The sequence below is a fragment of the Caenorhabditis elegans genome, chromosome I, assembly GCF_000002985.6.
Source record: "Caenorhabditis elegans chromosome I".
NCBI classification, from domain to species: Eukaryota; Metazoa; Nematoda; class Chromadorea; order Rhabditida; family Rhabditidae; genus Caenorhabditis; species Caenorhabditis elegans.
Genome location: NC_003279.8, coordinates 5,152,460 through 6,121,134, shown reverse-complemented (window position 1 = coordinate 6,121,134; position 968,675 = coordinate 5,152,460). Strand labels below are relative to the sequence as shown.

The 968,675-nt window shown below is 34.8% G+C and overlaps 208 protein-coding genes, 75 non-coding genes and 5 pseudogenes across 376 annotated transcripts; 160 read left to right on the top strand and 128 right to left on the bottom strand.

Moving 5' to 3' along the window:
• Window positions 1-6,585: 6,585 nt before the first annotated feature.
• Window positions 6,586-11,001, bottom strand: usp-5 (Ubiquitin carboxyl-terminal hydrolase). 2 transcript variants are annotated; one of them, NM_059364.8, is made up of 14 exons: window positions 10,876-11,001; window positions 10,709-10,818; window positions 10,592-10,665; window positions 10,459-10,548; window positions 10,111-10,413; window positions 9,716-10,013; window positions 9,375-9,646; window positions 8,634-8,793; window positions 8,492-8,584; window positions 8,342-8,434; window positions 7,927-8,187; window positions 7,665-7,883; window positions 7,302-7,490; window positions 6,586-6,899 (listed from the first exon to the last, which is right to left on the bottom strand). In NM_059364.8, the coding sequence occupies exons 1-14, from the start codon at window positions 10,994-10,996 to the stop codon at window positions 6,813-6,815; spliced, it is 2,370 nt and encodes a 789-aa protein (NP_491765.2). In that variant the 5' UTR covers window positions 10,997-11,001; the 3' UTR covers window positions 6,586-6,812. The 2 variants fall into 2 exon arrangements, with proteins under 2 accessions (NP_491765.2, NP_001391078.1); NM_001404186.1 differs by having other exon boundaries at window positions 6,595-6,899; window positions 8,492-8,590.
• Window positions 11,002-11,479: 478 nt separating this feature from the next.
• nse-1 (Phorbol-ester/DAG-type domain-containing protein) lies at window positions 11,480-13,318 on the top strand. Its single transcript, NM_059363.6, has 6 exons — window positions 11,480-11,725; window positions 11,778-11,878; window positions 11,925-12,046; window positions 12,090-12,261; window positions 12,307-12,491; window positions 12,536-13,318. The coding sequence occupies exons 1-6, from the start codon at window positions 11,488-11,490 to the stop codon at window positions 12,837-12,839; spliced, it is 1,122 nt and encodes a 373-aa protein (NP_491764.1). The 5' UTR covers window positions 11,480-11,487; the 3' UTR covers window positions 12,840-13,318.
• Window positions 13,319-13,419: 101 nt separating this feature from the next.
• On the top strand, window positions 13,420-15,272 carry nmrk-1 (Molybdopterin synthase catalytic subunit; the record flags this gene model as incomplete). The annotated part of the gene is made up of 6 exons (NM_059362.5): window positions 13,420-13,506; window positions 13,650-13,709; window positions 14,135-14,353; window positions 14,400-14,520; window positions 14,566-14,725; window positions 14,775-15,272. 6 exons carry the CDS (start codon window positions 13,420-13,422, stop codon window positions 15,148-15,150), a joined length of 1,023 nt encoding a protein of 340 aa, NP_491763.1. The 3' UTR covers window positions 15,151-15,272.
• Window positions 15,273-15,314: 42 nt separating this feature from the next.
• On the top strand, window positions 15,315-15,376 carry T27A3.12. The gene has a single exon (NR_101563.1). It is a non-coding gene; the product is annotated as an Unclassified non-coding RNA T27A3.12 (non-coding RNA).
• Window positions 15,377-15,380: 4 nt separating this feature from the next.
• T27A3.9 lies at window positions 15,381-15,456 on the top strand. The gene has a single exon (NR_003389.1). It is a non-coding gene; the product is annotated as a small nucleolar RNA T27A3.9 (small nucleolar RNA).
• On the bottom strand, window positions 15,454-16,330 carry T27A3.8 (the record flags this gene model as incomplete). 2 transcript variants are annotated; one of them, NM_001037892.4, is made up of 3 exons in its annotated part: window positions 15,454-15,621; window positions 15,665-15,833; window positions 16,244-16,330. In NM_001037892.4, 3 exons carry the CDS (start codon window positions 16,328-16,330, stop codon window positions 15,566-15,568), a joined length of 312 nt encoding a protein of 103 aa, NP_001032981.2. In that variant the 3' UTR covers window positions 15,454-15,565. The 2 variants fall into 2 exon arrangements, with proteins under 2 accessions (NP_001032981.2, NP_001382715.1); NM_001395779.1 differs by having other exon boundaries at window positions 15,459-15,621; window positions 15,722-15,833.
• Window positions 16,331-18,738: 2,408 nt separating this feature from the next.
• ssp-16 (Sperm-specific class P protein 16) lies at window positions 18,739-19,068 on the bottom strand (the record flags this gene model as incomplete). The annotated part of the gene is made up of 1 exon (NM_059361.8): window positions 18,739-19,068. One exon carries the CDS (start codon window positions 19,066-19,068, stop codon window positions 18,739-18,741), a length of 330 nt encoding a protein of 109 aa, NP_491762.1.
• Window positions 19,069-19,345: 277 nt separating this feature from the next.
• T27A3.5 (Protein-tyrosine phosphatase) lies at window positions 19,346-20,874 on the top strand. Its single transcript, NM_059360.4, has 6 exons — window positions 19,346-19,514; window positions 19,560-19,814; window positions 19,866-20,230; window positions 20,278-20,370; window positions 20,417-20,641; window positions 20,687-20,874. The coding sequence occupies exons 1-6, from the start codon at window positions 19,454-19,456 to the stop codon at window positions 20,753-20,755; spliced, it is 1,068 nt and encodes a 355-aa protein (NP_491761.3). The 5' UTR covers window positions 19,346-19,453; the 3' UTR covers window positions 20,756-20,874.
• Window positions 20,875-21,079: 205 nt separating this feature from the next.
• On the top strand, window positions 21,080-21,100 carry 21ur-14839. Its single transcript, NR_050161.1, has one exon.
• A 303-nt stretch (window positions 21,101-21,403) lies between these two features.
• Window positions 21,404-22,208, bottom strand: spch-3 (SPerm CHromatin enriched). The gene is made up of 2 exons (NM_059359.5): window positions 21,910-22,208; window positions 21,404-21,856 (listed from the first exon to the last, which is right to left on the bottom strand). The coding sequence occupies exons 1-2, from the start codon at window positions 22,125-22,127 to the stop codon at window positions 21,463-21,465; spliced, it is 612 nt and encodes a 203-aa protein (NP_491760.1). The 5' UTR covers window positions 22,128-22,208; the 3' UTR covers window positions 21,404-21,462.
• Window positions 22,209-23,343: 1,135 nt separating this feature from the next.
• On the top strand, window positions 23,344-23,556 carry nspd-1 (Nematode Specific Peptide family, group D; the record flags this gene model as incomplete). Its single annotated transcript, NM_059358.6, has 1 exon — window positions 23,344-23,556. The coding sequence occupies one exon, from the start codon at window positions 23,344-23,346 to the stop codon at window positions 23,554-23,556; it is 213 nt and encodes a 70-aa protein (NP_491759.1).
• Window positions 23,557-24,556: 1,000 nt separating this feature from the next.
• ZK484.7 (Protein-tyrosine phosphatase) lies at window positions 24,557-26,075 on the top strand. Its single transcript, NM_059357.3, has 7 exons — window positions 24,557-24,637; window positions 24,745-24,842; window positions 24,906-25,211; window positions 25,258-25,407; window positions 25,454-25,629; window positions 25,673-25,829; window positions 25,876-26,075. The coding sequence occupies exons 1-7, from the start codon at window positions 24,619-24,621 to the stop codon at window positions 26,002-26,004; spliced, it is 1,035 nt and encodes a 344-aa protein (NP_491758.1). The 5' UTR covers window positions 24,557-24,618; the 3' UTR covers window positions 26,005-26,075.
• A 622-nt stretch (window positions 26,076-26,697) lies between these two features.
• Window positions 26,698-27,828, bottom strand: oaz-1 (Ornithine decarboxylase antizyme; the record flags this gene model as incomplete). 2 transcript variants are annotated; one of them, NM_001380458.1, is given in 4 exon segments in its annotated part: window positions 26,720-27,304; window positions 27,419-27,611; window positions 27,613-27,667; window positions 27,719-27,789. In NM_001380458.1, coding segments are annotated over 4 exon segments (480 nt in total). In that variant the 3' UTR covers window positions 26,720-27,143.
• Window positions 27,829-28,323: 495 nt separating this feature from the next.
• ZK484.11 lies at window positions 28,324-28,449 on the bottom strand. The gene has a single exon (NR_101562.1). It is a non-coding gene; the product is annotated as a small nucleolar RNA ZK484.11 (small nucleolar RNA).
• Window positions 28,450-29,749: 1,300 nt separating this feature from the next.
• Window positions 29,750-31,126, top strand: ZK484.6 (Phosphoglycerate mutase family protein). Its single transcript, NM_001392399.1, has 4 exons — window positions 29,750-30,381; window positions 30,427-30,645; window positions 30,691-30,865; window positions 30,920-31,126. Exons 1-3 carry the CDS (start codon window positions 30,278-30,280, stop codon window positions 30,827-30,829), a joined length of 462 nt encoding a protein of 153 aa, NP_001379728.1. The 5' UTR covers window positions 29,750-30,277; the 3' UTR covers window positions 30,830-30,865; window positions 30,920-31,126.
• A 2,279-nt stretch (window positions 31,127-33,405) lies between these two features.
• msrp-2 (MS Related Protein) lies at window positions 33,406-33,705 on the top strand (the record flags this gene model as incomplete). Its single annotated transcript, NM_059354.5, has 1 exon — window positions 33,406-33,705. The coding sequence occupies one exon, from the start codon at window positions 33,406-33,408 to the stop codon at window positions 33,703-33,705; it is 300 nt and encodes a 99-aa protein (NP_491755.1).
• Window positions 33,706-35,177: 1,472 nt separating this feature from the next.
• On the bottom strand, window positions 35,178-39,323 carry haf-9 (ABC-type antigen peptide transporter; the record flags this gene model as incomplete). 2 transcript variants are annotated; one of them, NM_059353.8, is made up of 16 exons in its annotated part: window positions 35,178-35,548; window positions 35,840-35,944; window positions 35,989-36,095; window positions 36,147-36,370; window positions 36,542-36,873; window positions 36,920-37,048; window positions 37,098-37,179; window positions 37,230-37,345; window positions 37,542-37,668; window positions 37,711-37,789; window positions 37,857-37,987; window positions 38,030-38,147; window positions 38,434-38,807; window positions 38,953-39,047; window positions 39,094-39,171; window positions 39,215-39,323. In NM_059353.8, 16 exons carry the CDS (start codon window positions 39,317-39,319, stop codon window positions 35,303-35,305), a joined length of 2,448 nt encoding a protein of 815 aa, NP_491754.1. The 2 variants fall into 2 exon arrangements, with proteins under 2 accessions (NP_491754.1, NP_871810.1); NM_182010.5 differs by lacking the exons at window positions 35,178-35,548; window positions 35,840-35,944; window positions 35,989-36,095 and having other exon boundaries at window positions 36,112-36,370; window positions 39,215-39,319.
• ZK484.10 lies at window positions 38,196-38,327 on the top strand. The gene has a single exon (NR_050160.1). It is a non-coding gene; the product is annotated as an Unclassified non-coding RNA ZK484.10 (non-coding RNA).
• Window positions 38,330-38,397, top strand: ZK484.9. Its single transcript, NR_003397.1, has one exon. It is a non-coding gene; the product is annotated as a small nucleolar RNA ZK484.9 (small nucleolar RNA).
• Window positions 39,324-42,238: 2,915 nt separating the features above from the next.
• Window positions 42,239-50,903, top strand: tres-1 (Treslin STD domain-containing protein). Its single transcript, NM_059352.4, has 15 exons — window positions 42,239-42,440; window positions 42,773-42,824; window positions 44,962-45,117; window positions 45,162-45,344; window positions 45,393-45,541; window positions 45,720-45,836; window positions 46,233-46,372; window positions 46,807-47,099; window positions 47,889-48,150; window positions 48,286-48,379; window positions 48,482-48,784; window positions 49,169-49,356; window positions 49,655-49,709; window positions 49,760-49,951; window positions 50,172-50,903. Exons 1-15 carry the CDS (start codon window positions 42,288-42,290, stop codon window positions 50,454-50,456), a joined length of 2,622 nt encoding a protein of 873 aa, NP_491753.1. The 5' UTR covers window positions 42,239-42,287; the 3' UTR covers window positions 50,457-50,903.
• Window positions 50,904-51,012: 109 nt separating this feature from the next.
• On the top strand, window positions 51,013-52,609 carry ZK484.3 (Histone H1; the record flags this gene model as incomplete). The annotated part of the gene is made up of 3 exons (NM_059350.5): window positions 51,013-51,137; window positions 51,257-51,809; window positions 51,951-52,609. 3 exons carry the CDS (start codon window positions 51,013-51,015, stop codon window positions 52,140-52,142), a joined length of 870 nt encoding a protein of 289 aa, NP_491751.2. The 3' UTR covers window positions 52,143-52,609.
• Window positions 52,610-53,094: 485 nt separating this feature from the next.
• On the top strand, window positions 53,095-59,403 carry pigo-1 (GPI ethanolamine phosphate transferase 3). Its single transcript, NM_059349.7, has 18 exons — window positions 53,095-53,273; window positions 53,404-53,508; window positions 53,554-53,640; window positions 53,728-53,867; window positions 54,237-54,328; window positions 54,670-54,794; window positions 54,839-55,140; window positions 55,255-55,344; window positions 55,409-55,526; window positions 55,586-55,693; window positions 55,745-55,847; window positions 57,496-57,619; window positions 57,669-57,862; window positions 58,173-58,301; window positions 58,343-58,505; window positions 58,568-58,692; window positions 58,740-58,960; window positions 59,005-59,403. The coding sequence occupies exons 1-18, from the start codon at window positions 53,103-53,105 to the stop codon at window positions 59,257-59,259; spliced, it is 2,652 nt and encodes an 883-aa protein (NP_491750.3). The 5' UTR covers window positions 53,095-53,102; the 3' UTR covers window positions 59,260-59,403.
• mbd-2 (Methyl-CpG binding protein 2/3 C-terminal domain-containing protein) lies at window positions 55,837-57,047 on the bottom strand. The gene is made up of 4 exons (NM_001025841.4): window positions 56,864-57,047; window positions 56,606-56,731; window positions 56,254-56,478; window positions 55,837-56,071 (listed from the first exon to the last, which is right to left on the bottom strand). The coding sequence occupies exons 1-4, from the start codon at window positions 57,041-57,043 to the stop codon at window positions 55,970-55,972; spliced, it is 633 nt and encodes a 210-aa protein (NP_001021012.1). The 5' UTR covers window positions 57,044-57,047; the 3' UTR covers window positions 55,837-55,969.
• A 778-nt stretch (window positions 59,404-60,181) lies between the features above and the next one.
• Window positions 60,182-62,587, top strand: ari-1.1 (E3 ubiquitin-protein ligase ari-1.1). The gene is made up of 7 exons (NM_059348.7): window positions 60,182-60,248; window positions 60,459-60,545; window positions 60,589-60,981; window positions 61,173-61,298; window positions 61,344-61,784; window positions 61,835-62,107; window positions 62,184-62,587. Exons 1-7 carry the CDS (start codon window positions 60,183-60,185, stop codon window positions 62,280-62,282), a joined length of 1,485 nt encoding a protein of 494 aa, NP_491749.2. The 5' UTR covers window position 60,182; the 3' UTR covers window positions 62,283-62,587.
• A 123-nt stretch (window positions 62,588-62,710) lies between these two features.
• On the top strand, window positions 62,711-65,004 carry ari-1.2 (RBR-type E3 ubiquitin transferase). The gene is made up of 9 exons (NM_059347.5): window positions 62,711-62,826; window positions 62,878-62,974; window positions 63,019-63,111; window positions 63,160-63,552; window positions 63,596-63,721; window positions 63,773-64,086; window positions 64,138-64,264; window positions 64,314-64,586; window positions 64,633-65,004. Exons 2-9 carry the CDS (start codon window positions 62,906-62,908, stop codon window positions 64,729-64,731), a joined length of 1,494 nt encoding a protein of 497 aa, NP_491748.1. The 5' UTR covers window positions 62,711-62,826; window positions 62,878-62,905; the 3' UTR covers window positions 64,732-65,004.
• Window positions 65,005-65,313: 309 nt separating this feature from the next.
• ari-1.3 (RBR-type E3 ubiquitin transferase) lies at window positions 65,314-67,350 on the top strand. Its single transcript, NM_001392396.1, has 6 exons — window positions 65,314-65,380; window positions 65,437-65,517; window positions 65,564-65,956; window positions 66,007-66,132; window positions 66,185-66,895; window positions 66,942-67,350. Exons 1-6 carry the CDS (start codon window positions 65,315-65,317, stop codon window positions 67,038-67,040), a joined length of 1,476 nt encoding a protein of 491 aa, NP_001379539.1. The 5' UTR covers window position 65,314; the 3' UTR covers window positions 67,041-67,350.
• mir-4926 lies at window positions 66,133-66,184 on the top strand. Its single transcript, NR_050159.2, has one exon. It is a non-coding gene; the product is annotated as a pre-microRNA mir-4926 (primary transcript).
• A 2,502-nt stretch (window positions 67,351-69,852) lies between the features above and the next one.
• Window positions 69,853-69,990, bottom strand: C27A12.12. Its single transcript, NR_050158.1, has one exon. It is a non-coding gene; the product is annotated as an Unclassified non-coding RNA C27A12.12 (non-coding RNA).
• C27A12.t1 lies at window positions 69,899-69,980 on the top strand. The gene has a single exon. It is a non-coding gene; the product is annotated as a tRNA-Leu (tRNA).
• A 693-nt stretch (window positions 69,991-70,683) lies between the features above and the next one.
• On the top strand, window positions 70,684-74,347 carry ceh-2 (Homeobox protein ceh-2). Its single transcript, NM_059345.7, has 5 exons — window positions 70,684-70,837; window positions 71,358-71,601; window positions 71,676-71,848; window positions 73,980-74,040; window positions 74,124-74,347. The coding sequence occupies exons 1-5, from the start codon at window positions 70,748-70,750 to the stop codon at window positions 74,183-74,185; spliced, it is 630 nt and encodes a 209-aa protein (NP_491746.1). The 5' UTR covers window positions 70,684-70,747; the 3' UTR covers window positions 74,186-74,347.
• Window positions 73,148-73,276, bottom strand: C27A12.11. Its single transcript, NR_050157.1, has one exon. It is a non-coding gene; the product is annotated as an Unclassified non-coding RNA C27A12.11 (non-coding RNA).
• A 769-nt stretch (window positions 74,348-75,116) lies between the features above and the next one.
• Window positions 75,117-79,463, bottom strand: szy-5 (C2H2-type domain-containing protein). Its single transcript, NM_059344.4, has 7 exons — window positions 79,021-79,463; window positions 78,408-78,605; window positions 77,763-78,082; window positions 77,004-77,277; window positions 76,188-76,498; window positions 75,736-75,925; window positions 75,117-75,351 (listed from the first exon to the last, which is right to left on the bottom strand). Exons 1-7 carry the CDS (start codon window positions 79,459-79,461, stop codon window positions 75,274-75,276), a joined length of 1,812 nt encoding a protein of 603 aa, NP_491745.2. The 5' UTR covers window positions 79,462-79,463; the 3' UTR covers window positions 75,117-75,273.
• A 404-nt stretch (window positions 79,464-79,867) lies between these two features.
• Window positions 79,868-82,732, bottom strand: let-391 (C2H2-type domain-containing protein). Its single transcript, NM_059343.8, has 8 exons — window positions 82,678-82,732; window positions 82,486-82,598; window positions 82,362-82,440; window positions 82,111-82,311; window positions 81,898-82,016; window positions 81,281-81,593; window positions 80,671-80,869; window positions 79,868-80,470 (listed from the first exon to the last, which is right to left on the bottom strand). Exons 1-8 carry the CDS (start codon window positions 82,702-82,704, stop codon window positions 80,160-80,162), a joined length of 1,362 nt encoding a protein of 453 aa, NP_491744.3. The 5' UTR covers window positions 82,705-82,732; the 3' UTR covers window positions 79,868-80,159.
• Window positions 82,733-83,250: 518 nt separating this feature from the next.
• On the bottom strand, window positions 83,251-85,687 carry C27A12.4 (C2H2-type domain-containing protein). Its single transcript, NM_059342.3, has 4 exons — window positions 85,601-85,687; window positions 84,810-84,935; window positions 83,578-84,572; window positions 83,251-83,498 (listed from the first exon to the last, which is right to left on the bottom strand). Exons 1-3 carry the CDS (start codon window positions 85,645-85,647, stop codon window positions 83,654-83,656), a joined length of 1,092 nt encoding a protein of 363 aa, NP_491743.2. The 5' UTR covers window positions 85,648-85,687; the 3' UTR covers window positions 83,251-83,498; window positions 83,578-83,653.
• A 1,989-nt stretch (window positions 85,688-87,676) lies between these two features.
• On the bottom strand, window positions 87,677-92,649 carry vps-34 (Phosphatidylinositol 3-kinase catalytic subunit type 3; the record flags this gene model as incomplete). Of its 2 annotated transcripts, none has more annotated exons than NM_059340.6 (6): window positions 92,486-92,649; window positions 91,386-91,976; window positions 90,480-91,186; window positions 89,491-90,076; window positions 88,427-88,948; window positions 87,677-87,908 (listed from the first exon to the last, which is right to left on the bottom strand). In NM_059340.6, exons 1-6 carry the CDS (start codon window positions 92,645-92,647, stop codon window positions 87,771-87,773), a joined length of 2,706 nt encoding a protein of 901 aa, NP_491741.1. In that variant the 5' UTR covers window positions 92,648-92,649. The 2 variants fall into 2 exon arrangements, with proteins under 2 accessions (NP_491741.1, NP_001367304.1); NM_001380450.1 differs by having other exon boundaries at window positions 87,771-87,908; window positions 92,486-92,637.
• Window positions 89,153-89,329, top strand: B0025.6. Its single transcript, NR_050156.1, has one exon. It is a non-coding gene; the product is annotated as an Unclassified non-coding RNA B0025.6 (non-coding RNA).
• A 115-nt stretch (window positions 92,650-92,764) lies between the features above and the next one.
• Window positions 92,765-93,941, bottom strand: B0025.4 (Chromatin modification-related protein MEAF6). Its single transcript, NM_170871.8, has 2 exons — window positions 93,543-93,941; window positions 92,765-92,950 (listed from the first exon to the last, which is right to left on the bottom strand). The coding sequence occupies exons 1-2, from the start codon at window positions 93,933-93,935 to the stop codon at window positions 92,897-92,899; spliced, it is 447 nt and encodes a 148-aa protein (NP_740860.2). The 5' UTR covers window positions 93,936-93,941; the 3' UTR covers window positions 92,765-92,896.
• A 319-nt stretch (window positions 93,942-94,260) lies between these two features.
• On the bottom strand, window positions 94,261-98,475 carry csn-2 (COP9 signalosome complex subunit 2). The gene is made up of 6 exons (NM_059339.10): window positions 98,411-98,475; window positions 97,895-98,150; window positions 97,114-97,530; window positions 95,633-95,918; window positions 95,036-95,336; window positions 94,261-94,564 (listed from the first exon to the last, which is right to left on the bottom strand). Exons 1-6 carry the CDS (start codon window positions 98,450-98,452, stop codon window positions 94,379-94,381), a joined length of 1,488 nt encoding a protein of 495 aa, NP_491740.1. The 5' UTR covers window positions 98,453-98,475; the 3' UTR covers window positions 94,261-94,378.
• Window positions 96,121-96,991, top strand: B0025.5 (DUF4044 domain-containing protein). Its single transcript, NM_001263133.4, has 3 exons — window positions 96,121-96,299; window positions 96,716-96,801; window positions 96,868-96,991. The coding sequence occupies exons 1-3, from the start codon at window positions 96,187-96,189 to the stop codon at window positions 96,888-96,890; spliced, it is 222 nt and encodes a 73-aa protein (NP_001250062.1). The 5' UTR covers window positions 96,121-96,186; the 3' UTR covers window positions 96,891-96,991.
• Window positions 96,902-96,992, top strand: B0025.8. The gene has a single exon (NR_101561.1). It is a non-coding gene; the product is annotated as an Unclassified non-coding RNA B0025.8 (non-coding RNA).
• Window positions 98,469-109,158, bottom strand: ints-1 (Integrator complex subunit 1 RPB2-binding domain-containing protein). Its single transcript, NM_059338.3, has 19 exons — window positions 108,882-109,158; window positions 108,565-108,827; window positions 108,142-108,506; window positions 107,250-107,916; window positions 106,587-106,988; window positions 105,718-106,217; window positions 105,146-105,431; window positions 104,477-104,806; window positions 103,817-104,098; window positions 103,283-103,507; window positions 102,756-103,067; window positions 102,361-102,546; window positions 101,334-101,933; window positions 101,229-101,282; window positions 100,924-101,056; window positions 100,197-100,638; window positions 100,020-100,083; window positions 99,594-99,821; window positions 98,469-99,271 (listed from the first exon to the last, which is right to left on the bottom strand). The coding sequence occupies exons 1-19, from the start codon at window positions 109,075-109,077 to the stop codon at window positions 99,152-99,154; spliced, it is 5,655 nt and encodes a 1,884-aa protein (NP_491739.2). The 5' UTR covers window positions 109,078-109,158; the 3' UTR covers window positions 98,469-99,151.
• On the bottom strand, window positions 98,798-98,868 carry B0025.7. The gene has a single exon (NR_101560.1). It is a non-coding gene; the product is annotated as an Unclassified non-coding RNA B0025.7 (non-coding RNA).
• Window positions 109,159-109,548: 390 nt separating the features above from the next.
• rnf-1 (RING-type domain-containing protein) lies at window positions 109,549-111,353 on the top strand. Its single transcript, NM_059337.5, has 10 exons — window positions 109,549-109,671; window positions 109,724-109,797; window positions 109,846-110,020; window positions 110,067-110,258; window positions 110,309-110,451; window positions 110,496-110,612; window positions 110,660-110,743; window positions 110,792-110,878; window positions 110,925-111,026; window positions 111,096-111,353. The coding sequence occupies exons 1-10, from the start codon at window positions 109,665-109,667 to the stop codon at window positions 111,258-111,260; spliced, it is 1,146 nt and encodes a 381-aa protein (NP_491738.2). The 5' UTR covers window positions 109,549-109,664; the 3' UTR covers window positions 111,261-111,353.
• A 257-nt stretch (window positions 111,354-111,610) lies between these two features.
• Window positions 111,611-112,998, top strand: C06A5.8 (RING-type domain-containing protein; the record flags this gene model as incomplete). Of its 2 annotated transcripts, none has more annotated exons than NM_059336.6 (6): window positions 111,611-111,665; window positions 111,715-111,794; window positions 111,845-112,019; window positions 112,146-112,343; window positions 112,395-112,639; window positions 112,805-112,998. In NM_059336.6, the coding sequence occupies exons 1-6, from the start codon at window positions 111,617-111,619 to the stop codon at window positions 112,907-112,909; spliced, it is 852 nt and encodes a 283-aa protein (NP_491737.1). In that variant the 5' UTR covers window positions 111,611-111,616. The 2 variants fall into 2 exon arrangements, with proteins under 2 accessions (NP_491737.1, NP_001379541.1); NM_001392389.1 differs by having other exon boundaries at window positions 111,645-111,656; window positions 111,714-111,794; window positions 112,805-112,909.
• A 541-nt stretch (window positions 112,999-113,539) lies between these two features.
• C06A5.12 (LEM-like domain-containing protein) lies at window positions 113,540-116,478 on the top strand. The gene is made up of 3 exons (NM_001025811.4): window positions 113,540-113,637; window positions 113,691-113,766; window positions 116,212-116,478. Exons 1-3 carry the CDS (start codon window positions 113,576-113,578, stop codon window positions 116,425-116,427), a joined length of 354 nt encoding a protein of 117 aa, NP_001020982.2. The 5' UTR covers window positions 113,540-113,575; the 3' UTR covers window positions 116,428-116,478.
• On the bottom strand, window positions 113,786-114,810 carry C06A5.2 (uncharacterized protein). Its single transcript, NM_059335.6, has 4 exons — window positions 114,473-114,810; window positions 114,234-114,315; window positions 114,053-114,181; window positions 113,786-113,977 (listed from the first exon to the last, which is right to left on the bottom strand). Exons 1-4 carry the CDS (start codon window positions 114,766-114,768, stop codon window positions 113,840-113,842), a joined length of 645 nt encoding a protein of 214 aa, NP_491736.1. The 5' UTR covers window positions 114,769-114,810; the 3' UTR covers window positions 113,786-113,839.
• Window positions 116,479-117,749: 1,271 nt separating the features above from the next.
• unc-94 (Tropomodulin) lies at window positions 117,750-128,474 on the top strand. Of its 2 annotated transcripts, NM_001392388.2 has the most exons (11): window positions 117,750-117,897; window positions 120,249-120,380; window positions 122,332-122,425; window positions 122,471-122,557; window positions 124,919-125,240; window positions 125,322-125,484; window positions 125,692-125,758; window positions 125,813-125,908; window positions 126,074-126,217; window positions 126,941-127,088; window positions 127,797-128,474. In NM_001392388.2, the coding sequence occupies exons 2-11, from the start codon at window positions 120,361-120,363 to the stop codon at window positions 127,832-127,834; spliced, it is 1,179 nt and encodes a 392-aa protein (NP_001379540.1). In that variant the 5' UTR covers window positions 117,750-117,897; window positions 120,249-120,360; the 3' UTR covers window positions 127,835-128,474. The 2 variants fall into 2 exon arrangements, with proteins under 2 accessions (NP_001379540.1, NP_491735.1); NM_059334.5 differs by lacking the exons at window positions 117,750-117,897; window positions 120,249-120,380 and adding an exon at window positions 121,838-122,040 and having other exon boundaries at window positions 122,480-122,557.
• Window positions 128,469-130,394, bottom strand: sir-2.4 (NAD-dependent protein deacetylase sir-2.4). 2 transcript variants are annotated; one of them, NM_059332.6, is made up of 5 exons: window positions 130,325-130,394; window positions 129,771-129,977; window positions 129,542-129,714; window positions 128,900-129,197; window positions 128,469-128,641 (listed from the first exon to the last, which is right to left on the bottom strand). In NM_059332.6, exons 1-5 carry the CDS (start codon window positions 130,388-130,390, stop codon window positions 128,507-128,509), a joined length of 879 nt encoding a protein of 292 aa, NP_491733.2. In that variant the 5' UTR covers window positions 130,391-130,394; the 3' UTR covers window positions 128,469-128,506. The 2 variants fall into 2 exon arrangements, 1 of the variants encoding a protein (NP_491733.2); NR_155249.1 differs by having other exon boundaries at window positions 128,477-128,641; window positions 129,429-129,714.
• A 151-nt stretch (window positions 130,395-130,545) lies between these two features.
• Window positions 130,546-134,647, bottom strand: C06A5.3 (PWWP domain-containing protein). Of its 2 annotated transcripts, none has more exons than NM_059330.8 (9): window positions 134,540-134,647; window positions 134,052-134,413; window positions 132,929-133,784; window positions 132,374-132,510; window positions 132,203-132,313; window positions 131,980-132,125; window positions 131,653-131,931; window positions 131,014-131,203; window positions 130,546-130,967 (listed from the first exon to the last, which is right to left on the bottom strand). In NM_059330.8, the coding sequence occupies exons 1-9, from the start codon at window positions 134,633-134,635 to the stop codon at window positions 130,793-130,795; spliced, it is 2,352 nt and encodes a 783-aa protein (NP_491731.2). In that variant the 5' UTR covers window positions 134,636-134,647; the 3' UTR covers window positions 130,546-130,792. The 2 variants fall into 2 exon arrangements, with proteins under 2 accessions (NP_491731.2, NP_491732.2); NM_059331.8 differs by having other exon boundaries at window positions 130,551-130,967; window positions 132,203-132,304; window positions 134,540-134,643.
• Window positions 134,648-135,265: 618 nt separating this feature from the next.
• Window positions 135,266-139,369, top strand: simr-1. The gene is made up of 13 exons (NM_001380434.2): window positions 135,266-135,429; window positions 135,480-135,619; window positions 135,666-136,330; window positions 136,381-137,009; window positions 137,056-137,174; window positions 137,224-137,365; window positions 137,509-137,645; window positions 137,700-137,800; window positions 138,483-138,606; window positions 138,658-138,803; window positions 138,853-138,991; window positions 139,041-139,143; window positions 139,191-139,369. Exons 1-8 carry the CDS (start codon window positions 135,276-135,278, stop codon window positions 137,787-137,789), a joined length of 2,076 nt encoding a protein of 691 aa, NP_001367306.1. The 5' UTR covers window positions 135,266-135,275; the 3' UTR covers window positions 137,790-137,800; window positions 138,483-138,606; window positions 138,658-138,803; window positions 138,853-138,991; window positions 139,041-139,143; window positions 139,191-139,369.
• Window positions 139,370-147,808: 8,439 nt separating this feature from the next.
• Window positions 147,809-153,888, top strand: avr-14 (the record flags this gene model as incomplete). Of its 3 annotated transcripts, NM_001392384.1 has the most annotated exons (19): window positions 147,815-147,971; window positions 148,392-148,552; window positions 149,677-149,765; window positions 150,153-150,233; window positions 150,287-150,369; window positions 150,692-150,832; window positions 150,942-151,006; window positions 151,055-151,142; window positions 151,221-151,297; window positions 151,403-151,516; window positions 151,561-151,695; window positions 151,903-151,933; window positions 151,983-152,180; window positions 152,249-152,324; window positions 152,431-152,535; window positions 152,902-153,003; window positions 153,184-153,296; window positions 153,536-153,630; window positions 153,680-153,886. In NM_001392384.1, the coding sequence occupies 13 exons, from the start codon at window positions 147,815-147,817 to the stop codon at window positions 152,009-152,011; spliced, it is 1,251 nt and encodes a 416-aa protein (NP_001379546.1). In that variant the 3' UTR covers window positions 152,012-152,180; window positions 152,249-152,324; window positions 152,431-152,535; window positions 152,902-153,003; window positions 153,184-153,296; window positions 153,536-153,630; window positions 153,680-153,886. The 3 variants fall into 3 exon arrangements, with proteins under 3 accessions (NP_001370303.1, NP_001379546.1, NP_001020963.1); NM_001383181.1 differs by having other exon boundaries at window positions 147,809-147,971; window positions 150,692-151,142; window positions 153,680-153,884; NM_001025792.5 differs by lacking the exons at window positions 150,942-151,006; window positions 151,055-151,142; window positions 151,221-151,297; ... (1 more) ...; window positions 151,561-151,695; window positions 151,903-151,933 and having other exon boundaries at window positions 152,132-152,180; window positions 153,680-153,888.
• B0207.15 lies at window positions 151,781-151,845 on the bottom strand. The gene has a single exon (NR_050155.1). It is a non-coding gene; the product is annotated as an Unclassified non-coding RNA B0207.15 (non-coding RNA).
• On the bottom strand, window positions 152,172-152,394 carry B0207.13. The gene has a single exon (NR_050154.1). It is a non-coding gene; the product is annotated as an Unclassified non-coding RNA B0207.13 (non-coding RNA).
• Window positions 153,889-153,923: 35 nt separating the features above from the next.
• B0207.1 (Protein-tyrosine phosphatase) lies at window positions 153,924-156,734 on the bottom strand. The gene is made up of 10 exons (NM_059321.5): window positions 156,673-156,734; window positions 156,270-156,301; window positions 155,735-156,223; window positions 155,274-155,692; window positions 155,134-155,224; window positions 154,953-155,086; window positions 154,655-154,877; window positions 154,450-154,607; window positions 154,065-154,317; window positions 153,924-154,017 (listed from the first exon to the last, which is right to left on the bottom strand). Exons 3-10 carry the CDS (start codon window positions 156,071-156,073, stop codon window positions 153,940-153,942), a joined length of 1,695 nt encoding a protein of 564 aa, NP_491722.2. The 5' UTR covers window positions 156,074-156,223; window positions 156,270-156,301; window positions 156,673-156,734; the 3' UTR covers window positions 153,924-153,939.
• A 217-nt stretch (window positions 156,735-156,951) lies between these two features.
• B0207.11 (SH2 domain-containing protein) lies at window positions 156,952-158,182 on the top strand. Its single transcript, NM_059320.3, has 5 exons — window positions 156,952-157,071; window positions 157,249-157,502; window positions 157,550-157,624; window positions 157,673-157,958; window positions 158,034-158,182. Exons 1-5 carry the CDS (start codon window positions 157,009-157,011, stop codon window positions 158,100-158,102), a joined length of 747 nt encoding a protein of 248 aa, NP_491721.2. The 5' UTR covers window positions 156,952-157,008; the 3' UTR covers window positions 158,103-158,182.
• Window positions 158,183-161,602: 3,420 nt separating this feature from the next.
• On the top strand, window positions 161,603-162,127 carry B0207.10 (uncharacterized protein). The gene is made up of 2 exons (NM_059319.5): window positions 161,603-161,678; window positions 161,928-162,127. The coding sequence occupies exons 1-2, from the start codon at window positions 161,615-161,617 to the stop codon at window positions 162,107-162,109; spliced, it is 246 nt and encodes an 81-aa protein (NP_491720.2). The 5' UTR covers window positions 161,603-161,614; the 3' UTR covers window positions 162,110-162,127.
• Window positions 162,128-162,775: 648 nt separating this feature from the next.
• On the top strand, window positions 162,776-163,694 carry B0207.9 (G_PROTEIN_RECEP_F1_2 domain-containing protein). Its single transcript, NM_059318.4, has 4 exons — window positions 162,776-162,825; window positions 162,900-163,007; window positions 163,057-163,134; window positions 163,449-163,694. Exons 1-4 carry the CDS (start codon window positions 162,790-162,792, stop codon window positions 163,650-163,652), a joined length of 426 nt encoding a protein of 141 aa, NP_491719.1. The 5' UTR covers window positions 162,776-162,789; the 3' UTR covers window positions 163,653-163,694.
• Window positions 163,695-164,128: 434 nt separating this feature from the next.
• B0207.2 (uncharacterized protein) lies at window positions 164,129-166,104 on the bottom strand. The gene is made up of 6 exons (NM_059317.8): window positions 165,981-166,104; window positions 165,476-165,564; window positions 165,236-165,430; window positions 165,013-165,099; window positions 164,414-164,506; window positions 164,129-164,355 (listed from the first exon to the last, which is right to left on the bottom strand). Exons 1-6 carry the CDS (start codon window positions 166,042-166,044, stop codon window positions 164,308-164,310), a joined length of 576 nt encoding a protein of 191 aa, NP_491718.2. The 5' UTR covers window positions 166,045-166,104; the 3' UTR covers window positions 164,129-164,307.
• Window positions 166,105-171,686: 5,582 nt separating this feature from the next.
• On the top strand, window positions 171,687-171,739 carry B0207.16. Its single transcript, NR_050153.1, has one exon. It is a non-coding gene; the product is annotated as an Unclassified non-coding RNA B0207.16 (non-coding RNA).
• A 1,755-nt stretch (window positions 171,740-173,494) lies between these two features.
• Window positions 173,495-175,592, top strand: B0207.7 (Protein kinase domain-containing protein). The gene is made up of 8 exons (NM_059315.3): window positions 173,495-173,577; window positions 173,784-174,044; window positions 174,098-174,355; window positions 174,611-174,778; window positions 174,828-174,949; window positions 175,004-175,276; window positions 175,330-175,378; window positions 175,423-175,592. The coding sequence occupies exons 2-7, from the start codon at window positions 173,793-173,795 to the stop codon at window positions 175,376-175,378; spliced, it is 1,122 nt and encodes a 373-aa protein (NP_491716.1). The 5' UTR covers window positions 173,495-173,577; window positions 173,784-173,792; the 3' UTR covers window positions 175,423-175,592.
• On the bottom strand, window positions 175,484-178,745 carry gpa-14 (Guanine nucleotide-binding protein alpha-14 subunit). The gene is made up of 9 exons (NM_001025795.3): window positions 178,649-178,745; window positions 178,476-178,562; window positions 178,186-178,308; window positions 177,121-177,426; window positions 176,944-177,072; window positions 176,657-176,786; window positions 176,056-176,254; window positions 175,711-175,829; window positions 175,484-175,663 (listed from the first exon to the last, which is right to left on the bottom strand). Exons 1-9 carry the CDS (start codon window positions 178,714-178,716, stop codon window positions 175,598-175,600), a joined length of 1,227 nt encoding a protein of 408 aa, NP_001020966.2. The 5' UTR covers window positions 178,717-178,745; the 3' UTR covers window positions 175,484-175,597.
• Window positions 178,746-182,258: 3,513 nt separating this feature from the next.
• Window positions 182,259-183,658, bottom strand: air-2 (Aurora/IPL1-related protein kinase 2). The gene is made up of 5 exons (NM_059313.9): window positions 183,584-183,658; window positions 183,426-183,534; window positions 182,982-183,349; window positions 182,645-182,918; window positions 182,259-182,544 (listed from the first exon to the last, which is right to left on the bottom strand). The coding sequence occupies exons 1-5, from the start codon at window positions 183,649-183,651 to the stop codon at window positions 182,446-182,448; spliced, it is 918 nt and encodes a 305-aa protein (NP_491714.1). The 5' UTR covers window positions 183,652-183,658; the 3' UTR covers window positions 182,259-182,445.
• A 519-nt stretch (window positions 183,659-184,177) lies between these two features.
• On the top strand, window positions 184,178-185,765 carry B0207.6 (GPN-loop GTPase 2). The gene is made up of 4 exons (NM_059312.3): window positions 184,178-184,349; window positions 184,467-184,574; window positions 184,732-184,930; window positions 185,258-185,765. The coding sequence occupies exons 1-4, from the start codon at window positions 184,191-184,193 to the stop codon at window positions 185,596-185,598; spliced, it is 807 nt and encodes a 268-aa protein (NP_491713.2). The 5' UTR covers window positions 184,178-184,190; the 3' UTR covers window positions 185,599-185,765.
• On the bottom strand, window positions 185,719-202,080 carry B0207.5 (SUEL-type lectin domain-containing protein; the record flags this gene model as incomplete). Of its 2 annotated transcripts, none has more annotated exons than NM_001306457.2 (25): window positions 185,719-185,912; window positions 186,483-186,562; window positions 186,814-186,918; window positions 186,994-190,483; window positions 190,598-190,849; window positions 191,069-191,434; window positions 191,491-191,757; window positions 191,817-192,281; window positions 192,625-192,750; window positions 192,798-193,400; window positions 193,610-194,053; window positions 194,274-194,786; window positions 195,213-195,968; window positions 196,265-196,456; window positions 196,516-196,773; window positions 196,846-197,097; window positions 197,517-197,762; window positions 197,817-198,230; window positions 198,296-198,538; window positions 198,896-199,057; window positions 199,159-199,269; window positions 199,652-199,912; window positions 199,961-200,038; window positions 200,234-200,927; window positions 201,620-202,080. In NM_001306457.2, 25 exons carry the CDS (start codon window positions 202,078-202,080, stop codon window positions 185,787-185,789), a joined length of 10,965 nt encoding a protein of 3,654 aa, NP_001293386.1. In that variant the 3' UTR covers window positions 185,719-185,786. The 2 variants fall into 2 exon arrangements, with proteins under 2 accessions (NP_001293386.1, NP_001293387.1); NM_001306458.3 differs by having other exon boundaries at window positions 185,744-185,912; window positions 186,814-186,948.
• On the top strand, window positions 201,606-201,755 carry B0207.14. The gene has a single exon (NR_050152.1). It is a non-coding gene; the product is annotated as an Unclassified non-coding RNA B0207.14 (non-coding RNA).
• A 609-nt stretch (window positions 202,081-202,689) lies between the features above and the next one.
• On the bottom strand, window positions 202,690-202,865 carry Y76G2B.1. Its single transcript, NR_101559.1, has one exon. It is a non-coding gene; the product is annotated as a small nucleolar RNA Y76G2B.1 (small nucleolar RNA).
• A 112-nt stretch (window positions 202,866-202,977) lies between these two features.
• On the bottom strand, window positions 202,978-214,477 carry hpo-27 (Maestro heat-like repeat-containing protein family member 1 homolog). Its single transcript, NM_001276520.4, has 15 exons — window positions 214,391-214,477; window positions 214,091-214,242; window positions 213,730-214,042; window positions 213,323-213,404; window positions 213,058-213,277; window positions 212,239-212,763; window positions 211,491-211,866; window positions 210,867-211,058; window positions 210,007-210,820; window positions 208,771-208,873; window positions 208,452-208,622; window positions 207,965-208,081; window positions 205,113-205,798; window positions 203,799-205,062; window positions 202,978-203,610 (listed from the first exon to the last, which is right to left on the bottom strand). Exons 1-15 carry the CDS (start codon window positions 214,422-214,424, stop codon window positions 203,353-203,355), a joined length of 5,307 nt encoding a protein of 1,768 aa, NP_001263449.1. The 5' UTR covers window positions 214,425-214,477; the 3' UTR covers window positions 202,978-203,352.
• On the top strand, window positions 206,011-206,031 carry 21ur-13804. The gene has a single exon (NR_131384.1).
• A 1,962-nt stretch (window positions 214,478-216,439) lies between the features above and the next one.
• Window positions 216,440-219,030, top strand: stam-1 (Signal transducing adapter molecule 1; the record flags this gene model as incomplete). 2 transcript variants are annotated; one of them, NM_059309.9, is made up of 7 exons in its annotated part: window positions 216,440-216,501; window positions 216,808-216,915; window positions 217,098-217,289; window positions 217,492-217,689; window positions 217,743-217,993; window positions 218,158-218,590; window positions 218,688-219,030. In NM_059309.9, the coding sequence occupies exons 1-7, from the start codon at window positions 216,496-216,498 to the stop codon at window positions 218,871-218,873; spliced, it is 1,374 nt and encodes a 457-aa protein (NP_491710.2). In that variant the 5' UTR covers window positions 216,440-216,495. The 2 variants fall into 2 exon arrangements, with proteins under 2 accessions (NP_491710.2, NP_871813.1); NM_182013.8 differs by lacking the exons at window positions 216,440-216,501; window positions 218,688-219,030 and having other exon boundaries at window positions 218,158-218,620.
• Window positions 219,020-222,832, bottom strand: tyr-4 (ShKT domain-containing protein). The gene is made up of 9 exons (NM_059308.9): window positions 222,677-222,832; window positions 222,067-222,196; window positions 221,802-221,932; window positions 221,546-221,757; window positions 221,007-221,468; window positions 220,868-220,960; window positions 220,276-220,610; window positions 219,579-219,908; window positions 219,020-219,525 (listed from the first exon to the last, which is right to left on the bottom strand). Exons 1-9 carry the CDS (start codon window positions 222,812-222,814, stop codon window positions 219,101-219,103), a joined length of 2,256 nt encoding a protein of 751 aa, NP_491709.1. The 5' UTR covers window positions 222,815-222,832; the 3' UTR covers window positions 219,020-219,100.
• Window positions 222,833-223,729: 897 nt separating this feature from the next.
• On the bottom strand, window positions 223,730-224,517 carry C34G6.3 (Non-histone chromosomal protein HMG-14). Its single transcript, NM_059307.4, has 3 exons — window positions 224,437-224,517; window positions 223,990-224,277; window positions 223,730-223,903 (listed from the first exon to the last, which is right to left on the bottom strand). The coding sequence occupies exons 2-3, from the start codon at window positions 224,245-224,247 to the stop codon at window positions 223,796-223,798; spliced, it is 366 nt and encodes a 121-aa protein (NP_491708.1). The 5' UTR covers window positions 224,248-224,277; window positions 224,437-224,517; the 3' UTR covers window positions 223,730-223,795.
• Window positions 224,518-225,161: 644 nt separating this feature from the next.
• pgp-2 (ABC-type xenobiotic transporter) lies at window positions 225,162-234,522 on the bottom strand (the record flags this gene model as incomplete). Of its 4 annotated transcripts, none has more annotated exons than NM_001313482.3 (15): window positions 225,166-225,705; window positions 225,773-225,919; window positions 225,966-226,169; window positions 226,217-226,321; window positions 226,562-227,515; window positions 227,565-227,711; window positions 227,901-227,972; window positions 228,503-228,615; window positions 228,660-228,962; window positions 229,093-229,711; window positions 229,914-230,385; window positions 230,554-230,772; window positions 230,992-231,091; window positions 231,944-232,098; window positions 232,219-232,391. In NM_001313482.3, 15 exons carry the CDS (start codon window positions 232,269-232,271, stop codon window positions 225,499-225,501), a joined length of 3,870 nt encoding a protein of 1,289 aa, NP_001300411.1. The 4 variants fall into 4 exon arrangements, with proteins under 4 accessions (NP_001300412.1, NP_001300411.1, NP_491707.2 ...); NM_001313481.3 differs by lacking the exon at window positions 232,219-232,391 and adding an exon at window positions 234,437-234,510 and having other exon boundaries at window positions 225,499-225,705; NM_001313483.4 differs by lacking the exon at window positions 227,901-227,972 and having other exon boundaries at window positions 225,162-225,705; window positions 232,219-232,467.
• A 2,623-nt stretch (window positions 234,523-237,145) lies between these two features.
• C34G6.10 lies at window positions 237,146-237,277 on the bottom strand. The gene has a single exon (NR_050151.1). It is a non-coding gene; the product is annotated as an Unclassified non-coding RNA C34G6.10 (non-coding RNA).
• Window positions 237,278-241,580: 4,303 nt separating this feature from the next.
• C34G6.11 lies at window positions 241,581-241,795 on the top strand. The gene has a single exon (NR_050150.1). It is a non-coding gene; the product is annotated as an Unclassified non-coding RNA C34G6.11 (non-coding RNA).
• On the bottom strand, window positions 241,644-241,996 carry C34G6.9. Its single transcript, NR_050149.1, has one exon. It is a non-coding gene; the product is annotated as an Unclassified non-coding RNA C34G6.9 (non-coding RNA).
• A 180-nt stretch (window positions 241,997-242,176) lies between these two features.
• noah-1 (uncharacterized protein) lies at window positions 242,177-246,719 on the top strand. 3 transcript variants are annotated; one of them, NM_001263093.4, is made up of 8 exons: window positions 242,177-242,303; window positions 242,491-243,009; window positions 243,163-243,565; window positions 243,613-244,061; window positions 244,243-244,381; window positions 244,431-245,719; window positions 245,766-245,854; window positions 245,951-246,719. In NM_001263093.4, the coding sequence occupies exons 1-8, from the start codon at window positions 242,246-242,248 to the stop codon at window positions 246,161-246,163; spliced, it is 3,159 nt and encodes a 1,052-aa protein (NP_001250022.1). In that variant the 5' UTR covers window positions 242,177-242,245; the 3' UTR covers window positions 246,164-246,719. The 3 variants fall into 3 exon arrangements, with proteins under 3 accessions (NP_001250022.1, NP_740859.3, NP_740858.2); NM_171838.8 differs by having other exon boundaries at window positions 242,181-242,303; window positions 244,231-244,381; window positions 245,766-245,842; window positions 245,951-246,714; NM_170870.9 differs by having other exon boundaries at window positions 242,181-242,303; window positions 245,766-245,842; window positions 245,951-246,713.
• A 72-nt stretch (window positions 246,720-246,791) lies between these two features.
• Window positions 246,792-248,961, bottom strand: cdc-7 (non-specific serine/threonine protein kinase). The gene is made up of 8 exons (NM_059304.4): window positions 248,842-248,961; window positions 248,285-248,654; window positions 248,179-248,239; window positions 248,010-248,120; window positions 247,771-247,965; window positions 247,297-247,480; window positions 247,159-247,253; window positions 246,792-247,113 (listed from the first exon to the last, which is right to left on the bottom strand). The coding sequence occupies exons 1-8, from the start codon at window positions 248,948-248,950 to the stop codon at window positions 247,003-247,005; spliced, it is 1,236 nt and encodes a 411-aa protein (NP_491705.1). The 5' UTR covers window positions 248,951-248,961; the 3' UTR covers window positions 246,792-247,002.
• A 661-nt stretch (window positions 248,962-249,622) lies between these two features.
• On the top strand, window positions 249,623-249,731 carry C34G6.12. The gene has a single exon (NR_050148.1). It is a non-coding gene; the product is annotated as an Unclassified non-coding RNA C34G6.12 (non-coding RNA).
• On the bottom strand, window positions 249,632-249,741 carry C34G6.13. Its single transcript, NR_050147.1, has one exon. It is a non-coding gene; the product is annotated as an Unclassified non-coding RNA C34G6.13 (non-coding RNA).
• Window positions 249,742-251,180: 1,439 nt separating this feature from the next.
• Window positions 251,181-252,869, top strand: vpr-1 (Major sperm protein). The gene is made up of 4 exons (NM_001383165.2): window positions 251,181-251,362; window positions 251,521-251,806; window positions 251,898-252,045; window positions 252,132-252,869. The coding sequence occupies exons 1-4, from the start codon at window positions 251,188-251,190 to the stop codon at window positions 252,258-252,260; spliced, it is 738 nt and encodes a 245-aa protein (NP_001370533.1). The 5' UTR covers window positions 251,181-251,187; the 3' UTR covers window positions 252,261-252,869.
• Window positions 252,870-252,995: 126 nt separating this feature from the next.
• Window positions 252,996-254,573, top strand: F33D11.10 (RNA helicase). Its single transcript, NM_059302.8, has 3 exons — window positions 252,996-253,341; window positions 253,390-254,061; window positions 254,181-254,573. Exons 1-3 carry the CDS (start codon window positions 253,006-253,008, stop codon window positions 254,370-254,372), a joined length of 1,200 nt encoding a protein of 399 aa, NP_491703.1. The 5' UTR covers window positions 252,996-253,005; the 3' UTR covers window positions 254,373-254,573.
• Window positions 254,574-254,703: 130 nt separating this feature from the next.
• Window positions 254,704-258,491, top strand: dhhc-3 (Palmitoyltransferase). Its single transcript, NM_059301.7, has 6 exons — window positions 254,704-254,749; window positions 256,093-256,160; window positions 256,392-256,623; window positions 256,668-256,910; window positions 256,973-257,205; window positions 257,955-258,491. Exons 3-6 carry the CDS (start codon window positions 256,468-256,470, stop codon window positions 258,103-258,105), a joined length of 783 nt encoding a protein of 260 aa, NP_491702.1. The 5' UTR covers window positions 254,704-254,749; window positions 256,093-256,160; window positions 256,392-256,467; the 3' UTR covers window positions 258,106-258,491.
• Window positions 256,125-256,160, top strand: F33D11.17 (uncharacterized protein; the record flags this gene model as incomplete). The annotated part of the gene is made up of 1 exon (NM_001361746.1): window positions 256,125-256,160. The coding sequence occupies one exon, from the start codon at window positions 256,125-256,127 to the stop codon at window positions 256,158-256,160; it is 36 nt and encodes an 11-aa protein (NP_001348674.1).
• Window positions 258,492-258,577: 86 nt separating the features above from the next.
• On the top strand, window positions 258,578-263,588 carry gpaa-1 (the record flags this gene model as incomplete). Of its 10 annotated transcripts, none has more annotated exons than NM_001380401.1 (8): window positions 258,578-258,780; window positions 258,829-258,927; window positions 259,341-259,953; window positions 260,398-260,508; window positions 261,102-261,217; window positions 261,515-261,859; window positions 262,245-262,403; window positions 263,011-263,395. In NM_001380401.1, the coding sequence occupies 8 exons, from the start codon at window positions 258,578-258,580 to the stop codon at window positions 263,393-263,395; spliced, it is 2,031 nt and encodes a 676-aa protein (NP_001367611.1). The 10 variants fall into 10 exon arrangements, with proteins under 10 accessions (NP_001367611.1, NP_001309523.1, NP_001368589.1 ...); NM_001380403.1 differs by having other exon boundaries at window positions 258,624-258,780; NM_001322677.3 differs by lacking the exon at window positions 262,245-262,403 and having other exon boundaries at window positions 263,011-263,588.
• On the bottom strand, window positions 260,588-260,734 carry F33D11.13. The gene has a single exon (NR_050146.1). It is a non-coding gene; the product is annotated as an Unclassified non-coding RNA F33D11.13 (non-coding RNA).
• Window positions 263,589-266,094: 2,506 nt separating the features above from the next.
• Window positions 266,095-266,936, top strand: nlp-62 (Neuropeptide). Its single transcript, NM_059298.6, has 3 exons — window positions 266,095-266,191; window positions 266,556-266,647; window positions 266,703-266,936. Exons 1-3 carry the CDS (start codon window positions 266,114-266,116, stop codon window positions 266,788-266,790), a joined length of 258 nt encoding a protein of 85 aa, NP_491699.2. The 5' UTR covers window positions 266,095-266,113; the 3' UTR covers window positions 266,791-266,936.
• Window positions 266,270-266,341, top strand: F33D11.t1. The gene has a single exon. It is a non-coding gene; the product is annotated as a tRNA-Pro (tRNA).
• Window positions 266,270-266,352, bottom strand: F33D11.14. The gene has a single exon (NR_050145.1). It is a non-coding gene; the product is annotated as an Unclassified non-coding RNA F33D11.14 (non-coding RNA).
• A 1,236-nt stretch (window positions 266,937-268,172) lies between the features above and the next one.
• Window positions 268,173-269,112, bottom strand: F33D11.1 (LIM zinc-binding domain-containing protein). Its single transcript, NM_059297.3, has 5 exons — window positions 269,025-269,112; window positions 268,684-268,745; window positions 268,553-268,623; window positions 268,430-268,508; window positions 268,173-268,378 (listed from the first exon to the last, which is right to left on the bottom strand). Exons 1-5 carry the CDS (start codon window positions 269,088-269,090, stop codon window positions 268,261-268,263), a joined length of 396 nt encoding a protein of 131 aa, NP_491698.1. The 5' UTR covers window positions 269,091-269,112; the 3' UTR covers window positions 268,173-268,260.
• Window positions 269,113-269,241: 129 nt separating this feature from the next.
• F33D11.7 (Protein kinase domain-containing protein) lies at window positions 269,242-271,101 on the top strand. Its single transcript, NM_059296.2, has 10 exons — window positions 269,242-269,408; window positions 269,459-269,572; window positions 269,735-269,829; window positions 269,871-269,940; window positions 270,148-270,243; window positions 270,288-270,371; window positions 270,415-270,633; window positions 270,699-270,803; window positions 270,846-270,932; window positions 270,984-271,101. Exons 1-10 carry the CDS (start codon window positions 269,307-269,309, stop codon window positions 271,053-271,055), a joined length of 1,044 nt encoding a protein of 347 aa, NP_491697.1. The 5' UTR covers window positions 269,242-269,306; the 3' UTR covers window positions 271,056-271,101.
• Window positions 271,102-271,710: 609 nt separating this feature from the next.
• On the bottom strand, window positions 271,711-273,658 carry F33D11.2 (DUF7774 domain-containing protein). The gene is made up of 7 exons (NM_059295.3): window positions 273,580-273,658; window positions 273,463-273,531; window positions 273,229-273,346; window positions 272,635-272,919; window positions 272,349-272,588; window positions 271,868-272,218; window positions 271,711-271,815 (listed from the first exon to the last, which is right to left on the bottom strand). The coding sequence occupies exons 2-7, from the start codon at window positions 273,522-273,524 to the stop codon at window positions 271,744-271,746; spliced, it is 1,128 nt and encodes a 375-aa protein (NP_491696.2). The 5' UTR covers window positions 273,525-273,531; window positions 273,580-273,658; the 3' UTR covers window positions 271,711-271,743.
• Window positions 273,659-274,668: 1,010 nt separating this feature from the next.
• F33D11.6 (DUF4263 domain-containing protein) lies at window positions 274,669-276,299 on the top strand (the record flags this gene model as incomplete). Its single annotated transcript, NM_059294.2, has 5 exons — window positions 274,669-274,986; window positions 275,073-275,192; window positions 275,237-275,319; window positions 275,676-275,914; window positions 276,064-276,299. The coding sequence occupies 5 exons, from the start codon at window positions 274,669-274,671 to the stop codon at window positions 276,297-276,299; spliced, it is 996 nt and encodes a 331-aa protein (NP_491695.2).
• A 785-nt stretch (window positions 276,300-277,084) lies between these two features.
• col-54 (Nematode cuticle collagen N-terminal domain-containing protein) lies at window positions 277,085-278,426 on the bottom strand. The gene is made up of 3 exons (NM_059293.5): window positions 278,278-278,426; window positions 278,072-278,231; window positions 277,085-277,711 (listed from the first exon to the last, which is right to left on the bottom strand). Exons 1-3 carry the CDS (start codon window positions 278,419-278,421, stop codon window positions 277,170-277,172), a joined length of 846 nt encoding a protein of 281 aa, NP_491694.1. The 5' UTR covers window positions 278,422-278,426; the 3' UTR covers window positions 277,085-277,169.
• On the bottom strand, window positions 277,972-278,061 carry F33D11.15. The gene has a single exon (NR_050144.1). It is a non-coding gene; the product is annotated as an Unclassified non-coding RNA F33D11.15 (non-coding RNA).
• F33D11.t2 lies at window positions 277,980-278,052 on the top strand. The gene has a single exon. It is a non-coding gene; the product is annotated as a tRNA-Arg (tRNA).
• A 768-nt stretch (window positions 278,427-279,194) lies between the features above and the next one.
• ceh-12 lies at window positions 279,195-280,853 on the bottom strand (the record flags this gene model as incomplete). 2 transcript variants are annotated; one of them, NM_059292.2, is made up of 4 exons in its annotated part: window positions 279,195-279,332; window positions 280,248-280,411; window positions 280,506-280,598; window positions 280,645-280,853. In NM_059292.2, the coding sequence occupies 4 exons, from the start codon at window positions 280,844-280,846 to the stop codon at window positions 279,249-279,251; spliced, it is 543 nt and encodes a 180-aa protein (NP_491693.1). The 2 variants fall into 2 exon arrangements, with proteins under 2 accessions (NP_491693.1, NP_001309522.1); NM_001322676.1 differs by lacking the exons at window positions 280,506-280,598; window positions 280,645-280,853 and having other exon boundaries at window positions 279,249-279,332; window positions 280,248-280,379.
• A 1,431-nt stretch (window positions 280,854-282,284) lies between these two features.
• Window positions 282,285-283,040, bottom strand: F33D11.16 (uncharacterized protein; the record flags this gene model as incomplete). Of its 2 annotated transcripts, NM_001322674.2 has the most annotated exons (2): window positions 282,285-282,550; window positions 282,834-283,040. In NM_001322674.2, the coding sequence occupies 2 exons, from the start codon at window positions 282,850-282,852 to the stop codon at window positions 282,381-282,383; spliced, it is 189 nt and encodes a 62-aa protein (NP_001309520.1). The 2 variants fall into 2 exon arrangements, with proteins under 2 accessions (NP_001309520.1, NP_001309521.1); NM_001322675.1 differs by lacking the exon at window positions 282,834-283,040 and having other exon boundaries at window positions 282,381-282,500.
• A 702-nt stretch (window positions 283,041-283,742) lies between these two features.
• Window positions 283,743-286,538, top strand: twk-47 (Potassium channel domain-containing protein; the record flags this gene model as incomplete). Its single annotated transcript, NM_001322673.2, has 8 exons — window positions 283,743-283,802; window positions 283,920-284,155; window positions 284,200-284,317; window positions 284,541-284,693; window positions 284,978-285,386; window positions 285,860-286,074; window positions 286,128-286,294; window positions 286,347-286,538. 8 exons carry the CDS (start codon window positions 283,743-283,745, stop codon window positions 286,489-286,491), a joined length of 1,503 nt encoding a protein of 500 aa, NP_001309491.1. The 3' UTR covers window positions 286,492-286,538.
• Window positions 286,498-291,744, bottom strand: obr-4 (Oxysterol-binding protein; the record flags this gene model as incomplete). Of its 2 annotated transcripts, NM_059290.8 has the most annotated exons (10): window positions 286,498-286,931; window positions 286,982-287,081; window positions 287,142-287,650; window positions 287,996-288,194; window positions 288,267-288,544; window positions 288,619-288,745; window positions 288,913-289,034; window positions 290,560-290,634; window positions 291,173-291,558; window positions 291,609-291,744. In NM_059290.8, the coding sequence occupies 10 exons, from the start codon at window positions 291,733-291,735 to the stop codon at window positions 286,824-286,826; spliced, it is 2,031 nt and encodes a 676-aa protein (NP_491691.1). The 2 variants fall into 2 exon arrangements, with proteins under 2 accessions (NP_491691.1, NP_001367357.1); NM_001380388.1 differs by lacking the exons at window positions 288,913-289,034; window positions 290,560-290,634; window positions 291,173-291,558; window positions 291,609-291,744 and having other exon boundaries at window positions 286,824-286,931; window positions 288,619-288,627.
• Window positions 291,745-294,986: 3,242 nt separating this feature from the next.
• On the top strand, window positions 294,987-298,153 carry C32F10.8 (alanine transaminase; the record flags this gene model as incomplete). Of its 2 annotated transcripts, NM_001372883.4 has the most annotated exons (6): window positions 294,987-295,055; window positions 296,061-296,142; window positions 296,303-297,076; window positions 297,217-297,293; window positions 297,344-297,835; window positions 297,907-298,153. In NM_001372883.4, the coding sequence occupies 5 exons, from the start codon at window positions 296,062-296,064 to the stop codon at window positions 297,995-297,997; spliced, it is 1,515 nt and encodes a 504-aa protein (NP_001359801.1). The 2 variants fall into 2 exon arrangements, with proteins under 2 accessions (NP_001359801.1, NP_001370337.1); NM_001383155.2 differs by lacking the exons at window positions 294,987-295,055; window positions 297,907-298,153 and having other exon boundaries at window positions 296,062-296,142; window positions 297,344-297,442; window positions 297,490-297,511.
• On the bottom strand, window positions 295,247-295,415 carry C32F10.9. Its single transcript, NR_101558.1, has one exon. It is a non-coding gene; the product is annotated as a small nucleolar RNA C32F10.9 (small nucleolar RNA).
• A 1,847-nt stretch (window positions 298,154-300,000) lies between the features above and the next one.
• Window positions 300,001-302,661, top strand: nhr-2 (Nuclear hormone receptor family member nhr-2). The gene is made up of 5 exons (NM_059288.9): window positions 300,001-300,136; window positions 300,216-300,410; window positions 300,982-301,459; window positions 301,510-302,031; window positions 302,150-302,661. Exons 1-5 carry the CDS (start codon window positions 300,027-300,029, stop codon window positions 302,261-302,263), a joined length of 1,419 nt encoding a protein of 472 aa, NP_491689.4. The 5' UTR covers window positions 300,001-300,026; the 3' UTR covers window positions 302,264-302,661.
• A 341-nt stretch (window positions 302,662-303,002) lies between these two features.
• On the top strand, window positions 303,003-305,526 carry hmg-3 (FACT complex subunit ssrp1-B). Its single transcript, NM_059287.4, has 4 exons — window positions 303,003-303,246; window positions 303,318-303,955; window positions 304,044-304,986; window positions 305,125-305,526. Exons 1-4 carry the CDS (start codon window positions 303,010-303,012, stop codon window positions 305,374-305,376), a joined length of 2,070 nt encoding a protein of 689 aa, NP_491688.1. The 5' UTR covers window positions 303,003-303,009; the 3' UTR covers window positions 305,377-305,526.
• Window positions 305,498-313,426, bottom strand: lin-35 (Retinoblastoma-like protein homolog lin-35). The gene is made up of 10 exons (NM_059285.4): window positions 313,348-313,426; window positions 313,000-313,095; window positions 309,426-309,646; window positions 309,047-309,163; window positions 308,115-308,788; window positions 307,657-308,064; window positions 307,277-307,508; window positions 306,907-307,228; window positions 306,722-306,846; window positions 305,498-306,438 (listed from the first exon to the last, which is right to left on the bottom strand). The coding sequence occupies exons 1-10, from the start codon at window positions 313,403-313,405 to the stop codon at window positions 305,806-305,808; spliced, it is 2,886 nt and encodes a 961-aa protein (NP_491686.1). The 5' UTR covers window positions 313,406-313,426; the 3' UTR covers window positions 305,498-305,805.
• On the top strand, window positions 311,133-312,714 carry C32F10.4 (uncharacterized protein). The gene is made up of 6 exons (NM_059286.8): window positions 311,133-311,268; window positions 311,316-311,495; window positions 311,599-311,692; window positions 311,738-311,912; window positions 311,957-312,188; window positions 312,497-312,714. Exons 1-6 carry the CDS (start codon window positions 311,140-311,142, stop codon window positions 312,635-312,637), a joined length of 951 nt encoding a protein of 316 aa, NP_491687.1. The 5' UTR covers window positions 311,133-311,139; the 3' UTR covers window positions 312,638-312,714.
• Window positions 313,427-313,843: 417 nt separating the features above from the next.
• Window positions 313,844-317,179, top strand: vps-51 (Vacuolar protein sorting-associated protein 51 homolog; the record flags this gene model as incomplete). Of its 2 annotated transcripts, NM_001025801.4 has the most annotated exons (11): window positions 313,844-313,952; window positions 313,996-314,170; window positions 314,222-314,383; window positions 314,443-314,874; window positions 314,923-315,252; window positions 315,323-315,476; window positions 315,543-315,840; window positions 315,894-315,992; window positions 316,209-316,290; window positions 316,337-316,495; window positions 316,896-317,179. In NM_001025801.4, the coding sequence occupies 11 exons, from the start codon at window positions 313,894-313,896 to the stop codon at window positions 317,046-317,048; spliced, it is 2,103 nt and encodes a 700-aa protein (NP_001020972.1). The 2 variants fall into 2 exon arrangements, with proteins under 2 accessions (NP_001020972.1, NP_001370336.1); NM_001383151.2 differs by lacking the exons at window positions 316,337-316,495; window positions 316,896-317,179 and having other exon boundaries at window positions 313,894-313,952; window positions 315,894-315,987; window positions 316,209-316,262.
• Window positions 317,180-317,400: 221 nt separating this feature from the next.
• Window positions 317,401-325,735, top strand: mtk-1 (Protein kinase domain-containing protein). Of its 2 annotated transcripts, NM_059282.5 has the most exons (16): window positions 317,401-317,446; window positions 319,836-319,937; window positions 320,027-320,118; window positions 320,179-320,252; window positions 320,302-320,664; window positions 320,713-320,938; window positions 321,174-321,436; window positions 321,624-322,256; window positions 322,301-323,086; window positions 323,424-323,555; window positions 323,597-323,701; window positions 323,751-324,257; window positions 324,414-324,537; window positions 324,585-325,213; window positions 325,290-325,445; window positions 325,494-325,735. In NM_059282.5, the coding sequence occupies exons 2-16, from the start codon at window positions 319,849-319,851 to the stop codon at window positions 325,569-325,571; spliced, it is 4,257 nt and encodes a 1,418-aa protein (NP_491683.1). In that variant the 5' UTR covers window positions 317,401-317,446; window positions 319,836-319,848; the 3' UTR covers window positions 325,572-325,735. The 2 variants fall into 2 exon arrangements, with proteins under 2 accessions (NP_491683.1, NP_001367356.1); NM_001380377.3 differs by lacking the exon at window positions 317,401-317,446 and having other exon boundaries at window positions 319,842-319,937; window positions 325,488-325,663.
• Window positions 317,841-319,263, bottom strand: srz-4 (Serpentine Receptor, class Z; the record flags this gene model as incomplete). The annotated part of the gene is made up of 5 exons (NM_001374897.2): window positions 317,841-318,174; window positions 318,232-318,450; window positions 318,501-318,867; window positions 318,938-319,041; window positions 319,108-319,263. 5 exons carry the CDS (start codon window positions 319,261-319,263, stop codon window positions 317,869-317,871), a joined length of 1,152 nt encoding a protein of 383 aa, NP_001361914.1. The 3' UTR covers window positions 317,841-317,868.
• A 285-nt stretch (window positions 325,736-326,020) lies between the features above and the next one.
• Window positions 326,021-328,814, top strand: glh-3 (ATP-dependent RNA helicase glh-3). The gene is made up of 6 exons (NM_059280.5): window positions 326,021-326,178; window positions 326,226-326,579; window positions 326,691-327,923; window positions 327,969-328,072; window positions 328,119-328,300; window positions 328,350-328,814. The coding sequence occupies exons 1-6, from the start codon at window positions 326,094-326,096 to the stop codon at window positions 328,552-328,554; spliced, it is 2,163 nt and encodes a 720-aa protein (NP_491681.1). The 5' UTR covers window positions 326,021-326,093; the 3' UTR covers window positions 328,555-328,814.
• A 568-nt stretch (window positions 328,815-329,382) lies between these two features.
• Window positions 329,383-332,501, top strand: cpb-3 (Cytoplasmic polyadenylation element-binding protein 3). Its single transcript, NM_059279.8, has 6 exons — window positions 329,383-329,534; window positions 329,582-330,511; window positions 330,556-330,714; window positions 330,789-331,389; window positions 331,466-331,678; window positions 331,754-332,501. The coding sequence occupies exons 1-6, from the start codon at window positions 329,412-329,414 to the stop codon at window positions 331,963-331,965; spliced, it is 2,238 nt and encodes a 745-aa protein (NP_491680.2). The 5' UTR covers window positions 329,383-329,411; the 3' UTR covers window positions 331,966-332,501.
• A 23-nt stretch (window positions 332,502-332,524) lies between these two features.
• Window positions 332,525-337,324, bottom strand: rnt-1 (Runt-related transcription factor rnt-1). The gene is made up of 8 exons (NM_001383147.2): window positions 337,226-337,324; window positions 336,211-336,328; window positions 335,835-335,954; window positions 334,960-335,033; window positions 333,867-333,983; window positions 333,199-333,257; window positions 333,028-333,146; window positions 332,525-332,975 (listed from the first exon to the last, which is right to left on the bottom strand). Exons 1-8 carry the CDS (start codon window positions 337,292-337,294, stop codon window positions 332,746-332,748), a joined length of 906 nt encoding a protein of 301 aa, NP_001370335.1. The 5' UTR covers window positions 337,295-337,324; the 3' UTR covers window positions 332,525-332,745.
• 21ur-14150 lies at window positions 336,473-336,493 on the top strand. The gene has a single exon (NR_050143.1).
• Window positions 337,325-338,982: 1,658 nt separating the features above from the next.
• Window positions 338,983-339,047, top strand: B0414.10. Its single transcript, NR_050142.1, has one exon. It is a non-coding gene; the product is annotated as an Unclassified non-coding RNA B0414.10 (non-coding RNA).
• A 958-nt stretch (window positions 339,048-340,005) lies between these two features.
• Window positions 340,006-340,154, top strand: B0414.11. Its single transcript, NR_050141.1, has one exon. It is a non-coding gene; the product is annotated as an Unclassified non-coding RNA B0414.11 (non-coding RNA).
• Window positions 340,155-342,641: 2,487 nt separating this feature from the next.
• B0414.12 lies at window positions 342,642-342,704 on the top strand. The gene has a single exon (NR_050140.1). It is a non-coding gene; the product is annotated as an Unclassified non-coding RNA B0414.12 (non-coding RNA).
• A 2,820-nt stretch (window positions 342,705-345,524) lies between these two features.
• Window positions 345,525-346,550, bottom strand: hil-5 (Histone H1.5). The gene is made up of 2 exons (NM_059277.6): window positions 346,278-346,550; window positions 345,525-346,118 (listed from the first exon to the last, which is right to left on the bottom strand). The coding sequence occupies exons 1-2, from the start codon at window positions 346,512-346,514 to the stop codon at window positions 345,678-345,680; spliced, it is 678 nt and encodes a 225-aa protein (NP_491678.1). The 5' UTR covers window positions 346,515-346,550; the 3' UTR covers window positions 345,525-345,677.
• Window positions 346,551-347,507: 957 nt separating this feature from the next.
• Window positions 347,508-352,216, bottom strand: lron-8 (LRRCT domain-containing protein). 2 transcript variants are annotated; one of them, NM_059275.6, is made up of 8 exons: window positions 352,058-352,216; window positions 350,605-350,672; window positions 350,343-350,421; window positions 350,137-350,296; window positions 349,536-349,815; window positions 348,460-348,585; window positions 348,255-348,399; window positions 347,508-347,790 (listed from the first exon to the last, which is right to left on the bottom strand). In NM_059275.6, the coding sequence occupies exons 1-8, from the start codon at window positions 352,113-352,115 to the stop codon at window positions 347,681-347,683; spliced, it is 1,026 nt and encodes a 341-aa protein (NP_491676.2). In that variant the 5' UTR covers window positions 352,116-352,216; the 3' UTR covers window positions 347,508-347,680. The 2 variants fall into 2 exon arrangements, with proteins under 2 accessions (NP_491676.2, NP_740857.2); NM_170869.8 differs by having other exon boundaries at window positions 347,516-348,399; window positions 352,058-352,158.
• Window positions 352,217-352,684: 468 nt separating this feature from the next.
• dhhc-11 (Palmitoyltransferase) lies at window positions 352,685-357,105 on the bottom strand. The gene is made up of 7 exons (NM_059274.5): window positions 356,892-357,105; window positions 354,037-354,135; window positions 353,803-353,986; window positions 353,535-353,665; window positions 353,374-353,478; window positions 353,264-353,319; window positions 352,685-353,187 (listed from the first exon to the last, which is right to left on the bottom strand). The coding sequence occupies exons 1-7, from the start codon at window positions 357,022-357,024 to the stop codon at window positions 352,945-352,947; spliced, it is 951 nt and encodes a 316-aa protein (NP_491675.3). The 5' UTR covers window positions 357,025-357,105; the 3' UTR covers window positions 352,685-352,944.
• Window positions 357,106-358,699: 1,594 nt separating this feature from the next.
• Window positions 358,700-360,239, top strand: oxy-5 (uncharacterized protein). The gene is made up of 4 exons (NM_001306475.2): window positions 358,700-358,799; window positions 359,009-359,180; window positions 359,331-359,591; window positions 360,085-360,239. The coding sequence occupies exons 1-4, from the start codon at window positions 358,768-358,770 to the stop codon at window positions 360,106-360,108; spliced, it is 489 nt and encodes a 162-aa protein (NP_001293404.1). The 5' UTR covers window positions 358,700-358,767; the 3' UTR covers window positions 360,109-360,239.
• Window positions 360,240-360,335: 96 nt separating this feature from the next.
• ccpp-1 (Cytosolic carboxypeptidase 1) lies at window positions 360,336-366,823 on the top strand. Its single transcript, NM_059273.7, has 18 exons — window positions 360,336-360,400; window positions 360,452-360,529; window positions 360,626-360,740; window positions 360,787-361,030; window positions 361,084-361,206; window positions 361,258-361,404; window positions 361,690-361,893; window positions 361,947-362,056; window positions 363,777-364,214; window positions 364,288-364,593; window positions 364,921-365,001; window positions 365,050-365,267; window positions 365,344-365,440; window positions 365,496-365,588; window positions 365,637-365,748; window positions 365,797-366,014; window positions 366,064-366,246; window positions 366,300-366,823. The coding sequence occupies exons 1-18, from the start codon at window positions 360,357-360,359 to the stop codon at window positions 366,534-366,536; spliced, it is 3,048 nt and encodes a 1,015-aa protein (NP_491674.2). The 5' UTR covers window positions 360,336-360,356; the 3' UTR covers window positions 366,537-366,823.
• Window positions 366,824-366,828: 5 nt separating this feature from the next.
• On the bottom strand, window positions 366,829-374,502 carry che-14 (SSD domain-containing protein). Its single transcript, NM_059272.6, has 18 exons — window positions 374,264-374,502; window positions 371,899-372,133; window positions 371,614-371,828; window positions 371,119-371,227; window positions 370,852-371,070; window positions 370,283-370,374; window positions 370,159-370,231; window positions 369,953-370,101; window positions 369,794-369,888; window positions 369,660-369,749; window positions 369,527-369,617; window positions 369,093-369,220; window positions 368,903-369,040; window positions 368,491-368,646; window positions 368,132-368,404; window positions 367,923-368,022; window positions 367,575-367,865; window positions 366,829-367,168 (listed from the first exon to the last, which is right to left on the bottom strand). The coding sequence occupies exons 1-18, from the start codon at window positions 374,408-374,410 to the stop codon at window positions 367,016-367,018; spliced, it is 2,754 nt and encodes a 917-aa protein (NP_491673.1). The 5' UTR covers window positions 374,411-374,502; the 3' UTR covers window positions 366,829-367,015.
• Window positions 374,503-375,517: 1,015 nt separating this feature from the next.
• Window positions 375,518-376,955, bottom strand: rad-8 (Reticulon-4-interacting protein 1, mitochondrial). The gene is made up of 6 exons (NM_001026341.4): window positions 376,802-376,955; window positions 376,569-376,757; window positions 376,223-376,515; window positions 376,039-376,177; window positions 375,864-375,992; window positions 375,518-375,816 (listed from the first exon to the last, which is right to left on the bottom strand). The coding sequence occupies exons 1-6, from the start codon at window positions 376,949-376,951 to the stop codon at window positions 375,616-375,618; spliced, it is 1,101 nt and encodes a 366-aa protein (NP_001021512.2). The 5' UTR covers window positions 376,952-376,955; the 3' UTR covers window positions 375,518-375,615.
• A 608-nt stretch (window positions 376,956-377,563) lies between these two features.
• On the top strand, window positions 377,564-379,267 carry rpt-5 (26S protease regulatory subunit 6A). The gene is made up of 4 exons (NM_059271.7): window positions 377,564-378,241; window positions 378,334-378,626; window positions 378,691-378,836; window positions 378,892-379,267. Exons 1-4 carry the CDS (start codon window positions 377,581-377,583, stop codon window positions 379,082-379,084), a joined length of 1,293 nt encoding a protein of 430 aa, NP_491672.1. The 5' UTR covers window positions 377,564-377,580; the 3' UTR covers window positions 379,085-379,267.
• Window positions 379,268-379,512: 245 nt separating this feature from the next.
• Window positions 379,513-379,949, bottom strand: F56H1.11 (annotated as a pseudogene). The gene is made up of 2 exons: window positions 379,740-379,949; window positions 379,513-379,686 (listed from the first exon to the last, which is right to left on the bottom strand). Coding segments are annotated over exons 1-2 (384 nt in total).
• A 902-nt stretch (window positions 379,950-380,851) lies between these two features.
• Window positions 380,852-381,649, bottom strand: F56H1.10 (uncharacterized protein; the record flags this gene model as incomplete). The annotated part of the gene is made up of 4 exons (NM_001263054.4): window positions 381,472-381,649; window positions 381,176-381,337; window positions 381,023-381,136; window positions 380,852-380,966 (listed from the first exon to the last, which is right to left on the bottom strand). Exons 1-4 carry the CDS (start codon window positions 381,630-381,632, stop codon window positions 380,852-380,854), a joined length of 552 nt encoding a protein of 183 aa, NP_001249983.1. The 5' UTR covers window positions 381,633-381,649.
• 21ur-15563 lies at window positions 381,636-381,656 on the bottom strand. Its single transcript, NR_050139.1, has one exon.
• Window positions 381,657-381,713: 57 nt separating this feature from the next.
• On the bottom strand, window positions 381,714-385,585 carry nhr-266 (annotated as a pseudogene). Its single transcript has 6 exons — window positions 385,522-385,585; window positions 385,409-385,474; window positions 382,606-384,902; window positions 382,171-382,331; window positions 381,961-382,070; window positions 381,714-381,905 (listed from the first exon to the last, which is right to left on the bottom strand). Coding segments are annotated over exons 1-6 (2,890 nt in total).
• Window positions 385,586-385,881: 296 nt separating this feature from the next.
• F56H1.3 lies at window positions 385,882-391,342 on the top strand (annotated as a pseudogene). The gene is made up of 13 exons: window positions 385,882-385,939; window positions 386,104-387,580; window positions 387,861-387,929; window positions 387,978-388,098; window positions 388,143-388,569; window positions 388,899-389,097; window positions 389,140-389,323; window positions 389,370-389,484; window positions 389,749-389,973; window positions 390,017-390,114; window positions 390,348-390,663; window positions 391,007-391,146; window positions 391,196-391,342. Coding segments are annotated over exons 1-13 (3,576 nt in total).
• A 482-nt stretch (window positions 391,343-391,824) lies between these two features.
• Window positions 391,825-394,827, top strand: C04F1.1 (Methyltransferase FkbM domain-containing protein). Its single transcript, NM_059268.4, has 8 exons — window positions 391,825-391,945; window positions 392,054-392,197; window positions 392,247-392,366; window positions 392,574-392,648; window positions 392,997-393,147; window positions 393,754-393,824; window positions 393,871-393,993; window positions 394,587-394,827. Exons 1-8 carry the CDS (start codon window positions 391,868-391,870, stop codon window positions 394,749-394,751), a joined length of 927 nt encoding a protein of 308 aa, NP_491669.1. The 5' UTR covers window positions 391,825-391,867; the 3' UTR covers window positions 394,752-394,827.
• Window positions 392,817-392,837, bottom strand: 21ur-14650. The gene has a single exon (NR_050138.1).
• Window positions 394,828-395,325: 498 nt separating the features above from the next.
• On the bottom strand, window positions 395,326-404,561 carry lim-7 (LIM/homeobox protein lim-7). The gene is made up of 9 exons (NM_059267.4): window positions 404,324-404,561; window positions 402,563-402,610; window positions 402,452-402,516; window positions 401,138-401,223; window positions 400,115-400,262; window positions 399,761-399,966; window positions 399,131-399,449; window positions 396,173-396,337; window positions 395,326-395,964 (listed from the first exon to the last, which is right to left on the bottom strand). The coding sequence occupies exons 1-9, from the start codon at window positions 404,457-404,459 to the stop codon at window positions 395,779-395,781; spliced, it is 1,359 nt and encodes a 452-aa protein (NP_491668.1). The 5' UTR covers window positions 404,460-404,561; the 3' UTR covers window positions 395,326-395,778.
• C04F1.4 lies at window positions 398,588-398,736 on the top strand. The gene has a single exon (NR_050137.1). It is a non-coding gene; the product is annotated as an Unclassified non-coding RNA C04F1.4 (non-coding RNA).
• On the top strand, window positions 401,613-401,762 carry C04F1.5. The gene has a single exon (NR_050136.1). It is a non-coding gene; the product is annotated as an Unclassified non-coding RNA C04F1.5 (non-coding RNA).
• Window positions 404,562-414,010: 9,449 nt separating the features above from the next.
• On the top strand, window positions 414,011-414,090 carry T19B4.9. The gene has a single exon (NR_050135.1). It is a non-coding gene; the product is annotated as an Unclassified non-coding RNA T19B4.9 (non-coding RNA).
• Window positions 414,016-414,089, bottom strand: T19B4.8. The gene has a single exon (NR_003388.1). It is a non-coding gene; the product is annotated as a small nucleolar RNA T19B4.8 (small nucleolar RNA).
• A 1,491-nt stretch (window positions 414,091-415,581) lies between the features above and the next one.
• Window positions 415,582-418,979, bottom strand: pamn-1 (putative peptidylglycine alpha-hydroxylating monooxygenase; the record flags this gene model as incomplete). The annotated part of the gene is made up of 12 exons (NM_001380351.3): window positions 418,840-418,979; window positions 418,314-418,362; window positions 417,863-418,015; window positions 417,593-417,819; window positions 417,292-417,548; window positions 416,840-417,166; window positions 416,502-416,794; window positions 416,361-416,449; window positions 416,129-416,286; window positions 415,947-416,013; window positions 415,683-415,895; window positions 415,582-415,602 (listed from the first exon to the last, which is right to left on the bottom strand). The coding sequence occupies exons 1-12, from the start codon at window positions 418,975-418,977 to the stop codon at window positions 415,582-415,584; spliced, it is 1,992 nt and encodes a 663-aa protein (NP_001367424.1). The 5' UTR covers window positions 418,978-418,979.
• Window positions 418,980-423,628: 4,649 nt separating this feature from the next.
• npp-7 (RanBP2-type domain-containing protein) lies at window positions 423,629-428,871 on the bottom strand. Its single transcript, NM_001383135.3, has 7 exons — window positions 428,674-428,871; window positions 428,439-428,599; window positions 427,740-428,345; window positions 426,839-427,531; window positions 424,850-426,561; window positions 424,580-424,801; window positions 423,629-424,510 (listed from the first exon to the last, which is right to left on the bottom strand). The coding sequence occupies exons 1-7, from the start codon at window positions 428,867-428,869 to the stop codon at window positions 424,447-424,449; spliced, it is 3,654 nt and encodes a 1,217-aa protein (NP_001370374.1). The 5' UTR covers window positions 428,870-428,871; the 3' UTR covers window positions 423,629-424,446.
• Window positions 428,872-429,631: 760 nt separating this feature from the next.
• Window positions 429,632-441,290, top strand: unc-40 (Netrin receptor unc-40). The gene is made up of 17 exons (NM_059263.11): window positions 429,632-429,713; window positions 429,914-429,997; window positions 431,535-431,715; window positions 433,787-434,015; window positions 434,094-434,154; window positions 434,422-434,562; window positions 434,808-435,258; window positions 435,350-435,459; window positions 435,924-436,244; window positions 436,294-436,457; window positions 436,512-436,870; window positions 437,313-438,280; window positions 438,329-438,712; window positions 438,762-438,851; window positions 439,688-439,788; window positions 439,844-440,314; window positions 440,656-441,290. The coding sequence occupies exons 1-17, from the start codon at window positions 429,695-429,697 to the stop codon at window positions 440,767-440,769; spliced, it is 4,248 nt and encodes a 1,415-aa protein (NP_491664.1). The 5' UTR covers window positions 429,632-429,694; the 3' UTR covers window positions 440,770-441,290.
• aprt-1 (Adenine phosphoribosyltransferase) lies at window positions 441,273-442,497 on the bottom strand (the record flags this gene model as incomplete). Of its 2 annotated transcripts, NM_059262.10 has the most annotated exons (3): window positions 441,273-441,502; window positions 441,547-441,874; window positions 442,399-442,497. In NM_059262.10, the coding sequence occupies 3 exons, from the start codon at window positions 442,488-442,490 to the stop codon at window positions 441,365-441,367; spliced, it is 558 nt and encodes a 185-aa protein (NP_491663.1). The 2 variants fall into 2 exon arrangements, with proteins under 2 accessions (NP_491663.1, NP_001407543.1); NM_001420561.1 differs by lacking the exon at window positions 442,399-442,497 and having other exon boundaries at window positions 441,365-441,502; window positions 441,547-441,867.
• A 991-nt stretch (window positions 442,498-443,488) lies between these two features.
• Window positions 443,489-444,308, bottom strand: dnj-21 (Mitochondrial import inner membrane translocase subunit TIM14). Its single transcript, NM_059261.5, has 3 exons — window positions 444,174-444,308; window positions 443,980-444,124; window positions 443,489-443,634 (listed from the first exon to the last, which is right to left on the bottom strand). Exons 1-3 carry the CDS (start codon window positions 444,297-444,299, stop codon window positions 443,567-443,569), a joined length of 339 nt encoding a protein of 112 aa, NP_491662.1. The 5' UTR covers window positions 444,300-444,308; the 3' UTR covers window positions 443,489-443,566.
• Window positions 444,309-444,525: 217 nt separating this feature from the next.
• T19B4.5 (uncharacterized protein) lies at window positions 444,526-446,831 on the bottom strand. Its single transcript, NM_059260.3, has 5 exons — window positions 446,663-446,831; window positions 446,200-446,576; window positions 445,637-446,152; window positions 445,443-445,514; window positions 444,526-445,070 (listed from the first exon to the last, which is right to left on the bottom strand). The coding sequence occupies exons 1-5, from the start codon at window positions 446,724-446,726 to the stop codon at window positions 444,897-444,899; spliced, it is 1,203 nt and encodes a 400-aa protein (NP_491661.1). The 5' UTR covers window positions 446,727-446,831; the 3' UTR covers window positions 444,526-444,896.
• Window positions 446,832-447,782: 951 nt separating this feature from the next.
• Window positions 447,783-451,188, top strand: zipt-2.4 (Zinc transporter ZIP3). 2 transcript variants are annotated; one of them, NM_001380347.3, is made up of 8 exons: window positions 447,783-447,871; window positions 447,922-448,021; window positions 448,068-448,400; window positions 448,941-449,082; window positions 449,187-449,294; window positions 449,885-450,185; window positions 450,252-450,413; window positions 450,461-451,188. In NM_001380347.3, the coding sequence occupies exons 1-8, from the start codon at window positions 447,791-447,793 to the stop codon at window positions 450,638-450,640; spliced, it is 1,407 nt and encodes a 468-aa protein (NP_001367898.1). In that variant the 5' UTR covers window positions 447,783-447,790; the 3' UTR covers window positions 450,641-451,188. The 2 variants fall into 2 exon arrangements, with proteins under 2 accessions (NP_001367898.1, NP_001249971.1); NM_001263042.2 differs by lacking the exon at window positions 449,187-449,294 and having other exon boundaries at window positions 450,461-451,185.
• Window positions 451,189-451,397: 209 nt separating this feature from the next.
• F55F8.8 (uncharacterized protein) lies at window positions 451,398-454,066 on the top strand. Its single transcript, NM_059258.3, has 6 exons — window positions 451,398-452,361; window positions 452,408-452,499; window positions 452,544-452,724; window positions 452,792-452,878; window positions 453,284-453,382; window positions 453,818-454,066. Exons 1-6 carry the CDS (start codon window positions 452,298-452,300, stop codon window positions 453,985-453,987), a joined length of 693 nt encoding a protein of 230 aa, NP_491659.1. The 5' UTR covers window positions 451,398-452,297; the 3' UTR covers window positions 453,988-454,066.
• ptr-10 (SSD domain-containing protein) lies at window positions 453,975-458,851 on the bottom strand. Its single transcript, NM_001383129.3, has 15 exons — window positions 458,652-458,851; window positions 458,390-458,479; window positions 458,247-458,342; window positions 458,041-458,192; window positions 457,747-457,900; window positions 457,429-457,547; window positions 457,263-457,378; window positions 456,982-457,218; window positions 456,479-456,848; window positions 455,761-456,025; window positions 455,606-455,716; window positions 455,277-455,549; window positions 454,744-455,047; window positions 454,297-454,446; window positions 453,975-454,239 (listed from the first exon to the last, which is right to left on the bottom strand). Exons 1-15 carry the CDS (start codon window positions 458,847-458,849, stop codon window positions 454,172-454,174), a joined length of 2,703 nt encoding a protein of 900 aa, NP_001370752.1. The 5' UTR covers window positions 458,850-458,851; the 3' UTR covers window positions 453,975-454,171.
• Window positions 458,852-459,861: 1,010 nt separating this feature from the next.
• F55F8.7 (Protein-tyrosine-phosphatase) lies at window positions 459,862-461,690 on the top strand. Its single transcript, NM_059256.4, has 6 exons — window positions 459,862-460,027; window positions 460,075-460,494; window positions 460,542-461,187; window positions 461,244-461,395; window positions 461,441-461,538; window positions 461,584-461,690. Exons 1-6 carry the CDS (start codon window positions 459,923-459,925, stop codon window positions 461,636-461,638), a joined length of 1,476 nt encoding a protein of 491 aa, NP_491657.2. The 5' UTR covers window positions 459,862-459,922; the 3' UTR covers window positions 461,639-461,690.
• Window positions 461,691-462,422: 732 nt separating this feature from the next.
• Window positions 462,423-463,218, top strand: mff-2 (Mitochondrial fission factor). Its single transcript, NM_001383128.2, has 2 exons — window positions 462,423-462,701; window positions 462,750-463,218. The coding sequence occupies exons 1-2, from the start codon at window positions 462,426-462,428 to the stop codon at window positions 462,957-462,959; spliced, it is 486 nt and encodes a 161-aa protein (NP_001370753.1). The 5' UTR covers window positions 462,423-462,425; the 3' UTR covers window positions 462,960-463,218.
• On the top strand, window positions 463,218-465,185 carry wdr-12 (Ribosome biogenesis protein WDR12 homolog). Its single transcript, NM_059254.8, has 10 exons — window positions 463,218-463,317; window positions 463,361-463,458; window positions 463,509-463,603; window positions 463,655-463,761; window positions 463,814-463,938; window positions 463,990-464,084; window positions 464,194-464,515; window positions 464,570-464,695; window positions 464,746-464,878; window positions 464,943-465,185. The coding sequence occupies exons 1-10, from the start codon at window positions 463,226-463,228 to the stop codon at window positions 465,067-465,069; spliced, it is 1,320 nt and encodes a 439-aa protein (NP_491655.1). The 5' UTR covers window positions 463,218-463,225; the 3' UTR covers window positions 465,070-465,185.
• Window positions 465,186-465,277: 92 nt separating this feature from the next.
• Window positions 465,278-467,307, top strand: cir-1 (CBF1-interacting co-repressor CIR N-terminal domain-containing protein). The gene is made up of 4 exons (NM_059253.5): window positions 465,278-465,481; window positions 465,529-465,818; window positions 465,868-466,368; window positions 466,495-467,307. The coding sequence occupies exons 1-4, from the start codon at window positions 465,315-465,317 to the stop codon at window positions 467,217-467,219; spliced, it is 1,683 nt and encodes a 560-aa protein (NP_491654.1). The 5' UTR covers window positions 465,278-465,314; the 3' UTR covers window positions 467,220-467,307.
• Window positions 467,308-467,486: 179 nt separating this feature from the next.
• F55F8.3 (Periodic tryptophan protein 2 homolog) lies at window positions 467,487-471,379 on the top strand. Its single transcript, NM_059252.6, has 13 exons — window positions 467,487-467,576; window positions 467,631-467,743; window positions 467,788-467,882; window positions 467,930-468,029; window positions 468,082-468,231; window positions 468,292-468,427; window positions 468,475-468,841; window positions 468,940-469,367; window positions 469,415-469,856; window positions 469,915-470,388; window positions 470,643-470,749; window positions 470,814-470,932; window positions 470,989-471,379. Exons 1-13 carry the CDS (start codon window positions 467,559-467,561, stop codon window positions 471,170-471,172), a joined length of 2,733 nt encoding a protein of 910 aa, NP_491653.2. The 5' UTR covers window positions 467,487-467,558; the 3' UTR covers window positions 471,173-471,379.
• Window positions 471,380-471,478: 99 nt separating this feature from the next.
• Window positions 471,479-474,766, top strand: F55F8.2 (ATP-dependent RNA helicase). Of its 2 annotated transcripts, NM_059251.5 has the most exons (9): window positions 471,479-471,641; window positions 471,735-472,099; window positions 472,159-472,671; window positions 472,949-473,073; window positions 473,133-473,257; window positions 473,359-473,758; window positions 473,982-474,091; window positions 474,135-474,476; window positions 474,559-474,766. In NM_059251.5, exons 1-9 carry the CDS (start codon window positions 471,486-471,488, stop codon window positions 474,661-474,663), a joined length of 2,241 nt encoding a protein of 746 aa, NP_491652.1. In that variant the 5' UTR covers window positions 471,479-471,485; the 3' UTR covers window positions 474,664-474,766. The 2 variants fall into 2 exon arrangements, 1 of the variants encoding a protein (NP_491652.1); NR_144559.1 differs by having other exon boundaries at window positions 471,486-471,641; window positions 471,735-472,671; window positions 474,559-474,663.
• Window positions 474,765-476,406, bottom strand: col-53 (Col_cuticle_N domain-containing protein). Its single transcript, NM_059250.8, has 6 exons — window positions 476,249-476,406; window positions 476,120-476,204; window positions 475,834-475,908; window positions 475,570-475,785; window positions 474,959-475,177; window positions 474,765-474,912 (listed from the first exon to the last, which is right to left on the bottom strand). Exons 1-6 carry the CDS (start codon window positions 476,396-476,398, stop codon window positions 474,821-474,823), a joined length of 837 nt encoding a protein of 278 aa, NP_491651.3. The 5' UTR covers window positions 476,399-476,406; the 3' UTR covers window positions 474,765-474,820.
• Window positions 476,407-477,077: 671 nt separating this feature from the next.
• M01A12.4 (Protein-tyrosine phosphatase catalytic domain-containing protein) lies at window positions 477,078-477,825 on the bottom strand (the record flags this gene model as incomplete). Its single annotated transcript, NM_001037889.1, has 2 exons — window positions 477,078-477,541; window positions 477,591-477,825. 2 exons carry the CDS (start codon window positions 477,823-477,825, stop codon window positions 477,078-477,080), a joined length of 699 nt encoding a protein of 232 aa, NP_001032978.1.
• Window positions 477,826-483,513: 5,688 nt separating this feature from the next.
• On the bottom strand, window positions 483,514-493,322 carry F46F11.1 (Inositol hexakisphosphate and diphosphoinositol-pentakisphosphate kinase). 2 transcript variants are annotated; one of them, NM_170868.6, is made up of 23 exons: window positions 493,262-493,316; window positions 493,128-493,214; window positions 492,953-493,069; window positions 492,843-492,908; window positions 492,547-492,795; window positions 490,862-491,227; window positions 490,270-490,623; window positions 489,871-490,004; window positions 489,344-489,489; window positions 488,903-489,144; window positions 488,440-488,856; window positions 488,020-488,376; window positions 487,399-487,616; window positions 487,272-487,344; window positions 487,078-487,223; window positions 486,900-487,009; window positions 486,668-486,732; window positions 486,541-486,600; window positions 485,736-485,955; window positions 484,365-484,418; window positions 484,167-484,268; window positions 484,016-484,117; window positions 483,514-483,877 (listed from the first exon to the last, which is right to left on the bottom strand). In NM_170868.6, exons 1-23 carry the CDS (start codon window positions 493,307-493,309, stop codon window positions 483,639-483,641), a joined length of 3,972 nt encoding a protein of 1,323 aa, NP_740855.2. In that variant the 5' UTR covers window positions 493,310-493,316; the 3' UTR covers window positions 483,514-483,638. The 2 variants fall into 2 exon arrangements, with proteins under 2 accessions (NP_740855.2, NP_740856.1); NM_171837.9 differs by lacking the exons at window positions 485,736-485,955; window positions 486,541-486,600; window positions 486,668-486,732 and adding an exon at window positions 485,443-485,493 and having other exon boundaries at window positions 483,515-483,877; window positions 493,262-493,322.
• Window positions 493,323-494,846: 1,524 nt separating this feature from the next.
• On the top strand, window positions 494,847-496,534 carry F46F11.8 (C2H2-type domain-containing protein). Its single transcript, NM_059247.7, has 7 exons — window positions 494,847-495,129; window positions 495,174-495,281; window positions 495,324-495,542; window positions 495,587-495,694; window positions 495,758-496,023; window positions 496,069-496,159; window positions 496,316-496,534. Exons 1-7 carry the CDS (start codon window positions 495,061-495,063, stop codon window positions 496,442-496,444), a joined length of 990 nt encoding a protein of 329 aa, NP_491648.1. The 5' UTR covers window positions 494,847-495,060; the 3' UTR covers window positions 496,445-496,534.
• Window positions 496,535-496,659: 125 nt separating this feature from the next.
• Window positions 496,660-498,108, top strand: trmt-10C.1 (RNA (guanine-9-)-methyltransferase domain-containing protein 1; the record flags this gene model as incomplete). Its single annotated transcript, NM_059246.5, has 3 exons — window positions 496,660-497,101; window positions 497,176-497,477; window positions 497,563-498,108. The coding sequence occupies 3 exons, from the start codon at window positions 496,660-496,662 to the stop codon at window positions 497,989-497,991; spliced, it is 1,173 nt and encodes a 390-aa protein (NP_491647.3). The 3' UTR covers window positions 497,992-498,108.
• F46F11.7 (Tenascin) lies at window positions 498,094-500,356 on the bottom strand. Its single transcript, NM_059245.8, has 9 exons — window positions 500,286-500,356; window positions 500,132-500,237; window positions 500,019-500,089; window positions 499,862-499,953; window positions 498,894-499,029; window positions 498,780-498,850; window positions 498,673-498,732; window positions 498,418-498,621; window positions 498,094-498,374 (listed from the first exon to the last, which is right to left on the bottom strand). Exons 1-9 carry the CDS (start codon window positions 500,345-500,347, stop codon window positions 498,214-498,216), a joined length of 963 nt encoding a protein of 320 aa, NP_491646.3. The 5' UTR covers window positions 500,348-500,356; the 3' UTR covers window positions 498,094-498,213.
• A 110-nt stretch (window positions 500,357-500,466) lies between these two features.
• On the bottom strand, window positions 500,467-501,566 carry cey-2 (CSD domain-containing protein). Its single transcript, NM_059244.8, has 3 exons — window positions 501,411-501,566; window positions 501,057-501,367; window positions 500,467-501,009 (listed from the first exon to the last, which is right to left on the bottom strand). The coding sequence occupies exons 1-3, from the start codon at window positions 501,531-501,533 to the stop codon at window positions 500,640-500,642; spliced, it is 804 nt and encodes a 267-aa protein (NP_491645.1). The 5' UTR covers window positions 501,534-501,566; the 3' UTR covers window positions 500,467-500,639.
• Window positions 501,567-502,583: 1,017 nt separating this feature from the next.
• xrep-4 (F-box domain-containing protein) lies at window positions 502,584-504,537 on the top strand. Its single transcript, NM_059243.10, has 8 exons — window positions 502,584-502,752; window positions 502,803-502,873; window positions 502,945-503,049; window positions 503,098-503,177; window positions 503,243-503,339; window positions 503,423-503,880; window positions 503,933-504,042; window positions 504,140-504,537. The coding sequence occupies exons 1-8, from the start codon at window positions 502,722-502,724 to the stop codon at window positions 504,271-504,273; spliced, it is 1,086 nt and encodes a 361-aa protein (NP_491644.2). The 5' UTR covers window positions 502,584-502,721; the 3' UTR covers window positions 504,274-504,537.
• A 195-nt stretch (window positions 504,538-504,732) lies between these two features.
• Window positions 504,733-510,761, top strand: trpp-8 (Trafficking protein particle complex subunit 8). Of its 2 annotated transcripts, none has more exons than NM_059242.6 (10): window positions 504,733-505,000; window positions 505,059-505,247; window positions 505,292-505,499; window positions 505,551-505,867; window positions 506,006-506,400; window positions 506,451-506,698; window positions 506,805-507,616; window positions 507,673-508,672; window positions 509,564-509,940; window positions 510,477-510,761. In NM_059242.6, the coding sequence occupies exons 1-10, from the start codon at window positions 504,755-504,757 to the stop codon at window positions 510,525-510,527; spliced, it is 3,843 nt and encodes a 1,280-aa protein (NP_491643.2). In that variant the 5' UTR covers window positions 504,733-504,754; the 3' UTR covers window positions 510,528-510,761. The 2 variants fall into 2 exon arrangements, with proteins under 2 accessions (NP_491643.2, NP_491642.2); NM_059241.7 differs by having other exon boundaries at window positions 506,445-506,698; window positions 510,477-510,760.
• Window positions 509,318-509,472, top strand: F46F11.12. The gene has a single exon (NR_003383.1). It is a non-coding gene; the product is annotated as a small nucleolar RNA F46F11.12 (small nucleolar RNA).
• A 103-nt stretch (window positions 510,762-510,864) lies between the features above and the next one.
• Window positions 510,865-511,794, top strand: vha-10 (putative V-type proton ATPase subunit G). The gene is made up of 3 exons (NM_059240.7): window positions 510,865-511,027; window positions 511,076-511,210; window positions 511,449-511,794. Exons 1-3 carry the CDS (start codon window positions 510,881-510,883, stop codon window positions 511,545-511,547), a joined length of 381 nt encoding a protein of 126 aa, NP_491641.1. The 5' UTR covers window positions 510,865-510,880; the 3' UTR covers window positions 511,548-511,794.
• A 499-nt stretch (window positions 511,795-512,293) lies between these two features.
• Window positions 512,294-513,309, top strand: ubl-5 (Ubiquitin-like protein 5). Its single transcript, NM_059239.6, has 2 exons — window positions 512,294-512,411; window positions 513,101-513,309. Exons 1-2 carry the CDS (start codon window positions 512,299-512,301, stop codon window positions 513,207-513,209), a joined length of 222 nt encoding a protein of 73 aa, NP_491640.1. The 5' UTR covers window positions 512,294-512,298; the 3' UTR covers window positions 513,210-513,309.
• A 296-nt stretch (window positions 513,310-513,605) lies between these two features.
• On the top strand, window positions 513,606-537,728 carry tns-1 (Tensin homolog; the record flags this gene model as incomplete). 8 transcript variants are annotated; one of them, NM_059236.5, is made up of 26 exons in its annotated part: window positions 513,606-513,650; window positions 516,141-516,209; window positions 517,645-517,708; window positions 517,755-517,852; window positions 518,530-518,765; window positions 518,820-518,903; window positions 518,946-519,101; window positions 519,238-519,327; window positions 520,138-520,268; window positions 520,318-520,461; window positions 523,775-524,000; window positions 524,210-524,740; window positions 525,047-525,196; window positions 525,249-525,564; window positions 527,355-527,551; window positions 527,633-527,825; window positions 528,025-528,264; window positions 529,295-529,458; window positions 529,517-529,584; window positions 533,207-533,293; window positions 534,879-534,998; window positions 535,058-535,137; window positions 536,325-536,472; window positions 536,518-536,651; window positions 537,045-537,154; window positions 537,209-537,728. In NM_059236.5, the coding sequence occupies 26 exons, from the start codon at window positions 513,618-513,620 to the stop codon at window positions 537,402-537,404; spliced, it is 4,065 nt and encodes a 1,354-aa protein (NP_491637.2). The 8 variants fall into 8 exon arrangements, with proteins under 8 accessions (NP_491637.2, NP_001305199.1, NP_740854.1 ...); NM_001318270.3 differs by lacking the exons at window positions 513,606-513,650; window positions 516,141-516,209 and having other exon boundaries at window positions 517,654-517,708; window positions 537,209-537,404; NM_001392327.1 differs by lacking the exons at window positions 513,606-513,650; window positions 516,141-516,209; window positions 517,645-517,708; ... (5 more) ...; window positions 520,138-520,268; window positions 520,318-520,461.
• 21ur-9108 lies at window positions 529,767-529,787 on the top strand. Its single transcript, NR_050134.1, has one exon.
• M01E11.9 lies at window positions 534,643-534,779 on the top strand. The gene has a single exon (NR_050133.1). It is a non-coding gene; the product is annotated as an Unclassified non-coding RNA M01E11.9 (non-coding RNA).
• Window positions 537,664-539,039, bottom strand: M01E11.1 (Protein-S-isoprenylcysteine O-methyltransferase). The gene is made up of 4 exons (NM_059234.5): window positions 538,782-539,039; window positions 538,518-538,736; window positions 538,147-538,348; window positions 537,664-538,080 (listed from the first exon to the last, which is right to left on the bottom strand). Exons 1-4 carry the CDS (start codon window positions 539,031-539,033, stop codon window positions 537,872-537,874), a joined length of 882 nt encoding a protein of 293 aa, NP_491635.1. The 5' UTR covers window positions 539,034-539,039; the 3' UTR covers window positions 537,664-537,871.
• Window positions 539,040-539,272: 233 nt separating this feature from the next.
• On the bottom strand, window positions 539,273-541,469 carry ctnb-1 (Beta-catenin-like protein 1 N-terminal domain-containing protein; the record flags this gene model as incomplete). The annotated part of the gene is made up of 7 exons (NM_059233.7): window positions 539,273-539,680; window positions 539,731-539,849; window positions 540,101-540,345; window positions 540,409-540,517; window positions 540,562-540,765; window positions 540,810-541,370; window positions 541,413-541,469. 7 exons carry the CDS (start codon window positions 541,467-541,469, stop codon window positions 539,341-539,343), a joined length of 1,635 nt encoding a protein of 544 aa, NP_491634.1. The 3' UTR covers window positions 539,273-539,340.
• Window positions 541,470-541,940: 471 nt separating this feature from the next.
• Window positions 541,941-544,065, top strand: klp-15 (Kinesin motor domain-containing protein). The gene is made up of 4 exons (NM_059232.5): window positions 541,941-542,107; window positions 542,239-543,026; window positions 543,074-543,509; window positions 543,557-544,065. Exons 1-4 carry the CDS (start codon window positions 541,954-541,956, stop codon window positions 543,940-543,942), a joined length of 1,764 nt encoding a protein of 587 aa, NP_491633.1. The 5' UTR covers window positions 541,941-541,953; the 3' UTR covers window positions 543,943-544,065.
• A 320-nt stretch (window positions 544,066-544,385) lies between these two features.
• rmh-1 (RecQ-mediated genome instability protein 1 homolog) lies at window positions 544,386-547,921 on the bottom strand. The gene is made up of 11 exons (NM_059231.9): window positions 547,632-547,921; window positions 547,131-547,585; window positions 546,916-547,051; window positions 546,339-546,849; window positions 545,732-546,241; window positions 545,512-545,658; window positions 545,171-545,460; window positions 544,978-545,112; window positions 544,860-544,919; window positions 544,720-544,815; window positions 544,386-544,677 (listed from the first exon to the last, which is right to left on the bottom strand). Exons 1-11 carry the CDS (start codon window positions 547,890-547,892, stop codon window positions 544,498-544,500), a joined length of 2,781 nt encoding a protein of 926 aa, NP_491632.1. The 5' UTR covers window positions 547,893-547,921; the 3' UTR covers window positions 544,386-544,497.
• Window positions 547,922-548,185: 264 nt separating this feature from the next.
• On the top strand, window positions 548,186-549,339 carry cey-3 (CSD domain-containing protein). Its single transcript, NM_001380298.3, has 3 exons — window positions 548,186-548,334; window positions 548,453-548,763; window positions 548,810-549,339. The coding sequence occupies exons 1-3, from the start codon at window positions 548,218-548,220 to the stop codon at window positions 549,177-549,179; spliced, it is 798 nt and encodes a 265-aa protein (NP_001367859.1). The 5' UTR covers window positions 548,186-548,217; the 3' UTR covers window positions 549,180-549,339.
• Window positions 549,340-551,049: 1,710 nt separating this feature from the next.
• Window positions 551,050-554,792, top strand: pqn-52 (DUF1080 domain-containing protein). 3 transcript variants are annotated; one of them, NM_001026404.8, is made up of 10 exons: window positions 551,054-551,153; window positions 551,249-551,430; window positions 551,936-552,281; window positions 552,391-552,462; window positions 552,852-552,893; window positions 552,939-553,010; window positions 553,058-553,300; window positions 553,922-554,223; window positions 554,309-554,446; window positions 554,502-554,792. In NM_001026404.8, exons 1-10 carry the CDS (start codon window positions 551,058-551,060, stop codon window positions 554,641-554,643), a joined length of 1,635 nt encoding a protein of 544 aa, NP_001021575.1. In that variant the 5' UTR covers window positions 551,054-551,057; the 3' UTR covers window positions 554,644-554,792. The 3 variants fall into 3 exon arrangements, with proteins under 3 accessions (NP_491630.1, NP_001021575.1, NP_491629.1); NM_059229.7 differs by lacking the exons at window positions 552,852-552,893; window positions 552,939-553,010; window positions 553,058-553,300; ... (1 more) ...; window positions 554,309-554,446; window positions 554,502-554,792 and adding an exon at window positions 551,567-551,590 and having other exon boundaries at window positions 551,050-551,153; window positions 552,391-552,801; NM_059228.7 differs by lacking the exons at window positions 552,852-552,893; window positions 552,939-553,010; window positions 553,058-553,300; ... (1 more) ...; window positions 554,309-554,446; window positions 554,502-554,792 and having other exon boundaries at window positions 551,056-551,153; window positions 552,391-552,800.
• A 73-nt stretch (window positions 554,793-554,865) lies between these two features.
• On the bottom strand, window positions 554,866-557,308 carry fubl-4 (K Homology domain-containing protein). The gene is made up of 8 exons (NM_059226.7): window positions 557,212-557,308; window positions 556,940-557,009; window positions 556,771-556,887; window positions 556,400-556,728; window positions 555,926-556,351; window positions 555,558-555,858; window positions 555,091-555,502; window positions 554,866-555,032 (listed from the first exon to the last, which is right to left on the bottom strand). Exons 1-8 carry the CDS (start codon window positions 557,218-557,220, stop codon window positions 554,936-554,938), a joined length of 1,761 nt encoding a protein of 586 aa, NP_491627.2. The 5' UTR covers window positions 557,221-557,308; the 3' UTR covers window positions 554,866-554,935.
• A 2,137-nt stretch (window positions 557,309-559,445) lies between these two features.
• On the bottom strand, window positions 559,446-575,017 carry tom-1 (the record flags this gene model as incomplete). Of its 7 annotated transcripts, none has more annotated exons than NM_001129023.2 (24): window positions 559,446-559,970; window positions 560,056-560,201; window positions 560,248-560,308; window positions 560,497-560,610; window positions 560,762-560,825; window positions 561,060-561,367; window positions 561,661-561,806; window positions 562,656-562,682; window positions 563,353-563,466; window positions 565,957-566,109; window positions 566,271-566,394; window positions 568,394-568,536; window positions 568,941-569,037; window positions 569,085-569,195; window positions 569,728-569,922; window positions 570,042-570,198; window positions 570,246-570,313; window positions 572,010-572,246; window positions 572,292-572,757; window positions 572,814-572,890; window positions 572,942-573,040; window positions 574,420-574,659; window positions 574,739-574,835; window positions 574,889-575,017. In NM_001129023.2, the coding sequence occupies 24 exons, from the start codon at window positions 574,906-574,908 to the stop codon at window positions 559,833-559,835; spliced, it is 3,402 nt and encodes a 1,133-aa protein (NP_001122495.1). The 7 variants fall into 7 exon arrangements, with proteins under 7 accessions (NP_001122495.1, NP_491623.3, NP_491626.2 ...); NM_001129022.5 differs by lacking the exon at window positions 562,656-562,682 and adding an exon at window positions 563,164-563,175 and having other exon boundaries at window positions 559,498-559,970; window positions 574,889-575,014; NM_001313498.3 differs by lacking the exons at window positions 562,656-562,682; window positions 566,271-566,394 and adding exons at window positions 563,164-563,175; window positions 567,766-568,255 and having other exon boundaries at window positions 559,759-559,970; window positions 574,889-575,015.
• M01A10.7 lies at window positions 569,294-569,376 on the top strand. The gene has a single exon (NR_050132.1). It is a non-coding gene; the product is annotated as an Unclassified non-coding RNA M01A10.7 (non-coding RNA).
• On the top strand, window positions 570,840-571,986 carry ostd-1 (Dolichyl-diphosphooligosaccharide--protein glycosyltransferase subunit 2). Its single transcript, NM_059223.9, has 4 exons — window positions 570,840-570,975; window positions 571,026-571,332; window positions 571,378-571,560; window positions 571,611-571,986. The coding sequence occupies exons 1-4, from the start codon at window positions 570,845-570,847 to the stop codon at window positions 571,830-571,832; spliced, it is 843 nt and encodes a 280-aa protein (NP_491624.1). The 5' UTR covers window positions 570,840-570,844; the 3' UTR covers window positions 571,833-571,986.
• Window positions 574,102-574,122, top strand: 21ur-13147. The gene has a single exon (NR_050131.1).
• A 5,553-nt stretch (window positions 575,018-580,570) lies between the features above and the next one.
• On the bottom strand, window positions 580,571-580,591 carry 21ur-13310. The gene has a single exon (NR_050130.1).
• Window positions 580,592-586,485: 5,894 nt separating this feature from the next.
• Window positions 586,486-590,519, top strand: pup-3 (PAP-associated domain-containing protein). The gene is made up of 8 exons (NM_059220.5): window positions 586,486-586,613; window positions 587,423-587,619; window positions 587,911-588,010; window positions 588,058-588,242; window positions 588,613-588,721; window positions 588,876-589,004; window positions 589,057-589,249; window positions 589,837-590,519. Exons 2-8 carry the CDS (start codon window positions 587,425-587,427, stop codon window positions 590,372-590,374), a joined length of 1,449 nt encoding a protein of 482 aa, NP_491621.1. The 5' UTR covers window positions 586,486-586,613; window positions 587,423-587,424; the 3' UTR covers window positions 590,375-590,519.
• Window positions 590,520-591,371: 852 nt separating this feature from the next.
• On the bottom strand, window positions 591,372-600,746 carry cpd-1 (Peptidase M14 domain-containing protein). Its single transcript, NM_059218.8, has 21 exons — window positions 600,634-600,746; window positions 599,979-600,058; window positions 599,854-599,929; window positions 599,646-599,804; window positions 599,522-599,599; window positions 599,387-599,476; window positions 599,242-599,336; window positions 599,067-599,199; window positions 595,213-595,292; window positions 594,993-595,163; window positions 594,509-594,812; window positions 594,346-594,410; window positions 594,187-594,298; window positions 593,736-594,032; window positions 593,579-593,685; window positions 593,410-593,530; window positions 593,235-593,357; window positions 592,701-593,001; window positions 592,280-592,572; window positions 591,754-591,910; window positions 591,372-591,707 (listed from the first exon to the last, which is right to left on the bottom strand). The coding sequence occupies exons 1-21, from the start codon at window positions 600,742-600,744 to the stop codon at window positions 591,616-591,618; spliced, it is 3,045 nt and encodes a 1,014-aa protein (NP_491619.2). The 5' UTR covers window positions 600,745-600,746; the 3' UTR covers window positions 591,372-591,615.
• F59A3.8 (Tyrosine-protein kinase) lies at window positions 595,795-598,743 on the top strand. The gene is made up of 9 exons (NM_059219.5): window positions 595,795-596,012; window positions 596,433-596,617; window positions 596,795-597,170; window positions 597,264-597,415; window positions 597,466-597,793; window positions 598,008-598,174; window positions 598,221-598,439; window positions 598,499-598,612; window positions 598,659-598,743. The coding sequence occupies exons 1-9, from the start codon at window positions 595,862-595,864 to the stop codon at window positions 598,698-598,700; spliced, it is 1,734 nt and encodes a 577-aa protein (NP_491620.2). The 5' UTR covers window positions 595,795-595,861; the 3' UTR covers window positions 598,701-598,743.
• Window positions 600,747-602,236: 1,490 nt separating the features above from the next.
• F59A3.14 lies at window positions 602,237-602,325 on the top strand. Its single transcript, NR_050129.1, has one exon. It is a non-coding gene; the product is annotated as an Unclassified non-coding RNA F59A3.14 (non-coding RNA).
• A 242-nt stretch (window positions 602,326-602,567) lies between these two features.
• Window positions 602,568-603,788, top strand: F59A3.7 (uncharacterized protein). The gene is made up of 7 exons (NM_059217.3): window positions 602,568-602,652; window positions 602,733-602,800; window positions 602,845-602,884; window positions 602,928-603,005; window positions 603,053-603,128; window positions 603,172-603,265; window positions 603,640-603,788. Exons 1-7 carry the CDS (start codon window positions 602,572-602,574, stop codon window positions 603,764-603,766), a joined length of 564 nt encoding a protein of 187 aa, NP_491618.2. The 5' UTR covers window positions 602,568-602,571; the 3' UTR covers window positions 603,767-603,788.
• F59A3.13 (G_PROTEIN_RECEP_F1_2 domain-containing protein) lies at window positions 603,755-605,065 on the bottom strand. The gene is made up of 7 exons (NM_001262992.2): window positions 604,956-605,065; window positions 604,839-604,909; window positions 604,403-604,448; window positions 604,283-604,360; window positions 604,111-604,192; window positions 603,980-604,061; window positions 603,755-603,933 (listed from the first exon to the last, which is right to left on the bottom strand). The coding sequence occupies exons 1-7, from the start codon at window positions 605,031-605,033 to the stop codon at window positions 603,798-603,800; spliced, it is 573 nt and encodes a 190-aa protein (NP_001249921.1). The 5' UTR covers window positions 605,034-605,065; the 3' UTR covers window positions 603,755-603,797.
• A 44-nt stretch (window positions 605,066-605,109) lies between these two features.
• F59A3.12 (MIF4G domain-containing protein) lies at window positions 605,110-606,484 on the bottom strand. The gene is made up of 7 exons (NM_001262991.2): window positions 606,423-606,484; window positions 606,231-606,375; window positions 606,036-606,187; window positions 605,881-605,989; window positions 605,599-605,831; window positions 605,488-605,551; window positions 605,110-605,445 (listed from the first exon to the last, which is right to left on the bottom strand). The coding sequence occupies exons 1-7, from the start codon at window positions 606,464-606,466 to the stop codon at window positions 605,308-605,310; spliced, it is 885 nt and encodes a 294-aa protein (NP_001249920.1). The 5' UTR covers window positions 606,467-606,484; the 3' UTR covers window positions 605,110-605,307.
• A 94-nt stretch (window positions 606,485-606,578) lies between these two features.
• Window positions 606,579-609,087, bottom strand: F59A3.2 (SPK domain-containing protein). Its single transcript, NM_001262990.3, has 7 exons — window positions 609,030-609,087; window positions 608,284-608,938; window positions 607,891-608,232; window positions 607,608-607,846; window positions 607,327-607,559; window positions 607,121-607,270; window positions 606,579-607,074 (listed from the first exon to the last, which is right to left on the bottom strand). The coding sequence occupies exons 1-7, from the start codon at window positions 609,070-609,072 to the stop codon at window positions 606,673-606,675; spliced, it is 2,064 nt and encodes a 687-aa protein (NP_001249919.1). The 5' UTR covers window positions 609,073-609,087; the 3' UTR covers window positions 606,579-606,672.
• A 358-nt stretch (window positions 609,088-609,445) lies between these two features.
• rpa-4 lies at window positions 609,446-611,668 on the top strand (the record flags this gene model as incomplete). 6 transcript variants are annotated; one of them, NR_132558.1, is made up of 12 exons in its annotated part: window positions 609,466-609,534; window positions 609,584-609,706; window positions 609,757-609,876; window positions 609,924-610,014; window positions 610,060-610,154; window positions 610,197-610,301; window positions 610,353-610,442; window positions 610,493-610,892; window positions 610,938-611,032; window positions 611,075-611,179; window positions 611,231-611,320; window positions 611,371-611,559. NR_132558.1 is itself a non-coding variant. In NM_001444103.1 (11 exons), the coding sequence occupies 8 exons, from the start codon at window positions 609,466-609,468 to the stop codon at window positions 610,679-610,681; spliced, it is 882 nt and encodes a 293-aa protein (NP_001431048.1). The 6 variants fall into 6 exon arrangements, 5 of the variants coding, with proteins under 5 accessions (NP_001431048.1, NP_001367475.1, NP_001300421.1 ...); NM_001444103.1 differs by having other exon boundaries at window positions 609,446-609,534; window positions 610,938-611,179; window positions 611,371-611,668; NM_001380262.1 differs by lacking the exons at window positions 609,466-609,534; window positions 609,584-609,706; window positions 609,757-609,876; ... (2 more) ...; window positions 611,231-611,320; window positions 611,371-611,559 and having other exon boundaries at window positions 609,981-610,014; window positions 610,493-610,681.
• Window positions 611,669-611,957: 289 nt separating this feature from the next.
• zipt-11 (Zinc transporter ZIP11) lies at window positions 611,958-614,019 on the top strand. Its single transcript, NM_059213.5, has 6 exons — window positions 611,958-612,086; window positions 612,133-612,307; window positions 612,355-612,468; window positions 613,049-613,199; window positions 613,247-613,405; window positions 613,451-614,019. The coding sequence occupies exons 1-6, from the start codon at window positions 611,966-611,968 to the stop codon at window positions 613,694-613,696; spliced, it is 966 nt and encodes a 321-aa protein (NP_491614.1). The 5' UTR covers window positions 611,958-611,965; the 3' UTR covers window positions 613,697-614,019.
• A 92-nt stretch (window positions 614,020-614,111) lies between these two features.
• On the top strand, window positions 614,112-615,744 carry mrpl-24 (Large ribosomal subunit protein uL24m; the record flags this gene model as incomplete). The annotated part of the gene is made up of 7 exons (NM_059212.6): window positions 614,112-614,239; window positions 614,293-614,421; window positions 614,482-614,638; window positions 614,685-614,764; window positions 614,816-614,896; window positions 615,278-615,399; window positions 615,447-615,744. 7 exons carry the CDS (start codon window positions 614,112-614,114, stop codon window positions 615,584-615,586), a joined length of 837 nt encoding a protein of 278 aa, NP_491613.1. The 3' UTR covers window positions 615,587-615,744.
• Window positions 615,675-623,456, bottom strand: C09D4.1 (putative MFS-type transporter C09D4.1). Of its 2 annotated transcripts, NM_001025820.5 has the most exons (14): window positions 623,174-623,456; window positions 622,139-622,285; window positions 621,753-621,965; window positions 621,101-621,249; window positions 620,982-621,050; window positions 619,508-619,605; window positions 619,178-619,462; window positions 618,981-619,121; window positions 618,007-618,077; window positions 617,742-617,953; window positions 617,526-617,631; window positions 616,771-616,882; window positions 616,157-616,215; window positions 615,675-616,106 (listed from the first exon to the last, which is right to left on the bottom strand). In NM_001025820.5, exons 1-14 carry the CDS (start codon window positions 623,216-623,218, stop codon window positions 616,053-616,055), a joined length of 1,761 nt encoding a protein of 586 aa, NP_001020991.1. In that variant the 5' UTR covers window positions 623,219-623,456; the 3' UTR covers window positions 615,675-616,052. The 2 variants fall into 2 exon arrangements, with proteins under 2 accessions (NP_001020991.1, NP_001020992.1); NM_001025821.7 differs by lacking the exon at window positions 623,174-623,456 and having other exon boundaries at window positions 615,756-616,106.
• Window positions 623,457-626,660: 3,204 nt separating this feature from the next.
• Window positions 626,661-626,718, top strand: C09D4.8. Its single transcript, NR_050128.1, has one exon. It is a non-coding gene; the product is annotated as an Unclassified non-coding RNA C09D4.8 (non-coding RNA).
• A 1,153-nt stretch (window positions 626,719-627,871) lies between these two features.
• On the bottom strand, window positions 627,872-629,711 carry C09D4.2 (DUF4773 domain-containing protein). Its single transcript, NM_059210.4, has 6 exons — window positions 629,368-629,711; window positions 628,847-628,951; window positions 628,572-628,676; window positions 628,428-628,517; window positions 628,112-628,194; window positions 627,872-628,064 (listed from the first exon to the last, which is right to left on the bottom strand). Exons 1-6 carry the CDS (start codon window positions 629,633-629,635, stop codon window positions 627,951-627,953), a joined length of 765 nt encoding a protein of 254 aa, NP_491611.1. The 5' UTR covers window positions 629,636-629,711; the 3' UTR covers window positions 627,872-627,950.
• Window positions 629,712-630,503: 792 nt separating this feature from the next.
• Window positions 630,504-632,795, bottom strand: C09D4.3 (Protein kinase domain-containing protein). The gene is made up of 7 exons (NM_059209.8): window positions 632,730-632,795; window positions 632,493-632,554; window positions 632,183-632,439; window positions 631,765-631,879; window positions 631,075-631,686; window positions 630,782-630,938; window positions 630,504-630,733 (listed from the first exon to the last, which is right to left on the bottom strand). Exons 1-7 carry the CDS (start codon window positions 632,737-632,739, stop codon window positions 630,726-630,728), a joined length of 1,221 nt encoding a protein of 406 aa, NP_491610.1. The 5' UTR covers window positions 632,740-632,795; the 3' UTR covers window positions 630,504-630,725.
• Window positions 632,796-632,893: 98 nt separating this feature from the next.
• On the top strand, window positions 632,894-633,769 carry C09D4.9 (Protein AF-9). The gene is made up of 5 exons (NM_001262981.3): window positions 632,894-633,006; window positions 633,054-633,080; window positions 633,131-633,199; window positions 633,353-633,418; window positions 633,645-633,769. The coding sequence occupies exons 1-5, from the start codon at window positions 632,977-632,979 to the stop codon at window positions 633,675-633,677; spliced, it is 225 nt and encodes a 74-aa protein (NP_001249910.1). The 5' UTR covers window positions 632,894-632,976; the 3' UTR covers window positions 633,678-633,769.
• Window positions 633,770-633,984: 215 nt separating this feature from the next.
• On the top strand, window positions 633,985-634,416 carry C09D4.6 (Cytochrome b; the record flags this gene model as incomplete). Its single annotated transcript, NM_059208.5, has 1 exon — window positions 633,985-634,416. One exon carries the CDS (start codon window positions 633,985-633,987, stop codon window positions 634,414-634,416), a length of 432 nt encoding a protein of 143 aa, NP_491609.2.
• Window positions 634,417-635,047: 631 nt separating this feature from the next.
• 21ur-12380 lies at window positions 635,048-635,068 on the bottom strand. The gene has a single exon (NR_050127.1).
• A 324-nt stretch (window positions 635,069-635,392) lies between these two features.
• Window positions 635,393-636,356, top strand: rpl-19 (Large ribosomal subunit protein eL19). The gene is made up of 4 exons (NM_059207.9): window positions 635,393-635,427; window positions 635,544-635,754; window positions 635,833-636,083; window positions 636,176-636,356. The coding sequence occupies exons 1-4, from the start codon at window positions 635,423-635,425 to the stop codon at window positions 636,303-636,305; spliced, it is 597 nt and encodes a 198-aa protein (NP_491608.1). The 5' UTR covers window positions 635,393-635,422; the 3' UTR covers window positions 636,306-636,356.
• A 117-nt stretch (window positions 636,357-636,473) lies between these two features.
• Window positions 636,474-641,647, top strand: C09D4.4 (DUF676 domain-containing protein). 3 transcript variants are annotated; one of them, NM_059206.3, is made up of 20 exons: window positions 636,474-636,581; window positions 636,622-636,701; window positions 636,748-636,848; window positions 636,891-636,975; window positions 637,025-637,235; window positions 637,444-637,576; window positions 637,624-637,779; window positions 637,861-638,077; window positions 638,130-638,202; window positions 638,289-638,438; window positions 638,486-638,669; window positions 638,716-638,822; window positions 638,878-639,068; window positions 639,115-639,242; window positions 639,286-639,523; window positions 639,916-640,092; window positions 640,147-640,280; window positions 640,328-640,415; window positions 640,795-640,916; window positions 641,116-641,647. In NM_059206.3, the coding sequence occupies exons 1-20, from the start codon at window positions 636,492-636,494 to the stop codon at window positions 641,190-641,192; spliced, it is 2,742 nt and encodes a 913-aa protein (NP_491607.2). In that variant the 5' UTR covers window positions 636,474-636,491; the 3' UTR covers window positions 641,193-641,647. The 3 variants fall into 3 exon arrangements, with proteins under 3 accessions (NP_491607.2, NP_491605.2, NP_491606.2); NM_059204.4 differs by having other exon boundaries at window positions 636,475-636,581; window positions 637,435-637,576; window positions 641,116-641,595; NM_059205.4 differs by having other exon boundaries at window positions 636,475-636,581; window positions 638,480-638,669; window positions 641,116-641,592.
• Window positions 641,648-641,696: 49 nt separating this feature from the next.
• On the top strand, window positions 641,697-648,810 carry let-355 (RNA helicase; the record flags this gene model as incomplete). Its single annotated transcript, NM_059203.6, has 16 exons — window positions 641,697-641,772; window positions 641,832-642,085; window positions 642,459-642,716; window positions 642,925-643,127; window positions 643,892-644,063; window positions 644,540-644,715; window positions 644,764-644,935; window positions 645,239-645,336; window positions 645,384-645,497; window positions 645,940-646,120; window positions 646,450-646,553; window positions 646,604-646,811; window positions 647,044-647,124; window positions 647,457-647,590; window positions 647,643-647,825; window positions 648,342-648,810. The coding sequence occupies 16 exons, from the start codon at window positions 641,697-641,699 to the stop codon at window positions 648,496-648,498; spliced, it is 2,571 nt and encodes an 856-aa protein (NP_491604.3). The 3' UTR covers window positions 648,499-648,810.
• Window positions 648,811-651,495: 2,685 nt separating this feature from the next.
• hil-8 (H15 domain-containing protein) lies at window positions 651,496-658,018 on the top strand. The gene is made up of 7 exons (NM_059202.5): window positions 651,496-651,584; window positions 652,492-652,756; window positions 654,496-654,553; window positions 655,130-655,308; window positions 655,546-656,180; window positions 657,475-657,560; window positions 657,606-658,018. The coding sequence occupies exons 1-4, from the start codon at window positions 651,508-651,510 to the stop codon at window positions 655,183-655,185; spliced, it is 456 nt and encodes a 151-aa protein (NP_491603.2). The 5' UTR covers window positions 651,496-651,507; the 3' UTR covers window positions 655,186-655,308; window positions 655,546-656,180; window positions 657,475-657,560; window positions 657,606-658,018.
• A 2,565-nt stretch (window positions 658,019-660,583) lies between these two features.
• Window positions 660,584-660,604, top strand: 21ur-13508. Its single transcript, NR_050126.1, has one exon.
• Window positions 660,605-661,611: 1,007 nt separating this feature from the next.
• Window positions 661,612-668,808, top strand: ferl-1 (annotated as a pseudogene). Its single transcript has 12 exons — window positions 661,612-661,680; window positions 661,728-661,853; window positions 662,164-662,457; window positions 662,557-662,809; window positions 662,873-663,088; window positions 663,216-663,424; window positions 663,470-663,581; window positions 663,842-664,263; window positions 664,307-664,691; window positions 664,743-665,384; window positions 667,513-668,161; window positions 668,208-668,808. Coding segments are annotated over exons 1-12 (3,978 nt in total).
• Window positions 667,657-667,771, top strand: F27C1.18. The gene has a single exon (NR_101557.1). It is a non-coding gene; the product is annotated as an Unclassified non-coding RNA F27C1.18 (non-coding RNA).
• A 1,870-nt stretch (window positions 668,809-670,678) lies between the features above and the next one.
• 21ur-14376 lies at window positions 670,679-670,699 on the bottom strand. Its single transcript, NR_050125.1, has one exon.
• Window positions 670,700-674,279: 3,580 nt separating this feature from the next.
• On the top strand, window positions 674,280-677,257 carry F27C1.13 (Doublecortin domain-containing protein; the record flags this gene model as incomplete). The annotated part of the gene is made up of 5 exons (NM_059200.4): window positions 674,280-674,330; window positions 675,008-675,127; window positions 675,283-675,372; window positions 676,995-677,065; window positions 677,110-677,257. 5 exons carry the CDS (start codon window positions 674,280-674,282, stop codon window positions 677,255-677,257), a joined length of 480 nt encoding a protein of 159 aa, NP_491601.4.
• Window positions 677,258-678,108: 851 nt separating this feature from the next.
• On the top strand, window positions 678,109-687,230 carry F27C1.11 (Doublecortin domain-containing protein; the record flags this gene model as incomplete). 2 transcript variants are annotated; one of them, NM_001374895.3, is made up of 28 exons in its annotated part: window positions 678,109-678,189; window positions 678,716-678,823; window positions 678,956-679,036; window positions 679,252-679,366; window positions 679,428-679,500; window positions 679,754-680,053; window positions 680,102-680,229; window positions 680,422-680,657; window positions 680,721-681,086; window positions 681,130-681,322; window positions 681,380-681,498; window positions 681,803-681,926; window positions 681,974-682,183; window positions 682,549-682,629; window positions 682,676-682,883; window positions 682,937-683,037; window positions 683,219-683,388; window positions 683,439-683,517; window positions 683,567-683,667; window positions 684,191-684,320; window positions 684,361-684,461; window positions 684,509-684,643; window positions 684,686-684,772; window positions 684,882-684,999; window positions 685,190-685,323; window positions 686,714-686,791; window positions 686,835-686,902; window positions 686,954-687,230. In NM_001374895.3, the coding sequence occupies 28 exons, from the start codon at window positions 678,109-678,111 to the stop codon at window positions 687,042-687,044; spliced, it is 3,816 nt and encodes a 1,271-aa protein (NP_001362170.1). In that variant the 3' UTR covers window positions 687,045-687,230. The 2 variants fall into 2 exon arrangements, with proteins under 2 accessions (NP_001362170.1, NP_001362169.1); NM_001374894.3 differs by having other exon boundaries at window positions 684,370-684,461; window positions 686,954-687,229.
• Window positions 685,350-686,330, bottom strand: F27C1.1 (Ovule protein). Its single transcript, NM_059196.6, has 3 exons — window positions 686,126-686,330; window positions 685,627-686,080; window positions 685,350-685,582 (listed from the first exon to the last, which is right to left on the bottom strand). Exons 1-3 carry the CDS (start codon window positions 686,279-686,281, stop codon window positions 685,383-685,385), a joined length of 810 nt encoding a protein of 269 aa, NP_491597.1. The 5' UTR covers window positions 686,282-686,330; the 3' UTR covers window positions 685,350-685,382.
• An 853-nt stretch (window positions 687,231-688,083) lies between the features above and the next one.
• dpy-5 (Cuticle collagen dpy-5) lies at window positions 688,084-688,938 on the top strand (the record flags this gene model as incomplete). The annotated part of the gene is made up of 1 exon (NM_059194.6): window positions 688,084-688,938. One exon carries the CDS (start codon window positions 688,084-688,086, stop codon window positions 688,936-688,938), a length of 855 nt encoding a protein of 284 aa, NP_491595.1.
• A 684-nt stretch (window positions 688,939-689,622) lies between these two features.
• On the bottom strand, window positions 689,623-689,643 carry 21ur-11585. Its single transcript, NR_050124.1, has one exon.
• Window positions 689,644-689,684: 41 nt separating this feature from the next.
• Window positions 689,685-690,972, bottom strand: F27C1.2 (Copper transport protein). Of its 2 annotated transcripts, none has more exons than NM_001026247.4 (5): window positions 690,900-690,971; window positions 690,624-690,852; window positions 690,430-690,557; window positions 690,143-690,362; window positions 689,685-690,092 (listed from the first exon to the last, which is right to left on the bottom strand). In NM_001026247.4, the coding sequence occupies exons 1-5, from the start codon at window positions 690,966-690,968 to the stop codon at window positions 689,980-689,982; spliced, it is 759 nt and encodes a 252-aa protein (NP_001021418.1). In that variant the 5' UTR covers window positions 690,969-690,971; the 3' UTR covers window positions 689,685-689,979. The 2 variants fall into 2 exon arrangements, with proteins under 2 accessions (NP_001021418.1, NP_001021419.1); NM_001026248.6 differs by having other exon boundaries at window positions 689,686-690,092; window positions 690,143-690,374; window positions 690,900-690,972.
• Window positions 690,973-691,080: 108 nt separating this feature from the next.
• F27C1.16 lies at window positions 691,081-691,199 on the top strand. The gene has a single exon (NR_050123.1). It is a non-coding gene; the product is annotated as an Unclassified non-coding RNA F27C1.16 (non-coding RNA).
• On the bottom strand, window positions 691,121-691,203 carry F27C1.17. The gene has a single exon (NR_050122.1). It is a non-coding gene; the product is annotated as an Unclassified non-coding RNA F27C1.17 (non-coding RNA).
• Window positions 691,204-691,315: 112 nt separating this feature from the next.
• atp-3 (Oligomycin sensitivity conferral protein) lies at window positions 691,316-692,590 on the top strand (the record flags this gene model as incomplete). Of its 2 annotated transcripts, NM_001026250.7 has the most annotated exons (4): window positions 691,316-691,388; window positions 691,512-691,824; window positions 691,869-691,966; window positions 692,143-692,358. In NM_001026250.7, the coding sequence occupies exons 1-4, from the start codon at window positions 691,329-691,331 to the stop codon at window positions 692,356-692,358; spliced, it is 687 nt and encodes a 228-aa protein (NP_001021421.1). In that variant the 5' UTR covers window positions 691,316-691,328. The 2 variants fall into 2 exon arrangements, with proteins under 2 accessions (NP_001021421.1, NP_001370527.1); NM_001383096.2 differs by lacking the exon at window positions 691,316-691,388 and having other exon boundaries at window positions 692,143-692,590.
• An 87-nt stretch (window positions 692,591-692,677) lies between these two features.
• Window positions 692,678-699,825, top strand: utp-14 (Small-subunit processome). The gene is made up of 9 exons (NM_059189.6): window positions 692,678-692,846; window positions 692,899-693,099; window positions 693,145-693,244; window positions 693,326-693,723; window positions 693,775-693,892; window positions 694,938-695,457; window positions 695,517-695,773; window positions 695,827-695,973; window positions 699,577-699,825. Exons 1-9 carry the CDS (start codon window positions 692,695-692,697, stop codon window positions 699,625-699,627), a joined length of 1,944 nt encoding a protein of 647 aa, NP_491590.1. The 5' UTR covers window positions 692,678-692,694; the 3' UTR covers window positions 699,628-699,825.
• On the bottom strand, window positions 693,906-694,862 carry F27C1.3 (Dauer Up-Regulated). Its single transcript, NM_059191.5, has 2 exons — window positions 694,742-694,862; window positions 693,906-694,696 (listed from the first exon to the last, which is right to left on the bottom strand). Exons 1-2 carry the CDS (start codon window positions 694,769-694,771, stop codon window positions 693,938-693,940), a joined length of 789 nt encoding a protein of 262 aa, NP_491592.1. The 5' UTR covers window positions 694,772-694,862; the 3' UTR covers window positions 693,906-693,937.
• F27C1.4 (uncharacterized protein) lies at window positions 697,930-698,349 on the bottom strand (the record flags this gene model as incomplete). Its single annotated transcript, NM_059190.5, has 1 exon — window positions 697,930-698,349. The coding sequence occupies one exon, from the start codon at window positions 698,347-698,349 to the stop codon at window positions 697,930-697,932; it is 420 nt and encodes a 139-aa protein (NP_491591.1).
• Window positions 699,826-700,403: 578 nt separating the features above from the next.
• On the top strand, window positions 700,404-704,482 carry erp-44.1 (Thioredoxin domain-containing protein; the record flags this gene model as incomplete). 2 transcript variants are annotated; one of them, NM_001380216.1, is made up of 10 exons in its annotated part: window positions 700,404-700,494; window positions 701,034-701,129; window positions 701,181-701,330; window positions 701,376-701,460; window positions 701,831-701,933; window positions 702,025-702,272; window positions 702,706-702,881; window positions 702,927-703,065; window positions 703,112-703,196; window positions 703,929-704,482. In NM_001380216.1, the coding sequence occupies 9 exons, from the start codon at window positions 701,036-701,038 to the stop codon at window positions 704,028-704,030; spliced, it is 1,182 nt and encodes a 393-aa protein (NP_001367559.1). The 2 variants fall into 2 exon arrangements, with proteins under 2 accessions (NP_001367559.1, NP_001367560.1); NM_001380213.1 differs by having other exon boundaries at window positions 700,443-700,494; window positions 703,929-704,030.
• A 1,023-nt stretch (window positions 704,483-705,505) lies between these two features.
• Window positions 705,506-708,294, top strand: coq-1 (All trans-polyprenyl-diphosphate synthase PDSS1). The gene is made up of 11 exons (NM_059187.6): window positions 705,506-705,643; window positions 705,694-705,790; window positions 705,844-705,957; window positions 706,005-706,081; window positions 706,399-706,490; window positions 706,536-706,639; window positions 707,005-707,115; window positions 707,213-707,348; window positions 707,395-707,538; window positions 707,699-707,880; window positions 707,928-708,294. Exons 1-11 carry the CDS (start codon window positions 705,600-705,602, stop codon window positions 708,006-708,008), a joined length of 1,182 nt encoding a protein of 393 aa, NP_491588.1. The 5' UTR covers window positions 705,506-705,599; the 3' UTR covers window positions 708,009-708,294.
• Window positions 708,295-708,494: 200 nt separating this feature from the next.
• C24A11.13 lies at window positions 708,495-708,638 on the bottom strand. Its single transcript, NR_050121.1, has one exon. It is a non-coding gene; the product is annotated as an Unclassified non-coding RNA C24A11.13 (non-coding RNA).
• A 2,763-nt stretch (window positions 708,639-711,401) lies between these two features.
• On the bottom strand, window positions 711,402-711,469 carry C24A11.11. The gene has a single exon (NR_050119.1). It is a non-coding gene; the product is annotated as an Unclassified non-coding RNA C24A11.11 (non-coding RNA).
• On the top strand, window positions 711,402-711,469 carry C24A11.12. The gene has a single exon (NR_050120.1). It is a non-coding gene; the product is annotated as an Unclassified non-coding RNA C24A11.12 (non-coding RNA).
• A 1,321-nt stretch (window positions 711,470-712,790) lies between these two features.
• Window positions 712,791-718,251, top strand: frm-4 (FERM domain-containing protein). 3 transcript variants are annotated; one of them, NM_001262958.3, is made up of 18 exons: window positions 712,793-712,852; window positions 712,904-712,985; window positions 713,052-713,156; window positions 713,511-713,562; window positions 713,632-713,655; window positions 713,932-714,007; window positions 714,085-714,303; window positions 714,351-714,438; window positions 714,489-714,734; window positions 715,027-715,157; window positions 715,202-715,381; window positions 715,430-715,563; window positions 715,613-715,702; window positions 715,753-715,820; window positions 716,528-716,614; window positions 717,170-717,241; window positions 717,451-717,624; window positions 717,680-718,251. In NM_001262958.3, the coding sequence occupies exons 1-18, from the start codon at window positions 712,797-712,799 to the stop codon at window positions 717,812-717,814; spliced, it is 2,019 nt and encodes a 672-aa protein (NP_001249887.1). In that variant the 5' UTR covers window positions 712,793-712,796; the 3' UTR covers window positions 717,815-718,251. The 3 variants fall into 3 exon arrangements, with proteins under 3 accessions (NP_001370485.1, NP_491586.1, NP_001249887.1); NM_001383090.3 differs by lacking the exon at window positions 716,528-716,614 and having other exon boundaries at window positions 712,791-712,852; window positions 717,680-718,246; NM_059185.8 differs by lacking the exons at window positions 713,632-713,655; window positions 716,528-716,614 and having other exon boundaries at window positions 712,791-712,852; window positions 717,680-718,246.
• C24A11.1 (RING-type domain-containing protein) lies at window positions 718,237-719,378 on the bottom strand. Its single transcript, NM_059184.5, has 3 exons — window positions 719,245-719,378; window positions 718,628-718,911; window positions 718,237-718,580 (listed from the first exon to the last, which is right to left on the bottom strand). Exons 1-3 carry the CDS (start codon window positions 719,274-719,276, stop codon window positions 718,288-718,290), a joined length of 609 nt encoding a protein of 202 aa, NP_491585.1. The 5' UTR covers window positions 719,277-719,378; the 3' UTR covers window positions 718,237-718,287.
• A 12,836-nt stretch (window positions 719,379-732,214) lies between these two features.
• 21ur-14736 lies at window positions 732,215-732,235 on the top strand. Its single transcript, NR_050118.1, has one exon.
• A 4,391-nt stretch (window positions 732,236-736,626) lies between these two features.
• Window positions 736,627-748,284, top strand: tent-5 (polynucleotide adenylyltransferase; the record flags this gene model as incomplete). Of its 5 annotated transcripts, none has more annotated exons than NM_170865.6 (7): window positions 736,627-736,713; window positions 744,794-744,979; window positions 745,944-746,059; window positions 746,107-746,377; window positions 746,427-746,776; window positions 746,841-747,153; window positions 747,613-748,284. In NM_170865.6, 7 exons carry the CDS (start codon window positions 736,666-736,668, stop codon window positions 747,724-747,726), a joined length of 1,398 nt encoding a protein of 465 aa, NP_740852.1. In that variant the 3' UTR covers window positions 747,727-748,284. The 5 variants fall into 5 exon arrangements, with proteins under 5 accessions (NP_740852.1, NP_491580.1, NP_491581.1 ...); NM_059179.4 differs by lacking the exon at window positions 736,627-736,713 and adding an exon at window positions 741,339-741,402 and having other exon boundaries at window positions 747,613-748,281; NM_059180.3 differs by lacking the exon at window positions 736,627-736,713 and adding an exon at window positions 743,697-743,832 and having other exon boundaries at window positions 747,613-748,281.
• A 207-nt stretch (window positions 748,285-748,491) lies between these two features.
• On the bottom strand, window positions 748,492-752,657 carry wago-2 (annotated as a pseudogene). Its single transcript has 9 exons — window positions 752,493-752,657; window positions 751,074-752,446; window positions 750,296-751,028; window positions 750,074-750,249; window positions 749,855-750,030; window positions 749,458-749,804; window positions 749,172-749,411; window positions 748,821-749,128; window positions 748,492-748,775 (listed from the first exon to the last, which is right to left on the bottom strand). Coding segments are annotated over exons 1-9 (3,802 nt in total).
• Window positions 752,658-753,305: 648 nt separating this feature from the next.
• Window positions 753,306-754,187, top strand: zhp-1 (Zip homologous protein 1). Its single transcript, NM_059177.6, has 4 exons — window positions 753,306-753,615; window positions 753,663-753,808; window positions 753,859-753,994; window positions 754,042-754,187. The coding sequence occupies exons 1-4, from the start codon at window positions 753,319-753,321 to the stop codon at window positions 754,123-754,125; spliced, it is 663 nt and encodes a 220-aa protein (NP_491578.1). The 5' UTR covers window positions 753,306-753,318; the 3' UTR covers window positions 754,126-754,187.
• Window positions 754,188-754,259: 72 nt separating this feature from the next.
• On the bottom strand, window positions 754,260-755,872 carry F55A12.2 (the record flags this gene model as incomplete). 4 transcript variants are annotated; one of them, NM_001383086.2, is made up of 5 exons in its annotated part: window positions 754,260-754,607; window positions 754,660-754,885; window positions 754,933-755,066; window positions 755,120-755,307; window positions 755,755-755,870. In NM_001383086.2, 4 exons carry the CDS (start codon window positions 755,250-755,252, stop codon window positions 754,348-754,350), a joined length of 753 nt encoding a protein of 250 aa, NP_001370486.1. The 4 variants fall into 4 exon arrangements, with proteins under 4 accessions (NP_001370486.1, NP_740851.1, NP_001021494.1 ...); NM_170864.6 differs by having other exon boundaries at window positions 754,294-754,607; window positions 754,649-754,885; NM_001026323.5 differs by having other exon boundaries at window positions 754,348-754,607; window positions 755,755-755,872.
• An 89-nt stretch (window positions 755,873-755,961) lies between these two features.
• ppk-1 (PIPK domain-containing protein) lies at window positions 755,962-762,613 on the bottom strand. Its single transcript, NM_059175.7, has 13 exons — window positions 762,556-762,613; window positions 762,466-762,506; window positions 762,213-762,417; window positions 762,085-762,160; window positions 761,921-762,038; window positions 761,715-761,867; window positions 760,764-761,328; window positions 760,632-760,708; window positions 760,338-760,422; window positions 757,865-758,119; window positions 757,142-757,245; window positions 756,927-757,089; window positions 755,962-756,464 (listed from the first exon to the last, which is right to left on the bottom strand). Exons 1-12 carry the CDS (start codon window positions 762,608-762,610, stop codon window positions 756,988-756,990), a joined length of 1,836 nt encoding a protein of 611 aa, NP_491576.2. The 5' UTR covers window positions 762,611-762,613; the 3' UTR covers window positions 755,962-756,464; window positions 756,927-756,987.
• Window positions 762,614-762,627: 14 nt separating this feature from the next.
• F55A12.12 lies at window positions 762,628-762,766 on the top strand. The gene has a single exon (NR_050117.1). It is a non-coding gene; the product is annotated as an Unclassified non-coding RNA F55A12.12 (non-coding RNA).
• A 75-nt stretch (window positions 762,767-762,841) lies between these two features.
• F55A12.14 lies at window positions 762,842-762,989 on the top strand. Its single transcript, NR_050116.1, has one exon. It is a non-coding gene; the product is annotated as an Unclassified non-coding RNA F55A12.14 (non-coding RNA).
• A 360-nt stretch (window positions 762,990-763,349) lies between these two features.
• Window positions 763,350-763,594, top strand: F55A12.13. Its single transcript, NR_050115.1, has one exon. It is a non-coding gene; the product is annotated as an Unclassified non-coding RNA F55A12.13 (non-coding RNA).
• Window positions 763,595-764,105: 511 nt separating this feature from the next.
• On the bottom strand, window positions 764,106-766,954 carry dhs-2 (17-beta-hydroxysteroid dehydrogenase type 6; the record flags this gene model as incomplete). 3 transcript variants are annotated; one of them, NM_059174.9, is made up of 9 exons in its annotated part: window positions 764,106-764,293; window positions 764,350-764,485; window positions 764,956-765,031; window positions 765,256-765,451; window positions 765,504-765,657; window positions 765,975-766,116; window positions 766,481-766,554; window positions 766,605-766,784; window positions 766,897-766,954. In NM_059174.9, the coding sequence occupies 9 exons, from the start codon at window positions 766,952-766,954 to the stop codon at window positions 764,203-764,205; spliced, it is 1,107 nt and encodes a 368-aa protein (NP_491575.1). The 3 variants fall into 3 exon arrangements, with proteins under 3 accessions (NP_491575.1, NP_001379718.1, NP_001309486.1); NM_001392303.2 differs by lacking the exon at window positions 766,897-766,954 and having other exon boundaries at window positions 764,107-764,293; NM_001322672.3 differs by lacking the exons at window positions 765,975-766,116; window positions 766,481-766,554; window positions 766,605-766,784; window positions 766,897-766,954 and having other exon boundaries at window positions 764,203-764,293; window positions 765,504-765,535.
• anr-38 lies at window positions 764,407-764,903 on the top strand. Its single transcript, NR_101556.1, has one exon.
• Window positions 766,955-767,360: 406 nt separating the features above from the next.
• nath-10 (RNA cytidine acetyltransferase) lies at window positions 767,361-771,489 on the top strand. Its single transcript, NM_059173.5, has 12 exons — window positions 767,361-767,736; window positions 767,785-768,084; window positions 768,131-768,562; window positions 768,612-768,714; window positions 768,763-768,962; window positions 769,010-769,222; window positions 769,268-769,663; window positions 769,715-769,976; window positions 770,063-770,373; window positions 770,422-770,597; window positions 770,937-771,212; window positions 771,261-771,489. The coding sequence occupies exons 1-12, from the start codon at window positions 767,368-767,370 to the stop codon at window positions 771,352-771,354; spliced, it is 3,132 nt and encodes a 1,043-aa protein (NP_491574.1). The 5' UTR covers window positions 767,361-767,367; the 3' UTR covers window positions 771,355-771,489.
• F55A12.5 (Telomere_reg-2 domain-containing protein) lies at window positions 771,478-775,208 on the bottom strand. The gene is made up of 16 exons (NM_059172.8): window positions 775,115-775,208; window positions 774,954-775,069; window positions 774,796-774,907; window positions 774,586-774,712; window positions 774,483-774,535; window positions 774,351-774,424; window positions 774,063-774,306; window positions 773,859-774,004; window positions 773,595-773,816; window positions 773,399-773,545; window positions 772,764-773,095; window positions 772,190-772,716; window positions 772,058-772,119; window positions 771,954-772,012; window positions 771,807-771,910; window positions 771,478-771,763 (listed from the first exon to the last, which is right to left on the bottom strand). The coding sequence occupies exons 1-16, from the start codon at window positions 775,205-775,207 to the stop codon at window positions 771,674-771,676; spliced, it is 2,508 nt and encodes an 835-aa protein (NP_491573.2). The 5' UTR covers window position 775,208; the 3' UTR covers window positions 771,478-771,673.
• Window positions 775,209-775,709: 501 nt separating this feature from the next.
• F55A12.16 lies at window positions 775,710-775,859 on the top strand. The gene has a single exon (NR_050114.1). It is a non-coding gene; the product is annotated as an Unclassified non-coding RNA F55A12.16 (non-coding RNA).
• A 262-nt stretch (window positions 775,860-776,121) lies between these two features.
• F55A12.15 lies at window positions 776,122-776,263 on the bottom strand. Its single transcript, NR_050113.1, has one exon. It is a non-coding gene; the product is annotated as an Unclassified non-coding RNA F55A12.15 (non-coding RNA).
• Window positions 776,264-776,410: 147 nt separating this feature from the next.
• Window positions 776,411-778,955, top strand: apm-1 (MHD domain-containing protein). Its single transcript, NM_059171.9, has 9 exons — window positions 776,411-776,472; window positions 776,812-776,968; window positions 777,028-777,226; window positions 777,328-777,469; window positions 777,547-777,682; window positions 777,727-777,947; window positions 777,998-778,157; window positions 778,386-778,510; window positions 778,556-778,955. Exons 1-9 carry the CDS (start codon window positions 776,431-776,433, stop codon window positions 778,652-778,654), a joined length of 1,281 nt encoding a protein of 426 aa, NP_491572.2. The 5' UTR covers window positions 776,411-776,430; the 3' UTR covers window positions 778,655-778,955.
• On the bottom strand, window positions 776,481-776,702 carry F55A12.11. The gene has a single exon (NR_050112.1). It is a non-coding gene; the product is annotated as an Unclassified non-coding RNA F55A12.11 (non-coding RNA).
• Window positions 778,956-779,089: 134 nt separating the features above from the next.
• On the bottom strand, window positions 779,090-780,306 carry F55A12.18 (Glycine-rich protein DOT1-like). The gene is made up of 4 exons (NM_001374893.1): window positions 780,186-780,306; window positions 779,570-779,855; window positions 779,310-779,425; window positions 779,090-779,262 (listed from the first exon to the last, which is right to left on the bottom strand). Exons 1-4 carry the CDS (start codon window positions 780,238-780,240, stop codon window positions 779,141-779,143), a joined length of 579 nt encoding a protein of 192 aa, NP_001362174.1. The 5' UTR covers window positions 780,241-780,306; the 3' UTR covers window positions 779,090-779,140.
• Window positions 780,307-780,868: 562 nt separating this feature from the next.
• Window positions 780,869-782,213, bottom strand: F55A12.6 (Prion-like-(Q/N-rich)-domain-bearing protein; the record flags this gene model as incomplete). The annotated part of the gene is made up of 4 exons (NM_001374892.2): window positions 780,869-781,061; window positions 781,111-781,409; window positions 781,483-781,633; window positions 782,141-782,213. The coding sequence occupies 4 exons, from the start codon at window positions 782,211-782,213 to the stop codon at window positions 780,940-780,942; spliced, it is 645 nt and encodes a 214-aa protein (NP_001361956.1). The 3' UTR covers window positions 780,869-780,939.
• An 894-nt stretch (window positions 782,214-783,107) lies between these two features.
• Window positions 783,108-785,943, top strand: F48C1.8 (uncharacterized protein). The gene is made up of 4 exons (NM_059169.4): window positions 783,108-783,225; window positions 783,666-783,903; window positions 785,582-785,691; window positions 785,734-785,943. Exons 1-4 carry the CDS (start codon window positions 783,180-783,182, stop codon window positions 785,841-785,843), a joined length of 504 nt encoding a protein of 167 aa, NP_491570.2. The 5' UTR covers window positions 783,108-783,179; the 3' UTR covers window positions 785,844-785,943.
• On the bottom strand, window positions 783,716-783,865 carry F48C1.14. Its single transcript, NR_050111.1, has one exon. It is a non-coding gene; the product is annotated as an Unclassified non-coding RNA F48C1.14 (non-coding RNA).
• Window positions 785,944-786,215: 272 nt separating the features above from the next.
• Window positions 786,216-787,356, top strand: F48C1.11 (Glycine-rich protein; the record flags this gene model as incomplete). Its single annotated transcript, NM_001262932.3, has 3 exons — window positions 786,216-786,264; window positions 786,684-787,010; window positions 787,098-787,356. 3 exons carry the CDS (start codon window positions 786,216-786,218, stop codon window positions 787,217-787,219), a joined length of 498 nt encoding a protein of 165 aa, NP_001249861.1. The 3' UTR covers window positions 787,220-787,356.
• Window positions 787,357-788,354: 998 nt separating this feature from the next.
• Window positions 788,355-788,886, top strand: F48C1.9 (FIP (Fungus-Induced Protein) Related). The gene is made up of 2 exons (NM_001392297.1): window positions 788,355-788,454; window positions 788,663-788,886. Exons 1-2 carry the CDS (start codon window positions 788,375-788,377, stop codon window positions 788,793-788,795), a joined length of 213 nt encoding a protein of 70 aa, NP_001379599.1. The 5' UTR covers window positions 788,355-788,374; the 3' UTR covers window positions 788,796-788,886.
• A 79-nt stretch (window positions 788,887-788,965) lies between these two features.
• On the top strand, window positions 788,966-790,557 carry spe-11 (Spermatocyte protein spe-11). The gene is made up of 7 exons (NM_059168.5): window positions 788,966-789,043; window positions 789,302-789,590; window positions 789,638-789,763; window positions 789,936-790,090; window positions 790,138-790,233; window positions 790,279-790,376; window positions 790,423-790,557. The coding sequence occupies exons 1-7, from the start codon at window positions 788,978-788,980 to the stop codon at window positions 790,490-790,492; spliced, it is 900 nt and encodes a 299-aa protein (NP_491569.1). The 5' UTR covers window positions 788,966-788,977; the 3' UTR covers window positions 790,493-790,557.
• Window positions 790,558-790,639: 82 nt separating this feature from the next.
• 21ur-12374 lies at window positions 790,640-790,660 on the bottom strand. Its single transcript, NR_050110.1, has one exon.
• Window positions 790,661-790,912: 252 nt separating this feature from the next.
• On the bottom strand, window positions 790,913-795,586 carry aman-3 (Alpha-mannosidase). 2 transcript variants are annotated; one of them, NM_001374890.2, is made up of 19 exons: window positions 795,450-795,586; window positions 795,241-795,396; window positions 795,075-795,192; window positions 794,856-795,024; window positions 794,592-794,719; window positions 794,462-794,539; window positions 794,144-794,417; window positions 793,952-794,038; window positions 793,820-793,909; window positions 793,553-793,730; window positions 793,368-793,506; window positions 792,946-793,274; window positions 792,749-792,876; window positions 792,615-792,702; window positions 792,456-792,566; window positions 792,305-792,410; window positions 792,043-792,262; window positions 791,271-791,730; window positions 790,913-791,193 (listed from the first exon to the last, which is right to left on the bottom strand). In NM_001374890.2, exons 1-19 carry the CDS (start codon window positions 795,567-795,569, stop codon window positions 791,035-791,037), a joined length of 3,138 nt encoding a protein of 1,045 aa, NP_001362173.1. In that variant the 5' UTR covers window positions 795,570-795,586; the 3' UTR covers window positions 790,913-791,034. The 2 variants fall into 2 exon arrangements, with proteins under 2 accessions (NP_001362173.1, NP_001361919.1); NM_001374889.2 differs by having other exon boundaries at window positions 790,916-791,193; window positions 792,615-792,705; window positions 795,450-795,579.
• A 4,397-nt stretch (window positions 795,587-799,983) lies between these two features.
• On the bottom strand, window positions 799,984-801,423 carry fbxa-145 (F-box domain-containing protein). Its single transcript, NM_059166.4, has 5 exons — window positions 801,289-801,423; window positions 800,766-801,243; window positions 800,650-800,718; window positions 800,495-800,598; window positions 799,984-800,389 (listed from the first exon to the last, which is right to left on the bottom strand). The coding sequence occupies exons 1-5, from the start codon at window positions 801,402-801,404 to the stop codon at window positions 800,068-800,070; spliced, it is 1,089 nt and encodes a 362-aa protein (NP_491567.2). The 5' UTR covers window positions 801,405-801,423; the 3' UTR covers window positions 799,984-800,067.
• A 410-nt stretch (window positions 801,424-801,833) lies between these two features.
• On the top strand, window positions 801,834-802,915 carry F48C1.6 (OCIA domain-containing protein). Its single transcript, NM_059165.8, has 5 exons — window positions 801,834-802,019; window positions 802,067-802,197; window positions 802,247-802,328; window positions 802,372-802,485; window positions 802,548-802,915. Exons 1-5 carry the CDS (start codon window positions 801,864-801,866, stop codon window positions 802,800-802,802), a joined length of 738 nt encoding a protein of 245 aa, NP_491566.1. The 5' UTR covers window positions 801,834-801,863; the 3' UTR covers window positions 802,803-802,915.
• A 95-nt stretch (window positions 802,916-803,010) lies between these two features.
• Window positions 803,011-803,644, top strand: F48C1.5 (DET1- and DDB1-associated protein 1). Its single transcript, NM_001392292.1, has 3 exons — window positions 803,011-803,099; window positions 803,150-803,284; window positions 803,334-803,644. The coding sequence occupies exons 1-3, from the start codon at window positions 803,025-803,027 to the stop codon at window positions 803,496-803,498; spliced, it is 375 nt and encodes a 124-aa protein (NP_001379598.1). The 5' UTR covers window positions 803,011-803,024; the 3' UTR covers window positions 803,499-803,644.
• A 98-nt stretch (window positions 803,645-803,742) lies between these two features.
• let-526 (ARID domain-containing protein) lies at window positions 803,743-820,234 on the top strand (the record flags this gene model as incomplete). 4 transcript variants are annotated; one of them, NR_131382.1, is made up of 14 exons in its annotated part: window positions 803,743-803,795; window positions 807,211-807,334; window positions 807,385-807,459; window positions 807,525-807,617; window positions 810,307-811,072; window positions 811,395-811,585; window positions 811,647-812,046; window positions 814,688-815,884; window positions 816,054-816,694; window positions 816,787-817,850; window positions 817,967-818,276; window positions 818,327-818,438; window positions 818,488-818,834; window positions 819,230-819,367. NR_131382.1 is itself a non-coding variant. In NM_001380177.1 (14 exons), exons 5-14 carry the CDS (start codon window positions 810,409-810,411, stop codon window positions 819,365-819,367), a joined length of 5,064 nt encoding a protein of 1,687 aa, NP_001367394.1. In that variant the 5' UTR covers window positions 803,743-803,795; window positions 807,211-807,334; window positions 807,385-807,459; window positions 807,525-807,617; window positions 810,307-810,408. The 4 variants fall into 4 exon arrangements, 3 of the variants coding, with proteins under 3 accessions (NP_001367394.1, NP_001293325.1, NP_001368147.1); NM_001380177.1 differs by having other exon boundaries at window positions 819,230-820,234; NM_001306396.3 differs by lacking the exon at window positions 803,743-803,795 and adding an exon at window positions 809,412-809,585 and having other exon boundaries at window positions 807,209-807,334; window positions 807,525-807,618.
• Window positions 804,250-805,218, bottom strand: F48C1.15. The gene has a single exon (NR_131383.1).
• F48C1.13 lies at window positions 804,938-805,085 on the bottom strand. The gene has a single exon (NR_050109.1). It is a non-coding gene; the product is annotated as an Unclassified non-coding RNA F48C1.13 (non-coding RNA).
• Window positions 806,529-806,802, bottom strand: F48C1.3 (uncharacterized protein; the record flags this gene model as incomplete). Its single annotated transcript, NM_059163.1, has 2 exons — window positions 806,529-806,668; window positions 806,739-806,802. 2 exons carry the CDS (start codon window positions 806,800-806,802, stop codon window positions 806,529-806,531), a joined length of 204 nt encoding a protein of 67 aa, NP_491564.1.
• F48C1.12 lies at window positions 809,132-809,266 on the top strand. The gene has a single exon (NR_050108.1). It is a non-coding gene; the product is annotated as an Unclassified non-coding RNA F48C1.12 (non-coding RNA).
• A 569-nt stretch (window positions 820,235-820,803) lies between the features above and the next one.
• Window positions 820,804-822,380, top strand: hpo-32 (Remorin_C domain-containing protein). The gene is made up of 7 exons (NM_059160.7): window positions 820,804-820,884; window positions 820,936-820,995; window positions 821,047-821,526; window positions 821,578-821,664; window positions 821,717-821,869; window positions 821,916-822,020; window positions 822,070-822,380. Exons 1-7 carry the CDS (start codon window positions 820,829-820,831, stop codon window positions 822,161-822,163), a joined length of 1,035 nt encoding a protein of 344 aa, NP_491561.1. The 5' UTR covers window positions 820,804-820,828; the 3' UTR covers window positions 822,164-822,380.
• Window positions 822,381-828,297: 5,917 nt separating this feature from the next.
• C01G8.10 lies at window positions 828,298-828,356 on the bottom strand. The gene has a single exon (NR_050107.1). It is a non-coding gene; the product is annotated as an Unclassified non-coding RNA C01G8.10 (non-coding RNA).
• Window positions 828,357-829,530: 1,174 nt separating this feature from the next.
• On the top strand, window positions 829,531-837,109 carry erm-1 (Moesin/ezrin/radixin homolog 1). 2 transcript variants are annotated; one of them, NM_059158.7, is made up of 11 exons: window positions 829,531-829,641; window positions 830,617-830,700; window positions 830,942-831,142; window positions 832,817-832,971; window positions 833,294-833,453; window positions 833,502-833,684; window positions 834,424-834,603; window positions 834,686-835,033; window positions 835,567-835,672; window positions 835,750-835,916; window positions 836,445-837,109. In NM_059158.7, exons 1-11 carry the CDS (start codon window positions 829,627-829,629, stop codon window positions 836,535-836,537), a joined length of 1,692 nt encoding a protein of 563 aa, NP_491559.1. In that variant the 5' UTR covers window positions 829,531-829,626; the 3' UTR covers window positions 836,538-837,109. The 2 variants fall into 2 exon arrangements, with proteins under 2 accessions (NP_491559.1, NP_491560.1); NM_059159.4 differs by lacking the exon at window positions 829,531-829,641 and adding an exon at window positions 830,441-830,517 and having other exon boundaries at window positions 836,445-837,073.
• An 81-nt stretch (window positions 837,110-837,190) lies between these two features.
• dnj-4 (J domain-containing protein) lies at window positions 837,191-839,052 on the top strand. The gene is made up of 8 exons (NM_059157.8): window positions 837,191-837,261; window positions 837,322-837,430; window positions 837,511-837,587; window positions 837,631-837,747; window positions 837,796-837,945; window positions 838,228-838,342; window positions 838,386-838,480; window positions 838,764-839,052. The coding sequence occupies exons 1-8, from the start codon at window positions 837,209-837,211 to the stop codon at window positions 838,870-838,872; spliced, it is 825 nt and encodes a 274-aa protein (NP_491558.1). The 5' UTR covers window positions 837,191-837,208; the 3' UTR covers window positions 838,873-839,052.
• A 563-nt stretch (window positions 839,053-839,615) lies between these two features.
• Window positions 839,616-842,332, top strand: dhs-1 (Retinol dehydrogenase 12-like). Its single transcript, NM_059156.7, has 8 exons — window positions 839,616-839,729; window positions 839,774-839,863; window positions 839,911-840,024; window positions 840,263-840,412; window positions 840,666-840,784; window positions 840,830-840,971; window positions 841,017-841,124; window positions 841,946-842,332. Exons 1-8 carry the CDS (start codon window positions 839,619-839,621, stop codon window positions 842,081-842,083), a joined length of 972 nt encoding a protein of 323 aa, NP_491557.1. The 5' UTR covers window positions 839,616-839,618; the 3' UTR covers window positions 842,084-842,332.
• Window positions 842,333-842,426: 94 nt separating this feature from the next.
• On the top strand, window positions 842,427-846,442 carry cln-3.2 (Battenin). The gene is made up of 9 exons (NM_059155.9): window positions 842,427-842,492; window positions 842,543-842,642; window positions 842,875-842,996; window positions 843,039-843,124; window positions 843,167-843,239; window positions 843,588-844,029; window positions 845,841-846,005; window positions 846,054-846,194; window positions 846,243-846,442. Exons 1-9 carry the CDS (start codon window positions 842,437-842,439, stop codon window positions 846,363-846,365), a joined length of 1,308 nt encoding a protein of 435 aa, NP_491556.1. The 5' UTR covers window positions 842,427-842,436; the 3' UTR covers window positions 846,366-846,442.
• Window positions 846,443-846,864: 422 nt separating this feature from the next.
• C01G8.1 (uncharacterized protein) lies at window positions 846,865-848,289 on the top strand (the record flags this gene model as incomplete). 2 transcript variants are annotated; one of them, NM_001128941.5, is made up of 6 exons in its annotated part: window positions 846,865-846,962; window positions 847,009-847,168; window positions 847,221-847,340; window positions 847,390-847,580; window positions 847,633-847,830; window positions 847,884-848,123. In NM_001128941.5, exons 1-6 carry the CDS (start codon window positions 846,927-846,929, stop codon window positions 848,121-848,123), a joined length of 945 nt encoding a protein of 314 aa, NP_001122413.1. In that variant the 5' UTR covers window positions 846,865-846,926. The 2 variants fall into 2 exon arrangements, with proteins under 2 accessions (NP_001122413.1, NP_491555.1); NM_059154.8 differs by having other exon boundaries at window positions 846,874-846,962; window positions 847,387-847,580; window positions 847,884-848,289.
• Window positions 848,290-849,093: 804 nt separating this feature from the next.
• B0261.8 (uncharacterized protein) lies at window positions 849,094-849,870 on the top strand. Its single transcript, NM_001025797.3, has 3 exons — window positions 849,094-849,158; window positions 849,216-849,557; window positions 849,614-849,870. The coding sequence occupies exons 1-3, from the start codon at window positions 849,104-849,106 to the stop codon at window positions 849,760-849,762; spliced, it is 546 nt and encodes a 181-aa protein (NP_001020968.1). The 5' UTR covers window positions 849,094-849,103; the 3' UTR covers window positions 849,763-849,870.
• Window positions 849,871-850,193: 323 nt separating this feature from the next.
• B0261.7 (Zf-tcix domain-containing protein) lies at window positions 850,194-851,590 on the top strand. Its single transcript, NM_059153.6, has 6 exons — window positions 850,194-850,563; window positions 850,610-850,732; window positions 850,779-850,925; window positions 850,967-851,182; window positions 851,235-851,431; window positions 851,479-851,590. Exons 1-6 carry the CDS (start codon window positions 850,201-850,203, stop codon window positions 851,486-851,488), a joined length of 1,056 nt encoding a protein of 351 aa, NP_491554.1. The 5' UTR covers window positions 850,194-850,200; the 3' UTR covers window positions 851,489-851,590.
• Window positions 851,591-851,649: 59 nt separating this feature from the next.
• B0261.9 (DUF4377 domain-containing protein) lies at window positions 851,650-852,716 on the bottom strand (the record flags this gene model as incomplete). Its single annotated transcript, NM_001262911.2, has 3 exons — window positions 851,650-851,818; window positions 851,866-852,074; window positions 852,569-852,716. 3 exons carry the CDS (start codon window positions 852,714-852,716, stop codon window positions 851,672-851,674), a joined length of 504 nt encoding a protein of 167 aa, NP_001249840.1. The 3' UTR covers window positions 851,650-851,671.
• A 38-nt stretch (window positions 852,717-852,754) lies between these two features.
• Window positions 852,755-857,441, bottom strand: vep-1 (Myb-like domain-containing protein). The gene is made up of 9 exons (NM_059152.9): window positions 857,132-857,441; window positions 856,650-857,073; window positions 856,221-856,317; window positions 856,049-856,173; window positions 855,565-855,984; window positions 854,467-854,854; window positions 854,326-854,421; window positions 853,480-853,815; window positions 852,755-853,176 (listed from the first exon to the last, which is right to left on the bottom strand). The coding sequence occupies exons 1-9, from the start codon at window positions 857,425-857,427 to the stop codon at window positions 853,019-853,021; spliced, it is 2,340 nt and encodes a 779-aa protein (NP_491553.1). The 5' UTR covers window positions 857,428-857,441; the 3' UTR covers window positions 852,755-853,018.
• A 267-nt stretch (window positions 857,442-857,708) lies between these two features.
• On the bottom strand, window positions 857,709-875,392 carry let-363 (Target of rapamycin homolog; the record flags this gene model as incomplete). Of its 2 annotated transcripts, none has more annotated exons than NM_059148.7 (32): window positions 857,709-858,284; window positions 858,486-858,753; window positions 858,808-858,946; window positions 859,518-860,053; window positions 860,285-860,449; window positions 860,499-860,699; window positions 860,756-860,851; window positions 861,277-861,839; window positions 862,385-862,527; window positions 862,575-862,780; window positions 863,547-864,047; window positions 865,701-865,857; window positions 865,904-865,994; window positions 866,557-866,972; window positions 867,311-867,708; window positions 867,756-867,940; window positions 868,186-868,771; window positions 868,820-868,987; window positions 869,471-870,085; window positions 870,137-870,280; window positions 871,413-871,783; window positions 872,220-872,397; window positions 872,447-872,560; window positions 873,168-873,465; window positions 873,512-873,625; window positions 873,765-873,937; window positions 873,988-874,048; window positions 874,093-874,304; window positions 874,354-874,683; window positions 874,728-875,022; window positions 875,076-875,176; window positions 875,232-875,392. In NM_059148.7, 32 exons carry the CDS (start codon window positions 875,352-875,354, stop codon window positions 858,145-858,147), a joined length of 8,088 nt encoding a protein of 2,695 aa, NP_491549.2. In that variant the 3' UTR covers window positions 857,709-858,144. The 2 variants fall into 2 exon arrangements, with proteins under 2 accessions (NP_491549.2, NP_491552.2); NM_059151.7 differs by having other exon boundaries at window positions 857,711-858,284; window positions 861,277-861,830; window positions 875,232-875,354.
• B0261.6 lies at window positions 864,190-865,688 on the top strand. Of its 2 annotated transcripts, none has more exons than NM_001047169.2 (3): window positions 864,190-864,312; window positions 864,555-864,712; window positions 865,353-865,688. In NM_001047169.2, the coding sequence occupies exons 1-3, from the start codon at window positions 864,238-864,240 to the stop codon at window positions 865,579-865,581; spliced, it is 462 nt and encodes a 153-aa protein (NP_001040634.1). In that variant the 5' UTR covers window positions 864,190-864,237; the 3' UTR covers window positions 865,582-865,688. The 2 variants fall into 2 exon arrangements, with proteins under 2 accessions (NP_001040634.1, NP_001379560.1); NM_001392286.1 differs by having other exon boundaries at window positions 864,223-864,312; window positions 864,558-864,712; window positions 865,353-865,679.
• On the top strand, window positions 870,598-871,401 carry B0261.5 (uncharacterized protein). Its single transcript, NM_059149.3, has 3 exons — window positions 870,598-870,652; window positions 870,698-871,183; window positions 871,244-871,401. Exons 2-3 carry the CDS (start codon window positions 870,698-870,700, stop codon window positions 871,346-871,348), a joined length of 591 nt encoding a protein of 196 aa, NP_491550.1. The 5' UTR covers window positions 870,598-870,652; the 3' UTR covers window positions 871,349-871,401.
• A 340-nt stretch (window positions 875,393-875,732) lies between the features above and the next one.
• On the bottom strand, window positions 875,733-876,852 carry mrpl-47 (Large ribosomal subunit protein uL29m; the record flags this gene model as incomplete). Of its 2 annotated transcripts, none has more annotated exons than NM_001372756.1 (5): window positions 875,733-876,059; window positions 876,108-876,229; window positions 876,273-876,378; window positions 876,429-876,593; window positions 876,648-876,852. In NM_001372756.1, the coding sequence occupies 5 exons, from the start codon at window positions 876,740-876,742 to the stop codon at window positions 875,843-875,845; spliced, it is 705 nt and encodes a 234-aa protein (NP_001359789.1). The 2 variants fall into 2 exon arrangements, with proteins under 2 accessions (NP_001359789.1, NP_001367333.1); NM_001380146.1 differs by having other exon boundaries at window positions 875,843-876,059; window positions 876,648-876,688.
• Window positions 876,853-879,220: 2,368 nt separating this feature from the next.
• Window positions 879,221-890,586, top strand: C32E12.4 (Ubiquitin carboxyl-terminal hydrolase). Its single transcript, NM_059145.7, has 23 exons — window positions 879,221-879,378; window positions 880,114-880,268; window positions 880,359-880,437; window positions 880,548-880,815; window positions 881,194-881,421; window positions 881,465-881,560; window positions 881,616-882,083; window positions 882,271-882,439; window positions 882,752-882,894; window positions 883,504-883,674; window positions 883,720-883,777; window positions 883,824-884,153; window positions 884,199-884,737; window positions 885,065-885,397; window positions 885,578-885,655; window positions 885,703-885,806; window positions 888,212-888,311; window positions 888,532-888,692; window positions 888,740-888,942; window positions 889,457-889,719; window positions 889,772-889,918; window positions 889,965-890,066; window positions 890,331-890,586. The coding sequence occupies exons 1-23, from the start codon at window positions 879,260-879,262 to the stop codon at window positions 890,505-890,507; spliced, it is 4,491 nt and encodes a 1,496-aa protein (NP_491546.3). The 5' UTR covers window positions 879,221-879,259; the 3' UTR covers window positions 890,508-890,586.
• On the bottom strand, window positions 885,858-888,140 carry C32E12.1 (SAM domain-containing protein). The gene is made up of 9 exons (NM_059146.3): window positions 888,061-888,140; window positions 887,652-888,015; window positions 887,123-887,541; window positions 887,000-887,051; window positions 886,682-886,912; window positions 886,536-886,635; window positions 886,306-886,493; window positions 886,149-886,252; window positions 885,858-886,099 (listed from the first exon to the last, which is right to left on the bottom strand). The coding sequence occupies exons 1-9, from the start codon at window positions 888,072-888,074 to the stop codon at window positions 885,913-885,915; spliced, it is 1,659 nt and encodes a 552-aa protein (NP_491547.1). The 5' UTR covers window positions 888,075-888,140; the 3' UTR covers window positions 885,858-885,912.
• A 14,178-nt stretch (window positions 890,587-904,764) lies between the features above and the next one.
• Window positions 904,765-904,904, bottom strand: C32E12.7. The gene has a single exon (NR_050106.1). It is a non-coding gene; the product is annotated as an Unclassified non-coding RNA C32E12.7 (non-coding RNA).
• Window positions 904,905-913,006: 8,102 nt separating this feature from the next.
• Window positions 913,007-916,605, top strand: sem-2 (Transcription factor sem-2). The gene is made up of 5 exons (NM_170859.7): window positions 913,007-913,214; window positions 913,552-913,815; window positions 914,335-914,742; window positions 914,791-914,904; window positions 915,599-916,605. Exons 1-5 carry the CDS (start codon window positions 913,014-913,016, stop codon window positions 915,824-915,826), a joined length of 1,215 nt encoding a protein of 404 aa, NP_740846.1. The 5' UTR covers window positions 913,007-913,013; the 3' UTR covers window positions 915,827-916,605.
• A 1,025-nt stretch (window positions 916,606-917,630) lies between these two features.
• osr-1 (TPR_REGION domain-containing protein) lies at window positions 917,631-920,876 on the top strand. The gene is made up of 8 exons (NM_059144.7): window positions 917,631-917,774; window positions 917,964-918,281; window positions 918,334-918,452; window positions 918,582-918,989; window positions 919,496-919,577; window positions 919,633-920,264; window positions 920,311-920,422; window positions 920,569-920,876. Exons 1-8 carry the CDS (start codon window positions 917,729-917,731, stop codon window positions 920,781-920,783), a joined length of 1,932 nt encoding a protein of 643 aa, NP_491545.2. The 5' UTR covers window positions 917,631-917,728; the 3' UTR covers window positions 920,784-920,876.
• On the bottom strand, window positions 920,872-925,062 carry pde-5 (putative 3',5'-cyclic phosphodiesterase pde-5). Its single transcript, NM_059143.4, has 15 exons — window positions 924,887-925,062; window positions 924,786-924,839; window positions 924,293-924,427; window positions 924,182-924,245; window positions 923,817-923,911; window positions 923,400-923,549; window positions 923,207-923,355; window positions 922,897-923,058; window positions 922,585-922,839; window positions 922,436-922,522; window positions 922,237-922,390; window positions 921,698-922,026; window positions 921,460-921,652; window positions 921,180-921,268; window positions 920,872-921,132 (listed from the first exon to the last, which is right to left on the bottom strand). Exons 1-15 carry the CDS (start codon window positions 925,055-925,057, stop codon window positions 921,033-921,035), a joined length of 2,187 nt encoding a protein of 728 aa, NP_491544.3. The 5' UTR covers window positions 925,058-925,062; the 3' UTR covers window positions 920,872-921,032.
• On the top strand, window positions 923,228-923,358 carry C32E12.8. Its single transcript, NR_050105.1, has one exon. It is a non-coding gene; the product is annotated as an Unclassified non-coding RNA C32E12.8 (non-coding RNA).
• C32E12.6 lies at window positions 923,251-923,273 on the bottom strand. Its single transcript, NR_000174.1, has one exon. It is a non-coding gene; the product is annotated as an Unclassified non-coding RNA C32E12.6 (non-coding RNA).
• An 829-nt stretch (window positions 925,063-925,891) lies between the features above and the next one.
• On the bottom strand, window positions 925,892-930,997 carry fncm-1 (FANCM (Fanconi anemia complex component M) homolog). Its single transcript, NM_059142.4, has 14 exons — window positions 930,680-930,997; window positions 930,521-930,608; window positions 930,362-930,471; window positions 930,015-930,315; window positions 929,379-929,521; window positions 928,895-929,334; window positions 928,671-928,846; window positions 928,290-928,469; window positions 928,152-928,240; window positions 927,981-928,106; window positions 927,480-927,585; window positions 927,121-927,219; window positions 926,969-927,072; window positions 925,892-926,094 (listed from the first exon to the last, which is right to left on the bottom strand). The coding sequence occupies exons 1-14, from the start codon at window positions 930,985-930,987 to the stop codon at window positions 926,013-926,015; spliced, it is 2,352 nt and encodes a 783-aa protein (NP_491543.1). The 5' UTR covers window positions 930,988-930,997; the 3' UTR covers window positions 925,892-926,012.
• Window positions 930,998-931,894: 897 nt separating this feature from the next.
• Window positions 931,895-934,209, bottom strand: bro-1 (Core-binding factor subunit beta homolog bro-1). Its single transcript, NM_059141.5, has 3 exons — window positions 933,986-934,209; window positions 933,488-933,553; window positions 931,895-932,746 (listed from the first exon to the last, which is right to left on the bottom strand). The coding sequence occupies exons 1-3, from the start codon at window positions 934,148-934,150 to the stop codon at window positions 932,519-932,521; spliced, it is 459 nt and encodes a 152-aa protein (NP_491542.1). The 5' UTR covers window positions 934,151-934,209; the 3' UTR covers window positions 931,895-932,518.
• Window positions 934,210-934,898: 689 nt separating this feature from the next.
• Window positions 934,899-938,399, bottom strand: slx-1 (Structure-specific endonuclease subunit SLX1 homolog; the record flags this gene model as incomplete). Its single annotated transcript, NM_059140.7, has 8 exons — window positions 934,899-935,087; window positions 935,301-935,492; window positions 935,547-935,702; window positions 935,760-935,835; window positions 936,165-936,308; window positions 936,369-936,547; window positions 937,863-938,241; window positions 938,287-938,399. The coding sequence occupies 8 exons, from the start codon at window positions 938,397-938,399 to the stop codon at window positions 934,995-934,997; spliced, it is 1,332 nt and encodes a 443-aa protein (NP_491541.1). The 3' UTR covers window positions 934,899-934,994.
• An 82-nt stretch (window positions 938,400-938,481) lies between these two features.
• On the bottom strand, window positions 938,482-944,305 carry npp-6 (NUP160 middle TPR domain-containing protein; the record flags this gene model as incomplete). 2 transcript variants are annotated; one of them, NM_001380120.2, is made up of 15 exons in its annotated part: window positions 938,482-939,012; window positions 939,064-939,367; window positions 939,415-939,561; window positions 939,607-939,955; window positions 939,998-940,132; window positions 940,178-941,064; window positions 941,111-941,238; window positions 941,283-941,606; window positions 942,019-942,310; window positions 942,369-942,556; window positions 942,602-942,932; window positions 942,991-943,634; window positions 943,685-943,810; window positions 943,859-944,163; window positions 944,218-944,305. In NM_001380120.2, the coding sequence occupies 15 exons, from the start codon at window positions 944,297-944,299 to the stop codon at window positions 938,677-938,679; spliced, it is 4,578 nt and encodes a 1,525-aa protein (NP_001367609.1). In that variant the 3' UTR covers window positions 938,482-938,676. The 2 variants fall into 2 exon arrangements, with proteins under 2 accessions (NP_001367609.1, NP_001361963.1); NM_001374886.3 differs by having other exon boundaries at window positions 938,488-939,012; window positions 941,111-941,229; window positions 944,218-944,299.
• A 175-nt stretch (window positions 944,306-944,480) lies between these two features.
• On the top strand, window positions 944,481-949,850 carry spd-5 (Spindle-defective protein 5). Its single transcript, NM_059138.6, has 11 exons — window positions 944,481-944,537; window positions 945,599-945,665; window positions 945,717-945,904; window positions 945,952-947,049; window positions 947,097-947,178; window positions 947,224-947,621; window positions 947,670-947,883; window positions 947,927-948,812; window positions 948,862-949,112; window positions 949,163-949,494; window positions 949,546-949,850. Exons 2-11 carry the CDS (start codon window positions 945,614-945,616, stop codon window positions 949,639-949,641), a joined length of 3,597 nt encoding a protein of 1,198 aa, NP_491539.1. The 5' UTR covers window positions 944,481-944,537; window positions 945,599-945,613; the 3' UTR covers window positions 949,642-949,850.
• hcp-6 (Condensin-2 complex subunit hcp-6) lies at window positions 949,822-955,987 on the bottom strand. Of its 2 annotated transcripts, none has more exons than NM_059136.4 (12): window positions 955,795-955,987; window positions 955,501-955,745; window positions 954,992-955,450; window positions 954,761-954,934; window positions 953,679-954,712; window positions 953,540-953,633; window positions 953,011-953,488; window positions 951,896-952,968; window positions 950,893-951,844; window positions 950,476-950,562; window positions 950,031-950,374; window positions 949,822-949,986 (listed from the first exon to the last, which is right to left on the bottom strand). In NM_059136.4, exons 1-12 carry the CDS (start codon window positions 955,976-955,978, stop codon window positions 949,834-949,836), a joined length of 5,277 nt encoding a protein of 1,758 aa, NP_491537.1. In that variant the 5' UTR covers window positions 955,979-955,987; the 3' UTR covers window positions 949,822-949,833. The 2 variants fall into 2 exon arrangements, with proteins under 2 accessions (NP_491537.1, NP_491538.1); NM_059137.6 differs by having other exon boundaries at window positions 949,826-949,986; window positions 950,036-950,374; window positions 955,795-955,983.
• A 263-nt stretch (window positions 955,988-956,250) lies between these two features.
• On the top strand, window positions 956,251-958,533 carry let-630 (Small ribosomal subunit protein mS39). Its single transcript, NM_059135.7, has 5 exons — window positions 956,251-956,352; window positions 956,398-956,535; window positions 956,580-957,875; window positions 957,924-958,052; window positions 958,105-958,533. The coding sequence occupies exons 1-5, from the start codon at window positions 956,254-956,256 to the stop codon at window positions 958,435-958,437; spliced, it is 1,995 nt and encodes a 664-aa protein (NP_491536.2). The 5' UTR covers window positions 956,251-956,253; the 3' UTR covers window positions 958,438-958,533.
• A 369-nt stretch (window positions 958,534-958,902) lies between these two features.
• On the top strand, window positions 958,903-962,624 carry ppw-2 (Piwi domain-containing protein). The gene is made up of 11 exons (NM_059134.7): window positions 958,903-959,119; window positions 959,166-959,356; window positions 959,405-959,573; window positions 959,618-960,023; window positions 960,068-960,791; window positions 960,840-961,015; window positions 961,060-961,228; window positions 961,275-961,449; window positions 961,494-961,736; window positions 961,784-962,151; window positions 962,203-962,624. The coding sequence occupies exons 1-11, from the start codon at window positions 958,931-958,933 to the stop codon at window positions 962,318-962,320; spliced, it is 2,928 nt and encodes a 975-aa protein (NP_491535.1). The 5' UTR covers window positions 958,903-958,930; the 3' UTR covers window positions 962,321-962,624.
• Window positions 962,625-962,634: 10 nt separating this feature from the next.
• On the bottom strand, window positions 962,635-966,621 carry trf-2 (MATH domain-containing protein). The gene is made up of 6 exons (NM_059133.3): window positions 966,450-966,621; window positions 966,016-966,187; window positions 965,181-965,476; window positions 964,123-964,245; window positions 963,559-963,650; window positions 962,635-962,835 (listed from the first exon to the last, which is right to left on the bottom strand). The coding sequence occupies exons 1-6, from the start codon at window positions 966,604-966,606 to the stop codon at window positions 962,668-962,670; spliced, it is 1,008 nt and encodes a 335-aa protein (NP_491534.2). The 5' UTR covers window positions 966,607-966,621; the 3' UTR covers window positions 962,635-962,667.
• Between the last annotated feature and the right edge of the window lie 2,054 nt (window positions 966,622-968,675).

The following is a 968,675-nucleotide window of genomic DNA, read 5'->3' as shown; positions in this document are numbered from 1 at the left end:
TGACTATTTTCATTATTAGAATTATTAGATTTACTCCCTAGTTTCTGAACTTGTTGCGGTTATAAGGTCACATGGCTTTACATCAGAAAAGGTAAGAAACAAAAAAAGAGACAGAAAAACGTTCCGCAACAAAATCGAAAATTAGTAGTTAGTCGCCCACTTTAATCTGGTCTCATCATGTGGCAGTGAAGAAGAATGGAAATCAGAAATAATGGGTCAAATTAGCAACAGTTTTGGAAGATGGAGGAGAGAAGAAAACAATAATGGGGAAGAATGACGTCAACTTCAAAGGAGCTTCTCTGGGTGTATCGATCGCTTATGAGCCTTTTTTGTTTTTGAAAGTAAAACATTGCAATTGCAAATAAATTGCTTAATTTCTGATGGAAGAGACACGTTAGAGGCTATGACACTGATAAGGTGAACACTACAAACAAATTGGATGATATTTAGAGGGGGTGTCACTTGAGGCGCGTCGAGCTGGAAAATTTGGCGACCTAGATGATAAAGAAAACGATTTGAAGGAAACTCACAATTGCTCCAAAACGTCCATGGAAAATCAGTACTTAGCACCACGTAGAAATATTATTAGTATTACTCACAATGAATTGAACTAAAATTTCGAAAAAAAAATTGGTTTGTGCGGGTTGAATGTTGAGTCAGCATAACATTTTGTAGTTAGATAAGGATCCGTTATTAGAAATTAGATTACTCCTAATTGTAAGCAACCATTTGACATTTTTCAGCTTCTCTTGTCCAAAGGAAAAAAAAATCACAAGGCGTGGAGCACAGCATATTGTTGGAGAGCTCTTTCTGTTTGCTCTCGATTTCTGCGCCTTTTCTTTTTTTTTGATTAACTACAAAAAATAAATTGAAAAGCATTCCTCCCACCGGCAGGCAGACAAAACACGTTGTTGTCTGGTGAATGAGCATTGTATTCGGCGAAAATACAAAAAATTGGAGAAAAATTAGAAATTTTGGTCATCAATGTAGCTACTTTGCTACGTGGTCGCGAACAAAAATTGGTGGCCGAACTTCCCAATTTTTAATTTTTTTTTAAATTAAAAAATTCAATGTTCCTAGTTGAAGGCAATGTTATGAGAAACAGAAAAAACAATTTGTTCTGGAAAATAGAGGAAAGGTTTGATAAAAAGGCATCGGGTGACAACTGGCAGGCTTTTTTCTTTCTCTTTTATAAAAGAGATCTTTTCTGCAAAAAGGAGCTCCGAGGTCAAATGTGAAGAGGAATTTGATATGAACAGCTGAACAGATTATCAGCGAGAATTTTTTCGAAAAAATAATTGTCTTATTTGAAATTGTTTTTTAAATCAATTTTCTCAATACTTTTGTTTTCAGCATCTTCATTTCTAATCTGACGTAGATAATCACAAGTAATCAGTGAAGCGAGGGAGGAAATGAGGTAGGAGGCAATGTGAATAGAAAGTGAGACGCAGAATAGAAAAGACTGATAACCGGATTTTTGAATGTTCACGTTGAGTCAGTGGTTGTTTTTTTTCTGGAAGAAGCACAAAATAGTTACAAAAACTAACATTTTTATATTAGTTTTGGACGGGACAAATCAAAGGGATAGTTCGGAATAAATTGTTTAAAGGCACACGTATAATCAGAGCTCATTTGCAATATGTACGATCTTCAAAACATTGAGCATTATCAAAATGAAGCGCGCAAAATAGTAAGAATGAGAGTTTTGTAGTGAGTGGTGGAAAAATGATTCCGCGAGAAAAAAAAACATGATTCGTGGGAACACGGCGAGGAAGGAAAACTTTTTTAATGGAGTCACTTGATTCAAAACGAAAATATTGAGGTTTAGCAGGCAGAATGGCCTAGAAAACTTCAAAGTCCTGACCTATATGATAACGTTTTTTAAGTTTCTGAAATTTCCGCCTAAAAAATCAACATGAAATTGATGGCCGAGTTCTTGCTATTTCTATGTCATTTTGGTACAGAGTAGGCATATATTTTCTGCCTGCCTACCTACCACCTATTTTGGGCAGAAAGTCTACATTTTTGAATTTGCATGCTCTCTTATCGTGAAAGTACTCCTAGCAACCCTAGAAAAACATCATGGAGATATTTCATAAGAGTTGCTCCAAAACTTCAATTTCAAATAAGGACCATGATGTAAGAGGAAGTACGACGGCAAGGAAGGGTCCAAGTTTTATGGAAAGTGGAGAGAAGTGAGTTTTTTATAGATCTGCAGAACTTTGTAGTCTATAGACTATAGTGGATGTTTTTCTAAATTTTCAAACGAAGATGCCTGATTACTGTAGAGCAAAAAAAATCATACTTGCAACAAGTTATTCAGATAGATCGGTATTGCTTGACCTAAACACAGGAAAAAAAACCAATAAAAAACACTTTAAAATATAGTCCAAAATGAGCGAATACATTTTATAAAATATTCAGTTTGTTAGAATTTTGGCAAACTGCCAAAACAATGTTGACTTTTTAGAATCTTAGAATCGAGCATTGCAGCAAGTTTAAAATCTTACTCTAAATACAAAAAATAAAGACATAGTTAGGAAGACACCTATTCTTTTGGTCGGATTCGAAGATTATGAGTGGCAAAAACTATAATTGCCTGCAAATAAAATAATTACTAAAATTTTTGGAATTTTTGTATTTAAAATCAAGAATTCCCTAGACAGTCCTTGTAAATGTCCAAAAACGAACTGGATTTTTGTCCCAAACATTCCAAAAAAAAAGCTCGAAAAAGTAAAAATGACGCAAAAGGGACCCCCAAAACTTGTGAGGGATCCGAGAAGAGCGTTTAGAGATAGTGTACTGGCAGCTGAAGAGACGTAGACATAAAAAAGGAGAGAGTGCTCTTCTTCTTTCTCTTCAGAAGGAAACAGCAGCCGCCAATGATGAGGGGCGCCACAATGTTGTCTGCATCTCTCACCCTCTCGCGTTTACACAATCTCACAAATTCAAACCGCCCGTTTTATTCTCTTGTCTCGTTTACATCGTGTCGTATCACTTGGAATGAGGGAAGGCGGGAGAGAGAAAGAGGTGTAGAGAGAAAAGTGGCGAGGAGCAGAAAGTTCAAAAATTGGTATGGGTTACTGTAGGTTACTGTAGGATGAGACGTGGACGAAATTGCTCATCTTTGTTTTTGAAACCTCAACGGATGTGAAATCGCAAGATTTTAAAAGTTTTCCTAAAACCTTAGCATGGATTTCGTTGAAGATTGCAGATTTTCATTTTTATTGCACATTTCATGAAGGCAGAAAATAATCCAGTGAATGCGTTTTTGTCATTTTTGAAAGGTGGCCGAATTGCTTTCCACGTAGCAAGGAAAGTGTACAGTCGCCCGTTTCTTGTAGTTTTTGGAATAAAGTGTCAGGTAAAAAGACAATCTCGGTCCAGTAAAGTATATTCTACAATACGATTCCGCATAGAAGCAAGTCCATTTCCAAATTGGTCTTCTCATAAATCAACGCAGACCGTTGCTTTTTATGAAATTGGCCTGGCGGGCAAGAATATTCTTTATTTTATTTGTTATTACGGTTTGATTTATAGAGAGAAAGAGAGTGGAATAGGTTAGGTGAAACCGGATTTGGCTGAAAAATAATATTAATTTCGTGAAATTTAAGAAAAAAAAATGAATTTTGAGTTTTCCGTGTGGAATGCAGACTTGCATTTTAAGGTTGGAGAGCCAGTGTGTTAAAACTACTTCTATGGTGCCAAAATGGCCGAATATCATAATAAAACTTGTCAAAAAATTTTTATTTATTGTCAAAAAGAGACAAATACGCAGTTTTTGCAACTCAAAACGTCGGAAGTCGACCAAAAAAAAAGTTTCCTACATTTGTTATACTGTAATTTTGTTTTAGTTATCAAACTCCCACATTCAACATAGAGAGCGATTAGTTTTTTTTCTGAAATATACAATTTCAGGTGTCCACGGGAAGTACACAATAGGCTGCTGATAGACCAATTTATTATTTAACTTAACCAACGAAGAAAATGTTTAATAAAATTTCGTGCGAAATCTCAGGAATCTTTTGAGATCTCAAACTTTTCGTGTGGATTAATATGATAGTTTGTTCTTCTTTCTGCCATTTTTCTTGTTCAAAGTTCGAAGAAAGAAGATAAATTACACTCCAAACACACTGCAGTAATAAACTAAAGTATCCATTTACAAATAGGAATTTTAAGTGGTTCAGGAGCTGCTTTGAAAACGGTTTGATTTGAATCTACCAAGGGAGTAAATGCGCTCAATCAATAATATACTAAAACGTGGAAATCTGACTAACAATTTTACGGAAAATGGAAATGTCTACACTTAAGTCTGTCATTTAAAACCAAATCCCTGTTTGTCTGGATACCTTCATAGAACACCTACGCTTTCCTTGTACCAACATGCGTACCTCATTACTGGCAAAGTGCAGATAAATGATATCGATGCACCATGTCGTAGTTGAATAAATAATGAAACCCGGTAGACATGCAATAACTTTATAGAATCTATTGATAAACCTGATGTGTACTCCACGTGGACAACCGAATTGATCGAAAGGAATAACTTTTAATTTGTAGGATGAGAAAAGAAGGAACTCATCAGAAAACTAATCCATCAAATATTCCGACGATTTGGAGAACAGCTGACTTCTTCCACACACTCGATATTAAAACATGAGCGCTGGAAAAAGTTTGAGCAAATTTTTTTTTTAAAGACACCTGGTTCTTAAGCATAAATATTGATGAGGAAATGCAGAGCAGGATTTGCTATTTCATCTAGAAAAAATATGTAACTCGGAAAATACTGAAGAAAATGAGAATGGCCGAGTTTTCAATTGCATGGCCACGGCGTGTAAATTGGGACATCTGGCCTAGCGAAAAGTGAAAAGTGAGAATCCTAGGCCATGGCCGCTGCAAAGCGCGCGAAATTTGAATTTAAATTTTTAATATCATTGAAATTCGATGAATGAGGCATTATAATGGATAAAACTACAAAAATATAAACAAAATTGTTTTTAAAATGAATAAATCACATATAACAACGATTATTTTCCTAAATAAAAGTGGAAATTCGATTTATTAGGCAATTATTAGGAAAATGCGTCAAAAGTGGCACATTTTTGAACTTTTTTCAAAAACTAGATCCACAAATTTTCTGAAATTTCACCAGATTACTCAGTAGACTACTTTAATCAAATTGTGTGCAAAAAATTCATACCCACCGTCACAAGTTCCTATTGAATTTTTCTATTTTAGCTCCGAAAACCACTAAAATTCGACAAAAATGGCACATTTTTGAACTTTTTTCAAAAACTAGGCCCACAAAGTTTTTGAAACTTCACCAGTTTACTCGGTAGAGTATTTCAAACAAATTATGTGCATAAAAACCATACCCACCGTCACAAGTTCACATTGAATTTTTCAATTTTAGCTCGGAAATTCACAAAAAATCAGTGAAATTGGCACCAATTTGAAATTTTTTCAAAAACTAGATCCACAAAGGTTTTGAAACTTCACCAATTGACTAAATGAAGGTTTTTGAACAATTTAAGTACATAAAATGTATACCCACCGTCACAAGTTTACACTTAAAATTGCTGTTCATTAATGCAGCTTCAAACTGCCTTGTTTCGTTTTCTGCGTAGTTCACTTTTTTTTGTATTTGAATTTAATGTAATTTTAGTGTTTCTTTTATTCTTTTCCAAAAAGATAATGCATTTTTTGCTTGAATTCAAGGATATTTTCATATAAAACGAAACCGGGAAGTATTAATTGCTAAAATTTATGTGGACTACGGTAGTCAAGTCCGCAAACACCACGCGCATTTTCATAATTGCGTACATTTGTTTTTCAAGCTTTTTTCTAGGCCAGAGGTACCAATTTACACGCCGTGATGGCCACTTTACAAAGGTAGTTCTAGGTAATAAAGATGGTGCATCGATGAGGCAAGTGCGCTCTGTCGACAAATAGATTGTGAACTACTCGTGGACAACGTTCTCTTTAATTAGAGAAATTAATTAGATGTCAAAAAATATTGGGAGAATTAGAGAAATCGAATATTAGAAAAATCAGAGAATGATTCATTTTTGCTTTCTCATGATACTAGACCACGACCGAATTATGATGTCATTTAAGCGGGCGATTTGAAAAAAGTTGAACAAAAAATCTACAGTACCTTTAACTGTCTGAGTCTCACGAAAACTGTACTTTGATTTTAAATAGTGAGGGATATCCCTGACACAAGCCAAGTGTGAAAAAGTGTTCGCCGCAGTTGTCGCTTCGAATTGTTTTAAAATCCGATTGGGGATTTGGGTTAAACATACATTTTACCCTATCTTTCAAAATGTCATATTTAAAATAACTTTCGAACTAAAATTCCTATCAAATAAAAATTTTAGAAAGAAAATTAGAAGATTAAAATCTACCTCGACCCTCAAAAAAGACATATGAGAAATGTCACGAAACTTGGCCAAATGGGTGGAAACTATGATGAGAGTGGAGGTTTTTGCATGAAAATTAAGAAAATGTTGGAGGTTTCCGTGTGATGAAGTTGATATATCTCCATTCAATTAATCAGAAGTTTCCGATGGAGAGATGGGTGCGTTGTCAGTGTCCAAGGTTGTTTCGATTCATGAAATTGCAATTACCAAATAAAATAAGTTGAGAGGGACACAAGTATGCAAGAGTTGGGGGAAATCGAGGGGGGGAATTCGGGATTTAATAAACATAAATATATAAATGGAAAATAAATAAGCTTTTTCACAGAAAGTAGGAAAATTAAATAGCAGGACGAAAAGCGGGGAAATGGCTGGGGGATTTTAAAATTAAAATTAGGCGATTCGCTTGTACAGGTAGACATAGGCCAACTTTTTTGGTGGATCCTGGGAGAGTGCAACTTTTTCGTCATTGAAGAGAACCTGAAAATCTTATATTTCAAGGGGAACTGAATTTTGAATAAATCAATATAAGTTCTCTCTTGATTTAGGAAAAAGTTGTAGAAATTTTTAATTTAACAAAGGCATTCTAACCAGGACTGGGCATTTTTTGTTTTTTGTTTTCTTCGTTTTTCTTTGTTTGTATTTTAACGAAAAATTATTTTTTAACACCAAAAAATCCAAAAAAAATACTGTTTTTGTACTTCAAACGTTTTATAATTTGCAATAATATTCTACAGCTAAATGTGGTTTTTATGATTTCATTTTTAAAGTCTTTAAAAAATCCAAAATCGACTTTTTTGCTTTTTTAAAAACAAATCTCTAGATGAATTGTTTTTTTTAATGTTTTTGGTTCGATGTTCTGATCCCGGTCTTGATACTTACCCATTTTCCCTCTTTGAGCATGTGAGCTACGTAATGACCAGAATCAGGACGTGATCCCATATGAGAAATCATCCCAATCAACTTATATTTCTCTCCACCATCCTTGAATGTCTTTTGAGTTGCCGATTCTGTGACAGACGGCTCTGGAGCATCCGAGCTTAGACCGACGGCGGCTGACTCTACTGGGATCTGAAAAGAAAGGGAATCTTGACAGAAAATGATCTGACATTCATATTTTCTTATTATTAAGTTTTCAGTTTTTTCAAGTTGAAAATCATGGAAAAAGTATTTTATTAGAAAAAACGGATTTCTCTTTTTTTCACCACCTTTTTTAAAAAATATTTTCCAAATTCTACTACTTACACTATCCATATTGGCAAAAAGCCATTCAACAGCCTCTGCAACAGTCGGCACCTGCTTCAAAGCATACTTTGCTTGATGATTAGAGAATCCCATTTCAACAATCGACGCGACAAGATTCGGATCGACTTCTCCACGAGCTGATGGAGTTCCAGATGGAATCACAAACAAATCATTGATATCAGAGTCGTCCATATGCTCCATGAGCCAGTTTGATGCAATCTGGAAGTATTAAATTTGAGACTGTCAACTGTATTCCAATAACCTCCACATTTCCATTGGAATAATAAGCTGCTCTGTAGCACGCATTCTCACAGAATCCCATCAACATAAGCTCTCCAGCAACAAAACGAACACTTGCTGGAATATCTGGAGTTGTTCGTGGAGCAGTTGGTTCCTCATCTGGAAGAGCAATCTCATGTTCCAACTTTCCATGTCCTCGATATCCACTGAGATCCAATTCCTCTTCGATTTCCAGCTCCATGTCAAGTTTCTTTTGAGTTCCGTCGACGTTGTAAGCGAATTTCTGCAATCAGGAAGTAATGAAAAGTTTCAAGTCTGTTCGGATTAAATTATCAATAAACATTGCGGAAATCTATTTTCAAAAACTAGATTTTCGGTTTTTGTGAACACCCGATTTTTGAGGAAATTTTTGGTTTATCAAACTTTCGTATTCCTACCGAAACTTGGAAGAACAAATAATCGGGGAAAGTCTTCATAGAAATAGTGTTGGTGGCTCCTTTTGGTTCTCCAGTGATTGGTGATATATAGTCCTAAAATAAAATGATATATATTAATAAAAGCTGACTCGTTTCTCGCTTAAAACTTACATCAATCTTTTGAACATCAAAATATGCATGAATTGCAGCTTTCATGTCGACCGAATAACGATTTTCAGTGTCCGGAATCGGGCGTAGAAGATCCTTAACCTTTTTTGCGTTGAAAAATGGATTTTGAGATTATTTAAATTACCCCAGAAATTGGAAGACGAATGAGCATTTCCTCCTGATCAGTGTATCTGACTCTACGAGTTCCTCTATCCTCGAAGCGATTGATTGCTTTGAATTTGAACGAATCGGTTGGGTCAATCACTTCGGTTCTCGAGTTTTCGGCGATTTTCTCGAAGAGGAAACTGGAAATTTAATTAAATTGTATATTTCACACAACTTCATTTAATTTTGTCAATGGGGATTTAACTTTAAAATGTGCACAGTGGTCCCAAATATCGAGATACAAGAAAAAAAACGAAAAAATGCAATAAGACAAAAACCCACTGATTTTGGTGAATTTTCAACTTGCTAATATCCTAATTTGAATTACCGCGCTTTTCACTCTAAACCACGCACATTTTTCCGTGCCGCACTTTGGTTTTCATTATTTTTAACACACTTTCGTATATTTTCCCTCTTTTTTTCTGGTTTCTAATAGAGAAAAATTTTCTTCAAAAAGATTTCACACTCAAATATAAAAAAACTCAAAAAATATGAAAAAACTATAAAGAATTCCGCGAAACGTCCAGTTTATAGTATGTAATAACAAATTGGAGTATTTTTGAATCAATATTTTGTAGAATCTTTTTCTTTAATAGAAAAATGAGAGGAGAAATATAAAAAATATGAAAACGTGCGGTAATTCAAGTTGAAATTTCACCAAAATTGGTGATATTTTTCAAAAGTCTTGAGAATTAGAAATAATGTGAATTTTGATACCAACCGAATATATTCCTCAACATCTTGTTGCTTCGAAGTGGAGAAATCTCGATGATTTCCAGCAGCAACTCGTTTGAATTGAAGCGGTTTGATGTGATTATTAGTCGGATCCATTTCGGATGAATAGTCACCACTGAGCATCGCGCGGACAACTTTTGAAAATTGAGCGTTGAAATCATTGTGAAGTTTGTCAAGTGGACAGTTGACAAGCGTCTCGAGACCCTGCTCACCGTAACGAGTTTGGAATGAGTCGACTGTGACAAGAGCTTGAAGAACCTGCAAAATAATAGGTCAAAATAGAAGAATTTGATCAGTTAACATTTTCTGAATACAAATAAAACGAACTGAATTCATATAACAACTGCTTCCAGTATTCACAAGTCCCGTATATCCTGGTCCAAATATTGGTTCCAATAAAAGACCATCCTCTGTGCATTTTGACCATTCCCACTTCTCATTCATATCCAATTCCATCTCCATCGTACTTTTCGCAGTTTTCTCCATTTTTGTTGGGTCAAGTCCGAAATGTTTCAGATGCTTCTCCAAATTTGGATCAATAACTGCATCGTCTTCATCATAACTGTAGACATCAATCAATTCAAGGTTTGAGGAGATTGTCCCGAGCTTTACCACAAGTGGGAATCTGAAAATAAACATTTAATTGTTCTCTAAACAATCTGTCACTTTTCTTTTTTCACTTTGCTTTGCTTATTTCAGAAAATAAAAATCAATATCCACACCTCGTAGAATCGAAATAATCTTGCATATGTCCATTTCCATTCGTCTTCTTCCCATCGGACAAAAATTGGCTCCGCCCACACCGTACAGCTCCATCGGTCAAATTGAGCCACAGATTATCATTAAGTCCGCATCCCTCAACTTCACAAGTCCATCCAGTAAGAGCGAGGTGCTTTCCGTTGTCTTGTTGCTCGAGATTTTGATGCTTAGTGATAAGCTTGATCTCGGCATCCCACGCATTACTGGTTGATGAGAGAAGTGACAGGCGTTCGGCACTTGTCGTGTTGGCAATTTGTGCAATTGCTCTGGAAATTTAGACTTTGGTTTAATGAAAAGTCTATTTCACTAACTCAGCAATTTCCGGAAGATTCTGCACATTTTTCACCTGCTGCGAGTATTCTGGGTGAACAACAACACAGTATTTGTCCTCAAATTCAAACCTGGAATCGGAATTTTATAATTTTAAAAAGCTTTGTATTTTACTTTGGATCTGAATCGATTGTGAGCTTGGTCATCTTGCTCGTTGGCTCCCCATCGGTTCTTTCTTCAATTATTTTCTGAAATTTTAATTAAATTTCCAATATTTACAGCCAGAAGTACCTTTGTGGACTCAAATTGTACAAAAAGAGTGTTTCCAGAGGTTGTTCCGTAGATTTCTGCGTGCTCGCGGCAAAAAGCGTGATAGTTCTTCAGACTAATGTAGAGACCATCTGGAAAATTTAAATAATGTAAAAACATAAGTTTTTTCAATTTTGTTCAGTAAATACCTTTTCCGTGTGGGTCTTTGAAACAGTACGCGCACTGATCCTTGAAGATTTTCTGGTCGAAAGTTGGACGAATGAACGCGCCGGCATCAACAGCAGAACGAACGGCGGTTTCGACGTCCATACTACCTGAAATGAAAGATAAATTAATAAATGCGAATTTTAAAGTAGGATATACATGAAAATATGTAAAAAGAAAAACATGCAAGCTTCTTAGAACAGATGATTCTAGACTTCTAGACTTGTTAATAATTTTGAAACTGTCTCTAATTCATGAACTGTTATTACATCGTAAAATAAATTTGCAGGCTCAAGAATGGTATAATTCATATTTATTTTAAACGCTGAAACTTCAGAATAACAAGCGGAGATCGAAGAAGAAAACAAAAATGATGATTTTTGAAATATATTTCCTGTTGTTTTGCTCGTAACTTTCACGGCAAAGTCCGTAAACACACACGGTAAACATTGCGGACTCGTTGAAAAAAACAAACATTTTTGGCGCTATTTCAGATTATGTTTTTTTTTTCATCTTCAGTTTTGTATTTACTATTTCCTCCGAAACATACTTTTTTAAAAGAAAAAGTTTGATTAAAACAATTTTCAGCCAAAACAATGTCAGATGACGGTAGCGACACCTCATTTGAAGAACCACACGGTGATTTCGACTACACTTTGCTTTTCGAGAAGTTCAACAAAGAAGTACCCAAAATGGAAGAAGTCATGAAAGCCGCAAAAAAGTTTGGAGCTAGTCATCGCCACCTAATCAATAAATTCATCTTGGAACCATCGATGAGCGCTAAGAAGATGAACCTGATGTTCGCCAAGCATTTGACCACTGCTATCTGGAAAAGTCTGTAATTTTAAGAAGGGAAATAATATTGGAATAAACAATTTGTTTGCAGGACATCCAGATACTGTAATGCAAATTCAGACAAATCGAGAGGAAGCACGTCAACTTTCGAAATTGATTGTGAAAACTATGAATGACGATGAAGGAAAAGGGGTGAGCAATTTTTATGGGGAAACAGATATTAAAGTTGAAATTCTAGCCAAAACCGTTCCGGCCGTGGCGATTCGTAATTTCTACGGATGAAAAATCTCCAACGGAGTTTGTCACAATGACAGGATGCGGAAGAAATTCTTCAGTTATTAGTGAAGCCAGCGATTTGACGTAAGAATTTTTTGAATATAAAGTTTCCAATTGAAAGTTGCAGAAAAGTCGAGCGAGCTCTTCTTCTCGTTATTCTCGAAGAAATGATTTCCTCAGATGGAACCGTTCAAATGGATTGGGTTCATTCTCAAATTCGGCATGAACCATGCAAAATGCCTGGCCCTAAATGCGACATTTTCATGGCAAAAATGATGAGACAAAGGTATTTTTTAATGGTAATAAGAATTCAATAATAGTTATCAGTGCATTTTGCATTTCAGACCGACGAAAACGAAGTTGCAGAGATCACACCACGCATTCTAGTCGAACTGGAGCCCTGGCTTCGTGCCAAGTTTACAGGAGACCTCAAAACTTGTGAACTGTGCAGAAAAATCATTTCCCGATCGGTTTACACTGCTGAATGTCAGAAATGTCATGCGTTGTGTCATTTTAATTGCTTCAAAAAGTAGGTTGTTTGCCGGGAAAAGCAAAAAAAACAATGGATTTCAGTGCAACGATAATTTCTCACCAAGACAACGTTGAATGTCAGAAATGCAATCAAAATCTGTCTTTGAATGAGGTTCTCAAGCAAATTGATACCAAGAAGGCCACAGGTGTTCCACGATCGAGAGACACCGTGGCTAGAAGCCCTTCACCAGATTCAGATGTTCCGAAAGCTCCTTCAAGGACACAAAGAGCGAAATCTAAATCGAAAACGCCGGCTCCAGTTGATTCTGACGATGATATGACCATAACTCCTAGGCCGACGAGAGGGAAGCGGAACCAGCGAGTTCCAGACAGTGACAGTGAATAAAGCAGAGGGATTTCTATTTAAAAAATTCGGCTGTGTACTCTTTTTGGACTATTTTTTTGGATTTTGTTTTTTATTTTCTGCCAAACGATGTTTTGAAATACAGACATTTTTTTCAGTTAAAGCTTTCCCTTTTCTATCGTTTTTTGTAGACTGGTTTTTATTCCTATTTCTCTGCATTTTAATCCGAATCCATCCCTCTTCACTTTCCTACCTTCCCACACACGTGTCAAATACCTCACCTTTTCCCTCCGGTTCACTGACTTTTCCCACCCGCGATTTTCATCCCATTTTTCATGCATACATCTTCAATGAAACATTTTTTAGAATGTAATTTTCCCGATATAACCACGTTTTAAATCTGAAATTGCTGGTTTTGACCTGAAAATCTGAAAGTTTTAATCTCCTCTTTCCTCTGCTTATCATTGTGTTTTCTACCGGGCCCGTCACACGAGAATGCAAGAGATAAATTCATCGATTTTTTTCTGATAATTCAATTGATTTTATTGTTCGAATTGATTGCATTTTTCTAGCCGCTTGCTTTTTTCTGCTTCAATTTTTGGAAGACTTTTGAATTTTACAGATGACCTCAACAAAAGCCTATGTTTTGGCTTTGGCCGGTTGCACAAATTCCGGGAAATCCACGTTAGCAAAGGAATTTCAACGATTTGTAAGTTGAAACAAAGAAGTCGGAACAATGTTAGCTTTCTCGTAAGACGCAGTTTATATGCAATTCATCGTGCTTCACACTTTACATCAAAATTTGAGACTCTGTGAGGCTGTCCAACAACGATTAATATATTGTATTTTCAGTTTGGTGCCGGCGAGACTACAATAATAAATCAAGACGAATTTTACAAAACTGAAAACGAGGTTGGTTTAGAAAATCCGAAAAAAAGCCATCACAAACAAAACACAGAATTAACTTTATTTCCGTACAGAGAAAGAGTGGGCTCGACTCGCCTTTTTATGAGTACTGTAGTTTTAAACTTTTCTCTAGGAAATTTTAATCGATTTTGTAGTTTGTCGTTTAAGCTTTGTTTTGTAACAAACAACTAAAATAAAAAATTGAAAACAAATACATTTTAGAAAATTGCAATTAATTGTGAGAAAAACTATGAAAAATCAATGAAAATTACAAGTTTTTAATTACAGTACTCTTTAAAGGCGCACATCCGTTTGTATTGAACGAAAATTGTCTAGTCGAGACCGGGTACCGTGTTTTCAGCGGAAAAATCTCAACATTTCGCGTCTGGGGTTTCAGAAACTTTTTTCAAAAAAAAAAAACGTTATTTCAGGTTGAAAAAATTTACCACCCGGACGCTGAGCATCTCACCGATGAGGGATATTATTGGAGTTTTGACGAAAAAGAAGCGATAAATATAGATCAGTTTCGACAACGGATTCTCAATGAATCGAAAGTTTATAAAAATGTGATAATCGACGGGAATATGATTACCGAAATGGACGAAATCGTGGATCTGTGTGATCGGATAGTTGTGATGACACTGGATTTTGTAAGATTCTTTCGATTAATATTATTAAAATTTCTAACTTTTTCAGAAAACCTGCAAACGAAGACGCGAAGCTCGAACAGATTATGTGCCTGCAGACACACCTGGATATTTTGTCAACGTCGCTTTTCCTGCTTATGTTAGACATTTAGAAAGGGCGAGGCAAAGAAGTATGAGTCTGATTCCAATTTCCAATTAAACATTTTTTGTTTAAGGTCGCACAGATTCCCGATTAACATTCATCGATGTCTCGGAGTCCAAATTTGATGACAAGAACAAGTCGATAGTTAACTTTAGACAACAAATCCTTGATGATCATATAAAACTGACTGATGAAGTGATAGATGTGAAGGTTGTGGATCAGCTTGTTAGTCAGTATGTTTTAATCTTTTCAAACTAACAACAATAACCTCTCCTATTTCAGCCCTTCCTGTGGAGCAATATCCACCTTTAACGGTGTGACACGTGATAACCATGGAGGTCGTGACGTCAGCAACCTTTCCTACGATTGTCACGACTTGATGGCATACAAGAAGCTACGTGGAATCTGTGCAGAAATTCGAGCGGAATATCCGGATGTTAAGAAAATCGCGATTTTTCATCGTCTAGGAAAAGTAGACATCGGAGAGTCATCTGTGATAATTTCCACGTCTTCACCACATCGGAAGACTGCAATTCAAGCCACTGAAAAATGTATTGATTTATTGAAGGAGCATGCACCAATCTTTAAATACGAAGAATACTCGAATGGAGAAGTGGACGGAGTTTGGAAATCAAATATCGAAGATTCAAAACAATGATTTAATCTGAAGATGTTTTTTATAATTTTTATGGATATGAGCTTATTTGTGATATGTACATTGTACATTTTTGAATAGATGAACTTGCTAGCTAGAATTTTAGAGAATAAATGTTTTCTTTTTCTCCTTCGCCTCATAACTGCACTTCTTTTCAAAGAGAACCTGACATGAATGGTGTCACCGGTAGCGTGTGTGTTTTGTGTGCAGCGGGTCGCTGGTTCGACCCCCAGCCGTCGATGACGACCAAGAGTTATCCCTGTCTGAATGATTGTGAGGACAAAAGACTATGGTAACACTCCGAGACTAGTTTTTCATTTTATTCTATAAAATTTTGTTTGAAAATCATTTATTGCATTAATACATGGCTCCCGTAGATACAACCCATTTGAATCATCGTATGCTATTTCTTAAAGCATCAATTCAAGTCAACTTGCTGCTCGTATTCTTCCGAATTGAAAGTGAAGACTATTTCTGAAAATAATTTTTAAAATTGGAATATTTTGGAAAAGTGTACCATAAGAAAAAATATGCAAAAGAACTTTGGTAGATATAACAATTGAAATAATTATACCAAGAAAATCCAATAATTCAGTGTTTATCGCCAATTCCCACATCCATAAGAAGCTGACTGATAACATCATTCGGGTGATATGAAGTGATAGAAGAAGGAATTCACAGATAAACTGAAACATTTAGAATAAAAATCTCAAGATATTCTATAATTTCTCGAACAGGACAATTTTCAGAATCAACATAAGGTTCGTGGTCCTAAAACGTTGCTAACTACCGTAACCGCGATTTTTTTTAACGGTAAATACATTTTTCTAAAGTTACTGTTTTTTGAAGGAAAACTATTTTCAAAAAATTCAAATGATATGTATAGAAAATACAGTAAAGTTGGGAGAAAATGACAACAGTTTCTTACTGATAGCTACGAGATCTCACAAAGTTTGCTAGGACTGTTTTGCAAAAAAAAACATGTTTCATCCCGTAATTCGAAAAAGTCAAATTTCAAACATCATTCATTTATTATTTATTGTAGCAGGAGGTAGGCAGGCAACTATCTTCGGGCCTACAGATCTATCTAACTTACACTTATCACAGGAGCTGCATGAATTGCGATGAATGATGGAATACTGGAAAAAGTGAGGAAGGCGAGTTTTACTGGTAGGAAAATCATCTAAAAAACTCGTATGAATGTTGATAATTTGATTTTAAAAGAAATGAGGTGAACATCTTAAAAAATAAGAAATTGTATGGAAAATATTAAAGAGGATTATATGCATTTTTTGAAAAGAAACCTAAAACATGTAAAAAGAAACGGGAGAAAGGTATGGAAAATCAATGAAATACCAATTAAAAAGACAAACTTATAGTTGGAAGTTACAGTACTCTCTAAGTCGCACACATTTTTGTGATAACGAGTTTTGGGTGCAAAAATTTAAAAGTTTCACATATGGGTAATAATTGTTGCAGAATGAGCTATACATAACCTCAAATTTTCAAATTATCAGATTTTTTTGAATTTGCTGCCAGCCACGTCTACAAAATGTAGTCAATTTTTCTCATAAAAATGTTGCTGTACAAGACCCGCCCATTTTCTGGAGCCTGGTGCTCATTGGGGCTCTACCCCTTGATTCAGACTGTCAAAAAGTCTACGTTATTGAAATTTCGCTTATCTGCAGCCTCTTAAAGAATGTCACCCTAATTTACAGTAAAATAACTTGAGTGTACATGCCGCTGAGATCTAAACGTGATAAAATCCATCTAGAATTTTATTGACCACCATTAAAACCATTAAAAAAAGTTATTTGTTATATGCTCACACATTTTCTCAATTTATTTTCTAAAACTGAACTTTGAAAAACGAAAAAAAAAGTTGTTACATAAGTAAACAAATGAAATCAGAAGGGAAGTGTTTATTGGTGGGGAGTGATAAGGTTGATAAGCAAAATATTAATCATTGAAACTTTTAAAGAAATATTTCTGAAAGGTTGCAATAAATGGAAACAAGTGAATTTAGGGAAATGAGAAAATCGTCCAGTTTCGGTAAACTGATTTGTTAGCTCCGCCCACTATACTATCATCAATCATTGAACTTTGCATTATTGAAGTGTAAAAACAAGCCCATGGCGGAATGTGGCGCAAGCTCGAAAAGAAATGCAAATTCGAAACTCCAGAAACCTTGAAAAACGAATAAATAGATTGACCTCTCGGCGGTCTTAAATACTTGCAAAAAATACTGAAATAACAAACAGCTGTTGCACACAAGTCATAAAAACCCATGTAGTATGTGTTTATAGATGTGTGTACTCCATTTTTTTATCGCCGTTTTCAAATTTGAATAAAATTATCACTAGGTCATGAAGGTGACAGCGTGGCTATAAAAAATAGATTTAAAAACGTTGCAGGTAAGTCCCGGCAATGTTCTGACTAACACCATCTTAACACTTATCATTCACTTTTCCTTTTCAACTGGAAAAAAGAAAAACAAGAATAGTCTCCCAAAAAAACATTGTTGCACTTTTAATTGAATATCACACTTTTGTGTACTTTTGAGATCACTAAGATCACATCATACTTGTGACGTATGGGATTTACACGTGGCAAGGGCAAACTCTGACACAGTAATCAAAGATCATTTGAGTAAACATTTCTATTTTTGCGGGAATAAAGAAAACCGCCGAAGCAAACAACATTTACTAGAAAATGATAAGAAGAAGAAAAAGAAATGATAAAGGAAGTTCCACAAAGATTAACATGTGGTCGTGGCCTTTGGAATCAAGAAATATCACGTGGCGGTCGAATCGGAGAGAAATTGGAAGTGAACTGAAGATCTTGAATCATTCATCTTTGTTCTTGCAAAAAATTTAGTTAGGATGGGTTGAGATGCGATCTTGAAACCTTGAAACGTCCTTAGAAAGTCAGAAAATCTTAAAAATGAAGAGAACATCTGTGAAAGAGTCTAGAAACCCACATATGGTCTAAAATGTTTAAAGGAGGTCTAAAACTAAAACCCTAATGGTAAAAATGATCCAAAGTGATCAAGTATATGAAAAGTAAAAACAGTCTAGAAAATTCAAAACATCAGAACAGCAAACCTAGTTAAAAGATATTCTAGAAATCCAAAGAAAAAGGTTGAAAGCCCATAGCTTGGTCTAGAAACCAGAAGCGCCTGAAATTTAGTCAAGAGATGAGCTTATATAGAATCTCTCAAGTGTCTCACGTGCGTTCTCCTCTGGCTACACAAAATATCTTGTAGTCCTAACTGATTCGAATTAGCTCAATTAAATTGCCGAACTTTACCAAAATGGAATCAAATGAACTGAACCAAAACGAAAAGTCTAAGATTCTTAAACCAGAGCGACAAATTGCAACTTTAATGCAACATTAAATGAACTTTCAGAAGGAAAAGCCGGGAAAAAATGTACCTCAGGCTAACGACCACCGGAAGAGGAAAAGGAGTAAAGTGGTCATGATTTAGCTTATATGGTAAACAGCAAATTCAACACAACAAAACAGAGCTTCAAAAAAACTTTATTTGGTTTTCTATGATAGGTATGAATACAATGCTAATAAATTCGATTATTAGGCGGTTGCCGACATTGGAATTGTCACAGTTCCAGCTGGAGTGACTGCAGCAAACGCGGCCTGAGCATCAGTAGCATCAGCTGGGGCTGGTGCGAAATGAACGACAAGTTTGTCCTCCTTTGGTGCTCCAGCAGTGCGAGTGATCACGACGTCCTTGGATCCAGATGGGTCGACAAATCCAAAGACTGGGACAATACGGTACTCATTGTTGTTTGATGACTTGATCTTGAAGATGAGCTTATCGGCACCTCCGTTAACAAGCTTGTGAGTAGAGGAGCCTCCGGCTGCTGGCACAGTGCAGGCTGGTGGATCAGCAGTGAGCGACATGGTAAAGCTTTGGTTGTTGTTTCGTATTGAAGACTGATTTTTTGATGCGATTTGCTTTGAATTTATACTAGTTGTTATCAAGATGTACTACTAACCTAGGTCAATTGCGTGTAAAATTTTCATATTTTATTTTCGTTTTTTTTGCTAAAAAATAATGCCACGTAAAATTTTGAAAATAAGTAAATTTTAAGCAAAAAATAGTGACTGTTTCAAGATATATACAATTTTCATACGTGAACTTTATTTTATTTTATTTTTCAAATGCGTGGTTTCTTGTTTTTTTTCTTCCTCCAACCCTTCCCTTCCAAAAACAAATTATTTCTGTTTTGTCCTTGGTTGAAAATCAACCGTCTGTCTTTTTGAATTTGACATCAGTGAGCAGAAGATGACGTCAGTCAACAAGAAACGAAATGCGAGAAAGAATCAGGAACCAACTTCAAATATGAGTAAGTTTTCAGAAAAAGGATTTCCATATTCAATATACCATTCAGCTATCGAAACCGAAGATGGTACCCAAGCTGATCGCCCTAAAAAGCGCCCAGCAAAGAAGCGGAGTAAAGTGGTTAGGCGTGCTGCTCAATATGGAGATGTCAATGAGCCAATCCTCCGAGACTTCGTAAAGGCGACTATTCAAACGGGCGTTAAGCAGTTGAGCACGGAGTTTCTGAATCTCAAAATGGAAACTCAACCGTGTAACAAGCCGAAGACTGGGCATGAAGGACATCCGGAGAAGAATCGGTACAAAGGTAGGCAACTACATAATTCTAGAAAGAAAACATTTTACGATGGGTTTTCAGATGTCTATTGCATCGATGATACCCGTGTGGTTTTGAAGTGGCCTGAGGACAGCCCAAGTGACTACATCCATGCAAATTGGGTGAAAATCAATGGTGCCAACAAGTTTATCTGCACACAAGGACCCACTGAAAAGACAGTCGATGACTTCTACCGTCTCATTTGGCAGGAAAAGGCGCCATGTGTTGTGATGCTTTGCAACATTATGGAGTGTGGAAAGAAGAAATGTGAGCAGTATTGGCCGGAAACTGCAGATGGGCAGATGATCTTGATGGATGGAAAGTTGACGGTGAAGATTGCGGAGCCGGCAAAGGAAGTGGAACAGAACATTCTTCTCATGAAGATAACTGTCATTGATGATAAGGGGGTGAGTTGTGATAAGAAGATTTTAAAGCTGGACCGATTAATTTTCAGACATCCCACAACTTCGAGCATTGGCAATGGAAAGCCTGGCCGGATCGTGGAGTGCCTGAACTTCCGATGGCGGTTTTCAGACTTCTCATTAGAATAAGTTCCAGCCACATTTTTCCTATACATTTCTTAATTTTTTCAGCTTAAAACTGCAAGTCCCATCGTAGTTCATTGCTCTGCTGGAATAGGTCGTACCGGATCAATTGTTGGACTTGAGATTGCATTGGTCAAGTTCTGTGCAGGAGAGAAGGTTGTTCTGAAGGATATTGTCAAGGAGATTCGTAACCAACGTCATGGTTCCGTGCAGACAGATGCTCAGTACCTCTTCATGCATCGTGTATTGCTGGCTTTGGCGGAGAATAGAAAGGTTTGTTGAGCCACTCAATTTAATCTAATTAGAAACAATTTTCAGATTACAAGCCCGGAATTGAGCGCCTTTGTAGCCGAGTACGACAAGGTCATCGCGACGAAAAATGGATAAGAATCCCCAGCACACTATCAAGAACTAGACAATTTCATCAATCGTAACACACTTTCTCTATAGTATTGTAAATTATTCCCTCGTGTTTTTCTATGGTAATAAATTAGTTTGGTATTCTCTTCATTTTTTGATCTACCCACAAAATAGTCGTAGTATACAATATTACGACAATAGGTATGACTCGGGATTAACAAGTAAAATAGTATCAAAACTGGTTTCGAACATTTTGAAAAATATTTTTGAAGTTTGCGTTTCAAATGCGTTCATAATATTCAGAACTGTTACTCCTCCTTTAAGAATAAGATATACTCGTTTAGAGAACATTGATTTTTGGGTAGAAAGGAATAGGGGGGCCGGACCAAAAAAGAAAATTGCATGTCCCATCTGGAAACTCCGGCCACATACCAAGCATAAAGAGGCATGTTTTCTTAGCTAGGAAAATCCATAAAGGTTTTTGGCTTAATATTAGATTCAGTTTAAAATCTTGAATTCAGATTCGAAAATTGTGATAGAAGGAATTAGTGGCTATGTGAAAAGCGGTTTTGTTGTATAACAGAACCAAACTGGAAAGGAAAAATGCTTTCAACTGAAATCTGAAATAGATCTGCTTCTCCCTGTGAAGCTATGAAAGATTGAACAACAAAAAAACACATCACACAATACATTTATTTTCTTTTCACAAGTTATTCAGTTCCATCTCAATCCGTTCAACCTTTGCGGCTCATCGAGCGTTTCACCTTCTGCTGGCTTCTGCTGCGGCTACGTCTTTTGGCAGGAGTCTTCTTTGCAGTCGACGCACGACGTCCACGAGCCTTCGAAGATGAGCGATGACGAGAGCGGCGGCGGGAGCTTCTGCGGGAGCCGGAACGAGAGCGTGATGAAGAGCGGGATCCTGAGCGAGTCCTTGGGCGGCTTCTGGAGCGAGAACGCTTGGACGAACGAGAGCGTCCTGTGCGTCCATACACCGATCCACGAGAAGATGAACGACGGCCCTTGGATCCACGGGAGACGCTTCTCACAACCGAGCGACGAGACGACGAACGGCGGGTTGACGGACGACGACGACGAGGTGATGGAGAGCCGCTGATGACGAGAACCAAACTGAAAAAGAAAGTATATATTTACACTGAAAAAATTGATGTATTTCTGCTTACCTCGGCGATTTGGCAGTGTGGGTTGAGATCGAGCGGACTGAGTTTCTGCGACTCATTGGTCTTCCAACGCTACGGCTTTGACGAGCTCCACGAGAAGCGCTTCTGGATCTGGAGCGGGAACGGCTCACGACGGTTCTCTTTGCCTTGGCAAGCGGAGTGAAACGCCCTTTTGAGTCACGAGGGCGAAGCTTGTTCTTCTGACTCTTCGACTTCGGCATTTCCGGTTGATTGTTTGATGGTCTATCTAGTAGAGAAGACGAGGGTTAGACTGATTTTTAAGGAAAATCTTCAGCTTTTATAGTGAGCATTGATGACCTTTTGAGATAAGAGATTAACCACGTCTGTGTCACGTATTTGTTTAAAAAGTTTTTGTCTAAAATGTTTGTTTTTGTCTTTTTTTAAAATTCTGATTTAATTGTTCGAAAAATAATTTTTATTCATGAAATGCTTGGTGTTTATTCAAAATTTATGCCAACTCACTGTGACGTCATTCATGTGTTCCTTCAGGAGTCTCACTGTATAGGTGACGTCCTACTTGAACTGGCTTTACCGGAACTTACATAACTCAAATTAGGAAGAAAAATAATGAAAGACTTGGGCAGAAAATCTTATGTGATCACGATCCTGAAACAAACTCTTGTTTAATAATGACAAACATGCCTTCCTCTTCTATACCGGCTGGAATAACTGCTGATTTCTTGGAATACTGAACAAAAGTTATTATGTCCGATATTAAACTTGTGTTCCGCGACTTCAAAGATACCTACTGTCAATTTGATTAACTTTTGCTATTGATCTGAAAGCAGTGTCGCCCGAATCAGGGCTGTGAATTTTTATTTGTTTTTTGCTTTGTAGAATGAAAAGCGTCATTTTTTGCAAAATATGGGTTTTTATAATTTTAGTGTTATAATTTAGTTTTTTTTTATAAAGGCGCCCACCTTTTCGCATTCGAAAATCGGTCGCTTCTAGACCTGGCACCGTATTGTTGTGACGAAAATTGCAAAGTTTCGCATCTGGGTAAAACAACATGGGCTCTTCAAATTGATTGAAAATCGTTTAGTTAAAGCGAAGCTATCATCTCTTGTACAGAAATGGTACTAAAAGAAGAGGAGCATATATAATATCATATATAATCATATCATATGATATCAAATCATATATAGCACATATATAGCATATATAGCATATATAAGCATATATATAGAGCATATAATAACAGTCTATCAGTTTGGTTTTTTTTTCTGAATTAAATTAAATTAAATAATTTTCGAATTTTAAAAGAATATTTCAAAATTTGAAAAATGCATATATACTGCGTGCCCTTTCCGTGAAGTTTTTTTTCTTTGCCCTAGATTTTTCCTATATATTCTGAGAGAAATCGTAAGTTTATCAGAATTCTGAGCAAGTTTCTCGGAACAACTCCAAGCGAAAAAAATGGCGGACAAGTCGGCGTACATGGGTGCTGGTGGCTATGGATCCGGATACATGGGATCCAACGCCTCATCGTCGGGATATGCCCGCGAAGATTATGCACAAGGAGGAAATGGAGGCGGACAACAACAAAACCAGGGAAACGGAGGAAACACCAACCCAGGAGGACAGGTCTTCAAGGCCCGTACCGATCAATCGTGCTACCTTGGGCCATAAGTAGCTGCTCGAATAATGTGAAGACTCAGCCAGAATTCAACTCTTCCGGCCATATTGTACCCAATAAAAAGTTTTGTATTCTCTTGTTTGTTTTTCTTGTTTAAAAAGCCAACAGTTGTCAACTTTATAAACTGTGTCCCTATATCGTGACGTATCCATTGATCACCACATCAACCGAACTCAAAAATAGTTTTTCCAGGTTATGAGAATGTTTTCAAGTTATGAGAATGTTTTCATTATTCGGGAAGCCTTTCCGAAGGAAGTACATTTTTGCTAAGCTGCTGGTAACCGTGACAAAATTTTAATTACCACATTCGCAACGGTGGTGTTGAATTTGGAGTGTCCACCTGATATCGTGTTGAGACCCACTCATAAAACCCGTCTGCCTATAAAGTCTTTTTTTTAATGAATCTTAAAGATGCTAAAAATTCGCATTATGTCCCAAATTCACCGTATCCAGTCACAACTAGACACTTTCAAGAAAAAAGGTGCGTTTCTGAACAGTATACTCGTATACGTTAAATAGTTCCCCACACCCTCCTTTTTCGAATTTGTATCTACTTTTCATCGACTCTGCTTTTAAAATATCCGAAAATATTTTTTTATTTGCAACGAAATTGAGAAAACAGATATTAGCAACTACAGAGATCTGTGAAGGCGCATATTCTTGCCCAGAAAATGTTCTGTCGCTTCGAGACCAGTTACCGTAGTCTTTTGTCAAAAATCGCATTTTTCACAACTGCTTAATTAAAATGAACTCAATTAAAATTTGCTAAAAAGCTATAACATAATTGGAAATATTGAAATATTGTATAATGTCAACGTGTTGTCCTGAAAACTCCTGATGATGGATTTCAGCTTTAAAAATTTACAAAAAGTTTGAATAGCATTGAAGAATTGCACGTTTTGAACCTCCCACGTGCCACACTAATTTTTACACGTGCCACGTGGCTAGTTGCTTATCGACTTGCAAGATCTCAAAATCAATTATTTTAAAAATCGAATTTATACTGATTCGACGATTTACGAAGCTGTAGAGGAAAAGGAAAGTCACTGCAATCAATGTCGTCTGTGATTCAAAGTGAGTTTATTATATAAAGGGTTATTATTCTCTGGCCTCGAAGAGACACTGGATATATAGTCTATGCTTAAGCATTTTAGTATTAGAAAGAAAGTTTTTTTTTTCAGAACGACGAACTAAAAAGAGTACGCAAAAGAGCAAGGAAGTGAGTCAAAGAACTGTTGATGAAGGAACAACTGCAGAGAAGAAGACTCATAGAAAGCAGGTGTGTGCTCAGTTTCTATTACAACCTGGACACAGATAATTTTAAATTCTTGTCTGCTTTCAGATCGTGAAGTTTGTGAAGAATGCTCTGGAGAAAGGACCAGCTGGCCTTCGCGCAGAGTTCGCTGCAATGAAGCGCTTCAACGACTTTGAGAAGATGAAAGCCTTCAAAGAGGCTCAGGAGCATGGGAAGAACCGATATAAGGACGTCGGATGTTTGGACCACAATCGAGTCAAGCTCCATCCACCGTGGCCTCACGACTACATCCACGCGAACTTCGTGTCGACTCCATCGAATCCTCGACGCTTCATATGCACACAGGCGCCGTTGGATAAGAGTTGTGCTGACTTTTGGTACATGTGCCTGCAGGTTAGACATTTATTTTTCTGAAAGGTTATAGGTTTGATGTTTTCAGGAAAAAGTAGATTCGATCTTCATGCTGTGCAATATTATGGAGAAAGGAGCTAAGAAGTGCTGCGACTACTTCGCTTGTAAGGATAAGCCTGTGTTGGAGTTTGAGGAGAAGGGGCACAAGATCATTGTCAAATTCGAGTCGACTGGGAAGGTTCGATTGAATTTTGTTGTAAAATTTTAATAGGTTTTCATTTCAGATGAAGTTCGAAAAGAACACTGACGCCAAGATCACGGAGACGGTTTTCACAGTAGAAGGACCCGGTGGACTCGCTCAGAAAGTCACCCAGTATCACTGGATTGATTGGCCCGATCGTGGAGTGCCAACTGCTGATATGGCAATTGTGGAGCTTCTGGCGAAAACAAGACCTTCCAAGTAAGTGTTGTTCCAGTATACTCATGCCAATCGCTCTGTTCAGGGGTCCCACCGTTGTCCACTGCTCGGCAGGAATCGGTCGTACCGGCTCAGTGGTCATGATCGAGTACATTTTGGATCAATTGCTTGGTGGTCAGCAAATCGAAGAAACCGACAAGATTTTGCAAAAGATCCGTGAGCAGCGGAACAACTCTATTCAGGTTTGCAACTGCAATATGCTTAAAAATTAAATAATATTATTTTCAGACAGACCAACAATATTTATTCGTGCATCAAGTAATCCTGAACTATTGTCTGGATAAAAAGATGTTTGATGTTGATGTGAAGCTGGCTCATCTTGCATTCACAGAGAAGTACATGAAGTCCGTTCACTAAATATACCTGCCGTCTTACAATTCTTGAACTACCAAATAGTCTCGTATTCGAATAAAAAAGTTCTACCTTTCGAAAAGTTTTTTGTTTGAAATGAAAGTTCACCAACTCTGAAAAGAATCTTAATTCTATCTTTTGAAGTGGAAAACTATTCTTCAAAATTAAAATTGTTGGACCCAAGAGGCCTTTTGAAGTTCTCGTCTCGAAACTCAAACAGAGAGTTTCACCAGGCTGATTTTTCTAAAACACAAAAAAATCGCTAACTTTTTTTTGTTTTGCGATATTTTATTTTACCATGCTGGTCTAGTGGTATTCCCAGACGCAAAAATTGTTTGTTATTAAATGTAAGAGTGTGCGCCTTTAAAGAGTACTGTATTATCAAACTCTCGTTTCTGCCTAATTTTCATTGATTATAGTTTTTCTCATGCTTCCAAGCTTTTTCTAAAAATAGTTTTTTTTTGTTGATAAATTGATAGTATAGCAAAACTATGGAAAAAATATGAAAATTCCGGAGCAACCTAAGCTTGCACGTACAGTACTCCTTAAAGGCGCACACTTTCAAATTTAAGAAAATTGATCATGTCGAGACCCGCTAGTGTATTTTTGCTTCGTACTTTTGTAAGATAGTCTCAAAATTTCGCATTTGCGTAATCGACCTAACGATACCCAATTCATGATGGGCGGAGCATTTTGAACATTTCTCTACAAAATCGTTTTTTTTTTGACAATTTATTCGTTTCTCCAAAAAAGCTGGCGCGTGGACAGAAAAGTGGTGGGAAAGGAGGGATTAATTTAAAGAATGTTTTAAAAAAAAGAGAATTTCTCAGGAAGCATCGGTCACTAATATCTCTTAGAAACAGGAATGAGCTGGTTGTGGATGGGAGTGGGTGTGGTGGGCAAAAATAATCAGAGAAATAGCCAAAAAGGATTTTTTCTGGAAAATTAAAGAATTTGTACACTACATGAACACAGAGATTTAGAGAATTATACTAGAGAATTCTTGAAGGAGGAAATTTTTTGAAAGTTTTTAAAGTGCATTTTTTCGAGGGGTTGGTATAGAAAAAGGTGAGAGAAAGAAAAATAACATTTTTAAAAGCGGCGAGAAATCGATAAAACGAAAAGAAATTGGTGAGATGAATCCATTAGACCTTGTAGCTCATGATGAAGTATTTTTCAGCTGGGAGATGAACTGGATGCTCGTCGATGGCATATGGACGGAATCCGACGTAACGAAGAGTACGTGGGAATCCTTCCGTTGGGTTAATACGAGCCTTCTCAAATACAGCCAAAACACGCTCCATTTCTGTAATAAAAAAGTTTACAAACATTTCTCAGGGAATATAACTTTTTAACAGGATTTCTCCGTTTAAAAACACAACTTTGTAGAAAATCTAGAAATGGTTGAAATAGAACTCACCGAGTTTGTCTTCAGCGAACTCCAAGAGGTCCACAAAGTTCTTCTTAGAGATGCCGAGCACCGGTTGATCGTGTGGAATCATGATCGCCAATGTCTTTTCGCCAATCGATGTCACGCGCCAGTTTGGAGAAACGGCCGATACGATAGCGCGAGTTTCGTTCGGCAATTTGGTGAGCACGCCATGGGGGGCGTCAAAAACACCATCCGACGTCGCCGGGCTGGGTCGAGCATGGGGAGGCGGTCAACGAGCTGAAAAATCGAAATATTATTGTTTAAACTGCCTTCACATTGTATTCTCACCTGTCGACGGCAGACTCGTTGACCAATTGATTCGATTTATTCGTAAAATTACTACTCAAAATACTCGACATCTTGTCTCTCTTGATAGGTACGAAGCGGGTGGTGGGAAACTGAAATTAAGAAGAATTAGATCGATTTAAAAGCAAAGTGAACGAGTGGGCGAGGGCGAGGAAGCATAACGGAAATACAAATTAATATAGTTGTGGTGATCAGAAATTATTCCAGAGAACTGATTCGTATCCCAGATGTTTAAAAATTGATTTTAACCAATCTCAACATTTACGGTGTCCTATAATCAAATATGCTAGAAATAAATTAGAATAATTCGATTAGTTTATGCCAAAGATTAAAGCATGTCAGAAGAGATTTTTGATTCGTTCAATTATTTGATTTACTTCGTGGCTTTTAAATAGAAATTAGAGGCTTTTGATTCTTAAAAGCGTAAAATGTTGTATTGATGTCAAAGAAGATCTATAGAACAGACATAGTAATGAACTGTCTTATATTTCTGTGTTATTAACCTCTAAAGTAAATTGTCACAAGACATACAGAACGAACATTGAGTGAACACAAAGAAGCATGTGACCAGGCGATAAATGAAGTGCGAGGCGGAGGAACAGAGGGACATAAAGATTGCGAGACGACAGAGAAACGCTCTTTCTGGCTCAATGGCTTGCTGGCGCCATTTTGAATGAATATATGTGACGTGCACATCGCAGATCTTTGAAAGTCATATGGTAATGACGAAATGGGTCGTTACAAAAGTGAAAGTAGGGATGATTATTTCTTATTGCACATTTCAAAATCAGATCCAAATAGAAATCGTAAACCCTGTGGGACTCGATTATCAGTTCTGCTCAATTGCCATGATACAAATAATTGGTATACTCACGCCATTAGGATACTTTTCCGAAAATACCTTTTTTCTAACGGAAATTTTTAATCAGAACTGGAGCTAACATAATATTACCAGACAAACAGCGCCTTGTGATATCGAAAGTAATTATTAATCAAAACATTTGCGCCTAAAAAAGGAGAGATCAATAGAATCAATGAGTGGATTTAGTAATGTAAAACTAGAAACTACTCTATATTAAAATCGATTTCGACAACAAAGAATAGAAAATCATATGACTTCACTACAGCTTATTGAGGCAAAATGAAGGTGAAACAGTGAAGATAGAGAAGAAGGAGAACAAGATCGATCGACGTGTAAACAGTGAATCGAATGATTTGGATGCCTTATCTATTGTGGACCGAGAATGTTCCCGGAAAGATAACAGTGTCATAAGACTTGCTCTTCGCCTATTTTATTGCGAAATAATTATTGATTTTCGATAGATGATTTGCAGACCTAATTTAGATTGTGATCAGATAAGAAAAACTTTTAAGTTTATGTGAGCATAGGAATATTAATGATTTGAGTAAGTTTTAAGAGAAACCAGAAACCAGAAATAAAAATTAAATTATTACGAAATCATTCAACAAATTACGACAGTATACCAACCAATTATCAAAGATTGAGTACGTAGTTCCTTTCTTTTCAAGTACTAATGATACAGAGAAAACCAGAAAAGGGAGTCGTTATCAAGGAGAACTATTGGCACGTTTCACTGCTTTTAAGCGCTGACGGAGAGAACAGAGAAGCAGCAATTTCTCTGAATCTCTCAACTTTATACAATCTATCTTTGCTTTTCATTGATTGACGGAAGGCGGCGGCGGTTGAGGCCAGAGACGCAGATTGTGTGACCGAGACGACGAAAAACATCTCAACAGCGTCAAGTTCGTGTTTTTGGTTTTCACAGCTGTTCGGAGGGCGAATTCCAAGGGGAAAAGAGCAAAGAATTGGGAATGGTCACGGATTTGAAATATTTATCTTGAAAGTTGTCTTAACGTGAAGAGAAGGGATATGTTACCAACTCCGAAATGTTCTTATCAATGTTTGAAAATCGGGTTTGAGATCTATAGCTAACAGCTATAATGTTTTTAAATTAAAATAATAGATCAAACAACTTTTTTCAAATCAGAAAAACTTCGGAGGACACGGGTGGCCATGTGATCTTGTTTTCTTTTCTTAAAAAATGCGGAAGTTGGATGTGCAGCTTCTGGTCAAAACAATCAATCAACGGCAATTCAAGGGATAGGAGGTCTTCACCAAAAAAAACGATTTACAAGGATACAGTGGTAAGAGCATAAAAAATAGTGAATCCTTATAAAAATGCATTCAAAAACTTTCTAGAGAGAGAGATAAGAAAACGAGAAACGCGCAAGCTAAAATGCGAAGTGCGCCAGCAAGTCGTTGGCGCAATTCTCGCTTTTGGATTTTTTCGAAACAGATTTTAATGAATTCTAAGACCAAATTACTGTAGTTGGAAAAAAACAGAACGCCAACGGAATCAGAATTTTAACGTTAAAACATAAAATAATTTTTCCACTACAAGAGAAACGTGACATTGCTGATCAAAAATGTAAAATATACCACGTTGCAAGTCAATCTTCTCCACCAGAGTTTTAAAAAATCAGTTCGAATTTCAACGAAAATCGCAACGAAAAAGAGCCATGAGTCGTACAATTTGGTTGGTGAGACATGGACAACGCGTGGACAATGTGGACAAGAAGTGGAAGGCGAACAACGATGCCAAATGGGATGATCCGGAGCTCACGTATGGTGTTATGAAGGGTTTGGTTTTAGATAATTACGATTTCAGTCTCCGCGGGAAACAACAAGCCCATGAGGTTGGAAAGCACTTTGCCAACATGAATATCGAGGCGATCGTGGTTTCTCCATTCACAAGATGCATCGAGACGGCAGCTCAAATCGTTGCAATGATGGAGAACAAGGCGAAGATTTGTGTTGAGCCAGGGCTCATGGAGCCGCTGTATCTTTGCAAGAACCCACCAACCATCCCATCTATGGACAAGATCAAGTATTTCCAATTTTAAATGTACTATCAAGAAATCGAGGTTTTCAGAGAATACTCTACTCAAGTCGACGAAAGCTACAAACCAGTGTTCGAGAAGCTTCCGATTTCCGAAATATCATTATTGTTTTCCGAAATATCATTATTGTTTCCCATGGTACTCCACTGGCAAACATCCACGCTTTCTTGAAGGGACACTGGAAGTATGTTGGACAGTGCACTATTTGTGAGTTCAATGAGCACAGCCAAATCGGTATTTTAAGTAATTCAAATTTTACAGCCAAGGTCACTGACATGTATGGACAGTCATTCCGTCTCGACTACTGGTCGGACAAGAAACACTTGACTCAGAAGGGTGATCTGCTCGAGGATGAGGTCATTGTGCCACGTGCAGCCCCACAAGCTTAGCATCTCAATGGACGAATGGAATCTGAAAACTTAACCGATTGATCTTTTAGAATCGAATAAAATGTTTGTATGTAGCTTTTAACTTGGCACAATAATTTAAGATTCTTTGATCTTCAAAATCTATTCGCACGATTCTCAGCGACGATAGAATTGCATCCTTGTTACAACGGTTTTCGGATCTGAATACTATTCCACTTTCTTATTGTGATCGTACGATTGGTGGATCTTTACATACAAATTATTCGATTTTTACCAAAAATTTTGGCTCTGCTGATGATATTATATACCGATAATAACTATTTGTAAATACCTGCATAGCCCTGAAGACATTCGATTACCAAAAATGTTGATTCTTCACTATTTTGTAAAACATTTTTTGAACTTGAAGTTGAACTTGAAGTTTTTTGAAGCTTTTACATTTTGAGCAGTTAGCAATGTCAACTTTTGAGGAAAATATTCAGTTTCGCCTCAGTAAAACTCAAATCGCAAACGAAAAAAGGAATCCCAGAGCAAAATTAAAAAAATAAAATAAATAAAGAAAATAATTTCAAAGTGACCGTAGTATTTAAAAGAAAATCGCTGCAGGACCTATAGTTAAGATAGTGGCATGCGCCTTTTTTCAAACCGTACTTTGAAATTTGTTTGCAAACATTTGTTTGTTTTTCTTTCATTTAAAATATTTAGGCAAATACTGTTTTACTACTTGATCTTTTACTACGCATCTCTTTTACTACAGGATCTCTTTTACTACGGAATCTCTTTTACTACGAATTCCACATCTAGATCTTTTACTACAATCTGCTCTTTTACTACGGAATCTCTTTTACTACGGTTTACCAACATAGCTCTTTTACTACAGTACGAAAATTTTCAATTTAAGAATTAAATTTTCAACAACATTATGCCGGCAAACACTCATTGACTACCTTCTCATTGACTACCTTTGCTCATTGACTACCTTTGCTCATTGACTACCTTTGCTCATTGACTACCTTCAAATGCTCTTTGACTACCTCTATCTAATAAAATTTTCCAAAATTTTTTTTGAAAACTTTTCAAAATTTGATCAGAAAAATGCAATGTTTGTAGTTTTTCTAGTTTGGATGTTCTGCACACTATTGCAGACGAAAACCTGAGGTTTAGTAGAACACCTAAGCTCAAAAAACGCACTCACTTCGGATGCTGATATCTCCGTGGAAAAATTTTTTATGACAAAGGGATCAACTACAAAGTTGTTTATCTTAATCTAAAGTACAATTTTGTAGTTAATCGTTTTTTATCAAAAAATTTGTTGGTTGAGATATGAACAGAAAAAGAAGAAGAAAATACAAGCATGAAGGTGCCGAACTTTACACAACTTTATCTCGACCAACAAATTTTTTGATAAAAAACAATCAACTACAAAGTTGTACTTTAGATTAAGATAAACAACTTTGTAGTTGATCCCTTTGTCATAAAAAAATTAAATTTTCCACGGAGATATCAGCATCCGAAGTGAGTGCGTTTTTTGAGCTTAGGTGCTCTACTAAACCTCAGGTTTTCGTCTGCAATCGTGTGCATCCAAACTAGAAAAAACTACAAACATTGCATTTTTCTGATCAAATTTTGAAAAGTTTTCAAAAAAAATTTTGGAAAATTTTATTAGATAGAGGTAGTCAAAGAGCATTTGAAGGTAGTCAATGAGCAAAGGTAGTCAATGAGCAAAGGTAGTCAATGAGAAGGTAGTCAATGAGTGTTTGCCGGCATAATGTTGTTGAAAATTTAATTCTTAAATTGAAAATTTTCGTACTGTAGTAAAAGAGCTATGTTGGTAAACCGTAGTAAAAGAGATTCCGTAGTAAAAGAGCAGATTGTAGTAAAAGATCTAGATGTGGAATTCGTAGTAAAAGAGATTCCGTAGTAAAAGATCCAATTGTAGTAAAAGATCTAGATGTGGAATTCGTAGTAAAAGAGATTCCGTAGTAAAAGATCCAATTGTAGTAAAAGATCTAGATGTGGAATTCGTAGTAAAAGAGATTCCGTAGTAAAAGAGATCCTGTAGTAAAAGAGATGCGTAGTAAAAGATCAAGTAGTAAAACAGTATTTGCCAAATAGGCAGACCGATGCCGCATTATGCAAAGTTTTCCCCTATTATATGACTTTTTCTGATAGCTATACTGCATACTGGTATAGATTAAGTTCACGAATTTAAAATTTATCATTCTCACCCGTTTATTCATTTTTTCAAAAAAAAAAACTATTAAAGTTTTGACGTGACTTACCTGTGTCAGTAAGTGGGGCAGAGGTCAAGGAAAACCGTATAAAAGACGGACAAAAACATAAAGAGAATCATAAATCAACATCGGTCTACTGAGAAGGATGAACCGTCAGACAACTGCTCTCCTCCTCATCGTCTCGATCCTTGCCGTTTTTGTCCACCATGGATTTGCTGCTGCTGAAGAAGAGAAGAATACAGCTTCAGTCGTCAGCCCTGCTCCGGACTCTGAAGCAGCCCAACCTGCTGGAAACGGAACCGAAACACCAAAAGATGAGGTGAAGGATGAGGCACCAAAAGAAGGTAGTGAAACTGAAGCTTCACCAGAAGCCAAGACAAAAGGATCTATGGTATTCCATGCTCTTGGAGCCATTTCCACAGTTGTTCTCGCCGGCATTATGTGAAGAAGTCTGCCGAAAGTCAAGTGTCTCCAACAACTCTCAGTTCTGAATAAACTCGTGTACTATTTGTAGTTGTTTTTTGTTAAATTGTCTTTGATCTCCAGTTGTATTCAAAAGTCGGTGAGCAAAAATCCGTAGAAATTTCCAGTTAGCCGAACTTGTCAAAAGTTTGAAAACGGCATATTGTTCCCTTGGTCGTTTGTCCTTCTGTGAAATTCTGTAAATTTCGCTTTAGTTTTTTCGCAATTTTCAGGTTTTCTTTAAAAAGTTACCTTCTTCGACATTATTCCAACATTTCCTGCTCAAGTGGAGTTATTGAAAATTAGTTTCATTATCAAACTAATGGTGATAATCATGCTTAAAAATCCATCCCAATGCAGAATTTACTATAGACTCACGGCCTCATCTAATAAAATAATCTAATAAAATGTGAATACGCCCACATGTGAAAGTTCAAAATTAGTGATTTTCCAGACAAAACTGATTAAAGCCGGCGATTCGCTGATAAATCTTTCAATTTTTTATTAATATATTGTCAATTGTATTGTATTGTATTTATTACGATTGAAATCGTGATCTCAAAAAAATAAATAAATAAATAGTGAATAGACATGAATAAGTTAAGGCCCAAACATCATAGAAAGATTGATAATAATCACAAAAAAACTTAGATAGAGAAGCCACGAAGGTATTCGAAATCATCCGTTAGCACAATCAACTCAAAGAAGCACAAAATAACAAAGTATGGATTAATACCGTCTGATTCCTTTTTCATATGTCACTTTTTGTTTCTCCCGTACGGGATCCCGTCTTTACAGTCGGCAACCGACTGAAACCGAGGCCAGCAATGAATAACTCAGGTTGTGAACCCTGTCGGGAAAGTCTCATCAGTTTTCCACCAGTGTACGACAAAAATATACCGTATTTCCTCTATTAGTCTTGCACCCCTACGGGTCAATTGAAAATTAGTCTTGCATTCAAGACTAATAGAGGAAATACGGTAATTGGGTACGATAGGAATACGGTAGGTTTATACGTTATGTAAGTTTCTACAAATGTAACTACTTCAGTTTCTCTGTACCAAACTTTGAAGAATTTTTTATTACTTTAAAGATAACTGAAATAGTGAGCCGTTGTCTACGAGATCAAATATGTCCGAAAATTACCATTTGGTATCAGTCCGAACAAATCGGTATTTATATTACCAAAGTTGTTTCTTCGTCAATATTTTGAATTTAATTTAAAAACACATATATTATTCAATTTTCAATCTCACGTGAGAGAGTGTGAGAGAAAAAGAGGAATTTTGAAATAAATGAAATTGAGAGAGGCCGTGTAGACTGAAGGTATTTTTGCAACCATGATTGTTTCAATTTCGTTTCAAACATGTTATCTCTACCGTATCCCGATTCTCAGATCAGAACAATTTCAATTTCCTCTTCCTTCTTCTAGGCTAGAAAAATATATAGACATTTCAAAAAACCTTTCATAGATAACAACATGAGCAAAAAAAAGTGTAATTCAGATTTAAGAACACTACTCAACAGATTTAAAATAGATCAAGAAACATTTCAATAAAATCGCGAGCTAGAAATAAGATTTACAAATAGCTGCTTGCAAATGAGGTACCCAAAAATGACTGGCTAACAGACTGTGATGGACTTCTAATTCTACGTGCTCCGGCTCTAGTGCTACGGCCTGAACCTCCTTCGCGGGCTGGTTCGGGCTCCTCAATTTCGTCATCAAGACCATCCTCTCCGCTCATCATTTGTCGTTGGACCAATTGTTTGTAGAGTCCTTCTTGTTCCATTAGGGTCTTGTGATTTCCAAGTTGTTCAACTTTTCCCTGAAAGTTTTGGGCATTAGTTATATTTCTTATACAAAAGCTGAAAATGGCTTGAACCTGGGAAACAGTGATGCGATGCGAGTTTTTAGGATTTTCCCATATTTTCTTATTGCTCTTTTTTGGTAAAATTACGAGGAGATGTGAAAATATATCCCTATCGTATATTAAGTGAATTCGATAATTTTTCAAAAACGAACATCTTTGACCTAACTCATGGATTTCTTGAATTTTTCAAAATTCTCTTTTTTGTAAGTGTTTACTTTCCAAAAACTGTAGATATTCAAAACTAACTTTGTTAATCACAACAATCTTATCTGCATTCTCGACAGTAGATAGTCTATGTGCAATTAGGATAACAGTTTTTCCTTTCAAGTTTTTTGAAATTGCTTCTTGGACCTGAAAAGATGTAGTTTTCGTATGAATGGATCGAAAAAACTAACAGTATGTTCTGATTCAGCGTCCAAAGCAGATGTAGCTTCATCGAGAAGAAGTACAACTGGTTGACGGACAAGGGCACGGGCAATTGCGATTCTTTGCTTTTGACCTCCTGCAAATACTTGCTTTCAAAGTTTAAATTTCAAAGAATTAGAATACACACCTGACATTTGGCTTCCTTTTTCTCCAACATTTGTATTATATCCATCAGTGGTGTCATTCATGATAAAAGTATGAGCATTTGCGAGTTTCGCTGAATTTTGTACCATATCATCATCGTATTTGTCTAATCCATAGCCGATGTTTTCCGTGACCGAACGAGCGTATAGTACGGGCTCCTGTCCCACAAGTGCTACCTTGGTGTGCAAGAATTTATGATCGTATTCTCTGGAAAATTGATTGACCATAGAACAAAAACTAAAGCTGGGCCATTGTCATAAGTGGCTCAAAGGTTGCTCAATCATCAAATCTTTTGAGATTCCCAACGAGAACTATATGGCAAACTCAAAGGACTTCAGAAATTTTTTCAAAAACTTGTGTGGTTTTTTGTGCTCTCACCTAACCGGAACTCCGTCAATTAGAACTTCTCCACTTGTTGGCTCATAGAAATGTTCTAGCATTGCAATACATGATGACTTTCCACCACCAGATGGCCCAACGAGTGCAACAACCTCTCCAGGTTCGACAGTAAATGTCAAATCCTCCATAATTGGCAGATCTGGCCGAATTGGATAACTGAACGCCACGTGACGGAATTCAATTTTTCCTGTCATACCGTCAGGTGCATAGGTTCCAGTGTTTTCGACACGTGGTGGACGATCAATGAACTCAAATACTTTTCTAGATGCTCCGACGGCTTGCATAAGTCCGTTCCAAACTTCTCCCAGTTCCTGGAATTTGGTAATTTATAACTGGATTTCCTGGTGATAAACTTACTCTCAAATTCTCCCCGAGCTGGAATTGATACAGAAGAAACGAGACCAATAGTCCTGATTCTACTTTATTCTCAATTACCAAATGTCCTCCATACCACAAGACAATAGTGAGGATTCCCATTTGAAGAAGCTGGAAATATTTGTTTGGGTTACTGTACCATAACTACAATAACACTAACCTCATTTGACCAAATCAAGCCGATAACGACGAAGACTTTGCGAGTAGCAATTTTGAGAGTTACGTTGAGGAAAGTCATGAATCTAAACATTTTGGAATTCAAGAAAAATATTGTTACTTGAAAAAATGTCACCTGCTAGATTCATAATTCTCACATGCGAACGATTTGACAGTTCTAATCGAGGAAAGTACTTCCTCTGCCACGTCATTGGCCTTTGCCACAGAGTTTTGAGTTTCTTCGGAGAGCATCTGAAAATATTTTTTGTTTGCTTTGAAAAACCTAAAATATTTCAACATGCTTGACATGAATATATTCAGTATTTTTGACCAGCGTTCAGTATATTTATACAAAATCCCCCAATACCTATACTCCAAAAATCTTAAAATTTGACTTAGATTAACTTAGATATTGCTTGATTTTTCTTCCAACTAGTTCCCAACTTACATCATACCAAACTCCGAAAATTTTATTGACGAGGAAAATGATCGGAATATTGATCAAAGTGATCATTGAGAGCTTCCAAGACAGTGTGAACATGAAGATTAAAGACCCGAAGAGCATTGTCAAGTTTCTTTAAAAATTTTAATTTTCAAGTTTATCTTCGATATCTCACCTGGTAAGAACATTCATGTAGAGGGACAAAGTGTTCGACATTGTTTGACAATCAGCTGACAGTCGAGAGCAAATCTCTCCTGAAAGAAGTTACATTTCTTACAGAAAACCATTATTTTGCTATTCTCCTCCACATTAAGTACGAACCAGTTTTATTCATATCAAAGAACCCAATCTCTTGCTTCACAACAGAACGGAATAGGTCATTTCGAATCTGTCGATCGATTGTAGCGTGTGCATAGGTGAATGATCCTCCACGAAGACCACCAAATACAGTTCTGAACATTTTTTTTCCAAAAGGATATTATTGTACAACTTACGAAGCCAATGAGAGCATTCCCATTATGAAAACGGTTTTGTGAAGCTTCTCATATGAAGCTTTATCACCGAATACTGCTGTTACTACTTCTCCAGTGTAATATGGAATGAACACTCGACCTGTATAATAATTGACCAATTACGAGTTTTATCAATTGATTTTTTCTTTCTTTAAACTTCACTAACAACTCTCCTTCTTTCTCGCAAATAAAAGCGCCCTTCTCGCTTGTCTCGACTTGTTTCACTCGCGGCCTAGTGGTTAACGCGGCCGGCTGCCGCTCGCCGCTCCCGAGTTCAACTCCACGCCACGTGATTTAGGTTTATTTGCTACTCTTGATTAACTCTCATGATGACAAGAAAGTATGATGGCTTTTAAAACTTTTTAATTTTTGAATAGAGAACTTACTAAGGGAGTAGCAGAAAAGGAAGAAGAATGCCATTCCATAGTATTTCCACTGCCTTCCCATGTAGCCCAAAAGTCTGAACAACAATTGGAAGGTTTCTCTTTGCTCTGCAGCTTTTTCAGCTTCCTCCTGACGGAGTCTCTCCTCGTGTTCAGCATCTCCAAAAAGAAGAGAATCTCCTGTTCCTGCTGCAACTTCTGTTACATGAGCAAGCACAGAAGTCCAGATTCCTTGAAGAAGAAGTGAAGCGAAAATACACCAAATCATAAGAATCCAATCACCAACTGCCAACCGGATATTGTCATCTTCATAGAATGCTAGAAGTTTCGATGGAGCAAATGCAACAATCAAGAGCATCATTGCAAAAACTACGTTCCTGGAAATTATCATGTTAACAAAAAGTTTCAATGATTTGTTATTCGGGAATTTGGAATGCGCCTTCAAACGACGAGTACTGTAACAAATTTGATTTTCTTTGAATTGATTTTTCCCACTTGAAGTTCTCAAAATTGGCAACTTACTTGACATTTTCGGCGACTTGTGAGAATCCGGAAGGTGAAGCCCATGCTGAAACTGCTCCGCCGAGCAAAATACTGTCACGAATCAACGCAACCGCCTAAAATACTCAATTTATGGTGGTTGAACAAAATTTTCTGATCTACCAAAAAATCTACTGGATTTTTCAAAAAACTATAGTTGGCCAAATCAAACCAGTGAGCGATATTGTCGAACGTGAAGTACTGAAAAGAGATTTTGGTTCGAATTTTGAACATATTTTCATACTTTTCCATTCCAAGCAAGTCCGAATACATTGACCAGAAGATCGAGGCCAATGAACGCCAGGCATATGAAAAGGGCCTGGCCACCCGTGTAAAGAGAAGAACTCATTCTTCTGAAAATCTCGAATTTCTCAAAATTGCTTAAAAAAAGAAAAAAGTAACTAGAAATGTAACTTTTTGGAGTATCAAAAAACGAATTAGGAAAACCGAAAAATGGAAACTCTGTCCCACTCTTTATTGATAACCGTGATTTGCTATCAGTGAATTTTAGGAGAATGGCAACTCTCCGCAGTGCTTTCTTCAATTTACTGGTGGACAATCAGGGAAGATAACGAATTATTCTTTCTCTTCGGCTCTCGTTCTCTCGTTTCAACTAAATAATCAGTGTGATTAGGCGCTGCGGGCGCTTGTCAACCATGTAACTGCCAATTTGATGCAAAATTGGATGCTCTGCGGGGGTGAATTGTTTTGCATGTGAATCTTTGTTTGTTTTCAGGATTTTTCAGAGTTTCAGACATGTCTGCAGACATAAAAAATCGACAATTTTAGCGCAGGATACGGTACACCACGTCGCGTCTGCAATTTTCCGTAGTTTCGTGTGTATTGTGTGCAGTAATATGTACTCCTCTCGGATAACTTCCACTTATTTATTTTTTTTCTTGATTTTCTTCCTTTTTCTCATGAAAAGTGTTTTTTTTTGTGTAAAATAATTTTAAAACATTGGTTTTCATAGAATTTGAGTTAGATTGCGCTATTCCAACGTAAAATGTGAACTCTTTTCGGTTTGTTTAGAAAAAATCAAGAAAACACCATATTTTCAAGCGTTGAAAGGTTAGATATTGAATTTTCAAACTCAACTGTCCCCAAGTTCTCACTTTTATTCCGATATCTGAATGCAACCTCTCCGATTACCTCAGTAAATACTCCTTAATCCTCCTACACCACGCGTTTCTCAATGCCATTTTGGTTTGGCCCCCTTTTTCGTAATTAGTAGTTTTTCCTTTCAACCCACATTTCACCTGAAAATCAGTTGTTTCCAACAAAAAATCGATGCATTTTCCAATTTGCATACACGCCAGTGTTTTTTGTTCAGTTTAAACGCGGACATCGAGAGTGAAGAAATGAATAATCTATTTAAATTGAAGAGACACAGAAGCTGATGGAAAGATTGAAATCGGAAATCGAGGTCGTCTTTCTAGATGACCGCAGGCTGAACTGGACGAACGAATGAACACAAGAAGTGTAGAGATTGTGTGGATGTGAAGAGGAATGAGAGAAAAATGGGAGAATTGGTTGTACATATAGTTATGTGTACGTGGACGACGACGTAGTTGTTGTTCGTTTCTCTTCAGTTTTCATAGTTTTCGCGTCCGAATTTTATCAGTTTTTGTTGCGTTTGGACATTCGGTCTTCCAGAACACTTTTTCGTCTTTTTTCTCTAGATTTTTCATCCGGATTTCCTTTTACAAGCTGCATACGCAAATTCTACATTTTGCAACCGACTAGCTGGTTCATAAATGCCAGCTGGCAAGATTATTCTTCACCCATCTGCCGGGTATGTTCTCTTGTGTATTCAGTTGGAAATTCAATCCAGAGTGCATTTTGATCCTCGATATACAATTATGTTTTATTTATGTCTAAAAGTTAAAAGTTCGAAGAATTAATTATTAAAATAAAAGTAAGAGATTTTTAAATTACTCTGAAGGACTTGAAAAGGCCCGAAAAGACCAAAGAAGACCTAAATAATTAATTTCCTCATTCATTTTCTTTGTTAACAAGTGAGAGTCAACAAAATAATTTTTCTACTAAACACTTTCATTATTGCACAAGATTTTGAATGAAAAGTTGCAGTTTTCGCATTAAAAAATCAGAAGATCAAAAAAAATCAAAAAATCAGAAAAAATCAGAATCAGAAGATTTTTTTGGTAAAATAATATTTGTTTCAAAATTAAAAATCAGTTCAGAAAAAAATCCTTTTAACCCGTAGTTTTTTTTTGCTCAATTTTCGAAAAAAATTGCTCGAAACTGCTCCCGAATTCTTGTTGTTGTCCCTTCTTCATTCAGCCATCGTCTCCAACAAATAACACGCTATTCCGTGTGTCCATTCCTCTTTCTCTCATTCTCCGTGACTGAGGTGACCGGCACCAACTGGGTGCGGCCATTCGTTTGACATACTGCGTCTCTTGGCTTCTGACCACTCTCTCAGTTCACCCTACACCATCGTTTCTCTCTTTTCATTTTCTATTCAATAGCGACTAGCAACGACGTCGTCGTCGCCAAAAGCGTTGTTATATTTATGAATTTCCATATAATTTATAGTTAGTAAACACACTTCTTGATTGGAGGTATTCTATTTTAGTTCACATTTTTTTCTGCTCAGAACACATTAATTTTTTCCCAAAGTGTATTTTTTGTTGTATATAATTAGCATGAGAACATTTTTGTTTTCCGCCATCGAAAATCTAATTATCCAAACATAGATTCCATTCTCTCCAATTTTACTTTTATTTTAAAATTAAATTTAAATTTAAATCGAATGTACTGCCTAATCCACTTCGGGTAATTTATTAGTGTGTTCTGATGCTTAGCTAACCAAAATTAAGTAATACATTCTATTTTTTTTTCAAGAGTTTTACACCTATTTTTACATTAAACTCGTATAATGGTTTTTAAAGTTTTTGAAATTCAAAATCTGCCAATTAAATTAATTTTCTCTAATCGTTTCATTCGTCAACATTAATCTTTTCGTCACACCAACAATCCGAAAAAGTTTTACCCCAAAATCACCTCTTATCTTTCAAATCTTGATGAATTAATTTTCAAAAGTGACCTCCAACCACTCAAATTGTCCACTAATTAATTCTAAATTGATTCTTATCAGTGCATATGAAATCAGTTAGAGCTGTTGAAAATTAATTTTTTGTAGAAGATCTCAGATAATTTTATTTTTTCTACGATTGATTTCTTGGCTCTATTCTCCCGTTTTCTCATCGATTCCCACGTTTTCTTCTATCCAATAACAAAATATTTTTGCAGATTAATAACGGATGTCCATACTAAAGAATTAACAATATAAAATGAAAGAACATCAAAAGCTGGAACATCCAGCTCAGGTGAAAACCAAAAGTTTTGAGGATGCTGCGTTTGAAATGCTTTCGACGGTCAGTCCAATCAAATTGCCACGCGACGAGATTCCATTCGATTCTGTCAGAGAAATAGTTCTTGGAGAGGTGAGATATTCGAATTTTCGAAAAAAAAAATCCCAACGGGTTTTCAAATAAAAATATACCGTATATTCTCTATTAGTAAGGCGCCTCTATTAGTTTTGCGTTCATTTTGGTTCATAAGGTGTTACTGAAATTGATGATATTTGCCATAACTTAATGGGAAACATGAGAAAAAATCTGTTTGAAAATTAGTTCTGCACCCCCTATTAGTTTTGCATCAAATTAGGTGTCCGAAAATTAGTTTTGCACGCCTTACTAATAGAGGATATACGGTATTATATAATCAAATCGTTCTAAAACGGTTGTCGTCTGAAAATTGAAATTTCCATTTTCAGATCATCAAAAGCAAGCAACGAAACTCGAGATCATCAGCAAATGACAGAAGAAGTGAGTTGTTTCAGAAATATTGATTTATAGGTTTTAACCAAAAAATTATCAAAACTTTGAAAAATACACAAAAAATATGTTCACCTCTCCCTTTTATGTATATTCACTAAAACTGACCTTCAAAATCAAAGTACGATTCAATTAATCTTGTCTCCTCTGCCCATTTCTCGCCAGTTTACTCTTCGTTCTCACTTCGCCATCTTTTTTTCATTATTTTTCATATTTCTTAATCAAAAAAACAATTCAAGCTTTAAATTTGATAGTAATTTGATGTTATTATATTCAATTCGACGGAATTTCGAAAAAAAAAGATAATTTTTAATTTTAATTAAATCAAACTTATAAGATATCTGGTGGTTTCATTAGTTTTGCTTAAACATTTTATGATCTTCTTCAATCTTCTTTCCTACAAATCATAACTTTTTTTCATTTTTTAAGAGAAACAACCAAAGGAAAATTTTAAAATTTAAATCTTTACTAGTTATGTCATCAAAAAAAAATTGTCAAATGTGAATTGCTTCTCGTATTTTAAATAAGAAAAATGAATTAAATTAAGGAACGAACAGAGCCATTTTCAAAAAAATTGTTTTATTTTTACTGATTTTGAGATATTTTTTCTCCAACTCAACCGAATTTTGTCTTTGTTTCTTTGTTACTGAATTTCGTTCAGGCACTTACACTTCAAGTATCAGTTATAATTTCTATTCATCCACAAATCAGAAGCTCTAACGTTTTTTGGGTACATTAAGTAAATACAAAAGTAGCATAAGTAATCGGTTTCAAATTACCTTTCTCTATTTCTTACTCTACTCACCGTTCCTCTATTTACTCTCGGTACAGGCCATTCTCTGATGATACTGTACAATTGTTGGTAGAAGGAAAACGGTTTTGTTTGGGTTCTCTTCTGTCTTTTCCATTTTCCTATTGACATTTTCTCTGTTTTCTCTCCCTCTCTCTCTCTCACTTATTTTCTCTTATATCTCTTCATGTTCGCTCGATAGTTCGTCGATCACATTTTCTCTAGACGGTTGCATACAGGTCAGGCGTGTGTTCACACCTCTATACTATTTTCTTGTACGTGAGCTTTATTAGTGAAATGACCGGAGGTGTCGTAAGGTATGTTTTGGAGTTTTTTGCTAGTGAATATTAGAAAAAGTTATACTATTAAATATGAAGTAAAACTCTATGCTTTAAAATTTCACGCAATGATTTTAGAATTCTCGTCGTTTTTTTTTAAAAAGATGTTCGGAACAACAGTCTAAACTAATTAATCTTTGTTTTTATATTATGTTGTAGATAGTTTCTTTTTATGAAAAGTCATCGTTCTATATATTTTGTGATCCAATTAATAACAATGGTTCGATTTTTAAAAATTCTTTCAATTGTTCCGTTTCAAATATTTTCCCAACTGATAAGAAGCCTGCATATTACATTCAAATTCGAACGATTTGAATGTCAAAATTGATAAGAAGCTTCTGAAAGGGTTGACGCAACGATTGTTGATAATAAAACGGTCAGTTGATTTTTGAATTTCTAGTTTTGGTAATAATTTTGAATCAGCACATCGTTGTTATGGAAACTTTACAGCTAGTTTTAGAAAATATGCAAGTATTCTTTATTCACATTCAAGTGAGCATTAATATCTGATTTTTCTTTGACTTGTACATATTGAAAGTAGGAATTTGATTACAAGTAAATTTCAAAATATAAATATTCGATTTTCAAAGAACCAATTGTTACAACGCAACAACAAGTTTGTGATTTTGTGGGTTGGCACGATGCCAATCTATTTTTTCTTTTTCTCTCTGTCTCTAACTTTCATCGTCTCTTTCGTTTTAACGATAACTAGTCGCAAACGTGCTTATCAGCCATAATATCACTCCCTCTTTCTCTCCGCGCCGCAGTCTCCCACTTCAACCTAATTTTTTTGTATTCAGTTGAATAATAGTAGCAATTTCTGAATTGCCGAACATTTTTGTTATTTTTTCAAAAAAATACATTGTAAACACTATGGAAAACTTGTTAGGGCTCTTACCATTGATATGCAAAACATTTTCCATATTTAAAGGTTTCCCGCGCACTCCCGGCACCTACAGTAATGCCTGAAGTTCTCTATTTTTAAACAATGTAATTCCAGACATGGACGATTTGCTCGACGAGGCGCCCAGCTCATCGAGCTCTTCAAGCCACGTTGGAGAGTCATCTTCATCGAATTTGGACAGAGGAACAATGACTGATGAAGGATGTACAGATATTGGAGGAGCACCAAGACCAATTGCTGCCAGGCTTTATGGTAATTTTAATTCATTGAAAATCCCACAAATCCGAAATTTAAAGGAGATTGCACGCGTTCTTCGTCGACTTCAACATCTTCTGCAGCAGGTCCATCTTGCTCATCTGATGTCGCTACCGTTGAGAATAGCAAGAAAAAACCATTAAACTATCGGGAGAAACGACTCGCCGAAATTCGTGCAGCCCGTCTCAAAAAATACAGAGAAAATGCGGAAATCGTCGAATTTAGTAAGCTGGGCCGCACTTTTTTAAACCTAAATGATGTACGTTTTACAGAGTGTGAAGAGAATTGTCTGGCGGAGGTTTTCACCAAATATTACCTGGAACTTTTGGACGATGAAGCAGGCCCCGCAAACTTGTATTATCGAGTCGTGGAATCTCTGGATGTATATTTTCGTGTCAAGACCTGGGAGAGCAATTGTCCAGTGAGTTTTCGTTAAAAAAAAGATTTTTAATCCCCGAAAATAAAGATTTGGAAGCTTGAAAACTTGAATGTATAATCAAAAAAGTATTAAAATCTTTCAAACAGTGACACTAACTCTATATTTCGAAGAAAAAATGTTCGAGTTGTTATAAAACAAATGTAATATTCCCAATTTCCAGAAGCTACTGTGTGAATTTCTCTGTGATCATATTCTTAAAACATGTCAACAACTGAATGAATTACACGAATCCAAAAATATGACAGACGAATGGAGAGCAAGAGAGTGTCAGATTCAGGTAATTTTCAAAAATCAATAAAGATAAATAAGCACACGAAATTAGACTTGAATAAGACTTATAGGTTCAATTTAGTGAGCAGAAAACGTAGAAAAATGTTTAATAAGTGATCACAATTTGTGAACAATTGGCACTGTGCCAAGTCTCTTATCACTTTGAGATAGGTGGCTTGGTTGGATGAAATTGATTGATTGAGATCAATCACAAGATTAGAATCAAAGAGAAATGATATCAAATTGATTGATTTATGAATTGTTCCCAACCATCATTGATTTTCCAAAATGATATTTTGGCACAAATTCTCTACCTGGCACTGTGCCAATTGTTCCTTGATAAAATAATGATAACTCTGGAAATTATTCTGTCTTTATTATTTTATAGCAAAGAAATTTTCAGGTGCTCCTAACGCTTCATGTTTACGTGGTTACTGATGAACGTCGTTGGCTGGATGAAGCGATCAATAAGCTGAGAATGATCTATATTTCAGTTGGAGCAGAGAGATTGAGAACTTTTGTTGAGGAACCTGTTACTGATATGTGAGTTTTTATCTTTTTCATTGGGAAAATTTTCACATATAGAATTGAAGTGCTATAGAAATAAAGCAAAAAGTCACCGAAAATGTCCAAAGTGGATGTTATAAGGCTCCAAATTGCCCAAAATCAACTAATTATTTCATATCATTTGAATTTCGCACAAAAATTTGTTTTTTGTAGTTCTTGGTCGTGTACTCCTCTCGGACAATGAATTAATTAATTTTTAGGCGATTTTTCCTAATGTTTTAAACTAAAAACTTGGAGCACGATTGTATATTTTTTAAATGAAAAACCAGTAAATGATCAAACATTCGGCATTTTAGAATTTTTATCACTTGACTGTTTTAAGCTTTTTTTTTTCAATTTGTAGATTTCTGTAGTGAAAATAAAAATAATTATTCTTTTCACAACATTATTTCAATAAAATCTATTTTTAGTTATCTCGAATTGATTGGCGATGGTCTCGCAACGATTTACGACGAGCTTTGCATAAATCTCCCGGCAGATCTTATCCAATACGATACGGGGCTCTTTAAAATGACTGAAACTGATGACTCTCTTGTTGTTAAACGTCGAAATGGAGCTGCAAATCGATTGGAACAAATGTTAAATGAGACATCGGCTGATTTAGGAGTTGGCGGAGTTGAGAGAGCAAGAAGAACTTCAACAGAGGCCGCTGCTCCACAGAGAAGAAGTTTAAAAAGACGAAATATTGAAGATGTTCCAAAAGGTTCGGATTTTTAAAAATTTAACATCCATTCACCCGAAAATCAAAAAGAAAATTTCTCACCGAATTTGTTCTTGCAGTAGTCGTTTCCAAAATATTGTTTTGAAATTATTGAGCTCACAATAGAAAATTCATTATTTGCTTCACTGTTTTATCACTGTATTATCACTGTTTCCGTAATGTTTATAATATTTGTAAAATCATGCAAAATTTATTTTCATAATATGTAAATGTCTAAATCTCTTCTTTCTACCATAATCTTTTCATCTTTGACGACCCAGAACGCATACTAAGCCAGGCACACATCACTCCTCCTCCTCTTCCTTCATTATTCTACTCGAGAATTGCTCTCTTGTCCTTTGCTCACTAACAATCTGCTCTCTTTCTCTCTTTCTCTCTCATATTCTCTACACTCTCCACAGTGGTATCTCGTGTCGCACTATCGGCCTGTTTGTTGCTCTTGTGCTAGGCTACACATATATGATACCACCTTTTTTTCTTGTAAAAGAAACATTCTGCAGATTTGTGCAGAGCATTTTTTGTTGAAAATTCAATTAAAATTATTTTAAAAATCAGATTTTCATATCGAAAATGTTTTATTTTTCTTGGTAGTTTTTGGAGTCAAGGGAGCCCAACAACTTTTGTTTTTTTTTTGATATTTCAGCTCTTTTTTGAAAAAAAAACAGTTATTTCAAAATTCTGAATAACTGGAATTTTTGGAAAAAATGTCACAAGTATTGAGTTCAAGATTAGTTACATTCTGCATTCATTCCACCAAATTTTTTTTTTCAGAACTGCTCTCCCCGGCACGGACAACACGAACAAGTCGATCTGACTACAAGCATTTTTTTGTCGAGGACACTCCAGATGAGAAATATCAGAAGAAAACGACGAAAGTGGAAGAAATAGAAATGAATGAAGAAGAAGACGGTGAAATTGGTGCTGAGAGTACATCGAAACGAAAGACTGTAACTATAAAAGAAGAAATTGATGAAGAAGTCAAACAGACACCAATGGCAAAGCTGAGAGCATCAGCGAAGCTTAATGGAAAGAGGTACTGTACAAGAGTACGGTTGTCATGACCTGAAAATTTAGTTGTGCAGGATGTTATATCAAAACTTATAGTTTTCAAAATCTGTGAAATCTGATTTTCAGTCAATTTTCAGAGAAAAAGTTCACAAATTTTCAGATGCTCCAAACGTCTATCAGATCTCGTTAAGCTCAGCGAAGAACGTACTCAGGTCACGAAGAAAGCTCGCGAGAACTTGAACAAACTTCTCGAGGTAAGCTCAATTTTTTTAAAAGTTTTCGATCTACACCGTAAATTTTGGCGGGAAAATTGTGATCTACATACATTTGAATATGAAAAAAAAAACAATTTCCAGAAAGCGAACACTCCGATCCGTTCAGTGACTCGTCCAATTCGTAAAAGTGTGCTTTTTGGGTCAGCGGGATCCATGTCATCATCGCCTGCAACTACAAAGTGTGCACGTGGTACATCATCTCGCACTTCACTTTTGAATAAATTCTCCGAAATGGAAGAAAAGAAGAAATCACCATTAGCAGTGGATACATCAGATGGACATATTATTCATACACCATCATCTGCTTCTGAATCAACGACACCTGTTCTCAGAGATCGAGCAACTCGACGTAGAACAACACGATTTAATGATAAAAATTATCAGGTAAAGATACGATTATGTGGGTAAAGTACTTATCCAATCAAATTTTAATTGGTTTTAATCGTCCAGATATATCAAAATTCAAATTTTGAATCAAAATTTATTCGAAGGAAGCAACAAAAAAAAATCAATTTTTGTTCAAACGAGAAATCCAATTATTTTTCCTGATAAGATTCCAATTTTAGAAGTATTTGTTGCTTTTAAAAATTGAGAAATTTCTATTTCTACCAGTCGGACGAATTCCAAATTTCGCTAGTAAAGATGGAAAAATACTTTCTCGATTAGTTACTTTTCGCAACAAATATATTTTTAAGAATTATGGTTTTTTTCGCAACTGATCCAGTTTTTGATACATCTCACGAAGTTTCCAAAAATTCAAATTTTCAGCCGAATGTGTTGAAACAAGAAATGCATGATCCGGAATTCGATGCAATGGAATCATCAATGGCTTCACCGTCAAAACGAACAACTAAAAACTCTTCAACCGCCGCTTCTGCATCAACAACTCCCGTTTCAAAATGGACTGATCGTCAATTAAAACGACAATTGGGTTTGACGCGTGAAGACCTCAATAGGTACGCGTAGAAGAGAGATCGAGATCCTACCACTACACACATCTTTATTATACTGTAGGTTCTTTCAAAAGAAAAGTATTCTCGATCTCTCAATAATTTGCTCACGTATCAGCAACCAAATCACAGTTGGGTTTTTGCTCGCCCAGTTTTTCACGGCCACGTGGCAAAAACCGAGCTGTGTGAAATTGCCGAGAAATGACGAATTTTGAGAAATTATCTAACAGTTCTTGTGTATTTTAACGGAGGATTTAGATCTTTATTTTAATCATTTTATTCAATTATTTGAATATTCTTGTAGATATCGCGAAGCGATGCTGACGACGGGTGAGAGAAATCGAAATAAAAATGTAAAAGTGAGTTTTTCACTTTAAACTTCATTTGTTTAAATCCATTTAATTTCCAGATAAATTGGGAAAGTGCTCAAGTGAATCGAGCTGGACGTGTGAAAGGAGCCGGCGCCAGCGAAGATGGGACACCGATTTTTGGAATTGCGAGGAGAAATGTGCGGACAATGATTTGCCACGTTTTGTTGAATGACACGAATCCAGACACGAGCTTTGATTGGAATAAGGTTAAATTCGACGATTTCTGTGGGGTGAGTCGATTTTCCAGAAAATGCATATTCTAGAAACAACACTTTTCCATTTTTTAGAGAAAAAGTAAGAAAACTTGAGAATTTGAAGGTGCACATTCTAATTCGTTTTTGTGGAATGAGAACCTTTTTTTAATTGAAGATTTTTTTACTCACAATTTAGTTGTTGAATATGTAGAGTTGGATTGAATTCAAAAACCAATCAAATTATCTTTTGTTTCAGAAACCTCGAACCCGGCAATTCCAATCTCTAATCCAAAAACCAGAAGCCTATATGGAATCTCTTAAACAAAAATACATTGAATCAAGAGTTTCATCAGCGAAAAGAATGCGATCAAATGATGGTGCTTCTACATCTTCAAGACCTGCAAAGCGTCGGCGGAGTAATGCTTCATCTCCCAAAAAACAAACGGCTTCATCTTCTGCTTCATCCACAAAAAGCTTGAAATCGCCGGTGAAACTCGAAGCTTTTGATGATTTTGGTTTCGAATCCGAAGCTGATGATTAGCTTTCTTCTTCCTCATGTTCTCGATAAACTTAATTAGAAATTTTTCCAGAATTTAATGTTTAAATAGATTGATTCAGATCACTTTCACGCAAATTTCTGAAAAAAAAACACCGTAAATTTTCTAATTATGTTTATTGGTTTTTCGAGTACTTTCCCTCCTTTCTCCATTTGTCTGCAAAATTTCATCTGTTACCATGTTCTCCTGTTTTTATTCAAATCTTTATAATTGTTTTTTTTTCAAATTTTTCTCTCAATTACCAATGATCTTTCCTTTTTTCTTTAATGCCAATTGCATATTTATATTTTAATTTATTTCTGTTTTAACCGAGATATCTAAATTCTTACCTCCTATTCCACTTTCTTTCAAAAAATTACATTCAAAAAATCGTCTGAATCTCCAAAATTCAATATCTTATCAACGAATAAAATTTTTATCTTTGCTCAAAAACGTTTGCTTCGGAATTTTTCTTTCAAATTTGGTTTTTCTGTGCCGTTTTGAATATCTATTTGCATTTTTATTAATTATTTTTTTAATTGCTCACGAATTTTTTTGCAGATGGCGAAAGCAAAGGCAGCGCCGAAGAAAAGTGTGAAGAAAGTTGAAAAGTCACCGAGTCCCGAAGATTCGGGAATTCGTAGATCAGGAAGACAGAGAATTGAAATGGGAAAATATGAAGAAGGGTGCGTAACCTCTTCATAGTTTTAAAAGAAACGGCGAAATTTGATATGAAATTTAGAAATTTTAGAATTTCAAATTAATCCATTTTTATTTACAAATAAAAAAACGATTTACCTTTCAGATTCGATCGCCATGAGCTCGAAATGGTTCTCCGCGCTTCTCTTAATGAGGCGAATCAGCAAGGAATCAAAGTCCCTTCTACTTCATCCACTGCCTCGGCTTCAGCTCCAGCTCCTGTCAAGAAAGAGATTAAGCCGAAGAACAAGCCGGCACCAGTCCCAGTTGTCGAAAAGAAGAGAACAATCCCATCGAAAAAGGAACGTGATGCCGAGAGAAAGGCTCTTGCAGCAGCTGCCGCAGCTGCAGCAACTCTTACTTCAATGAAGAAAGCTCCGATCAAGAAATCGGTTCCGTCAACCTCTTCAGAAGCCGATTCGACTACTCCAAAGAAGAAGGGATCTGCTGTTAAGGCAAAGAAAGTCACAATCAAGACTCCATCCTCTGAACCAGCAGAACTCACTTCTTCGGCTGCTCCGGTTCCAGTAGCTGTTCCAGAAGTTCCAACTGCTGAGGCAACTACATCTGCAACCACTACACCAACTACCACGAATGCTACAATTGTGAAGAAGGAAGAGACTAAGGCTGAACAGCCAGTTAAGAAGGTTGTCAAGAAGGTAAACATTTATCAGATTTTTCATTTATTTTTGATATAAATAACAGCGAAGCGACATTTATTTGCATATCTGACTTTTCAGTCTGCTGGAAAAAGTTTCGAGAACATAATTTACATAATTTTTTAACCATAAATTTTGCAGAAGGCTATCTCGAAGAAACCACCAACTACCACAAATGTCACCTCCACATCTGATTCATCCGCCGCCGCAGCAGCTGCGAAGAAAAAGAAGAAGCCAGTCGTTCCAAAACTCTCGACAAAACCAACCAAACAATATCTGGAGAACGAGAAGCAAATGCGTTTGATGGCGTGCGCAAAGACTGGCGTACTGTAAATAATGTTGTTAAAATAGTTTAGCACCCAAAAATGTACCTATAAGGAACCAAAATCACTTGAAAAAAGAATTTATTTTATCCCATTTTACTCATTGAAATTGGCGAAAAAAAATGACCAAATTTCTTATTTAAATTTAATTTCCTTCATTCACAAAAATTTATTTTTTAATTTTTGAAATTTCAAATTTCTTCGTGCATTTCTCTCTCCATCATTCACATTTTCGTTTTATTTTCTTCAAAATGTCTTCTCCAAATCCTTCTTCTCATCATGTTTCATTGCTATCTCATGTGCTTTTCTCAATTTCATTTTACAACACTGAAAACAAAATTACTGGAAATTTTTTATTGTGCCTCTTTTTTTCGCAATTTGACCTCCCATTACCCCTCTCAAAAATTGTCAAACATTGAACATAAGAATAATTTGTTTTATAACTGAAAATAAATGTTTTATACAACACCTGCATCGATTTATATTTTCTTGTAAATTTCAGGATTTAGTTCGGTTCTTAGCTGCCAGAAAAGTATCGGTTTTGGGGGATTTGCACGAGAAAAGCAAAAAAAAAATTTTTGTACATTTCTCTGCCCTGTTAATTTTTCAAATATATTTTAATTACAAAAAATGAAGCTCCTCCCATTTTCTGCAAGACGCATGCGCACTTTTTTAAACTGTCTAAAATATATTTGGGCATGAATTTCCGAGAACATTGAATTTAAAACAAAACTACATAAATTCGTAAAAAACAAACAAATTAATAATCGTTTTTTTTGCCAGGCGTGCGCATATAAATATATTAATGAAACCGTAGAAAACTTCAAATAGTGCAACTTCCGCATGGTTCACTTTTGCTCCTATTTACGAAAATCGCAAAATTGCCCATAACACCGTGCGAAAAAATCCCGATGAAATTTTAAAATTTCAATTTCAGAAAATTTAAAAAAATCAATTTTCAGACAAAAAAATGGGATCAATAATTCGAATACTCCTGGTTTCAATCAATATTCTTCTAGCCTTATTTATTTTTCAAAATGGATTTCTTTTGAAAAGACAGGAGATTTTATCGAAATCCAGTTGCTCCGATGCTCATGCACAACCTGGACAAACGTGTTGGATGAAACAGCAATATCAGAGAGTACGAAGAGTTTTTATTTTTGACGACTAAATTAAAAACCTAGGCCTAGATAAAAACTTTTAAAAAATTGTTCCTGAGTTCTCCACGTGGAGTTCACAATGTTTCCCAAAGAAGCGCATTTGTATTTCAGGTGATTCTTATACTCGTCGACGCTCTTCGCTACGATTTTCTGATTCCAATTGACGAAAATACAAAAAAATCGAAGGAGGAATGGTACTATCGAGGACAAATGAAAGTGGGAAATTTCTTTTAATTTTTTTTCTGGAAATAATGGTTTCAGAATATCGAAAAACTTGTAAAATCGGGGAATGTATCAATTGGAACTCTTCTAGCCGATCCACCAACAACTACATTGCAAAGATTAAAGGTACAAAAGAGGTCTCGAATGACACTTTTGAACTACGTTGCCGCTGAAAATTGGTTTCCGAAAAAACTATAATAAAAGATTTTTCAGGCATTAACCACTGGAACCCTTCCAACATTTATTGACGCTGGAGACAATTTCTCGCCTGATGCGGTCATAAGTGAAGATAGTTTTGTCTATCAAGCAGCACAACTTGGAAAAAATGTCACACTTCTCGGAGATGACACGTGGTAAATATTTTTTAAAAGAATTAGATTTAGTCAAAAACTTGTTTGAAACACACCATATATTTGCTGTTATTCAATTGTAGAATTTTGCAATATTGACTTAAAAACACCCGTTGTCTCGGCCGACCGAAACTTTGTTTTTTTCTTTTTAGTGCAAAAACTGTATATGTATTGAAGAATTATGGATACAAAATTTCTCGAAATGAGAAAGAGAAATTTCGAAATATTTGTGAGTACTGTAGTTGCAAAGTTTCGGTCGTTTTGAGAACGGGTACCGTACTTTCCCGTCAAATCTCGCAGAAGATCGCAACTGTGAAATATTTGGATTTTTGTCAGATATCACAATTATCAAAGTCATCAGAGACATTCCAGGCTTTCCTTGTTCCCAAATCAATTCTCAAAAACAGCAGCCTACGATTCATTCGACATTAATGATTTGAACACCGTCGATGATAAAATTGCTCGTAAGATTTTTTTTGGAAAGTATTATAATAAAATGGTATTTTGCTTTGAAGGACGTAAAATAATCAGAAATTTAAGAATGCCAACAAATGCAAAAATGAATTCAACAACGAAGTTTTTCGATTTTTCCAGATTTTTCTATTTGAATTTCGTCCAAAATAAGAGGACGCATCCACTTTCAAAACATTCATTCGTTCATAAATGGACGGAGCCATTTTCTGATTGGTTTTGTAGTTCTCATTTTGGAGGATGTTCAAACAGGAGAATCTGCCAAAATTTGAAGAAAAAACGCGTTTTTTAAAGTTGACTATTTCCGGTGAATAAAAACAAAATTCCTTTCCAGCGATTCTACAAGATGAAATGCTCAATTCAAACTCATCAATCATTATTGCTCATTTTCTCGGAGTTGATCACTGTGGACATAAATTTGGACCATCTCATCCAGTCATGGCAGACACTCTGCGAAAAGTTAGAGTTTTTTGGACGTTGACCCATTTCATCTTTCTTTCCAGATGGATCGAATAATTGGTCAAACGATCGAAACAATGAAATCTGATGATCATGGAATGACATCTACAGGAGATCATGGCGGAGAATCTGAAAATGAAATTCGTGCAGGAATCCTTGTACACTCAAAAAAACATCAAATTATTCTTCCTGAACGTCCAATTCATCAAATCGATATTGTTCCAACAATATCTCTTCTAATGGGTCTTCCTATTCCATTTTCCAATTTAGGAACTGTTATCACTCAATTATTTACCAGAGATTTATGGGAAATTGCGGTTGGAATGAATTATGAGCAAGTAAAAAGGTGAAACTTAGTTTTAAGAATTGTAGAGGCAAATGATGGGTTTCGTGTGGCAGGACTCAGTTGGCATGTGCCTTTAAACGTTATTTTCACTCAAAAAAGTTTTTAAAATTCTAGATTCGCGGAAACTTACGCGGCGCAGAAAAATTTCGGCGAACTTCATTCTCATACAATTCGCGATTCAAATACAATGGAAGAACAGCTCGAGTGAGTTTTTTGAACTACAGTACCACCTTGTGGGCGGAGTTTTGATGTAATAAATGTTTTCCAGCACAATGTCACGAATCCAGACACTTCTTCGAGTATCGTGGACTCAATTTGATGATGCTTATATTAATGCTGGAATATTCTCACTCGTTGAAGCTATCATGTTCTTGATTACTAATGAGGTTGGCCTTTCGATTTCTAGAATTTGTGAGACCACGTGTCAAATTGTTCATTGTTTCAGGTGATGTCTTTAGAATGGATAATCTATCGAACGGGATGTGGTCTCCTTCAGGCAGCACTTCTCACTGATAAAACTGATTCCGATGGGAGTGCCAGAACTTTGTTACTGGTAATTTTCTTTCACCCGCCAGTTTTGGTGGAATAGTTTCTAAAATTCCAGATGACTCTCGCGGTCTCGTGTCTCTCCTCTATCATATCAATGTGTCATAAAGCTTTGCAAATTCGGATATCGATAAAATCGATGCTCTCGGCAAAAGTAATAGGTAATTCATTGTTCATCAGAAATATAGTTACATAAAAAAAAAGTTAGCAGGTCCAAAATTGGAAAATAAATAAATAAATAGTAAGATCGAAAGTATTTTTGGCGTATATAATAAGGGAAACTTCATCCAAAGTACTTCATAACCTCTTGAAGTCGTTTACGGGCATCGAGGACACGTTTTTCTTGGGAACTGATTTCTTCGACGATGTGTGCAATTGGAATACGCTGAAAATATGAAAAAAAAAATTTAAAATTGTTTCTGAAAAAAGTCAGAATATTTACTGTTTTGAAATTTCTGGTTTTCTCAAGATATCATTTTTGATTTATTTTTTTCTAATTAAAAAAGGCTTTTCCAGAGCAAGAAAAATATTTTTCGAGATTTTTTAAATGTTTTCAACTGGGCTTACCTCACAAAGTGGCTGATCATGGAGAGCTAATCCGATGAAATTAACATCGAGCTTATCTTTGTTAGCTGCTTGTCCGAATGTTCCATTTGTCATAAATCCATTGTTCATTTGTTGGATTACTGTAGTCATTGCCTCTTCTGGAGTAAATGCAGACACTCCTGGCTTGATCAATGAGATCTTTTTAATTGATTCGTACGAGTATTCTGCCTTTTTAACGTCACCGATCTGGAAATTAATTTATGTTTTACTTGTTTTTATACCAGTTCCACAATTCTTTGTTAGAAAATGTCTTCCAAATTTAATGGTTCGGAATTAGTTTTTTCGTGTTGAGACCCCAAACATTTCAACGAACCCTGTCTGGTTTCTCGTGTGGGATGGATACTTGAAGGCCACTGAGACTCTTTGCCCACATTGCCTGAAATGGTCTCATTTCTGTCTTCCGCCGAGATCGCCGTTTCAATAGCTCGTCGTTTTGCACCTGGAAATACGATTATATTATAGAGGACAAGGATTTTTAAATCAAATTAGTTTATTTGATGGGGAACAAGTTTTTGGGCGATATCTTCAAAATCTTAATACTTTGGGAGAAAGTTTTCTTTAAAAATCCCACCTTAGTCTCTGGCTGTGCTGTGGTAACTTCTGAAACATGCTGGGAGAATGTGGTGGGACACTTTCTGACCACTAAATCCCAATTTCCATCGAATCCAGTTTTGATGTCCTTTTCAACTGGACGAGCCTTTACCGGACGCCCGGGACGACGTTGTCGGAACAGAGCATCTGCTTTTGCCATTTTTCTAGAAAGAATGGTAGAAATGTTTTAGTTGAATTATGAAAAGTGTGCGAAGATTAGAAAAAGAAAACATCGGTTTTTTGAAATATTTGAGCTGGAAAATGAATCAAATAACGGGTCATGCATTTTAAAATTCAATATTTGAATTATCATCAACAGTTTAGAAACAATCGTAGTGAAAAACGTGGTTTCAAATTCAAAAACCTCAAATTTATGAGAAAAAATCAATAAAATGAGCATAATGTTTAATTGCTGGATACGCAAAAAGAGGGAACGCTGGCCAACAGAGGTGTGCGTCGGAGCGCGTTTGTGTTTATACGGTGAACCTAGGGGAGGGCAATGAACACAGAAAGCGAAAAAAGTGAATGAAGTGAGAATTTGCTCGTAAATGGACGTGAGCAAAAATATGAACTAATATGTGTTGAAATATTGTCTTAAAATCGAGTTTTCAGGCCCAATTCTCGTCATAATCCATTCGATTAGTCTTTTTTCGAACAGTTATGTGGTCTACGAAGCTCAAGTTGTTCGATACTTTTTGCAATCACTCGTTACTCTCGTGTTTCTTGAAAAATTGCGGTTAGCAACTGAAATTCAACCGAAACATTACTAAAAATTATTTTTTCAGCTCGACTGCGTTGCGCCCTCGGAAACCGTTTAAGCTAAATTTTCTTTGGAAATTTGTAAATCAAGATCAAAATCTAATAATTTTCACACTAATTATGGTTGGTCTGAGGTCGGAGCCCATTTTTCATAGATGTCGTGAAGAAGAAGTTGGATGTGATACATATTACCCTTCGAGGCAGGCTGGGAGTTTAACCAGTAAGTGAAAATTAACGAGAGTAGTTGAAAAATAAATAATAAGAAAGAATTCCAAAATTTGTCAAAAAATAATAAATAACGCTTGTCCGAGAGTAGTACACGGCTTCCCCAAGTTTCACATCTACCGTAGTCTGGCGAATGGTCTCGCAACGAAAGGGAATTTTTGTTTCGAAATTAATTTTTTCTTGGAGTTTTGTTCTATTGAGAGTCGTATTTTCAAATTACACTAACTAAAATGAGCGTAGTTTCTTGATTTTAAATAGATAATCTTTTAAATACAAAATTCTAAAAATATTTCCTAATTTTTCAGGAGACGCACAAGTTGTCCGACTTCTATTTGCTCTCGGATCTCTTGCTGTCGCCAATCTCTCGGTTTTCAAATATTACGGACTTCGAGATACCAAAAGTCAAATTGAATCAAACTCAAAGAGGAGTTCAGGTTGAGAAAAAGTATTCAGCGAAAAAAATTTTAATTTTCAGAAACAATTCGAATTCTCTCAGCAACATCATGGCTTCACATTGCAATTATTGTACTTCACTCAGTATTCGCATCATTGACACATGATGTCTCCAGAGCCAATTTGTCGGCTCATTCGCTTTCTGTGATTTCTTTAATTTGCGCTGTTCTCGCTTGGAGAGAAGGGTATTTTACGAGAACAATTAAAAGGCTTATCTACTCTCACAAAGGCAACTCTTAAATTTCAGAAATTCTGCGATATGTGCTCATTTTTTATTGATGCCGGTTTATATCTTATTTGGTGACGGGCTGATTCCGGCGATAATTATATTCATAGCAGTTTCAGTATTAATTGCTGAATTTGTGTCAAGAGGTGACAAAAATTGATAAATTGTTTTTCTTGAGAATCCATTATTTCAGAATTCATTGCATCTACAATCGCTTTGCTCATCCCACTAGGATTCTATCATCTTGGACATTCACCAGTTATCTCTTCAATTCCATGGAATGCTGCGTTTGTTGGAATTCCTGGTGGAACAGCTCTTCGTGTCCTCCCTGCACTTTTCGTACTCTTTCATCTCAACTTTTCGGCGATCTCATCGATTTTTGTGATCTCAAGTGAAAGTGAATCTAGTCAGAAAGTGAGAGATTTTACTGAAAAACTGAAAACTCTTTATAATTTCAGATGTCTGCACCCAACACAGCTTGGACGTTAACAGAAACTCTTGTATTGATGACAATACGGGCAACGCTCACTTGTTTGGTCTCTTCAATACATCGGCGTCATCTGATGGTTTGGAAAATATTCGCTCCAAAGTTCATTTTCGAATGCATTCTCACCATCGTCTTCATTTTCTCAGCCAATTTCTTTCTTATTTATCGACAGTTTTTTGGCGAGAAATTCAAGAATAGTGAAGCAAAAATAAATAAATTACATTGATTTTAATTTTATCTCGTTTTTCTTTTTATCACAGACATTTTCTTAAACTTACTGGTGCTCTCTACTTTTTTTACTTGAATTATGATTATTTTCTTGTTAAAAAAATAAATCGCGGCTTTTCAAAGAATAATATTTTATTTTAAACTTGGTCTTCATTTCATAAAGTATTCCAGTCAAATCAGCTACTTATTTGGAAATGTCTATGAGTATTGTGTTGAATTTCGCAACTTTTTTTTTGTTGGATGTTGCTCATTCATTTTCTTTCCTCTTCAGTTTTCCTCATCACTAAGTACCTCGAATTAACATTCTCATTAGGTTTTTCTTTTTTTTTTTCTTTATATATAAATGCTAAATTTAAGTTTATATCATTTCATGAATTATTTCTAAATTTTTATCAATCGTTTCCAAGAAATCGTATTTCATAAAAGGACTGTTTAATTAGTTTAAAAACAATTTTAAAATCATAAAACAAACAAATTTTATTAGTCGTCGAATAAAAGGCATTGTACGCAATTTTGATTGTACGCAAACACCGCGTTGTTTACCGTAACCCACAAAACTTAATTTGAATTTTAAAAATGTTTGTCTGACAATAATGTGTGTACCTTAAATCTTGAATTTTTGGAATTTTAAAAGAAAAAGGTCACATGGCTTTGTACGAGAACATTCGCAAGTGTGCCCCTCTGCGCTCCAAAATTTCTCCCACAAAACACGCTCGTTTCTCTCATTGGGTCTCTCGATTTAACCAACTGTCTCCGGCTGTTCTGTGCCTGTGCTGCGCTTCCTCTCTTTTCATTTTCTACTATTTCTTTCAGTGTTTTTCTTGGATTTTTTCTCTTTCAGTTAGGTGCGCGACTGGCAGAAAATCGATACATCAAATTGATTTTTTTTGATTGAGTGAATAATTGAGAAAAACTTTTAGAATGAGTTCCGACGATGAGATCAATATGGACGACAGTGACTCAAGTCAAGGAGAAATTGACGATGGGGTAAGAATTTTCACGTGACCTCTCAAAATGTGTAAATACGTGGCATTTGAATCGGTAACAGCCTGCTCTTTTTTAAATTATTTCGAAACAAAATGGACAACATCAGCAAATTGTCTGCAATGTCATTGTCGGTAGGAATTATTCAATTTTTAAAAATAAATTTGAAATTTCAAAGACTCGAAATAATGAGAAAGTTTCAAAATTTTGCAGTGTATGTCTGACGATGATGGCATCGTACTGGAGAGCCGCGAACAGAATAGCTCCGACTACAAAGATAACGGGGAACCGGATAATGAGGTTTTAAACCTACGATTTTCATTTAAAATATTCAAAATTTCAGGTGCTAAACCACGATTCCTTGGAAGCAGAGATGAAAAAGACAATAACAGATGTACAAGCAGTTCTTCAAGTGAAAACTGGTGTCTGTCGGATTCTTCTGCACAAGTATAAATGGAATAAGGAATCATTATTAGAACGATTCTACGAACATCCTGACACTACCACATTTCTTATCGATGCTCATGTTATTCCACGTCGCCAGGAGCGTTTGCCGGCTGGAGACGCGGAATGCGACATATGTTGCTCGTTGGGAGAACTCTCTGGGCTTTCTTGTAATCACAGAGCTTGTACACAATGCTGGAAGGCGTATTTAACTAATAAGATTGCAAACAATGCACAATCCGAAATAGAATGTATGGCTCCAAATTGCAAATTGCTCATAGAAGATGAAAAGGTGAGGAGAGCTGTCAAAATCAGTATTGATGAATACGATATAAAAGGAAGAAACCTTTTTTCTAAATAGAAAATTGGTAATTTTTCAAATACAGTGAAAATCAGCAGTATTAGTAAAACAAATTTTAAAAATTACCATAAAATGATAGCTTTCCAAAGTTAAATTTAAATTCAAAATAGTTTAATTTTCAGGTTATGTTCTACATTACCGACCCAACAGTAATTGCCACCTACAGAAAGCTGATTGTGGCTAGTTATGTGGAAACGAATCGTCTTCTCAAGTGGTGCCCCGGTATAGATTGTGGGAAAGCTGTTAGAGTGAGTGAATTTTCAGTTAAAAAATGATTTCAATCAAATTTGCAGGTCAGCCATTGGGAACCCCGCCTCGTCGTATGCTCCTGTGGATCTCGATTCTGCTTCTCTTGTGGTCACGATTGGCATGAACCAGTGAACTGTAGGCTGCTGAAGTTATGGCTTAAAAAGTGCAATGATGATAGTGAAACATCGAATTGGATTAATGCAAACACTAAAGAATGTCCAAAATGTATGATCACAATTGAAAAAGACGGTGGATGCAATCATATGACGTGTAAAAATACAGCATGCCGGTTCGAATTTTGTTGGATGTGCCTTGGTCCATGGGAACCTCATGGTTCATCATGGTATAGTTGTAATAGATTTGATGATTCTGCAGCTAAAAATGCTCGGGATGCTCAAGAAGTATCACGTGCAAATCTTCAAAGATATCTTTTCTATTATAATCGATATATGGGACATCAACAAAGTTTACGTTTGGAGGGAAAGGTTTGTTAGATTTAAATAGATTCATTTAATAATATTCAAATATTTTTTAGCTCTATGCAACCGTCAAATCAAAAATGGAGCAAATGCAGACACTTTCCATGTCTTGGATTGAAGTTCAATTCCTTCGGAAAGCTGTCGATGTATTGTCAGAATGCCGTCGGACACTGATGTTCACTTATGCATTCGCATTTTATTTGAAGCGAGATAATAACGCCATTATTTTTGAATCAAATCAAAAAGATCTCGAAATGGAAACAGAACAGCTGTCCGGGTTTTTGGAACGAGATTTAGACAATGAGAATCTGGTGACACTTAAACAAAAGGTAAATTGTTGATTTCTTATCAGCGAAAATTTAAATAAATTTTCTAATTGCAGTGTTCAAATTAAAAAATTTATAGGTCCAAGACAAGTACCGATACGTAGAACATCGCCGAAAAGTACTTCTAGACCATTGTTCCGAAGGAGCTGATCAAGAACTTTGGGTTTTCAACGAGTAATTATTTTTTTGACCAACATATTATTAGTATACTTTTTGTAAAATTTTTTTATTGTTTTGTAGATTATTTTTTCCAAATTCGATTCTTTCAATCAGTTTAACTGTCTACCCTACTTGTCTGTATGTTCATTTCCTGTCATTTACCATCACAATCCTTGTGCTCTCAGATGTTTTTTTTCTTTTCGGCCTAAAACATTTATGTGTATTTTTGTGTAGAATTTTCCAGTCCCACTTTTCCTCTATTCTAAACATCCTCTTTTCTAGACTACGGATTCCTTTTTTTCTGAGTATAAATTTTTGAACATTTTTTTGTTTTTTGTAAATTGCCATGTTATGTAACGTGGTTCTCTTCCATACTTATTTGACGAAGTGCTTCAACTGGAACGAAAAATAACTTTTATTAAACCCGAGATTTGAATTATATGCTAGATTTCGAAAAGTGCTCAGAACTTTATCCTCTCGTATCTCGTGCCGACGCACTCTTGTTTGCCTCACTATCTGCGTCTTTTTTCTGTACAAGCACACAGCTGTTTTCAATGCGCCAGGTCACTCTCTACTGCCTCGCGATATATTGTTATTAATTTTATCTTTTTGAGATAATCTCCTCATTTTTCCCTATTCAGCATGAATTCTGACGCTGAAATGAACACGGAAGACGGAGGTTCGAGTCCAGAGGAATTTGGAGAAGCGGACGTGAGTTGCTTTCAATTTTTGGGGAAAGAGAAACCGAATTTCAGTGTTTTTCCGAAGAAGAAGATGAAGAAATCGTGCTGGACACCAGTGATAATGATACTTCGTACGCCAAAGAAGACAAAAAATCGGAGAATGAGGTTATTTAACCGCGGTTTTGAAGCTGAAAATAATAAATATTTCTTTAGGTCCTCGACAACGACTTGTTGGAGGCTGAAATGAACACGACGATAGCTGATGTTCAAGCAGTTCTTCAAGTTGATCCCGGTGTTTGCCGAATTCTTCTACACAAATATAAATGGAATAAAGAATCATTGCTGGAACGATTATACGAACATCCCGACACAATTGCTTTTCTAATTGATGCACAAGTTATTCCACGTCAACAAGAAGTTATTCCAGCTGGTGATGCAGAATGTGACATTTGCTGCTCCATGGATGAACTTTCGGGTCTTTCATGTAATCATAGAGCTTGTGCAGAATGTTGGCAGGCATATTTGACCAATAAAATCGTAAGCGATGCTCAATCAGAGATAGAGTGTATGGCTCCAAATTGTAAACTGCTAATAGAAGATGAAAAGGTAAATTTTATAAACTTGAAATTATACTTTTAAATATTTTCAGGTACTCGCCTACATCAAAGATCCGACTATAATTGCGAAGTACCGTAAAATGATGGTGGCCAGCTACATAGAAATCAATGCGCTTCTGAAATGGTGTCCAGGGGTTGATTGTGGGAGAACTGTCAAGGTAAACCATTCTGAATTCAATGGAATCCATAAAATTTTGGCTATTTTCTAGGTTAGTCATGGCGAGCCTCGACTTGTCGTGTGCACTTGTGGATCTCGATTCTGTTTCTCTTGTGGCCAGGATTGGCATGAACCAGTAAACTGTCGGCTTCTGAAGTTATGGATGAAAAAGTGCAATGATGACAGTGAAACATCGAATTGGATCAATTCAAACACAAAAGAATGCCCGAAGTGTATGGCGACAATTGAGAAAAACGGTGGATGCAATCAGATTACCTGTAAGAACACTGGATGCAAGTTTCAATTTTGTTGGATGTGCCTCGGGCCGTGGACTGTTCATGCAAACGCATGGTATAAATGCAACAAGTGAGTTGGTCTCGATTTTTGAGATAATTGAAATAATTCAAAACATTCTAGATTTGACGACGAAGCATCTCAAACGGCCAGAACTGCACAAGAATTGTACCGTGCAAATTTGACACGTTATCTTTTTTACTACAATCGCTACATGGGACATTTACAAAGTTTGCGGTTGGAGGGAAAGGTATTCGATAATTCGTAGTTTAAATGTTGTATCAAAAATTGAATTCCAGTTGAACAAGACAGTTAAAGCGAAGATGGATCAAATGCAGAATCTCTCAATGTCTTGGATTGATGTTCAATTTCTACGAAAAGCGGTGGACGTGCTGTCGGAATGCCGTAACACGTTGATGTTCACATACATATTCGCGTTTTATTTGAAGCGAGACAACAATTCAATGATCTTCGAGTCAAATCAGAAGGATCTTGAAATGGAGACCGAGCAACTGTCCGGATTGTTGGAACGAGATCTTGAAAATGAGGACTTGTTGACTCTCAAGCAGAAGGTACTGAAAGAATATCTTATAAATTTGCAAACACTCTATTTTCCAGGTCCAAGACACATTCCGCTACGTGGAACACCGTCGCAAAGTACTCCTTGACCATTGCGCCGAAGGCACCGAACAAGACATTTGGCAGTACAACGAGTGAAATTTGATAATGATTGCAATAATGCTAATAATATTCTCGCTTCTAAAATAACTCAATATTCCTCAGGATTCTCACCACATTCACAAATCTCTGAAATTCTTTGAACCATATCATGTTGTTCCACATCATGTTGTTTTTGGATTAACTCGCGATAATTTCATATATTTTCATAAACAATAACGGCTTCTTTCTACTATATTTGGGTTGCACTACTCCATATCTTATTTTATTTTCAAATGTGATTGCGAAATTGAAATCATGAAATGTGAATTATTTCACAATATATTTACTTTCTCATACTGTCATTGTTATTTATCGATTGTCTATTTTACAGCCTGCTGGGCACTCTCAGCAGGCTCTCGCAGTCATCGATTACCTACTGCGCATCTTTAAATCTCATTCTCTTCATTTTCCGGTTCAATTGCCAGTTGAACCGAAAACTTGAATTAGTGCAATGGACTGTGGTGTCATTGCTCAGTTTTATCTTGAAAAAAAGTTTTATGCTAATTTTTCTTTTACTTAATAATTTTAGAAAAACTTATAATATGCTTTCTTCAAAAAATCTAACGTTAAAAATTTCAGAATGAATTCAGACGACGAGATATACATGGAAGGCAGTGCTTCCAGCGAAGACGATATGGATGATGAAGTAAGTCAAACAGTCATTTAATTATTTAATTTAAATATTTAAAATTTTATTTTCAGTGCCTCTCCGATGACGATGGAATCGCTCGCCATGATCAGTCCGCTTCAGATTATCTGAACAAAAAAGACAAGGATAATGAGGTAATGTTACGTTTTATTACTTTCTTTCCAACTGAACCGTTTTCAGGTGCTTGACCACGATTCATTGGAAGCTGAAATGAAGAAAGCAATTTCAGAAGTAGAAGCAGTTCTTCAAGTGAAAACCGGCGTTTGTCGGATTCTTCTACACAAATACAAATGGAATAAAGAATCGTTGTTGGAACGATTCTACGAACATCCCGACACAATTGCTTTTCTAATTGATGCACAAGTTATTCCACGTCAACAAGAAGTTATTCCAGCTGGTGATGCAGAATGTGACATTTGCTGCTCCATGGATGAACTTTCGGGTCTTTCATGTAATCATAGAGCTTGTGCAGAATGTTGGCAGGCATATTTGACCAATAAAATCGTAAGCGATGCTCAATCCGAAATAGAATGTATGGCTCCAAATTGTAAACTGCTAATAGAAGATGAAAAGGTAATTGAATATTCGATTAATAGCTCAAAACACTATTTTTGTATTTTCAGGTGTTGTCCTACATCTCAGATCCGACTATGGTGTCAAAATACCGTAAATTGATGGTAGCAAGTTATGTAGAAATCAATTGTCTTCTTAGATGGTGCCCTGGAATTGACTGTGGGAAGGCTGTGAAGGTAGGAGTGAATTTTGATTTTTTATATGTAAATTTAAAATTTATTCTTACAGGTCAGCCACTGGGAACCTCGCCTTGTTGTCTGCTCTTGCGGCACCTGCTTTTGCTTCTCTTGTGGACAAAACTGGCATGAGCCCTTGAACTGCCGCCATTTGAAAAAATGGATTAAAAAGTGCCAAGACGACAGTGAAACAATGAATTGGATAAACGCAAATACGAAAGACTGTCCGAAGTGTATGATTCCAATTGAGAAGAACGGCGGATGTAATCGAATGCTCTGTACAAATTCTGGCTGCCGATACGAGTTCTGTTGGATGTGCCTTGAGCCATGGACCAAACACGGATACCAATATGCCTGCAACGGATATGATGAGACTGCTGTCAAAAACCCTCAGGACGCTCAGGAAATATCACGTGCCAACTTGAAGCGATATCTTTTCTACTTCAATCGGTACATGGGGCACGAACAGAGTTTGCAGCTTGAGGGAAAGCTCAATATAAAAGTTGCGAAGAAAATGGAACAGATGGAGAATATGTCCATGTCATGGATTGAAGTTCAATTCCTGCGAAAAGCTGTCGATATTCTATCAGAATGCCGTCGTACTTTGATGTATACATATGCATTTGCATTTTATTTGAAGAAAGATAATAATTCGATTATTTTTGAATCAAATCAAGCAAATCTCGAAATGGAAACCGAACAGTTATCCGGATTCTTGGAGAGAGATCTTGAAGATGAAGATTTAGTTACTCTTAAGCAAAAGGTAAATTCAAATAGTTTCATAAAATCACATTTTCTAATTTTTTCAGGTCCAAGACAAATATCGCTACGTAGAACAACGCCGCAAAGTGCTTTTAGATCATTGCGCTGAAGGTGCGGAGCAAGACATTTGGCAGTACAACGATTGAATCTTTAAGTCTTTTAATCATTAATTATCATATTCTTAATCTCTTTTACCAGTTTGACTGGAATCTTTATCTATTTATTTTTTTACATTCTTACTCCGGCTCATTAAGGGTATTCATTTCGATTCTCACTATTGAAATATGCTAAATTAGCATTTGTCTAGATATAATTTTATGTGTTTTTCTTCAAAAATTTTCCTGCGTTTCCATGTCCTTTCCATTTCCCCTTCATATCTTCATGTTCATTCTCACTGATTGTAATTCGAGAATTAATTCGGAATACGTTATGGAAAAAAGTTTGAATTGACCCCTTTACCATTCCAGCATCCGACGAAGAAGAAATCGGTTAATTATGAAACGGTCGGGCACTAATTCCATTTAAATATGTGTCTTCGATCGCATATGTGTACACTGTTTCCGAAATGTATAATTAAGGAATTGGAAAAAACTGAACGGTGTGTGTGTGCTAATCGAATTCGCATTTTTACAGCTATTCAAAAAAAGAAGGTTGTATTACTTTTTCTAGAAGACTTGAACGGTTCAAGTTGAACCCAATCCGCTAGAAAAAATGATCCAATTTGTATTGGGAATAACCGGAACGACAATGCTTAATTACCAAATTATTTTGAAAAAGGCCTTTTAAGTTCTTGAAGTGTTTTTAATAACTGGAAAATGTGCCCCATATGGAATTTTTTCTACCGTACTCCTTTAAAGGCGCATACTTCTCTCTGCCTATCTTTTCTTTATGTTTAGGTCTGAAATAAAAAATTTTTCTGAGTTTCAGGTTAAAATACACGTTTAAATAGATAAAGAACCCTTCAATTTGTTTTAAATTCCATTTACAAGGGAAGTCTTTGAGGGGGTCCGTAGATTTGGGGTTCTCATGCTAAAATTCCTACAGAAGAGTGTTAGTTATGATCTCTCCAAAAAATTTAGCTGCCCAGGTCAAGTTTCAGCAAAGTTATGACGTTTTGAAATTTCAGTTAAAAACACCATTGAAATCCACTGTCTTACCATGCAATCCACGCAAATCTCAGCTTGCGTGACCACCGAAAATGTGACACCCACCACATTGAGTTGTAAAATGTCCTCGGTGGCCGAGTTGGGAGTGCGCGCGTCTGATAAGATTTAAGCTTTGGTTCGATTCCTTCTATTTTTGAAATATTTTTGTAAGTTGAATAAAGTTGTAAAACAACTCATTCAAACATTTTTGCGCATTTTTAAAGTGATTTTATTCTTATTCGGGAACCTAGAATCATTGTCCGCACTTTTTGGAAATTTTTATTTTTTTCATTTTTGCTCAAAATTTCTTGATCAACTCCAAGCAAAAAATTCAAAAAATTTCATTTTTCTAAACAATTATGAAATTGCTATGTTGTTGTTCAGAAATGTATGAAACGTACATTACACAAGTTTTAACTCTCTATTCGCAAGTAAACCGTCGAAATGATCTACATCTCACGAACTTTGTGCAAAATATTTAACCAACTTTGAAGTTGCATAACTTCGTTGAGATAAATTATTTTGAAAAATGATCAACTAACAAAATGTTTGTTGATAATAGTGAACAAAGTTTTAGTTATAAACTTTTTGATACCTCCAGCTACAAAGAAGAAAACAAGGTTGGCATTTGGCTAGTTTTTCTATTAACATTGTGTTTTGGAAAACGGTCACAACGTTTTGGTGGCTGAAGGTATCAAAAAGTTTATAACTAAAACTTTGTTCACTATTATTCAACAAACATTTTGTTAGTTGATCATTTTTCAAAATATTTTATCTCAACGAAGTTATGCAACTTCAAAGTTGGTTAAATATTTTGCACAAAGTTCGTGAGATGTAGATCATTTCGACGGTTTACTTGCGAATAGAGAGTTAAAACTTGTGTAATGTACGTTTTATACATTTCTGAACAACAACATAGCAATTTCATAATTGTTTAGAAAAATGAAATTTTTTGAATTTTTTGCTTGGAGTTGATCAAGAAATTTTGAGCAAAAATGAAAAAAATAAAAATTTCCAAAAAGTGCGGACAATGATTCTAGGTTCCCGAATAAGAATAAAATCACTTTAAAAATGCGCAAAAATGTTTGAATGAGTTGTTTTACAACTTTATTCAACTTACAAAAATATTTCAAAAATAGAAGGAATCGAACCAAAGCTTAAATCTTATCAGACGCGCGCACTCCCAACTCGGCCACCGAGGACATTTTACAACTCAATGTGGTGGGTGTCACATTTTCGGTGGTCACGCAAGCTGAGATTTGCGTGGATTGCATGGTAAGACAGTGGATTTCAATGGTGTTTTTAACTGAAATTTCAAAACGTCTTAACTTTGCTGAAACTTGACCTGGGCAGCTAAATTTTTTGGAGAGATCATAACTAACACTCTTCTGTAGGAATTTTAGCATGAGAACCCCAAATCTACGGACCCCCTCAAAGACTTCCCTTGTTAGGACTTTTTCAGTTGAGTAAAGTATTTTCGCCACCCTGGATTTTGGGTAAACCCACCCATTCGTTTCTGTTCAAAAATTCTCGCATATTCAACAATAACAACTTCTTTGTTACCCTTCTAATGACCTATTTATTATAACAATAATAATGAATAAATATGGGCGCTAGCTCAGCTCACGGCGAGTCAGGTTACCTCCGCCGAGTCTGGTACACAATTACATAATCTCGATGTCGTCAGTGTCTATCCAACGTAGAGGTTGAATCTATTATATAATAACAATCTTGTATGCTGTTCGGAAATTATTGCTCTCTGAAAAGTTGATTTAAGCCTTTTTGATTTGAAAACCCCAAAGAGTGACATTTGATATTCCACCTGCTGCTCTACACACTTCGCTCCTGTTGCTGTCGTCGGAGAGATGGCCGAGCGGTCCAAGGCGCTGGTTTAAGGCACCAGTCCCTTCGGGGGCGTGGGTTCGAATCCCACTCTCTTCAGTTTCTTTTTGAACAATTTTATAAATTTTGTGCTCATCTCGTGCTCACTTCACCTCGATTACTAACATAATATACCTATTTCTGAGCCCAACGTCCGCTGCTTTCGGGCGCACAAAAGATGTAATCCGAGATCTGCGATTTGTACATATTTCGGATACATTTTCAATCTCCATTTCCAACTCATCTTCTAATTCGGGACAATGAGCATCATCATGAGCATGTGTACACAAGGTAGTTCGGTCGCCCAGTTGCCGATTACATAGGCACCCGGTTGCCGAGTAGACGAGTTGTAAAAACAGGGCACCACGAGATATTGCCGATTTCCACATAAACTACTTATTAAAGTCTGGAGATTTAATTCATATGTCAAGAAAAATGTTCGTGAAAGCAACAATATATGTACTAGAAATCCCTAAGACGACGACTATCGCTGACGTTACATTGCTCCAAAAGAATGCAATGAATTGTGATTACACCATGAGAGTTTTCAAAACTTTAAACCTCAAATTAATATTTCAACTTATTAACCTACTTCCTATTCTTTTCAATTCTTTATTTGTCTATCGTCTCTTTATTCCCAATGATCTCTCTTCTAAGAGCTTCTACCTTATCGGCTACTGTGTCCAATTACCCATCGACGCTCCTCCCTCTTTTGCGCGAAACTGGGCGGAGCCTAAGATGAGATTCAGTAAAATAGGTTCTCATTTGGGAAATCAACTTACCCTTTTTGGCTAGTTTACTTATTTTTTCTAATATTCGGAGTGAAAATGACTCTGAAATTTTCGGTGGAACGACTGGTGGATAGTGAGAAGGAATCGGAAGAAGCCGACGTGGAAGAGCAAAATAATTTGAAAAAAGTAAGTGAAAATTGGAATTATAAGATTTAAAAATCTTGTCTTTAGAGTTGAAAATGAGGTTCCAAAAAAATTGTGGGGAATTTAGCTCTCCGAAATTTTTTTTTCTTGTCTAATGTATAAGTTGTCCCTAGATAATTTTCTAGACTTTAAATCTGTAAATTATTGCATAGAAATGTTGGTTTTCAAAACTGTCCAAGATGAGTGAAAAAATACGAATTTTCAAATATAATAATTCAGTAAATTCCGTAGAGCTCAAATCCGCATTGGAGGCTACTTTTTTTAAACTCAAAGGCTGAAGCCTGCTTTTAGTCAGTTTCCTTTACATACCGTGACCTAGTTTCCACTTATTTCCTCTTTTACGAATTCCGTTTGTAAAGTTTTAAACGTACTTTTAAAATACAAATCAACTATTGAGCAGAATATTGCAAATTATTGCCCCATGAAAACAAACTCTTCCACCATGCTATTTTTTCAAATTTTTCAAAAAAAAAAACAAACTTAAATGTCAAATAAATCCCAGCTAGAAGAAGACGAAGAAGACGATGAACTATGTGAAAAATCAGGAAAGAATGAGCCACTTTCACAGACACTCTCATATTTTGACGTTCTTCTTCCGCATGTTCAAATGGCTTGTTCGAATCCGTTTATTTCGGGTATTGGAGCATCAGGCAGTGGAGATCAGAATTTGAATACAGGTGCTGGCGGATCTGTATGGCAACATCCATGGCTTGAATTGTTGCAAAGTACGACAGCTGCACAATTCGGTAAGATTATCAATCGAGTTTCCTAAAATAAATTATAAAGACTTTAAACTTGAGAAAATATAAAATTTTTACAGGTGACGTCACAGCTGGGCTCTTTCTTCAACCTCTCCGAAAAAACAAAAGAATTCGAACGGCATTTAGTGCATCTCAACTGATACAACTAGAAAAGGCATTCGAAGGAAATCATTACGTCGTGGGAAATGAGCGAAAACAGTTGGCAGCAAAGTTGAGCTTAACGGAAACACAGGTGAGTGTTCGTGTTTGACACGTGGCCGCACGATACAGAAAACTCGGCCACTCACAGAAACTGAAAGAGTTCTCTTCCACACAACTGCGGATAATTTTAAACTCTTTTGTTACAATTGACCGAGTTTTTCCTCTTTCACGGTCGAGGCGTGAAAAGGGCGCCTCGACCCTTCCCTTCATTTGCCCGCGCTTGCCTCACGTTATATAACATGTTCTACAAGTTTTCGGGTTTTCTCTATGATAAACAGGTGTATTTCACAAGTATTTCACAGTCAATGTTTCAAAAAACTAAGTGAATACGAAACGTGGAGTCGATGCGCCATGTATTGAGCGCAACAAATGGCTTGGGTAGGCATCTTTGAATTTGTGTAACGTTAGAGTGAGGCTAAGTATAAAATTATGGAATATTGTATCTGAAAGAATATGTAAAAAAAATCAGAAAATGTTTGACTACAAAAATATAAAAAACTTTTTGGCCAATAATTTATTAATTCGTTGTTTTTTGATAAAACTAAAAGTAACTTACCGATTTACCTTTGGAAGCTCATATCTCGGTTTTTTTCAAAGATGTCAAAATTTTGTCAACTATAACATTACTTATCAGAAGTTTTTCTACAATTTGGAAGTTAAAAGTTTTTTATATCTTTATCTTGAATCAAGATACGAGCGGTAATAGTTCCATTGAGACATGGTGCATCGACTCAACTTTGGCAGCTCATATCTTGCTTCTCTTTAATTTTATCAATTTTTTTGGAAATACAGGCTACCTAACATGGTGCATCAAACAAAAAAAATTTGGCAGACAATATGAAAAAACAGTTAAGCTAATTATATTTTCACCTACTTTAATTTCTGAACTTTGACAAATATACATACTTAACAAAAGTCTTAACAAAAAAAAGTCATATAAACAAAAAAAAACAATACAACAAGGCTCTATGAAAGAATGAATCGGGCACCAAAAATCCTACTATAAACTTTTTTCGCGTCGAGACCCATCCGAATAAATTAGTGTCTCATTGAGTAAGAGATTCCATAGTTGCATAATTACTGTACCCATATGATTGCCACGTGGCTTTATCCATTCTCTACATCTACAGTAACCCTAGTGACTCTCACTTCCTAACTTTTTAATCCGACCACTCAAAAAGTGCTTCACTATGAAAACCAATACGATACACCCATTAAACATAGACAATTTCACAAAAGCGTGTCATCCATTCTTCTTCTGTGAGTTGTCTCTATTCTTCTTGTAAATACACACATACATACATACAGTTCTCATTTTATTTGATCGCGTACTTAGCACACCCCAATTGGAGCAGCTAATCCTGTTGTAGGTGACTGACTCCGGCGGATGTCCTCCCCCCTTCCCACCGTTTCGGGTCGAGTGCTATTATTCGACACCATCTCACAAAATGTTAGCACACAGATCAACAAGAAGAAGCACCCCAAGCTTGTACAATAGACAATTGAGTGTCAATATAAATTGTTGGAAACCGATTGGACGGGTTGGAGGCAGATGGGTTTTAAACCATCAAGGATGATTTGGGAGAAGTCGGAATTTCAATTCTCAGGTTTCGAGAGAAATCATTAATATAAAAGATTCTGCACTTTTCGATCAACTTGTCGTGACGTCACACATGGTCTAGAAACCGCTTCTATTTATCAATAGGCTGTAACTGCACTCTCCTCTCGTGATCTAGAACTTCCAGAGCCTAGAAACACATCAGTTGCAGATTTTAATTGCATGGTTTGAATCTTCGGGAAGAATATCAAATTGTTTATTTAAAACTGAAAGAAATAGGGGCTACATCAGTATTCTATATTCAGTTGGTTTTTCCTGCAAGACGTGGCCTAGAATTTTCAGCCGTAGATTATGTTCCTCTTGATCATCTGGCCGAGATAAGACGTCACATATGTCCTAGAATTCGAGCGTCTTCTTATTACATTACCAAAAAAACTGCAGTACGGTACCTAATGAAATATAAATATTTCTGGTGGATTTTCTAGCCAACGTACAGTAATTTAGCTAATTTGTGATTCCTTTTAATAAAATGAATCTTAATTTTTTTCGATCAAAAAATCAAATTACTAATTGATAGAATACATCAAAATTTCTCAATTTTCAGGTAAAAGTTTGGTTTCAAAATCGGCGGACCAAACACAAGAGAGTCAGATTGGAAGGATCAGGTGAGCTATTTAATTAAAATAGCCTAGAAATAACCTAGATGACCTAGAATCCCCATGATAACCTTGAAAATCCAAATTTTCAGATCCGAACGCTCCGATGTCAAACGACGAAGACGACGAAGACGATAAGAAATCAGTATCTTGAATTCTTATTTATCTCCTTTCCATGCCGAAAATAGTATTTCTCATTCAGTATTCACACATTTTAGTGCCATAACATTCATCGATTTTCTCTCTAATTAATAAATTTGCAAATATTTTTTATTGGAAATGTTTTTGTTTCATATTGAAACTTTTAATGAATCGTCTTCTGATACAAAACTTTAATGCACCCTTTGTGGCCTAAAAACTTTGATGGTGAAGCCTACTCATTTTAAATGTGGCCTAAAATGAATAACTTGGCCTGTAATTTTCATAAAATAACTTAGAAATATCTGTCAATATCTAGAAACTTCAATGCGTTCTTAGAAACTTCGATGTTGGCCTAGAAACTCCAGAAGTGGCCTAAAAAATTCAATTACTTTCTTAAGTTTGATGGTGGCGTTATAGTTGCAAAAAAATAATAAATGTGGCCTAGGAGCAGCAATTATTGTCTAGAACGCTAGATTTTGGCCTAGAAACTTAGATGCAGACTTGAGAACTTTGCTCGTGGCCTAGAAACTAATACATTTGCCTCTCCCGACGCGGACATATTTTTTCCCACAATTATTTCAAGTCAATTGAACAAAATACGAATAGATTGAAAGGTAAATCGTCATCATCATCATCGTTTTTTCCTCATTTTCTCGTTTTCCTGAACCTATCAATTATTTGTCGAATTGAGAAGCTTTTTCCTTTAAATCTAAGGATCCCCCACTCGTGACGATTAGGAGCCCAATTTTCTCTTTTTTTTTTTCTCAAAACGTGTGTAGGGTGTAATTGGCGGATTTATGATGAGAAGAGCGTGTTTGTTTGGAAAATTGAAAGGTGTGAGGAAAAAAGAGAGAAAAGGTGATTTGAGGGTACGAAATGTTCCCATTTTGAGATGAAAATTAATATGAAAACAGGAGATGTAATGTGGGGACCAAAAATCCTTTCGATGTTCAAAATTTTCATCTACTCCCAAACAAATTGAAAAAAAACATATTAAAAAGGTCTTATCAACGAAATATATCAAGATTAACTGTGAAAAAAATTTCAAAAATGACAAAAAAAAGTGAAAGAAATTGGATAAACTAGTGAGAAAGAGAATAGTTATTGATGCAGAAAAACAGGCTCTTCAGAAAAATGTTCGACGACCCGATTTATTGGTTGAGATGTTGATGCATCAATCTGTAAGATTTTATATTTAGTGGAGAGGATCAAGAATATATGTCGATTCCTGATAAATGTTTTAGGTAGACGGCTGGACAGGAAAAATTTCGTTATATCTTACGCGCACAGGTCTCGCCATGCGGACAACGGATTACTGTAACTCGCGTCGATTGTCTCGAAAATCGACACGACTTACCGTAATCCGTTGTAATCCTTTGCGCGTAAAATATGGCACAATTTTTCCTTTCAAGGTGTATTCCTAATAGCATGAAAATATCATGAATATCGAGGAAATTGTAGAAAAAGAGAAAACTCGCCAAACTTGTAATTAAATTTCAGATCTTATTTTATAAGTGACCGAGTTTTCCGGTTTCCTAGGCCATGTAGCTAACTTATGCTTACCATATCGTCCATATATTCTTCATCATCATCTGGATATTCTCCATTTGATTCTTCATCTTCTTCTCCTGATTCAACACTTTGTTGTTCACCTTCTACCCATGTTACATATGTCTGTTCACACTTCTTTTCGTGATGTTTTTGATTGTATGCACTTGAAAAGACTCGGCCACATCCACGAGAACACACATATCTGCAAATTGAATATTTTATTGAATTTTGTTTTCAAGCTATTTAGCTATTTTTATCGACAATTCTGAAACTTTTTCCCGATGATTAAAAATATCAGAAGTTGAAACCGTTTAAAATTAACATTTTTAATTTGGCCGCTATTTAGATATTTTTGTACTGCACGAGAAAAAGTAGGAATTAAAAAAATGTCTCGCATAATTTTTATAAATTTATGGCTAAAATATTCATTCCCTATTTTATTAGATAAATTTCTTTTCACTAACTTTTTCTTATTCAAATGTTTCTTCTCAACATGCATTTTGAGTATAGCTCCACTGACAAATCGTTCCTTGCATCCATCAACATCACATTCATATGGTTTCTGATCGAAATGTCGACGTAAATGTAATCTCATTGGAGTCTTCTGTGAGAATGCCATTCCACAGATTTCACATTTGAATGGTTTCTCGCCGGTGTGAGTTCTCATGTGAGCACGAATCTTGCTCGGATACTTGTCCACTCGGCCACAGTACTCACATTTGTGCAGTGTTGGCTTTTTACGATGATGGGGGCTCGCTTCGCTTACGTCTACGCCCTGCAAAAATTGGAATTTTTTGAAAATGTCTCAGAAATTGTTCTGGCGCGAAATATTTGAATTCAACCATCGAATGTTTTTCTACTTGTCTTGCAGAAGGACCTATGGAATGGGAAAAATATTTTATTCGAAATGTTGAAAAATTGGTTGAAAAAGTACCGTAACCCTAAATTTGGTAAACTTGACATTTTCAAATCTCAATAGCTGGCTTGATTTTCAAAAATGAATTTTTTTTATTTTGACAGGAAAAGTTTCGAACAATTTCCACTTAAAAAAATTAAATTCGAAAAAAATCAGCTGGACATTGGAAAATTGTGAACACTTTTAGCGACAATTCAATTTTTTATAGGACTTTCAAGATTTCTAATGTCTTTTTTTTAATTGGTAGAAAATTAAAAGATTCAATTTTGATAATTTGATAATCAACAGCTTCGAAATTTTGTTGGGTCTTTGGATTTTTAAATCCTTAGAATTATTAAATTTATAAAATTTTCAAAATCAATACCTTAGCAACAGCATCAATAATCCAATCCAAGTTTTCAGCTCTTTTTCCAGTATTTTTTCTTTTAGAAATAGGTGGATATCCTTGTTTTAAATGACGACTTGGTTCAGCCAATTCTAATATAGATGCATCTACAATCATTTCCATTGTTGCTGCTGTTGCTTCATGATGATCTCGAAGACTTTTTGTTCCTCTTTTTGGTGGATTTGGATTAACCATAATACGAACACGTTCTCTTTCTTCATCTTCATTTCCTATATCTTCTACTTCTTCTTCTCTATAAATTATTTTTTTAGCGTTTTTATTATTTTAGAGTTTCAAAATGAATAAGAATTTAATTGTTTTTACTAGTTCAAAATGATAATTAATATATTCATGATAGACAAAATAACACATAATTTAAAATATTATTCGAATTGACTTTTAAAAAAACCTCCAGCTATTTACAAAAATTGAAAAATGATCGTTTCTGTTTGAAATTCTCGCAAAGATGAGTGCATTTCACTCAAATTATACTGAAGATTCCATTTTTCAAAAGCTTTGAATTTTTGAATTGTTTTTTCACTAATGTAGTTTTCTTAAAACACCGTTCAGTGTATTTTTTTAATTAAAAAATCAAAATTTGAAAAACATGTCAAAAAATCAACTTTCAAAATTTTCAGCAAAAAGAAAAACAGAATGAAAAATCTGAATTTTTTTCGACGCATTTTTTCAAATCTTTTCGATTTTTCAAATAATTAATTTAAAAAAAAAACGACTAACAAATCCTGAATCATTCCATAAATATTGGCATCACCATTTTGAATTTCCTCTTTAAGACTTTTTCCATTTGAAATATCAACTATTTCTTCTCCATCATATAATATTTCTCCTTCTGCTACAACTTGTAAATGTGGTTCAGATGGTCCTGGAGCTGCTTCAACATGCTCAAAATGAAGATTTTCATATGGAATTGATTGTTGTTTTATTGTCGGTGTTTCTTCTATTTCTGTTGGTACTTGTTGAACGTATTGTTCCTCGTAAAACTCGTAGATCGGCTCAGGCTCACCATTGAAATCTTGAAGGATCAATCCGTTTTGGACCTGAAAATAATTGAAATTGATGGAAAATCCTGGATTTTTTAGTTTCGGAATTTCTTTCGATTTTTTCTGAATATCGGAAAATTTAGAAATTTTGTTTTTTTTTAATCTTTCAGGGTCACTTTTCAAAATAATTTTAGGTTTAAAAAATTAATTTGAAAATGCTCTACTTTTCTCATTGAATTCAACATATTTTGGATAAATCAAAAGTTTCTAGAAAACTTTTTCTGCGATTTGATACACCGAAAATTCAAAAAAAATTTCGAGAAGGGGATTTTTCCAAATTTAGAACGTATTTTCCAGTAATTTTCCATTAAAATCTCAATACCGTTTGCTGATAATGTGTGACAGTCATATGTTCGACAACTTCGGCTTCTTCATAACTCTGAAAACCGCACATTTCAGAACATTCGTAAATTTGGCACGGCTCTGCTTGAATTGTTGGCTCCGCGACCTGAATAAATTGTGACGTCGTTGCATTGTTCTCTTCCATTGTTTCACCGTGATTTGGATGATGCATATGTTGCTGAAATATTTATAAAATTGAAGAAGTGGCAGAGATATTCAGAATATTCTTCTATTTTTGTAGAATATCATAAAAAAGTACTTTTCAGTTCAAAAAACAGTTAATCAAAAATAAGTTGCGCACATTTTCAAATATCCAAAAAATTCTTTATTTTTTATTTTTTCATACGATCCATACGATCCGAAAATACGTTAAAAGTCGGATATTCTAGAAGATTTCGTCTAGAATTCCTATGAACTATATGCAAAAATGGCATTTTGATAGTTCTGAATTTTCTAAAATACAAAAAAAAATTGCAAAAGTAAAAGGATTTTTGTGATTTTCAAAATAATCAAGTTAAAATCTATGAAATTTCGTATCAGAAAGTTATTTAAATTTTCAAAAAAAGAATTTCCGAAAAATTAAAATTTCTCACCTCTTCATGTTCATTCTTTTCATAAACATTCAAGAATTCAGCCGTACAAAATGAACATTTGTATGGTTTTTCATGTGCATGTTGCTGCATATGAGTTTTTAATGTATGTGCTTGACTGAAACTTATATTGCAAATTGAACAAACATTTGGCTTCTCTCCAGTATGTTTTCGAATGTGTTCAGTTATTTTTGATGGATATTTTATGTGCTTATTGCATTGAACACAATGATATATTTGTGCCGGTGGTCGTTTTTTCATTCGATAACTTCGATTTGTTGGATCATTTCGACGATAAAGACATTCGGGACGACTTGGAAGAATTTCGACGGATTCGTTGAATTGTTCATATGTAAATGTGGGAATTCGAGTAGTTGGTTGAAAAACTCTAATATTTGGAATTCGAGGACGAGGTAGTTGAGGTTTTACACAAGATTCTGCCATTTCTGAAAATATCGATTTTTATTTTTCGACGTTAATTTTTTATGGGCCTTCCTGGACCTTTAGAAAGTTTTTAGCAAATTAAAAAAGGTATATCTAAAAAAATTTGTTTTGGATTTTGTGAAATTTGAAAAAAACAATTAATTGGTTTTTTACATTCTAAACCCTTTTAAAACATTTTATAGAAAATTGGGCTCAAAAAAAAAGTACCGCTACATTTTTTCGAACTGCTCAAAAATAGCTTGCTGAAAGTTTGAAAATGTTAAAAAAAATTTCAAAATCTCATCTTTTCAATTTTTGCGAAAGGAGAAAGTTTCAAAATATATTGGCAAACAATAAAAAAAAAGCAAGTATAATTAAACAGTAAAAATACTGAATACGGAAAAGAAAAAAAATTTGAAAAATCTGAGAAAAAAAATCTTTATTAAAAAAAGAAGCAAAAAGAAACTCGTAGGTTAACCAAAATAAACTGAAAATTGTGAGAATTAATTCTCACAATTTTTCTAGAATTTGAATGAAAAAAATGGTTAAAAAATGCAAAATTTAATAGTGGCCTAGAAATTTGAAATTTGAATAACTCTTCCATTTTAAAAACTAATTGCTGGGTGGAATAGAAAACTGAATATATGAAGTAGAAAATGCTAGTTACCCTATAAGTTGCCTAGATATTGGAAAATGAAAGAGCTTTTTCAAGTTTCTGGTCAAAAATGAACAGTTTTTTGATCTTCCATGCTTCCTCCTTGCTCCACAAATTCCTCTTCATCATCTTCAAAATGAGCCAAGATCTTGACGTCATCACCATCACCAGTGAGCATTATAATCTGATTGTTCTGTTCATGATCATCTTCATAAACAATAACTGAATCCTGTGATTCCTCGTGATTCACTTGAACATGATCGAAAATTGGTGTGAAGAGCTCGGGATGTGCATTTTTTCGATGTCTCATGAGATATACACGACGAGCAAATACTGCATTACATCCTTTTACAACGCATGTGTAACGTTTTATACCTGGAATGTTTCAAAAATTGTAATTTTTGTAGATGACTACTCTTTTAAATATTTTTGAGTTAACATATTTTCAATAACACTCTTAATTTGAGAAAATTCTAAAATTTGCAACAAAAAAAAATGGAAATTGCTTTCTTTTTCTAAATTACCCCCGGTTTTAACCCAAATTTCGGATAGTAAAATATATTTTGAATATTTACCAGTGTGTACAGTCATTTCATGTTCTTTTCTAACAGAATCCGTTACAAAAGACAATCCACATCTCCAAGTACATTCAAATGGACGTTCTCCAGTATGCATTCGACGAATATGTACTTTTAAAGAGCTCGCTTTTGACAATGACAAGCCACATTCTCCACATTCAAATGGTTTTTCGCCTGTGTGTGTTCGGATATGATCCTGAAAAATGGGAAAGAAATTTGTATTTAAAAATAAATTTATCTTTCTTTTTTTTATTAAAAATTGTAATTTTTGATTTCAAAGTTTAGAAAATTCAACAATTTTCGATATAATAAATCATATTATATTTTTCTAGAAATTTCAGAACTTGAGAGGTTTATAAATAGAGAGAAAATTGGAAATTTTGTTTTTTAACACATTTAAACCTATAAGCTTTGATTTAAAAAATTTTAATTACAAATATTTTTTTCTGTTTGCTCAGAAAATCAAGTTTCGAATGCTTTTTATCGAAAAAATTGTTTCTCTGTCCAATTCTCAATTTTTCAGCAAAAATTCAGCTTGTGGGCACTGAAATAATTTTAATTTTTCATTTTTCACCAAAATTCGTTTTTTATCGAAAAAAAAACTAACAGCAATTTTGCTCGGATGTTTAAGCATTAATCCACAAATATTGCATTGTGCAAGTGTTGCTCTTCGATTTGAAATATATGCTCTTTTCTGAGGAGCTTTTTCTGGTTCTTCGATCGGAATTTCTTCATCAATCGGAGCCAAAACTCGAGCCAATACTGTATTAATAACGTCATCAATTCGAGCATTAGATATTGCAGCTTTTTCCATTTCTTTTTCTGATGGATATATAGATTGTTTTGTTGTTTGATTTGATGATTGAAATTGAGAAGGTGAAGAGGAAGAAGTTGATGGATCACTTTGAAATATTGAGTCTCTGCAAAGTTATTTTAATTTCTTTTAAATTTACCAATTCGGAAATAAGATGGAAGTTTTCGAATTTAGAAATTTTCAGGAGTTTTATTTAAATTATCAAAGTTTTTTATTAATTAAAACACCGATTTTTTAAATGTTGTTTTAAAATTTGTTAAAGAACAAAAAGTGTTAAAATCTCAATTTTAAAGATTGCTGATTAAACACCGCAATTCACTTTTTAAAAAATGTAAAATCTTATAATTCTTGTTTTTTGTTGTAATTTTTATTTATTTTATCAAGTTTAGTTCACTTCTGCATATACTTACATCGTTGGTGGTGATATATAATTAGCTAGTGCAGAATTTGAAAGTATATCCATATCCATTGATGGACAAACAATCTTTTTAACTGGTTTCAGATAAGGCCGTGCCGGTCCTGCTCGCTTCTGCAAAAAATATATCTTATTCCGGTAATCTTTTAGGATATAAATGCTTGATTCGATGTTTTAAATTTTTCTATAGCATAAAAACTTTTCTTACCAATCCATTATGGCTTAATTCGTGTGCAGTTCTGCGTGAATTATTCACAAATCGTTTGCCACAACCGAAATTACACAGAAATGGGAGATCACCCATGTGTTGAACACGAAAATGGTTAATCATTGGAGTTCTTTGAGTGAATCTCATTCCACAAATGTCACATTCGTATGGTTTTTCGCCTGTGTGAGTTCTCATGTGTTCCTGAACAAATAAAAATCTTCATTTTGTTATAAAAATAAAATATTCTGTACCATAATCCTCGATGGATATTTCAACGCAACTCCACATACTTCGCACGTCGTCACCGTCGGCAACTTTTGATTTCCTTTCCTTCAATTTTATATTTAATAAATTTTTAGCACAAAAATTTCATACTTTTTTCTGTATGTCGAATCTGGAATCTTGACAATCTCCTCGAGCTCTTCGTGCTCTTTTTGCGCGTCGGGAGTGCACTCAGCTGCCCATTCCTCGAAAATTGCATCGGAATTCTGAAAATTTTTGATTTTCTTAATGAAAATTGGAAAACTAAATTGAAATTAGTTATTTTACTTGCGATAAATGTACTACTTCGTCTAAATCCTCGTTATTCTTCATTTTGGTTGTTTATCGAATTTTAGGATCTGGAAAAATACACAATTAATGGCAATAAGGAAGATTTAATCATATAAACATAAAAATTTTAAAGATTAATAATATTTATATGAAAGGAAAAATTCAACAAAAACTGTTTTAAATAGAAGAAAAAGTCAAATATTGATTTTTTGCGAATAAAAAATAAAATTGAAAATAAACAACGACACTCCGATATCCCGTCTTCGAAAGAGCGCGAAATTTGAATTGAGGGTTTAATAAATATAATTCTTTGCAACGGCTGAAATCTTGTTTCTTAACGAGACAGAAGAAGAAGTAATGAATAGATCATTGCCATCACATCTTCATTTCCATTCAAATATTGGAGTTTAATCTTTAAATTGATAAAAGCCGTTCGGATAACATACGAGTAGAAAATGTTCATAGTGAAACAGCAGCACGTTGATCATGCAAATTCATAAGGAAATCAGGAAGTTTTACGAGTCTAAGAAATAGGCGAATGTTTTGTGTTGTGTATTGAGCGTTAGACAAGGAGATTTACGTAGATAGAATATTTTACTTTTAACGTAGATAGAATATTTATTATGAACATACGAGAAGGAATGTGAATAAAGGCTCAATACTCGAGAAATCGAAGAAAAAGAAATTGAGATGCAACATGGAATTTAATAACGATCTCCGTGATGGCGTGAGCGATCTCTTGAATAATCCCGCTTTCTTCTTCTATAGTCACGACGATGGTGATGCTCTGAACGTCTGGGGGTCCACTCATCTGTCGAGGGGCTTCGGCGACCACGCTGTGAAATTTACAGATAGATTTAGTTGGTTTTTTCGCATGATCGAGGAATAAACTAGGTCATTTTGCAAATTACTCACCCTCTGGTTTCTCAATGGCGATTTCGGTGTATGTTCCCTGTTACGTGGCTGGTGTCCTGCTCCACGTCCCCGTTGATTAGATGGAGACATCGGCGATCGCCTTGAGGGGCCCTCCTCCCGCTGCTCGGAGACGTCTGAAATGTTTGAAATCGAAACGATGGTCTGGGACCGCTTTGCTTCCGGAGAGATGAGGTTCCGGAATCAGCTTGTCCACAGCTAGAGTTGACAATGGTGCACCGAAAGACGAAGAACTCGCCCTATTCCCAAAAAAGTTCCCAAAAGCTGGCTGGGCCAAGCGAGGAGTGGAAGGACCTGTAAAGTCGAAGCTGCCTTCTCCAGATCTTTCCTCGACGGCTGGGATTGATGACCCGGAGACCGCACGATCGGAGAGGAATCCTAGACGTGCTGGTGCAGATGAATCTTCTGGCGCCTTTCCACGTGAGCTGGTAGGAACAACATTCTCTAACCGTGACATAGTCACAGTCTTGATGAACTGAACATCAGGAGATGAGGAGCCATCTCTCTGAGGCCCTCTGGAGTCTTTTGGGAGCTGGCGTACTTCGCAAAAACCCATATTTGGTGCAGGGCTCCTTGTAGTAACCTCTTCTTTAATTGGAAGAGCTGATGTGGAAGAACTGTTGAGCTCTACATCGATTTCCGGAACCTGGTGGCTGTAGGATGTTTTCTTCCTCGAGATCTGATTGAAACACGGAAGATCATCATAAGCAGGAGTTCCTCCAGTCCTCCGAGTGTTGTGGGCATAATTGGAGGAAGTCCTATGCTTATGGTATTCTTCCTTCGATATAACCATAAGAAATACGTTCAGCGACCTATGACGATCCACCGATTTATCTCTTCCTATCGGAGGAAGTACTTCCATTTCCGCGGTCTTCGAGGTGCACAGGTCTCCATTGGTGACGCTGTGATGGTTGTAGAGTTGGCTCGGATCCGTGAGATCCATGCAGCACTTCTTGCAACGGTAGAGGTAAGTCCTCCTGAAATTAAAATTATGTAATATTACAATGTAACATGGTGGTATAGAAAATGAACCAAAATCAACGTTATTTTTCTCAAACTTGCAAGAAATGGCTGAATCACATTTGAATTCCCGCGCAATTGAATGCACTAGTTTCAACATTTTTGTGTTTTCCGGCTAATATTTTCTTGTCCCTTCAGATAGTTGTCTAGTCCGTCAAACACTCTTCCATTTTTGCATTTTATGAAAAACTTACGTGTGAGTGCCCATGTGTGTGATGCAGTCAGCAAGGGTCCCCACGAACCCACATTCTCTTCCCCTCACGTCCATGGGGTACTTGCAGTACATGTGCATTTTGTTGGGGGCATAGGACGGCTCCGAGCTGAAATATAGAATAGTGGGAATACTATTTTTTTTCCTTAGTTTGGTGAGTTTCGAGTTGAACAACTTTGCTGCGAGACTCAGGAAAAAAACGAGAGAAAAGCTGACACAATTCATTTGTAATATTCCCCACCTAAATGAAAAGCACTTTTTCCGAAGTTTGTTAGGGGTTCAGCAAACATCTACCTTAGATCGGGTGACAACAGTCGAACGTGATATCTCACTATAATAGTACCGTAGTTAATGGGAAGGGTACGGTATGTTACATTAAAATTACTCATGGATACGGTGCGGTAAAATGGGTTAATGTAGTAAATGGTATGGTAGGTTAAGTTAGATTTATTTACGGTATGGTACAGGGGTGTGCGGCAAGTTCGGCAAATTCGCCGCACCCCCCTGGTATGGTGCTAGGGTGCACTACAGATTACGGTTTTAAGAAGTACTGTAGGTTAAGATACCTTTCTATAGGGGAGGCCGGTTACGAGTACGGTAGGCTACGGTTTGATACCATAGGCTAGGATACTATACATACTGTAGGGTAATATTGGCTACGGTACTTCCAGGTACTATGTATATGTGATTGTGAAATATTTCAAGATACTATGGTACTGCAGGATATATAGGCTACGGAACAATAAGTAATAATACAATTTTTATAAAACTTACATCATTCTTCTAGCCTCCTTATTCATGTGGTCGCCAGCTCGCATCATTTTAACATTAGATTGAAGTTGTGGTCTCGATGAACTGAAATTTAATTTCAACAGGTAAAACTTTCAAAAATGTATTCGGTGACTCTTTCCGCGAAAGGGGAGGAGCTTCAGAGGAAAAATGAATCAGAAATGCCCTTTAGTGGAGTGAGAAGTGAATATAACCTGAGAAAGAGCACTAACATTTTAATTTTCTATAATCGCCGAAAAATCGGATGCTTCGAAATTTTTAATATTTTTAAAAATAATTTTTAGTAAATCAAAAACCTATTGAAGTAATTTTTAGAAATCTCAAATGTATTTTGGATATTTTAATCTTTGAAATACAAACAATTTAGATTTTTAGATTTTTTTGGGTAACATCAAAATCAAACAAATTGAAAAGTTTTACTACGAAAATTTCAACTGTAATATATATTTGGAAATTTCGGAAAATCGGCTAATTAGAGAAAAAATGAAAGAAAGGATTACTAGAAACACTAGAAAAACACCAGGAACATATACTTGAAACGTTCAAATGTAGGATTATTGTTTTGAAAAATGATGTTTTAAGTGCAAAACCAATAGGACAAATGGTCTGGAAAGAAAAAATGGTCTGGAGAACAAATGGTCTGGAGAGTTCTTACTAATTTTATTTTTAAAAATACAAGCTGTTTTGTATCTAAAAATTCAAGAAAAAGGAATTGCTCAAGGCCTAAAAATATATATAATTTATCAAATAACAAGGCAGTGTGTAGTGAAACGAAACAGAGAAATAGAGGGTTAGACTGTTTGGAGAAAGAAGCCGGCGTCTCACGCCACACCTCCTCCTTGGCAGAGAAACAAAAAGAATAAGAGAAAAGGAAGGAAGGAGGAGGTATAAGGTTATGTAAACAATCAAACATTTGAATTTTATTTCTTCAACTGTTTTGATAAGAGTGATGGAAGAGAAATATTTATAGGATAAGAATTGATGTGTCAAGCATGAGATTTTTTGGTAAATTTTTATTTTGAAGTATTTTTAGGAAAGACATATTTCTTATTCTCTTTATTATGCCTACTTACTAGATACAGTATTAAAGACTGCAATACTAGCTCTCGACCGAGTTTTATCGGACTTTTCTAATAGTAATAAGTGAAAAAAAAATGTAAACGAGTTCAGGACAGGCTGGGGATTGATAACATTTATTAGATAAAATATGACAGCTCAATAGTTTTTAATAGTAGCTACTAGGGTAAGTGGAAGGAGATAAGATGAGAAATTAATAATTTCAGTTTGTCTTGTTTCCGACTACGAGCACCATCAATTTCAATAACAAACAACAGAACAGAATAATATGCTTCTTTACTGTAATATAGGAACTGTCCAAGTTGTATCCATCGACTTCTCGGCAAGAGTTTGGAGGGTGCGAAACTGATCGACGAAATACGGTAGTTATTGTTCCATTTACGCTGTAATGTGTGGATCTATTTGATTCCCTAGTAAATCTCATTGATCTTTTCGATTTTGAATACATCCAGGTCGTTTTGTAATATTATCAAATGTACAATTAGATAGCCTTCAAGCCAATTCATCAGCTCCTTACAAGCAAATAGTGCTACATCAACTCATGTGTAACGGTCCTACATATTGATTGTTACACATATTTTCATCATTGTGTAATTTCATCAAGTGCCTTTTGTATAAATACAGCAAGAAACTTGTATGATAATCCGGAATGTGCTGCTGGTTGATAATTAATATTACTTTTAAAAAACGTTTTAGAAATAGGTGTTTAGACAACCAGCCTAAAATTTCAAGATGTATTTCTAAACCGGTGCTGAACTTTTTTCAATTTTTTTGTTCGAATGGCGGCTTTTTTTTCAGAAATTTAAACGAATATAAGTGTCGTCCGACCATGATCATGATTAAAATTATTAAATGCATTCTGTATAAAATTATTTTTTAAACCGTTAGTTTTTTCGAGAATTTTCGATTCTTTTCAATGTTCATATTGTCCTATAGGACGGTTTTTATAATGAGTGCTTTTCTGAAAACCTTAAAACGCCTAAAATTAAAAATTGGAATTTATTGAAAAAAAAAATTAAAAAGTGACAAAGTGAGCGGTAGAAAATATACACAATTTACAGAAAAAAAGAAAAAAAAATCACATCAAATTCTGTTTGTATGCGTGAATAATATCAGAAATCATAGCCATTTTTGCATTGAGACTCGACTCGATTTGAGTGAAAATGTGTTTGGTAGCTGCTTCATCCGACAGATCCAGGCGGAGGCGTTGTTCGATCTAAAAATTGTGGAAATTAAATATTTACATCAAAAATAATTTTTAATTCTTGAAAAAAAATTTTACCAGCAAGTGTTTTTGAACGCAAATATATTTGTTTATTTTAAAGAATATCGAACTTATCTAAAAATTTAGTTAGCAAATTTATTAAAAATTTACAAATTTTATTATTTATAACTTTAGTTACGTTTTTTCGTAATAAATTTGTTTCATTCCAAATTTTTATGAAGTTTCTTTCAAACTCAAAAAGCTCAAAATGATTTTTTTTTCAACGTTCAAAGATTGTTATCAATAAAAAAATCAATAAGAGAATCGTTTTCTTTGGAGAAAAAAACAACTTTTATTCCAAAACCTCAATTATTTGCAGTGATTTTCTATAGTTATTGACTGAGATTTTTTCTATTTAAAAAAAATCCAGCCAGAAATTTAAAAAAATTGAAAAATTAAAATTAGTTTTTTTTCGGAATTTGCTAATTTTTGTTGTTGTTGAGAACTAACTTTTTAAAGAATCTACAAACCTTGAAAATAGCCTTATCCGGCTCAGCAGCAATATCAGGAATTCCAGCGTCTAACATAAGTGAGAACAAGTTCAAAAGAACATTCGAGTGTCGTCTCAAAATCCGGTAGGCAGAATCGACATGCTGCACAAATTCCAAAAATTGTTTGCTCTTCACACCTCCCATCACTTGTACCATTTCACTGGTTAATTTCATTGGTGGTGGCATTGGTTTGGGATCCCGTCCGAGGATGAAACCAAAATCCACGTGGAATAGTTTTCCATTCTCACAAAGAAGAAGATTGTCAAGATGACGATCACCAAGACCCAGAATATACATAATAACTGAATAACCAGCAAGTGAACGGACATAATTATCGATTACATTTGGTTCAATACCAAATGGTCCATCTCCTGGACGAAGTTCTTTCATTGCTTCACGAATACAATCCATTTTATGTGCTTTGTATTGTTCTTGAATTGCTCTCAATGGTTTTGATTTTATGCATTGGACAAATCCTTGACCGACACCTGTGGAGAGAACCTGTAAAAAGAAAGGGATTTTATTGTTATCTGTACTACTGTAATCATGAAAGTTTAAACAATTTATGTTTCTTGAAACAAAATTTTGCGGCAAAAATACGGTACCCGGTCTTGTCACGCCTCTTTTTATGGTAACATATAAACGGGTTTGCGCCTTTAAAGATTACTGTTTGAAATTACAGTACCCTTTAAAGGCCCACATCCGTTTGTATGAAAACAGCGTGTCGAATTTTTATATATATTTTTTTTAATAATGAGATAGAATTTTAATAACCTTAAGAATGATTTGAAATCCAAAAAAACAACAAAAAGTTGACAAATAATTTGAGAAAAATAAAATTTAAAAATTATTTAGATGTTTGCTGAATCCTAGATTACTTATATTTTAAATTCATTTTTCTAAACATTAGTTCTCGAATAAAAATCTTAAATAAATTTGAGCAAAATTTCATAAATCTTTCGAGTAGATTTTCGAGATTTGTTTTTTTTTGCAATATTGACAATTTCTTCAACGAATTTAATATATATATATATATTTCTTACCAAATAAGGTGTCAACTTCAAATCCAATTGTCCCTTTTTGAGAATAATATCAATAAGTCGAACCATTTGCTGAATCAGCTGATCTTGCCGTAAATCATCTCCAGTCTTAAATATAACTGTATATTCTTCTGGAATATTTCTATCAGCTTTTCCATTCGGCTGAAGAACTTTGAATGATATCTTCGCAGGCATCATCTCACTTTTGAAAAATGATGCTGTATCAGGAATAACTGATGATAAACGGAAACTTGGATCAAGTGGAAGATGGACTCCTTTAAGATCTAACATATGTTTGGCTCGAGAGAGCATAGTTCGGAATTCTGCAGATTTTGACTCATTCAAACGACCACCACGAGCTTTTGCCTCATTCATCAGAATAATAAGATCTTCCACAAAAATTTGTTGCTGATGAAGTGAATCAACTTGTGCACGGGTATCAGGTCTCTTTACAAGTGCTTCCATCAATCTATCCTGGATATTTTGATACATTTTCGAGTGTTCTTCTTTACTTTCTTTTGTTGATTCAATTTCAGTTTTTAGATGCCAGTAGAGATAGTTGGATACTTTTGGAGATGCAAGAGCATAGCTGAAATTTTCGTTTGAAAAATTTCGTTTTTTTTTCAGTAATTTTGCAATTTTCTGATTTTTTAACTTTAGAAAAAATTGTTTTTATTTTTTGAAATTCTGATTTTCCTTTCTTTTATAGATGAGCCTGCTTCACTTTGGAAGGTATACGTTTGCGGCCGAAAATTTATATATTATTGATTAAAAATTTTTTTTTCCACATTTTCAAGTTGAAAAATGGAATTTGTCCAATGCTTAGAACTTTTTTCATTTAATTTATGACCAAAAAAGTATGTGCCGAAATTGCAAAAAAAAAATTGTTGCTCTTTTCAAACTTCATAAAGTAAAACATCTAAAATGTTTGTTTCAAAATTTTTTCCTAGAACTTTTTGAAATTAACAAAAACAATTTATCTCCCAACTAACTCAATCAGGAAGGTGGCCAAATCTCCACTAGCCGCCTTTCTAGCCTCTTTCTTCGTAACCACTGTCATATCTCGTCCTTCTAGCTCTTCAGTTGGCGTAGTTGCAACTGATGGGATCTTTCCCTCTTCTTCAGAAACCACCGGCACTGGATTTCCTTCTTCAGGCAGTTGTTGACCTTGTTCGTATTTCAAAGCTTGAACCAATTGTGGAAGATATAGGAGGACTTGCTCAGGAGAAGCAGCTTCTAGAAGACGGGATACAGAATATGCACGAACTGCCGGATGAGTGAATGCACTTGAAAGTAATTCTAATGCATCTTCAGCTTCAATCAGCTCCCAATCATTCATCAGAGCTAATGCAGTTTTTACTTCTTGTGGATGAACCCAATTAACTGATCGTAGATATTTGTTCAAAGCTTTTGGAAATTGTCTTAAATAATGCCTGAATTTCCATACTAAATCTCTTTGTTCTCTTGTAAGAACTTGAGATGATGGAAGATTCACAATAGTCTCCAATCGATCCTTTGCTTGTTTATTCGGTTTTACTTGTCGATGTCTCTCATCTTCAACATCTCTGATTCGACGTGTCATTGCACTGTGTTTAACTTCCGCCAGAGATTCTAGAAGAAGTTCAGGATCAGCTACACAGTAACGGGTACAGGCCGAAACAATCCCAACACCACCGTTGACTGACGTGGAGACTCGCATCTGAAAATTCGAAGTTCAAGATAAAATTTTTTTTGATTGGTTTGGTTATTTTAAATCATAGTAGAATTAATTTGGGTTGAAAATTATAATATGGAAGGCTTTTCGAATAAAATAATTGATTCTTTGAAACAGAAATTGTAGTTTCTCAATTGTTAGATTTCAAAATAGACCAAAACTGTGTAGAAAAACAAATCCTTTCATTTTTTGTCTCATCTTCATAATAGACAACTTTATAAAAAGTAGGTCCCAATCGAATCGCTGCCATTTCTAGAACAAGAAATACGTGTCTATCAGGAGATGAGTACTTGTATTTAGCTCTGATCATTTCAATACGTCGTGATGCAAAGGGATCCAACCATGGAACATCTTCAACAAGACCACGAGATTGACGAGTTACTTGTTTGAAAAGTAAATCAATTTCATCTCCCCATGCATCAGAATATTTCCATGTTTCTGGTTGTTTTACAAATGGATCCGGTGTCGTTGAAACATTCATTTGAACATCAATAACTCCTGATTTCAGAATTCCACGTTTCGAGAACATTGAGAGTTTGGATTGTGCAACGAGTCTTCTTGAAAATGTTGAATTGTTCACAATCTCATCATCCTCGTGTTCCCAAATTGTAATATGCAAGAAAGCATCTCTACTTAAATCAGAATAACGAATTGGAAGAGTCAGCCATTCATTCCATTTTTGAATTAATTTCTGACGAGCAAGTTGAGAGGAATCTGGTGGTGTATGAAATGATGTACATACTGGATAACCAATTTGTTGATTGTTACAATATACCTGAAAAGAAATCGAAATTTGATAGGAAAAATGTAGTTTTAATCATCTTTCTGTAGTTTATTTAATATTTATTCTGAATTGAATGGAAATCTTTTCGAATTTTTTAAAACTTTATATTCTAAGCCAAATCAGGATATTTTTTGAACTTTTTTCTTTCTAACTTATATATAATTCTATACATTTTGATAATACAATTTTGAAATATTTCAAAATTCAGGAAAAAATTCATATTTTTAAATTTAATTTTTAGAACTATTTTTTTCAAATGAAATTACAAAATATATGTTTTACAATTAGTAAAAAATTATTGAATTTCAGAAATTTTGATTTTAAATAAATTTACTTGGATTTTTTAATTTTTTTAAAATTTATACATATTATTCAAATTTCACACGAATTTTGTGGGATAAAAAAGTTTTTTTTTTAATTGTGATTATGTTTAAAACGTTTACACAACCATTTTTCTTAATTTCGATAGTTTTAAAGTTTTGCACAAATGAAATCTTTACCGTAATTTCCGCAAACAATTGATTCAACCTTCTGACAGGGTTGAGAACATCACGAAAAATGCCTTCAAACTCTGCGACTTTCACTTGAACATTGGTTTGTAGATCACAACTATATACAAAACTAAATGATTCCGTCGGTGTCGCCCGCATACCTGGAATCATATCTGAACAGGTTAAAATTAATTAATTAAGGACTACACAACATTCGGGATATTTCAAGATATTCAAATGGTCAATAAAGCCATTGGAAAAAAGAACGAAAGAAATTAAGATTTAAATACTAAAATCAAACTTTATATTTTGGTTTAAAAAATAAAAAAATAAGAGATTGTTTAATAAAGGTACAGAATTAGGACATCATTAAAGAATTATAATTCATGAAGATCGATATATTGGGAGATCCTTAGGTAATCAATACTTTCGACGTTTAGCAGGTGGTTTTGAGTCTCGACTGGATTGTGACGCCTGAAAAATTGAGAGAACTAGAAACAAAAACAGAAAGTTCTCAATGAACATTTTCGTATTTTTCAAATTTAAAATTTTAATAAGCATAATTCTTAAACGAAAATGTTTTCATCTAGATTTTTTTTTCGGAAATTTAGGTTAATCTGGCGAAAAAAAACACTACTGTAAAAAATTGAAAATTTCAAAATTATGCCAATTTTAACTTTCGAAGTTTAATGTAGCTCTAAATTTAAAAAATTCAAAAAAATGTTCAAAAATTTTATTTCAAAATTCAGTTTTTAAAGTTAACAATATTGCGATATTTCAAAATTCGAAAACTCCAGAAATCAGCAAGAATTTTTTTGAAATTTGACGGTTTTCAATAACTTTTTTTCTGAAAATGAACATGCCATGCGTTTTTTTGGAAAATTTGGAAAAAAAACTTGCATGAAAATTTCAAAGGCAAACTGCATTGGTTTTTTTTTCATTGTAACTAATTTTCTACTGTGTTTTTTTTTCGAAGAATATGACATTTTAAGACGAAATTGGAAAAGTTGAAGACAGTTCTTATAACTTTTGACATTTTAAAATTATTTTTTAAAAAATTAATTACCGTATCATCTTCATCATTATTATCAGATTCATCTTTTGTATATCCATTATCCCCTCCACTTGTAGATTCTCCACTTCCAGTTCCATTTGTTGTGCTCTTTGTGCCATATGGTGATGTAGTAGAACTTTTTGAAAAAAGTCTCTCTTCATCACGAACACTTCTCTTACTAAACTTTTTATCAATTCTTCCAGATTTTGATGGTGGTGGTGCATTTGCAAAGTTTCCCCATCCTTTTATAACATTCCCATATTCTGCTGTATCTTCAAGATATGAACCCTCGAAATTATAAATTTGCATTTCCAGTGCTTCTAATGATTCAACAATATCATTCTTCTTCCGAATCCATCCTTCGAGTTCACTTTTTAATTCACTTGTATCCTTTTCTTTTGACATTTTCTGCTGGAATGATAATTATTGTATTTCTTTTTCTATTTTTTAACGACTATATTTGCCAAATAATAGGACATTTTGAAACATTCAAAACTTAACTAGTTAATTTAATGAATATTGAAATTATGTATTTAAATGTTGTTCGAAATTAATAAAAAATTAGGTTTTTCATGAGAAAATTCAATTTTTTTTGAAATCCTATATACTATAGTCATAAGTTTTTTTTTGAAAAAATGTTTTTAAAAACAAATACTGAAAAAAAGCATTGAATAAAGATACAATTTCCAGCCTGAGAACTGTAAAAATAAAATTTCCAACAAAAACAATTGTGAGAAAATCGATTTTTTCCGAAAAAGTGAAACAACAACGCAAATGATGTTTTCGTTATCAAATAAAAATTTACAAAAAAAAACAAGAAAGAATAGATATTTTCGGTATTTAATCGTTTAAAATTTGATTCGAGTTCCAATATTTGATTGAATTGAATCAATACGCTCTGCCCAAACACGGAGTCCATCCATTGAGAGCTCCTGATGACATGATGACGTGGCAGGTGGTCCTTGAAGAATTGATGATGTCACAGATGTTGTAGTAGATGGTTCTGATGATGTTCCAGGTTTTGAGTCGGATTTCTGCAAAAATAAATATTTTCATGTGACAACAAATTTCCTATTTCAAGATGAAATATACAAATTTTTCAACTTTCTCGAAAAAAATCTAATTGAAATATTAAAAACTTATTTGAAAACTAATTTGAAAACTATACAAAAAATTGTTTCTGCTTACAAATGCATATGTAATTTTCAAATTTTTTTAAAAGAAAAATGGTTTTACTTTTTATTTAGAAAACCAAATTGTTTTCCAAATATTATTTTTATAGCTAATTCTTTATCTTCATAATTTCAGGTTGTTATTTAAACTTTGTACATATTTTAAAATATTGCGAATTTCTAGAAAGGTTTGCTTCTCAGAATATGTCGAAAATAGTGTAATAGTTAATTCAAAATCCACCAAAAAAGGCACAACAAGACCTCGCCCATTTACTGGTTATTTGACTTTTTCCATTTCTCGCTCTTACTTTTTTCTAATTTTAAAATCCTTACCGTTGTTCCTTGATCTCCAGCATTTGGTACAACCAATGAAGTGACCATCATCTTTTTCTTATTTTTCGGCATTTCAATCATTCCAGATTCTTCATTAATTTTCGCTTCGAGACCATCATCCAAAATTGCGTCAACCAAAAGATGAATAACTTCTTTTTGTGATACTTTCAATTTTTGTGAAAGATACGAAATACGAACATTAGTGTATGGACGAATAAGACGAAGAAGTACTTGAGTACGAATATTATTCATTAATTCTTCGGTATGTTCACGGATAAATGGATCTGCCATGATACTGTCTCTGAAAATTGAAACTTTTATTTTTGGACAAAATATTCAAGATTTTTCTATTTCTTCCCATAGTTTTCAGAATTTTTGTAACTGAAGTTGATTTGTGATAGAAAAATTAAAAAATAAAATATTTACTTTTTTATTCTTTTTCTGATATTCCTGGAATTGTTTTCAGTGAAAAAAGTCAAAATTTAAAAATTTCTTTAAAAAAAAAGAAAATTTCCTATTTTCATATAGAAAAACTATTGAAATAGAAAAACTTCTTTTTTTCCTCAAATTCTCAAGAATATTGTTTCAAAAACTCACTGATGAGCAGCCATAATTTGTTCAAATGCTTGAATATCATTATCCTGATAAGCCTGAACCATTTGAGTCATTGCAACAATTTCGGGTTCATTTTTAAATGGTTTAGCTTCTTGACTATCAAATGGATTGATATCTGACTTGATAAGCATATTTGCAAGTACCAAATATTTGAGACATGTTGTACGTCTTGGTGATCCTGATTCATCATAATTTTTGAATGCTTCAAAGAAATCTGTATGAGCATCCAGGAAACGACCATCACGAAGATGCATTTTTCCACCACATTCTGAAATACAAAAATTAGGTAAAAAATGTGTTTTTTTTAATATTAACTATTTACTTTACTTTTAACAATTACAACAAACTTTAAAATAAGCAACAACTTTCAAATTTCCCGCGTGGCCATTCTAATCTCCCAAATACTGGATATCCACGTGATGCCCTTCATCTCCCCCTTCTACCCACGCTAACACCATCAGAACACTAAATCAATTATTGTTTGAATTCATCACATTTGTCAATTCCGCGTAGCACGACTATCAGTTTGCAATTTGATGTACGCGGCGTCGGAAACAATGTCGATTCAAGAGCATGACAACCACAATGTCTCATCAATTCGGCGCATGACTGCCGGTGGCAAAAAGAAGAAGCGGACTGCTCATTTCAAGTAAGTCTGATAGCTACAAACGGGTGGAAAGAGATTACTTCTCTGGCTGTGTGCAGGAGTGTACAGAAGATATCCATGATTTCCCTACACTAAAAGCCAATAAAGAGTTCGAGCACCGGTTCAACGGTGAACGTTTGAACTGAAGGATTGAAGTTCTGGCGATCTCTCACTGAAGATCATAGTTCGGCTTAGACTCTGGAAACACGCCAGATTCAGCTCAGCAGCTAAATTGCAAACGTTGTGCGAGTCCTGGAAGCTCGTTCCCAGAGAATCCGGATTGATCCTAAGAACAATGAAATATCAACTTTTTTCGCTTCTAGAAGCTGTTACTATTTTCTTAGCATGACAAGAAATCGGATTCTGATTTCAAAATTCAGCGTTTAGTATTTATGTACAAAATGCTAGGAAATTTGCAGAAAGCGCGGACATCCAGTCTTCAAGATTATGTTCATCGTCTTTTCACTTTTGGCAATTCTCTCCATTATCATGGCGTGTGTGGCGAGTAAGTGTAACCTTTTGAGATTCCTGTTTCGAGAAATGCAGAAAAACTAATCCATTTTGTTTTCAGCCGCAATGATGGTTATGGTATGAGAGCAGTAACACTAAATGAGTACACTTGGGACACACAGACAGACACAACACAATTGAACATATCCACCTTGTCTTTAATAAACATTTTTCCCAATTCTGAATTTCAGCTTTTTTCAAATTTTCAAGATGGTGTAACTTGAGTTTTTTGCTCAAATAGACTCAAAAGAATTTCATTTTTTTCTCTAGATAGCTTCTAATTTCTTAAAATTTCAATTTTACATACCACGAATAGTTCCCAGAATCAATGGATGAGGAATAGCAGATTTTGTATGAATAGCCTGTGTCGCCAACTCGTAAACCCATTTCAATGCCTTATTGTTCTTCTGTTCGGTGTACATTTGAATTTCCAAAGCATAAATCTCGAGAAGTTGTGTTCCTTTTCGTTGATCCTCTTCTCCTTGTTCATTTTTACACGAAACCTTGAGCTGCTTAACGATTTTCTCCAATTTTGTGAACTCGTGCAAGTCAAAGAAGAGTTTTCCGAGTTTTGTGTTCGTCTTGAACCAGAGACGCTCATTTTTTGCATCTTTTAATGCATCAAGAGTTGTTTCGTAGAAATGTTGAAGAAGATCCATTTGACGAGATGTTGAAATATAATCAAGAATTGCATTGATTGATTTCTCCGAATAGTTCTTTGTCACTGAAAAAAAAACAAATTTTGTATTTTCTGGAAAAGGATTTTAATAGAATTTTGTGAATTGCAAACAATAGATGACCACAAAATTCAGAATATACAGAAAAGTTTGGTCACTTTCGAAAAAAAAAATTAAATTTAATAAAAACTCAGTTTGCGACCTAACCTAACAGAAAAAAATTTGGTCAAAATTTTAAAATTTTAGAGAATGGATTTTTCTGCAATTCGGCGAAAAAAAGAGAATGCTATTTTCAGCCAAATAATCCAATCAGCAAAAATTTTAATTTTAAAGCTAGAAAAATCCAAACATTTTCAGCGTTTCGCAACCTTGTTGCTCTAGTTTCTCAATTTTCAAATGTTTCTTTCTTACCAGCAGACTTAATATAAGTGAGCAACTGTCTGTAATATTCCAACATTTTCTCCAATCGATTTTGTCCGAATGTGATTTTAATCATTTGTTTCAGAGCCTTGAATCCCCATTCTCCTTTTTCTCCTTCTAATTCCAATACTTTTTCGAATGATTTGATAGCTTCATCCAATTTTCCATCAGAACGAAGTCCTTTTGCTGTATAATATTGATTTTCCATATCAACGTCTGGTTCTGAGCCACTATCATCTTCGTATTCCTGGAAAAATGTTGTAATTTTTTGTTGAAGAATTGAACTTAAAAATAACATTTAAAGCCAAAATTCGAGTTTTTATAATCAATTTCAATTACTTGTTGCATTTCCAGAGCAAATTTGAAGATTTTTTGTTCTAAACTGCAATAACTGCGTTCTACCGAACTTTTCCTGGGTCTCGTGACAAATTTCCAAATCCCTTTTTCGGGTAAAATAGTTGTATTCAACTGTTTTTTTTTTGCGCAACTTTAATTTAAAAAACTCACAAATCCATAATCCTCATCATCATCCATATATTCGTCACCCATTATTCTGTCCAGGAAGCTGTAAACTTCGAAAAATTAAATGAAAATCGGTGGGAAAATCGATAAAAGAACGAAAAGTATATAAAAGAGCATGAGAAACTCGATGAAAATTATTTGAACATGGTCAGGAAAAAAAACGGCAAACAATTATAATTTTGGGTTAAAATTGTAGTTATTCTTGAAATGTTCCAATAATAATAATAATAATATGAGAAAAATTAAAAAAGGTAAATTATATCAACAACGGGGCGGTAAAGAGAAACATTTTGATAGAGAAAGAGAAAAAGTGGAACCCGTTGATTTTTTCTACAACGCGCACAGGAAAGTGTATCGGATGAATTGGGATCAAAAAAGAAAGATAATCGAAAAACGGGGAACATGAGAACGCGGGAAATTTGAATATTTAAAGGATTTCCGCTGAATTGCCATATGAAACAGTTTAATGGATCTCGATTTTTGCGCAAAAAAACTGGGGGTAGAAATTGAAATTCTTGCGACTTTTGTGGTAGGATTCTAAAGAAAATCAAAGTTTTGGGGTCATTTTTCAAACGATTTTGAAACCGAAGCCACCTAAAATAATTTGATTTCAAAGTTTCCGACCACAAACGCCAAATTTAAATCAGGAAAATTATGAGGCGGGTAAAAGTGTAGAAAACGAGAATTAAAATGGAAAAAAGAAAAGAAAAACACATATATATTAAATTAAAGACTTGGTTCACCAAAACCACAATTATCGAGAACCAAATCAACATTGTATCTGTCGTGACATCGTTTGCACACTCGATCGATTAATTGACGGTTGTCACGAAGAAATGAACGCGCCTGAAAAAGAAACAAATCGATAATTATTATTATTAGAGCACGAAAGCATAATTTCTTTGGTGTGCAATATTTGAAAGAACAATTAAAGATTGTGGTAAAACTTTTGAGAATACTTCAATTTCTTGGCCGTTTTTAAAACAAATTGCGAGAAAATCAAGCTATTATTTATAAATGATAGCTCAAGATAATACAGCTAGATTTTTTGATCTACTTATTTATCCAACTAGGACGGGTTCAGAAATGTTTTTTTTCATAAGATGGCCTAAGTGTTTGAAAAAATTGTTCACATGCCAATTGTCGAGAATTTCCCAAAAAAGCAAACCTCAACAAAACTATGATTAAGATATTCGGCGCAAGCGCGAATAGTCAATTCGGCAAAAGCAGTTTGTTCTTTAATTCCGAATCCTCCTTCATCAATATGTTTCTCATAGAATTCAAGACAATTCGACAATGCTGTATCCACAGAACTCATTTCATCTGGTGCCATATGGGGACACAAAACAATCACCGATTGCAGAATTAATTCGATTTTGCCAACACGATTCTCTTCCTGAAATGGGAATTTGAATTATTGCAAAATAAAATCGAAAGTGACACCTAAAAAATTGAAACTTTTGGCAAAAATTCTGAAAATCGAGATGTTCTACTTTAAAATATGCAAAATTAATTTTTTTGACGAAAATTTTGAGTCTTCAGCACAGTTCTTATAGTTAAACAAAATATCGTTCGAATTAAAATATTTACTTACAGCCAACTCTTTTCGATTCATCGCATTCACTCGGGATACGTAGTTGGCTAGCACTGGGAATTTCCTGTAAATTTGTTATTTTTTCATTTTTAAAAACAAATTTAGGTTGAATTAAATGTAACTTATTTCCACCTAGAAAAAGCCTTCTAAGCCAACTAAACCCAGCTTTCCCCGTACATTTTCAAAAAGTTAGGATGCTCTCTGAGCAGGGATACGAATCGTGTCATTGCATGTGATGTATCAATCCATTCTCTTTTCACTGGAACATCTTCTGCATTTATACTATCCTCATCATTTTGTTGTCCAAGTGGAACGGGAAGATCTTTCGCTGAAATGAATCGTCCTTTTTTCGGTGGAGGACCACCTCCTCTTCTGTCTCCTGCCGATCGTTTTCCACCGAATTTGGAATTTTCAGCCGCCTCCTCGCTTTTTTCTCTTATTCTATCTTTTTTAATACGTTCTTCCTCGCATATATCTTCAGATAGTGCCATTTTCAAATCAATCGGCATTTCAACAATTCGATCCACAATTTGTTCACATCTTCTAATGCAAGATTCTCGAGATTCCACATTTGTTAGAACACGAATCGATGAGGAAATCCCATTTCGGTACGAGAGATCTGAAATTTTAAAAATATTTTTCAAAAAATTAAGTACTTTACGATTTGTTTTGTTATCACACTACAGTAATAACCTGCCCATCTAACTGCGTCGTGACTTTTTATTTCTGATATAGGTATCTGACAACTTTGAATTCAAAAACCGACGCAGTCAGTTAAAAAGGATTTTCAATGTTGTTTTTTTCTAAAAATCCTTCAATAATCACATTTTTTTCCTTATCAAAATTAATAAAATTTGTTTAAAATTACATTTTCTGTAAATTTTAAAAGTAATTTTTAACTGACAAGGTAACCGATCTCTGAGTAGTTCCAATAGCCGCTTTGCCGTAATTCGAGTGACAGATTTCGGATTTGCACACGCCGTTTCCAGAAGAGCACGTCCAAAATAGAATCCCGTATCAGTGCCTCCTTGGCTTTCCTGAAAAATATTATTTGTTTTACACTTAAAAATAATACATCAATTTGAATTGAATTCCCTATTTAATCCCTAAAATTTGTGAAATCAATTCTTCGGCTTATTTTTGTTTTTGTTCAGTCCATTTTTTTTCGAAATTTTTTCCATTTACTGTTTTTTTTTCGAAAAAACTTACCAATCCAGCGATCAAATTGATAATTTGTAGGTCGTATTCATGACTGTCGGCTGCCTGAAAATTCAATTTTATTCCCATTAAAAAACCGGTTAATTTTTAACTCACAACATCACAAAAATAAAGAATGCAATTATCGAATGCTCTCCGATTTAACACAAATTCCTCTTTATTTCCAGGTTCTCGTAATGTAAACATTTCACTGTACGATGCCAATGGATACTTCTTACAGTATGCCGAAATCAGCCGAAACACGAAAATCGAGCATAACTGAGTGTAATATTTCTCCAAAATTGTCGAGCTCACTACTTTTCGTAATTGTGCAGACCACCGATTTGATAGACATCTTTCTGCAGTAATTTCAGCATTTTCTCCAGAATAAACACTTTGAATCGATGCAATGAATATTAAAATATCATCCGAATCAATCACTTCTCCTTTATCCTCTACAAATTGTATCATAAACTCATCGACAAGACGTTTTTCTTTAATTTCAGAGCTGTTCGCAGAAGATTTCAAATTCTTTATGGATTTTGAAAATTCAGCAAATGTGGAGATCTTGATTGGTGTCGGTTTGATGCTCTTCTGTACTGATTTTATACTATTTGCAGCGTGTTTTTGAAGAATTCCGGCAACAGATTCAGGTGGAGTTACACTTTTCAGAAGACGCGTCGCCAGGTTTTCCAGTCGGTTTCGCACAAAATTAAACTGAAAAATAAAAGTTATATTACATCTAAAAAAGCAATTTTTCGATAAATTGTTTTAAATTATTTTTTCCCACTTTCCATCTAAAACATTTTGTGAATATTCACAATTTTGGTACTTCGGAAGCAATTTTTCTCCAATTTCTTAATTTTTTTTCTGGTTTTCAAGGGTGAAGCTACAATCAAAATGCGATTTTTGTGTATTTTTGCGATAAAAATTATTTTAAAAAATTACTACATCTGTTGAATTTAAAAGCTAATAATAAAAGAATGAAATTTCAACAAAAAAAACTAATTTTGGGAATTTTTAATCCGAAAGAAGTAATTTCGTATTTATTTACTGTAAGCTGGCAAGGCAAATCAAACATTTGGTTAAAAAGTAGAAAAAAACGTTTTTTGTATTAAATAAAGTGTTCAAAACTCTTGCTCACCTTATTTGCAGCCGAATCAATAATGACAATAAGTGTCTGAAATGCAGTTTCAAAAGAAAGAAAGAACTTAAGATTTGCTTCAATATGTGCAAGGCATGCAATTGATGATGTCTCATCATTCATTGCAGATTGTATAAATGCTGCTGGAAGTGAGAAGATTGAAGTTTCCTTATTTTTTGTAGACGCCTGAAATACAGAAATATATTACTTGGGTCCTGCCACGAAAATCCGAAAATACATTTGAATAACGAAATTTTTGACTCAAATAGTTTTTTTTTCAATTTCAGAGAAATATCTACTTTTGTCAAAATTTCGAATACTTCTGGAATTTTAGTTAATTTTTCATTTTAAAACATTTTCATTATCGTTTTCACTGTAAAATTTCCGAATCTCACCGCAAGCGAGCAATTCGTCTTAAGCCACGTTGCAATAACATTTGGATCCATCTTTTCCTCTTTTTGATTCGAAAAACTCGATGATTCGGCAATTCTCATAGATTCAATGAGGAATTCAGTTGGCATATCATTCGTATTTACTTCAACAATTTCCATTGGTTCTTCTTTTGCAATAAATGCATCCAAATTATCCATTTGTGATTTTATTCGATTAATAAGTGTTTCACCTGATTGTACACCAATCATACGGTATCCTCTGATTAAAAGATACATATTTGACAAGGATTGATGATCGATTCTGTCGAGAGGCATCTGTAAAAATAATGTGAATAAAAATATAGAAAACCATGGAATTTCCTGATTCCCAAAAAATTGCTTTTTTCGGAGGACACAAAAAATCTATTTAAAAAAATACTTTGGATTAATTTCTAGCTTTTCTTGAAAAAAAATGCCCGAAAGATATTTCAATTGATTTTTTTTATTGAAAAATAAGAATGCAGCGCTGTTTTTTGTTGTTATAAACTCACATTCTCTGCCATTTTAATAACTTTTTCTGCAGTTTCCTTAGACATTCTCGAAACAAGTATAAATTCCTGTGCATCATGCTCCGAGAGCCCAATTAGTGCCGCGTCGACGACACGTTGCTCAACAGATTTTAGCATTTCTTTTCGCATTTGAAGACTCAGAAATTGATTGCTTGCACCCGTTTCACGATCGATAATGTTTGGAATTGCATTCGGAGAGAGAAAAAGCTGAAAATTGTTTGAGTTTTCGACTAAACCGTTTTCTGTATGTCTAATTTTTGAAAAGTCTTAAAATTTTTGAAGATTGCTGAATTTTTTTTCATCTTCAGGGCACTTTCACTATGAGAAAAATTACTCGATAAATTCTAATTAAAACCTAAATTACAAAACAAAAATGACGAAATTTTAAAAAAATCAAGTTTTCGATGTTAATTATTGAATTTCTATTCATTTAACATGTGTTTTGTTTCAATTGAGATTTTGTGCAAATACACTCATTTTTAATCATTTTTCAAAGATTTTCTGTCGATCTTTTACCTCGAGAAGTCCTTCAAAAGAAGGATCTGATATTCCCTTTTCGGCAGTTTGCAGATTATCGTATTTCGACAATAATTTGACAATTGCACTTGGGACTTCATTACTCAATGCAATCTTCTGATTTCCAAATTCAATGCATGTCAGTGATGTATCAAGGGATGTGATATTCTTGATTTGATGATTCTTCAGGCACGTGTCCACGTATTGCAAAAAATATTCGCAGAGTGATGTGTGTAGTTGAATACAATCAATTGAAAGAGTCTGGCAAATTGCATGAGCCACCTGGAAATGTAATATACTTCAAATTTTGAAGAAATGAAAAAAGCTGGAAAACGTCAATGAAATTCTTAAACAACGAGAAGTTAGCAACTACAGTACTCCTTAAAGGCACAGGCGCATTTATACAGTTAGCAAAATTAGTAGCTTCGAAATTAGGTACCGTATTATTTTAAGCAAAAATCTCCGAATTAGACAACTGGATATTATGTATTTTTGAGGAAAAAAATTTCTGATGAATCTATACTTTCCCAGCTGTTTTTCGTACAAAGAATGTTGGTTTTTTAAAATGAATTTTTGATTCTACGGAGACAACTACTTCAATTTTTGATTTTTTTTCTAATAAAAAAAACTCCAATCCAAGAGGACTACACAACCACCTACCGTATGATCATCACTTGTATTCATACTGTTAATAGTCAAAAACTGAAGATAAGAGTTTGACAAATGACTATCTGATTCCACAAGTACAGCACTTGCAATTATTTCCATATATTTCAATTTTCTAGCATTAAAACGTGGAACATTGGATAGTTTAACCAAATCGAATGCCTTATCCTCTTCAGAAGATGGAAATAATCTTGAACATGTGTTAACTGCTGCACTTCTAGTGGAAATATTTGATGAAGCAAGTGATGAAATAAATGAATGAAGAAGAAAGTCTTGTTCGATGGGCTCAATCGATTTCAAATTGACTTCTGCTTGACGGATTAGCTGAAAATTAATAAAACGGGAATTTTAAATTTGAAGAATAATGTCTACCATTTTTATTGAATTTTTCGATAAGAAAATAGAGGCAATGTTTGGAATTGTAATTTTCCAAGTCTTCATGATAGATTTAGAAACTAAAATTTAAAAATTTAGGTTAATTTACGTTTTTTTTAAACCAAAAATTTGTCAGAAGTTACTTCCAAAAGTTTCTATTATTTAAAATTTTTATGAAGAAAATAAAATGAGGCTTCCTGAAAAATATGTACACTTTACAAGTTTTGGATTTTTTTTTGTTTAAAATCTCTTAAAATTTAAACATTTCTTCAAATAAAAATAAATTACCGCTTTCACAACGACAGTTGAATTCTGATCAGAGTCACGTATCCGTTGATTATCAAAATAATACATTAAAGCATGGAAGATGCATTCAGCAGTCAGAATTTTTGCAGTTGTAGAGTCAGAGGAAAGCATTTCCCGTACGGCGAAAAGTGAATTTTCAGACCCGACATTTGAAATTAGTCTGGATAGAAGTGGCGGAGACGTGCAACGGGAAAATCTTGATGCTAATTTAAATTTGTCAGCAAACAAATGAATATCGTCGAGAAGCGGAGGAGCACGGAATGAATTTCTGGAAAAATTCAGTAATTTGAAAGCTTGAAAAACTCATATTGTAGAATTTTAAAATGTTTCGTTTTTTTTTCTAAATTTTGAATTCAAACAGAAAATCTTAAATTTGAAAAAAAAATTCTGATAAAGGTTACATTTTTAAAATTAAAATTTAGTTTGAAAATTTTCTGAAATTTCAAACTTCCTATATATTTTCAAGTTTAGTTTGACTTTGCACCAAAATTTTATTCTTTACCTTTTTATTTAAATTTTTTGAATTTTCCATTCAAATCGGACACTTATCTTACCTATTCGGAAATTCCATACTCATTGCAGGTACCGCTCGTTTCATATTCTTCTCATACATTTCGATGACTCGTGTCTCCACGTCAACAGCGACTGCTTCTTCGTCATTCATCATTGCAACCGATTTTCCTTCAAATTCAAGCGGAAATTCAAATTTTTGGCACAAAATGCAATGAATTAGATATCTCAAAATCGGATATTCCGAATAGATTTCTTCAAAAAATGAAATAATCTCTGTTCCAGCAGCAATCCATAAAATAATAGTTGTCCACGCAGTCCAGTAAAACTTTCGATTGCATATTGGAGGATCCAGGCGTGGCGCTTCTTTTCTTGGAAAAATTGTCATTTTAAGATATGAATCGATGAGTTTAAATGGTTCTGTGATGCGAATTAATGGATTTGTGGTGATTTTTGGATGAAATAGAGCCGCCCGTTGAGTTAGAGCCGAGATCAGATCGATTTGTGATTTTTGTGGAAGTTGGGTGGTTTCTTCTCGGCAAATCTGGAAAAAATAAAAAATTTAAATTTATAGTTTTCGAAAAAAAACATTTCCAATATTTTATATCATCTTCTTTGTTTTGTAAATTTTCTGATTGTTTTAAACAAAAAAGTGTTCTAGAATTTAAAAAAGAAACATTTCAGACGTTCGGATTTTCAGAAACTTTTAATTAAAATTGCACGAAAAAGCTACTCTTTTGAAAACTCAAAAATTCTGAATGTTTGAAAAATTTCGTAGAAATAACAAACCAGTAAATTTAATGTCTTTCTAACTTAAGCAATTTTCTAATTAAAAAAAACAATAATTTTTTGATTTTTCCCTAAAAAAATGATTAAACGTTTATAAAAACCATTCAGTTCTTAATATCCTTACCATCAGAAGCATATTCTCCGAGACTCCACATTCTCCAAAAATTCGAATACAATTTGAAATTTCTGAATCTGTAACTGCAGCCATTTCAATTCCTGTATAGACATCTCTTTGTGTTTCAAGATACAAAAGAATCGAGAAACTTCGAATGAAAACTTGTTCATCAAAGAATAAATTTCTTGATTTCAATAATTGTTCAATCACTTTCTCGCAATATGAAATGAATTCACATTCAAATTTCTGACGAGCCAATCGTGCTTCTACGGGTATTAGAGGAACATCTCCAGTGCCTGTCGGAACACTGAATTTAATGGAAAATGCATTTTCACGAGTTGTGAGCAGTGAAGATATTGTTGCAAGCGGGAGTTGAGCAATTAGATCCACTGCGTAGCTGAGGATTTCGTCCTGAAATTAGATTTTCGGTTTTTTAAATAACGCTCGAACCAATTTCAAATGGAACATTGTGAAAACTATGTCATGTTTTTCTTCTGAATTACAGCAGTTTTTACCAAATTCGAAGCATCAAATTTAGCGAAAACTGCTGAAATGCAGAAAAAATAGACAACATTTTTGTAGCTTTTGGGGGGAAATTTCGAAAAATGACATGTCGGTTGAAATTTTCTTTATTATTTATTTCAAGGTTCCTGGATTAAAATCTAAATTTACCGGTTCTCCTCGCCGCTGAACTTTATTGAATAATGTCTCCGCAAACACTGAAAATGGGAAATCTCCGGATTTTGAGTGATAAAATCCACGAATGAGCTCTCGCATGAAAGCTCTGAGCATTTTCACGCAATTTTCCTTTTCTTTAAACAATTCCTTCGATATTATTACTGCTAGAGCTTTTGTGGCTTCTGTTGGTTGATTTTGAAGGATCATATAAATTGTTTGTAGATTGGTGGGAGATCTATTTTGTGCTGGTCCAGTTTCATTAATAAAAAGTGAATCCAATACAATTTCGACATTCCTTGACACCTCACAAATCGTTTTAATCGCTTGAGTGAATGGTCCAACCACAGTTCGTGTTTTCATATTTTTCGTGTTCAATTTCAGTAGAATATCGATGATTTCCTTGTCCAACTCGTGGTTTTCCGCGTTAATATTCGACCCGATCACTAGCAAAAGCTCACTGATTTCTCGATGGAATTTCTGAAGAGTTATCCAAATTTCCAGACGGTTCGCAATGAAAAGACGAATGTGCTCGTAGCCACAGAGAAGGCAGAGAGCACGGAAAAGAGGTTTTGGAAGAACTTCACCGCGAATTGTGTCGAACCAGGGCTTCAGGAATTCCAGAAAGACGTCTAACTGCTTTTGGTGAAGATTCGAGCGGGGACTGAAATCAAAAATGTATTAAAATTAAAATTTGACTTATTCTTTAAACTGTTTTTTTTATTTCCACTTTTCTAACACAGAATAAAAATTTCTTCTGAGATTTTGATAAACTTTAAATGCTTTTCAGCTAGTATTACACCGTTGTTTGTAGATGCTGCTTTTTGTTTCTGTTTAAATTAGGAAAAATATAAGCGAAATTTTTTCTAAAAAATCGTAAATTTATTACCTTTTTTCCCTCGACTTCCCCACTTTTTCAGAGAAGAAGCTCAAAAATTCGGAAATGGCAAAATTCTCAACCTGGCACTGCGCATACATTGCCGGAAATGGATAGACAGTTTCAAACGGATCCAAAATCATTTTCACAAGCTCTGCCGAGCACTCTTTTTCAATCCAGGAGCATCGATTCATTGTGCCGAGTCCAACGCTCATTCCAATAGAATCATGGAGAAATGCTGTTAGATAACATTTATCAAGAATTGGTTGTTGCCTTGCAAGTGAAGTGATTATTGAGATGAATAGTTCGAGAATATTGTCAGGATATGATCGAGAATTGCAAATTACGAAGAGCAGAGCGCGGTGGAGAGGAATTTGCTGAAAATTTTTCAATGATTAGAATTATTCTCCAAGTTTTTGTTAGATTTGAACCAACATTTAGCTTATCCCCATGATTTTTTACGGTTTCCGCAATTGTTCCCATTATTCTGAGCTCCACTTTCAACTTTTCTCCGACAAAGAAGCTCTTGAGCGCGGCGACGAACATTTTAGCGATTTTTGTAAAATGGCCCGCTAAAATCGCCTCCTGTACGCTTTTCTGGAAGGTTTCGATGTTTAAATTGATTGTATCTCCAAAATCTTTCCATTGATCATCGAGATTGGGGCGAACGAGATGGCTGGATTGTAGGGATGGATTTGCTGGAAATTTGTTTAATTATTAGGTGTTTTCTGGGAAAAATTGAAAATTTTTACCGGAATTACTTAGCGTTGGCTTTGGTGGAATACAAGTTTTTGATCTAAAATCCAACTTCGCTTTAACTCCTCCAGAAGTTGACGGTCCGCCAGTGCCTCCACTAGTCGTCGGGAGTTTATGGTTCAGTTTCGCCTTTTTCATGTCCTCCGGCTTCATAATCGTATCATTTAGGCGTTTGTGTTTTTTACGTTCCATTATTTATAAGATTCTAAACGAGAAACTCTTAAGATTTTCCGGAAAATAATGATAAAAACGGTTGTGAAATTGAATGAGAATAAAAAAACGAAACAAGCACGAGTGAGGCAGGTGCGCTCCAATGCGAATTTCTTTGCGCGGATGTTTAAATGGTTATTTTTTTATGGGAATCGACAAGTCACATGCTACGCTAGAGAGAGTTTTACATTTTACAGTCTTTTTGGAATTTAATAATATATATATTATCATAAAATCGAATAAAAATTGTTTCGAATAATGAATAGCTTTGTTTTTTCGTCTTGACTTCTGAAATAATTTTAAATTTGAGAAAAATTTGTGTCGCAATATATAATTATTAATATTATTAATAATGTAATTTTTTTATAATAAACTGATTTATATTTTAAAAACAAAAAAGGAATGACAATTCAGTTTAGTTTTATGAAAAACTTTGAAAAGACAAAAATAATTACAGTAAACGCGCTCCGCTAGACTCCCCAAATTTGTTTTTGTTTTCCAGGCTTGTGTCCAGGCAAATTCCAGCTTTCTTTTTGTTTCAGAATTTCTAGGTATTTATCTCCGTGAAAATGAGCGGTAAGATTGACAATCTCGAGTTTGTATTAAAATTTATTAAATTTCATTTCAGAAAAAAATACCGAAAATCCAGAAATTCTATCAACAGTCTTGGCTGGGTACTGCCAGTGCCAAGTCTGCTATCAGGTACTAATTTCCTAGTTTTACTCAATTTTCTACAAAATATGTTTGCAGCCTTTTAATGAAACCACAAAATTGGCTCGGTCCTTGCACTGTGGCCACACTTTCTGCACAGAATGCATCAGAAACGTGCAAAACTACGGTAATTCCCCACATTTAGAGTGCCCTACTTGCCGTGCGGAAACTAAAAGCAACATCGAAAATGTAGCACCAAATTTTTCAATTATGGGTAAGTTTTACCTCTTTTGAGTATTGAAATCCACGTTTTTTCTCAGAATTGGCAAGGAATTTCGGGCTTCTGGGTCCTCCAGTTGACGCTCCGCGAACTTCCTCTAGTTGCTGCTCAAATAAAACGAATAGAGATGAAATGATTGATAATAAATTCCGCGAGCTGCTTGTTGAAGTAAAAAGCAGTCTCATTCACCATTTTGACGTTTTCCGCATCAAATCACAGCTATGGAGTCTAGGCAAAGCCAAATGTGTATAAGTATTTTCTATAAAAACTGAATTTTTTCAGCAGAAGCCGAGCGAGAGGTCAGCAACATGGCTGAAGCCTTGGCAGGGGCTGTTTCTGAATGTTATTACGATTCTGACGACAATTCTGATGCGAATTCTGAGGATCAGCGAGTTCGAACTATGCTAAGGTTCTTGGCAGCAAGAGTTAGTTGATATTTTCCATGCTCCCTTGATTTGAAAATTTTCAGGACAGCGATTCTGAGACTACAGAAGACTCAACAGATTTTCTAGAATCAAATACTACTGTCCCGGACAGAACACTGGGTGGCGGTTTCTATCGCAATTTTCGTCGTCTTTTTGGAGACGTTAGTTTTCATCGAGTTAAACATTTAGAATAGAAAAAATCTTTCAGGAAAACGAACTAGATGATCCAGGTGTGGTTTCAGGTATTGAGGAGGCGGCCGCCTACCGACGTTTTCGAGGACTTTTTGGAAATGTAAGTGTCACTGTCGACAAGTTTATATTTTAGAAAAAATGTTTGCAGGACAACGACAGCATTTCGCAGGTTTCCACAACTTCCGGCAGTTTTGGGAATCATGAGAATGATCATTTTTGTCCGTTTTCCGATGACGTTAGTAGGACTTTGAATTCGATTGTTAATCTTTTTTCTAATTCAGGATAATATCTCCGAATGTTCCGATGACTACTATCCCACATTGGTTATGCCTGAAACAGATGAAGAGGAGACGTACAAAAGTTTTCGCTGCCTTTTTGGAGATGTATGTAAATTTATTGTCAGACGGCTATTTTTTAAACTAAAACAGCTGAAATTAAGAAAAAAATTCCAGGAAAACGGGAACCTCGACTTTTCCGACGACGAAAAAGAATTCTCCGACAATGAATCTTCACTCAGCTCAGTTTCCACTGAAGACTTTCCGAATTCGCACATAGAAGAAGCCGGCAGAGTTCTTCACAGATTTCTTCTGCTCTCTGCTCTTCTGAATGAAGAATAAATTACTATATAATTCAATTTTATCCCGTCTCCGCCTGAAATTTTTGTATTGTTTTACATGTTTTAATAGAGAAAATAAAGATCTCTTCTTGTTTTCCCCTGAAAAATCTGTGCGATTTCCTTTATTTTATTTTCGCTTTTGTTTCTCTTCAAAAGTGTTTTTTTTTCTCATTCAAAAATTCAGGACTTTCAAGGGAACCACATTTATTTGGAAAGGTCTCGCCGCGAAATCATAATTCAAACATGGTTGTTCATGTGCCTTTAAGATTACTGTAGAAAGTTTTGGAAGAAGTTTTGAATTTTTTTCTCCTTTCTTTCCCAAAAATCACCTACTTAATTTAGCATTTTCAGCCATAAATGTCCGCAACAAAAAGTGAAATGCCTGCGGATGTGGCATCTGTAACAGGTAATTTTTCGTTTTTATAAGATCTGGTTCCAAAATTCGAAAATTCCAGATAGTTCGGCTGCGTCGCCTGCATTCCCGCTGATAGGTGATTTTCTCGAGGAGTTTCTCAAATGCCAAGTCTGCTGCACTGTGAGTGCCCCACTTGTTTTATTGTTCAAAAATTAAACTTTCCAATTTAGAATTACAATGAGACGACAAAGCTGGCTCGTGGTTTGCATTGCGGACATACGTTCTGCACGGAATGTATCAAAACAATGCAAAAATACGGAAATTCGGCGTATTTGGAGTGCCCGTCGTGTCGCGCGGAGACTAAATGTGATATCGCGGCTGTTTCGACCAATTTTGCGATTATGGGTGAGTCAGGGAATGAAAAATCGGTTTCAATTCATTTATCGCAATTTTATAAATATTATGCAATGTATCCTTGCTTGTATTCTAAAACGAAATGTTCTAAAAGCTAATTTTCACTATTTTCTCCAGAATTGATTCGAAAATGTGGTTTCCTTGGACCGGAGAAGCCTGAAGAGCCGCCAATGAAACAAGCCGCCCAACCACAATTGGAGCAAACGATTGACGAGCTGATCGATGAAGGATATCGACTTTTGATTGCTGACGTGAAAGCGGATCTGATGGCAAAATTCGAGCAACTTCGCGATGTATCAAAAACTAGTACAATTGGTGAGGAAATTAAATACCTACCGATTTTTTGAAAAATAATGCTATTATCAGAAGCCACGAAGGCAGACCTCGAAGTTTTGTGCGATTCAGTGAAAGAAGCTGTATATGAAGCTGATTTGGAATATTCCTATGATGAAGAGGAATCAGATGAAGATGAAGAAGAGAATGAAGACGAAGAAGATGTCGAGGAGGAAGAAGAAAAGCCTTGCGCTGAAAAGAAAAGTCCTGCTCAGCCAGAACGAAGCTCGTCTCTCGTGCGAGGATTCCAGATCGGTCTCAGTCGGCTTTTCAGAAACGTAAATCATTTGCAGTGTTACGATTTTCCCGACTTAGATGCTCTGATATCTGAAACATTTTGCAATGTGACCAAAAGGAAAAACCATTTTTCGCTACCGCGTAGCAAATATATGATATCTGATTTTGAATGAAATTTTTCGATAACGCTAAAATCATTTTTACAGCGAAGAATTCACACGGAGCACCTTCAAGTCGACCACGGAGCGATCGCTACCAAATTGGAAACCAGAGCCGCTTGTACAGAAAAATCTGATAATGTGAAAAAATAAATATTGCTTGTAAATATCCAGTCATCGCTATTTTTAACTTATTTTCGAGATAACTTTTTGCATGTAAATAAATAATCGAAGACGGGCAATTATTGTTATTTCTCTTTTACCCGATTTCCTGAAAAATGATAAAGAGCAAGTTAGTGAATTCGTGTGTTTGGTCTTATTAACCGCCGCCGTATACTTCATTAATAATTTGTATATTTTTACACTTATATTTAGTCATTACGGTCCCATTTTCTATCAGTTAAACGAAATCCCCAAACGATTATACTCCATCTAAAATGTTAAACATGTTTTGCTGCAGCAAATACAATAATTTTATTCACAGAAAAAACCAAAAAACTTTCTTCGAAAAAATATTTTTTAAACAAAAGCAATGAAAAAGTTTGATGATAGAAATGGATCCAGCAACGAGAAGAAATTTTAGCTGTGTGTGCCTTTAAAGAAATGGTACGGTGTGAAATGGTCTCGCAGCGAACATGCTTCCGAGACATTAAAATGGACCGCCCAGTGTATTTGTTGTTATCTACTGGGTGGTCCATTCCCCCCAGATAGATAAAAATATATTTGCGATCTTATTATCGATTATTTCACCTGTATTAAATGTTTCTCCAACCTGAAATTTTCAGATTACTGCTGGCAATAAGAAAGGTAATAATATCAATGGTCTTAAGCATAGATGTACCACTCAAAGCGTCGGAAGAAGCTACTGTGAAATTCCTATTGTGAGAAAATGTGTCTTATGACATAATAACATAATAATACTGTTCTCTTGCAGAGAAATAGCTTTTGGATCTCAAAAGAAGCTCAATTTGCAATCAACTCGTCAGTGTTTAAGCCACGATGTTTTTCAAGTAAGTCAACTCATTCAATGGATTATTTTTTTTTTTATTTTATTCAAAAGGGGATTGGAAAAGATCAATAAAGTTAGGCTTCAGCATTTTTCTTCTGTTCGGTGGGATGCACGAAAGCTCCGTAGACTCTTTCATCTTCGCGTGGGATTACGGCAAGTAGGGGTGAGAATGCAATTTCGAGCATCTCACTGTCCACTTCTTCGACTGTATCCTGAAATGATTAGGTTTATATGTAGGCATTAGGCAGCCGTATAGGCAAAAAGTATTTTGTCACAAAGCATTTTACCTGACAATTATTGGTATCCGCATTTTCTCCTTGTGCAAACTGCCCACCCATCAATGCTCTCACATCAGCATGAGACATCAACTTTGTCAACTGAGCATTCTCCAAATACTCGGTTTTGTCATTGTTAATCTGAAAATTTCCCGGTGAATTAAAGAAAAGTTTTTAAAATGACCATGCTCACCGATAACTCTTGCTGATCAATTTGTCCGTACTTGAACTTGTACTTATTCTTCTTTCCAGATGTAGCACTACGAGGGTTGATGCTGAAATTGAGAATATGGCTTAGAATAATTGGCAGTAAAACTAGGAAAACTGGGAAAAGTTTTACCACAAAATTTAGGAGTGTGCTTAATTTTTATATTGTTTTTCTTAGTTCTGGAGCACACTCAGAGACAGTAAAACATTTTTTAAAAAACTAACGCAACACAATTTGGCCGATTGATAATCGGTTTCTTCTGTTCCACTTTCTTCTCAACCTTATCCTCCTCAACGACCTTCACTTCTTCTTTCTTTGTTTGATCTTTGACTGATTTGTTCTGCTCTGGAACCTCTTCCGGTTTCTTCTCAACTTGCACCTCATTCTTCTTGTTCTTCACAATCATGTTCATCATCGGAAACTTCTTCCCCTTCTTTATAGTCGTCTTCTTCTTTTTGTCGGCCGAATCCTTGGAGATCGGCTCCGGCGGAGTTTTAGTCGATTTCTTCGTGAAGCACATATTTTCTTTTGTTGATTTTGAATTATCGAAAACTGAACTTTTTCGAAACTTCTTTGCTTTTGATGAGAATTGTAATGTGGAAGAGATTAGCAGTTCACGTTTTTGTTAACATTTATTTATGATATATTAATTTAGAAAGTTTAGTACAAAAGTCTAAACTGGAAATATTTTTGAATTCGCGCGCAGCAAGAGAGTGTTTTGCTCCAATTTCAAATTTATCCCAATGTCTGTGCAAAATTTTAATAACCAAGTATTCACACTTTTTGTCTTACAATTAGTTTTTTCTGAAAAAAATTATGAGAAATTGAATAAATAAATATATCTAATAAATGTTCAAGTATTGCATGAAATAATTTAGCACAATGTAAAAAAAAATATGGGAGTTCAGTTTTTTGAAAATTTCAATTTCCTGGCATTGTGGATAAATTTTCATAGATTTTTGAGTGTAACATACAATTTCTGATGGTGGTAATATAATAAATGTACTAAAAATGGAAATAATATTGGACTAATTTTAATCTATAAAAAATTTTCCAAAATACCACACATTTGAAATTATCAAAAAAAAAACCAAACACCCAGATTTAGTTAAAGTTAATTAAAGGAACCATCGTCTGTTTTCCAATTTTGATCTCTTGGACTGATTTCTTGAAAATCACAACTTTGGAATTGATGTTGACTAATTTTTCCGAAATAACCAACTTATTCCAGTCTAGAATCATCAAAAATTCATGTGATACTGATTACTAATGAATACACTTGGGAATTTTCATGCACTTTTGATTAACAACCATTATCATGTTTATAATATTTACTTTTTTTTAGACAACGAGCTATGTACTTCTTTTTCATTTTGAATCCGAATGATCACGCAGGATTTCTTCTTCCGATCAGTATTTTTTTACTCTCTCGGAATAATTCACATTCGCCCTGTTTGTTTAAAAAAACTTGTTGTGTGCTCCAATATAGTTAGCATATAATACACCAATTTTGAAGAAAGTATAATTTTTACATGTATTTAAAATCGCACAGTAAATTTGGAACATCGTTAAAATTTGCAGGCTCATTTTGAAAACACTGCTACCGTAATTTGTCCAATTAGCTTGCAAGCAAGATTACCCTTTAGTTGGTCTGTAAGGGATGTAAGACTAATTTTCAGATGCCCCATAGCATTGGAAAGACAGTCGAACTTTGCTAAAAACCTCATCTGAATAAACTTGAAAATGCATACTTTGTAATAGTAAGTCAGGAATGGGCGGCAATTTGGCACTATAGAAATTTTTTATCAATCGCCAACCACACCTTTAAAAAGTCTCTGGAAGCTCCATTTATAACAATTAGATTACTGTATGTCCAGGGCTCTTTCAGTTATTATTGTATATTTTTTCCACTTCTACGGTTTTGAAGAACATTACAGTTTTTCACGATTGCCTAATTTTTTAGATGCCAAGAGTCGTCCCAGTTGTTCCAAACGAAAATCAACCATCAAATATGGAAGAAGGAAGTGAAGGTGTCAGTCTTCCAAGAAGTACGACCATTTATCTATCATGTACTTGCATCATCATTATTGGATTTCTCATCGCTGCAATTGTCCTGTACGTGATCTTGCCATTCCCGCTCGATATTCCATCCGATCATGAATTCTTTTATGGAAAGTAAACGTTGACTTTGATTAATTTATAAACTTTTGAACAATAAATTACCATTTTTATGTAAGATGTCTGCATAAAAACCGTTACAAAAAATTATCAAAAAAGAAAATTTCATTTTTCAGGTGCCGAGAGTAACATTTTCAAACGTGGTAGTTGATAATTAAATTCATGAAATTAGAATTGCTTAAGCTTCCTTGCTCTGATTTCCAATTTCCCAGATTAGTTTGTATTCATGATAAACGTTCTAAACCATCATAAATAAAAAAGCGAGCAAGTCCGTGAAGATTGCCTAAATATACTTATTACAAAAATACCGAATAGCATAATAAAACATTCCAATAAATTTCAAGCTTTCAAAATTTTCAGAAAATGTTTTTGGTAAATTGCAAAACTTTCCAAAAATCTTCTTCTCGAATAATTTTGAGCATTGGTTGAGGTTTGCTCCTAGAATGTTGGAACAAACAATTATAGGCAGTTGAAGTATAATACTCGGAGAAAAAATACTTGAAAAGATATGGTAGACAAAAATTGAGTCTTGACATTTTTGACCATGAATATAAACATTTCAATTTTTTTTTTTGAACATTTTTACTATGACATTTTGACAGTTTAAGACCATAGATTTTAAAACCTTGAAACAATGTCCTTTTTACTTTGACAGCTTATATAATGGTGACCTTCAGTTCTATTAAAAACATTTCGACATGTGGAATCCGCGTCAAATATTTGTCTATAATTCAATTATTCAAGAATTTTTACAAAACTAGAGGCAATAGAGTTATAATCTGTCAAAGTAGAGGAATGGAGTCCAAGACTGATAGGATATAATTGGTCTTCATCATTTGATAAACAAAAACAAAATCTCAATTTTCAGCCACAACTGGCTCTTTGTTAACCTTTAACTTTTTCTGACTGAAAAGCTGTTTGTGTTGCTCACCGAGCATCTTCTCTTTCTACTGCTGCTCGTCTGTCGTGTCACAAGCTTCTTCTTCTACTTCTCTCACTCCTTGCTTCGTTCTCCTTCCCGCCCACTATTTCCGACTGATTTCCGATCACTGCCATCATCATTTTTCCACCCTCTTCTTTATCTCTTTTTCCGAACCTCCGAGGGGATTTTTCGAAATTTTTTTTGAATTTTAATAATAATTTTCATATTTGAATATTTGATTTTTACTCAAAGTTTTACTATTTTAAGTTTAAAATGAAAATTTTCTAGGAAACTCAAAGACGAAAGGAAAAAGAAAACCCACTCATAAAACCACTTTGCTTTTATCGTTTTTACACTATTTTTCCACTTCTCCTTTGCTTGTTCTCCAGAACTTTTTTCTGGTTTTCAGAATTTTACCTCCTTATTTTTATTTTATTGATCGAATCCGCGAATTATATGTCAAGATGGTTATCACCTAATCAATTGTCGAAGTGGTTTTGTTGCGATTCGTTTTATTTTTGTTTTGTTCCAACAAAACAAGAAAACGGAGTAAGTTTCATTGAATCTTTAAATTTAAAACAATTAATGGTTACCGTAACCATATTTTCTAAAGGCGCATGCCATTTTGTGTGCACGCGGGTCCCGCAACGCTTACCGTAACTTGATATTTGTTTATTTTATTTTACAAACAATTATTGGTTTTATTTGCTTGGTTTTTGTGGTTTTTGACGCATTTTCATCAAGTTTTCAGTTTTTTTAAAACTTTAATTTAATTATATATTTACCATTTTAATTTTTAAAAATTTCCTTACGTTGAAAAAACTTCTCGATACTCTATTCCTTCAATCATTGCATTTTGAATTTGATTCCGCATTATGATTCGACGTTAACTTTGGTACTTCGTGTTATTTATAACCAGATATTCTTTTTTTCTAATTTTCACTTAAAAATGAGAAAATGTTTTTAAAAAACATTAATTTTACATTGTGATTCCTTTCTCTTCCGAGCTTCAAAGTATCTTTTGACAAAGCATTCTCTTGTTCTTTCAAAACACATAACCCATCTATTTTCGAAGAAACTCTTGAAATTTGACACCGTAGCTACAGGTTCAAAATATCATAATAAATTTATATTTCTAGTGCTAAACATTTTTTTTGGTGCGTCCACATCCAAGAACAAGTGGGAGAAATTTTAGAGATATTCGGCAATATATTGAGCTTTTGGTTGAAAATTTCAATTTTAATTAAAATATAAAAAAATATTTTACTCAGTTTTCTGCACTTTTTCTGATATCTGCATCTGAGAACTGCAAAGTTTCCACGTTTTTAATCAATTTATAATTCTTCTCTTTTTTTTTCGAACATTGCTCAAGCCATTAGAGCAGCTGTCCAGAAAATTGAGAAGTGAAAAATACGAAAAAAAATGACGAAAATCAATAAATTAAAACATTCAAAATCGATATTCACTATACAAGTAGTAGAGAAATATCTGAAAATTGAAATAGTCTACAGTCTTGTTTAATTAGTATTCCTCTCGCAAAGCCCTTCGAAGAATAGTTTTTTTTATTGATTACCAAAAACGGTCACAACCATTTTTCGAGAGTTATTTTTATTCACTTAAAATTAAATTGGTTTACGTTATTTTCTGATGTTTTAGTGTCTATAATACACACGCACCATAATTTCCTAGAATTTGTGAATTTCGACGTCTTCCGAGATAGTTTCTATAATTCAATTCTTCATCAGATTTTCATGAATTTTTCATGAGTGTCCAGAAGTGTCTAGTTAATTTAATAGCTCATTCAAGACCAGATGAGACCCCTTTCTTCTAATTTTTCTTTCAAAACAACCCATTTTTATAGATTATAACCCATTTTCCAACCCCAACTAGCTTCTCATCCTGAACATGTTTTCTCATCACTCTGTGATGAGAAAAATCATGAAAAACATTCGAAAAATTCTTAGATTTTTGAACCTTGGTGATGGAACTTTTGACGATCAATCTAGATAGTTGAGGATCTTTGGTAGAGAAGTTTTGTGACACATAATACATGGAAATATTTAAATTTAGATTAAATGTATGAACTTTAGAACTTTCCAAAGACATTCATTTAGTTACAAGAGCTCTTGTTATATTTTCTTCTGCATGATTACGTTTTTGAAAAAAAACCGTTTTTTCCAAATGTACTCCGATTTTTAGAGAAGAACGACTGGCTATATTAGTAGAATACAAATAGTCCTAGAACATCAACAATAATTAGATTACCGGAAAACGTCTAAGAATGTTCTGAGTTTTCCATTCGTCCTCCAAGAAAAACCTGATAACTATGCAACTACCTAACCGGAGTCTGAAGCTTAAACTGGACGTTCTTTGTATTGAATGGACCTTTTTGAAATAACGAACAAGTTCCTTGTGACTTTTCTTCTTTCATCAAAAAACTCACAGGGGAATCTCCTGAGAGTCTAATTGAATGAGTGTCCAACACAGATAGCCACATTGAAAAAGCTTATCTCTCACTGGTTCCAGAACAGGTGACAACACGTGGCAAACTAGAGGCATAGAGACGCCAGAGAGAACTCTCTCAATTTATTACAATCTTATGTGACCAACGGGACCTTCTTCTTCTTCCTCTTGTTTCTGGCGGCTTTTCTCTCTCTCTTTCTTAGATACTCCCCAGCTCACGGAGCATTTCGTCGTGGAAAGCCTGAGCAGAATATATATCCACAACTCAACTTCGTCCCTCATCTGATTTGTTACTAAACAACGCCCAAAAAAATTTGAAGTGATTGCGGTTTTACTATAATACTATTTATTTTATTCTCATTTTACTCTACTAAACTATTATTCTGACTAATACGCCCCGATTTCGGGAGAATTTCTGTAAAAATCAAGAGTTTCAGTCGCTGAAGCTCACCATCACTAATCAAACTGACGTCTGCGATTGGAGCACCTCGACTCGGCTTAACGCCTCGCGAACCACCATCACCGATTGTTGTGCAACCGCCATCAGCGATGAGTCAGGCTAAAACTGAGTAAGTTATGATTTCTTTAAATTTAGTAAAAATGTTAAAAATTTGTTATTCTATAACAATCGAAAAAGATTCAAAATCAACATTTGAAGTATTCTATGAATTCTGAAAATTTAAAATATTCATTGCTCAAACCATCAGAAATTTGAGACCCATGACCTGTAGATTTTAAATGTCCGAAAAGTTCAAATTGGTGTCAGACCACAAGCACTTATCACACACACATATCATATCCTTCCTTTTCTCTTTTTATTTCTCCAGTTCGCTTGTCATTTTAAGACTCTTCGTTGTCGCTAAGAAAAACTCGAGAAAAAAAAAACGGCGAAAATGCAGTAGGAATGTGATACACGAAGCTTCTATGTGTGTATGTGTGAGTGTGCTCCGGACAGCTGACCCCTTTACTCTCAATTTTCGAAGACAAGGGCACATGAGATATATTATCACAAGCAGCACTTATTCAGTGAGAAATTTAGATTTTGGAAATGATCTACCGAACAGTTTTGAAAAAGAAAACAGTTTTAGTATTTCAAAATGAAAATAAGGTTCGAGCAAGATCAAAAATTGAGCACTCTGAGCTTCTTTTCCACACAAAAGTGTTTTTTTTTAAATTATTTAAAAAACTATGTCATCTGGAATTTTGCTTGAAAAATACGTTCCTACAAAAAAGAGAGGAGCTCTTAGAGCTGAAAAATAGTAAATCTGAAATTGTTTTATTTAAAAAATGTTTTTTGGAGCTCCGTAAAGCAGCTTCAAAATAGGTTTTTGCAATTTCTTGATGTTTTAAAAAGTTATAAGGCAAACATTCTGAAAAGTATTTCATCTAAAAATTTTCACACTTTGTCTTCAGAACATATTTCTGAAAACACTCAAGTTGTTCAGGTTCACAAAACATCCTAAAATCAACCTGAGCGATGAAAAGTGACTTAAAATTTTTTAAAACGTTTATTTCAAGTTCGAAGAGCCAATATACAACTTTTTTGAGGAACGAGACCAATAAGTACAAAAATCATGGTTTCAAACATTTGTTTATTGTTTCCTTTTTCATTTTTGGAGAAAAATTAATATTTTTTAAAGAAAATTTTAAAAATTTGAAGTTTCGTTTGAAATTCCTCCGAGGTTTCCTTTAAAAAATCTGAAAAGTAAATTGTTTCGTGTTCATTTACTTTCTGTTACGAACTGTCATCCAATCGGTCAGTCAACATTGGACAATCTTTTAAACAAATTCAAAAACTTTTTTATTCTTCTTTCCTCAAACCAACAAAAAACTTGGAAAAAAAAATTCCATTTGATAGCAAAGATATTTACACTTATTTCGGTCAGAGCCAACACAAAACGACAAATAACAAATAAATGTGAGAGACGCAGATATTTCGATTCACGAGAGACGTACAGTCTTGTAGAAGACGCAGAAAAAACACGCCTCTTTTTGGTTGTTTCACTGTCTCGTCACTCTCCATCACTCTCTGTACTATCTCGCCTTTTCAAGTGCGCACACGGGGGGACACTTTCCCATTCTCAGTCAGCTGCGCCATCTTTCGCCGGCTTCAAATTTTTATTCAAGACTATTATTTTCTGAATTTTTTTTCTGAAAATTATTGTCTGAAATTATGAGTAACATGGAGCCTCCACCACCCATGTTTCCTAGATCACGAATTTATCATAGGTTAGTGTAAAAAATGGAATAATTTATAAGCTCTAAGCACTAAGGAACACCCGAAATTTCTGATAGTTTTAGAACTTATTGGTAAAAATTGAATGTAAAATTGAAAAATATTATTAAAAAATTGTGAAGCAAATCGGAAAAATCTCTGATAATCGAATTTAAGAAATAATTTCACATGTGACGAAATAATTATTTGTTAAAACTACAAAAAATGAAAAAGACTAAAAATTATTTGTAGTAAGCAATTAAAAATTCATTGAAGCAGGTCAAGTTAAAACTATAATTTTTCAGTTACTATTCTGAAGAGAAGACCTTCTCAGCACCGTCAGCGAATAGTCAACAGGGAACTCAACTACCTTCAAAAGTCTACAATAAAGGATTAAAAGTAAGGAAATTTTTGAAAAACGAAGAACTCTGGAAACTAATTCAGGATTTGGAGGATAATGATATTGAAGGCCTTCTTTCAAGTTTATCGATTGATGAATTGGAGGATCTCAACAATGATTTTGATCCTGATGTGAGTTTTTTCCCGATAATTTCAAATTTTCAAAAATTTTAAAAGAGTCAAATTATATAAATTATATATAGAACAAGGCCAGTTAGCTAGCTAATTTTTTGAAATTCTAAAATTTTTGCAAAAGCTTTAAAAAACATTAACATAAAAATTTACTATTTTTGAATTTGAAGATAAGTTTGAACATTTATTGTGAAGCTCTAGAATGCTCTTCATGCTAAGTTTTGCCTACTTTATGTATTAATTTGACCAAAAAGCCGCTTCCCCTAGTTTTCAAATTATCGTTATTTAAACTTTAGCTATTTGAATTATAGATACCTGAATTGTGCAACTCAGTGTTAAAGTAAATAATAGCTTTGTGAAAAATGCCTTAGAAGGTGCGCATTGATCAGCAGGTTTTTCTGTTTATTTTTTCGGTTAGTCAGAATGACGCAAAATGGCACTTGAGGTACGGTAGAAGGGCGTATGTTTAATTGGAAGGAAATATGATAAAACAGAAAAAAGATTTGTCAAGAATATATGTTTTGAAATACATAGATTTTGAATAACAGAAGCTGAAAAAGTTCCAATGTGATTTCACAAGTTTTAAATATTTTTGTAGAGGCTGGTAGGGTTTTCGAAAGAAATGTCATAGGGTGTTTTTTACCTATTTCAAGTCTGTAATTAAGGCCGTAGTGAGATTTTTTCTGAACGTTTGACACGATCTTATTTCAGTTTAGCAATTTCCAGACCACAGCTTGATGTTTCTCTTCTGTGCTTTTTCCATGTTTAGATTAAAATTAACAAAACATAAATCAATCAATAATCATACGTGTGATCAATTTTTCTTTTCCTCTCCAGCTCTATCACATGAGACTTGTCTCTAGTGTCCACATACGTGTACACTTTTATCTCACACTCTCTAAAGCTTCTCCCTCTCTGTTCAACTCGTCATCTCCACACACTCGATTCCCGGGAATATGGATAATCTGAGTCTCTACGATGTTGGTAGTCTCACTCGATGAGGATGTACCGCCCGAGAGAGAAGATCCGCTTCTCTGATTCTCTTCTCTATTGGGTTAAAGATGGAAAAGACCTCTCGGGAGAGTGTCTCGGTTGTTCCTCTGTGCTTCTCCGATGTTTTTTTCCACTGGAGCATGGAAAGATAGAGTGAGCAGAGGGATATTGCATGGACGATGAAAGTTGACATCCTAATGAAATAAAAATTGGGGAAAACCTAATGATGGCGCAAATTTTCAATTTTTCTTAGTAGTGGTTTTGATGAAAAGTTAATTTCTCATGATGAGATCGACCCTAGAGTACAATATAATTTAGAATGAGAACCTATGGATGTTTGTAGTTTTTTGTTCTTTTTTTTCGCTTTTGGATTGTCTACCTTGAACCAATTAACAAACTTTTGGCATTACTACAGTAACCTATGATTTTTAAAAGCTTTGCTCATTCTCTGCTCTTCGTGATCCAGGTTCACAAAAAGTGCACACAAAAAGTCTTGTGATAGTCTCAACCAAAGAGATGCTCACGGTCAGTTGATCTATCGCAAGCTCTTGACTATAATACTAGATTCGTCAAAAAACCACTTCCTTCAACTTTCCATCAGATTATTACCACTAAAACACTGCACATTGTGCACATGCATTGTGATCCAATGAATATAAAAAAAACCGATCGCAAATTTATGTCCTTCCTCCTTTCCTCATCTCCTACACTTGTACACATACACATAAAGACAGATACACTTACAAACACACAATTTTATTTGCGGAAACCTTGAAGAGAGACCACCCCCACCATTGGGATTGCTGTTTAACTTTCGTTTAGAAGATGAACGAGAAGAAAAGTTGGGCAGCACATTTGTTTGGAAGGGGGAATTGGTTAACAAGGCAAAAGTAAGAGTTGTGAACTTTGTCCAATTGTTTGGAGAAGGAAGGTGATGACAATGATCACAAAGTGCGAGAGCCTTAAGGTGTCTGAAAGTTCAAAAATTGTTTCACTATAACAGTGATCAAGGGTATTCTGAAATGATATAATTCAAATTAATTCTGAAGGGTCAATCAAAGTGCATTCTATGCTATAATTATTGAAATAAAACTTTTAAGATTTTTTCATAATTTTAATCAGAATCCAGGGTGTCGTTGAATAATTTTCATTCAAAAGGTGTTTTTGTTTCAGAAAAAAATTTAATCAAAATGTGTCCTTTTTCAAAAATCGGAAAAATGTAGTCAAAATGAGTTATTTATTTATCAAAAAAGTTCTAACTAAAACGAATAAAATGTCTATGAAACATAGAAAATATTTTCCCAAATCAGAGCGCCAGGAAAAATAAAATTTGTTATTTAAAATAAAATGTAAATTCTCAATTTCCAGAATTCAATGCTTCCTCCTTCCCAACGTTGTCGTGATCAAACAGACAAAGAACCAACGGGACCTTACAAACGAGATAATTTACTAAAATTCCTGGAAGATAAGGCTAAAACCGAAAAAGATTGGGAAGATGTGTGCCCCTATACGCCTGGACAAAAACGTGGAAAAGTGTATGATAGTGATAGTGGACGGAATTCAGAAGAACCTGAAAATGGTAAAATGGAGATGCCAATTGAAATTGATTTGGATGATGATGAAGAAGAGCTCGAGTGTGCTCTTGTAACTGCCCCTGAAAAGGATCTCGTTGATTTGGCTGGAATTTTGGGTTTGTTTAAGATTTAATTTTAATATTACGTTTTTTCTTTTTGAAATAATCTTAAATTTCCTATTAATTAATTAATTACAGGTATGCACAATGTGCTCAATCAACCACAATATTATAATGCACTAAAAGGAAAAACACAAGATGAGTCGACAGGAACGACATTTAATGGAATTATGCAATCATATGTTCCACGTATTGTTCCCGATGAGCCTGATAATGATACTGATGTTGAATCATGTATTAAGTGAGTTTTTAAATGTTTTAATAGGAAAAAACGAATTTAAAAAATAGATTTTATTGTTCAATTCGCGTTAATAATCAGCTTAAAAAATTTAAAAAAAAACCACGTTTTTGTTTTGCCCTGAAATATTTCAAATCTCTGGTTCCCTGGACTTTCTCTTGAAAAATTTTCAAGTTCTAAACATTTCTAAACTATGTTTCCAACTTTCAGCCGGTTACGAGAAGACGATACAGACTTGAAGGAGGTTAATATTAACAATATGAAACGAGTGTCGAAGGTTTGTTAGATATTTTTTCCAAATCAGAAATTTGAAAAAATATCCAAACTTCAGGAACGTATTCGATCACTGATCGAGGCGGCATGCAACAGTAAACATATTGAAAAGTTTTCATTGGCCAACACAGCGATTTCGGATTCTGAAGCGAGAGTGAGTTTTTTAAAACAAAATTTTTTAAAAATTTATCGAGTTGAAAGATATTGCATTGATTTGTGAAATAATTTCTCAATTCCATAGCAATCTTGAACATTTTAATTTTTTTCTAAAATAGTATTTGTCATCTGATAAAAAAAAACGAATTCTCATATTTTCCAGGGACTCATTGAGCTTATCGAAACATCACCATCCCTTCGTGTTCTGAATGTTGAATCCAATTTCCTGACTCCTGAATTATTGGCTCGATTGCTGCGATCAACACTTGTGACACAATCAATTGTTGAATTTAAAGCAGATAATCAGGTATTTGTTGTTTTTTTTATCTTTGAAAAATTTTCAATTTGGGTAAATTCTAATTTTATTCAAGTTTTGCTACCCATTCGCATCAAGTTTTTGAAATCCGATTTTCTACAGTACTCTAGAAAACACTATCTGGTTACTGTAGTCGTACGTATTTATTTATTTTGTTGTGATCTACAAAATAAACAAAACACTTCTGTGCTTATATTTAGAACATCACTCTTTTTCTTTTTTTTGTTTCTCTTTCAACTTGTTTACCTAACAAGTGCTCGCCGTGGTGTCATATGAGATTTTTACACGTTTCGCGTTAAATCATACGAAACACAGGAACAATATAGTTGAGGGAAGAGTCTAGGAAATGTTTGACAATTATTTCATGTGGTGCTAAAATGATCCAATAAAAAATAAGTTGAAACAATTAAAAAAAAGTATATTTATGGTCCAATGATTCCTTTTTTCCTTTTATAATTTTGGAAATCGACTTAAAAAAAACAAATTTTCTACGATTCTCCAATTTTAGTCACTTCTTATTTATTTACATAGCAAGAATGCTATAGATTTTGCAAAAGTTTCATTTTTTAAAAACATTTTCCATTTTGCTAAAACTATGACATTTTAACAAAATTTTGAAATATTTAAGACAATTCAGATTTTTTTTTGGCGAAACGATAATAAAAACAAAATAAAAACTCGTGCTTTTCAAGTCTATTTACAAAACATTTTCAGCGGCAATCTGTGCTCGGAAATCAAGTAGAAATGGATATGATGATGGCAATTGAAGAAAATGAATCACTGCTTCGAGTGGGAATTTCATTTGCTTCAATGGAAGCAAGACATCGAGTTTCAGAAGCATTGGAAAGGAATTATGAAAGAGGTTTGTTATTTTATAAAAATATATCCTGATCGTAATTTGACTGTATTTCATTTAAAAAAAAAACTCAAATATGAGTTGGACTGTGGATCCGAAACCGAAAAAAACTAAATTTTAATAATTTTGACCTTTGTGCTTTTCTCCAAAGTGTTCTTCCTTTACGTCACCACTCAATGTACGTCTGTTCTATTTTTTTTTCGACAAAATCATAGAAAAATCAGCTGTTTTTATCAGTCGCCTCCTTCATATTCGGCTGACTTTAAACTTTTCGCTAGAGGGGGAAGCCGCTTGGGGAAAAATTGAAAATGTGTGACACCTGACCTCGGAAAAGAAAAAAGAACGAGAACTAAAATTGAGGGATTTTAAAGAAATATTGATTAATTTAAAATGTATAAAAATACTTAAAGAAAAGATTTTGAAAATTTAAAATAAGTATTACCGGTCTGTCAATTTATTCTTTACCTTTAATTGTTTAATTTTAAATATAAAAAACGTTTTAAAAAGTAGTTCAAAAAGAGAGAAGTAGTCAAAAAATTTTTAAATGCCGAAAAAAAAATCACTTGTCCGTGTGGAGTATCTTCCGTAATTCGACATATATCAAACCGCGCCGCGGGCTTGCAAAATGCTTTTCTTGAGTGACAGTTATGTTTTGGCAGTAATACGAAAGATAAAATACTCACCGTACAGTATCAATAAATTAATATTTTACAGTACGTCTGCGTCGATTGGGAAAAGATCCGAATGTCTGAATGTCGTGACGTATCCAAATCTAGAATAAAATCACCTCGTCTGCATTTCTTTTTTTTAACTCTCCCACCCTCTCTCCAACTTATGTGTATATTTTCTTTCTTTTCCTTGTCCCATCAACTTATTTTCTTTTGTTCTATATTCTCATTCATCTCAATCGGTTTATTTTGGTTTTACTCCACACACAGCCCCGTCCCTCCAATAGTTAATAATGAATTTATTACAAAGAAATTCATAAATATATAGAAATCCCCCCGTTTCATCAAATTTTGTATAATTTTTTATTCTGGAAAATACCCAGAAACTTACAGCAGGGTGTCGTAGTTGTTTCATTTGATTTATTATTGAACTCTAGCTTTATCGATTTTATCAAGTTTTCCCCTCAGCAGATGCAATTTTTCTTCGAAGAACCCACTTGTGATCCTCCCCACACCGCACCCTTTCTTCTTTTTATTCAAAAGATTTTATTCTCAAAAATCTGAATTTTTTGAAAAAATTCGCTTTTTATCCACCACTCTTCCATTTTTCTTGTTCTTTTCCCAAAAATGTTTTATACAACAAACAAAAATTGTGATTTGATTAGTCTTCTCTCTTACAGCTGTCTCCCAATCAATTTTTAATAAAAACACGAAATCCAAAATTAATTATTTATATAATTCAATTATAATTCAGTTTTAGCTAATTTTCAATGGAATAGGCACTTCATCCGGTAGATCATCTCCAAGATCAACATTCACTCCAAGTGCATTGCATAATGAGTAAAGAATAAGTTTAACGTCAGCATGAATTGCAGTTTCCACGATTTTTTCCTGAAAAAAAGGAAAATCATTAAAATATACGAAGCTTCAAGAGAATTTAAAATTGGAATAGCGCCGACGGGAATTTTAAAATACGTAGAATGGTCCTGAATTTCATGATAGAAATTGATTCAGATAGGGAGCCGAAACCAGTGGTTTTTCTCAAACTTTTTGAAATTATTTTTTGGACATTTAGGACAAATCTGCGTATTTTAAAGTAAAATCCCTATCGCCGCAACGAAAACTTTGCGAATGGAAGAATGAACATACATGTGCAGTTTCCTGATAATTAATTGTAGTTGTTTTAATTCCTTTTGATTTTGCATCAAGTGGTAGAGATCCCATTGGAATAATTTCAAGTGATGTTCCAATACAAAGAAGATGAGATGTTTGTTTCCATGCTTTTCGGATTCTGTCCAAATGATTTAAACTGATTTCTGTATCCCAATCGAGAGTTGCATCACGAAGTTTACCACGACACGATCGCCCGGTTCGTTTGTTTCCTTCACAATTACGACCAGTTGGACACAGGCCAACACTCATTACAATTTCCTCTCGTACATATTCACTGTAAAACAATATATTTAACACTTTCGATGAGAAAAGTTTAAGACTTTTCCAAAAAATGTTCTTGTAAATTAATTGATTCTAATATTTGATGCTAAAGTTTTATACTATATATTCCGTTTGTTTTAAAATTGTCAGAATTTAGACGGCGGTTTTTGTGAAGTGAGCTAGAAAAATAAGAACCTTTTTTCTTTATTTTTCACGTTAGATCTTTTTGAAACTTGAAACTTACAATAGACTTGGATGGGTTTTCAATAGTTCCACCGAACCGATTTTTGAGAGAATGCACCTAACTCATTTTATGAAGATGGTCGAGTTTTCCGTGGATTGATTTTTAAAATATACCTAAAACATGATTGACAGACTTCTAGAAATAAATTTCCATGTACTTCAATGAGATCTTCAACTGGAATCCCGACTTTTCGATCCAATCCATCAACATTCTGTGTGATTATCGTTTTGATGTAACCCGCCTTGTGAAGTGCCAATATTGATTTGTGTGAGACTCCGGGACGAGCCTGTCAAAATTTTTATTTATATTTAAGAAATGTTTTTTTTTTATTAAACAACGTACAACTTGAAAGTCCACTCCTTCTGCATGTTTTCCTTCAGCTTGTAATGTCCAAACGCCTTGTTTTCCTCGAAAATCTGGAAGTTTCGATCCAGTGCTCACACCGGCTCCGATAAGAACAAAAATTGGTTTTCCGGTTTGTTTAGCTTGGACGAAATGGTTGTACAAAGTGCGGAGTTTCTCAATTATTTCAGTTTCAGTGTCTCGGATCTGAAAATTTTGAATAAGAAATATTATACTATTGTGTTTAAAAAATCTTTTCTTACTCGAAACGGTTTTGTATTTTGCAGATTTCATTTTTTTTTTGTATTTTATAAAATGTGATTATTCAAAGTTTTTTTTTGGCGAAAAGGGATAATTCTATTATACCTTTTTTTGAACATTTTTGTACTTGCGTTTTGGGCTCAAACTTTTTACGGCTTTAAGATAAATCCAAAGTTCTTTTTTTTTGTTCTTAGCAATTTTTAATTTGAAAAAAAAGTGTGTTTTAAGTGCAAAATCGATGAGAATTTCTTTTTTTTTTCAATTTTTTTAAAATTCAGAATTAATTTTAATACCTCAGGTTTTCCAATTACTCCTTTGTCTGGATAGTCTGATAAAAGACTTTCATAAACTGATGTCATTTTTCTGAAAACAAATTCTTCATTTCTTTCAATTTCTGATAAAACTGGCTAATTTGAAAATCGATGAATTTTCTTCTCTAGCAAGTTGCCTTTTTCGAAAATAAACTCACGAGCCTTGAATCCATACATAATAATTGTATTTTATAAAAAAACACAGTTTTTTATAGGGGAACAGTAAAATTTATTAGTTTTGTACTGACAGTGAGAGAAAAACCATTGAACAATGAGGTAGTGAACGTAGACAGTCGGCTAATACAAAAAAAAGACAATTGAGAAAATTAATAATACTAGTTGATATCTAAATGATTATAACAATGATACAAATCTGAGACATTATAATGAGAGAAAATGGTCGAAGGATTTTCAATATTTAGCACCTTTTTTTAGCATTTTTAGCTGCTTTTATTGAAATGTTGGAATATGAACAGCCGATGCATTCCATAGCTGTTGAGCTAGTTCCTGATCTCCTTGAAATACTGGAAGTTTTGTCAAATTTGCAAGAAGTGGTCCTATTGATCCAAGAAGAGAATCCATTAGAAGATCAAGTGAACCATTTACAGTACCAACTTCATCAGCTCTGGAAATATTTAACGATTTATAAAACTTCAAATTCAGGTTGGTACCTTGTAACAGCAGCAGACCGTACAGCATGAGCCATCATTCGAAATGCAGCTGCAGAATCAGCGGGAGTTGTTCCGAATTCTCGTTCTGGTGATGCATCGACTCTCCTTTTCTCTCCAGTCCACCATCTTGCACGTTTCTCCATTGCACACGGTCGATATGATGCGGAACGATCATTGAGAGGAGATGTCGCTGAAGAAAAGAAAGTATTCAAAAATCTTTTAGATCATGGGCGCCGTCGAAAAAAATCCGATTTTTTGAGGTTTTTAAAGACAACCGATAAATTGAAAACAAATTTCAGAAAATTTACAAAAAAATTCAATTTTATCAGCAAAAACAGAACACATACAATTTTATTCGAAAAGAATCTACAATTTTCGATGTTCTAAAAATTGAAAAAATCAACAAAAAAATTGTTTTTTTTTCGATATTTCGAAAAATCTCTTGAAATTTGGGTAATTTCTCTTTTTCAGAATAAATTTATTTATTTTCTTATGTGTTTTGTTATGCCTTTCAACCCAAAATTTGATCTTTAAAAAATTGAATTTTATGGTTAATTTTTTGAAAATTTTTTTTTCTCGATAACACGCTAGTTTCTGATTGATCACTATCGTTAAACATTTAGAGGACAAAAAACGTACATCTTTTCTTAACATCATCCTCAAATGGACTATAATCTCTATTTTTTCCTCCAGTTCCTGCACCCAAACCATCCTTCTTCCTTTTCGTATACTTTCTTCTTTGTTGTGGAACAGACGATGTTGCAGCAGCATCAAGCGCCATTTGAGAAGCTCGTGCAGCATTTACAGCTGCTTGCTTTTCTTCAACTTCTTTTTGCATTTTTAATCGAATTTTGATATCATTTTTAGAGGGACGTCCAACTTTTCGTTTCAATGAAGGATATCCATCATCTTCTTCTTCTGAAAACTTTGTCAACTTCGATTCACAACTTTCAAAATTTAAATTACCTTTTTTCGGTTTCATCAGTTTCATTGGCTTGGTGATAGGTGATTTGAATGTTGTCATTTTCTTTCGTCCTGTATTTTTTGGTATTTCTTCATGTGAGCGGACCCATCCGTACCATTTTCGACATTTTTTATCAACACAACGCCATCTGAAATAAGAAACATAAGAAAAGAGCATCAAAGAAATTAAATTCATTTTTTGTTGATATTTTGTAGGAAATCTTACCTATGCCGATTTCCACCACACATTTGTGGTCTCACTTGTCCATTACAATTAACACAATGTCTATGTCCACTTGCTGAGATTGGAGGTGTCTTTTCCACTTTGCTGTAACCACTTTATCAGTGTTGACGCATCACTGCCATATATTTTAATAGCAAGTAATAGGGAACTTACTAATGTTTAGGACGAGCTCTATCACGAATACGAAGAGAGCTTGACAACGGAGAATTTGATCGACCCAAAAGACCTGTAGAAGTTGATGGAGTTATCTGTGGAATTGGACTGTGTGATCGAGATCGTGGAGAGAGAACCTTAAATAAAATAGTTTTTGGTATCTCATATTGGTTTTTTTTTCAAATGTTGCGTTATCGTAATGAGCGAAAACAACTGGAAAAGTTTATAAAATATTTCTACGTTTTATCATTTCTTCAATCTTTCAGAAAAGTTTTGACTAAGGTGCAATAAAATCCAAAAATAGTCTCAAATTCACAAAAACCACAAAAAAAATCCACCTCTTAAAAACGCGCTTTTTCGATTTTGGCTATGACTCATTGTGGAGCAAATTCAAACAGAGAATTTGCTGATAGCCGAAATTGAAAAATCGCGTTTCAAAAATTTGATTTTTTAAATTCTGAAATTTATGAATGTTTTACAGTTATATTCAGCCAATACTCTTTTTTATGTAGCGAAAAAGCCTTACATCTTACAAATTTGTGAAACGTGTCTTACCTGAACCCTTTTCTTTTTTTTATTAATAGAATTTGCTCTTCTTGCAGCTTCTTCGTCAATGGAATCATCATCGTCTGAGTTCCGTTTCGGTTTCCGTGCTCTTTTTGCAGGAAGTGATGATTTTTCAGCACTAGTATCACTAAGGCATTCCGTTTTTATTTCCAGGTTTGGCATACGAATAGGTTGATCAATAATTCCACGAGCGGCAGCTACGGATGCACTTCCTTGAGTTTTAATTGCTCCACAATGACTTGAATTACATTTCCAACTTCCATTGGTTAATCGACATTCATATCCACAACGATCACAAAATTCAACTGCCGCCTGTAGTATTGGATTCAGCATTTCAGGAGACAATGGTCTATCAATAGAACCATCAGAAGGCATATTATTAAGAGTAAGCATAAGCTGATCTGCGTGACTATCAATATCTCCTGGATTATTGAAAAGCTCATCAAACATATCGGAAACTCCAGAAAATCCAGAAAGTGATATCATTCGAGATCTTCTACCAGAAGCACTTCCGGAACGATTTCGGGATCGACCAAAAAGATCATCAAAAACTTTTGAGCTTCCACGAGATCTCTTTGATTTCCAAGATTTTGTATCATCATTCAACTCGAAATTACCAAGAATAGCATCACCGAAAAGTGCATTGAAGTCTGTTGAATCGGCATAATCATTGCCAAATGCATCGGATGTTGAAGGTGCACCACCTCCACCCAAAAGTGCATTGTTCAAAAGTTTTCTTCTTGATCCCGTCGAACTTTCACTATTCAATCTTTGTCGTTCTTTTCTCATCATATCTCTCAGCAATTTTGAAGCAGAAGCATTGCTAGACGCACGAGAACGGGTCCTAAATAAAATTAGTTTTTCAATTATTCTAATTCGATTTACTTTTAAAAAATGTATTATTATTATTTCCAGATTATGAAAAATTAAAATTTCGAGTATACGGGGTTTTCTAGCTTTTCTTAAATCAAATTTTGCAGTCTTTTGAAAAAATTATAACATGCAATACAGCGAGAAACATTTTTTTAAAGTTTGAATGTGAATCGACAGTAGTTTTCAAGTTTTAAAAACTACGGCCCTTCCAATTGGCAATTTTATTGATAAAACTAACTTTGTCGATGCGCTTCCAGATCTTGTTCCTCTCATTTTCACCGGATCAGCTCCGGCCATAATTGCATCCAGGAACCTTCCACTTGTTTGTCTTTTTCTTCCTGTCGCAGTTGGAGAACTCGGCGGACTCTTCCTTTCTATTGTTGGAAAATTAATCTCATCAGCGTCAGTTTGCAAGCCCGCAGCTTTTCGAATCTCTTGAACAGCCTTATTGAAATCTTTCTGTTTCCTTGGAATCTCATGGATCAATCGATTTGGTAAATAATCCGAAAGATCATTTGGTTTCATGAAAGAAGTCTCTAATGTTCCAAAAAACATAACTGGAATTCGTCTGGCAGGTGCATCTTCACTCCGTTCCAACACCTGAATTTTATTATATATTTACTCACGAATATCAGAAAATTTGAAACTATCAAAACTATATTCTCCACGTCAGTGAAGGGATATTTTCCAAATTCATGGACAACGAGCGTAAAATCAATAACACACCTTTGCTGGCCACGGCGGGAATCCTTTCATTTTTGCCCAAATCAAATCACCCGGTTGAAAATTGTGTGCAGAACATGAAGGTTCCGAAGAATCCATTGAAAATCCTGAGAAATATGCTTTATTAAGTAGCAATTTAACTTCAAATAAAAAAATAAACGTTCAATTCTGCGACAGAAAAGACAAAAAGACACAAAATGCGCTAGCACCACGGGTTGGATCATGAAATGCGTCAATAGTGGTTGCACTTGCGCAATTTGTAACAAGCGCCAAAATATTGAAAAAGAAAGAAGAAACTGATATAATAATTCTAGAATTAAATAATTAAGATGTGAAATACATTATATAAACCTATTTACATACAAAAGTATAGCTAAAACACAAAAATCTAAAGAATGGATTCGAATTAATTTTTAATTCGAATGGAGGCCCATAAATTTATTTGAAACATAGCTTCGGTTACGGTAGAAAAGTTTTGGTTCACTTTAGCGTCACCGTGTTTGCACAAAAACGTCGTGGACAAGAATTCTAGAATTCTCCATGAGATTTTTGCCCAAAATTTTTTGTTTGGGCCTAAAGTTTTTCTTTTTTCTCTGTTTTTCTGTATGTTTTGTAGTTTTCAATAGATCTGAAAATGTGTGAATGCTACACGAACTATCTTTTAGTAATTACTCATCATTCGCAATCTAGCAAAGGCCCTCCTATATTAATTCAAATAATTTTTTCTAGGAGTTGAAACATGAGCAATGAGAAGCAGCAATGGGACGACGCCTACTGTCTTGCTGAGGAGATGCATGATGCAGGAAGACCGTTCAAACGCGAAGAATTAAATATTGCTGATCAGTTTATATGCTCTCGTTTCTCCACAATCTTTGAATATGATCCGTACAAAGGTAAATATTGTTAACACTGGATTCTCATGTGAAACCAAGCTTACTTTCAGACACATATGGTTTTCGCAATCAAGAGCTAACGCATGCCATACCTGTAAAGTCAAAATGCCGCCATATCAGTGATGTGGATATTTTGGAGCTGAAGAAGAACACTGCCAACGCGGACATCCGTTTCCCGTCCTATTTAAATGTGGGATTTCTATATCGAATGATAAAATGTATAACTTTAATTTTAGATCTGCCCGGTTTATGCGATGCACCCGTTTACCGTCTTAGCCTTCGATCTGTCCAAACCCGTTCCGATGGGAATGAATGCTTCAATGGAAAACGCGGCACCAAACATGAAGAGTCCTACTGAAGCCGAAATCACCCCTGGCACCATCTATATCTTCAAGCACCGAGATAACAAGTGTTATCGCTGCGTCATCCTATTTGAAGATGGAGACAACAACGTTTCAGACGCTGATCGCAAATACATGGTGGCATTCCTTGATACTCCTCAGGTCGTCTCGGTCAAACTGAAAACACTTTTTCATCTTGGCAAATTCACGATCGAATCCTATCCTTGTGCTCTTTACTGTTGTCGAGCTGTCGGAATTTTGGAAATTCGTAAGGACTTCGGAGCAGATTTGAATGGACAGATCAACGAATTTTATAAAGATAAAGTCAAGCGAAAATCTGGAGTTCATGCACTCATTTATAAAAAGGATGATAGAGGAGATAAGCTTATCTTCGATTGCCCTTCCATTCTCGGAACATCAATGACAATGGCACTTGAAATCAAAGACGTTATTGGACACCGATCTGTTGCAGAAAATGACCCCACGGCTTTATCATATGACGAACTTGTTTCAAAACAACTGCCAACGGTGGATATTGATGACCACAATAGTTCGGTCGTGTGAGTTATTACTAATCCATAATAAAAAATTTTAAATCACCGATTTTCAGGCTGGATTTGGAAGAGAGTGTGATTGCGCAGGAGCTCGGAAGTACCAATGGTGCTGATTGTCCATGTAATAATGACAATATTGACGATTTCATGCAGTCACAAAGACAAAATCCACTTGATAACAATCGTGACAATTGGGATCGTATAAACGAGTCAAGATCGAGCATGCAATCTTTTGCCATCAACCAGTCCCAGGCTATAACTGCGAATCCGACTCCACAGCCAACATTCGATGAGTCTTCAGGAGAAGTCCAAACGATTCCGGAATCAATCAACAACCTTGCATTGAACGGAAGATATTTGGAAGATGGGAGGGGTACCGAAGAAATAAGAGAGGAGCGATCTGTTGAATCTCGCCAAATCGGAAACCAGGTGGTTAGTCAAGCCAGTTGTAACTATCTCGAGGCTCGACAAAATTCAACACAGACCGCGAATGCGGAATCTGTTTGTGCCATAATTTCTGAAAGCCATGCTGCTTTGCCGACGGATATTCAAGTTATTCCTTCACAACATGTGTTAAACGAAAACAATCATACAGTTCTTCCATCAGTGGCTCCAATAATAAGAAATGCAACCGGTCATTCCCACATATTTGGCCGTCAAATTCCATCACCAGCTTTTAGAAGAGGTTTGTGCGTTTGAGAATGTATGAGAAAAATTTTATAAATTTTTAGAGTCACTGAGTTCAGGAAATTCAATTCAAGTCGCAACATTTGCTGCGACAACTGGACCGTGCGGATCGAACACATCTAGACCAACTGCTCAGAACACGGCGAACTCGAGCATAAATCAGGTATTGTTTCTAATAATAACTAGTGAAAATAACAATGTTTAAATTTCAGGATATGAGCATCTCGAATTCTTCGACTAACGCTCGATTGATAACAATTGCTCAAGACAATTTGAACGACACTGAAAACTGGCCAAACTCTGAAAGAGAGCAATCCGCAACTGAAATGGAGAGCGGAGCAGAAGCAACAACAAGTACAGTTTTTTTAGGCCACTTCAAAAATATTTTTATCTCCATTCTTTCAAAAATAGCAGCTTGGAAGGCTCTTTATTCATATTTTCATTAAAGAAACCTTGGCTGAAACCAATATGCTTCATTACTAACAACAATTTTTCAGATTCTGCTGTTGATGAGTTCGCGCAAGTATCCGATGATATGAAGGGCCTGGCAGACAGTATGATCAACTTTTTGCGACTTACGGCCAACTCAAATAATCAAGATGCCTTCAAAGCCAACATTTTCGCCATGGAGCTCGTATGTTTCTGAATGAATAAAACTCGGGCCAAGCAGAAAATGCTCAAATTTCAGATCTCCACTAAGATTCCGAACCAGCTCACCAAACGCTTCTTTACGTTGAAAATCGCAGAGGCGAAATCACTGGCGGAAGGATTCAATTAGAGACATTTCTTGTATGACTTTCGTTTTACCCTAGATTCCATAGTTTTCTCCCAAATTATAAATGCATACTCCCCTTCAAACTTTTATAATTTACTCCCGCATTCCACTAGTGTATATTATTTATTTTTTGTGAATCCCTTCTCCCTACTTGTTACGAGCAATACGATTTCCTGTTTCTAATCGTCTGATTTAATTTAGACGTAACTTTTCGGGAAGTTATGGGGTTATTCAAGTAGTGTCGGAAAATTAAAAAGTGTATTTAAATACATATTTTGCCTTATTCAAGTAACAATAAAAACATGTATTTAAATACATTTGTGACGTAATTTTTCGACATTTTCCTACACTTTTTTACAGTAGTAAAAAAGCGCTCGAAATGGACAATCGCGGCGGGACCCATTCGATGAAAAGTCGGTGTCCCTTTAACAATCGATATTGCGGAGGCCTTTTTCAGGGATTTTTTCGATTTTTTCATATATTTCGTTTGTTTCTCTTTAAAATCAGTTATAAAAAAATTAAATATTGAGTTCTTCTTTCAGAATACAAGCGATTTTTACCAAAATTATAGGTTTTTACTGCCAAAATTAGCGAAAATGTCTGAAATACTTCATTTTACAATTTTACCCACTTGATTCTTGTTTCATTCTGTTTTATTTTGAAGAAAAACTTATTTTAATTCAAAAAACTTTTCAGTAATCGTCCCAATCAACAAGCTCACTCTTCAACAGTTCGAGATGCTCAACACGTGTGCTCAATATGTTCAAACGGGATCACAGAAGCTCACTCGAGAAGCTAACTACGTTATCACGGAGGTTAGGTTGTTTTAAAGTTTCTAAACTCCTGTTTAGTTAACATTTAAATGTTTCAGATGATCCCTATCTCGGCCACTCAACATGGTTCGTGTCTACATCGGTCGTTTCCCAAATAGAGCATCCGATCATGATGCCGAGCACTTCTTCTGCGGATATGAAAAGCTGCCTGATGCCATAATGAAGAACATATTTGGTGTTGGTTGTAAGATAACTATTCTCATCAGAAACCCTCTAGAATGTTATAATTTCAGGATTTTCAAGATCGGAGCGATGCTGACGACATCATTTTTGATGAGCAGAGAAGAATTTTGCTTGTGGAGAAGCTGAAGAACGCGAAGGAATACCCAACAATTAATCACGATTAGCTAGCTTGCTAGCTCACAGATATGGGTAAAAACGATTTCGTACAATAAATTGAATCAAATATATTAATTTTCAGAAGCTCAATGGCAGGTTGGCTCCGTGATCGGCTGGTCCCTTCGATGTCTGATTGCAGTTCATTGCTTCAGAGAGCAGCGGCGGAGTTTTATCAAAATAAGATGGTTTAATAGTTTTCAAATTTGTTCGAAAAATATTAAATTATTTCCAGAGCGATCCGCTTTGCAATTGGGATCAATTGAATCCGGAGCATGTCTCAATGGTGGCCGCTCGAATCGCCAAGTTTTCCAAGAGAAGTCGGATCTCTATAATTCTAGTTTTGCATTTAAAAAATTTATGAATTTTCCACTTGTTATTATAAGAAAAAAAAATGAATCAATTAATTAATTATTCTTCGTTTCCTTTTTTCAGGTTTAGTCAGTTTCTTCAATATATTTAGAGCTTTCACAAATTACGCAGTCAATCTTCTATTTCTAAATATTTTCTATCTCCGATGCAGTCAAAATTCTAAAAACTGCTAATTCTTTTTGATTTATTACCCTATGGATGTAGTTTTACAGCTCGGAAATGAGTTCCGACTCAGATTCTGACTTTGGCAAAGAAGCTTCAAAAACACCCAAACGAAGGATCACTGATTGCCTGTTTGATAGCGACGACGAAGTTCTCGAGTCACCGGGAAGGGAAGAACTCAGAAAGCTATTGCTTTCTGATTATGAGGATGTAGGATCAGTTACGATAGATACGCCAAAGCTAAAAAATCGGAATGTTCGCCTTCGTGGAGCAGGTCGGCCACAGAAAGGTGGCGATGATTATAAAGATGTAAGAATTCTTCGTAGTTTTTCTTTAAAAATTGAAAAATTCAGTATGGAAGAAGCGAAATGGAACAGTTTCTTCGTCTTGTCTCGGACAAGCCTTTTCTGTGGCACACAAAAGATTCGGATTTTCACAGAAAAAAAGAGAAAGGGATGCCTGCGTGGGCCGAAATCGAGAGGACTTGCAATACGTTTATGGGAAAAGGAAGAACTCCAGGTAAAGGCATTATAAGTTAGCAATTTATGGACTTCGTTTTCAGGAAAAACTGCTGCTGCTCTTTTCAAAAAAATGGCTACAACCTACAAATCTCATTTGACACGAATCCAAAAGGCTCCATCAGGATCCGCCGTGACACCAAAGAAAGATCTGTTCTGTTATGCCGAGTTGATGTCCTTTATGGATGAAGATATCACTCACAGAGCACCAACATGGTTCGTGGAAAAGACATTAAAATATTATTTTCAACTCCAATTTTACAGTTCCTTTATCGTCGGAGCCGGACCTGATGTTGATGTTCTTCCAACTGAGACGAGCTCTTCAAAAAAAAAATGATCAGAAAAAAGAGCACAGAAAATCAAAAAGTGGCTATTCGAGGGAAGAAGCAATGGAAGATGCTCAATTTTTAATGAAGAATTTTATGAAGCAAGATGATGATGATGTCAAATGTGGAAGCCGAGTGTGCCAAGCTTTTGAGAAAAGTGTAGATGGTATATCACACAGTGATGCCAGTTTGATGGAGTACCAAGTTCTGAAATTTATTGAAAACCTCAAGGCAAAAGAGAATCAAAACGCTGACAGCTTCCGCCCAACTACCCAATTTGCTCCTCCTTCATATAATTCGCAGCCAATGAGTTATTATTCTGTTCCACACCCACAACACTATAATACTTATCCACAATTTCCTCAGTATCATCAAGACCCACCGTTTCCATATCCAAATATACCTTCGTCGTCTCAGTGTAATGCTTCTTCATCATCTTCATCTCAGAATTCTGATCTTCATGATTTGAGCCATTTTTCTTACAGTAGAGATTCAAACTCTTTGTATCAGTTAAAAAAAGAGTAGAATCGTATATTTTGCATATTATTTGCTTTCGTTATCACTTTCATTTTAAAAGTGTTATTTGTTTTGTTTTCTGTTGTGGCATAAATTGTTAATTTAATTAATTGATTCATTTTTTTTTCTTATAATAACAAGTGGAAAATTCATAAATTTTTTAAATGCAAAACTAGAATTATAGAGATCCGACTTCTCTTGGAAAACTTGGCGATTCGAGCGGCCACCATTGAGACATGCTCCGGATTCAATTGATCCCAATTGCAAAGCGGATCGCTCTGGAAATAATTTAATATTTTTCGAACAAATTTGAAAACTATTAAACCATCTTATTTTGATAAAACTCCGCCGCTGCTCTCTGAAGCAATGAACTGCAATCAGACATCGAAGGGACCAGCCGATCACGGAGCCAACCTGCCATTGAGCTTCTGAAAATTAATATATTTGATTCAATTTATTGTACGAAATCGTTTTTACCCATATCTGTGAGCTAGCAAGCTAGCTAATCGTGATTAATTGTTGGGTATTCCTTCGCGTTCTTCAGCTTCTCCACAAGCAAAATTCTTCTCTGCTCATCAAAAATGATGTCGTCAGCATCGCTCCGATCTTGAAAATCCTGAAATTATAACATTCTAGAGGGTTTCTGATGAGAATAGTTATCTTACAACCAACACCAAATATGTTCTTCATTATGGCATCAGGCAGCTTTTCATATCCGCAGAAGAAGTGCTCGGCATCATGATCGGATGCTCTATTTGGGAAACGACCGATGTAGACACGAACCATGTTGAGTGGCCGAGATAGGGATCATCTGAAACATTTAAATGTTAACTAAACAGGAGTTTAGAAACTTTAAAACAACCTAACCTCCGTGATAACGTAGTTAGCTTCTCGAGTGAGCTTCTGTGATCCCGTTTGAACATATTGAGCACACGTGTTGAGCATCTCGAACTGTTGAAGAGTGAGCTTGTTGATTGGGACGATTACTGAAAAGTTTTTTGAATTAAAATAAGTTTTTCTTCAAAATAAAACAGAATGAAACAAGAATCAAGTGGGTAAAATTGTAAAATGAAGTATTTCAGACATTTTCGCTAATTTTGGCAGTAAAAACCTATAATTTTGGTAAAAATCGCTTGTATTCTGAAAGAAGAACTCAATATTTAATTTTTTTATAACTGATTTTAAAGAGAAACAAACGAAATATATGAAAAAATCGAAAAAATCCCTGAAAAAGGCCTCCGCAATATCGATTGTTAAAGGGACACCGACTTTTCATCGAATGGGTCCCGCCGCGATTGTCCATTTCGAGCGCTTTTCGCGATTTTTTACTACTGTAAAAAAGTGTAGGAAAATGTCGAAAAATGTCGAAAAATTACGTCACAAATGTATTTAAATACATGTTTTTATTGTTACTTGAATAAGGCAAAATATGTATTTAAATACACTTTTTAATTTTCCGACACTACTTGAATAACCCCATTACATGTAATACATAGTTCCTTGTTGTGCTTTCAGAAGAACAGTGTTGTTCTTAACTATTTTTCATAAAGATCTGAGATAAACTTATGAACACCGATTATCTAGCTGATTCGGAATGCTTAATAAAAATTCTCCCGATTTTCATTGTAACAAAAACAATAAGTGAGATTTTCGGAGACGGCTCTGACGACATGTTATCACAGCGTGGTGCTCCTTCGGTGCTTTGCAGCTTTTTATCTCACCGAGGTGCCATCTACTCATATTTCAGGTTCTTCCTCTCTTTCTCTCTTCCCCCATCATCTTCCTTGTCGAAACGACTACACGGATCACACATTTGACATTTGATTGATTGACTTTTAACAACTTTTCACATCCTGCAAATTTAGTTTTAAGCTACTTAAATTCTTACAGTTTGAAGAACTTTATTTTTCTGCCCCGAGAACCTAAACAACATTGAATTCATTCACGTGAACAGAATTCATTTGTTGAAATTTCAAAATATTCTTCTAACTCGTCAACCAATATTTGCTCATTCATTCACTCACCTCACGTTTGAAAATATTTTTCCACCTGACTTAAGTTTTCAAAGTTTTTATTAGTAAAGTTTTTGGGAGGTCTAGTTATTTTACACGCTAACACAAAATTATGAAATGATATCTATTTAAATTAGTTTAAAAAAAATGATAAAGTTGAATTAAAACGAAGAAAATTTATGAACAATTATAATTAAATTATCGTACTTTCCCCATCTTTTGGGAGGCCTTCTTATTGGCGCACGGATTTATTCAAATGGGTCTCGGTGCGCAAAAGAGGCTATGGTAGATTTTTTGCTGAAGTTTTGCTGCATTTTTCAATGAAATTATTTTTCTCGAATTGTGTCGTTTTCTTTTAAAATTTTTTAAAAATCAGTTTCATAAACGAGCTCGTCTCGTATGAGAAAGAAGTCGCGATCAGTCGCAAAAGTTAAAAAAAACCACCATAAACTTTTTCCAGGCCTTCATTCCGAGATGATAAACTTTTAGGGTGGCAAAGGTTCTTTGGGGGCAAAGTATCCAGTAGACAAACTGGGGTGTATCTTGGGGGGCATATCTTTGGTGACAACCTTTTTTTCAACTAGATTTTTATATGTATTTTTCAACTAATTTTTGTTCACATTTTTCTGGAATAAGTTTTTTAATGCAATTTTCAATCGATTTTCGGTTATAATTCCCTCACAATTGAATGTATGAACGATGGTCTTTTGGGAAAAGCTGTAAAACGTCCAACTAACTTGGAATATCGTGAAGCTCTTCCTGATGGTCTGAACCTTCAGCTCCGAAGGATCACATGGGTACCTTCTGATGATCTGATCCTTCAGATAAGAAGGATCGTAAGGGTACCTTCTGATGGTCTGATCCTTTAGCTCCAAAGGATCACGAGGCTCTTCCTGATGTTCTGATCCTTCAGCTCTAAAAGAACATGAGGCTCTGCCTGATGTTCTGAACCTTCAGCTCCGAAGGATCACATGGGTACCTTCTGATGATCTGATCCTTCAGATAAGAAGGATCGTAAGGGTACCTCCTGATGGTCTGATCCTTCAGCTGGTTTTTCAAGTTGAGCATAGGGTCTTTTAATTTTTTGAGCATAGAAAATCATGAAAGCTGCCTGTTCCTTGTATCCTGGATCGAAATAGACGTATCTGGTCTAAAATATTTCCTGAAAAGTGATCATTTCATGTCCATCGTGTGTTTCTCTGTATTTTGAACCAGAAAGTTGAACAAAATGTTAATATTATATCGAAAAATGGAACAAATACAAATAAATTTTAGGCCTAATCAAATTTCCTCCGGATATTGTTTTTTTGTCATGATTATATGTTTCTAAATTTTTTATAATGTGTTTTATAACAAAATTCGTCATTATTTCCTTCATTTCAAGCAAAATTTAACAGTTCGAGCTGAAAAATAGATGTTGCAAAAATTTAATTCGTTTCGATGAATACGGTATACGGTCGGTGTTTGCGTACTTTGGCGTTTGCGTATGAAGCATCCTATTTGACGCACGAAACTTTCAATGAAATTTAATGCAAATTCTGCATCGAAAAGGACATTACGATGGAAATAATGACGAATTTAATTATAAAACACATTATAAAAAATTTAAAAACATATAATCATGACAAAAAAACAATATCCGGAAAAAATTTGATTAGGCCTAAAATTTATTTTTTATTTTTTTCCATTTATCGATTCAATATTAACATTTTTGTTCGACTTTCTAGCTCAAAATTCATAGAAACTCACGATGGACATGAAATGATCACTTTTCAGGAAATATTTTAGGCCAGATACGTCTATTTCGATCCTGGATACAAGGAACAGGCAGCTTTCATGATTTTCTATGCTCAAAAAATTAAAAGACCCTATGCTCAACTTGAAAAACCGATAAAAATAGTCAAATGACCTCAATTCCTTGAAGAAATTCTTGTTGAGAGATATTACTGTTTGTTGAATGTCGATCATACTCGTGCGAACTAAGTTTTATAATAGCCTTCGATGAGGCTCGCCGACTTTCGCATAGCTGGTGTAGTGGTAGTGAGCGCACTTTGCATCCTACAGGTCCCAGGTTCGAACTTCGTCTGACAAACTTTTTTTTATTTTGACGGACAGTCCTGAATACACCTACTGAACATGTTTAATAGTCCATAGGGCTCTATTTCACTATTCCTTACATCAGTTTTCGGTAATTTTTGTTTGTCCACCAAGATACTTTGTCACCCAAAAGTTTGTCATCGCGGAGAATTTATCATTATTTGGTAGAAGCTGATTATCATGTATAGTTATACTGTTTCTTGAAAGTTTTCGGTCCTATCATGATAAATTTGAACTATTCTTTAAAGAATGAAGAATAACAAAAAAAATTTCGAGTTTTTTTTCAAAATTTTTTTTTTCAAATTTTGTCAAAAATCCATATGATCCGTCGAAGCTGAAGGATCAGAACATCAGGAGGTACCCATGTGATCATTCGGCTCTGAAAGATCAGATCATCAGGCAGAGCCTCATGTTCTTTTGGAGCTGAAGGATCAGACCATCAGGAGGTACCCTTACGATCCTTCTTATCTGAAGGATCAGATCATCAGAAGGTACCCATGTGATCCTTCGGATCGGAAGGATCAGATCATCAGGCAGAGCCTCATGTTCTTTTAGAGCTGAAGGATCAGACCATCAGGAGGTACCCTTACGATCCTTCTTATCTGAAGGATCAGAACATCAGAAGGTACCCATGTGATCCTTCGGAGCTGAAGGTTCAGAACATCAGGAAGAGCGTCGTGATCCTTTGGAGCTAAAGGATCAGACCATCAGAAGGTACCCTTACGATCCTTCTTATCTGAAGGATCAGAACATCAGAAGGTACCCATGTGATCCTTCGGAGCTGAAGGTTCAGAACATCAGGAAGAGCCTCGTGATCCTTTGGAGCTGAAGTATCAGACCATCAGGAGGTACCCTTACGATCCTTCTTATCTGAAGGATCAGAACATCAGAAGGTACCCATGTGATCCTTCGGAGCTGAAGGTTCAGAACATCAGGAAGAGCGTCGTGATCCTTTGGAGCTGAAGGATCAGAACATCAGAAGGTACCCTTGTGATCCTTCGGAGCTGAAGGAACAGAACATCAGGAAGAGCCTCGTGATCCTTTGGAGCTAAAGGATCAGACCATCAGAAGGTACCCTTACGATCCTTCTTATCTGAAGGATCAGAACATCAGAAGGTACCCATGTGATCCTTCGGAGCTGAAGGATCAGACCATCAGGAAGAGCTTCACGATATTCCAAGTTAGTTGGACGTTTTACAGCTTTTCCCAAAAGACCATCGTTCATACATTCAATTGTGAGGGAATTATAACCGAAAATCGATTGAAAATTGCATTAAAAAACTTATTCCAGAAAAATGTGAACAAAAATTAGTTGAAAAATACATATAAAAATCTAGTTGAAAAAAAGGTTGTCACCAAAGATATGCCCCCCAAGATACACCCCAGTTTGTCTACTGGATACTTTGTCTCCTTGGATACTTTGCCCCCAAAGAACCTTTGCCACCCTAAAAGTTTGTCATCTCGGAATGAAGGCCACTTTTTCCACGCTGAGACCCATCTGAATAAATCCGTGCGCCTTTAAGAAGAAGATGCCAAAATCTAGCGAAACCAAAATAGTATTAATTGGTTAAAAATTAGAAAATATTCAGGTGGTAGTTAAAAAGAAGAATTTTTAAAAAAGATGACCTTTCAAAAACATGAAAATTGAATGCAAACAAAAAACTAAACCATCGTGTATCTAAGAACTGCGATTTCGTACAGCTCTTTCAATGCAACAAAGCTATCAGACAACTTGAATAAGAATATACAACAAATCTGGAAAAGATCACGCCCACATCTGCCGAAAAAGGGACCCATTGCAACCCCTACTAATATGGCCAAGTTCACAATAATACATCATAGTTAAAGAAGTTCGGAAAATACTCAAAATTCTTTGAACATACCAATATGATGAAATGAAAAATCTACCGTTGGACTTTAACAAACAATTTTCAAGGTGTTGCCTAGAGAATTTTTCAAATGAGGCTCCACCCATATCTTGGCTTCTAGCATTTTTCGTGTTATTAAAATTTCTTGAATACTTTTAGAATCTTGCTCTTTGAATTCTTATTTTAACCTTGCAATTAAACATAATAATATTTTATTTGAAAAATGCAATAGTAAGCCTCTTGTCCAAATAAAATATACTTCAATCCTTCTTCTTCTCATTTCCTTCCATTTTCCCAAAAACCTTTCTCTCTCAACCTCCAAAAGCTGCTGTGAAATGCAAAAAAGGTGTATGTTGTCCATTGACCGAGTCAGTTTGTCAACCTCCTCTTCTCAATCCATTTGAGCATGTCCAGGTAATGCAAAAATTCTCCGTTTTTCTCTACGTTTTTCTCCATCTCTTTCACCTCTACACATATATATCCAAAAGTTTTTTTTCCTTTTTTTGCTCAGTTTTTCTTAACTGTCTGTTACCTCTCTGTCTATCTTTATATTTCTTTGACCGGAGAGGAGCTAAAAAGGCATCTTAGGAGGGGCGTGGGGTGAGGATAAAGAGAGAAAAAAGAAAAAGCCCTCCCTTCGTCCCCTGTCCCTTCTTTTGCTCTTCTTGTGTGCTCCTTTCGAGTCTTCTTTTTTCTTCGCATAACTATTAGCCACCCCATCATCACTCTCCTTTTTCTCAGCTTTTCTTCCTTTTTGTCTCTCATTTTGAGAAGATTTCCTCGACTTTTATGTAGATTACTTTTAGTATAGCCGATTAGCTTCAAATTTCAAATTTTGAACTTTTGTCCTGAATTTTGAATGCAAAGGCGAGAAGCTTAATATTCTTAGGTACGGTATCAAAGTTGTTCGCTTGAAAATCAGACTTTAAATATTCAATGTTTTCCTTGAGAGTTCTACAGTCAAATGTTTTATAAAACAAACTTTCAGATGTGGCATTATCGACTGACGACAATTCTTTTAATCATTTCTATAATTCATTCAATTCGAGCAAAACGAAAGCTCAAAGAGCAAGAAATTATTCAAAGAATATTGAAAGACTATGATTGGAGAGTTAGACCACGTGGAATGAATGCCACGTGGCCAGGTGAGTATTTTTAGTTTTTAAATTCAAGAAATTATTGGAATTGAATTCAGAAACCAAGTTAACTAATGAAAAACAAATAGTTATAGTTGTTTTGCATTTTTCTGAAACGCTGACCTATAGCCAAGCAACTCGATTCAGATGGGTCTCACCACGAGAATTACTAAGCACCGAACCTATATGAATTAATCTAGATTTTGAAAACTGTGAAAATACGGTTCTTGAAAATTTACTTTGCTGAATCGGCAGGTTCAGGAGTTTTTTCTGTAAGAAATTGAGTTTTGCACTTGAAAAACCACTTATTGCATAATCCCAAAAAAGTATTTCAAAAGATTTTTGACCCTTGAAAATTTGCAAACCTTGGCAAAAATACAAATTTAAACTTCTATTATGACAGAATTAATTCAAAAACTAAACTATCAGATACCGGTGGACCCGTTCTAGTGACAGTAAACATTTATCTTCGATCAATATCAAAAATTGATGACGTAAATATGGAATACAGTGCTCAATTCACATTCAGAGAAGAATGGACAGATCAAAGATTGGCTTATGAAAGATATGAAGAATCTGGAGATACTGAGGTATTTACTTTAAAAAAATATGTTGTGGGAAATTAAAAGAAATCGAACAAAACGAAGAATATGAAAATGTACTACATTCCATTAGTTTAGGGAACTTTGAAATTTCGACTTGCCAACTTCTCGAAATATTTTGTCTTTTTGAGAAATATAGTATTATTGCGTGTTTGAAGATCTATAATGCTTAAATAATTATGCCCTTAGTCTGATCAAAATATAAGAAATCATTTTTTTGTCGACTTTCAAAATTGTGAAAGTTCAGAAACTCAGAAATAGACACTTTTTAATAAACATTGAACAAAAAAGTCGAAAACATTTTATAGGGTTTTCTTATACATTTTCATTATCTAAACTAACTTCACTAGTCTTTGAACTAATAATATTCATTCATTTCATCATATTCTTTTGGTTTTTTCTCATTGAGGTCTTTTGTAAAAAGAAAGGAAACGACATTTCTTCAGTACATTTTCCTTTTCATTCTATTCTTCAAAAGGATCCAAAAAAGATTTTAGCGTGTGGACTCCTAAATGGACGGAGAAAAGAATGAGGAAGAAGCAAGTTGAAAAGGAGTAGAGTGTATACAAATTCAATTTATGAAAGCATGGATTTGTGGTTTTGAGAAAGGGTCACTTGAACAAATTTTGTTGCCAATGTTTGAGAATAGAGGGTTATTTACAAGATTTTTGTCAAAGTTGATGGGAATTCAGTGGGACACTTGAAAGTTCAATGGTGAAGTTTCACCAGCAAATGAATTATTTCATTCAAATTTTAATTATTTATGTTCTGATTATTTTCATTTGAACATTTTATTGGTTAAACATAATTTCTCAAAAAGTCACATTTTTTGGTTTTTTTTTTTCATTTTTTAGCTTGGCAAATTACCAAAATTCATTGGTTTTTAAAATTTTGAAAAATCTAAATATATTTGGAGTGTTAAATAACTATTTTTAAATTTTTGAAATTACCGTTTCCAACTGAAAAATGCAATTTTCTTTAGGTTTTTGTTCAATCTTTTGTTCGAAAAAATTGATTAAAAAGTTACGTCAGTTTTCAGAATTTCTTGAAGTTAGAGAGTTAGTTTTTAACATTAAAAACCACCAATAAACCAATAAATCATTAAATTCCAGGTTCCACCGTTCGTCGTGTTGGCAACATCTGAAAATGCGGATCAATCTCAACAAATCTGGATGCCAGACACTTTCTTCCAAAATGAAAAGTAAATCAAAAACCTAAACTGGGAAAAGTTTCGAACTCCTTTTTGCAATTGTCGTCATTCACTTCTTTTCAAACTAAAATGACGCATTTTCTCTGTTTTTGCATGCCAGAAACACACATGTATAGAAATTGAAAGAAAAGGAAGAATTTGTGATTTTTTTGCTTATTTTCTAGAAAAAGAGTACCATCCGTTGTTTTTTACTGAACATCTGAGAGAAAAAATATAATCATATTCTGTTCAGCAGTTGGTTAGAACAAAAAAAACTGCGGATAAACAAACTAAAAGTTTATATAATTTGTTTATTTTTTTGAGCGGAATTTTAGAAAACAGAAGAAGTTTCCTCATTTTTCAACGTGCTAAAATTCAATTTAATTCTGAGAATTCCAGGGAAGCACGACGACACTTGATCGACAAACCAAATGTACTTATTAGAATTCATAAAAATGGACAAATCTTGTATTCAGTTCGGTAAGAAATTTCTTCGAAAAATTTCAAAGCAAGAAATTATTCAAAACATTTAGATTATCACTGGTCCTTTCATGTCCAATGTCATTGGAATTCTACCCATTGGATCGACAAAACTGTCTTATTGATTTAGCATCATGTAGGTTTTTCGAATGAAACTGGCAATGTAGATTGGTTTGGCTTATTTCCTACTGAAAACCAATTTGGTTTCCCATATTGCGAACTTTCGACATTAATTAGATGGGGCATCGGTGGGCATTTGAATCGAAGAGATAGTAGCAAACCTTTTATACAGCTTTCAAAAACTAAATGTAATTTTGTCTTCCTCAAAAATCAACCAATCAGAGCCTTCGCGAAATGCTGATTGGTTGAGAGCCCACTATTCAAATTTTGATGGACTTTAATTGCTTGTCATAATGTTAGTTTTTCGTGAATAGATGAATAATCTGAAAATCTTCCAGACGCATATACAACTCAAGATATCAAATATGAATGGAAAGAAAAGAAACCAATCCAACAAAAAGACGGTCTTCGTCAATCACTCCCATCTTTCGAATTACAAGATGTTGTCACTGATTATTGTACTTCTCTCACAAATACAGGTATTTAATTGTCAATAACATAAGCTTGAGCTTCATTCACTCTGTCGCCTCAATGTATAATACTCATGTCCATTTCCCCGAATCAAATGCTTTTTGTCTTTTTGTTCAGGCGAATATTCATGTCTACGTACCCGTATGGTCCTCCGTCGCGAGTTCAGTTACTACTTACTACAGGTCCCTTTGTACTGTCCTTTAAAACTTGTCCCCAATGTCCCATTTCAGCTGTATATTCCAAGTTTCATGCTCGTCATCGTCTCGTGGGTCTCTTTTTGGTTAGATAAGGATTCAGTACCAGCAAGAGTTACGTTAGGTAAGTGAATATTGCAAAAATACAAATACGGAATGTTATGGCATTTATAAAGTTTTGTAATTTGTCATTAATCTTCAGGAGTCACTACACTTCTGACAATGACAACTCAAAGCTCAGGTATCAATGCGAAGCTGCCGCCAGTCAGTTATACAAAGGTTAGATTTTCAAAATTGAATCTATTTTTTATTTATAACTGTTCAATTTGTGTCTAACTGCATTCTGAAGCTTTATCACGTTTGTTACAATAAACACATTTTCAGGCGATCGATGTATGGATCGGAGTGTGCCTCGCATTCATTTTCGGAGCTCTTCTCGAATTTGCTCTTGTTAACTATGCGGCGAGAAAAGATATGACTCAGGTCTCACAACGAATTGTATGTTTATTTCTTTTCTATACTTTCACACGATTAGATTTCAGAGACAAATGAAACAGCTCCCAACAGAAGGGTACAGACCTTTATCGGCTTCACAAGGAAGATCGTCGTTTTGTTGTAGAATCTTTGTGAGGAGATACAAGGAAAGATCTAAACGAATTGATGTTGTCTCCAGATTGGTGAGTTTTGTGTTTCGTATAATATTCTAAGGACTCTTCACGCATAGAAAGTTGTTTTAACAATTGAACGGCGTTGATTTACCAAAAGTTCTAATTGACCCTTTTCTGTCCTCCGCGGTGCCGTCAATAGCTTAGCGGAGCAACTAGTTGGTAGAGCGGGGGACTGTTCTTTTTTTTTGTTCATTTTTCAAATCAATTGTTTTTCAGGTCTTCCCAATCGGCTACGCGTGCTTCAACGGTACCTAGTTGATGTGAATGTTATATGTCTAATTCTTGAACTTTTTCAGTGCTTTATTGGGCCGTCTACCTGATGTGAATGCGTGTGCTAAACATTCCCTCATGTCTTCTATATATGTCTTCCTTTATGTGCCTTATCCCCCGGTTTACTTTGAATGTGTTTTCGAATGGACCAAATAATTTTTGTCGACGTATTTAGGTGAATACAGTTGTGCACGGGTCGTTTTGCGTCTTCGCAGAGAATACAGGTAAGACTTTTGATACAAATTGAATTTTGTTTTCCCAAAAAATCTAAACAACTAACTTTTAATTTCAGTTATTATCTCATTCAACTTTACATTCCATGTATTATGCTTGTCGTTGTTTCATGGGTATCTTTCTGGCTTGATAAGGTAAATAAAGTATTGTTTAAAGTTGAAAATCATGTTTATTATTCATTTCAACTATTGAATTAAACATAAAACCCTGTGAAACCCCAAATATCTATGAATTTTGCAGGACGCTGTGCCAGCTCGTGTCTCTTTGGGAGTAACAACACTTCTCACAATGACTACTCAAGCCAGTGGAATTAACTCAAAATTACCGCCTGTTTCTTATATTAAAGTGAGTTTTTTAATTAGGATGAGAGACAAATTTTATGATTAAAAAAGAGTTTCATCCGGACGAGGCACCTCAGATCCGCCCGTTCATCCGTCCTTCTAGCATGATTTTGTCGTTAAAATATATCAAAAAAACGATTGAAAACTGTTGTTTAAAATGTAACAAAGCTTTATTACAATCTCTTTTTCTCAAATTTGTAAAATATTCGCAATGTGAGTGGTCACAATGGATACGCTGCAATTGAGATTAGGGCCAACATAAGTCATTCTTCATTTCTTTTCGCTATCTTGTTAGATTTAAAACGAATAACAATAATCTAACTAAGTCATAGACGGGTCTCAAATATCTTGAAAATATCCCATATTTCAGGCTGTTGATGTATGGATCGGAGTGTGTCTTGCATTCATTTTTGGAGCTCTTCTCGAATATGCAGTTGTCAATTATTACGGAAGAAAAGAATTTTTGAGAAAGGTTAATAATCGTGGAGTTGTGTAAATGTGTCGAATTCTAATCAGGACTTGAAAATTGAGTATTTTTGACAGTTTTGAGTAATAATTTCAAAAACTAACTTCTTCATTATTTCCAACGAAAAATTTTCAGAAATTCTGATCCAATATATTGGAGCATTTTCCAGTAACATACAATTTTCAGGAAAAGAAGAAAAAAACACGAATTGATGATTGTGTATGTCCATCAGATCGCCCTCCACTTCGATTAGATTTATCAGCATATCGTAGTGTTAAACGATTACCTATTATAAAAAGGTATTTTGAAAATTAAACCAAACTTTTGGATGGTGCATTTCAAAAACACAAATATACTCTAGGGTCTCGCAAGAAAAAACCGACGTTCTGGTTGCCGAGTGAATTTTTTTTTGAATATGTCACAACGCACTTCCTCTTATGTTCCTCTATTATTTCATATTTTATCTTTGAGCAACGTTCTTTTCAAAATGAAAATCAAAACTTCTGTTAAAATACTTGCTCAACTGCATACTTTACAGAATAAGTGAAATTTTATCGACGAATATCGATATTTCTCGAAGGGTTGATTTAATGTCTCGACTCACATTCCCACTCACATTTTTCTCGTTTTTAAGTAAGTTTTTCCTTAGTTTCCAACCCCATTTCAATTTTGAAAATTGCAGTTTTCTACTACGTTGCATATGTGAAACAGAGCCGTGATTAACTACAACAACCATAATATTTAATTGTTAATTATTTTAACACCTACATATTTTATTATTTAAACGTTATATGTTTAATTGTATCAAAAAATAATTCCAAACTCCATGACAAATACACTTTTTTTTGTAAATTTCAGATGTCTGAGAAATGAATCGTTGATTGTTTGATAAACTGGTTTTGATATTCAAAATCCAATACAAGAATGAAAATTGAGAAAACTTCATTTTTTGAACAAATCTACAGCAGTATCCAAATAGTTCTTATTTCCTGATGAAATCTTCTCTGCCACTTTGTACTCCTACAATAAAAAATTATTTGCAAATATATCTGAAAGCTAATAAATACCTTGAGAAACTTTGTATAGTCATCTCGATTGACGTTGTATTTCTTTTGAACCAAATACTCCAATACACAACGATGAACAAATAAATATTGCATTTCCGTTTGAATTGCTTTGAATCGTTCTTCACGGAGTCTTGTGAAAAGTGGACGAATACCAGAGAAATCAACTGAACGAAGAGTCTGGAGGGCAATTAGTATGAGAGCAAGAGTTCCAGTTCGACCAACACCAGCTGAGCAATGAATCAATATGGGCTTTCTGAAAATGGAAGAGTTAAAGTGAATAGTGTAAATTCTAAACTGAGATCTACTCAATATCCAAAGTAACTGGGTCTAGCCTCAATATACAGTTTTTCAACTGATTCTCGTATCTTAAATGTTTAAAACTCACTGGTGACTCCTGAAGATATTAAGAAGATGTAATGGTGACATATAACTCTCCGGTACTCCGTGGTCAGGCCAATTGTGCCAATGAACATGCTTAACAAATACAGGTTCTTGCCCTTCTCTTGTAATTCTTAGCAGCGACATTGATATAACCTTGTCGATCTGAATATTTTGAAACGTTTATACCCAAATCACTCAAAAAAACGTACGTCATCGTGTTGGACTTTTGTGATATTACAAAACTTTCCAATTCTCATTGCCTGTCCTAGTTTTGATGGAAAATAATTGGCACTCTTTTCTTTTCCAAGCTCAATAATTTCACAGAGCATCACAATATATTCCACTCCAGAACTCAAAATCATTCTCCAAAACTCTTCAATTGTTCCTTTTAGAGGAGCTTGAGCACATATTATGCGTCGGTATTTTGCTGAGCTGGAAATTTTAAATAGGAGCTCTGTCATGTTAGGTTAGGATGAATATTTAATCAATAATATGAAAGCAACATACCTGACAATATTCGCATGAATATAAAAATCCGGATCATCGTCTATTTTTACTCGAGTAGCATCACAACATGGAATATTAGTGTACCGATTCCGAGTCGGATTGGCCACAAAAACTTGCGCGCTTCTGATGGATCCCTGAAAATATTTAAGAATTTTCAAATAAGAATAAAAACTGGAATTACCCCATTTGGACTATCTTGATATTCCTTCTTCAATCCTTCAATTCCTATGGACAAAACATGACGAATCCACGCATTTATAATTTCCTTCTTTCTGAATTTGTTATAATGTTTATAGCTAGAAATTTGATACGATATCTTACTTTTTACCGGAGAATTCGGCTTCATCACAGGTCACACTTTTCTTCTTTTTCAACTTAATCGATCCATCAGCTGGTGGAACAACAGTTGGACCAAATGGATCACTGGATGGAATTAGAGGAGGCTGTACTGGATTGTGTTGTGTTATTGGATTAATGATTGCAGGTAACGGAGCAGCAACAGGGACACACATTGCTTGTCCTGAACCACGTTGATTAAGTTGTTGTGGAACTGGAGGATGTGGGAGTGGTTGAAATGTTTGTGGAAGAGGCAGACAATTCATTTGTGCTCTTTGCGGTGGATGGGGAATTGGTGGAGGAGGAGCTGGAGACGTCGGAAGAATCGGTGCCATCTGAGTTATTTGAGGTGGATGCGGTACCGGGGGTGGTGGACATTGTGGAGGAGTTCTTTGCACAGGTATCTGAATTTAAAATTTAACTCATTTTCTGATGTTCACTGGTACCTGTGGCTGCTGTACCGGATTCAAATTTCCCGGAGGTCTTGGCAATGGTGGTGTTTTGACAGGTGTTGGTAGAGGCTCTTGAACTGTTGGTGGAAGCATCATTGTCATTGGTGGAAGACCTGTCGAGAGTTTGTTTGGATTTTGTACCGGGTTCGTTGGTTTTGGATACTGGATTTGGTTCACAATGGGTCTCGGTGCAGGTGGAATCTGATTAGGATTCGGATTTTGAACTGGAACAGAATTCACATTTGGAAATGGATTAGCCAAGTTTGGAGTTGTACTTGGTTTCACTCCACTCATTGGATAATTCGGCATCTGCCCGGAATTAACCGAGAGCATTTTATTTTGAAGTGGTGTTTTTGCCCCAGGAACTGTTGTTGTTATAGGATCCGGAGGTGGAGGAGGTGGAAGTGGCTGCACTACACTGGCACCTTTCAACTTCAAATCTGGATTTGGGCTTGGACTTCTTGTAATATTTGGGGCGAGATTCTGAAATTAAAGTTAAAAGAATGTCAAAAATGTTGGGTTTACTCACTCCGTTCTGTCCTATTTTCTGAGTGTTGTTTGCTGAAAAAATGAATTCGGTTTATTAACAAATTAAAAATTACGCTTTAAATCATGAAACTACTCGGCATTTTGCCACAGAGTTTCCTCGCACTTCCAGAGAAAGATCTGAACTCTGACAAAGTGCGAGGGGAGACTGTATGTTATGGGAAACCTCCTCTATTGTCCCCATATTGGGAGCTGTTTCCGGCGTCTCCCCTCACTAAGAACTGAAATCCCAATATCGAATATGAGTAATTTGAAGCCGTAAAACCGATTCTCAATGTCACAATTCATTTTCCAATTACAAGTGCGTCGGTATAAAAATCAATAGAACGAGGGAACTGTCCCCCATAACAGCCCTACCTGCAACAGAATATCAGTTAGAAACTCACGGTTTGGGTAATTTTTCGGCAACATTTCGTGATTCTGATTCAAAAGTTTGCAATACGTTTTGAAAAATAGTAAAATAAACTTAGTTACCTTTGTAATCCCACTTTTTAGATTGATTGTGAGATAAGAACTTTTATAAAAAATAATTTAAATTAGGACACGCCAAATTAAATTTTGTTTTTTGGGGCTTATCCTGTAATTTTTTGAATTAAAAACTTATTAACTTGACATCCCAAATGATGTTATCAAACCGTGCCGATTTTTTTCAAATTTTTTACGAGAGACTTCAGTTTGACAAAATTTTCCATAGTTAGAAAGACAAAGGTAACGCTTCTTGGATGGAGAGGGAAACGCCTAAAACACCAACACCGACACCATATACCAACATTTATGCGGCTTTGGTAAATGAGGGATTTTAAAGATTTGTTCATTTGATGTAGAAAATAAAGCTTACAAAATTTCGAATTCTACAGTGCAAAGAGAAAGGCAACAATTCTAATAAAATATTCAGCGCCTAGTTGTTTTCACAAACCGACAAAAAATTTGATACTCTATTTAACATCCATGTTTTTTCTCAGAACAATAAGAAAACAAATGATGAGGTTGCTTCGAAGGTTACGGAAGAACTGAACAAATTGAAGATTGCTGAAGAAAAAGATAATAAGATTGTGTCACGTGAAAAACCAGAGATGATGAGTTTGAATACTTTAGTGGAAATGTGTAGTGCAGGAGAGAAACCGACAAAGGGAAAAAGTGAAAAAGATATAAGAAAGAAAAAGGCTCCAGTGTTGGTTGATGACAATCAGTCGTATGTTATGATTGGACCACCAAGGTTTGTTTTTCAATATATGAAAGCATCAGGAAATTCTTCAATTACAGTGAACCAGTGGAACCACCTGCAACACTGTCAACTGAAACATCTAAAACCAACGCAATCGAGGAATCAACAGTCAAGTAATCATAAAATCTTCAAAATTATATTTTAATTAATAATTTTTGCAGACGAAGTGAAGCATTGTCAGCCTACATTGGAGTTGCTACACTCAATGACGCTGAAAATCATTTGACTCGTCGTGGAGAGTTTGCACTTTATCACTTATTCAATCCAAATGGACGCCTTGATACAATCACTGAGAAGCTTCCATTGATGATTGTCTACCGTACCACAACAAAAAAGAATCGTCACTACTCGATCCGTACTACTTGTGATCAACAATTCTTTGTCGATTGTGGATATCCTAATGTTCGAAAACATTATTCGCTAAATCATCTGGTCAAGTTCTACAAAGTAAGAATACTCCTTCCAGACACCATTCAGAAACAACAATTAACAGATATTCTTCAAATATTAAAACAATTTCAGACATCAGCAACTTGTGAGATCAATCCGTATGACACTTCAGCAGACTCATTTTCTTGGTGGCTTGAATAGAAGATCAGATGAGTAAACAAGTGGATTCAATGATCTTTGAACTTTTTCTTTGAATCTAAATGAAATTCATTTTTATCATGTTTTAATATCTATTTTTAAAATATCTATCAGGAACGGAATCACGATTTATCAATTGGAAAAGTTTTTTAGTTACTTTTCTGATAATTAAAATCAATTGAAACAAACTTTTTACGCTTTAAAAATAAATTTTTAAGTTATCAAAAAGCTGTCAAAATGTTTTAGCCACGAGTTGTAGTTTGTCCACTTGAAAAAAATACAAATAAATAAAACAATGGTGTCTCACTTTTATCAGATGGATTGTGCAAAATCTTAATTTTAGATGCAATTAAAAAACGGCAACTTGGCAATTTTCCGGATTTTTCCTCCTTAAAAATTAGGCAATTGTTCAAAACGTTAAAAACCTTTTCCAGGAAAATTTCCACAAAAATGAAGAAGCTTGAAAATTTGCCAAAACTTTCGGCTGTTTACGGATTGCCACTCTCCCTGGTATGATATAATCAAAAACTGTGTCTCGAACATTTCACGTGTTTAACGAATTTACATAGAAATTCTGCTTGTATACACAAAAATCAAGTTTTTGTGTGGCCACTAATCATATTTGACTGGCTCCCTGTTTGTCATTCATCTCAATGTCTTTTTCTATCCATTTCAATTCTTTTTTTTTCCTGTAGAGAATCCATCTCATTTGCCCTAATTACCTCCTCGAATGGGCGGAGAGAATAGCACACTCTTTTTTTCCTCTCATATCCTTTTTGTTTTTCGAACCAATTCTTCATGTTCTTCTACTGCTGCTACTCATCAACTTGTTCAAAAACAGATGTTTGTGTATGTGTGTATAGGTTACAGAACTTTCCGGAAATTACTAGATTTAGTAGATTTCTGGTGCTTAGAATGCTTAGGTCTTTTTTAAATCATTTTAAGAACTCCAGTAGAAATTAGTAGAAAAAGCATGTAAGCCTATTTTTATGAATCATCTGCTACATATTTTGAACATTTGAATGTATCACATCTTATTACATTACAGTTGTGACTTACAGATACTCTATCAAGGAATACCATTTGCTCCATTTCTCTCATTACTGGACTTGAAGCTATATACCTAGCTCAACTAATCTTAATACTTCTCATAAACTCAAAAAAACCTTCAAATATTTACTTTCAGGGTGGGCCAAAAGTATGGTAACACATGAAGCGCTCTTTTACATGAGCTTTTCGTGCGAATGCCACGTCATACGTACATTCTTCTATCGAATACTGATAGCTGAATAAATTTCCTTCAATTTGACCCAAAATTTGTAATGTTTCCCAATAAGGTGCGAATCACTTCGGCAATTTAGCGAACCCTTTCGAAAAAACGGTGTTTTGGCACGCGGCACTTCCAACACAAACGAACCTCCCACACACGCCAATAATTTTCAGATGTATGATTTTTATGTTAAATTAAAAGTTAAAGAAGTGAAGAAGCGTTTTTGATTGTTTTTGTAGCATATAAAAATTTTCTGTGTCGACGCTGGCGCCTAGCAAGAACCTTTGAATATTTCATTAATTCAACTTTGCAAAATTTAATCAGTTTTTTTTGTTTTCACAAGGCGTAACGACCCACAAAATCATCCGAGCCAAATTTTTTCTAAAAATTCTGAAAAGTCAGGTCAAAACAGGCCAAAAAGTACTAAAATTAATTTTTCTGCATACTGCTGCCGCCGCTCACATCCATCTGGCGACTGTTTCATTCAAGACTTAAACTACGAGAAAAATGTAGAAACCCCGCATAATTCCGACTTGCGTGCCATAAAAATCGTGATCTCAAAAGTTCTGAAGGCCTGCAGCGATGCGGATGGGAATATTTTGAAAATTCAAAACGTTAATCTTGTCAGTATTTTATGGAGAACAAAACTTGTACAAATTGATGTAATAACTCTCTTCACACGTGAAGTTATAGAGCTGCAAACGTGTTACCATACTTTTGGCCCACCCTGTAGCAAAAATTGATCATTCGCGGAAAAATGAAAAATTCACAATTTTTGGTGAATATAAAATGAAAACTAATTTTGAATTCTTGTCAAAGATTAACATTTTCACCCTTCCTGTAGAATTCACAATTTTTTTTTGAATTCACACATTTTACTTTCATACATTCTTGTTCTTTTTGGTTTTCTTTTTTCCCGTAAAATCGAAAATACTTCATAGCACATCCGTACCAAGTTGCTATATTTTTGGAATGCTCTACTTCTCATGCTATATGTAGTGAGAGATCATTGAAGCCGTTTTTTTAATGGAAATTTAATTTCAATTGACATGCATACTTCAATGTACGACTAGTAAAAACATGGATTAGAATATCAAGAAGGAGGGAGAAGGCGGAGTTAGAATTTCAAAGTTCATACTTATTTTTGAAAATTTATAGGCTTCTTTTCCAATAAAACGCGCTGCTTGTCATATTGAACACTCATATTCTTATGTACTTACATAGCTATTCAAATTTGAAAAAAACATTCAGTCTCTTCTGATATATCCGTCATATTTTTTTGAAATGGGTGAATTGGTCCCTGGAGAAATTGGAACAAAAATTTGAAACTAAGTACATGACCAACATTTTTTTGGAATACCGAGTTGGTTCAAAATTGAGTTTTGCTTGAAAATATATAATTTTATTTTGTTTTAATTGTGAGAAAAAAATGTACTGGAAATATAAAAATAATTATATATAATTTGCAATAATTTTCAAACTTCCGATCAAACTTCATTTTAAAGTTTAAAAGCCACCGTAACCCCCTTTTTCACTCGTCATGAACTCATTATTTTTGTGTTCTCTGTCCCCACAAAAATGTCATTTTTCACTGTTTTCTCTCATTATGCCTATCCTTTCTTCTTTTAATTTTGAGCTCACATGCTCCATTTCTAATTATTTTTGTTTGCGCTCCCTATGTTCCTCAAGCATATTCTAACTTTTTGGGTATTCATTATATACTTTTTTGTACTTCTATTACTTTAACTTTCTTGCTAACACGATATCATTAAGTACATACAAATGTATGTCTATTCTTAATCTTACCAACACGATTTTGAGATTTGACATTTTTTTAATCCAACAAACGTAGAATAAAAGGCATACCTAGCTGGGGATTTTACAGAAGCGTTACTTAATTAAAGGTAGAAAAGCGTTGAATTGATTTGAAACAAGCATATGGTACCACAATGAGCAAGTATCATAGCAAAAAATCTAAGAAACATTTCAATTTTTTTTTGACAAAAAAATGAGATTTTATCAACTTTCTAAAAATTATAAATAAATTCAATTGATTTGGATTTCTTCTGAAAGATGGCTCAACAAGCTCAAAATACATTTTTCAGAATGGCAACAGAAGTATCCCATCTAATCTCTCATAAATCCTTTCAATATTCCTTCGTTTCACTTTATTTCAATTTAATTTTAAGTGAGATTTTATCATTCCTCTCATTTTAAATTTTCAAAAAATAATTTTCAGAAGTCAATGAGCAGCTCGGAGGAAAATCAGTTTATTGGAAATGTCGGCACACTGAAGCACAATAAAGAAGGTTTGTATTAGATTATATTACTGTATTTTCCCGTTAGCATTGATTGCCTTGCTCCACGTCGACTTTTATATATTTATACATCGTTTAATTTTATCAAGAAATATTTCTTTATGATTTCTTGATCGTATCTGTTGAATTTTTTTGATAATATAAGTGTAGGTAAGCTGCTTTACTCAATGATAAAATTTTGGTATTTGACGGACAAAAAAAATTTTGGTATTTGACGGTATTTGACGGACAATCTTTCAGAACTACGTCTAAATTTGTCAAATGACAGTGACGAAGACTCATTCAACAATCGAAACACGATTCGCCGTGCAAAGTTGATGAACAGTTCACATTTTGTTTGCATCGTAATGACTGCAACTCTTCTCGTCACTGTTTGTGGAATTGTACTTCTTGTACAAATTATTGAACGTTCTCGCCAATAAAAATTTTACTTTGTTATGTTGTAACTGCGTGACGTCACAAGCAACCTTCGAAAGGCTTGCGGCCACATCACATATCACTTTTGTGTGTTTTTTGAACTTTATAAAAACTTTTAAGACTACAACTGGTCCTGGAATTACTGGAATTATTTATTAAATTATTCAGAAAATAGAACTTTCAGCATTATATTCAAATTATATGAAACTTCAAATATTCTAACAATTTTAAAAATTGTTCAAAAATTCTGAAACTTCCCTTAACAGTTAAAAAATATTTTTTTTAAAGTTTCTCGACACTTCGAGCTGAAATTTTAAAAAATGCCCCAAGCTTTTCAGACACCTTCAAAATCTAGTTTTACCAGCCTAAAAACACTTTTTTAAGGTATGTATTATACGCGGAGCATTTACGGAGCATGTATGTACGGATGCTGTGAAATGCATATCAAAAAGCTTGCCTTTTTGATTACTAATCAGATGTTTCAATGAAATAAACAAATAACGTGTAAAAGTAAAAGGGATGATCACGTAATATTAATATATTTCAAACATTTGCTAGTTCAACAAATTAATTATTGCTCATTCATTTCATTTTACGAGAGATTCGTTTGTTCTATTACAACTCATCGGTTAGTTTTCAACCTCGCAATGATATCGGTCAAGTTTTTTCAGACATGAATGCAACAATGGCTAAGGCATGCGATGCGGATATTATTAATATTGTAAGCAATTAATAAGCATTTCATATATATTTCGGCAGTTTTTAACCAAATTGAAAGATTGAATTTAAATTTAGAAGGCCGAGAGAATCAGTAAAGAATTGGCTATTTTGTATCTGACCGCTGGTTGTAATATCCTTCTTCTCATTTTGAATATCACTATTCTTTTTGCAATTATCAGTTATGTAAGCGTTGATTTTTCACTCAAATGTTTCAAATAATAGACATTTTCAGATGAAACCAGCGATTTCGGAAATTCGAAAGCAGACATTCATCATTATGGATTGTATTCTTCTCACCTACATTCCAAATGTAAACTTTTTTGAATTTTTAAATAATGGAAAGTCAACTAACATGTCAAATGTTCTATTGATCGCAACTTGTTTGATGATACGCGCTAAACATAAATAAGTTTCTCAGTATCCCCGGTCAATGTTTTTTCATGCTACTTATTCACTGCATTCAGATTGGTTTGAAGTTTATCAAAGTTTAGATTAGACCAGCTTAGACGTGCTAATTTTTTTTTCGCGACCGTTGCATCCAAGGAGAAATATTACTGTAATTGTGCCGCATAAAAACCAAAGGGGATTTCATAAGACGCATTGAAAAAAAAGTATGATTTACAGGGAATTCGTGATATTTTGGGGTGTAAACCAGAACTGAAGCTCGAGAAAAGACAGAAAGATACTGGAAAAACTGGAAAACCCGGAAAGACTGGAAAAGGAAAGAAAGCATCGACAACTTCAAAATCAAAGAAATCGACGACTGGAAGAGGAACTACAAAGACTGGAACAATGAATACAATGGGAGCAGCAACTAAAAGTGATTAGATTCAAATATCGAAAGAGAGAAATAAATAGTTTTGTTTTATTCAAAGTATGATTTTTACACTAAACTCCAATCAATATAATATTTGCATTCTGAACCAATCTGAAACATGCAGACAACGTTTTGGCACACCGCATACATTTCGATCGTAGAAGTTTTGAAACGGTTTTATCTCACAGTTAGTATAGACTGTAGCTGAGATATAGCTGAGATGTAGCTGAGATAAAGCTGAGCTATAGCTGAGCTCTCCTCCAATTTTTTAGTTTTAAATAAATAAAAAATTTGACTCTTAACTTTTTACATTTTTGTAGTTTTATCAAAGAGTTTGTTATTGTGGATCGAATGTAATAGAAATTGTTGCAAAATCTTTGTTTTTCTTCTTTTTAGAGCAGAGTGAAAATTCGCACATTATCTCCACACTCCAATTGTTTACTTTAAAGTTGATTTCGATGTAAAATTAAGATGAAAAACAAGAAAAAAACACACTTTATTTTGCATTATTTTCGAAAGAAAAAAATGAATGCCATTGTACATTTCGTGAAAAGAATGTACAAATAATTGGAAAACCAATAAGTATCATAGTATCACAAGATTTATCACTCGTAAAAAGTTTCGGTAAAAAGAGAATAAAGTCAAAAGAAGCACCTAAAATTGTTTTCATAATGTGACATCGTTTCGCGAGTTTATCTCGCTGTTTGGCTCTTCCTGAAAATATCAGTTTTTACTGTAAACTTTCAAGAAAAATTGTTTTCAAAATCCTTACCAATTCTCGCAAAATATAGGAACTTGTCTCAGCAATTGTTGACAATCTTTTCATAGCATGATCACTTACGGATCTTGTTTCTTCGGATGTACCCTGCAATTTTCAAACGTAACAGAAAATCGGTGACTTTCAAAAGCCAAAATGTCTATCAGACATATGATTGCTTTATTACTCTATTCTACTCTATTATATGAGGTAGAATTTATTAAGGAATTTCAAAACAATCCGTTGAAGAGAAAGCCATTATTGGCATAGTTTTTTAAAACAATTTTGAACTTTGCCATTTGTAGTGCATCTCAGTTATTTTAAAATCTGACAAAAATATTTGAGTTCAATTCAGTTTATTAAAATTAATTGTTAAAGTTCTCAATAATAAAGAGTTGAGTTGAAAATTCTGTCTTGGATGCTAAATCCCTCAATGAAGCCCGCCGATGTTTCAGGTTTTCAAGCTTTTTTGCATATTCAATCCACTTTCTGCAGAGCAGAGCTTAATTATCAATAAGTCAATTATCCCATAAATTATAGACGACTTTTAACTCATTTTTCTCCTCTAATATGAATATATTTTATCTGATTCAGTTTTTTTTTAATTGACAAACCTGTTCCATTTTGTCATACATCGACATTCGTGTATCCTCATCTTCTTCTTCAATTCCATCTGTTACCCATGCCATACCACGCCATACCTGAAGAAAATATTGAGGTAGAAAATGTGTCAAGCAGTTTTTTGTGCGGTGCACAATTTGTTCAATTTCTCATATTCAAAATTTCAGCGCAATTTATTGAAATAATTATTTGGGATAAAAAAGTAGTTCATCTCACCTGATGCATAATATGAACAGCCGGAGCCAACATTGCTACAGTTGCACGTGATTCTTGTCTGACTGTTAACCTTGTACCATCTTCTGATGTTGCCATACTCTGTGCCGCATGCCTTTGCATTTGAGCTCGTAATCCTGTCATTTTTGGACTTGATGTTCCGTCTGGATGAACCGGATACATTTCTTGCATATAATCCTGGAAATGACTTTTCTATTTGAAATATCTCGAGTGGTAGCTCACATGTAATAAAAGACAGAAATTCGTGTACCACATCGGATTTGCACATGCTCCTGGATTTGCTATGCAAAGTGCACAAGCCAACATCGTTCCTGAAAATTTTGCAGAGTGATAACCAGTTGGAAAAAGATGTATCTGTTGAAAAAAGCAAATCCGAAAGAAAAATGTAAAATAAATCCAATTTTGAGCGAGAAAGCTCTACTCGCAATTGCTTAATTTTTGATATTATTTTTGGATTTTCCATGGTTTTTTTAAACATGCTTTGATGTGGGCACACATTCTGGAAGCTTTTCAAAAAAAAGTCTCAGTTAGTAGAGAGCAGCGCTTTGCCGGTTAAAAGTTTGCAAAAAAAAGTTATCCTCAATGCCCCATGTGTCGTTTGTAAGTTTGGGGCTAAATAAAACATACGTTTTGCAAAAAAAAAATTAAATGAAATATATTTTAACCAAACAAAAGGCTGAGAGTAGGCTCAACCCATATATTAATTTATGACTAAATAAAAACTCACCAACAATACATAAAAGTACAATATATAGTCCAAAATTATACATTTCAAGATCGATAATAGCCATTGTTATACAAGAACACATTATAACAAATAGTATCATGATTGCCAGACATGCGTAGAACATCTGAAAATATTTTATGATTATGTGAATATACATTGGATTTTATTAAAAGATTTAAAGTAATGTTTGATCTTTTGGAATATTTAGAAGGATGTGGTTTGCGTTAAGACGAATTAGGATTCGATTTATTCTTTACATTCTTTTCTGTCTTTCAAAAAAATTTGTGAATAACAATTATTGATTTATGACTCTACAAACATTACAATTTTTGGTTTCATTATTAGTTTGCAGTAAAAAAAAGCAGTAAAAATTCAATAAGGTAATAAAACAATATTTGGAAGATCTGTTCACATATCAAAATATTCCATTAGTACAATTTACCTGTTCCGGAATCATCATGTCAAATATTAGATATTAGTGAACAAGTTATAGTTATTCTGGTCAGTTAGAAAAAATGCGGATTTGATTCTTAAAGGGTTTAGATAGGATGCTTTCGTGAATAAGGAAATTTGAGAGTAAATTGTAAATGAGCTTGCTCTATTCTTTTTCTTTTCCCTTTCTTCCTTTTTCAAAATTCTGGGAAGTTTACAGCAGCAATCTAATTAAAAAAAAAAAAATTTTAAGTTAACTTTAAAATTAAAATATATAAGTTCTAAAAAGCAAGAGATAAAATGAAAACAACAAAGAAATCGACTATTTGCCATTTCTCAGAATGAAATAGCAATTCGATGCGATAGCTTGTGTCTAATTAGGCAAGGATTCAACTAGAGCTCTCTGAGCTTTTTTCTATGAATAGACCCGCTGATTTGTGTAAATCTATATAGAAGCAGGAAGGGCATGAGCACGAGATACAAATCAAAGTTGCATTGAATGTTGAAGGTGAATGTTGATTTGAGCACCGAGAACAATTAACTTTCACTTGAAAAATATAAAGAGTGCAAAATGAAAGTTTTGTTTTAATGATTTCTCCAAAAAGACAACCAAAGATTTTAAAAATTGATTAATTATCCTTATTGTTTTAAACTTAAAATTTTATGCTTTTTATTTTTTCGAAAAATTAGAGTTTTTGGAACTTTGAAAAATAAAGCAACGTCTCCATCTTCTCAGAATCCAGAAAAACATTTCAAATTTGAGAAGCATAAACATTTCAAAAGTTCCAAGAACACTGAAAAGAAACGAGAATTTAAAACGCTCGCGAGATACGAGATTTTACGAATGAATTAGTTATTTGTCAATTTTTAAGTGGTATGTATATGTTTGGAATTATCTATTTTTAGTGTTGATACGTTTTCGATTAGTCGGAAAAATAATTGTATACAATGCCGGTGGGTCAGACTAGTGCAAGGGAGTAGCGCCCCTTAACGCCTCGAGTAGATTCTAAATCAAACATATTTTTAAAATAATTTTTAAAAAACTTTAAAAAAAAAAGGGCAACAAATGTTATTTGGGAATTCCGAAATTCGAAGACTCAGTTTCCGTTTTTTCCTATAATATTATAGTATTGCACCCCGCTATTTCAATTGGGAAGATGATGATTTTGTTTATGTTGAAGATAACAATAAGTAATTAATTACAAAACAATGTGCCATTGAACAAACGACAACTGAAATATCAAGTTGAACCGAGGCGTAAAAAACTAATAGAGGAGCTACGGTATTTCGAAAACTAAAATAAATCAATTTACATTGTTACAACTTCATCAATTACTTCTTGTGGTAACTCTGGTAATTCAAAGTAGTTTTGACAAACCAAATAGAAAAATCGTATAATCGGAGCAAGTTTGCAAACATGAATGCACGAAAAATGAAACAAAAAACGGAAGGAACATGAAGAATTCATCAATAAATAATTCAAATTCAATTTTCCGCTTTTCAAACATAAAATGTTTTTTTCTTATTTAAAAAAAATTATTTTGAATTCAAGAACGATGGAATTTAATTTCTTGAAGTTTGGAGAAGGTTAGAAAAAACTGAACTCACCACTTCATCGTTCAACATTTTCTTGTTTTTGTCTTCTTTTTTTTTTTAGAAATTCATAGAAAAAAGTTTAGAAAAATAGAAAATATCTAGAGTACCACACGGGCAAGTTCTTGAGCTTTTTTTCGAGCACGGAAATGCTCAAGAGCAACTATTTTACGAGAGGAAGGGAGGAAACAAAAGGCACTAATTTGGGTTGCAGCTTCTAGATGAATGGGCACCGATAAATGGAATAAGAGAGAAATGATGGGGGTCAAATGTAAATTGATTTCATCGAAAAAAAAATGAGAAGAAGCTGATGAGTTGGGTGTCCCTTGGGTACAGTTGAACGTCATTTATATGTTCATGTACCTTTGAAAATTGGAAGGTTTATGGAAGCTAGACAAAGAATTCTCTCTCAAGAATTCTCTCAAAATTCTCATAGTTTTTGCTCGCTGAGCCGAGACTGAAAATTTTCAAAGGTCATCTACCAAAAATGGAATTTAGTTTTCAAATATCAAAAATACTCTGAAATTCAGAAGTACTACAAAAAAAAACAAAATCAATAAATATTGAAGAATTCAAATTTTGAAAAATCCGTCACAGTTGAAAAATATTACACTCAACTTTAAACAAATTTCTTTGTGGTTATTTTGAATTTTAGACTTTTTGGAATTGTAAGCAATGCGCATGTACTTTTTCAAGAAATGCGTCAAAATTTACAGCCGGTCTGGTTGGTTTTTGAGCAAAACAATGGTTAACCAAAACACTTTTCTGTTTTGAAAAAAAAACAAATTTCTGAAACAAGCCTTCCCGGAGCCACTTCATAAAAAAACAATTGACTTGAAAACAAAAAAGTTCCGGAATAGAAACAAGCGGTGAGAAATGTGTTTCCAAGAAGTGATCTAAAAGTCAAAAAATGAGAAAAAGAAGTCCCTTTTCCGTTTTTAGCCAAAAAAGTGTCCTTCCATTCTCCAATTAAACCCGACGCAAAAAGGACGTAACTCTTCCTCATGAAGTCGCTGTGTTTGTGTGAAAAGAAACACGTAATTGCTTGGAAAAACTTGACAATTCGAAGCAATTTATAGAGTGAAGAAAAGTGAGAGAAATTGGGAGAAATAGATGAAAAAAATTGAAAAATAGTCAGAAATAGATAGATCTATCATCAGATCTATAATCCATTGAAACTTGTAAAAAACTGTTGAAGAAAACAGTTTCAAGGAGGTAAACACAGAGGAAGTTGCCATAATTTGGCAGGCAGTTGCCTCTGAATGCCGAGGATGTGGAAAATGAGAGAGAGTAACTATTTACGTATTCTGAAGAGATTTGTGATGATCAACTTTCTAGCTTCTAGGATTTTTTTTGGTCAGAAAAATTAGCATTTCGTCATTAATAGATGGTCATTTGACATTAGGTTAAAGGTTAAACTTTCAACTTTGCAGAAAGTTGCCTCTCGTGTACAATATTCATATCAATTTATGATTTTGTATAACTTTGAGATATTTCTATATTTGATGAATTGTCAAGTGCTCAAGAAAATTCAATTTAATAAAAAACATTTCAGTGAGCCATATACACGTTTTCTTTTCGATATCTTTAAAAAACATTTTTCATACTTTGCAATCCGTTTTTCCTTTATTAGTCTTTTACCAGGATTTTCTGTGGTGCATCTCCGTTGGTTTTGACTATTTTCCATATGTTAAAATAAATGTTTTTCAATCTTTAATAGACCCAGAGAACTAAAATTTGCATTTTCAATTTTCAGAGTTTATGTATAAGATTATTAGAGAAGTGCAAAATAATCAAAAAAAAAATCTTGTAAAATTTAAAAATGGATTTTGTGAAAATACTATGAAATTTGTTAATTTTCAAAATATAGTTAGGTTGAACAATTTCCGGACATGTTCATCTTTGGCAACTTCTAGAATCGTTCAACTAATGAGATTTTAGATGAAAATAAATGGCATCTTATGTATAGACGAGGTAGGCAAATTAACAGGTAAGCCACAAAATAAAATTATGTTACAATATTTCACTTTTCGTTTTAAATGAAAACAAAGCTAATAATATTGTGGTGGAAATCCGAATTTCCTTTTTTCTAATTCAAAAACATTTAGATCATTGAGAATTTGAAATCCAACTTTTGATAAATTGCTACTTTTGCAAAAAATTTTGGCTTTTTTAAGTAGTGCAATATAGCTTGTTTGAGCCCCTACAATGTTTAGATACAAATATATGTAAAATTATTTGAGTATAAAATTAGTAATAGAAATTGTTATTTTGATCACCTCCAAAATTATGAGTCGCGAAACTCAGTAATCGTCATTTTTTGACTCTGAAAATAAAACTTTAAAACAAAAAAATGTTTGTTATGATATTTGGTATTTTTCAAACTATATGGGGTTTTAACGGTTTTCTCACTGGCACCTTCATGACTTTTTTTCTGAGAAAGTTACAATAAAATATTGACCTAACAATAAAGTAAGTCAGACATTGAAATCAAAAAGACAGATCGATATGGAAAGTAGATTCATTTTTGCAATGATGCGATTAGTTTCTACATTTTTATTTGTCAATTCCAATCAAAAAACCAATGTTAAGATTATATAAAATCGCGAGAAATCCAATGAAAAAAAGAGCATTTAATCGGAGGTGAGCCTTCTTCATCGAAAAATAGGAAGAGCCAATGAGAAATGAGACTAAAAAGGGAGGAAACAGGGGAGGATGAAGACGATGAAGAACGATGTTTAATCGGGCTAATATATGAAGAGACGAGAAGAAAAATGAAGATGCTTTATAATCAGTGCCTCACTGGGATTATTTTTCCAATTCTTACATTCTATTTGTAGCTGGAACTTGTGATAGACTATGCCATAATGGATTTGTATGCTTTTTTGTATTTTACGTTACATTTTTCAAAAAGCACACACTTTTTGCAAAGTGACGGTACACTTTGACTGATTAATCTAATAGTTTGGCAAAAGGACGATTTTGAATAAAGATATACTAATCAAGGCATACATTTTTTTTCAAAATAATGTTTTTAACGTAAAGTTTCGAGTTGCAACTTGCAACAACTAGATATAATCGATTTGAGGTTTAATATCAAACCTAACTTTAGCCATTTGAAGTAAACCTTAATTCTTCTGATTCCATTTTTCTCACAGACGTTATTTTATGAAAAGGAAAAGAAAAGACTCACCATAATGAATAGAAGCAGTAAATTTTCTCACGATCCAAGCTATTGACAACGACGTTGGCTCACTACTCTTGATTTCTGAACGTTTTCGTTTGGTTTCATTTTTTTTGTTATGGAAATAAACTAATTCGAGGTGAACATAAAGAAAGAAAAGAATCATTGTCGTAATTTATTTTGTTACTTTATTTTGAAGAAATCTTGTCTTGCAACTATATTTTGTAGCTACCGTACTTCTTCTATTAGCCATGCACCCCTACTAGCCAATTGAAAATTAGTCTTGCATGCAATACTAATAGAGGAAATACGGTATATTATCTTCGGAATCCATAAAATGCAGAATATTATGAAAAATTAATAGAATGGTTTAAATAATGGAATTTCAGCTAATTAGCACTTGTGAACTTGAGTAGAAATCCGAACAAAACAAAACAAAAAAAGAATGGAAACACTCGATATTTTAGTGTATAGATCGCCGCGTTGCTCTCTGGAGAGCTCTCATAAATATTCATAATTGAGCCTACGTCCTGACCAAAATAATCGAACGGAAGACACCTAGTGATGTTTTAAACAATTTTATACTGATTTAAATTCAACGGGTATACATTAAAATTAAAATAAAAAGAGGGATACTCAATTTAAAAATCCAAAAACTGTAAACTGAAAATTAAATATTTCTACAAATCCCAAGGCTAACCACTTTAAAACTAGAGCTACAACGAAAAACTACTGCCTGGAATGTTCAAATAACCATTGAAATGTCGTTTTACATTATTTCCACATTTGTTCCAAGAAATCCATGCAAGTCGGAATAAAACAATAATAATACATAAAGACGTCGTTTCAGTGCATAGATATCCGAAAAGGAAATTGCTTGTTGCCCTTTTTCTGTTGATTCTTATTGTCATATGAGTGATTGACATTTAGGTTTGAATAATATGAAGAGAATAGTATTTATGTAGTTGATTTACATGCTTTACAAAACTGATGTTTTGGAAATGTCAATAAAATACATTTTCGCGTACAGCACACACAGAGCCAATAAAGTTAAAAATTAACATGAAAACAATTTTAAAACACTCTAATAGTAAGTGTACGTTTCATTTTGAAAATTTGGTTTTGTTCAATTTCAAACTTGCTTGAAATGCTAAAACTTTCTAACTAAAAGTAGAACCTTTTTTGAATAGTTCAATTCATTATATTTCTAGTTTCAATCAGCATTTAATTGAAACAGCAAAGAAGTGCAAATACTATAGCCCTACAATCACTTCTACAGTAACCTCACAGAGGGTAAATTTTGATTCAGTAGAGTTTAAGACAATGTCTCACATTTTTTTGCCTGAAAAATATTTAGAACCTTTCATAATTAATTTTAAAAATACATTTTCGAACTATGACGCAACAAAACTGTTGCAATTATCTCAAAACAAAATCTTGAAAGAATTGATATCACAAAACAAGTACCAAAGTGTGAATTCAAATAAATTGCCAAAAACGAAGTGAAAGAGAAAACGAGAAAAAAAAGAATGAGGTCCCTTCTGATGACACGCGATTGTTCCGGAGAGATACACTTGAAATGAGTTTCAAGAGAATCGATGAATGAATAAAAACAAATGCAAAACGAAGAAAAAGATAGGAAATGGGAAATTGTTGCAGATGGGTGGGTTAATTTTGAATGAACCAACTATTTGAGTGACCATTAATTTAAACAAAGTACTTGAAAAGTTCGAAAATCTTTTTTAATTATGAATGAAAAAAAGTAAAGTCACCCCACTAAACTCTGGTAAACCGATTCTGATCGACGTCGAAGTCAGTCCAATCCACGCTGGTACACCCAGCTTCGACATACTTCGACATCGATCAGAATCGATTTACCAGAGGAAGATTCCATCTGAAATTGTTTAAAATGCACTATGAGAGCTAACTTCAAAGCTTGTAGAATCGCTGAAACTGTCTTTTTTGCAGAATTGTCAAATTTGAAAGGTGCTTAGGAATAACCAAATATTCTGAAAATGTTTTGAGTATTCTCAATTGTTGAAAGCTTTTTTAAGCTTCCACAGTGTTTGCCTACCCCGAAAAAACTACAAAAAAATTCGGACCAAAATTCCGAGAGGTAGGTGTTGATTTTTAAAGGAAAAAATCTCAAATGAGACATAACATCGACACAAACAATTTGGGTCAATGAAAATAATTATTTCCAATAAAAACAGAAAAGGAGAACTCCGTAACGTCAAAATAGCGTGTTGTCATACTGCCATCATCAATTTTATTTTTTTAATTTTCCACGTTTTGCTCCCAACGAATAATATTAATATATCACATTTATTTCTGGTTGTGTTTATTATTTCTTTGTGTTTTCTATTTCTGCTGTACACTCTTTGACAGGTAAGTCGTTCGTAGGTGCAACCCAAAGGTTCTAGAAAGTTCTAGCAAGTCGGCTTGAAAAATCACGAACCTTTTTCGATTTTTGAACAATTCACAAGTTTTTAAAACGAGAAAACTTGAAACTCCTAAGTTAAGATCTTACAAGGTTTTTAAAGATATTTCAGTGGTTATTCCGTAAAGTTACTTGAAAGACTTCATAATTCCAGAGAAAATCAATGTCAACTTCATCGTCAATTGCGAAGCCGGACTTTCGAACGGGAGAAGTAATTTCTCAATTTGAAATTATTAAGAAACTCGGATCCGGAGGATTTGGTGCTGTGTATCAAGTTCGAAAGAATGGATTTGATATGGCGCTGAAGACTGAATTCGTGGATACAGAAAGTGATGACACGTTGAAAAATGAAGCTCATATTTTGAGATTACTGCAGTGGTCGCCTGGGTTTTGCCGTCTTTATACTGCTAAACGAGTGGGTTTAAAAGTAAAATTGAGCTTCACTGTTTGCCATTTTTCTAATTTCAGTTGACTTGGAACAAGCAACAAGTGAACATAATGGCTATGAGCCTGTGTGCTCGTCCAATTTCAAGACTTCGAAGAATGATGCCTGACAAGCATTTTTCTAAATCCACGGCTGCTCGACTTTCTGTTCAACTTTTGGAGGCACTTCGTGACATGCATGCTTCTGGAATCATTCATCGTGATGTGAAGGGAAGCAATTGTGGATGGCATGCATCGTCTAGAAGAATTCTTCTTTTTGATTTGGGATTCAGCCGAAAATATGTAAGGAATCAATTATTTTAAGAATTATATCTCGGTTGATTACATATTGTCTTTTTTTCATAGAACGATCTCCCTCTCTCTGAACACTAAAATGGTATCACTAGCAATCACAGATCGCGGTTTTTAGTCTGACCTTGTCTTCCGTGTATTTTGTAATATGAAAAACGGAATCACAGCGTTCTCAGACCGATCGTTTTACCGGCAGTAGAAAGTTATAATATAAGAAATACGGTATCTGAAACTGATTTTTTTCAGCTGGAACTAGACCCTTCTACTAACACAATGCGTCATCGAGCTGCTCGCAAAACACCAGGATTCATGGGCACCAGCAATTACTGTAGCACGTATGCACATGATGAATGTGATCAGGGAAGACGAGATGATTTGTGGGCGTGGCTTTACTCAACTGTTGAAATGTTCCTTGTAAGATTTTGATTGATTTTTTCTGTTTATAATCAAATAATATTTTCAGGGAAGCCTTCCATGGAATAACGAGGATAAAACAATTTTGGTTAGCAAGATGAAGAAAAAGATTGGCAAAAAATTATTTTTCAAATGTCCACGCGAGATTGCTCTTATGTATGAACATATTCGGTGAGTTATAATTTTTGGGAAACTTGATTTTCCAAATTTCGTCGGAATTTTTAGCCAACTTAAATTTGACTCAACTCCTGACTACCAAATGATGCTCAACCATTTCCAACAAATGTATGCCCGTCTTGAAATTGATGAATCTGAACCAATGGATTTTGAAGAAGGATCTGCGTTCTATGAAGAACATTTTCTAAACAATGATACGGATTCGGAAGAAGATACGGATGACACTACAACAGATTTGGATAGTTATGAAAATGAGAAATCAAATGTTGTCACAATTGGAACTGAAAGTGATGCCACTCAGGAAGATAAGAAATTGGGGAGGTACTGTTCAATTTGGTAAATGTCATTTTTAATGAGAATATTCAGTATTTCAGACTTGCCGCTGGACTCAATCGAGCATTCAGTCGTTTGATGCCATTTTAGGTTGGGAATATTTTAAATTTTACTTTTTCAGTTTTATTTTTCAGATTAATTTTACGATCGTCTTCTGTCGTCAACTTGTGTGATAAAAATCGATACTCGGGAATATTGAATTCATAGTTTTTTTACATTTTTTTTTTCATTCGAAAAACTTATTTAATGAAATGTGTAGAAATGAACAATGTCTATGATAAACAATGAAATTAATGTTTTAAAAGGAAGTTATGAAAGGCCCGTTGCTTTTGCATTTGCTTTAAATACACTTTCCATGCAGGCGCGAAATACTAACTGAAATGAGAAAAAAATTAATTTTTTTCTCAGTAATTTTCGCTTACCTTAACATTTTCCGTGTTTGTTGCTGTTGTGAAATGGGGGAATACTGATTTTTTCGAGCTAGCTGCTCGAATAAACTTTTCACAAATGTATTTACTCGTCTCTTCGTAAGTATTCTCTCCTGAAAATTGTTGTGTAAAACTAATTTTTTTTTGGAGCTTAAAAATTATTCAAGATTCGAAAAATTTAGAATTTGAGAAAAAGGCTGATACGGTTGACTTCACAATATTTACGATCACTTTCTCTATTTAGCTTGGTGACTAATAGTAAAAGAAAAATTGCAAAGTTGGTTCTTTCATTTTTATAAACAAAATTCGATGTCGTGCCCTGATTTTAATGCTTCTTACCGTCAAATTTGGAAAAGCAAGGCTGAAGATTGACCTGTGAAAGAATTTCTTTGAACAAGTCAACTTTGTTAAAAAATAATAAAAATACAGCGTTTGCCAATGCACTTGCTGCTGCAACTTCATTGAAAATCTTGAGTGCAACTTTCATATCATAGGCATTTGATCCAACGTCTCGAAAGAATTTTGGAAATCGACTTAGCTGTAAAAATATGATCAATTGGGAATTTTATGTCTAGACATTGTTTTTTTTAATTGAACTGATTGAGACTATACTCATGTTTTCCTTGAGTAATTGAAACTTTGAAAGTATAGTCTTTAGAACTGATTTAGTATTATTAGGTATTCTACCAGTCTGCTCCCAAGTCAGCAAAACGTGAATATAATTCACAAAATGCACACAAGGCTGGGCACAGGAAAAGAGAATGGAGGCAGCACAATCCACCTCGAATAGGAGGAAGAAGGTATATTTCTTATACTTTTATACACAATGAAAAACTGGCATGGGAAATTTTTACCGCCCAGAAAAACTGAATACAAATGTTACAATTCTCAATATCCAAGTTCTAGAAATTTTAAACTGAAAAGTTTCGAAGTATTTTACCTCCATTCGACTTTCTTCTGATCTTTTCGCATAACCTGTCAAATCAATCACAAAAAGTACAACCTTGGCATCATCAAACAAATGCAACCATTTCTTTCGTTCCGATCTTTGACCACCCACGTCAATCATTCTGAAATAAAAGAGGAAAAAATCTAAAATTTTCAGTTTCACTAGGATGTTGCTAAACCAGAAATTGTGTATGTTCAACAATAAAAATCGCTAAATGTATACTTCTCCACATCTCATTTAATGGTTTAAATTTATATTAAAAGCAAAAAAAGACTTACAGTAATGAGACTCCAGTGTATTCAAACACAATGCTGTTAATGCTCATCGTGGCTTTTCTTGAATGAACTATATCTTCCTGATTAGGTAAATATGTTGGGTCAGCTATTCGTGTAAGATTCTCCAAATAACTTAAATTTATATTATTACTTATCTGTAACTATACTATAATCACTCACTATTTAGTTGAATCCAATAACTCGAACTCGCATCTTCTCTTATAAATCTCCTGAATTTGTTTGGAATTCCAAAACTCTGTCAAAGGTTCCAAAAGTTCTGATATTGTCCGAACAGAAAATGCATCAGACATTGGAGCATAGATTTCATCAATTTCATATGTAATATGTTCAATTGGATCCAGAGGTATACCAACTACACGTGAACCAGCAATTAATTGTAGATATATATCCCTTATATTGTTATCAATAAGTCCTCTATATTGTATTAATTCTTGGTCGGTTTTGAACCCGTCGACGTGAATAATTCTGAGAAAAAAGATACGTTTAGATTGTGCGCATGTACATGCATCTTATTTTCAAAAGTCTTACAAAACATTTAAAATCTTTGCCAAACCCAGCCGTAACCCCAGGTTTCAAAACCCAGTCACGCATTGCAAACTTTCATTTATTTTAATGTGGTTCTGAAATTAAAAAAATGCAGCTATTGAGTACACCAGTTGATTTGAAATGTGCACAATCCTTCAGTGAGCTCAAATATGCACATCACAAAACCATCAATCGCAATGAGCACGTAACGACCGGCTGCAAGTCGTAATGTGGCCACTGTACCCGATCTCGTTGGCGTTGTGTGCACCATTAGTCCGCAATGTCAAAGCTGTGATCGAGCTCTTCCACGTGGTACTATTTACTTTACACCCGCATCTGCCATTCCCTTGCCTGACCGTCTTTAAAAAAATCATGTGAACGGCAATTTCACACAAGGCTGCAGGTGCAAGAAGGGAGAGAGTGAAGAAGCGGGTGAGATGCGACTCCAACATGCTTCGACATGGTAAAGTTCTCTATTTTTGCAGTATCAGATTTTTCATGATAACAAATTTTTTTTAACTTGAACAGCTCGTGAGTATAGTGGGAAATATTGAAAAAGTCAATAGGAATTCATTTTATTTTGCTGGTTGAATGCACATCTTCGAATATCATTACCAACTGCTAAAATCTTCCAAATTACATCTCAAACTTTTTTTTTTCATTCATGACTTTTGTTCTTTCTTACAACCTTCAACTCACTGCATTTGTTTAAAAATTGTACTCTTTCCACTTAAAGGTCCTCCAAGAATGAGTATTTTGATATGTGATCCATACGTTTTCTTTTCCAATGCTAATTCTTTTTCAATTTCCATATGCCCTCTTCTGAAACATAAAATGTACGTTAACGGCTCAAAATACAATACCAGACTGAAATATCAAAAAGTGGGATATTCACTTCTGATTTAGAAACACAAATCTTCAAGACAAATGCAAAAGCTACATGGCTTGTAAAACAAAAAAAAATTGTTTTTGAAAGTGTTCTGATTTACCTGGCAAGCTCTCTCAGTTTTGCTTCAAGCTCTTCAGAATGTGCATACAATTCGGTTCCTTCTCCATTTCGGCTGGGTACCATACACCTGAATTTTATAAGTTTCCGTACTAATAATAAAAATACAGTTGCATCTTAATCTACATTTTGGCTTATCAAAAATGTTTGACCTACCCGTCTGGTCCATGCATACATTGATAGCAATACGTGTAACTAAACTTGTCAAAACAACTAAACGCCATTAATAAATCTCAACTATAATGTCCTGAAATACGGCGAAAATGATATAAAGACCAACACAAAAATATTCACGGAAAATAGTATACGCGGAGGTGGATTGTGAAGAATGTGGGGGAAAAGTAAGAAGAAGGGCTCTTAAGTAACATGAAATTAATTAATACTCCAGAGATATAACCTACTCATATCATCCAGTTATACATATTATCAGTCATAAAACTGAAAAATAAGAGAGAACGAAAGATGGAAAATAGTAGTTGAGGATTGTGAAAAGAAGGAGGCGGAGAGCCGTGAAAAACGTTAATGAGCAGTTTCGAGCTCAACGCTCGAGAGACAAGAAATTTTGAAACGGAACTCGGGGAAATCGAGATAAATATTAAAATTTATGGTAGAAACAAAAGAATGATCATAATTTAAAATAACAACAAACAATATAAAAGATATAAATCGATATACTTTCAACAAAGTAGTATGACTGAAATTTTTACAAATTTATAGAGTGCAGGTTTTACAGTTTGTGAATTTTGAACGTTTTCCAATGCTTATGCACACCTAGCAAGTTCACCAGGTAAAACAGAGAAATGCTAATATTTGTTTCTATCAAAAACTATCATACTTCGAAATGAAAACTACAGAAATAACTTAAACTGATACATAGAGGTCTAATTGTCGATAAGTTTTGAGTTGATCAGACTTAAAAAATGAGTAGTTTGAACATCTGATTCTAAGAACTTAACGTTGAAATTTAAATTTTATCAAATAATTTTGGAAAAAAAATGGCGAGTTTCAGGCTAGTTTGCCGTAAAGTACAGCTTCGAAATACTCCCAAAAAATACTCCCAAAATCATGCAACTTTTAATGGGGAATATGCAGCAGAAATTCGAAAATTTACTTAAAAAATTTGAAGACCAGTATCATTTTTATTTTCTGAAAGTGCATAAAACACAACTCTGTTACTCTCCGTGAGTAATTCCACCTATTTTCAAGCCACCATTCTGTATCTCATTCTCGTTTTCTCTACATCCAATTGGCAATTTTCCAATTTCTTTGCGTCACTCAATTATGTTCTCGCCAAATGGAGACATAGAGGGGTGTTGTGTTTTTGGGATTGGAAACAGAAATATTCTGAAAAATGAGAGAAAGATGTGAAAGAAAAATTGGAAAGAAATTGCGAGATTTATAGAACGATCAGAAAAGTTAGTGTGAAGTGTTTAAAGAAACAAACATTGTTTATAGTATGGATAAGGCTACAAGTTAATTTATAGGAAATGTATATAATAATTGCAACTTGTATGAACCAAAAATCCAAACTCTGAGTTTTTGTGATTTGATTTTCAATTGAATTGTAATTTTTTAGAAAAAGTTTTATGAGAAAAGTGAGATATCTAAAGTGATAAATGTTTTTGATAGACCTCTACTCAAATATGGATCAGCGTAGAAATCAATTTCAAAACAAAAAATCTGCCCTACAAAAAGTATTATTGTGTTTTTCTAGAAATCATGGTCTTCAATAAATTTCGCTTTGGATTATTTCTACAGACTTTGAAATAAGCAAATATAAAAAGTAAAAAAAAACACCAAGGAAAGAAAACTCACCTTCGATTTTTTTCGCGGGCGTGTCATAAAAACTCTGTTTTGTAACCGTAATCCAATTATTATTCGGAAATAAAAAAATTCTCGGCAGTTCAGAATAGGCAAACAAAGTAAAAAATTGATTTTTTAAAAAAAAGTTTTTAATGAAAAATAACTTTTAAAAGTTTCAATTCAGCCAAAGTTGGTACATGCCTATTTGTTGAAATAATAAAAATTGAAAAAAAAATCTTATTGTTAATAGAAAAAAAAAAATATTGCACCTGTTAAATGAAAAGAAGCGGAGAAATATGAAAGCGAGATGAATGTCTTAACTAGACAAGGAAAACGACAAAATATGCTGATATGTGGTGTGAGTATTCTTTGGAGCGGAAGGAAGAAAAGAAGAAGAAGACGAAGAGAGGAATAAAAATTAAAAGTTCAAATAATCATTTACTCGAAGATAGTTATTATTTCGTACATCTTGTATAATGAGAAAAAAGAAAAGTACAAAAAAATTCAGAAAATGAAACACCAAAAAAAAAGGCAAGATATGGGAGGAGCATATTTTAAGAAAATACTTATTATCAAAATTGTTTTTCTAACAATTGTGTGATGCATGTATTAGACTCCGCCCATATCTTGGTTATGTATCGTGTTTTTGCATGTTCGTACTTGACTTCTACATAGTTCCAAATACGAATAAACGCAGAAACCAACACATAAAAAAATCATTTTTTGTTGAAAATAACCGTGACTCAAGAAGTTTCAGGTAAGAAGAGTGTTAGGAGATCGATGATTGTCGATTCGGCAGCAGCTGATTTTTCAATATCCGCATTCGAAAAAAAGTGAGACGTCACTACTTGGACTATTTTTAATTGATTATTCAGTTAGCTAAGTACGTCGAAATTTCAGGTTCATTAATTGAAAAATCATAAGGTTCACAAACATTGGAATCAGAGTGCTCCGCCAGTCATACTTTTGGCTATTTTCGTCGATTACCCTAGTTTAATAGAATTTTCGAATTTTTGGCTATTTTTGGCTATATTTTGCTATAATAAAATGAACAACAAAATTTCACGAAAAAATGATTGAAAACGAGTGAAATCAACGAAACTGAATGAAAATTTTGGAAAAATAATACATTTACGTATTTTCCGCAAATACCTAACGAGACCCAAATTATCGGGGCGGAGTCTTTCTATTTGGCGTTGGAGCGCGATTGCATTCTGATTTCAAAAGATGCGTTATTCACAAGTGAAAAATGAAACTTTAATTTTCTTAATCAGACAAAAAATGTGAGATTTTTGAAGAAATCGGAGAAAACGGTTCAGCAATTAGCATGAGTTCTCAAATAAAAATGTGTTCTCAGAAATCTCGAAAGAAAATAAAAAAATTAGAAAATTCTAGTTGTATAACTAAATTATAGCCAAAGTACCACATCATCGAAACCTATAATTACACCGCCCGCGCTTAATCGGTAAAAGTTCCCTGTAATTTAAAAATTTAATTTAATTTTTTGTTGTCCAGAATGACATCTTGTGAAATATGCTTTGTTTGAGAAAAACAACTTTTTGAAAATGTCCCCGCACCACTTACTGAAAAAATTATAAGTTTTCGAGGACTTAAAAAGGGCACAAGAAGTGCTTGAAATTGTTGGAGCACGTGAATTTCAAAAACCTCATGTTTTGAAATTTCAAGTGTACTCAGTACTAAGCTTAGTTGTTATTTTTCCTTTTGGGACTATAAAGTCGCACGGTGTGATAAAATAATCCTAAAGAAAATCGAAATTTTCTTGTCGCTTTTAAATTTTATTTTTTTTTTTTTCTCAAAAATCTAAAAATGCAAATGAACCTCAACGAAAAGAAGCAGCTGCTCCGAGTGCGAGTCTACGCGACATCTGAAAAAGGAGAAAATCTCGGGAGGTACTAATTGAGTTGTTGTAGATATATTGAGAAAGATGGAGAACGAGAAAAGAAAATAAATTTATGTTGAATGAATGGGGTTAGACGATTGGGAATAATAGAGTTCGCGAAACAAAAACTACATGAAAAATTGGTTGACAAGTTATTTCACTTTTTAAAATTTCTAGTAAATGTGATGAGATCCTTTATTTGACAGACAGACGAGATGATTGAAAGAAGGACGGGAAAATCAGTAGTTGATCAGTGATTCCGAAGACTTGCTTCTTTTTCAATCTTTTGCTGCTTCTCAGCTCTAATTTTTGCCTCCATCATTCCCTGGATCCAGTAGTGTTCCTTCACCTGTAATAATTTAATGAATTATGATAATTAAGAACACTACAAAAGTGTACTTCTGTGTGCTGATAATATGTTGGCCACTAAGCTGAAATCAATAACAAACCTGTTCAAGCGTACAGCGAGCCTTGGGATCAACGACAAGCAATCTTCCAATCAAATCTCGTGCACCCTTCTTCACAGAATCAGGGTAAGTAAACCGTGCCGCTTTGATTGCCGCATATGTCTTGGACTGATCTTCGTGCTCGAATGGGGGTTTTCCAACGAGAAACTCATAGCAGAGAACGCCGATTGCCCATAAGTCAACTGCGTCACTGTGATCGGCTCCATTCACCATTTCAGGAGGGAGATAGTCCATTGTTCCGCACATTGTTTGGCGCCTGAAAACATGACAGTGAATTTTTGGAAACATCTAGATTTCCTAAATTTGAGGATAAACTCACTTATTCGAAGGAGCATGAACACTCCATCCAAAATCTCCAATTTTCAATTCTCCTTGTGATCCGATAAGCAAATTCTCCGGTTTAATGTCGCGATGAATCACATTTTTCCTGTGGCAATATGACAAAGCATCTGCGATCTCATACATATATTTTGCAGCTGTTGGCTCTGAGAATCTCTTGCTCACTGTCAATTGCTTGTACATTTCGCCTCCGGGGGCATATTCCAAAACGAGATAGATCTTCTTCGCATCCCAAAAATATGTGTAGAGCTTGATAATATTCGGGTGATTCAAATGAGATTGAATCTCAATTTCACGCTCCAATTGATGCTCGACGCCTCCTGAGATGAGTTGCGATTTGAATAGAACCTGAAAATATGTATGGGTAAAACGGATGTCAGAAAAATGATAATTCAAATAAATACAAAATAAATCAATATGTTACCTTGATCGCTACATGGAAATGTCCAGTTTTTGTGCGAGCCAGGTAAACACTGCCGAATTTTCCTTTTCCCAGTGGTCTTCCGATCTCGAAATCGTTAATAGTAAATTTTCTGTAAAATCAAGAATAATTTATAAACTTTTAAAACCTTGATTTCTTACCCTCCCTTCTGTGGAGTATTCACAGTTTCCTTCTCTGGAAGGTTGATTACAGGTGGCTTATTCTCCATGTCGGAACTGAAAAGTTTTTTATGAAGAAATAAAATAGACGGCACGATTAAGGACAAATTAACTAAAAGAAAACATCACGATAAATTTATAAATTGAATTAATTAGAAGTTCAATGGCCCAATTTTTAATTGAATACATTTAGATATTTATGTAGAATAAAAATAGGACTAATTCTGCTTTGATTTCAAAAAAAAGTGAGAAATCAACACATTACCTGAGTAAATATGTTTACAAAAAACGAGTTTTGATTGCAAATAATTCTAAAGAAACTAAAAATTGTCAGCTGGATAGTAAGGAGAAATGCAAGCCGTTTAAATAAAAAATTAACGCGGCAAAATGCAATGGTCCGCAATATGTCGTCATGTACGGTGTAAATGCGTACTTGGCCCTGTGCCAGGCCCGTTTATCCTGCTTTTTTGTTTGTTTTAAATTAAATTAAATTGTATTTATATATTTTTGTTCTTCTTAAATGTTTTCCTATCAAAACAATCCGTAGAAAATTAAGATTCAACTAGAAAATTTCAGTACTCATTGGACTATGTACGGAGTTCTTGTAATTGGAGCTCCTGGAGCTGGAAAATCTACATTTTGTGCAGGATTAACGGACATTTTCTCACAAACCAAACGACCATTTCTCACTATCAATCTTGATCCTGCTAATGACACAATGGCATACGCACCTGATGTAAATATCACTGTAAGTATTTTATTCCAATGAATATAGGACAATAATTATGAAACGTGGTACAGATCATCTATCAATGTTATTTTAATACTTAAGGTCATATTTTTCATTTAAAATACTAAAGTTTAGGAAATGATCACTGTGAATGATGTAATGGATCGACTTGGACTTGGACCAAATGGAGCTCTCAAATACTGTATTGAAACACTTGGAGCTAATTGTAATTGGCTCCTCCAGGTAATTTTTTTGGCAGAAAAAGTTAATTCTCAAAAGCTAAAAATTGTTTTCACAACAATTGAGCTAAAATCTGGAATTCTCTAAATTTGAATCGAGAAAATCGGAAATCATTTTTAACCTCTTTGTAGTTTTAATATTCAATTAAATCTTTTTTCAGAAAATCGAAGCGAATCACAAGAAATATCTGATAATTGATTGTCCCGGACAGTTGGAACTATACAAAAGCGAAGGCGAACTATGGAAAGTTATCCGCTTTTTGGAAAAATCCGGTGTTAGACTATGTGCCTTACATCTTGCCGATTCACTTTACTGCAGTGACCCATCGAAATTCATTTCTGTTGCATTATCCACATTAGGTAAGAGTTCATTAAGATTAAAAAAAAATTGAAATACTTTTCTTGTCTCTCGACCCGAAATTTCCAAATATAATTCAGCTGATTTCCTCCAAAAAATGAAAATTTATTTTTGTTCTGTACAATTTTGAAACTCCATGGGCCTTTATGTATTTCTGGCTAAGAAATGCAATATCTTTCTGGCACATAAAACTTTCATTTAATCTGAAACCTATTTTTGTTATTTATTTGATTTTAGATGGAAAAAATTGAAATTCGGAACCACTTTAAATTTTGTGTGGCTGAAAGGAACAAATTAAAATTATATTCATTAAAAAGCTTCAATTTCAGCGACAATGGTAACAATGGAGATGCCACAAGTAAACTGTCTGTCAAAAGCAGATCTTTTCTCTGAAGACGGGACCTATGATCTCGAGTTTTTCTCCCATTTACCTGATGTCAATCGACTTTTGGATCTTTTGAATGAAGTTCCCGGATTGGAAAAATATCGAAAATTGAATGAAGCAATTTGTGGAGTTATTAGCGATTTCGACCTCGTTTCATTTGTACCACTTGCCGTTGAAAATAAGGAATCAATGATGAAAGTTATTCAAATGGTTGATGCTGCAAATGGATTCTCATTAACTGAACAAGGAGATATTCGAGAACTTATTCTTAATTCAAAAGCCTAGATTTTCTACCAAATCGTTTTGTTTGCTTTTTGCAAATCTTGTTGTTTTTCCTGCTTTCTCTCAAAGTAATTTTTTACCCAATACCGGTTATCCTTGCGCATGTTCTCACTTGTTAAGATTTTCATTTCGAAAAGTCATCAAGAAACCAATAAATATTCATTATCATCAATTAATCATACATCACAATCTTATTCTGGGACGAGCTCTTCACTTTTTCCACTCGACCTCACATTTCTATCTTTATGATATTTTTCCATTTTTCTCGAAGATCTTGCTCTTCTACTTGATCGCGTTTTTTCTCTGCGACCGTCGTTCTGAAAATGTTTTGATTGAAATTGAGAATTAAACTTTTTAGAGAAATTGGAAATTACAATCATTTTCTAAATTTTGCGATCTCAAAACGATCGAAAGTTTCAAATTGAAAATTTATAAAAGAATTTGCGACTTTAAGGAGTATGGTAGTTTCCACTCTCCACCGAATTCCAAAATTTCCTTTATTACGCGGACACGAAAATTTGCTATTTATTGGGCCAAAAATGTGGAACTCGGTGTCTCCACGACGAATTTTTGTTAAGCCTGATAAGTTGTACGCCTTTAAAGAGTACTGTAATTTCATATTTTGTTGCTGAATCGATTTTTCATTGTTCTTCTATAAAAACACACTTAAAAAACTAATAATAAAAATAAAAGAAAATGAGAGGGACTATGAAAAATTGATGAAAATTCGGTAGCAACGAAAGTTGGAAATTACAGTAATCTTCAAATGCGCACATATTTTGTACAGTTCTGCTTAAAGGTACCATTTTTCACACACTCTAATTGAAAAAAATACTTGGCACGTTTCGAGACCGGGTATATCAATCATAAACAAGACTTTAACTCACCCGATCACTATTATCATTTCCATCATTAGATGACCTCCTTCGTGGTTTTATTATGCTTCCAAGATTCATATTTCTGCCATCTGTAATTCGAAAATTTAATACTAGGAAAATTGAATTTATATGTCTAGGGATGAGGATTTCCGTCATTTCTTATGCGCATGGGTCTCGGGTAACAAATTACTGTCGATATACCGACCGAAGGCTTTTAAATAAGAAGTTGATGGACACCAATTCCAGTAATCCTTTTTCTGCCTGGCGAGTCCCATGTGGGTAAGATATGGTGAAAACTTTCATCTTTAGATATCAACGTAATATTAAAAAAAAAACTAACCATTTCTGCCATCTCGCCTTTTATTAGTTCCTTTATTCCTCGTTCTCGTCTCTTCATCACTTCCTGATCTTTCTCTTGAATCTCCATGATCTTTGTTGTTGTCATCTGAAGATTTGTCAACTGAGAAATGACCTCCTTTAAAAGAACCTCTCTGGCTAATAACGAGTTTTGTGTTCTTACCAGGAGGTGGAACTCCGTCGTTTTCTGGAGTTGAGTTGTGTTTGGGCATCATCATGTTATCACCATCCGATGTTTCTGTTTTCATCAGCTTCCGCTTTCCATCCACCATTTTATAGAATCGTTTTGTCTTTTTAGTTCCCATCAGTTTTTGACCATCATCTTCCATAGGACCACCTGGCACTTTTTCTTCCTTCACGAGTTTCCGATTTCCATCCTTATCAATAGTATATGATCTTCTAGTTTTCTTGGACCAAATCATTTTTCCATCTCCTTCGCCATCGGATGAAAGATCTCCTGGTACATTTTCCTCTTTTATCAGTTCTTTCTCTCCATTTGCATCATATCTATAAGTCTTCTTCCGCTTCATCATTTTCACAACGTGTGTTCCATCTTGAGAATCATCTCCACTTTCATCATCTCCCATCTTCTGAAGCTCCTGTTTTCCATCCCGACCGAGTTTGTATATTCTTTTTGTTTTCTCGATTCTCTCCCCATCCAACGGTTCCGGACTATAACTGCTCTTTTTTGTTCCAAGTTGACCCATTGGGATTTCTTCTTCTCTCAAAAGCTCGCGTTTTCCATCAGCTCCCACTTTATAGAACCTCTTCCTTTTTTTCATCATAATTTCTTCAGAACCTTCACCATCCTGATCATGAGACATCGAACCTTCTCCAGTTAAATAAGCCTTCTTTTTTGACATTTTAATTATTTCTGAACCATCATTGGACGGATCATTGGCAATAACTCCCATCTTCTTCTTTTTTGTCAAAAGTTTGAACTCTTCATCTTCACTTTCCTCTGGCATGCTTTGTGGTTTTTCGATTTGATATTCCTTTCTTTTCATAACTTTCACAGACTCTCCATTCTCATCTTCATCGGGTATTTCTGAACCTTTTCGGTACAGCCTATTGTTTTTTCCAATCACCAGCTTCCCATCTCGATCATGACTAGGTAACGCTTGATCATCCGAGCTCTTTTCAATTTTTTCACCATTTGGACCTATTCGATATGTTCTCTTCTTTGTGATCTTAATCTGCTCCCCATTTTCACCTTGTCCAGGAACATCTCCTTCAGTTTTTATCAGCACTCGTTTTCCATCAACAATTTTATAAAACTTCTTCCTCTTGAATAGTTTAATCTGTTCATCTTGATCTTCTCCTGGTTCATCTTTTGAGATTTTTCTCGATCGACGCGATTCGTCCTCGTCCTCGTAAATTTTTTCACCGTTCTGTCCAATTCTGTAGAACTTTTTCTTCGTTATTTTCACAGATTCTCCATCTTCATCTTGCTCGGGAATATCTTCCTCTGTCCGTATCAATACTCTCTTTCCATTCACAATTCGATAAAAGTTCTTCTTCTTGAAAAGTTGAACATCCTCGTCTTGATCTTTTCCTGGATGATCGGATGTTTTTCTCCTGAATTGTGGCTCATCTTCATTTCCGTCATAAGGTATCTTTTGCCCATTTGGTCCAATTTTAAACGATTTCTTTTTTGTGATCTTAACGATTTCGCCGTTTCCATCATTTTCTCCGGTTGGCTTATCACGTGCTCCAAGATATAATTGTTTTCTTTTCAATAGCTTAATCTCCTCGTTTTCATCTTCATCGTCTGGAGTGTCTCTCTTCTCGCCATATTTGAAAATTTTTTTCTTGGTGATAGCAACTGATTCGCCTTGATCATCGGGCAATCGAGGAGTCGGATCGGATATCGATCCTCCAGAAACCTTTTTGATAACAGTTGTTTCTCCATTTGGTTGTTCTCTATCAGGTCTACTTCCTTTTCTTTCGAACTCTTCACTTTCTTCTCCGAACCTTGGTTTTCTTCTTCCCAATTCTTCACTTTCCTCTTCATATTCTGGCTTTCTTCTCCTTCGGAACGTATCTTCTCGATTTTTCCATTTCTTTTGATTTTTCTCTTTTCTGTGATTCTCTTCCTCATGCGATCCTCCAATTTTATAGAATTCAGAGTTTCTTTCAGTAATTGAAGGTTTGGCACTCTTTCTTCCTGGCTTGTGAGCCCATCTGAAAATCTTTGGAGCTCTTCCTCTTACAGCAACTCTTCTATTCACCAGCTCCTCTCCTTCTTCCTCATCATCAGGCCGATCGTTTCTCTCAAAGTATTGTCTCTTTCGATTTCTAACAATGATCTTCCCATCATCTTCAACATTTTCTTCGTTATCAAAGTTCTCCTTTTCTTCATTTCCAAACTTCATCACCTTCAGTTTTTTGACAACTCTGACCTCATGTTCTTCTTCTGGCTCTTCCTCTTGCATTCTCCGTACTATTACCAACTTCTTTCTGTGACTCTTCAGTCGAACTCCCTTGAAATCATCTTCTTCTCCTTCAACAATTTTCCGAGTTACTTCTCGAATGTCGGGCTCTTCTCCAGAATCCGTGAAGCTTGGTCTCTTTCTGATTTTTCTAGGATTTCCACGGACCTTCACAAATCCTTCAAATTCAATGTAACTTTTTGGCTTATTCTCTCGAACATCCACAAATTCATCATCTTCATCATCAGGTCTTGAGTATTTTCGAAGTGGACGCCTAGACTTTTCAACTTTTACCAGAGTAATCACTTCTGGGTATTCTTCTTCATCATAATAGTATTCTGGCTCAGCAGGGGTAGTTGTAGTTGTTGTTGTCGATTTCATTTTACGAACTTTCCGAGGAACCATCACAGTTTTACGGGTGATCTTAAAGTCAGGACCGCCAATTTCTTGAACAACAGCTTCTTCCCCAGGGATTCCGGTTCCAAAGTGTTTTCGAATTCTGACTTCCCTCAATGTTGCGTTTGGTAATCTTCTGTTTTTTACAAGCTTCACTATTTCAACAGGTTCCTCGTCTGGAACTGTCTTCGTTCGATATGAATGAGGATGCTTCTTAGTGACAGATAACAGAACAACTTCTTCTTTTGGACCAATCCTCTTTCTCGGTCTTCTCATAATTTCTTCAACGTCTTCTGAATCATCAACATCTGGCTCTGGCTCTCTTGTCTTCATAATCATTTTTCTCACTTCAATCACACCACCTTCATCTTCTTCATCTGGTATATTAGATGGACGACGTCTTGTTGGAATTCTATGAATAACTTTCTTCACAAGTATAACTCCTCCTTCAGATTCTGAATCATCACCAGGTGATCCTTTGATAACTCTCTTCCGAATGCCTGTAGTAATTCTCACTCCAAAATCTTCATTTCCCTCCAAAAGTCCTTCATCGTCGTCTGGCCGAAGATGCTCATGAATCTCTAGCTTCTCTACAAGGACCCTCTCCCCACGAGGTGTCGGTGGAATAGTTGGGTTTATAATGATCTTCTTCTCCAGTTTGATAGTTTTTGGTTCTTGCAGACATTCTTTCACCCATTTAGCGTAATCATCTTCATTAAGATCATCCGTATTTATTCCCGAACATTTGAGAGATTGACGTCGTGGTGGAGGAGGTTGTGTGGATGCTGTTTCTCGAGTACGGCACCGTTTCAGATATTCTTCAATCTGGAACAAAAACACTCATTACTTTAAGATAAAAACAAGTGTCTCAAGTTTCTAATTTCTACCAAACATCTTATGATTGAGTCATCTTGCTTTTCTTCATCAGAATAAACTTGCCTCTGTATAAGAAAGTTTTGACATGTCAACATTATGGCAATCAATTGATGTCTTCCTTTCAACAGGCTTCGGAGTCGAAGGATGTCCCAAGCATCGAACTTCATATTCAGAATATTCATCATCTGACATTCCATCAACATCTCGATTGTAACATCCATCTTTTACTGGCACATTCTCCTTGTTAATCACCAATTTCTTAACGAGAACCACAGATGCATCAGGTTTTTGACATTCTCGCTGGTATTTTGAGTACTGAAATTTTCTAGAATAATTTTTTGAAGCCCAAAACAGGAATTGATACTTTAAAAGTGTATTCACATGCTGTTGGTAGTTTGGAAATGAAAAATGAAAAACTTCTTGGATACAGAATTTTTAGATAAATCCAAATACAATCAAGGTTCAAGCAGTCAAAGCTGGGTGCAAGACTAATAGAGGAAAAAGGAAAGTGATGTCAATTATTTGAATGCTCACCTCATCTCTTGATAAATTAGTTGTATCAACAGTACTGCAATCATATCGGAAAAGTGGATGAGTTAAACATTTTTTCTCGAATTCGGAATATTCTTCATCAGTCATCCTATCAACATCTTGATCGTAACAACTGAATTTTTCTTTACCAGTTCTTATCTTCACTTTCTTTGTCAGAATTATATTCTCTCCAGGACGATATCTATCGGTTGTAACTTTCACGTTACAATGTTTTTTGAAATCTGAATATTCCTCTTCACTCATCATACTTTCATCTACAATTGAACAATCAATTCGTTTTCGAATTTTAGTGGGCGGAGTGTCTGACGGAGTTGTTTCTTTGACGCATCGAGATTTGTATTTAGCGTACTGAAAATGTCGAGAATAATTAAAAATTGACAGAGATATGAAATTCAATTTCTAACCTCTATTCTGCTCAACTCCTCGACCTTTACGTCGTCACATGAATCAATAACTTTTGTAACTTTAGTTGTAGTCTTTTTACATTTCTTTCTATATTCCTCATATTCTTGTGCATTCATTCGTTCAACTTTTGCATCTTTGCATTCGAATTCTGGTCTTTGTCTACATTCTTTTTGGAATCTTGAGTACTCCTTGTCAGATAATGTATCTACATCAACAGTTTCACAGTTGAACGGCTTCTTGCTACATGCTTTTCGAAACTTTTTGAACTGAAAATAGATAATTAAATAATTCAGTTTCGTGAAGACTATCAAGCAAAAAAACTCACTTCCTCATCACTCATGTTGCTAACATCCAAATTACAATTGAATTGGAATGTTTTTCGGAATCCAAGACATTTTTCTTTGAACTTTTCATATTCTGCGTCCGGCATTTTGTTGATATCTTGACCAGAGCACCAATCAAATTCATCTGGGGAATCTCCAGGCTTAGTCGGTGGTTCAACAATCTTTATAATTTTAGTGAGTTCAACATGTGGTTTTCTAGAGCATTCCTGTCTGAATTGTTGGTATTCTTCTTTTGTCATATCATCCGTGTTTTTATTCTGACAGCCATCTCCTACTTCGACGGTTTTCGTAATTTTGACTCCTGTGGGATTATTCGGGCATCTTCGGATATATGATCTATATTCTTTGTCCGTTAACTCATCAATATTGACTTTGGAACAATTTTCATCTGGAGGATTAGTTGATTTCCTTGGATTCCGCAGACACTTCTTTTTGTATTCAGCATACTAAAAACATTAATTATAATTATAAGATACGTTTCATGAATCATATTTTCTAGATCTTGTAGTATGATCACATTACAATCAACTTTTAATTATCACAAAACCAACAAAAAATTCAGTTCAGAGTGAACATTTCAGTTTGAAAACAAAGTATGCCGAAAAAACTCTAGGAGATTCAAATTTTTAAGAATACACCAGATCAATGTTTTGACTGTTTTGAACAAAATTTTTCAGTTGCTCCAGTTGTTCATATGGAAATAAATTTAGTAATTTCACAATTCATGACACTTTTTCTTTGAAGATTATTTATTTCCCAAAGGACTGCTACACAAGAAAACCCAAATACCTCATCAGCCGTCAGTTCTTCAACTTTGACGTCTCTGCAGTTTTCAGAAGGTGAAGATCCTGGTGGTCTTTCACGTGGATTTTCTGGACGTTTTGGTGTACCACAACGTTTTTTGTAGGCGACAAACTGAAAAAGATAATCCTGGATTATATGAAAAATTGGAACCGGCCTACTTCCTCTGCATCCATCTCTTCAACATTGATATCTTTACACTTCATTTCTTCTGTTTCAGACGGTGGCGGATCTTCTTGAAATGTGCACTTCTCGTTGTACTTTTCCAATTCTTCACCCGACAATTTCGTTTCATCAATATCAGCACAATCTGGTGAAGTGGTCTTTCTTGTTGGTCTACATTTTCTTCGATACTCGTTGTACTCTGTGTCGCTCAGTTTTGCGATGTTAATGTTTGAACAGTCTTCGATAACTGGTCGTCTCTTTCCACATCTCTTTTTGTATGCTCTATACTCCTCTTCTGATAACTTGTTGGTATCCACGTCATCACAATCATGTCTTTCAGGTTGAGATTCACACCTTCTCTTGTACTCTTTATATTCCGATTTGGAAAGTTTTGATGTATTAATCGAAGAACAGTAATCGGAATTTCCAGGTTTCTCCACGCGTATTGTTTTTTCAATTGTCACAGGTGGTCTTCCAGTCTCCCCGCCTGAAGGTGTACTTCCATCTTTTGGTGGTTTATTGATTACTACCGTCTTTTTGATAGTAACGGATTCTTCCGGAACCTTAGTATTTCCACATCTTCTCTTGAAGTCAGCATACTGAAAATATAAAAATAACCTTTAAACGTGAAGTGGATACTACATGACAGAACATCGGATTAGAATGCTCTAACTTTTTTTTTAGATTTTTGAAAATTTCAGTTAGTTTTGGTAAGTCCCAAATTTTGTAAATGTTGTACTGGAGTAATTGTGAACAAATACCAGCAGCGCTACCCCACCTATTAACTGAATTAATTTCACTCGCTTACCTCTTTTTCTGTAAGATCTTTGACACGAATGTTAGAACAGTCATCTTCAGGTGTATATGTAGACATGCATCTCTTCTTATATAATCTGTATTCTTCATCTGACAATTTATTGACATCAACTTCATCACAGTCAGGTTTTGGAGTTTTTCTCTCTTTTCCACATCTCTTCTTGTATGCTCTATACTCCTCTTCTGACATTTTGTTAGTGTCCACGTCATCACAGTCGGGTCTTGCACATTTTCTCTTATACTCCTTGTATTCCGCTAAGGTAAGTTTTGCTACGTTTACTGATGAACAGTTATCTGGATTACGCGGCTCTTCTGGTCCTGGAGGATTATTCTCAATTAGTTCCTTCTTAATCACAACTGTGGGCTCTTCAGGATTTGATTCTCGATTTCCTGGAGTTTCTGGTGCACTGAGGCAGCGCTTTTTGAAAGCAACATACTGAAAAACTATTGTGAGAGGTTCTATGAGCCGGATAGAAAATATGAACTAGTCTTTAATTTTTTCAAAATCTTAAGTTTTTTTTTTCAAAAATTAGATTTAACTACTAGCTTAACATCCTCGAAAATGGGTAGTTCTTTATATTGAAAAAAAGTGCTCACTAAAAAATTGTTATTTATAAAATTTTTTAGAAATTTTTATGGCAATGCATTAAACTAACTTCCTCGGCTGTCAATTCTTCTATTTTGACAGTATAACAGTCCTCTCTATTTGGTTTTTCCGGTCTTTTAGGTGTTCCACAATTATTTTTGTAGTCCCGATATTCTTCTCCTGAAAGTTTTGTGACGTCCACACTATCACAATCAGGCTTTGGAGTGTGTCTCTCTTTTCCACATTTCTTCTTGTACATTCTGTATTCCTCATTTGACAACTTATTAGTGTCAACGTCATCACAATCTAGTTTTGGAGTTTTTCTTTCAAGAACAGATTCACATTTTTTCTTATACTCTTTGTATTCTGACTCGGAAAGTTCTGATGGATTGACTGAAGCGCAGTAATCTGATTTTTCAGGATCATCTGGTCCGGGTGTATTTTTCACAATGACTGTCTTCTCGACATTTGGTTCATTTCCATCTTTGGGCGGTTTATTGATTACTACTGTTTTAGTAATTGAAACAGATTCTCCCGGATCCTTTTCGTCAGTTGATCCGCATCTCTTCTTGAAGTCGGAGTACTAAAAAATTAGTTTCTTTTTTTATTTGAGAAATGCGAATTAAAACAGGAGTTGCGCTATTGGGAATATTCTATAAATACTATAAGTTTTGCCAAAGTGCAAAACATACGAAAACTTCTTGAACCCCTACCATGTTCAAAAACACGAAGTCTAATTTAAATATTATCTTTAAATATTATTATACCTCTCCTTCAAAAGAACCACATTTTTTGCCGAGCTTCTTGTAATCAACTGAAAACTATAATCTTGCTCAAACCGCATTTTATCCTTTTTTGCTAAGTTTTAGTTTGTGAAAAATTTGGTATAGATTTGAAATGAGTGAACGCTTAAGTGACCTGATTTTACTCTTTGATCTAGTATTAACAGAGTACACTAACAAAGTTTTAATAGTTAAAAAATTTAATAAAAGTGTGATATTTCCCTTACCTCGTCTTCTGTAAGATCCTTGACATTAACATTGGAACAATTATCTTTTGGAGTTTTCTTCACTTGACATCTCTTCTTGTACATTCTGTATTCCTCATCTGACAAATTGTTGGTGTCGACGTCGTCACAATCTGGTTTTGGAGTTTTCCTCTCTTTTCCACACTTTTTCTTGTATTCCTCATATTCCGAGTCGGAGAGTTTTGAAGGGTTGATTGAACCACAGTCATCTGGATTCTTGGGACCGGTAGGATTTATGATGACTGTTTTTTCAATAGTAACTGACGGTTTTTGCCTGTCCCCATTTGGAGGAGCATTGCCATCTTCAGACGTTGATCCACATTTCTTTTTGTAGATTTTATATTCTTCATCAGAAAGTTTACTAGTATCCTTTATGCTACACTCTGGAGTCTTTCTTCTTGGCTTCTTTTCACAATTTCTTAGATATTCATTATACTGTTCTACAGATAATGAATCAACATTTACGTCATCACATACTTCACTTCGAATCTTCTTTCCACACTTTTTCTTGTATTCCTTGTATTCTTTATCACTGAGTTTATCCACATTCACCGTTGAGCAATTCATTGGTGCTCCACCACCTGGTTCTTGTCTTTCTTTAGAAGGAATCACACTGCTCAGACAATTTTTCTTGTATTCTTCATATTCGGAATTTGATAAAACCTCGACGTCAATGTTTTTGCAATTTGGAAGAGTTGTGTCGACCGGATTTCCACAAAGAGTAATGTGTTTCAAGAACTGAAAAGAAAAAATTAAAAATCTAAAGTAGAGACTACATTATGGCTGTTTTAAATTTTAGAAAAAGGTCAATTTGGCAAATATCTAAAGTTTTGCCAATTTTTCAGTGTAGCAGCGGCCAGAATGAATTCACATAAATCAACAAAAAACGCAAAATAAAAATAATAGCAAGCATCAGCTATAAGGGCAAGTTGGCAAAATTTCAGATTATCGATAAACTTACCATTTTTCTAAAACTTCTGAGCGCCATACAATTTAAAACTTCGCTGTTCCCCTGATAAATATTTCTAACGTACCTCTTTCCTACTCATTTCCACTAAATCCTTCGAGTCACAATCAGTGTCACTTGCGTTACTTTCCTTTGGACGGCGTCTTCCACATTTTTTCAGATACTTCTTGTACTCTTCCCTGCTCAATTCATTTAAAACAATATCCTTGCAACTCTTATGAGTATAGTCAATTCTGCATCGACGTTTATATTGAAGGTACTGTAAAATTTCAAAATGAGTGTTCTAGGTTTCATCAGGAATTGAAATAAAAAACGAACTTCTTGTTCACTGAGCTCATTCACATTCACATTATCACAGTTGTCTGAAACTTTTCCGCATTTCAATTCATAATTTTTGAATTCTTCCAATGTCATATTTTCAGTGTCAGCTTCTTCACATTTGAATTCTGTTGATGGACGTAGGCGTGGTTTGCATTTTAATCGATATTCATTGTACACTTTCCTAACAAGACGACGAGTTTTGAGCATTGAGCAAGCATTTATTGGTTCCAAGCATTTTTCAGCAAAATCTCCATACTAAAATGTAAAGAGAAATTAATTGTGTGAAAGAAACATTTGAAAAATCGGAATTTGTACCCCAAAACGTACCATTCTCTCTCCCAACTTCTCCACCACAATATCCTTGCAATCTTTATCCAATTCGTTAGTGTCTCCTTCACATCTTTTCTCATAAACTTTTTGTTGTTTCTTTGTCAATACATTTTTTCGTTCTATTCCACAGAACAGTCCACATTTGTTGACATATTCTTGAAGCTTATGATCACTGAGCTTATCGACACGGATTTCATCGCAATCATCTCCTTCGAAATTAACTTTGCAGCGTTTTTTGTAGTCGTTGTACTACAAATTTCTATATGAGACGTTTTTTTTTTTCATAGGATAAATAGTGCAGTTGCGTGAATAGGGATTTCGCTATAGAATGCTTAATGTAGTTTGAAATTAGAAAATCAAAAAAGAAAATGAGAAAATCGAGACAGATCGCAAACTCTAACATAAAAAACGTTAATTTTCATGTTTGAATTTCCTCCATAAAAAGCTCTCCAGGACCAATCATCAATATATATAGAGTGTATAGGGTTCAACGAAAATCGCTAATTGGTTTCAAAGGAATTTCAAGTAAAGTGGTCTGTCAAAAATGCAAAATCCTTGCATCCATATAAAACAATTTGAGCAATTTCAAACTATTTCGATTATATTAAAAAGCGATTTCCCATTCAAGTTGTTCCACCACCATTAAATATATAAACTCTTGCACCAACCTCATCTTCACTCAATTGATCTACATTTCCAACAGAATCACAGTTGAATTCTCTTCTCACACAATCACTTCTAAACTTTTCATAATCCTCATCACTGTGATCCTTCATATTCACATTTCTGCAGTCTTGTGTGTCTTTCAAACAAACTTTCTCGAATCTTCTATATTGTTTTTGGGTCAGTTTTCTAGCATCAGCCGTTGAACAGTTGACCACCTTGTCGAGACAATAGCGTTTGTATTTTTTGTACTGAAACTATGGAAATCGTTCCATAAAATTAAAAAAATTACTAGAAAGTGTTACCTCTTTTTTGCTCAATTCATCCGGTTTAATATAGGAACAATCCAATTTAGTCCAGATACACTTCCTCTCATATTCCTTGTATTTTTCTATTGCGACCTCATCAACTTTCATATCTCTACAATCTGGAGTACTTCGAACACATTCTTTTTGATATTTCTTCATCAGTTTTTCACTGAGATTTTTTGGCTCAACAGTTTCACAATCAAAGTTTTCAACAAGGCACTCTTCTGAGAATTTCGCATACTCATCATAGCTCATATCATTCGTAATCCGATCTTTACAGTCAGGGCTTGGACTTAGACATTTTTCCTCGAATATTAAGTACAGTTTTCTTGAAAGTGTTCTAGGATCCGTGTTCGGACAATCAAAATCGTTTCCAGGTCGATTGAGACATTCTCGTTGATATACTTTGTACTGCAAACTAGTTTTTAAAGTGAGTTCACGGAAGTGTTGAAACCCCTAAAAATTTGGAGACTTACCTCTTCATCAGTCAATTCATCAACATTGCCCATGGAACTACAATCGATTGATTTTAGACATTCACTTCTAAACTTTTCGTGCTCCTTGTCATTCTGATCCTTCACATTAACATTTCTGCAGTCTTTTGTGTCTTTCAAACAAACTTTCTCGAATCGTCGATATTGTTTTTGAGTCAATTCTCTAGGATCCACTGTTGAGCAGTTGATCTTCTTGTTAAGGCAATTTCTTTCGTATTTTGCATACTAAAATTTATAATTAAATTAGTGTTTGAAAAACGTTTTTCATTGTAAAACATTATACAGCTTATCTTAAAAATTAATCAAATATAATAAATGGACTACTCAAAACAGAAAATGCTTCAAAAGTGCTTTCTATGCCAAAGCGAGCTCCGAGATAAATCGACAAAAATCACGATGGCTTTTGCGTGATCCTCCGTTTTAAAGCTATGGAATGGGATTTTAAATAAATTGAATTCTTTATCTGTACTAGAATAATGTTCTCTTAGGCATATCAGCCTTCCCACGGGATAGGTCGAAACCTTCTACTATCTGATTGTACTACTGTAATGTAGACACTTCTACCTACGTGATTTTTCTTACCTCTTCTCCAGTCAAGTCTTTTGGATTGATTTTTGCGCAATCTTCTGCAGTTCTGCATTCTTCTTTATATCTTTGGTATTCTGTGTCACTCAATTCATCTGGACTCACACTATGACAATCCATTGGTGGTATTTCAGTACATTGCCGTTTATACTCAGCATACTGAAACACAAAGTAATATCAGCTTTCCATATGAGGTGTTCTCATAAAAGGATATTTACAAACTAACATTAAATAATTGTGTTCAATCTTATTAAACTTACGTCTTTATCATTCAGTTTCTCAGCATTCGCAGTTTTACAGAAGTTGGGAGGATACACATGCGGTGGAGATTGTGGAGATGGATGAAGACATTCTTTTTCGTAGACAGATCGCTGAAAGGTTCATGTAAACATCTGTAGGAAGCTAAAAGCAATTCAAACTGCTCGGATTTTCGGGGAGTACTAGTGTAGAGAAGCTATAGCCATGAAAGCAACTACCTACTGTGAACATGTTGTAAAAAACTGGAAGAAAACGTTCGATTCCTTACTTGAAACTACGGAATGTGAATTTTTGAGATACCGTACCCGCGCTTCTTTCGCTATATTTTTCTCTAGTTGTTGAGTTTTTTCGTTGTAAGAACTAAATATTTTTGAAAAAATAATTGGAATCGTGACAGATATTGAGAGAAACTTGTCAAATAAAGGGTGTAAAGAATTGGAGTTTTCCGCAAACACGTAATATTTTGCCAAACAAATTTTTAAATATGGTTCCCACCTCTTTCTTGCTCAAATTATCTGGATTGATATTTTCACAGTTCATTGTAGGTTTTCCACACTTCTTTTTGTATTCTTCATATTCTGAATCAGACAGGGAATTCACAGATATGTCATCACAATCATCAGTTCCTCCATTCAAAATACATTCTTCTCTATAACTTTCAAATTGTTCATTATCCAAATTCTCAACATTGTCTTCATCACAAATATTCTTCGTTTTTCGTGTTACCGAAGAACACATTTTATTAAAACGGGATAGCTTAAAAAGGAAGTTTCAATAGAAAACAATGATTACTGTAGTACTTACCTCTTTCTTGCTAAAGCTTGTTTTATCTATATCATCACAATTCTTGGACACAGTACACTTTTTTTGATACTTGGAGAACTGAAAACATTTGTTTTTATTAATTTCTTTTACAGCGATATTTCAGCTGTTTTAAAAATTTTTTTGCTGTTTATTTCTATGTTAAGAACAAAATAAATTTTAATGCGAAAGCCATTCAGAAAAAATACGAAATTTTTGTCAATTTCAGATAATTTGCATGTTTTGCATTTTCTAATATTGCTATAAAAAACTCACCTGAACTTTGTTCATCTTCTTCGTATCAACATTCTTGCATCCTTCTCCATCGCCATTGATAATTAAAATCTTTTTCAATACAATTTTCTTAGGTCCAACTAAACATTCCTTCACAAATAAAGCATATTCCGTTTCACTCATTGCATCAGTTTTCTGTTGAGAAATTCCACATCTTCCATTTTTCCTAATAAGTTGATATGGTTTTCCGGGAATTTCAATGACATCCAAACACTCTTTTTTGAATTTTTCAAATTCTTCAGTACTCATGTTACTTGTATCTTCTTCACATGGGCATTCTTTTTGGTATTTAGCACGTGTTGCATTGCTTAATTCAGAAGGGCTCGTTGAGCAATTTGTGAATCCAGTTGGAGGTGCAATACTGGTTCGATCAGGTGATAATGTGCGATCTGGATTACCTTCAATTCTTATCAACTTCTCAATAAGTGCTTTCCTCTCGGAGTTCACGCTTTTCTCACATAGGTCCTTGAACTCAACAAGCTCTTTCACGCTTAATTTCTCTAAATCCTTGGTTTCACATTCAGTTTCATCTTCTTCTGGACACCATGGAAGATCATCCTGTACTGGTGGAGCATCGTCTTCATCAAATTCGAAATCGGGCATCACATTCTCATCTAGATGTTCCGTTAGTGGTTTGTCAAGCTCGTCGGCTCCTTTAAGTTCAGCAGGACGGAATCTGAAATTTTTTAAATTAAATGGAAATATTAGATTACTTTATAAGAAACCCTGAGAGTTAATTCGAATATTTACTTTACTGTCATGTTTAAAAAAATTTCAACGCCAAAGCTATATTAAATTTCCTATACCTTTTTAACAATTCTTCAAAAATTCAACAAATATAGTACTCCAACAAAAATACTCCCAAAATTTTCAGTCAAAGTTTTGGCATATTGCCGAAATTTCCAAAAATTTGGGCTTTTCGCGTTATGCCGAGAATAGTTGTAACTAAGTAATTGCCACTATTTGATTGTAAATATAAAAATTTCAAAGAATTTGGAAAAATGTTACTATATGATATTTGAACATTTTAGAGCCACATGAGCAATTTTAAACAAATTGTCATTGTAGGATTTCTGATGCGATCAAAATTTAAATAGAAGAAATTGGAATTATATTCAGACACTTTATCTACATCCAAGTTTGAGAATGAGTTTCAGTAGTTTCAATAATGCTACAACATCTCTACAATACTCCTACAGTAAATGTTTCCTTCAAAAGACAAATTTTTTTTTCAAAACTACTTGCCAAAAACCACAAAGTAGACAGGCGAAAATCAATATTTTTAGATAGGTATTATTAAAGATATGAGTTATCACAATAGAGAATGATGCAAGACTGATAGCGAAAATAAATAATACGGTAATTTACCTTTTTGGTACAGGTTGTTTATTCCTTCCATATGGATCATTACTTTCTTCAAATCCTGGTCCAATATTTAAATCCAATGATTGATGACTTTCTTTTCTTTGATATTTCACTTGAGGTGCATCAATATCTCCAGATGAAAGAATTCCAAATGGATCCTGTTGCACAATTTCCTTGTTCTTTCGAACTTTCAATTTTTCTGTTTGAATTGAAGGTCCTGCCGTTCCATTTCTCGGTCGAGGCCGACACTTTGGAGTAGATCTGGGTGTCCGTGGATTATTTGGAGTATTCGGAACATTTGGCTCCGGTGGCTTATTCTTAACAAACTCTACAAATGTGGTACGTGGTGATATTGAAGATGATTCTTGACTTGTGTCTAATAGTTCGCATTTCCAACGAAGTTTTGCTCCCGAAAGCGCGACAAGAGTTATTAGACCCAAAAGGATCACACTCTTGATGCACATTTAAATACGGGATTGATTATAATCTGGAAAATTCAAAAATTCTAGAAATTTTCAGAGAAGAAAAGAAGACACTCAGAGATCAGAACTACAATTTGAAGGAAATACTGGAAATTCGTGCAAGTTAAGGGGCAGCTATATTTTATTCTTCTTCAATTTTCCGTTGCTTTTTGTCACTTTGATGTTTTTAATGTTTAATCAATAAATGACACTGCGGAAAATCGGACCAACGCTGCATTAAGCAATTTAAAGAATTACTGTAGTTTTCGCGACGAGATATCTTGCGCGTCAGATATGTTATGCAGTACGCATTCTCAGAATTTTGTGTTAACGTAATACATCATCTGGTAAATTGTAGACATTTCTATGAGGTTTTTTTCTTAAACTTTTAAATATTAAGATATGCTCGAAACTCATAGGAAAAACGGTGAAGATCATGACAGCAGGGTATTTTTTCCGATTTTTTTTAATTCCGAAAAAAGGCTCAACAAAAGTATATCGACTAGCTGTTAACATGGTTGACATAAAATTGTAGACAGTTTGGTAAAAGATGGTTTTCAAAAATTCAAGAGTTGCCGGTTACTGTACCTGTCCGTTTGGCGGATGATTCAAAATATCTCGAAAACTAAAAAATGTGAAGAAAATGAAAATTCAATTTACTTTTAGCATTCCTGAATATTTTATGCTACAAAATTCAGGAATTCTGAGTTCCCATGACACCTCCCTGAGAATCGTGGGTGTCATAGATGGGAAGCCGACATGACTTGTGAATGTGATCAGAAATCGATCAAAAATAGTGACTTTGTTTGAGCGATTAAACTATCCGTGTTTATTACTCAAAATGTATAGAAAACATGCACATAAATGAAACGGTCCGTGGGGGGGGGGGGGGGTGTCAAGCCATTAAAAGGAAACATCAAATTGATACAAAATGCAAGAAAAAGTAACAAAAAATCAAGAAAAGTGATGCAAACCCTTATAGATGGAAAGGAAAGGACATGGTCCCGAAAATAAACGTTTGGCCTCTGGAATTGTGGATTTGAAACTCAGCAAAGATTTAGAATCAAAAGTTTCAGGGCACTTATAAAGGGACTAGAGAAAATATATCTTAACCGGGGGAAAATGTGTTCGATGTCAAAATAAAACAACAAAAAATACCCAATCAAAAGCAGGGATGAAAAGCACCACAATCACAGATAAGTGATAAGGGAAGGGGGAATAGGCACCTATTTACAAAAAAAAACTTCAAGGGAACAATTAAAGAAAAAACAACAATTAATGAAAATCGTGTAAATTTGCAATAGCTCGAGTTGCTGAAATCCTAACATTAACATCCTCAGAATCTTTTAGAAGAGCCACGAGTCCAGTGAATACAAGCTCTCGACTGATTGTAGCTCTGAGTGGAGCAGTGAGTCCATCCAAAAGACATCCAGTAAGATGTGCCGCATTACACCGTATTCTGGCACTTGAACTTTTGAAATAATTGGAAGTGGCGAGAGCATATTGATTGATCCGATCAGGAAATGAGTTGGCCTGAAAATTAATTTTGGTTTCTCTAAAAATATTTATTTTAAAAAAAAATGTATTTTCCCACTTACTTTTTACCTATTTTTTTACCTAACTAATTACCAATTACCCAATATTACCCAATATATTACCCAAAATTAATTGCAATAAAATGGTAATATTAATTCTAGAAATCAAAAATCAAAATGCCATACCAAAATTGAAGCGAAATCCTTGATGAATAGATTATAGCTGGCCGGTTGTTTTCCATCCTTCAATTCACGTTCAATACATATTGATGCATTCGGGGATGTGAGCAGGCCATGAAGCCGATATATCGAGTTAGCACAGTTCTGTCGAACTTCTTCGAAATCATCATTCAAGTGAAGTAGAAGTGAGACAATATTTGTATGTAGGTGACCTCTGAATTCTTCACTGTTCTCACCAACTCTGGATCCAAGCTCTCCAAATAAACTGAATGATGCTGCTCGCAGAGTGTGGGAATCTTTCTCAAAACATGGTCGAATCTTGAGTAGAACAAGTGGAAGTATTGATTTTAACTGATCATTGTTAGTTAACTGGACAAGCTTATTCAATGCCATTATGGATTCAATAGCTACAGTATCCTTACGATCTCCATGATCATCTAATCCAGACATCGCTGCTTCTACAGCCATATGCACAAATCTTGATATAACATCAGTTGAAGAACATTCAGATAATTCTCCAAGACCCTTCACACACAGCTTACGGATTCGAAGGCTTGGATCTGTCAAAGAATCTTCGAGACGACGTATACATTTGACCAGAAGTTGTTCATTGAATTCTCCATTTTCAGAAGTACTTCGACGTATCAACGATGCTGCAATGATAACTGCAGCAAGCCGACGTGGTTCACTTTCACTATTCGCATATTCTTCCATCGTCTTTGCAAGTGGGGAAACCCACGCAGGACGTTGTTCAACTAGAGATCGAATAAAAACAGTGATTGCTTGAATAAAAGAATCCTTGTCAAGACAGTCAGTCCATGCTCTCGCTTGATTCATATCCTCAATTACCATATTAGATCTCGTTCGGTTCAGCAGGTTCTTGATAGCAGCAACAGCCATTCCTGCTGGCTTTTCAGCAGCTCTCCGAAGATCGGGTGTAATAATCAGTGGATTCTTTGAACCTTCTTTCTGCATTACTGGAAATTGAGTGTCCGAGACTGAACAAATAAAGTGAATGAGAAGAGTGAGAATTAATGGAAGACGTTCCATCAGTGCCGATTCTGGTTCTCCGTTTTTAACGACTTCAGCCAAAACTGCGACGTAAGTGCATGGTTCCACGTTGACAACCTTCGCAGAAACACCTCCACCAGAATCCATCAGTTCAAAGGGTTGATCAAGACTTGCACCAAGAAGTTCAGTGAGATGATCGAGGATTACAGCAAATAGAAGTTTATCCCGAGAAAGACATTCCCAAGCGTCCGTGATGTTACTGAAAAATATAATTGTTCCTTTTTATCTTTTTATTAAAAAAAAACTCACATCGAATATGGAAGTGGTTGCTTGAAAAGAACATCACATACAGCTTGCTGTTGATGTACAGCGAACGCAACAAGTGCAGCAAGGACATCAGTGTTAGTTTGTACGCAATGATGTATATCTGCCAGTTTCTCAACCATTTTTGTCACAAGAATCTCGGCTTCAGCGTTGAGTGTTGCTCCTCTTGCCATTACTGCGTAGGTGAGAAGTTGAGCTGCCGCAGAACTCACGTGACTTTGTCGATCTGTCAGCATTTCAAATATTGCTGACAAATAGATTTGCATTTGAGACTGAGGAAGTCGATATTCTATAATTTGAGCAATTGCTTCAATTGCCAATTTTTCCTTCTGTCCTTCTAATTTTACATCTCCACTTGTCAAATATTTCTCAACAAATCCAGAATAAGAAAATAGACTTTGATCAGCATCTCTTCCATGTCCTTTGTGCATATAGGCAAGTCGTAGTGTCCAATGAATTGCTGATAAGGCTTGAAGTCGAACATGAGCAAGAAGATCAATAAGACGTGGAGCCAGACGTCCGAGAAGTGAGCTCAATGGCTCAAAATCTGAAGCATGCCCCAATGATATGTCCTCTGCACATTCATAATAAACACGTAGAACCAGGACTGTCATATCGACTGCTCGAATTCTTTCATGATCAGCTTGCTTTCCATAATATGGGAGGAGGATCTGGAAAATTGTTTAAATTATTTTGAATTTGGAAAAACATACAGAGTTCCAATAAAAGGTATCGGTTTTTCTATTTTTAACTAAAAAAAAAATTTTTTTTACAATTTTGGGCAAATACTCTTTTACTACCTCATCTTTTACTACGTTGCTCTTTTACTACGGTTTACTCTTTTACTACGGCCGTATTTTTTACTACGTTTTCCAATTTCGATTTTTACTACTACACTCAAAATAAGAAAACTGCGTGGCGTGTACTGCAGAAAACCTAATATTTAGGCCCCGCCTTTTTCTCGTCCACTCACGGAGAAAAGGCAAAAATTCGGGGACCAACCAATATCAGGTCGCCGACATCTCACGGGTTCCGCGCGCCGCTATGTTTAACTCGCAGCGGGCGGAGACAGCTTGCCGCGCCCACAACGAGTTAAACATAGCGGCGCGCGGAACCCGCAGGATGTCGGCGGCCTGATATTGGTTGGTCCCCGAATTTTTGCCTTTTCTCAGTGAGTGGACGAGAAAAAGGCGGGGCCTAAATATTAGGTTTTCTGCCGTACACGCCACGCAGTTTTCTTATTTTGAGTGTAAATGTATCTTTTACTACGGTCGTTTTTTTTACTACGGTTTCCGAATTTGATTTTTTACTACGATTCGTATCTTTTACTACTGTCGTTTTTTTTACTACAATGGCAGGTTGGATTTATTACTACGTTTTGTATCTTTTACTACGATTAACGATTTTTTACTACCTAATGAAAAAAAGAATATCAAAAGTTGGAATTTGAAAGTAACCTTGTAGCAGATTTTAGGTATAATTACAATTTCATTCTGAAATCAACATGAAAGTTTCATAGCTGTGTTCTTTTTCCAACTTTTGAAATATACTATTGTCTGAGCGGTTTTTAACTGAATCCGACGATATCATAACGGGAAAATGAAATTTATGAAAACTTTCCAAACAAAACTATTTTGAAAACTTATTAGGTACTAATCAGTTATTGTAGAAAATCTCAATCTGTCGTTTTTGAAAACAAGGTTTTCACTGGACAACAACGTTTATACGCAGGATATTATTAACAGGCACATTCTTTTTTTTCCAGTAGAAATAACTACAAGAAGGGTCATTTAGTTGTTGATAAGGTGAGTTGACAAAGTTTTCAGAACTAAATATCTGAAAAAGTAATGGAAGCTTCTTACTTCGTACAGCTCGGTTGGTTTCACATATTCCTTGGAACCGCGGCCGCCACTCGTCTGTTTGGAGAAGTGGTAAAGCGCGCGCTCTTCAGTAGAGTCATTGCTGGCTCGAATCTGGATCCATTCAGATTTTTTTTCAAATAGTTTGCCGGGAAAAGTGTTCCTTATCTTAAGCTTAACAAGTTTGCGATTGATTAATTTTTCACATTCCCTCTGCCCGAAAAGATATGTGGGTATATAGAGCCCTACTTGTCTAGTTTCTTATTATTATGCCAAATCACAAAGTTGACAGGAATGTTTTCAAAAACGACAGATTGAGATTTTCTACAATAACTGATTAGTGCCTAATAAGGTTTCAAAATAGTTTTGTTTGGAAAATTTTCATAAATTTCATTTTCCCGTTATGATATCGTCGGATTCAGTTAAAAACCGCTCAGACAATAGTATATTTCAAAAGTTGGAAAAAGAACACAGCTATGAAACTTTCATGTTGATTTCAGAATGAAATTGTAATTATACCTAAAATCTGCTACAAGGTTACTTTCAAATTCCAACTTTTGATATTCTTTTTTTCATTAGGTAGTAAAAAATCGTTAATCGTAGTAAAAGATACAAAACGTAGTAATAAATCCAACCTGCCATTGTAGTAAAAAAAAACGACCGTAGTAAAATATACATTTCGTAGTAAAAAATCGAAATTGGAAAACGTAGTAAAAAATACGGCCGTAGTAAAAGAGTAAACCGTAGTAAAAGAGCAACGTAGTAAAAGATGAGGTAGTAAAAGAGTATTTGCCACAATTTTGCTTATTTTTCTAATATTAAAAAAAATATGTTTGAATGAATATAATTTTTTCATCAACATAAACAGAAATTTATAAAAATTGAATTTTATTGTCAATTTTCCAATTAATTATCTGAACTTTTTTTTTTTTGATTTTTCGATTTTCCCTTAAACCCCAATTTTTAGGAACTACTCACTTTGAGAAGGATCATAATAGTTTGAGTGGTTGGAGCCATTCTAACAATTTGTTCTAATGCGAGACCATATTGATGCATTGTTGCGTCCATAATTGTAGCAGATTCGTCATCTTCCATCTGTAAATAAAATTTTTATATTTTTAATATAATAATGCCTTCAAATTTCAAACGTACTCTGAATGTTCTATTGTGGTAAGTTTTAATTGAATTTAAAAAAATAGAAAACGTTTGAAATTCGAAGTTTCCCATGTGTTGCACCAAAAAAGTATATCCAAACAAAAAGCCATGTCAGTAGCAAAAAACAATTATAAACGAATAATGATGATTTACTCAATATTTTCTCCGAACCTTTTGTCGAACTTTTTTTTTCAATTTTAAAGTATTTTCAAAATTCAAAGTTCGATAGAAAGTTGAAAGAAAAATAATGAGTTATGTAGTTGTTGGAAACACTCTCTGTTAGACCACACTTTTTTCAGCAAATCAGCACCTTTCCACCAATTCCTCGATGTCTCTGATGTATCGGTGTTCCATTTGGTCCCTCGGCAACTGAGTTGGCAGTTAATGGAGGTGTCATGTAAATATTTGTATGAGAACTGCTTGATCCACTGAATGTTGAGAATACTGAAGAGGAAGCATAGTCGAAAATATCGAAAGCGAGCTGGAAGAAAAGAAGAACCGAGTCCACTGGGACTGTTAGAGATTGAGTTTTAAGGTGAGAAGTGGTCAAAATGATAGTGGAACAGAAGAAGGATGTGAAGGAACCAAATATTAGGGAGAATGTCCGTAAAATGACAAAAAAAACTTACAGTTTTCAAGCCACTTTTCTCTCTTTGCATTGGAAGGATTTGTCTAGTTAGAACAGTTCCAATATCTTCAATATCAGCTGGAGACAATGGAGGTTCAAGTTGTCTGAAATAATAATGGTTTTTGTTTTAAAAAATTAACAAAAGAATTATCACTTGTGGGCTTATTTTTCTAACCTGTGGTACTCGGAGATATTAGTGAAATTGTAAAAGGAAAAAATTCAAGAAGCACGAGAAAATTTGCCTGAAAACCCCAAAGAAGTCCATAAAAAGGTAGAGTTTAGTTTCAGATATTTCTCATTGTTTTCTAGTTTTGCATAATTTTTAACACTTTTAAAAATTTTACAAACGCAAAAAAAGACTGAATGCCAGAATTGTGCAAAAATAATTAAAATCTGAAAATAGGCTCCACCTTTTTGTGGATTTTTTCTCGTTTTTCAGTCAAATTTTCTCGTATTTCATGGATTTTTTATGAAGTTTCCTTTTATATTTTCACTAATATGACTGTGTACTACAGTCTCGGCATTTACCTGCAGCTTCTTGCCCAACTTTAGCTCTCAGCAGCTTCTTACCCAAGTTTAGCCAAATTTTCATCCAAGTTTAGCCCAAGTCTGACCGAAGTTTAACTTTTCCAGTGCAAACTATCCCACTAAACGTTGGCCAAACTTTGGTCCTAGTTTCGTTGATTTTTAATAATTTGGTTTATAAATTTGAAAGAATTTAATATAAAACTGTAATTAAAATATCAGTTTCGTAGTAATCCCATCTAATTATTATATTTCGATAATTTCAGACCTGATAATGAGTCTTCTGGACACAGCAACCACCTACCAACACCAAGAAAGTGTGAAAAATGAAGTAGCAGAATCATTGAAAACAATAGGATCACATCAACCAAATGTTCTATTAACTGCGTGTCATCAATATTTATTACAGAATCCCAAGGTATATTAATTTGCGCGCCGCCGCAGCGCCCTCGGCGGACAAAAAATAGGAATTTTGTGATTGGGACTGTTTAAATATCATTATTATTTTGCTAACTTGAAGTAAATTCGTGAAGAATGTTTTCTGTTGTGATTAAATTTGAATTTAATTTTAAAAAATCAATTTTTGACAGCTAAAAGTATTTATTCTCCGATCATTTAATCATAATTTTGAACTACTCTTAGACGTCTAAGACAAACCCACAAGTGATAGCACACCTCAATTTTTAAAATCGAAATTAACATGATAACTTACACTAATGCCGCTGTCGTTTTACAAGCTAACAATCTCAACGAACTCGTCAACCATTCCGGTGTTTCCCCATTCAAATAATCCTTTGCATACGCTAACAATTCATTTCTTGCCTCAAACTTCCATTCTCCTCCGATTCTTGATGGATGTACTGCAGTAGCAATCAATCGCATTGTCTCCAACATAGCTTCTCGTACAACAGTCTCTTGTTTCGAATTGGCGAAATAATTTCGAAGGAACACAATAATTGTATTTTGTAGTCTCTGGGTAATTGTATCCAAACTACAAGCCATCACAACATGTCCATAACACAGCATCAGAGTTGCTCGAAGATGAATCATTTCAATATCTGGATACTGTCGAATTGGCATTGTGTCTTTGATGAAACCAAATATTCCGCTACTTTTCCTTGCATGCTCCCATTTGCTAACATTTTCAAGCTCGATAAGAATCAAATCCATGTGTGAAGTAGCTATAGATCCAACTCCACGTGCACATCCTTGTCTTTCAGTCAACACGGAATGAGATGCTGATTTGAACATGAGCATCATATGATCTATTACAAATTGTTTCGCGGTGATCCGTGCAAGGGTAACTCCAAGACATCTTAATAAAAATGATTTTTCATCGCTCAATTCCTTGTACATATCCAATTGTTTTCCCATCGCAGCAGCCAAATCTTGTCTCCAATCTCCTTCTGGGACAACTGCCACACATGCTGAGAGCCAATCAAGACATGCTTCATGCCATCTGGCAATCTTTCGACCACGAAGTTCAGCAGGTGCAGAATCACCGGATGATACAGTTGTAGATAATTCTGAATTGAGAATAACTATGTATGACATGATTTTAAAGATCCTTACCATCCAGCAAAGGTTCCAACTTTTCACTCCATCTAGCTGCTGGTCCTTCCATCGAAGGGTGGAACCATGGTGCAACTGCCTGAATGAGACCACCAGCTTCTCTAGCTCGTCTTGTGAGTAGCCCATTTAATGGAGCATTGCAAAAAGATGTGAAAAGACGTGCAAAAACTGCATGACGACCAGCAACTTTAGCTGAAAATGGTTAAGTTATTACAAAGACTTCGTTTTTTTTAATGAAAAAATCGAGTTTTTTGTTGAGAAATTTGATTTTTTAAATTGAATTTTTTTTGTGAAATTTTTCTCCAAAAACAAGGAATCTGGTCTTGACACGACAACTTATTATTGAACATATTTTAAAGGTGTGAGCCTTTAAAGTGCACTGTAGCTTCAAACTTTCCGCATAAAGTTTCGTTGACATTTCAGTTTTCGATTAAAAATTATTTTAACAAATCGTGAAAAAACTATGAAAAAATCATTGAAACGAGATTTTTCAATTACAGTGCTCTTTAAAGGCGCGTACTTTATCGCATTCAATAGAAATTTGTCGTGTCGAGACCGTACCGTACAGGTTTTTTAACAATTTTCTTGATTTTTGAGAATATGAAGAATATAAAATAAACATACGATTATCAAATCCTGTAACATAGTCCATCTTGCGTCCAGCTTCAACTTCTCGACTAACTAATGTTCTCAAACACTTGCACAAATCTCCAACAACTGGTGTATACCTTTCACAGCATATAAATTCAAGTAGATATGGCCATAAAAGTTTTGTCGCACAAACACATGTATTTGCAATTGTATAGAGAGCCTGTGCACATTGTGTTCGTAGTTGATTTAACCCAGCAACATCAACTTCAACTTTCTTGGCTGCGGATTCTTGTTCAGTTGGTCCAACAAGATTTCTTACAAGAAATGCAATTACATAGTCTCCACCTTCTGCATCCACGTATGAATGATCAGCAAGAGCGACACAAAGTTGAACTATTGCTCGTTTGACCTGTGACTTGATGGTGATTAAAACATGCACTTAGAATTTTTTTTTCTTTTTAAGATATATAACCGTCTGTGGGATTTTTGTCTTAAATGACAGAGAACCTGTCTCCAAATATTTCAAATATAACTGTAAAAAATTATAGATTTTTAAAAACTTTTAATGGTTTCTTTTTTCAATGTAGCTGGAAAATGAATAACGGGTTGAGTTAATCTATTTGTCGGCAATCTTTGAAAAATTAAAAAAAAATTCATTAAAATTTTTTCTCATTTATATTTGGCATACTAATTGTTTTCTGTCGTTTAGGGCATATATTAAATGTCGGTTATCTCAGAAAACTAATTTTTTCATTCAAAAATTATTTTTAAAAAAACTTACTCGAATACTAGTAGTGTTTTCAGCAGCAAGAAGTTTCTTCAATCCCATTGTCAATAGAGATCTCTTATCTTCCATATGCTGCCCAGTAGCATTCAGAAGATGTCTCAAAACGTTTATAGCACCAAGTTTTTGAGAATCCGCAACGTTTTGCATTTTATGTAGAAGATAGTATACAATTCGATCAGCAAATCTAGTAGCAGCAACATCAAAACATCGAAAAGCTTCGGAATGATTCTTGATTGCTTGAGTACTAAGGGTTACTGTAGTATCATCTGGATCGAGACAAGCATTTGGGAAAAGTGCATTAAGAATATCTTCAAGATATGGTTCCAATGGGCATGTTTCATCGACACATGCAGCTTCTAAAAATCGACAAATTCCTTGAGTGATCATGTGCGATTCGTTATATGATTTTCGATATAAAGGTATCATATTTGTCACAATTTTCTTAACATCTTCAACCAGGCGAGTTTGTTTTATCATTAGACACAATTCACCAACACATTCTGCAGCTTCTCCACGTGTCTAAAAATTAAATGAATTGTCTCTTATCTTAATACCAGCCGTGGACCGCACCTTCGGCGCGGCCCCCGACTTCTGGAGCTGAAAACAAATTTTTCTGAAACTACCGTAATCATACAGTACTCCTACCGTACCACTATTGTACCACTACAGTACCCCGACTATATCCTTACACTAACCCCAACTCACCATCCCTCCAGAAGCTAAAACTTCGCAGACTACAAAGACTACATAGACTACAAACTATGGACAAACGGAATAAGCGCTTTATATATAGTAAATGATATTTTAGCTTACCTTGGGATCTTTGCTATAAATCCAACTAAAAATCACATCATAAACTGCTTCGGTTTGATCGGAATAAGTGGCTCTATTCGATACTTCTTGACAATGCCCTGATGCTGAATTTGGACGTGAATGATCACCAATATATTCCTCTGATGCTTCTTTTGGCCTTTCTGTTTCACATTCTCTGACTGCTTCACAGAATGAGCAAATAGCTCGAGCCCATGCACATCTAAAAATTTGAATATTTGTAATTAAAACCACTTCTTTAAGTTACCTTAACGGATCCGTTTTCACGTGTTGTAGAAGAGGAACTGTTCGGGAAAGAATATCGGTTAGAAATGGAACCAAACCGAATGCTGAAATATTTTTATGCTGATAAATTAATCAAAAGGGATATTTATTTATTTAAAAATTTTAAGTTGGAGTAGCGTCAGTGGGGAAATTGTTAAAAACCACTATGGTGCCGAATACCATAGTAAGACTTTTTAGCTTTTTATTGAAAAATTTTAGAAAAAAAAAAACAATTTATTGACATTCAAAAATGGCAATTACTGAGATTTTTCCACTTTTCAAAAGCAGACAGTTTATAACATTTTTTTACTATGATATTTGGTCTTTAGGCATTTTTTAGAGCAACTTCCACACTGGCACTACTACTATTCCTATTTTTATACAACTCACGATTATGAACTGCAATCGTAGCCATAGTTAACACTATATATCGATGAGGACTTGTCGTTTGTCCAGGTGGAAATTTCTGTAGAATTGCATCGATGACGTGGCTAACAAATCGTGTATTCTTTGCCAGAGTAACAAGAACTTCCATCGAAGATTCTGCCCATTCAACGTCAGTATCTTTTGTCATGTTCATTTCTTGAGTTGCAAGATTTATGATCAACATTATTATTTGTTCATCTAATTTCGAAACTACTTCACAATTATCTACGCATATTGAAATTGTTTGAAGAACAAACGCCCGTTTGAACGCACCGAGCTGAAAATTTTACTTTTTCAAAAAATTTTAATAAGAAAATTAATATACCTTGGGATTCTGTAATAAATATTGATGACACGCAGTTAATAGAACATTTGGTTGATGTGATCCTATTGTTTTCAATGATTCTGCTACTTCATTTTTCACACTTTCTTGGTGTTGGTAGGTGGTTGCTGTGTCCAGAAGACTCATTATCAGGTCTGAAATTATCGAAATATAATAATTAGATGGGATTACTACGAAACTGATATTTTAATTACAGTTTTATATTAAATTCTTTCAAATTTATAAACCAAATTATTAAAAATCCAATTTCAGGTCTCAAAACATTTTTAAAGCAAATCTTACCCAACAAGCTAGAAACCTGGCTGGTTGCTGCCATTTTGTTGCTGATTCGATGCAATCCACTTTACATAGATTTTGGAATGACTGAAAAAAGATAAAATAGTCTAGGATTTTTAATTAACCGAGGAAACTGAAGGTAAGAGATAAGTTTTTAAGAAAAAATTCGAAAGAATATTTTTTTGAAATTTTTTTCAAAAATTGTACCGAAAATATTCAGAACAGACATTAGGAATATTATTTTTAACAACCTATTAGTTGTTCTCTTGAAGGTTGGCTACTGCCAGTGGGGAATGTGTAAAATAATTCCTATGCTGTGACCAAATGACTAAATGTCATAATAAAATTGTCAAAAAATTTGGAAATTATGGAATTTTTCTTCGATTTTTTGACTTAATTATGTTTAAAATACTTATATTCCAACATTGTGGAGATTCAAACATGCGACAGTGATTTAGATTTTTCAAATTTGACTCGAAATAAAAAATTCCAAAATTTTTTGAAAATCTTTATAACGAGATTCGGTAATTTCAACAGCATATGAATAGTTTTTAATAATTTCCCCATTAGTCGTAGTCCACTTTTAACTTTAATTAATAATTAAAACCATTAAGGTTTAAAACCGAATTTCAAAAAAAAATTTCGATATAGAAGACTAAGAATAAAATATAACTTTAAAGAAAGAAGTTATGAAAGTTTTTGTGAGTAAAATGAGTACCAATGTGTATTTTGGGAGGCACGGGGTTGGTGATGAACATTATGTGTTGTATTACGCATGCCATAGACCAGTTTTGCGCGGATTGCATGATCAAGTCGATTGACTTTTCGTCTTTTTCGATTAAATTGATAACCGATCCAGAATAATACTTATATAATTTCATTGAATTACAAAATTCAAATGAGTTAGTAAAAAACTAGAACATTCAGTAAAATTTCAAAGCTATTTGCAAACCACAAACTTGAAATTTGAAAAAAATCAAACATGGAAACTCTAGACAGTGTACACAGGACAAATTACACTGATTAATCTATATCAACTCGCCAAGTTTACAAAATTTCGTCGAAAAACTGATAAGCACATGCAAAAATTCGTGTGAATTGGCTCTAGATAGAAAAATATGAATTGGCTCTAGATAGAAAAAATAACTAAATCGATAATGTTTCGTGTCGTTTTCGATGTATTTTTATGGCTCGCTATCGGCAGCAGCTACCGCTTGTGGCTGTTGTTGGGCCCCTTTTTGACGAATTAGGTGAAGAGAATCGAACGGAAATGAAAATTTATATGAACACAGAGTGGAAGAGTGGTGAGAGAGAGAGAAAAGAACGAAAAGCAGGTGGAATCAACAATGAAAGTGCAAACAATTGTGCTTATAAACAATTTGGATTTGGATTTTTTTTCAACAATTTTTAAAAATTCTATTACGATGAGAAGTAAGAAATATGAATGGAATAAATAGAAGTCTGAACAAATTTTTTTGAAAACGAAAAATTGAACATTTTGTTACGAAGCGTTTTCAGGTTCTAAAGTATTATTTTTTAGGAAAAAACATTAAAAACGTCCCAGTAATCTACTTTTAATAATTTTGAACTAATTATTGAGTAACATTTAGTTTTAAAAGTTTAGAAAAAGCATGGACACTGAAAATTAAAAAAAAACATGTTTAAACAGAGAAAAAAATTTGAAAGATTAAAGGAGCGCGCGATTTGTAGCATGAGGGTCTGCCACGAATTCTACAGTTGTTCAGATCATTTTTTTTGAATTATTCCACAATCTTTCTTCTCTTTGGAATTTAATTTTTCTCGAAAGTTATTTAATTTTTCTATAAAAATGTGCATTGCAGTTTTAAAATGTTTTTTTTTTCAATTAAACGCATGAATGTGATTGGTACACGCGTGAGACGCAAGTTCTCGAAAATCTGCGATTGCGAAAGGCAAAAGTATTCATTTTTTCGAAAAAATAAACAAATTGCTCAAACTAAATTGAATATCGATCGTCTTTGCCCTCAATATTTTAAATATCACGCTTTTGAAAATTATTTCGAAATAAATATTCAGTTTCAGTGAGACTCATTCAATTGAACCTGATCACGTGCTGAAAGTCTGCTGTAACAATGAAGGTTTGTTCGTTTTCCTATCTCTACTTTAATTAAAAATAGTGTTAAGAGTAATTGTTCATTCAAATAGATTTTTTTTCATTCAGTAAAAAATGATTAAGTTTTCGGAAAGGAAGAAAACAAAACAAAAACATAGAAAAAAGTGTGCACGAACGAACACACAAAGCATATGCGTCAGTGTCTTAACCCGTCTAATGTCTCTTCATCCCCCTACACTCTCTCTTTCAGTTCACCCGACTAACACATTCAACAAGCAAACCCGTTATTGATTCAATTTTCTTTCGTAATATTCCTTTTTTATATTTTCAGAAACAAAAGTCATTTCCAATGTCTGCTTATGAGGATTTGCTCGGAAAAATCACTGCTCCAACTATCACTGTTGAGAATTGGGAGGGAATTCTCGCATTTTGTGATATGGTTCGTTCAATTTGTTTTAAAAAATGTATAAACCTTTTCACTGATTTATAGATAGAATTCTTTGTCGTTTGATAAAAAATCATATTTTAAAATTAAAATTTCCTCCTTAAATTTGCTAGCTGATTTTCACCGAAAATCATTGATTTTGGACTAAACTTAATGTTTTAGTTTAAAATTTTCAGATTAATAACGACTTCGAGGGATCGAAAACAGGAATCAAATCACTTCGTAAACGTCTCAACAATCGTGATCCTCATGTTGTCCTTCTAGCGATTTCTGTACTTGATTCGTGTTGGGCAAACTGTGAAGAAAGATTCAGAAAGGAAGTATCGTCTGCACAATTTATCAATGAACTCAAAGCTCTTTGTACATCGGTGAGTTTTTGTTTAAATCTGAAATTGTTAAACAAAATATCAAAATTTCTTTCATGAAGTTTTGTATTTCTTTAATAGATATAGTATACGCAGAAAAGAGATAAAAAAGAGAAATAGAGTTAGAAAAATAAGTATAATACGAAAATACGATACATTTCACCGCGTTTACAAAAAAAAATACAAAAATTTACAATTATTATAGAGTCAACGCCAAGTTGCTGAAAAAATGCGATTAACTGTTCAAAAATGGGTGGATACAGAATGCAAAACTGAACAATCACTGTCACTTATCGTCACTCTTCACAAAAATCTTGTTGCTGATGGCTACTCATTTGTTGTGGATGATCCAAAAAGTAAAACGAAAGCGATTGATGCAAAGTTTGCAAATGATCCGAATTATGTGAGTTGTGGAAGTTCGCGGCAATAAATATCAAAAATTAATAATTATTATAGGTTGGATCTGCTCAGGAAGAAGAAGCAATCGCAAAAGCCATTGCTGCTTCATTGGCGGATGCAGAGAAACAGGAAAAAGCAAAAAAATCAACATCCACAATGTATCCATCAGCAAAAGCAAGTAGTCCAGCAGTTCAGACTAATTCGAATATTCCGGAAAAGAATGTTCGAGCGTTATACGATTTTGAGGCTGCTGAAAGCAATGAATTATCTTTTGTTGCTGGAGATATTATTACAATTACTGATGAAAGGTAAGCAACAAAAATGTGTTCTAGTTTAAATTGAAAGCAATCGCTTAAAAATCAAATCAGGAAGTTCTTCAGTTTTTTTTTTTGTAATTTAAAATTAATCATACCGAACCTTTTCGTTACTGACTGCTTCTATCAATTATCAAAAAAAAAACAATTTTTTGCAGCAATCCCCACTGGTGGACTGGTCGTATTGGTACCCAACAGGGACTTTTCCCATCCAGCTTCGTTACTAATCAACTCGATGATCTAAAATCAAAAGAGACGGATTCATCACAGAAAGCCCCAGAAGTTGTAGCCTCAATTAATGAAGCAATCCTTGTTCGTTGTCTTCAAGTACTCCATGAATGTGATCCTACCGGTGAACGACAGGATCCAGAGGATTTGGCCCAACTAGAAGCCGCCTCGTATGCTCAAGGAAATCTCATTGATGCACATTTGGCTAGTATTGATCGACAGAGCAACTCTCTAGCACAAATCGATGTGGCTATTCGTGATGTGCTCGCACTTTATGATGATGCGATTCAGAAGGGAGGATTTCAGCATCAAAGTCAAGGAATGTACCAACAACCAATGCAACAGTACAACTATCAGCAACCAGTCAGTTTTTATTCAGAAAAAAATATTTAGAAAACTGAAATTTTTCATTCTAAGCTTCACGGTAATGCCTATCAATTCAAAAAATCGTATTTTTCAGCCAAACCGAGCATATTACCCACCTACCGGTCCTGTCCAACAACAGCAGCCACAACAATATCCTCCACAACACTATCCGGCTCCTGGAGCACAACCACAGTACGCATGCCCACCGAATTCTGTTCCCCAACCTCAACAACAGCAACAACAATGGCCTGCTCCGTCTTCACAGCCTCAACAATATTAACTTTTTGATTTGTTGTGAATATCACCTTTTCCTCCTTGAATCTGTAACTAGTTCCATTGATATTGTGATCACTTCTAACTTATTTTTCTCGATTCGCCACCCGTTTCTGTATAGTCTTTTGCTTCCTCGAGTTCTCGATAAGATAAAAATGAATTCTTTATTGAGTTTGAGGCAAATATTTATTATACACGAAAATAATCGGATAAATTGAGAAAAGGTAACAAAAATTACAAGAGGTCCGGATCAAAAGATGGCATTGAAATTGATGCATTGGCTGCTCGAATGGATCGTTTACCCCATCCACCGCCTCCCCATCCACCTCCACCCCATCCACCTCTTCCACCACCCCATCTTGATCCTCCCCATGGATCATTGTTTCCCCATCCACCACCTCCATTTCCACCCCATCCTCCATTATCTCCGAAATCGTCACGTCCCCAACCTCCACGTGGTGGTTGACGAGATGGATTAGTCTGACGAACTTGTGCAACTGGAGCAACTGATCCAGCTGTAGTTCCACACATTCTACGAAGCTCTGATTGAGTATAGCAACTGTTACAGCTTGATCTACAATTCTCAGCCATCCATGGATTTTTCTGACATTCACCGACACGAGCCCATCCGGCACATGATCTATGGTAGTCGACGCATGCTGAAATATATATTTTTTAATTATAAAAATATTTTTTTAAAAATAAAGCTTACATCCATAATTGTAATCTTCAGGATAGCAATGTCCACATGAAACTCGACAATTACATGCCATATATCTTGTATTTTTTCGGCATTCTCCCATTAATCCCCATACAGCACAGCAAACATTCTCATTGAAACAACCATCAGAATTATCACACTGTTGAGCTGGAGCAGGTGTCGTCGTGGTTACTGTAGTACCACCTCCTCCACACTCTTGAGCACGTGATCTACCACATTTATTACAACTTTTACGGCAATTTTCAGTCATCCAGAGTTGATTTTTGGTGCATTCACCGGAGCGGGACCAGCTACTGCATTGGGTATGACGATCAGTGCAATCTGGAAAATTATCGTAATTTTGCAGTTTTTCGATACACGAACTTAGAGGTGCATGGGTTTATTTGGTTTTTATGGGGCTTGGAGGAACTTTTATTATTTTTGGTCAGTTTTTATTTGTTTCATTTATGTGAGAGTTTATATTTTTCAATTTTATCTTTCTAAACATGAACGGCGCCGGAAAAATCTAATAAAGATACCATAAACTTTTTCCCGGTGGGACCCTTTCAAATAACCCCATGTACCTTTAATTTTCTGAAATTGCCAAATTACAATAGCAAACTTTTTAAAAAGAATTTTACCGAAAAAACCCTTGTGGTAATTTAAATATTTTTTAATTAAAAAATCCTAAAATACAAAATACACTCACCATCAGCCAGTCGATATTTGGGTTTACAAACACCACAACTGGCCTTACACCATTCATTCATATAAGCCGTATTCCTCGAACATTCCCCAGATGCTGCCCATGATGCACAACACTGATTCTCATTGAAACATGATTCTTGAGATTGTACTGGATTTTGAGGTGTTGGAGTTGTTGGAGCAGGTGTTGGACGTGGAGCTGTTGATGAGAGAACACATACACCGTTTTGGCAGATTCCTGAGAAACATGGATTCACACGGAATTGACCACATTGAGATCCTGGACGAATACGAGATACACAACGGGCGGCCCCGGTGGAAGTGTCACAGAAAAGGAATCTGAAATTTACAAATTCCAGTAAGTCTTCCACGGTAGACATCAAGAATATTCCAAATTTTTAGTGTGTGAAAATGTATCATCAAAAATGATCTTATATCTTGTACGACAATCTTTCAAGTTTCACATGAATTTTTTATCTTGAAAGTTTTTGATTCTAAAAAAATTAAACCCTGCCAAAAAATAGCATAGCTGTAATTTTTCAAATATTTGCGTAACATTTCCTAGGTTATTCTGATAATTTTCAAAAAAGTCTCACTTAGAACCGCAATCGCCTCCAGCTTGACATGTTGGCCGTGGTGCATAACTATACAAGTTATCTGTATATTTATTGGATAAACCATCGATATTTCTGAAAATAATTACATTTCCCTGTAATCAATTCACAGTTTCTTTACCTCATTGGACTGAACGGCTGCATTGGAGATGCTCCAAAATGTTGTGCAGAAGCACATAATTGATTATCAGGAGGGAATGCAATTTCCCGATCAGCTCTTGATTGTCTTGCCAATCTCCATTCTTCCCATACAAAATCAATAAATGCATGATGAAGGAAAAATGAAGGATCATTTGAAGAAGTTGCAGTGTCGAACATATCTCCTCCAACAAAAATGTGAACATTTCCATGAGTATATTCAAGACAATTGAAATCAGTTCTATATGGGCATCCTTGTTGTGGTGCAGTAAACGATAATACTTGATCAATTTGTGTCTGTCTCATTACAAAATCAATATCATTTTGTGAAAGTGGAGCTCCTTGTGCTCCGACGGCTCTCAGTATTTGGGCTCTTCCAGCCAAAGTTCGCCAATTTGTGAAGGGTCCATCATTAACAAGTCCGGTACTTCCCATAAGATAGTCACTAAAAATAGAAAAGTGAGTATTATGCGTTAATTTTCTTTAAATTTATACAAATTCTATTAATGATTTAAAACCTACCTGAACATAATAGTATCTGCAGGACGTGGCAGTCTACTATCCAACGTAGAATCCCAATATGGAAGATTAACCGTTGGATCAACTTGGCGTAGAGCAAACTCGACACGTTTCACAAATTCACGATGCCACGGAAGGAATGCTGGTCCAGAATGAGCTCCTCCGGCAGCAGACATTTGTGAGTGAATTCTTCCAATTCTTTCGTATTCACCATTCTGCAATTGAATGTAGAACTTAGAGTTTTAAAGTTTGAACTAACATTTTTGAGAGCACGGAATGCTGCGTGAAGTCTATTTCGTTCATCATCTGTGAGAGTACGGTACTCTTTTCTCACTGATTTTTGAAGTGGCCTTCCATTTGGAAGAGTACAACCGTTTCCAGACGCAGTTCCTATAAATCGATATATGTAGTGTATTCCCGGGAACGCTAGCTTCTAATAGACTTGCAACCGGTTTTCGTTTAAATACATTTCTAATACACCTATTTTTAAAGCATTTCTTCATTTTCTAATTTTCCAGTTTTACCTCTCAAATAAGAACACAAGCAGGGTAAATCCATGCACTGGTAGATATTTGAAGCAATTGGAGCAAACTCAGCTGCCATTCCCTTTGCCATTCCTGGTGGTAATGCAATTTTCTTTTTCTTTGATGCCGCCTGCAATATTTGAGATCTTTGACCGTCTTGTTTCTGACCAACATGTCCTTGACCGCATCACAATTGTAGTTATTTCATTATCATGATTCGCCTGTTTGCCCAGAAAATTTAATGTGGTATCAAAAGAACAAAAAATAAGGAAAGCACGTATTCAGGCGTACATTTATGCTTCATGCTTGCCTGCATACCTGCCTAACTGACATATATTTTTTGTGTATCAAAGTTAACTACGTTGCCTAATTCTAATTTAGCTGTTGTAAGTTCAACAGAAAGATGAAGAATATGTTGAATTGTTCTCTAGCAGAAGGCACAAAACAGGCAACCTAAGCAACCTCAGCAGGCAGGATTAGTTGAAAATGAAAATTCAAAAAGACAGTGCTTTGAGTTAGCTGGATGATAAAAATATGCAACCAAATGGTCACATTTTTACTGATTAAAGTAATAAAACAAATAGAAACACTTCAAAAATATAACACTAACCCTTGCTCCATCATCCCATCTGTGAATCTGCTTGCACATAATTTTTGCTGCTTCTGATGGAGCACTTGCACATGGATCTTCTTGTGCTTGTAAACATAATGGTAATGTTGTAAAGATTATGGGTATCAAAAACCTCATGGTTCAAGGCGTAGAAACCTGAAAATCAAGAAAAATGGAGAACCTTTTTCTTACATAAATTTAAAGTAGAAGACGAGGAATTTTTGTATGATTTTATATTTTCAAATATATACCAAACCCAAACTAAAATATAAAATCAAAAATCAAAAACAATATCATTAGGATTTTCGGGAAAAAATAAAAATAAAATGAATTGCTCAAATTTCAACAGTTCTGAAAAGACTTTTAAAAAATTATTGAAAAGTTTGTTCAACTTTTAATTTTGATGGTATTTTCTAGATTCCATTGGAACATTTTTGGTGGTTAGTGAAGTAGAGAAACATCGAAATAATATCAGAAAGAAGAAAACTAGTCAATTTTTTGTCAATTTAATTGACAACTAAACCCAAAAAACATTTGAAAATTACTGGTTCGATTCAGGGCAAACTGATGAAGTTAAAATGAAGACGAGGCGATTCTCCGTCCCTTTTTCATTTTTTTGTAACAGTTTTTTGTCTTTTACCTTCATCTCTTCTTTTTTATTTTTCGTTGTTTTCTGTGAAATTCGCTGATCTCTTTTTCTTCTTTTGATAATAGTGATAAGAAGTTGATGATGTCATTAATTTCCGAATGACAAAGAATTGGACGAGGAACTGACCTGGTGTTCTCTTTCTGAAACACTTGGGAAAAAACTGAAAACCAAATGAGACTGCGCATGCCGTTTGTAAAATACTTAGCGAATATTTTGGATGCATTTTGCAAGTGGCGAACAATATTTCACAAGTATTTTTCACTACTCTTCCTCGTGCCCTTCCAGCAGATTTTTAATGCAACATTTGTTCTTACAATTCCCGGTTGCTGAACAGCCCTGGCGGGTGGCCCCGTGTAATGTCTTGCTTCAAAATCAGATACTTGCAACCACAAACACCGAACTTTAAAAAAACTTTTATTACAATACAATATTGAATTGTTCCCTTTCGATTCAGTTTCTCGGACAGTTGCTCATTGAGCAGCACCAGCTCCTGGACCAAAATCCTCGTATCCATCGTCCATCTTTGTCTTCTTGCCGTCCTCCTTCACAAGAACATCCATTCCACTTGGCTCGTTTTGCTGAAATTGTTCATATTCTCAACTTTTTCCAAAAGAAATTTTTAGCAGTGTGTTTTCCTAATCAACTTCAAAATCGTAACTGTTACCTTATTAGGATCATCCTCCTTCTTTGCATGATCCTTCGAGGCATCTTTCTTCGGTGTGGCAACAACCTTCTTCTCGGCTTCTTCTTTTGCCTTCTTCTCTTTCAACTCCTTTGCCTCCTTTGCCTTGTCCTTCTCATTCATATCCACAGAAGTTTGGGATCTTGAAACCGACAAATTTGAAGTCTTCTTCTTCGTTTTCGAAGTTTTCTTCTTGTCAGCACAGTCTTTCTTCGTGTTTTTACTCTTTCCAGTCGTCATTTCTTTGTTTTACTTCGATGAATCGAAAGTCTGAAAATGGTCCGTTGATATCAGTTGTTAAGCAGCAAAAATATGTGACTTCCGATTTGCCGAAAGAAATCAATTGTTTTGTTGAAACAAAACATTAAGCAGAGCATCAAGCCAATTTCAAGCTGTCTGAAATCGCACGTTTCTAAAGAGTAAACTCACTTTTTCAACCAGAAGAGAGCTGATCAGAAATAACAATTAATGATTGTGATGTGGATTGAGATGAAGGAAATTTTTTTTTCTGGATGATGACTATCAGATATTTTTTGTAGAACACGTAGAACACATGTTACACGTTATTTTTAAATTAAAAATGTTATTGTATTTTTAGAGAAATATATTTTCTATGGGGCCGATTAATACATTTCATACGGTTGAGTCGTGAAAGGCACTTCTCACTTTTCTCATCACTTGCCTTCTTACTATTAGCAAAACGTCGTGACTTCATATCAAACTCCTGTAACTTAATAAAAAATAATAGTGATAACATTCAAAAAAAAATTCTAAAGTTTATATGAATTTTTGAAAATTGGAAAAATCTCACTTTTTGCCACTTGTTTGGAAGTCGTCGATGAAAACAATGTTACCTTCGATTTTTATGGTCTATTATTGCTTTTAAAATAAATTTTCAAACACTGTAGCACTTTCCTTCGAATGCCCTCCAATTCAAAGAGCGTGTATTTTGTTCAGCCTTACAATTTTTCACAGCATTTCCAATTTTTGATCTTCTAGAGATTCTTTTATCAATCTTCGTCAAATTTAGATTGGATGTTTCATTGATCTTAAATTGAAATAGGTGTAATGAAACTACAGTAAAAAAGTTAAATTAAAAATATAATAGTCTAAAGAAATCCTATTTTAGATTCTACATATTGAATGATGAGTAGTTTTTTTTCAAATAAAAATATTTATGCAGTGAAAATGGTAAATAATATATTTAAAAAAGAAAACAAAAAGACAATTATCACAATTCAAAGATAATTATCACAATTCAAAGAATTTCACACAAAATACACAAGATGGAGGGAAAGGCTATTTGGGGAAAAAGCAAAGTACCTAGATGACAAAAAAATTATTACGGGTTTACAAAATTTTCTAAAAATTTTACTTGATGAGCATATTTAAATTTTAAATATCAAGCTGTTTCAATTGAACATTAAAAAAATGAAACTCCATGCAAATTAGTTTGTAAACTCGTGTTTGAGAATCTAATACATATTTAAATTATTGACTTTCGACAATCCTCTGCGTTTCACAGAATTTCTGATATATTTCACTCTTCCTTATCAACTCGTCATGTGTTCCCTTTTCCACAATTTTACCCTCACTGACGATCGCAATGACGTCACTATTTTGAATTGTGCTCAACCGATGAGCAATGACAAGACACGTGCGACCTTGTTTTGCGGCGTCCAATGCTTCTTGTACAATCTGTAAACAGTGAATAAAACGATATTCTTCAAAGTCAATTTGCTATTTCAATATTTTTCATACAAACCTTTTCACTTTCCGTATCTAATGCACTAGTTGCTTCATCCAAAAGTAAAACAGAAGGAGATCGAACAAGTGCCCGTGCAATGGCAATTCTTTGTTTTTGACCACCCGAAAGTTGAGTTCCTTTCTCTCCGACATGAGTATCATAACCCTGAAATTTTTAGAATGAGTTCTGATTTATGAAAATATCACCCTACATCTGGCAATCCTAGAATGAAATTGTGAATATTTGCCATTTTGGCAGCTTCAACAATTTCTTGATATGTAACATTTCGATTTGTTCCGTAGCAAATATTTTCTCCAATTGTGCAATCAAACAACGTTGGCTCTTGACTTACAATACATACTTGTTCGCGAAGTGAACTGATGTTTAGGTTACGGATGTTATCACCATCAATCATCTAAAATTGTTTGCAGTTAAAACCAATCAGAAAGAAAATTGACTCACAATCATTCCTTTATCTTGATTATAGAATCTCTCCAGCAGTCCCATAATTGTAGATTTTCCACATCCTGAGTGCCCGACAAGTGCAACAGTTTTACCGGCTTTGATCTAAAATAAATATATTAATATTTGTTTTTACAGGTGGGTTAAGAATTGTAGGATCATTGTCTTTTTTTTTTTTCCTATTTTTAAAATTTCAGTAAAAAAGTCAGAGGGCAAGTGCATAAACATTCGATACAAAAACGCAAAAAAAATCCATATCCAGTTTTTAAAAGTCAAGGCTTATTGCTTTTTACCCTAGGATTGCACTACTGTCATATAGAAGTCAGGTATCAAATTAAAACCTACATCAAGAGTGAATCCTTGTAAAACCTTGGTATCCTTTCTTGTTGGATAATTGAAAAATACATTTCTGATTGAAATATTTCCAGTTATCGGCTTCACAATTCCACTATCAGATAGAGAATCAATAGGTGTTGGATGTTCAATAAGATAGAACAAAAGAGAAGCAGCAAGACGAGCTTTTACGACATCAGGAATAAAAGATGTAGTATTTCCAATCATTTGTCCACAGAATGAAATAGCAAAGAATACTCGATAGACATCAATTGGTTGCATAGCTTGTTGATTTACAAAAATACTTCCAAGATAGAATGCAGCAGCATACATGAAGAAAATAAGAGATTGAGAGAATGCAAATACAGCTCCATATGTATGTGCATGTTTCAGATTAGTATTGAATGGTTCCCGAAGATATTCACAGTATGTGAAATGAAATTGTTCCTGACGATTTAAACTATGAACTGTTCGAATGTGTTCAACAGCCTGTGAAGCTACTTTTCCAGCTTCTTCCAACAATTGAGTATCTCTTATTTGTTTTCCAAATCTCATTTGCATTTCGAAATATCCTCCCATTACAAGTAGTGGAACCATTACGACAAGAATCAAGGCAAGTTGCCATCCGTAATAGAATCCAATTCCCAGAGCTCCACAAATAGTCACAATTGATGCTAAAACAACTGGAAGTCTTGTGAATACATATCGAACATTCGGAGCATCAGTTGCAAATCTTGTGCACAATTTTCCAGTTCCATGTCTCAAATCATCATAAAAAGCGATATCTTGTCTTAATAAATTCTTGAATGCTTCAAATCTCAACTTCATTGTCAGTGACTCTCCACATCGTCCGAGGCAATTTGCAGAAGTGAAGAATCCAACGAAGAAAGTGATTCCCATAAGAACAAACATTCCACACCAGAAATACACATTTGCTTGCATTTGATCAGCTGGCAAAGAGTATACCTGAAAAATGTACAGTTTTACTTCTACTTTAATATTTCTAAAAAATTACATTGAAAATTTCAGCATATACAAGAGCAAAAACTGGAGTAACTGATCCAAAAATAAATGCTCCAAAAATTCCACCAATAAACCATCCGACTTTGTCTCCGTTGAATTTGAATATTTTGAACATTGAGGTGGGTGGAGCCTTGCATTCCTGAAAGTTATTTTGTTAAATTAGGAAAAATTTAAAAAAAATTGATCATTGAACCAAAAAAACAATATAAAAGCATGCTGATAAGTACTTAGAAGAAGCCGTGTTTGAAGAAAATGTAAGGAAGAATCAGAGAAAGGAGAGAAGTTGAAATGAAACATTGAAAACCGAATATATTCATCTATCACTTACACCCCCAAATGCTGATAAAATACGAGATCTTATCACATCTTGATTCGTTTGACCATTGAATGGGTCAATTAGCTGGAATATTTTGGGAATAACTATAATTGTTTTGGATTTGAGTTGAAATGGATTTCAGTTAAAGAACACATTTTTGAATATTATTTTTTAAAGGATGGAGTAGCGCCAGTAAGAGAATTACACCTACATATTATGGTCAAATATCTGAATAGCTTTTTAAAAATTTTCAAAAATTATATTAATTTTTTACAGTCAATAAGTTGAAATTCCTCAGGTTTCGCAACTCATAATTTTGGAAGTCGACTAAAAATTTTTTCTCTACCAGTTTCACATTTTAATTGTGTTTTTTGATAATTTGTATATAACCGTTGTAGAAGATCGAACATGCGGCATTGCTTAAATTTCTTTGAAAAGCCCAATTTTTCAAACATTTGCCAATTTATCAAAACTCTCTTAATCTCAAAATGGAATATCTAAAAATTTGTAGAGGTTTTATATTTGGTCAAGTGTGACTATTATGCATGTAGTAAATCCCCACTGACGATACTCCACCTTCAAAAACCAAAAGAAATAAGTAATTATTTTCGTACCTCAACCTCCTCAGCGAGCTGATGAATAGATGTTGCAATTGAAATGGCACTTCTTGTGGAAGACTTTCTGCTGAGATGGGAATGAGCTGACTCAGAAATAGTGTCTTCAATATCTGAAATTTAATCTATATTAGTTTTCCTTAAACATTAGAATTACCTTTTCCTGCTTCCTGTTGCTGTTGTCGAACAACTTGAGCCTGTGTCATATCGTAGAAGATTCCTTGTTTGCTCATTAATTCCTCATGACTTCCAGATTCAACAATATTTCCAGCTTTGAACACGAATATTCTGTCAACATTTCGAATTGTGCTCAATCGGTGAGCTACGATAATTGTCGTTCTTCCAGCTTGTGCCTGATCCAATGCACCTTGAACTTCTCTCTCAGCTTCCGTGTCGAGAGCGGATGTGGCTTCGTCGAGCAAAAGGATTTTTGGATTTTTGACAAGAGCACGTGCAATGGCTGGAATATGAAATATATGTAAATGTATAATTTTTTTTTAAATTTAAACGATGACTTTCGTATTTTTGAATTTCGAGTGAACTTCTAAAGGATCTTTTCCAATTTTAGATGTTTCAACTGAATAACTAACCAATTCTTTGTTTCTGTCCTCCACTTAATTGAACTCCTTTTTCTCCAACTCTTGTTCCATATCCATCAGGCAATCTTTTGATAAAATCATTTGCATTTGCCATTTTACACGCTTCAACGACTTGATCATGAGTAGCATGCTCATTTCCCATTTTAATATTTTCATAAATTGTTCCATCGAAAAGTACTGGCTCTTGACTAACAATTCCAATTTGTTCACGAAGACTATGAACATTTACTTCTCGTAAATCAACTCCATCAATTAAAACTCTTCCTTTTGTTGGATCATAGAATCTTTGAAGTAAATTAACAATTGTTGATTTTCCACAACCACTTGAACCGACCAAAGCAATTTTATCACCAGCTTTCAGTTCCAGAGAAATTCCTTTTAATACATGAATATCTTTTCGAGATGGATATCGGAAATGAACATCTTTGAATGAAATATCTCCCTTCATATTGTCCACGAGAATTCCTTCAAGTGAATATGGATCGATTTTTGGGTGCGAGTTGATTACACGTAATACTGTTGAAGCTGCTCCGCGAGCTGTTCCAAAACTTGCAAGATGTGGAAGGGCGCCACCGAGAGATGTAGAACCCGAGAGAACTGCGAAGAAAACCTGAAAATTAGAATTGTTCACTTGTTTTTAATAATAAGAAATTAATACTTGCAAAAAATGGAGATTGTAGCTTAAAATCAAGCCCTTTTTCAATAAAAATTTTGAAGACATTTTGAGTTTGGGGACAGAAACGGTACTCTCTCTTTAATATTTTAAATGACTGCTTTATAAGCATGAATTTTTGAATTGAAAAATGACTAACCGTAAAAATAAGACCGCGATCAAAAGTAGGATCATTGATAATCAGAGTACTTCCATACCAAAATGCCAATGCATATGAAGAGTACATACACAAATTACTGAACCCAACTCCAATACCCATATAACAATATTTAACAATTCCAGTTTGTCTTCCAACTTCCAATGCGTTATAAAATCTATCCAATTCTCTTTTATGTCCATTTAATGAATGAACTGTTCTAATCGAAGAGAATGTTTCTTCTGCAATTGCACCAGCGACTGCATACGTTTCTTGTTCAACTCTTGTTCGCGTTGCCATGCTTTTGCTCATTTTGGCACCAGAGAGCACAATCAACGGAGCAAATCCCATCATAACCAGTGTCATTGACCAACTATAAAAGAAGCCAACTCCGTATCCAGCCAAGAAAGCAGCAAACATTTGAACAAGAAGGGCGAATTTGTCACCTAATCCTTCACGGACACGCTCCAAATCGCTGCAATAAAAAGATTAACGATGATTTATTATTTGCAATATCTTTAGTGATCTTCCGGGAATTTAGATGAATTTCTAGAAAAATTTGACGAACGGCAAAAGCTCATTATATGTATATAACATGTCTCACTTCTCTATCATTCTTCAAAAAATGTACTTCTTAACTTACTCCGTGAGTCTAGCCGTTAAATTTCCGGTCTGTTGTTTGTCGAACCATTGAATTTGTTGTCTGAGTATGGCTTTCAGGTAGTTTTGTCTTAATTTATGCACCAATCTCTCTGCGTACGACTCAAAACAAGCGATTTGTACATATGAAGTGAAGAACATGAGTACACCAAGAACCAGGTAGTAGATACAATACTTGACAACTTCCGAGTTGAATTCATCTCTAAAAAAGAAAACAGATTGGAAGGTTTTTTGTTTAATCAAAAAGTGTAATATAATATTTATGTGTTCATTCACAAGGAACTAGAAAAGGTGTCAAAAGACACACCAGCTGTTTTGGATAGCCTTATCATTTCGCGCAGATTGACTAGTCAAAAAGATACAAATACAAAAATTTGCAGGATCATAAAAAGTAAAAGTCAAAGTTCTAAAAAAAACGTACAGAGATATCGGGACCAATCCTTCCGGGTTCACATTATCCACACCAACGACGAAATCCGAGTTTTGAGCTCGTAAAAACACTGTTGTCATTCCTCCGAGAACTGCAAATACGAGAACTTTGAAATCATCGTTTCTGCTTTTAACTATCTAATTGATTTTACTGCGGGGCCAAGAATGTTCGTTAATGGAGAAAGTTATTTAAAACCACTCATTTGTATAACATTTTTAAATGACCAAAATGTAAATTTTCAAACATTATTTGAAATTTCTTATCAACAGTCGAAAAAGTGCCAATCCCTTATTTTTGATTTATCATAATTTTGGAAGTCAACTAAAAATACATATTCTACGAGTTTTATATTTTAATTATTTTGTTTTCGGAAACTTGACTTCAAACCCGCAAAAATTCTCAAAATTCTCAAAAAGTCCACATTTTCTATAGAAATTTTTTGATTGTTTAGTTATGATATTTGAATCTGTTCGACTTCTTAGTTAGTGTATTTTTTAAATTTTTAAATACAACCTAATGCAATTATTAAATATCACAATTTTCAGCCTATGATATCTCATGTATTTCGAATTTGTTTTAAGGAGCTGATAAATTTCAACTTAACACATTTTCCTTTTTTGAAGAATATAAAAAGCCTCCAATTCCATAGTTCAAAACCACAACACAAATCACTTTTTTTCTCTAGTTCAAATGATGTCATGAACATTTTGATCTAATTAAGTTAATGGGTAGTCGCAGTAGTTTATTGGATTGGATGACGATATCGGAGGTCATTTTGTGAATGTTGAACGTAGATTAGAGTTTACTAAATTTTTCAAAAAAAAAATTAATTCTGACTATGAGTTCTCATAATAACATTTTATAAAATTATATGTAGTTGACGTTTCAAATGATAATTTCAGCTTTTGATTTATCATTCAAATTAAAAAATAAAACCACATACCAATAGCAAGTAACGGAAAACCAGCTCCATGAATAACTGCTGCAACTGTTCCAGTAATTAAAAGAAGTAGATCAACTCCTTGAGTGTAATAGAATATCCCATAATTTGTGAGTTTAACAGTTGATTCATCGATTGAAGAGTCACTTGAATGAGAGCTGTAAAATGTTTATATTTTTTATTTTGGAATTATCACAAATTACTAGAATCTGAAATTATCTGTTTTGAATATTCAAAAATTTTAGGTTTTTTTCAGAGAATCTCTTGACAACTCATACCGTTTAAGCAGAGGCTTAGTCACCCAAGTGGGCTCGTTTTTTCGGCTTTTCATCAGTTAGATAATAATAGAAAATAATGGGGGGAAAGCGGAGAGAAAGGTCTTCCGAAAAAAGGGCGTCTTTAATTAAAAATATGTGTTGAAGGTGTCTAGGCTCCACCCCTTTTTTATTTCTCTTTTTTCTTCCAATTTTTCTAATTTTTTAAGATGACGAGGTTGCTGACGATGAATAGTTTTAAGAAACAACGACTGAAAGGTTTCCAGGCCAACCGAGATAATGTGGGATATTGAAGATAATAAAGTGATAGAGACGCAGACAGACGAAGTGATATGTGATAGGAAGAAAAGCAAATTTATATAATTGTAGTGATCAATTCATTGTTTTCTGTTGATGTTTCTTTTCGCACTTTTTTAGGCGGAAGACGACGGGGAAGATGTTAAAGACGACGTCTCTGACCAGTTGAAAGTGGAGAAGCAAGATATTAGAGATTTAGAGAATGAGGCAACGGGGCAAAAGTGCGCAGACGAAAAAGCAAACAGCAGTGAGGTGAGTAGAGCTGAGCAAAAATGAAGAGCATTTCCTAGACACTTTGTCGTTTAGTGTCAAATGGTCAGTTTTTTGGATCAATTGTTCAAGTCCCAATGCTGCGAGACTGCTGCAACTTGGCTTTGGCCATGAAGGCGGTTTCTCAAATATTCAAAAGTTTTCGTTTAATTTACCTAAGATTGATTTTTCACCAATTCACAAAAGTTCATTTAAATATCAAAAAAGTATATCCTTACAGCTAGCAAGGACCTCAGCCTAGCTCAAACAGTCAAATTTGCCAACACTTTTTATTATGGTAATTGTTCATTCCGGACTAATATGAGTACTTTTAACTATGGTTAACACTTTTGTGCTTTTGCAGGAAAATGCAATGCTTATGCCAGACACTTTGCATTCGATTTCCCATCTTGGAATACTGCCGATTTGTGAAAATTATGGCTTTTTGAGCATCTCAGGCTCTCAAAAATTAGCAGGCTTCCTATTAGTTCAATGTGCTCAAATATTTGCTCAAAATGTATGAATTGTCTAAGTTTAACAGATTTTATTTACTTTTGGTATAGCTTTTTCTGAAAGCCGAAGATAGCCCAGAGCTCACAAGTTTTTTTCTCTAAATTTATCGGAAAGATTGAGTGGGCTTTGAAAAGTCGAAAATTCAATCAAAAGTTCATTAAGATAATTGAGCTTTCAGGTATTTTGAGCAAGTTTTTTAGATTTGGCACCACATGATAGGAATGTGTTTCGATGAACTATGAGAAGATAGAAAATGCTTGTGATATTTGAATTTCAACTTTTTGATGGGATACAATGCAACTTTTTTTTTTGAAAAATTGAAAAATTGTCTAATAGTGAAAGTAATGTCTTTCGAAAAATATAGTTTTCCGTTTTCATCTCATTTTTCAAATTTTGATTTTTCCACGTTCTTCGAAAAACTCTTCGTTTTAATTTTTTTTCAGTAGTCCCCAAGAATCTAGTCTAAAATTTCAGGTTCTCAAATTTTCAACTTTCAAAATTTTCTCTGTCCGAAAACAAAAAAAGATAGTGTTATCATTTGTTTTATCGATATTGATTACTTGTATTAGCCCTAAACACCCAAACATTAACCAACAAATTTCAATGATAACAACTAAATTTTAGGCTTTCTCTGAAAATTATCTAAAAAATCCAGTTTTACATTTTTCAAGAATCGCGTCTGGTGAAACTGCAATTTGACATTTCCAAAATTTTTCAGAAATAAAATGGATGTATTAAAAATGAAAATGTACCCTTTGGTATTTTTTACAAAGTTTCCAATTCAAAAACTAACGAGCAAGTTGGAATAATTCCAACATATCAAATTAGTTTAAATGTAATATTTTTAGGTGTTTCGAGTTTTCTAGAATTTTGAGAAAGTATTACGTCACAAAGTTATTTTGACAATTTATAGAAAACTATTCACAAATGAAATCGGTCTTCAAAAAATATTGAACAATATATTATAAACAACTTGGTGTTTCTACTTCTTTTGATTGCAAATGTACAAAAAAATTCAGAAATTACGCTAAACTTTCGTGAAATAATTTTTGAAACATGTAAAAATGAGGAGTTGGAATAAATTCCATCTTGGAAATTGGTACGGTTTCAAGTTTAATTTTTTAATAGGAAAACCCACAAAACATGCAAAATAAATACAAACCTTAGACTTGTCTGACTTCGTTGTTTGTCTAGAGATTTCAATAAAAGTGGAGTTTTCTCCGTGTCTTTTCCCATTGAAATGAAGATCTGAACAGAAAAGTTAGTTGTGGTTATTTGAAACGGAAGATAAATTGGAAAAATAATTATTAAAACATTTTTAAAATAAACAGAAATCCAAATTTAGTATTCAAAATATATTTCAACTATCCATGAATACATAACCCAAAAATAATAAACATATTTCCAAAACGCAAAAAAACCAAACAAAATGAAGTAATTAATGAAAAAATGGACACAACAGAAAAAGAGCCAGAAATGGTCAGAATGACTTGATAACAGGCACTGTTTTTGTGTGCATGCACACTAGACGGGAAAGTAGGCGGAGTTTGCAGATAAGGAGCACACAATTGATTATAGTCGTTTGTAGTTAGTAGTTATGTACTTCTAAAAAGGATATTCGCTCGATAAAATATTTTGAGCCTTTATTTGAACAAGTGAGATTAATGGAAAAATCAATTCTTTAATTCGAAAATGAAGTTGGTATCCGGAAAGTGATTTTTAAAATAGAGTCTAAATTTTACATACATATTCAACTTTTCATGGTAGCTATAATCTACACACTTGGCTATATTCTGTACGACAGCAAGTCCTTAAAACGAAAAATTAGCTAAATGATCAATAAATTGTTTATTGCTTAATGTAACGTGAAAATTTGGTAGCAGATGTTTACACAGTCACAACTCACAAAGATTGTTCATAAAATCATGATGTTATGAATAAATATGTATATTGGAACCAAAATAGTATATTGATAACAGAATGATAGTCATATTTCTGGAATATATGTGGACCGGTATTTTACAATTTCACTTAAAATCAGAAGGCGCCAAAGCTGTGCTGGAACCGGCAGCAAAGTTGCCGGTTACCGAAAAGTTGTCGAAAGTTTTCGTGCTCAGTATCTTCGACAACCACCGGCTAACACCACAACCACAAACGCATGACATCCGACTCTTCATTCGCCTCCTCATGGTGTATAGTTTGAAAATTGTTTTTTTTATGAAACAGTTGTACAGAACACTTTTTTTTCATATAACCTCGTTTTCTAACACTCAGCGTTTCTACTTATAAGTGAATTAAGCCAATTGCCAAAAAATAAATAGATGATAAACCCTGCAGTACAGTTTTTGTATGCTTGCCTGATGTCTCAAGAGTTCAAACATATTTTTGTGCTCTGATAGTGTCCATCAAACTACTTCGACACAATTGACACACTCAAGTTGGACAGGTTTCAGTTTTAGAAATCACGTGGGAATTAGAATGAAACTTTCAGTTTTTTGAAAAGTGGAACATTATCACAGTTTTAACATCTTCAGACCCTGTCAATCAGCGGTGCCTTTACAGAAAAATTCAGAGATAAAAACAATCTCTTAAATTTTTTTCACTTTTCTGAGCATATCTTATCTGCATATTGTTTTTTTTTAAAGATTGTAAAACTTGTCCAAGTCATAAAAATTAGATGTTTTCTTTAGAGGTGAAAACTCAAAATAATTTACATTAGGGCTGTTTTTGTTAAGATGGCAACCTTACACAAGTTGTCCAACTGTCGCATAAAATACTAAGTTAGTTAACTTCTAGAAAACACAAAAATGGCACAGTTTCAGAGAATCTTTGAGACTTTTCTGAAACCAATCCACTCACCGAACTGCATTCTTGAAATCCCTTCCACGTTCTTTGATAAATGATATCACAACCATACCACGTGGTTTCGAATTGACAGCGTAAAGCAGTGAAAATGAACAAAACTGTGGATGATGAACATTGATTGGTGATTAACTATTCACATTTATGCTAATTTTTTTCTAAAATTTCAACCACGAAATCAATTTGTACATGCGAAAGCTTGACTTTATGATCTCTGCGCAATTTTAGGTCACAGCCCAGAAAACTGTCAAGTGTATTTTTTAATAATGCGTAGGCTTTCGAAATATTGATATTTTGCAATTTCCCAGAATTGTCTTTTGCCGAATTTCGATTTCCCAAAAACTTGTGGGGAGAACTTTTATAACGACTTAACCTGAATATTTTAGAATTTTTATAGAATTCCGTTTTTCTCATCAATTCGTGGAAAATGTATGCTATTTTGCTGTTTAACAATTGAAGTTCTCAAATTTTCAGCAAATTTTTCGTACTTTTAACAAATTCCTATGCAGCCCACCCCTGTTCTGAACAATTGTCGTCAAGCAAAAGCATTGCAATCTTCTCAAAATTTGAATTCTCACTGTCATCAGACATAACAGTTTTTGATTGTGAAAATGTTTTCCAGGATGTTTTTAACGAGTAAAACTACCAGCAAGTTGTCACCAAATGCCGATATTCTTATTTCTTTGCAGACCGTTTTGGATATAGAGCTGTGCGACAAACGGCAAACGGCGAATGCCGTTCATTTTGTCTCGTCTATATTTTACAATGCCTGTAAAGTAGCATCAAGTCCATAAACACACGTATTTCCATATATTATAGTAATTCCTGGTTTGTCAAGAGCCCTCATCTAGGACCAGCTATCCAGATCATTCCATAAAAAATGTGTAATCCAAACAGTAGTCCGTATTCGGTATAGAGAATAAATGTGACCTCGTTCTCGTCCATAAACCGTGCGCACATTCCTCACATTTCTCTGCGAATCGTCTCTCTCCACACTCTCACTTTATCACCGATCCGCAAAAAGTACAGAAAAGGATCCGAAAAGAAAGGAGATGACTTCTACTACTGAGGAGGAGTGGACACATACAATATCAGATAGAAAAGTGACAGTAACCGTCTTTTTCTCTGTAAATCTCTCACTTTCTACATATTTTTCTTTTTTCTTTTCTGGAGAAATCAGGTCAAAAAGATGGAAGAGAAGAAATGATGAATGAGAAAATAAGAATGTCTCTCGCTTTTACAAAACATCCGAAGATATTCTAATGATTGTTCTAATGATGAAAAACACACTTTCTTATCAAATTTACGAAAACTTTGACAATTTCGTTTATTCACTGAAGCTCTAATATCCGGAACTGAAACCAACTTTTATATCGGGCGAGAGATATCACTTGAATATTATACCAATCTTGAACAACATATTGGCAACACTAGAGCTGTTCTGTCTCTTTTCCGGCGGAAAAGCAGTCTTGTCTAATATTTACCCATACTCATTCATTAGGTGTGAGGTTATAAAACATCAACTTATATGTTTCACTAGCGCCTGAAAATTTAATGAATAGGTAGTCAGTAATATAAAATGATTCTGCAACCTAACACGGCACTGTTTCAAATGCAAAGTGATAAGCTTGGACTAAAAAATTGACAGGCTGTATGACATCACAATCTTGCAAAACACGGTTTTGTTGTCTATGTTTCAACGATAATCTCAGTGAGAAAAGTAAGCGTATCTGTCCAATTCGTGGCATATCTTCAAATAGCCATTTCTGGAATTTTTGTGACAGATGCATTAAAATCAAATTTATTTGGTTAAGGACCATCTTTTCCAATTTTAACAGAGTTGCTTTTACTTTCACATATTAAAACAACAAAGGTTCAGAACTTTTTATTAGCTCAATGTTGTTCTCTGAAGTTCAATGAAGGGAAGATGAGTTTTTGAGAAAAAAATACTTTATATGTCTGAAGTTGATGGTGGGTTTTGTTTAAAAGTTTTTTGAACTAAATTATTCCGCGCCAATTTCATACAGGATGATCAGATGCACAGCCTTTTTGGTTGGAAAACTGCTCCAACAATTATTGGCCATTCTGGTTTTGAATGTTTCTCTTCGGTATGATTTTGATTATCAGGAAGTGACATCATTGACATAGTCGATGCAAACTACGACACATCTTTGAATATACGCTTGCGTGATATTATGGAATTTCGGGATATTAAACAACAATACAACGCTTTGGATAAATATGATATTTTGAACATCAAACTTTCCTATGGTCCATTTCAACAGTACCATAAATTAATAGACCAATCTTCATCAACCAATGTCCATCCTTAAACACAATGTCATAAAATAAACGAAGAAGTTCAGTAGGAATTGCCATACTGTTTTTTAAACGATAATTTTTAAGTGCAACTCGAGTTGGGACTCGTTTCCAATACATAGAAAGAGATTAACTGATGGTGAAAATGTGTTGCGTGCTTACAAATAAATAGTTGTCGACAAATGTATTTGTTACAAGTTTTGCAAATTATTTTGCAGACTTAGGATGTTCATGAATATTTGTCCAAAAGTACACAATTGTTTATACATCTCAATATCATTCATTACTCCATTAAAATCCTCCAATCAGTGTCAATCGGTATCTCTCTGTCTACTGTCCTAATCTCATTGTCGCTCCAAGTTCTCATCATTCGTCTCTTTTTTGGAATCAAGTGTCTGTTCTTCCCCCATCTTCTTCGTGCCTGTGCCACCCCAAATGACCCAATTACCAAATGTGGTGTCCCATTTATCGGTCATCGGTTCGTTCAAACACTGCTGCTATCCGTGTTGCTTTCTCCTCTCGAAGACGGCGCCGCGCCTCCTACTGACCTCCTATCATTTTCACTTTGATCGGTTTTCACTTGACAAATTCACTTATTTTGTTTTTCTTTGAAGCTTTTGATAGGTTCTAATCGTTGGCTTACATTGATTTGGACTTTTCACTAAGGTCATCTAGCTCTGCAAATTTTTGGAACTTCTCAACCAATTTTACCAACTCTTGATATTCCAATCTGAATTTTTCAGAAGCTGGGGAAAAGATGCAAGGGATTGCAGAGTTTTCTAGTTGAAACTCCCGGAGATTATTTTTAAGAACAAATAATTCGTTCTGATTGTATAGCGCTGTTCTAACTGAGAAGAAGACTTTAGTTGATTCTTCTTTACACTTTACACTAAGACTACAACCATTTTGGCTCAGTAACCTATAGGTTCTTCAAGACCGAATATTATTTTGAAAAACACCTGAAAACTAATAAGGACATTTTGATGTACTATTAAATTTTGACAAAAACTTAGAATTGGAATCGAGACTCGTGAAAGCTTATCAAATTTGAAAACAAATAGATTATGGGAGCAAAAAGTTTGTGTCTAACAATATTCAGATATTTTATCAATGGAAATGAAAATTTTTTTAAGTTTTAACTAAAAATTATTCCCAAAAGTTGCACCACCAAAAAAAAAACCGAAATTAAGCTCCAACCTCATGTTCTTTTTTTTCAACTTTTGCACCGAATTTCCTCAAGCTCCCCACATAATTTTTTCTCTTTTTTTCGAACAATTTATTGTATATCAGAACGACAGAGCATAATTTGAAACAGAATCCCCACGAGAGACTTTAAAGGATTCCTAGAACTTCTTATTTTAAAACTACAGTAGCCCATTCTATTCACATTTGAATACAATTACGCAACACTCGTCCCTCGTTGAAGGAATGTTATCCAATTCTGTTTTGATGTAAATATATTCTAATCGTTCTCGTCGCCCCGTGTCATTCCTTCCGTGTCTCTAAATATCCAACCATCATGTCGATCCAATCTTTCACCCCCTCTCTCTTTCTCTTTATTCCATTCATATTCTTTCCCTTCATTTTACTTCTAACTCTTTTTGTCGCCGGTCTTCTTCTTCTTATTCGCAATGTCAATCCGATTTCTCTTTCGACGCCTTCTCGCCTCCTTCTTCCTCCAAATGTGTCGCAAAAACGGTCAGGCGCCCCTCACCAAGCAAATTGGGTCACGGTTTTGGAACATTATCTCTATCGTTTTGTTAGGTGAAAAGAATGACCGACAATCTTACGACTTTCTTTTTTTTTAAACACATATTTATTTGTCTCTCCATTACGTAATTGTTATTACCTTTTCCCCGCATTTCGCTTTTCGAAATCGAAAGTCGACTAGAGATAATTTTAGGTACTTCCCGAAATAGGTTCTAAGAATGACACCTTTTTTCTCATAAAATTATTCTTTCGGGGGAAGGGTACGATAGGTTAAAAAAATTGATAACTGTGGAAAAAGGTATTGGCAAACTTCATGAATATTTTTTAACTCTTCAATAGTACCTGAACCTTCAACGTGGGCACAAAAATGCCTGCAAGTGTAAGAAAGTTTTCAGAAAAAGTTTTCATCAAAGTTTCATTTAAATTTCAACAAATGAAAAAATAAAGATATGCTTACAAATATAATGCACATTTTTAGATTTAAAATTTTAAGATATATTCCAGGACACAATCCTGATCACAAACATTTTAAAGTTTAACCTGAGATCTCAATCTGTCCTAGACTTTTCTTTTTTATACAGCTGTGCTTTCACGGCCCATATGTCATCTTTCTTAACTTTTATCAAAACATGTGCCACAACCAAAATATAGGGAACTATTTCGCACTTATTTTTTCACTTAAAAATTTTTGATAAAAACCGAGTCACCCGAGATATGAGCTGCCAAGTGAGAACAGTGGAGTGGGATACAATACAAATTGGGAAAATACAGTAGTTATCTAGTTTTTGTTTGGAATTTATAAAGAGGCTTAACACGATAGGTAGCCGCCATCAGCAGTATGACGGTGGCCACCTGGTATGATACCTTTTTCCTGAGTTGTTCCATACTTGTCACCTTATCGAATTGATTGATAAGATAACTGAAACTAAACAGTCTGTCCCACTGTTTCCAAAAATGTTGAGTCATTCATTTATGAAGATTTTCCATCCGGATCATCCCGTTATTCATACCATCAAACTCTCGTTTAACATGACATTCGCTGTTTTTTCTCTTCTTATTATTCTCACCAACACGCACTTTCCGTTTCAAGTTTCAAAAGCGCGCGAGCGAGAACCCGCTAATTCCGAAGGGACTGTGGCAAAAGTGTGTTCCAATGATGATTCATGTGTCAAGAATCTAGAAGTATCCGGGAGCGGCGGAAGATTTGCGGTTTCTTCTCGAATAGGCTTCATCCCTAGCTAACCGGTTTCTTGAAAAAAGGCGAGGGGAGGCAGGAAGGTGGAAAAAACTTGATGAGAATTGGGATGACCTCTGGGGTACTTTGCCGCGGGTATCCATTCCCTTCTCCTTCTTCAGGATCAAATCGCAAATCTATCATTCTCTCTCTCTTTTTCTTCCATATCCTACCAATCCCTTCTACTTCTTTATTCGCCGGTCGTCTACTCTAGGTTATCAGTATCGGTCATCTCGGTGCCTATCTGATCCGAAACGTTTATATACAGTGACCTTCACCCCCATTGCCTCCCCCGGAATTGACGGGAGATAAGTCGCCGCCTCTCGTTGGATTCCTTTTCGTAGTAATCGTATTTGGACGAGTAGATATTAAATATAATGACGTGGATTTTGGTAAACTTGAAGTTATTTTGGCAAATCTGCTCAGGCTCATTTTCAGTACCATTTTTAGACTTTGTTGATTTTTCTTTGCATCCCAATTTTTCTTTCACTTCTCGTTTCCGCCTGGTATCCCATTTGGGTTGATGTCCATTCCAACGATTTCTTTTCTTTTTTTTTCAATTTCATTCGGTTTGAAAGCTTTGACAACAAGAGACAAACTAAAAGAAACAACTTTCGATTCAATGACTTCGCTTTTCATAAACTCGATCCGTTCTCTCGAGACAAGCCAATGTCAATCCCGTTATTCTCACTCCCCACCGCTCTTCAAATGTTTCTTTTTACGGATTCATCATTCTCTTTTTACTTCTAAGATCCCTCCCTTCTCATCCGTTTCTTTTCAGAAGGGTGCTTGGCGAACAGACCGTCCGTTTTGCAACACTCAATCATATTCAAAGCACATTGACCAATGAAGGTCTTTGCGGTTCTCGCCCTTGTCGTGGCCTCTGTGCTTGCGGACACTTTACGTAAGTTAATGATGCTAATTTTGTAGCCAAAACATTAGAATATGTTGAAATCTAGAAAATAATTGATCTCCATTATTTTGGTTCTATTTAAACTATTTAATCTTATCAATTATTTTGGCATTTTCAGAAGCGCAAGTAGGCTTAAAATGATGAAATTGTATATTTACTTTAATGTCAATATTTTCAGCATCAGTGACGTTATGTCCTCCTGAAACTCAAACAATATTTGTTCTCCAACACAACACAACAGTGGGTGCTCGCATCCGAACAATCCCAACCTCAAATCTTGCTGAATGCTCCGATCACTGCTCGGCTTCTCTTGATTGTCAAGGAGTTGAGTTCAAGGATGGAAGCTGTGCAGTTTTCCGTGCAGGCTCTGAAAAGGCAACTGCTGGAAGCCAACTTCTCACCAAGACATGTGTCAAGAGTGATCGCGTTTGCCAATCTCCATTCCAGTTCGATCTTTTCGAGCAAAGAATTCTCGTTGGATTCGCCCGCGAGGTTGTCCCTGCTGCAAACATTCAAATTTGTATGGCTGCCTGCCTTAATGCTTTCGACACTTTTGGATTCGAATGTGAATCTGCTATGTTCTACCCAGTTGATCAAGAATGTATCTTGAACACCGAAGATCGTTTGGACAGACCATCACTCTTTGTTGAGGAATCAGATGATACAGTTATCTACATGGATAACAACTGTGCTGGATGTAAGTTTTATTTCGATAAATATTGAAAATATATTTCAAAATTGTATACTCTCAGTTCCCCTTGTTTTTAAAAATTATAACTATCAAAAAACAACTTTTTCGAAATGTACATATTCGAAAAATTTAAGTACATTCATCATAAAATGTTTTCAGCCCAATGCTACCCACCATACATCACACAATATATTGCCGTCGAAGGAAAGCAATTGAAGAATGAACTTGACCGTATCATCAACGTCGACCTCGATTCTTGCCAAGCTCTTTGCACTCAACGTCTCTCAATCTCATCCAATGACTTCAACTGCAAATCGTTCATGTACAACAACAAGACCCGTACTTGTATTCTTGCTGATGAACGTTCCAAACCACTTGGACGTGCTGATCTTATTGCCACAGAAGGATTCACTTACTTCGAGAAGAAGTGCTTCGCTTCGCCAAACACTTGCCGCAACGTGCCAAGCTTCAAGCGTGTGCCACAAATGATTCTCGTTGGATTCGCCGCTTTCGTTATGGAGAATGTTCCATCTGTCACCATGTGCCTTGATCAATGTACCAAGTAAGTGTTTCATGATATCATAACCATTAAAACATTGTCTTTTTCAGCCCACCACCAGAGACTGGTGATGGATTTGTCTGCAAATCTGTCATGTATTACTACAACGAACAAGAGTGCATCCTCAACTCAGAAACCAGAGAAAGCAAGCCAGAGCTTTTTATTCCAGAAGGAGAAGAGTTCCTTGTTGACTATTTCGATATTACTTGCCACCTCAAGCAAGAGAAATGCCCAACTGGACAACACCTCAAGGCTATTCGCACCATCAATGCAGCTCTTCCAGAAGGAGAATCTGAGCTTCATGTTCTCAAGGCTTCTGCTGCTAAGGGAATCAAGGAATGTGTTGCCAAGTGCTTCGGACTTGCTCCAGAGAAATGCAGATCCTTCAACTACGACAAGAAGACAAAATCTTGCGATCTTCTTTACCTCGATGGTCACAACACTCTTCAGCCACAAGTTCGTCAAGGAGTTGATCTATATGATCTTCACTGTCTTGCCGGTAAGTTCACGTCCTTTCTTGTGGGTCCAATATTTCTATTCCTAACTCTAACTATTTGTCCATTCCTTCAAAAACTTACCTATTTTGAGTTCCGGAGTCTGCCTAAAAACCTTTAAACTAAATTGAAACTGCTTTATGTGTTTCTGTGTAAACTGTCTGTTTCTCATAGCTATGCCTCTAGTGGAAAACGACTGCTCTGCCAACAAGGATGATGCTCTCTTCTCCCGTTATCTTCACACCAAACAACGTGGAATCCCAGCAAAGGTCTACAAGGTTGTTTCACTCAACTCGTGCCTTGAAGTTTGTGCCGGAAATCCAACGTAAGTGAACTGTGATCATTGGTTCACTACTTCATGATAACTATTTCAGATGCGCTGGAGCCAACTACAACCGTCGTCTTGGAGACTGCACACTCTTCGATGCTATTGACGATGATGCTGAGATTAACGAGCATACTGATTTCTACAAGAACCTCTGTGTTACCAAAGAAATCGATACTGGAGCTTCTGCTGCCGCCAATGTCCCAGAAACCAAGCACCGTGTCTCTGGAACCGTCGTTGAAGGCAAGGACTCTAAATCACAACTTCTTGCCACTAAGAAGGTCAAGAAGCCAACCATCAAGAACACCGAACACCGTCGTGCTCCAGAATCAACCGTTCCAATTGGTCCACCAGTTGAGGTTAAAGCTGAAGCCATTCAAACAATCTGTAACTACGAAGGAATCAAGGTTCAAATCAACAATGGAGAGCCATTCAGTGGAGTCATCTTTGTTAAGAACAAGTTTGATACTTGCCGTGTTGAAGTTGCCAACTCAAATGCCGCTACTCTTGTTCTCGGACTTCCAAAAGACTTTGGAATGCGCCCAATCTCTCTTGACAATATTGATGATAATGAAACTGGAAAGAATAAGACAAAGAAGGGAGAAGAGACTCCATTGAAGGATGAAATTGAGGAGTTCCGTCAAAAGAGACAAGCTGCTGAATTCCGTGATTGTGGACTCGTCGATCTTCTCAATGGAACATACAAATCCACTGTTGTCATTCAAACCAACAACCTCGGAATTCCAGGACTCGTTACCTCAATGGATCAACTTTATGAGGTTTCCTGTGATTACTCTAGTATGCTTGGAGGACGTGTTCAAGCTGGATACAATATGACTGTTACTGGACCAGAAGCTAATCTTATTCAGCCACGTGGAAAGATTGAGCTCGGAAACCCAGTTCTCATGCAACTTCTGAATGGAGATGGAACTGAACAACCACTTGTTCAAGCTAAACTCGGAGACATTCTTGAGCTTCGTTGGGAGATTATGGCTATGGATGATGAACTTGACTTCTTCGTCAAGAACTGCCACGCTGAACCAGGAGTTGCTGGAGGAAAGGCCGGAGCCGGAGAGAAGCTTCGACTTATCGATGGTGGATGCCCAACTCCAGCTGTTGCACAAAAGTTGATCCCAGGAGCTATTGAAATCAAGTCATCGGCTGTGAAGACTACAAAAATGCAAGCTTTCCGTTTCGATTCATCTGCTTCAATCAGAGTTACATGCGAAGTTGAGATTTGCAAGGGAGATTGTGAACCAGTTGAGTGTGCTTTAACCGGAGGAGTCAAGAAATCATTCGGAAGAAAGAAGAGAGAAGTTAGCAATAATATTGAAGAATGTGAGTTTTGATTTTATTTTTTCTATATGAAATTGATTATTTCCAGTCGAGACAAACCGGTACCTGATTCCAAGAAGATCTCACGCCACCACCTCCATCGTCATCATTGACCCACTTCAACAGGTATGCACAAAAGTACGATTGTTTCATAAAAGTTTAAACTCGTTCTAAAATATTATTTAAATAGTTGTTTTCTGCAGACACTCGTGAAGCAAAAATATTAAATTTCAGGTAAATGAGCCAGTTGCCATGTCACGTGCTTCAACACTTGATCTTCTTCGTGAAGATGCTCACGAGGTTCAGATGATTGAGGAAGGATCAATCTGCCTGAACTCTGTCACAGTTTTTGCCATCTTTGGAACCCTTGCGGTTCTGATTCTTGGACAAACTGTTGTCATTGCTCACTACGCAGTTCGTCGGTTTTCATCAGAAAAGACTGCTTAAACATGCTCATCTTTTTAAAATTGGCCATTTTCTGCACAGCTCTCAGAAATTTTTCTGATATCTGTTCATGCTCATAAGCTCAAAATCTCATTCCATTAATAACTTCTAATAATGTTTTTTTTTTCGTTTTTCTTGTTAAATTTTCAATACACAGCAGTTTTACGTGTCTTCACCTCAAAAGTTTTTACCTTTCCTTCCCCTATTGAAACCAAAAAAGATCCCTTTTTCAACTATCTCTTTCTAAGAAAAATATTAGTCGAATCGTATGGAATCTAATAAGAAGCTTCTCTCATAGCAAATTCTAAATATAAATATTTTTGAATGAAGCTTTTTTAAAATTAGATTCCCAGCGATTTCGGTCTTAATTTCAGCTACAGTATCCACTGAAAACACATACATTTCTCAACAAAAAAATCTGTTTGGTCTGTCGGGTACTGTAGAACCATTCATTTCTCAGTTACAATTATTTTTATTTTTTCTTTCTATCATGTTGACAATTTCTCCCACATCTTTTTTCTGACATTAGTGAAAAATAAAGTTTTCGAAATTTATAAATTGTTTGCTGAAAAAGCTTAATTCCGTGATTTCTTTTTCAGATCCCAGTTACATAATGCGTGAACTATTTGAAAATGGTCATATATTTATTGCTAAAACCCGCAGAAAATGACATGGGACAATGGAAGTTGAATTAAAATAAAATTTTGAAAAAATGGATTCGAAATCTAAGCAAGAATTATTCAGACTCGATTGAGAAATATCCGAATCTACAGAACAATACAACACAGCAAGCGAGAAAAATTCGGAGTAAGAGTAATGTAAGTATTTGATGGCATTTTAATTTAGAATGGATCTTGATTCGACATTGGTTTCGGTTTGAATTTCACACGTTTATCGTAAGATTCAATGAGGCAGAGCAGTTGATCGGCGTTGTATCGCTTGAATCTATCAGCCTGTAAGAATAAATTAATGTATTTTAAATTCCAAGACTTCTTCACCTCAAGTGTACGGTATAACAGATCCACGTATATTGTCATTAATTCTGTTTCATTTCCACCAGTAGAAAACATGTCTGTTTCGTAGTTTTTTCGGCCTGAAAGCAATTTGTCACTTTTGAAATGAATATGATGACTCACAAAAGCACACTCCCATCGAATTATTGAACGAACGTTTTTGGCATATTGTACATGGTTGTCTTGACGAAGAACAGTGTCGTCGAACATGATCGAAACCAAATCGAAGGCATAATATTAGATGATAGTAATCTGCGGGAGGAAGTTTTTCAGATAATGTCACTCGTAGTCCTTCACTATGAGCCATCTGAAAATAATTTTTGAGTTTAAGCTGGAATTTTTCTATAAGGTGAGTAAGCTCACTTTTAAACTTCAAATTTTCCATAAATTATTTATTTTTAACTAACTTTTCATAGCTGTTCATCAAATCTCTTCTGTATTTTTTTTAATGTTTCCCAAAACAGAAAAAAATTGAAAAATTTTCGACGATTTGAACAACTGATTTTGAGAAAGTGTTTTAAATATTTAGATTTTGCTCCAAATATTTTTTCGGAAGGATCGAGTTATTTTTTCTTGTGTCAACTTTTGATTACTTACTTTTTCGATAGTTTCAGATCCGAGTAAGAAAGCGAGATGCATAATATTTTCAGTTTCATCTTTTGGCATAAAGAATGGATGTTTTACAGAAACAAGTGAAAGGAGAACAATTCCACAGGAAAATATATCTATTGATGGATGACACAAACCAATCCCAAACAAAAGTTCTGGAGCACGAACACCTGGAGTTCCAACCTGAATATTTATGTGATCGAAAAAAACAAGATTTCATTACTTACAACATTATAATTCTCTCGCTTTGGTTTTCCTCTACAAAACATACACGGTGACGATGTACCTTTACAAGAACAACATTCTGGATCTCTTTCCATTGCAGCGACAGCATGACTCTGAAATTAATTCAATGATTTGGAAAATTTAATTTTGAAGTTAAAAGGTGAAACTCACTCTTGAGCATTCATTTTTTGATCTATCAACTGTTGCGAGTCCAAAATCTACGAGCCGGAATCTGGAAAAAATAATTGCTGAGGAGCTTTAACTATTAATCTGAAACCTTTGAGTTTGGGGTGAGTAGAGAAAATTTGACAATTTGATATCTCGATGCACATATCCATTGTGATGAAGATATGCGACAGCATAAAGCAAATTTCGAAAATAAGAGAGAGCAAATGAAAGATCTCGTTTTGAATGAAATAAGAGTTCTGTGGCTGTACAATGTGGAAAATGTTCGAGAACAATTGCAACTGAACCATTGAAATGGAAGAATTCGAAAAGTTTGACAATGTTGAAGTGTCCTCCGAGTTCTGATAGTAATTCCAATTCAATTGATAACATGCTCATTTTTTCAATTCTTCGAATTGCTTTTATTGCTCGTTTCTCTTGAGTTGTTCTGCATGTTGCACTGATTACTGTTCCGAAAGAACCTAAAAATAAGCAATGATTAAAGGATCAATATTTCATTATTTCAAAAATACGCAATCTTCTTTCACCTGCTTGAAAATTCTGATTAGAAGTTTGTTTTCTAGCGTTTTTGCTTTAACTTCAATCTATTTCGTAGCTTATAATAATTTCATATTGCACACAGCTGAAAATTTTCAGCTGGAAACGTACCCTCGCCTATAATATTCTCTTGCAATTGATACTTTCTCTGGAATTTTGCATCGCTAAGCACCGGGCAGTTCTCTTCCCAAATTTTCAGCCGTGACGATTTTATGGACATGAAATTTCAGTCTGAAATAAAGGTTTTACTGTTCAAAACGGAATAATGTTGATTTCCTTCTTTAAAAAAAGACACTAAATAGCGAGAAGTGATTCAGAGAAAAAATAAACGTTGAAATTGAGAAATGCAAAAAATGTGTTTCAAATTTTGCGCCAAAAACAGGCGCGGTGTTTGCGTACGTTACGGCGAAGCTTACGCGCATTGCCACATGCAACATATTTTTAAATTTAGCTTTTTCTTTTGATTTTTTTGGTTTTCCGTTTGAAAATGCTGTAATATCTAGCTGAAAAATATTTATTGAGACGTATTTTGCAAAAATATGTTGCTATTCGTGTACAATACATGTCGAAGCTCCTAAAAAGTGAAATAGATTGTTTTTTGGTGAATAATAGGGATTTTTCACAAATTCGGACTTTTCTTCTCTCTGTACCTTTTCGCCTAGTCTATAACCTGGTTATAAAAATAGTTATTCACTGAGTTTTTTTCGAGTTATTTGAGCTATTTTTGCTCAGCCTGAAACTTCAAGTTTTAATTTTCTAGAAAAGTGCAAATTCCCCAATATTACTTCCATGTGTTTGTGTATATTTCTTCTATTAGCACATTAAAAGAACAAAAATCATTGTGTAAATAACCCCGATTGATTGATAGTTGGAGCCAGTTGTCCTTCTCCCCCTCTTATGTTTCCGATGAGTGTGTGATACGGGAAATATCTGTGTTGTCATGGAGAGTTCTCACATCCGGACGGCAGGAAAACAGAGAAACTAAGTCTAAAGCAGTACCAAGCCGAGGTGCTCTAATTGCGTCTGCACTCTCTCTCTTCCATTCAAATTCGCCGTCCTTTGCACTTTGTTTACGCAGAAGAGGACGTCTTTTTCATTCTAAAAGTCTTCTGTTTCTAGCTTCATCAGATATACATACTGCGACTTGTTAATATTCTTCATATGGATCAAATCTTCCGCTGACGCATAAGGCTATTAACTCAACTTTTTCAATTTCCGTCTCAATCTTTTTCATAAATGAGCTCAAATAATGATTTCAATCAGAGTGAAATTTTAAATATCGAACATTTCTAAACTGCAGCTCTTCTCGTTTTTCAAAAAAAGGTTCAATTGTCTGTTGTTTTGACTTGGAGGTTAATTTATAGGCTCCTGGGGAATACAAAAATTAAGATTTTATTGCATAGAACTGCCTTAGCTTAATCTTCTCTGAGTGCATTTTGCACATTCTACCAGCAAACATCTCATCCTAATTTATTCCATCTTCTTCTCTTATCCCATCGTTTTTTCTTCACGATGCTTGTGTTTTTTCGGTGCCTCTTTCGTCTCCAACAACGTGTTTCTCCTTCTCCAGGACAGCCATTTTCGCTCACACTCGTCCTCCCCTACCAAACGCACACACACACATCGCTCACACGTACACTCACACACTCGAATTATAAGTCAACGAGAGGGAAGAGACGTAGATACACTTTTCCTTCTGCGTCTATTATCTCTTACGCATCTCTCAGGACAACATTTTTTGAAAAACGTGTGCGCTCTCCACGTCTCACCCGAATTCATGTCATCTGACAGCGTTTCAGAATAATTTTTCAATATAATTTGTTATTTTCTCGAATTGGTTCAACCTTTGTTCAATACTGTGCAGTTTTGGACTTATTCGTTGTTAAAATATAGGAAATAATATTATTTTTTTGTTGTGTTTTTCATGTATCGGGTCATCCATCAGTTGCATCTCTACTTTTCTCTCCCCGATTATCAATTGACAAACGTTCAATTACTGGCTGAACAACGTTTTTGATGCCTTTCTGTTTAAATTTTGTTTATGACCTGTGTTGAATACACTCGTCCATATTTTTTTCAAATTTCAAATTCAAGATTATTGAAGACTGTATTTAGAAAGATAGACAAGCATTTGTATAACTTCTACACGATTTCGATTTTTTTTTCGTTTTTCGTTTTGCCAAGAGCAAATACGCTTGCCTCTAGGCACTAAGCACTGGCCAAAACTCAAGAGAAACTGATAACGCTAGAACATACACTGCGACTTTTTCATTTTATAGCTTTTTCGAAATTGCAAATCGAAAAAATATTCGTTTAGTGTTCGGTTTTGTGATGTACGTAAATACCAATAGAAAAAAAACAATTTTTAATTCTTTCGCCTTGATCCAAACTTCCTATCAATCTTTATTTTTTAACATAATTATTTTATATGAACTAACTTTTTTTTTCAGCAAAAAAATGTCTGAAAAGCACAGTCTTCTGCAAGTGACTCCAAATCGTGAACTCGTGTTCACTGGCCCATTCAGTGATGTTGTCACATCACACATGACTCTCAAGAACACATCAACCAATCCAGTGTGCTTCAAAGTGAAAACAACGGCTCCAAAGCAATATTGTGTTCGTCCAAATTCTGGTGAGTGATGGATTTATTTGCATTGAAATCAATTTGATATGGAAAAAGTGAAATTAAACGCAAAAAGAAAAATATGATTTGTATTTAGACCTTATCTGTTAGACTGGTTGATTTTTAAAACTGAAGTTTACTTTGACCTTCTGATTTTGATTTTTTAGGCCTCCTGAAATCTGGTGACTCGAAACAAATCACAGTAATGCTTCAACCTCTGGAAGGAATTCCATCTGATGCAGGACGACATAAGTTTATGGTTCAATCGTGTGTGGCGCCTTCGGAAGATCTGCCAGATTTGGAATCGGTCTGGAAAATAATCGATCCAGCGGAGCTGACCTACAGCAAGCTTATGGTCACCTTCGTTGACAAGAGAGATCCAGCGTCTGGAGATGATACAAAAACCTTTGCGGTTAGGAACGAGGATAGTTTTGCTTCTTCTGGACAGGCACAGTGAGTTTTTACTTATAATGGAGGTTAAAAGAAGGTTAACAATTATTGTTTCCTTCATAAACTTCATTCAATAAAAAACTAATATTTGCAGAGAGCTCGGAAGTTCGTACTCTGGAACACCATCGCATGATGGAACCGTTAACTCCCTTCGCAAATCGTTGAAATCGACAGTTGACGAGAAAGAAGAATTGCAAAAGAAAGTACATGGATTGGAACAAGAAATCGAAGTCATGCTCAAGGTAATATCAGAAAAGAAATTTGAAAAAATTAATTACACTTTGGAAAAAAAAATATGTGTTCAATTTTCTACAAAAAATATTTTCAGAAGAACCGCAAGCTTCAACAATCGCATTCTGATGGAGCTCTTGTCGACGGTGCATACCCAACATTGCAAATTTTCCTTATTGCGGTTGCCGCTTTGCTCATCGGGCTTATTGTTGGCCGTCTTTTCTAAATTCTGAATCAATTCTTCCTTCATTTTCACTTTTAAGTAACTAGTGGTACTATCATTCACGTGCTTTTTTGCTGCCACAAACATTAAAACACACAAGCATTGCTCCATTCGGATTTTCATCAAATTTAACCTTCAAATCCTAAATTTTCTAACTTTTTCTCTGCCAAGGGCGAAATTCTGAATATTTCAAAAATCAAAATGTTATTTTCTGCAATGTAAATTGACATATTTAACTTTTCGGTTTTTTGAAATTTTGAATACTTGCCTCTTTAGTGAACGCAGCGCGCAAAAATTTCAAACTTTTTCTCAAACTACTTTCACTTCTTTCCTTTGTTTATTCGTTTTCCGTTTTTCCCGGCGTCTTCTAGACCATCATAGATCCGTCTAGTGACTGCCTATCATCATACCCGGTAGCCATTATCAAGAATTTTATTTATTTATTTTCCATTCTATGGTTCCCCGTTCCCCCAACCTTTTCTCATTTATTTTATGTGTACAACCATTGATTGATATAGGACTCCATGGATTTTAAGAAAGCCCCATGCTCTTTGAAACAACCAATTTAAGTCACATGATTTGTATATGGTACAATAAAATTTGATGTTTATGGTTTCCAATAACTATTTTTATTTTTGAATTTTTTCGCCGTATTATCTCGGAGTATTTACCTGGAAATTTACGCGACTCGACAATAAAATGTCACTCGAGTGATGTTTAAAATTAATCTTTTTTCAGATTTTCCAAAATGGCTGGTAAAAAAGCAGAAAAAGATGATATGGCAACAGTGGAATTCGAATCTTCTGAAGAAGTAAATGTTATTCCAACATTTGACAAAATGGGTTTGCGAGAAGACCTTCTTCGTGGAATTTATGCCTATGGATTCGAAAAACCATCGGCTATTCAACAAAGAGCAGTTCCAGCAATTCTTAAAGCACGTGACGTCATTGCTCAAGCTCAATCTGGAACCGGAAAGACTGCGACTTTTTCAATTTCCGTTCTTCAATCATTGGATACACAAGTTCGAGAGACACAAGCACTTATTCTTTCTCCAACCAGAGAATTGGCTGTCCAGATTCAAAAAGTATGGATATAATAAATACAGAGTTGCAATAAAAAACACATTTTGCAGGTAGTTCTTGCTCTCGGAGACTATATGAATGTTCAATGTCATGCCTGTATCGGAGGAACAAATCTCGGAGAAGACATTCGCAAATTGGATTACGGTCAACACGTGGTTTCTGGTACTCCAGGACGAGTATTTGATATGATTCGCCGTCGTAATCTTCGTACCCGAGCGATCAAGCTTCTGGTTCTTGACGAAGCCGATGAAATGCTGAATAAAGGTTTCAAGGAGCAGTTGTACGATATCTACCGATATCTTCCACCTGGAGCACAAGTCGTACTTCTGTCAGCCACACTGCCTCATGAAATTCTAGAGATGACCAGTAAATTCATGACAGATCCTATCAGAATTCTTGTGAAACGTGATGAACTGACACTTGAAGGAATCAAGCAATTCTTCGTTGCAGTTGACAGAGAAGAATGGAAGTTCGACACTCTTATTGATCTTTATGATACTCTTACCATCACACAGGCTGTACTATTCTGTAATACCCGTAGAAAGGTTGATTGGTTGACGGATAAAATGAAGGAAGCCAACTTCACAGTGTCATCAATGCACGGAGATATGGAACAGAAGGATCGTGATGAAGTTATGAAAGAGTTCAGAGCAGGAACAACGAGAGTGCTCATTTCAACTGATGTTTGGGCGAGAGGATTAGATGTTCCACAAGTCTCGTTGGTAAGATTTTTTTTTAGTTTCTTCTCGATTTGTAATAAATTAAAATGATTAGTTTTGCAAAAAACCAGCAAAAAAAAGTTGTCATGAAATATAGACAATTCAGTAAAAACTTTTTTCAGGTTATCAACTATGATCTTCCAAACAATCGTGAATTATACATTCATCGTATTGGTCGTTCTGGACGTTTCGGACGCAAGGGAGTCGCCATCAACTTTGTGAAGCAAGATGATGTCAGAATTCTGCGAGACATTGAGCAATACTATTCGACACAAATCGACGAAATGCCCATGAATATTGCGGATATCATTTGAAGAAAGATATATTTTCGCTCACCTCATGTTTTAATTTATTTTGTTTTTGTTTTCTTTGTTTTGAAAATCCTTATCAATTATTTCTTTTATTTTAATCCTACAAAGATCTCCTTTGAATCCTTCATGATACTAAGACCCAAATACTATCCAACGGAGATTTTTAAAAATCTGAACAGTAATTTGAATAAATGGAGATCTTAATTTTCTTTTCAATATTTTTATGTAAGCCAGTAGAAACTTCTCTAATATTCAAAAATATCGGAAAATAACCAATTTCTAATTTTCGGCGTGATATTCACGTGAATTTATACTAACAAAAAAAACATTTCAGAAAAAAATCAACTCTACGAAGGCTTCACGTGGAATATCATTGCATTGTGGGTTTTTAAATATTAAATTTTTCTTTTATTATTTTATGTTTGATTTTTAGGAAGTTTCAGCCTCTTTAAATTGAGAATTACTTACTCAGAGACCACTCGCTTTTTGAACACACGATTGGTATTCTAAATTCCTATCTGAAACGGAAATTTTTGAATTCAGACGATGCATCATTTTCCTCTATCTTAGACACAAAAACTCAAATACAACAACCCGCCGTCTCGTAGCTTTTGCCTTTCTCGTCAACTAAAAACCGAACGCACTCGTCTTGTCTCCCACTCTATCGTCATCAAAACGGAGTAAGAAAAGTAACAAGAGACTGTGTTGAACAATGAGACTCAGACGGTCAGACAAGACATTCGCCGTGCTCTCGCCTTCAGTCCACTTGTTCAACACTGACCAGCGCCTTTCCTTCAAAACGAAGAAAAAGAGAAGATGTGAGCACCGAAAAAGCTTCATGTCTTCTAAAAAAGATTAATATTGCTGCGGGTACTATTAATTTCCGGAATGCACTTTATTTCCTATAAATCGTTCAATTTTTGTGTGAAACAACACCTAAATTTCATCTTTAAAGTTAAAAGATCTTTGTTTCAAATGTAATGTTTTATTTCGATTTTTTGGTTCTTTTAAGAGCAAAACTTTTAAGAGGTCTGTGTTTCGTTACTTATAAAAAACCAAAAAAAGTGAGATGTTTTCCACAATTTTAGCATGTAGATATTTTTTCTCTTGTCTTCCTACTCCTTATCTTATCTCATGCTCCATTACGAAATACGCTCTTCTGAATATTCATGGGCTCATTTCATTAATTTTTATAGAAAATGATCTTTTTCGACTAAATAAGTATGTATCGATATACATGTATCCGTTTTTAGAGTAACTCAATTGATCTAACCGACATGCGAATACCAATTATTGTTTTAGTATCAACAACAAAAAATATGTAGATTGGTTTATGATTTTCAAGATTTTTCTTCAAAACAACCAAACTTTTTTCCTTCCTTTTTTGCGCTGAAAATCAATTATTAAACTAAACCTCTGCCTAATTTCAATTTGTTTAAAATATAAACATGTCGTTTCTAACCGTTTTGCCAAAATGAAATTAAACGAGCCTCTGCAAACGAATAAAATGGATGCTCATATTTAATTTATGAGTATGTTTCCTCCGATTCGAATTCTTTGCTTTCTTCCAACATCCCATTATGTTCCGTCTTCCTTGTCTTCTTGACTATTGTTTATTTCGATTTTTTTACATTGCTTGGCAACCGAAATTGAAGACTCCTGTTCCTTGAAAATCCCTAATTTTTATTATGTTTCTTTTTATCTCAATTCGTAGATTTTTCAGATCACGAAGAAGTTACGTCGACACACGAGTTGATGGAAGGCGAACAGTGTGTGAAACAATATCGATGAGTACGTTTTTGTAATATTATTCTAAAATTAGTAACATCAGCAATAATCGAAATTACTCAAAAAGTATACATTTTCGGAAAATTGGTAATTTGAATACCAAAACTGTGACTGAAATATGCCAGTGACTCAACCTATATTTAGAATTAAAATTTTATAGTTTTTAAAACAATTGCCTTATGAAAACCATTATGAAAAATGCATCTGAGCTCAATCAAATTATTACGATTTCAGTAAAATGGCAGTATTCATCAAAACGAAAACGAACTGCTGTGGCCGATCATGGTGCGTGCGAGATCCATGTGGAATCATGTGTGCCGTGGTCACTTGGTTGCTGGTATTCTACGGACAAGTCTGTGTATTCCTTGTAATGCTCTACTCGTGGGAAACATATCCGTTTCATACGATTTTCAATTTTATCGTATTTGAATCGTTCAGTGTATTAGCAGTTATTAGTCATCTTAAGGTTGGGTTTTTAAAATAAGTTCTCTATAAATCTAAAATTTACAGACAATGACAACAGATCCTGGAGCCGTTGCCAAGGGAGATTGCACAGATGAAACTATTGAAAGAATGCAATTAATCAATGGGCAACAGACTATCTACAAATGCCAGAAATGTGCAAGTATTAAGCCAGATAGAGCACATCACTGCTCAGTTTGTGAACGATGTATACGACGAATGGATCATCATTGCCCGTGGGTTAATAATTGCGTTGGAGAGGGAAATCAAAAGTTTTTCGTATTATTTACAGTGAGTTTTTTGATGACTCTATTAAAATATAACAAAAATTCTAAAAGCTGAATAATTTTCAGATGTACATTGCTCTTTTATCAATGCATGCTCTCTACTGGGGTGTTTGGCAGTTCGTATTGTGCGTTGGAGCTGAATGGCAGCAATGTTCATCACTAACACCTCCTGCAACAACGCTTCTTCTAATATTTCTACTATTCGAGTCGATTCTTTTTGCAATTTTCACGTCTGTTATGTTTGGAACACAAATATCGTCGATTTGCAACGATGAAACAACGATTGAGTCGATGAGGAGGTTATTTTTTTAATATATTTTTGATATGTTATCACCGAAATTCGGATAGCGGATGTATCACCTACACGGCCCGGCAAGTGGTACGTGTACGCAATTTGTCTACCGTATTCCGTATGCCTGCTCGGCTGCGTTAACGCGTGTTTCTCAAAAACGACACGTTCATTTTTTAAAATTTGAAAAACAAAATGACCAAAAAGTAATTCTCTAATTTTTTTACGTGAAGTTTTTTCCATAACTAGCTATCAACCTGTGAGTGCAGTGAAGCGCATTTGCACTGATGTACCACTTGCCGGGCCGTGCACCTAGACGCGAAATTTTTCGATTTTTGCAAAAAATACGGTACCAGGTCTCGACACGACAGATTTTTGATAAAATCAAAAAGCTTGCTTCCTTGAAGAGTACCGTAATCTCTAACTTTCTGCTTGATTGTCATCAGTTTTTGAATAATTTTTCGCTATACAAAAAATAAACTCCACTTTAGCAATAAAATCAAATTGTAAGGAAAACCATGATCAATAAACATTCGGAAGCTGCAGAGAGAGAGAGAAAAGTTAGGAATTAAAATACTATTTAAAGACTCGCATCGAGACCGACTACCGTATTTTTTGGGGCAACAATTGGAAATAATTTTGCGTCTGGGAAACTTCAAAATTTAGTTTTCTGCAAAAGTTTACAATGATTGAATTTTTAAAAACTTGTTTTTAGCTAATTTCAAATTAAATTTACAATAAAAAATGAAAAATTTACAGTCGGAATGCAAATTTGGACGAGGATGAACGATCACGGAACAATGCATGGAAAAATTTGCAACTTGTTTTTGGTGGACCATTCAGTGTTCGATGGTTTAATCCGTTAGCAATGCCTTTCGTTGCGAGACCAACTTTCGAGTATTCTGTTTGAGTTTAGTTTTATCTGTTTTTATTACATGTATTATTGCAAAAAAGGTGAAATTATCAGAAGTGACAGAATTTCGACGTTGTAAAATTGAGCTTCTTCACAGCAGATGATTCATCTTTATACTCCAAGTAGATATAATATTTTTTATCGTAAAAAAACTATATATGACGGGTTATCTCAAATTCTTGTGTGGTTTTCTTCTAATTATTAATTTATTTTCATATATTTTTCTCAGTTTCTACTTAATCAAACATTGCTCTGTTTTTCTTTGTCATAAGTATATTTTTCGCCAGCTTGTTTCAAAGACGAGTTCAAATTTATTAATTTCTCTCTTCTCCGTATCTCATTATAATTGCGAAGCATGAAAAATAAACTTTTATCTTTCGTTTGTACAATTTTAATTTTATAACCAAACATCGATGTTTTAATCAAGTTTTCAGTTGAATATTTTTTTCGTGATTTTCAGATTGAAACTATGGAGAATCTTTTAAAATTCACAAACAAAAAATTAAAACTTCTAGAAATGGCACTAGAAATATCAAAAGATGGAGGAACAACGCGGCCGAAAATTCTCGACAAAATACTAAAATTTCGGAAAGTTGCCCTGATTATCGCATATATTGGAGCATATTTAAGTGCACAATGGTTATTTGATCCAGTGAATATGGAAGTTACAAGGTTAATTTTCTTTTTTGAAAAGTTTTAGGTTTCATATTTTTATTTTAGGATATCTGAACACTCTTTGATGCCAGGATTAGTGACTCCAAAATTCGATAAAAGTGGAATAGCAATTCAGTTGTATCGAAGATTCAGTGATCTACCAAAGTAAGATTAAAGGATTAAAAATAAAAAATAGTTGAAAAATAACCAAAAAAAAATCAGTTTTATTACGCGAACACAAAATTCTGAGAATGCGTATTTCGCAACATATTTGACGCGCAAAATATCTCGTAGCGAAAATAATATAATTTGAAAAACAACACACAAAAAATGACGAAAAACTAATATAATATAATATTATAATAGTAAAAAAATTGAATGTCGCTAACAAAAATTAAATTCGAAAATCGACACAAGCGCTACAGTAGTTATTTAAAGAATTACTGTAATTTTCGCTACGAGATATTTTACGCGTCAAATATACTGTGCGATACGCATTCTCAAGATTTTGTGTTCCTGTAATAGTTATCACTTTTTTCTGTATTCAATAAATTTATATTTAATATTTTTCATTACAGATCCAAGTCTCAACAAGAATTAATTCACACCATATTTTCTGATCTTGGCCTCGAATGTTTCACTCATAAATGGAGATCAAAAGTGGCGGGAAATCCAATGAATGGAGAAAATGTGTATGGATTTATTAGAGGACCACGAAATGATGGAGCAGAAGCACAAATGATTGTTGTACAACTTGGAAGATCAGAGAAATCACGTAGAATGATGTCAAGAATGTTAGCATTTGTTGATTATGCAAAAGATCAAGTTTATTGGGCAAGAGATATTGTTATTGTTTTTGTTGATGGAGGAGAAAAAAATGATTCAATTGAAAAAGCTGCATTTGCATTGGATGCTTTTCTTCTGAAATATCAAAAAATTGAAGCTTTGAATTCGAAAAAATCAATAACAGTAGAAGCAGATGAAATCCAAGCCCAAACGGGAGCACTCATCGGTGGAGTAGTTTATGATTTATCTGGAATGGCTGTTAAAGGACAACATATTGTGAATATTCAAACAAATGGGCTCAATGGACAGCAAGTTAATTTAGACGTTTTCAATGGAATTACTAAAATTGCCGATTCCAAACATCATTCAAGAGTTGCTATTTTTGGAACTCTTCATAGACATTCGGTTTGTTTTTTTTTTTTTGAAAAAAAAACAGCTAGAAGTTTCTAAAATAAAAATAAAAATAAACGCACATAAAATGGCGTCGAGAAGTTACAATAAATTAGAAATATTCAAAAGTTATGTCAATAAATGGTGAAGTAGTGTATGCCAATTGTTTTGTATTATAGTATTTCAAAAATTGAAATTTTTCTTCTCATAGTCGTGGTATTCATTTCTCATGATTTAGTTGAACGAAATAATTTTAATAAGATTTATATTTAAACTATTTCTATTTCTAGGGCTTCGAACATGCAATATTGCTCTAAATTTCTAAAACATCTAACATTTTGGAAAATTTGGCAATTTGCCAAAACTTTCTGAAAATCTGAAAAATATAAGTTTTTAAAAACTTATTTTCTCGAAATAAGATAACAATTTGTTTAAAAAATCATTTGTCGAAACTTTCAGAATCCATATATGGAGTATTCCCCATTTATTGTTCCAATGAGAGCTCTCTACACACAAGCATTTATTTCCATCGAAGGAATTCATAGTGTACTAGGAAAATATGGAGTTCAGGTAATTTAAGAAAAAAGATTTTTAGAGGAAAAATATATGACATGATCGTGTACGTTGCTGCTAGATTTGTTTTAATATGAAAACTCCATAAAGGGGCTATAATAATTGCTATACAACCAACGTTAGCAAGAACCATAAATTGCCAGAAAAATTGGGTTGGTTTTGGACAAAACGTCGTCTAGGATTAGGTGAGCACGAATCTCATATTGAAAAGTGCTCGTTGTGCTATCGTAAAACTGAAGAGTCCCTCTCCTCAATTCTTTCCTCGTTTTTTTGCAGTCATCTCCAGTATTTTACCCAGTTTTTTTGTTGAACAATTGCAAAAAATAAAATGAAAATATCAATAATTTGTAGGTTAATGAAAAAGTGGCAAGATGTAGTATATTTTCTAAATTCAAAATAAAATACTCTAGAAAATGGTAACTTGATAACAATGTTCTAGAACAGCCTAATAACAGACTAGAAAAAAGGAATTTATGATACATATATACATCTCAATTTCTAAGTAAATAAAGTTGCACTTTCTTGTCACATAACTATTCAACTATTCTATTTTTTAGTGCAACTATTCACTACACTGCTTTTATTTTCAGGGTCTTACCGTTGGATTGAGTCACGATTACAGTGAAAAACAGACAGGACAATTCATTGAAGAAGTGTCTCGTATGTTAAATAACGTATTGGAAAGGCTTCATCAAAGTTATTTCATGTAAGTTATGAAAATATCTAATCGAAATATTGATATTATCGCGAACGAAATCAAATCGGAATCCAAATTTATTTTTATTTTAGGCTTGAAAGTTTTTGATCTACCTTGCATGCGAAAATTATTTTTTTGTTTTGTAACTCTGTATAAAATTGGGCGCCAATTTTCTTTATTTAAAAACTAATTGTTTTTGTTTTTCACAAATCCAAACGATTTTTTCGTCTTTTTTCTCTAAAAACCAACTTCAACTTTTCCGATCACTAAATTTCTGTCACATTTTCAAAATATTTCAAATTGCAGGTACGTACTGGCGGACGATCTTCACTTCTCGTCAATTGCCATGTATATTATACCGCTCACAATTCTTGTGAGCCCACTTGTCATCTCGGCCTACTTCGAATGGACCAAAATTCAAGAATTCCAATTTCCAGTGGTCCATTTGGCATTCCACGTGCTCGGATTCTTCTACTACATTGCAACTACATATGTATTTCAAACAATTGGAACAACATTTGTTCTTCAATGGATGCAATGGCCATTTGTTGGTATTGATGGATGTGATGGACAGTTTACACCATCATGGTCTCTAATCAACAGTTTTCTCATATTCTTCATGATTCCATTAGGACCATATGTTTTCTTGAAGTAAGTTATTATGGGGACACAGAGAGACCCCACTTTTAAAATAAAATGCTTCGACCCCGAATCATGGGTCTCGTTAGGTATTTAACTGCAAAACCGTACATTCTAGCTAGTTTCGCCAATTTCCTAGCGTTTTTCATATTTTTAAAAATAGTTTTCCGAAATCGATGAAAAAATTAACCAAACGCAACGGAAAACACAAAAAGAAACGAAACATACTTGAAAATTGATGACACTTATTGAAAACGTTCGAATTGGCGGTTTTGACGGGTTCGGGGCGGAGCGTTTTTAATGGCCGTGGAGCGCGTTTGCACTTTGATTTCAAATAAAAAGGGGTTTCTGCGTCCCAATAATAGTTATTAATAGTACTAATAAAATCTTTGTTCAGAGAACCAGTTCGTTGTGTCCCAAGTATGCGAATCGTGTGTCTCCTTGAAACATCCCTAGTTCTCTATGGTATTTGTCTCACCAATTTCGGGCTCGCCATTCTCTGTACAGCATTTGTCGTTCCAATCGTTTTTCTTATGACGTACGAATCATCGGATAGGTGAGCTACTATAAGGAATACGGGTTGTAGTTGTGTACATATGACATGAACTGAAATGACATGCGGGGTGCATTACCCATTTATAGTCATTTGATGAGACAACTTTGAATTGACGTGATTCGTAGCGACCTCTAGAATACAAAACTATGGAAATCTTCTTGATGTTTATTACTGAAATTTCCCGGTCTAGGAATTTTCGATACATTATAGCCAGAAGAAAACTTTTTTAAACATAATTTCGCAGCTATAACTCGATATTTCTGATATTAAAATAACTGAGAAGTCTTATTGAAACCCCTTTCCTAGCCTGACAAACAAACTTTTCAGTTTTTGCTTCCCACCTGCTTGTAGCCGTAGTACACTTTTCTGATTGTTGTAATAGTAGTAATAACTACAAAACACACATTTTACTAATACAATGTGACCGCTACAAAATACATTTTTACTGTGGTTTCAAATCCGAAATAGTGAATGGTTTTATGAATAGTCGTAATGTCCAAAGGAAGATTTTATTAATTTATCTTTCAATTCTCCAATACTAAGCTGAAAAATGGAGTGGATCTGTCAGATAAAACGTTATTAATAAATAATTTTGATAATGTTTCAGAACTCGCAGTATCTTCCGATCTTCAGTCCTTGCCATCCTCAATCCAATCTCCGTGCTTGCATTTGTGGCGATTAACATTCCGGGAATGTTCGGACAACTATTCCCAACTATTTCTCAAGATTCATGGCTCGCCGCTGCTCAAAGCATTGCACTCACAGCTATCAGAGAAGACGTGGAATTTAAAGTGAATCATTTCTTCCTTTTGTGCTGCTTTGGTTATCCTATCTGGAATATGCTTTTTGCCTGTTCGATGCGATATGGTCCAGAACCACAAGGAAGTTTGGGAATTTTTGGAAATGGAAGCGATGACGATGATGGTGATGATGATGATGGGCCACAAAAAACCAATCGGGGCCATTCAACAAAGAAGAATAAGAGAGAGTGATCGAATTAGCTGAATCATATGAAGAAAAAACCGTGTATAATACTAGTTACATTCCCGTGGCTTTACCTTTTTTCAATTTTTCTGAAAAAATTGATTTTATTTATTCTATCTGTATTTCCAATATCAAACATCATTCATTTTTAAATTTCCATCTTTCATGATTTCTATGTGATAAAGTCCTTTCATGCGTCATGTATAGCTTCAAGCAGGCAATTACACCCACGAAAGCGTTGAAATTAGAAAATTCTAGTGGTCCGCTTAGCTTCAAAACACTTGTCAGTGTTGACCTCCAGATGACTACTATTAAAAAATGTTTCGGTTTACACTTTTCTTCTTTTGGACAGGGAAAATGTCTAGGTACCTCGGAGTTCTAACTTTTGTTTCAGAACAATTTTTCTTAAAATTCCTTTTAAATTATATTAATTTAGGTTTTCGAGTAAATGGTATAACCTTGTGGATGTGTCTTCTGTTGACTCAACACTTTACACACTTTTAAGGCGCCTACTAGCTACTGATAATGAACTTATATCACAGGTTAATCATAGTATCATCATTTTTTTTGTGGCTACCACCCGAAAAGATCGTCACTTGACGTCAAGTTTAACCCTGTTCTTCTATTCGCGGAACTTTTGAAATTCTCCGAATTCAGATAAAATTCCATTTGATACGATTTATTTTCCACTAAAGTAGTAAGTGTTGTAATTTGATATTCATGTTTTTCTTTGTTTATTTTTAATTTAAAATCTGTTTTATTTTTGTTATTTGGCTAATTTTTATCTGATTACACTTCCCAAATCCCACTTTTTGACAGGAATTTTGAAACGATTATGCCCAATTGAAAACGTTATTCTGTATGGATTTTAGCTCAATATGTTTTATTATGGTGCGTCCATAGTCTGCGGAAAACGGGAATTTCCCGTTTACTACAGAAATATAGTTTATGATAATTGATCATCCGGTTCACAATGAGTAGGGTACACGTGTTCTGCATGTTTTATAACTATTTATTTATAACTGATAACAAGTTTCTTCAACCAATTTTTCGTAATCATTGATGGGTGGCAGTGGAAGAGAGAACAAAGATATGTTACTATTACAGTACCAAATTCTTTTTTTGCAGTAGCAATTGAGTGACATCTAAAGTAGAACGATTTTTTTTTGATTTATTTCTCCAAATTTTTAGTCCAAATGTTTTTGTTGATTAATTGTTTTCTTTTGTCTTCTGCCGGCATTCTGTGTTAGGATGTTCTGAATTTTAGGCTCTCTATTTCATTCTGAAAAAGATTACGGTAAACTTCGACTACTGTTTACCCTCTAGTTTCATTAAAATATAGAATGACGTTACCAATTACCAAGTCATGAGGCGGGGAAAAGGCGTCCCCGAAGGTTGAGGATATCTGTACAAGTAACTCAGTTGAAATAAATGAAACCTTTTTTAATTTCTATTTAAAGAAAACTAGTTATTTTAGGACTTCAAATCTCGAATTCCCGAAAATTTTCTCGCTTCAAATTTGTCAAAAACGCCGTGGGTACATCATTCGAGTGCATGACGAAACAACAGTGCCATTTCTCAAATTTGAAATCTAAAAAAGACAAAGAAAAAACGTCATAAATCCCTTTTCCTTCCACCCCCAGAATATTCCTTCTACACCACTAATGGTCCTCAAAAAAGATTTAGGCCAAAAGAAAGTATGTATTCAATTTCATTTGAATTTCTTTAAACGTGAGAAGCTCTTCCTCCTCCAACAAATACTAATTACATTCCCCTATTCGTACGACCTTTGAGCCAATTTTTTGGCTCAAATTTCTTTTTTATCCCAATTGCAAATTTCAAATTTCATAGCGAATTTCAAATTTCCACCAAGATTATATAAATCTCCACATATACTTTTAAGCCACGCCTACCTACTTTATTAGGATTCAAAAAATATAAGGGCGGAGCCTAGTACAATTTGAGATATAAAGTGGAATTGAATGCTCTAATGAAAGTGAAAACAAAACAGATCAGAAATTTGATCTGATGTATTCGCGCCGCCCATTTTCTTAAATTATTTTTTAAACCAAAAACTTCTTATTAATTACCCTGATCAGCGGGTTTTGATGGGAAGAAAATAAAATAAAAACGGTTCATAATTTTCTAAATTGTAATATTTTATATGTTCGTGTTTCTTCACTTTTTCCTTGGGCCCTTTTTCGTTCTGATGCACGCCACTGGGTGCAGCCTATATAGTTATATTTTCCAAATATTTTTGTACAAATTTGATCTGATTTTAGGTGTGCCAAATCTATTTTCTTCCAAAATTATTTGCAGGTTCTCACAAAATTAAAATCTTCTTTGTTTCTTTACAGCAAATTATGGAACAATTTAAGACGATACAAATGTTTTATTAGATTGTTTCAAGACGAAAAAAATTTAAGTTTATTTCGGAGAACTAAATTTTGTAATAATTTTAACCCTAAAGTAGTTATTGATATGTTTTTTTTTTGGAAATCCCCGCATCCAGTTCCCCCTTTTATTTTCATTGCACCCGCAAAGTGTCCGCTGCTGTGTTTTGGCAGCCGCCGCATCATATATTTAACGTATGTATAATAATAAGTAATCTCCACTCGTTTCGGGCTAACCATTTTTTTTTAACTTTCTTATTCAATGAATGCCTATTGCCTTTTTCAATTCCCTATCTAAAATTCTTCATAATTACAGTAAAACAGTGGTAAAAAATGGTGAAATTCTTCGTTTTTCTCTTGTTTTTCGCCTTTCTTTGCAGCTTCACATCAGCGATTCCTCTTCGGAGTTTGGTTAGTTAAACATTTATTTAGACCTCCCGAATAGTACCCTTATCAGTCTGACAGTCTGATAAAAAGACGAAAAGTTGTGGCTGAGTGGTCTAGTGGTATGATTCTCGCTTAGGGTGCGAGAGGTCCCGGGATCGATCCCCGGCTCAGCCCACTTAAATTTTGCACTTATTAGTGTCGTGCAAAATTTGAAACAAAACTTTAAAGGCGCACGGCGTTTCCTCGGCGCGCCTTGCGTTATTTTTGCAGTGGTAAATCCAACAAAATTGTTCACTAAATATCATAATTCACGAGTATATCGGTTTGAAACAGAAGAAACAGAATTATTATAAAATCACTATTTGGTTCTGAAAGTTACATTTTCCAGTTTCTCCGATCCTACGATGATATAAATCAGGAAAGCATAGCTAGAGGATATTTTGCTCCACAACCTGTTGATGATGATAATGCAGATAACAGGTAATAATTTAATACTAAGTTACCAAATACTCTAATAATTTAACTATAATTTCAGACCAAAGCGTGGAATTGATCTACTGAAACGTCGTGTTGAGATAATTGAAAGGAATCGATGTTTTTTCAATCCGATAACATGTTATTAGTTCAACTCCTCACAAAATCTGGTGCTCCACATTTGTTTCTCGTCAAAATTTTGATCTCTACTTGTTTTATTTTTGATGAATTAAAATATCTTCCTCGTTGCTTTCTCTCACATTCATTCTAAAATAAATCGTGTCAAAAGTATTAAGGCATGATTTAAACTCCAGTTTGAAGATATTCAGTTTAGCGAGTTTAAGCGGTTATTTGGTCCACACGTCTAGAAAACAAATGTTCTACTAACAAAATGATCAAAAATATTTTTTCCTTCTTGTTTCATCAGTTTTTATTTTAATACACTAACTATTTGTAGAGTTGCACAGAGTCAAAGCCATTTTTCAAAAATTCACGAAAAATCTTGATAACTCTTTTGTTGTACCCTTCATAACTAAACTTCCATTGGATTTTAGAAATTAAAATTTTATTGAGTAGTGAGTAAAAAATATTTCTCCACGTTTTATCAGTTTCAAGATTTTTGATATTTTATGTTCAGCCAAGTTACAGACTGTTTTTCGAAAAAATCCAATTTCGCTCATAAAACTCTTCATATCCAACGTATCGACTTGAAATTTTGAAAAATGATCACTCCTTTGAGTACAATGTCCTAAAAAATCTTTCAAAAAACACTGTCCATCTTCAAAATCGTCCTTCGCTCCGAAAAATGAAATCGGACTTTTGCTTCTCCAGAAATGGACGAAAAAATTAAATTGCGATTTTTTGGTCGAAAAAAATATTTTTAGAAAGCTGTGAACACGCTATTTACGAATTTCATGTTTATTTTAAGTGATTTTTTCTCTGAAACGACCTAAAAATTAAACAAAAATAACATAATTTTAATTCTCACGTAAAATTTTTTGGTAACTTGCTCAATGTTTCAATTGTTTTATTGCAAATAAAAAATTTCACGTGAGAATTAAAATTATGTTCTTTTTGTTTAATTTTTAGGTCGTTTTAAACAAGAATTCACCTAAAATGAATATGAAATTCGTAAATAGCGTGTTCTCAGCTTTCTAAAAATATTTTTTTTCGACCAAAAAATAGCAATTTCATTTTTTCGTCCATTTCTGGAGAAGCAAAAGTCCGATTTCATTTTTCGGAGCGAAGGACGATTTTGGAGATGGACAGTGTTTTTTGGAAAATTTTTTTAGGACATTGTAGGGACCTCAAATGAGTGATCATTTTTCAAAATTTCAAGTCGATACGTTGGATATGGAGTGATTTATGAGCGAAATTTGATTTTTTCGAAAAACGCTCTATAACTTGGCTGAACGAGAACCTGCACAATCTACCTTTCGGGCACATCCCATTCCCGAAGGACTAGTGCGGCCCTGCCGCGCTAGTCAGTAGGTTAAAAATGTGTATTTTGAACTTGTAAAACATTAGACTAAAAGTGAAAATTCATTTATTTCAATACAAAACTAAAACATAAATTTCTACAACTGATATTTTTCTTGGACTCCGTGAACAGTCTGGATTCACTTGGGCAGATCTTTGCAAACAATCATCCGAAGTTGAAGATCCCAGAAACAATCGGAATGAACACACATTCGATTCGGAAGTTGATGAAAATCTACTTCTAATGGCTTCTGGCACCTGAAAATTAAATAATATTAATTGGCTGAAAAGAGAAAGAAGATATATTACACAGAACATTGGAAGCAAGTGGGATGCCACGTAGAATTCAACGCCTCACACAAGTTGGTCTTGATGAACTCGCCACAACCTGGAAATTGTGGAATTTTTTAGAGTTTGGCAAGTTTTAGATACCTTTACAAATGGGACGAGTCGTCTTAATATGGCACTCGGAGCACAGGATCACTCCATTCTGTGGAACACATCTGGAAATAATCAATGTAACTTTTAATCTACAGATCTACAAGAATCTATAGAAGGAATACCTCTCCCCGTCATTGATACGGCAGTTGCACAAGTCGCACAGCAGATGGTTTACGTGCCAGACCTGAAATTTAAAGATTTCGGTTCATAACTGCCGTTTTTGTGTATTTGTGAGTCTGCCACGCGTGTGTGGCATTGTATGAAATGACTGCCAACTGGGGCTTGATTCAAAATGTTTTATAGTACCCGGTAGATAATATCCTAGAGACAACCCGCACAATCAAGGCGAGATGGTAGCGCCTTCACTTGGTGTCAGACTAACCTTTGTGGAATGCCTACATTTTGCTCTTTTTCTGCCAACCTTGCTCACCTCACCTTCAAATCAAAACTCAAGAAATCTTACTTTTCCATTAGTCAGAATAGCCGACTCCTCGCCAACTTTCACCGAACAATGCCCACATTCGTTCATTTTTAAGCTTTCAAAAACTCAAATTTTGAAATAAAATATTTTAATTGATTTTTCCAGCACTTCTCCGCGGTTTTACGTGTTCGGCCTTGATTGCGAAATGATAATAAAAAAAAACTTCCAAGAAAAATTGAAAATCAATCAGTTTGAATTTTGCATTGCGAACAATTGCGTCGTTGCATAAGAACACAAAATTCTCGGCTCGAAGAAGATAAAGAAATGGAAGATCGTAACATTACGGAAGAAGATCGCGTGTGCCCACAACTCCCAGAGTTTGATGAAAAAGCGAATGAGCAGACGGATTTGAAGAAAATGAAACCAGTTCGTTCAGATTTTCAGATTTTCTCTTGATAAATCGATGATTTTTCCAGGGAGACGCAATCGGGAAGAATTGGAAAGTGGTTAAGGCTATTCAATCGGATAAGGGATTCAATACGATCTACGTGGCGGAGCACGTGCAGAAGAAGAAGCTGGCAGCCGTTAAGGTACGGTATTTCAGGTTTCGCTTTTTTAGGCGGTAGGCAGGCAACTAGGGAGTACGCTTAATAATGAGTTGTGGTACATTTTCCTAGCATTCTATGTATAAGTATCAATATTTCTGTAACACGAAAAAAATAAAAACTGCCAACCGAGTTTACAATTTTCAGGTTGAAAGAAAGACGGAGGCCATCAAAATGCTCCAATTCGAGCTTTTTGTTTTGTTGACAGTTGAGAAGAAGAATCAATGCAAACAATTTTGCAAGTAAGCCGACAAGATTTGTTCTGAAAAAAAACGTATTTTAGACTGTTTGAGAAAGGAAATGAGAAGGAGTACAACTGGATTGCAATCACCCTTTGTGGAAAAAGTTTGAGGGTAGGTACATGACTAGAAGGTTCTACAGGGAGGCAATAACGCCTCTGCTTCTCGTCCTGAAATCGCCTCACAAAAATTTGGACGGCGTATTGTCAACTGATAAGGGCGGGAGGCGCCTTGACCGCATATATTTTAATTGACTAGCGTAGAAGTTGTTCGAGAAACATTTCAGCAAATACCAAGTAATCCTATTATTGATACTTTCAGGCTCTGCGCAAAAACCAGCCAAAGGGAAAACTAACGGTTGCTTGTGGATTGAGTGTTGCTCAACAATGCTTGAAAGGTCTTGAAGAGCTTCATCGAGTAAGAAATAAATTTTCAATTATTTTAAGCATCCTGATTTTCAGATGGGGTTCATCCATCGCAACGTTGCTCCGTCCGTATTTGCAATTGGAAGATACACTGGTGACAATCAATCTGATATGAGAAATGTAACCGCACAAACTTTTTATGGACTTTGAACTTGGTTTTAAGATCTATATTCTCGACTTTGGATTTGCTCATCAGTACATGAATAAGGATGGAACACTGAAACCTCCGTCAGCTCATCCATGGAAATACGTGGGAAGTCTTCGTCATATGCCACGTGCTGCATTTTCGAAAGTGGAATTCTCAAGAATGGAAGACTTGGAAATGTGGTTCTATATGAGTGTTGAGCTTGTTAAAGGATGCCTTCCGTGGGCTCATTTGAAGGTAAGATCAGTGTCTTGTGCATGTTGCTCCAACGTGGAATCCCTACTTTTTGTCTCTTTTTCCAGAAACCTAAAGAAGTTCATGACTATCAAAAGTTGTGCCGAAATGGTCTTCAAATGCGTGAAATGCTCGGAGGTCTTCCACCTGAATTTTTCGACATTATGCAAATGGTCTGAACCGCTTCATTTCTTCTAATATGTATTATTCTTCAGGTTGACAAACTTTCATTTACCGATACTCCAAACTACAAGGAAATCTACGGACTTCTCACCAACGCTATTCTCTTCAGTGGAAAAAATGTATGTTTTACAAACTCTTTATAAAAACGTGCAAAATTTTCGTAATTACAGGAATTCCCGTACGATTGGGAGGAGGCTGAGATCAACGAGTTCAAGAATCCACCAAAGCCAAGTGGAGAGTAGGCAGCCAAATAGCCCTTTCCATAGAAATAAATGGACTTTTTGAAATATTGTTTTTATATCTTATAGCGTTGTTCTCAAAACGTATGGTTTTTTATTTTATGCTGAACATTTCTTGTGAATAGAATTGTCCAAAATTGAGATAATAACAAGTATACCGTTACGCATAAGAATTTTTTGCCGGATTAGCCTGAAGGCCTGAATACTTACCAAGTATTCAGGCCTTCAGGCTAATCCGGCAAAAAAATTATCTCTCTAAAATATCGATTATCTCTCTAAAAATACAAAAAATAGAACAATCAAACATGCGATACCATTGGTGACTGTAAAACCGAAGCCATGTAGCCAGGGGTGCGTGGCAATTCCCGATTGCGGAAAATTCCCAAAACCGGCAATTGCCAAAGTTGCCGATTGCCGGGAATTTTGAAAACAGGCAATTGTCGGAAATCAGAGTCGTCAAAAGTATAAATTTGATACTTTTTTGTAGATTTAGAAGCTTTGCAATTAGAGAAAAGAGACCAATAATAAATTTTTGAAAGTTTTGAAAATTGGTTTGAAAATTGCCAAAACTGCCGCGCACCCCTGATGTAAGCCCAAATGAGCGGATATGAATAACATTTGCCAAGTATTCTTCAAGAATAATAAAAAACAAATTAGCTTTCGAATAAAAATAATTTATTGATTTATGAACTCAAAACGGAGTGCTATGAATCGATTGAGCTCCTGAGCCTTTCTTGACCGCCATACCAGCCCAAGTTCCATCCTGAAAATTAGAAAATAAAAGTAGGCAAACCACTGTCAACTTTCAAACTTACAATAGTGTTCTCCACGTCCTTGTTACATTTTGCCCAGGCAACATAAGTGAGATCTTTACGAGCCATCATCAACGCCATCATTGGAACTTTTGCCTTTTTTTCATCGACTGCAAACATCCTTAACTCTCCTGAAACCACAACGTGCCGAATGAATTCATTCTTCTGAACGACTGCATTTAAAACAGCGACTGCAATCTTTTCAATGGAAATCTCAGCTTTTTCCTCTTGATCTCCACTACGACAGTATCCACGAAGAATCTTCTGATCGGCTTCAGAAATTTCTTTTGAAATCAAAGATTCAAGTTTGACAACTTGAAGAGCTCGAGCACAGTTAATGATTGTGTCCTCTGTCTGGAAAGAATGAAGATTGTACAATAGTGAACTATTTCTGGAACTTTCAAATGACATTTCAAGCAAAAAATGTACCCAAAAGTTCCAGAAAATCTGATCTGAATCCGATCCACTGGTGAAAAAAACTAACGGGCTCCGGTTCTTCCTCAGTTGGAGTTGTAGTTGTCGTGCTTAAGCCCATCTCATTTTCTTTCAAAAGTTTTACTTTCCGAGCTTCAAGTCTCGATCGCAATATGGAGACCTTCTCAAGAACTTCTGTCATCTTTTGATCTCCCTTGATATCAACACCTTCCACATCTATCTTCCAACGCATTTTATCCTTTATTCCTTTTGAACCGGTTAGTAAAGGAGTTGCTGGGCCATCCACTGCCTGTAAAAAATACAATTATATTAATTGTCTATCCATTTTTAAGTACCTCAAAGTCGCTACCCTGCTCTTTCTGTTCTTTCTTTAGCTCTTCCCTTGCTTCCTTTGCATCCTTTGCTTCCTTCGTTTCCTTTTTCCTTGCCACTACAGATTTTGGTGTGTTTTTCTGAGCTTCAGCCTGCGGAACTACCAATTCACTCTTCACTTTTTCAGCCTTCTTCTCACGTTTTGTTCCGAGTTGACCTTTCAGATTTGCAGCAGGAATAGGTTGTTTCACGATTTTCGGTTCGGCAGGTTTCGAATCCAATTCAATTTCAGCCGTGCTCTTTTGTTTCTGGAATTAAGGGGAAAAAATATGTGAATAGAATTATTGATTTTTGAGTTTGCTATAAACTGTAAAGTGTGTTGTATTTTAAATTTTCTTTTAGAGCTTTCCAAAGCAGCATTATCGCATGCCTTAAAATGCTCATGATTTAAATCTTCACGTTGTAACAAAAAAAAAGTTGGTAAATTTGACTTGTAATTACAGTCAGCCGACCCCCCTCTACGTAGAAATATTTTGTATATCAATATTGAAATCCGAAGTTAAATAGCAAGCCGCAAGAGTAATATATGTTATTACAAAACATGTTTCTATCGTTACCCTGATAGTCCTTGGTTTTGCATTCTCGAGTACTGGTGTGACAGGAGCCGGGCTTGGCGGTAGTGGAGTTATAGCAGTCTCTGGTTCTGTTCGACTATCCGGTGATTTGTTACCACCACTGAAAAACTTTAATTCTAATCTCGAGCGAAAACATCTGCGCATTTTTGTAGCCCACTGTTCCCAAATTGTGAACCAGAATGCACCGTACGTAAATTTTTTCGCCTGGGAACTCACGTGAAGAATTTCATCCATTTCGAAATCTTTCCCGTGCTCGTTTTTGATTTTGATTTTTTCATTTTTAACCTGAAAATGTTTGTTTTATTTCTGAAAACGAGTCTGAAAGAAACTCACTTCAAAACAGTGTAATGTGAGAAGAAGCTTTGCCCGTTTTGTAGAAATTTAATGATATTAAAATAGGAATGAATGAATTGAAAAGAGGGGAAGATTTTTCCCCAATTTTCGAGAAAAAAACAAAAGTTGGAGTAAGTGAACTTTGAATTAATACAACACGTTCGCTTTGTTTAAAATTTTTTCAGGCACATCGCCAGGTCTACGAGGCTGCCTGCCTGACAATTATATGAAAGTTATATGAACGCAGAGCAAAGATACGCACATAAAATTGAAAATATTGATCAATTTTCCACATGATCGTGTAGGCACAGTTAGGCAGATAGCTATATTCCTACATATATGTTCTAGTTTTTATTATTCTTTTTATTTATTTCAATACGATTTTATAATCGTGGGGTGTGCCTATGGGGTGTACCTCGTTATTTTAGTGAGAAAAAGGCTGAAAAGAATACAAAAATAATACAGATAAAAATAACTAATCAGTGACAAAGTTGTTTCATTTTTCAGAGACTTCCTCCTCCATGATTTGAACATTTTGACAAAACCTAAGTCTAATGCAATAGATCTTTTTGATTTTCCCATGTGCTAGATATTTCTCGCTTTTATTGAAATTTAATGGTTTGGGAAAGATACCAAAGTCTGGATTTTTCCCAAGATCGTTTTTTTTTCATATTTTTAAATTTGTTTCAGTTTCATTCTATATTGAAAATCATGCGACGCTCCATTGTTCTCATATTTTTTCTAGTTATTTACACTTTGGCAGAACTTAAATTCAAATTGAAATCAAAAAATACAACACAACGTTTGATTGAACAAATGGACAAAGTTCTTGAATTTTTTTTTTTTTTTCATGCCTGCGTCTATTTTCTAAATTTGGCCAGAAACTTGTTGTTAACTCAAATCAGATGTACTTTGGCAGTATGTACAAGGTAGGCGTGGGTCGCTTCAAAGGCAGGCAGGATATTTTGTGTCTTTAATATATTTTGTGCAGGATATTTTGTACCTACCTGGAAAATTTATCCTATTGTAAATTCGAAGAAAACCCTGAAAATCGAATCAAATTTGTCAGAAATCCCAAGTTTTCAAAATATGTTCCAGGACTCAAAACTAGGCTACTACATCTACTCAACATTGAACCTTAAAAGAGGCTGTACATCAATTCCAAATGATATCCCAGAACATCCAACTCAACCGGAATCCACCTACTTGTCAAAACTTCAAACAACTTTGAATACAAAAATCTTCAACGGACAGCGACATCCACAATCCACGTATCAGTCATTTGTGAATGAGTTTCTGATTAATACAACAAGAGTTCAGTTCTGTGAAAGAAATGGAGAAACGTTGGGAAAATCGGAATTTCGTGACTATTTATTCAAGCGATACGCAGATGTGAAGGCATATACAGTAAGTCTTAAAATATAACAAGTAGAACACCGGAATAACTAAACATCTAATTAGTTGCTTATCTTTTAATTTTTTTTATAATTTAGGATTTTGAATTCACCACAACTCCATTTTCGGACTATCAAACAGATGCAGTGATTTCTGTGATTGTGACATGGACAAATGGAAATATTATGAAGGATAAATATCGGTTTAGAGTTGAAGAGGTTAGTGAATATGTGTGTATTCATCTACGAAAATGATTTTTTAGGCCAGGGAAAGAGGAGATGATCAAGGATGGAAGGACTGGTGGTCTACTTATGTTTTTGTCGTGTGTCCTATTGATCTAGTCCCGTTAGTTTTTTAAACGTAGTAAAGCTCTCAAGAAAAGTATGAAAATTACTGTATCGGCTCTTAATATAACTTTCAATTAAAGGTGAACTGTCACTTCTTGATTGGACTTGTTGGAGCTTTGTTTTTCTTTGATCTAAGCTGTCTCTTATCCATCATTTTCATTTAAGACATTTTACCTAATCTTAACTATTCCGCCTTTATTGATGATATCAAGCTCTACTCTTGCAATCTTGCAAATATGCATAAATATAATTTGCAAATGGGCTGTAGCCAACTCATACCAACATTTTTTATTTTTAGTTTAGTATATATAGCTAATTTTGAGCAATTTAAAGCAAAATCCCAACAAGTGCCAGCCAGCCTAACAATGAAGATATAATGAAGAAGTTATGCCAACTTCTTTATATTTCAGAAAAAGTAATCCAGACGCGACGAAAAATATTTATCGATCAAGTATGTGGATCAATTCCAATAATGATCACGAATGGACCATCTGAGCAGTCACGTGTCACATTTCTCAGCCATTTTATGAAAAAAGAAGAACAAGGATTTCATGCACAAATATGCGAGTACAATTATAAACCGATATACAAATGTGAGTGATATAACATTTTTCATGTTTATTTGGCTTATTTCGACTTAAGAACAATTTTCACCTTCAAGTAATCAAGTAAATTAGAACCTCGAAATATATTTTCAAAAATTAATTCATATAAACCATCAAACACCAAGATTGTTTTTTAGTTTCGGAATTTGACAATTGGCTAGCCACATGGTCTGGTGAATATGATGATGCTAAACTATTGGAGAGCAAAGTGGAATCATATGAGAATTTTTCATTTATTTGCAAAGTGAATTTGATGAAAAACTATGGAGTACATGATAAAGAATGGAAGAAACGAGAATTCAAGATGAAAGCATTTTACGAAGTGGATCAATGGTTGGTTAAGGAAACGAAAATTGGATGTGATTACTTTTGAATTTTTACTATTTATGAAATAAAATTGGCAAACCCTCATTTACTAGCGTGCTCATTTACTTGAACGTTCAATCCCTAACGATGGCTCAATTACTAATGTTTCCACTTTCGCTCGTTTACTAATGAATGGCGCATTCACTTTGAAATTTCAAACTTTAAAAAATTAATCTACCGTTCTCACTTAAAAATAAATTGTCAGACGAAAAAATAGATTGGCAGACGAAAAAATAGATTGTTATACGAAAAAATAGAATGTTTTTCAAAGTTAGAACGGTAGATTGATTTTTTAAAGTTAGAACGGTAAATTAATTTTTTAAAGTTAGAACGGTAGATTAATTTTTTTAAAAGTAATGTAGAATTTAAAGACGCGTTGCGGTGTTTTTCAAGCAGGCACAGAATTTTTGAAGACTTTTGTCCTGAGAGAATATGCGTTTACTTTTTAATGTTGAATGAAAGAAAAAAAAGAAAAAAACATATTTAATTGTTTAAAAATTAATTTCAGCTTTAACGCGGGTTCATGATCCTTGAATCACAGTTTTAGTTTCGCGTTCTTTGTTTTCCATTCTCAAAAAAATTCGAATTGAGCTATGTATGACCCGCGAATTTGTTGTAAAAAATTGTCGCTGAGTTATAATTTATTGAGACAGAATTAATGTTGAATTCCGCATAAGTGAATTTTTTGTAGCAAAATTGAAAAATCTGGAAACATTCGGAAAGTTGCATTCTTTTTTATAGTTCTATTCGGTCATTACGGTACATATAAAGTGACTCCACCTTTTTTTTTTTGAGACAATTTTATTCACTCTTTTAATGACACTTGATGGCAAACAATAACAATTGATAAATTAAATATTTGGAAACATTGAATAATTTATGGAGATTCACTAGAAAAAACAAGCTTAGTTCTTGCTGGACATGAACAATAGGCAGCATCTGGTCCTGGTGCTCCTGGAGCTCCATCACTTCCTGCAACTCCATCAGATCCATTTTCTCCATCTTTTCCTGGTGCTCCTTGAATTCCTTCAGTTCCATCACCTCCAACATCTCCATGTGGTCCTTGTTGTCCATCTTTTCCTGGTTCTCCAATTGGTCCTTCTGGACCTGGAGCTCCTGGAGCACCAGATCCACGGTTTCCATTCTTTCCTGGTGCTCCTGCAACTCCAATTTCTCCTGTTGCTCCAGCATCTCCTGGTTCTCCTTCTGATCCTTGTTCTCCGGCAGATCCTGGATTTCCGTTGGATCCTGGAGCTCCTGGCTGTCCATCTGGTCCTGGTGCACCTGGTGCACCATCAGGTCCTTGTGGTCCTGGTTCACCAGCTGGGCATTTAATGCATGGAAGCTTCTCATCTTCAAATACCAACGAAGATCCGGCAGCTCCATCTTTTCCTGGATTTCCAGCTTCTCCGTCGGCTCCTGTGAAATATTTCATAATTAAATTGTTTTGAAATTTTGGAAAATAATTGACTAAGAAATCTTAGACTTCTTGGAAAGCAGAATTTTTTTAAATGTAAATATTTTATAATTTTTTTTTCAATTTGTTAAAGTCTTAAAGTTAAAGTTAAAGTTAAAACAAGTTTTCTAACAATTGGATAAATGTTTCTAGCAGTGTCAAGGTTCACTATTGCAAGCGAGATTGATTTACTCCGATGTGTAATAGCGCATTGACAGACCCGGAAAATGTGGCCGCGTGGCGCAATGGATAACGCGTCTGCCTACGGAGCAGAAGATTGCAGGTTCGAATCCTGCCGTGGTCGAAACGTTTTGCAGAATTACCTGGTGTTCCTGGAGCTCCCGGTGGTCCTGCTTCTCCCGGAGGGCAGTTATTTGGACCGTTTGCACATGGGCAGCCACATGACTTATCTTCGTCGTCTCTTTTCTTTCTGTCAAATGTATTAGATGATATCATATCTTTCCATGCGACATCGGAGTAGTGCTTAAAAAATTAACATGTTCTCAAGTTTATTTTTGTTTAATGAAACCTTGAAGGATTCAATTTCATCAAGTGAAGTCTCTAAAAATCCTTGAGCTTCAAAGAATAATGATCCAGCAACAAGAAGACTGGAAATAATAGCCACACCACATACCGAAGTTATGAATAAGAGTACTGTACTTGTGGTTGACATAATTACTGAAACTTCTAAATTAAAATATACCAATATAATCATTTCGTGAAGATGTGAAATCCGGCTTTAAAGGTACATGTTGTTTTTCGAAATGGTTTGATATACCGTACTTCCTGTTATTGCACCTCATTGTTCAACTTTGACATTTTACATATCGTGTGTCCAATACAAAAAATGTCAACGGTAAAAAAATTGTATTTCTATTTCTAATTCTTTGTAGTTGATTATTTATTGATATCTTCAAACTGAACCGAGATTTAACCATTAAAAGGTATAAGATGAAAAAACTATTAGAGGAAATACGGTGTATTATGATTCTCCCTTTAGAGAAGATTAAGATTTCTAATAAAATAGAAAACTGCTAGATATCATAACAAAATTCGTAATTTTGATAAGAACGTATGAATGTATAGTATAATTGAATATACTAATAAAAGTGAATGCAGTAAAACGTATATAACTCGAAAAAAGATACCCCATCAATCAGCAAAGTGACTGTATAATGGGAAGTATTCGGACGGGCGGAGTCATTTTCATTCGAACATAAATACCCTTGAAAAGCGAGTTTTCACTAGATTTTCACTATTTAAAGCATTGTCAGGTAACGTGTTTTTTTTTTGTATAAAAAAGAAGACAGAAGAAGAAGAAGAAGCCTGGGGGTGAGAGAGAGAGAGAGATGAAGAATATCCGATTTTTTGTTATCAGTGAACCGAAATCACGTAATCATTTGACAGGTTTTAATGATGCGGAAGAAGATAAATTAGAAATGAATATTGTCTTTTGATTAAGAATTTATTAAGTAAAAGTGATCAAATATAAAAAGATTATCAAGAAGAGGAAGTTGATTGAATTGGAGTTGAAGATGGGCAACGTTTGTTTTTCATTCGACGATTTTGGAACCAGATTTTGATCTGAAATCATTATGATTTAGAAACAAGAAATTAGAAAAAAATAAATAATGATTTTATACAATGGAAATTTACTTAAGTAATTTTTACACAATTTTCATTCTCGTAGGAACACATTTGTTGAATATTCTGTTGATTAAAAGTGAAGTGGCGCCAATTAGGGCTGTGCGGCTGATGACTCGGCTGATGGAGCAAATCAACGTTTTTCAACGTATTAGCAATGATCAATTAGGGAATACTTGTATTTGCCATATCGGCTGAGTCTTGAGCTTCTAATTCTAGAAAAAAGTTTTTAAAAAAGTGCACACCCCTTCCAGAAAAACTCGTTTTTCCAATCAGCCGACAGCCGACAGCCGAGTTACTCGGATGATTCAAAAAGCCGACTGTTTTGTCAAGGTGTGTGCACTTAAAAAAAAACTTTTTTCTAGAATAAGAAGCTCATGACTCAGCCAATACTGCAAATACAAATATTCTTTAATTGATCAGTGCTAACACGTTGAAAAACTTGATTGTCTCCATCAGCCGAGTCATCAGCCGCACAGCCCTAGCGCCAATGCGAAACTCGTCAAAATATACCCTCTAAAAATTTTTTAAAACAGCGGACCATCGGCCACTCTAAATTTTTTTTCAGGTTTTTTCGAAATTTTTTGTCAAAGTGTTCGATAAATGTGGACTCTTTGAGAACTATAAAGTATTCGTCAAAGTTTAAATCCCCATAAAGTTCAAATAATTGAAAGATAATTAGAGTAAAAATTGTAAAATAAGTATTTTTGGTGGACGTATATTTTCTCGTTTCTTGAGCTTCAAAGGCTTCAATGCAAGCATATCTATTTGTTTACCGTTATGTACGGGTAGGCAAACGGGTAGGCATATTTACCTTTATGGAAGCACCAGTTTTATTAAATCTATTGAAATTACCTGAGTCTCTGAAAGAGATAATTGTTGTGCCAATTGATATCTTCTTGGTCTACTCAAATATCGATTATCTGAGAATTGTTTCTCTAATTGAACTAATTGTTCACTGCTGAATGCGGTTCGTGGTCTTCTCATCTTTCCCCATGCTTGCCATGCATTTACTGAATCTAGAAAAATTCAAATTATTTCTAGTATGTAACCTTTTAGAGGTTTTTATTGGGGATTTACTGAAGTATTCCCTTTCATAAAATCATCACTTACATGTTAATGCTAAATGATCGTAGATCAAAGGAAGGACCGGCTGAACCAGTGACGTGTATGCAGAAAGTGGAGTAACAGTTGATGTGGGAGAAGCTAAAAATGTGTTATTGATTTTTCTAGTTTAAAGGTTCAAGCTCACTAGAACTGGAAAATGAGTTCTCCAGCGAGGCTTGAGCAGCAAATTGGGCTGCTTTTGCCGCCATTTTCATTAATTCCTCAGAGCAGCTGGTTGAATAATTTGGAATTTGTGATGGAGGGGAGGGGTGACTCTCTAATTTTTGATCTTCATTTTGAGAAGAAGTTGAGATTTTAAGAAGAGAATCTATTGAGGAAAACATCATTCTGAAATTATTGTCAATTGAAAAGGTTTACGATTAGAAGAGTACTGTAGGAGTCTTTGAAACAAAAATGATAAATATGCGAAAAATCATCCGGCTCATATTGAATGAGGGAAAATGTTGCATTTTACAAGGCGGAGCCCATCACTTACCGCTGAGGATCCCATAGTCTCTAGGGAGGCGGCTCGGTTCATAAGCGACTACGGTAGGACGAGAAGACGAGAAGCTGATGTGTGAGGAGAAGCATGATTGATATTTCGGAAAACATTATATAGCGTCTCTTTCTTGGGTTTTCATTTAAGATGAGCGTGTTGCCGCCGCGGCACTGCCTCTTGGGAGCCGCCCGGATGACTTGTTGAGAATTCTGATAATTTTCGCCTTGTTTTGCGGTTTCTTGGCATTTGATTGATGGATACTTAGAACAGGCATGTGCTTATAAATTTCTAGTTTAAAGAAGGGAATTGGAGTTATGGAATCAAATAGTTTCGATTGCTGTTAGGAAAATATTTTCTATGGTTTTGGCAATTCCCGTAATATTCCAAATGCCGTGCACATCAGCTTAAACGAGAATATTCAAATATGACGTTCATATGTATGAGAGATGTGCGGCAAACGGTCGACTTTTGTTCGACTTTTTTCGGTATTTTTCGGCATTTGTGAAAAATTTATTTTTTAAAAATTTAATCGAATATACATTCAAGTTTTTCACATTCATCCGTTGAAACATAAATCTACAAACATTATAGTCATAAAACACAACCAAAGACATCTCTGTGTCTCTTGTATCATAACACTCCCAAATCACCTGTATTTCTAACACTTCCCAAAAATTAACATATTTGAATTATTAGCCATATTCTTTTAGTCGACACAATTATTTTGAATCATTCTTGCCTCTGGGATCCTTTTTTGACTATCCCAACAGTCTGGTCGTTTAAATATGAAATTGATCTATGCTTTAAAATTCAAACCAGACACTCTTTATAAAACTTTGGAATTCAACTATTTAGATTTAGAAAATTGAAAAAAAAACACAAAATTTTTTTTTTAAGGATGCCGAAAAGTGCCGATAAATGCCGATCGCCGAAAAATTATGAGAAATTTATGTGTCGGCGAACGTTCGCCGAAAATTCAGGATGCCGCACAGCCCTGGTATGAGGTACACACGTGATGGTGGTTGATGATGTCACGGAATACTTGAACAGGATCATGCAAATGAAGCTGAGACGTATGCCTTTGTTCCTTGGCAATAATTTTGTCCGGTAATTCCTTGATCTTCTTACTGCATTTCAACTTTTCGTTAGTATCAATGATTTCGGTTGCTTGTCCCTTGAACCTTGTGCCGTTTGCCGCACAGACTTGACCTGAACCCAAAAATTAAATCCACTCCAAATATTTTGGATCTACCTGAAGTACGCTTTTACAGTTATTTATTTATTTCATTTTATTTTACAAGTATTTATTTTTAAATTAGTAATCCAATTTACAAAATATGTACACAGTTTACAGAGAATACAAAAAAAAATTGAAACAAGAATTATTTCCGCCAATGAACTCTCTTCTTCTCATTTTGAAATACCGGAGGGCTTTTGTTATTTGTGCTCGGCGATGGAGTTGTTCCATTCCTCCAACTACCGTAATCCCGAGAATCAAGCATTACAAGTGGTTCGATGCGACGTTGTTTTTGACGAGCAATGCTTGTTGAATCTGAAAATTTCGATTAAAAAGTTTAAGAGCAATTGATACAGGAGACTGTGTTCAGGTAGTTGCCAAAGTAACCAAAACAGAATGAGTCAAACATAACTTTTTAAAAAATTATTTCAAAAAACAATTTCAATGATTATATGTGAACTTTTGAGGATTTAATCAATGTGAGCTGAAAAGTGAGCATCTACCAAGATTCCTCTAAAAATTGGTTTTTTATAGTTTTAGAGACACTTATTTAAACATTCATAACTAAATTTTCAAATAGAGGTCTATAAAAACCTACCAGCAGGAGAAATGGGCATTTCGAGACGCGACGGAAAAATTCGAATGTTTTTTTTTCAAAAAATATTTGTTCCGTTTTTCACGTAACGGAGCACAGACAAACACACGCCCACTATTAGGCTATCAAGTGAATGATCCAAAGAATCTACAAAAGAATAACTCTTGAGAGGGAAAAAAGGTGTGGACGGGAACAACTCGGACGGCTTTTTTCGGGAAAATGTGTTCCGCAGCGTTGATTTTCTTCAATTTGAAAAAAGGAAAACATTTAGGAAATCACATGATTGTTGTTAGTGATTCAAAGTGGATGGGAATATTGGGAAAATAGAATGATGAGAATAGTTTTCTGTTGATAATATATATTTGGAAAATGTGTGCATATACTATGTAGTACTGTACTTTTTTCAAACGTATTGAGAAAAAACTTAATGTTTTATTTCAAAGATGTATGAGTGCGAAAATACCTATCCAATATTTTTAAAATCTGATTTGAACGTTTCTCAAATACCAAAATACCAAAATTCAAAAACAATTTAAACTGACTGTAGATGTTGCAATTTTTTCTGGTTTTTGATAAATTTAAGAATTTCTAGTATTTAGGAGAAGAAAATTCGTGAATATTTTTAGACTGGAATAAGTTATATTATTTTGACCATTAGTGTATTTATTGTTAGACCCTACTGAGGAATACTTTTCATATTGCTTTTATTGATTAAATAACCTATTTTTAACTCTTCTCATCCAAATCAGTTGCTGCCTAAACAAAACAAATTGAACACAATAACTTAAACAAATATTTCTAAACTAATACAATTACCAAATTATTCTGGTTTCATAATTTCCATATGGGTCTCATTGAATGCTACGCTTTTCATCATTTTTACACATTTCTATCCGAATACTATACGCTAAAATGTCTGAAGAAGAAAATTCGTCGAGCACCGAATTACCAGTGCAAAATAAATTGAAAAAGGTAAGAGAGTTACAACTTTATATAAAATTTTTTGATTTTTATTGGACAAAGTAAAAAATTATTTTTGAACAAATTTTGTGAAAACAAGCAAAATGGGTACAAAATTGTCGTTTTCAGATGTTAAAAATGGCACTTCCTCATGTGGGTCTTGCAGTTTTCTTGTTTTTATATCTTTTAATTGGAGCTTATGCATTCTACTATCAGGAATATGATGCTGACAAAAAAATTCAAATGACAAAGTTGAATCTAATACGGCAAAGATATAAACAAATTGAAAATGAAGTGAAGGTTTTCATAGGAAATGATAAGAAATATGAAGAGTATAAACCAAAATTATTGAAGCATTTATCTGGGTAAGTGTATTAAATTTAACTGATTGCAGATTTTTGCCATTCAGATTATCCACTTATCATGAAGGACGAGAATTTAAATCAACAATTTCTGGAATAAGTGATGATGCTTTGCCACCAAGATGGACTAAAAGAAGCTCTATTTTATATGCTCTTAGCATTTTGGTAGCTTTTTAAAAACACTTTTTATATCTTAAATTCTTATAATTCTCAACATGCCATTGAAATATACAGTTTAAACGGAACGAAATCGGTTGAACAGGAAATATCAAAACCAGAACTATTAAACTGACAGTCTTGAATTTTTGAAAATTTAAATTTAAAATGGATAGATTTTTGATTACAAAAAAATATCTGTACACCGAAAGATAATTAATGTAAATTTCAGACAACAACTGGATATGCTTATGCCGTTCCGGTTACCCCAATAGGGCAGTGTTTTGCAATAATTTATGGATTAGTTGGAATTCCAATGATGGTTCTGGCAGCTGTTGATTTTGGACGATTTTTATCACATATTGTTTTGGAATTGTATTCAAAGGTTGGTACACTTATCACCTGTTATAGACCTTTTTCTTTGAAAATTATATGAACTAACTAGAGAACCGTGAGATGCTCTATCTAGGTATTTTCAAAATCTTTGAAAGCTAATTGAGAGCTTATTTCGGAGCTTGATTGATGGCTGTTAAATTAAATATAATATACTACATGTTACTAAATAGCAGTTAGGAGTTTTAGAATCTCCAAAATTCGAAAAAGTGGTGCCTAAAGTTGATGGTCATTTTCTCTAGTAGTAGAATAAATAATATATTTTTTATATTTCAGTACCTGGATCTAGTGCATAAGCTGAAAATAATGAAAACTGTAATATTGGAAAGACATCGTGCTCGTGATGAGAAACGTCGTTTACATGCATTCAAAAGACTTGTTCAAGACACTGGATCGACAATTTCAGAGTGTACAACACAAAAAGATGTTCAATTAGAAGAAGAACAGACAACTGATTCAGATGAAATGCCTGAGAAACGATTACCTCTAGTGATAAATGCTTCGATTCTTTTGATATTCTGTATGTTGGGTGGAGTACTGTATATTGCTGCAGGAGGGCGTGCCACGTTTATTGAATCTTTCTTTCTCACATTCAATTTGGTTGCCAATTTGACAATGAGTGAGATGCCGAATGAACTCAATCATATTCTCACTATTATTTATATTTTTGTGTTCGTCACGTGTGGTAAGTTTTACCGGTTTTTAGGACCCTTTAAAACAGGCGAAAAATCCAAATTAAAAAAAAAACAATATTTGGTCGTAGACAGGGATTCAGTGGGCACGTAAACACGCCCATAGGAAGGTTGGCGTGCAATAGGCACAATGATAGGCATTTGGTAGGTACGTAGGTGCATTCAAAAGGCCGTATGCGGTAAGCATTTAGCAGGCACGTAGGTATGCAGTAGTTAATCAGTTATGCGGTAGGCATAATGGTAGACATAATGGCATAATGGGGATATGACATTGGCACGTAAGTTGGCAGGCATGAGATAGAGGCAGAGAGTGTGAAGGTACGTAGGCATCCATGTAGGCATGAAGGCATTATGTAGGTACGTCTGTAGAGGACTGCAAGAGGAACTAAAAACAGCGGGACATCGTTGCCGCTTCTTTCGTTATGAAACCAAGCGAATCATCATCATAAATTATCTTTTTTTCCAGGAGTAGCAGTTCTCTCAATGAGTGCCGAATTGGCGGCATTGGAACTCAAAGAGCTATTTATGAAAATTCATTATTTTGGACGTCGAATTAATTTCAAAAGAAGACAGCCAAAAGAACAAATGGATGTTCAAGTGAAAGAATTGTTGAAAATAATTGAAGAAATAAGAAAACGATATCCAGAAAAAGAGAAAATTACCACCTTGGACATTTTGGAGGTACTTCATATTTAAAATCTAGGTTTTAGATTTTGGTTCTTTCTTTTTTCCAGTATATGCACGAAAATACCGCAAATGACAAACTGAATGAGCGTCGTGATACAATTGCATTTATGCCTCAAACAATGGAAGTTATTAAATTTGCCGATGAGCAAGATTTGGAGGAAAGAAGTTTTTCTCGTCACGAAGATGTTGCTTCACTTGGTGGAAAGGCTTCAACGTATGGTTTCCGTGTGTGAATCACTCAATAATCAAAATAAATTAATTTCCAGAAAACTAGCTTCTGTGGTCGACGTGATGAGCTTCTCACCTGAGGAAAATATGGAGAAAAGATTTAAAAAGGAAATTCGAAAGTACACGACGGAGATCAAATATGTTAATAAAAGGGGACAAATCACGAATAAAGTGGAACTTTGAGTTAATCGTTTGCAAAATTTTATCTATAAATAAATCCATAATCGTTTTACATCTGATCACCGAGTTAGAATATCAAAGCTCATGCTCACTTCTTGCTGCTCAATTTATGAGAATAAGTACACACATTTCAATAGCACAAGAAAAATTGGGAGAAGTTGAAGGGGCGGGTGGAGCAAGAAAAAATGATTGGGGAAATGAGCACAGAGAAACTGAGAGTGGAGCTGGATGCAGGAAAAACCACACAAGATGGAGTTCAAAACTGAACTAATTTAGGCAATTATACTCGTATTACACACAAATTCAAATCTATTTAGCACAAATATGGTGGACACTCAAACTGCTTTTCTGACACCGAACTTCTGCTTATACATCCATTCACCGTCCTTGTCAGTTGTGTCGAAAAGAAGCGGCGTCCACTTTTCACCACTTTCGAGGCGTTCCTGAAAGAATTAGAATGTTATGTTGTCGAAACTGAGAATATAATAAATACCTTCGCTTCTTTCCGTTGTCTCTGCTCGATGAATCTTTTCGATGTAGTGGCAGTTTGAATACGATTTCTGAGCAAAGCTGCTGTCACATGTCTCCACAATCTGAAAAAAATGTCAGAACTTTTCAAATTTTCTGTCAGGATGAAAATGTTTTCTTCTAACCTTCTGCTCTCCCGTTTCCCTTGTTGCATAACAGGAACACATTCTTTCTTAACTTCAGGTTTTGCTTTGACATCAACAAATACATATTCTTCTCCATTTTGTGTTTTTGCATACATTGTTCCATTCCATTCTCCACGAAGCGTCAATACCGGTTTCTTGGCACCATCACGACAAATTGATCCTTGAATTCGATGCGGTTTACCACCAAAGAACGGTTTGGTGAGGAACTCAATATCAGCACGATATCCAGTCTTTTCACATTCAACCTTCACTTTTCCACCAAATTCGAACCATGGAGTACTCATAATGGATCGTCCGTATCCAGATGGGAATGTGATTGTGTATTGCTCATCACCATAGTTATGAAGTGTTAGAATACCTTCTCCAATGCTTGCAACACCAATTGAGAGACCAAGGAAGGATGATTTTGTGTAGATATGAGCATTAAATGAAATCCCTTCGGATGGCATTTCAGCGTAGAATGCCGAAATTGGTGGATGATGACTGACCTGAAATATTTAATTGCGTGAATTACAGGAATTTTCTAAAATATCTTGATTCAAGACAAGGGCACGGTTTTTCGATTTTCCCTGAAATCGAAAAATCAAAAATTCTGCGGTTTTCCAATATTTCGAGAAAAAAAATCGATTTTTCGATAAAATATGTTGCAATTTTGGTCATTTTTCTCTTTTTAAATAGAAGACATTTTTTATAAATGTTTTTTCATCAACATAAAACAAAATGATTTTTAAAAAATGGAATATTATTGTTCATTTTCTGAATATTTTTTTTTCAATTTTTTGATTTTTCGACTTTTGATTTCATCCTCTATTCAAAATGAAAATAATTAATACCTGCTCAGCAATGAAAGTCAATTGTTTTTCATCAGAACCTGGCCATGGACCACTTTCAGTCTTTTTTCCGCTCAATGACGAGTTGGGGACACTGTATCTACAACGGAAAGTTTCTCCGAGAATAGCATTGTATGGTTTCTTGGCAACTCCACTTTTTCGTGCAGCATAGAAAGAGTTGAGATAGTAACGAACGACTGCGCTGAAAAATTATAAATAAGTTTCCTGATTGGAGACCAATTTTCTAGATTTTTGAATAATTTCCGAAACTTACATCATTCTCTTTTCTGCCGAATCATTTCCATTGGTTGCAATGAAAAGATCCGGATGGGCGAAGAAATCGGCATACATTTCAAGAAGTGAACGACGTTCCAAAATAAATGTCGGAAGAGTTACTTTCGTCAAATCCATTCCAACGCTCACTTGACTCAGAAGATGCATAAGAACGGATCCATGATCCTGTTGAACATTTCCAATGTCGTGCTCTTCAGCATTGTTATAAATCTCATCGAAATCTTCATTCGAGTCACCAAAATCGTATCCATCTTCATCCTGAAAACAATTTATTTCAATTTTAAATAATAAAATAACGATTTAGCTCGTATTCTTCATTTTTATAAACCCACCGATGACATAATTGCAGCGTCACTAGTTCTATTAGAATCTCCTGATTCTTGTCCACTCTTCTCACTTTCAAAATTATCCAAGTCGATCAGTTCCTCGTCAGCGTCGTAGAACTCTTCTTCGTCACTGCTGCAAGAAAAAAAAGTTGACAATAAGGACATTGGCACTAGTTGGAGCGAAACACATATCCGGGCGCTCCCGAAAAAACAAAAATTCAATTTGGTTCAAATAGCATTCTCAGATACGAGTGAATTGGAGGAACACGTTAGAAATTTTTAAAATATCAAAAAACCCACCTCGCATACGACTCGGCCCGTTGTGGTTTCAAATGATCGAGATGTTGAATTCCAGAAATCGGTTTGTCAGTGCTTGTCTGTGTTGAATCAGAAACTGTTCCAGGAGTTTCACGTGACGACGGCTGTATACGTTTTTTCGTTATGCACATTTGCTTTTGAACTTTTTGATAAGAACGAGAAAGAGTCACTCTTTGTTCAAAACTACTAGGAAATGAATATTTTTCACATTTACTTTTTTTTTTAATTAATTATAATTTTCACGTTTGCCTATATATTAAAATTAGTCAAACTAGTCATCAAAACGTGTATATTTTAATAAATTTTCAGTTTTAAGAAATAAATTTTGGAGATATTTAAATATATTCCCCATACCTCGTCAATCTTCTATATGAGAACTTAATAATTTTTAAAACTTATGAAAAAAATATATCAAACCCAATTCAAACTTCGAAATAATCCTGACACGAATATTTCCTAGCCGTGACTGTCAGTGGGGTTTCTTGTTCATTCTGCGTCTCTTTAGATCTATGTGCTCTGTAGCATCAGTCTCACATCATAACTACAAAAAAGGAAAACGTGGGGGGAGAAAAAGACCTCCGCTTTGAAAAAAGAAGGGGGAACAATTTGAGAAATTTTTGAATGTGAAACAATAAAACAAAAACCAATAAAAACGTTTTTAGAAGCGAATGGTGCGGAAATTGTTTTAATCTTATAGTAATCGTGAATTTTGAATTTCCTATCTCCAAAATTTCAGCGTAAAAAACAAAAAAAGACTATTTTCAAAATAATGTGATTTCTAAAGTCAAACTATATCATCACGTATATAGAATATCACGTGATGAAATGACGAAAATTTTTAGAAAAAGGTGTAATTCGACATGGTGGTTGGACCCCAGTCAAGGGTAATAAATCAGAAATTCTCGATTGTTGCAAAAGAATAAGAAATCAAAAGAACGTTCTTGTTATCATAATTTGTAGTCGAGAACGAATTCTGATTGTTGATTTTTCTTAATAAATATCAATTAATTTTTAATGGAAAAAAAAAACTTCGAGACATAGATATTTGTTAGTAATGGAAAAAATTGAAAATATTAATGATTACACATACTTCATAACACATTAAAATTGTCTATGTCACTTGACAATGCGCATTGTGATCAATTTGATCTGTGATTTCCCAATAAAAGATATTTGACAATTTAGTGATGAGATAGTCGCAGACTTTGAAATTATGTAATTTATTTAATTTAAACTTATTTTAATTTATAAATTTAAAAAAAAACAAGGTATTTCATCCGTACGCAACTTTCTCCTGAGAAATGCTAATGATTAGTTTAAAAAAATTGAGTTGAAATTAGAAATGACGTCATTCAATACTCTGTCAAGTGATTAATTGTCAATAACAGCCAACTTTTGGTTACTTTGAGTCAACTTTTTTGAAAAAGTGATAAATGACTGAAGAATAAGAGTTCATTTGGAATTTAAAATAAGTTTTTATTTTTAAAAGTGCAAAAATAAGTTTACAATTTTTAATTTAAACTGAAATTAGAAATAACCTCGTTTTTCTATGCTACTTTTACCGATTACAGTTTTTTTTTTGAAAAGGTTTAATTTTTGAAATAGAATTCCAATATTTCAAAAAATTACCTTTTCATTCAAATCCGGATGTGTGAACATCAACTTTTCAGTCTTCATATTCGGATCGAGACGAGCTTGAGCCATCTGAAATTTGAGATTTTGTTAGAAGCTCTTTTTTGTATGACGTGATGCTTATGTGATTTTTAATTTTTTAGTTAAGTTGAGTATTCTCAGGAAAAAAGTAGGAAAATCTTCTCCTTTTATGGCTTTTTTTTCGAAAAATCTAAATTTCCGGCATTATGCTCACAATATTCGTAACTTCGCAAGATTTTGAAAGATCTTCGTAAAGACGCACGCATTATTTAAATGGAAGCTTTGCAAAAAAAAGTTTTGGCTTATTTTTTTTCAAGGACATTATATTCTTCTATCGAATTTTGTCGGTTTCTTCTTACTTTTCCTGTTAAAACTTGTTTTGAATTGAACTTTTTCCAATAAAACGCTGTTTTGGGGGGATTTAAAGTAATGAATAGAAACCGACAAGATGCAGGGAACTTAAATGAGAAAGCAGTTTCAATTTTTTTTTAACTGCCATAAATTTTTTGCGACGGCATCTCAAAATATTGGGAGTTTACAATACTATTATCAGATATACAATTTTAACATTAAATGAAAAATTACAAACCTGAAGATAGATAATAGCATGTTTCACATTATTCGTCAAATTATTGCTCGCCGCAATCAATGAATCAATTGTTTTCTTTTCATCTACAGCTCGTTCTCCACTTTTCAATTGTTCCAGTGCTTTCACTTTTTCCACTAGAGTTTTTAAAAATTCATTTGCTTCTTCAGTTCGTTGTTTAAAATGTTGAGATGGAGTAGTACCGACGGATACATTTTTTGCGTATCCACTACTCGCACGAATCGAATTTTCAAGAATTCGAACCCATTGATTTCGTTCTCGAAGATCTCGGCCTTGCATGTGAAACGTTTTTCCTTCGACTGTGATTGTGAATAAACTATTATTCTCACCATCTATACCCACCACAGCACCGGTAAGACGAATTTGACCTGGAAATATATTTTTAAAAGATTTTTCGAAGAAACCAGTATCTCTTTACCTCTTTGTTGCCCTTTGAGCATTTTTTCGCGTGATGTGTAGTATAAAAGAGTGTCATTTTCTATTTTAAACCACCGATATTGCCATCCATGAACCATATTGGTCCATTTTGAGAGCGGACCTTCCATTTGTGGATGCTGAAATTAATTGATTTTCAATTTTTTTTTAGCACGTTGAAATTTGAAAGAAAAATATGACGATTCTAATAAAATCTCAAAGCAATTTTGAAGTTTTCAGAAAATTTTAAAATCTTGGTTGCATTTTGTCACTTTTTCGCGCTGTTTACATTCATTAATTATTTTTGTGAAAAACAAAATATCAAGTTCCGCATTAAACTAATTTCAAATTTCATCGATTACTAAAATCAAAAAAACAAGAAATCTGAATTTATCCGAATAAAAAATGGAGCGATGTATTTGAGAGGCAACAAGAAATTGAAAGATAGTGTGTCGAGAAGAGAGACAGTGAGAAAAAGAGGGTAAATGGGCGAATACGCGCGGGAGGTGTGAGGGTTCGTGTTTGGCCTCCAATACCGATACGCACATTTTGTTGAGAGAAATGCAAGAGAAATGGGAAGAAAAAGGAGAACATAGATAAGAAATGACACGTGGCATGGTTCTTCTGCCTTGATCTATTGGATTATTTTATAGGCGAAACATTCTCGGAAACAACAAAACTCGACCTGATTTAGCTTAACGAAACAAAATATTCTGGAAAATTTACAAAGTGCTGTGATAAAAATATATTCCAAAAATTAATTGCTTACTGATTTTTAAATATTAATATTTTGAGGATAAATTTTCTGGAATTTTGTTTTTAAAAAAAGTATCCTTTCAAATAAGATGTCAAAAACTAAATATTTGAAAAACACTATTAGGTGATTGACAACGTATCCAGAGAGATTATTTTATATTAAAAGGAGTATAAGCTCAGCATATGGACTCAGCGCTCTTTGAAACTGAAATAGACACATGACACGGATTTTCTTTTGATTGCAGAAATTTTTTAACTGTTCAATATAAAGTATAAAAGATAGTTCTAATGAGCATTTCGTGAAGGGGATCGATTGACAAGTTATGTTTTGTCTAGTTCGTTTCGCAATAAAATTTGCTTCAACCTAAATAATTTCGATGGATTATTTTTTGAATAAAAATATAAATGTCATTTTCCGAAGGAACGAACATGAATCTGAACGAGAAGAGCAAGAGAACGAAGAGAATATTGGCGCGCCGGCCGGGCACCAATACTGACACGTTTTTTGTGCGAAGCGGGGCGATATTTATGCTTATGCAAATATTTTTTGGGTCTTCTTGTGGTTTTTCTTGGTTTTTGAGGCTTTGCGCGCATTTTTTCGTCAATGCCGATTTGTAGTAGAAGTAAGGAAAGTTTTGAAAAGTTCTTAAAATTTTTAATAGGTTCATGAGCCCTGAAAACGCAATATGAAAAAAATTATATACGATTTTTACAGCGATTTGAGAAGATTATTTAACAAGAAATAATGAAAAAATTGAATAAATGATAAGCATTGCTCAGGAAATTGATTAATACATAAGAAAATGTTTGAAAAACAAAAAAACAATACCGTATGAAGTTTAAAGGCACATGACCGCTTGGCATTAGGTCTCACATCGATTAGAATAAATTTTTAAAGGCGCACGACTTTTATTGTTGGGTCTTACAGCGAAACTGTGTATTTTTTTAAAACTTTTTGACCCAGATGTTGTTTCTCATTTTTATGCTCCATTTTCCGTCTTTTTTTTTTGTTTTTCTTTTCATCTTTGGTAAAATTGTTATAAAATGGATTTTAAATAATTAATTATATTCAATGAAAAATTATATTCAATGAAAAAGCAGTAAAACATCGTGTCACATACGACGTAGATTAGGAAAAATAACGGGAAATGGCGGGATAAAGCTTCAAATGCCGATCCCCTTGGGATTAATCTGAAAATCTCTGTTCTTTTTCTTGTTCTTCTCTTCTCATGGTAAACTTTAATATAATTGAAAGGTTTTATGCTGCTAAATAACGGCAAAAGACTGAAAAATGAGAGCACGATGGAGACAATTTTAAAAGAGAGAAACGGCGGAGTTGTTTCGGGAAATTTGATGGAATATGTTGTTTGATCGAAAAAGAAAAGCGCTCGCTGCTCAAGCTGTCTGAATTTATGAGCACGCACCTTTTTTGGAATTCATTTTTATTGAATATAAACTGAAAAGTCGGTTAGGAAACATCTAGAAAATATCATCTGTAGAAAAGATGATTTTATATTGAAGAGCAAAAAAGTGACACAGAGGCGTTGCGAAAACAAAATATAAATAAATGTGCACTCGTGACTCGGTTTCCCTTTTCTGGGCAGAAAATTGGGTGGAAAGAACTTTGTGATATGAGAATTGGTCTTTAATTTATGATCAGTGGGGGTTTATTTTTCTGATGTTCCTCCGTAATATTACTCAAGGCTAATACTAAATGTTAGGAAACGTTTCAAGAAAATCTTTGTCTTGTAATCTACCACACCAACGAAGCTTTTCTCGTTTTCCTGTATATTTTTTGTTGACGCTGAAGATGGTTTTTAATTATTTGTTTTATTTCTAAAAGTTCGACATCATTTCTTCAACGAATTTTTTTCGAATTTCTACAATCGTTATCTAATTTGATCGAAATTTGACTTTTAATCTCCAACGGAATTGTGTTCAATGGACCGTTTCTTCAATGCCACGTGACTTTGAACTGTCAATCCTTATTTTCCTAGATCACAATAGACCTCCATCATCATTTTTCTCTCGAAAACCAAAAAAACCAGTTTCAAAAATCGAGCCATTGGCACGTAGTCCTCTGTCGGTTTATTTCGTTCCTCCCAATATTTCTCTCCCTCTCTTCAGTCTCTCTTGTTGTTTTTCAGTCCCTTCCTCCATCTCGGGGCCCCTTTCTTTCTCGTTCTTCAGCATTACATCGTAAAGAATAAACAAGGTGCCTCATCTGAAGAACAAGACCTGCCTTTTTTCGTTTTTTAAATTGATTGAAACTTCAAAGCGGCCATGATTCTTGGTTTCTTTTTATATTGCCAAAAAATAATGTTTATCCTTTTTTGTTTATAAAAAAGCTAAATATTGAGGTTTTTCCAAATTTCTGAATAACTTAATTTGTACTTCTTTTTACAAACATATTTAACTCGCATCTATTGATTATTTTTCTAAACATTTTAGCCATTTTTAAAATATTTTCAAGCTCTACTAATTGTTCTCTAAATTATTCTCTTTCACAAAAAAAGTTTTGTGTTTTTTGTGATCTTTGTTTCCAGCACATTTTTCTATTTTTAATCTTCTTTTTTTGCCCAATCAATGTGTGAAATTGTCGATAAGAGACAATAATTTGTTTCAGCAGCTTGTGCGAAAAACTTCATCGATCGCCTGTTCTCTCTTCCACTCTCAACACTTCGCTTTTTTATTGGTAAGTTCTAGAAAATTGAACTCGTGAAGTATTGGATGCTGAGAAAGTATTTTGGACTGTTTGGACAACATAAAATAGATGTTTAGATTTTCCTATTTAAAGTCGGGATTTTCCAAAAAAAAAACGTCTGCGAAAAAACTTCTACATAAGTTGGTTAGGCTCTCTGTAGAAAGTGGATAAGATGAAGGAATTAGAAAACTTAATTTCGTTAAATTGTTATATTTGTGATTATCTCGAATTTTGATTCTTTCAAACTTCTGTTTTAAATTTGCTCTACCGAAAATTATTACCAATTTTCGGATTTTTCGTTGTTTAACAATTCTTAATAACGCCTATTTTGCTAAACGCTGGAACACGTGTGAGACGGAAAATCAAGACAAGAACAATGAAAAAATGAGATAGAAAACAGATAGAACCGAGAGAAAAACAGAAAAGAATTAGATGCACTTGGCATTTGTTTGCCCCTTTTCCCCGCCTTCCGACTATGAAAAGCTTTTTTTCTACCAGTTAATCTCTTTGATATCAAGATTTCTACTTATTTATTGGAAACTAAATGTAATTTTTGTACGTAAATCCGGTGTCACATTTTTTTAAGTTTAAAATTTTGTGCTGCGGGATAGAGTTTGAAAAAAACGGAGAAAAGGGAAAATGTTATTATAATATATTACAATACGGCTTTTTTTTAAATGTTCACCTATATTTACTGTTTTCTGAAACTGTATTTTCTGCATTGTTTGCTCATTAAGTTCAAACTATCAACTTATTGCTTTTTGCGCGCACTCAGCTCGTCCTCAACCAACAAACACACGCGGCCTAAAGTTAGGTTCGTGCAAACGGTAGAACATTCTGAGTACTTACTGTCTCTCTCACTCGTGGACGTTATCAATCACACCCAGTTATCACTGTCTATCCTTCTATCCTCATATACATTTCTTTTAAATTAGTTGCAATTGAAATGATATCTTTTCAATTCACTTGTTATATCTCGATCTTTTAATTTTACAGCATGCGAACCGTACAAGCAATTTCCGGACTCGTCACAAGTCGCTTTTTCGGCACATCCACTAGAATCATGGCTAGCGGAAAGGTGAGCATTTATTAATTTGCAAAATGTGTCAGGAATCAGATGGACACTGAATAGCAAAATTTCAGAAATGTTAAAAGTTGTTACAATATTGGCAATTTTAATCGTTTTCGAAATAGTTGTGTATTTTTTGAACAAAGTATTTTTAAAAATTCAATTTCAGACTTTGAACACCTCCAACATCAATCCAAATGTTATCAAGATGGAGTATGCTGTTCGTGGACCAATCGTGATCCGTGCCGTGGAGCTTGAAAAAGAGCTTGCGACCGGTGCTCAGAAGCCATTCCCAAATGTCATCAAGGCTAATATTGGAGATGCTCATGCTATGGGTCAAAAGCCGATTACTTTCATTCGCCAGCTCCTCGCGTGTATTGTCAACCCAGAGATCATGAAAACGGACAAATCAATTCCATCTGATGTTATCGAACATGCAAATGCATTCCTTGGAAGTTGTGGAGGAAAATCCGCTGGAGCATACAGTCAGAGTACGGGAGTGGAAATTGTACGAAAACACGTGGCAGAGTATATTAAGAGACGTGATGGAGGAATTCCATGCAATTCAGAAGATGTCTGCTTGTCTGGAGGAGCTTCTGAATCAATCCGAAATGTTCTCAAACTTTTTATCAATCATAACAACGCAAAGAAAGTCGGAGTCATGATTCCAATTCCACAATATCCACTCTATTCTGCCACTATCGAAGAATTCGGACTTGGACAAGTTGGATACTATTTGAGTGAATCGTCTAATTGGTCCATGGATGAAGCTGAACTTGAAAGATCTTTCAATGATCACTGCAAAGAATACGATATTCGAGTTTTGTGTATCATCAATCCAGGAAATCCTACCGGACAAGCACTTTCTCGTGAAAATATTGAGACTATCATCAAGTTTGCACAAAAGAAGAACCTGTTCCTTATGGCTGATGAGGTTTATCAAGTAAGTTTTCGATAAAAATTTACACTCGATAATTTTCCACTATTTTCAATTAAAATTATTTTAAATCATAAACCATATTTTTTAATGAGGAAAATCACACTTTTCTATTAAAATAATGAGATTTAAAATATCATCTTCAGGACAACGTCTACGCTCAAGGATCGCAATTCCATTCATTCAAGAAGGTTCTTGTGGAGATGGGAGAGCCATACAATAAGTGAGCTTTTTTTCCTAAGCAGTTAAAAAACTCATAATATTAATTTGCAGAATGGAATTGGCTTCTTTCCATTCGGTATCCAAAGGATACATGGGAGAATGCGGAATGCGTGGAGGATATGTTGAATTCTTGAATCTCGACCCAGAAGTGTATGTCCTTTTCAAAAAAATGATCTCTGCCAAATTGTGCTCCACAGTACTCGGACAAGCCGTCATTGATGCCGTTGTGAATCCACCAAAGGAAGGAGATGCATCGTATGCTCTGTGGAAACAAGAAAAGGATGCAGTACTTGCTTCTCTTAAGGAACGTGCTACACTCGTCGAGAAGGCATACAGTAGCATTGATGGAATCAGCTGTAATCCAGTTCAAGGAGCCATGTACGCTTTCCCGCAAATCACGATTCCACAGAGAGCTGTTGAAAAAGCTCAGTCTTTGAACCAACAACCTGATTTCTTCTATGCTATGCAACTTCTTGAGACCACCGGAATCTGTATCGTGCCAGGAAGTGGATTTGGACAAAAAGACGGAACTTATCATTTCAGGTTTGTGATACTCTAATTCACATTTAATACAATAAATCTAGATTCATTGTTGGTAAATTCAATTTTTTCAGAACGACAATTCTTCCACAGCCAGAACTCTTCAAAGACATGCTCTCCCGGTTCACTGATTTCCACCAAAAATTCCTTGCCGAATACAAGTAGACTTTGAACAATGTCTAATATTCTTCTTTTCTCAATTTTCTCAGCTTTTTTTCTTCTATGTCACTTTTTGTTTCATAGCCAATATGATAGGGTCTAAATGCGTTTACTGTGTAGATTCGATTAATTTTAATTATTGCATTGATGAATTTTAACATTCTTTTTTTTGTAGAAGACTATACTGCCACTTTCACCTGACAAACAATAGGACCTCAGACAGTTTCTGGCACACTCTTATTGATGGATTCCCAAAATACAAGGTCTTTGTCCAGAACCGCCGTTCAACACAATGTGCATTCCACTCGATCCAATTGAGCAGATTCTAATTCACCTAAACGGAGGCCCAATCTGTGACAGTTTATGACCAAATATTCTGTTGCACAAACGTTACATAATCAGGTCAATCTGCCTGCACACACACAATGTTGCCGACTGACGTAACACAGAATGATAGTTTATTGGAGGAAAACAAATGGGCTCTCGAGATAACTGGAGTAGATTACGCAGTTTTGAAATATCGCAGTATTCTTCACTGTCTATCTAAAATCTTATAAAACCAAAAATTACCTCCAAATGGGTTTCTTGGAAAACTACATGGTTCGGAAAATTCGGAATTGTTTGGTATTTTCAATTTATTTTTGAAATTTTCATACACTATTTCCAATTCTTAGTTGGAAAAATTGTTGTTAACAAATTTAAATGTTTTTTTTTGTTGAAAAGTCTTAAAATTTCAAAAAAATATCAAACAATACATATATTTTGCGAAATTTTCGAATTACTTACTTAAGTTTAGAAACGGTTTTGAATACTGAATTCTAGAATATTTCCAGCAATGATTCTCGTCACTAAATGTTTTCTCATTAGCTAAATTAAAATTGACAGCTCGGCCGTTGATGATCCCTTCTGAAAAGAATCAAGATTAGATAACCCCAATCGTTGTCTATTTTCAGAATAAATCGATATTTATAGTTTGACCTTTCCCTTCTGTCAGAATGTATTCGACCATCTGTGCTAAATTGGGGATGGATTAAAGATCCTTCATTAACCTCTATATTACTGTACTATTATAGTATTCTCTGACACATAGCCTCTCTATAGATAGGGGTTACAGAAATGAAATGTTACCCCAAAAGAGGGTTATGAGCATAGAGTTCCAGCAAAAGAATTGACCTACAAAGAACCAAACTTGGCGGCTAATTAATGTTTTGAAAAATTATGACGTCACACTATTGCTTAGATTTCAGCCATGTACTGATTTAATCACAAACATAATCTAGATATAATCTATCAAATTTCTATTCTGACTGTGTGTGTCTTTCAGAAAACCTTTAAATTTCACTTTCCGGAAGAGATGTACAACTATTTTCACTTACAGCAATACTTTTTGGTCGATATATTCCAGCTACAATGACGAAATGTTTTTGGATTAGGGACTGTAGGTGTACTGTAGCTACAGTGCTGTAGCTGAATTTAAATATTATTTTACAGCGTATGAGAACATTATAGGCTACTTGTGTTACCGCTGGGTCCGTAGTTGTTTGGCTTCGAGAGAGGGAAATTTCCTGAAAATTAATGTTCAAGAGCTCTACTATTTCTTCGACACTTTTTCTCACTGAAACTTGATAGACTCTTATTCTGCAACTCATATGCCAACTGAGAACCATACCCAATTTCTCAACAATATCTGTTAGTTTTATCCGAACGCACAAATATATTACAACACCACACTGCGAATATTTGGAAGAGATGTCATCACACCCACTTTCCATCTCTTCACTGTCACCTTCTTATTCCCATAGACCACCAGGGGCGGAGCAGCACACCGTCGTTGCAGGCAGAACGAGCAAGAGTGCGCGAGAACAGTGTGTGCAAGGTCAGATGGTCATTATGCAACCAATTCGAGCGTTCGTTGACCAACATTTTCGCGCGTTCTGTCAGTCTGTTGAATTGTACACTATTTCATAGTATACTCTTTTTTTCAATTTATTAACTCTTATTATTTTTCTATCTCTATTTCTTTTCTAGTTTTCAGATGGTTCCAATGAATCCAGAATTGATGCATTATCCAAATCAACCACATATGATGCCAGGCTATCCAATGATAAATGCATATCAACAGTCATATTTACAGAATCCGGCACAGTAAGTTTTTATATTTCTGTATCCAGTCATAACTTTTCGTGCATTCGAATTATTACAAAACACCAATTCTCACTTTCAGATGGACCCCAGAAATGCTTCTGTGTATGCAAATGCAAATGCAGCAAATGGTTCCAGGAACAGCAACAAACTCAACCTACATGCCACCACAATCTAAAAATACAGTCACTCCAAATGCCACATCACCGCTGAGCCAGATTTCGGACAGAGATTCGGGAAATGACACAATCTCTCCACCACTCACTTCACAGAACAGGTATGTATTTCTTCTGCGCGGTAAAAAGAAGAGTTGCGCAATGTTTGAGTGTTTGGGCGGTCTCTACTTTATGGTCCAATTTGTTTCACGCAATACGTAGAAACAGGTCACCTTGTGACGTGGCAACTGGGTAAGAGAGTGACAGGTCAGAAGAGGGGGCAGATGGGGGACTGTATTGATGACGTGGCAGATGTTACCTCCTAATGATGAATCATATTGAATCCTATTGGCAGGATTCAAGACATCTAAACGGGAATCTCTTTCAACTGGCAAGGTTGGAAGTGGGATTTGAAAATTCAGTTAGTGATTTCAAGTTGATGTAATTTTTACCAATTCACACCTAATTAGAACAAAGAGCGGTTAGATGCAACAAAAAATATTTTAAGATGTTGTACAAAGAGATTAGGTGAGAACAATAGAGTCAGATTTAGCGGAATTTGAGAACACGGTTGTACAGTATGCCGAGGGAATTCTACGTTTCAGCGAGTTACTAAATTAATAAATAAGGCAACGATGACTGGAAGATTACTTTATCCTTTCTATAGTAAAAACGTTAAATTCAATTTTTCAGCGCAACCACTCCAAACTACCATAATCAGCCACAAATGCAATTGACTCCACTTCAACAAGCAAAACCAGAAAAAGAAGAAATCTCACCATATGCAATTAATAATATTCTTTCTTCGACTCAAAGTTCTCCAGACAACGGAAATGAAGCCGATGATAAAGAGAACAGTTCTGTTCGTCGTAACACATTCCCAGCGTCATCTGCTTCAACAAAAAAGCCACGTGGTACTCCATATGACCGTACTAACACACCAATGACAGTAGTTCCACAAATGCCACAGTTTGCTCCAGACTTTTCAAACTATAATCTCACAATGAATGCTTGGAGTGAGTTCTTTAAAAAGGATAGATGTATGGTTTGTGGTGATAACTCTACTGGATATCATTATGGAGTACAGAGTTGTGAAGGATGCAAGGGATTTTTCAGAAGAAGTGTTCACAAGAATATCGCATATGTTTGTACCAAAGGAGAAAATTGCACAGTGAGTTTAATTAGACAAGCATTTCAAAAATATGCTATTATATTTTTCAGTTCTCATATGAAAATTGTGCGGCAAATCGTGGAGTACGTACTCGTTGTCAAGCTTGTCGATTTGCCAAATGCCTCGCAGTTGGAATGAATCGTGACAACGTTCGAGTGAACAAAGAAACTGATAAAGATGTTAAACCATCAGTGGCTTCGCCCAATTTTGAGATGACATCACAAGTGAAAGAGCTTACGGCCGCCTTTGTTGCAAACATGCCATGCTCTACTCACTTAACATCGGGAACTCATGCTATTGGAGCAATTAAGAAATTTATTGAATCAGTTCCAGCTTTGAGCTCACTTTTGCCAAAAGATGAAAAAGCACTTGAAATGAGTATTCAAAAAGTGATGAGTGGTATCTTGGCTATTCGTGCGGCTTTCACATTTGATCCAATCACTTTCTATTCCTGTGAGAATCCAGTAAATTTGCTTCGTGGCGGCATTCGTAATACAGTATTCAATGATTGTGAAGTTGCACTTCTCTCTGGAATTCATATACTTCAAATAGTCAATGGAGGTGTCGCTGAGGTAAGTAATTGTTTGGCATAATGCCAAAATTGTCGGAATATTCCCAAATGACACAATTAATCCCTACCATAACACTCAAGAAAGTAAATATTGCGCCAAGAAAGTTAACCTTTTTCAGATTTTTACGAGTTATTGTCAAGGATTACGCCATCAACTGTCTCAAACACATCTACAAGAGATAGGACTCTGCGATCGATTGCTCATGAGATTGGGACCGTATCTCAATCAATAACAAATATATTACTTCTGATAAATTCAGAACCGATTCGGTGTCTGGACACGCTTCCAACCGGTTCTGAATTCTCACAAAACTTTATTCCTGTCTTATGAATCAATATAGATTCAAAATACTTGTTTAAAGTCCCCTTCCCCCGTTACTATCATTTTCTATTCATGTTCTCAAAGTCTGATCATTTCTTACTGATCTCTTCCTCCAGGTGTGAATTTAATTCTCTATCTCACTCTCTCGTTCGGGCTATATACTGTTTCTTTTTGAATTTCCAATTGATGTTGTTTGTTAGGCTGTTACAGTACCAAAAATTATATTATTTGAAGTTTGTTAAAAACTTAATATATTTGGTACTGCTTCTTGGTTGTTGAAAAGATGAAATAAATATTATTTGATAATTTAACTATTTTGTATGCAGGAAAAAATTTGACGTGCCACAACTTTTACCGTTATTTGTCGTAATTTGTCGTAATAGTAATTTGTCAATTTATTTGTCAAAATTAGTCAATTATTAAAAAAATAATAAAATTAATAGAAACGGTCGTCAGATGCGGTGCTTGCGTATACAGTATACTTCGGTGTTCACGTATGATCGACTACCGTAGTTCTTTGTTTTCGGTTCGACGCGCGAAAAAATTAGAGTGCATTTTTCGAGAATTCATTTTTTTCATTCTTTTCCGGACTTTTCTTGTTCGCGGACGTTTTTCGCTTCTTTTCTTTACACGCGTTATTGACTGACAAGTTTCAGAATGACTGAGCTCAAATTCAAGGGAGTTTACGTGGAGGATATAGGCCATTTAACATGCGGAACGCTTACATTGACTGAAAATTCGATTAACTTCATAGGCGATAAGGGTGGAAAATCAGTTTACATCACAGGAACCGACGTCGATAAACTGAAATGGCAAAAGCTTGGCAACAAGCCGGGACTACGCGTTGGTCTTAGTGATGGAGGTGCTCACCGCTTCGGAGGATTCTTGGATGATGTTAGTTTGTTGTTCGTTTTCTTTATTTTTATACGTTTGTAGTCTCATTTTATTCAAATTCGAAATTTCAGGATCTTCAGAAAATCCAATCGTTCACTTCTTCTAACTGGTCTAAATCTATCAATCAATCAAATCTTTTCATCAATGGATGGAACTATGGGCAGGCCGATGTCAAAGGCAAAAATATTGAATTTTCATGGGAAAATGAACCGATTTTCGAAATTCCGTGCACGAATGTGTCAAACGTCATTGCCAACAAAAATGAGGCTATTTTGGAGTTCCATCAGAATGAACAAAGCAAAGTTCAGCTGATGGAGATGAGATTCCATATGCCAGTTGATCTAGAAAATGAGGAGGATACTGATAAAGTAGAAGAATTCAAGAAAGCAGTGCTGGCATATGCTGGATTGGAGGCTGAAACTGAGCAACCAATATGCCTTCTCACTGATATTCTGTGCACAACACCTCGTGGAAGATATGATATTAAAGTTTATCCGACAAGTATTGCACTCCACGGAAAGACGTACGATTACAAGATTCCTGTCAAAACGATCAATCGTCTATTCTTGGTTCCTCATAAAGATGGACGCCAAGTATATTTTGTGTTGTCGTTGAACCCACCCATTCGCCAGGGACAGACACACTACAGTTATCTCATTTTCGAGTTTGGGAAGGATGAAGAAGAAGATTTGGAGTTGTCGTTGACTGAGTGAGTTTATTTCAGAATTTTCTGGGAACAATTCCGTGCCACTCAAATATATTTTATATTGCCGTCCAATAATTTGAGAGTATTTCAGTGAACAACTCGACTATTTCAATGGAAATCTTCAACGTGAAATGACTGGACCAATCTATGAGACAATCTCAATTCTCTTCAAATCAATTTGCAATCTGAAAGTCACCGTTCCTGGACGATTCCTCGGAAGTTCGGGCACTCCTGCCATACAATGTACACATCGTCAGAACCTTGGATTGTTGTACCCAATGGAAAAGGGATTTTTGTTTATTCAAAAGCCGGTCATGTACATTCGCTTTGAAGAGATTAGCTCATGTCATTTCGCACGTTCTGATAGCGGAACTGTAACAAGAACTTTTGATTTTGAGATTGATCTGAAAACTGGATCATCGTTGACTTTCAGTGCAATGGATAAAGAAGAGAACAACAAACTATTCGACTATCTAAACAAGAAAGAGATCAAAATTCGCAATTCTCATCGTATCGATAACAAATCAGCTGGTTATGGAAGCAGCGATGAAGATGATATCGATCCATACAAGTCAACTGTGAAAGCAGAGGGTCGTGAACAAGATGATGACAGCGATGATGAAAGTACTGATGAGGATTATGATTTGGATAAGGATATGAAGAAGCAGAAGAATGACAAAGACTCATCAGAAGGTTCTGGAAGTGAACCTGACGATGAATATGATTCTGGCTCAGAGAAAGATGCTTCAGGAACTGGAGAATCTGATCCAGATGAAGAGAATATTGAACCAAAAAAGAAGGAGAGTAAAGAAAAGAAGAATAAACGCGAGAAGAAAGAGAAGCCGGTAAAGGAGAAAGCTGTGAAGAAAGGAAAGAAAACTAAAGATCCAAATGAGCCGAAACGAGCAACCACTGCATATATCATCTGGTTCAATGCCAATCGTAATTCAATGAAAGAAGATGGGGATACACTCGGAGATGTTGCTAAAAAAGCCGGAGCAAAGTGGAAGTCCATGAGTGCGGATGATAAAAAGGTATTTTTATAGACTTTTCAAATCAAAAACTCTTTTAATTTTAGAAAAAACCATGATTTTCGAATCTAAAAAATTCAATCACTTTTAGAGCCATTAAAAATGTTTTGTTTTATCCCGTTAGTAATTATTTTTATTCAGGAATGGAACGATAAGGCTGCACAGGACAAGGCAAGATACGAAGCGGAAATGAAAGAATACAAGAAGAATGGTGGAGGAGTAGAGAAAGCATCTGGACCATCCACGAAGAAAAGCTCCGATCAATCTCCGGGTAAACAGTTCAAGTCTAAGGAGCATATCAGTGATACGGATGATTCCGATGACGATGAGCCGCTAAAGGCGAAGAAAGACGAATCCGATGCTGCCTCCGAGTCTTCTGGTGAATCGGATTGATTTTCTGACTAAATATTTTATTGTTGCTTTTTATTCGCCTTCCTTCTTACTTTCATAGATCTCTTTCATCCTCTTTCCAATCATTTACCCATTTTATATTGGATTCCCATTAATTTCAATTATAACTGTAAAATGAATTTATCGATGATGGTTAAAAAGAGAGAAAAAATCAGTAACAATAATGGCATGGGGGATTGTGAAAAATGATTACAATATTAATATTTAATACGATATTTGAAGATTCCAATTCAAAAGGGGGATTGTTTTGAATATAACTAGACGTCTATTTTGAAGCAATCAATTAGAAATGGAAAGTATAATTACTTGCCTGAATTTGAAGGAAAAGATAAAAAAATAGACGAGAAAAGAAGTACTAAATGATTAATCAAAAATGCATTAAAAAGTTCAAAGTATTCACAACAATCATTTTTAATCTCCAGACCGTTCCATAGCGATCGTAATTCCAGATTTTTCAAGGTTCGCAATAGCTCTTTCTTGTTTCGACTCTCCGTGTTTCGTTTTTGGAAGCGTTTGAATCGATAATTTATGTGTTAAATAAACTCGAACAGGCATCAATCCAGATTCTGTTGCAACCGGCATTTCCATCAAATCTTCATCTGAAGCACTATCAATTTGACCGATAATATACTTGATACGATCCCGAAACTCGATATTATAATATTTGATTATATCAACTGTCGTTTTTTCTTTTTGTGGACCTTCAAGACGTTCCAAAATTGTCTCCTTCGTGTTTACTGCCTGTGGATTTTCGGGATTCAGTTGTTCTTGGAATACTGTAACACTTCGGTAGACCAGCAAAGAATTGGCTGATTGTCGTCGATATTGAGCCATTATTTCCGTGAAAAGCATTGATGACTCATTTATCTTCATAATGACAAACACGCAACAAAGAAGAATTTGATCAAGATGTCTATCCATAAAAATCAAAGTGTCATTGCGAAGAAGATAATCGAAAAGTGACCAGCATTGTGATTTTGCACGAGCTCCCATTGAAACACGATCAGTGAGATCTTGAAGTCGACGAGCGGCGGTGAAATAAGTCTGAATAATGGATTTTGCAAAATTGAAATAAATGTTAGACTAATCCAATCAAGGGTGCCGGTTTTTTAGAAAATCGAAATTGTTTCGTTTTTTTGAGTTCAAGAAAAAGACCGAAAAATGACGATTTTGTCAAAAAATTGTGACTGTTTTTGAATCCGAATCAAAAAAATTGTGGCAAAACATTTTGGAATTGTTTACCAATTGTCTGATTTTTTCCAAAAAAAAATTTTTTTCGACGACACCCTCGACTCCAACCATTTATAGATGAATCATTTAAACTTACTCTTTTCAAAAAAATTCTTAGAGTTCTTGAAGTTTGATTTTGAGGAACTATAGGTCTTCCAAGTTCGTCTCGTAGATCATCAGGCTTCTTGATTGGAGTGAATTTTATTGGTGAGTACGAGTTTACTGCAATATTTATGAATGAAAATCTATACTTCTCCAAATAAATATTTTTAAAAAACTAACATTTATCAGCCCAATCCTCTCCGAATTCTTGAAAATGTGCAAATGGACACCTGACAACCATTGGCCATAATGGACTATCAGACTTCCACGAAAAATACTCAATTACAGTTTCTTCAATTCGACTAAAATGTTGAACCATTTGACGACTTAGCTGTTTCTCATGTGTTATCATCAAATCAATTACTTTATGAAACATAAATGGATGTACTCCACACAGTTCAGCACTCCATGGAAATGGACGATCATATCCATTGGAAACAAGGATCAGTTCAACACAGAAACAGAAAACTGAATCAAGAAATTCTTCCCGACGAATCACATTCTGTAATTTCAAAATTGGCAAAAAATACTTTTTTAACAATAAACTTACCAGCAAGTCCTCCTCTCGTACTTTCTTTTTCAATTCTGCAACAATTATTTTCTCCATGAAAATGAGAAAAACTAATTCCAATTCTTTTCGAACATTATAGTGATATTTAGGAATATTCTCATTGATCGTCTCTCCGAGTTCTGCAGATAAAGTTCGCTCGAATTTATTTGTCATTTCATCACTTTTCAGAAGAATTGTTGCCATTGGACTGTCGGACATTGTGCCACACACTCTGAAATAAATACTTCTGATTTGTAGTCATCAAAGAACATCGAAGCATTTTTTTTCATATTTCACTTGTCTTTTTTTCATATTTCACTATATTCCGAAAAAAAAGTCTTTTTTGTCTTTTTTTTGTGCAAAATAGATTCGCTACTTACTCTTCGAGTTTCGAATTCTCCAATTTCCAGCTTCCAATAATTTTTGTCAATCTATTATAAAGACTTTGATTGTTCGATTCCAAATCGTCTGGATAATTTCCCAATTCGAGATTATACTCAACACACGGAACTCTCGGCTGTTCTTTTGACTGTGTTACCAACTTTTCTGATGCTACTTTTCCACCTAATGCCAACTTTTCCAGACAATGATTATTTGAGATTTTTGTAAGAAATTCTGCATCACGGAAACGTCTTCCAGAGTAAGACACTTTGAGAATATCTGCTACTGAGTATGTGTCCGGGGATTGGAAAATTTTTGAAAAGTCCTCAACGCTTGGAATGAAAATCCGCTCATCAATACTTCCACGTTGCAATAGATAATTCTCATATGCCGTTTTTGGAACGTTCCTGAAAGTATTATTTTCGTTTTTAAAATTACATTTTCTAATAAAACGTACATGATCAAATCTCGAAACTCTTGAAAATTCCAAGTGGACGGAATTCCAGTCTTCTCCATTTTCTTAAAAGTATGATCAGAAAAGTGCCGTGCATCAAGAACACTTCCACCAAATTGTGTGCAAAGAGCTCGAATAATCGTACAATCATTTTCAAGAAGATCTTCAACAAATTTTTGATTCAAATGATGAACTATTCCCTCTTTCATTGAACACATTTCGGTATATACTTGATCAAGTATTGAAAAAAGAAGTTGATAATTTGAAATCAAATCGTCCACTGTCATTCGACTTTTCATCACCAGAAAAGATGTCCAAAGAACCGTAAAAAGTTCATGAGAAGATGGACAATTTTCGGATCCAACTTTGATCTCCTCGAATATTTTGCAGAAAATTCGGCAAAACTTTTTGAATATCACACAAGAAACTGCGAGTCCTTCTTGAATTCGTCGAATATATTCTTGATAACGACGAATTTTTCTGGAATGTATAATTTCCACAAATCGAGCAGTTTTGTCAAGCATTTCAGCAACGGATATGTCAAATGAGTTGGCAATTGTAAGTATCGAAACAGGAAACGGTTGAATGAGAATACGGATTGTTTTTCCACGACGTTTTATTCCTTTTGATAGAAGATAATAGTAAATTGCTGATAGTTGCCACGCCGATTCCGAACCCTGAAAATTATTTTATTGTCTAGAAGAAGCAGCAGAGTAAATTCTATTTTCAGATTAATATCTATTTTTTAATGTGAAAAATTTCATAGCCATTTGAAATGAAAAATTGTCAGAACACATAAAAATATTTTGAAAGCTCTAATTAGGCACACTTGTGTTCACTATGTGTGCTACTTGAATTATTCAGTTTTTACATTATATAGTAGTGGTTTGTTTTGAAAAAACCCCTTCCCCGCATTCGTTGACTACTCAATTAACCTCAAGAGAAACCCGTTGAACCGCGTGGTTGTACGTTTCCCATGCACCAGTAACAATGTCATTTGGTAAATTAGCTGCTCGACATCCTTCCAGAAATGATTGTGATGGTGGCGGTGTCTGAAAAGTTTAAAATTCTTTTTTATACTTTAATTTGAGCAATCAGGGGCAAAAAGGGGGTTTTTTTTTCATTTTTTCGTTTAATAAAAATACTTTTTTCTGATTATGATATTAACTTTTCAGGTTGACATTGATATAATTTTTAGAAAATCTTAGTCCTAGACTTCCTTTTTCAAGTGTTGATGAAAATTAAAATTATCCGCATCATTTTCCGTATAATTTTAAATATTATGTTGTAAAACTAGAAGAAACATAGTATTACATTAGTTTTATCAATAAAACTATCAGCATCATCCTCCTCATAATCATCATCTTCTCCCAATGCAGGTGGCATTGATGTTCTGGAATCTTCATCTTGTTCTTCGTCTTCTTCTTCTCGTCTAGCTTCATTTATGTTTCCTTCTGTTTCTTGTTTGATTGTCATTTGAGTCAATTCGGATTCATTTTTAATCAGCCCTCCACTTTGCACTCCACCATTGAATTCTGAAAACAGTTATCATTTAATATTTCATGTCATCTAGGTTGACTGTGATAAGAACATTTCTTATTGCTTGTGCTACCTTTTTATGAAAATGTTTCGAAGTTTGATTTATGAAAAACGTTTAATTTTTATTATCAATGAATTTTTAAACATATTTATTATATTTTGAAAAAAAATTAAATTAAATTAAAATTGATACTGTTAACAAGTACGATTGATCCATCTTGAAATATTTTCTGAAATGCCAAACCAATTTTCTGATTTTTTATATCAACGTTTACCAATTTAATTTTGTTAGATTTTTTGTTAAATATATCTTAAACGGAGAAGCACCATTTTAAATTTTCAACAAAAAATCCTATAATTTTGTGTACTCTTAATACTAATTGATATTTCATAAACCTTCTGAAACTAGGCAAATTCTCTCGTGAACAAAACCACTGATTTGTCTTGAAATTTGATACTTTTCCCATAGGTGCATATCGAAAAGAAAAAACCCAAAAGAGTGGATACCAGCTATATTTGAATTTATTGATGTGCATAGTAATAATATTACATTGAATTCATTGTCCCGCACACATATAAGCCCATAAATTGTGATATTTTTCGACGGAGAACACGAATTTCCGTTTTTTTCCCACTTTTATGGGTTTTCTATATTTTCTTTTTCCTCTTTCATAGTTTCTTCATAGTGAGACCTACACAACTGGAAACACTCAATGATTTACAATATTAAAGGAAATTTATCCAGATGGCAATGAATTGACCCAAGGATGTCAGTTTTTAAATTAATGAAAAAAATTTCAATTTTTTCAATTTTAAAGTAATTTCCAATAATTTTTAAAGAACGAATTGAATCCATTATATTTTTCCAATTAAAACAAATTCGATAAGTCACCAATTTTTTTTCGGTATTTCTATAGAAATACAATTGTATAAATATCATAAAAACCAAAAAAAAATTTCGAAATTTTTAACTTTAAATCGCGAGAAAAATAAAATCCAATTTTTTTTTGTTTTTGGTACGAAATTTGAACAAGAAATTTTTTGTTTTTTTTTGTCAAAAATATTTTTTGGCATCCTTGATTCTCAACTTATCCATATTTAATTGTGACAAATCAAGTAACGACGAAACTAAGCTGCCAAAATTGTTCTAGTTTCTTCCAACGTTCTTATCATTCTTTATTTCTCCACATACTCTCAGCTGATTCTAGTGCTCTTCTCTATTTTCAACGTCCCTCTCTCTATCTCCCAATGCCCTCATTTCTACAGTTTCATGCAATATTTACTCAACCGACACATGAAGAATTGAAAGGGGGAGAAAAAGAGAATCATATTGTCGTGACATCGACCATATCAGTCGTATGTCACCTCCCCGACTCTGCTTCTCCTTTTCTTTTCTCTCGTAGAGGTCTCTTGTTGGCACACTCAGACACACACAAATGCATTTATAAACCATATAAGCCAAGAAAATTGTATTGATTCCAGAAGAACCATGACAACCGAGTCTTCTCAAACGACGGATCCGTATCAGCACCCGCAACAACGGGCTGAACCACATCAGCCAACACAGCGGATAGCTGCTGAACCGGAGCCAAGGGTATTTTGTGGACTTCCAATTGGTGTAAGTTCAGAAATTTTGAATCTCAGCAAGGATTGAACATTTTTCAGGGAGCTGTTGGAATTCTCGGATCCATTCTCATGATATGTCAAATATTCGGACTTTTGTATCCATCTCCATTTGTGCTCTACGTTTTCGAGATTTCTATTGGAAGCGCCATGATGTTTGTTCTATCAACTGGTGCAAAGCGTAGAAAAATTGCCTATATCACTGCTTACATGTTATATCTAGTACGTTTTAAATATAACTCACAAGATTCGATGTTCCTAGTCAATTATGGAAGCATCAATATTCTCGTTAATATACACTTTGAGAAATAATTATCAATTTCAGTCAATGTACACATTTTGGGTGTTTTTCTTGATCCTGGGAGCAGTTATTGCATGTATTTATTTATCGGATAACAATGATAACATTTGCAATCCAGGTTAGTTTCAATACAATTTTCCGGAATAAAGAAACTGATTTGAAGATAACCAAAAGGATGTAACCACTGCGAAGGGATGTGTTCCAAAAATGACAACTGGAGAATTAGAAATGGTTATAATCTCATGTTTCTTCCTAACTGTTAGTATTATTGTTGCACTCGTCCAAATGCGATATATGATGATTCTCTACAACTTCCTCAGAAGAAATGCATACAGATTGTGAGTCCATTATTTCAATTATGAATATTCATTCAATGGTTCAGACCTCAACATCAGGCGTCAAATTACAATGTTCAATACATTGTACCAACACCAATGAGTCCCAGTGGTATGCCACCACCACCAAGATATACCGCCTACGCCCCACCAATGTCAAGTCAAACTGCTCCTCCGATTCCTACAAAACAACAACCTGTTGATAGCGAGAGTTCGACGACGTCGGCATCAACGAGGAGTGGTTCTTTCGTATCGACACCGATTTTGACAGTTGCCAATGTGAGTTTTGAAAATTTTTTGAAGCTTTATGAAATCCGTTTCAACGACTATTCATTAATCAATAATATAAAACTAAGCTATTCTTTCTATATTATAAGCTGCATTAGATAAATACGTCTTAATGCGATTATAATTAACTTCAAATAACCCGCTAAATTTTGTTACGGAGCGCTTGTAGTCGAAAAAGTAATACTAATATCAGAAAAATGGTTATTATTGGGAAACCTCCGATTTCCAGCAAATTCGAGCCAGAATGAGCTCTAAAATTCTTTCCCTATGACATCACTAAAACTCTGTAACAATTTCAGAGTGAACCAACAGGAGCTGACAATTCGGCGTTTACAAATGATGAAGATCCAACCCGACCACGTGCAACTTCTCGGCCGCCTGCATATAGTGACGTGGTTGAACCAGGACATATAACAGTCCGAAGTGACGTTCTTCAATAGATTTCACTCTGTCTTCTATGTATATTTTGACATTTGCTCGTGGTTGTGTGCAATAATAAAAATGTTGCTTGATTGGTAGCTATTGTTGTTAGTGACCTCTTAACTAGTCAGGTGACTGAGCGCTTGATAACTTCATAATTTCCTATATAAGTAGGAGATGATAGCGAGTTGTGATAAAGGTGATAATGAACTGGGGAATATCTATCTTCATAGAGAAAATTATTGGAAAAACGAAGGATGCTCTTAATATGTAAAACAAAGCAGTCATTTAGATTATCACATGAGGCTGCAAACCCTTGTTTTTGTTTAATATTTTTGAAAAGGAGAAAATAATCAGATTTAATATTTATAAAACCCCATACCTTGCTTTATATCTAAGTCGATTCGTTTTGCTGGTGGCTCTTCACATATTGTATCCGTTGTCTCCGTGCCGGCTAACACGGCATCGAATGGGCTTTCTGAAAATAAATCAATTAATATCTAAATTTATTTGCGGTAATTTGAGGCTGAGTTCTAAAAAATTTCTCTCCCTGATGGAAAGGCAAGTAAAATCTTGAACGCTGTTTAAAAAATTTCGAAAAAATCGAACCCTGCGCAAATTGCATTAATCAGTTTTTCTATTCACTGCGGCGGAGAAACTAGCTTTGATAACGCCTCACTTTCCAGACAAGTATAATTATACGCTTTGAATAAAATCATTTAAAGCTTACGCTCGTGAAATGGGTCAGTTGTTGATGTTCCAGGCTCATCGGCTGCTCGTTTCGGCATATTGAAGAAGTTTTTACCAGTCTGAAGAATATTTTTGTGTTTTTTATTCGATTAAACCCAAGAAAGTTCAGATAAAATGTAATCGAAATCGTTTAAAATTAGAGAAAGCAAAATAATTTTCAAGAACGCGCTCATTTTTTTCTAGTCGCGCGCGCAATGATGTTCCACAATTCGCAATAGAGCGCATTTGTGCACGTCCTGGAGACACCATCGATTTTGAGAAACTGAATAGGAAGAAGAGGATACTTCAGAACTTTCTAAAACTGAAGCATTAAATGTGATTAAAAATTGTGAATGTGAGAGAAATCGAGTTTGCAATTCAGAAAATGTATGTTCCAGTTGAACACATCTTACCTTCTACTTATTTTTTCGGCAACCAGCATTTCCCCCAAATTTCGTTCCCTTTGTATTGATGGTGTCTCAAATCTGTTTTTTTTCATTCTCGAGTTTTCCTGAATTTTCTTTAATTTTTCAGTATTGAATGTAAAATGTCTAGTGTTTTGGACGTCACAAAGCCGGATTTTGATGTCGAAGCATTTGTCGTCAAGTTAGTTTTCAGAGATATGCACTGATAAATATTATTAATTCAGATTACTCCGTGAAAAGTCGCTTGATGGATTAGTAAAAGAAGAGGAGGAGATGGTTTCAGCTGTGAGAAGGCTTGATTCAGATGTACATCAAATAGTCTACGAAAATTACAATAAATTTCTGACTGCGACAAATACGGTTCGAAAAATACAAGATGAATTCACGCAACTCGATTCTGTTAGTTTTCGAATAATAATAAAATCAGACAATTTTAATGTTAATTTTCAGGAAATGAAATCTCTCAGCCGAAGTATGTCGACAATATCGACTCTAATTGGGAATCTTGACGGAGTTTTGGGCGAAAAACGTGACGATATTCTACAATTGGGAAGCTCGTATAAAGTTGTGAATAGTTTGAAGCATATTTTCGATCTTCCTCATGTTCTGCGGGTAACATTTTTAATTTTAAAACTTTTTTTTCATATTGCATCAAACTAAACAACTTCCAGAGTGAATTCGATGAGCGAAACTATGGAGAAGTTCTTCGAATGTTCAAATTAGCAGAAGAGTCACTATCGCAGTATAAAGACGTTCCAACAGTTCAATTAGTTCTTCAAAAAAGTAAGAAAATTTATGATATGACGGAAAATCAATTAATGGATCAACTGCGAAATCCGGCTTCTGGTGCAGAATTAGTATCAGAAGCTGTAGATTTATTATTAACAATTGGAAGAGATGAAGATGAAGTTCAGAAAGTGTTGCTCACGTGTTCAGAACAATCTTTAAGAGTAGATTTGAAAGAATTATCAGCAAATCATTCGGATGTTTTGGATCTCGTTGATAAAGCTTCTGAGAGTTTTATTCCAAATCTCACTCTGATTGCAACAACTCATGATCGATTATTTGAGGATAAACGAGAAGATCTTATTACGGTTTTGAAGGTTTGTTAATTTAAAAACGATTTGGATTAAATTAAAGTTTTTTTACAGACGGAAATGAATTCTCTGCATGCTTTGGTTTCAAAAGTTTTTCTATCATCAAGTGATGCAAAAGACTGTTCAATTGTCGTCCGGGCTCTTGATAGATATTTTCGAAAAATCTCAACCTGCCGCTATGTGATTCCTGGACTTGACTTTCTTCCATTAACTATCGAACTAATCAATGCAGTATCAAAACACGAGATTGATTTATCATTGACAAGAATAAAAGAAGAACTCAAAAATGGTTTGAATGAAGTTCGAAAAGCATTAATTAATGAAGAAAAGGATTTATCCGCTTTAGCAAGCAAAATTGAACAAGTTTTTGTTCACCAAGTCAAGGTAAATTTTTCACTTTATTCTGACTGTTCTCTCCAAAAAAATATGCTGTTAAATCTTTAATATTTTCCAGACCGCTCTTGCAAATCTGCTCTTGTTCACAGCTAGCGATGTCACATTTGCTAATCTTCCACCAGACGAGTTCCGTCAATCTTTCTCATTTAATGCACATGAACGTCTACTTGTACAAGCTTTTCATAGATTTTCCGAACTTGCTGATGAATACGGTAAGTTGCTTATCCTTATAGTTATACTATTAAAATAATGAATTAAAAATAATTTTTCATTCTTAGAATCCGGAGCCGGTGAGATTCGCTTCGTTGATCCTCGAGTTCATCTAGTTTTCGCAGTTGCCCTACAACATCTATCAAACAAATCTGCAGTTTATCTTCTGAACTTATGCAGAGAACAATTCTCACTCTCTCCGGATGATGGGCTCACAGATATTACTGTAGTAATGTCAGAAGTAAAGACAAGAGCTCAGAAGCTTGTGAGATGTTATGCAGAAAAGACGGGGTTATCAATGGGAGAGACTTTGATTAAAGGATGTGCTATGTTGGTTCAACCAGCTGCCACTCCAAGTGCTGTAAGGTAGGCTTTTATAGGAACTGTGTTTCAAATAATTTATAGAAATTTGATTTTAGAGCTTCTGTACGTCGTTTAGTGGAAGAGATGAACACTTGTGACAGTGAACTGACTTTATTGCTCGGTGGAGATTCAAAACCAAAAGATTCTAGAGTAAGGTAAGGAAAATTCAAATAGGTTATTCCAAAGTAAAAAACAAAGATATGAGGTTATTTCCAATTACCGTTATAAAATGGAAATAGTGTCTTGTCAAATGAACACATCGGAACACATTGGCGCCTGTTGTTACCCCTATGAATGTTCTAAATAAATAGTTTTAAAGTGCTACTGTATTTTTTCTTGCATCCGAATTGATTTATTTGTTTTTTTTTCAGTCGTCGTCCAATCACAACTGCTCTCGATGCCGCCAGAGATTCATTGTGGTGTGAAAGAATCGATTTTCATCTACAAATTCACGTAAGAAATACTCTTGTTTTTTCCATTAATTTCGCTCAAATTTCAGTTCAATCGAGCTTCTATCATCACTGTGATTGTGAAGGTTGTGTTGAAGATCTTCATCGAATCAATTCGTTTACAAACATATTCGAAGTTTGGTGTAGAACAAGTGCAAGTTGATTGTTATTATTTACAGCGATGTTTAGCTGCTCTTGTATCGGATGAGGTAACTAAAGTTTCTAGAATAAAAATTTCGCCGAGCTGTTTGTAAATTTGAAAAATCCAATACTTTTATCTGCAATTAGTCGGTCAGAATACCAAAAATACGCTTGGCCATGATTTTCAGTGGTCTTCCTGAGATGGGACACGGGTGCTCTCTTTCTCTGTTGACACACGAACTGAGTAGCGAACGATTTTTGCAAACAAACCACTTATTATTGTCGCACAAAATGATGACAAAATACGCTTATCGAATTTCAATCTTTCTAAAACACATTTCATCACACGCTTTTAATGTTAACTGAAAAGTTAATGTTTTTCCAAAAAATAGTTTAATTAGAAAAGCTTTTTAAAAAGTTATACAATAAATAAAAAGTTAAAACTAATTAATTGTAATTATTTTTCAGGTTGTGGTAAATTCGATGGTTGATCAAGCATTATCTTCCGCTCTGAAAAGATGTCAAGATCCAGTTCTCGTACATCCATCTAGATTGGCTCAACTCTGCGAACAACCTCCAGCTAACCGTCCGAGCTCACAAGCTTCTAGTTTGGGATATTAGCATAATTTATTTCGAAATAATTTATTGATTGTATAAATTTTAACGCATCATTCGGGTTTGTATAATTTTTTTGGTTGTATTTGTAATTTGAGTGGATTTATTATCTTTATAAAATAATTTGGATTGCATTATTCAATTGGCTAATTGTGATGAGTTGAATTTTCACTCTATTTTATTTTATCTTTAAATTTTTTTCAATTTTGAAGTGAAAAAGCTCAATTTGAAAATATTATCGATTGATGTGGGCGGGACTTGTTCAAAGTCGATTTTTCTCGAATCGTCCAGAAAAATTACTTTTTTTTTGAAAATTGTATCATTGAATTATGTTCCAGTTAAAGAAATGAATAATTTCAGAAAATTGGACTTCGAAGAAAAGCGTTCACCTCGAAAGGGGAGACGTGAGTTTTTTAATTTATTTTAAAATGTTTCAAAATCATTGCTCAAATACCAAAAAGGCATTGATGTATTCTCAAAATTCACACTTTCAATTCTAAAGCTTTTTGGAAATTTTATATTTTCATGAAGAAAACTATTTCCGTTTGCCGATTTTCTCTGAAACCCTATTCTAGAAAAGAAAATAAAACTAAAATTGTTCATTTTTATTAAATTACTCTCCTTGACTTTATCCTGAGAAGAAACATATAGTTTACGCTTTATAAAAGTTCTGCGAAATTAGATTGTAATTCATTTTTCTGGGAAATACTGCCTGGCTAAATTGCCAGTTTACATCTTGTATTTAGTTTGATACTCCGAATATATGTAGAATGAAAATCAATCTAATCATTGTATTAGAAACTTTATTTCTCAGATAAAACACGATTTATGGGGTCTGAGCTACTGGAATTATATAGGCACCTGGTTTCGATATGGTACCATCTTTGCCTGATCCTCTAATCAAATCCTTTGCCTTCTTTTTTGCTGCATATATTCTCATTTTGAATTCCCTCCGTCTCTGTCTACCTTCTGCAACGGATCCTAAACCACAAATTATCATCTTCCAAGTTTTCATCGTTTTGAACTGAATCGACAGAACTGTGTCTACATTTGTGCGATTACATAGAAGATATGAACCTTGAATCACGAAAGGTGTAGTTAAAACATCAGATACAACAAATGCTCCAAATGCCTGAATTTGGAATAATAGAAGTCAATTCATCAGTCTTTTGTCAGTAGTTTCACTTACCCAATCGTCACTGTATCCGTCTTGATAGCACATAACGAGAATAACATTGATAGCCAAAAGTTTTGTAACAACTATTAGAACTGTTTGATAGAAAATATATTTCTCGGGATTATTTAGTTGATCTCCAGTCATCTTGCTCCATCTCCGGATCTTCATAAACATTATTACATACATAATGGCAGCGAACATAACCAATATGTCTCCAGCCACATAAATACGCTAAAATCAGTGTTATTTGTTGTTAAATTGAAAACCTAACCAGTAATTACCACGTATATTAAGTCGATAGTTGATGAACATTCATCATATATGACATCAAAATTTTTTTCAATCAGTGACATATTTTCTGGGAAAGTACGCACACCATATGCAGCCGATTCAGTTCCACAAAATATTTTTACGAGCTTAGAAATAATTTGAATTAGTGAATAGACTATGTATAGCAGATTCCGTGTTGCTTGGAAACTTTTTTGATTTATTGAGATAACTTTTTTGAAATTAGGAAAGAATAAGATCATGAAAAGACGGAGAGCGAGAATAAAAAGTAGGACATTTTGAACACTTGTAACTGTAATTGCCACAAAATATGCAAAGAATAGGGAAACTATAAAAACACATCCGGCAGCAGTTAAATCACTAAAGTTAAAATAATTATAAAACATTTAAATTAGTTCGTTCTCATTCATAATAGTTCATATTAACTTACAAAAATAACCAAGTAATTGCTCCGATCGATAAAGTTACATAAATGTAAAACTGCATGGAACAGATGACAGAATAAAAATGTTTTGTAATTGGATAAAAATATGCCTAAAATGTATTAAATAAATTTTGTTTCAGAAAACGTTTAATTAAATCAGGTATTTCCTAACTAACCAGTTTCTCTGTTTTCCGATTTAAACGATACACATATACGTACAATGGAAATATAACAATAATGCTAATTAAATAGATAATCAGTAGAACCGCACCAATTCCTCCAATCACTAAATATGCATTTGGTAGATCTTGAAGTCGAAGAGTTTTATTCATGATTTGAATGAAATGAGAATGCTATTGGCACAGCACGCTGATTTGGTTGTTAGGCAATCTTGGGCTTATTTCACCTGCCACTGGAATGACGTTAGAGAGACATTTTTTATGTAAATCCTGAAGTGATTATAGCTTCATCTGAAAATTTAATAAAATTTGTTTTTCCCATTATGATAATTGCAATATATGGGGGCTGACGTAACAATCACAAATGATATCTTAAGATTGGAGTAATAATTGTTGTGCTATAATAGCCTAATTTCATAGTGAGACTTTTCAACAAAGAATATATATTTAATGAATTGTATATATTAGTTGCATCTAGCCAGAGTAGGAGTTCAAACATGCGGTATATCTACTGGCAAATTACCAACAAAAAAAAAGATGAAATTCAAGCGATTTTGGAGTCTTGTTTAATTTTGGTTACTTTGGACTATTATAAGAGTATCTAGACAAAATCCTCTAACCCTCGACGTATGATTTATATATTTTTGGCAATTATTATTCTTTAATTCCAATTGTGAATATTTTAAAAGCTTATTTAAAAAACTATAAAAAATAATATTTTTCAGATTGTTCGACAAAATGAGTAGTAATCAATACAAAAGAATCAAAAGATGCAAAAGTATGCCAACGATTGACGACGAAACAGTTGGAGAAGCCGTTAGAAAAACGTATGATTTTCTTGATTGAAATAGACAAAAAAGCTATGAACGATATTTTAACAGAGAAATACCATTAAAACCAATTAAAAAGTTTTCAGAATAATGAAAAAAGTGGCGACAAGGATGAATACTTCAAAACGGGAATACATGGGAAGAAGAAGTCTTGGTGTCGCAACGGTCTCTACGAAAAGTACGAAAAATTGAACCAATTAGTTAAAAAAAGAAAAGTTAATTTTACTAAATATTACAGTTAAACGAAAAAAGAGCAAAACTGAACGAGATCGTGATATGTACGATGACATGTATGACGACGAAGGATATGCGGTATGACGATGGTTGTAGAAAGATTTTTGTAATTATATTTATATTCTAGGCTTCACCGACTTCCTCATCTTCTTGCACATATCGATGCATTCCAATTCTTGAGAGAAGTAACCGAAATTCTCAGAATTACCTTCCTTCAGCAGAATCGAGTTCCAGTGATAGTAATGATCGAGTTATCAGTCATCCCAATCACCGACCAATTCTTCTCTACAGTACCGCACTTTCCATGGCTCCTCAACAAAATCTTTCGGTTGAATCGTTATCAGACGCATTGGATGAGTTGGAAGGTGCGGATCGAAGCAAACTTCACATGGAAATCACACAGTTTTTGAAAAAGGCTGATGGTGAAAAGAGCAAACAAATTCAAATGTCACAGCGGTTGATGAATTGTCCTCAGTTTGGACAGACTATGGTGTTTAATTAAATAATAATGCTTTTTCAATTAATTAAAAATTTCCAGAGATTGATAGTTGAAGAAAGTGAACATACAAGATACACATTTGAAAATATTCTTTGGCTCATTCTAAAATCATATTTTTCAACAACCTCTACAGGTCGTGATGTGATGATCGGAAAATCGGAATGGATTGCTGAAGATGAGAAAATTGTTAAAGCTCGAAAACAATACATGATGGTTATGGATATGATTAAGGAATTCAAGTTTGAAGTTGGAAAAAATGATAAAGGTATTTTTTATTGTACGAAAATTAAAGTTTCGCCAAAAAACCAACAAAAAAAACCACCTTTCTAAAAATCAACATTTTTTACAATACAGTTTTTTTGGTTTTTTAGTCCGAAAAAACCAAAAAAAAAATCCATCTTTGCCAGAAATTAATTAAAAAAAAAACGGCAGCTTATATCTCGGTAACTTTCGAGTTTTCTCTTACCTTTCTTACTCAAAGTAATGAAAAGCATTTTCAGATGATTCACCTTTCGAATCGCTTAATCGTCGAATGGAATTCAGTCCTGATTACTGTGAAAATCTACGTGATGCGAGAAAACGAGTCAGTGATGTACTTGATAAATATGAGACTCTTGTTGATTTATTCCCAAATCAAAATGCATTATGGAAAGTGGTTGAATTGGATCGAGGAGAGGCTGAAAAAAAACTTCTTGAAGGAAGAATGACATCGATGAGAGTTTGGCTCAATACATTAGATGATTTAACTGACAAGTTCAAAGCGGTAAGTTTCGGAAGTATAGTAATTTTGCAAGATTAAAAAAAAACTACAAATTTGGTTGTCTTCAACCGAGACTCATCTTAATAATAATTCGTGCGCTTTTATGAACGCATGTCAAAATCTTGTGAAATTACGATAGAAAATGGAATAATCTGATACTGCAAAACATTTAATTCGATTTTTTTTTCAGCTCGGAGTTTTGTTTGAAATTGAAACAATGCCAGACGCCGAGGAATGTTGGTTCCGCCCACTAGATGAGAATAACAAAATATTCGCATTAGAAGACGTTCGTGCCGTATTTCTGGAATACGTTAAAAATAGTCTAAATCTGAAAGGAATGAAGAAAGTTTTGTCTCGAGTCGAGAAAATAATCGAGCTAACATTAGTGAAAACAGCGATTCTGATGCAGAAACCACCAACATCATATGCAGCTGCAACAGCTTCAAATGGGCCATCATTTCCTTTCAGTCAAACTATGAAAGATAGATATGGTGATATGATTGAATGGAGATTTTGCAATAGTACATCGATTTCTCTCAATCTTCCTCCTCTCAATAATTTATTCTTCTTTCTCGTCGCAGTTCCAATGCAACTGGTTGTTCATTGGCTTGAAATTCGTGCAGCCACTGAACCACCAGACTCTTGTTTACTTGATGAGCTCACATTCGATGCTATGATAACAGATTCTAGAGATTGTGTGGAAGAAGCTGTGCGAATTAAAAAGAATTACTTGACCATTTTGCAATCTATGTGTTCAAAGTGTGCAATGCCCGGATTTCTGTATCCACTTAAATATAATACTTATGTTTTAGATGTTTTCAAGGTAATAATTACACTATTATTAATTTGGTATATTGTTTTTTTCAGAAATATATACATTATGTGAAATGCTGGTCAAATTGTGATTCTGTTCGAAAAGATCCACCTCTATTGTTCTCACGATTAGAAATGGAATGGTCGTCAGCTGTCCAATGTGCAAAATCAGTGAAGTCTGCTCTGGAATTGTTGTGTACAACTTATTGTGACATCGTAGAATCTCTTATACGAGAAGTTGTGGAAGTATATGCAGATGATCAAATTGAAGACATTAAAAATCGTTACGTGTATAATACAGATTCTGAAAATGAAGATGAAGAGGATGATGAAGATATGATCACAATCGGATCACCTAAGAAACCATTGGTTGAGTTAAAGGCTAAACATAGGTTCATGCTAGAATTGAACTCATTAACTCGAGAAGTCAAGGAACGAGAACTTCGGATCTTTTCCCTTCTGAGAATTACTCTCAACGATAGTCATGATGCAGTTGGTTACGAGCTTCGTTCAGGAGTCGATCGAGCTCAAATGTTTCATGAAATGGTTCCTGATTTCTGCCTAATCCAGCTCACAATGGCTTCAGATGAGCAAGGCGATGTTAATGATGACGATGATCATGTAAATCTAAAGATCGTGCTTTTCGTCTATCGAACATCGGTCGATAAAGCTTACGTCGAGACATGTATGCTGGCAATATCTGAAGGAAGAAAAATAGATGATGGATGTATTGTTATTGTACCAGACAAAGATCACAAACTGAGAAAGCACTGGAAAGGACGAGTTGTCAAGATTGTGATTGACGAGGAGACAAGAATTTGTTATAGGTGGCTGCGTGATGTAAGTTTTCTTGTTGTTCAGAAAAATAGAAACTCATATTATCCAAATCCAAAATTTTGCGATTTTAGCCGTAAAAATACGGTACTTGGTCTCGACAATTTTTGATAAAGAATTGTGTGTTTTTAAATGTTTTTCAGGTTCTCAAGTAAATAAACAAAATTTCTAATGGCAAAACTTTTGAAAAACAACCGCTTCAACGAAAGTTTGAAACAACAGTAATTTTTAAAGGCACACACTCGTTTGTATTTGACAAAAAAAGCGTGTCGAGACCAGGTACCGTATTTTTGAAGAAAACCATAAATGTTGTGTCATAAGCATTCTAATTATTTTCATTTAGGATATTATTTTGTGTTTGGCAAATGGAAGTATCCGCGCAGACATGGAACATAAATACAAAAACTTCTTAAAATGCATTTCACCGGCGTGCTCGTCAAACTTCTTGATCACATCCAGAATTCAACAACTTACGGTGAGAGTTTTAAAATGTATTATTAAAATATTTCTTTTCAGGAAGAATCATTGCTACCACATTTGGACGAAGAAAGGAAGAGAATTGGGATTTTGCTTGAAAAAACCGAAATTCGATTAGAGCCAAAAGAAGAACAGTCAAAAGAAGTAAGAATTGTTTCAAATCTTTAAACTTTCATTTTCTATTGATTTGCAGAAAAGTGCTCTCTCCAGTTTGGGATTCAAACTCGAAAAACATTTTCTCGTTGCTTTTCAAATTCACCGTGACGTGGCAAAAGTAGTCAGCGACTCGTTTATGGATGGACTTGGAAATGAAATGGTCGAGAAAGCATTGGCTTTGACAAGGCAATGGATGCAATATGTTGAAGTTAAAAGTACTATTCCATCACCAACTCTTCCGATGTGGGCATCACCTGGATTCACATTTCTTCAATACATCACTGAACCAAGATGGAGTAATCCAGAGATTATGACTAATGATCAATTCCAAGAATTTAATGATCTTGTCAAATTATTTGAAGCAAAGGTCATAAAGTCATCATCCAACATAGGAACTCCAGGCAACACAGGAACACCAATGCAAAGAAACACACGATCGACAAGTTCAAAAACGTCATCATCATCGATGGAAAATCACAAAAGAACTAGAAAAGAGAATCAAATGTTGAAATTACAAGAACTTGAAGATAAGAGAAATAGAATTGTACGTTTTTCGTTTTTTTTGTGTTTTAGATACATTTTATTGATGCTTTTCCAATTGTGATGTTATATTTATATCATGTAGCTGGAGTTTTATTCTTGGAATGAAGTCCGCTAGTTTTGCTACTTGCATGGTTATTCTAAACTTTTATTTTTTCAGGATTACGACAACCTGCAAATCGGGAAAGTTATTACAGACGATAACAGAAGAAACTTTGTTCTTGCCACAGACAAAAAGATTACTACAAAAGCTCCATTTCAATGGGCACTTCTTGATCATATTGGTAGATTTAACTCTATTTTATTTGATGATCAAATGATCATTTTTCAGCATCTGGAAGCTTTGGTTCTGTACATCGTGCAATGGATATTGATTCTCATCGTGTCATTGCAGCAAAAGTCATGCGAATTCAACGCGAAAACCATAAAGCAATCGAATCGGAAATCAACATTTTCCGTCAATTAATTCATGAGAATCTTGTCAAATATTATGGTGTTCAAGTTGAAGACAGTGACGTCATCATATTCATGGAATATTGCTCACAGGGTACACTTGAACGAATTTGTCACGGAAAAATGGATTTGAAAATGGTTCGACAATATACGAATAGCTTGTTGCGGGCTGTACAGTATCTTCACTCTCATAAAATCATTCATCGTGATATAAAGCCAGCGAACATATTCCTCGATAAGTGTACCGTACTCAAATTAGGAGATTTCGGATGTTCTTCGCGACTTGTCGAGTCAAGTACAGTATACGGAGAGTTTCAAACAACTGCCGGAACTCCTCAATTCATGGCACCAGAAATTTATTCATATGGGGAAAAGGATGAAACAACTGGAAGCTATAGTGGTTACGGTAGAAGTGTTGACATTTGGGCACTTGGAGCTACCGTAGTCAATATGATGACTGGAAAAGTTCCATTCGAAGGACAAACTCGTCATCAAATAGCCTTCGCGGTATGTTTATTCTAGACACATGTAGATAGTTGAGTCTAAAGATAATAATTGTTGCCATCAATAAGTAAACTTTCAGCTTTGCTTCCGCAAGCAAAAACCAACTTATCCTGATATTGCCGACAAAAGACCAGATGTTAAACGATTCTTCGATAATTGCTTTGAATTTCTTCCAAATGATCGGCCTACAGCTGCGGAACTTCTTCAAACTACGTTTGCAAATGTTAATATAACGGTAATTATCAAGAATAAATAGAAAAATTAGTAAATTTGCAAGTTTCAGGACGAAAATCATATCCCGGACTATCAATCACAATCTTCAAAGGACAAATCGTCACCAAGCTCGTTTTTTCTAGTCTAGACGTTTTTGTATACTGTATTTTTTGTTAATAATAAAAATAATCTACCCGTAATCTCATCTTCGTGATAAAAATGTACCTCTACCTAACTGAAATTCACTTTGTATTTTTGTATTAAAGTTAATAAGAATAATTTAAATTGCCAATAAATACTCATTTTACAAATATTTCCAACGACAACAGGAGGTTTAGTTTGTTAGATTTGAATCGACATAAGACCAAAATTTCTGAATGTGAAAAGAGCCGGCTACTGTAAAATATGTTATGTGCAATTTTTCGTCAATCGTGCTGTTCTCTGTGCAACCCCGGAACAAATTTGAAATTTCATTCTTTTAAACAATTTTGCAAATCTTAAGTGTTTATTTTTATTTGGTGTTTAAAAACTAATTTATATGCTTATTTATCGTTTCTTGGAAACAAAACAACTTTACGCGCAAAATATTCTTTGCAGGTAAACGAAATCTTCCGATACTGGCTGGGGGATTAACTCTGGTTGTCAAAATAGAGTTAAACGGCACGGAATAATGGATAAAAGCCCAACAAAGACAAGTATCCGGACCAAATTCGCTAGACACCAGCCAATTTCTGATGTAGATACTACAGAACAATGTAGGTTTTCTGAATATCACTACCAATTCCCAACATTTATTTTTCAGCGAGTTCATGCATTAAAAAAGATGATCGAGGTCTCAGCAGTTTTGGAGTTCAATCATCAGTATTTTCTCGTCGTAGCTGTAGGATGTCTGAACTCGAAGCGAAACCAACAATAATTTCCGAAGATCAACGTATAGCCGTGCGCAGCGAGATTGGGGGCTCTTTTTCTGGCTTCGATGACAAAGTTGATAATGTTTTCCACTCAAATAATAATTTGCATGGATCACCATCTACAACGGAATTGGAATGTCCTGGGATAATGAATCCGAGATTTCTCGTGGGCAGATCTCTAAATTCTAGATCACGAGCAGTAACTCGTGGAAGCAAGAGAACCTCGAATGTCAAAGAAAATGAAGGTAAGTTTGGCAGGAATTTACTATCTGGTAAAAGTGTGGTCTTTGTATGAAGAATTATTTGAAATTAAGTACCGAATACAGATAATAGACAATTTCTCAAACTTTTTTCAGGGAGCATCCACCGTTCTGATGATCAAGTATCAACTGAAAACTGTTCGGCAAAAGATGAGGAACGTGACAGAGATTCCGGTGGTGTTTCAAGCTATGGAAACAAAAGAAGCGATGAATTCTGCGGTACCTCTCCAATCCTTGAAGCAAAAGGTTTTGGAATCAGCAATACATGTTTCAATTGCAAGAAGTATGGACATCGTGCAACAGAATGCTCCGCCCCACAACGTGAATGTGCTAATTGTGGTGATCCGAATCATCGTGCAAATGAGTGCGCAAGCTGGTCGAAAAACGGAGTTCAAGAGCCGACAAAGGTCACCTATGTGCCAGTCGTGGACAAGATGGAGGAGGTATTTAGCATGTTGAAGATTAACGCTGGAGATTTCTTTGACAAGTTCTTTGACGCTAGCGTTCAACTTGTGTCACGTGGACAGCCGGTCACCATTCAACCATGTAAAAGTTTTTCCGATTCCGATATTCCTCAAAGTATGAGAAGAAACGTGGAGAGAGCAGGTTATACCCGAACAACTCCGATTCAACAATATACACTTCCACTTGTTGCTGATGGCAAAGATATCCTTGCTTGTGCTCAGACTGGATCGGGCAAAACTGCAGCATTTCTTTTGCCGATTATGTCTCGTCTAATTTTGGAAAAGGATTTGAATTATGGAGCAGAAGGAGGTTGCTATCCACGATGCATTATTCTTACACCAACTCGAGAGCTTGCTGATCAAATTTACAACGAGGGCAGAAAGTTTTCCTATCAATCTGTTATGGAAATCAAACCAGTCTATGGCGGAATAAATGTAGGATACAATAAGAGCCAGATTATGAAAGGATGTACTATCATTGTTGGAACAATTGGACGTGTTAAACATTTTTGTGAAGATGGCGCTATAAAACTCGATAAGTGTCGATACCTGGTCCTAGATGAAGCAGATCGAATGATTGATTCAATGGGATTCGGACCAGAAATTGAGCAAATTATCAACTATAAGAATATGCCCAAAAATGATAAACGACAAACAATGATGTTCAGTGCCACATTTCCCAGCAGCGTCCAAGAAGCTGCTCGTAAATTGTTGCGTGAAGACTACACAATGATTACAATCGATAAAATTGGAGCCGCCAACAAATGTGTCATTCAAGAGTTCGAGTTGTGCGATAGAACATCAAAAGTGGATAAGCTTTTGAAGCTTCTCGGTATCGATATTGACACCTACACCACCGAGAAAAGTTTGTTTTACTTTCACTTTTCAATATCGTCATATATGTTTTTAGATTCTGATGTCTTTGTGAAGAAAACGATTGTATTCGTTGCTCAACAAAAAATGGCAGACACTCTGGCCAGTATCATGTCGGCAGCCCAAGTTCCAGCGATTACAGTTCGTTTGTATATTAGTAGTGTATTTCCATTCTTCTTTTTTATAGATTCACGGTGCTCGCGAGCAAAAAGAACGGTCGGCTGCTTTGAAATTGTTCCGAAGTGGAGCTAAGCCAGTGCTCATCGCCACGGCTGTTGTTGAGCGTGGTCTTGACATTAAAGGTGTAGATCATGTTATTAACTACGACATGCCAAATAACATTGATGATTATATCCATCGAATTGGCCGGTTGGTTATTTCCTGAAATGTTTTATTTTTTGTAATTACCGTTTTTCAGAACTGGACGAGTCGGAAACTCGGGAAGAGCAACTAGCTTCATATCATTGGCAGACGATGTTCAAATTCTGCCGCAGTTGGTGCGAACTCTAGCTGACGCCGAACAAGTTGTGCCAAGCTGGATGAAGGAAGCTGCAGGAGGGACCTCCAATCCTAATAAATTCGAAAAATCTATTGATACCGAGGAACCGGAGGAAGCTTGGTGAAGCAATGTATTCTAAATTTAATTTCTGCAAAATATCAATCTTGACGTATTATTTTTCTGATAATGTTCAGCCCCCTTTTATTCCCCAAAATATCTGATCGTCTTGGCATTTCAACTTTAAATTTCCCGAATTTTTAAAATATATTTTTTGTTGTTAGGTTTATATGTTCATTTTTGTTTTCAATAGTTGGAATGTTTATAAATTCAGATCAGTATTCAATCAATGTCTCGTAAATCTGATAAATTTTTGTTTTAATTAAAGCTTTCAAAATCTTTTCAGATGGACTCACTATCAGTTTTTTTTAACTTCTCAGTTGTCTTGGCACGATGCCCACTCGATAATAACTGGTCATCTGTTTATTCGTGACTCATAAATTTGATAATAGTGAACGCTGAGAACGTGTTTTTTAATGAATTTTAATATTTAAATTCAATCAATTCAAATAATTAAATCTCATTCATCTTATAATATTAAAATCTTATGTATATAAAAATTAAATTAAGTCAATTTGAATTTTACGAAAGAATTACTGTAGCACATGTTCTGTGTAACATCGCGTCGTTCATCATGTTTTGTGTGCATACACTAAGCAAATTCAAATTTCAAAATGCTTTAATTTCGAAAATCCCAAAATTTTAAAATCAGTTTTTAGAAATGTTTTGTCAGTTTTTTATTCTGTCCGTGTTGTTTTAGGGAAAATTCTTTCTTCCAATTTGAGTTTGAAAATGTTTTCGTTAAAAACAAGTTTGAAGAACCTGTAGTTAATAACTTTCGCCTGAGCATAATTACTTTCGCTCTTGAACTCAAGGGAACATTTCTAATTTTCAGACTTGCTGCCGTTGATAAAAGCATTCACCATGAACCTGAATGACCGAGTGGAAGGCATCGGTAATGAAAGATCTATCGTTGCGAAATCAACCGAGAGAAAGAACAAAATTCCGCCCTCGTTAAAGCTCAGTCCTGTTGAGTCAGTTGGCGAGGTTTGTAAATTTGTTTTTCGAAATAGTTTAAAAGTTTTCATTTTTAGAAATCTCCAACTCCTGCAACAGTTTATGATTTGTTCAAGAAGTACCACAAATCGGACAGTGTAAAGCCGACCGAAGAAGACAACATGAATGTAGGATTTGACAAGCTTTCTACAGACGAGAAGAATGGATTTCTTCGAAAGCTTCAAATGCTCACTGTTGGAAGCAAAAAATCATCGAAAGTAGATGAATCCACTCCGTCGCCTGCTAATCGCCTACTCAAAAAGATTGTACCATCTCGCCGGACATCAACAGAGCATCCGAATTCGTCGAATCGAATGCATATTTTTGGATCTTCAAGAACTACAAAGAAGTCTATCGACTCGGAAAGAAATTCACAGCGTAAGAAATCTGCTCGGCGACTAAATTTCGAGAGAGACGCAGAGCAAAAGAAGGATTCAACAAAAACAAATAATAGTTCATTCGTTGCTGAAATGACTAGAGAATATGAGAAGATAGTTATCTCGAAGGGTGCTCCCGTTCCAATCAATAAGGCAAATCGGAATCTCTACCGTAATCCTCGTGGTTCCCTTGAGACTCCTACAGATTCTCCGCAAAAAGGCTTCAGCAGTTCAACCGAATCGTCTCCTTCTGACAGTATGAATCAGTTTCCATCTCGAGAGCACTTCACATCTGCAAATGAGGAATCTCCGATGAAAAGAAAAAACTTCCAACAAGAACATGGAAATAAAAACCGTGATAGCGACGCAACTTGGTTTGGAGAGCTTCCGCCCAGAGATTATACAAGTCCAACATTCTCACGGAAGATATTTGTTGGAGGAGTTCCATGGGATATCACTGAGGCAGCTTTAAAAGATTCATTTGGAGAATTTGGTTCGTGTGCAGTTGAATGGCCTGGACAAGAAGCACGTTATCGCAGTGGACAATCAAATTTGGCTCCGTCAAATGGGAGTTTGAGAGCTCAAACGAAGGTACGAACTTTTTGAACGGTTAAAAATAACACTGAAATTTTCAGTATACTGGACAAGCTGCTACTGGGTACGTCTACATGATATTTGAAGATGAACGCGCTGTTGCTTCTCTACTTCACGAATGTTCTCAAGAGATTGGAGGAGCCGGAGAATGGTACTTTAAGATTCGAGCTCAAAGATCGAAATCGACCGAGATACGGCAGGTAGGTCAACCACAATATGTGATGTTTCTTTTTTGCGTATATTCTACTATGATTTCAATTTTCAATCATTTCAGGTACAAATCATTCCATGGGTTACCTCGGACTCTATGTTTTGTGAGGATGATACACTTCTCGAAACAGGAATAGAGCCAAAACGAACTGTCTTTGTTGGAGCTTTACATGGGATGATGACAGCTCAAGTACTTCATTCAATAATGGAGGACTGTTTTGGAGCCGTTGAATGTGTGCAACTTGATACGGATAAGTTCAAATATCCGATTGGAAGTGGACGTGTCACATTTCGTGAACATGGCGCGTATTTCAAAGCCATCGAGATGGGATATCTGCACGTCTATACCAGCAAATTCCGTAAACGTGTCCAGATAGATCCATTCCTCGAAAGTACATGCTGTATGGTATGTAATTCGCAGTCAGCACACTGTTTCTGTCGGAATAAGAATTGCTTCAAGTACTACTGTCACAACTGTTGGGCATTGGATCACGGAAAAGATGATGATCAAGAAGTCCATATTCCAGTGATTGTACCATCGTCGGCTTCGAAAGCGTTTCCAGGAGCAACTACTCGTCGTTCGCAAGTTTCAAGCAGCTTGTCGTTGAAAAATGGATCTAACAATTCTCAAGTCAATAATTCGATTCCTCATTTTCCTTCGGCAGGTACAGATAACTAATTTTTATTTTTCGAAAATTTGGAAAATATCTATTTCTTAAACTCAGTTTTTATAATTTTCAGGTTTCCCTATCATCGTCGGCGCACCTGCACAAACATTGTCAGCTCTCTATGGATATATTCAAAATGGTCAACAACTGTTGAAACCAGCCGTTTTTGAGCCACCAATGACACCATCACCAAGTGAGATCAACAAGAATAGAAGAAGCTTCACAGAGTTTTCGACTCCGCCAACAGTCTTCTTCAATTCAACTCCTGTCATATCTCCACAAAAGAGTGAGTGGAATATTTCAATACTTTATAAGCGGAGCATATTATTTTACTCAATTGTTACATTTTCTCAAATTTCAGGTGTGTCCGACGGTTCTCCATTGCCAGCATACTACAACTCGGCTGCATTCCTAACTCCACCACCAACATACTACGGTTCTCCAAACCACCCGACATCTAGCAACATTTCGCAACCTCAGCAACCATACTATGGCGCTAACCTTTATTATGGCTTTATTCCCCCTCAGCAACATCCTTCTGCAATGATGCGCTCTCCCAATTACGGCCAGTAAGCGCTTGCCTGTTTCCATCAAAAATTGCCATGTTCTCATTACTATTCGAATATTTTATATAAGTTCCGTCGCTCGTAGTTCTGTAGAAATAATCAACGTAGTTTATGTTTGCTGAAAACTATGAATGAGAAAACTCCCTGTGAATCATATTGCATCTGTAACATCTTTTTTTGTTTTCCCCTGTAGCGTTTAGTTTGGGCCTTCTTAATTGTTTGTTTTTTTAATCAATTTTGTTATTTTGTTGTGTTTCTAATCATCCATCTCCCAACTCTTATCCGAATCTGATGCCATTTTTCCTTGTCATTCGCAATCAATTCGTATGCCATTTTCTTGGTCCCATCTGTAGATTTAAACTCTCCGCATTGCGTTTTACCTCCCTCTCGTTTAATGTATACAAGAAGAATCGAAGGTAACGTTTTATCTTTTTTATCACTTATAAAATTATTCATCTTAAGTACTCTTTCACATCCTCCCCAATTGCATATTTTCTCGCAGATTGCGCATTAATTTTTTTTTCGAATAAAATTTTTTCGATAGTACGACTTGTTGTCTAGTTGAATTCAAACCTGAAACTTTATTAGATATGATGATAATCTATTCCGATTTAGATCAAAACTTGTATTATTATACAAAAAAGGTTGAAAACCGTTAAATGAACCCGTTGAACGTGTTTTAAAACGAGAATATTGAGAAAAGTGACTGAAGAGGTAGGAAACAATTGAGATTTGGAAATTGAGAGAAATTTGGTGTGTTGTGGTAAAATAATGAATATTTTTAAGATTAAAAAGGCCTCCAAATAGTCGGAGAAGAACTATTCGATGAAGTTATTGATACATTTCTTCGTCTTTTTGATTCTACAGATTCCGGAGTTTCTTGAATTAAATTAATTGAAGTTTCTGATGATTTTGTGATTGAACGAGGAGAAGATGGTCGTTTTAACTTCCGATCATCAGAAGTTGGAGTTATAAAAATTGATGGAGATGATAGGCATGTAGACGTATTAAGGGATACTGCAATTAATAAATTATATATATATATTTATTTCCGAAAAAATAATCTAACCATTTTCCTGTTCAACTTTTTGTTTAATCGGAGTTTTCATCGATTCGCTGTGAATTTTCCAAAGTGCAGCTGAGATAGAAGGATGTGGTCCTGGAGAGATAAGCGGAAAAAATGATGGGCTGAAAAATATAAAAATTATTTTATGAATAATGTGAAATTCGAAAAACTTACGGGAAAGTTTGAGTCATTGGTAAAGGAAACCATGGTGGTGGAATCATTGTCATTGGCATCTGAAAATTAAATTTTTAAAAATTGTTTGCAATTTTTTCATGAATGTTCTTCTACAGTTTTTTGCAGAATTTTTCAAATTAAAAACATTTCAAAAATGAATGAATTTTTTATATTGGGGACGCAGAAAAATGTGAATTTTGAAATTGGGGGTGTGAGCGCGCTCCAACGCCAAAAGTCTCCGCCCCCAAACGCTGGGTCTCGTTAGGTATTATCGGATGAATTTTATATCGAAACTGATGCCATAAAATTCATAATCAAATAAAAACCCTTATTCACTTTTCTGTACTTTTCAAAACATTATTTCACAGTAAAAATCATTAGAGTCAATTGAGAGTAGAAACAATTTAATTCTCGAAATCAGGTGAAATCAGCAAAAGTTATTGAAAACGTTTGAATTTCTGATATTCCCGCCAATACCTAACGAGACCCAACATGAGGGGGCGGAGCGTTTTCATTTGCCTCGATTTCAGAAAAAGGAGACTACTGTACTTCTTAAAGTCACATCCTTTTTTTCTCAGGCTTTATTCAACAAATTCTGGTAATTTCGAGACCCTATACTTAAGTAATTAATACAAAATTTTGTTTGTACAAAAATCAAAAAATCGTACCGGTGGTCCAGGCGTTCGGATAATATCATTTGGGAATATTGTCTGCTGTTCTGCCTGCCGTTTCAAAGATCCTTGTGGTTTTGGTATTCTCGCATCCCTTGGTCCATCAACCGTAACCTATAATTAAATTAATAAGTTTTATCGTATTAAACTGACATCATTTCTTCCCATTCCAACATATTTGGCTTCCTTTTTTAAAAAATAAATTTGAATAAATAAACCAAAACTCAATGCAACATAAGAAGTTGCAATTGATAAGAATATTTACCGATTACTAGGCTTTCTGAAAACTAGTTTTTATTTGTAAAGAGGTGTACCAGGTGACGCATCGTGGTTAATAATCAGATAAGAGAGTACGGTAGTTGATGTGCGGTAAATCTATACATTGTTTTAGAAAACTTAAAGATGGAGTAGTTAAAGAGGGAATTTTGTATAAATTTGTACTCATAAAATAACTGATATCATAAAAACGCTTAAAATTTTTTTTGATTTCCTAACATTTTTGGGAGATTCTGAGCAATTTCTCATGTTTGCCCCAACAAAAAATTTAAAAGAATAAAGCTTTTTTTGGTCGACTTCCAAAATTTTGAGTGGCAATTACAGGGTCTCGACACGACGGAAATGTTTTAAAATGTTAGCTATAGAATGGAATACGCTCATTAAAAAGTATGTAGTTCTCACGTCACAACTTTTTTCGATTTTTCGTTGTTTTTTGTAAAATCAGATGCTCGAAGAGAAATAAGAATTAGAGTGGATGTAAAACTACAGTACCCTTGAGAGGTGCATGCTCCTTTTTATTCCAAAAAAATCAGTCGTTTCGAGACCCTTAATTTGTATTATTCATTTGCGAGTTGTAGCAGCCAAAAAATCTATTTTGCCTCAAAAATAGCACAACTTCGGTTCTGGGTAGGGAAATATTTGGTAATTTTTGAATCATAAGTTATCCAATTAATTCAAAAAAAGATTGATACTTACTCAATGTAATTATCAATTACCTATAGGCGCATTTAAAATCTACATGATATCATATAAATACATTCCCTTCTCCTTAGAATTCCACAAAACTTCCCACAATCCATTCGGATAAACTCACCTTGATCACATTTTTGACGGTGGCCACCATCATCGGCGCCGAATGTATAACGATTGTCAAATGGAATTTTCGGCCTGCAAAAGACACAAAAAACGATTGGAAAATGTGCAGTTTTATTATGAGCCGACGATGTTCTTCTCCATTCCGCCGCCGCCGCCACCTCACAAAAAGTATCCCATTAAATGCGGGCATTTGTCGCGCATTTTTATGTTACACTGATGTTCCGGATAATATAATGGCTCCGGTCAGACTACTCAGGTGGAATCATCAGTTTATTGGAAAATTTTATTATTTTAATGTGGAACACGGCCGTTAATGTATGCGCTTTTAAAATGAGAAAATGTTTAGACAGAAGTGGAAAAAATGATAAGAAAACACAAATCAATAGATTTATAAGAGGTTAAATTAATTTTTTGGTTTTTTGATACAACTAAAAGTTACATGCACCATACGTTATTATAATAAACCGTGCATTTCCATGCACTTCCCAGAGCTCAACTTTGGAATTTTACATATCGGTTATTTTATATTTATTGATAAATTTAGGAAAAATGAAGTTCAAAGCCCATAACGTTGTAATTGATAGATTGATAGAAACTAATAGGTAGAATATGAAATGTATTTATCAGGGAATTAAATTATTTAATTTACTATTAGTAATTTTAGGAAGTTTCATTTTTTTTTGTCTCCCAAGTGTCATACTTTTTCTACCCGCATTCTTACCTCTCACCACTTTTCTCTACTTACCTACCAATTGCAGTTACATATACAGTACTTCTTTGTCAGTTGACTACTTTGTACTAATACCCACAAATATGTGGTCATTACCCCTTTTTTCTACCCGCGCCAACCGGTTATTTGGCTACAGTACTCACCTCTGCCGGACCGCCCGACAAACCGCAAATCGTTAAATTTTGCCACTTGTCGATGCACTTTTGCTTTCTCATTTCGAACTTCTTCGCATGGTTTTTCGTCATTTCCAGCCCAAATTGATACTGAAAATATTATTTGAGCAGTGAAGAAATTGCTTTTTTTATTTATTTTGAAATATAAATTTCAACATAAAGCAATGCAAATATAAGGTTTGTTTTATCATTTTCAGAAATGCTCAATCACATGATTTCAACAATAATTCAAGAGAAGGCAAAATTCCAAAAAAATCATTCCAAACTTATTTCAAATCGTAGAGAGTTTTGAAAAAAGTAAAAATATAAATACGAAAGTGAATCAAAAGAAAAATCAATAATTTACCTTCTGTATTATCTGGAACAGGCGTTAGTAATACAACATAAAATGGTTCTTGAAATGATTTATTTGATCTCCAATGCTTCGGAAGAGCTGTGTATAAAATGTTTGGAGATGATGATTTCTGAAAATTTATTGTTTTGTAAAAATATCTCACAATTCTTTTACACTCTTGTTCGTCATTATATAAAATGTAATATTTTTCGATTGATAATTACAAAGTCAATTTCAATGAAACCTCTAAAACTCAACAAAATCATCGAAATGCTTGTGGTTTGAGCTGAATACTTTTATGATAAGAGAATGAAGATTACTGTATTCATTTGATTACTCAATTTCCAACCGATGCAAAATCAATATACTCTATGTCTTGCAAAAAAAAGTTCAAAAACAAAATGTAAAAATGTTGCTATAAGTTGTAGTTTGGTGTAGTGTAATTTTTATTTTTCATTTCATACCGTCTCGTAAATCTTTAAGATGATTTGATAAAATCTGCTCATAATTGACTATGGAAAATCAATACCCTAGAGTCATGAACTACCGTATACTCTCAAGAAAAGGAAGAGTTTTGAAATTTTTAAAAAAGTACATTTAAATTTGTAAAACTTTGCCGGGAAAATTAACTCAACTTTTTCTAATGTTATGAACGAAAATTAAAAAAAAACTGTAGAAATTCCGTTCACAGACTAGATAAATTGTAAGTTCTTTTACGTTCGGATTTTTGGAAATTTTAGGAACAATTGTTAAAAGTCACTGTAACAAAACCAAAATTTCCCAATTTCGAATCGAAATGCTCAATTCAAAATTATTGTGATATACAGGTACAATTTTAAAGTTAAAGTGACTAGATTATGATTTTAGGAAAAATTGAAAAAATCCAGGTTTATCAATATTTCAGGTTTTAAAAAACGATTTTTCTTCCGAAAACCGAATAAATGACTTAAGAAAGTTTAAAAATTGAAAACCTAAGACTTCGAAGTTTTTTTATAAAGAATCACAGGTGTTCAAGTGCCATACATACCTCTAATGTTTTAGCAGGTGCAGGTTGTTGCTCTATAAAATTCCGAACGTGATGGAAGACGTTGGTCATTTCTGTTAGTTTCCCAGAATACTTCCAGCACTGAAAATGAACATATTTAATTGAGTAGTGATAGAAGGTATTTGAAAATTCAAGAACAATGAAACTATTGCTTGCAATCATAATGACAAAAAAAAATTAGAGATCTGAAAGCTTCATGTACATTTTTTATGGGGGTTTCAAGGCGGAGTAGGGAAATTATTTAAAATTACTACTAGTGCTTTTTGTGACCAAATATCATAGTGCATTTTATTATTTTCAGACAAACAGTGACAAATGCTCATTATAATAATTTTGGAAGTCAACCAAAAAATGTTCTACGAGTTTTATTTTTTATAGGAATGCAATAATACTGAATTCCTCGAAAGGTCCAAATGTTTCGAGGTATTTTTCCAAAACTGTCAGAAGACTGAAAAAAAAACTGACAAATCTGAAACGTTTTAGTGTGTCTTATTTGGATACTCAGATTAAAAAAAAAACATTTCGAGTATACATATATGTTTTTTGACAAAATTTCCACTGATCCTTCTCCGCCTTAAAATTATATTTTGATCCATAAAATTCAAAGAAAAACATTTTTTTCGTCGAATAAATTTTAACATAACATTTAGTAAACAAATAAATAAAAACAAGATTGCCAGAAACGAGCCAATGATGTCTTTTGGCCGTGCAACCGCAAAAACTAGATAAATAGACGATTGTGCTCCGTTTTCAACTGATAAAGCGGAAGTGTGGTTTGGAAAGAAACGAAGTTTCAAAATGGGTGTTTATATGTTCAAAGAAGACACACCTATGAAATTGGTTAAAGAATTTGAAAATTACTAAAACGGAACGAAACGAGGGGAAAAAGATTGTTGAATTCCAGAGAAAAAAGGAAGTTATTTTATTTGCTTACACATTCTTTAAACTACCAACTTCTCAAAAATTGATAACTCTATTCAAATAAAGTTTATGAATGACTTCAAATAAGAAAATGAAGAAAATTATATATTCAACAATTTTCCAAGTAGACAAACATTTACTTATGAATCTAAAAAAGTTTAATAACCTACAAGGAAGTTGTGATAGAGTTGGAATATATTTGCATCTTATTTAATTCTTTACAATTTCAATTTTTGTTTCTTTTCAAAAGTTGCTGGATTTTGCCTTTCCTTTTCTAAATATTTTAAAATTTGTGGTAATTTAACAATTTGGCAGTTACCAAATTAGAAAATATTTTGAAATCGGAATTTCCGGAAATTACCAAACAAAACATGCCCAGGAGACAACTTAATTGTAAGAACGTACAATATTTTTTCACTAGGTAATCAAATAATTTCTCCAAAATCGTCCACCATTTCTCGTTATTTCAGATTCGAGTTTTCGCGATAAGAAACAATGAAATTACGGTATTTTTCTTATTGCTCTAACAGAAGTAATTTTGAGTAAGGGGATGGTACTAGAAATATTTTTTCTTATAAAACTTATAGGATGACTCTTTAAATATTTTATATGATAACTTTAAGAAAACTCATAGTTATTTGGATTTCCGGTTTCAAAGCTTCGTTCATAGCTGAAACTCATGTTTGACTTATTAACTGTGAGTTTGTTTTTCTGAACTAAATATTTACTTCAAACTTGTCACAAATTATTTGTTGAAAATCGAGTATTTCAGAAAATCAGAGGTAAATTTCAAAATGACATTGGGGGCGGGCGTATGTGGCTTGAAAGGTGTTGGCGGGCGGTAGATGGGGCGAAAAGATAAAGGACAGGTACTGAAAACGATGAATTGAAAGCGAAAAAAGAATGAAGAAAAGATGAGGTAGACTTTTGAGTAGGTGGGGGAATGAAAAGGACCGCAAAAAATGAAATGAGCGAAAGTGAAATGGAGAGCGGTGAAAGGGGTCAGGGAAACGGGATAACGGGGAGATTTTGGAAATATTGCGGTTTTTCGGAGATAGTATTAAAGAATTAAATAGCTAAGTACAGTGTAAATGAAAATAGCAGAACTGAGCTAAAATGGGAATGAATATTTAGAGCTGGAGTTGCCTAAAAACTTTCATCTTGGTACATTGGAGTTATTTTCACATTTACTTAATAAACATAGCAAATTATTCTTCAGTACCACAATTTTTTCAAAATAACAAAAACATAGACTCTAAAAACGTTAAAATGACCAATGACTGAAATTTGTTCAATTTTATCTGAGCTCTTGAACTTCCAGCTTCAAGTTCTGTTGGTTTTCTAAATATATTCATGTAGAAAGGAATTTCAAACGTTCTGACCGTATCATCACTAAAAATACAGAATTTATTTAAATTTTCCCAAAGTAAGGGTGGTGTGGCAGCAAAACTATTAGAAGCATCAATGCTGATAGAGATATTTGATAGAATACGGTTAGAATACGGTAATGTTCAATAAGAAGACTTAATGAGGAAGTGCTCTAAAAATAACATAGGACTTCGATTTACCAAGATATTAATTTTATAGAAGAAGGTAATTCTTTTAAAAATCTAGGGAAACCTTCTTTAAATGTTGGTACTGTAATCCTATAAAGATTTCCAGTCTCACTCGATGCACAACTATTTCCCAAATGGTTTTGTATTTTTACCCTGATTCGTGTAGAATAAGTTAAATACCAGAACAACCCTAAATGTGGTCCTTTCTACAGGAATCTGTCTCCTTCAGAAAGGACACATCATATTCATCAGATTGGGGTGCGAACGGCCGCCATTCCGTGGAAAGATGATGGGTGTTTCGCGGTTGTTTTGAGGGAAAGACACACGCAGATTCAGATAAGAGTGAATCCTTAGGATAGGAAGAAGAAACGAACGGAGAGTACCCACCAGGAAGATTAGGATCTACAGAAGGAGAAGCAGCAGCTGAGTGAGGGGAACAAGAGAGAGAGAGAGAGAGAGAGAGAGAGGGAACATGACAGTATATCATAGAAGGACAAGCTGCGGCCGAACATAGATGGGTGGTTGCAGATTGCATCAGTAAAATTCGGAAGAATTCAGATATGAACTACTGAAATTCTTTAAAATGGAATCAAAAGGTAAGAATAATCTAACATTTAGGTAACCTTGATAATTTTAACTGAACTTTGGGTAAATGAACTTTTTTGGCAGTTTCATGCTTCTTCATTCAGGCGTTCTCTATGACATCTCTATAATTTCTTTCTTTCTTTTCAATCAGAGACCAATACCGTTATGCAGCAACTCTTTATTACTCGAACTAAAGAATCTACTGATGATCATTACAACTGGTAGAGACAGTTTTAAAGATTTTCCAAAAAAAGAGTTACCACACACACCCACACACATCTGTTTTGTACCGTATAACTACCGGAAATAAGGAATTGCAAATTAAGAGTCATTTTATAAATAAAAACATTCAGGTTTTAATCATAATCAACTAAATACTTTTCGCGTTTGGAAAAGTAGGAAAAGTAACAAATGAGGGTAGTTTACAATTTTCAAAAAAGAAGAGAAAAGGGATCGCTGGAAAAAGTGACAACTACAAGTTTTGACAAATATTTAGGAGTCATGTACAGGGTGGGCCAAAAGTATGGTAACACGTTTGCAGCTCTATAACTTCACGTGTGAAGAGAGTTATTACATCAATTTGTACAAGTTTTGTTCTCCATAAAATACTGACCAGATGAACGTTTTGAATTTTCAAAATATTCCCATCCGCATCGCTGCAGGCCTTAAGAACTTTTGAGATCACGACCTTTATGGCACGCAAGTCGGCATTCTGCGGGATTTCTACATTTTTCTCGAGGAATCCATCAAGTGTCTTACAAGTTTTTATAGTTCAAAGAATGCTCTTGGTCTGGAGATTCTTTAAAAACAAAAATCCAAAAAATTTCTGTAGTGGTATTTCTGTCATGGACTGTGGCAGTAGCTTAAGTCTTGGCATAGTCGCCATAAAGATGGACGTGAGCGGCGGCAGCAGTATGAAGAAAAATTCATTTTAGTACTTTTTGGCACGGTTTGACCTGACTTTTCAGAATTAAAAAAAAAAATTAGCTCTGCTGATTTTGTGGGTCGTTACGCCTTGTGAAACCAAAAAAACTGTGTAAATTTCGCAAAGTTGAATTCATGAAATATTCAAAGGTTTTTTCTAGGCGCCAGTGTCGACACAGAAAATTTTTATATGCTACAAAAACAATCAAAAACGCTTCTTCACTTCTTTAACTTTCAATTTAACATAAAAATCATACATCTGAAAATTATTGGCGTGCATGGGAGGTGCGTTTGCGTGGGAAGTGCCGCGTGCCAAAACGCCGTTTTTTCGAAAGAGTTCGCCAAATTACCGAGGTGATTAAAATCGCACATTATTGGGAAACATTACAAATTTTGGGTCAAATTGAAGGAAATTTATTCAGCTATCAGTATTCGATAGAAGAATGTACGTATGGCGTGGAAGTCGCGCAAAAAGCTTATGTAAAAGAGCGCTCCAAGTGTTACCATACTTTTGGCCCACCCTGTATACAAAATCCCCATTGACAATACTCCAGCTTTTAAGAATGACCACATTTGAAGACTGTTTTAACTTCTGCAATTCTTTTTAAAATGTAAATAAAATGTATCAAATTACAGTTTATCGTAATCCAACTAATTGCAGAAGCTGAGTAATACATTTTGGAATAGTTTGATTATCACGGTCAGCCAACTGGTATGAAAACTTTATTTTATTTAAAATACTCTTCTATTCTTTAACATTTTGCGATTCAATCAATAAAAATTAGTAGGAATGTTAATTTTTCTAAGCAGCCAAGTGTTGCTTGTCAAAAAAGTTCAAAAAGCATTTAAGAATTCTCATAACTCGGCATTTTATCAAAATTATGCTATTTAGATTTCGTAAATTTTATTGAGTTTGGAAGAGCGTTTCATTTATTAGCCACAAAAATTCACAATAATAGTAATTAGTTGTATATTAATTTTTTCCAAAATTTTCGTCTGTCCCTTGTCTCTAATAAGTAGCTCCATTAGTCTTATTCTTGTTGTCTTTTTTAATTTAAAATCTTCGACTGATTAATGTTTTAAAATATCCAATTTTGTTACTGATATGTATAATTCAAACTGAAGGGAAACAAAAAAAAACAAATACATCAAAAGATAAATAAATTCTTCCAAAACTGGAAATCATTTAACATTTAACATTACCATTAAAAATTGAAGTTTTGAATATCCTGACAATTTTTTAAGTTATTTGAAATTCTTGATAAGGTATATGAGATTGAAAAAAAGCCAAATTATAATTCGAAACGGAAACTGAGTAATCGTCTACAACGTTAAAATGATTTCTCTTCTCATTACCGTACACTATTTAGCTCCGCCCTTTTTCTTGAAAGGGTGTCAGGAGGCCGCCAGTGTGTCGGTGGATAATGAATGTTTCTACCACCATCTCACCAAACCATGTTTTTCGTTTCGCGCCCATTTCTACGCGTTGTCTGTTTGTTATGATGCGTCGTTTCTTGATTGTCATCTGCATTTATTATGACTGCCAGAATATGTACATGACGAGGGGGCATTACAAGCGAAAAATGAGAAGAACTGTTTGAAAAAGATAGAGTTCGGAATTTTATAGCTTTTTATTGGATGTTTCATAGGTGGAGTAGTATGTAAGGGTATGATGCTTTTAAATATCTAAAAGTATTGTGAAACTCATTCTCAGAAATATCACCAAAAAAAACGAAAATAAGGAGAAAGAATGAAAAGATTCAATTTTTGAATTGTGGTTTTCCCATATTTTTAAATGATTGATCTTCATTTTTTCTGGAATTTTGAGATAATATTTAAATGTATGTACATACTTTTTACTTTGGAATATTTAGAGCTTGAGTTACTGTAGGACTACTGTAGGTTTTACAATGGAACTCATAATGCTGAAAAATGAGGCTTTTCATTTTTGAGAATTCTAGGCAATTACAGCGATTAAAAGATTTTATTCTATCTTTAACGATTACGTTTCACATATGTATAAATCAAGTAATTCTATTTTTATTTGGAGGAGATTGGGGATTATCAGAACTTTGTTACAGGAATTAGTTTCAATGAAATGATTACGTTTGATTAAAATTTTCAAAAGATTTTTTTTCAGTTGATAATGTATAGATAGGCAGATAATATTGAATTTGGTATTTAACGAGAAAATGCCATAAATATCCCAAGAAGGTTTAGTTATTCATATAGAAAATTGGATTACTAAATTCAAAATTAAAACAAAAAAACTTAGTTTCTACCGAATTTTCAACCAATCGAACTTTACCGAAAACATCCAGACATGTGAAAAGAGGCGGAGTCTAAAAGGCCCCTTTTCACCACCGCCGCCTTTCGTCGTCTACGTGTCATAAAATTTGGCCACAACTCGTCGCTCTTCTGGGGGCTCTTCTTCTTTTCGTTTTCTTCTTATTTTGTCAGCTGCAATGGGAATAACAGTTGTTGTGGGCAGAAAGAGTTTGATTCGATCACCAGTGAAGCCCTTGCCTTCCCCCCTGAAGCCACATCGATCACCGTCCAACCGCTATCAGTGGTGACAAACGGGTGGGGTAAGGAGGAGAGGAAATCGGAAGAAGAAGAAGACTTGTTGCTACTACATTTATTGGTACTCTTTCGTCTTCTCCGAGTTGTCTGATGACACCCACAGCGTGTGATATATCTACTTTGTACCAATGGATTAATGCGATTTTGTGACAAGGAAAGCGCCTTTATTGATTCAGGAATATACCTCAGCTTCTATGTAGGATTTCTGCAGTACTACACAAGTGAAAATACTTCTGATAGTGAATTAGAAGAGCACTGTGAATATAAACTTTGATTTTCAAAATGATATCTACTTAAGTATACTTGCATTGTATTGGAACAATTGTGTCAAAATCAAAATGTTATACATTGATTTAAAAAAAAAACTAAATCCCGCCTTTGTATTCGCTTATTGGTTGGACCTGATTACGGTAGCACAAAATAAAATCGAAAAAAAAGTTAGAGAGAGAGAGAGAGAGAGAGAGAGAGAGAGAGAGAGAGAGAGAGAGAGAGAGAGAGAGAGAGAGAGAGAATTTTTGAACCTTCCACAAAATACTCCTAAAAGGTCATAAGACACTGAAAAAATTGTAAAGCAAATAATTATTTTCATCAGTAGACAACCAAATTTACCAAATACTCGATACTTATCGACCCCTGCGACAAGAACAAGTTGGTAAAAATATCAGATTTTAGCGGTTTTTTCAAATAAAAATTGTTGAGAATCATGAGTCATACCCACCTGTAACAGATACGACTACTGTACTACCATTTAAAATTGAAATGTGAAGTTTTTTAGTTGAACCTATAAACCACAACAGTTCCATAAAAGCTGTACTCAAGTCCAGGCTTTTGGTAATACTGGTCTCTTCATCCAGCCACCACTGAAAAAATGGTGTTTTTGTTAACTAAAAAAGGGTACTTCTCTTATATTCACCTCTCCTCCAGAACTCTTTCTGAACCTACCGTACACCATGCCAGTCTTGCCAATTAATGTTTCCATTTCCATATGTATAATTATCCGAGTTTTTCAAAACTACCAATTACCAAATGCTTCCCCTTGGCTATAAAGAAATGAAAGTTAATTAAAATTTGGCAAAACTGACCGCGTCATTTTCACTGTAGGAAGATCACAGTTCAAGAGTCTTCGAGAGCTCATTTGAAATTCACTGTTGAATCAGGCACAAACTTGCTTTGACATGACCGATGTAATGAACCATTAATCGGTTTCTTCAATTGTTCTACATCCCATCTCCATGTCATTTTATTTGTGTGAAAGAGTCCTTTCCCATTAAATAAGTTGGTGAATTGAGCAGGCGTGCTCCTCCTGTCGGTCAGATATCACACGAAGAAAGTTTCGAAAAGATATTATTGAGAGAGAAAGACCGCCAGTATGACAACGAGTGAAAATAGCAAATGTTGTGGTTGATAACGTGTACATAGACACCACTTCCACACACACACACACAAAATATATCCCACCGAAACACCAGTCAAGTGAGAAAGAGATATTCGTGAAGCAACTTGAGAAAATTGCAAATAATCCGTTACTGCATATGGTGATCCCAAATTATAATTAATTAATAGCACCTTTTGATCACTAAATACAGATGTTAACTTTTTAATGTTCACTAAAAGTGACGAAATACAAAATGTTGCTAAATGAAGATTTCAATTTATTCTCGCTGAGAGCACTGTCTTGGAAATCTATTTTCTGAAAAAAAAAAGAGAACAATAGAATCTATTAATGGTTTATTGGAAGGTATATTTGTTAAAATGGAACAAATTATGATTAAATGGGAAGAAAAAACCGGTACCCGGGACACCTTCAAGGAGGAGGTATATTACAATGGTGAGATCGAATTAAATTTGAATTTCACACAGTGTTATTAGGCTTTTGGGGCAGTACCAACGGCCTTCCTGGCAGGAGTCTTCTTTGTAGCAGCTTTCGTGACAGCAGCCTTCTTTGGAGCGGCTTCAGTGGCAGCAGCCTTCTTTGGAGCGGTTTCATTGGCAGCAGACTTCGTTGGAGCGGCGGCTTTCTTAGTGACCTTCTTGACAGCTGGCTTAGCGATCCTCTTCGGTGACTTGACCTTCTTCACCTTGTCTCCGGTCTTTTTGGCGACAGTTTTCTTAGCCTTGTCTCCGCTGACAGCCTTCTTGGCGACGGTCTTCATAACCTTTTGCTCTCCAGTGGCAGCCTTCTTCACTGCTGGTGGCTTCTCGGCAACGGCAAGACGGAATCGTCCGTTGGCTCCGATTCCGTTAGTCTGGACGAGGACCTTGCTGACGACTCCTTTTTTAAGTGCAGAGCGAAGGTGAGCGTTGGTCTGGAATTAAGATGCATTTAGTGAAGGTTGGTTTAATTTTCAGGGGAAAATCTATTAATATTGTCAACGTTTTGGAAGAATTGTTCAAAAATCAGGTTTATATATTTTTTGGAAAAATCGATTCAAAACCACTCTCTTTAAAATAAAATGCATATTTACCTTGTTAACTTGATCTCCAAGCGTGTATTTGGCAGTGATGAACTTGAAAATGGCGACCCTGGATGATCCCTTGCGGTCCTTGAGGTTGCTGACGGCTTCGGTGATCATGTTGATGAATGGCGGATGGGCGGCAACGACCTTCACCTTCGGAATCTTGGTAGCCTTGGCCTTCGTGGCTTTTGAAGCTTTGGTTGGGGTCTTGACTGCTGGAGTCTCGGCAACGGCGACGTCGGACATTGTTAAACGATGAACAAACACTTGAAAAGTGATAGTGAATGATGCGCGAGCGCCACCCTTTTATACTCATCCTCTACCACCCTGTCGGGACACATATCCCGCCCCTTGTTCACCTCCGAATGGCAAATGATGCCAAAATTGGGGGGCCTTGACTAAATCGCATATAATTTGCTCAGTTCTGCATGAAATTCAATTTTCTTTTCAGAAACTTATAGGTGAATAGTCTAGCAACAAATCCAGGCAACACTCGTTAAAATTACTCATGAACTCATATAAATGCAACACCTCAAAGTTCAATTAGATTTTTCAATGTGACATTTGGCATTCGAATCACCATATATCATTGACACCTGCAGTTTTTGACTTTCTGAATTGAGTTTCTGGAAAAAAAAAATTTTTTTCTATTTGAATATAGAAGTCTCATGTACATTTCAACTGAACTTCGAATTTTAATACCTTGATAAAGTTGAAATTACATATGTTATCTGCAATTTTGCTCTCGAATTTCAAAATCTTCAATTCACAGTAATAATAATCGTTGAAAAAACAGCTGTCCCTTTTTTATTTTTTTTATTCTCTCCGGTGATCTCCAGGAAATGTTCACCGTGGAATCTAAAAATTAAAAAACCGATCAAGAATTCGAATTGTTAGTCCTCTGAAACGATACCAAAATGTGCATCTCACTTTACCAATTAGGCGTTTATTACACAAAGTTATACCATATCTAGAATAATAACAGTTTTGGAACAGTTCTCAGTACGAAACTAGACCAATTGGTATAGCAAGAGTTCGATAAACCTAGGGCTAAATGTTGGCGTGGCCAAAAATCTCCTTGCCCAAGATTTCCCCCAATGCCCAAACTTGGGCAAGAATTCGTCGCCAAATGCCAAGTGTGTACTACTTTGCCCATTTGGAAATTGGTAATGCCGGCGATTGGCTTTCAATCAGATCCCTCTATACACATGACTCATCTATGAGTCAACAAGAATATCTAGAAGAAGATCATTTTATTCACAAAAAAAGAAGCAAGTATCCCGTATAAAATGAACAGATTTTAAAATTATGAAATTTCAAATATTATCAGAAATATTTGAAAGAATTATGGCTGGCTGAAAATTAAAAAAAAACCAAAAATAAAAAGATAAATGAATTTGTTTTGGAATTCCCTACACAAATTCCGGTTCAACAGCTTGTTCATGCTGTAAGTTCGTGTATCCAACTGGAACTGAACTCATATGTCTTGTGCGTTCACGGTACTTCTTGTAGAGCCATAGAACTGAAAATTCATGATTTAACAGTAATATTTGTTTTATCAAAAAATAACTTTTATTTTAGTTGGAGCATTTGTAAAAGTTCTCAAAATTGTCTGAAGGTTGTCAATCGCCGAGATAAATTCGACAAAATATCGACATATTTTCTTTCATTTTCCTACTTTCAGGCAATTTAGCATTTTTTTCAACTCTTCCAATAAAAGCTATTTTCAGATAAAATAATTTTTCTATGTTCTATCACCAAATTTTAACAAAAAAAACCATTTTGTACAATTTCCGGAAGGAAACTTCAGCACTTCCTCCGAAAAGCTTTTTTGGCAAATTTCCAAATTTTCGAAAAATCAGAATTCTTAGAGAAATTTAAAGGATTTTGTAGGTTTGTAGGTTTGGATTGTTTAGGTACACAATTTGGTTTTTTGTATTTTGAAATTTTAAGACATCTTAAAATTCCTTTAAAATAAAAACTCGCTTCCAACAGCAATCACAAAAAGAACGAGAAACTGGAAGAATGATGCTTTCCCACGTGGATTCCTTGTAGTTTTGCAATAGTCTCTCGATAGTTCAAAAATGCGTTTGCCTTCCAATTCTGGTGGAGATGCACATTTTGTATCAGCCTGAAAATTGTTTTTTTTAGCATATAATATTGGAATTTCGGAAACAAAAATGGAAAATACCTGATTTAGAAATACGACATCATCCCCGCTAAGCAATCGAATAGTTGCACAATCACAATCAATTGGATTATTTGAAATATCCAAGGATGAAAGAGACGGAAGAAAATCCCAAATATCAGCTGGAATCTGGAAACAAATTGTATTTACTGAAAGTCCATTCATGTCCTGAACCAAGTTCAAAAAATTTGAACCCGATATTTGAGTGGTTTCAGAACAGGGGTGTGCGGCAAATGGAAAAAATTGCCGAGCTCGGCAAATCGGCAATTGCTGGTTTTTCAAAATTTGCCGAGCTCGGCAAATTCGGCAAATCTCTTTTTTTCAATATTTGCCGAGCACGGCAAATTCGGCAAATTTGCCGTGCTTAACAAACTCGGAAAAATTTGATATTTTTAATGTTTTTTGGAGCACCAAAACTACTGAATTCTTAACACACATCTGGTTTCTGAATAAGTTCCGCGTAGTATGTCTGTTTAAGCATCAAAATAGCTCAATTTTGTGTCATTTTACTAAATTTTTGGCTAAAAAATTAATAGTTTTAGTCAAAATTGTACTGTCAAATTTTTGACGTGTGCGGCAAATTTCGAAAATTGCCGAGCTCGGCAAATCGGCAATTGCTGGTTTTTTTAAATTTGCCGAATTCGGCAAATCGGCAAATTTGTCGAGCTCGGCAAGTCGGCAATTTTCGGCAAATCGGCAAATTTGCCGCACACCCCTGTTTCAGAACAAAGTAAAATTAACTATAATAGTCATAAATGCTCTTTTTTTTTTTTGAAATGTAGTGTTTTTAAATAATACTTTTTTTTCTGAATGAATATTTTCTAGTTTTTGTTTTTACTTTTTGAAACCGAATTTCTTAAAAGTGGAGCAGCGTCATGTGCCATGTGCATATCTTATTCATGTCTTTATACTATTTTTAAAATCATAAATACAATACAATATAGTGTGCCAAGTAGGTAACTTTACATACCTAGTTTTCTAGGTGCCTACTCCCTTTCATATTTACGATTCTTTCATAGAACTTAAATGGTTAAACTGAATTTAAATTTCACAATTTTTAGATTTTTAATTTCTAAAACCTTTTGGATCAAATTTCCAGCCAACATAAGAGCCTTGAGTTCCTTCAAACAAGTTCTTGCAAAGTCAAAAGATGGAATTCGATTATTCGATAATTCAAGTCTTTGAAGTCCTTGAATACCACAAAATGTTTTTGGATAGATTCCTTCAATCTTATTCTTGTTCAATTCAATCTGTGCCAAATGAACAAAACTATTTTTCGAATGGAAGAAATTTCGAAGCATATCTGATTTCTCTTCCATATTTCCATCCAATGCATCGTTCATTTCCAGACGTTTCAACCTGAAATTCTGATAAACTTAACATTCAAAAAACTAAAATTCAACTCAAAATAAGATATTCCATGAAACTTTGGAGCACTGCTCAAATTGAAATCAAATAAAAATCTCACTATTAGTGTTCAACTTCATAAATATATACCGTAGCTTTCGTTATGTTTAAAAATGCTTTTGAAAAATGTTGAGTTTTAATAAGGGACAAATGGACTGAAACGGAAGACTAAAATTAGATTCAGCAATTTTAACGGGACTTTTTGTTTTTTTCTGTAAACTTTGAGCTTCATCCTCTTCTTTTTTAAAGAATTTTTTTTATTTGAAAACTCACTTTTCAAGAGCCTGGAATGGATCCGGTTGTGAATGTGAAATTTGATTAATTGATAAATATAAAAACTGCATATTTCGAATCTTATCAAATCCGCGGCGTCCAATTCGAGTTATTTGGTTATCAGTGGCATTAAGTAATGTGAGATGGGATAAATTTATTCCTGAAATCTGTTTATTCCTGCACAATAAGATAATGTAAAACAGTACCATCCGGAACGAGATCATCTGTTAAGTCAAGTTTTGCCTGATGTACATTCAGAGTGTCCACCTCTAGATAGTCTTGATCCTAAAACCAATCTGTTTATTCGATAATGGAAAATTTTATGATCTTCGAAAATCGTTCAAAGCTGGAAAAATAACATTTTCGAAGTAAATTTCAAAAACTTGGTGTAGTTTCTCAGATTTTTTGTGATGGTATCAAAGTCCCATCGAATGGTTTTAATTTCGGTGCGTCACTAAAAGAACAAACCTTTTTTAAATCGTGTAGTGAATTCTTGCCCCGACATGTCATTTCATGTTGATCCGTTCGACATGAGCCTGCAAAATTATCAATATTCCTTGCACATTTCTCATAATACATTTCTTTAAAAAACGCTTTAAAAAAGTTTCGGATTCTTTACAACTGCGTTGTCTACATTTATTTTGCAATGTATTATTTTACTTTTGTGCAGAACTTTTTATTTCATGTCCATATACCTTGTTTTTAAAAAAAATCTATCTTGCAACTTTTAATTTCAAAACAAAATCAATACTGTTGAACTTTAACATTTCCAACAATTCTGAAGTTTTTTGCAATACTTTTTTCTTGTAATTCTAACATTAAAACGGAACACGGCAGATTACGAGAGAGTGTGCGGGAAAATATGAAGAAGACACGAAAGATAGACAATGATTGATCATTTTTCGTTCATTTTTCAAGATTGGCAGCTGGGATAAAAGAAACGGAAATTCAAATTATATGAGACGTGGAAAAAGTCAGAGATCAACGGATGATTTAGTATTTTAACAGGAGTCGAGAAAAGTTCTAAAATTAAAAAAATGAACATTTTTTAATCAGTCATTCACTGTACTGGATCACATTCATCATGGAACCTTTTACGAGCAAATTTTTTGTGAAACATATTGGCTTTTTATTTGATCTTGAGTTACTAACAAAGAGATTTTTGGTGTTCCCCCTCAGACTTTATCACATTATCACATTTTTTCAGTGCATTTTTCTCACTTTTTCACGTGTTAAGGGGTGGGTTTACAATGGCGTTTTGGAAATTTCAAACTTTTTGATCGAGCTCGTTGAAAAAGCATGCAAGATAAAATAATACATATATTTGCATTTTTGTACTATTTACTATTTTTTGATACAAAAGCCATACAGAAGCATCTTTTAGCATTCATCCAATTTTTCTTGTATTTCCAAAGAACTTTGAACACGATTCGTATCCATAGATTTCCACGTCATAAATCAAATAAATTGCATTACACCTCATTGAATTTTATGTGTGGGTCGCCCTATTGACACCCAATACATTTGTTAGATATATGGGTAGGGCTTGTTTTAAGATTTCGATATCAGAATAGTACCTTTATTTTGAAAAAAATTACAAAATACAATAATACATTTTAGAATCAAAAAGATTTGGGATTTTTAAAGTTGAAAAATAAACATATCAAAACTGATACACTTGAAAGCCTACTTTCCGAACTACTTTACAAAATGCTGTTAGATCTGCACTGATCTCAGAATTTCCAGAAAATGAGACTTCACACAGAGCTTCTGATGTTTTCTAGAAAGTTGGTAGGGATCGACATACCTAGAACGCTAAGAATTTTCAAATTTTAATATTTTTATTTATTTTCGAACTATCTCCATCGCACTTGAGCCATCTCAACTTTTAAAATTAATTAAAAATAAGAAAAAAACTCACCCTGTGCATATGCTCCAACTACCCCAATAATAACCACAACTAGCACCTTTTCGATCATAGTAGTGGTGAGGGAGATGGACCGATGACAAGCAGGCTGGCTGGCGGTGGGAGGAAGAAGGAGTTATTGCGGGAACAAAAGTTTCGTTTTCTCTATTTCACTGATATCTCTTCAAATATCCATACTATCTCGTCTATTGCGACTGCACCCTCTCAAGCCGCGCAACTTTTCCATTCTTCTTAGTGTTACACTCGGTATCTCTCTCACCTTTTGACCTTTTCACTGTGTCTCTCCATTTTATAGTATATTTTAGAGATATGAGTGTGTGTGTAAGTGATAAGTGATAACAAAAGGGTCATCATAACTTGTCCGAAATGTTTATTAGTTTATTATAGGTTCACAGATTAATCTAAGTGGAATGCTCTTGCATTCTCATTATCTTCTACGGCAGTCTCTGCGCACTAAAAATGAGCACTAAACATCTGAAAATGTTTAAATTTTTTACTACTTTCGTTCAGTAGAGTTGCTCTAAAAATTTTTACAATCACGTCAAGAGTGTTTTTGAAATTTTCAATTGCTCCCAGATTACATCCTAAAATCAAGAATAAATAAAAAGATTTTCTGAAACATTTTCAGATGGCCTACACTTTCTTGCAGGTTTTTTATTCATAGAAATTGAAATATTTATCACAGATTTAAAAGCGAGAGGTATTTTTATAAAACAAACCCGAACGTATAATAAAGTGATAAGAAAGACATTTAAATGCGAAGTGATACGGTTTTCGAAGGATATGCAGGAAAAGCAACAAGAATAAAAACAAAAACTATTAGATATTAGCGAAAAAGCGAAAAATACAAAGAATGAAAACTGGAAAATCCCAAAAATAAATCAATTTCCTTCATTGACAACATAACCAGGATTACTGTAGCTTGCAGTACTTACAGTTGAACCATTTGGAGTTGGAGTAGGTGCTTCAACTGTTACAGTAATCCGTTGTCCATCATAATCATCCTCTAATATTGGAGATAATGGAGGATTTCCCATTTCGTCCATTTGAACACCTTCTTCTATATCTCCATCTCTACGGTGTGTTTGAGAATGTGTTGGAGAAACGTGGGATATAGCCCCGACCTGAAAATAGAAGCATATGACTTTTAAAATGAATAAATATACATTTGACCAAGAAGGCTTTTTTGTAAAAACTCACTTTTGCACTTCTCCTTTGATTTGTCATGTATCGATAAGTTGTCTGTCCGACTTTGACTGAAAATGTTCATATTCAATTTACACTCTAAAAGAATTTATCACAGAACTTACATAATTTGAAATGAAAATATAGTAAATGAGCAGTTGTAACTGATAAAACACCATATATAATTATGCAAATAACGCATAGAAATACCCATGAAATTTTCAGGAAATCTGTTTGAACAACTGACAATATATTTATTTGTTAAATTTCAGTACGTGATTATTACCTTTATCCTGTACTAATTTAATTAAAGCTCTCTCATCACTGTTTGTAATCCAAGAGAAAAATATAACAACTGAGAGGCCGAAACAGAACATTGAAAATACGTTGACGCATATCACGAGAACAACGAATGGCCTGCAAAAATTTTAGTTTCTCAAATTTTTTATACTTTTTTTTCAAGCCCGTACGTCACTTGTTATACTCGACACACACGTGACAGTGCAGTTCAATTTTCCAATTCATGTAACTATTTTTCAAAAAAAAATTCAAACCTGTAGTTCTTCCCTCCAATACAATTATTGAGCCAAACACAATGATGATCAAAGTCATCTATACAAAAATTGCATCTTTTGCAATGTTTCGTTTCTCGATATGTTCGAACTTCGCAAATCGAACAAAATGAATTTGTTATTACATGTCTTCCAGCTTCTGACTCATAAGGTTTTCTGACAAAATCTGGAAAAATTGAGAAACTTGGAAACATTTTAAAATAAATATCAACTTACGTTCACTTTTTACTTTTTCTTTCAATTCACTTGATGCTGGCTCATAAATTGTCATGTATATCACTTGAATGTAAATAAGACCATATAGAACTGGGATAGCTGAAAAAAAAACATTTTCCGTTTCTGCAGAAAAGTTATCTTGCTTTTTTTCTATTTCCAGTTTCAGGTGCTTTTATTTTTAAACGTTTTCATATGAAACTTTGACGTCAAAGTCACTCTGCCGATTTTTTAAATTTAATTTTCAATCTTTCAATTATGTTCCTGGTTTCTTGATTCAATTGAACACTTGGTTTGAAAAATTTATGTTGAGCTCATTTTTCTAAAGATTGAACGCGGTAAAGTTCAGATTATCTTAAATATACCATTTAAATTAAGGAAAGTCGTCGAAAATGTCGTATTTTCGCGAAAAGATGAAGCGTATGTTTGAAGGCCTAATTTAAAGGATACGTTTTTTTCTAGATGGGCCTTGCCACAATCTCAGTTATTGCGCTACAAATGCAAACTTTTATTGATTTGTTCATTTGATAAAGAAAATAAAGTTTATTAAATTTTTAATTACAGGGATCAGTGTGTTCCTATTTTGACTGGCCTCTAGAAAAAACATCTGGTTTTAAAATTTGAGCTCACAAATATTTTGTAGTGTAACTCCTGTAGATTGATTGACTGATTTATTTAACTGATAATGTAATTTACAGAAGTAGAGAGACTGTGCTCCCTCAAACTTGAGACATCAGATCGACCAATACTCTACGTTACTTTTTAAATTTCAGATTCGAATACTAGTTTTTTTTGAAAAATATCATCATTTTATGGCTGAATAGGTTCATTTTCCTTTTAGAAATCTTTCAATTCTTAGTATTTGTCTAAATATATTCCATTTCATTACCCTCATAGCTTGCAAGAAATTTCCAAATTTTCGGTCTTTTAGACGCTCATTAAATTATGAGTAGGCGGAAAAAACTTGTTTACTTCTTTTGTTGAGTTGAGGAAAAAATAATGAAAGTGTATAATTATCAGTAAAATATCACAATCTTTTCTTCGAAAATGCACATAAATTGCAACTTTGGACACAATTATAGAGATGGGATTGGGGAAGAAAAACGTGATTTTCAGGGGAGTATGAGTAAGAATTTTGTGTTGATCTTTTTGATTTTAACATCATGCGAATTTATCACAAACAAGTTTTATTTCATGTTATCACTAATTACTGATGTTAAGTCCAAAACAAATAAGAGTTTTGATACAGGAAAATAAGAAAGATATTGATAATGTAATAATGAAAACATACTAGTTTTAAAAGTTGGTTAGAATTTATTTTGATTTGACCTGTTTTAGCTAAGGGTGCATCGTCTAATTTTACGTTTCTCTTCAATAGAACTCTAACACTAAACGGAAAGGTAGTGCAGGGGTACGGTAATTTGAATGGGCTCTACAGACCAATTGGATTTAACAATAGTGTTAATGCACCAGAAATGAATAAATTGGTTCCAGTAAATAGAGAATTTACAGTAAAACATTTTTGATCTGGATCATTTTTCAAAATTGCAAACAGTTCTCAGATATCAACCAACTGAAAGGTTTCCAAAATCAATGATTTCCGGATTTTCTCGACAATTTTTTAAAAATTGATCGATTTGAAAAAACCAACTGGTGGAACACATTTTACTTCAATCATTTCTTAAAGTATAAATTGTATTCTTCAAGTTACAAGGAATTAATAAAAGAATAAAACTATCACATGGAAAGGCCGAGTTCTCATATTTAATTCCTGATCCTCTAATACCTAATCTCAATGATCCCGTCTTTTCACACCTTCCACTCAAACATATTTTTGTTTCTTATCAAGTTTAGAGAAAATAAGCCAAGGAATTAATAAGTAGACGGTGTACGACAGACTACAAAAGTGTGTCATCGGGAAAAAGTATTCATTTTCAAGCTTCAGACTCATCTATTTTTACTAAATTTTTTAGTCAACATTTCGTTTCTTTCTATCGTAAAAACACTTTGACAAAACTTTAATTTCGTACAGCATGAGAGAACATAATTTTTAAACACTAACATTTTAAAGGTATTTTTTTCCAACATTTCTTAGTCAATGTTTGGAAAATTGCCAAATTTTCGAACAAGTTTGACTTTTCGAGTAATTTTGAGAATTTCGAGAACTTTTTTTGGTCGACTTCCAAAAGTAAATACTGAAAACTTCCAATAAAAATTAAAATAAAAAAATATTTTAAAAGTTCCGATACTCTACTTTTATATTATTCAGTCAAGTAGGCCCGTCAATTGTTTCTGTACTTCACTTCTATGTTTGTTTCCTATCACAACATAATAAAACAAAAATCCCACAACCTTACAGTTATATCTTCCAAGTATCGTACTCTTAAACTAACGCCTACATAGCAAAACGTGATTATCTAGTTTTGATGTTTCTGATTATGTTCTAATCAGACTGATATACTCTCAAGCGACCTGATCAGTTGGTTTCAAGGTTTTATTACTATTTCGAGAGATTTATGAAATGCACAGTGTGGTCGAAAGATTTCCAACAATAATGTCTGTGTGCTAGATCATGAATTCAATTTTTTTGAGGTGTTTCACTAAATAGTTTGGCGCCAGAAAAAAATAACAGATAATTTTGGAATAAACATTAAAAGTATTACTCGGGAATTCAAAGAAGGACTACTACGGAAATAATATCGGATATTGAAAAGAGGTGAAAATATATAATACAGAATATACAAAACATCTATTTACAGCATTTTTCTAATTAAAAATTGGTGTGGTCACAAGTAAATAGTTTTATTATGCAACCAAGCTGAATGTACAGATAAAAATTTAAAAAAAGGAGAACTTACCAATCCAAAAATAACTTGGAAGTATTGGATAAACTACATACATTGTAGCTGGTATCATTATAATACTTAGAATATAACTGAATATTTGATATTTTCCAAATCCAAATCCACGTAGTTCACATAGTAAACCCATTTTTGAATAAATAATACTGTTTATTGAAATGATTTAAAATTGAGAAAAAGAAGAAAAAACCAAAAAATCACAAAGCAGTTTCTTTTTTTCTATTTCTTGATTTTGATTTCCACCAATGCTCAGAGACGCAGAGTATAACTAGTTTGACGAAAATACTGGGCTCCGCCCATTTTCTTGCTCAACGTCTCTGTGGTCTCTTGTATGGTTTCTATGGAGATGAGAAGCAGCTGTCTCGTGTTTCTCTCGAATCTCTTCCATTAACTTAATTTTTCACTTTTGACGTCAAAATTTTGGAGAAACAAGACGGTGGGAATGGGAGTTCTGGAGCCCACATTCGGTGAGAAAAAGAGCTACAAAGTGTGGTGCACAAATGAGAAAATGATATCAACCAAAAGGTTTCTTGGAATGTTATGCTCTTTGCAATAATTTTTTCTGAAGATTTTTTTTGCAAATTCCAAAAACTGTTAATTAAATTTCAGATATTGGAGTGTGTGTAATTTCAGATTCCGATCAGACTCGGATTCGAGGTGCACAAAGAATGGCAAGATTTACTACGAAACAACTTGCAGCATCAGTTTTTTTTTCTTTTTTTCGGTACCAGAAGCGTTAGAGGATAAAATATGTAAAATTTGAAATTTTTGGTCGAAAAATGTAGATTTCACAACAAAAAAAGAGCCACCATGGTCTTCTTTTTAAAAACTCTATCCATGTCGGCGGCATTTTTTAATTCGTTTTGTTACCCAGTTTCTATCTGCGGTTTTTAAAACTATTTTACAGCTATACCGAAGCAAAAAATGGAAGCAATTCTGCTGAAGCTGAAAAGTTGATTTTCAATTTTCCGCGCAGCGAGGTCAGCAACCGCGCTCCATTAATTATTATTGCTCTATGAGACCTGAGTTGCGCGGATAGGTGTGCGCCTTTAAAGAAGTACAGTAGTTCTCCTAATTTGTTTTTTGTTCGCAATTTGTTCGAACTGATTTTGTTCATGGTGCGTCCATAGTCTGCGGAAAACGGGAATTTCCCGCGTGCGGAAGCGTCCATAGTCTGCGGAAAAACCGGAGTTCCTCGCTTTTTTTTCCTCAAAATTCAAAAAAGTAGGCGTGGCCAACCAATCAGCTGTTGTTTCTTGTTTTCCCATTGCACAGCTTAAAATTTTACAGCCTCTAATTGGTTGAACACGCCCACTATTTTGAAATTGACCAATAACAAAGCGAGAAACCCCTTGTTTTTTTCCGCAGACTATGGACGCTTCCGCACGCGGGAAATTCCCGTTTTCCGCAGACTATGGACGCACCATCAATAATTTCCACTTTTCGCGTGTTTCAATTAAGTTTTTAAACTTATAAAAAGTTATTTTTTGTTCACAAAATTGTAATTTTTCAAATTTCGTCAACTTAAAATTTTATTTACCAAATTCAACTTTCAAAGGGCGATTCTTCTTTATTTTTTGCCCTCAACTTTTCGAAAAAGTAATTTTATGTTCAGGTGAGATAGCTGTTTTTTAAGTGTTTTATTTTACAAGTAGTATTGCGGAAAATGTTTCCTTTCTTCGCTTCCCAGTTCATTTCGTGAAAATATTTTCCATAAACCCGAAAATAATGTTTTTTCACTATGAGAGACGCAGACACAAAATGTGGAAATCTCGTCCCCGTCCTCTCTGCCGCCCTTTCTCGCGATTCTCGAATACTTTTATCAAATTATTATTATTATTTATAATATATTTTTGGCTGGAAATTGCTGACAATGAAACGTCTCTTCGACTTCTCAATCATCAAGTAAAAGCATATATCGATTATTTTTCAAAGCTTACTCGTGTTCGTCCCCGTACTCAAATATTAAACTTTTAATACAAAATTAATAGAGTTTTTCAAAATGGATATCGAATTAAGTATTTGTTGTGTTATCTCCTGCACTTATTATTTCTGCTTTTTAGCATGTAGAAGCTTTTTTTCGTTGAAGAAATCAATAATAATTAACATTTCAGAACTCTCTGGGCCGCTCGTCTTCAGTCACTTTTCGAATCAATTTTCGGTGGAAAATCTGTGACGAAAAGCATTGAGAATCAAGCACAAATTCTTAAAACTCCAAAAGTCTCAAATTCGAATCCATCGGCACCGATTAAAAGAGAAATGCACTCGTCAAGTGTTTTAAAGGCAGTGAGTTTCATTTTAAATTTAAATGTGTTCAAAGGAAACTTGCTCTCAATTTATTCTGATTCATAAAACACATTTTAAATTAAAAATGCTTTTCCAAAATTATATTTTAAAAACATAGCATTGAATAAAATCAAATTTTGTTCCTCCCAGGCTTCATTCCGTAAACCGATGATCAAATTCGTCGGTGCTCGCCTCCCTCGTCCATTTTTTGATGCAAAATCTCTTCCACCACTTCAAATTTCTGGAAATTTCCCATCAGCTGTAACCAAGACGGCTTCATCTTCAACTCCAACAGCTTCATCAATCGGCCCAGTTGGAAAGATTCCACGTGGACAAGGTATCGAATGGAATCAATTGCCACAAAGATTCCAAAGGCAAGGAATGTCTGAAGAAGAGTGTGAGGCTGTTAATGTACGTTTTAAGCAAAAATTAATTCAAATGATTCTTTCAAAAACGTTAAAAAAATTTTTCTCTGTATTCTAGAAATATTAGTTGTATATTATTTTCACTCGAAACAACTTGTGCCAGCGAGAATCCCTAGCTAATTTCCTGTTTTTCTAACACCTTCCTACACAAAATACTAAAAACAATTTTTTCAAAACTCCCAAAAGAATAAAGAAGAGCTCTGAAAATAACATAAATGCAATGAAAACGCAGAGAAAACAAGAAAAGCTGTCTCGGAGGTCCAGTTTTGTTGCCATGGAGATTTATTTTTCGATGACACTTTCCTCTTGTTTGCTTCGAATTGTGGCTATATTTGTTCTTTTCTCTTTTTCGTATTTTTTACAATTCGGTGTTTTAATCCTCAACATAGTTCATATAAAAAATAACGCCAAAATTTAAAATTATATAAAAAGTATAAAACAAAAAAAAACAAATATTTATAAATTTTAAATTCTTTCAGACTGGCTTCTTCTACAGAGGATAAACAGAAATGGAGTACACTTGCCACAAAACTTTAAACATTTTAATTGTCGCTTTCTCACCTCTTCTCGGTTAAAAATATCATCTATTAGTGAAAGATTGATTACTTTAGTTCGAATAAATGAGTTTTTTCGATTTTCGTTTTATTCTTCGTGAGACTTGTTAATGATCAATATCAAATATTTTCTGTTAATTTATTCTAAAAATAAAATATTTAAAAAATAATTAAGCAGAAAGAAGAAATGTCATAAAATGCCATCGGATTCTGATGACGTTGCAGCGGTGAAACAACCATGGTAGTGATATTCTTTATCATTAAAATTTAATTTTCAAAGTATAATTTTCAGGAGTCAGTTGATAGTGGACATCTCCAATTTCTTATCAGAACATCCACAATCAAAAACATCACAAGCTCTTCTTCCTAGGTAATTTTAAGTATTTCTGTATTTTAATTTGTGATAATTTATTCGCAAATATTTTTTTTGTCAAAAATAATTTATCAAGATTTCTTGATTTTTCAGCTGTAATGGAGTATGGTCGGATGAAGAAAAACTAGAACTTATCGAAGCATTCGGCCACAAAAAACAATCACATTTGACAAAAAGTGGAGTGAAAGCTGTTTTAGCTGCATTCGAGGTCAGTAATTGATCATTGATCAATACAAATTCTTTCATATTTTCAGGGAGACCGTACTCAACCTGATGTAATCTTCCTTTGTCGTCTTCTTCACCTTATTTTCAGTCATTTTTCATCTGAAAATGACCGAAAAAAGGAGAAATATATAGTGAAATGTGATGTAATTGCAACTTTAACTCGAATCACACGAAAAAGGATTATTATGACACTTGATGTAACTGATGAATCTTCAATTGATCATAATTTAGATGAAGTTTTGTGGAAATTATTGCACAAAATAGGTCTGAAAGGTACTGTAATCAAGTTGTTGGAATCCAGAAGCTTTTTTATTTCAAAATTTCAGATCCGCGTGTAAGCCTGAAAGTTCGAATGGGCGGCTTGATCTCTCCAATGTGCAAACTTTTTATTCAAAAAGATACTTTGCCAGAATTGTTTCTTCCATTTTTCATAAAGATCTCAAGATCTCGTGAGTTTCAATAAATATCACTAACTTTTTGAATAATATTTCCGTTTTCAGCACGAAATGGACAGGCAATTGGTCGTTATGAAGGTTTTATGACTCGACTTTTAGTGAAAATTAAAGCATTGGATGCATCAGATCAAACATCTCAAGTTCTACTTCTTGACAAACATCTTCAATTATTGTTCTTCACTATGAAAAATAGTTAGTTATTCATAAGTTTTCTTAAAGATGGAGTTGCGTAAAAGGGAATTTTGCTTCAAAAAATCCAAAAATAAAATCCAGTCTTAAATTCAGGAAAAGCACATAAGAAAAAACGAAGACAAATTGAGAAATAATGAAAACTTCAACTTTTAAAGATGTGATTTTCCAATTTTGGTTAAGCTTTCAGATACTTCAGTTTTCATTTTTCTCTCGATTTTTTTTAGTACATCAAAAAATCAGTTTGCCCCATCAAAAATTTAAATTTAATATTTTTTAATACTTCAGAACGTACTCGAACTCAACTTCTGCGTGAGAATATATGTAAATATCTACTTGAAGTTCTTCGTCGACACCTTGCTTCATCATCAAATTCTCGTCCAACTCGTCTTCTCTCATCTCTTTTCGGAACTTTTGATAAATCACTTTCAGCTGCACACACTGAGGTTGTCATAGGAACAATTGCTATTTTGAGGCTACTTAGCAATTTTAGTAAGTTAAAATAAATTTTCGTAAAATTTCCTAATCGTCTACATCTTTTTCAGAAAAAGCACGCGATGAGCTGAAAAATTTGCAAGTACTGGACATTTGTTCAAGAGAACTCAAAGAATTTTGGAGTGATGAATGGAAAACTGGCCCCAAATCTAGGATTGTGGTGCGTTTTTTTAAATTTTTAAATTTTCAAAAATGTAAAAGTTAAAAAAATCTGTGGTATTGGCAAGCGAAAAAAAAAGTTTCACAGATTCTTAGATATTTTCAAAAAAAAAACGTGAAGTGAAATATTTATTCTTTTTCCGATTCTCAAATTTTAATTCATTTCGAACTCCAATTTTTCCAAAAAATGTGTTTCACGCGAAAAAGAGCGATTGTCAGCGAAAAAAAGAAGGGAAAAGTGAAGATTAATAGGAAAATTAAGAAGAAAAAAAAGTCAAAGGTAAATATGTTTTTTTTTGATTTTTTAGAGATTTTTTTTGTTTCTAATATTTTTAAAAAATAATTACTACAACAGACCATTTATGACTGGGAGTTGGATTTTGCAATTTTGCTCCAAAAATACGTGGTCTCGAAGCGACCGATTTTCGTTCCATTCGAAAAGTTTATGAGTCTTTAAGGAGTACTGTAGTTGCAATTTTTGGTTTTTGGAAACTACAGTACTCCCTGAAAGCTGATACACTTAAATTGAACAAAAAATGCAGTTTTATTTCTGAAAAACTTGTCGAGTAATTTTAGTGTAAAAATAAGAACTTTTTCAAAATTCATCTAAAAGAGAAATATGACCCGTAATAATTCTAGTGGTCACACGAAATAAAATGACGTATGAAGGGTATATTGTTGAAAATGATCATCAGTTATATCACACATGTGTCCAGTGGTACCAGTCATTGTTTACCACACTCCGCGCTTCATAAGATCTCATGAACACATGGTGCAAAGATGAGAGAAAATGTTGAAAGATCAAAAGTTTTTGTTTCCGTGGGAGAATGACTCTTTGATCTTTTTCAAGTAAAAATTTATTCATTTAATTGTTTCTTTTTTTGTGGTTTTTTTCTCCAAATTGATTCAATTTGGAAGTTAAGGAATTCACTCCGTCCAAATAAAAAAATTAAAAAAATCGTGATCCTTCAGAAAGAAAATCTCTCATTTTTTTGAGGACACGAACGCCTATAAAGCTATAAAATTTCTATATCTTTTCCATCGTTTTTCCTGTTCCAAAATCCCAATAAAATAGAAAAGAAAAGAGAACGGGTATATATATTTGATCAAGTTTTGCCTCACATTTTGTTTACCCGTAAATAAATAGAAAATAGATAGAAAATAATTGGTGATAAGTGGGATAAAGCTCCTCTTTTTCTGTTCTTTCCAATTTTGAAACCGAAAATCAAGTGGTAGAAGTTTGTGATTGATAGATATATAAAACTGTTCAGTTTTGATTTCTAGTTTGATTCAAAATTATTTTTTAAATAATTTCAAACGGTGAACGTAGTATAAAGTTAACAATTTTTTTAATGAAATGATCCTCTTCTGTTCAACGCGAAATTTTTTTGAAATTAAAAAAATTGAACATTTTTGGCTTTTAGAATTTTCAAAATTTTTTTATTTTTTGGAATACAAATTTTCGATTTTTCTAGCTCTTGGTTTTTTTTTAGAAATTGAAAACATTTTTTAGCTTAAAAAATTTTCAGAAAGTTTTTGTATTTTTTACACCAAAATTGTTAGATAATTTTTGTAATAATTTTTTTTTTGTTTAGCTTTCAGATATTTTGGTTTCTGGAATACCAACTTTTGATTTCTTTTTTAAAAAAACTTTAGAATTTAGAAACTTTTAAAATTTTAGAAATTGTTCGGTTTTTGAAATAAATATTTTTGATTTACAGGATTCTCTCTCTGCATTGTGTCTTCGTTGCATGTCCCCACTACCGTATCCTCTTGAAACTCGACGTTTCCCAATTGATTTTCCACTTCCAACAGCAACTCCATCAACTCCTGGAGGTCATGGACGTATTCGAAACTCATCATCAATCAATATATCATTTGATAATGGACGAAGTTCAGATGAAGATGGTATGGATGAAGAAGATGAAGCATTTGTTCGTGATGATGATGATGAAGGAAAAGATGATAGAGGATCAGATGATGATGATGGAAAGGATGATGATGAGATTAATGGAGCACTTCCGAAGACTACAAGGCTTAATCCTCAGCAACTCGCGAAATATGCACCTTTTTTTGTTGAAAATGAACAAGGAACACTGCAACCAACATTTTCAATGATTTATCAAACGAATCAGGAATCATGGAGAAGTATTTGTGAGGTAATTAATATTAAATATTATTTATTGTGTATTTTCACAAGGAATAAAGCATTTGAAATAAAAAGATTTCCAGAAAACTCGTCACGTGATGCCAATTCATCATCATCTTCCAATTGAAATGTTCAACACACCCACCCGAATCCGTGAGAAAACTGCGAAAACTTCGAATAATATGAAGAAAATGATCATCGAAGAGTTGGACAAACCGGAGAGAAGTGCAACGTCGAATCAAGTGATCTATGATCTTGATACAGCGGCTTTCGATGGTCTACCATCACCTGAATTACCATTTGTGACTGGAGGAGGAAAATTGGATACTTCAAAAGATTTACAATTTGATAGTAGATTTGAAAGTGGAAATTTGAGAATGGTTATTCAAGTGAGTTTTTGGAGTTTTCCTGGTAAAAGGTGTCATCGAAAAAAAATGAAATTTTTTTATTTTTAAAATTTAATTTTTTTAATCAAAGTTTTTTTATGTTGATTAAAAAATGTCTTCTAAAAATATGAAAAATTCCCAAAAGTTTAAGCTATTTTTCGAATTTCCGGAAAACCGAAACATTTTCAATTTTTCAGAAATCGAAATTTTTCGTTTTTTTAGTGAAAAAAGGGGGCAACTGCGATTTTAGTGAAAAAAGGGGGCACTCTTGTTCTTGATTGGGCATCCAATCTATTTTGAATACAATTTATCACGTATTTTCATTTTCAGGTTGCTCCAACTCACTACGAACTCTTCCTTTCTCCAGATGTTAATCAACTTCGTGATCATTATCAGTGGTTCTTTTTCCAAGTAGGCGGTGTCATTTGCTAACAATTAATCTAAACTTTTGTTCAACAGGTCTCAAATATGCGAAAATCAGTGAAATATACATTTGAAATTGTCAATTGTCTCAAATCAACATCATTGTATAGTCAAGGTATGCAACCAGTGATGTATTCGATGATGGAATCTGCAAATGGATGGAGACGAGTTGGTGAAAATGTTTGCTATTTTCGAAATCTTTATATTAATGAGAATGAGGAAAAGAAGAATGTAGAGGAGCAGAAGAAGAAGAAGTGAGTTGAACTGAAAACCTTACCAAATTTCTTTTTGCTTTAAATGGCAAAAGATAGACTGTATTGACCGTTTCAGATACTATTACTCAATTCGTTTCAATGTGACATTCCAAAATACGGGTGACATTTGCTACATTGCCTACCACTATCCGTATACTTACTCGTTTCTCAACGTGAGTTTTTTTTCCAAAAATTCTCTGCAATTTTATTTCATTTTTCTGCTTTCAGTCTTCCCTGAGCATGCTGAAAAAGCGGAAACAAGAAAATGTATATTGTCGGGAAGACGTCATTGGGCATTCATTGGCTGGAAATCCAATTAAGGTAAATTTAGTGAAATTTCATTCAAAATGGAACTATCTCAATTTTCAGATGCTCACAATCACGACACCAGCGTCTGCAGCTGAAATTGCGGCACGTGAAGTGATTGTACTGAGTGCACGTGTCCATCCTGGAGAGACGAATGCAAGTTGGATTATGCAAGGTTTTAATAAAATTTCAATTTTTGTTTAAAACGATTATATTTTTAAAGGAATTTTGGAAAATCTTCTGTGTCGACAATCGAATGAAATGTATCGTCTACGTGAATCGTTCATTTTCAAAATCGTTCCAATGATCAATCCGGACGGAGTAACAAACGGATCACATCGTTGTTCTTTAGCTGGAATTGATTTAAATCGAATGTGGGATCGACCGAATGAAGCACTGCATCCTGAAGTTTTCGCCACAAAAGCGATCATTCAGTACTTGGTAAGAATCTGAACTTACTCTGTTTCTCAAAATTTCAAATTATTTTCAGTGCGAAGTAGCAAACAAAAAGCCATTTGCATACGTGGATATTCATGGTCACTCGAAGAAATGGGACTATTTCGTATATGGAAACAATGCATCTGAATCATGGAGAGCTGATGATGTTCTGGATGTTGGAGCTGCTCAATTGGAAGAAGAACTTCATTTGGCATTACCTAAAGCATTGGAAGCGGTACGAGTTCTATCAATAAATTAAGCAAATAGAAAACATTACGTTTTTTTCAGACTTGCCCAAGTCGTTTCAATGCATCAGAATGCCGTTTCAACATAACTCGTGCCAAAGAGTCATCTGCCCGTGTTAATGTTTGGCGTCAATTCGGAGTCTCCACGGCTTACACTTTAGAATCAACATTTTGTGGTTTTCATAAAGGACAGAACAGTGGATATCAGATTAATACTAGTGATTTGAAGGAAATTGGCAGAGATTTGCTTCACTCATTTTTGGAAATGACCAAGACTTAGTTGAGCTGGTTTACTGTCGAATTCTGTGATATTCCTGAAATCAGCAAACAGGATCTTATTGAAAAATATCATGTTTGCTGATTTCTTTCAGTTTCTTGTCACCTTTTTTCAAAACATTTTTTTTCGTTTTTGTGATCACGTTTCCATATTTTTCCGGATTTCTCCAACGATCTCTTGTTTTTTCACCCGTCCTTTTCCCCCACTACTTTCTTTTTTTTTTTGAAGTTATGCATAATATTCCTCGTATGTAACAAATTATTATTAGCACAATAAATTATTTATTTATTATTTTGGATCTTCAAAAATTGAAATTTTTCAAAAGTTTATTTACAGTAATAATTAACTAGAAAAGAGGAGGAATGAAAGACATCGTGGAAAAAAACTTGAAATGGTCCAAAAACCCGACAATACAAAAATTACCCGATTCGAGGGAATCACAATGGAAAATAAATATATAATAGAAATCTTAAAAATTTAGATTAACTCCGAGGTGATAAATGCATTAGATTGGTTTTTTCACAATAAGGGCATATTCCAGATTGGTTAGGAAGTGTTAGAGAGAGCATTGGAAGATAGAAAAATGTTGAAAATGTCCATGAAGTTATGGATATTACAACAAGGAACACACCAACCTGAAAATAATTTAATTCGAAAAATTAGAAATAAAAAGCCCAAAAAAACCGATGTACTGTTATGATTTTTTAATCAAAAAGAGGTTTCGTAAAGTGCAATAATCCGGAATCCCGTAGTTAAAGGAGTGCAGATTTATACGGATGGGTCTCGCCACGAAATCGTTTATGGTAAAACTTTTAAACCACTCACGAAATCCCAAACCAAAGATTGCTACCATAAACTTTTCGCGGCGAGACCCATCTGAAAAATTCCGTTCGCTCTAAGTGCGAGTTTCGATTTAAAAGAGCAGCAAAAATTGTACTACCTTAAAGACGCACTCTTCACCAAATGTTTGTTTTGCCAAGAACTTGACAATGGTTCAAAAATAATCTATTTTTGGAAACATGTAATATTCAAAAAAAAAACCTGATAGAACGCATGAGTCAACGCTGGTAACATTGAAGCTCCAGCTAAAAATGAAGTGAATGCAGCCAATGTAACAGGTCCTACACCTTTCGAAGTAGCTTCTCGTATTCTATGCTCTGCACATCCATGTTCGGGAAGTGCAGCTCCATAATGTAGAGTATAATCGAATGATAATCCGACAACAAGTACAAGAATAACAGCTTCAAGTACTCCAAGTACCCAACCAAGAAGGGTTACAATAGCTGATGATGTAAATATTACACAAGCTATTGTCACAACAGCTGCGAATGCCTGAAAGTTATTTAATTTAAATTTAATTAATTATTCAATACAATTTAAAGTACTTACTTGAAATTTCAGTTGAATAAATGCAAATATTGCAACAAAAACAAGTGATCCAACAACAGAACTCAAACAATCTTGTACTATTGAACTGAGAAGATCGAACCTAAATATATTAACTTTATATGAGTTTCAAATGTTCCTAGCTACTGTAACTCCTCAAATTCATGATCGATTTTATCATTAAATTAGACTACTAAATTTAAAACTCTCACCATGTGCTCATAAGCCACCATTCAGGAGCCCACCATCCATTATCAGGCTTTGTCATTTCAAGCATTTCGAACGATTTTGACAATTGTTTGAATCGATGATTGTACTTCAAACTAGTTGGAAGCATTGCTGTATATCCAACAAATGCGAATGTTTTATTATCAAAAATTGGTGTGTCGTTGTATGACGTGGCAAGGAAAGATGTGGAGTTTCGAAGACAAAAGTCCAAGTATGAATCAGAGAATAATGGATTGGTCATATTGCAGCAGAGGAATCTGTAAAGTGAGTGGTACAGTATATTTATTTGGAAAAATAACCAGCATAGGTTAAGGAGTCCCGGTTTAACTATAAATTTGCTTACCCTCTTGCACATGGATACTTGTCAGACCAATCCAAAAATCGTTCTGGCCAAAACTTTGGTTGATGATTCACAAATGGTAATTGCCTAGCAGTTCCCAGAAATCTCGCCAATTTCCGAACGTCTCCCGCTGTCTTCAATGAGAATATTGGATCGGATCTGTAAAATTGCTTGTATTCCATGTCATGTAGGGAACAAAAGCTGTGTATGCCTGCCCATCACGCCTGCCTTTATGCCTGCACGCAGACTTGAGAGTAAAGAAAATATGAAACGTTAAGTCGTTAATTGACGCATGTGCAAACATCTAATTCTGGAGTTCATTTACAATAGAAAAATGTAGACGATAGGCAGGCGTGGAGGCAGGTATAATACACTATCATGGTTGATTTGTTCTTTATAAGTATTCATTTTTTACCTCAGAGGTGATGTGGCATTCGCACGAAAAGTTGAAAGCGAATAAATCGGTTCGACTCCCCAAACTAATCGTGAAGTTAGTGGAAGAGCAATCTTGGCAGACACAAATTCAAAATTCCTTTCAGCATTGTTATCGTACCTAGAATATATACATTGGTTTTCATGAAGTTTTATGTAACAGTATTACATACCATTCGTGTAAATTATCAGAAGTAAAAAGTTGAAGCGGATTATATTCAGGCAAATGAAGACCCTGATAAGTGATAGCTGCACCACCAATAGCCACTATTGATAAAAGGGATATTAGGACGTATCGACCCTAAACATAGAATTAAAGAAAAATGTATAGGGGAGTATCAGAAATGGAATATGTTTCAAAATACCCGAATAGTATGAAACTGAAAAATTCCTAAGAAAACAAAATCGAGAAAGATATGAAATACTCAGGTTTTGAAAACCTTACTATTTAATTTTGGTAAAACTACCTATTTGAGTAATTTCTCGGCAAGTCTTTATATTCCCCGTAAGTCTACCGTATTTTTTGTAGAGCTTGTAGAGCTTTTACAATTACTAGACTTACGAATAATATGAGAGAGCATGCGCTACTTCAAATATTCTAACTAACCTGAACAAGTACATGTGGCAACAAAACATACAGCAAATGAGATAAAACTGATCGATATGGAAATTTGAAACCAGTGAAACAGTCGAAATGTCTGAATAAGCTTTTTCTAGTTAAAAACTATGCTTTCTTTTACCTGTATTGGATTAACAAAAATGCCGGCAAAAATGAAACTACCATGAAATAATTGAAAATTACTGTAACACCAGCAAACAGTCCGAAACATCTGGAAATAATTTTAGGAAGCTGGAATTAAAATGAGAAACAAACCGAAAAACAATGACATTTGATGTGATATTGATGAAGAATGGCACAATCGTTGAAAAACATGTCAGGAACATTGTGAATGAAGTGTGAGAGAGAAACTGAAAAAAATTAATAGGCATTTGATAAATTTTACAAACTACAAATATAAAAAGTACCACTTACCGTATGAAAAGTATCTTCATTTAAATGTTTTGGAAAATTCGATTTCAGCAGAAAAGCATCATCGGAACCAATTGCAATTAAGAGCACAAAAGTTACAAGATTGAGTAGAGGAAATTCATCAGTAAACAAACTATATACTCCAAGTGCACCTTAAATTTCAAATTTTAAATATTGAATTTTGGAATTTTGAGCAAAATGAAGCTCACCTACAACCGAAAGTGCCAAAAGTAAAATAACGACAAAGGCGTAAAGAAGTGATTGAGAATGAACTGCGACAACCTAAAAATCAATTATTATTGTAACAAGAGAGTACTGTACATTTATACATACAATCATAACTAATCCAGCAGCCAAAAGAGCAAGCATTGAATCACGAAGAGCTGCTGCCAATAGGCGATCTCTTTTCACATCCATTAATAGACCTAAATAATTATTTTGACTTAGTGTCAATATATAGAAAAAAAAAATTTATCAAATTGTATTTGCAGTATTTTGGTTTAAAAGTTTGAAGATGTGTTCAAAATTGCCAAATCCTGATAATGTCTATATTTTTCTGTTGGACACTTTCAGGCGACTTTTGAACACTAAATTCAAGATTTTTAATCTCCTTAAAAAAATACCACGAGTTTCATATTTTGATTTCACTTTTGCGTATGAAAAATTGTAAAAAATGGTAATACTCGAAATTTATCAAAAAGTTAAAATTTTCCAAAAATTTACCAAATTGCCAAAAATTGACTGGAAATGTTGAAACCTCTGAAGACGTTTGGAGCGTTTTATTGAGACATTTAGACATCTTAGACTTTTATAATCCTATAGGATATAGGATTTGGCATACAAATTATCATTGACGATTTTTTTTAATGAGAAGTCATTTTGAATAATTATTGTAAACTCACCTTTCAAATGAAATTTATTTTTCTTTGAATAATCAATAATCGATGTTTCAAGATCATCGTAAATAATAACATTAACTGGAATATTTTGAGTGATATATCCAGTTAATGTAAAAACCGGAAGAAATGTATTCACAAGAAATGGAGTATCATCTCTTTGTTTTGGAAGAAGTCTATAGAAAAGATCATACATTATTTGAGATGAACAATTTTCTGGTAACTCTGAAATTATCAAGAATTAGATTATGTAATTATTTTCAAATACCGTACCTCTACACGTGGCACACTGTCCTTGACACTTTTCATCTCGGCATTCAAATATTTGAGTACGATACTTCCAGCAGTTATCAATTGTTTTACGCACAATTTTTATATCCGACTGAAAAATGTTTTTAATAGATTTTAAAGTTTAAATAGATTAGGTTTAATTGCACTTATTCAAAATGACCGAATATCATTATAAAAACGTTTCAAACATATTTTAGACTTTTCAAAATTTTAGTAAAAAATTTTATAAATAGCCAAACTTCTCAAAAAGGTTCAGCCATCCTCTAAAATGTGTTAATACGAACAACTGAAAGGTAATGCAAGTAATACTATTCAGCCGGGGTTTTTGACATTTTGCATCAACTTTCTAACTTTATCACAAGTTTAAGTTCTTTCTTTGGCCCATATTGGAATTGTTTAAAACATAATTAAAATCCCCACAAGCTTGAGTTCACCTTGCCATTAACAGTTTTAAAAATATAATTTTCCAGAACAAACCTCATCAAGTTCTGTGCAATTGACTCTCAAGTTTGGTGAAATACATGCAAACATATTGGCAACACTCCAAATATTTCGATACGGAGTGAAAGCATCAAACCGAGATAATGGTTTTGAGATATTTGATTGCATTTGACACAATTTATCCAGAAATTTCAAATTAAATATTGCATCGTAATTTGGTACTTCAAGAATGAATTGAGAAAGATGATCCACTGAAAATTTGTGTGCGCAGAGTTTTAATTATTGACTTCAATTGTGACTTTTTGAGCCAAAAAAACTTACTCAATGGTATTGGAGAATCATAACAAGCAACTTGATTAATAGCTGACAATAAATTATCAGCCCAACTTCTTTTATTTCTTTTTGTACTGACTGGGTGAGCAGATGGCTGTTGAACATCTGTATCAATTGGGCGTGGATTTGAAAATGCAATTCGATTGCTGAACATTAAACTTGGTTGAATACGAGACCATGCCAGTCGGGGACCCGATAGATCGGTGTCTTTTGTATCGAAACCCTGCAAAATAGATGAACATATCATGAGTCAAATTTTTGAAATTGTGCAAAAATTATTTTATTTAGAGGCAACATGTGGTGGTATTTTTGAAAGTCGACCAATAAAATATTTTTCTCTACGAGTTCTACGTTCTAATTTTTAGATTCGATATCTGAGCATTGCAGGGTATACTTTGCAGTGGCTGCAAGAATAATCAGGATTTCTGAAACAAATCTTTTTTTTTTGAAATTTGGCAGTTTACAAAAAGTTTGGCTGTAAATTTTGAAGAATCACAATTTTTCAGGGGAACGATATTGATTGATTTTGTGAGCGACCTTTCAAGATTTAAGATCTGTGAAATATGCGAAAAATGTAAATTTCCAAAAAAAATATTTCTTAAATGTCAAAAGGGAAGAAAATCCCACAGAGGGCTCAAATAAGTCTTGAAACATTTTGATTTTGGCAGTTTATGTTCTTCTAGGTGTTCCTGATGAGTAAAACACAAATTGTTCAAAAGTCTCAACATTTATAGTTATAAGCTCTCAGTTTGGCAACATTTGACAAAAAGTGGGATCACACATTCCCACAGTACATTCACTAAATTCTCCAATTCAAATCAACACGATCTAGCTTTGAAAACGTACTTTCTTTTTACGATGACATAATCGAATTGTATGAATCAGACTACATTCAATGACATCTAGATTTTTAAGATCATCCCCTGATGAGTAAGTTTGTGTAAGTTTTGATCATTATCAGAAAATGAAAGTGTACACACTTCACCACAATTTTCTCCCTCTCTACGTCCTCTGATATGAATGTTTAAACTATACAGTTTCCAAGTATTTTGCAAAAATCCAACAAAAAAAATCCGTTTAATCCAATTCGTTCCGTATCAATTCTTCTTGACCTCCATCTCCCGTTCCCGCCATCAAAACACTTTCACACGTCGAAATAGTATTGAAAAGTTAGAGTGTGTAGAGTGTGAATAAGCTTTTTTTATTATTTTAACTAGAGATCCACTAGTTTTTTGTATGATTCATTTCTTGGAGAGACGATTGTAAAAGTCAATTGACTAGAAACTCAAAATACTGCAGAGATGTTTTCTTTTATGCAAATGTGGAAGTTTATCCAGGAATCAAAACAGAAAAAACCAACAGTAATTTTTTTGTAATGACTATGTTCTCCAATTGCTTGCTATAAATACAGAAAACGATTTCGCAACTATTTACATGTAGTTTATCCTATAAATCTTGCCGGTCTCAAGACAGATTATGCAGTGCTTTTGAATTGCCTCACAGCCACGCATCACAGACAAAACTTGAAAATCTCCGAAATGAATGAGAAAAATAGTATGGATGATGGGTTGAGGATTAGACATAGAAACAGAGACGGTGTTGTAACCGATTTACAAAATACCGGTTACAGATACACAGAGAATGGGGGATATGTAAAACTAAGAAATGCAAATAGAAAATGCTTTGGTGTATTTGCTCAAACTTCGAGGTGTCGTGAATATAAAATTCATCTATATTTTAATCAAATTTTAGAGCTTTAAAAAATCCGAAAGGCTACTTAGGAAAAAAAAGAAAATAACGTCGAGAAAGAGTGCAAAATCCAACTTTTAAAACTGTATTTCAATGCTTGAATTTCCTCCAAAATGAGTTTCAAACACCAATCAGCGATTTTCTCCACCCTTTTTGTAAACCAATTGGCTTAAAAGTAGGCGGAGCGAATTTTTTATTGGTCTTGCAGTCCTCATTTTGGAGGGAGTTTAAAAATGGGATATAAATGTTGGAAAATTGTAAATTTGAAAGTCAGATCTTTCGTTTTTTCGCGATTTTTTTTGAAACTTCAACGCAAAACGCAAAACGCATCTAGCGCTTACAGTTTTCATTATTTTTTATGGCTTTTCTCAAATCTCAATTCGACCTTCATGAATAAAAACATCAAACATAAAATCCAAAATAGTCCACGATCTCGTGTCCGAGTATTTATGACATTTATGAGATTTAGGCTGTGATTGACCTTGGATTTTCGAGGATTTATCTAAGTTTTCTTAGATTCTCTATGCAAAAGGTTAGCTTTTTTTCATGCAATAGTGAAATATTTGAAATTTTAAGTTTTGGAAAAGTTAATTTGAAAACTCACAATCTCAGCATTTTGTGACAATTTAATCGGGAAGAACCATATCAAACCAAACGGAATTACGGTAGTTATCAATACAGGTAAAATTAGAAAAAGTGTTGGATGACGATAGAGTGATCGACTGTAGAGACGACCGACACGTTCGATCATCTGAATCCTTTTGAATAGGTAGACGAATGGAATAAATTCGTTGTTTGGAAGTCGTGTGAGGAGACGTGGGGGGAAACAGAGACAGAATGACCACTTCGATGGACCAAGTGACGGAGGAAAAGTGAAAGGAACAGAGATAGATGCATGAGAGGGAACAGAGACACGGTAAGCCGGCTAATGGTCGGCTAAACCTGTGCGCAATGAGGGAGATGGAACAGTTGAGATGTCTATTTGAAACGGCTTTGAGAGGTTATTTTCTATTAGTATTGCATCAAAAATATCTCTCGAAAAATAGTGTTGTAGCCTCTATTAAGTTTAATCATGTTGCACCTTTTTATTCGTGCATTGAACTAGATGTTAGAATAATAATTGCATACTATATTACGGGAACACAAATTTCTGAGAATGCGTATTGCGCAACATATTTGACGCACAAAATATCTTGAAACGAAAACTACATTATTTCATTAAATGACTTTTGTATGTGTTGATTTACGGGTTTCAGAAATAATTTTTTCGAGACCCGAAGAACTCGGGGGATGTCCTATTGGGGGGATTACCAACTCGGGGGATTGGCCCCGCCCACAGAACCGTGGCTTGCAATACGCCCATTTCTGCAACTGCCGCACGGTTTTAAAACTGTATTTTTCTCAATAGAGCGAGAATTAACAAGAAAAAATAATTTTAAAACCGTGCGGCAGTTGCAAAAATGGGCGTATTGCAAGCCACGGTTCTGTGGGCGGGGCCAATCCCCCGAGTTGGTAATCCCCCCATTTGGACATCCCCCGAGTTCGTCGGGTCTCAATTTTTCCGAGCCGTAAATCAACACGTACAGTAGTCATTTAAAGAATTACTGTAGTTTTCGTTTCGAGATATTTTGCGCGTCAAATATGTTGCTAAATGCGCATTTTCAGAATTTTGTGTTCCCGTAATATTAATTAGAAAATTTCGGAATTTGGAAACATTTCCTCTAAGAAGAGAAATCTACTCAAAAATATTTTTTTCCATGAGAATATGTTACTTTTTTCCAGTTTGCGCCAAACTGAGATATTTTTCTTGCGGCAAAGTGTTTCTTGAATTTTAAAATTATTCAAATATTACTGCTTACAGAATTCAAGTTTTCATTAATTGAAACCAACAAATACATACAAAACACAAATAGATTTCTAAAGGGACAAGAGCACTATTGGAGTTAAATGAAGATTCTAGTCATATTTAATTACAGTCTTTCCACGTCCATTTAGTTGGGAAACTTTTTCGTATGCTTTTTCGAGTTCCTCAAATCCCATCACTTGTTCTACAACCGGAACAATTTTCCCGTCTTCTGCGAAACGAGATAACTGACTCATCAGATCCGAACTTGGTCTGAAGAAGGCGTATGAAAACCAACGACCTCGTAAGTGGCTCTGAAAAATATATTGTTATAGTTGCGGGTACATATTTCAAAAATTACTTGGAAAGATCTTTCAAAATGCTTCATCGCAGTCGTTACAAGACCTAACGGAACTCCATTTTTATCCATTTCTCTCATCAAAGGGGAGACAATTGATACGTGGACACAATTACGCCATACTCCCATAACCTGAAGTAGTTTTATACATTAATTTCCACTTCTCAATTATATTTACATTATCACTCCACTTTGCTAGCTGGGAATCGACAGTATCAAGAATAACTTCAAATGGTGCATGCTCAATCAATTCCTGAGTCGCCTGGTCTGATGTGTAGTCGACTGGAATTGCACCAAGTTGCTTCACAATATCGAAACTACAATTTTTATTTGAAAAATTGCAAAGATATAGATAATCTAACCTGCCCTTTGCACACGTTGCCACTATCTTTTCACATCCCCATGCTTTCAATAGCTGGATTGCCATACTTCCAACTCCTCCGGCTCCTCCATGAATCAAAACTCTTTGTTGTTTGGCATTTCGTTGTGAGACCCTGGCTATTGTAAAAGCTGAGTAGGCTGTCGATGCGACGTAAGGAAGTGCGGCAGCTGATACAAAGCTCAAATTGCTGGGCTTTTTAGAGCAATACTTCGAATCAGTGACAACAAACTCGGCATGTGTGCCTGGAAGAATTACAGGAACAACAGCCATAACCTGAAAACATACGATATTTAATCATGAATCGATGCATAATAGGATTTCGTTACCTCATCACCGGGAGCTAAATTGTGCACATCGCCACCAACAGATTCTACAACAGCTGTACAATCTCTTCCTGGAATTAGAGGGAATCTAGACGCGGCTGCATCACAGGACTCTATTTTTTTCCACGTCCCTAGGAATTCTCTACCGTATCCTTGAGACATGTCAACATCGATCGGATTAACAGACGCTGCCTACAAATATTTAAATTGCTTGAATCAAGAAATATTAATCTCACTTTAACTTTTAGAAGGACTTGTCCTGGTTTGTTTATGACTGGAAGCGGCACTTCTTTGAGCTCAACTCCAGATCCGTTTTCAGAGACCCATGCACGCATCGTTGATGATTTTGTTGAGAAAAATCTTCGTAGAATCATTTTTTCGATCATTTTGCTGAAAATTTCATGTGGAAATAACTTTTTTCTGATAAAAACAAATAAAACTGCACGAAGACTTCAAGTGTCGTAAAATTAAATGCCTTCTGTGTGGTTCACCGCGACGCTAAATTGCACAAATCATCCTTTTCAAAATTTCTCGTTCTTTTGGATTCTTTATCATTTACTGAAGGCTAAAAAGCTTATTATTGTTTTTTTTTAAGTTTATATTCAAAATTTTTTATCTTGAGAACTCATTAAAGATATTTTGAAGATAGTAACACAAATTTTAAACTTTTTTAAATAATATTTAGCTAGCCAAAACAGATTTTGTGGACGGAACGTAAACCTAATAGTAAGCTAAATACTGACGTAACCTTTGGGCCATCGTGAAATTATCAAGTCAAACTTTCTTTTATTCTAATCATTATTTCTCGTGATAAACACTTTCTCTCATTGTCACTCGCTCAATACACATTAGCGTTCGTTTAATTTTTTGAACTAAATATTCTCATTTACACCGCATTGTGTTACTGATTTTATTTTATTGTCCAGAACTTTGACTTTGCGTTATTCTCTGGAACTACTTTTCAGATCTCACCAGAAGCAATTACAACTAATTTTCAGGCCCCAGAAGCAGTACAATGTCGCAAACACCACCGCCAAAAGACGGAAAAAACCCAGAGGCAATGGAGGTGGAGGATGCTATTGATGAGGAGATTCTGAAAATGTCGACGGAAGATCTCAAAAGCCGTACCCACTTGTTGGACAACGAGATTCGTATTATGAGAAGTGAAGTTCAACGTATCAATCATTCTGCAACCACTCTCAAAGAACGGATCAAGGAGAATACTGAACGTATCAAAGTTAACAAAACTCTTCCGTACTTGGTGTCCAACGTTGTCGAACTTCTTGATCTCGAGGATAATACAGAAGAAGAAGGCGCAAATGTTGATCTCGATGCCCAAAAAACCAAGTGCGCAGTCATTAAGACTTCCACTCGTGCCACATATTTCTTACCAGTTGTTGGACTTGTCGATCCAGATGAGTTGAAGCCAGGAGATCTCGTTGGTGTCAATAAGGATTCATATTTGATTCTTGAAAAATTACCAGCAGAATATGATTCTCGTGTGAAGGCTATGGAAGTTGACGAACGGCCAACTGAACAATATTCCGATATCGGAGGATGTGACAAGCAAATTCAGGAGCTGATTGAAGCTGTTGTGCTTCCAATGACTCACAAGGATCGATTTGTTAATTTGGGTATTCATCCTCCAAAGGGTGTGCTCATGTATGGACCACCAGGTAAGATTACGAAAAATTTTTGATAAAGTAGTACTCCTAGAAAATAACCATTTTAATTACAACAGCTCAAGTGTAAATTATTCGTTTTTCAGGAACTGGTAAAACGATGATGGCCCGTGCGGTTGCTGCCCAAACTAAATCAACATTCTTGAAGCTCGCAGGCCCACAACTTGTTCAGATGTTCATTGGAGATGGAGCCAAGCTTGTTCGTGATGCTTTTGCTCTTGCTAAGGAAAAGGCTCCAGCTATTATTTTCATTGATGAGTTGGATGCCATTGGTACGAAGCGATTCGATTCAGAGAAAGCTGGAGATCGTGAAGTGCAACGTACCATGTTGGAACTTCTTAATCAACTTGATGGCTTCCAACCAAATGATGATATCAAGGTAAGCTGAGTTCCATTTTAAGTTATATTTTTAAGACGGTATAAGCTGTAAATATGAATTTAAGGTCATTGCTGCAACGAACCGTATCGATGTGCTCGATCCCGCTCTTCTTCGTTCTGGTCGTCTCGATCGTAAAATTGAGCTTCCCCATCCGAACGAGGATGCCCGTGCCAGAATCATGCAGATTCATTCCAGGAAGATGAATGTCAAGTATGTTTTCGCGACAGTTTTATTTGTAAAATTTAGTCTAATTAATTTTTTTCAGCAAGGATGTAAACTTTGAAGAACTGGCCCGCTGTACCGATGACTTCAACGGAGCACAATGCAAAGCGGTTTGTGTTGAAGCTGGAATGATTGCTCTTCGACGAGATGCTACTGAGATTCTTCATGAAGACTTTATGGATGCTATTCTGGAGGTCCAGGCAAAGAAAAAGGCGTCCCTCAATTACTACGCTTAATCCTTCACTCCCGGTTGTCACTGTGTTCCCTTTGAATCGCTCCCGAATTTTCTCACGCGATTTTTTCTTACTTTCATCTTTCGTATTCTATTCCCACCCCTCTCCTGTTTTTATTGATTCATCCTCGAAGTGCGTGGATTCCTAATTTATTTCCGATCAATGTGCATAAATGGTCACTCTTCGAAATGTGTTTCTTTCACTGTTTCAACATTCTGCGTGCTCTTCAAACATTTAGCGAGACATCTCAAATTGTAACTTGACCGATCCAGAAGTCAGTACTGACGTCAGTGAAACGTATGCAGAGAAAAGCTAAAGTGCAATCGCGCCCCAGTGCCAAATGGAAACGCTCCGCCTCTTTCATTTGGGTCTCGTTAGATAGAAAGTATTTTCTTTTTTGAAAATATTTATCAATTGAAATATCTTTACAATTACTGTTATCAATTTCATTATTGAATAATGCGAAGTGTATCAGATAATTATTTAGTAGTTGCACATGAAATTGGGGATCCTGTAAGCATCGAATCTTCGGAACCAACACCTCTTTTGAACCACTCTCCATCGATGCAGAAAAGTTCGGAAAGTATAAAGGGATTTTTCTCGAGCTGTAAATATTTGTATTTCATTGATTATCTTTCTGAAATAATTTTAATCTTACAGGTGGTGTATCTGTTACCAATTCTTTTGTCTTATGACTATATGCTACTACTTTTGATTGCGGAGGACACAAAGCAGAAATTGCATTACAATCTGGATAAGTGATCTCAGGTCGATTGAAAACAAAATGAGAATAATTATTGTAGACACGTTCATTTGTCTTTTTGAGCCATTCACTGTCAAAAGTTGGCCGTAAGATGCACCCACATCCTGAAAATTCGAATTATTGATTATTCAATCTTTTAAAACATTATTGTGATTTTTTATCGTATTTTCACAAGATTTTGGCAAGCTTTCTATAAGGCGCACGGATTTATTCTGATGGGTGGTAACGCGCCAAAAGGTTTATGGTAGTTATTTTCAAGCAATTTTGCGGCGGTTTTCTATTCACGATAACTAAAACATAAATGAATAAATACATTAAAAAAATTACAGGTTGTTCTAAATTTGTTGATATCTTAATTTTTTTTTAAACTTGCCTATCTAAAAAATTATTTAAAAACTCAAACGCATGTTCAAAACTGAAAGATTTTTGAAGGGGGTTCTCAAAACGTATAGGAATTCATAATATTTTGAAATAGATATTTTAATAGATTAAAAGGCAAAAATCACGAAGAAAAAGAGTATATTAAAATTCAAATCTTGTGGTGTTTCCAGCCGAGAAAGTATTTATATTTCAGATAATAAAGTATGGGACACCTGAGAGTCATTCAAAGCTGGGAGAGAAAAAAAACTGAATGGCTAATAAAAAAGTGGAAACAAATTTTCTGCCTAGATAGTCCTTTAAAAAAATTATGTGCTTGATTGAAGCTCCTGAAATATTTGTAGTAGAATTCGTAAAATATAATTCTGCTCAAAATACCAGGCTGAAATTCAGAAGTATTGCAAGGGAAAAACGAAACAAATTAAGAAAGAATATAAATTCCAAGATTTGAAAACATCTATCTTCAAATTAAGTTTCCACTAAATTGAGAACTGCAAGACCAATAGTCCCAATCAGATTAAGTGTACTGAGTTAAACTGGTTTGAGTTCCCATTAACAGTACTACTCTATATTCAAAGAAATTTTTCTGCACTGAAATAAAAAAAAAACAAAACTATTTCAAACAAAATTCATTGATCATATCTTCCATTTAACATTTGACCATTCCATAGTTCGCTACCTTCCCAACGTGGACTGCATGCTCTCATTCTTCCTTGATCTTTCAGCTTATCAGTAATGAATATCCTATAAATTATATATTTTTTTGTCAATTGACCCTATTGAAATTTTAAAATGCTCACTCATTTTTAGAAATCGTCGTATTGTAATAGAGAGAAGTTTCAAAACATCGAATTTTCCTATTGGAACTACAATCGTGAGAGATTTGCACGAACATTGTCAAATTTTCCTGTAAACTTGAAAGTCATGCATAGTTTTTTAAAATTAAAACTAACTGGTTTCTCAATACTTTCCGAAATTTAATCGGTGGTATGCCAACTCGAACGCGATGCTTTTCGCCTTCCGGATAAAAATAATCCTTATTTTCAAGTTCTCTTGAAAAATGAATTAAGTCAGTGATAATACATCGTGAGTGATTTCTGAGAAGTTGTTCGTACCTAAATATTTGTTTTAAGATTCACTGTTACTTGTGGATTTAGTTCTCTTCAAAAAATCATCTGGAATACTACGCTGATTGGTCCTACTAATTTTTGGAAATAAAAGCCATAGAAATATTTTACAATAAACTCACATAGGCTCATCTTCAAAAACTTCGATGAAAACGCAGACACGTGGTATATCACTACCACCAAAATCACATTCCATATCAATTTTAATCGATAATTCATTGCAATACATGGCCAAGATGGTGATTAGAATAATGATTCCATTGAGATATTGAGAAGAATTCATAATTGTCAAACGACAAAGTAAAACGAGAAATGGAAAATGTTTAGCGAAATGATATTTGGAAATTGAAAAAGTGGAAATTTTAATTTTGATAAATTATTTATTGAACTTAATTTGTTTTAATAGATTGTGAAAAACAGAAAGAATTGGAGAATAGAGCAAGTGCCCAGTATTGATTAAAGTATGCAATTATATTGATCACGACGTCAAAGCTTTCATACTTTCAGCCTCTTCACTTGACAAACTCGAATGTGCCTAAACCATGTTGTCTTCAGACTGAAAAGTAAATGACTAAAATTTCAACAAAAATGGCAACAATGCAAAAACCTACCTTATCATATACTGATGGTGTCTCCAATTTTTTAGACGGCTTGAGACTTTTGCTTCGTTTTTGATGCTTTTTATTTTTTGCCGAATGACGCTGTTTGCCAGGAGGAACACCTGAAACTTATGAAGTTTGTTATGCAAATAAAGAAGCTACAATGTTTTTTGAGCATCAAATTTTCACGAATATAATATTGGGCACAAAAATCGGACTTACTTTCAAGTGTCATACCAATTTCCAAGCATTGCTGATATCTGCATGCTTCACACTTTTTCCATTCCTTCACATCCTTTCGACAAAATCCTTTACGCTGACATTTCAGTTCTTTTTCATTTCTAACAACATCAAAGAAAGCCTCCGTACAACTATTGCATATTCTAAATATTTTTCTAAATTGCAGGTTAACACATCAATTAAATTATAGAGTGTAGAGTTTGAAGACACTTATTGGGCAAAAAGTGGGATTTTCATTTTGGAGAAAATTAAAACAGGAATAGGAGCTAAATTTGGGAAATAACGTTTTCGTAGGTAGATTTAATTTGACTGTTATTCCGACAGATTAGAACATTTAAAGTATAATGATGTGAAATTCCCACGAACGCAATTCCGCCAAAAATCATTTCACAGACTATATATTTTTAAAAATCTTACCTCATAGTTTTCTTAAACGCATGTCCACGTCCAACGTTCAATACAATATCCCAAGATTGATGTCAGCAAAATAAAGACCACGATTGCTGCTGCACCACCAACATAAGCCCAATCAATTGATTCTTCTTTCGATTCCAAAAATCTCAAGAACTCTTCTTGCAAGTCTACCATATCCGATGGAGTTTTCACGAAATTAGTATAAACAAGATCCCAGTTGATTCCAAATAATCTTTCAAGTACTCCTAATGATGTTTCCATGTCTTTCATGGGAACTTCTAGGTATCTCAAAGATTCTCTCATTTTTCTAAAATCAAATTGCATTGAAAATGGAATATTTGAGACTTCTTTGTAAATTGATCCAATTTGTGAAAGGTTTTTCTCAGTTCTGACAGATATCATAAAATCATCCAGTTTCATTTTATTACTTCTAAATTTCTCCAGGCTTTTCTTCAACTCCGGATATTTGCTCCAAGTCTCTTCAATCTCTTGTTTAATTTTCAGATGAGTTATATTCTTGATAGCTCCTAGAACAGCTTCACCGTTATTGATCACAGTTTCCAAGTGTTCACTAATATTTGAAATCTTACTAATAGTTTCCAGAGAATATGCAGCAAATGCAAAGTTTAGCAGTTTTTCTGGAGTTCCTTCGAATTTCTTAGACATTGGAAATGATACATGTTTTCTATCAGATGTAATCAGTAAGTTCCTCAAACCTGCTCGGAGCCGTGGGACATGCTCAAGAATCTGTCGTAGGCTAGCAATGTGAATATCAGATTCCAAACGGGAAACACGTTTTTGAACCAGACTAATATCATTAATATCATCAAGTTTAAAAAGTGAATCACATGATTTTTCGTAGAGATTTGTGTTGTGAATCCATGATATAACTTTGCTCTCTTTCTCTCCGGCGTTGGCTAAATCAGCAAACAATTGAGTATCTTTTTGAACCAATAATTCATAGAAATCGGTTAAATTTTGGAACAATTCTCTCGTTTGGGGGAGATAAGCAAACGTTTGCTGGTCCATCCAGGTAGATCCCGGGTTTGTTGAAATAGATTCAGCGTATGTTAACATGTTTCTTTTTGCCTCATAGACATCATATGGAAAACTTTCTAAAATCTTCATAACCTTTCGAGTCGGATTGGGTATTTTTTCAATAGTTGACGATAAACTCTGAATTTCAGCAAAAGAGTACGGCATTTCAAGTGAAGAAATATTCAAACAATCAATGTATTTTATTGTGTTCAATTCACTCAAGAATGTTCGAAAAGTCTTGATTCTACTGATAATGTCAAGAACATTTTCTAGACTGTCAGATACTCCTCGATCTTTGAACACACTCAAGTCTAATCTTGCATCGTGCAATAATTCCTTGAAACGATTCGTTTGTAACTCAATCTCTTGAGTTTCATCATTCAAAACAGTCTTTATCCATTCATCAATCCAGAAGTCTGAAGAATTTTGTTTTGAAATAAAAAGAGGTGCAATCAGAATAGTAGAAGAAGCCTGCTCATTGAATTCTTGAAAGATTGCTTGAATTTCTCGTAGAATCTTTTCGATTCCAGTCAACTGAGATATGTTGTAAAATGATTGAAGTTCCGGCGATAAGTTTTGAAAATTCGAAAACAGAGTTGAGAGTCGGCGGAAGTCACTAGCTTGATCAAAAACTTTTTTGGACGCTTTCATACTATTCAATAGCTTGCCTAGTGGTTTTTCAGAAAAGTTGAGAGAATTAAAGCGAGATTCCGTTATGGATGAATCCGTTATGTATATACCAGGTAATACATCCCTCGCAGCAAGAATTGCTCTTCCAAGATCAGCTGCAGGTTGTTCAATTTCCGCCCAAGGTTTACCGGTTGTGTTTATGCTTTCAGTAATATTCAGTTTATTCAATACGTTCTTTGCAAGGTTCTCTTTCAGGGCATTAAATGTATGAAAATAATCGCAATTACTAATAATCTCTGGGGAACTATATTTCATCTCCAATAGTTCTCGATCATCTTGTGTAATTTTTTTCAATATCGTAAACTTTTCAGCCATTTCATCAAGATCTCGGAGTTGTGTGAGATAATCAACTTTTTCGAATGATTCTTTCAGTATATTCAGTTGTTCATCCAATCCATATGTTTTCAAATGAACTAACTTGTCGAAAGTTGAAGAGTTTTTAAGATTCCATAAACCAGCTGATACATCTATTTCGTTGAATGCACCATTTGATAGTTGAATTTGCAGGTAGAGAGCATTAAATACTCGAGCAAGAGACACGTGTCGGGCGATTACTTCATTGGTTTTCATTTCTGAAATTAATCGTGAACTCATGTTTTCAGGCAGACCCCTCGCAGTCTGATCCCCAAGAATAGGAGGAAATTTACACTCGTGTGTCAACTTCCGCAACTCTTGAAGGTCAAATTGGGAGGGTTCCATCTGAAACATGTTCGAAACTTGTTTTTTCTCCTGGTTTTTTTTTTAAATTTCACCTTATTTAAAAAATAAAGATATATTAAATTTTTGGCCGTTAAAAATTCTTCAGCGACGCGGGGTTGGAAACTACAGTACTCTTTTAAGCCACACACTTTGTTTCATTTATATAAAACAATTTTCATGACAAGGCCAAATGACGTATCCCGCTTCCCGGTTCATTTGTACGTAATGTCTCATCACGCTTTGATGTAAATGAGTGAATTGAAATGCGTGTAGGAAAAAAGCAAATGGAAGCACATTTGGAACACGCTGAGCTCTTTATAAAGTCGCACATAAACCAAAACAAGTTATCTATCAAAGATAAATTTAAAAAAAAACTCACGATGTTCAGCATTCCGTTTGCTTTGGTACGTTAATTTATCAAAATAAGCAGTAACGTTCAAACTTTCTTAAATAAAATAATAACTATTTAGTTCTGCTTTTTGAAAATTTTACCATCATTGTCCTCTGTCGCATAATTGAGCTTCAGAATCAAAAACAAGAGGAAAAATGCTCTCATAGCCGTGAAATTTTGATTAATAAAATAAATTTCAAAGAACTGGTACGTATTCAAAGTTAATATAGTTCACGGCTTTAAAATTCAACTTTACTTTAAAAAATTTTTTACAAAAAAACTTACGTAGCTCTAGATTTATGAAGGATAGATAACAATCAGTAAATCTTAATTATTTCATATTTTCTATCATTACGAGTCACTTTTATCGTTCTTCAAATAGAAAAAATCTTCGAGTAAGTTTCAAGGTTTTCAATAAATTTCAGAACAATTCATGACGCTTTCAGATATAAATTGTGCTCATGATCATCGTCATTTTCATTTTGCTTTGTCTGGTGTCCCGGCAAACTGTCCAATCAGGTCAGTTACTTGGAATATGAACCATTTTTTATAAAAATTGTTAAAATGTAAGAAATTGAGACAACTTTCATACTGGACCCCGTTAATCCACACAACAAACAGACCAGAATTCAGATTTAAGAAATTGAATCATTTTTCTTTCTGATAAACTCTAATATTTTCAGACACAACCGATCTTCAAACCGTCACTGATAATTTTCATCGTTTATCGAGAATTGCTAATGCAATATATCTTCAAGCTATTACTATTCGAAAGGATATAAATGCAAGTCAAGTGATTGCAGAATTTCTCAAAATCTCTTCAGAAGACTTATCAAAAATCAATAATGTGAATGTTCGGCCGACTTTGGAATGGTTGAAAGCATTGGAAATCAATCAGAAACGTCTGCCACCTGATGGATGGACGGACAAAGATATTTATGATGATCTACTAGAAAGCCAGTATTTCTCCCATGAGGCACAAACACGAGACAAAGATTTTAAGATTGGTCAGAAAATACCATATGAGAGTTTTGAAACAATTTCCAGCAAGATCAAAAATAATGATTGTGATCTTGACAATCTTCAGTTATTGATTGACATACTGAACTTTAAAGACGACGAAGAAAAGCAGGACTATATAAAAAGTTTAAATTCCACCAAACATGCGAACATTTCCAGTTTAATAGCCTGTTTTCCATCCGATGATTTTGTTCGTAATCCAATCATTGAAAAAGTTCATTTGAACTACTCATGGATTTTCAAGGGCGTAGAAACAATTGACAATTTTCTCAATGAACAAAGACAATTTTCTAAGGTTCTGATTTCTTTGAAAAATGATATGAAATTGAGTAAACCGATTTGGGAGAATATACCAAAGGGTGCTGAACTGGTCAAAACTTTAAGCAATGCAGTTAACGCCCACGTTGCTGTTTTCAATAATTTGAATGTTCCGCTTCCAAGTGTTGTGGCTGGTTTCCTGAGTTCTTCTGATCTTTTACATATTTCTGAAGATATCAAAAGTCCATGGTTCAAGAAACATTTTGCACTTGGAGCGAATACTGAACAACTGTCAAAAGCATTGGAACCATTCTATGAAATTTCAAAAAAGATTCAAAATCTATTCAATGTTTGGGAAGAGTACTTTCATTTTGAAAAGTTGGAAGAAAAGAACAAACGTTTTCAAAAAACTACTTTGAAATTAGAAACTATTGAGCAATATGTTGAACTCCTTGGTTCATCTGTAAAGAAGAATCAAATTTTTGACGAACTGGAAGCCTCTATCAAAATTTGTGAAACGGAAAAACCTGATGTTTATTTCATGAAAGAATTGAAAAAGTTTGGACAGTATTCGACGGCATTGAATGATCTATTCGAAAAATTTATTGATTTGGAGACGGAATTGAAAAAAGTTCAGAAATGGAAAAAATCTGTTGGACTGTCACGCGACAAACTGCATGGATGTGTTGAAAATTTGATCAAAGCAATTCCAGAAGTTAAAGAGATTGATGATGCTCTCAGCACATTGGCTAAAATTAGTTCTAATTTCTACAAATGCATTTCCGGTGATTCTTCTGATCGTACATTGCTGAAGTATGTTTACAAACTACAAAAGGCCCATAACACCTTTTTTGAGAGCGTCACTTCATATAGTGGCACGAGGTAAGCAGTTTCTCATTATTAATTTTATTACTATGAATTGCCTGCTCCTTTTATAAAACCCTACCCGAACAAGAAATCGGGTGGCTGGCCGCGCGCATAGAACCGTGTGGAAAATGCGCATGTGTGTTAAACCACAGTTATATGAAAAAATAAACATTCGATCGTTCAGAATCCAGAAAAACCAAACACCGGACGTCTAGGTTTGTTCGGTATGCTAAGTACACCACGAATTAGTTATACACTCAATCGTTATTAAATTTAAAAAAAAACTTTTTTTCAGTAAACCGATGTTCACTTTCAATGATCTTGTTATAAATTCAAAAATATCAAATCAATTGGAATGTTGGAGGCATGTTCTTTTGAATGAATGAGCGTTTGATTATTTATAAAATTTCAGAACTCATAACTTTGATCCTATAAAACTGAAAATAGGCGCCTCATTTTCCTCAGTTTTGTTGAAGTTTCCATCTGAAAATGATATGAAATATGTTATTACATACATGGAAAAAATTAATCAGGTAACTTGGTTGAACAGCATAAAAATGTTTATTTTCACAATCAGGTGGAAAATGCGATTGAAGATATCAGGAATGGTATTCGGGTTTTCAACAATCGACAGTCGAGAAGTACAAAAAACGTGACGGTTAATCCAGTTTTACAATTCAAAAATACACATTTTTTGATTCAAAATCTTGGGCTTTCTGTTCATGCGTTGACTGAACTAATTGCAATTAGCAATGATCGAAAACGAATTCTGGAAGTTGATCCTTTTTCCACAGATTTCATAAAGCTTCTGAAGGAGAGCGGTGTACTACAATATGCATATGCTAGAAATGAAATTGAAGAAATTTTGAGAAGGACTGACAACTTAAATAAGATGGCCTCAAAGTTGAAAGACAAGAATTTGTTGGATATGGCGATGATATTTGAAGAAACGGCAAAAATTAACGGAATTCGAGGAGCTAGAAATGCTCTAAATAACATGAAACGTAAGTTTAGAGTACTTGAGAAGTTATATACTGTATTTATTTTTATAATATGACTGCAATACTATTTTTCGAAGGCCTCCGCAATCACAATACTAAAAGGAAGTGCGATAGCAACTTTCAGACTGTTTATTTGTTGAAGATTTCTAGTTTTCAATTACAATAACTTTGTATAATCAACAAAATTGTGGTAAAGCAGAAAAGTTATACCCAGTATATTCTCTATTAGTATTGCAAAACATACTAATTTTCGGACAAAAACGATTGTAAAATTAATAGAAGCAATATGGTAGTCCCGAGGCGTGCAAAATATTAATTCAAAAACGCTACAGAAACTTATAACAATAAGATGTCGATAAAGGAAAGAAACAGTGTGAATATTCTTATTGCTATCAATTTGGATTTTGTTCAATATCGGAATCATTTGAAACTTGGAAAATCTGCAATTATCTCCTTAACAACATATTTCGATACCATTTTTGGACGCATCAAAGCTCAGCCAGCACAACCAGCACTGACAATAATTCAAACGTTTGTTAAAAAATAAAATAAAATAAATGAATAGAATTTCAGAACTGCAGTTCCTGAGTCAAATCTTCTATTGATTGCTTTGATATCTGTAAGTGCAATCGTCTTGTTAGTAATCAGTTGCCTTATTGGATATGGATTTACATCAAATGGAAGAGCAAAGTATACGAATATTTATTTATATTACTTTGGAAAACCAGCAAATTATGAAAAACGATGGAGATATTCAGTTAGTTAAACATTTGTGAAATATCGATTATATATATAACTTTCAGAAGTTCATGGACGTTCAAGATGGTAAAAATGCACTTTTGGATGCAATTCGTGAAGTTAACAAGACAAATGTTATGAAAGCACTGAAAATGGGATCCTACATTAATGCATATAATAGTGAGTTTTGAAAACTGAATATGCATTTTTTTTCTATTAAACTTGCACACTCTTTGCTCATCGTTTACTTCATGATTTTCCGTTGAATTTTGTTCTATCGAAATGAGTCTGTTGACAGTTTTCTGATAAATTTAAAAGCAACCGATAATTGAACTGTCCAAGTGGAGCAAGGGGGTGCAAGTATATTAGGGAAAATAAGATTTTGAAAACTGAATATTAAACGATACGTTGTCATGGTGCAAAAGACTCAAGAGATATTTTTAGAACACGGCAATACCGCTCTCCATGTGGCTGTCAGAAAGGCTCATGTGGAATTTGTTGAGATATTGATAAAGCATGGTGCCGATCGATCACTTTTGAATGTGCATAATCGAACCCCCGAGCAAATGATTCCAACAAACTATCAAACAGATTTTCCTGACAAGGCACCCAACTATGATAAGATTCGTTTGATTTTCAACAAGTATCGGAAGAAAACGTTCAAACAAAGTATGTGAGCTTTCATTGATTATGTGAAAAAGTAGTTTTTTAGATGTTCCCCAGAAATTTCCAATCAGTTCATTTCATATTTACATTGAAAACACAAATGATCACCTCACCAATTAGTTCATGGATAGATTTCAAGCAATTGTAGGTGCCTTGAATTTTTCTACTAATTTGGAAATTAAAACAAGCGTTTTGTTCTGAAAACAAATCAAATACGCACAAATCTCACAGTACAAAATTTTTAATATTCTCAGAAAACATTCAGAAATCAAAGTTTAACAAAAATATGTTTGAGAATCACTGAGATTTCGGCAACAGAGTTGGCGGAGATTTTTTACGTTTACCAAATTCCTGCTGAGAAAAACTTTTATTTTTAGACATCTGATGAACAAATGTCAACTACAACTCATTGTGTTGTAAAAACCAACGAAAATGGAATATTGGAAACTGAAAGTCTGGAAATATTTTTCTGGATTTTCAATGGAACTATAATTGTGAAAGAGCAATGGATGAGTGATTGTCTTCAAGATGAACGAATTATTGAACAAGACTCTAAATATTTGGTAGAAAAAGTCAAGTTCAAAGGAATTGTCTATGATACAGTACTTCAATGGTCAAACTCAATTGCAAAAGGGGATATTCCATATTTGTATGGGGTATTTGCAGTGGTTGTTATGCAAGAATACAGTAATTGTAAGTCGTCTGATAGCACTTGATATTTATAAATTAAAATTGAAAAAATCATTAATGAACAGCGCGCAGTTTGCAGAAGAGGCACTCTTGTAGTATAAGACGTCACATATCACATAGAGGTAATGTCGTAGTGGTACGGTAGAAAAGCATGGCAGGACTGCAGCAATGCTAAAATAAGCTCTTAGCTACTGTGCGGAGGATTAGCTGTGTAGTTTCCAGAACACACGCAAGAACACTGTATGATTATGGTAGTTGTATCATAAACGAATGCATGTTTTACGCGTTAATGTAAATGCTATATGCTCATAAACTCTCTTTTTCTCAATCTCGCTCCATTTTTCAGTGTTCTCTCTGACTGCAATTATGAATTCTCAAGGAGGTTTGTTGATGGATGAGTTTCCATCAAAATATAATTACAATATTGGATCACATCCATATCTTCATTCACACCTGGGACCACTTTTCATTATTCACGACGGAAAGGTATAACTTTGTTTTTTTTTTGAAAACTATTGGTTGAGCAAAATTTCAGTCAAAGTTGGATGTATACAAAACAGATTCGGATAAGATGTACACGTTGTTTACGGAAGAAGAATTCATTATTTTCATGTTGAAACGAGGAATTAACAAGGACACCAGTAAGAATCCAATTCCTGTTTCAAAAGATGATGAGAAATGAAGTACTTTGGCATAACCTGAATATGGATTCAAGTTTCATGAATTGATTGATTTTTATTTGAAGAATAAAGACCTTCTGCTTTTATGAGGTAACATTGTTTAACTCAAACCTACATCTACAGTAATCCAAAAAAATACGAACAGTGTCGATATAAACTGTGCAAAAAACTATACATATATCGAAGTATACATCCCCATTCCAATGCACATTAAAAATATTATTGGTGTACTCTATCATCGTTCCAGAGCATTCTTTTTCAGGAATGTTTCAGGATTTTCCTTTAAAATATTTAAAATTGCTCCTGTAGAGAATGAAGGTCCTGCTTGTTGAAATTTGAATTCAAAATTGAAAGCATTGATAAAATATAAATTAGATACACAAAAAATCGACTGTGTTGTGATTCTTCACAGTAGAATGTTCCAAGCCAGATACGATCTATGCATTTCAATGCGTACATATAATGCCCGTATTTCATTTGTTCCACCAGTTTAGGAAGTTTTTCTTGTATTCAATACATATTCAGATATGAACAGATTCTCACAGATTTCTCTATCAGTTGTAGGAATTTATTTACTGTATTCGCTGCTAGCGTTTTATTTTTCTGTAAGTTTATTTTAAAAAAATTGTAAAAACTGGAATCCTTATAGCTACCACAAAATTAAACTGTTTTCTAAGTTAAATTAACTGTTTCTTTAATTTTGAAACTTTCAGGACGACTATACAGATTGGATTGAATCAGATCAAGATGAAATTGATCTGAAAAGTATAACTTTGAATGGTGACAAAATCGAAATTTTTACAAATTGGCATCATTGTTTCTCTGAAAATATGATGAATATCAATGATTCTGAAAAAGTTGGTTTTATCTCGATGAATTTAATATAAACTTTCAATATGTTTCTAGTTTTGGGACAATTTTGTTGGTGTATCGAGAAAATGTGATTTGGAAGCTAAAGTCAATCAATTGGGAATTGTTACTTTGAAAAATTCGGATGAAATGAAAGAAGTCTTGTTTCCGAAAATTGTAAGCTTTTTTTGCAAGTTTTTTATGTTGAAATTTTTAACTTTTTGGGTTACTTTACCAGTACGTTAACTAAAAGTTATCTTAAATTCAGGAATGTACTGATATTCTCGTGTAAGTTAAATTTGTTAATTTAGGTAGATTTAAAACGTTTCAATTAAACCTGATAACCGTATGGAAAGAATAATGAGTCAACATATATAATTTCAGTTCAATGCGGGTCCTCACAACTTCTTCACAATTGGCGTTGGTAGAGATATTCGAGCAGAAAAACAGTTTAAAAGAGTAAGTGGCTTTTTAGTTTTAAACTTATGTGGAAGAACTATAACTTCTTCTGAACTTCGATTTCTCCCAGATGCTACAACATTTTTTTTTTAACTTTTTGAATGTAACTAAATATCAGAGAATTATGGGTTTTTCTCAAAAGTAATGGTCAATTATTTCATTCGTCTTTTTTCCCATTTGGACAAAACAATGGAAATCTTTCTTTTTGACAAAAATTATATAACGAAGTGGAAAAGGATTTTATCTAGATTTCAAGTACATCCGCAATTATAAATTCTTTTTTATCCCAAATCTATACTAAAACGGTTTTGACAAAACACAAAAATACATTGTTCACTTGTTTTTCAGAAAATGCAGAAACTTGGCAATAATGTGTCATTCTTTGGAGCAGATCCAATTCCATACATAAACGGTGAATTATATTCACAAATTGGAAATTATTTTCCATTAGCAATTGGAGGAAAAAGTGGAATTTCAAATGCACGAGTTATGGAGAAATGTTAGTTTTTATTTTTTCGTTGTGTGGGAAACTAAGAGGTTAAAACTAAAAAGTTGGAGATTTCTACTCAAATTATGACCTAACAGTAAACTGAAAATTTTTGAAAAAAAAAACATTTTTTGGTTTTCCCGAAATTCATCGAAACCTATTGGCGTTAAACAACGAAATACTGTAAGTTAAACCACCGAAATAAGCAATAAGCAAAAAAGTATGATAATAAAATAAAATTTGACTTCCAACGGCTGTGGCACGAAAAAGTTGACAAAATTGAAGATTTTAGCTAAAATTAGCCGAATTTTTTTTTTCGAAGATTGGAACCACTATATAAAATTTTTTTGAGAGATTTCTGAGGTTTTATTACGAAATTCGTTCATCTGATCACAAGTACCCAAACCGCTAGTCCTCTTTTAATACGATTTTATTCTAAAAATGTTTGTCTTGAAGTCAGAATAGATAAGAAACAGCGATGTGTCTGAGATAATGAATTCTGAAAGAAAACTGAAATTCGGTGGAAAATTCCTTATCTTGATTTTTGAAATCTTACATTCTATTTAGAATGTTTCACTTTCTTTTTTAAGAATATAATTACTACGATAACATTTTCAGATGGCTACATTGAAACGAATATGGTTCATATCGATATTGTCTACTTTTTCAAAGAAATTCTCAACATTACTGTAATTTTATTCGAAATTTATTTTTTTTAAATGGTGGTGTTTATAGACTATTGACAATCTTTGGTTTGATGCGGAAGGTGAAGAATTTGGAAATGATTTTTTTGATATTTTCTACAAAAATGGGAGATTTGATCAAAATCAAATAGATGTTTGTCAAATTAATATTGAAGTAAGTTGATAGTGGATAAAGATGCTCTCAAACTTTGGAGGAAACTTATGGAAACTGTTCAAATATGTTTCCAATTTGCTGGTAGGAAGATGTAATGTTATTGTTAGCTTCTAGGTAAATTTCTAGTTTCCAGGATTTTTCTGGCAGCAAACCTCCCCCCATTTCCCAGTGTGTTTCTGTCTAAAATTTGTACTTTAGAAATCTTGCAAATATTTCTCAACATTAATTTTTGTTTTACTCGGCAAACGTTTAACTTTTTATATTTGATTGTTACAAGTAGTTACAAGGGTCACTGATTTAATAAAGTTGCTCTATTTCCAAGAAACGACTATTTGAACTTTTTCAAATATTTGATATTCGGTACTTTTCCGATTTCTGCCCCCCAAAATGTTTTTTATTCATTATTGCAATTTAAATTCTCACGTGAATGTTTATTTCAATACTATTTCAATTTTTAGGCTTAGAAAACAACAATACTAAGTCTGAAATTACAAAAAAGTTCACGTTTCATTAATGAAAATATCGAAAACATTTTGGGGGCAGAAATCGGAAAAGTACCGAATATTCAATTAAAAATAGGATAATGATTTCAGATTCACATTATCTCCGACATTGCTCAACGCAAAGAACAGTTCATGGCATTTTTGAAACGAATTATTGAAGAAAAACGATATGGAGTGTTTTTCGGAGACTCATTTGGACATATTCGAATGTATATGTTTAACTACAATAGCCAATATTGTTTAAATAAATTTTGAATGAACAAAAACTTTTTTTCAAAAGTTTTCTGTTTTGTAGCCTTACCTATACATGTTCCATTCTACGTGCGTCAAATCTAAAAACGTCGGAAATTTTTTTCGTTTCTTTTTTCTCCCCTTTTATCTAATTTTTTAAAACTTCAACATTTATTGTTCAAACGTTGTTCTTATCTCAAAAAAAGAGAAACAGCTGCCCTGGTACCACCCAATACCGCCTCACCGCTTTATCACCAACTTATCATTTTTATTGGTAGTTCGTCTCGAAGCGGCGTCGTCTTTTTGACAAAAAACGATTTATTACGTAAACGAAACGAGAAAACTGGAAACGAAATGAGCAACTGTTGATACTTTCGACCTGCCAGGGCAATAAACAATTTATTTCAAAAAATGTTTGAAATTCCGAGTTTGTAGGTTATTACACAAATTCGACATTTGTTCCGAACTTCAATTTATTATAATTTAGTTTTTTGTCAGAATCCAATTCAAAAAATTAATGTATGTCTAAATACCAAAATTTCTTCGGAAATTAAAATTTTTATAGATTCCTGAACGTTTGTGCAAACTCATCATAAAACACGAATCAATAATATTTTATATTTAAAAAAATATTAAAATAAAGACAATAAGTGAGCAGGTTATTCAATGGGAAATGCATAAGTTAATAATTGACAAGTATTCATTTGAGGAGGAGACATTTGCGGCTTAACCGCTAAATTTAACATTACAAGTTGGTGGATTATTTCTGAAAACAAGGACGGCCTTTAGAAAAAATTACCAAGTTGTAACACGAAAATTCAAGAAATTAACAATTCTACGTCAAAATTCTAGTTGGAGAGAGAGGGAGGGAGGAAATATAAAGAACCGTTATGATACAAACAAAATAATTTTCTGAACTTAAGAATATTTTAAATGTGGCGATAATTTTTAAAAGCTGAAAAAAAGTTAAATTTATATTTTCATTTTTTCCAGTCGTAAGAAGAAAAAATTACAACCACACTTAAAATATGTAAACTATTTAAACTATCGTCTATTCTCCACACGGCGCCGGTGATGATATATCGTGTGATGTTGCAGTGAATGGAGCATGTTGAGGTGAAAAATGAGGAAATACGGATGCTCCAAGTGGTCCCAGTGCTTCAGATGGTGATGTGACGTTTGGAGCAACTGGGGCAAGAATAACCGAAACATCAAATGTCGAAGGAGAGTTGAACATCTGGAAAAAATTTAATTTAAAAATATTTGCTTGCATTATTTAAGGGTCAGAATGGATTTTTAGGAATGGATTTCAAGAATTGGCGTGTGTTGGCTAAAACCTTCTACGGTGTATTCTTAGTTTGTTATGAAGCTGCTATGTTCCGCCAAGTAAGAAGTAACGCAGTTTCGATACATTTAAATGATAAGATTTGTTTAAAAGATCGTACCATAGGATTCCCATATTGAGGAGGCGGTGGTGGTGGTGTACCATTCCATTGTGCAAAATGTTGAATATCAATTGGTCCACCAAGTGTATTATCAATATGTGGTGTAGCTGGTTGAACCATCAAAGGACCGATACCATTTACACGTACCCTATTGAGCACCTCTTCCTGTAAATTAGGATCTCTTTCATCTCATTATACAAAAACCAACATCTTCCATTTCACTGATTCTTCAGTTAGATACAAAAACAAGAGAAACAAGAGAAGTCGGGTGGTTGGTATTAGTGGTAGTAATTAACGAATTACCGCACCGCCCCCATCCCGTATACATCTAATTAGATCAAAGACACTGTAATAATGGAAATGGCGGTAAAAGAAACATGTAGAAAGAGTGTCAAAATGAGACGACGATGATGATGCACAAGAAGACGAGACGAATTTGTTCAGTGACCATGCAAAAAAAGTGAAGGAAAAAGAGAATAGAGAGACAGGTTTTGTTGAAGATTACTGTAGGTTACGGTGGCTTTTACTTTTAAAAAACCTGTGAGTTGTTTTCGCAAGAGAATGAAGCGAAAAAATTAATTTTGGAGTCCAAATTTGGATTTTCTCTTATTTTTAAATTTTAAATTACTGTATTTTTCTTATTAGTACAGTACTTTTTAAATCAATCACTTAATTGCAATACTATTAGAATACAAATTATCAATAAATATTTTGAGCTTGATTCGCTCGAGCATTTACTCAAGATTTTCAAGTGCGGATAAAACACATTTTTCTGAATTATCCTATGCAAAACTTTACAAAACTATACTGGATATGTTGTTAGCTTTCAGGAAACCATCGAAAAAATACAAGGTTTTTTTTCTATTTATTGCAATTGGTTTGACTAAGACGCACTTCTAATAAGGAAAGCACAGTAAACGGTCTTAAAGTGAGGTATTAATTTTTTCAATTTAAACTTGCCCATTCTCGGCATAAATGTTTTATACATAATTAGTAAATATGACTCTACAGGATTACTGTGTGTCCTACCTGCCTGCTTACTACAGCGATCACGTAATAATCTGGGTGATGACCCGACTTATTACCAAAGAACAAACATCTCAGTTTACAAATAGAGATCCCTTCTTTTTTCTCACAGCAGGATGTCTTTCGAGATTTTAAACAAATGGGTAAACATTTGGATGAAGAAGAAGTGGGTTATTGTGATAGTTGATGTTGCCGTGTGGTGCAAAATCAAAACAGTTGGTAAAATGATGGGCAATTTTCGAGTGGTTCTTCTGTCTCTCTCTCCCCCACCGGCACACGGCCATATGGGCCTGAACCGGAACGCCACCTCTTCAGAATTTGAGAAGAAGAGAGAAGAGCACATGAAACGGAACGAGAAGCACTTGAGATAAGCAAAAGTATTGTTTTCAGAAGGGGATTGGTTTTCAGTATTCATGGAACCATGTGCCTGGCACTAACAAAACTAACAGATTTTTCTACGAAAATATATTTGTTAATTTCATTCCAAAAACTTTGCTGAAAAAAAACAAGTTGATGTCATACAAAACTTTGAACTATTTTTCAGCAAAAAGGGATTGTTATATAACTGCAAATGAAACGAAATAACCTACAAATGCTGGTTGAAATAAATTGAGACTAAAATCTCCCATCTCTAAAATTTTGGGAATTTCTTTTCCTAAAAATTATTCTTCAAAGTAAATAGCTAAATGAGACACAAATTTGTCAAAAATAAATTCCTAGTGGAGATGCTCAGTTGTGGCGTCACTTGCGGCCACGTTGAGTCATAATTTTTCTCCATTTTTCACTGTTGGTTAGATCATCAGACATTTCGGGGCATTTCAAAATTAACTTTCGGAGCAAAAACGAGACGTTCAAATTTCCGACTGATACACTTATTCATTCCCTACTCGCCCCCTTTTTTCTCCAAATCTGTTGAATTGTTAGTCAGCGCATCAAACGAAATTAGGAAAGAGTCCAGTGTTCCGAAATGGTTTATGACTGGTCAAACCTCGACGTTTTTGATGACCGCTCCCTTCTTTTCACTTTTTCATCAAATTGGATTGACACTGAGAAAGGAGCTGCTGCTGCTGTTGAACAGATGTTCCTTTTCTTTCCGAATAACCCAATTTTTCAGAACCTTGTGCAAATAAAAATCCAAATAGTCACAATAAAATAGGATTGTTGAAAGTTGCGCAAATTTCAAACTAAATATTCAATTAACATATTTCCAGTTAACAAAACTTTTCAAAACTTATGGGTAAAAATTTTTTTTAAATTGTGAGTTACGGTCAAAAGAAAGTCAAAAAGTCATAGACTTGCATTCAATTTTAACATTATTTTTGGAATGTTACTTGAAAAAAATTTGAAATCTTCCCCTAGTGGGACGTCTCATATCCGGTTTCCACACCTAGAATCCCCTAAAGGAAAGCTTCTTTTCCGTGAATTAACACTGATGAATTGCTCAAGACAAGAGACGGATGAATCTAGTTAGTTATAGCAAAAAGAGTGTGAGATAGTGAGAGAGTGTTAGTGAATTAGGGGACGAGGGGACCACGACGCAATCAAAACTAATTACGAGCCGAGCACATAGACACACACACATAGAATGCGCAATTCACTAATTGGGTTACTGTAGGTGTATGTGAAGCTGGAAAAGGAAAATTTATGCGATTTACATATTTATATTCACAATAATTATCACAGAATATTTATGTTAAATTGAAAAGATATTGGAAAGAAAGTGGGAGAAAAAAGTGGCAGTGGTAGTGGAAAATATCATCAAAGGTTTGATTTTTAAATGAATATGGCATCGCAATTTATACGAATATCTTGATGATATTTCCCCTTTTAACCGAGTATCAAAGTTTCATAAATAAATGAAAGTTAGAAAATAGAAAGAGGAGGTTGCTGATCACAATACAACATTGAAGTAGGCTTGCTATCAAAACATACTCGTTCAGAGTTTAGCCGATTCTCTGTTATTTGAATTTGTCGCTTCTTGTCCTTGCATCGTTTATTCTGGAACCATACTCGTATCACTCGTGCACTGAGTCCAGTCATCTCAACAAGTCGTTCTTTCAGAGTTGCATCAGGTCGAGAATTAATCGAATAGCAGTCTCGAAGAATTTTGAGCTGATTTTCGTTGAGCACAGTCCTGACACGTGTCGCTTGCTTATCCTTTTTCTTTTTTCCACAACTACTCGTTGAGCCACCAGAACCACTGTTATGATGACCGAAAAGTGGGGTTCGGACTCCATCGGATTTGGGAGATCTGAAAAAAATCAAACATTTTCAATAAGTTTATTTTTTATTAAAATTCAGTGTCAGTGCTGTTTGATTTCAAGCAACACGTGTTATCCACCTTTTTATATTCCAAATACATGATCACAGGCGGTAAAGATAAAAAGGCAGATGTTGCTGCCAACCAGGTGCATTTGCTCACTAGATTAAGCAACTCCTTCATGCTCACTTTCGATAAGGTAATATTGGTAAATAGAAGTGTCAAGTGGAGTGAAAAAACACCTGGCTCTTCTCGAAAAAGCACTTATTGCTTTTTTGTTTTGTTTAAATCAATTCAATTACCCTAAAGGACTTGATGTGTTATTGTCAAGTGAAGTCAATGTGGATCTCTCCTCATCCCATTCATCCTCATCAAAATTTGAACTTGAATTGTTGTTATCATTGTTGTTATTGTTATTCAATTTTGAATAATCTGGAACTGAAGCTGATGTATCTGGATTGTCAAGTCCCCGGCAGTCTGATCGACAGTATAAGCTGTTATTTTTGATCTGTAATATATTTTTAGATGCAAGGATTAATGTGTTCCATAATTGTTAGACAAATATTATGCAACCGAATGGTTACTATTATAATATATAATATTATAAGATTGTGATAGTCTTTTTCAATAATAAGAAGAATACAAATATATCTCACCTGAAACTCTTCTCCAGTTTGTAATCGTTTTTCACAGGCAACACACGCAAAGCAGTTGAGATGGAACACATTTTGGGGTCCAGCCCTCATCACGAGATCAGTTTTGTCAAAATCTCCATGGCATCGAGAGCAACGTGTTGTAAATAACCTGAAATAAATATATGAAAAGAGCACTGTATGTTTGTATATATGTCACAATTTCCGTTTCTCCCCTTTTCGGTTGTTTTCACGTTTTCACACCTTCAGACGCCAGATGGCGGCGAGCTTTAGAAGAGGAAGGAAGATGCTCCAGGCGGTGCCGTTTTTATAGTGATTACGTGAACGCTTCCGGTTGATTTCGGCGGCAAATTAGCGTGGTCACCCTGTTATTAGTGCAAAGCTAGCAATTTTACCGGATCCTATTAGCTTTTGGCTGTAGATATGCTTGCTATCAAGTCAAGTATGTTTCGCTATTTTTGAAATTTATTTTAAAAAATACTTTTAAAAAATCACTGTCTATTTTTGAAATTTCAAACGTTAAAAAATATTGACAAATTCGCTGTAGGCCTGTCTTACCAACTTGGTAAGAAAATCTGTGCAAATATGACAGTAACTCGGAGAATGAAACACTTGACACTCACTTCAAAATTTGGTTACATATTCTTGCACACTACCTAATCCCATGCGTAATTCACATCTATAGTCAAATACAGTAATCATAATCCCCATATAAAAATGTTGGATAGTTTTCACGCTTCATTCTCCCAAGTTATCCGGGGGTCTCTATTATGCAAATGCATCCATTAAAAGAGCGCAACATTTTCCAAACTTATTATTATTATTATTTATAATAGTAAGTGAGTCAACACCCCATTCCCTGTCTTCCCAAAGTCATTGTACTCGGGGAAGTAAGCGAAAGAGAGACAGGTGTATGCTCCGTTTTCCGGCGGAAGTAAGGTAATTGTCTATTTCACTTTGACTCTTCATGATCGTTTATGGAAGTAACTACACAAAAAGATGCACATCTGCCATCATTTGACCTACCTTCTGTAATCATCCCGGCAATACGTTTGTCCATTTTTCACGAATGCTGTCTGGTTTTCGTCGAGTGGGCGAGAGCATTGGACACACTGAAATTTTAAATTTTAATTAAACGGGTTTGTATTAAAATCCTGCCTGAAAATTTTATTCATAAAACATTATATTTTGTTATATTACAGTTGCAAAAATATTTTAAGGGTATTTTTAGTACGGTCTCGCATCCTTCGTTTTTCAACAAGATAATTATTTTTAGAGAAAACATTTTTGGAAAAATCGAAGAAATGTTCAAAATTAGGGGGAATCCGCTACAGTTTTTTTTAGTTTTCAAAGGATCACATCTTTTTGCGAAGCCTTCATTTGACAAGTTTTTGTTCGTGGTGAGAGTTGACAATGTCAAAATTCCACAACTGGGTTACTATGCGGTAAACAGGTAAATAGTTAACTGAATAGCGTGATCTATTCTACTACTGTTTAGGTATTCATCGCCTATTCCAACACGACAGATGGTTGCCACCTTGACTGGTCACGCAAGGGTCCCTCTGTCCCAGTGAGTTGTATACACCAATCTTCACACTCAAAAAATCAACAAAATGCGCGAATTTGCGCAGTAATTTGATCCGTCTCTTCCGTGCTTCTCCCCCTTTTTATGCTTCCTGGTCAACACGTTTTGATTTTTTTCTTTTCTTTTTTTCCGTCTTTGTCTCATTTCATTTCATCATCATTGCCCTTTCTCCTCCCCCTTCCCTTTTTTGTATAATATTCACTTTTTGTCCTTTGCTTAAAAGTCGTGGGGCAAGAGCAAAAAGTACAATGACCCGGAATAAAGGTATCAAATTGGTGAATAATTCAAAAGGAGCAGAAAAGAGAAAAGGGGAAAAGGTTGGAATTCTGAATAATATGCAAAATGGAAATCCTACATACATATAGAAACATACATCAAAATGTTGAATAAAAGAACAAACAATGTGTCAAGTCATGCGTGTAAATTCTCTCTTTACTGGACTTTTGTAGCTTTAAGGTATTAAGACAGTTGGAGGGGCTCATTGTGCAATACATTTTTGAATGAGATCATTTGGAATGAATTAGGTTTTCTTGTGAAAATCCACCCCCGTGTAATTTTCGAAATTGTTGTTTAGAAAAAAAACCATGAGACTACACTGCACTCAATTAGTATCTCGGTTGTTGTTTGTTCTATCGAAAAGGTTGTGTATTTTTATTATTTTTGATATATTCAAAACAAACTGAGATAAAATCCTTCAAAGTGAGACGAGATACTTATAAACCATTTTTCAGTTATAAAAATGTTCAAAAACTCACTTTTAGACATTGAGCGTGAAATTCCAGATTGGGATTGACCCTGAGGAAGTACCGATCTGATATTTCTGAAAATAAATAATTTTTTGGAATTTAGTCCCCGAAAGAGCTTACCCAATCGACAGCCGGCACAAACTGCCATCGGTGGTTGGTGCTGACGTTCTGAAAAATGAAAGCTCGATTAACTTTACTCTAACCCAAATTACCCGTCGACTTTGATTTGAAGATTACAGGGTTTGTGAGAGGAGGGGAGCTCAAGCTTTATTTAGGGAAAAGTAATAGAAAGAGGGGAGGGCCACGCGCACAAATGGATAATGATACCCAGTTAGGTGTCATGAAGGGGTTCATGGCTTCAAGAAAAAAGTGAAGAAAGGCAGGGAGAGCCTAACAAAACTCATAAAATAGCTCATTTGTGGGGTGTTTGGGGATGTTAGTAGCTGCCAAAACGTTTTTTATTTTATTTTTGCCCTCTTCTGTCAGCACTGTTTTGCCACGTCATTAATTTTATTGAGCTCCGTTTTTATTCGGAAGAATTTAAAGTCGACAGCTTCCTACTGTTTAAAAAATAACATATTAAAATGTTCTAATTTTAAAACTATAACAACTAAAGGTAGTCATTTCAAACTATTGATAATCCCCTTGTTCAACATTTGACATCTTATTTTAGGAAGTAAACTGGCCGTTGACAAACAAGAAGTAACAATCCCAAAAAAAGAAGGAAAGTTTACTTAATATAAGCAATTATAAACACCCCACCACTACAGTAATCATAATCGGAGCGGCGGCAAATAACTACTTATTTGGGAGGAGAGTGTTGCGATTTGAAATTAGAATTGAAAATTGACCTAGAGAAAAACTTTTTTTGAAGAAAATTAGGTTTTAAAAACTTTCGGAATACAAAACTGTGAAAAGTTAATTTTTATTAATATCATATATTTATTTGAAAACTTTCTAGGTTAAGTTTTCGAGGCCAAGAAAATCGAGAAAATCTGGTTGGGTTGTTGAAATCTTCAAACCGGATATGTACATGTGATGTGCATAAGGCGATTATAGCTTAGATCTTCATCGAAGGACCAGATGAAGTTATGCGTTTTTAAGACAACAAGAAGAAGGTGGAAAAGAAAAAAGTAAAAGAGGAGGGGGACAAATGGAATGAAAGAAATAGCGATTTTTGTTTTCTTTTAAACTTTCAGAACTTGATTGAACTAAGAGCTTTTTGATGGAGCCTCCCATTTGTTCCCCACCCCCATCATATCGTTTAATCAACAAAATATATTTTTGTGTGAGACCCCCCGATTCTTTTGTTTGCCAAACTGGTGAATAAGCAAGGTGTCATGGAAAAATGTGTAGCTCAAATGGGTTTTTTCTACCAAGAAATTTAGTAATGTTATATGACTTCAAAATTTTTTGGAAGTGAGCCCATTAAGTTCAGACACCTTTCGGAACTTTGCTCATTTATTCATTGGCTCATCCCTATAAGTAGTATGGGAAAAGAATCGGAAGAGCACCAGAGCTTCAGATAAAAAAGTTGCAAAATTCAGGGGAAAATAGACGGATATTTAAGGCTTAGAAGTGCGAATAATCTTTTTTTCCAGATTTTCTCCCTCTCCTTCTTTCGATTTTGTTATTGCAGGGATTTTGACATTTTAAGATTTATTTTTCAAGATTAAGTGGAGTTTGAGAGAAGGTGTTGTATTCTTAGATCTGTTAGATGTCTTTTCAAATGGAAATTTTATGAATCTAACTTAACTTTTGTTTTGAATTTTTTAAGCTGTGATTTTCAGAAAATTTACAAAAAAATTTTTTCCGGATGTAAATTCTTTGAAATATTTTGGCCCACGCTTAACATTTTCAAATTAAAAAAAAAACACTCACGTTCAACAGGAGAATCAAGGCACAAGTACTTGGTATCCGGTTCGTCTTTCCAAAATGATCCACCAATTTCGAGATCCGATGTTCCTGGAGATGTCAGTGAGAATTGCTCATAACCATTTCGCATACAGATGTTCATGCCGTTGAACAGATATAGAAGTTTGTGATTGATTACTAGATACACACAAACACAGATAGGACAGTTGGAAGTGTCACAAACGAAAAGAGAACCGAGAGCCCTGGGACCCACGGAGAGACAAGAAAGTGGGCGGAGTCATTGAGCGGGCGGACGACGAGCGACTGGTTGGTAGACTCCACCTACTAAGTGAGGAGAACGAAAGAAGTGAGAAGAAAACCAGCCGGATGTGAACACCCAAGTGATAGAATAAGAGTGTGAACATCCTGATTTTGTGGATATGGTAACCTATATTTCTTTTATTTGTAATTAATTGGATTAAAGCAGTTTTGTGTGAACTATTTGGATCATGAAAAAGTTTAAAAAATGACATTTCAAATGCCAAAAAAATTTTTGAGACAGTTAAATGTTACTGGCAAAATATATTCTATGAAATTACTCATCAAGATTGAAGTAATGAGCAAAAAATTATATTTAAACATTTAGAAAATTTCGAAATTTTTGAACAAAATTGTCTGCTCCTGAAAAAATTAAGAATTAAGGAAAGTAATGTGAGAAATTTGACCTCACTTTAGTTTCACAATTAAAGTTTCAAAATTAAATTACAAATCGCTTAGGACGTTTAAATTTCATAACCCTAGATTTTAGAGTTCAAAATCCATCCTATATTTTAGTCAAATTTTCTCGTACATTTTCAAATGTTTTTCTAGTTTCCTTTAGCTTCCATACTAATATCTCCGCGTACTACAGTTTAAGACAATAAACTCACAAAGTGTAGAACATCTTCAGAGTCTATAAATTATTCATGTAACTTTTCCAAAAAATGGCTGCAATACTGAAAAAATGTGGTATGTTTGCTTCGATCTTTAACACAATCATTTTTCTGATATTTAAATCAGAAACTGACTGGTTCTCTCAGAGGTTTAAAGTATTATGTTCATTGATGAATATTTTAAAAAATTGAGAAAAAAAATTGAAATCAGAAAACATGAGAATTCAACAAGATTATCCCTGGAAATATCTTCTTATCCGGATTCAACCTGACCCTCATTCTTCCTTTGGCTGGTGGACGCCATATTTTCCTTATTGAAAACTATCTAGAAACTAGAAATATGTTTTATTTTATTTTATTTTTGAGTCTCTCTTAGAGTTCATATCGATTGAAATATAGACTTGAAGTCCCAATTAGTCTTGCGTCCCTAATAGTATTGCACTTCTTCGTTAGTATTGCAAACTCTTCATTCTTTTAGTCAAAAAAATTGTACGAAAAGTGAATTTGCAGTTTCTATAGAGTTGCACTCTTAAATTAGCCGACACGTGGACATATGTATGTTTTAACTGATTCCCCCACTTCCTGTATACCTCAAAAGGTGTGAAATAACGAATGAAAAGATGAACATGCATGCGAGAGAAGGTGATAACGGACAAGTATTCGAGGATACTGTAGATTCCATCGATTGATAAGGATTTGAAAGATAAGATGATTAAATGGATGCTGGATTAATCCAGAATATTGGAAAATTTTTAGAACCGGGGAGAAATGTGAAAAATTTACAGCCATTTTTCAACTATTGTGGTGTAAGAGAAAACAAACTTTACAAGTTATATTTCATAGTTTATCGTATTCCATTTAAAAAAATATTTTTCCAAAACACGAAGAAATAGAAAGACCGAAATACAAAATTTTGTAATTTAAATTTTTTAATCTCGAAAATTTCTACATTTTGTACGAAAGTAAGTTTTGCAGTTTTTTGAACACTTCGAGAAAAGCTAGAAATCAATTTTCGCTAAAAAAAAAAGAGAAAACCGATAACTATGACTTACAAAAAAGATATATGCATATTGAAGAAAAAAACGTTATTCTCCAAAAGTCAATGATTTCCTGTTCAGATCACGCACAGTCTCACCTAAATATTGATTCTACGCGTGGTCATCTTCTCTCTCACTATTTTACAACTCAAAAGGTCCCGACAGGAAGTGAGCACATCGGGTAGGAATTAGAAGACACGTGGCAGACTCGAGAAGGTTTTCGAGTTTTCTCGATGGATAGGGAGTTGATCTTAATTAAAGGTTTAGTAGCGCCTGTGACGATTTTGTCAAAATGCATTTAAAATGGTAAAAAAAACTTAATGTCTACATCTAAAAGGTTTCATATTTTTCACAATTTTCAGTCAAAGTTTTGGCAAGTTATAAAAAATTCGAAAAACTCGGAGGTTTTCGGAAGCATTGCTGCAGGTTTGAAAGCCTTCAATATTCAAATACAAACAGATAAATGAAATCAAGAAATAAAACTCGTGAAGAAACTTTTTTGATCGACTTCCAAAACTATGAAAACTGAATAATTGCCACTTTTTGATTGAAATTAAAGAATTTAAAACAATTTTCGAAAAAAATTTCTATGATATTTCGTCATTTTAGCTATATAAGTTTCTCAATTTCGTTCCCATGATTGTTCTAAATCTGAACATATCAATGACATTTTGATGTTAGCCTCCTGTTAACACTTCAAACATCTACACAATATTCTCAGTGGGATACATCCAAGTATTTTGGAATTCTAGACACCTGACAGATGGGGAAACAATATGATATATTTCAGTGTCGAGGTGTGAGTGTGCATTCATACAAACTGTAAGGAACGTGTTTAAGTTCAACTAAATAATATTATGGAAAATGTATTAAAGAAAACAAAACGTTTTTAGTGTGATTTGAATTGAAAATTAGAGATTTTTTAAACTGTTTTCTGCGCCAAAATTTGAAAATAATGAAGTCATGCAACTTTTATTTTTGAAAACTGGTGAGCGCTTGAAATAAACAGAAAAACTTATGTAATCGTTCAACAGTTATATTCAATAATTTCAGTTGGGTAAAAACGGTCGAAGGAAATTCTTAAAGGAAAAAAGTAGCTTGAATTGTAGTATGATGAGCTCATAAAATGTGAAAAGAAATCAGGGGGTGGCCACGAAGTACAACTGATTTCTTAATCCTTGACGGAGAGGGATCAGCCAACCTCATTATCTGTTTCTCACTTTTTGATTTTTAATCTTTTTTCCGGGTAATCTTCACGTTTGACAATGAAATCTATTCATTCAATTTCATGTGAATAGCATACAAACTAATAAGTTGTGAAAACAAAATGCCAAGAAGGTGGATTTTCTTGAGTTGTGATCATGTTTTGAAGGTTTGAAATATGGTTGATACAAATAACAAATCACAACTATGAGGAGGGTTTACAGGCCTTTTAGAAAAAATTAGATTCAAAAATTATACAATTTACAATTTTTCCAACAAAATGCACATTAACTTACTGAAAACAAAAGAAATATTCCATGCAATACGGCAATTCACAATGTTCATCGAACCAAATCAAATGCTTACCTGGTAATGAAAATAAATGAGTTGCATTGCTCATTAAAAGCATTTCGAAAGAAGGTGTGTGTTTGGCTCACGAAGTTTCATATGGAAAGTTCTGAAAATTTTATGTTTGATTTTTTAAATTTTGAAACTGAATCATGAAAAAATAAGGAGATTCCTTTTAATGGGATTCTAACATTTTTTTACAAAAAATAAAGAAATCTCGAATTTTATTGAAAGGGTCTAGAATCTTACTACAAAAATCCAATCAGAAGATCTAAAGAAAATCAATAAACCACTTATAAAAGTTCGATGACTTTTTACAAAATCAAACGTTGAAATCACTAATTCAATAAAGTTAACTTGCAGTTTTTTAGGTCGCCCAATATTTCGGCGGGTGAGATGAGGGAGAGGCTTCCTTCGGTTTGTGAAAATCGAGACGGTCCCGCCCCAAAACATCTCCCATTTCATTTGGGAGCTGTGCTTTTGGCATAAAGAATTGGGAGGGGCCATGTTTGGGAAGAGAAGAACGTATCTGCATTACACATGTATGCATGTGCATTCTTCTGTGTTTACATGGAGCATCAGACTCATTCAGACATCCCACCCTCACATCCGAGCAAAAAAAAAACAGAACAGAGATTCCAAATTTAGAACAAACAGTCGGTTTTTTGGTCAAATTGATTACGGTAATCGGGACCAGTGGTGAGATTTTAGGAGTCTAATTGTTATAACATTAACAAAAAAAATTCTTGCCTACCTAGGACCTTCCAGGCGGCCAACAGTTGCCGCACGCCAGCAAAGTACACTTGAAAACTTTTAATTATGTTTAACTTTAATTTAAGCAATAAAATGTGAGTTTGAAATTTTGAATTCCACACAAAATACAGGAATATATAAGGCTTTTGGGCAAACTTTGGACGTAATCGTCGGAAAACGTATTTACCCATTTTTTACCAAAAATTCTGACGTCTTTTTGAAGTTTTTGAAGATTTTTAAAAATAGGAATTTTTATGTGGGATGAAAAATTAAAAGAAAACACTAACAGTGCGAACAGTACCCAATAAATGCATTTTCTAGTTTTATGGGGATCACTATGAAATCAGTGAGCATGACGTTAAGCTTGTATGATTACTATATGATTTTCCCACTGTTTCTTCTTGAAAATTGTCAATATCACATGTTTGACCCTGTGACGTCATCTTTAAAGAAACGGGGGAGAGAAATACGATGAAAAGATTGACTTAAAAATAGATCCTGTGTCGGGAAGATTTCACTTATTTTTTATAAGTTTGTGATCACATTTACTGCTAGAGTCAAATAGCCTAGAAAATTCGAAACTCAATATTAAGATGTGTTGTTTATTCTTGCTCGATTTTCCTTCTTCTTTGTGGTTTTTCAGAATCTCAGACTATTTTTAGTATTTTAAGACAGCACCTTTAATTCGAACTTTTCAGAAAGTAGCAAGATTTTTTTAGGTTCCCGAGTTCCAATAAAACAGTTTATTGCCTAACTCTAAATGTCTCACTTCACTAGTTCCGAACCACTCAAGAAAATTGGATGGAGCATTTCACAGATTTTATTATTCTGTGTGTCCTGCCACCGAAAATCGAAGCTTTACGTTGTTTAATTACACATCCCAGTATCCAGAAAAGTAAACCTTGGGGAAATTCAGCGACTGTTAATCTAGGGATGAAAAGTCGAAGGTTTCTGTTCTTCTGGTATTTTGTGTCTTGTTTTTGTTTGAATCCCAGGTTTTTCAAAATTTGCTACGACATTGGGTCTAGTAATTAAATGAAACTACAGCGTCAATGAAAATTTAGAAAAAGAAATGTAAGCAGTAAGGAACATTAAGAAAAAATAGAAAAAATTCTGAATGATGGAGAAGATGGAGCCAAGACGAGGTAACAGGTAATCCATGAGTAATCGGATTTTTTGGCTTATGCACAAGATATTGCTCTTTTTCAGTCAATAACATGATGAGACAGATTCATTTTTAGAATAAAAAGGAAAATCGATAAAATGACGGATGTTTATGTGGAGATCATCCTCCTCCCTCTATCATCCTCTTTTCGGTCACCGGATGTTTCGTTATAAATCCAACATAGTAAGAGAGCGTCAAAATGAGAGTAAATAAGTTTATTTATGTTTACAATGTTCAGAGTTGTGAATAAATATCTGGGAGGATGTGTTCTCAAACTCATACGGTGTAAATTCAACTAAAAGTTCTCTCTTATAAACTTTGATAAAACGTACCCACCACTTTTTCTTAATTAAAAATAATTATTTACGTAAATTCACCGATCTCCGTTTAATATATTCTTCTTCCAATCTTTTAAAATTCATTTCAGAAAGGAAACTAATTTGACGTGTAATTGAGCAGTAGGTACATGCAGTAGGTGAGGCAAGCGCATATGGATTGGAGGTGTAGGCGCCCCGAACTTTATTCAACAGAAATAGTCACTTTTATTTTCAAGTTTGATAACTGTTCTATTATCATTTAGTTTACAAACATTCGAAATTCCCAGAAAAAAGAAACAAAAAGTATTGCCAAACATTGATTAGTATTAGTGCCACCTGTGTGCTTCTCAATATTCCTTATTCCCTCCTGTAGAATAATCCTCTTAGTTCATCCGGTTTAATGGACTAACATTTGCATGTGTGCGTGTGGTCAAGACCTTTCAATGTAGTTCTGAACAAATATAACACCTTGTTATTTTAGGAGGATTACTGTACATCAAGCTTAAGTTTTACAGAGTTGTGGAGAAAATGATAATCTGGTAGGATATGGAATTGGAAAAAAATAACTTTATAAATACTAGTTAATCATTTTTGTTGACTATAACATCTCTATGAAATAGGCAACTTATTTTCGTTTTAGGCTAGTGAAAATAAAAATGTTCCATTTGTCATCGGAAAGCATATTCCCAGCAAGTTAACATCAAAGTAAACTTCCAACAATACCGTCTATAATTACCCTGAATCATAGAAGCAGAATAAGTGTAATAATCAGTAAATTGCATGTTTATTGTGTCTTTGCATGGTTACTCGTCTCACTACTCATTCTAAACATTTACTCAACAGATGCCAATGTGTCGACTTGGAATCAGCTATTACCATGTCAAGAAGGAAATAAGGAAACGACGTTCCGAGGAAGAGCCAAAAGATAAACACACTGTATATTGAGTAGTCATATAAACATTCGCGCAATTTTTGGGTGTTAATTACACATTAGAAAGAAGCGAAGGGAAAAGTATTGGATATTTCAACTTTATATTATATTTTCAAGAATTTAATAATTAAATTTAACGCATTTTAATTATTAAAAATTAATCTCTAAACTGATCAGAAAAGTTGTCAACTTTGAATTTTGGTATTTTTAATTTACGATTTTGATGGCAACTTAAATGGAAACGCATCATTCAATAGGGACTGCAAGACTTTTTTTGAGTTTTGGCACTAAAAAAACCAAAAATTTGTATGAGTTGCAAAGGTTGAAGGGCTGCAAGATTAGTAGAAAGAGCAAGACTAATTTTTAAAAAACTACTGTATATGAAGCAATGCAGCTGAAAACCATTTTTAGTGAAACCTTAAAATATCTGTCGATTCAGTTTAAAGAATTTTTTTCCCAGCATTTTTAAAGCAAGGGTTTCAACTTTTATTTGTTGCAATTGCTCTGAAAACTAACTTTTCAAAAATTCGTTAATTTTTTTTTCAAAAACAGTTTAAAATTTTTCACTGATTTTCTATATGATTTCTATATGATTTTCTATGCGCCTCAAATCGGAAGAGTTAGGAAAATCGAGAATTGGAAAGTCCAACGGAGCGCGCTTGCACACTTTTACGGTATTAAATGAGTTTCAGACGAAATTTCGCGATTATTCGAGTTTTCAAGATGAAATTTGGAAAAAATAATTAAATATTGGGATTATTATTGCTTTAAAAAAGTGTTAAAAAACATTTTATTGAACAAATTCAAGATTTGGTTGCTTTTTCATTAATTTTCGAACCGACTAGAACAAGTTAACTCTATGACAAAATTTCTACGCGAAACAAATTTTTTCAAGCATTAATATGTTTGATTCCAATTTTTAAACGTCAGCTTGATAGAAATAACACGGTTTCACGTCTTGAAATTGTTCAAAAACGCCCACATCAACGGAAACTGTTTAGTTGGCAGCTGATCTTCACTAAACCAACACTAAATGTTCAGATCAAATCAAAACTTGTTTTATCATTTGAAAAAACATTTTTGAATCATTGTTTCCCACAAAAAGCAGATGATAAGTAGTATAGCATGATGAGAATCCATATGATTCTTCATATGCGCATAGCTATAGATACTGTAACTTCGACAACTCCTATCTCCTCAGAGAGGCAAGATATCAAAAAGTGATTAACTAAGAAATTGTAGAACATATCAAAAACTATACTAATTAATTAAAATCATGTGTTTATCTCTTAAGATGAGGGAGTTAGAGCGTCCAGTAGAATAACAAAAAGTATGCAATACAAATGTACGTCTAACTCCCCCATCTTGAAAGATAAAAACGTAGGTTAAATTGAATATCATAGTTTTTGATGTGCTCTACAAGTTCTCAGTTGTTCACTTTTTGGTATCCCACCTCTCCGAGTAGATAGGAGTTGTCGAAGTTGAGGTATCTAGAGCCGTAGAGGGTAGGAAGAACCTGATGGTTCCTTATTAAGGAAAAGAAAATATAACACGAAACTTGTAAAAAATGTTAATTTGATCATTTATGTGAGTATTTGAGCCATTTTTAAGGAAAATTGGAGAGCAACACTTACATAAGAAATTTGGCGTGGCATAGATCCACTGGTAGATTGGAACATTGAAATTTGATCAGAACTATTTGTATTTTTAGTGATTTTGATTGATTTGTAGCTTTATTCTAGTGAAATCTTTGATTTCATAAAAGTTTTTTAACCAGTTTTGCAAGATTTCCCTTGATAAATGTTGCTTTACTTTTTTATCGATTTCGTTGTAAAGAAAAATCATTTTTCTGTGTTATCAGTCAAATTAATGACTAAAACTCTTTAAAAAGATTCAAACTAATAATAAAAATTCTAAAATTAAACATTTATGCCTTAAATTGCTCTAAAATCAATTTTTATTTGCAAAATTCTGTTTTTGGTCAAAAAAATTTTCAGATTCGCCGAAATTCAGAGCTCATTTCGAGCTTATTTGGGGAAAAATTTATGTTAAAAGGAAGTAAATCGCATCGCAAACAGTCTCTGGGCGGTCCCGCATGTTGAAAAATGCTTCAAAATCCCTAAAATCCAGCAAAAACGCGATATTTTACTGTTTTGCTATACATTAATTCCAATTCGTGCGACGTCTGCAGCAAACGCGCTCCCGCGCCAAAACCACTTTTTTAGCTCTTCTCTCCCGATCTGAGGCGCTGTGTATGAGATGTCTTTTTTAATTTAAGATTTATATTGTACTTATTTGTTGATACGTTTAAAAATAGAAAAATACGTTTTCGGGAAAGCTTTCAGGAAGTAAAAAAAACTTCAATAATTTAGCTCGATGAGCAGTTTTCCATGGTTTTGATATTTAATTTATCGCCACCCATCTCAGTATAACCATAAGATTATTATCTTTCTTACCTAATTAGATTATTGTCAACACCTTTTCTTAATCCGCCTCAACGCACACGTGTGTAACTACCGTAATCCATTGCAACTTGTCCTTGGCCCTCCACCTTCATCGTGAGAAACTTTGTGCCTATTGTGTTGAGAGGGAACGCCAATTAATTAGTGACGATTGACATGTTATCTGTCAATTGAATGAATAAATAAAATAAAGAAACATGAGAGGGGAACAAGATAAATGTTTGCGGAAATAGTGAGCAGAACGTTGTAAGAGAGACAATGAACAGGCTGTAAATCAGTCTTGAGCGCGGAAAAGCACGTCAACACCCATCTCTTTCCGGCTACTTTACACTTTAATTCAAACAGGTGAGAAATCACTTTACAGCCACTTTAGCTGATTGCAAAAAAGGTGGAGCATTTGAACAAATTCTTCGGGATTTCTAGTTTAACTAAAAAAAATGACGCGTGTTGGTAAAAAGTCCTGTTGTGTATATACTTGCCTAGAAAATGTACATATATTTTATTGAAAATTTGCTTCCCATTAATCTCAATAACAAACTTGCATTAAATAAAACTTTTAGAAAACAAAATTTGGCTCAGACCTATCATTTACATCCTCACAGAATTCAGAAAAGGATTGGCTCAATGATAATTCGATCATTGCCAGAGGGATTGAACTCTCAACAGCAAACACACTGACCGGGCGCACAACCACTCGGCCAGCAACGCGTCCGTCGCAAAGTTTCTATAGATGCTAGACAACAAGACGCATGTAGCAACTGTTGGATATTTTTTGAAAGAATTGAAAAGTAGCAATATTGAATTGTATTTTGTGAAATACAGATGGAGAAACAGATAATAACTTCATTTTCATAATGTTTTGAATGAAGAAAAGCAGATAGATTGTCAGAAAAATTGAAAGAGGACATATCAGGGAAAGATTGATTGTCACAACCGAAAAGAAAAGAGGACGAGATTGGTAAAAAAGATATGCAAAGAAAATTTCAGAAATCTCAAAAACACAACCATAAATAGACAGAAAACTAGATTATGACAGGGAATAAGAACAATTATGAATATTTTTCAATTATTTTCCAAAAGCTTGTTATTAAAAATTCTAATTATCGATTTTGAAGTGATAGTAAAAAACCGAAAATAGATAATCCTTAAACAAAATTTTGATGAAATTAAAGATAATGAAGAAAAAGAACACGAGAAGTACCCAGAAGAAAACAATGAGAAGAACTATGAGTTTGGAAAATTCTAGATGAAAAAATGTTTTGGAAGAACTTTCCAGACCCACAGTCTTTTGAAAAAGTGAGTGAAAATAAGTATATACATATACAAATAAAAGCAAAAATAAACTATATTTAAATGTTCAAATCTTGAAATAGGAACCTATGGCACAGCTAATCACTTTCTGATCCATCGCTGATAAATCCAACAGTTTCTTCTGTTCGAAGTGGCTTGAAGCCCTGAAAAAATATAGGTTAGTATCATTGAGAGTTTATGGATACACCTTGCCTGCCTACCGCCTATTTTCTGTATTTTAAATTGGCAAGAAGGCAGGCATATGACAGGCTTACTTTTACTTTAAATTATAAATTTTTCAAATGTAGTTTTTCTTAAGTCTGAAATTGTTTTTATTTTCTCCTGTCACTCACCCTCTTATCAAAAATAGCTCCACCATTTTCCAGATTTCTGCATCTTCTCCTAACACAATACACTCCCAAAACGAGGATTGCAATAGCAATTAAAGCAAAAAATGAATTGTATTTTGCATCGGTCTGTGCCAAAGATGGCCATCCTAATGAAACTGATGATGACGTGATCGTCATGCCCTCTTCTCTTTGAACCTATAATTTGTTAATTGAAGTTGTGTGTGGTTTTTTTCAAATAAAAATGTATGGTGATCTAGTAAAGTATGCAATTTACTTCCAATTAGTTTATTCTTCCCCACTTTTTGTACATTATCCTTGTGCTCTTTCGAATTTAGTTTAGCAAAATTTTAAAAAATCTAGAATTTAAAATCAGTCGATTTGGTCATTTGTAGTCATAAATAACTTTAATTATAATTTTTTTAAAACAATATTAAGATAGCATAAACTTCAAAAAGGTTCATATTGAAAATTGAAAAGTTCAAGGTAAAATCATAAGTTTAATTTTGATCATGTCGTATCTGAAAATTATTTTATTGTTCAGAGGCATTTTTATCTTAACGTGTACAAACTTTGAGCCACACATTTCTAACAAATTTACCTTAAACTGCCAAAGACGTGCTTTTCCTTCCGCAATATCTCCAACAAAGATATGTCCACCATCCGGACAAACTCTCAAGCAATGCGGTTGACCAAACTGTGGTCCCATTTGTTCTCTTTTTCCTTTTGTAGTTGGACCGAATGCATATTCAATTAAACCAGTACCAGATCTTCCGACAAATACAGCGATTCCTTCGGTTTCATGTCCCATAATCTATATTTAAATTGTTTTTTAATTTAGACATTTCCAAAAATCAAAACTTACGGGTCTTCCTGGAACCATGAAAACATAATCCTCGTGACTAGCAGCAGAATAGATATTTGTGAACATTCTGAAGTTTTTTTGCATTTTACATTAAACTTTACATCAAAGTTTGGTGATCTGACAAAGTTCTTACTAAAGAGCTCATCGAGCAATTAATCCGTTTAAATTTTAAAAAAACCTACGTAGACTTAAATTCTTCAATAACATGTCCTTGAGTTGTCATATGTTGAACTCGTCCATTTTCTCGATCAGTAACAAGTAACCTTCCAGCAGAATCAGAAACAATATCATGTGGAAGATTAAATTGTCCAGCATCTTCTCCTGGCAAGCCAAATTGACGCTGAAATTTTTAAATGATAACATACAAGCGACATGTGAAAAATCAAAACAAATTAATAGTTAATTATAACTCACAATTCGTTTTCCATTCAAATCCAATACGACAACTCGACTATTACAGTATCCATCAGTCACATACAATTGATCTTCAACTCTCGTGATTCCTGGAAATATAATTAGAAGCAAATTGAATTATCAACATTGAATAAAACTTACCAGTTGGTTTACAGTAATGGTGTTGATCGGATCCAGGCATCAAAAGTTCTCCACTTGTCCAAATATTCTTCAACTCATTTCCTTCGATTTTCCATTTGGCTACTGTATGTGATCCAACATCAGTTGTGTATACAAAACCATCCTTATCAACGTATATTCCATGTGGCAAGTAGAATTGTCCACCTCCAAGTTTTCTCTCTAATTTCGTCTGATTACCCGAGTATGAGATCACAAGAATGACTGGATCAGCGATTGGTTTTTTGTCGAGCAGAATATTGTAGTTGTCGAATGTACTGAAAACTTATAGTTCACGATGATCACAAAGATTTCCAACAAACCTTGCATCCCAAACTCTTCCAGCTCTTTGGAAAACGAGTAATTGTTGTTCATTATTGAATGCCAAACCAGCAACTTGTCCAAGTTTAACACCACCCAAATTCTCATGAATAGCTTCTTGTACAATACCAAATGGAACTTTTGATTGATGAGCATGATGTTCGAGTTCAGGACGAGATGGAAGTAATTCGAAACCATCTTTTGGATAATCAATCATCTTTGAAGGATAATCTTTAGCACAGATTGCTCCTTGTGGATATGGATTATCAAGTTTCGCATCATAATGGAACATCATATAGAAATTGCACATTTCATCAACTCCCATTGCTCTGAAAAATATATATATGTGAACCCTTTTTCTTAAAATTGACTATTTTAGATTTTAAACTCGTAAGTTCGGTTACATACAAAATTTCAAGCAACTTCGCTGTACACACACCAATAACTCCCTTACCCCATATTGACGGTTCGATTTTTATCCATACTATCAAATCTGCAAGATGCCGACATTTGATCTCCACTTCCAATCATCAATTTTGATGGAATTCCTTCAAAAAGTTGTGGCCATTGAGGATTTCTTTTTCCAATTTTTGTCCAATGTCCGTCATGTTTGAAAAATGCGGAGACAAGACGTCCCATTGCATGAGTATGGGTACGGAATGCAAATGGATGAATTGGAGTTGAAGACTCGAACATACAGGTTATGTTGTTCTGTAAAACATTCTAATTACAAGAACAAAGAGAAATTAAGTTACCTGGAAAGCTGGAAGTTGTGGTGGAATTGGAGTACCACTAACGAATAGCATAACCGCCGCCAAGTTCATTGGCTTCTTTTGGGAGATGTGCATTGTTACACCAGAGAAATCGTGAACTTCACCAGCAAATGGTTGAGCATAGTGAACTTGGAGCACAAAATATTTTATTCCATCTTGCTCATGACCCACTGAGAATGCCACATCTTTTGGTAGAACAAGGTTTGGAGCTACAACTTTTCATCTTTATAACAATTCGACCTTTAAATTTACCATTTCTAGCCCATGCATAGAGAATATAGCTTCCTCCTCCCCATCCACATGTTTCCATTCCTCTCCAGAATCCTTGCTCGCTTGCTGGCATTGTGCAACCATAGAGAAGCATGTGATGCACACGATCCGCATGAGCCATCGGTTCAAATGCAACTGAAAACAATTAAAATTCAGAATTCAGCCACCTCGTTAAGTTTACGTAGCTGCATTATGACTGTCTGCCTACATGCCTACCGTTTTTTTCTTGTTGGAAGTTCAATTGAGAACTAAAACAATCGTAATAGAAATCTAAAAAGTTTCGCGGATAGTTTAATGATGATGTTTGCTCGTGTTTGACTGTTATGAACGTTTTATTCAAGTCCCCCACTGGCATACTCCTACTTTAATATTTCATTTAATATTTCCATTTAATATTTCCAAGCTGTTTCTAGTATCATGCTCTTTAACTCACCAACATATCCAGGTGTTGCTTCTATCGAAACTGCCACGTAATCGTCCGTCTGAAAATGTACTCTCTCGTTAAAGTTTTTTTGTTGTTTTTCCATCTGTTTGGTGGATTTGTCGAAAATTTTACACTATGATTATGATGCCTGACCGGTTGTTCGTCGGACACTGTCATTGTCCGTCAAACATCGGTGACTGTACAATTATTAGCATTCAGATGAAGGACAAAATATAGCAAAAAAAGTGCCCTTCTGGAAAGTTGACAGTACAACATCCTTGGATTATATAGGTCTACTTTTTTTTTGAATTGAAGCAGTGCATTGAATGATTTTAAAAGCTTCGATTCTCGTGAAAGCTGTAAGAGTTGGCTTGCAAACAATTAAAATTAGTCAAAAACTTGCGCAAATATCTAAATTTAGCCCCCGTTTCCGGAGCAAGGCTGGAAGGCGGGAGGGCATGAATTGCGCCCATCGAAATACCTACTGGATACATACAAAAAAAACCTTTTTTCTATAAAAATTTTCAAAACCCACCTTTTGTGGTGAATACCCAATCATTTGAATGGTAAATTTTTGAATATCGTCATTTTTTGCCGTTCGAACTGTTGCTGCGGAAACACAGCAAAACGTTAGCACTAGATATATTAAATTAATTGAAATTCGGTCATTCATACCTGAAAATATAATTTATAAATTGGAAATATCGTAACAAGAATCTGAGAAAAGAAGAATGTTAATCCTCACCAAAAAGTGGCGAGATTGACGGTGACTTCAATAAATTTCAAAAATTCAAAAAATTTTACTGATAAATACTAGAAATGATAAGAGAAAATAGAACTATTGTTAAAAGATGCCGCCAAAAATAAATATGGGAAAAAATAAATGTAGGAAGAAAAAAATGTAAATTTGAACTTTTTCGTTAGTTTTACCATTTAATTATGATTTTAATCCAGAATAGAGAGAAGATATAAAGTACCGAGAATATCCTAGACGGTACATCGCGAATTGAAATTATGAAACAAGAAAGATAATCTTGAAGATCACATATTTTTAAAACAAAAAGTTCCAAATTTAGCTAATATCCAAGAGGTTTTAGTACTCTTCTACCCGTAGTACACGATGTAAAACGAAGGAAGTAGTAAACAAGTAAAGAATGATGTTAAAGAGAGTGTGAGAGATGAAAAAGAAAACAATGAAAGACATTTGGCGGATACATGGATTTCTTATTTCTTTTCAGCAATTACTATTCTACTTGATGACCAACTGTATTGTGTATCCACTGAAGGGGTAAAAGTCAATTTACATAATTATAGTTTCAAAAAATTTATTTAGTAATGCAGTCAGATTTTCTATAGATCCAATAAATCATATATATTTTGAGAGAAATCATTGGAAACTATTCTCAAAAAAAAACAGAGAAGTCAAGACATCAAATTAAAGGGTAAATAAGGTTGTGATAGATTTTAAAATATTTAAATATAAATCTTATTTTTCCTTTCTTTCTATCTGTTTTCGCTTTAGAGAGAAACACTCATCCGGATTCTCAAAAAAAGAAAATTACACTTTTTTTCTCTTTTTCTTATGCATACGTCACCCGAAAAGGGACACAAAAGTGAAAAAATGAATATATGGAGAGAGAGAGAGAATGAGCATGAAAGAAATAAAATCTCGCATGATGAAGCATTTTAAATATGATGAATACATCCGAAATCGATTTATAGATAGAAGTTTCGCTTGTGAATGGAATGGAGGAATTCAGGCAGGTAGGCATGAACTAGACACAAACGCCTGAAGAACTCCCTACCTACCGTGCAAGTTATACAACTCTTAAAATAGCTAACAACTATTTAACTATTTAAATTTGAATTATGTTACTGGCTTGCAATGGAATAGCCATTTGAAATGGAATGGGTCCCTTGTGGTTCTATCTCTCTTCTAATTTAATTATTGATAATTAGCTTCGACTTAACAAGTGAAGCTGCTCATTGACGCAGACTAGAATATTTTATTTATATCGATAATTTTGTGGAATTTTCTTTAACATGTCAGATAAATCAGTATTTCAGTTCTAAAATAAAAAAAGGGGCGCGTTGAATTATAAAAATAAGTTTCCAAATACATTTTTGAAATACTATTGAAAGTGTCGAAAAAATCATGAATAAAAATAGACAAAAAACTTTTTCAAAAATATTTTAATAAAACATCAAAAGTTTCTTGTGTCGGGGTGATTTTTCAAAAAATCAAATTTCCGATGTGCGATGAAATATGAAACTTTCAAAAAAAAAAAAAAACTAAAAGAATAATGTTGTGAGAATAGAGGGCGTCTAAACTATTTATTTTTCAAAAACTAAATTGGAATGCGACTGGGGATTACAAGTTCAGAAAAAGCAATAAAAAAAATAATAAAAATAATACATTTTTCCTAGAAAGATACAGTACTTGTACATAATGAGTTATACCAAGAAAACCATAAAATATCGAATAAAAATATAAAAATTAGAGTTTTCGATGAAAATTTTCTGCCGGAACACGCTAACTGCTCTTTCTCGGAATATGTTTTCTTTTTAAAATGAACTATGTCATGAAAATCATGTATGCATTTTTTTTAATAAAGAGGAAGTGGGAAATTTGTAGAAAAAATTAATTTAAAAACTCGATTGATTGAAGTTTTTTAATGAATTGATGAAAACGAATGATTGAAGCATTGAAACAAAAAATCCCCGAAAATTGATAGCGAATGCGAGAAACTTTGTTTCAAAACGGAATGAATTCTAAAAACCTATCACAATTTGAAAGGTTTCAGAAAGCTAATCTAGTTCGGGAGGTAATTTTTAGAAACGGTCCTATTTGTCTAAAATAACTAAATTAATGAAAAACATTCCAACAAAATTTCAGAATTGTTTTGTTTGCAGTCAAACAATTGCAACTTCATCTATCATAAAGTTTAAATTTTAGCCAATAAATTTTTTCTACGAATTTTATAGTATTATTACGCATAAATTAATAGTGCCTAAACATTATAAAGGTTCAAACAATCAAAATTGCTCAAAAAATATTTAAAACCGACCTTTTCCCGTAATTTGACATTTACCAGAACTTCGGCTGAAAATTTCAAAAATCTGACAGTCTGGAATTTTAAAATTATTTTTTTTGTGTTATTCGGCTATTTTGTCAAGTTTAGGCAACATTCCTACTGTTGCTACATCTACCTTTAACGTTTTCATATAGGAGTTTAGAACTTACCCAGAGATTCTAGTAGCATTTTTAACTGAACCGTTAAAAATGCGATGCAGTTAATACTTTTAATTTTTTCAAAATATAAAATAATCTCGATGCCTAAATTTTTTCCTATAAGCTCTATAATAAAATTTTGCCAAAACCATGTTACATTTAAAATTTAATTTAGAAAAATTTAAGATAACTTATGGTGACATACTTCCAAAATTGAAGGAAACGTGTAAAAAAGAAATAAAAACAAGAACATGTTAGTCCTAAATAAAGAAAATGAAACTGATCTGGATATCAAGTAGATTTTGGGATAAAAATAAAAATAGATAATTCGGCTTCTTTTCATCATCCTCCTCCTCCTCTTGGCCTTTCCCTATGACCTGACAGGCGTCCAAAGAAGGAACAAAACGAGAGAGTACATACAAGAGAAAGACGCAGATAGTTTGGCAAGAACATTCTGTATGTCTGCGTCTTGCAATGACGTGTTCATGTCTCCGAAGAAAATTGAAGAGTTCGGTTAGCAGAGAAACAGAGGAACCCCCTTATTTGATGAATTTGCGTGCGAGATTGAAAGAAGAAGAAACGCACGGATGTTTGGCCAATAACACATTCAAAACATCATCGAATTTCTTATTTTTAAGAACTAAACAACTAGACACGTGATTCTAGTAATCATTGAAATTAACTACAACTTCAATATAGATGTCACTTACAATATCTGCAAACATCAGTATCTGGCAACTTTTGAAATAGTTTTGAGTCTATAGACTTGACAATTTGTTTCAACTAGGAAGTCTTGGCTATTGATGTTTGGCAAATTGATTTTTGGTAAATTTAATTTAACAAATTATTGCCAATTTGCCGAAAATTTCCATTTTCGCCCAATTTCGCCACTTTAACATTGAAATTTGAAAATTTACAACAAAAACTTTGAAATCACAGTTTGATGAACATTAAAAACGTTTGTTTGCCAAAATTTTCAATTTCCGTAATTGCCAATTACACAAATAAACATGTCAGTAGTTTAAGATTTTTAAAATTCAAGTAGAAAAATCAAAACTCATAGTAAAACTTCTAAAAAATATTGCGACAATTTGGCAATTTGCCAAAACTACAACTAAAGTGTATGCTGGTAATTCAGAAACTTTTTAGAATTTTTTAATGCTTTGAATTTTCAAGTTAGTTATCATTTTGTGGTTTACAACTTTTTTAATGTTTCAAGCAAATTATTAGCTTTGCCATGACTTTTAAAAGAAATCTGTCTAAAATTCTACATTAAACTTTCTTTGTTTAGAAAACATCAGAAACTCTGAGCAACCTGCAAATATTAATACATCTTAACGCATCTACAGTACCTCCTACCGTTGTTCAAAACTTTGAAGTTATTGTTCAGATTATTTGAAGCCTCTTTTTAAAATGTTTGTCTTTCATGAAATCATTCAGGAATATTTCCAGATCATAACCTCAACATTATTTAGAACGTCTGTGAAGACGGCAAAAATAATTCTTACCAGCGAAAAAAACTTATTGAGATTTTATAAATCTCTTTTCATCAACAAATCTATGCCTTCTAATTCAAAATTAAGCAATTTCCTGATGTACATCTCGTACTCAAAAACGCACTAATTTATTCGAATGGGTCTCGCCTAGATAGAAAATGTTATGGTAGCACGTATTTGTTACTATTGTGATACAATTTTGAGCTTGTGTTTTTGAACATCAGTGCCTCAATTGGGGGAACATAACTTCGAGTCATCATACTGATAAATTCCTCTACCGACAAATATGATTAAGCCATTCGGAGATAAGAAGAATTAGAGACCCCCGGTAAAGAGGGAGATAAATTGAAGAATAAATGAAAATCGACCAAGGTCTCATTTCATCTCTTTTTTGTTTCCTACAACATCGTTAGTAATAGTCATCGTCTTTTTTTTATATTTAGCTATCTATCTACCTACTTAAAATCGATAACCTACTCATATTTACCAAGAGTTGGTGGAAAAAGTAAGTAATTTTATTGTTTACTTTTGAATTGAGGTGGGAGGAGGTTCTGTACTAATCTAGAGACACAGGACGTGCAGCCAATCATTTCAAATTTTGTTTTATTTTCACACCTTTATTGATTCCAACCTAGGAAATACCATAACGAGACAAGTGGTGGGTTTTAAATGGTGGGAGTGGTCACAACAACAATAGATATAATTAGATTTCCCATTAAAAATTAATTCTTGAAAAAAAAAATCGGAAAGAAAACATTCAAATGAAAACAAAGGGGAAGTAGCTCTAGCTAGAACTCAAAAGGCTCGGTGTTGAAAACTTGAAAGTTGTGTTTCGGAATTTGAGCAAAATTAAATGGAAATGTGTGGGGGGGCTGTCTAAAAAAGAAAACAAAATAACGGGTAATCTAAACATTTTTGAAATCAGTCACAGCGAAAAGTGTATTAACCCGATGGTAATTTTGAATAATTTGAATTATATTTTGAATATAACAGTTTTTAAAGACTTTTGAATGGGAAGAATCATTTGATAGGAGACATATGGGTATATATGGGAGGAGGGGTTAATAGATGTAGATAATTTTTAAATATAGAACGGGGGACAAATACTACCGGGGAAAAAGGGAATGAGGATAGAAAGATAACTAGGGTTTTATGTAGAGGACTGTTGTGGAGAGAAGGGGACACTCCAAAAAACGTTTCGAGGAAAAGAAAATAAATTTTGATAAACATGAGGCGAAATTTAAAATGGGAAAACGGATATGTTTTGTACAGTTCCTCTTCTCTACTTCACAACAAACATACAATTAATTAAGGGCAATAAGGAAAGAGGGAACAACAAAAATGGTATGATTGCAACAAAATATATTTCTAATAATCTAGATTAAATGACGAATGTCGATTAACAACTTTTCCATTACTTTCTCATGTTACGGCGTCGAGCCATTGCCATTTTTCGGGCGCCGACACCACTCGGAGCTCTGCAAATAATAACAATTAATACTTATGTACTTTTGAATTAATTGGTTAAAGTTGGAAGAGAAACTTACTGATAAGAAAAGGCGTTTTCCATTCCACCAGGTGCTGGAGCTTGTGGAACTGACATGTTACCACCAAACTGGAACGCTCCACCTCCTGGAGCAGCAGTCGGAGCTGGAGCTGAGGTGGCAGCATTTCCAAACTGGAAAACTCCTCCGCCTCCTGCAGTGGCGCCGGTTGTGCTGCTAGATGCACCAAAGTTGAAGCCATTATTGGACGTGCCACCGAACGGGCTGAAAATAATAATTGTTTTCTAGTAACCAAAAAATGTTGAAGCTTACTTAGAGGAATCAGCAGGTGCTTGACCGAACAACGAGTTCGTAGATGAGCTAGAAGACAATCCTGGTTGTGATGGCTTGTTTCCAAATGCACCAAACACTCCAGAGGTTGATGTTGTCCCGGCGTTTCCGAATGGGGTCGCTGTAGAGCTAGGAAAACCTGAAGTGCTTGAAGAGTTTGATGTCGAAAATGCGGGAATGCTTGAGGATGAAGGCCCTCCGAACATTGGTGGATTTGTAGAAGCACCGCCAAAGAGTGATCCACTTGTGGTTGAGGCAGTAGAGGCAGGGTTTCCAAAACCAGTAAACTTTGGCATCTCAACTTTTTGCTGGCCGCCGAACTGAAGCTTCTGTGAGTCGGATGAGAACAATCCACGCTTTGCTGGTGCCCCGTCAGTAGTGGTTGTTCCTGAATCGTCTCCAAATGAAATCGGCTTTCCGAAAATCGAAGAAGTTGTCGAATCAGCAGGCTTTGTTGTAAACAGATTAGTTGCTGTGGACGAGGATCCTGCACCGAAAAGGCTGGTTGATGCTGATGCCGAGTTGCTTCCGAAGACATTAGTTTTTACAGCTTCTGCGGTAGCTGTGGACACTGGTGCTGCAGCAGTCGTTGGATTTCCGAACGAAAGCGTAGAAGAAATCTTTGGAAGTTCCGTTTTGGAATTGCCGAACATTGATGATCCACCGAATGATCCAGTAGATGAGTTTCCAAACAATGACATGGTTGGAGCAATTGTTGGAATAGCGGATTTTGATTGAGTCGAATCTGTAGATGATGGAAGAGCAACAGAGACAGGAGTTGTTGTGACATGTGTTTCCTTATCTAAGATCGATCCGAATAGGCCTGGCTTCGCAGTCTCTGTCGTGTTGGTTTTGTTTAAATTGAAGATAGATCCAGTTGAACCACCAAACAATGATGATCCCGCCGTTGGCGCCAAAGAACTTGTAGACGATGCAGCACCTGGAGCCAAGAAACTTGTGGTAGCTGAATCGGCAGGTTTGGCGATATTTCCGAAAAGAGATCCAGCTGTTTTGGGAACTTCTGGTGCAGATGGTTTCTCGACTGGGGCTGATGAAACAGCTGGTTTCGCCGAAAGCCCAAAGGCTGGAGTAGAAGTTGGCGCAACTTCTGTTGTCTTTGACAGTCCAAATGCAAATGCGCTTGGTTGGGTGGTTGCTGTACTTCCACCAACTCCGAATGAAATAGTAGACCCTGTGGAAGAAAGTGGTTTGAAGGCCCGATTACCAAAAACATTCGAAGATGCTTCAGCAGATGCATATTTGACATGTGAGCAACATGGGCATTTATCATCACTGGCCTTATTGCTAACCATACAATCAGGGCACTCCCAATCAACACGTGTACCATTGGAGGATGAAGTTACAGCAGCAACAGGAGCAGATGCGATAGTAGTAGGGGCTACTGGAATTGTGGCAGGAACAGTTGTTGGTGGTGGAGCAGTTGTCTTGGGGGCTCCAAAAAGTGGTGCCACTGAAGAACCGCTTCCGAATGGAATTGTGTTTGAAGTTGTCGATGCAATAGTTGTTGTCGTTGAAGCACCTGATCCAAATCCGAACTTGACAGTACTTGGTGTATTCGATGCGAAACTACTGAGATTTGATACAAGCTGCTTTTCGGAAGGTTTTGGTTGACTTTTTGGACCAGTACCAGATCCTCCTGGACGTGCTTCCCCACATGCCCCACATTCCGATAGCTGAAAACAAATTATTTGTCAATTTCTTAGTTTCTTTTCCGATGAATTTTTATACTTGACAATTTTCTGAAAATGTGAGACTATGCTCTAAAGACACATGATGTACTTTTCAGCGAGACTCGTGACGACTTCAATTATTTTAGTTGAAAAAATGGAACATTTCGCGCACGCTTTCCTAAACCCACGAAAACTGTAGACTAAATTTTGTTATTAATTTTAAGTAAAACATAGTAGACCCAGTTTAGAGTTTTCTCGTATCAACATCAAAATTTCTTACCGTAGAATCCCAACTACAGAAACACGATTGACATTCCCATTTTTTAGAACCAGCATCGACCACTGGAGCTGGAGCAACCACAACTGGTTCTGCATCTTTGGCAACTTTTGGAGACGAATCCTTTGAACTCTGATTGGATCCTCCGGCAGATGAGATAGTGTCAGCGGAAGTTTGTGGTCGCGACTCTTTCACTTCACTACCATTCTCCTCACCGACGTCTACTTCTGAGTCTTCTGATTCTTCGGAATCTGATTCGTTTCCACTGCTTTCAGATGTTTGCTTTTCTGTCGATTCTGCATTGCTCTCACTGCTGGACTCGGATGCTTTATGTGAGCTTGCCGTACTTGCGGTTTTTGCAGTTCCAACAGCAGTAACTAAATCAACTGGAGCTGTGAATGAGAACGCGAGATCGTCCAAAAACCCGCGCTTGGGTGCATATTCTGGCGCCAATTTCAGAGGTTGTGGATTCTGCAGAGTTGTTGTTGGAATTGGTGGAAGTTTCTGTGAATCCTCATCAACTTCTTCAATGTCATCAGAGAGTTTGAACGTATTTCTACTAACTGGTTTCCCATCAGGTCCCTTCATAATTGAGGCATGTTGTTTTCGACTATTTGACGAGTTTATGGTGGTCGTGGATGCAGTTGATGCTGTCTTCTTTGGAGCTGGTAAGTCCAGTGAAAACAAGGAGCTCAGCTGAAATTTAAAAAAGTTAAGATAAAGTCGAATAATTTAATTATCATAATTTTAAGTTTGTTATAATTTCTGAAAATTTCCCAATGAAACGTTTAAAAATAAATACTAGACTGTGATAATCTCGTGTCTAATTTTAGAAAATTTGACCAGAAAAACTTTTTCATAATTCTTGTATCATTTTTTTTCAAGTGTTTAAAATCCAGGTTACCTCTGCAGTCGCAAAGTTTCCGTTCAATGATTTCATTGAATCAGAAGATCCAGTGTCTCCATTTTTCGACGATGTTCTTTTCCTAGTTAAATCCGTCCAATAAGGAGCACGTCGAGCGGACATTCCCATAGTCTTTGATATGAGCTGTATACGAGATGGAATTGCGTCTCCAGCTTTTTTCAATGGAGGTGGTGGTGTGCCAGTTGCTGAACCATTTGGAACCTTGCTCTCGCTAAACGATCCCCATTTTTCTGGTCGAGCAATGCCAGCTCGAAGCATTGACATTCTCTGAACTTCTTTCGCGGGTGTATTTGCACCTTCAAGCTTTTTGAAAATTTCTTGAGTTCTTGTACTTAATGACCCGTTGGTAGTTGCTCCACTTCGTCGGCTCAAAAGTGAGAAATTTGTGATAGATGAAGCAGGAGAATGATTAGCAGTTAACTCTCCACACCAAGTCATATCCATTTTCCTCTCATTATTCATTGAACTATTAAGAGTTGGTTCCAGTAATGATCTGTTCAGGAATCGACTTCGTTTCACACTCTCACTTCGAAACGATTGTGGTAGAATCTGCTTGTCGAGCTCTGTCAGTTGACGTTTGCGATTCTGGAAAAAAATATTTCGATAGCATTTATCAACAGGTTTAATCTAATTTTTCTGTGAAAACACATTAATAAAAAGACAACTTTAAAAATTTACCGTGGAAACCGCAGGAGTGCTGAAGAAAATATCTGGAACAGCGTCCACATCGATCTCTAAGCCATTGGATGCACTCGTACGCCGATCCAATGCAGTCGGACTGAGGTATCGAAGACGTGATCCGATGCGATGGTTTTGTGAGGTATTCACTGAAGTTTCATCTGGAATTTAAAAAATAATGAGTTGAAATTCTAGTGCCATGTACTGATATGAAAGTCAATGTGATTAAACTTACCTGAAGCTATTTTAGCTTCATTATCTACGGATAATATATTTTTCAATGCTGGAGACGCAGAAGGAGACGATTTTGAAGACGAATTGGATGTACCTTCATCATTCGACTTATCGCCGTCTTTGCTTTTAGTGGCACTAGCTCCAACAGAAAAGAAGCGGCCAACCGATGAGAAAAACCCTCCGGATTTATCGGACATTTCTGAAATAGAAAAAAGTTGTTTCGTAATTGAGACTAAAGCTGAGAGAGACTGAAGAAATTTTTCTGCGCCGTGTCAGAAATTCTCGATAAAATAAAATTCTTCAAAAACGACACTTTTCGAAATACTTTTGAAACGCCTAAATGAACTACTGGAAGTACCAAAAGAACATGACAAATGCACCTAATATGTTTTGGTAAAAATTCCGAATTATTGATCGATAACACAGGTCAAAACTACAGAAATCATTCAAAATCGTAAATGTTTAAATTTAGGCCGCGCCAGTAAACGCAGCATTAAGCATTAAACTTGATATATTTTTAAGGCAAAAAACCTTTTACCAACATTGAATTTTCGAAGGAAAGAAGTGTAAATTACATTAAAAATCAATAAAGGAATTTAAAATCGCAAATGGCGCGAAGACGATTAAAAAGAAATTTTCGAGTGCGCACACGCGACGCATACGCGACGCTTTCAACGACATTTGAGAGGTTAGAGTGCAGACAGTTATCCTTCCATTAACAACATGAAGAGGGTGCAGAGAAACGAGAGAGTGTCCATTCCACAAGGCCACACCCCTTCAGCTGGACACTTCTGGAGCTCTTTTGACGACGTTCGACCCTGTTTTTGACTCTTTTTCCGTTAAATATATTTATTTTCTATTCAAAATTATTTTTAACGACCTCTTTTCCATCTTTTTTTCTGTGTTCAAAAAATGTGTTCAAAAAATCCAAAGGTAAATAAAAACATTATTTATTTCAGACCCTCTGCATCACCAATAGAATGCGATAATTCGACAGAAGTTATTTAATTCATTCAGTAGAAATGATTTTGCGACATTTCGGTGAGTTCCATCTTTTTATCTTATCAATTTTAATAATTTCTCCGTGGAAAAGTTTTAAATATTGTTGTTATCACTTTTGTGTTGATACAAATAAAATTAAAATCCTATAATTTCGTAGTAAACGAAGTATCTAAACCCGAACCTCTGAAAGAAAACAAAAGGAAATTAAATAAAACTTCATTACTATTTATAATTTTCAGGTTTCATTCTTATAATTCTGACAGTTTATCTGTCATCTACTCATGCCACAACACGGAAACATCATCGTCGATCGATTGATAATGGTGAGAGTTTTTCACATTTGAATTCAAAAATATATTAAAATGGGGGAAGGAAGATGACCATCTGGCATTCTGTCAAGGTGTCAGTCACCGGCAACATAATTTATCGATTCAAGAATGGAATTTTGAAAATAGAAAAATATAAATAAAAATCATCTTAAAGTCAATACTTGGCACTGAACTACCTTGTGGCTATTTTTAAAAAAAATTGACTCCATAAAAATAATACAAATCCAAGAAAAGTTACGTTTTTTTTAATACTCTTACCTATAAAACACTTAGTTTATCGTCGAATTAATGGTTTTACTTTGAAAAAACCTTCTTTCAAAATTATTCTCAATTTTCGAGTTCCGATCTAGCAGAGTTGTTCAGCAATCTTTTAGTTCCTTCACACCTTAAAGATGGAGCAGCGATTTTTTTGTCCCCAGAAGAGAGACATCTTGAACGTTTTCTAAATTATGGCGGTTTAGGGAAAAATTAAAATTTTAGTTAATTTTGACTCCGCTTTTGAGAAGCCTCATTCCGTCACTCGGGGCCTTATTTCACTACCCCACGGTGGGTACCACCTTTAAAGAAAACTTGACGCCAAATTGTAGCATTTTTCACTACAAACCAAAAGTGGATAGCTCAATTCCCCAGATTCTCTAGGCGTTTGATGTTCGAAAGATTGTAATCTCTACACAAAATCCACCAGATTCGTTCATTTCATTATTGTGTGTGTGGGTCCCAATGGTTCCACATGAAGTCTTCTCTCTCTCTTTTCTTCTTACTCTTGGAATGAATTGTGACACAAACACACACACACAAAACGAAATGCCATCATCTTCTTTAGCTTCCACCACACAAATCTTTCTCTTCCATCCCCTTTCGATTTCAATTGATGGATGAGGCAATATGAGGGACACGGGTCTTCAGTTGATGGTGTTCCCTTGATTGCATAATGCTCCGGGAATACATTCATTCATCATTTAAATGATGATGATTTCTTATTGATGAGTAGCAAAGTTCTGTTTCTAAACATTTACGAAAATGTGAACTAATTGGCTCCAATTTTTGAGCGGCGGAAGAGAAAGAAGGACGCTTTGGGTTTATTGTTATTTCGGAATGGTCAAGGTTGAAGACTGAGAAAGCTACAAAATAATAAATCAGTTGTGAAAATATGTTTTAATTCTGGAAAAAAATAAGGATAATTTAGTTTAACTAGTAAGGTACAGAAAAATATCAACAAAAAAATTAGACGCGATAAGTGGCATTTTACAGTATTCCCCAATTGATAAGGACTTTTTCGGTTTTTAACTGCATTTTTTTCCGTGAATTCATAAAATAAAGGTTCTACGATGCCGCATGTATCACAAAAGAATTTATCGAGCATGTGAGAACGTATGGAATAATGACTGAGGAAGAAAAATGAATGGTTATTATTATAATAGTATACGTTTCGTAAACCTTTCTCGGAATATAAATGGTCATAAGATTCTCGATAAAAAAAACAATACGAATGACTTTCTGAAGGAAATCCTTTATAAAACCTTATTTTCAGATGCTCGGAATCTTGGCTTTCAATTCGTAATGGAACCACGACGGAATGTGACTGTTATGGAATCATCGTCTCATTTATTAGAATGTAGTTATGTTCTGGCTCATGAGAGACTTGTACACGATGTCCGAATTGAATGGAAACGTGATGGTGTGTTGCTCAGTGAACGGACATCTTCTAGAATGTGAGTTTTTTTACAACTATTTGTTCGGTTTAAAATTTTTTCGATTTAAATTGATGTTCAGTGTCAATACACTTATAATAGTTTTTAAAAAAAATTAGATTTTTCAATATTCACCGTCATTCGTTTGGCAAATTTTGCAAAAATGTGGACTTTTAGGTAATTGTTATAGGCGAACTCCTAGAATTTTTACATACGAAAAATTGAAACATAATTAAAATATGAAACTAGTAGAGAAAAAACATTTTTTTGATCGACTTCCAAAATTATGATTTCAAAAAACATGTCAAAATATTTTGAAATTTTTGTTACGATATTTGGACATTTTGAGTATAAAATCAGTTTTAAACAATATCCCTACTGCACTTTTAACCTCGGTAGAAAAAGCTCACACTTTTAAATTGGGTTGAAGCTGACTTTTTCGTTAAAAAAAAGATATCAATTGTGCTATCTTGTAATCTTTAACCTTCTTTCCAAGTATATGGTTGTTTGAACACTCTTAACTTATTTCACCAATAAAATCGGATGCTCACATTCTTCACAAGGACTCCTTTGTGGATTCTCGTCAAAGTTTCGAAAATATGCAAATGACATTGAGACATATAACTCATTTAGATGGTGTATCTCCGTTCTATCGGAATGTGTGTATATACACTTGTTTCTTCTCCTTCTTCTATTCCTAATCCCTTCAAGAGCATGCAAGCGAGTGGAAGTAGTGACTTTTACATGTGTCTTTCTATGCACATATAAAATTTCGTCCTGGCTTATTCATGCATATGTGCATAGGAAGGACACTTTTGACCGAGAGGATTGGAGTCTATTGTTGAGAAGCTTTTGTTGTGCAAGAAATTGTTTTTCTGCATATTTCATAACTTGTAGTTGTTTTAGTTTCCAATGGCCACTGAAATGTTATGAAATTTGCCGGAAATAGACCGAAAGTTATTAAGCTTAAAACCGAAAGTACAATCAGAACAGAATCAACACATTGGAATCAAAAAAGTTCACACAATTAACTATATGTTCCAATTTTTCAATTTCCTTGCTTTGAAATTACCACTTTAAGATTCTGTTAATATTAAAGTTGTTGGTTTAAGCTTACAAAGTATCTATATATTGTGTAACCAGATACTATTTTCGCCTTCACAACATTCAACAGAAGTAGACCACCCGCCAAAGACGTATCCGCGACAATTTCCTGCCATTTGTCATGTATCTCCTCCTACTATAATGCCATGTCACCATTATTATTCTGGCATTAGAGCTAGGTAATATTAGGTCAACAATTGTTTTCCTGAAGCTGTCTTTGCCGGGCCTGTAGTCGTTCTTCTGTTGTCATGGTCATTAATCAGAGGCGACTGTGGGTGATTCGATCGAAATTGAGAAACGATGGGTGGATGTCGTCAAGACGATTGATTGACAGGCTCAAGGTTCTGTTGAAGACTATGCAAATGGCATTGAACAATTTTTGCAGTTTTAATTTCATTCAATACAAATGAATCATCAAAGTATGAATGGAAACTGGTCAGGGATAAGCTTATCCGAGTTGGATTTACTTTTTCAAAATGGAAAACTTGTTCACATTTAGTAGCAAATAGCCTTCGGCGAATATTTATTTTCTTATTCCATGAAGCACGAAAGTGCGTATTACAAATCAGGGTCTGAGAATTCTGGTAGTCCTTCGTAGATGTGATGAGCGCGTTGCACACACGTAAATGTGCGCATACACACTCATTCACTGAGACCATCTGTCAATTGCACACCACAGAAGTACTTGGAAAAGATAGGAAGCGACCCACAACCATATGGTTGCCAACGATGATGGGAATCGCAATAAAAATGAGAGAAAAAAGTTTGGGAAAAAACTTGAAATTATTTGAGAACATAGCAATATAGTTGCTTCGAATTTTCGCAAGAAATGTTTGTATGAATGTATAATAGAATACTGTAGTACGTAGAGCTCTACGTAGAGAAAAAAACAAAATAAATTTGAAAATTCTTCAACTAGATAACATCTTAATTTTGAAATAGACATATTAAATGCAATTTGTCTAAATATTTAAGTTTTTTATTTCAGAAAAGTAATGTCAAATGGTTCATTATGGATAGAATCAGTGAGCAGTGCCGAAGAAGGAACATATCAATGCGCTGTACATGTGACTACAAAAAGCGATCAAACAAGTGATACGTGGACATTTTTGAGTCGAAAAGCTACGTTACGATTGGCGGATTTGGCAAAGTTTGAACTGCAAGCGATTGATCGAACTCTAGCAAAAGGGCAGCCAACTGCGTTTCATTGTCTTATTGTGAGTTACTATAAAATATTTTGAGATTTTATTGAAATTGAGTTTTCTTTCAAATGTTAAATATCTAAAATCTTTCAGAACTCGAAACCAACCCCAACAGCAGTTTGGCTTCACAACGATGAACCTATTGTAAATGGTGGTTAGTTTTTTTTTTCTAAAAGAAAGTTGAAAATCTTTGTTCCTGTAACTCCCTGGTCTCTTGGGAAATTTATTTCTTTAAATTGATGAACAACTGAATTTGTTCTCGCTTTGTGTCTTTCAACATTTTAACCAGTAAATTCTTTTGTGTAAGCAAAAAAGAAAGAGATTCAAATGGAGTTGACCATTAAAAAAGGGAATTAATGAGGCTCCAAGCCCATCTGTGCACTTTTGACTGAACATAATTGTCTAATTTAACTCATTTCAGGCGAATATCACATTCTACCAGTGTCAAACACTTTGGAGATTAGTTCCACTCAATCTAGACACGAAGGGACGTATAGGTGTACGGTAGAAGGTGCTGGGAAGAGAAGAAGTAGCCAAACTGCACGATTGACCGTTACTACTGGTAATACTAACTTTTATATTAGGGATGTGCGGTAATGACCGGTTACTTACAATTGTGTATTTTAAAAATTTTTCTGGAAATTCTCAGAGCAGCCATTGAAGATGTTCGATTTTGCTATTTGCTAATTGAAATTTCAAACAGTTGCGGAAAAAAAGCAAAATCACAATTTGCCAAAAAAAACTTTTCCGCCATCCCCTGCTTGATAATTTTGAAGGTTACAAAGTTACAAAGAGATTTTTTTTCAGAAACAGTATCGAATGAGCTAGTTTTCATCACAACGCCACGTCTACAAGTTGTTGAACAAGGCGACGAATTCTTACTTGAATGCCTTGTTGCCTCACTAATCAGACCTCAAGTTAGATGGCTCAAAGATTCTCGTCAAATTATTGTCGATGGAGTTCGTATTCGACGTGTTGGCGTATCGTCAATTCTTGTCTCACGTGCTTCTATCGAAGATACTGGGCTATACACTTGTCGAGCTTCGAATAATGATGATTCAATTGATCGAGCTGTATCTGTAGAAGTTCGTGCTCCGCCGAGAATCACTACACGACCTACCACGAAAGTTGCTGTTGAAACTGCTGATGTTGAATTAGAGTGTGGAACGGCGGCTGCTAGACCAGAGGCACGCGTTAATTGGTACAAAAATGGAGAAGCAATAATTGGGAGCGAGTATTTTGTAATTGAGCCGAACAGGTGAGAATTCTTTTGAAACAGGTTTAGGGCATTTAATTTATTCTATAGTAATATCAAAATAAAATTCCACATTTAAAGAAAATAATTTCAGACTCCGCATCCTTGGAGTCGTACGAGCCGATCAAGCAATCTACCAATGTATTGCAGAAAATGATGTTGGAAGTGAACAAGCTAGTGCACAACTTCTTGTTGATGCTCCAGGTGTGCTTTATATTCTGTTCTCTCTAAAATTTGGATTTGAAAAATCTTTTTGGAAAAAAATCCTTAAATTAAAAAAGTTTGATGTCTCTAGGACCAACATTTCTGGCGAGTCGCGGATTAACAACCGCCACACGACTCAACGAAACAAGAACAAAAGGGCAATTGTTGTCCGATGGTATATCATTTGTGTTTTTTGGCTGAAAATCTATGTTCTTTTAATAACTCTAACATTGTTTTATTTTACAAAATCACTGGGGTTTTTCTTTCAATTAATTGGGAGTGTCTTTAAGGTTTTGTGAATTCTGATGCAGTGTGTTCTGCTTTAAAAATTATGTGCCCTGGTACAAATTTTTGGATAAAATGTCACTTTGGCTATTTCACTCTCAAAGATTTTTGGTTTTTTGTGAACACTGTTTTCTTGCATTAATACTATCGTATCTCTCTATTTCAATAAATAATTTCAGATTCATCATCAGTGGCTGCTTCCTCAGGAGTTCCAATGACTTCGTCTGCACCGTTAGGCCTCCGTTCGACGTCTTCTGGTTCTCGCTTTATAAATGTTGAATGGGATCCACCAGTTCAAAGAAATGGGAATATTATGAGATATCATATATTCTACAAAGATAATTTAATCGACAGAGAAAGGATGATCAATTCATCAAGTACATCTGCAACGTTAACATCTCTACAACCATCAACAATGTATTTAATTCGAGTTACTGCTGAAAATGAAGCTGGAATGGGAAAGTTTAGTGATTCACTTAAAGTTACCACAAACAAAGAACGTAGGTTTTCATTTTTTTTTTTGCATTATTAAAAAGTTAATTATTTCAGAAGCAGTTCCTGGAAAAGTCGCATCACTAACAACAACTGCAACTGGCCCCGAAACGATTGACATCCGTTGGAGCCCACCAAGTGGAGGACAACCTGCCCTTCGATACAAAATATTCTATTCGCATGATCCATTGGAGAAAAATGAAAAAGAAACATTGATTACGGTACTTTTTCACGTTTCGATTCATTTTTACACACGTTTCTATGATTAATTTCAGACCTCGACAACACATTATACACTTCATGGAATGGATAAATACACTGGATATCAGATTCGAATTGAAGCTGAAGGATCCAATGGATCGGGGCTTTCAAGTGATACTGTGAAAGTACGAACACAATCCGATGAACCATCAGCACCGCCTGTAAACATTCAAGCAGAAGCTGATAGCTCAACAAGTGTTCGAGTTAGTTGGGATGAGCCAGAAGAGGAATCTGTTAACGGAGAAATTACTGGATATCGGTTGAAGTACAAGACAAAAGCTCGTGGAGCCAAAGGCAATACTCTTGTGATTGACGCCACTGCTAGAGAGTATACTATGGGAAATTTGGAACCGAATACACAGTATCTGATAAGGTATTTTATAAAATTTCAAAACACTACAACTATTTCGAAGTTAAAAAAAAACTTTAAAATTCATCGTTAAACAACATTAAAATTTGGAGTAGCACCATAGGGAAATGTGTTAAAAAAAATAGTTTTAAAAATAAGTTGAAACGAATAATTATCTATATAAAACACCCAGAAATATTCCAGATTTCAGAAAAATTACAGTCAAAATTTTGGAAAATTGACGATTTTTTAAAATTTGACTTTTTCAAAAAAAAAATAGGAAAAAATTGATTTAAAATGTTCGGAAAAAAAACGGAGACTGTAGATATATCAAAATATGTTGATGTTTATGAGAAAAATACGAAAATGGTTTTTAAAAATTGAAAAATTACCGGAAATTCAGAGTTTTATTTAAAAATCGAAAATTCGATCAATTGTGAAATAAAATCATAAAAAAATTTTTCAGAATGGCAGTAGTGAATCACAATGGAACGGGACCCTTCTCGGATTGGGTTTCTATTGATACTCCTGGACAAGATAAAGAAGAACGAACACTTGGAGCACCGAGAGAGATTCGACCACATGCTGGAATTGATTATATTCTTGTATCATGGCTTCCACCAGCAGATGAACAGAATCTTGTTAGAGGATATCAAATTGGATGGGGATTGAGTGTTCCTGATACTGAAACAATTCGTGTAACTGCTTCCACAACTCAATATAAAATTGCCAGATTGCATTCGGAACGAGATTATGTGATTTCTCTTCGAGCATTTAATAATCTAGGATCTGGATTTCCGATTTATGAGACTGTCCGAACATTGTCTCGTGAAACTCCATCACATTTCAATGAAGATTCTGATTCTGACGATTCTGACGTTGGATCCTCAGAATCTACTCCAGTTGGAGTGCGTGCTGAGGCAATCTCTGCAACATCAATACGTGTTATGTGGACGGAATCTGATGAAACTGCTTTCAATACACAGTATACAGTTCGATATAGTACAGCTGTTGATGGGAATCAACATAGATACGTGAATAGCACCGAGACATGGGCTACTGTGGAAGGACTACGACCAGCTACTGAGTATGAGTTTGCGGTTAGAGCTGTTGCATCAAATGGGCAGTTGAGTACTTGGTCAATGGCTACCAGGAATCGAACATTAGCGGCTCCACCAAGTTCAGCTCCACGTGATCTCACTGTGCTGCCTGCAGAAAGTGGCGATCCTCACTCTTCAAGTCTTCATTGGCAACCTCCGAAATATTCAAATGGAGAAATTGAAGAATATTTAGTGTTTTATACGGATCGAGCTTCTCTTGCGGACAAAGATTGGACAATTAACTATGTAGCTGGTGATAAGTTGTCACATCAAGTCAGCAATTTACTTCCAAAAGCTAATTATTTCTTCAAGATTCAAGCAAGAAATGAGAAAGGTTTGGGAATTATTTTTAGGTAATTTATATTTAATATCTATTCTTCAGGTCATGGCCCATTCTCTTCTGTAGTTGGATACACTCCATCAGGCGGTGCTATTCTATCAGGAAAAGATCGTCACAATGCACGTGGGCATGGATCAGCGGCTTCTGGCGATACAGTTTCCTTAGTCGATCAACTTCAATCTCTTCTTCACTCTAACCCATTGTATCTCATACTTTTGGCTGCGTTTGCTCTGATTCTGATCCTTACACTGATTCTTATCATAATGTGTTGTTGGAAACGATCTAGTGGTGGAGGGCGAAAGAATGGATATCAGTCTGGAAAAAAGACGAGTGCCGGAGCTGGAAGTGGAGGTGGAATAGGTGGTCTTGGAGGTCCACCTAATGATTTATGGATTAATGGAACTGGAAGTCATATGAGAGCTGGTGGTAAGTGTTACACAATCTAGGTCTTATCCAGAATTTTATTTATTTCCAGCTTCTGATTATATGGTTGATGGTCTAGCAACCGCCCATCTTACTGCTGCTGACATTGAATCACCCACACCTAGATACCATCATCTACAAGGTATTTTTAAATTCGATCTTATCTTCCTTCCAATATTTATCAAATTATCCTTATTTCTCTAACAATCTTCTTCCCACTGTGCCTACCTTAAATTAAGTTTTCTCCTCCTCTTTTCCCTTTATATCCTTAGTTTATCTCTCGTCTTCATACCAGATTCGGTTTATGGATCTATCCATGGTAGTGGAGGTGGTGGTGAAGCATCAGGCCCGCTAACAAGTCGGCCACCACGAGCTCCAAAGCGAGGTACCGGCTCGAGAACTACACCGATGGCACAATCGATTTGTTCCGCGATTGGAACTACTGAAGATGAAGATGAAGAGCCGGTTGAAGCATTAGTTTCTGCAAAAGTTCGGATTGAAAGACCTTCAGTTACTACAAGAGCCAAGGCTGTAGTCACGGGAGTCCACGGTACACAAGATTTGATATTTCGATTTGCAGTGAAAAGGATTGCTTTGCTTGGCTTATTTTTAGTTGTTTGCTTTAAAAAATAACAAAATATCAATTAACCTGATATTTCTATCCTTACCAGTAATATATCAATCTACAAAGTGTCGTGAATGTCTGTTTTGTCCAGAATCTTCAATGTAGAGACTTTCTTACTTTTACTCACGTGAATGTTGCTGTTTTTCCATTTCCCAGCCTCTCATTTACCTTGTTTTTACTTTACACGTTTTTTTCCATTAACACGGACGGAGAAGGCGTATTTTGGTATATGTCGTTTATTCAAAACAAAAGTAAAACGATGAACCTTAATACGTCTTCGAGTCATTTTGACAAAGCTAATTTGAACACAGAATTTCATTTATTTTTTCCTTTTTTTTAACGGAAATTTTCAGGGCAAGGAACTCTAACACGAAGTTATCATCAAAGCTCACAAAGTCTTGAAGGACGACAACGAACACCTCAAGTGGTTTATACAGGAACTGGAAGGCATCAGGTTGGAGTCATTTTTGAATTAATTGTTTTAAAAAATAATTCTTGAATTTTTTCAGCCGATTCAAAGAATCGACTTTGAAAGTCCTTATGGTTCATCATCTGCAATTGGATCCGCCTCGACTCCGCCTCTCCCAATGCAAGCTCCACCTTCTGGTCCACCTACAGTAATCGATGGATACCGTACTCTACGTGGAACACCTCCAAATTCATCAGCTGCAAATGCTCTTCGGTCATTCACTCAATTGGCAGGAGCAACACCACCTCCACCACACTCTGCGGCATCATCATCTTCTCGACCGACTATTATTGCAGCCGGTGGACGGCAAGTTCCAGTTGGAAGAGCAACTGCTCAACCACGTGTCAATGTTGCAAATATCTACAGTCCATTTGCATCATGCTCTGCATCTTCTGATGCAGGAGAATCAGATAAAAAGAGTGGAGAATGTATGGAAATGAGAGAAACCACACCCATTAAATCTAATACAGCTGGTTCATCGAATGGAGAGAAGATGAACACAAATATGAATGTGAGTTGAATTTTTTGAATTGAAACTTTTCCTACCACGAACTGAAATTTGAAACATTTCTAATTTTTATGGATAAAATAGAAAATTGTCAGTTTTTGAATCTATGGACAACTATAGTAAACTATAGATATCTAGAAAAAAATCTATTTAAAAATGACAGTAAATTATTCAAACATATCTCCAAAAATATCGAGAAAAAACTGGATTATTAAATGATTTGAAATTTTCTTCCAAAAAAATTATCGTAAAATTTCCAATTTTCAAAAACCGCGGACTTTTCTCTCAAAAACGAGGACATGGCATAGTTCTATTTTTATTATAAATGAAGTCAATTATTTCAGCCTTCACACTCGGCAGAAGATCTCAACGCACATCTTGAGAACCTTGACACAATGCTTGATGATCTACAACAATTACAGCACAATTTGCATTTTGAGACGAGTATGGATAAGTAATAATAATCTGGTATTTTTTTGATAATTTGAATTATTAATTTTGCATAATTATACTTCTTTTTCTACAAAAAACTCCCACTTTCATTTTACATTACGGTCATTGTTCATTCTTTTTGAAGCTCAGCTCAATTATTTTCTATGTACAAATCCTTTAATTTTTGTATTCCTACTGATCTGTTTTATCTGTTCTTATAGTACGTATTGAATCCTGATTACGAATTTCTGGTTAATTTTCAAAAATTGACTTGAAAATCGTTTGAAAGAGTTTCAAAATCCCAAAATTTCCGGTCTTCCTTTTTTTTCAGTTCATCTAATTTTTCAAGCCCCCACTTGCATATGACGAGGTATACAAATTGATCATGATTTCTCATCGCCCACAAAACATTCTCTTTAATAATTTATCAAATGATTGCTCTGTTCTCTGCTGCTCCCTTGTCATTCTTTCCATGATTTTATTATTTTTGCCTTTCACATTTTTTTAAAGATTGAAATAAGTTTGTAATGATAAAGACTTTAACTTTTATTAAAATCAATTTATATTTAGATCAAGTGAATTAACAATCGAGAAGCTTTCAGTCATTTTCAGATATGGTTATTAAGCGCTATCATAGGAGATGAGAGTTGTCAGATTAACATCCGGAAGCTTGGAACGACCATTCAATGGTGCCAGTTCTATGAGAACAAATGCCTCACCGACTTTTCCACCAGCTTTCACGACTAGATCGGTGGCAGCCTGCAAAAAAAAATTTTAAAATGTTTTCTAAAAACGTTACATACTCTTAAAGTGCCTCCAGTAGCCAACAAGTCATCGATCAAGAACACAATATCCCCATTTTTAATTGCTCCTTCTTGAATTTCAACCCGATCCTCTCCATATTCTTTCACATACGATGCTTCAATCGTTGCTCCTGGGAGCTTTCCCTTCTTGCGGATTGGCACAAATGGAACACCCAGCTGAATGGCAACTTGTGGTCCGAATAGGAATCCCCGTGCCTCTAAGCCAGCAACTGAATCCACGTGTCCAACTGTATGACGAACGTGATCGGCAATGACAACACAGAGCTCGTTGACGAGTTGAGGATTTGTGAACAATGGCATTATATCACTGAAATATAGAGAAATTTAGATTTTTCGAAAATTATCTCTTTTTGTGTCTTTTATTGTCCTTCTTTTTTGAAAAATCCTAACTTCTTCCCGTTTTTCAATTAATGATATAATTTAAAACTGTTTAAAATTATCGTAATTTCATAAGATTTTGGCACGCCATCATAAAGGGACATCAATTTATTCATATGGGTCTTGACGCGAAAAAAAGTGAAAAATGCAAGGAAAAATTACAAAACAATTACCACAAACTTTTTTTGCGCCGAGACCCATCTGAATAAATTCGTGCTAAATATGAACGCATATCAAAATCTTTTGAAATTACGATGAAATAAAAATTTAAGTTGTGCACGTGTTTTCAGCTCGACCATTCGGTGTAATTTGTGCAAACACCGTCACGCGCAAATGCAGACATTTTTGCACGCGCTGCGGTGAAATTCCTCTTGGCGAATTCAAATATTTTTTCCCGCCTTTTTTGAAAATTTTCGAGGCGTTGGTCGAGCTGAATACACGTGTTGTGCATACCGAAAATTAATGCCTTTCTTCGGGAAATCCTTCACCTCCCGGATGTGTTGCTCGATCTTGGGTCGGATTTGATCGAAACGTGGAAGTGTCATTTTCAGTCTGCAAAAAATGTTTATTATTAAATATTGAACTGAGATCTCAGCTGAGATGAAAATAGAGAAATAATAAATTTTTAATAAGGTTTCGATGATGTCGACTAGAGTTCAATTAAATTAGAGGGTATCAAAATAATGACAAAGTGACAAATTTTAAAGACAGATTATTTGGAGGTAAATTGAATTTTTATTTTAATGAATTTTCATTCAATTCTTATTCAGGAGCCATGTGATTTTTAATTGAAGAAGCGTAGGCTTTTGAAAATAATTTGTTTTTCTAATTCCAAATATCAACGTTCACATTATAAATTGTGGAAGGGAGGAATATATTTGCATATAAAAGATGAAAAACGAAAGGGAGAAAGCAGAGAAAATGGGAGAAGAGAAAAGAAGTGGGCGGAGTCTGGAGCATCTCCCTCACGGATATCAAATTAGGTTCCGTTGACGTTTAAGTGGTGACTACGCGTTTTTCCACTCAGAAAAATGGAGAAAAGTGCACCGCCTATATAAATGTTTTTTGTATGACTATCTGAGTATCTTTTAAATGGTAACTGGTCGGTTACAAACAAGAAGATACACATTTGATAGCTTATCATTTGAAATTATAACGAATGAAAAATCAATATTAATTGATAAGACATCTAAGATAAGATTGTCTGAACTGCTCAAAGTTCTTATTTTGAATTATGTTATTTAGGATAAAAGGAAAAGAATGCTGTTAGATTTTTCGCTGTTTTTTGAGGGAATAATTGAAAAAAATTGTGTTTTTTTTTGAAAATTGAAAAAAAAAATCGTAAAAGATTACAGGAACTACAGATTTATCGGAATTTTTTACTGAAATTTAAAAATGACCGAAAGTTATTGAATTTTTTTTCAAAAATAAAGAAAAGAACCGACTTTTCAATAAGTCCCGAGGGAAAAGTTTTAAAAAAACACGAAAAGAAGATTTATATCTGGTATTTCTATCCACATTTGAACTCTAAAAAAATCTGTTTAAATCTGATATTTCATTGATTCTACATCACACTAATGAAAACAAAACATAAAATAGAAGAAATAATAGTTTTTTTCGATCAGCTTTTCGATGATTCCATCAAATCTTTGGCCTCGTTGATTTTGGCAGCCAAATATGGAGATCCTCCTGAAAATGAGAAAAACATTTTAAAATCTGGCAATTCATGTTTAATGAAGCTCTAAGCTAATTTTGGAAGAGTAACTCATTATTTGCTGCTTCATTGAGCATGAGTGAGAAGAGCAAATGAGTGGAAAAAAGAGAAAAAGAATTAGGGTTTTTTTCTTAACTTTTTTTAAAGTATGAGGGGTTAAAACTAAAAAGTAAAATATTTTTAGTATTTTGCTCGCAATTTTTAAAAAGGAAAAATCCGAATAAAGTGGGGCGAGACCCGCCTTCAACTTTGCATTTCGGATAACGAAAATACGATACTTTAATTTAAAATTTCATTTCAGAGAAATTAATTTTAATTACCTCTATCTGGATGATTTACAATCATGACTTTTTTATGAGCTTCCTTAATTTTCGCCGGTTTTGCTGACGGCGCAACGCCCAAAATTTTCGCTGCTTCGGCTCGTGACATCTTTTGATCGAAACCTCCACGATAATAGTTGCTAAACTGAAATTTGGCATTTTTAAATTAAAACTTTCAAAAAATAAACACTAACAGCTCCACCAGCAACTGGAATCGCCTCCATTCCTTTTTTAATAAGCGCCTGATTTCGAAGGACATATCGAGCTCCAAATCCGACTGCAGCGAGACCCAAACCGGCAACAATTAAACCTCCCGTCATTTTATTTTTCTACAAAACAATATTTTGAATTTACTATCTTCGGTAATCCTTTTTAGGTACAGAACCTGTATTAAACAGGAAATATCAACAGATTCATCAGAATAAAAAATTTCAAACTATAACTTTATTTTGTATTGGATATTTCAAAGTGTAGCTTAAAATGCTCTTAAACTAGTTCTGGGAATAATGAGAGAGGTGGGGGGGGGGGGGGGGGGGGTGGGAAGAAAGAAGGGCCTGCCTTCTAGAGATGTTAATTTGATAATCAAGAATGAAAATGGGATCCTGTGGAGCTTAAGGTGAGATTAAAAAGAATTGTAAATTTTAAAAATTGGAAAGTTAAACAGAAAAGTGATGAAATCGATAAGACCCGAGAATTTTGTAAATTAATTTTCAAAATTTGGGATTGGAAACATAAATAATATTTGGAACGCAATGTGACAGTTTTTGACCGTAGTTTCGTAAAGTTTAGTCTGTTTTGATTAGTTTGCGATTCCGGTAGGCATAAAGGAATAATTTAACAACAGAAGAATATAGATGAATGAAAGAGAGGATGAAACGAATAAATTAATCAGGTTTCCAGATAAAAAGTTAAAAATTTCATCCAGATCTTCCACTTCCACCAGCGAGCAAGTTTTTATCTTTAACATCTTCATGTTCTTCATCCTGTTGTTGTTGATCCTCAACCATATGATCATCTGCTTCCATTCCTTCCAAATGCATTCGATGTTCATCAACAGTCTCCTCGACAATCCACTCTTGTGGAACTTCTTCCTAAAATAAATTATTATTATTATTACGAACTTTTTTATTATTGTTTAGAAACAAAATCGAACATTTTGATAAGTTTAAAAAAACCAAGATGTTTACTAAATTCGTAATTTCACTATAAATTAATAATTCAAACTTTCTTCCAAATTTGCTCGATGACAAAGCAGTTAAGTTTTTTGGAGAGTTTCGACTGCATTTCCCCAGAAGGTGTACTTTTAAGATAAATTAGTAATAAAAATGGAATTTCAGTTCTCAGTCATTGGTTTTCCGTTTACATAGCTTTGAGAAAATAATTTACAGGTTCAAGATTTTATTCTGCATTTCAAAACATTGAAGCTCTTTTTTTTGTATAATAGACTTTTTTTTAAAACGTACTCCTTCTTGATTATTGCCCACGTGTCCTTCAATAACAACATGCTCTTCGGGCTCTTCAACCATCATTTGACCCTGAAATCCAATAAATGTTTGCAAAAGGGATATCTTATTTTTATTGTTTTATCAATTTTGAAAGTTGTAAAAAAACATATTGTAATTCATATTTAATAAAATGTAATTTAACTGAAAATTACCATATGATCATTTCGATAAATATTGTTATGACCTCCAGCCTCATTGAACTTTCCATAATACATCACATGAATCGAATCCCTCAATTTTCGATTTTCAGTCTCCAACTGACGAATTCTAGCTGAAAATGCATTTTCTCTGGCTTCCGAAATAGTCTTTTCATGTCGTTGTCGTTCGCGATAATATGTTGTCAGAGTCGAGTTCGCCTCATTTGATCTTTCCAGATCCATAATCAACATTCCAAGATATTGATGATATTCATCCTGTGAGAAGTCAGCTTCTTGTAATTCTCTTAATCTCTCAGTATCGACTTTTGCATCTTCTATTGTTTGTTTGATATTATTCTCGATTTCGATAAGAGCATGTTCGGATGCTGTCGGATTTGCACGAGCCACACTTGAAGCCAGACGAACTACTTTGACAGGTTGCAGATTTTTCTGTGATTGTTGACCTTGCTGCAGATGAGATTGTTGTTGAGTTTGCTGCTGATGTGGGCGAGCTGCGGGCATGTTCATTTTCTGAAAAGGAATATTAATAAATTTAATATCTCGACCAAAAAAATTACCTTTACACCTGGAGGAAGCCCATCAGAATTATCTCGTTTTCTTCCAGCAAAGCTGACAATTCTCGCGCCGGCTGGAGAAATTCTTGTCTGAGGTCTCTGCTGAGCTGGCATATAGACATTTTTATTTTGCAATTTCTGAACCATATCCATATTATGTGGGTAACTTTGTGGACGAGGAGCCATCGGACGGCCAACTCCTCTACGAATTGATTGAGATTGTTGTTGTGGAACTTGATAAGCAGGAGCTGATTGACGGTTATCATAGTGATGATGATGCATTGGATTACCACGAAGTTGTGGATGATGATGGTGATCAACAACCATTTCAGTCGAACCGTCGTCTACAATTTCTTCATGGGCAACTTGTTGTTCATCCCCTGGAAAATTTGAATTTAATATACCTCATGCAAAAAGTCGAAAAGCTGTGTTTGCAAAGGTGGTAAATAAAACTCGTAAATATTACCTGGATCACCTCCATCGATAACTAATTCGGCCTGCTCTAAAACATTCATATTCGATGGATTCATAGTCTGGTGACTGCTTCCTGCTCCGGAAGAAGATGATGTCACTGGCGGTGAGTTCGGGCGAAAGTATCGCTGTCGCCGAGACGGAATCATACAGAGAGAAAACCTATAAAAATTCGAGACATGACTTAACACGCCAAGTCGGATAAATGAGGGCTGAGAGGAGAAAAATGAGTGTAAATAAAAATGAAAAACTCCTAATCGTTTTTAAAACTTTAAAACTAAAACATTAAAACAATTGTAAACAAACGCGTTAATCGTCAGTTTTTACCGATCGTAGAAGACAACTTTAAAATGAACATTTCTGTAGTAATACCATCGAACACTATCGAAAGAACAAAATAATGCATTTCCTAATACTTATGAAAGCTATTTCAATGAAACTAGTGGGACTATTCAATAACCTTCTACCGTTATTCGTTTCATAGCATATTCTGAGTGTTATGATTTTTCTTTGAGTTTAAATTACGTTAGGATGATTCGAAATGAAGTGCATCATGAACAACATCCAAAATTAGCATTTTAACGAAAGAAACTTCGAAGGAAAACGGGTAATTATTTAAGTTAAGGTTAAAATTCAAAAATCGTCATTGAAACTGTTTTTTGCTAAACAGCACGCGTCTGCGTTATTTCGGAGTGTCGTTGCGAGATTCAGGCCTCACCCCGCAGGCCTAAAGGCACATCTTTGCACAGCCTTATGCCGAATTTGGCGTTAAATTTAAAGAATTTTCTTCTTTCTTTAGATTATAAATGATTTTTTAAAATACAAATACAAATATTTACATTCGATAGCCGTTGGTTTTATTGTTATTTTTATTATTGAAACCGCTATTCACACTATTTCTGATTCTACATTATCTTCTAATCGATATCAACAATAATTCTTCTGGTTTAACTGAATTCTCGCGCGTTCTCTCATTTCCCTTCCGCTTTTATATACTTTTCTTTGAAAACTAGAACAAAGCACACTGTTATCAATTATTCTTATCAGCTGCACCCTCCGGACCGCCCCGTTGCCAACTTTTTCGTGCATAACTTTTATTTTAGTTTTTTTTCCAGAAAACAAAATGAACGAAGCAATACTGAAATTGGTGTTAATGTTTGTAATGTTTTCGCTCACAGTTATCGTTGGATTATCGCCATTAAAAGTGAGAAATTATTGAGATTTGTGTATTAATATTTCACTAATGTTTTTCAGGTACTTCACAAATTACGGCATGAAGCAGCGACAGCTCAGAGCTCATCAAAACACAAACACGTTTCCCTTGTTCTCTGCCTTTTGACATGCTTTTCTGGAGGTTCGGAAATGTTTTAAAATATTTTATTAGTTTTATAATTTTTCAGGAGTCTTTCTTGCCACGTGTTTCCTTCATCTTTTCCCAGAACTTCGTGAAAATCTTGAAACCCTCGATACAGTTCATAATTTTCGTATCGATTATCCAGTCGGAGAACTTTTATCTTGTCTCGGATTCTTTCTTATCTTCTTTCTCGAAGAAGTCGTTATTATGATAATTCCATCATTTGCTCATGGACATGGACATGGTCACGGACATGATCATCATCATCATGAAACTACACCTCCATTGGCTTCAAAAAGTGTCGAAGCTTCTGGCGCTGGAGGATGTTGTATGGCTGATACTGTTGATGAAATTAAGAAAAAAGAAGACGACCTTGTTGGTGAGTTTTTAAAATTGAAATGCTGTAAAACATACGCGAATTTCTGGGTCAAAAATACACCTCATCTCGAAAAGTTTAATTTTTAGCTTCTTTTTGTTTTTTCTATCAAAATTATAATTGAAACGTGAAATTTTGCGATTTCTGCGCCAAAAATACGGTACCAATCTCGACACGACAATATTTATTTAAATGCAAAAATTTGTGTGCCTTCAAAGATTACTGTAATTTCAAATTCTCGGTGCTTCAGCATTCTGCGGAATTTTTTATCGATTTTTATAGTTTTTTTAACGGTTTGTTGTAGATAATGTAGTTTTTCAAACCTAAAGTATTCTTTTGATCGAAAAACTTTGAAAAATAGAGATAACACTCCGCAACAACGAAAATTTGAAATTACAGTACTTTTTAAAGACGCACACCTTTCTTCATTCAGCAAAAATTGTCGTGTCGAGACCGTTGCTAAAATTGCAAAGCTTCAGTAACTATTTCTGAATTTCAAACCAAAACTGATTTTAATGGCATTCATAAATATTTATATTACAGTTGATGAAACGACTGCACTGACGAAAACAACAAAACGAGCGATATCGGAGGAAAAAGAAGGAGATGGACATTGTCAAACTCATTGCCCATTAACTGTACACGAGAGAAGAGGATCAAATGAATGTACTGCTAATGCTACACAGTATGTTTTTTGAAATTTTTTTTTCCAAAAATTTCAATATGATAGTAGATTCAGTTTTAACAAAACATTTATTTTAGTAAAAAAATTGTATTTAAAAATCGCAGATACGGTCGTCGAATTAGCCGTAATCAGAATCGATTCTCATCATACGGTAGCACTTTGAACGGAGATTTATTATTTGGGGAAAATGATGATGAAGAAGGAAGTGAATGGTATTTCAAATTGTCCTTTCTTTCTTTAAGAAAATGCTTTTTCCTTTTGTTATCGACTTTTATGAGGATTTTTAAAACGCTTCTTCTTATTTGTTAGAACTCTATTCCCCGTCTTTCCTTCGTTTATCACATAAAGTGTCTCTCGTATCATTCAATAAGCGTAATGAAAAAAATCGCAGTTTTTCCAACAACAAAAAAATCGGAATTCAATTTTTGGAAAATTTTGTATTTCAAGTCAAAAAGCCGGCAAAAACCGAGTTTTAACCATTTTTTGGAAGTCTTTTTTTTTATTTTTTGGAAAATTTAGATTTCTCAAAAGGGGGCACCAGCTTAGTTTTTACCACTTTTTGACTCAAAAAAGGTTAAAAATGTTTTATTATGCTTTTTTGGTCATTTTAATTTCATAATAATTGATTAAGAAGCAACAATTAATTTTATATGTAAAATATAAAATATCTAAATCCAATGGTCCAAAAATATAATTGTTTTCCTCTGTCAGTTCTATCGCAAATAAATCTCTTCCATACTCTTTGTTCGTAAACTCCCTTTCAAAAAAAACAGATTTCTAAAATAAAATTGCTCTCTTTCAGTACATTCGCCCCAGTTGCATTTGCCGAGCCAGAACGATGTGAAACAAATTGTGAAGCAATTGATGAGGATCCTCCAATTCTCATGAAATCTCGCCCACATGCTCATTCTCATGGAGTACGATCAATTACATTTGTATTGGCACTGGGAATTCATTCAATTATTGAAGGTCTCGCATTTGGAGTTCAATCAGGAAATGATACGATTATTGCTTTATTCCTATCATTAATGGTTCACAAATTGATTGTCGCATTTTCTGTTGGCCTTCAATTGTTCAGAACTCATGCACATCAGATTAAATGGGTAAGGAAAGATTTACTCTCTGAAAAACTATCAAATTAAAAAAAACAACTATTTTTCATTTCTCAGGTGATCATCTCAATCTTCACACTTGCTTCAATGACTCCACTTGGTGCACTGATTGGCCTTGCAGTCACATCAGCAGCTGATAATGCCCTCTGGAAAGATTTGACGATCACGATTCTGCAAGGTCTTGCAGTCGGAACATTCATCTATGTCACTTTCTTCGAGGTTTTATATTTTTCATTTGATGAGTTAAAATTCAAACACATTTTCAGGTTCTTCTTCACGAAAGAGACAACGAGCATCCAAATCTTTTAAAACTTTTAGTGATGTTTATTGGATTTGCATTGATTGGAGCATTACGTGGATTCGAATCGAGTCATGGTCATTCTCATAGTGGCTCGACAGAACCACATTTCCATGGAAATTCATCTTTTGATGACTATGGACATTAACTATTCCAAAATAATATTGTTTTTTGATAAGTTAATCTCATCTCATAATCAATTTTCATTTCATGCGTATCACAAAATTACTCTAACAAATCCGTAACTGTATGTATTAATTTTGTGAGACGCTCGATTTCTGTAGCATACTATCACTTTTCTTCATTTTCGACATATTCACCATTCGAATCCAGTTGTTGAAAATATTATTGAATAGTAGAAAATGTATTCGCATTTGCCGGTAATCAATAATGTATTTCAAATTTTGTTGTTTTAATCTTTGCCCATTTTCAGTTTTTTCAACCATTCATTTCATTTCCTATAGTTGCGGGTAGTGGCTTTCGATTGAATTGTTTTCCTCTTCCCAATTTTTCTTCAAAATGTTAAAATTATTCCTCTTCTCTATTCCTCATAATGTTGTGCTTTGTTTTTATTTTTATTCTCATATGCCCCCTCTGGTTTTTCCGCACAAAAAATGCTTTAATTTGTCTATAAAAAATAATGCTGAGAATCAGTGAATTCTTAACTTTTCGGAATAAAATCAATGCTTCTTGAAAATGTTCACATTGTTAGATGACTAACTCCATGTTCACTTTTTAATTCTATTGTCTTCTGAAATAGGAAATGACGTGGCGAAAAATGAAAGTATCGGAAGGCGGATTATGAGGAGAAGGAATACAGTAAAAAAAGAGAAAAGTGACTTTTTGTTACGTATTCATCCTCTCTCCTTTCTACTATAAACCCTTTTTGGCACTTCACATGGCTAACCAACTAGTTTTAAATCAAACTGACTGAATGGCTATGCTATGCCAAGTCGCACTGGCTATTTTATTTTTCATCTAAATTTTTGTTTTTTTTGTTCAAATAGATACCAAAACCACAGTAAAAGCTTTTAAACTTTTGATTATGGGAAATTTTGTCTTAAACTTATACATTTCCCGGTCTCGACACGACAAATTTTAATTAAATGCAAAAAAGTGTGCGCCTTTAAAAAGTGCTGTACACCTGTTATTAATAGTACTTAATTGTTTTCAAAAATTGACATTTATTCGAATGTTCATGAAACAGGAGAGGAGTTGGGCACTACAGTACTCTTTATAGACGCAGACAATTTTGCATTAAAAAAACAACATTTTGTCGTGTTGAGACCGGCTACCGTAATTTTTGAGGCAACATTTCTCATCTGCTACCTTTTGGAAAACCTACAATATATGCAATAAGATGTTCACAAAAACTACAGATCATGATTGGAATCAATTGATTTTTAAATACTTTCAAATTTATTAGCTCGTTGAACATTAATTTTAGAACACCTAAAAATAGGCTCCGCTCTTTTTTTAAATTTTGGATTTCTAATAAATTTTTTATACTTGCTCTATTTTTTGCAATTAGACTTCTGAATGTTAGAAAAGTTTTTCAAGGATTATTGGAATTTTGGTTAAAATTTGCTAAATTAGCATAACTTCCAATTTATAACTTTTTCGCTTCGCACTGAATGCATATAATTTTGGACGCTTTGCAACTTTTAAAGAATTTTTGTATTTTTTGAAGTCCTAAAAAGACAGTTTAAATAATTTTAAAAAATAAAACCGTGATTGGAACTGCTAGAACGTTTTTCTGGTCTATTGAAATAATTTAATTAATATCCGTCCGAAAAATATTTAGAATGAGAACTACAGTTGCCTGGTATCTACTTCTACATTTTTTGAAAGTTTACGGACAATGGACAGGTAAGTGAAATAATTGAAACGTCTATGAACGAAATATTAATTGTAGAAATGGAAGTACGAAGAATGTTGGAAGACACAAATCTACGGCATTTACAAATTGAAAAAATGACAAAAGAAGCAGCGATTCGACATAATCAGGTTTTCCATTTTTGAATTTTCTTATCGTAACATAAATATTACAGATGAATCCAGACGGTCAACCATTAACTGGACGACACAATTTGGAAACAAATACAATGACATCTGTATCTATTGAATCACCAATTCCTGCTCCAATACCTCCACCACCTCTTCCAGGTCAACAAGTCATCATTCGTCCAGCTCCACCTCCGACTATTGAAGATGATCGGACGTTTTTAGCAAGTAAGTTGGTAATATATGAAATATTTGCAAACATAATCTTTTATGAAAATAAAGTAAAATTATTCAGAGATGTCGGAACAAGAATCTCTTGTGAATCAGTTAAATTCAATTGCAACACGGGAAGCTGTATCGAGAAATGGATTATTGGTTATGGGTTGGTTGCCACTTTGTTTTATTTTTTGTTCTTCTTTATGTCAACTAGCTTTAATTAAAATAATAATATTAAACTTAATTCTGATAAGTTTTTTATTTATAGAGATTCATAATATTAAACTAATTCTGGTGAAGTTTGCATGGTTACATAAAACTTGAGCCCACAAATATTGAAGGATGCTGAATTCGTTCTTTCCACGAAATAATGATACTTATAATTATTCTAAACCTGATATATATTTAGACTTAATATAAAAATTGGGAAAGGTAGAACAATATTTTGTTGAGATATAGCCTAACTTTTCTCAAGCATGTCCGAGAAACAGATTTCTAAAAGTTAAAAAATTCAACAATTTAAAGAATATTCAATTTTGTTTCGTTATCATGCCATTTTTTGCCTTTTCAGAAGGAGCTTTGCTGAATGCACTTCGTCCATTAACAATGCCATTGTTAGGAGCAGGCCCACCGATTCCAGGACATTTTGTTCCATTCCAGAGAATGCAAAGTAATTTAAACATTCTGGGAAATATTATGTTTGAGCATTGAGATTATTCTGAATTAATTCCTATTAAAAACTGTTCGTTCGTAAAAATGCGGCAATGAGGTAGCCAGGCAAGATATAGGCATTATCTAATCATTTAGACATGCAGATAAGAAGTAGATTTGAAGTAGGCGAAGGGCAGGCACATTGCTAGGAACTTGAAAATATACGAGGCATGAATGTAGGCTTTTAATAGGTAGATACGTATTTAGAGAGGTTCGATATAGGCATAATGTAAGAACATACAAGTTAGAAACGAGGAATGGACATGGGTAGACAAGAGATAGGCATATAAGCAGCTTCTAACAAGGTAGGCATAGGATATTCACGTATGTAGAAATGAGGTATTAGAAATTAGAAAAACAGGATGGAATTTTTCCACAAACTAATTTGTTTCAGGACCAATTGAACAATCACCAATTGATAACCGTGTGGAAGTTCAGTCAAGACCGCCAGCCCCACAATTACCAATGCGATTGAACAACTTAGAGACTTTTCAGTTTCAGAAAGATGATGAAGTTGCTGAAATGATTATACGAAATGAGTCAACACCACTAAATTCAAGCTGACGATTTGACAGTTGAATTCCATTTCATTGAATATCTGTACATCGTGAAAAATAGGAAATAAAGTGTTGAAACATCTTAATATTCGTTCAAAGTTTATCAAAACTAGAAATATTTTACACACGGGTTCAATAGAAAAATGAGATCATTAATGTGGTGGGAAATGTGATATTTGAGAGAAATTCCATCAGTATCTTCCAACAAAACGAGGTTCTTTCACTGATTTAGTCTCGATTTTATTTGATGAACAGCAACCTAGATAAATACAATATTTAATTGATATATTTGAAATGTGAATGTCAAAAATCTTACCAACAAAAACGGAAAGCATCAACGGAAGAAATACTAATCCATGAAGGAATCCAATTGAAATTGCGAGAAAAACTGTCTTGAAAAATGTAACAATCATATAAGCAGGCACATCAGACAATACAGAAACTGCCAAAATTGTTGACATTGCACCTGTAAATGTGGTTGTAAGACAACGACTGTCTGTAAGGATTGTGTTACAGGATAACAGGACTCTGGGGGTACTGTAAGAGAGATAAGTTTGAGTTTTTTAAAGGATGACTTAAAGATTGTTGAATGATGGAATATTCTGGGGTACGGTTGGAGTACTGTAGGTTTAATGTAGTTTTGAAAATATGAATTTTGAGTTTTGAAGTAAAAGTGGGTTGGGCTAATGTAGGAGTACTGTAGTCTTGAGAAATTTTGGAAACCCTTTTAAACTTCACGCATGTAAATTTGTTTTAAAAAAACCTTGCGCAACAGGCCATCCGAGATCTCCAAGAGCATCACAAACTCTTGCTGAAGTTGTCGATTCTTTCGAAATAACATATGCATATGTTATATGAGCTGAATAATCGACTGAAAATCCAACAGACATGATAATTGTAATCATTGAAATTGCATCAAGGTTAACATTCCAAAGCGTCATAAATCCGAGAACTCCCAAATCAATTGATCCAATTGTAACAGCAACCCAGAAAGAGCAAACTGGTTGAGGAATGAGAAGAGCTGATATGACAAGCATACATGCTACAGCAACTATGATGTCTTGCATCTGAAATAGAAGATATTAACAACCAATAAATGATACTTATTTAGTAATTTCTAAAACGTTTCATTTTTTTTGAAGTTTCAAAATTAAAACTTCCAAACAGCTGTGATAAATGGATATTTTAGCATTTTTGGAGTAACGTTTAACATTGTTTTGCAGTACCGATACGCCACCTTCAAGCCATTATTCAAACATTGACCAGGTCAACGTTACTTTAAAAGTATCAACTTACTGTGTTGGGAACTACAAGGGCATATTGATCAGTGAATAACCACAATGGCATATAAGTTGTTACATTATATTGTTCAAATCTTGATGCAATCTCTCTGAAGGTATTTGTTGCTTCAGTTTGTTTAGTTGTTGTTGAAATATCTCGCATTCCAATCATAAATCGAAACGTTTTTATAATTCTCTCCGAATTGTTGTTCCGACCCCAAACGACATCTACCACCCATGGTTGGGACATGTCCGAATAAATGTACTGCGCTGCATGGTCGTAGAACTTCTGAAACAAGAAATCATGTCTTGTGCTATTGGAAAATAAAAAAAGTTTTGACCTACCTCATTGTCATACTGAATTTTATGAATTTCCTCTGAAACTTGCATTTCTCTCAACCAAAACTGAACACTGTCATCTCCAATTGCCACTTTACAATTTGCAAATGTAGACGCCTGAAACCAAAATCTAAAAGAATTGAATCGCTCTCAATAAATACCATTTTATCCATATTAATTCTCTCAACAGGATCTCTAAGATCTGGAGGATTACTGACAACAATTTGAAGACTTGCTCCATAATGCCAGTAATGTTTCTCAAGAACGCGATAATGAGGTGTTGCATATGAATCATCGACAAGTAAATTGGCTGGTTCAAGTCCTTCTTTCAAATGAGTACACCCATATATAGAGATTCCCAAATAAATGAGGTACCATAATCCGGCAATTGCTCGAATCCAAGGTTGCATTAAAACTGGTGCGTACCTGAAATGCAATGAACTTTCATCTTTTAGAGTTGAATTTTCAGATTTTATTATAGAAATTCCAAAGTTGAAGGCAAAATTACAAGAATACAAAACAAATTTAGCTTTTCGGAAATTTTTAAACAGTTTGAACGCCTCCAAAGTTGTGAAAAAATTTCGTAGAAATTTCTTTCAATCAACTTTTAAATTTTGTGAAAAGTGACTAATTTCTGGTTTCTGACGGCAAATAAAAAATCCCAAAAAGTTGAAATTTTTCTGTATGCTTTAGGAAAGATTTTAAAGATTTCCTCACTGGCAAAAAGTAACATTCATAAATGACGTATTTTGCTTTAAAAATCGGACAGGAATTCTTGTTCATACATTCCTGGTTTCTTGAACAGTACAATTTTTCTTTCCAGCTGATAGTTTTTGTCAGCCAGAAAAAACAGAACGCTATAGCTTTTCAAAACCCTACCAATTTCTGAAAAATGAAGTTGCAGCACAATGATGAAGATGTTTTGAAGCAGGTGAAGTTGCCTGACTTGTCATTGTAGACACACTTGATGTACTACTTACAGTACCACATGATGGCAGAGGTTTCTGTGGTTGTGAGCCAAGCCAGAATAATTTCACATTCAACGGAGATGTTGATGAATATGTTACAGCTGGGCGAAGCCAGATACTGTGAAGCCCTTGCTCTTCGATTCGAGTGTAGTAAACAAGAATCGCGCAGAAAAATGTCAGTTGATAGGCAAATGTGAGCAGAAGAGCACACATTGTATAAATACAAAAGATCTGAACAGCTGGAATTGTTGTGATTGTTCCGACACCGAATGAGAGTGCATCTGAAAAACAATTGTATATTTGAGATATACATACCAGGGCTGAGTGGCTACATAATTTCTTACGCTTAAATTTTTTTCGGTTATCCTTGTTTATAAAATTTCAGATTTTTTTTTGGAAACTTATATATCGAACCTGTGAGTGCAGTAATTAAAATAGATACAGCTGCATCAGCCATACACTCGGCAATCCGTTGATCATACTTCAAATTTCTATCAGTCCGTTTTAAACTAGCGACCATCAAAAACATATTGTCGGTTCCAACGGCAACTACAAGAAATGGCATAACAGCAATAATATCATTGTATTGAATTTCCAAATATGTCAGCATTCCCATTGCACTGGCAATACCCATGCCAGCATTTGATACTCCTGAAAATGAAGATAAACTTTGTGCCCTACTGTAGAAATCTAACCTAAAACTGAAAGGATAGGTTTTGTGACAACCCAGTCGATGTATCCAGATCCTTTGATTGTTACAATTGAGCATAATACCGAGAAGCATACTAAGATTACAAATGCTCCAATGAATCTGAAAAGTAAAAAATCAATAGATTTAAAAGAACACGCTTTTTAACTTACTTTGGTGCCAATCTTTCCGCATTTCTATTCAATTCATCGGAAAGTGTTTGAGAGTGAAAATATGTTATAGAAATGTATTTCGCTTGCTTCTTATACTCATCCATTTTATTTTTGAATTCCTAAAAATATTAATTTAATATTTTCAATGGTTTTCTTATCAATTTCTCAGAAAAGTTCCAGCAACTCAATCACTTTAATTCATCTTGCACATTCAAAAAGGTAGAGTTCTTCGATTTCTAAACTTTCTGATTTTCCAAAAAACATTATTTCTAAAGTTAAAAAAATCTTAATATCGTAAAGATTTTTAGATTTCCTTACTCGTTCCCATAATCCAGAAACATATGAAATTTCGTTTGGATAGAATTTCAGTTGATATATCAGAAGCCATGCAGTTGCTTCGACAATTATATTTTCTCCATTGTCTCCTTTTGCAAGTTTGACACCGCCAAGGGCAGATGCGATGTAGGCACTCCTGAAGAAACAATGAGCTGTTGTACATACAAGTTTTTTATAATCATGTTTTGACATAGTTTTTTGCCGCTCAAACAGTTCGGCATTTTGTTATGGGCACAAGAACACTAAATTTTATTATTTTAAAAGGACTGCACTTACTTGTCAGATAATCTAACAGTTGGATAAGTTATATTAATTCCATGTTGATGAAGTCGGGATGCCAATTGAATATGATCATTATTTGCACATCGACCATCAGGGCCAGCTAGGCATAAATCGGCAAAAGACCACGTACGATTGCTGAATTGGACCTGAATGTTTACACATAATCATACATTCACAGAAAAAGAGTACAAATTTCCTACTGTGATATTATTCCTGATGAAGGATTCCATAAGTTTAAGTTCATTAGAGAAGACTCTATCAAGTATATTTCCACCACTTCTTGCTACTACTGCAACCTGCAAAAAAAAACAAAAGGGTTAATATTACCAAACTCAAACTTTACTTGAACTTCACGAGACTGTGTTACAGCACGTCCAGCAACAAACGTTCCATCGACAAGTGGCCACGCGTCGTGGATTATTCGTCGTTCCGTCTGGAAAAAGTATTGGAAGATGAAAGATTTAGAGTTCAAAACTCAAAAATTACAAAACATACCAAAAACAAACCTACATTAATTAATTAATTAACATAGCAATTTGAAGTACACAATTAACAGTGATAAATATCATTAATATCCTTATCAAGAAATTTCTTTAAAAACTTACTTTACTAGGTGCATCTGTTGGAGTATATAGGTATAAAGCATCACTGAGTGGTTCTAAACCAATTAATCCAGTCGCTAGAAAGCATGTGACTAATATTGGAGATACGAGGAATATAAATGGATAACCAGATACTAAAAGACCGTATGAATGGAAGAATTTTGCAGCTTTTGGTTCTAAACACCCGAACCCAAGCCGCATCTCTGGAACTTTATTTTAGCATTAAACATATCAAATGAGCGAAAAAGATTAAGAAGAATTGACTTGTTGTACTAAAAAATTCGATAAAGCAGTACACACCTTGTGAAATTCGTAGACAATGTCCGGTGTCTCTCTGGTAGGATGACCATCTCTCCCTCCATTTCGACCTGATCCGACAGATGACCTAGTTGCAGAGAGTAGTGAAAACTAGTATAAAAGAAGAGAGACGCAGACAATAGTTGGGTGAAATTGCGGTACGAAAGTAGAAAGAGAATGGGAAGGAACATGGGGAAAGCAGGGTTATTCCGTAAGATGATTAATTATCCAGAAATTCGAAGTTTTATTGAGAAAAATACACAACAACACTTGAATATCCATGTGGAAAATTGTACTATCACCAGCTCGCAGATGAATTATATTTTGAGAAACTTTTATACAAATTTGTTTTCGAAAATTAATATTATTTTTAAAAATTTACAGTCAACAAGTGGCAATTACTCTATGTTCGCAAATGATAGTTTTTAAAAACATAACAGAATAAGGGTTTATTTCGGTTTCCTATGTTAGTAATGTTTCAGATGCTTATAACATTATATGGGCTCAAACCTGTAACAAAGTTCACAATTTTCAACCCCCCCCCCCCCCAGTTTTACGATGATTTGGAAAGTTACCAAAACTTAAACTAATAACATAAGAGTAGGGCCCGAAAATCATCAGCAGGGAGTAGACAACATTCGCCACTGCGACGTCGCCAAGCATCTCCGATGACTGCATCTCCAAGAAGACGTAGATCTCCATCACCAGACCGACTTCTCCAGATCACTCCAATCTTTTTCAAATATTTCCAAAAATTATCAATATCTTTCTGGCCTCTTCGAAAGTTTTCTCAAAATCTCCACCACTATTTGAATTCTATTTTGGTTTTTCTCATAACTTAATTTTCATCGTGAACTTCATTTTTTAATTAACGTGGCACATTTCTCGTATCTTTTTTATCAATCAATAAATCTTTTAAATTTCAATCATTGTTGATTAAACTTTCGAAAGAAGAAAATTCCAAGTTAGCACGAATAATGAGTGATTGCAATTGGACAAATCCCCTGGTTACCGTCTCCAACACTGCAGCTCTTCTGGCAAGTGGATATGCACTTTGGTCGTGTGCTTCAAAGAAGAATAAGGTAATTGTAATTCGCTATTTTTAATTCAAAATAGTTCAATTGTTTAGAAGGATATCAATTCGGAAACTAAAACACTTGACAAACGTCCACAAACTGCCGAGCTTGTTAAAGATGAGAAGAATTCAAATTCTGAAGAAAAGAAAACAGCTTCTGCGAATGAAGTTCCCGCTCAGAAGAAGTTGAATAGTAAAGAAGAAGTGAAGAAAGAGAAAAAGAAAAGTGAAGATGATTTGTTGGATGTTAAGAAGACGGTAAGTAAGGAAGATGACAAGAAGAAAGTTGACAAAAAGGATGGAAGTAAGAAGCTGAGTAAGAAGAAGCTGAAAGAAGAAAAGAAGGAGAAGAGTAAGAAAGTGAACAAGGAGAAGAAGATCAGTAAGACAGAATCAGACGATGAAGACAACGAACAACCACCGGAGCCTGGAAGTGATCCAAGGAAGATTTGGGCTTTTAAAGCTGCTAAAATGGTAAGGAATATTTGAATTATTGATTGTATAATACTCCCTTTTTTCAGAAATGCCAGGCGATCAGTAAACTTCATCAGGATAAGATCAAAGGGTACATGCCACCAAACTGTACCTACACCGCCTATGAAGCGAATCCGGATCTCAATCGTTATGCGGATGTTCGTTGTATCGAAGAGACACGTGTCGTTCTGAAGAACCACGACCGTGACTACATCCACGCGTCTTGGATGAGAATGCCTGGAAAGGATCAGTCCACGTATATCACAACACAAGGACCACTTCCAGAGACTCTCTCAGACTTTTGGCATATGATTTATCAGGAGAAGATTGCATATGTCCTGATGCTTTGCACTTTGTTTGAAGGTGGTGTCGAGAAATGTGCTCTTTACTATCCTGAGAAACTCGGAGAAGTTGTGAAATTCGGAAAATACGAGATCACACTTACTGAATGCAAGGAAGAAGCCATCGCAGGAACAATTTTGAATTCTTTGACTGTAATCAACACGGAGGATGCCACTTCTGAACCATTGTACATGAATCATGTGCAAGTTCCATGGTGGCCAGATCAATTGGCTCCGGAGGATGCTCGTCCGATGATCGAATTGTATAAATGGGTGAAGAAGGTGAATCCAAAAGAAAAGCCAATTTGTGTTCATTGTAGTGCTGGTGTTGGAAGAACTGCCACTTTTGTTGGTAAGTTAAAATATGAACAAGACATTCCACAGGGGCAAATATTTCTATTTTGTTAGGTATCGACTACGCAACTATCCGCATAATGGAAAATCCGAATATTGAGATGTTGGATATTGTCCGTGAGATGCGTGCAATGCGTTTCCAAGCAGTCCAATCTCATATGCAATTCCTATTCCTTTATGTTGTTCTGATGGAGTACTTTATTGGGGTATGTTCTTTATAATTTTGTATATACAGTAATCTCAATTTTCAGGAAGGAGTCGTTGAACGTACCGGACAAATTGACACTTTTATGACTCAATACAAGAAACATGCACAGAAAAAGTTGGCAAAACGTGCGGTACAGAATCAGTAAGTTTGCTGGTTTTGGAATTAGAGAGAACTTATGATTTTCAGGCAAGGCGAGAAAGTGGCAACTGAAGGGAAAGAGAAGGAGAGAATTAAAGCATAGAACTCGTTTTCATAGATTTATTAGAAGAATAAAATTGAATTGATATGTGGTATTTTCTGTGAATTATTTTTTTACATTTTTTACATGCATTTCAAATCGAAAGAAACACTCAAGATACTTTGAAAAATCAACTTGTACGTTAAATAGTTCAACCACCACTTCATCCAAATGAAAAAAATATTCATGGTTTCTCAACTTTTATGATATTTTCAGAATATTTGCAAAGAAAACAGAAAGTTGTTGTGAAAGATGCATTTCCCTTTAATGGTAGTTTTCAAATAATATTTTTTGAACCACCGCCAATTGAACGAGGTGGTGGCCTAGGAACCGACAAGCGAATATTTCTAGGCCATATTTTCGTTTGAGCTTTTTATGGTTCGAATTTTAGTTTTTCACTGGTTTCTATTGTCTTCTCGGCTTTCTAAACGTTTTTTGTTCACTTTAGTAAAGTTGAAGATGAGTAATTTATGATTCTTTTTCGTGTAATTAATAACAGTATAAAAAACTGATAGTATCAAACTGCAGTGATTTTACGAAACTATGTTTTTATGTCTCACTGATGAATATGATGATAAAACTGACATTAATGAAAATGATATTAGACCAAAATCGCTGATAAACTCTTTAAAAATAATACCTGATGCAATTTTTCAATTTCTGTGACGCAAATTTATTTTGAAACCGGGTTACATCGTATAAATATGAAAATGACACACTATCTTGTACTTTTCCTCTTTCAAGGTTTCTCAAAAAAAAAATAGATTTTAAACTTTTTTAATTTCAGAAAATGTTCGTTCCGGAGCACATCACAGCGACCGGCGATGAAATGCGTGGACATGGCGGAGGTCCTTCTCGTCGTACGAATCGTCAATCACTTGTCGAACAAATGGAAGTTCCAGATAGAATAACTGTAACGGGAGGTGATACATATGGAAGAATTACGGAAGATTATCGTAATAGTGTGGATAAACTTCCAACGGAAAATGCTCATTATTTGACTGATGTGCCAGATGTACTCACTGTTGCCGATACACAATATCCGGTTGAAGATCAGCGGCGAGAGGTTAGCTAATTGAGGATAAATATATATTTAATAACTGCAACAATTTAGCTAGACACAGCCCGGACGGACAGCTCGATGGTTGTCGACGAGGATCCGCTCCGTGAACTAAAAATGCTCCGTCGCCAAATGGGTCGAATCAGTGCGAGAGTCTTCGAGTTGGAAGAGAAAAACGAGACACGCAGACATCGAGAGCAAGCCATTTTCGTAGCTCTTCTCGGTGTTGCAATAACGGCGTTCTGGTCACTTTTGAAACGATAAAATTCGGAGGATTTATTTTTTTATTCATTTTTCATTGCAATATGATTTTCTGATTTTCAATAGCTCTCAAAAAAGCAAAAATTTATCAAAACATTGATTTAAATGTTATAGATTTTCGTTAGTCCCCTTCATACGGTATTTTTGTTTCCGGTTGAACCCTCACATCTCCTCTTCTCTCTTCTTGTATTTATTCTTCGTTTGTCTCTCATTTCTTACTTGCTTCCCAAAAATTTTCTGAATAAAATCAATTATTTTCAGATCGAAAGATGGACTTGGCGGATTTAATGGAAGTGGAAAACGGTGATCACTCAATCAATCAGAAGCACGTTCAAATCACCTTTTTCAGTAAAGATGAAGAGTAAGTTAGAATTTTATCCAAATGCATCATGTTCGTTTTTCAGAATTCCGCAAATTCCGGATGCCGTCTTTGATGTTCCGACTGGAGCAGAATGTGATGATATGAATCTTCTATTGAACAAGACTATTGAAGCCAATGATGGTTTATTTCAGCTATTTCAAATAAAAATGTTATACAATTTTATTTTTCAGGTGCATGGAAAGAGCGGCGATTCGAATTTCTGGTTGGTGAAACGTTTTTGCGCACGAGTCTAGCTGAATTCATCGAGGAATACGAAGTGGAAACGGTAAATTTCATTTAAAAAAAGTTTAGAGTTTTAATAAAACAAGCTCTGCAGGAAACAATCCTTAAAGTGGAATGCGTAATTGGAATTGAAGCTCCAAAACCACTTCATGATATCCAAGCGCCTGATTGGGTTTCTTCGGTACAAATCGCAAACGGCCAGTATGTTTTTTCCGCTTAATGTTTGGTAAAAGTCTCATTCTGAAATTTTCAGCATTTTCTCAACAACCTACGGAGGAGACATTGTAATTGTGGATCGTAAAGGAAAAGAGACAAAGTTGGCTGTTAATTCAGCAAATCGTCTTTTAAAGTGCATCTCAATCGTCAAAGCACCATCTAGTCAGTTTTAACACTAGTTGAAATTTAAAAAAACGATAATTTTTGTTTCAGAGAAAAATCAATTGGACGGTACAGAATTTGTGGTCGGCGGTGAAAATCAACTGCTGACTCTCTATGCAATTGAAAAAGGAGCACTTGTTGAGAAGGTTAGGTGTTCGAATTTCGGGGTTATCAGTTTTATCAATAAATTTTGTTTCGAAAATTCTTTTTTTTTATTTTGCAGTCATTACTTCATTCTTAATAAAAATTTTCCAGCTCATCCTTCGTGGTCATGAACGTGCCGTCGAATGTGTTTCAGTCAACTCGGATTCGACCCGTGCGATTTCTGGATCAGTCGACACAAATCTCAAAATTTGGAACTTGGATGCATCTGATGAAGCAACAACATATGAGAAAGAAGAAGAAGAAGAAAGTGCGAAGAAACGCCGAAAGAAAGAAACCAAAACTAAAGTTCCGATGGTTACGATTGGAGGGCATCGTGACAAAGTATCCGCAGTCGAATGGTGTCCATGGAATTCTGGACACGCATTTTCGTGCTCGTGGGATCATACTATTGTTGAATGGGATTTGGAATTAGGTTAGTTCTAATGATAAATATCCTATTTATATACAAAAAATAATTTCATTCAAGCTGGTGAAATTTCGCGGATCAAAGGACCCAAATCATTCACAAGCATTGATCTTCATCCGAAGAGTGATCTTCTCATCTCCAGTTGTACTGATGCTATTCCAAGACTTTATGATCCAAAAAATAGAGGTTTGTTTGTTAATATTTATTTAGTCTCTTGTATTTATAAAACATTTCAGATGGAAGTATGGTTAAACAATCATTCATTGGACATCAAAATGGATGGGTTGAAGCTGTCAAATGGAATCCGTTGGATACAAATCAATTTGTTAGTGTTTCCACCGACAAAACTGCGAAAATGTGGGATGTAAGGTAGGTCTTGTTTCAAAAATTAAAGAACCATTCAGTTTTTACTTTAATATTCGGTTTGTTTCAGATCCTCAAAGTCTTCATTGTTCGACATTCATGGACACGATGATCGTATTTTGTGTGCCACGTGGAATGAAGGACTAATTGCAACTGGATCCGCAGACTGCACAATCAAAATCTTTGAGACTGCTTGATTTGTTTTGTTTTTTGTTATTCTACAAATTCTTATATTGTTTTTTTTTCTATATACCGCGTTTTCTATTTGTTGATTTTGATTTTTTGTTGAACTTTTTATGAAGTTATCCACTTGAATTTATTTTCCATTACCTTCTGACAGTTTTGAACTGTGTTAAATATTTCAATTATTTTTCTTTCTTCAATTTTTCATTCAAGTATTTTCAGAATTTTTCAGTGAGAATCAAAACAAAAGCGTTGCAAAATGGGGAAGGGTTTTCAAAACTTCATGTCCAAAAAGGACTTCCATCCATCCGCTTTTCGGAATCTCAAAATGGTCTGGGAAGCACGACAGAAGAAGTCTTTGGAGGACAAACGACAAGAAGAACTTCGAGTTGCTTATGAGAAAGAGCAAGAAATTTTGAATAACAAGTATGTTGCATTCAATATCTTCTCACTAGATTATAAATATTTTTCAGAGCTCTTCTTGGAGACGAAAAGGCCAAAATGGGATTATCGTTCATGTATGATGCTCCAGCTGGAATGACAAAGAGAGAAGAACCGAAAGAAGAGCCGAAATTCGAATGGCAACGGAAATATCAAGCACCACGTGAAGATTGGGCTAAAGGAAATGAAGAGATCCAAGATCAACCATTCGGAATTCAAGTTAGAAATGTTCGATGCTGTAAATGCCACAAATGGGGTCATATAAATACGGATCGAGAATGTCCATTGTTCGGAAAATCTGGAAATTTTGAAGATGAAGGATGTAAGTTTCCGAAAAAAAATCGAATTAAATGTGTAAAATCAATTTTCAGATGCAAATAATCCATCAGACCTAATCAAAGATCTTCGTCGGAGACGACAGGAAGGCAAAGCAGGACCTTCAACATCGAAATCGTCTGCTGCTGCGGCGACAGGAGAAGATGACGATGAGGATGAGTGGATGGATCATCAGCAACTTGCGAGTGATATGCGTGAAGAACATGGAATCAAACTCAAAAGTTCTGTTTTGGCTGGAATGCAGACAGATCAACAGCTAACAAGAATGAAAAAAGAAATGACCGAAGAAGAAATGATGCTGGAGTTTTTCAATTCGATGACTGAAAAGGAAAAAAAGAAATTGCATAAGAAGCTGATGAGCGGTGCAGATTTGGAAGATGTAATGAAGAAGAAGAGTAAAAAAGAGAAGAAGAAGGAAAAGAAAGAGAAACGGAAGAATAAAGACAAGAAGAAAGATAAGAAGAAAAATAAGAAGAGCAAATCTCGTGAAACTGATGACGATTCTGATGGCAGCGATAGTGAGGATGATTGGAAAGGTATTTAAAGATGAGGTTTTTACATAATTAATTTGATCCTAAACACTTGTTCATTGATATCAAATATTAACGAAACGCTTAGAGTAGTTATTAGTTTCTCGATTTTTCAACCAGTTCATGTTTCAGAAAAATCATCGAAAAGGATCAAAAGAGAAGTGGAAAGTTCTCCGGAATACAGATCGAAGTATATCAAGCAGGAAGTTTTATCAGAAGACGAGAATTCCCATGGAAGAAAGGATTCGAGCCGAAAAAGAGCGCATAATGATTCAGAATCGTCAAACGAAGTAAGATCGTCAGAGAGGAAGAGATCTCGAAGAGATGATTCTCCGAACGCCAAAAGAAGTATCGGGTTGAAATCGCCGGAGAGGAGAAGCTCACGAGATCGGAAATCTTCACCCAAACAACGTCAGGATTCACCAGTGAGAAGACGGCGAAGTCCATCGTCGATTCGGAAGGAAAGTCAGCGTGTTCGTAAACATTCACCAGAACAAAAAAGAAATGGCCGTCATGATTCACGATCAGTGTCCCCTGTTAGAAGACGTCGTTCTCCGTCTCCTGACAATCGTCAGCTGGGTTCGAGAAAACAATACTCGCCACTGCGACGTCGCCAATCATCTCCGATGGTTGCATCACCAAGAAGACGTAGATCTCCATCACCAGAACGACAGCGCAAGAGACGTTCACCATCCGATTCCCCGCCAACAAGGCGTCTTTCTACGTCACCGATCCGACGTCGTAGAAGTCCATCGCCCAACAAGTTGCCTGTGAGAAGGCGTCGTCATGATTCCGGATCGCCTGATCGTGATGGATCTGAATCACCGAAAATGTGGAGAAAGAAGTCGCATAAATGAACGCTATTCAAATCAATTTTTAAAATTATTAAATGTGGTTTTCTTTTAAATTTTTTCCGTCATGTCTAATAAAGTATTTTCACACATTTTTGCTGTTTATAAATTTCTTGTATTTGGTGTTTTATAAATAATATTCTTAAGAATATTCTTCAATGGAAATGTTTTTATCTCTCATTGCGATACTTCTAAAATCCGCAATTGCGTCAACGCACGAGAATTGCGCCAATGAAGATTCTTAGCGCGGAATTCGTGCTTTGTATTTTATATAAATAAAATATATTTTAGTTTTCATTATTTCTTCCATTTTCAGCTTGTTTCATTGAAGTCTTGCCATTCACTATGGACACTAATTTCAAGGTAATTATTTGAAGCGTTAATTATTCAATTAATATTCCACCAAACCCATTTTAGTTGTCCAATTGCATTGGTACAGTGTATCGAGACGGTCAAGTGGCGTTCAGCAAAGATGGATACTCAGTGATTTCACCTATTGGCAACAAGCTATCAATTTTTGATCTCAGAAAGTAAAAAATAATTTTATATTCACATTTGATATATAATTTTTCAGCAATACTTCAAAAACATTGGATATTGACTGCAATTACAACATTAAAAGACTCTCTATTAGTCCATCGGGTTATCATCTTCTTGCTTCTGACGAGCGTGGGTTATAATGAAACCTATTCGAAGTCAATATTAATATTCTTCAGGTGGAGTTGTTCACTTTGTCCATTTGCTGTCCGAATTCAAAATATATACTTTTCGCAGCAACAAACCGATCGGATCACTTCAGTGGTCACCAGACGCAACGTAAGAAAAAAGCAAATAATTGCAGTTTCTAAACTCATATTTTCATTTCCAGCCGAGTTGCTATTTGCCGTGAAAACGACCTTCAGATCCATGAATTTGGCAAAAGCATCGAAAATAAAGTTTATAACCCGTTCAGTCTGTCAAGAACCTACAAATTGAGCAGTGATAGTCTCAAAACAATTGACTGGTCAGATGATGCAAAGTTAGTTTTTTTTTTGAAAATGAAACGTTTTTTTCCCAATACCCACTAAATAATTTCCAGTCTCCTCGTTTCTGGTGGTGAGGACAGAGTTGTTCGAGTTGTTGGTGCAAAAGATTTCAAAAATTTGTTCATTCACCCACTGGCTTCACACAAAGGATATATTGTAAATTGTCAATTCATGAAGAACTCTTACGATGTTAGTTTGATATATGATGTTTCCTTTATCAGTGGCTACTTTTCCAGATGATTACAGTATGTAAACGTGGACTTGCAAACGTTTGGACATGTAATCTGCGTCCAGGAGAGTTGGTTGAAGGAATCTGGAAGAAAGATGAAGAAGGATCAGATGATATTGAAATGTTGGAAGATGGAGAACAGAAAGTCGAGAAAATTTTCTTTGAAAAAACAAAAAAATATTGGTTATCTGAATCGTCGGGCTCAGGAAAGTCTGTGGATGTGACTGCAGCTAGATTTCACAAAGAAACTAATATTTTGGCAACTGCGTTCAATAATGGAGTTATTGTTCTTCATGAAATTCCTTCGTTTGCTTTGGTTCACAATTTAAGAGTTTCTGAAATGAGAATTCAAACGGTTGCTTGGAATCTTACAGGTTATTGATTTTTACAAAAATGTAGATTTCTTTAAGTGAAATTTATGTTAAAGATCAGAGTCCTACCAAAAAACTGTAAACCTTTATAAAACTTTTAGGCGACTGGTTGGCAATTGGTTGCGGAAAAGGTTCAACAGCTCAGTTGGTCGTATGGGAATGGCAATCCGAATCATATGTAATGAAGCAGCAAGCTCATTCTCTTCGTATCACTACTGCAGAATATTCCCCCGATGGCTCACTTATGGCTACTGGAGCTGAAGATGGAAAAGTGAAGATTTGGAATTCTCGTTCCTCGTTCTGTACGGTCACATTTGATGAACACACTTCTGGTGTAACAGCTGTGAAATGGACACAATCTGGAAGAGCTATCCTAAGTGCATCACTCGATGGAACTGTTCGTGCACATGATCTCAAAAGATATCGAAATTTCCGTACTCTCGTGTGTCCTGAACCAACTCAATTGGCTACGTTAGCAGTTGATAAAGCAGGAGATTTGGTTATTGCTGGAGCTAAGGAAGTTTTCAATGTAAGTTTGAAATATTTTCCAAACAAATTTTATTTTCTTATTTTCAGATTTACATTTGGTCTTTCGAAACAGGTCACCTGTTGGATATTCTCTCAGGACATGAATCTGCAATCTCGTCAATCGATATTCACGGAAATCATATTGTCAGTGGTTCATGGGATAGGACGATCAAAATGTGGACAATTGTCGATTCACAAGCAGAAACTGTCGAAGTATCACATGAAGCACTCGATGTCAAATTTTCTCCGGCTGGAGATGAGATTGCTGTTCTTACATCGGATGGAGTCATCACTTTCTTTGAAGCAAAGGAAATGATTAATTTGGGAAGTATTGATACTAAATTGGATACTGATCCGGCTCGTGGATCACGTGACACAATTACAAGACAATCGGCGGCCAAAACAAAAACATTCACGAGAATTCGATTCTCTCCCGATGGAAATTTATTATTGGCTGGTGGAGAATCGAATAATTTCTGTCTTTACTCAGGTAATAGATTTTTTTAAAAGTTTTTAGAATTTTCAAACAATTTAATATTTTTTTTCAGTTCCGGAGCGTATGATTCTGAAGAAATGGCAAATAACAGCTAATCGAAGTCTCGATGGAGTTATTTTGGATTTCAATCGACGAAACTTCACAGAATTTGGAAATATGCAACTAGTGGATACTTCTGATGAAGAGGATGAGCTGGAGCCAAACAACAAAATGTCAATTAAGCTTCCTGGAACAAAAAATTTTGATTTGGGAGAACGAAGAGCTCGTCCTGAAGTGAATATTTATGAAGTTACATATTGTCCGACTGGAAGAAGATTCGCAATTTGTTCAACAGAAGGTGTTTCTGTATATTCATTGGATACTATTTCAATGTTTGATCCATTCCAATTAGACAGTCAAACTAATGCAGAGGTTATCAAAAGAGCTGTATGGAATAATGATTATTCAACTGCTATTATGGCTTCTCTTCGACTGAATAATGCACAATATATCACTGAATGTTTGGAATCAACTAGCATCTCACAGAGTACGTTGTTTTTATTATATTTTTTGTTGCGAAAAATTAGTTCCAAAAACGAATTTAAGGGTGGGATTTTTTGCTCAAAGTGACAGAAAATAATCCCAATATTCCAAATATAACTGTTTGAAAATTTATAGAATTTTTCTAAATTTTTTTTTATTTAAAAAATATACTGTATTTTCTGTCATTTTTGGCAAATTATTGATACTCTACAGACTCCCAAATAAAAATAAACGGAAAGCTAGAAAAGCAATTTTCAGTTCCACTTGTCGCCAGCTCACTACCGTTGATGTATGCAGAGCGTCTTCTAAAATGGATGGTTGAAGGAAATGTTATGTCATCGACACGACATGTTCATTTTTATATGGTTAGTGTGGACTTTCTAAAAATCAATTTAATCTGGAAAACATTATTATTTTTTTGATTTTTAGATTTGGCTCCGAGCGATTCTGCAACATCACGGAATGCAATTGAAAGGACGTGCTGACGTGGCAACTCTGACTGGTATCCAACAAATTGTGGCTCATCATCAACAACATATCACTAAATTGTTGGTTTTTGTCTTTAATTATTTACTGAGCACCGTTTTAAACTCCCGATTTTCAGGGCAAACCAGAACAAGTTCGCATTAAATTGGCTCGTGAAAATTCGGCAATCGAAGAAATCTGTGAAAAAGGAAGAAGAGGAAGAGGAGGATGTTAGTGATGAATCAGACGATGAAGATATTGAAGATGAAAGTGCTGGAAGCGACGATGAAGATTCTGATGATTCAGTGGAAATTATTGAATAAGCTCTACAATCTACAATTTTTAAAGAATACGTCTTATATCAAAATTTCCAGACTATTCACACTTTTTATACATATTTGTTGTTGATTTGTTACTTTCTTTTCGAATATTGTTTTTTTTTCTCAGTTTTTGTTATTTTATTCCCATTTTCTGTTATGATTTCCCAGTTGTTCTAGTTTTTTTTTTGATAAAGTAAATGTGTTTTGATTTCCGTATTTTGTTATGTTATGTTTGAGTTATTAATATCTCGATAATTCTATTTTTGCATCTTTTTTCTTTCAATTTTTAATAACTAATTTTAATTTCAGAATTAAAATGACAAATATTTCAATTCCTGGTAATTGGCAGACATGTGATGTTGAAGCAATGGATGGTGACTTCGATGATAACATGCTTCAATTCTTGGGATCTTTTGAAGAAGTTCTTCCGGAAGGTGTTGAGGTTGAGACTAAAAAAGGAATGAAGAAAAAGGTAAGTTATAGTAAAAATGTTATATTCACGAATAGTTCTAAAATAAATTTGGGACTCCTTTTTTTTTAACTAAAACTATTCATTCATATTCAGAACAAACCGAAAAAGGTTGAAAACACTGAACGCCCAGAAGAAGATGCGAAGTGTGTAGAGGAGCGACGTCTAGCCAAAAAATTGAGAAGAAAAGAACAAATGGCTGCAAATCGTAAACAGAAGAAGGAACGGTTGGCAAAAAGAAAACAGAAAGAAGCTGAGAGTTCTGCTAAAAAATCTGAAAATGCGACAGAAACTACTACCGAAAAGCCGAAAGAGCAGAAGAAAAGAAAAGGAGGAGAGAATGGAGATACAGGAAAACCAAAGAAATCCAAAAAAGAAGCATCTAAGAAAACAGATATTTCAGCTTGGAAACAATTTTATTTTCTTCCTAATGAAGTTCTTGAAGCTATTGAGCAGATGGGGTGAGCACAATTTACCATTAATTTGTTTAGATTTTCACAATGTTAATTTTTTTTTTCAGATTTTCTGAGCCGACTGAAATTCAATCAGCAGTGCTCCCCGCTGCTGTTCGTGATCGACAAGATGTTCTAGGTGCTGCTGAAACTGGAAGTGGAAAGACATTGGCATTTGGAATTCCATTGGTTGCACGTCTACTCGAATCGTCAGATGATTCACAAGAAACTGAATCTACAGAAGTTCGAGGTCCACGTGCATTGATTGTTGCTCCAACTCGTGAACTTGTCATTCAAATCATGAAACATATTAATGCTCTCATTTCCACAACTCAACTAATAGCCACATCAATTGTTGGTGGATTGGCTCAAGTGAAGCAAGAGAGAATTATTTCCCAGCAGAGACCAGATATTGTCGTTGCAACACCTGGACGATTGTGGGCCATGATGCAAGAAGCTGAAACTGGAGAGTTTTTAGCTGAATGGAAAGATTTGAAGTGTTTAGTTGTGGACGAAACTGATCGGATGGTTGAGGAAGGATATTTTGCCGAGTTGACACATATTCTCAATAAGATTCATGAGTGAGTATTTAGTAATTAGTATTTTTGAAAAGGAAATATATAGTATCAAAATTGAGAGAAATTTTACCCGTTAAATGTTGCAATTTTCTTGCAAAAATACGGTATCCTGTCTCGGCACGAATGAAACTTTGCAGCTACCGTACCCACAAGAAATGTTTCTAAATTATTTATGATTTCTAATTTTAAATTTTCTTTGGGAAGAAGATTCAACGTCAAAAATCACAGAATCTCGCGATTGGACAATATATTCCCAGAAAAAAACTCAAAATATTTTCAGAGAATCAGAAAAGGAAAAGCTTCAAACTCTCGTCTTCTCTGCGACACTTACATTTGCAAAAGCACAAGATGTAGCCGAAGAAGAAAAGAAAAAAGCGAAAGAGCTCAGTTCACAGCAAAAAATTCGTGAGTAACTTTAGAACCAAATCAGAAATTCCAAATTTTTCTAAAATAAAATCTTTCAGAACGTCTTATCAAACTGACGGGTCTTCGTGAGAATAAGCATAAAGTTATTGATTTAACACGTCAAATGGGTACAGCTGGATGCCTTGTTGAAGCACGTATCAATTGTGGAAATCTTTTGGAAAAGGTTAGATTTAGAAATTGTTTGGATGAGTTCTTTGAAAATATTTTTCAAAGTTTTTTTTCTTGAAAATAACACATTTTTAATTGTAAGAGAACTTTTTTTAGGATACTTCACTCGTATACCTACTCACAAGATACCCTGGACGTACAATTGTCTTTGTGAATTCAATTGATGCAGCTCGTAGACTATACAGTGTACTTAAATCAGTGAACATTGATCCAATGATTCTTCATGCGAAAATGATTCAAAAACAACGTCTGAAGAACTTGGAAAAGTTTTCTGAATCCAAAAACGCCGTTTTATTGGCAACTGATGTCGCAGCACGTGGATTGGATATTCAAGGAATCGATCATGTTATCCATTATCAAGTTCCCAAAAAAGTAGAAATTTATATTCATCGAAGTGGAAGAACTGCACGTGCATCACACAGAGGATTGACTGTTGTATTGGTTGATCCACCAAGTAGACAATTTTATATGAAGTTGTGCAAAGGATTAAATAGAAGTATGTGGAGAAAAATATTGAAGATAAATGTGATGCTCTGGCGTCGTTGAAAAATTGTCAATTTTTTTTGTTTTTTTTTCTGAGAAAATCGAAGAAAGTAATGTTTAGAATATGACAAAATAATTCAATTTTGTATTAATGAGAAAAATATAAGACAACACATAATTTTACATTAAAATTATGAAATTTTTACGATCATTATCTAATTAATGTTATCTTTCAGTGCAAGATCTGAACGTTTTCCCAATCGACTTTGAACCTTTGATGAATGCGATCAAGAAACGTGTGCGACTAGCTTCAGAGATTGACTCTCTTGGATTCCGTTGCAAAAAGGTATCGAACTACTTTCTAATAGCTTTTTATATTGAAATTTCAGATCAAAATGTCAGAGTCTTGGTTTGAAAAAGCTGCCCGTGCCGCAGATTTAGACTATGATGAGACGCGTCATCGAGAAATGGATGGATTGAATCTTGAAGTTGACACAATGGTCCAGAAAAGTCGCCAACTTCAAGCACAACTACGCACGGAGCTTTCCCTTCCACTTCCACGTGTTGATGGATCGGATTCGATGAAGACAAAGTACATTACTCCTGAAATTGTTGCCCGTTTGAGATCAGTTGGTGATAATGCAATTGACGTATTAAACCAGAAAATTGATGAGACAAAGGAATGGAAGAGAAAGAGCCGAAAAGCTACAAGAGAAGATGAAATGAACTCGGTAGGCTCTTTATTTCCTTAATATCCTCTGTTAGAGACAGATAAATATAGATTTTTAAAAAAGTATTTATAACTTTTTTCAGATGAAAAAATCGTTGAAATCGTCTCAAAAGAACAAGGAACGCCTCGCCGAGAAGAAAAAAAAGGAGAAAGCTGCCAAAGTGACTAAACTATCGGAAACTGATTGAAATTGTCCGATATCCCTAAATTGTTTTTGTTGACATTTAATTTTGTTTTCTGTTCTGTTATGATTTTATTTGTTTTTATTTTAATATGAAGTCGTTTGTGATTTCAAGATAAGTATGTTTATATAGAAGAAAATATAAGTCAAGGCATCAGAAAGAATCAATGTTTCTTATTCCGTTTATTCACATAGTATCCAGGGCTAACACGGGGCGGTGGACATGATTCACATGGCCATGGTTCTCCTTTTGGACCTGAAAAGTTGAGCATTATCGAAATTGTAACTTCTCTGTAACTAACCAATTGGCCCAAAAGTTCCCACAGGTCCTCTTTTTCCAATTTCTCCTTTTAATCCTTGATATCCACGTTCACCTCGTTCACCAGGTAATCCATCTTCTCCGTCTCTTCCAGTTCTTCCTTTCTCACCTGGTGGCCCACGTGGCCCTGTTTCTCCATCTTTTCCAGGTGGTCCATCAGACACATAGATATGTCCTGGTTCACCTGGTTCTCCGGCTGGTCCTATAAATTTATTAGTTTGGTGTTATTAATAACAACTTATTACTATTGTCATTATGTGAAACCGTGAGGCACACGATAACCTTCTAAGTTGGTCTCGCCACAACTTCCGAAATTTTCCGAAACTTTTGAAAAATTCGAACCTTCTACTTGAGTAAAAATTATTCAAAAATAATTAAACTTTAAAATAAAACTAGTAGAATTCTTCGGGGGACTTCAAAAAAAAGATAGTTCAGTAATTGGTATTTGTTACCTGTTAATTGGCAAGTTTCAAACAATTTTTGAAAAGCTATTCTATTACGTTCCTTAGTTTAGAACAATTTAGCACTACTCAAGATCTTTAAAGAAATCAACAAAATGAAGAAAAGTCAGTGGTTACTACTTAAGAAGCATACCTGCAACTCCAGGGAATCCCTTATCTCCTCTTTCTCCAGGTTCACCACGTATTGACGGTGGCGCTGAATCTCCTTGCTGACCAGTACGTCCTCTTTGTCCTTTTGATCCTTTTGGTCCATCTCCACCTTCACGTCCAGGTCGTCCTGTTGGGCATTCACGTATACATACCATTCGACTATCACCATCTGCTGGACGTCCAGGTTGGCCATCTCGACCTTAATTTTTGATATGAGAATTAATAATATTTCCCTTGTTTATCTCACCTGGTTCTCCGTCATATCCATCTCTTGAATTCTTTCCTGGAAATCCTTTCATTCCAGGTGGTCCAATGCAGCATGCTAAAATTATTTTGGAAATATTTTTTAATTTCGGAAACGAATTAATATTTTCCAAAAATTTTAATATGAATCCCATACAAGTGCAATACAAATCCTGACATATTTTCTTGATCAAATTATTTAACGAAGCTCAACTATTTTAATTATCTATTATACTTGCAAGGCCCATTTCAAAATACTACAAATAAAAAACTGGACTATCAAAACTTACACGCCAATTCTCTTTTCTTCCTGGTATTTTCGTGAATTTGCTCTCTAACAAAACTCACTCGTTGCCGAAGGTCACTCATTTGAATCTGAAAATATTGAAATATTGAATTAAACATTAAACTAAACAAACCGGACATTCATCATCCTCTAAGACATTCAAATGGTCCCCAAACAAGTGGATGAAAACAATTGGACAAATTACAGTAACATAGATTACTGTACTAACTGATAATGTGATTGCAACCGTAGGAGATCCTAATTGACGCCAAATATACGACATTCTGATACCTACAAATTGCGAGACAACTATATAAAAATACAGCTGAAATGTTTACTGAATCAGTAATTCTACAAATGTAAAGGCTAACTTTCATGGTCAGTGGCAGATACTTGAAATGTCAGAAATTTTTGAAATACTTCAAAATCAACGTGTAAAAAAGAGAAATGAATCTTTCTTCAATCCAAGTTGACAATTGCACTTGACACAAACTAGTCTTATAGGTTGACGAGGTTCGATAATTATGAGAAAGCACCCTGAATGAGAGAAGACGGTTTAATTGGACGAATATTGAACCACCATATACAATAGAAACCATAGACTACGAACAACTTTCGAATAGCTTCCGACGGAAACGTAATAAAATTGAGTCGATGGATCTTCACTGCATGTGTGGTTCCCTACGTAATTCCATTGACTGAGATTTTGGCAAGCAATTTCTGCTTAGTTTTGTGAACATTTGACCAATAATACCAATACCAATTAAATTTCCAATCAGAGGAATTAATCTTCAATTTTACATAGATTTTTGCACATTATATTATAGATTGAGTTCAAAACCAATAACTGTCTTTAATGCTTCTTTCAGAGAATGAGTGGAATGCGACAATAAAACTATAAAGATCTGCCAAAGAAAATTTATTCGGTTGTATAAGTTGCTAAAAAAAGCAAGTTCAAATTTCTAGGCAGTTTTCTGTTCTTGATTCTTTTTTTCGAGGATTGTCTTCGCAATATGAAAAATGAATAATATACTAACATGGTTTCCATAAAAATCACTTACCTCCATAGATTTGACATAATTCTCATCAGTCTCGCTGACGGCACTACATTGAACACAAAATGCAAAAAAAGTGTAGATTGACGAAAAGAAATCATGTTTACGAGTACATGTATGAGCTCTTCTCTTTCTCATTTCAAACCATGTTTCCATTGCCGAAAAATTTCCAGCTTCAAGTAACTGTTTGCACATAACTGATGTAGCAACAAATGAAGCACATCGACGAGTTCCAGCAATTGCATGAACCAAAACAGTTGTTTTTGCATCTGCCAATGCTACTCCATTTTCAATTGCATTTGCCTCTTCAAAAGCCCACATGTATTCCATGATAACTGTTTGTTGACGAGGAGAACGAATGGATCCAACAGCTGAAAAATTTGATATGTTTTATAAAATTGGGATAATTATAAATATTACATGTGTCGCAGCAAATTATATAAATCATTCGGCGATTGAGTTTCTTCGGAGCTTTATACGATTTCAATTCACATTGATAAACAGTGACGCCTTGTTTTTCATCGAAAATTCCGATAGTTTTCATCTGATACTTTTGAAAGCTCGTGAAAGTTTCTCCTTCTTTTGGCACAAAATAACCTCCAGCCTCTTCTGGAGAAACAAGGCAAACAACAGTTTGGACATTGTAGATCCACATCAAATGAAGATGATCACCATTTGTCGAGTCATTTGGTGCTTGACTAATCAGAAAATTTCCATATGGAGTACGAAAAGTATTCGCATGAACATAGAAATCCTCATTGTCACGGTCCAATATCTCGTCGAAGCATGCCACGTTTGTGAAACGATTTTTCTGGAAATTTATGATATGGGTCTGGATCTACATATTTTTCAGAGAGGAATTCAAAGTTTTGTTCCACTCAGAAATGTCCTAGATATTTTTTTTGGTAAGTAGGCACGTCTGCAGGCAAACGGGTAGGTAGGCAGAAATGTAGGCAAGCAGGCATGGTCACGTACAAAAGCAGACAGGGCACTATTCAGGCATGTAGGTAGACAGTCAGACAAGTTGCCTGCCCATACTCATACTCATATTGCCCATATCTACCTATTTGTCTGCCTACCTTTCTGCCTACTTACGTGCCCTGCCTGCATTCTTAATGCGTTTCAAAAGTTACGTGAGAGCAGATGTTGGAGCAGCTTCAGAAGCCATTCTTGATACGATGTAAAATTGAAAAATAAATTTTTTTCTTTGTATTGATCGATTGTTAACGTTGGAGAATTTTTAAATATCATGTTTTATGTTTTTAACGTTTTTGGTTATTTTTCAAAATAATTTAATGAAATTTATTGAAAATTCATTTGATAGCAAATCGGAGATTTGCTAGGCTTCGCAGTTTGGTTCGGCGTAGAGTAACTCAAGAATAATTCGCTTTATTAAAGTTTAGTCAAGTGCTGAGTAAATGCCAAGTAAATGTGCTGAAGTTTGTCAAGACCGGCCAAATTTAGTTTAATATTAATTTTAGAAATAAAAATTTCAACTTTTCAAATTTTTTTGCTTAAAATAGGCTTAACAGTTGTCCAACGCTTAAATGTGTATTCGGGCCTGCGGCCCTCAACATGAATTATTGGGCTCAGAATAGGCCTAAAAGTTGTCCAACGCTTCTGCGTCTATTTGGGCTTGCGACACTCGAACTGAATTATTATGCTAAGAATAGGCTTGACGGATCTCCAACACTTCTTCGTGTATTCGGGCCTCCGGCCCTCAATCCGGTTAACTGACCTAGGTGACCTTTTTCATTACCTTTCCAAAAACATACGTAGTTATAGAAACATACCTCTCAGAGAAGGCCTCCAGCCTGCTCTGCTGGGAGTAGGGATAGAAAAGGCCTAAAGTTTCAAAGAGTAAGAAGGCGGCCCTAATCCCTGATTTTTAGGTTTGACTGAAAAACAATAGCATTGCGGGCCTCCAGCCTGTCCTGCTGGAAGTCAGGTTAAAAGTAGCCAACATGTTCAAAAAGTGCGGCCCTCAATTAGATTAGGGAAAAAGTAAAAATCTCGAAAAGTCTTCAAATTTGAGTTTTCCTCACGTTATTAAAAATAAGAAATGAAAATTATCGAATTCATCACCAAAAATAGAGAAAGAGAGAGAGTGGTAGAAAAGTTTTTCACGTTTAATCAATCTTTTTGATTTTGCAAAAATTGAATGATGGCCTACATTTTGGAAAGTGGGCCAATTTTTTTCAAAATAGTTTCAAAAAATTGGAAATACGAAGTTCTCTCTTGCGCACAAATTGGAACCAAATGTCAGAAAAACTGAAGATTTGGGGCTGAAAAAACATGAAATTCGTCAGTACAAAGAATACATCCATTTCGACCATACTCCAGAATCCCGCTCAAATCAGTGTTTTAGCCTTCCCAAAAGCGCTCCCCACAATGATGACGATGGAAGGCGCTATTTTTGTAAGCTATTGAAACAAATTGCTCAAAAAACCGCCAACCCTAAGCCAAGATATAAGCTCTCAAAGTGCAGTCACATTTCTCGGGACACCCCATTACGACAACGTGCCCTTATTTTTTATTTCTGTCAAGAATGTAATTTCAGGATTTAATATAGGAAGAGGCAGACTAGCGCACGCAGTGCGCTAGGCTTCGCAGTAGGTTAAGTTGGTAAACTGGGAAAAATTTGGAACATTTTGGACCAAAATTGACTGAGTTACGACCATTTTAAGTTTTGATAATGTTGAAAGAAGCAGCACTTGATTAGCTGTCGATTGCTTCAAGAACGGGCCAGAACGGAGCAGGGAAAGCTGAGATACAATTGTTTGAATTTGGAGCGCGCTTTATCGTGATGCGTGGGCGTTAACGCAAGGTGAAGGGACGTAGGGAGCTCACAAAACAGTCATTCCCTGAGGGCAGTCCGGTGCGGACGTACTCAGACTCCGCCACTGGCTCAAACATTTTTCCATCTTGATGTTGACATAAATTGGGCCTAAGAAATACTTAATCGAGTTGAAGGCCTACGGCGTGCTCTGCTTGGAATAGGGTTAAAGGTGGCCTAAAGTTTCTAAGAGTAAGAGGGCCTGCGGCCCTCATCCCGGACTATTGGGCCTAAGCGTGTCGCTACCGCATAGCAGGCCTACGGCCTGCTCTGCTTGGATTAGGGTTAAAGGTGGCCTAAAGTTTCTAAGAGTAAGAGGGCCTGCGGCCCTCATCCCGGACTATTGGGCCTGAGCGTGTCGCTACAGCATAGCAGGCCTACAGCCTGCTCTGCTTGGATTAGGGTTAAAGGTGGCCTAAAGTTTCTAAGAGTAAGAGGGCCTGCGGCCCTCATCCCGGACTATTGGGCCTGAGCGTGTCGCTACCGCATAGCAGGCCTACAGCCTGCTCTGCTTGGATTAGGGTTAAAGGTGGCCTAAAGTTTCTAAGAGTAAGAGGGCCTGCGGCCCTCATCCCGGACTATTGGGCCTGAGCGTGTCGCTACCGCATAGCAGGCCTACAGCCTGCTCTGCTTGGATTAGGGTTAAAGGTGGCCTAAAGTTTCTAAGAGTAAGAGGGCCTGCGACCCTCATCCCGGACTGTTGGGCTTGAGCGTGTCGCTACCGCCTAGCAGGCCTACGGCCTGCTCTGCTTGGATTAGGGTTAAAGGTGGCACAACGTCTCTACCTGCCATGTTCTCTCATCTTTTCTGTGTGTTGGAAAACATTGAGGAACTTTTGGAAACATTTAAAACACTCTGAAGCTTCTTGTGTGGAGTTTTCTCAAAGTTCTTTTTTTGTTCAAAAAATTTAAATTAATATAGAATTAATGTTCCCGCGAAAAAGTAAGAAATGAAAATAATCCAACTCACATCAATGAGCGAACCAAGAGAGAGAGAGAGAGAGAGGCAAGGCAGTTTTTCACGTCGATTAAATAAATGTTCATCTTTTTAGTTTTTCGGAAACTTTAATGATGGCCTACATTTTCGAAAGTAGGTCAAATATTTTGAATTATGGCTCAAAAAATCGGGCTCCGTCAGGCCTAACTATGTGTCAAGTTTTGAAAAGATCCAAGAAAAACTCGAATTTTGCATCAATTAAAAGTGGTTTTTTGCCAGTACTAACACATCCACCAAAATGAAGTAGCTTCAGTTTTCCGACTCCCGTGGGCTCCCGGAGCAAAATTGTGCAACCCCGTTTTGATGACCATACTGGGACAGATTTTTGAAAGGGGGAGAAACAAAAATCAAAATTTTCGGGCCACTCCCCGCTGAGCTATAAACTCTCAAAGTACCATTACATGTTTTTGGGACATCATGTGTCGAAAAGTTGCCCTACTTTTATTTTTTCGACAAAAATGGACAACCTTGCAACATTGGGATTTAATGTAGAAGGGAAGGCAGACTAGCGCGGCAAGCCGCGCCAGCCCTTCGGGAATGGGGATGCCCGAAAAGGTAGCTGGCGCAGGTTCTCGGCTTTGTCTCGAACCTGTGTTGGGGTTATTCGAGATCTCCTTGAAATTTGGGATCGATTGCTCAAAGAACGAAGTCTCTATCACAACTATGAGCGAAGATATAAGCGATTGAAGTTTGAGGAGGGGCGGGCTCGCGGAGCAGGAAGGGGGAGGGGAGGAGAGGTGTGCAAGGTCCTGCACAGGCGTCGGCTGCTGTGAAAGAGGAGGGGCGCACACGCAGAGTGTGTGGCGGCGCGCGCGCCATGGACAAGTGGTAGAGGGTTGGTCTGTGGGGCAGCTGGGTGGGTGCCCCCTGGGTTCGGCCCCACACCGGGTAAAACATTTTTGTATGTCCTTCACAATTTGGATTCAGAGCGCCTGCGGCGCTCTGACCCTACAGAGAAAGCTGTCATGGCATCGCAGGCCTTCGGCCTGCTCTGCCTATAATTTAGATTCAGAGCGCCTGCGGCGCTCTGACCCGGTAGTAAAAGCCGACTGGCATAGCAGGCCTTCGGCCTGCTCTGCCTGTAAGTTAAATTCAGAGCGCCTGCGGCGCTCTGTTCCCGCTAAGAAAGCAGACCTCAAAATTTAACATTTTTTATTTTAAAATTTAAAATTTATTTTTCTTTAATGTATTTTTATTAGAAAATTAAAATAATAATTGTCAACCCCTCAATTACAATGAATGTACAGTCTCATATACATTACCTCCTTTCTTGCAGGAAGAAAGGTGGATATTATATCTGATCCTGTAACAGTAATTAGAGACCATATTTACAGCCAGCCTACATGCATCACTGTGGAGACTCTGTGGAGAGGGAGGAGGCAAGAGAGAGAGAGAGGATTGCTGAAACTTGAAAGCGCCGTAACTCCGCTCATAATAGGAATTGGAAAAAGTATATATTTGAAATCAGCGTTAAAAGTAGAATATCATAGCATTTGAAAATTTAAAAATTGGTCACGAATGAACTTTTCAGCTTCCTGAGCAAGGCTTGAAGCCTACAACTTCAGGAACGGGGCTCGAGGAACTCATGACCAAAAACTTTTGGTTTGTCTCGCTTCTCATAGCAAAAATAATAAGATTTAGGGCATAAAATTCACATTTCAGTAAAGAACTGGTCCAGGAAAAGAGGGAAATTGAAATTTCGAGGTCAAAAATTAAATGTTCTAAAATCGTTGAAAATGGTCGTAGAGAGCTGTGCTTTCAGCATCCATTCGGTATTTATGTACTAATTACGAATTTAACATAAAATCCCATTCGGTAGTGGAAAATTTTTTATTTTTCCAGCAAAAACCTCATTTTTTTGACAACATTTTTTCTGCCTCGATTTTCAGAATGAAAATCGAACTTTTTTGGAATAAATTTTACTTTAAAATGTAGCCAGAAGCTTACTCTACAATACTTTCACCTCAAAACCCAAGATTTGTGAAAGAGAACAGCGCACGAAGCGGTGGTTTGAGGATTGCACCCAAAAAAACACACCAAGGGGGAGATGCGGCGGGTGAAAGAGCGCGCACCACGGTTTGGAGCTCTATAAAATAGGTTTAAAGTGCTCAGATCGTAATGATTTTTAGGTGAACAGACGCGCCTTGTCGAGTTGTATATTGTCCTAAAAAATCTCGTGAAAATAACAAAAATAGGAAAAAAGTGTCCAAAATGGGACATTTTTGGACATTTGCGGAGGAATTGCATTTTCAAAAACGACCCCCCGTGGCACACTCGCGATTTAAGAGGAAAATGCAGATTTTGGACTGTCCGTCGCCCAATGCAGTATTTTGGAATATGGGTTACTTTTTTTTACCTACGCGCCTGAATCATGCCTACATTTATTGCTTATATGCCTAACTATAAAACTTCAAAAATTTCGGTTCATTATATAAGCCTCAATTTACAGATGCATAGGTCGTAGTAGTTGAAGTTCAAAGTGTTCTTAATTAACCCTCATCTGGAACATACATAACTGTGAAAAATTTCATTTTAAACCGATTCTATTTAAACAATGCAAAATAAATTAATATCATTAAAAAATACTTTTAAAAAAAAATCACAACAATTTGGAAGGGGAACTTTGAATTTAAACATCAATCAGTGCTAGACGTGGGTGCCAATTTTCCAATCACTTTTTCAACTTCATCCTGTGTCGGAGTTTTATTGATCGCATCACAAGAAAGTGCAGATGGAAGTGGAGTTTTTGGTGGAGATGGTAAAGGAGTCAATGCTCCTTTGATAAGTCGCTCCAAAAATCCATCAAATTGAGATAAATTGATAGAATCGTGAAGAGTTTCAAGCGAACGAAGTGGTGGCCAGAATCTTTTGATTTCTAAAAAATTGAAATAAATTAATAGGTTAACGAAAAATATTTTGTCGCAAGTCTATTTTCCAAAAGTTTGGCTAAAAACAAGAAATAAATAATATAAATTTTAGTTTACTCTAATTTCCTGATTCTCTTGTTTCTCACCTCCAACAGAAAAATCTTCAGACTCATAAGTCATGAGACGTGGAGCTGAAGATGATCGTGCAATAACTGCTGTTGAAAGAACTGCAGTTCCAGCTCCGAAATCTGAGATTTAAATTAATTGCAAATATTAATTGAAAATGCGATAATCTACCTTTTCTCGAATTTTTTTTATTATCATGATCTCCAAATTTTCCAGTCAATACATCAGTGCTGATCAATCGATTTTGCATATGAACACCTCCTCCGCTCATTCCTGAAAAATATCTTCGCTATTTCAAATATCTAATATTAAATCACACCAAACAAAATTCAATTTCAAACTTAAAATATTAAGGAAAAATTATCGAACCTGTTAGCAGTTGAGCCGTGTGATGTTTGAATCTATACGGGAAGTATCGACGAGCTAAAAATATTATATTCGTTGAAAAAGAGAACTGAAAAATGTTATTGAAAAACTAAAAATGAATCTAAAACAAACCAAAATACTACCATGAATATTAGTGACAAACAACAATAACTGAAAACTATTCTAAATGGTTAATAACAACTGTAGTTTCTCTTTTATTATAGCATGCAAAAATAATTTTAATATTCAAAAAATCTATCTTTTTTCAATCACACATACACAAAAAGTTTTCTCAGTAGTCAATAGCTTAATGATGCTTATGTTTAAAATTTTGTTGAAAATAATTTTTTATTTTAATTTCAGATAGCAGCGGTACTTATCAGAACAAAAATAAGAGCGTTTAAAAATGGAGTAGTACCAGTGGGGAAATTATTAAAAACTACTCCTATGGTACCAAAATGATCAGATATCATAGGTACAATTTTCAAAACATTTTCATTTACAGTCAAAAAGTGGCAATTACTAAGTTTTTGGCACTTTAAAAAAAAAGGACTTTCGCATGATCGAATCCCTACAGTATTTGAATATCAATATTTTACACATAAGCGGACCATAAAATTGGAAGGAATTTTGTTTTGATTGACGACTTTCAAAAAAGTGGCAACAACTGAGATTTCTCCAAATTTAAAAAAATTATATACATTTTGAATTTTTTTTAACTGATATTTGGTAATTATGGTGCCATAGGCATGTTTTGAAGCATTTTCCCCACTGGCGCTACTTTACTTTTCAATGTACACTAGCGAAGAAGACATACATAAGTGAAACAAAGTGAGACGACAACTTTACAACTTCACAGAATGGACAAATCTTTTGTAGTCAGCTCGCCATTTTTATGTAGCTGACCTTCCTATTTTGAAGGTATAGTTAATAATAAAAAAGCCAGAAGCTGAAAGCAACTGACTATAAAATTCATAGAAAAGTTTCGAAAAAATGACGAGCTTTTGGGTGAGTAAATAAATATATAGATGTGATAACTAAATTCAACTAAATATGAAAATCGACATTCAACATTGCTCACTTTTCTCATCGATTTGAATTGGTTCTGTGACGTGGAATGAACCGCGTTGACCTAATGTTAAGAGAGTTTTAATAATTATGGAGAGGGTATTTCATGTGCTTTTTTGAATTATTTCCACACCATGCAAAAGAAAAACAAATAATTTTTTGTGGTGAAAAATTATATCGCCTAAAAATTTTTCATTTTTTAAATTTTCTGAATTTTTTTCAGATTGATTTTTTCTATGGTTAATTTACAAAAAACATAGAATCTTTTGAAAGTCAGTATTTAATCTCTTATGTTAAGTGTCTCACATCTTGATTGCCTCTCCGATGCTTCATCTTCAACAACTGCTGTAGTTGTGGATGGTACTGGTGTAGGTATTACTATCGGTGGTTCAACTTCTCGAATTGAATTCATTGCCATTGCTCGCTTAGTTTGATCCAATAAATCTTTAACCCATTGTCCTTTTCCACCTCCAACTGTTTCCATACTTTCATTATTTGATTCCATTTCATTCGATCCGACAGATATCTTTAGCGGCAAAAATGAACAATAAGACATATGGGACAATGTATTAAAGGGACATGATACTGTTTATAATTATCGTACTTTTCTGTTAAATCTACATTTAATTCCACCGAGATTTTTTAACTAGCTGAAAAGTCTGAATTAAACTAAAGTACCAAATGGTTTCAAGTTCAGAAAAATCACAAAAAAACGAACAAATCAAAAAAAAACTCTACTTTTCAAAAACACGATTTTTCAAACTATGCACATTTTATCTGATTGGCTCAAAAGTGGGCGACTCGCTGATTGGTCGCAGTTCTCATTTTGGAGGGAATTCAGAGACTGTGAAATCAGACAAAGTTGAAAAATCATATTTTTTAAAGTTAGAATTTTATTTCGCGATTTTTTTTTGTGTTTTTTTGAAGTTGAAACTATTTCTGATTTTTTATATCAAAATTCCCCATCCATTTTTGAATAGAACTAGAAATACCAAAACTTTAGATTTCAAAAGCTCAAGAAATTATGAATTTTTTCGTCAGACTCATAAAATATGCCGTTTCAATAATTTCGTTTGAAGTAGAATTCCAATAATAAATTGATATTTCCAACCTGGCTTCCACTCTTTGCCACTCCATTCCCTTTCCACTCTCCGTGTGGTTTATCGCCTTCCTAAAAAATGAACACGTACTCGTTTCTGTTAGTTTTCAACATCACATCATCAAAATCAATTCAATACCTCCATTGATTTCTCTGCTCCAGTAACACTTCGTTGTCTTTTTGCAGTCTTTCCATCATCCGCCACTGCAAACAAAGGGTATCAGGAGACAAGGGTTACGGTAGGTTATGGTATGCAGCAGTAAACACGCATTCACTCACACACAAGCGTCTGGTTTAGTAAATATTGATTTCATTTTTGAAATTTTTTACTTATTTTTCAAATTTACATATATAAACTATCAAAAACCTACTGGCTTTCGTAGTATTATTCAGCTCATCCAATGCCACTAAATTTACAGATTCCACATCATTCAGATCATCTTCTGAGTCATTATGTGTCTTTGTCGTTGTATTCACAAGTCTGAAATAGGTATACCATTTATTTTATTTTATTCAAGAAAATTCCAAACAGAAAAGTGATTAACTAACCCAGTGCTTTCAGCCGCTGTAGATTCAGCATTACTACTAATCGAAAGATCGTCGTTGGTGACAGACGGAGTACTCAATTGTGTTGGTGTAACTACAGTAACCACCTTCTCAATGCTTGGACGGCGACCCTCAGTACTTGATGAAGCCTGGAAATCAATTTTATAATTGAAAAAGGTTGAAAAAGTATAACCAACCGAATCATTAGTATCTCTTGATTCTCGTCCTGATGATCTACTAGAAGTTGCCGGTTTAGGATTTGTACTCAAGCTGGAAAATATCAAATAATTTGAAATTATTTAATAAAGTTTAAATTCAACTCACTTAAAACGAGTTTCATAAATGCGTTCTTTTTCTGTTAAAAAGCATGGATAAAGTCCAGGAGAAAAAAGAATTTCAATATGAAAACGTGGACCGGTGTCAGCTTCATCATTTTCTTTTCTTGAATCTTCATAAACCATTAGAACAACCTGAGTCATGTAGTTGAATTCTGTTACTCCCGACAGAAAATTCATAGCACGTTGCCACTTTTTATCGTCAACCTGTAAATATGACAATTTGGAATTACTATCTGGGATGTTCCTTTTTCGTATTTTTTTTTCTTGATTTTTATTGACAAAAAATATTTTTCAGACAGAAAAAAATTTTTTATTTGGGTTTTAAAGAGATTACTACTGAAAAACTTATAATTTTTGAAAGATTACTTTTTTTCAAAAAAAAATTCGAAGATATAAAAAAAGTGCAATTTTGATGTTAACAATTAAAATTTTCAAAATAACGTCTCAGTATTACAATTTGTTGTTTTTCATTTATTGTTTTTTTCGGTTTTTTTTGGCGAAATCCCTTTTCTCGGATTCAGCGCTGAGTCACTCACAAGATTTGCCAAATAACATTATTTTTGAAAATTGAAATTATAAACTTAACCAAAACGAGTTTGAAGCTTACCGAGCATAAATTCCCGTATCGAATTAGATTCATAAGTGTATGAATATGACTTTCACTCGTGAAATACAATCGAGTTCTAACATGTCTGAATGGTGTGGCAATTCCCTGCGAAGCACGTGGATCCAGACGAGTTTGCGTCTCTTCAGACTCTTTATTCTCCAAACATCGATGTAAATCATTGCGAATTTTACGTAAAAGTGGTGTACAGACACGTTGAGCAATAACCATTTTGTTTTCTGTTTTGATACCGTACTCTTGAGGTACAACAATATCGGCCATATTTTTAACACACACGTACATTCTTTCAAATTCTACTTCATTGTTTATGCACAGATCTGGATTATGCTCCATGTCATACTGAAATGAAAAATAATTAGTGATTTAGAGGAAAACAATTAATTTCTTTCAAAATTGATATACCTTAATATTATCATAGATATCAGGTATTTTTGAGATATCAAATTCCACTTCTCCATGTTTATTTTTTCTTCGAAATTCTCTCAATTCCTTATTCCATCTTCGTTGTGCTAAATCCATAGATTCTTGTAAATAAAGTGTTGAACCAGTTGGACGTGTCTGCGAATATTCCACAATAACTCCACACATTTTTTCAACATATCCAGCGATTTCGTGGCACATTTTTCGTGGATTTTTGATAAATTCCATGGCGGCTGTGATTGCTCGAAGACCATTTGGATTTAGTTCAAGATAATCTTGTGGAGTGAAATCACGATCAGCTTGAAGAGCTTTATGTAAATATCTCTTGAGTTCAGTCTGATAGAGTCGTGCTTGACAGTCATCATCCAAAAGTCCATCTGTGTTCGCACTTTTTACCATCTGTAATACTTTAAAATAAAAATAAAAACTTCGAGCAGCTCCTCACCTGCATCAAAATCGGCGTCAACTCTCCTTCCAAAGCAAGCAAACCCTTCGCAAAAGCTGCAGCAGTTGTCTGAACTCGTCCCTCATCGGATGCATAGATTTTCAAATCATGGCGATATGTTGAATGAAGACGAAGAAATCCAAGTCCTTGTGTATCTTCAGGTGATGATTTACCATCAGTTCGACGGATTCCAGGATATAAAGTTCGGAATAGTCGCCCAAGAGCTTCTGCTTGCATGTTTCCTAGAATTAATATTGAATTGAATTGAATTTTCAAAACTATGAAATTTTCAATAATTTTCTACAAGGGTGTCGTCAAAAAGTCTATGCTTTTAAGATAAAATCAAAAAAAAAAATTGAAAATCTGAAAATTTTTTCGATTTTTGGTTTTTTTCCGATTTTCGGGAATCGAAAAATTGTCGTTTCTCAAAATAAAAAATACCTGCAGTTGTCAACTCTCCACCCCATTTCAAAATAAGCAACAAAGCAGGTCCTTCTCTTCTTAATTCTTCATCTGATGTTTTTGTTTCTCGTTCCTTCAAATATTTCATTTGCACTTTTCGATTGATTCCAGAGAAGTGACCATACCTAAAATTGTTTTAAAACTTGAATAATGCTTTACTTTTAAATATAAACATGCTCAAAACAAAATCAAATTTATTATCACAATTTCCATCAAATTTGGATGAGGTTATCACAGTTAGTTTGAGCTTTTGAATATGTTAGTTCAAAAATGATTCATATATTACAGATATATAATATACATACTAGACATTCACTACTTTTTATTAATCACATAAATTACATTCATCTATAGCAAAAAATCTTTAAAAAAATTTTTTAACAAGTTTTTTTTTAATTAAAAAAATCTGAAAACCCAATAAACATTCAATCATCAGACTCCAACCATTTTTGTGTTAAATCTATCAAAAAAAGGGTCAGAGTCAACATGCAATACTAATTTCATACATTTCCAACACTGTTCTCATCTGTTCCCATTTTTTCATTTCTTCTTCGCAAACTTCCAAATCATGTTCCGATTTGTGAATTTCTTCTTCGCCAGTACCTTCTCGTAGTTTTTCAAGGATTTGGTGACGATCACGCTGAAAAATATAACACAATTGCAAATATTCTATAGAAAAAGTCAATCTTCTTCAAATGCCGAACCAAATCCCAAACACCTCTGATTGCTATTCATCTCTAAAATGTCATTTAACACAGAACTATTCAACTATAATCCCAAAAGAGCTAATTAAAGGGGTCAAATGGTCGAATTGTTCTTTACATTGTTTTACAATCACCTCATCACTGGCTGTATGGCTAACGCCGACTGCCTTGTTGAATAAATTGAACTTCCAAAAATCTAACCTGTTTCTCAATTACAAGAGCTCTTGCCAATTCAAGAACTTCCATTAATTGATTCGGTTTCTTCATTTTAATCTCATGCTTCTTATATCCATCATACTTTTCAAAAAGAGCGAAAAATCGTTGATCAGTCACAATTAATTTCATTTTCTGTTTTGGAGTACGATCACCGTGTCGAATAACTGCAACAACGCATCGAAGTTCAGCAAGTTTTCCAGATGGTGTTGTGATCATTGGTGGATCATCTCCAAGACCCAAATCAAGAATCGGTGGCTGAGGCATATCACTTGGTACTCGCCAGTTTTTTGATTTCGCGTAATGGCGGACGATTTGGTTGCCGAGAATTTTTGCAGTGTCCTGAATTAAATGTAGAAATTGTAAGCAAAATTTTCATTATTATTCTACTACCCAGATGCAATATTTTGTCATTTTCGCTTCAAAAATATGGTCTCGGAGCGACCGATTTTCTTGAATACAAAAGTGAGTATGCCTTTAAAGAGTACTGTAGTTTTAAAATTTGCATGTTTTTTTCACAAAATCTTGAATTTTGGTCATTATTTTTGACGATTTTTCGATGACTATTATAATATCTTACTTCATAATATTTGGTAGAAGTTTTGACAAATGAAAATCCATTGACATCACAAACATATGATTTTCCATTGGCTCTGAGTAAATCGAATCCACAAACAGTTTGTCCAAAAGCTAACACAATTTTCTTCGCGATTTGTTTTTCTTTATTACTCAAAATCACAGGATATCGAACTTCTTTTCCATCTGAATCTCTTTCAACTTTTCCATCTAATCCTGGTGCTTTTCGAGCTTCAGCATGCGCATAAAATGGTCCAACTGCATATACTTTTACATCAGTACCATCAGCTGGAATAAATTCTTCATAAATATATGATCCTTCTTTTCGAACTTCTGATTTCGGTGAATACCAACTACTTCGATTGTTGATCTGGAATCATTATATATTTGATATAGATTCGGTACGTAATGAAATTTATTCAGCCCAACAAAAAGTTAGACCACGACTTCGGTGCTACAATTTAAAAATCTGTATTACTTATCCAAGGTTTTTTGAGGAATTTTGTGCAATCATTTTTTCAGTTACAGATCCGGTCCTACAGCGGCTATTTACTGTAGTTTGAAATCAAGAAAGCGCGGCATTTTTCTCGACGTCAACCTATTTACAGTACATAATCGCGGTAAGACCTATTCTGCAGTGAAGAATTTTTGCTCGTAAATTCCCAAAAAAAAATGGGTGGGTAATATGAAAATGCGTCCAGTAGCTTTTTCAAAAAAAAACTTTCCTCACATGGAAAATTACATATTATGGGAATGTAGAAAATTTTCTTTCTTGAAGTCGATACGAAACTGCATGAATAAGTGATAACACTCCGCCTCCCGAACAATGGGTCTCGTTAGGTTTTGGTGGCAGAACCATAAATTCAAATGTTTTCAACTAGTTGGCATTTTTCGCCGAAACATGTTTTGATGTTGAAAAATGAATAAGGTGTATGACTTCGATTTCATCAATTTCGGCATAAAAATCATTTTTAAAAACGGAAAACTTTGAAAACGTTGGAAGTTTCCTATCGAGACCCATGTTTCGGGGGGTGGGGCGTTTTCACACCGATTTCACAAGGAACATTTTTCTGCTTCTCCATAATATTATTTCAGAAACATTGTAACTGGGACGCGATCTCATTGAAAAATTTATCTGTAGCACCGATTTTAAACGGAACCCCGTCGAAAATGTGCGATGAGGGGATAGATCGGTGCAAAGAGAGCAAGAGAGAACTGGTTAGAGCAATATTATTATTAATTTCACTGCAAAAAAATTTAGTTAGAATCAGTAGGGGGAAAAGGTTTTATAACAAGGACATTGGATATCTGAAGCTTATCAGTGTCTCTCAAATAATCTACACACTCACATGCCACGATTTGACGTTTTTGCCTTTGATTGACATCGTTCCCTATAGAAAATAAATAAATTAATTATTAAGGTTTCGCCAATTGTTTGTGAAGAACAGCGCTTTATTTATACACTTCATGCTTTTGGACTCACAGTTTGGCGAACATGGAATAATGAAACAATATGTTGATTATTTGAAATTAGTCAAATGGTTACGGTATTTTACTGCCCACGTTGCTGCCATATCTCCTTGGTTATTGAGTAACCAAAAAACTTTTTTCAATATTTTTTTTGAGAATAAATTAAATCGACTATAACTGCTTTTTTCTCTCAGAATCAGTAATTCTCTCGTCAAATACCTTTCGAAATAATCGTTGTGATCCACCACCAACACTTGATGGATAATAAATATAAACATTATGATCTTCTGAACTGATTGGTTTTTCAACAAATGGCTTATTGAATACTTCTCCATTAACTTCAATATGATCTGGATGTTCAACAAGTTCCGTATCTGGTTCATTTGGACGTCCACGAATTACGTAACCATGACGGGGATGTTCGATTCCGTTGTCTGATAAAATTTTGAATACCGTGCGACGATCGAGCTGTAATAATTTGACATAAAACTAAATAACGAATGCAAAAAACTCACTAAATCGTATTGCCGATCAAGATTGTTAATGACATATGGATTACGAAGCTTGACATACGCAATTGCCTGAAATTGTTCTTTTTTTTTAATTATCCAAAGTTTCTTCTCACTTTTTCTAAAGGAAATTCGGTCGAATGAAACGATACTAGACAATGACAAAGCGGCCAATTTTCCACGGGCTCGTTAATGATGACTTGCTCCGGAAAAATGAAAGAGTCCACCCATTGCTGAAATAATAATTTCAAGTCTCAATATACCATATGCCTTCTGAATTCAGTCACTTACTCCATAAAAATCGATAATTTTCTTCATGATAGCTCTCATCGGCTTGCTCGTCGCCTTTCGATTCATTGCACATATTCCGATTGTGATCTAAATTTTAGAAATTAGTTTAGAAAAAACACTGAAAAGTGGTTTACTTTGTACGGCCATATTTGTTCCTTTGATTCTGTGCCTTTATGAGCCATTTCTCATCTGAAAATATAACAATTTTTCTTTTTCAACACGAATATTCTATTCAGAAAGAAATTAGAATCAAGAATAATTTCTGTTAACTTGTAAAAAATGACGATTTTTGATGAGACAAATGAAGTATCTTATCAAATTAGACAGATGAGATGAAAATGAGAAAAATTGAAAAATAGAACCGTTTTATATTTAATCTCTTATAATTAATAAAAACTAGAAAGTAAATAGTTCAAAAGAAAAAAAAATTTCAAACTAACTTTGGACAGGGGAATATATGAAGTGTTAGCTGTAAACTGCCAGACTAATTACTCGTTTTTATCAGTTTTTCAATCTTTAAAGGTCACTATTTGCAAAGTACAAAAACTTGAAAATCAAATAGTGTAATCCGTTTCAGAGCTAGAAAATATTGCTTTTTAAAAAACCGGCCTATTTGGTTCGAAATGTAATTTTGAACACCACTCGCAACATTGTCAGTTCAGAATTACATTTCTTATCTTAACAAATCAAATGTTTCACACCTTGCTGTCATTCTGCTTTTTTTGTTCAGAAAAATGAAAAAAAAATGATAAAAGAAAACTAAAACTTTCTTAAGAATCTCAAGTGGACATTTTGGTCTCTTTTGTTCTTTTTCTATCGAACAAATACCCAAAAACTATACAGTTCCAATAATAAATATTTGTTTTAAGGATGGTCATTGATTTAAGTCTTCTTTCTGAGAATAAAAAGTTGGAAACATATGTATTAAAACGTGGGAAACTTTTAAAGATCATACAATTTTTGAGACGTTTTGTTCCAAAAGTCTATCTGTTGTTTCTCAAGAATAAAAATGCAAGAACAAAATTGCTGCAAAACAGCAAATTTATTTTCATAAAGAAATCTTGAGCCATCAAACAATCGGTGAACTTGAAAAGGGATCGCTTGTAATAGATTTTAATTCACATCAAAAAACCAAAAGACCTTCAAACTGACCGGTTCTTGAGTGCCTCAATGAACATTTCTACTATGCAAAACAGTGCCCCCATGGGGTTTAAATGTTATAATCTAAATACATCGGGACACAATTGTCATTACTTGGGTATGTAGTTGAGGGTGGAGAGAAATTTAATACTAACAATGTTTTTTATGGGATTACAACTACGTTTTGTACTTTTAATGAGCAAACTCTTATAGAAAAATAACGTTGGTGTTATTAACGTATTTAAAGTTCACAAAGGTCAATATGATTCGTATATGTGGGTCCAAGAAAGCTCCGCGAGCCGTTGTTCTATGAGAGAGGAGTATCACGTGTAGAGAGAGAGAGGAAGACGCAGACGCACTAGCTGACTTGTTTCGCCTTTTCTTTAGACGTAGAATTTTGTTCGATTAGTGAGAAAAAAAATATATATATACGTTAACTATCGAATAGTTTAAAACCTTGTATAGTTTAAAACCTTAAAAAATTAATCACGTTTTTCTATCTTAAAATGCTAAATACTGACTATAATTTATTTTAATAAAACGTAAATATTTAAAACTAATTGAATTACACAATTTCATGAATGTGAGCGAGCTTTGCGAAAAAAAATGGAAGAAAACGGTGTGAACAAAAAACACAAAAACAAATCATGATGGTTGCTCGTTGAATCAGTTGTTTGGGACGTGATGCACTATACACAGAACGCAATCTACCGTAGTTCTGAATAGTGCAAACATTTTTTTGTTTTCATTGTTTCCACTCTTTTGAATTACTGCTCCTTTCCAACGAAAAACTATGCTTTCCTTGTTTTTCAAGCAAAAGCTTAGTATTGAACAAGATTTGCGACTCTTCGAAAAGTTTAAGGTAACATATTAATGCATTATTTCTGCCCTAAATTAATATTTCAGAATTTCCCACAAAAATACGAATCAGACGTTGAAATCGGCGAGTTTTATTCCAATGGGACTATTTACTTTGATGATGCAAGATTAGCACAGGAGAAAGTGATTGAAATGGTAATTATTTTGAAAAAAACTGTTTTAATAAAAAATATTTAGCAACAAGAAGGGTTCGAGTTTCTCTACATAATCGACGAACCAACTCCAATTCTTCACGATGATTTTATTTGTCTTGATAAAGAAATTCAAGACGAAAGAAATTATTCGAAATGTTCAGTTCAAGTCAAAATCCCAGAAACTCCTCCACAAAACTATGCAACTACTGAGCAATTTGAGCAATTCACAAAGAAAACAATCGAACAGTTCAGTATTCTTGCTGTAAGTATTTATTGAAAACAATGTTTGAAGTTTTTATTTTAAAGAAAACAATGGAGCGTGCTATTTCCGTCCCAACCACTCCTTCAACACCAGCAAGAGCTGCACCTGCTTCAGTTCCAAGTACTTCTATGAGTGCCGAGTTTACTGCAAAGGTGAATATTCAACACTGAAATAATAACGCTTCGAATGCAAAGAAATGTAAAAAAAAATTTCAGAACGAGTTGATTGCTAATGGAATTACTTGTAAAAGGTGCTCGAAAAATATTCGAAATATTTCACCGATCACACAACTTGTAATGGCTGTTCGAGATCATGTTATGGAACATTTCGATAAGGAAAATCCACATCTCAAACGATTCTCGTGTCGACAATGCACTGATTTCAAAACCAATTTTGTCGATGATTTTGAAAATCATTTGAATAGACACGGATCGATGACTTCATTGCCTGAAAAACGTCAAAAGTTGACTGTCTCTTTGCTGTAAGTAAGAATATTTTAATAATTATTACTGACGCATTGATTCAGAACTGAAACTCTTCTCAAAATCATTTGCAAGCTGTGCAACGCATGTTTTCCGGACGTTTTTGAGAAGTCTCCACCTGCCATTAATACGATTGTAAGAAAGAGTCATCAAAATATTGCCTTTTTTATTGTGAAGAAATGTACCAAAAAGCGAGAGTTTATACAAAAAATGTTGATTTTATTAAATAAGACAACCAATTTGTTCATTCGAAAAATATAAAAATGAAATTAAACAATACATTTTTTTCAGCTCGCTGTAACCACACCACAAAATGCCAAACTCTCAGTTTTCCCGAATCTTGATCGTCTTTACTGCTCCCGATACAATATTCCATATCGAAGACATTCGCTTCCACCGTCAACAATCAGAATTGATTAATTTCAATAATAATTTCGAAAAGTTTAACATTCTCATTTCCGTTACCTACGATCAACTCATAATGTCTACCATAAATCGTTTTGTTAATAATTCAAATTTTTTAGTTTTTTAAATTTAACCGCTAAGTTCTCCCGGATTTCTATCTGAAGTTATGAACTTTTCAGTATTTCTTTCAGAATCAATCACTTTTACAATTCCAAAAATTAATTTTTCAGATGGAACAACTCTCAAATAAATTTCAATTATTACAATGGAATTTTCGACGCCTTTTGAATATTCCACAGAAAACTGTATCTCCAGTTGTTTGGCGTCCTCCAATGATTACGTCATCACATGAACCAAGTTCAGAATTTCGAGAAAATCTTTCAGAAGAAGAAAATAAGAGAATCGATCGAATACTCGAAGAACTTTTTCTATTCTCAAGACTTTCTGTTCGCTTTCCAAAAAAAATCTCAGATTCCGAATGGAAAACTTTTCTTGAATTGAAAAGTCGAAAATCAAGATTTGATGAAGCAATGTTTCTGTTTCGAAAAGAGAAATTGGAAGAAGAAGATGCTAGGAAAAAGCTCGAAAAAGTGAATTTCAGAAAAATATCAGAACAAAACGTCGGAAGTCGTGTGCCCTCTTATATGCTACATTTTCCAAATTCAGTCTCAGGTTAGGTTTATCAAAATATTTATTGTAAATCTCTGAATATATCTCCTTTTTTAGTTTAAAAAACTATATTTCAGAAGAATATTATCAAATGAAAAGATTGTACGAAGCATATCTTCTCGAAAATCGTCCGATTCTAGCCGTTGACTGTCAATTTCTGAGCCGGCTCAGTCCACGGGGACGTGGATTAACTGCACTTCAACTACAGTACCTCATCACCGAAAATCGACGAAACCCCGATCCATTTCGCCTTCATTTTGTAAATTATGATAGTAAAAATTCGAGTATTCAAGATTTGGAGAAGTCAAAATTACAAAGCATTCGGAAATCACACGTTTTTAATCCTATTGTCACTGAAAATGGATTAGAAACATACGAGGTAATAATTTCATTTATGTAATGTGAAATTTTGATTGGAAATGTTTCTTGTATTAGGAAGTATTTCTAATACTTGAGGTTTTCAGAATCACTCCAAAAATGTCATTTATCTATCACCGGATGCTACAGAAGAATTAGAATCTGTGGATGATGATAAAATTTATGTAATCGGAGGAATCGTGGATCGTGTACCAGAACCAGGAATCCCAAAGCATGCATCGCTTGAAGCATCACAATCTGCAGGAGTATTTGCCCGAAAACTTCCAATTGATCGATATGTGGATTTCAAGTCTGGATCTAAATTTTTGACTCTTCTTGCCGTGGCTGAAATTCTACGCCAGGTTAATATCCACGGCGATTGGAAGAAGGCGATGAAAGTGGCGATCCCTGTGAGAAATACGAGAGGAGCTGACGAGAAGAATCCAAAAGCACGTGCTGCACAGTTACGGATTCATGCTTTTAATCAGGAAATTTTAAAGCGAATCGATAGAAGGTTAGGTAAAGATTTTATTTAGATTATAAAAAGTTATGTTGTTTTTTTTGTTGCTTATTTAAAATTGTTGTTTTTTGTCAGAAATTTTCAAAAAAAAAATTGTTAAATCTTTTTCAAATTACGAATAAATATTTTATTTTTCTAAAATCTCTATATCAATTTAAAAAATTTCATAATTACATTTTTCATTGTAAAGCGATTACTATGGGAATGTTATAAGTCAGCTTTTAAATTTCAAAAACAATTATCCCTTCAAGGCAGTCATCTGATCCACGCATTTATTCTCTTGACATGTGAACTGTTCTCCGCAGTCTCGAATCGCCAAAGTACAAAAACGACCAGCAACTCGAGCACAGTTACCACCTTCACAGGATTCACCAAGTTGGCATACTTTCCGAGCGCAATCTGAAAAATAGGATATAACTTTTTTCTTAACAATCGTCTTTACCGTTTCGTCTGCAACGTCCATCTATGCAAACAAATGGATGCTTGCATTCTCCAATACATGGAATTCCTTCCATTATTCTACACTCTCCGAGACGACAATCCTGATCATGTGGACATCTTCCCGGGCATGGATTCATCACGCAGACGCTATTGACGCATACAGTACCACCATGACACGTATCATCTTGGCACGTTTTACCGACGGCTGAAACGTTCCTTTTTGAAATGCACACTATTCCGATAATTTCAAGCTTACCACTCAAACATTGACCCTCTACACAATAGGTTCCCGGTTCACAGTAAATTGATGTGCACTCTGGAAATAACTTTTTTTATTTGCTAGATAGGCATCAAAAGTATTACGGGTATTCGGATAACATTGTCCGTGATGACAAATTTCATGTGGCTGACAGTTACATAATGGCTCTTGAGGTCTGAAAACATAGGTTTAATTTTGTTATGAATTTAATTTCATACTTGAGTTGACATTTATTTTGCTGACACAACATATTTGGACCACAATCCGCGTGACCAATACAGAAAGTCTCGAGAACTTTTTCACACTTTCCATCACGACACATTGATCCTTCGTCACACGAAACTCCTTGGCATCCTGAATTATTCAAAAATTAATTTTATTGGAGAATATCTCGATAGAGCATTCAAGCATTTCTTCCTTTCGAAATCTGACAAATTTACAAACTCGGCTGTTGAACTATTATGGGAACACGAAATTCTGAGAATGCATACTGAGCAACATATTTGACGCCCAAAATATCTTGTAGCGAAAACTACAGTAACGTTTTAAAATACTACTGTAGCGCTTTTGTTGATTTACGGGCTCGGTTGTCGAAATAAATTTATTTTCGTATAGTGATAGTGATATTCCATTTTATTTTTTTGCGAGGCCCCACGAAAAGGGGAGCAGAACGAAAAGGGGATCTGCAAAAAGGGGATCTGCAAAAAGGGGATCTGCGAAAAGGGGAGATACGAAAAGGGGAGCAACGAAAAGGGGAGCTGGCACTGTGCCAAACGCTATTTTTCTCGAAGAAAACGATACAACGATGCTCCGATGTTACGCGTCGCGTGTTGTTAAGCGTATCTTCTAGAAGAAAATTTCAAAAATCAACGCGCGTTGCGTGAGAAAATTGCGTTTTGTGCGTTTGGCACAGTGCCAGCTCCCCTTTTCGTTGCTCCCCTTTTCGTATCTCCCCTTTTTGCAGATCCCCTTTTCGTTCTGCTCCCCTTTTCGTGGGGCCTCTTTTTTGCCCTTTTCCGTAAATCGACACCAGCGCTACAGTAGTCATTTGAAGCATTACTGTAGTTTTCGCTACGAGATATTTTGCGCGTCAAATATGTTGCGCAATACGCATTCTCAGAATTTCGTGTTCCTGTAATATGTACGAGAAAACTAGTTTTTAAAACTAATTTATAAAAATACCCACTATTCAAAATGCACTGCCCGTTGACGCATTTTCCATGTTTTCCACAATCGGAGACTATGCTTCGAGCTGAACCTTCAGCTACCAATACGTGTCTGAAAATTGTGTTTTATTTGCTCTGACAAGTTGTTATCATTCCTTATTCAGAAATTAACTGTACCGATTGCATTTCACTGAAGTGATTGGATAACATTTTCCTTCAGAACAAACGAATCCCTCTCGACATTCTACCTAAACTAAACGTTTTGAAAATATTCATCAAAACTTGAAAACCTCGAATGAACAGAATGTAGATGGGGATTTGTTCCTACCAAAGCATTGCTTCTCTTCACAAGTAAATCCAACTGGGCACTCATACTCACCGAAAACAGGCGGACATCTGAATAGACGAAATTGTATTTCTCACTATTGCTCATGATTCGTTCACCTTTCTGCCGCAATGTGCAAAATAAAAGAACAGAATAAAAACAGTCGTCCTATGCGAATCATTGTACGAAACTAATCAATATGCCGAATAAGAATTGGTGACCTATTTTCATCAGAGATATCTCACTGATAAGATTTGAGAAGCTGATATGATGAGTCATTGTTATGAAATAAACATTCAATTTACCGGTAAACGGTTTTATTGAGAGGTTTTCTCATTACAAGCTGAGGCAATGTGGCATTGAAGAACAAGAGGGATAGGGACTTACAATAGCATGCATAAATTGGGAATATGATAAAGTGTACTATGTATATGTACAAAGGTACAAATTTGAGAAATAAGCATTAATGGATCTTAAATCTGAGCATCGATTGGCTGGGCTCCTAGGCCGGCTTCTCCAAGTGCAGAGTCGCAACGGTCAACCTTGGAAAGTCCAGCTTCCTCTGTGATGATCTTGGAACAAGATTTGGAGTCTGGAGAAGCAACGTCAGAAGCAGATTCGGAAGATTCAGTGACAGCCGATGAATCAGCGGCATCACCAGCTCCTTTCTGTTGGGCCTTCGACTTGCGATTTCTGTTCTTGCGTTGCTTTCTTGGCTTTTTCTTCTCAGCATCCGCCGACATCTCCTGTGGCTTGGCATCGGTCGACTGGGATTCCTCTCCATCGACAGAAGCTCTGGGCTTGCGGTTCTTGCGGAAGCGAGAGAGAAGCTTGTGGCGGTATCTGTAAAATAGGATTTAAAAACTTCCATGGTCAATATAAACCCTCACCTCGATCCAATGACATTGTCTCCGTTGGGTCCTGTTACGTTAGCAGCTTCTGGGCCATTCTTTCCCTCGACGAGATCGAAGAGAACCTCTTCATCGTCCCCGAGGGTACGGAGGTAGAACTTTTCAGTGGCTGACTTGGCAATGGCTGTCTGGTGAACAAAGATGTCCTTTTCGCCATCGTTGCGAGAAATGAAGCCATAGCGACGGAGAACAGAATACCATTTCACTTTTCCTTGAAGTCCGGTGGTAATGGCTGTCTTCGACTTCTGCTCTTCTTCCCACAGACGGATGCGCTCAGCAGTCGGCAGACGCTAAATTAAGTAATTACTAAATTAATTTAAATGTGTAACATACTCTTTTACGCATCTTCTCTTCGCTGTTGCTTGGCGTTGTCTTATCTTGAACAGAGAGCTCTTCGAGCTTCTGCTCGAGAGCTTCCTCTCCGATTTCGACAGCGGCGTTTGCGGTGTCCGACATAGTCGTAAATTTGGTTGAAGCAAGTGAGGTTGACTGTAAGAGGGTAACTTTTAATAAGTCATTAAACAAAAATTGGGTAAAGATTAAAAAGAATATTTAACAGAAGCTATGTGCTCATGCTCAAAAACGTAACCAAAACTAAAGTCGAAAATCAGCAGCAAAAAAATTTAGAAATGAGAAAAACAGCTCACGGCGCGTGAACTTCAAGCTGCAAAATCGAAATGAATGTTTTGGGCCGCGCATCTGCGAAGCTAATGGGTCCCGTACTACAGTAACCCGGTAACCTGCACATCTAACTTCGCGCGGTGTTTCAAACGCAATGCATGGTTAGGAAATTCCTAAACAATTTTTGGATTCTTTTCGTCAAATTTGTATCAGATTGTTTTGCAATATGCTATTTTACTATTTTCTATCATTTTGTCATCACTGTCTTGAATTTTTAAACGATTGTTTAACTGATTGATATGGATAGTATTGTTGGTATTAAATAGTTTATAATAATCACTGAAATTCTAAAATATTTCATTATTTAACATTCCCTCGTAAAGCGTATTATGATTTTTTGAAAGTTACGGAATTGAGATAGAAAAAATGGAATTAAGTTCTAAAGTTTAGATTTTCTCAATTGTTTTCCAGTTGTTTCCTATTGTGACACTCCTTAACTTTCCAATTTAAGGGAAATGTCTCTTTTTTATACATTAAGAGATTACTTTAAGAATATAAAAACGCTTTAGGCCCCGTGTGACAATCTAAATGTGTTTAATCCTGCCTCCAATTAGTACAACGAGTGTTCATTATAAATGTTCAAACGAATTCGGAATTTCTATTTCCAATTTTGTTTTTTTAATGGTGACTTTAGTTAATGTTCTCCGTGATGTTGTTCATGCTTTCTAAAAACTAATGTACTCTGCCCTTTCCAGAAATTGACGTCATAATACTCGCACAGTACTCTCAAAAAATTGATTTTCAAATCGTCCATTCTCTCCAACTTCATTTTCTATCCTCCACGTCTTTTCTGTGCATCCTCATTTTATATTGTGTTATTTTCATGTCTCTGATCGACCTGCGCCATTGATATTCTTTCTCAAACGGCCTCTCTTTACATCTCTGGGTCTCTTGCCTCTGGGCGTGAGGTTCCCGTTTTTTCTGCCGATTTTCTTCTCTTTCCGCTGTTCCATTCTACTCAAAATGGCACTGGAAGAAATAATGGATTTCGAGGGTTAGTTAATGCTTAATAATGAAGATAAATCTGAAATTGCCAAATTATAGAAGAAGAGGCTGGATGGAAGCACTTGCCACGAGAAATACGCAGAAATATTCTCACTCGACTACCATTCCCAGTAAGTGTTGCGAAATCATTTTGCTCAAATTTCCATCAAATCAGTTAGATAAAGAAAAAATCCGTTTGCAGGATAAACAAAACATGATGTTGGTCAGCTGGGAAAACTCTCAGATATGCTCAACTCTTCCAAATAAGCTTCACGAACTCGGAATTACGGAGCTTCCCTCTACAGCTGTTAGTTTTAATTGAATTACTTTGTTTATTCAACCCAGTTATTTTCAGAAAACTATTCTGATAATGAAATGGAAAAATGAGATTGGAAGAGTTGTGAGCAGAATGGTGGAGTTTCGAGGAACCTCACTGTGAGTATTCTTTGTTCAAAACTTCAAATTAAAAGAGAAAATTCAAAGTCTTAATAAATGTTCAGACGTCAAACTGAATGCCCCGATCATACTGCAGAAGCTATGCGAGCGTTTTTACGTATTTGGAGATTCTCAAAAATTAAGAGTATTGTCATCGAAATTGTAAGTTGTGGTAGAGATAGATTGGTTTAAACCATGGCTTATCAGCTGTAGTATCAGCTAACAAAAATTCAATTAATTTTCAGCCATGTTTCGAAGGATTATCAAGCATCTGGGAAGAAGGAATGGCTGAAGTAAAAACAAATATCGCCGTCCGAAGTTTTAACATCAGAACAAACGACTATCGTTTAGTAACAAAAGCATTGACAGCTCCAAAAAACAAAGGACAAGATATATCATTGTTGGCAAATGACCACGGAGGAATGGAAACTGCAGTATTTGACATTGACAAGTTCAAGTACGCCCGCAGTGTGATCCTTTGGTCCCTGGTCAGCAACATTCAAGATCATCAACTTTATTCTTTATCTGCACACAATATTCGTTTACACAGTGAATTCATTACATCCAATTGCATTGCCAAAATGATTCAGGAATGGAAAGAGGGCAGGAGATCCCTGGAACGATTGCATATAACTTCGCCAATAATTGATTTGGATACAATTGTGAGACAAGTGCTTGGCGTCTGCTGGAAAAATATGACTGAGTACGAAGATTCTCCGATAAAGTATTAATATGATAATGAGTTGAATTTTCAGCATTTGTTCAATTATTTGGAGAGAAGTAGACGAAGAAGGGTATTCATATGCGGTGCGTGGACCAACATATGACATTCCTGCAGCAATTGGAATAATTCCGAATCAAGATGGTAAAGATTCTCAAAATCTAGTAAAACTGATTAGTTTCGAGTTCAATATACTAAGTAGAAGATCTATCAAGAACTGAACACACAAATATTCTTTCAGGTGTTCCAACATTCATTTTCCGCATAATCCGGATGACTCATGAAATGTCTCGAATTGTCTACGAAAGGTGTTCAGTGCAATGCCCCAATATGGTCAGCTCAGAGGATCTTGCAAGACAGCAGCAAAGAGTTTAATATTAATTATCTTGGTCTTAACTTTTGAAAACCGTCTTTGGTCCTTATTATCAGATTCCCAAAACGTTGAGTTTAGTATTGTGATCCCCATCTACTCGAATTGCAGGTTTCCAGAAACTTTGTTTTATCCCGTCAGAATGATGTAACGTTTCCAATTTTAAATATGGAATGTTTCACAAAAACTTTCCATAAAATGTTTGAAATCGTCCACAAACACATATGAATGTACACTATTGTAAATAAATTTAAAATAAACGTTGTCCTCGTTTTTTTGAAATATTATCCTGAAATAGTTTTTGTTATTGTTGAGTTCCAGATGTTTCCTAGACATTACCATATCTCTGGCTGACATGTGAGATAACTGCGATATACCGATGTGCTCACAGTTGCTCCAAACTTTGACAGACTGATATTACGAATAACTTGTTTCTTGCTAGAATTTTGTCTATAAATTTTCAGACTTCAGAGTGGCTCAATCTGAATGTCATCAGTGTCTCCGAGTCCTTTGATCGCATTAATATCATCTGAATGCAGTCAAAAACATGCTCATAATCGTGGATTCAAGTCACTTTCTCATTTTATCTTCCCATTCACATCACACGAGTGCCAAGTTCGCGAACCAATCGATAATTTGAAAGCTTCACAGAGGATTCGATTAGATATTCGTGATATTTCGAGTGACGGGCATCTTCTTACACTTTCAGTATTGCCATATGTACTTATTCAGGTAAATTTTCATTAACAAGAAAAAACAGGTACTTGATTTATAATTATTCACATTTCAGGCCTTGAAAACATGTACGGACGTCTCTCAATCTATTAAATTATTTCGTGATGTACTTGCTCGATGCTCTGAGCCTTCAGAACACGAGTCGTTCGGTCATTACCTCGCTTGCATTTTTGTAGTTTCTACTGAAGACGAAAATCCACTTGGAGAGTTCAGCAAAATGATTCAGACACAACAAACGCTTTATGTAAGATTCCGACTTTAAAGTGTGAATTTTCATTTTTGATTTAGAATACCACGTCGACACTGATGATCCCTGGACATTGTTCTACTCCAAAATGGGCTGCCCCACATGCGAAAACTCCTCGTCACTATATCCTTCTTCATGACTCAAGAAGTCCGCGCAGCAGTACAGAGAGAAGAGATGAGCTTCTGGCTCAAATGTGTGCAACATATGGAAATGATAATTGTCAAATGTTGCAACTTGATTCAGATAGTGGTAAGAACCAAAATTAACGAAGAGAAAATAGCTTTTTTTTCGGCTTTTCAGAAAGTGCTGAAATGAAAGGAGTTTGGGATGAGATCGATGAGTTCAATGATGTATTGGAGAAAGGACTTGAAGAAGCACATCAGCATTCGACAGATGCGATAGCTCCAGGACCGAATGGAGCATCCAATCAACAATCACCCTCGTCTCCAACCTCATCAGTTGCCACAATATCTTCAACTATGCCAGCTGTTGGAAGTGTTTCACCGAATAGTCATCCAAACAGTACAGTTGTGTGGAAATCGAGCAAAAAACTCGCATCGCTGGCAGACGCGAAGGCCGTTCAGGCAATTCTTTCAAAGTTTTTAGATGTTTGTTTGGTAAGTATTTATTAATCTGATAATTTTAGAATAATCATCTAAAATAGGTTCTAAAAAACTGAAAACTTCTCAATCTTCTTTAAAATGATATTGTATAGGAAAAACGTCGAGTAGCTTTGAAAAAGTTGCGTTTTTCAGATTCCATATGTAGAAAAGGAGATGCGATTTCTGTACGAGACGGCTGGTCAGAAAAAAGGAATAGGAAAATCGTTTACGAGTATGAAAAGATGGTTTGGAAGTGGAACTGCTTTGAGCAATATGGCAACTCCGATCACATATGCATGGGATAGTTCTGAAATGCAGACACGACGACTTGCGGATCTTCTTCTCATGTTCGGATTCCCGAATTCCGCTTTTGAACAGTATCGTGGATTGAAGCGGGATTTAGAAGCGGATAAAGCAATGGCTGCTCACGCTGTTGCTCTAGAAATGTGCTGTGTGGCTTTGCATAGTGCACAACCACAATTAAATGCGAATCAATTTATGATCAAATATCTGGAAACACCTGTTTCGCTACTGATTGAGCATGCAAAGTGAGTTAAATTCTCTGATATTGAATATTTACAATTGCTAAAAGATTCAGAAGATACCCGTCCATACTCCGTTGTGCTTTCAACATTGCTGACATTTACTCTGATCTTGGACTACATAAAGAAGCAGCTTTGAATCTTGCAAAAGTCAGCTCAATCGAAGGAGATCATTTGGTTGCTGTGGCACAAACGCTTGCTGCTGAACAATTTGAAAAAGCTGGAATGGGGAGGAAGGCGTCTTTTCATCGAGTTCTTGCAGCCAATCGATTTTCAAATGCTGCTATTCCAGCATTATCATTTGGTGCGTAAAATTATATTAATATCTAGAGTTTTCAAATTGTGTACTTTAACAAAATATCAAAAAATCATTCAATTGCAATTCTTAAAACAACTTTTAACATTTTCAGATTGCTATCGTCTAGCTCTTCCAGCTTTTGATAAAAAGCATTGGGGAGTACTTGATGAACATCTGGCAGTAAGATTACTTGAAGAAGGACAAAAAGCCGGTGTAATGACCACAGATATCGCTTCCGAATGCATTCGACGTCTGGTAGCTGTGTGCCCTAAACTCTCACCTTCACTTCAAACAGAACGCCTTCGAACTATCGTCAATGCTTTGGATATATATTTTCCACATCGAAATGAGCCTGTTGAAATGCTCACTGATATACCTAAAGTTGAAATGGAAACGGTGAAAGCAATCTATGGAGAACGCCCACTTTGGAATGAAATTGATGAGAATGAGCATCAAAGTGTTAGTTCAGATGGATGGATTACTGTAGAACGGGCTGCACACCATGCATTGTTCGGAGCAAGTGCACCATATCGTGGAATGCAGCTAGTTAGTGATGAGCATTCAGACAATCAGAAGATTCGAGAAACACCTGCCGGAGAGAGATTTCGTGTTATGGTGGACTTAACGAATCCTTTGAAAATACCAATTCATCTCCAAAATCTCCGACTTTCCGTATCAGATATTCATAATCAAAGTGGAATAGAAGGTTCAGAGAAGAGCATACCAGAACTCGGAGCTCTTGAGCATCTTCAATTGGATCCCGAGGAGACAAAAACTATTGAATTGTATGTGTTCCCAAGAGTTGGATGTTTAAAGTTTCGAGTTGATGGGTTGTTGTTTCAATTGGCAGTGGATCAGAAAGATGTAGAAGCAAGAGTACCACTGAAATGTCGAGGAAAAAGATTGAATAAAACTGCAAAGCAGGTGAGTTATTTTTGAAAAATATACCTAGATAACCCCTTAATCATTAATATTTTCAGCAAAAATCTAAAATCTACACAAACGACGAACGTCTCAGCGCCACAGTTGCTCAAAAACCATGGCCACTTGTTGAGTTTCGAGTTATCAAATCCCCTCACCAATGGTCATACTGTGATCAAGCACAACGTTATCAATTGGAAATCGAAAATATTGGGCACGAAAATGTGATGTCAATGTGTCTTGCCACGAATGCATTTGATCGCGTTGCGGCTGGAAGTATTGACGAGAATGAGCACCATCAACAATTTAAAATGAACTTGGCAGCTAATAATGCAAAAGTTGCAACGTTCCGATTTGAAGAAGGGTCTACAAGCTCCACAGACTCATTTCTCAAGATTGGCGAGAAGAAAAGAATATTTTTCGATGTTCGAAGCTCTGACGAACCTACTGGCTCAACAGTTGCTCCAAAACAATCAAATACAGTTATCCTAATTGCGTATCGAAGTTCCAATGGAACAATGAGACAATGGCGACGAGTTATTGATGGAGAAAGAAGAAGGCTTATTGCTTTGACCGCAGAGATTCTAGATTTAGACACAAAATCTTTCTCTATTCACCTCAAAAACTGCGTAGCTGTTAGTCAAGCAGCTCTTTCTCGTGTTGAAATTCTCCGTATTCGAACTGATAGAAACGAAGCGTCTACGGGAATTAAAAATGATTGTTCTACCACAGTTCTGCCATCTGTAAATCGACGAGTTGAAATTGAATCAGAACAAACTGATACTATCGTCGCACGACTTGTACCATTGTCTCAAGGTGAAACAATTAAAGAATCATGGCTCACGACAACAACTTCAGTGACACCTCCGAAATGGCCATGTCCTGCAGAGATTCATTCGACAATGGATGATGAATTTGCATCAAAAATCGCAGAGAAAATTGGAATTTTATGGAAAGCAAATATTGTCAACAATGAGGGATTGGTAACATCATTTATTGGCGAATCATTTATCGATGATCCATTTGTAAAACTTAAAACTTTGAAAAAGGATGATTCAGGTACAGTTTTATTTTATTTTTATCAATTGAAAACCTGAAAACTTTTAAAACTAAAATATTTATTGAATTGAAAAAAAAAACCTTTTACATTCCTAAAAATTCAGAACTAAAAAACGATTTACTCGAGTTTTTGACTCTCGAAATTCGAAATTCATAATTCCATTGTTAAACATATTTGTTCAATACCGTAACCGCGCAGAACTTTTAAGTAATAATTGTCTTGTATTTTTCTATTGTCGAAAACAAAAAAATGTCTTTAAAAAATAGCTATTTTAAGCAGTTACATTTTCAAGAAAAAAGTGAGAAACAAAGCGAAAAATTTTGTTGGCCTGTCGCTAACTAAAAAAAACTCATATTTTCAGATTTCACACTTTTTTTCAAAAAAGGATTTTTCGAAAAAAAACTGAATTTTTCGCTTTTTCTCTCACATTTTCAACAAAAAAAAAAGAGTATTTCGTCAAAACGCTGCAAAATTTTTTTTATGACCTATGATTGTCCCATACATATTCTTAAAGGCAATCAATAAATTAGGACATCTTCACCCATTTTGACCATCTCTCTAATAACCCTTCCATCTGTCCGAATAGATCAATAGGTTAAACATTTGACTAGGACTTGTAGACTCTATGGTTCAATTCCAAGTGAACGTAAATGAAGAAATACCATCCTTGCTCTGCGAGTCGTTGAGCAATCACTTGAGAACTCTGATGAGGTATTGTAGCATCGGGTTACGGTAGCCGAGTCAGTTGATTCTCATCATGTGGCACTTCGACGGTGAACAGTTATGGCCTCTGATACGTTTTTTGAACATAACACTCAATTTTTATTCTTTTTTTTTCTAAAACCCTAATTTTTTATTCAAAATTCCTTTAAAAAACTTAATGTTTTCAGTATTATCTTCACTCCGGATCTCATGTGAAACAACCGCCAAAGAAATTTCCCACAATTTCTCAGCTTCTCATATTTGCGAACTCCCAATTACTCTTCTAATTCAAAACAAAGATCTTCAACGCCGCCCGGTCTCGGTGTCGATAAAATTGTCTTCAAAAGTACGTGAACCTGTCGACGGAATTCATTTGGTGGCTCCCGAGAATCGTCACCAAATGTGGATTGATCGTCCAGTTCGAAAACAAACTATCGGTATTGATGATGAGGCAAAACTTGAAATGAAATGGAAAATAACTCATGCTGCTGTATATGATGTTGGAGGAGCTAATTTAAGTATTGAAGCAATATTTGAAGGAAGTAATGATGCTGTTATTTTTAAGGTAAATTTTATTTCCTAAAACTTATAGTTAACTAATTTTTCTTATTTTTCACGAGGACTTCGTGTCATTAAAATCCATGCCATTATTACTCAGACGCGAAATTTTGTTATTTTTGTGACCCCAAAAGTACGGTACCTGGTCTCGACACGACAAAATTTTGTTAACTGCAAAAAGGTGTGCGCCTTTAAAGAGTACTGTAATTTTAAGTTATCTTTGCTTCGGAATTTTTGATATTTTTTAATAAAAATTTTTTAACTGGCGCAAATCGACAAAAACCATGAATTTTAACAGAAAAAAAAACGAAAAACTGCAATTACAGTACTCTTTAAAGGGACACGCATGTAATAAAAATTTGGCATGTCGAGAACGGGCACCTTATTTTTGGCGAAAAGTTTATCGAAAGAGGCTATTGCATAAAAACTTTGCGCGTCAACTATTTTGCCCTGTCCGCAATTCTGAATGAGACGGTGTTTGCACATCTCTGAACAAAGACCACAATCTGACTCTTTTTGCCAACTGATTTTCGCCCTTTGCAGGTTCCGAGTGTGCTATCGGTCGTCAAATCGTCATCATATACAGTTGTCTGAAGTATCTCAAATCATTTACACACATTTTCCACATCTTCCTGTGATATTCTACTCAAGAATCGCTTTTTTCAACGGGTTTAGTCCCTTTCTAAACTTCCCTTTGATATTTGCCTCAAAAATCGCCCATCTTTCATGTAAAATTTATGTGTTATTTTTATTTCAATATTTTAGTTTCAGTTCTATTCGTATTTATTCATTTTTCTTATAATTTTATGCATAAATTCTCAAAATTTATTGATTTTTCTTGTCTTGTGCTGACTCGGTTCTTTTCCAATTATTATATGTACATCTTAAGAATAATCACGAAATCCTGTGAAAATAATTAAATCATTTTCAGTACCGAAAACCTTAAAATGGCCTCACAAACCCAGGGAATTCAGCAACTTTTGGCCGCTGAGAAACGTGCCGCTGAGAAGATCAACGAAGCTCGTAAGAGAAAGTTGCAGAGAACGAAGCAGGCCAAGCAAGAGGCTCAAGCTGAGGTGGAGAAGTACAAGCAGGTAATAAATATTGATTTTAATTTAAATTTTAAAAAACTAATTATTCAGCAACGCGAGGCAGAGTTCAAGGCATTTGAACAACAATACTTGGGAACCAAAGAAGATATTGAGAGCAAGATTCGTCGTGATACTGAGGATCAAATCAGTGGAATGAAGCAATCTGTGGCTGGAAACAAGCAAGCTGTGAGTTTGAACAAATTTCCACACAACTTTGGGAAATCTTTTGCACTTTGCAAAATATTTACTGGAGAACTTTCAAAAAAAATTTCTCGAATTTAAATAAAATGTTCTAAAATAATTTTATTGAATTTCTATATTTGTCACCAAATTAAAATATAGTTATTGTAAAACGGCACATACACATTTTTGGCTCACACTCTCGAAAGTTGCATAATATCTCAATAAAATCCGTTAATTTCAGGTCATTGTCCGTCTCCTTCAACTCGTTTGCGACATCAAGCCAGAGCTCCATCATAACTTGACTCTCCAGAAGAAACTTCACGGACAGTTCGCTGCCTAAACTTTTCGTTTTCTTTAATCTCTGACAATTCTGATCATTCCAACTTTCGCTAAGTCCCGCCCCTTACTTTTATGATGTGATATCCCTCTCCCATCAATTTCTAACCAATTCTGTAGAATTCTCCATTTTCAATTAAAAAATTATAGTCGTCACTTTTTTTTCTGTGACGACGTATTGTATACTATTTACAAAGAAAAAGCTTATACGTCAAAGTATTTCGTCGAATAAAGGTTTTATAGAGCTGATTATAAACTGGAAATTATTCTTTCTCTACGAATTAATCAATAAACGTATTCAGAAGAGGTTTTTCGCAAGTGTGAAACGCTATGTTCAAAAACTGCAGATTTTACCATACTTGCGCTTTTTTATAATTCCGAGATTAATTTTTGGAAAAAATAGCAAAATTTAAGCAGTTTATGTTTAAAAAAGTTCGTTTTTAAATACGCTCAAATAAAAAAAGTAAGTTTTAATTTTAAGTTTCAAAGGGTTGAGTCTCGCCGCGAGAATTGAGTTCTTGAAAAATAATTGGTGCATGCGCCTTTAAGTTTACTGATTACATTGCAAGTCTGCATTTGCGCGTCGAGTTGTGTGTTTTTACGTACATTCGAAATAGTTATATTTATTTATTGCGCAATTGCATTAATGTTTTTCTATACCGAATTTTCATTGCTTTCTTGCAAAATACATGTATTTTCTTAAGAAATTTGTGAATATTTTAAATTATACATAATTGTTTGACCTTTCAGGAAAAATGATTGAAATCACAGTAAACGATCGACTCGGAAAAAAAGTACGAATCAAGTGCAATCCATCAGATACAATTGGAGATTTGAAGAAGTTGATCGCTGCACAAACTGGAACACGGTGAGATTTGAAAATTACCTTTTTGAATTTGATAATCTTTTTGAAATTGACTGATGATCCCACAATCTTTTTTTCTGAATTCTTAAACTTGAAAATCAATTATATTGAAAAAAAAAGAATTTAGCTTTTTTATAGACTTTAGAAGTTAGAAGTTAAAACGTTTGAAAGGAAAAAAAGAACTTAAAAACTAAAAAAAATCAAAAATGGCACAAAAAGTCGTTATTAAAATGATCTCGAGCTAGGAAATCGCGTTTTAAAATACAATTTTTCTGTGTTTTGCCATCTCATGCGGCTATTCGCATATGTTATTTTCGTATGTTTTATATATTAGAAACAAATTGAAAATTTGAAAAACGGCAATTTGCCGATTTGCCCAAAGTTTTCCAAGATATTTTACATGAGAAAAAACATTAATAACATTTTCATAGATTTTACTTGCATGTCAAAATAGTTCTAGGACATTAAAATAGTGCATTTAATTTTGCAGAATTTATAATAAAAATTTAAAAATTTACAACAATTGCAAAACGAAAAATTTCCGACTTTGCAAAAAAAAACTTGCCTCCCAGCCCTGTGTTTTATTAAATAATTGATTTTTTTGTAATTTGATCATAAATTTCGACCGCCATTCTTGGTGATGAAATATACATTTTTTATTGTTTAATAAAAAAAAATCAATTAAATTTCAGATGGGAAAAGATCGTGTTGAAAAAGTGGTACACCATTTACAAGGATCATATCACATTGATGGATTACGAGATTCACGAGGGATTCAATTTCGAGCTCTACTACCAATGATTCATCAGAATTCATTTCATTTTTTAAACAATTATTTACTTTTCAACTTTTCATGAATTTCAATTTAATTTTTTTTGACTTCGAATAAATTTCAACACTTTCTTGATTTAAATGCACTTTTAAAAACATCTTATATTCATTCTTCCACCCCATTAATTTCTGCCGTCTTGTTTGACCACTCCCTCTTTCTTCGCTCCCACCCGAGTAGGCTCCGCCCATTTGTTCGACCCAAAAGATTTTGTCCGATTTTTTCTCTTTTTCTCTCTAATTCTCTTCGCCTATCAATGTGTTTGCGCGAAACAGTTTAGTGTGGATAGAGAAAAATCAGTGGATAGTTAATTTTTGCAGATGTTTTTTTTTTGAATTTTCAAAAATATTACTTCTAAAAGACATTTCAGACCAAGGGCAATGGCTGCTGCAGCTCTGTGCTGTGCTTCAAGGGTACGTTTTTAAATTGAAAAGTTTGAATCCCGAAAGCTTAAAATGAAATATTTATAGAATACAAAAATAAAACAACTTTTGAAAATTAATAAAAAAATATCTCAAAAGTTAAAAAAAAAGTTTCTCTAAATAGAAATATTCAAACATATGGTATCAATAAGCAGTCGTATTGACCTCGTTTCACAATAAAAATCTGGATTATCCGTTCGTTTTTTTGGTCACCACAGCTTTTGAATTAAATAGCTATTTTTTAAAGTTTTGTTTAAAATAAAAACTTTAATTGAAAATTCAGAAATAATCTCAATTGTATAACTGTATTCTATTTCCAGTTTATAAAACCTAATAAAAACCAATGTTAATCACTTTTGAAAACATTTCCTTTTAGTTCTTTTCTCTCTCTTGTCATTCCCTTGTATTTACTTCAACAGTAGTAAAATAAGAAGGACATAAGCTCTCTTCGGAGGGCTCATCATCTTTTCTTTTCCATTTTCTTTTTTATTTATCTATGTGTCCCTTCGGAGCGCGTAAAAACAGTACGGGCGGCCCGTTTACCTTTTCTCTGCGTCTCTTCGTCTCCAGTACTATTTCGTTTTGGATGGCTTCCAAATAGTGGACACCCTACCTCCCAACGGAAGAGGCTTGAAACAATCGTGAGGTTCTGAGCACATTCCAAGCAAAATAGTGGAGAAGTGAGATAGAGAATGGAAAAAGAACAACTTTTTTTTTTTCAGAAATCGACTATTTTCAGAAACTCATGAGACGTAGGGCAAAATTGCGTGCGCCTTAAAGAAGTACAGTAACCCATCATGCGATTTTCATGGATTTTCTTTAGTCTTGTAAATCCCAACTTCATAGTATTCCAGCAAACAATCCTTTTTCGAATAAGTGTTTCAAAGAAAAACCCGAAGATCCGAATGGGTTACTGTACTTTTAGAAATATTTGGACCGTTCCGAGTCCGGAACACAAATTTTCATTATAACGTGCTCCATGTATTTTTTATAAATATTTGAAGTACTTTAAGAAACAAGAGGCGCAGGTTTTCTATTAGAAAAAGAAGAAAATTGTTAATTAGTTAGTGCGGCGTCGATTGTAATACCGGAAATTAGACGAATTAGAAGGAAATAGGAAATGCTTCTTTTTTGATTGATTTCTATCAATTCTGATTGCTTCTGAAACATTTTTGATTGGCAAACTTTAAAGTTCATTGAACATGAAACATAGCTCTAATGATAAAATTTCCAAAATTATTTGAATTAGAAAACTGTATGAACCCTGTAAATCATGGCTTTTCTGATAATCAAATTTAGAAAAAAAACATGAATTTGCAGGTTCAATTAAATTTTGCACACAATCTATGAAAACACTGATCTGAAGCTGTCCCGATTTTGGTATAATACTTTCTTCAAATATTGAAACATCTATTTTAACAGTGTGGGTTCTACCACGATCAGAGTAATTCCAAATCTGTAAAACTAAGCAACTTTGTTTCAATCCAGCAAAATGCCACACCCATTTTCCGATATAATCAGGTGTTCGAATGAATGTTTCCTCGTTAAAACGGGCGGTACACAGCTAAGAAAGGTAGATCATTTTATATTGAATATATAATATCAAAACGGACAAGAAAAGGTAGCCGACACGCTTTTTTGTGTGGCTATGTGTCGCCAAACAACCAAAAGTGATAGTTTTTGGTTTTTTTTGGTCGTTTTCTGCGATTCATATATGAATTGATGTATAAATGTACATTTGATTGGAAAACGGAATTGGAATTTATTTAAAAAATGAACAGAAATTGGTATGAAAGAAAAGATTTAAAAGGGTAAAAGGAAATATGAATGTTAATTTGGTTTTTGAGTAATTTTTTAACTAGTTAAATAAGTTTGTGATCAGGAAAGTTTATCTGTTTTTAATAATTTTTTAGTTGGAAAAATCTTGCATTAAGCTACTCCATTGTGGCACTTTGGATAAATTTATTATATGAGAGTAGACACGTAACTTCAGGAAAAAATGAGGCACATAGATTTCAAATTTATTTTTGACAATAAATGAATTTATTTTGGTTTTCATCGAACAAATTAAATTTTTTCTACGATTAAAAAACAGTTTTTGAGAACAAATTTTAGATTTCTAGAGACACTGAAAATCTTCAAGTTAATTTTATTATCAATGTTGTAGTACCATGAGCAGAAATATAGACTAAATACACTTCCAACTTGATTATATATTCTAAAAAATCGTTCAAAAATCTTTTGGCATTTTGAAATTTTCAGTCAATGTTTTAGAAAAATGCCGAATGTTCCAAAAATATGGATTTTTTGAGTGAATACGAGCATTCCTCCAAGTTTGAAAAAAAGCTGAACCACCGTGAAATTCAATTTGGATGATTTCCAAAATTATCATAGGAGAAATCGTTTTCCTCACTTTTTGAGTGTCTAGGAATTCTACTGCTCCCGCAAACCTACTAAATAGAACAAAACTTAATTTTTCAGAAATCCAACAAATACAACAATGAAGCTGGCTACGAGGTGTACACAATTAGCGAGGACCAACTTCGTCTTGTAGGTCAAATTACATACATTTTGTTTCTTTCCCTTACAAACCACAACTAGCACAGAATAAATCATCTTGTCACCTTTTCTTTGTCACCTTGTCACCTTTCTTTACGCAATTCTCCCTCTCACTTGCTTGATATCAAAAACAGGATTTAGGTAACCTTCATGTCGACTTTATCACTTTTTATCTTCCTCCAACCGAATTTTTTCAACTTTTCGTATCCAATAATTCAGTATTACCTTCTTTTTACAAAAACAATTTAAAATTTCTATATTATCAAAATACTATAAAAAGAAAATTTCTTAAAAGCCGAATTGCTGTATAAAAGGAAAAAAAGTAGAATACAACTAAAAAATAAATAAATCAATGTGAAACAAGAGAATATGAGCTCATAAATTAGGATTTGGTTTCCTTTTTTTTTCGTTTTGCTCACTTTCTTCCATTTTTTTTTTGCTAAAAGTATTCCCAAAAGAGGATGAAGCCGTTCCGAACATAAGTTGTCCATTTCCGTTCACCGAAATTTTTTTGGTTTTTTGTTGGGGTCGCCCGTCGACAGAATCCTTTTTTCTGTTTGACGGGACCCACTAATTCAATTTTCTGATAGATTTTTCATTGCCCATTTCTGTCTTTCTTCCCAACTTCTTTAACCGAAAGCGTCTTGATTTACGTTCTCATTCCTACTCACGAGTTTAAATATAATATTAATTCAGGATTAATGTTTAAAAAATCAATTATTGGCATTTTAGATAGTTCTAAATGTGTGTCCAACTTTTGAAAAAATACCAAATTTTCAAAAAAATTCATTTTTTGAGTACACTTAGACATTGCTACAAGCACCTATAGTGTTCAAACACAAACATATATAGTTTTTTATAACAGTTAATTTAAATATAAAAATTGTAGAAAAAATGTTGTTTTGTGAACTTGCAAAATGAAAGGTAATTATGAAAGGTAATTGCCATTTTTATGACAGTAAATTAAACAATTGCAATTTTATTGTTATTTTTGGATTTTTTCCAATCTTTTGAGCTATATTTGTACCAATATTACTGGGACATAATAAGAGTGACAACCACAAATGATTAGCCACTTCTAAAGTTTTCATAGGTCAAGAGTATGGCAAATATCTCAAGTTTTCAAATTTCTTAGAAACTAATTTCCAAAACCTTATTGAGCGTATAAAAATCAATAGAATTATTTAGTTCTTTTGCACTGAATAAAATTTGAATTTGAGACAATTTAAAAGAAGTTATGTGTGAGAGTGAAAAAAAGAAAGAAGAGACGAGGAAGAATCAAAAGACAAATGTGTCAAATTTTGGGTTTGCTTTTTTCTTTTCTTTTTTTTTTGGTTGAAAAATTGAGACGAGTATCTTTTATTCTTTTTCAACTCACCCAACTTATCTCAAATTTTGTTTTGAATTGCAAAAATTTGAATTTCAGAAACAAAAAATGAAGGATCGAAAAGAAGGTGTACAGGTGGAATATATAACTTCTCGGCTTATTGGTAATAGTTTTTAGTTGAACTATGATAATTATTTGAGACTTTGCAGTTTTATCATGTACATCAGAGACCAGCGAACGGAAATTTGTGGAATCATTGCTCAAGGCGTCACAACAAATTCAAAATGCTCATAATAAACATATCAGAGTGAGTTTTTAATTTTTTTAATTTAAAAGAGTAAAACAGATAGTCTGTCAAGAAAAGTCTTTCTGTTTTGGAATTCATACAAAAACTATGTCCCAACAAAGAATTTGACAGTGAGGCAATTTGAACTGGAAAAAATCGATCTGAAAAATCTTCCATTGTATTTTTTAATCAAATTATATTCATCAAAACATTGAAAATTGTTTTAAGGTAATCCAAAAGTCCAGGAATCAAGTCCAATATTCGAAAAAAACATATAAAAGGATGTTTTGACTGAAAATTTTCAGATAATTTTTAAAAACATAAAAATGGTCAAAAAATTAACTACTGACAGTATCCGAAAATCCACTTAATCCACTTAACATCTACGAGCCTTGAATGCTGTGAAAAACAGAAAAAAAAAGTAATATTGGATATTTTCCAGTTCAAAGGTCCCCTCGGCCGCTAAATTCTCTGTAGAAAAAGGTATTCTTCCAAAAGAAAAATATTCCGTTTAGAAGTTCAAAAGTGAGCTGAAACATCTCCCCTTTGCTATTTTTTCTGTGAAATTTAGAACAGTATTTTTAGTTTTATTATAAATTTTTCATTAATAGATTTTACACTTTATCAGAAAAATGTTGGCTTGAATAATTGAAATAATCGGAAAAATTGAAATTTTTCAAAAAGATTTGAATGATCAGGTATGGAATGTATCTCAACGTCGCCATGACATCAGTTCTTCTCTCGATGCAATTCCATTTGGTTGGCCATCAGAAACTGCTCCATCACTTGAAAAATTATGCACAATTTGTAAAAATTTGGATCAATGGATGCTTGAACATCCTCTTAATATTGCTGTTATCTTTTGTAAAGGAGGTCTTGAAAGATGTGCAATTGTTGTTAATGCTTTTATGAGATTCAATGCTATTTCTGCAACGTGGGTTTTTTCTCACTTTCGAATGTAAAAATTATTCAAACAGTAAATTTTCAGAGACGATTCAGTTGATGATCGATTCAGTATGCAGAGGTTTTCTGAAAGATTCCTAGGACCCGATGGACCACCCAGTTACAAAAGGTCAGTTAAGTTTTCAAGTTATTATAAATTTAATGTTTTCAGATACCTCGGTTATTTCTCATCACTGTTATCTGGTCGAATATCTGTCAACTCAGATCCTTTATACCTTCACAATATAATTTTGACATTTTTCGAGCCAATCAACGTCTTTCTCAAGATATACGAGCGACTTGTGCCAGTTTATCAGTCAAAAACTGTGTAAGTACTTATTTTTGGAAATTTCCTTAAATAACAGGTATTTTCCATAGTAGAACTTGAAGATTTTAATTTCTGAAAATATAATTTTTAAAAATAAATTTTCAAGGCATAGAACATATTAATTTATATTATTTAGAGCTCTAAACAAATCTTCAAAATTCGAAATGGATGGAAGTCTGAAACTTCGTGGCGATATTTTCTTCAAGTGTATTGTAGCAGCTTCATCGTAAGTTTTGCAAAAATATGATCTAGGGTAATTTGAGCAGAAGTAACCAATTACTAAGTCAGATATATCCAAAAGTTCAGTTTGTATCTCACGATACTTGAACCACTTCTGGCAACTTTTGTAAGAACGGAAATTTTGCGAAAATTTAAAATTCTGAAGTTTCTCGAAAATTGGTTGAATGTTTGGAACAAAAAGGGAGTTACAAATTATAGTGTCTTCTTCTTTTCTCTTCTTTCCTTTTTGTGCTCAGGGTGTTTATGCTCTCGGAAATCACTTTGTCTTCTCCTTTTTTCTGGACATTTTTCCTTTTGCTTCTCACACATATATAGACAAACACAAACCCATAAGCCACTTTTGAAAAGTAAACAGAGAAATAGAGAAAGGAGCATCTTCTTCTTCTTGCTTTTTTTTTCATTTTTCTTATTTCCTTTTTTATTTTTCTGTTTGCACGATCGTTTAGTCCGTAATCTACTTATCAAATTAAAATTTGGGACCGATGGTTTTAGGAAAAAACACTTTTGCAGATACTTTTTTCCAGAGTTCATTGTATCACTTCCTGTTTGAAATCAGTAATTCAGTTTCCAAATAGTTTCTGTGCCATGGTACAATAATTACCTATTTTTATAATTTTCAAATTTAATAAAAAATAAATGTTTCAAATATCTAGCTTAGAAATAATTGCCTGAAAATAATATTTATTCAACTACTTTTTTTAAAATTGCTTCACTTTTTTTATTGAACTTTAAAAAAATATTTAGAGTTCGCGATTGTCCTTTAAATTTGTTTTTTCCTCTAGTGAATAGTTTCCAGACCTGGATCATCTACAAGATGTCTATTCACTTGTCAACTCAATACATGTGCACTTGAATTACATCCTATCAATTCAGAAGGATACAGTGTTGTTCGATTACATAAAGAAGAATTGGATCTTATATTTAATGGTTCGCATAATTTTAAATTAATCATACTATTAAAGTAGAGTATTTCCAGATAAAAAGATTGACAATCGAGTAACAGTTGAACTTGTAGTCAGTCATACAAGTGGTCCTACAACTATTGCAACAGCTGCTGTTCAATCGGTTCATTCGTTGTTACCAAGGAACAATAGTTATGAAACGTTTGAGCTTGCTCAAGGTTAGTCTTAAAACGTTAATGTTTTGAGCACTTTTTATCTTATTGACTTTTTCTGTTTGAAAACATCATACTCACACAAAAACCACAAGAAAATGTAATTCTTCCACGCGAGAAGTCATCTCCATCCTCCAAACTTTTCTTTATTTTTTCTGTTGGAGAGTGTGATTTTATGATCGGTTCGGCTCTTTGAGCACATGCTTCATTCTTCAATTTGTGCCCCCTGAGAAGTTCAAGAGTAGGAGTTGAAATGGAGTTTAAGATGTTTTTTTGTTGATTCGAGTTCAAAGCTGAATCTTTTCTCATTTCTTGGAAATATCTATTCAGACGATTCTAACTTATTTTATCTAACGATATAATTTAGCAGTGCATTTTAAAAATTATTAGAGAATCCCGTGCCAATCAGTTGTTTTTGTGGAATTTTTTATTAATTTCGGGAAGGTATTTCAACTTATCAACATATATTTCTGCAAGAAGGTTCCACCAAGAAATCAATGTCTACATATCATTTTTTATATTAAAAATTTGATAAAAATTTTAACATCACGATGCGGATCCCGTTTTCTCTTTGGGAACGAAATCTGTTATTACTTTAGTAAAAACTTCGCTAGGCCCTAACGGATTCATAGCAGAGAGCCCCAAGCTTCAAACCCGAGGCTTATTTTTACAAATTGCTATGCATCCTTATAAACCATATCTGTCTTTTACTGGATTATTCAAATTTGAAATATTGGTTTTTGTTTAAAAAAAAAGTATGAATCATTGCTAAAATTTTGTGAGATTCGTCCCGATGTTTCATTAAATTTAGTTAATTTCTCAAAGTCTTCTATCAATTCAATCTTTCAGTTTTTTCCCGCTCCCTATAGATAATCAGTGATCTGATCAGAAACCTAGACCCCCTCTCTTTCTCCTCATTTCTATCTTTTTTATCATTGAAGAGTCTCTGACCAGTAGTGATTGAAGAATTGAGGGGGATGAAGGGGACAGACGTACTGCTTCTTTTCCTTTCTCTCTTTCGAACAGAAGCTCACTTTTAGCTCTCCCGAGCTTCTCTCCCGGGGACACAGAGATCTAGACATATTGTTACACTCGTTCACTGTGTCTCTCTCTCACTTTCACACTGTTTCTCCGCCCCCTCAACTTCTGATGGGATCCCGCCGCAGGACGATGGACAGGAGAGGACAAGCCAGCTGCTCTACGATCTATTCAGTTTTCTTCCTTCTTATTCTTCAACTTCATAGAGACTTTTTGAAAAAGATAGACTGAGAGAGAGGGAAGGAAAAAGAGAAATAAAGAGTTCGGATAAAGTGACATCTTCAGATATTGATTAAGTTCTTCAAACAATCCTCTACTTCCTTTTTACATTGTTATCCTCACAGCTATTCAAACTTACACAAAGTAGTTAACTTTTCATGATGCTCTAAACAACTTTACTAAGGCACTAAAACATTGTTCTCTGAAAATTGTCAACAGGAGGTTACACTAAGCATTTTACTATCCTAGCTGACTCATTCTCCGATTTGTTTCCCTTGAAAACAGTGAATGTTTACATATCTAGGTTTTTGCATGCCGTCATTTTCTATTTTTTTAAAACTCCCACTGATCTACAAAGAAAAATAATATCTCAGTCGTTTTGTATGAAAATATTTTCAACTTTTGATACAAGTGCAAAATGTTTCTCAAAATTTAAACTATTTTTTAAACAGTTTATTGTTACTGACATTACAAAATCAATAGCAACTTTCTACAAATTTCTTACGAGGAAATGATTCCGTTTAATCCCCTGAGATATGTTGCATGTTTAGCTTAAAATTAATTTTTTGAATCGGTTTTTTATAAAATTTAGGCATCAAAAACCAACTCCTACATTTTACAGTCCTGATCTGAACATGTTTTTAGATCAATTTTACTCCAATTTCTAATAGCTTGAAACGACTCCATATATCGTTTGTAAATTTTCAGGGATTTTAAATACGTTCAGGTATAGTCAAACATTCTGGAAGGCATTTCTGGATATTTGCATACACTTTTTGAAAAAAATCTGGGAATGTTTTCAGTCAACCCAATCTGAGTTTTAAAAAAACTAATATTTTATGAAATCGTCCAGTGTAGACCATAGACTTAAAACTCTAACATTGTTGATTTTAAGAAAAAAGTACACTGAAAATATATCAGATCAAAAGTGCAGGGCTCTCGCAGCTCCAATTTTTGTAGTGACCTAAAAAAATCATGCGTCGAAAAAAAATTTGAGAACAAAAATACTTCCTTTCTTTGTTAGAATAACCCACACTCAATTTATTTCACGTCATGCTTCTTGACACATTTATTGTTTACTCTAAAAGTAGGCGGAGATTCAGTGTCAGGTGTGCTTTGTTCATCTCTTCGAGCTTCTGCTGATTTTTGTTGACTTGTTGACCAGTAACTGAAAAATCTTTGTTTTCTTCCGCAAAAGTATAATTTCTCTAATAATAGCTCCCTGAAATCGAACAACTTTTGTAAACTCTGTAAATTGTCCATCTTGTCTATATTTTTAAACTTCTATCATTCGAAATCTCTTCAACAATTTACAATTCATTTCACATTTGTATCATTCCAAAAACCGAACACTATCATCTTTTTGTCAGAAAAAACCGAACAAATCTGTCAACTTCTTTGTACCTCTCCGTCTATTTTCCCTCTTTCTCTCTCTTCCTTTTTTCTATAAATAATTGACAAAAACCTTTTTAAATATTCGAGAATTCACCGATTTTTCACACTAGCTTCTTGTTTTGTGTTTTTTTTTCTGTCATTTTAACCTAGATTGTTCCAAATCTATATTTATACTTAGGTAGGATACCCAATGGCTAACTTGGTAATTTGATACTATAGTTGGAAGGTCTTCATGTCATACACAACCCATTGTATCACTTTCATGTTTTCTTCTCGTAACTCCTACAAGTTTGTCAAAATCACCGTTAAATTTTTTGAAATCTACTCATTACTCAATTTTTTTATTTATTTAAGTTGAAAAAAATTTTTTTTTTAATTTTTTGATATTTCCTTGACCCTACCATTAAAGTTTGTATTGGAACATTCTAGAGGTACAAACATTTTACATTGTTCAAGTTACTCGAGCTAACACATTTTTCGTAAAATTGGCATTTGCCAAACCTTTAGCTGAAAACTTTAAAAAATACTTTTAAAAAAATATTTTGTAGTGTTTTATTATGATATTAACTTGGTTCTTTACATGTGTATTTGGACAAAATCCTCACTGAAACGACTTCAATCATTTACAATCAAGTTGAAACCTTCCTCAATACACCAATTTTTGCAGACGACGAAACGAATCGATCGAGGCTAGAAGTGGAGTATAGTGAAATTCGTAAAAAGAGCACAAAATCATCAAAAAGTGCAAATCCTATAAATAATAATCAAGAAGAGGAGATGCCGGTTGGACCGCCCGTTCCGCCAAAACCATCGACTCCAATTATGAATGGAGAACGATTGGGAGAATATGGAGTTGGTGGACACATTGGAAATGGTGATGTTGTTCCAGAAAGGTTTGTTTCTTCAGTTTTTGTTTTGAAATTCATTTGTTAAAAGAAAAACTAGGAAACCAAGTGAGGCTGTTTCCTGCCCACCACTTTGCCTTGTTTTCGTTTCGAAATAATTTTTATTACTTTCGATTGAAATGCCCAAAACAAAAATTCCTCAATTTTAAGTGAAGCTTTTAAATTTTACATTTACTCAATAATCTATATATTTTCAGACGTGGAATTCTTCCCGCCTCACTACGAGAAAAAATCAATCAGAAGAAAGAGCTCGAAGGACGTGCAACTCCAAGCATTGAACCAGATCTAGTTGGACGTGATAGATATGATAAAGCATCGAGATGCTTCTCATATGTCCCTGCAAAATCCATGCAAGAAGCGTTTGAACGTCCTCGACGTACATCATTCTCCCGTGCAATTGAAAAACGAGAGAATAGCGTTGAAAATGTGAGTCAAGAGGAAGTGGCACGGACTGAAATTCCACAAAGTTATCAACAAAATGATATAAGTACACCTGCAAAATGGGATGAACAAGTTGAAGATGCAAAACAATCGGCTCTTTTGGAAGAACTTGCAAGAGCTCCATCGGCTATGCAACATAACTATTGGGGTAATGGTGAAGTTGATAATGTTCAAGTTGTTGATCAAGCACAAAGAGCAGTTATTACACCTACTTCAACACTTCAAAGACGCCCAAAACCACCCGCAAGATCAGGAAGCTATCGAACTTTAAATGATGATGCTTATTGGTAGGGGTTCTTTATAAATGTGAAAAATTAATAATGAAAAAAATATAATAAACCAATGTAAAACAGTATTTATAATAATCTAGGGCGGCAGTTATTTCAAACCAACAATTTTCAAAAGTAGGGCCATTGAGGATTTTATTTTCAAAAAAGGGCCATTGAGGATTTTGTCAATATAAACTCTTGGTTAACAAAAACGAAGTGACAACATAAAACGCTCTAAAAAATGAAAGGGTTGGGCACATTGTCAAATTTCACCACACAAAAAATTAAACACCACACAATCAAAGTCCAACTAATTATTTCCAGCAGCGACATGGACGAGCTTTGTGATCCAGAATATTACCTGAACTACAACAGTAACACAGCTCCTTTACCACCACCACGCCGACAAGAACAACACGCTGGAACAAGAAGTGTTCAGTTGCCTAGAAAGAAAATGAATTTTGATGCAGTGACGTATGTTTTATAATCATTTTTAACGAGTTCAACCTTAATATTTTTCTTCCAGTGACCCTCTCGATGACGTGCTAGAATCCACGAAACGTCTTGGATCCGCCTATTCCGTTGGAGATGTTCGTGGTGGACAACAACAGCAGCAAGAACAACATAATGCTTCGAATGATTTCAATTTCTCGAATACATTGAATAACACTCCAACAGATTATAGACAGCATTACCGTAATCGTAATTGTCAATCTGTTACCACACCACGAAATCATCATTTCTCAACACCATCAAGAGAACAAGAAGCTGATGCAGCTGACACGTGGCTCAGTGGAAAATTGAAGAAAGTTAGAAGTAAACGAGATATTGATCCAGATATTGTAAGTTTTTTATTTGAATTTTTCCTAATTCTTTTGATTTTTGGAAATATCAGAAAGTTATCAGAAAATTAATTGCAAATTAATTGATTTGAAAATACATTAAAAGTGGGATTGTGAGATTTTATGAATTTTGTTGTTGGATTTTGTGTTTCTTTAGTTACTAATATGCAATATTTTAACAAGGAAAAACATTTGAAAAAATGGGATAAGTTGGAGAAAGTTCGGCGCAAAAACCCTGAAAAAAATGCCAATTTTGCAAGATTTAATTTGGAAGCTTCATCATCGCATACGATAATTCTTTAATTTTAAAACTATAGGTAACATGTTTCTGACTCTAATTTTGCCCCTGATACCGAATATCGATGTGAAAAAATTTAAAAAAATTTCCCTGATTTTATATTAATTTTTAAAATCCGAAAATCCATTGGATGCCTATATGTGAGTTTTCAAACGCAAAATTTTCCCGCCAGAGACGCCCCGCCCACGAAACCGTGCCGCACATGTTGGTTTACGAGCTGAATATTTTCCTTCTATTTTTATTTGATTTTATACCGATTTTCGTCGATTTTTCTCATTTTTTCTCATTTTTTTGGTGTTTTTTATTGAAAATTTTGTGATTTTCGTAAATTTATTAATAAAAACAAAAACAATTCCATTAAATATCCCATTTTCAGCGCAAAATCGACTGGAGACGAGGAAAATCGTCTGGAGATAGAACGGATCAACAAGATTATTATTATATCATTAATAATATTTATCAATTTTCTTCTGAGAGTCTCATTGAGACTCTTATTTACGCCAAGAAATAAATTTAACATTAAAATTGTTCATTTTTGAAAAAAAATAATAAAAAAACACATTTTTTGGAAAAAAAAATAATAAAAAAAATTGTCCTCGAGGATCCTCCGGAGCGCGTCGAATCAATGTTTCCGGAACTCTGAAAATTAAATGTTTGTATTATTGTAGAACCCTTTCGTTATAGAGATTTGATAACTTTTAAGTAATAAAATTTTCGCAGTAAGACATTAAAACATTTCACAATTAAGCATGGATAGCGAAATAGAGGAGATTACAGATGAGGATGAGGATGAAGATAGAAATTTGCCGACAACTTCGTCATGCCGCTGATTTTTTTGATGTTCTACGCTTAAATTTTCAGCGAACGAACTATTTTTTATATTTTGATTGTTTTTAAATAATATTTGCCATAAGAAATTCTCACTTTTCCAGGAAACGTCGTTTCGCCGCGATTTTCCTCGTCTCCAGTCGATTTTGAGCTGAAAATGGGCTATTTAATGGAATTGTTTTTGTTTTTATTAATAAATTTACGAAAATCACAAAATTTTCAATAAAAAACACCAAAAAAATGAGAAAAAATGAGAAAAATCGACGAAAATCGATATAAAATCAAATAAAAATAGAAGGAAAATATTCAGCTCGTAAACCCACATGTGCGGCACGGTTTCGTGGGCGGGGCGTCTCTGGCGGGAAAATTTTGCGTTTGAAAACTCACATATAGGCATCCAATGGATTTTCGGATTTTAAAAATTAATATAAAATCAGGGAAATTTTTTTAAATTTTTTCACATCGATATTCGGTATCAGGGACAAAATTAGAGTCAGAAACATATAATTCCCCACAAACTCTACTCCCCCTTTAATAAAAATTTCTCTTGCATATTAGGGAGCGGAACGATTAAAATTAAAACCAACCCAAAATTACAGTTTACCTTTAAATTTATAAAAAATATGTTTTTTGAAGATGCTTCCAACCACGAAAAATGTTTTAGGTCCGGCGAAGAACACAAGAAAAAATGTTGCTGGAAGAGCTGAAAGACTCGGCAGCAAACAATGACGAGAATCAGCATAATCTTCCAAATGGACATGCTCGTGGAGCTGGTCTTCAGAATATTGATCCATTGGCTGAATTCCGAAGAGAAGAGGAGAGACTAAGGAATACACGAAGTCCATATGGAGAGGAGAGATGGTATGATGTTTTGATAAATATTCATTAATTCAGTGAAAACTATGGAAAAAGTGTCGAATTATTCTCATTGATTATTTTTAGGCGAGGAAGAATGCGTGGAAAGCCACCAACTCCCCCACCACGTGAATCAAGTGCTTCTCCAGTTAACTCATTGCCACGTGGCACTCCAGCTCATCATATGGATAGACAACGTCACAATCAATCAGTTCCACTTCCAATGCATCATAGACAATTTGATGAGGACTTTGATGTCAATTCCTTATTTAATTTTTCGGTTCGTTTTTTCTTAATTTCAAACCTTTTTGAATGTGGTGAAAGGGCATTTTCAATTGCTCGCGCAATTGAATCCAAGAAGCTCATAATAGTTCCAAAAAACCGAATTTCGCAACCTATCGAAATTGACTATTAAAATGTAAATGTCGGTTCATAATTTCAAAAAAAAGACCTAAAAGCGTCTACGAAAATTGTTTCAGCATGACCCACGACAACAATCAACAACACTTGAACGTGGAGGAAGAAGTCTTTCAAGAGGAGCACGTATTCAGGATGCATACTATGCATCACAACAAGATCTATCAGCAAATAATCGATTCAATTCTGGACAGGAACGAGTTGCAGCTGCAATTTATAGAGCAGAGACTGCACATCGAGATATGTATGCAAGTGGAACAATTAACAGGGCAGAGACACCAGGAAGATATTTCCCAGAAAATGTACGCTTTTTCTTTGAAACTTATAAATAATACGGAATTCTCAGCTTTTTGGGGATTTTTTCAAGAAAATGCTGTACAAAATATTGAAAGTCATCAGGTTCCGCAATACCAATTTTTGATATTTTTTTAATTTTACAATTCTCGAGCTATCTTTAAAACATTTAGTGTGATCAGAATCTCTAGATTTTAATAAGTTGAAGGATAAATGAAACTACAATGAAAATTAAATATTTTTACAAACCAATACTCATTATAGTAGAAATTAGTTTCATTCACTGTTTGAGTTTCTTCAAATTTTTTGAACTACATATATATAGGAATATCTATAGATAATTGCAAACATTTTGAATTTCCAAATTGCCAAACCGCCAAAAAGGTGGTTTCATTAACAATATCAACAATATCAACAACATTAACAATAAGTATAAAAATTGTTATCTAGATTTCCATTAGAGTTTTTGTAGGCCTATCAAAATGAATTTTGTAATGTTTATGATATCATAACAGACATCTAGTGAATTGAAGAGAAAAAAGAGAAAGAGAAGAAAAAGATGAAACAATAACATTATCATAGATTCTATTCTCTTTCTTCAATCCATCCTTTTTCCTGTCTTCCTACTTTTTTCTCTTTTTCTTTGTTCTTTTTGCCCTCTTTAGTCACTAAATCCTTGATAGTCAGTTTTCAGTCTAGAGAAGTTTATCTGAAACATTGTTTTTTACTTTTACTTCTGAAATGAACCCATATCTTTTTGCGAAGTTTTGAAACTTTTCAATTCTTTCAGTATTCCATAACTTAAAAAATGGAGTTGTACTAGTCGGAATAAAGTTTGAAATTACTCAAATAATAAAAAAAAAAGATCACTTAGCTAAACTATTCAAAAATTAAAAATATTAAATGAAAAGCATTTTGATTTCATAGGGAAATTTGCCTAAACTGACCTAAACTGAACTGGCATATATCTTTTTTTTTTGAAAAACTTTAACTTTCATTTTACAAGTTTTATGTCAAACTCCAATTTCTAAATTGCAGAGTGCTGTTCTCGAACGTTCATCAACCCCATCATTCCCAGTATCTCGTGCCACACCTCTTCCGTTCCATCCATTGTTGTATAATAACGGGGAACGAGGAGGAAGTGGACACGCTGCAGGTGGTGGAGGAGGAGGACATAACGGTTATAGTACTATGAATAATAGGTGAGAAACATTTCCCAGGAAAATATTTTGAGCAGTATTGAAATTTGTAAATTCTCAGATCAGCTTCACCTCGGCTCTTTGGTGGATCATCGACGTTGAGCAGAAGATCTTCCGTTAATTCTGTTGGTGAGTTTTTTGTAGGGCAAAAATCAACTGGTTGATGGGGTTTTGGTAAATATAATTCAAACTGAATGGATAGCCAAAAAACTGTTGTTAAAATTTTTCTGCAAATTGCTACTTTCATCCAATTTTTAAAAAGTCTTTTTCAAACTCATAATATAAATAACTGTGTGCCTAGGTTTTTTTAATTGAAAAGTTGGACTATCATACCAAAATCGGCCGTTTTGTGAATTTTCCACTCATCTTTGATCTCCACTGTGATTTTGTAGCAATTTCTTAAGAAACTTGCATCTTGTGAACCTATTTTTTTGTAGTTCAAATTCAGATTGTTATCAAATCAAATGGGGTTTTCACTAACTTTTTTAAAGTTTCCGTCCTACCTAAGAAAAGCAACAAATCACCTGGGTCTTACAATTTTAATCACATCCTTGCATTTTGTCTCGTAAATCGACTCTGGCCTTCGGCCGGATCACAAATTTATTTTTACGGTCATTCTCCTATTTTTAAACATGAGGGTAGCTCGTGTAACTGAAAAATTAATTATGTTCTCCTGCTAGATTCAACAAAATGAGCATTTATTAATAATAAACAGAAACATAGAAATATCATGCTTCCCTACTTTCTCTCTGAATAATACCTATATTTCCTCATGTCAACCTCCACCTCTCATTGTCATATTAGTACTTGGTTGAAGAGAGGCACTGTATGTGAGAGAGTGGGTATTAATAAAAGCATAGATGTGTGAGCCGAGGCGCAAATATTTTGCCGCCAACACAAACAGGTCTGTCAGTGGAAGAAGGTGTTCCCGTGCGGGAAATTGAGTTTTTTTTTCGGTTGAATGAGTTTTTTTATTGGAAAAAAATCTTTGAAAGTACTTGAAAAGTGGATATTTAGAAACTCAAACTCCTGAAATAAATTGAAATTTCAGATGGGCGGAGCTATCTATGATGTGCCAAAGCAGTGAATTAAGGAAATTACAATTTATAATTTTTGTTTTATGAACGCGTTTTAGACCTAAAACTGCTAGCTAAACATCTAATAGTTTATACAATTTTTACAAAGATTGCACTGAAGTGACATATAATTTCAAATAACAAAAAGAGACTAAAACGGGAAGATTTTTTGGTTGGTTTTTTGTGGTACTCACTCACAAAAACTAACTTTTGAAAAGTCTATGTATCTTTTTTGATAAATAAAAATTTTTAATTTTTTGAGTCTAGGACGTATTCAACATGAGAAAAGGTGACACATTGAGTAGATCCATATACGGCATTTCCTCTACTGGTATTGCAAAAATTGCAGAAAAAAACAAAAATAGTTAGCAAAGGTTGAAGATAATGTTAAACAAAAACTGCCAGTAAGAACACTATAAAAAAGGATGAGATGCACCCCTCAGCACCCCTCACTATCAGTCGGGTTGAGTTCTTGGCTGAATTATTGTAATATTGTCAAAACATGAAGTCTCTTTAAAGGATCACCAAGGTGCATGTATGTTTCATTAAACACACGTTTCAATCTTCAGGTTCACATTAATATTTAATGCTTCTCTATACTCCTTGAATCTAAAATCTTCAAGTAAAGATCCTCGTTGCTGCAATTAAACTTTTCGAAAACTTTTGTTTCCATTGGTTTCCAAATTTTATAGCTCAGCCCCTCGTTCGTATTCAAAACATTTGTATTTCCACAAAAACTACACGAAAAAGTTGTGGTTACACACGCCCATCTATTTTTTATGTTGCTCTGTGGCTGCTTGTGCTCAACGCTAGTGAGCACTCGTTTGAGGTCTAGAGGTCTCTGAGATTTTTCGAAGGGTCCCATGGGAATGGGACCCGCCGGTTTATACTCTCGCCAAGAGATATGATAGAAAGGAGTCGGAAGAGTATGAAGTGGGCGGGGTCTTGATGAAGAGAGAGTGAGGCGCAGACATAGAGAGACAGCTGTCTCTCTCTCCCTCTCAAGGGGCAGTTGAAGGTGCAGCAGGAGACAGAGACAGAAATTCAGAGAGAAAGAGACAGAGAGTTTTCACCAACAATCTGTTATTCTTATTTCTTCTTCTACTTCTTCCTCTACGTCCTCTTTGATTCCATCTTGTATTCCAGATATTTTGTCTGAAATTCTGATTCTTCAAACATCGTATCTCTCGTGTTCATATATCCTACTGTATCTATGGAATTTTTATAGTTTGGCATTTGCTTCTAACGTATTGTTTGTAAATTCTGAGATATTCTAATTCCCTGTCTAAGTTCAAGACCATGTCGGACACAGCCACCACATCCACCACAGTTGTGATACATCTGAAACGGTCAAACCATGACGATGCATCAGCTTCTGCCACAACTGCACAACTACAACAAAGATCTCGCTATTGTGATGTCTCTCTAGCATCATCTGAAGAATCTTCGGATCTTTCTGATGCAGAAGAGAAAGATGATCTGATACGAAGAACCATCACATCATCATCGAAAGATACAATGGAGGAAGGTGATGATGATGATGAAGAAGAGTTTGATGATGTTGTAATGGAAGAAGATGTTGGTGGTGGTACTGATGCAAATGAACAATTCTCTAGAGTTATACAAAGACAAATTAGTGGTGCAGGAGGTGGAATTCTAAAGAAGAGTAATGGAAAGGGTAAGAACATGTGATCCTTGGATTAGGTTGTATTTTTTGTAATGTGCGTGAATCTATTTCACTAGGATAATCCAACTTTTCAAATCAATAAGTTATTTTTGAAAAATGTAGGAAAAAAAATCGTTTTTTCGTTCAGTTTTTTATATAATTTTTAAATTTTTTTAGTTGAGTATTTTCCTTAGTTGTAATATGGATATAATTTTAAAATTTGACTGATTTTAAAAACATTTATATTTTATTTGGTATGTTTTGAAAATATGTTCAAAAATTGCATGAAATTCGTCAAATTCAACGTTCGAGTTTTTTTTTCAGAATTTCCAATAATCACTCTTTTTATACATATAGATCAATTGAATATTTCTCTATTTATTGACTATAAATTTTAATTAAAAATATTGAATCTGTTGAATTTCTGAAAAAATAATCGCCCAACCACGAGGTGAATGTCAAAAATGGGAGTCAACTTCTCATAAAACCGTTGCATTTCCCCGCAATGCCACCCTTTTGAAATGTATATAAGAAAAGAATATTTTTCATTGAAAAACGGTTGATTCCGTTTCAAGACCCATAAAGTTTTATGTGGTATATATGGTGATGAGACTTAAGTCGTTTTCTCTTTCTCTCTCTCACGCAACAACAAGATTAGAATGGAATTTGGATAGAAAACTCAACGGGGCCGGATGTGAAATTAGGCGGAAACTTATTGAGATGATAGGAACAAGAACACCTGGAGAGGGCAGGGGAATGGAAAATTTGAGAATTTTAGACCTAAAATTAGTTGAATTCTTGAATTGTTTAATAATTATCGGTAAGAAATCTTTTTAATCCGATAGAGTGAGAATTTCACAAAAAAAGAAGAATAAAAGAAGATTATAGATGTGGAAGTGTGATTTATGACGTAGCTTTTTTCTCCCGAAAATGTCCTTTCCAGAGAATTGGTAGAAAATATTTGAAAATTTCCATTTATTAAATTATAACATTTTTATTCAATTTTCAGACACTTCGGAAATCATTCATCATCATCCATTATTCGTGAAGGATACCTCCAAGTATTGGTACAAGCCTACGATTTCTAGAGAACAAGGTATGGATTTTTTGTATCTACAATTCAAAAGCTTAAAAAAACAAATTTAATATACTTTTCTCATCGTGTATTCCACTCAAATTTTATGTTGATTACTTTTGCAAATATTCCAAATTGGCAACTGTCAGGTATTTGATTGATAAGCAGGAAAATTGGATGCTTATCAGTCGCTTATCAGTTTATAATAATTGGAAATACAAATTGTAAATTGAAAATTGGACTTTATATTGAATTTGGAAAACAATGGAGGTTGAAAAAAAAAGATCATTAAAAATTATCAGATTTTCATTTTGACTTCATTCTGACATGGCTCGTTTAAAAAAAAAAAAGAAATCAAAAAAATTAACTTAAAAATTATAGAAGAAAATATTACCAATATTTTGCTTGTTGATAAGTTCTTTGATAAATAATCTGACAAACTAAGCCGTTTGGCTTGAAATCCCCATAGTTCAAATGTATGTTTTTTCGACCTTTCAGTACACTTTTCATTGTAAAACTTGACCCTCAGATCTACATTATTTTGTGGGATTTTCAATCAATTCAACTCTATCTCTCTTTTACACTAAAATAGTTGAACATTCGTCCACATATACTCACACAACCCAAAGCTTCTTCTCAAATCATTACAACATAAAGATGCTCTCGTTCCGTGCTCCGAAAAGTTACACGTTTTATATATATCTGGTGTAGTTGTAGTGTGTGAAGATGAAGAAAATGAGACGAGGGTTAGAGTGCTTTTGAAACATGAAACTTTTCTTTTAGCCGACTTTGAGATCATTTGATATCACAAAAGTTAAAAAATTGCTTTATTTTTAAAGATATAGCGGAACTTCCATAATTCATAGTTTTGATAGATCAAAGAAATTATTCAATTAAAAAAAATTTCCAAAACATTTTTGAATGTGCTGCTCAATTTATAGTTAACTAATTCGACAAATTTGTAGTGACAACACTTAATTTTGGGACTATAATTTCGAAATTAATTACCCATATGCGCATAATATGCCTCAGTGAGCACAGTGGACTCATCGCGACCGGATGATGATTCAACTGATAAAAGCAATCATTTGCGAATACAATTAGAACTATCCTAATATATTTTTTGTCAGAGACGAAACACTCATGAGTATATTCTTCAACGGACCACATTTTTTGAATGCACCAACAATTTACAAAAAATATTGTTGAAAGGTTCCCCATTTTTTCACAATTCTTCATAATAATCCATCATCTGAAATTGTTGGCGTGTGTTGGTGTGCAGAATGAAGACGGGGTGCCACATGAATTATAAATGCTTCTTTTCCTTTCGATCCGTCTAAAAAAACCAAGAAAGTGACAGAGAAATAGAGAAAAAAGAGAGCAACATTTGTTTTTCATGGGATTTATTGCTCCATGTGGAGCACTGCTGCTCGATCTGGAAATGGACATGAACAATGGAAAAAAAAGGTTTTTGGGTTAGAAATGGAAAGTTATATGAATGAAGTAGTTGATGAAATTGAAACTGTTGATTAAGAAACTACAAGTTACAAAATATATGAAATTAAAGTTTCAATCTTTTATCTAAAAATATAATAATTTATTCCAGCCATCAACATGTTACGTGACAAACCACCTGGCACATTTGTCGTCCGTGATTCGAACTCTTTTCCTGGAGCATTTGGATTAGCTCTAAAAGTTTCCACTCCACCGCCCGGTGTTAATCCAGGTACAATTATTTTTTCAAAAAAAAAAGATAATTGAAAAACACTTTTTTGCATTTTATAGGAGATGGAAGTGAACTCGTCCGTCACTTTTTGATTGAACCATCACCAAAGGGTGTCAAACTGAAGGGATGCAATAATGAGGTGAGTTTAGGGAAACCATATGGTACAAATTGAAAAAAAGATTTATGAGTTTTTGAGGAAATGGGTATTATGATGGGAAAGAATAACATAACGATCGTTTAAATTTAGGATGTTTTGATTGAACATAATTTGGAAATCGGCTGATATTTGCAAGTAATATCAAAGGTTGACTCTGGGGGTGCGCACCAAAAAATTTTCGAGGTTTCAGACATTTTGAATTTGAAAAGTGACCATTTTGAAAAAAAAACATTGTTTAAATTCAAAAAAATCATCAAACTTATATTTCCAGCAATTTTGGAAATATCTGGTTTTGTGATTTTTAAATTGCCACAATTCTAAAAAAATTTCAACTGCCGCAAGTCAAATTAATTAATTTATTTATTTATTTACGCTCGCGAGGAGACGTGGAAAAAGTTGAAGAAAAAAGAAAAATGTACACATACAATAGATCATAAATACAATACACAGAATAAGAGGGATAGAAACAAGAAGAATAAATAGAAACAAGCAGAATAAATAGGAACGAAAGTTTGTTAACAGGACAGTTAGATCAGGCGGGAGGAAATAATGTTATGTGGGTAGTTCATGTTGCAATCATCAGTTGTCAGACATCTCGTTATTCAAGATCTGATATATGTTTTAGAAACTTGGGGTTACTCAGCGTACGGTTTACAATAAAATGCTTTCTAGTTTTAGTTTTACATCTGCTCCATGAGACTTTCTTTTTGGAACGAGTTCGTGTGTTTTCAGAATATGTAAAAAATTGAGGTACGTTGAGATCTAGTTTACCATTAATCATCTTCATAATAGTTTTTCTGTCATAGATTTGGCGCCGCGTTTGTAGTGTTGTGAGCTCAAAAAGTTCATTGCGTTCGGATGCAGATTTATACTCCGGGTCAGTTGGCGAGATGTATTTGCCTTGTGTTCTACTGTATAATCGTCTAGTAAATGCGTTTTGAACTGACTCAATGGCTCTTGTTTCAGAGTTTCTAATTGGGCTAGTAATTACCGTTCCATACTCAAGAAGAGGTCTAACAAAAGTTTTGTAAAGCAAGGTCATCAATCTTGGGTTTCTACTGTTATACATATTAAATATTTGACTAAGTTGATATTTGGATGCATTTATGGCTTGATGCTGAAAAATTGAAAAGTTTTAGTCTTTCAAAAAGTAATTTTGTATCTTCCAGCCCGTCTTCGGTTCCCTATCTGCATTGGTATATCAACATTCCATCACAGCCTTGGCTCTTCCAACGAAGCTTGTTCTTCCGGACTTTGATCCAGCAGCTACACCGGAACATTTATCAGCCACTCAAGCACTTTTGGAACAGGGAGCAGGTAAGAAATGCAGATGAAACAACTATGCAGTCAATTCAATTTCAGCTTGTAATGTGGTGTACGTGGGCAGTGTCGACGTGGAATCGTTGACCGGCAACGAGTGCGTCAAGCGGAGCATTGCCACGTGTTCGCAGAGAGCTATTAACGGAGATAGTCGAGCTGTTTCAGTGCATTTTAAGGTGAGGGAAATATGAAAAATGCGTATAGTACAAAATCCAATCACGTACCACTTGATATCTCACCACGATCATACTGTAGTCTATTTACCTGATTGAAAATTATATTGTCCTGAATCTTTAATATTACAATGTATACACACTTGAAAAATGGTATCGCAGGGAGCCTTGCATTTTTCGAGTTTTGTGGAATCACGGTTAACTTTTAAAAATTAGTTTTTCACAATGAAAATTGGGAATTTGTGAAAAAAGTCTTTGAAAAAAAATCTATAAGAATGAGAAAAAATGAACTGAATTCTAGGCAAATTTCTGTGACGCGCGGTGAGATCATTTGTCACAGGTGTGCCTCCCTTTAAACTCATGCATTTACATACTAATAATTGTTCGTATTTTCAGGTTTCATCACAAGGAGTTACATTAACTGATAACACGCGGAAGGTGTTCTTCAGGAGGCATTTTAATGTTCAAAGTGTGATTTTTGCTGGAATGGATCCAATTGAAAGGAGGTTGGTTTTAAACAGACTAAAGTTGTATGACTTAAACTAAAATTGATATTATAGGTTCGAAAACACTCGTGCTCTGGGATTCCATGATGGATGCATAGCACAAGCTCGATTATTCGCTTTCGTCGCCAGAATTCCTTCTTCATCTGAAAACGCGTGCCACGTATTCGCTGAGCTTGAACCTGAGCAACCTGGAAGTGCTGTTGTTAATTTTATCAATAAGGTCATGTTGGCACAGAAGAATCGGTCATAAGAAGAAAAAATATTTGAATTTTTTACAAAGAAATTATTAGTGTTATTTGCAAATTTAGTACGTACCCAAGTGATATTCTAAGTCAATCTGAAAGTACTTTTTATCATCGCAAAACTTTGATTTTACGGTTTTCTCTTTATTTTTCATTTTCTTGTTCGCCTTTTTTCCCATTTCCATCATTTCAGTTTCAAAATTTTCTATAAGTTCTTTCCATTTTGTTTAATTGTTTGCTTCTAAATATTTTCCCAACTTCCTGTATATAATGAATTTTTCATTTTATGCAAATATTGAATACAGGCAATAAAATTTTTATGAACAATTTAGAAAATGAAATAAATTATAAAACACATTACAAATGAGATCTTGCAGTGGCAACGACATGGTAAACGCATACAGATAAATATGGAAATTGAAAGAACTTAAAATTCAAAATTAAAAATTTCAAATAAAGTTATTCTGATTTAGAATCATGGTCTTTGATACCCACGAACGAATGGAACACCGCACCAGACATTCTGTTGATATTCCACGTATGAATCGCCAAAAAACGAAATCAGATCCTTCTCTTCGTCATAGATTCTGGAGGCGAAGAAGTGCCATGTCACATAGGCATAAACCACACAGCAAATAGGATTGCAAAGGATTATTTGAGTGGAAACGGCCCATAAGAACCAACCTGAAATATTCAGATAACCTATCAGAATTAATAATATCTCACACAGGACTCCTAATTTTTACTAACCAAAATATCCAGGATGTCGCAAATAAGCGTAGATTCCATCTTTTACAAGTCTGTGATCTGATCTTTTGGTCATTGCTAATCGATGAGTGAATGCCAAACCAGCATGAACCATTCCAACTTTTCTAAATATTTCTCCGATAATACATCCTAATGTTCCAATCCAAAGAATCCCACGCATTTTGATTTCTGGGAAGAAGTATGCCTGAAATCGTACAATTAAGGCGTGAATTGCTTTATTTTTTAGACATAAATTTCATTATTTTTCTCACCAAAAACTACATTTTTTGATAAAACTAAAGTCTCCTCATCTTTCTCCTTTTTTTCGGAACCACCAATGGTTTTTTTTGAGTTTTAATTTCAAAAAAACCTACCTCGATCAAAAATTCAATCCAACTAATGCTAGCAGCCAACCAATATCCAACAGAATGATTCAATAAAAATGAATCAGGTCGCAGTGTTCGCCGATTTGTGAGTGCTGTGAAGACGAATTCGGTGAAGTGAAACATTGAGAGAAACAAGAAATAATGGGATAAATGTTCTAATACTTCTCCTTCATGGGATACTGAATAAGCCAGGCTCACTGCTACAGCCTGAAATCTAGAAAAAAATACTCGAGATGTAGAAAATCCACTCACACAGCCCAAAAGTGCAGCAGGCATCAGAATTGATTTGTTGGTGAATACACGTTTTCTCGCGAACAGATAAGCAATCAGAATCGTCAGTAAACTCGCAAGAATTCCAAAAACGAAGCTGGAAGTTGATGCGGATACGGTAGCCACCACGGCAAAAGATGCCATAAATGCATCGATAGCTGTTCGGAAATCATCATCAGATTTCAGATGAAAAGCTATTCTTCCAACAAAAGTTGGAGGAGGAATAGGAGGCATTTTTATCTGAATGATAGTAAATTAGGCCATTGGAAATAATTTTTGATAAATGGCAAATTTTCTTCGAATCTTCAAACTTTTGCTAGTAATCCAATCTATAAAGCTTTTTTAAAAAGTTTATCGATTTAAAAAAAATTGGTTTGAAACATTAATTTTTAGATCTTGGAGTATTTAAATATGAAAAACTGCATGCAACAGTTGAAAATTTAATAAAATTAAAAACAAAACACAAATTCATAGCACAAACTTGAAACTTTTCATAAACCGGAGAACAAAAAATAAATAAAGGAAAAATGCTAGTGATAAATTATTTGTAAAAATCTTCAATTTTACTGAGCATAACGAGGACTCTTTCTTGCTCAATATTAGCATCATCACCAAGATTGTCACTGTATTCTTGAATAATTGGACACAACATCAAATCCAATCGATTTTGGCTCATTTTCATTTGGAAAAGCTTCTCCTCTCTGAGACGAGCCGATTCAACACCAACTGCCACTTCACCGAGTATAAGAGTAAGACGTTGAAGCGTGTAGAGACCATTGTCTAGTTTATCCAAATATGCTCGATCTGGATCATCATCTTCTGATGTTCCAGCTTCTTGTGATTGACGCTTCTTTTTCAATTCAAATCGTTGAACTTTTTCTCTGAAATTGAAATAAAATTATTTTTCATAACGGAATGTGCTTCAACTCACTTGTACTTCAAAAATAGCTCCACAGCTCTGTCCACTTTCTCATGTTCGTGCTCAACAAATTTTTGAACAATTCGTTGACGGTGGTTCTCCGAACATGCTGCCAGCAGTGAAGAGAGAATCTAAAAAATTATTATTTATCATCAAAAGAACATTTCCTACAATATAAATTAGTCACTTTTTGTAAAATGTAATTCGTAGAAATAGATTTTTCGATTTTTAATTTAATTATATGTTCGATAAGTATCAAAAAGTGCAAGGCAGATTTGAAAACTCAATTTTTGTTCAAAAAAGGAGAAAAACCGAAAGTCCGATTTACCAGTCCAATTTTGAAGCTAAAACATTCAAAATAATATCACAACATAAATCTTACCGTACAAACGTGTTCTTCATGTTCATCAGGTGTCGTATCCTTTCTTTTTGTCTTTGAAGGTGTTCTCATGAATAACGGGAAAATTGTTCTCAATCCGAGCATTTCGACAAGTTTATTGCAATTTTCGATTCCCTCGTCTCCTGATGTTGCATGGTTCAGAACTTTCAGAGCACTTTGTCTTGCTTGTTTCTTCTCTCGGAGCATCAAATTCATCAATTGAAGACCTTCTCCGTCGAGGAACTTTTCTGAAAACATTTATTTTGAACAAGAGCAATTTTTTTGGTGTTTATATTCAAAAAAATTCGTACTTCGATTAGCCGGATGCATAAGTGCGGCACAAAGTGAGTTGAATAGATTTTCCATGTATTCTCGTTCGTCTACATTTGCTGGATCGTTCTTTTTGTACACAGCAATGGTCTTAAAAGTTCAATTTATTCTTGATACTTTGTTTGGCTACTCACTCTCAATAAAATATCGATGCCATCAATTTTCTCTGTCAGCTTTGCCTTTGCAGTATCAGAAGTCTGCAATATGACTGAAAGAAGTTCCGAAGCGTACATCTTATTCGCATCAAATGCACCTTTCTGAAAGCATCTTTTCAGAAGCCAAACCGTGAATCCGTGCTTTACGCATTCTTCAGTAATGTCATCGCGGAAACCAATCATCTGAAAATATATTGTTTTGTTTTTCAAATATCGATTTTTCTTACATTGTCCACAACTCCGAGTGCATTATGGACGCCATCCGCTTCATCTTTGACGCTTTCATCGAGCCTCTCTACGCATGCTAACAAAGTTGTGATAATCGATCCAGACACAAGACTTTCAATAAGTTCAGCTGCTCCATCTTCTCCTTCGTTCATCACATCATCGTCTGTAAGTTCTCTCAAGAGACTAAGTGTTGCACACACAATATCAGTATTCTCGTGTCCTAATAATTGAAGAAGAATTTCAACTCCGTTGACTTCAACAAACGATCCATAAAGGTCTGGTTGAGAAGCCAGACTATGCATTTCTTGAATTGCCTTGTCTAATTCAATTTCCGATTCCATGAATTTCTGAGCATCATCTGGATTTTTAACTCTTTGTTCTCGATTTAATCGCATCTTTTTGTCAAGTTGAATAACAAGTTTCTTAACTTGCACATCGTCGAGAGCCACATAATTTGATTGATCGGCTTCCAAAGCCGCAAGAATATCTTCTGGTTTTGGCTGGCCAGCTTGAGATGAAGAAGAAGCACTATCGTCAAAACGAGATTTCTTTCTTGCTGGCTGTAAACTATTTATAATCAAAAAAATTTAATATCAATTTACCTGATACAAAGAAGATGTCGATGATTTGATAATCTCTGTTACATCGATAGAAGTCATCTGGAAACAATCATTTACCAACCTATATTTTTAAAAAACCACAGAAAAATCAAAATATTGAAGAAAGTGTATAAAAATTTTCGCAAGCAAATATTTTCAAATTTTTTTTTTGCAATTACTTTGGTGTAGATATACGGTAAACAAGGCGCGCACCGGAATATCGGAGTGTCGCTCACATTATAATTTCTAGACCTGCATTTTATATATTTGTTTGTATAACCTGATATCAGTGCAATTATGGATAAGCCTTCTGTGTTATAGTTATAAATAATTTTTACGGCATTCTTTATGCCTTTTGACAACAAAATAATTATATCCGACAATTCTGGATGAGCTCAACATGATATAAATTTTTGATCTAATACCGTAGTTGACTACGGTAATCCATTCGATTTGGCGGGAATTTTCAGAGGCGGAGTTCAACTTTGAGCGGGAAAATGTCAATGAAGGGGCTGATTTCCTCATTTTTGTCCCAAATTTCGCGATGAATGTCGCTCGAAGAAGAAGTGGCCTGTTTCGGTCGACTATCGGAGCAACGCCGAAGATCACAAGAGGACGTGCTGCCGCGCCATCCACCAAAGAAGCCAATTCAACAACAATCCCAAGACAGTCGGCTCCTGGAGGAATAACGATTGGAGGTAAATTTGTCATTTGTGTTTTTAAATAACTTCCTCGTGATTTCAAAGTGTTCACACTTCTAAATAAAACATGTTTTTGTTTTTGTTTAAAACCTTTTTTGTTAACAACTACTTTAATTACGAGTTTTCAGCCGCTGCTCGTCGTCCTCCGTCTCGTTTGCCTACCCCCACAACGCCTGCAACTGGTAGAGCATCGTTGCCAGAACGATCAGCGATGGCCAAACCAGCGTCGTGTTCCCGTCCCATACCAACGATGCAATCCACCGCGAGCCGTATTTCCACACTGACGGCAGCTTCTACGTTTCGACAACTTCGCACAGGTCGTCCACCGCCACCATCCACTCAACGCTCAACTGCGACTTCTTCCCTGAAGCCGTCGGTGACAAGAGCCCGACCAGTGGCACAGAAGCCTATTCTCCCTTCTAAGATGGCGCTTCTTGAAGAGAAAATTGCGCAGCTCGAGAGTGCGATGGCTGAGGCTACCGACTTTGCTGAACATCAGAAGAGCAAGATCCAAATCCTGGATGGCAAACTTGAAGGAGCGGATCGCAAGCTGATTTCACTGCAAGATCAATTGAGCACGCTGAAAGAAGTCAACAAGGCGAAAGTGGAGGAGTGCGAGGATTATCGTGTGCACAACAACGATCTCCGGGATCTGCTCAACGAAAAGGAAGCTGAGTTGAGAAAGTTGCACAACGATGTTGTCGATTTACGCGGTCAAATTCGTGTGGCTGTTCGCGTTCGGCCGTTGATCAAATCTGAAGCCGACGCCTCGAGTTCTGCAATTGAGTATCCGGCTATCGATACCATCAGAATCAATGAAGGCTCGAAGCCTGGAATTGTGGTCAAATTCGAGAAGGTTTTCACGCCAGTCTTCTCGCAGAAGGAAGTGTTCGCGAACGTCGAGGAGTTCATTCGGGTTAGTTTCAAAATATAATATTAATAATTGAAAATTGATAATTTCAGTCGTCACTGCATGGGTACAACGTCGGATTGATTGCCTATGGACAAACCGGAAGTGGCAAAACTCACACGATGCGAGGAGGAAATGGTGAAGAGGAAGGAATCATCCCGAGAGCAGCTGCATTTCTGTTCGCCGAATCCAGAAAGCTCGAGTCACTTGGATGGAAATTCGACTTCTCGTTGTCTTTCCTAGAAGTCTACAACAACGTGGCATACGACCTTCTCAGTGACCGCGCCGTTGTCCAACTTCGTTTGAACGATCAAACGGTTTCCATGATTGGGCTCTCCGAGCACACGATTTCCAATGTCTCGGATGTGGCTAGACTTCTTCGTGTAGCAGACGGTGGCAGGAAGACGGCGGCGACAAAGTGCAATGAGAGCTCGTCTCGTTCGCACGCCGTTTATATGTGGAAGATTACAGCTCATCAGCCATCAACTGGTAACTTTCGAAAATAAAAATAATTAATTCACAATATTGATATACAGGAATTTCAACATCGTGCCAGCTCAAACTTGTGGATCTCGCAGGATCCGAACGTGCCAAGGAGTCTGGTGTCAGTGGCGACCAGTTCAAGGAGATGACTAATATCAACCAGTCGTTGTCTATCCTTCAGATGTGCATCAGCCAGCAAAGATCCCAGAAGGGACATGTTTCATATCGCGACAGCAAACTGACACAAGTGCTGATGGACTGCTTGGGACGTGGCAACTCGAAGACTATGGTTGTGGTCAATCTCAATCCATGCAACGAGCAAGCGACAGAGTCCAAGAGAAGCATCGAATTCGCCTCAAAGATGCGCAGTACTAACATCGGATCGGCCGTGCAGCAACGGACTCTCTTGGGTGACGTGTCCCAGATGTCTATGAACTAGACATATAATTCTATTCTAACATTTCATGTAAAATAACGTTATTTTTATTGCCTTATGCAAACCTTTTATACTGATGTAACCTAAATATTTCGATCATTAACAAAATGAACGAATTTCAATTTTACTTTGCGTTTTTTGAGTTTTAATCGTCTGTTTCAAAACAAAGGGAGATCCCGATAGGAAAAATATAGTCCGGTCTAAATGCTGTTGATTGGGTTATAAATACATTGTTTTGAGCTTTATGAGAATATTACATTTCTTACTGTAGTATGTATGTCTCGACCCGACGAACTTTTGATGAATTCGAAAATGGCATGACCCTTTAAAGAGTACTGTAGTTTCAAACTCTCGTTGTATCGAAAACTGTACAGTTTTCCATACAGTTTGTTTAAATTTATGTTTTTTGTTACATTTCTGTTTTAAAGAAATTTTAACGAAAGAAAAAGCTTAAAACAGTTGTATTGTATTTGGAAACAACAAAAAAACAAGAACAATTAAATAATACATGACTATATTGTGGTACACGTGAATTCAGGTAGCAAGCAATAGAAATAATTACAAAATATTGAGAGCATCAGAAATCGTTTTCACGTCAAGAATGAGCGGAATTTGGTTACGCTCTGGTGAAACCTCAACCCATAAAAGAAGATCAAGACGTTTGAATCCAAGAAGTTTACGTTCGGCTTCGCATTTCTTCGCACGTAGCTCCTCGACTTGATTTTTGTTGAATAAATTCTGAAAAAAAAAGGTTTACGAATAGCACATTAATTTTGTAACCTTGCACTGTTGAACATCAAATCCAAAAATTCGATTTAGAAGGCTCGTGGAAACGCGGCAGATAACATTTTTTACTGATGTATCTGTTACTCGTATCTGGAAAATAAAGTATTTAGAAATGAATTATTTGGACAATATACCTGTAGTAGCCAATCGATGCCATCAGATTGTAACTCGTGTATTTGACTGCAGATACTTGGCTGAAATGTGAGAAAATGTTAGAATTTTTGTTACTTCGTACAGAATATCAGCTATTACCATAATGACTACAATTTTTGACATCATCCAGAATTTTCGATTAAATAGTGCATCGCCGAATGGTACGATTTGCAGATCAGCCATTCGTTGGAATAATTGGGGCGACAATTTTGAAGATGAATCGCCACTGTTCAACTAGAATAAACCTCTTTTTTTGAAAATAATTTTGATTTTTCTGAAAAAAAAAACAAACCCTTTCAGCAAAAGGTGTCCTATAAACTTGAACATTCGCCGATTGTTTGTTTTTCATATTATCATTTTCTTGTCTTACATTTGGTCTCTTCTTTCCCTGAGCTCCAACCATTTTCTGGTCCTCCGGTACAACAGAATCCACCGTCTCGCTTTTTATTACATTCCTAAGTGGCGGAGCTTGGTAGTATCCTGTATAATTCCAATTCTGTGAAGGAGGAATGACTGGTGGAGGAGGAAGAATTGACAGAGGATGCTGGAGATTTGGCTGGGGCATTCCATTCATTGAAGAATCTGAAATTTTTCCAAAATGTCAGATGATTGATTAAGACAGTTATAGCTTACCGTATTTATTGTCACGTTCTATATTATTATTCATATTATATCCATTGTAAACATTCCGTTTATCATCCTCAATAATATTCGATTCCCTTCCACGCAATCCCCATCGTTCGCATTCCAAACGTCCCTCATGATCCATTGTACATTCAACTGAATATAAATATTTTTTTGAATATCACGAGATTATCAGTTAAATTTTCCGATAAATTAAAAAACAACTCACTTATAGATTCATCGTGATCTACATGATCCATTTCTTCTTCTAAGACTACATCTTCTCCATGATTATCTAGACTTTTTCTTTGTTTTAATTGATCTCGGAACGAAGATGTTGGCAGAACTTCATCTTCATAATCTTCATCATAATCTTCAAAATTCCCAAAATCGACTACTTTCGGCATTTGAGGTGGTGTATGACGCGTAGAAGATGTGAATGAATTAGGATTACTTTTCACAGTTATAAAGTGATCTGTAATTTGTTTGAAAACGGGAACATTGTTCGATTTGACTCGAAAATCGTCAATCTTGCTACGAGGACCATGAATTGTTTGCGCAAATGTATTTAATTTATGACGACTCTCTTCATTACTTCGATTCGCTTGGCGAGTTGTTTCCTTCACAAAACATAATGGAATCTCCATAACTGAATCTATCTTTTTGATCCTTTTCGCCGCAATGTCTTCCTCTTCTGATCCTTTCCGATCTTCCCAAACCCATACGGAAACATCTTTGCCTGGAAAACTTTTACTGAAACTTTTGTGGTATAGTTGTTGTTAAGAGGATCATATTATAGCTGAAAGGTTTTTATATTTTATTCTGTTTTAACTTACGTTTCTCACTGTTCATTCTAGGATCACCGATTATAGGTTTTTCGATTGGAGTCGGTCGTATTAGTTGTCCAGGAAGTTCCTTGATTTTCATTTTTTGATCTTTAGAGTTATCAATAGACATAACTTTTTTAGATTTGTCAAAGGAATTTGTCGAATTGAAAGTCCAATCTTCGATCGTCTTGTTTTGCAGTAGACCTTTCTCGACCTGATTTGAAATGTTTTGGGACACTTTTGAAATCGAATTTTTATCAATTATTAATGAAGATAAACGCTTCGTTGGAGGTGGTGGGAGCGGATCTTGTGGTTTTGAACGCAATGGATAATGTTCAACAAGGCCCCGTACATGATGACTTGGTGGTTCTGGAGTTGGTTCTTGCGGAACTTCTTCGATTGAAAAATCCCAATTTTCAATAGGATCTGTTGGTTTCTCTATTTGAATGCTGGGAATAACTGCTACGGAAGATGGTAGAATACGTGACGCAGTAGGCACCAAAGACTGTTTCACCGGAACCTGTAATTTTCAGAACTGTTTTTAAGCCATTGAAAGAAGTGTAGTGGAACTAGATTAAATACTTACAGTGACCTCTCCCGTTATTCGACTTGTTTTGACTAAAAATGGAGAAAGCGATGATTGATTAAGGGAAAGATTTTTCTTGTCTATTTGTTTCTTGTTATTTCGTGATACAGAAGCAGCAGCGTTTTCCAGAGATGCTCTGAAAATTGAATTTACTAGAAGAATTAAATCAAGCTAAGATGATGTCTGATTTCTAATGTATCTAAGTGATAACTTACTTTCTTCGTTTCTTCTCCGCGTCTAAGTCAACCTTCAATGCATTTGATAATTGTGCCACTTTATCAAAACTTAGTGATTCCACTCGGCCGCCCAGAAAAGCACAATTAGATTTATCCAGTAGAAGATTTCCACGACGACATTTAACTTTTCCTGTGAGAATAATCTTTGCACCGGGTAGCATAATTTTTTCATCAAATACTTCGTCTAACTCGATTGCTTTCAAAGTATTCACACCATCGGTGAGCTCAATTTTCAGCATTCCTCGTTTCTTAATTGCATTTTTCGTCTGCGTATGATTCATGCGATCAGAGGCCACATCTTTTTCTTTGTCGCGATTTTCTTCTTCGTGATCAGCTTTGGATCCGCCATGAAACCAAGCCAAATCTTCGTTGTGTCGAGTACATTCTGACAATTGCTCGTACAAGGATGTTGATATATTCGTGGAGGAAATAACCTAAAAATATTCCTGTTGATTTTCGGCAGATCTTCAAACTAATAACCTGGAAAATCATTCTTTTAACAATGACAACTTTTACTGCGCTCGTTGGGATTTTCATGGTGGGATCCAAAGCTTCGGATATTTTTGAATTCAAAAACTGTTGTATGACAAGTTCACCAATCTGCTTCACATCAACAGTTTTAATTCTTTGTCCGAGTGATCCTTCGATATACTGGACGCATATTCTTAGCCATTCTCTCTTGAATGGGTAATGTTTCCTAGCAAGCCAAGAGAAAAGACGATCAAGTTCAGTTTCTTTCATATATTTTGTAGTTTTTATATGCGTTCGCTCTGCAAATACCAACAAAAAATAATGAAAATGTGTGTAACATTGAATAAGAAAACAAATTTGTTAACAAAAAAATGTAAGAAATGCGTTTAAAACCTTGAAGCGCCGCCAAATGTTTGATGTGCAGGTACGCTGGTTACGGTCGTACGGGACCACAGGCCCGCGAGCGTTTATCACTTAATCTGTCATTTTTCGACTTTTTTCTTTTCTTCTGCACGCCGTCGACCCTTGAAGCTTCAGTCACTCAATGTAGTCTTGTTTTTCAGTACCTCAAGTGCTAAGAGCAACTACGGCGAAAATGTCGGACACTGCGAATACTGCTGTCGAAGTAGATGAGCAAGTCATCGAAAAGAAACTCGACGATCTCTCCATCGGCAAGAAAAGATCGCCAAGCAAGGATGATACAAGCAAGCATGTAAGTTTTTTTAAAACTCACTTCTTTGGGAACTACCATTGACTGTTTTGAAGTAGTTCGTTTTCTTTATGATGCATGACGTGCTAATGTACAACATTTACAATTTTATGATTTTTAGCGTCTGCCAGCTGCCGAGCGCATACGCATTTGGGAGGAGGAGCAGAAGGCGAAGATTGTTCTTACCGCTGGACTTCAAGGAAAGGTGAAGTGGTACTCTGTACTTCGTCGCTATGGGTTCATTTCCCGTAGTGATGGAGAGAAGGATGTCTTCGTTCACCAAACAGCTATTTCCAAATCGGACACTGAGAAATTTTACCTTCGGACACTTGCCGATGAGGAGGAAGTGCTCTTCGATCTGGTCGATGGTAAGAATGGACCTGAGGCTGCAAATGTCACCGGACCAGCCGGGGTGAATGTTTCTGGATCGAAGTGAGTTATTGATTGACAAGTAAAGTTGGAAAACTAGTTACTTTAGATATCGCCATCAGCTTCTCTCTCGCTTCCGTAAGAATCGTAAACCGAAAATCGTTGTTGGAGAGGATTTTGATTCAAAGGAAACTGAAAAGCTTGTCGAGGCTCCGGCAGTAGCAATGGAGAAAAAGAAGCAAAGAAAGCAGCGTAAGAATAAAAACCGCAAACAGAAGGACCAGAAGGGAGCAGGTGATGCTGCCGACTCTTCTGCTACTACTGAATCTCTCGGGACCTCTTCCGAAACTGCTTCTCCGGACTCGAAATCCTGCACCAAGATCATCTCTGAGGAAGCTGGACTCTCCAAGATCGATCGTTGCGATTCTGCTCTCGACGATGCTGGCCTTGGTGCTCAGTTGATTGATGCTCAGATCTAAATTTCATTGCTTTGTGTTCCTGAATCTTTTGTACTTATTTATATAGCACAGAATTCTAGATCCCCGTTTCCTGCATGTTTTTATGTCCCCAAATCTGTTATTTTGTGTCAGCCTGTAAAGAGAAGTGTTCTTATAATAAACCGAAAGTCGGCAAAGTAAATAATTCTCTTCATCACCCGCATTACGATCTAATTTGTTTGGTATCGATTCTTACTTCTAAACGGTTCTCGAGCTTCATCTAGTTAGGTTTTTGAAAACGGAAATTTCAGAATTAGCTTTGGAAAAACTAGCGTAGGTATTTCCATTCGATGTTTGCTAAAGGTATAAATTTGCCGCGATAAGCAATAAAATAATTTGAGTTTTCTCCAACCATCTGATAGTGTGAAATTTGTCGTTGCGATAACTTTCAAAAACAGAAATAAAATCAATTATCAGTAGTCTTCAGCGTCGGTTTCTTATTATACCCGTTGAGTTTTGATCGATAGTAATAATTTTGGTCAGAAAATTATTGCAGTTTTTGATGTATACAATATTTTTTACGGTGTCCAAACACTTACGCCGCTCTGTAATACTAACGGAATACGAATTCTTTAGGTTAAGGGCAACTAGAAAAGAAGTCATATAATAGTTTCAAAACAGCAAAGTACATTTTTATTGAAACGCGGAACTTACACGCATAATAATCCTCTGAATGCCGTCTCAGATGTCTTTTTATTGAAGAATTATACTTCGATGTAATTTTCAACATATGCCTTATCAGAACGTTTCGATTCCTTTCTATTTTCCCTCAATTTTTAGATGTTGAAATTTTATTTCACTTCACTCAATTTCAAAATTTGAAGCTTGACATTTCTCCATTATTCTGAATGCTTTTCTAGCTTAAACTTTACCTTTCAAATTCTTGACATTTTTTGATGTCATATACGACATGTCATGACTAAAATTGATAGAATTCATCTTTCATGAGTCACTGATAAATGGAACTTATTAATTAAATCAAATAATACCATTCCATACGATCACACCAACGAAATTTAGACCTAATTTATGTTTATAGTTTTTCTGACACTCAAGATTTAAAAATCCTTTCCGCCTACGGCAAGTGTAGAAAATACATTTTTTCTGCTATAGTCATCATTTTGAAATGTTAGTCATTTTTCAAGTTTCAGCTTTTCGATAATTTTCAGCGTCATTCCAAAAATGCCATTTTCATTTTTCCGCAGCGCAACCCCCCTAATCAATTCTTTTTCTGTTACGACGACGCCTTTCATAATTTTTCAGAGATAAGAAACAAAATCAGTCGTCAAATTTTCTCGCTGAAAAATGTTTGTGTGTATGTGCTCATTCTTTTTTTGTGCTCTTGCTCCCACCAAACCGACTACACTTATGATACAAAATTTGTATAGATTCTTCGGGGAATACATGACCCCTGAGACGAAGAGCGGGAGACGAGTCTGAGAAAGTGTAAAAAGTGCCGATTGAAGCTAATTTATGAGTTGAGCTCACTCTTAGCTCTCAGTTGTGTTCGGGTGTGCAGTTTCTCAGATGCTCATGATCAGCATGCGTTTAGTTTATAAAATAAAAACTCCGTTTAGTCGGCAAAATTCTAGGCAATCAGGTGGTAGTCACTTCCCCCACAGCCCGCAATTTGATCGGTTCTAATTTCATAACACATAAAAGAGAGCCGAAATTGCTCCATTTTCTTCAGACTCACTTCTAGCTTCATTTTTTAGTTTTGTTTTCTAAATTCCTCACTTGAAGAACCTAAATTGCTTTGACTTCAATAAATGCAAGCTATTTCCTTCCTTTCGGATAATATTTAAACATTAACTTATCGATAACCTTTTTTGCAATTAATGATTTTACATCTTTTCAGATATGAGCGGGCTCAAACTCGTCACCGTTCTACTTTTAGCTCTATGCACTGCAACAGAAGCTGCCAAATGCCGGGGAAAGTATATGGAAATGAGAGGGGTAAGTTCGTTTACGTGACAGCTGGTTTCTAATAGTAAATATATATTTAATGACAACCGGCTGAATTTTTCGAACTTTCAAAAGTTATTTTTCAGAGAGAAGGATTCGTGACAAGGGGAGGATGTCGTGGACTCGATTCTCAAATTCAGGAAGAATACTGGACGACTGTTGGATTTGATGGAGATCTTCGTGATGGACGTACAACAGATGACTTTTTGGTATTCCCAGCTAATGAGAATAACGGCCATACACAGACAAACTCGTTTGTTGGATACTGGTACGTCGTTTTAAAAAAGTTGTTTCGTCGAACAGTTTATCCGAGGCCAGCATTCGATTCTGACATGCTTCAATTGCTGATAGGACATCAATTACACAATTTATCTATTCATTTTTTAAACAAAAAGTGTATTTAGGGACATGAAGGAGAGCGTAAACCCGTTAGTTTTCAGTGTGAATCCATTTTTCCTCAGATCTGAAATTGATAAAAGCATGATTGTGGTGTATGAGTGTTTGTTTAGTTCAAAGTTGCAGTGTCACTAATACATGATATCTAGTTTCAAGTTACTAACACGACGAACCGCTAAAGTTTTCCACAGGAAAAAACTCAAAAAAGTATAGAAAATTAGAAAAAAAAGAAGTAATGATACAAAAAATATGCATGCAAGTTATTATTATTAACACATAACCAAATATTTGATTGAATAATAGCATGTCATTTTCAAAATGGAATCCCATTTTGCCACTAAAATTTTTTGAATTCCATTCTATTAATTTCTCTTCAGGATTACACGGTCAAAATACGGAGAGAACGTTCACTATGAAGCGTTCGGACATGCGTTCATCAAACCAGATGGCAAGGTCTGTGGATGGTTTGTTGGATCACACAAAGAAGTCGTCGAGGTGTGTGGAGGATTCCGTGTACTCAGTAGATCACGATTCAATCCACATCAGCCAATTCCTTTCGAATGGGTTCAAGGAGAACAATACCGTAACAGAGATGTTCTTGGGTTCCACCATCACAAGATTGCAAAGTATGAAGCTAACGCGGATGAGGTTCTTTTCGGAGATGCTGATGTTAAGGGAAAAAAATTCAATGGAGTTTCTATCAATAATGAACAACGAGTGGAGGTAAATTGATTACCTTTTTTTTTAATGCGAACTAGATTCTCCGAATCATTTTGTGACGCGAATTGAAACTACACAATGATGAAAGAAGAAAACCATCTCTATTTTACAGGTCGACACCCCCGAAACCTTCCATCGTAAAGTGTGGCTTCTGCGCAAAAAGTCAACTCAGCCTCCATCGGACGTACGTGCAGCTTATCATCATCCCAGAAAGCTTCTCTAAATGCTCAACCCCCTATGATTGCAATTTTCCCCCACTAAATTCACGCAATACTACCCGTTGATCATGTCTTCCCAAATACATATAGACACACAGAAGCTTATACGCCAGGAGCGTTTCCTATCTTTTTAATTTTCAAATATTTAAAATTGTACAATTTCGCTTATTTTCTAGAATCCCACCTCTCTTTCCTTTCGCCACTTCCCATGAAAAATGAACAGAACTGGGCCGCAAAGAGCCATTTCTGCATAACGCTGTAATTTTCTTTGAAAACTTCCCCTGTAATAAATGACATTGCTTCCGCTTCTAGCATTCCTTTTGTTAGATTAAAATAGAAGTTTAAAAAGTTGCAGATCCGAATTCCATTGAAAATTGAACAGCAAAAACGTCGAGAGGTGACTAATTTTTAAATAAATTCTGAATTAAAAAAAAAGCTTTAGGATTTGGATATCTATCAGGATCCATATCATGAAGTTAGAATTACAAATATGAGATTGTATCCATATTATGATGTAAGTGAAATGAAAAATCACTTATTTTTAAAAACTTGATTTTTAAGCAATACGGTCGTCCATCTGGATCTCAAACTGATTCTCATCGTCCAGCTTATGATTCATCTGGAAGAAAACTTCCATTTGATCAATCAACTTCTCAAAATAATCAAATTTCGAATAATTATCAATATTATGATATTCAACAACAACCACCACAGAGTCATCCAGGTTATGATGAATGGCTCAGAAATCAATATAGGCAACGTGGAATCATTCCAAGAGGATACGAGAATAACTGGAATCAGCAGGTAGACAATTATATATACTGAATACAATTGATTAAAAAAGGAAGCAAATTTTTTAATGATATCTTACTACTCGAGTGCAAACTATGGAGACTTATGACGCGAGAATACGGTTCTGGACATGATCGATCGATCGAAAGTTTTCAAATGAAGACTAAGAAAAAGAGTGTGCGCCTTTAAAGTTTACAGTAGTTCCAAAGCCGAATTCGAAAAAAAGAACAAAAAAGTTTCTAAAAAGCTCTTAATTTTGTTCATTATTTCAAATTTTCCACATATGCGGCCACATCTTAAGTTCCTTTTTCGAAAATAATGAAAAATCCAAAGAGAATCACAAAAAGCCAAAGATTTGAACTACAGTACTTCTTAAAGGCGCACACTCTTTTTCTACGAAATCTTAATTGAAAAACTTTTCTTCATCTTGAGACGTTATTTTTACGTTACGAAGGTCTCACTTTCCATCTTGGACCGACATCTACCGGGTCGCGCGACTCACCGTGTGTTCTGATGGAGATGGAGCAACCCGACATATGTCGGACCATTCTCATAAGTGAAATAATTTCCAGCCTGAAGTGCCTGTATCAAAATCAAAATTTGATCAAAATTAACAAAATCAATTTCTTCCAGGCATCCAATAGCAATCAAGACAACCAGGAACGTAACGAAGTGCCAGCATATGTATTGCAAACTAGAAACAATTTGAACACCAATAGTGAAGACGGAAATTCCGAGAATGATAGCGTTTTTTATGAGAAACAAGATAGACAAGAACCAAAAGATCTATCTGAAAGCGAAAATTCAAGAAATTCTGAAAATGGAGAAACATATTATTCAGTGAATCCTGGAGCGCCTGTTAATGAGGAAATCAAACAAATCAAAATTCCAGGAGGAGATGATTCTGAAACCGTCGAAGTCAGTGGACAGTCCCAGTTAGTTTAATTTTTTGGAATTATTTTTTGAAAAAGTACCAAACTGAATTAAATCGAAAATCTGAAATAAATTCTTTTTTCACAGAGAAAAACCACACGTTCGATTCATCAAATACCATCCACCAACTGTAATCAGGGATAAGAAAGGAAATTCATACGAACGTATTGTTACAGATGGAATTGCTCATTATTTTGATGCAAGTGGAAATGAAGTTAAAATAGAGTAAGCATTTTGGAATATCAATTCTTTTTTGAAATATACATAAAACAAATTTCAGTGATTCTTCGATCGACAGAAAAATTGAGCAAATCCTTGAAAACCGTCGTCGCCAAGAAGAAAAACTAAGAAGCGCATTGGAAGATTCTGACGCCTCACTTTCGGATCCTGTTTCGGCTGCAGAAGTTGCCAGACAGGGATGATGTATTCATTTCGCAAAAGTAATATTTAATTTAAATTTTGTAAATTCTCATTTCTCTTCATGTACAATCGTTCATGTACTGCCTCTTAAAAAATGTACCTACGAAATTTCAAAATTCTTGTTTTTTTTTCAATAAACTGTTTCAAGTGGAGAAATATGTAAATCAAACACCAACATAATTGGGAAAACATAATTTTTTGAGTGTAGGCTTATCCAAAAAAGAGGAATTGATAACAAAATGTTTTATTTTATAATTATCTACTTTCAAAAACATGATACCGTTCGGAAAAAAATCAGTTGTGCGCCGGATATCCCACAGATTCACCGAGTTGCTTCAATTCTGCAATTCTATTTCGTACGGCTTCTGCAGCGGCTTCGTCTCCATTTTGTCTGAAAATTACATATATATATATATATAGGTAATTAGAAAGATTGACTGGTGACATACGTATAATACTGTAACCACTGTGCGGAATAGTCAGTTTCCATGATTCTTGCTTTATTATCATCAGATTCATAATTCGGTGCGCTTGAATCGGCTTTTTGTGCTGCTAGAAGAGCAAGCTGCTTTTCAGATTGTTCAACTTCTGTAACATATCTCGCGTATAATGACGGTCCTGGTTCTGATGCTCCTTCAACTGATGATAATGACTCTAGGAACCTTGAATTCGATGCAACAACTGAAGCTGATGGCGAATTCAACGATTGTTGTATTGTAGAAGCGTATACATTTGAATTATGTTGTGGAGGATGAGATTGATAACCGAGTCGAGCTGAATAAGCCATAAGATTTGGGAATTGATGTGCTTGAGGCTGTGGAAGTGATAATGAATTCTGATGTTGTGTGGTGAATGGTTGCGCTGAAAATTGAAAAAAAAAATCTTAATAAAATTTTCTTCAAATAATGATGCTTACCACGCCATGAGTCAATTGCTGTGGGATTTTGATGACTAAATTGCAGTGGCTGAGCAGCTCGAGTGTTGATATACGGAGTATTCGGTGGTATATCTCCTACCTTCACTCGGATCAAATGTTTTGCATGCTCAACCTGTGTTTCTGATCCTCGAATCACGAATTGTTTTTCAATGGCAGAAATACTTGGATCACGAGACATCTCACAATAGGCTCCACTTTCTTTATTAATTTGTCTGATTGTTTCTCCTCCACGACCAATAACCAAACCACATTTGGAAGCCGGAATTAACATGTAGAACAACTAAAAATTAATTTTGAAATTTAATCTTTTAAGACTGATACTTTAAAAAATAAATAGAAAAACTCACAGAAATTGGAGTGTTCGCATTCTCAGAATTCGCTTCCACAATTTTTTGGAGTAGTCTAGCACACACGTAAACCTTATTCTTGTTTCCAATAACTACCAAAGTTCTCTCCATTAACTTTGGATCATCATCGGGCATAAACTGAATTTTAGTTTCTGTCTCATTTGAAATCTTTTTAATATTACTTCCTTGAAGTCCCATAATTGCTCCAACAGTTGAACGTGGTACTTTAACCTGAAGAGACATGGCTGCTACGGGACTGTTTCCAGCCATTCCAGCTGGAGGACATTCATCGAAACCATCAAGAATATCGGCAACAAGAGCTTTTGCGTGCTCTACTTCTTTTGGTTGTCCAGTAATTTGAAGCGGTTTCACTGAGTCGGCGATGTTATTTTCTTGTATCAAGATAAAGTCGCAATTGGTCCAAGACTGAAAGTAATTTTCTAACTTCATTAAACGTTTTGTTTCACTACTTACCCGTAGCTTTCGCATCTGCTCGCCTTTTTTACCAATGATTGCGCCACACTTATTTGCAGGAATCGGTATAATGATAGTCACTTTTGACGAATTTGAAACTGCCGGTATTGGTTGAAATTGTGGAACAGAGCAAGGCAATGGCTCTTGTGATAACTTGCGTCCACGCGCCACAACTTCATTAATTAATTTCTTAGCAACTTCAATGTTCTCCGAAATTCCATAAATATCGACCGACCGATACCCAGTTGTTGATGGTTCGGCGACAATCTGCACTCGACATCCTGATTTTTGAGAGATTGCTTGAATCTCTACACCGTTGCGACCAATTACTGAAAAGTATGATTTAAAAAAGGAATTCGAAGATTTCTAACCCAATCCAACAGATTCTTCCGGAATGGATACACTTGCTTTGATAACGGTGGTACTCGTATCTACTCTATAATCGATATCTCCCTTCGTAAGTTTACATGGCGGTGCGTATTCCTCGTCTGAAAATTCATTTTTGGAATTATTTTTCCTAGTCAAGTATATTTAGATTACATTCATCAGATCCTTCTGATCGTTCGTCGAAATCTCTTTTCCGTGCTGTATCCGTTGAAGAGGAGATATGCTAAAAAAGATTAATTAAATAAATTGTTTCGATAAATAGTTTTTTATTGATATTTATATTTATGTCCTCAAAAACAGAAGATAAATTTCGAAGATACTAGAACATGCACTTTTGCAATTAAACTTTGTAGTTTTTGATTTTGAAGTGACGTAAATTAAAAAAATGACTGAAATTATTTTTAAAACTCAAAACTTGAAACAACCTTGTCCATTTAACCTTATTTACGCTGGAAAACGTACAGATGCTGATTGAAACCGAGCGATAATTGAATGAAAAGTGTTTTTTTTTCAAAATGTCACAGTGGTAGTCGGACGTGGCGAGACCAATAACTTAATAAGCGTTATGCGCCTTTAAGCTTACGCCATTTTGCAAAGTCGCAGGCCTTGAAAATAAAACCAAGCAGGTTTGGCGTAATTTTGCCAAAAATGTATCTATTAAAGTTTTTAAAAAATTTAAATGACTTTAACATGTTCTAGACTGAACAGTGCAATTCAAATATGTTTCCATGCACAACACAAAAGCAAATTCTAAATTCCTGTTTTAAGTAATTTTCATTCACATTTTCTGTTATTGAGCTTTTCTTTCTCGCTCAACCACATGGTTCCGATGTTTCATTTTAAATCGAGACATTTGAAAAACCCAACCTTTGAGGTCCAACAATGTCCCTACACCCACTACTTCCAATATATCTTTCCAATATACCCAATTGGTTGTAAAACCACTTTAGACGTCACACGAAACAATGCCGTCTTACTTCGAGTCAAACTGTGAAACACCGTACTCCTAGCGATATGTTATGTAAGCGTGAGAAGACGGGAATATCTGTTTGTTTTGTGCATCATGCTGTGCTGAAAGTAACGTCATAGACCTGAACCATTGGCTCTCAGACCCATTCAGAAAAAATTTCGGAAAAAATTTCGGAAAAAATTTCAGAAAAAATTTCGGAAAAAATTTCGGAAAAAATTTCAGAAAAAATTTCGGAAAAAATTTCGGAAAAAATTTCAGAAAAAATTTCGGAAAAAATTTCGGAAAAAATTTCAGAAAAAATTTCGGAAAAAATTTCCGAAAAAATTCAAACATTTCAAAAAAATGTTTCTTTTTTCAAATCTCCCGTTTGGCGGAATATTGTAGCCGTATACAAGGAGAGCTTGTTCCTGATTCATTCGTGGTGAAGTAGCCAGTTTCACTTTGCCAAATCATACGGTACAACCATTCTTGAATTCATTGTAAGAGATGAGACATCTTGAAAAAACATTCCAGAAATATCATGTGTCTTTTTTGTTTCTTTGGCAATTAATTTTAATTTAATTTGACAATTAAAAATGACAATTATTTGTGGAAACATTTTTTGAGCCTGAGTTAACCGCTTCCGCATATTTTTAAGTTCAAGCTTTTATAGTTTTTATGATTAACAAATACTTTGGTAGTATTCTATCAAAAGCGTTTTATGTAAAACTTGTTTTCAAAAAAGTTATGTAGGCGAGATCATTAAAAAATCCAGTTTCAGTGATTTTTAGAGTGAACTGAGTAAACTCCCGTAGCTCGGAATAAACCGTGAATCACACTGAAATTGTATTAAAGTTATACTAAAGCTAGTTCTTTATATATTTGCAAAAATCAACTTTCGCAAGAAAAATAAGAAAATTTACAAATCTAGAAAATACATAAATTTAACTGCTCACATACTATTCACATTTTAATACTCATACTGTACCCAAAATACACTTTGTTCAAATTGATTATTTTTTCCATTTATCCCATCATTTTATATACCGTATTTCTTCTATTAATATGGCTGCAATACTATTTTTCGATGGTCTTCCCGCTTGCAATACTATTAGGGAGTGCAAGTCTAATAGGGAGTGCCATACTATTTTCAGAACATTTTTCTGTGTTGGGGCTTACTAGATTCTACTTGAAAAAACTCCAATTTTATTTGGAAGTATAGAAAATTTGATTGAAATTGCAACAAAAAGGTACATAACTTCAATCTCTAAAATTTTGTTATAAACTGATGCAAAATAGGCAAAAAATGTTATTAAAATTTTAAAATTAGTAAGGAGGGTTTGCAACAAAAAAAAAGTAGTATAAAAAAAAGTAGTAGTAAAAAAGTAGTATATAAGATATACGGTATTTCTTAATGTTAATGCACAACAAGATTTCGCATGTCATTTGCTATTCATATATTATTTTATCTTTTCCCGGGTTAATCTATATTTTCGTGAGAGATTCTTTATGGTGCATCGACCATTAATATTGACTACTTCTATCTAATGCAACATTGTAAAATCTAACCAATATTATTTCTCAATTCTAATTAATCAAATAAAGTGCTTACTGTTTATTTTAGCTTGTTATGGTAGGACGTGCCTATTGTCCAATTTCCAGAAATCAAACATACCGTTTTTGACTGCTCCCGCTGTGTGTAATTTTTCAAACGTTGAAATTATTTATTATTGGACATTGAACTATGAATACTGAAACATTCATTTCATCTTTATTATCTAAATCTCCAAAAAGTCAATGAAGCTGATACATTTTTCATAACCCAACAAGAAAATTAAATTATTCGGCAGATTGATTATAAAATAAAAACCGAAGGCTCAGCATACAAATAAGCCAAATGGAAAAATTGAGGATGTATTGAAAACATTTAATAATAATCAACCGGTTAATAAATTAATTGAACTGGACTGGAAATTAGAGGACAAGAAACACCGAAGAATGAAGCTCTCAAATATAAATAATAGAATTAAAATAATTTTATAATATGTACAAAAAATCTACCAAAACTACAGATACAAAACTAAAAAATGACGGAAACTAGAAGTTGTACCACTTCTTTTTCTCATATTTTTCCACAAGTTTTCCAGTTCTCGAGGATAAACTCATTGCGTTGTTTTTCAAGTTTTCAGTAGCATCAACTGTGGCATTCAGTTTTTCAGTTCGTTCGTTCAAGTTCTGAAAGACGAAGAATTATGTTATTTGGATTGTACAGTATGAGAAATGAAAAATTTTGAAAATAATACCGCTTTGCGATACTAACCTGTAAAGCCATGGCAGCCGCCTGTCCAGCAGACACTCCACCAGCTTGTGCTCTATCCATTTGAACTGATGGTCCAGGAATTGTTCGGGCAACGCTACGCATCGGATTCACTCCAGAACTATTCTTGACTCCCATGTTCTCAGACACTGAAATTTGTTTAATAATAGAAATATAGTGATGCAACAAACTTACAGATGGCATCAATATCATTAGGATCATTTCTTGGAGTTCCTCCAAAGATCGATGACACTCCCTGGAATATATAAATATTCATAATGGAAGCGTTTTGATAACTTTAAAAGTAGATTTATAGATTCTTTTGAGGCTACAATAGTTCAGCTTCAGTGCGATTAAATTAACTCGTGAAATATTCATTGAATGACATCACTATTTTTCACGAGTTGTCCAAAAATTAAATAAAATAATCTTTTGCTATCTCACCTTCAAGAATGAATTATTTTTTGGCTGTTCTGGCATTTCACATGGTACAAATAGTTCTCCAAGTGACTCGCCTGTTTGCTCGGCAATTTCGGAGCACATTGTGTACTTTTCCATCTGGAAAGTTGGTTTATAATAAGCTCAATAGTGACTTTCAATAGGTTCTGCTAGTATTTCAGTAAAAAACTTTCAAGGATATAATTTTTAAATGAGAACAAAGTCTGAATAAAATTTACGATAACTTTCATGATAAAACAAAGTATCTTACCTCTGTTTGACTTGCCATGTAAACACCCAATCCGTGATCGGAAAATGCTGTTTTTTGACATAGACTGAAAATAGAAAATTGTTTCAGAACTTTTTTGCGTTTGTCCAAAATTTCTGCTTACTAGTTAGAAATTTTTAAACCGAAATTAAAAACTAACTTGAAACAGCTAGTGAATGGATATAAAATATATTGACAAGCTTGATTAGCGAGAGCCATGTTTTTTTAGAAGAAATGTTTATAAAATACTCATTCACACACGTTTCCTTTTTTTTTTATTCTTCTAAAACATCCAACTCACGGGTCATCAATTTCCACAGAATGTGGGAAAATCGTAGAAGTTTGAAGAATTCTCAATGATGGTAGTGATAACATGATAATCTGACCAGCTGCTGATAGACACATCAGGCATGGATATCCACGTATATGAGTGGGCGTTGCTTTCACCAATGGAATTTCGTCGAACTTCTGGACGTATAGTTGACTGAATGTTGGTAGGGCAACTACTTTCACTTCATTTTCAGCAGCTACTATCAGAATTTGAGAGATTTCATCGTTTGAATCAATTGAACTTGAATATTGTGGAGCCAGGCTTGCTTTCGTGTTTACCTGGAACTTTTCAATTTGAATATATTGAAATATTGAATATATGAAAATATATTTATATTAATACTGATTGTGAGGCACTGTAGTTATGTATGAAAATGACCGGTTTTTTCTAATTTGCCATAAATAAATTTGAAAAAAAAAATCGAAGACTATTTTTTTTGCCGCACATCCCTGAACTTTGATGGGCGAAAATTGGATTCTATGTAGCATGCCTCATGTTAATTAGAACTGCCCCTAGGATGAGCGGTAACTCAAGAGATTTCACTTCAATTTTAAAAATTATCGCAGTTTACCCGATTCAACAAAGACCGATCTGGACTAGTGGCGGATTGTTCTTTAGCTGCTTCCTTGTATGATTCCGAAGCTGGTGAAATGATGCAGAAGGTGTTATCCATGAATGATTGACTTATAACTTGTCCTTTCAATCTAACAACAGTACCTGAAAAAAGATAAATTGTCCTGGAAATTGGAAATGAATCATGGACAATAAAGCTGACAACTAATCACTAAAACTACTAAAACACTACTTCACTATTGGCGACACTGGGTAAGGGCAGATGGTTAACATAATCAGGAAATTGTTTAGATTTAAAAACCAATACGAACTCATTAAATCAAGAAAGAAACGAATGAATAAAAAATAGTTGAAACCGTTAAACATAAAAAGGAAAAACGAACAAAAATCAATCGGTTTGATACTGAATATTCGAAAAAAGGTTCCGAATATCCATTGCAACACTCCATGCACATTTCTGGTAGTTTGGAGAGACTATTAATCGGGCATGTATACACTTTTTTGTTGAAAAATCAAGTGATGTTAAATGCTAAAGCAATCATTTTAACAATGAAAAGTTACCAGTTTACCATCAGACTTTGAAATCGAGACAGAAACCATTTAAAATTACACACTAAGAATATTCGGTTTAGAACTTGTTTCTGCAAAATTTTAAGCGGCAAAACTTCACTCTCCGCTGGTTAAATTTCAATTTGTAATTTTTTTAGTTCACTTTTTTTACAGTTTTTGGGATTCGAAGAACTCTTCGAAAAGAGTCTAAAAGAGTCTAAAGTTTCTAAAATAGTAACAAATTCCCTGAAAAATTAAAAAAATTTCAGATCAGAAATCTGTTAAGATTAGAATTTTGTCGCTAAAAATCTCGTTTCAAGGTGTGAGGGTAAACTCGCTTCTTTTCCTTGTAAGGGTAAAGTAAATTATCAGGAAAATCAAAATGTAAAAAAAATTGAAAAAAGGATTTTTCTATCATTCGATTTCTCCATCTCTCTGACATACCGTAGTAGCAATGTTTTCGGCCTCGAACTGAACTCCAAGAAAAAGTAAAAATAAAAATGAAAATAAAAATAGTTTTGAACAAAATGTGTTAAGCTTCTAGAAAATTAGAAAATTAGATCATATTAGTATGAGTGCAAAGCCCGAAAAAATTAAATACATTGAAGAAATTAGGAGGAAAGCGTTTGTTTGTTTTTTGTTGGAAAATACATGAAGCACGAACAAAAAACTATTGAGACACATGTTTAAAAAACCCAGCAAATATATATGAAAGTAGAGCAGAGTCAAGAATATTCGGTTTTTTCAGTGTTGTTTTATTGACATTATTCATATGTACTAAAATAGTACAAACACCGACTCAATGACAAAAGAATTGGCTTGGAATTAAGAAATATTCAATAACTCTGCTCTACTTTTCAAACCTATATTTAGAAAAAACGATAAAACCAGCGATTTTACAAAATAAAAAAACTAGTAATTCGGTTAGTGAAAGCTTCCGATAGAAACTTACATTCTTCAACTGCTGTAAGTAATTGTACATTTTAAGATAGATTTTCAATACAAAGTGATAGAGAATGCACTGGTGATGGAAAGCGAAAGAAACTCGGGAATGGGGAAGATAGAGATAGATTATTGGATTCTCTTATTCTTTGTTAATTTTTCAGAATATTCAAAAAAGATAATAAGAAGAAAAACTAACCCGATGGTGCGACGACGATTGTAGAAGTGAAGCGATCTTCTGGCAGTATTAAATTCAAAGCGAGGGAAGCACCTGCAGATGTTCCAACCCAAAGACATGGAGACATTTTTGAATCTGGAAATTTGAAATAGTGTTTGAATGGCTTGAGTTTGGGTATTTTTGGCATTTAGTAGATGATATTTAGCTCCAACGTTTTACCAAAGTAAGATCCAGAAATTATAGACTTGGTTCTGAAGTTGGCAAACTTTTGGCAATGCTTGGTTCAGATCGCGACCAAATTTATCCTAAACGCTTGCCAATGTCTCAAAAATTGAAAAATGTTCTCTGGCGTTAATAACTTGAGTAAGATATTAGCAAAAGTTGGATCAAACTTTGCTGCACGTGGGTAAGGACTGATTCTTTTGTTTTTTTTTTCAATCTTATAAGATAGATGAATGAATTTGGGAACGTCAACTCTCGTATTTCTCAAGCACCGATACCAAGCTCAATCACTTCTTGAAGCTATTTAATGAATTGATCAGGTTCTACACGCCTACCTCGACAGTACGGTATCATAAAACCACAAGCGATAAATCACGAATTCGTAAAACCGTAAAGCGAAACTTCCCACTCGTGGCTGCCGTCAACTTCAAAAAGCGAGTGAAACGTGAATTGAAATTCATCAAAAGAAAACTTGCCAAACAGGAATACGATGTTGTAAACTCCAAAAACCCGCGTTCACTATTTCAGTTCATCAAGAAGAGAATATCCTATTCTCCCCCATTGACCTGTCTTACAAAAGAAGATGTAATAATTACGGACACAACCCAGATGTGTAATGAGTTTATCCGAACATTTGCGAGATCGTTCATTCCCGAGTGTGGTCCTTTCCCCGCATTGCCAGCTCGTCGACCGCACAAATACTCAATCGACTTCTCGCCGATAAGAATTGCTGGGATCATCACTAAACTGGCTCCAAAAATTGGATTCTCAACAGACGCCATCAATTTCTTTATGCTCAAGAAGTGCTGCCATTCCATATCAGTTCCCTTGTCATTAATATTCTCCGATTCATTCAATTGTGGAAAGTTTCCTTCAGCTTTCAAATCGTCAATCGTGATCCCAGTTCATAAAAAAGGCTCCCTCACCGACTGTAACAACTTCCGCCCCATCTCACTCACACATTCAATTTCCCGACTTTTTGAAAAAGTGGGTATCACTTCCCTAAAAAGAGAGTTCCACTCGAATATCTCCAGTCAACAATACGGGTTTCAAAACTCCAGATCTTGCACCCTAGCACTTCTGAAATCCACCTCACTGATCCACAGAATCCTGAGCACCAGAAACAAGTATGTCGATGTGATTTATCTGGACTTCAAGAAGGCATTCGACACTGTGCCGCACAATTTGCTCGTCCTTAAACTTCAAAACTATGTATGGCTTTGACTCGAAAACGTGATCATGGTTCAGCTCCCTTCTCAAATCAAAGGGCTTCAAGAGTCAAAGTTGGAAACCAAATTTCTCAAGACACTCTAAATGTCACTTTAGGAGTGCCCCAAGGAACAGTAGCTGGACCGTACCTCTTCCTAATCTATATAAATGATTTGCTCGATCAATTCCCTCCCGACGTCCAGGTGTTTGCATTTGCAGACGATTTGAAAGCTGTAGGGGATAATCACCAAAGCATCCAAGAAAGTGCTAATATTGTGGCACGCTGGTGTGATATATGGAAACTACAGCTTGCAGAGAACAAATCGGCTGTTGTACACTTTGGGAGGAGTAATCCAAAATTCGACTACTCCATCAATGGAGTCAGCATCAAGAAGCACAACAGTTTCAGAGATCTAGGAATAGTGATTGATGATAACCTGAAGTTTGAGAAAGATATTATCTCAATCTCAAATGCCGCTTTACTTAAATGCCGTCAGCTGCTTCGATCATTCCAGACTTCCAATGCTCAATTCTATTTCAAACTGTACAACACCTATGTCAGACCAATCCTGGAATATGGTTGCGAGATTTTTCACCCGTCCACTATTGCCTTTTCAGATAAACTAGAGTCCCCACTTCGCTTCTTTTCACGTAAAGTGTTTCAAAGATGTAATCTGAAATTCTCATCCTATTATGATAGACTTTCCCAATTTGAATTGAAAAGCACCCTCCACAGAAGACTCCTTATGATTCTTAAAACCTTCTATAACATTGTCACAAAGTCATATCATTTTCCATCATTATTCCTCTATGTTAAATGTTCTCGTTCCAAAAGATTTCCATATATGTTGTGTTCAACTGGTATACCAAATAACGGGTTTCTACATGCTAACTTGTCATTATGGAACCACGTAGCTAGACTGTTGCCTGAAATAATGAGTCCATCGGCTTTTGCTGCGCGTATTAATTTCATCCCCGTGACTTATCTTATCCCATCCACCATTGACTGTTGCCGGTCAAGATTTGGTCACTTTATCTTTTTATCTCAAGATCATTTTATATTGTATTTCTCTTTGAATTGATTATACCTTTACAACTAGATAAATAAACAAATATAATTGGGAAATATTGTGTTTTAAATTTGGCTTACTGGTTCGAATATCTGAAAATTGAAAAAAGGTCAAGTATACTAACCGTTCTTTTTAGAATACGAATGGATGAATGACAACGAGGTAATTGATTCTTGTGGTTGTGTCGACATTGATCTTTCCAGTGATTGTGATGAAGTAGATGGAGATGATGTATTCAATTGACGACCAGATGATGGAGATTCCCGTTGAGAATCACCTAAATTAATTCAGTTAAGAGAAATTATATATAAGTGACCGCTCTCTGACTCTAATAGCCTGGTCTTAACAGTGTCGATGGAATGTATTGAGTATGGAAGCATGATGAATGAAAAGAAAAATAAAGAATTGCAAGAAAATAAGAGATAAGTAGAAGTAAACCTCTGGAAAGAGATCCATTTTCCACGACTGATTGAGTCTTGAACAATTGTGGACGTCGTGCATCGAATGATCGTTGTTTCTGCTCGCTGATAATCCGTTTTGGAGCTTCCAGACTGATTGGAGACTAAAATTATGGCGTAATTGAGATAGGTTAGAAGAGGGCCAGAGGACAACTCGGACAGCTTTTGAAAACATGAATTATTGAAAATCGGGGACAAAATTAGAGAATCAAGTTTTTACTTTTTTCTCCGGAAATTTAATTTTTTAAAAACTACATATTACAGAAAAAATACGATCGCACAAAAATAAACAACGACGCAACGACACTCCGCTGTTTTTAAGCCCCGCCCACGATTTCATTTGCACTGCGACCGCCACATTTCAGTGCAAATGAAATCGTGGGCGGGGCTTAAAAACAGCGGAGTGTCGTTGCGTCGTTGTTTATTTTTGTGCGATCGTATTTTTTCTATAATACATCTGGTTTGTATTAGAAATATTAGTATTTTCAAAATCTTGTCCGGGTTGTATAATACATGGGGTTTGTAAAAATACATTTGAAAAACTGAAATTCAAAGAAATAAAACAAAAATATGTTTGTACATAAAGCGAACTTAATCTGAACAATAATGACACACAACTATGACATTGATGCGATATGTACCAGAAAAATGAAAAGAACAACGAGACTATTGATGCAAAGAAAAAAAACTAAAAAATGAAGAATAAATATTGCGATAGTTTGAAAACTAAAAATAATATAGACATATTACAGAATGAATTCGGGAACTACATTATGTACAGGATTCAATTCAAATTTTCGATTTTGAGCAGGAATTTGGATTTTCAAAGTGATAGCATACAGAATAATGCTTACATCGCGACTCTACGGCAATTACAGAAATTCCAGCAAATTTTTGTAGTTTTTCGGCAATCTTTCTGATTTGAAAATTGTGAGAAACTTAAATTTTAATAAAAATTCTGCTGAAGAATCAATGTTTTTTTTTTCTGAATTTCTAAACTATTTTCAACACGACAGTGCAAAAATTTTGTTAGGCACATCTTTGGATTTTTTTCTGGAAATTTGTGTCAAACTTTTTTTGAAATTTTACGAATATTTTTGATTGATTTGAAAAAATTATTTATTTTTGTTGGAATATTTGAAAAGGACTTCAAATGTTCCTGGATTGCTAAAAAAAATGTATTAAACGTTAAAAATTTGCAATGTCAAAAATTTTTGTAGATTTGCAACACATCCTTTTCCAAATTAATTCCGTTTCAAAACTAAAATTTGAAAATTAAAGAAAGGCAAACTGAATCCACAACATTAAATACAATAGGAAAATATAGAGATACAGTATGCAAAGAGATGCAATCCAAAGACATTCTGTTGCGACACAAGACTTTTTGTATTTTCAACTCACGACTAGCTAAAGGCAATAGAAAACTTAGAGCGGATAGAGACAGAAACTTTTTAATTTCGAACCAAGCAACATACCTTCCTCTGAAATATGTGAATGGAAGCTTCTGGATCGTTCAATTCCCGAATTACTTTGATTATCCACTTCAATCTTTACTTCTTTCTTTTCTTTTGATGATGAACTCTTTGCAAATCTTCTTATAAAGCTTCCTTTTACTGAATGACTTCTTCCAGCTTTTTGAACTTTATTTCCTTCATTTGGTGTGGGTGGTGGTGTCTCGCCACGATGTTCTACATCTGGACGATCTGTTGTTGCCGATTCAGAACGATTTCCTTGGTAGCGTTCACGAATTGTAGCTGCCAACTCTGCCGTGTTTCTTCGGAATAAACCCATCATACCGCCCGACTTGTTTGATGAGTTCGCTGCGGATTTAGGTCTAGTTGGCATTTCTCCTGGATGAAGAAAACCATTTGATGATGGTGTTAGACTATTTCTTGTTGACCTCAATGTATAATTTCCAGTATCCGTGTTGTAGATCAGAGTATCATCATTTTCAAATTCGTCGATCTGAAATACACGAATCACAGACACCCACACATTTGCACTTTTCCACATTCCCAAATAAAGCAAATCACACATGTCGACAGGGTTAAGAAAATTCACAAAAGGACAAACAGGGTTGGTTACTGAAGTGTGTTGACGTACCTCAAGAGGACTTGCTGCATCACTAAGTTGCATACTTAATTGGATGGCTGGTGTTGGATCAGAACCATAAAGTTCATTTGTTGTCCAAGAGTATATTAATGCACATTGGGTTGTGTCAACTAAGGCAAGGCCAGATGACGTTCCTGAAATAATACGTTTTTTGGAAGAAAATTCGATGTTGATGTCAATTATTTGGCACCGAACTTTTGTTTCAAAATATAATTATCTCCATGAAAAATGTAAATTCAAGAGGTAGATTAACTAACATAAGCAATGTCTTAAAAAACATGAACATTGGCTTGTGAACAGTGAAATTAGATTTAAACCTAATTTTTTCAATTTTTGAACTAATTCTCAAACCAAAAGAGTGTGAGATTAAAGATTATGTTTTACAATAAAGAATCGTCAAACAATTTGAGGAATTATATTTTCGGTTAAAAATTAAAAGCTACGAAAGACCAAATTTTCAAAATAAAAAGGTTTTTTTTGCCAATTACCAAGTCGTGGTACCTATGTCTACGAGCACCAAAAAATGTTCAGAACTAACCAATTGCAATGATACCGTACGATGAATTAAGGCATATTGTCGTAATCTGATCAACTTTTGCATGTGAATGCCATGGAACAAAACATGCCAGCTCAGGCTGAAATATTAATTTTAAAACTATATTCCAAAGTTAAAGTGCCTTACCACAAATCCAGGTGGTCTTTTTACTGGAGCTCCTCGTACTTTAAATGGTACAATTCTTTCATCTCCAGAATCAGATGTATCTAGGGAATTCGTGGATTCTCGTGAGACAATCTGAAAAAATATTTTTTATTATTCGAAATGAAAAAGGAAGAATTCGTCTGAAAAACTGTGAGTGAAGTGATCTCGAAAATGTGAGAAAAGTAAAATGTGAATTCGTACAAACTGAAATTGTGTGGGTAAAAGTTGAAATGACAACTGACGCCGTCCGATTTGGTAGAGTTTCTGGAATCAACGTTGACCGAAAATGTTAGCGTTGTCAGATTAAGATGATTAGTTATTAGAATTAGATTACATAGGCGTTATTGACTTTTTGGAGAGGCTCGGGTATTTTGATATTGAAGTTGCAAGTTGTGGTGCAGTGTTATGTTAAGATGTAAGATAAGATGGGATGCATGTTCAAACTCATACTATGCTTGTCTTTAAGTGTGCTATTGATTTCTATGTAAGATGAAGCCTCAAATATACTTTATCACAGCTTAATCGTCGAAAAGAGGGTTTATTTTGTGAGAACAATGCACATGCTCGGAGATTCATTCAATTGATCACAATCACTTCCACTGTTCATTCTACAATATTAACTTACCTTTCTCTGTCTTCTAATTTCTTTTCCAGGACCGTTTGGCACTGGAGATTTGTCAAAATCGTTATTCGGAAGATTTGAAGAAAGATTTCCCAGGAGTGGTATATTCACAACAGCAATTGTTCCGCAAATCTCTTGTTTCGTAAACCGGAAAAGTGTTACTTGACCCGAAATTCCAGCTACAAGAAGTTGACGGCTCTTAAAATTGCAAATCTTTATTAGGGATACTGTAGCGCTAGAAGTTACAAAGTTGCAAAATCCAAGTTTCCGAAAGGGAGAAACAATGGATTTTGAAAACTCTTTGATGTTTAAATTACCTCCAAACAAAGTTCGATATATTTAACAGCATGTGAAACTTTATCTGAAGTCTCCATTTCTTCTAGTCGCTCGAAATGAGACGAAGATTTCAGTTTGTATAGAATCTGTAGATGCTCTCCCGTTTCTTGCCAAAATTTGAGTGACCCATCTTTGTGACTGAAATGTGTTTCTTTTTTAATTCTATAGTGAGTGTGTATATTTACCCTGTTACAACAAGTTCCTGATGTCCAGTTGCACATTCTCTTCCCAATCCACCAGTTACTGGCCATGACTGCAAAATTGTTTTATACAAACTTTATAAAATATACTTTAGGAACAGTTTTACTGGTTGAACATTATGGTCCAGTGTGTTTGTTTTTTCTTTTAAGTTGATTTTGTATATTTTCAAATTCAGATCATTCCCGGGAATACCCGTACTCTTCTCCCGAAAACTGCGCGTGAAATCAAATGTTTTGTGTGCACCATTGCGTGGCAAAAGTATGTTGTCCGCAAACACCAGAAGGGCAGTTCGACGTGGTTTATAAAAATTTTGGCGAATTTTCCTTTTATTTATCGTTGTTTGTTGTTTTTGAATCTTAATATTCTCTAAAATTAAAAAAAAAAAACTTCTTCCCACACGAAAGCATTTTCTACTTCCCTGCCCATTCATTTCTCTGTCGTCTCTTCACTATTTTGCACCGACTCTTTCCCACTCGCCAGAAATCGATTTGCAAAGACTTCGTCGCACAAAATAGTATTTTCCTATTTCTTTGCTTTCTCGTTGACTTCAATATTTTCTAATTTTTCCGATTTTCAAGGTAAAATGAAGCTACTTCTTGTGCTCCTGACAATTGCCTCTGTGGCTCTTGCTGCAGTCGATGATGTGGCAGTTAACAACTTCAAAGTGGGAATTTTGGCCAAGGACCAACAACCAAGTGACGAAAATTTGAAAACGTGAGTAGATTACAACTAAATTTATGTATAATTAATGCATGATTTTCTAGTGTCGCACTCTTCTCCAAACTGCCAAACGAACTCAAAGCAGATGCTTCTCAGCGTCTCTACGTCTCGTTCACCGTTGCCAAGAAATCCGACAACGCCAAAGTGAAGCCACATCAAGTTTTTCTTCGATTTGTCGCTCAAAATGGTGAAGATGTTGTTGTGGTAGTCAATCCAGATGCTAATGGCAACTATGTTTACGATAATGTTCTTCGTACCGCTGCTAAATCATTCCGCAACCTTAGTGGACAGTTCAAGATCAGCCTTCTCGTTGGAGACGTAACTATCAAGAATCCAATCAACTGGCAATTTGTAAGTTGTTTCAAATGTTTAATGTTTTCTTATTTAATATTTTAGGCTAACATCGACGCGGCTCTCCCAGTTGCCTACGAGCCAACCCCAAAATCACAACAAGTGCACTTTGAGCCATTGAACGAAATCTCCCATATCTTCCGTCAACCAGAAAAGAGACCATCAGCGCTCATTTCTGATTTGTTCACCATTATCTGCCTTTCCCCACTTCTCATTCTTGTCGTATTGGTAAGTTATTTCTACTAATATTGAAAAAGACCGATGGACTCAAATTTCAGTGGTCCCAAGTTGGAATAAATTTCCAAAATGCTCCAGCTTCACCATGGGTTCCAATCTTCCACGTCGGACTTATTGGAATCTTCGGGATCTATTTCATGTTCTGGGTTCAATTCGATATGTTCGTAACTCTCAAGTACCTCGCTGTTCTTGGATTCCTCACTTTTGTTGCCGGAAATCGCGTTCTTCGTGCTATTTCCGAAAGCAAACAAAAATCAGAGTAGCTTTAAACTTTCAATACCATCGGTTCCCTCCTACCAAAAAACTTGTTAAACTTTAATTTATTAATAATTTTGCTGGGCCTTTCTCTCCATCCCCTTTCTAGATCTGTTCTCTGTTGTCTCGTGTAAAATGTGATATAAATTTAAATTATAAACTCTAATGGTTCTTTCTATTCTTACCCGCGCACTGAATTCCTTATTTCGTTGCTTGGTACCGACTAGTGTGAGTGCACCGATCAAATCCAATGGACAATCAGAATAGTAAGCCATACAGGTTACTGGACTTTCGTGAATATTCATTGCATGAGGTGATTCGATAACTGGATGACCATTTTGATTCAAATCAAGAACCATGAAGTCATGTTTTAAAAGAACAGCCACAGAATGTGGGCATTGTGGAATCGAATTCCAGATATTCTGAATGTTTAATGTTTACAGAGGAATTGAATTAGTTATTTATACCTGATTCAATGGTATGAATTGAATGATCGGCCAGTCCATTTCCAAAACCGTCGCCGATTTTCCACCTTTTAGAATTGTCAATGCAGGCATTGGAAGTCCATCATCTGTTGGCATTCCACCAGAAAACATAATAATACTCTCAGTTTCACTCATATGCTTCCATTCGACCTGTTGAATTGGTCGACATGGGCCTGAACCATGTGGAGTCGTTCTTTGTATAGCCTCCGTTGATTTTTTATGATTATACAGAGATATTGATCCATCGACATTTCCAGTAAGAATCTGACGTCCATCAAAATGCCAATTGACACTTTTAATTGGTGGATCTAATGGATATCGATCAACTTCTCTTGTTCCTAAATTCCATTGAACAACTATTCCCTTGTCGTATACTATTAATAGTTTTGTATTTTCTGCTGGTGATACCGCCAATTGGCGTACTGGACCCGGATGTACCCGACATGATCTGAAATTTAAAAAATTGGAAAACAATAATTCAATTAAAACTTTTTAAAAACTTACAAATCAATAGCTTTGTTCCAATTAATTACATATGGACTAAGAAGAAAACTGTTCAAGCATAAGAAGTAGACATTACCCTGAAATTTTAATCAATTAGTATTTTCAGGCTTTCTAGATGGTCATCATACCTTATCAGTTCCAATAAATAACCATTTTCCAGCAACAGGCAAATGAATACACGAAACTGATTCTTTGCTCAGTTGCACAGTGTGCACAATTTCTGCGGTCTGTAAAATGTTACGTGTTATAGTATTATTTATAGCAGCACTGGTTCACAAGAAATCAAATATTACCCAGATCCAAATTTTGCACAAGAAAACGCTACCGGGTCTCGACACGACCAAAATTGTTCAATTATAATACGCGAGTGTGGGCCTTTAAAGATTAAACGTAATTTACATATAATTCTACACAGTTCTTCGATTTTTTTTTTGATTTTAGAAAAAATGCTTAGTTCTACAATTTTTCAAAACCTGTATTGATACGTTTTTCTAAAATTATTCCAATCCGCAAAAAAACGAGAAACAATTGCGTGTACTGTACTTTACTTATTAATAAGCTTGCCTATTGATTGCCTTTTGGCAATTGGAATGTGCTTCTTACAATATAACTTTTTTTATTTTTTCGAAATTTCAAGTTCAAATGGTGGATAGATTTAGGAAAATGCAACTCTCATTTTGAGAAAAAGTAGGTTATATGTTTATGGAGTTCGGAATATTGTTTTTTTTTTGGAATTACAATAATTGTAAATGACATTTATCGTCAAAAATATTCTAATGAGGGTTAAAAAGAACTCCAAAAAAGACGTGAATGGAAAAACTTTTAGCCACATGACCACGGTGGCTTTTAAAATTTAATTGTAGTAAAAGCGGTGACATATTATTCATTTCTATTTACATAAAATTTTGGAATCACTCCGTGAAAGAAATTAAAATCGGAAACGTTCTAGTTGTTACAAGTTTTATCGGAAATCCGAGCACTACTACTGTACTTATTGAAGGCGCACACTGCTTCAGTGCTGTGCGGCTCTTGAAAAAAAAAGAGCCGAGTCGGAAATTTTTTTCGGCTCTCGCCAAGAGCCGAAAAAGCTCCAAAATGTCGGCACTCGGCTCGCGCCGAGAGCCGAGAGCCGCACAGCACTGCACTGCTTTTTTCAATTAAAAAAATCCAGACATGCCAAGACCGGGTACCGTATTCCTGCGCCATGAAATTCGGAATATCGAGACTATAAATAATACAAAACTGTTACGTTCATTTGGTAATTCAACTTTTTTAAATCAAAAATAATTGTGGATATACAGAAAGATATTTGATGGGCTTGGAAACCAAAGTTATTTTTGTTGAAAAAATTGAAAAAAATTGAAAAACTGGCTGAATGTTTTCAGTTGCAGAAAGACTTTTAAAAACTTTTTCGGCGAATTGCAACATTAAGGCAGTATTTGAGGACTTTTTTTGAACTTTTAGCTAAAAAAAAATTTCAAAATCAACATAATATTTTCCAACATTCGCATGTTTATTTTTGATTCAGGAAGTTTAATTTAATAGATTTGCCAAAATCTTCCAAATTAAAAATTTTCATAGTAAAATAAAAAATTCAAATCCAAACCTTTTGCCTATAATTCCACAAATGAATTGAATCAGTGCCGCATGATGTGATAAGTCCTCCTTCATTCACAAGGAATTGCATATGAAGTACAGGTTCACCAGATTCATGTTTGAGCAGATAATCGACACCAGCGTCTCCAATTATTCGAATATGACCACGACCTGTTCCAATTGCAATAAGACGTTGGACTGGATCATATGCAAAACATCGTGGATCTTCTGGAAGACCGTGACGTACTACCTGAAATTATAGAATAGTTTATTCTTAGAAAATGAAATAACTAGAATTCTCATAATTTGAATACAAGAGGACCACAAACCCTAGTAAATCTACAATGCTCTGATTGAATTTTCTCGTCCACATTTATCTCTGTTCTATTGTGTAAGGATCGAAGCCCATCAATTGCTGATGCAAACCTGAATATTTTAAAAATGTTTTTCAGGATTTCTTAGTTTTTGTTTAAATCTACTTTTTCTTTGCTCTATCCATTGTCTTCCCCTCTCGAAGAATTCTTTCTTTTGGCACAAATTGACTTCAACTCTCCACTTCCATTCGTTGAAATTGATGTGTATATATTTGAAGAAGGTGTTAGTTTTCTGTAAACAATTTGGCTCAATTTTTGCTGCTCAAAGTATTCGACGGAAAAACATGAGCGTCGCCAAAGTTTTTCGAGAGTTATAAATCATATAGGCCACGTTAGATAAGATAAACTCAAAAATACAATGCTCTATGAAAATGTTACTTTATGTTGGACATTATTTTGTTTTTAATTCCATTCTATCTAATAAATTGAAAGATTCAAGGAATAATTCCAGCATGGTCGAACATTTCCAAATTTTAATATTTCTCGGCCGTAATTAGAGTCACTTTGTCACGTGAATTCCCGCGTGAAATAATCAATAAATACACACGTTTTAGAATGATGAAGGGAAGGCAAACCATGAGGGGAATGAAGTGGGAGGCAATGAGAAAATAAATGTGAGATGTACAGAAATTCAAGAGACGCAGATATACATACACAGTGTGAAAGCGTATAGAGAAAAAGAAACGAAAAAGGGAGAAAAACGACGATCGGTTCTCATTTTTTTGCGCTCTATCTTGTTGGACAAATACGCGTTTATCGAGGGAAGAAAATGGGGTGAAAAACTTTCCAAAAATGGTGAAAAACATAGTAAATAATACAAAAAAAATTGAGAGGAAATAGATAGGAAAAAAGTTATAGAAATCAGAGGAAAATGAGAGGATTATAAAAAAATGTTTCCCACAATTGTCAGGAAGAAGGATGGAATTATGATTACTTGTATTTTAATTTAAATATGATAGTCGATAACGCTTATTAATATTTATTGTTAGACGTTAAAAGTAAAAAAGTTCGTGATATCTGAGAACCTAGGAAAATAATCCAAGTTGGATTATCCAGCACACTACTAGTAATCAAACAAACTGCTAAACGCAGTGCAAAAGCGAAAAAAAAAGAAAAAAAATAATGTGGAGATTAAGTGTTTCCTTTTCCGTTAGCCATATGCGACGACGACAAGATATTGAAAATTGGAACAAGATTGAGAGTGTTTTAGACTGAGAGAGCATATCGGATTATCAATTAAAAAAAGATTGGAAGTAGTTTAATAAGAAGTTGATCGTAAATTCGGAACGTTTTTTACATTTTCCATAACTTTCAATATTATTTACTATCATGAGACAGGAAGTTGCTTTCAAATGTGGAGTACTATGAGACAGAATTTGTATTGTAGCATCTACAATATAAACTGATGAAACACTTAGATACTTTTCTGGAAGAAACGCGCATTTCAACAAAATTACCAATTACACTTATTTTTGAGCACCTACTCAAACGTTTTAACACAAATTACAGCGATTTCCAGACTAATCAATTATTTTCTGTAAATCGGCATTTCGAATTAGGACATTTTTCCTACTTTGGATTGAAAATCAATATAGATTTCTAGTTAAAAAAACTTCAGTTATTTCTTATAAAAAAGACAATAGTCCTAGAAGAAAACACTAGCTTTTGAAATTTCATGGAAATTCCCAACATCTATGTAATGGTACCATTAAAACAAATACCATTTGATTCATTCACCTCATTTACTTCAACTGACAAAATATCCTAGACCTCAAAACATGGGTAGGTGATTTTGGCAAATCATGGTTCATCATTTTTGTGAAATATTTTCAAGTTTAATTATTTTTACCAGCAAAATAAAACGGACTATACACAATTTAAAAATATTAACGAAGGAGGTCACGAAATTCTTTAAAATTATCAAAATAAAACATGAAAATATTTTAACAAATTCCATTTCAAAGTATAACGTGCCACCCACCTCTGGGTTAAAACAAATTTTCAAAACTACAGTAACCACACAAGTCAGTATTCCTAGAGCTCGCTTGAACTTTTCAGGAAAAAAACGATAACTCTGGCTTAGGCTTAGGCTTAACTCAAAAAAAAGTGTGTCTGGTGGGTGGTTGAGTACCAAAAGAACTTATTGGGAGAGTTGGCGTGTCTGGTTGGTGTGCGCACGTCTCTTTTCGTGTGCTCCTCGTCATGCTCCTCTTTTGCTCTCGATATACGTGGAAGACTTGGATGGGAAGGGAGGGAGTGAGCTTGTTCCTCTCCTGGCGGCTCTCCCTCGACAACAACTCCGGAAACTCACAAAATAACTCTTTTTTCTATCGTTTTTTTGTGCTTCTCTTTTTTTTGCTACACGCTTGGTTTATTCTTTGCATCCCTCGGCCTCGTGCTCTTTTTGTGACACACCAAACATGGGAGGTGGTGGCGATGAAGAAGAATGATGGATTTAAAAGAAAGGACAATTGGAAATAGTTTAAAAAAACTTGATATTATGGGGGCTATTTTAGAAAATAACAGGTTTCGGTTCCATATTATCAGGAACACTTAGCAAAATCATGAAAACTTATAAAATTGGATTACGTAGCTAACTTTAAAAAGAAGCAACGAAAACACCTGTTTCTTATTATGTTTACGGAAAATCGGAAAATAAATTAGATTTATTTACAAATAAATGAAATCTTCTTAGAAAGTTTCCCATTTCAAAGACAAAACATTTTTCTATAACTAATGAGAAACTTCTAGACTTTCTAGACAAGGTCATATTATTTTTAGAACTAGAAAAACTTAATGTACAAATGCGAAAACAAAAATATCTGTCAATCTGTTTCGCATAGTTTTTTTTAAATTAGTGTCGTCAGTGGGGAATTATAAAAATACTCAAAATGGGTCAAAAAGAAAAATGACTAAATAAAACATACTAACATGTTTTAGATTTTCCAAAGTTTTCAGGTAATGATTTGTGCTGCCAAACTAGTGTAAAATTTTGAGTTTTTTGAGAGATCTCGAACATGGCTGCAGATTCGACTACAATGTTACAATAAATTGAAACTTATTTAACAATACAACATGCAGAAAAATATTCAATTTTTTGGAAAAGTTTTACTATGATATTTTATCACTTCATCATGCAATTTCTCCAGTGACGATTGCCACTTTTCCCAGTGACGGTACTCCTTCAAAATTACTTATAATTTATATATTTAGTTGAAGACGAAACTTATTCCCGACTAAATCAAATATAAATTTCCAGTGCACTCAAATATTATTTGTGCAGTTCAAAAAATATTTCTCATGTTCCAGTCAACCGTTGAACATCAAAAAAAAAATGCGCAAAACAACATTAAAGGGGAAATTGTATAACAAAATCTTTGGAATTCCATAAACCAATTTTATGTCTCTATTTCTCCGGCCCTTTCAGGCTGTATTCATTTTTTCCTTTTTTCCCCGACCTCAACGCCAAACAGAAAACGCTTTCAGAACGCCAATTCAATAACTTTTGGCGCCTTTTTTTGCGACAAACTGCGGGCGGCGCGACAACTTATTTTTCCGCTTTTCCTTTTTTTAGAGAAAATTTTTTGGAAAGTGAATGGCCGAAGGGAACAAAATTATGGGTGGGAAATATTATGAAAAATGGAAAATTTTATGAGGATGAGAAATCGAAGGAAGTATGTTTGATGGAGAACGACGACGATTTTTGGATGAATGATGGTTGAAAAATGGAAGTGAGTTTTCAGATTTGGGCCAAAAAAATATTATGATCCAAAAACAGAAACCGGATATCGGTGAAAAACCAGCAAAAAACTCAAAAATGTTTCGATTGTTGGATTGATATCAAAACCGTAATTATTTTGAGCTTGCAACGTAAGTAATCCCAATGAAATGTTTGAAATATACATTAAGGAACAATAATTTCGGGGAAGAATATAATAGTTTGAACACATTGCAAAATAAATTTTCAAAAAAGTAATCTGGTTTGTGCAATTATTATATCTTCACTCCGGTTTTTCTCAGTAAAAAATTAGTGCATTTCTTAATTTAGAAAGTAGACCATATAATAGTTTCATCCAAAATCATCGAATATGCTTTTTAAATCACGTTCAGAGGAAATAGCCGTTTGGCAAACTTATTTTCGGCAAATTCGGCAAATCGGTTTGAAATTTAAAGATTAGAAAATTGGAACTCATATATGTTTGAGTCAAAAGAACAAAATTGAACAAATTGAAGTAAGTTGTTTGCGACAGTCTACAGGATTGGAACACCTGAATCTCTGTTCTTTTTTAGCCAATTGTTTTAGAAAACAAAAAATACCGGTTTTTTAGAATTACTCCTTTGACGAGTAGAACAAAAATTAACCGGGAAGTGAAGAATATATTAGTTAAAATGTTAGTTTCAATATTAAAAACAAAACTACGACAGTCTGTATTTAAAAGAAGTTTGTACGAGGTTTGGCACAAATGAGGTAAAAATATAACAAGATAACACATTTGATAACAAGAATTCCACTAAAAGCTCCTTAGTTTGCTGGAATCCCCGAGCAATTTGCTAAACTTTTCTATCAGAAATTGTATTATAACAGATCTCATTTGAAAGCACACACCTTATAAAAAACCACACTCTAGAAAAAAAACAGAGGAAATTGTGGGTGGGAAAATTTGGAAAAATTGGAGGGCAAAAATAAGGAGGAAAGATGAGAAATCAAGTAAAAATTGGAAGAAAACGGATGGGACGGGGCCATGAAATTTGATCCATATAGAATTTTTGGTTTTTTTTATTTGGTAGGCTTCTCACTTCTCTGATTTCTTTTTTTTCGTGCAACAGCTTTTTTATCTTGGATATTCATTTTCAATCAAATTTTAATTCAAGGGACTGTTATAAACTGAAATTTTGAATTTTGGCAAAAGTTTTACAATTGTAGACAAACCGGTTATGCACACCCAATAATACTTTAGAAATTGAGTACAGATAAATTCTCAATATGTTAAATCAAAACAACGTTGCCTTAAAAGTGGTTGAAAATCAAACCTAAGTTACCTTTTTGCTCAAAATCTCAGAAAAAGCCAGGTAAAAAGTTTACGGTCAATGAACACAGCTTATACATACTTGATTGAGCAATTCCTGTGTTTCTGAAATGCTCAGAAAACGAATTTTCCGCTTCTGGCCAATGACCTTTTTGTGAGGAAAAAACGGAAAAAAAACTTCCTTGACAACGTGAAAAATGGAATTATACAAGTGTTCTAAAAATAAAGTTAAAGTTTTATCCTGGTACTCACTGTTGAGACTGAATATAATTACAGTTCTGCATTTTACTTGTTGTGTCCTAGAATAAAAAGTATTACTTCCAAAATCTTGATTTGAAATTGTGATAAAAATTTCAGGTTACTCTAGACGATGTACGTTTTGAGATGCAAAAAAAGAAACGGAAGGGAAAAGGATGGATGTATGTGTGTGTGGTGGGGATATACTCGAAGAAGAAAAAAAACGTGATAGAATAGAAGAGAAGAAGACGTTGTAGAAAATGAGAGAGAGAGGAAGAGAGAGGAAAAGAGAAAGAGATAGAAAGTGTGTCGTCTTTTTCCTTTTTTTCCTCTTTTTTTCTTCATGCTTCTTTTTTCGTTTCGACAGGAGGGCTCACACATCATGGTTTACACGGCAAGGCTCCCCCCAAACATTGATGGATACTGATTGAGAGGGAGAGGGAACAAGGCTAAAAAGAACTCTCTCGGCAATTCGGCAACTTTGTTGTCACTTTTGAACTACAAATATTAATTTGGCTTAAAGATTGATTAATTCTGGAGAAGACCAAGAATAACTGACAATTGATAAGCTTTGCCAACATCCTGAAACAGTATATTTTACCTAATTCTACATAAAACTGTTTGACATTATGAAATTCCATTTTTTGTACCATTTTGAGAGAATTGAAGTAATAAAACGAAATTGCTAATCAGAAAATCAAGTGGAAACATTATGAGTTCATCCAGCTTAGGAGCTCCATAATTTCTAAACTTCCACACAACTTAACTTCATTGTTGCTTCAATTTGACAAATAATTCAAAGATGTAGAAATAGAGAAATATGTATCTGCTTAAGCGGACCACTAGCTCTCAAGAAAAAATGGCGGTAGAAAAAGGAAAGCGCGCGGGACGGAAGGATGGATGAGATGAAATGTGTGTATAAAGATAAATTGCTCTATTTCTTTTTTTTTGCATTTTTCTCTCTCTCTCTCTCTTCCTCCGGTGCTCTTCCATAATATAGAGAATATCATTCAAAATTAGTGAAACTGGATTAACGGATGAGCTTATGGACGGATAGGGCAAAATTGAAATCACTTGACTTTCCGTTTTTATAATTCAATCATAGCAGATATATAGCATAATTCGTCATTCGTAAGTAGAACAATTATGCTACTGAAAGAAGATTTCTACTGTACTTCCTAGAGAAAACAATTTAAATATGTTTCAAGTATGCATTCAGGCTAGACATTTAAGAGATACTGTCAAGTTTTAATAGCTGCGTACCAAATAATGATATTTAATTATCAGATGGTGAAAAATGAGCTGAATAATTTTTAATTTAAAAATGTTAAATTTTTCAACATAGTGATATTGAAAAAAAAGCTAAAAATGGGTGCCAATCTATGAAAAAAAATTTGAGTAATGATTAAAGTGTGAATAATTGAAAAAATTGTTGAAGTCATGCGGAAAATTAATTTTTGATGCCAAGAAATTACAATGCTTAATATCTGAAATTAACATGTAAATGTGTTGTTTAATTTGCTAAATATTTGGCTTTGCTGAGTTGCACTTGTGATCAATCTGAAACTTGCAAAGCTAATTTTCCACTCAGTACACAGAAAGAAAACGGAATTTGAAAAATCAAATAGATTGTCATGTTTTTCGAAGTAATGCAAGAGCTCAGAAAGAGAAACTTCGGAAACAGACAAACAGGCACAGAGAAAAGACAACAACAGAATGTCAAATATTGACTTTTTATCTTTTTCACTCAAACCACACACCAAATGGACGGACAGTTTGATCTACCAAAAAATTAATCAGGTCAGGGTAGGAATAAAAGGGACGAGTCTCTCAGATGATTACTGTAGATGAAATAAAACTAACTAAATTTTTAAAACCCTTATTAAGTGCCAACTTGCAGAAAGAGAGGCATTTGAATCTAATTATTACAACGGTTTATAAAATAAAAGAGTTTCCACGAAACCAGAAAAATATTTTATTGAAAGTGAACGTTTTGGTAACTGCCAAATAGCAACCAAATGTTTTTTGTTAAAAAATTTAGAGTATTTTTTAATTTTAAAACATATGGAATCTTTAAACAAAAATAATTAAAACCTATTTAAAATTATAAATTCATATAAACGTAAAGTTTATTCGGGTCGACTTCCAAATTTATGATCAATGAAAACTGGGTAATTGCCACTTCAACTGTAAATAAAACATATCAAAATGTTTTTTTAAAGTTCCACTCTGATATTTGGTCATTTTAGTTAGGACTGTATGAGGGACACAACTTTCAACTTTCATAAATTGAAGGAGGCGAGTGGCGTTTGCCAAAACAACTTAAGGTTTAGCACAGTTTAGGGTGTTTCAAACGAAGTCTCCAATTGCAATATTCAACCTTTTATACCGTAAGTGTTTTTAAGTGAACATTTTTTTGTTTCTCTACAGAAAAAAATTTTTATTGTTCTGATTTTGTAGTTTTTAACAATGAAATTTAACATAAGAACTTAAACATAAAGGATATGTCATACTCACACATTTTTCTCTGAAAAAAGTTTGTTTGTTAGTTTAGCGAGGAAAAGTCTGAAATTGGATTATCGAGAAAAAGAGATGTACATGTTGGGAAGACGCTTTCAATCTTTTCCAAGTTTTTTTGATGATGGTGATGTTCACGAATAATGGGAGAAAATATTGGAAAAATGGGAAAATAGGATTACTTTGATGGGAGAGATTAACTTTTTATTTATTGTTTTTATTTCATTTTACTGGTTTGAAAATTCTGTGATATTTAAGATGATTTTTAGAAGGGATCATAACTTTTTCTGAAACTGAACCAAAATCTAGTGATTATTAAAGTATTTAATTTCAATGTACTCGGCAAATCGCCGCAACTTATCTACCAACTTTAAAAATGCCAAGTGCAAAATTTGCTAAATTTAGTAAAAAAGTTGCTAAAATTGGGCAAAATAGGTTAATGTTGGGGATGCCCTCAAAAATTTGCACTGAACATTTTTCAAAAGTTGGTTAAAAAGTTGTTAAAGATGGGAAAGAAGTTGCTAAAGATAGCTTAAAAGTTGCGAGAATATAAAATTCGTGGAAAAATTGCTAATGTTGACAGATAAGTTGCGACGAATTACCGAGTAAACATTTTTGTATCTAAAAATAATTGAAATTATGATGGATAGACCTGCTACTCCATTGTCTCTTCTCAACTTATAAGAACTGATTCTGGTTGTCTTTTTTAAGTAGCTGGAGGTTCAAAACTGAATCTGAGAGGAATTGGAACATTCTATCGGTTTTCGATATCATTTTCCCACCACGCAAAGCTAAAGAAAAAAAACAGAAACGTGGTAGAGGTCCCTAATACCAGCTGTAACAGTGACCATTAGAGATATTTTGCAACTTTTCTCTTAATATTATTTCGCTCTTCTTGAAAGATATAACATTTGGATTTTTTGTTTTAAATTCCAGTATTCCAACAAAATTTAGTATTGTGTTGAAATCGTAGTTTGTGTCTTTGGGGCGCAATATTTAAAATGAATCGTAACCGAAATTTTCGTTTTTAGTTTAATTTTTGTGGTGAGCCGATGTATTTTTGAAAGATCAACACTTTTAGCGAATAAAAACTTTTGCTCATTTCTAATTGATTCAAACTGCTTTTAAACCTTTAACATAAATTAGTTTTCGATAAATCATTCATTTAGTTAGAGTTGGTATATATAAAATCATAAACTATATAAAAAAGGAAAAGTGTGTAGTAGTCATTGTTGATTTCATACACACATCATTTCTACATGTCACTTTGCTCTTTTTTTGCTCAATTCACATTTGTTTTCCAAAAACATATACATACTCAAATTCTTTTTCCTTTTTTCTTCTCACTTTTCTATTGGTTCTCTTTGTCTTTCACTAGTCAACTGCTCTCATTTCCTCTCTTTATGGCTTCTCCCTTTTTTGACAGAATGATGTTGGTAAGGAAAAAGGGTTCTCGGTGAACAATCTACTTTTTCCCCCAAAAAATAGGGAACAAAAATTACTTGCAAAGAACTACTCTGCTCTTGTTCATGAGTTCTTGGAAAAAATGGGAATTGACCAGGAGAGAATGGAACAAAAAGCGCAAAGGTTTGAAGAATTTCAGAAGATTACTTGCAAAAGGAAAACCAGAATCAGTTCTTATAAGTTGAGAAGAGACAATGGGATAACAGCTCAATAAATAATTATTTTAAGTATTTTTAGATACAAAAATGTTTACATTGAAGTTAAATACTTTATTACTCTCGAAATTTATCAATCGATCCTTGAACTTTTTTTGTTCCGCAGAGGTTGGCGGAGTTTACAAGCGTACGGAGTGGTTCAACTTTTATTTAAAGTTCTATAAATGGGGCATAGATGGATATTTCAAAAAAAAAAGCAAAAACCTCACAGCCCCGTCCTTCTCCGCCGAAAAACGCCGTTTAAGGATCGATGGCTAAGTTTTGGCAGTAAAAAACAACATAGTCATGATGAGGCGTGGAAAACACTTAACTACCGCATGTTTCCAAAATCCTCGTTACCCCCTTACGATTTGTTCAGAAAAAAAACAATTCTTACCCACTTAGGATTTTTTTGAATAAAAAGGTTCTGTATTATTTAATCAACAACAATTAATTGTACCTAAAAATTATAACGTTGATAATAGACTCTTGTATTATCGAAAAATACGATCGTACTAATTTCTCATAATTTATTTTTGATCTACCTGTTGAACTGGACTCGGCTCCCAATCTTGTTGCCGTTTTTATTTTGTTGTGGCTGTCTTATCGAAGGAAGGGGCGGAGTCAAGTTCAACAGGTAGATCAAAAATAAATTATGAGAAAATTGTGCGATCGTATTTTTTCGATAGTATGATAAGATCTTATAAACTCAATCAATATCTTCCACAAAACAATACTTGTCACATTCTGACATCAATTATTCAATGCCACCCAGCTTCGTTTCATCTTCCGCCACCTTAGAGACGTCACCTGCTTGGATGTACCAAGTCTGCGTTTCTTATATTTTCATCCACCCGATTGTTCCCAAGCAACACACATCCTTCAGTGTTCGGTAGGCGTTTATTGGCCTGTCTTGTTCCAAAAAAAGGAGAATCGCAAAAACTGAAGTTTCATTTTTTGCTATATTATTTATTCAGAAATGTTGTCCCTATAATTTATGTTTTGTTATTTAACAGTAGTCACTCTTATCTCTGCCTTCAAAACTTCCCTCTCTAAATATCCAGCGCACTTTTCCAGCGTATCATCAATTTCTTGATAATGTTTGAGATCCTGAAAATTTAAAATTTAACTTCTGGCGCATATAAGAAAACTTGAATTCTGTAAGAACGCGTTCAAGAACCCACTAAAATGTTACTTCTGTGTTGATTTTGGAAATAGTTCGGTATTGTGGAAAAAACTTAGATTAAGAAGTTTAATCTGATTATTTATCAAACAATATAATATTTTAGTCAAAAGATGCCAGCCGTATATGTGTCTACTGACAAAATATGACTTTAAAAAACCCCTTTAATCTTAGCGATACAGAAGTGGTTTTAATCAATTTTCCGCTGGTGCTAACATAAAACATGCATAACACTTTTTATGTATTTGTAATTGTGCGTCACGCATGTACATAGATCATTTAAATCAATTCAACTCCATTTTGCTTGTCACCTATTCCCTCACTCAATTTCGTTTTTTAACCAGAAATCCCAAACGAACATTCATAAAATCCCGATTCTCTCTCAACGGTGCCCTTTTTGTTCACATTTGATACCAATTTGAATAATCTCTTTCCTTCTTTTGGATCCTGTTCACCTCAATTCGAATTACCTTCCTCTGATGCCATTATCGATTTGTTCTCGTGTTTTGATGTGATACTGAACAGACCCCTTTGCTCACTTGCGTCGGACGATGCTTATTTTGTTGAGAAAAATTGAATTCCCAACAATAAAAATCGATTCTTTGTTTGACTGTCAAAAACGTCCAGCCTGGTTAACACGTAAGAGATGCACCTTTCCTATTTGCATTCCCCTCCCCCTTTTTATTTTTTTTCAAAATTTGTGAACCATCTTCGAGAACATTCTGTGATCATATTTAACGTTTTGAAACGTTGCGTTTTCTTTTTTGTCCTCAGTAAAACGTGGCAACCTCAAGTCTACTATCAAACATGTTTTCCACAGAAAAAGAATATACTGAACAATGAAACATATTTTTACTTTTTAAGAAGTGTTTTTGAAACTTGATGCTTCTGTTCCATCTATAGCGGAAATTCTAAAGTTGCTACTGCGATTTGGAGTGCCTCCGTCGGAGCATGTCGGAGCACGTATCTTTGTGCCCGCGAAGGTTTTCAGGATGACATGACCTTTGATGTCACAAAAAACTTTTTTCTGCGTACCTCTAGGAGAGTTGGGACCCTTTTAATAATTTCAGTTTTTATAGTGTCCAATATTGTCACGTGGCATCATAGGTCGTACTTTCTCAACTGATTAGAAATACTCATCAATGATATCATTATCAGTTCACTGAATTGAAAAGTAGCCGCATCACTTTTTGTTCCAAAAAAATTCTGTAAGTTGTTTTTGACTTGTTGCACTCTATTTCTATTAGGCGTCAAGTTAGAGGTAGGAATCCGTCCAACCTCTGCCTGCTGCGTACGTGCCTATACCTACGAACCTACCTATCCGGCGTCCGATTTGGAAAATGGGAAATTCGGGATTGTTTTTTCATATTGCCGGCATTCTCAGAGTTCGGTGAATTATTATGAAATTAAAAAAAAAAACAAAATAAATATAATTAGTGATCAAGTTCGTAGAATGTCGATCCACGTAAAAAACCTACCCATCGATACATTTTCTAATGTAACAAAAACAGCCGCGGGAAGTCTGGCGCCTATTTATATTTACGTACCCGCCTGCTTGCCTACATGTGTACCTTCATGATTGTCGACCTGCTCTCATACCTACCTGCAAGCCTACATACCTATGCATACATAAATCTTTTTCTCAAGAAATGTTCAAAAACATTCTGTGATGACCCGTCCTTATGCTATAAACTGTAAAAATTTCCGTGCTGTGTCATCCTCCTTATTCTTGCCAAGTACACTATTTTGTGTTCAACTGACCCTTGGACATCCCACAAGGGCAATTCTGTATTGGTAAGGAGGAGGAGCACACTGCCTCCCATCTCCAGTTACTCGTAAAACCGATATTTGTATGAAGAGACGATGAATAGAGCGTCTTACGTACACAACCTTGTCATTGCTCTACTTTTTTCATCATTTTTGTTTATCCATTCAATCTGTAAATGTTTTGCATAATTTTCTGATTTAAAAACATCTCCGATTATTCTTCTACATTCTCCATCTTTATTTGTTTCAGAAATGGCTCCAAGAACATATGCATCAGTACTTACCACACCCAGAGGTCCAGCCCCCCTTGCACTATATTGTCCTGAAGCTCCAGAATGCCCAAAACTTGAAGCCATTTCAAATTTGAGCTTTCAACAGATCACGCAGCAGGCTGGAACTTCCAATGATCAGGGATTCGAATTTGAAAATACATACGTTGAGCACAGAGTAAGTTTGAAACTCAGTAGTTTAAGAAAACAGTTACTCAACATTTGGGCGAAACTTTCTACCAAACTTTAGCAACTTTCAAATTTTATTCGTTTACAACCTCGTGCCAAAATTGCAAAACTCTTGCCAAACTGGCAATTTTGTTTAAAAGCGTATCTACCAACTTCCTTTTAGCCAACTTGGCAACTCGTCTGAGCACAGCTTTTGATAAATTGTCATGCTAGAAGTTTGCCCCCAAATGTATGATTCTTGATAAATTGAATTTTATAGTTAAAACAATTACATTTTCAGATAAATCAAGAAATCGAATCCTTCGTCGACACACATCATCAAGAACCTCTTCGAAAGGCAGCAGCTCAATTCAGAGCGGTCATGAAACAAGAATATCCAGGTACAGAGTACATTTTATAAAAGCTTAATACCAAAAGTCATTTTGAGATTCGACATGCTTCATCACTGGATCATATCCTGCCGGAGTTGACATCTTCTCCTCTGATATTGATTTTACCGTCAAGGTTCCAACTTTGGAAGGTGCAAATCCATTTTTGAAATTGATGCAGTTGAGAAAAGAACTCAGCTGTTACTACACAATCTTCTCGAAGGCTTATGTGCAAAAAGGAAACGTACGTTTTTTTCTGAAATATTTGAAAATACAAAACTGCCTGCCGACTTTTTAAAATGAGCTCTTAACAAGTTAATAGAAACAAAACATAATAATAAATGTAAACTACAAAGGCATGCAGATATGTCTGCTTAACATTTCTCCCGCACAAAAGTGTAGATACATCGATATTGGGGATTTTTTTAAGGGCAAAATTGAGAAAAATTTTCAAACTAGAAGATTTCCAATTAAAACCAACCCAGTTCTAACCGGTTTTCAGCCGTACTAATTTCAGCGGAAAATATTATCCCGATAAACTTGTATTATAAATAATTTAAAAAAGCGAGTTTCAAAATTTAAATTTATTTTTTAAAAACTGGACCAATTTTCAGATTCCGGTTCTTCAACTGATGCATGCGGAAACAAAAGTATCAATTGATGTTACAATCGACAATGATACCTCAAAACGGAACACTCAGCTTTTGGCATTTTATAGTCAATGTAAGTTAACTCTCTTAAAACTTTATGCAAGATGTTTCTTGAAATATATAAGTTTTTTCACCTCGTGGCTTAACTTTAATAGCTCACAAATCTGTTCTAATTGGTTTTATCAAAAGGAAAAAAAATCAGTTTTTTAATAGTTGATTATTTTCAGTAGACACAAGGTTTCCACTATTGTGCAAAGCGATGAAAGCATGGGCGGCAAGTTGTGGAGTCGAAGGAGCCAGCAGAGGACGGCTCAACAGTTTTTCCCTCTGTTTGATGCTCATCCATTATCTTCAGAGTATGCACAATTTACTACAAAACATACAAACTTTAAATTATGGTTTTTCCAGCGGTTCAAGTTCTTCTAAACATTCAAGAAATATTTCCCGAGTTGAATGGTGATATAGTCGTGGAGGATGACAACTATATGAAAAGAGACTTGAAAATTGAAATTCTGGAAAAAGGAGCATTCGATTTCAATCAGAACACAAGCAGTCTAGCTGTGCTTTTCATTGGATTCATGAAGTATTACTCAGAGTTCAAGTGAGTTTTGTTTATTCTTATATTTCTTTGATTTTTGTAATCATCATTTACTATATATACAGTAGAGTTTCCTTCCGTCCAATGTAGGCAGGTTTTCATTTTCAAAAAAATCAAATTAATTTCAAAATTTCAATGTTATTTTCAAGGGGTATTTGAAATTTATTCCAACCAGTTGGATGCGCCGGAGGCGCGGTCAGCATCTGGTCTAATATAATTACTTACCTGTTTAAGATAACTGAAAATCATAACAAACAACTCCCAAAAATTGTTTAGATTTTACAAATTTTCAATCAATTATTTTGCAAATTGCCACTTTTTTCTGACAAACTAGAGCATTTTTGCAACCCCTGAAATGTTTAACTGAAAAATAAAAATACATAACTAGTTACATGTAAAAAATATTACAATATAAAACTAGTACAAAATTTTTCGATTGATTATGTTAGATGAGTAAGCACCACTTCTTCACTGTAAAATTAGTTACATATAATTCATTTTAAAAAAAATCAGAAAATTATCGTTTTTTTTTCGCCATACTGAAAGAGAATATGAGAATGTTATGTAATAACTCATGTTTTACATTTCAGTTTCAAATGGAATTGGATCTCGATTAAACATGGAAACGTGTTGAAAAAGAAATGGTCAAAGACAAGAGTTCCAAAAAATGGAATGCCAAAGGATTGCCGTTTTATTGTCGTCGCGGATCCATTGTTGGAAATTCCGAGAAACTGTGCTGGAACCGTCCGTCAGCAGAACTACATGGAAAGAATTCAACTCGAGTTTAGAGAGGAGTACGAGCGAATTCTGAAGAGAAAGACAATTTTCAATCTTTACCAATGCAATTGGAGTAGAAAATTGAGAAAAGAGGGAATGGAACGAGATCTTCAAATTATGATTCTTCAAGATGAGCTTCGCAAATTAAGAATTGCTAATTTGCCGACTGAAGAAGAAGTTCCATGGGGTACAGTCGTTGATTTCACAAGTCCTCGAACCTTTTCACCTACAAATCAACACCCAAAGGTCTTCTGGTGTTCAGAACAAACGACTGAAAATCAAAGAAGAGATAATTTATGGCCTGAGCTACTTCGTACAAATCCATATGCGATATTTGAAAATTTGATTTGACTTTATTAATAATTGAGTTGTTATATAGGGTTTTGCAAGTAGAAATAGTTATAATCAAACATTTTTAGGTCGGTAAGTGACAATCGATCACTTTTAATTCAACTTGTAGAACTCTATGTGAATTTAATAAAATATATTAATAATATCCGTTTCGTTTCACATCAAAACTGTCTTTGAAAAACGCGAAAACAATTTTCCTGGCAAACTGAACTATAATAATATGTAAAGCTAGTAATAGTTTAAATTGTTAAAGAAAAAACTGTTTTTATTACGAAATTAACACAACATAGTCTTTATTTTTTTAGGCGTGCGTACCTAATAATTTTTCACTACATGCATACCGGGGCTCCGACTAAAAAATAATTATGAACCAAAAAACAAAACCGAAATAATCAAAAAAGTTCGTTTATGGATTTATTTAAAAAGCTAAGTTTTTTTTAGCTCAAATGTAAGTTCTACGGAATGAGAAACTTTCAAAAACTTTTAAATTTTAAAAATTAAAAAAAAGCGAATTTTTGGTGAACGGCCAGAGTCACTAATTTTGGTACACTTTTTACACTTTTTTTACACTTTAAAATACACTTTTTAAAAACTTTTTAACTTTTAAAAAAATACATACGCAACTACATTTTAGGAAAAAAACTTATAAAACTTATAAAAACCGAAATTTTGCTTTAAAAAAATTGACAAAATACCAAAGTCGTTTAAGGTAAATACGAAAAGTTACGTATCGACAGAGTACCGAAATTCGGGAAATATTTTTATTTGAATCCAACTTTGCCCCTGAATCCGAATATCTATTTGAAAAAATTCTAAAAATTTCCCTGATTTTACATTTGAGCTTGAAATCGCGAATTTCATTTGCGTTAATTTGCGTTAATTTGGATTTTGAGTAAGTTCTAAAAAAAATCCCTTAAATCCAACAGAAGATTACTACTCAACTGTTGATTTTTGAGGGGTTTTCTCCAAAAAACATTATGAGAAAAAGCTTGTATTTCTGTGGAAGAGTTGTATTTTTATTGGAAAGCACATCAAAAAGAGTGACATTAAGAAGTTAAATATAACCAGTTCATCAAGAAAAATCACAAGATTTAAAATTCAAATTGAAATCTCTAAAAAAAATAATTAAATACCCATCGGAATCTACAGGAACATAAATTAAGAATCACTAAAATCAGTAAAGACCCGTTTTTTGAAAGAGTTGCCAGCCATTCAGTCAGATATTTGAATCTTAAATGATTTCATAATTTCTGCAAATCGAACACTTCATCCTCATCTTCATCATCCGATTTATACAATGGAATTCTTTCGAATCCTCCTTTCGATCCCATTCCTGGAAATAAATGGAATAAAATCAGCTAAAAATAATTTCAGCATACCATTAAAGAAACCTCGCCGATTCAGGACGGACGTTACTCTTTGACGACACATAAATGTGCAGCAGATAATCATTAAAATTGATGCAATTGTGATTATAACCATATTTGATGATTGTACTCCAACAAATTTTTCAACAGTTGGAGTTCGATCTGATATCTGAAAAAAAAAACAATAATTTTCAGCGAGATAAGGACATAGAATTGTTCCAAAAACTGCTGTTTAAAAACTTTTGATGATAAACATATGGAAAGCTTTTTAAAAAATTTATTTTCTTGGAAAAAGGAAAAAAATCTAACACAGAATAAAGCAATGTTAACCACCGCCCATATATTGGTTTCTTCGTTTTCAAGAAATTTTTCAAATCTTTTTTTTTCCTTTTCGAGTAGCACACACAAAAACGAAAGGTTTAACATTATTTTAATAGAAAAATCTAAAACAGTATGCGGCTTACATCTTTATACATTTTTTAGCAATCCATTAAACACCCTTAAAATCATTGTAAAATCACTCCGATCAAAAACTAACCACAACTGCAAATTGTGCATGCATTTGCCCACCAGGCGTTCTAACTTTAACCAAATGTTCTCCATTTGGTAAAGGAACAAACCGTCTTCCACCCAAAAGTGGTAAACGTTTATGCATATGATCCACTGATACACTCATTCCATCAGTTCCACCAATTATTCGAACACCACGACTTCTTTCAATTAATGCTGTTTTTATTGCTCTCTGATTTTCAGAATACAGATGTCCACTGGCCATATTTTCATAGCAACATCCAATTTGAACAAGAAGCGCGTCCAAGTTATCAGTTGCATCTGGAATATTGAAATTAGATGAATTACTTAAAATGTTCTGCAACTGTGATGAAAAAATAAATGTGATGTTGCAAGCTTTTCCAGGAAATTTGAAACAATATTGTTATCTAATTGGTAATAAAACTAACGATCAACTCCAGATTTATCCATTCTTGACGCATTATCATTCCATGAAAAAGCTCGAATCGCTTCTTTTTCATTTGGAAATCCTTTTGCACAACCCTCTTGATCAGTTGCTTTCATCAGATCATGATTTGTTCGATAAGTTTCAGCAATCACTTTTCCGATTCCAAGTGTATCATTAATATATCGAACCTTCATTCCACCAGTTGCCAATATTATCACAAAATCTAATTGAGGAACCGCGGCAATTGCATCATCGAAAAGTAGTTTGAACGGGGAAATTGTGTCATAGTCGTGACAGTTTAACTGGAAATTTGTACGATAATATATTTTTTAGAACCGGAGAATCTCCTAGTTTTACAGATTACATGTTAGACAAGTGCAGTCTATGGCTTTTGAAAGCATGTTTAGTTAGAATGAGTAGTACTGTAGCTAAATATTCAGGCTTACCTGCTTGCCTAGCTTGCCTGTATACCAATTATTAAGCACATTTTTATAGGACAGGCTGCCATTTTGTAACTATGAGGAATACTTCATACCTGAGTATGCGGGATTTCCGGCATGAATACCAATGTGGATTCGTCCAAAATATCTGAAAACTCCGACTTGGTGTCAGGATTACAATAGGTCGACATCATTTCATAGGCCATCGCTTCGGTTCTCTGAAAAAATTTGGTTTACTAGTTGAAAGGAAACTTCGTTTTTCGAGAAAACCTTTTCTACTGCAGCAATCAGTGTGTATGGTGGTTTTCCGGATCCCATCAAATAGAATTTGCTCGGTCCACGTGTAACTTCTTGAACACATTCTTTGCGTTCAAGTTCCGCAACTGCAGCGCTGTAAAAATACACGTTGTAAAGCCTTCCTTTCTGGTTATTCAGTTACCTGGTGACATGAATCATTTGATCAGGCGTAAAGTGATCTCCTGGATGAGCAGATGGCACCACAGAAAACTCACTCACACTGTCCTTTATCAACTCGTTTTTGATCATCTGAAACGCTTCACTTCTCATATTAAATATTTTTTTAAAAAATTGCTCACATCAGCAATTGTTCCAATCGTAGCTGCCTTCTTCTCAACATTCGTATCATCGCAACCAATTGATATTCCCAATTCAAAAGCTTTCTTCAATTGAAGATCATCAACTCTCATTGCTGTCTTTGATTCCAATAATGTCCGTTCACATTGGATTGAATTGCCCAGAGCTTTTAGAAGAGATTCATCCATTTTCGCTTTGTCGAATAGTTTTGGCTCATTTTCAGACACACTGAATGTTGCTGTTTCAACGATTCCCTTACTGATTATCAATACTGCTGCCGGGTCGAAGTCAGTGAGTCGCTGAAAAATATAACAATTCATAGAAATCCTTTAAAAATTATCTGAAAGCGCAGAACTTGACTGTATAAGCACATATCAATTTTAACTTTTTTAAAAAGTTGTTTAAAAAGCTTGTTAAAAGTAATCCACACATGGGAAAAAGAAAAAAACTAACTCCTTTCAATTCACCAGTCATATTTGGAATGAGCATCAATGATACGTCCTTATCGATTACAAAATCTCCTGTACAAGTGAGACGAGCCAGTTCGTCGACAGCTTTTCCTCCGCTAATATTGATGAAACATTACAAGATTTTCAATCAAAGAAAACTCACATATCATCAAATGAGAGTACTGCAATCAAATTCTTTCCTCTTCCACGAATATACATTTCTGATTTCTGAAAAAATTGTTTCCATTTGGAATAATACACTTTATCTTTAAAAATATGTATGTGAATTCCAATTCCATATTAGCAGAAATATCTCATTAACTGACCGTTTCATTATCGCCACAAGCCAGCAAAGTAATATCATGCCGAGCAGCTCGTGCTCCTGGAACAATCGTGACTGTAAACGTGTCAGATTCGAGTCCACGTGCTGATACAGTAATTTGATGATCGCCAGGTGGCAAAAGTCTCCAGTATTCTCCAGCTTCAGTTGATATAATATCTTTTCCAGTATCAACAGATATTGTGGCGTTGGCAACTGTATTATTATTTCTGTCAGTGACAAGACCAGTTACTCCACTTAATCCCATCTCCAGAAATGAGAGTAAAGAGAATTGGTGTTCTTCCCATAATCTGAAATGGAAAATATACACTAACAATCATAGTTTTGAGTTTTTGATGTAAAGATACGCCAAAAAGTTGATAACTCTGATTTACAGTCTAGGATTACTGTCGAATTACTGTTCGCAGAAAAACCTGGATATTTTGTGGAAAAATTAAACACTCTACGGTAAGAATTCCTGAAAACCTCACTTTGGCATCATATCATCAGTTGGAAACTTGAAGCAACCCATCTCTATAGTAATTTCCAAACAATTCGTGTGCTCGTATTGCCAGTCCTGCATTCCCCCCGCCAAATGATACCATCCGGCTCCATTTGTGATTCCATTTATAAAATTGTCACCATCAGCTGATAATCCACATCTTAAACATGAATTTTATAGTTTTTGACAAAAATCTTGGGCTCTATAACCTTCTTCCAGTTTTCCACATTTTGGTATGAGCCCTGGCGTATCGATAGCTGAGCTCTACGAAAAGCTTGTCATCCGCACTCTAAAAATTTTTCGATTGAATTGTTCTCATAAATCACAAGAGCAGTATGCGCCCTCACAAGACCATTTCTCGTAATTTAACGTTTTCTTTCATATACTAAAAACAGAAAGATAAGAGCTTGGTCAAGTTAAAATAATAAAAACAGAGCGGATCCCTTATCTCAGTAAGCTACTGTAAAGAGAAATTTTTTTTTTCCAGATCATTAGGGCATGTTTGATATTGTTTTACAAATTAAGAAGAAAACTGCAAAAGAAAATCGGAAAAGTCGATAAAGAATAACAAATTCCACTTTTGAAAAAAGTTTGACTAGGTTCCCTGTTTGAATTTCCTCCAAACTGAGACTTGATTCAAAAGTGGGCACGACTACTCAATTTAGAGAAAATTCAAACACAGTATTGAAAAATCAGTGTTATTTTAATCAAATTTACCGTGAACTCGAATCACCACGCGATAATTATACAATTATCTTTTCAACTCTGTGCAAATTCACCAAAAACCAATTATTTCTAATTAAAAAGTTCTACGTGTCTGGCTTGAGATAATCATTCTTCAAAAATCTATTCAAGCAAATGGCTAGAAAGGGAACGACTCCATGGCACGAGAGCCGCGAGATGCACACACAAGATGACGCCGATTCTTCGTTGAAGGAGCAGGAGAAGACGACGAATAAGAAGGAACAGACCACTGCGCCACCGGAAAAGAAGTTACCGACTATTCCAGGTATACTAAATTTTCTTTTTTAAATCATCAGGAAACACCCAGACTAACCCTACACCTCAACGGCTCTGAAAAAGTAGGATGTAAAATTAAGATGAGAACGGAGGCCCCACCTGTTGGGTGAAACTGTCAAAAACAGATACACGGAACTGGAATATATTTAAACGTGTGACAACATTGCAATTATTCACGTGAATATTAAGAATACCATTACGTGTTAGAAATGTAAACTGCTTGAGGGAGTTGCATGAACATCTTTTCGTATATGGAAAAGCAGAACGAATTGCACATAAGGGCGCTGAGTGGGCAATTTAATATGCCCGTCACCCCTCGGTTGAATATAATTACCTCTTCTAGAGGCTGTGATATTTTGAAAGCTTATATCAAATTTAGTACCAAAACAAAACAAAGTATATCATGCAGGAAAACTCCCGAAACGATCTGTGGAGCCGCCAGAGGAGTCGCGAGATCAAAAACCGGCTGGAAACAAGCCCAATCTGAAGAAGTCTCCATCTAACCCAAGAATTCCGCCAGGAGGAAGCCATCCTCGAAAGAAACCAAAAGTGCCGAATCGAGACCCAAGTGGGAAACATGTGAATAGCGACAAGGCAAGTCAAATTCTTATTTTCAAAGTTTTTCCTACGTAATTGAAAGAGTTGCAAGATATTTGCCATGTGATGGCCGTGTTTAGCTAGTAAAATATGAAATCTGGAACAACTAACTAGCAACTGAAAAACTAGATTGTTTTATCCCCAAATCAATTTAAATTGTTGTTTTTTTTTCAGAAGAAACCTTCCGCTGAAGCTCACGACAAAGAGTCATTGTCATCCCCTCCACAAACTGACGCAGGAAAGGAAACAACCAAAGAATCTGCATCGACATATGGGGCGTCTTGGAAAAGTAGCAAACCAACGCTGAAAGCTGATCTGAAAGCTATGGAAGATTACATCACAAAAATGCCGAATTTCCATGGATACATATGTCGAGAAGATGCTGCACAGATTCTGAAGCATCCTGGTGACTGGTTGGTTCGATTGTCGGTTCCACCATCAAATGATCAAGACAAGAAGAACAAAGCGCAGAACTTGGCAAAAAGTGTTGAGAGGACGAAGGGTCACAAGAGTACAATGCAGAAAGTCTTTGTGATCTCAGTTCTTTGCAGTGAGTTTTGATGTCAACAGTCAAGATATGGGCGAAGCCAATCTAGATTTGTTTTGAGTTTTAAAAATCTTGTATTTTTTGCTATAATTTCAGAAGGAAAAGCTCTGTCTCCAGCAAAGTCCAATAATCGAAACTTGGTTATCAAGACAAACAATGGAAAGTTTTCAATTGACTCTGTCCATTGGCTTGTGAAACTTAAAGACCTTTTCTCCCACTATCAAGGAACTTCAGCAGTTCATAAAAATGTAAGTTGGCATGACGTGAACTATCATTTGAATCAATGTACAATACACAGGGAGAATTCCAACTCTTGAACCCAATCAGCCTCTCAAAATGGGAGTTTCAACATGAGGACACGGAACTTTTGGCGAAAAAACTTGGAGAAGGTGCATTTGGAGAAGTTCGAGTCGGTCGGTTAACCACGAAAGATCCGAAGAAAAAGTTGGTGGAGGTGGCTGTGAAGATGCTTAAAAGTTCAGCGGATTCAGTGACACGTGATCAAGTTGAAGAATTGCTTCACGAGACGAGAATCATGCGGAAATTGGATCATCCGAATGTTTTGAGATCTTATGGAGTTGCAGTTTTACGCGAACCATTGTATTTGATGATTGAGTTGTGTTCGAGTGAGTTAGTACCTGCTATGGGTTCGGAGTACTTGAAACTGTCCAAAATTCATGAATCTCGCAAAAGGGATATGAGATCTTTTTAAATCGCAATATTTGAGAATCTTTTTAACCTAGCATAATTCCAGCCATCTAAATATTTTTGCATTTTGGCCACTTTCGAGTATTTTATAATCCCCATGCACACTTTCGGAATTCAAAAATACAATTTCAGACGGAGCTCTACGTGAATATCTCAAAGAAAATCACAAAACGATCACTCTTGCCGACAAGATTAACTTCGTACTAGGTTCAGCTCGTGGTGTTGCATATCTTCATTCTCAACGGATTCTACATCGAGATTTGGCAGTTCGCAATATTCTTCTCACTGAAGATAAAACTGTATGACATCGCGGTTAAAATTTGACTTTATCAAATTATTTTTCAGCCAAAAGTGTCCGATTTTGGTTTGGCTGAATTAACGGATAGATATGAAATGAAAGAGCATTGCAAGATTCCTGTGAGATACTTGGCACCGGAGACTCTAGAACTCTTCATCTTCACTCCAAAAACTGATGTTTTCTCATTTGGATGTGTGATCTGGGAGATCTACGAGAACGGACAACAGCCTCACGATGGGAAAAATGCACAGACTATTCGAGCTCAGGTACTTGAGCATAAGCTCCTTCTTAAACCCGGAAAAAAAACAAAAAAGTTGTACTTTAGGTCAAGAAACGAGAGTTCCTGAAACTGTCGAGTTCGGCACCGGAAGCACTTCGACGACTAGTGGCTGAGAAGGTTTTTGTAGCGGATCCGGAAAACCGATGCTCGATGACTTCGGTAAACATTTAAAATTCAAGTAATAGCAATAAAAAATGAATTTCAGATAGTGCAGTGCGTGGAAACTGCGGAGAAGACTGTGAAGTAGCTTATTTTCGATTCGGTTTATAAATGAATGTGTTGTCTTGATAGAGGTTGAGAAGAACAAGCAAAGATCAGGGATGGGACAAAAAAATAATATTTGAATTGAAATTTTTACCACATATAGGTAATAATTAAGGGTTCATTTAAAGGCTACCATTTTTGAAAAATTCTGGTTCAAGGGATCCTTACAACATTTTTGGTTTTTTGAACCAAAAAAATCCCAATTATGTCGCAGAAAAATTTCGAAAATTTTTTTTTTTTTTTGGGTTTTTGAAAAAATCCTGGTTAAGACCGGACACCTCGACCGGGCATAGATAGGTTACAGTACTCACACAATCAGACATCATCCTTCAAACGAATCAAAACTCACAGCAGTATAAATACCATCTTGGCCAGTTACTGAATCATCATATGGATAGTTTGCAACTAAACTTCCGCCGTGTAAATTGGTACTTAATACAAACGGATATGCTTGAAGCCATTTCATCACAGCTATATTTTCCCTGAAAAGATGTACGGAGTTGAAAACTTCAGTGTAAACTTACTTTTCCGGTTCAGAACCACCTGATGTTTCTCGATGACTTTCGAATTTCGTTGGGAAATTTCGATTTAAATCCACATCGTTCGCGTTAGCACGACCCTGAAAATACAATAGAATAAACCGACAAAAACTCAACAAAAATAGAATACCATCGCAGAAATTCTGTCTCCTGGAAATCCTTTTTCATATCCATCTGGATTCATTGATGGCATTAAATGAATTCGCGCATTGTTCACCAGCTGAAACAAAAAGAAGTTATGTAAATAATAGATTGTAGGATTTACATCAGTAAGATACTTGTTTTTTCCATAGTTAAGACAAAGAATTTCAGCAAGATACAACACGGCTTCACGACCAACAACCTAAAATTAAACTTTTAAAAACTACTAAAGTTGAACAATCTAGTACCTCATTTCCATGCATATTTCCAACAATTTTCAACTCGGGCTCCATGAGCTTGTGTTCTTTTGGTTTATCAGAAATTATCAAAACCCAAAGCTCCCTTCCTTCGACTGATTTTCCCGCAGAATATAGATGTGTAATGTTTGGGTAGTTGAGGCGAGTCGCCTGAAAATTTCGAGAAGTAGGTCATCAAAAATCTCTAATAATAACTAACCTTAAGCCATGCCGTCATTTCGTTATAATTATGGTTTTTTAGCTTTGTCGAGTTCACATTAATGAAGTCTCCGATTCTAAAAAATTTATAGAATTTCAGAAAAAAATAAAATATTTATAACTCACTTTGCTTTCATAGTATCCCATGTTGGAAAGAATGTAGTGTTACGCTTATCATTTCCAAAGTAGCGAGTGAGAGCATCTTGCTGTAACAAAAAATATTAAAGATGGAGACAGAGAGGAGATTGTCAAAATATATGTGAAATAGGTATAATATATACTTTACATCTAAATAAATCAGTTCAAAAATTTTGGGTTCATCAGAACTTTCTGTCAGAGTTGTGACAATTTGTCAAATTTAAGTTTCAGAATTGTTGAAAAATTTCGCTTAGTGTAATTGCTTCAACTCAGGTTTATAGTTTTAATAACTGAATATCATAGAAAACTTTTTCAAAAAGTTTAATTTTTTAAAACTTACAGTCAAAAAGTTACAATTGCTCAGTACCATAATTTGAAAGTCCACCAAATTGATTGTATTTTCTACGGATTTTATATTTTACATCCTGATAATTGTATATTCAAATTTTGTAGGGGTTCGAAAATAAGTGCTCAAGAGTGCTTCAACTTTCTCAAAAAGTTTATATGTTTCGAAAGTTTGGCACTTTCCCAAAACTTTGACAGGAATTTTTTTAATCTAAAGAATTTCAAAGTTAATTTATTTAGATATTTCAAATTTCAATCTCCCTTTTTTATGTAGTCAAATTCGATATTTAAACAATACCTCTGCCATTTCATTTTCCCTATCTGAAGCAAAAATGTCGGCTTTCCATGACAAATCCTGTTGTGCCAAGGTGGAAATTACCAAGAGAAAGAGACCAGAAAATGGTCCCATATCTGAAAATTGGACTTTAAAAAGTTCAGTGAAAGAAAAAATAAAATATTTTGGAAAAGAAGACGAACATTTTGATTGAAAAGCGTGGGAAACATGAAGAGAAATTTCGAATTGTGTGGACAGCTGGAGAGATTCATTTTAATCATTTTTTTTTGTACTGGAACTTCCAATTAGAAAAAAAGTAATTAAATGAATTTGTGATACAGTTTTGGCTATATTATCCATAAAAAATAAACATTAACTCTCTAAACTCTCAAACTCTCAAAACCCAGAAGAAAACTATAAAAGTGTAAAAAAGTAATCTCAAAGAACAATATTATTAATTTTGACATCTCAAAAAAAAAACTTGAATGGTTGCAACCACGGTTGCAAATTTGTTTCAATATTGGAAGTCGTTCAGTTTTACAATTTCTAAAATCAAAACTTTAAAGCATGAAATAATTAATTTTCAATAGATCAAACTTTCATAATGAACAATTTTTAAATTTCTTTTTAAATTTTTGTGAAGTCCGCCCGAATGAACTTTTCTTTTCCAATTTTCCTTCTCTTTCATCCCCTACTATTCAAACAGTTCAGAGTAAGAGAACAAACTTTGAAAGAGACACAGACGTGAATCAAATAAGGGAACAGGTAAGAAATATTACAGGAGTAAGAGAGTGTGCTATAGAGAAAAAGTTGCCAAATAAAACGTATTAAAGAATCAAAGCTGTCAATTCACATTATCCGATAACATAGACATTAAATTTCAACTGAAAAAAACACAGAAAATATGAATACGGGAGAAAAAATGAGAAAATCATGAGGTGTATGCTTATGGACGCTGCTTTTGACGGCAGCATTATGTAAACATTTTGGAAAAATTTGGAAAAAAAGGAACGCTGGTATATGATTTCTGATAATTCCCTTATTGAAAGCACCTCTATAAAAAATGGGGTTTGAGTTAGAGTTAAGAGCTTTAGAAAAATAAAAAGTGAGACAAGGGATTTCAAAATTATTGAAATGCATAAAATGACGTCATAAGTATCACATGTTGTGCTGTCATACAATTTTTAAGAACAATGTGAAGCAATTAAATTGAGCAAACTCGGTGATTATTTTTATTAAAAACGCTGTATTTTGGAACATTTTTGCAAATTCAGTTTGAATTTTAGATATACGATTTAAAAAAGAACTAGCGAAAATTTCTCAAAATCTCGTAGATTTTTGCCAAGAACAGTAAGATCCTCTTTTCCTCAAGTTGTACACGAGCTTAGTAAATCAACACATGGCCGTGCAAAAGGTTGAAAGGACAAGTGGTCGAATTTCAAAAAGTTTAAATTAAAGAAAAAGAAATTCAAGTTCCTAATATCTGAAATTCAACAAAAAACCGAAAATTTTCCAACTCCTTTGACCAAGTGTAGCCACTGATCGATTGTCCTCGTATTTTCCGCGCAGTTTCCGTAGATATCATGTAAAACGAAGAGGAATTGACAGTTCGCCGATCCGATGGAAAAGATATGCATGGTAAATATGCGGGAACTAGGCGGGAATTCAAAGAGACGCAGACATTAAAAAGTCAATGCATTTCTGGGTTAGTAGACATATAGGGAGGAATGAGAGATACTCGGGATTCACCACAAATGGAAAAATGCTGTCAAATGATCTTTGAGAGATCTGTTTTAATTATGATGTGGTGATGATGATGGAAAGCTAGCTTAATTTTTGAATTTTTTGCGACACTCCATGTTTAAAATAAATACTTGTTAATTTAATGTAATAGTTCGTAAAGATATAGTTCCGTAAAACCAAATTCTCCTAAACTAAAAATAAAAATCATTTCTAACACTAATGTCAAACAAGCGACGTGTTCCAGCTGGCGGAGATGCTTTTGAGACTCATGACACTATTTTTAGAGTTGTTTCAGCAAAAGTAGGTGAATTTTCAGTAAGACAAAAATTTAGAATGACAAAATAGTTTGGCAGATTGGAATTGTCAATAATTATTTTCAGAATATCCTATTGATTTACATTTTATGGAATATGATTCTAGCATCTTTATTTCTGGTCTTGAAGTTATGGTAAGAATTTTGAATTAACCATTTTTGATACATATTTTTTTCAGCATTGAATCATCGATCAGTATATTATTTTCTCTTCCTTTTGTAAGTCAAGATTTGAATTTTTAAATTTAGTTTCAAATTATAGGTTTCCACTTGTTTCATTTTCATATTCTCGCTCAGAATGAAATCCAAACAAATTTTTGGAGTTTTAGCAGTTTATACGGTAAATTCAATAGTTTTTTTTTCTGTCAAACATTGTTTTAATTTCAGATAATTTCGCTTTTGAACACAATTTTCAAAATGAGTGTTGGATTAAGTGATGGTGATTGGTGGGAGAGATGTTTTGGTTGGTTAAGTTTTTGAATAAAATAATTATAGAACAATTTTAGTGGGTTCTGTGGAGACCTTTCATTCGATTATCACAATATTGCATTCAATTTTCCAATTTTTCATCTCAATTATATTAATTCGAATGAGTTTTTGGTATGTGATTGTATTAACCCATATTTGTCACTTTGAGCTACAAAAATCCAAAGTTGTCGATACATCAAGTGTATACCTACCTACTTACCTACCTTCCTACAAGCCTGCCTCATGCTTAACAACTTACCTAAAGACATGCCAACGTGACTTTTCAAATTGAGTAACTCTCTGCCTACATGTCTACCTACTTATCGAATGCCCTGCCTCCTCCTTTATTGCCTCCCTACCTACCTTATTTTTGCCTACAAGCCGTCTTGTGTCCGCCTATCGATGTACTTAGTTTCCTTCTGCTTTTCTGCCTAACTGTGCGTTGCCTTCTAATGCCTACGTCTAGTCTGCCTTCTTTCAGATTCTATAGAAGTTATGTTTTATAGGGAAATGGATGCAAGTTGCTGCTGTTGTCACTGTTGTGTCCTGTGTTGCTGGTGTTGCCCGTATTTTAAAAATGATGAAAACGAGGAAAGAAGTCATGTTTCAAAGTGTTCCAGCTTTTCTGAATAAACAAGAACTTTATAATCTCAAAAAGTTATTTTCAATCAATTTTCTCAGATTCCTCGTCGATTGCTTCACTTTCTGAGCAAGTTGTACATTTATAAATTCCCACTTCTTGGATGCATTCATAGATTTTTAATTTTTCTAAATCATGATCATCTGCCAATCCATTACACCTGAAAGTTGATTCTTGGTAAGTTCAGATATCTCGAAACTTCTTACCAACTCAAACGCATTACAACAACTGTAAAGATGGCACTGAATCCAACACGAATTATGGAAAATAAAACGAGAATCACATTATCTGAAATTGAAGTTTTAATCCCATTTGAAATATTAATCGTGGTGTATACCAAAATAGAATGGAGTACTAACTTCTAGAACCAATAAGACCCTTGTGAATAGTATATAACATTCAATGCAAGTATCGACACCCTGCAAAATTTCAAATAATATTTTATGGTGTCAATCGTGGCAGGACCGACGGTTGGAATTGCATACGCCTTTAAACAAACAAAACCTCACAATACAGACGGAAATAATTGTGAAAACTGTTCTCGACTGACACCACAGAGATGATAAAAGTAGAAGAACGCAGAAAAGCTGAAATGTTCAAAAGATTCGATTAACTTATTGTTTTATTACATTCAATATCCCACTCGATGTGTCTGTCCTATTATTGTTGATTACACTGAAAAGACAATCAATATATTTTATTTTATTTTGGTGGTCAAAAAGATACTTTATTGTCATATCCGAAAAAGATAAAACTCGGCCACGCTAAGACATTAATCGAAATTAAATTTCCTACAAAACTGGCTCTTTTGTAGATCTTTTTGAGACTGTCAGAGAAATATATATTGAATAAATGCAAATAAAGAACAACTAAACCAATAATTCACTTTACGACTAGTTTCACAACCTTTTAATTTTTTCCACAGATCGACTTTTGCTACATGGCCGCGGAGAAAAAAATCCGTGGCTTAATTTTACTATTCCATTTTTGCGGCCATGTAATAAAAATCGACCAGTGGGAAAAGCTGAAATTAAACAGCGAAGTATTGAATTTGCGAATGTTTACCTGAGGATGAGAAACAATAAATTCGAGATTCCTAGAGCCAGTTGAACGACAATAAAATAAATGAGCCAATACTGAATATGTTTAGTTAATAAATTTAATTTAAAAATTGGAGCCTACTTTTGCTTTGAGACCAAACACACGAACTGACACATTTGATAAATCTAATCCCGCATTTTTTCGATTAGTCTTTTGCATTCTTCAGGTTTATGTGTTTCACATTATTAAAATGTTTTTTAAATGAAAATCATATGCGTTTTTCTCACGTCGATTTAATAAAACAGTTCATTATGGCACGCTTTTAACACTTATGGAAAAGAGATCTCATAGTGATCATTTTGAGACCAGAGAACAGGACACAAGTAGAATGGGATAGGAAATAGAATGGTGCAGATATAGATTATAAATACAACATCTGATATGTAAGAAGGAACACTAGTAGAACACACGAAACAAATACATAAAATGAAAGTTAGGCTCTTTGAATAGTTTTCTGAGTTCCAAAGCTGAGTTGAGGTCTCTGTTGACTGATTGGGTCATTGTTGTTGTTTTTTTGGAGCTGGGTCAGTTTGGAGTCTTGATTCGAACTTGCCGGGATCTCATCTCGCAACTGGAAATAATTTGGAATATGGGCAATTTTTTATAAAGTTACCTGTACGCCACGCATCATGTACCACTCCGTCTCTACTTTCGGTCCATTGCGAACAACAAGAATTCTGAAAAGGGAAACGTATGAATTTAGAATCGAATATCGATTTCTAACCTCCAAGTGTCAGCAGCCAGTCGAGTATAAAAGTAAACCAATCGAGAAGCGAGCATTTCATAGCACAACTTCTCCTTCCGACCAAGAATATATTCGCCGATTGAGTCATTGAAAAGAAGGAAAGCAACACGAAAGACATATTTGAAGCAATTCTTTGATAAAAGTGATCCTTCTTCCAAGAAGCTTGTTTCCGTAACGTGGCAGTGATAAATGTCGCGAAGAATCATGGAGGACTGAAAAATAAATTTTAATTAAGACAAATAAAAAGATTCTAAAAACTACCATTCCAGCAATCAAATCATCTCGAGCACTATCTCCGTTACCAAGAATCTTGATCAGAATGTCTCGAACACTTTGCCATCCATGGTTTTCACTTGTACGGCGGAAAATTCTGAAAGTTAGTTTGAAAATATTGTGCTACTTTTTCAGAAGCCTACAAAATTTGGCATTTTCGGATTTTCCAAGCGATATATTGTACAGTCTCTCTGATGGATTCGTAAATTTTCAAATCGGAATGGGCGATTTTCTGAACTAGACGATCACCGAAGATAGTTATCATCAATTTTTGGGCATCCTTACTTCCATTGGACTGAAATTTCATATTCTTTCCAAAATATCTGAGCATTTCTTACAATTTCATAGAGGGATGAGGCGAAAAGTCGAAGACAAAGCACGTTTTTGACACCTCCAACACCATACAAGTCGTACATTTTGTCAAAACAATGGTTATTAGATGAATTTCCAGTGGGAACCGATTCCCATCCGTTTTGTAGATCTCTGAATAATTAAAAACGTACTTTTGTTGTTCTTTTGAAAAATCAAACTTTAGGAATAGATCGTCTTGATCCTCTGATGTAACTTGACTCATTTTCTCTTTCTGCAAAACCTGAGAAAAATTAGGGTTTTTTCAATAAGATTACAATATTTTCAATGAATGATCGAGTCAATCCATTTTTCAAACTCAGATTGATACCTTCGTAAAACAAAAAATTTATGAACGCTAGAACTGATATTAACAGACAATTTAACAACAAACAAAGAAAATAACAAAACAAATTCAATAACAAGGTTATGTCATGAAAGTTTATCCAAGCGATTTTTCACTTTTTCCAGTTCAGACTTCAGATCTTGATTCCATTCCAACGTTAGCTTATAAGCATTGACCCATTTCTTCGGTAAATCCCCATCCTCATCATCCAGTTGATTAAGCATTGATCCACTGACAACTGACGGTGTTCGGAGTGCTCGGGCACTTAGAAGTTCTTCTTCTGTCACTTCTGCCGTTAACGTTGGATTTGAGAAGTTGGCTTTCGAGTGATTGTTGAAAATGAATGATTTTTTATCTCGATTCACGCTCTCATCGAAGGATTCCTGATTCGGTACATATGTATTCGGTAGTGACGATGGTGGAGTTGGGTAGAGGTTTGTTGGATTGAACAAGGCTTGCCCAGGTGACGAGTAAATTTGAGGAGGAGGCTGGAAATTATGGTTTTAGAATATTTTATGATACATGCAATCTTACAATTCGAGGATTAAAATCACTCGGAAGATTCTTTACAGGCGAAATTGGAACAAAAACAAGAGTTGGAGTTGGTAGTAGAGTCACGCGAGGTCTCAAAATGTGACGTTCAATTGGTGGTGTTGGGTAGCAGGACGAGTTGGCAGATGATGACTGAAAAATTAAATAATTTATACAAAAGGTTTTAAATAACAATTGGGTATGTTTACCTCACAAAAAATTGTCTGATCGAAATCATCAAAATCAGTAACTTCATCATCAAGTTGTCCGTCGAAAGAGACGGTGAACGTTTCACGATGGAAGTGAAAAGCATGTCGAATAGTGTTCAAAGAGAGACACACCACGAATCGAAGAAGTTGTAGTAGAGTGTGGGCGAGCATTGACTGATCGGATGGTGAACTGGAGAACAGAGTAGTTAGCTGAGAAAGATATGATGGTTTCACTGAAAAATTAAGGTGATTAAAATGTAAACAAAAGTATAAAATCTTACTCTTTTCACAAACATCTCCAATAATTTTCTGGCAATCAGGGAATTCTCCGAATGGGTTTCCTTTCATATTTTTAATCAGATCAATAGTAAAGTCCTTCCATTTTCCATCAAAGATTTTAAGTTTTTTTGTGTTAAGCACATTGTCAATCATTTTGACAACGAATTGCTCTATTCGATCATCGTTGAGTGTCATTTCTCTGTTGTATGAACTTTCTGACATTACGGTCTCCACTACTTGTCTGAAAAATTATTCACTTTAAGGATTATTCGAGTGAAACGATACCTCAAATCTCCACTTGTCAATCGTTTTCTCATTCTTTTCCGAACCCCAATCATCCAAGCGTCAAAAAATGTCTTAGCACCGTCTGGCATCAATTGAATGAGACCATGCTCGAATACATGCTCCAAAAGATGCTCTTTTTCTTCACATGGGATTGTGAGCCATAATGAAGCAGGCGGACGTCCACGTTCTAATGTCGACGAAGTAATTGACTTCAGCCTAGCCGATCCACCGAACCATGTCGTATCGGTGTGAATTTGAAGATTTGAGTGAACTTCAGATGTTCGAAAGGCCTGAATCTGCACACTGCCAGTGAATTTATTAACATTTGTTGAAAGGATATGTCTGAAATGAAATAATATATTTCGTGTGATCAATTTGAAGAAATAAACCTACAGAAATAAATCTAGTGAAAGATTATAACAATATTGTACGAACGCATTTCTTCCATCTTCTAATTCTTCTCTTGTCACATAAATATTCCTTTTCTGGCAGAGAGTAGACAGGCGATCTCGAATTTCCGTGCTTGAATCATATGGAATTCTAGTTACTTTTTTGAAGAAAACATTTCGAAGTGGCGCAATCATTCCGTCTTCGTATAAATCAATCGATAATCCATTTTCATTTTTTAATCGGAACACTTTTTGACACATTTTTTCCGTTATGGCCATCACATTCTCAACTCGGGGCTTATTTGAGACATCGGATCGCTGTGTGATTTTTGGAATGTCAACGTCCCTGTATTCTAATGTTCTTTCATGAACTTTCTCTAAGATTTCGCGAATAAGACAGTAGAATGGACGATTTTTGATCGAACTATTGCTAAGCCTGGTCACAATATGAATATACGGTCCACGGATAGTCAGAAGTGGCCAGATTTTTGATCTTTTGAAGAATGATTGGAAAGAAGCTACAAATACATTCTTGGAAAATCCTGCAGAATCTCGAGTTTTTTGATCGGGAGTTCGATTTTGATTGAAGCATCGTGATGAACGCTTAGATTTCTTTTTCGGCGGAGATTTCGCTTCTTCTTCTTTTTCTGGGTCAGAATCTATAATTAAATTTATATAGAAGGAACTAATTAAAGTTATGATAATTAGAAAACATGGAAAAGACTAAAAAGCTGAAATTCAAAACAATACCTGCAAAAACTTTCCTCTTGTTGAGCCGACCGATCGATTTCATATTGTGCAGACTACTCTGAAAATGTAAAATTAGTTTCATTGGTGAAAAAATGAACAAAACATTTAAAGTGAGAGCAATTTGAGTAAAATCGTGGCTTAAAAATCTTTTTCAGAGCTCTGAAAAAGATTTTTAAAGCCAATACGGTACTTCGTAGCGAAACCAGCTAGTTGCATTGACCGTATGCGCCTTTAAATAGGATACTGTAGAAACACTTTGAATTTTTGCAACGATTTTTCGGAACAATTTCGAATTTAAGTTTTAATACAGTTTTTTATGTGCCGGATAATTGTGAATTTGTTTTCTTTTTTTATTTACCCAGAGTGCCCTGGCGGCCGAAACCGAAACTTTTCTCTGCCATTTTGTATCATTTCAGCGCGACAGAAAACACGAACAATGGAGTTCGATCGAAATTTTGACACTAGCGATGGATGGTCATCGCATGATATTTCACAAGAGAGAAAGGTACAAATCGTTTGATTTTAAAGCAAAAATTAGATTTATTATTTTTCAGAATCAAAGTTTCCAATCTCTCGGTGACAAATTACCGCTTCCAGTGACTCTTGCATCTTTGAGCACAAAATTGGAAGATACAGACGATGATTCATATCAAATTGGAGAATATAGTTTTCGAACAGTACGATTTCTAACAAATAAAATTTAATATAAAATAAACTATAATTTTAGATTCACACAGTTGGCGTAATCTTGGAAAAATCGTACGAGGATGGGAAGACAACATATACACTTCATGATCCTGAAGATACTGCCAAGATATTTCACGCAGTTCAATTCGGAAATTACAACGTATGTGAAGACATAAAATCATAGTTTTGTTTAACTGACTTTTTCAGGATGGTGGCTCCAAGTTCGTCTCTCCGGGTTTAGAGGAAGACACGCGAGTCCGTCTGATGGGAAAATTGAAGAATGTCGCAGGAAATAAAAGTAATTCATTAATTAATTATATCTAAATATCGGTTTTACTTTTAGTGATTCTTATATACTACCTTCAAAAGTTGGCTGACAACAAGGAGTATGAAATTTTCAAGTTGGAGACACAAGCTTCTTATTTATTCTTCAAAAAGGTTGTTTCAATATTATTTTTTTAGAATAATCCATTTATTCAGAATTTGATCGAGCGAATGCGAACTTCTAAAGCTTATAAATGGGAAGGAATGCTGGCTCCGCCGTTGTCACGACAAAATCATAAAATTGACGCACAGGCTATTTTGGTAAATAAATAACAAACATTTATCATTTCAGCTCTTGAACATTTTTTTCAGAGCCCAGTTATCACTAGACAAGTGAAACCGACCACGAAAACACAGTCCGAATCAATTTCACCAAAAACTTCTTCGGCATTGAAAGCGAAGGTAAATAAATAATGTTTTAAATTTTCAAAAAAGAAAATACGACAATTCAGGTTGGCGCAGTTATCCGATCAGAAGCCGCCAGTAAGGGATACGGCGACGAAGAAGGCGTACCATTCGAAAGAATCTTGGCTCGCATAAAAGATATTCCAGAGTCTCGTCTTCGAGACATTCTGACAGAAATGGGAGACAGTGGAATGATTTACTCGGCCAGAGACAATGAGTTCATGTCGCTTAATTGATTCGGTCAAATATTTAGCTTTACTGATGTTATTCTGTACAAAATATACAAGTACAAAGTGCATGACGCATGCTTTTTATATTTTCATAAAATCATAGTTTTGTTTAACTGACTTTTTCAGGATGGTGGCTCCAAGTTCGTCTCTCCGGGTTTAGAGGAAGACACGCGAGTCCGTCTGATGGGAAAATTGAAGAATGTCGCAGGAAATAAAAGTAATTCATTAATTAATTATATCTAAATATCGGTTTTACTTTTAGTGATTCTTATATACTACCTTCAAAAGTTGGCTGACAACAAGGAGTATGAAATTTTCAAGTTGGAGACACAAGCTTCTTATTTATTCTTCAAAAAGGTTGTTTCAATATTATTTTTTTAGAATAATCCATTTATTCAGAATTTGATCGAGCGAATGCGAACTTCTAAAGCTTATAAATGGGAAGGAATGCTGGCTCCGCCGTTGTCACGACAAAATCATAAAATTGACGCACAGGCTATTTTGGTAAATAAATAACAAACATTTATCATTTCAGCTCTTGAACATTTTTTTCAGAGCCCAGTTATCACTAGACAAGTGAAACCGACCACGAAAACACAGTCCGAATCAATTTCACCAAAAACTTCTTCGGCATTGAAAGCGAAGGTAAATAAATAATGTTTTAAATTTTCAAAAAAGAAAATACGACAATTCAGGTTGGCGCAGTTATCCGATCAGAAGCCGCCAGTAAGGGATACGGCGACGAAGAAGGCGTACCATTCGAAAGAATCTTGGCTCGCATAAAAGATATTCCAGAGTCTCGTCTTCGAGACATTCTGACAGAAATGGGAGACAGTGGAATGATTTACTCGGCCAGAGACAATGAGTTCATGTCGCTTAATTGATTCGGTCAAATATTTAGCTTTACTGATGTTATTCTGTACAAAATATACAAGTACAAAGTGCATGACGCATGCTTTTTATATTTTCATAATAAATATGTTTTCCATCTTATTTTTCTTTCGAAAAGTCATAAATCAATCACTGAATCATTGTGTTCCAGCTCGAAATCGCTCGAGCCGATGTCTGCGTCTATAAACGTCTAGACACTCTCTAACACTAAGTGGTTGCGTACCTAGCAGTAAAATCTACGACACATTGCGTACTTTGGAAATTTGCCAACACATTTTTCATTTTTATTCTGCAAGCATTTATTTTATTATATTGTATGTTTTCTGTCATATTAAAAGATTTATTTTGCAGTATTCAGTTTCTTATAGTTTTTATGACTAAACTTTAATATTTTTCAGCATGATCCGGGGTATTAACCCAATTTATCAGGCGCTTCTTGCGGCCACATTCACATGGGGAGTCACGGCACTTGGAGCATCTCTTGTATTTATTATGCGTCATCAGAGTAAAAAGTTGTTAGGTAAAAGTTGAAATTGAAGCTGATTTTTGAAACAAAACTTCTGTAGACATTTCCCTGGGATTTGCCGCAGGAGTAATGACTGCTGCCTCATTCTGGTCCCTTCTCGCGCCAGCTATAGAAATCGCGGAAGCAGATTTTGAAAAATGGGCATTTGTACCTGTTGCTATTGGTTTCGCCGTTGGAGCAGGATTTGTTCACTTGGCTGACACACTTTTGCCATCGTAAGCTAAACTAAATGAACTAAATTACACTTTCTAAATTTTTAAAGATGTGTCGGAGATGCTGGAATGACATCACTTCTCTCTCCACCAACACGTCGATCTGAAACCGAGATGTCACTGATGCAGGCTCGCGAGGATCTTGATGTTGCAGCTCTGGCGCGGTAAGTCCTAATTCTTCTACAGACGCTCGGAATAATTTCCACTTCTAAATTTGTGTAACTGTACGTGTGGTTTTCATTCGTGTGTACCCTTTCATAGTTTTGCCATAAATTAGCCATCGTTCTACTCTAGATCAACCAGTGAATCCGGAGGAGAACTTCGACAACGACACCGGAAATCAGCCGGAAAATCAGAAAATAATAGGTGAGAAATGACGCGTCAACTTTTATTTTTGTTCTTGTTTTCCTGACTTCTCGTGGTAAGACCGGAAATCTATCCAAACTGTGTACGTTCAATTAATTAAATTAATTGTTAAACTGTCCGTTCCATTTTCTGTTTCACTTTATTAATCGCACCTTGGGGTACTTGTGCACTCTGAAAGATGCATGTCATCACGAGAAGTCTTGGAAATTTCAATAAAAATCACTTCAAACACGTCGTTTCGAATCTATTTTTCTGATTTTCTTCTTTTTTCGCTTTTTTTAAAAATATTCGGTTATACTAACACTTAACAAAGAAATCGGATCAAACTCCTCACCCTATGTTTTCTTCGAAATTTAATTATATTTTGTGACATTTCAGATCAGTAAATGAAGAACATCGAGAAAGGGATCGATCTGTTGATATGGGATCCGATAAGCGTCCTGATGTGATTCCAGAAGAAGATTACCGTCAATCATGGAGGCGGATTCTTTTGCTAATTTTAGCTGTAACCGTTCACAATATTCCTGAGGTATTTTTCAACCTTTTTAAACAATTTTTATCATATCTAATTTTCAGGGTCTCGCCGTTGGTGTCGGATTCGGATCAGCAGGAAAAACAAAACAAGCGACTTTTGAATCGGCATTCAATTTAGCTATTGGAATTGGTCTTCAGAATTTCCCAGAAGGACTTGCCGTTTCACTCCCACTTGCAGCATTCGGTCATTCTAAGCTGAAAGTGAGATATCGAATTTTGGAAATAAAACAAGTTAATCAATTTTAGGCATTCTGGTATGGTCAACTATCTGGAATGGTTGAGCCGATTGCTGCTCTATTCGGAGCTGCTGCTGTAATTTTTATGGAACCTGTGCTTCCATATGCCCTGGCGTTTGCGGCTGGAGCCATGATCTACGTGGTTGTCGATGATATTATCCCAGAAGCACAAAGAAATGGAAATGGAAAGCTGGCATCCCTTGGATGTATCATTGGATTCCTCGTGATGATGTGCATGGATGTTGGATTGGGTTAAACTCGGAAACTTGTTCACAACCCCATTACAACAATTTGCGAGTTCATAATGTTTTCTGTGAAAAACTTCATTTTTATTCCAAAATTTTACCATTTTCTGTGATAATTTCTCTTCGTATTACGCATTTTTTTACCGGATTCGAAATCTTCAATGTGCCACGCATTCCTTTCCCCTCTTCATAATAACTCTTATTAACGGTATTCTTTTGCCCCTGCATAATTCATCATTTCTGAAATTTTTAACTTATTTTGTTTTGCACCCTCTCCACCAAAATGCAATATTTTCCCAAATGTGTACATAAAACGGAATTTTGATTTTCGAAACGGATAGTTTATGTTTTTTTGGAATTCAAAGTTTAACAACTTTTGAATACTTTCAAGTGTTTTTCTTGTCATATTCCAAGTCATAATTCCAGATGCTTACTTCTCGTGCACTTCGAATTCCACGTAAACCATTTGTGGATCTTGATTACGCAAGGCATATGCCTTCTGCTTATGTTGAACGAACAAAGCGAACTGTTCCGAGAAAAGTTTTTGGAGATAGGTAAGTTGCTGAATTTTTTTCCAGCAATTCTCTTACAAATTGTAGCTTTTTAGGTTCGGAGCTCCAGATATCAAAATGTACTATGTTCATCCAGATGACTATGTTCCATCACATCGCCGTCCTTGGGAAGACAAACAGATTTCTTCTCATCTACATAGATCGGACAAATATTTCTCGGCTCAGTGAGTGAAAAAATCGGTTTTGGAAGTTTATTTTCCGTTCTGAATTATGTATTTTTGCAGACTTTCCAACCAATACTTCAATCTTCGTCGCCCAAAATCCGAACGAATGGCCGATACAGAGTGGACTTTCTTCCCGGGAGATCTTGTACAAGTGATGGTCGGAAAAGACAAAGGACGGCAAGGACTTGTGCTAACCACTAGCAGAGACTCCAGTGATGTTAGAATTGTGTCTTGTTACCCCAAAAGTTTATTTTTTGTTATAGGTGATCGTTGATGGCTTGCACACAAAGCTCGGTGAGGACATGGAGGGTAGTGAGAAGTTAGGAGTTGATAAAACACTCAGGTTAGGAAGAAATCTCGTGGGAACTTGCAATTAATTTTCAAATTAATACAGGTGGCAAGAGCAACCGTTGTCAGTGTCGAAGAAACAAGTGATGCTGGTCGATCCGAATGATGAACAGCCATGTGAAGCAAGGTAGTCTAACCCAGAAATTCGGAAGACATTTTTTGCAGAAAAACAAGAAAAATTATATCTAGATGGCACAAAAATTTTCAGAAAAAAAATGTTGCAATTTCCAAATTTATAGGGATTAACAATTCTCAAAAAAAAGGTTCCAACGATATGATATCTCTTTTCAGTTAAAAAAAAATTTTTCCCATAATCATCTCAAAAGTTTTAAACATCTTCGTCTTTTCATAAATCAAAAATTTTTCCAAAGAAAAATGCAGTAAATCAAAAATGAAGGAATTAGCATCCTTGGTCTAATCTATTCGTTTGAATAGCAAAATTGGTAATTTATGGAATTTTTCGAAAAAAGGAAGCTAAAATCCTTACGATACATTTCATGAATTTCAGATGGCAATTAAACGGTCCTGGTGATGAGTATATTCGAGTATCAACAAGAAGTGGATATGAAATCCCAATTCCATCTCAAGCTAAAGTTACATATGAATATCTACAGCCAGAAAATTATATTGGTATGTTTCTGAAAGTTTTTAAAATGTTTAACTCATTTCAATTTTAGAAGTCGAAGGAAAAGATACACCAGCTGATGCTGTACTTGAAAGAACCTACATGCCAAAAGTTGCGAGCTTCGAGCAGGAAATTATGGAAGAAATGGGAATCAAGGAGGAAAGAACTCCAAAACCTACTTTCTGGTACTAATTTTTCCTTTTTTTTTTCTTCTGTATTTTGTTATTTTAGAATAGGCTCTTCGTTTAATTTTTCGTTTTTTTTTTAGAAATCTAAATAGATACAATGTTGTTTTTATTATAATCATTCGATCTCGTTTTGGAAAAAAATAAAATTTAAAGAAAATAAAAATTCATTGAGTGAGAAAAACAACTAAAGACTAAACAAACGGGATTATACTTTCACAGAAAATGAGATGGGAATCTAGTTTTCAAACAGAAACAATAGGAATAAAAATATAGAAAAAAACACCGAACATTGTGCTCTATTTCATTATTATTATGTCACAACAAACGCAGTTTTGAGGAGAAATTCGGAAAAAAAAAACAAATAAAGCGCGCAATATATTTCAGAGATTTTCAAGGAATGAGGGGATCATCTATTTGCTGAGTTTTTATTTTTTTAAATTCAAGTTTTTGTGTGTTTCAAAATACAAATATTAAAAGTGCTCATTTTGCTGAAGTGTACAGCTTGTCAATTGGGTTTCCGATGTCTGAAAATAGTTGTTTTTTTCAAAAAGAGTTTGAAGAGAAATTAGCTTACTGGTATGGTGCATTGAACTGAATGCGCTTTCTGACGTTTCAGATCTTCTCGGATGAAACCTGAAAAGCAGAAAATTGAAAAAAAAAATCTTGAAGCTTTATTGCCGTTCTCGCTTTAGGTTTTTCTGTTTAAAAAACCGAAAAACTAAAAATAAATTACATTATCTAGAACCCACGGAAGTGCAAAAATGATTTTCTATCAATGTTTGGCAGGTTTCAGAATTATCTGTGGTAAAAAATTATTTTTTGGTAATCTTAAATACTGCCAAAATTTAACAATCGATCCTTAAAAGGCGTTTTTCGGCAAAGAATGACGGGGCTGTGAGCTTTTTTGCTGATTCTTTTTGCATTTAGCATTCGAAATATTCATCTATGTTCCATTTATAAAGCTTTAAACAAAAGTTGAACCATGTCGTACGCTTGTAAACTCCGCCAGCCTCTGCGGAACAAAAAAGTCCAAGGATCGATTGATAAATTTCGAGAGTAAGTTTGTCCCTCGGATTACTGTAGCTATCAATCGTAAGCTATTTAGAGGGACATGACCCTGAAAAGCGGATATGAGCAGCCGAGTTTCACTTTTTTCAAGGCCACATCATCGCAAATGACAAAACTCACAAGTAAGAATAGTTCCAACAACCAAACAACTACTCATTATAATATTGCTGGTGAATGTTCCAAAACCGTGCATTACAATTCCCATGAGCCAAGTGAGAGCGATTCCGAAAATCTGGAAAAATTTAGATTTTAAGAGTGTTTTTGCTACCCGGTTTGTTCTCTTAATCCTCTAATACCGCCATGTGTCGATTTACGCAGCTCGTGTACTCCTCGAGGAGAAGAGGGTTATCAGCTTTCGTGTAAGTAATAAACGCTCGTTTTTGGGCTAATTGTTCAATTACAAAGAAGCGAATCCATGTAGCATCAGATAAAATTCTATACATTTACAGTGAAAAATTACTGGATTTTTTAATTTTCCAGCAAAAAATGTCTTGGTTTAAAGTTGATAAATAGACAATTAAAATGATAAGAATTAGCGAAAATAGTTTAATAGTGCGCATTTTCTGTAATCTCGAATAACTTCTCCTCGGGGATTACACGAGCTGCGTAAATCGACACACGAAGGTTTCACAACCCTTCTTCTATTTATTTACAAACATAAGGTAGTTTGAAAATCCAGGATTGCTCAGTTTACTCATAATGTTTAAATTCTAAAATGTTGCAAAATGCCTCTCCGGGTGGTCTTTCCTGCCCAACAAAACAATGTTCTTTTGATCTAAACACGTAGCTAACACCTTTGACCGATATTCTTCTCCTCCACAAACAACTTCCTGCTCTTTGTGCATATTTCCCTTTGAATGAAAACTCTCGTTTACCTGTGCACTTGCATTCAGTAGACCACTTGTTGTACCTTCAGCTGCTGGATACGTAATTTCGGCGGCAAATTCAAAACCGATTGGCAAATAGCCGGTCATGAAGAATCTGGAAAAAAAGAAACAAAGGTCTCAATTTGTACGTTTTTATACAAAGCCGCCTGCCTGATGCCTGCCTAAAGACCGAGTACTGCTGCTCGAGCCTTGTTCAAATCTTACCCCAAAAGAGCTGCGTTAATGAATACAAGAACCATAGAATCCAGATCAATTGTGAGAGTGAATGATAACATTCCAACAAATGAGAACAAGTAGATCATGATTGTGGTAAGCTTGAATTTCTTAAACTTGTCCAAAATGAAACCTCCAACAACGGATCCAGCCATTCCAGCAACTACAATCAAGAGACCAACATAACCAACGGTCTCTGTTTCCTGAAATAATATATTGTTTGATGAAGTAGGAATTCGTCTTGACAAAAAAATACATTCGGATAAACGCTCAAGACCATTTGTGAGAGAAGTGTTGAAATTGCATAGAATACGCCGGTGTTGATTCCTGTAAAATAAACAAGATCCTCTTACTTCATCTTCCTCTAATATACATCTATTACAGTAACCATACAAGACTTTCATATTCAAAATAGGCTACAAGAATTATTTTAATGGAAGAACAAGTCTCCTGTCACGTAGGTCCCAAGATACGGTAGTTGGTCTTGACGCGATTGAAACTTCCCAGCTATCGTAGCTCGCATATCACATACTACCGTAACCTAGTTTCATTTTAATTTTATCTCTTTGTTTTGAACATTTTCACTTTTTCCGACTGCCTGTTCATCCCTCATCTCATTAAAACTTCCCGCCGCGCCAATTCCTCAAAAAACATGCAATTTCCTGTCATTTCGAATGGATTTTACGCGACACGAAATGTGAGCAAACGGCAATCAAATCGATCATCGTCGACGTGTCACCTCATTCAATTGGGTCCCCGCCGTGTTGATCATCATTTGTTATTACACTTTTAATTGGATCTTGATTCTCTTTTTTCAATTTCTCTCTCAAGGAATCCCCTGGTTTTTTGACTGATACAAGTGTGTTTTGACACCTCATTTAAAAACAAAAGTTTGAGCTCAATTGAGAGTTTTTTCAGGTAAATTTTTGGGAAATTCAGAGAAAATCCAGAACAAATGCAGTAAAATCAGAAAGTCCTCAATGGTTTTTGAAATCGTTTGAAACAGAGTCATTCTACGTCCATCTCTTTCCCCGGAAACGCCTCCAAAAAATGTAATACTTCATTATGCCTACATGCTTGCCTACTAAAATGCCATCTCACCCCGCCTTCTTGCTCACCCTCTCTTTCCGGCGGGATTCATTCTCTCCTTTTCGGAGGCCTTCTCCGGGTGAAAAAATTTCAATAATTTTACAAATTTATGATTTCAAACTTGAAACTCTTCAAACTTACCGTACGTAATAAAAAGGATCACGAAATCTCTCGAAGTCATCAATTTTCTAAGGGTACCCCAGAAGTTGTTGTCAAAAGTTTTTTCTTCCAACGCATTGACTTGTGCGAGACTTGGTGGAACTGCTGGACGGGCAGTAAAGACTGAAAATATGTGAAAATAAAAATATACCTCAAAGTAACTCAAATTCAAGACTTACAACAAATAACCAACGCCAGAATACTCGTATTCAATACAGCTGATCCAAGGAATAAAGTGTTCAAATCATAAGTGACATGTTCAACACTTCCATTTGATACAATCAATGGTGGAAGTACAAATCCAACAGCTATTCCCAATTGATTTCCAAAAACTCCAAGAGCACACGCACGTGAAACTTCATCGGGTCCAAACCATACAGCAGCCAATCGAGGTGGAATGCCTAATGTGAACATTTGAGATGCTCCAACAATTGTCTGGCCAACAAATGTCACCCAGAAAGAGTCTGTAAAATGTGATCTATTTTTCCTCATCAGAGATTCAGGTATACCTGGATGCGTCGATAAGAGCTTGATCCATGCTCCAACACAGTTTCCAAGTGCTCCAAGAAGAACAGATAACCGCAGTCCCCACTTGTCAAGAAGCCATCTGAAATCGGAATTTTTTTTTGAAGTCTAGAGAAAACCTAAGTTTGAATTCTTGTCAAATTTCCTTTAAAGATTAAATTTTTTTCAGTTCTTCGTTTTTCGCTCTACAACTCTTTGCTCTATAACTTGACATTTCACAGATGTCAGACACAAGTTAACTTTCGTTATCTCTCACCAGGCAAACAAAAATATTAGGTAAAACTTGTTTGATTTGGAAACTTTATTGTCTCTGAGTACATGATATATATTATTCTTTAGTCTCAAGTTCTGACGCCCCCAGCCAATATATCCCCACTTTAAAACAATTCGTTATCACTTACGCCCTTGATCTTATGAGTCTTATCTTTTTTAACAACTTGTTCATTTTAGTGCTTAGTTCTTCGATAGCTCAGAATTGGCTCTCACAGTACTTGCTCAATCTATCTGTTTCTTGTATTCTTCTCTCATTTTCTCAAGTATTTATATATTGTTGACGAAGCATACTCTCTCTCTCTCTTTTTCCGATCACCTCCTTCTATTCCTGGCAACTTTGCAAAGATGCTCTCTGTCTCTCCATACGTGTAAATACAGGCCATCAGTAGAAAATAGTATGAAAGAATGAAGAGACTAGGTAGACATGTAGAGACAAAAAGTTACATATGTTAACTGTATTTTTCGTGGTTGTTTCGCGCGTTTCGACACACATCCACTTCCGAGATGGAAATGAGAGAACAATGAGGTCAGCGGTAGGTGTCTAGACCTTATAGCCTATGACTATGAACGCCTAGCGATGGACTGGCGCCACGGTTTTCTGGTTAAATTTTGATCACTTGAAGCCTAACAAAGAAACGCAGTATAAAAGTGTTGATCGCGAAAATTTAAGCCAAAACTCTAGAAAAATTGAAAAATTGAACAGGTTTGTATTAACGAAACAAATGATTATATTAACAAATAATTAATTAATTATATTAACAAATAACAATGGTTTCTCTGAAAATTCACTTGAGAAATTTTTGTCCCCCGATCCCGAAAAAGAACACACTCGAACTGAACCATTTTTTTTTTGTAATTTTTTGTTGCAAATTTTTAAAAACCTTTTGAGAAAAGCGTTCTAAGTGAAAATTTCTTATGCGAAAAATCCCAAAAATTGAGTGGGAGTTATGTATATGCGGAAGACCAGAGGCCTGAAACTTTTTTCGCTAGAGACTAGAGCGGTCGTAAGAGAAGATAATTGCGATATTTTGAGATGAATCCATTTTTAGACTAAGATTTTTCTAATTATAAAACATTTTTAGAAATTCTTTTTCAGTATTTTTTCAATGTAGTAAAAAAGAAAAGCGTAGTCAAATCATATTTTCCCCCTATTTTTGAGTCAAACTTTTCAAAAAAGTAACTTACGCGGCTGGAATGAAGAATAAAATATAAGTGAGCATATAAATCATTGAAGTCCAATCAACTGCTTGAAACCTACAAATTCCACTTTGAGAATAAATTTTAACTGAAAAATATAAACTTACGAAACTTTATAATAATCTGAAATAATGTTTGCAATAATTGAATATTGAATCCATTGTGCTCCATTTGAACCGGACAAAAACATGAATATCACCAAAATCACCCATCGTTTCCTGAACACTTTTGGTTCAATTTTCTCTTGTTTTTCCATCTAAAAATAAATAAATATTCAATGTACGTCATTTGGAATAACTTGAGACATTTGTGAATTTTCAAGAACTTTTTTGATTAATGAGCTCCCGAATTTATGCAAATAAATGTAGTTTGATACTGGAAATTTTTTTAAGGCTTAAATTCGCGCCTACTCCCGGCTCACATTGATTTTTTTTTTCTGAAATTTTAACAAATAACTGAAAAAAGAAAGTCTCAGAGTTTGTGCCAAGATTCATAGAAAATAATTCTAAAAAATCAACTAGCAGGTAGGCAGAAAAAGTGCCTGCCTACTATATGCCTATTTGAAATGCTTGAAGCAAAAAGGAGATTCTAAACTGTTTTTGAGTTTTTCAAATCTTTTGCAAAATTTTTGAAAACTTTTTCTATTTGAAAACAAAGAAAAGTGTCAGTTAATAAGTTTTTTTAATCACTCTGTTGGAATTTTATAGAACTTACATAATTTCTGAAATTTAAATAATTAGAAAGAAAACAAAAACTCACTAAAAGGACATGATGATTATCACCATTGGAGCATCCATTGGCTCCACCATTTTCACTTGATCCACCTCCCATTTCAATCGGCTTCTCCTCCTTTTTGATACCACCAATCCGATGCTCTTTGCTCTGACGATTGCTCTGCTGGCTCGTTGTCGCCGCCGAGCAAGAGTGGGCGGAGCTTGAGCCGCGTGCTCTTACTAAGCAGGTGGGAAGGGTCTACAATTATCCTCTTGGACAATACAAATGTGTGTTGCAATAATTTTTTTCTTTTTGATGGCTTTTGTTTGAAATTTGAATACATTTGAATGCACTGGATGCTAAGACTAAAGTTGAAGCCTACATAATAGAAAATGGGCGTGGTCTGATAGTTCAAAAGTCAATAGACTGACCTCTTCTGTTTCAGCACTTTTACGTGGAGTAATGGGAGAAGACGAAACACGCGAAGAATGGGCGGAGCCTGACTCTGAGCTAGTCCATGCAATTGAACCACTTGTCGAAGGCTCAACGGGTTCTATTGGTACAGTTCTTCTCACAGGCTGAAAAATACTTTATTGAATATTTTTTCACAAGAAAAATCAAAGGGTTCTGAAAGGAAACTGACTTCAAAACATTTAGAATGTTTTAGCTAAAGCTGGTTTGCGTTTTGCAGAATTAAATTAATTTTAATAAGATGAAGTGTGTTTCTAAAACTGCAAGGCAAATTTTAAAGTTTCAAGAACATCAAAAACTAAAAGAAAAGTATTTTGAAAATGAGATTAAAAAATCATTTTGTTTTCATGTTAAAAATTGCCAGTTATGAAAAAAAAAAAATCAAAATACAAAAGCTTCACCTGTCTTAATGCATCTTTCCGCCACATTTTTCAAATATTCGATAGTTAAAATGAACTTTTACTAGATACGATCATAGTTTTTTCTATTGAGAATACCGAGTAAATGAAAAATGTTCAATTCCAATGAAAGGTAAGCCCGCAAAGTCACACGCAACGTTTCAAATTATCAAATATTAGATTTTATCTATTATATATATTTATCAATCAGTTTTGAATTATAGAAAGGATAGTTAGATAATCACTGATGTCTGACAGAAAACATTTTATCGAATTTTTGTATTTACAAATGAAACTGTATTATTAAAAAAAAAAGACGATATAGATTCCTACAAAAAATTATTTCAGTCTTTGAAAAAATCCAATAAAAAATCCAGAATGCCTGTCTACTACAAAACTCCTAAATTATTTGATTGAAAATAATTAAAAAACTACACTGTAAAATTTCAGATCAAAATTAGCCCGCTTCGGTGCGGTTACATTTTCCGGGAGAAGCTGCTTCAGTTTAAATTTAAATACTCAGATTTTTTGTGAGTTCTCCAATTTTTTAATCAAATTAATGTAATTTTATAAAAAATTTGAAAAATGAAAGCTTACCCCTTTAAGAATAAAATCTCGGATAAATTGAGCTTTTCCGCCCATTTTTTCCAGAGTTTTTAAAAAATTAATTTAGCAAAAAATAAACTATAGTATAGAATATTGCAGCACGAGGGAAAAAATAATAACTGATAATAAATCGTCGACTGCGTAATTCAACCAGTTTATCATCAGTTTCCAAAATGTACTGAAAATGATCAGAATGTGAACTCTGAAACAATGATAGAAGTCACATGAAATTGGAAACTAATGGTAAAAACTTTTTGAAAAGTATAGAAATAATAATAATAATTCAAACAAAAACCGCATGGTTTTGTTTTTGTATAACGGTCTATGTCTTCTTTTCTATCAATGAATGAAAATTGTGACTAACACTTTTTGATACTTGTTCTAGAATACCTGTATTATGGTTTCTCTATTTAAAACTTCAGAAATTCGGAAGAATCTGGAAGTTAAAATGATTTCTTACATTTAGAAAACTTTATAGGGCCTTAACTGTGATTCCTAAAATTATGGAAATGTATTTTTTGGAAACTTGACAGAAAATCAGTTTTTAAAAACTAGATTCAGTACAAAATGTTCATAATAACGTCTGGAAGTATTACAAATTTTACTATGAAAAAAAAAACAATTATTGAGTATAGAAAAAATACAGAAAATTTAACAACTGTCAAATTTAAGTTCATTCCAAAATATAAACATTACAAAAACAACAATAAATCAAAAATTAACGTCGAGTACAATTTACAGAAATGGAGATTTATTTTTTTTTTAATATTACCCAGACGCAAACAGTTTCATGTAAAGCCAGGTTATACGGTCTCGACACGACCGAAAAATGTTAAGCATATGTTGCAAAAAGAGTCTCCGTCTTTAAGGAGTACTGTAGTTTTTACTTGGATCTATTTATTATTAAAACTAAATTAAATTTTGAATTTATAAATGTGAAAGAAAAAGTTAAACATCCAGAAAATAAAAGTAGTGAAATATAAGTTCTGAAAAAAAATTTAATCGCGAAGCGGCTATTATTGAAAACTACTGTCAAGACGCTCATGTTTTTTGCAAAATTCATATTAAAAAAATTCCAAAAAACAATTTTTTTTAAAGCTTGATATTTTATTGTTTTACAGCCCTTTAAGAAGCATATGATGGAAACAAATATATACCACCTATGAAGTTAAAAATTTGAGTTTTTCGGCTAGATGTGGCTAGATGCTTTTTGTAAATATTTCAAAAAAAAAAATCGGTACTCATTTTCAATGCTAATTTTGCTCGGTTAAATGGGAGTCAATTTTTCATATTATCAGCTAAGGATTTTCTATGTTTTCACTACATATTTCAAAAAATATTTAAATTTTAAAAAAACATTTTTAAAGCTATGACTTTGATTGAGAACTTAGTGATTTCACGGTGGGTTATAAATTGTTTTCTAAAGTACGGTATGAACCAAAACTAAACCATTCCAAAGAGAGAAAGTCAGAGTCACAAACTTTGAAAAGTCATAAAGTAATTGTGTGGAAAGAAGTAAAAAAGATTATTAGAGAAGAAGAGACGGAGAGAAATCACCAAAGGATGGGAATCTCTTTCAAATTGAAAATTCCCAAAATTTATTGAACTGTAACAAATCTGCTTACTTCTTTTTAATACTACAATATTATGATATATATGAAAAGAAATTCTTTGGCCTGTTGAACATTTTTTTTTGATTTTAAATTTTCTCAGGAAGAAAAAATAGAGGGCCATTATGAAATTATTTAAAGTTTTTTTTAAAATTGTTTCGCCCGTCTATGCATTTGCCAGAAAACCGAAAAATTTATATTAATAATCGAGGAAAATGTAAGAAAATGAGGAAAAAAAACGATTCTGAAAAAAATAGTGAATGATTATTTGTCAATTGTGTTTCATCCCAGAAAACAACTTTCTTTTTTTTTCAGAGTATATTGGATCATTATCGGCTCTCATACAGTAATCCAAAGTGACAGTTTCTGTCTGATGGGACAACAGTGAGGTTGTTGTGTGAAAGAGAAAAGGTGTGAGTATGGAAAATGGACGAAAACTAGCCGGAGAACATGGAAGTTTTGGGATATGGCCTAGTGGTGTGAAGTTTTTGCTCGGACAGCTCTACGGTGCAATTAGAAATTTTTTGCTAGCTCCAGAGTTTAAGGGGGGGGGGGGGTACGGTAAGAGATGTTAAAGCAAGTAAGCATTGAATATGTAGTTTATGTCAGGGTTTTTAAAATGAAATAATACTTTCAAAATTGAACATTTCATTTTTTTTTTGCTCTTTAACGAAAACCTATATAAAATTTAAAATCTCATGCATCTTCTCAAAATGTCAGAAAAAGGAACGAAGCATTTGCCTGAAAATTCCATTCTCCAAAATTGAAGAATTGAATACATGAATCGTAAAAATTAATGTGACACATGATTTTCAAAAATGATTTCCTATTTGCCACGGTTTCTTGTTTGTTTTCCATTCCAATATGTTCCAGATCTTTTCGACAATTACAGTAAAATATGATTTTTAGTCTTGGGAAGAAAAAAGTCTAGAAGTAGACAAAAATATCAAATTGCAAAGTTTCGTGTCGTCATGAAATCCACATAGTGTGGGTGTCATAAAATGAGTCATAAAACATGAAACCGGAAGGAAAGGAGAATGAACACCTCGTGGAATTTGATACCTTCTCTCGCATTTGTCACGTGGATTTTTTATGAGATTCTATTTCAAAGGTATGGAACATAATGAGGAAATCTAGCATAATATATTCCGAGCCTTCACTAACACTTTTTCATTCTACAAATTCTGATTATTTTCCGACTTTTTGAAAACCATTTTCCAAGTATTTTTTTTCCACGTGCCAGATTTTCTGAAATTCAAAATCCCGGCTTCCAGTAATTTTATCGAATACGAAAAACTTTTAAGTAAAGTTTTTGGAGCGAAATTTGAAGAAGATTATTGACGTTACATATAAAAGAAAAATATTAAAAAAACCCCGTTTTAGTTAGTTTTTGTTGAATATGCAATTCCGCAGTTTCGGACGAAAACCTTGCAGCCAAAACAAAAATTTCAGCGTAGCTACAGGTATCAAAAGTCTTTTGTAACTTCCTGTTCGTAAATATTTTGTTCTTCTTCTGCGAAAAGTTCGTTAGAATGCCTCATTTCTACCACTTTTTATGATAACTTGGTTGGGTGCTATAATTACTGTAGAAATTTCCGTAATAAGCTCGATAAAATTGATTATTTTCTGATTTTGATAGGTTTACCCACTGCAAACACTGTTTTTCTACACAAAAAAAGATTCTTATCTTCTTGGCGCCATTTCAGGCGCACTTAGATACCTAACTCAAAATAGATGAAGTTGTAACTTGGTTCCTTTATTTTCACAATTGCAGTAAAAGAAAGCTAAATGAATCTACCGAAAAAAAACCACAAAATAACAAAAAACTGCGAGATGAGAGGGGAAAATTCGGAAAGAGAATGAGAGCAACAAATTTTAATTGGCCTCTTTGAGGTGTGATATTGAAACAACATTTGGGGAAGAAAACGGACCTTTGAGACAGCTGTTCAAATTATTTTTTGAATGAATGAAAAAAGAAATCTCATGGACAAAAAGATTGGCAAGAAAATATCAAAAGAGAGAAAATAGATATCATCAATGAAAGTGGAATAAGATTGATTGCAAAGAGCAAATCACAAGGGTTATGGAGGAGTGGAACAAGAACATTTCTTTACGACAGGGCACAGAACACATCTAACTACCGTAGTCTGTACAAAAGAGAACTGTGTTGCTATAATTAATTGTCACCCTGTAGTAAGTTATGACTCATATATTAGTATATGCTTCAATTAAGTTTCGCTAGGTGGCAAAAAAAAAGAAGAAAAAAATCAACTTCAGAGGCTCAGATCCGTTTGTATTTTACAGGAAATTGTTGTGTCGAGACCGGGTATCTTTTTTTTTGAGGCAAAAATTTCAGAATTCCGCGTCTAAGTAATATGAAAACAAACAATGATTGAAAATTAATATTTATCGAAGAAAAAGAAAATAATTTTACAATAAAATACAATAGTTTTCATAAATCCTGATGACCAATGATGACACGCAAATCCTCAGCACAACCCAACAGCGAACAAGCTAACTTCCCAGCGAATAATTTCCAGAGGATGGAGTCATACATGCAGTTTGGATAGAGATCGTCAATCTTTGTTGCCGATAGAACTGCTTTGAAAGCATCGGAAAAGATATGAAATGTTGTTTTTAACTATGAAAATCCAATTCACACAAACCTTCCCATCAGATTCTGGACAGTCGTCACCATGCTTTACAAGTACCGACATGTGATCATACATCCTCTTCAAGGTCTCAATTTCCTCAATATCCCTTTTGCTACAGTCTTTTTTTAAAATAAAAGTTTTAAAAAAATTTCACACATTTTTCATCTTGTCAATATCCGTCGCAAACGTGGCAAATAAAATAATATCACCCCAGTTTATCTACTGAATCCTGTGTCACTCTGGATATATTGTTCCCGTTGAGTACATTGTCACCCAAAACTTGATCATCTCAAAATAAAGTCTATCAGAATCATCTCCAGTAGAAGAAATGAAAAACCACTATTGGGAGTGTAGATGGGCGATGAAATAAGCGAATGCAGACGAACGAGAAGCTTCGTCTCTGAAAATCAAGCAAAGAGCAAAACCAAAAAACATAACTTTTTCTGTTTGATTTGACATAACAGTTTGCACCAAACTGTTACAACATAACATATTTGTTTAATTTCAGATTGGCATTCTAAAACATCCAAGCTTGAAAGTAAGAACTCTTAAATGAATTAATTCCACTTCGAAATCCATGCATCCGGAAAGAATTTTCTCCTTCTTGTCCAAGTCCAACTGAATAAATAAAATTGGAATTTTCGTGTTACCAGAAACAATTTTACCTTTGTGAATGCCACACATACTCCTGCAATGTGCTCTGCGCCGGGAATCGGAAGAGAAAAACAGACTGGTGGGGGGTTTCTCACTGAAAATTATTAACAATTGTTTTTTTATGTGAAACAAAAGTTCTGTGAAATTTATATTTAAATAGCAAAAAATTAGCAGAGTTAGAAATTCGCGAGTTTGAAAGTTGGATTAGTAGTTTCAACTCGCTTTTTCTGAATTCCTTTTGTGGGATATCTGAATTTGAGAATTATTTAAACATATTCATATGGAACCCATTTGACCGCGTATTCCATCTTAAAGTTCTTTACATACAAGATATTTCTTCACTGAAATAATGTCCATCAACTCCAATCGACAAATCCAAGCCAATGGAAACTGGGTTATAGGTTGCATTGACACAAACTGAATTAAAAGTATTGGAAAATTAAGAAAACAAAATTTAAGGAAAACTATTACCTGAATGTCTGAATTCTGGAACAGAAATTTCTAGGCAGCAAGCACAATTTCCGTGTACACAAGCACATCCGTTCTCGTTTGATGAACCAGTTCTCAGAGACAGTTCTGGAAAGGTTTATTACAATTTTAATTAGCCTTTATGTATTTTTTTTTTCTCATTCCGAATTTCAGTTTTTTAAAGTTTTGTTTTGGCTTGCTGGCTTGAGGCTGCTTGAGCAATTGTCTTTGTTAACAACGTAAAACAGAATACAATTTTCAAAACCTTTTCAACAGACCTTTCCGAACAACTTGCTTCGAAGTGGATACTTTCATTTTGTATGAATCCGTGTGCACAGTCATATGAGTTGTATTTCTATTACCCAAGGAAACTATTATTTCATCTGAAAATTAAAATTTTTAGAAAACAAGAGGATTGCTGCTAGTCAGTAAGAGTTTGGCAAATTGCCAAATTTTCGATAAACTCGGTTTTTTTTTCGGAAATTTTGAACGTTCTTGCACTATTTTTCTTAACAAAAAATATTTCTTAACTTGATTAAAATATAAAAGTCGTAGAAAACATTTTGCCTATTTGGTAGAAGAATTTTTTTTTGATTTCAGAACTTTTTCAGATAAATTTTTTGGAACATTCGAATATTCCAAAATTATAACAGTTGAGAACTGAATCAATACCATTTTTAAATGTTATTAAAAATATCAAACCAGTTTCGCAAAGTTTTACTGTGAAAATTTATCATTTTAGAATCATAGGAGTCATACCATAGGGCGCTAATCCACTTTTAAATTTCAAAAAACTTACTCTGATTAGCTCCATCGTCTCCCAATTTAAAAATGATTTTGTCAATTTTTTCCGATAATCGGAGTCTTCCATTCAATTTCGATGAGTTTCCATTAAATTTCACATATTTCGAAACAATATCCCATTTTTTGTTGAGAATATCGATTGAATTAATATTTTTGTTGAAATCTTTCACAGAAAAATCCACAATATTTTGATTATTCTCAACTGCTGAGGTGGAAATTAACGGTAGGATAAGCAGAAGAAAAACAGAAAGAAAGAGGTGCATTTTGGAAAAGAAATGAAGATTTGGACGAATGAAAAGGGAGAAGGTCAGTTGACTCTGTTACACAACCAGATGTTCTCCCAATAAATAAATCAAAGATAACATCTGCGGATATGTTTTTTTTGACAACTGGCTAGAATGATGAGCTTGAATCGATGGTAAAGATTGATGCGGTAAACATAAATTACAATAATTTGTTTATTAATTTCCTTGAATAAATAGGTTTCCAATGCTGAAAGGTGGAGTACGACATGTTGTAAAATTATTAAGATCCACGCAATCGAAATATCCAGCAGTGCTTTAAAATCCTTGAAAAGTTTGGAAAAACTTAATTTTTGCCCCTGTTTTACTCGAAAAAAAATATCAGAAAAGAAACTTCGGTACAAATTCAATTTGTTCAGAAGAGTACAGTGCCAATCTGCTATGAGATATCCATTCATTCTGGGATTTCCAGACATTTTCAAACTTGTTAACCAAAAAATCAGTATAATAATTGGATTAAGCATATCAAATTACATCTATAACTATAATTTCATTTTAAAATTTCAATAATTGAGAAAATAAGAAAAAAGTTGGAAAAGTGACATGCTATATTCTTGCCTTCAAGGCCGGATTCCTCTACCACAATTTTAAAGAATATTAATTCAGATTGAAAGTTGGAAAACTTGGTTCACGCTTCACTCAAGTGTAATCAAAGTTTGATCCAACTTTCCGTCAACATATCACTTCTAGAAGATTCCAGGAGACTATGTTTTGCCAAAGTTTGGCTCAGGTTTAACCACTTCTAATCCAAGTTAATATTCAATTTGCCAAACTTGGGAAAGAAACTAACGCCGTGATAGTTGGAACTTACAATAAGATGTAAAATACTTTTAAAAAAATACATTTATTTACACAGCACAAAAATCTAGTAGTATAGTTGAAACCAAACGACGACGATGATGATAATGAATACAAAAAGAGGCAATCGGTTCTTTACTTTGGATTGGAAAAGAGTGAGAGAAAGAGGAAATTGAACTGGAAAGTGCTCGATTCGATTCGAGATTTGATGAGAAGAGTAGTGATGAAGAACAGTTGTGAGACGAGTATATGCCTATTGGTCTGAAAAATGTATATTTTGATATAGAAAATAAAAACAATAAAACATACTCTCACAGGCACGATCAGTGTAGTTAGTAGCTCCTTGTTCAGCCATAATTGCCATATCAGACATGACAGAAGCTGTTTCGGTGAGCTCCGAATGTTGAGATTCTTCCACTTGCCAGTCCCACTTGCAACGATCAGGAATCATATTTTCCATACGAATCTGGAAAAGTAAAGAACATATTATTGTTTAATTGTAAGGAATATGGAACGTTAGGTACTATCTAATTTATTAGAAAGGTGATTAGTAAAGTGCTTGGATCTAACTAAAAATATCCATCTAGACTAATTTTAGTTACCTCATTAATCAATGCCTTCAAATGTCTGTACTCTGGTCTGATTTCGAATGAGTATCCATCGATCATATCCATGATCGTCTCAAACTGTCTTGGAGTTCGATTGAAGAACAAACGACGAGATTCATTTCGAATTGAGAGCTTCGATTGTCCAACAAGTGTACGATCAGACATATGACGCCATGGCAACTCTCCAACCAACATCTCAATGAGCATGTAGAACCAGCATTCAACATCATCACGTCTTCCAAGATCCATACGTTTGTGTGCTTGGAGACTTCCATATCTTACAGTACCTCTCCATCCAACCTCTCCACGAGACTTCAGCTTCTTGTTATCACGATCAATAAACTTCTTCGCAAGTCCAAAGTCAAACATGAAAATTGTCTTATGCTGTCCATTGTCGCGTTGTCCTGGAGCAAAGTTGCTTGGCTTGACATCACGGCTCAGGTATCCAATATTGTGAAGCTCTTCAATAGCTTCAATAGTTTCAAGAGCAATCTTTGTAGTCGTATTGAGAGTGAATGAACGAGTCGGTTGTTCGGCACGAAGACGGTAGAGATCTTTTCCAAGAATACTGATTATCATGTAGTTGTATTCACGACGGATGGTTCCCTAAAGTTTGATACGTTTTTTTGATTTTGTAATCCAAAATCCAAAATCCATGAATTCATAGTCTATGATATAACTTACATAATCAATGATATCACAGAAATGAACTCCATTGTGGCGTCTGATACTCAACAAAACCTTAATTTCCATTGGAAGCATCCCTGTTGAATACTTTTCGGCTTTGATTGCAACACTTCTGAAATAGTTCATTTTTCATAGAGATTCAATTCAGAGGAGCTAATTTTCAGAAAGTTTATTATTGGTTTGTTCTGAAATTTAATGAAGTGAGTAAACTAGAAAATGATCTACAATTCTGGAAAAGTAATAGGACATTTATTTGAGATGTACGCATAATGCCTCAAAGGGCATTATGAACCCATGGTACGATGTGGTAGTTTTCAGAAAACCACATAAATTTTGCGTGGAATAGTTCGCGTGACGCACTTCTTTTAAAGTTGCCGCGATTTGGAAAGAGCAAAAAACCAAATAAGCTACAAACCTGCCACCAAAAATGCTCAGAAAAACATGTCCCATTGCACCATCGCCCAGCTTCTGACGCAAAATGAAACGATCTCCTTTATCATTTTCAAAATATTCTCCAACCGTCGGAAGACGATCCTTTCTCTCCGGCTTATCCTTAATCGCCGGTCCACGATGACGTGGCTCGGGAGCTGGAAGCTGATGAGCAGCGATGTGCTCCATTGCGACAGACTCTTGAGCCACCACGAGATTTGCTTTAGAGCGTTTGTGGTTCAACTGAAATGATTTGATATTCTAAAGATGAAGAGAGATCGGAAGCTTGATCGTACATTTTCCTCGGCAACCAATGTTGGAGTGTTGGGAATTTGAACCATGTCGGTTTGATCCAACGCTGAAAATAAGTATTTGAAGAATTGATTAGAAAATGTCCAATGTAAATCTATAGACTATTTTGAATGCTTTAAAGTACAATTCATATTTACAATAGTCCAATATCCGCATCTCAAAAGTTCTAGAAGATTCCAGGAGATTTCTAAAACGTAAATCTCCAGCTGAAAATGACTTACCAGTCGCCATGATGATCACAGTAGAACTTTAATCCTTCGAAAACTGAGTGTGATAAATTCAGTATTGATTTTTTTTCCTAATCTTCAAAGTTCATCTGCCCAAAAAAATTCCAACAAGTGTGACACGGGGGCGGGTCACAAACAAAAACGTGAGATGTTATTATTTTAAGTCTTCTAGAATTCATTCTCCGTTACCGAGAAAACAATTTTTGACGTTGTTGTTTGCATTGATTCTCTTCTGAAAATAATGGGACAAAAGTGGAGTGGAACAGTTTCGGTAAGAATTTTAATATTGGAAATGTTCATTTTATTGTTCTGTTTCAGAAAACACCATCGAATCCAACTGTCTCTGTATGTGTTTTGTTTCAGAAAAATATCTAAAAAACTCAATTTTTGTTCAGAAATCTTCGTCGGCACCATCTTTAAAATCAACGCCGAAATCGGATAGAGAAGACCAAGAAAAGTCTAAGGTAAATCCTCTTCCCCTCAATAGTGGCCGAGTTTTCATTTTCACGGTCACTAATGAACCTTTGCCTAATGTTGCCACGTAACAGAAGTTCAATGAAGTTTTTTTAATCAAAATTTTGATAATGGCATGCTTCCGAAATACTTTTAATTTTCAGAACATGAAGCCATCGTCGTCGAGCAGTAATAGTCACCGGGCAGACCCTCCGAAGCCTAAAGAAGATGTAGGTTCTTATTTTACTGTGATTCACTAGTAGGATACGCTATATATGTTTCAAAATGTTTCGTGTATGCTCCTTTAAGATTACTGTAGGAAATTTCCAGGAAATTTCCAGTTACTTATTTTAAAAAAACTATCTTCTGTCTACAGTAATCTTAAAGGTGCATACCCACAAAATTACACTTCGCGTGGCGAGACCCATCCGCAGGAATATAATGTTTTACTTTCAGAATGTGTATGAGAATCTCAGCTACAAAGGTTAAAACCAACATGAAGATCTTTTCGTACATTTGTCCGATTGACTTTTTAAAATTATTTTTAATTTCAATAAATAGTTTTGAAGTCAAATTTGTTTTTCTATTTTTTTTTCACTCGAGATTAATGATCAACGACAAGTTTTGAATTTTCTGACATCTCCTTGGACACTTTCTGAATCTCTACGACTACCCGATGCCCGTTGAGAGGGAGCGATAAGTATGTCTTTCTAATTTTAGGGTTTCAAGATGTATTGGCTTTTTTTCTAAAAATTTCTGACACTTCTGGCTGAATTCTACAAAAAAATTTCACACGATGCCTATTATTTCATTTGCCACTGGATATATGTACTTGATATTCGGGTCATTTAAAGTTTTCAAAAATATTGGAATTTCGACGATGGAGTCGTATACTTTCAGTTTAATTCTCACAATTTTTATGTTTTTACATATTGAACGAATCGCGAGATCAACGTTTGGAAATGTAATTTGTCCAAGAAGTTTTGCTCTGCAAATGGTTCTAACACATTTCTCAATGATAATTGTCATTATTGTAATTGTTGGAATTGTATGGATCGCCCCTAGCACTGTACGTGATATTTCAATCCTTTTCCTAGATTTTACTATTTCAGATCACCCAAATCGTATCGTTTCTACTTTTTGCATTTTTCGGGTATCTTTTAAACATTGGTCCAGGAACATTCCCAACTTTCTCGGTGGCGGACCCATTTTACTGGAATCAGAATAGAGCAATTTCTCCTTCGTACGATAGAGCCTTCAAAACAGTTATGCTATGTGGTATCTCTTTCAGTTTCGTAGGTTTCCTCACAATCTGTAGTCTGAAATATTATCACAGGCGCACCTTGATTTTTTCTGGTATTCAATAGCATCAAGTTGTTTAATAATGTTTGATGTCATTTTAATGGCACACTATTGGGAAATTTTCGGTCCAGATGATCCGGGAGAAGAACCAAGGATTGATCATGTGGATAATTTGCATATGGATTGATAACTCTCGTACCTTAATCATTCTAAATTTTGAGAAACTTCCTCACAATAAAATAAAGCATCGAAAAATAAAGTTGTTGTGTTTCAAAATTTCGTAATTTTTCACAATGTTTTGAAACACACCTCAAAATAGTGCTATTCGGAATACTTTCATTCGTTCTGACTATCGCGTTGAACTAAAATTGTGAGTTTCTTTTTATCTAATACCTATGATTTTTAACAAATTCTGAAGAACTTATCAACAATTGTCTTTAACCAACAACTTATAAATACCACTAACTAAATTTTTCAGATTTTGTAAGAGAAATCTCTAAAATACATGTGTTAAATAAATGTCCAAAAAATATGAAACAATAAAATATGCAATACCCCCGAAAATTTTATTCAAAATATCAACACAATTGTTTGCTGAAGATGCGATGAAAAGAAAACGACACAGCTGAAACGAGTGTTACCGTAGTCATGCGCCTTTGACGCGCTCAGGTCTCGTAGTGAAACGAGGAAATAGCAGTTTTTCTCTTCAATTCCTAAACTTCTTTTCGATTTTTCAAGCCTTGGAATGATTTTTTTGCCTAATTTTTGATGTACAAAATTAGAAAATGATAGCTTTCAAATTTCCATTAAGCAAAAATTTTGATTCTCTGAAGGGTGTCGCTAATTTTTGTTGTTTTCGTGAAAATTTCTTTATTTGTGTACTTTATATTAATTTTTTACAGGAAACTCCAAATACTGGGTAGCAAGACGAAATGAGGTGAGTTTTTTAAATCATTTCCAATTGAAAGATCAGTCCAAGCGTCTTTTGAAGATATGACTTTCGTTTAATTGAGAATTGTGCAAAATTTGCATTTTTAATTATTGATTTTTCAGCAATCTCCGTCTGCAGAAACGTTTGGCTTCGGCCGTATTGAAGTGCGGAAAGCACCGTGTCTGGCTCGACCCCAATGAGGTCAGCGAGATTTCTGGAGCCAACTCCCGTCAAAGCATCCGCAGACTCGTCAATGACGGACTTATCATCCGCAAGCCAGTCACTGTCCACTCCCGCTTCCGCGCACGCGAGTACGAGGAGGCCCGCAGAAAGGTACATTTTTCTTTTAATTGATGCTGTCGATTTTTTAAAAGTTACATTTTAAGTTAAAAAAAAATATTTGGAATTTAGGGACGTCACACCGGTTACGGAAAGCGTCGTGGTACTGCCAATGCTCGTATGCCAGAAAAGACCCTCTGGATCCGACGCATGCGTGTCCTCAGAAACCTTCTGAGAAGATACAGAGATGCCAAGAAGTTGGACAAGCACCTTTACCACGAGCTCTACCTTCGCGCAAAGGGAAACAACTTCAAGAACAAGAAGAATCTCATCGAGTACATCTTCAAGAAGAAGACTGAGAACAAGAGAGCCAAGCAACTTGCGTAAGTTTTACTATTTTTAAATGATTTGTTTTTCCAAATTATTGAGAAGTCTTTCAATCAATTATTCATATTAAAATTCCTGATGATTTCAGTGACCAAGCTCAAGCCAGACGTGACAAGAACAAGGAGAGCCGCAAGCGCCGTGAGGAGAGACAAGTCGTCAAGCGTGCTGAGCTTCTCAGAAAAATTTCCCAGAGCGAGAAGGTTATCGCTGGAAAGTAAAACTTTGTTGTTTTCCTCTATAATGTCAATAAAGTTATTTGTTGAACTCTTTATAATCTGTTATTCTGCAGTTTTGGTAACCTTCTAACACTGTAACATTTTTCAGTCTCTCATGATACTTGGGTTAACCCTAATTAGGGATTGAATAGCTTGGAATCAATAATTCTTCAGGCGGGAGCGAGTAGAATGCGAATTGAAGCTCACCAGGTATTCAATGTGAGTATTCAATTATGCGAGTTCTTCAACGTCGACTTGTCTGATCGGGGTTATTACCAGGTTTTTAAAAACCACAAATCATCGCTTACGTTCAGTTCAGATTCGACTGAGGCCACGAAAAACAGCGGAAATTGGATCAGTAGACATATCACACGATACGGAAGGGGACCGGGATACTGGGTCCGTCGATTATTGATTTGTTCACTGGAATATTCTCTAATTTCAGGCCTAAAACATCGAGTAATATTCTTTTAGCACATGTCTATCAAGGAGCGGCTGTCAGTAAAACAGTTGAAGTAACTTATCAACATGAAAAATTCAATTTAGGTAATAAAATCATCGAAACACCTTTTTTTATCTTACTTTCAGATGATTGGTTCCATATTTCGGTGCAATTCAATTCGACATTGAACTTGTGTGAGCCTCAAAAATTAGAAATTGAAATTGAATTATTGTAAGACAGTCCAACAATTGATTAAACATAAAATCATGAATTAATATAGATACATGGACCGTTATCATCCTCCACAATATGAATCCTTCGTGAAAATCACAAAAAGAATTGTCGAAATTCCTCTGGATCCAACACGACTCGTCGCCGCCGCTCGTTCTTTATATTTTGACAGTACCTACCTATCTGCGATAACTATGAGTGTTTTTAGTAGTTTAGTTATGGTAGCCACGCGGCAACGGAAGGCAAATGCATCAGAATCGGTAAGAATATTCGAGCTTTTTGCGAAAAAATTTGAATGTTTTGGAAAATTTTGAAAAAAGAAACACCTAGGTTTTTCGTTGTGTTTTTTGAATTTTGAGCAGTTCTCAAATACGGAAAACGATCAAATCTTAAAATTTTGCTTGAATAAATATAAAAAATAGCTTGATGTTTAAAAATCTGATCAAACTGTTGCGTCAGTTATTACAGGCATCATCTACAAAAAGCACAAAACTCCGACGAGTTTATAACTCATCTGCACATGCTTTATTATTCGCAACTCGATCTATTCAACAGTTCATCGTCAATAATTCACGGCTCATTAATGCATCGGTTTCAGTTGGTATGAAACAAAAAAAAGTTAATTAATTCGAAAGCATTATTTTACAGTTGTTCTGGATGTACAAACAGAGATGAAAGCGGCTCTTCAACAATTCGATAGCTCAGATCATCCGACAAGATGTGTTGAGACCGATGTATGCGAATGGAGCACTAAAATTACCCTAATATATCAACAAATGTTGATTCTTTTTCGAAAATCAAAAGGTTTGTGTAATTCCTGTAAGAATTTAATCCGAAATTGTCTTTTTTTTTAAACTTGAACGGAATCGGAATCGATTTTTTCAGAGCTCAATCAACAACTGCTTCTCATTTTCGATAAACAACGTCGTGCAGTATTTCGTGAGGCATTTTGGATAAATGAACGACCAATCGATAAATGTTTAATAAGAACACCAGTATCGGTTCTCGAACATTATAAATCTATTATCAAGGTGGATTATTTGAGGAAGCTTCCACGCTGCACAATTTTCTGCGAAGAAACTGATTGTCCTGGAGAATTTTGGTAAATAATATTGATTTTATAAATATTCTCACAAAACAAGAAATTATTTCAGCCCGATTATCTTTGAAGATGTTTTTACTCGAAATTCTGTTGGATTGTTAGATTTGAATAATGCCAATAGGCAGGTCTGTTTCTTATAAAAATTTTGTTTTTGCTGTGTTCAACACAATTTTTTGCAAAAGTCGATATTATTAAAAAATTTTAAATTCAGGTTACCATTCCAAATAGTGCATCGATGCCGGTTGTGAAAGCCCATGAAAAACACAAATCATTCCGCGAAAAGCTACGTAACGAGACTAGAAAGTTGATTCATCCTCGACGTAAAAGTTTGGATTGCTCACAGTCTCTGTCTCGGAAACTGGTATGTTTTCTATTAAGAAAATGACAAATTATGAAAGAAAGTTGAAGGATGGAGGAGTAACTTCACGAAGCCGCACCAAGACACTGAAAGAAACCACGTCGACAGATGGAGGTGGTGGTCTACTGTTGAAAAATATTCCAAATTCGCAGGAAAATAATTTCTCTCCGGAATTTCCTGGGCCGTCTCGCGATACAGCAACGGAAAGCCCAAGCTGTAGCAGTGAACCAATAGGTTTTTTAATTTATCTATTTGAATTCACAGAATTTAAAAATTACAGCGTCTCCGTCTCCATCATCGGAATTCGGTCGATGCTCTGCTGCGGGTGAATTGTTTCAAGATGACGGCATTCCGTTAATTTCAAAAGAGAGTGTTACTTCTGAAGAGGTTTCTAGAATTCATTCATAAATCTCTATAGATTTTTAAATGTGTTTCTTTTAAGATTGCAAATGCTCTTCGAACATCCGTATCCGCCGACGATGTTCTATCATGCAGAGTCACAAGTTCAACAGATATGAAATTGACTGAAGAACATCCAAAAGATAGAATGGCTGAATTTGAATTGCTCCGTGAACGAGAAGCTGCGAAGAAAATGCTCAGACAACAGACGAACTACGAAGGACATCTTTACAGGTGAGTTGATATTAAAATCAATATTTTAATATTTATCTTTTTTCAGTGAGCAATCCGGGAGGTCAACCGCCGGCCCAGTATGTACACCAATAAAGTCGTCGCTAGTGATTGGAGATCCAGTCGTAAGATCAAAGAATAAAACTCATTTGGTCGTTTTTGTGCACGGACTCGAAGGTATTTTCGGTGTTTAATAATGAAAATAAATTATATTTTATAGGATCACAAGAAGATCTTGTCCCATTCCGATGTGGTCTTGATCAAGCAATTGCTGCTCATTATCATTGTATTCAGATGGAAGGACGAGATTTTGATGAAGAACCTTGGGCTTTTGAATACTTGATGAGCAGTGCTAATCGTAGTCAAACGTGGGCAGATATTACCACAATGGCTCACAATTTGTTGTCAGAAGTTCGAGAATATGTTGAAGAGGCCAGAAATGATATTCAACGAATTAGGTACATTTATACAGTTTTTTTTAAGTCTGGGTTTTTTACTAAATGGCAGAAATCAGCCTCAATATATCGAAATTAAAACACTTGAGGAAATGTTCTAAATTTGTTAAATGATTTTTATTTCGATTTTACAAAACAATCAGAAAAGTCTGAGATATTTTTGAGTTTTTCGGCTATTTTAATTGATTTTTTGTTTTAGAGTTTCATCGATTTTCTTTCGAGAAACAGTTTTTTGTGGGAAACTGAAAACGCGAAATGTCGAAACAATGCATCCCTTATTGATTTTTTGGTAAAATTGAGAAATCAAAAAATTTATCTAAATTTGCAGTACAATCATTTGGAGTAAAAACTTACAAACGCTACTCCATTTTTAAATATTGAAACTAAATTTTCAGTTTCTTGGCCCATTCTCTGGGTGGAGTGATCGTCCGAAGTGCTGTTGGCTTGGCTCCAGAAGTTGAGATGCAATGGATGATTGATAGATGTTATACACTTATGACTATCAATTCACCACATCTTGGACTAGCCTATGTTCAGAAACATATTCATTGGGGTGTACAGTTTGTCAAGTGGTTAGTATTACCGTTAATTCACTTGAAAAAAAACTACTTTTTTTTAAATTTTAGGTGGAAAAAGTCTCGTTCAATGGAACAATTATCGTTCCGTGATTCTGTTGATTTCGCATCGTCTTTTGTTTATAAAACCTCTCTGAACAATGCATGTGGGAAGTTTAAGAATATTCTGCTAGTCGGAACACCTCGTGAGTGGTTTTATTCTAGTTTATCCAAAAAAATGTGGAAATTTTAGATGATCAACTTGTTCCCTACATGTCTTCTCTGTTGGTTCCTTCAAAGATTTCTTCCGAAGATCAGTCACAATTTGGAGAGGCCTATAGGTATAACAGTTTTGCTTTTGAAAAGCTGATATATTAGCCAGGCGCGAAATTTTGCGTCAAAAATACGGTTTCCGTATTGGCTACGACAAAAGTTTGTTTAATTTGCCGATTGTGCGCATTTGAAGGGTTACTGTAATTTTAAACTCCCGCAAAAATATTCATTTATCAAAAAACTGAAATAAAACAGTAAGAACAAATAAATTTTGTGTGAAAAGTTATGAAAAATCTATGAAAATTCCGCAGCAGTGAGAGTTTGAAATTACAGTACTCTTTAAAGGCGCATACTTTATTGCATTTAACAAAAATTTGTCATGTCGAGACCGGAAACCCTATTTTCGAGATAAAATTTCATGTCATATTAATATTCAAAAAATTTCAGAGAAATGATGACAGCCTGTCTGAGTTCAATTCAAAACAGTGAAAAAAGTGAGAATCTCGTCCGTTACACTACATTCCATCAACTCGGATCCTCGAACACTCAAAAAATCACTGGAAGAGCTGGTTGGTGATAATCGAAAATGTTTATTTTAAAAAACTAAAAAGAAAGTTCCAAATTTTATTAAAATTTGTGATTTGAAAGAACAGAAAATAATATTTTTATTTTAAAAAGAAGAAAAATTGATTGCCAAAAATTAGTTTTTTTTTTGGAAAATTTACGGAAAAATCGTTAACAAAATGACAATAATCTAAAAATTTGCAGCTCACGTCATCGCCCTGGAAGATTCGGTATTCATAGAGAAGCTCTTCAATATTTCAGCCGTCCGCTATTTTGTATAGAATCATGATTTTTGTATTCTGATTGTAAATTAAATTTTTGATGTTAGTAGATTCACTAGAAAATATCAATATTCAATAAGTAATCACATTTTTTGGTCCAACCTCTTCTTTTTTTTTTATCATGTCGCCATCACTACTTATCACACATTCCATCATTCTCAGGCTATTGCATTCCAACTTTTTATTTCAAATTTCCCGTTTTTTCTCTTCAGTTGCCCTTCCCGATTCATCATTCCAAAAATTCAATTTTTCTTTTTCCGATGACGTGTAAATCTAGCTTCAGAATCCAGACAATTTCAGCTTTTTTCAATATTTATTTTAATTATTTCTTGATCTTTTAAATTTATTTATTCTAATTTATATTATTGGTTCAATAGTAATAATGAAAAGAAATAGTAGTTTTTCTTTCTTCCGTTATGTTCTGAAAATAATTTTGGATTGAAACCAGCTTGAGATATTTATAATTATATTCAATTTAAATTTTCAATAGGAAAAAGTGTTCAGATGGAAATCAAAAGCAAATTTCCGGCGTGGAAGAAGAAAAAACGAAAGTTTCAAATTGACAAAGATGGGAAGAAAAGTAGGTTTTATCCGTATTTTAAATTAAACTTTTATCTGATTTTAATCTCCATTTTTAAGTCAAACCAAACCCCGGTGCTCAAATATCAAAAATACTTCAAAATGGTAAAGTCAATGGAAATTCACGACAAACTGGTGGTCAGGAGCAAAAATTTCAAAATTTGGAAGCATTAAAAAAGAAAACAATGTTGCTGAAAAAAAAGAAAAAACAAATGAATAATTTTCAAAAAGAAGAGGAACTACTGTCATCTACTTTTCGAATTACAAATGGAATTTTAAAAAAGGAGAAGAAAATTGAGGTCACAACGATTTCGGTAAGCATACACATAATTTTTTTCAATTTTTTAAAACGATTTTTCGGTGTTATTTCGATTTTTCGACTTTTCGATTCTCTGGAAAATCGAAAAATCGAATAAAAAATGTTCAGAAAATTAATCATAAAATATGATTTTTTAAAATCTAATTTTGTTTATATTGATAAGAAAAAACATAAAAATTTCTTCTAAAAAGAAGAATAATAGCCAAAATATTAAGCTAATTTTCGAAAATTTTGTTTAAAAAATCGAATAAAAACGATCAAAGAAATTTTTCGATTTTTCGATTCTCTAAAAAAAAATCGAAAACCGAACACCCTTGTTCCGAATGTAAAGGAGCTCCTTTTATCAATCAATAATTATTAAATTTCAGACACAAACTCCAAAAAAACTACCAAAGACCCCAATATCGACTCCTTCTAATTCGAAAAATGCCACACCAATGTCTACTCGAAAGCATTCTTCGTCTCAACAATCGCCTCCACATTTCGAAGCAAATTACGAAAAGTTTTCAAGACCCCAACTTCCAATTGATGCTGTTGAACAACAATTGATGTATGAGTTGGCATCACAAGAAACGCTTATTGTAATTGGAGAAACTGGATCAGGAAAATCCACACAAGTACCTCAGGTTTGTACATTGATTCTCGAAAAGTCGTGCTCCGGAAAAACCGAAAAACCGAAAAATTAGTTTTTTTAAAATTCTTTTTTGGATTGGCTGAAAAAACACCAAAAATCGAAGCAATTGCTCAAAGAAAAGAAAACCGAAAAATCAGAAAAAAAATTTCTTCAGCGCCAATGGTCCTAAAGTGAAAATAAATTATTCAACAACTTTTCAGCTTTGCGTACGTGCTGGAATTGCCAACAGCGGATCTATTGCCGTAACTCAACCTCGTCGAGTGGCTGCTATTTCCCTAGCATCACGAGTGGCAACTGAAATGGGAACAAATATTGGTGGAATCGTCGGATATCATGTACGATTCGAGAATGCAACTTGTCATAAAACAAAGATCGAGTATATGACTGATGGAATTGTATTAAGGTTTGTTTGAAGTAGCATGTATTCAATAAAAATTTTGTTTCAAATAATCCAAAATGGTTTGAATTACCGAGAAATAGCAAAAGAAAAAGGGAAAAAATCGAGAAAGAATGAGAAATTAAACTTAAAAATCGCGTTTCTCAATTTTGAGTGATCTCTCCGAATAAAAAAGTTTCGGTTTTTCGATTTTTCAGAAAATCGAGAAACGAACATTTTTCGTTTTTCCGAATTTTGAAAAATCGAAAAATTGAAAATTTTCGTTTTTTTTAAATTTTTTAGATTTTTCCGATTTTTCAAAAATTAGCCTAACATTTTGGCCATTCATCTTCTTTTTCGAAGAAGTTTTTATGTTTTTGCTCATCAATATAAACAAAGTTAGGCAAAAAATCATATTTTATGGTCAATTTTCTGAATCTTTTTCTATAAAAAATCGGAAAATCGAAGAATGACACCCTTGCTCCGAATTGTTTTAAAATTGGCAATTGCAAAATTGTTGACTTATTAAAAAAAATCCAATTCCTAAAATGAAATATAAGAATGTTTCTATTAGTTTCTATAAGTTTCTAGAAAAAAATTATTTTTTTTTCTAAAATGTTGATTGTCGAATAGCCGAATTTTTGAATTGGAAGCCAACTTTTTAAAAGTTGAATATTTATTAATACTGAACAATTTTTTCGTATTTCTGAATTTAGACAATTTTGAGTATTCAATAAATTCGACTTTTACACGTTTTCCTAATTGCACCTAGATAATCGGAAAGTTTTCAGAAAAGCTCTTGTCTCTCCTCTTCTCGATAAATACTCTTGCGTAATCATTGATGAAGCACACGAACGGAGTCTACATTCAGATGTTCTTATGTGTATTCTGAGACAATGTCAGGATCAAAGAAGGGAAACAAATAACCCGCTAAGATTGATTATTATGTCAGCTACATTACAGGTAATAATTATTCGGAGAAAAATTGCCCATTTTTCAACAAAATACCTAAAATGTTAGTAATTTTCCTTTTTAAAAGATAATTATAAGTTTACTTAATTTTTCATCGAAATACACACAATTTGATTAAAATTGAATTTTATGGTTAATTCTTTGAAAATTTGTTTTTCAATTTGAAAATATTTTGATATATTTCAGCCCTTCATTCGGAACAAAAATTTCGGTTTTGTAAAATTTATTATCTGAAAATCGAAAAAAAAACTTTATTTGTTACATATTTTCAATTATTTTCTCTATCCTATTTTTTTGATAAATCTATAATTTTTAATTTAAAATGTCCCCCTATTTTTTGTCTCTCGATTCATCAATTTACTCTTAAAAACACCGACAATCCAAAAAAAATATCGGCGACATTCTTGATTCGAAAAACAAAAATTATCCATTTTTCATGGTATATCAGGGAAATAAACTTTTTTCAGGCAGAAAAATTCCAATCATATTTCAACAATGCCAAGGTAGTATTGGTTGCTGGTCGTACCTTCCCAATTGAAGTTTTCCACGTGAATCCGAAGATCAATAAATCATTTTCTTCAACGGATTATGTGTATAATGCAGTTATCTGTGTGAAATATGTTCATTTAACAGAACCCAAGGGGTGAGGATTTTTCAGAATAAGCTTTAAAAATTAAATTAAATATTTCAGACGCGATATTCTGGTTTTCCTAACAGGAAGTGAAGAAATTGAAGCCGTAGCATCTCAACTCGCCGAGCTCAATGGATCACTTCCAGCTTCTGCTGATGTTCTTATGCCAGTTCCACTTTATGCAGCTTTACGACCGGAGAAACAGAAAGAAGCTTTTAGGAAAACTCCACAAGTATGGTTCAGGGTCAAGGGTGTTGTTTTTTTTTTCAAATTAATTTATTGTTAATTATTGTAAAAATTAGTTTTTTCCAGAAAATTGGAAAATCGAAAATAAGAAAAAAAGACGAAAAATCTAAAATTTTCGTTGCTCGATTTTTTTCCAGACGATGTAGACACCCTTGTTCAGGGCTGTCACAAAAAATTTTACTAAAATTCACATTTCTATCTGTTCGTTTTTTTGACCGAAAAAATCAATTGTTGTCAAAAAAAATCAAAAAAAATATGTATATTTTAATAAATATTTTTTGGCTTTTAGGGCGCCCGAAAAGTAATCATCTCGACAAATATTGCTGAAACATCTGTAACAATTCCTGGAATTAGAGTAGTAATCGATTCGGGTAAAGTTAAAACAAAGTAAGATTAATTTTCAATAGTTTTATAGAAATATCTTTAAATTTCAGACGTTTCGAAGCTTTTAATCGTATCGATGTTCTAAAAGTTCACAATGTGAGTAAGGCTCAAGCCAAACAAAGAGCTGGAAGAGCTGGAAGAGATGCACCTGGCAAATGTTATAGGTATTTAAACAATTTTTAAAACCAAAAGTCTTAAATTTTCGAAGCTATGTCGTAGTTATAGTTTCTTATCAGTAAAAAGTGTCGTTGTTCTGATAAAAATCAAGCTTCTCGGCCTTTGTTTAATATTCTGAAATGTTGAATAAATTCAGCGTCAAAAAACTGTTAAAAAAGTAGGGAAAAATTAGAAAATCGATCTTAAATTTAGTATAAATGTTATGTGAATTGACTCGTACATTGCTAGTTAAAATGTTAAATGTGATTTTTCAGAAAAAAAAGTGTACTGTTTAAAAATTTATGAGTTTCCCAGAATTTCTCGCTCACCTTTCTTGAAAAATATAAACTTAAAGTACTATAGATGATCTATTATTTCTGTTAAATAAAAAAAAATAAAGTGAAGTATAAAATATACTGTACACTCGAAAAAATTTACTAAAACTTTCAGACTGTATTCCCGAGAAGACTTCCACAAATTCGAAGCAGAAAATATGCCAGAAATTCTACGTTGCAATTTATCAGCGACATTCCTCGAACTAATGAAGCTTGGAATGAAGAATCCGCATCGATTGAAACTTATTGATCCTCCTGAAACTGATAATATCAATGCTGCTTTGTTGGAGCTTACGGTGAATTTTTAAAGAACATTGGCTGTAATGTAATTCATGTCAAAAAATTTATGAGATTTTTTTTGTAAAAAAATTAGATTCTATTAAATAGTTAACATTTAAAAAAATCCGAGAAACGCCATTGAATTTGGTCTGAAAACTCCAAAAAATGTGAGTTCATCCTAAGCAGCATTTTTTGCGAAATTAAAAAAAGAGATCACAAAAAAAAATTAGAAACATCTTATACTTTTTTACAATCATTTTCTATCATTTAACACGAAAACCTCTTTCAAGAATAATTTCAAAAAATTTCGTTTTCTTATGAAATATCACGAAATATTTATTTTCAGTCACTCGGCGCAATTCGTCCCGTGAATTCGGATCGAAGTAAATTCGCACTCACTGAGATGGGAGATGCATTCTGTATGTATCCATTGCCACCAGATCATGCAAGGTATACTTTTAAAAAATATTCACATAATTTCATAATTATATGATATTCAGAATTCTATTCCAAGCTCAAAAGGAGGGATGTATTATGGAAGCGATTAAAATTGTTGCAGCAATGCAGACAGATGCTCTATTTTCTGGAGCTGGTGACTCGAAAAGTGATGCAGATGTTGATAGAATTAGAAGACGATTTGAAACGAGAGAGGGTGATCATATCACGCTACTCAAGCTTGTTTTAGTTACTAATCAGTTTTTTGATCAGGTAGGTACAAAAATAGAGTATGTTTCTTATTAAAGATTGAAATTCGAAAATTCTACATGAGAAATACGAAAAATAAAGTTAACTTTTAAATAAATCGAAAAAAAAAACACTTCCCGGTTTTTACTATATCGCAATTTCACAAGATTAAGCATGCCTTCTTGACGGCGCGGAAAAAAAGTTTATTGTAGTCTTTTTTGAATTTAACTTCTACCAAAAGTTTCAAAATTTTCAGTTGAACAAGAAAACAGAATCTGATGCGAGATACGGGAAGGCCAATAAATCATTGGAACGTGAATATAATCAAACTATCAGGGTAAGTACAAATCTAATAAAATTCAGTATTCTTAGAGCCAACAAATTTTTCGGTTTTTATTTCAGAGAAAATCAAAAAAAAATTAGCTACAAAAACGAAGATTTTCGATTTTTTAATTGGAAAATTGATTTTTTTTAATGAGTAGAAACATTTACAGAAGGTCGATAAATTAAATTTATCGAGAATATGTTAATTTTGATAAGGAAAATAATATTTTTATTTAATATTGAGAGATTTTGAATTTTTCGAAAAAGCGAAATTTTAGTTGTTCGATTTTCAACAAAAAAGAAAATTTGACACCTTTGTCTGGGACCACCCATAGAAATTTACAGAAATTCTGCAATGATAATATGATCAACGAACAACATTTGAAAACAGCTTCAATGATTGAGGAACAATTAAAACAAATTGCAATTGAACAGAAAGTTACATTCTCAACGTGTGGAGCTGATTTTATGAAAATGAGGTAAAAAAGTGCATTTGAATCACAATCAAAAAGTTTTCTCTTTTAAATACAGAAAAGCGTTGGCTCTCGGAATGTTCTTGAATAGTTGTGAATATGATCGTCAGGAAGATCGATATCGATTAATGATTAATCCTGCGATTACTCTGAAAATTCATCCATCGTCTTGCCTCTCAAGATCAAAACCTGCATACATTGTGTTTTCTGAATTAATGAAGACTAATGATCTCTTTGCGCTGTAAGTTTTTTTTTCTTTAAAAAATCAGTTTTCTATGTTTTTCTCCGTGATCCATCCCAATTCAAACTTTGAGTTACAAACTTGAAAAAAAATTAAAAGGAGTTTCTTCAAACACTTCAAAGTGGTTTAAAAGTTGTTTTTAACTATAAACTTCAAAAAAAGATAAGGTTGAAAAATGTCGTACTTAAAAACTATTTTTGAAACGGAAAATCGGAAATTTTTGGCGTTTTTTTTTTACCAAATGTTTGAATCGAATTTTAAGCAAAAATCTTCAAACATTTTCAAGCATTTAAAGCTTTAAAAAGTCAAGTTTCAAGCGTTTATATTTCAAATATTTTGAGAAAAACTTGATTTGATTGATTTTTGAAAATATTTGTAAAAAATGTGATTTTTTTCGGGGAATCTTGCAAAAATACAAGAAAATTAAGAAAAAACCAAGACTACATAATTCAAAAGTTGATTGAAAACTAGAAGCAATTTAAAACTAAAAAAATACAATTATATTCTATTTTCCAGACAAGTGACCCTTATCGACGGCGATTGGGTTCGCCCATTGATCAGCGATCACAAGAAAATGCGTGCAAATCATTTGGCTGAAACGACAGAACGAGTACAACAAATCACTCGTTTAGAACCAAAAGCCAAAAAAGCAAAACTCAATGTCACATTTTAACGTTTTGCTCTTTGTTTTTCTCCCTCTTAACCTCTCAATTGTTCGTGTTTCTCGCTTCTCTTTCCGCCTTGAAACCAGTTATTTGTTTTTGTTACCCATCTCAATTTGTTTTCATTTTTATCCATTTTTCTGTTTTTCCCCCTACCTCTATATTTATCCACCAATTCTTACATTATCTCTGTCAGTCTCGAAACCATTCTCTTTCAAAAATCTCATCGTCTTACCATTTTTCGGTTTTTCATAAAAATAATGTTTTGCAACCGATGGTTTTTTTTTCAACTTTTGAAATAAGTAAACGAACAGAATAGAAGATTCATGTTTAGATATAGTCTTTCTGAAATTGGAACAGCATTTGTTGTTAATATTGGGACGGGAAATTAGCCGTTTGAAATCGAAGTGCAAACTAATTTAGGTCTCGTTAGGCATTGGCGGAAAAACATTAAAAATTAAAAATTTCTCCATTCGTCTCGAAACGACAATATTTTTGTTAAATGTGAACATGAGTGTCCCTTTAAAGAGTACTGTAGCTTCAAACATTTGTCACGGCGACATTTTTCAACGATTTGCCATAATTTTTCGATAAAAATATATTTATTCATTAAAAAACTGAAAAACTGAAATTTAACAACAAAACTTAAATTTTTAAGAAATTGAGAGAAAAGCTCTGAAATTTTATTCGTTATCGACGATAATTCCGCAGAAACAAAAGTTTAAAATTACAGTATTCTTTAAAGGCGCACACCATTTTCAATTTGACAAAAGTATTGTCGGGTCGAGACCGGAGACCGTATTTTTGGAGAAAAAGCTGCAAAATGTCGCGTCTGGGTAAAAACAATTAGAGCGTTCTGAAAAAAATCCGGGAAAAATTTCATGATGGTTACTGTCAACACAATCAATATTTACAAAGGTTGCCGAACCATGTACTGTAGATATTGTCAAATCGATTCGAGCCCAGAGACCAAGAGTAGTTGATTTATTCGTTCAGTACTGTTCCCTGTACATGTCATTGGTGCACTTTATCAAAGTATAGGTTTTTGAATTCCATAATGAGTAACTACTGTCCAAAATTACAAAAGAAAGTGACAAAATCAGCAGAAGGAGATGAGAAGTTAACATCGAGCAAACAAATGGTTTTACAAGAAGTCAGTTGAGATGACAAAGCAATTCACAAATTTCATTCTTGGAGCAAATCAGCCCAGTGTAATGGGACCTGGATGAAATTGTTCCCCCGATTTTAGATATGGAAAAAGCTCAATATGATTCTTGATTTTGAAAATAAAGCAATTTTATAAAGCAATACTGAAATTGATCTTCTAGGTCTATTTTAATTTGTTGTGACTTGGGCTCCTTTGAGCCCGCTCGTCCCAACTTTGCTGATGTATGATTGGTCTGGCTCACCCACTCGCCACCAATCATGATCAGCCTGTTCCATTCACTCAATAACTCTATTTCGTTCATTAACGATTGCTCTTAATAATTCCCATTTGAATTACCGCTAATATGTGTGTTTACGTGTGCAAGCGCGCTCCGTTGTACACTCGCGTTACTCCGGAGCATCGTTGCCCGTAAATCCACACAATAATTGCCTCGCCTTTTTAGGCCACTTCAGTGTGTGGGGGAGATTATTATTTTTTACTTTTATTTTTGAAAAGAATCCAAAAATTTTTAATTTTTAAAGAAAAAAACAATAACCAAGCTCTGTGCAAATCCCAGAGACTTCAGCTCCTTGTAGCAACTTCCTTTTGTAAAATCTGACTAAAATATTAGTAAATCACGAGAACAAGTAAGAATTAAAAATAGCAAAAACGATATATAGTATATACTATTACACAGTTCTAATAAAAACCAAGGAAATTCAAATTAGAAACGTCGATGTGTCACACAAAATTATTGTTCTAGAGTAATAAAATTGGAATAATTAAATAAAATCCCAAGAAATCTATGGAATTTTGAAGTTAAAATTTATATTAATACGTGACCATCATATAAATTAATTGTTTTCTTTTAAAAAAATCCATGGCTAGAGAGATTACGTGTAAGATAATAGCTCACAAACAAAACAATTCATTTCTTATAACTATTTTTATTGCGATTGCAAAACGACAATATTAGCATTAAATCGTACGTTTCATTCATATTTCATTCGGGTTTGAGGTTTCCGTAGTAGGCATTTCTTTATGCCTTCGTGCCTACCTAATGCCTTCATGAACTCTAGTGTTTGCTGATCTAAATGTTGAATTTTCGATTGGTTTTGTTGAAAGTCTGAATGCAGAAAATAAGGTTCTCGTGTACATTGAAAGCAGGCACCCGAGCACAAGGCAGGCGAAGGAATAGTGTCCTACTGTGGAGGAGCTTTGGTATTCTTGATGCTGGAGAGCTGAAATATGGGTTACCAGTGAATGGCGAAGATTTCGATAATCGACTTGAAAACTTGAAAACTCGCAAATTTAACAGCAAATTGACTTTTCATCTGAATCGAGCTTGAGACCATTTAAACTGCGCTAAGCTCCGTAAAGTTTTCGTAATTTTGGCGCTACAGTACCCCAAAAAAATTGAAAAAAAAGCGAATCTATTACAAGCGAGCCTATGATGATATGGAAGAGGAAATGCTGAGAGTTTCAGTTCAAACTGAAGGATTTTAATTCAATTAAAACTACCCGAAAATGACGAAAATTTACGATTTTCGGACTATACCTTCAAAATCTCGGCTCAATCAGCTCCTATAGAGGAACGGTAAAATCTGGAAACATTGGTTTTTGAACAAAATTTTTCCACAAAATTGAAAAATACCTATGAAGCTATGCATTTTTGAGTTTTTCAGAAATTTTTATTTGAAATAAAAAAAATATTCTGAAAAAACGAACATTTTCCAATTTTAAATGCTTCAAAAAAGGCGGAAACAAAATATTTTGTAGCGAAAAACTATCTTGTGTTTTTATACTTAAAATAGTTTAACTTTATTGGCTTTTGTTTTTTAAATCTAACAATTTCAATTTTCAGGAAACGATGATGGGGAGCGAAAAGTGTTCAATACTTTCTTGGTTTTTTATATTTGCAATGATTCCTCCAATCCTTCGTTCCACGAAGTAAGTTTTGTTATTCATTGAAAAACCCGCATGTTGTTTTTCGCACAAAAAGGAAATTTATACTGAATACTGAACTTAACTGTCAAAAATCTTGATTAATAAGAGGAACATCTGAGTTTCAAAGTAGTTTCGATGATTCTGCTTTGGAACCTTGAAAAATATAAATTTTTTTGCACTCTCGGTTAAATTTTTACAGTACTTTTGCTTTCTTCGCTCACTTATTCAGAGAAAAGAGAATACTAAACTTATTTCAAAACAAAAACCGAAACAATTTCAGCTCTGATAGGCTTATGGTTAGTAATGAGGTATAGAACATCATAAAGTCTCCATTAAGTCCCCACGTAGGCATGTACAGTAGTGGCCAAAATACATATATCTACTTTTTGTTTTTTGATAATTTGGCAAATTTTACAATAAGTATAACTCCGAAATTAAAAATGTAATTCAAAAACACTTACCTAACTAAATATAGACAATGTTTAGGTCAATTGGTTTTTACATGTATGAATTATAAAAAATATTTTCGATCCAAGTAACCTGATTTTTAAACATTTTGTCTGAACAGTGTCTTGTAAGACATTGAAAAACATTAATTTCAGTTTTTTTCAGTTACAGTTGAGTTACAGTCGCTCCATGAAAAACAGACTCACGAGATGTCGTTTTATTTCTAGTCATGATTTTAGTAAATAGTTTAAACATACAAAAACAAATAAACCTAATGATGGGCTATATTTTGTTAGTTGCAAATGTTTTGATATGAGGGGTTATGCTTATTTGAAAAATTTGCGAAATTAACAAAAAACTAGAATGTCCACTTCAGTGGATAATTTTTGACCAACACTGTATCTTGATTCGAGGCTATTCAAAGTTATTAAAATGTCTTATTTTTTAAAATTAACTATTTTAGAAGTCACGCGAAACGGTTGACGTACAAAGATATGATAGTTGAGATAAAAGTATTGAATGATCCAGAAGGTGCAACGCGGTTTGCTATTCTCAAATATATCGATGAAAAATGGAAGACCATAACAAAAGCGAAAGCAAAAGATCAACCAAAGGATAAAGGAGCTGAGAAAACGATTCGGACATTTTACAGAACAGCAATCTATGATCTTCGAAAAGATGGAGTCATTCAATATACAACGCGTGAAACATTTGCACTCACAACGCAGGTTTACAATAACTCATAATTTACAAAGAGTCTGCCATTATTACTCCCAGAATTTCAAATAAGACAGTTTTATTTCAAAGTTTAAGTTTCACTAGGCCACCACAAAAATTTTGAAAAATTTTGTGTTATATTTCATTGTTCTATTTTTGCAAATTTTGTATGATGTTGGGGATATTACCGTTACCGGGATCTCCGCGACTTGCACACTATTGCTAATACTAGAGACTGTCGCACCAATTTTCGATAACTAATTTTCATTTCGAGGTAACTATTTCCGAGAGTAATAACTCGGCATTCAGAGGCAAATTCCTGCCACACTTTGGCAACTTCCTGCCAACAACCTGGCAACTTATTTAGTGCCACTAAAATAAGTTGCTAAATTGTTGGCAGGAAGTTGCCATAATTTAGCAGGAAGTTGCCTCCAAATGCCGAGAACCTCAAAATTTCCTTATAAAATTTAATTTTGTGTGAAAATTCATGGGAATAGTGTAACTTTGCCTCCCAAAGACACTAAAATTCAATGTTTGAACAAAAATCTATAAGAAATGATCGAAGAATGAACAAGAATACCATTGAAGTAATAGAATATTTGAGGTGGATTTCTCAACCGAAAGAAGGAGTGTTAGATACTGCCGTACTATTAGAGACTGCCACACTAATTTTCGGAAGGTCAGCTAGGGTGCCGCACTAATAGATACGCCGTAAAACTAAATACGCAGCTCTAATAGAGAACATATGATAATTAAAGGTGGAGTTGCGACACTTAAGACTCTGATTTTTAGTCCCCAAATGGCCCAAAACTACCAAATTTCGTGATGTGACGATCTGAAAATTAATCAAAAAAAAAGATATGACGGGTCAAAGTTTTGGAAAAAATGACCTATTTTCTGCTCAATTCTCAAATTTGAACTTCATAAAATCACAATTTGCGGAAGTAAGTATTTATGTTATTGTAGTTTTTTAATGCATGTCTTTGAAATTGGTTACGTGGTATTTTGTTAATTGATGTGCTTCTTTGGTCGATGGGCGCACAAATATGTTACAGATCTGTGCACCCATCGACCGGAAATGTAAGTTCCGTTGGGAAAACACGTAATAAATTACTAACATATGTATCAGGGTTGGGCGGCAAACGATTTTTCCGTCAAATCGGCAAATCGGCAAATTGCCGGAATTGAAAATTACCGGCAACCCGGCAAATGCCGATTTGCCGCATTTGCCGGAAAAACGGCAAACTGTGGTTTTGCACTTATTTTTTTTTTGGAAATTTCAGAACTTCAACCTTAAATGGCAAAATTTAACGCATCCTATGAATGTTCGTACATTTATTTTGAAAAGTAAGCAAATTCTATGAAAATATGACAAAAATGCACAGTTTTAAGTGCTTCCGTCTTATAAAAAATCCCTCAAATGCTGCTACACCCTTTAAGACTTAAGCTGAAATTAGGGTTTTTTTTCAGAATTTTGAGCCGCCATAAAATTCTCATAAGAAATTCGGTAGTTCCGGGCAATTTTGGGTCTTAAAGCAGAGTCTCATATTTTGCTACGCCACCTTTCAAAGATGAGCAAGGATAAATACTTGTAACATCTTCTTTTTTGTGGTGGGACTCAAAGTTATCATAACCCAAGCGTGATTTACGACATATTCTTGCATAACTTCAAACAGGTTCTGTTCAGAAATTCGATAGTAAACTGACTTCCTTTTGTTCAAGTTTAACTCTGATAATTGAATTTTTTCAGGATCCTCAAAATAGCCCATTGAAAAAATCGCCTTCACGTGCAGCAGCAGGAGGGAAAGGTTAATTTTTTAATTTTAAATGTTACATTATAAAAACGGCGATTTTTAAATCTGATCTCAGCCCAAAAGGTCTCATAGCGATGGGTGTCTCTGTGTGGTTTTAGTCTCCATCGTACCATTACAGTATCCCGAACAATTTCATCCACTCCAACTTACTACGCATTTCCCAGACAAATTTTCTGTGGCTACATTAACCCTATAGTAATCGAAAAACCTCTATCTCATGACTTATTAAATTAGTTTCCTGTATTCACTTTATTATTATTGCATGCAAAATAGAGGGAATTACTATTGAATGAATATTTTTTAATCGGTCCCCAGTGGTGCAAGACTAATAGAGGCTTTAATTGTCCGATTTGTTATATAAAAATAATCGAACATTGAAAAAACCGGTTTTGTGTTTTTGTGTTTTTTTTTCATATTCAAGGGCTATTTGAAGTTAAATCTTTTAAGCTTAATTTACCAAAAAAAAATTACTAGAGTTTCAACAAAGTGCGACTTTGGCATTTACTATTAGAGGGTACAAGACTAATATAGAAGAAAAGGTGCGTCACTTCTAACTTCAAGGTTTTTCAGGTGACTCGAAAGCTCAAGGAGACAATGAGAGCTCAAGTAGCGAGGATGATGACTGATGATCATTTGAAAAAGGGCAAAGCAGAAGCAGAGTAGAGATTCGCCCGGCAGAACGGCCGTAAGACTCAACAACAATGACAAGGCTCGACGATATCACCAAGCCAAACAACAGCTGAAGAAAGGTATTTTATTGTTATTGCGAAAATAAATTTATTGGAAGTAAAGAGGTCGATTTTTAGATGTTTTCAAGAAAATCAAAATAAAATTGAAACCCAACTGGTACTTTTGAAAAAACAATATTTTCGCCAAAAAAACTTTAATTAATAATTTTTAAAATTTGCTCGTATTTTCAAACTAATTTTGCAATTCGGAGAAAACTTTTAAAAACATATACCTACATTATATTACAAAAGCTGCAGACGACATTGCGACGGAGGATCGTCGTAAGTATGGTAACATACTTCAGATAGCCGACAAAGATCACATAGTTCTGTGGTCCGAGCTGAACATCGAGGCAAAATCAAAACTGGGATTTGGACAGACCGGCGACGTGCTTCAAATCGAACGATCTGGCAGATCGGAAGCTTTAAAGATGTGTAGATTAGCTGGTCCTGATACCGTTCAAAATGCCTACAAAGAGCTAAAAATTTGGCAGTCGATAAAAGCGATTCAAATGGCAACTCCAAATTTTCCTGATTTTTATGGATCATGCGTTATTAAGGAAGTCCAAGGCAACGTGGAAAAACTTCTTCGTCATGCTGGAAAAGTGTATTGTGGAATATTCTCTGAGATATGCAAGAAAAGACTGGACAATATTAGAAGAAACTCGTTGACTTGTTCTGAGTCTGTGGCAATTATGCAACAATTGGTTCTCACATTGGCCATCGCTAAGGATCGAATATTATTAAACCATAGAGATTTATTTGGTGGAAATGTACTAATTAAAGTCACTGGCAAAACAAACCTCCATTATACGCATAATGGAGTCAAGATTACACTGATGAGGAAGGCTATGTTGTGTATCTTGTTGATTTTGGACAAAGTGCAATTGGCCGTAAGTTAATTTCCGTTTAAGTAAACTATTGGTCGAAGAACTTGAGTTTTTCAAGAAGTTGTAAAACTTCCAAAAAACCCGAAAACTGATTGTGAGAATTGTTTTTTATGCAATTTTTTTCAATATGTCGATTTACTTGGCCGCATTGTTAAACGTTTTTTTCGCAGGATTCTGTAGTTTTTGATTAGAACTATTGATTTCTAAATGTTTCCGCCAATATGTTTAGTGTCTTGGGTAGAAACCAATGTATTCATTGTATAAAATTTATTATTTTTTCTTTTTTTTCTGCAGTTTTCGACATACCTATATCTATTAGCTCTTATATGAAACACTGAATAACATATTGAAAGATACAGTGCGCCCAACCGCTATGGGACACCCCCTAACTTTCACGGTTTCAGACACTTTCGAACTTTTTTATGGAAAACTAGTATTGGAATCGGATTCAGCATACCAAAAAACCTCTGTACCTACAATTTTATTCTGATTGCTCAAAAATTGGGAGCAAACGAGCGAAAAGTTGAAAAATCGACCGCCCAACTGCTATGGGACACCCCCTAACTTTCAGGGTTTCAGACACTCTCGAATTTTTTTTATGGAAAACTAGTATTGGAATCGGATTCAGCATACCAAAAAACCGCTGTACCTACAATTTTATTCTGATTGCTCAAAAATTGAGAGCAAACGAGCGAAAAGTTGAAAAATCGACCGCCCAACTGCTATGGGACACCCCGAGATTTTGGAAATTTTTCACGAAAAGTGCGATTTTTTCGAAAGTGTAAAATTTTTAAAAAGTTAAATAACGTTCAAACACATGTTTTGCCAGTGTATTTTTTGTTCTTTATATCGTGGAAATATCGTCTTTTATATCGTCTTTATATTGTTCTTTATAAGAGGAAACATGCATTCTTCTAATTTTCACATTTTAGTACCTTTATCCGATTCCGAATCTAGTTTTCCATTAAAAAAAAGTTCGAATGTGTCTGAAACCCTGAAAATTAGGGGGTGTCCCATAGCAGTTGGGCGCACTGTAGTTTTAATTGTCAAAACTAAGAAGAAAATGTGCTAAGAAAAAAAGTTAAAAAAAAACAAGAAAATTAAAATTCCTGCAGCAAATAATTTAACACTTTTCCACGAGGAGCCTAGCGTAAATCGGTATGCTGATCAAAATTTTTGAAAGGATACTACGCTTTTTTTCAGCTCTGAAAATATGGCATACAAAATTTGCATGTTGGTCGTTCTGTTTCGACTGCACATGTTTTTATTCGTTCGATGAAATTACTTTTAATTACAGAGGACACTGCTACTTCTGATCTATCGTATGGACTCCCGAGAATTGGTGCCGAACTAATGACAAGAACGGTCACTGCTGAGAAACAGGTTTATATAAACTTTAAATTGATAGTTAAAAAATGAATTATTCAGGAGCTAAAGAAGAAATTTGAATTGATAGGAAAAGTAGATAACGACGCACAACTTCTGAATTCTGAGCTCATGAAATAAAAGAGGACGATTTCGCTAATCAAACAATTTTTATTTCAACGTTTAATCTTACAATTCACATATTTCTTGATAGATTCTAGTGCATTTTGACTCGGTTTGCTGTCGGTTCTTTTTTCTGAATTTCTATGCTATTTTGCTCATTCCCTCACAGCCTTAAATACTTGATTTGATCCACATCTCTTTCAATTCTTTTCATGTTTATTTTGTTTTGACAATATGAAAGTAACAAGTATTCAATTTAGTCCAACAAAAGAAAAGTACTCGAATTTGACAAACACCAAAAATAAATATCGAAATCTGGACATTGTAATAAATAAACGATTAAAAAACACAACTGAAAAACACAACAAAAATACGAAAAGTGTCTGAAAATTGTCGGCGAAACTTATTGAAAACGGTTTTCTGCAGCGCTCTGCCTTCTTTCAACCCACTTCTTTCACCCCTTCTTTCAATCCCATATATCTGGCTTGCTTCACACTAGTCCTCACCTTGAAGCATTTTGTAGCACTTTACTGCACTTCGTCTCACTGCGTCGCAATTTTCCCCATTTCTGCTGAGATATTGTACTTACTTTGTCAAATGTAAACAATGTTTGATGCACAAACTAGGGGAAACCCATTCTTAAATCATCTCCCGAGTTTATTTTATGCATCGAGAAAACTTGGCCAGAGAATATTTTATTGGAATAAAAATAAATTGTGCACAATGTTGATTCCTGTCAATAAGAACTTCTTACATCGCAATATTATACTTTGGAACCGAGTAGCTCAACTTATACCGGAAAAACTTAGCCGATCTGCCTTTGCAGCACGATTAAATACAATTCCCCTACACAAATTAATTCCCCCCCACTTGATCCCCCAAACTATTTATTGGTTTATAGGATGACTTTATCGTTTACTATATATTTTCCCGTTGAATACCCTGCGATTTCTCTTTTTGAATTTGGTGAATGAATATATATATATATATATATATATATATATATATATATATATATATATATATATATATATATATATATATATATAAAACGATCAACTAGTGAAATGTGTAAAATTATTCAGTTATTGTACAGGGTACGGCGCAATTATGGTAACTCAAATTCAGAAGCGTGACAGTCGCTATAAAAATGGTAGACACTTCTATCTTGATATTTTGAATTTTTCAGATATTTTTGAATACGATAACAGTTTAAACCTTAAACTTATCATTCTCTGCGCTTTCACAGGCCTTCCCGAATCTGGGAACACGGCAGAGGTTGGTACGCGAGTAGTTGCGAGAAAACATAAATTGAGCTGTTTCAAGAATATTTGGTATGACTGTAACTGAAAAATATAGTTTTTGAAACCACCGAAGCTTGAAATTGCTGATTTTCCCAAAAAAGTTTAGGTGTAGGATACCTAGTGATAAAGCTCGGAAAGTCGGAGAAATAAAGTTAGTTGCCAATAATCTTCTATAAAAATATAATTTTAACGATCAACATACTTAAAGAACGTCGATGTGTTCAAATGAAACTCAAAAAATGTGAGGCGCCAAAGTGAGTTTTGATATAGTTGATTTAGTTGTTTGAGTGCTTGCAAGAACTTCATGATTCAATATATCGACCACGGTGTTCAGAAAAACTAACCAAATCTTTTTTTAACGAACGATATTCGAGATATGTATACAAGAATTTCTAACAAAAGGTCGTATTACCATAATTGTGCCGCACCCTGTAATTTCGCATGAATCGCATTTCTTTTTAGCAAGACGGGAATATCGGGAAAGAGCACGGGAACATTGGAGATGACTGCTAGTTTGTGAATATTTCTTGAGAATCAAAACAAAAATGGTCCTTTCCTTGTTTGTTTATGTGGCGAAAAATTGCGAAACAGTTCCACAGTGCTTATATCAATTTTTGAGCAAAAATTTCTCTCACTCCCAAATAAAAAAATTGAAAAGTATGGATGTTGGAAAGCATCACAATGACTACTGTTATCGACTATCATTTTTAACAAATTATTGATTTTTCTAGGCTTTAACTTGAAAATATTGATTTCTAATTGTAAGTGGCGATAATACTTCGAAATACAGGGTGGCCCATAATTATGCGGACCAGAGTTGCTCCACAAATACATGTTTTTGCTGTACAAATGCAAAGTTATTGCTTCATTAGTTTATTGATAGCTGACATATGTTCCTATCAGTTAATTTAAAAAATATGTTAATTTTTCAAACCACGCAATCTAGGCAGAGCCGTCAAACTAGCATCGTCTCTCACACTGACGACTTTTGGGCACGCAACGATTTTTGAGTCTGGAAGTTATTGAAAATGATTTTTTCTTCAGTAATGTATAAATTTTGGATGCAAAAAATATATTGTCATAAATTTAGACGTATGAAATCTCTTTATAAAATTCCAGCATCTGATGGGTGAGTGTTTGACAGTAACCAAAGCCGATGTTAAAAGGAGTTCATTAGCTAATGGCAGATTTCGGTATAGCTCAAAAATAAAATGAGGCACATTTTTTCTACAAGGAAAGAAAAAGATCGGTATGGATTTTTATCGAAACATTTACTTAACTGACATGTCAAGTCGAACGTCGGATACCAACCTTTATGAATTATATTGAAAAACGGATTTTCAGAGAAAAGTTTATCCAAATATAATTGCGCGAGTGCTCATATTTGCAACAGTACCTAGAAATGACAATAAAAAGGAAAACACCTATGAGTTGCGTGCCAACTTCAAAATTTTTTCGGAGTGTCAGCTGGCCTGTAGATGTGCAAAAGCGGATATTTTGAAAGTTTGACATCATATTTTGTTCCTTAGAAAATTTGGAATTAAATATGTGTTGATATCAGATTTTTTACTGTTCCAATCAGATTTTATAAGCGCGACATGCTATCCGCATAATTATGGGCCACCTTGTAGTTAAGATTCCACTAATTATCGCTTTCCTCAAAACAATTTTATCGATTTCCAGGTGGCGATGAAATGACGAAGCCGTTCCACGTTACTATTATCTAGTTTGGTTCTAATAAATACTTGAGCTCACAATTTTCAAGGACTATCTGGCGATCTGTCATTCTGTCTCAGATCCCAAAGATTCTTCCAGATAAGTTTCATCACAATGAAATTGACTCGATCCTTGACGTTGGCCCGATCCAGTACAACACAAACGTGCCTGTTTTTGATCTGCGTTGCACCTTTCATCACATTACAATCCATCAGAAGAACTTTCTTTCCAGCAGTCGCCTTTTCACACTTGATCGCAAACTTCTCCATATCGCTGAGGCTGTAAGTGTTTATTCTTCTCCAAGAGCATACGGCTCCATATCTTGAACTGCCCAATTTGCCGAAAAAAAACGGCAATGACTGAAATTTTCGTCAAATTGTGGTTTTGCAATTTTTATTGGAAATTTTGAAATCTCAATATTAAACTGCAAAATTGTACATCCTATAAATGTTCTTACGACTATCATGAGGAGTGAGTAAATTCTATAAAAATATCTGAAGAAAAGGAATAAAAAATTCAAAAATAAAGTTTTATCTAACAAAAATCCTTTTGAAAACATTTGGAAAATTGATATTTGGCAAACGGCCTCTTTCCCCGCCGAACTTGCGCTCGCCTAAAATACAGTACTCCTACCGTACTAGTCCACTACCATGGTAATTTCATCTTTTTCTAGTGAGAATTCCAATTTCGTACTACAATTTGGCTGACAATTAAAAATCAGAAAAATAATGAAACAAAAATAAATACGTGAGAAAAAAAAACAAAAAAGTTTCACGTGAAAAAAGTTGAATCACGTATCTTTTCTCACGTGACCTGTGCTTCTCTTGTCTTCACAGCTTTGCCACATTTATTGCCACGTCATCCAACACCCCTTGCAAAAATTTCACGGGAACCAAGTTATTTCTTTCAATTTCCACCAAATCGACATGACGGACAAGGAAAAGCTACTGAAAGTGAAGCAAAAGTTTAAGCGAGGGGATTCATCCAGTGATGTGGCATGTCTTATTTTTATTAAATTCCTTTAAATTTTGCAATATTTCAGGATTCCGGCCCGGAGAGAGATCGGGATGAAGACGATTCGGATAACGAATCGAGGAATACAAGCAAGACGAGCAAATCCAGCAAAAATGGCAAATCTGGAAAGAGCACGGGGACATCGGAGATGACTGTTAGTTTCGGAATATTAGTTGAGAATCAGAACAAAGATGGTCGTATCATAGTGCGAGATGGTTCCACAGTGATTCAATCGATTGTTGAATTAGTTTGCTAGTATCGATTGTTAGATCTACGTGGCAATAACATTTTGCATATTTTATCGAAAATATTTATCGATTTCAGATTTCTTTAGGATTATTGATATTCAGCTTCTATTCGAGTTTGATAATTCCATTTATTAGAGCTGCAACAATCTTTTTAAATAAAAAAAAGATTAATGAGAGCATATTTGTGATCTTATTTTTTAAATTTACAAATTTCAGGAGCTATTGAACGATGGTGGATCTGACATCGAGCTGCTGCCAGATAATGGAAAAAACTTTGAAAAACGGAAACTACAAGACACTGACAAATCATGCACCTGGAATGTTCTTGTTCGGATTATTGAGGCGAAGGGTGTCAGCACAGGATCCGCAAGAGTTCGAACGATCTTCGACGGAAAATCAAAGATGACTAGAACAGTGACTCATGCAATTCCAAAGTGGCGACAAAATATTCTATACACAATGAAGAACCAACCACTGGAGAAGCTTGCTGCCAAAGTTTTGACCTTTCGGGTAAACTTTTAAACATTGGAATATTTTTCTTCGGTTGCTTTGAAACGTTATCAGTGAATAAGCATGTTCTCTGTAATTTCCAAATATTTAACTTTCCAGCTCGTGCGTCCTACAGCACTTGGAGAATCAAGCGTCGGAGAGTTCAGCTGCTACCTCTCGGAAGTAATCCGCTCTCCCGACAGATCTCTCATTGCAAAATGGGTTGCTCTGGGATTTCCTGGAATGAGTGACGAGGAACCGGACGATATCGCCTATGAGAACTGTGGATTCCTGAAGGTGACGCTCTCTGTGTACCGGATCGACGAGTCACCACCAACGCTGATTGATGACGGTGGGAAGGAGCAAATCTGGAGTGGGGCACATCTCATTGATTATACTCTTAAGATGCTTAATTACTAATAACTTTTCATTTCAGATCAGAGTGTTCTCCGTGGAACAGCTCATCCGAAAGATGATCAATGAGAGGAAGATCAAGAAAAAGCAAAGATTCTATGTGATGGTTCAGTGTGGAGCACACAAGACCAAAACAACAATGGAATCTGCGTTTCTTGATGAAGATGCAAACATCGCGTCAGTGAAGTTTGAGTAAGAGATCTATCTTCCAATTCAATGGCCAACTGTCATCTCAGAGGTATGAGTTTGGATTTTAAGACCGTATTTTTCGCGTCTCGGAGACATAGTAGGCAGTCTTTATGCCTACGTGCCTGCCTATCTCTTTTTTCTTCAATTTCCGAAGATATTTTATAACTGATTTTCAGATTATTTTCTCATTGTTCGACAAAAAGGGACGAGGCAAAACGTGCATCGGAAAAGCCACTCTTCCAATGAAAATGATTTACGAGCCAGGAGTGGCTGGATACCTCCCGACTTTTGGACCTGCGTTCCTCAATGTATTCGATTGCGAACGCGTGTCTCGATTCAGCATCTTCTCAAGAAAAATGCGAGGATCCCAGCTGGATGGGAGCAGGTAGACTTGGAGAGTGAATACTAAATTAATTTGTTTAATTTTCAGATTTGTTGGACGTTTGTTCATTGCGATCGATTGTGTAGAGTATATGGAGAAGGCTAATGCTCAGATCATGCATCTTGATTATTCCCAAATTATGGAAGCCGAATCGATTTGTGTAAGTTATTGAAAATTTGAGAAAATATTGAATGTTTCATTTAATTATTGGTGATTAAATTATAAGTGTAGTGTACTGTAGATTATGTTATACGGTTACTAAAGGCTTACTGTATTCTAAAATTGCATTTTGTGTTCAAATTCTGTAACAGTTACCATAGATGTTTGATTACTGTAGACATTAGGGTTATGAAACATAATTGCAAAGCCATGAAAGAGAACTTCTGTAGATCATTGCTTAAACTTTTTTGTGAATTTCAGAAAAATCTCAAATGGTACAACTGCTTTTGTTCCATGAGTCTCGTCAACAAGATCGATCCTCAATTCGCATCCGATCCAGTCTGCATAATGATGTCAATCGGTTCATTTGGAAGCACGAGCAACGAAGACAAAAAATGCAATAGCTCAACTGTTCCAACTTACCCAGAACGTGATGAACACGAGTGCTGCAGTTTTGCATGGGGAAATCTCCGTCCAGTTGCCGAAGTCAATGCTCCGTGGGAAGTTATTGACCGTAGGATTGAAATGAGCAATGTTCTCATGAAAATGACGAATATGCTCGATTCAATGATAAGTGAGATTCGGCACATTTCAAGTGGGGCTGTTGACCAAATCGCCTCTGTTGGAATCGAATCTTTGGAGTGCTTGGAGCAACAAATTGAGTCGGCTAGCAAGTTTTTGCGGTGAGTCAATTAGATTTTCCACGATTTCAAAATATGATTTCAGACGCATCAACCATGTTAACAGCAACGCACTGGATCGCCATATCCTTGACTACCGGAAGGAAAAGATCTTGAAGCTGCGAGAGCATTTCGAGAAGGAAGCCTTCAGTATAGATTATTCCGATGGAGAAGTCGATGCGAAGCTGCTTCGAATGCTTCTACAAATTCGATCGATGACTCTTGAGTTGGCAGAAGATGTTCAAATGACCATTCCACCCGTTCTCATCAAAATGATGTCCCATGGGAAGTTAATCGGTTTCGCCAAAATCCCGATTTCGGAGATTTTCCAATCAGATGATGAAGCTCAATCAGGAGAATGGTGTGGGAGGACCCGTGCTATAAATATTCAATGGCCGACTTTGGTGGATCAGAGAAACAGGAAAAGAGAGGTAATTCAGTAAACTAGCCCAATTCCATATGACAATACAAATTACTTTCAGCACGTCGCAGTACTCCATGCAAAGATGTGGTTTGGACGTACAGATCAGCTTACAAAATGGAAGGAGCACGTACAACCAGCAGACATCGAAAGATTCATTGTTTTGTATGAAGTACAGACAAAGGAACCCACATTGAAATGGAAAGATGAATCTGATATTTACGATGGAAAATGGGTTAAGACGAAAGAAGTTCCACCTCTTGAAAATGAATGGAATGCTGTTGGTCCTTGGATTGTGATGAACACTCGGCAGACGTTCGTTCCGAAACTTGGACAACACACGGCTCATGACAAAGCTTTTGAAATCCAGAAGAGAGCTGAAACCGGAACATGGAAACACTTTCAATACACGGATTGCTACGCTGACGAGCTGAAACCCAAGGATCTTGACAAACACGTGAAAGGATGGCAAGTAGGCTCTTGGGATCAAGACAAATTCCGGAACAATGGAGACGAGAAAGGATGTGTGTACTCGACAAATGGCGTTTTCATTGGAAGCGGAGTCCTGCCAGACCGAGAAGAAAAAGTTCACCACAACTTCAGAAAACGTTGTATCGAGAGGCCAAGGAAGCATGAAGGCTATAACAAGGAGTTTGAAGACTTTGCTCGTTTTCGTAAATTGATTGGAAACGATAAATGGGAGGTTAGTTGGAATTTTGAATAATATTATTTGTAGGGTTTTACCCGTTTTCTCTTTTATTTTTCCCTCAACGCAAGCTCTTTTGTCATTTTGACACGCCAAAACCTCTGATTTCCTGCTCAACAAGTTTCGCGCCTTGCGATCTTGTTGACGCACTTTCGGTGCCTTGCGCACACGGCGACGCGAATCCAAGATTTCTCAGCACTTCTCCCGCAAGAATGGGTGCAAGCCGGTCGACGCCGTAAGGCTCGCCGTTTTCCATTGTTACAAGTTTTAGGTTTTTATTGTTTTTAGTTAAGGTTTAGGGTTCAGTTGAGGATTATTTCCTTGTTTTCAGTCTGTGGTCTTGATTATTTCAAGATCTTTTGTTCTCCTGGTTTAAAAAGACTTTTTCTTTCTAATAAATCTATTAGTAAGATATCAAAGGTCTTCTGTTCTTGGTTTTCACGGTTACAGGTTACAATTGCATCATTAATAAGGTCTTGATTTATTATTTATTTATTTTTTTTTGGTACATCTGGCCTAGCGAAAAGTGAAAAAGTGAGAATCCTAGGCCATGGCCGCGGCAAAGCACGCGAAATTTGAATTTAAATTTTTAATGTCATTGAAAATCGATGAATGAGACATTATAATGGATCAAAAATACAAAAAAAAATACAAAAAATTGTTTTTAAAATGAATAAATCACATATAAAAACGATTATTTTCCTAAGTAAAGGTGGAAATTCGATTTATTAGGCAATTATAAGGAAAATGCGTCAAAACTTTCACATTTTTGAACTTTTGTTCAAAAACTAGATCCACAAATTTTCTAAAATTTCACCAGTTTACTCAGTAGACTATTATAATCAAATTATGTGCAAAAAAAATAATACCCACCGTCACAAGTTCATATTGAATTTTTCTATTTTAGCTCCAAAAACCACTAAAATTCGTCAAAATTGGCACATTTTTAAACTTTTTTCAAAAACTAGATCCACAAAGTTTCTGACATTTCACCAGTTTACTCAGTAGACTATTTCAAACAAATTATGTGCAAAAAAAATCATACCCACCGTCACAAGTTCTCATTGAATTTTTCAATTTTAGCTCGGAAATTCACGAAAAATCGGTAAAATTGCCACAAATTTTAAATTTTTTCAAAAACTAGATTCGCAAAGTTTTTGAAACTTCACCAATTGACTAAATGAAGGTTTTTTAACAATTTAAGTACATAAAATGTATACCCACCGTCACAAGTTTACACTTAAAAGCGTTGTTCCTTAATGCAGCTTCAAACTGCTTTGTTTCGTTCAATGCGCAGTTCATATTTTTTGTATTTGAATTTCATATATTTTTAGGGTTTCTTTTATTCTTTTTCGTGAAACTAATGCATTTTTGCTTAAATTCAACGATATTTTCATATAAAACGAAACCGGGAAGTATTAATTGCTAAAATTTATGTGGACTACGGTAGTCAAGTCCGCAAACACCACGCGCATTTTCATAATTGCGTACATTTGTTTTTCAAGCTTTTTTCTAGGCCAGAGGTACCAATTTACACGCCGTGGCGCTTATTGAATACTATATATATATTATAATTTGAATAATATGATAGAGTTGGAATTTTGCTCCACAGGGACCCTTTCTCCTAAACCGTGTACTTTGTGGCATAATATCTTGACTCATTTTGAAAGTCTGAAACAAATTTAACTACTTTTTTCTCCAACTAAACTTTAGTCTGTTTATTTTTATTTTCAACGTTTATATAATCCTGCAACTAATAAAATTCGTTTTTAGTGTTAGTAACATTCTGAAAGCTTCCGGGGCATCTGTTGTTTCGGTAGTTTGATAAGTATTCGGAACTTTGGAACGTGTGTATTATACCCAGCCCCCGCCATTTTGAAAATTAAGTAAATTCCTATTAATTTATCCTTTTAGGTTGAACGTGTTACCCATTTTCCTCGTAATTCTTAGGAGCAGTGTTTTCCTAGGTCTGAAAATACAAAAAAATGCCACGCATATTTTTTATAAGTTAAAAAATTCGTTTTTAAAATGGCGGGGGTATGATACACAAGTCAAATATATTTTGCCAAATTTAGCACAATCCTGAGAATCGCTGTATTGGGCTTCCAAAAATCTTGATTTTCAGTTTTCCGAGACTGCACTTGGAACCTACCAGGAGGAAGAAAGCTCTTATCGCCGATTTCGAAGAAGGAGATTTATGCGGAGAGTCGACACAGCCAAACCTTCGACTCAGCCAATTTCCAGTTTGAGTATATTCCAAACACAACTTTTGTCCACGAAATGGCAATTAAATTTTATGTGCATGTGGGGAGACACATCATTCAAAGTGGAGGAATCGACCGGTTTTTATGTTCGAGTTTTCTCCCAACAACGAACTCAGGAAACACGAGCTGTGTTTGAGAAGTATCCAATATGGAATGAAATGATGATTTTAGCTGAAGTGGAACTTCCGGGCGGACTCTACGACATGCGCAAAAATCCTCCATTAGTTTATATGGAATTGCTGTGCAAGCACAAGGACAAAGAGCAACTTGTTGGCAGTGTGTTATCAATCCCACTGTGGTTTCTACGTGTTTGGACCCCCGAGCAACTCCACAATAAGAGTCGATAAAGAAAAACGAACGAAATAGTTCGGTTTGCTTCTGCCTTTGGCTCCCAGTTCACACGTGGAAAATGATGCGACATTCGAAATCGAAAGCGAATTCAGACCACAGTTTCATAAGTTCCACGTGCAATTTTTGTACTGAGGAGTGAGAAATCTCAAGAAGCATAAGGTACGGAAAATATTATTTTTAAAGTTTCTATATTTCATGATTTCAGATGCTCGTCGTACGTCGTCCATTTGTTCGACTGACAATTGGGGATCAAGAGTTTACATTGCCCCCTCTGAAGGATGTCCGAAGAGATCCGAACTTCCCTGAGCCCATGATTGTTGCAATATTAAATACAAAATAAAAAATGCTCCACAAACACACAATGCTTTCTCCAAATCCTAAAAATTCTAGGAATTTCATCAGCCCGCTCTCTCCGCCTAAGAGCCCAACTATTGCTTCTATACAAAATTCTTACCGGCGCAGCACACTTCCCAAAAAGCAGTGACTTTGTTACGCTTGCTGACTCGTCTCGTCGTCCGATGCTCATTAAAATTAAAAATCCCAAATGTCGTAGCTTTTTCTCCCAAGTAGTGCCAATATGGAATAGCATTGTACGCAACTCTAGCTTTTTCCTCTCCCCATCACAATTCCTTTCACTTGTTGATTGTCAAATATCTAAATTCTGATCTCTTTCCCTCTCACTTAAACTCGCGCTCTGTCGGGCCGAGTTTATTTTAATTTATTCATCTACACGTGTAAATATCATAACCGGTTATGTTTTTCTTATCATATTTTTTTTGTTTCCATGATGAATAAATAAATAAATAAATAAATAGCCCATTCTTGGAAAAACCAGAACGGACGGCATGGGCCAACTCGTGGTTGGTGTCCCGAATCAAGCCGTGCATCAAGTACTTAAGTACTAATGTTTTTTTGTATTTACTTCTTCCCATATATTAGGCCCATAATATTAAGCTAGGCCTAATCACAATGTATTAATGTTTCCTGTGATTATTTTTTGCTTGTTTGTTTTTTTTCGTTTAAAGAATCCTAGTTTCGTCGAAAGCTAATCAATATTTCACAAAGTTCAAACAAAAATTAGCAAGTGAGATATCAGGGAGGCTGTGCGTTGGGTTTTGAATTACTGAAAAGCATGATCCTGAAGATAATTGTAATTCTTTTTTATTTAAATTAATTTATATGGTTTACAAAATGACCATGAAAATCAAACTTTGTTCTTGCATTTTCTAACTTTTTTTTCGGAATATTATTCCTTCTTCGCATCGGCAAACAAGGATAAGAAGTTGGCAAGACTTGAGTACGATTCCGGGGAGCGAGCTGCCGGGAATTTCCTAGAAGTCAAGTCAAGTCTAGAGTCTAGTAGTCAAGTGGTCAATTCATGACTTTGCAAGTCGGCTGATAGATCAAATGCCAAGTTTTCAGAGTTATGGAAATTTATGTTTTCATTGAAAAAATATAGAATGGCAGGTACGGGCACCCAGAGCAGAGATGGCCTGACCCTTGAAATTGCCATAAAACTTAAAATTGACTAATTTAAACACAATCTTCTGAGTTTTCGATTCAGCACATTACAAAACGTTCTGGAACATAAGAAAGAGCTTATAAGTTGAAATAGTGGTGCGAAAGAATTAAAAAATCACCTAGAAAGTAGGGAAAATCGAGATTTCTTGGATGGAACCCGGTCTAAATATGGTCATGGCCTGAAACTTATCTACACTTTCAACAGTGGATTTTCAGTACTGCTACTGACACACACATATATGGAAATTTATGTTTTCATTGAAAAATTATAGAATGGCAGGTACAGGCACCCAGAGATGGCCTGACCCTTGAAATTGCCATAAAACTTAAAATTGACTAATTTCAACACAATCTTCTGAGTTTTCGATTCAGCACATTACAAAACGTTCTGGAACATAAGAAAGAGCTTCTGGGTGCCCATACCTGCCATTCTATAATTTTTCAATGAAAACATAAATTTCCATATATGTGTGTGTCAGTAGCAGTAATGAAAATCCACTGTTGAAAGTGTAGATAAGTTTCAGGCCATGACCATATTTAGACCGGGTTCCATCCATGAAATCTCGATTTTCCCTACTTTCTAGGTGATTTTTTAATTCTTTCGCGCCACTAATTTAACTTATAAGCTCTTTCTTATGTTCCAGAACGTTTTGTAATGTGCTGAATCGAAAACTCAGAAGATTGTGTTTAAAATATGCGTGAAGTTGGGTACCTAGAATCATTAAAATTATGTCAAAATTAATTCAACATCGCGAAAGGTGTACATATTTTATGCATATTTTCCATATTCCGAACCGAAATGCCCACAAATTTCACATATTTTTTACACTTCTACAAGGTGTTTTTACATATTTTATACAAATTTTGAGAAAAAAATGGTTTATTGTAGCTCATGGAGCATATAATTTATTCAACAACACTGAAACACAACTAATAACAAATATCTGATCTGTGACACGTTTCGGGGCGACAAGGCGGCAGGAGTCGGTGATTGTTGAAGTTGCTGAAAACAAAAAATGGTTTTAAATTAAGTAACAACTACTTTTCTTACGTGATGAATAATCGTCCAGTTGACTAATATAACAGTCCATGTGAGCGTGTTGGTGGTGGAGCCTGGTTGATCACATTATTCTGGTCTGTCCCATCTGACTGTTCCTCGGTGAGTCGCATTGGGAAATATTTTTCCGTGTGTTCTTGATCACAAATTGGAGTCATGTCGAAACATGCAAAATTGCTCAAAAGGCATCTTTCAAAAATTTGGCATTTTACCAACAACATTATCTGAAAATTTTCAGAAATCTAAAAAAATGTGTTTTCTACGACTTTTATATTTCAGATAATTTTTATTCGTTCGTTAAAAAAACTGAAAAAAAACACTCCAAAGCTCTCCAAAAAATGTATCGAAAATTTGGCAATTTGTCAAAACGATACTGATTTTTTTTTTGATTTTCAGAAGAAGTTGTGCCATAAAAATACAACTTACACGGATTCATACATACAAAGTGGAAGACATCGAAAAATATTGTTCGTAAAGGTCAGTTGGCAAGTTTTCAACAGTTGGAACTTTTCTTGTCACTGTTAGCCGGAATATTTGAAACACCATGTCAGTTTTTAAAGACGAAGTAGCAATTTGTAAGTGCTATAGTGCCTCTAAACAGCCGCTGAAGAATAAAAATTGATGTAAAATCTCAAACCCAAGCTTTTTAAATTCAGAAGTTTTTGAAAAACAAATTTTTTTAGTACTCCACTTCAAACAGTCTTAAAACGTCGTCATCCACTATCTGATTGTAAAAATTAAATCAAATTTTTTTGACCAAAAAAAATTTTTAAAGAAAAATTAAGATTTTCCCGTCTTTCCAGAACTGCTTCTTGGTCCATCAAACAATAACGAATGTGGTCGTGCACACGAAAATTGTGCTTGCTACCTAGAAATTTCTGTTCCAGAATTCAGATTTTCCCAGTTGGACTTGGACAAAAAAAAAGCGCAAATTATTTCCGGATGCATGGATTTCGAAGTGGAATTGATTCATTTACAAGAGTGCTTACTTTCAAGCTTGGATGTTTTAGAAGCCAATCTAAAAAGCAATAATTGTTTTATGTTTAAAGTTAACCTTTTTAATGAATTATAATTATTAACAAGGTTGTTGAATAAATAAAATATTTATCCATTTTTCCTCTCTCCGTAATCTACCTCACATGCCAATTTCCCAATTTTCTGGATTACTCAATTTTCGTAAATATAGCTTGACAACTACTCACTACTAGTATATTTTGTTTTTTTTTTTGACAAAGATCAATCCTGTTCCCTTACCGGTCTTTTTTGTTGCTTTTTTGTTGTAAAATCACAAGAAAAGCCTCCTGATTCGTGTAGGTGTGAAAACCTTTCAATCAACTATATACTTTCTCACGATGCGAGGTAGCAAAGTGTGTGGGTTCCTATTTTCAAACACTTAATTTCATGTTTAGTTCAGGTTTAACTTGGAATTTTATTTAAATTGTGGGATTGAATTTTTATTTTATTTCAAATATGATTTATTCAAAGGGAAAGTTTCGGATTTATATTTTATTTTTTGACGTGATTTTGAAAAATTTTGACAACTCTTTTCTATCCATGGTGAACGCTGAGATTTTTTTTATGGAGTTCCTCGAAAAAGTAACTAGAAACTGTTAATTTTTTGTGTTTCAAATTTGATAAGTTTTTAATTTAGCTTGATGTTCCTTTTTTTTAATTGGTTCTAAAACATTTTTGACTACATATTTGAAACTGGTAAGAATATTCTTAAACCCGCGCTTTCTGGAAATTTATTGCGACACCCTCCAAAACAACGTTTTAATGTTTTGATAAAATCCATAAATAAAAAAATTCAGAAAAAAATATTTTATGACATTCCGATTATTGTAACTCCCGTAATTCTTTGTAATAAAAATTCCAAAAACTCAAAAGAAACACGTAGTCCACCCCCTGTTTGGCAGTAAATAAGTGGAAGAAAAACAAAACGTTTTTTTCTTCTCGAGAATCAGAAAATTTTATTCATTTTCGCAATCATGTTTTTGATTTTCTTGTGGCCCGCCAAATATAATCATTTTTTGCTTATTCACTCTCTGCTCCCTCTCCTTTTCTCTATTTATTTCTTATTTCGTTCTTCTGTCACTGACTATGAGTTTAATACAGCATATGCTGGTTGTCAAGGAGACTCATGATAAGTCTTTTTAATTCCAATAACGGAAAGAAGAAGCGAAGAACAAAAAAAGCGAGTTGCTTCTACAGCTTCTGCTGCTACTTCTGCTCCCTCTGATTGAAATGTGGGTGTTGCTATGGAGCCGTCTAAAACGAACGAACAAATTTCTGAAAGAGAGAGAGTACTGACTTTTGGGAGACTGATTGGTGGACCGAAACGGAACTAGATATGTAGCCTCATCAACTTTTGTCATTTCATTTGATCTTTTACGACAAGACTCTTCTATTTCCCATATTGTTTGGTTTTTCTTTTTTTTTGAGATTTTGATGTGACATTTTTAAAGGAATTAATAAAAACATCTGCTCATGTTTACGAACAGTTTGCACTTTAATAGTGACATTTTTTGTTCAGAATTTGAAATGAACTTTCTGCCAAACGAACTTTGTCAGTTCAAAGTTTTGTTAATTTTCATTACAATCATTGGGTTTTTATTGTAAAAAAACTTTAAAAACTAACCGTTTTTGATTCTCCAGAACGTAGAGATTTTATTATAAAAGATAAATTCATAGTGTCCTACCCAATTTTGTGCCTGCCTACCTACATGCCTACCTACAATCCTTTTGCCCGTGAAGATTCAAGAAATTTTCATTTTAATGAATTTAATGAAATTCCAATAAATAATTGAACAAAAATATTTCATGTGTATTTTGGCAGTAGTTTTTACTTTTGAAATTTTTTATATTAAATAATTATTGAAAATTCTGAATTTATTTCTAAAAATGTGTTGTTTCAAAAAAACTATTTCTTCTGATAATATCAGTTCGGTTGAATTTTTCAGACAATTTTTTGGCTCAAGTTCTAGTGTACCCTGAGGGAATGTACTAGATTTTGCAAAATATGAAGACTCTATAGAAAACTAAGTTACGCTCCCACGATTTCTACGTGATAAAAGTAAATTTTCGCAGAATTGTCTTGAAATTCAATATACTTTTCAGAGGCATTATGAATATCTTTTGGAATTATTATTTTGAATTTTAATTCAAATCTAAGTTTATCCATGTTTAGTGTAATTAAATTATTTGAAGCGTAAAATAATTGAAAAGATTTTTAGTTAAAACTTTTTATTCACAGTTTTAAGAACAACTATCGAGTTTGACGTTTCATATATATTTTCTATTTTTTAAACCCTAAATTAATTTATGTCCTTAATATTTATGATTATACCTTTTTCAAATTTAAAGAATGCTGAAAGTTTATTTAATCCGCAATTTTTGTTTAATGGTAATTTATCAAAACTTCCTCCGAAAATTACTGAAAATATTTTTAAAAAATTGTTTAATTATCATATATAATTTTCGAAGTTTAAAAGGCCTCCATTTAAAATTTCCGCTTAATTTTTTTTACTCAGAAATATATTTTAAATTTCGAGACTCTTTTCTGTTTCATTCTCAAATTGAAATCTCTATTTATAACACGCTAGTCTCCATGCCGAAAGAAACATGTTCTTTTTAACATTATCCTTTAATCCTTCTTGAATTATAATTTCCAAGTAATTATCTTTTCAGCCAAAAAAATTTATGGAAAATGGCCAAAAAACCAAGGAAGAGTCCCAACCGTCGACATCTGCTGTAAGTTGTCTACCCTTTTGAAAGTCTAGGATTCAGCATCCACGTTGTCTGTATTAATCATCATTATAATAAGCACGTGACATACAGAAATTGAGAAGCCCTAGAACTGTTAGTCGAGAAGAATATCCAAATCCTTGGCTTCGTCACACACGCATATTCTTTCATCTTTCCCATAAACTTCATTCTTCGTTTTACTATACTACAAATCCAGTGAATTTTTGGAAATTTGATTTTATCATCTGGAAAAATGTACCTAAATTCAAAAGTATGCATTTTTTAAAAGTTACTTTATTCAAAAACATAACGCTGGAGTTTTAAAATTCAAAACATACTGAAAATCCTAAGAATCCTTTTAAGAAACTGATTTTCTGAATGTTTTGAAACTTACTGATTGTTTATCAATTTTTGTGAAAAAATTTCAAATTAGTTGAATTCCAAAAACGTTTTTACTTTCTCGTATTACAGTGATGGAAGCTGCCAAAATTTTCAAAAAAGCTTTTTTGGAGATTTCTGAACATATGAACTTCCGCCAATTTTTAAAAAATCTAAAATATAATTTCTCTTTAAAAACCAACAAAAATAAATATAGCTGACGTCGGTTTCTTTTAGCAACGACTCAGTACTGTTAAAATTTTTTTTTAAGTTTCAACCAAAGTCTAATCTTAAAATATTTTCAGCTCCCCGCCGAGCCCAGAAATGGAACAATAAAAATATATGAAAACCCGGCGAGAACATTTACAAGACCATACTCTGCCAAAAATATTACTATCTACAAGGAAAATGATACATTTTACACGGTAAGTGTACTTTCACGTCTGCCTCACCGACCTATTTTTTTTCAATTTTTAATTATTGAAAAAAACAAAATCTGTAGGCAGGCAGTTGTAAGTGGTCCCTGCCTACCATCTAAATTCAAATAATTTTTAAAACATTGAAACCTATCAAATTTTAGGGTCACCGTGTTCCAGTCTCAAATCATCGGTACAAAACGTTGGATGTTCTCATGGATGATCTCAATCGTACAATGTATTTACCATATGGAGTGAGTCAGTTTTCAAAATTTCAGAGCACTTCTATATCTATGATCATCTCCCTTATTTTACATTAATATTCCATTGTTTGGCTGAAAATATATTCAATTCAAATGATTTTTAGAGTAAAAATGCGGCGACCAATTAGCGGAGTTGGCCACGCCCACATTGAACACCTGATTCGTCGCATCGTTTACCAAAAAAATTTCAAAAACTTTGGTTTTTGAAGACACTTGGAATTTTGATAAAGAAAAATATTCCTGAAACTTTATCCAGTCGACATTTAAATTAGAAAAGTTTTCCAACTTTTTACCCATTCCCCTTTTCCCAGCTTCTTATCCAAAGTACGAAAAAACATTGAACTTTTCAAAACGGATATTTTCACCTGGACGAATGAATAAATGGGATTTTCTCATGCATTTTCCTCCGTTTTTTATAAACTCTAGAAAAAGAAAAGTTAATTCACTTCCGAAAATCGATTCATTTTTTTTTGGTGAATTCAGCACATTTCTCAAATATCCACCAAAAATCACACGGATTTTTTTGAATGGGTCTTGCGCGAAAAAAGTGCGTAAAAAAATTATAGAATCACTTTCGTAAATTTTTGTAAAATCTACTAACTATTATTTCTGGAAAAAGAGAAAAACTGCAAGAATCTGTTTTGAAAGATTTTTCGACTTCCCGATTTTTTAGCATCAAAAATTGGAAAGGTTTTTTATGTTAATTTTCTAAAAATACTAAAATAAAATCTTTTTTCTATCTGTTTCAGTGCATTCGATTAAATTTTTAAAAAATTCTTGACGAGTTTCCGGCGTTTCCCAAAATTCTCATTTTGTGACATTTTTTTCTAAAAATTACCACATCGTCAATAACTATGTCACATCCTATATTCGTTCTAGTTAATCCTTTCTATTTTACAAAATCCTTGATTTCTCCCCCTTTTCCTGCTGCTTTGTCCAATTCTCCCTGTTCTCCCCCAGAAGCTACATCTGGGGGAAAGAAAAAGCAATCGAAAAAGGGGGAAATAATAAGCGAATGTGTGAGAAAAAGGCAGAAAAATGTTGATAACATTTGTGGTTGGAAGAGAGTAAGAATAATAAGTAATTTATGTAGATATATATACATAGATGTATTCAGACTCTCATTGATATGAGAGAGGTTAGAATAAGTGAGAATAAGTGAGAAATTGGAAAAACAATCTGATTTTCGTGCAATGTGTTAGTTTTTTAGATTGTTATTCATTCAATGGGAAATCGCATTACTTTACCTTTATGGTATTTATCAATAAATTCTTTCGAGTTATCTAGATTCACTTTGAAATCCCTAAAATTAATGAAACACGAAAATCGTCAGTTTCGCAAATTTTTACTAGAAAAATGGCTTTAGACTAAATTTTTATTGTCTCTAATAATTAGAACTAAGTTGTTTTTTTTAATTTCAAAAACTTGCTACAATAAGCACAGTATTTTGACAATTAAAAGAAATTTTAATAACTTACTTTATAATAGTTTACAACTTGTCAATATTGTTTCCCCACTGGCCGTAGTAAAACTATTCGAAATTTCAATTTTTATTATTTCTCCAGTCACTGATTTCGCTTTATATCCTTTATTCATATTCGTAATAATTACAGGTCCGTACCATCACGACCCCGATGGGCAGAACCATCATCACTAGTTTAGACCAGTTTCAACATCTCGGAAAGTTTGTGGACAATTGAAAACTGAATCATTACTCTTTAAATTTAGATACGTTGCATCATCATCAAACCCTCCAAAAGGTGTGGATTTGGAAAAGATTCAAGAAAAATATTCAGCTAGTTTGAGACGAAATCCGCAAAGAACAACAGCTGGCGGACAATCGTATTGGGTGAGTTATGAAAATTTTTCATTTTGAAAATATATAAAATAGAAAAAAAAATTCTAGAGACGTCTACTTTTGGCAAAATTCCAAAAGAACTGACAGGTTATTGTATTGTTCTCTAAGGTTTTGTAAGAAGTCATTTCTTGTTTCATAACCTCACACACATTTCCGCATATCCTACTGCTCTACGAGCCGGAGATTATACATAGCTCTTCTGCTTTGAATAGATGCAATGATTGGATTACAGAATACCTGAGATTATAGTTTTCGTCTTCTGAAAAGCATTGAGAAAGAGGGAATGAGAAATTGAAAAGAAAATGGAAGAATTTGTATTGTCTGATAAAGAGATTTGTAGGTATTATATCTTGAATATGAAGAAGAAGAGGCAGAAGAGTTGGAGATTTCCTCCTTTCATTTCTCAATTTCGTATATTTTTCATCGATTTCTTTTAAACTTTTTCTTCTTGATTTTCAGTTTTAATTCACTAACTCATACTTAATTAGGGATAAATTTCAAAATTCCAAAAGGTAGATCGGCTTCCAGGCGAGTTTTTTAGCTTGATGGCGGTAATTTTAATTAAATATTTGAGGTGTTTTTCGACAATTTCAACAAAAACAAATATTATTGCCCGATTGAGCAAAGTTTTTACTACATTATTGTTTAAATTTCTGATACAAAACCTTAGATTATGTTACTGAAATAAGCGTTTTTGCACGTTAGCCGAACAACTGAAAATTTTGAAAGTGTTTAGTATTCTTCATTTTTTTAGTTGGTTTTTTTTTACCAAATCAGCCATGAAATTGAAAATAAATGCAGTTTGTCACAAATTAATTTATAAATAATTTTTACAATTCGATTTCTGACGGTTTTATTCTTATCCTCAGATGCCTACTACTCCAACTATTCCCGCTCGTATTCATGCCTCTCGTCTTATCCACGCTTTCCGAACAGTTTCAGCCAAAGAGGTTGGTTTTTTTCGAATTTCAGATTTTATTAAAACTTGGGGTGCTCATCAAAAACGATGTCTTCTGCCACGTCATCAGCGCAAGGTTCGCGTTTTCATCGAGAATGTCGAAAGTCGATGCCAACGTTGAGAGAGATTGAACGAATGCATATTACACCGGATATTCATAAGGTTTCACAAAACTATAAGTATAGAAAAAAAAGAAAATTTTGGGAGTGTTCTTGAATTTCTGAAAACACCAAAAAAGGTTTTAAAAAACTCGTCTTTGTCAGAAAAGAAAGAAACAATATTTTCCAATTCTCATTCTCTTTTTTTTTATTTATTTCTTCCTTCCTTTTTATCTTCTATTTTTTCTGAGAATTTCTTGAATTGGTTTTTGGATTTTTGTTGTGTTGTAGGAATTGATTTGTATGGAAGACGTGAAGGTAAATTTTTGTTTTTTTAAAAATTTTTTTTTTAATGAGGTGCGTAAAGACATTTTCAGCAAGTAAAGTTGTATAATAAGTTCATTAAATTTATCTTTTCAGGTGCTCTTTGTTCTCAATGGTCGTGGAAAATTCCATCGTGAACTGATTAATCCAATGAAAATGCCCACTTTGGATCAACTTTTGGAGGAGTGTTCCACACGTTTAGAAGTTCGTTTTTTTTAGAAATAGGCATGAGCTCCTCACTTCTTCAACTTTCTTACCAGAAAACATCTTTGCAAAATTGTGAAATGAATTGAGAAAATGCTAGAAATATCTAGTTTTAATTTCTGAAATTTTCAGATAGCAATTCATCGTCTCTATACTCCACAGGGAAAACTGATAACCACTGTTGAAGAAATTTTATCATACGATGGATTAAAAGTAAGTTAAGAAAATATTTGGAAAATTGGAAATCATACTTTTATTGTTCAATTTTGGAAGGAATTTATGTATAGAGTTATTAGGAATATCGTGTTTTTAAAACGTTTTCTACATTTTTGCAGAAATTTTTGAAAAAAAAAACTACCAAAAAAAAGCATTTTACACTTGTTCCAAAGCTTCTAATTTTTAATGTTAATTATTTTTATCGAATTCAGATTATCGCATGTCCGAGAAATGAACGGCCATATTTGAATGAGAACTCGACAAAAGAAAAGCTTCCGCAAATCCTGCCAAAAAGATATGCTCCACGTGAAGCCTATTCTATATCAGGTAGGTTTTTTCAATTAATGCTTGGCAACAGGTAATATTAAATTTTTAATCGCGTTTTCAGAGAAGAAATCTTCCACCGGAGGTTCGGATCCTGCAACTTCGGGTAATTCTTCTGGAAATAGTATTGAGAAAAGGTAAGAGAATCGGCATGTTTTTTGGCCAAAAGTTTATTGGTGATTTTTTCAAAATTTTCAAAAAAGTCAAAACTAAGACGTTTTGCAAAAACCCCCTTTACAGAAAAAATATTGATCATTACTTTGCCTACATTGTTTCCAATAAAAAAAAATCGTTGGCAAAACTTATTAGTTTTTGACTTATTTGAAAATTTTTGAAAAAACTACCCTATTGAAGGATCGTGAGTTAAAGAAATTTTATGAAATAATTTAGACAACCTCTCCCTTCAATCAATAATCGATATGTTTCACGAAGACCACAAGAAAACGGTGTATCAAATTCTACAACTACCACATCTCCCTATGTTCCAAAATCTTATGCATCGAAATTGAAACAAACGGTTCCTCCTACTACCAAATTGAACAATAAGACAACTTCTAAAGAAGTTAATAAAAAGCCAAAAAAGGATACTGCAATGTCAAGTGCAGAAAGTAATAAAACCAAAGATTCTGGAAAAGGAACTTCTTTGAATAATAGCCAACAATCTGAGAGACATGAAAAAATGACAGAAAAGTGAGTTTTTAATGTTCTGGATTTTCAGTTTTATAAATCAGTTTTCAGAAAAGCTCAAATGATTCGTGAAGAATTACGTACAAATTTAAAACAACAAAATCATCAAAATAGTAGTTCGGATCAATATTCGGAAGAGGATTTAATTCGAGAAGCAGAAAGTGATTTTGAACATGATGGTTAGTTTTTTGCGAATCGCTGGTTGGTCTTGCAGTTCTCATTTTAGAGGGAATTCAAACTTTTCTCTTTTCTTTTTTGTGGCGTGTCCGAGTTTCCGATTATTTTGAGGATTTCAAAGCCGATCCCCATTAACGCCACTACACCTTTGAAAATTAAGACATTTCAAAATGAAAAAAATCTAAACATTGTAGCAACTGGGATCCAAAGCGGAACAAGCGATGAAGAAGAAGAAGAAGCAGCAACATCAAATGCAACAAGTGCAGCTGAAAGTGCAAAGAAACGATCAGCTCATTCAAGTCATAGAACTCCAGCACAGAAAACACCATCTACTTCAGAATCTGACAGATTACCAAGTTTATCTAAATCAAAAATGAATCAGAAACAACGGCGGAAAACTATGAGCCGACAGGATACTCCTTATCAAGCTGTATGTTTTAGTATGACTTTTGAGCTAAAAGATGCGAAGGAGATTAATAAAGAACACTTTCAGACGCCATCCCGTCAAACAACAGCAGCTACCGAAGCTTCTCGTCTCAGCACATCTGGATCATCAGAACCTCACTCGCGATATTCATCCCGACCGACAACATCCTCTACAGCTGTTCGTGAAGTTTCAGATGATGAAGATGAAGATGAAAAACATGATATGATGAATGGCACAATAGATGAAGAGGACTCTGGAAATGAGGAAGTTGATGACGATGACGACGAAAGTTTGAGAGAAACACCGGCAATCCATACACCTGATACAAGGTTGCCAACTTCTACATCAAGAAAATCTACAGCTGGTTCGGCTCGTAGTTTTGCGAGTGAAAGCTCCAGAGCGTGGAGTAGAATATCGGGTTATAGTGATAAGGTGAGAAACTTCAGGCATCGACAAGCTCAAAAAAATATTTCAGGAGCAAATTCTCCCATCTGATGAAGAAGAAGATCCATATCGTGATATAGGTACTGCTGAACGGGAACGGCTTGGTGAAGCTGCCACAAAGATTCAGGCTGCATATAAAGGGTATACTGTTAGGAAGAAGCATGTTCAATTCTTGAAGGAGAAAGAACGGAAAGAACAAGAAATATTAGATTATGAGAAACAATGTAAGAACTGAAATTAGAAATTTAAATCAGTTATTTTTCAAAAACCTAAAATTTCAGTCATACATTACACATTCGAAGTTATGTTAGGAAATCGATTTGGGTTGGATTTTGATACACCCTTATTTTTTGTGCTTCATGGAGAAAATGGGTCAAGTGAGAAGATTTACACGCAGGCTGTAAGTTACTAATTACTAGTTAGCTTCCTTTAGGGTAACGGATGTTTTCACTTTAAAATTTTCCAAAATTTTTATGGCGAACATCTCAACTTTTGTCAACTTGTATGTACCTAACAATATACTAAAAATAAACACAGTTTCCGGTCGCCTCGACAATTTTTTTTCATTTTCTATTAATTTTCAAACTGCCACAAATAGTTTTCAGCATTTTTCGAAAATTTTCATTATGAAAATTGGCCTCTTTGAACCATTTCTATTTTTTTAAAACCCAGGATGGGTAAAACAAAAACTAAATAATTTCCAGGACGATTGGTTGTTTTTGCCTAGTAGTTGTTATGATCCCGAGTCATGGATTTTATCAAGTACTCGATCTTTGAAATTAGGAGTGCTCACGAGTATAGATGTGGGTCACGAACAAGAGGGTTACGGTAGGTTTTTTGAGCATAGTTAATAAACTTCCGATTTTCATTTCTAGGAGCCGGAACTTTCATCGATAAAATTGTAATAACTGAAGATGAAAAGGGCGCGAAAGAGTGTAGAAGATTTTATTTTCAAGTTGAAAAATGGTTTGATAGTGGTCAAGTTGATGGATTAATTGTGAGAAATATCAAAGTGAATAGCTTTTTGTATTTGGTTTCATCTACGGAAAGAGGAGAAGGTGTTGTCGAACGGAAGAAGGAAACGAGTAGGTTTTTTATGTTGCAAGATCGCATAAAACAGTGATAAAGCGAATCTTTTAGCTGTACCATGTATATGTTTTATATTTAAAATGTAATCAAAAAACTCATGGTCAAATGCCAAATTTGTTTGGGTGTGGTAAGAAAGTTAATCTTGGTTTTGGATTTTTTCAGAAATTTTCAAGTTAAAAAAACTTAGTTTTTTGTGATCAGAATCGGAGATGTAAAAGAAGCGCTTGAAAGCTTGAAAATTCTTGAAAAAATGTACTTCATTTGACGACATTGAAGCTTGATTCTTCAAACCCTGGTTTCTACGCGCTACCAGATTAACTTTTTATGTGGAGTGCAAAAAATCACATACTATATATTACAGAGGGTCGTTGGGAATTCCGCCTGCATACTTTGAATTCAGATCTTGGAGGAACGACATCTCATTTGAAAATTATTGGATACGGTATTTCTTTGAACTTATAAAAATTGCATACTATTTTCATGTTTAGGAGATGAGAATTGGCTAGCAGACGACATTCCGAATGATAGCCTTCTCCGTGATCCGTCTCAAGTTCCACGAATTCAAGTTGATTTCGGAAACATTGGACGGCTTCAAAAAGTTCGATTTGAAATTCAGCCAGCCGGTGATCAGCCTAACTATTATCTGGAATATGTTGAAGCTCAGGATCTTGACACAAGGGAACGATGTGTATTGATGTATGACATCATATTACTTATAGGAATAATCAATAATAAAAATAATAATTTAGGGTGAACAATTGGCTTCTGAAGGAAGCAACGCCGGGATATCGAAAGTTTCAGTCATTCAGGGAAATTGCCATCTTTTCGAACAATTATTATCCAGCTTCTAGTAAGGTTTTCAATTTTATTACCAAAATCGAAAATGAAAATGTGCGCCTGCAAAAAAATTTAAATGAATTTTTCGAATTTTTTTATTGGTTTTTAAATTAAATGTGAACTTATCGCGTTCCATCAATACAGAAAAAGGGGAGCGTCAGGAAGATTACCATATTAAATTTTCTAATTTCCAGTCAGAACATTCGAAGGAACAGTTACATTTGGTGATAAGTCACTTATTCCACCTGGTGACTCTCCAATCATTCTGCAATTAATTTCGCAAGGAAAAAATCATGATGATATTCCATTGGATTCTTCTGGATATTTTCCAATTGTGGGAACAAAAATGAAAAATGGAACCACCGTGAGTTTAGAATTCAAAACTAAAAATAAATGCAAATGTCTACTTTCTAGAGCTATGGATACAAAGTTGAATTGGTCACTCTTGATTCTCTGCCAAGAATTAGAATTCTTCCCAATGTCACTGATCTTGGTTTGTTGAACTCTGAAAGATATTAATTGATTAATTATTCAATTTTCAGGAAAAGATATTCTTGATGGACTTCATCTTTTAAAAGGGGTTTTTGACAACATGGGCGACAAGGGGTTTTTAAAAGAAGAGGATATTTCCGTGGGAGAACAGGTATAACATTCAATTTTAACTCTTAATTTTCAGCAAAATTTAGGAAATTAAAAAAAAACCCCTAACATTTTAGAATTATGAAATTTTAGAATTTATGAAAAAATCCCTTGAAATATTGTTCTGAAACTGATTTATTATATTTTCATATTGATTTCAAATCTCATAGATGTGTTTTAGAAGTGGAAAAATTCTGAAACCGTTTTGGAAAAATACATTTTTAGCATAAAATTTTAATTGTTGATCAATTTGGGTGGAAAAAGTAAAAAATAGATTTCGAAAAAAAAATCCGATTCACCCATTTCAGCCTTTAAAAAATTCTATGGGTTTTGAAAATAATTTTTCTAAAAATTAAATTTGAACGTGCACTGAATTTTTCAAAACTTTGCCAAAAACATTGGCAGTTTATCAAAACTTTGACCTGAAAAATACGACAAACCTAAAAATTTAGAGTGTTAAAAAATATTTTTTTAAAGATTTTTTGATAATTCAATTGTTCAGCTTAATATCCTTATCGTTTTTTCAGCTTTTTATCGAGGAAATAGTCCAAAAATCCGGTGATCATTACCCTTACGTATGTACATACATAAAATCCACAATCGATGTTGAGGAGAATTTGAGCCGAGGCCCATTTATGAAACAGATAAAGCCAAGTAGTGAGTTTAATTTTTAGAGGTTATCGCAACTGATGTACAGAACACTCAGGCGCCAGTTCAATTTCGACAGCGAAAAAGTTGAAGAAAGGCGAGAAGAAGGTAGTACAGGAGACAGTGAATTGGCAGTTAACTATGAGTTTGGTAAGTTAAAAGCTGCGGGAGCAAGTTTGCAAAATTCAAAATTTCAGGAAAAATCTGCCAATCATCATCATCCAATAATTCCAACAGTTGTACTGGTGACCAGAGATCGACAAATTTTTGAAATGGAATGTGAAATGGAAACCCCAGAGCCTCGAGGTTCAATGATGTTTTTAAGATATACGGTATATTTTTTTCTAAAAATTAAAACACTGACCAACTTTCAGTTAACTACTACAAACTTTGGAAATCCGTTTAAAGTTCGATTATCAAGTGAGGAAGATGGTCCAGATGTAGAAACCCATGTTCATAAGGTTAGCATTTTTTATTACACAATTCAGGTTTATTCATTTGATTACTATACTAGTGGTTTTGAACAAATTTTGCCCACTGGCTAATTTACATTAAACTATGAATTTCTAGATGATGCTCAACGAGCTGGAGTCGAAAACTTGCGTGTTTTTCAAAGTTTCATGGGAACTGCAAGCATTTGAAACGATTGAGCAGGAGTGCACATATCCAGATGTTGGAGATAATGGAAGTACGTTCACATACCATTAGGGGGCAAGATAAATTCATTGGAAAAATTGTATTTCTTCAAAACACCAAAGCAAATGGAAAATAAAACATTTTCAAATTTTAATTCTGAACTTCACTTTAAACTTTATGTAGTTTTTTTTGCAAAAAGTGAATTATAGCCGAAGATTTTACACGGTATCTTTTATTTATAGGCCGCGATTATGAAGTACACATTCGAACCTTGGAAGGCGGCGGAAACTTCCGACCGTACATTAATATAATCGGAGACAACGGAGATACCGGACACAGACCATATGCAGGAGTAATTGATTTTAATCCAGAAAATGTAAGTTCAAATGAAAAACACAAAGAAGAATATACAAAGTATTTATTTATTTGATAAGATCAATCTCTGTGCTTTTTGCGAAGATCAGCCAGCTTCTTGTTAAGATTCTGAAGTTCACTGAAACTGTCAATAATCTTTTTCTGCTTCTTGATAACTGATCTTTGCAATTGAACTCTCTGAAGAAGATGAAGCGCCGGCACTTGAGCACTCATTGTTGTGGAAAGAGTAGAAAGAAAAGATGAAGTTGTGTCCGACATTTCTGAAAGAATGGTTCATTCGAGATAGTCATTAAAAGGTTCTTACCATCATCGGCCATTTCATCCGTCTTCTGTTCAGAATTCTCATAGACTGTTAAAACATGAGCCGATGGGAAATTAGAACTCCAAACAGTGGTTTTGTCATCATCTTGCTCGGAGAGTTGTTCATCAGACTTTTCAAAATTAAGCGATGTGACACCAGACAGGGTGTCATCATCCCACGTTCCAAAAGTTGAAAATGGGACAGAAAACAGTCCCTCAACATTTTCGAATAGTGATGGGAGCTTTTCCTCTTCAGACTTTGAAGCAACAATCTTCCAAAATTCCATCATCAATTGAGTAGTCTCGTTGATCTTACGGGATTCGATTGTTGTTGGAACGGGTGAGACAGGCATTTGAACTGAGCAATTGAAGCATAGCAAAGGACAGCTTGCACACTTCATGACTTCTTTTGGAATAGACACATCAACTGGGCATGATTGAACTTGACGATCATTTCCCTGAGAAACAAAGCTTTCTGTTAGCCCGGAAAAATCAAAAGTTACCGATTCGATGTTATTCTGATAGTCACTCAATTGATGATCAATCGGAAGTTTATCAGTCTCAATCTCATTCATTTTCTCCATTTCCTGCTCCATTTGCAGTTCGACCATCTTGAGAAATTGTCCAAAAGCCGTGTAGACAGTGATCTTCTTGACCATTTTGTTAGTAGAGTTAGCTTGTTAGTGAGGACGAGTAATGTCGTAATGAAAGAAATCAGAGATTTCTCCTTGTTATATAGTGTCCTTTATCTTGATGTACTAGAAAAGTTAACCTTTCGAGTTACGTGCAAATTGTTTTGATTAAAGTTAAAACTATAAGTTCTTGATGTCACGTCTAAATCGCAAAAATATTCCGAATTTTTTTCGTCAGCTTTCAGTGAAATTCTCGAAAAAAAAAGAATTTTTCAAGATTTTCTGTTCTTTTTTATATGGTGTTAATGATGGAACTTTTGGAAACAGCAGAAAACATTTTTTAACTTTTTAAAAGTGAAAGAAAAAATGTATTTTAAAATTTAATGATTTAATGAGTTTTTCAGCACGAAGATAATAAGTTAAGTTTATTTTGCTGCCGCAAATAATCTTAATTTTCAGGCAATGATAATGGAAAGTATTGGAGCTATCAATCTGAAAGAGTTGCGGAACATAGAAGTATGGGCCAAAATTGGAGAGGTAATATTTATAAAATTAACTCGTGACATATTTAAACTTTCAGCCCATGAATTGGAAGGGAAATATTACAATAGTTACATCGGATGAAAAGATTTATGAGTCAGAAGATTTGTAAGTTGCATTCCATTTTCTTTTAGACACCACCTGAATGTTTTATTTCAGAGAATTATCGAAAAACGGGCAAATCGCATTATCCCCATTGATATTTGTTGGAGTGAATGAGCCGGTTATTGATGGTGAAAGTTACATTTAGATATTATCTGGTTATCTACCTTTTTGTCTAGTCTAATATTGTTTTCATTTTTTGTTGTTGAACAAATATTTATTTCAAATCAATATCCTTGTTACTTATTTGTGCTTCGTCTTCTTTTTTACCACACACGGTTCAATATCACTTAAAGTCTTTCGGAATTCAATATTAATGAATGATTTATGAGTTTTCTATTGAAAATCTTTATTGTTGGTGCTTAACGTTTTTAGGTAATTAAAAATTTGTAAATCTACTTGGTGAAAATAGGCAATGGCTGTTATATAGGCAGGTATGCCTTTGAAAATGTCTACCTACCATGGAATTGAATTGAACATTTTTCGAAGGCCATTGTTTCAATTGTTGTGTTTTTACATATAAAAATTAAAACAATTTCCACGTAAGGAAAAAAAAGAACCTTTCAATAACTATCTAGGTAAAATCATTCTTTCAGAAAGGATGGCACAACTTCATCTCCTTCATCTTTGCCCACTTATTCCACAACTTCATCTTTTTCCACAATAAGTGCTCATGTGCCGGTGAATCGTCTTCATCAGAGAGTTCACTTGCAAAGATCAGTTATCAAGAAGCAGAGAAAAATTATTGAAAATTTCAGTGACCTTCTGAATCTCAACAAGAAGCTGACTGATCTTCGAAAAAAGCACAGAGATTGATCTTGTCATATAAATTACAATAAATCTTTGTGTTTTTCATTTAAGCTTACATTTTCTGGATTAATCACGTTCTGTTTATAATATAAGTTAAAGTTATAATATATTCTTAAATGGTTTTTAATCCCTATCCTTGAGAATAGAATGAAGGTGTGTCCTCATGGGGCGAGGCAATTTTATCCAGTTCTTTGGCAAGTTTTCTCCGTTTCATCTCTTATCTGTTCTTTCGATTTACCTGATCAGAGGAGGCATATAAAAGGAGACGAGATGAATGTGGAACACTATACTTTTCAAATTAGAAGCTTTTCCTTTTTCTTTTGAACTTGCTAACTTTATCTTTAAAACTTTTCTCAAAGTCTCTGTGTTTTCAGAAAATGGTAAAGGCCGTCGTCGGATTCGGCGCTGCATGCGGAATCTCTGCTATCGTTGCTTGCCTTTGGGCTGCACTTGTCATCACAAATGACATCAATGACATGTATGATGATGTGATGGGAGAGCTCGGAGGATTCAGAGATATCTCTGATGACACTTGGGGAACCCTTCTCGACGTTCGTCACGGAGCCGGAGAGTCTGCTGAGCAATACGTTCGTGGAATCTTCGGACGTCACAAGCGTTCCAACAGCCAATGCTCTTGCGGACTTCCATCTCAAGGATGCCCAGCCGGAGCTCCAGGAAACCCAGGAGCCCCAGGAGAGCCAGGAGGCACTGGACCAGACGGAAAGAACGGACCAACTGGACTTCCAGGACTTAACATTCCAATTCCAAATGACTTCCCTAAGGAGTGCATCAAGTGCCCAGCTGGACCACCAGGACAAGATGGACTTCCAGGACAAGAAGGATTCCAAGGACTTCCAGGAGACGCTGGAAAGCGTGGAACCCCAGGAAAGGACGGAGAGCCAGGACGTGTTGGAGATATTGGAGATCAAGGAACTCCAGGACAAGACGGACAACCAGGACTTGCTGGACCACCAGGACGCGATGGACTTACCGGAAAGGGACAACCAGGAGTCGCTGGACGCCCAGGAATGCCAGGACCACGTGGAGAGCCAGGAAACAACGGAAATCCAGGAGAGGAAGGACAAACTGGAGCCCAGGGACCAACTGGACAGCCAGGAAAGGACGGATTCAACGGAAACGACGGAACTCCAGGACAAGCTGGACCACAAGGAGCCGTTGGAGCCGATGCCGAATACTGCCCATGCCCAGAGAGAAAGCGCAGACGCGTCTAAACTGTTTTCGTATTCAAAAATAAATATTTATGTATTCAATTGAAGTTTATCACATTTTTTGAATAATTCTTTTTGAAAATACGATGGCAGGTCTCGACGCGACTGAAAGACGTAAGGGAGTTCGCGCCTTTAATGTATTTCTAACGCTCCGCCCCTGAAGATTAGGTCTCTTTAGGTATTAGGAGAACATGTTCTATTATTTTTATGCTTCATGAATTGATGCAAAAACAACTGAAAAAATTTACTTTTAAAAGAAAAAATGTTTGAAAATCGGCGAAAAAAATAGAAAACGTTTGAGTTTACAGTTTCGCCGCCTATATATATATATAGGGCCCCTATAGGGCGCGCGCCTAATACCTAACGAGACCCATGCTTCGGAGGCGGAGTGTGTACATTGGTTTTTTCTGCGTCCCTATAATAATTTTTCGAAATTGTTTTCTAATACTAAGTGAAAATAAATGGAAATTCGAAGTAAGAAGAAAACAATTTATGAAAATTGCACGTTTTGAGATTTCAAAAATGATTACGATTTATTTTTCGAAATTCGAAATTTTATAACAAAACTTCAATATCAAATATAGCTTTTCAATCGCGACAAGACCTGATTCCGCTTCTTCAAACTATTTAGATGATCTTTTGTAAGGCTTATCACGTTGTTATTTAATACTTCCGATTGACTATTTGCATAACTTCTCACGAGGTGCAGTATCTTATCAGCTACAAGATTCAATCTTATGATAGAACAATAACAGGACAAATGTTCATTATCATTTACAACTTCAATAGGGCAAATAGAAATTCAATAATAAATAAATAAAATCAGAAAATTGACAGCTTGCTCTGAATTAGACACTTCTTCTGACTGAGATTCTGGTGATAAAAAGAGGCGGGATCCTAAGGTGCTCATCGACCCGCAGGAGAGAAACTAAGGTCGATTAGTGAGGAAATACATTTTAAAAGATAAATCAACTAATAAAGAGGAAAGATGAATTGATGATGTTTGGTGATTTGTTTGAGGATTGAGATTGGAGATCGCAATTATTAATGACACGCATCGGTTTGGAACGAATCCGTCACTTCTCCATCACAATTTCGGAGTTGGAGAACTGCAAACAGCCAATGTCCAAATCCTGCTCCTAATACCACCGCAGCAGCTGAAAAAATACACAGAATTATTGATTTAAAACTAGAAATTTGTACTTACTTAGATAAGTGTTGTAAGTCATCACAATGAGCATGAGCCAATAGGCGAGCACCAATTGAAAAATGTACAAGAGCATCTGAATGAGCCGTTGAGGAGAGAATGGCGAAGTTGCAGGGGTCCTCGCTACCGAAGCCGATATCAGGAACGGTTCAGATTGAGGCTTGTTGCTCTGTGAGTGGGTAACCGATTGATGGCAAGTGCCTCCAGAAGACCGCGTTGTCTGAAGTGCAAACTAGGTCGGATAAGATATTTTTTAATGAAACATAGAGAAATATAAAATTACTTACCTCCACGCATGATTTGTTGGCAAGAACCTGAGCTTGTGTTTGCGTCATTTGCAGAAATACACGGAACCACTTGACACCTTCATATGTGGCGCCCATAATGAAAATAGCAGCACACGATAAAAGCATACCTGAAGAGTTGTTAAAATTAACTAACAGTTAAGAAATAAACTTGAATTGAATAATGAAAATCTTACCGAAAAGTGAATCCGTCCTCCAAAAATCGAATAGAATAACTTCTTCAAATCCTCCATGGAACCACATTTTCATCATATGTCCCTCGTGTCCACCATGACCTGCGTGTGATCCATGAGACGAATGTTCATGATGTTCATTTTGATCTTTTTCATCGGGCACAGGAACCGCTTCTACTTCTTTTCCAGCGAGCTCATCGAGAAAGTTGTCTGCAGCTTGTGCGTAAGCACTCTGAAATGCTAAATGTTAGATTTTTGAAGCAACTATTAAAATTAAACCTTATTTTCTGCAGCAGCAACCACCAAAGCCACAGCCAACCATCCTAGGATGGCCAATTGTGTACCCATGATCTGAAAATATATGACGTAACATGAAAATCAATAAAAATTGCGTTTAATATGACTAGAAGTTATACAAGATAACAATTTCAACTGCAGCTTCAACATTTTGCGACCTTTTATACGCAACCTGTCATGAACATGCATTTTATCGAGATGGAAAGTTTGCAAACAAGAAAACTCCACAAAAAAAATTGTCTAAAAATTGCAGCACCAAATGCGCTCTACTGAACTGACAGCCGGTGATTTGGCTGCGTACCTTGGCTTATGGTTAAGAGAGTGATACTCAGCCAACGACCGCCCTTTTTCTCTTGAAATTAGCTTTCAGTTCTTTTTTATCGAATTTCAGTTAAGTTTTTGTACTATTTTATGCGAATTTTTATCCCAAGCAAGCCTCTTTACCTATATTTGACTATTCTTCACGAAAAAGTATGTAAAAATCCACTCTTTATTATTTTTTTCTTAATTAAATTTAAAAAGTTGTTTTAATTAATTCGTTTGCTTGCATACATTTATTAAATTTAAATTTTGCCTAATTTCTTAATTTTGCAGGTAATGGCGCAACTCATGAAACGCGGATTCTCCACGAGCGCTGCTCTCGCTAAGGCTCAGCTGGTGAAGACCCCGATTCAGGTTCATGGAGTCGAGGGACGTTACGCCGCCGCTCTTTACTCAGCCGGACACAAACAGAACAAGCTCGACCAGATTTCCACAGATCTGAACAATGTTCGCTCCGTGTACAAGGACAACAAGAAGTTCCAAGAGTTCGTCCTCGACCCAACTCTCAAGGCCAACAAGAAGAAGACCGCCATCGAGGCTATCTCAACTAAATTGGGGCTTACCAAAGAGACTGGAAACTTCCTTGGTATTTTGTTAACGTGTAATTACAAATTTAATTGTAACTTTCAGGACTTTTGGCTGAGAACGGACGTCTGAACAAGCTCGAGTCAGTTGTTTCTTCATTCGAATCCATCATGCGCGCTCACCGTGGAGAACTTTTCGTTCAGGTACTTTTATTATAACTGCCAAGAAAAACAATGTTTCTTTTGAAATTTGTTTTCGTAAAATTATAAAATATGAATAGCGAATGTTTTCAATACGTAGAAATGGAAATTTTCAAGTCTAAATTTTAATCCTGAAGATGCTCGTACGTACCGTTTTAAAAACTAAAAATCATTTTCAGGTCACCTCCGCCGAAGAATTGAGCTCATCAAACCAGAAGGCATTGTCTGATGCCCTTAGCAAGATCGGAAAGTCTGGACAAAAGCTCACGGTGACTTATGCCGTCAAGCCATCGATTCTTGGAGGACTTGTTGTCACTATCGGAGACAAGTACGTCGATCTGTCGATCGCTTCCCGTGTCAAGAAATACAAGGATGCCCTTGCCACCGCCATCTAAATTTTTCCCAAAAAATTTAGTTCCTCATCCCGATTTTCAATCTGTGCTTCAAACCAGTTCCCTGCCTCATCATACCCAATCATTGAAGATGGTGTTTTAAAGAGTTGTTTAGTAATCGGTTTTATGTATTGTCTTCATTTTCTAGTGGGTCATAACATCAGCAGTGTAATTGTTTGTTCCAGAATTTTAAGTTTCTTTATTGTACTCTCAACAAATAAATAAATAGATCTGTGAAAAATTTCAATTATATTGACCTCGTTCTGTCGGTTACCATTTACTTCTTAATAATGTTTTGAAAGAAAACAGAATAAAATTATAGAAATTTGAGAAACAGAAATGAGTGATGACTCGGATCTTGATGACGTTGCTCATCAGAAGCTTCTGCAATCAATTCACACACCTGGAACTGTAAAGAAAAATCGTCTGAAGAAAGCATCAAAAACAAAAACCGACGCAACTTCTCTTCTATCTCATCTTACAGTTTCAAGGTATTTGAAAAACAAATTTTTTTTTAAATTTAGGATTTTTGCAATTTTACAGACCTTCAACCAACAAAGCCAAGCAAAGTCTCGGAATTGGTGGCCTAGAGTCGACAGAAAAAACAGGAAAGAAGCGAAAATCGGAAGCAACAGCAGATGAAACAACTACGAAAAAGAAGCTGAAAAGCAAAACATTAATTCCTCTAAAAGATGTTGAAGCTCGAAAGGAGATTGAAGGAAAAATTGCGTTCACTGATTTGAAGTGAGATTATTGATTTGTGATTTAATTAATAAGATATTTTTACAGAAAAGAAGTGACACAAAATTGGACAGAGCTCGTTCAAAGCAACCGCGTCAGTGATCAATTGATCTTCCCTCTCACAAAACCGGATGGAATTATGTGGGGTGTAAGTTGTTGCTTCCAAATTAAACTGTTCTAAAATTTAATAAAAGTGGAAAAATTGCTCCTAATAATTATTTTCGTTCAGGACGAGAAAACCGAGCCCGTACTGACCGAAAAGGAGATGGAATTGATGAAGGCTACAGATATTAAAATGGCAAAAGATCGTCTTTCACAAATGCAACGAATGCGTGCTATTGTTGGAATCCAAGAGGCCAAGAATCGATATATGAAGAAAATCAAATCGAAAGGATATCATCGAATTCTAAAAAGAGAAAAACGAAAACAACTTTTAAAAGAGTTTGATGATTTGGTTGCTCGTGATCCATCCGCTGCTCATGAAAAACTTGCCGAAATGGATTTACAGCGAATCATGGAAAGAGGAAGTTTGAAGCATCGCGGACAGAATCAGAAATTCAAACAGATGCTGGAAAAACATGCTAGCCGAAATCCAGAGGTCAAAAAATTGCTCGATGAGCATTTGAGGTTAGATATTAATTTTGGAACAAAAATTTTAAAATGGGAATATTTTTTCAGAATGGGAAGAGAATTAAAAGCAAAAGTCGCAACTACCGCTGAAGATTCTGATGGTGAAGCTCCAACTTCAACGGAAGATCCACAAAATAAAAAGAAGAGTATTCATGAGTTAATCAAGGTAAGTGAGACATAAACTACTAATTCATTAGACGGATTCAAGTTCTCAATAAGCTTTCTTCTTATCTGCACCGAAAACATCTTGATTGAGACCAGCCAGGGTTTGGTAGTTCGGGTCATGAGTTGCAGCCTTAGCACCATGTTGAGCAGGAGCTTTTGGTGGAGCTGGTGCACCATTTCCTCCTCCTCCACCTCCACCAACACCACCTTTTTGATCGAACACGTTGTTATTCAAACCAGCAAGAGTCTGATAGTTTGGATCGTGTGTTGCAGCCATTCCAGGTTTACCTCCTGCTGCTGGAGCCTGTGGTCCTGCTCCACCACCACCTTTCTTATCGAAAACATTATCATTCAAGCCGGCAAGAGTTTGATAGTTAGGATCATGAGTTCCGGCCATTCCTGGTTTTCCGTCCGGAGCTTTTGGAGCAGCTCCACCACCACCACCGCCTTGTTTTTGCTCAAAAACGTTATCGTTCAATCCGGCCAATGTCTGGTAGTTGGGATCATGGGTGTCAGCAATTGCAGCACGATTTTTCGGAGGCTTTGGAGCTCCGGCAGGAATCTTTCCCTTTTCCTTGGCTGCTGCTTTTTTCTTTTTTGCCGCAATCGCATCGTTTTTCTTCTTTTTACGACGCTTTTCATCATCCTCATCATCGTCATCATCATCACCTCCAGTAGTTCCTCCAGTTGTTCCTGTTTCATCTGAGTATTTTTTCTTTCCTTTCGACTTCTTCCCGCAGTTCACCAGAATAGCTGCCGGAACTGTCCAACACAGAGCAAGTTGCAGAAGTATCATAAAAATTGGCTGAAATTTTTATATTTTTTGGATTTTTTAGTTTTCAAACAATACCTGTAAACCAAATAACTCCATGCTCATCATTTGTGATATAGTTATCGATATATCCACAACTGTAGTTTGAGATCGAAGAAATAAAAATAAAAGAGTTATCAAGTAGAGGATTTTGAAAAATGATGATTTATTCTTCACGTAGTAACATTCTATTTTTTAAAATTTTATATTTAAAATTAATTTTAAAAAATTTCAGGATGCCGCCCAAGAAGCGGAGAAAGAATCCAGAAAACAAGTTGGCACGGCTCTAGTTGATACTTTCCTCGAAGACTCCGATGCTCAAAAAGTGACACTTGCTCAGATGCGAGCCAAGAAACGACAAGAAGCTGCTATAACTCGAAGTATTTCAGCGAATACTGGTGCATCACGTGAAAATCCTCTATTCGACGTCGATGACACTTGGCAAGAGAAAGAAGATGCGAAAAAGGCAAAGCAGAAGAAAAAGAAGCTACTAAAAGCGAAGGAGTCAGCGAGAAAAGGAACAATTGGAAAAGTATCATATGTTGATAAGAATTATGATCCGAAGATGGAGGCTAAACGTGCAGAAACTTTTGATGAAAAAGTGGAAAAGGCAGTGGATTCAGCTGGAGTGCATGCCGCTGAAAAACGACAAAAGGAAATTGAAATCGATCCGAGCAAATTTCTAGAGCTCAACACAAACGACTTGACACAAGTTTCGTCGGATTTTGTTGAGAAAATGGATCAGTTTGATGAAGGTAAGCTTAATCTTTTTTTTTCTTTTTATTAACTATATTCCAACGATTTTTTCCTGCAGAAGCCGCTCAAGTTATCAATGAAGCTTTCAAGGATGATGACGTCATTGGAGATTTTGAAGATATGAAAGAAGGAGTGAAAGAAAAGGAAAAAGTTAAAGATGTAGATCTCAATTTGGCCGGATGGGGCTCATGGGTTGGACCAGGAATGACTGAGAAGAAGCGACGCCAAAACTTTGTGATTAAAGCAAAAGAGAAGAGAAGAAGGGACGGAGAGAGAAACGGAGTAATTATTGCTGAAAATATGACGGCTAAGGATGTAAGCACCTGATATATCTCCTAGATTTTTTAATTGCAAAAATGAGCTTTCAGGGTATCGGAAAGATCCAGCCACGTTCTCTACCATTCCCCTACTCCCGAGTTGAAGACTATGAGGCTGTGCTAAAACAACCGTTGGGTCTTGAATGGAATATGGAGAAGATGCGAGATGAGTTGTGCAAACCTGCGGTTGTTGTTGAGGTAAGCTTTATTATATTTTACAGTTTTATTGAACATGAAAATTATGTTGAAACAAAGAGAAGGAGAAGAGAACCGTGAACAGTGGAAAAAAACGAGTGAAAACAAGGAAAGAAAGGCATTGGACTGGGAGTGTGTGATGGGTTGGACCTGAATTGTTTCAAACAAAAAAAAAGTTGATAAAACAACAGATGAAGTGGTTATAAGTAGGGAAAACATGAATAATTTAAAAATAATTAGTTTTGATCATCCGAACTAGACGAAGATCTTGCGAAGTCAATGACATGGCAACGATTCCTCCAAATCAACGAAAACGTTTTCTTCCGTGGTGATTCCTCGAGCGTACTCGTACATTATGACATACAAAGCATGATCATCGAGCATATCGTAGTCTTCCTTCTCGTCCAGTTGTTCCTTGGAAGATGCTTCCACCTCTGCAGGCTCTAAAGTCTCTAGCTTCTCTGGTACAGCTGGTTCTTCTTGTTGTGGAACCTCTACGAGTTCGACTGGAGTAGTGTCTTCAGTAACCGCGTTGACAAGTGTTCCGACGGTTTCAGCTGCAGATGTGACCATTTCTGATACGGAATTCCAGATGGAGGTTGCATAGGAGAAGTAAGACATTTTGAGAACTTGTGGTTCTGAAAATGAAATAAGTTTTAGTCATTTTAGATAAGGAAAATATGAATAGAAGGGCTGAGGAAACAAACACGCAATTTCATAATCTATTGTGCCAAAAAAGGGATAGTTACGAAATCGAGGTAATATGGAAATCAAACTACATAGAAGAAATTAAGAACATAGAGCCTAGGTAAAAAAAACGACGGACGACTGAACACCCAACGTATGGCAGGCTGCCAAATAGGCGTGACTGTGCACAAAAACGCTCGATCTGATGTAACAGTATACACCTTTGTAATCAATAACTTTCTGGCGGCTAACGAGACCATTTGATTATTATTCCAACATAGTAGAGGAAGAGAAGAGACAATATAGAGTCCCAGAATATGGATCAATATAATAGGTTTTTGAGAGTTGGTCTTTTTAAATTTGGTTTAGAAATAAGTTTCGATAAGTTTTTAAAGAATACAATTTTTAAAATCTTCATATTATTTAAAAATGTAAATCGAAAATAATGAAAGAAGAAACTGTATATATTAGAGAATCGAGTAGTAGTAGTGTTTAGAGAATTAGAGATAAAAAAATACAGTACCCCTATGAGACTCAGTGCAACCTTGCATATGCTCCCCTAAAATCATATGCAACTATTTGGTTTTTTTTAAAATCAAATTGCACAATATTTCGAATTTTCAGCCGAAAGAAAAATTCAAAAATTCTTGCAACTTTTGTTCACAATAAATTTTTTCAAAACTGATTTTGATATAATTTCGGAATAGGGACCACTTTTTACATTTGAGACAGCTCTTTTCGATTTTAAAATATTTAGAAAGGTGTATAATGTCACAAAATATAAGCGAACATCTATCATCTGTGCATATATATGCACTGGCACGGGAGACAGGAACCGAACGGCACATGTGACGAGTTCATTTTGATGTCACAAGCTTTTCCCTTTTTCGTTAAAAAAAAAGTAGACTATAAAAACAAACAAACACTGTTCTAACAAGAAAATATGCAAAAATGAACACGCAAACTGGCGAATGTTGTTCGAGTTGTAATAGGTTGCGAAATTAACCGATAAGAAGCTCGATATTCTGTTATTAATAGATTTTTTACATTAAGTATTGCCCATGATTTCTAACACCTCAAATCCCTGTTGTCTTTGAAATTTCTTGTCTGAAGTAGTTTTTATTGCCAAGGACATTGTAGAATTGATCACGTACGAAAGTTTATTGTGAAACATTGTGAAAACCGGTAAATATTACCGAAAACATGACATAAATTGGACAGTAATATTAAAATAGACCCGAACATGTATAGGATTTCTTCGTTCATCCCAGATCATTTGGAATTCTTCATCCACTCGTAGTTGTTTTGCACCATCTCAAATTGATTGTGCCTGATTGGACCCGTCTCGTCTGGATTCTCATGGATCACTTCCCATTCGATCGATGTATTTGGTGACGATGCTCCTATCGCCTCCTGGTGAACATCCTCTGTCGTCTCCTTTTTATCCTCTTGAAGATCAGACGACGCCGCCGCCGCCCCTTGTTGCTCCCATGAGAAGACTTCAGAAGAAGCCGTGGCATCCTCTGAGCCAGATCCCCACTCGAGAGCAGTCTGACTGATTTGTGTTAGAGCCTGTGTTGCTCCTTCGGCAAGTGCAGAAGCTCCTCCAACAAGGTTCGCTGCCTGTTCTGTGACTGCTGGGACGACGGTTGTGGACATGAAGGTGTAGAGTCCATTGACGATGGAGTTCATTGTTTAGTTGTAGTTTTCTGAAAAAAAATAATATATACAAAGAGACAAGTTAGACCGGCAACGGAAGGAAAAAAGAATGAAAGTGAAAGTTCGAACGGAGTAGGATTTACAACAGGATTGACTTCATAAAAATTTAAATCAAGTGCATGTATTTTATCCTAGTGTACTATCTGCCTAGATTTTTTGAATCTAGGTGTAATATTTACGGAAAAAAAAGAAAATGAAGAGACAAAGTAGATATATCTCCGATGTGCTCTTTCTACCACCAGAATGCGAATGGCAACTAATGACTAGTAACAGAATAAGAAAGACGAGAAGATGAAGAGGAACGCTGTGTTGTCCTTACGTTCTTCCTATGTCTCTTTCTCTTTTCTCGTATCGGACAATCCCTCCCCTTAGATGTGTGCGCGCGCGCTGCTTCTCTCTCTCTATTCACGTTTATGAGAGAACGAGTCATATTATAGATTGTGTATGTTGGTTAGAATGAGACGCAGGAAACCGAATGCTCCCAAACGGGTGCAGGTCATCTTTTTGTGTAGAGGTTGGTGGGTGTTCATATAGATCGGAGAAAGAATGACGAAAAATGATTGACAAGAGAATACATATTTGGATTGGCTCACACCTGTATTAATTGAAGAAGATCAGTGAGCTAGCGAGGAAATTTGAATAACTTTTAAAAATAGCAAGAAAACTTCTAAAGATTATCATTGAAGAGGAGCAATTTTCTAGACGTTTTAGTTACAGTAATCCCTGTGTTACAGCAAATCTTGTCTCCTCTTCCAAAAAACCATTACAGTAATCATAAATATTGGAATTATTTGAAATCAACCAACAAAACTTGCAATTGAAAATTGTTAGAATCTATTTAGAAAGAAATAAAAACATCAAATATATGTTTACACCATGACGAGTCACTAAAACTAATCGAGTTGTTGACTGAAAGTAATTCAAAATCATCGTTCGGCGCCGTACATTCTGCTGGGTTTTCACACGTTCCTATTACATTGATAAGAACTTGAAATGTTTCAAAACATTGTTGAAGCTCGAAAGAAAATCGATGATGTGTGTGTTGCTTCTAGGGACAGCTTTTCCTCACTCAGCTGTGAAATGCTCTTCTTCTCCTTCTCTTACTTCTTTTCTCCAACTATTTTCACATTTTTCCCCTCATGAGTTACTAGACACAAATTTTGAATAAAATTTCTCTATTTATAATATTTATATTTTCAGGCTGGAAGAGCTATTCGTCCAATCAACAAGAAGCATCTACTCGGAGAATAATTGGAAGAATTGTTAATTTTTTGTTGATTTTTTAAAAAAACTTTATTGTTGGTTTTCTCTCTTTGAAGTGTCACCTGAAATGTTCGTTGTTGTTAATTTTATATGTTTTCTTTACGGTGAAAGTTTAATTGAGACCATTTTCTCATTATTTTCTCAATTTTACATTTCCTGTAATTCTTTAAATGAAAAACAAATTTTTTAAAAAATAATTCAATTATAATCAGTTTTTTCGTTATGGTGGATATCCCCAGCAATTTATTTGAAATTTGAAAATATAATTTTTGTTGTTAAAATAATATTTTGAAAAAGTTGGCAACGAAACCCAAAGTTTTGAAATTTTGAAATAAAAATCTCAAAAAAATGTCTGCTTTTCGCTTTCGAAAGTATTTAAAATTTAATTTTTTAGGGTATTTCTCTATTTAATCATGTCTCATTAAAATCAACATTAAATATTGAACTATTCTTCATTTTTCCAGATATTTTCTAGAATTGTTTTTTTTTATTTTTAAAAACATTTTTTGTCGGTTAAAAACCACTAAAGATTTTGAAAAAAAAATTTTCCATACTTCAATTTTTTAATAAACGAAAAATTTGGTTTAAAAAAATCTGAAAACACTGCAACAACAAGTTTTTCTGACAAATTTCTCACAAGAACCTGCACCTTCACTATTTTTGAGAAAATAAACCCCAAAACGTTTTTTTTTTCGATGTTCAGTTTTAACCAAAAAAAAAAGGTTTTGATTTTTTTAAATTCGAACAAAAATTTATATTTTTCGGTTTTGAAAGAAGAAGTGAATCTCGGTGATCAGCACGGAATGGCACATGCTCTCAGAGAGATACAAGCACACAGTATTCTCATGAAAAATCGTTTGTAAAGCTGCCCCATCCACGCCCAATTCTCATCGCCAGTCAGCTTTTTCTCCACTTTTCGTTTGCTCTTTTCCGTGTGCTCACTCACTCACCCTGCGCCTCTTCTGATTCAGCGTCTGTGTCTCTTATAATTCAACACTTTTTCCACTATTTTTAATACCCCGGGCGGTTTGTGTGACCAATGCTGGCCAAAAAGTACACGTGTCTTTTGCCGTTCTTTTAAATTTGAATATGCTGCATTCAGACATTGATTTTTATGTTTTGAGAAATGTTTTACAACGTCTTACCCTTTCTAAACCCTGCAAAACGCCATTTTCCGCACTAAACTAACTGATGATGAATATGCGTTTACAACCAATCAAAAACATTCGTTTTGAAACAGACCAATCAAGAAACTCTTGAACTTTTTGTTTTCCTATAGATCGGTTGATAAGCATACTTTTTACAGCTGGAAAATCATTTAAATGTTCTTAACATTTGCCTTAAACATTTTTAAATTCCCTATAAATTCTCAAATCGAATAACAAAAATTTCAGAAATGCTGCGGTGGTTATCCCTACTTCTATTCTGTCCGGCTCTACTGAATGCTGAAGTTGTTTCATTGACATCACAAAACTTCGAGCAAACTATTCGTGAGCTGTCTTCAACTATCTATGGAAAATATGCTAATTATCATGTTTCAGAAGCAAATGAACTCGTTTTCGTGAATTTCTACGCAGATTGGTGCCGCTTCTCGCAGATGTTGAAACCCATTTTCTTGGAAGCTTCGGAAAAGTTCAAAGATGCGGCTCCGGGCAAGATTATGTGGGCTTCAGTGGATGCTGATAAGAACAGTGAGTAATAAATTGGAATAATTCATTTATTTTTATGAAATTCAGACGACATTGCCACAAAATATCATGTTAATAAATATCCAACTCTGAAGTTGTTCAGAAATGGAGAAGCCGCGAAAAGAGAGTACAGGTTAGTTGCTTAATTTTAATTTGTTTTTTTTTTAAATTTAAAGTTAATAAAAATATATAAAAATTTATAATTTTGTTCAAAAATTTTCTTATAAAGATTTGGCAAACTGTCGAACTTTTAATAAATGTGCAGAGTTCTAACCTCTACACCTCCTCCTTCTCCTCCTCTACACCTCTACACTCTGAGAAAATTTTTTTTGGTCAAATTCCAAAATTATAATATGTGAAACTAAAAATTAAGATATTTCAAAAATTTGTTTTACTATGATATTAGGACATTTTAGCACTATAGGCTGCAATTTTACACAACTTTTTTTATTGACGATACACTTATTTTTTTCAAAAAAATTATTTTAAATTTTGAATTTCAGAAGTTCCCGATCCGTGGAGGCTCTTAGCGAATTCATCAATAAACAAATGGAAGTTACAGTGAAGAAGTTTATTGAGAAAAATGCACTTCAAGCTGCGCATAATGTGAGTTTCACTGAAAATATTTGAAAAACCAAAATAAATTTTCTATTGTGGCAAAAAGAAGGTTTCAAAACTAAAAAAGTATATTTTTCAGCCAGAAAAGAACACATTTATTGGATATTTCCATGATGAAAACAGTGTCGAGTACAAGAATCTCATGAACGTGGCAATGTTTTATCGTGATGAATGTGAATTTATGGTTGGAATCGGAGATTTGAACTTCCCTGGAGAGGCACCGGCTGCTGGTCAACCACCGAAACTCGTTTTCCAGCCATCTAATAAGGCTGTGAATCCAGCACAGATTCCATTCTCTGGAGATTTTGCCACTTATGAATATCTCAAGTTAGTAAAAGTTATGAAAAATTTAGTTTTTCTCATCGCAATGGTAGTTTGTCTTACTTGAAAAATATTCTCACATTGAACCTGAAAAAATGAAAAGCTGAAGAAAAAACCCAAATTTAAGCTTTTTCGGTGATTTCTTAAATTCCCACGCGTTCTAAAAAAGAGCTATCACCAAAAAAAAACATTTTCTGTTCGGTTTTTTGGGTTAAAAATAATTTAATTTCTTCACAAATCTTTTTTAAAAATACAAAAAAATATCTTTAAAAAATATCTCATGTTTCAAAATATTAAAACTTTTTTTTTGTTAAGAAAAAACAAAGGTTAACCAATTTTCGACAAAAAAAAACTCGATAAAATTTAAAAAGGGGCAAGGAACCAATTTCGAGCCGAGGAGACTGTAAAAAAAATAATTATTGTAAAATTAAATTTTCAGACAATGGGTTGCTGACAAATGTGTGCCATTAGTTCGTGAAATCACATTCCAAAATGCAGAAGAATTGACTGAAGAAGGACTTCCATTTATGATTCTTTTCAAGAAATCTGATGATAAAGTCAGTGAGAAGATCTTCACTGATGCAATTGTTCGAGAACTTCCTGATCAGAGAAAAGGTATTTTATTCGAGTTTTTTTAGATTTTAAAATGAATAATTTCAGCAATTAACTGCTTGGTCGGTGATGGAACAATCTTCAAGCATCCACTCAGTCACTTGGGTAAATCGGAATCCGATCTTCCAGTCATTGCAATTGATTCTTTCCGACATATGTATTTATTCAAGAATTTCGAAGATGTCAAGTAAGATCTGGAAAATGGATTATATAAACAAACAAAATTATTTCAGCGTCCCCGGAAAACTCCGCGAATTCGTGCTCGATCTGCACAGCGGAAAGCTTCATCGCGAATTCCACCATGGTCCAGATCCAGTGGTAAGTGTCACTTTTTGGGAGTTTTTTGGTTTTTGAAATTTTTATGAAATTTATTGAAAAGTTAGTAAACGAATTTTTTTTTATTATCTGAACCAGACTTTTTTCTATACCACCTTTAAAAAAGTCTCTAAAAATCCTTGAAAAATGTAAAATTACAAATTTCATGAGATTTTCAGGACGGAAAATCCCTCAAATTGGGAATTTTCTATGAAAAAAAAACAAAATAAATGAAGCTTTAACTGAAAATTGAAAAAAAAACTCCGAATTATTAGAAGATTTAAAAAAAATTATGGTTGGGATGATTTTTTCTAAATATTTTTCCCAGACGCGAAATGTTGTGCTTTTTCCGTCAAAAATACGGTAAACGGGTCTCGAAACGACAAATTTTTGTCAAATGTGAAAAGGTATGCGCCTTTAAAGATTACTGTAATTTAAAATTAGTTGCTGCGGTTTTTTATTGATTTTTCTTTTTTTTTCTCGATTTGAAAAAAATTATTAAAAAATTATTGTTATATCTGATTTTTTTTTAAAATAAATTTCCTTTTCTGATCGAAAAGTCAATAAAAAATTCAAGAAAAAATAAATCTTGAAATTACAGTACTCTTTAAAGGCGCGCACCTTTTGTATTTTTCAAAAATTTGCCTTTTCGAGATTCGGTACCGTATTTTTATTGAAAAAATTGCAGTACTTATTTCCAAAGACCATATTTACAATTTTCGTAAGACATTTCAGACTGGAAATCAAGCACCGGACACTGAGCCACCACCGTCTACATTCGAGAAGTTGAAGCCTGCTTCTTCGAGATACACAATTCTTGACAAAACGGAACTTTAATTTCTTTGATTTTTCATTTTTGTTTATAACAGAGCTTTATATCACAATTGCAACATGGCCTTGTTTTGCATTTCTCTGGTGTTCTTTTTTTTTAATTTTCAGTTTTATTCGGTCAATTTTCCATTGGTTTTGGTTTTATTTCTTGGTTTCTACGAGGTCCCCCCACACACAACTATTTAATCCCCGATTTCCACAAAAAACTATACATTACTATGTTATTCCATCGGATTGTTGTTCTTTTGCCAATCAAAATCCATTTCTTTCCTATTCATCTCTCTGAAAGTTTTAGTCAATTCCTGTCTGTGATGCGCGGTTTTATTCTTCGTTTTCCCATGTCTCTATCCCTGTCTTTTTTTTGTTTTTAGATTCAATTTTATTTCAAAAATTTTTTGAATCTTAAATTCAAAAACAATCAACAATGTTAACAGAAACGAATGAATATATTTATTCTTTCTATTTCTTCAATAACCTTTTTGTTTTGGCGGTTAAATGGATTCAATCCGATTCATCTACTTGTCAAAGGTGATTGACCAAATTTTTCACAAATATTTTTATTTGTTCCTTTTGAAAATTATCTATCGATCTTCTTTATTCTCGATAAACTCGAACCAAAGAGAGAAAGAAACAAAATTTGATAAAAAATATATTCTTTTTTGCTAGAGAAAAGAGAATTCAAAGAACACTGAGATAGGGACGAAGTGCGTAAGAAAGAGAGAGCACAGAGAAAAAGAGAAGCGATCTTCGGCGGTGAAAAGGGGAAAAGTGGGAGGCTACATTCATTTTCCATCTTTCTGATCACCTTTATACAACAACTAATTTATTTTTATTTTTCCGAATAAACTGTATTCGGAGAGACTTCTGTGAATCTCTAGTTGAAAATAATGATTCTCTAATATTTAAAGTATTTAACAATATTTAAAAATGGACGTATGGTTTTCAGATAACATACTATAAATAAGAGATAAATTGGTGATATAAATGCCAATTGATGCAATAATTAGTGAAAATGGTCGAAAACTGTAAAATCTTGAGAAGTACACTGGTTGCTTGAATCAATCAGTGTATATAAAATTGAATTCAATTCAAAATTTGGCAAATAAAAAAAATATAAAAACTAGTTCCTGGTTTCTATATTTTCTTTTCTAATCCAAAAAATTATTTACCAATCTAACATTGAAAAAAAATCAGAGATATTATTAAAATAAAGTTCCTCTCAAAATTACTCCAAAATTTTCATTGGCATTTTCAAAGTGTTTAGGCTATAATAATATAATTTATTCAAAATTCTCGGTTATAACTATACTCCTTTTTACTTTTAATCACGTCAATCACATCTTTAATGCGAATTTCAATTATCAGCTGTTTCCTCTCCTGAATGGACAGTTATATCTGTTATCAATGACTCTTTTGGCATTCTCAGAAGCCTCAATTTGCATCATTCACTTTTCAAAAAACTTATCTTCATTCACTTTCAGACCTCCTAAACCCACATGAGCCGCCGGTGAAACTAGTTTTTGAGCACTGAAAGAAACAAAAACTGGTATAAAGAATCAAGAATAGAAGATAATTATGGGTGTTCTACCGAAAATCAATATTGTCGCAAGGCAGTTCAGGTAACAACTTTTGAAATTTTAAATTTCCGAAATTCAAAAAAAAATTGCAGAAAATGTTCAATGGCAGCCACATCAACATCTACATCCTCATCAGATAATAGTGTTGCTTCAACAGCTTTCGTGCAGGAACATGTTAGACAAATGCAGGTTTATAATTCACTAAATTCAATAAAAGTTTAACCAAAAAACTGAAATTTCAGAACGATATAATGGTACAACTAATACCACAGGATGAATCGGGTGCCGTTGAAAATCTAGCAGACTTGAATGTTACATCGAATTTAGGACGAATGACACATTATTATTTTCAACAGGTTTCTAAAAATATATTTTTCCAACTCATAGACATTGAAAATTTCAGGGTGGAAAAATGTTACGGCCGACTGTATCGCTTCTTATGGGAAATGCTTGTAATTCCGCAGCGAATCGTTCAATTTCGTAAGTTTATTACATGGAAAACTTTTTATATCTGAAAAAGAAGAGCAGTCTGATTTACGTAGATAGTGCACAGGAGAAAATGATTTTGCTATTTTTGGCATAACTTCATATTGATGAAAATGAAACTAATTTTAAAATATTCCTATGGTGCTGAAATGACTACATACCATGAACTTTTCAAAACAATTTTCAATTTAACTTTTCACATGTCGTAGTACAATTCTAACAGTAGTTAGTCTAATGGAGTTTGGCAGCCCGTATTGATGTTCACTAATAAAATGTTTACTGATCAAAAACGAAAAAAAGTTTTTTTGCAGAGAAGAGTACCTGGCAATGTTGTCAACAGAACGATCAGGGATCGCCGCTCATTTATCAGTATGTCAAAATCAGTACAAAATAGGAATGATTGGTAAGACTATGAATAGTCGGAAAAGAGAAATAAAGAAATTTACAGCCGAAATGATCCATACAGCGTCTCTAGTGCACGATGACGTCATTGATGAGGCGAATACAAGGCGTGGATCAGCTAGTGTCAATGCTGTTTGGGGAAATAAAATGGTAGATTTTTTGAAATTAAAACAAAATTTTAATCTTGAATATAACATATCACGATCTATAAAAAATAAAGAATTTTCAAAACAAATTGGATACTGTAATCCGACAAATTTATTCTTTTTTTGCTGAATTTTCCAAAATTTTCAGCTTTTAAAGCAGCTTTCTCTGCAAAAAAATTATTTTTAGATTTTAGAAATGTTGATTAAAACTATATTTTTTGGAGAAAAACTGTGAAAACCTGGCAAACAGAAAAATCGAAAATTTGGTCGCTCTACAGTAACCTCTTGCGCATAAATTTTTCTCTTGTAAACTTAGAAGAAGTTTTTAGGGATAAAAACTTCTAAATTTATGTTAAAAAACATTTTCAGTCAGTGCTCGTCGGAGATTTCATTCTTGCTCGTGCCACGCAGATTCTTTGCTCCATCGGAAAACCCAACATCATTTCAGTTATGGCGTCGATTATTGAAGATTTGGTTTTAGTAGGTTTTAATCAATTTATTTATTTATTTATAATGAAATTTGAATATTTATACAGCTATAAATTTTCAAATTTTCTTCTAATAAATAATATTTTAGGGTGAATTTATGCAAATGTCAACAACTCCAACAGATGCTACACCAGTAGACAGAATGAAGGCTTATATAGAAAAAACTCATCGAAAAACTGCCAGTTTGTTCGCCAGTAGTTGCCGGTCTGCTGCTATTCTTGCAGGTGGTTTTTGCATCAATTTTCTTTGCAACATATCGGCCTTTTTCAGATGGATCAGATTTGAAGCTTCATGAAATTGCGTTCGAGTACGGTCGAAATTTGGGAATCGCTTTCCAACTTGCTGACGATCTTCTTGATTTTATAGCGACTGCTGATGAAATGGGAAAACCTGTGGCCGCTGATTTGAAATTAGGTGAATGGAATTACCGATATTTCGTAAAAATTTGGCACTTCATTTTAAATGGTTTTCTGAGTGGGTCTCGCCACGAGTTTTTTTGAGAAGAAAACGAATAATATAGTTTCAAGTTTTTGCAAAAGAAGAAAAAATAATTTTCAAATTTTTTATATTTTAGGTCTCGCCACTGCTCCGGTACTATACGCTTGCGAGCAATATCCTGAGCTCAATACGATGCTTCTTCGAAAATTCAAGCATGATGGAGATGCTGAAAAAGCACGGGAAATTGTTGTAAATTCGGATGGAATGGATAAAACGCGAAGATTGATTGATTCATATTCACAAAAAGCTGTTGAAATGGTAATTTTTTAAACTGAAACATAGAAAAAAAAAATTAAACTTTTCAGGCTTCATCCCTCCCCAACCGCAATGAATCTACGGAACATTTAATCAAATTAGCCATGTCACAGTCGGATCGAAAATTCTAAATTTTTGCTGAAAAAATTGTTTCCCTTCTTGTTTTTCATATTTCTCTGTAGCTGTAGGATTGTCGTAAAACCAGTTTTTAAACCACTTTCTGGTTTCTGGCACTCTTTTGTTTTTTTTTGTTTTTTCTATGCATTTTCGTCCGTTTTTTTGTATTCCTGTAGTTCTCATTTAGTTGCCGTCTTTTTTGTTGTTTTTTTACAGTCAGTTTTTTTAAGATTCAGTCAATTTCATCAGTAGAAAATTATTGAAATTTTTAGATTTATGAAAATGAATTCCTTTTTTTTTAAATACGGTAACTTTTAGTTGTTGTCAGGGTGGCTCAGGCGAGGGAGAATGAGAATATAAGAGACACTCTGACCTCTGCGTGAAGTTGAAAATATTTTTCAGCGCATTTTTTCCCTCGTTTTCGGTCAAAGAACGCATAAAAAAGAGAGAAATTAGAGAGTTCTCATAGCAGAGAGATTTAGAACAATTCCTTTTTTGCCGCCGCCGCTCCTCTCTGTTGACCACCCAACCAACCAAAAACGGAGCACTCGCCATTAGAAATCGTTGAAAAGTGAGAGAGCTTAGATGAAACGACGCTCCGCCCGTTTTAGCCATTCTTGTGTGAAAGAAAGGCATTTTTTCTTGCTAAGAATTTTTTTTCGTTCTTATGTTTCTTCATCGCCCTAATTTTCTTGAAAATGAGTTATGCGAAAAATTCGAATTATAATTTTTTTTTCTTCAGTTTCTGCGATCTGCAAAATATTGACGGCTTCAACACAATAAATCCACAGTTCACCGTGAGTTTTGAACTTTCGAAAAAAAACCTGTCAATAAACTGAAAAATCTATTCCTCACTTTTCTAGTCATATTTCCCTTTTCTAATGAAAATTGCCTGGTATATTGCTAACTCTTCACTCTCAAAGTATTTTTTCTCGATTTCAAATCAAATTTGTTATTCTCTGTCATGCCCTTCCTCTTTTCTCTAGCTTCCACGTCTTCTACTCATCTTAAAAAGTGGCTTTGACTCTTTTGACAAAGAGTATTTGAAAAAAAAAGAGAAGGATGACCGTCAAAGGTCATTTTGAGGGACACGAAAGCGGTTAAAAGACGAAACAAAATGCGAAACGAATTGAAATACGCTCCTTTCTTTATATTGGGTTCTTGAGAGCTGAATAAAAAATATAAATGTTTTTGTGTACAGTTTTTCAAACAGAATTCGGAAATTCAAACAGAAATTGGGTTCCTAAAATTATGGAAAGCTTTCTTTCGAAAGTTAATTCTATTCTCATTCGAAAGAATCAATATTTACCGTAATATCACTTAAAGGTACACATGGAATTATTCTAATGGGTCTCGACGCGAAAGTGGTTTATGGTAGAACTTTTTTGCTTTCGAATTCGAAACAAATTTCTTTGTTCTAATCGCTTTTTTCCTTGATTTTTGTTAAGATTGTCAGTATTTTTAGAATTATATTTCAAAATTATTTTTTTTTATTCAATTCCCTCGCCAATACGTCCTTATTTTTTATTCCAATCCAGTAATTGCCTCGTTTCCCTCAACTTGCTCCCAACTCAATCCATATAATATTCTCGCAATTCCTTCTAAAGGCTTCTAAGCATTTTCATTTCCATCTGCTGTCCAGATGTTCCCCGACCCAACTCTCCCTCATTCTGCGTCTCCTCGTTCTTCACAATCTCCAGTTCAGCTTTTCGCGCCGAAATTCAAATTTTGACGGGTCAAAACGAGCAGAACAGATTCATTTTTGAAATCCTAACATTTTGTTAGCGCTCCATTTAATTTTTATGACTATATAATATAAAAAAGAAGGGTAGATAGCTTATTTTTGCGGATTATTATTTTGAAGCGAACGAGCTCCTTTTATGATGCCTGCCCCCCGCCGTCTTCTGCCCTATTTTTCATATTTTGCAATACTAAATTCCGTCAGTTTATCACTAGGTTCCCACAATCTTTTAAAAAATAATATTTACGAATTTCCTTTGGCGTCACATAGACATTTTCAAATCTACGCAATTTCCGATGACTGATTTCCTGAAAAATGTTGCGTTTTTACAGCTTTACGTAAATAGTCTAGTATTTTTTTCAAATTTCCTATTAAAAAACAAAATTGAGTTATAAAACATTGTACCACTGCAATTTGTGTTCATTTTCTCTCAATTGATAGAGATAAACATCACTTAATACCACCTGATTTCTCAATTTGTGTGTGTAAACAACTGAGAAAAGAGAAACCCGCCTAGCTGTAGGGCAATAAAAATAAAAAAAAGTCATTTGCCTCAGTAGCCGACACTTATTTTTGCTGTTGCAATGAAAACTTTCAATGTCAGATCCAATTTAAGATTGTTTTGTCTTCTCATTCAACTAATTAGTACTGATTGCTTTGAATTCCTTTATTTCTTGATTAGAATACAATTTCTAGCGTCCTTTTTCTTTTATATTTTCAAATCCATCACTAAAAACAGATCTTTTAAATCTATTTCAATATCCCTAAGCTCATGTTGCACGAGACAAAAAAGTTAATCCACTGATGGCTCCGTATTCATAAAAGAATAACTCAATATGACGTATGCTAAGTTATGTTGCTAATATTCTTTTTATAACTTTTCAATGAGGTGGATAGATCCATTTTTCCGGGTTTTGAGCCAAACCGAATAACTAAAAATTTTCGTTTTTCATTTTCTTAGAAAAATTTCTGTGAACTGGAAACATGTATTCAATCAAAATATCTTGACATTTCACTGGCAGTGACAACTAATTGACGGAAACGAGCTCTTTGATCTACCTGATGCTTTGTCGGTTTCTCATTTCATCCGTTCGAGCTTCGAGCCAAAGTGCTCTCATTTTTCACTTTAAGAGTATATCATCAGTTATTGTTGATCACAACAGCATTCTTTCTTCATTTATCTCTTCAGTCTCACAGTAGGATTGCAAAATAATAATCTATAAATAATCAAATCACTTTCTTGTCCTCGTCAATGTGCAACTAATCCATCAATGTTCCATTGACTCGATGCTTTCGTTGTATGTTTGTTCACAAAGAAATGCCCTATTTTTTTGAAAGTTTAAAATTGTGTAATCTCTTCTTTCTCGATGCAATTTTCAAATATCAGAGTTTTCCTGGAGGTGGCGTTTCTGATACTCTTTGATGCTCTGAAAAGCGAGGATTTAGTTGAGAATAAGCTCCGCCCAGTCTTGAAAAGATCACAACAAGTAAATATAACTTAATCGAAAAAAAAACTTTAGAAGCTGCAAGACTAATAGAAGAAAAAAAGGTAACTAGTTACCATGCTCGCTGGCCTAATTCCATCCAATTCCTAGGCCATGAGCGCTCCTCCATTCTCCTCATTTCCCTCTTTTTTCTTCGTTTGAGCGCCACAACACACCCATATATAGACCCTGCTTGACACGTACACACAAGTGTTAGTATGTATGTTGTTGTGTGCAACCATCACTTTTTCTCCATCGCCTTCGTAGTTTTCTTCGCCTCTCTCGTATTTTACTCTGTTTTCTCGCTCAGCCACCACCTCCGTTCGTTCCAACTGTATTTCATTACTTGTATTGTTTTTTACAAAAAAGCACAAAAAACATTTTCGTCGTTTTGTTTCCAAAGTTCAATTAATTTTCTTTTTTCATTTCTTTTGCCTGATTGGCAATTTCCTGTTAGCTGATTGTCTGTATTGAGAACGAACAAAACACCAAAAAAAAGTGAAAACAAAATCGAGATTCGTCAGATCTGATTGGAAGCATTGTGCTCCCTCAATACTTTTGTCTTTTTAGTCAATAATCGTATCAATCCTTACAGCAGAATAAAAACAGTTCGAAAAAAAGGAAAGACCTTGAGCTCTCTTCCTCTTCTGTTTTATTTAGGTCAATTAGATGCAATTAATTCGGAAATTTGACGATTTTTCTCTTCAGTGAGTGTTTCCTCTTTTCTGTGTCTTTTCTTTGCAGAACCGTTTCGATGGTTTGAAAAGAAAACAGTTTGCCAATTCGAATAGTTAAAGAAGTTTACATTAAAATATAAATATTGAATAGTTTCTAAAAAACTTGATATCGAATAACAATATCAACTTTCGAGAACAATTGGTATTTTTTTCAAAAAAACATTTATTTTTTGTTGACTTCTGTAAAAGAATCTATATATATTATTTCTCTGATCAAAAAGAAACAATCAAAAGTACTGGAAAATTATTCTGGCATAAATACTCTTTGATGAGACAGTTCTCGAAAATACAAAAATGTGTTCATTGCGATCGCATTCGAAATGGTGTGCACCTTTAAAGAGTACTGTAGTTTTCAACCAGGGCTGGAGACGATTTATTTTTCCAAAAACGAACATTTTTTAATAAACGTTTTTTCGCCAAAAACACGAATTTTGCAACCTCAGTGAGTTTCTAGATATTTCGCCTGCCAATCCGGTCAAATTCGTTCTGAACTCACTCCGTGATTTTTCATTTAAACTCCAACGTTCCTTGTTTTTGTTCTTCCAATTTCCTATCAGTTGTTATCAGTCCATTCTACAATTCTAGCCTATACCTCCATTCTCGAAGATTTTTTCCATTGTTTATCAGTTTTCTACCATTTATTTTGTTTACCCTCCCTTCTCCCTATTTCTCCCATTTTCTTATCAATCCCTCCGTCACAGTTTATCAAAGTTTATGCGTTTTCCCCCCGATTTTCGCACAAAAGCCCGTTTCGTTCCATCTTCATTTGGTAATTAAAAAAGAAAACAACCTATATAAATTGCAATATAAATTCATCGGTTTTCGTGTTTCCAGGGGTAAATGCCGCAAAACAACACGTCGTCGTCGTTTCTCGGACGACTTACGACTTCGACAAGGTTTGTTTGTATATAATATGAAAGAGAATTCTCCTAGCAACAAACTTCCAGATCGAGCTTCATGTCGCCTAAGGATGTCCGGTGCAACGTTCATTTATTGCACGACTCTGATATTATTGGTAACGAGTTTCCTGTAAGTTATATTTAAAAATACATATTTTCAAAAAATGTAATATTCCATTAAAAAACGATTTTTCAGAGAACGCAATCCGCTCAAACTATATTGGATTACGTATGTCAGTTGAAACATATTCAAGAGAAAGACTTTTTGGGTCTCCGATATCAGGATCACCATAAGCATCGTGTAAGGATTTCAAAAAAAAATTGTTAAAATATTCTTTACCATAAAAAATTGATAATTTTCATAATCGATTATATAATTTTTCCATGGAATTGGAAAAAAAAATTAACCAAAAACTTTGTTTTACGATTTTCTGAAAATAATCGAATCTTTCAGTTTTCGATTTACCGAGAAAAAAAAATTACAAAGTCAAAATGTATTTTTTGAAGGAGATTACATTTTTGTCGAAACCTGAAATAATTTAAAAAAAAATCGAAATTTTTTCGATGGATAAATTCGCTACAAAACAGTTTTTATGAAGTTTTGTGTATTTAAAAACAATTTAATTTGCTTGAACTTTCAAAAATTATTTTTCAGTACTGGCTAGACCTGACTCGATCGATTAATCATGTTGTTAAGAACTTTAAAAGTGAGTTTTTAAACTTTTTTCGTCCCGTTAATTCGAACTTTTTCTAAAGCCCAAATATTTGTATTTTAGAAGAAATTAAAAAAGTCGGCAAAAGTAAGTTATTGTGTGAAAGTCCTTTTTAAAATAGTTTTCTCTTACTTTTTCTGATTTATTTTACTAATGATTAGAAAGACGATTATTTTCTAACCGTGTGTTATTTTTCCTTTGTTTTTAATTTTTAAGAATTTTGAATCTATATTTTCAAGCACACCTTTTCGGGTTCTCTGGTGCTTTTACAAAACTATTTTAAGACAGAAATTATACTTATCCATTTTGTTCAAGTTAACGAAAATTTATTTATTTATCCATTAAAAAATAACAATTTTCCAGCTGAATCAATGACACTTCATTTGCGTTTCCGATATTATCCATCGGATCCAGCACGTCTAAGGGATCCAAATCTCAGGTTTGTACCTTTTTAAAGAAATTTTAATGAAATTTAAAATGTATAACAAAACCTTAAAATAAATTATGTTTTTTTAGGTATCAACTATTTGTTCAACTTCAAAGGGATCTTCTTCATGGACGTCTGTACTGTCCGACCTCTTCAGCTGCTGAACTTGCTGCTCTCATTTTACAAGCACAACTTGGAGATTATAATGAGGAAAAGCATGTTGGAAACTATGTTAGCGGATATAAATTACTTTTGAAACAGACACCAAAACTTGAAGAACGTATTGCAAACAATCATAAAGAATTGAAGTTAGTGAGAAAATAATTTAAAAATTTAATAAATCCTGATTTTTCAGAGGAAAATCGAGCGAAAGCGCCGAATTGGAGTTTCTGGAGAAGGCCAGCCAGCTCGATACGTACGCATTTGATCCATACACTATTAAGGTATTTTGATTTTTAATTTTCATCCAATAAATTATTTTTTGCGTTTCCAGGAACCCCACGACACATTGCCAGTTTACATCGGTGCATCATGCAAAGGAATTCTTATTTACACTGGACAATCTCGTACTCATAATATTGATTGGAGTGAGCTTGTCAAAGTTGATTATTCGGGAAAAGAGATCCGTTTGACACTTTCTGAAAATTATCGTGGGCAGATCACAGCTGCTGGAACACCCACTGGGACACTGAATGGACATGGTCCAGGATCACCAAGTATTATGGATAAAAGTCTAACGGTAAGTGATATTATAAAGACTCAGAAAAATTACTGAAATACATGTTGTGACGTCATACATGTCGCGAAGATACATGAATAACCCCATCATTTCGAGGCAAAATTCATATAAAACAAGAAAAAACAAAAAAAATGAAGACGAAAAATGTTTGGAAACGGTTGAAATTCGAGAAACTAATTTTAAATGGTTGAATTTGTGGTTTTGCGCGATTGTATATTAATTTCAAAAATTTCAAGTTTCTGGGTTCTCATAATTATCATTTTAAAATTTTTACTAATAATGTTTTCTTCAGAAGAAACCGCTGACTCTGAAATACACTTGTCCATCGGGTCAATTCGCGAAACATCTCTGGATTCATATTCTCTCGCAGCAAGCATTTTTCAATGAAACTTCTGCTCAGGATGTCAAACTGAAATTCTCCAAGTGAGACTAATTGAATAGTTCGTTAAAACAAAAATGTGTTACAGACCTCGTATACCACTGCTCTCTCGCGGATCCACTTTTCGATTTCCTTCAAAACGTGTCTATCGGGAAATTGAAGAAGAAGATTCAAAATCGATTCTTTTTGATAAAAGTATCATGGAAACGTCGGCAGTTATGAATGAAACTACGACTTCCAATGAAAATGAGGAATCGATTTTGAATTGGTGAGTGATTTCAATATCCTTCTTTGAAATTAAAACATTTCCCTTCAGCTCCACAATCAGTGCTCCACTTTCATCGGGTTCTGGTGTCGTTCGTTATGATCTTCTACGACAAACGCCACGTGTTGAGCAGCCATGGCTGAAACAAAATTCACTCAAAGTTACTACAGTTCATGATAATACAGGTAAAAAAAATTGAAGTAGTGTTTTTTTTTAATATTTTTTAATTCCCAGCTTCATCATCATCATCTCCGGACAATTCGGAAACTCAGAACAATAATCTATCAAAAATTACAAATTTAAATCTATCAATTGAGAGAGAAGGTTTTGGAATTTTTATGGACTAATCAAAAATTAAACTTCTCCATTTTCAGTGAGTACATCCCCATCGACATCTCCTGTGCCAATTGTCCACACTCAACAGCATTCCGACCACAATTCAGTAAGTTTCTGAAGAAAAAAACCGAGATAAATATTTAAAAGTTACATTATTACCCATATGCAAAAATTTGCAATTTTAGCACCGAAAATACGGTACTTGGTCTCGATACGAAAGTTTTTGGTTGAATACGAAAAGGTTTGCTCTTTGAAGGAGTACTGTAATTGGAAACTAATGATATTTCCATCAAAAAATATAAAATTCGATGAATATTTTGCAGCACAGAGTTTGAAATTACAGTAATCTTAAAGGTGAATTTAGCAAACACTTATCGTGGTGAAACCGGGTACCGTATTTTTGGAAGAAAAATCCCAAAATTTCAATAAAAAAATTTTACTTTTTTTTTTGAGAAGTTTAATTATTAAATTCGATCGTTTCGGGCCGGTTTTTGTCAATTCTTTTTATCAAAAAAAACCCCACCAGCTCTATCACCCCTTAAAAAATGAAAATTTAACTGGTTATTGATAAAATTGTCCATAAAACATCCGTTCCTTGCTTTAAAAAATTGCTCGAACTAATGCATGCTTATGTAAAATTCGTCGTCTTTTCACAGTAACTTGTCCATTTGAACCTTTTTGTGTATCTAACATTCTCACGCACTTTCTACTCAATTGAAAAAATGTCTACAACAGGGATATTTTCGACTGTAATTTTTTAAAAATAACGAGATATTCACTGACATTTTCCACCATTTTCCCCTGTGGTTGCAGACAAGTTTCACTGTTCATCTTATCAAGCGAGAGGAAGTTGCAACGTCATCATCATCAACGTCATCTACAACCACGACTGGTCAACAGGTACGGTAACTATGGAGTCAAAACTTGTAACCTCCCCCTTACTCACACCTTTGTTTTGCTTTTGATTGCTTGCATGTACGCATGCTTTTATTTTAAAACAGATTACTTTTTTTTCAAATGTATTATAATTATTTATATTTTGACGTGGATTCAGAGCCATTTCAGACGAGAGCACAAAACTTGGAGCAAGAATTCAACACGCTCGTCCAACAAGATATGGAAATAGGACGTCCATTGGCTTCCAGCACACCCAGATCTGCAAAGGTCTTCTTTCTGGAACATTCGGTGTAGTTTTGTAGTAGTGATGCTTATTTTATTGTTTGCTTTGGTTTGGGGTTTTTTATTTTGAAATTTGAAAACTTTATTTTTTATTTTGAAACTCACAAGCTTAAGCTAGCTTCTCCTATGTCTCCCCCTCACCTTAAAATTTAATTTAAGCTTCACGCTGAACACATCACAAAACTAACCTATTTGATGCACATATCATTTTAGTTTCTAAGAAGCAAATTTTTTGAATAGTCTGAAAGTTTTTGCAAAATAACGTTCAATTTTCAGCAAAATCTTGAGAAGAATGGCAATGGAAAGTTAGCCAATGGAGGTGGATCTGGCGTTGATTTGGGAAAAAAAGTAAGTTTTTGATTGAAAATTTAAAAATCGAGTAGCGTTGAAGAGAATTTCTCTATAATATTGGTAGAATGGTTCCAAAATCCGAGATACTACAGACAAACTAGCAAAATTCATTAAACTTGAAAAAAACGCTAATTCGAATTACCGCGATATTTTCTCGAAACTTTGCTCATTTTTCCTTGCCGCATTTTAAATAAATTTACTTTCAGACTGTACACACCAATGGGACCACTCTAATATGCACAGAAGAGAAGCAAGACTCAATATTGAGCATGGATGAGTCTTTGACATCGAAGAGTTTGATTTCTCGAATTGCCAACACTTGCTTCGTATTCTTCCTAATACTTCTGCTCATCGTTGCCATTGTTATTGTTCTGTTTGAAGTAAGCTATTAAAAGCTTTATTCTAAATATGAAAAATTTGTTTTTTTTTTTTCAGAAATCAGAAGACTCGGCACACAACGATTTTATTGAAAGTCATCGAGCGTTATCGGACCTCAGGCATTTGTACTATGAGCCAACTCGCCACTACGTTGTCGAACAATATCGCAAGCATTTTGGAGCAAAGATCTAATGATCTTTAATTCACAAATCATTTTGTAGATCGTAACTTCTCTAAATTCTATAGTTCATCACTTCACACGATTTTCGTTTCTTTTATATCTAATTTCCCAAATGTATTTTACAATTTCTTTTCTTTTTCATTTTAAGTTTAATATGTAACTTTTCGTCTAATTAAATAATTCGTAACAGTTATACAAATTCATCCTCTTCGCTGGTTTTTTCTTCTTTTTTAAAATTCCTTTTCTTTTTCTCGCTCACTTGCTTTATTTTTTCTCCCAGTTATACCGATGTACCCAATAATCAACCACCGCCTAATGACACAAAATTCCAAAGGGATGAACCCCTGTCAAATGCATTCCCCTCATCTCTTCCCGTATCCGGATATCAAACGAATGTATGCTTTCCCCAGTTTTGAAATGTTCATAAAAGGGATTCATAATTTAGAAAAACTTTTTATTTCGAATGTAATCTCAGATCAAGCTTTTAGAATCTTTTTGGCAGTCCGTACGAGTCAACAGTGGATTGGTAGGAAGAACCATCAGAAGACGACGTATCCGATTCCGAGGATTTCGCAGAGTTCATCTCACGGTCCGATAGGTCAGCAGGAGTCTTGGGAAGATTCGATTTGCTGCATGCTTGCAAATCTTCCCCGTCTTGTTTGAACTTTCTGGCACGGCAGATCTGCTTGTTGATGACCTTATTGTAGTTGGCCTTTTCCTTCCGGAAGTTTCCACGTGGTTCCGACCAGCAATAGAAGTTCGAACATCCATAGGATCCTGAAAGAAAAATGAATGAACTCTCGGGAAATCAGATCTCCACTCACCATCCGGATTCTTTACAATGCCGAAGCAGGCCTTACACAACATGTGATCACACTTTCCCAATGCAATCAAATGATTGGTTGGCAACTTGTTTCCACATGGACCATCACACTTCACAAGGACAACGCCCGCTTGCTCGGTGCACTGAAATGCTCCGACAGTCTGCACACACACCGTGTACGTGTATTCTTTACGTCGAGTCACCGGATTCACCACCGACGTCAGATTCCAACCGAGAACTTCGCCACGTGGCAAAAATGAGGGTACCAGAAGATTTGCGGATTCACTGGAATATTTAACTTTAAAACGTCATTTATATGTAGCGAAAATTTTGTAGCCCAATATTAATGTTTCGTGAAAAACTCTAAGTGATTTCTAAACTAAATGCCCATTAATTTGTTGGGTCTTGAGGCGATAAAAAATAATATGGGAGCACTATTTGATATTTTTGGTACCAATTTTTTCTTATTTGTAGAGAATTTTGTTTGCTTTTTATCGACTACAAATACCCAGAGGATCTAAATGCTCGATTACAACATTACTTCTCACGGCGAGACCCAACCTAATTTGACCGATGCGCCTTTATAAAGAAAGTTGCGAAATTAAAATGTTCACTTACTTGCTTGTAGACATTGTAGCTTCAATCGGCATGTCTTGATGTGATTCGAAATTTTATTCGAACAAACCAGAAAATATGGGAATGGCGGGGGGAAGTCAATAAAATTCAACGTTGTTTTTTTTTAAACTTTCTTTGCATTTTTTTTAAAACGTGAAAATTCGTTTTTTTTTAACTTTTTTTGTTTGCTATGTATTCGAATATTGCAAAAAAAAAATTGCATGTATGCACTGATGAGAATAGCTGTAATTTGACAAGAAACAATAATTTAAAAAAAATTTGACTGTCTGAAACTGTCTGAAACTACAGTCATCTCTTCCCATTCGATGTTCTGCTTCACAATAATTTTCTCAAAAACGAACAGATTGCATAACAATTGTTTCTCTTTTTCTGAACATCGGCCAACCATCGCTTATGCTTAATCTCACTTTCAATCGTAATTCCTTTGACAAATAGATCAACGAAAAAGAAGAAGAAGTAGAAGACGAATTCATGGATGTTTAACGGCTAAATGTTTATCTTTCCATCCGCCTTATCACTTTACATTCCCTCATTTTCTGTTAATGTATCATCTGTTAAATAGATTTATGAAGCTTGTTAGTTTCAGAAAAAAGGATTTCTGTATTGGAAAAATAAGATGAAAGCTATATATTCAAAGGGCGTAGAAAACAACAGAAATTTGAAATGGATATTTAGCAACTGGCAAAATATATTCCACACTGAAATTTATATAATTTATTTTTAATTGCCGAATGTATATTTTCTATAGAAAGTTACCGAGAGTTAGACGAAAAAATTTAACTTTATCCTAGAACTGATAAATTTTAGAAATTATTTCGTAGGTAAAATGCTCAAAATTGCTCATAGTTTTCAACTTTTAATAATTTTTGAAATCTACCAAAAATTGTTATTCTACGAATTTTATACTTTAATTGTGCTCTATCATTCAGCATTAAAACACGGCAGGGCTCAATACATGAGAGGATGTTCTACATCTACATAAATTTCAAATGCTTTGAAATTTATCAACCTTCCAAAATTTTTACTAAAAATTTGTAAACTAGCTTTAAAATCTTTAACTGTTTTATACGAAACCTAATTTCAAAAAAAAAACTGTTAATTTCAAAACTAACTGTTTGAAACTGATCTCTTGATTTTTTTGAAAGTTGAATAATTCTGACATTGTTCTTCTATATCTTCATATCTTTTTCATTTTTCAAAGGTTTCATTTGTTCTTTAATTCTCTCTATTACAACTTATCTAAACATTTTTGCAGTACCCACCTCTCTTGTCTCCAAAAACGTATTGAGATTCTCATCATACCAGTTTTTGAATTTATTTCTCTTGTTCTCTGCTCATCCCTCTTTTTTCCTAATGATCTCTCAACTTTCTTCCAAATTACTTTACTTCCCGGTTCGTTTTCTGATCATTCTTCACGTCTTCAAATTTAAAATGAGAGAGTATTGAAAGAATATGAGAATTAGAGAGTCTATAGAGAATCGGCGATGGATAGATTCAGATTTCGTGTGATTTTGGCACCAAGTCGACCTTGGCAGCCGTGTGAAATAGAAATTAAGATGGCATTCATTTCCACGTGTTTTTAAACAAAATACCTTCTATTTCCGTCACGTGGAAGTACTCAAGTAGTCTAGGAGTGGTCAATTTGTATGGGTTGTTTTTAATGTTAAGTACTTGAAGTTTTTGAAATTTTGAAGATATTGCTTCAAAAGCTTACGATCAGAGGTTGTCCAACGGAACTTTCCTAAGTGTAAAACCTATGCCATTCGATAGCTTATGTTTAGAAACAATTAAATATGAATTATTAACTGCCAATCTCCTAAACGAAGCTTCGGGTGAGTTTTCCAAGGTTAAGAAAACAGGACTGTAACGAAGAAGCACTGAAGAGTAACATTTTTTGATTCTTAATAACTATAGTTAGTTCATGAATTATGCAGATTTGATTTTGTTTTAATTACATTTTTGAGGCTGGTACATTCATTTTTTGCTGAAAATGGAACTGATTTTTCGATGAAACTGCCTTGACAAAGCTCAAAGTTGAGAACTGCTAAACTACCATATTAAAACAAATACAATCAACATTTCAAAAAGAATGTTATGATGTTCAATAAGCCTACACACACGGCTGAAAATCAAAGTAGAGTTAATAAATCTAAATGATAAATAATACATCCGGAACCTATAGTTTCAGCTTTGATTTTCAAGTCACACTACTTGTTTGTTTGCTGAAAAAGTACTCGATTTCAATCGTTTTCACTCCTTGCCAAACACGTCGTCGTTTAAAAAAGGATAGTTAAAGTGGGAACAAAAGCAATTTGAAACGGTGTGAAATGAGAGAACAACCAAGACGATTTGTTTTTCTTTCATTTAATGACTTATTTTTTTAGAAGGAGGTTTGTGGTCGCAGAAGTCGATGATTTTCACTGTTTATTTATTTTTGGTTTCTTTAAAATCTAAAAATATATAACTTTGCATAAAATCTGCCAAAAGGAGCATCTAAAATATTTTGGATTAAAAACATTTCAGCCAAACGTTTGGTAACTGCCAAATTTCGAACAAATTGAGTTTTTGGAATAGTTACAGTATTCCTGCATATTCGAAATCCTAAATTATTCAAATAAAAACAATTAAAATGTAATTAAGCACCATACTTGCATCGAGATCCCTTTCAATTTTTTCTCGTTTTTCAAACTTTTATTGGTTCATGATCACCAAACTTTAACCCATACTATTCAACTTCACTTCATTTTTTTTCAAAAAGTTTATTAAAAACGAAACAATTTTTCATAGTATAACCGTTGATCTTTTCATTATTCATAAAAAATGTATGCTGACCAATAATTTTGTTGGTTTTGTGAATAGAGGATAGGCGGATTATCATTGATTTTAATTCACATTAGAACGGTTTTTTGTGCCCGTACGTGCGACTCGTACGGGATATTTGTGATTTTTACAAGGGTAACTAAACAAATTCTTGTTTACTATTATAGATCTGTAGGTTTTGAGATTAGTTTCAGAATATTTTGAATAGCATTGCTGCTATTTCCAAAAAAAAGTTCCCATGTGTTGAGAGTATATTTTTTTCTAAAGGTAGAGTACCAGTGGAAAATGGCTTGAAATCACTGCTATGGTACTGAAAAGTCAAAAATCATAGTTAAAAATGTCAAAAATTAGATTTTTCAGTTCCTGTCAAAAAAGTGACTACTCAGTTTTCACCTATCATAATTTTATTTGTCGATCAACAAATTTTTTTGTTATCTGGATTTTAATATTTAATTTTCCAATTATTTGCATCAAAAACTATTAGAATTTAATATACAGGAATAGTTTGAATTTCTCAAAAACTTAAAATTTCCAACTTACCAATATATCAGTGAATATTTTTAGCACCTATTCTCTTAAACAAAGTTCAAACGATTTTTTCTTTTAAAGTAAGCCTCGACAGATAACTTATTTTCAAAAACTTGAACAAATCACTGACCTCATTTTTGTAACGGGAATCGATAAAAAACTGGAACTCTGTGAACTTATAATTATATGAACATTACAATTTTTTAAAATTTCTTAAAGTGTTTATCAGGTAAGTTGATTTTCCTGACAAACCGGATTATCTATTTATAGCTCCAATAGGATTTTAATCTGAAAATATCTTTCCCGCACCAAAACTGTACTTAAAAAGTTCAGTTTCAAAAATAAAAATTATTCTAAATTATTGACGGAAATGAAAACATATGTATGTCGAAATAAAACATTCGGCAAACTAATTCATACTTTCCCTTTTTCTCGCTTCCTTATTACTCATTTTCCGAAAAATACGGTACACGTGACAACTGGGGGTTCAAATTGGCGAAGAACAAATTGAAATTGAACTTTGTGTACAAATAATTAGAAAATATTCAGACATCAAAAATTTTAAAATCTCAATCAAGGCAGGATTTTTTTTTCAAATTTCTATTCATAAAATCTCCTAACTTACTTCGACAATATTGAGTTGAACTGATTTTTTGGAAAATTAAAAAAAAATTTTGGAAAAATTTTTGGAAAATAATTTTACTCTTTCAGAAGTTTTTGATGACATTAACAAATATTATTGACTCTCTCAATTTTCAAGGTATGAAAATATAAAACGAACCTAAACCTTATTTCCCCCCAAAACACAAACTTCACTTACTTCTTCTTTTTGTAATTGAGATTTTTCTTTGATTTTCAATTCTACGTGCAACTTAACTTACCGATCAAAAATCTGGGTTTCCTTTAATAAATTAACCAAAAAAGTTGTAAAGCCCATGAAATTCTACCACTTTTTTCCATTTTCATCTGCAAGATAAAAAAGTGTCTGAGAAGAGATTGTGTCCATAGTGGGAGACTATCCAAAAACCAGTTGAACAATCCATTTCTTTTCATTTTCCGAAACAAATGCCCCATCGAGATCTAGCTTTTTGTGTCTTGAGGCTTTTCATTTTTTACGCGAGAAGGCAAATTTAAGTGTTAGCATAATTAGCATAAGCATAATTGTTCATGTCAGTGTTACATCTTTGACAACAATAACCTCACCGAATCATGCCAAACATGAAAGAATATACCATTTTTGACTTTGCCGCAGTTCTTGAAATTCACATGGAGCTGTCATAGTTTTTTGACCAAAATTTAAAAAAATATCTCGGTTTTTTCAAAAATCTTAGAATTTGCAAATTGAGTTGTTTTATTGAGAAATTTTGTTGTTTACTAAAAAATAAATATGAAAACTTACAATGCCAATTTTTGAAAGAATCAATTTTAGCTGACTCTTTATTGTTTATTATTGTATAGTTTTACGCATTAAAATGGGCAGAGATATAAACTGTAAAAATTAGTTTTCTTGCACGGAACAGTTGTGCAAACCCTAAAAAATCCCAATTTCCTGCATTTTCCATGAAATTCTAACAGCCCAAGCTTTTTCTAAAACCCGAAACCCCATGGTTTCCCATCCTGAATGTTGCTCTTTATGCTTTTCGGAAAGTGTCTCAAATCTTGTGACGTCATACTTTTTGATTTCTCCCCCACTCTCCTTGATTTCAATGCTCTCATGTAAATGTTTTTCTCAGAAAATGGATGTATATATTGTCTATAAAAACTCAGAAATCACAGGATGAAAGAGTTTGTAGAATTGTTTTTTCTGTGCAATTTTTAAATTTTAAATTAAATGAACACGTTGTATCTTGTAAAGTTTCAATGAAAACAAAAGTTCAAAAATCGAACTCGGAAAAAAAGAAACAAAATAAGTGTTCATGATTTTTGTACCTTCTTATCTACTTAGCTATTTCTCCTCTTTTTATCTTTTTGAATTCAACTTCCTTATTGGCTTTTTTCAAAGAATATCTTAGCGTTTTGGTATGACCGTAATGATTTATCAGATGAAGAAAATTCGATCTATAATTATTTTAAAAGTGTTTGATAATCTTGGTTTTTTTTCAGTGAAGATATTTGAAGATACCATCAGTGGGAAATATGTATAAATTCCCCCTTAATAATCTAACACAACAGAAAATCATCATAATTAAAAATCTAAAATGTTTTGATTTTTTAAAATTTCCAAAAGTTTCAGAATATTTGGGAATTATTTTGTAGATTCTCGATTTTCCAAAACTTTCAAAATTAATTTTGCAAAAATAAAAGAAGTGGCTTTCCGTACAATATTAAGTTTTTTCAGGGATTTACCGATTCTCTTATTTTCCCATTTTTGTTTAATATTCACCTAAAACATGCCAAATTCAATTAAAAATTTTTTTAAACGATAGCAATATTTGAATAAAAGTCGTTAGAAGATAATTAAAATGTAAACTTCGTAGAAAACATTATTTTTTGATCGGCTTCGAAATTATGATAGGAATTAAAAAGTTTCAAAAAAAATGAGTGAAACGTTTTATTATGTATATTTGAGCATTTCAGGCCTTTTAAAATTTTTGTTCATCGACCAAAAACCATAAACTTGCAAAGCAAGAGTAGACAAGTTTTTATTTATTTATTCTTATTTTGTTTAAAAAATTATAAAAAATGCAACTGAATACAGCTAATATCTTTCTCAGTTCCCCAAAAAATTGCTCTTTTCCAAAACTTCAGCCAATTTTCTCAAAGTACTCCTGTTAGCCATCATTATTCTCAGAATGAAACACCAACTTTTCTCAATAAAACTTCGGTTTTGTCTGTCCACACAGCCACAAGATAACCGTTGCCTCTTCTCATAAAAATTCCTCATTTCCACTCTTTTTACTCTGAGTTTCATGGTTCTTAGTACTTTTTTCAAGATGGTGTTCGATGGGTTGTAGTAACTACTAGTTACTATCAAAAAAGAGTACTAGAAAACAAATGATACCGGTCAAAAATCGGAGGGAGTTATTGAGGAGAATTGCAGCAGGCATCTGGGTACTCAATTATTGTACTTTTTTTTTAACATTGTAGGTTCATAGCTAATTTTTGAATGGGAAAATTAAAAGAGAGAAAATTTTAACTTAATTTTTGACAACTGGAAATGTCATCCACTAAATTTTATCAAACTCCTTTTTGAAGTTCAAATATGTTTCAAAAAAATTGTGGTACAAAACGGTAGTCTTTCAAAGCTATTGAATGTCATTTTTAGTAGCTTATAAATTAGAAAAACCTTTGAAAATTATTCAAAGTTTTAAAATTACAGTACTGATTTTGAAGATATTAAGATTTTTGTACTTTCATATAAATAGAAGTTAATTTTGAGAATGTTTGAACCTGTTGTGATAAAACCAAAGCCATGCGAGTTTATCAATGTTTTATCTAATAATTTGTTTTCTTTTTCCGCGTCAGCTAATAATTCCCAATTTGACTTTTGTTATCAAGGGCACCCCTCTCTTTCTCACTTTCTTACCCTCAAATACCACCAGTTTTTGTTTCATTTTTGCCACCATTCTTGATGGTTATCTCCTCCTCCTCTTCATGTTGCCAATGTTTTCGAGAGGGTATTCGTTTTCGTTTTGAAAATTGAAAACGGGCATGGGAACGGATAGTATTGGGTTGTGAGTAGGGGGAAATGGCATGATATGCCGGCTACTCCCAAGTTTCTTTTATCTACCGAACGTATCTCTTTCGTGACTTGTGTTTGGGTCTTATGTTTTGAATTTTTGGTACGGGAAATAAAACAGAAAACAGTAATTTTCTTCAATAATAAATTTAATGATAGCTGGAAACCTTTTTGGGTCTAAATTTCTTGCTCCAGTACTTACTTTTTGCAAAAAAATTGGAACATTTTGTTAACAATGAGAAAAATTAACCTGTAAATTCTTTAAAGCGCAGGAGGTTTTAATACATTTTTTTGAGATTCTTGAATTTGCAGAAAATTTGAATTCCGGTATTTATTTTAGCACCATTGGTGCACAAACTCTTCCCGGTTTGATCTTAAAGAATTTCAGGAGTCATCATACAAAATTTCTGTAAGACGCCAGTAGAAAACCCAGGTGTGAATTTCCCACAACTCTCGGAGATCAGTACAAAAAATAATTTGCGAAATATAAAATCAGGTAATTTTTTGGAGGCACTACGCATAGATATAAAAAATCAGGAGCAAACTTGGAGGCATATAAAAATATTTTTAAAAAATTCCCAATTCGACTACCCCTCTTCAAAGATTTATGCTGGATATTAAATTAGCTAAAAACTTAGTGGCTTCTCTATTGTTTCATGAAAGTACACTTCTTCCTCATTACCAAAAATATTGTCAAATGAATCTTTTCTCGAAACAAAAAAGGCAACTTCTTCGTCGTTTTTTTTCATTCATTTGTTGGCCACCACTGTCATCACCACCACCACCAGACTATATTACACAACACTTATCTTTTTGTCCTCTCCCTCCCTTTGATTCCCTCCCAATGTCACAGTTTTCTGATCGGTTTCATGTCTTTTCTTCGACTTCGTACTTCATTTGTAGGTCTTTTTGAGAATACACACTTAATTTGAGGCGTTTGGCACTTACTTTATTGGGTCGTTTTTAAATGATAGTAGTAGTAGTTGTAGAGATACCCAATGACCGATGATCTTCTGACTTGTACCCGCATCGGAATTTGGAAAAAATAACTGTTGCATTTCTTTTTTCTCTCATTTTGAACTGATTCTGGGGATATCTTTTCAAGTTGATTGAAAACTTTGATTTTAGTAAAAAAATAAACCCATTTAGTAGTCTAGACTTTATTTCTGATGTTTGTTTTGCGTAGATTTTTGGAGTTATAGAATGTTGCTTATGGTGTTATTTTGATCTGTATTTATTATTTATTGAAAAATTAGATTGGCAATACTAACGTAGGGTTTTCTCAAAAGCATTTTTTCGGGTATCATTCGGAGTCCCAAATTTTCCGGATTAAAAAAAACTCAGTTTCCAGCAATTTCAACAAACCAAAAATCATAAAGTAAAAATCAAAAAACGATTTTTTTAAACCATGTCGTCTTTAATCCGGGCACTGGACATCCGTTTCTAGTTCGCCTACTATGTATAAACTATTCGCTTTAGGATTTTCAATACTTTAGAGCTCAGATGAACTATTTCCTTGAATCGGAAAATTGAAAAAATCGTATATTTCTTCTTCTAATCTTTTCTTCAAAGTTTTGAAATTTTTTTCAACTCAAAAAACTATTTGTTAGCGTTCAAAAACATTTAAACCCCTCTTTACCGTAACACTGACGTTTACACTATTTGTTATTCAAAACATATTTTGTTTCAAAATTTAAGGTATTTTTTGTATTTTATTGACACAATATCATTTCCGGTAGCTGAGGTGGGAATTATCATATCGAAGTTTTAAAATTTTAATTCAAAGTTTTTGATATTTTGGAAAAGCTCTAAATTTTTTTGGAATCTTTTTTTTGTAAAAATTAAGCTTCACATGCCGCCTCAAAAATGCCTACCTACCTACTAGGCATGCGTAACTCGATGGATCCATTCGTTTTATATCTGCAGGTAGATATTTTTGTGCTTTCGTGAGAAACGACGTTAAAATTTCAAATATATGAAATTTCCTAAATGATAACAACTATGAAATCTCTCGACAAAATCTAAACGGTTCCTTTTTCTTGCAAATATTGTCAGTAGATACCCATTTTTCTTACTACTTCCTCCATTTTCGTACAAACAACAAATAAACAAATGGTTGTGAAAAAAAGAAAAGAAAAGATTGTAATCTGTTTAGTATGGTTTCAAGAGTAGACGGAAGATTTTTTTTTTTTTTGATACAGACAATCAAAATTAGTTCCGTTTTGTGAAAAGTGTGGTCTCTTCAAAAGTATTTATTAAAAAATTGTGTGTAGCTTGTAATCTTATTGTGTCTGAAAAGATCTGAAGTTTTTTTTAGAAAAATTAGATTTGCTCGCCCAGTTTACTAAGTTTCAAATAACAATAACCCTTGATTCCAACTCTAAACTATAAAAATTTGAATATTCCTTCCTTGCAAAACCGTCAGATGATTTTTCTTCATTCCCAGTCTTCCACATTGAAAAATAATTTGTGTGAATCTCTTCTTCTTTTCAAATTTTCCTTCAAAATTTCAGAAAAAGCATGCAAATAGGCTCTTCATCATCACCTGTCCATTCATGCCATTTTCATCCAAAAAAAATGAATATTTTTTGTCCTCAGTTTTTGTCCTCAGTAATTCAGTCGTTACCGGAACCACATGAAAAAAGTTATGACCGATTATGTGAATAACGGGACACGAAAAAAGAAGTGATTGCATTTTTGACACCAGTTTTGACTATGATTTATAGTTTTAAAAGTGAGATCTTCCTAGAGATTTAGATAATTTGGAAGAGAATTTAGTTGGATAAGAACCGTCTCGTTGATGAGTTTTTAATAATTAAAAAAATTAAGTTTGGTTTAAAAATGTATAATTAGCTAGTCTAAGTTATGAAGCAAACCAGTCAAGTTATCAAAAATAAAATCAACTTGACTTTATCTACCTTTTTATAAGTTGTGTAAAAATACAATAAAAGTTTAGAAAAAAATTATGGTCGATTTTAAGTTGAAATATGATTCAATTGTGGCTATTTTGAATAACTGAATTTTTTTGAGTATTTCGGAAACTCAATTCTTTAGAGGATTGCATCTTTTAAAAATACTTGTTTTTTAATTGACGGACAGCTTTTTTCTAAACCTTTATGTATCTTTGCACTGGGGTACTGTTGGGTAGAGCCAATTTTTAAGTCCTTTACTCGAAAAAAAAATCTTAGTTTAAAAAACTTTCGAAAGTAAAATCAAGATATATTCTTAGAAAATTAAAATTTCGAGAAAAAATGCAAATTAAACTAAATTGTTGTTTTTTTTTGGCAGCTTGATGGCCAAAAAGGAGCTCTAAGAAAGAGTAATTTAGTTTTTTGTGTCATCTAATTTCTACTCTTTCCCTCCATCTTGTTCCATTTAACAATTGTCTTTGAATTTCAAAAAAAGAAGTATAGTTGTCTCTGTTCGTTGTCTCTTTTTCCTGCCCACTCTTCACCCCCATCTTCTCATCTTCTCAATATTTTATGATTCTTCACGCAACAGTTTCTCATAAAACTATCAAATACTTTTCACCCCTTTTCGTATGTGTGGGGGCGAACAATTTGTGAAAATGTCTGCTCCTTTTTAGACAATCTCGTTGCCTTTTTGCAGACAGTTTTACGGAGCTTGTTAGTTTAGATTAGGATTAGGTTTAGGCTTAGATTTAGGCTTAGGTTTAGGTTTAGGCTTCAGCTTAGGCTTAAGGCATAACTTTGGTCCTATTTTTTGTGTTACCTAGGAATTTCTGCATAACCCCAGCCAATAGTAGTTTTGTTTTGCTGGAATTGCTCAGATGGTTATAGTAACTTTAAATGTGTACTGTATGTGCTGAAAATTATGTTTAGGAATTTTTTCTCACTGTTTTTCATATGACAAATGACTCATAAAAACCAACTTTCTAGTCAACTTTGACATCTGGCTCTCATTTTTCTTGGCAGCATATGTTTGAGCTCTTATTTTTTTTGTTACTTTTTTCGAATTTTTTTGGTACTTAAAACTCAAAGAAAGTTGCTTCTCTTGCTCATCAAATCCATCACTTTTTGTAGCGAAGAACATTAAAAAACTCGGATCAATTACATCTCTTTTGCAACATTTCCAGTTTTTAATCGCTTTTGCAAGTTCATTTGAAACTAATCATTTAGAATATCCTGATGTCTTAAGCAATGATAAAGCTCAAAAACCTTTGTTGTTTTACAAAAGAAAGATATAATATTAAGAATAAGAGGATAAAAAATGCAGAGTGAACCATAGAACAAGAGAGTAAAAATAAATAAATCGTCTCCTCTTTTCGTCGGGGACCAATGACTGAGCCAACCTCACAGAGCGAGTGTAAAATTGAGATCTTCACTCTCAATGTCTTTATTTCTTTCTGTTTTTTTGCTTAAGTTATTTTTTGGATAAAGCTTAAATTAAATTGGGGGAGTTTAAGAGAGTTTTCCGCAATTATTTAGCTCGCAAATTGCCAATGCACTTTAAGATTTTTTCAGAATTTGAAAAAAGTGAAAAGTCTCATTTTACTGCTTCACCGGCTGGTTAGTTGGTACTCGGCATTTACCTGCAGCTTCTTGCCCAACTTTAGCTCTCAGCAGCTTCTTACCCAAGTTTAGCCAACTTTTCATCCAAGTTTAGCCCAAGTCTGGCCGAAGTTTAAGTTTTCTAGTGCAAACTATCCCACTAAACTTTGGCCAAACTTTGGTCCAAGTTTCGCCAAAGTCTCGCCCAACTTTGAACACGCGGCGCGCACTTGGGTTAAACTTGGGCTAAACTTGGGCAAGACTTGGGCTGAGTGAGAGTGGGCTACGCAGCGGTTGACTTTTTTCCCTTTTATGACGCATCGCCCAAGTTTGGCCCAAGTTTGGCCAGCTTCTAATCCATGTTAATTTTTTTTGGGCGAAACTTGGATTAAAAGCTGTGAAACTTGGGCAAGAAGCTGGCGGCGAATGCCGAGTACATCAGCATAGTTAGTACATACAGCAACATCTTGACAGTTTCTTCCCCACAGCTGGACATACAATTTTTTTTTCTGCATCAGATTTTGTCGGCTCCAGAACTGTTGTACAGGCTCACCTGTTAGATGTCGCTCTTTCTCGGAAGAGGCAGTCATGTTGTCTGTGCACCTCTACAAGCTCACAGGTCACTTTTTCTCTGTGGGGACAAAACTATCAAGATGGTGTGACGTAGAAATTGTATGTACCAACTATGCGCGTGTGCCACCAACCAGCCTAGTTGGTACTTCTTCAATTACGCCATCTTAAATCTTTATGAGGTTGGTCGGAAGGATTCATGCCACTATTGATTAAACGTGAAGGAGGATTACGGGGCTGGAATAATTGTAGTTCCATTAAAATATGCATATTAAGTATACATTAAAAACATTTGCTCCCTCTGGGATTTTTAAAATGTCATCTGAGAGCAATGCCCCCAATGGCCCCTTTCAGTAATGCCCCTAATTTTTTGGCTCTTTTGAGTGTGGTCCGAAATACTTTCCTTGTAAATAAAATGACAACATATATATTTTGATTGCCTGTTCCTTTGCTCTTTTGTGTTTTGTACTTTTTTTTTCAAAAAGCGTTATCCTGTCAGTTGTCTTGTCTGAATCATCGCACTCGTCTGACACACACCCAAGAGCATTTCCCATGACAAAAAGATCATTCGAAACAAAAACAGTTGCTCCTTTTCACATTTCTCTGACCTCCTCACTTTGTGCTTCCAAAGAGCCATTGTCCAGGTGCTGACAGAGCTATGAGCTTTTAGAACAAGAAGGGATGTTGAACAGAAAAAGAAGATCATGCCATACCAAACAGTTGCCATTGTTTTTATTTTTCTTCTCATTTCATCTTCTTCTCTTCAGTGTCTAACTGTCTAAGGGATTTGTGGATTGACTTTTTCTAGTTTTCTTTGTAAATGACTTCCTTTCTTGTGTGAAATTGTAATAGGATGCTAAACCCAAAAAAACCTAGACTTACCAATTTTCATAAATATTTTTGAAAAATATAGTAACTGATTATCAATTAATTGTGTATGAGATCATTAACACCCTGCTAGTTTTTTATCAGAAAAAGAACCTATTTATTTTACGATTAGACGCAAGTCACCCAAATCCGGTTCCGTGTTTCTTTTTCAGCTTGTCTCGTTCTTATCATTTAGTCTCTTATAGAAGTTATCAGTAATCAACATGTGCTCTTTACCAGTCTTCTTCATCACGTTTGGCACTGACAAGCACCTAGAAAAGGGCGACGTTTTCTAGAGAAAATTTAACTGATAAATATAAACATGACAACAAAAGTTTGAAAGACCTTTTTGAATTTATTGATTGGTTTTTAAATTTTAATGAGCTTATTCGAAAGTCATGCTCATAAAGGTCTGACCAATCAGCGACGTTGGTCACGCCCTACGCGCAGCGGTGATTGGTCGGCGCCATTGTGCGCGAACTTACACTTTCTCTTTTGAACCGAAAACGTATATTTACGTTCTACAAACCCATATGACTATTAGTAAACACTAATTGAAAAAAAAAACAATTAAACTACAGAACTACTGCTCCTTTATGCTTTTCACAGGTGTTGAAGTGCGGGTGTAATCAAAAATCTCACTGTGATCAAGAAGATCTTTATGAAAAACTTTGAATTGTGAATAATTTAGTTTTTAACTGCTCTTTATGTCAAAAAACACTCAAAAAACAACCAAAACTTAAAAACCGTATTTATGACTATTTTATTATGCTGTTGTTTTGATTTTTACGTCTAGACTATTATGTTGCTTCTTAACCTTTTTTTCGTCTTATCTTTTGTTTTTTTCGTCTTAATTGTATATAAGCAACGAAAGAAACTCATGTTTTACCTATATACCTCTGACAGTAGAGTACTGTATTCACCTTAATAGTCAACTTCGATCACTTTGCAAATTTTCTAGTTCCACCGAAATGCAGAGTAGAACAATTTTATAGCCCATTCTTCTGTCGAATCGAAGCTTTTTCAAGTTTTATACTTCTTCTTCTTAACTTCTTCATTTGTTTTTCTTTATGCAATTGGTCAACAATTCTCATTTAAAACTTTATTACTCATTACTTTTTGCCTAAGGATTCAGGAATTTGAAAATTATTCAGTTTACAAATTATTAAATATCACGAATTTCCATGTAACCTGAACTTTTAGTATTTATTATACTTTTCTAGTTGTTTTTGAAGCTTAAGAAAATTTTTCGAATAACAAATTTTCAACTTGAAGCTCCCGTATCTCGGAAACAATCACAATTAAAAAATTGCGTGCGCGTCAAATTGTACTCTAGGTATGGTTTTCATCTGTCCAAGGTATTGCGGGGGCGCCTCATACCGCCCTACCCGTTTCCATGCAAATGAATTTAAACAAATCAAGAAACCTAGCCACTATCCACTATCATATGAGAATAATTTCTAAAATTCAAATTTCATTTTTTAACGTAATGACAACGTGCACTAAATTTGCTTTTATGATATGTCATTTCTGCAAACACCGTGACAACAACTTTCACTCTGGGAAGCGAGCCGGGGGCTAGGAGGGCGATGGAAGAGGCACCCCAGTCACCTCTAACCTTTGTGGAATTACTAGTTTTGCTAAAAACACCAAGAGTTCAAAATTTTCAGAAACAAAAACGCAAAAGGTCATATTAAAAGTTTTTTTTCGCCATTTTTTGCAATATCTAAAACAAAAGGGCATCGAATAAAATCCAGCTTTTCATTTCCTACTTGTGCGTCGTTTCTGAAAACTTTTTCGAAGCCCCGAGAGAAGATTTTCGAAGTGAATCTGTTTATCGATGAAACACTGTTCGAATTGTTTTAAACGCAGACAAACATAGAGAAACATTGACACTTTATAGGCAAAAGGTGAGTGAGGTGAGGGGCTGAAAGAGAAAAAGAAAGAGGCATGAGAGGGGAAATGGTTTGAAAAGCGTTTGTGCCACCATTTTCCCATTTTCCCTCTAAAAACTAACTGTGTATTTTATTTTATTTTTTCTGCCATGCGATTTGTTGTCCTTTTCTGGTGGGAAGCGTGGGCGAATATGAAAGCTGGTAAATGACATAAATACGCACACAAAAAAGTCCTTTTTGTGCTGCTGGGGGTTTTATTGAAATTTTCGTGTCTTTTCACTCGTTTTTTCTCACTGTGATTTTGGAATGCATTGAATTGCAATACTTTGTGCAAACTACTGTCAACTTCTCGTTTGCTGGAAATGAAGAATATACAGTCCTACGTGTACTGTATTTTCTGGGATTGTCACGTTAAACTAGGAGTTATGTTTGGGGTTCTTAGCCTTACTCTTCTGATTCAGTTTGAGGTTACTGTAGAACTCATATAATTTGAACTGATTCCTAGGAAAACCTTGAGAAAACAAAATTTTGAAAGAATATTGGACAAATACATTATCTGTTTTATATTTGTCTTTTTTCTGGAAACAACGCTTAATTTCCTCAGGGACCTTGAGCAAACCTGAAACCTCTGTACCTGTAGAGGCCTAGAAGGTAGGTAAGCGTTTAGGTGCATATGTGGAAATTCTACGGTTATGAAACAAGTTAAACATTTAAAGAATGAAGATCTGTGGGAAAAAGTGTTTTTGATGATTTTTTATATTTTATTTTTTGGAGTTCAAAACTGCAGCGCCTCAAAGTTAATTAATCGATATTTTAATGCTTCGAATATTTGCCAATTTACCACAACTTTCGGGAAATGTAACTAATTTTTGAATGTCTTCAGACAAACTTTCCATAGTAGATACTCTACCTTAAAGTTAATTTCCCATGTTCCCACAGAGCCGTGATAGAATAGGTTCAATGACAGATCCGTTCGCCGCAAAAATCTCACAGTTAAGCCTATTGTTCAATTTAAAAGAGGCGACTCTCTAAAGTGTGCTTCTTGATTACTGTATTATCAGTTACAATACCTCTCCACTCCCATTTTCTGTTCTTTTGTTACTCTTTTCCTCCCCTTTTTATCGAACAAAAACTCATTTTTCTTAAAATAATTTCATCGTCCGAACTCTTTTGTCATTGCCAATCATTTATTCGGACATAAAAGAAGCGGGAGAAAAAAGTGTAAACAATTCAATTCAGCAGAAAAAGAGCATCTTTTTGTCTCGATGCAATCTCTGAAACCTCTCATTCGTTATCACCTCTTCTCCGTTTTGCAACTTTTTGTCGGAAGTAAACTTTTTCGTTTGGTATAAACAAAAGAACTTCGAAAACTTTTGAAAACATATTCGAAAATGGTTAGTTAGGGATGGTGAAACTTTCAAGAAAAATTAATTATTATTAATTATTTAATTCTGCTGTATTTTTTTTTCTCAATACGTGCATTCGCGGAGTACTGTAGTTTCCGGCTCCTAGTTGTTGCAATTTTGATTTTTCATGAATTATCGCTTGCCACTTTAAATTTTATTAAAAATCGGAAATAAAACACTAACTACTATTACAAATCAAACAAAACAGCGAGACAGCGAGAACTTGGAAACTACAGTACTCCTTAAGAGCAAAAACACTATTGTACTGCGTGTCGAGGCCGGGCACCATAGAGAGCCAAAAATTTTTAGCCTTTGAAATATAGAAATAACTCTAATAATATGTTACCAGTCAAAAATTTCAGCCGATAGGGAGGCATGTAGGCTAAAAGATGTTATATATGTATGCCTACCTAGAACCAGGAACGCTAATTTTTTTGGTAGCCGGCAAAGTAGCAGAGCTCTAAAATTTATATTGCAGAAGTTTTGGCACTTGGAACAATCTTAAATTTTGTTGAAATCGAATTTCGGGGTGCATTTAGAAAAGTTGCCAAAAAATTTCACCAATTTCCAAAGTTGCGCACTCAATATTTCAGCGAAAAACAGTTGCCAACGATAGAAGGTAATTGAAAGTATTTGTTGTCTAGCTCTCTGAAGTTCTGGTTTTCCTGAGCTCAACTTATTCCCAATTATTCTGATCTCCCTGTAATTTTCTGTGAAAATGTTAATTTCCAAATTCTAGTTCTAGTTTCTTATTCTTATCAGATAATTCTTAGACGAAACACCGACAACAAAATCAAATATTTTGTTCATTTCTCACATTTTCGCCCAATTCCTTCTGGAATCAGCTGTCATTAAGGAATTAGTGAAACTTTGGCTCTTTTTCTTTGATTCCCATTTTTTGATAATATCAAGGGATAGTGGTGACCTTGCAAACATGTATATTGGGCTCCGTACCTAATCAATTTTTCCTGATAAACGGCACTCTTAATGAGTCATTATCAGTTTTTGTTTCTTGCTCGTTCTATTTTTTTGAGCTCTCATTTCCTCAAAAAAAAAACCTTCACACTTTAAATTTCCTTATATTTCAGATCTCAAAAACCGCAAAAGTTTTGGGAAACTCTACAACGATGGGTAAGAAGAAGGTAGTATGGAAGAAAGTCGAGGGGATTGTTGAGGTGAGTTTCTTCATTTTTAAATTAATATTAAAACGTTGTAATTTTCTATTCAAATTTACAATCCATGATGTAACAATTAACTGATTTTTTATCGATAAAAAAAAGTGAAAGAGCAAGAACGTAGAGAGTGTGGGTGTAAAATGATAAGGTAATAGATGATATTATAATTACAAATATATCACAAAAGTCACATGGTTTTTAGAAAGTGAGGTGTCTAGATGGCACATTGGAACATGTTTTGGGGGCGAAGGTTGATTTTCAATAGGAACAGTAAACTTACGCGTCAAATGTATTGCACTGGTTGTGGTGCAGCTTTGTTCAACAGTTGAGTTTGAATCTGAAAAGACCACCAAATCCAAGGAGAAGCCTTGAAGTTGAATATCTGGTCTGGAAGCTACTGCAATCTCCAGCTACTTACTTTGACTATAAACCGAACAATAGACTAAAACTGGAGAGTTTCAAAAGAAAAATCCAACTATTTGTAAACACGCAGTAGTAATTTGTCATCTGAAATATCTAAATATAATGTGAACTTTAACATCTTCTCCTTTGAATCCGAATCTTCTCATCTAATTTTAGATCTGGGGACCTTTGAAGCTTCTTCCTATAGAATTCGTCATTTTCTATCTATCCTTTCTTGCTTTCTTTCCTTCAACTTTTCTTCTTTATATTTTCTTCGCGCATTTGGGTTGAGTTTCCGTTTAATTTCAAATAGTATTCAACGCCTATTTTCCCACCGGAAGCATTAAATGAATCGAAAATCAAAAAAAGCTTTTTCTTCTTTTTCATGTGACTTTTTGTTGCTTTGATAATGAGGTAAACCTCTTAAAAGTTGAGGAAATTGGAAACGAAAAATTCGTATTTTTCGTTCCAATTGTTTTCAGTGCGATATGACATCATTTTTCCAGACACATACAAATATATAAAAAATGACGGATTTTTTGTGTGTGTGTGCAGGCTGTCAAATGACAAAACATTTTTTGTGTGGTATAAGATAAAGGGTGAAAGCTTTTTTGGATTGGATAGACGTCATATATATCTGACTTTGAAATTGAAATTTTATTACCATTTTTTGATGGATAAAACTTTTTCATGTGGTTTGAATTCTTCGAACACATAACGGACGGCTGCGTATTTCCAAAATAAGACGTTAATTTTTATTATTTGAATGGTTCAAAAAGGTCTAAAACTGTTTTTTTCAACAACCTTTTTTTTAAATGGCAATAAGACAAAAAGTTCCAAAACTTAGTAATTCCCACATTTTTAAACAAAATAAAACATTTTCAAAAAAATGTTGGAAAGTTTTACTGTGGTATTTGGTCATTTTGGCACCTTTTGGCATAAGAGTAATTTTTAACATTTCCGCCACTGGCGCTTATCGATCTTTAATTGTTAATTTTGCAATTCCACTGGAAGTTCGTCAATAAGTGAACAATAAAAAACAAAACGTTTTCCAAATGCTCGTCTATCATAATCATTTTCCAAAAACACTATGACGACAATCAATTGAATTTCTAGACTGTAGATGTATATATTATTCATTCGATCGATCTCTCGATTTCTCAGTGGGTGGAGCCTAAAAGTTGCACTCAAATAATCCGCATTTGACGAATTGATAATAATATTTATATTTATGAAACTATTCGGAAAACGCCCTTACTATCAGTAAATCATATGATATTGTCTGCTAATGTTTCGAAAAACAATTCACAGATTTTCCTGGGGTGCAAAATGTCCATGACGCGTGACATTTCCAATATTCAAAACAACTTGATCATTCAGAAAAATTAACATAAGGTTTGATTATAAATAGTAGTGAAATTTATGGGGATAATATTCGAAAATAAAATAACTCAAAAATCATCCTGTCTGGTAATCAAAAACCGTTGTTTTTTTTACTTTTCCTTCGGTTTTCAGTCTTTTTTATTCTGGTATAAAACATTGGAAATTCCAGAAATGATATGCAAGTTTGTTCTGTTTTCGCAAACATTTTTGTTTCAAAAAGTACATCAACGCCGAATTGTTTAGTGGCAAGTTTCACTCATTTGAGGTACAAGCGAACAAAAATCCGATTATATAAAATTCGATGAAATTTCAAAATGACACATACCACTGTTCTCTTTTTTCGTTTTTTTTTATTAGGATTTATGTTACTTTTATTAGATCAAAGTTTACAAAGTGAAATTGTATTTCTTGTTCGTTTTAAAGTAGCATGTATTATAATTGCTTTAAAAAAACGAATTGAAATTAAAACTGCGAAACATAAAGACTCAAAGATTAAAAACCAAATTGAAAAATATGTTTGCCTAATTGTAAAGTTGACATAATAATTTTTCATTGAAAAATGTTCAAATTGAAATTTGATTTATTTTTTGAAATTGAAACTGGCCTTTTTGCACAGCCTCATTTGTATTTTTCAAAGCATACGGATCTAGTCGCATTCAAGGCAATCCATTAAAAGTCCTCATTTTTAGTTTTTTTTTGAAAAAATTTACTCCTGAAATTAGGGAAAACATTTTTTAAGCAGTAAAATAATTTGCCACGAAAATACTTTTTACTAGAACTCAAAGCTTAAGCCTAAGCCTAAGCCTAACTAGTAACTGTATGCACAAGACCAAACCTGAGCCTGCTTATGAAGCTAAGTCTGCACTCTAATTTTAAGCCAAGGCCTAAACCGAAATGTCTATAAAAGTGCATTCCTAGTTCTTCCAATTAATTGAACTCTGATTTAACAATCTAAATTTAAGACATTTTTTCCTTTCACAAAACAGGTGTCTACCAGATGTCAATGTCCATCCCAAACCTCCTAAATACTCAGTACCATCCACCGCTTCATTTCCGCATTTTCCCCCATCCCCACACATACACATATCCCACATCTCTACCAGCTTTGAAAAATTCCACAAACTTTTTTTTTACATTTTGTCTCTGAGCTCTCCTCATCTCCAACACTATTTCTCATTTTTATATTGTTTTCGTTAATCGGAGGAAAACTGTGTGAAATCTGTTCAAATATGGCGATATAGGCTGTGCAAATTGCGCCATGCGGCAACCATCCCATGCTTTGATGCTTAAATGTCAAAATTCTAAAGAATAAATAAAGAGAAAAAACTCCAAAAATTTCGAATTTCGCACCTAAAAAAGCAGGTTGACCAATAAGCGGAGTTGGCTCCGCCCCATACTTTGCTGATTGGTCGCTGACCACTTGAAAGGAGGTTTTTAATTTTCCAAAAATACTTCCTGCAACATGTTCAGCTGTTATATCCTTTTAAATAATTTATTCCAAAACTTGAAAAACGTATTTTCCCATCCACCCACCCCAATTGGAAAGGAAAAACTAAAAAGAGCAAAAAAAAACGAAAATTGTCGTCATTCTGACGTCTGAATTTCTCATCTCAAATAAATCTAAAATTGGCGAAGAAATGCCATTTTCATTCGAAAAAAAACCCCAAAGAATCAGAACTTTGTGCAAATTACCCCTTATAGCACACGCATACAAAAAACTAGCCTATTAAAATTTTTGCAAAATAAGAAAATATTAATATTTTCTGGTCTTCTAAATATATACTTTCTCGTATATTGCTTTCAATTTATTGACAAAGATGAAAGGGGCACATATTCTTGAATAAAAAATATCCTGTGTACATGCAGTTTTGAGAGAAGAAAATTGAGAGAAATGGGGGGGGGTGGCTAATTGCAAAAAAAGAAGATACATATTAACCTACTTTCTGGATATACGGAAAAAAGTTCGGATGCACATTTTCTCTGAAATTTCTGGGGATTTTGAAGATGGTATTTCATCAAGCCTGTGAGCCGTATTCTCATCAAAGTTTAGATTCAAAATACAGACAAATATTTATTTTTTCTGATATTAATATTCGTTCTTGTCTAGAAATTTGAAAAAATGCTAAAAATTGGAATTAATGTTTTCAATTGCCAAAAAACTTTCATGAACTTTTAGAGAATATATTGTTCACTTTTTAAAACTTGAATAAAGTTATTTTCATATCAGATCAATGAAATAATTTTCTATGTATTGAAACTAATTTTTATTATGCGATAACCAAAAAAATTCGACAAATCCCTTTTTCTAACTTTCAAAACTTCCGAATAGTGTCCGACCAAACCCCAGAAATTCCTCGTGGTTCCTCTTAAAGGCCAAAAATTGAATAGAGTACCCAAAATTAGAGAAATCGCTTTGAGAATGTGATCTAAATATACCCGCCTTTTGTTGAATGACCTTTGAAAGACGACAATGGCATTCGACGAGATGAAGAAAAATCTAAAAAATTAGGAGACGAAACAGATTCAGTTGACAGATTAGGTAACAGAAAAGAGACAATTTGATATATTAGAAATAAGGTTTTTTTGTTTTAGTTTTTTTTCTTCCTTCCTCCAAATTTTGAGATCAAGAAATCAGGAGAATTGCCAGAATATTCCGGAATCTTCCGCGCCGCTGGGGGAAGCAGTTTACTCTCTCAGTGGGAGAAGAGGAAGAGACGCAGACAAACAAACAAACAACGAGTGTATTAGGGTTCGAGAAGTTTCTCGAAATGATGTAGGAATTGAGAATGAATAGAGTATAAAAGAAGCTTAGAATTCTGGAGAAATTCTTTTTTGAATCCGAAAATAGCTACTTCAAAAATTCAATCAACAACTCTAGCTATGACAACTTATAGAAGAAGAAGGGTAAGTCATAATTTGCAAGTTGAACGCAATTTTTTCCATTCATATAAATAATATCCTAAACGCCATTAGATTTTTCTGAATTTTCAGTTAAAGTTTTGGCAGGATACCAAATTTTTTAGTTTTGAAAAGTTGCCAAAAAATTACAGGCACGAACCTCGAAAACGCCTAAATACAAATTATGACTGTAAATCAAAAAGTACTTAAAAGAAAATTGAATAGTTTTACTAGGATGCTCGGTCATATCAGAAATCCTTTCCACTGAGACTACCTTGAAATTTTTGAAAAATAATTATTTGAGATAAGAACCAGAGTTTGTGCAAAAATTCAAAAAGTAGATGGTAGGCAGACAGGCCTAAAAACCGTTTTGGTACTAGTCCTAAATCACCCCGCCACTTTTTTTTTGTTCCTTTTTTTTTTTGGTTTTTGTTTTCCTTTTTTTTTCGAAAAAGTGGAAGAGTTTTCATTTCTTGGAACATGTACATGCGAGAGGTGGTGGCCGCGGACCTCATTAAAAGAAACATGATTGTAGAGATTGATGAATCCTTATTCTCTAAGAGAAAGAATAATTCTGGAAGAATTTTGCCTCAACTTTGGATCTTTGGAGGTATCTGTAGAGAAACCGGAGAATTCTTCCTGACGGAGGTTGATCTTATTCTTCCTTTCTTTTCTAATCTGAACGAGTTATTATTCCACGTGTTCAAAAAAAAACGAAAAAAAAAAGAAAAAAGTGGCGGGGTGATTTAGGACTAGTACCACCGTTTTTTTCCAGTCTTATCCACAATTTTTAGTCGGCTACCTTTTCTCTTTATGCTACTCTGATCCAATTTAATACAAAATTGTTTTAAAACTGAAATTTTAGTTTTTTTTAGTTATTTTGTAGGATTCCCCTAGAACTAGTCTTTTTAATGACCTCATCTTCTTCCATTCCCCAAATTATTTTATCAGTTCCTCACAATTAGACTCTCCGAATTCCGTGGTCTTTCCGTGATCTTTAACTTGTCTGGTCAACTTTTGCCGCGGCGTCGCGCAGCAGCTCTTCCTTCTCTCATCCGTTTTGTTTGTAAATGAATGACACGTGCTCTTTTAAGTGAGCACAAGTTGCTTCTCATAATGAGTCACTACATAAAATGTCAAAAAACTAGAACCTAATTTTGGAATTTTTTGTCTAGAACAAATTAAAAGTTACGTCATTGAAAGTGACGCTGGAAGTGGAAACAAATATGGAGTTCGTTAATTAGGTGTGGAGATTGTTGTGGGTAATCTTCGAAAACTTTCAATATTATTAAAGATTTTTATCAGAGTATATATTCAAGTTCCAAAGAATTTGAGGATCCAAAAAATCTAAGATTTTTTAATTAGTTTTGTAATGTTTGTTTGAGAATCGGGGAAAAATCAAGAAAGCAAACTTTCGAATTGTTTCGATTTTTTGGTTTTCAAAATGTTTTAAAGGAAAATTTAATTTAAAAAAATTATCAACTTCTTTTTTTTCGGTTTTTCTATGTACTTCAAATTTTAATAAGACATAAATAAAATAGAAGAATGCCGGAAACTTTTCCAAAATTATTCCAAAAAATTGCCAAAAAATCGAAAAAAACTAAAAATCTAAATGATTTGCTTCTGATTCCCCAGTTCACAAGCTTCCCAAACTTTTTAGTTTTGTAATATCAAAACTATTTGATATCTGTTACAACCGGTTGTGTAATTCACTTTCTTTTTGTTGCCAAACATTATGCAATCTACCGTAATCCAACGTTTTCTGAAATGAGATTTCCCATTTTCCAGCATGAAAACAATTTTCTCAAAAACAAAAAAACATACGTCACTATCCGAAATTCTTTGCAGTTCGAGAAGCCTAAGGGTGTATTTGATAAATGCAAATTACTCCCCCTCCTCCTCTACTTCTTCAAGAGAGAAAGAGAGACCCATTTTATTCCTCTGCTCATTCCTGCTCAGTTCCAGATGACGTCTTTAAGAATGACATCATCATTATATGCCGGAGTCCCTCACTCTCTTCATGTGCGGTTCTCGCAAGCAAAAATAGCCAGGACTCTAGGATCTGCGTCTCCACTAATCCCAGTGCTCTCTCGTTTTCTCCAGTTTTGCGAGGGCGACTCTCTACTAGCTGAAGGGGGGTAGGACGTCCCTATTCGGGGTCCGTCGCCGCCGCCGCTGCCAAAACAAAATGACGTCGTGCGCGAAAATGGGCGGCGTCTATATGAAGAGGGCGGAGTTTATTGAATAGAGAAACATAGGGACATTCCACACAAACACAGACGTATACACTATTTCTTTTCATTGAACAAACTACTTGTTTATTTTCTATCTGCAACGAAAAGATATCTAAAAGAAAACTTTGAATTTCTGAAAATGCGTGGAAGACGTTCCCGCACTGTGATCACTTATGATCAGCATGGAAATATGCACAAAGTTGTGAGTTTTCTTCAATTTTTTAAACATTTTTTTGTTTGAAAATTGCCTTTTAACTTTTTGTATTCGAATTGTAGTTATATGGTGCTAGAATGATCAACTATTGTGTTAAAACTTTAGAACATTTTAAAAAATGTTTACTAAAAAATGAAAATTAATTCCCCGTTTTGGAATTCGACCAAATTACGTTTTATCCGTTTAAATCTTGCTTCAATTTTTTTTAGTTTAACCTTGCAATATGTTTTTTAAATTCAATGTTTTCGAAAATTGGTAATTGCCAAAATTTTGATGGAAAATTTTGAATTTTTGTATTTTGTTAAACACTCTTTTTTGCTTTTTCAACATACTGCAATTTTTCCAATTTAATGATGTTTATCTTAATTCCCTTCTAGTTAAAAAATCGTTGGCCGAGTTTTTGTCTCTCCCTAGGCCACATGTGACGTAAGATCTCCGATCCACTAATTCAAAATTTACAAAAAAACGCGCAAGAAAAAGTGTCAAAAAGATTGGAACTTTCTTTGCTCTCACCGAGCAAACTCTATTGTTTGAGTTAGAGAGGTTGGCACGGCAAGAATTCTGTAGATTCAAATGGCAAAGGGGGGGGGGGGCCAACGAGAACAAACTTTTGATCTATTTTTGAGGCCAGTTTTTTTTTCAGTTATGACAGGTCTTATGTTCTAGATTTGGAAAAATTGTGAAATGTTCTATATATTTTCGAAACTTTCCGTTTCCAGATTTTTCGTCACTTCTTTTTTCTGTCTATTTCAGCACATTTTGTCTCTTATCGCATCTCCCATACATAAAGAGAGCATTGAAAAGAAAAAAAGGAGGTTATCAGTTGACAAACAAGTGGTCGAAAATCATTTCATTTTTTATTTCTTTTCAGATAAAATTGTTTCTTTCTCTAAATTTTAGAAAATTAACATCTGGATTTTAAATTATTAATTTAAAAAAAAATTTTCAGTTGGCTCCTCACGGAACAAACAGAATGAGAAACGGAAATGGACAAAACCAGCAGGGAAACCAGCAATATCAGCAATGCCAGAATAACTATCAAAACCAACAAAATCATCAGAACTCGAATCAAGGATATCAGGAACCACAAAATGAGCAATTCGTGTCAAGGACAATGATTTTGGCAAAGGGACAGGTTTGTGCAATTTTAGTCAATTTAAAAATTTGGCTTTCTAGCTAAAATTTTAAAATCAGGAAGCTTTTGGCATACGTTCCATTTATTTTCTAGTAGGCTTTATCAAAACACAGTTAATTTGCGATGTGCACACTGTGCCAGAATACGTTGCCGAAGTGTGCATCGTGCGTCCACAATCTCACGAGGTTCCTGATGGACATATCGCAAATAAACTGTGAATAAAGACTACAAATTTTGATCTTATAGAAAAACTTGTTTTTAGACATTTCTAAAAGAATGAGGGAAATGGGAACGACTTTGATTGATTACAGTAATCGGTTTCTGGAGATTTTTTTCTTATCTAGCTTTAGGTATAATGTTGTAAGATTTCCCGATGTTTAATTTTCCCGAAAGCCAACCAAAGGTTAAACCATAACCCCACCCTCGGAAAAAAATTGAGGGAAAAACTTATGGGAACACCTGATCAAACAGAATCTGCACTCTCCCGTACTGTACATGATCTCTCTCCGACACAATATGTCACTGAAAACCTTACACTTCCGATGCCAAAAACAAGCTTCTTCTTCTCCTTCGTCTTCTTTTTTTCTTTTTTCTTTGCCTACAAGCGCATCAGAAGTTGACATGATGACGTCGAATGGAATGTATATTCTCTGCGTCTCTTCACACTATTTATACTCTCTAGTTATAGAAATAGATGAGAAGAGGCAAGGAACTAGAAAAACGATGCGAGTTTAGTTTTATTTAATGAGAGAAGAACATGTAATCAGATATGTATTTATACAACTAGAAAACAAATAACACGAACTTATTATCAATATAGAAAATCTTGTATTGGGGGGCTTTGTAGTTTTCAAATTTGGATAGGTTTCGCAACAAGAGAAGTTTGGTTTAAAACTATTACTCTCGCAGGATTACTCTCGCATTTAAATTGAGACGATTCACTTATAAATAACCAAAATTTCAGATGAAACGACTACGAGCAGTTTTGGAAGAACGTGTTGAAATCCATGGACGTGGCAACTTCCCAACAATCTCCACCAAACTCATTAATCTGATTCGGTGTCTACGACAACATATGGGGTAAGTAGTTTCTGATTTTAGCCATATATAAAATATTTCAATTTCAGAAGTGTTCAAGTTGAAGCCCGTGACGTTCGCCTAAACGGAGGCGCCGCATCATTTGTAGCCTCTTCTGATGATTTCTCGTATGCTGATCTCGACCTGATATTCCCAATTCAAATTGACGAAGAATCCGATGAAAATGTCGAAAAACAAATTTTCGATGCGATTCGTGATTCTGTATTTATGACAATTCGTGAACTAATGCCTGATAACATCGGAAAGGAGAAATTCGATTTTGAGACTCTCAAGGATGTCTATATCCGGAAAATGATTAAGGTATTTTTTGGAAAGTAATAATATTTATAATAACTATAAATTAATTCAGGTTTCCACTGACAATGATAAATGGTCGTTGTTTTCACTGAACAACGAGTACGGACGGTGCATTGAGCTGAAGTTTGTGAACAAAATGAGGCGGCAATTTGAATTCTCGGTTGATTCATTCCAAATTCATTTGGATCCACTTCTTAATGAGTTGGACGAGTGTGAACAGAAAAAGATCACAATTGAGAGCATGTACGGTGATGTTCAACAAGCAATGACTCATCTTCATGAGAGATTAATCGATACTGTCAAACCGGAAGAAATTCGTGGTGGAGGACTTTTGAAGTACTGTCATTTGATTATTAGAGGATACAAAGCAGCGAAGCCATGGAATTGTCGCAAATTGGAGAGGTTTGTAGTTTTCTTTTTGAACAGTTTCAATCTATTTTATGATGAAAAATAACGTATTTTTCAGATACATGTGCTCCCGCTTCTTCATCGATTTCCCTGATCTAATCTCACAGGAAAATAAGCTCCGAAACTACTTGGATTCTCACTTTGGAACATCATTTAACGGAGCCACTTACGATCAATGGTCTTCATCTGGATCAGATACTGATTCTGAAGCATCTACTTCTCAAGCGACCACATCTTCTCTCTTGGTTACAGGACAGGCTAAATACGACTTCTTGATGCTTTTGTATCGAGTAATTGACGAAAGTACTGTTTGTCTGATGGCTCATGAAAGGAATATGTCGTTGAACATGATTGATCGTGTCGCATTCCAGGTGAGAATTAGGGATATTCATTTTCTAAATTTTTTGATAAAGTTTTGGCAGTAGACTTCAAACCTAATAGGGTATTTGAAAGATATATTTTAACTATAGGCCCCTTCAAAACTTTTAGTCAGCTAAAGAGGAACACTTTAAAAATAAAACATTTTTAGTCATTTTTTCACTATTTTGGTTCCCGTAGAACTTCTTCACAGATGGATTTTTAAGACTTGATACATTTAGGGTATCTAGAAGAAGACAAGCATGAGGATGAAGCTTGAAAAAAATTACTTTCGGTTTCCGTAGAACTTCTTCATAGTTGGATTTTCCATACTTTTGATGATTTTAAGGGAATCTAGAAATAGACAAACATGATATATAGGTGTTTTGGAAAAAAAATTTTAATTCAAAAAAGCTTCCAGCATGTTTTTCTATCCCTCTCAAAGTACGATTCCTATTCATTCTTATTTCCAGCTCTCAATGCAATGCTACACTCCACCAAACTTCTCATCAGGTTCCTCAACACCTCCACGAACGACTCTTTTCTACTTGCCACCAGATGCAGCTACATGGATTCCAGTCATCTGATCCAATTGAACCTCTTCCCCCTCTTACATTCTGTCCACCCTTCTTCGAAAATCAAACCACAACTGAAAAAAAAACAATTCTCTCTGCAACTTTATACATAATTGTTAATAGGCACCATCAATTTGTCGGCACTTTAATTTCTTATTTTCATCTTCGAATAGATATATTCTCCACGTGTGTTACGCACCACATTCTAGTGTTGTATAGATTCCTCATACATTTCCCTCTTCAACTCAAACTTTTTGCCTACTGGTGCAATTTATTTCATTTTGAAGTTTAGCTTCCTTCTCTCCTCGACCAAAATTGTTTTGTAAATTAATCTTTTATTTCGGAAAAAAACGTGCTTATCACACCGGCTGGTTCGGTGGATATCAAGCTCATCCGCCACACATCATTCACATGTTTCATTTGTTTCTCTCATTTGTCCTCTCTGGTTCTATTTTTCGCTAGTTTTTAACGGGATCCTCAAACACACTTTTCTGTATATTTCCTACGAAGTTTATACATCAAAATCTGAAATTTTAAAGAAAAAAACAATAAAAATTGTATACACCTAAATCGTTTTTCCTGTAATACAAAATACCATCCTAACATTCTACGGTACTTAGGCAATTTGCGCAGGTAGGTATTCAGATTGCCTAGGTGCAGTGCAGATTCAAATTCCGAGTGTTCAATTCTTATTCAGATGTCTGTTCCATACTGATTTTCTTACCAAAAATTTCCCATTCTTGACACAAGATCAAAAACGTAATGCACTGAACATAGTATTTGTCTAAAACTTTTATCATCATACAACGAGTTTACATAGAACAACATTACAAAAATTATAAAACATTCGATTATAATAATATGATTAAAAAAGGGCAGTTCCGTAAAACAATTATCATGAGGCAATTATCAATTATCAATTATAAAAACAGAGTAGAATGGGGGCAATCTAAGCATTGATGCGCTTCTCGTTGAAATCAGTTTGCTTGTAACCGATTTCATTCGTCAACTCCTTGAGACGCTCGCCATGCGACTCCTTAGCTTCGATAGGACCATCCACTCTGTAAAATATAAATTATTTTTGTTTTAAACAAAAAAAAACATACGTTCGTTCCCCCCAGAGATCTCTTCCACGCTTTGCATACTCGTTCGCCACATAAAGTGGAGTGGGGATCGATGTGCTCAGAGCAACAATTTGGTGGTAATGACAAAGTGTGAATGTTAGCTCCTCAAGGCGGTCCATTGGAGCCGCGCAATCGTCAGCAAGAACGGTGTACAGTGGTGTCTTCGCTGTCCCTTGGAGAGTCGTGTGACCGTTTAGGAAGAACTGCTTGCATGCTGGATTCGTGACGGCGTTATCCAAGACAATACCAGGTGGAATATTCATTTCAGTCGCCTTCCCGCCCGAACGAAGCTGAAAAGTTACGGTAAAGGGAGCATGATACAAATAAATTTACCTGATCACGGAAGAAGCGATAGTTATGCTCCTTAGTGACGACGATGTAAATTAATTTGATATCTTTCGAGTATCCATGAATGATGGCACGAGCCAGTGGGATTTCATAAGCCAGAATAGAAGCATGAGAACCCTCCGATGCTCCACTCCTGTAGATAATAATACGTTTTGGCAATGTTTTGCGGCTCGACTCAAACAAATCAATTGAATTTTGCAATACGTCTTCAATTGAAGCCATTGTCTGTAAAAATTATATTATAAAACTCTCGAAAATCTAAATCAATTACATCCTGTGTTGAAGGAGCCAAGACGAAATCGCCTACAAACTCATGGTTTGCAACAGCATTTGAAGCGAAACCAATGATTTGCGGATTAAGATGTCCTTTATTGTCCATCATGAACTTCGTTCCAGCCGGTGGGGCAGAAACACCAACTCCGATGATCAATTGTTCGTCGGTCATGCTTTTTTTGGAATCCGAAACGGTGTAGTTGAGGCCACCTAACTTCAGGTTGGTTTTGTTGATGATGTTCTCCAAAGTCAATCTCTTTCCATCCTTGACAACAGCATTGGCTTTGGAGATTTTCATATCCTGGATAGTCATCCTCGATTTCTGTTCCAATGCTTTGTACCGCTCTGAAATTTTTCAATGGAAAGTGAACACTTAAGGAACGAAAACAACTTACTGTGGAGATGAGTGATTGCGTCATCAGTGATCACCAAGACATATTTGCAACCGCTCGCAGCTACTTTCTCCAGCTGATCCATGATTTTATCCGTATGGAAAAGGCCCGTTTCACATGGTGGCTTGATCGTCATACCTTTCTTCTTTCAAGAATCAACGAACATTCCGGCAAGTTGACTAAATAATTTAATCGATTCAAATAAATTTCTATCAATCTTACTTCACGTCACCACTGGAGAATCTGCATCCTTGATTACCAACAGCGTAAAGAGCCCATAACTCTGGAACCTTCGCGGGTTTTACAAACCATCCTGGAGGTGCACGCCACTTTCCCATTTCCGACATTACCGATCTCTGGTATACGAGCTCTTTTCCGTCGAGCTCACGCGCTTCAACCTGGAGAAAGAAAATCAATGTTTTTTAACGATTTGCACAAACTGACCATCAGAGGCTCCGAGTAAACTTTGATTCCGAGAGCGACGAGCAACTCATTCTCGAGTGAAATGTTGACAGCATTTTTACCGGTAATGATTATTCTCTGACGAACATCAGGAAGAACCGCGCACTCCTTCGTTGTCTTTTGAGATTGATTGCCAGTTTGCTGAGGAATGGTCACACGTTGATTTCTTGAAATGGTCATCAGTTCAGCCGGGAAGTAATTGTTGTTGCCTCGATCCTTACAAACCACCAAATTGGCGTTCGGATATTGTAGAGTGATCTTGTATTTGTCCGCATAATACTCGGCGATTGAGCACGTTTTTCCATCGGGCAACTCGAACCTGGTCTTTGAGGCACTTTCGTGAAAGATCCCTTCGATTCTTAGATGGCGCTTTCTGTTTGTATACGTCGAATAGCAATCAAGTCCTTTCATCACTGCCGCGGCTTTCTCACGGGCCATATTATTGATTCCATTTGAAGGATCTTGTCCCGTGATTTCGTACAGTTTTTGGATCACAGTTTGTTCTTTGTGGAACGCAGCTTTCATTCCATCAATCACGACAGATGGATTGTTCTGTCCACGACCATAAGGACCTTCGATGAATTGAATTGCCTTTTTGAGACCGGGATAAAGCTGTTTTCCATCGCCGACGTCGACACAGTCTCGCTGATCAAATCCTTCCTCGGTGGCGTTGAGGAAATATACCTTTCCGTGCTCGAAGCATCCGAAACGTTTTCTAGAATGAAGAAATGTTTTTCAAGACTTTCCTAAATTCACTTACGTTTCTCTCACGCAATGTTGATTCAAAGCAAGTTCCAAGAATTGAGTGTATTCCCGATTGTTCACTTCAATGTTTTGATCAGCAGTACGCTTGCTCAGATTTTCAGCAGAGAGCGTGATCGAGTTGTTTCGTGGGGCATAAATCTCGAGAGAGATGCAAGGCAACGTCTTAAGGTCGTCATTGTTGATATCAGCTCCGTTGATTTGGAAGACTTTGGACTTCGTACCGTTGGCATCCAGTTCTGAGAACAAGTTGACAGTTGTGTAGAGAGTTGATTGGCCGTCATAAACAATCTGATTTCCGTCCTTCATTTTGAAGAATTCAGGATTTTTCTCCACGGCATGGAAAAATAAGTTGCAGCATTTATCGCGACGGTCAAGAACGACGAAATCTTCTTTCCCTTTTTTGGTGAACGTCACTTCCTTACTAGGGAATGGTGTTACCCCTGCAATCGCTAGGAGGACAAAACAAAGTGAAAATGGAAGATCAGATCTATGGCTACAAGAATCAGTTTTTGAAATCTGCTTAACTCGGTCCCAAAGCTGAAATTTTCGGTCTTAAAAAGTAGTCCTTTTTTGCTCAAAATGCCGTTTTTCGTGTGTAGAAGTGGCTACATAAAAGTTTGGCACTGCAGCCGCCGTTCGAATGGCCGATTGGTGAACTCTTATGCTCATTAATCTAAAGGTCACGGGTTCGTTCCCCACTAGGTATTAATTTTTTTTTGAATTTTTCCTCTAGCATGAAATATGCACAAAAACACGGTTTCTTCCGTTTTTTGGTAACTTCGGAATAAATTTTTTGGTTCCTGGGAACCATAAAAGTAATTTGGAAACTTTTTGGAAGTTTTCTTTTTTTGATAAATTTTCACTTTGAAGAAACCGTGTTTTTGTGCATATTTCATGCTAGAGGAAAAATTCAAAAAAAAATTAATACCTAGTGGGGAACGAACCCGTGACCTTTAGATTAATGAGCACAAGAGTTCACCAATCGGCCATTCGAACGGCGGCTGCAGTGCCAAACTTTTATGTAGCCACTTCTACACACGAAAAACGGCATTTTGAGCAAAAAAAGGACTACTTTTTAAGACCGAAAATTTCAGCTTTGGGACCGAGTTAAGCAGATTCCAAAAACTGATTCTTGTAGCCATAGATCTGATCTTCCATTTTCACTTTGTTTTGTCCTCCTAGCGATTGCAGGGGTAACACCATTCCCTAGTTAGTTGGAGTCAAATTGGCCTTTGCGTGAACCATAAAACGGTGGACAGTGGTTTCCTTTGTCACTTTAACTCCGAAGATATTAGTTTGAATATCCACTTTTCTACCCAATTGTCCAGGTTCGGCTGGCTTCATGTACATTTTCGCGCCATTCTCAACCTGCAAATAGGACATTAGAAATATTTTTAAATGCACAGAGATATACTTTTAACTGTTGCAAACGTTTGATGCATGCGTCGTTGCCAGTGATTTGATGAAGCTTTTGAGCATCGGCGGGAACTGGAGGCATTGGAGGCATAGTTCCTGGTGGAGCAGTGACTGGTGGCATTGGAGGCATCGGTGGATGCGGTTGTGGTGGATGAGGAGACATCTTATTACTATTGCAATATTAGATCTGAAAAAAAAATATGAAGAGGGGCCAAGATTATCCACATGTCATTTACTACAGAGGATAACACGCTGTGAAAAACAAACGAAAAAGATAACAGATGCGAAGCGTCCAGAGAAAATCTAGGAGAAAATGAAAGTTGTACGGAAAAAATACAGTTTCGAGGTGTCTCGGCATTAAACATTGTAGGGTGGATTTGGATGAATGATGAAGAAAGAATAATTTATTTTTTGGCGGCTAGATCAAATGGAGATCATTTTTCTATCTCTAAAACAAGTCTAACATTTATCAAAATCCTACTTTTTAGTTAATATTACAGATTTTCTAACTATATTCATTAAATTTGAGATAAGACTAATATGAAAATTGCTGAAAATTATCGAAAAACTGTCACAAACAGACGAAGAAACCGGAAAAGTGAATGCCAGCAATGCCAACGCAATACCGTACTTGAAAATGGCGATCGGTGCGGGACCCACGCGTTGTTTGTTCGAAAGCTCCTTTAAATTTGTGTTTTTTTAAAAAGCAATTCGTGCTTTTCTCCCGGGAGAGCTCCCTGTATTCTATGATGTTTTAGAAGTTTAATCGTTCCAAACATGGTTCAAAAATAACAATTTGCATTTATTTCAGAACTGTAGGCACTATGGAGTTCATCGTTTGCAATGGATGTGGATGCTCGCCAAGTAAAAGACAATTTTTTATCACCGCCTGCTCCCACGTCTTCTGTGAAACATGCCGAACAACTCCCACTGCTGACTTTTGTCATTTGTGTAAAATCCCGACAAAAACTCTCAAAATGGATGCAAGTCTGCCGAAGAATGTGAAGAAAATGTTCGGCGATGTGGGTGTGATGAGTACGGATATTCACAAACGCCTCGCTCGAGTTATTGGCTTTCAAAAAATTCAGAAGTCAATTCAATTGAAAATGGAAAACAAAAAAGTAACACTCTTTTTTTAAGTTTCCAGAATTAAAACGCTTTATTTCAGTCAGTTATGCGAAAAGAACAAACCAAGAAAGTTGAGAAAAAGACGGAGGAAATGCACTGTCAATTGTCGAAGCTAACAAGTTTTGAGGAAAATAATCGTAAGAAGCTTGAAGATATTGAACGCGAGAACGAGAAGCTTCGGAATTTGTATGTATTCCCTGATCGAAATTTAATCTAAATATTGATTTCTATTTTAGAATCAGTGCTCTCGAACTGAAAGTTGCCAGTTCTCGTGATATCGATGATGACGAGTTTTTCATGCAAGGTACTCCAACTTCTTCAAATCCTTCCGTTGCTGGTTCAGATGTAGATAATGACGAATTGCTCGATTATGTATGCTGATATCATTGATTTTTCTGTTCCTAAAGTTGCTTTTTCAGGATCTTCTAGGATTGAGGAATCGATCTGATTCATCATCATCCAACTGCTCGTCTCAATCGAATCGTGGAGGATCTCTGTTTTAACATAATCTGTAATATAGATGACCATAGTTTTATTTTTCAGCTATAAACATAAAAATGCTTGATTTATCTTCTTCCCACATATCCAGAGCAAAACGTGACACCATCAATTGGATGAAAGGGGATCGAAAAAATTACAAAATCAATTAAAATTTTATTTTCAAACAAACAACAAAAATAAAAACGATATGATTTGAAAAAAAACTAAATCTAGGACTAGATAAATCAAGCGACACGTTCATTTTCCGGTGCTTCTGGAATCGCCCCGTTGACGAGCGGAATCTTTCGTAGAAAATCGAGAATCTTCTGCTTAAGTGAGGATGATGTTTGCGCTTCAGCAACAAGACGACGTGCCAAATCGGAGTCCAGTTCAAGAGTGTTGAACATTCGTTCACGACCCCAGAGCATCGCGTACATTGAACCAAAACTGACGATCATTTGAATGGCAGCACACATGGCAATTACAGGACGAGCGGGTTTGGAGCCTGAAAAATTAAGAGTAGAATAAATTGCATTTATATTTTACATTCGATATACCTTCCCATCCTAGAGTCAAGAACTCTAATAAATTATTGACAACTGGCATTGCTCTAGAACTTCCTCCTGTATTCGCTTCCCTATTGATCAGAACATAATGTGCCAAATATGGAGTTGCAAGCATCGGAAGAGCAATTCCTGTTAATAATCCAATAGCAATACTATTAATGACAAGACACGATGGACATGGTGTAAGCTCATTGTAGACTTTAGGTGTTACAAGAACCTGAAATTATTGCGTTACTGTATGTTTGAAATACGGAAAAAAGAAACCTGATGAAGCATGAAATATGTAACACCAGAGGAATAAACTCCAAATACAAATGGAGATTTCGGACACTTTCGGATTGATTCAAAGAATTTAGCTTTCGCATCATAAAGGAACATTTCAGAGTTGATCCGAGTGGCTGAAAATCAAAATTATCGTCAGAAATTTTGAAGTTTTTCTAAAAATACAAACCAATAAGTGAAGAAGTGACACAATTAGCTACTAAACCAGCGTGAACTGGCCATGTTAATGCTCTTCGCTCATCTCGAAATGGCCATGTTGATGAGAGGCGACTCATCAAATGAGCTTGATCAGCTGAAGACATTGAAGATAGATTCTGCCATAGTGTTGAACGATTTGATGGATCTGTTGAGGCATCTCTGAAGTAAATAGTTGAAAATTTTTTTTTTTTTCGACTTTTTGAAAAAATAATTTGGCTGAAATTGATTTATTTCACAAAAGAATTGATTTCTAAACTGTAATTTTTTTTTAAATGAGAACATCAGAAAACATACGGTATCCGGTCTCGACACGAGCAATTTTTCAAATGTATGCGCGCCTTCAAAGACTACTGTAGTTTCCAACTCCTCGTTTTTGCGCGTTTTACTTCAGTTTTTCAAATAAAAAATTTTCAAAAAAAATTTGGAATGGGAGAGAAACAATGAAAATCTAGGAGAGCTCTGCAAAAATTGACAGTTCGAGACTACAGTACCCCTTAAAGGTGTTTTTGCATGTTTAAAAAATATCCTTGAGGGTCTCAGAAACTGAAAATAAATTGATTTTTTGTTGGATTAAAAGATTTTTGTTTTTTTTTTGCATTTTTTCACCTCGCCGCTGCCACCAATCCTCTATTGACGGCATGTGATTCCAATTTTGCAAAATTTTCCGAATTCTGCCATAATGATAGAAATTGCGGACTATTCTGCTCATTTTCTTTGCTCATCTGAAATATTTTCAAGTTCTGATGCTGAAAATGTTTATTCAAATATTGAAAAAGCGACTTAAAACCAAAAGAAAGCAAAGAAAATCAAAGTTTTAAGTTGGAAAATCTTTTTATTTCGTCTGTAAAACATCGATGAGAAGAAAGCCGGGGTGGTTGGAGAGGGGATTTGAAAAATTGAAAAATAATAAATTACAAAAAAGTTCGAGGCAAAGATAAGAGGGAAGAGATAAAAAAATTAAATTAGATACATTAGTTTTTGTAGCATAAATAATTTTAAATTATAAAATTTTATTGCGGGTGGATACTAATCGGCGAGGGGGACAAATCAATCACAATTTCGTGGAGAGAAGGAGGGTCGGGTCTTGACTGGAAAATTCCGAATGTTGGAAAGTTGAAACTAAAGCCAAATTTGAATTTGGAAGCGGAAAAATAGTGAAAAAAAGAAACAAAAAATTTATATTATTTCACAACTCGATGAGAAAAGGGCACAATCGTTTTGAAAGGAACATTGGCAGATTTTGGTTGAAACTGAAGACTATGTCGGAAGAAGAAGAATGAACGGCAATGGTGGATGCAATAGAACTATAATCGAGTCTGAAAATTTTTGAGATATTTTAATGGTTAGAGAGTTATAGACAAGAAAGGCAGGCAAGAGACGCAGACAGATAAGCACAATGGTACTGTAGGACCTCACACGGAGACTAGATGGAAACTAGATGACTAGACATCTAAATATTTTTCTTGTTTGCAAAATTTTATTTTGAAGAATTTTCGTAAAACTATCTGAAATATTTGCAAGATTGCAACATCTAAAAAGAAGAAAAATTACCAAAATTTAAAGGTATTTTTTTGAAATATCTCAAAATTGAAAAAAAAATTACAAAAATCGAATTTTCTCATTTTAGAGATTTTTTACTTACTTTTCTCAATTTGGACTATTCTGAGCTTTTTAAGAGACACACTTTTCGATAATAACTAGACGTTGACACAACAAATATTACAAGCCGAACTTGCTCAGAGACAAACATAATGTTAGGATCCGTTGGGAAAGAATACCTAAATGGAAAGATGGAAAGACCAGAAGAAGAAGAAGAAGATGAAGAAGAAGCATCTTTCTTCAAGCGACAGGTGTGTCACCACTCACAATTTCCTCTGCTTCTTCCTGTTCTTCGGGCACTTTTTCGTCGGTTGGTTTTGACTGCGCGAATAATCGTTCTACCTGCAAAATAATTTCATTTTTAAGATTTAAAGTTTTATTTAATTATGTAAACCTTCTTCTCTTTCTTATCAGCACTCATAGCTTGTCCTGCATCTCGGTAAGACCTTCGAAGAGGTACTCGTGACATGGACGATGGAGGTTCACGGGCCGAATTTGCTGAAAATGAAGAAGATTAGGTGATTTTGCAACGATTTTTTACTGCTCGAAGAAAATGAAATTAGAATAAATTATCCCAATTTTGAAAATTTTGAAGAAAAATTCTCTAAAAATCTGAAAAATTTTTGTTCGGTTTTTGAGATCTTAGAAAAAACTATTTTATTCCATTATTTCGATTTTCGGAGGAAAAAAGTCTAGTTTCTAAATAATATTTGGTATTTTTTATGAAGATAAAAAAATTCTGATAAACCAGTAAAGAGTTCCAGCGAGTAAATTTTCGCAATTTTGAAGAAAAATCGATTCTGGAGAAAATTGATAACTCCCGTTTTTAAAATTTTTCTAAAAAAAAATCCGAAAAATCAACAAAAAGAACCGAAACTTTTTCTGCGAAAAACTAAAACTTCTAAATCAAAAATTTCAAACAAAATTTTGGTCCTTTTTTCTAATAAGAAAATTATATATTTTCTCATATTTTTTCTGATCAAAATAAAAAAAAATTGTATTGTAAACTTTTTAAATTTAGATTTTTTTTGATTTTCCGGAAATGGAATATCTTTTCGATGGCTTGATTTTTTCCACATTTACACAAAATTTCTAGATAAAATCCAAAAAAAAGTACCCCGATCCTCATTGATTCCTGTAGAATCTCTATTATATAGTCTAGTAGATTCTCGTGCTGTTTGAGATCCAAATTGTGTGGTATCTCCCCGTGGTGTTGATGTACTCGCTCCATCGGTTACTGTAACCGTCATATTCAATCCATCTCGTTCAGATTCTCGATGTTGTCGATGTCCACTGCTTACAATAACAATTGAATCATCTTCATGACTATTTCCTTTTAACATCCGTCTACGAGATGGCGACTGTTTCAGAGCTGAAAATTCAATAATTAGAAAAAAATTAAAATTTGAAGAGACTCTGTCAAAATACTTATATCACTGAGAGCATATACATCGTTGTGAAAAACATCAAAATTTTGTATTACATAGGCGTTTGAAAATGAAAATTGTTTGCTTCTTGTTCCGCGCATGGGTCTCGCCACGCGGACAGCGGGATGCTGTAGATTGGGTTGGTTTATGACGTGCAATAGAAATTCATAAACCGACACGAACTACAGTAACCCATTGTCCGCGTGGCGGGACCCATGCGCGTAAGAAGTAGCGAAAATTCTCAATTTTACACGGCTACATAATAAAATCCAAACAAAAAGTATCCTTCTCAATATTGAGCACCAAAAAATTCGAATATTTTTGAGTGAAGCATGCCGGGGGCAGAAAGAAGAAAATAAAAAGAAGGACAGATATAAATATTGATGAACCAAATTTAAAAAGAAAATTTAAAAAAGAAGCAGGCAGCATTACAGGTCAATCACGATCAGAAGATTCACAATTCGTATTCAATGTTGCGGCATAAACCAACAAGGCGACCAAACACAAAACAATATATAAATTGGATGATGAACAGAGTGCGGTGGAGCAGAATTTAATAATCTGTTCTTTTTTTTGCAAAGTTCGAAAAATTTGCGTCTTGCAATTTTTGGTCAATTATTTTTTTACTTATCTATCTCAAAAATTAATTTTGAAAAACTGTAGTCTTCCAACATTAGAACTTTACGATTAACATTAGCCGAAAAAATGTTATGAAACAAAATACTATTCACAGATGCTCGTAAGTGACGCGACGAAACAAAAATTCCATTTAGATTATGAATATTCAAATAATTATATTTAAAAAATAAAAATAAAGACATTTTCAAAAAATAAAAATTCACCGAGATAACTGTGGACCAGAGTACGAAATTTCGCACTTCTCTTTTCGTCAGCTGTAATCATTAATTGAGAGAGAGAAAGGAATTAGAGGATTAGAGAAAGTGAGAGGTTAGAAGATTTCAATTACCGTAATTTTACTGAATTTTGACATTTCTCCTTGAAGGCGCACATATTTATTCAGATAGGTCTCGGCGCGAAGAAAGAATTTTTTGACAGAAAAAAAACAATGACTTAATTCCCCGAAAATTGAGTATTTTCATTGAAAAATGCAAGGAAAATGAACGAAGCAGCTACAAAAATTAAAAACAATTACCGTAAACATGTTTTGCGCGCCAGGACCCATCCTTTAAGAAGGCATGTCAAAATTGAGTGAGATTACGATAGAATTAAAAAAATGAAATTAGCAGGTCTCATATTCCAGCTTGTAGTTTTTTGTTAGAAGGTATTAGAATCAGATGAGAAGTAGGATGAAAATCAGTATTAGTAGTTTTTAGTAAAATTAGTGTGGAATTTTAGATTTTTTATTAAAGTTTTTTAGTTGTAGAAGTGAAGTAGAGATTTTTTCATTCAAAATTTGATGAAATATCTGGAAATTTTAGATGTTGTCTTCTAATAATCAAAACTAATACACCCCGAAGAATAAAAAAAAACATTTTTAAACGAAAAATCATGGTTTCTGGCGATAGTTTCAAGCTCATCTATTGTCACAATCAAAAACCAATACGGACAACGTACATTTTCTGTCTCTCACAAATTTCAAATAATCTCAAATCAGGTATAGCGTTGCCATCACAACCACTGAAAAGTTGAAAAAAAAAGAAAAGTGGGGAGACTCTGTTGGAGAAAATGCAGAAAAAAAAGGTTTTCGAAATTGAACAAAGGGAGAAGAAGTTGACAAGTTTCCAATGGTTGCAGGGTTTCATAGATACTTTATATACGGGATTCCGAAGTCCTAATTTTGGAAAATGTCGATTTACGGAGCTTTTGTACTCCCCGAGGAGAAGCGTCTACTTTTTGCAGAGGACTCTACAGTTTTTGGCTAAATTGCTCGATATATTATTTTGAATTCAAATTGCCCATTTTTCGTCTACAAAATTTCAAAAAAAGCGAATCGAGTGTATAATACAGAAATAATTATGAAAAAAGAACTAAACTCTTTTTGCTTGAATTAAATTTCAAAAAATATTGTTTTTTTCATTAAAAGACGTTTTCAAATTTGTGCCAAAAAATGAATAGGGAAAGAGAAAAAAGTGAGAGATAGAGAGAGAGAGAGAGAAAAAGAGAAAACATCTAAAAAACCAAAAAATAAATGCAAAAACGTACCTGTTCCCTTTTTGAAAACTTTTTCGGTCATAAAAGTTAAAAATCGAGATGCGTAGAAGTTTGGGTTGTGCACGGAAATTGTGTCCTGGAATTTAAACATTTTTCCAGTATATTAGAAGGTATTCAGTTATTTAATATCTATTTGAAACATTTTTAAAAGTGTGATTTTTTTTGTAATTTTTTTTACATAGAACTATAGTAACAGAAAACAATTAAATTTTTTAAAATAATTTTATATTGTATTTTAGGCCGAAAACTCTTCAAATTTCAATGTTTCGAATAAAAAAAACTTACCCCATCATGAAGAATTGCTTTCCACGTATGTTCCATCTTTTTCAATAGTCGATAATTTTGAAGAATATCAATAATACCTGAAAATTAATATTTAAAAAATAAATTTACATGTTTTTATCTTTTATTTCTCACCTAAATAAAGAACAAGTCGATCTCCGTTCGAATTCCTTGCGGGTACTCCTCCATGTGGTACATCTCCATCTCCGGTATCCCATACACTGAACTTTTCTTGTAAAACTTTATGATTTTCAGCTTTTTCTCCAGAAAATGTGTCACTTGACGTGGACGGAGCCGGATGAGATTCTCGATTTTGTTCGGCTCGTTCCTTAATTCCTAATTCGACATTATGAATACCAACGAGAAGTGAATAATCCATAATTTTAAAGCTTTCCATCACTAAACAATCTCTACTAATTGATTTCATTAATGCTTCCAACGCAGTTGGGTCAATGAAAATTCCATCTTTGTGATTTTCGAGAAAATCCAAATCTTTGAGAGTTGGATGTGGTTTTGCTCGTTCTGCTTTATTGGCCATTCGTTTGTACGTTGATCCTTTCATATCATATTTTTCATGCATTGTAACTGTTTGTGGAAGTAAATTGTTCATCACGAGGAGACGAATATTCTTTCCAAGACTTTGATAACAGAATAAACCGAAAAACTTTGGGAGAAGAGTTCGTGGATTTTGATTGAGATTCTGAAAAAAAAACATTTGTATTGAAAAATTACCAGTATTGCATGCAAGTCTATTTTACAATCGATTATTTTGAGTGCACATTAAATATTACACAATACGCGAAATTTTGCGACAAGAATACGGTACCCGGTCTCGACACGACAAATTTGTGTTGAATGCCGAAAGATTTGCGCCTTTAAAGGGTACTGTAATTTCATACTTTTGTTGCTGCGGAATTTTCATCGCTTTTTAATAGTTTTTCTCGCAATCTGTTAAAATTGGAGTCTTTTAAATTGTTTCTTGAAAAACTAATAGATTTTTACGCGCCGAGACCCATTTAATATCTCCATGCGCCTTTAACATTTCTAATAGGAAAGATATCGTAGTTTCTTTTGGAAAAATCTCACCATGTAATAACCGGGCAAAAGTTTTTGCAAGAAATCCGCTTCTTTGTGTTGAACCGTCTTTATAATAAACTGATCATCTTGTGACACGTAAAATATCGATCCGGATGCTCCAGCATTTGATAACTCTTTCAATGGCTCTGTACAAATTGATCTCTGAAATAAATATTTTGAAAATAGAATTGAGAATCAATATAATGTGAACTTACTAAAAAATCAGCAGGCTTTATGTGAAACAAATTTCGAAAATAACGAAAAGCAATTGGAGCGTACGTTCGAAATCGAAAATCTCCGAATGAATGGGATGGGGTTATTGTGGAACCAGCTCTGAAATTTTGTAAATTAAATATTTGAAAAAAATAATTTTTCTTACGCTGGGAAAGCAACGATATCTACTTTTTCAAAATCTTGTAGAAGAACATCTCGATTTGGAAGAGACGCCAGACTTCCTGAAAAAACAGCTTTTTAGTTTTTTTTTTAATTCGCAGAATCGGTTTTTACCTATCGAATTAGAAATTCCTAGTTGAATTGCCTGCATCAAAGCATTCGTGGGTACTTTTTTGTACGAAACTCCACCCTGTTCGTCAATTCGTCGATGTCCGAGCTTTTCCTTTGTATTTTGCTGTTCTCGTGAAGTTTGATTACCCAAAGTGTTCAATGGAAGATCCTTGGCTTCATTGTCAGGTCGGAGGATCGGAGCTTCTTGCTGAAAATTATTGAAAATTGATTTATTTTCTTCTATTAAATTTCCCACCTTTTCTCCGTTATCGTCGCCTTGCTCGGGAGGTTTTCCTTCTGAAAACATATTTTTTATTAATAATTATTATAGTTTTCGATCAAATACCTTCTTCCGCATCGCCAGTTCGTTTGAAGGCGATTGTTGTGGACCGAGAAGCCATTATCTGAAAGTTGCTTGTAAAAACACGGAAGAATTAACCAGGAAGCTTTCAAAATGAAAAAATGGAAGAGAAGTAAAAGGAAAAAAAGGTGAAGAAGAGCACAAGGAGCTTTATTGTTTTTGCTCTTTTCTCTATTTCTCTGAACTCTCACTCTATTTTTCACAATAATCTATTCTTTCATTCAATTCTTCCAAACCGAGAGAAAAGACAGAATTTCATGTGAAAAAAAAAACGACGGGCGGTTGAGGTGATGAGAAAACGGGGCAGATGTTGATGATGTCTTTTCGCACCGTCTGCGTTACTCAATTTCCTGTTATCTATCGTTTGTGGAACGACGAGATACTTAAAATAACGAGGAACCGCAGACACAAAGAGAAATGCTCTTTTATGGGAAATTGGGAAAATCGATCGAAAATGTTTCAAAATTTGTGAAAAAAGAATTTCAATAGAATTGGTACGATACTCCGTAATTACGCATGGGTCAATGTTTAGCGGTGTGATTTTTTTGTGAAAATGATTCTGATAATATTCTTTAACTCCAAGAGTTTTCAGGAATTTTGAAAAGATGTTATTCTTATTCTAGAAATATTAAAATGCCAACATTCAAAAGTTTTTAAATTTGATAAACAAAACGAATTTTTCTAGAGACTTTAAAATTAACATTTCCGTTGAAAGATCAATAAAAAACGAAGCGAGTGAAGATTTCAGATATCTTTATGAAGGTTTTTAAAAATATTTTGCGTGGATTACTTGGTTTCTAATAAAACTCTTCTCACGCATCAGAAAGTGGAAGAAACAAGAAGAAAGCGACAGCATCAAAGAAGGCGTAGTGAAAAAAAGAAGAAGTGGGAATGGGTTGCTGGGAAAGAGCACAGGGAGAAAGCTCCACAGCTCCCTTCTCCCCGCTCTTCTCGCCTCCTTTCCTTCCTTTTTTTCCTCTTTTTCTCTATTCGTTGTCGTCGCCAAAACCAGATCGATATAGAAGCGCCCCGCACTTGTACTTGGTGGCAAAAAAAGAGTGAAAGAAAAATGTGGGAGGAGTTTCCAACATCTACACGAAGAGGTTAGAGGAAGTCCTATCATGACCCTTTTTTGATGGGAAGAATCGGAAATTATTTATGAGCAATGAATTCTTAGCCGAAAAATGTTGGAATTTGACCAGATGCCTTATAATTTCAATAAAACTAAACGGATTTTTCAAGGAATCATAAAAAACAAATTGAATGTTTAAAAAAAGGAAAAACAATTTATGTAGAGTTTAAAGGTTCACACGCAGCGGTCGCACGCGGGTCTCGTCGCGCTCGCAAACATGTTACTGTAGCGTTCTTTAATATTCAATTTAATGCTTCTTTTTTTTCCTTATAAGACCTTAAATGCATTTTTTTATAAATGCATAGAAAAAAGAAAAAAAAAACAAATTTTGCAAAACATTTTAGCGTATTTCTAAAATGTATTTAAGTTTGTTCACGGTAACCCATAACAAACAACAGGCTGGTTTATTGGTTTCAAATTTTATTCTCCTGGTTTATAGCGAAAAAAAACATGCACAACTAAAAATTTATGGAAATTGCTTCCTGCCAACTGCAACACGATCAACGGCAAGCCGGTTTCGGTAGGAAAAGACCTGCGGCGGCAAAAATGTAATCTTGCAGTCCGGTTGGAAGATAGGAGAATGGGATGAATCTGAAAATTATCAGGAACATTTTGAAACTGAATGATTATAGTTATAGGTTGCCTACAATAAAATGCTATCCCATCCAATTTGGTACCGAGATCTTGGATGTTTTGATGTGATCGCGTGGAAGTAGGCATCAACTACCAAGGATATTTGGGAAGAAGCGACGGAATTCAAGAAGAGATGAGTGGATTCACGTGCTGAAATGATTAAATTGGATGTTTATATCAATTTTAAGTTAAAATTTTTTTTTTAAATCTCAAGCGCGTGCGGTTTTCCGGATTCGGTCTCGTGACGCTCTCTGTCACCGAGGGCGCCTTTATGTAGTACAGTAACCCCTGGAAGATATTTTTTTTATTTTTGGGTTTGCCGACGCTTTTTTCTTTACTTTCGCAAAATGTGTTTGAATTGAAATAGTTGCTACACAAAAATGTGTTTTGTGAGATAAAAAAGTAGTGGAAAACTAATTTAAGTTGCAAAATGGGTTACTGTACTTTTAGAAGGTGCCATTTTTTCGTAAAATACCCCTATTTTTCGATAATTTATTTCTGTTTTGGAGAAAACTTTATTTATGATTTCATTAAAATTAGTATATTTGTGATAAATCTTCATTTTATTTTCACAGTTTTTTTTCGTACATAAAAAAAACGATTTTCTATGTACAACTCACCATCATTGAAGAACTTTTCCCCGTATTCTTGCTTAACTTCATTTGGAGCATGTTTCCAGGCTTCAAGAATTTCTGCCTGAAATTTCATTGTTCTTGAAAACGCTTAATTTTTTTTAATTTCCAGAGAACTCAGTCATAACCAGATTAAATATTTTAAAGCTCTAAACCTAAAACACTACCTATCGGCTCTACGTTTGATCTACAGAAATTGCAGAAAATTGTGAAAACACTAACTGTATAGCATTAAAATATATATAGCTGTATAGCAAAAAAAAATTTTGAAAGTTTTCCAAAACCTACATCAATCTTTTCTCTATTAATTAATGGTGTATTGAAGAATCCTGGTTCCAAAACATGAACAGATATTCCAAATGGTCGAAGCTCCTGTCGAATGACGTCACAATATGCAGATACTCCGTACTTGGACACCGAATACGGACCGAGGCCTGGAAGACCCACACGAGCACAAATACTGGCTACAGTAACCACACGACCTCTGTAGAAAAAAAATGTGAATACTTTAAGGCTTTAAAAAAATCAAGATCTACCTCGCTTTTTTGAGAAGTTTCTTAACTGCCATTGTTGTACGTATTGGTCCCCACAAATTGATATTAGCAACTTTCAGATACTCATTTATATCTAAGAAATCATCAGCAATGTGCTTTCCAGTTATTCCAGCATTGTTAACAACGGCGTGTAGTCCTGGAGGAATATTACTTCTAATATTGGTTTTTTTCTGGGGATACGGTAGCTTTTTGGAGCATTTTAACTCTAATAAATGCACAATTCGCTTTGGAATTTTGTAGGGCAAAGCGTCTTCCTACTTCTCTTTTGATACTTTATATCTTACTTATCTTCAATGATACCGAAAAGTTGTCAATTACAAAATTATTGTAGCCATTATGACAAGTATGTTTGCTGTTGAATTGTTAAAAAAAAACAAAAAACAAGAAAGGTACAAGCGTTCAAAGCTCTCGATTTCATGTGGTGCTGAAATAGGTAGCTCTCCGAGCACATACCTCCATATTGTTCACATTTCTTTTCAAGTCGTTTGGCCACTTCACCGACAGACTCGTCACTTGTCACGTCCATCAAAAACGCGTCGAGAGACCGCCCGTTTCCGATGGATTTTCGAGCCTCCGCACTAAGACTTTCGATTCCCTGAAATGGGGCACCATTCAACGGTCATGTTTTATGTGATGTGGGGGATTTTTAGGAAAACTTTTGAACTCGAAACAAAATTATAGGAACAAGAAAGAAAACTGGATTAGTTAGATACAAAATTTTCCATTTTTTACGCGAAAAATACGGTACCCGGTCTCGACACGCATTTTTGTTTTATATAGAAACATGTGTGCGTCTTTATAGATTACTGTAATTTCAAACTTTCGTAGCTGTGGAATTTTCATAGACTGGGATTTTTTGCACAAAAATCGCTAAATGTCGCGTCTGGTAATAATTCAAAACTGAAGATTACGGTACGAGGTCTCGACCCGACGGAAAAAATAAATAACAAATAATATACCTGCTCAGTGAGACATCCTGCAAATACAGGCATTCCTTGCTCCAAACATTTTAATGCTAATCCACGACCGAATCCTGCAAAACAGACAAATCTAGTTATTTGTAAGTTGCTCCGAAAAATATACCAGAGTCACATCCAGTGATAAAAACGGCCCTTTTCGATAAATTATTAATTTGGAGCTTCTCAATAAAGTGCCTGCCAATTAAAAATAACAAGAATGCCACAACAAGATAGAATACAGATTCCACAACCGTTAAGTTCAGAATCCAATAAAGAATACCTAACATTTCAAGTGATTGGAAATCTGAAATTTTGATATAGTTTTATAATTGAAAAACAGAAAATACGGGTCTAAATTGAACACTGGAAGTGTAGTATTTTGTGTTTAGGAATATCGGAGCTGTTGTTTTAAGTACCTGGCTCTTTATCAGTCACGTTTAGTGCAAGTGATAACGAAATGTTTACTGATGGCATCACGGTAGAGTCTACCATAGACTTGTACAGATTTTGAGTACACAACATCGAATAAAATTGAAGGTTACGACGATTTTTCGCATATTGGATTATACTTTTCATACTTCCTAAACTGTTTTAATCTTTTTCTCCTTTTTCTTTCTCGTTTTCATCATAATACTAGTTTAGACCTTCCCAAGTGCTTTCAAAGTGGCAAGAGACCGTAGTCCACCGTCATGTCGAGATATGCGCCAACAACGGGATTGGCGCACAATCGGTGCATTGGCGCACTTTAGGATGTTCGAATTTACTTTTTTATTTCTTTTCAAGTTTTCAATTAATTTTTTACCCTTTTGAAAGTTAATTTCAATAAATTTCTTTAAAATTAAAAAAAAAACAAATTTGTGTTCTCTATTAAAATGTTTTCTTTGAAGATGAGGACCAAACTTGATGGTCGCATTCGCACTCAAATTGAAAATGGAGTGGCCAGTGGACATCGATCGATGTTCGCGGTAGTTGGTGATAAAGCAAGGGATCAAGTTCCTATTCTTTATCACATTCTATCAAAGTCCACAGTTTCTGCTCGACCAAATGTTCTCTGGTGCTACAAAAAAGAGCTTTCATTTTCAACACATCGTGCGAAGAAGGCAAAGAAAATGAAGAAGGCCACAACAACAATTTCCGGAAGTCTGCCAGATGCTGATCCGTTTGATGTTTTCATTTCTTCAACGCAGATTCGATACTGTTATTATAATGAAACTGAGAAGATTTTAGGAAATACATTTGGAGTTCTCGTCCTGCAGGTAATTAAAATTTTATCAGAAGAAACACAAAAAAACATGTTATTTCAGGACTTTGAAGCAATGACGCCAAATCTTCTTGCGAGAACCATCGAAACGATTGAAGGAGGTGGAATGGTCATTCTTCTGATGCAATCCGTTCGTTCTCTTCGTCAACTTTACACAATCTCCATGGATGTTCACAATAGATATCGTACGGAGGCTCACAATGAGATTACAGCTCGCTTCAATGAAAGATTCATTCTGTCATTGGCTTCATGTTCGTCAGTTCTGGTTCTTGATGATCAACTGAGAGTTTTGCCGATTTCCAGTCACATTGAGAATGTCGAAGCGATTCCAGCATCTCAAAAGGTAATTTTGAGCAAATGAATGAAAATAATAATATTATTTTTAACAGAAAATCCAAAGCGAATCAGATGCAGAACTTGCCAGTTTGAAAGAAGCAATGAAAGAGACAAAACCAATCGGACCATTGCTTTCTCGTGCTCGTACTGCTTGTCAAGCCAAGGCTCTTCTCCGTTTTCTCGACGTCATCACAGAAAAGCAATCGAATGTCACTTGCTCTTTGACCGCTGGTCGTGGACGTGGAAAGTCTGCAGCCGTTGGACTCTCCTTGGCTGGAGCTATTGCTTTTGGATACACAAATATTTTTGTGACGTCTCCATCACCGGAAAACTTGAAGACATTGTTCGAGTTTGTTGTCAAAGGATTCGATGCACTGGATTATCAAGAACACACTGATTATGAGCTTATTCAATCAGCAAATCCGGAATTCAAAAACTGTTTGGTTCGAATCAATGTGTTCCGTGAGCACAAACAGACTATTCAGGTAATATTTTGCAAAAAATTAATATTTTTATTAACGATTTAAATTACAGTACATTAGCCCCACAGATGTGCAGAAACTTGGTCAATGTGAACTGATCGTAATTGATGAAGCCGCTGCAATTCCCCTGCCTCTGGTCAAGGAGCTGATTTCTGGTAAATCTACATCTAATTGTTGAATTATTTATTGATTTATCATTTCAGGCCCATACATCTCGTTTTTATCTTCTACAATCAATGGATACGAAGGAACCGGTCGTTCATTATCTCTGAAACTTTTGCAACAACTCCGCCAACAGTCTGCTGGAGGAGAAGCAAAGGAAGGTAAAAGTGCGTCGAACAAAGGAAAAACTCTTCACGAAATGCACATGGAGGAAAGTATCAGATACAAGCCAGGAGATAAGGTGCCAAAATCAAATTTAAATTTAGTTGTAGTAACAAATGATTTCAGATCGAAAAATGGCTCAATCGACTTCTCTGCCTTGACGCCACCAACTGCCAGCTGAAACTTGAGTGTGGAACACCTCCGCCAGCCGCCTGCGAGCTGTACATTGTAAATCGAGACACGCTTTTCTCATTCCATGACGCATCTGAAGCCTTCCTGCAACAAGTCATGGCAATCTTTGTTTCTGCGCATTACAAGAACAGTCCAAACGACTTGCAAGTAAGAAGTTTAAAAGCTTTTCACGTCTAAGTTTAATATTTTTAGATGCTTTCCGATGCTCCAGCTCACAATCTGTTTGTTCTGATGGCTCCAATTGACAAGTCACGAAAAACGATTCCTGAAGTCTTGGCTGTGGTCCAAGTTTGTCTAGAAGGTCGCCTCGATTCTGATAATATTCAAAATGGACTTGAAAGTGGAAAACGAGCAGCTGGAGATCTCCTTCCGTGGACAGTTTCCCAACAATTCATGGATAAGCAGTTCGGAACACTTTGTGGTGGAAGAATTGTTCGTGTCGCTGTACATCCAGATTATCAGTCAATGGGATATGGTGGTCGTGCTGTTCAATTGATTGAGCAGTACTATCTTGGATTGGCAACCTCTTTGGACGAAGAAGAAAAAGCACCAGCTCCGCCATCTAAAACAGTGATTAAGCAAGTGAAGGTAACTTTTTTCAATCTACATGATCTTACAGTTTTAATCTGTCTTTTACAGGATGGCCATACCGTTGAACTTCTTGAAGAGCGTATTGAACCCAGAGCTGATCTTCCACCACTGCTTCAACGTCTCGATGAAAGAAAGCCTGAAAGATTAGACTATTTGGGCGTATCATTCGGACTCACTGTTCCACTTTTAAAATTCTGGAAGCGAAACGAGTTTGTGCCAGTTTACATTCGTCAGAATTCGAACGACATTACCGGAGAGCATACTTGTATTATACTGAAAGGACTCGAACACGGAGGATCTGATAGTGATGGTAAGTTAAATTTGTTTTTGAATTTGAGTTTAAATTTTCGAGGAGTTTTTCTAAAGTAAATTCGTAAATTTAATTTCAAATTTCAGAAGAACCATCTGCCACTTGGCTGCCTGTGTATTGGCGTGAATTTCGTCGCCGTATCGTCAATCTACTTTCATTTGACTTTTCCTCGTTCCCGGCTCAAATGGCACTTTCTCTTCTCCAACTCAAGAATAAGCATGTCGAAAAACAGATGAAACGGCTTGTAATTGAACGTTCCGAGTTGGCAATTCATCTTTCAAACACTGATCTTCGACGAATGAGCCAATATGGACGAAATATGGTTGATTCTCATATTATCACTGATATTCTCCCAATCGTTGCAAAATTGAACTTCGAACAGAGATTGCCACAAGAGGTATTTTTAAAAAAGATTTTATCGAATGCGTAATTTCTCTAACTTCAGTTGAAATTAGCTGTAACTCAATCTGCAATTCTTCTTGCTCGTGGTCTGCAACACAAACATTTCGAAGATATTTCCAAAGAGTTGGATCTTCCAATGAATCAGATATTCGCTTTACTGACAAAAGCGATTCGGCGAATCGGAGATTGGTTCGATGAAGTTTGTGAGACAGCAGTTAGGTGAGTGAACTATTCAAATTTTTGCACCAAAAATACTGTACCCGGTCTCGACACGATGTTTTTTTATAAAATACCAACAGGTGTGCGCCTTTAATTAGTACTGAAATTGTAAAGTTTCGCTGTTGTGGAATATTATTGTTGTTCATAGTTTTCCTCACGATTTGTTAGAAGTTATGTTTTTAATTTTAATTTGTTGATAAATTAATATATTTTCAATCGAAAAACTATGAAAAATCAATGAAAATTCCTCAGGAACGAACGTTCCGCTTGCACTTAGCAAAAATGTGTCTAGTCCGGAAAATACGATTCGTAAATGACTAAATATCTGCCTTCTTTCAGAGAAAATCTCGATAAAGAAGCTGAAGCATCTGCGGCGAACAAGCCAACATCAAGTCTCCCGAAAGCTGTGCCACTTGCCAATTTGGAAGATGAGCTCGAGTCGGCTGCCAAAGAGATTCGTGCTCGTCACGATAGGGACAGAAAAGCACTGCTCGCTGAGCTTGGAAACGAATTGCAAAAGTATGAGATTATACAGGACGAGAAAGAGTTGGCTGAAGCTTATGAATCTGTTAATATGAAATATGCAAACAAATTGGTCAGCGTTAAGAGCAAACGGTCAGTTTTCAACACGTATTGTTCAGAAATTGAAATAAAATTTTACAGAACTGCTATCCAAGCCGCAATTCCTGATGCAAAAGATCCGGCGAATAAAAATGCCAAAAAGAAGAAGCGCTTCTCGTCTGGTGGACGCCGTTGATTTCTATATCAAGTTTTTAAAAAAAATATCCACGCGTTGTTAATTTTTCATCGTTTACCACTTTCTGTTCTTGAAATCTTTGTTGTTTTGTTATTTGTTATGTCTGTTTAGAAATTATGAAACTTTTCAAAGCACATCTTTGTCGAATTTATAGTAAGAAACGCCTGATGAATGGTAAATATTTAGTGGAGATAATTCAAACAAGAAAAGAACAGGGCATAGGAATAATAAAAACCGAATAAATAAATAAATATTCGAAATAAACTAGATAAGAATAAACGGGGAGGTATTTAAATATAATAGATCAAGAAGAGAGATTTCACTTGTACAAATAATCATTTCCTTCAGCATCCCAATCATTGGCCATTTGCTCGAGGCGACGAAGAGCAGCTTCTTGTACTTCATCACTCTGAAAATATTTTATTTATTAATTTAATTTTTGGAATAGTAACCTGACAGCCAAGGCACTTTTTCGAATCATGGTCCACTGATTTCTCTAGTTTAGAAACAGCCGATGGCATAGCTTGAAGAGGCTGATGAGTTTTCACACTTGAACCTGAAAAAAATATATAGATAAAAATTGAAATTGTACAACTCACTACTCGGAGTACAAAAGTTCTGAAGTTTATTCGAAGTGGTCTTCAGAGTTTCAGTAATTCTGAAAATTGAAACATAGTGGGCTTTATTCAAATTAAAATTTTACTTTGCCAGTTTTTGCTCAGCTTGGAGAAGGATTTCCTCGTCAGTTGCACCGTCGAATTTTATCTGTAAATTATCAAATTTTAGTTTGAAAAATGAATAAACAGCGGGAAATGATCTGAAAAATAGTACTAACCATTTCCTTTTCAAGCCCAAACTTCTTCATACGCTGATCTCTGAACATGACAGAAGTCTGCAAAATAATTTGTTCCATGAGTTCTTCCAGTTGTGTTTCAGTCAAGAAATCATCATCTTCCACTTCATTTTCCTCTTCTTCCTCATAATATTCATCCTCATCTTCATCGTCTTCATATTCCTCATATTCATCTTCCTCTTCATATTCTTCTTCTTCTGATTCCGATGATATCACGGGAATTTCTACTTTTTTCTTCTGAACATCCATTTTCGGAGTGTATTTTACAGTAACAACACTGCTTTCTCCAGATGATAAAACCGCATCATCGGTCTCAGTTTGAGCGTCTTTCATTGGAGTTGCAACTTTTGGAGCCAGTTTTTCAGGGGTTTTTTGAGCCAAAATGCTCTTCTCATGACGTTGTGCAGATTTTAAAAGTGCTGCTTCCATTTCATCATCTTCTTCATCTTCATCAGAAGAGTCGAATGATTCCTTTTTCGATGGAGTACTTATGGCGACATTTTGATGACCTAGAAATTGGATAAGTTATATTTTATTCCAAGAGTTCGCAACTTACGTTCAAAAGAGAGTTCTGAAGTTTGAACAGTTCCAGGAATATAAGATGCACGTGTTGGAGTCAAAATCACAGATTTTGTTGAAATATGAGATGAATTTAGAATCGATTCATCACGAATCAACTGTGAAACTGCTGAAGGAAGCATTGAATCACGATTATGTTTTAGTGGAGAAAAAAACATTGAATTGTCAGCAGATGATAAGTTATCAGGAGCAGTATCAAAGCTATGGAATATGTCTTCATCACGAAATGAAAAATCATTTGATGCACACAAAATATCTTCATCGTCTTCTTCTGCTTCTTCTGATGCTTCCACATTTGAATATCCTTCACTGAAAAATAAATAATAATATTCCATTTGAAGGAGTAGAGGTTTTGGATTTTTTATTTGTTAAAATCTGAAATTCCGCCAAAATTGAATTAGCACTCTTTTTTGAATATTTTCAGTCGACAGACATCCAATACTGGAAATTTTTAGATTCAATTAAAAACTGCGAAACTTCAGATTTTCGCAACTTTTGGTTTTTTTTTTCAAAACTTTGGGCCACCAAAAACATTTTTTAAAGAAATTTCATTGCAGAAAACCAACAAACTATTTTTCTTCGATCTAGATTTCCTTATTATTTCCAACTTACAGACTATTGATGATAGTTCCTATATGTTCGGATTCAGTTGTATTAATGTATTCATAGTCAAATGGCAATGGAAAGAGAGCTTTCATATCTCGACGGGTTACTGTACTTTGCTTCATGGAAGATACTGGAGCTGTTGAGTAGAACGGGCTGAAATATTAAAACGTAATTTCAGAGTAATTTCATTTTTTAATCTTACCCATAACAAAGAAGACTATTGATTTTGGTTCTATATTTTTCAGTGACAACTTGAATTGCCTCATGAACATTATCATCGTGAGCAGCTGATGGTTGAAGACAGTGCTTCCACGCTTCGAACAATACTTGAACATCTTCCGATGAGTCTGAAATTAAACGAACCGCCTCGACGAGTTGTGAAGTGCGAAGGCGTGAAAGAGCAGCGACGGTTTTTCTGGAATGCCTTCGGACCGGTGAGAATTTGAAATCAAAGAAAAGAACAAACCCAGCACAAGCATCAACAATTGCTTTCCAACAATCTTTCTGACGCTTCGTGAGAGATAATTGTGAAGCAACAACTGGAGCTGATTTCATTGTCATTCCAGATTCTGTTGTAGTTGAGGCAACTGTAGATAATGTTACGATGTAAAGCTGAAAAAATGAAAAATTATTTTGAGTTTTAGAAGAAATATTGAATTTTATCACTCACTTTGACATCCAACATTGAGCATTCTGCACTTTTCATATACTCCTGTGCATTCAAAGTTGATGGAAGATTTGAGAAAAGCGATGAAAGAAATTCACTTTTCAACATTGATTTCTGAAATAAATAAAGCCACAGAAGAAGCCTCAGCGTCTGCTCATCGCCAAGATTTGATAAACTGAATTTCGATTCTGGAGTGATTATCGCGTTGAGGTCCATTTGTTCACTTGATACAATATCACGGGCAGCTCTGAAGAATGCAAGAAAATTGCAGAATTCTTTTGAAATTCTTACTCGAAAATCGAAGATTTTACGAACTGAAATCGACCGCTAGCTAACACCAAATCATCAACGATACTGTCAATGTTCTGAAAAAAAGACAGCTTATTCACTTGAAAATTAGACGAATAAATCTGAAAATATTACAAAAGCAAGGTCGATTCTGTAGTTTGTAAACTTGGCAAGATGAATTGAGCACTCTGAAATTATTTAATAATTTATTTTAATACATTTTATTTAAAATTCTCACCAATAACAACTCGATCAGCCCACTGCTGCATATGTATCTCCTCGATTTCATGTTCAGGACTCAAATCGGGAACAATCGATGAAGCGAGAAGTTGGGATAACTTGTAGAGTGTCGGTTGGTGATTTGGCTGAAATTATGAGATTTAAACAAAGAAAACTGGTTTTTATTTATTTATTTGAAGAAGTTTGAAGTTTTTTCTTCAGTGCTAACCTTTCCGAGCACACTGAGAATGTTTGCGGCGAGTTTCAGAAAAACTGAGAGAACGAGCTTCTGTAATCCGAATGTTGACTGATCTTCGGCCCGTTCGTAGAGAGAAACCAATCTGAAAAGCAAAATAAATATAAAATTAAGGCTAATTAAAAACCCACTCGTTCAGTGAATTTTGATATTGAGCCGTTGTTGGTGGATGCGATCGCAAAACTGATGAAATCTGATCATGCTCTTTTTGAAGACTTCGGAAAATTGTGGATGGAGAGAGAGTATTCTGAAAATAAAGTTAATTTTTTATTTATGTGGGCATATTAAATACCTTATCACCGAAGGATTCATTGAAACTGTCATTCGCCTTTTTGAGTGAAGCGGGAGACGAGAAAAGTGCCGAAAACGAATCGTTCAGCACCATTCTGTAATTTTTCTAAACAGTTTGAATATTTTGATTAGAAAATTCAAAAAAGAGCACAAAGAGATAATTTTTGTTTTAATTGATCAAATAAATTCACTTAGATTTTAATTTTTTAGAACTCGCAGCAGAAAAAAACTCAATTATATGTGCTATAATTACAGGTTCTCACAATTCCTTGTTTCCCTCTCAATCCGGATAATCCGCTCAGCTTCTAGCCTAGCAACCGGGACCTTCTCTTCGTTGCTACGAAAATGCTGTATCACATTCCTTCTTTTTGGATAATTACAAAGCTTCTACCCTTAGAATTTAGTGAAGTGTGAAAGTGCATAAAATCGAAAAATTATTTTTTTAATGAACTATTTCCTTTTTTTAGAGATATTCTGCTAATATGCAATTACTCAATCAATAAATATTCTGATCACGATGGCAAATCATCATGAGAGAGAGATTCTCTACATTGAAGAGAGTACGATATTTAAAGAGAATCATGAAGCATAAGGAAAAACGAAGAGACTCAGATAGTGAATAGTTTTGCGGACACCTATAGACGGTGCGCCTCTTTCGGTGACTGCATACAATACAATATTTGTTCTCTCTTTCTATTCCATTCTCCATCTCTTCCCGCACACCTTTCTTTTCCATTTTCAATCCATTCCCAATTTTTCTCTCCACTATCAGTTCGTTTCTCTGCTTCACTAGAAAGCCCTCTCACATCTCGACAGTCTATTACGGCTTCCACGTTTTGCCAGATGTTTTAGATTTAAGGGGCATCAAGATGACGCGTCATTATCTGATCTAAAACTTTATAAAAGTCTGAATAAACGATTTTTCTAATAATTTATACAATGACACGTATATTAAGAAACTTCCCTTTCAGTAACATATTTCAAAATACTTTCCTCCCGACTTTAATTTTTTAGGCTGTTTTTAAACTTGATCAACTCTATTAATAACACAGTGACATGAATTTTATATTTAAAATCCGAAAATATATCTTAATTACATGTTTTCAACTCTGCAACTTTTCGAATAGCAAACGAGACAAACAAATTTCCAAAATGTTTCGCCGTGAAAACTATTTCGAGTAATTTTAAAGTTCACGCGCTCACTATTCCACACATTCTCGACGTATTGTTTCAGATTTCCACGTTTACCGCTTTTAAAACATATATTAAAACATTTTGGAACAATTTTAAATTACAGGATTACCCAGAGAAATCGACATGTCGATTTCCGGTCTCTTCATCTTGGACCTCAAAGGAAATGTGAGTTTCACAATGATTTTTTGATAGGCAGGCGAGTTAAATATATGAATTTAGCACAGAAATAACTGTTTAGAACAAAATGAATGTTGTAAAAAAATAAAAATTCAGTAAATTTGAAGGAAAACCAACGAAAAATGAAAAAATCGAACGGAAATTTCCGGCGAAGCACTTCGTTTTTCAAAAAGTTCACTGTCGTAGTATTCTGTGCATCTGCACATTCGGCGCTTCGTTGTACGCGCAAACTTTTTTAGACAAGCACAGAAATACTGAAAAGCAGTCAAATATCAATCAAATTGAATGGAACCTCAAAACAAAACATCCTAAAAATTATTTTTAAAGGTAGTAATATCGAGGAATTACCGCGGAGATGTGGATATGTCGTGTATCGAAAAGTTTATGCCACTGTTGGTTGAAAAGGAAGACGAAGGAAGTGCATCTCCAGTATTAGTGCATCAAGGAATTAGTTATACATATATTAAATATATGAATGTTTACTGTAAGTTTCAACTTTTGAAAAAATAATCCTACACAAAGATTAAAATAAAAGATTTTCAGTGGTGACGATTTCGAAGAAAAACACGAATGTGATTCTTGTATTGTCGGCTCTTTACAAAATTGTCGAGGTTTTCTGCGAATATTTCAAAACATTGGAGGAAGAAGCTGTTCGCGATAATTTCGTTATTATTTATGAACTTTTCGACGAAATGCTCGATTTTGGATATCCACAGACAACGGAGAGCAAGATTCTTCAAGAGTGAGTTATTAAAAAAGCGATGAAGAGGCGCCTAAAGGATTTTAGGATCTAGATGAAGTACCTACACCTAGATTTCATTCACAACTATTTTAAAATTTCAGATTCATAACACAACAAGGTAATCGTTTGGAGACAGTTCGTCCACCCATGGCAGTCACAAACGCGGTTTCATGGAGATCAGAAGGGATCAAATATCGGAAAAATGAAGTTTTTCTCGATGTTATTGAAAGTGTTAATATGCTGGTGAGCTGTTAATATTTTTATAGTTATACTTCCGAAACAAAGTCCCGTTTTAAAAAGCCTAATAACCAAATTTCTAGGCAAATGCTCAAGGAACCGTACTCCGTTCAGAAATCGTTGGTTCAATTCGATTCCGTGTTGTTCTTTCTGGAATGCCGGAACTTCGACTTGGACTTAATGACAAGGTGTTCTTCCAGCAATCTGGTGCAAGTTCTAGTAAGTGTTGAAATTGTAAAATAGTATCAAATATTGAATTGTAGGACGTGGTAACAGTGGAAAAGGAGTCGAATTGGAAGATATCAAATTCCATCAATGTGTCCGTTTATCTCGCTTTGATTCCGAAAGAACCATTTCTTTTATTCCACCGGATGGAGAATTTGAGCTGATGAGTTATCGATTGACAACACAAGTTAAACCATTGATTTGGGTTGAGGCTGCAGTTGAGAGACATGCACATTCAAGAGTTGAATATATGGTTAAAGTGATTACTTTCACTTCCAAATTATGAATTATAGAATCTCTACTTTCCAGGCGAAATCTCAATTCAAACGTCAATCTGTTGCCAATCATGTCGAAGTTATTATCCCTGTTCCATCCGACGTCAGTGCTCCAAAATTTAAAACTGGAGCAGGTACAGCAAAATATGTTCCAGAGCTTAATGCTATTGTTTGGAGTATTCGAAGCTTCCCAGGTGAGCATCAAGTCAGAAATATTTTCAAATAGTTTACTATAGTTTTAAATATTTTATTGAAAACTTTAACTTTGATGCTTCAGTCAGCTCAATAGAAATGTTATGCATATTTGTTGGAAAACTGTTCAATACAGAAAAAAAATTCTGTCCGAAATTTTTTTTTTCTATATTATCTTTACCTTTGGTATAGTTATCTTAACTTTTAATAACATTGTTGAATTGTTCCAGGAGGCCGTGAATATATAATGAGATCTTCGTTCATGCTCCCATCAATTGGCTCCGAAGAGCTGGAAGGCCGTCCGCCAATCAATGTTAAATTTGAAATTCCTTACTACACAACTTCCGGACTACAAGTAAGTCGTTAACTCTAGTTTCAATTATTCAACATATTCTTCCAGGTTCGATATTTAAAAATCATAGAGAAATCTGGATATCAAGCACTTCCATGGGTACGATATGTTACTCAAAACGGAGATTATCAAATGAGAATGACCTAATAAGAAGCTTTCTGTTCCCAATATCCTTCAAGCCACCTTCAAGCCAAAACAGTCATCCCTGTAATTTTTGTTCTATTCAATTCCCCCGCCATTCGGTCCCTTGGGTGCCTTATATTTTTTTTTTAATGTTTAATTTTATTCCGAGAGAGAAAAAAACTAGTAATTTATTAACTGTGATATTGTCTTTTGTTGCTCTTTTCAACGCTTTTCATCCCCTGGTTTCTTGTATCTTTCCTTTTTTTTGTTCGTTTTTCAGAGTTATTTATTGAATTCGGAGTTAAATATAAACAAAGTTTCCGATAAGAACTTGAGTTTTTAAAGTTAAAGTCTATGTTACAAGGCCAAGGATTACAAAATCCTTCATTTCCAGTTTCAGGTATGCATTGAAGTTTCAACTTCAAATGAAAAAGAGCGGCCGTTTCATCAACAAATTAAAAAAAATTGAACTTCATTTGTACTCTCCACATCAAAAATTAAACCAATTAATCAAAAGTTTGTACTTTTTATAGGCAAATATGTACACTGAGTCCATTGATAATTTGGTGGATACGGTGGACAATCACAGTAGTAACGAGCCGTTGGGCCGACGTAATCAACGAATTGAGCAACTGAAAATTGTATGGGTTAACTGAAATTGTGTAGCATTTAATCTAACCTCTACAGTATCCTTGAGGCTGATAACCATATCCACCTCCTCCGCCATATCCACCACGCCTCCCAAATCCGAAAAGTAGACCCAGGAGTCCTGGACCGCGTGGTCGTCCCCAGCCGCTAAAATTTAGAATTTTTTTTTTGATTTTTTGGATGATCTAAAAACGGAAACATAAATGCATATTGCAAATTTTTACATCAAAGTTAAAGATTCAACGCCGTCGAAGTTCATCTGAAAGTATCTTCTAGAAAAAAATAGCTCACCCATAGTAATTATTTCTGTTATAATACGTTGGATGCCAACTAGAACCGGAGCTTTCATGACTATGCGAGTTATGCCATCCACTACCTCCTCTTCCACCTCCCCATCCACCTCTTCCACGTCCTTCACCCCATCCTCCACGTCCTCCACCTCGCCCGCCTCCCCAGCCGCCTCCGCGGCCTCCGCCACCGCGACCGCCACCTCCACCTCTTCCGCCGCCACCTCGACCACCACCACCTCGGCTCCCGCCGCCACCACGACCACCGCCTCGTTGAGCATCAGATTCAACTGAAAAAAAAAAGAATTCCTTGAGAGTTTTGGTTTGTGAGAAAAGACTGACATTGGGCTTAAGGCCCTGGCTGGCATATAAAGAAATCTAACTACTGTAGCCCTACAGTTCGGTAAGGAACACCGAGAGAAAATCAAAACATACAAAAAAACGTTCGAAAGTTACTCCAAACGGTTTTAAAAACTTAAATGCTAGAGTAAATAGCGATTCTTATAAAGTAATTGCCCTAGGAGTTTCAAAACTGCGAAATTTTTTATGTTGAAAAAAAAAAATTCAATCAGATATAATATATAAACCTCAAAAACCGAATTCGTTCAAGCTACACTTACCAACAAAATAGGCTAAACAATTAAGAAGCATACATAATAAAATACTCCTACGCATGGTCTTTTGATCTAGTTTTTCACAATGGTCAGTCAACTTTTATAGGGTAGCTGCGATGTATTGATTTGACGAATTCCCGCGAGGAACTTAATTTTCTGATTTAGCGAAAACCAAACCATTTGGTCATCTCTCTAGGCTTGTTTTTAGATGAGTGATCAAATCAGATAGAGAAGAATGCGGTATAGTTTGATCTTGACCGCCTATTGTCGGAAGATTTTTGAATTGAAAAAAATTTAATTAAGTTTTGATAGAAAAGGTTCAACTTTTCAATTTTCGTTTAGGTCGAAATGTTATTTCTGTTGTAGTTTTGATTTAGTGTTGAGAGATAACTGTTGAAAACAGAAAATTATTAAAGTTTATTCAAAATTCCTACCAAATATCCTTGAGTTTTCCAATAACTTTCTTATTACTCGACTTGGGAAACTCTGGGCGTGGTTGGCAAGAGTTGGGGAAGAAGCTGCAATATAAATAAATAACTGAATGAGTTTTTCTTCAATAATCGGCTCAATAGAATTAAAGCAACAGTTTGAAGATATTTTCAGAAAATTTTCAAAAATATCTCTGGCATAGTTTTTTCTAGGCTATTTGCGTTTAAACGATTTGTACAAGGATACTTTTGTGAAGTTCAATAGGAAAAGGTTTATTGTTACTTCATTCTAGTTATATCTGCATTCTTCAATTAGAATCAATTTTTTAAAATCATTTCTTTCCGTAGTAACCAGACATTGGAGAACACTGATTCCATTGATAATTTGGTGCATATGGCGGGCAATCACAGTAGTAACGAGGCGTTGAGCCAACATAATCCACAAATTGTGCAACTGAAACTTTTAAAATTGAATGGGAAACTAAAATATTCAATTGTCTAACCTCTACAGTAACTTTGACCTTGGTTATAGTTGTAATATCCTCTATTTCCTCCATAATAGTTATTTCCATTGTAATATTGGTTGTAGTAGCCGTTGCCACCATATCCTCCATTATATTGATTGTAATAGCCATTACCATATCCATTACCGTAACCATTACCGTAGTATCCATTACCATAATATCCATTATTGTATCCATTACCGTAGTACCCATTACCGTAAACATTGTTATATCCTATTTGTTGTCTATTTCCAAAAAGTAATCCAAGAACTCCTGCGGCACGTGCTCTTCCTCGGACGCTGAATATCGGATATATGAAGAAAGTTTTTGACATTTTCAGTACGAAAAAAGAGCTAGGAATAACAAACTCACACAGTTCTATTTTTGGATTGATTAGATACTGGTTGGAGCGAAGATACAGAAATTCCTTTTCGATTTGCGTTATACCCGTTACCACGTACATGTGTAACTTTAACATTGTTATACTGAATATTGCCATCCTCTTGCAAAGCATTAAGTTCAACTGGAAATAACTTGTTACGTGCTCCTCCAAATGAATTCCGTAAACTCCCAGAAACCCTAGTATCCCTAAAGAAAGAATAGAACTAAACTGGCCCCTGTTCTGTAATATCTGACAAGGAAAGAAAGTTAAAGAAACTTTGAGGCTTCAAAACGAAAAGCAAATTGATTGAAAGCTAAGACTTGTTCACCACAAAAATTATAGCGGCGGAACTAAACTCTGAACCCCTGAAATAGAGATCCGAAATATTTTTTTCGGTGCATTTTTATCCACGAATTTTTTTTTCAAATTGTTTAAGTTTGTTTGAATGGGATCTGGACGCTTTAGGAAAAATAACGCATTTTGAACATTTTTTGTCCAATTCTCTCGAAAAAGTTCAAATTCGTTTACCAAAAAATAAAAAGTTCCAAAAATCTTTCAAGTTATTTGCTTATTTGAAAAATAAATTTTTTTTCAAAACAAAACTTTTGATATAATAATCAAGGGATGCCTCAAAATAAGTGAACTTACCAACAAAGTAAACTGCAAAAATAGCGAGTAGACACAATAAAATATTCTTACTCATCGTGTTGTGATTTATCATTTTTCTGGAATTCAGCCAGCTTTTATAAGGTACACCCGCCACGAGGACATTATACTTTTTCTTTGATTTACCTCATTTCTATAAGTCAAATTATTGGTATTTTCCCCCAAGTGATAGCGTGATCAATTAAGATACGGAATACCTTGATATAGTTTGTTATTACAATCAAGACATTCGTTTTAATGGAAAAATTCAATTTTTCAGTTTCTTTGAGGTCAAAAAATTAATTTCGTGGTAGTTATTTTTCCAATCAGTTCGGTTCAAAGTTTGTTTCTACAAACATGTTTGGGTGCAGTGTAATGCAGTTTCGTTTGATTTTCAACATCACTTTTAGACCAATTTTCTCATAACGTAAAGAAATCTTAGCTTGTTTTCATTTATGAGCCTACTATTTTAAATTTTTAAGCATTCTAGAAGTTCGGAAATTTTTTTCGAACAATCATCAGTTGAAAACCATGGAAAAATCAAAAAATTTGGCAAAAATTTTCTAGATAATTTTTTTGTTGGAAAATTGAGTCTGTGCCATTTTCGAGAAACCTAGCGCCTTTAATAGTTTCCTCGTTATTTTTCAGTAAATCCAAATTTGATATGCAACCCTCAACTTTGAATATCTCTAAAACCTCGGATAAAATTCTCAGGTAAGCTCGGAAAGTTGTGGTTATAGAGGATATATGCTACGAAATTATGTGTATTGCCACCGTCCGTTTGTCAACCAAAAATAGGCTGAACAGGCATATGTTCTAAATCAGAATGATCTGAACCAATATTTGTTTTTGATCAAAAGTATAAGATGAAGAGAATCAAATCAAAACCGAAAAGTATCGTGACATCATCAAGGGTAACCTAGTAAAACAAATCAATTTGTTCTGATCGACCATCAGAAACGGGTGTGATCTCATTTATTTTCGTTTCAATTTGATTTGGTTTACTGATTTCCTTTTTCATTTACTTTTTGTTTCAAATAAAATGAATCAAAACTTTATATTTCTTCTTATTTTTTTGATTTTTGTTGGTAAGTTTTAAAAATCAGTCACTGATATACATACCGTATATCCTCTATGTTTTGCACCCCTTTGCTCAACTTTGACAGTTCATATCTCATTTTGTTTTGAACATACAAATACTTAACATACTACATACTATAGAAAAACATCTAACAAATATTTTATTAGTTGAAATCTTTTCTATAGAACAAACGACTACTGAGATATGAGCTGCCAAAGTTGAGCAAAGGGGTGCAAAACTAATATAGAGGATATACAGAATAACATAATAAAGCATTTTAAAGCCTCTAATTTTAAGAAGAGCCCTAATTTTGTTGTTTTATAAAAATTAAATTTTTCTAAAATACCAGCCAAACGAAGTTCTGACAACTTCGATGTTTTTTTTGCTACAAATAAATCTGCTACATTGAAAATATTCAAATTTTCTGTTTAAAAATTTTTGATTCAGAAGTTGCTGCTCGAGGTGGTGACCATGGCGGCGGGGATCATGGAGGTCACGATCATGGAGGCCACGACCATGGGGGACATGACCACGGGGGGCATGATCATGGAGGTTGGGGTGGTCATGATCATCATGATCATCATCATGGTGGATGGGGAGGACATGATCATGACCATGGAAACGGAGGTGGAGGTGGTGATAACGGATGGGGATATCGACCATTTACTGGATTTGGAGGAAGAAAGTTAGTTTGAAATTAACGAATTTTTCGGCGAAATTTGAAAATCTACATCAAAAATTAAAGTCAGACGTAATTAACGCTATTTTTAAATGTGAATCATTTTCAATGAGAAAGTTTATTTGAAACAATCTGAAATTCCATGGAAAAGCAGATCTATTTGTATGATGATGTAGAAATAATTATAGGTCAGTAAGAACTTATTCTGAAAGCTCAAGACGTCAATTTTTAAATCGCATCTTGTGTTTACGTAGATTCCCGAACAAAGTATTAGGTCGTTCAATAAGTTTTTTCGTTCTTTTCTAGTTTTGGTTTTTTCTTGGATATTATTTTACGGTTGTATAGAAGACCGTTAGTAATGACAAACCCAACAATATCAGCCATATCGGTCAACTTCCAGACTATTTAAAACTCAGAACTATGATGACAAAAAAAAAATTTCGAATTTTTTCATTTCTTTGTGAAATCAAAAACTTTGTATGCGTAGAGGTATTAGACAGTTAGTTAAACAAAACTGAAAAATTTCAGACTCCGGCATAGCTTGTTGGTTGCGCTACATCTGTTGGAAGTGCCGAAAACGCTTGCAAAATTGACTTTTTTATGTTTGAGCTGTGCTAACTTTTAAACCATGGGAGATATACAAAAGTAATGTATTACAACATTAATGTACACATCATCAGCTACATTTTATCAGTATGTTACACTGTTGTCCCTCCTCACGTTTCTGAGTTACAGTCGATAGAAGTGAGCTTGGTCCAATTTTCAAAAACCCTAATTTTTCACGTTTTCGCCTGTAACTCCGAAATCAGGCGCCTGATAAAAAACTTCAAATTAAAAATTAAGTGGTTTTAAATTATAATCAGGTACACAGTTGACCGTTTTGTCATATGTTATATGTGGGCAAAGATATGAATTGTCAAAGAAAAGTTGCGGAAATTTCAGAAAATTTTCAAAAAAACATCGAAAAAAAATTTCCAAAAATTTTTTTACAAGATAACCTCTAACTGTTTTTTGATTATGATAGCCTAATTAGTAATGAAAATATTACATTTGTTTTTAATAACTTTTTTAAAATAATTTAAAACCACTTAATTTTTAATTTGAAGTTTTTTTATCAGGCGCCTGATTTCGGAGTTACAGGCGAAAACGTGAAAAATTAGGGTTTTTGAAAATTGGACCAAGCTCACTTCTATCGACTGTAACTCAGAAACGTGAGGAGGGGCAACAGTGTAACATACTGATAAAATGTAGCTGATGATGTGTACATTAATGTTGTAATACATTACTTTTGTATATCTCCCATGGTTTAAAAGTTAGCACCGCTCAAACATAAAAAAAAAGTCAATTTTGCAAGCGTTTTCGGCACTTCCAACAGATGTAGCGCTACCAACAAGCTATGCCGGAGTCTGAAATTTTTCAGTTTTGTTTAACTAATTGTCTAATACCTCTACGCACACAAAGTTTTTGATTTGACAAAGAAATGAAAAAATTCGAAAAAAAATTTTTTTTTCGTCATCATAGTTCTGAGTTTTAAATAATCTGGAAGTTGACCGATATGGCTGATATTGTTGGGTTTGTCATTACTAACAGTCTTCTATACAACCGTAAAATAATATCCAAGAAAAAAATAAAAATAGAAAAAAACGAAAAAACATTAGCAAAAACATTAGCTTTATTTTTTCAGTTATTACGGAGGTGGGGGTGGTGGTCTTTTGAGCCGTTTGTTTGGATGGAGAAGACGTGGATATAATAATGGGTATTATGGATATCCAAACTATGGATATACCTGTAGAGGTTAGCTTCAGTTACAGCAAGACTTAAAGTTTTTTGTTCCAGTGTCTCAATTTGTTGATTATGTCGGTCGAGTTCCAAGATTCTACTGTGATTGCCCACCGTACCCGCCAAATTATCAATGGAATCAGTGCAGTCCGATGTATAGTGGATAAATCTTCGTTTCAGTTTTTCAAAATTAATTTACTTTTTTAAAGTTTTCGCAAAGTTAGGATTATGAAAGCTACAGTGAAGCAATAAAGATATTCTTAACTATCACGTGGTTATCTCGGAAGTAAATGATGTCAAGTGATCACTATTTCTCTCTCTTTTTCATCTCAAAACCCATCAAACCACAAACGGATTGATCTCGCCGAATTTCTGAGAACAAATAGTACGCAAAAGCAAGTTGAAAGATGAATTCCTATTAAGAAATCGTCTGCATTCATCAGTCTTTGACCAAAACTCGAATTACAATTCGCCAAGCGTATTTTCACTTGCACAGTATAAAATAGAATGTGGGAAGCTTGTAAGATATCATACTAACAATGAACAACAATTATTTGATGCTTGCTATTGTGGCTTTTGCTGTTTTTGGTAAGCTTCATCTAGAGTTGGCGCCAATTTGGCAATCGGTTACGCATTCCATAGCTCCTTCAAGGCTGCCTGTATGGTGCGATGAGGGCGAGTGAAGAGGCGGAAAAGAGACTCCTTGGAGACGCTTCGGAATGCCTGGAATTCCCATATTTAGAGTAGAACTAATGAAAAGAAAAACTGAGATACAATTTTACATAGAAATGCCCCAGAAAAGTACATTATAATAACCAAAAAGACTTAATAATTTGAAAATGGCTTGAATATTGTTCTAAAAAACTTCTAGCTGTAATCTTGAGTAGCCGGCTTCCCAAATTTTTATAGATGTTTCAACATTTTGAGCTAGCTCTTGAGGTAGGTTGTTCTGTAAAATTCAGAAACTTCATACATCTCAAGGTATTCGTATGAACCACTTCTTTCAGTGTTGTCCTGTGAAGCGCACGGAGGAGGTCATCATGGTGGAGGCGGAGGCGGCGGATCACATCATCATGGCGGAGGCGGAGGTGGTGGAGGTCACCATCATCATGGAGGAGGTGGTCACTATCATGGCGGTGGCGGAGGATTCCATCATCACCACCATTCAAGTTATTCGGGAAGTTCTTCTGATTACAGTAGTAACAATTACTATGGGGGAGGTGGTGGATTTGGGCTTGGACGGCTTTTGTTTGGAGGATTGTTCAGAAGACCCAGCTACTCATACTATCCAAGTTATTATGGATATGGGAATTATAATCGCGGATATTGTAGAGGTAATTTGAAAATTACATTATTGAAAAAAAATCAGTGTGTTGCCAAAGCCTTGAACATTCAAAATAAAAAAGAAGTTGTTCTTTCAGTAGCTCAACTCATTGATTATGTTGGTGGAACTCCTCGTTACTACTGTGATTGTCCACCATATGCACCAAATTATCAATGGAATCAGTGTACCCCAATGGCTGTTTCCTATGGAAAGAAATAATTTAAGAGCTAATCAAATTATGACGTGATGCCAATATTTTTTGTTGCTGAAATGACTTAACAATTATTTAATAATAATATAAAAATGTATATTTGTAAATTTATTATTTTTCAAAATAAATATTAAAAAAAAACATCGTTAGTGGGTATTTTTTATGAATATTTCCCGTTAACCATGACAAAATCGCACTTTCGGGCGAAGTTTTTATTGGACGTATTTTTAAACATTTTCCACAGTTTTCCCCCAGATCACTCCACATTCCATAAAGTCCATTTAAGAATTTACTGTACTCTGGCAATTGGCCTTACTTCGAAAAGTTGTCCAGATGTGTTTCCATAGTCTTCACTTTCAAATTAAATGATTTTTGATTCTCTACAGATATGGAACACAATATCTAACAAATTTTCTTCGAACTTTTGGACGTTTGTAGCCTAGAATAACATTTAACAAAATAATATGAAGGCAGTATGTGTGATGAAGAGACGAAGAGTCTTGAGACTACTTTGTATTAGATCAAAACAGAAAATATAAAAAGTTCATGGATAGTTTTAAAGGTTAACTAATTAACGTTGTACGAAAGAATTAACATATTGAAAAAAAACTTTATTTTTTCAAAATTGCTATCAAAGACAATTTCTCGGGCCGGGGCACATCTGTAAAAATCATCTAAAACTTGCACAATGACCGTCTATCAAATATTCAATTTTCAGATTTGTATCAATGCAACACGATAAAATTTGACATTAAATATAGGAAATGAAATCTGAAAAATAATCTTTACCTCTTAAATTAGCAAAAGTTTTTCAGACAAATTTTCAAAATTACTGGCAACTATTATAGTGAATTTACTTAATTTTTGATTCTTTCAAACTACATAAGTTCTAGGTAACTCATACAAAAAAAAAACAGTGCAGATTAAAATTAAACTGAAAAGTTGAGAAACAGTTTGTTCCAGTTTTTTTTCTTTTTTCGACTGTCTTCTTATACTTTGTACCCAGAGAATAGGCGGTTTGATATCCTAGACGCTTTTAGAAGATCAGTAGAAACATACAAGGCTACAAACTTATTTATTTGTTCGTTTGCCAAATTCAAGCGGGAAGATGAGTACTTAAACTCTGGACATAATTACGGAATCAGATCAGATCTTCAACAAACATGAGAGCTTCAATTTCTACCTTTTTCCTAATTCTTCTCGCTGTTGCTATTACTTTCAATGTAGCTCAAGCCCAATTAAGGTAAATTGAATAATTGTTGTGATGTTTGTGAATGTTATATCACTATTTTCAAATGCCAAAACTCATCAAAACATCTAATTTCCAAATAATTTTTTAAATTTTAGTTTGCAAATCCCGAATTTTAGCACGTCTCACATGTGAAACACATATTGCAATTTAGGCAAAATTTTTATAGGATCAAGAAAAATAACACTTTTCTATATTCCAGTACAGCTGCAAAAGTCGGGCTTACAGCTCTTGGTGGAGCAGTGGTCGACAGAACATTTTTCCGTCAACCGGCAAATAACTACTATTACAGTTATCCTGGATACAATTATTATCAAGGAAAGAAGAGAAAGTAGACTATTTGGACGATTATTTTGTTCACGAAAGAATATTATCAATAAAAAATGTTCAATTTAATGTTTTTGTAATAAAACAACGTGACACCCTTATGAACTTAAAGTTCATATTTTATTATAAAAAGTAGGGGGAGGGGGGAGAATTGAAATATTTTGATTATTTCGCAAACCGACTAGATAAAATGTCCGACGAAGAAATTGACATCAGTACTGCTCTCAACAACAAGACTACACCAAAGAAGAAATCGGTAAGCAAAGATCAGAAGTAGTCGTCTCGGCAGAGGTTGACATCATTTCTGACAATGGATATGACAACTTAGTCAACTTTGTTGGAGAAGATCCTATTGCTTGGCCGATATCTCACTTATGATTGATTATAGCATGAACGAAACCTCATATTCGGAAAAGTATTAAATTTGGTGCCGCCTACCTGATTGCCTCGCTCCTGCTTCCTGATACAATCCGCCATCAACACGATTGCAAATTACATTGAAACATTTTTTCAGCTCAAAAGAAACTCCAACTCGCAAGAAGGTTATGAAAGTCCAGAGGAACGTGAGATTGTCTATCCATCAGTATTTGGAGCCATTGGAACACCGATGGCCAAATCGGATAACGCAAAAGAATGGGACGAATGGAAAGAAAAAGAACGAAAAAAAGATAAAGCTGAATGGAAACGATATTTGAGATCCAAGTGGGATATGACTCAAGGCCACTTGCCGTTGGTTTCCGATTCAGAGTTTTTGAAAGGAAGAAAGGAGCACAAAGAGTACAATTCAAAAGCTCGCATGGACAGTGAGTTAATAATTAAATAGTTAATGGAAATTTTAAACCATTTTCAGTACTTGATGGCCTGGATGAGGTTAATGAGGGATTCTTCAACTGCGGGAAAGGAGCGGCTATGAATATTCGTTATAATGATAAAAATGTTTCAAAGAAGGGAGCAAAGAAGTTTGTAGCTACTGTTGGTAAGTGTAATCTCTGGTGAATAACGTCAAAAGTGCAATTGCTAGTAAGACAAAACTAACGTTAAATGGAGGATCGGATTTGTGGATCTGCTAAATTCGATGCCATAACAAAAAATGTCTAGAAGAGTCCTAAACCGAATTTCCCCAGTGAATATGCAAAAAAATTTTTCAGAAACCGCAATGAAGAAAGCAGGTAACCCGACAATGGAGCAGATGATGACGGATGATTTGGATGAAGATGAAGCTCGTGCTGAAGCCGAATGGGAACGACAACGTGAACAGAGAAAGTTAGCTTCAAGAGCTTATGATGCTGCGATGGATGAGCGTGTATGATATACTATCTACAAATTTCCATTTAAATTTCAAAATTACAGGAGGACGATGCAAAGTATGTACCTTGGGACGAGTACTGTCAAGAGATGGAGGAGCTTGGAAAAGAATTGAAGATTGGAGAAAAGCATTACAAAAAGGTTTAACTTTGAAATACTATACACTGTTGTAATGTTTTATTATAGTGGCTTGAAAAGAAGATGGATGAGAATAAGGTTACTCACAAATTCAATGCATATCAGTTGGATCTCAAGTGTCTCGATGAGGACGCTTTTTCCAATAAGTGAGTTTGGAGAAATGATGAAAATGTTTAACATTAAAAATTTCAGAAAATCATTGAAAAGTGTTGTGAGAAACGTTCAAAAGTTTTATAGAAAGATGCGTGAGCCGAAGAAGTGACTCGTGATGATTAGCTTACTCGTGAAATATTGAACTATAGAAAGAGCAATAAAGCTTATTCGAATACTTACAATATTATTCTAAACCAAATGCATTTCAACAATCAATATTTCAATATACATATAAAGTCACCTTTTTTTCTATCTACTCCTCAATTTTTATTGTTGATCGATATCGAGTGCAAATTCAGAATTAACTAGAGATTTGAAACAGTGATAATGTGCAACAAGTTTGCCATCGATCACACGACGCCTTTTAGGCACAACGTAGACTGGCCGGCTCTGTACGAGCATGTTGCACATAAATTCATCCCAAATTTGATTCCTATTCCGAAAATGCGCTTCAATTTGGTCCTAGCCGGGCGTTCTGAGGTTCTTTGGAGCTTTTTTTTCATTTCGAATCTTTCAAAATGTTTTAAACCAAGAGTTGAATCCTTTATTATATCACAGAAAAAACTTAAAAAAAAAGGAACAAAACAAAAACATTGAGATTTGTACAATACCCATAATAAAATATCCCTAAAAAGTGAAAAGAGAAACAAGTCATCGATAAAGAATCAAAGTCAAGAAATCAAAAGTTTTGAGCTCATAATCCGGTAAATATTCAACTTTAATAATTCCTCCAACTCGTGTAACTCCACTTAAATCCGTTTTTTGAACCTGTTTTGCACCCAGTTTGATGAGAAGATCCATGAGAGAACTCTGAAAAAAAAACGATTACTTTGTGAAAATTTATTTTTTGCAACAAACTGCTTCAATAAAATTAAAATTAAACATACCTTCAATTCACCACCACAGTTTCCAACTTTTTGACTAGAGCACACGGTTGCATGTCGATATAAAATCAATAATTGTTTATTATCTTCCAAAGGTCTCACAGTCAATAGTTGAATATCACACGGAAATTTCAAATTCGAAATTTCCTCGATTTCTTCAATATCCTCTTCTTTTTTCGGTGGCCTATTGAACATCATCGGTGGATAAATGATTGTTTGAACTGCTTGTTGAGCACGGAAACTGTGTGTTGAATAACGGGAATTCTCAGTTGGATCCGATTCAAGGCTATCGAAAATTAATTTAAATTTCATATCAACTGGTTTCATGTCAATTGGAATTGCATCCGGACCAGTTCCAAGACCTTTTCCATCATCTTGATTCAAAATTCGATCAATATTAATTTCAACAGTTCCGCTTTCCAAGAATCTTGCTCCATGCTCCACATTAGATACTATAGACAACCTGAAACGAATTTTATAAGCTAGATATTCTTCAAAATTTGGAGAAAAAAAAATCTAAGGTGATCTGCAAAATTTAAATTTTCAATTCTCTACGAAATAATAAAGATGAACAAAACATTCCTAGATGTATTAAGATCTTTCAGTTATGAAAGATAAAAAATATCAAATTTATAGTTTCAGTCTTGCTACAGTAATCCTTCAGTGCCTCATTCAAATTGGGACGTCATAAACTTCAAACTACAGATACTATAATACGAACTATTGATTTTTGTACTATGAAACTAAATCCAGGATCCAGTCCCCGAGCTCTTACCTCTGTTTCCCACTCTGCAAAACAGCTGCAGTTGGCATTGGATAGTAATTACTTTGAACTGGCAACTTATAGAAATCTCTTCTTAATAATTGCATTCCAACACTGTCTGTATAAGTTAATGGTTTGTCCCATTTTGTAGAGAATCGTGTCATTAATTCCGTATTTCTCTCTTTTGTAATATCAATTGACATGGAAATATCGACTTCCTCACCAGATGGACCTAAAGATTTCAATATTAAAAAGTTTCAAGTCGTAGGGATACCTTCAACATTATGAATACTCAGTCGTTGTAAAACATTTGTAGATTTTTGATAGATCGATTGTCGCAGAGGGCCTGATACTTTTAACCATTGATACTCAATTATTTCCTGAAAAGAGTTATGTTTTAAAACGATTAGAATTAAAACCCTTACCTTTGGATTAGTGTGTAATCTCATGAGATATGCACCTCCACCAGCTTCCTTATAGTTGTAGAACGATTGCTGACAATGGAATTTTGAATTATCGCTGAGTTTATTCACGCTCTGAAATAATTTAGATTCTAATCCCTGTGTCATTCGATCATGAACTACCTGAATTGCTCCAGTTATTGGATCATTTGACACTTTAAAGTATGGTGTTTCTAAGTTTGGAGCCGATGTTGAAGACGCAATTGTCCAGCTGCTGAAAGTACTCAAATAATTTTCTAGTAGTGTTTTTACCCAACCTTCCCAAATCCCATGCATTAGTATCCTTTGCTTCAATTTTAGCCATTTTCGTCAAACCTCCAGAGTCTCCTCTTTGTACTTTCACTTTCATCATACTCAATGGAAGAACAGTTGCTTGGAACAGAAGCTGAGAATTCAAAAATATTATTTAAAAATTGTGGCCTAGTGAAAACTAAGCTGCTGAAATCAAACTCACCAAAAATGAATCCTTCTCCACTTTCGACTTTTGGAAGAAAGGTTCCAATTGAGCTTCAATAATTTTTCCATCAATCGAAACTATAACTTCTCGTTCCTTGACCCGGATTTTAAACACATCAGTTATTTCAAACAAATGACTATTGAAAATTCGAATTTCCTTTTCACTGGATTCCAAATCAACAATTGTCTGAAGTTCGATTCCATCGTGAATTCTGGGGTAGAGATCGATATCGCTTTTTGTCAAATTTTCCAGCACAATGTTTGTAGAAACAATAGAAGCGTGTAGGAGTTCCGAGTAATTGTCCATTACGCTCACTTTTGAAGTTCCTGGAATTTTCAATATAGGAAAAGTTTCAATGGTTTAGTTTTAGATTAACTGTTAGCTGGAAAGGGTCTAATTCATTATTATCAAAGTCTAACCTGTAATTGCATCGTGATGCTGGAAAAGTGCCAAGTTCCGTCTCGCTGCCTCGAGTCTTTTAACATTTTCGCCGATTTTTCTCTGCTTCAAATTTACACGTAGCATTGAGAGCATGATATCTCCATTTCTAATCAGAGACTGAAATATTGTTTGATTCTTTAAAATCAATAATTTAAAAACCAACATGAAGAAGTCTTCCTTGACGTTTGAAAAACGGTCTTGTAGTATAATATCCAGTCCAATAGTCTCCAAGAGCACACATATAAGGGAAGAAGTCACCGGAAACAGTTGGTGGCTCAGAGTCTTTGTTATTCGAATACCACTTTTCAAGGTCGTTAAAGTAATCGGTAAAGGTACCAAATCTGAAAACTTCAAGTCTCAAAGGAAGTCTCAAAAGGGTATTTTCTAAGCAGGCGCAGTCTTGAGGCTAGAATTTAGGCAGACATCTTACCTAATTTCCACTCGAGACCCTTTGTTGATCTCATCAAAAACTGGAATAAAGTTATCGTGTTGTTGGTTCCACTCTTCAATCATATCAAATCTGAATTCATTTAATCTTTTTTAGAAGCATATAAATAGTTACCGGAAGTCATCACCATGCATCATAAGAATCACCGGCGCCTTGTACATTTCGGACATTTTTTCAAGTTGGTTGACGAGTTTTTCAGCCCTGAAATAAGGTTTGTGTTACGTATCCTCTATTATACATACCGTATTTTCCCTATTTGCACTAAAAATTAACGATCGAAAAGCGTACTTGCAGCTGAATACTTACTTTGCAGCCACATTAGCATTCGTAATTTTTTCAGGCTTCGGCCCAGGACACGACCAATGTGTCATTCTCTTAAAATCAAATTCACAGCAGACCGAAGCATCGGAACCACACGAATTGAGAATGTCATAATGTGTATATGGTAGGATTTGGGTTAATACGTCATCTTCTCCAGTTGCATCAAAATATTGCCGCCATTTGAATGGAATTGCCTTTTGACTTTGCAATGTTTGCTTCAACTTGTGATGAATTCGGTTTATTACAGTTCTATGAACGCCTGAAGTAAAAAACAATTATCAGTAAATTTATAGATGTTCAAACCTGATTTTTTGAATAAATATGGAACGGAATTCGAGTACCCAAATGGATCATTTGACCACATTGTTTGGGGTTTGATACCTGAAAAATAGAAATTTGGAAGTTTAAGAATCCGGAGGATCATATGGTATACCAAAATTCTTATGGATGAATTGAAATCCTTCAACAATATTATCGACGGAAACTGGGAAATACGGATTTGCTTCATCCGTCATAACCCATGAGCCTGTTGCCAGTTCAAGACGACCTTCCGTAACTAATCTGAAATTTTCGGAATTTTTGGAAGTTAAACTCGCTCGATGTCTACAAGGTAGATTTACATATTTACATTATCTGATTCCAATCAATAATGTTAGTTTTTAAAAAGTTTCAATTTTTGTAGTAGGCACGAACTTACTTCTTGACGTCTTCCTTAACTTGCTCGTTTTGCAACGACCACCATCGTTCAAAAAACACAAATTCCGCCCACATAAATCTCATTTTCTCATTTTTCATCATAAACTGATGCATATTGTCCAAAATTTGATTCGTACTTTTTGTATATCTTTCGAATGTTTCGAGCCATCCTGGTTGCAAAATTAATCATAATTTAATAATTATCAACAAAAAAACCTACCAGGATCTACATGTGTAAATGGAAGCACATAAACTTTCAACTTCTCAGTTCTTGATTTCTTTGAAGCCGGTGGAAGTGTATTTCCTTTGGCAACAACTGACTCAAATAGGTCAAAAGTCTGTAAAAATTAAAAAGTAGTTTTTTCGATAATTTTTCTGATACTCACATTAAAATTGGTAGAAGACTCTGTGAGTGGTCGTTGGCAGACTTCATTTTTTGGTTCGAAAATATTTGGATTCTTTTGACTGTTTGATAGATTATTGGCTTCTTTTACAAAAGATCGCATGTTGACAACTCGTGAAATGTGAAGCTCATTATTATGCTGAAACAAAATATATTACAGATTCTTGCTCATTTGAAAAATTGTTCACAAACCTGTCCTAATCTTTGATGATATGCCAATAAAAATGTGAAGAGAATAGCAAAAAAATAAATAGAAACAGTTTTCGGATTGAGTAGTACTTTCCGTTTGGCTGATAACGCAAGTCGGTGCATTTTTTGTATGCTGAAAAAAAAACCAATATAGTTCTAGAAAGAATATAGTTGTTTTGAAAAGAGAAAGCATTCCACAAATTATGTGGGAAATTTAATAGGATTGAAATACAAAAGGAGGTAGCGTTTGGTTTGAACAGCTGAAATGGGGAAAAGGAGGTGAAAAAGTGTGTGCATTGAAGAGGACACATAAAATTATAGGATATGGTTGTTTTAGGAACATTTTATGAGTAGTAAAAGAATGCCAACTCACGGGCGGTTTTAACGCAGAAATAGCTGCTGCAAAAAAATCTCCATGGGATTGAACGTGAATTTATTTTTGCCCAATTTTTGTTCTCGTTTTTTATGTTTAAAAACTTTTTTTAGTTTTAGCAAACTATATATTTTTTTAAGTTATAAGAATTTTATATTCAAATTGTAATCAGTTGATATCAGTTTTGGCAATTTGATTTTTGACAATTTTAACCGAGTTTATCACAAATAGTTCAATTTTTAAGCTCAAAATTACTAAATTATGCCAAGTTTAATTTTTTAATTTTCAAAATTAAGTTACGTTTGAAAATAGTTATAAAAATAGAAAAAATAGAAAATAGAAAATAGTAGAAAATAGAATTAAAAAATACCAATAAAAGGAATTTGTTCAGTTTTGCAGTTGATAAAATATTGAGAAAAAAAACTTGCAGCGGATTTTGATGAGAAAAATGGTTCAGGAATAATTTTCAAAATAATTTGAAATATTTCTTTGGAGTTTTTGACCATCGGATTCAAGTTCTCTCCAAGTTTGGGCAAATCGGAGTCATCTGAAGTGAAAATCCCGAAAAATCAAATTTTGCTATGAAAAAAAAGCAAACCAGCTTCCCAAAATAAAACGAATATACAAAGCACACCAAAAAGTTTCGTGGCACACAGATTTTTATGAAATGTAAAATTCCGATAATGCTTTCATACAGTGATGCATTTTATTGGAAATATAATAGATGGAAACGAATGGAGAGAAGAGAAATATACACTCACATTGCCTTTGAATTTTTAGCTGTGAAAGCGAGACGGTTCGTCATTTTTTGTGAACTTTTTAAATATGATATATGGTGGATTATTGGTTTTGGAAGTTTTTTTGTAAGTTAATTTGTTAAAGTTTATATAACACAAATTAATTATGGAAATATTATAATCAATTCCTCGTTTTTAATCAGCGACAAAATTAATAAATATTTTTTTAATAGAAGATATTTTGCAAAATGTTTCAATCAATTACATAGAAGTAGCACAAATCAAAAATTCATGAATTTTTCCTTTCAATTTGAAAGAACGCCGGAAGCAAAAAAACCAAAGGGGTCGGTAATTTTTCTGAATACCCAAATAGAGAATAACTTAAAATTTAATACACTTTTGTTAGCAGAAAGTTTTGAAAGGTGGTGTAGACGAAATTGAGGCTATGTTTTAAAACATGATATATGTTTTGACAAAAAAAAATGTATAAGCGAAACACAAGCGGACGTATGTAGCTTCGAAATGTCGAACAAAATCACTGTTACCAATTTTAGTGGATTTTTCTAATGATTGTCACTGAATATTTAAAATAAATACGTTTCTAATAATCTGACAACTAAATGCCATCCTAATCGCTCCAAAAATTTTTAGATTTTCAAAAAAAAATTTGCCAGTTTTAGTAAATTGGCAAATCTACCAAACATGTATCAATGTTCCATCTTACAACTTTTAAAAAGAATATTAAATACTGTACTTAGAAAACAATTTTTTCGGCATGTACTCATTTGAATCTCATCAACACATTCATGAGTTTTTTCAACAAAAATTTTAAAAAATCAACTTTTAGTAATATTAACAATATAAATTTTATTTTGTGAATAAGACAAATATATAGAGAAACAATTAAATGCGAATAACTAATTACGGGATTTACGATTTGAACTAGCACTTTTGTTCTTATTTGACCTGGTTGCTACAAGCCAAAAAAACGGGGAAATTGGAAAACACGATGCACAGAGAAAAAAGGGATGAAAAAGAGAAAAGGGATTAAATATATTGTTGTGAATAATAATTTTCCATTGGATATTGAACTTTCACATTCGAAGAACAAAAAAACATTTGGAAGCCTAGCAACAGACAAAAAGATGTCGAGGATGTTCTGGGGTCTTTCTTACAAAAAATGAATTATATATTTTGAAACGGAGATCACATGGTCGAAAGTTTATAGTATCTACATATATGTTTTCTTGTAATTCTCACATAACATAATATAATAATAAACCTTTCTAAATGCCTTGGTTTTTCAAAAAAAAATTCACCAAAGTCTAGAGAAATTGCTAAAATTTAGAATAATTTTGATTCACTAAAAAGTTTATTTTTAGAATTTTGGGTTTTTGCCGACTTTCCAAAAAAAAATTGGCTGATAGTGAAAACTGTCATTATTTACAGTGAAGTATATATTGAAAAATTATTTTTTAATTTTTTAAAATTGGTAGTGACGCTATATAAAAAATTAAAAAAATTTTGGATACCGAAAACTCAAAGTCAGAGTTTCGCTGGATAAATTGTCAGTAGTTACTTCACAATTTAATGTTCAGATTGTAATCGAATCTATCAAAATGAGCTATCAAAAAGTATAAAGTGTATAAAGTGCATTTCTGAGCACTTTAATTATAGATAACAAAACAGACTGTAGGAGACATGTCTAGACATTCATTGAAAAACACAAAAAAAAACCCTATATTCGATAACGTTCTAATGAAGTGTCTCAGTGGTATTTTTGTGCACACTTGTTCAAATTTTCAACTCTAGAAGCCAAGATAAACCTATCATCGAACTTTTCGTGGAAAATAATCTCAAACCGATTGAAAATAATATGGTCAAATACTCCGCCCATATTTTGGTAAATTTTACTGTTTTTTTTTAATACACAAATTCTGAAAAATAGTGGTTTTTTTTAAATTAAAAACCAATTAAAGTGCCAGCATCTGATTCGAAATCAATAGAAAGTAAGGTTTTTTGGATGCTTTTGTAAAGCAGAAATCACGAAACAGAAATTTAGGAATATGATATGCTCGTTACTTCTGAATCATCTTGAAATTGTTGGAAATACATGATACTTTGCTCTGGTTATCACTTGAAACGCCCTTTTTTGTTGATAACAAGGGGACGGTGAAATCATACTTTTGTGCACTATTAAAAATTGAGTGTTTGCTGTGTGATTTTTCCAAGCCAACTAGAAAAAAAGAAAGAAAATAAGAAGCATGTGTGAATGAGCAAGTGAGACGAATAATGCCAAACTTTCGAAGCATTCGTCCGTGGAGAGGTCTCCATAACAACTAAAAAGTGGCACAGAAAGGAAATGAGCAGAATGAGATAAAAGAGGAATGAATAAGCACAAGTTTATACTTTCTCATGCAATTCGGGAAATTTTTATTCCTTTTTTTAGAAAGTTTTTTTACAGGTGGAGCTTTCCCAATTTTTTAACACCATGGTGCTAACATAAGACGTCATATGGTGCAAAAAATATCATTTCAAAAAAACTTCTGAATATATTTTTATAATTAGATAGATGCCGGAAACTCAGTTTTCCTTTTCACAATATTTTTTCCTCAGTTTCTGATTTTATTAACTGTTTGTATTCGAGCATTATATATTTAGGTTTTCCCCATCAGAACTTTGGCTGAAAATTTTTTAAATCGAAATTTAAGATTTTCAATTAGATAAGTCCAACACTAGATATCATTTTAAAGATTTTTTAAATAATTAAAAATCTTTAAAATTATATCTAGTCATGTATTTTGGACCATTATAATTGAAACTAGAAAAAGTCAATTCGTGTGTAGATTTCCTACAATAAAAATCAAAAGTTTTGGTAAATTGCCAAATTATCAACAAAAAAATTGTAATATTTGATTAATTGTGAGCATTTCTGCAGGTTGGAACCCTAGAGTGTTCAAGTAATAATTATTATAACGTTTAAAAAAATTTAAACTCGTAGGACAACATAAATTTTTTGTCAGAAAATCTGGGATAGATGAAAAGTGAGTAATTGCGCCTTTTGGACTGCAAGTAATGGTTCTAAAATGACCAAAATATCGTATTAAAATTTTTTGGAAAGTTTTATAGTGATATTTGGTAACCTACAATTATGATTTTTTTGCATTTCAGAAGCTGGACCTTTCAAGAAAAACATTGAATTTATTTAAATTATAAAATGATATATATAGACAACACTGTGTTCTGGACTGAACATCATGATACATCCGATTTGTGCAATTTCCTGTTGATATTAAGAGAAAATGCAGAGATCTCAGACGAAAAGAACTATGGCTTCAAAAGAAAATCATAACAATTTCTGCAAAAAATGTATAAACTCCTGTTGAACTTTTTGTGAGACGAAGACAAACATTGAAAATATTTGCACTTTTTGTAGATTTTTTTTATTTTTTTTATTTTCAACAATAAGAAAATTCAACAAAATAACAAAACAAATTGAGAGAAATATGAGTTATTGACCGTAGAAAGTACGCTTGAACAGCATGCTGAAAATGAGCCAGATGCAGTGTAAGAGCAGAATAAGGAAACTCGACAAATTCAGACCATCGTCGTCGTTGAATTCATCAGCCAGGAACAAAGAGATGTATTCCCAAAGTGGTATCACTTTTTTAGAGACCCACATTCCAAAGTTGACGAATTCGGATTGTTCGGTTTCAGCGGAAATTACAATACAAGTAAATGGTCTTGCAACTCTCCAAGTTCTTGCCAATTTGAGAAGAATATGCTTCATCGGGTTATCAGTCCTGATGAGAATCTCGACGTCAGACGCGGAACTGGAAATAAATGTTGTATTATTCACATTTTTATGGAATTTTGCTTTAATTGCCCTAAAATATTTTTTTGTGCTGTTTGATATTATTTATCATTTTAATTCTTACATGATTCTGTTCTTGAAATGAGATGAGAATTGGGTAATAATTTCCTTGCTCATTGAAGTTAGCTGAAATCTCGTTCCAATTGCAGCATCTGTCTCGATCCATTTCTAAAATTCAACACATTTTTAAACACATTTATGGAATTTCGAAATATGTACATTTGCAATTTTCCAGATAATATCTTTACTCTGAACATCGCGAATTTGCAACAATGATGCGTTGGAAACCTGAAATCTAGGATGGTATAATTGAGTTTTTGTTCGAGTGAGCATACCGATTCTATACTTATCAGTTGATCTATTGGGAAATTTTTACATCCATGTCCGTCAAGATAAATCGACTTTGAAGTGTAATTGAGCTTATTGACAAAGAAAAATGCTTCTTGAAATTTCAGCAATACTCCACTGAAGCTTCTGATGCTCAATGACTTCGAATTGAGAGCATCTTGTAGAACTTTGCTCCAATCAATATTCAAAATTGTTTCAATCGAAAAATCATTGATAGTTGCATTTTTGAGAATGAAGACAAGCAGTGGGACGATTGTTTCATTAAATCGAAGACGGTTTCTCATATGGACCACACATTGTTCATGATTTCCAGATTTAATCGTGATTTTTTGAGTGTCGAAACTTGATTGAATAATTGTATTCATAGGATACGGCAAAAGACCTTCGATTCGAACCGAGTCGAGTTTGAAATTGTGTGAATCGACGAGGATCCTCTCGGTGCGTGAAACACTACGCATTATGAATCTGAAATGTATTTTTAATTATTATTTTTTCAATCATGTCAATTACCTTGTCTTAAAATCTAGATGTTTCATGCATTCCAGCTTTATCTCAGGTGGAAGCTTGTTCCAGTTCTCGAAGGACTCAAGCAGCTCGACTTTTGCAGTGCCAGAACAGTTTCCCATTATATATTTCTGGAAAACTATTTTTTAACAATTTTCTTTAACGATCGAATTAAAAATAAAATACTTCAATTTCAATTTTCGAACAAACTTTCGATTAAAATATTTGGTGGGTACGGTAGCCAATTTGGTCTGAAGGAGAGAGACTGTGGGGATAAGAGAGACGCAGCAACTCGTCTGCATTTGTTACGTGACGATGTTTGCAGAATTTGTCAATTTGTTTTTTCTCGAAATTTTTTGTTTCGATTTTACTTTTTTTCAATTAAAATTAAAGTGTTGCTTTTATTTATTTGTTTTAATGCTGTATTGACTTATTCACTTGTTATATTATTACGAAATTTGTCACAGAACTGCTTTTAAAACACCCTCTAACAAATGTTTCCGCGATAGAGCGAACTTTCACTCTTTTTAATGTTTCTGTTTTGTTTTCTCAAACCAATTTTATTACTTTTGATTGCAGAAATGTCTTCATCCGACGGTTTTATGTATTCTCAACCGACAGGAGATTCTTCTCAAAAGGTTGAGCTCAACAACGAACAGATTCATGCTTTGCTCAACAAACTCTCCAGTGACGAACAAAAGGAATTGACCGAAATGATGAGAACTTGCACCACGGAGGTATTTCATCTCAGTTTCATGTATTTTAATTCTTTTTCTTTTTCTAGGTTACAATGACACGTGGATTGCCGATAACTGGAGCAATTCTCGGCAGTTTGTATTTAGCTCGTACTCGCCTTCCCGCTCAATATCATTTTGGTCCCAAAGGATGGCCATTTTATGCTATAATGGGGATTGCGTATGTTTTTTAAACATTTTGTTGCTGAAATAATTTATTGATTTTTCAGTTCTCTCACTGCTTCAAATTTGATGTTCATGGGCACATGCCGAGATCGTATCAAGCCAAGAATTGATCAACTATGGAAAAAAGTAAATTCAATTGTTAATATATCTGATCAATGGCCAATTTCAGTACGACCTCGCCAAGTCATCGACAAACTACGAAGATATTCGCCGCCAAAATAGAGGAGCCGGCGTAGTTCCTTTAGTGCGAATTGATGGCGAAGCAGCAGCTCAGAGAGTTGAGGTAAAACATATTACTGAAAGCTGAAAAAAAGAAATTCTAATAATCAAACGTAAAATTTTCAGAATCCGAAACCAAATTCATATGATTACACGTACAGTGTTCCTTCTTCTGGCGATAATTCTTCCTACGACGGTTCATTCTCTTCATACAAGACAGAAATAGGAGAGACATCAGAATTCCAACAATCTCCACGAGCTCGCCGCCCATCTCCACCAATTCCTTCGCCATACGGTGTTGAAGATTCAGGATTCATGTCTGGAACACCTTCTGGACCGTCGTCAGACAGCAATCAGGGACAAGGATACACTTTTTCGTAGATTTAATTCATTTTCAATGGAATTGCTTACATAGATTTTATTTAGTGAAGTACACACATCGCCGGTTACATTTTTCTTGTTTTGTATCATAAATTATTTTGATTTTTTTTAAACATTTTTTTATTAGAAATTTTTTGGTTAATTCCAAAAATATACCTTTTGAGAATATATTGAAGATTTTTTTAATTTCCAAAATATTTATTTTCAGATTTTGATCTGAAAATGTCAAAATTCACGATTGGACCTTTACCGTGCAAGAATCCTGAGAGTTTTACGAAGTTGTCCGCAAAAAAAGATGTAAGTCAGGTTTAGTTAGTTTCTGGATATATTTAAATAATAAATTTCAGACAGTACGGAAAACTGAACCTGTCGAAGTGGTCTGTCGGAATGTTGAAGGCGAGAATAATGGAGAATGCTACAAAATAAAGGCACCAAAAACTCCATTCATTATCAATCATTTAGAGAAGAATTATATTCCGAAGGTAATTATTAAGTTTATTATAAAAATTTTTAATTTCATCGAATTTTCAGCCAAAAGAAACTACGAAAAAACGTCGAGCAGGCGAAGCTGGAGGTGTGAAGCGAGAACATTCAACGTCCGAATCCGATGATCAACTCGAGGATGCCAATCAGCCATCAACATCATCACAACAATCATCCTCACGGAAGAAGCAACGAAATCAACAGGACATATAATTAGTTTTTCTCTTTTTTTTTCTTCATAATTCCTCATTTTTACCGGTATTTTTCTTATTTGTACATTCGATTTCGCTTTAAATTCGTAACGTTTTCCTACTCCACAATGTGATCAAAATTGCAATATTAAATTTTATATGATTTTGGTTTATTGTTTAAATTATTTTTATTGCGAATGGTTACTCGAGCCATTAAATTTATTTCAGCATAATCATTTTATTAATTAACAAAAATTTAATTTCAGGAGCCACAATCGCGCAACGACATTTCTTTGGAAATTTCATAGGGATTTGAAAGGTATTCGCTTTTTTAAAGAAATTTTTTGAACAAAAGCTGGAGGAAAAAATTATATTCTTGTTGTTAACTGAAAAACTACTTTTTTTCGAAAAAATATACTTTTAATTGTAACTAGAGTACGAATATGCTCATAATCTTTAAATTTTCTCGAAAAAAAAGCTTCAAACTTGGAAAAATTTTTACTGTTTTTTTTTGACAAACAAAACCTTTTCGGTTCTCGTTTTCGAAAAAAAATATCGGATTCGGTCCTACTGTATACGATACAGAGCACAAAACTCGTCTCTGCTCATCTTCTAACCCAACCCTAATTCGAATTCTCTCTTCCGATGTTTCTATTCAATTGTTCCCAGAAAATCATTAACCATCCCTAATTCACCGATAGATACAGTACCCTCTTCCTCGATCAGTTAGCACCGCCCATTCCACTTTGATCGTTCATCCTCTTCCTCGAAGAAAGAAAGAAACAAGATGAGTGCCCGCGCAGCGCCAAAGGAACTAGAAAAGTCTTCTTCTCCGATGCTGCTGCTGTTGCCGACGTCTTCTTCTTCTTCATCAGAATAGAGGGAAGAACCCCCATCGTCTCCTCCTCCTCCTTCTTAGTCTTCCTTCTTCTTCTCCGTTTCTAATCGATCGACTCCCTGTGTGTGTGTGTAGCGAGGCAAGCGAGGTGAGGCCACCGATGGTTGGTAGAGCACCGTCTCTCTTCACTGTTCACACTATTTCACAATGTGTGTGTGAGTGACACACCATCCCGCCCGGTCTTTTCTATTCGCGTGTGTGTCTCACTCAGTGTTTAGGCCGTCTCTTCGTCCTCTGTAGTCTCTATTTAGGCCTTTAGTTATCTCTGACTCTCTTCCCTAGTATGTGTATGTGTGTGCAAAAGAAAGGCCCGCGGCGACTATTTTCCCCCTATCCCATCTCTTCTTTCTTCTTCCCTTCAATCGTCGTCGTCGTCGTCGTGGCGCGCCTCGCGCCCGCCCCTTCCCGTCATTTGAATGGACAGAGTGGAATGAAAGAGAGAGAGAGAAGGATCTGATGGCCTAGAGACCGCCATCACATAGGCCCCCAAGCACACTCACGTCCATCATCCCGCACATACATACATACACACAAACCTCCCCACCATAATAGGGCACATAGAAGGGAATGGTATAGAGAGAGAGAGAGATGGAGATGGAGAGACTGCGCGCTTCCCTTTTTCTCTCGTTGCAAACCAAGCTCTCTCCCTACTATTTCTCTCTCTTCTGGTCCACACCACCAACGACAACGTCGTCGTCGTCGTCTACACCGTCGTAGTCGTTGTCGACTCTCCTTCTCTTTTTTTTTTGGTTGATGCGGAGCTCTATGTGCATGTATGCAATGTGACGCGCTCTTTTTCTCTTGACCAGTGGCCAATCAAAAATGGGGTGATGATGGGAAAGAGCAGAAAAAAACGGAGGAAAGGGGTTCAACATCGTTTTCCTTTCTTTTTTTCTGCCTATATCTCTCCGTATTTTTGTCTCTCATTTTCTTTCATCACTTTGATAGTTAATTAGAAAAAAGTGTATGAAATCATATTTTGTATGCAGTCAAAATATCTGTAAACCCAACGTCAACTCTTGAAACCTGACACCCTTATGTTGAACAAAACGAACATTTTTTTCTTTTTTTTTGTTTCGCTCTTTTTCTTAGAATTGTTCTGAGTTTTTTTTTAAAATTATTAATCGATTTTCAAATCTTCATTATTTCTGCGAATAAATTTTTTGGTGGTTGTAAGAAAACTATAACAAAAAACAAAATGCTTTATTCAATATTTAAATAGTCGAGGAAATTCGAAGAAATAATATATTTTCTCACTCAAATTCTGTAAAAACGAGCGAAATTCGAAATTTTTGCGATACTATTCAGTTGATTCGCTCATCTAACAATTATATACCATACACTTTTCACATTTCAAATAACTTGTTTCCTATTTTTCGAAAAATCATTAAAATTATAGTTTCCCGCTGAAATATTCGAATAAAACAAATTTGTTGAATGTAAAAAAATTGAATAGAGGAATTTTAAGTTCAGTCAAAAATTATATTTTGTATAGAAACCAAAAATTTATATAAAAATCTAACGTTAAAAAAATTTTTGAAATAAATGTTCGAATACTAAATTCGCTGTACCTTAAAATTAAGTTTAAAATTCATTTCGAAAAAATAAAAAATTTTAAGTTAGAAAAAAAGCTGTATAACATTTTATATTTCAATCGAACATTTTCTTTACTTTTTTAAAAATAGAATGTTCAAAAACTATTCAAATCCGGTATACCTAAAAATGAATAAATAATTATTAATATGGAAGTCATACGGTAGTTTCCTAGCAACTCTATTAAGCTCTTTCAATTTCTAAAATCAAATCAAAAAGTGCCACCCAAAAAATCATAGACGAAACGCAGAGTGATAAACAAAAAGTTTTTCTTTCTTTCTTCATCATTTCTTTTTTTTTCCTTTCCGTTCATTTTCCCACACCATAAGCATTGTGTGTCTGTTTCAAGTTCATATTCATTTTTCTTTCTTCCGCCTCTGCGTCTCTTCACTGTCTTGTGATCACTCATCACCAGGGTCGTTCTCGTTTTTTTGTTGTTGTTCAGCCTCCCCTTTTGTATTTTTGTTGCGCCGTATTATGACTATGTTTGATAATAAGAGGTTCATGGTTATGATCATCAATTGGGTGATAGAGAATAGTAGGTGATAAGAGTTCTCTATTTCAGGAAGTACAGTGCTCCATCAATTTTGATCCCAGAACCGCCAATTTTGAATTTTCACTTAAATTCTCAGAATTATTGATTTTATTTTCAAAAAAAAGACGGCCTTTAGAAGTTAAATATAATCCAAATATAGAAATATCTGAAATTTTAACATTTTATTTTCAAATATGAGGCGTAAAAAATACAAAATTATTTTTTCTCCATTTTACCAATACAAACTGCTTTGAAAGTGTTTAAAATTATAGTAATTTTCCTATAAATTTTGAGATGCATTTTTTAAGGCGCACGCACGGATTTATTAAGATGGGTCTCGGCGCGCGAAAAAGTTTATGGTAGCCATTTCAAACTTTTGTGGTTGTTTTCGTTGCATTTTTCTTTCGAATTAATTCGCTAAAAGGTAATTATTCCCTATGAAAAATACACTTTAAAAATGTCACCATAAACTTTTCAGTGAAGCAGCCAAAAAATTCAAAAAAAACTACCATAAACTTGTTCGCGCTTCGAGACCTATCTGAATTAATCAGTGCGTCTTCTAGTGAAAATACGATAGAAAAAAACTGTTTTTATCCTCGAAAGTTTTTTATTTAAATTATCATTTATCCAAACGAAACAAATATTTTCTGCAATATTTTCTTGTGTAACTTGACTTTAAATATCTAAAACCATTTTTTTTTCTTTCAGACAAAACAATCCCCTGCCGTGCTGTGTCTCTGGAACTTGTTCAGCGCACGGAAAACGAGGGCGAAGGAATTTTTCGTGGAAATTTACGGTATAAATTCAGTTAATGGTTGTGTCGACGGAAATTGTAAGTTTTTTGGAAGCTAGATTTATTTTCATTATTTTTTTTTTTTTCAGGAAGGAGAACACTGAAACAGAGAGAACATGCCAGGTGACGACAATGCAGTTGGAACGGAGACAAATGAAGATAAGGTAACTTTTTTTTTAATCTGAAATTATTTGTTGGAGAATATTTTCATTTTTTGTTTAATTTTCAGCCAACTACATCAAATGCAGTCACCGCAGAAAATCCGTCGAGAGGTGATGAGTCGCAGCAACAGCAACAACAACCGCAGCAGCAACAGAAAAGGGTAAAACCAGGACATCATCACTTCCTTCGTGTTCTTTTCTGCAACAAAATCCGAAAATCACTCATTCCTCTATGTCTCTTCATCTTCGCCTACTATTTCCTCGCTTGTCTAACCACTCGAATGAAATTGGGAGGCGGGGATGATGATGATCGAGGGAAGCAAAAAGGGGGGTAGAAAGAGAAGGTCGCTGTTGGGGCTGTTGGTGAGGGGCTGCGTTTGAATACTTTTTCTCTCCGTCTCGATTCGCTTGTGACTAGGCCATCTGTCTCCCCCTTTCGTTTAGTTGTCAAAGAAGCGCTGTGTCTCTCCGATTTGCACGCTCTATGGTTAGTTGTCTAAGCAGGCTATGGCCTTCGCGAAGCGGGTGTCTCCACTTTTCTAGTACTATCTCGCCGTCTGATCTGTATGGAATCTCTGCGATACGCACACTCTATGCGATTCGGTTTGCGGAGAGAATGGACGGCGGGACGCGGGGTCGCAGTCGTCGCTCTTTCTCTTCTCTACATTCTATACACACACACAGCGCAATTTCACTGCGGACTCTCAACTTGTAGAACTATTTCCACCGTGTCTCCTATCGTTCGGTTTTCAAAAAGACGAAGGCGACGCAAGCCGCATGACGGACGGACACACACACACTGGAGGGAGGGTAGGGGGTAAAAATGAACGAACGGGGCGCGAAAAAAGACGGAAGGGACGAAAATAACATGTAAAAGAATAGAGAGTTTAGAGACAGAAGCCATCATCACATAGTGTAGTTCATTTTTAATTACAATGGTTTGAACATATTATATCATGTTCAATAAGCAATAATAATGATAATTGTTGAATAGCAACTTTTCGAACATTTTTCCATAGATTCTAAATACCAATTTATAACATTAATATAATGTTTTTGAATATTATCTAGAAGATGCCACCAATGTATAGGTTACATAATCATCCAAAAATTCTAAGAATTTCGTTTGAAGTTTTCTTTGTTAGTGATGAATAGGGAAAAATGATTTCAAAAAAGTTTGAAAAATCTGATAATAGATAATATTTAGTACGAAAAATTTCACTAGGATTATTGCCACCAGACATAGTTTCCAGATCTACAAATGGATTCAGATTCAGATAGTGAGATTGGAAAATCAGCCATCCAATTTGACAGCTCAACTTACAAACCTACGAATAAAATGTGGAGAAGTGAAAAGAAACACAGGCATTGCACGAAAAATCGGGAAAGACTGAAAAAGGAGACCTCTCCTTTGCCTTCTCCTTTTTTCGTTTTTTTTTCCTTTTTTATGTGCTTGCTTCCCATCGTCAAGCACATACGCACACATACAAAGAGACACTACACGTCTTGATTGTGTTTTGAGAAGCACGGGACGCCGTCGCTGATGACGTTGTACTCATATCCGTATTAGTCGTTGCACTATTTTCAGTGCATAGAACGTAGAAGTAGGTTGCACATCTGTCAATAAGCATATTTCACTTTGCCAACTAATTCTCTTCACTCTCACTCTCAGAAGCGGAAAATAGTGAAAGACCGACGATCACATCGGAAACGAAACATTCGTGACGTCATTTTGGTTTCTGTCTCGGAGAGGAGTCCCTTTCGATTCGGTGTCCAGTCTCGTTCCCCCTCTCTCCGACGATTGGAGGAGAAAAATGAAAAGGGGAGGCCTGGGAAAGTGACGAGTGACCGAAGATTACAAGATACACATGATGATGAAAAGTTGAAGAAGGAGGCATATGAAATAAACAAGCCCATCACTCTCACTCGTTCCGATGGAATGAAATAAGAGACGGAAATGCCGATTGGAGAAATAGACGGCACGTGGAAACTGAATAGTGATTAATATGCTACGTCTCACACTCTCTCGGACTCGTCTCACATTTATTTGTTTGTTTTTGTAATGACCGATGATGATGACGAGTCTCTCCGGTCGGCTGTACTTGGATGGCAGGAGAGATTGTTTATTGGTTAGAGTTAGAGGCATGCAGAAAATAGCTTTAAAATTTGGAAATTGGCGACTTTAGAATGAATAAAGTGACATTAGAGAAGATGAGTCATTATTTATAGACTATCACTAGATATATATAATTCCCTAGGGATTTGAAAAGTTGAGTATAGTATGATATAAATGTGTACCCTATCATTACTCACTGATATATAAACTCCACGAGATTCTACTTTCTGATCCCTAATACATTTGAATATCACACGGGTTTGGTGAAATCTACGTTATTCTTATTCCGTCTCCATCCTGAGCCCCTTTTCTCCATAATACTATAATCACCTCTATGCGCTCGTGCACTTTGACGAATCCGTCTAAATGCATATTTCTGATGAAAATCTTTGAGGGAAAATAGCCCACCACGCGGAGAATATATAGACTAATCCGGTCCTGTGCATGCATGTTCATAATCTGCGATCTCATGACTGCTACACATACTCTATTATTCGAGTCGACCGATTTTTTTAGGTTAGTGGAGAAGCATTCTAGCATAATATTCTAATTGGAATGTGATAAGGGAGCTTGCTAATGAGATATGGGATGTTGACAGGAGAAACGAAATGTGTTTGCTGAACTGAATAGCGGATAAAATGTGACAATATGAGGAATGTGATTTTGGATGTACACGAAAAGAATCATGATTAGAGAATTAAATAAAACATATCTAAATACTTTTCAATTTACAGGGCGAAGATGCTGATAAATACGCCGCTTCGGTAGCTGAAGTTGCACATGGTGGTGGTGGACCAAAGAAAGATGATCAAGTACCCCCTGCTCCTGATGCTTCCATGCCTACTCCTCAACAGCAGCAACAACAACCAAATTTACCTCCACCTCAACAACCATATGAGCATCCAGCGCAGCAACACCCTCCACAGCATCATAGTGTACCTCCGAACAGTTTTGCACCACCACCGGGACAGCATCATCCGCAACATCCCGGTATGCCACCAATGGAATGGAGACCTCCAGGAGCAGAATATCAAATGCCACCAGGTTATCCAGCAGGATATCCTCCGTACGGAATGCCTCCACGACATCATCCTGGTTATCCACATCCTGCATATGGATACCCGCCGCCTGGTGCTCCATATGGATATCCTCCTCAAATGATGAGGCCACCAATGATGGCTCCAGGAGATATGGTCAGAATGCCACCTGGTCCAACGCCAACGGAATGGGCCGCTCAGCAACAAGCACAAGCAGCATCGCGTAGTGTGCCACCAAAAGAAGGTCCGAACGGAAATCCAGCTACACCTTCTTCATCTTCTCAGCCGATACCGTCTCCTTCGGCATCCTCAATTGCTGAAGAATCATTAGATGATAAGCCAAGTGGTACAAAAATGCCTGCTCAGCCACCACCACAACAACATCCACCACCACCACAGCCACAACAAATTATGTCACCGATGCCTCCACAAGCTCCACCATCGCAACAGGCAACACCTAGTTGTAAGTTTTTATGTTAGATATTAGATTGAAACATTTTGCGGAAAAAACTAAAAGTTGTATACTTCTCAAAGTTGCTTTGATCTACGAAAAATCTCATTAGGATTGAAATGTTAAGAGGCTTGTACTCACTAGTGAGGCCAATTTATTGAGAGTCGATCAGAAAAAGAATATATATGTGTAAATAACACGTTGCTCTATATTATTTTTCGCATGACGTCTATGTCTCTCGTTCTCTGACCTCGAAAAGATGTTTTTGGCAAGACGCCAACGCGGCTTATCAACAACGAATAGATAACAAAATATAAATGCTCTCTGTTTTCAGCGTCAGCAGCTTCTGTGGCTGCTCCCGATACGCCAAAAGTGTCTGGAAAGGTTCTGAGCAAGGCGGAGCTGTTTGAGAAGCTTGTCGGACCGATAACTCTTCACAATCCGATGAAAGTGATGGCGGAGAGAAGGGGATTTTTCGAGCGACTGATAGAGTTCTGCGAGCATAACGGAGAGCCCCTTACTATGGTAACGAGAATGAGAAAAAGAGAATGGGATGAGAATTTAATGAAATATATACTTATTACAGGTTCCACAAGTTTCAAAACAAAGTATCGATCTTCATCGACTATACATTGGTGTCAGAGCGAAAGGAGGGTTTCAGCAAGTTACAAAAGACAAATATTGGAAGAATTTGTGCACCGAAGCGAATCCTGATCTCGCTGAATCGTCAGCCGCAGGATATCAGCTTAGAAAGCACTATCAACGGCATTTACTAATGCTAGAATGTCGAGAAACCGGGAGAAATCCGGAGGATGAGGTTGCTTTTGCGGATAAAATGAAACGACAAAGGAAACGAGAACCGGCCGGTGGAAACGCTGCAGCTGCAGCAGCAGTTGCCGCGGCTCAACAAGGAGATCAGAAGTCGCAACATGGAGCTCCGGGAGGTAGTGGAGCACCACCACCTGGACCACCAGGAGCTTATCCAGGTTAGTTTTAATTTTCAAAATATATTATTTGATCTACCAAATGGGTGACTATTCTATGTGCACTTTTTCTAAAAGAGACGTACCTTTTTCTTGTCCTCTTCCGAATACCAAAGTGAGATATAGATATAAGTGCCAATTAAAATTAGTATATGAAATGATCCATGTAGAACTACTACAAACCTGGTTGCATGCAAAATTCGTAGCAGCCACCGAATTCGGTTTCTATGACATCGCTATTGTCGCATCGTCGATGTCCTCTTCGTGCCTTCTTCTTCTTCTTCTTCCATCACCGTTGTCGAGAAGCGCGGCTCTCCGGTGAGAGCCTCATGGCTAGCTGTATATAATAATGAGGTATAGGCGCCCGCCTCCCGACTCCCTCATATACGTCGTCGTCAACCACGCAGCGAGTCTCCTTTCTTCCGTGACTATCAACTCGGTTATGACTCCGCCCAGTTCTAAGCTTCGCTCCTAGGCTCCGAGAGCACTCACCTCTTCTTCTTCTCTTCTCGCCGTGTATGTCCATCCATCTATTGTGTATACGAGTAGAGAGGCGATGGTGGATGGTTGTCGCATCGTTTCTTTTTCCTTTCCCAATCAGCTCCCTTTTCATCGATGTGCTGCTTCTCCACCTGCTGCTTTTGCTGCTGCTGCTCTTGGCGGCTCACTTGGCAACCATCATCATATGAATATGCATATCGACTTCTTTCTCTTTTCCTTTCTCTCTCTCTCACACACTTTGCTTCTCGTCTCGTCGTCATCACCTTTTCCTCCCTTCTTTCTTGTTATCAGTAGTTGTGTATATGCATGGTGTGTATATGTATGGGGGCTCTTTTGTGGAGGAAAACTGAGAGCTCTTACTCCCTCTCTTCCCCTCTCTATTCCACCTCTTATCAGCGACTCAGCAGTCGGCGTTGCCTTCTTCTCGGTTTTTTTCTTCTTCTTCTTGTTCCGTCACAGCGGATAATGGTGATGATGGTAGGATATAGGTAGTTTTGAGAAAGATATATTTTCCTTTTTCTTCTCTTTCTCTATCTTACGTCGACAATAATGATGTGATGATACCATGACATTTTCATCTATCTCTTTTGTCGTTTGTCTCATTTCTAGCAAGAAACTGTTAGGGTTTGTAATATTTGTATTACTACCTAGGTTACTGTAGCGCCGTCGGTGATTCACTGGTCCCTTACGAATGTTACTGATGGAGTTTTGTATTTCTTTTGCATTTTTGATGTCTTTGATCCAAAAAAAGATTCAAGCGATTTTTTATGAAAAACAATTTATTTTGTTTATTTTTCAGTTTGTAAAGTTTATCCATTCTATTAGAATCTAGAATAACTTACGGAAATTTGTTCGAAGAATTTAGCTGATTAGCTGATAGCAACAAAGTGGAATTGAGAATTGAGAATTGGGAATTGGAGTAAAGATTTCATATCTGTCGTGAAAATCTGTTACGCTACTGATATGTCCTTTTCTCACCATCGCTCTCTTTCTAACTCACACTCTTTCCTTCTTCGTGTTGTTGTTTCGCTTATCACATACCTATCACCTTGGAGGGGGATAGTTTCTTCAACTACCAATTTAACATTTTTCTGCGCCCTCGCTTCTTTTATTCTCCAATATTTTCGCACTAAATCACTCATTTTTGTGTCAACGAGATGCACTACTACTACTGGTTGCTACTAAGATGACGCTTGCCTGTCAGTTTCTTTCTCGAGGTGCTGTCGCTCTTCTACAACAACAAGCCACGCCTCCAGCCGATATTCCTTCCTCTCCTCTATCTTTTTTCCTTCTCTTTTTTCCTATTTTTCTTCAGCATTTTCGTCGATGTTTTGATGTGTCTGCTTGTCTGAAATCTCCTACGCTCAGTCTCTCACGTTCCTTTGTCAGTCGCTTTCTGTGCTAAGGCTTTCTGTATCTGTGATGGCTCCGCCCATTTATTATGGTTCGCACTCTCTCACCCTCTCTTTCTTTCATCTATCGCTCATCTACCGTTTGGGTGCATTTTGAGATTTTTTTGGTGTTTTCTACTCATTATTGAATTAATCGCATCTTTTCTTTAAATTTTTGATCTACAAAAAATTACTCATCAGGGTTCATAGCACCTAGTGCTCAGTTTCGTGCTTCTCAAAGTGTCGACGAGAGGCAAACGAGGCGGAGGTGGTGGTGGACGTTCGTCGAAGTCAACAACACGATCCACCACCCCATCCACTTCTCAAACGTCTCATCAATTACCGCCACATATTCAATCACAACTTGATATTGTTCCTCCGCCGACACAGCTCAATCAGCATCAGGATTTGATGAGAATGGCGCATGTATCAGCGACTTGGTGGCCAATGCCACCACCTCAATCGGCTAATGGACCACATCAGAATGGTTACTTACAAGTCCCACACGGCTCCGGTCAACCCTCTCCCGGAGCCACTCCTCAAAGATCTCCTTCAAATTATCCTATGCCAGGCTATCCGCCAGTTTATCCGCCACAACCAGGACCATCACATGGACATATTTCTCGTAGTGAACAATTTTATCGTGGTCGTGGATTCTTTCCACCAGGGTATCACCCATTAGGTAGATCAGATTTCAGTATTAAAAAAAAATAATTTGTAAAATCTCATATCTAATATTTTCAATTTTTCAGGAAATGGAGCACCAGGTGGACCACCAGGAGGGCCACCTCAGTTCCCTGGACATCCTGGAATGGATCCGAATTATCACTATTACCAGCAACATGGTATGATGCCACCACATCCTGGTCATCCTGGATACCCACCACAACATATGAATGCTTTCTCCCCTGGTCAATATCCAGGACATCAGAGGCCTCCAGGTGGACCTGGGGGTCCTCCACCGGGACCTCAAGCTATGAGAGCACCAATGCCACAGCATATGCAAGAAATGGATGAACATCAAAGACAGTGGTATGCTCATCAACAAGCCGCTGCCGCACATCATCATGCTCAGCAACAAGCTGCTGCTCAGGCTCAAGCTGCTCAAGCTCAACAAGCATCTACTCCGGCTCCATCAACGACACCAGCTCCTCAGGCAGCATCTTCGTCGCAAGCTGCACCAACCAGTGGCGCCAATACTCAACCAGCAACTCCATCAGCTTCAAATCAACCACCGACGCCTGCTTCTGCGTCAGCCTCAACAACATTGCACGTCGAACCAGCATCAGTCGCCGGAGGAAGTCAAGCAGGCAGTCGAGCTCCCAGTGCTGGCCCCGGACCGAGTGCAACACCGGATAGTTCAACTATTCCAAGTGCTTCTGCTGCTGCTGATGCTCAAACAACGACAAGTAGTGAAACATCAACACCTGGAGAACCAACTTCTAGTACTCCGTCCGATACGCCTGCTCCGTCGACAAGTGTACCTCCACCAACTTCTGTGCAGCCACCTCAACCTCAACAGCCTCCACAAGGACCGCCAGGACCACCAGGACCTCAACAACATCCAGGTCCTTATCCAGGATATCCTGGATATGGGCCACCGGGTGCTATGAGACCACCAGCAGGGTTTGCTCCACCCCCAGGAGCACCGTACGGGTATCCGCCAGGAGCACCACCACCTGCTGGATTCCATCCGAGTCATCCTCAACATCCTCAACATGCACAATATCTCGCATGGCAACAACAACGGTATCATCAACAACAACAACATCAGCAACAACAGCAGCAAGGAGCTCCTGGAGGACCACGACCACCATATCCATATCCAGGTGGACCAGTGCCACCAGGTCCCCCACAAAATCGTATGCCACCGCCGCCACCGGCTCAGGGAGCACCGTCTCCATCTGGTGCTGCAGGATCCAATGGGAAGCAACCGAGATATGGAACTCGTAAGTTGTTTTTTGAAGTTTAGAAATTGAGAAATAAAATAATGTTTATAAGTAAAGTTGAATGTAAAGTTCAAAATATTTTTATTGATAAAAAAAAAAGTAAAAAACGTGAAAATTAAATATTTACGCGTTTAATAAATTTGTTGGAAAATTTATTTCTGTATTCCAGCGGCTCCACCGTCTCGAGCATCAGCGCCAACTCCGCAACCGCTCTCTTCTACAATGCCCGTTGTTGCACCATCTACATCAACTCAGCCGACTCCCACGACAGGAAGTTATCTTGCGAACACGTTGGCGACTCCAGGGCCAGCACATGCACCATCTTCATCAATGTCCCATGCGCATCACGTAATCAGTCAGCAACAGCATCAGTATCCTCCAGGATGCATTGAAGCCACTGCAACATCACAGAATCAAGTGAAACGGCGGAAAGTTTACGCACGAGAACTGATCAACGCGACACCACGACGATTGATTATGTCACTTCGTTCGGGACTTGATGCTGAAGCTATTTGGGCGATAAATGCTTTAAATGTGTTGCTCTATGATGATACAAATCCTCATCCAACACTTCAACAAATGCCAGGACTAGTTAATGTTATTGTTGAGCATCTTTACGCAACACTTTCCATTATGTATCCGGCCGAATTTCAACTTACCGAACCTGGAAAACCGATTATTATGGATGAGTCGAAAGAGACTGTGGAAAAAATGATGAAAGCCGAAAAAGATGGAGGAATTAAATCGATTATCGAGAAAATGCCTGTGGTTCCAAGGAAAGGCAGTGATAAAACTGCAACTTTCACTATGGTGAGTTTTTTAAAAACTTTTTTTTTTCAAAATTTATGGAAAAAATAGATTTTAAATTGTGGGAAAAACTTTTCAACAAAATTAATTTTTAGATGTCAAGAAATGGTCTTCAAGTGCATTTCCGTGATGAATCCATTCCAACTGCTCTTCGAAAACGATTTTCTCGAGAAAGCGGTGAGAAGAACTCTGATGCGATGGTTGATCATTCGATCAGTTCCGCTTATGTAGAAGATCGAAATTCTGTTGGATTAGGAGGTGGACTCGCTGAACGAATTGCTACACGTCTTCGAGACAAACTTCTTCACGAAAAGACTCGTCCACGACCTGTCTTCTCCAAATATTTGGATGATCTCGAAACAGAATCAACAGAAACGATTGATACTGTGGAGGTGAAGAAAGAAATTGAAGATGAGGTAGCTGAGGAGAAAAAGGATGTTCTTCTGATGCGTGGAGCTCGTCCAGACGAGTTATCTGATTGTAAGCATGAGGTTGAGCTCGCGTGGCCCAGGCCCACTGCACTATCACCTAAAAGTCAAGCAATGGAAGAACTTGCTCATAGAGCACTTGCTCTGTCGAATATTCTACGAGGTTTCTCGTTTGTTGCTGGAAGTGATGTTCTGATGGCTAGAAATGAGGCCCTGTTGTTTATTATTGGACGGCTTTTAAAGCTAAATGTCAAGGAGCACAAGATTTCATCAAAGCGACCTGGAATAGTTATGAGTGCTGAAGAATTGAAAACTGCACCAAAACAACTGTCAGCAGATGAAAAACGCGCCAAGGAGAAGTCTGTACTCGATGAAGTCGATGCAACGACTGCTCAGATGGTGGAAACGGCGAATCAATTGAGAGATGATGCATTCGTGATGCTTACTCATATGAGTGTCTCGTTGAATCTTGTTGATTTGCCTGATGCGATTGCATACCCGATTTATGATGGATTACTGAGATGGTCCGTGTCAAGAGTTCCCGAAGCGACAGACTCGTCGATTCCATGTCCGGTGTCGCCGAGAGATTACTCGTTGGAAATTATGTGCAAAATGGTTGTGATTGAACGAAATGTCGACATGTTCCTCTCCACGGGAAGCTGGTCACGTGTCGAACAATTTGTGCATATACTGACGAGATTGCTCACAATGAATGAGGAAACTCATTATAGGTTTGTTTTCTTTTCAATTAGCAAGAGTTGAAATAAGATCACGTTTTTTGAATTAAAAATTTCAACTTTTTTCAAAATATTATTTAAAAAATGTTTCCAAAATATATCTTTTTCAGAGAATTCGCAATTGTGATACTGAATGCTCTTTGCATCGCTTCTGAAGCTGTATGTTACATATGTGCAATGGAAACTTCTGCCATAGCCCATCTCATTCTATTCATCGATTCAGCCGATCAGAATATGCATCAAGTAATGCAAGCTCATGGAATGGCTGCCCTTCGTGACAATCCAGAACTCATGGGAACATCTGTTGGAATGCTCCGAAGAGCGGCTTCGATGCTCCGTTTGTTGGTGAAAGTGCCGAAGGCGTACAAGATTTACATGAAACATCAAACTCGCCTTCTACAATTCACAATGAGCCAATTGGTGGGTTAAAAAATATATTCTAGAAAAATTTATTTTTGATTTTTTTTCAGATGGATTCCCGAGTGGCTGGAATGATTGCCGACACACTTTACGAAATTCAAGAATTTGTCAAAGAGTTTGGCGAAGACGTTCCAGAACCACTGAAAATCACATATTCTGAAGGTTCGTTGTTTATTTGACAATTTTAACACTCTCGTCAAGTTATTTCCAGGATATCAACCGAGCCAGACGGACGACAAGGAATCGACATCTACAAACTCGGATGCTGCAGCACCACCACAAAAATCGACGAGTTCTTCGCCCAAGCCAGTCGAAGAATCAGCAGCGACAACTTCGGTAAATGTTCACGGGAATGGTACATTGGAATGCGAAACAAGTAGTAGACCATTGTCGTCAGAAGCTGCAGCGGCCGTCATTACTCCATATGAAAATCATCATAAAAATGAAGAAGAAGAGGATTTGAAAAAGGAAATTGACGAAGGGGAATCGTGTGATGGATATGATACAGAAGCTATTCGATTATCGCAAAAACGGTCTGCTGCTGCACTTATTGATGAGGTTTGTTTTAATTTAAAAATTTATCAGAAAAAAACCATTCTAAATAATTTTTTGAATCTAATCAGAATATTTTATTCAAAAGATCGACATTTTGAAGCTAAATCCATGAAAATATATAAAGAATAGGTTATCGTTTTCCTTTTAAAGTTTTTCTGCAAATGTCAACTTTCATGGGTTATTTGAGGTCTTTTTCAACCATTTCGACAAAAATAAATATTTTTCTACATTTCTGTATCAATTTTTATTAAAAAAGAAGTTAGGTCATGGATTATATTAAAATAAGCAGTTTTGTGCAGAGATTTGCCGCGCATTTTTGGTCCATAAATTTGATCTGGAATTAGAAATGCGTTTTCAATATTTTTTAGAAATGTTTTTAATATATCAAATAATTTCAGCAATCCCGTTCTCCGCCACCAGCGAAAAGAGCCCATCTTTCCAACGGATTCGATAAATCAAAATCTTCAGTTTCAACGAACGGAACACTGGGTGATGCTTCTCAAAATGATGGTGCTCTGACGACAGCCGTTGCATGATCGTAGTTCCTTTTTTATATCATTTCTAATCATACCTCTCGCCTTGTTGCTCCATCCATCTCCATATTTCGATCTAACTCCAACACTTTTGTGATCTTTTTCATTTCATTTTAATTTTTATCAAGAAGCAAGTGAGCCCATTCTGCTTTAGAAAACTCGTGAGCTCATTTGCCTCTTATCCAGTGTTTTGTTCCATTTTAAATCCTATGACCTATCTCAATTGTTTTTTTTTCTGTGTGATAATGCGGGTCAGTTCTTGTTTTCAGTGAAATGCGTGTATATTCAACGAAATGGAAGTCGTTTTTGTGTCGATTTTTCCTTAAAATTTTATCCAATTTTGGAGGCGATGTAATTATTTTTGTTTTGCCTATCATCTCTCCCCCAAAATGTTTTATCTTCCCCATCATCATCATCATCTGTTTCAAAGAAATTTATGTGAAATGTCGCCCATCTGAACCATTAATTTATTTATTTTCGTTCTTCCCCTCCCCCAAATCAACAACCTCAAAATGTTCTCTTCCCGTGATTTGAAGATCCATCAAATATATGTATAACACAAACTTTTTGAAAACCACCTCTATGTTATCCACAAACGTTTCTTTTTCTTTAAATTTCCACTCCTCATTCTACAAAAAAATCATTAAAATTTCGGTTATTGATTGACTTTTATGCTCCTTATTGATCCACACCCCCCTTCACTGAACCCTTTTATGTTTGGTTATCATCACGATATATACATTTTATTTCTCATTCGAGAAGAATGAATGAATCTCATTCGGTACTATTTATCACTTGTTGTTTTATGAATCGATTTTAAGAACTTCAGAGCGCTACGAAACGTTTATAAGAGAAAGTTTGGAAAAATGCGAAAAGATATGGAATATATAAATAATAAATAAAATATATTGATTTGTCATATATTTAGGGATGCAAATGAGGAAATTACGACAAATTGACGAAATATTCCGGAAATATCACAAAAACTACTGGGTGGGTGGTGATTACAGGCGTATTTTTCTGCCCTTTCTGAATGCACAATTGGCAATCTTGTTATTTCTGATTTTAAAATACTATAAATAATTATTTAAATAACTGAAATATCAGCGAAACCCACCGATTTAGGCGCTGATGAATTTTTTTTGTAAATGTTTTTAAACGCGCGGGCGTTGTCATGTGTTTGCGTACAGTACATCCAACACTACGACAAAATGCACGAAATCAAATTTCGAAAGTTTGCCCAAACTTTTTTTTGTTATATTTGTTTTCTTTTTTCTATTCACCTTAGTGGACCGAGTGTATTATAGAACATCTTTAAATTTTAATTCGAATTTTACATGATTTACTCAACTTTCAACGTTGTTTTCCTATGTATATCGGTTTAATATAGCTTTCATGATCCTACAAATTTGTCGAACAGGTTTCTTCAAAATTTTCAGTAAATTTACCGAATCTGAGACAATAATGGCAGAATCATCAGTCACTTTCACGATTTCCACCGATGGAGGCGGAAAGATTAAGTGAGCACTCAGATTGAACAAATCACTCGCAAATAATTTCTAAGCTTCCAGTGTTATCTACGACGGCTCCCACAAGACAAATGCTACGGATTCTTCTGTGAATTCTGAGAGGTAAATATTTAATAAAGTTGAATATATATTATTATCATTCATTTCTTCCAGTGTGACTCCTTGTGAATCACTCGATACAACTAAAGAGTCCGAAATGCTGAAAGCTGGACTTAGAAGACGCGCACCGTCGATTTCTACAGAGTCATCCGTCACATTCAGTTCAATTTCCGACTTTGAAGATCTCAATCTGCGCTGCTCGACTCCACTTGTCTGCGACGACGATACTAATAGTAATTCCGATGCTTCATTCGCGTCATGTGTCTCCGAAGTGTCTGAAATGTCGATCAAGACAACCTCTTCTCAAGAAACTGTCACTTCTGCGTCTGGGCTGAAGGAGAGTAAGCCAATGGAGAAGATGGAAGAGAAACGAGAAGTGAGAATGAAGTCCTACGAACAGGTGAACAAGGAAAGATACGGCGGCTGGACTGAAGTCGTCAACTGGAGAGCTGCGAAAAAGCCACAAAGTGTGGCTCCCTCGCAAAGTTCAACCAAGAAAACTCTTTCCAACAATGGAACCACTACTGATCATGGGTACTTTTAAATTTAAATATTGAACCGAATCATGTCGTAACCTACTTTCAGTATAACTTCTGCTTCACGCCGAACTCCAAACTCGACACATGTTGCTTCAAAGCCTCAACTTAATACGAGAGCTACATCTGTCCAGGGGTAATAATCAAATATCACTTAAAAATAAATAATAATTTACTGTTTATTGTAGGTCTGCTCCATCCAGCGGCTCCAAATCGCGTATCCCGTCGTTGGCAAATCGGCAGGTTTACAACAACTCTCCACAGCTGTTCCACCCTTTTCCACCAAGCCGCTGCAATTCATCCAACGGATCATATGCATCCACAGTTACAGCTTCTCCGAGGTTTTGAAAGTTTTTAAAGATCTAAGTAAAAATAATGGCTTTTCAGCGTTGCTTCTTACTCTCCAAATCCTTCTCAACCACCACCACCAGTGGCTGTTGCTAAGCTGAACATGAAGATGACCATCACCACTGACTCGAATGGAAAAATGAGGTACGTTTTTGATGAGAAATTAAAATTTTAGATTAAAAATGTTTTTCAGTGTTCATTTCTCGAACTCAAACTCGTCGGAGTCCTGGTCTATCAATGGTCTTCTCGGAAATTCCGACAAAATCAACGTCAGCAAGATGTTTTAATCATAATCATGAAATCATTGAATCCCTGTGTTTTTGTTACTTTTTATCCTACCAGCTGGACTGGCCAGATTGACTGAATCTTATTGATTCACTAGAAGTTTTCAGTTTGAAAATAGTTGAAATTCTTCTCAATCTTTATCGTTCGTTTTGTTCTTTTTTTATTGCTATGTTCTGTTCAATTCCCCATAAAAATTTGGATAAAAATTTTAAAGGCCCCAGTTATGTTTGCTTTGTACTAAATGTTATTTTTCTTTGATATATATATATATATATATTTTTATATTTTAAAACTGCCAAGAATACCCGAGTTTAAATAACTTCCTGCTCCATGAACTTGATTTTTCTCAATTTTTGACTAGCGGGCCCGCCAGTTGTAGGGGGTGTAAGGCGAGTCCCCTTGCCGGGCGTAGGTTCTCGGCTTCGCCTCGAACCTGTTAGAGGGTTTGTGAAAATTTCAGTAGGTCAATGGGAGTCTTCTTAGTTTTTGAGTTCGGTTTGACCAAAAACAGAAGCACCCGATAAATCAGTTAAAGCTGAGTTTTGATTGATTGAAGTTTGAGGAGGCTTTGTATTAGGGGAGACGTACCCATATTTTGTATAAAATCGAGTATTTCTATTCGAATCCCGATTACTCACAAAAAACAAAAAAGTTTGTCAGTTGGCAGAATTGAACCAACTACCAAAATTTCTGAGACATACGCAATAACCACTCGGCCATGCGGGAGACACCTCAAACTGGGATGTAGAGAAGGGAATTTTCTGGAGGGAGTCGTTTTTCGACTCCGCTTTCTTCAATAATTACATTTTGAGAAAAGGCGTTCGAAAACCGTTTATTACTGATATGTCAGCGGGAAAACGAATTGTTGAAAATTTTATTACAGGATTGTACTCATTATTGATTTCCCAAAAAGGAGACGTACAATTGAGGGCTATACCTCGTAAACCGGTCGATTTGTAGAAAAAAACAAGTTTTGGCCTGAAAATTAATAAAAATAATATCTCTTGGCAGAGTATTTCTAATGCGACGAAACTTTATCTTCCATTAAATAAAATCAAAAACTATGAATCAAAAATACATTCCGCAAAACTTTAGTGGAAAAAATGTTCAGGAGACCCAGGAAACCACTCCCCCCAGTACTAAATTTTTGAATTATTTTATTCTTGAAAAATTTTCCCACTGAACTTTTTACACATTTTATATGTCTCGATGCGTCTTGATGAGACCTACACGTCAATTTTTAGAAAACTAAGAAAACTTGAAAACTGACCGAGTTATGATTGAAAAAGTAGATTCACGAAAATAGAAAAGTGTGCAAAATGTGGCACTTATTCGTCTTGCTCGGCCGACTCATAAAACTTTTCTTAATTCTGGGTTGAAAATCGTGTTCAGCGTACTTTTTTACGTGGGGTAGAAAAAAAAGTATCGAAAAAGATGAAGTAGAACTTGAGATAAAGACGAAAAATTACTTTTTCGGAAAAAAATTTTTTTTTGGCAAAATGGCATTTTTTGGCCTTTTGTTTTATCACAACTTTTTGCCTTTTGCACTTATGAACTCAAACTTTCTTTCAAAAAATCCACCTCTCTGAGTAGTATCTTGCACATAAATTTGGAACAAAACCGAGCAAAACCCGAATTTTAATTCAATTAAAACATGGTTTTTTGGGGGTAAAAAGAACAACAAAAATTTTTTTCAAACTGGGGAAAGCCGCCCTGAGCTCAGTTTTGCTCCAAACTTTGTGCAGTTTTTTGCTCCACCGTGGGGCAAAATATTTCTAGTAAGCTGTCAAATATTATAAAATTCAGTCAAACGGCTCTGGAGTTGTGAATGTAAATGCAGTGTGACATTTTTTCGCAAGCCAAAAAAAACGCGAAAAAGGGGCGGAGTCTGTACACTCGGCATTTATTAGAGGCTGCTTGGCAGATCTGCTGAAGTGTTTCGAACTAGGGATGTTCGGCAAACGTACATAACTGCTTATTTCAGAATGATATTTCTTATTTTTAATTCAAAAGTCTACAGAAATGTAGGAAACGGCTGAATTTGCAGAGTTGCCGCGCACCCCTGATCTGAAAATTTGTTTTTCTTGAAAGCTTAAAAAGGTCGAACGAACCTGTTTCTACAGTTCTGTATTAATTTTTAAATTAAAATTTTGGATTACCATGTTGAAAGATGAGGTTTAATACATCCATGTTTCGAACCAATTTTCAATATTAACTGAAAACCGTCTAGTTTCTTTCTAACTTCCGTTCTTGTGTCATCTTTAAAAGCGACGCTGTCAATAAGAATAACGGTTTATGGAATTAGTCGTCTTCTCATTCTTCTCCCTCTCATCCACTTTCCCCCTCGGCATATTCCTTGTATTCTCCAACCCGTCAATTCATCGTTTTCCTCCGTTTCATTTTCCGTGTTATCCGGCCGGCAAATCTCCGAATGGCGGAGGTAACAAGGAGAAGAAGTCGGGAAAAGGAAAGAATATCAGTATCATCTTTCTTCCGATTCTTCTTCTTCTTATTCTTCTTGTGTGTCAACGGGTTACTCTTTCTGACACGTACACCTTTTCTTTGAAGACAACACGATTTCAACTAATTTTCCAATTTTTTACCATTTATATATTGATAAAGTAAATCCAGAAGTGAAAAAAATAAAAAAGAAAATCGAAAAAAAAATTGAAGAAGAAAAATAACCCTACTTTTGCACCTACAAACGAAATTTTCAAATTTGGGTTAATTTGAATTTAAATTAAAGAAGAAATTTCTTCAAAACGGGAAAATTCAAATAAGCCAAAATTGAAAAATCGTTTCGAATTAATTTTTTTTTCCTTCTTCCTTGATTTTTTCCTTTTTTCTTTTATGGTGTTTCTGAATTTTATACTATTTCGGAGCATTTCAAAGCAATTTTTTAAAACAAAATCGAAAAATTTCTGAAAATGGTTGAAACTTTGAGTTTTTCTGTGAAAATCTGCGCATAGGTAATTTCTAAAAGGCTGGATATTTATTAATTTTTTTCGTTCCAAAGTTGGATCCATTTTAGCTAAAACGATACACACTAATTAAAAATAGTAAATTCTGATATTCCCGAGTTTTCTATGTCACTATTTCATTTTCATGTTCCATGTTTTCTGTTCGTTTTCCCGCATCGTACAGGCACCACCGAAAGGTTCGGGTTGGAAGAAGGGATTATCCAAAGTGCACACTTCTCGTGAAGTCTCTCCGTCTCCATGTTCCGATGTGCTGATACGCATGCTCTCTTCCTCTGAATAAGTGACCGTTCCCTTTTCTGGTGTGAAACCGCCACAAACACTATTTTTCGTATTCAAAATGGAAAATCAAGTTGGTGGACTGGTTTTGATAAATGACATTGTCAGTGAAATATCTAATTTAGTAATTCATTCGTTGACTAATAATTTAAAACTCATAGTGAGCAAGGCTCCATTGGTGTAATGACGGTTTTGGCACAATTTCGAAAATTGTCATTCCCGAATTTCCAATAGAAAACTAAACGTCTTCCGACGATAACAGCCAATTTCGTTTTCCTTTCACTGTTTTTCTTTCATCGTTCGTTCCTCTCACCGATTTCCAATTTCACTACTTTCTTCCCGTCATGTCTAGTCATCTTTTCGTTCCGTTTTCTTCGTGTTCTTCTGATTTTTGTTATAACAATTCATTCACACTATCCCCTTCTGAAACTTGTTTGCGATTAGAGTTAGTACGAGCATAGTTTCAACAGAATTTGATCGGGTGAAATTCCCGATCAGCTACAGTAGGAACCTAGATATGATCTCAAATCGCGAGTTTAACCAACTCAAAAAAAATCCGTTAAAATTATCAATTAGCAGACAAAAACGCAAAACTGCCACGATATGGGTGGAGTCTATTTTGTTATTTTCTTGTCTAGGCCCCGCCCATTTCTTGGCTAAAAAAATGGACTTCTCGCCATTTTTGTTGTAGCCGTAACCGCTCTAAAATGCAACAAAAATCTGATAAACTTACCATTTCCATTGGAAAAAAAGGAAAATATATTTTTGGGTTTTTGGGAACTAGATAAATACAGAATTTTCTTAGCCAAATTTGTTTGTGGTTTTACTCTATATTCAAAAAAAAAAGAAAACAAATTAACAATCCCATTTTTTCTTTTTAAAAAGTGTGTAAATGTTGTGCACCTTTCTTCCGTCCATGGATCTCTCTCTTAGTTCCTATTTCTGCGCATTTTTGCGTATGGTGCTTTCGTATTTCGACATGTCAGTTCAGTCCACAAACTGACGATCACCACACAAACATTTCCGTCTTTCTCTCTCTCTCTTCATCCCCCTGTGGTTCCTTCGTTCTACCGGAGACGCCCTGCCCCCTCCGCTCGTCCCGTGTGAGACAACACGAACAAAAAAAACACAATTTCTGTATTTTTCTCACTTAATCTCCCGGTTTACCACACTATCTTCACTCATTGGGGTCATCTTTTCCTCTGGTAGTCTCTTTGGCCAGATGATCGTTAGGAATTGTATCAAAAAATTTAATTTGTTTTGTTTCAGCGTTTCTAGATTTTTTTGCAATGGTTAATTTATTTATCATCCAAATTTCAAATTATTGAGATAAATAATAAATGCTGCCAGCCAAAAAGTCAGTGGTATATTTTAAAATTTTCCGAAGACATTTCAAAATATCTCAAATTGTTACATTCTGAATTTTTGGGCAGGCAATTGCTCCTCAATTTTTTTCATCAAAATTTAGTGATAGAATATAAAAAATTAATCGCTTTATCTGAAAATAGCTTTTTTCAGTTAGAACAATTGAAAAAAATGCTCAAAAATTATATAATAGTTTAAAATTACTGAAAACGAAATAATAATTTGTCGGTTTTTCCGCCGTTTTTTCCAATTTTTTTCACTAAAATAAAAGGCTATTTCCAGATAAATCGTATTTCTTCTATATTCTATCACTAAAATGTTTAGTTAAAAATATTGTGACAATATGTAACATTGTCTCATTTTGTAGAAAAATAATTTATTTGCTTGAGTTCTCACATTCAGAACTTCTACTACCCGTTATTATTCATTCTCTCATAATATACAATTGTGCAATGCAAAAACACCATAACCTCCCACATAACTAAACAAACATATATGCATAATGAATCATATAGATATAGAGTTTTTTCTCTGTTTTTTTATTATTATTTTCGCATTCCAAAATACACCTACACCTAACCTTATAACTTGTTTTAGTTTTAAGGTAAGGAAGCCTGCTGTATTTTCTGTTTGATACGTTATATAGGCATAGGGGACGTGCCAAATTATTTTTGAAACTTCAAGAAAATCAAATTCGAGTGTCAGCAATCACTCTAAAGACACATCTGCCAAATTTAGACAGTTTATATTTTCTCGCACCTGGCTTTCGAGATTTTTAATTTATTGCAGCTGGAGAATATGGAAATATGCGAGGTTTTCTGGAAATTTTGGAACTAAAAACATAACAATTTAATTTCTCCAAAGCCCAGGGAAAAAAGTTTTTTTGACAAAAAAAACAGCCCAGAATTGATAACTATTTTTCAATATTTCTGCTTTAAAATATATTTTTTAAATTATATTTTCTGTATTGCAGCTGATCTATTAATTTATAGATTAGTAGATTATCTGCAATGCATAAAACTAATAAGTTAGATTCTATTGATGTTCTTCTTTTCTGAAAATATCTGAAGTGTCATCTTCCGCCTACTACACACAATCCATCGTCACCTAGTCATACAGCAAACATTTCCAAACTTTTATTACAACGTTCGTTTCGTTCGTTTCTTCAGAAATCAAACCTGAATCGTACTGTGTTGTCTGTTTTTAGCAGTTTACAAAGTTGAGTTAAATCTCTTAGAACTTGTTGAACATTCTTTTTTCTTCTTTAATGCTACACAGACTGAGAAAATTCTGTAAAATCTTACTTTTTCATGAAAGTCAATTGACTTTTGAATCAAGTCAACTATTCCTCTTTTGCTCAACTGAGATCCTGAAAGCTTTCCATAACCTCAGAATTGTTGTGCTCCGTCTGTAAAACGTTATTCTTTCACATTTGCATATTTCTTCCTATCACTTTGCAATAATACTCTGTCAATGTGTGAGAGAGAAAGGTGTCTCACTGACACATACAAACGACACATTCAAACTTATTTACATAGTACTGTATTCATATTTTATATATATTCAAATGCAGTTGAGAATAGAGAATAAACCTTTCATTTCTTCTTGTTGTACTCGGTTCGTAGTTTCAGATCATTTTGATCGAACCGCTTTTTTCTGTGAACAAGTATTTTCCAATAGGTGTTTTTTTGCTGTTTTCATTCTCCTTACGGAAGTTTTTATATTGAATCTTTACTTTCCTTATTTTTCCAGTTAATTTTTCAAAATTATCAAAAATTTAGCGAATTGTCTCGAACTTCTTGGAATTTTTTCCGTACTGTTCTAATACGGTATCCAGCTGAAAATTTAAGCCAGTTTGTGTGCTTTATTGGCTTTTTCCATCAAATTTTTTGTTGTCATGTTATCTCAACATTTTTCAAAATTAGTGTTAAAATATCGAAAAATTACTTGATTCGTCTGAAAATAAACTTCAATTTAGCTAAAACATTTAAGAAAGCTTTTAAAAATGGCCTGAAAATTGCCAGTATCCGATTATCGAATTATCAGATTTTTTGTCTAACAATTTGCAACTTTCCCACCGATTTTGAGCATTTCTTCAAATGTTTCAGCTAAAAATATGTTTCATTTCCAGATAAATCGAGTGATTTTCGATATTTTGACACTAATTTTTAGTGAAAAACGTTGGAACAACATAGCCCAATAATTTTGTAGAATTGCCGGAAATAATAGCCCTGTACCTGTAAATCAAAATCAATATTCCCACCTGTGACACATATTTTTCTGAATAATTTTTTGATTCATGAAACTTTTTCTTTAAAATAATTAAAGCATTAAAAAAAACTCAAACTCGCCAAAACTCCCAAGAAACTGTCCAGGCACCCGAGAATCGCGCCAACGCCCTGCTGGCGCGATTCTCGTGCAGTGGCAAATCGCAGAACGCGCCAAAAACGGATCCGAACGGGTTTGAATCAGACGATGACTCATTTTTTATTGTTTTTCGAGTTTTATTGATTTTTTTTAATCGCCAAATGTATAAATCCCCCTAAAATATACACAATTTTCCATGTGTCACTTTGAATTTTCGGATAAATGATTGAAAAATTAGATTTCTCTATTCAAAATTTAAAATTCATAACCTTGAACTCATTTGTTTCGTTTTCTTCGCTCCGTTTTCTGATTTCTCATGAATTTTTGAAATCTCTGTTCATTCGAATTCTATTTTCACATCTTATTTTACTTTCTTGCAGAAAAAAGTGACGAAGATTTTCGGTGGAAAAGTTTCGTGAATTCTCACCGCTCACCCCAATCCATCTTCGACTCGGACATCAAAAAGAGCTAAAATAATGTCGAAAAAAGCGGTAAGTTTGAAAAATGTAGCTTCAAATAATTTAAAACTTTTACGGCCAAATAAAAAAAAACACTGTTTAAATTTGCGATTTTCTTATTTCTTTCGGAAAAAATGCCGCCATTAATTAAAAACAAATGGAAAAAATTTGAAACTGTGAAATGTTGAATATTTCGGAAATTATGTTCTGTTCAGCACGACTTCTGCCGATTTTTTTAAAAAATAAGAATCTATCGATCTAAAAATATACTCTGTATTTTATTTTTCACTTATAAGACTATAAAGAGGCATATTTCTGCAAAATGGACTCATTTTTGAGGTTTTGTTGAAATTTTCGAAAATAGAGGGTTTCAATACCATTTTGCATAAATGCGCCTCTTTTTAAACATATAAGTGGGAAATAAAATACAAAACATATATTTTTTACAAAATTAATTTAAAAAATTTTAGAAAACAATTCAGATTTTTACGCTTACGAAGTAGAGCCGCGAACAATTTTGAACTCGAAATAAACTCAAAATTGATGATATTTGAAATATCATTTCATTCTTTTTTTTTCTGCCGAAACTTCTATGAAGAAATGCGCACATGTATGTGTGCAAACCGACAAATAGGCGGAGCCTGTACAAAAACGGGCGGTCTATAGTTCTTCTCACTCCGTTTTTGTGCTGTATACAGGGAGAGAGAGTGACAACTCATATCATTTAGTTTTAGATAAGAATTTTAAATTCTCAAGTTTCACTCTTTTTTTTATTTTGAATTTCTGATTTTCATGCAAGATTTCTTATATCATTTTACTGAAAAATTTTAAGCTAACCTCTTCATATCAATTGGTCCAGCAGTTCAAACTTGTGGAACACAAAATAGAAAAATGGTTGCGGCCGGCGATGTAAATTGTTAATTGAAAAAATTTTTTTTAGAAATTTAAGAAAAAATATAACGAAAAATCGATTTTATTTTTGCCTAATCCAACTATTTCTTGTTTCAGATCAATGTGCGTGTCACCTCGATGGACTCGGAGCTCGAGTTCGCTATTCAGTCGAGCACCACAGGAAAGCAACTTTTTGATCAGGTTAGATGATTTTGTTTTATTATATTTAAAAAGTACTTTTTTTATTAAATTGGAGAATGGATAAATTTTAATAATTCAAAAAAAAAATCAGAATTTTCTGAAACATTAAATTTTCACTAACCATTAGAAATTTTAAATCAAAACGATTTAAATTTGAAAAAAATAATCCAAAATTTCCAGCTCTTGAAATTGAGTTTCGAATTTTCCAGCAATATTAATTCCTTCATTTTAATTTTTGCAGGTTGTCAAAACCATTGGTCTCCGCGAGATCTGGTATTTTGGACTTCAGTACACTGACAACAAGGGATTCCCAACATGGCTGAAATTGAACAAGAAAGTCTTGTCTCAGGACGTTAAGAAGGACCCGACTCTTGTTTTCAAATTCCGCGCCAAATTCTATCCGGAAGATGTGGCCGAGGAGATTATCCAGGATGTCACTATGGTATGTTTGACACCTTTTTTTAAATATTTAATTTTTTGGAAAAAAAAAACTGTAAATTTTCCATTACCTCTGGCCAATATTTGATTTTTAGTTGTAATTCTCACTTTTCGCTTTTCTGACATTCTCTGGCGACTCTCTTGATTTCCTGTGCTATTTCTGATTTGTAACTGATAAGTAGAGAATGCCCGTGCCATTTATGCATGTAATGCAATGTTGGCAAGCAATAGGAAATAACTTTGGAGTATATTCAAGAATAGAAAAAAAGGGGAAAATTTTGGTAAGGAATACATTTCTGTGGTTTTAGAGTACCTTCTTACAAGCTGGCCTGCTTAAAAAGACCCCAAAACGACCAAATTTCAAAATGAAATTTCTCAAAAAATGCCCGAAAATGAATTAAAGCAGTGAAAATTCTGAAAAAAATCCGATATTTTTTCTGTTAAAAAAATCCGATATTTTTGCTAAAATTAGAATAAAGTTTTTTATGCCAGTGATAATTCAATAAAATGGCATTCCGATTTAGGAAAATTTGGCTCTTTTTTGAGAATTTTGGCTCGCTATAAAGAATTTTTGAATTTTTTAAACCAGTTTTATTTGAGCAAAAAAAACTCTTCTGCTCAAAAATTTCCACGGCTCATGTGCTCACAAGGTCCTCAATAAACTGCCTAAAAACAAAATATTTTGATGGTGACAAGTGTAAACATGGGCATTTTCTCCCTTCCGTTTCAAAAAAAGGTTCTCCCATTGAGAGTGTGGTTTCCGATTACCTCCGAGCCACTTTTTTGTCTCACACAAAAAGAGATTGTTTAATGGTTTGTAAACATCGATGGGAAGACACTGTGTGTGCGAGACTCTTTTTTTGAGAGGAGAAATGAGCATCCTATTAGAACCTCCGACTGCGAACAGGAAATCTCTGATCTGGGTGGTCTGTTTTGTTTGAATAGGATCACAAGATCAGTTGAAGATTTCAGTAGAATAGCTATTTAGTACCTATATGCAAATTGATTTAGTACCTATATGCAAATTTAGATCAGTTGTTAAAATTAATGTAAAAATTTCTTTTTTTTTTAAATATAGAAAAATACTTTTATTTCTATGAAAATAACATTTTTCAGTTGAAACATTTGAGAAAATGCACAAAAATGGTCTGAAAGTTTCTAATTCACAAAAAAACCTTTTTTGAGCACTTTCTCAAATGATTCAAAAATATAAATATCACTTCCGGTTAAGTAAATTGATTTTTTCTCTTTTTTTTAGATTTCCAATAATATTTCGCATTTGAATTTGAATAGATAGACTGACTTAAATTCTGTTCCGATGACTCATATCAATGGAAACAATGAAAAAACTCTCAGTTTGTTGCTGTCTCTTTGCTCTTTTTATATTCATGTTCATAACTGACATAAAGAGGAAGAGGAGAATGGCATGTGTGAATAATCAAAAAATGATTCAAAACGATAAATATGAGGGGAAGAGAATATAAATTGAACTTTTTGCAAAATTTGCAGAATTTTTTGTTTGGAAGAGGGAACAATTGGGTTTCAGAATCATTAGTTGAAAATGGAGTATGGTTTTTTAAAATGTCAGAAAACAATCTCAATGTACAGAACATACAGTTAAAAAATTATGAAGTTTTTTAACTGAAATTAAGCCTTAATTAAATGAAAATATTTTCAGCGTTTGTTCTATCTCCAAGTGAAAGATGGAATTCTGTCAGATGAGATTTATTGTCCACCGGAAACCTCTGTTCTTCTTGCCTCTTACGCGATGCAAGCTAAATATGGAGACTATGTTCCAGAGACACATGTCGCCGGATGTCTTACTGCTGATCGGTGAGTTTTTCTTGAAATTAGCTTTTAAAAAAATTATTAATAACTATTAAAAAATATCTTTGCGGTTCAAAATTCCAATCAAGATTACTAAAATAAGAAAAATAATAATTTTCTGCGATAATTCATTTTTAATTATGTAGTGAAATTTCACAGTATCACAGTACTCATACAATTCATAATTATCACATGAAAATGAGATTAGAATAAAGAAGGGAAAGTTCCAGATCTAGATGATCAATAAAAAAGTATATAATAAGAAGTAGTTAAAAAAAAGTAAACTTTTTATATTAAATGCCAAAAATAATTAATTATTTCATTCCAGTCTGCTTCCTCAACGCGTTCTCGGACAATTCAAATTGAACAGTGAGGAATGGGAACGCCGTATTATGACATGGTGGGCAGATCATCGTGCAACTACACGTGAACAAGCTATGCTTGAATATTTGAAAATTGCACAAGATCTCGAGATGTATGGAGTCAATGTACTGTTTCTCATTTTTCTGTCGAGTTTTAAAAAAAGCTAATTTCAGTACTTTGAAATCCGCAACAAAAAGGGAACTGATCTCTATCTTGGTGTCGATGCTCTTGGATTGAATATTTACGATAAAGCTGATCGTCTTTCGCCGAAAGTCGGATTCCCATGGTCGGAGATTCGTAATATATCATTCAACGACAAGAAATTTGTCATCAAACCAATTGATAAGAAGGCTCATGTAAGTGATTACTGTCACACACAGTTTGTCGTGGCATCAAGCTTCTATTTGTTGGCAAAATTTCTGCGGAAAAAACGGAAAAATTGTGTGATAGTAGTTGGAAGTGGTGGTGATAAGAAGCAATCGATGGAACATTGAATTTTGATTTAAAATTTTTTTGTTGGTTTTTCTTATTTTTGGGGTGTGAAAATATCACAATCATTGACCAGATGCGGAATGTTGCGATTTTGAGGCAAAAGTATGGTGCCCGGTCTCGGTCTCGACACGACCGAATAAATTTATTTACCAAAATGGTGTGCACCTTTAAAAAGTAGAGTAGCTCCAGGCCTTTCTGATTTCCAACTTCGTTAGATTTTTCTAGTTTATTAATTAATAAAAATTAGTTTCACTAACAAAAGTAAAATAAAAGGTTTTTACAATAAAAATATTTAGAAAAAATCTATGAAAATTTCAAATCAGCTCAACGGTAACTACTGTACTTTTTAAATGCGCACATCCTTTTTCATTTAAATTTATTCGATCGCCTCGATATCGAGTAATGTGTTTTTGTATCAAAAATCGCAAATTTCGAGATGGATGGAACATTTTGTGGAAATTGAGTTTGTTGTAATTTTTCTGAACATTTTTTCCCCGATTTTTTGATTTTAGAAAAATCGAAAAAAAATTCTTATTTTCGCTGAAAAAAAAATCGAAAAAATGTTTTTCATTATTCGTCTTCATTTTTATCATTAATTTTCAGGACTTTGTCTTCTACGCTCCACGACTCCGTATCAACAAACGTATTCTTGCTTTGTGTATGGGAAATCACGAGCTTTACATGCGTAGAAGAAAGCCAGATACCATTGAAGTTCAACAAATGAAGCAACAAGCCAGAGAGGATCGTGCTCTTAAGATTGCCGAGCAGGAGAAGCTCACCAGAGTAAGTTGCGGAAATTTTTGAAACATGTTTTTACAAATAATTTCTAAAAAAACTTTCACTCAAATCTGTTTTGATCGTACAGGAGATGTCTGCTCGCGAAGAAGCCGAACAGCGTCAACGTGACGCCGAAAAGCGTATGGCTCAAATGCAGGAAGATATGGAGAGAGCTCGTCTTGAATTGGCTGAAGCACACAATACAATTCACTCATTGGAGGCTCAACTCAAGCAATTGCAATTGGCTAAACAAGCATTGGAACAGAAGGAATACGAACTTCGTGAGCTCACTGCTCAACTTCAATCCGAAAAAGCAATGAGTGATGGTGAGAGACGTCATTTGAGAGACCAAGTTGATGCTCGTGAACGTGAAGTTTTTTCGATGAGAGAAGAAGTCGAGAGACAGACTACTGTTACAAGACAACTTCAGACACAGGTATTTTTTATTTTTGAAACTAAAATAGAAACAAAAAATTCTCTTTAAAAAAATTATTTTAAATACCGTATTAACAATTATCGAGCAGTAATTTTCAGTCTGAAATTACTGTTTTAAAATTTTAAAATGAAAAAAAGTATGCAGTAATTCCTGAAATTAGTTGATTACTGTAACAAAAAAGCTTAATTTAAAAAAAAAATTTGCAACAATAAAAGAGATACAAAAAGAAAAAACTAAAAAAAATTGTGAAAGAATAAAAAATCCGATCTTTAAAAGCGAGATTTTTTAATTGTACGCAGTGATGTTGCAACAAAAATTTCGGCCAAAAAACAAACAAATTTTGTTTAAAATTTCTCCAAAAAACCAACAAAAAAAAACAAAAATGTTCATTTTTCGTCATACCAACTAAAACATAAAATTTTTGATAAACATTTTTTTAAATGTTTTCTTGTCCGAAAAAACCAAAAAAAACGGAATCCCTGATTGTAACTCTGGATTTATTTTATTTCAAAATTATTTTTTCTTAAATTCAGATTCACTCGCAACAACACACTCAACACTACTCAAACAGTCATCACGTTTCCAATGGACACGCTCACGATGAGACTGCCACTGATGATGAAGATAATGGAGCAACTGGTATGCCTTTTTTATTTATTTAAAATAATTGGGAGAGATTATGAGAAAAAATATCATCTTCAAATTTTATCTTCCAGAACTCACAAATGACGCTGATCAGAATGTGCCACAACACGAGTTGGAGCGTGTCACAGCAGCCGAGAAGAACATTCAGATCAAGAATAAGCTGGATATGTTGACTCGCGAGCTTGACAGTGTTAAAGATCAGAACGCTGTCACTGACTACGACGTTCTGCATATGGAGGTTCGTATTTTAAAAAAACTCGTTTTAATGGATGGTTTTAGAGAATTTAGCATTCAAAATTTACAGTAATTTTCTAGAACCTGCATTTTTTTCATAAATTCAAGTTTTAAAAAATATTTCCGGACTGCGATCAAAATACAATTTTTTAAAAATTAAATTTGGAAAAAAACAGAAGAACGCAAAAATCTTTAAAAAATATCGAGTTCCGGATTATTTTAAAATAAAAAAAATCATTAAAAATCATTAAAAAGCCATTAAAAACAAATTTTGCTTAAAAATAATTTTATGATATTAAAATTGTTTGAAGTACAGAAATTGAGTTTTTTCGGTGTTTTCTGTTTGCAGACAAACCGAAAACATTTCTGAAAACATTCCAAACTCGGTATTTCCTTTACGGAAACAAGCAACATAAATTTTACTTATTTTTGAACAAGTTTGACCCTAAATTTTTTAGATTTTTTGAGCGAAACCGAAATATCGAAAAACCGAAAAACCTGCCGGCCCGATTCCAAATTTTTAAATTTTCAGAACAAAAAGGCCGGACGCGACAAGTACAAGACTCTCCGTCAAATCCGTGGAGGAAACACAAAACGAAGAATCGATCAATACGAAAATATGTAATTATTTGTTCTATCGTATTTCCTTTTATTTTTTTAAACAATATTCTCAATTGTCTCCCACCAACTTCCAAATGCTCATCATCTTGGCTCTTTTCTCCCTTTCTCGTTTTTTTTATAGGACAACAATTATTATTATTATTAATTTGAAAATTTATTGGTTTGTTCCGATTCACTTCCTTGTTCACCCCATCAGTGCCTTTTACAATATTATCCGAAATTTGTTTTCTTCCAAAAAATGCTCGGTTTCTCTATTCCCCTCTTCTTGTATTCGTCATATCCAATTTTTCAAGTAACTTGTTAAATCCGCCGCCAAAAAACCCCGAATTTCTCGCGCAAAGACTTCAAATTCTACGCTTTTCCCCTCTCTCTCCCCATCAAACTCTCGACATCCCCCTGAAAATGTTTATCTATTTTATTTTATTAATTATGATATTATTCAAATCTAAATATTCGACTCTTCTATTTTCCCATTTATGCGTTGTTTAAACACAGTTATTCAACTATGACTCATGATATTATGATAAATATGAATACGTGACATGTGAAAGAAAAGACTAAAAGGATTAATTGTTGGAACAATGGGGATATATGAAACAAAAAAAAATTAAATTATATTGCATATTTTTAATTGCTAGAAAATGATAATCATTTTAGAAGTAGAAGAGTTTTCAAATGCTCCAAGGGTTTCGATGGAGCCCTCACGGTTTTTGGGTTTGCCAAGCAAGGTGATTTTTGAATAATTGAGAATTTAATTTCACAGAAATAAAAAATAGTAAAATTTCCAGGTTCTTCAACAAAAAAATCCGTCAGCGAACACATTACGAAGTGCTCGGTGTTGAAAGCACGGCGACACTTTCTGAAATTAAATCTGCATTTTATGCACAATCGAAAAAAGTGAGGAATTTCCGAAAATAACCAAAAAACAAACATTTTTAATCAATTTTTCGTGAAAATTTGTCGAAGTTTTCTTCCAGGTCCATCCTGACAACTCATCCGAAGAATCTGCAACAGCTAGCTTCTTGGAACTCAAAAATGCATATGATGTGCTCAGGTTTTTAAAATTCGGATTTTTAGATTAAACTGATATATTTCAGAAGACCAGCTGATCGTCGACTTTATGATTATCAATTGAGAGGTGGTGGTGGAAGATATCCGAATGGAGGACAACGATATCAATATCCGAATACAGCTCCACAATATGATTTTAGTCGGTTCGTAATAAAATATAAATATTCTTTCTGAATTTCAAATATTCTCAGAGACTGGTCCACGTATTGGAGTCAGAATCCGGATAACTCCCGGTCGAGTCGTGAAGAACGAGATAAATCTTCAAGAGAATTTATGAAATCAATTGTTAAATGGACTGCCATTGGTTTAGTACTTGTTGCTGGATATAATGGAGGATATTTGTATGTTTTATTGAAAATTGCAATTTCACGAAAGCTGCATGCGTTTTTAAACAAGCTTCTCGTATAACACGGCCATTCTGAGCTCGTGTACTCCCCGCGGAAAAGTGATAATTTTGCAGAGCAGTCTACAATTTTTGGCAAAAAAAAATTAGAGATAACATTATATGGAGTTTTTTAACAGTAAATTCAAGAGTTTCAGTCAAAAACATGTGTGCTTCTCCTCGGGGAGTTCACGAGCTCCGTAAATCGAAAAATTATTGTCAGAGTTTTAAAAAATTGCAGATATCTTCTGGCTTATAATCAAAAGCAACTAGACAAATTAATCGATGAAGATGAGATTGCAAAATGCTTTTTGCGGCAAAAAGAGTTCCGAAATGCTAACTTTGAAAGCTCGGAGGTTAGAATTTTAAGATTTCATTTACAAACGATACCATTTTCAGGTTGCTGAAATTGGAAGAATATTAAAAGCTGACGTTGATGAGATTTGGAAGACGAAAACCCAAAGAAATGAAAATGAGATTCGAGAAGAATATCGGTACGGAAGGTGTTTCGAAATTATGAGATTTTTCGCTACAAAATACGGTCTCGCCACGAAAGGAGTTTTTCTTTCAAAGTCTTTCAAAACTACTGTATTCGAATTTTTCGCTTTTTTTAAAAATTTTCCTCGTTTCTTTCCTCTCAGCCACCCAAATTTTACATTACAATTTTTTTTTCATACGTTTCAAAATGATTTGATCATTTTGAAAGTTGGTTTGAAAAACAAATCAGGCAGCATTGAAATTAAAATTAAATTGAATTCCACGAAATTGTATTTTCAGGTGGTTCCGAGCTCTCCAAGACGCAGATCATATTCGTAGTCTCAAAGAGAAACGAATGGAGCAAAAGCAGAAAGAGCGGAATAAATGGAGAAGCAACGACGAAGAATAGATAATTTATTAGAACATTAACTAGACATAGATTGTTACTCGATGTATGACCTCCCTGTGAAAATGTATTTTTTTTTGTATGCCAATATACCATTCATTCTCATTCTGTACAAATTTAGATGCAAAATTTATTATTTCGACGGGTTTTAGAATTAGCGAGAAATAAAGATTGCAAATTTAACTTGTATGTATGTCGAAGATCTTGTTGAAATACGTAAACATCGGAAATTGATGACTATTTTTAAATTAATTTTAGAAAAGAAGAAGCTTAATTAGTTTTTTTGTCGTATAAATACGCTGACGGAGCCTTTGTTGGCAAAAATACTATTATTACACAAGGGAGAAACGTTAAAAGCAGAAAATTCCTGAAACTCCTTATAAATTTCAAAATTGGCGCGCAAATAACTGATGGCCGTGGCCGAGAAATTCGTTCTTCCATCTTAACGCTGAAATTTTTAAAGAGAAAATAAACAAAGTTTTTTCTCTATCAAACTTCTTAAATAAAATTATTTTCTTATCACATGGATTAGATTTTTTAGAAAATTTATGTTATTTAATTTTTATATTTATCTGAAAAGACTATTTTCTTCAGAAATAGAAGCAAAAACGCTACTAGAAAAGTGATATTTTTTCCAGCTAAATATTCAGTTGTATAAATATTATAATACGGATTGAAGCTATTCACTTTATTTCTGTTTTATTATGGAGCGTTCTGTTAAAAATAAATAAATATTTCCAGTTCTTCACATGGAAGGACTCAATGTTCTGGTAACCGGATCCACATGTGGCCTGGGACTTCACACTGCCAAAATACTCTTCAAAAAGGGAGCTAATGTGATATTGACGTGCAGGGATGAGGTATCAATTGCGATAGTTTGATTATAATTCATGTTAAAATACAGATTCGCGGTCGTCATGCTGTTGAGAGTCTGCTGAGCGGTGTATCACAGGAACAATCTCAAAAAGAGGCAGAACGGATCCATCTTTTCACGGTAACATTAACTTTTTGAAGATTTGAATTAAAAAAAAACAATTTCAGCTGGACGTGACAAACTACAACTCAATCTGCAATTTTACCGATGAAATTTCAAGAATGTTCAAGTATTTGCATGTGATAATTAACAATGCAGGAATTATGGGAATGCCCTTTGAGGTACAATATGGTTTATAGATTTATCGCAACTTTGTCGAAGAAAGTGTCCGAAAATACCGGAATTTAAAAAAAATCCACTTTGATTTATAAATAGAAATTCGAGTATGCTAAACAATTTTTAAATTTTTAAAGAAAAAACGTCCAAAAATGTTTCGGCTTCAGCCACGATAACAACTGTAACCATAAAAAATGCTTCGAGATTGTTAGAACAATTTCCATTATTCTTATTAATTTTCAGCTCTCAGTGGATGGAATCGAAATGCATTTTGCAACAAATGTGTTTGGGCATTATGTTGTCGTTGAACGTCTTCTCCCACTTCTTCTGAAAACTGATCGACCTGATTTCAAATCACGCGTCATTGTAGTTTCAAGTGGTCTTTATCGAAATGTGAGAATTTTGCTCGTTTTAAAAAAAATATTATTTTCAAGAAAATGTTACGGAACCGGGGCAAAAAAATTGAAATTGATGGAAAAAAAACGATTTTTTTTTCTGAAATTCGAACATTTTTTTAGCTGAACACATAAAATGCAAATACAAGTATATCAAAGATAAATATTTTATTTTAAAAAATTGAAAAATAAATTTTGCAAAAAAAGTGTTTGAAGTAGTGCAAAAGCCAATTAAAAAAATTTTTTTTCAGGCAGAAGCAATTCCACAAGTTTCGAAATTATTGGGTCAAAAGACGTATGATTACAGTCCAAAACAGGCGTATGCTTTCAGTAAACTTGCCAATTGCCTGTATACCGGCGCACTTTCAAAGTATGGTTTTTTGTTAAAAATCCAATCATTTTTACATAAATTCAGAATGCTTGAACCACACAACGTCGGTGTCTATTGTGTTCGTCCGGGTTTTGTGAATGGAACCGAGTTGGGCCGGGAAACTCATTGGATTCTTCGTGCTCTCGCTGCACCAATTATTTGGTTCATTGCAAAAACGCTGGAACAGGTCAGGATTTGAAAAATATCTAAAATTACGAAAATATTGCTTCAGGGCTGCGAAACAATTGTATATCTGGCAGAGACATCGGGAAATCAGCTGAAAAATGGTTCGATGTACTATGAGAGGAAAGAAGAAGCATATAATGAGATGGTTGAAGTGGTAAGAGTTTGTTATGAAAATTGATATTTATAACGGAATTTTGGCCAACCGAAATTTTTTTGTGCAAAGGAGTGTGCCACTTTTATGAAAATATAAAAATATTGTACATTCATAACCATACGTTTTTTTCCAAAATTTTCGTTTTTTTTTAAATACCAGCGATCAAAGTTTATTTTCCAATTTTCCAGTTTTTTTTTCTGAAAAATGTGATTCTGGTGTTTTTCAAAAACAAACAATTCGGTTTTCGTGGAATCGAAAAATTGCAATTTTTCTGGGCTTTCACAAAAAATGAAATTAACTGAAAAAAATAAAATTAACTTCTTTGCAAATTCCAAAACTGAACAAAAAATTTGAATTGAATTTTAATTTTCTCGTCTTAAAGTAACATATCTGAATCAGTTTTTTTTTTCGTTTTTTAATCTGAAAAAATAAAAAAAAGTTTTGCCAAAATCCCCCAAAAACAGAGAAAAAGGTAGCCATGATCTGTTTTTATCGGAAAAAAATTTATGAGTTATGAAAAATTAGGGTGCTTGGATCTACAGTATACCCAAGCATAATTGGTGAAAAAACTACATATTCGGGAAAACGAATTAAAGCCTATAAATGCCACATTCAGCACGAAAAAATTTGCTAAATATATTTTTTATGCAAAAAACTCTTAAAGCGTTTTTTTGTAAAAAAAGCTAAAAATTGAATTTTTTGTTAAAAAAAATTTAATAAAATTTCAATCCCTGGTACAGAAATTTTGGAAACTTCTTTATCTCAAATTTATGACGATATTATATACAAATCTTTAAAATTAAAAAAATATATATTTGCAGACGTCGATCCGCCAAGTTTGGGCAATTCTTCGACACCTAGAAGACACAGTTTGGAAACGGAATACTCAAATGACTGATGAACAGAGAAATCATGGAGAAATGGTTAGAGAACTGCTCAATGAATCATTAATTGTTTAAATATTGCTGAAAAATATTTTCATTTTTTCTTTGTTGTATATATTAAATTGTTCCGGTTTTTGACAACCACCCATTCCCCGTTCACTTCAAGCCCATATTTCATTTTCTTCACGTGACATAAGTTGTAATTATTGAATCCCGCACACAGATATGCAATTCTGCGAAAATTGAATCCCTACGTGTCTTTTAGATTGTTTGTTCTTTCAATATTATAATTGAATTTGAGAAAATGTAAACTGCTTTCAAAACAATCTTTTTTTTTTGTTGCGAATTCATAAAAACGAAACGAACGATGAGATATTTTTCAAAATATAATTATTGGTTTAATTTGAGACAATTTCAGAAATTCCAGAATGGATGTGGCAAGCGGAGGAGGAAGGCGGCCACCCAGGAATTCGGTGGCATTTTGGTTGGTTTTAGGAATAAATATTCTGAATCTGGAAGAAAATATAACTTCAGGCTTCTCGGATTATGCAATAACTTCGCCTACGTAGTAATGCTCAGTGCTGCCAAAGATATTCTCGAAAAAGATGCAAAACATATCGAAAAACCGTGTCGAGTAGGTTTGATATGGAGACGCCTGCCTGCCTTGTGCCTACTGGCAAAATACAAACGAATATTTTAGCAAACATAATTTTAGAGATTTTTTAAATAATTGCCATGAACTTTGGAATAATTTTTGTAAAAAATCGGAGTTGCAATTTTATACAATAAATTAAAAGTTGGTAGGCAGGTAGGCAGGCAGGCATGAAAACCCATAAGTCTCACACTACAAACACCCATTTTAACAGGAACATGTAACAACACGAGAATGTCAAATGATGTCAACTGGATCTGTTCTTCTTGCTGACATAATTCCAGCACTTTTGATCAAAATCACAGCTCCCATGTTCATTCATCGGGTACCGTTTGGGTTTGTAACGTTTTATCTTCTATTAAAAAACATTTCTTAAAGAATTCGTCACTCAATCGTCGTATTACTTCAAGCATCAAGTTTTCTGATTGTTGGAATTAGTGATTCAACAGCTTTGGCACTTTTCGGTTTGTTTATTACAGTAATACTGGGGAAAATTAGATTTTCAGGAGTTGTGCTGGCAAGTTTCGGTAGTGGTCTCGGAGAGATTTCATATCTGGCATTGAGTTCAAATTACCCATCGTGAGTCTCTCACCACGAACGAAAAATTTTAAAATTGAAACAGTGCAAAATGGGCTGCGTCTTTAAGCAGTACAGTAGCCGCTTCCCGGATGTTTGCAACAAAAAAAAAGCAAAACACAAAAACATTTAAAGTTTAATAGGTTTTTTCGGTTTTTTGGCCTCGAAAAATAAAATTAAAAACTTTGAAAACACTCCGTTTTAAAATAAAAATAACAAAAAATAAATAGCTGTTTTAAAAATCTGTCCTGGTTACTGTACTGTTTCAAGACGCTTAATGTTTTGTGCGGCTCATTCCTCATAAAATCACAAAATTATATAGCAGAAGGATAAAAATTACATTTTTTTTAGAACTGTCGTCGCGTCGTGGTCTTCTGGAACTGGCGGAGCAGGTCTTATCGGAGCATCTGCATATGCTTTGCTCACCGATTCGAAACTTCTCGCAATTTCACCAAAACACACAATGTTCATAATGCTCACACTTCCGGCACTCTTTTCGGTTTCTTATTGGTCGATTCTCAAAATTCCACACAGTGTCCAACGAGCACACTTTCTTCAACCATCCACGTGGCTAGTCACCGGAGATTTCATTCCGGCAGATGATATGAGAAGAGAAGAAGTTGAGGAAGAAGAAGGACTTTTAGGAATACGGGAAGATCGGGAAAATAGCGTTGATGTGACTTCAAGAAGACGTCAAACTTCTACTACATTGGAACGAGTGCTCCCGTTGCTCAAATTTATGATTCCATTGATATCAGTTTATCTAGCAGAGTACTATATTAATCAGGGATTGGTAAGTTATACTTTGAAAAAAATCCAAAAAATGCTTTGTTTAATAATACCACGAAAAACGAAAAAATCAATACAGAATAAAAGATAGATTCATTTTGGGCTAAATACCCTGTTTGAATTCCCTCTAAAATGAGAAGCCAAGCTCATTTTGGAACCAATCAGCGTATTTGAACTCCGCCCCACTCTATTTGATTGGTTCAAAAGTGGGTGGAGCGAGTTCCTGATTAGTCGCAGTTATCATTTTAGAGAATTGGCAAATACTGTTTTACTACTTGATCTTTTACTACGTATCTCTTTTACTACAACATCTCTTTTACTACGGAATCTCTTTTACTACGAATTCCGCATCTAGATCTTTTACTACAGTTAGCTCTTTTACTACGTGATATCTTTTACTACGATTTAACCACATAGATCTTTTACTACGATTTGACCACATAGATCTTTTACTACGGAAAATACTTTTTTACTACCTCATCTTTTACTACGTGGATGTTTTACTACGTTTTACTCTTTTGCTACGGACGTATTTTTACTACGTGGAGGGACACTGTTGGGTTACTGTAGTTGTATTGTGTAAGTAACAATTTTCAGATTATATAGTATAGTTTTTTTATTAATTTCTAGAAATTTATTCACTATGAAATGAGCAGAACTTATTATGGCCATTTGGATCTAGAAATTTAAAAAAAAACGGCATGATCTCTTGCTTTCTTGTAAAACTTGTAAAATTTCCAGAAACATTTATTACATTTGAAAAATCTTCTATAAATGTTTCTCAAAAGATTTTCTGAAAAATGTAGGTCCGGTACATATGAGAATGCAGTCTCGCTTTTAACACTCCTATCTCGGTCGTCAATTTATTTGTCAAAAAGATTTCAACTACAAAGTTGTTGAATAGCACGGTCTACAATTTGTCAGTTGAACATTTTTAACCAATTTTTTTTCGCGGAGTTATCGGTACTCGGAGTCAAAGAGTTTTGTGAACACACTTTTGAAACCATATCTCCGTTGTTTTAATCTAAAATCGTGATATAAACATTCAAGTTGATCGAAAACAATAAACAGCTTATTCTATACAAGATTTGATAAATGCAAAATAAACATTTTTGAAGTTTTTGATCAAAAGTTTCTAAATTTCAGTTGAAGTCTAAATTTCAAACATCTGGCCGATAACTGACCGAACCCGAATGTTGTTTATTACATTTTAAAAACTTATAAATCAACGGATATGGAACTAATTTGTTGGTTACGCGAAAAAAGTTAATTACTCCCACAGTACCACTACAGTAACCCAACAGGATTTCTCCACTAGCAATTCGTAGCAAAAGATACGAAAAATAGTGAAAAATAAAATCCCTGCCATTGTAGTAAAAAAATTTTTCATAGTGAATAAATTTCTAGAAATTAATAAAAAACTATACTATATAATCTGAAAACTGTTACTCACACGATACAACTACAGTAACCCAACAGTGTCCCTCCACGTAGTAAAAATACGTCAGTAGCAAAAGAGTAAAACGTAGTAAAACATCCACGTAGTAAAAGATGAGGTAGTAAAAAAGTATTTTCCGTAGTAAAAGATCTATGTGGTCAAATCGTAGTAAAAGATATCACGTAGTAAAAGAGCTAACTGTAGTAAAAGATCTAGATGCGGAATTCGTAGTAAAAGAGATTCCGTAGTAAAAGAGATGTTGTAGTAAAAGAGATACGTAGTAAAATATCAAGTAGTAAAACAGTATTTGCCTAGAGAATTTAGGTTTATTTTGAAACAAAATCTTAAATTAAATGAATTTTCTCATTCGTTTGCAGTTGGAATTGCTGGAATTCGACTGTAGCCATGGTTTTTCAATGAGCTCAGAGAGCCAATATAGATGGTTTCAAGTTACCTATCAACTTGGAGTATTTATATCTAGATCTTCATCAAACTACGTCACAATTCCAACACAATATCTTAAAAGTCTAGCTGTTCTTCAGGTATTTAGTTTTTGTCCGAAAAATTGAATTAAAATATTTTGATTTCAGATTTTCAATGCTGGATTCTTCACTATAACTGCAATCTACTCATTTCTTCCTCATATTTTGATCGCATTTCTTGTAATTCTTTTTGAAGGATTACTTGGAGGAGCCAGTTATGTTAACACGTTCCGTGCTGTTCATAAAGAGGTTTTCTTGGAAACTTTTGTTTTCTGAAAATTGGATTCAAAATTGCAGATTCCCGCCGATTCCCGAGAATTTTCGATGGGCGTTGTCTCGATTTCAGACACGATTGGAATCGTTTTTGCTGGTTTTCTTGCCATGCCGGTTCATAATCGTATTTGTTCAATGCCAATGTGATATAATTATTTTTAAATTTTTTCTTGTAAATTTACATGTACATAAATAAAATTCAGAATCGTAAACTGCCAAACGATATTTCCCATTTTGTTATTTTAAAAGTTAAATAATTGGGTTTTCATAAACTTTTTAATGTAAAAAAGCTCAACGAAACTTTAACGTTTCAGTTTTCAGGCTTTTTCAGCTTATTAAATGAACAGAGAAAACCGGAATTTTCTGCGAAAGAACGATATTTTTTATTAAACAAATTTAAATTAAAGAAGTTGAGATTTTTTTGAATCCTTTTTTAATCGCTGAATTATTTTATATTTATCCAAAGTAAAGAAAAAACAATTAAATTCAAACTCAAAACTAGGTATGTAAATTTTAATTTTTCTGGCTACTGTAGTTGACAGTTTCTGCATTGCAAAAGTGTAAGAACATTATCGCCGCCATTTTTTGAATTTCGTAAATAAAACGCGGGAAAAAATGTAAACAGTTTTTCCTTTCAATTGAGTTTTAATCTTTCGATTGAAAATTCTCTCATTTGCAAACTTCGAACCTTCACAATCCCATCGAAAAATGCTGCGTCGTATCAAGCGTTTTCTCGGATTATCGGTAAGGTTTTATGTTTACTATTTTATCGATTTTTAATAATTTTCAGACTCATGCTTACTTTCCAAACAATGAAGTGGCACCCACTGCCGACGGAAGTTTGATCTCCACAATGAGCCGAAAATCGACGAAATCGGAACGAAAAGCTGCGAAAAAGGAAAAGAAACGGAGTCAACTGGCTGATACATCCGCCCCGGCTATCTTCCATGGTTAGTTGTCTGAAACCATGATACAAATAAAATTTTAATGACGAATTTTCAGTTCCTACTGCGCCAGCCGATATCGTCACTGAAGGAGAAGGATCGACTGTAGGCCAAGGTTCTGAGATTGATCGTCGGACAGTTATCACCGACTCGCTTCCTTACCGAGAGCCCAGTGACAGTTAGTTTAGAAAAAAAATTATTGAATGTTATTGAGAAAATTTCAGAAGTTTACATGGGATCACCACCAAGCACTGTTCCGCAAGCTCCTGAGAGCAGCAGTAGCACTCGCAGCCTCGTCGGTTCAGATTCGATTAAATCTCGTTTGGAGTCTATGACTATTGACGGGACAAGCTCGGTGCTTCAACACGTGGATTCACTCACCAATTCAGTTTACTCGGCTGAATTCTGTCAAGAAGTGGTAAGGATATTCTAGTTATGAAACGAAACTAAAATAATTGAAATATCTTCAGGATTCTCAAAATACGTGTGATGCGAAGAGTCGTGAACTTCCAGTCGATTGTGACATTCCAACTGCTACTGAGCCACTACCAATCTCGACGAAATCTAACCCGGTTTCCAACTCATCGTTGACGTATATGGCTGATGTCAAGCTGATACTGCCGGATAAGCGAGATGAGAAATCGGAAGAAGTTGCTGGAATGAAGCAGGTATACTGATATATTGATATATCCCCATATCGTTCTATTATAATTATTTCCAGCTCAACGCCGAGCTTGACGGCTTATTGAAAACTTCTGCTCCTCCATTCCAAGTCTCAACTGCTCGTCTTCCACCAATGCTGAGAGAGCTTCCACCACCAGCCAATGATGAGTCAATGCTCAGTGGAAATGATGAATTTGACGATTCGAAGAACAATTCGGTTGCTCGGTATCTCAATGAATCGCATGAAGTGATGATGCGCAGTCCAGAGAACAAGCATCTTCGCAGCTGTGGATATTAAACCAGTTTTATATATTTTTACTGCACGATTGTATATTATTGAGTTTCCCCCATGATTTTGTAAAATATTCCCCCTAAAACTACTCAATCTCCTAACAACTATTTACGCATTCCTACATATATTTTGACGATGAATTTAAAGTTTGAAATGAAATCAGTTTCCTGTCAAACAAGTCTTGCAATGCAAATATAAACCTCAGTCTTCTTTTTTGCACCCATAATCATTCTCCTTTCCTCCTCTTTCTCTAATTTTTATCCTTTTTCTCGTTCACACCGGGTGAACATTTGTCCTCGTGTGCTGGCCGCTGCTGCAGTCGTCCATTTTCTTTTTCTCTTTTCATCCTCTCAATCTTTTTTCCACTTCTAATTCTCTCGATCTCCCTCAGTGTCTTTGTTTTCGTCGTCCGTCGTATGTCAAGTCTTCAATCCTAAATTTTATATTCTTTTGGAAATTTTATGAGCCAAAAACATTCCTGACTCTTAAAAACTATCCAAAAATGTTCAAAAGTGCAGCTGATCAACGATAATTTTTATTAATTTTAGGCATTCCATAGTAGGCAGGCACTTCTTCAGTCGTACGTGTCTGCCTTATGTCTATACGTATACGTGTTTTTTAAAGTCTAAAAAGTTTGAAGTACCAAGATGCGAAATCTTGCCCAAAAAGTACGGTGCACGATCTCGACACGACAAATTTTCGTGAATTGCAAAAAGTTCACATTTAAAGAGTACCGTAATACCATTCATAAAAAATCGTGAGAAAAATTTATGAAAGTTCCGCAGCAACTAACGTTTGAAGTTACAGTACTCTTTAAAGGCGCACACCATTTCTGCATTCAATAAAGGTCGATCATGTCGAGACCGGCTACCGTATTTTTGGCGCAAAAATTACGGTGTTTGATACATAGCAGTTCTCCTCGCTCTAAATTCTTCTAAGCCTTCATCAGATGAATAATAAGAAACAAGTATTTCAATTTCAGAACTATGGGAAGCCTTCTATCCACACCAGAGGGATCTAATCCTATCGGAAAAGCCATTGGTGAGTTATCATCTGTACTTTAATATTTTTACGATTTTACAAAAACTGGTGATTCAGGATTTCTTTCTCAACGCAAAAGACCAGCCGTCGAGCTCCAAGATGATTTTGAACCAGAAGTAAAAGTTCAGCGAACTTGTGAGGTCCAGGATGAAGAGGCGGAAGAAGAAAATATCGAGTTTGAGCATGAAATTGACGAGGAAGAGATTGAGGAGCAAGACGAAATTGTTCATGAACAATCTGAAAACGACCAAAACTTGAAGGATAGTGATGAAAAGAAAAACGAAATTGTTGCTCTCGAGAAGTCTACTGAAAAAGACGAGGAGCTTCCAATACCTGAAAAGGAGGCACAAGTGGATCAAGAAGACACTTTGGAGAATCTTTTTGAGAAGGAAACGGAATGTGAGTTCGTTAATTTGAAATTGATTTTTCGATTTTTCCTAATGTTGCTTTTTCAGCCAACAATACAAATGAGCAGCAAGAAAACGTTGAAACGAACGATACCACTTCCAATTTTGATCTCAACGAAGCAGAGGAAAGAGTCGACGTATTTTCAAACGGGCTTCTGACTTCAATCCAATCCACTCAACCAGAAATCATTGCATAAATTGAATTTATTAACTTATTTTTTATCAACGCCATTAAATTTTAATTTTTAAAATTTTTTTCAAAATATGTGACAAAATAAAATATTATAAACTTGAATTTTAGCTAATAAATTAACATATTATTAATAATACAGTAATATTTAATAATAAAACCATACTACGGTAGACAATGGCAAAGTCCGCAAACACTGTTAGGAAAATTGCGTACATTGCAATGATGCTCTATCGAAATAGTTTTTAGGATTTTTCTCTTAAAGTTTCTCTCATCATTTTCGCAACGCTATATTTTCTTTTTTATTTCAATTTAATATTAAAATAATCGCAATTTTTAGTAAACGAAGGATACTTTGGAGGAACCATTAATATTTTTCGAGCTTATAATTTTCTACCTTAATATCTAAACATTATAGTTCATTATCCCAATTTTTTCAGATAAAATGAGCTGTGTTGATAGTGTACACAGCAGTCGCGATCATTCGGTCCAACTTTCTCTGGAAAAGACTGCTTCTAGCAATGGGGACGAAAATTCAGAAGCGGATCCAGATCAGTCTTCGGGTGCGGTCAACCGTTCAAGATGGACTGAAAACGCCGCAAGATGCTACAAATGCAAGGACCTCGTGCCACACAAACTTCTCTTTGTCTGCCGACATGAAAAGTGCGCTGGAGTTTTCAAAGGAAACAAGAAATATGCTTCGCCGTTCGACTTTTATTTACATGAAAAAGTATTTTGCTCGGCATGCATCTTCACGGGCAGCCACAAGAATCATTCTGATCAGGCGGAGGGAGCCTACAAATTAGCGGTAGAGTTACAGTGAGTATGAAATCAATTCTCAAGAAACATTTCAGATTAAATCGGCTTCTACTGGTGAAGATATGGGACTGATTTACCAGACACTTGCATTTCTTGATATTGACGAATCAACTGATTTCATGATCACCAACGACTTCGGTATTCCACATCTTCCAGTGGTTAGTACTTGAACATTTATTACCGTTACCATACTCTTGGTTGCAGGCTGATGTGGCTTCGTATCTTGATAATGCCAACAGTTGCACCGAATTCGTGAAAAGAAAGAAAATGCTCGTGGACCTGAAAAATACAGTTGATAACTGTCGTACAGAAAGCGATGTCTATGTTAAAAAGCTCGCCGGTCTTTCCTTGGTTAGTGTTCTCCGTTTACAAAAATCAATTATTTTGTTCAGAACTGTTTCCAAGATATACTGGCCAAGTTTAAAGGTAGTAACAAAGACAGCGAACCATCATCGAAGAAAGAAGAGAAGAAAACTTCTCACAAAGACCTGGAAAAGCGAGCATCAGATGTTACCCTTCCACCGGCAGCTGCATCACCAGTCCCAGATATTCCGAAAGTCGATTCCACTTCGATTTCGATTATTACAACTGTTAAAGTGGAGAACCTTGTAGGTTCCTTGAAAATACCGTACGGAGTGTTTGCAAATATATATTTTACAGAAGCAAAACGATTCTGCAATAAACATGCTCTGTCGTAGTTTGAGTCTCCGTTTCGATCAAATTCGAGACGAATTGACAATTGAGCAGGCTTTGCAAGCAGTCTCTGACATGCTTCATGAATCTGTTGGAAGCCTCGAGGAGAAAATGGCTGCTGCTAGTCGCTTCAAAGAGCGACACAATGTTGCACTCTACTACCCGTGAGTATTCTCAAAAGAAATTCAGAAAATCAATGTTTTATTTTCAGACCACAATAAACGCACCCAGTGACTGAAACTTATTCCACATGCAATACATTTTATTTTGTATCAATTTTTCAAATCTCTAATGAACCGCACTGCTTTATAAATGTTGCTGCCAGATGATTGTCACTAACAAACTATAAGAGCTCTTTTATAAGAGATCAATAAGCAATTTATTAATATCAGTATTTCAGAATTTTATTGAACAGAATGACAAACCAAATGCTCATTAACAATTTCTCTGTCATCGTCCACTAAAATGTATCTCCAATCGTGGCTTTTCTTGTCGCATTCAACTTTAAACCAAAGTATAGCTGTACGTGAGATCATTGTCATATCAACTTTCTGAAATATTAACAAAGGGGGCTGTTTAAAAACTTCCAAAAACTTACGTAAATAGTTCCTCTGTCTGGCCAATTAGTTCTCAATAATTGTCGAGTTCTTGCGTTCTCTTCACCGCATTGAATATAAATGTAATCACAATTCTCATACGTGTAAATAGGCGTAGTTAGGTTTCCAATTCTAATTTCTTGAGCTAGTTCCTTATCCAAAATGGCTACGTGATTTATGGTAAGCGGTTTGTAGTCGAAGCATCCACATTCTGGAAGAATGAGATGATATTCTACACTGATGTAACCAAAAATAACATTGTTGGGGTTTTTCAGCATGAGTCGACACCTCTCCGGGTTGAAAACCTGTTTTCATGCTACCCAGACGCTAAGAGCGTACTGTAATTTTTTTTGCTACGGGATCGATTTTTTATAGTTTTTCGACTTAAAAACTCGAATTTAAAAATAAAATTTATCAAATCGTGAAAAAAAATTAAAAAAATCGATGAAAATTCACTCGCAACAAAAGTTTGAACATACAGTATTCTTTCTTGTGTCGAGACCAATTACCGTACTTTTGGCGCAAAAATCGTAAAATTTCGAGTCCGGATCATAGTGCACGGTGAACCCGGGAGATGTCGGTCTATGCTAAACAGTGGCACCCACCGAGACAGTATTTTCATTTTTTAATTGAAATTCCATCAGGTTTTCATCAATTAAAGAAATATTTGAGCCTTTATTCTGTAAATTTCTGCGTCCTTCTCACCATTTAATTTTCGCACTTGAAAACACGAATTTGAAAGAGAAATAATTAGACAGAAAACTATCCAACGATGCATTTTCAAACAATGAAAAACTGATTTGAAAATTATGTATGAGAACATACAGCGAATGCTAATTTTGTTCGTTGTCATATTATGAATTTTTTGAATTTTATTAAGGAAAACATTTTAAATTTGGGACTACTTTATTAAGACTAATGCAGAGGTGTATTTAGAACAGATTTAATCCGAAAAAAAATAAAGAAAAAGAAAAAGCGAGGCATCTACTGGTCAACAGACATAAAAGGTAATTAAAGTTCATCAATAGATTATTGTTCTCGGTTCGAGAACCCGTAAAAACCAATCGATACTAGAAAATGGAGATTTGACAGTCGTAAAATAACGGGGTAGGCGGCTAGAAAAACGTTTGGGGAACTAAAATTCACAGAATTCATTTATTTCTTCTTGCTCCAGGTATTTGGTTTCTTTACAGTTCTCCGTGCAGAAGCAATTGCAGGTTTTGGAGCAGTTGATGGCTTGATGGCTGGGGCTACAGTTGTTGAAGAAGACGAACTTGGAGCTGAGGAAGAAGTAACCGTAGACGAGGTGGCTACTGAAATACAAATATTTTGAATAATAAAAAAATCATAAGTGAGAGAATTATTAATATGAAAATGTTAAAAACACTTTTTTTACACAGAAAAGTTTTTTTTGGAAACTTGAACATTTTAGTTTTCCGAATTTCTGATTGTTGGAAAATAACTTTCTGGCAATATTTTTTTAGAAGAAAGTTGAATATTTATATTTAAAAATTTGAAATGTTTGTTTATTTTTTTTTCGATTTTCCTTGAATTCTAAAAATTCGGCAAACGGTTGCAGTTTTTCAAATTTCCGAATTCTTGAGCACATTTCCTACCTTCGGTGGAATCTTCAACGGGAACATCAACCCCTTCTAGCCTAGCAACTTTTGGAGAGGGTCCGCCAGAATCCACATCAGCACTCCTTTTCTTTCTATCCTCTCCATCGGTTTTACTTTCTTCCGTATTTTCTAAAGGCTTCACTGCCGTTTCAACTGGTGTCTTGCTTCTGCCTCTCATAATTTCTTCAACTACATCGATAACTGATTGAGGAACGGATTCTTCTACCACATTCTCTTCCATGTTCTCAGGTGGTGGTGGAGTTGGATCTGGAGCTACTTCTTCAACAACGACAGGTTCAGCTGAAGTTTCCATTTCGTCTGGATCGGGGAAATCTGAAATGTCAAACGTGTTTTACGGAATTGTTCCTATTAAGCAAACGCGAAATTTCGTGATTTAAAAAAAGGTGTGTATTTTTAAAAAGTACTGTAATTTCAAACTTTAGTTGCAGCGAAATTTGCAGCGAAATTTGCACTGATTTTTCATAGCTTCCCGATGAAAATTTGTTTTTTTTTAACTAACTCAAAAATTTCTAACAAATTGCCGAAAAATTATTAAAATTCGATTTCGATTAACGTAGCAACAAAAGTTTGAAATTACTGTACTCTTTAAAATTTCGCATTTGTGGTAAATCGACCGACGAAAATGTTTCGGTTTAAAAAAATCCAAGATTTTTGGTTTTTCGATTTTCCTATATTTGGAAGAAAACTTCGATTTTTCAAAAAATAGCTTTAAATTTTGCCATTTTTCTTTAAGTTTTCCGCTGATTTTTTTTCGATCGTTCGATTTTATCTCAAAAACGAAACCGAAATTTTTCAAAGACCCTCTTGAAAGCCGACTATTACCATCATCTTGTTCGCCGGCACTATCAAACATATTTCCATTGGCCTTCAGTACCATCTCGACAGCACGAGAAACCTTTTGTTGCGCATATTTTGGATCTGAAATTTTTGAGATGAATTGACAAAAAAAAATTACTCACTTACCAGTAGTATCGACATAAACAGGCTTCTTATCAGCAACAGTCTTTCTTGGTTTCAAATTTCTTCTTGCTTCCTTCATTCGTTGTTTCTCTCGCCTCGCTGCATCCTTCCTCAATGCATCATCATCACTACTAGATGCTGATGATGAATCCGCAGCATCAGTTGATGTATCACCTAGTTCACCTTCAGATGCATCAATTGTTACCACCACTGGAGCAGGGGACTTCGTCGGAGCAGATACTTCAGATGTTGTTGCTTCTTCTGTTGATTTGGGAGCTGCTGGCTTGTCATTCTTATTAAAATGAGCTGTACGACGGTCTTCACGTTGAGATTCTTGCAAGAGACGCCGAATTATTCGTTCGGCTTCACGTTCCAAATTGTGCGAATCAGACTGCAAATTGAAGATTTGTATTTTAAAGTTGGATTGGAGTTATATTAAATTATGCTATAAATGATAGATAATAGACCATGATGTCCGGACACGTACGTCCGTACGTCCGAATATATGTGAAAAAGTGACATTTTCGTTTTTAGACTATGTTTAAAGTTTCAGCGAATTTCTTTCGGGTTATCATGTTTTCTTAGCGGAAAATGTCTGAAAAACTGAAAAAAAAAAAATTTTTACATCAAATAGGTTTTTTTCAAAAAATTTAGAAAAACTCAGATAAAAAGTTGTAAAAATAAAAAAGAGAGTGCCTGTTGCCCTCTATATTCTGTCTTTTGGGAATGTATTTGAATAATATCTTTGTTTCTATAGGTTGTTTACAATCACATTTATACAACATGTGAAGATGTAGACGTACTCGGTGGTTGTAAACATTCTGACTTTTGGGAATATACAATGTCTTTAAATATACTATTCGTTTTTGACAAATGAGGATAACTATTTTGATATGGAGCCTTTGAATCGAATAGTTGAGATATATCGTAGAGAACGGTACACTGATTTAAACCAAAAATTTCACGAAAATGTTTCAAAAATAATTAGCTCATTTTTTAAAACTTTTGCAAAAATTAATTTTAAAAAATCATAAGAAATTTAAATAAAGTTTATAATTTTTAACAGTTAAATTTACATATTGTTAGTTGCTAGAGTCTCACCTGTACGGAATCAGCTTTCTTCGATTTTTCCAACTTTCTCGATTCTTTAATAATAGCTCTTGCTTCCATGGCAATTCGTTTTGCTTCTGTAGCCATTAATCTTGCCTCTTTCAATGCAGTCTTCTCTAATTGCCTTGTTTCTGATTTCTCTTGAGCTCTTGCTTCTTTATCAGCTTTCATATTTAATTTCGCGGCATTTCGAGCATCTCTTTCTAATTCCTTTGCCTGTTTCACCAATTCTTTTGCCTGATTCCGTTCGGTGGCTTTTTGAAGTCGATTCTGTTCACGAATACGTTTTTCCTCAGCTTTCTCGTATTCCCCTTTCGCTTTCTTTTCTTGAGCTTCTTCTTCCATTTCAGTCATAAGTTTGGATATTCGAACTTCAAGATTTCCATCTAATCGTACAGGATGACTGATTGCCTGAACAATTTTTTTATTACAAAAACTAAAAAAGCTTAATATATGTATATTTCATAAAACTTACATTAAGAACTCTTGCCCAATTAATCTTCTCTTCTCGATTATATTTTGCTTTAAGCTCTGGACGAGTTCTTTTCGGGAGGTAATGACTCATCAAACCAAAATCTTGCCCAGTGCATTGTAATACTTCTGAAAGAGGAAAAAATTGGAATTGAAATGAATTTTTAAAACCCAACCATAAAATAAATCAGTTTCCTTTTCTGACCAAAAACTCGATTTTCCAAAGCCCCGTTTTCGGAATGACATGGATGTGATTTTGGCACCCATTCGCCCCTGAAAATATTTTTTTTAAACAATATTAAATGCATTTCTGTTGGAAACAAGTTTTTTTTTAAATTTAAAAAAATCTAAAATTTTCGTTTTTCGAAAAATAGCTCAAAGTTTTGGCCATTTTCCACTTAAAAAACTCGGGTTTTAGAGGTTTGAAACATTTAATTTATTTTCAAATTTTCTAAGCATTTTTTTAAAGTTTAAAATTATTAGGATCCGGAAAATCGAAAATTTTCGTTTTTGATTTTCACTGAAAAATCGATAAAATCGAAATTTTTTTGATAAAACTATATTTTAATACCGAGGCTGTTTTTTTGAAAAAAACAAAAAGGAACCTCTTCGACAGTTTCCCAAACAGATTCATGATTGATTTGGGCGGAATGTACAACCAAACTAGTCTCATCAATAACTAATCTTCCATCAGCACCAATTTTCACTTGTGGAGCATTAATTCTTGGCGCTGGTGGAGCATCTAAATCCCCGATCTCTGATTTAGTGATAACTGATGAACTTGTTGAAGAACGTCGTTCTCGTTTGAAACGAGTCATCTCATTTTTTGGATTCCAACGTGTCAGATCAGACATTTTCCATGTTTTTGTATCCAGCTCCTCTCTTCCTGAGAATCGTTTTTTATCTCGTGGTTGCTTTGGCTGAAGGATCGCTTCATCTTCACACATTGACACGTTACGAGATCGTGGAGTTAGACGAGCTGGCGGATTTGGAGATGCAAATTGTGCATTTTGTTGAGAAGTGGGAGAGCTGGAAAATATTTTTTTAGAAAAATAGATTTCAAAACATTTGAATAAAAAAAACGAACATCATTACGATATCCGGAGTTTCTTGAATCCTATTCTGCTCATTATCAATGACGTCATCAGTAAAATGCACATGATGATTTTTCGACGTATCCACATGAAGAGATTTCATTGATTCCGAAGCAACTGTCAGCGACACTTGATTCGTCATCGTCTCAACATTCTCCAAAATCCTCGGTTCAGCTACGACAGGTGCCTGTGGAAGAGTTTCCTCCACCACTGGAGCCGGTTCTGGAGGTGGTTCTTGTTTTGCTGCTTTTGAAATGTTTGGTTTAATCTGAATCCGAGCTCGCCGCATAATTTTGAACCTGCCTGAAAATTGATGTTTTACATTGGTTCAATGTGGTTTTTTTGTGTGTTGTCGAATATTTGAAAAATGTATTTTAATACACTTTTTGTCCTATCATGAGAGACAAAAATGTTTTAAAACTTAAAATAGTATTAAAATAAAATTTTCTATTTTTTCAACAACACACGAAAAAACCCATAAACCAACTCGATTTGGATTTAAAAAAAAGATAATCAGAAGTAGCTTTAAAGGCAGTAGAAACCTTTACATTAAAACAAACAATAGAAAAAAATAATCTACAACGATTTTCTTCCGAACAAAATTGTATATATACATTACGACATTACAAAACGTAGATTCCTAGACATGAAAAATAGAAAAAAACACAAAAAATTATTGCTGTGAGAGAAAAACGAAGTGAAGGAAGAAAGGGTATAATGAAAAATATTTAAAATACGAAAAACAGAAAAAAATAAATTTTGGGTCATGGCAAACGTATACGAGAAATTTAAGAACCGAAACAATATCGTAGAGATAAATAAATTTGTTGAGCATAAAAGTCTTGGAATGTTTGACTGGAAAGTTTTTTAGTTTTTTTTTGGCTGATGGCAAACAAGGAAAACGGGGGGTCAGTAAGGAGAGAAATGTTATACGAAATTTCGCAATCTACAATAGAAACAGTATATCTATCTAACTATATTTATATTTCTATTTATATGTATACTTCTACCAAAACGGACACCATCCAATATAACTTTGACACAAATTCAATGGAGATGTTGCTTGCTCTGTGAGCATTGCAAGTTGCTCAGTTACTTGAAGTGGTTCAGGTGGAGTTGATCCGTCAGTGTGAACGAATTCGGTCCCTGGAAGAGAATATGGATTTGAACATGGCTTTTTTTTCGCGAAAAAAAAAATCAATTCTCAAAAATTTTAAACTTTTAAAAGAATAGCAATACTTAATTTGGCAACTAAAACATTTCAGCAAAAGTTTTGAGGTTTTTACAAGTTTTTCTTAATTAAAAAATCATATTTTTTAATTTTCTACTGTAAGATGTATCACTTACCATCGAGTTTCCTCTTAATCGTCTCCATAATTGAATCAGTTGTACTTGATGATGGTAATACAGCACCAGCCATATTCTGACGTCCACCTGTATCTTTTCTAGTTTTCGGATCCTTTTTCATTCCTTCCACAAGACGCCAATTAATTACTGGATCATAGACAAATGCTTCTAAAACTGCTAACAATGATTCTTGATTTGTTCGCAACATTTTCAAGACACGTTCGGCAGTGTAATTGTATACTCCGTCCAATCCAGTTACTTCCATAGCCTGAAAATTAATTTTAAGTAATTTTTTGGTTAATGGTTTTTATGAAAAACTAACGTTGATGAGCATTCTGGTAAGTCGGAATGGAACTCGTTCAGGGAATTTTTCACGGAGCATAGCAACTTCGAAACAGTCACCGAAATCAATGTGTACAACTTTTCCGGTCAATCGATCGAGCATCAAGTTGGATGGATGTCTAAATATACTTTTAATTGAAGAAAAATTGTCAAAAACTAAGAATTAGTTTTTTTTCGAAAAACCTGTCTAAAAGCTGAAAATTATTATATTTTCTGAAAAAGTTGTTAAAAAGAACCTGTGCCGATTTACGGAAATTGTGTACTCCCCGAGGAGAAACGCGCATTTTTTGGAGAAATATTTTATAGTTTTTGGCTAACATTCAAATCATCAATTTATAAATTTAATTTTTTCTTATTTTAAAAAATTCATATTAAAACTCTTCGAAACGAGAATTAGTATTTTTCAGATAGTAAAAACATCAATTTTCACCTCAAAATTACAAATGAATTAGCGAAAATCGTTCAAAATAAAGAATTTAAGTAACTCTTCTCCTCGAGGAGTACACTTGCTGCGTAAATCGACACATGACCGCGTTTAACAGGCCGTGGCACTCAAATGCACTATGCAATATATTTCTATGTTTCTCTACCGTCTCTACTCGTTTGCAGTTCAACAGTGAAAAAAATTTATGCGCTGGCATGTAACCAAAAAAGTTGTATTTTCGCTTCTTAAATTCAAAACCGAATTACCTGTCACCGAGACCAAGAATATATCCAACCATTGACATACATGCAACTGATCTTGTATAATTGGTTCGTCGATCAAACCAAACTTCAGAACTCGGACTCTTCAACCATAATACATGTCGGAGATCTTCTCCTTGTGTTACACTTAGAGCACTTTCAAATAATTGAAGCTTCTGCATTAAAGTCAAATGTTCAGTTTCAAGTGATAATTTCTGAAGTGTTTTGTGCTCAATCGACAATGGAATCTTTGCTTTCTTTTCTCGATATTCCTTGACAAGTGTATGAAGTGTATCACAATTTGGAACCCAACCAATCAATCCAGAATCTTTGCTCAAAGCTACAATCGAGTATCTTTGAATAGTCAAATTGCGGCGACAAGTCTCAGAATTGTTGGCAAGAAGTGTGTTGACTAGTCCAAAAAGTTGCATCACACGTTCATCTTGTCTCGGATCTTCATGTCCTTTTAGCAAGAATTGATAGTCTAAACCATTTGATCCACGGATCACCATTTTACGAGGACGTTGCTTGCTAGTGATTACCTGAAAAAGTGGCATAATTACTTTCGCTATAGTATTTCAAAATAATATAGACAAAAAATTAGACAAAATATACGAAAAAGAGGAAAATTTTTAGATTTATTTAAATTGTGTTGATTTGGATGAGAAAAGGAAACCAACTTTTTCAAAGAATGATAGAAAATTATTGAAAATTTTAAATTTTTTTCAGAAAAACACGAAAATTCTTCCTTTTCCCATTTTCAAGAAACTTACATTCATTTTTGAGCTGAAACTTTGAATGGAAACTATTGGAGCTGATGGATCGTATGTACCAGGAACAACGAGTTCCAAATCTTTTGCGCTGACCAAATTAGGTGATACGTAGACAAGATCCAACGAGTTCAAAGTGGCAAGTTGATCACGCAGCTTTTTGAAAACCTAAAAATATATGGTTTTTAGCAGGATTTTTTAAAATAATCCTACTCACCGAACAATAAATCTCCCACGCCTGATTAAGATCTTTCACATTTCCACTACTCTCAAATGCTTGTACATATCGTCCTGCTTCTTTCAAATCGGAACTATACGTCTGTTGGAAACTGTGCTCTTTCATGGTTGTTGGAGCTCCTTTTTGCATCAAATCATTCATATTTCTCAAAGCATCAAACATCGCCTGCACATTGTTATCCTGTAGCCGTCTCTGAGTAATTTCATTGAAAAATTGAATGTTCTAATGAAACATACGTGGAAATACACACGGCTCGCATCATCAAGTGCATCATGCCACTGTTCATGCCACAGAATTGCGCAACGAACAAGCTCTTCTGTCACAAGACTTGCCTGAAATGTTGAACATTGGATTTTATAACAAAAATGCCATTTTTTTCACGCTCGATTTTTGAATGCAAAATGCGTGCGCCTTTAGGGAGTACTACAGTTCTCAATTTGTGGGATTTTTTTCAAATTGTTTCTACATATGCGCACTTCAACTTTTTGATAATTTTTGAGAAAACAGGAAAAAATTCCAAAATAACATGGAATTGATAACTACAGTACTCCTACAAGGCACGTGTGAAGGCTGGCTACTGTAGTTTTGGAAGAAAAAACAAAAAAATGCACAATTAAATAATATGAAAAATTCTTCTGATCGAAATAAACATAATTTAAAATTTCTTACAGTTTTTCGAAATATCATACAAATTTTTGTAATTCTCCTTTAAAATCGTAGTTTAGACTTCAATTTGTTCAATATTTTTAATGTTTACCTCTCGAACCAATTTTGAATGATATTCCATCATTTTTTCGAGAACTGTTCCAGCATTCTTACTTCTATGTACATCCTTACTTCTCGATGCAACAGTTAGTGCATAGATTACTGCTTGTGGTCTATGCCTGGCAATTTCACAAAGAACTCGAAGAACAAGTTGAACACTTTTCTGATCATCTGGACAATCCAAACGAGCCATCAATTGAGGAATAGCTTCTAACCATGTTGTCACAGGAAGATCAAAGATTGTCTCCGTAAGAGCAAAATAAACATCTTGATCTTTATCATCTCCATGATCAAACCACAATTGCATCAATCGGAGAGTATCTTCAAGTCGAGAACCCGGTGAGCACATCAGAGCCTTTGCGAAGCATCGCACAGCGTGAGCCGCGTGTTTCAAATAAAGCTTATTTTCAGCTGAATTCGATGGAGAATCGTTGCTCAATGGTGAGACATGATGATGTTGTGGTGGAAGTGATGAATTCGAAGACAAATAAGCTGGCATTGGTGGAAGACCGACGAGTGAACCAAGTGGTGGTGGAACAGGGTAATCTATAATTACTTGACACCGGATTACAGGTTTATGGGCTGTGCATTTTTTTGATTTTTTTTTTGTTGAAATTTTGACCAAAATTTGGTTTTTTTTACACCAAAAAACTATTTTTTGTATGTCAACCAGGGCTGTTTTTTTTCGAACAAAAAAAAACCAAAAACATTTTCAGATAAGTGAAAAAGCGAAAATACGATCTAAATATTTTGTTTTGTTTTGAATTTTTAGGGTTTTTTCATACTCCTTTTTTTGGCTTGAAAAAGTGGTTTCTAAATGGTTTTTATTACTACTTTTCCAACAAATATTTATAATTAAATGAAATTATTCCTAAATATTGATTGAATGTAACCCTTTTCCAATTTTTCGAGCAATGTTTTTAAAAAGTTTTTTTTCGATAAATAAATCCAAAATCGAGTGTTTTTTTTTTGGTTTTTCATTAACTTCAATTCTTATTTTGTCCGCAAATTATTTTCCCGGTTTATATTAATTTTTATGTTTTCCAAACATTTAATATTAAATGTATCTAGGAAATATTTTTGAGAAAAAATGCACTTACCAGAGAGTGGCTCTGTAATACTATGAAATGGAGCAGGCTGAGGCGACTTTTGAGCCGGTGGAGGTGGAGATGTTGCCCTCGTAACTGGTGGAATATGCATTTTCTTCGGTTGTTGAGGCTGCTGCGGCGGTGAAATGACCGTTCTAAAAGTACTTTTGTGGAAATTGCGGATTTTCTCAATGAATATTACGTTGGATGTGGTCGTTCTCGACAGACAGCATAGAAATGTGTAGAAGCCAATTTGTGCCAAACTTTATGCCATCCAGGATCGTATTGTGTTGCCTGTTGATAGTAATTTATGGTATTCTCAAAGGCAATTGTCTCAGGTGTACGAGATTCTTTTGTTCGATATTGAGGTGATACTTGTTGACGAACAAATGATAATTCTCCGACTTGCTGAAAATAAAGACAATTGTAAAGGATTCAATTCAGAAATTTTGTGATTTTCAGGACATAATTAAGGTACACGGTCTTGACAAGGACTGTTTACTTTTAAATTTATTTTTTGGTTTTTGTTTGACAAAAATGTTTTTTTTTTGCTCCAAAAACAAAAAACAAAAAAAAATGTTCATTTTTAGCCTTGACTTTTGAGGAAGAAAATTGGAAATTCGTTTTGTTTTTTTTTCGACGAAATTATTAAAATCTAAATTCAAAAAACAAAAAATTTTTTGTGGTCGAATTTTTGTGTAACAGCCCTGGTCCCGAAACGACCGAAACGTCGCAGCTACCGTATAATTATTTGGAATTTTTCTTTCTTATATTTTCATAGTTTCGCTCAATTTTTTAAAACAAATTTATCCCGCAGAAACATTGATATTTCTGGACAATTATGTATTATTTACAAATTTTTTCTTGTTTTATTTTCAATTTAGAAAATTTTTAGTGGCTGATTGTGCCATTTTTTCGAAGTTTTTTATTTTTCTGAAAATTCTTACTAAAGTGAAAAAAATCAGGAAACATTTAGAAACCTTTTATAAATTTTTAACGGTTATATTCGGTCACCACGAATTTTATCATATAAAGCAAAAAAGCTAAGAGCGGCACCTAAAATACTTATGGATACGGTAGCTACAAAGTTTTCGTCGTTTCGAGACCGCGCACCGTAGCCTCTAAAATTGCTACTTTTCACAATTAGGTAATGAAAATTGAAAATGAAAAATACCATATTATTCGAAGTCTTTGATTTCAGCTCAGTCCATTCTCCAAGTTTCAACAAAACTTTTGCACAAATTCTCGCGGGTTCTTTAGTCGACGGAGGAATCAGTTCTCTACCAGTCGCCTTTGGAATCGGATTAATTCTTTTATTCCAATGATTCGCCAAATCTTCAAGTGCTCGAATTGCTTCATCTTTGTGATCATCCTGATACAACTGTTTTGCCAACGCCAACACCAACAGCGGCTTGTCAAATGGAGCTTTTGCGCGCACCAAATCAGAATTTGCTGGAAGAGAGAGAAGCTCTCGAAGTACTGCACGAGACATTGAATTCTTTCCCTGTTTCCGACACATTGATGAAAATTTGACTCGTAGTGGATGCATCTCTTGTGGAGATAATACAAGTCCACGGAGCATAATAAGTCTCTGCCATTGCTCCACATTTCGCCGACATCCTTGTAGGCGTCGACTCCACAGAAGTGCGATTCGAGGTCGACGTTCGGGACGGGTCTGAAAAAAGAAATTAGATTTAATTATTCATACGCAGGGAGAAAAAAATTTTTTTTTTTCAAAAATTCTTTCGTGATTAATAATTTGAACAAAAATTAAAGTTTAAAACGTGTTCCCTTTCTAATTATTTTCTCCCTCTGCCTATTAATCAAAAAATATCAATCAGTTCTTCTTGATATCTTCGTTTGAAATGCCTCGCGATAATTCCTCTTCTTCTCGTCGTCGCCGTGGATCAAAACGTTGCCCGACAGGGATGAGCTCGAATGTAAGTGAGAAGATTGTACAACAATAAACTAATAATCATTTACTATATATAAAGCGCGTGTCCTTCTGTCCCTATGTAGTTTGATCTCTGATCAGAGCAACGAAATTTTGGGAAACCTTATGCTAAATGCGCAGCAGACATCGATCGAGGTCCGCGATAGACACCGTATATCTAATGTGTTTTCTCAAAAAAGTCGGGGGCCGCGCCGTAGGTGCGGTCCACGGCTGGTAACTAATATTTAGAAGACCTCTCGCTCAACTTCGTCATCGTCTGTCACATCATCTTCAGGACATGGTGCATCGAGCTTCTCCGAGGATTCGTCTGTTCGCTCTGTCACCAACAGTGTTAGAAGTACTAGAAGCGCTGGATCTATCATGTCAATGGCTAGTGCCGAGGCAAGGTTAGAATTTGCAAAATATACGATTTTCATACGGAGGCCCCACCGATTGGGGAACAATATAAAACGGAGTGTAAAACAGGGGTGAGCGGCGATCGCCGAGCGCCGCCGGAAAAAATAGTATCAGCGATCGGCGATCGCCGATCGTCGACAGGGCGAAAAGGGTCGGCGATCGCCGATCGCCGAGTTCATTAGACGGCAATTTTTCTTTTGAAGAAAAACAAGTATTTTCTTCTTTTCATAATTAATAAGCTGCAAAATGCACTTATATAACCTCATAATGAGCATTTAACACTTGAACAGTGCATTTTCTTTTGTAAAAATCTGAAGTGCAAGAAAATCGCCGAGCGGGGCGATCGCCGATTTTTTCGGATTTTCCGGTCGCCGATCGCCGAAGACAAACATATTAACGGCAATCGGCGATCGCCGATCGCCGATTTTTTTCGATCTCCGCTCTCCCCTGGTGTAAAACAGTGCCAGAGTTGCAGTAATGTTCATTGTTCATGGAAATCTGTTTTACGCAGTTCCTTTTGTACGTTGCCCCAATCGATGGGGACTCCTAACACGGAGAGTTTACAACTGATTATACTAGTTTTAAATATGAAATTTCTGAAAAATGTGCCGTAAAAATCACAATTTCCAGTGTCGTTGCTCCAGATCTGACAATCTACCATGGAGATCGTAAGCAATCCTACCAGCTCGCTGACAAGGGGAAAATGGTCGTTATCAACCGGAAAAATGGGGTGATTGTCTACATGCTTCGTTGTGTCGACGGCCGTCGTGTCTACATTGAGAAATCTTCCGAAGGAGCCAGTCTTATTCTGACTAATCAACGTGGAAAAGTGATCAAGGCATTGGCCGGGCACTACTAGAGGAATTGTGATGAAAATGCAGTACAAAAAAGAAGTAAATCCAGCAATTGTCCTCATTAACTTGTGTATTGTATTTATTTTTTTAGTAAAGACTGGAAGTAGTTCTGTTTATGGCTCACCTTATATTCAATAGCTTCTTCCAATTCAGCCATTTGTTGAACAGAAACCATTGGAATATATGCTCTCTCGTAACTTTCGTTAGCCATTGCTGTCAGCTCACTGTCAATCATTTCGCGAACTTTTTCGATTAGCCCCATGGCTTTTGTGTTTTCATCACTGAAAATATTCGGAATATTTTGGGAAAAAAATTGATAAGCTATACTTGTGAACAGCTACCACAGCTCGAAGCATTGCACCGTCTTGTGTATTTTCAGATATCACTGAAACATAATCAGCCATTCGTTCCCAATTGTCTGAAAAAAAAACAATGAATTGGATATGACGAAGATCTAGGCAAAATATAGGTTGATTTATTTGAAAATGGAAAATTTGTTTTTCAACTATTAATTTTTCGGTTACTTGAACAATACCAATTTTTAAAAAATTTCCGGTCTTTTGTCTGTTTTTTTAAACAGATTTTATACTCATTTTCACATAAAAATCAACACAATTTTAATAAATTTTTAACATTTATTCAACAATTTTTTCCAGTATTTTTTATTTTGATTTTCCAAAAATATCGTATAATTTGGCGACACCCCTGTGGGCAAAAAAGTGGATTTTTCTTCAGCTTTTTACCAAAAATAAAATAAAAATTATTTTTTGTACCTCGAACGCGAAAAATTTTTAGCAAAATGTGGTTTTTAATTTTTTTAAAATAAGTTTTTTTCAAAAAGTATTTATCTTTAATATATTTTTCAATTTTTGTTTGCTAGTACGTACGTTTTCAGCTCAAAAAAAATCAGGTTTCAAAATAAATAAAAATAAAACTTTTTTGGTCTCAAACTATTTTATTCCCAGCATTTAAATCCTTACCAACAGCCCATGCTCCTCTTGCCGCAATCACTGCCATTTTATGATCCAATTGCTTCTTATTGATCTCATCACGAACCGAATCATTCCTATTTCCTCGTTGATCCGCCCAAACTACTGATTTACTATTCAATTCATCCCATCTTCCCAATGCTTCTAAACATCTCATCTCATGCATTCGAGCTTCTTCTGCTGTTGCTGCTTCTTCTGGTGTCATTAAATGATCTTTTTCATCATAAACCTGGAGATTGGGGCATGACGATTTTTTCTTTTCCTCAAGTTCATATGCTCCGAGTGCTTTTTCCCATTCGTTCAGTTTTTCGTACCAGCGACCGCGCATTTGGAAGTTCATCTCATTTCTTTCAGCATATCTTACGACACCTGCAGCTTCCTCTTGTACGTTCAATTTATTGGCATATCTGTAAAAAATGAGAAATTATGATTAGAAGAGAAGCAGAATTTATGGGTATGTTGATTGAATATGTTAAAACTTGCTTACAACGGCCAAACTTCAAAATAAGAAAATAAATCGTCAAAACACTTTTTTTGGCGGGTCAACATTTCGAAAAAAAATAACCATAATTTTAAAAAATAATAAATAACCTAATTTTTGCTAAAATCTGAAATTACGCCGAATTTTAGAAAAAACATTTTAAGCAAAAATTTGGCCCTTTTTATCGAAATTCCGCCATTAAAAAAAATTATACAATTTTTTGAGAAGTATAGGGCCAGTTTTAATTTTTTTAAAAGGACTAACGTGATAAGGCTCTGACAATCATTTGGCTCCAGCTTCACTTTTCTCGTAAACGTCGTTTGCATTGAACCCGACTTCTTCAGTACACTCATCTCCTTATATCTACATGCTTTGGCAAAAGCCTTCGTTTGTTCAGCCCATCGACCGAGAACATCATGAGAAATTGGAAGTGGTCCTTTCTCAGAATGATCCATAAACTCGGCAAGATTCAGAATCGTTTGAATTAATTCTGGAATTCCTGTGGAGATTGCTCGGAGAAGACATGAAGTTAGATCGTTTTGTACATCCGAATCAAGTTCAGTCCATACAGACATGAAAGCAGCTGGAAATAGATCACGTGCAAGATGAGGATGTTGATCACCAAGTGAAGAAGCTGCACGTAACGATGGAGAACTTCCATACTGAAATATTTCGATTTGATAGAATGAAAAAAAAAACAAATATTTACAGTTAAAAATCCTATTCGAATCTTCATCAACCACTGCAACCATTCATCTTTTGAAGTCAAATTCTCATTTTTCCATTGTGGCATCAAAGCATCCTTATTGAGACGTTGTTTTGTGATTTGAACCGTCACGAGTTCACTGGTAGGGCGAGCAGTTGTTGGAGCAACTTTTGGAACTTCTTCTGAAACTTTTTGAACGATTAAAAGAAGCCAAAATATTTAATTTATCTGAACATAGCTTTCATTTCAGTTGAAACAATTTTAAAAGCGCTCAGAAAATGTCTGAAAGTTGAAATTTTATGGAACATTTTTTTAAATGTCGGATTTTCTGAGGAATTTCAAAAATTTGTTCAACTGAAACAAAAACTGAATTCAGATAAATTAATCATTTTCTCATATTCTATCACTGTTGCGATATAAAGTTTTTTCGTACTTTTCTCCTCGACTCCATATCTATAATAATCATCTCGATTGTCCTGTCGACTCGCTCCCGAATCAATTGATCCATTCATCAGTCTCTCGTGTAGATCATTATTTGCATAAACATTGTTAGCCTGACCTCGCATGCCCGCTTGCGTCGAAGAGTACTGTATATTTCCATTGGATCCCGCAAAAACTGATGAAGTAAGCACATCACGTGACATTTGTGCTCGTTGAGCAAGCTTCCGATACTGCTCATAGTGAACACTTTTATCAAGATTATAATCGCGTAGCTTCTGATCAACGCCTCGTTTGAAAATATCAAAGAATTTTCCGAGTTGCTTGATGATTTCAATCAATAAAAGGAGCAGTTTATCTCTCATTTCAGCAGTTGAAATATTATGATGCCAACTCTGCATCATACGTGGAGCATATGCAGACACATCAACTTGTTGAGTCATATGAAGTACTGTAGAAAGAGCCGTGTTTCGAATTGATAGCTTCAACGAGAAATCATCAAGAATTATGAGAAGAGGCGGAAGAACAAGATGAAGATGTTGAACTATACAATGAGTCAGTTTTTGAATTGATTCCATTACCTGGAAACAAATAAATATTTTAAAACTAATCGAATAATAAAATATTACCTTCACAGTGAGAACTCGTTCCTTGGTCTTATCAGTTTGTAGTACAGTCAACAGATACGGTATTAGTTCGCCTGTGTATTTACTGAAATCGTTTCCAATGGCAGTTCCCATATCAGTGAGAACTTCAATGACCACCATTTTGACGGATATATCCTCTTTCCAAGCATCCTGGAAGAAAAAGGAAATAAAATATATTTTTCTAAATTTATATTTTTCGCAAACGTACAAAACTGTCAATATGATAATCAAAGGAGTCGTTTTCAATTTTTTTAAAATCAAAATCGAAAAATCTTAAAAATTTTAGATTTTCCGATAATTCGGAGAATAGCTGAATTTTGGTCTTCTTCTTTTCTGTAGAAAAAAAAATTTAAATGAAAAAAAAACAAAAATCTAAAATTTTTCGATGACACCCTTGATGATAATCCAACTTTTCAGTTAAAAATAATTATAGAAATGTAGGAAAATTATTGTTCAATAATACTTACTTTGGTTGAAAATATGAATTTTCAAAAGATTATTATTTTCAGATTAAACGAAAATTTTCCTACATTAGTTTTTTTAAAAGTTTTTCATCAAAAAGCTAGATTGTCATATTTAAATTGACAGTTTTGTACTTTGCCGAAACATTTGTCACGCAGTCTTGTTACGAACCGCGATAATCGTGAAAATAGCTGGCATATACGGTGCCGCGTGCTTTCTTATAATTGCCACGAAATTTGCCAATTGTTGAAGAAAGAACTCTCTCAAATTGGCTCGATTTGATGATTCAGTTGCTCGCCGACAAACTTCTATTAGCCTTGGAATGACTTGTTCTGTATACAATGGTGCCATATCACCAAGACTTCTGAAGATTGTTACTATAGCTTGAGCAATTTCCGCGTAGCTCTGCGAATCTTCGTCTTGCATCATTAACATCAAATTTGCAATCGTAATCGCTGGATAAAACTCTTCTAATGTACATTTTTCATAGTTAAACCAATGAATAATGTCTTGACGTGGATCTTTTGAATCAGTTTCAGAGATTGGAAGTGATAAGGCTGTGCTTATAGCTGTCGAGCTTTGTACTGAGCCAGTGAATACTTTATGAGTATATGGATCGATTGCTCCAAGAATTCCGAGAGTTTTGATAGCTTCTCGTCTCATTGTATTTGACATGACAGTTTTCAGGATTCGAAGAAGATCATCAAGTAGACTTGGATAGTCTCGATATGGATCCACAACATATGCAGTTGAACGACATATTCCACCAATTGCACGGAGAGCCGCCTGAAATTAAAAATTAATTCTAAATTTCTAAATTTTCTAATTTACTCTCACCTCTCGTTTATGCAAGCTGCTCGAATCATTTATCATATGTGTCAACTTTTCGAACAATGGCTTCAAATTTTTTACTATTTCGGCTCCACCAATCACGGCGATTTCGCTGACAGCATTCAGAACTTGGGCAGTCACTTCGGCATACTGTAATTTGTGAATTTTATTGAAAAGTTCGAAAAGAACCACATTTGTAAAATTTTGTATAACTATCAGTTCTTTTTAGCCAAAATAATTTTTTTCGGTATTTTTCAGACAAAAAAAGAAAAAATTTCCTTTCAGTTTTTCAAAAATCTTATTATGCAGTCGTAAGAAAACCGAAAAATCGTGAATTTTTAGAAAAATTACATTTTCTGTCTCTTTTACGCTTTGAAAAATGTATTTAAAAGAAATCTTAAAAAATATTTAATCGACGTGTAGAAAAAAAGCTGTCAGAAATTATCAAAGACGATTATTTAGATTTTTAAATATTTTAATAATCCAGAGTGACAATTTCATTTGATCAATTTTGGAAAAGAAGTGAGTTTTCAACAGTTTTGAATTCAAAATATATTATTTTTTCAGATGCTATTATTATTCCGTTGTACAATCACTGTTGTCCTTCCAATTATTTTCCTCATCTTTTTTGTAATTGGATGTCTAAAAAAGAAACCATCACAGAGTAAGAAGAAGCCATCAAAAGTGTCAACAGTCACTTCAACGACGATTAGTCAAGAGAAAACAAATTCTAAAAGAGGATCAAAAGATGCTGTTGTGGATGTTTCAAAGCCTGGAAAACTTCCAACTTTAGGAGAAAATAATAAGAATTTGAGTGATAAGAAAAGCAAGCAGAGATCACTGAAGGCACAGAAACAAGATGGACTGAAAATGGAGAAGAAGGCATCGGATAAGCGGAAGAAGAAGGCGAATAAGAAGAGTCCTCGAACACAGGAGACACAGGAAGTTGTGATAAAAAACTCGAAAAATACAGATGATTCCTGCATGCACACTGCAATTCGAGCCAATACCATGATGCATACAGTTCGTGAACCATCAAAGATTGCTTCTAATGTAGGAAATTTTAATTAACTTGATACCGTAATTCATCTTTCTATAAATTTTTTTGTTTAGGCCAAACCTAATGATGGATCAGACGGAGCGGACGGTGGCTACGAAAAACTGGGTGACTTGTCAGCTGATGATCTCAGGAAAATCGCAGAAGCTGCTCCGAAATAGACCTCTTAGCTTTTTTGTGGAAAATATTTTGGAATAAATTTTTTTTATACAAAAAAAAACTAACTTTTTGATCATTTCTCAATTTTGGAATCATAGCAATCATTAAACTTCCAACGTATGGTCTCATGAACTTTGGACTCTGTTTCGCCAATTGCGCGATCATTTTCGCAGAATGTTGCTCCAATCTTGCCTGACCACTTTGTTGCATTTGACTCAATGTCTCTAGGAGCATCAATCGAAGACGTGGCAAAACAAGTGCCGGATTGAGCTCTGCGAGTCGTCCGAGTAACGTCACACATGCTTGCTGCATTTCGAGTTTTTCGTCGTGAAGAGCCATAAATTGTACTTCGAGCATTTCGGGTTGAGCCAAATGAGCAAGGAATGGCCGTGGCATTTGTCCGAAACAGCTGATTACTTGCATTCTGACACGGACATCTGAAATAAATTAAAAACATTTTTGAATATTTGATCAGGAGCACAATTTTGCGCCATTAGTACTGTACCCGGTCTCGACACGACAATTGTTTTAATAGAAAAAGGTATGCGCCTTTAAGGAGTACTGTAATTTCAAACTTTTGTTGCTACGGAATTTTCATTAAAATTTTCCGACTTTTTTCCAGAAAATCATAGGGAAATTGTCATTTTTTGAGAATCGAGAAAAATTGAGAGATGTTCGGACGAGACAATAAAAAAATAGATTTTTCGAAAAATGATGAATCCAAAATATTGAGATGACTAGAAGAATTATTGAAAATTCAATTTTTTTCGTTTATCGATTTTCGAAAAAAATAAAACTTTAAAATTACAGTGCTATTTAAAGGCGGTTAATTCTCGTTTCGACCAGTTACCGTAGTTTCGAGTAAATACCTACCTTGATCATTAACAATAACCGAACAAACAGCTCGCAGCACACCATAAATAGTTTGAAGAAGACTATTTCTCTTGTCACTTGTAACTTTTTTATAAACTCCAACAAATGGTACGACCATTTCACAACACGAAGAGACAGCAGCCAAACGGATTTCCACATTGTCCGCTGTCAAGTAGTACTGAAAAACCACAAAATTACAGAAAAATCGAGAAAACTTTCGAACGTACATCTGCAACGTATTGCATGATTCTCTGCAAGGCACCTCTTGAGAAATAGAATTCACCGAGCACATCGACAGCCAGCACGATTCGTTGAAGCTCTTTTGGATCGGTTTCTGCTTTCTGAAATATAAATCTTTTGCATAAATACAACCCCAAAACTCTCATTTGAGATTTTTTGAATTTACTTCTTTGCACAACAGAAATATCGCCAATGAGAAATATATTTAAAACCATTGTTAATGCTAACATGATAAAATATCATAGGAAATCTGTTCGAAAAATTTAAATTTTAAAAAGTCGCCATTTCTATTTTCTTATTTTGCTGATTATGAAAATATTTGAAAACCCCGCAAAGTTTAGGTTTTTTTTTCGATTTTTCGGCTTTTAAATTTACGATTTCTGGAAACAAAAATCAAAAATTTCGAAAAATTTCTGGTCATTTCTCTATTTTTCAAAAGATAATTTCGATAAATTTATAGCTTCTCTGTCTTTTGTTTTTCGAACATATCTGAAAAAAGCGAAAAATCATACAAATTTTTAACGACGCCCTTGGTTCGAATATAGAAAAATGTCGAAACTTTGACGGAAAATTATTTCAAAAAAGATAAAATTGTAAGCGTTTTTAAATCTGATGGGATTCTGATCTTTATTTAAAAAATGTTATGTGCTTTTCAGATTCAAAAAAATTACTTCGAGCAAAATTATAAAATTTCTCTACGAAACAAACCTGCAAAATAGCTTTAGGACTCGCAGGCCTTCCAATCGGTTCGGATTTTGGTGGAATTAGAGATCCAGTGAGTGTTTGATAGACAGAAGCCATAACACCATCTTGAACATTCAGCCGCAGTTTCGGAATTCTCATCATAATCATTTTTAGCACGTTTGCCAGCGATCGAGACAGGGTAATATCCATTAATTGTGGAATTATTGCCTTGATTTGTGTCGTCACTTGTTCGTGATAAGCATCCACAAATAGGAACAGGAATGTGAAATAATTATCGAGAACATCAGAATTCGTCGTTTTTCTACAAAATTTAACTATTAAAAAAAGTGTACTAATTTCAAATTTACTTGATAGCAGCAGAGATAAAACTGATTGTTTTCTCGATATGTGTGGCATGTACATCTGGATTCGAGAGCATCATCATTCCGATTGCTGGAGCAGCGACCGCATTTCTTTGAAGACTGAAAAAATTGAACATTATTGGAAATTTTGAATCACCATAATTTTTTTTGAGTCTCGTTACAAAATTCGTTTTTAGCGCATTTCGAGTCTATAAAAGCTAAAAGCCCATAAACATCAGTCCTCTTCCATTCTACGTACATAGTAAATGAAGTGTCGAATGAGATTGTTTGAAAAGTTCGATCACATTGTGGAAATGCACAAATTCTTGGTAGAAGCTGCATGAGAACTGTATTCAGGTAAATCGAGCTTTGCTGTTTCGTGGATGAAGTTTTGTTTGCGAGAGGTATTATCTGACGAACACAATCGAGTATCTGGAAAAAAACATAACAAATTTCGGGAAATGAAGAATTTCAGCTTTTACCTTCGGAAATCGTTCCAAAACCAGCTTTCGAGCAGTCACACTTTCCACAATAGTTTGTTGCCTTAAAAATACAAGTTTTTAAATAGATGAAAAAGAATCGATTACTTAGTTAGGACAAGCCATTCAACACCTTCTTCTTCGTCTTCTTTCAAAAACTTTTGTTTAATAAACTGTGAGGATTCACATCTGATGAGTTCGAATCGTTGATCAGAAATTCGAAGAAGTTCATTGAGAATCAGGGCGACGGCATGCCATCTATCCAAATCGTCCTTTTGCGATGGGTTTGGTTGACCTTCCAGTGCTTCATCGAAACATTTCTGGAATATAAAATCATTCTAACGAAAGATCAAAATTTTAATTGATCACCTTAAACCACTCAGTTTTATTCTTTGCTTCACGCTGTGAAACAATTGTCAAAACCACGTGTAATGCATCAATTCCGGCGATTCTTACAGCTGGATTCTTGTCTCTGACAGCGTTGAAGATATACTTGAAAAATAAGTTTACACGAAGAAAGAATGCTGTCGGTGTGGCCAGTGCGAGCTCACGAGAGAGGTGTGAAGCGGCGAGTCGACGAATTTGATCAATTTCCTGTTGATTTTTGGGTTGCTGACTATGTGGAACATTTTGACCAAGCCATTCGTGGCAATGATCAAGACAACGATCAACCAGCTCGGCCGCGTATGATTTACAAGTCTGCAAATGTTTAAAATTGGTTTAAAAAAAATTAAATTACTTACCGCAATCAGAAAAGCGAGAGCTTTTGAAGCCATCTTGACTGTATCTTCATCTAATCCATTTCCATTATTTAACATTTTCAGAAGATAATTCGCATATCGAATAACATTTCCAGAATGAGTTTCAGCTAAGCACACGATGAGATAGATACCGGCTCGTTTCTGATCGATATTTGAATTCGACTTCATACAATTATAAATTGCACTCTGAGAGGCTATATCTGTTCGTCCATCGATTGCATTCAGGAAAGCATCACTAAAAGTATTTGGCTCGTCTTTCAGCTCACTTCGAACATATCTGAGGAAAATAATATATTTAATTTATTGACTTTTATTTAAAAAAAAAACTACCTGCTGAGTTCTCGAGCAGCCTGTCGTTGATTTGCATCTCTATTTTCCGTAATTCGGCTCCGATATTGTGAAGCAAGAGCTCTTGCAGCATCAATCCCTTGCTGAAATATGATTTTTTTTTCCTTAAAAATTGTTTAAAGGAGAAGAAATACTAACTTTACGATGCCGCTCGTCAAATTCATTTGTAGCTGGAGCGGAGACTATTCGATTGGAAGTTGTGGCTGCTTTGTTCTGTCTATCGGCATTCATTTGAAAACTAATTCCGTGTTGTTGGAGCATTTTTCAAAGATGTTTCTGCCGATTTAGTGCATTGTGGGCTTAAAATTACGTTAAGAATAAAAAGTTATGAGAATGATCAGAAGCATAGAAAATCACTGGTTTTTTTCCGAAAATAAAATTATTTCCAGCTGAAATAATCAAGAAAGTGCTCAAAACTGGCCGTTTTCAGAAAAATATAGCTTGATAGTTCGATAATAGACAACTTTCAGGTAATTTTTTACCACTTTTTAAATTTTTTTCAGCTAAAAATTAGGTTTTTTTTCCTATGTAAATCAAGGGATTTTCAATGAAAAATATGAGAACAACACGGAGCCTTTTGTAATATCAGATAACTATGGGCTGACAAAACCCGTTGCATATTTCAAAATATCAAGAAAAAAGAACAATGGATATTCTTTGAAAAACTAAATAAACTGAGGAAGGAAGCAAAGCAAACAACATTTTTAAAAGCCTACTCGAAAACAAAAAAAATATCTAGAAACAACTTTTTATCGATTGAAAACTCGTGGAGCTCCTCTCTTGAATCTGTCCATGTCTTCTGTTCGTGCCGCTCGTCTCTTCTCATCATCCAATCTATCTCGATTTTTCATGAATTCTTTTTCCTGCCAAAGCTTCTGCATCACGTAGGCATCGTCGTCGAGATATGGAGTTTCGTATTCTTTCTGGCCGAGTTGAGGTGGTGCAAAGTGTTCTGTGGCTTGTTTTCTGGAACATATTTTTATTTTAAAAAAATTAATTTTATCAGGAACTCACTGATATGTAAATCCAGCGAATGAAGTGATTGTTCTCTTGCGTGGAGCCGCGGATTCTCCAGTTTCCAAACGGAAGACCGCATCATTTCGCTCGTGAACTACTGATTCTATACGATCCATTGTCTGAAATATATCATTTTGCATTTATTAAATTTTTAAAATATACCTCATGAACACGATCAAGTCTCTCTGGGTTTGGCATGTTCCGGGCACGTGAAGTGTGCGCTTTTTTCATCGTTATCAGCATATTTCGCTCCTTCAAGCACACATACCTTAAATTTAAATTTTTAATAAATTTAAAACCGAATTGCCATTAAATTACCAAAGCTTATGCAAATCTGAATTGCTTTTTAATCTCAGTTCTTCTGCTGTCCACGATCTGCCCGGCCGATGTTTCGGGCGGAGCTCTGCTTTTCCAAAATTCGCTTCATCATCGAAAAATTGTTTCATTGTACTGGAAAATCGTGTGTTGACGGCATTTTGTGATCTAAAAGAAGCAAAAATTAACTGGAATTCAACAAACTTCGATTTATCAACTAACCGAACAGCCGAAGACACCAAACTCGGTAAACTACGCCACATTGTAGATTTGAAGAACCTCAAAGAATGAAAATTGGTAAAATCAAAATTTTGCATATATAAAGAGCAAAATATTCAATAAAAACAAAAGAAAACATTAAAAAATAGAATATTTTGGAGAAAACCTTGCTGCCAAAAAATAATAAATGGGCGGCAAGTGCGCTCCACCGCACAATTGCCTCCCCCATAGCAGAGGTAATTCAAAAAATAGTTTTTTCTAGATAAAATTTCAATAGCAAGTTTTAATACTTTTAACATGGGTTTTCAGTAAAACATTGAATTAACTTCAAGTAATTATTTCTTGAAAAAATTCTTCGACAAAAAAGTTCATTTTAAGTCAGATATTAATTTTTGAAATTATGAAAACTTAGTTAATCTCCCAATAAATAAATGCGGTCATTTATATGCCTGGAGGTCAGTTTTTTTGATTAAACTGGAAGCTTCTGGCACCTAGAAAAATTTTGTTATTAAATTTTGAAAGCGCTTAAAATTTGAAACAAGTCCCCGAAGAAACATTTTCAAAAAAGTTCAATTTAAGTCAGATATTAATTTTTGAAATTACGAAAACTAAATAAATCTCCCAATAAAAAATGCGGTCATTTATATGCCTGGAGGTCAGTTTTTTTGATTAAACTGGAAGCTTGTAGCACCTAGAAAAATTATATTATTAAATTCTGGAAGCGCTTAAAATTTGAAGAAATCCGAAAAGTTCTAGAATTTTCTAAAAAGTTCTGGGAATTTTTTAAAGAAAAACCTGGAAAGTTGTAGAATTTTCTTGAAAGTCCGCAAAACTCCAGGAGAATGTATAACTGTACAAAAATGCTACATTAGCACTTTAAAATTCATTAAAACAATTTAGCGTACGCCAGTCGGAGCACGCGCTTTGCGTGTGCGAACGGCTGGTATATATAAAAGTGTGTGAACAAGATATTCCATCGTCGAATCGTACATTTTGAAATGCCAATAGTTTTTTTTTTGAACAATATTATCATTAAGAGGTCGTGTTGTGTCAGGTGTCGTCTTTCAATCTTGAAGTAATGTCCGAAACATTTTGCTCATTGCGGTTGTAACCCCTTCCTGTGTCTTGTCTCTGTGTCTCTGAAGATTGTACATCGCACTAATGCTCACTGAGCACCACAAAATGAATTGAAAAGATAGGGAAAGTGTTCTGGAGGAGACAGGAAGATAAAGAAGACAATTTCATTTCGTTTCTTATACTCCCTCACCTTTAGTTCAATTCTTCTTATATCACTTTATCACATTGAAAACTGAGTTTTCTTTTATTAAAGATGGTATAGTGGGGAAAATGCTAAAATTACTTTAATAATCCTCAAATTGTCAAATGTCATAAAATATTTTTGAGCGTAATCTGAAATATGTTTATTTACCACCATAAAGTGGATATTACTTAGTTTTCATCGGTCATAGTTTTGAGAGTCGACCAGGAAAACCATTTTTTCTGCAGGTTTAAAATATTAATGATGTTTTCATTATTCGTATCAGGAGGTGCAAAAGCTTGAAAGCTTTACTTTTTACTTGACGTGCTAGAAAATGATTGAAGATTTTTGCTTGAAATCCAACTCAAGCAAAAATAATGCCACAAATATCCGGTTTGCCGTTATTTCATTCTTTTTTCTAGAAAGTTTCTTGAAGTTTATACAGTTTGATTAAACAAATAACGTTCAAAAAGATTGATGTTTGAAAACCTGACTTTGCGCTTGATTTTCATCTCTTATTCATATTTTGACATTTGACATTTTTGCACTTCGAACATGCAAGAAAACTCTGAGTTTCTCAGAAATTTTACGAAAATTTGTAAATTTTCCAAAGTTTTGACTCTAACCAAGTTTCAGACAAATGTCATATTCAAGTAGAGAAAGTTCCAGTTTACGATACAGAAGTGGAAGTGTTGAGAGGCGATCAACAACATCTTCATCAAGAGATCCTGCACCATATCGAACATGTTATGGAGTTGAAAGGGGGCGTGTATGTTATTGAAATTAGGTTATTTTATGTCAAAAATTATCTAGGAACTTTCGTATCTTAATTGAAATACGACATTTTCAAACATATTTTGAAAATTAATTTTAAAAATTAGATAAAAATACACAATTTGACAGTCAAAACTACGTTGAAAAATTGCAAATTATGAAATTTCTGAAAAATGTCAAGCTATGAGAGCCACTGAAAACATGCCCACATGTTTACTGCATTCTCATGTTGTGGCAGTGGTTTGGCAGAAGAAAAGAGCCGATAAAGTTGTCAATCACCTGATGTTCCTCCCATGACTCAAAGAATCTCAGTTGGCTCCCGCATTCTCAGAAAACGTCTTATTTTTTGTTTTCTCACCTTTTATCATATAGCATTTATCGAGTTAAAAAAAAATTTGGAAGTTTTTTTGTGATTTTAAAATTGCCAAAATGCCAATCTGAAATAGTTTTCAAACGTTATGAAGCTGATATTTTTTCAAACATAAATTGTAACGCGATAATTCGTTTTAAAATTTTAAAGGTTGCATATTTTGAAACATTTCAGTCTCGAGATCTTCCTTCAACTACAAAAACAACAACAAGAATGCCAAGAGCAACATCATACGATCCATTTGCTTCTACAAATCGAGCAAGTTCAGTTATTCGAAGTGGTGGTCTTTCGAATAGTGACTATACACCCAGAATCAGTTCATATACAAGCAGGTGGGTATTGGAGAAATTTGACGTTCATTGGAGTTTCCAATTTTCTAAATATATAATAATTAACTAGAACTTGAGCTTTATCACAAGAACAAATAAATGAAAACTTTTGTTTTACTATTAGAATAGATGAACTAATTGGAGGTTTGTAAAGTTTGTCTTATACATTTAATTAAATGCCAACGGAATTTGTACAGTTCATCAAAAACTACAGTGTTTTTCAAATATTCATTTTTTAAAAGGTGCTGATAGATTGTTTTTGATTTCCTTTTGAAGAAATTTCAGCTCACTTTCAGATTTCCGAATGAAACAAATTTAACAGCAAATGAGCTCTATGAACTTTTTTCAAATCGATCCTAGTCTATCATAAATCTATTAATTAAAAATTGAAAATTTCCAAAAACTTCCGTGATTGTTCAACTACCTATAAAATTAAATGTCTGCGAAAATCCACGAATGGACAATTTTACGAGCCTCTAAACTAGAAAAGAAAATGTTTTTTTGACATTTTTCCAGTTGGAAATGTTTTCAATTCATTCGGAAGTCTAAAAACGAACTGAAATACTTTTCTTGTGAGAATGCAAAAATTTAAAATTGATTTTTTTAGAAATTATGATGAACAGAATTAATGAATATGTTTGGGGTTTCCCACGAGATTCTTAATCAAACGGCCCGAATGTGAGCCAAAAACAATTTTTATAAACTTTTCCCTCATATATTGTATCAAAATTATATCAGATATGGTAGTACTGATCAGCTGAACTCATCGTCTTCCTCCTCTTATCGACCGACGTCATACCGTGCCGGATCAATCACTTCTGGCGGAAATTCTAGTAATTCCACGTCATCATACACTCCCAGAAATGTCCGAGCTGGAAGTGTGAGCATTGGAGGTAATTGATATTCCAAAACTGATTGGTCATTTCGTCTTTTTTTTAAAATTTAATTGTATCCTGTCCAGATGTTTCACACATGTTTTGCAGCCTACGACCCTCCAACGAGTCGAGCTGACTCGGTGTCCTCATCATCCACTTTTTCAAGATATCGACCAGATAATTCTGTGTGAGTAAAAACAACGGTTGTCGGATGTAACTATATTATTTTTATTTTTTTCACCATTGATGATTGGAAGTATTATTTGAAACTTCTGCTAGTAAATTAAAGTTTTCCAGATCCTCCACCTCAACCTACACCCCAAGTTTGTCTCGCTACAGATCCACTGATCTATCCAGTACTTCTGACTACTCTTCAACCAAATACCGTAGCCCAGACAATAGCTACAGTAGTCGGCGCTCATCTACAATATCTTCTGGAAACTCAAATCGATATTCAAACTCCCATAAAACACCGTCATCTGTATATTCTTCAAGAACATCCACATCCAGCTCATATAGAAGTGACAGAGATTACAGATCAATGAGTAGAGCAACCGATAACGAGGTAAGTGAAGAAAGAAGAGTGTGTAGTGCTTAATTAAAGGCGCACGGGTTCATTCGGATGTGTCTCGCCACGAGAAAAAGTTTATGATTAGAATTTTTTTTTGCCGCAGTCGCTTTTTTGACCTTTGTACTTTTCTAAAATCCAAAAACGGTAATTCTTAACAAAATTTCATTTAAAAAATTCGAAAAAAAAAGCAGAGATAAACCATTATTAAAATAAGCTGTTTTCGTGGCGAGACCGAGTAAAATTGCTAAATATCGTTAGTTGTACTGATTGTGAGACCTACACTCCGCAGGTTGACACATGTGTGCAATATGCCGGGCGATGATGTAACCTACGTGGATGACTTAATTTTTATCAAACAACAATTTTCTTCAGGATGAAGTAGACGAAATTGAAAGCACTTTCCGAAAGTTATACAGGAAATATGTCACGGATAGTGAACCAGATTTATCAAAAGTTGGAGGAAAAGACGACGAATCTTTGGCAGAAAAAGTTTCTCGACGTTTTGAATCAAAAAGTGAAGCTGAAGATGATGATGATTCAATTGCTGAAGAGGACGAGGATGATGTGTTGTCAAAATATCAAACAAAAGGGTTGAGAAGGGTAGGTAATTTATTACTAAAAACTATTTAATTTCTATTTTCAGGCAAGCTCAGCGAGTTCAATAACTCCCCGTGCGTCTGTATGCAACTCTCCTAGCAAAGATGTTACACCAAAATGTTCACCATTACCCGCCAGAAAAGTCAGTTTCAAAAAATTACTTCATATATGCTATAGCTCTAATTCTAAAATTCTAGGAGATTGCAACTGTGGTAAGATCGGAATCGAGGTCAGTATCTCCAGAGATGAAACCACTGACCAGAAGTTTTCAAATGGAGGCGTCTTTTGGAGTTTCTGCTATTAAGAAAAGTTCAGTAGAAGAAACCAAGACGTTCGAAACTGAGAAATCTCCTGAAGTTCAAAAAGCTACAGAGCCTACTGAAAAGATTGATAACTTCCAATCAACCCCCGTGACAGCAGTTCCGAGGGGCGTTCCGAATTTGGTGGATACAAGTTCAGAAGATGAGGAGGAAGATGTTGAAATCATCAAACCTATAGAACAACCTGAAAAAGCATCAGAAGTTCTAGTAGAGCCAATCAAAAAAGTAGTGTCATCTATCAAAATTAATGGAATAGAAGTAAAAGATGTTGAAAAAACGAAAGAAGATAAAAAGGAAGTTGATTCAAAACCTGTTGCTACGAACATTCAAGATGTTCCGACGCCCGTAAGAATTCGAATTCGTAGTGATAAATCTCCATCAAGGACCAGAGAGGTTTGTGTCAGTAATTGGTAATGGTTCTAGAGCTTCCAAAAAAATGGTTCTAGAGCTTCGAAAAATTATACCTTAAGCTGAAGCTGAAATTTTAGTATCTTATATCTTCTGCTTGCGTCACACCATTCCAATATTTCAGATTCCAAGTGAAACTTCAAAAGTTCCCGAAAACCTCATTTCATCGGCAGTGAAAGTGGTTTTGAATGATCATGATGGCTCAATTCCACCCCATGAAAAATCAGATGATCCTCAAGAGTTCTCTATAGAAAAATCATCGGAAAGCGATACTATAACAACGTCTTCTAGAGGTATTGTGATTTTGGATTCTAGAGTTCAGATCTTCTCTTAAAAACAAAACAAAAATTAGCGGATTTTTGAATTCCCACATTGATTCCTTTACTTTTTTCATGCTCAAGCAATTTCGAACAGCTGTTAGAAATGACGAAAAGCTCTTGCAGCTTCTCGAGAGAAATTGTGCTCGCTGAGCTCGCTTTTTTGCCCGCCCTCTATCTCTCTGTATCTATCATTGTTGTGAACCACCACAGCAACTGAACAATGAATATTTTGAAATTTGATTCTTTACGTTTTCTCAGGCTAATCGGAAAATTGAACAATTTCAGCATCTACTCTCCGAAAGCGTCGAGATCCAAATAGAACATTAGAGAATTTGCAGTCAATATTAAAAGCTGAAAAAATGAATAATGGAGGAGACGGATCTGAAGAAAAGAAACAAGAAAATGGAAATGACGAAGAGCAGGAAAAGGTAAGGAATTATTTGTAGTGTGGTATTTGAACTGGGGACAACTGATTTTTGAAATAAATTTATCTTTGCGAACCTAGTTTTTTTGTCGAAAAGTAATTATTCAACATCTTTCAAAAAATATGCTACCGTATTTCCTCTAGCACTTTGTTCAACTTTGACAATTCAATATCTCAGGTAACGTTTGTTCTATTCAAAAATGACCAACGTACAAACTTTTTCTATTGTTTTTTAGTTTTTTATTGTCGAGAATTAACCGAGATATAACCTTTCCAATTGTAAGTAAAGAACTGTGGAGTAATATGTACTATTAGAGGAACTAATGTATTTTAAAACTTAAAATTTTCATGGTGTTGCCAAAATACAGACGAGTTCATCTTGGTTTTTGAGGGCAACTTCTTTATAAGATTTCTGAGTTTATTCGGGATTTTCAAAACACCTGGAATTATTTATTTTCGAAAACTTATTTATTAAAAAAAAGAGCTTCTTTGCAACAGAATGGCAACTTACAAAAATATTGCGAGTAGTTTCAAAACGCCATAAAATTGTCTAGCGTTCGGTTTCAAAGAAGAAAACCTTTAAAACAAGTTCTATAAAACCATTTCTTTTCAGAAAATCCGTCGTATCCCGATCCCGCTGGTTTTAATCACTGAACCTTCGAATCCTTCAACCCCGCTTGCAACAACTCCAGTTACCACTGCAGCAAGTATATGTTTATGGAATAATGATATTTCTAAACGATCATCTTCTTCCACGGAAGATGACGAAGAATATGAAGAGGAGGTTAGCAGATTAAAATTATGTAATTTCAATTCACTTATTTTATAGGACGAGGAAGAAGAGTATTCCTCCGGTGATTGGACTGAAGGAGAGGACGATGAGGAATGTGAGTTTTGATTTTTTACAATTTATATTCATTTCAAAATTTCCAGACATTACCGACGAAGAGGAAGACAATGAATACTCGGTTTCTCAAACATTCTCGCTCAAAGATCACATTAACCTTGGAGAGCTTTATCCCCTTGCCACGTCCGCATCCAACACATCTGCTCTGGTGTCCGAATTCTCAGACGGAGATACATTTCTAGCCGATGCACGGAAGGAAGAGTCTCGTGGCAGAGTGGATAGTCTTTTTGCAGTTCCTGCTCCAACATTCACATGTAGTGTTACTTATGATGGGATGATGCCTGGAGAGGAAGATGATGGAGAGTGGTCGGATGAAGTGCACAGTTGTGAAGAAGGAGATGATGAGGATTTTAAGCGTGGGTACTTAGATGGGGGTTTCAGCATCACTTGATAGTTTTCAGTTCTTCCAATAGCTAGAGCTGGTTCATCGTCACTTGGAGCTTACATGTCTCCTGGAAGTGTGACTTCCGAAGATGGAAGCGATTCAAATTATGATGGTCGAACGGTTGGTTGCACTTTGAAATTAGTTGATCGAGCTGCAAGAAAAGATTCGGATGAGACTGATGAATCAGAATATTACGATGATGAAGAAGAAATAGAAGATGAATCAGATGAATATGAGGATGAAGAATATTGGGATGAAGAGATTGAATATGAAGATGAAGAAGAATATGAGTATGAAGATGAGGAAGTACTGGAAGAATATGGTGATGAAGAGGAAGAAGATATTGATATGAAAAGTGTGGAATCTTCGGATGTAGAAGAAGAAAGTGTTATGGAAGTTTTAGAACCTTCAGAAAGTCACGAATTATTTGTGACTCCACCAATCCAACTTATGACTGAGAGTTTGGTGGAAGAGCTGATTGAAGAAGCTTGTTATGGCGAGATTCCCGAGGAAACACTTTTTGCGTTGGATGAAGTTGAAGTTGAAGATTATACGGTCAGTTTTTTGATTTACTTTTAACTTTCCTGAACTATAGAAATAATGTCAAAATTATTGTTTTTTAATTGTTCACAGTCGTGGAGGGCAGTCCACATCAACCTAGACCAGGTCATCCAGATAAACTAAAATTTCAACATATTTTTTTAAAACTCATAGGAACAATTTTCTGTCAGGTTCATAAAAATCTAAACGTAATTTGCAAATTGCTGAAATAAAAATTGACATTAGAGTTTATGGATAATTCGTATTTAAACGAATTTCTAACATAGGTACAACCAAATCGTGAAACTTTGGTGCCTGTAATATATATTTTTTAACTTTCAGGGACAAAAAGACATTCAAGTGGTTCCCACATTTGTTCGTCAAACAACTGAAAACATCCGAGAAGAGTCTGCATCCCGATTTGCAACTGATAGAAAACCAGCCACCGACTTTGCAAGAAAAGCTGTGATTCAGCCTACAAAATTGGAAAAAGTACAAGTTGGCACAAAGATTGATACAAAGTTAGCACCAACGGAAGAGGAAAAAAGAAAGAAAAAACAGGAAGAAGAGGAGGAAAAGAAGAGAAAAGAGAAGGAATTGGAAATGAAAAAAAATAAAGAGGAAGAGGAAAAGTTGAAGAAAGATATTGAAGCAAAATCTTTGGCTGCTGGAAAGGTAAGTGCCTAGAACTTTAAGATCGGACATAGGTAGGTCTGAAATAGGAACACTTTTGCCTGCATCTTACCTCTTTCGTGATTACATGTCTGTTATTGGTGTGAAGCAAAATTTCTGATTTCTTTACTTTGACAAATTTGCAACCCGAAAAATAACGAAACTCCAAAGTAAATTTTACAGGAAGACAAATCAGCTCTCCGTAAGTCTGCATTAAATATGAAAGACGAAGATGCAAAGAAAAAAGTGGCAACTGATGAGGTATAACTCCAACACATGAAAAATATGAACCATTTGAACATTTTCAGAAAGTAGCAGCTCAAAAAGCTCGGCGATTTGGTACCGTATACGCGATGGCTGGGAAACTAGACGAAACGGAAGAAGCAAAAGAGAAAAAAGAAGAGAAAGTATTGTAAGTTGGAAAAAAACCACATAAGTACAAAAATCAGAAAACAACAGCAAAATCCAATAATCAGACTTTATTCTCATTCCTATATTTCATTCACCGGACAAGTTAATCAATGATCCTTGCTATTCGTATGCTTCTTATAAACTGCACAATGTGACTGAAGGAAGACGGAAAGTTGCGAGAAACTGACAGTATCTCCTTTACATCCTTTCACGTCCTTCAAAACCATATCCATTTCAGATGGCGTGATTTGATTATGCGATTTGAGGTAGATTATTGTGCGCATGAGGAGTTCTCTGAAAGAAGATAACAATTTAAAAATGGAAAATCTCTCGAAACACTCACTTGGTAATTCCAATATCACTTAGAGCCACGGACAAGTTCTGTGAAAACTCTTTCTGTTTATTGTTCAAGTCGTGACGATTGTAAGCAAGCCAGTCAAATGCCTCCTGAACACAGTTCCATAAAATTTCAAAACCGAACTAAAAATCGATTCAACTACCTTTCTCTCAGCATTCATTCCACATCTTTCCATGTACATCCCGGTTCTGCCAACCAAATCCAAGTTGACCAACTTGATCTCCATATTCTTGATCTTTGTATCACCACGATTGACTACAAATGCAGGTTCTTGAATCGGGGTCTCCAGTTCTGAACGTAGTGGATCAAATGGGTTCTTCTTGGCGGCAACTTAAATTCAACTTTAGATGCATGTTTAATTTGAAATCAAACCTGGGTTCTCAATTGGTGGAGTTTTCATAACATGTTCATCCTTCGGAGAATTTTTGCCTGGCTTCTTGACTTGATCAGGAACTGTAGAGACTATGTTAACCTAAAAATAATATTCAAAAAACTATTTTGTGTTGAAAACCACTTACCGGTGAGAACGACTGCGTCTTTTTCAATTTGAAACTCTCTGGTCTGATCTTCTTCGGACCCGACTTCACCTTCTTTGGATCGGAATCATCAGTGTCTTGTGTTGATTCTATTTTCAAACGCTTCTCAGATCTTTCCTTCACCATCATCGGAGGACCTTCTGCTTCGGGAGTTCTTGCTTCAGGAATTTCATCCAACTCTGGTTTGATGTTCGAGTCTGTGATGCTCTTTGACTGAAAATTCAAAAATATTTTAGAAATTCTGATTAGAATAGTCTGTACATCTGAAACTTCTGAAAGAATCTTGTACAGATTGCTCACTTTCTTCTCTGGAGTTGTTGTTGTGGTGTCAGGTGTTGTGCCAGGGGGAACTCTTAAAATAGAACTCAATTAAGTTGGTGAAAGTTTAAGTAGGTATTTAGCCTTGAAAGCAAGAAAACTTACGGTTTGACTTTGGGCTCCTCCTGTTTCTTCTCCATTTCTTCATTTTTCTTCGTTTCGATTTCTTTCGATTTCTCCGCTTGAAATGCCTTTATATCATTTTCATCTTCAGATACCGAACCAGTGTCCTTCTTTTTCTCCTCTTTAACTTCTTTCACTACAATCTCAGTCTTCTTGGTCTTCTTCTTTTCCTTTGCAGTCACTCGAAGTGCACTATCACCAGACAATTGAGTCTTCTCAACAACTAGACTATCAGATTTCAAATCAATTGCATCGATTCCAGATGGTTCCTTCACTTTCTTCGGCTTATTTTGAGCGTTATTTTCGAGCAATTGATTGAGTTCCTGCGTTTCTCCCTTTGATCTCTTTGGAGCTTGTGTTAAGGGTCCGGAAAAAAGTGGATCTGTCGATGGTTTCTTGCCCTGAAAAGTGTTTTGTAGTGAAATATGTTTTGAAATATGAAACACTAATTCTTTCTTGGCAGGCAGGCAGGCTTTGCTTGCTTCTACAAATGTCGCACCGTTCAACATACCTTGCTGTTCTTCTTCTTTTTCTTTTCATCCTTTGATTTGACATCCTTCGGTTTAACATCCTTCGACTTGACCTCCTTTGATTTAGCAGCTTTCGGTTTCTTTTCTTTTGACTTTTTATCCTTCGGCTTCTTATCCTTGGACTTTTTGTCCTTTTTATTCTTCTTGATCTTCGCCACTGCATTTGGATCACTTTTAGATCCCTTCTTCACATTCTTCTCTTTCTTATCCTTTTTATCCTTTTGCTCTACCTTCTTTACCTTTCGGTCCTTTTTATCTTTCTTATCCTTCTTATTCTTCACGTGCTTTGAGGCAACTTTTTTCGGCTTGACCGGCGATTCCGTCTTCGTCTTTTTTTCAGTTTTTCTGTAATGGAAAGTTCCATTATTCGTAAACTTTTGAAAAACTTACTTATGAACAGTCATAATGATCGGCAAAATACAAGTAGACTACTTCGAACAATGAAATTTATCGATCGATAAATTGATAATACAATTTTTTTTGGATTTTGTTCAGTGAAAAAGTGTTGCCGTAAAATTCTAATTCAGACATTTTTTTGCAGATACAAAAAGTCATCACGTTTGGAAGCGAAAAATGCGGATAAACCAAAACGAGTATATGAAGTTATCAAACCGGTTATTAACGATGATTTCGATAAACAGGTACAATCAATGATAGGTAGGCACACCTGAGGTTTGCCTGCCTTCTTTTTTTTGCATTTGTACAGTACTTAGTAAAATAATTGCAACTAGCAGACCTAGAAACACGTTTTACATAGTTTTTTTTGGGCTCCTCAGGAAAGAATAAAAACTACTTTTCAGGCTTTAGACTCTTTTTTGTAGAAAAATAAATTAAAATTAAAGTTTTTGTATTCAATTTTAGATGGATGAAATTCGAAAGCAAATGAAAAGTGGTTCAAATCAATTGCAAAGTGCTATCAAAGATCTTTCAAAGGGAATTCTCTCAGCAACAGAAGAAGCCAAATCAAGAGAAATGGAAGAAAAACGAAGAGCCACTGCTGAAAAAGCGACTGGAACTTTTGGGTGTGTTACTGTACTTTTCTGATGTCTCTTTACATTAATTCTTCCAGAAAAGCCGAAGAAGAAAAAGCTCGTTGGAAAGCTGGACGTGACGCAGAAGCAGCCAGAGAATATGCAAAAATTGAAGCAGAGAAACATTTGAAAAAGAAACGAATTCTGATTGAGAAACCATCTGGAGAGACAGTTTTGAATCAGGAAAAGGAGGCACCGAAGAGAACAATTAGACGATGGAAACCACCTCCACCTGATCCAAGTTAGTTTTCAAATAACCTAATATTTTTGCCCGAACTGCAGCTTCGCCGTCATTTATAGCCTTTTTAGCAATTTTGAAAGGAATAGCAGATACTGCTCTAGAACCATTTTTTCAGACTTTTGATTATTTTGAAGATGTTTCGCGGTAGGCAAATGTTTAGGATTTTTTGAAAAAATTCGATCGGGAATGTTTTAGATTTTTTCATAGTAAAAAAATGTTCATCGTATTTTCTAAATGATTACATATTTGACCCTTACCCCAAAAATATTTGTGATCTGAAACTTCGAGTATAAAATATCTCGTTTCACTATCACAAGAAAGTTGGTAACTTTTCCTTGTAAGTGAAAACCGATATTCTTACAAAACATTTGTTTCATCGACTTCCGAAATTTAGAACCCATTGCATTTTCTTGAAAAATAGTTTTTTTCAAGGGTTGTATAGTTTATTTGAAAGTGGCTATAGTTAAATTGGAAATTGTAGATTATTGCACAAAAAAATCTTGATTTGTTTCAGATGCAGTAATTCCCTCTTTTTCCTGTGGTCCAAAAGAAGCAGCAAAACCGAAAGTTACATCCGAAGCGGCTTCATCCGGCAAGTCTTCAAAACCATCCACACCGACAGCAAGAAGAAAATCTTTGGCGTCACCAATTACCGTCCCAAAGGATCCATCAGTGATGTCGACACCGGCAGCTCCCGGAGGAATTTCAGTTGTTCCAAAAAGTGAAGGAGCAGCTGCAACTAGAATCAGAAATCAGGCTGCTGCTTCTGCTGGAACGGTAAGGAAACTACCATGGAATTTAGATCCTGATAACAACTTGAATATTTTAGACGGTCTCATCAGTTACAACACCTGCATCAACTGCTCTTCCATCAAGTGCAACCCCATCTGTAACCGATTCACCAAAAGCATCCCGTCGTTATAATGCACGAAGAAAGACTCAAGAGATTGTTAATGAGTCGCTAGTGAAACCACAGGTTTGTCTTAATTATTAACTTACCAACACAAATATTAATTATTAAGACAAAAAGACGAAAGAGGAATCCGAGAAGAAGACGATTTGTACGAGATGATCGAGATGCTGATCTACTTCTGGGATATGAGAAAAATGCTACTTTTGAACAGGTGTGTGCATGAGGTCAAATGATTTCGTTTCAAAAATTACTGAAGGCTGATTTTAGACGTGCCAGTTAGAAAAAAAGAAATAAGAACAAACATCCAGCTCGAGACCAAAATCAGATTAATCACAGCCATAATACTAGAAAGTCAGGCAGGTTCCAGTCGGCTTCTAGAAACAGTTTTTAAAACTGTAAAAATATGATTATAGAAATCAGAGATTGAAAACAATTCTGATTTTCCTCAATTGACTATTTTATTTTCTAATTTCAGCTCGAAAAACTGTTTGACCAATCATCTCGAAATCGTCGCCCACCTGCTTCAAAATTCGCAAAAATTCGTCGATTGGCCCCATCAAAAATCTTCATCAGTGACCTAACAGATATTGACAAAATCTACAAATCATCTGAAATCCGTGACATAATTGCGTCTGTAAATATGGTTTATTAATTTTCCGTTTTTTCTTTAATTTGGGTAGCAACATGTTTTGATATCTCTTCGGTAATAATAAATTATGTTAAAGGCACCTACTTTTGTTTTTGCAGTCACGTAGTAAAAACCTGTGAAACGGTAGTACTGATGGGGTACTGTAGTAATGCTAGATTTAGTAAAAAAAATGTGTTTCAATAATTTAAATTCAATCTCGTAAGTTATTCCCTTTTACTTATTCCTGCGCCAAAATTACAACAATTGCTAACCCCTTAAAAATTATTTCACTTGATCTTCTTTCCCTATTCAAATTAATAATCGCCTTTTCATAAATCGAACCATCTGCCATTCATCACGGGCGGCGTGTAAGAGGTTCATGGTAACTCATAAAATCATATTTTATAGTTATCTCCTTAGCGGTTCATCGCATCTGTCAACAGGTATTTGTCGAAAAAAAGAAGAAAAATCTCAAAAATTGGTGGCATTAATTAAAAATTGTTCATAATCAAGTTATTGCTTTCTTTTTAATTTATTCCATTTTAAATTAACTCTTCTTCCTCAAAATCAAACCTTCTAGATTTAGAGTGAAAAACCAAATAACCGCCGAACAAAGACGTCGTCAGAATATCAACTTTATATTAGATGATGCCTACGGTAGGAATGAGGGAAATCGAGTTTTATGTAATGAATTTAGGATATTTTGAATTAATGAACGAGGAAAATCACAAAAATTGAGTTTGGCGGAAGGGGTACTGTAGATTGAATAAATCTACAAAAAAAGTTATTTGATCTTGTTGAAGATTGGGCTGGCATCTCGATTTGGCTACCATGTGAAAAATGTTTTATGTAACATTTAACATTTCTTTCACTGATGTTTCTCTATCGAATCTTTTCACAATTTTTTTGCAATCTTCAAAAATCTCAAAAATTTTTTGGTCGTGCCAAGGTCGTTTATAGTTTTCCAGAGTCATAAAGAACCTTTGAGCGTGATTTGAAGAAAAGCATGAGCAATGTTATTCAAAGAAGTCCCCCAGATTTTGTTTATATTGTTTATATTGTAAAATTGTCGAAATTTCCGTCATTAATTATTACGTAATAGCCATCCGCATCATCACGCGCTCCAAAAATCCATGGCAATCGTCCAAATTGAATCAATGTCATCAATCCTATTTACACAGCCTCCAAATCGAGGCGCTTCTCCTCCTTCAGTTCCTTTGTGTCCAAGAGTCAGTGGATACTGTAGTTATTAGTTAATAGTAACCAAATAAACGTCTAGCTCCTCGCCTCTGGTCACTTGAGCAAACAGTTGCACACATCACAGAGGGGGGGCTTCTTCCGAATTTTTTCCAAAATTTTCGGAATTTCAAATTGTAATTACACATTGCATGGAACCGTCTATTTCTGTGGTGTGTGTTATACTGACCGTTGAAATGAAAATAGCCAGCCAACCTTTTTTGGAAAAAAATGTTGTTAATTATAGATCTGCATTGATTGATTCATGTGATTTATTTCATTGACCTAGTCAATTGAAACTTAATTTACTTAAATTACCATTACGGGTTGTACCTTTCAATTATTGTTTTATGGTATCTATACCATACCAGAATTACCATGTTACTTTGCGTCCTACTGTACTGTAAAAATTTCACTGACTACACATAGAATTAACCGTATTTCCTCTAGTTTAACTAAACAATTATTGCCTGATCTTGCCGCAGAAGACAAATGAGGGTGCGCTGGAAAACTTTTTTTTAAACTTTTGTCAACGAAGTCAGTGTGAACGGCAGTTCTATAAAATAAATCAGGTCTTCACGAAAGTTATTTTCAATCAATTAATCCATGAATACAAAAAACACGACATTTCGTATCTTTTCATAAATTTTTAATTTAAAAAAACATTGGAAATACTTATATTCGTAAAACCACAAAGTAAAACTTATATGAGAAGGTATAATGTTATTGCAAATTCACTAACCTGCATTTGAATGCCCTTTGACCTTTCTCTATTCTCTAAAAATTCTTCCCTCATTCCACCTTGTTCTCCCCATTGTAAATTCCTTCCTTTACCTTCTTTTTTCCTCAAAAAAAAGCGGCGTAATCTTCTTCTGCTCCGTCTGACCATCGCCTGTCCGCCGACGTGTTCAAATAGGGTTCCCAGCGCAAATATTATCAGTGAGATGTAGTTTGATAGAGGAAAAACATGGAGAGTGAGAGAGAGGAGAAGAGCTGATTAAGGCTTCATCTAAAAACAGCTACACACGGTAACGTAAAAAATTGAAAGTGGGAGAGAAATTGACATTGGAATTGATGTCTGATGTAGTTTGTAGATGGCTCTTTGAAAATTAACATCAAAGCTGCAACTAAGAGTGTTTCCAGCCGAAATTTGTAACTGTTATCTAAAATTGTAATTGAAAAATAGGATAAATAGAAATCAAACCTATCAGAAAATTATCTGAAAAAATTCAGAAAAAAACTTCGATAACAAGGGAATTTGAGAACCGGGTCCCGGACTTTGACATTTCATGATGATTTCTTGATAAAAGTACCACTGGTGATTGTTTCAAAAACTTAGCTGCTTTGGTGCAGGCTCAGCCATGACGTTTTGAAAGCGTATAAAAAATTTTCTTGAACCTTCAAAAATTTTTTAATATTTTCAAATGATTTATCTAAAAGCTAATAAAAATTATTTTAATTGGTTAAAAAATGACTCGAAACATTTTTCCCAGGCTTTTTTCAATAGCTTAATTTTTTCAGTTCAAGAAGCTCATCGGCCGCTATTTTTCTTTCAAACGAATATTTTCTATTAAGAGATTTCTGAAATAATGACCCAATTAGCGAGTTCACATTTGATTGTAGGAATTTTCTATAGCCTGCTACAATCTAAAATCTAAAAAATGTCATTACATTTTCCAAGTCCCCTTTTCTGGTGAATATACTCTATCCGGTCTATAATTTATCTATATTATTGATCTACAATATTCCACGTCATCGTAATCTTCAACTCGCTACTATCTCCTTACTAAATCTACCTCTCATCATATTCCACCTGTCTGTCACAATGCCTCACTGAAAATGTTGATGGTCACACTGTGCTACTTCTTTTTGTCATTTATATACGAGCAAACTTGTTTATTCTTGGAGCATTAGAGTTTAAATTTTACTTGGATACAGTGGTAAATAAAAATCAAGACATAAGAAATTCACTTTCTTACGCAATCAATAATTACAAGATAATCGAGTTGTAATGAAGGTAGTAGCGTCATAATCTCTGAGAAATTTGACGCCTTATTTTTTGACCCTAAAATTATTCTTAATATATTACGATTTTAGCCAAAATAATTTTTTCAAATTTGAAATAATGCAAGTTGGACCTCCTGAAATAGACAAGGCCAGATTTATGTTTGTGTTGATATCATATTTCTGATGATTTTTTTCTGAAAAAAAAACAATTTCCTCTCTGACTGGCTCTCTGACGATTTATGAAAAACGTATCCAAATCTACCAAAAAATCACGAAAAATCTACAGAAAGTTCACAAAAAATTAAAAAATTTCACAGTTAAGTACAAAAAGTTCACAAACAAGTAATAACAAAAGATTCAAATAAGTAAAAACTTTGTTTAAAAATTCATTTGAAAATCTTGGCAAGTACAGCAACAGCTGAATCTTTGGCAACTTTTCTAAAACCGAAAAATTGCCGAATGCCACATAATCTTAACTTAAAAACAAGGAAATGGAGTGTCAAGTACTGGAAATTTTTTGAAGGTGTCCCTAAAAAGCTAAAAATTTCCAAAGTTTTCAAATTATTATGAAATTCAGTTGCTCAAGCAAACTATTTTCTATTTGAAAAAAAAAGAATATTCTTTAGTCTAACCCATATTCTTTGTCCTTGTTGGTTCTTTGCAACAGAAGAATGATCATTTGCTCCCATATTTAGCTGTAACCCTATGTTTTTTTCTGATTAGGGTTCTGTTAACTATGTGATAATCCATCTCCAGCTGCTCATCCTTCATTCTTTTTTTATTTTCTAAAGGATAGAGAGTGATAGAGAGAGACTGTTTCTGTTTCCGAGAGAAGAGTGAGCTCCGCGAGCAGGTTCGTGACCGCGTTCCTCCCGTGGAAACTGTTGGCGGGTGGGAGGTCGTCGACATGCTTCTCATCCTCTCCCCGCCGCGGCTTCTTACAAGCGAAAAAGCTCTGTGTCTCGTCTACCGTAACACTATTCTTACCACATTGCGCGGGAGCTATCCCCTCACACTTTCCGCCTCTTTTTTTCTCTCAGTTTCTCTTCGATGTTGCCTCTTTTTTTTGTTGGTCGTCAAACGGTCATTCTCGCCAGGTGGAATAATTAGTGAAAGTGTGATAATTATAGTTATCACTTGATATCCCTGGATTTTCATTTTTCAGTTTTTCTTGAATCTTGTTATAACATTGACCCTCCCTCCTAACAATCTAGTTGTCTGGATTACTGTATTACTTTCTCCCCATATCTGATTCATCCTAATTTAACCGATTAGATGATTGTCATTTGTTTTAACTATTCCCATCAAATTATTGAAAATGCCTTAAAAAATATATGTATGTCACAAGTATGTAAGCATTGTAGATAAACAATTTAGCACAATTTCACAAACCTTAAATATTACTGAATAGTTTTAATTTACTGAAATTTGATAAATATCATGTTTTTGTTCAGCCGAGGGGATTTACCAAATTTAGCAACTTAACTTGGTATTTCTTGAGGTGTTGAGTGTTGAGTTGGTTAAGAAAATTCGGCGAATCACCGACAGCATCTCTAATTGTAGTGTACAGATTTTAGTACAAAGTTGGAAATATGAGTTTTTAGCTGACAAATTCTTTCTTACACTGAAAATAGTGTAGGATTAAATGTAAAAGTTGTTCCTCAATCATTCGAGTCCCACTCCAGGCTCACATCTCAGGAGTCTTTGATTTTATTAAAAAGTTGGTTTTGTGGTTAATCATCCACTAATGTATCCTAAATTGACCAAGAAATACGCAAAAACAATCAATGAGAGTCCTGTAAGAGAAATACGGTTTCTATGCTTGAAAGTAGAGGAGGAATATTTTTTGTTTGTTCTCTGTTTTTTTTTTAAATTCGACTTTTTTGCCAACAAATTGTTTCTTAAGTTTCAATTTATGTTTTCATCCAATGGTTTCAACTTTTTATAATTGTTTTGTACTTGTCGGTGTAAAAATGTTCTGCTCATCTTGTACAAACTTCACTCATTTCGCAACTTTTTGATCTGACTGAAGCCTCTTGTTCAAATATTTTGTCGGTGTACTGTATTTCCCGTTGTGCTTTTTAATGCGAGTGTCTGTGAACTTTTTGATCTAAAAGTGAACTGTTGGCAAAGTGTTTCAAATTCTGATAGAATAAGTAAACTTTTAAAAATGTGCACTTATTTTGAACCTTTAATGACCGTTCCATTGAAATTAGACTCCTATTTAGAAATGTCTATTTTCGAACGTTATTTTCTATAGAATGCCCTGAAAAATATCATTAGAAAGTGTTTGTTTCAAAACTGTTAAAATATTGTTTGTTTTCAAAAAGGTCTTGCACCTTTGACTTTTTTCCTCAAACAAAACTTTTGTTTTTGAAAAAGCCACCGAGTTATATCTCACTCCTTTTTCCATCTGATCAAGGTTATTTTTCACCGAAATGTTCAATTTCCCTCCTTTTCATTCCAAACACTTTTGCGACGAAAAAATTTCTCATAAGAGATATGTGCCGGTAGGTGCGAGTAGAAGGAAGAGGTCAAATACGGCATGGTGGGAACTTTTGAATTTTTGAGAGAAGGTATCAGATAGCTCTAGGGTTTTTGAGAGAATTAAGGGCCTCCAGAAATCACTACAAAACTTTTTAGAAACTTTGAAGTCTCTGTGAAAAGTTAGTAGAAAACGCTTCTTCTGTTAGATAGTATATTTTATTACCGTATTTTCTCTGTTAGTATTGCACTCAATTGTTTAACATAGATTTTTTCAAAATCTTTTTGTAGTTGATTTGATATCTTAAATTGATATCTTAAAAATAAACCTGTCAAAGTTAAAAAGTCGTGTGCAAAATTTTAAGAGAAAATACGGTAATTGTAACCTTCACCAATTATCGAAAATATGCTAAACCCAATGACAGGGCATCAGATTAATTCAACTTAAAATATTTTTGCAATTAAAGACATTTCATTCAATCGAGGTGCTAGTGCAATTTGTTCCAATTTTCAGTAACCGTTTGGTTTGGCTCACTTCCATTTTTTTGGTGAATTTTGACAATTTGAGATATTTAGAGCGTGCATGGAATTTCACGAAAACTTTTTTTTGATCGGCTTCCAAAATTATGATAGTTAAAAACGGAAAACTGAAGAGACTAAAAATTAAAAATTAATTAAAAACTTTGAAAAAAAACTTTGATAATTTGTTTGGAAGCACAATACATCTTGAAGTTTTTGAAATAGTGGAGAGATCAGTTTGAAAAATCAAAATTTCAAATTCGCTTTGAATTATAAATTTAATAGCACATTTTATATTGATTTAGAAGAAGCCAGGCTCAGTCACTGAAAAATTTTGTTAACTTGAAAAAAATACAGTGGTATTGATCTACAACTTTTCCCAATTTAAGCTCAAACTACGAGAAAGTGTTCTCCAGAGTAACCTTTAAAGATCTTAGAACTGATCATTCGGCACGATTTGTCTCCGATTCTATTTGTATTTTCCAACAATCACTGCGTCTCTTCATCACTAACACTGTCTAGCTTCTGGTCAACCAACCGTCTTATCTACTCATCCAATACACAGAGAGCATCATCATCACAAGCAAGAAACGAGACAATTTTGCACATAATTCACACAGTGCTCACAAATTACCGAGACACTGTAGAAAATGGTGGAGTGTGGAGAGGGGTTGTGAGAAAACAGTTTTTCTCGGATTGGAGTTTTCGGAACATTTGAGAAAAAAATGGAACGAGAACTTGAGTGATTAGTGATGCCGCCCGATTTTCCATTTTTGGGCTGTCGAGACGATACAGTAACCCCCACAGTCTATAGAAATTCTTGTATTTTTTGAAATATATTTCAGTTCTTAAACAAAACAACTATGAGAAATTTAAGATGTTCTCAAAAATCACATCCTAGTTTCATAAATTTGTAAATTTCATACAAATCCCTAGTTTGGTCTATAGATCCTTCCGAGTACCAGCTTTAAATTTTAAATTTTGTATTTTTCTGAAATATTTACAACTTCTACCATCTCTAAAGGTAAAAGTTATATCTACGATTTTCATTTTTAACTTATTATATAATTTATTTACTTATAAAAGGTTCAATTTTTTTTAGAAATTTTAGCAATTAGCCGAAACGTTGATTGAATATTGTAAAAAATCTAAAAATGCGTTTATTTTAGTTTAATTATTTTTAGTTTATTTTCAATTATTAATTTGATTATAATATTATGTCCTGATGTATTATTATGAGCGTATATACAAAACTCCAATTTACACTTTTAACAAGCATGAGGTACAGTACTCCTTTCCCCCAAAACTCTCAAAACCTATTTTTTCCACTTCCGGATTAGAATAAAGTTTTGTTTCTTCTTCTTACTAATCATTATAATCTTTCAAACTTCCCGCCGTGTTGAAAACTTGATAGTTTGATTCGTGGGCGCGAATATTTGACCTCAAAATCTGCAAAATCCCGCTTCTTTTCACAGCAGGGGATTGAAAATTAAGAAGTGAGAATTGGGAACTAATGCGATAATTTTTTTTTCTCGAGTTTGGCTTATGCTAGCTGGTTTTACTTTTTGATTTTTAATATTTAATTCGAATAATAGAAGGGATGCTCAAAATGTTGGTTTATTTTGGTTTTGAAAATTATACATTCCTTCAACAATTCCTTTTTTTCATTGTAAATTCTTATAATCTTATTAGTTTCATACCAAAATAGTTAAGTTTTTTTTTCTTGAAAATTTTTGTAGTTACAAGTATACTTCTAGTTCTAAAAGTATTTAGTCAACTGATGTCAGCTTACTCTCAAAAAATAAAATAAAATGAAGCCTTGCTACGTCGAACTGATTAGACAATTAATCTAGTAAACTTGAAAAAAAAATTAAAAATTATTCTCAAAACTGTTCCTCAAAATTTCTCAAAAGTAAATGTTTTCGAAAATTTGGCAATTTGCCAAAACTGAAATAGCCCTGCCACCTTTTTTCAGGTAGTGCATGAAAGTATTATTCAATTTTCCGATCCCTTTTAGACTTAATGACAATTGAGCTTTATTGACATCCGATCCATGTGCCTACAAAGTAACCGTTTGATGAATGGGATTTCGCAGTCACTCCAATAAAAATGCGCGCGCGCGGTCCTTTCATTTCTCAACGCAACAATTACCTCCTTGTGTGTTGTTTCTAGAGATATGCACGGAAAATGTGGTGTCGAAATGGAAAAGATGGAGAATAAAATAAAGAATAAATTAGAATGCAAATTACCCCGCCTCTTTTTGACGACTGCTACATGCGGTAGGGACCGACGAAATGTGTGTTTATAATTCTGATGGTAATGGATTCTGAATTTTTAACTGGTCGGTGAGGAACAGAGCAGCAGGAAAACATTTAGAGTTTTTAGATTTTTGTGTGGAGGCTTGTGGATAACTTGGTGGGTCTGGATATTTTGCACTGTGCTATATTACAATGCAAATTAATTCTCCAAATTCTTGAGCACGTGAAAGTTGTCAGAATTCAAAGGTGTTACATGAAAGGTGGTCTACATATTATCTGTGAGGATTTTTTGAGTGGAACCTTATTGTCAGTTAACTATTGTTATATCTAACATTTCAAAAAAAATTTAGGCTACCCAACATTACCAGGTACAACAAACTGTCCGAATTAAATCGCCCTTTGGCGGAAAATTCTCGTCTGTAAGGCCCGACATGTGGATAAAACTGTTTCAGCCAAATTTCGAGTTCGAAACTTGTTATAAAATTCCTTAAATCGGAAGATTAGTTGTGTGAAAATGTGGGTTTTTTTAAACGAATCTATAGATTCTTATGAGCAGGGGTGGGCGGCATTCAAGATTTTTTTGTTGGAAATTATAGAGATATGGAGGAATGAAATTTTCTAGATAACTAATTAATTCGAAAAATACCGAATTTAAAGAAATTAGGAAGAACTATTTGAGAAGCATCAAAAATTTCGATTGAACCCTAATTCTAAGGTAACATTTCGTCAATAGATCCACAAGCTTCCCAACTTTCCTAGAATAAAACCACTTTCCCAGTTTTCATCGTACATAGTTAAACGGTTCAATTCCCGCATTTCAAATTTTAATCCCTTTGATCTAAGTTCGGCTTCACCTGGATTACTGTAGTTTTAGAGTTTATGACTCTTCCTCCTGAAGATCCCCTATTACCAGGTTTACAATTTCCCATTTCCTCAGAAAAAAGGCAACTTTTCGTTGGATTTCCATTTTGTAAAATCACCTCTTTTTTCGCTTCAGAACGATTTAACATCCTCATCTTAATTGCCTTCTTCTCCCACCAACAAACTCGTTTAATTTCTCTGCGTCTCGCAATTTTACGTTGATTTTACGTTGATTTTTTCTAATGAGACTATAGACCTCCACACTTTTTGGAACACACGGGGGGTTCTGTTGCTACCTGGGATACAGTAACCCTATCGAATGTCTCATTTAACACTGAATGGTGATTAACCTTAGAGGCGGAAATTGGTAATGATGGTGAACGGAAGGATCACACATTTGCATCGATTTTCATACTTTTTTGAATTTTTTTTCAGAAAGTTGTATAAGCAAGTTTGAATATTCAGAGCATCTATTGATAAATAGCTTACATGGTCGGCAGGCATTACCTACCTACAGCCTTCGTCTGCATTTCGGGAGGCGAGCGGTAGATTCTTATTACACATTAGGTGTATTTGGCAATAGGCACGTGTAAGCACAAGGCAGGTCTAGGTCGTGTAGAATACATGCAAATTTTTGTGCCTACGTGCCTGAGTCTATTCATTTTGATGGCTTTTTCTGAAGTTTTTGTTTTTCTGAATTTCATAGCGTCTTGCTTCAGAGCTCTAGGTAAAAATTTATGTCATCTTACTTGTTTCAAAATTGTCAACTTCCCTCCATTTCTTTGCATTTTCGTTGATTTGGTACCCATGAAACAAAGAAAACATACGGTTCTGTCAAGATAAATGAGTTTTTGTGTATGTTTCTTCGCGCACTGCTCACTTCCAAAACACAGGAAATAAGCAGATTTAATGAGAGACGCTGAGAAAATAGATACAAGAGAGCAAGAGGTGTCAAGTTAACATTTGTGGAATTTAGGTTAAACACGGAGGTATAAAGAGTGTTTCCGAGTCATGTACCTAATGGAAAGATGCACTGAAAAGATTGAAACTTCAAGGGTAGAAGTTGAGTTCCGTCGCTTCAATTTTCGTGGTGTCATAATCTAAATATTGGCTTTAACATGTTTCTTTTCAAAATTTAGTTGTAAACACCGATCCTCAAACTTCAGAATCTCTTCACTGTGACTCTGAAATCTACTAATCCTGCATAACCTTGCACACTTATTACCTCCACAATGTCTTCCTCCGGATAATCCCAATGTTTTACTTATTTCCACTTCATTAGATCCTCTACTCCCTCCTGCTGGCAACATGTTTCCAAATACTGTTACCGTATGCTTATGCCACGTAATAATTGGCTTGATTACGTCATGAAGTGGAATCTTCAATTTTATCTTGTCTCTCTGCAAAATGCACACTCTCTGTTCACAATTATCTTGGTTGTTTATTTTATCTTTAATTGAAATCTTCTTCAGGTGTTCGTGTTGGAGCAAAGCTCAAAGTGGCTGTAGAAGTTGGGTAAGTCTGAGTTTTTTTTTGGATTTACTGATAGAGGAAGTAGCACGATTCTGTCAAAATATATGCAACAAGGGGCGAGCAATGAGAGCAAAAATTTAGCAAACACAAAAATGTTTCTAATTTTTCAAAAAATTCACTTTGAATGTAGTCACATCTGATAACACTAGTGTTATTAGGAAATTGGAAAACATGTAGTCTCAGATTGGGCAATTCGTTGAGCAGTTGCCAGATAATATCACTGCAAAAACGTTATGTCCTAGACTTGACAATTCATTTAGGAAATCTTATTAAGGTGCCAGGAAGTTGTCAATACTAAAAGCTAAGACTAAACCCATACAAGTCCCTGATTCCATATCAAGATGGCACCTGTTAACTATAGATATTATCATAACATTCCCTCATCTAAATACATACTACTCTTCCCCCTTGAACGTGTCAATATACAGTGGCATGTGTGGATGAGCAAACAGGAAGTGTTTGCTGTAATCTCCAACTGTTTTCTCTCTCTTCACACTGCACAACCATAACAACATCTGACCGTAACCAGGTAAATGATGTAATAAATGTGGTAACACAGACTCTCGCATGTGTGAACAGTTGGGTGAGAAGACACAGGATAAGGATAAATATTAGGGAAGGGTGTGAGAAGTGTGCAGGAAGTGTAATTAGAAACACTAACTATTTATTATTTCAATTTGACTTTTGATTCTCGAAATTTGGTGAGAAATTTGGATAGGGCAATAGTTAAGGCGATCATGAATTAATATTTCAAAGTAAAGCAATTTGGGTGCGAATCTCTACAAACAATTTCCAGATTAATATTTTATCCATTGAACCATACTAATTTTAATTTTTTTTTTGTTTTTCCCTCATCAATATGTACATATATGGCATACCCGACCACTGCCAACTTTCCTTTTTTAGGGTTCCCCTAGGATATAAGTAATTTAACACCTTCTCGAGTTCCTGTCGGCATGCTAACCATCTAGCAAAGAAAGAGCAAGAGACACTCGGGTGCCTATTGTTCTTCTTTTTAGATCAAATGATGCCGAACGCATCGTAGTACTAATATTGTGGGTGTACTTGACACGTATGGACAAGGTGATACTGATGATGAGTCAACAGGTGGAGAAAGGTTAAGTGGCTAACTGGATACTTGGTTTTGCTTGTTAAATATATTTTGAGCTGGTGAATCCTTAGGCTTTTAAAATTCTGAAAACTATTAAAGGCACATCATGACAGTACATCATGACTAGGCTTCCAAAACACGCAGGAACGTCTTCAGACGAAAGTTCCTGCCTACCACATTATTTCTAGATATCAGCCGGTTACCGATCGAAGAAAATTCTTGAAGTCGAGAAAAGTCTCCTAGGATTATAGAAATTAGTGGCCCCTTATATTAGAGTTCCAACTCCCGGTAGATCTACATTTCCTTTAATCGAATAACTTCCTGTTGATTTGCCACCTGACATGTAAGTGACTTGTTCCCCTTGTCTCCTCTCAACTGTCATGTTTATGCACTATTATCTCCATTGAACAAGTGGATTAGAGATTAACGGCTTCCCGCATCGTGCATGTCTTCACTCTACAGTAATCCTTCCTACTTGACGTTCCTACCTGTCAAGTGCCATCAAAATATACATAGTTGGCAAAAAGTTTGTTAGGTTTTGAGATTAAAGGCGTAGATATTGTATTTGATTTTTGAATAAGCACAGTTTCGCTATGACTTGAAAAGTTTGGGATATTGAAAATCCATGGACGTCAAAAACTGATTTTTCTAGATATTGCACTGAATATAAAAGTAAAAATTGCGCAAATCATTGCTATTAAAAATCCTTGACCCAGCTTTCCGTGGAAGAAATTTTTGAAGAGATATTTTTCTCCGGTAAAAACTGGTAATGACTTTGCCTGACACGAGTGTGTTTAGCCTCACCAAAACGGAGATACAACGTATGGAAATATGGTGTTCCAATACAATTTTGTGCGTAATTGGTGCCACCATTTACTAGCTGGTACTAATCTGAGGTTAACCGTGACTCAACACCTTATGGTGTCCTAGAAACATTTGAAAGTTACAGACACGTTCTAGGTCTGGAGGTTTATGTACAAAAATGTTTACACAAATGAATTTTTTGTTGATCCTTGTAGACATCCTTTTGTACATTAAATTTGATGAAACGCCTTGCTTAAAATTCCATCAATTTTTATCTTCGAACGGATTAGCCTGACTTCGATCATGTTTTTTCAATGTCGAAATCTCAAAGAATATTCCCAAAACGTTCGATATTTTGTTCCTTTCTGTGTACTTCTCATTCTCACATCAATAAATCTCCAATCACTGTGGTAACAAGTCATCTATTTCTTATCCTCTAACACCCTCCTTCTCTCCTAGATTTTTTCGAAAACCTCTAGGTCTTCTGCCGTATGGAGGTGCCAGTGAGGGCGCGCGCGCGCGAAACGTGTGATATATCGTTGACCGGAGAGAGAAAGTAACTCGAATGATGTTACCCGTGTACCCTCATGTACTTTTTACATAAATCAGAATGTCAGCAACGACAACACCCGGGAAGCATTTGGGAAAAGAGGAAATAGTGACAAGGATCGATAGAATGGGAATGGGAACATTGCAAAGACTCATGTTTAAGTTACACTGACTCATCTTATAGAATTTCAAATTTTTTTAGAATAGACAGATAAATAATTACAGTTTCATAACTGAACGTATTCTAGCTCTATTTTTGTTTGATTTTTTTGTAATTTGCTGTGTAATTTCACCATGGGCTCTTAAATTCCGGTATGCGAGTAAAAAGGATCCAGCAAGAACCGTGAACTCTACGAGGAGATTTTTGAAACTTATGTAGTTTTTTTTAGTATTTTAAACTTGAAAAATCTGAATCTCGCTTGAAATTAGTTTATATTTCCAAAATATAGTGGTTTAAAAAAATATTTTTTTTGCAAAAAAAAAACTTATTGAAAACTGATAAATACTGTCGCAATTACACTCCGCACCGTAAAGTGGCATACATCGTCTGGACGACCGACACGCCGCAACGGCTATTTTTCCATATTAGTGAAAAAGTCAGAAACTCCGTGTGAGCATGAAAATTCAAAGTTCCAAATCTTTCCAAAATCGAATAAAATCCTAAAAATTTGTTGTGAATTTTCTGAAACTTTTCCCAAACCACTAAAATTCTGGATTATTCTGAATCCCTACCCATCGCACAGATTCTCAGCTTCCAGATGACTCATTATATTTCCGGTTATGTACGTAATTATAATTTTTCCTCCAGCTGACATTATTTTTCAGCGCTAATTTAATGATCTGGAACTATCATGTTTTCTTTAAGTTTTCAGACTTAGCCTCCAGCTATATAAATTGTTACTAACGCCTCATGCCATACCATAACAATTTTAGCACCACCTAGCAGATCACATGAGCCGATAAGACATGGGTCTACCCATCACCGCCAAAAAGAAACATCGTGCCGCCGCCTTTCCATATCCCATAAACACCCACTTTCGGGATCTGTCAAAAAGAAATGAAAATGGGCGCGACGCGCGGGTTTATTGGTAATTAGGAAACGAAGCGGCTAAGGTGGTAAGATCATGGTGACAGGTGGGTTGGGAGATAGATAACAGATCATGTACTCTTTTTATTGAGGTGAGATGGTTTTTTTTTTGAGAAAGCACGGTTGTTCATAGATTATGATTAAGTGGATTCATTTAATTGCAATTTAGCCACAGTAAAGCTTGTAGTAAGTTTGCTGACATGGAACATCCATTATCTTCAAGACCTTTCCAAAAAAGCATTATAATTGTACCCATCTTGTTACTTAACAACTAACCATAACAAAAACCATTTGCTGCACACTTAAAGATAATGATCTGCCGACAAAAAAGGGGCCACATGCTGTGAAAACTTATAATTGGGCGGGCGGAAACTGTTTTAGGATGCGTGCAAAATTATGATGTCATTTTCGAGGCGAATTGTGGGGGAAAAGTTTTAGAGCATAAATTGTTTGAGCTTCTAGAAACTTGTATAATGTCGGTCGCTCTGCGGAAGCATGTTAATAAAAGCTGATTCTAAACACGCAGAAAAATTGTCGTCTGCTCTTGGACACCTGGGATAGGTCGGCTGCTTCTGAAACCTCGGGAGGTGTCTAGCGCCAGAAAAAATCCCTGAACATGTCGGTGGAAACCTGGAAGTTGTCGGCTGCAACTGAAAAGCTTCTTCAAAATTTATTTTAAAAAAGCAACATTTTATTTACAATTAGAAATTTACACCAAGAAACATATATCAAAAAAGCTTAACGACTTGTATTTTACTTTTTCCTTGCAGAGCAACCAAAGTTGCTTTTGTTGATTTATTTGAGCAATTTGCCAAGATTTGCAAAATTTCAAATTTTTTCAAATTCTAAAACTCAACAGGCAGCTTTTTTTCGACCAAATGACCATTAACACTCTTATCACTACAAGCCTCTCCATGTGTCCAACTTAATGTCTGGAGACTGATAAGAAAACTGAAAAAAAAAACGGAAAAAGTGCATTTTTCAGAAGAGACCACCCGGACGACTGAAACTGCCCGAAATTCGACACAGGTTTTGGAGAAAGGTGACTATTTTTCTTCTCAAATATTTACGAATCGGAAATGATATGAGACTAAATTCTAACCTACATATGTTTTTTTTCAAAAATAAGTTTCTACTCATTTCCGGTCCTCAACACTTTTTCTCATGTTTCTTCCGTCCTCTCGTTTTCCAATTTTTCAATTCACTGCGTCTCTCCATTCTTCATACTCTTATAATCTATGGGGCGGAGTCTAATTTCTCCCCAAGAACGGCGGCGCGTGTCGATGAGTTAAGGATGGTTGAGAGTGGGGATACGGTAGCTGGACCGCCCACTGAGATATGGGAGGAGTCGAGAGAGGAACGGAATGAGGAAAGAAAATGTCTTCTTGAGAGATGCAAAAAAAGTAACATGGCTTTTGATGATACGATAAGAAGTTTCCTTTTTTTTAATTCTTTGAACCTTTTTCTATAAAACCCTTTTTTCTGCTGAATCTCAAAACATTAATCTACTGATTTTCTAATATTTTTTTTGCAATCCACGTCGCGCAATTAAACATATTTCCGTGATGAGACCCATAAGTAATATTGTGATATTTTTGAAACAGGCCTTCAAAAAAAAACTGTGTGCTACTTGCAAATTTTGCGGTCCGCACATCGTTTCTGCTTTTCACTTCTGGGAACGGCCTATTATCAATATCCGAAAAAAAATTACTAAATATATTGCTTCTAATATTTATTCAAACCCCTATTAGCCTTAATAGGGGGGCCCTAATAGCCTTAAATTATAATTTTTAGGCTCCAGGCGCTCCGTAAAATGTGATCTACAAAACCTTTTAAATTTTTGTGAAGTATACAAAAATGTATACTTAAAAAATGTAACTTTATTTCCCAAATAAATTCCTTGCAGAACTAATTTCCAAGCAATCAAATTGATTGTGTCTCAAATAAGTGTGCCTTTTTTCTGTTTTTCTCCTATTACCTAACATGTTAATGATAGGGTAGATGTGAGATGAACTCTCCACACCTGTTGACACCTTATGTCTCATTTCATGGTATGTTACGGTACCTCTTCTTTTTGGGTCACGCATTTTTGGAATTGGCGGGGCAGAAATTGAGTTTAATTGGTTTATTGGGTGGGGCGAAGCAACATTGAAACAATTTTGGAGATAGGTTTGAGTTTTAACTATAGCTTGATTTCCAATCATTTTCTAATTTTTTATAATCAAACTAAAAATTAATAAAACTCGAGAATCCTGACTTTGGAGCCTTTAAACTAGCTCGGCAGTACTTTCACTATTAACACCCTTTCTTGTTTTTGGTTTAACAATTCCGGTTGGTGGTCCTTATAACAATAACCTTTTTGTACCCCCCGCTGACTTTTTTAATAAAGTGTTAAGAAATAAGACTTGCACACTAATGTTTCCTGGGAACTGTTCGATCTTTTGGTAGCTAACTTTTTATCCTTTTATTTTTACTTCTTCATTATAACCCTTATCAAACTTACTTTTTAAAAAACGCGCATTGCTCCAAAATCCGTAATGCTGTAGATCTCCAGCAGCGTGTAGATAGTTCGAAGACCCGACAATTTCTCAATTTACCCGACTTCAAAATTCGTTTTAATTCGCTTTCAATACGGCCACCCACTGTGCAAAAAGCGATCGAAAAGAAGCGAGGGAAAGTAGTTGAGAATATGATGTCCAGTGTTGAAGGACGAGATTTTGCATAACCCTTTTAACTTTGGTGTCTGAAAAAATTTCAAAGTAGAAAACCTTGTAGAAAACCTTTAATTTGAAAAGAGTTAAATTTGTAACGTTCAAACAAAAACAGAGTAGAATTATATTCAATGTGTGCAACTTTGGATATTTTTACAGTTTATGCTGAAAAATTTCGAGACTTGTTTTAGGGATTATATCATTGAAATTATCAATACGTCTTTACAATTAGTTTGTTCACTTGAATGGAAAACTAATACAAATGTACAACTTTCGATGTATAGAAATGTGATATGCAACTTTTTTTAAATTTATCAAATATCTTCGGGGTACATTAGCCCGCCATTTGAGCATTTGAATCAAAATCATGTTGTGCTATTACAGCTAATTCAAAAATGATCACAAATTTGCCACTATAGCATTTAGATTTTATTTCAGTTTAAGACAATCTTCGTTGAAACCTAGATTGTTAAAAGTATTCGTCTTTTTCTCCCAAACCGCATTTTCTCGATATTCAACCATAATCGTATTGATCTCGACCCTGAACATTGCATTCCACTGACTTTTTTCCTTCAATTTCCAGCTGCTACTGACTGCTACAACTACTACCATTTACATATATCGAGAAGAGAGTGAAGCAGGCAAGAGGTTAAGTGGCTTGAATGTGAGGTCGTCGCGCAATCGAACCGGTTATTTCAAAATGAATGACTTCTTCTGCTTCTCGGTGTCATCTGAAGCGATTGGCATCAAATGTAAAAGAGTATGAGAGTATGGTAGTAGGCATGTTAGTGGTCGAGAATTAACTATACGCCTACTTTGGAGACTTTTTGGTACTTTTTAGTTTTATGATTTCGATTCACTTTATTTAATATTGAAACGAAACTTTGTCTTTTGAAGCTAATATTACTAGTGCTCTGATGAATTGTATCATATTTAACTGTAGGAGCTCTAATTAGTGGCGTACTCACTAATTTATCCCAGTCCGTATCAGACCAATAATTATTAGCCGTGTCATTCTACCTTCCCTCTTCTGAATAGTTTCTTTTTGACTCATCCTCAATGCCCTTTTGCTGCAAAATTTTCAATGAATCAGTTAATCAAATGAGATAACGCTTGTCACGTTCGATACCAGATCAGGGTTTTTTGGCCAGTCACGCTGTTTCTATGTATGACCTTAGCGGAGTGTGAGATTTAGAGGAAGCTGTCTGCCAATCGGACGTCTGATTTCGAAGTCAGTATTTCACGAAGGTATATAGGTATACCTTTTATGTTACCATTTCGTGTCCTGTGTTTTCTCTTTTTCATTTCATTCTAAAAATGCGGTAGATAGGTATTTAGGCGCTGGAAATTCGCCAACAACTTCTAGCCAAAGTTCGAACCAAAAACGGTTTAGAAGTTAAGCAAGAATTGGGCAAGATTTTGATTAAAACACCCCAAGCCTTCTCAAAAAACGTATTACCGATCTGTAACCCAAACTTGACAAGAATTACTTAGTAAGTAAGTAAGTAACTCTCTTGGGTTAATTTTTTGGGCGCGGTCTAACAAAAGTCTTGCTCAACTGTCGCCAAATCTACTAAACCTTTTTTGGGTCAAAATTGGGAAAGAAGTTGCCGCCAAGGGCCGAGCGGGTAGATATGAAATAAAAAAAATGAATAGGTAATAACTTGTACATACTTTAGCATATAGCGTCATCCCAACTTCTGATTACTTGCCTGGAAAACGAATTCGTAAAAGTACATACTTTCGTCCAACGTTCTCTTACTCACTTTCTGATAATATTATGTTATTCTGTGTAGAGTTTGTTTTTTTGTTGATTGGTGATGTTTCATTTCATTACAAAATGTTTCACATTACAATTTTAAAATTTTACAAAACGTTTCAAAAAGTGTGTAACTAGTAGTACTTCTATTACCACTTATAGTTGAGAAAGCCAGTTTCAGCTGCAAAATCACGAGACATGGTATATTAGACTGTAAATAAAAAATTGGTGAGTTAACAGAGTGTCATTTTAGAAAACAACACTTTTTTGGTGATCGTCTACCTTTCAAGTCTGTACTAAACTTTTGAGAATTGAGCAACTCTGTAAATTTTGTTACATTTTCTGACTTTCTTATCGCCTGCCCAGTGATATCTTCTCGTGTTTGACCCACTATGGATCATCATCATCATTTTTATTTGAATCAAAATCATCGCGCATCTTCCTCTCTACAACACCTACTTTCCCCGGGGCGGGAGGCAGAAAAGATTGCTAAATAGATTATGTGTGACTATGGAAGACGTAGAAGACACACGGGAAGTAGATGAAGAGAAAGGTGAAGCTGAGAAATTGAACGAGAATCGAAAGAGAAAAGAAACACAGTTTACCCTTTCTTTTTCTTTTCTCTTACTTTTTGGTTTTTTTTATTTGTTTTTTTTAAGTTTTGATGTCCGAAATATATAATCCTGCTGACATGCTCATAATTATTAAAATGTTTCAACAAAATTAACGGCCAACTGTAACTCAAGTGCAAGAAGTTTTTGAATAATTGTTCTTCATAATTTCAAAAGATTCTGTATGTTTCAACAGAAACAAACTATCAAAAACAAGGTCCGCTCTGCCGCTCTGCCATTAGAGGTAAACTTGTGGTTTCACAATAATTATAGATATATCCGAAACTTTAGAATTATGTATATAGTTTTTCAGATAATTTCACAAGTGACAAATAACAGTCAATAATAGATTTTTACCTCACTAGACATCTCCACGTTTGCCGTCTTCTCACCTTTTTTCCCGCCTCGTGCCCTCTCTTGAGCCGATATTTACTAATCGATATCCTATGTAAAAGACACCGGCAAGTTGGTACCATACACTCCCATTTGTCATCTTGCCGCCTTGCAAAGGTTTTTTTTTTAATGTTTAGTATACTTTTGAAGATGTACCAAATTTTTGGATTTTGTAGTTTTGATTAAATAGTCAATTAAAACTGCATTTAGCTTTTTAGTGAGTTTTAAAGTTTTTTGAGGCATGATTGTAAATACTTGGTAAAATTAGAAATCAATTTTTTGAAACGTTCTATGCTTTGATGTCTGAAAATCTAATTTTTTGTAATTTTATTCAAAGAGATTGTTGACCAATATCGTGACCTCCCTTCTCTAAAAAAATTTCAGTGTTATGTTCTCTTGTATCTGAAACTGTTTTTTGTTGCTGTTGTAATACAAGACAGCTTTCCCTCCTTCCTCTCATTTCTTCAAGTCAGTAGCCGTCTTCCTCTCGATGATCTCGAGACACTTTCACCTCTTCTGCCCCCTCTTTTGCCCCTTCCTGAGTTGAGAACCGGTTCCAAATTCTGCCGATTTGCGATTCTCTCTCTCTCCTTCTGCGCATCAGAAGCTGAAGGCATCACCGAGCGTCGAGACTGTGAACACTTTTCCTCTTTTCTACCTCCAAAAAGTTACATAATACAGTTTTTTTGGAGGAAAGGTGTAAGGGGGCAGAAGTCATGATTCATTCGAGAGTGAACGCTAAATGAGATGAGGAGAAGGAAAAGCTGGTTTCGAAGAAGGATCAAGGTTACTGTAGTTATCAAGTAACCACTTGATCATAGGTTTTAGTTTGGAGTGTGCTAGTCTAGCAGAATTGCACATAACTTTCGATATCGTTGGGCACATATTTTGACTGTTTTAGAGTCGCCATGTGCATATAGTGCCCGACTTCGTTGACGATCTGTACATCGTGCATCGTAATGTCTATGAGGTACCTGCTGAAAGCATGACAAATTAACTGTGTAGGCAAAAGTTAGGAGCTCTTTTCTTTAGAAATAAGCATATTTGAGAGTTTCTTCAGTTAAAGTTAACCCAATATTTTGTTGTTACTTTTTTGATATCGAACATGGCAAGGTTTTTCACGGTCAGAGATTTTGAAATGTTCCAAAAAATACCAAAGTATGCATCAAAAATATAAGCCACCTTTTTTCAGTTCATTTAAGAATCTATTAGAATTAGAAATCTATGTTTGTCTAGATACCTTGCTTATTTCTCATTGGAAATACAATTATCTTTGTTATATTCAGAATTTCAATAGTTGAGTTTCATGTCTAACTCATCCCAAAATTCTTGTTTATCCAATTTCCCATGCAATCTAGCCACCTCAATGTACCAAGTTACTTGCCTCCTTTCGGAACTCTGCCGCAAATAACTTGGCACCTCGTGGTCCTTTGCAAAGTGCCGTAGAGGCGGTCTAGACACGCCTTTTTCAGGACGGGAGGCGGTGGTTGTAAGGAGGAAGATATACTTGTTACCATTTAGTTTTTCTCATTTCTGTTTTCTTGGCACCCTTTTTGATATTCTTTTCTATATAGTATTGTTTCACTTTCTGTACTTGGGTTTCCAAGATGAATGCTCTCTAAATGTGTCAAACCTTTTGCTCTCTGAAAACTTCCATTTCCAAACCATTTCTCTCATGACATGCCAATCTACCGTACATATACACACAGTAGTAGTACATCATCTCGTTTGGCCAATGCCAATTACAATTACCAAATGTCAAACCATTACATCATGCGAGAAGCCTCACTACCGCACTCTCGAAGTACACAGCTTCTGCTTCATTCTCCTACTTCGTTTTTGCCCCTTTCTAAAAATACCAGTTTTCTGATGCTTCTCCCCCTTATTCTATTGTGTTGTATTGTTATGTCATCACTCTTGTCATTGGGTTGTACAACATCCCTTTTCTCGAGAGAGAGAGAGAGAAATGAAAATGAGACAGAAAGGCAGTTTGACCTGATCATCTCGAAGAAGAATCAGTCAGGCTTATCATCAAAAATTGAATAGATTAAGCTCCTACGGTCATTTGCTAATTAACTTATCCAGCTAGAATCGTGGTAGTCATGATTGTTGATATTTAAGTTCTTATTTTGAATTTTTTCCTTTCTTGCCGTCTCTCTCCTTTTCCATACTTTTGCACATGTTCCAGCTTTTCTCCAGGAAAAAATTATCAGTGCTGGCTCTTATCAGTAAGCAAGTGACCGGCAACTAGAACCCTGCTTTACTATTACTTGAAAGTTTCTAATTGTATAGTTGGTTACGTTTCTTTTTGGAAAAGTATACTCTTGGTAGATTCTACCGTATACTTGTATCCTAAAGTATACTGTACTAAAGATACACTGAACGCCACCTTGTCTATCTCCTCGTAGAAATCTCTCATGGAAACGGATCGTAGACATCTTTGAATCTCTTATTCTCTCTAACTCTCGTTCTTTTTGGATTTTCCCTATATTTTCTGCCGAAATTCGGTCTCCTGAATTTCACTTTCTCTTACCTTTCTCTTTTAATTTTTCCACTTTCCGTTTCAACAATATTATTTTTCGTATTACTTTTTATTTCAGATATCAAATGGATCTCCAAAAACCGCCCAACTTCATGCTGGATTGTGGAATGGCTCCGCATATGATGCCGCCGATTAACTGGGCTGCGGCCGCAATTGCAGTAGCCTCATCGACTTCTGGAGCCACAAATGCCACATCGTCTAACTCGGTTGCCACGTCACAACAATTACAACATCATCCATATGGGACAGCAGCTGGAGGCTATAAGGTTTGTGATACGGTTTTTTTGGTTGTAAATATTGAAACAATGGGCTTTACACTTTGATAAGTGATAAGCTGTCAAAAGGACATCAGGAAGTGGACACAGCCCTTTTTGTAATAATTTTTTAGTAAACAAGGTAATAAATTTAGTAAAAACAAAAAACATGATACTTTGCACTGGTCATCTTGTTATCTTATTTTTTGAAACTTCTAGAGTGGAAGAGCAACAAATTTGAAAACTCTTTTCTTATCAGTTACTTGACATTTGCACTTTTAGAAATGTTCTCAACCTAGAAGTACCAAAAAATTAAAAATTGCTCTGAAACAAATCCATACATTTTCAGCATGCACAACAAGCGATTCCCAAATCAGTGACCCCGTATTCGGATGCAACAAATTGCAAAAAGTCATCAAATCACATCAAGCGACCAATGAACGCTTTTATGGTTTGGTCTCAAATGGAACGGAGAAAGATTTGTGAGCATCAGCCAGATATGCATAATGCAGAAATCAGTAAGCAATTGGGAAGTCGTTGGAGAAGTTTGACTGATGAGGAAAAAGCTCCATTTGTTGCTGAAGCTGAGAGACTCAGAGTTTGTCATATGCAGGTTAGTATGGGAGAATATAGTTTAATTCAATTCAATATTGATACCGAATTTTCTATATAAGTAAGAAATACAGTAATAATTTTTGAACAAGTGTATTTTCACTAAATAATTTCAAAACGTATTGTGCTGATAATAGAGGCTTCATACCAATCAAAAGTTTTCCGTAATCGGCATTTTCGGAAATTCAAAAATACGACAATTATCGAGTTCAAAAAAGTTAAAAAAAAAGAGAATAATTTGAAAAAAAAATTTGAATTTTGAACGAAAAACAAATTTCTACTATAGTCAGTGTAGGAGGTAGGTGAAACAATATAAGCTTTTCATTAAAAACTAAAAATTCCAATATTTTATTTTTGGTGATTTTCCGAATCTCAGAAATTTTTAAATATTCGACGTTTTTGGCAACTGCCAAATTATCAAATTTTAGAATATTCAAATAGTAGCTTACCTCTGTGCCACACAGGAAATACTGTAACCGGATTTTTCGAATAATTGTATTGTAATTTTAAATTTTTTCAGGAATATCCAGACTACAAATACAAGCCACGCAAGAAGCCAAAGAAGAATCCAGATGGAACACTTCAGCAGCCAGCTCAACCCCAAGCTCCACAACAGCAACAGGCCCCACCACGTGGAGCATCACCACAGGCTCGTCAACGAAAACGTCCAAACACAGATCAACAGTCAGAAACACAACAATTCCAAAACTTTAAATCAGTGAAAGTGGAGCAAGATTGGATGGGAAATGCTCATATGAGTCATGCACAAAAGATGCCATTTCATCCATCGTATCCATCACCTTCCGAGTTTGGACATGCTCCGTTGACACCTGAATCTGGATTTTATGATGACTATTTTACACAGCAACATCATCAACAGCATTTTGCATCACAACATCATAATTCGGCAGGAAGTCCCCTCAGAATGGTTAGTTTTTATAGATCACGAAATGCTTGGAAAATTCAATATTTTCAGACGAATCTTGGTATGGACATGGGAATGCCACCACAAATGATGGGGCATAATTCGGGATTTGGAGCTGGTAATCATCCTTTCTACTTGCACACTTCACCACCATCAGTTGATCAGGTACGGGTTGTCTCTTTTGCATGAGATTTTGTTTGAAGCACTTTTTGTTTGGGAGTACGGTAGGATGTAGTGGCTAAAAATTTAGAAAATTGCCAAATTTTATTTTCTGAAAGGTGGGGAATTTTATCTTAAAGAAAATAATTAATCACTCAAAATACTTTATATTTGTCAAAATTTTCAATCAAAGTTTTGCAAATTATCAAATTTCCGAAGAAATTTAACTTTATGAGAAATTGTTCGAGCCCTTAGAATTTATAGAAACACTTACTTGTGATTCAATTTTTACTTAGGTTTAGTACTTAAAACCCGTTGACTGTAAATTTTAAAAAAAGTTCAAAAATTTTTGAATTTTTCTGAAGTGGATTAAGTAGTTTCTAATACATTGTCGATATTTCATCTTTTATATTGAAAAACATTTAAATCATAAAATTCTTAGTACTGGCCATTGGATTTTGAAAATTTATATTATTAGTCCTTTTAGCGTAAATCCTACCGTACTCCATTTTCCACTACAATCCCTTCCCAGCATCCATGCTTAACATCCTAATAACCGCTTGTTTTCCTTCAGATACCTAACCCAATGATTCAGAATCATAATCTTTATAACATGTACCACTTCGCACCATCACCAGCACCAACTTCAACACCACCAGCACAATATCCTCATGAAATGTTCAAAACTCATGAGTTTCAGGACGACATGCGTAGTCTATCGTCTGGATCTTCGGGATACGCCGACTGTAGTGCTTCTGAACAATCAACGTCATCACCAAACTCGGCGGGAGTCGTCACAATGGCTACGGCCGCTACGACTACAACACATTTGGATGACCTGGAGCAGATTTGTCCAACTGTAACCACAGGCGAGCTGGTCAATTATCCATGGAGCGATGCATTGGGAATTGATATTAATTTTTCTTGAATATTTCAGACAAGTTTTTTTTTGAAAACTTCTGAAAGTTCGGGTAGTAAGTAGATCGCTACGTCCAAATGTTTTTTTTCACTGTTTCTTCTGAAAGCCCAACATTTTCTGCTCCTACCTCAATTCTAGCCTCTCCCCTGAAACAATTCTCTCTTTATCTCTCTCCAACAATTTTCGAGTGTCCCTTTAGTCCGGTCTTAGTACCTTTTAATCCCCAGCATTTTCTAGTTATTTACCACCTTTTTCTGTATTTTTCTCTTTGTTTTCCAGTATTTCCTCAACAAATCCAAGCGATTGTATTCTTTCATTTCTTGAAACCCTAAGAGTATTTCTACAAATCCAAAAAGTAATTCACTAATTTCAAATTGAAAGTATTCTTCTACAAAAGTATCGTCCCCATTTCTTTACCCATTTTTATCCTCTCCCAGCTTTACCGAGCCAGTTTTCATTCGTTCTTTCAACTTTCATCGATTACCCAATTCGCCGTTGTACTTGAAAAAAAAAATTTCTGAGATTTCAAGCACGAAATTATGATTGTATATGTTGAACACTTCCCCCCATCCCCTGCCCTCTACAATATGCCAAATGTAGCTACCCTTTTTCCCAAACCTGAAGAAATATTTATTCTCTTGTTCATCTCTAAATATCTCTTATCCTTTTTCACTCATCTTTCCAAATTTTCAGTATTGAATGAATTTCTTCCTCTTGATTTCATTTATTATTGATTGATTTATGTTTGTCTCCTTTTTCTGAGCAATAAAAATCATTTAAAAAATTAACTTGTTTTTGATTTCAAAATACATAGATTTGTGGAAATAATATACGTTTAATTAATTTTTTCTGTTCTGTAAATTAAAATTCAGGTAAATACCTAGCAATTTTCTACTATTAATTAGTTATTGGCAGCTGCGGCAAGTGTGTGACACAAATTGAAAAAACTTCCCTAAATAATGTCTCGTAAACAGTCTCGTAAAATATGTATGACATATTACAATTTAACATAACAGTTCAATCCTGGCCTGAAATCAATTTTTGTGCTGGTAGAACAATTGCTCCGTGAATACTGCAATAACCGAGCAGTCGGGAAGCCGCTTTTCTGGAACCTCTTGTTTTTTTTTGCAATGTCATTCTCGGAATTTTGGCACTTTTCTGAAACCTGCTTTAAAAAGTCACACCCTGTTTTTGGCTCCAACAGCTTTGAAAAAAAAACAACCTTCAAATAAATAGTGCATTCTATCATCCGTCCTTCACAACCTCAACTTGTCGGCATGTTTCTTTTTCTCTTTTTTTCTTTATTTTATCTTTCGTTCCAAATATTGGACATCAATTTCCGACATTTCGAAAGTTCTTTTCCCCAATTTATCGCAACTCAAAATCTTCAAAAAGTTCTTCTAAATTACTAAATCACACCGACCTCCAACGACGTTAACGGTCGTCAAACGAACCGGGTAAATTCTAAGATTGGCATCTCGAACACGCGACCGGCGCACGACCGTTTTTTTTGTTTGAATTGCAAAAAAAAAGACGAACCGAGTTGTTTTTTAAGTCGGGAAAGGGATTCAGTAGCACTCCTACATAATGATCGAATTGCAAGCAAGACCAACAGAGTCAATACTGTATAAACATCCTGATTACATGAATTAAAAAAACAAACCCTTAAAAACAAATCGAAACGCATTGATGATCCATGAAAGCTATGCTGATGTAACAAATCCTTCCTCTCCCACCCAAGAAACAAGTTTCATCCGAAGGTTCACCTATGTCAGAAGGTGATATTCTCGTCGTTAGCCATTCTTATCAATTCATTCTTGTTTTCATCCAGTTCCACGACTTCTCCCTTTCAAAAGATTTTCTCTTTCGCATTTTCATTTTATTTATTTCACTTTCGTAAAAGATTCGAAAATGATTTTATTTTTATTTTTATTCCTGTTGTTAGGATTTTGTATCGGTTAGTTTTAAATTCAATATTTAGAGATTACATTGTTAAATTTATGTTTCAAAAAAAATCAGAAACTTTAAAAAATTTGGCAATTTATCAAATACTTTGGCTGAACTTTTTGTGATATCCTAACATTTTTTTAAGTGATGATTTATGAGGAAAAATTGAAAAAAGGGAAAATATTTAGAAAATTTCCAGCACCATTATCGGCCCAATCTCCATCGACTTCCGATGCTCCGGGAGCTTTGTTGTCATCTCTCGTAGGTAAAAGCCATCAAAAACTACCACTGGCTCCATCAATGGAAGCTCTTGAACTGATGGGTGTTCAATTTGTTGATGCTCTCATCAAAAAAGGTCAAATGGAAATGGCAAAAGGAGCATTTAAGACTCAATTAGAAGTTCTAGAGAAAGTACATCCTGATCAATTCGATAAGTACAAAAAGCTAAAAGTTGATGATTTGGCAGCTGATGCAGTTATGCAACAGGCGGAGATGGCAAAATTACAGCCTAAATCAGGTTTTCATTTTACTTTTTCAGTAACTGTTCTGAAAACAAATTTGAATTTCAGGAAATGCATTTATCGATATGTTGAATGGAAATGGAATCCCAATTGGTAGCAGTATTCGTGGATTAGAAGATGCTATCCGAACGCAGAGAGATATGGAAAATACGGATCCGTCCGAACAGGTTGGTGTGAATTCAATTGCAGTTTTAAAAAATATTAGAGAAACTCCCTTTTCCCATTTGTTTGGGTTTTTAATTATTGTTTGCAGAATGATTTTCTTAATTTTATAACTAACAATGTTTCTAATTTAGATTGCCAAAGCCGTAATGGACAAATTTCAAACACAAATTCTCCCAGGACTCGTTGCAAATATGATCGCTGGCAAGAACCCCTTTAAAATGCCTCAACAAATGAGAAAAGCTCAAGCTGCTCCATCGTCAGTGTTCCAACAAGCTCTTGCTCAAAGAGCAATGTTAGGTAAAAATGCCCCAGTTGCCGGTGGAAGAGGTGAAGAACAACGGATGATGATGAATCGAGTGGACCAAAGAATGCAACAAAGAGAACTTCAAGAGGAAGATGAAGATGATGATGATCTTGAGGACGAGGATGTACCCAGAAGAAGAAGTTCGGATGGAGAACCACAAAGTGAAGCAGAGCATCAGAGAAGAGATTTAGCCAGGAGATTGAAAAGTAGTCCTAGATTAAAAGAGCTTTTACAGGTGAATTAGTAATTTCTCAACTGTTTTAAATTTTTTTAGAAAGGAAAAAAAATCCAAAATATTTAAGCTTTATATAAAAGTATTAAGTCTTTTTATATGTATTTAGAGCATATCTGTAAATATAATTTTACAAATACAACAATCATACATAGGTGTTGAGAATCGCCGATATTGATAACTTTCAACAGTCGGTAATACTTCTGCAGCAATTATCAAAAAAATTGCCGAATCTTACTATTTTTAAGTCTATATTTTTTCGGAAACTTCTAAAAAAGTTTTTTGTCATTTTGAAAATTTAATATAATAGGATGCGATTTAGCTAAAGTCTCCTATTTTGTTTGTAAGATGTTAAACCACCATAAAATATTTCGAAAAATTTTTGTGGAGATCGCGAATTGAGAAAAAATCACGTGTATCTTGGAAAATAACTAACAATGACAGTCGTAAGCCTAGTAGGACATTTTGTGCCTGTGTGGTCGCTTTGAAAAAATACCTAATACTTTCAGAATGCGGAAGTTCAATCATTGCTCTCTTACCAACGAATGAGGGATTCTCCACTGAGCAAGCGAAGGCCTTTGGCTATGAACGGTTGGTTTTTGTTTTTTGAATTAGTAGGAACTCTTATCTGTCGACTAAATTTCAGATGAGGATGAAAGTGCATTCCGCGCAATGGAGGCTCGTGCAAAACTAGATCAAAAATCTCAACTTGTGCTCGGTCTCCATGGTTTTGGAGAGTCTGATGATGATGAAGACGAAGAAGATGAAAATTTGATTGATCCATCTGAAAATTCATTCCGTCGTGCACCACTTCGTCTTTCTTCCGGATTCGTTGAGAAATTAAAGTCAAATGATGAATTGAAAAGTGCATTGGACAGAATTAAATATCGAGTTGATGACGTGGAAAAGTATCTTGCTCCAAAGCCGATGGAATTCAATCCAAAACCTCAGCCTGGCTACTTTGCTCCACGTAAAATCCCAACAAGACCACGTAAAATGCTTCCATTATTAATTGGATCTGATCCAAAAGTTCAAGAGGAAATACGAAGACATCCAAGTACCGAATGGAAAATTGCAAAAGAATCAAGAGTTTTGACAAATTTGAAGAATAATCCAAGTCTTGCTGCATTGTTCATGGATGATAAATTAGAGAATACATTGAAAGGAAGGCAAATGTTAACTGATGAACAGAAAGGTAGAACACGTGTCAAAACAATTCGTGCATTACCAAGACTGTTCGGTGCACCAACTGCAAAAGCTGAAATGATTGATGCAAAGGTATAATGAGATTAATTTATTTTGGCAATTTAAATATTTATTTCAGGTATTCCAAGATATTGAAGAACGTCCCATTCCTCCATTGTTCTTTGAACCAAAAGGAAGGCATACGAGATTGAGATGGACTGGAGCAAATGAAAAAGAAATTCCAGGACTTGGTAGGTATTGATTAAAATGTTTTTGTCTTGGTTTTTCTGCAATGTCAGTGAAAACATAGAATGTGTACGAAGAACTATGTTACGTGCCGACAACAGAAATTGATGAGTCAAAACAGAGAGAAAAAACGCCAATCCTTTTCTTATAGGAAGTCGCTTCATTCTCCCATCTCTTGATCCAACTATGCCAGCCTTGAACACGGCTTTCTCGACTCAGGGGCGAGCCCGTGACGAGTGGGATACCATGTTCAAAATCCCGAATAACTGGAATCCTGGAGATGAAGTTGGGTTCAAAATGAACTCAAAAACCAAACGATTCGTTGGAGGAAATGGAGCATTTGATATGCCTGCACTGGGATTGTAGATACATACATTCCAATTAGTAATAATAATAATAATAACAAAATTTAATAACTGTAATAAATTGAAGCTAATAAACTGGTTAGTAAAATAATTTTAATAATTGAGATACTCCATATCTCATTATATTTATTTTTATTGATATTGATAATGAGATCGTGATAAGAAATACAAGTAAAACATTATGACAACATAGTGATAATATATTACAAATAATTGATATTAATGAAATATGTGAAATTTCAGTATTGTATTATTCTTGAGTTTCATTAGCTTCGCCATTTTGTTGAGCAAGAGCCTCTTGTTTCTTCCGTTGCTCCTCGGCTAGCTCTTCCCATTTTTTGGCGTTGTATCTGTGAAAATTAAATTTTTGAGAGATGCTGATAAATTTGCAACTTACTCGCAGCGTTCTCTCATTTTATCGTTTTTCGGGAATATTCGCGCGATTAAGTCGTAGCAGGGCATACAGATCCCACGCATGAAGCCGACCTGGAAAAATGTTTCTTTACCAATTGATTGATACAACTTCCACAAATAATTGAAAATGCTGATATTCTGTTTAATTTTTAAACTCATCTGAACTTAATTTTATGTAGTGACAAAAACAAAAATTAACTTTTAAAAAATTAAAGTTTTCATAGTTATGTCATTCTTTGAAATTATCTTTATATCTAACTGGCCTGCATCTGAGGTAACATATGAGCTTGCTGCCTGTCCATCATTGGAATTGGCTCCTTTCCACTAAGCCGTTCAGCATCTCCCTGATCATAGAACTCCTCGAAAATCACTTTGACAGTTTCAGTTTGAATATTCCATGGCTTAGCAGAAGCAACCAAGTCGCATCCTGTCATCATAACGGCTTGGGTGAGAAGTCTGGAAGAATAAAATAAATGAAAAATACTCTAAACTTCAAAATACCTATGTTCCTGCCGGTTGATATCAAATGTGTTGTTATCCAAAATGACATTTAACTTTGCTTTATTAGAGAAGAAAAGTGCCAAATCGGTTGCCAAAATGCAATGTTTTATGAGCGACAGAGTCTTTTTGTAGTCCTCAGAAGATAATGACTTTAGAATATTATGACCGTCTTGTTGGAGAATAGTGACTGTTTGATTGAAATGATGTCGTTCCATTACAGAAGTACTGTAGATTGATGCTAATGGAGTAGACATTGTTTTCATATAAGCGTTGTTTTTACCACGATGATCTAGATCATGGCAGAGGCATGAGACGTAGAGGGCCAACGCCTAAAATCGGATTTAATTTAAAAAAAAAACATTTTGGACAAAAAATTGCTGGTCTTTTAAATCTAAAAGTTATTTTCCATAATTTCATCTTTGAAAGCGTTAAGTTTATTTTTTCAGCGGCCAAAATACTAATTTTTGATTGGCTTGTATGGATTTCAGTCTAATCGAGAAAATGCGTTTTTTGGCACTTCGAAAATCTGGAAATCTAACCTCCAATTTGGTGAAAGCATCAGGACTGTTCATCAGTGTGGCAAACATTGCGTGAGCAACAGACCATCCGTGAGCCCAATTGTGGTAGGCAACTCGGCGATAGTTTTTTCGAACTGTCAACACGAAACGAATCAGATCTTCTGTGTCGAACCGTCTGGAATACTGGTAAATTTTGTGGGAATTCAGAGAAAGTGCATACAAAGTATCGGCAAATAGAGTTTTGAACATATAAACAGCATAGAGTGGCTTCTCCAATTCTGATAGTCTCATTCCGTTGAAATCAATTCTGAAACACACACAATTATAATTTTAGCTTCACCTTTATTTTATATTTTTGGTACTACTTACGTTTCGAGTTCTACAATACGATTGTTAATCTCAATCTTCTTTAGCTTATTCACTTCATCTGCATTACAAACACTATGATATGCCAATACTTCCAATGCAACTCGATATTTTTGTTCGGATCTCCGTATTTTATCATACAATTTTGCATGATGAAGAGCCAGACCACAGTAGACTGCAAATATTTCAAACGCATCTTCGTCTTGTCTAGTGAATACTCCATCATGTTTATTCACCATTTGAACAACTCCGATCACTCTGGAAATATTAACTTATTTATTTATTTATTGTCATCTGATTGTGAGTTACACTTACATTCCTCTTATCAAAATTGGCATACAAAGAATGGTTTTTGTTGTGTATCCAGTTTTTGAGTCAACATCTGCATTAAATCTCTCATCTTCATATGCATTTTCAATATTCAATCCTTCTCCAGTTGAAGCCACGTACCCGGCTATTCCCTTTGACATGTCGAATCTAAACTTCTGGTTTTGGTTTTTGTTCAGTTTTACTCATAATAAATAATACTTGTTTGCCAAAAAAGGGGCCTTAAAGGTAACCTAAGCAACAGCATTTTAAGGCAAAGAAAATTTGCAAGGCAATTTCTGAATCTCCAAAGCGTTACCTTATTTCCTTTTGTCCTTCACTATTCACACGAACATGTTCCTCATCTCCAGTCCCGACGTCAAAGATTCTCGCGTAAATTTGTGCGTTCTTCGAATCGACTAGGAAGAGAGATGCTCGATCAGCGTCCACCAGTTTTTGTGCAAAATTCTGATATATGATCTGATATACCAGTAAATATTCATATCACGTACCATGACTTTAATGATAACTGCATCCATTGATACAATGTCGTGAAATATGGATCTTGCAACATCGAGAAGGAAATTTGACAGTTTTCTTTGTTTTGCTATATTCTCATGGATATCTTGACCGTCGGAACCTTCTTGTTTGTGGGTGTAGAGCTGAAAAGATTGTTTTGGTTTCAGGAAACTGCAAGTAATGTGCTTTTGTAGTTTTCTGAAAATCACACTTTGAAGGCAATCAGGTTATTTTTGCCTACTTATGTGTGCTATTTCAGTATTTTTAAAATATTTCAACGTATTTTCTATTTTTGAAAATAGTTTCCATTTTTCTGCGTCAATATTGCTTTCTGGCTATCAGTTATAGTCATCGGATCATCCCCATCCAAATCCTCTGATCAAATCCTATGACGTAGTATCCTACCGTACCTCTGAATAGTAGTTGGTTGCCGCAGCCCATGTACAAACAGCATTGACTATTGACTTCTCTGTCGAATCTAGTTGCGTATAGAAATGAATTTCAGCTGAAAATATATAGAAAATAAATAAATCATAAGATGATGAAAGCTAGAACAGCTTTAATTTATTCTTGCGTCTTATCAAAGATGTAGAAAAATGCTCAAATTTGGTAGATCTAAATACAATCATTTTACTTTTATTTGCTCAACAAAAATGCCGTGGCAAATTTTTTTAATGAAATTTATTTTTGATATCATATAATTCATCATAGATACCAGTTGGAAAAATAGAGCTCAATACTAATAGAAGAAAAGTGTTTAAAACCGTAAACTTACCAATTGTTTGATTTCCAGCGTTAACAATCGTCTGGATATAATCTGCGGATTTGCTGGTTTTTACCTGAAAATAATAAAAAACTGTTTTGCATAATTTTCACGACAATCTACTTTTTTCAATTTAAGTTCTCCATTCTCTGTTTTCCTGCATGAGAATGCTCCTTCGTCGTTTTGAACAATCAACTCTATCGAATTGGTTCCAATCAATTGTCCACAACACTGAGTTATTTCGTAAAGGATTCTTGTCTGGAAATTATTTTTCTTATTAAAAATAATTACTGCAAATTCTACGACTCTACTTTCCTACGTACCTACCTACCTACCTACCTATCTACCAATTTTTTGAAGTGCACGTAACTTTTCAGGTTTTCAATTTTTAATAAATTCGAAGTTTTAGAGCTTTGAATAGGAAATAGAACCATTTCCACATTTTCTTTTGCAGTAGCCATAATGCAGGCTGGCCTTGGATTCGTGCCTGCCTAAACTACCTACAAACTGCTATATTGTGTATTTTTTTCAATTGTTTCTATATATTGCAAAAAGCAAACTTCCTGCTCTACAAAACTTCATTTCCCGTCATCATATCCTACATAAGCCAACTCACCCTATTATCGGAAGTTTCCAAAATAACTCTCCGCTTCATTGATAGATCCGGTTCCTAGAAATAATTTGATTCTAAATTATTCGAAATCATTGTTAACTTACAGTCCAGGCGCCCGTTCCCCCAGAAGTTCCATTCTTCACATTTTTGTATTTCATTGTTCTTCGTACCGCCCATCGTTTGAAAGTTTCTGGTGAGATTTCATTTGAAACAACGAAATCCTCAACAAGTTTCGGATTTTCTTGGAGATATTTTAGCACAGAAGCGTCATCCATTTTTTTTTCTGAGAAATGCTAGAGGTATTGAGTTTTCGAGGATAGAGAAGAGTAAGTGAAGGGTCAGAATGAAAGAAAACAATTGAATTTGCTTGTAGAATTGATCCAATTTTTCGAGAACTGTTTTTTGTTAAAAAATTGTTGCTCACTTGGAATTTCTATATACTGACAGCTACATCAAAGGTGTAGTAATTTTTGGGTCTCGGAGCGAACTATAATGGATATGGGTAATATAAAACTGTTTCTTTAAGTTTTTGGTCGTTATTACAACCTGCACAGTTGTTTCCCTTCTTTTTCCTTTTAAAAGGGAAACAATCTACTTTTGAGGGATCAAAAATTCGTTGCAAGACCCATTTCTTCTAAATTCAAAAAAAAATTAAAAAATAGTTTGAAAAAAAATTGCACACGAAAGTGCTTCTAGATGTAGCTTTCTCAAGCTTCTGCCTACAAACTTTCAAGTTTTCAAGTGGTGGAATAATTAGAGTGAAGGAAATATTTTAAAAATTTTTAAAAATTCCAATTTTCGAAGAGATTCCTTTTTCTAAAAGTCAAAATCGCGAGGATTGAGAGATTTCAATATATTAATAAAGAGTAAATTATAATTAAAAATCCAGAGAGAGAAAATTTCCATTGCCTCATTATATTCAAAAGAGAGATAGATATGGGGCGGAACTCTCATCTTCTATCTCTCGTTGCTTGGGAAACTGAGAGCATGAGGCGTCAAGCTCATCCGCTTTTCTAGTATTATCACCCCATCTCTGCGTCTACTACTTCTCCATTCTATTTTGAGGTTTAATTCTCCCGAATATGGGTGCGTGTGTTGAGAGAAGATATAATGATAACTTGTATATGATAATAATAATAATGAAAATGAAAATAAAATGAAATGTATGTTTGGGATGTGAGAGATAAAACAGGGACAAGTGAGAGCCGATTTGTAAGGAATTTGAAGGATTTAACATGAAGATAAGACTTGAAAATGAGCGTCGAGGTTTCGTAGAAGACGATCCAAATGAACAAGACGGTCGGTCGAAGTTCTGAGAGAATTTTGAGTTTAAAATGTGATTTTCTATTTGAAAAAGTACATTTTTTTAGTAAGCCTAAGATGCTGCTGAAATGTGAAAGAAGCCCTAGAGACCTTTTCGATTATGAAAATTAGACGTTTGAGGTGGAAATTTTGAAATCTAAATTTGGTATTATGTCGTGATATGTGTAGGGTATTCGTAGTTTGTAGGAATCGTCGTGCACTTTTTCAGTGTCTTTTTAAAAAAATTTCGAAAAAACTTATATGATCAAGATTAGAAGATGTACTTTAAAAAATGAGTCAGGAGGAAATTTTTTTCACTTAAAACCTTTTTTTTACTTGCTGTAAAAAGTGATGGAAAAGTTTTCATCTCATAATTTTGGGAGGCAACGTAATAAAATTTTTTCAACGATTTATTTATTTTTAATTTGTTTTATTTAATTGTTCTCATTTGAACATTCAATTCTCGAAATTAATAAGAAATCCCATATTTTTAGGAAATTTTGGTTTTTTTTTTGGAAATTTTATCCAAAACTTTGACTGAAAATTTTAAAAATCTAGAAACTTTTGGAGAGAGGTTTTTGAAAAGAAAATTGCAAATAAATAGGAAAGTTAAATTTTTTTTTAATAAGAATTATATTTTTTCCTGATGTTTTAAAGTTTGTGTTTCTCAAAAAAAAAAAAAGCAAAATTTTGAAAATTTTTGAATAAAAGCATAACTTTAATTCCCGTCTTTTCATGAAATATAATACTACAAGCTTCCAAAATAATAGCTTTTTCTCGTTTTTTTTTCTATTTCAAATGCGTTTTTAACTTTTTTTTCACCATTCGTTCATCTAAATTTATTTTTGATGAATCCATCGAAAGTATATAATTTAAAAACTAACATTTCATTGATATATTCAAATCTTCGCTTCTCATTTATAATCCATTCTACAGGTTCATCTTTCATATATCTGGTAAGCCGTTCTGATAATTTTGATGATTTTATCTGAAAATACACTTATTTTTATTCGGAAAATTGATCTACAAAACTCACTTCACCCAAATATTGAATATCCTGATTCCAGCAAAGTTGAGTTTCATCCATTTCTTCAATTGGAATTGATTTATTTTCATTTGGGTGCTCCAGATCTTCCTAAAAATTGAAAAATTATAATCGGACCTGTCGTCGATAATTTTTTTTTAATTTTTCGGTATTAGAGATGATCGAAAAATCGAGAAAAAGAATTATTCTCAATTGGCCAAAACTCAGCATTTTTTCAACAAACAAAAGGCAAATTTTCGAGTTTTATTAATCAAAAAATGTCGTTTCTCGATTTTTCAAAAAAAAACCTTGATCCGATGCTAAAATATTTTTTTTTTTAATATTTTAATATTTTTAAAATTAACACTCACCAATACCCAAAATACTCGTTTTCGACGTTGAAATCGACTGAAATCAGGATTTTGCAAACGTTTAAACAGTTCCGTATGTTCTTTTGATGTCATCTCAATATGGGTTCTAAAAAATCACAGATTTTTCTGAAATTTTTTTTCAGATGAATACATTTCATTTTCTAACTCAAAACTACCTCTAAAAATTAATTTTGCTTTAATTGATACAAAAAATATATCGTAATGACTGAATATAACTGTTAAAAATTTTTTTATAAAAATTGATCTATTTTTTTCCAATTTCGCAAAAATAAAATAATATACAAAGCTAGTTATGTCTGAATATCTGAAAATCTGTGTTCCAAATAGAAAATTGAAGAGAAAAACTGTCAGGAAAAAACCGCTTCAAATGAGATTCAACCATTTAAAAAAAATTAAATTGGAAAAATTACAAAAAAAAATTTTTTTTAATTTAGCACTATTTTTAATTTTTTCAAAATTCGTTTAAAAAGTTAAACTTACTTTCCAAGTTGACTAATTCCAGCTGTTTCATCGAAAGTCACACCAACATCTCGTGGATAAAAAAATTGAATTGGTAGATGAGTAGCGTCGATTCGAAGACGAGATGGCTCGAATTTAAAATCATATCTAAAATTTCAATTTTCTTTAAAAATTAAAACAGAAAATGTTAACCTCTCCACAGCTCCCATTTTTGGGGCATTTTTCGAATTATTCTGTACAAATTTCCCGTCGTCTACAAGAAGCCGACCATCCTCATTTCGCTGAAACACTAAATTTTGTAGGAAATATTGAAAATTGGTTTATATTTACCAACTTCTCTAATGGATCATTGATAATTAACAAGTGGGCTCCACCAAATCGACGAAAATTGAACAGAGAATCACGAGATATTGAAGCGATAAATGTGAGTTCGGAAAGTGGAAGACCATCGGAAAAGCCAATAAAATCGCGAATTTTGACAGGAAGAATTACGATTTTCGGAGATTTTCTCTGAAATGTTGAGTACGGTCAATGGGGATTATACTTATAATTATATTAACTCTAAATATATTACAAATTGATCACAAATGTCGAAATTCCACTAAAAAAAAACGAAAAAAAGGATTTTGAACGTTTTTCTTTCGGTTTTCTCAGAATTTGAGACTATTTCGGATTTTTTGCAGCTAAACCACTCGAAAAAAAAAAACAAACATCGATGAAAACTGTAGAAATCCTTTGAATATTCCACAAATTTCTTCCCGGATGAGTTCCTTCTTCAATAATTCTGACACAAGTACATCGAGTAGTCAACTGTAATTCCAAATAATTCTGTATCTCAATCGCCTGGTCAGAATCCCGGCAAAGAATTACTCCAAGTACATGATTATCTGAAAATTGTTTAAATTACCGGATATCACACGTGGAAATTGTATTACCCATTTTTAAAAAAGCTTCGATTGAATCAGATAATTGTTGAAACTTTGCTGGGAACTCTGAAAATCCACCAAAAATTGTTGGTTCCAAGATTTTCTCCGCGTGTTCTTTGATATGCGGAATTTCAGAATGTTTTTTCACAAAATTTCTTGCTGCTACAACTCCATCAATAATCAAAAGTTTGTAAGTACATGTCAAGAACTCTGAAATTTCCAGTTTTTTCTTCTCAATTTCAGGTAATTTCGATTGCTGTTTCAAAGTTTTCCAGCAGGTCCAAATGAGTTTTTTGACACTTTTCGATGAAACAATGCATTGTCGAGCCAGATCGTCGATTGTCTTTTCACAGTATTTTTCGAATTTTCCGGTTATTTCAGCATGTTTTGCAGAATTGTCTTCAGATTTCCACGTTTTAACTTCAACTCCTGCCGGAATATTTGCACTTCTGAAGTTGATTTTTAAAAGTTGATATTTCCAAGAAAAGCAAACCTGAAAGCAAAATCAGCTTCAGTCTGTTCAATCCAGTCGGATAATTGAAGATTTGTAATCATTTGTTGTCGTTTTGTAATCGAAGCTGTACGACGAGAAGCATTTGATGTCGAAGTGGTGAGAACAGAACAACGAAAGAAAGTCTGAAAATTCAAATTTTGAAATATTTTTGAAAAAAAAATAATTAAATAAATAAATCTCAATTTTTGAATAAAAAATTATAACAAAGAAGGTAAATTTGTGTTAAATTTTTGAATGTATAGACTCAAAAATGTGCTCAAAATAACGAATTTCCTGACAAAACTTCAAATTTTTTCTTTTTGAAATCATGTATGGTGGTTTGAAATTTCGAAAAATTGAAAAATAAAAAATTGAGAGACTTTTAAAACATTTTCTGCGAAATTTGTTCATCCAAAAAATTTATTAAAATTTTAATTGAATTTTTAAATTTTGCTAAAATTTAAAAAAAGGCTTATTATTTTTGAACTCCCGCGCAAATGATCTATTCTTGCGTGCTCATCGGGTTTTAGAAAATTTTCAATTTTTCTTTTGACGAAAAAAATCAAGAAACTCATTTGCATGGGAATTCAAGTATAATTATCCCTTTTTTTTGCAAAACTCAAAAAATGATCCAACCTCCTTAACAGTCAAAGCGTTGAGAATCGGTTTGTACTTTGAACAACACTCATTTGGTTTTAATTCCATTAAAACCAGGCGAATTTCTTCAAGAAACTCACGACCTCCTGTCGATTCGACTACTTTTAATGCGCACTGCGGTGTTGTGCAGACTAGAATTTTTCCGGCTTCAGTCTTTAGATTCTTGAATTGGGTTACTGTAGTCAGTTTTGTAGTTTGAGATTCAAGGCCGAGTTGTCGAAGAGACGAGATCCAACTGTCTGAGGAGCTGACAAGAAGTACACGACATCGAGGGAACCATCTGAAAATTGGGTGAAATGAGAAATAATGTTAATATTACTACAAACTTCAAAAAATTGAATACTGTCATGGCACATATTCGTCCAGGAGTAGACGGAGAAGATGATGGAAGTGCTACACAACAATTTGAAGATGATAAACATTTGAGAAGATTCAGCTGAAATTTGATTTTTTTTTCAAATGGAAATAATATTTTCCTTACTTACTTCAAAATTTCGAATAGGTTCATTTATTGGGTAAAATATACCGTTTCCATGAATATCATCGAATCCTTTTGCTAACAACTCGGTTTTACTGAAATTAAGAACTAATTTACTAATTTTAGTTTTTTTTTTTTTTAATTTTAAATTTTAAACGGACTTTACCTATTTTTCTCAATTTCTTTTTTTGCTGAACTAACGCGAATCGGGAACGGATTTAACCAGTCTCTTCCTGCTTTTTCCGAGCTTTTCTGTAGCGTTTCTGCCCATTTAGTCGTATTTTTCGGCGTTGTAGGGAATCCGATTGGTTTTGAAACTTTACTAGGACCTGCTACTTGTTTTTCGAATAAAATTTGACAAGAATCGTCGTGTTCAGTTGTTTCTTCGTTTTTCGATGAATTTTGATATTTTTCTTGTTGTTGTTTGGCGAAGAACTGCAGTAAACCTGATTTTTGAGTCTTTTTGGGTGGCATTGACCTGAAATTATGTTAAAATAAGCATAAGTACATGGAAAAATATTATACGAGTGTAGAAATAGATAAAACAATTTTAATCACAAATTAAACATAAAAACATGTTTTTGAGTGAGGCGCCGAAATACGCAAACATCTGCACGTCAACTTGCACAGAATTTTCAAATTCGAAAAAAATGCTTAAATTTTTCTCGTTGTTTTATTTTGAAAACATATTCCTTGAAATCTAAATAAAAACACGTTGAAAGTGTAAAAAATCCTGAATGAGCAAAAGAAAAACAAAAAATGGCTTGAAAACAACTTTGATCGGATTACTGTATCTCTTAAAGGCGCATGGCTCACTGCACAACTTCCGTTCGAAAATTTTCCGTTCGTGGGGAGAGCGAGTGCAGTTTTTTGCGTGAAAAAACAATATTTCCCATTGAGGGTAAAAAATATTATGATTCTTCGTTCAGTCTACTTAAAAAAAAAACCAATTTCCAGTCCTCATGGAATTACCGTTATCCACGCAGAAGTCCAAACTTTTTTTAAAACATGAGCGTATACAAAACATTCATTTATACAAAACAAAAAATTCATCCATTCAGAGTAGAAAATTTATTATTCATTTCAGACTTTTCCACCACGTAGGCACATTTGCCTACCTACATCTAACAATCATATTTGGCTTTCCAATTTTAATATCGACATGTACCCAAATACGTTTAATGTTTTATGATGATTCTACGGCTTTTTTTGCCCTTGTCGGCAGATCCTCAAAGAAATACTTGCGCGAGTTGAGAATGGATTTACAACATTCCTAATTTTATGTACATTTGAATGTCATCCCTCTGTCCCCGTTCAATTCACGAAGCATAGGACCTGCGAGTTGTAACAAGTTGGTAAGTGTTGTGGACCGACATTAACACATAAATATTACAACTTTATTTGATTCAATTCGATGAAAGAGAGAAAAGCGAACACAAGGAGATCACAACAAAATGCAAATATATAACGGAAGTGTGGAAGAGATTGAGAGGATAATATTTGAACATAACATATCACAGGGGGGGGGGGGGGGTGGGAGTTATGTTAATAAACAGGCAGTGGATTTATTTTAGGAAGGGCTTAGATTTTACCCTCAGATTTCAAAATTAGATTTGTTTTTTTTTTGGAAGAACTATACATTAAAAGTTTAAGTGGCTTTCAGGGAGTTTAAACATTTCGCAAGATTTTTGGAATTTTTAAAATTAACGCGCTTTGATTTTCTCAAAAATTTTCCAGAAGAAAAAAATTCTTCTATAAATTTCAAAGTTCTGATATGATAGAAGTGGTGAATCACAGCTGTTAAGTTCCCGGTAGAATTTCGAAATTGCCAACTACTACCTTTATCAAAAGCAAACCTATCTAGGTTTACTAATGATAAAGACTTCAATAAGGTGACTCAAAAATTGCCAACTTTTGGAACTCGAAAACTATCACATAGATCTGTTTCTAAATATTACATACAGATTGTCACATATTTTAACCCGTTGTTAAAAGAATCTCCGTTTCAAATGGGAAGACCATCGCGTCGAAGGGCAGCAATTTCAGCATCCGTCAGTCCAATTGGCTCCTCCTCAACTTCTGGAAACACGAAGGTTTCTGAAATCACACGATCACGCTTCTCACGTTGAAATCGTTCGAATCGAACACGTCCCTCCAGTGATTCTGAGTTCATTGCTCCAATGACTTTTACCCAAATTCCATTGAAAACCAGTGGCCGAGAACGGAAACTTATCTGCAAATTTATCCGAATTGAGGATTCAAGGAAAATTTTAATAAATAATTAATCACATTTTGATGTACTTTTTTAGGCTCTGCAAATGGAGTATCACCAGTGCTATGGCGTTAAATTCACCAAATATTAAATATAGTAAAAATTTTCAATAAAATTTTGAAATTTTGTGAACGAAATAGCAGTTCACCTATCATATCTCATCAAGTTGACCAAAAAATGTTTTTTCATCAATTTCGTATATTATTAACATTTGTGTACTAACATTGTAGGGCTCAAATCTGCAGTAATACTTAAAAAATTCAAATTTTTCGAAAATTCGGTAATTTGCCAAAACTTTGATTGAAAATTTTGAAAAATTAAATAAAATGTTTGGGCTAAATTTTGATTTGGTTTCAATTGAAATTTCAAAATTTAGCAAAAATCAAAGCACTTTCTTCTTCGATCTTGGAAGACGCTTACCAATTTTCAAATTTTTTGCTTTATCCCTGGAAAGTTTAAAATCTCGATTTTGTGGGTTTCACGGAACGGATTTTTTCTACAAAAAATTTCACTAAGAACGATTTCTAGGCCCTAATGAAAATGTGGTTACAAAGATGATTTAGATATCAAAACTGATTGTGAACCACCTTTTGTGAACAGATAAAAAATTTCAAAAAATTTTTGAAATGTTATCTATGATATTTGATACTTTTTTTATTTATGCTTAATTGAAGTTAATTCCAACATTTTACTAAATCCCACCTCATTTCCATTAGTTTGGGACCATTCCAACTTGACAGGTATATTGATTCCCGTCTTGCAGAAAGTCTGAAAACACACATACGATGATGTGGATTGTAATCTTGTCGGATCTTTGTCCTTGTTAGATGACATCTAACAGTGTCATTCCATCCATTTCTTTTCCACCTACTTCTTCAATCTGATAACTCTACGTAACGGGAATGTGTTGAAATAGGCAAAGAGTGTATGTTGTTGTAGGTTCTAGTGATAAGAGAGTATGAAATGCGGAAGGAATTATCAGCACCAGCTCAGAATACTACTGTCAAAATAATAACGGAAACATCTAAAAGATCAAAGAGACTTTTTTTTCAGACTCAACCACATAGTTTTCAAAAAAGATCTTTCTGTGAAATTTTTTGGGTTTATCCAACTCAAGAAAATAAGAAAACAAATATATATTTAAGCAAATTTTTTTGATAATAAGAATTTTAGATTTCAAATCCTCCTTGGAACACTCACCAAGGGCATTTCATCTCTCTCCACATGAACCCTAAACCGCTCCCGTCGTTCTGAAAGTGGAGCATGCTCGAATAGAGAGAATTTGGCTTCTGTGAAATGTGAAAGTTGTGTCAGAAAATAATCAGTTTGGAACGATGATTGCTGGTCCGTTGTCGTTCTTTTCATGTTTGAGAATATTCACCAAGTGGAAGAAGGTGGACAAGAAATAGGCGCTCACCGACAAATGTTGTCGGAAACCCGACAGGCGGGTGGCAGGAGGCGGAGTCACAAGAATATTAATGGTGTGCGGGAGAAAGATGAACAGGAGGTAAAGTTGGGAAACATTAATGTAGTTCCTTCAAATTGTTGATAACAATACAATTGTTAAAAAGTAAAACTACAAATGCATACTTATGCTATTCGCTGGAAACCCATTTTTGTCAAACGTTCAATTAATACGTTCCAACTTTTTTCAGACTTCAGTTTTCCCAGTCCGAATTGCCATATTACGGGAACACAAAATTCTGAGAATGCGTACAGCGCAACATATTTGACGCGCAAAATATCTCGTTGCGAAAACTACAGAAATTCTTCAAACGACTACTGTAGCATTTGTGTCGATTTACGAGCGCGATTTTCAAAATTTATTTCTTCTCGAATAGTGACAGCGATATTCCATTTTCTTTAGTTTCTTCGTATTTTTTGCCATTTTTGTTTTTTCTTCAAATATTTCATCGCTTAATAAATGATTTCCGTAAACCGACACCAGTACTACAGTAGTCCTTTGAAGAATTACTGCACTTTTCGCTACGAGATATTTTGCGCGTCTAATATGTTGTGCAATTCCCCATTCTCAGTGTTGTGTTGCTAGTCTCAAAAAATCATATTCCGATCACTTCTGATACTAGTATTATTTCAACCTTAACCACATTTTTTCCAGTAAACCATTTTTATTCGAATCGAATGTTAGTTATAAGTGATCTGACAATAAAGCAAGTGAGTAAGTACAATAATCGAAATATTTAAATCGTTATTTTTTCGACGAAATTGGACTGATTTCTCGATGAGGGAGTTCTTTCCGCACAACCATGTTTTGGAACTCTTCAGCGCATTTTGTGGAGATCTGGAATTAGTTTTTTGGCTTTACATAACTTTGTGTTTGAGCTGAAAAAGCTGCAAAATTAAAAATACACAATTCTCCTCGGGTAGTACACAATCTGCGTAAATCTACAGTTAGTAGTGTTAGAGGGTCAAAATTTGTTGACTTTTTACAACGTTTGACTGAAGCCAATGCTTTTTACAAAAAATATACTTTCGAATTTATAGAAACGAAAACCTTGATAATCCGTCGTTGCTCTCTGATAATATCTCCCCATAAATAAAATTGTCCACATGTTGGGCAATTGGCTTTCAGCGGGTATACGTGGTCCACATGTTCGTTTTTCAGTTTCAAACCGTTTTCCGACAAGCATTTGGAGTGAAAATGTGATGGACAAGTTGCGGAAATACATCTGACAAGACTCCAGAGCTGAAAAAAAGAATATGTTCTTGAATTCTTGAAATTTCAAAATGAAATTCTCACCTTCTCAATATCTTTTCCACAAATTCTACATTCTCCCATTTCCAAATAATCTTCTCGTTTCGATGGCACCAGGCTCATCTCTTTCTTCACTTTTCCAAAACGAAGTTTTGTGTGATCCGGTGGTACACAGCTTGTTGGAAATGGAAGTTCTTCTGTCTGAAATTTTGAGAGAAAAAATCTCGAAATTTCTGAAATGTTCGAGGGAAAAATTACCGTAATCAGCCATCGAAAAGTGAGCGCAAATCGGCAGAATGCGGAACTGTTCATCAGTTCGCAGGCGATACGGAGTCTGAAATTAAATTATTTTAATTAATTAATTAATTATACTTTAATTAAAGGTATTTACCCAGACTTAAAATTTGTGATTTTTGCGCCAAAATACGGTACACGGTCTCGACACGACAAAGTTTTTTTTTAGTTTTCGATAATAAAAGGTATTTTTATTGGATACAATGAAGCCTCGATGAAAGTTCAGCAGCAAAAAATTATTAAAATTACAGTACTCTTTAAAGGCGCACACCTTTCTTATTATTACAAAAAATTATCGTCTCGAGACCGGGTACCGTATATTGACGCGAAAATTGCAAAACTTCGCGTCTTGGGAATATATTTCCTTACTGAAATGCGAACGGAGTCTCTTTTCTCTCTTTTCTCAACTGTTTTTCCTTCAAAGATTTTGAGACCAGTGGGTTCTGCCACGCCCACTCAAAATGAAGAGCTGCCACGTGGTTCGGGAATCCATGCACAACACATACCATATCCCTGAAAGTTCTGAATTCACTTTATACGTATTTTTCGAAAGGATCTACTTTTCAAACATACCACGGTCCTCGACTATCCGTTTTCTTTGCACCACCCTTATCTCTTCCACCATTGTGCTGCATAATTCGTCGATTCGGATCTACCGTATAGCCTATGTAACATCGATTTTTGTAACACGGACGGTCGCTACGACTGATGAGACAATAAACTCCGTAAAACTCATTTTGAACTTCCTCGATCTCAAATTGGGGGTTTTTGAAATATATTTATTTGAAATACTTGGGGAAGAACACTTTTTACACGGCCATGTGTCGATTTACGCAGCTTGTATAATCCTTGCGGAGAAGTCTTCAATACTTGGTTTTGGATTACTTTATAATTTTTATAGTGTTTTAATTAAGATAAATCGATAAGAATTGGCGAAAATGGTCCAAAACTGTAAAACTATTTTCCGCGAGGAGTAAACGCTCTTCGTAAATGTACAAACGTTCGCATTACGGTAATTATTTTATTTTATTATAAAAACGGGTGGTAAATTGAAATATTAAACTTTGGGGGGTTTTTTTTCTTTTATTTTATTTGTTTTTTTTTCGGCTTTTCGGACAATGGTTTTAAATACAAAATTTAAAAAATATTATTCTTCTGGGAAAAATTCGATTTTTCGGTTTTTAACCTAGATGATAAATTTTGCGATTTTTATACAATACCCAAACTCGAACAGACCAATTGTCGTTCAGTTCAAAAATTGTGCACTTTTAACTAAAACGTTTATAATATAACCGACTAATTTCAAAACAGTTGTCTTCATTTGTCAAAAACGAATAATATATTGAACGATTTTGTATCTTCCCAAAAGTCAGAGTGTAGATGATGGAACCAATTCTGTCTGCCAGGTTTTACAACCATCGAGTACATCTACATCTTCACATGTTCTATTAATATGATTGTAAACAACCTTTAAAAACAAAGAGATTATTCAAATACATTCCCAAAAGACAGAATATAGAGGGCAACAGGCAATGCATATCGCTCTTTCTTATTTTTTACAACCATTCAGTAAGAAACAACACCTATTGTGGAGAACATTCAACCAAACAAATTCGAAACAAGATGATGTATTTACACATTTGCCTAGATTAATTAAAACTTGAACAGAATTTGTTTAAATCTATATAAATTTGGTTTGCGTCGAAAAATCGAAAAATACAAAATCTGGTTTGGAGCTGGCTGAACAGTTTATCTGAAAAGAAGTACTGTAGTTTAATCAACTGCGAAAAGTACTCTTTACAGTACTCCTTAAAGGCGCACATTTCTTAAATCGGTCGTGTCAAGACCGGGTACTGTATTTTTAAAGCAAAAATCTCTGAATTTCGCATTGGGGCAATTTTTTTATTTTAAGTTTAAGTAATTTTTAAGCAAAACCGAACCATCGAAAATATTCCATTTCAAAAAACTTTTAAAAATTTCTGAAAACACACCAAGATCGGTCTTTTTCAACATCAATTCAATACGCTTGACGCTTTCGAAAAAAGTTCAATTTTTCACGAAAATCACCTTTTCCTTGCGTTTCTTCTTTTCAGGACTGAGAAGTGCTCGCAAATTCAGATTATCCTCAATTATTTTGTCTTCATCCTTGGAACAACCTGCTCCTCCGTCACCTCCTTCTTCGTCACTACTCAAATCATGAAAATTATATTCCTTTTGAAGAAAACTGGAGCACGCTTGATTTGTTGGAGGTTGATTGATTGTTTCAACAATCGGTGTGAAACAGCTCATCGATACTGATCGACGACGAACGGATTTTGGAGTTTTCGAGTCAAATTTGCCGGACAGAGCAGGTGTAGATGGAATTGTGAGGGGAACTGTGTCTGTATCTTCTGGAATTATTTCTTGAGTTGTGTCCTGCGACATATTGGAGGCACCGAATGAGAACCTACAAAAAATATTTAATTCCAAATTTTTATTCAATTAAAAAAACCTAATTTTCTTATCTCCACTAAAGCTCCTAGGAATTCCTTCAATTGTTCTTCTTTTTGATGGTGGTGGTCCAGAATCATCATCAGAATCAGACGACAATATGAATGTCTCCATCTAAATTTTATATTTTGTCTATAACGGTTTTAAGCGGCAAAGTATGCGGTAACGGATTATCCTTTTTTCTCTCGGAAATAATAATTTTCATTGAAAATTTCATTCATCTCGTCGTAACCGGATAATATGAGAATGAGAATAAAACAGTAATAACAATCAGCGAAAATGAATATAACACAAAAGATAATCCTTAATTGAAAAAACACCTGTTGAAAATGTGAGATGAAAAGTGGAGAGGAATCAATTTTAAGAAATACAATGGGATAGAAAATATAAATTATTTATCAAAGAATCTACTGCTCATTTTTTGAGCTTGCTCGAAGTCAGCCACTTTTCGGAAATAGATCAACATTTTCTGATCAGCACTTTTTCTCAAATTTGCAACTTCTGCAGCTACTACTTGGTCTTCTGGAGATTTTAGACTCATTTTCCGGATATAATCGGCACTCCTGATCATCAATTCATCAATGATTCCGTATGGAAGCCAGGTTCTTGCATTTGACTGGGAAGCTTGTAGAGTTTCTTGTTCGACAATATCACTGAGAACTTGAAGAGCAATTGAATAACTTTCATAATCCACGAGACATCTAAGGTAATCGTTAGCGTCATTATTCTGAAATAATTGAAAAATATTTTAAAGCTATTCTCTATTCAGCTAACAAACCTCAAAAACACTGTGCAACCAGACAGGAACATTCAGCTTAAAACTAAGAAACGCTTCAGTGGATCCTCGAAGTGGTCTAGAATCTCCAGGCCATTCTGCTTGAGCCGCATCAACCAACCCACGAACCACCGACCAATGTTCTTCAGCGGTAGCGACGGCAGCACAGTGCCTGCGGTTAAGACGAACCCATCCGGCTTGATGAGTTGCTGCCATTTCGATGTTGAGGTCATCCCGAAGAGCATCAATCATTATTGCTTCACGTGTCATGGTAAAGAATAGCCTGTGGGAATCCAGATTGAATTGCCTGAATATATTTATGTTTTATCATCCTCTATCTTTTATAAAAATCACCTTGCAATGTCGAATGCTTCATCAAAATGTTGATTATCAACAAGCAATGAAAATAATTCGTTAAGATCAGTCGGTGGAACTCCCTTGAATTGATCAGAAGAAAGAAGACCAACTCGTGCGGAACATAAGACCAATTCATCACGAATACTGAAAGAAAACAATGAACTCTATGAACAAACTCTAAAGACGTACTCTTTTTCACTGAGAACCAGCAACTTTCTACGTTTGAACAATGGAATACTTCCTCCCTTCATATCATCTTCTGTATCATCAGTATCCATGTCATCCGATCCAAGTGCATATGCCATTTGCCTTGCCTTCAGTGCTACCAAATCTACACCTGTTCCTGACGAGCTGGTTCCATTCGAATTATCAGGTGAAGAATTGTTGCCAGTACCACTTCCACTATCTTTGTTTCCGCTCGGCAATTTGCCATTTTCACCAGACGAATCAGATTCGGTGATCAGCTCATCCTCGTCATCTGAAGGTTCAGGAAATACTAAATTCGTGTCAGTAGCGTCATCGTAGATAGCTCGATCGTCTGAAAAACAAATTTGAGAATAATTTTCAGAACATTAAAAACCGTCTGGCTCCATTCCAAGAACTGATTGCAGGTTGAGCACGACAGCAAGGCAGTCACGTTTTCTGCGGAGAAGTTCGGGGGTCATGCACGTTGTTGACTCGATGTGACGTGCATATTCGTACATTGCACAAGCTCCTGTAAATAAATTAAGTGCGCTTTATTTAAAACTTGGAGAATTACCTTTTCTAAAGTCTTTTCTAGCGACGTAAAACGCAAAGAGTAACTCGAAATAGTGCTTCTTCTCACTTGGTGATTGACGACATGCAGCATCTCTCAAAAAGTCTTCAACAACCTGCTCATGCTCTCCAAACTTCATTGTAGCAATTGCTTCCCATTCTCCACAAGCAAGCATTAGAGATAGAAGCTCGCGAATCGAAGCTCTCCGAGTTTCAGATCGCAGTGTTGTCCTGAGAATAAGCTTGAGTGATTGGAACCACTCACGACGATTAGTCAAATGGTTGAACAGAGTATTAGAAATCAATTGCACGCTTTCATTCTCAATCGGAAGATTTTCAATTGCTTTCACTGCGACAGAGCACACTTCCTCCGCATGATTATGCTCTTGAAGAAACCGGACAACTGTCAAAAAATATTCAGAAGCGGTCAATTCTTCAACTGGATCTTTTCCTTGTGCAACGTCAAATCGTTTTGGAAGCAAGAAGTACACCGCTTTACGGAGAGCATTGTTTCCTTCCGAAAACGCATCGAGACAGGATTGAAAAGAATTTAGTGCTTTAACAGGATGATCTGTTCCAGAATAAGCAATACCACGATAAAATGTGATCACAGGCTTCAACGCGCGAGTTTCACTGATGTATGAGTTGAGTATCGTGAGCAGAACTTTATATTGCTTCTGCAGAACAAGTCGCCGCGGTAGAACAAGAATTTCAGATGATGAAAGTAGAGCTCGAATCGCAGCTTCAGTTGTCACGCCAACGAACCAATTGAAGTCATTTTCTCGAATTTCATCATAGCCATGTGGTCCGTAACCACCCTCTTTCTTCATCATTGAAAGTCCCTCGGCGTCCGATGTCAACCATGTTCCAATGCTCATTTTGGCTCCGTTTCTGAAATAATTACATTTTTTTGAATGTTGCAATAAATGTTTCTTACTGCACAATCTTGATGTCCAGTTGTTCATTGAGTTCTCTATACACACGAATGATCTCTCTTAATTCACATGACAAGGCCTCAACATCTCCAAATGAAGGGGCGCCAGCACGAGATTTCTTCTGCAATTTCTGATAATGTGTAAGATTGCGAGAATGAGAAATAATAACGTTACCTCAGTGATTGCGTTGAGCAATGTTTGTAGTGTGAGTGCAAAATGAACACGTGACTCTACAGAAACTCGAATATTGGCCGATACAACACTTTGTGTGAAAGATCCTCCAAAAATTTGAGGATGTGGGTCTTCAAACGGTTTCGAGTTATCAAATGTGGACGCTTCGACAAATGCAGCAGCAAGTTTCACAATTGGACCTTCAAGCGCAGTTTTAATGTTGATGAATCGGCCGTCTGAATCGTAATCATATGCATTTTCGACATTATCATCCTCGACCACGGCGACTCCGTTCTTGGCATTTGTAAGCCTAGCTCTCTCACGATTCTGAAAAAAAAAACGCCATAATTTCGAATTTGTTTTCATCAGAACCAGGAATGAATTCTAAAAAATGGACTAATTCGCCATGCTGTTCCTATTTTTCATTAAAAACTAGCCTCAATATACAGAAAGTCAGTGTATTTATCTGAAAATAACACTAAATCCAGTTGAAACATCTAAGAAAATCCAGAAAAATGGTCTGAAAATTGCCAATTGCCGAAAAACAAACTCGATAATTTGTCAATTCGCAACTTCCAAACTATTTTTAAGAACGTCTCCAAGTGTTCGATCTGGAACAAATGCCATTTTACAGATAAATATTTTTATATTGCAACTAATTTTTAATGAAAAATATCGGACCAACATGACGCAATATAACATTTTGTAGAATCGCCGAAGACCCCTGATCAAAACTTACCATCAAGAATACACGTCTATCAGCAAACTTTGATGCTTCTTCAATCAAATCAATGAAATGTTTGTTCGGCAACTTTCTGAACTTTTCTTCGACATTTCCTTGTTTCGGGATGTTCTCTGAGCTAATAATTTCAAGGAACTCGGTATTATTATCGCCGAGGAAAGTCATTCGATCGCGATGAACAACTGCCATTATTCTCAAATCTCCGCAAAATTGAATTGGAGCGAGTGAAATAGCACCGCGAGCGGCGAAATCCAGTTCTTCACATGCACGGAGAAGAGCCCACCAGAAACTGGAAGTAATTCGGTTTCAAAATATTATTATTACTGCAGGCATAAAAATAAACATACTCTTTCAGCGCAGTTTTCTGCGATTCTTGTGGAGCATTTAATCTCAAACGAATACTTCTATCAGTCTTCTGCTGAAATTTCCGGTTGAATTCAACTGATGTGAGGTATGTGTCCACAAGTTTCGATAGTTCAGGCCAATTATTGTTCCGTACCTGACCAAGTGTACCGCGGAAATTGTCGGAAACAATCTGAAAAGAGACATTAAAAACGTATCACATTTTCTATTTAGCCACCTGGACAGCACGGAAAACAATATCAAATGGATAGATATCTGTATCAAAAACCACATCAATCAGTGTTTCTATGCTTGAATCTGCCGAGAGGTTATATGGGCGCTCAATTGCAGGTTCCACTTCATCCGTATTGCCGATCGGTTCTTCTTTGGTAGTGGCAGGCGAAGTGAACTGACGAACGGAATGCCAATCGAAATCTGTGAAAACTCGTCCCTTTTTCCATTGGATAGCAAATGAGATCCGTTTCATCGAATAGGTTTTCTTTGCAGATGAACTTTTGAAAAGAGCAGAAAGTGAAAATAGTGCAGCTGTGAGAGGATTATACAATTCCCTGAAACAATTTTATATTTAGACAAGAAAAAAACCCATTTTATAACAACGATTCTTACCCATCTTGTGTCTCATCAAGACTTTCCGATTCCTTTGATGGGAAATAGTTTTGAATAAGCTCGAGATCAACAAGTCGTTCATCAACGGACATCGATGTTTCGAACATTTGTAGATGTTGAATTTGATCATTTGAAACTTTGAGAATATGAACTCTCATCCCGACGCTTTTTCCCGAAACTGCCAAATCACATCCAACAATCAGAAGAATATCCACATCGAATGAATAAGCTCTGATAGAATATACAGTTTCAGTTGGTTCCATTGGAGACTTTTCTTCCTCGAAGTCTGCAGATTCTAGATCTCGATTCAAAGATTTTCCGTCTGAAGCAAAGTAGTTATTCAAGTCAATAGTGCTTGGCAATTGTTTTTTCGTCTCAACATTCCATGCTTGCACCCATCCGTCTCTGGTAACAGCGAACACAATATCGGATTGGACTGAAATTTTTCGCTCTCTCGTGACTCCAGAAGTCGGGCGAAGATTCTTCATAACACATGCATCACTGACTCGTTTATCAGTGCCACCTAGAAGTTTTCCCAGAAGACCAACTTCTCCCATTGTGAATTCTTCGTGTTTATCACTGGATTCCGTGTATGATCCCAATGTGACAATGACCAACTGCCCTTCAGCGGTACAGTAAGAAATCTGAATTCAAAATTCGAAATATAGGTTGTAATCAATTTCCATTTTTATACCGTATTTCTTGAAGGATGATGTGTAACACTTGCACGAATCGGGCGCCCTGGTGTTGAAAGGGAGTGAGATGTTCTGAATCGGCGGAAATCGTCATCTTCTTTAATTCTTGCAAGAATTGAGAACGTCTGAAAATAATTATTCTCATTCGATTATGGAAATTTTTGAGAACAAACATCATGGCCTTTGGAGTGGAGTCTCGCGTAGAAACGATGAATTGCAGAAGCTGTGGGAACGACAATACATAAAACCCCTTCCTCGAAAATTGTTATCGATGTTCCAGGAATAATAGGTGTGCGTGTGAAGTCAATGCACAACGATCCATCCGTGATTGAGTAGAGCAAAGAACGCTCCTCAATGAACAGTTTCTGGCCAATCGCACGCCACAGGAAAATCCGATCGCCGTAATTTGAGCAGTGCGGAAATGTTGCAACTCCTGCGGACGGTTGCACATCAAATCCATTCGAATGAAGCGGCGCATCTAAAAAAGTGAAATTTGTTGTAGAAACAATTATTTAATGAAATTGAAACTTACTGGTGTTTACCACAAAAGTTCTAGCCGGCTTTATAGCAAATCCATCCGTGAAGCTGATTTCCGACCCGTAAACCAGCTCCATCTGAAATTAAGCATAAAACACGATGTTAAAGCAAAAGAGAAATATGGAGATGAAATAAACACGTTCAAAAATATTTAAATATCGTTAAAAACAATTTTTCATTGGCGTGAACTTGTTTTACTTGTTTTTTATACGTTTTTTTATACGTGAAAAAATGGAAGAAAACAATTCACTTTAAATTTTAATCACTTATCGAGAAGGTTCTCATTGGATTCAAAGAAAAACTTGTTAGAAATTTGTGAGTTTTTACAATAAGCTTCATATTTTGACACTTTGCGATGTAAAATTTTACAAAACAATGATGAATTGAGCCGAAAACGCCTCCATATGGAGCTCCATTCGAATTCAAAAATAAGGGGCGTGGCTGCATGAGCAATACCGCCGCATGGTATTTCGCAACATGCGCACACTTTTTCTCTGTCAAGAAAAACGAGGCCCCACGAAAAGGGGATCTGCAAAAAGGGGATCTGCGAAAAGGGGAGATACGAAAAGGGGAGATACGAAAAGGGGAGCAACGAAAAGGGGATCTGGCACTGTGCCAAACGCTATTTTTCTCGAAGAAAACGATACAACGATTGTCGCGAATACGCAGAATACTGAGTCATCAACAATGACAAAGCCGGGAAACTCCTGTTTGAAAGCCGCGCCAAAAGACACACACGTCACGCGTGTTACAGTACTACCACACATGCACATCAAACCCCAACACGTCGACACCACGCAAGGAAATCGTCACTTCTTCGTTTTACTCTTGGACCGGCAGGTCGCATGTTAAATATATGAGCTTTCTCATTTTTATCATTTAACGGATTTATCAGTAATAAATTATATAATTCTACCACTTTTGAACCTATACCGATCCGAAACATGGTGCATCGGCTCCGATGTTACGCGTCGCGTGTTGTTAAGCGTATCTTCTAGAAGAAAATTTCAAAAATCAACGTGCGTTGCGTGAGAAAAATTGCGTTTTGTGCGTTTGGCACAGTGCCAGCTCCCCTTTTCGTTGCTCCCCTTTTCGTATCTCCCCTTTTTGCAGATCCCCTTTTCGTTCTGCTCCCCTTTTCGTGGGGCCTCAGAAAAACGCGCGCCTAAACGTGAATTTTGAATTTTCTCCGCGTCCGCGAAATTCTTACGTTTCCATAGTAACAAAAGTTGGTCCGCACTTGTTTTTCATGATTATGCACGCCCAAAGAACGGTGCTGAAGCTTCAAATTTTGCAACCTCCTGTTCATTTTGACTCAAAACTCTTAATCCCAAAAAAACGCTCAATTTTGTTTTCGAACCCGTTTCTTGTTTCAGAAAACTTCGCGTTAAATGGAGGATAATTCTGTGCTCAACGAGGACTCCAATCTCGAGCATGTCGAGGGTAATTATAACATTTAAAATCAATAACTGCATAAATGCAAAGGTTTTTTAGGCCAGCCACGAAGATCTATGTCGCAACCAGTTCTGAATGTTGAAGGAGACAAAAGAACGTCTTCGACCAGTGCCACTCAACAGCAAGTATTGTCAGGAGCATTTTCGTCTGCTGATGTTCGTAGCATCCCCATCATCCAAACATGGGAAGAAAACAAAGCGCTTAAAACAAAAATAACTATCCTGAGAGTAAGTAATTTATCATATGCTTATTTAGAAATGATTTGAGTTTGTAGGGAGAACTGCAAATGTATCAGCGCCGGTATAGTGAGGCAAAGGAAGCGTCGCAGAAGAGAGTTAAGGAAGTTATGGACGATTATGTCGATCTCAAATTAGGCCAAGAAAATGTTCAAGAGAAAATGGAGCAATACAAACTGATGGAAGAGGATTTGCTAGCAATGCAATCGAGAATTGAAACTTCCGAAGACAATTTTGCCAGACAGATGAAAGAATTTGAGGCACAAAAGCATGCAATGGAGGAAAGAATCAAGGAACTGGAATTGTCCGCTACTGATGCAAACAACACAACTGTCGGATCTTTTCGTGGAACTCTTGATGACATTCTGAAGAAAAACGATCCAGATTTCACATTAACCTCTGGTTATGAAGAAAGAAAGATCAACGACCTGGAGGCAAAGCTCCTCTCTGAGATCGACAAGGTAGCTGAGCTGGAAGATCACATTCAGCAGCTCCGTCAAGAACTTGACGACCAATCTGCAAGGCTTGCCGATTCAGAAAATGTTCGCGCTCAGCTTGAAGCGGCCACTGGACAAGGAATCCTCGGAGCTGCTGGAAACGCTATGGTTCCAAATTCAACGTTCATGATCGGGAACGGTCGTGAATCACAGACGCGAGACCAGCTCAATTACATTGATGATCTTGAAACGAAGTTAGCTGATGCGAAGAAGGAAAATGATAAGGCTCGTCAGGCACTCGTTGAATACATGAACAAGTGTAGCAAGCTTGAGCACGAGATTCGAACCATGGTTAAAAATTCGACATTTGATTCTTCTTCCATGTTGCTTGGTGGTCAGACATCCGACGAGCTTAAAATCCAAATAGGAAAGGTGAACGGTGAATTGAATGTGTTGAGAGCTGAAAATCGAGAACTCCGCATTCGTTGTGATCAATTGACCGGAGGCGATGGAAATCTTAGCATTTCACTGGGACAAAGTCGACTGATGGCTGGTATTGCGACTAATGATGTCGATAGCATTGGACAAGGAAATGAGACTGGCGGAACATCGATGCGCATTCTTCCCAGAGAAAGTCAATTAGATGATCTTGAAGAAAGCAAATTGCCGCTCATGGATACATCATCTGCTGTTCGAAATGTAAGTGTATGAAAATTATTATTTAAAATAAAGTCTTGAATATTTAGCAGCAACAATTTGCCTCCATGTGGGAAGATTTCGAGTCAGTGAAAGACAGCCTGCAGAACAACCATAATGACACCCTTGAAGGTAGTAAAATTGATTCCTAGATTTTTTGAAATTGATTATTGTTAGGTTCCTTCAATTCGTCAATGCCACCACCTGGTAGAGATGCAACTCAATCGTTCCTCAGTCAGAAGTCTTTCAAGAATTCTCCGATTGTAATGCAGAAACCAAAATCACTTCATCTTCACCTGAAGAGCCATCAATCCGAGGGAGCTGGCGAACAAATACAGAATAATTCGTTTTCTACGAAGACTGCTTCTCCTCACGTGTCACAAAGTCACATTCCAATTCTGCACGATATGCAACAAATTCTGGATTCTTCTGCAATGTTCCTTGAAGGCCAGCATGATGTAGCTGTAAATGTTGAGCAAATGCAAGAGAAAATGTCCCAGATCAGAGAGGCTCTTGCTCGACTTTTCGAAAGACTTAAATCTTCTGCTGCTCTTTTTGAAGAGATTCTTGAAAGGGTATGAAAACTGTCAAGTTGTGAATCTGTAAATCTGAGTTTTTTGTAGATGGGATCCAGTGATCCAAATGCGGATAAGATCAAGAAAATGAAGCTCGCATTTGAAACAAGTATTAACGACAAGCTCAATGTATCTGCCATCTTGGAAGCAGCGGAGAAGGATCTTCATAATATGTCACTCAATTTCTCAATTCTCGAGAAGTCGATAGTTAGTCAGGCTGCGGAAGCTTCGAGAAGATTCACTATTGCACCCGATGCTGAAGGTAATATAAATTTTAGAGACGCTCATAAATCAATATTTTCCAGATGTCGCCTCATCTTCTCTTCTCAATGCCTCGTATAGTCCACTCTTCAAGTTTACAAGCAATTCAGACATAGTGGAAAAGCTTCAGAATGAGGTATCGGAGTTGAAAAATGAATTGGAGATGGCTCGTACACGAGATATGAGATCTCCATTGAACGGTTCGTCTGGAAGATTGTCGGATGTGCAGATCAACACCAATCGCATGTTTGAAGATCTCGAAGTATCTGAAGCAACGCTACAAAAGGCTAAAGAGGAAAATTCTACATTGAAAAGTCAATTTGCTGAACTCGAAGCCAATCTCCATCAAGTTAATTCTAAGCTTGGAGAAGTGCGATGCGAGCTCAATGAAGCGTTGGCTCGTGTGGATGGTGAACAGGAGACTCGTGTCAAAGCTGAAAATGCATTGGAAGAGGCTCGTCAGCTCATCAGTTCTCTAAAACATGAGGAAAATGAGCTCAAGAAAACCATTACTGATATGGGGATGCGATTGAATGAAGCAAAGAAGAGCGATGAATTCTTGAAAAGCGAGTTATCTACCGCGCTGGAGGAAGAAAAAAAATCCCAAAATCTAGCAGATGAGTTGAGTGAAGAATTGAATGGGTGGAGAATGAGAACAAAAGAGGCGGAAAATAAAGTTGAACATGCTTCATCCGAGAAATCTGAAATGCTTGAAAGAATTGTTCATTTGGAGACTGAGATGGAGAAGTTGTCGACTTCAGAAATTGCGGCCGACTATTGTTCTACGAAGATGACAGAAAGAAAGAAGGAAATTGAGTTGGCGAAGTATCGCGAAGATTTTGAGAATGCCGCTATTGTAGGATTGGAACGTATCAGTAAGGAGATATCTGAGCTAACCAAGAAGACTTTGAAAGCCAAGATTATCCCAAGGTATTATCAAACGTCGTGCTTGTTTTTTTTTATTTGAGAACATTTTCAGCAACATCTCATCGATTCAACTCGTTTGCGATGAACTCTGTCGTCGTCTTTCCAGGGAACGAGAGCAACAGCATGAATACGCGAAAGTTATGAGAGACGTCAATGAAAAAATTGAAAAGCTTCAATTAGAGAAAGATGCTCTCGAACATGAGCTGAAAATGATGAGCTCTAATAACGAGAATGTCCCACCAGTTGGAACATCGGTCAGTGGCATGCCTACTAAAACATCGAATCAAAAGTGTGCTCAACCTCGTAAGTCATACTTATGCACATCAGAAGTTGAATTTTCACCAATTCTCCAGATTACACGAGCCCTACTCGACAATTGCTCCACGAATCAACTATGGCTGTCGACGCAATTGTTCAGAAACTCAAGAAGACTCACAATATGTCAGGAATGGGTCCAGAGCTTAAGGAGACGATTGGCAACGTCATCAATGAATCCAGAGTTCTTCGCGATTTCCTCCATCAGAAGCTCATTCTATTCAAAGGAATCGATATGTCCAATTGGAAGAACGAGACCGTCGATCAACTGATCACAGATCTCGGACAATTGCATCAGGATAACTTGATGCTTGAGGAGCAAATCAAGAAGTACAAAAAGGAACTGAAACTGACAAAATCCGCCATCCCGGTATGAAATTCTTTTTCTATTGAAATCTATTTTGAAAAATATCATTTTCAGACACTTGGTGTCGAATTTCAAGACAGAATCAAAACGGAAATTGGCAAAATCGCAACTGATATGGGAGGAGCTGTGAAGGAAATTCGCAAAAAGTGAACTGATCTGTTAATGTATTAAAATGGAACCAGTTTTATCAACACTATCATCTCGACAAGATTAACTTGTAACGATTGTATTGTTTTCCCAGCCTAAAGATACACCTAATGCATCTATCAATGTACTTGTGAATTAAATGCTTCTTTTCTGGTAGTTGACTGCAATCCCATTACAGATAATAAAAGGAACAGATTAATTTAATGAAAAAACAGCGGACAATCTTACAATAATACAAACAGTTGAGATAAATAAGACAAATTTCGATGGAAGATTTATACAATGACATTGATCAGCTTTCCTCTTCATCCTCTTCGAAGATATTGTGAAGGTGATAAGCTTGACTTTCTGTAAAATTAAGGCGTTTTGTAAATTCAAGAAATTGTGAATACCTTACTTCTGTTTTTCAAGTCTTCCTTTTCGGTAATAGCCGACAAATTAAGGGAGAATGTGACATCGCTTGGATCTGCGTCTTCTCGTGATCGAATCGGAGTTGAACAATGACGTCCTGCACCAAGCTTACTTTCATCGAAAATCAACGGAGTCACTCCGCGTGACAGTGGATCATTTTCAGTGTTACCAGATGAACTTGTTGGCACATTTTCCTCTTCCTCGTCAACAGATTTCCGTTTTCGATTAGAATTCTCTTTCACGACTGGTGGCTCTGTTGACTGACCCCGACGACTACGACGCAAAGTGACGTTGGCCGAAATATTGACTTCCTTTTCCGGGGATTCTTCAAGAAAATAAATTATTTAAAACACATTTTTTCTTGTGTGAAAGCGTGGTCAATAAAATACAGCAAATTGAACAATGAAATCAGGAAAAATAACTTACTGTTGACAATTTTCGGCTTCTTCCATATTTTTCCATCAGCATCCACAGACTCTTCATCATCGTAATTTGGCGTTTTTCTACGACGAGCTGGAATAATTTTTGAATTCAGACGTTTTTTTTAGTATTGTTTATTGTTTTCGACGATTATGCATTGTAGTTTTTTTCAATCAAAAGTGAGCGAAAAGCCTGTCGTTAACTAACAAATTAATATAATTTTCTGTCGAAAAATAACACTCGGAATTGTATCTAGTTCACAAATGCCCAAAATTATCAGATTTTGCAACAACCAAAAAATTAAAACCAAAATTATTTCTCCAGTTTCGAAAGAATTTTTCTTGTGCAAAAAAAATCTAATTTATTAGATTTATCTAAGCTAAGTTCCCTTTCATCCAAATTTCCGCTCAACCATATACATACATCTTCTAGATTCCGATTGCACATCGACCACCTCGTCCTCTTCAGCTTCTGTAGCTGGAGGTATTTCAACAGCTATCACAGTTTTCTCCGCATCAACATGATCATTTTCGGCTGTCACAGTTTTCTCGGCGGCTGCCTCTTCCATTGGTTCCTCCTCTACAATGGTCTTCTCTTCTGTCTTGTCGGCCTGTTTAGAACGGTTTATCGTCGTATCATCTATCTTGGTTTCTTCCAAATTTGGAGGATTAAGGCGCATTTCAGTGTGAATAAGTGCTCCCAGAGAGCGACGAATCTTTTTAATAGTTTTTGGTGACAATAGTCTCGCATTCGGAGTAGACTTCTCTTCTGTGGTACTTCGGAGAGCATTTAATGGAGTTCTGGGCACATCAGCATCCGGGTTCTTCTTCTGTGGAGTTCTCATTTCTACTTCTTCTTCCACGTTTTCTTGATCTTCCTCGATTCTTCTAGCAGGTGACCCCATCTCAACAGCTTCAGCACTCTCTTGAACTGGCTCAGCATCGAGTTCCATTGGCGCCGGCGATTTCGAAAGTCTCTTCTGCTGCTTTTTAAACTCAGCGACTCTCTTCAAATACTCGTCGAGAATTCTATTCGCCTCCTCTGTTCTCTGTTTAACTCTTTGCAATTCAAACATCATCTCGTCCTTCAATTGACGATTGTCTTGAAGTATTTCGTCTATATCGTTCTTGTGTTCAATACATATCATTCGAATCGCGAGAAGACACTTTCTTTGGAGCGGCGAGCGATGTTGATTGAGAAATTCACGAAGAGATAGGATAGAAGGTACGATGGTTTTCATGTAGTGATCCAGATATACTTTTTGCATGAAGCCGGTTGCAGCTTCCAAAACTTCGGGAGATGGATCATCCATCGCATTTTCATTAGGATTCTTCCCGACGTCCATTTTCACTTGCATTTCGTTTGAAGCCATTATCTGTAATGCGAAAATTAAGATAAAATTGTAACATTTGTATTATTTAGTTACCAAAAGAGCATCGTCAAGTAGGCATTGAACATTGTAATCGCTGAAATCGTACTCTCCATTGACAATCGGAGTAAAGATACGCTGACAAATGCTCATTTTCACATCAAATCGGGAACGATCATCCAAAGAATCAATCATGAACGTGTAGATGGCAATTCTGGATGGTCTAGCCAATGGATCACCACCTCCAATAGCAACATCAACTTGTCCTCTGTCATCTTCATCGTGACCAACTCCAACCAATCGTCGAGCTTGCGTAAGTGCAATCATGTACTGTACAAAGTTGAGAGGGAAGAAGTTGGGCTCTTCAGATTGGAGAACCTCACTAATGTAAAGTTTTGCGTCATTCCGAACATCTTCATTGGCGTCAAGAGAAGCTAACATCATACGGATCATGATTTCTCCATTAAACCGAAAAATACCAAACGAGATTAGTCGAGCAATCTGATTGATGGCGTGTCGACGAACAATAACTGAAGGATCACACAACGATGCAGCGAGCATTGGCGCATATCGATCTGTTTTGTAGGATGAACAAATATCACCAATGGCTAGTACGATATTAGACCGAATTTGATGAGCTGTATTGTATTGAAGCTGTTTCACAAGCATCGGCATCAGTTTCAATAGACGATCGTGCGCCAAAATCATATTCGCCAAGGTGACGACTCCAACTGCACGGACTTTATCACTGAACATGGCACCTTCATGGGACATCATACCACCCTTGGAAGACTTCTGTGATGATGGAACTTCGGATAACTGAGTTGGTGGTCGTGTATGATGAACAGAAGGCATATCTGGATTAACTGTCGACGCATCAGAAGAACCGTTTTCCGTGGAATTCACAATCAGCGAAAGCGTTTTTCCGAGTCGTTCATGTCGCGGAACAAGTTGTGGTGAATAGGAAAATACTTCAGATGCCACGTTGAGAGCTGTACATAGAAGCCTTTCTTGACTTTCGGAATTTCGTTTCCATTCATCTTTGTCTTTGAACATCTCAAACGATTGCACGATCGTATCGAAACATTTAATGAGAAGAGTCTCTCCGAAATCGCTGAACTCTTTTCCATCTGAAAATAAAAATTGAATTAACATTTAAAAGAAAGACGTACGAAGAGATCTATCACCAATTCCGTCCATTAACTTTCCGAGACAATGGTAGATACTTCTAGAATGAGATGGATGCAGGCAATAATCACGAAAAGTTCCTTGCAAAGTGTTCACAAGATCTGATTTTGTATCGTCATCGATTTTCTTGATATTGTTCTCAATGACGTGGATCATGTATTGCACGAGATTTGATTCTCGAGACAAGTCAACTCTGCTGAACGTCTCAATCGCAAAATCAACGTTCTGTTCAAACTGAACACACAACTGCGAGAACACCATCCATGCGCCATCCAGTTTCTCACTGCCACTAATAATGTGCTGCTTCATCGAATCCATTACTGTGCGCTTGACGAGTTTTTCACGAACTGCATCTTTCAATGTGCTCATGAGGTATTGACGGTGATTGGTGACAGATTCAATTGTATCTAACAGCGTCCATGTGAGATCCGATGAGTTTTCGAGTAAGGGAGTGAGAACTTTCTGGAAATTGGAAACAAATTAAGCTTCTATTATAAATAATTAAGCCCATACCATAATCAACTTTCTGGCATGTTCAGTGACGTCATTATCTGTATCATTCAGCATCGAGATCAAGGTGTGAAGCCATTTTGAACTGAGACTTTCTCTGAAAATAAAATTTGTTTTAAATTTCGTCAAAGATTACAATTACTTGAAAAGGATTGCATCTCGTAACATAAGTTCTGTAAACGCATCGGCTCCAGTTTTTCTGACTGAAACCATTCTGTCTCGACATAACATTTGAAGAATTGAAAGCACAACTTCAAATTTCGATGCTTCGTCGCAATATGATAGATATGATTTGAGAAGCGAGCACGCAGCCTTCTTGACCGGAGCCTTGTCGTCAGTTGATAGTCGGCGCACGATCATATAAACTATATCCTTTTCAACGCGTGTCTCTCCCTTGTTCATCAGTTTCAACTTATTGAACTTTTGAATGATTTGCTGCTCGTCGAGAAGTAGATCCGTTGGCTTTTTTGTTTTACTACTTGGTGCTTTACCAGAAACATTTAAATCTTCAAGACTTTCACTCAGGTTGTCGCCCACTGCGCCGAACTTTTCATCCATTTCCGCATTTATTGTTGCGCAGAACAATTGGAAAGCTTCTCGATGCGATTGAGACTGAAGGATTTTCGTCAAACTATTGGCTCCGTGAAGTCGCATAGCTGCAGCTTTATCCAAACAAGCCATGTAAACGATGTTATACAGAACAGACATTGCATCCATTCGACCAACTTCTTTAACTTCCTTCGCCTTCTTTTCTTTCTTCTTCTCTTCTTTCTTTTTAGAAACATTCTCCTCGTTATCGCCATCATTCTCTTCGTCTGATTTATCCGACTGTTCTTCCTCTTTGACTGCAACATCATCCTGCTCGTTTTCTTCCTCCTCTTCTTCATCTTCCCCTTCCTCCTCCTCATCCTCTTCTTCATTCTGCTCTGCGTCCAAGTTTGGAATAGCTCCTGGGTCAGGTGCGGTGAAGTCAAAACTGCTGATGAGAATACTCGAGAGCTCTGTAGACAAGGATTTTACTCCGGCTCCGCGGCCTTTGAACAAGACATTCATGAACTGGACAAAATCATAGGTATATGTGTATGGAAGAGCTTCGAGAATCTTGTGGATAAACGTGGCGATATTTGTTCGAAACTCGGCTAGATCTGGACATTGTGAATACACCATCACAGTAACCTAAAATTTAAAAATAAGTTAATAAAATATTTCGAAGAAACTGCTCACTGTCTGAATATACTTCAACTCTCTTGCTTCGGGATTTCTTGAAATTCGTGATAGAATTAAATTGACATGTAATTCACCAGATCTCTTTCTCTCCGTTGAAATCTTTGAAGATTTATTGCTTTCATCTGGATATGGCATCAGCGCAAGGCGAGGGCGAATAAGTCTTCCGTAAGCCTAAATTTGTACTAACCTTATTAATTTGTTTTGTAATTTTTTTAATTTTAATCCCACCACTTCTGCTCTTGTTTTATACTTGCTTTCTACTAAAGAATGCACAAATGCACAGTATCGATCCGTAAATCGCTCCAACGATCGGAACTCGTGGACTGAATTCGCTCGAATCGCTCTTCCTGCGGTTCGATTGTCAAGATCTAAACGGCCGATGTCTTCCACGACTTCTAGTGTGCTCATGAGTGTTGGTGTATCAATACTGAAGGTGTTGCTATGCAGAAAAGCAAATAACTGGGTTGTGAGATGATGCAGGTATCGCTCAGCCGAATCGACAGCAATTCGAGGGGGACCAATTATAGGATCTGCTGCTCCCGTTGTTACAGTCATTTCTCCATCCACATTTGTTTCGTCTGACTTTCCACCCGCTTTCTTTTTCTTTGCTCCACTTGATTTTTTTGTAACGACAGTCTCTCCTATCCTAACTGTATGACAACAGTTTCGAATAATTTTCAGACATTGCTGAAAAAATAACATTGATTATATGACATGTAATAAACCCGTATACTTACATTGTATAAACCAATTTGATAAAGATCTGAGATTGCTCCAGGCAATGAGCACATAGCAATATAACTACTGGCAGCAGAAACTCCTTTATCAACATCCTCTTCCGAACTGTCAGATCTCTGTCCGTTTTCGAGAAAATACCAGACGAATAGATTAAACTTCATTGTCGCCACATCACTTTCTTCAAAAATATTCCGAATATCGCATTTCTTTCCCGAGATTACAACGCTTTCGGCAAGTTTCTTTACTGAAAATAACAATTTTGAATAGTGAAGCTAACAAAATTCTCAACATACGCTCTTTCAGAACTCCACTCAGATCTTGCTCGAAAAAAGTCAGGTCAACAGAATTTGTGAATTCTTCATAATCTTCATAATTGCATTCTGCTGAAGAAGTTGCAACGGCATCGTCAATATCGTTGAGAGACCGGAGATTTGACTCAAGAAACTCCGATAAATCTTTTTCGTTGATATTCGACATTGAATCTAAAATAAAAAATGAATCATTTCAATAAGGGTAATTTAAAACGTTAAAAATAAATATTTAGGAAAAAAAATTAGGATCTCTGTTTGAATTTACCGCGTTGAGATTTTTAGGCCACGGCCATTGTGTTTCTAGGCCATGGTGCAAACACGGCGCGCAATACTGCGGACAAAACATTTTAACACCCGATTTTTTTTTTTGGTTCTTACTTAGGCTTTTTACGTTTTGAGTGTTTTTCATCTTTCTTTGCTTAACTTAATATTTTTTAGGCAATGATCGGCCGCATGGGACTTGGCAGAGTTATAACTCGCAGTTTATCGTCGGTTGAGCCTGCATTATCTCAAAAATTGACAATACAGCCAGCAATCGAGGTTGACTATTTTTAAAAATTCATACTTGAACTTCTATATTTCCAGAGATCTCCAACAGATTTGTTAAATGCCTTGTCAGAAACCGTTGGCCCGGACACAACTGCTCCACATTTTGCCTACATTGACGATCCAATTACCATTCCTTCCACGCAGTCAACGAAAAAGACCTATTTTATGGCGAAGGTAAAATTTTTGCCGGAATATTAGAATAAGTTTGATAATTTTAGGAGTTTGGCAAAAGAGCTGCACGAGAACTAGCTACAGAATGGCCAACCCTCTTCGCTTTTGACAGAGATCAACCTCAGCTCCCGGTTTTCCGTCCTCGACATCTAGCAGATCCCCTTCAAGTTGAACCGACAGAGAATAACCTGCTTAAAATGATTTCAAGTCGAGAAGTAAAAGACTCGTGTATTTTGTATGAACGCATGCGATCAGAGAACGTTGACGTTAGCGAGAAAGTCCAGCTGGAACTATTCCGTCTTGTAACCTATTACAATTCGTCAAACGTACCTTTCGCAGAATGGGAGGAGTTTGTTGGAATGCGCAATTTTGGAGAAGATTCTACATCCTCATGGAAATCGGGTGCAGTCGCTGATCTTCTTTTCGAAACTCTCCCAAAAACTGATGAAACCGTTTCTATAATGATTGCTGGTCTATGCAAGTTTTCTGATCATTCTAGTTTGGAAAGAGCTAGAGAATTGTACAAGGAGCATCGAGCTGCAAAAGGAAAAGTTTACCGAGAAGCGTTCAATGGATTAATTGGCGCTTCAAGCTACAGTGTCGGGAAGAAATTGGTAGCTGAAATGATTTCCCTCAGAATGACACCCGATATTTTCACGTTCAATGCATTACTGTCGTCTGCTGCAAAAGCTGGAAAGTTTGAAGATCGTGTGAAGGCGTTCACTGAAATTATTGGAGAAATGAAAGAGATTGGAGTTGAACCAGCACTGTCATCTTTTCATTTAATTATCAAAAACATCATAGATTTTAAATTATTGGATAATGAAAAACGAGAGAGTGACGAGCAAAAGAAGACCTATAATCACCAGCTCACCGTGGCTATATCTTGGCTCAATGAAATTCAGAATAGCCTTACTGGAAAAACTCTCAAGCCGATTACATCCACTTGTAATCTTTTCTTCGTCGAAGCAATGGGAATCCATTACAGAGCTGCAAATGAGAACCTCGCAGAAAATCTTGTTTCAATTTATGAATCCAAAGCAAACGAAGTAAAGATGCCAGCATTCACAATTGAATCAATGTTCTATAATAGACAATTACAATTGGCTGTGGAACAAAGTGCTTCACTGAACAGAATTTATGATTTGTACACCACCATGGTACCACGACTTGTTGGAGTCAACAATTATCTGTCATCACTAGTTTTTCGAAAACTCGCTGCATCCTCCGATCGTCATTGGCCACTGTTACGGAGAGTAATCATCGACGGTATTGCAGCTGGACAGATGAATGGAGTTATTGGAGAAGAAATGCGCAAACAGTTGTGTAATGTACAACTACATGTAAGTTTTATTTCCAAATATCTTGTGTTTTTTACAAGTTTTTTTCAGACATTGGGAACTAGTGAACGGGAGCAATTCACATCTCTTGTCCAAAAATTGGTTGCAGTTTGGGTTGAGTTCAGCCAATTCACAGAAGAGAGAATGAGAAGGCTCCAAAGGAAACTGTCGCCTAGCCAGGTTTTAATATTATTTTTCAAACCATAAGTCGTATATTTCTCAAATTTTGCAGATCTCAGAATGTGCTTTGCTCTTGACCAGAATCGGAGAACAGCAGAAAGCTTACGAACTGTTAGATCTACTGCTTGATGAAACTGCAAGCAGTGGGGACGAAGCGACTGTTTATCCACGTGGACATGCTAGGCCATGGGCAATGGCAGAATTGTTCGAAGATGCTCTTAGAAAACGTGATACATATGCTGCAGCGACTTGCCTGCAAATTATGTCGTTGACCGCCAACCGTGCAAAACTTGAGCCTCTCGCCAATCGCATTTTCGAGAAATGTAATGTGAATCAAGAGCAAGTTCGAATTATTCAAGGATTCATTCGTCTTCGCCCACAATAATTTTATTTCGTTTAGCCTAGGATAGTTGTAAAGTTATTTTGTTTTTGTTTTGTTTTGCTTTCAAAATGTCTCCCATAATAAAACTTATTTAAAAATTTGTTCAACATGTTTTTTTTTCAAAGGTCGTTCAATTTGAAATTAAAGGCGCATCGAGTTTTCATCTGAGTGGGTCTCGCAACGCTGTCTAAGGTATACGGTAGCTATTCGCACTACTTCAAAAAATGTTACCTACTGTCCCAAAATATTCATTTCCGTGCACGATTTTTCAGTATTTCTTGTTGAAATCTTCATATTTTTCAAGTATCTAACAAAAACGTGTTTCAATAGTTCTTTTTTCAAGTTATAAGTTATAAGATTTAGAGAATGCATGTATCCCGAAAAGTTGCATAAACTTATTCAATTTTTTTCCAACACGTTATTCGTAAATTTTAAGATATTGTTCATAATGCAATCGTTCTCCGATTTCAGGTAGTATTCACTAACAACATTCACAATGCCTGCTACACCGGTTCCACCGGTAACAATGCCACCAGTGCCACCAGTTGGTTTTCCACCGGTCACCGCTCCGCCAGGACTTCATCCACCACCACCAGTCCCACCGGTTCCGGTTCCGACTCTTCCTGTCACCTCGGAACACAAAACTGCTCACGATGCGTGTATTAAGCGACTCGAACAGCTTGAGGTGAGATCGGTTCTCGTTATTGCTTAGAATAAATATGATATTTTAGATTCCGCCGGATCCGAAGATCTATCCTTCTCCAACCGAACCTGGAACTTTCGGTAGCGTGACTGAAGTCCTGACAAATGTGTTTGGAGTCGAAGTACATAAAACTTCCAACTTTTATCAATACAGTGTGCACATCACTGCTGAACTTTCATCGAAGAAAGAAGTAACTTTCACTAAAAAAGGAAAAGAAGAGTAAGATATTGATGATCGAATTCAAATTTCCTATGCATTCAATTTCAGCTTCATTGTTCATGACCGCCATGAGAAGTGCAGTGCTATTCTGTTCCACGCATTGAACCGCTTTGAGGACTTTTTCAAGTCGTCTGAGAACTGCATCATCTACGATGGACAGAGCATTCTCTTCACCAGCATGAATCTTTTTGAAGGAATTCCAACTGGAAAAATTAAGGTATCGAGATTTTATTTGTACTTTCGATGCATTCCTAATTTCAGACAAAAGTGTTTCAAATTAACGGTGCGGACACCAACTTGAAAGACCTAATGGTGCTGCCGTGTATCAAACTGGAAGTTTTTCCTACCAAGAACCCAGTCGTGAATTTCTCCCTGGAAGATATTGGAAGACGTACATCGGATTCTAACATCGAGTCTGTCAATATGGCTTATAAGCAGATTCTCGATCTCGCTATGAGTCAGTACGCAATTCGCGAAACCTCCAAATGTGTAGTGTTCGAGCACGGAAAGATGTTTTTCATTAATCCATTGCAAGAAGGGTACGCTCCATGCGACATTGTGGAAGTTGGAGATGGGAAACAAATGAAACCGGGTCTCAAGAAAACCCTCCAATTCATTGAGGGTCCATACGGACGTAACCAGAATAACCCATCGATTGTCATTGACGGTTAGTTTTTAGCTCAAAATAGACAAGTATATTTCAATCTTCAGGAATGAAGGTGGCATTCCATATGGAGCAACTCGTTTTCCAAAAATTGTCATCGATCACATCCAATCTGGCTAACGGAATCACTGGATCCGAAAGAGAACGATGTGCAGCTGTCATCAAAGGACTTGACTGTCATTCAAACTATAGAGGACGCACACGTCATCACAAAATTGAAAGCATTCATCACGAAGGAGCCGCAACTGCCAGATTCGAGCTCGAAGGTGGTGGTACTTGTACCGTTGCCACCTACTTCAAGGATAAATATAAGATTCAACTTCGCTATCCGAACGCCAATCTCATCGTTTGTAAGGAAAGAGGAGCTCTCAACTTCTATCCCATGGAGTTGATTACTATCAGTCCAAATCAACGTGTTAGAATCACTCAGCAAACAAGTTCTCAAAGTCAACGAACCACAAAAGAAAGTGCAGTGTTGCCAGACATTCGCCAACGTTTGATCATGACGGGAAAGATTGCAGCGAAGATCACAGCTGAAAACGAGGTGCTCGGTAAAATGGGAGTGACTGTTTGCGATGAGCCTCTTGTGGTGAAAGGGCGAAACCTCCCGGCCATTAGGTTGGCTTCATTTGAAACGGGTGAACATCTCATCAATCCAAGAGATTGCAAATGGCGCCCACAACGCTACAACCGTTCAGCTGTGGCTCCGAAAGTATGGGCGTTGTACGGCGTGGGGTCGCCGGGATCACAAATGAATCGCGACGTTATGAGGTTAGTCTTACTCTACTTAAAATTGATTGGTTTTTTCTGATTTTTCAGACGTTTTTGTGACGAGTTCATGAATATGAGTCGTTCGAAAGGAATTCTGTTTCCGCCACCTGGAGACGTCAATCTTCTCACCCCTGATGCTATCGAAAATCGTTTGCGTGAGGCTGCGAATGCTGGATGCACTTTTGTTCTGTGCATCACTGAAGACAATATCACTTGCTTGCATCGTATGTCATAATTGGCTCTTCTCAATAAGTTTTGTTTGTTACAGAAAAATACAAGTTCATCGAGCATCATACTCAGATGATTGTTCAGGATATGAAGTTGTCCAAGGCTTTGAGCGTCGTCAACGCATCAAAGAAACTAACATTGGAGAACGTTATTAACAAGACCAACGTGAAACTAGGAGGGTCCAACTACGTTTACCTCGATACGAAGAAGTATATTATTACGCGTTCAATTGTTTATCCATGTACAAAATTTCAGCTTCCTTCAAGAGCATCTGATCATCGGCGTTGGTATCTCCAGCCCACCACCTGGGACCAAGTACATCATGGAAAGCAGAGGAATTCTCAATCCGACTATTGTGGGTTTCGCATACAATGGAAATGGGAAGCAGGAGTTTAGTGGAGATTTCGTATTGAACGCTGCTGGTCAAGAAGTGCGTTTTTCAGTCATACTATTTTATTCATGTTGAGCTTTCAGACCATTGCACCAATTGAGGATATCGTCTCCTATTCAATCAAAGGATATAAGAAGTTCCACGATGGCAAAGCGCCAAAGCGCATCACAATCTACCGAAGTGGCTCCAGCGAAGGAAATCACGGACCAATCATCTCCTATGAAGTTCCTCTTGCTCGTGTTGCCATGAGAAACTTTTCGCCGGACACTCAATTGCTTTATATCGTGGTCTCGAAGGAGCACACCTATAGATTCTTCAAGAAAGAGGTGAGTGGGCAAGAAGTCTTGACGTTTAATGTTGATTATTATTTCAGTCTGGTGGATCTTCCAGCGGTGGATCTAACAGCGCTGGCGCAAGCAATTCTGGCACATTGACTTCGGCACCGCCAAAACCATGGGAGCTCAATATTGGTCCAGGACTTACCGTTGATTATGGTGTTACCAACCCAGCATGCAAGCAGTTCTTCTTGAACTCGCACATGACTCTTCAGGGATCGGCAAAGACCCCGCTCTATACTGTTCTTGCTGATGATCGTAATATTGGTATGTCGGCATTGGAAGAATTCACCTTCAATCTGTGTCACCTCCATCAAATTGTCGGACTTCCCACGTCGATTCCAACGCCACTGTATGTTGCAAATGAATACGCGAAGAGAGGGCGTAATTTGTGGAATGAAGCCATGTGAGTTTTCAGATTTTTTCGATTCAAGCATTTATGACTATGCCTTTTCAGCAATGCTAATGAAATTCCCGAGGTTACTGGACCAGAATCAGCTCGTTTGAAGAAAATGACCGATGGCATCAGCTATATGGGCTCCGGCGACATGATCGACCGCCGTGTCAATGCTTAAGCACTCACCCGAAGATCAAGTTGTACCATTTTTTAATCCAACTCATCTTTTGTATCAATTTTTTTATTTGTATCCCACTATGTCTTTAATGCTATATCTTATCTAAGTGGTACATAATTGTTCAATAATTGTTTTATTCCCCCCGCCCTCTGTTCCCCATTGTTCTGGCTCATCCTACGTGCAGCTTGTCAATCTTCGGCAATGATTACAAGTCGTTCATAGGTTATAGCCATTGTTGTTTTGTTAAGTTGAGCATGTAATGCTTTTGTTATGGTCTCCCGGAGACAATAAAATTTTAAAATCCAAACTGCATCTAACAATTGGAATCATTTATTCACTGGAAAACTTCATTCACTTTTCGCTTTCGATGATCCGACCATCTCGGACTGACACTCAGACGAATCGACTTCTTTAGCTTGGGTTTTTTGTTTCTCCTTGCTCAATAAGACCTTTATTTGGATAAAGATGTCACCATCAGCAGCGAATTCGGTTACTTTTGCCAACGGAAGAAAGTTCTGAAGTACACAGCCTCCTCACGTGGAAATGACCCAACAAGGGGGCTTGCGCGTTTCTCGTGAGCGTTGGAAAATTTTACCACTGAAAAATGATTTCCTTCGGTTTTTGTGGGTTTAAAATCGATTTCATATTTTGAAATTAGGTATCAATTGTAAAGCTAATTGGGGGAAAGGAGGAGAAAAAAAGATTTTTGATTTTGGTTCAAAAATAAAAGCGCTGATATAAAAAGTAAAAACAACTAAAAATTGAGTTTTTCTCATATTTTGTATATTTATCATCATTTTTCTAGTAGAAATTGATGTTTATTTGAAAAGTAATCTTCCACCCAAGCCTATGTTATAAAAAATATAAAGAAAAACAGTAAATTGAAAGTTTTGGTAATTTCTCAATTTTCCACGCGATGCACGAGAAGTGCGCCAACGGACCGATTTCCACTGGAGGAGACTGTGAAGTAGCACATTTTTAAATCGAGGGCCACGCGAAAAGGAGTGCGCCTTTAAATAGTACAGTACCCATTTTGTTATTTTGAAGTTTATTATTTTATTTTTTACCAAAATATTGCTTTCTAGGTTATCTTTTTTCAACAAAAATAGTTTTTAAAAACCCGATCATAATATTATGAATTAAGTTACTGTAGATCTTAAAGGCGCACACCGTTTTGCGTGTGACGAGAGCGGGTACTGTAGGGAAAAAACGCGCAAAACTTCACCAATCAGTAATACCTGAAAACCAAAAGTTCCATTCCGTAGTCCTTCAGGTCTTTCAAGAAATTCCTGAATCTCGGGCATTTCGTTCACATAGATTGTCTTTGTCACTGTAATTTTCGTATTTTTCATTTTATTTCTTTCGAGGTAGAATGGGGTTTTTGCTTTAAAATAAAATACCCTTAATTGTCGGAAATCCAGAAATTCGTAATGCTACAAAGGAAAAACGAAAAATCCCATTTTTAAAACTATACTTTTCAATTTTGGCTATTCTGTTAATAACTGCTAGACCAATCAGCATCTTCGAACTCCGCCCACTTCGTCTGATTGGCTGGAAAATGGGCGGAGCGAATTGCTGATTGGTCGTGCAGTTCACATTTTGGAAGAAATTCAAACAATTTTTAACTATCCACATATAGTTAAAATTTTAACAGAAACTCGTTTTAAAATTGGATTTTTCATTCTTTCTCTGTTCATCTTCGATTTTCCATCCAGGGTTTTCCGAATTCAGTCAATGTTGTGTATTTTGAAGCTAAATTATTTTTTAAAATTTTTACATATTGATTTTCACTTTAAACATACACAATTCCTTCTTGTCATCCGAAAGAATCGAAAACGTGACGTCACAACGAAATGGCCACTCGAGAATATCATCCCATTCGCCTTTCATGAGACAAACAAACACAGAGAAATACTCGCGAAATGCTGGAAATTCGATAACTATTTTCAAAACGTGTGAGAGGTGACTTTAAAGGCACAGGCTGGGTCCCGCAACGATCTTTGGGATTTTAAGTGCTAAACATTTGTAAATTGAAGGTAAAACAGTTTTCTAAAATCTTAGGTAGTATTAAAAAAGTAAGACTTTTCCGAAAAAATAAAAATGAAAAAGTTTCCAAAATGTTTTTCCACTACGGACACTTACGAAAAACCGATAATAGTCCAAAAAATTAAAATCTCCAAATTTTTGTAGATAAACAATTGTTTGATTTAAATCTAGTGAAAGTTTTGGTGAATATTTAGTAACATACATACTTGTAAATTTTTTTTTTTCGAACAAAAAGCCTTGCAATTTATAAATGTCAAATTCATAGTACAAAGTGGGTTTCTTGAACAAAATTTAGAACAATACAGCATTTATTTTTACTTATTTTCTACTAGCTCTATATTTACGGTTACTCTGCTCAAACGGCAAAGAATCCACCGGAATACCGTACTTTTTTTTTTAATCTACAAAAAAGCTTTTGGAATAAATGGGCCTAAGAATGACGAAAAATATACCGTATTTACTCTATTAGTATTGCATCCCCACGGACCAATCGAAAATTAGTCTTGCAGCTTCTATTAGTATTGAAGTTCCTAATAGTCTCCCCTCTTCCTGCCAGGCCAGCAGTATTTTATGAAAACTTCAACAATTTCGCCATTTTTTTGCCAAATTAAATTTTAAATTGTTCAAATAATGGATAAAATAATAGAAAAGTATGTATTTTTTTATGATTTAGACTGTTTCAAGTCAAGTTTTTGACAATAAACGGTCCATTTTACAAAGCTATTGGATCTTCTAAAATTAGTCTTGCAACCTTGCATGCAAGACTAATAGAGGAAATACGGTAGTTGCTCCGCTGAAATAATTGTGAACAAACCGAGTCCATCACCATATGGTGCAGCAACAGCCATCATTTTATACCCATAACCATGAGAATAAAATGGTTGACTATAAATCGATCGATGAGATTTGTTCTTTGTCGCTTTTACGACAGTCAATCCAATTTTTGGAATACGGAATGTATGTTGGCTTCCATATTTCTCGAATGCCGATTCTGCAATGCTCATGTATTGAAGCATTCCCACGTATTTATCAACATAGGCAGATTGTTGGATGTTGATTTTGGTACGAATTGGATTGAGTGACTGGCACAAAAGAACCAAATGGAGATTTCTGGAAATTTTGAGCATTTTTTTTTGCTTTAACATGCATCACATTACTAATTTTAGTGTACATCTCCTAACAAAAAATCTATGGGTTTTAAATGAAATTCCTATTACCGTATTTCTTATATTAATATGGCTGCAATACTATTTTTCGATGGTCTTCTCGCTTGCAATACTAACAGGGAGTGCAAGACTAATAGGGAGTGTCATACTAATTTTCGGAAGGTCTCCGAGGGGCAATACTAATAGGGAGTGCAAGTCTAATAGGGAGGCCATACTAATAGAAGAAATACGGTATCTAATTCTATAAATTGGCATTAGGCCGGAATTCTCTAAATATCTCAAAACTGCGAGTTTTTTTTTTGGAAATTTGGCAATTCGTCCAAAATTTTCGCCTAAAAATTTTATAATTCTAAAATATTTAAGGTGTTTCGTTTATTTAATTATTTTCACCGCTTGACAAAATCCTCATAAGCGCTATTTCACTTTAAATTCAAGGCACACGAGTTTTCAAGCTCAATGGCCTATCCTGAATACAGAACATACCTATCATCTCTCACGTGTCTTTTAACTTCAGAGTTTTCGCCTTTTTTATGACATCCATGTTCTTTAAACGGACAATCAATCCAATTATCCGGCACAATGGATTTAGGAGCAGTTGGCTCCTCGCCTTCCACGTGGATTGGAATTGAAACGCCCACAGATCGAGTTGAAGTTCCTGGAAAATTTTGCCGCTTTTTATTAAGTCTTATAAGAGTACGCATTTTTTCAAATATTTTTAAAATCTAATAGAATCAAAAGAATGAAGGTTAATTTAGCTAACAACTCCAATTTTGCCAGCATTTTAGGAATAATCTGGAAAAATATTTAAATTATTCCCTATTGAGCCGGTTATTTCGCGTAGTATAGTATTTAGGCTACATTTTCAGGCGATAGGATCAACATTTTTAAATAATTTTATTGGTTAATATAAATCTTACTTGGACGATTGATAGCTCCAGCCATAAAAGGACTATCCAATGGAGTTGGGGGATTAGAAGCGGATTTGATTGGCTTCATCCCTCCCATTGGTTGAACCATTATTGGTCTTGGAGTTATTTCTTTTTCCACCCCTTCTTGCATAATTGGTGTTTCCATTTTGAAAAATTACCTGGATTTTTGAAAATAAGTTGCTTTTCGAATCAAATTTTTTCGAGCAAAGAAAGGGAAGAACCAGGCTAAAAAGGAGAGAGAGAGAAAGAGAGAGAGTACTACCTAGAAAGATTGTGCAACATTTTAAGAAACTTTTAGAAAATCTTCCAGCGGTTTTGGAAATTGTCAAATACAATTTTTTAATGTTATAGAAAAAACTACGGTAACGTTTTATAAACGGTTAAATTTTTACATTTCTCTATACTCGTTATTTAGAACAAAAATTGTCGAAAATTGGTTTAATGAAATTGGAAAAAATTTGGCAGATGACAAATACCTACTCATCATTTTTTGAAATTAACAGAAATTTCAGCATTTTTTGTGGCTGCATATAAAAAATAAAAATATGTTTGAAAAGCTAAAGTGAAAATATTTGCCGAATCCAAAAAATTCTTTTTCTGAAACCATGGCTGTCGAAATTCTCCCTGGATACCATTAAAACTCCATAGCAATTGCAACCAAGGAAAATTCTAGAAATTGAAAAAAAAAACGTGTTGAGAGGAAGAGACACAAATATCATGAATTTTAAATGAAAAAAAAAGAAAGGGAAGTCCTTACAATGTATTGACATAGTGGGAAATCCTTACAATGTATTGACATAGTGGGAAATCCTTACAATGTATTGACATAGTGGGAAATCCTTACAATGTATTGACATAGTGGGAAATCCTTACAATGTATTGACATAGTGGGAAATCCTTACAATGTATTGACCAAGTGGGAAATCCTTACAATGTATTGACATAGTGGGAAATCCTTACAATGTATTGACATAATGGGAAATCCTTACAATGTATTGACATAATGGGAAATCCTTACAATGTATTGACATAATGGGAAATCCTTACAATGTATTGACATAATGGGAAATCCTTACAATGTATTGACAAAGTGGGAAATCCTTACAATGTATTGACATAATGGGAAATCCTTACAATGTATTGACATAATGGGAAATCCTTACAATGTATTGACATAATGGGAAATCCTTACAATGTATTGACATAATGGGAAATCCTTACAATGTATTGACATAGTGGGAAATCCTTACAATGTATTGACATAATGGGAAATCCTTACAATGTATTGACATAATGGGAAATCCTTACAATGTATTGACATAATGGGAAATCCTTACAATGTATTGACATAGTGGGAAATCCTTACAATGTATTGACATAATGGGAAATCCTTACAAAGTATTGACATAGTGGGAAATCCTTACAATGTATTGACATAATGGGAAATCCTTACAAAGTATTGACATAGTGGGAAATCCTTACAATGTATTGACATAATGGGAAATCCTTACAATGTATTGACATAGTGGGAAATCCTTACAATGTATTGACATAATGGGAAATCCTTACAAAGTATTGACATAGTGGGAAATCCTTACAATGTATTGACATAATGGGAAATCCTTACAATGTATTGACATAATGGGAAATCCTTACAATGTATTGACAAAGTGGGAAATCCTTACAATGTATTGACAAAGTGGGAAATCCTTACAATGTATTGACATAGTGGGAAATCCTTACAATGTATTGACAAAGTGGGAAATCCTTACAATGTATTGACATAATGGGAAATCCTTACAATGTATTGACATAGTGGGAAATCCTTACAATGTATTGACATAGTGGGAAATCCTTACAATGTATTGACAAAGTGGGAAATCCTTACAATGTATTGACATAGTGGGAAATCCTTACAATGTATTGACAAAGTGGGAAATCCTTACAATGTATTGACATAGTGGGAAATCCTTACAATGTATTGACATAATGGGAAATCCTTACAATGTATTGACAAAGTGGGAAATCCTTACAATGTATTGACATAGTGGGAAATCCTTACAATGTATTGACATAATGGGAAATCCTTGCTTTTATATACTTTTATCAATTAAAAAAAAATACTTCCGTACAAGCTATTATACTTTGATTGGCATCTTCTGGTATTTTTGACTATGCTGAAGAGTTTTATGAAATAAAAAAGAATGACTCCAT

What these genes read in the sequence shown, in the direction of transcription:
- usp-5 (NM_001404186.1), bottom strand. Translation starts at nt 10,996, where the DNA reads ATGGACGTCGAAACCGCCGTTCGTTCTGCTGTTGATGCCGGCGCGTTC. An exon ending in GCAGTTGTTATATGAATTCA is followed by an intron (nt 9,647 to 9,715) that starts GTTCGTTTTATT and finishes ATTATTTTGCAG; the next exon opens with GTTCTTCAAGCTCTTGTCAC. An exon ending in TTCGTCTTCCAATTTCTGGG is followed by an intron (nt 8,591 to 8,633) that starts GTAATTTAAATA and finishes AACGCAAAAAAG; the next exon opens with GTTAAGGATCTTCTACGCCC.
- nse-1 (NM_059363.6), top strand. Translation starts at nt 11,488, where the DNA reads ATGTCAGATGACGGTAGCGACACCTCATTTGAAGAACCACACGGTGAT. An exon ending in ATGACGATGAAGGAAAAGGG is followed by an intron (nt 11,879 to 11,924) that starts GTGAGCAATTTT and finishes TTGAAATTCTAG; the next exon opens with CCAAAACCGTTCCGGCCGTG. An exon ending in GACAAAGGTATTTTTTAATG is followed by an intron (nt 12,262 to 12,306) that starts GTAATAAGAATT and finishes TTTGCATTTCAG; the next exon opens with ACCGACGAAAACGAAGTTGC.
- T27A3.5 (NM_059360.4), top strand. Translation starts at nt 19,454, where the DNA reads ATGACGTCAGTCAACAAGAAACGAAATGCGAGAAAGAATCAGGAACCA. An exon ending in GGAGAAGAATCGGTACAAAG is followed by an intron (nt 19,815 to 19,865) that starts GTAGGCAACTAC and finishes ATGGGTTTTCAG; the next exon opens with ATGTCTATTGCATCGATGAT. An exon ending in CTTTGGCGGAGAATAGAAAG is followed by an intron (nt 20,642 to 20,686) that starts GTTTGTTGAGCC and finishes AACAATTTTCAG; the next exon opens with ATTACAAGCCCGGAATTGAG.
- spch-3 (NM_059359.5), bottom strand. Translation starts at nt 22,127, where the DNA reads ATGCCGAAGTCGAAGAGTCAGAAGAACAAGCTTCGCCCTCGTGACTCA. An exon ending in CACACTGCCAAATCGCCGAG is followed by an intron (nt 21,857 to 21,909) that starts GTAAGCAGAAAT and finishes TTTCTTTTTCAG; the next exon opens with TTTGGTTCTCGTCATCAGCG.
- ZK484.7 (NM_059357.3), top strand. An exon ending in AGAAGACTCATAGAAAGCAG is followed by an intron (nt 24,843 to 24,905) that starts GTGTGTGCTCAG and finishes GTCTGCTTTCAG; the next exon opens with ATCGTGAAGTTTGTGAAGAA. An exon ending in AATTCGAGTCGACTGGGAAG is followed by an intron (nt 25,408 to 25,453) that starts GTTCGATTGAAT and finishes TTTTCATTTCAG; the next exon opens with ATGAAGTTCGAAAAGAACAC.
- ZK484.6 (NM_001392399.1), top strand. Translation starts at nt 30,278, where the DNA reads ATGAGTCGTACAATTTGGTTGGTGAGACATGGACAACGCGTGGACAAT. An exon ending in TGGGATGATCCGGAGCTCAC is followed by an intron (nt 30,382 to 30,426) that starts GTATGGTGTTAT and finishes TTACGATTTCAG; the next exon opens with TCTCCGCGGGAAACAACAAG. An exon ending in CCATCTATGGACAAGATCAA is followed by an intron (nt 30,646 to 30,690) that starts GTATTTCCAATT and finishes CGAGGTTTTCAG; the next exon opens with AGAATACTCTACTCAAGTCG.
- tres-1 (NM_059352.4), top strand. Translation starts at nt 42,288, where the DNA reads ATGAAAGAACATCAAAAGCTGGAACATCCAGCTCAGGTGAAAACCAAA. An exon ending in TATTGAAGATGTTCCAAAAG is followed by an intron (nt 47,100 to 47,888) that starts GTTCGGATTTTT and finishes TTTTTTTTTCAG; the next exon opens with AACTGCTCTCCCCGGCACGG. An exon ending in ATCGAAATAAAAATGTAAAA is followed by an intron (nt 49,710 to 49,759) that starts GTGAGTTTTTCA and finishes TTTAATTTCCAG; the next exon opens with ATAAATTGGGAAAGTGCTCA.
- pigo-1 (NM_059349.7), top strand. Translation starts at nt 53,103, where the DNA reads ATGGGATCAATAATTCGAATACTCCTGGTTTCAATCAATATTCTTCTA. An exon ending in AATTATGAGCAAGTAAAAAG is followed by an intron (nt 55,141 to 55,254) that starts GTGAAACTTAGT and finishes TTAAAATTCTAG; the next exon opens with ATTCGCGGAAACTTACGCGG. An exon ending in TGCTGAATTTGTGTCAAGAG is followed by an intron (nt 58,693 to 58,739) that starts GTGACAAAAATT and finishes CCATTATTTCAG; the next exon opens with AATTCATTGCATCTACAATC.
- mbd-2 (NM_001025841.4), bottom strand. Translation starts at nt 57,043, where the DNA reads ATGGCAAAAGCAGATGCTCTGTTCCGACAACGTCGTCCCGGGCGTCCG. An exon ending in CACACGAGAAACCAGACAGG is followed by an intron (nt 56,479 to 56,605) that starts GTTCGTTGAAAT and finishes ATTAATTTCCAG; the next exon opens with ATCGGTGACGTTAAAAAGGC. An exon ending in ATGATCAGCCACTTTGTGAG is followed by an intron (nt 56,072 to 56,253) that starts GTAAGCCCAGTT and finishes TCATATTTTCAG; the next exon opens with CGTATTCCAATTGCACACAT.
- ari-1.1 (NM_059348.7), top strand. Translation starts at nt 60,183, where the DNA reads ATGAGTTCCGACGATGAGATCAATATGGACGACAGTGACTCAAGTCAA. An exon ending in AAGGAGAAATTGACGATGGG is followed by an intron (nt 60,249 to 60,458) that starts GTAAGAATTTTC and finishes AAAATTTTGCAG; the next exon opens with TGTATGTCTGACGATGATGG. An exon ending in ACGGGGAACCGGATAATGAG is followed by an intron (nt 60,546 to 60,588) that starts GTTTTAAACCTA and finishes TCAAAATTTCAG; the next exon opens with GTGCTAAACCACGATTCCTT.
- ari-1.2 (NM_059347.5), top strand. Translation starts at nt 62,906, where the DNA reads ATGAATTCTGACGCTGAAATGAACACGGAAGACGGAGGTTCGAGTCCA. An exon ending in ATTGTGGGAGAACTGTCAAG is followed by an intron (nt 63,722 to 63,772) that starts GTAAACCATTCT and finishes GCTATTTTCTAG; the next exon opens with GTTAGTCATGGCGAGCCTCG. An exon ending in GCATGGTATAAATGCAACAA is followed by an intron (nt 64,087 to 64,137) that starts GTGAGTTGGTCT and finishes AAAACATTCTAG; the next exon opens with ATTTGACGACGAAGCATCTC.
- ari-1.3 (NM_001392396.1), top strand. Translation starts at nt 65,315, where the DNA reads ATGAATTCAGACGACGAGATATACATGGAAGGCAGTGCTTCCAGCGAA. An exon ending in ACTGTGGGAAGGCTGTGAAG is followed by an intron (nt 66,133 to 66,184) that starts GTAGGAGTGAAT and finishes TTATTCTTACAG; the next exon opens with GTCAGCCACTGGGAACCTCG. An exon ending in TAGTTACTCTTAAGCAAAAG is followed by an intron (nt 66,896 to 66,941) that starts GTAAATTCAAAT and finishes TAATTTTTTCAG; the next exon opens with GTCCAAGACAAATATCGCTA.
- ceh-2 (NM_059345.7), top strand. Translation starts at nt 70,748, where the DNA reads ATGACTCTGAAATTTTCGGTGGAACGACTGGTGGATAGTGAGAAGGAA. An exon ending in TACGACAGCTGCACAATTCG is followed by an intron (nt 71,602 to 71,675) that starts GTAAGATTATCA and finishes AAATTTTTACAG; the next exon opens with GTGACGTCACAGCTGGGCTC. An exon ending in TGAGCTTAACGGAAACACAG is followed by an intron (nt 71,849 to 73,979) that starts GTGAGTGTTCGT and finishes CTCAATTTTCAG; the next exon opens with GTAAAAGTTTGGTTTCAAAA.
- szy-5 (NM_059344.4), bottom strand. Translation starts at nt 79,461, where the DNA reads ATGGCAGAATCTTGTGTAAAACCTCAACTACCTCGTCCTCGAATTCCA. An exon ending in TCACACATTATCAGCAAACG is followed by an intron (nt 78,083 to 78,407) that starts GTATTGAGATTT and finishes AATTATTTTCAG; the next exon opens with GTCCAAAACGGATTGATCCT. An exon ending in TATGGAATGATTCAGGATTT is followed by an intron (nt 77,278 to 77,762) that starts GTTAGTCGTTTT and finishes AATAATTTATAG; the next exon opens with AGAAGAAGAAGTAGAAGATA.
- let-391 (NM_059343.8), bottom strand. Translation starts at nt 82,704, where the DNA reads ATGAAGAATAACGAGGATTTAGACGAA. An exon ending in AATATCCATCGAGGATTATG is followed by an intron (nt 82,312 to 82,361) that starts GTACAGAATATT and finishes TTATTTGTTCAG; the next exon opens with GAACACATGAGAACTCACAC. An exon ending in AACATCCGAGCAAAATTGCT is followed by an intron (nt 80,870 to 81,280) that starts GTTAGTTTTTTT and finishes CCCATTTTTCAG; the next exon opens with GATCATATCCGAACACACAC.
- C27A12.4 (NM_059342.3), bottom strand. Translation starts at nt 85,647, where the DNA reads ATGATGCGAGCTGGCGACCACATGAATAAGGAGGCTAGAAGAATGAT. An exon ending in AAGGAGGCTAGAAGAATGAT is followed by an intron (nt 84,936 to 85,600) that starts GTAAGTTTTATA and finishes TCTATATTTCAG; the next exon opens with CTCGGAGCCGTCCTATGCCC. An exon ending in ACACACATGGGCACTCACAC is followed by an intron (nt 84,573 to 84,809) that starts GTAAGTTTTTCA and finishes TTTTAATTTCAG; the next exon opens with GAGGACTTACCTCTACCGTT.
- B0025.4 (NM_170871.8), bottom strand. Translation starts at nt 93,935, where the DNA reads ATGTCAAAAGAAAAGGATACAAGTGAATTAAAAAGTGAACTCGAAGGA. An exon ending in ATAATGATGAAGATGATACG is followed by an intron (nt 92,951 to 93,542) that starts GTAATTAATTTT and finishes TCAATTTTTCAG; the next exon opens with GCGTCACAATCCAGTCGAGA.
- B0025.5 (NM_001263133.4), top strand. Translation starts at nt 96,187, where the DNA reads ATGTACGCGGCGTCGGAAACAATGTCGATTCAAGAGCATGACAACCAC. An exon ending in AAGCGGACTGCTCATTTCAA is followed by an intron (nt 96,300 to 96,715) that starts GTAAGTCTGATA and finishes GGAAATTTGCAG; the next exon opens with AAAGCGCGGACATCCAGTCT. An exon ending in TATCATGGCGTGTGTGGCGA is followed by an intron (nt 96,802 to 96,867) that starts GTAAGTGTAACC and finishes TTTTGTTTTCAG; the next exon opens with CCGCAATGATGGTTATGGTA.
- csn-2 (NM_059339.10), bottom strand. Translation starts at nt 98,452, where the DNA reads ATGGGTGACGAATATATGGATGATGATGAGGATTATGGATTT. An exon ending in CACTTATATTAAGTCTGCTG is followed by an intron (nt 97,531 to 97,894) that starts GTAAGAAAGAAA and finishes TTTTTTTTTCAG; the next exon opens with TGACAAAGAACTATTCGGAG. An exon ending in CTGGAGATCAAGGAACAACG is followed by an intron (nt 94,565 to 95,035) that starts GTAAGGATTTTA and finishes TTATTTTTGCAG; the next exon opens with AAATCCGACTCAAAACCTGG.
- ints-1 (NM_059338.3), bottom strand. Translation starts at nt 109,077, where the DNA reads ATGGAACGTAAAAAACACAAACGCCTAAATGATACGATTATGAAGCCG. An exon ending in GGGAAGTCGAGGGAAAAAAG is followed by an intron (nt 107,917 to 108,141) that starts GTAATAAATTTA and finishes TTTTGATTTCAG; the next exon opens with TCCCCGCTCGAATCTTCACC. An exon ending in TCAATTTGATCGCTGGATTG is followed by an intron (nt 101,057 to 101,228) that starts GTAAGTTTTTTC and finishes AATATTTTTCAG; the next exon opens with GAAAGCCAAGGAGGCACTGA.
- rnf-1 (NM_059337.5), top strand. An exon ending in AGTGCCAAGTCTGCTATCAG is followed by an intron (nt 109,798 to 109,845) that starts GTACTAATTTCC and finishes ATATGTTTGCAG; the next exon opens with CCTTTTAATGAAACCACAAA. An exon ending in TTTGTCCGTTTTCCGATGAC is followed by an intron (nt 110,879 to 110,924) that starts GTTAGTAGGACT and finishes TTTCTAATTCAG; the next exon opens with GATAATATCTCCGAATGTTC.
- C06A5.12 (NM_001025811.4), top strand. Translation starts at nt 113,576, where the DNA reads ATGGTCTTAAGCATAGATGTACCACTCAAAGCGTCGGAAGAAGCTACT. An exon ending in GCTACTGTGAAATTCCTATT is followed by an intron (nt 113,638 to 113,690) that starts GTGAGAAAATGT and finishes GTTCTCTTGCAG; the next exon opens with AGAAATAGCTTTTGGATCTC. An exon ending in TAAGCCACGATGTTTTTCAA is followed by an intron (nt 113,767 to 116,211) that starts GTAAGTCAACTC and finishes CTAATTTTTTAG; the next exon opens with ATGCCAAGAGTCGTCCCAGT.
- C06A5.2 (NM_059335.6), bottom strand. Translation starts at nt 114,768, where the DNA reads ATGTGCTTCACGAAGAAATCGACTAAAACTCCGCCGGAGCCGATCTCC. An exon ending in AATCGGCCAAATTGTGTTGC is followed by an intron (nt 114,316 to 114,472) that starts GTTAGTTTTTTA and finishes TCTCAATTTCAG; the next exon opens with CATCAACCCTCGTAGTGCTA. An exon ending in CGGATACCAATAATTGTCAG is followed by an intron (nt 113,978 to 114,052) that starts GTAAAATGCTTT and finishes TAATCATTTCAG; the next exon opens with GATACAGTCGAAGAAGTGGA.
- unc-94 (NM_059334.5), top strand. Translation starts at nt 121,985, where the DNA reads ATGAGTAACATGGAGCCTCCACCACCCATGTTTCCTAGATCACGAATT. An exon ending in AATTTAAAGCAGATAATCAG is followed by an intron (nt 126,218 to 126,940) that starts GTATTTGTTGTT and finishes AAACATTTTCAG; the next exon opens with CGGCAATCTGTGCTCGGAAA. An exon ending in GGAAAGGAATTATGAAAGAG is followed by an intron (nt 127,089 to 127,796) that starts GTTTGTTATTTT and finishes AATATTTTACAG; the next exon opens with TACGTCTGCGTCGATTGGGA.
- sir-2.4 (NM_059332.6), bottom strand. Translation starts at nt 130,390, where the DNA reads ATGACATCAGTTTATGAAAGTCTTTTATCAGACTATCCAGACAAAGGA. An exon ending in GAGTAATTGGAAAACCTGAG is followed by an intron (nt 129,978 to 130,324) that starts GTATTAAAATTA and finishes CAAAATTTTCAG; the next exon opens with ATCCGAGACACTGAAACTGA. An exon ending in ATTATCAGGAAACTGCACAT is followed by an intron (nt 128,642 to 128,899) that starts GTATGTTCATTC and finishes CCTTTTTTTCAG; the next exon opens with GAAAAAATCGTGGAAACTGC.
- C06A5.3 (NM_059330.8), bottom strand. Translation starts at nt 134,635, where the DNA reads ATGGATTCTTCGGAACCTTCATGTTCTGCACACAATTTTCAACCGGGT. An exon ending in TCCCGCCGTGGCCAGCAAAG is followed by an intron (nt 134,414 to 134,539) that starts GTGTGTTATTGA and finishes AATAAAATTCAG; the next exon opens with GTGTTGGAACGGAGTGAAGA. An exon ending in TGTGGTGGAAATCGGCATAG is followed by an intron (nt 132,126 to 132,202) that starts GTAAGATTTCCT and finishes TTCTTATTTCAG; the next exon opens with ATGGCGTTGTGTTGATAAAA.
- simr-1 (NM_001380434.2), top strand. Translation starts at nt 135,276, where the DNA reads ATGAGCAATGAGAAGCAGCAATGGGACGACGCCTACTGTCTTGCTGAG. An exon ending in TGAATATGATCCGTACAAAG is followed by an intron (nt 135,430 to 135,479) that starts GTAAATATTGTT and finishes GCTTACTTTCAG; the next exon opens with ACACATATGGTTTTCGCAAT. An exon ending in ATCACCAGCTTTTAGAAGAG is followed by an intron (nt 137,010 to 137,055) that starts GTTTGTGCGTTT and finishes ATAAATTTTTAG; the next exon opens with AGTCACTGAGTTCAGGAAAT.
- B0207.1 (NM_059321.5), bottom strand. Translation starts at nt 156,073, where the DNA reads ATGCTCTCGGTTAATTCCGGGCAGATGCCGAATTATCCAATGAGTGGA. An exon ending in GCCGAATTCTCCGGTAAAAA is followed by an intron (nt 155,225 to 155,273) that starts GTAAGATATCGT and finishes TAACAAATTCAG; the next exon opens with AAAGAAGGAAATTATAAATG. An exon ending in AATATCTTCAGGAGTCACCA is followed by an intron (nt 154,318 to 154,449) that starts GTGAGTTTTAAA and finishes TTCCATTTTCAG; the next exon opens with AAAGCCCATATTGATTCATT.
- B0207.11 (NM_059320.3), top strand. Translation starts at nt 157,009, where the DNA reads ATGGAGAGGGAAACGCCTAAAACACCAACACCGACACCATATACCAAC. An exon ending in ATCGAGGAATCAACAGTCAA is followed by an intron (nt 157,625 to 157,672) that starts GTAATCATAAAA and finishes TAATTTTTGCAG; the next exon opens with ACGAAGTGAAGCATTGTCAG. An exon ending in ATCTGGTCAAGTTCTACAAA is followed by an intron (nt 157,959 to 158,033) that starts GTAAGAATACTC and finishes AAACAATTTCAG; the next exon opens with ACATCAGCAACTTGTGAGAT.
- B0207.10 (NM_059319.5), top strand. Translation starts at nt 161,615, where the DNA reads ATGAGCAGCTCGGAGGAAAATCAGTTTATTGGAAATGTCGGCACACTG. An exon ending in ACTGAAGCACAATAAAGAAG is followed by an intron (nt 161,679 to 161,927) that starts GTTTGTATTAGA and finishes ACAATCTTTCAG; the next exon opens with AACTACGTCTAAATTTGTCA.
- B0207.9 (NM_059318.4), top strand. Translation starts at nt 162,790, where the DNA reads ATGGCTAAGGCATGCGATGCGGATATTATTAATATT. An exon ending in ATGCGGATATTATTAATATT is followed by an intron (nt 162,826 to 162,899) that starts GTAAGCAATTAA and finishes ATTTAAATTTAG; the next exon opens with AAGGCCGAGAGAATCAGTAA. An exon ending in TTCTCACCTACATTCCAAAT is followed by an intron (nt 163,135 to 163,448) that starts GTAAACTTTTTT and finishes TATGATTTACAG; the next exon opens with GGAATTCGTGATATTTTGGG.
- B0207.2 (NM_059317.8), bottom strand. Translation starts at nt 166,044, where the DNA reads ATGGCTATTATCGATCTTGAAATGTATAATTTTGGACTATATATTGTA. An exon ending in ATTTCTGTCTTTTATTACAT is followed by an intron (nt 165,431 to 165,475) that starts GTGAGCTACCAC and finishes AGTCATTTCCAG; the next exon opens with GATTATATGCAAGAAATGTA. An exon ending in TGTATGACAAAATGGAACAG is followed by an intron (nt 164,507 to 165,012) that starts GTTTGTCAATTA and finishes TGAAAATTGCAG; the next exon opens with GGTACATCCGAAGAAACAAG.
- B0207.7 (NM_059315.3), top strand. Translation starts at nt 173,793, where the DNA reads ATGTCAACTTCATCGTCAATTGCGAAGCCGGACTTTCGAACGGGAGAA. An exon ending in GTCTTTATACTGCTAAACGA is followed by an intron (nt 174,045 to 174,097) that starts GTGGGTTTAAAA and finishes TTCTAATTTCAG; the next exon opens with TTGACTTGGAACAAGCAACA. An exon ending in TGGGATTCAGCCGAAAATAT is followed by an intron (nt 174,356 to 174,610) that starts GTAAGGAATCAA and finishes GATTTTTTTCAG; the next exon opens with CTGGAACTAGACCCTTCTAC.
- gpa-14 (NM_001025795.3), bottom strand. Translation starts at nt 178,716, where the DNA reads ATGGCGTTTAGTTGTTTTGACAAGTTTAGTTACACGTATTGCTATCAA. An exon ending in TGTATGCATGGACCAGACGG is followed by an intron (nt 178,563 to 178,648) that starts GTAGGTCAAACA and finishes TATAAAATTCAG; the next exon opens with GTGTATGGTACCCAGCCGAA. An exon ending in ACAATTTTTAAACAAATGCA is followed by an intron (nt 177,427 to 178,185) that starts GTGAGTTGAAGG and finishes CTTTTTTCTCAG; the next exon opens with AATTATTCACGTCGACGGGT.
- air-2 (NM_059313.9), bottom strand. Translation starts at nt 183,651, where the DNA reads ATGGAGAATAAGCCACCTGTAATCAACCTTCCAGAGAAGGAAACTGTG. An exon ending in AATACTCCACAGAAGGGAGG is followed by an intron (nt 183,535 to 183,583) that starts GTAAGAAATCAA and finishes TTGATTTTACAG; the next exon opens with AAAATTTACTATTAACGATT. An exon ending in CTCGCTGTACGCTTGAACAG is followed by an intron (nt 182,545 to 182,644) that starts GTTTGTTATTGA and finishes AAATTATTACAG; the next exon opens with GTGAAGGAACACTACTGGAT.
- B0207.6 (NM_059312.3), top strand. Translation starts at nt 184,191, where the DNA reads ATGTACGGAGTTCTTGTAATTGGAGCTCCTGGAGCTGGAAAATCTACA. An exon ending in CACCTGATGTAAATATCACT is followed by an intron (nt 184,350 to 184,466) that starts GTAAGTATTTTA and finishes ACTAAAGTTTAG; the next exon opens with GAAATGATCACTGTGAATGA. An exon ending in ATTGTAATTGGCTCCTCCAG is followed by an intron (nt 184,575 to 184,731) that starts GTAATTTTTTTG and finishes ATCTTTTTTCAG; the next exon opens with AAAATCGAAGCGAATCACAA.
- hpo-27 (NM_001276520.4), bottom strand. Translation starts at nt 214,424, where the DNA reads ATGGCAGCAACCAGCCAGGTTTCTAGCTTGTTGG. An exon ending in TACGATTGCAGTTCATAATC is followed by an intron (nt 213,405 to 213,729) that starts GTGAGTTGTATA and finishes AAAATATTTCAG; the next exon opens with CATTCGGTTTGGTTCCATTT. An exon ending in CAACCACTTCCATATTCGAT is followed by an intron (nt 205,063 to 205,112) that starts GTGAGTTTTTTT and finishes TATATTTTTCAG; the next exon opens with TAACATCACGGACGCTTGGG.
- tyr-4 (NM_059308.9), bottom strand. Translation starts at nt 222,814, where the DNA reads ATGAGGTTTTTGATACCCATAATCTTTACAACATTACCATTATGTTTA. An exon ending in GATGGGATGATGGAGCAAGG is followed by an intron (nt 222,197 to 222,676) that starts GTTAGTGTTATA and finishes CAAATATTGCAG; the next exon opens with GCGGCATCAAAGAAAAAGAA. An exon ending in GGAGGCGATTGCGGTTCTAA is followed by an intron (nt 220,611 to 220,867) that starts GTGAGACTTTTT and finishes TGTAAATTTCAG; the next exon opens with ATTCCTTTTCTGTGACACTT.
- C34G6.3 (NM_059307.4), bottom strand. Translation starts at nt 224,247, where the DNA reads ATGACGACTGGAAAGAGTAAAAACACGAAGAAAGACTGTGCTGACAAG. An exon ending in AGGAGGATGATCCTAATAAG is followed by an intron (nt 223,904 to 223,989) that starts GTAACAGTTACG and finishes GAACAATTTCAG; the next exon opens with CAAAACGAGCCAAGTGGAAT.
- noah-1 (NM_001263093.4), top strand. Translation starts at nt 242,246, where the DNA reads ATGAAGGTCTTTGCGGTTCTCGCCCTTGTCGTGGCCTCTGTGCTTGCG. An exon ending in TGCCTTGATCAATGTACCAA is followed by an intron (nt 243,566 to 243,612) that starts GTAAGTGTTTCA and finishes TGTCTTTTTCAG; the next exon opens with CCCACCACCAGAGACTGGTG. An exon ending in TTCAACAGGTATGCACAAAA is followed by an intron (nt 245,855 to 245,950) that starts GTACGATTGTTT and finishes ATTAAATTTCAG; the next exon opens with GTAAATGAGCCAGTTGCCAT.
- cdc-7 (NM_059304.4), bottom strand. Translation starts at nt 248,950, where the DNA reads ATGTCCATAAAATCGTCACGGCTGAAAATTTGGGAAGAGAACTGCCCG. An exon ending in TACTCACCCCAAACTCAAAG is followed by an intron (nt 248,240 to 248,284) that starts GTTTCAGATTAA and finishes TATTTTTTCCAG; the next exon opens with ATTCCGGCTCGTAGATTTTG. An exon ending in TTCGATGGGAGTGTGCTTTT is followed by an intron (nt 247,254 to 247,296) that starts GTGAGTCATCAT and finishes AATTGCTTTCAG; the next exon opens with GCCGAAAAAACTACGAAACA.
- vpr-1 (NM_001383165.2), top strand. Translation starts at nt 251,188, where the DNA reads ATGTCTGAAAAGCACAGTCTTCTGCAAGTGACTCCAAATCGTGAACTC. An exon ending in TTGTGTTCGTCCAAATTCTG is followed by an intron (nt 251,363 to 251,520) that starts GTGAGTGATGGA and finishes TTGATTTTTTAG; the next exon opens with GCCTCCTGAAATCTGGTGAC. An exon ending in GCTTCTTCTGGACAGGCACA is followed by an intron (nt 251,807 to 251,897) that starts GTGAGTTTTTAC and finishes TAATATTTGCAG; the next exon opens with AGAGCTCGGAAGTTCGTACT.
- F33D11.10 (NM_059302.8), top strand. Translation starts at nt 253,006, where the DNA reads ATGGCTGGTAAAAAAGCAGAAAAAGATGATATGGCAACAGTGGAATTC. An exon ending in TGGCTGTCCAGATTCAAAAA is followed by an intron (nt 253,342 to 253,389) that starts GTATGGATATAA and finishes CACATTTTGCAG; the next exon opens with GTAGTTCTTGCTCTCGGAGA. An exon ending in ATGTTCCACAAGTCTCGTTG is followed by an intron (nt 254,062 to 254,180) that starts GTAAGATTTTTT and finishes AACTTTTTTCAG; the next exon opens with GTTATCAACTATGATCTTCC.
- dhhc-3 (NM_059301.7), top strand. Translation starts at nt 256,468, where the DNA reads ATGTGTGCCGTGGTCACTTGGTTGCTGGTATTCTACGGACAAGTCTGT. An exon ending in AGTTTTTCGTATTATTTACA is followed by an intron (nt 256,911 to 256,972) that starts GTGAGTTTTTTG and finishes AATAATTTTCAG; the next exon opens with ATGTACATTGCTCTTTTATC. An exon ending in ACGATTGAGTCGATGAGGAG is followed by an intron (nt 257,206 to 257,954) that starts GTTATTTTTTTA and finishes AAAAATTTACAG; the next exon opens with TCGGAATGCAAATTTGGACG.
- nlp-62 (NM_059298.6), top strand. Translation starts at nt 266,114, where the DNA reads ATGGTGAAATTCTTCGTTTTTCTCTTGTTTTTCGCCTTTCTTTGCAGC. An exon ending in CGATTCCTCTTCGGAGTTTG is followed by an intron (nt 266,192 to 266,555) that starts GTTAGTTAAACA and finishes TACATTTTCCAG; the next exon opens with TTTCTCCGATCCTACGATGA. An exon ending in GATGATAATGCAGATAACAG is followed by an intron (nt 266,648 to 266,702) that starts GTAATAATTTAA and finishes CTATAATTTCAG; the next exon opens with ACCAAAGCGTGGAATTGATC.
- F33D11.1 (NM_059297.3), bottom strand. Translation starts at nt 269,090, where the DNA reads ATGAACGAATGTGGGCATTGTTCGGTGAAAGTTGGCGAGGAGTCGGCT. An exon ending in CTATTCTGACTAATGGAAAA is followed by an intron (nt 268,746 to 269,024) that starts GTAAGATTTCTT and finishes TTTAAATTTCAG; the next exon opens with GTCTGGCACGTAAACCATCT. An exon ending in GACTCGTCCCATTTGTAAAG is followed by an intron (nt 268,509 to 268,552) that starts GTATCTAAAACT and finishes CACAATTTCCAG; the next exon opens with GTTGTGGCGAGTTCATCAAG.
- F33D11.7 (NM_059296.2), top strand. Translation starts at nt 269,307, where the DNA reads ATGGAAGATCGTAACATTACGGAAGAAGATCGCGTGTGCCCACAACTC. An exon ending in ATTTGAAGAAAATGAAACCA is followed by an intron (nt 269,409 to 269,458) that starts GTTCGTTCAGAT and finishes TGATTTTTCCAG; the next exon opens with GGAGACGCAATCGGGAAGAA. An exon ending in CAATGCAAACAATTTTGCAA is followed by an intron (nt 269,830 to 269,870) that starts GTAAGCCGACAA and finishes AACGTATTTTAG; the next exon opens with ACTGTTTGAGAAAGGAAATG.
- F33D11.2 (NM_059295.3), bottom strand. Translation starts at nt 273,524, where the DNA reads ATGAAAAAATCAAAATCAAAAACGAGCACGGGAAAGATTTCGAAATGG. An exon ending in AAATGGATGAAATTCTTCAC is followed by an intron (nt 273,347 to 273,462) that starts GTGAGTTCCCAG and finishes AAAGTTTTTCAG; the next exon opens with TGGTGGTAACAAATCACCGG. An exon ending in AGCAGGGTAGCGACTTTGAG is followed by an intron (nt 272,589 to 272,634) that starts GTACTTAAAAAT and finishes TATTTTTTACAG; the next exon opens with GCAGTGGATGGCCCAGCAAC.
- col-54 (NM_059293.5), bottom strand. Translation starts at nt 278,421, where the DNA reads ATGTCAACCACAAGTACAGTACTCTTATTCATAACTTCGGTATGTGGT. An exon ending in ATGAAATTGAATCCTTCAAG is followed by an intron (nt 278,232 to 278,277) that starts GTTTCATTAAAC and finishes TAATTTTTTAAG; the next exon opens with CACTACTCCGATGTCGCATG. An exon ending in GGGAGCTCCAGGAACACCAG is followed by an intron (nt 277,712 to 278,071) that starts GTAATTCTGCAA and finishes AATATTTCACAG; the next exon opens with GAGCCGACGGAGAAGCTGGA.
- nhr-2 (NM_059288.9), top strand. Translation starts at nt 300,027, where the DNA reads ATGGTTCCAATGAATCCAGAATTGATGCATTATCCAAATCAACCACAT. An exon ending in CCACTCACTTCACAGAACAG is followed by an intron (nt 300,411 to 300,981) that starts GTATGTATTTCT and finishes TCAATTTTTCAG; the next exon opens with CGCAACCACTCCAAACTACC. An exon ending in CCAAAGGAGAAAATTGCACA is followed by an intron (nt 301,460 to 301,509) that starts GTGAGTTTAATT and finishes TATATTTTTCAG; the next exon opens with TTCTCATATGAAAATTGTGC.
- hmg-3 (NM_059287.4), top strand. Translation starts at nt 303,010, where the DNA reads ATGACTGAGCTCAAATTCAAGGGAGTTTACGTGGAGGATATAGGCCAT. An exon ending in TCGGAGGATTCTTGGATGAT is followed by an intron (nt 303,247 to 303,317) that starts GTTAGTTTGTTG and finishes TCGAAATTTCAG; the next exon opens with GATCTTCAGAAAATCCAATC. An exon ending in TTGGAGTTGTCGTTGACTGA is followed by an intron (nt 303,956 to 304,043) that starts GTGAGTTTATTT and finishes AGAGTATTTCAG; the next exon opens with TGAACAACTCGACTATTTCA.
- C32F10.4 (NM_059286.8), top strand. Translation starts at nt 311,140, where the DNA reads ATGACAACCGAGTCTTCTCAAACGACGGATCCGTATCAGCACCCGCAA. An exon ending in TTTGTGGACTTCCAATTGGT is followed by an intron (nt 311,269 to 311,315) that starts GTAAGTTCAGAA and finishes AACATTTTTCAG; the next exon opens with GGAGCTGTTGGAATTCTCGG. An exon ending in AGAAGAAATGCATACAGATT is followed by an intron (nt 311,913 to 311,956) that starts GTGAGTCCATTA and finishes TCAATGGTTCAG; the next exon opens with ACCTCAACATCAGGCGTCAA.
- lin-35 (NM_059285.4), bottom strand. Translation starts at nt 313,405, where the DNA reads ATGCCGAAACGAGCAGCCGATGAGCCTGGAACATCAACAACTGACCCA. An exon ending in GTTTTATTGATAAAACTAAT is followed by an intron (nt 309,164 to 309,425) that starts GTAATACTATGT and finishes TAAACTTTTCAG; the next exon opens with ACACCGCCACCATCACAATC. An exon ending in AGAGGATTGGGCTGATAAAT is followed by an intron (nt 306,847 to 306,906) that starts GTTAGTTTTTTA and finishes TAAATATTGCAG; the next exon opens with TAAACTCGTACTCACCAATA.
- mtk-1 (NM_001380377.3), top strand. Translation starts at nt 319,849, where the DNA reads ATGAGTAGTAATCAATACAAAAGAATCAAAAGATGCAAAAGTATGCCA. An exon ending in CTCAGTTTGGACAGACTATG is followed by an intron (nt 320,665 to 320,712) that starts GTGTTTAATTAA and finishes AAAAATTTCCAG; the next exon opens with AGATTGATAGTTGAAGAAAG. An exon ending in GTCATCAAATAGCCTTCGCG is followed by an intron (nt 325,214 to 325,289) that starts GTATGTTTATTC and finishes GTAAACTTTCAG; the next exon opens with CTTTGCTTCCGCAAGCAAAA.
- glh-3 (NM_059280.5), top strand. Translation starts at nt 326,094, where the DNA reads ATGGATAAAAGCCCAACAAAGACAAGTATCCGGACCAAATTCGCTAGA. An exon ending in CACCTACACCACCGAGAAAA is followed by an intron (nt 327,924 to 327,968) that starts GTTTGTTTTACT and finishes ATATGTTTTTAG; the next exon opens with ATTCTGATGTCTTTGTGAAG. An exon ending in CCCAAGTTCCAGCGATTACA is followed by an intron (nt 328,073 to 328,118) that starts GTTCGTTTGTAT and finishes TCTTTTTTATAG; the next exon opens with ATTCACGGTGCTCGCGAGCA.
- cpb-3 (NM_059279.8), top strand. Translation starts at nt 329,412, where the DNA reads ATGAACCTGAATGACCGAGTGGAAGGCATCGGTAATGAAAGATCTATC. An exon ending in TCCTCATTTTCCTTCGGCAG is followed by an intron (nt 331,390 to 331,465) that starts GTACAGATAACT and finishes TATAATTTTCAG; the next exon opens with GTTTCCCTATCATCGTCGGC. An exon ending in TGTCATATCTCCACAAAAGA is followed by an intron (nt 331,679 to 331,753) that starts GTGAGTGGAATA and finishes CTCAAATTTCAG; the next exon opens with GTGTGTCCGACGGTTCTCCA.
- rnt-1 (NM_001383147.2), bottom strand. Translation starts at nt 337,294, where the DNA reads ATGACCAACGTCTTCCATCACGTTCGGAATTTTATAGAGCAACAACCT. An exon ending in TGTCGGGCGGTCCGGCAGAG is followed by an intron (nt 335,034 to 335,834) that starts GTGAGTACTGTA and finishes TGTCTTTTGCAG; the next exon opens with GCCGAAAATTCCATTTGACA. An exon ending in TCCGAACGCCTGGACCACCG is followed by an intron (nt 333,258 to 333,866) that starts GTACGATTTTTT and finishes TTTAATTTTCAG; the next exon opens with ATGCCAATGACAATGATTCC.
- hil-5 (NM_059277.6), bottom strand. Translation starts at nt 346,514, where the DNA reads ATGTCCGACGTCGCCGTTGCCGAGACTCCAGCAGTCAAGACCCCAACC. An exon ending in TTGGAGATCAAGTTAACAAG is followed by an intron (nt 346,119 to 346,277) that starts GTAAATATGCAT and finishes TCTTAATTCCAG; the next exon opens with ACCAACGCTCACCTTCGCTC.
- lron-8 (NM_059275.6), bottom strand. Translation starts at nt 352,115, where the DNA reads ATGATCGAAAAGGTGCTAGTTGTGGTTATTATTGGGGTAGTTGGAGCA. An exon ending in CTGGAAATTTGATCCAAAAG is followed by an intron (nt 348,586 to 349,535) that starts GTTTTAGAAATT and finishes ATTTGTTTCCAG; the next exon opens with ATTCCAGCTGATATTTGGGA. An exon ending in TTTTGTGATTGCTGTTGGAA is followed by an intron (nt 347,791 to 348,254) that starts GCGAGTTTTTAT and finishes ATGAATTTTCAG; the next exon opens with TTCTATGGCTCTACAAGAAG.
- dhhc-11 (NM_059274.5), bottom strand. Translation starts at nt 357,024, where the DNA reads ATGGGTTTACTATGTGAACTACGTGGATTTGGATTTGGAAAATATCAA. An exon ending in TCCAAGTTATTTTTGGATTG is followed by an intron (nt 354,136 to 356,891) that starts GTAAGTTCTCCT and finishes TTTTTTTTTCAG; the next exon opens with CTATCCCAGTTCTATATGGT. An exon ending in ATTGGAGGGAAGAACTACAG is followed by an intron (nt 353,666 to 353,802) that starts GTTTGAATTTTT and finishes AAATTTTTGCAG; the next exon opens with GCCATTCGTTGTTCTCGTGA.
- oxy-5 (NM_001306475.2), top strand. Translation starts at nt 358,768, where the DNA reads ATGAAACGTCTCTTCGACTTCTCAATCATCAA. An exon ending in TTCGACTTCTCAATCATCAA is followed by an intron (nt 358,800 to 359,008) that starts GTAAAAGCATAT and finishes TTAACATTTCAG; the next exon opens with AACTCTCTGGGCCGCTCGTC. An exon ending in CGTCAAGTGTTTTAAAGGCA is followed by an intron (nt 359,181 to 359,330) that starts GTGAGTTTCATT and finishes TGTTCCTCCCAG; the next exon opens with GCTTCATTCCGTAAACCGAT.
- ccpp-1 (NM_059273.7), top strand. Translation starts at nt 360,357, where the DNA reads ATGCCATCGGATTCTGATGACGTTGCAGCGGTGAAACAACCATG. An exon ending in GCCCCAAATCTAGGATTGTG is followed by an intron (nt 362,057 to 363,776) that starts GTGCGTTTTTTT and finishes TTTGATTTACAG; the next exon opens with GATTCTCTCTCTGCATTGTG. An exon ending in TGGCTGGAAATCCAATTAAG is followed by an intron (nt 365,589 to 365,636) that starts GTAAATTTAGTG and finishes CTCAATTTTCAG; the next exon opens with ATGCTCACAATCACGACACC.
- che-14 (NM_059272.6), bottom strand. Translation starts at nt 374,410, where the DNA reads ATGATCGAACGTGTCGGTCGTCTCTACAGTCGATCACTCTATCGTCAT. An exon ending in TGATTCTCCAATACCATTGA is followed by an intron (nt 371,829 to 371,898) that starts GTAAGTTTTTTT and finishes ACAAATTTTCAG; the next exon opens with TGGATCATCTTTCTCAATTC. An exon ending in TCAAATGTCATTGTTTTTCG is followed by an intron (nt 369,750 to 369,793) that starts GTTTGTTTCTCA and finishes AATTATTTCCAG; the next exon opens with ATGTTTCGGACTGTTTGCTG.
- rad-8 (NM_001026341.4), bottom strand. Translation starts at nt 376,951, where the DNA reads ATGATCGAAAAAATGATTCTACGAAGATTTTTCTCAACAAAATCATCA. An exon ending in ATTTAGCTCCCGGTGATGAG is followed by an intron (nt 376,516 to 376,568) that starts GTAACGAAATCC and finishes GTATGTTTTCAG; the next exon opens with GTTATGGCTGTTGTTCCTGT. An exon ending in ATTTTGAAAGATCTTTCCAA is followed by an intron (nt 375,817 to 375,863) that starts GTAATTTTTGAA and finishes TATATTTTTCAG; the next exon opens with AGCCACTTACGAGGTCGTTG.
- rpt-5 (NM_059271.7), top strand. Translation starts at nt 377,581, where the DNA reads ATGTCGCAAACACCACCGCCAAAAGACGGAAAAAACCCAGAGGCAATG. An exon ending in AACCAAATGATGATATCAAG is followed by an intron (nt 378,627 to 378,690) that starts GTAAGCTGAGTT and finishes TATGAATTTAAG; the next exon opens with GTCATTGCTGCAACGAACCG. An exon ending in TCCAGGAAGATGAATGTCAA is followed by an intron (nt 378,837 to 378,891) that starts GTATGTTTTCGC and finishes AATTTTTTTCAG; the next exon opens with CAAGGATGTAAACTTTGAAG.
- C04F1.1 (NM_059268.4), top strand. Translation starts at nt 391,868, where the DNA reads ATGAACAGATTCTCACAGATTTCTCTATCAGTTGTAGGAATTTATTTA. An exon ending in ATATCAATGATTCTGAAAAA is followed by an intron (nt 392,198 to 392,246) that starts GTTGGTTTTATC and finishes ATATGTTTCTAG; the next exon opens with TTTTGGGACAATTTTGTTGG. An exon ending in TTTGTCAAATTAATATTGAA is followed by an intron (nt 393,994 to 394,586) that starts GTAAGTTGATAG and finishes TAATGATTTCAG; the next exon opens with ATTCACATTATCTCCGACAT.
- lim-7 (NM_059267.4), bottom strand. Translation starts at nt 404,459, where the DNA reads ATGAACATCTGTATGCGAAATGGTTATGAGCAATTCTCACTGACATCT. An exon ending in CCTTGATTCTCCTGTTGAAC is followed by an intron (nt 402,611 to 404,323) that starts GTGAGTGTTTTT and finishes TTCATTTTTCAG; the next exon opens with AACGTCAGCACCAACCACCG. An exon ending in CTCAATATGGGAATCCTATG is followed by an intron (nt 395,965 to 396,172) that starts GTACGATCTTTT and finishes AATTTTTTCCAG; the next exon opens with ATGTTCAACTCTCCTTCGAC.
- npp-7 (NM_001383135.3), bottom strand. Translation starts at nt 428,869, where the DNA reads ATGTCCGATAAATCCGGAGGGTTTTTCTCATCGGTTGGCCGCTTCTTT. An exon ending in TGAAGCTAAAATAGCTTCAG is followed by an intron (nt 428,600 to 428,673) that starts GTAAGTTTAATC and finishes TTTAAATTCCAG; the next exon opens with ATGAAACTTCAGTGAATACC. An exon ending in GCACTCCTGCGGTTTCCACG is followed by an intron (nt 428,346 to 428,438) that starts GTAAATTTTTAA and finishes ATTTTTTTCCAG; the next exon opens with AATCGCAAACGTCAACTGAC.
- unc-40 (NM_059263.11), top strand. An exon ending in TGAACCTATTGTAAATGGTG is followed by an intron (nt 434,155 to 434,421) that starts GTTAGTTTTTTT and finishes AACTCATTTCAG; the next exon opens with GCGAATATCACATTCTACCA. An exon ending in ACTTCTTGTTGATGCTCCAG is followed by an intron (nt 435,460 to 435,923) that starts GTGTGCTTTATA and finishes AAATAATTTCAG; the next exon opens with ATTCATCATCAGTGGCTGCT.
- dnj-21 (NM_059261.5), bottom strand. Translation starts at nt 444,299, where the DNA reads ATGACGGGAGGTTTAATTGTTGCCGGTTTGGGTCTCGCTGCAGTCGGA. An exon ending in TTCCAGTTGCTGGTGGAGCT is followed by an intron (nt 444,125 to 444,173) that starts GTTAGTGTTTAT and finishes GCCAAATTTCAG; the next exon opens with TTTAGCAACTATTATCGTGG. An exon ending in TGTAAATCATCCAGATAGAG is followed by an intron (nt 443,635 to 443,979) that starts GTAATTAAAATT and finishes TCTCATTTTCAG; the next exon opens with GAGGATCTCCATATTTGGCT.
- T19B4.5 (NM_059260.3), bottom strand. Translation starts at nt 446,726, where the DNA reads ATGAATCCATCGAATATGAATGTTTTAGAGCAGGCCGAATTAGTTATC. An exon ending in GGCTTCCTCCAGGTGTAAAG is followed by an intron (nt 446,153 to 446,199) that starts GTAATTTTTTTG and finishes ATTCCTTTTCAG; the next exon opens with AAAATGAACATGCCCGCAGC. An exon ending in TGGGCAATAATCAAGAAGGA is followed by an intron (nt 445,071 to 445,442) that starts GTACGTTTTAAA and finishes AATTTATTTTAG; the next exon opens with GAAGAAGTTCCACAAGAGTG.
- zipt-2.4 (NM_001380347.3), top strand. Translation starts at nt 447,791, where the DNA reads ATGAACGAAGCAATACTGAAATTGGTGTTAATGTTTGTAATGTTTTCG. An exon ending in AAAAGAAGACGACCTTGTTG is followed by an intron (nt 448,401 to 448,940) that starts GTGAGTTTTTAA and finishes TTTATATTACAG; the next exon opens with TTGATGAAACGACTGCACTG. An exon ending in TGTACTGCTAATGCTACACA is followed by an intron (nt 449,083 to 449,186) that starts GTATGTTTTTTG and finishes TAAAAATCGCAG; the next exon opens with ATACGGTCGTCGAATTAGCC.
- F55F8.8 (NM_059258.3), top strand. Translation starts at nt 452,298, where the DNA reads ATGAGAACTACAGTTGCCTGGTATCTACTTCTACATTTTTTGAAAGTT. An exon ending in AGTTTACGGACAATGGACAG is followed by an intron (nt 452,362 to 452,407) that starts GTAAGTGAAATA and finishes TATTAATTGTAG; the next exon opens with AAATGGAAGTACGAAGAATG. An exon ending in TGATCGGACGTTTTTAGCAA is followed by an intron (nt 452,725 to 452,791) that starts GTAAGTTGGTAA and finishes AAAATTATTCAG; the next exon opens with AGATGTCGGAACAAGAATCT.
- ptr-10 (NM_001383129.3), bottom strand. Translation starts at nt 458,849, where the DNA reads ATGCGGCTTGGGTTCGGGTGTTTAGAACCAAAAGCTGCAAAATTCTTC. An exon ending in ACCTATCCTTTCAGTTTTAG is followed by an intron (nt 457,219 to 457,262) that starts GTTAGATTTCTA and finishes CTTCATTTTCAG; the next exon opens with GAGTATCAAATGCTGGCATG. An exon ending in CGGATGGCCTGTTGCGCAAG is followed by an intron (nt 454,447 to 454,743) that starts GTTTTTTTAAAA and finishes CCACATTTACAG; the next exon opens with GTGCAATGTCAACAATTTTG.
- F55F8.7 (NM_059256.4), top strand. Translation starts at nt 459,923, where the DNA reads ATGAGTGATTGCAATTGGACAAATCCCCTGGTTACCGTCTCCAACACT. An exon ending in TGATGGAGTACTTTATTGGG is followed by an intron (nt 461,396 to 461,440) that starts GTATGTTCTTTA and finishes CTCAATTTTCAG; the next exon opens with GAAGGAGTCGTTGAACGTAC. An exon ending in AAACGTGCGGTACAGAATCA is followed by an intron (nt 461,539 to 461,583) that starts GTAAGTTTGCTG and finishes TATGATTTTCAG; the next exon opens with GCAAGGCGAGAAAGTGGCAA.
- mff-2 (NM_001383128.2), top strand. Translation starts at nt 462,426, where the DNA reads ATGTTCGTTCCGGAGCACATCACAGCGACCGGCGATGAAATGCGTGGA. An exon ending in TTGAAGATCAGCGGCGAGAG is followed by an intron (nt 462,702 to 462,749) that starts GTTAGCTAATTG and finishes GCAACAATTTAG; the next exon opens with CTAGACACAGCCCGGACGGA.
- wdr-12 (NM_059254.8), top strand. Translation starts at nt 463,226, where the DNA reads ATGGACTTGGCGGATTTAATGGAAGTGGAAAACGGTGATCACTCAATC. An exon ending in AATCGTCAAAGCACCATCTA is followed by an intron (nt 463,939 to 463,989) that starts GTCAGTTTTAAC and finishes TTTTTGTTTCAG; the next exon opens with AGAAAAATCAATTGGACGGT. An exon ending in TTATGATCCAAAAAATAGAG is followed by an intron (nt 464,696 to 464,745) that starts GTTTGTTTGTTA and finishes AAAACATTTCAG; the next exon opens with ATGGAAGTATGGTTAAACAA.
- cir-1 (NM_059253.5), top strand. Translation starts at nt 465,315, where the DNA reads ATGGGGAAGGGTTTTCAAAACTTCATGTCCAAAAAGGACTTCCATCCA. An exon ending in CAAGAAATTTTGAATAACAA is followed by an intron (nt 465,482 to 465,528) that starts GTATGTTGCATT and finishes AATATTTTTCAG; the next exon opens with AGCTCTTCTTGGAGACGAAA. An exon ending in AAATTTTGAAGATGAAGGAT is followed by an intron (nt 465,819 to 465,867) that starts GTAAGTTTCCGA and finishes ATCAATTTTCAG; the next exon opens with ATGCAAATAATCCATCAGAC.
- F55F8.3 (NM_059252.6), top strand. An exon ending in TCATGAAGAACTCTTACGAT is followed by an intron (nt 468,428 to 468,474) that starts GTTAGTTTGATA and finishes CTACTTTTCCAG; the next exon opens with ATGATTACAGTATGTAAACG. An exon ending in GAGCTAAGGAAGTTTTCAAT is followed by an intron (nt 469,368 to 469,414) that starts GTAAGTTTGAAA and finishes TCTTATTTTCAG; the next exon opens with ATTTACATTTGGTCTTTCGA.
- F55F8.2 (NM_059251.5), top strand. Translation starts at nt 471,486, where the DNA reads ATGACAAATATTTCAATTCCTGGTAATTGGCAGACATGTGATGTTGAA. An exon ending in CAGTTCACAGCAAAAAATTC is followed by an intron (nt 473,074 to 473,132) that starts GTGAGTAACTTT and finishes AAAATCTTTCAG; the next exon opens with AACGTCTTATCAAACTGACG. An exon ending in GAGAAGATGAAATGAACTCG is followed by an intron (nt 474,477 to 474,558) that starts GTAGGCTCTTTA and finishes AACTTTTTTCAG; the next exon opens with ATGAAAAAATCGTTGAAATC.
- col-53 (NM_059250.8), bottom strand. Translation starts at nt 476,398, where the DNA reads ATGTCGTATATTTGGCGTCAATTAGGATCTCCTACGGTTGCAATCACA. An exon ending in TAGAGGATGATGAATGTCCG is followed by an intron (nt 476,205 to 476,248) that starts GTTTGTTTAGTT and finishes CAATATTTTCAG; the next exon opens with ATTCAAATGAGTGACCTTCG. An exon ending in GGGAACTTTTGGGCCAATTG is followed by an intron (nt 474,913 to 474,958) that starts GTTAGTTACAGA and finishes TCAACTTTTCAG; the next exon opens with GTCCAAAAGGAGAACCATGG.
- F46F11.1 (NM_170868.6), bottom strand. Translation starts at nt 493,309, where the DNA reads ATGGCTCATAAAGGCACAGAATCAAAGGAACAAATATGGCCGTACAAA. An exon ending in ATATCTATGATAATATTAAG is followed by an intron (nt 488,377 to 488,439) that starts GTATATCAATTT and finishes TTTTCATTTCAG; the next exon opens with TATGACATGGAGCATAATCC. An exon ending in CAAGAGATACTAATGATTCG is followed by an intron (nt 487,224 to 487,271) that starts GTTGGTTATACT and finishes ATTGATTTCCAG; the next exon opens with GCTTCATCAAGTACTGAGGG.
- F46F11.8 (NM_059247.7), top strand. Translation starts at nt 495,061, where the DNA reads ATGCTTTCCTTGTTTTTCAAGCAAAAGCTTAGTATTGAACAAGATTTG. An exon ending in GTGCCGAGTTTACTGCAAAG is followed by an intron (nt 495,695 to 495,757) that starts GTGAATATTCAA and finishes AAAAAATTTCAG; the next exon opens with AACGAGTTGATTGCTAATGG. An exon ending in AAGTTGACTGTCTCTTTGCT is followed by an intron (nt 496,024 to 496,068) that starts GTAAGTAAGAAT and finishes GCATTGATTCAG; the next exon opens with AACTGAAACTCTTCTCAAAA.
- F46F11.7 (NM_059245.8), bottom strand. Translation starts at nt 500,347, where the DNA reads ATGATTCGCATAGGACGACTGTTTTTATTCTGTTCTTTTATTTTGCAC. An exon ending in ACTTCAGTGAAATGCAATCG is followed by an intron (nt 499,954 to 500,018) that starts GTACAGTTAATT and finishes CACAATTTTCAG; the next exon opens with ACACGTATTGGTAGCTGAAG. An exon ending in ACAATGTTATCCGAATACCC is followed by an intron (nt 498,733 to 498,779) that starts GTAATACTTTTG and finishes AGTTATTTCCAG; the next exon opens with AGTGCACATCAATTTACTGT.
- cey-2 (NM_059244.8), bottom strand. Translation starts at nt 501,533, where the DNA reads ATGTCGGACACCGCAAACGCCGCTGTCGAAATCGGAGAGGAAGCTCTC. An exon ending in AAGAGAAGATGCGTAAAAGA is followed by an intron (nt 501,368 to 501,410) that starts GTATGTTACACA and finishes TACTTAATTTAG; the next exon opens with CGTCTGCCGACTGCTGAGCG. An exon ending in GACAATGTCATTGGATCGAG is followed by an intron (nt 501,010 to 501,056) that starts GTGAGGGTTTAT and finishes CCTATTTTACAG; the next exon opens with ATACCGCCACAAGCTTCTCT.
- xrep-4 (NM_059243.10), top strand. Translation starts at nt 502,722, where the DNA reads ATGGCACTGGAAGAAATAATGGATTTCGAGG. An exon ending in AGAAATAATGGATTTCGAGG is followed by an intron (nt 502,753 to 502,802) that starts GTTAGTTAATGC and finishes GCCAAATTATAG; the next exon opens with AAGAAGAGGCTGGATGGAAG. An exon ending in GAGTTTCGAGGAACCTCACT is followed by an intron (nt 503,178 to 503,242) that starts GTGAGTATTCTT and finishes ATAAATGTTCAG; the next exon opens with ACGTCAAACTGAATGCCCCG.
- trpp-8 (NM_059241.7), top strand. Translation starts at nt 504,755, where the DNA reads ATGTCATCAGTGTCTCCGAGTCCTTTGATCGCATTAATATCATCTGAA. An exon ending in GCAACTTGATTCAGATAGTG is followed by an intron (nt 505,500 to 505,550) that starts GTAAGAACCAAA and finishes TCGGCTTTTCAG; the next exon opens with AAAGTGCTGAAATGAAAGGA. An exon ending in ATGATGCTGTTATTTTTAAG is followed by an intron (nt 509,941 to 510,476) that starts GTAAATTTTATT and finishes CGCCCTTTGCAG; the next exon opens with GTTCCGAGTGTGCTATCGGT.
- vha-10 (NM_059240.7), top strand. Translation starts at nt 510,881, where the DNA reads ATGGCCTCACAAACCCAGGGAATTCAGCAACTTTTGGCCGCTGAGAAA. An exon ending in AGGTGGAGAAGTACAAGCAG is followed by an intron (nt 511,028 to 511,075) that starts GTAATAAATATT and finishes CTAATTATTCAG; the next exon opens with CAACGCGAGGCAGAGTTCAA. An exon ending in TGGCTGGAAACAAGCAAGCT is followed by an intron (nt 511,211 to 511,448) that starts GTGAGTTTGAAC and finishes CGTTAATTTCAG; the next exon opens with GTCATTGTCCGTCTCCTTCA.
- ubl-5 (NM_059239.6), top strand. Translation starts at nt 512,299, where the DNA reads ATGATTGAAATCACAGTAAACGATCGACTCGGAAAAAAAGTACGAATC. An exon ending in GCTGCACAAACTGGAACACG is followed by an intron (nt 512,412 to 513,100) that starts GTGAGATTTGAA and finishes ATTAAATTTCAG; the next exon opens with ATGGGAAAAGATCGTGTTGA.
- M01E11.1 (NM_059234.5), bottom strand. Translation starts at nt 539,033, where the DNA reads ATGCCTCCTATTCCTCCTCCAACTTTTGTTGGAAGAATAGCTTTTCAT. An exon ending in CTGCTGCACTTTTGGGCTGT is followed by an intron (nt 538,737 to 538,781) that starts GTGAGTGGATTT and finishes TCTAGATTTCAG; the next exon opens with GCTGTAGCAGTGAGCCTGGC. An exon ending in GGATTGAATTTTTGATCGAG is followed by an intron (nt 538,349 to 538,517) that starts GTAGGTTTTTTT and finishes GTACGATTTCAG; the next exon opens with GCATACTTCTTCCCAGAAAT.
- klp-15 (NM_059232.5), top strand. Translation starts at nt 541,954, where the DNA reads ATGAATGTCGCTCGAAGAAGAAGTGGCCTGTTTCGGTCGACTATCGGA. An exon ending in TGGAGGAATAACGATTGGAG is followed by an intron (nt 542,108 to 542,238) that starts GTAAATTTGTCA and finishes ACGAGTTTTCAG; the next exon opens with CCGCTGCTCGTCGTCCTCCG. An exon ending in ACGTCGAGGAGTTCATTCGG is followed by an intron (nt 543,027 to 543,073) that starts GTTAGTTTCAAA and finishes TGATAATTTCAG; the next exon opens with TCGTCACTGCATGGGTACAA.
- rmh-1 (NM_059231.9), bottom strand. Translation starts at nt 547,892, where the DNA reads ATGAAAGAAACTGAACTTGATCGTCTTTTCTCTTGGCTTGCTAGGAAA. An exon ending in GAATAACGGGAGAGGTCACT is followed by an intron (nt 546,850 to 546,915) that starts GTAAGTATTTAA and finishes TGAAAATTACAG; the next exon opens with GTTCCGGTGAAACAGTCTTT. An exon ending in TTGATGTTCAACAGTGCAAG is followed by an intron (nt 544,678 to 544,719) that starts GTTACAAAATTA and finishes TTTTTTTTTCAG; the next exon opens with AATTTATTCAACAAAAATCA.
- cey-3 (NM_001380298.3), top strand. Translation starts at nt 548,218, where the DNA reads ATGTCGGACACTGCGAATACTGCTGTCGAAGTAGATGAGCAAGTCATC. An exon ending in AGGATGATACAAGCAAGCAT is followed by an intron (nt 548,335 to 548,452) that starts GTAAGTTTTTTT and finishes TATGATTTTTAG; the next exon opens with CGTCTGCCAGCTGCCGAGCG. An exon ending in GTGAATGTTTCTGGATCGAA is followed by an intron (nt 548,764 to 548,809) that starts GTGAGTTATTGA and finishes TAGTTACTTTAG; the next exon opens with ATATCGCCATCAGCTTCTCT.
- pqn-52 (NM_001026404.8), top strand. Translation starts at nt 551,058, where the DNA reads ATGAGCGGGCTCAAACTCGTCACCGTTCTACTTTTAGCTCTATGCACT. An exon ending in AACAGCAAAAACGTCGAGAG is followed by an intron (nt 552,894 to 552,938) that starts GTGACTAATTTT and finishes AAAAAGCTTTAG; the next exon opens with GATTTGGATATCTATCAGGA. An exon ending in GAAGTCAGTGGACAGTCCCA is followed by an intron (nt 554,224 to 554,308) that starts GTTAGTTTAATT and finishes CTTTTTTCACAG; the next exon opens with AGAAAAACCACACGTTCGAT.
- fubl-4 (NM_059226.7), bottom strand. An exon ending in ATGCGAACACTCCAATTTCT is followed by an intron (nt 555,859 to 555,925) that starts GTGAGTTTTTCT and finishes ATTAATTTTTAG; the next exon opens with TTGTTCTACATGTTAATTCC. An exon ending in AGCAATTGACTCATGGCGTG is followed by an intron (nt 555,503 to 555,557) that starts GTAAGCATCATT and finishes TTCAATTTTCAG; the next exon opens with CGCAACCATTCACCACACAA.
- ostd-1 (NM_059223.9), top strand. Translation starts at nt 570,845, where the DNA reads ATGAAGCTACTTCTTGTGCTCCTGACAATTGCCTCTGTGGCTCTTGCT. An exon ending in AGTGACGAAAATTTGAAAAC is followed by an intron (nt 570,976 to 571,025) that starts GTGAGTAGATTA and finishes ATGATTTTCTAG; the next exon opens with TGTCGCACTCTTCTCCAAAC. An exon ending in TTCTCATTCTTGTCGTATTG is followed by an intron (nt 571,561 to 571,610) that starts GTAAGTTATTTC and finishes CTCAAATTTCAG; the next exon opens with TGGTCCCAAGTTGGAATAAA.
- pup-3 (NM_059220.5), top strand. Translation starts at nt 587,425, where the DNA reads ATGGCTCCAAGAACATATGCATCAGTACTTACCACACCCAGAGGTCCA. An exon ending in CATGAAACAAGAATATCCAG is followed by an intron (nt 588,011 to 588,057) that starts GTACAGAGTACA and finishes AGTCATTTTGAG; the next exon opens with ATTCGACATGCTTCATCACT. An exon ending in GCTCATCCATTATCTTCAGA is followed by an intron (nt 589,005 to 589,056) that starts GTATGCACAATT and finishes TGGTTTTTCCAG; the next exon opens with CGGTTCAAGTTCTTCTAAAC.
- F59A3.8 (NM_059219.5), top strand. Translation starts at nt 595,862, where the DNA reads ATGGCTAGAAAGGGAACGACTCCATGGCACGAGAGCCGCGAGATGCAC. An exon ending in AACATGTGAATAGCGACAAG is followed by an intron (nt 596,618 to 596,794) that starts GCAAGTCAAATT and finishes TTTTTTTTTCAG; the next exon opens with AAGAAACCTTCCGCTGAAGC. An exon ending in CTTCAGCAGTTCATAAAAAT is followed by an intron (nt 597,416 to 597,465) that starts GTAAGTTGGCAT and finishes TACAATACACAG; the next exon opens with GGAGAATTCCAACTCTTGAA.
- cpd-1 (NM_059218.8), bottom strand. Translation starts at nt 600,744, where the DNA reads ATGGGACCATTTTCTGGTCTCTTTCTCTTGGTAATTTCCACCTTGGCA. An exon ending in ACTGATGATATGATGCCAAA is followed by an intron (nt 594,813 to 594,992) that starts GTGAGGTTTTCA and finishes TTTCCATTTCAG; the next exon opens with ATTATGGGAAGAACACCAAT. An exon ending in CAAATGATTCATGTCACCAG is followed by an intron (nt 593,531 to 593,578) that starts GTAACTGAATAA and finishes GTATTTTTACAG; the next exon opens with CGCTGCAGTTGCGGAACTTG.
- F59A3.7 (NM_059217.3), top strand. Translation starts at nt 602,572, where the DNA reads ATGTCAAACAAGCGACGTGTTCCAGCTGGCGGAGATGCTTTTGAGACT. An exon ending in TTAGAGTTGTTTCAGCAAAA is followed by an intron (nt 602,653 to 602,732) that starts GTAGGTGAATTT and finishes AATTATTTTCAG; the next exon opens with AATATCCTATTGATTTACAT. An exon ending in TTAATTCGAATGAGTTTTTG is followed by an intron (nt 603,266 to 603,639) that starts GTATGTGATTGT and finishes TATGTTTTATAG; the next exon opens with GGAAATGGATGCAAGTTGCT.
- F59A3.13 (NM_001262992.2), bottom strand. Translation starts at nt 605,033, where the DNA reads ATGCAAAAGACTAATCGAAAAAATGCGGGATTAGATTTATCAAATGTG. An exon ending in TGTTTGGTCTCAAAGCAAAA is followed by an intron (nt 604,910 to 604,955) that starts GTAGGCTCCAAT and finishes AAACATATTCAG; the next exon opens with TATTGGCTCATTTATTTTAT. An exon ending in TAGTACTCCATTCTATTTTG is followed by an intron (nt 604,062 to 604,110) that starts GTATACACCACG and finishes CTTCAATTTCAG; the next exon opens with ATAATGTGATTCTCGTTTTA.
- F59A3.12 (NM_001262991.2), bottom strand. Translation starts at nt 606,466, where the DNA reads ATGAGTCAAGTTACATCAGAGGATCAAGACGATCTATTCCTAAA. An exon ending in CAAGACGATCTATTCCTAAA is followed by an intron (nt 606,376 to 606,422) that starts GTTTGATTTTTC and finishes TTAATTATTCAG; the next exon opens with AGATCTACAAAACGGATGGG. An exon ending in ATGATTTGATTGCTGGAATG is followed by an intron (nt 605,832 to 605,880) that starts GTAGTTTTTAGA and finishes TTTATTTTTCAG; the next exon opens with TCCTCCATGATTCTTCGCGA.
- F59A3.2 (NM_001262990.3), bottom strand. Translation starts at nt 609,072, where the DNA reads ATGAAATCGATCGGTCGGCTCAACAAGAGGAAAGTTTTTGCAG. An exon ending in TTGACAAGTGGAGATTTGAG is followed by an intron (nt 607,847 to 607,890) that starts GTATCGTTTCAC and finishes ATAATTTTTCAG; the next exon opens with ACAAGTAGTGGAGACCGTAA. An exon ending in GTGATTTTAATCCTCGAATT is followed by an intron (nt 607,075 to 607,120) that starts GTAAGATTGCAT and finishes CATAATTTCCAG; the next exon opens with CCTCCTCCTCAAATTTACTC.
- zipt-11 (NM_059213.5), top strand. Translation starts at nt 611,966, where the DNA reads ATGATCCGGGGTATTAACCCAATTTATCAGGCGCTTCTTGCGGCCACA. An exon ending in GCTGACACACTTTTGCCATC is followed by an intron (nt 612,308 to 612,354) that starts GTAAGCTAAACT and finishes AAATTTTTAAAG; the next exon opens with ATGTGTCGGAGATGCTGGAA. An exon ending in TCGGTCATTCTAAGCTGAAA is followed by an intron (nt 613,406 to 613,450) that starts GTGAGATATCGA and finishes AATCAATTTTAG; the next exon opens with GCATTCTGGTATGGTCAACT.
- C09D4.1 (NM_001025820.5), bottom strand. Translation starts at nt 623,218, where the DNA reads ATGGGCGGAAAAGCTCAATTTATCCGAGATTTTATTCTTAAAGGG. An exon ending in TCTGGCGTTGGTTATTTGTT is followed by an intron (nt 619,122 to 619,177) that starts GTAAGTCTTGAA and finishes ACATATTTTCAG; the next exon opens with TCTTTACTGCCCGTCCAGCA. An exon ending in TCTTGAGCGTTTATCCGAAT is followed by an intron (nt 617,954 to 618,006) that starts GTATTTTTTTGT and finishes ATATTATTTCAG; the next exon opens with GAAACAGAGACCGTTGGTTA.
- C09D4.2 (NM_059210.4), bottom strand. Translation starts at nt 629,635, where the DNA reads ATGCACCTCTTTCTTTCTGTTTTTCTTCTGCTTATCCTACCGTTAATT. An exon ending in AGACGATGGAGCTAATCAGA is followed by an intron (nt 628,952 to 629,367) that starts GTAAGTTTTTTG and finishes TTTAATTTTCAG; the next exon opens with ATGAAATAATAGTTTCCTTG. An exon ending in TTTCAGTGAAGAAATATCTT is followed by an intron (nt 628,195 to 628,427) that starts GTATGTAAAGAA and finishes AATAATTTTCAG; the next exon opens with TGAGAAACCCCCCACCAGTC.
- C09D4.3 (NM_059209.8), bottom strand. An exon ending in TCTGTGATATCATTGATTAT is followed by an intron (nt 631,687 to 631,764) that starts GTAAGTTATATC and finishes ATCAAACTTTAG; the next exon opens with GGAACCATCCGTCGTGAATA. An exon ending in TGAAGGCATTGATTAATGAG is followed by an intron (nt 630,939 to 631,074) that starts GTAACTAAAATT and finishes TTACTTTTCCAG; the next exon opens with ATTCGTATGGAAAATATGAT.
- C09D4.9 (NM_001262981.3), top strand. Translation starts at nt 632,977, where the DNA reads ATGGGACAAAAGTGGAGTGGAACAGTTTCG. An exon ending in CATCGAATCCAACTGTCTCT is followed by an intron (nt 633,081 to 633,130) that starts GTATGTGTTTTG and finishes ATTTTTGTTCAG; the next exon opens with AAATCTTCGTCGGCACCATC. An exon ending in CTCCGAAGCCTAAAGAAGAT is followed by an intron (nt 633,419 to 633,644) that starts GTAGGTTCTTAT and finishes TTTTACTTTCAG; the next exon opens with AATGTGTATGAGAATCTCAG.
- rpl-19 (NM_059207.9), top strand. An exon ending in ACGAGGAGGCCCGCAGAAAG is followed by an intron (nt 635,755 to 635,832) that starts GTACATTTTTCT and finishes TTTGGAATTTAG; the next exon opens with GGACGTCACACCGGTTACGG. An exon ending in AAGAGAGCCAAGCAACTTGC is followed by an intron (nt 636,084 to 636,175) that starts GTAAGTTTTACT and finishes TGATGATTTCAG; the next exon opens with TGACCAAGCTCAAGCCAGAC.
- C09D4.4 (NM_059204.4), top strand. Translation starts at nt 636,492, where the DNA reads ATGCGAATTGAAGCTCACCAGGTATTCAATGTGAGTATTCAATTATGC. An exon ending in TAATGCATCGGTTTCAGTTG is followed by an intron (nt 637,577 to 637,623) that starts GTATGAAACAAA and finishes ATTATTTTACAG; the next exon opens with TTGTTCTGGATGTACAAACA. An exon ending in TCTTTTTCGAAAATCAAAAG is followed by an intron (nt 637,780 to 637,860) that starts GTTTGTGTAATT and finishes CGATTTTTTCAG; the next exon opens with AGCTCAATCAACAACTGCTT.
- hil-8 (NM_059202.5), top strand. Translation starts at nt 651,508, where the DNA reads ATGGGGAGCGAAAAGTGTTCAATACTTTCTTGGTTTTTTATATTTGCA. An exon ending in CATTTGCACTCACAACGCAG is followed by an intron (nt 652,757 to 654,495) that starts GTTTACAATAAC and finishes GAATTTTTTCAG; the next exon opens with GATCCTCAAAATAGCCCATT. An exon ending in TGCAGCAGCAGGAGGGAAAG is followed by an intron (nt 654,554 to 655,129) that starts GTTAATTTTTTA and finishes AAGGTTTTTCAG; the next exon opens with GTGACTCGAAAGCTCAAGGA.
- F27C1.1 (NM_059196.6), bottom strand. Translation starts at nt 686,281, where the DNA reads ATGGTCAAGAAGATCACTGTCTACACGGCTTTTGGACAATTTCTCAAG. An exon ending in ATCAGAATAACATCGAATCG is followed by an intron (nt 686,081 to 686,125) that starts GTAACTTTTGAT and finishes TTTGTTTCTCAG; the next exon opens with GGAAATGATCGTCAAGTTCA. An exon ending in GGATGAAATGGCCGATGATG is followed by an intron (nt 685,583 to 685,626) that starts GTAAGAACCTTT and finishes CCATTCTTTCAG; the next exon opens with AAATGTCGGACACAACTTCA.
- F27C1.2 (NM_001026248.6), bottom strand. Translation starts at nt 690,968, where the DNA reads ATGGGTACACAATTGGCCATCCTAGGATGGTTGGCTGTGGCTTTGGTG. An exon ending in TTGCTGCTGCAGAAAATAAG is followed by an intron (nt 690,853 to 690,899) that starts GTTTAATTTTAA and finishes TTAGCATTTCAG; the next exon opens with AGTGCTTACGCACAAGCTGC. An exon ending in GACTTACAACACTTATCTAA is followed by an intron (nt 690,093 to 690,142) that starts GTAAGTACAAAT and finishes GTATTTTTTCAG; the next exon opens with CTGCTGCGGTGGTATTAGGA.
- utp-14 (NM_059189.6), top strand. Translation starts at nt 692,695, where the DNA reads ATGAGTGATGACTCGGATCTTGATGACGTTGCTCATCAGAAGCTTCTG. An exon ending in TCTCATCTTACAGTTTCAAG is followed by an intron (nt 692,847 to 692,898) that starts GTATTTGAAAAA and finishes GCAATTTTACAG; the next exon opens with ACCTTCAACCAACAAAGCCA. An exon ending in GTATTCATGAGTTAATCAAG is followed by an intron (nt 693,893 to 694,937) that starts GTAAGTGAGACA and finishes AAAAAATTTCAG; the next exon opens with GATGCCGCCCAAGAAGCGGA.
- F27C1.3 (NM_059191.5), bottom strand. Translation starts at nt 694,771, where the DNA reads ATGATGAGCATGGAGTTATTTGGTTTACAG. An exon ending in TGGAGTTATTTGGTTTACAG is followed by an intron (nt 694,697 to 694,741) that starts GTATTGTTTGAA and finishes TAAAAATTTCAG; the next exon opens with CCAATTTTTATGATACTTCT.
- coq-1 (NM_059187.6), top strand. Translation starts at nt 705,600, where the DNA reads ATGGGTGTTCTACCGAAAATCAATATTGTCGCAAGGCAGTTCAG. An exon ending in AACATGTTAGACAAATGCAG is followed by an intron (nt 705,791 to 705,843) that starts GTTTATAATTCA and finishes CTGAAATTTCAG; the next exon opens with AACGATATAATGGTACAACT. An exon ending in CACAAAAAGCTGTTGAAATG is followed by an intron (nt 707,881 to 707,927) that starts GTAATTTTTTAA and finishes TAAACTTTTCAG; the next exon opens with GCTTCATCCCTCCCCAACCG.
- frm-4 (NM_001262958.3), top strand. Translation starts at nt 712,797, where the DNA reads ATGCCGCAAAACAACACGTCGTCGTCGTTTCTCGGACGACTTACGACT. An exon ending in AATTAAAAAAGTCGGCAAAA is followed by an intron (nt 713,656 to 713,931) that starts GTAAGTTATTGT and finishes ACAATTTTCCAG; the next exon opens with CTGAATCAATGACACTTCAT. An exon ending in TTGTTATTGTTCTGTTTGAA is followed by an intron (nt 717,625 to 717,679) that starts GTAAGCTATTAA and finishes TTTTTTTTTCAG; the next exon opens with AAATCAGAAGACTCGGCACA.
- C24A11.1 (NM_059184.5), bottom strand. Translation starts at nt 719,276, where the DNA reads ATGCCGATTGAAGCTACAATGTCTACAAGCAA. An exon ending in GCTACAATGTCTACAAGCAA is followed by an intron (nt 718,912 to 719,244) that starts GTAAGTGAACAT and finishes TAAATATTCCAG; the next exon opens with TGAATCCGCAAATCTTCTGG. An exon ending in CATTGTAAAGAATCCGGATG is followed by an intron (nt 718,581 to 718,627) that starts GTGAGTGGAGAT and finishes TTTTTCTTTCAG; the next exon opens with GATCCTATGGATGTTCGAAC.
- zhp-1 (NM_059177.6), top strand. Translation starts at nt 753,319, where the DNA reads ATGGAGTTCATCGTTTGCAATGGATGTGGATGCTCGCCAAGTAAAAGA. An exon ending in TGAAAATGGAAAACAAAAAA is followed by an intron (nt 753,616 to 753,662) that starts GTAACACTCTTT and finishes GCTTTATTTCAG; the next exon opens with TCAGTTATGCGAAAAGAACA. An exon ending in ATGACGAATTGCTCGATTAT is followed by an intron (nt 753,995 to 754,041) that starts GTATGCTGATAT and finishes TTGCTTTTTCAG; the next exon opens with GATCTTCTAGGATTGAGGAA.
- ppk-1 (NM_059175.7), bottom strand. Translation starts at nt 762,610, where the DNA reads ATGGCTTCTCGGTCCACAACAATCGCCTTCAAACGAACTGGCGATGCG. An exon ending in AACTGGCGATGCGGAAGAAG is followed by an intron (nt 762,507 to 762,555) that starts GTATTTGATCGA and finishes ATATGTTTTCAG; the next exon opens with AAGGAAAACCTCCCGAGCAA. An exon ending in TTTTGCCCGGTTATTACATG is followed by an intron (nt 761,329 to 761,714) that starts GTGAGATTTTTC and finishes TTTTTTTTTCAG; the next exon opens with AATCTCAATCAAAATCCACG.
- nath-10 (NM_059173.5), top strand. Translation starts at nt 767,368, where the DNA reads ATGAGGACCAAACTTGATGGTCGCATTCGCACTCAAATTGAAAATGGA. An exon ending in ACAGTCCAAACGACTTGCAA is followed by an intron (nt 769,223 to 769,267) that starts GTAAGAAGTTTA and finishes TAATATTTTTAG; the next exon opens with ATGCTTTCCGATGCTCCAGC. An exon ending in AACAGAGATTGCCACAAGAG is followed by an intron (nt 770,374 to 770,421) that starts GTATTTTTAAAA and finishes CTCTAACTTCAG; the next exon opens with TTGAAATTAGCTGTAACTCA.
- F55A12.5 (NM_059172.8), bottom strand. Translation starts at nt 775,207, where the DNA reads ATGGTGCTGAACGATTCGTTTTCGGCACTTTTCTCGTCTCCCGCTTCA. An exon ending in ATGAATCCTTCGGTGATAAG is followed by an intron (nt 775,070 to 775,114) that starts GTATTTAATATG and finishes CTTTATTTTCAG; the next exon opens with AATACTCTCTCTCCATCCAC. An exon ending in TTGGGCTTGAAAAGGAAATG is followed by an intron (nt 772,120 to 772,189) that starts GTTAGTACTATT and finishes GATAATTTACAG; the next exon opens with ATAAAATTCGACGGTGCAAC.
- apm-1 (NM_059171.9), top strand. Translation starts at nt 776,431, where the DNA reads ATGTCGATTTCCGGTCTCTTCATCTTGGACCTCAAAGGAAAT. An exon ending in TAAATATATGAATGTTTACT is followed by an intron (nt 776,969 to 777,027) that starts GTAAGTTTCAAC and finishes AAAGATTTTCAG; the next exon opens with TGGTGACGATTTCGAAGAAA. An exon ending in TTGAAAGTGTTAATATGCTG is followed by an intron (nt 777,470 to 777,546) that starts GTGAGCTGTTAA and finishes CCAAATTTCTAG; the next exon opens with GCAAATGCTCAAGGAACCGT.
- F55A12.18 (NM_001374893.1), bottom strand. Translation starts at nt 780,240, where the DNA reads ATGCGTAGGAGTATTTTATTATGTATGCTTCTTAATTGTTTAGCCTAT. An exon ending in TTGTTTAGCCTATTTTGTTG is followed by an intron (nt 779,856 to 780,185) that starts GTAAGTGTAGCT and finishes TTTTTTTTTCAG; the next exon opens with TTGAATCTGATGCTCAACGA. An exon ending in AACAGAAATAATTACTATGG is followed by an intron (nt 779,426 to 779,569) that starts GTGAGCTATTTT and finishes TCTAAATTTTAG; the next exon opens with CGGCTGGGGACGACCACGCG.
- F48C1.8 (NM_059169.4), top strand. Translation starts at nt 783,180, where the DNA reads ATGAATCAAAACTTTATATTTCTTCTTATTTTTTTGATTTTTGTTG. An exon ending in TATTTTTTTGATTTTTGTTG is followed by an intron (nt 783,226 to 783,665) that starts GTAAGTTTTAAA and finishes TTTTTGATTCAG; the next exon opens with AAGTTGCTGCTCGAGGTGGT. An exon ending in CTATGGATATACCTGTAGAG is followed by an intron (nt 785,692 to 785,733) that starts GTTAGCTTCAGT and finishes TTTTTGTTCCAG; the next exon opens with TGTCTCAATTTGTTGATTAT.
- F48C1.9 (NM_001392297.1), top strand. Translation starts at nt 788,375, where the DNA reads ATGAGAGCTTCAATTTCTACCTTTTTCCTAATTCTTCTCGCTGTTGCT. An exon ending in GTAGCTCAAGCCCAATTAAG is followed by an intron (nt 788,455 to 788,662) that starts GTAAATTGAATA and finishes TCTATATTCCAG; the next exon opens with TACAGCTGCAAAAGTCGGGC.
- spe-11 (NM_059168.5), top strand. Translation starts at nt 788,978, where the DNA reads ATGTCCGACGAAGAAATTGACATCAGTACTGCTCTCAACAACAAGACT. An exon ending in TTCAAAAGCTCGCATGGACA is followed by an intron (nt 789,591 to 789,637) that starts GTGAGTTAATAA and finishes AACCATTTTCAG; the next exon opens with TACTTGATGGCCTGGATGAG. An exon ending in ATGCTGCGATGGATGAGCGT is followed by an intron (nt 790,091 to 790,137) that starts GTATGATATACT and finishes TCAAAATTACAG; the next exon opens with GAGGACGATGCAAAGTATGT.
- aman-3 (NM_001374889.2), bottom strand. Translation starts at nt 795,569, where the DNA reads ATGCACCGACTTGCGTTATCAGCCAAACGGAAAGTACTACTCAATCCG. An exon ending in ATTCATCCATAAGAATTTTG is followed by an intron (nt 794,540 to 794,591) that starts GTATACCATATG and finishes TCTATTTTTCAG; the next exon opens with GTATCAAACCCCAAACAATG. An exon ending in ACTGTGGTGGTGAATTGAAG is followed by an intron (nt 791,194 to 791,270) that starts GTATGTTTAATT and finishes TTTTTTTTTCAG; the next exon opens with AGTTCTCTCATGGATCTTCT.
- fbxa-145 (NM_059166.4), bottom strand. Translation starts at nt 801,404, where the DNA reads ATGGGAAACTGTTCTGGCACTGCAAAAGTCGAGCTGCTTGAGTCCTTC. An exon ending in CATCTAGATTTTAAGACAAG is followed by an intron (nt 801,244 to 801,288) that starts GTAATTGACATG and finishes AATACATTTCAG; the next exon opens with ATTCATAATGCGTAGTGTTT. An exon ending in CATTTCAAGAACAGAATCAT is followed by an intron (nt 800,390 to 800,494) that starts GTAAGAATTAAA and finishes ATTTATTTCCAG; the next exon opens with TTCCGCGTCTGACGTCGAGA.
- F48C1.6 (NM_059165.8), top strand. Translation starts at nt 801,864, where the DNA reads ATGTCTTCATCCGACGGTTTTATGTATTCTCAACCGACAGGAGATTCT. An exon ending in TATGCTATAATGGGGATTGC is followed by an intron (nt 802,198 to 802,246) that starts GTATGTTTTTTA and finishes TTGATTTTTCAG; the next exon opens with TTCTCTCACTGCTTCAAATT. An exon ending in CAGCAGCTCAGAGAGTTGAG is followed by an intron (nt 802,486 to 802,547) that starts GTAAAACATATT and finishes TAAAATTTTCAG; the next exon opens with AATCCGAAACCAAATTCATA.
- F48C1.5 (NM_001392292.1), top strand. Translation starts at nt 803,025, where the DNA reads ATGTCAAAATTCACGATTGGACCTTTACCGTGCAAGAATCCTGAGAGT. An exon ending in AGTTGTCCGCAAAAAAAGAT is followed by an intron (nt 803,100 to 803,149) that starts GTAAGTCAGGTT and finishes AATAAATTTCAG; the next exon opens with ACAGTACGGAAAACTGAACC. An exon ending in AGAAGAATTATATTCCGAAG is followed by an intron (nt 803,285 to 803,333) that starts GTAATTATTAAG and finishes TCGAATTTTCAG; the next exon opens with CCAAAAGAAACTACGAAAAA.
- hpo-32 (NM_059160.7), top strand. Translation starts at nt 820,829, where the DNA reads ATGGCAGAATCATCAGTCACTTTCACGATTTCCACCGATGGAGGCGGA. An exon ending in ACAGTTACAGCTTCTCCGAG is followed by an intron (nt 821,870 to 821,915) that starts GTTTTGAAAGTT and finishes ATGGCTTTTCAG; the next exon opens with CGTTGCTTCTTACTCTCCAA. An exon ending in GACTCGAATGGAAAAATGAG is followed by an intron (nt 822,021 to 822,069) that starts GTACGTTTTTGA and finishes AATGTTTTTCAG; the next exon opens with TGTTCATTTCTCGAACTCAA.
- erm-1 (NM_059159.4), top strand. An exon ending in TCGAGATGTATGGAGTCAAT is followed by an intron (nt 833,454 to 833,501) that starts GTACTGTTTCTC and finishes AGCTAATTTCAG; the next exon opens with TACTTTGAAATCCGCAACAA. An exon ending in AGCAGGAGAAGCTCACCAGA is followed by an intron (nt 834,604 to 834,685) that starts GTAAGTTGCGGA and finishes TTGATCGTACAG; the next exon opens with GAGATGTCTGCTCGCGAAGA.
- dnj-4 (NM_059157.8), top strand. Translation starts at nt 837,209, where the DNA reads ATGCTCCAAGGGTTTCGATGGAGCCCTCACGGTTTTTGGGTTTGCCAA. An exon ending in AATGCATATGATGTGCTCAG is followed by an intron (nt 837,588 to 837,630) that starts GTTTTTAAAATT and finishes GATATATTTCAG; the next exon opens with AAGACCAGCTGATCGTCGAC. An exon ending in CCACAATATGATTTTAGTCG is followed by an intron (nt 837,748 to 837,795) that starts GTTCGTAATAAA and finishes AAATATTCTCAG; the next exon opens with AGACTGGTCCACGTATTGGA.
- dhs-1 (NM_059156.7), top strand. Translation starts at nt 839,619, where the DNA reads ATGGAAGGACTCAATGTTCTGGTAACCGGATCCACATGTGGCCTGGGA. An exon ending in TATTGACGTGCAGGGATGAG is followed by an intron (nt 839,730 to 839,773) that starts GTATCAATTGCG and finishes GTTAAAATACAG; the next exon opens with ATTCGCGGTCGTCATGCTGT. An exon ending in AACGGATCCATCTTTTCACG is followed by an intron (nt 839,864 to 839,910) that starts GTAACATTAACT and finishes AAACAATTTCAG; the next exon opens with CTGGACGTGACAAACTACAA.
- cln-3.2 (NM_059155.9), top strand. Translation starts at nt 842,437, where the DNA reads ATGGATGTGGCAAGCGGAGGAGGAAGGCGGCCACCCAGGAATTCGGTG. An exon ending in ACTATATTAATCAGGGATTG is followed by an intron (nt 844,030 to 845,840) that starts GTAAGTTATACT and finishes ATTCGTTTGCAG; the next exon opens with TTGGAATTGCTGGAATTCGA. An exon ending in AAAGTCTAGCTGTTCTTCAG is followed by an intron (nt 846,006 to 846,053) that starts GTATTTAGTTTT and finishes TTTTGATTTCAG; the next exon opens with ATTTTCAATGCTGGATTCTT.
- B0261.8 (NM_001025797.3), top strand. Translation starts at nt 849,104, where the DNA reads ATGGGAAGCCTTCTATCCACACCAGAGGGATCTAATCCTATCGGAAAA. An exon ending in TCCTATCGGAAAAGCCATTG is followed by an intron (nt 849,159 to 849,215) that starts GTGAGTTATCAT and finishes CTGGTGATTCAG; the next exon opens with GATTTCTTTCTCAACGCAAA. An exon ending in TTTTGAGAAGGAAACGGAAT is followed by an intron (nt 849,558 to 849,613) that starts GTGAGTTCGTTA and finishes TTGCTTTTTCAG; the next exon opens with CCAACAATACAAATGAGCAG.
- B0261.7 (NM_059153.6), top strand. Translation starts at nt 850,201, where the DNA reads ATGAGCTGTGTTGATAGTGTACACAGCAGTCGCGATCATTCGGTCCAA. An exon ending in AGGGAGCCTACAAATTAGCG is followed by an intron (nt 850,564 to 850,609) that starts GTAGAGTTACAG and finishes GAAACATTTCAG; the next exon opens with ATTAAATCGGCTTCTACTGG. An exon ending in CTGTTAAAGTGGAGAACCTT is followed by an intron (nt 851,183 to 851,234) that starts GTAGGTTCCTTG and finishes TATATTTTACAG; the next exon opens with AAGCAAAACGATTCTGCAAT.
- vep-1 (NM_059152.9), bottom strand. Translation starts at nt 857,427, where the DNA reads ATGCGGCGAGCTCGGATTCAGATTAAACCAAACATTTCAAAAGCAGCA. An exon ending in ACTCCGGATATCGTAATGAT is followed by an intron (nt 857,074 to 857,131) that starts GTTCGTTTTTTT and finishes AATATTTTCCAG; the next exon opens with CTCTCCCACTTCTCAACAAA. An exon ending in TGCCGGCGAACAAGATGATG is followed by an intron (nt 853,816 to 854,325) that starts GTAATAGTCGGC and finishes TTGACATTTCAG; the next exon opens with ATTTCCCCGATCCAGACGAA.
- B0261.6 (NM_001047169.2), top strand. Translation starts at nt 864,238, where the DNA reads ATGCCTCGCGATAATTCCTCTTCTTCTCGTCGTCGCCGTGGATCAAAA. An exon ending in CGACAGGGATGAGCTCGAAT is followed by an intron (nt 864,313 to 864,554) that starts GTAAGTGAGAAG and finishes ACTAATATTTAG; the next exon opens with AAGACCTCTCGCTCAACTTC. An exon ending in ATGGCTAGTGCCGAGGCAAG is followed by an intron (nt 864,713 to 865,352) that starts GTTAGAATTTGC and finishes CACAATTTCCAG; the next exon opens with TGTCGTTGCTCCAGATCTGA.
- B0261.5 (NM_059149.3), top strand. Translation starts at nt 870,698, where the DNA reads ATGCTATTATTATTCCGTTGTACAATCACTGTTGTCCTTCCAATTATT. An exon ending in CATCAAAGATTGCTTCTAAT is followed by an intron (nt 871,184 to 871,243) that starts GTAGGAAATTTT and finishes TTTTTTGTTTAG; the next exon opens with GCCAAACCTAATGATGGATC.
- C32E12.4 (NM_059145.7), top strand. Translation starts at nt 879,260, where the DNA reads ATGCCAAGAGCAACATCATACGATCCATTTGCTTCTACAAATCGAGCA. An exon ending in ATGACGAAGAGCAGGAAAAG is followed by an intron (nt 882,895 to 883,503) that starts GTAAGGAATTAT and finishes ATTTCTTTTCAG; the next exon opens with AAAATCCGTCGTATCCCGAT. An exon ending in ACCACCTCCACCTGATCCAA is followed by an intron (nt 888,943 to 889,456) that starts GTTAGTTTTCAA and finishes GATTTGTTTCAG; the next exon opens with ATGCAGTAATTCCCTCTTTT.
- C32E12.1 (NM_059146.3), bottom strand. An exon ending in AAAAGAAGAAGAACAGCAAG is followed by an intron (nt 887,542 to 887,651) that starts GTATGTTGAACG and finishes AACACTTTTCAG; the next exon opens with GGCAAGAAACCATCGACAGA. An exon ending in AGTGATATTGGAATTACCAA is followed by an intron (nt 886,100 to 886,148) that starts GTGAGTGTTTCG and finishes ATCTTCTTTCAG; the next exon opens with AGAACTCCTCATGCGCACAA.
- sem-2 (NM_170859.7), top strand. Translation starts at nt 913,014, where the DNA reads ATGGATCTCCAAAAACCGCCCAACTTCATGCTGGATTGTGGAATGGCT. An exon ending in TCAGAGTTTGTCATATGCAG is followed by an intron (nt 913,816 to 914,334) that starts GTTAGTATGGGA and finishes AAATTTTTTCAG; the next exon opens with GAATATCCAGACTACAAATA. An exon ending in CAGGAAGTCCCCTCAGAATG is followed by an intron (nt 914,743 to 914,790) that starts GTTAGTTTTTAT and finishes CAATATTTTCAG; the next exon opens with ACGAATCTTGGTATGGACAT.
- osr-1 (NM_059144.7), top strand. Translation starts at nt 917,729, where the DNA reads ATGATTTTATTTTTATTTTTATTCCTGTTGTTAGGATTTTGTATCG. An exon ending in AAGGCCTTTGGCTATGAACG is followed by an intron (nt 919,578 to 919,632) that starts GTTGGTTTTTGT and finishes ACTAAATTTCAG; the next exon opens with ATGAGGATGAAAGTGCATTC. An exon ending in CTGAAATGATTGATGCAAAG is followed by an intron (nt 920,265 to 920,310) that starts GTATAATGAGAT and finishes TATTTATTTCAG; the next exon opens with GTATTCCAAGATATTGAAGA.
- pde-5 (NM_059143.4), bottom strand. Translation starts at nt 925,057, where the DNA reads ATGGATGACGCTTCTGTGCTAAAATATCTCCAAGAAAATCCGAAACTT. An exon ending in GGGGAACGGGCGCCTGGACT is followed by an intron (nt 924,840 to 924,886) that starts GTAAGTTAACAA and finishes AATTATTTCTAG; the next exon opens with GAACCGGATCTATCAATGAA. An exon ending in CAACCAACTACTATTCAGAG is followed by an intron (nt 923,550 to 923,816) that starts GTACGGTAGGAT and finishes CAATCTTTTCAG; the next exon opens with CTCTACACCCACAAACAAGA.
- fncm-1 (NM_059142.4), bottom strand. Translation starts at nt 930,987, where the DNA reads ATGCCACCCAAAAAGACTCAAAAATCAGGTTTACTGCAGTTCTTCGCC. An exon ending in AAAGAAATTGAGAAAAATAG is followed by an intron (nt 930,609 to 930,679) that starts GTAAAGTCCGTT and finishes TCTTAATTTCAG; the next exon opens with TAAAACCGAGTTGTTAGCAA. An exon ending in GGAATTAGTCAACTTGGAAA is followed by an intron (nt 927,586 to 927,980) that starts GTAAGTTTAACT and finishes GTGATTTTTTAG; the next exon opens with AACCCATATTGAGATGACAT.
- bro-1 (NM_059141.5), bottom strand. Translation starts at nt 934,150, where the DNA reads ATGAAAAGAACGACAACGGACCAGCAATCATCGTTCCAAACTGATTAT. An exon ending in AGAGAGATGAAATGCCCTTG is followed by an intron (nt 933,554 to 933,985) that starts GTGAGTGTTCCA and finishes GTGTGTTTTCAG; the next exon opens with ACTTTCTGCAAGACGGGAAT. An exon ending in CCCAAACTAATGGAAATGAG is followed by an intron (nt 932,747 to 933,487) that starts GTGGGATTTAGT and finishes ATAAATTTGCAG; the next exon opens with ATAAGTTTCCGTTCTCGGCC.
- spd-5 (NM_059138.6), top strand. Translation starts at nt 945,614, where the DNA reads ATGGAGGATAATTCTGTGCTCAACGAGGACTCCAATCTCGAGCATGTC. An exon ending in TTGAAGAGATTCTTGAAAGG is followed by an intron (nt 947,622 to 947,669) that starts GTATGAAAACTG and finishes AGTTTTTTGTAG; the next exon opens with ATGGGATCCAGTGATCCAAA. An exon ending in AAAGCCAAGATTATCCCAAG is followed by an intron (nt 948,813 to 948,861) that starts GTATTATCAAAC and finishes GAACATTTTCAG; the next exon opens with CAACATCTCATCGATTCAAC.
- hcp-6 (NM_059136.4), bottom strand. Translation starts at nt 955,978, where the DNA reads ATGTCGAATATCAACGAAAAAGATTTATCGGAGTTTCTTGAGTCAAAT. An exon ending in ATCAAATTGGTTTATACAAT is followed by an intron (nt 955,451 to 955,500) that starts GTAAGTATACGG and finishes TTATTTTTTCAG; the next exon opens with CAATGTCTGAAAATTATTCG. An exon ending in ATAAAACAAGAGCAGAAGTG is followed by an intron (nt 954,935 to 954,991) that starts GTGGGATTAAAA and finishes GTACAAATTTAG; the next exon opens with GCTTACGGAAGACTTATTCG.
- let-630 (NM_059135.7), top strand. Translation starts at nt 956,254, where the DNA reads ATGATCGGCCGCATGGGACTTGGCAGAGTTATAACTCGCAGTTTATCG. An exon ending in TGTGTAATGTACAACTACAT is followed by an intron (nt 957,876 to 957,923) that starts GTAAGTTTTATT and finishes AGTTTTTTTCAG; the next exon opens with ACATTGGGAACTAGTGAACG. An exon ending in GGAAACTGTCGCCTAGCCAG is followed by an intron (nt 958,053 to 958,104) that starts GTTTTAATATTA and finishes CAAATTTTGCAG; the next exon opens with ATCTCAGAATGTGCTTTGCT.
- ppw-2 (NM_059134.7), top strand. Translation starts at nt 958,931, where the DNA reads ATGCCTGCTACACCGGTTCCACCGGTAACAATGCCACCAGTGCCACCA. An exon ending in AGCGACTCGAACAGCTTGAG is followed by an intron (nt 959,120 to 959,165) that starts GTGAGATCGGTT and finishes ATGATATTTTAG; the next exon opens with ATTCCGCCGGATCCGAAGAT. An exon ending in AATTTGTGGAATGAAGCCAT is followed by an intron (nt 962,152 to 962,202) that starts GTGAGTTTTCAG and finishes ATGCCTTTTCAG; the next exon opens with CAATGCTAATGAAATTCCCG.
- trf-2 (NM_059133.3), bottom strand. Translation starts at nt 966,606, where the DNA reads ATGGAAACACCAATTATGCAAGAAGGGGTGGAAAAAGAAATAACTCCA. An exon ending in AGACACGTGAGAGATGATAG is followed by an intron (nt 965,477 to 966,015) that starts GTATGTTCTGTA and finishes CAAAATTTCCAG; the next exon opens with AAATCTCCATTTGGTTCTTT. An exon ending in ATGGAACTTTTGGTTTTCAG is followed by an intron (nt 962,836 to 963,558) that starts GTATTACTGATT and finishes TGTGTACTTCAG; the next exon opens with AACTTTCTTCCGTTGGCAAA.